This window comes from Pristiophorus japonicus, chromosome 7, assembly GCF_044704955.1.
Source record: "Pristiophorus japonicus isolate sPriJap1 chromosome 7, sPriJap1.hap1, whole genome shotgun sequence".
Taxonomy (NCBI): domain Eukaryota; kingdom Metazoa; phylum Chordata; class Chondrichthyes; family Pristiophoridae; genus Pristiophorus; species Pristiophorus japonicus.
The window spans coordinates 124,817,037-125,898,357 of NC_091983.1; the positions used below are offsets into that span (position 1 = coordinate 124,817,037).

The 1,081,321-nt window shown below is 45.5% G+C and overlaps 3 protein-coding genes and 1 pseudogene across 7 annotated transcripts; 2 read left to right on the forward strand and 2 right to left on the reverse strand.

The window, feature by feature from the left end:
* The first annotated feature begins 76,003 nt into the window (after positions 1-76,003).
* hsdl1 (hydroxysteroid dehydrogenase like 1) lies at positions 76,004-100,213 on the forward strand. Of its 2 annotated transcripts, none has more exons than XM_070885300.1 (5): positions 76,004-76,099; positions 76,794-77,282; positions 94,593-95,038; positions 96,995-97,222; positions 98,664-100,213. In XM_070885300.1, exons 2-5 carry the CDS (start codon positions 77,063-77,065, stop codon positions 98,757-98,759), a joined length of 990 nt encoding a protein of 329 aa, XP_070741401.1. In that variant the 5' UTR covers positions 76,004-76,099; positions 76,794-77,062; the 3' UTR covers positions 98,760-100,213. The 2 variants fall into 2 exon arrangements, with proteins under 2 accessions (XP_070741401.1, XP_070741402.1); XM_070885301.1 differs by lacking the exon at positions 76,004-76,099 and adding an exon at positions 76,547-76,620.
* A 9,868-nt stretch (positions 100,214-110,081) lies between these two features.
* LOC139267529 (U2 spliceosomal RNA) lies at positions 110,082-110,341 on the reverse strand (annotated as a pseudogene).
* Positions 110,342-110,507: 166 nt separating this feature from the next.
* On the forward strand, positions 110,508-565,310 carry tbc1d32 (TBC1 domain family, member 32). Of its 2 annotated transcripts, none has more exons than XM_070885302.1 (34): positions 110,508-110,786; positions 125,153-125,311; positions 127,716-127,877; positions 131,153-131,330; positions 174,614-174,685; positions 175,972-176,097; positions 177,491-177,569; positions 205,556-205,659; positions 205,766-205,827; positions 206,173-206,323; positions 223,026-223,085; positions 229,626-229,722; positions 229,961-230,098; positions 254,137-254,229; positions 254,578-254,720; positions 256,228-256,355; positions 263,314-263,515; positions 273,154-273,236; positions 277,551-277,689; positions 281,645-281,732; positions 289,831-289,949; positions 292,644-292,763; positions 320,396-320,484; positions 328,757-328,879; positions 328,979-329,087; positions 357,429-357,522; positions 360,907-361,023; positions 387,470-387,547; positions 465,108-465,177; positions 466,077-466,192; positions 483,028-483,182; positions 485,294-485,434; positions 508,568-508,756; positions 563,586-565,310. In XM_070885302.1, the coding sequence occupies exons 1-34, from the start codon at positions 110,776-110,778 to the stop codon at positions 563,694-563,696; spliced, it is 3,906 nt and encodes a 1,301-aa protein (XP_070741403.1). In that variant the 5' UTR covers positions 110,508-110,775; the 3' UTR covers positions 563,697-565,310. The 2 variants fall into 2 exon arrangements, with proteins under 2 accessions (XP_070741403.1, XP_070741404.1); XM_070885303.1 differs by having other exon boundaries at positions 110,508-110,693.
* A 43,118-nt stretch (positions 565,311-608,428) lies between these two features.
* LOC139267266 (synaptotagmin-like protein 1) lies at positions 608,429-947,401 on the reverse strand. Of its 3 annotated transcripts, XM_070885305.1 has the most exons (17): positions 947,162-947,401; positions 883,982-884,434; positions 813,703-813,851; positions 812,295-812,406; positions 801,575-801,638; positions 800,779-800,827; positions 746,218-747,285; positions 745,915-746,046; positions 660,260-660,354; positions 659,253-659,372; positions 654,893-655,068; positions 634,572-634,674; positions 627,154-627,315; positions 625,468-625,546; positions 622,341-622,440; positions 613,288-613,493; positions 608,429-608,877 (listed from the first exon to the last, which is right to left on the reverse strand). In XM_070885305.1, the coding sequence occupies exons 2-17, from the start codon at positions 884,107-884,109 to the stop codon at positions 608,738-608,740; spliced, it is 2,883 nt and encodes a 960-aa protein (XP_070741406.1). In that variant the 5' UTR covers positions 884,110-884,434; positions 947,162-947,401; the 3' UTR covers positions 608,429-608,737. The 3 variants fall into 3 exon arrangements, with proteins under 3 accessions (XP_070741406.1, XP_070741405.1, XP_070741407.1); XM_070885304.1 differs by having other exon boundaries at positions 745,915-747,285; XM_070885306.1 differs by lacking the exons at positions 745,915-746,046; positions 746,218-747,285.
* Between the last annotated feature and the right edge of the window lie 133,920 nt (positions 947,402-1,081,321).

The window sequence follows — 1,081,321 nt, forward strand, 5'->3', positions numbered from 1 at the left end:
CTCCGTCCTCTCCGTCCTCTCCTCCCTCTCCACCCTCTCCACCCTCTCCTCCCTTCCGTCCTCTCCTCCCTCTCCTCCCTCTCCGTCCCTCTCCTCCCTCTCCTCCCTCTCCACCCTCTCCTCCCTCTCCTCCCTCTCCTCCCTCTCCTCCCTCTCCACTCCTCTCCTCCCTCTCCTCCCTCTCCTCCCTCTCCGTCCTCTCCTCCCTCTCCGTCCTCTCCTCCCTCTCCGTCCTCTCCTCTCCCGCTCCTCCCTCTTCGTCCTCTCCTTCTCTCCGTTCTCTCCTCTCCTCTCCCTCCCTCTCCGTCTCTCCGTCCTCTCCATTCTCCCCTCCCTCTCCGTCCTCCCGTTCTCTCCTCCCTCTCCGTTCTCTCCATCCTCTCTCCCTCTCCTCCCTCTCCTCCCTCTCCGTCCTCTCCGTCCTCTCCTCCCTCTCCGTCCTCTCCGTCCTCTCCTCCCTCTCCACCCTCTCCTCCCTCTCCGTCCTCTCCTCCCTCTCCGTCCTCTCCTCCCTCTCCTCCCTCTCCTCCCTCTCCTCCCTCTCCTCCCTCTCCCTCTCCTCCCTCTCCGTCCTCTCCTCCCTCTCCACCCTCTCCTCCCTCTCCTCCCTCTCCGTCCTCTCTTCCCTCTCCGTCCTCTCCTTCCTCTCTTTCCTCTCCGTTCTCTCCTCCCTCTCCTTGCTTTCTGAAATCACAGCCTCGCTTTTAGAGAAACTGTTTTAGCAGCAACAATGCTTGTGCCATGCTACATTGGAGCCTCCTGTTGGGACCAACACCACCGGAAGGGCGTTCCACGGTGATTTAGGCGCTGAGCTAATGATGATTACCAGCAGTGCCACCAGCTTTGGGGGCCAGTAGCACCCGGCCACAGTGGCACCGGCAGCTTTTCTAGGTCAGAATGACTTTTTGCAAATTAATATTAATATGTGTTCTTTAATAAATCGTTTAGATGCTATTTTAATAGTCAGATGACACAGCTATTTAGATTTAGATTTTCTGCAACCATATGCAGCCAAATACTGTGATTTCAGGCTAACATGCATGAAACTGAGGTGCTGTACTCAGCCTATGAATTTGATCATGAATGCCCTAATATGCAAGGTATGCATAAGCCTGTCTGGAATTTGACTGTTGAATACAATGTTTTAATAAAATCAAAGGTATGGGGCCGAAATTCAGAGTCTCACAAAGACCCGTTACTGTCCGTTTGCGGCAGCCATGCGACGGAATCCCGAGGCTGCCACTTTGTGGCCAACTGGCCACCCCGACCCAAATTCAGGTCGGGGATTTTTTTGCCCAGACCCAATTCCGCCCCGTAGCTGATGACCGTCGCAAACACATCAACAAAATGCGCACCGCTGCTCTCCATCACCTGAAAAATACACCCACCAAAATTTAGGGAAAAAAGTCATTGTCCCACCGTGCGGTGCCCCCAACAGCTTTTTCTGTCGGTGCACTTTCTCCTCACTGTGTGCGGCCTGGCAATGCAGCGGCCCTTCAAGAGGAGGGTACACTGCCACGGCCGCCATATCTTTATTTTTGCCGGCCGACTTCACGATTGGCCGGCAAAATAGTGTCCACAGGTTCGGCTGGGCCACCAATGGGCAACCTGGCACCCCCTCTTGTAATGCCAGGCCGCTGGTCCGGCGGAAACCCTCCCTGGTGGCCCAGTGGCTGAAGATATAAAATGACGGAGTCTCTCCCCTTTAAGGTAGGGGGGAGAGCGTGGTGATGCACATACTCTGTGACATCACCCCCGCTCCACCGCTGAGTGACAGTGGCGGAGTCCCGATCCTGCCCCAACCTCCGCCCCTCCACCTGCCTTACTGCTGAACTTCTGCCCCCAGTATGACCGACTTCCGGTCCAATGTCAAAAAAAAACCTAAGTGCAAAAAATCAACAGAGAGGCCGTCTCAACGATCCCTGCGGAATAAACTTTTTATAAAAGGTAGGTGCGCCAGCTTTCTGGCGGCCCTGAATTTCGGCCCCATGGTCTCTCCGAGTTCAGAAAGAGTCCAACACAAATGAACATCTCCACTGTTTGAGGTACAATGAGATGGGTTACTCCATGCACATGATTGGATAACCAATCATTGATTTAAGGATCTATGTATAGTTCTTCGAGACTTAGTTGTGCACCTATGAATTACAGACACTTTGAAGATCCTGTGCCCAGGTTGTAACTGAAGGACAGTCCCTTATATTGGTAACATTTGCTCACCAATAAAAAGATACTTTCTGTGGCCTTCTTTTATGACTGTATGAATATAGGAGATTGATGCCAGCCTGCAGGATCCAACTATATGACACTGAGGAGGGTGCCTATGTTATGTATTTCCTCCCTAAGGAATTCTTACATGTTCGTTGTGTTAAGATCGTCGTGCTCTATAGAGTACTACAGAGTAATGGAAATAAAAGATGGGTTCAGGACATTTTGTCAATAAAATGAGAGAAAGTTTCCTTTTACACACACTCTATGGTAATCCTTGCAGCACAGCTAAGGATACATTGCCCTTTAATTTAGGGACTGCCAATTCAATAATGCAATTGATCTATTTATATTCTTGCAGCACTTTACTAACAGATACATTGGTATCAGACTTGGCTCAGAGATTCTATAAAGGTTGTGCAATCTGCCTGCTCTACCCGCCCCCACCCAGATTACCACCCAGGTGATGAAGCTGAAAATCTATCACCTCATCAGAAATTGGATTGTATCGACTCAAAACAAAAGGGCGCTCCTAATTTAAACTCTGAACTGTTTTCAGTAAACAAGAGAAAAAAGAAGTTAGTGTGAGCATCAAGCAGGGAAGTCAAAGACAAGAGAGCTACAGGTGAAATACTGTCAAGACATTTTAAAATGTTGGTTCGATGTCTAACAAAATTAAATATTTCAGAGGCTGATATCCCTGTAGCTCCTCCACTGAAATTGAATATTTTCAAGCTGGAGGAATGACCAAAGCTTTGGAATTGTGTCAAGTGCGGCAGATAGAGTGGAACATTAGATAAGTAAACACAATGATTTCCTGCACAGATGATAAAGCAGATGATATTCTCACAGGGTTTAACCAGACAGACTGTGACATTGAAAACATGACACGACGATGGGAAAATTTAACAGAAATTTAACAACAAAAGGCATTCGATCCTCCCCACCCAATTTCTCTCTATGCTTTGTACCCAAGCCATCCCATATGCCCAAATGCAGAAACAGGAAAATTTGCCAATAATCTACTGCTAGGAGGAATCAGGAAAACAGAATGAGAGCCGTCACAGTGCAGCAGTAGACTGTGAAATGAAGCTCTAGTAATAGTGATGCAGGTACTCAAAAGAATAAAAGTGTCAATCTAAGATCTAGAAAGATTAGATACTGCTAGAGATTCTAAATGAAAGCTAATGTTACTATCCAAATGATTGGATGATTATGTTGCTTTTATAAGGCTGCAACTAAAGCAAAGAATAATGAACTTCCATATATTGACAATTATGCATTCAGTCTGTTAACACAATGAGGGCTAAAAATTCACCATAGCCCGGTTTGAGGCAGTGACACTGCCTAGTCGCTAACTTTAGCGCTGGGCGACGTTTACTGCCTCCAATCAGGATATTCACTTTTAGTGCCTCAAGTGGAGAGTGGAGTGCTAAGTAAAGCGTTCCACACCCCTCTTAGCATGTTAAAACTAAATATCCTGCTTGTGAGGTCAGCTATGGCTCAGTGGGTAGCACACTTGCCTCTGAGTCAGAAAGTTTGTAGGTTCAAGTCCCACTCCAGGTAGTAAGTTTCTTAAACTCCCTCAACCCAAATTCATGCCCCCCCCAGCCCAAGTTCATGCCTCCTCCAGCTGAGATTCCTGACATCCTCAGCCCAAGGTCCTGACCCCATCCAAGCCCAAGTTTCTGACCTTACCTACCTGCCCAACCCCCGCTCCACCATAAATAGGGCATTGTGTGTGGGTCACGGATTGTTAACAGGTTTATTGGGTATAAAGTGTGCAGTGACTTCTGGATAACATCCACTCCAATTATGTCCCTTGTCAGACATGCACTGAGCTTTCTGATAAATTGGGTGTGGCATTAAAAGTGGGTTGGAGGAACATGATCTGTCTTCCCTGAGTTCTGACTTTCTCTTCCGATCCCCTGTCTCTCTCTCTCTCTTCCCCCCCCCCCCCGACAGTCTCTCTCTCTCGTGCCTCCTCCCCACTCTCTCTCTCTCTCTATCCCACCATCCACGTCTCCCACTACTTCCCATTTTTTCTCTCCCACAGAAGGCCGTGAAAATATACCACGCAGCTCGTGATTTGGCTCCCACTTCCAATTTCCTTGTACGTCGCACTGCACATGCACGACCGAATCGAGGGCCCATGCTCAAAAAGGGGGCGGAGTCCAATGCCTACATGCGCAAAAGGACACACAAAAAACTAGTACAAATAGTCACTCTGAATATTTATCCTTCAATCAACATGACGACAACAACAGATTATCTGGTCAATATCACGTTGCTGTTTGTGGGAGTTTGCTGTGCACAAAATTGGCTGCTGCGTTTCCCACATTACAACAGTGACTACATTCCAAAAGTACTTCATTGGCTGTAAAGTGCTTTGAGACGTCCAGTGGTCGTGAAAGACGCTGTATAAAAATGCAAGTCTTTCTTTCTTCACAGTGGTGGGCTCCTTCTTGGCAGCAGGAATCCTGTCAGTAACCCGTTGTACATGTCTGAACTCAAACTCTGAAAAATGGGTTAGGGTCTGGGTGCATTCTGAGGGGTTAGCTGAAGTCCTGGCCCATACTGCACCACCTCAATATGCTTTACCTTCAGTGGTTGATATTTGCTGCTGCTTTAAAAATAAATTGCATTCTAAGCATCTGGATAATATTTTCTAAGTGATATCATGGTGGCTTTAAATAGTGTTTACAAAGTGTGCTGTAACAGGCTCATTTGCTGCTAAATGATGTTTGTCCAATGCTTCTGGCAATTAGCAGGGAAATCTGGAACTGTGCTTTCATGGTATTTTTTATGCATTATTTTAGATCACTCATAGACAATATGGAGCAGGTGGGCCAAATCTGACCTAACAGACATAATACACCAATCTGTCCTAAGCAATTCAATTATTCCGAAAATCCCAGGCAGATGTGCACATGCTGATTCTCGGCAAAAGAGATTTAATCTTGCTACAACCTGTGACAGAGAGGAAGGTTGCTCCATTAATATCAGATGTGTGCTTATACCTGCAAATACTTCGATAGGTCCTCTCAACAGTGTGTAGTCCCAAAATGCACCTGTTTTAAAACTGGCACAGATGCTCAGAAAATAAACAGGATAGAAACTTAAAGAAAAACTAATGACCTTAACACAATACAGTTGTGCTTTTATATGTGCCTTTAGAATTGCAAAATGAGGGCTTATATCCACAATCACTATAGAGCGAATTTCCAATGTAGATCATGATATCAAGAGGTAGTAAAAAAACACAAGCAAAGTACTTTGTTAGAGTTACTACTGCAGGGAACAGGATACGGGGAGTGAAGCTGTACCATGTAACTTGAGATTTGAAGAATGGTTGTTACAGAAAATTAGTAACAGGGAGGAATTTAAAGTTCGAGAAGACCTGTTACTGCATAAGTCTCATGCTTGAGGTTAGAGGAAAATATTTGCAGTTTTGACTATTGAAAGTGACTTCATTTTTCTAATGTTCAAGGCAATTTGTATACTTCTATATACATTATTTCGATATTAATTTGTACAAGGGTACAGTTTTATTTATTTTTTAATTGAACTTATAACAATATTCGATTAAGTTAGTGATTCCCTATTACCCTGGTAGTCATCACTGTCATTTTGTCACCGGTGTCAAGTTGTAGATATCTGGAGTTGTGCAGTACAATGTCTCAAATCCGGCAACCTCGAAACCAAGACCATGCCGATTTTCAGATTTTTCTGGATTTCGGACAAGAAAATCAATAAAATCAGTGGCCTATCTTAGGCTTATTTGAATGGATAAGAGAAACAAGGAATAGAGAAAACGGCTTAGCACAACCCAAGCTTATGTATCTTTACATTTGAAAGCCAAATTCAATGGATGAGATAGATGAAATAAAGTATGAAAAGGAATGTATTTATAAAGTATGAAATCGAATAAATAAGGAGTTTTATTTGGTAAACAGAGTATGAAAAAGAATAATGTATAAAGAATAATATTCTTCCTGTGATCCACTTACTAAGTAAGCTGCACAGAAATGGGTACAGGTTACATGTGGCTGGAGGTTGTGCTTGAGAGAGAGCTTGGGGTTGAGGGTTCAGCTAGGGTTGAAGATGGACCAGCAATAGGATTTTCAAGTGTGGAAATTGTTGGTGTAGTTGTAAGCTGTAGATCTTGGGCACTCTGCTGCGATACCCTCTTAAACATATCGACTCATTTTAATTGTTTCAATAATTTGGGCTTTTCTTTGATTAATTTTTCCTGAATTTTATACACCTGCATTATTTCCTGTTCACTTATGAAGTTTCATTGCTCTAGGGCATTAATTAATTGATGATAAATATTGTTAGTTTGTCAATGGACACTTTTTCCACTTGATGACCAACATCATCATCATCATTGTTGTGTATCTGTAAAGCATGCACTCCCATATTCCGCCACCAGGGAGCGCATCCCCTGAAGTCCCAAGGAATCCCAGCATCCCTTGGGAGCACTGTATATAAGCCGGCCCCTAAGACCTGTTCCTCACTCTGGAGTGTCTTAATAAAGACTGAGGTCACTGTTACTTTAACCTCCCTGTGTGCAGTCTCATCTGTGTTATAAACACAATAACTGCCGACGAGTATACGAATCCAACGCAAAGATGCAGCAAACTGTGGGCATCCTGGAGAAGTTCTCGGAGGGTGAGGACTGGTAAGCCTATGTTGAACGGCTAGACAAGTACTTTGTAGCCAATGAGCTGGACGGAGAAGGAAGCGCTGCTAAAAGGAGAGTGGTCCTCCTCACAATCTGCAGAGCACCAATCTACAGCCTCATGAAGAATCTTCTGGCTCTGGTGAAACCCACAGATAAGTCGTATGAGGAGCTGTGTACACTGGTTCAGGAGCATCTTAGCCCAAGGGAGAGCATGCTGATGGTGAGGTATTGGTTCTACATGTGCCAGCGATCTGAAGGTCAGGAAGTGGTGAGCTACGTCACGAAGCTAAGACGACTTGCAGGACAATGTGAGTTTGATGACTACCTGGAGCAGATGCTCAGAGACTTTTTGTACTGGGCATTGGCCACAAGACCATCCTACGAAAACTTTTCATTGTAGAGACACCAACCCTCAGTAAGGCTATTGCGATAGCACTGGTGTTTATGTCCACCAGTGATAACACCAAACAAATCTCTCAGCACACAAGTGCTAGCAATGTTCATAAAATAACTGCAACTGTGTTAATGAGCAGAAATGTACAGGGCAGAAACCATGAGTCTGCAACTGTCAGCAGGACTCAGAGTCCGAAACAAAGGATGAATGCAAGGCAATTCACACCTTGTTGGTGTTGTGGAGGCTTCCATTCAGCCTATTCATGCCGCTGCAAAGGATATGTTTGCAAGAGCTGTGGAACAATGGGGCACCTCCAATGAGCTTGCAGATGAGCTGCACACATTTTCAATGCAATGTCCACCTATAATGCTAAATGTAAAATTAAATGGCTTACCTGTAGCCATGGAGCTGGACACTGGCGCTAGCCAATCCATCATGAGTAAAAAGATGTTTGAGAGACTGTGGTGCAACAAGGCACTCAGACCAGCCCTGAACCCCATCCACTCGAAACTGAGAACGTACACCAAAGAGCTCATCACTGTCCTGGGCAGCGCCATGGTCAAGGTCACCTATGAGGGCATGGTGCACGAACTGCCACTCTGGATTGTCCCGGGCGATGGCTTGGAAGGAGCTGGCTGGGCAAAATCCGCTGGAACTGGGATGACATCAGAGCGCTATCACATGTCGATGAGGCCTCATGTACCCAGGTTCTCAACAAATTTCCTTCTCTTTTTGAGCCAGGCACTGGAAACTTTTCCGGGGTGAAGGTGCGGATTCACTTCGTCCCAGAGGCACGACCCATTCACCACAAGGCGTGAGCGGTACGTCACATGATGAGGGAGAGAGTGGAAATTAAGCTGGACAGGCTGCAACGCGAGGGCATCATCTCCCCAGTGGAATTCAACGAGTGGGCCAGCCCGATTGTTCCAGTACTCAAAAGTGATGGCATGGTCAGGATTTGCGGTGATTATAAAGTAACTACTAATCATTTCTCGCCACAGGACCAATACCCGCTACCTAACGCAGATGACCAATTTGCAATGCTGGCAGGAGGCAAGACGTTCACCAAGTTCGACTTGACTTCAGCCAACGTGATGCAGGAGTTGGAGGAGTCTTCGAAGGGCCTCACCTGCATCAACACGCACAAGGGACTGTTCATCTACAACAGATGCCCGTTTGGAATTCGGTCGGCTGCAGTGATCTTCCAGAGAAACATGGAGAGCCTACTCAAGTCGGTAGTTTTTCAGGACGACATATTGGTCACGGGTCGGGACACTGTCGAGCACCTACAAAACCTGGAGGAGGTCCTCCAGCGATTGGATCGCGTAGGGCTGCGGCTAAAGAGGTCGAAATGCGTCTTCATGGCAACAGAAGTGGAGTTTTTGGGGAGAAAGATAGCGGCGGACGGCATTCGGCCCACAGACGCCAAGACAGAGGCTATCAGGAACGCGCTGAGGGCACAGAACATCACGGAGCTGCGGTCGTTCCTGTGACTCCCCAACTATTTTGGTAACTTCCTACCTCTTAGAGCCCCTACATGTGTTATTGCGTAAAGGTGAGAACTGGGTATGGGGAAAAAAAACAAGTAATTGCTTTTGAGAAAGCCAGAAACATTTTATGCTCTAACAAGCTGCTTGTATGGTATAACCCACGTAAAAGACTTGTGTTAGCATGTGATGCGTCGTCATACGGACTCAGCTGTGTATTACAACAAGCTAACATTGCGGGGAAGTTGCAAGCTGTCGCCTATGCCTCCAGGAGCTTGTCTAAGGCCGAGAGCGCCTACAGCATGATTGAGAAAGAGGCATTAGCGTGTGTGTTCGGGGTAAAGAAAATGCATCAGTACCTGTTTGGCCTCAAATTGGAGCTGGAAACCGATCACAAGCCCCTCATATCCCTGTTCACTGAAAACAAGGGGATAAATACTAATGCCTCAGCCCGCATACAAAGGTGGGCACTCGCGCTATCAGCGTATAACTATACCATCCGCCACAGGCCAGGCACCGAGAACTGTACGAATGCTCTCAGTCTGCTACCATTGCCCACCACAGGGGTGGAAATGGCGCAGCCTGCAAACTTGTTAATGGTGGCGTAGCCCGCAGACTTGCTGATGGTCATAGAAGCATTTGAAAATGATAAATCACCTGCCATGGCTCGCCAGATTAGGACTTGCACCAGCCAAGATCCTCTGCTGTCCCTAGTAAAAAAACTGTGTATTGCATGGGAGCTGGGCCAACATCCCCATTGAAATGCAAGAGCTAATTAAGCAATTCCAGCGGCGAAAGAACGAGCTGTCCATTCAGGCAGACTGCCTGTTGTGGGGTAACCTTGTTGTGCTACCCAAAAAGGGCAGGGAGACATTCATCTCGGATCTCCACAGCACACATCCGGGTATAGTAATGATGAAAGCGATAGCCAGATCCCACGTGTGGTGGCCCGGTATCGAATCTGATTTAGAGTCCTGTGTACAGCAATGCAGCGTGTGTGCTCAGTTGAGCAACGCGCCCAGAGAGGCACAACTAAATTTGTGGTCCTGGCCCTCCAGACCATGGTCGAGGATCCATGTCGACTATGCGGGGCCATTTCTCGGTAAAATGTTCCTGGTGGTGGTGGATGCTTTTTCAAAATGGATTGAATGTGAAATAATGTCGGGAAGCACCACCACTGCCACCATTGAAAGCCTGAGGGCCATGTTTGCCACCCACGGCCTGCCTTACATACTGTCAGTGACAACGGGCCATGTTTCACCAGTGCCGAATTTGAAGAATTCATGACCCGCAATGGGATCAAACATGTCACCTCGGCCCCGTTTAAACCAGCCTCCAATGAGCAGGCAGTGCGGGCAGTACAAACAATCAAACAGAGCCTTAAACGAGTCACAGAAGGCTCACTCCAAACCCACCTGTCCCGAGTACTGCTCAGCTACCGCACGAGACCCCACTCGCTCACAGGGGTGCCCCCGGCTGAGCTACTCATGAAAAGGACACTTAAAACCAGACTCTCACTGGTTCACCCCAACCTGCATGATCAGGTAGAGAGCAAGCGGTAGCAACAAAATGTAAGTGATGGTCACGTCACTGTGTCAGGGGAAATTGATCTGAATGACCATGTGTATGTGCTAAATTATGGACATGGTCCCAAGTGGATCGCGGGCACGGTGATAGCTAAAGAAGGGAGTAGGGTGTTTGTAGTCAAACTAGACAATGGACAAATTTGCAGAAAGCGCCTGGACCAAACGAGGCTGCAGTTCGCAGACTGCCCTGAACAACCCACAGTAGACACCACCTTTTTTGAGCCCACAACACACACCCAAAGGATCAACGACACCACCCCGGACCAGGAAATCGATCCCATCACGCCCAACAGCCCAGCAAGGCCAGGCTCACCTAGCAGCCCTGCAGGGCCAACAACACGCCAGCCCAGCGAGGGCACAGCCAACACACCAGAACAGACATTTGTAACGAGGCAGTCCACCAGGGAAAGAAAGGCTCCCGACCGCCTCACCTTGTAAATAGTTTTCACTTTGACTTTGCGGGGGAGTAATGTTGTGTATCTGTAAAGCATGCACTCCCATATTCCGCCACCAGGGAGCGCATTCCCTGAAGTCCCAAGCGATCCCAGCATCCCTTGGGAGCACTGTATATAAACCGGCCCCGAAGGCCTGTTCCTCACTCTGGAGTGTCTTATTAAAGACTGAGGTCACTGTTACTTTAACCTCCCTGTGTACAGTCTCATCTGTGTTAGGAACACAATAATCATCCTCACTGTTTTTTACCTTTTCCTCTGGACACAAAACCATGTCCACAATTTCATCATCTGCTACTGTATGTACAATGGGAGCATCATTGTCTATGTCCATAATTTCTGTGACATCGTCTTCATTCAATATTAGTGTAGCTTCACAAGTCATCCCTTTTTCATATTCTAAATGTTCAGAAATCATTTTCTTCTCTTTGGACACATGAAAACCTTCGAAGTCATCATCAGCATCATCGCATCTTCACTAAACATCATTGCTGGCCACAGATTATGCCAAGCATTAGTCAAGGTCTTTTTAGTTACCTCATCCCACACATCCACAGCTGCCCATATGGCATCCTTCACAGAAAAATCTTTGAGAACGCTGTTATTCCCATGTCTCTCTGTTCACCGCACTAAGCAAACACCTCATGAATTCGTCTTTGTAGAGATACTTCCTTGTCCATTGGCTGTACCAGTGATGTTACATTGGGAGGTAAATAGATTCCATAGACATTATCCTTTACTGGAAGTTCAGTATCAGGATGTGCTGAGCAATTCTCTAACAGCAACAATATTTTGCACTTTTCATCAAGGCCAGCGGCCTACAATGAGCACGAGCCTCAGGAACAAAATGCTTTTCAAACCAGTCCCAAAAAATTACCCTGGTTACCCATGCTATCTTATTAGCATAATAATGCACTGGGAATATTCTCACAACCTTGAAACATCTTGGATGCTGGCTTTTCCCCACGACCATAAGCTTACATTTATGTGTCCCAGCCACACAAGCAATCAAAAGTCAATCTATCTTTGGTGTCTTTTACACCTGTTGGTTGTAATTCTTTGACTGTTGCTCATGCCTTTCTCGGTATATAGCGCCAAAACAGTGCTGTCTCGTCACCATTATAGATTTGCTCGGTTGAAAGGTTTTCATCAGCAATTATTTAGCGAAGTCGTCAATCTTCAGTTCTGCGTGGAATATCTTGGCTAGTTCCAACATTGGGCCAGATAAAGGAACTTTTCACTTCTCCTCTGTCGTCACCACTCCATCACTCGATCACTTAATCATCACTTTAGGCTTATGCATAGTTTTTCTCTTATTCATTTCTTTCTAAAACGTCACTTTCTGCATAAAACTTCATGATCTTTCTGTATTTTTATACCATAAATGGTTGAGGTACCGACACCATACTCCTCACTCAGTCTGCGCACTAATGCACCTCTGTCTAATTTCTGCAGTAACTCCACTTTCTTGGCAATTGACAATGAATTATATTTCCTCTTTGGGGTATCTGTTGGTCTTTTTCACATGGTTGCAATGCAAACAACACAAATTCACAATAAATCACAATGAACACCTGAGCATCCAAAGAGTGTGCGTACGCTATAGTGGCGTGGGTCAGGTCGGGTTGGGCCGGGTCAAGGGTCATTTGGCAAGGCTCGGACCAATCACATGCCATTAAAAACATAGTGGCCCGCAGGTTTTTGGACAATAATTCAGGATTTTATTGTACTGAATACCAAATGGGATTTTCTCAAAAATGTCCAGTTTGTGGACAACTCCGATATTCGGGCAGCCAGATTTATACAGGTGCAGCGCCGAAAATCCGAAACCCTCAGGACCGAAGCCGTTTCAGATTCTGGGCTTTTCTGGACTTTCGATTTGCTTTCTGATGTCATGAATCTGGAAACACCCGAGCCCAGGTTCGGGTATATCTGGATTTCGGAACGTCAGAAAGGGGGGGGGGGATTCCCGTCAAGGAGTTGTTTGTGCCGTCCAGCGGGGTCCCGCTGAGGAGGATGTCGTTGAGCCGGCCCCGCCAAAGAGTTGTTAGCGTCAGGCGGGGTCCCACCGAGGAGGTGTTTGGGTGGGCCTCACAAAGGAGGTCGTTGGGCCGGCCAGCCCCGCCAAGGAGGTCGTCGGGTGGGCTGGCCCCGCCGAGGTGGTGTTCGGGTGGGCCCCACCAAGTAGGTCACGGGCAGGCTGGCGAGGAGGCCCCGAGGTAAGTGTCGCGGCGGCGAGGCAAGGCCCGAGGTCGGGCAGCGGCGGGGCCCCGAGGTCTGCAGGATCTGATTCCGGAACATTTTACGGACTCCCAACGACTGATCGTCCTGGAGTCCGGATTCCGGAACATTACGGATTCCAAAACTCCGGATTCTCGACACTGCACCTCTACCTGTATAACTAGAATCTCCTCAGCCTATTTGGAAGTAGATTTTCAGTATTAGCATTTCCAGCAGAAACAATACTAAATGAGGAATGACTAATCAGAGAGTCAAGCTACACAGTTCATGCTGAATTTATTGTTCCCTCTAAGCTCCATTTCATGTTCAATATTCTGCAATGTCAGCCTATACTTTTAACTGATTAAACGCTGAAAACATATTGGTACCTTACTAACAGTTGTTCATATATTCTGTTTGCCAAAGATTTTTCTTTTCCCAGGCAACATTTTCTTTTATCTAAGCAAACATTTTCTTGCCATCAATTTGTTCTCTGCTTCCCTATATGAACTCTGGTCCTCATTTGCACATGTGCCAGACAGTGCTATGCTGTGCATTTGAAAGATGATTATGTGGAAACAACTAGATGTGTCACTTGCTCATTCACGTGCGCAGTCCATGGTATCAGAGGTCAAGTTAGAAGTAGCGGTTTTGCAACTGAATCATTATTTACACTGTTTTGCAAAACATTGCCTCACAGAGTGGGTACTGCTGAAGGTGAGCAACATTTAATAGTCATTAGAATTTAATAATCAGCATTGCAATATTAACCCTAGAAGGAGTTCAGTAATTACTTGACCAAAGTAAAACTGCAACTTTTGTAAGGCGAGAGCCTTGCCCCCTGTAAAGTTGTTGCGAGAGCTTTTTTGCTTTCTTTAAAACATGAAGTACAATGATTACATTTATGCTTAAAAAATCATATCATAAGAACAATCCATATGATGTTACTGTGACATTAATGACACTGAGTTCATTTTGCCCCATTCTTCTCTTTCTTTACTGAAGGAGCAGCCTTTTGTTCGGCTGCAGTTCCATGGATGCTTGTAGTCCTCCAGTAACTCCCCAAACGATCCTTCTTTATGAGTGAGTCTTGATGGCACTCAATTGTGGAGGAAATCACAAACAAACGCAATTGGTTCTCACCCAATATCCTCACGTGCACATTGTCCAGTGTAGGTGACTATATCAATCAAGAGTGAAAATCCGAGCTGGTTTTGCTCCAACCAAAACCGGGTGATTAATTTATTTCCTATAGGCTTGTTCGCTCCTGAAAATAGTGCCACCCGTCAATCTCTCTTTGCAAATATTTCCTAACTTTTACCCCCTTCCATCCATATTTAATCAGAAGGATCCAGCCTTTGAACAACACTGTAAGATGGCCTCATCATTATTCACTGGTCAGCCTGTCTACTTTCCCCTCTCTCCCAGATAATTGGCAAACTCATCCCTTTAGGAAGGTTCAATTCAAATGAAACCACTACAATTTTAACCCAGGTCACTTAGCTGGATGCCTGGCATTATAATATTTAGCAAGCCCTGTTCACTATAATTCATGCTAAAACAATGTTATGTTCCACAGTGTTTATTATTTGAATATACAACAAAAGATTTAATTTCCAAGTACATAACGTATGACACGCTGAAAGCAATGCTATGTTATGAACTAACCTCAGTATATCATTGCTAAATTGACTTGTTCTGAATAAAAACAAAAGCCAAGCTTGTAGTTGCTTGTGTCAGGGATGAAAAATTACAATGCAATTGAAATGAATCACAATTGATTGTAACATCTACACAAAAATGATTGCTTTCACATTAGAATTTAATTTTAATATTTGATTATTGTATATTGAAAAATTAATAAGAATTCAATTCTTGAGTTGAAGAGAAGAAAGAGCAATAAATTTCAATATTCAAAGAGGTGGAACTGGCGTGTGATTCTAGTGGAGGGGTCTCAGTTTGGGGCAGGACTTGGATGCGGCCTTGTAATTTCCCAAACAATAAACTGTGTTTTAGTGGTGCTGGGCTCATCTACACACCTGTTTATATCTCAAATCATCACTGAAGTCAGGTCAAGGGGCTTTCCTGGGAATTCTGCCCAGCTTACTGCGAATAGGTCCAGCAAGACAGTCCCATTCTGCGCCTTTCAAAAGCACTCTGAATACAGAAGACAAAGGTATTCCAGCTCTCAGTTCTGCCAAACTGCAGTTACCCCATGCCCAACTGCAGGACTACTGCACTGATCCCAGGCACCAGAACACACTCGCCAGTACTATAAATTACAATACGTAGAAGTCAATGGAAGTCAATGGAAATAAAAATTGGGAGAAATATATAACAGGCGACTGAATTGATATCGTCCATTTTATACTATTACCCAAAGTCAAAACTATCCCCATGAAATCGGAGATGTGTAAGAGCATAGGAATAGAAGTAGGCCATTCAAGCCCTCAAGCCTGCGCCACCATTAAATTACATCAGTATCTTAACTCTATTGGTTCTTGGTTCCATATCCTTTAGTATCCTTGCCTGACAAAAAACTATCAGTCTCAGTATTTGCAATTTTCAGTTGATCTGATCGCAACAGTTTTTGAAGAAGAGGAACATATAAATAAATAATCTGTTTAGAAAGGTACAGTGAGTTTTTTGTTCACACCGCTATAGGGTTGTTATGGTTCACAGACTGTGCTAATGCATACCAGGTCAGCCGAACATCAACTTAGCAAAATGTGTAGTGTAACTCGCCACTAAGGTCACACCACATCGGCTTCATCTTTGCTGCAATGTAACTGCAGCTGGAGCAAAGCAAAGCTTAAATGTTACCACCTGAGAACCTTTTAAAGCTGTTTGATTTTTTTTTAAATGTTAGCACAGTGCTGATTTTCCTGTCAACCGTCTGATAATAAATCCACTGTCTTGTCAGCCAGCTGATAACATCCACTGTTCTGCCAACTCAGCCAACCTTAAAATTCATCTGGCATTTGGATTCTGGTGAGCAGAACTCTGTACGCAAACGTGAATACATAGCAAACCTCTTCCAGATCATAAAATGACACTGTATAACTTAGTGCTGATGGCCTCTCTCAGTAAGGAAGGGTCTCAGGCTGAGGCCTTTAGTATAATGGGGTGTACGATACAATTTATATTTGATTATACAGACTTGGTTTTATCCTCAGCCTATGCTGAGTTAGGTGATCTCATTTAGAGCAGCGATAGGAACACCACACTCCAATTGTCCCCAATGAGCCAGGGTTAGGGGAGGGGAAGCAGCTAAGATTGATCAGTATCCAGTGACCATTACTAAAAGGGTGTACAGCATTAGGGTCAGTTGTAGTACCTCCACCATTGGATAGCCTGCCACCATTCACAACCATCAATCATGGCTCACACGTGGAACAGTACGTCAGCAAGGAATCAAGATGTTTCGGAGAGAGAAGAAAATTAGCAAGAATAAAAAAAGAAAGTGAGTGGATTATGAATTTAGAAACATAATTAATATCTAAACTGCCCTTACATTTAGAAACATTTCAAATTCTCCTTAGATAGAATGTGGAAATTCAAAGAGAGCAAAATAATTTTTTCCACAAACCAAATAAAAATCATGTCAGTGAAAGAGCTTGGTTATTTCAATATCATCGAATGATAACTGAATCACTTACCTGCTTTAAATAACTTTGGGTAAAGAAAGACAATCTGCTTCTAACAGCATAGAATGATTCCGAGGAGATGCAAGCACTCAAATATAATGCGAGGAAAAACAGGGTATTGCATAAGAAATCCAAATGTTTACTGTTCCAAAATGTTGTAATCACAAAGTTTATTTTGTTTCTGCTCCAGAAATACCAAGGTTACATTCTTGCTAATCCATAATGATAGAGCATATTAACTAGACATCTGTTTCAATAGGTATGTAATAATAAACATATTTAAGAACTATAAAATGAAACATCTGGATGATTTTAGTTTTGTTTGTTAGGTGGAGAATATCAGCAGTGAGAACGAAAGGTTTTTTCCAAGTGGCCATATGAAGTACTCCCAGTTACAGAGAGAGGGCCCAAGTTTCCGCAGAAGTTGCTGTGTTTTTTTTGGAGCAACTAGATTTTTTTGGAGTAACTTAAAAATCGCAATTTTCCCCATTTAATTTGCTCCAGTGTAAGTGAGTTAGGTTTCTTTTTAGTTTTGTTTTTTTTTCAAAAGGGGGCGTTACCAGCCACTTACACTTGTTTTGGCCATTTAAGCAAGGTTAGCCAGCTAAAAGTTACGCCAAACTAACTCAGGCCAGCGTATGAGGCCACTTGTGTCCACCTTACAAAACCTTGCAGTGAATTAAGAAATCAGCACAGGTAGCCAGAGATGTGTGGGGGGTAAGGGAAGTGAGAGGATTTTGCAAAGCACTAAACACCTTCACAACTACATTAAGAAGCATAAAAACCATCATCAATAATAAATGAAAAATAAATAAAAAATAAAAAGGCCTACCTCGCCGACTGCAGCACGCACCAGCAAGCCCTTCGGCCAGGGCTAGGGGTGGGGGGGCTCACAACAAGCAGCAGGAAAGACCTCCGAGGCAGTGCAGGTTTCGGGAGGGTTCCGGCCCGGTGCAGATCAGGGACTCACCGTGACTGCTGCAGCACATCGAGGCTCTCCGACTCTCTGTTCTCGTTCTTGAGTTGTTTGTCAACCAACTAAAGGCTGCCCGGATGTGAGCCGAGTTGGTGGCTCTCCCGCCGATCCACGTCCCGAAGCTGTCGGTGACCAAGGAGAGGAAGGCGGAGGATGCGGCGATCGGGGCTCTGAGCAGGAAGACCAGCCAGTTACTGAAGAACCTCCAGCAGATCAGTGCTCGGGTCAGAGTGGTGGACATCTCGCACCAAGCCTACCTCGTTCTGCACCCACAGAGGGAAGAGGCAGTCCAGCGGCTCAACTCCTGGAACAGACAGCCAGGCTCCGGCAGTTCAGCGACAGCATCGAGCACATCAAGGATGAAGTGGACCGAGTGTCTGTACAACGAGTTGGGGCCCGGGTCCAGCTGCTGCTCCCCTGGGTTCCTCCAGCTCCTGCTCCTGCTCCCCGGGTTCCTCCAGCTCCTGCTCCTGCTCCCCGGGTTCCTCCAGCTCCTGCTCCTGCTCCCCGGGTTCCTCCAGCTCCTTCTACCCCGGGCTCCTCCAGCTCCTGTTCCTGCTCCCCCGGGCTCCTCCAGCTCCTTCTCCCCCGGGTTCCTCCAGCTCCTGCTCCTGCTCCCCGGGTTCCTCCAGCTCCTGCTCCTGCTCCCCGGGTTCCTCCAGCTCCTTCTCCCCCGGGCTCCTCCAGCTCCTGTTCCTGCTCCCCCGGGCTCCTCCAGCTCCTTCTCCCCCGGGTTCCTCCAGCTCCTGCTCCTGCTCCCCCGGGTTCCTCCAGCTCCTGCTCCTGCTCCCCGGGTTCCTCCAGCTCCTGCTCCTGCTCCCCGGGTTCCTCCAGCTCCTTCTCCCCCAGGCTCCTCCAGCTCCTGCTCCTGCTCCCCCGGGCTCCTCCAGCTCCTGCTTCCCCGGGCTCCTCCAGCTCCTGCTCCTGCTCCCCCGGGCTCCTCCAGCTCCTGCTCCCCGGGCTCCTCCAGCTCCTGCTTCCCCGGGCTCCTCCAGCTCCTGCTCCTGCTCCCCCGGGCTCCTCCAACTCCTGCTCCTGCTCCCCCGGGCTCCTCCAGCTCCTGCTTCCCCGGGCTCCTCCAGCTCCTGCTCCTGCTCCCCCGGGCTCCTCCAGCTCCTGCTCCCCCAGGCTCCTCCAGCTCCTGCTCCCCTGGGCTCCTCCAGCTCCTGCTCCTGCTCCCCCAGGCTCCTCCACTCCTGCTCCTGCTCCCCCGGGCTCCCCGGCAAGTTTCCCTCAGCACACACTGTGCACACACTGAACTGGAGTCTAAGTGAGTGCGGGAAGGCAGCGGTTAGGCTGTGCAGCAGGCCACATGGCCCGGGATAGGGACGGCGAACATCAGGTTGTCCCTTAGGCCAGGGATAGGGGCGGCGAGCATCGGGATGCGCTGGGAGGGCAAGGAGCTACTGCGCATGTGCGCAGACTCCACTGCGCATGCGCACAATTGCCGGCACTGTTTCCGGTGCAGCGTTGTAACTCCACCCCCCACTGTGATTTCCACGCCACGCCACGCCAAGCCCTAGGATAGTCCATGGAGTGGGGAGTATAAGGAGCTACATTTTTCGGCGCCGTTTTAGGAGCAGAAAGTCGGTGCACCTCGGGTAAGTGCGTCGGAAAAAGGGTTGGGGAAATTTGGGCCCAGAGTCACTAAAAACTTATTTTATATTTCATTTCAGAAAAGTATTCCCAATGACACCAATCTGCCATTTTAATTTTAAATGTCAGCTAACCTTGAGACCTTTCTGGCAACACAGACAAATAAGGAAGTGAAGAGTCATTTAAACTAGCAAGGAAGGAGGCAAGGGGAAAAAAGCAAGTAGAGAACATAGAAATAGATGAGGTTAATATACAAATAAACATAATTTAGCAAAAAGAATAGCATGCTGATGAAATAAAGGCAATAGAGGAGGATTACAATTATGATTACTGCATCTCTGAGATCTCCCGGCATGCTCTCCTCCTTCCAGATGAGAGAGATGATGTCATGCATTCATGCCAACAGTGCCTCTCCGCCATACTTTTGTGCCTCAGCGGGGATTCCATCCGCTCCTGTTGACTTGTTGTTCTTAAGTTGGCGGATGGCCTTCTCTACCTCGTGCAGGGCTGGGGTTTTGCTGAGATGGTGGCGGGTAGCATGCTGCAGGATGGAGTTGAGGACACTTGAGTCAAAGACAGAGTCTCGGTTAAGGAGATCTTCGAAGTGCTCCTTCCAGCAGGTTCTGACTGCCTCAGTGTCCCTGATGAGTGTCTCGCCGTTCTTGGCCAGCAGTGGGGCATCAAAGCACTGACCACACTCAACTAGCTCTGCTGGGCAGGCCACATTGTTCGCATGCCTGGCACAAGATTCCTAAAGCAAGTGCTCTACTCGGAACTCCTACATGGCAAACGTGCCCCAGGTGGGCAGAGGAAACGTTTCAAGGACACCCTCAAAGACTCCTTGATAAAATGCAACATCCCCACCGACACCTGGGAGTCCCTGACTAAAGACTTCCCTAAGTGGAGGAAGTGCATCCGTGAGGGCGCTGAGCACCTCGAGTCCCATCACTGAGAGCATGCAGAAAACAAGCACAGGCAGCGAAATGAGCATGCGGCAAACCTGTCCCACCCTCCCTTTCCTTCAACGACTGTCTGTCCCACCTGTGACAGAGACTGTAATTCCCATATTGGACTGTTCAGTCACCTAAGAACTCATTTTTAGACTGGAAGCAAGTCTTCCTCGATTTCGAGGGACTGCCTATGATGATGATGATGGAGTGGAGCATTTTCCACTGAGAGCATTGGAAAAATCACAGCTGCAGCAATACAAGATGCAACGCGGTGCAAGGACCAAGAATTTCTTACAGGAAGAAGTGGAGGCATGAGTTACTGTGATTGAGAACATATGACAGGAGCTGCACACCAGCAGAGGTCACATAAAGGTTCCACCCAAAGAAATGAAAAAATGCTGGAACCAAGTTGCAGAAGATTACTGTGCAATTGTGATCACCACGAGATCTGGAGACCAATGTAAAAAGAAGTTTGGTCAAGTAGTTAGTGTAAATAACATTTTCATTTATTCAATGTGTTATGTATGTAACTATGTAATACTTGCCACCAGAGGGCGCGACTGTTGGAGTCCTAATGGTCACATGCACACACATGCAGGACCAGTATAAAAGGTTGGCTGCCATGTTGTTTAGGCACTCTGAAGTTGTAATAAAAAAGACTAAGGTGACACTAAGTTTAGCTCACAGTACTCAGCCTCGTGGATTTCTTCTAGACATAACAATTGGCGACGAGTAACAGAATACGAACCTTCAAGCAACCATGACTGCCGTTGGAATATTAAAGAGATTCGTAGAGGGTGATGATTTGGGAAGCCTTCGTCGAGTGTCTCGACTAGTACTTCGTGGCCAATGAGCTGGAAGGAGACACTAAAACGGTCAAGCGCAGGGCGGTTCTCCTCACCGTCTGTGGGCCTAAAATATATGGCCTCATCAAGAATCTGCTCGCACCGACAAAGCCAATGGAGAAGGAATATACAGAATTGTGCACACTGGTTTGGGACCACCTCAAGCCGAAGGAGAGTATCCTCGTGACCAGGTATCATTTTTACACGCATCGTTGCTCTGGGGGCTAGGACGTGGCGGGTTATGTCGCCAATCTGAGATGTCTCACGGGACCTTGCGATTTTGGAGCTGCCTTGGGGGAAATGCTGTGGGATTTTTTTCATGCTTGGCATCAGCCACGAGGTCATTCTTCGAAAGCCACTGGCTGCCGAAACCCTAGACCTGAGCAGCACCATCGCGATCACCCAGGCATGCATGGCCACAGACGATAACACCAAACAGATATCTTCTCAACATCGAAGCTCACCAGCAAGTACTGTGCATAAAAGGACGTCACTCGTAGGCTGAACTGCATATGGCAGGGCCTATAAGTCTGCGGCTGCAAGACCTGTGATGACTCAGAGTCCGCCATCAGGGATGAATGTGTATCCATTAGCACCGTGTTGGCCCTGGGGGGGTAATCATCGGGCCCATCAATGTCGATTCAAGCAGTACGTGTGCAAAGGCTGTGCAACAATGGGGATCTCCAGCGAATGTGCAAACGTGCTGCGACACACCACGTGGCAGAGGATGATTGATACGGCACAGATCACGCAGCACAGGCAACTCAACCCGAGGAACAAGTGTATGGGGTACATACCTTTACCACCAGCAGCCCTCCTATATTGCTGAAAGTCAAATTAAATGGAGTTCCAGTATCCATGGAGTTGGACACGAGTGCGAGTCGGTCAATAATGAGCCAAAAAGCTTTCAAGAAACTGTGGGGCAATAAGGCACAAAGGCTCAAACTGAGCCCGATTAATGCAAAGCTGCATAACTATACCAAAGAGCTCATACCAGTCATTAGAAGTGTGGCATTGAAGGTATCGTATGATGGAGCTATGTATGACCTATCATTGTGGATTGTTCCAGGCAATGGCCCAATGCTGTTCGGCAGAAGCTGGCTAGAAAAGATTAGATGGAATTGGAATGACATCAAAGCACTATCTTCAGTGGATGACGCCTCATGTGCTTAAGTGCTGAGCAAGTTTCCCTCGCTATTCGAACCAGGCATCGGCAACTTCACAGGTGCCAAGGTACAGATCCATCTAGGCCCCGATGCATGGCCCATCCATCACAAGGCTCGGGCGGTTTGTACATGATGAGGGAGAAAGTCGAGATCGAACTTGACCGACTCCAACGCGAAGGAATCATATCGCCAGTCAAGTTCAAAGAGTGGACCAGTCCAATTGTACCGGTGTTGAAAAGCGATGGCACGGTCAGAATCTGCGGAGACTACAAGGTAACAATTAACCGAGTCTCACGACAGGACCAGTACCTGCTGCCCAAGCCAGATGACCTGTTCGCTTCGTTAGCAGAGGGGGGAAGTTGTTCACCGAGTTGGACCTAATCTCCACTTACATGACACAGGAGCTGGCTGAATCTTCAAAAAGACCGACGTGCATCAACACACATAAAGGACTGTTTATATATCACAGGTGTCCTTTCGGGATTCACTCGGTTGCAGCCATTTTCCAGAGAAACATGGAGAGTTTGCTGAAATCTGTTCCGCGCACCGTTGTGTTTCAAGACGACATTCTGATCACCGGTCGTGAGACCATCGAACACCTACACAACCTGGAAGAGGTTCAAAGTCACCTAGACAGAGTGGGACTCAGGCTGAAATGCTCCGTGTGTTTTCCTGGCACCAGAAGTCGAATTTTTGGAGAGAAAGATTGCAGCAGACTGCATCAGTACCATGGACTCAAAGTCAGAGGCCATCAAGAATGCACCCAGATCACAGAATGTGACGGAGCTGCGTTCGTTCCTGAGACTCCTCAACTATTTTGGTAACTTTCTACCCGGGTTGAGCACATTGTTAGAGCCTTTGTACATGTTGCTACGTAAGGGTGATGACTGGGTTTGGGGCAAATCTCAAGACACAGCCTTTGAGAAGGCCAGGAACCTGCTATGTTCAAATAAGTTACCTGTACACTATGACCCATATAAACGTACGGGGTTGGCTGTGTGTTACAGCAAGCCAATGTATCGGGCAACCTCCAACCGGTTGTATATGCATCTAGAAATCAATCTAAGGCCGAGAGAGCCTATAGTATGGTTGAGAAAGAGACGTTAGCATGTGTATATGGGGTTAAGAAAATGAACCAATACCTATTTGGACTTCGGTTTGAGCTTGAAACTGACCACAAGCCGCTCATTTCGCTGTTTTCAGAGAGCAAAGGTATAAACACCAATGCTTCGTCCCGCATTCAAAGATGGACACTAACATTATACGCTTATGACTATGTTATCCACCACAGACCAGGCACTGAAAACTGTGCCGATGCCCTCAGCCGGCTACCATTACCCACCACCGGGGTTGAAATGGTGCAGCCCGCAGACTTGCTACTGGTCAAGGATGCTTTTGAGAGCAAGGGGTCACCCGTCACAGCTCGCCAGATCAGGACCTGGACCAGTCAGGATCCTGTGCTACCATTAGTAAAGTGTTGCGTTATAAATGGGAACTGATTGGCCGTTCCCGGGGAAATGCAAGATGAAATTAAGCTGTTTCACCGACGCAAAGATGAAATGTCCATCCAGTCGGATTGTCTCTTATGGGATAATCGCGTGGTTTCGCCAAAAAAAGGCACTGAAACATTTATACGCGACCTACACACAGTACCCACCCAGGCATTGTCATGATGAAGGCAATTGCCAGGTCGCATGTTTGGTGGCCTGGCATTGACTAGGACTTGGAATCATGCGTGCATCAGTCAAACACTTGCTCGCAACTGAGCAATGCACCAAGTGAGGCTCCACTGAGTCTGTGGTCATGACCATCCAAACTGTGGTCCAGGATCCATGTAGATTTTGCTGGCCCCTTTCTAGGAAAGATGTTTTTAGTAGTTGTGGACGCTTACTCCAAATGGATTGAATGCGTAATCATGTCATCCAGCACGTCCACAGCCACCATTGAAAGCCTCCGGGCCATGATCGCCACCAATGGCTTGCCCGACGTCCTTGTCAGCAACAATCGCCCACCTCGGAATTCAACACGTTTATGACCCGCAATGGCATCAAGCATGTCAGGTCTGCTCCGTTTAAGCCCGCGTCTAATGGTCAAGTGGAGCGGGCAGTCCAAACAATCAAGCAGAGCATGAAACGTGTGACGCTTGTCTTGCATTCTGCTCAGTTACTGGACGCGACCCCATTCGCTCACCGGGGTTCCCCTGGCAGAATTGTTAATGAAGAGAGGCCTCAAAACCAGGTTCTCCCTAGTCCACCTGGATCTCAATGATTACGTGGAAACTCGGCGACACCAGCAGAACATGTACCACGATCGCACGGCTGTTTCATGTGATATTGATGTTAACGACCCTGTGTTTGTCCTGAATTACGGTCATTGTCCCAAGTGGGTTGCTGGCACTGTTTGGGCCAAGGAAGGGAATAGGGTGTTTATAATCAAACTGTCAAATGGCCAAACATGCAGAAAGCATTTAGATCAGACCAAATTGCGATTTACTGACAACCAGGAACGACTTGAAGAGGACATCACCATCGACGATCCACCAACACACATCCAACCAGCAATCGACCTTGCTGTCAATAACGAGGATGAATGCACCATTCCTGACAGTCCAGTCAGATCAGCTGTGGTGCAGTGCAGCAAAGTCCAACCAACTTACACATGCCAAGGTTTGAACATAGATGATCAATCAGGGAGCGAAGAGCTCCGGATCGCCTCAACTTGTAAATAACTTGTACCGAAGACTTTGCGGGGAGAGTGCTGTTATGTATGTAACTATGTAATACTTGCCACCAGAGGGCGTGACTGTTGGAGTCCTAATGGTCACCTGCACACATGTGCAGGGCCAGTATAAAAGGTTGGCTGCCATGTTATTTATGCACTCTGGAGTTGTAATAAAGAAGTCTAAGGTCACACTAAGTTTAGCTCACAGTACTCAGCCTCATGGAGTTCTTCTATACATAATACAATGGAATTGCATTGTAAAAGTGACCAGCTGTATATGTCCCACCCAACAGAAAGACACCATTTCTAAAAAATTGCATTTTCATCTTTGCAGAGGAAGGTGGAACATAATAAAAGGGAAATAACTCGAACAGGAGGAGGCCCGGCAAATCTGCACCTGACACCCTTGGACGAGAGGGTCGCTGCTTTGATGGGTCCTGCCTGGAGAAAAATATCAGTACTGCACAAGCTGGGCCCACACTCGAGGGAGAGGGTAAGTCCTGCAAATTCATCGTGGTCCTTCAAATCAACCTGCTGCCTGGCCTGTGATGTGTGATCCTACTCAATCCACCCACCCTGCCCCCTCCTCTGCTGCTAACAATTTGACTGTTCTGTTATATTTTGCAGAACTTGAGGCCAACCCTGATGATGCAGAAGAAGATTCAGATGAGGATGAACCAGAAGAGGAGAACATCTTCCAATGCAACCCTGCAGACCAAGAACATAGGGGGGAGAGGGAGGGGGAGGGGATGATGCTGGATGAAGCTCCCACTGTTGTACTGACTTTGGAGGAGGTGACACGTGATGTTCCTGATGCGATGAAGTCGAATCAATTGGCTCCTATGTATCATCATGATGCAGTCGGCTCACACAAGGTATGGCATTGTCAGTATTTAAATTTTAAATTTAACTTACTTAAATTTAACCTTTGAAAGAAGCTCAAAACGGCAGGAAAACAGGCAGGACAGGTTTGCAGTTATTTCCCTCCAGGTCTGTATGGATGGACCACACCCATAGGTCTTGTGACTTCTCCTCTCTCTCCCCCACTTCACTAATTGGAGTCTTGTGACTTCTCTCTTTCCAACCACTCCTCCACCCCGCCCCCTGACACTCACTGCAATCTTCAGTGCAGAAGGCACCTTGCTCCCTGGACTCCAAGCCTTCCGATCGACACTTCGTTCTCTCTCTCTCTCTCTCTCTTTCCCCCGCCCCCCGGTGGTGGCGTATGAGTGAGAAATCCAACAAATTTACGCTTCCACGTTGATATGTAAAAAAAGTTGAACTTTATTATTGATTTTTAGAGTGTTCTTGACTCCCTCCAAAATCTTCGATGTAAAAACAATGCCGTCTTTCAGCGCTGATTTCTCAATGTGCACTGGTTTTCTTAACTCACCATGAGGTTTTTCGCAAGTGGCCAGATTTGCCGCCCAAAGGGGAAAAAAATGTTGGCCAAACTGCGAACAATTGAAAAAAACGGCGCAGACATGACACCTACTATGGCGGGGAAAAAAACTGGTCTAGAAGAATCGTAAATATTGTGTTCCTAACACAGATGAGACTGCACACAGAGCGGTTAAAGTAAGTGACTTCAGTCTTTAATAAAACACTCCAGAGTGAGGAACAGGCCTTAGGGGCCAGCTTACAGTGCTCCCAAGGGATGCTGAGATCCCTTGGGACTTCAGGGGATGCGCTCCCTGGTGGTGGAATAAGGGAGTGCATGCTTTACAGATACACAACATCACTCCCCCCCAAAGTCAAAGTGAAAACTATTTACCAGGTGAGGCGGTCGGGAGCCTTTCTTTCCCTGGTGGACCGTCTCGGTACAAATGTCTGTTCTGGTGTGTTGGCTGTGCCCTCGCTGGGCTGGCGTCTTGTTGGCCCTGCAGTGCTGCTGGGTGAGCCTGGCTTTGCTGAGCTGTTGGGTGTGATGGGTTTGATTTCCTGGTCCGGCGTGGTGTCGTTGATCCTTTGGGTGTGTGTTGTGGGCTCGAAAAAGATGGTGTCTGCTGTGGGTTGTTCAGGGCAGTCTGTGAACCACAGCCTCGTTTGGTCCAGGTGCTTTCTTCAAATTTGTCCATTGTCTAGTTTGACTACAAACACCCTACGCCCTTCTTTATCTATCACCGTGCCCGCGATCCACTTGGGACCATGTCCATAGTTTAGCACATACACAGGGTCATTCAGATCAATTTTCCGTGACACAGTGGCGCGACCATCATTTTGTTGCTGCCGCCTGCTCTCTACCTGATCAAGCAGGTTGGGGTGAACCAGTGAGAGTCTGGTTTTAAGTGTCCTTTTCATGAGTAGCTCAGCCGTGGACACCCCTGTGAGCGAGTGGGATCTCATGCGGTAGCTGAGCAGTACTCGGGACAGGCGGGTTTGGAGTGAGCCTTCTGTGACTCGTTTAAGGCTCTGTTTGATTGTTTGTACTGCCCGCTCTGCCTGCCCATTGGAGGCTGGTTTAAACAGGACCGAGGTGACATGTTTGATCCCATTGAGGGTCATGAATTCTTTAAATTCGGCACTGGTGAAACATGGCCCGTTGTCACTGACCAGTATGTCAGGCAGGCCGTGGGTGACAAACATGGCCCTCTTGCTTTCAATGGTGGCGGTGGCAGTGCTTCACGACATTATTTCACATTCAGTCCATTTTGAAAAAGCATCCACCACCACCAGGAACATTTTACCGAGAAACGGCCCCGCATAGTCAACATGGATTCTCGACCATTGTCTGGAGGGCTAGGATCACAAACTTAGTAGTGCTCAACTGAGCACACACGCTGCATTGCCGTACACAGGACTCTAAGTCAGAGTCGATACCGGGTCACCACACGTGGGATCTGGCTATCGCTTTCATCATTACTATACCCGGGTATGTGCTGTGGAGATTTGAGATGAATGTCTCCCTGCCCTTTTTGGGTAGCACTACGTGGTTACCCCACAGTCTGCCTGAATGGATAGCTCGTCCTTTCGCCGCTGGAACAGCTTGATTAGCTCTTGCATTTCAACGGGGATGCTGGCCCAGCTCCCATGCAGTACACAGTTTTGTACTAGGGACAGCAGAGGATCTTGGCGGGCCATGACGGGTGATTTATCATTTTCAAATGCTTCCGTGACCATCAACAAGTCTGTAGGCTGTGCCACCATCAACACGTTTGCAGGCTGCGCCATTTCCATCCCCGTGGTGGGCAATGGTAGCCGACTGAGAGCATCTGCACAGTTCTCAGTGCCAAGCCTGTGGTGGATGATATAGTTATGCGCTAATAACGCGAGTGCCCACCTTTGTATGCGGGCTGAGGCATTAGTATTTATCCCCTTGCTTTCAGCGAACAGAGATATGAGAGGCTTGCAATCGGTTTCCAGCTCAAATTTGAGGCCAAACAGGTACTGATGCATTTTCTTTACCCCGAACACACACGCTAATGCCTCTTTCTCAATCATGCTGTAGGCCCTCTCGGCCTTAGACAAGCTCCTGGAGGCATAGGCGACAGGTTGCAACTTCCCCGCAATGTTACCTTGTTGTAATACACAGCCGACTCCGTATGAGTACGACGACGCGTCACATGCTGGCACAAGTCTTTTACACGGGTTATATAATACAAGCAGCTTGTTGGAGCATAACATTTTTCTGGTTTGCTCAAAAGCAATTACTTGTTTTTTTTTTCCCCATACCCAGTTTTCACCTTTACGCAATAACACATGTAGGGGCTTTAAGAGGGTGCTTAACCCCGGTAGGAAGTTACCAAAATAGTTGAGGAGTCCCAGGAACGACCACAGCTCTGTGACGTTCTGTGGCCTGAGCGCGTTCCTGATAGCCTCTGTCTTGGCGTCTGTGGGCCGAATGCCGTCCGCCATGATCTTTCTCCCCAAAAACTCTGCTTCTGTTGCCATGAAGATGCATTTCGAACTCTTCAGCCGCAGCCCTACTGGAGGACCTCCTCCAGGTTTTGTAGGTGCTCAACGGTGTCCCGACCCATGGCCAATATGTCGTCCTGAAAAAACCACCGTGCATGGTATCGACTTCAGTAGGCTTTCGATGTTTCCCTGGAAGATCGCTGCAGCCAATCGAATTCCAAATGGGTATCTGTTGTAGATGAACAGTCCCTTGTGCGTGTTGATGCAGGTGAGGGCCTTCGAAGACTCCTCCAGCTCCTGCGTCAGGTAGGCCGAAGTCACATCGAGCTTGGTGAATATCTTGCCTCCTGCCAGCATCGCAAATGGGTCGTGTACCTGAGGTAGCGGGTATTGGTCCTGTAGCGAGAAATGATTAATACTTACTTTATAATCGCCGCAAATCCTGACCGTGCCATCACATCGGGCTGGCCCACTCGCTGAATTCCACTGGGGAGATGATGCCCTTGCGTTGCAGCCTGTCCAGCTCGATTTCCACTCTCTCCCTCATCATGTGAGGTACCGCTCGCGCCTTGAGGTGAATGGGTCATGCCTCTGGGACCAAGTGGATCCACACCTTCACCCCGGAAAATTTTTCAATGTCTGGCTCAAAAAGGGAAGGAAATTTGTTCAGAACCTAGGTACATGAGACCTCATCGACATGTGATATCGCTCGGATGTCATCCCAGTTCCAGCGGATTTTGCCCAGCCAGCTCCTTCCAAGCAGTGTGGGGCCATCGCCCGGGACAATCCAGAGTGGCAGTTCGTGCACTGTGCCCTCATAGGTGACCTTGACCATGGCGCTGCCCAGGACAGTGATAAGCTCTTTGGTGTACGTTCTCAGGTTCGTGTGGATGGGGCGCAGGGCTGGTCTGAGTGCCTTGTTGCACCACAGTCTCTCAAACATCTTTTTACTCATGATGGATTGGCTAGCGCCAGTGTCCAGTTCCATGGCTATGGGTAAGCCATTCAATTTTACATTTAGCATTATAGGTGGGCATTTCGTCGAAAATGTGTGCACCCTGTGTACTTCAGCATCTGCCTGCTCTCTCTGAGGCTCGAAATTGCTTTGATCCACCATGGATCGATCTTCCTCTGCCACGTGGTGGTTAGCAGGTTTTGCAGAGCTTGCAGCTCATCTGCAAGTTCGTTGGAGGTGCCCCATTGTTCCACAGCTCTTGCAAATATACCCTTTGAAGCAGCATGAATAGGCTGAATGGAAGCCTCCACAACGCCAACAAGGTGTGAATTGCCTTGCATTCATCCTTTGTTGCAGACTCTGAGTCATCTGGGTCACCTGAGGCCTGCTGGCAGTTGTGGACTCGTGGTTTCTGCCCTGTACATTTCTGCTCGCAAACACAGTTCCAGTTAATTTATGAACATTGCTAGCACTTGTGTGCTGAGAGATTTGTTTGGTGTTATCACTGGTGGACATAAACGCCTGTGCTATCGAAACGACCTTACTGAGGGTCGGTGTCTCTACAGTCAAACGTTTTTGTAGGGTGGTCTCGTGGCCAATGCCCAGTACAAACAAGTCTCTGAGCATTTGCTCCAGGTATCCATCAAACTCACATTGTCCTGCAAGTCGCTTTAGCTCGGCGATGTAGCTCGCCACTTCCTGACCTTCAGATCACTGGCACGTGTAGAACCGATACATAGAAAACATAAACATAGAAAATAGGTGCAGGAGTAGGCCATTCGGCCCTTCTAGCCTGCACCGCCATTCAATGAGTTCATGGCTGAACATTCAACTTCAGTACCCCATTCCTGCTTTCTCGCCATGCCCCTTGATCCCCCTAGTAGTAAGGACCTCATCTAACTCCTTTTTGAATATATTTAGTGAATTGGCCTCAACAACTTTCTGTGGTAGAGAATTCCACAGGTTCACCACTCTCTGGGTGAAGAAGTTCCTCCGCATCTCGGTCCTAAATGGCTTACCCCTTATCCTTAGACTGTGACCTCTGGTTCTGGACTTCCCCAACATTGGGAACATTCTTCCTGCATCTAACCTGTCTAACCCCGTCAGAATTTTAAATGTTTCTATGAGGTCCCCTCTCATTCTTCTGAACTCCAGTGAATACAAGCCCAGTTGATCCAGTCTTTCTTGATAGGTCAGTCCCGCCATCCCGGGAATCAGTCTGGTGAACCTTCGCTGCACTCCCTCAATAGCAAGAATGTCCTTCCTCAGGTTAGGAGACCAAAACTGTCACCAAGGCCCTGTACAACTGTAGCAACACCTCCCTGCCCCTGTACTCAAATCCCCTTGCTATGAAGGCCAACATGCCATTTGCTTTCTTAACCGCCTGCTGCACCTGCATGCCAACCTTCAATGACTGATGTACCATGACACCCAGGTCTCTTTGCACCTCCCCTTTTCCTAACCTCGCCATCAGCACGCTCTCCCTTGGGTTAAGATGCTCCAGAACCCATGTACACAGCTCCTCATACGACTTATCTGTGGGTTTCACCGGGGCCAGAAGATTCTTCGTGAGGCTGTAGGTCAGTGCCCCGCAGACCGTGAGGAGGACCGCTCTCCTTTTTGCAGCGCTTCCTTCTCCGTCCAGCTCGTTAGCTACAAAGTATTGGTCTAGTCATTCGACATAGGCTTCCCAGTCCTCACCCTCCGAGAACTTCTCCAGAATGCCCACAGTTTGCTGCATCTTTGCGTTGAATTCGTATACTCGTCGCCGGAGACTGCACATAGGGAGGTTAAAGTAACAGTGACCTCAGTCTTTATTAAGGCACTTCAGAGTGAGTAACAGGCCTTAGGTGCCGACTTATATACAGTGCTCCTAAGTGATGCTGTGATCCCTTGGGACTTCAGGGGATGCACTCCCTGATGGCGGAACATGGGAGTGCATGATTTACAGATACACAACAGTAACTAAGTCAGTTACGCCGGCGTTGATCGCAGGGGAAACTTTGAAAAAAATAAAACGGCAAAAAAAACGGGGCACACCAAAAAAATGAATGGTGAAAATTGAACCCATAGTCACCATTACTGATTATAGCTTTTCATTCCAGATTTATTTAACTAACTGAGTTTAAATTCTCCAGCTGCCATGGTGGGATCTGAATTCACATTTCTGGATTAGTAATCTAGACCTCTGGATTCTTAGTCCAGTAACATAACTACTATGCTACCGTTCCCAATGTGAGGTGTGCCTCATGTTTAGTAGAAATTCTTGGTAGGTGAGTGGTGGGGTGGGGAGGGTTGTGCTTTGAGCAGTGTGTTGCAGTTGATGGGAGATGGCTTTTCAAGATGCATTCAATGACCTTGACGACTCACCTGAGATCATGAAACTTCTTTGGGCACTGGTGCCAGGTCCTGGATACTGCTGTCAGTGACCGTTTCAGTGATCTGGGCCCATATCCTTCTTTCTGTAAGGCTTCCTAATCCTCTGTGGGTAGAGGAACACTTTTCCAGTGTTCACCACCGGCAGAAAGCTCGAGTGCTGCATCCAAGACCCTGGATACCCTTTTCCTGGCCTGTTGAGCCATTTGTGTTAGTGCTGAAGCATTTTCACCAATGTTCATCAGCAGAAGGCAGCACGCCTTTAAGAGGTGCAGACTGCCTTTTTAGGCACAGGCTAGCTTTAAAGCCTGATGCTCGAACCTCAGGAATTTCGGCCCCCTGCTGAGTGCACAGCCTGTTAGCAGCAAGTACAGTGCTAGGCTGTACGCTGCAATTCTTATAATTAGCGGGCAGCACAAAGTTGACGTACTGCCTGCGCTCCTTGAATGGGCGCGGGCAGCCGCGTATCGCAGTGCTCACGCCCGTTTTTCAGTGGTGTCGAATTTCACCCCCACTGAGTTCCCAGCAAAAATAACAAAGACCTGGGGCAACATTCAGCAAAAATATTTTAGTGACCATGACACGAACTTGCCAGGTCCCATGATCTCTGAGACACCATGTTAAATGGGCAAGCTGCACAAAGTAGGTAGTCGCTCACCAACAGTTAGCAATTTAGGCTAGGGACCACATTTGTATAAATGATCCACTTATATGAACCCAAGTTTGCTGGTACTGCTACCTCATTTTTGCAAGAAAGCAATGGGTTGGGAAATTGGGCTCCCATTGACTTGACAATACTTGGCTGTGAGACTGAATTCCTGATCTGCACCCACTGTCTATGAGGCTCCGTGCTTCCAGGGACCTATTTATATAGGAACATGGAGTATTCGTATGGAAGATCTATATTACTTAGATATGTAGGATGCAGTCTTGATGTGCTGGAAAATAAATGCTTGTTCCTCTATCACCAGCACAGTTTCCATGCTTTAATATATCTGATTCTCTGCTTTGGTTGGCACACAACTTCTAACACATATGTACAGAGGTTGAGACTGAAACATATGAGAGCTGTACGGTATCAGATGTTAGTGAATGATTTGCTTTTACCCTTTATGTACTATACTTTAAGTATAAAAACACTGCACTTTACGGTATATTGATAAATATTTTATTTGTCCTTTTAAAATAAAGTATCAATCATCATCAAAGTGATGGAAGATGTGTTGACAGTGCTATCAAGCAGCACTTACTCACCAATAACCTGCTCACCGATGCTCAGTTTTGGGTTCCGCCACAATCACTCTGCCCCAGACCTCATTACAGCCTTGGTCCAAACATGGACAAAAGAGCTGAATTCTAGAGGTGAGGTGAGAGTGACTGCCCTTGACATCAAAGCAGCATTTGACCAAGTGTGGCATCAAGGAGCCCTAGTAAACTTGAAGTCAATGGGAATCAGGGGGATAACTCTCCATTGGCTGGAGTCATACCTAGCATGAAGAAACATGATTGAGATTGTAAGAGTTCAATCATCTCAGCCCAGGACATTGCTGCAGGAGTTCCACAGTTCAGTGTCCTAGGCCCAACCATCTTCAGATGCTTCAGCGATGACTTTCCCTCCATCATAAGGTCAGAAATGGGGATGTTCGCTGATGATTGCACAGTGTTCAGTTCCATTTACAACTCCTCAGATAATGAAGCAGTCCATGCCAGCATGCAACAAGACCCGGACAACATTCAGGCTTAGGCTGATAACTGGCAAGTAATGTTCGCGCCACACAAGTGCCAGGCAATGACCATCTCCAATAAGCAAGAGTCTAAGCATTGCCCCTTGACATTCAAGGGCATTACCATCACCAAATCTCCCACCATCAACATTCTGGGGGTCATCATTGATCAGAAATGTAACTGGACCAGCCACATAAATACTGTGGCAACAAGAGCAGGTCAGAGGCTGGGTATTCTGCGGCGAGTGTCTCTCCTCCTGACTCCTCAAAGCCTTTCCACCATCTACAAGGCACAATTGGGTCAAAATTGCTCCTCTGGGGGGCGTTAACTGGCACAATGGCAATTTTGCCTGGGGGAGCTGGACACTACTTCCTTGTGGGAAATTGCCCCAGAGGTTTGGGGCGGGGGGGCGCTGTCCCAACAGCACGCACCCCGGGCTGGCGCACAACCAGTGATGACATCATCACCATGCGCGCCGCTCCCTCACCTCCACATGCCGACCCCTTTCTGCCTTGTGGGGGACATTTCCCGCGGGCCACGAGGGTGACACGGGTGGACGTCAACGGCAGCTTCGCAGTTCGCAGTTCGCAGTTCGCGAAGCTGGCGGGCATCCACCGTCGGTGCATTATTCAGCGCCCCGAGCCCCCATCTTTATTTGTCAGACCAACTCTTGGATTAGCCCGACAATGGCAGCCCTAGCGTCGACCAGGCCGCCATCGTGCAGCCCGGCACTTTGTTTTTGATGTCAGGGTGCTGGCCCGGTCAAACACATCCCTGGTGGACCAGTGGCGGCCACCAAAGGGTCAAGTAGAGTGCTCAGTGACCCTCCACTTTAATGGAAGGGGAGGGGTGTTGTAGTGTGTGAGCACTACGCAGAGCATCCGCATAGCATTTGCGTAATCCACGTAGCGCTGGACTCAGCGCCATGTTACCGCCCCAGGAGCACCCCTCAAAGGAAGTGGAATGTCGGAGACAGTGCTCTGCTTCCTATGAGGAGCATACAGCTAAATTCCACGTTGGTGGCAAGTCTTCCAGTCCGGCTGATAAAAGTCCCAGCCTGGAAGGTTACCACCCCCAATCGGAGAGAGGGGCAATTTTGCTTCCAGTGGGTGGATACGTTGCAGATGAAATTTAACGCAGAAAAGTGTGAAGTGATAAATTTTGGTAGGAAGAATGAGGAGAAGCAATATAAACTAAAGATTACAATTCTAAAGGGGATGCAGGAACAGAGACACCTGGGGGTATGTGTACATAAATCGTTGAAGGTGGCAGGGCTAGTTGAAAGCGGTTAAAAAAGCTTACACGATCCTGAACTTCATAAATGGAGACTTAGGCCCCAAGTTTCCACATGATTTCCTCCTGATTTTTAGGTGCAACTGGTGTAGAACGGAGTGTCTTAGATATCGGAATTCTCGTCATTTAGTTTGCTCCAGTTCTAGTCAGTTAGAACAGTTTCACTTTGGAACAGAATTTTTTTTCAAAAGGGGGCGTGTCCGGCCACTTACGCCTGTTTTCAAAGTTTCGTCAGTGAAAACTTACTCCAAACTAACTTAGAATGGAGTAAGTGAAGATTTTTGTACGCTCGAAAAAACCTTGTCGACACTTTAGAAAATCAGGCGTAGGTTACAAATCAGGCGTAGGGAATCGGGGGGGGAGTTTAAAGGGAAGTTTACAAACATTAAACACTTCAGTTTTACAAATAAAGAGCTATCATCAATAATAAATGATAAATACATCAATAAATCAACCAATAAATCAATCAAAAAAAATGAATAAGAAATTTTTTTTTAAAAAATCAATAAATAAAACATTTTCTACTTACCGACTGCAGCACCAGGAGCCCTCCAACAGCGTGCTGGGATGCCCCCCCTCAGTGTGTCTCTGTCAGTGTATCTATCTCTCTGTCTGTCTGTGTCTCTCATTCTCTGTCTGTCAGTGTCTGTGTTTCTGACAGCGAGGGGAGGGGGAGGAGGGGGGTAGGAGAGAGGGGGGGAGCAGAGGGAGGGAAGGGGGAGAAGGGGAGAAGGGGGAGGGGGGGAGAAGGGGATAAAGGGGAGAAGGGGAGAAAGGAGATGGGGGGGAGGAGATGGGGAGGGAAGGAGATGGGGGAAAGGAGATGGGGGGAAAGGAAATGGGAGAAAGGAGATGGGGGGAAAGGAGATGGAGGGGGAAAGGAGATGGGGGGAAAGGAGATGGGGGGGAAAGGAGATGGGGGGGAAAGGAGATGGGGGGAAAGGAGATGGGGGGAAAGGAAATGGGGGGAGAAGGGGGAGGGGGGAGAAGGGGATAAAGGGGAGAAGGGGAGAAAGGAGATGGGGGGAGAAAGGAGATGGGGGGAGAAAGGAGATGGGGGGGAAAGGAGATGGGGGGAGAAGGGGGACGGGGGAGAAGGGGATAAAGGGGAGATGGGGGAGAAAGGAGATGGGGGAGAAAGGAGATGGGGGGAAAGGAGATGGGGGAAGGAGATGGGGGGAAAGGAGATGGGGGAAAGGAGATGGGGGGGGAAAGGAGATGGGGGGGGAAAGGAGAAGAGGGAGGGAGGCTGAACGGGCCAGGCCCGAGACTTCGGGCAGGGCTTTTACAGGTAGGTGGCGTTGGGTCGGGTCGGGGGGAGCGCGGGTCGGGGGGAGGGAGGGAGAGGGAGGTCAGGTCGGGGGGAGGGAGGTCAGGTCGGGGGGAGGGAGGTCAGGTCGGATCCAGTCCGGGCGGGGGGGGGAAGCGGGAGTCGGGTCGGGTCCGGGGGCGGGGGAAGCGGGAGTCGGGTTGGGTCCGGGGGCATGGGGGGAGGCGGGAGTCGGGTCGGGTCCGGAGGCGGGGGGGGGGGGGGGGGGAGCGGGAGTCGGGTCCGGTCCGGAGGCGGGGGGCGGGAAGCGGGAGTCGAGTCGGGTCGGGAGAAAGCAGGAGCTGGCCGTGGGAGGAGCCTTATTCACGCAGCGCCAGTGAGGCCATTCGGCCAGGGCTAGGGGCTGCGTGCTTTGGGCCCCTCCCACACAGTTTCGGGTGCCTGGAGCTACTGGATGTTTGCAAGGCTTTGGATCTTAAAGGAAGACCTCTGTGAACACCACATAATCATAGTCCTGGGGGTTCTAGTTGCAGTCCCTCTTGGGCTACGGCATGACATGGAGATGGAGCAGTGGCAGAGCGCGCCCACTGTAGCGCGCATGTGCAGAGGTCCCGGCACTGTTTTCAGTGCAGGGACCTGGCTCCGCCCCCTACAGCTCGTGCTGCGCTGCGCCGAGGGCCAGAGGACCTGCAGGGAGGTGGAGAATCTGGAGGGTTTTTTTAGGCGCACTTTGTGGCGCGAAAAACGGGCGTCCAGGTCGGGACTGCGCCGTTCTAGGTGCAGCTCGAAACTTGGGCCCATAGAGTTTAAGGATAATGGGCAAGTCATTTAGGACCGAGATGAGGAGAAACTTTTTCACTCAGAGAATTGTGAACCTGTGGAATTCTCTACCACAGAAAGTTGTTGAGGCCAGTTCGTTAGATATATTCAAAAGGGAGTTAGATGTAGCCCTTACAGCTAAAGGGATCAAAGGGTATGGAGAGAAAGCAGGAATAGGGTACTGAAGTTGCACAATCAGCCGTGATCATATTGAATGTTGGTGCTGGCTCGAAGGGCCGAATGGCCTATTCCTGCACCTATTTTCTATGTTTCTATGTTTCGAAAAGCAAGGAAATTATGATGAACCTTTATAAAACACTAGTTCCACCTCAACTGGAGTATTGTATCTAATTCTGGGCACCGTATTTTTGGAAGGATGTGAAGGCCTTAGAGAGGGTGTAGAAAAGATAAATAGAATGGTTCCAGGGATAAGGGACTTCAGTTATGTGGATAGCCTGGAGAAGCAGGGTTGTTCTCCTTAGAGCAGAGAAGGTTGAGAGGAGATCTGATAGAGGTATTCTGGACAGATTGGATAGAGAAAAACTGTTCCCATTGGCGGAAGGTCAAGAACCAGAGGACACAAATTTAAGGTGATTGTCAGAAGAACCAAAGGCGACATGAGGGAAAAATCTTTTTACACAGCGAGTGTTTAGGATCCGGAATGCTTTGCCTGAAAGGGTGGTGGAGGCAGATTCAATCATGGCTTTCAAAAGGGAATTGGACAAGTATCTGAAGGGAAAAAAATTGCAGGGTTACAGGGAAAGGGCAGGAGAGTGGGACTAGCTGAAATGCTCTTGCAGAGAACCGGCACAGGCTCGATAGGTTGAATAGCCTCCTTCTGTGCTGTAACCATTCTATGATTCTATGAAGTCAGGTGTATGAAGGAATACTCTCCACTTTCCTGGGCGATTGATTCGATCCCGAATATCCCGGCCTGAAAGGGGCTGTCTGGGTTGCCTCCTTCTCTCTGCTTCCTCCTCTTCCTCCTCTTCCTCCTCCTCCTCCTCCTCCCTCTGCGAGCAGCTTGCCCCATTTGCTGCCACTGCTCCATCTCCATGTCATGCTGTAGCCCAAGAGGGACTGCAACTAGAACCCCCAGGACTATGAGTATGTGGTGTTCACAGAGGTCTTCCTTTAAGATCCAAAGCCTTGCAAACATTCAGTAGCACTCCCTGCACTTCCTTTCAATTTTTCAAATGTATTACACCAAGCCACTATTCCAATAAAATGTAAAGAAACCAGTACAAAAGCAAAAATCCACCCTGACCTGAAAGTTGCATGTGTTCCTTTAAGAAGTGCCGGTGGGGGCCCCGTCGTACACCTGCACACATGTTCTTCTGTGTGACTTTGGAGAGGATGTTGAAAGGAGCGGCGACATCCAAAATATCAGATTGTACATTAATTCAGTGTTGCACGCTGATTGACGCCACAATCTGACTCATTTCCATATCTGAGTGAGTGCAGGCAACAGCGGCGCTGACCTGGCCAAAATGGCGGCAGCCGCATTTCGCGGAAGCAAGGTGGCCGCCATATTTTCATCCAAACCGGCCATAATGGCTGGCACAGACGGGTTGAATTTCACAGCCAGTAATTTTTGCATTTTCAATTGTTTACTTTTGCTGCAAGTGCTTTAATACATGTTTTCCTGGTGACTGCAGTCATTTAAATGATACAATACAAAGTGTTGAGCATGGTCATTCCTTACCGGATTCTGAACATACTGGATGCTTCAGATGAGGAAAAGGAATACACGACGGACCACTAAATGGAAACATAGAAACATAGAAAATAGGTGCAGGAGTAGGCCATTCAGCCCTTTGAGCCTGCACCACCATTCAATAAGATCATGGCTGATCATTCGCCTCAGTACCCCTTTCCTGCTTTGTTTCCATACCCCTTGATCCCTTTAGCCATAAGGGCCATATCCAACTCCCTCTTGAACATATCTAACAAACTGGCCTCAACAACTCTCTGTGCTAGAGAATTCCACAGGTTAACAACTCTCTGAGTGAAGAAGTTTCTCCTCATCTCGGTCCTAAATGGCTTACACTTTATCCTTAGACTGTGTCCCCAGGTTCTGGACTTCCCCAACATCGGGAACATTCTTCCTGCATCTAACCTGTACAGTCCCGTCAGAATTTTATATGTTTCTATGAGATCCCCTCTCATCCTTCTAAACTGCAGTGAATACAGGCCCAGTCAATCCAGTCTCTCCTCATATGTTAGTCCTGCCATCCCGGGAATCAGTCTGGTGAACCTTCGCTGCACTCCCTCAATAGCAAGAATGTCCTTCCTCAGATTAGGAGACCAAAACTGAACACAATATTCCAGGTGAGGCCTCACCATGGCCCTGTACAAATGCAGTAAGACCTCCCTGCTCCGATACACAAATCCCCTAGCTATGAAGGCCAACATACCATTTGCCTTCTTCACCACCTGCTGTACCTGCATGCCAACCTTCAATGACTGATGTACCATGACACCCAGGTCTCGTTGCACCTCCCCTTTTCCTAATCTGCCGCCATTCAGATAATATTCTGCCTTCGTGTTTTTGCCACCAAAGTGGATAACCTCACATTTATCCACATTATACTGCATCTGCCATGCATTTGACCACCCACCTAACCTGTCCAAGTCACCCTGCAGCCTCTTAGCATCCTCCTCACAACTCACATTGCCACCCAGCTTAGAGTCATCTGCAAACTTGGAGATATTACACTCAATTCCTTCATCTAAATCATTGATGTATATTGTAAATAGCTAGGGTCCCAGCACTGAGCCCTGCGGCACCCCATTAGTCACTAGCTGCCATTCTGCAAAGGACCCGTTTATCCCGACTCTCTGCTTCCTAACTGCCAACAGTTCTCTATACACTTCAGTACATTACCCCCAATCGCATGTGCTTTAATATTGCACACTAATCTCATGTGTGGTACCTTGTCAAAAGCCTTTTGAAAGCCCAAATACACCACATCCACAGGTTCTCCCTTGTCCACTCTACTAGTTACATCCTCAAAAAATTCTAGAAGATTTGTCAAGCATGATTTCCCTTTCATAAATCCATGCTGACTTGGACCGATCCTGTCACTGCTTTCCAAATGCGCTGCTATTTCATTTTTAATAATCGATTCCAACATTTTCCCCACTACTGATGTCAGGCTAACCGGTCTATAATTACCCATTTTCTCTCTCCCTCCTTTTTTAAAAAGTGGTGTTACGTTAGCTACCCTCCAGTCCATAGGAACTGATCCAGAGTCGATAGACTGTTGGAAAATGATCACCAATGCATCCACTATTTCCAGGGCCACTTCCTTAATACTCTTGGATGTAGATTATCAGGCCCTGGGGATTTATCGGCCTTCAATTCCATCAATTTCCCTAACACAATTTCCCATCTAATAAAGATTTCCTTCAGTTCCTACTTCTCACTAGACCCTCGGTCCCTTAGTATTTCCGGAAAGTGTTTTGTGTCTTCCTTCGTGAAGGCAGAACCTGTTATGTATGTGGATTTGTATTTACTCTGTACAGCCACCAGAGGGCTCATTCCCTGGAGTCCTAAGGGATCCCATAATCCCTTGGGAGCACAGGTATTTAAGAAGGCTTTACAGGTTGGAGAGGCAACCTGGAGACCTGTAATAAAAGACTACGGTCACACTTTACTTTGAGCTCACAGTGTTCAGTCTGGCTCTTTATCCATACACAACAACTGGTGACGAGATATAGATAGCGAACCAAAATATGCAGAGAACAGTGGGCATCCTGGAGAAATTTTCGGAGGGAGATGATTCGGAAACTTTTTTGGAGTAACTCGACCAATACGTGGTGGGCAACGAGCTAGATGTGGAAGATGCCAAACGAAGGGCGATCCTCTTCACTGTCTGTGGGGCACCAATGTATGGCCTCATGAAGAATCTGCTCACTCCACCGAAAGCTGCGGAGAAATCGTCCGACGATTTGTGCACACTGGTCCGAGAGCATTTGAACCCGAAGGAAAACGTTCTGATGGCGAGGTACCCGTTCTACACCTACAAAAGGTCTGAAGGCCAAGAAGTGGCGAGTTATGTCGCTGAGCTGAGAAGCCTTGCAGGACATTGTGAATTTGAAGGACATTTGGAGCACATGCTCAGAGATTTTTTCGTACTTGGCATTGGCCACGAAACCATACGTCACAACCTTTTGACTGTAGAGACCCCAACCTTGAGTAAGGCCATAGCGATAGCCCAGGCGTTCATTGCCACCAGTGACAATACTAAGCAAATCTCTCAGCACACAAGTGCTGCTACAAGTACTGTTGTTACAAAGTGATGTTGTTTTCGAATCATAACATACAGGACAGGTCACACATACCTGCAGCTACACATCCGCAGATATCTCAGAGGCCACCATCAAGGGTGATGAATGCAACGCCATTAACACTTTGTTGGCGCTGCAGGGGTGATCATCGTTTCCATTCATGCCGATTCAAAGGGTACGTTTGCAAGGGCTGTGGAACAATGGGACACCTGCAACGAGTGTGCAGGCGATCTGCTAAGCCTGTTAATCCTGCAAACCACCACGTTGTAGAGGAGGACAGATCCACGGAGGATCACTACGAACCAGAGCCTTAGATAGAGGAGGCAGAGGTACATGGGGTGCACACATTCACCACGAGTTATCCCCCGATAATGCTGAATATTGAACTAAATGGACTCCCGATGTCAATGGAGCTGGACATGGGCGCGAGCCAGTCCATCATGGGCAAAAAGACTTTCGAAAGGTTGTGGTGCAACAAGGTCTCAAAGCCAGGCTTAACTCCAGTTCGCACGAGACTAAGAACTTACACTAAAGAACTGATTCCTGTAATCGGCAATGCTACAGTAAAGATCTCCTACGATGGAACGGTGCACAAGCTACCACTCTGGGTGGTACCGGGCAATGGTCCCAAGCTGCTCGGCAGGAGCTGGCTGGGAAAGATACGCTGGAACTGGGACGACCTCCGAGCGCTATCGCCCGCTGACGACACTTCGTGTGCCCAGGTCTTAAACAAATTTCCTTCGCTGTTCGAACCAGGCATCGGGAAATTCCAAGGAGCAAAAGTGCAGATCCATCTAACTTCGGGGGCGTGACTCATCCATTACAAGGCGAGAGCAGTACCGTACATGATGAGAGAAAGGGTAGAGATCGAGCTAGACTGGCTGCAAGGAAAGAGCATCATTTCACCGATTGAGTTCAGCGAGTGGGCCAGTCCTATTGTCCCAATCCTCAAGGGAGATGGCACCGTCAGATTCTGTGGCGATTACAAAGTAACTATCAATTGTTTCTCCCTGCAGGACCAATACCCACCACCAAAAGCCGACGACCTCTTTGCAACGCTGGTGGGAGGAAAGAAGCTCATGAAGCTGGATCTGACTTCAGCCTACATGACGCAGGAACTGGAACAATCATTGAAGGTCCTCACCTGCATCAACACGCACAAAGGTCTTTATGTTTATAACAGATTCCCATTTGGAATCCGATCAGCGGCGGCGATATTCCAGAGAAACATGGAAAGTTTACTGAAGTTGATCCCGCACACCGTGGTCTTCCAGGATGACATCTTGGACACAGGTCGGAACACATTCGAGCACCTGCAAAACCTGGAAGAAGTTCTTAGTCGACTCAACTGCGTGGGGCTCAGGTTTAAATGCTCGAAATGTGTTTTCCTGGCACCTGAAGTGGAGTTCCTGGGAAGGAGGATTGTGGCGGACGGCATCAGGTCCACCAACGTGAAGATGGAGGCAATCAAGAACGCACCAAGGCCACAGAACGTGACGGGGCTGCGGTCGTTTCTGGGATTCCTGAACTACTTTGGTAACTTCTTACCAGGTCTCAGCACCCTGCTAGAACCACTACATGTCTTACTACGAAGAGGGGGTGAATGGTTTTGGGGCAAAAGCCAAGAAAATACCTTTGTAAAAGCGAGAAAATTGTTATGCTCAAACAAATTGCTTGTGTTGTATGATCCATGTAAGCGTTTGGTATTAGCATGTGATGCGTCGTCAAATAGCGTCGGGTTTGTATTGCACAAGCTAATGATTTTGGGAAACTGCAACCGGTTGCTTATGCATCCAGGGATCTGTCTAAGGTCGAGAGAGCCTACAGCATGATTGAAAAAAAAGTGCTAGCGTGTGTCTATAGGGTAAAAAAAATACATCAATACCTGTTTGGGCTAAAATTCGAATTGGAAACTGACCATTAGCCACTTATATCCCTGTTTTCTGAGAGTAAAGGGATAAATACCAACGCGTTGGCCCTCATCCAGAGATGGGCGCTCACATTGTCTGCATAGAACTACGTCATCCGCCACAGGCCAGGCACAGAAAACTATGCCGATGCTCTCTGTAGGCTGCCATTGCCCACCACGGGTGTGGAAATGGCGCAGCACGCAGATCTAGCCATGGTTATGGAAGCATTTGAGTGTGAGCAATCACCCGTCACTGCCCGGCAGATCAAAACCTGGACAAGCCAGGACCTCTTATTATCTCTAGTCAAAAGCTGTGTGCTTCACGGGAGCTGGTCCAGTGACCCAGTGGAAATGCAGGAAGAGATAAAGCCGTTCCAGCGGCGCAAAGATGAAATGTCTATACAGGCAGACTGCCTTCTGTGGGGCAATCGAGTAGTGGTCCCCAAGAAGGGCAGGGACACCTTCATCAATGACCTTCACAGTACCCACCAAGGCATCGTAATGATGAAAGCGATAGCCAGATCCCACGTGTGGTGGCCCGGTATCGATGCGAACTTAGTGTCCTGCGTTCATTGATGTAATACATGCTCGCAATTAAGCAATGTACCCAGGGAGGCGCTGCTAAGTTTATGGTCTTGGTCCTCCAAACCCTGGTCTTGGGTACACGTCGACTATGCAGGCCCGTTCTTGGGTAAAATGTTCCTTGTGGTTGTAGACGCGTACTCCAAGTGGATTGAATGTAAGATAATGTCAGCTCGCATGTCCGTTGCCACCATTGAAAGTCTGCGGGCTATGTTTGTCACACACGGCTTACCCGATGTCCTGGTGAACGACAACGGGCCATGTTTCACCAGTGCTGAGTTCAAAGAATTCATGACCCATAACGGGATCAAACATGTCACATCTGCCCTGTTTAAACCAGCGTCCAATGGTCAGGCAGAGAGAGCAGAGCAAACCATCAAGCAAGGCTTGAAGAGGGTAACTGAAGGCTCGCTGCAGACTCGCCTATCCCGAGTCCTGCTTAGCTACCGCACAAGACCACACTCACTCACTGGGATCGCACCTGCTGAACTGCTGATGAAAAGAGCATTTAAGACAAGGCTCTCATTAGTTCACCCTGATCTTCATGAACAGGCAGAGAGCAGGCGGCTTCAACAAAGTGCATTCCATGATAGCGCAAATGTGTCACACGAGATTGAAGTCATTGATCCTGTATTTGTATTAAATTATAACACGGTCCCAAGTGGCTTCCCGGCACTGTCATGGCCAAAGAGGGGAGTAGGGTGTTTCGGATCAAACTATCAAATGGACTCATTCACCAGAAACACTTGGACCAAATCAAACTCAGATTCACAGACTACCTGAGCAACCCACCTTGGACCCTACCTTTTTTGACCCCCCAATGCACATACCAGTGGCAACCGACACCACGGTTGACCACGAAGCAGAACCCATCATCCAAAGCAGACCTGCAGGGCCCAACACAATAGGCAGCCCAGCCACGCCAGCTGCACAGCAGCCCAGGGAAGACCCAACAAATGATTCAACAACACCAGCTTTCACACCGAGACAATCAACCAGGGCAAGAAGGGCCCCAGATCGACTCACATTGTAAATAGTTACACTATCGACTTTGAGGGGGGAATGTTGTTATATATGTGGACTTGTATTTACTCTGTATAGCCACCAGAGGGCTCATTCCCCAGAATCCCAAGGGATCCCATAAGTCCTTGCGAGCACAGGTATTTAAGAAGGCTTCACAGGTTGGAGAGGCACTCTGGAGGCATGCAATACAAGACTAAGGTCACACACTTTACTTTGAACTCAGTGTTCAGTCTGACTCTTTCTCCATACACAACAGAACCAAAATATTTGTTCAACTGGTCTTCCATTTCTTTGTTCCCCATTATAAATTCACCTGATTCTGACTGCAAGGGACCTACGTTTGTCTTCACTTTCTCTTCACATATCTATAGAAGCTTTTGCGGTCAGTTTTTATGTTCCCAGCAAGCTTCCTCTCATACTCTATTTTCCCTTTCCGAATTAAACCCTTTGTCCTCCTCTGCTGAATTCTAAATTTCTCCCAGTCCTCAGGTTTGCTGCTTTTTCTGGTCAATTTATATGCCTCTTCCTTGGAGTTAACACTATCCTTAGTTTCACTTGTTAGCTACGGTTGAGCCATCTTCCTCGTTTTATTTTTACTCCAGACAGGGATGTACAATTGTTGAAGTTCATCCATGTGATCTTTAAATGTTTGCCATTGCCTATCCACCGTCAACCCTTTAAGTATCATTCGCCAGTCTATTCGAGCCAATTCAAGTCTCATACCATCGAAGTTACCTTTCCTTAAGTTCAGGACCCTAGTCTCTGAATTAACTGTGTCACTCTCCATCTTAATAAAGAATTCTACCATATTGTGGTCACTCTTCACCAAGGGGCCTTGCACAACATGATTGCTAATTAGTCCTTTCTCATTACACATCACCCAGTCTAGGATGGCCAGCCCTCTAGTTGGTTCCTCGACATATTGGTCTAGAAAACCATCCCTAATACACTCCAGGAAATCCTCCTCCACCCTATTGCTACCAGTTTGGTTAGTCCAAGCTTTATGTAGATTAAAGCTGTCCATGATAACTGCTGTACCTTTATTGCACACATCCCTAATTTCTTGTTTGATGCTGTTCCCAACCTCACTACTACTGTTTGGTGGTCGGTACACAACTCCCATTAGCGTTTTCTGTCCTTTGGTATTCCGCAGCTCTACCCATACAGATTCCACATCATCCAAGCTAATGTCCTTCCTTACTATTGTGTTAATTTCCTCTTTAACCAGCAACGCTACCCCAACACCTTTTCCTTTCTGCCTATCCTTCCTGAATGTTGAATACCCCTGGATGTTGAGTTCCCAGCCTTGGTCACCCTGGAGCCATGTTTCCGTGATGCCAATTATATCATATTCATTAATTGCTGCCTGCACAGTTAATTCGTCCACCTTATTACGAATACTCATCGCATTGAGGCACAGAGCCTTCAGGCTTGTCTTTTTAACAAACTTTGCCCCTTTAGAATTTTGCTGTATTGTGGCCCTTTTTGATTTTTGCCTTGGGTTTCTCTGCCCTCCACTTTTACTTTTCTTCTTTCTGGCTTTTGCTTCTGCCCCCATTCTACTTCCCTCTGTCTCCCTGCATAGGTTCCATCCCTCTTCCATATTAGTTTAACCCCTCCCTAACAGCATAAGCAAACACTCCCCCTAGGACATTGGTTCCGGTCCTGCCCAGGTGCAGACCGTCCAGTTTGTACTGGTCCCACCTCCCCCAGAACCAGTTGCAATGTCCCAGGAATTTGAATCCCTCCCTCCTGCACCACTCCACAAGCTACCTATTCATCTTAGCTATCCTGCAATTCCTACTCTGACTAGCACGTGGCACTGGTAGCAATCCTGAGATTACTACCTTTGAGGTACTATTGACACCTATGGTGATTTGTCCACTCCACTGACTACCTTGGGACCCACGTTTGAAGAACCCTCCACATGTATCTGACCAAATTGGGGGTGAAATTGATCTTTGGCAGTAATGTAAAATGAGATACAATGAATTGGCAGCCTGTTTTACACCTCGTCCCGATTTTCTTTTCCATTGACTGCAATGTCAACAGGTGAAGATTAATTTCACCCCTATTAGATCACGGATGACTAGCAGTCAACATTTTGAACACTCTTTCCATAGAGTCAAGATTACCAGTTTTATTGTTCAACTGTTCCTCTTAATAAGCCATCCCAGGCAGTCTGCAATGCACACCTGTATTAAGAAAGTACAAATATTGTGCTTGCAAGATGCAGCACCTTTATTGATTTCCCAGTGAAAGGAAACATCATCTGGACTGGATGCACAACTTTCACTGGATATCAGGATAGTCATGAGTGTAAAATGTCACATGTGGGCATTAGGATTCATTCTAGCTCTCACATTAGAGGCCTGTACCAGCAGTAATGGCCAGTAGCTGAAGGCTTTTCAGGCTACTTTCTAGACCCAAGGAAGCAATGGGCACATGTGGAAAGAAAAAACATTTACCTGTTTAGGTCTCTGAAGAGACTAGGAACAAAGGCTGGCAACATCTTCTCCAGTAATCCCAGGGAACATAAAGGAGGCTGAGACCCGACATCACGAGTTGCTGCCACTTTTTCCTCTGCTTTGCACATGGGATCTGTGTTCCCTCGACATTGAAAAATATCAGGGCCTATTTGTTTAATAAAAGAAAAATGGTAGACTACAAAGAATCCACCTTATATTGATGCAGAAGATAAAAGAGAAAGATGGGAATTTTGCACAGTGATTCAGATGGAGCAGCAGTGAGTTGGGAGGCCTATAAAAGGCCTGCGAGTTCGAGAGGCAGCAGGAGTTGGAGCAGCGATGATTCAGGAGGCCAGCTGGTGCAGGTGAGAGGCAGAAGGTAAACAAAAAAGTAGAAAGATATCGAAGGGCAACGTCACAGCCAAGCGGGTAAGTGATTGACTGGTGGATTGGTGAGTATTAATCTTTTATTCTTATTTTTATTTCCTTATCAGTCGGTAACCTTTGACATTGTTGCCAAATTAAGTTAATCTAAGGGTTAAGTCATGGCAGGAGAGCCCAGACACGTGTCATGCTCCTCCTGTGCTATGTGGGAAATCAGGAATGCTTCCGGAGTCCTTGACAACTACATGTGCAGAAAATGTATCCTGCTGCAGCTTCTGACAGACCACATTGCAGCACTGGAGCTGCGCATGGATTCACTCTGGAGCATCTGCGATGCTGAGGATGTCATGAATAACACGTTTAATGAGTTGGTCACACCGCAGGCAAGGGTTACTCAGGTAGATAGGGAATGGGTGACCATCAGTAAGAGCAGTGGGGAAGGTAGTGCAGGGGTCCCCTGCGGTCATCCCCCTCCAAGAGGGATACACAGTTCTGGGTACTGTTGGGGGGGATGACTCATCAGGGGAAGGCATCAGCAGCCAAGTTCATGGCACCATGGATGGCTCTGCTGCACAGGAGGGCAGGAAGAAGAGTGGAAGAGCTATAGTGGTAGGCGATTCTACTGTAAGGGGAATAGATAGGCACTTCTGCGGCCACAATCGAGACTCCAGGATGGTATTTTGTCTCCCTGGTGCAAGGTCAAGGATGTCTCGGAGTGGCTGCAGGATATTTTGGAGCGAAAGGGTGAACAGCCAGTTGTCATGGTGCATATAGGTACCAACGATATAAATAAAAAATGGGATGAGGTCCTACAAGCTGAATTTAGGGAGCTAGGAGTTATATTAAAAAGTAGGACCTCAAAGGTAGTAATCTCAGGATTGCTACCAGTGCCACGTGCTAGTCAGAGTAGAAATTTCAAGATAGCTAAGATGAATAGATGGCTTGAGGAGTGGTGCAGGAGGGAGGGATTCAAATTCCTGGGACATTGGAACCGATTCTGGGGGATGTGGGGCCAGTGCAAACCGGACGGTCTGCACCTGGGCAGGACCGGAACTAATGTCCTCGGGGAAGTGTTTGCTAGTGCTGTTGGGGAGGAGTTAAACTAACATGGCAGGGGGATGGGAACCTATGCAGGGAGACAGAGGGAACTAAAATGGAGGCAGAAGCAAAAGATAGAAAGAAGAAAAGTAAAAGTGGAGGGCAGAGAAACCCGAGGCAAAAATCAAAAAGGGCCACATTGCAGCAAAATTCTAAAGGGACAAAGTCTGTTAAAAAGACAAGCCTGAAGGCTATGTGCCTCAATGCGAGGAGTATTCATAATAAGGTGGACGAATTAACTGCGCAGGCAGCTATTAACGAATATGATATAATTGGGATTTCGGAGACATGGCTCCAGGGTGACCAAGGCTGGGAACTCAACATCCACGGGTATTCAACATTCAGAAAGGATAGACAGAAAGGAAAAAGAGGTGGGGTAGGGTTGCTGATTAGAGAAGAAATTAATGCAATAGTAAGGAAAGACATTAGCTTGGATGATGTGGAATCTGTATGGGTAGATCTGCGGAATACCAAAGGGCAGAAAACGCTAGTGGGAGTTGTGTACAGACCACCAAACAGTAGTAGTGAGGTTGGGGACAGCATCAAACAAGAAATTAGGGATGTGTGCAATAAAGGTACAGAATTTATCATGGCCGACTTTAATCTACATATAGATTGGGCTAACCAAACTGGTGGCAGTACGGTGGAGGAGGATTTCCTGGAGTGTATTAGGGATGGTTTTCTAGACCAATATGTCGAGGAACCAACTAGAGGGCTGGCTATCCTAGACTGAGTGATGTGTAACCAGAAAGGACTAATTAGCAATCTTGTTGTGCGAGGCCCTTTGGGGAAGAGTGACCATAATATGGTAGAATTCTTCATTAAGATGGAGAGCGACACAGTTAATTCTGAGTCTAGAGTCCTGAACTTAAAAAAGGTAACTTCGATGGTTTGAGGCGTGAATTGGCGAGGATAGACTGGCGAATGATACTTAAAGGGTTGACGGTGGATAGGCAATGGCAAACATTTAAAGATCACATGGATGAACTTCTTCAATTGTACATCCCTGTCTGGAGTAAAAATAAAACAGGGAAGGTGGCTCAACTGTGGCTAACAAGGGAAAGTAGAGTTAAATCCAAGGAAGAGGCATATAAATTGATCAGAAAAAGCAGCAAACCTGAGGACTGGGAGAAATTTAGAATTCAGCAGAGGAGGATAAAGGGTTTAATTAGGAGGGGGGAAATAGAGGAGCTTGCTGGCAACATAAAAACTGACTGCCAAAGTTTCTATACATATGTGAAGAGAAAGTGAAGACAAACATAGGTCCCTTGCAGTCAGAATCAGGTGAATTTATAATGGGGAACAAGGAAATGGCAGACCAATTGAACAAAGACTTTGGTTCTGTCATCACGAAGGAAGACACAAATAACATTCCGGAAATACTAGGGGACTGAGGGTCTAGCGAGAAGGAGGAACTGAAGGAAATCCTTATGAGGCGGGAAATTGTGTTGGGGAAATTGATGGGATTGAAGGCCGATAAATCCCCAGGGCCTGATAGTATGCATCCCAGAGTACTTAAGGAAGTGGCCCTAGAAATAGTGGAGGCATTGGTGATCATTTTCCAACAGTCTATCAACTCTGGATCAGTTCCTATGGACAGGAGGGTAGCTAATGTAACACCACTTTTTAAGAAAGGAGGGAGAGAGAAAATGGATAATTATAGACCGGTTAGCCTGACATCAGTAGTGGGGAAAATGTTGGAATCAATTAATAAAGATGAAATAGCAGCGCATTTGGAAAGCAGTGACAGGATCGGTCCAAGTCAGCATGGATTTATGAAAGGGAAATCATGCTTGACAAATCTTCTAGAATTTTTTGAGGATGTAACTAGTAGAGTGGACAAGGGAGAACTAGTGGATGTGATGTATTTGGACTTTCAAAAGGCTTTTGACAAGGCCCCACACAAGAGATTGGTGTGCAAAATTAAAGCACATGGTATTGGGGGTAATGTATTGACATGGATAGAGAAGTAGTTGGCAGATAGAAAGCAGAGAGTCGAGATAAACAGATCCTTTTCAGAATGGCAGGCTGTGACTAGTGGGGTGCTGCAGGGCTCAGTGCTGGGACCCCAGCTATTTACAATATACATCAATGATTTAGATGAAGGAATTGAGAGTAATATCTCCAAGTTTGCAGATGACACTAAACTGGATGGCAGTGTGAGCTGTGAGGAGGACGTTAAAAGGCTGCAGGGTGACTTGGACAGGTTAGGTGAGTGGGCAAATGCATGGCAGATGCAGTATAATGTGGATAAATGTGAGGTTATCCACTTTGGTGGCAAAAACAGGAAGGCAGAATATTATCTGAATGGCGGCAGATTAGGAAAAGGGGGGGTGCAACGAAACCTGGGTGTCATGGTACATCAATCATTGAAGGTTGGCATGCAGGTGCAGCAGGCAGTTAAATGGCAAATGGCATGTTGGCCTTCATTGCTAGGGGATTTGAGTATAGGAGCAGGGAGGTCTTGCTGCAGCTGTACAGGGCCTTGGTGAGACCTCACCTGGAATATTGTGTTCAGTTTTGGTCTCCTAATCTGAGGAAGGACGTTCTTGCTATTGAGGGAGTGCAGCGAAGGTTCACCAGGCTGATGCCCGGGACAGCAGGACTGACACATGAGGAGAGATTGGATCAACTGGGCCTGTATTCACTGGAGTTTAGAAGAATGAGAGGGGATCTCATAGACGCATATAAAATTCTGACGGGACTGGACAGGTTAGATGCTGGAAGAATGTTCCCGATGTTGTGGGAGTCCAGACCCAGGGGTCGCAGTCTAAGGATAAGGAGTAAGCCATTTAGGACCGAGATGAGGAGAAACTTCTTCACTCAGAGAGTTGTTAACCTGTGGAATTCTCTTCCGCAGAGAGTTGTTGATGCCAGTTCGTTAGTTTTATTCAAGAGGAAGTTGGATATGGCCCTTATGGCTAAAGGGATCAAGGGGTATGGAGAGAAAGCAGGAAAGGGGTACTGAGGTGAATGATCAGCCATGATCTTATTGAATGGTGGTGTAAGCTCGAAGAGCCGAATGGCCTACTCCTGAACCTATTTTCTATGTTTCTATGTTTCTATATGCTGGGAGTTGAGATATGTTTCTAATGCTATGTGGGTGTTCGGGCACTGAAAATTGAAGGAAAGTAGAATTCTTTTATCTTATGATTTGCTGGAACTGTGCATTATGTAATTTTCTGGGTGTTTTATTTTCTTGGTAATGGCTAGTGATGCAGAATTATATAGCTCTTGCGTTAAATTTAGAGGTAATGGAAAAGAGTGTGAAGGTAAGTGTCATTTGAGTGTTTTAAAACTTTTTTTTTTTGGATTTCCAACAGTGTGTATTCAATTACCAGGTCTGCGGTCATTACGTTCTGTGTCCTACAATCAGCATAATAATGGGTGAGACATAAAATCAAGGCCGTGACTGCCCACTCAGGTAGATATAAAAGATCCCATGGCAATTTTTGAAGAATAGTACAGGATTTCTATGGTGTCCTGGCTAACCCTCACCTGACACCACCAAAATAGTTTATCTGGTCATTTTTCTCACTGCTGTTTCTGGGACCTTGCTGTCCACAAATTAGCTGCTGCTAATTTAGTCTACATTAAAATAGCGACAACTCTCCAAAAGGACTTCATTGCCAATGGAGCGCTTTGGGACATGCTGAGGTTCTGAAATGCACTAAATAAATGGATGTTCTTTCTTTCTTTAACCTGTGTCACTGGGCTAGACCTCATTACATAAGGACATAAGAAGTAGGAGCTGGAGTAGGCCATTCGGCCCTTCGAGCCTGCTCTGCCATTCAATAAGATCATGGCTAATCTACCTCAACTCCACCTTCCTGCCCTATCCCAATATCCCTTGATTCCCTTAGTATCCAAAATCAATCTCTGTCTTAAATATACTCAAAAATGAGCACATCCACAGCCCCCTGGGGTAGAGAATTCCAAAGAGTCACAACTTTCTGAGTGAAGAAATTTCTTCTTATTTCAGTCCTAAATGGCCGACCCCTTATTTTGAAACAGTGTCCCCTAGTTCTAGACTCCCCAGCCAGGGTAAACATTCTCCCTGCATCTACCCTGTCAAACCCTTTAAGAATGTTATATGTTTCAATGGGATTACTTCTCATTCTTCTAAATACAAGGGAATATAGGCCTAGTCTACTCAATCTCTCCTCATAGGACAATCCCCTTGACCCAGGAATCAATCTAGTGAACCTTTGTTGTACTCCCTCTGTGCTTCCTTAGGTAAAGAGACCAAAACTGTTCACAGTACTCCAGGTGTGATCTCACCAAGGCCCTATATAATTGCCCTATCCCTTGATTCCCTTAGTAACCAAAATAATTGCCCTATACAATTCTTACACTCCAATCCCTTTGTAACAAAAGCTAACATGCCATTTGCTTTACTAATTGCTTACTGTACCTGCATGTTAACTTTCTGTGATTCGTGTACCAGGACACCCAGATCCCTCTGAACACTAACATTACCCAATCTCTTACCTTTTCAAAAAAAGTCTATTTTTTTCCTCTCAAAGTGGATAACTTCACATTTCTCCACATTATATTATATCTGCCATATTCTTGCCCAATCATATAACCAGTCTATATCCCATTGCAGTCTGTTTGCATCCTCCTTGCAACTTACTTTTCCACTCTGCTGGTCTCTCGTTTACTCATAATTCCCGGTTCCTTGGCTCCCTCATGTCTCTGCTTTTACTTTTAATTATTTGACTACACTTGCTTCTTCTTTGGCCTTCTGAAGTAGGCTACACCTTTCTTCTACTCCTGGGCTGGAATTGTTTCTGGTTTTATTGGATGCCACTTCATTTCTCCACTGTATTCCTGGACCATTTTCTTCTCTGTCACTGGCCTCCTTGATCAACTTCTGTTTTTTCTTAATAAGCCTCTTCTCCTCCATAGGCCTGTGAATCAACCTCAGTTAACTCCTGACCCCTGTCTCTGCTCCTTACCCACTCTGGATTAGTCCTGTGATGTATGTAGCACTCAAATCACTGACTCCACACAGTCTGGTGTTGTAGTATCTGCTGTGACCTTGGTCCTTTATTGTGTAACTCCAGAGTGCCCTTCAGGTATGGTGGGCAGCCTTTTATACTCTGTCTTGCAGGTACTTTCGGGTCTCCCACCACAGTGCCTCTTGTGGCGCACCATTGTAACTATACATTTAATGTACATGGACAATAGATAACATCTCACTCCCGCCCCCAGTTCCAAGAGCAAATTGCCGGTAACCTCGGCCTTGTTCATCCTGGTTGATTTGTGAGTGTGAGTCCATGACCATCCGCTTCCCTCTTCCCCCCCATGTAGAGATTATGCTTGCGGGCCACTGCAAGCATGTGGTATTTGCAGTCCTTACATGGGTGATACAAGTACACAAACATAATCTCCAGTAGAAAGCAGGTACACATAGACAGCACATTTGTATGCGTTGAAGAGTTATATCAAAAGGTTGCAGGTACACTGAACAGTTATTAAATCCCAGCTCCACTGGGTGAGGTATGGTGGCGGCATACAGCCCCTTTTTGCCTGCGGTAATGGGCTGCTCTGAGACAGGGTATGGCAACTAGTGCGTTGCCTCTGCTCTCAGAAAATAGTTGCCTTTGTGGCTTGTCTGCAGCCGCTGAACAATTGCATAAATCACATAAAATCTGAAATCGCATTAATCCATTAGTCATGTTAGTCATAGATCCATTAACCCTTTTAACTGTGCATTGTGATATTAACTCTTTTCACCAATCATCTCAATCATTTTAATTACAGTAATCACTTTACTATCAAAATATTAACTCTTAGCATAAATCACGTCATCATACAAATCACAGTAATCATTTTGACTCACTCTTGCCCTTACAAAAGTCTCTTTGTGGGGACCGCCAACGGTGTAAGGCCCCTTTAAGACTCCCGGGTACATTTCCCTTTTAAGACACCATTTTGTTTTCCACACGAGATTTCTACTGGGTGCTGCCATTTTAGATGCTCTGCTCGTGCCTCTCTGCAGAACTCTGCTGCCACGAGGCTCGCCGCCATCTCTGAACACACCCGGGAGCCGCACCAGCCCCCGCACTGCCACATCCTCCGGAGCACTCCACGCAGCTGACCTTTTTGCCCGGGAGTCGCCACAAACACACATCCTCCGGAGCCGACCACCTCACTGCAAGCCCCGCGAACGGCCGTCACTGCCTGCGGGCCGACGGTGCCTGCTGGAGCAGCCCATCGAAGCCCTTCTCTCTTCTCCAGCTCGGTCGGCGCTGCTGCTGGTTCCAGCGCCTCTTTCTCACTCTCAGACTTTGCAGGAGAGAGTCGACGGCCGCCGCTGCTCTGCCCAACCCCACACACGCTTCCTTCGCTGCCATCCGATCCGAGGGTGGAGGCCTGCTCTGTCTGTGAACACGGGGGACAGCGGTCTGTGGAGGAATAACGTCTTCCCAGCTCCCATGGACCTTCCCCATCCATCTCCTGCCAAGTAGCATCGGTCCATCGTCTGCAATGATCCACAAAGGTAAACCGTGCATCTCGCCACCGTGAGATACCTGCACATCCGCTCTGCCAAGAACAGGTATCAGTTCCTTGGTGTCGGTGCGCAGCTTCACCGTGACCGGGACCAGCTTATGTCGTGCAGCTGGGTTGATCCAGAGTTTATCAAAAGTTTCCTGACTCATCAGCAATTGACCCGACCCCGTGTCCACTTCCATACTCACTGGGACTCCGTTAATCTTGACTTCCATAATCACTGTGGCCGAATCGTCAGTACACGTATACAGTCCAAACACATCATCTTCTTCTATCTGGGGCTGGGATGCCCATCGAGCCAAACTGCAATGCTCCTCGCTGGACAGCAGATCATCTACCATCTCCTCAGCCACAGAGTGAGTCGTGTTTCTTTTGCACATACGCTGAAGGTGGCCTTTTGTGTGGCAGGTATTGCACGTATACTCCGCAAACCTGCACCGGTGAGCTCCATGGCTTCCTCCGCAGCGCCAGCATGGTGCTACTCAATTAGCCCCCCTCGGTAGACTCTGAGTTCCAGGACCCTGTGGTCCGTGCTCTCTGCCCTGGGCAGAGCCACGTTCTGCAGTTTTGTCCGTGACGGGCGCTATCCTGTGAATAATATCTGCCGGGTTCGAGACCGTGTGGATCATCTGCTTGGTGCTACAAGTCGAGGTCATAAATGCCCAGCTGATGTTGATGGCCTGCTGCAGGCTGACTGTAGGTTCAGTAGATAGCAGCTTGTGACGGAGACCCTCATGGCCAATCCCCATAACAAAGACGTCTCGCAACGCCTCGTTAAGGTGTGTGCCAAAATCGCACGGTGCCGCAAGTCTCCTGATGTCCGCAGCATATTTTGTGACATCCTGGCCCTCAGGTCTGCAGTGGTGGTAGAATTTGTGCCTGGCCGTGAGGATGCTCTCCTTCGGTTTCAGTTGGTTACGAATGAGTTCAATCAGCTCCTCATATGACTTGTCCTTGGCGCTCGCGGATGCCAGCAAATCCCTGACATGACGGTAAACCTCATCGCCACAACTGGACAGCAATATTGCCGTACGCTTCTCTATCAGTGCGTTCGTGTCCCCTGTCAGGTCGTTTGCTATAAAATAGCACTCAAGCCTTTCCGTAAAGGCATCCCAGTCATTACCCTCTGTGAAATCCTTTAGTGTGCCCAAAGTAGCCATGGTTGCGTGAAGAGCTCATTTGTGTCCTTGTCGCCAATTTGTGATGTATGTAGCACTCAAATCACTGACTCCACACAGTCTGGTGTTGTAGTAACTGCTGTGACCTTGGTCCTTTATTGTGTAACTCCAAAGTGCTCCTCAGGTGTGGTGGGCAGCCTTTTGTCTTGCAGGTACTTTCGGGTCTCTCACCACAGTGCCCCTTGTGGCACACCATTGTAACTATACATTTAATGTACATGGACAATGCATAACAAGTCCCACTCCTCCTCCACTGGCTGCATCTGGTTGTCATCATTTCCTGAGCTGGGTCTTTGCTCCTCCATTGGCCTGACATCTGTTTTCATTTCAATGTTATTTTTCTTAGTGGGATGTTTCGCCACTAAGTTTTTGTATAAGATGATTCTGCACAGAGTAGCTTCTTGGTCTTTTTTATGTTGGGATGATTGCATTTTTATCATCTTTTTAAGTATTGATCAGAAATCATCTTTTTTTTGCAATCTGTATCACTGTTTTTCTTTCGGAATTCTATGTGTATGTTATATATGGCCACCAGATCACAGTCATGCTCCATTGTGCTGAATGTTCTTTTCGCATGCTTCTGGGATTTTCATTGGTTCATGTTGCAAATGTGTTTTAATTGTTGATGACAGATTGCGAGTGTAAGGGTCAAGTAGTTTGCGTTGATAAAGTTGATCAATAACACCTTGTGACAGTTCATCTGCAGCATAGATTTTGTGCCTTTTCCAATTTGATTCAGCTGTTTTGTTTTCTGTATAAATATTTTTGGCTAAATTTAATTGTTGTTGTTTATTGAGTGGTTGATTTTCTTTAGGAGTCCTCCCACACTCAAAATTTCCTCTGTGGGATCAAAGAGGAACAACAGAGATGAATGTCCCAAGGTGATTCACAGAGGTGTGAGGAAAGCAGACGCCGAGACAATAAAAGAGGGATTAGGAAAATGTTTGGTTAAAGAGGTTGTTATGTATGTAATAACTTGATAGACTGAATACTGTAAACTAATACAGGTACAAACCTGGCTCTGTATTATTAGGGCCCAAAGCGATTACATTACATGATGGCTTGCCTTTTATACCTGGGCCGCACACACGTGCGTACAGCCCCATGACCTCTGACAGTGGCGCCACCTGGCGGCTAGTAACCCCACAATACATACATGACAGAGGTAAGGTTTTAACAAGAGTCTTAAAGGAGGAGAGGGAGGTGGATAAGTGGAGGGGTTTAGGGAGGGAATTCCAGAGAGTAGGACCTAGGCAGCTGAAGTCACGGCCGCCAATAGTGGCACAAAGCGAGAGGTTGTGCACTTGAAGCTGGAAACATAGAAAAATAGGTGCAGGAGTAGGCCATTCGGCCCTTCTAGCCTGCACCGCCATTCAATGAGTTCATGGCTGAACATTCAACTTCAGTACCCCATTCCTGCTTTCTCGCCATACCCCTTGATCCCCCTAGTAGTAAGGACCTCATCTAATTCCTTTTTGAATATATTTAGTGAATTGGCCTCAACAACTTTCTGTGGTAGAGAATTCCACAGGTTCACCACTCTCTGGGTGAAGAAATTCCTCCGCATCTCGGTCCTAAATGGCTTACCCCTTATCCTTAGACTGTGACCTCTGGTTCTGGACTTCCCCAACATTGGGAACATTCTTCCTGCATCTAACCTGTCTAACCCCGTCAGAATTTTAAATGTTTCTATGAGGTCCCCTCTCATTCTTCTGAACTCCAGTGAATACAAGCCCAGTTGATCCAGTCTTTCTTGATAGGTCAGTCCCGCCATCCCGGGAATCAGTCTGGTGAACCTTCGCTGCACTCCCTCAATAGCAAGAATGTCCTTCCTCAGGTTAGGAGACCAAAACTGTACACAATACTCCAGGTGTGGCCTCACCAATGCCCTGTACAACTGTAGCAACATCTCCCTGCCCCTGTACTCAAATCCCCTTGCTATGAAGGCCAACATGCCATTTGCTTTCTTAACCGCCTGCTGCACCTGCATGCCAACCTTCAATGACTGATGTACCATGACACCCAGGTCTCTTTGCACCTCCCCTTTTCCTAATCTGTCACCATTCAGATAATAGTCTGTCTCTCTGTTTTTACCACCAAAGTGGATAACCTCACATTTATCCACATTATACTTCATCTGCCATGCATTTGCCCACTCACCTAACCTATCCAAGTCGCTCTGCAGCCTCACAGCATCCTCCTCGCAGCTCACACTGCCACCCAACTTAGTGTCATCCGCAAATTTGGAGATACTACATTTAATCCCCTCATCTAAGTCATTAATGTACAGTGTAAACATCTGGGGCCCCAGCACAGAACCTTGCGGTACCCCACTAGTCACTGCCTGCCATTCTGAAAAGTACCCATTTACTCCTACTCTTTGCTTCCTGCCTGACAACCAGTTCTCAATCCATGTCAGTACACTACCCCCAATCCCATGTGCTCTAACTTTGCACATCAATCTCTTGTGTGGGACCTTGTCGAACGCCTTCTGAATATACCACATCAACTGGTTCTCCCTTGTCCACTCTACTGGAAACATCCTCAAAAAATTCCAGAAGATTTGTCAAGCATGATTTCCCTTTCACAAATCCATGCTGACTTGGACCTATCATGTCACCTCTTTCCAAATGCACTGCTATGACATCCTTAATAATTGATTCCATCATTTTACCCACTACTGAGGTCAGGCTGACCGGTCTATAATTCCCTGTTTTCTCTCTCCCTCCTTTTTTAAAAAGTGGGGTTACATTGGCTACCCTCCACTCCATAGGAACTGATCCAGAGTCAATGGAATGTTGGAAAATGACTGTCAACGCATCCACTATTTCCAAGGCCACCTCCTTAAGTACTCTGGGATGCAGTCCATCAGGCCCTGGGGATTTATCGGCCTTCAATCCCATCAATTTCCCCAACACAATTTCCCGGCTAATAAGGATTTCCCTCAGTTCCTCCTCCTTACTAGACCCCCCGACCCCTTTTATAACCGGAAGGTTGTTCGTGTCCTCCTTCGTGAATACCGAATGTTCCCTGCAAGCTTCTTCTCATACTCCATTTTCCCTGCCCTAATCAAACCCTTTGTCCTCCTCTGCTGAGTTCTAAATTTCTCCCAGTCCCCAGGTTCGCTGCTATTTCTGGCCAATTTGTATGCCACTTCCTTGGTTTTAATACTATCCCTGATTTCCCTTGATAGCCACGGTTGAGCCACCTTCCCTTTTTTATTTTTATGCCAGACAGGAATGTACAATTGTTGTAGTTCATCCATGCGGTCTCTAAATGTCTGCTATTGCCCATCCACAGTCAACCCCTTAAGTATCATTTGCCAATCCATCCCAGCCAATTCACACCTCATACCTTCAAAGTTAGCCTTCTTTAAGTTCTGGACCATGGTCTCTGAATTAACTGTTTCATTCTCCATCCCAATGCAGAATTCCACCATATTATGATCACTCTTCCCCAAGGGGCCTCACACAACGAGATTGCTAATTAATCCTCTCTCATTACATAACACCCAGTCTAAGATGGCCTCCCCCCTAGTTGGTTCCTCGACATATTGGTCTAAAAAACCATCCCTTATGCACTCCAGGAAATCCTCCTCCACCGTATTGCTTCCAGTTTGGTTAGCCCAATCTATGTGCATATTAAAGTCACCCATTATAACTGCTGCACCTTTATTGCACGCACCCCTAATTTCATGTTTGATGCCCTCCCCAACATCACTACTACTGTTTGGAGGTCTGTACACAACTCCCACTAATGTTTTTTGCCCTTTGGTGTTCTGCAGCTCTACCCATATAGATTCCACATCATCCAAGCTAATGTCCTTCCTAACTATTGCCTTAATCTCCTCCTTAACCAGCAATGCTACCCCACCTCCTTTTCCTTTTATTCTATCCTTCCTGAATGTTGAATACCCCTGGATGTTGAGTTCCCAGCCCTGATCATCCTGGAGCCACGTCTCTGTAATCCCAATCACATCATATTTGTTAACATCTATTTGCACAGTTAATTCATCCACCTTATTGCGGATACTCCTTGCATTAAGACACAAAGATTTTAGGCTTGTTTTTTTAACACCCTCTGTCCTTTTAGAATTTTGCTGTACAATGGCCCTTTTTGTTCTTTGCCTTGGGTTTCTCTGCCCTCCACTTTTCCTCATCTCCTTTCTGTCTTTTGTTTTTGCCTCCTTTTTGTTTCCCTCTATCTCCCTACATTGGTTCCCATCCCCCTGCCATATTAATTTAACTCCTCCCCAACAGCACTAGCAAACACTCCCTCGAGGACATTGGTTCCGATTCTGCCCAGGTGCAGACCGTCCGGATTGTACTGGTCCCACCTCCCCCAGAACCGGTTCCAATGCCCCAGGAATTTGAATCCCTCCCTGCTGCACCATTGCTCAAGCCACGTATTCATCTGAGCTATCCTGCGATTCCTACTCTGACTAGCACGTGGCACTGGTAGCAATCCCGAGATTACTACTTTTGAGGTCCTACTTTTTAATTTAGCTCCTAGCTCCTTAAATTCATTTCGTAGGACCTCATCCCTTTTTTTACCTATGTCATTGGTACCAACGTGCACCACGACAACTGGCTGTTCTCCCTCCCTTTTTAGAATGTCCTGCACCCGCTCCGAGACATCCTTGACCCTTGCACCAGGGAGGCAACATACTATCCTGGAGTCTCGTTTGCGGCCGCAGAAACGCCTATCTATTCCCCTTACAATTGAATCCCCTATCACTATCGCTCGCCCACTCTTTTTCCTGCCCTCCTGTGCAACAGAGCCAGCTGGAGTTAGAGGAATAGAGAATTCAGGAAGGGGGGCTGCAGGGGAAGGAAGAGGTTAAAGAGGTAGGGTGGGCAAGGCTAAAAAAAAAAGAGAATGAGAAACATCCATTCTGCCCATACAGTCCATTCCTTCCATGTGCTACTTAAATTAATTCTGCCTTGAACTCAACACAGACTATTTAACCTTCTGAGGAAAGGTTCAGCAAAGTTTCTCCCTAGCCCCATAGGTAAATCAAAGAAAGCTGTATTCCCCAAAAGTAAAATTCCACAAGCTCTATCTACCCTTACACCTTACAAGCTTTATTCACCCTTGACTTGTTGATTTCCTTGCCATTATATTTGTAGTTCAGCAACAACAATTTGCTTTTCTACAGTACTCCTTGTGCAAGGAGACATTTCAGGAATGCTCCTCCCGACCCCACACTAAAGGAATGTGGGCCACCCCACCTCCCACCACACCGGCCACCGAACCTCTGACCCAGCCTCCGTTAACCACCAACCCCGGCTCAAGGCCTAATAGTCCCACCATCGGCCACCGATCACTCTCCCGCCAGGCTAGTGAACCTCCCCAACCCCCCCAGCAAGCAGTCACCCTGGCCAGCTGTCCACCCCCATCCCCCCACCATGGCAAATTTTGGAGATTATCTGTGACTAAATACAGCAACCCTTTATTAGCCCTTCAGCATCCTCTTTGCCCATCTGGGCACCATCTGAAAGTCAGCAGCCCTCCACCAGCCATGCTGCAGCCACTGGGTAGCATGTGTGACATCAGTAGGATAGGCAAAGGCACACACAAGACAGTCACTAAGAGAATGCTTAAGGCTGATGAGTTGATTTCTTGATGTCATATTGGATGGATAGATGTATAAAATTGGATTGGAAAAGTTTGCTTTGTGATGGCTTTTATTTTAGCATTGTGGCTAATAGGTCACTGTGATGGTCAGCAACAGAGGGAAGGTGAAATTGTCGTTGTGGTCACTTGGTACCACAGACAGGTCATTCCATCCTGAATATCCCGGCCACAAAGGAGTTGCATCCTTCCTTCTGCTTCCTCCTCTTCTACTTCCTCCTCTTCGGCTTCTTCTTCTGTGTCAAGCGGATGCTGGTAAATCTGAAATAAAAGCATAGAAATACTCAGCAAGCCAGGCAGCATCTCGACCTGTGATGTGAACACTGTTTCTCTCTCCACAGATGTTGCATGACCTGCTGAGTATTTGTAGCATTTTGCGGTTTTCTCAGAGGCCTTCCTTTACCATCCAAGGCCTTGCAAACGTCCAACAGCATTCTCTGATTACTTAAAAAAAACTTTTAACAGGTGTTGTAGCAAGCCACTACTTCAATAAAATCAAAAAAATCCAGTCAAAAAGCTTAAATGCAAACTTACCTTAAAGATGTGTGTGTCCCTTTAAGAGGTGCTGACAGTGCCTGTCAGTCTGCTGAATGCTGAGTTTTCAATGTGAGCTTAGGACCCAGCGCTGAACTCAACGCTCAGGTCCAAGTTTGTTGAGGTGACATTAAGTCAGCATTGCACCCCGACTGATGTCACCTCTCTCTAATTTAAATTTGCTGGGCCATCGTTCCTACTGGCATCACTGCCAGGACTTGGAAAATGACGGACACTGTGGGAGCCGCCACCAGCTGGCAAAAGAGCGGTGGCCGCCATCTTTTCACTACACTTTGACGGTAACAGGTGGTGTAAAGCACCCAAATTTTTTAGCCTTGGGCTTCTTGTTCCAGCCATCTTCCATAAAACCACATTAACAATGAACTCAGTCATGTAGTAGATAAATAGGCACATTTTAGATGTGGCCAGGTCAACCTTCAATGCCTCAACGGCTAATAAATACATTTGTAAGCAGATTTTCAGCCAATTAAATCCCCCAAAAGTTCATGTTTTTAGTTTATATTGTTGACAAATAATAGGATGGGCTAGATTAGGTAAAAACAAGGCAGAGAGAAAAAGGCAATGGGATTGACGGTGAGCTTCGATTGCACTCCTTATGCCAATATATTCTTATGTTCTTTCTTTTGTTCAATATGGTGGGTGGCGCACTCCAGGCTGGAAATGTGCAGGTGCTTTCTGCCTGCCATATTGGAGGCTTAGGATGCCATTTAGTGCCTGAAAAACGGACGCTCCACCACTGAATTTCTAGGACGATGTCTCTAAGGCATAGCATATAAATGATAAATAGTTCAGGAACTATGATGTTCCACACAGCATTCTATCACAGCAATGTGTACTTATTTTTATAACCTTCAATCATACTCATACCTAGATAAAATCTGATGGCTAAAATTTGTTTGCTCCCGAATACGGGCGCGGGGATCGCGATGCACAATCAACACGCGCTCGTTCAAAATACTGCAGCCAACAGGCTAACTTCGTGCTGCCTGCTGATTAACATGATTGTGACATTCAGACCAGCACTGAACACACTGCTGAAAGGCTGAACGCTCAGCAGGGGATCCATGTTCGTGCGAGACCAGCACCAATTAAAGCTAGCCTTCACTTCTTAAAGGCAATCTTCACATCTTAAAAGGGAGGTGCATTCTGCCTGCAGCCGGTCATTCAACTAGCAGAGTCAGAGCAGCAAAAAAAATGGTGTCACAACAGTGGAGAGAGTGTGCTCCAAGGTTCTCCAATGCAGCACAGGAGGCCTTGGTACAGGAGGTGAACATGAGACAAAGCTCCTTTTTCCACAGGAGCCAGGAGGCCTCCAGGCAAATGCAATGGGAGCAGATAGCCATTGTGGCGAATGCCAGTAGTATTGCCCCGAGGACCTGGACATTCATAGCTTCACCTCACCCTCACACACTTACCACTCCTGCAAGCTTCACACCCGCATCTCACACCTTGCATACACTGTCAGCTATTCAACCATGACAGGCATATCACCCAAACACATTGCACCACATTCATTGTCTCTTGCAGGACAAAGTGGCTCACAACCGGCATCAGCAGGAGCCAATCGGCGGAGGACAGGTGTGCCTGCATGACCTGACCCCGATGGAGGAGACGGCGCTGGCCATTATTAGGGGGGCTATTGCTGAGTTCGTGGCCAATGATGGGACTGAAGGAATACAAGATGCCAGTCTCCTCATATGTGGTCCTCCTTCTCATATGTCACTTCCCCCTCATTCCACAACCTCTTCTGATTTACAAGCTACACAAGGTGTAAGCATGCTCATCTTGCTTTTCTCCCTCCCCTTGCCACAATGTCAAGGAGTATGGAGAGTCTGGCATCAACCTTGCACAGGGCTTTGTGCAGAGCTGGGAGCCCATGATTTCCAGCATGGAAATGATGGGTAACTCGATTAGCGCACTTGTGGACCAAACCATGGTGCAGAGTCTGATGGCCAGTGTGTCAGCTTCCATTGCAGCACAAGATGAAGCCACCCAACATCTGAGTACTGCAGAGGAAGCTAAGCCTGCTCTCATACAAGCTCAGCTTGCTGTCACGCAAGTTAAGAATGCTGCTATTGTGGCTGCGTTTACCAGTGTGGAAAAGCAGCTGTCCTCCAACAGATTACTAGGAATATTGAGACAATGCCATGGCGGAGTGGTAATGGCTCCATGGAGCACAAACCTGATGTCCTCTCTCAGGATGACAGCATTCGTCCTCCCACCATTACCACTGCCACTGTTGGGCCTTTTAGGCCCAGAGCTGCTCGAGGTTGTCCTCCAAGGCCATCTGCAGTCTCCCCACTGAAAGTCAGCAGCCTTCCACCAGCCATGCTGCAACCACTGGGGTGCACTGCATAGGAGCACTAAGAGAGGTCAAGGCACACATAAGACAGGCACTAAGGGAATGCACAATGTGATTTGTTGACTTTGTAATATTGGATGGATTGATGTATAAAGTTGGATTGGAATGTTTCTTTCATGGTGGTTTTTATTTCAGCATTGTGGCCAAGTGACAGAGGGAAGGTAAGGTGTGAGATTATTGTTGAATGGGGAATTGGGGTGGTGATCACTAGTACCACAATCGGATGAGTTGATCACGGACAGCTGGGGCAGCAAAGAGGCTACCTGGGTTGCCTCCGCTTCCTCCTTCTCCTCTTCCTCCTCCTTCTCTTCATCCTCCTCCTCAACTGGTTGCTGTATGCCTGGTGGCAAGGCCTTTGCCCTCATGATGGCAAGGCTGTGGAGCATGCAGTAGATCATGTCAAATCTTGAGTCATGCTCTGCTGAGTACAACAGGGCTCCTCCAGGCAGCCCAAGCGTTGTTTAAGGATGCCAATGGTCTGCTCTATCTGATTTCATGTGGCAGCATAGCTCTCATTGTATGCATGCTGCCCATGAAAAATCAGGCGCTACGGAGCCGAATTTCTACGGTGTGAATCAATACATTAATTGTTTTTGTAGAGAGTCAATTCCAGATATCCAGTACAAAGTAACAAAAGCAAGTCCATCTAATCTCTAGTCCTGCTTGAGGTGTGCTAATTTTCTATTCATTTTCTCTATCTTTTGTGCTCATGGTAAAAAATAGGGTTTGGCCTTTCACATTAAAAAAATGTCACGTGTTCTTCCGAGACCAAAAGCTCTTGAAGTAATGAATCCCATGCATACATTAAGAATGTAAAGGTCAAGTTAAAAGGAATCTAGAATGATAATATATTCAGGACTTATCTCATCTAATCATCTGGAACAGCAACAAATCAAGTGAATAGATTGCTGAAGCTTATTGCTAAATCACTGGAGCATAAATCTGCAAATGTCATGTTTGAACGTGTAGTGCACATGACAAAAATCACCTTGAGCATTGTCTCCAATCTTGATGATCAGGATGTTAGAAACATTCAGACCATGCAACGTGGCAGAGAAGAGCCATAAAGCTGACCCGTAGGGGGGAATTATACTCCCCCTCGGGGGGGGGGGGGGGTGGCGGGAGGACAGTATCCAGATGAAATCGTTAAAAATAGGAAACCCGACACCAAACAGCTGCGAACACGCCTACTTCCGGTTTAACCACGGCGGGTCCTCTTTCAGAACGACAGCATGCCTGCTCCCCACCACCCACTCCACTTGTTAGTGCCACACAGCCAGCTTGGCCAAGCTGCTCTGCCCATGCCGAGATACTGCAGTCTGCAGACCACCCTCAAGGCTTGGAGCTGCTCGAGGTCATCCACCAAGGTTATCTGAAGTGCCCTCAATGGAGGCTCAGCAGCCTTCCACTTATCACTGTAGCCATTGGGGAAACATTTTGTAGGATCAGTAGATAGGTAAATGAGCATAAAAGACAGGAATGAGGTGATTCTTAATTATTTCTGTTAACTATTGGATAGAGATGGGAGAGTTTTTAATGAATGTGTTTTTTATTCTGGATTTGGTGTTGGTGTTTATATTTGTGGTGAAATGAGGCTGGACTGAAGGAAAGCAATCAGATGATGATAGTAAGGATGGTGGTATGCATTGTTAGACTGTTAGTGTATTGAGGAATGGGGAGAATGGTTTAGGTGAAGTGACCTGCGATGAGCTGCTCTCCGAGAGCTCTGGCAGCCAGAAGCACAAATGGTTGATATCTCTCTTGCTCTTCCTCCTCTTCATGCTCCACCTGATCGTCCTGCTCCTGCTCCAGTTCTTGCTGTCCAGTTGGCGGTCAGAGCTAGTCCCTCATTATCTCAAAGTTATGCAGATCACAAACCACAAATCTCAGTGATGTACTATAAATCTCCTCCCGAACTCTCCAGGCAGCAGAAGTGTTGCTTGGAGAGTTGGCAAATGTTTGTTTGATGATGTTTCTGGTGGCGGCATGGCTCTTGTTGTAGGCCGATCTGCACCCATTTCTGGTTTCCTCCTGCTTGTCACCTGCATCTTCCACATCATTATCATCAGCCACTCTCACCGCAGGTGGGTCTTCCACTACCAGGTGCTGCTGCCTCATGATGGCTAAGTTATGCAGCATGCAGCACACAACAATGAACTGACCGACAGTCTCAGGGGAGTATTGCAAGTTGCCACCGGAATGGTCCAGGCATCGGAAACACTGTTTCAAGATGCCAACGGTTCTCTATTATGCTGCGTGTTGCAATGTGCGACATGTTGTATTGACGGTCAGCTTCCGTCCGGGTTACGTGCAGGGGCGTCATGAGCCAGGTGGCGAGGCCATACCCTTTGTCTCCCAGTAACTAGTTCTGCCCTTCTGGCTGCTGCTCAAACATGGCAGATATAACGCTGTCGCGTAGGATGAACGCATAATGGGTGCTGCCAGGGTATCTTGCATCGACTGACATGATGCGACACATGTCATCACACACGACCTGCACATTAATGGAGTGGAAGCCTTTTCTATTCCTATACATCTTGGAATCCTGCAAAGATACTCTCAAGGCGATGTGGGTACAATCAATGTAACCCTGTACCTTTGGGAAGCCAGCACTCCTTGAGAAGCCCACAGCCCTGTCATGGATTGCTTGGGCGGTCATGGGGAACTTGATGAAGTCATTCCTCCGCGCATATAGTGCAGCCGTGTCCTGGTGAATGGAGACATGTGTTGCATGTTGAGAGATGACGCACACATCCCCAGTTGTAGCTTGAAATGACCCGGAGGCATAGAATGAAAGTGCAGCTGTAACCTTCAGTTCAACTGACAAAGCAGTCCTCCTGATGCTTCTCGGCTGCAGGTCTGCTTTCACCAACTCACAGATCTCACGGACAACTTCTTTGCGAAAACGCAGCCTTCTGACATAGTCTGCATCACTCAAGTGCAGGTATGAACGCCTGTCTCGATATAACCGAGGTGGGTAAAGCCTCCTGCCCAGCACCCTATGGGCTCTGATGTTCCTGATGCAATGAGCTCTAATCAATTGTCTCTTACGTAGCACCATGATGCAGAAAGTTCGCACAAGATATGGCATTGTCAGTATTGCCCCCATACTTAGTTAAACTTTCAAAGAAACTCAAAACGGCAAGAAAGCAGGCAGCACAGGTTTGCAGTTCTCTCTCTCCCCAAGGTCTGTATGGATGGATCACACCCAAAGGTCTTGTGACCTCTCCTCTTTCTCTCTCTCTCTCTCTCTCCCCCACCCCACCCCTTGAGTCTTGTGACCTCTCTCTCTCTCCCCCTCCCCGGGTTACAAGCCTCATAAGATTGGCTATCTCTCTCCCTCCCCGGGCTACAAGCCGTAAGATCGGCTCTCTCTCTCCCTCCTCCTCCCCAAGCTAGAAGCCGTATGATCAGCTATCTCTTCCTCCTCTCATAATTCCGCTCATTGGCACTGAGAGTGTGTGAAGCAAAAGCAATTGGTTTCTAATATGTCCTTACGATACAGTATAAATTCACACGAGTCCCATACTTGAGTAAAGATCACTCTGTGACCAGTTACCTTTATTACCAAACCCTCAAGAGGCAGACGGTGGGTGGAGCTTCCCCTTTTATACCAGAAAGTCCAGGTTAGGAGTGTCTCCCACAAGTTCGCCCCCTGTGGTCAGTGTTCTCAAGGCATAAAACTTAGGTCAGCTTATACATGGGTTACAATGACAGTTGAATACATGACATCACCTCCCCCACAAAGACTTATTGGGATCACAAGTTAAGTCTCTCTGGTGGTTTACGCTCCCTTGTAGAGCGCCTGAGTTGGGGCTCCGATTGTTGGGCGCTGGCCTGAGTGTCTGCTGTTTGCGGTGCCTCAGGCCTGTCTGAACTGCCCACAGTGACTGGGCTCTCCTCCACTTGGTTCCGGTGTTTGGTCACCTGTGGTGGAATGAACTCTATGTCGTGTTCTTCCTCTGCTTCTTCTATGGGGATGCTGAACCTCCTTTTAGTTTGATCCACGTGTTTGCAGCAGATTTATCCATTTGTAAGTTTAACGACCAAAACCCTATTCCCCTCTTTGGCAATCACAGTGCCTGCAAGTCATTTGGGCCCCGCAGCGTAATTAAGGACATAAACAGGGTCATTGACATCAATACATCGTGCCCTCGCATTCTTGTCATGGTATTCACATTGTGACTGACGTCTGCTCGCAACAATTTCTTTCATAGTAGGGTGTATAAGGGATAACCTGGTTTTGAGCGTCCTTTTCATTAGCAGCTCTGCGGGTGGAGCGTAGTCCACATGGATGCGTGACCATGGCTTGGCGGGCCAGGACCAGGGGCTAAGGAGGGCTTCCCTGGGTGCGTTGCCCAGCTGAGCACACGTGCTGCACCTGCGAACACAAAGTTCCAGGTCTGCATCTATCCCTTGCCACCAAACGTGTGACCTGGCAATTGCCTTCATCATGACAATGCCCGGGCACTCATTGTGAAGTTCTCTGATAAACACCTCTCTGCCCTTCTGGGGCATGACTACTCGGTTTCCCCACAGTAGGCAATCGGCCTGAATCGAGAGTTCATCCTTGCGCCTATGAAATGGTTTAAACTCCTCAGGACATGCCCCGTACATGGTTGCCCAGTCCCCATTCAGGACACATTTTTTAACTAAAGACAGTAGCGGGTCTTTATTCATCCAGACTTTAATCTGACAGGCTGTCACAGGTGAGCCTTCGCTTTCGAAAGCTTCAACAGCCATGACCATCTCATCATCATGCTCAGCTGCCCCCTCAGTGTTGGCTAGTGGTAGCCTGCTGAGTGCATCGGCACAGTTTTCAGTGCCCGGTCTGGGCCAAATTGTGTAGTCATCGGCGGCTAACGTAAGTGCCCACCTCTGTATGCGGGCCGTTGCGTTCGCATTTATGGCCTTGTTGTTGGCCAAAAGGGACGTTAGGGGTCTGTGATCTGTCTCCAGCTCAAATTTCCTGCCAAACAGATACTGGTGCATTTTTTTTACTGCATATACACATGCTAGCGCTTCCTTTTCTACCATCCTGTAGCCCCTTTCTGCCTGGGACAGACTTCTGGAGGCATAAGCTACCGGCTGTAACTGACCATTGGCAATCACATGCTGCAACACACACCCGACCCCATAGGACGACGCATCACACGTTAAAACTAGTTTTTTGCATGGGTCCTATAACGTTAACAGTTTGTTGGAGCATAACAAATTGCGTGCTCTATCAAAAGCCCTTTCCTGGCTGTCCCCCCAGACCCAATCGCGACCTTTGCATCGGAGCACGTGTAGCGGCTCTAACAGCGTGCTCAATTTGGGAAGAAAGTTGCCAAAATAATTCAGGAGCCCCAGGAACGAACGCAGCTCCGTCGTGTTACGGGGTCTGGGTGCTCTCTGGATCATTTCCGTTTTGGACGCAGTGGGTCTGATCCTGTCTGCTGCTACCCTCCTCCCCAGGAATTCTACCTCTGGAGCTAAGAAGACGCACTTCGCCTTTTTCAGTCGCAGCCCTACCCGGTCCAGTCTGCGTAGCACCTCCTCCAGGTTGTGGAGGTGTTCTTCAGTATCGCGACCCGTGATGAGGATGTCGTCTTGAAAAACCACCATCCTTGGAATCGACTTGAGGAGGCTTTCCATATTCCGCTGAAAGATCGCGGCGGCCGAAAGAATCCCGAACGGACATCTGTTTAACGCAAACAACCCCTTGTGGGTCATGATGGTGGTCAGCTTCTTTGACCCACTCGCCAGCTCCTGGGTCATGTAAGCTGAGGTCAGGTCCAATTTTGAAAAAAGTTTGCCACCGGATAGCGTCGCAAAGAGGTCCTCCACTCTTGATAGCAGGTACTGGTCTTGGAGTGACATCCGATTGATGGTGGCCTTGTAATCGCCACATATCCTGACCGACCCATCCGCCTTGAGCACCGGCACGATCGGGCTCGCCCAGTCACTGAATTCGACTGGCGAGATGATGCCTTCCCTCAGCAGATGGTCCAATTCGCATTCTATCTTTTCCCGCATCACGTATGGCACCGCTCTGGCCTTGTGGTGTACTGGCCTGGCGTCCAGATTTATGTGAATCACTACCTTGGTCCCCATGAAAGTGCTGATGCCGGGTTGAAATAATGAGTCAAATTTGTCCAGGACCTGTGAGCATGATACCCACTCCACAGAAGAAATTGCATTGACATTGCCCCATTTCCAGTTCATGACAGCAAGCCAACTCCTCCCCAGTAGTGCGGGACCATCCCCCGGGACAATCCAGAGTGGCAACCTGTTCTCCGAATCTTTGTGGGTCACAACTACCGTGGCGCTGCCTAGCACCGGAATGATCTTCTTTGTACATGTCCATAGCAGTGCGTCAATCGCCAATAATTTTGGCCTCCTGGCCTTGGACACCCACAACCTTTCAAACTGTTTGATACTCATCAGGGACTGGCTGGCCCCTGTGTCTAGCTCCATTAATACTGGGATGCCATTGAGGAGCACTTTCATCATTATCGGTGGCGTCCTGGTATATGAACTGTGTATGTGCTCCACATGAACTCGCTGAACTTCAGCTTCCAGCGATTTCCCCCAGTATTCATTTGGCCTCGTAGGGCTTACATCAGGCCCGTCCTCCTCATACATCAACCTGGCTGCAGGCTTCCTGCACATACGCGCCAAGTGCCCACTGACGTTGCAGTTTCTGCAGGTATATTGCTGATACCTGCAAGCTCTGGCTGGGTGTTTGCCTCCACACTGCCAGCATGAGCTGGAGGCCCCATTGTTGGAAACAAAAGGTCCATTACCAGTCGATCGTCTCTGACTGTCTCTGTAACAGTCCTTAAGCATACCATTAACAGGTGTTGATGGCCGCATTGTCCATTGCGATGGCATGAATCGCCGTTCAGCTAGCCATGTCCGATTGCCCTTGTCTGCCTTGAAAACTGTGTGCCGCGTTAACAATGTTGACTCCCTGGTCGTTTGCCGCATTTGAGCCAAGATTTTTGCCATAAATCATTCTGGTCTCTTCCTCCCCTGAGATAATTGTCTGGGCTATCATAGCTGCCACTTCCAAGGTCAAGTCTTTGGTCTCAATCAGTTTCCTGAAAACCCCAGTGTGCCCGATGCCCTCAATAAAAAAGTCTCGCAGCATCTCCACTCTGCATGCATCTGGGAACTTACGTAGGCTCGCCAGTCGCCTGAGATCTACCACGAAGTCTGGGACGCTTTGCCCTACTCGCCGCCGGTGCTTGTAAAACCGATGTCTCGCCATGTGCAAGCTGCTCGCCGGTTTAAGTTGTTCCCAGATCAACTTACTGAGCTCTTCGAATGTCTTGTCCGCCGGCTTCTCTGGCGTTAGAAGGTCCTTCATCAGGGAGTACGTTCTGGATTCACAAACCGTCAGATGAGCCCTGCGTTTGTCAGCCGAATCCTGCCCCAACCATTCCTTAGTGACAAAACTTTGCTGTAGTCTCTCAATAAAGTCGTCCCAATCATCACCAACACGGTATCTCTCTTCTGTGCTGCTGGTTGCCATGCTCGCGTGGTTTTAAATCCCAGTTTCTGGTCGCCAATAATATGTCCTTACTATATAGTATAAATGCACACGAGGCCCATACTTGAGAAAAGATCACTCTGTGACCAGTTACCTTTATTACCAAACCATCAAGAGACAGACGGTGGGTGGAGCTTTCCCTTTTATACCGGAAAGTCCAGATTAGGAGTGTCTCCCACAAGTTCGCCCCCTGTGGTCAGTGTTCTCAAGCCATACAACTTAGGTCAGCTTATACATGGGTTACAATGGCAGTTGGATACATCACAGTTTCTCCTCCCCACTATCTAGTACATGAGAGATCACTGCCCCAACTCCGTATGGAGAGGCGTCACATGCTAGCTTGTTCTCTTTAGATATGTCATAGTGAACTAGCATGGTACTCATGTAACTGGCTTTTACTCTCTTGTAATGCTATGTCACATTCTTTTGACCACTTCCAAGGGACCTGTTTTTTCAACAGCTCATTCAGTGGCTGTAACACTGTCGCCAAATTTGGGAGGAACTTTCTGTAAAAAAAAACAAAATGACTGAAGTTCAGAGATATTCTTGGGAGTAGGTGCATTTCTGATTGCATCCAGCTTTCCCTTGGTTGGAGGTAACCCATCTTTGTCTACTCTGTGCCCTAAGTTCCAGTGAATCTTTGGAATTCTCTGCTCCAGAGAGCTGTGGAGTATATTCAAGATAGAGATTGCTAGATTTTTGGATATTAAGGGAATTAAGGCATATGAGGATAGTGTAGGGAGTTGAGGTAGAACATCACCCATGATCTTATTGAATGGTGGAGCAGGCTCGAAGGGCCGAATGGCCTGCTCCTGCTCCTATTTCTTATGTTCTTATGTCCATGCCCTGGTGTAATGCTCGAGTTATGGCTACAGCAAGTGACCTAGCTCCATGACATCTTCCTTTGTGAAGCCAAGGCACCTTTATTCATTGCTGTTGAGTGAAGTTTAAGTAAGAGAAGTGGTTCCTGAATACCCACTATAGGTATGGCTTCCTGCGCAATGCTCTCCTTGCTCTTGTTGCAGCTTGTCCTGCTCTCTGCTGTCTTCCTTGCTGCTCCCTCTCCTCCACCAGCCCTGAAGGTAGCCCTATCAGACCACTCATGACTGCAGTCAAACTATTTATAAGCCAGCCAAAAACCGTGCAGCACTAACAAAATCTTTTTCTCAGCATCGAAGTTAACTTTTCTGAGTTAGAAAACAATTAACTAGCAGTCTGAAATGACAAACCAGCAACTAAGGTGTAAGTATTGCATGATACCTTTAATTAGTGGTGGTGAAGAGTTCTTCTTACCCATTAGCATTACGAGTTGGTGCTTAGCACTTGGCGAGTAAAGCGCTGGGGTGTATCAAAATCGGAAAAGGGTCCTCCAATAAATGTAGGACTCTTATTCGCGTAAGTTATTCATTGCTTTAAATAGCTCTGGCGTGCACTCTCATAACTTCTACAGAGAAGTCCAACCCAATATGATAGGCAACACACTTATGGCTCGAAATGAGAGCGTTTTTCATGTCTGACATGTTGAAGGCTTCCGCACCCTTTTAGAGCCTGAAAAATTGTCATAGCGCAATCAAATTTTGAGGCACGACTTTTAGGATTTTTGCCATCTGTAATTCAGTGTTGTGTTCCAAGTATCCTTTCCCATTTTCAAAGGAGAGAACAATAAACCTAGTACCGATAAACCAGTTAGTCTAACATCAGCTATGGGAAAACTCTTAATACCCGATTTTAATCTGGGGATGTAGTAAGGTGTGCCGTGGCCAGGGCAGGAGGGAAGTGTCCATGGTGGAGTCATCATTTTATCACCTGAGCCTAATTTACATTCGGCGACGCTGACTCTCACCTGAAGCTGGTGGGAATGATGCAATGGCCGGTGAGCGGAAGTGGGAAATCACACAACTGCAGCTGCCCCAGAGACCCAAGGAAATAGTGAAGGGGAGGGGAAAGTGGCAAGGTAATCATGGTCATGGGAAGGAGAAGGAAAGCCCAGGGCATGGAAGGTCCAAGGATTCCTTGTGTGTTGAAAAACCTTTTATTTAAATGAAAACCTTCTATTTAAAACTGAGGATTCATGGAAAGAGAAAGCAAGAGAAAATGTGCAAATCTCACAGCCAGATAGATTATAAAAAAGACAAGGCAATGAGAGAAAAAAAGGTATTAATACCACTTATCCATCCCCCGTACACCATGTGACCTACAGTTTGCCACTTTATGGGCTCAAAATTGCCCAGGAGTTGCTCCGTTTTTTTTGGAACAACTTGATTTTTCTGGAGTATCTTAAAAATCCCCATTTTGCACATTCAATTTGCACCAGTGTAAGTGAGTTAGTTAGGATTTTTTTAGTTTAGTTTAATTTTTTTCAAAAGGGGGCTTTACCAGCCACCTACGCCCGTTTTGGCCATTTAGGCCACTTTGGACAGCTAATAGTTACTCCAAACTAACTTAGGCCAGCGTATGTGGCCACAAGCAGAAAACCCTGCAGAGAGTTAAGAAATCAGCGCAGGTAGGTACTGAATGACTTGACTAAAGAATGTGAATAGGATCAAACAGCGATACAGGACATCATATGACAAACTTCGCAAAGTTAATTTACTATACAACAGAAGCATTCATGGAAGCTTAAACTACAAAAATAAAAGAAGTAAAGAGACAAAACATATTTACGTAATTTTTTCAAAATATCCAAATAAAAAGTAGAAATACCTCCTGCTTGTAATTCTTATGTTCATATGTAGGAAAGTATTTTCATCCTCAGGGTTAAGGAAAGTCTTGAGTAGGCTGATTAAAATTACTGGCTACACAGTTATCACACCCTGGGATCAAAACTCCACCCCCCAGCCCTGGATCAAAACTCCCCCCCCCCCACAGCCCTGGATCAAAATTACTCCCAACTGCCCCCCCCCCCCACCACCAATCAAACTTTTGAGATGGATTTCAAAATAGACAATTATTCCTGAACCTTTGTATGGCAAGGTTCTCAAGTTGTGTGTAAAGTGGCAATAATGCAGGCAGCCAACAAAAGAACCAAGTGCTTTAGAAGGCAGGCTTCTCTCGTTACTGTGCGGCAGACCACTCGGCCCGGGATAGGGGCGGGATGCATCGAGTCCCACGCTGCAGCACACATCATCATCGGCAGGAGCTACTGCGCATGCGCGAACGCTCTACTGCGCATACGGGCAGCTGCCGGCACTCTTTCACGCGCAGGGCCCTAGCTCCGCCCCCCAATCCATTGACCACGCTGCGCCGAGTCCTGGGAGAGTCAACAGTGGCCAGAATTCAAGGAAATCTTTTTGGCGCCGTTTTCAGCCTACAAAGTCGGCGCATCTGTGGTGAGTGCACCGAAAAAACGGGTGGGCTCAAGTATGATTGATAATCTCATCTAGGATTTGTTTGGGGTTTGGCAGTTCTGAAAGTGATACAGACTTCAAAAACATTTAAACAAATGGAGCTACTTTATTTCCAAAGTGCATCAAAATAAACTACATTTTTAAAGCAAAATTAATGAGTCCCTTTGAATGAATGAGACTTGGCAGGTCAGGACAATTGCAGCAGACTGGAGACTTTGGTTTTAATTTGATTCCTTAAGAGACAGCATGAATATTTCAAAGGAATTGCATCAAATTAATAGAAATATTAATTATCTTAATTTTTCCACTATTTGTCATATTCATTAACATTCATTGGTTGAAGGATTTTTTTTTGTAAGGCATAGTATTGAACACCTAAATTCTGTTCGGCTCCTCCTCAACATTCCAAAAGGGGACCTTTAGAGGTCAGTGACTGCAACTTCCTAGCAGCAAGCAGTATTTTGTCAGCTATTCGGTTCAGCAGACCTGTGAGCTGAAATCAGGTAGAAAGTATTTTAGTTGCTCTGTAAAGGTGTATAGTAGGAGCTGTTTAGCAGAATGAAGAAGCACTCAGCTGCATAAACAGTCTAGGCCAAGGACAAGCCATATCGAAGAATAAATCTTTGTAAGCAATTTCTATACTCTGTAATAACCAGTCTTGTTTGTTTGCTTACAGCATATAAAGAGACAGAAACTCTGCAAGAGGATTGAGACAGACGATCATCAAGGGCTGCATCACCTCAAAATACTATTGCAAACTAAGAGTTTTGTGTTGTGTGATTTTCCAACAAACTGTGTTTGGCAGCCCATTCTGAAAGTTGGACAGTTGTCCTAGAATGCTTGCCCAAGTTGCACTGAAGTGAAATCACAAATTCATGCTGTGACGGATTACTACGCTGTTACTTAGTCCTTCTCCTGGGATAGAGATTGTCCCTACTGCACACCATGGCAGCAGTGGATAGTTTCCAACTATTGTACAGACAGATTGCCAGGACATGTAATACCTATATAGATGCACTAGCCATTGTGGGAGCATGGTATGTGACGAGGAAAAGCATCTGCTTTGTCTGTGATTTCTACAGCATAGTCCGACTACATTTCATCCCGAGACTGGTAAGCAGGAGAGACCTGCTCAAACACTATGGCAAATGGGCATTGGTGACTGGTATGTCCTTTTTCTCAGTCTTTATGTGAATGGCACTGATCATTTAAAGATACATTAACACTATAACTGTAATGTTGGTGCAAAGCAATTTTGTTTACACCAATGCTGCAATTATACTGTAAATGCATTTGCAACAACACTCAAGAAGCTTGACATCATCCAGGACAAAGCAGTCCACTAGATCAGCACCCCATCCACCAGCTTAACAATCCAATCCCTCCACAATTGGCATACCATGGCTGCCAAACTTCTTCAACTGCGTCTCCCAAACCTGCGTCCTCCGCTACCTAGGACAAGGGCAGCAGGCGCATGGGTACGCCATTGGGGAATTAGTAATGGGGAACATGGAGATGGCAGAAACTCTGAACAAATATTTTGTATCAGTCTTTACAGTAGAGGACACTAACAGTATTCCAACAATGGATAGTCAAAGGGTTATGTGGGGGGGAGGAACCTAACACAATCAGAATCACTAAGGAGGTGGTACTCAGTAAGATAATGGGACTAAAGGCAGATAAATCCCCTGGACCTCATGGCTTGCATCCTAGGGTCTTCAGAGAAGTAGCGGCAGGGATAGTGGATGCATTGGTTGTAATTTATCAAAATTTCCTGGATTCTGGGGAGGTGCCAGCAGATTGGAAAACTGCAAAAGTAACTCCCCCATTTAAAAAAGGAGGCAGACAAAAAGCAGGAAACTATAGACCAGTTAGCCTAACATCTGTGGTTGGGAAAATGTTGGAGTCCATTATTAGAGAAGCAGTAGCAGGACATTTGGAGAAGCAAAATTCGGTCAGGCAGAGTCAGTATGGATTTATGAAGGGGAAGTCATGTTTGACAAATTTTCTGGAATTCTTTGAGGATGTAGCGAATAGGGTGGATAAAGGGGAACCAGTGGATGTGGTGTATTTGGACTTCCAGAAGGCATTTGACAAGGTAGAAACATAGAAACATAGAAAATAGGTGCAGGAGCAGGCCATTCAGCCCTTCTAGCCTGCACCGCCATTCAATGAGTTCATGGCTGAACATGAAACTTCAGTACCCCCTTCCTGCTTTCTCGCCATAACCCTTGATCCCCCGAGTAGTAAGGACTTCATCTAACTCCCTTTTGAATATATTTAGTGAATTGGCCTCAACTACTTTCTGTGGTAGAGAATTCCACAGGTTCACCACTCTCTGGGTGAAGAAGTTTCTCCTCATCTCGGTCCTAAATGGCTTACCCCTTATCCTCAGACTGTGACCCCTGGTTCTGGACTTCCCCAACATTGGGAACATTCTTCCTGCATCTAACCTGTCTAAACCCGTCAGAATTTTAAACGTTTCTATGAGGTCCCCTCTCATTCTTCTGAACTCCAGTGAATACAAGCCCAGTTGATCCAGTCTTTCTTGATAGGTCAGTCCCGCCATCCCGGGAATCAGTCTGGTGAATCTTCGCTGCACTCCCTCAATAGCAAGAATGTCCTTCCTCAAGTTAGGAGACCAAAACTGTACACAATACTCCAGGTGTGGCCTCACCAAGGCCCTGTACAACTGTAGCAACACCTCCCTGCTCCTGTATTCAAATCCCCTCGCTATGAAGGCCAACATGCCATTTGCTTTCTTAACCGCCTGCTGTACCTGCATGCTAACCTTCAATGACTGATGTACCATGACACCCAGGTCTCGTAGCACCTTCACTTTTCCTAATCTGTCACCATTCAGATAATAGTCTGTCTCTCTGTTTTTACCACCAAAGTGGATAACCTCACATTTATCCACATTATACTTCATCTGCCATGCATTTGCCCACTCACCTAACCTATCCAAGTCACTCTGCAGCCTAATAGCATCCTCCTCGCAGCTCACACTGCCACCCAACTTAGTGTCATCCGCAAATTTGGAGATACTGCATTTAATCCCCTCGTATAAATCATTAATGTACAATGTAAACAGCTGGGGCCCCAGCACAGAACCTTGCGGCACCCCACTAGTCACTGCCTGCCATTCTGAAAAGTACCCGTTTACTCCTACTCTTTGCTTCCTGTCTGACAACCAGTTCTCAATCCACGTCAGCACACTACCCCCAATCCCATGTGCTTTAACTTTGCACATTAATCTCTTGTGTGGGACCTTGTCGAAAGCCTTCTGAAAGTCCAAATATACCACATCAACTGGTTCTCCTTTGTCCACTTTACTGGAAACATCTTCAAAAAATTCCAGAAAATTTGTCAAGCATGATTTCCCTTTCACAAATCCATGCTGACTTGGACCTATCATGTCACCATTTTCCAGATGCACTGCTATGACATCCTTAATAATTGATTCCATCATTTTGCCCACTACTGAGGTCAGGCTGACCGGTCTATAATTCCCTGTTTTCTCTCTCCCTCCTTTTTTAAAAAGTGGGGTTACATTGGCTACCCTCCACTCCATAGGAACTGATCCAGAGTCAATGGAATGTTGGAAAATGACTGTCAATGCATCCGCTATTTCCAAGGCCACCTCCTTAAGTACTCTGGGATGCAGTCCATCAGGCCCTGGGGATTTATCGGCCTTCAATCCCATCAATTTCCCCAACACAATTTCCCGACTAATAAAGATTTCCCTCAGTTCCCCCTCCTTACTAGACCCTCTGACCCCTTTTATATCCGGAAGGTTGTTTGTATCCTCCTTAGTGAATACCGAACCAAAGTACTTGTTCAATTGGTCTGCCATTTCTTTGTTCCCCGTTATGATTTCCCCTGATTCTGACTGCAGGGGACCTTCGTGTGCCACATAAAAAGTTACTGCACAAGATAAAAGTTCATGGGGTTGGGGGTAATATATTAGAATGGATAGAGGATTGGCTAACTAACAGAAAACAGAGAGTCGAGTTAAATGGTTCATTCCCAGGTTTGCAATCAGTAACTAGTGGGGTGCTGCAGGGATCAGTGCTGGGACCCCAACTATTTACAATCTATATTAACAACTTGGAAGAAGGGATCGAGTGTAATGTAGCCAAGTTTGCTGACGATACAAAGATGGGAGGAAAAGCAATGTGTGAGGGGGACACAAAAAATCTGCAAAAGGACATAGACAGGCTAAGTGAGTGGGCAAAGATTTGGCAGATGGAGTATAATGTTGGAAAGTGTGAGGTTATGCACTTTGGCAGAAAAAAATAAAAGAGCACGTTATTATTTAAATGGAGAAAGATTGCAAAGTGCTGCAGTACAGCGTGACCTGGGGGTACTTATGCATGAAACACAAAAGTATAGTATGCAGGTACAGCAAGTGATCAGGAAGGCCAATGGAATCTTAGCCTTTATTGCAAAGGGGATGGAGTATAAAAGCAGGGAAGTCTTGCTACAGCTAAACAGGGTATTGCTGAGGCCACACCTGGAATTCTGCGTGCAGTTTTGGTTTCCATATTTACGAAAGGATATACTTGCTTTGGAGTTAGTTCAGAGAAGGTTCACTAGGTTGATTCCAGAGATGAGGGGGTTGACCTTATGAGGAAAGGTTGAGTAGGTTGGGCCTCTACTCATTGGAATTCAGAAGAATGAGAGGTGATCTTATCGAAACGTATAAGATTATGAGGGGGCTTGACAAGGTGGATGCAGAGAGGATATTTCCACTGATAGGGGAGACTAGACTAAAGGGCATAATCTTAGAATAAGGGGCCGTCCATTTAAAACTGAGATGAGAAGAAATTTCTTCTGAGGATTGTGAATCTGTGGAATTCCCTGCCTCAGAGAGCTGTGGAAGCTGGGATATTGAATAAATTTAAGCCAGAAATAGACAGTTTCTTAAACGATAAGGGAATAAGCGGTTATGGGAAGCGGGCAGGGAAGTGGACCTGAGTCCATGATCGGATCAGCCATGATCGTATTAAATGGCAGAGCAGGCTCAAGCGGCAGTATAGCCTACTCCTGCTCCTATTTTTTATGTTCTTATCACCTCCAAGTTCCCCTCCAAGTCACACACCATCCGAACCTGGACATATATCACCATTCTTTCAACATCGCTGGGTCAAAATCCTGCAACCTCCTACATAACAGTATTGTGGGAACACCTTCCACCAAATGGACTTCAGTGGTTCAAAATGGTGGCTCTCTACTACCTTTTTGAGGGCAATTAGGAATGGCCAATAAATGCCAGCCTAGCCAGTGACACCCATATCCCGAATGAATTATTTTATAATACAGTACCTAGAATCGAGACATGAGCTGACACCAGAATGAAGAAGAGTGAGATTTGTTGTAGGAGGTGGTCTCGTTTCAGAGTCAGTTTGGACCTCAACACTTGATTTACACAATGCAAGTTTAATGTTGGTGCAAAGCCAAAACAGGCACGCTGATGTTATACTTGTGTGATGCACCATAAAAGAAACAACTTGCACCATTTGTTTTTAATGATCTTTAATCAATATTATATTTCACATTTTCTGAGACAAAAATATAAAAGGAAGCCTTTGCCTTAGTGGCCTACTGCTCAAAATGCTTTTGCCAGACATAACCACAATATGGAAGGACACCATCTGTTATTTCACTACCGTGTGTCAAAAATGAACAAGTTTACAGACCCACCACGACTGAAATCCTCATCATACTGTATACAACTTTATTTTAAGTAGTATGCAACATAGCAAACAGAGTAATACCGAAGTGTCATTAAAAAATCAGAAGTATGATCAGTCGCAAAAGTTGATAGCAACAGTTCAAGGTATGTCGGGGGAAAAGGGAAGCAATCTGAGCGAATTGATCCCGAAGCAAATTTCTCCTGCAGGAATGATTCATCCTTTAGTTACCACTTTCCTAACAGTAGTCAGTTGCTCTGGGATCGACTATCTTTGGGAGATGGCATTGTGGGTTCCACCTGCGCTTCCTGTACAGCAAGTACATCTGCATCATGCAGGTTGGCCACAGCATAGGTGGAATTGGGATTTCTGGGATACCATCAATCCATTCTCTTCCAATGATCTTGGGTCGGCAAGTGGGACGCATATGGAATTCTGTACTGGAATCAGAGGAGCAGATACAAAGGAGGTATTCTTCCACCCACCCACATTGCATGATTTCTGTGCCAGAAAACCAGAGAAAGTTTGTGGCCATGGGCCGAAATGTGACCAGATTTAACTGTATAAGATTTTTTTTTATATATATATATATATATTACCTGTATAGCAAACATTTTTAATTTACAGACACTTAATTTAATGATGTAACTTAGATTAACATACATTATTGTCCCAATTTCAGGTGATATAGTCAGCATAGAAATATGAATATATGTTGTGATGCCCCATGCTGCCAATGATGTGAGACCTTGTTAAATTTAGCTGGTGCTTTTTTTGGCATTTTTCTTTTGCGTCATATCTTTGCCTGGAAACAATGCCTGTTTAAATGGTCCTACCTATGGTTGGCAATGTTGATTAGCATACTGAATGTATTGGTTGAAAAAACAAAAAAAAACTAGGTTGGTTTTTGACCTAATAGATATTCAGTTAATTTTTTTAGAAAGTCCTGCTTTTTTTTGTATTTGAGAATTTCATGTATTTGATAAAGTCAAATGCAGCCGGAAAACCCCACTATAACAGTGATGTACTGGCTACCGAGGGCTCAGTACATCAGCAGCATTGTGGTGTCTTACAATGTGGGTTTTGGGTTACTTTCTTCATTTTAATGTTTATTTTTCAAAAATGGCGATTTTCATGGCAGACACAATTATGTTATGTCATTTCTTATGTGTTCCTTTAATTTCTCAACCTTGTTCAGTCAAACCCCATTTCACTGATTAGTATCCAAACTTGGGAACTTTAATGGAAAGTTATGGAAGTTTAATTGTTTGGGAGTGGTTTGGGCCCATTCATGTTGGGTGAAGGAATATTTATCTCCTTGTTTGTGATCGCTTAGACTGAACAAATGCTGTTGTCTATTAAGGAGATTTATGAGCTACAGCATTTCACATAGTTTATTCATGCTCTAGTTCTGTTGCCAGATAAAGTGAGCTAAATTTAATATTGTAGCATTTCATTATCTATTTTTGTTATGTTTGCATATTACTCCAGTACATGTTGGCTATTGTAACCTGTGTGGTCATGAATGTATTCCCTTTCCCCCTCCCGACCCCTGGCTTAGTGACATTGAAACCAGTTGCACCCCCCTCATCGTTCCTCTGGCTGAGATCTATTAACGTTGAATGAACAAAGGATGAAATCTGGGACCTTGCCTGTTGATTTGGCTTATTTATACACTGAGTTATTGAGGGAGCCTGTGTGATGAAATATGTTAAAGTATTCCTGGAAAATTCCTTTCATCAAGTGTTATAAAACAGACCAAATGACTAGTAAACTTTAGTGCAATGGGGAGAGTACTTATTGCACTTGCGCGGCCAACTTGAGTGAGTTGTATAAAATGGGCTGGATTTTCGGGTTTGGGAGGTTTTCGGTGAAAACGGTAGCGATACGTGAAAATTATCGTTTTCGCTGCGCTACCGATTTTAGGCCGAACTTTCGGCCTTTGGGGTCTGCGCATCGGTAAGGGAGGCATTCCACGATTATTCGCGTTGCAAAATGCGAGTTTCGGCAACTTTAGTCTGGGGTCATTTGCACTGCGAGAGGCCTTGGGAGGGGGAAAAAAATTGCAAAAAACATTATCAAAACCCTTAACTAACTAATCGCTGCAAAAAAAAAAACTTTAACTTACCTTTTTTGCAGGTTTGGTACTTACCGCTTCTGGTCGAGCTGCACCGACAGGTTTTACCTGTTCTAGGCACGTCGTGCGGGTTGGGAGAGAGTCGAAACTTGGACGGTAACGCAATCCGCGTTGTTACACGTCGGGTGCAGCTCTCACCAATGGTACGCCCTATCGCCGCCGCAACCAATGAGCCTATGGAACAATTTCAGTGTTGCATACAGTTGTGATGAGAAAATTCCAGTCATTTTTAAAAATTAATGGTTAGTAGTTTCCAAAACTAACAACAATCCCAGCAATAAACCAGAATTTAAATAGCATTTTGCATGACCTCAGGACATCCCAAAGCAATTTACAGCCAGTGAAGTACTTTTGAAATACACTCACTGTTGTAATGTAGGAAATGTGCACAGCAAGCTCCCATAAACAGCAATGTGATGATGACCAGATAATTTGGTTTTTAGTGATGTTGATTTAGGGATACATTTTGGCAAGCACACCAGGAATAAGATCCCTGCTCTTCTCAGAAATAGTGCAATGAGATCGTTTACATCCACCTGAGAGAGCAGGCGGGGCCTTGGTTTAACGTGTCATTTAATAGATGGCACCTCCGACAGTGCAGCACTCCCTTAGTACTGCACTGGAGTATTAGTCTTAATTTTTTTCTGGAGTGGGACTTGAACCCACAACCTTCTAACTCAGAGACTAGGGTGCTACCCTCTGAGCCACGGTTGACACTAATGTACTCTGATATTCTCATTGTAACTACAACAAAAATGTTTGTGTTGCACAAGGTACAGTCAATGTGACTTTGAAAATATATTGTTTCTCATTCTTCTTGAAATCTAGTTCCTACTCAGTTATGCAGGGAACCAGCTCAGAAATGTAAGTGGCAGTCAGAACAGACATGTACTTTCATTTATGGACATAAGAACAGTCAAAAACGAAAGACCAGCTGCGTTAAACCTGTCCTGTCATGGTGTAACTTCTGCATATTCGCCCCCTCCCATCCCCCATTCCACCCCTCCCATCCCCCATTCCACCCCTCCCCCAACAACTATGCAATCTCCTAGGAGAGGCAAATAAACAGAGAAAAAAATCTTACACCAATTTAGCAAAAAAAACTTGAGAAAAAACTTTCCAATGCCTGGAAGTTCTAGGAGACCACAGTAACTGGGAGACAAATCCCTCAATTATGCACCAAACGTCTATATGCAGTAATGTTAGCCACACTGAGGAACTCATCCATTTATTTTCTTTTTAAATGCTGGAGTCGAAATAAACAGGTTCACATATATAGGTGGCACTGATTCTAGGCATCAGGATAAGTCCTTGATGCAAAGATATTTCTTTTTTTCTCTTGTTCTTTAATAATTTTCAACAAAATAAAGGGAAACTTATAAATGAAATTATATATTATTCCTGGTGTCCACAAAATACTCCAGTCTTACATGGTAAAACTCTCTCAAAATTCAGCACAGCATCAACATCAACACAGCTAAAGTAAATGTTGGTCCCTGAAACTGGGGAATTAATAATGGGGTACAGGGAAATGGCAGAGACTTTGAACATATATGTTGTATCGGTCTTCACGGTAGAAGACACTAAGAACATCCCAATAATAGATCATCAAGAGGCTATAGGGCGGGGGAAACTTAAAACAATCACTATCAATAAAGGAAAAAGTAGTTGGTAAAATAATGAGACTAAAGGTAGATAAGTCCCCTGGACCTGATGGCCTGCATCCTAGGGTCTTAAAAGAAGTGGCTGCAGAGATAGTGGATGCATTGGTTGTAATCTACCAAAATTCCCTGGAGTCTGGAGAGGACCCAGCGGATTGGAAAACTGCAAATGTAACACCCCTATTTTTTTTTTAAAAAAGGAGGGAGACAGAAAGCAAGAAACTATAGACCAGCTAGTCTAACATCTGTCATTGGGAAAATGCTGGAGTCCATTATTAAGGAAGCAGTAGCAGGACATTTGGAAAATCATAATGCAATCAAGCAGAGTCAACATGGTTTTATGAAAGGAAATCATGTTTGACAAATTTGCTGGAATTTTTTGAGGATGTATCGAGCAGAGTGGGTAAGGGGGCACCAGTGAATATGGTGTATTTGGATTTCCATAAGGCATTCGATAAGGTGCAACACCGAAGGTTACTGCACAAGATAAGAGCTCAAGGGGGTAATATATTAGCATGGATAGAGGATTGGCTAACTAACAGAAAAGAGAGAGTCAGGATAAATGGGTCATTTTCAGGTTGGCAAAGGGAAACAAGTGGGGTGCCACAGGGATCGGTGCTGGGGCCTTAACAATTTACAATCTATATTAATGACTTGGATGAAGGAACCGAGTGTAATGTAGTCAAGTTTGCTGATGATACAAAGATGGGTGGGAAAGCAAGTTGTAAGGAGGACAAAGAATCTGAAAAAAGATATAGACAGGATAATTGAGTTGGCAAACATTTGGCAGATGGACTATAATGTGGGAAAGTGTGAGATAATAATTTGGCAGGAAAAATAAAAAAGCAAATTAGTATTTAAATGGAGAGAAATTACAAAATGCTGCAATAAAGAGGGACTGGGGGGTCCTTGTGCATGAAACACAAAAAAGTTAGTATGCAGGTACAGCAAGTGATCAGGAAGGCAAATGGAATGTTGGCCTTTATTGCAAGGGGGATGGAGTATAAAAGCAGAGAAGTCCTGCTACAAATGTACAGGGTATTGGTGAGACCACACCTGGAATACTGCGTACAGTTTTCGTCTCCTTATTTAAGGAGGAATTTTTTCTTCGTGGGCAGTCCCTCTGAGTCGAGGTTGACTTGCTTCCACACTAATATGAGTTCTCAGGTGATTGATGAGTCCAATGTGGGACCTACAGTCTCTGTCACAGGTGGGGCAGACGGTGGTTGAAGGGATGGGTGGGTGGGGTGCTTTTGTTGTCATGCGCTTCTTCTGTTGTTTGCGCTTGGCTTCCGCGTGCTCCCGGCGAAGAGACGCGAGGCGTTTAGCATCTTCCTGGATGCTTTTCCTCCGCTTTGAGCGGTCTTGGGTTAGGGATTCCCAAGTGACGGTGGGGATGTTGCACTTTTTCAAGGAGGCTTTGTGGATGTCCTTGAAGCGTTTCTTCTACCACATGGGACTCACTTGCCATGTCCGAGCTCTGTGTAGAGTGCTTATTTTGGGAGTCTTGTATCGGGTATGTGGAGGATGTGGTCCCTCCATCAGAGCTGGTCGAACGTGGTCAATGCTTCGATGCTGGTGATGTTGGCCTGACATTGGTGCGCTTATCCTGCCAATGGATTTGCAGGATCTTGCGGAGGCAGCATTGTTGGTACTTCTCCAGTGCTTTGAGGTGTCTGCTGTACAAAGTCCATGGGTTAGATTTGACACTTTTTTTGCATGCATAATGCCCACTTAATGTCCATTTTACCACTGAAATGACATATAATGCCCAGATATCGCCCATTTAGCCACAAAATGAAAACTGACACCCATTTTTCGAACACTTATCGCCGAGCGTTACTTTCCCCATGTGCGTAACGCCGGGAGAAAATAATACTGCCCACCCACTTTTTTGGGACAGAATCATCAGAATGGGCGAAATCAATGCTCATAATATCGCCCAGCGTTACTTTCCGCACGTAATTAACGGCGGCATTCAATAATACCGACCGCCCACTTTATTTTGTCGCAAAGATCACATTTGTTGAATCTAACACCCAGGAGATCGCCCAGCGTCACCTTCACCACCTCGCATACATATCGCCCACAATATCGCTCGCCCAAAACACCACACCAGAAAAAGTGGAACTGTTCTGAACGAATCACAGCAGTGTGGGCGCCATTTTTTCAATCGCAGGTCACTTCATTCAAAAGGCTGCTTCAACTTCGGGGAGTTTGGATTGACTCTGGAGTTCTTCTCGGATGAAGTGGCCATCTCAACAGACATATTTTCAGATTCTGGACTATTGGGGGTTTACAGTAGGTGTATTTTAGTGAGGAAATTATTGCTTCTGATCAATCACTATTATACTTTCATTGCAATGGGGCCAGCCATTTCTCAGCCTGCATCAATTAATACGCAGATGCTGCAGATTGCAAATGGCTCAATGTCTGATGCATGTCATTATGTGCCCAATTTAAGATGTGCCAGAAGGAGGTGGTGGTCCAGGCCATACACACCCTGAAGAGGTCTTACCTCGACATGTCCGAGCACACCTGCCTTCGGAGACTGCACTTCCACATGGTGGTGATCAATGAAATATGTGAGCTCATCAGGCCACATATGCAGCCTGCCATCAAGACATCAGTGTCGGTCAAGGTCACCGCGGCACTGTCTTTCTACGTATCCGGTTCCTTTCGAGCCTCCGTGGTCGAGATTTCCAATCTGTCTCACCATGCCACCCATCGCTGCATTAGACAGGTCACAGAGGCCCTGTACGCGTGTAGGATGGACTTTATCAGCTTCCTCATGACCACGGAGGTTCAGACTGACAGGGCTGGAGCATTCTACCGCATTGCTAAGTTCCTCAGGGTGCAGGGAGCAATACAGTGCACTCACAGCACCATGCAGGCACCTTCTCAGGACCCAGAGCTTTTTTGTAGCAGAGAAGGATTTCACTCCTTGAAGGTCCAACTAGTTGTTGACCACAACCAGATCATACTGGCAGTGAATGCCAAATATCCGGGCAGCTTCGATGAGGCTCACATCCTGCATGAGAGCGCTGTCTCTGACATGTTTAAGAGTCAGCCACAAGGACAATGCTGGATGCTTGGTGATAACCGATATTGCCTAGACACCTGGCTGATGACCCCCCCCTGCTGCGTGACACCCACACTGAGGCCGAGAAGCGCTACAACCAGAGCCACAGAGACACATGCAGTGTGGTCCAGAAAACAACAACTGTGCTTAAACAGCGCTTTAGATGCCTGGACCACTCAGAAGGGGAGCTACAATACAACGCTGAGCAAGTAGCTAAATTTCGAGGTTGTGTGCTCCACGCTGCACAACCTGGCTATCAGGAGGGGAGAAGAATTGCCAGAACGGACTGAGGCACAGGAGAGAGAGTAAGAGGAGGACGAGGGGCTGGACGCTGACCTAGGGCCAGACAATCAGGCTGGCTATGCAACCATGCCCACGCCCCCTCTCCAGACCGCAGGAAAGGGCCCGTGGTGGCTACATAGCTGCAAGACTCTTGCATCAGGAGCTGATAACTGAACGATTTGCCTGAAAGAAAGTTGCTGTGAGTGACAAAGCTGACACACTACTGTGTGTGTGCAACTCAGATATCAATGGTGGGCATCACCTTGGTGCCAGTTAAAGTTTAAGTTGATTGAATTTAAGTTTTATTTAAGCCTTTCATGTTAAGGAATCACCAGTGTGTAACGGTCCAGCTATCTGAGACAAGGTTATGTTGAATAAAAAGAATTTTATACCAACATTGGTCTGAAACCATAAGTATTGGGCAGAAACACCCAACCCCCGCCCACACCCCACTTTTTCCACTATTGGCATCAATCAAATGGTCAACATGTCCAGCAACACAGAATACAAATGCAAAACAGCAGGGTGGCCCCCTCCCCCCATACATTACAACTAATTGCATACACCCAGATGGAGATATAACACAGCCATTACCTGGGAACATGCACCTCACTTTCCTTCCCCCCCCTCCCTTTCTTCACCCCACCTCTACCCCTTCCCTTCCTCGTTCCACAGCGCCTGGCCGAAGAGCTCCTTAGACGGTGCCTCATTGGGGGGGATGAAGGCAGCTGCGTTGGTTGGACGGGTACGGGAGCGGTGGGTGCTGAGGGGGCAACATTCTCTGATGCAGAAGCAGGATCTTGGTCCTGCCTCTCATCTGTCGTTCGCAGTGGTGGTGCGGAACCTAGGCATGGAATGCCATGCTCTGTGACCACTGGGAGGCCTGTGCCAGTAGTGTTCCTGGCTTATCACCTCAAGGGCCTCTGCCATCCGCAGAATGTACTCAGTCATGGTGGCCAGCTGTCGGGATATGCTCCCCAATGCATCGAAAAGCTGGTCACCAATGTCTACAGTCCTCCTGGACAACTGCACCATCGCTCCGCTCTCGGGTGGCGCTTGTGGACCAGACCTGCTGCGTCCATGAAACCTCCGCAGCATCGGTGCTGTCCTGGCGACAAATATGGTGCCCTGTGGTGAGGTGCTTGGGGCTGGTACCTCCAGTGTGGAGGCAGAAATGACCGGAGGAGCATAGATGGCCTTGGGGTGGAATGGCTTCTGGAGCGTGGCGATGCAAGTTCCTCGAAGTCCGCGCTCTCATCCGTAGAGAACAGACCCAGCGGATTGACGGGCGAGAATCAGAGCTTCTCAGCACCAGATGTTGGATCATCTGGCGAGTCCGGCTCCTTCTGGCCTCTGTGGTTTTGCCTGGGGCCACGCTGCTGGCTGAGCTGCAAAACACAAATGAGGTTATTAGAGGAGAAGGGGGTGCTAGGGTGACAAGGTGAGTCTAGCGCTACACACAGCATATATACGACAAAAGCACCACCGCTATCAAAATCATCACAGACATCACATTTCATGATCATCAACATATTCTGCATTGCAATGATTTTTATTAGGCCAGCATTATTTATAGGACAATTTTAGAAATCATCTATCATATATGATTATTCGGATATGAGTGGGTGTGGCATCTATTGATTTTACATCACGCATTGGTGTAAACTTTACTCGCGTCGCATCACTTCAGGGTCTGCAGATGCTTCCGTGGCTGTCTGGGTGTGCTTCCCCACGAGTGTGAACACCCGCTCCTCCATGTCAGTGATGTCGCTGATGACTGGTAGCCCCCCACCCGTTTGCCTCTGCACGGACCTCATCGTCGATAGCTTCTTCTGCAAAAGCTGACAGGACGACATGGCATGAGATCATTGCGTGATATCATTGCTAGGTACTGTCACAGAGACTGATACAACACATAACCAACAGATGTAATCAGGATTATTATGATAATTATCATTCTTCACCTAAAGATGTGTACTGTGATCGCAGGCTTTGACTACAACATTCCTGGTAAAAGTGAAAGACCTCACATCTGCTGATAGTCACTCATGACTGTTACAAATCAAATTATATAAATACATAAGTACATGTAAATAAATGTAATACTCTTGCGGATCCCACAAGGTCGTTCCATCATTTGCGGCATTGGTTGCCCTCACGCACCTCGTTGGTCGCCGATGAGACCACCTCTGCTATCTCGGCTCATATCTTCTGGTAGGCCTTTGGGGTGGGCTTCCCACGCCCTCCCTGTGTCAAATCACCCCAGCGTGACTCGACCTCCTGCAGGAGGGAGGCATTTGCCTCGTCCGAGAACCTCCTCCCTCTTTTGCGCCCTCCAATGTGCTCCTCTCCCAGCTCACTGCTCTCGCCAGCGTCAGTCTCCACAGCGTGCTGTGACACCTCCTCCCCCTCCATTATCGGCCAAATTCGGGCAAATAGCTGGCTACTAACAGCTAATTTTTGTTTCCTTATTTGCTTTGAAGCTCTAAACTCTCCCTCCTTCCTCCCAAAGCAGCCACACCACACCCACACACGCTTTCAGAATGGGCGACAAGCCGGCGATCTGAAAACCCATTTTTACCGCCCACGCCACAAATACGCCCATTTTACACAAAAGTGTAAAATCTAGCCCATAGTCTCTGAAGCATATAGGAGGGCGGGATTCACTACTGCTCTGTAGACCATGAGCTCCATGTCTATGAAGCATATAGGAGGGCGGGTATCACTACTGCTCTGCAGATCATGAGCTTGGTGCTGGTCTTCAAACACCCCCTTCCTCATACTTGCATTGGAGACAGTTCAGAGAAGGTTGACAAGGTTGATTCCTGAGATGAAGGGGTTGATTTATGAAGAAAGGTTGTGCCTATACTCATTGGAGTTTAGAAGAATTGAGAGGGGATCTTATTGAAACCAAGGTAGATGCAGAGAGGATGTTTCCACTCGTGAGGGAATCTAGAACTAGGGGGCATAGTTTAAGAATAAGGGGTTACCCATTTAGAACTGAGATGTGGAGGAATTTCTTCTCTGAGGGTCATACATCTGTGGAATTCTCTGCCCCAGAGGGCTATGGAGGCTGGGTCATTGAATATATTTAAGGTGGAGATAAACAGATTTTTGAGCAATAAGGTAGTGAAGGGTTATGGGGGAGCGGGCAGGAAAGTGGAACTGAGCCCCAGATCAGATCAGCCATGATCTTATTAAATGGCAAAGCAGGCTCGAAGGGCCAAATGGCCTCCTCCTGCTCCTATTTCTTATGTTCTTATGTAACATTCTTAAAGCACTTTGCTCCACATCCGGGGCCTCAGACTTTATAAAGCTCTGCATCAACAATTAAAACATTTGTATGGCATGCTCTGCATGATGTTTCCCATTTTTCATTTTGTTCGCTCACCTCTATTCCAAGGTAATACTGGAACGGGAAGTGGTAAATGTTCATCTTTAATGTGGACTGACAGCACATTCCTGTTCGTGCTTGCAAAGTGTGAAACTATGCATCCAGATGATAATTTACCCTGAAGATGGCAATTCAAACCGTGGAAATGTTATGTCCTACTGCAGGCTGACTCATTAAATAAAATAAAATTGAACAGCATTTCAGTATATCAGCAATATTAAACCTGAAACCCCACAAACCATTATCAGCAAGTAGTCATACTTTTGAAGGTAACATTATCTTGATCTTGATCCAAAGTGAATTCATCACCTTATTTGCACCTCTTCTCGCGACCTGTTCTCTCGGCTTTCTTGATGCTGCTGCCCACTCACCATGTTTCTTGCTGCTCTGTGCTCTGCAGAAAATACACTGGTCCCATTCCCACTTGGCTATGGTATTATTCCCAACTAAGCCTCAGTCCTCTTCTGGTTGTACTCCCCGTAAAATGCCGGTTGTATTCTCTTAAATTTCTGCTCCCACAGAAAATAGTTCTTCCTGCTTTCTGAGTGTAGTGCTCATAATTGCTGTCACCACACAACCAAAGAGATGCACTAGTGCCAAAGAGCCACACTTGAGCAATAGAAGAGATGCATGTGGCTTATGTACCATGTGTTTTCCACTATCACCATACAGGAATCACTATATAATCAGATAATAGGAGGTGGGTGGGGTGGATTGACCCATCCACCTCCACGGAGGTGTGTGGGGGGCCTGACCCATCCACCTCCATGGCACGAACCTGGTATTGCAGTACTTCCAGGAACGGTGCAGTGGCTCTCGGCCTTTTGGCTAAGAGCATTGGCGCAGAGTGATCCTTGATGTGTGCAAGGTGACCTCTGGCGTTTGTGATTTGACAAAGAATTGGAAAGATTGGCTACGAATAATTAAAAAAAAAAAATCAGATAGATTATCACTTGATCCCTTATTAACACTCGCACGGCATATGATCAGGGTTATTATGGTACTATTTTGCTATACAGTAGAATGATTGTCATGGGAACATACATCTGAATATATCTGACATAATTTTGGAGCACATTGTGAACTTAAATTGTATTTGCCAGAATTGCTAATTGAGTTTTAGTTTACACTATACACAAAGTTTATATCACCAAAGTTTTGAACAATTTAAGGCTCCGACAACCAGAATAATACCACTAATACAAAAGCAAAATGCTGTGGATGCTGGAATCTGAAATAAAAACAGAGAATGCTGGAAATCTCAGCGGGTCGGGCAGCATCTGTGGACAGAAAAACAGAGTTAATGTTTCAGGCGATGACCCTTCGTCAGAACTACCCAATGTTCGAAAAGAGCATATTCTTAAATACCGAAAGGGGGGAGGGGAAGAAAGAACAAAGGGAAGGTCTGTGATAGGGTAGAAGGCAGAAGAGATTAGAGAGACAAAAAGGATGATGGGCTGAATTGAAATGGTAATGATAAAGGTTAAGAAAAGATTAATCTGGATAGGGTGTGAATGGTGTAGTAATGACCAACTGCCAATGTAGACAAAGAGAAAAGAAGAAAAAACACATAAGATCGGGGGGTAAGATATTGGGGGGGGGGGGGGAAAGGGAGCCAAAAATGGCCAGAGTTTATGCTCTGAAATTGTTGAACTCAATGTTGAGTCCTGAAGGCTGTAAAGTGCCTAATCGAAAGATGAGGTGCTGTTCCTCGAGCTTGCGTTGAGATTCATTGGAACAGTTTTGGAGTCCGAGGACAGAGATATCAGAGTGGGAGTGGACTGGAGAATTAAAGTGACAGGTGACCGGAAGCTCAGGGTCATACTTATGGACTGAACAGAGGTGTTCAGCCTGTAATACCACTGTTGTGATGTGATAAATAACCTTATTTGCCTACCACAGAAACAGCACAGATTGAAACACATTTCTGGAATACTTTGACATGTACTCTGCTTTTGTGGAACCCAGTACCATACTAAACTTTAAAGAAATAATTGTACAATAAAAGTGCTGAGATGTTCATTGTATTAAGCGAAGCCACAAGCCATATGTTAGCTGTGGATAGTCTCTCGGCATTTTAAGTGAATTTTGTGGAAAGGTTTTAGAAGCATCCATACTTTTCTGTTTGTATGCTAATGGGTAACACTGATGATTTCAGTCAGTCTCCATGGTACGGTAACTAAATTAATTTTGATAGTAACAGATTTATCATTGTTTCCTTAGGTGGAGCAGATGGGATTGGTAAGGCCTATGCTGAGGAGTTGGCTAGCCAAGGCATTGATCTGATTCTCATTAGCCATGACCGAAGCAAGCTGGAAGCCACAGCTACAGCCATTACAGAGATGTTTAATGTTGAAACCATTATAATAGAAGCAGATTTTACGAGAGGACGGGAGATTTACCAGCCAATCCAAGAAGCTCTGAAGGATAAAGAAATAGGCATTCTGGTGAATAGTGTGGATGTGCCTTATGAGCACCCACAGTTTTTCTTAAACATATCTGAGGACAAACTCTGGGATCTCATAAATGTAAATATTGCTGCAACCAACATGTTGATCCACATTGTGTTACCAGGAATGGTACAGAGGAAGAAAGGAGCTATTGTTAATATTTCCTCAGGGTCTTGCTGTAAGCCCACACCACAGATGACCATATATTCAAGCACTAAGGTAATCTCTAATGACTTCTGAAATTATAATATGCCCTATAACAGTATTAGTGTGCCCACGGAAGAGTACATTACTTACAGGAAGCTCCAGAATGACTTAATATAAAAACCTGCCATGTTAATAGCCCTTCTAAAATTTTAACTCTGGATGTTATATCTAAAATTGTAAATATACTCTCCATATAAATCAATATGTGAGTTATGTCACAATTGTTTAATTATTTTAGGATTTTGCACAAATAATGCTTTAAATAGTCATTGTTGAGATATTTAGGTTGTTCGTGGGCCTGCATCAGCTACTAGGACATTGGGCTCAATTTTCCCCGGTGATTTGCGTTGTTTTTTTGGCACAGGCCACTTTTTTTGGTCTTAGTTTAAAAAATACAAGTATCCCCAATCAATTTGCACCCGTGTAACTCAGTTAGTTATGATCTTTTTAGGTTAGTTTTTTTCAGTCAAAGGGGGCATAACTTGCCACCAGCGCCAATTCTGGCCAGTTAGGCAAGTTTGGCCAGCGGAGAGTTACTCCAGTTCTTCTTAGGCCAGCGTATGTGGCCTCTGTAGAAAAACCTTCTGGTGAGTTAAGGAAATCGGCGCAGGTAAGGAAATTGGCGCAGGTAAGGGGAGCAGATGCCTGGACAGTAACAGCAGGAGATGTGAGAGAGGGGAGGGGAAGCCTTTCGGATATAGTTAGCTGTGGGGACCGGGAGGGAGGAGGCCATTCGGCCTGGGATAGGTTTGGGACCGGGAGGCCATTCAGCCAGGTATAAATGTGGGGACCGGGAAGGAGGAGGCCGTTCGGCCTGGGATAGGTAACGGGACCGGGAGGCCATTCAGCCAGGGATAGGTCCGAGACCGGGAGGCCATTCGGCCTGGGATAGGTGCAGGGACCGGGAGGCCATTCGGCCTGGGATAGGTGCAGGGACCGGAAGGCCATTCGGCCTGGGATAGGAGCAGGCACCGGCATCGGGAGGGGGTGGGGGGTGGGGGGACTTTAATAATTTAATGGAGGTAAGTTGCTGTAATATGCGTGTGCTTGGTAAGTTGCTGCAATGTTTAAAGTGCTTGTGCAGGTTGCTGTGAGCTGGCTGCATGTTTCACTTTCTAGCCTCAGCCCACATTGTGTCCCTGGTTATCCTGCCAACCCGATCTTTTTGACGCAGATCAATGCTCCTCCCCCAAAGCTAATCGATAGCCTAGGCGGCGCCAAAATGAAGAAATCAAATGGGGAAACTCGGAAGATTTTTTTTTTGGCATATTTGGGCCCAAAAAAAAACGAGCGTAACTCTTCAAAAAACAGCTTTGGGGAAAATTGAGCCCATTGTATGTATTTTTAATGAGGGTGAATGTTAATTGCAAATTGTCTTTCCTTCTTCCTTTTTAAAAATTATTTTCCTTTCGCGATTGTCTTACATTGCTGCCTAGCTAAGAGAGCAGACAAGAAACCTGGTGCAATCTTTGGAATTCTTTACCCCAGAGAGCTGTGGATGCTTAATCGTAGAGTGCATTCAAGACAGAGGTCGATAAATTTTTGGGAACAAAGGGAATTAAAGAATATGGGGATAGTGCGGGAAGGTGGAGTTGAGGTAGAAGATCAGCCATGATCTTGTGAATGGCGGATCATGCTCGAAGGGCCACATGGCCTACTCCAGCTCCTATTTCTCATGTTCTTATGCAAATCATTACAGCAACCTTATGACAGAGATGGGTGGGAGAAGACTCATCTGCTGAATTAACAGAGCTGCAAACTTAACTGTTTTTCATTAAAAGTTATGATGACAGCCCTAGAATTAGTAGAAGCAGAATGATTTCCAGCAGTTTATAGCTTGTCTTCCTTGGCAAAAATACTGCTGGCAGAAGGGCAAAGGTTGACAAGGCTCTTAAAAATTATTAGGGTGAGTTTGTTTCCAGGAACTATGTACTTTGCATTTTAAGATGTAACTTTGTTGTTTTTCAGACTTATTTGGACCATTTTAGCAGAGCTTTGCACTATGAATATGCATCCAAAGGAATCTTTGTTCAGAGCTTGTTGCCATTTTACATAACCACCAACACAGCCACGCACAGGGATGGTCTGCACGTCAACTCTTGGCTTGCGCCATCAGCTAACGTTTATGCACGCCATGCAATTTCAACCCTTGGAATATCCAACAGGACTCCAGGTTACTGGATGCATTCAATACAGGTGATCATAGTGTAGAGTGTTGGAATTGTTGAGCCTCGAAAATTATATTAAAGTACTATAGATAGGACTTGAATTTATATAGCGCCTTTCACAACCTCAGGAATTCACAGCCAATGCAATACTTCTGAAGCAGTGTCACTGTTACACTGCAGGGAAACGATGCAGCCAATTTGTTCATTGCAAGGTCCTAAACAGAAATAAGTTAAATGAACAGAATCTATTTTAGTGAAGTTAGTTGATGGATAAATGTTGGCTATGGAGAACTCTCTTTTGAAGAGTGCCATGGGATCTTTTACATCCACCTGAGAGGCCAGACAGAGCCACTGTTTAATGTCTCATCCGATAAATGGCACCTCTAACAGTGCAGCACTCCCTTAGTACTGTACTGTCAGCCTACATTATGTGCTCAAGCCTCTAGAATGAGGCTGATACCTTGACTCAGTGGTAGCACTCTTGCATCGCAAAAATGTTTACAGCCAGCATGATACTAGCCATCGCCTGCTTTTTTGAAGGCAATGACTCATTCAAGTACTACAGTTAGTGGTAGCCTGAATGCTGTAACAATGGATTATGGAATGACGATCAATGTGGGTAAGGTCAAAGTTCTGAACATTTCTAGAATGGAGGTGTGAGCATTTTAATAAACAAACAGTTGGATCAGGTGAGCCAATTTAAACATCTGGGAAGTATAATAACTGAAGATGGCAGATGTGCCAAGAAGGTATGAGCTAGGATTTCAATGGGAAAAGTTGCATTTAATGGAAAGAAGAGGATATTGACTGGGCAACTGAATAGAGAACTGTAGAAATGATTAGTGAAGGCTTTGATATGGAGTGTGGTTATGAAACATGGACGCTGAAGAAAGAGGAGGTCAGGCTTCTAGAGCTTGGAGAAGCATGGAGAAAGTAAAGTGGATAAATAAGAAAAGTAATGAGATGTTAGCAATTATACAAGAATGTTATTTGGCTGATGTCATGAATTGAATTGGGCATGTGCTGATGTGCTGATGGGACGTTGGATGAGGTGTTAGAAGGAAGGATGGATGGATGGAAAAAGACAAAGAAGGAGGAAAAGAAGGATACTCCTGGACCACCTAAAGAATGGGCAATAGTATGGAGAATTGAAGAGGGGAGCACAGGACAGAGTGATTTAGAGAAGGGAGAATTGAGCCAGAATTTGTCTTAGGCAGACCACTTATATAGATGATTATTCATTTTCATAGTCAATGTGCTACATTTTCTTTCAAAAATATAAAATTATTTTCCTTAATGATCTTAAGCTGGGAGTCATTTCATGAATACAGTTAACTTTATTATGCTGTTAAAGTGTTTTAATACAGAGGTACAGAACAACTTTTAAGTGAAAGGAATCCATTATATGAAATTTTAAAGGTTTATTGGTTGTGTGAAATTATTTTTATGTGACTTTCTTTCTTTTGCAGTTTTTATTTGCCCAGTACATGCCCGAATGGCTGTGGGTATGGGGAGCTACTCTGATGAACAACAGATTGTGCAGACAAGCAGCACACAAATCATGAACGAAAAACCTGTTGGCTGGTAGAAAACCATGTTGGTGTACAATCCTATCAACGCCCCATGAGCAGGATGAAATTATATACAATATTGTTTGTGGTTACTAAAAGATTTCTGTTGTATAATCACTCTACTCTGAAACTTACTTAACAGGAAGAGACACAAACAAGCATGTAACAACTTTATACCACGTGCATATCTTCAAAAGTCACAAAATCAAAATACTATATGTACCAATAACATCATGACAGGTATCCTCATTGCCACCCACTCTAAAGCTGGCAGATGTCACATAAATTATTAAAATTTTTTTTTAAATCCCAAGATAATAAATTGCCTCACCGAGTTAATCCAGTAAATGGATGAACCATACCGGTTAAGAAAGTCCCAGGTTCCACGTAGTATACCTAAGCAAAACATGAAGTACTTTTGTGTCAATAAAACCCCAAAATTCTAACTATGCCTAGCTATAAATGCTGTTCTGCATGGAATAACAGTAATAAAAAAACCCTGAAGAAAACTAAAAGCTATGTAAGACTATCGAGAGGATTGAAGCATATATCAGGCTTCCAAACATACCCAGCGATATTTAATTTAAAATATAAATTAGTGGTTTGAAAATATAAATATTAGGGTGTGTATTCTGCTTGTGAAGAAACATGAATTCATGAATTTCATAAGATATTTCATAATTACCTATTGAGTATCCTCGACTGTATATTTAAAAATGTATTTAACCTTATATTTATTTAACCTTATTATGTATCTACATTTAACCTTATTATGTATCTACATATAGAACAAACAGTGCCAATAAATTAGTTCTTGGCTATAAACAGTTAGAAAGCTTCACAATATTTATTTACTGGCTTTATTTATAGCCTTATATGTGAACTTAAGTTTATTTACAATCTACTAACTTTTCTGGTATCATTGGTGTGTATGGAATTTTATATTTGGTTAATATTTTTACTGTTTTTGAGCCAACTTTCTTACCATTTTGGGAAAGTTTCAGTGTTCAATTGCAGCTGAATGGTGTTCACAGAAAAAGGCATTGCACTATTTTTGTGGTGTTATGGCAGGTTTTGAATATAAGCAGTTAATACTGTAGTGAGGCATTCTTATGTGTTACACATTTTTACTTGTTATGGTTTATTACATTATCACAACCGATTTGAATAAAGAATGCCCTTCAGCCCATTTGATCATATCCTTCCAGAATACCTACCTTATTAGCTTCTCAAACAGCTTCTAGCATTGTTGCTAAGTAAATACTTGTTTGTGCCCCTTCAAATTTTGCTAAATAGGCTTTGAGTGTTGATTTAAAAGTAAAGTGATGGTAACTCTAATTATGGTTTAAAGTTTTATTGTATGTTGTGTGGTTTTTAATTGATCTATAACTCCTCTTTATTATCTCTTCATTTTGAAACAAGTCTTGTGTAGTATTTGTAGCAAATAACTGGAATATATTAAAATATGCATTCTGAATGCAAAATATGCAAATGTTGTAATGTCTCAGTTTGGTGATTGCTCCTATTTTATATAAGTCAATTGATAAGACTTTAAAAAGCTACAACATTATATTTTCAATAGTTTAGAAATAAATAAAGAAAAACACAACAAGGGGACAATTTTCTTCTTCTGCCTCTACAAGCCACTATCTGGGTGCTCGTCAGGCCAAATTTGTATTTTGTTTGTATTTCCTCATACTAGGCAGCATTCTAATGAATCTGCATTATACCCCATCTAGAGCATCAATATGCTTCCTTATAGTGTGGTACCCAATACTGCAGTATGCTAACGAAGGTATAATAAGGGAATCCAAAAGTCTTCTATAGGCATATAAATAATAAACAGGTCGTAACATGGATGGGCCGATTTGGGACCAAAAAGGAGACCCCTGCATGGAGGCAGAGGGTATAGCGGAGGTACTAAATGAGTACTTTGCATCTGTCTTCACCAAGGAAAAAGATGCTGCCAAAGTTATAGTGAAAGAGGAGGTAGTGGAGATACTGGATAGGATAAAAATTGATAAAGAGCAGGTACTAGAAAGGCTGGCTGTACTTAAAGTCAGTTTAATCACTGGGGGGGGGAGCTTTTAGAAACAATAATCAGGGACAAAATTAACAATCACTTGGACAAGTGTGGATCAATTAAGGAAAGCCAGCATGGATTTGTTAAAGACAAATTGTGTTTAACTTGAGTTTTTTTAATGTGGTAACAGAGAGGGTTGATGAGGGCAATGTGGTTCACGTAGTTTACATGGGCATCCAAAAGGCATTTGATAAAGTGCTACATAATACGCTTGCCAGCAAAGTTGAAGTCCATGGAATAAAAGGGACTGTATTGATATGAAATTGGCTAAGTGGCAGGAAACGCGGTAGTGGTGAACGGTTGTTTTTCGGACTGGAGGAAAGTATATAGTGGTGTTCCCAAGGGGTTGGTACTAGAATCATTGCTTTGTTTGATATTTAATTACTTTGACTTGGGTGTACAATGCACAATTTCAAAGTTTGCAGATGAGGCAAAACTTGGAAGTATAGTGAATAGTGAGGAGAATAGATTTCAAGAAGACATAGGCAGGCTGGTGGAATGGGTGGACACGTGGCAGATGAAATTTAATGCAGAAAAGTGCAAAATGATGATACATTTTGGTGGGAAGAATGAGGAGAGGCAAATATAAACTAAAGGGTACAATCCTAAAAGGGGTGCATGAACAGAGAGACCTGGGGGTATATGTCACAAATCGTTGAAGGTGGCAGGGCAGGTTGAGTAAGTGGCTAAAAAAGCAAATAGGATCCTGGGCTTTATAAATAGAGTACAAAGGCAAGGAAGTTATGATGAACCTCTTTAAAACACTGGTTCGGCCTCAGCTGGAGTATTGTGTCTAATTCTGGGCATCACATTTTAGGAAGGATGTGAAGGCCTTAGAGAGGGTGCAGAAAAGATTTACGAGAATGGTTCCAGGGGTGAGGGACTTCAGTTATGTAGATAGACTGGAGAAACTGGGTTTGTTCTCCTTGAAGCAGAGAAGATTGAAAGGAGATTTGACAGAGGTCTTCAAAATCATGATGGGTCTGGACAGAGTAGTTAGAGAGAAACTGTTCCTGTTGATGTAAGCGTCGAGAGCCAGAGGACACAGATTTAAGGTGATTGGTAGTAGAACCAAAGTGTTGTGTATGCAATAACTGTTAGACTGAGTACTGTTTAACTCCAAGAGGAAAGACCCTGGCTCTGCTTTATTAAGGCCCAAAATGACTCATATACAAATGGCTGGCCTTTTAAACTTGGGCTGCACACATGTGCGTGCAGCCCAATGGCCTCCAACAGTGACACCATCTAGTGGCTAGTGATCCCAAAAGTACATACATGACAATACTCCCCTCTGAGATATTAACACAGTCTTTTACAAATTGAGACAGTCCAGTGTTTTATGCTCCCGGGTTGACCATCTCAGTTCAACTCCAGCCTTGGGTGAGTGTTCAGAGTCTGTTGTGACTGGTGGCTGGGTGGCTGCCCTGGTGGGAGTGGCAATGGCCATGTCAGGGATTGAAAGTCCATTTTCATTGAACATGTCAATGATTGAAAATCCCGATTTACTGATGACCACTGAGTCCACTGATGACTGGGGGTACGTTGGTTGGTTGTCGATTGTCTCTTCCGCTGACTGTTCTGGTTCGTCTGTGTGCCGCAGCTTTGTCTGATCCATATGTTTCTTGCATGTTTGCCCATTTTTGAGCTGGACAATAAATACTCTGTTGCCCTCTTTGGCCATGACAGTACCAGCGATCCACTTGGGACCCTGACCATAATTCAGAACATATACAGGATCATTTACAGAAATATCACTTGACACAGCTGCGCGATCGTGATAGCCTTGCTGACTTTGTCTTCTATATTCCACATGATTATTCAAGTCAGCGTGTACAAGAGATAGCTTGGTCTTAAGACCTCTCTTCATCATTAGTTCAGCAGGCGAGACTCCGGTAAGCGTGTGTGGCCTTGTCCTGTAACTCAGCAGTATGCAGTGACCCTTGGGTTACTCGCTTCATACTCTGCTTTATGATTTGGACAGCACGTTAAGCTTGCCCATTGGTTGCAGGTTTGAACGGTGCTGACCTTACCATTGAGTTTCATGAACTCTTGAAACTCCTGACTAGTGAAGCACGATCCGTTGTCGCTAACAACGATGTCAGGCAGACCATGTGTCGCGAACATGACACTGAGATTCTCAATGGTAGCTGTGGTTGTGCTGGATGACATGATTATACACTCTATCCACTTCGAATATGCATCCACCACAACTAAAAACATCTTCCCCAGGAAGGGACCTGCAAAGTCTATGAGGATCCTAGACAATGATTTGGACGGCCACGACCACAGACTCAGCGGCGATTCTGCTGGTGCTTGCACTGGTGCACACATGATTCCAGCTCAGAGTCAATTCCCAGCAACGATACATGAGACCTGGTGATGGCTTTCATCATTACAATACCGGGATGTGTGCAATGTAGCTCGCGTACAAGTTTCGCTCTCCCTTTCTTGGGCACAACAACACGATTGTCCCACAGTATACAATCCGACTGAATAGACAGTTCGTCTTTGTGACAAATGTAAGGTTTGGTCTCCTCGCACATTTGCTTGGGTATGGCAGACCAATTACCTTTGAGAATGCAACTCTTCACCACCGATAAAATCGGGTCCTGGCTGATCCAGGTCTTGTTGAGCCGTGACAGGGGTTCCTTCACTCTCAAAAGCATCCGTAACTAACAATAGGTCCACCGGTTGTGGCGTTTCCACATCCGGTGTGGGCAACGGCAGACGGCTCAAAGCATCGGCACAATTCTCGATGCCAGGTCTATGGCGAATTACATAATTATAAGCGGATAATGTCAGCGCCCACCTCTGGATGCAGGATGAAGCATTGGTATTGATACCTTTGTTTTCAAAGAACAATGAAATGAGCGGCTTGTGATCTGTCTCCAGTTCAAACCAAAGACCAAACAGGTACTGATGCATCTTTTTAACCCCATACACACAGGCGTGTGCTTCTTTCTCTACCATGCTGTAGGCTCTTTCCGCTTTCGACAAACTTTTTGAAACATACACGACTGTTTGACGTTTACCAGACTCTTTAGCTTGTTGGTTTACGCAACCAATTCCATATGACGAAGCATCACAGGCCAATAGTAAACGTTTACATGGGTCATAATGTACCAGCAGCTTGTTAGAGCAAAGCAGATTAGTGGCTTTCTCAAAAGCTCTATCTTGAGACGTACCCCACACCCAGTTGTCGCCTTTTCTTAACAGCATGTGCAGTGGTTCTAATAAGGTGCTAAATTTAGGTAGGAAGTTACCGAAGTTGTTGAGTAAACCCAGGAACGATCACAGCTCCGTCACATTCTGCGGCTTGGGTGCATTCTTGATGGTCTTGGTATTCGCGTCCATGGGCCTGATGCCGTCAGCAACAATTTTCCTCCCCATGAATTCGACCTCTGGTGCCATGAAGACGCACTTTGAGCGTTTCAGTCTGAGTCCAACTTTGTCCAAATGATGCAGAACCTCTTCCAGGTTGTTCAGATGTTCCTTGGAGTCACGACCTGTGATCAGGATGTCATCTTGGAACATGACAGTTCTGGGAATGGACTTCAGTAGACTCTCCATGTTCCTCTGAAATATTGCTGCAGCCGAGCGAAATCCAAAAAGGCACCTGTGATAAATAAACAGTCCTTTATGCGTGTTAATGCACGTAAGTCTCTTCGCCGTCTCAACCAGCTCCTGTGTCATGTAGGCCGACGTCAAGTTCAGTTTGGGGAACGATTTCCCCCCAGTTAGTGTTGCAAACAAGTCATCAGCCTTCGTTAACGGGTACTGATCCTGTTTCGAAACCCTGTTGATCGTAACCTTGTAGTCTCCAAAGATTCTGACTGTGCCATCACTTTTCAGCAGAGAAACAATGGGGCTGGCCCATTCATTAAATTCAACCGGTGATATGATCCCTTCATGCTGGAGTCTGTCCAGTTCGATTTCGACCTTCTCCCTTATCATATACGGAACTGCCCGAGCTTTATGATGGAAGGGTCTTGCATCCGAGTCCACGTGGATCTGCACCTTGGCTCCCGTGAAGTTGCCGATGCCTGGTTCGAACAGTGAGGGGAACTTGCTCAGAACTTGGGCACATGTATCTTTCTCCGATGATAACACCTTGATGTCGTTCCAATCGCATCTGATTTTTTTCAAGCCAGTTCCTGCCAAACATCGTTGGGCCATTGCCGGGGACAATCCATAGCGGTAACTCGTGAACCGCACTGTCATACATCACTTTAATTGTGGCACTGCCAATCACCGTTCTGAGTTCTTTGGTGTACGTGCGCAACTTGGCATTGACTGGACTGAGCCTGGGCCTCACAGCCTTAGTATCCCACAGCTTGTCAAGTGCCCTCTGGCTCATTATCGATTGACTCGCCCCTGTGTCCAGTTCCATCGATACCGGCCACCCCATTAAATTTCACATTGATCATTATCGGTTTGCTCTTAGTTAGGAACGAATACAGTCCATACACTTTCTCCTCAGGTATTTCGAATTGAGTTTCCTGGATCCGCACTAGTCTGACCATCATCCTCCACGTGGTGTGTTACAGCACGCTTGCTCATCTGTGGGAACTTGCGCTGGAGATGCCCCCACTCTCAGACAGCCTTTGCAACTATATTGCTTAAATCGGCACTGCTGGTGCCGGTGATTGCCCCCACAACGCCAATACGGAGAAATCGGATGCATTCCCGCTGGCGGACTTTGGCAGCCTCAGGTTTCGTGTACGCAGTCAGGTAGGCCCTGCCATGTGCCACTCTGCTGAATGCCGAATGAATCATGTTTACAGTACTTGCCGAGTTTCGATTTTTCATTGATACCTGCTTTAGACTTCTATCCGTCGTCATGCATGCCTGAGCGATCGTGATGGCCCTGTTCAAGTCCAACATCTCCACTGCCAGTAGTTTAAGCAGGATCACCTCGTGGTTGATGCCAATTACAAAGAAGTCCAGCAGCATGTCTGCCAACACAGCCCCGAACTTACACGGTCCCGCTAGACATCTCAGGTCGGCAACGAATTCCGGCATTCTGGCCCTCTGAGCGAACGTGCGTGTAAATTCTGTATCTCGAGATGATGATGCCATCGTCTGGCTTAAGGTGGTCCTGTACCAGTGTACAAATTCTTCATATGTCTTCTCTGTTGGACTCACAGGCAGGAGTAAATTCTTTATCAGACCATAAATGTTTGGACCGCAAACCGTGAGGAACACCGCCTGGCGCCGATCTGTATCGCCGACCTCCTCCATTTTGTTGGCCACAAAGAACTGGCTCAAACGGCTCACAAAGTCTGCCCAATCTTCTCCTTCCACGAATCGCTCCAACAATCCAATTGTGCTCATTTTTACATGCAAAGGTTCTTGTTGCCTCGTCGCCAAATGTTTTGTATGCGATAACTGTTAGACTGAGTATTATTTAACTCCAAGAGGTATAAACTTGGCTCTGCTTTATTAAGGCCCAAAGTGACTAATATACAAAATGGCTGGCCTTTTATACTTGGGCTGCACAAATGTGCGTGCAGCCCAATGGCCTCCAACAGTGACGCCATCTAGTGGCTAGTGATCCCAAAACTACAGACATGACTCTAGTGCATACATCCTTAAAGGTACACGAGTAATGCCGTGCAGTGATAGCTAGAGCAAATAGGGTGTTGGAGAGTATCCATTGGACAATTGAGTATAAGACAAGGTGCACTGTTTTGTCCTTGTACAAGACCTTAGTCAGGTTGCACTTGGAATACTGTGCCCAGTTTTGGTCTCCTCACATGGTGAACATACGAACATAAGAATTAGGAACAGGAGTAGGCCATCTAGCCCCTCGAGCCTGCGCCGCCATTCAAAAAGATCATGACTGATCTGGCCGTGGACTCAGCTCCACTTACCCGCCTGCTCCCCATAACCCTTAATTCCCTTATTGGTTAAAATTCTATCTATCTGTGATTTGAATACATTCAATGAGCTAGCCTCAACTGCTTCCTTGGACAGAGAATTCCACAGATTCACAACCCTCTGGGAGAAGAAATTCCTTCTCAGCTCAGTTTTAAATTGGCTCCCCCGTATTTTGAGGCTGTGCCCTCTAGTTCTAGTCTCCCCGACCAGTGGAAACAACCTCTCTGCCTCTATCTTGTCTATCCCTTTCATGATTTTAAATGTTTCTATAAGATTACCCCTTTCTGAACTTCAACGAGTAAAGACCCAGTCTACTCAATCTATCATCATAAGGTAACCCCCTCATCTCCGGAATCAGCCTAGTGAATCGTCTCTGTACCCCCTCCAAGGCTAGTATATCCTTCCTCAAGTAAGGTGACCAAAACTGCATGCAGTACTCCAGGTGCGGCCTCACCAATACAGTTGCAGCAGGACCTCCCTGCTTTTGTACTCCATCCCTCTCGCAATGAAGGCCAACATTCCATTCGCCTTCCTGATTACCTGCTGCACCTGCAAACTAACATTTTGGGATTCATGCACAAGGACCCCCAGGTCCCTCTGCACCGCAGCATGTTGCAATTTCTCCCCATTCAAGTAATATTCCCTTTTACTGTTTTTTTTTCCCAAGGTGGATGACCTTACATTTTCCGACATTGTATTCCATCTGCCAAACCTTAGCCTATTCGCTTAACCTATCTAAATCTGTTTGCAGCCTCTCTGTGTCTTCTACACAACCTGCTTTCCCACTAATCTTTGTGTCATCTGCAAATTTTGTTACACTACACTCTGTCCCTTCTTCCAGGTCATCTATGTATATTGTAAACAGTTGTGGTCCCAGCACCGATCCCTGTGGCACACCACTAACCACCGATTTCCAACCCGAAAAGGACCCATTCATCCCGACTCTCTGCCAGCCAATTCTCGATCCATGCTAATGCATTTCCTCTGACTCCATGTACCTTTATCTTCTGCAGTAACCTTTTGTGTGGCACCTTATCGAATGCCTTTTGGAAATCTAAATATACCACATCCATCGGTACACCTCTATCCACCATGCTCGTTATATCCTCAAAGAATTCCAGTAAATTAGTTCAACATGATTTCCCCTTCATGAATCCATGTTGTGTCTGCTTGATTGCACTGTTCCTATCTAGATGTCCTGCTATTTCTTCCTTAATGATAGCTTCAAGCATTTTCCCCACTACAGATGTTAAACTAACCAGCCTATAGTTACCTGCCTTTTGTCTGCCCCCTTTTTTAAACAGAGGCGTTACATTAGCTGCTTTCCAATCCGCTGGCACCTCCCCAGAGTCCAGAGAATTTTGGTAGATTATAACGAATGCATCTGCTATAACTTCCGCCATCTCTTTGAATACCCTGGGATGCATTTCATCAGGACCAGGGGACTTGTCTACCTTGAGACCCATTAGCCTGTCCAGCAGTACCTCCCTAGTGATAGTGATTGTCTTAAGGTCCTCCCTTCTCACATTCCCATGACCAGCAATTTTTGGCATGGTTTTTATGTCTTCCACTGTGAAGACCGAAGCAAAATAATTGTTTAATGTCTCAGCCATTTCCACATTTCCCATTATTAAATCCCCCTTCTCATCTTCTAAGGGACCAACATTTACTTTAGTCACTCTCTTCCGTTTTATATATCGGTAAAAGCTTTTACTATCTGTTTTTATGTTTTGCGCAAGTTTACTTTCGTAATCTATCTTTCCTTTCTTTATTGCTTTCTTAGTCATTCTTTGCTGTCGTTTAAAATTTTCCCAATCTTCTCGTTTCCCACTAACCTTGGTGGGTGATATTGAGGCTCTGGAAGGGGTGCAGAAGAGGGCCAGTAGACTAATTCCAAGTCTAAAGCATCTTAGTTATCAAGATTGGCTAAAAGAGTTGGGACTCTTTACCTTAGAACAGCATAGACTTAGGGGGGATATGATTGAGGTTTATAAGATAATGAAGGGAATCGACAGTGTTCCAGTTGACCGTTTTTTTCAACTAAATAGGTTAGGCAGGACCAGGGGACACAAGTTTAAGTTGTATAAGGCTAGATCTAGGTTAGATGTCAGGAGGTGGTTCTTTTCACAGAGAATAGCAGACCTTTGGAACAAGCTGCCCTCTCATGTGGTGGATGCAGACTCACTGAACTCCTTCAAGCAAAAGCTGGATGTTTCTGGCTGCGGCGCAGATTAACTCTTACAGAAGGTAACTACGGCAGGGAATTTAATGGCCAGAGTGATCTCCTGGACTAGCTTCGATCGCCTAGATGGGTCGGAGAGGGATGTCCTAGATTTTTTCCCCAAATTAGCCTTTGGTTTTTTAATGCTTTTCCAGGAGATCACATGGTCACAGGGTTTCAGGTGCGGTGCAGTGTATATGTTGTGATACACAAGGTATTGCAATTGTGTGGGACAGGCTCAGTGGACCAGATGATCTTTACCTGTCCATCATTGTTCGTACAAGTTGAGGCATGGAATATAAAAGCAAGGAGATTATGCTTGAACTGTATAAAACACTGGTTAGGTCGCAGCTGGAGTACTGTGTTCCGTTCTGGTCACCACATTACAGGAAAGATGTGATTGCACTGGAAATGGTGCAGAGGAGATTTACAAGAATGTTGCCTGGACTGGAGAATCTTGGCTATGAGGAAAGATTGGAGATGGTAAGTCTGTTTTCTTTGGAACAGAGGAGGCTGAGGGGAGACCTGTTTGAAGTGTATAAAATTATGAGGGGCCTGGATAGAGTGGATAGGAAGGGTCTGTTTTTCCTTGGCAGTGGGATCAACAACTGGGGGCATAGATTTAAAGTAATTGGGGGGAGGTTCAGAGGAGATATGAGGGGAAATTTCTTCACACTGGTGGTGTGGAACTCACTGCCTGAAAGGGTGGTAGAGGCAAAAACTCTCACCACATTTAAAAGATACTTTGATGTGCACTTAAAGTGCCATAACCTACAGGGCTACGGACCAAGAGCTGGAAAGTAGGATTAGGCTGGGTATCTCCTGGTCTGCCGGCGCGGACACGATGGGCCGAAATGGCCTCCTTCCGTGCTATAAATTTCTATGATTCTATTCCGTGATAATTTCATCCTTCCGAGCTACAGATATTAAACTAACTGGCCTGTAATTAGCTCTCTCCTTGCCCCATATCTTAGAAAGGCGGCAAATAAATGCAAGTTGTTATTGTTTTTTTTTAATTCGTAGCCAATCTTTCCAATTCTTTGTCAAATCACAAACGCCAGAGGTCACCTTGCACACATCAAGGATCACTCTGCACCAATGCTCTTAGCCAAAAGGCCTAGAGCCACTGCACCGTTCCTGGAAGTACTGCAATACCAGGTTCGTGCCATGATCAGGCCCCCCCACACACCTCCGTGGAGGTGGATGGGTCAAGCCACCCCACCCACCTCCTATTTCCAAAAAGCATAGGAGAACTACCTTCCTGATCCAGGGAGAACCACTTTGGGGTCATGGTTACTCCCCTGTCAGGTCAGTTACGCATGATCTTAGCCAAAAGGCCGAGAAGCGAAACAGATACTACACTTGATCTTAGCCAAAAGGCCGAGAAGCGATGTTATTGTTGTAAACACAGCAGCAACCCTTTCAGTCCACCTCACACACACAATGCTATTGATATTCACTGGGCATGTGCGAGATGTCGAATTGGAGCGTGTGCGTGCGCGCCCCCGCGGCGGAGCCCCGCCCCGTGAACGCGCGCTGCCGGTCGCGGCCTGCTAGCTGCCGCCATCTTGGTGCGGTGCGGCCTAGCCTGAAGGTTCGCTGCCAGCCAGTCCGCTCTCATCTCGGGAAGCGAACAACAGCAACAGCAAAATACTAAGCTGCGTCCGATTTATCTTTGGTTCAACATCTGCCGCAATCAGTCGCTGTGTAGATTTTGTTTACAGGCTTTCTTCGCCGCGCCGCGGTAAGCGAGTGTTGGGACGCTGGTGGGGTTTCCATGGTTACCCTCATTCAGGCCTGGGGAAGAGCAACAGAGAGCGGGAGGTATGAGCGCCAGGTGAGGAGTTACTGGAACCCACACAGCCCGGGGGCGGGGACCAATAGCATTGTACCCTCGACTGGGAAAGTGGCTCAGCATCTGGTCAGGGCCCAGTGAGTCAATACTGCGCGGCACCAGGGGTGGTGACAGTAGAATAGTGAAGGAAAGCAACTTGTCTGGTACCTAAATGGTGTGTGTGTGTAATCAGGCAAGTTTATTTTAATGTTTGCTTGACTTACCTTTTGAGGTAAGGGGCAAGGATAAACTTTGTAGACTATTGCCTGGAATGTGTTAAGTACAGTCTATAGTGGTACTTGACCTGTAAGCAGAGTGGCCTTAATGTTCTACTTTCTTATATCTTTAGTTGATAATTGAAGGTTACCTCGTAACTGGAAACCAATTTATTTTGTACTAATTGAATGGCAGCCATTTCTCTGATTGGCATGCTCAGCACAAGTGCATGACCTTCCACTCTTTCTCCCCCCCCCCCCCCCATAGATGGGGTATTGTGTGTGGGTTACAGATTGTTAACAGGTTTATTGGGTATGAAGTGAATAGTGACAGTGTCTTGACTTCTAGATTCACTCTGTCGATGTCCCTTGTAACCGAGCTTTCCGAGAAATGTGATCCGTCTTCCCTGAGTTCCATCTCTCCCCTTCGATTTACCCCCTGCAACCCCCCCGCCCCCTGCCATGTCTCCCTCTCCTGCCCGCCCCCAAGGCTCTCTTTCCCCCCCCCCCCCCGCCCTCCCCAAGGCTTGTAACTGAGCTTTCCAAGAAACGTGATCCATCTTCCCTGAGTTCTGTCTCTCCCCTCCAAACCCCCCCCCTCCACTGTGTCTCTTCCTCCTCCCCCCCCCCCAGCAATGTGATAACGACCAGGTTATCTGTTTTAGTGATGTTGATTGAGGGACAAATATTGGGCAGGACACTGGGGGAAACCTCCCCTGTTCTTCTTCAAAATAGTACCATGGAATCTTTTACATTCACCTGAGAGAGCAGACAGGATCTCAGTTAAACGTCTCATCCGAAAGACGGCATCTTGGGAATAATCACGCCTTATGGGTCTACAGGAAAGCTGTCCAGATTGCTTTGTATTTCATCCAGTCTAACTTCAATTTGGTTTGACAGATATCTTCTGGGTGTTGTACCCATGTTTACTGTGGCAGAATTATGTTGTTGTTTACTTTGCTATATCACTACTTTGCTGACAGTTAAGGGCTCGTAATCAATGTCTGTGTTAATGGTGAAAGTATTTTCACAGATTATACAAACAAAATTTGTAACCACCTTTGAGTATTGCTAACATTTTTGAGTTGCTTCTGATATATGGTTCACTCAGTGATACAGCCTTGCACTTCAGTCACAGTAATATATGCTCTGTTAATTATGCAAAGAGGGAAAAAAGCAAATTGTTTTATTTGCCATGTACATACAGCTCTATTTCATTGAAACACCTGTGAACTCATCCCTTTTTGACATGGAAGCAAGTCATCCTCGATATGAGGGACTGCCTATGATGATGATCACAAGGATTGTCTTTGGGTCCTCCACATCTTTCTTGAACAGAGGCCCAACCAATTGCCATTCATTCCATGGCTTCACCCCTCCTTATCTCTGCAATCACCTTCAGCTCTATGACCCTCTGAGAACTCTGCAATTCCTCCAATTTTGGCCTTTGGTGCATCCTTGATTTTCTTCACCCTGCTGACCCAGCCTTCAGCTGCCTGGGCCTTAATCTCTGGAATTCCCTCCCTAAACAATTCCACCTCTCTACCTCTCTTTCATCCTTTTAAGATGCTCCTTAAAACCTATCTCTTCGACCAAGCTTTTGGTCACCTGTCCTGATTTCTCCTTGTGTGACTTGGTGTAAATTTTGTTCGATAATGCTCCTGTGAAGCACCTTGGGATGTTTTACCATGTTAAAAGTGCTACATAAATGCAAGTTGTTGTTGTTATCACTCTCTTCTGCTTAATTCGCCTTGAACAGCTTCTCTTTACATGCCAAGTGTCCACATGAAATGGTGACACTCAACGTTTTCCAAGTTCTGTCTGCTTGTCAATGTTTTGCTGACAAAAGGGGTGTGCCTCATGACAATACCATTGGCAATAATGTTTTCCTCTATTGACAATGTGTTGGCAATATGTACTGATTTCTACACCATACACTAGTCCTAATTATGCAGGTCTGCCACATTATCAATAGTCACTCTATTTGCTTCTCTTCCTGAATTTCTCTCCAGGGTTCTGACTGCAGAATTGAGAAGCGACGGCGAAGGCCAACTGTGAGAGTTAAGCTGAAGCCAACTCAACTGATCTGTCGTTGTTGCTAACACTTCCTGAATTGATGAATGATGTCCAGAGTCACTTCGACAGATTGCTCCCAGCACTGCTACTACTTTGTGCAGCTCTGCTCAGAGCCCACATTAAGTGAAGCAAGTAGAAGGCTGACCCACAGTCCCCACTGAAACCTGGAAAATCTGAGGGATTTTCTGCAATCCCTGTGAGCAAAGAATAACTTTAACCACCAACACAGGCAGCTGACCATTGCCAAATAGAGCTGGGTAACAACAAATTGAACGATTTAAGGGGAAAGAATCTCTTTTCATTTCATTATCCCATCATCATAGGCAGTCCCTCGAAATGAGGATGACTTGCTTCCACGCCAAAAAGGGATGAGTTCACAGGTGTTTCAACGATGGACCTAATATTCCAGGTCCCGAACTACATCTTGAAGGGCGGAAGATGCCTGTACGTGGAATTTTTTAACATGTGGTGGCCGTTGCACACAAGCCACCACACGGACTTGACAGAACGAGGTCTTGGTCCAGTGGCAAGGATTACCCAAGACGACTGGAGACCTGCTCTGCTGCACAGACCTAGTGCGCGCACATATCGCAGTGTGGGCAGGTCCGTGCTGCTCCTGGGCTCTCGATTCTTCTGGCCCCAAACTCGCCCCTCTCCCGGGTCCCAATCACATCCCTCTACATTCCCTCGCCGCTCCTTTGCCCCGACCTCGCTGCTCCTGCACCAGCTCCTCACGCTCCAATCACCGAACTGGACCTTGATGACATCGCTGATGTCTCTCGCATGTTGGGGCCGCCATGCTGTCCAGGTGCTGCCGCTCGCCACTCCTTTTATGGCCCCGACCTGCCGCTGATGGTCTCTCGCAGGTCGGGGCCACTACGCTGAAGCTAAACCACACTGTTCGCTACCTTGCTGTCATATTTAACCTTAAATGAGATTTCAACCACACATCCACAGCACAATTAAGACCGCCTATTTCCACCTCCAAAACATTGCCCATTTCCGTCCTTACCTCAACTCCTCCGCTGCTGAAATCCTCATCCATATATTTGTTACTGTTAGACTTGGCTCTTCCAATGCATTTGTGGCTGGCCTTCCACATTCTACCCTACGTAAATAGAGGTGATTCAAAACTCAGCTGCCGAACTCGCACCAAGTCCTGTTCACCCATCGCTCCTGTGCTTGTTGACCTACATTGTCTCCTGGTTAAGCATTGCCTTGATTTAAAAATTCTCTTCCGTTTTCAAATCCGTCCATGACCTTGCCCCTCCCTATCTCTGTAATCGCCTTCAGCCCCACAACCACCCGAGATGTCTGCGCTCCTTTAATTCCGCCCTCTTGAACTTCCCTGATTATAATCGCTTAACCATCAGTGGCCATGGCTTCAGTTGCCTGGGCCCCAAGCTCTGAAACTCCCTGCCTAAAACTCTCTACCTCTGTTTTCTGCTTTAAGACGCTCCTTAAAACCTACCTCTTTGACCAAGCTTTTGGTCTTGTGTGGCTCGGTGTCAAATTTTTTGTCTCATAACACTCCTGTGAAGCACCGTTGGCCGTTTTACTACGTTAAAGGCGCGACATAAATACAAGTTGTTGTTGTATGAGGGAGATGACGGGAACAAGGATGAGGACAGCAATCCAATGGGCCCTTGATGAAATACAGTCAGAGAGCATTGAACCTCGTAGTTTCATTTAATACTCAATTACTTACAAACCCTCGGACCATTCTCCCAGGAAGCAGAATCTGTAGGTGGGGAGGGGTGAATGAAATTAGAGCAGGCTCGAGGGGCTAGATGGCCTACTCCTGTTCCTAATTCTTATAACCATTTAAACACAACATTCTTTGCGTGAATTTTAATTGCATAACCATATACATTTTTAGGCATCATGTGTCTTGGTGAATATCTTATATTGATAGCCTCTTCCCCACACGGTCTCTGTATCCAATCTATCAAAACCTTTCATAATTTTAAAGACCTCTATTAGGTCACCCCTCAGCCTTTTGTTTTTTCCATGAGAAAAGAGACCCAGCCTGTTTATCCTTTCCTGATGGGTATACCCTCGCATTTCTGGTATCATCCTTGTAAATCTTCTCTGCATCCTCTCCAATGTCTCTATATCCTTTTTATAATTTAGTGACCAGAACTGTACGCAGTACTCTAAAGTGTGGTCTAACCAAGGTTCGATACAAGTTTAGCGTAACTTCCCTACTTTTCAATTCTATACCTCTAGAAATAAACCCTAGTGCCTGGTTTGCATTTTTAAGGCCTTGCTAACCTGTGTCGCAACTTTTAGTCATTTGTGTATTTGTACTCTGAGGTCCCTTTGTTCCTCTACCCCACCTAGACTCTCACTCTCCAAGTAATAAGTGACCTCTCTATTCTTCCTACCAAAATGTAATACCTCAAATTTCTCTGTGTTAAACTTCATTTGCCAATTATATGCCCATTTTGCAAATTTATTAATGTCCTGTAATTTTTTTATTAATGTCCTGTAATTTGTTATGGTCCTCCTCAGAGCTATCTTTACTTTTCTGCAGCAGTATACTCCAGACACAACCTATGATGGGCATTCTCACTTCACCATTTCAATTTCCCACACCAGCTCTCCATTTTGTGGCCTCCCATGAGTGAGGCTTTTTAAAATATTAATTTTCATATGTGGGCATTGCTGCAAGGCCGGCATTTATTGCCCATCCCCAGTTTATCCTTGAGAAGGTGGTGCTGGTGAGCCTTCTTGAACCGCTGCAGTCTATGTGGTGAAAGTACTCGCACAATGCTGTAAGGGAGAGAGCTCCAGGAGATTGACCCAATGACATTGAAAGAACAGTGATATATTTCAACATCAGGATGGTGTGTAACCTGGATGGTAACATGCACATGATGGTGTTCCTGTGTACCTGCAGCACTTGTCCTTTTAGGTGGTGGAGGTGGTGGTGGTGTGCTGAAGAAACCTTGTCTTTTTGCCGCAATGCATCCTGTAGATAATACACACTAGCTATGGTACACCAGTGATAAGAGAGATTCAATGATTAATTTAGTGGCTGAGGTGCCGTTCATGTGGACTACTTTGGCCTGGATGGTGTGGAACAACTTCAAGTATTATAGCAATTCCACCCATCCAGGCAGGTGGAGAGTATTCCATCACACTTCTGATTTGTGCTTTGTAGGAGAGGCTTTGGGGAGCCAGAAGATGAATCATCAACCAGCCACTGACCTGTTTCAGTTGCCACAGGATTTATGTGACTGATTCAGTTGATTTTCTGGTCAATGGTGATCCCCAGGATGTTGATGGTGGGGTCTGATCGATGGTAATGCAAATGACTGTCAAGGGGAGGTGGTTAAGCTCTCTCTTGTTGGAGATGTTCATTGCCTGGCACTTGTGTGGTGCAACTTGCCACTTATCAGCCCAAGCCTGGATGTTGTCCAGGTCTTGCTGCAGCGTGGGCATAGACTACCTTATAGAAACATAGAAATCTACAGCGCAGAAGGAGTCCATTTCGGCCAATCATGTCTGTGCCGGCCGAAAAAGAGCCACACGGCCCTCGGTCAGTAGCCCTGAAGATTACATATAAACCTATGAACAATGGCGGACAGGTAAAGAGCATCTGGCCCAACCAGTCTGCCCACACAACTGTAATACCGCATGCATCGCAACATTTTATACTCCACCCCAACCAGAGATATGCGATCGCCTGGGAGAGGCAAAAAAACAGCTAAAAACCCAGGCCAATTGGGGGAAAAAAATCTGGGAAAATTCCTCTCCGACCCATCCAGGCGATCAAAACTAATCCAGGAGATCACTCTGGCCCTATTCGATTCCCTGAAGTACTTACCATCGTATCTGCACCAGCCAACAAGAGGTTAACCAGTCTAATCCCACTTACCAGCTCTAGGTCCGTAACTTCAGATTACGGCACTTCAAGTGCCCATCCAAGCACCTTTTAAATGTGAGGGTTTCTGCCTCTACCACCCTTCCAGGCAATGAGTTCCAGAGCCCCACAACCTTCTGCGTAAAGAAGCTTCCTCTCAAATCACCTCTCAACTTTCCACCAACCACTTTAAAACTGTGCTCCCTCGTAATTGACCCCTCCACCAAGGGAAATAGGCCCTTGCTATCCACTATATCAAGGCCGCTCAAAATTTTATACACCTTCATGAGGTCTCCTCTCAGCCTCCTCTGTTCTAAGGAGAACAAACCTAGCCTATCCAATTTGTCCTCCTAGCTAAGATTCTCCATTCCAGGCAGCATCCTCGTAAATTTCCTCTGCACCCTCTCCTATAATATGGCGACCAGAACTTCAGGCAGTATTCCAGCTGTGGCCTAACCAGAGTATTATACAATTTAAGATTAACCGCCCTGCTCTTGTATTCTATGCCTCCGCCAATAAGACAAGCATTCCGTGTGCCTTCTTAACCACCTTATCCACTTGGCCTGCTACTTTCAGGAATCTGTGGACAAGCACTCCAAGGTCCCTTTGTTCATCTACACTTCTAAGTGGCCTACCGTTTAATGTGCATACCCTTTCCTTAGCTCTCCCCAAGTGCATTGCCTCACACTTCTCCAAATTAAATTCCATTTGCCAGTGCTCTGCCCACCTGACCAGTAGATTGGTATCCTCCTGCAGTCCATGACTTTCTTTCATTATCAACCACACAACCAATTTTAGTGTCATCTGCAAACTTCTTGATCATACCCCAAATCTAGATCATTGATGGTACACCACAAAAAGCAAGGAACCCAGTACTGAACCCTGTGGAACCTCATTGAAAACATCCTTCCAGTCACAAAAACATTCATCAACCATTACCCTTTGCTTCTGACCTCTAAGCCAATTTTGGATTCAACTTGTCACTTTGCCTTGGATCCCATGGGCTTTTTACCTTTGTGACCAGTCTGCCATGTAGGACCTTATCAAAAGCTTTGCTACACCACATTGTACGCACTACCCTCATTGACCCTGCTGATTACCTCCTCGAAAAACTCAATCAGGTTAGTCAAATATGATCTTCCCATAACAAATCCGTGCTGACTATCCCTAATTAATCCTTGCCTTTCTAAATGTAGATTTATCCTGTCCTTCAGGATTTGTTCCAATAATTTTCCCACCACTGAGGTTAGGCTGACAGGCCTGTAATTACTCGGCCTATCCCTTTCTCCCTTCTTAAACAAGGGTACCACATTAGCAGTCCTCCAGTCCTCCAGCACCATGCCTAAATCCAAAGAGGACTGCAAAATGATGGTCAAGGCCTCTGCTATTTCCTCTTTTGTTTCGCTCAACAGCCTAGAATGCATTTCATCCAAGCCTGGGGCCTTACTCACTTTCAAAGCTGCTAAACCCATTAATACCTCTTCTCTCACTATGTTTATTTCATCCAGAATTTCACACTCTTCCTCGATAGCAGTATCTAAATTGCCCCTTTCCTTTATGAAAACAGATGCAAAGTATTCATTAAGAACCTTACCAACATCTTCCACCTCCACACACAGATTATCCTCATGGTCTTTAATAGGCCCTACCCTTTCTTTAGTTATCCTCTTACTCTTAATATATTTATAGAACATCTTTGGGTTTTCCTTAATTTTACTTTTCGAGAATTTGTTATGCCCTCTCTTAGCATTCCTAATATCCTTTTTAATTTTACCTCTGAACTTTCTATATTTCTCCAGAGATTCTACAGTATTTAGCCATCGGTATATGACATACGCTTCCCTTTTTTTCTTTATCTTCCCCTGTAAGTCCCTAGACATCCAGGGGACTCTAGAATTGTTATTCCCACCCTTTTTCTGTAAGGGCACATGAATGCCTCCCACTGTTCCAACACTGATTTACCTATAAGTAGCTGTTTCCAGTCCACTGTGGCCAAATCACTTCTCAAATTAGCAAAATTAGCTTTTCCCCAATTTGGGACTTTTATTCTTGGTCTATCCTTGTCCTTATCCCTAACTATCTTGAATCTGACTGAATTATGGTCACTGGCACCCAAGTGCTCTCCCACTGATACCCCTTCCACATGCCCAACTTAATTCCCAAAACTAAATCCAGAACTGCCCCCTCCCGTGTTGGGCTTGTTACATACTGACTAAAAAAGTTCTCTTGAATGCATTTTAAGAATTCCGCACCCTCTATAGTTTTCACACTATATTTGTCCCAATCAATATTGTTGAAGGATAGTTGAAATCCCCTACTATTACTGCTCTATGGCTTTTGGACTTCACAGAAATTTGCCTACATATTTGCTCTTTGATCTCCCTCCCACTGTTTCGGGGTCTATAATACACGCCCAGCAGTGTGATCACCTCTTTTTTATTTTTTAGTTCGACCCATCTAGCCTCATTTGATGATCCCGTTAACATATCATCCCTCCTCTCAGCTGTAATAGTTTCTTTAATCAATACCACAATCCCCCCCTCCTCCGCCTCCCTTTTTATCCCCCTCTCTGTCTTGTCTAAAAATCCTGTAACCAGGAATATTTAGCTGCCAAACCTGCCCCTCTTATGCTTAAATTGTGTAATACTCTGGTTAGGCCACAGCTCGAGTACTGCGTGCAGTTCTGGTCGCTGTATTATAGGAAGGACGTGATTGCACTAGAGAGGGTGCAGAGGAGATTTACTAGGATGCTGCCTGGAATGGAGAATCTTAGCAATGAGGACAGATTGGATAGGCTGGGTTTCTCATTGGAACAGAGGAGGTTGACAGGCGATCTCATTGAGGTGTACAAAATTTTGAGGGGCCTAGATATAGTAGACAGCAAGGGCCTATTTTCATTGGTGGAGGGGTCAATTACGAGTAGCATAATTTTAAGATGGTTGGTGGAAGGTTCAGAGGGGATTTGAGGGTGGGCTTCTTCATGCAGAGGGTTGTGGGGGTCTGGAACTCACTGCCTGGAAGGGCGGTGGATGCAGAAACCCTCATCACATTTAAAATGTGCTTGGATGGGCACTTAAAGTGCCGTAACCTGCAGGGTTACGGACCTAGAACTGGTAATTGGGATTAGACTGGATAACCTTGTTGGCTGGTGCATATACAATGGTAAGTACTGCAGGGAATCAAATACGGCCAGGGTGATCTCCTGGACTAGTTTCGATCGTTTGGATTGGTCGGAGAGGAATTTTCCCAGATATTTTTTCCCCAATTGGCCTGGGTTTTTATCTGGTTTTTGCCTCTCCCAGGAGATCACATGGCTCCAGTTGGGGTGGAATATAGAATGCTTTAGTGTAAGGGGTGTCGCAGTTGTTTGGGGCGGACTGGTTGGGCTGGGTGCTCTTTACATTTCCGCCATTGTTCATTTTTCGTAGGTTTATATGTAACCTTCAGGGCTGCTGACAGAGGGCCGTGCAGCTCTTTGTAGGCCGGCGCGGACACGATGGGCCGAAATGGCCTCCCATTTGCGCTGTAAGTTTCTATTTTTCTCTTTCAGCCATGTCTCTGTAATGGCTATAATGTCATATTCCCAAGTATCTACTTGTGCTCTTAGCTCATCCACCTTATTCGCTATACTCCTTGCATTGAAGTATATACCATTTAGCACAGGAAAACCTCTTTGATTATTGCTTCCTAACCCTTGTTTCCTCTGTCTTACAGATTCACTTTCTACATTCTTGCTTTCCAATTTCAGCTTTACTTCCTTCCCTATTGAATTTGTTCTCAGGTTTCCATCCCACTGCCAAGCTAGTTTAAACTCTTCCCAACAGCATTAGCAAATCTCCCCACGAGGCTATTGGTCCCACTGCTGTTGAGGTGCAACCCATCTGGTTTGTATAGGTCCCATCTCCCCCAGAAGCGGTCCCAATGCCTCAGGAATTTAAAACTCTCCCTCCTACACCAACTCTCTCTTATTATGTGAGGAATTGGGAATGCCGCTGAACACTGCAATCATCAGCGAATAGTTCCACTTCTTACCTTATGATGGAGGGAAGGTCATTGATAAAGTAGCAGAAAATAATTGGGCTCAGGATATTGTCCTGATATCCTTGGGGCTAAAACGATTGGCCTCCAATAACCACAACCATCATCTTTTGTGCTAAATATGACTCCGGGCACTGGAGAATTTTGCCCCTGGTTCCTATTCAGTTTTACTCGGGCTCCAAGGTGCCACACTTAGTCAAATGCTGCCTCAATGTTAAGGGCAGTTACTTTCACCTCGCCTCACCTCTGGAGTTCAGCTTTTATGTCCATGTTTTGACCAAGGCTTTAATGAAGCCTGGAGACGAATGGTCCTGGTTGAACCCAAATTGAGCATTGGTGAGTAATAATTGGTGAGCTGTGTGATAGCATTGCTGATGACTCTTTCTATCACTTTGCTAATGATGGGGAGTAATCTGATGAGGCAGTAATTAACCATGTTGTATTTGTCCTTGTTGTGGACAGGACGTACCTGGGCAATTTTCCACATTGTCAGGTAGTTGTCAGTGTTGTAGCTGTACTGGAAGAGATTAGCTAGCGACATAGCTAGTTCTGGAGCATAGGTCTTCAGTACTACAGCTGGGATATCGTCATGGTCCATAGTCTTTGCGGTGACCTGTGCACTCAGATGTTTCATGATGTCACATGGCAGGAATCGAGTGGACTGAAGACTGGCTTCTGTGATGATGGGGACCTCAGGAGGAGATTGAAAAGGAACATTACTTAGCAGGCAAACGCTTCAGCCTCACTTTTTTCACTCGGGTGCTGGGCTCTACCATCACTGAGGATGGCGATGTTCATGGAGCCTCCTCCTTCTGTTAGTTGCTTAATTGTTGACTAGATGTGGCAGGGTTGCAGAGCTGTGACCTGATCCATTGGATGCGGGATTGCTTAACTCTATCTATGGCATACTGCTTTAACTGTTTAGCTTGCATGTAGTCCTGTATTGCAACTTTACCAGGTTAGCACCTCATTTTCAGGTATGTCTATTGCTGCTCCTGGCATGCTCTTCTACACTTGTAATTGATCCAGGGTTGGTAACTTAGCTTGGTGGTGGTGGAGGAGTGAGGAATATGTTGGGCTATGTGATTACATATTATGATGGTATGTAATTCTGCTGGTGCTGATGCCTTATAGCACCTCCTGGATGCCCAGCTTTGAGTTGCAGATCTGTTCTTAATCTGTACCACTTGGGACGGTGGTAATGCCACACAACATGATGGAGTGTGTCCTCATTGTGAAGACAGGACTTGGGTCTCCATGAGGACTACGTAGTGGTCACTTCTACCCATGTTGTCATGGACAGATACAACTGCGACCGGTAGATTGGTGAAGATGAGATCTAGTAGATTATTCATTTGTGTTGGTTCTTTTAATACTTGACGTAATCCCAATCTGGCAGCCAGTCGACCAGGACTGTACCAGCTTGGGTATTGGTGGTACTACAGAGCCAATCTTGGTGATAGATTTTTTAAGTCCGCTGCCCAGAGTACTTTCTGTGTCTTTGCTACCCTTAGCTCTTCCTCCAAGATGGAGAAGTACTGACCCATCAACTGAGGGAGAGTTGTAGATAGTAATCAGCAGGAATTTTCATTGCCCATGCTTGACCTGAAGTCATGAGACTTCATGGGGTCTGGAGTCAATGTTAAGGATTCCCAGGACCACTCCCCCAACTGTATAGCACTGTGCCCCTACTTTTGGTGGGTCTTTCATGCAGGTGGGACAGGTCATTCACAGGGATGGGGTTGGAGGAGCCTGAGATGTCTGCTGCTAGGTATGATTCTGTGAGTATGACTGTCAGGCTGTTGTTTGACTAGTCTGTGGGGGAACTCTCCCAACTTTGGCATCAGTCCCCAGATGTTAGTGAGGAGGATTTTGCAGAGTCGACTGGGCTGGTTGTGCTTTTAATGGGTCCTGATTCTTTTCATTTCTAGTGGTTTAGTATGACTATGGGCCTTGCCAAATGTGTTGCAGACAATACCGAAAAGGATGGTGAGTTGTCTACCTGGAGCTCGAGCATACATATTGGGGAAAGGATAGAAGAGATATTGAAGGAGACAGGAAGAGATCCAGTGGTCACTGACCTGAGGATTGCCTCAAAACTCAAAGATACGGGATATGCAGTGATGTTCGTTAGTATATTTCTAGGGTTTGGGAAATGAGTAGAATTCACCAGAAAAATTGAGGACATAATGGAGGATGGTATCATGGTGTGAAAACAGAAAAGGCAGTTGCACCTAAATTATGCAGGGATAAAGCGACATGTGAATAATGTTGTAGCAGCAATTGAGAATCATTTGAAGTAGATTAGTGGGGTAGGGCAGGGAGGAAACAAGATCCCAGATGAGACTGAACATAGGATAGCAAGTAGTCAGCAGCTGGGTAGGGAGTCAGTGAGTCAGACACATGTGCAGAACCAATGTTTAGGAAAAATCAGATACTAGGAGCCGTGAAAGGAGGCAAATCAACATTCAGATGTTATATATGCAAATGCTGGAAGCATTAGAAATAAGATGCTGAACCATGAGGCATCCTAACTATATTCAGGGGTATATAGTGTTCAGAAAAGATCACTTTTGATGGATAAACACTTGGTGTAGCCACACTGGGTAGACAACTCTAACTTAAAATAAAATCAAAGTTAATACTCTGGGTGTACTATTGACCTCCAGATAAGCACAAGAAAGCAGATAATTTGCTCTATGAAGAGTATATGAGAATAAAAATATTATTTTAAGGGTGACTTCAATCAACCTAATATAAATTTGGAAAATCCAACTTAACTGGAGCTGTTAAATATAATGCATCACTGCTTCATGACCCAGTGTTTGAGAAGCCACTGGAGGCAATGCTCCTCTTGATTTGGTATTCATAAGTGACCTAGAGAGGGGAGACATTTTCTTCCTGTCAATTTGGGCTTTACATCAAAGCAGGTTCAGGATGTGAAAGGACTGTGCTCTACTCCTCCCCCCATTTTTACTTTTCCATTTCTTGCCATTCAGATCTTGTTTTTTCAGTATTTATGATAGATGCAAAATTCACTCCAAAGCTATTTCCTCATATGTATTCACAGCATAACTTCAATTTTAGAAATAAAAGTCCAGAGTTAATGTTCTAATACAAACGCTTCTGCAATGCAGGAAAATGCCTTGTCTTTTGACCAAATAGCATTAATATCAAGTCATTGAAGGAAAATAAAGGGCAATTTTGTGATTCATGGAAAAACTAAAGTATAAACGTTGAAAATCAAATCAAAGTTATGGGAAAAAAATCTTGAAAGCACAAAAGCCAAGAAACATAAATATAAATGTTATTCCTTGTATCATTCTGTAGCTGAGAATGATGTCTTTGATTCTCTGGTCTCAGCTACAGATGCAATGGCAGGATTGCTTTTGAAAGTGTAGGTTCCAGACATGTCTTTGTGATTAAATAATGTCATCACACATTACTGAAGGTTGCTTCTGATTGGTCAGGAGTGGTATGAATATTTATATTATTAGTGACAGATATATCAATGGTGACTTAGTATCAGAAAAGCTTTTTAGAAAAGTTTGAGAAATTACATTGTCATTTTTTGTCAATTAAGAAAAAGCACATGCTGGATTTTGACCAAATATGGAAACATGACATTTTTCTTCCTTTGTTCAAATCAGTATTCATTTTTAAAATATCCACATTGAGAGTTGTCTATCTATCCCGTCTAAGCACTGTTGTCATCTCATTTAGTAGAAAACTGTGGGACTGAAATTCCTGTCTCAGTTAATCTTGGCTAAAGAGTAGATGTGAGTAAAAAAATAGTGAAATGCCACTATTTAGTCTTGTCTACTTGCACTAAAATTGGCAAAGGTGTGATTTTCAGGATCTATGTTTTATTTAAATTTTATCCCACTTTTTTTGCAACCAACTGTAGTGTATTTTCTAGTGTATATATGGTACTGTGTATTTTAGTGTTTAATGATTCTGGAGTTTACATCCAGTCTGTTCCTCAATTCAAAGCTGCTTAATTCAAATTATCTGATATTTCAAATTGTGTTTATCATTAAGTTTCCCATTTTGTGTTATTTATGTTTAATTCAAATTTAATTTTTTTTTAGCGCAAACACAACTTTGAATTATCAAGAGTAAACTATTATTGCCACATTCTGAAATTTAATTGTTTTCATTATTATTTACAGCAAAATGTCCCATCTTTCCAGCGAGGATGAGTCTGAGCTTCAGCCTTTGCTTAAGCAGCTGCTGAAGAGCATAAAGGAGAGAATCTTAGGAGCACCTTCCGTCGAATGTGCGGAGCAGATCTTGCTACGCTTGGAGGAAACGGATGAAAATTTTCACAAGTATGTTGAGAAAATGTCACCACTGGGTGATTTAGATACTAAATTGATGTACTCAATTAGGAGGCCGGTGGTTGAATTCTAGTTGCAACTGGCATTCACACTCTGGCTGTCTTGGAACAAAATCAATCTAGAAGCTCCTCTGGCAGGATATGAAATAACTGGTTTCCTTCCCATGTAAGTTAAGTATGCCTTCTGGTACAGAATTGTTGACTTAGTACTTACTTTTTTGGACTGGGCTCCCCACCTCACTCTCCCAACTATAAAGGATAGCATGGATCAGGGTGGGAAATGTAAAATTACAAAAATAAATTGAAAGGACATTATCACAGAATATGGGGAAAGTCAAAAAGTTTTATAATGGAGAATAGTGTTATCCTAGGGTTTGAATAATGAAATGATTGGAAACATTTTCATTTACTTTCTGCACTGTCGCATACAGCTGGAACGACAGCTTTCAGTGTTGCATGGCAGATATAACTATAAAGGGTGACATTCCTATCGCTCCCTTAAAATTAAATTGAATATAGTGATTACTTATCTTCTTACAAAATACCTTTTGTGGCCAACTGAGACTCCTTCGAAGGGAAATTGCATAGCGCCCCGTGAGGCAGGAGTTCATTCCCCAGGTGTGGATATCCCGCCGCACTCGCGATATTGGGGTTACTGCCCCCGAGAGGAAGTGGAGTGCAAAATAATGCGTTCCACTTCATCTGGGGTGCGAGCGAGGCGGAAGCATGGAGAAGGGTGCAACTCTGTGCGCTGGGACGCAGAGCACTGCCATATAGAAGCGGCCCTCACCTTCATTAAAGAGGAGGGCCAAGCTGCAGACTCTGAGCGGGGTGCTCAGAGTGTCGGGCTGGCAGATCGCGGCACAGACCATGCGTTTATAACGATGCAACGGCCGATTTTTTTTTTCCCGAGCACAACATCTGCCCTATAACTAGTGCTCCGCGAGCAGCCTGCAGTGTTCCCTGAAACTGTCGGTGTCATCCCCCGTCGCAGCTTCAGGTGGCGCTCCCGAATTTTTGCTCTGGGGCAAAAACGGGTCGCTGCACACGGTGTGTTGGAGCGGGGAGCTACCAGTTATCGCCGGTGCTAAACTCCTGAGGAATGTAGCTGGAGTTGTTAGTGGTGCCACGCCCGGGCTAAAAGTCGTTTGTATCTCCCATTGAGTGTTAACAGGAGGTGCAAATGACTCCAGTTTCTCCCCCCTTATGTTTGTTCTATTGTCTGTCTGATCATTTGGTTAAAAACATAAGGGGGGCTTTAATGCAGTTTGAATCAATTATATTTTGAGGCAGATATTAGCACTTCTGTGCAGAAACATACAGGATACTTAATACGTTGCATATTTCTCCACTTGATCAGTGAGAGTAGAAGATAGATTGAGAAAGGTCTCTGCAGCTTCAGTTCCCTGACACATCAATGATGTCAGTGTAGAGCTTCAGGAAAATACAAAGCTGCAAAGAAAGTTCTCTCTTCAGAGAAACAAATGATAAAATGCAAGAAAAACAAAGAAATAGAAGCCAAAACTTAATATAAATATGACATATTACAAATGAAGGTAGAAGAAATGAAGAATCCAGTGAATGAATAAATTATAGACAACAACAACTAAATTTGTCAGCATTAAACTGACATTAAAATATTCCACAGCATATTTACATTATTAATTTCAAAATTATTTTATCTCATCTGTTGTACGTTCTCCACTCTATGCACAATTTTCTATGTGAGAAATGGTTGTTGACATGGCTTATATCTCTCTAACAGCTCAGTGGGACACCACCTGGGCTTAGCTTTTCTTCTCAGGATCAGGAGCTCATCCTGTTTTAATTCAAGTGCTGCTTTGGTTCCGCCTACTGACTGGTTCATATTTTTATGCCCACTGAAGGATGGTGAAGATTTTTTCAGTTCGTCATTTGTAGTGAAATTGTAAATATATTTGTTGTAAATTGATTTATGATTCCATTGAAAATAAAGCACAGAGGAAATCTTTAACCCCAGATGGTTCCATTATCCCCAGATCCACTGCAATCCACTGTTTAGTCTTTAGTTGGGAATATAGTTCAGCAATTAAATTGACTGCCATACCTTATTCACTTGTATTGACTCGGGGAAAGGGGGGTGAAATAATGTTAAGAACTAAAGCTCACAGACTATACTAGTTGCACGAACAGCACAATTCCTTTGTTTTGATTTGAGTGTAGTGAAGAAAACTGATTGACAGGTGGGACTTTTTTTTAAACATGATCTATTTTGTTCAGCTTATAATTTTAATCAAGAAACTATTTGAGCAGACTCCTGTAAAATGACACAAACTAAATAATAGAAAGCATCACTCTTGCTTGTGGTTAGAATCTTAATTTGTACCTTTCACACTTCTGTCTTTCTGTCATTTTAGTTACGAGTTGGTAAAGTACCTACGGAACTATATAGACGCTGCACTGGGCTCAGTGATTGAGGAGGAGACTGAGAGATGTACTTTTGCAGAGGGCCGAACTCTAGGTTCTGGCCAAGACACACTTGTTCAACAAGTTACAAGAAACACTCGGGAATCCAAAGAGTAAGTTGTATACAATATGGCCCGGAGTTTCCTCTGCATTTGCGTTCAGAGAGACGCGCAATCTGGACAAAAACAAGTTATAGGCCTTAAAAGATCGCAGATACTTGGGCGTAAGTGAGTTATGCATGTAGGCCTGTTCCGAGACGATCTGAAGCCTCGCTTCTCAAATGGAAATGAAGGTTAGCACGGACCTCAACTTCTACAGATGTAGATCATTCCAGGCATCCATGGGGGACCTGACCCGGATCAGGTAAGTGGCAGAATTTGACAGGTGACTGATGTCCTGTTCCATAGGGCGGAGAGTTTATCAGATTTGGATTCTAGGCCGAGGAGCAAAGGCAGTAGGCACCGAACTTCTATAGAATGACTGGCTTCCCCAGAGTGATTGGCGTGATTGATGGGATGCATGTGGTATTGAAGGCTCCCATTTAAAAACTCGCAGTTATGTGAACAGAAAAGGGAGTTCATTCCCTTAATGTGCAGATAGTCTGTAATGCACGGCTGCAAATCCTGTATGTGAGTGTCGAATACAATTCCTTCGTCGTGCACAATTCAGTGATGGGAGAAGGGTGACAATGATGGATGGATAATTGGTGACAAGGGCTATCCTCTACTACCATGGCTGATGATACCCTTTCACGTGCCACAGAGCAAGGCAGAAAAGAGGTACAATGAGGAACGTTTCCACCAGGAAGATTATCCAGGTGCCTGGATAGGTCTGCGGGCATACTTCAGTATTCCCCACAGAGAATGGCTAGGATTGCCGTAGTTTTCTGAGCCTTCCATAACTGCGCCATGACTCGGGATCTAGACCTCAACATCCCGGGAGAACGGCTGATAAAGCCAGAAGATCTTGCTCTGGGAGCCGAAGCAGAGGGATGCAGTAAGTGCGCAGGAAGCATGACTGATGGCACAGTCTATCATTCATCAGTGAGCTCCCCCCACCTCATCCCCCATGGAGGTCACAGTAGAAAGACTTTGATTCTGAGACATCTTCAAATTCAAATGAGCTTTATTACAAAACTTTTAAAGGTCAAAAATTGTTAATGATAAACAAGCTACAACATTCCGAGGGCATACCACTGCAGGGAGCAGCGTGTGCTGCTGCAGGAGGGCCACAGGCTGCGAAGCCAGGTCGCTGATTGCAATGTGGGCAGCACAGCAGGAGGGGTGAAGAAGCGGCAAGAGTTTGCAGAAGGAAGTGACCAGAGCCCAGAAGAGGCGAGGGCCCAGGGGCAGTCACACACTGTGATATGTGTGCATGCTAGGTCCGTGCAGCAGAGCTAGTCTCCAGTCGTCTCTGATAATCCTTGCCACTGGACCAAGACCTGGCTCTGTCAAGCCCGTGGGTGGCTGGTGTGCAACGGCCACCACATGTTAAAAAAATCCACCCTTCAAGATGTAGTTCGGGATCTGGAATATTAGGTCCTTCATTGAAACACCTGTGAACTCATCCCTTTTTGGCGTGGAAGCAAATCATCCTCGTTTTGAGGGACTGCCTATAATGATGACAACAGTTATATAAAAAGTTAAAATTTGTTGCAACTTTCAAGAACTTTTCAAGCATCAAAGCATAACAAACATCTTTAATAAAATTGTTTAATTGTCATTATTTTTGTTTTAAAATTCAATCATTGAGAAATATAACTACAATTGCAAACATTTTAAGATTTGTAAAACTTAGTGCAAACAATGTAAACATTTTTCATCTTTGTGCAATTTTTTTATAATCAAAATCATTAATAAACATAAAATATTAACATGGTTGTTTTATAAAATTTAACAATAGTGACACACATGCCTTCCAGCCTAACACCTTTAACCCTTGACTATAAGGAGGTAGTAGAGCCGGGCTTAAAATTCCCCCTGCCTCCATCAAAGCACCTTGCTTGGCTGTGCTGAGACAAACTCTTCTACCAGCTGTCCCCCCTACACTGCCTACCAACAACTGTGGATGGTGCATTTACTGGGGTATGGTGGATGGATGCCGGTATGATGAGCTTTGTGCCTGTGTCGGCTCTTACTGCCATCTGCTTTTGGAGCAAATATGCTGCTGTCTGCATTCTGGATTTGAGATCCTAATCTGCCTCGTGCAGGTGGTGACATACCTGCTGCTGTAAGGCTTGGGTACAGACTACCTTAATCAGCTTGATTTTAAATTTAGGTTCCATGGGCTCAATTTTGGCCAGGAATTGTTCCGTTTTTTTTGGAGTAACTTGTTTTTTCTGGCATAACTTAAAAATCCCCAATTTCCCCAATCAATTTGCACCAGCGTAACTCACTTAGTTATGTTTTTTTTTTAGGTTAGTTTTTTTTCTCTCAAAAGGGGCCGTTACCAGCCACCTACGCCAGTTCTGCCCATTTAGGCAACTTTGGCCAGCTAATAGTTACTCCATTTCTACTTAGGCTAGCGTATGTGGCCACTTGAGAAAACACTTGCAAATCGGCGCAGATAGGTACACCGGAGGCCATTCAACCTGGGATAGAGGCGGGAAGCGGAGAGAACCTGCACCTAAACCAACCAAGCCTTACCTTTAACAATGCTTGCAAACAAAAACTACTAACAATTCTATAAAAAATAAAAAAATTGAAGTCCAACCTTCATCTACAAACTGCAATTCACCTTTCTGCACTCGGCTCGGGAAGGCAGCGGACCGGTGCGGGAGACCACTCGGCCTGGGCTAGGGGACGGGACAACGCACCGGGAGGCCACTCGGCCAGGGCTAGGGGCGGGCAGGAGAACTGATAGCACTATCAGTTCTCCTGCCTGCCCCAGCCCAACAAAGGAGGAGAATTTATGAGATAGAGAATTTTACCTAAAGGAGCCCAGCAAGACAGATTTGAAGAGAGGGAATGATGTAAATTCAGCGCCAGTGAGATGGCAAAATAGTGGCAGTGTGAGGAGAAACAGCACAAGGCTGACGAGAGGGAGGAACAACATCGCCACGCTCTCAAGCCATTGTTGCAGACTCACAACGCTACTGCACAAGCGCGGACATCACGAATCATCACTGCACATGTGCAGTAGCACTGCAAATTCCAACATTTTTTTTCGGCGCATCTGAGAATGTACATAAGCGGTGCAATGGCGGTAAGTGCGCCAAAAAACAGGCTTGGCCAAAATTGAGCCCCATAGGTGGTGCTCCAATATGCCAAGCCATCGGGATCAAACTTATGCTTTGTAAAATTACTAAAAGATGTTACAGAAGAGTATTATCAGTTTAAGTAGTACTTCATTACTTGGTGAACTGTTATTTTGTCATGCTTTGTTACAGATACAAGGAGATGATGCAATCATTAAAAAGTACTATGATGATTGTAGTTGAATCTTTGATTAATAAATTTGAAGAAGATCAACTAAAGAAAGAAGAATTAGACAGAAAGAAACAGCATGAGCAGCATGCTAGTTACTGCATGGACAATTTCTCTGATAGTGGATCCTCATTCAATCAGGTAGATAATTTTCTACTTGTTCTATCAGGCTATTCTTTCCCTTTTTGAGCATTCCATATTGTTGAATGTTAATCTAGTAATCACACCACTAATAGATCGTGGATTCGTTAGCAAGTACAGGAACTCTGGGGAGTTTAGTTTCTCCCTAAACTGGGGTGAAAAAACAAATTGTAGTGCCTCATTGGTTGCATTTGACCAAGCCAGTACAAACCAGAGGTTGAATTTTGGACCTGTCTGGTCTGTATGCATTGGCTACATACTATACTGTACAATGCACTGACCTGCTTAGTGATTAAGGAGATATTTTATTTAAAAAAAAATACTTTAATCCATTATTGCTACTCCATTTTTATCTTCAAAGATTTTAAATGATATTGTAAATCATCATGTCTCTCCCAATTAATTACACCCTTTCTTGACTGAATATACCAACAAGGATTTTATATAATTCAATCGATCAGCAGCTCTTCACTGCAAAAATGCACTCAGAAGCAGGGGACTATCAACAGTAAGTTATTAAAAATATAACTTTTTCTTGAAAATACCTCCATCTGGATTAAAAAAAAAAGAAGATTTCTCCCAGTCGCTTAACAGGTAATATAAGGTATATCACCGAGCCATACAGATTGTGGAGGTCCCAAATTCAAGTTCTGCTTTGTGCTGAGTCAGGCACGTTTAGCTAGATTGCAATAGACACTCCAGGTGAGTGAGGGGGAAATTTGCCTGGTGTTCCTAATCCTGATAATTATTCAGCAGCTGTTGATAGAAGTGCACCATAATTTATGCAGCCTGAGGTCATAATCTGCTACAACCTGATATCCCAACAGTTAAATAGCCTTCCACCAATTACTGAAGACTTGTGTGTAAACAATAGCCATTGGGAAAGGTATTGAGATTGTCCCTGATTGTAAAACTGCATTAGAATAGGGATTTTAGAGAAACAGTTAAGAAAATTAGAGAAAACGATCGGAGTGGTAGAAATTTCTGTATGTTACGTGTTTCATATAGCTCTATAAAATGGTTATAATTTTTCATAAACCTTGGATAGTCCTGTTATCTGATTCTATTTAAAGCGGTAGTTTTAACATTCTAATAAGGTAGGTGGTGCTGTGACATGTCTTTTCAATGTTAAGTGTCACACTGTATGGCACACAAATCCTGCTATTTTGTAGTTCAAAGTATATCACCTTGTAAATGCATAATCTGGCCACCCGGTTTCCAGAAATCGTTTAATAAGTTTTCTGATTTTTTTTCTTCTTTTGTCATTTTTCGCAGTAACTGAAATATTTATGGTCCTAAATAAGCGTTTAAACAGAATAAAATTTGGACTCTAGGGGAATCAAGGGATATGGAGATTGGGCAGGAAAATGGAATTGAGGACGATGATCAGCCATGATCGTATTGAATGGTGGACCAGACTCGAGGGGCTGTATGGCCTACTCCTGCTCCAATTTATGTTCTTATGTTCTTAAATTTGAAAAACAAAATGACATTTCACAATAATGATTACATTTATCCACTGAATTAACTTTTCTGTATTTTAATGTCTTTATTCAAATTTTTACTTGTAGGCCTTATTTTTGCCCTGAGCTGCACCTCTGTGAGCTCAATTTGTATTCTATAGTTCGAGCATGTACAATGTGCCTAATCTCCCAGGATGCACAAGTTCCTTTCAAGCAGCTGTTCTGATGGAATATCTTTCATTAGCTTCTTCCACTTTCTACTCAGTAGCTTTTCTTCAGATCATTTTGCAAAACAAGAGTACAATTTTTTAAGGTTGTTTTTTGTGGTAACATTTATATCGATGCTTTTAAAAATAAAATAGAGGCGATGGGGGAGAAATTGTCCCTTTAAGGCCCGTGACCGCCTCTTAAGTGACATGATCAGAGCAGCGGTGATAGACATCCCCTGCTCCCGACCCGAACCTGCCCCGATACCACTTAACAGTGCCCCAAAGCGCTGGAAGGCGGTGTCAGAGTTAAAAAGATGAATTTTCCGGCTCTTCCCTCCCGCCGGGCAATTATAATTCGAATTATCTGCCCCAAAAGGGGCGGAGGGCAATTTCCAGCCCTATGTCTATGTAAAAAATTTACGTCTCCTTAAACCCCTCTCCCCTGTTTCCACCACACTCCCCTCCAACAACAAGTGTGAGGAGCTCATGGACTTTTTTCTATCAAAGATTGAGACCATCCGATCAGCTGCCTCTGTGAGTTCCCTTCCTTCACAGGGCCAAACTTCATCTGAGGCTCCCACCTGCCCCAGCCCTAAACTTACATCTTTTTCTAGTTTTGATCTCCCCGCTTAATCACTTCAAACTCATCTTATCCATGAGACCCATTTCCTGCTCTCCTGACCCTATTCCCACTAAACTGCTGACCACCCAACTTCCTTTTCTGGCTCCCATGTTAGCTGACATTGTTAACGGTTCTCTGGACTCAGCTACTGTTCCCTCTCCTTCAAATCTGCTGTCATCACCCCTCTCCTCATTAAAAATAACCCTTGACCACACTTTGCCTGCTAGCTATTGTCCCATCTCCAATCTCCCTTTCCTGTCCAAAGTACTTGAATGTGTTGTTGCCTCCCAAGTCTGATCATCTTTCCATGAATTCAATGTTTGAATCCCTTCAATCTGACTTTTACCCCTGCCACAGTACTGAAACTGCTCTCATCAAAGTCACAAATAACATCCTTTGTGAATGTGACAAAGGTAAGCTATCCCTCCTCGTCCTTCTGGACCTGTCTGCAGCCTTTGACACAGTTGACCATTCCATCCTCCTTCAACGCCTCTCCACCAATGTCCAGCTAGGTGGGACTGCACTCGCCTGGTTCCATTCTTATTTATCTAATCGTAGCCAGAAAATCTCCAGCAATGGCTTCACTTCCCACTCCCGCATCATTACCCCTGGTGTCCCCCAAGGATCTGTCATTGGTCCCCTCTTATTTCTCATCTATATGTTGCCCCTTGGCGATAACATCCGAAAACACGAAGTTATTTTCCACATGTATGCAGATGACACCCAGCTTTACCTCTCCACCACTTCTCTCGACACCTGCTTGGTCTCTAAATTGTCAGACTGCTTGTCCGACATCCAATACTGGATGAGCAGAAATGTTCTCCAATTAAATATTGGGAAGACTAAAACCGTTATCTTTGGTCCCTGCCACAAACTGCGTTCCCTAACCACTGACTCCATCCCTCTCCCTGGCATCAATCTGAAGGTGAACTGTTCACAACCTAGGTGCCATATTTGACCCTGAAATGAGTTTCCAGCCACAGATCCGCGGCATAACTAAAACCGCCTTTTTCCACCTCCGTAACGTTGCCCGCCTCCGTCCCTGCCTCAGCTCTTCTGCTGCTGAAATCCTCATTCATGCCGTTGTTACCTCTAGACTTGACTATTCGAACTCCTGGCCGACCTTCCACATTCCACACTACATAATCTTGAAGTCATCCAAAACTCAGCAGCCCGTGTACTAACCCGCACCAAGTCAAGATCACCCATCACCCCGTGCTTTCTGACCTACATTGGTTCCCAGTTAAACAATGCCTCGATTTCAAAATTCTCATCCTTGTTTACAAATCACTCCCATGGATTTGCCCCTCCCTATCTCTGTAATCTTTTTCAGCCTCACTATCCTACAAGATGTCTGCGCTCCTCAAATTCTGGACTCTTGAACATCCCTCATTATAACTGCTCAACCATCAGTGGACATACTTTCAGCTGCCTGGGCCCTAAGCTCTGGAATTCTCTCCCTAAACCTCTCTGCCTCTTTATTTCTCTTTCCTCCTTTAAGACGCTCGTTAAAACCTACCTCTTTAAACAAGCTTTTGATTATCTGCCTTACTTTCTTCTGTGGCTCGGTGTCAAATTTATCTGTTTGTCTTTCTATCATCATCATCATCATCATTGGCAGTCGCGCCTTGGGACTACATTAAAGGCACTATATAAATAAAAGTTATTATTATTAATAATAAGAGTGAGGAAAATCATGTGTGATTACTCATCTGTGTATTAAGCAGAGAGTGAGAAATAGAGACACTAGGGTCAGGGTGTGTTGCGAGGAGAGTGACTTCATATTAACATTAGATCAATGTTCAGAAAAAGACACCAGTTAAATATTGAAACCGATTTCATCACCTGTATTTTGTTGACGATTAGGAAAGCTAATTGCTATTTCATTACACCTGTGAAACAGATCCTAGTTGCTCACACCGATGAGATAGTGATTGATAAACAGAGAGAGGGAGAGAGATCGATTGGATATACATGAACAGCGGACAGGAAGTGTTTTTATTAATTCTAATTTGATTTATTTTTTCAAAAATTGTTGAATTTTGAAAGCAACAAAGCCTCTTTTAGGAAAGCTGATAGGAACAGAGGTTAGGAAGAAGGCAAACAAATTGGGGGTGGTGGTGGTATCACCTGCCTTTGGGGGAAGCAATTGGTCATGGAAGGAGGGAGTGAATGTATGATAAGGGGTGGGGAGGATACAGGTGTTGAGCAAGTAGTTTAAAGGAAGGCAGTGAAGGTTGTGATGGGAGTAAAGGAAGAACACAGTGGAAAGGTTAGAGGACACATTGGGAACAAGGGGATGGGAAGAAGCACGAGTAATTGAGGGAGGTATTTGGACAGGCGTTGCCAAGTGCCATATTTTCTCTGCAAACTGCAGTCAATGCAGCCTGCAGCCAATGGTGGATCTTTTATTTGTCACACCATGAGAGAAGCAGAATAGGACAGAGAGACAAAAACAAAAAGAGAAAAGAAAGAGAAGCTAAGAAGGCAATACAGAGAAACTGCAACACAGGGACAGTACCATATGCATAGAATCATAGAATAGTACAGCACAGAAGGAGGCTATTCTGCCCATCGACTCTGTGCCAGCTCTTTCGAAGAGCAATCCAGTTAGTCCCACTCCACTCTTTCCCCATATCCCTGCATTTTTTTCTCCTTTAAGTATGTATCCAATTCCCTTTTGAAGGCTACTAGTGAATCTGTTTCCACCACCCTATCAGGCAGAGCATTCCAAATCCTAACCACTCGTTGCGTAAAACAGTTTTTCCTCATGTCACCTCTGGTTCTTTTGCCAATCACCTTAAATCTGTGCCCTCTTCTTATCGACCCAAAGCCATTGGAACCTTTACTTTATCTAAACCCTTCATGATTTTAAACACCTCCATCAAATCTCCTCTGAGCCTTTTCTGCTCTAAGGAGAACAAACCCAGCTTCTCCAGTCTATCTACATAACTGTGGTCCCTCATTCCTGGCACCATTCTGGTAAATCTCTTCTGTACACTCCCCAAAGCCTTCATGTCCTTCCTAAATTGTGGTGTCTAAAATTGGACACAATACTCTAGCTGATGTTGAACTAGTGTTTTATATAAGTTTAACATAACATCCTAGCTTTTATACTATATTTTTCTGTTTATAAAACCTTGGATCTAATATACTTTATTAACTGCTTTGTTAACCTGTCCTGCCACCTTCAAAGATTTGTGCCCAGAGGCCCCCAGGTCTGTCTCTTCTTGCACCCCCTTTAAAATGGTACCATTTAGCATGTATTGTCTCTCCTCATACTTCCTACCAAAATGTATCTCCGCATACTTTTCTTTGTTGAATTTCATCTGTCATGTAATGTAGTAAATAGTTTGTGTATGTGTATGCTTCAAGTAAGTGTTGTACTCCCTTTCTGTAACTCGTTCCTGCCATACATATCCTATCTGTCGTGCTTTTTTGTCGTGATTAAATGTACCTATTCTCTTCACTTAACCTCTGATATGAGTTCTTCAAACTTAGTCCCCATGGTGGGTGGCATTGGTGCTTGCCTACTACTGCAAAATTGCAGATTTGACTCCAAGCTAAGTGGTGCTGTTGTCCACAGCCCTACCCAACTTAGAGCTGCCAGAATTGGTACTATTGTGCAATGCTGGCTGCCCCCTCTCCCTTCCACTCCAAATACTTGATGCTTAGCCCCATGAAAAAAATTGTTTCTGGCCATTACTTTGATTGCATTTAAAGCTCCTTCAGCCCTTTGTGAGCTTTTAAAAAATGGGGCAGTGGAAGAGCTGGCTGCAGTTGGGGGTAGGTGGGGAGGGTAGGAGGGAGGGTATTCACAAACAGATATTTCCTTTGATAATATAACTGTTATAAGGAATATTCATCAGCAAGGATCTCTATTATAAAAGTGCAAGAGGAACATAAATAGTATTTGAGAGATGTAAACCTTTCCACATTGCTAAAGTGATATTTCTCGTCGGGAAACTTGGAAACTATGTTACACATAGTTTAAAAAATTGAGAAATGGGCATATGCCCTTGGTGCTCGACACGACTTGGTCTGAAAATAATAAGAGAAGAACAGCTAAATCAGGAAGTAGCAATTATATTATTTTAAAAGCCTGAAGGTTGTTGGAAGAAGCATGACTGAAAGTGGTAAGGAATTCTATAGTTTGAAAATATTGGGAAAGAATGAATTGCCATCAGGAGACTTCAATGAGTCTTGAATTCAACACACTGGAAATGATGGGGGTTGGGAGATGGGTGGTGGGTATGGCGGGGGGGGGGGGGTGCGGGGGTGGGAGGTGGGTGGACTGACCAGGATCATAAAAGAAACTATAATAATATTGATAAAAGCATGACATACTGTTGAAGGTGAAAGAGGGAACGCTGATCAGAGAACAAGCTAGTAAGGGCAGACACGTGGCATTTGGAATTTAAGCGAAGTGTGAAGAGATACATTTTGGGAGGAAGAATAAGAAGAGGCAGTATAAACTAAATGGTACAATTTTAAAGGGGGTCAAGGAACACAAAGACCTGGGGTTCACATATAAAAATCTATGAACGTGGAAGGACAAGGTGATCAAGCTGTCAAAAAAGCATATGGGATCCTTGGCTTTATAAATAGAGGCATAGAGTACAAAAGCAAAGAAGTTAATGCTTAACCTTTATAAATCATAATAGAGGCCATATTCATTCTGATAAGCTATTGAAGAATGTTAATTACATATGGAAATTAGATCAGGTTGCCTTTAAAGCAGACACTTACTTTTAAAATACCATGGAATTACTATGGGGAATTTGCACAATGCAGATAAACAAGTACATACATTTTTACAGTGTCACCAAAAAACGCCACATTTTTCCAGTTCCAAGATACAAGAAATTAGTTTTAAATTCCTTGTAATAATCTTATGATTCACTTTTAGTTTGTTTCAGTGAGTAAAAATAGCTAATCGTCCATTTATGCTGACACAGAAAGGATAGTGTATTCATCACAAGCTGTCAGGCTCTCCAGTCATGTAAATGAGACAGTCTGTATAAATGTAGTTGGCTGCTTTCTGTAGACTCATTTAATCAGTCTCAAGTGTGACTATTTTACCCTTTTCGGTAATAAATGTCCTTTGCACCTTACAAAATAGGCATATTTTGCATCATAGCACTGAATATTATGAAGTAGAATTATAAAAATGTACTGTAGAATATTTTTAAAAGTTGGACTTAAATCTGGTAAGACTGCTGGACAATTTAGAACTGAGTTACATTACTAAAAATGTCAATTTTTAAATACACTCATTTTTAGCTTATCTAATTTTCTTTGTCATGAAGAGCCCTAAAAAATGCATGCTTACTTTGGAAATTGCAATCACATTGATTTAGCAATTTCTGTGCAGATATTTTTGGCCCAGACAAATTCTCTATACTGTTTGGAACTGATACTCATTCGTGGGATGTGGGCATCACTGGAAAGGCCAGTGTTTACTACCCATCCCTAATTGCCCTGAAATGCTGGTGGTGAGCTTTCTTGAACCGCTGCAGTCCGGAAGTGAGTCACTCACTGCAGAATACATAGCCTCTGACCTGCTCTAGTAGCCACACCATTTATGTGGCTGGTTCAGTTCTGTTTCTGGTCAGTGGTGACCTCCCAGGATGTTGTTGGTGAGGGTCTCGGCGATGGTAATGCTATTGAATGTCAAGGGAGTTGGTTAGTCTCTCCATTACTGGAGATGGTCATTGCCTGGCCTTTGTTTGGTGCAGATGTTGCCTGCCACTTAGTCAATTCTGGATATTGTCCAGGTCTTGCTGCATTTAGGTATGGACTGTTTCATTATCTGAGGAATTGCAAATGATGTTGCTAACTGCAATTGTCAACAAACATCCCACTTCTTAAACCGCTGCAGTTCGTGTGGCGAAAGTACTCCCACAGTGTTGTGAGGGAGGGAGTTCCAGGATTTTGACCCAGTGACGATGAAGGAATGGTGATATAGAAACATAGGAACATAGAAAATAGGTGCAGGAGTAGGCCCTTTGGGCCTGCACCACCATTCAATAAGATCATGGCTGATCATTCACCTCAGTATCCCTTTCCTGCTTTCTCTCCATACCCCTTGATCTCTTTAGCCGTAAGGGCCATATCCAACTCCCTCTTGAATATATCTAACGAACTGGCATCAACAACTCTCTGCAGAAGAGAATTCCAAAGGTTAACAACTCTCTGAGTGAAGAAGTTTCTCCTCATCTCGGTCCTAAATGGCTTACCCCTTATCCTTAGACTGACCCCTGGTTCTGGACTTCCCCAACATCGGGAACATTCTTCCTGCATCTAACCTGTCCAGTCCCGTCAGAACTTTATGTTTCTATGAGATTCCCTCTCATTTTTCTAAACTCGAGTGAATACAGGCTCAGTCGATCCCGTCTCTCCTCATATGTCAGTTCTGCCATTCCGGGTATCAGCCTGGTGAACCTTCGCTGCACTCCCTCAATAGCAAGAACATCCTTCCTCAGATTAGGAGACCAAAACTGAACACAATATTCCAGGTGAGGCCTCACCAAGGCCCTGTACAGCTGCAGAAAGACCTCCCAGCTCCTATACTCAAATCCCCTAGCTATAAAGGCCAACATGCCATTTGCCGCCTTCACCGCCTGCTGCACCTGCATCCCAACCTTCAATGACTGAAGTACCATGACACCCAGGTCTCGTTGCACCTCCCCTTTTCCTAATCTGCCGCCATTCAGATAATAACCTACCTTCATGTTTTTACCATCAAAGTGGATAACCTCACATTTATCCACATTATACTTCATCTGCCATGCATTTGCCCACTCACCTAACCTGTCCAGTCGCCCTGTAGCCGCTTAGCATCCTCCTTACAGCTCACACCGGCTCCCAGCTTCATGTCATCTGTAAACTTGGAGATATTACTCTCAATTCCTTCATCTAAATCATTAATGTATATTGTAAATAGCTGGGGTCCCAGCACTGAGCCCTGCGGCACCCCACTAGTCACTGACGGCCATTCTGAAAAGCAACCGTTTATCCTGACTCTCTGCTTCCTGTCTGCCAACCAGTTCTCTATCCATGTCAATACATTACCCCCAATGCCATGTGCTTTAATTTTGCACACCAATCTCTTGTGTAGGACCTTGTCAAAAGCCTTTTGAAAGTCCAAATACACCACATCCACTGGTTCTCCCTTGTCCACTGTACTAGTTACATCCTCAAAAAATTCTAGAAGATTTGTCGAGCATGATTTCCCTTTTCGTAAATCCATGCTGACTTGGACCGATCCTGTCACTGCTTTCCAAATGCGCTGCTATTTCATCTTTAGTAATTGATTCCAACATTTTCCCCACTACTGATGTCAGGCTAACCGGTCTATAATTCCCTGTTTTTTCTCTCCCTCCTTTTTTTTAAAAGTGGTGTTACATCAGCTACCCTCCAGTCCACAGGAACTGATCCAGAGTCGATAGACTGTTGGAAAATGATCACCAATGCATCCACTATTTTAGGGCCACTTCATGGCTAGGGAATTTGAATATAGGAGTGGTCTTGCTGCAGTTGTGCAGGGCCTTGGTGGGGCCTCACCTGGAATATTGTGTTCAGTTCTGGTCTCCTAGTCTGAGGAAGGATGTTCTTGTTGTTGGGGGAGTGCAGCGAGGGTTCACCTGACTGATTCCAGGGATGGCTGGGCTGTCAGAGAAACATAGAAACATAGAAAATAGGTGCAGGAGCAGACCATTCAGCCCTTCGAGCCTGCACCGCCATTCAAAGAGTTCATGGCTGAACATGCAACTTCAGTACCCCATTCCTCCTTTCTCGCCATACCCCTTGATCCTCCTAGTAGTAAGAACTACATCGAACTCCTTTTTGAATATATTTAGTGAATTGGCCTCAACAACTTTCTGTGGCAGAGAATTCCACAGGTTCACCACTCTCTGGGTGAAGAAGTCTCTCCTCATCTCGGTCCTAAATGGCTTACCCCTTATCCTTAGACTCTGACCCCTGGTTCTGGACTTCCCCAACATTAATAAGAACATAAGAACATAAGAACATAAGAACATAAGAACATGAGTAGGCCATCTAGCCCCTCGAGCCTGCTCCGCCATTCAACAAGATCATGGCTGATCTGGCCATGGACTCGGCTCCACTTACCCGCCCGTTCCACATAAACCTTAATTCCCTGATTGGTTAAAAATCTATCTATCTGTGATTTGAATACATTCAATGAGCTAGCCTCAACTGCTTTCTTGGGCAGAGAATTCCACAGATTCACAACCCTCTGGGAGAAGAAATTCCTTCTCAGCTCAGTTTTAAATTGGCTCCCCTGTATTTTGAGGCTGTGCCCCCTAGTTCTAGTCTCCCCGACCAGTGGAAACAACCTCTCTGCCTCTATCCTGTCTATCCCTTTCATTATTTTAAATGTTTCTATAAGATCACCCCTCATCCTTCTGAACTCCAACGAGTAAAGACCCAGTCTACTCAATCTATCATCATAAGGTAACCCCCTCATCTCCGGAATCAGCCTAGTGAATCGTCTCTGTACCCCCTCCAAAGCTAGTATATCCTTCCTTAAGTAAGGTGACCAAAACTGCATGCAGTACTCCAGGTGCGGCCTCACCAATACCCTGTACAGTTGTAGCAGGACCTCGCTGCTTTTGTACTCCATCCCTCTCGCAATGAAGGCCAACATTCCATTTGCCTTCCTGATTACCTGCTGCACCTGCAAACTATCTTTTTGGGATTCATGCACAAGGACCCCCAGGTCCCTCTGCACCGCAGCATGTTGTAATTTCTCCCCATTCAAATAATATTTACTTTTACTTTTTTTTTTCCCAAGGTGGATAACTTCACATTTTACGACATTGTATTCCATCTGCCAAACCTTAGCCCATTCGCTTAACCTATCTAAATCTCTCTGCAGCCTCTCTGTGTCCTCTACACAACCCGCTTTCCCACTAATCTTTGTGTCATCTGCAAATTTTGTTACACTACACTCTGTCCCCTCTTCCAGGTCATCTATGTATATTGTAAACCGTTGTGGTCCCAGCACTGATCCCTGCGGCACACCACTAACCACCGATTTCCAACCCGAAAAGGACCTATTTATCCCGACTCTCTGCTTTCTGTCAGCCAGCCAATTCTCTATCCATGTTAATACATTTCCTCTGACTCCGTGTACCTTTATCTTCTGCAGTAACCTTTTGTGTGGCACCTTATCGAATGCCTTTTGGAAATCTAAATACACCACATCCATCGGTACACCTCTATCCACCATGCTCGCTATATCCTCAAAGAATTTCAGTAAATTAGTTACACATGATTTCCCGTTCATGAATCCATGTTGCGTCTGCTTGATCGCACTATTGCTATCTCGATGTCCCGCTATTTCTTCCTTAATGATAGCTTCAAGCATTTTCCCCACTACAGATGTTAAACTAACCGGCCTATAGTTACCTGCCTTTTGTCTGGCCCTTTTTTTAAACATAGGCGTTACATTAGCTGCTTTCCAATCCGCTGGTACCTCCCCAGAGTCCAGAGAATTTTGGTAGATTATAACGAATGCACCTGCTATAACTTCCGTCATGTGAGGGCGGGCTGGATCGGCTGGGCCTTTATTCACTGGCGTTTGGAGGGATGAGCGGGGATCTCATGGAAACATGCAGGATTCTGACGAGACTGGATGGGTTGGATGCGGGGGCAGTGTTCTCGTGTTGAGGAGGTCCAGGGGACATAGTCTTGGGATAGGGGGTGGGCCATTTGGGACTGAGATGAGGAGAAACTTCTTCGCTCGGGAGTTGTTGGCCTGTGGAGTTCCCTGCCGCAGAGAGTTGTTGATGCCAGTTCATTGGATATATTCAAGAGGGAGTTCAATATGGCCCTTACGGTTAAGGGGATCAAGGGGTATGGAGAGAAAGCAGGAAAGGGGTACTGAAGGAATGATCAGCCATGATCTTATTGAATGGCGGTGCAGGCTCGAAGGGCCGAACGGCCTACTCCTGCACCAAGTTCTATGTTTCCTTAAGTACTCTGGGATGCAGACTATCAATTTTCTTAATGCAATTTCCTGGCTAATAAGGATTTCCTTCAGTTCCTCCTTCTCGTGAGACTCTTGGTCCTCTATTATTTCCGGAACGTTATTTGTGTCTTCCTTCGTGAAGACAGAACCAAAGTATTTGTTGAATTGCTCTGCCATTTCTTTGTTCCCCATTATAAATTCACCTGATTCTGACTGCAAGGGACCTATGTTTGTCTTCACTAATTTTTTTCTCTTCACATATCTATATTTCCAAGTCAGGATGATGTTGCTCTTGAAGGTGGTGGTGTTCCCTGGTACCTGCTGCCCCTGTTCTTCAAGGTGGTAAAGGCCATGGGTTTGGGAGGTGTTGGCGAGTTGCTGCAGTGCACCTTGTTGATGGTACACGCTGCAGCCACGTTGCGTTGGTGGTGGAGGGAGTTAAAGTTTAAAATGGTGGCTGGGGTACCAATCAGTTGGGCTGGATTTTGCTCGATGGTTTTGAGCTGCTTGAGTGTTGTTGGAGCTGCACGCACTAAGGCAAGTGCAGAGTATTCAATCACACTCCTGATTTGTGCCTTCTAGATAGTGATAGTCAGGTGGTGACACACTCACCGCAGAATAGCCAGCCTCTAACCTGCTCTTGTAGCCTCAGTATTTATGTGGCTGAGCCAGTTACGTTTATGGTCAATGATGACCCCCAGGATGTTGATGGTGGGGATTGGGCGATGACAAAAACTTCCATCACTTTGCTAATGATTAAGAGTAGACTGATGGGCTGCTAATTGGCTGGATTGGATTTGTCCTGCTTTTTGAGGACAAGGCATACCTGGGCAGTTTTCAACATTGTCAGAAAGATGCCAGTGTTGCAGCTGTACTGGAACAGCTTGGCTAGTGACTCCCAGGATGTTGGTGGGGGATTCGAAGATAGTAATGCCGTTAAATATCAAGGGGCTGGGGTTAAGACTTTCTCTTGTTGGAGATGGTCATTGCCTGTCACACGTAAATGTTACTTCTCCTCAACTCCCCTCTAATCCTTCTACCAATTATTTTAAATCCATGCCCCCTGGTTATTGACCTATTTGCTAAGGGAAATAGGTCCTTCTTATCCACTCTTATCTAGGTCCCTCATATGTTTATACACCTCAATTAAGTCTCCCCTCAGCCTCTTCTGCATCTTCTCCGGCCTTCTCCCCTGACCAGAAAGAAGATAAAAATAAAAGAGGGAGGAAGCACAACAGCTCAGAGAAGTGGAGAGAAGAAAATAAAGAGCAGAAAGACAATTGCTATTCACAATATCTATAAATGATTTGGATGAGGGAACCAAATGTAATATTTCCAAGTTTGCTGACGACACAAAACTAGGTGGGATTGTGAGTTGTGCGGAAACATAGAAAATAGGTGCAGGAGTCGGCCATTCGGCCCTTCGAGCCTGCACCACCATTCAATAAGATCATGGCTGATCATTCCCTCAGTACCCCCTTCCTGCTTTCTCTCCATACCCCTTGATCCCCTTAGCCGTAAGGGCCATATCTAACTCGCTCTTGAATATATCCAATGAACTGGCATCAACAACTCTCTGCAGCAGGGAATTCCACAGGATAACAACTCTCTTGGTGAAGAAGTTTCTCCTTATCTCGGTCCTAAATGGCCTACCCCTTATCCTAAGACTGGGTCCCCTGGTTCTGGACTTCCCCAACATCGGGAACATTCTTCCCGCATCTAACTTGTCCAGTCCCGTCAGAATCTTATGTGTGTCTATGAGATCCCTCTCATCCTTCTAAACGCCAGTGTATAAAGGCCCAGTTGATCAAGTCTCTCGTCATATGTCAGTCCAGCCATCCCGGGAATCAGTCTGGTGAACCTTCGTTGCACTCCCTCAACAGCAAGAACGTCCTTCCTCAGATTGGGAGACCAAAACTGAACACAATTTTCCAGGTGAGGCCTCACCAAGGCCCTGTACAAATGCAGTAAGACCTCCCCTGCTCCTATACTCAAATCCCCTAGCTATGAAGGCCAACATACCAATTGCCGCCTTCACCGGCTGCTGTACCTACATGCCAACTTTCAATGACTGATGAACCATGACACCCAGGTCTCGTTGCCCCTCTCTTTTTCCAAATCTGCCGCCATTCAGATAATTTTCTGCCTTCGTGTTTTTGCCCCCAAAGTGGATAACGTCACATTTATCCAGATTATATTGCATCTGCCATGCATTTGCCCACTCATCTAACCTGTCCAAGTCACCCTGCAGCCTCTTAGCGTCCTCCTCACAGCTCACACCGCCACCCAGTCTAGTGTCATCTGCAAACTTGGAGATATTACACTCAATTCCTTCATCTAAATCATGAATGTATATTGTAAAGAGCTGGGGTCCCAGCACTGAGCCTTGCGGCACTCCACTAGTCACTGTCTACCATTCTGAAAAGGACCCGTTTATCCCGACTCTCTGCTTCCTGTCTGCCAACCAGTTCTCTATCCACGTAAGTACATTACCCCCAATACCATGTGCTTTGATTTTGCACACCAATCTCTTGTGTGGGACCTTGTCAAAAGCCTTTTTAAAGTTCAAATACACCACATCCCTTGTCCACTCTACTAGTTACATCCTCAAAAAATTCTAGAAAATTTGTCAAGCATGATTTCCCTTTCATAAATCCATGCTGACTTGGACCGATCCTGTCACTGCTTTCCAAATGCGCTGCTGTTTCATCCTTAATAATTGATTCCAACATTTACCCCACTACTGATGTCAGGCTAACCGGTCTATAATTACCCGTTTTCTCTTTCCCTCCCTTTTTAAAAAGTGGTGTTACATTAGCTACCCTCTAGTCCATGGGAACTGATCCAGAGTCGATAGACTGTTGGAAAATGATCACCAATGCATCCACTATTTCTAGGGCTACTTCCTTAAGTACTCTGGGATGCAAACTATCAGGCCCCGAGGATTTATCGGCCTTCAATCCCATCAATTTCCCAAACACAATTTCCCGCCCAATAAGGGTATCCTTCAGTTCCTCCTTCTCACTAGACCCTTGGTCCCGTAGTACTTCCGGAAGGTTATTTGTGTCTTCCTTCGTGAAGACAGAACCAAAGTATTTGTTCAATTGATCTGCCATTTCTTTGTTCCCTATTATAAATTCACCTGAATCCAACTGCAAGGGCCCTTTGTCTTCACTAATCTTTTTCTCTTCACATATTTATAGAAGCTTTTGCAGTCAGTTTTTATGTTCCTGGCAAGCTTCCTCTCGTACTCTATTTTCCCCCTCTTAATTAAACCCTTTGTCCTCCTCTGCTGAATTCTAAATTTCTCCCAGTCCTCAGAGTGGTTGCTTTTTCTAGCCAATTTATATGCCTCTTCCTTGGATTTAACACTATCCTTAATTTCCCTCGTTAGTCACGGTTGAGCCACCTTCCCCATTTTATTTTTACTCCAGACAGGGATGTACAATTGTTGAAGTTCATCCATGTGATCTTTAAATGTTTGCCATTGCCTATCCACTGTCAACCCTTTCAGTATCATTTGCCAGTCAATTCTAGCCAATTCACGCCTCATACCATCGAAGTTACCTTTCCTTAAGTTCAGGAACCTAGTTTCTGAATTAACTGTGTCAATCTCCATCTTAATAAGGAATTCTACCATATTATGGTCACTCTTCCCCAAGGGGCCTTGCACAACAAGATTGTTAATTAGTCCTTTCTCATTAGACATCACCCAGTCTAGGATGGCCAGCTCTCTAGTTGGTTCCTCAACATATTGATCTGGAAAACAATCCCTAATACACGCCAGGAAATCCTCCTCCACCGCATTGCTGCCAGTTTGGTTAGTGCAATCAATATGTAGATTAAAGTCACCCATGATAACTGCTGTATCTTTATTGCACACATCCCTTATTTCTTGTTTGATGCTGTCCCCAACCTCACTACTACTGTTTGGTGGTCTGTACACAACTCCCACTAGCGTTTTCTGCCCTTTGGTATTCCGCAGCTCCACCCATACCGATTCCACATCATCCAAGCTAATGTCCTTCCTTACTATTGCATTAATTTCCTCTTTAACCAGCAATGCCACTACGCCTCCTTTTCCTTTCTTTGTATTCTTCCTAAATGTTGAATACCCCTGGATGTTGAGTTCCCAGCCTTGCCCATCCTGGAGCCATGTCTCCATGATGCCAATTACATCATAACCATTAACTGCTATCTGCGCAGTTAATTCGTCCACCTTATTCCGAATACTCCTCGCATTGAGGCACAGAGCCTTCAGGCTTGTCTTTCTAACACATTTTGTCCTCTTAGAAATTTGCTGTAATGTGGCCCTTCTTGCTTTTTGCCTTGGGTTTCTCTGCCCTCCACTTTTACTTTTCTTCTTTCTATCTTTTGCTTCTAACCCCATTCTGCTTCCTCTGTCTCCCTGCATAGGTTCCCGTCCCCCTGCCATATTAGTTTAACTCCTCCCTAACAGCAATAGCAAACCCTCCCCCTAGGACATTGATTCCGGTCCTGCCCAGGTGTGGACCGTCCGGTTTGTACTGGTCCCACCTCGCCCAGAACCGGTTCCAATGTGCTAGGAATTTGAATCCCTCTCTTCTGCACCACTCCTCAAGCCACGTATTCATCTGAGAATCTGCGATTCCTACTCTGACTAGCACGTGGCACTGGTAGCAATCCTGAGATTACTACTTTTGAGGTCCTACTTTTTAATTTAGCTCCTAGCTCCCCAAATTCGTCTCGTAGGACCTCATCTCGTTTTTTAGCTATATCGTTGGTACCTATATGCACTACAACAACTGGCTGTTTACCCTCCCTTTTCAAAATGTTGTGCACCCGCTCCGAGACATCCTTGACCCTTGCATCAGGGAGGCAACGTACCATCCTGGAGTCTCGGTTGCGGCCGCAAAAACGTCTATCTATTCCCCTTACAATGGAATCCCCTAGCACTATAGCTCTCTCACTCTTTTTCCTGCCCTCCTGTGCAGCAGAGCCACCCACGGTGCCATGAACTTGGCTGCTGCTGCTCTTCCCCTGATGAGTCATCCCCCCCCCAACACCATATTCCTGCTTTTTCCCCATACCCCTTGATGCCTTTTGTTTCTAGAAATCTATCCATCTCCCTCTTAAATATATTCAGTGACTTGGCCTCCACAGCCTTCTGTAGTACAGATTTTCACAGGTTCACGACCCTCTGAGTGAAAAAATTTCTCCTCATCTCGGTCCTAAATTTCCTACCCCGTATCCTGAGACTGTGACCCCTTGTCTAGACTTCCCAGCCAGGGGAAACATCCTCCCCGCATCCAGTCTATCCAATCCAGTCAGAATTTTATACGTTTCAATGAGATCCTGTCTCATTCTTCTAAACTCTAATGAACACAGGCCTAGTCGACCCAATCTCTCCTCATATGACAGTCCTGCCATTCCATCTGTTTTGCAGGGGATGACCGCAGGGGACTCCTGCACTACCTTCCTTGCACTGTTCTTCTTGTTGGTCACCCATTCCCTATCTGGCTGTGTACCCTTTACCTGCGGTAAGACTAGGTAAAGGGGAGGATGGAAAGCCGCTGCAAGGCGATTTTGATAGGTTTGTGAGTGGGCAAACACATGGCAGATGCAGTATAACGTGGATAAATGTGAAGTTATCCACTTTGGTAGGAAAAACATAAGGACAAAGTATTATTTAAATGGTGATGGCTTGGGAAGTGTCGATGTACAGAGGGGCCTGGGTGTCCTTGTACACCAGTCATTGAAAGCAAACATGCAGGTGCAGCAAACAGTTAGAAAGGCAAATGGTATGTTGACCTTCATTGCAAGAGGATTTGAGTACAAGAGCAAGGATGTCTTACTACAGTTATACAGGGCCTTGGTGAGACCGCACCTGGAGTATTGTGTGCAGTTTTGGTCTCCTTACCTAATAAAGGATATACTTGCCATAGAGGGAGTGCAGCGAAGGTTCACCAGACTGATTCCTGGGATGGCAGGACTGTCATATGAGGAAAGATTGGGTCGACTAGGCCTGTGTTCATTAGAGTTTAGAAGAATGAGAGGGGATCTCATTGAAACGTATAAAATTCTGACTGGATTGGATAGACTGGATGCGGGGGGGATGTTTCTCTTGGCTGGGAAGTCTAGACAAGGGGTCATAGTCTCAGGATACGGGGTAGGAAATTTAGGACTGAGATGAGGAGAAATTTTTTCACTCAGAGGGTTGTGAACCTGTGAAAATCTGTACCACAGAAGGCTGTGGAGGCCAAGTCACTGAATATATTTAAGAGGGAGATGGATAGATTTCTGGAAACAAAAGGCATCAAGGGGTATGGGGAAAAAGCAGGAATATGGTGTTGAGATAGAGGATCAGCCATGATCATATTGAATGGCAGTGCAGACTCAAAGGGCCGAATAGCCTACTGCTGCTCCTGTTTTCTATGTTTCTATGTAAGAGGAGAGAGAGAGAGAAGAAACCAAAGAGGAGAAACTGAAAGATGTGAGAAATGGTGAAAGACAGATAGATCTGACCGCTCCTCGCAATAACTGGCTTGCGTTCCTGCCCATATCCATCCCGCTCCCCACTGTGCCTTCCTGCCTCCTTGATCAGAAGTGCACTGCTTTGTGCGACACGACACCTAAATAAGAGAAAACCGAGATAAGTAGAAGAAATCATAGAGAATTAGAAGTAATCCCTGCTGGAAAATGGTCTTAAGCATGAAAAGCCCTTTTAAATACTGTATTTTCTGATTCTACTATGCACTGGGCAAATAAACTGGGCAAAGGGGATTTTACACTTAAAATATTCAGGCCATCCTGATCTGATAGCCAAGAATGGGCAGATCAGGTCATAACTTCTGGGCCTGCCCTGTCCTCTGCACTACTACATCCCTGTGTCCACATCAACTTTTTCAGCAGCTGTGTCCTTTCCCCTCCCTCCCTCTATGTCCCCGCCCGCCACCCCCCCCCCCCCCCCCCCACCCAACAGCTCCCAAATCCCATATGCTCCACTTCTATTACGATGACAACCTAGAACTACCATCAGTACTATTGGCCATTGGAGGGTGCAGTGTGCGGCGGCCTGGCACGGTCCCGGCCTGCAAGACGATCAGCAGGCTGGGGCCATTGGAGGGAGCAACGTGTGGCGGCATGCCACTGCAGGGAGCAGCGTGTGCTGCTCTAGGAGGGTCACGGCTTTGAAGCCAGGTTGCTGATTGCAGTGCGGGCAGGCACAGCAGGAGGGACGAAGGAGCGGCAAGAGTTTGTAGAGGGAAGTGACCGGGGCCCAGGAGAGGCGTGCGTTTGGGGCCCAGAAGAGACTGATATGTGTGTGTGCTAGGTCCGTGCAGCAGAGCAGGTCTCCAGTCGTCTTGGGTAATCCTTGCCACTGGACCAAGACCTAGCTCTGTCAAGCCCATGTGGTGGCTGGTGTGCAACGACCACCACACGTTAAAAAAATCCACGCCCAAGCATCTTCCGCCCTTCAGGATGTAGTTTGGGATCTGGAATATTAGGTCCTTCATTGAAACACCTGTGAACCTTTTGGCGTGGAAGCAAGTCATCCACGCTTCGAGGGACTGCCTATGATGATGATGATGACTATCAGACCGTCAAACTATCAGACCGTCAAGCTCTCTTCCCAGTGCTATCAGATCCTGAGACCTCCCTTTTCCCTGTACTTCCAAACCTTAAGAGCTCCCCTCAATACCTACCCTAAATAGTTTCAGACACCAATACCTAGACTGCATACTCCCAGTCCCCACTATTTCCAGACCCTTGCATTTCTGCTCAGTGCAGCTAGATCCTGCTCCTCCTCCAGTTTGCAATTACACAGTGCTGTCACAAGCTAACTAGCACCATTACTACCCAAAGCTCACAGACCCTGACAAGTCATAATGCTCCCAGATGTTTGCCTCCATCTCCACATTGCTTACATGCCCGGGAACACTCTGTCCATTGCTGCCAAAGCCTAGGACCTCTTATTGCTGCCAGATCCCAACTAGGAAGCCTGAGGCTGGCCTTACATTGGTTCTCATTATCGTTATTTAGGAAAGCTTCCGACACCTGTTACGCCTCCACAGCACAGCTCGCCCCTTTCCCTTTTTCTAAAGATGAAGGTTGGGCCAATTGTTCGGGGGGGTGGGTGCGGGGGCAGGGGTGGTGCGATCGCAATTGCTGTGGAGTCTGGGAGTACCCCTGCTCCAAGGGGACAAGGGGACCTAACAAAGCGGTAGGCCCTTCATTTACATATGTAAGGGGCTTAAGCCCTGTTTAAGGTGGGTGCTAGGGACGCCTGAAAAATGAGCTTGACTAATACAGCAGTGATCCAAACGTACATGTAAATTGGGTGCGGGCTGCCACACTGCTAAATAGTACAGATTAAAAGTTGGAGAGAAAGGGGGATAGAGTGAGGGAGATTGTGGGACATAGCAAATGAGAAGGAGAAAGATCGGCATAGAGAGGGAGAGAGGGAGAGAGCGAGAGAGAGATCAAGGGATAGAAAAGTGCAAAGAGATGGATCAAGAGCCAGAGTGAGTGTGAGAGAGAAATCAAGAGCCAGAGTGAGTGTGAGAGAGAATTGGGGACCAAGAGTGATTTTAAGATTGTGCAGGAGAGAGTAAATTAGGTGACAGAGAAATTATGGGCTACAGAGAGATTGGGAATAGAGTGTGAGAGACAGATCGCAGATAAAGAGGAGTGCGGGACTGTGCTCGGGAGACCAAGGGCGCTGTGTGATCAGGGTACATAGTGAGAGAGAGAGAGAGATGTAGAGCGAGTGAGAGTGATCGGAGAACAGAGCAAGAACAAAGGCGAGAATGATCAGAGAACTGAGCGAGAGAGATTGGAGCTAGCAAAAGGAAAAGGTCAAAGGTGTGAGAGATAAATTGGGAGAAAGCCAGGGAGAAAGAGAGAGAGAGAGAGATTGGGGAATCTGTGTATGTGTGATGGAGAGAGAGAAATTAGGAATAGAAAGAGAGATTGGTTGATAGAAAGAGAACGAGATGGGATAGAGAGAGAGATTGGGGCAGAACCAGATTCACTCACATCCTTCCAAACAGGTGTTCATGGATGCTATTCAAATGAACTGCAGCAAGCAGACTAATTTCTCTGGAATTCTTATATACCTTCCTTTTGCCATTCATGTTTAATGGAATTATTTATGCTGTTTTATGGGGCCCAAGTTTCCACATGATTCGCACCTGATTTTTAGGAGCAACTGGTGGAGAACGGACTATTTTAGAAATCGCAATTCTCCACATTTTTTTTTCTGCAGTTCCAGTCAGGTGGAACAGTTCTAGTTTAGAACAGAATTTTTTCTTCAAAAGGGGGCGTGTCCGGTCACTGACGCCTGATTTGAAAGTTTCCACAGTGAAAATGTACTCCAAACTAAAGTAGAATGGAGCCAGTGAAGATTTTTGTAGAACTGAAAAAACCTGTTCTACACATTAAAAAATCAGGTGCAGGTTACAAATTAGGCGTCCAGAACGAGGTGGGGGGGGGGGGGGGGGGGAAGGGAACTCATTGAATTCGACAATAAATCCTTATTTATACTTCTACAAATATTATACAAATAAATCCAACCTGAATAAACATTTATAAGCCAAGAAAAGATTAAATAAACCATCTTCCTACCTGTGTGAAAGTGCTTCAGCCAGGGAGAATTCTGCAGCCGTTCGTGTCGCTGAGCGGGAGCGGGAGAGGGGGAGAGAGAGAGAGAGAGAGAGGGGGGGGAGAGGGAGGAGAGGGAGAGAGGGAGAGGGAGAGAGAGAGAGAGAGAGAGAGGGGGGAGGGAGAGCTGGGGAGGGGGGAGGAGGGAGAGCCGGGGGGGGGGGGGGGGGCGGGTCAGTGAACAGGAGCGCGGGGCGGGTCGGGTCAGTCGGGGGGGGGGGAGCGGGTGTCTGGTCGGTGGGGGGGGGGGGGAGCGGGGGTCTGGTCTGGTTGGCGGTGGGGGGGTGCGGGTGTCGGGTCGGGTCTGGTTGGCGCAGGGGGGGGGGGCGCGGGTGTCGGGTCGGGTGTGGTCGGCGGGGGGGGGAGCGGGTGTCGGATCGGGTCTGGGTGGCGGGGGGGGGGAGCAGGTGTCGGGTCGGGGCGGGAGGGGGGGTGAGCGGGTGTCGGGTCGGGGGTGGGGGGGCAGGGGGGGGAGCGAGTGTCGGGTCTGGTCGGGGGGGGGGAGCAGGAGCTGGCCGTGGGAGGAGCCTCATTGACGCAGCCCCAGTGAGGCCATTCAGCCAGGGCTAGGGGCTAGGGGCTGCGTGCTTCGGGCCCCTCCCACACAGTTCGGCGCCTGGAGCTACCGCACTTGCGTGCCGACTGTAGCGCGCATGTGCAGAGGTCCCGGCACTGTTTTCAGCGCAGGGACCTGGCTTCGCACCCCCCACAGCTCGTGCTGACTGCGCCGAGTGCCAGGGGACCTGTAAGTCGGTGGAGAATACCGAGGATTTTTTTAGGCGCCGTTTTAGGCGCGAAAAACGGGCGCCCAGCTCGGAGGGGCGCCCGTTTTTTTTCTTGTGGAAACTTGGGCCCATGAACTTGAATGACCTTTCAGCTCTTTAGATTGTCTGGCTGATTCTGAGCTTTTAACTTTAAGGCCCCCCATCCCTCTGTTTAAGAAATAAAAACCAGAAAACGCTGGAAATACTCAGCAGGTCTGGCAGCATCTGTAGAGAGCCTGTTGGCAGTAATTACATACATGTGTGAGGCTTTTACCCTCTCTGGGCCCAAATTTCCCCAACCCCTTTTTCCAGTGCACTAACCCGAGATGCGCCGATTTTGTGCGCTGGAAAAGGTGCCGAAAAAATGTGCACCCATCCTGGCCGCTCTGCCGAGTGTCCCGGGTCCTGGTGCGGCGTATAAAGTGGAGTGGGGGGGCGGAACTACAGTCCTGTGCCGAAAACAGTGCCGGCTGCTGTCCGCATGCGCAGTGGAGTCTGCGCGCATGCTCCTTGCTCTCCCAGCGCGTCCTGCAGGTTGTGAGCAGGACCCGATGCTCACCGCCTCTATCCCTGGCCGAAGGGTCTCCCACACCAGCTGGGGTGGGCCCGCTGTGGATCTCCTCCCTCCCCCCCCCCCCCTTCAACGATGTCGCTGTGGATCTCTCCCCCCACCCCCCTCTCTTCACCGATGTCTCTGTGGATCTCTCTTTCCCCCCCCCCCCCCCCCTCACCGATGTCGCTATGGCTCTCTCTTACCCCCCCCCCTCCACCGATGTCGCTGTGGATCTCTTTTTCCCTCCCCTTCACCGATGCTGCTGTGGATCTCTCTTACCCCCCCCCCCCCCCCCTTCACCGATGCTGCCATGGATCTCTTTTCCCCCCCTTTCACCGATGCTGCCATGGATCTCTTTTCCCCCCCTTTCACCGATGCTGCTGTGGATCTCTCTTACCACCCCCCCCCCCCCCCCCCTTCACTGATGCTGCTGTGGATCTCTCTTACCCCTCCCCCCCTTCACTGATGCTGCTGTGGATCTCATTCCCCCCCCCCCCCCCCCCATCACCGATGCTGCTGTGGATCTCCTTCCCCCCCCCCCCTCCCCTTCACCGACGTCACTGTGGATCTCTCTTACTCCCCCCTTACCGATGTCGCTGTGGATCTCTCTTACCCCCCCCTTCACCGATGCTGCTGTGGATCTCTTTCCGCCCCTCCCCCCCTTCACCGATGTTGCTGTGGATCTCTTTCCCCCCCCCCCCCCCCTTTCACCGATGCCACTGTGGATCTCTCTTTTCCCCCCCCGCCCCCACCCTCACCGATGCCGCGTTCAGCCTCTCCCTCCCTCTCCCGCTCACAGGTGCTGCGTTGAGCCTAGCCTCCCGGTTTGCGTCTTATTTTCCCTATCCCAGGCCGAATGGCCTCCCGCACAGGCCGGCCAGTGCCGAGTTTAGTTGAAAGTACTATCAGTTCTTTATTTGTTAATTGAATTATTTACTTCAGTTCTTTATTTTTTATTGAATGCTTATTATTTTTTGTGCTGTGTTTAGTGCTTTGTAAGTCTTGGTGCTTTAGGTGCAGGTCTTCTCCGCTTCCTTCGATTTTTTATTTGTTAATTAATTGCTTATTACTTTTTGGGCTTTGTTTAGTGCTTTGTAAGTCTTGGTGCTTTAAATGTACCAACCTGCGCTGATTTCTTAACTCTCCGCAAGGGTTTTCTGTGTGGCCACAAGTGGCCACATACGCTGGCGTAAGTTAGTTTGGAGCAATTATTAGCTGTCCAAACTGGCTTAAATGGCCAAAACAACTGGTAACACCCCCTTTTGAAAAAAAAAACACCAAAAAAAAATCCTAACTAACTTACTTACACTGGCACAAATTAAATGTGCAGAATGAGGATTTTTAAGATACTCCAGAAAAATCAAGTTGCTCCAAAAAAAACGGAGCAACTCCTGGGCAAATTTGGGCCCAATCTTTCTATTACTTCCTGTTTTACATCCAACAGCATCTTTTGTCTCTCCACTTCTCTTACTAATACCTCATATCTTGATGTGAATCATAGTTTAAAAGTATCAGATGATATTTAAAAAAAAAATAATTCTTGGGATGTGGGTTTACTGTTAAGGCCGGCAATTATTGTCCATCCCTCATTGCCCTGAGAAAGTGGTGATGGGCCTTCCTCTTGAGCCACTGTATTGTAGCAGTTTGATGCAACTGAGAGGCTTACTAGGTCAATTTTAAGGGCAGTTAAAAGTCAATCATGTTGTTGTGGAGCTGGAGTCACATATAGGCAGGTTATTTTCCCAAAAGGACTTTAGTGAACCAGTTGAGTTTTTATGTCAATCCAACAACTTCATGGTCACTTTTTATTTTCAGACTTTTTAAAACGTTATTGAAATTCTCTAACTGAAATTCCTGGTTCCAGATGCAGCTTTCTCCTCATATTTTTCTTTTCTGCTCTTGTCTTTTACTGGATCCATTAGTAATTTTTCCACTTATTTTCAATTAGCTCACTTAGGAATTGCAAAATTTCTTGCTGTCAGATTGTCTATTTGTCTCTTCCATTTTTACTGTCTTTCTCATCCATCATTGCTATAAGTGCCTTGTCAGTTGGCACAGTCGAGCTTTTACAGTGTATAGGTTTTGGAATCACCTGTATAATAGTTGTTCAAACCACTCAATAAATCAAAAACTAATTTGAGCTATTTTTCTTCTAGGGAGTGACAAATGCATCCATTATCTGAGTCAACTATAATTGTAATGCTGATGGATTTCTAATTTTCTTCCTTTCCTGCTTGATAATTCGTTTAATTTCTTTCTAATAATCTTTGTCAATTGTTTTCATTTTTTTTTAATAGAAAGTAACATTCTGAACAAAATACTTGTGTCTGAATGGCTGAAAGAAAGTAAATGACGCAAAGTAATGTTTCATTAAATACTAAAATCTGGCAATTGCTGTTTGTGCACTCTTAAGAGGTTAACTGGGTGTTTGTTTTAGTTTCTGAGGGGTACAAAGACTGTTTAATACATGATTTTATTGTTTTCAGCATGAGAATTAAAAAGTGGCTATAACTCCTACACAGTGGATCAGCCGATGAGAAGGAACTTGTAAAATCAAGCTGATGACATTCACCAACCACATTGGTTAAAATAAATTGACTTCACTTGATTTAGACACTGCTGGCTATTTGTCAATGTCTGTATTAAACATGGAAATGGCAGTACATGGAATTGGAAGAATCAAGCCTGAAAGAGTGGGAGAGGGTGGTTAAGATACTGTTACTTTGCAGATGAGGTTTGCAGCTTTAAGAACTGTGGCATACATTGGAAGTCATCATGATGTCTTAATGCCTGCTGCACTAGTTCCATTTGCTGCATAGCTGGCTCCACAGCGAACTCCTGGCCAACATTTTCAGTCTGTTGCTCTGCCATGCTGGTTGTTGACTTGCACACCGAGGCTTCTTTTCAGGTTGAATTAAAGAGCATGCACATGGAGAGTTCTGAAATAAGGTGTTCACTCCTCCCTTCCACTCCCCCCGGATTGGGCACAACATCTGAATTTGTGTTTTAAACTACCAGTGGTATATTTGATAATTATTCTGTTTGTAGCATGAACTTTGTTACACCCATGTTCTGCTTCTGTTCATGTTGGTACAAAGATGTCTTGTGCATTGGATACAGAGCATACCCTTGGGGCTAGATTTTCGACAGGTTTGCGACCAGTTTTTCGCCTGGACGAAGCGCAAAAACGACTTTTTTGGGCGCTAAACGAGTTGCACAACATTTTGTACCCGGGCGGAAATTTCAACAGTGGTATTGCGGCGGTGCTAGCACCGGCCCGATGTTTTCACCATTTGGATGACGTCAATCGGTGTGCAATGCTGTGCTATCGCTCTGAGCGGAAAACTCAGCGATATCGCCTGATTTAATGTCTGCCCGGGAACCTGCCAGAAAAAATCAGTCGGACCCAGGGCACACCCAACGCTAATGGTACCATCTTAAAAACTGAGCAGAAGTTCAGTGCATAAAAGGATTTGGTGAAGAAGGCTGCGTTTCACACAGTGAAGTTTTATGTGAGTTTATAGTTTGTTTTAAAGGATATTTAAGGACATTAAAAAAAATGGGGGCTTTGCTTTGTCAGCCATTATTCCTGGCTACTTTTTCTATGCAGTGTCGAGCTAGAAGAAGGTTTATTGATCATTTTGAGCTTAATCGAAGAGGTCGCAGACATATGGGGAGGAGGCCTTAACCCCCACAAGTTTACAGGCAACATCGCTCATACCTGCAGCTCTTTGAGGCACAGTGCATTAGAAGGCTGCGCTTCCGAAAAGAGGTGCTCACAGAGATATGCCAGCTCATAAAGGCAGACCTGCAGCCTACCAGCGGTAACAGGACAGCACTGCCGGTGAGATGAAGGTGACTGCGGCACTTGCCTTCTGTGCCTCCGGCTCCTTGCAGACATCAGCAGAGGACGTTTGTTCCATCTTGCAGTATGCTACACATTGCTGCATTTGCCAGATGACTACTGCACTGGACACATGCAGGATGGACTTCATAAACTTCCCAATGACCAAGGTGGCCCAGAATGAGAGGACTGTAGGTTTTGGACGAATTGCTGGCTTCCCCAAGGTTATGGGTGCCATTGACTGTATGCACATCGCCCTGCAAGCACCTTTTATTCAATCCAGAGATTTACCGAAACCGAAACCGAAAGGGATTCCACTCCATGAACGTACAGATCGTCTGCAATTGTACTCAGTGCATCATGGCAGTAAATGCCAATATCCAGGGAGCATCCATGATGCTTTCATCTTGCGTGAGAGAAATGTCTCATGCCTGTTTGAATGTCAACGACAAGGCCAGAATTGGATGTTGGGGGACAAAGGTTACGGCTTCTCCACCAGGCTCATGACCCCCCTCCGGAACCATCAGACAGAAGCCGAGCATCGCTATAATGAGAGCCATATAGCCACACGCAACATCGTCGAACAGACAATTGGTGTGCTTAAGCAGCCTGGACCACTCTGGAGGCAGCCTGCAATACTCCCCTCAGCAGGTCTCTGAGTTCATTGTGGTGTGCTGCATGCTACGCAGTTTAGCCATCATGAGGGGACAGGATTTGCTAATGGGGACTGCAGGACCACCTGAGGAGAGAGGGGAGGAGGACGAGGAGCCTGGCGAGGAACCCATGCCACCACCACCACAGGGGAGGCCTCGTGCAGCTTTCGCCACTGCAAAAGCCTTGCGTCGGCAGCTCATAATTCAATGCTTTGCTTTAAGGGTGAACGACACATTTGACTGTTGCCTGGCGACTCGATCGCACCATGTTGACTATTCCCACTCTTATTCTGCAAATGAGACACTACACAGAAATGGCTAAGGTGAACAAAAGAATTGGATAAACATTGTAAACTTGTTGAACATAATTTTGAAACTTAAATAAAATTTGAACTGGAACAGAATTTGTAAACTTTTATAAAATAACAACAAAACAACAACCCCTGCACCGAACATCTTTTACTCTGTCTCCTCTCCCCTCACCCTAACCCCCCTCCCACGCACCCCCCACCCTCTCATCATGACCTTACCCAAGTTGGCACCAAGAGTTCGTGCAGCATGGCAGCCAGAGTCCTGCTGTATTGGGGGGAGAGACAATGGAGACGCCATGTATGGGTCCACTGGAGAAGCTCGAGGTATGGAAGGCCTGGCTTCTGAGTGGCAAGCCTCTTGCTCGGCGTCGCCACTCACAGGTGATGTGGGTCTGGGTGTGACACTGCAGTGTCACAGATGGAGGCCATCAATTGCATGTGAGCATTGACAGCCTCGCAAGTTTCGCGGCTCGCACGGACAATCTGCAACCCGACCTCTGTCATATTCGTAGATAGTGTTGCGATGTTTGCAGGAATCGTACCCAATAACTCTAGGAGCTGTCGGATGAGCTGGACACTCTCCCTGAACAGTACCACCATGTCCGGTTATGCGTCTGCCTGTCTGTCAGCAGACCGGCTTTGCCTATTCGCCCTCCGGAGAGATGGCATATGGGATTCAACCCCGGGAGTGTGTTGCTGCACGCCACTAGTACTCGGGGCCTTGGATGGATGAAAGCCCGAGAATGTTTCATTCTCTGACTAGCTGCTGTCCGGAGGAAAAATAAGTGTCAAGTGCATCTGCCTCCCCACCCCCACCCCCCCCTCCCCCAGAGTAGGCTGCTCAGTCCGCTCCTCTCCTTCAAGTTCCTCGTCCTTACCCTCATCCTTCTCCTCCCCTGACGGCCTGAGGTGGAGGCTTTCATTGAAAGATTTAGCGCATGTGACTCCTCATCTGTAAATAGAAAACAACAGATGAGTGGTTAGCAGCAGGGGAGGGGGCAGGGTGGCATGAGTAAGGTTACATAGCACAGGCTCATTTGAATGACCGCCGCTACTCCATTATATGTAGTCCAGAGACACTGCATGATATTGCCCCAACCCCAGTCCACAGACACTGCTGACATTGCCCCAACCCTAGTCCCCAGACACTACATCACATTGCCCCAACCCTAGTCCACAGACACTACATCACATTGCCCCAACCCAGCCCGGGGAGTATGCAGGACTTACCCTCACTATCAAACTGGGGCGGTTAGCATCCCCACTGGCAGTTGCCTTACCTGAGGCACCGATCAGACCAGCCACTCTTTCCTCGATGTCTGTCAGAGGCACGCTTCGGGGTGGACCGCTACCTCTCCGCCGCTGCTCCCGGCGGTTGTGGGACATTTTTCCCTGCAAAGATGACGATGGGAATGGTTACCAGAGGGCCCATGTGCTCTTGTGGCACACACAGATAGCCACCAAAGCATTTATACCATACTGTGTGCATTTAATATAGTCCTCTCTTTAATGGCCCTGGAAGTTGCACGTGGTTCATGAAGAAGACATCACAGTGCAGAAACATCTTTTAAAATTTCAGAAAGCAATCTTAATAATGTGTAAAGATCATTCATGACAAATAAGGTGCAACACTAAGCTTACCTATACGAACAACATGAGAACAAATAGTGTGTCAGATTTCTAAGTTAAGTAACGAGATGGCGCAGTCGTGTACAAGTGCGCGCGCGGAGTGCCGGACGGATGTGACTGGGTTCCACCCCGATGAATCCAGACTCTAGTTTCTATTTTTATTTTTGTTGGCTTGCAAAGGTCATTAAACCTCTTGCAGCACTGTGTGTGGGTCTACGAAAAACTGTTGGGAGGAGTTTACTTGCACCCCTCCTGTTTAATTCTGTCCATCTCCTTTCAACGGCAATGACAAGGGCCTCGTTTGCCTCACTGCTCAACTTTCTGGCTCTCTGCCTGCTCCCATCTCCTTCCATTGTGAATTAAATCTAAAAATGGCTAATTCAGCTCTGGGTGTACTGCGCATGCGCAGGTGCTCCCAGACAGCTTACCAGAAGCACGGGAAGAAGAAAAAAAGATGCAAAAAAAAAAATTTGCGCATGCGCATAAGGTCTGGTTTTTATTTGCTTGCAAATTTTGGCTCCGGCACACACACTCAGTTGTGCAATGGCGGATTTATAGCTATCGCTAACGTTGTTCACCGTTAGCCGAATTTTGCGAGCTCTGGCTGTAACAGTAACCCAGTGGTTAAAAAAAACATTTTGACGCAATTATCGCCCGAAAACGGGCGAAATCGCTTAAACCCAAAATTCTAGCCCATGGTCTCTTAGGACCCTGTTTCTATTCTGGCTTCCCCTGCAAATAAGGGAGGTAGAGATGAAGACATTAATAAGAGCTCCCAGGAAATGGTGCATTCTACTGCATTATTTTATTGTGGTTGCATACTAGCTGGAGATTAAGAGTTCAAAATGCTGCTTTTAAATTTACTCTTTCCTGAATCCTCAATGGCGCCAAAAAACTTACTAACAATTCTGGCCGCTCTGCTGTGTGTCCCGGGTCCTGGCGCGGCATTTCTCGTGGAGTGGGGGCCGGAGCTACAGCCCTGTGCCGAAAACAGTGCTGGCAGCTGTCCTCATGCGCAGTAAAGTGTTCGCGCATGCGCAGTAGCTCCTCCCATTATGATGATGATGATGCCTGCAGCGTGGGACCTAACACGTCCCGCCCTATCCCAGGCCGAGTGGCCTGCCGCACAGGCCGGCGGCCGCTGCCTTCCCGCGCTGAGGGCTACAAAAAACAGGTTGGTGGGGGCAGGTGGGTGGAGAGAAAGAATCTTCAAAGATTTTCCAGTAGTCTATCTTTACTAAAAAATCCCTATCTGCAGTATCTTACAGCTCACCCACTACTGCATAGATTTCTAAAATACTACTAATTATCAGAGTCACACTACGCAATGCTGAACACCAAAATTTAAGTTTACATTTTGACATGCTTTATTTGTTAAGTCTAATGTTTTAAATTTCTAAACCTAATCAGGTCAATTCTTTGGTGCTGCAGAAGTCAAAATCCAATGTGGTGTGATGCCGCACACGAACCCATTCGGCGAGAGCTTTGGTGCTCTTGATCTATTATCTACAAAGAAAACCATCCCCTTGCTTAAGTGGCCCCACTACTTCAGCCTTCATTGTAAGATCATTTTTATTCTTGTAAAAACCCTATACTCAGTTTAATCAGGCTGATAGCACCTATACCCTGTCCAGTCTCGCTGCTTGGGATTTTTAAAAAAACCTAGCATTCCTATCATAACACTGTCATTTGGAGGCTACCTGCGCTGATTTCTGTGGCCACATACGCTGGCCTAAGTTAGTTTGGAGCAACAATTAGCTGTCCAAACTGGCTTAAATGGCCAAAACAGGCGTAGGTGGCTGGTAATGCCTCCTTTTTAAAAAAAAAACTTTAAACTTAAAAAAAATCCTAACTAACTCACTTACACTGGCACAAATTAAATGTGCAGAATGGGGATTTTTAAGATACTCCAGAAAAATCAAGTTGCTCCAAAAAAACCGGAGCAACTTGTGGCCAAATTTGGGCCCAATTGTGTGTAGAAGTGTTTCCTAATTTCTCTCCTGAAAGGTCTGGCTCTAATTTTTAGACTATGCTCCCTAGTCCTAGACTCCCTAACGAGCGGAAATAGTTCCTCTCTATCTACCCTATCTGTTCCCCTTAATATCTTGAAACCTTCGATCAGATATTGCTCCTGCGAAACACCGTGGAACATTTTACTACATTAAAGGCCGCTTTATAAGTGCAAGTTGTTGATGTATATGGCATGGTGTCGAGGGGAAAGGAGCCACCAATGGCTGCAAACTGTGTTTGGGCTGGTGGTTGTAGGGAAATTGTGGCCTCAGTATCTCTCTTCCCATCTCCTTCCCAATCATTCATGTTTCCTCCCATTCCCTCACTTCCATTATGTCTGCGACCTCTTCACCTTTCAACTACTAATTCCCCCATCCTACTGCCTGCTCCCTTCCACCTCTTCCTCTTTGATCCAGCCAACCGCTGTATCCTTCTCCTTTGCTCCACTGTCACTCAGCTCACCCTTAATCCTCCATCCACTTCTATTGACTATCTCCATGGGTGGAATCCAAAGGCTCGAGGCCCCCTCACTCCAAACTAATTTCTCTCCTAAAATGAGGAAACAAATCTGCCTTGTCCGTCTTTCACTATATTTGTGCCTCTCTCTCACACAAAGACATTTTTTTAAACAAAAACTCAGTGAGCCAGAAATTGCTGGAAAATGTCTCAAATTACTCATGCTATATCCCAAAATGTTATTTTCTGAAAGAAATCTATCTAGTTGCATTTCTGAGTGTTGAAACAGCTATGCATCCTGAAAATCCTGAGCCTCCAGGTGGAGTATCATGTCAGGTCCATAAATCATATTATTAACAGGGTCCTTACGACATGCCCGAAATGGATGAGATGAGATTAATTTGCTTTGTCATAAATCTAGCAATTTCATGACACACCATGAATTTTAATGTGAGGAACAGCTACACCATGAGTTTGATTCTCTACAAATTGCTGAACGATTTCTGCCGCTCCACTGTTAGCCTTGACAAAACTAAACAAATTACCATCTTGCTGTGAGGCTCCCCATTAAAGTTCTGGGCTTGTCATGGAATTGCTGGATTTATGTTAATGCAAATTAATCTCTCCTCAGCCATTTAAGGCTGGTAATTCATGTCATAAAGACCCTATTAATGACAAGATTCATGATCCTAACATGATACTCAACCTTGAGGCCCAGGATTTTCTGGATGTAGAGCTGTTTCGACACACAGAAATGCAAATTATATAGACTTTTTTCAGAAAATAACACTTTGGGATACATTTTCTGAGTAATTTGAGACATGATTTGCAAAGCATAGCATGATTGAGAGGAAAGAAAGGTGACTGTGGACCTATGGTTCCCAAAGCGCGCTCATGCGGCTTTTTCCTTGTGTCATTTCTGGGTCAGTTGCAGACTAATTGATAGAAATTGATTGCTATCATTAGTTAACAACTCCATTATCATTGCATCATGTATCTACCAGGCTGGTAGAACGAGAATTTGATGGAGCTTGGTCTTTTTTCGTTTCTCAACTCCAATGTTTCCATGAAAGCAGTTCCACTGTTCCTGATCATGATGGAGGGGGTAGTGGCGGGGGGAGGGGTGGGTGGGGGGGGGGGGGGGCGGTGGGTGGCGGGCTGCTGATTCTATACTTCATAAGTCAAGAATGTTTGTATATTTTGTATATCTACCCTGTCATTTGCTTGTTAACCTATCAAGGACCAATACAATAATTCCCAAACACAACTGGGTTACAATGTCCTCTTATTCTGCTTGTTCTTAATTTTTTTCTTTACCTTTCACTCTCTTTCTTCCCTCTCTTTGGGCACAATTTTGGCCTAGCCCGTTTTTCAGCGCACTTACCGGAGTTGCGGCGGAAAAAAATGTTGCAACTTTGGCCGCTGTCTGGTCTCTTCACTGCAGTCGTGCAGTGTGACCAGTTGACTAGGGGAGTGGAGCCTGCGTTCTGCGCTGGAAAATGTGTCGGGCGTCTGCACATGTGCAGTGGAGAATGATGATATCTGCGCATGCGCAGTAGCGCTGCGAGTCTGCGAGTTGGCAATCGGCCATTAAAGAGCTGTTTGCGTCTTCGCGACCGAATTTCTGAGGTAGAATATCTTGCTTTCTTGTTATTCATCAATTCACTTAGGGGTTACTTCTTATAAGTAATTCATCCAACAGAAGATACTAGACTTTCTGTTTTCACTCATTTCTCAGAGCACGAATAATTCAGAATTCTGGTCAATATGAACTTTTCAGAAACTACACCGTGCAAAACGAGAAGTGTCTGAAATACAGTGATTGTGAAAAAGGAGGTGGGGTAGCGCTGCTGGTTAAAGAGGAAATTAACGCAATAGTAAGAAAGGACATTAGCTTGGATGATAGAAACATAGAAACACAGAAAAATAGGTGCAGGAGTAGGCCATTCAGCCTTCGAGCCTGCACCGCCATTCAATAAGATCATGGATGATCATTTCCTCAGTACCCTTTTCCTGATTTCTCTCCATACCCCTGTGATGATGTGGAATCTGTATGGGTAGAGCTGCGGAATACCAAAGGGCAGAAAACGCGAGTGGGAGTTGTGTACAGACCAGCAAACAGTAGTAGTGAAGTTGGGGATGGCATCAAACAAAAAATTAGGGATGCGTGCAATAAAGGTGCAGCAGTTATCATGGGTGACTTTAATCTACATATAGATTGGGCTAACCAAGCTGGTAGCAATGCGGTGGAGGAGGATTTCCTGGAGTGTATTAGAGATGGTTTTCGAGACCAATATGCTGAAACATAGAAACATAGAAAATAGGTGCAGGAGTAGGCCATTCGGCCCTTCGAGCCTGCACCATCATTCAATAAGATCATGGCTGATCATTCACCTCAGTACCCCTTTCCTGCTTTCTCTCCAGACCCCTTGATCCTTTTAGCCGTAAGGGCCATATCTAACTCCCTCTTGAATATATCCAATGAACTGGCATCAACAACTCTCTGCGGTAGGGAATTCCACAGGTTAACAACTCTCTGAGTGAAGAAGTTTCTCCGCATCTTGGTCCTAAATTGCTTACCCCTTATCCTTAGACTATGTCCCCTGGTTCTGGACTTCCCCAACATCGGGAACATTCTTCTTCCTGCATCTAACCTGTCCAGTCCCGTCAAAGTTTTACATGTTTCTATGAGATCCCCTCTCATCCTTCTAAACTCCAGTGAATACAGGCCCAGTCGACCCAGTCTCTACTCATATGTCAGTCCTGCCATCCCGGGAATCAGTCTGGTGAACCTTCGCTGCACTCCCTCAATAGTAAGAACGTCCTTCCTCAGATTAGACCAAAACTGAACACAGTATTCCAGGTGAGGCCTCACTAAGGTCCTATACAACTGCAGTAAGATCTCCCTGAATGCCAACTTTCAATGACTGATGTACCATGACACCCAGGTCTCGTTGCACCTCCCCTTTTCCTAATCTACCACTATTCAGATAATATTCTGCCTTCATGTTTTTGCCACCAAAGTGGATAACCTCACATTTATCCATATTATACTGTATCTACCACGCGTTTGCCTATTCACCTAACCTGTCCAAGTCACTCTGCAGCCTTTTAGCATCCTCCTCACAGCTCACACCGCCACCCAGCTTAGTGTCATCTGCAAACTTGTAGATATTACACTCAATTCCCTCATCCAAATCATAAATGTATATTGTAAATAGCTGGGGTCCCAGCACTGAGCCCTTCGGCACCCCACTAGTCACTGCCTGCCATTCTGAAAAGGACCCGTTTATCCCGACTCTCTGCTTCCTGTCTGCCAATCAATTCTCTATCCACGTCAGTACATTACCCCCAATACCATGTGCTTTAATTTTGCACACCAATCTCTTGTGTGGGACCTTGTCAAAAGCCTTTTGAAAGTCCAAATACACCACATCCACTGGTTCTCCCTTGTCCACTCTACTAGTTACATCCTCAAAAAAATTCTAGAAGATTTGTCAAGCATGATTTCCCTTTCATAAACCCATGCTGACTTGGACCGATCCCAGCACTGCTTTCCAAATGTGCTGATATTTCATCTTTTATAATTGCTTCCAACATTTTCCCCACGACTGATGTCAGGCTAACCGGTCTATAATTACCCGTTTTCTCTCTTTTTCTCCCCCCGCCCCCCCCCCCCCCCCTTTCTTAAAAAGTGGTGTTACATTAGCTACCCTCCAGTCCATAGGAACCGATCCAGAGTTGATAGACTGTTGGAAAATGATCACCAATGCATCCACTATTTCTAGGGCTACTTCCTTAATTACTCTGAGATGCAGACTATCAGTCCCTGGGGATTTATCGGCCTTCAATCCCATCAATTTCCCTAACACAATTTCCCGCCTAATAAGGATATCCTTCAGTTCCTCCTTCTCACTAGACCCTCGGTCCCCTAGTATTTCCGAAAGGTTATTTCTGTCTTCCTTTGTGAAGACAGAACCGAAGTATTTGTTCAGCTGGTCCGCCATTTCTTTGTTCCCCATTATAAATTCACCTGAATCTGACTGCAAGGTACCTATGATTGTTTTCACGAATCTTTTTCTCCTCACATATCTATAAAAGTTTTTACAGTCAGTTTTTATGTTCCCAGCAAGCTTCCTCTCATACTCCATTTCCCCCCTTCTAATTAAACCCTTTGTCCTCTCTGCTGTATTACAAAATTCTTCCAGTCCTTAAGTTTGCTGCTTTTTCTGGCCAATTTATATGCCTCTTCCTTGGATTCAACACTATCCTTAATTTCCCTTGTTAGCCACGGTTGGAGCCACCTTCTACGTTTTATTTTTACTCCAGACAGGGATGTACAATTATTGAAGTTCATCCATGTGATCTTTAAATGTTTGCCATTGCCTATCCACTGTCAACCCTTTAAGTATCACTCGCCGTCTATTCTAGCCAATTCACATCTCATACCATCGAAGTTACCTTTCCTTAAGTTCAGGACCCTAGTCTCTGAATTAATTGTGTCACTCTCCATCTTAATAAAGAATTCTACCATGTTATGGTCACTCTTCCCCAAGGGGCCTCGCACAACAAGATTGTTAATTAGTCCTTTCTCATTACACATCACCCAGTCTAGGATGGCCAGCCCTCTAGTTGGTTCCTCGACATATTGGTCTAGAAAACCATCTCTTATACACTCCAGGAAATCTTCCTCCACCGCATTGCTACCAGTTTGATTAGCCCAATCAATATGTAGATTAAAGTCGCCCATGATAACTGCTGTTCCTTTATTGCACGCATCCTTAATTTCTTCTTTGATGCTGTCCCCAACCTCACTATTACTGTTTGGTGGTCTGTACACAACGCCCAATAGCGTTTTCTGCCCTTTGGTATTCCGTAGCTACACCAATACAGATTCCACATCATCCAAGCTAATGTCCTTCCTTACTATTGCATTAATTTCCTCTTTAACCAGCAACGCCACCCCACCTCCTTTTCCTTTCTGTCTATCCTTCCTAAATGTTGAATACCCCTGGATGTTGAGTTCCCAGCCTTGGTCACCCTGGAGTCATGTCTCCATGATGCCAATTACATCATAACCGTTAACTGCTATCTGCGCAGTTAATTCGTCCACCTTATTCCGAATACTCCTCGCATTGAGGCACAGAGCCTTCAGTCTTGTCTTTTTAACACCCTTTGCCACTTTAGAATTTTGCTGTAACGTGGCCCTTTTTGCTTTTTGCCTTGGGTTTCTCTGCCCTCCACTTTTACTTTTCTTCTTTCTATCTTTTGCTTCTGCCCCCATTCTACTTCCCTCTGTCTCCCTGCCATATTAGTTTAACCCCTCCTCAATAACACTAGCAAACACTCCCCCTAGGACATTGGTTCCGGTCCTGTCCAGGTGCAGACCATCCGGTTTGTCCTGATCCCACCTTCCCCAGAACTGGTTCCAACATTCCAGGAATTTGAATCCCTCCCTTCTGCACCACTCCTCAAGCCACGTATTCATCTGAGTTATCCTGTGATTCCTACTCTGACTAGCACGTGGCACTGGTAGCAATCCTGCGATTACTACTTTTGAGGTCCTACTTTTTAATTTAGCTCCTAGCTTCCTAAATACGTCTTGCAGGACCTCATCCCGTTTTTTACCTATATCGTTGGTACCATATGCACCAGGACAACTGGCTGTTCACCCTCCCTCTTCAAAATGTCCTGCACCCGCTCCGAGACATCCTTGACCCTTGCACCAGGGAGGCAACATACCATCCTGGAGTCTTGGTTGCGGCCGCAGAAATGTCTTATCTATTCCCCTTACAATAGAATCCCCTACCACTATAGCTCTCCCACTCTTTTTCCTGCCCTCCCTGTGCAGCAGAGCCACCCACGGTGCCATGAACTTGGCTGCTGCTGCTCTCCCCTGATGAGTCATCCCCCTCAACGGTACCCAAAGCGATGAATCTGTTTTGTAGGGGGATGACCGCAGGGGACCCCTGCACTACCTTCCTTTCACTGCTGTTCCTGTTGGTCACCCATCCCCTACCTGGCTGTGTACCCTTTACCTGCGGTGTGACTAACTCACTAAACGTGCTATTCACGACATCCTCAGCATCGCGGATGCTCCAGAGGAACCAACTAGAGAGCTGGCCATCCTAGACTGGGTGTTGTGTAATGAGTGAGGACTAATTAGCAATCTTGTTGTGCGAGGTCCCCTGGGGAAGAGTGACCATAATATGGTAGAATTCTTTATTAAGATGGAGAGTGACAGTGTTAATTCAGAGATTAGGGTTCTGAACTTAAGGAAAGATAACTTTGACGGTGTGAGATGTGAATTGGCTCGGATAGACTGACAAATGATACTTAAACGTTGACAGTGGATAGGCAATGGCAGACATTTATAGATTACATGGATGAACGTCAACAATTGTACATCCCTGTCTGGAGTAAAAATAAAAAGGGGAAGGTAGCTCAACCGTGGCTAACAAGGGAAATTAAGGATAATGTTAAATCCAAGGAAGAGGCATATAAATTGGCCAGAAAAAGCAGCAAACCTGAGGACTGGGAGAAATTTAGAATTCAGCAGAGGAGGACAAAGGGTTTAATTAGGAGGCGGAAAATAAAGTATGAGAGGAAGCTTGCAGGGAACATAAAAACTGACTGCAAAAGCTTCTATAGATATGTGAAGAGGAAAAGATTAGTGAAGACCAACGTAGATCCCTTGCAGAGTCAGAATCAGGTGAATTTATAATTGGGAACAAAGAAATAGCAGACCAATTGAACAAATACTTTGGATCTGTCTTTGCTAAGGAAGACACAAATAACCTTCCGGAAATACTAGGGGTTTGAGGGTCTAGCGAAAAGGAGTAACTGAAGGAAATCCTTATTAGTCAGAAAATTGTGTGAGAGAAATTGATGGGATTGAAGGCCGATAAATCCCCAGGGTACTGAAGGAAGTGGCCCTAGAAATAGTTGATGCATTGGTGATTATTTTCCAACATTCTATTGACTCTGGATCAGTTCCTATGGACTGGAGGGTAGCTAATGTAACACCACTTTTTTAAAAAGGAGGGAGAGAGAAAACAGGGAATTATAGACCGGTTAGCCTGACATTAGTAGTGGGGAAAATGTTGGAATCAATTATTTAAGATGAAATATCAGTGCATTTGGAAAGCAGTGAAAGGATCGGTCCAAGTCAGCATGGATTTATGAAAGGGAAATCATGCTTGACAAATCTTCTTACATTTTTTGAGGATGTAACTAGTAGAGTGGACAAGGGAGAACCAGTGGATGTGGTGTATTTGGACTTTCAAAAGGCTTTAGACAAGGTCCCACACAAAAGATTAGTGTGCAAAATTAAAGCACATGGTGTTGGGACTAATGTATTGACGTGATCGAGAACTGGTTGGCAGACAGGAAGCCGAGTCGTAATAAACGCTTCCTTTTCAGAATGGCATGCAGTGACTAGTGGGGTGCCGCAGGGCTCAGTGCTGGGACCCCAGCTATTTACAATATACATCAATGATTTAGATGAAGGAATTGAGAGTAATATCTCCAAGTTTGCAGATGACACTAAGCTGGGTGGCGGTGTGAGCTGTGAGGAGGATGCTAAGAGGCTGCAGAGTGACTTGGACAGGTTAGGTGAGTGGGCAAATGCATAGCAGATGCAGTATATTGTGGATAAATGTGAGGTTATCCACTTTGGTGGCAAAAACAGGAAGACAGAATATTATCTGAATGGCGACAGATTAGGAAAAGGGGAGGTGCAACGAGACCTGGGTGTCATGGTACATCTATTATTGAAGTTTGGCATGCAGGTACAGCAGGCGGAGAAGAAGGCAAATGGCATGTTGGCCTTCATAGCTAGAGGATTTGAGTAAAGGAGCAGGGAGGTCTTACTGCAGTTGTACAGAGCCTTGGTGAGGCCACACCTGGAATGTTCAGTTTTGGTCTCCTAATCTGAGGAAGGACGTTCTTGCTATTGAGGGAGTACAGCGAAGGTTCACTAGATTGATTCCCGGGATGGCAGAACTGACATATGAGGAGAGACTGGATCAACTGCGCTTGTATCCACTGGAGTTTAGAAGAATGAGACGGGATCTCATAGAAACATATAAAATTCTTACATGATTGGACAGGTTAGAGGCAGGAAGAATGTTCCCGTTGCTGGGGAGTTCCAGAACCAGGGGTCACAGTCTAAGGATAAGGGATAAGCCATTTAGGACTGAGATGAGGAGAAACTTCTTCACTTAGAGTGGTTAACCTGTGGAATTCTCTACTGCAAAAAGTTGTTGAGGCCAGTTTGTTAGATATATTGAAAAGGGAGTTAGATATGGCCCTTACGGCCAAAGGGATCAAGGGGTATGGAGAGAAAGTAGGAAAGGGGTACTGAGGTTGAATGATCAGCCATGATCTTATTGAATGGCGGTGCAGGCTCGAAAGACTGAATGGCCTGCTCCTGAACCTAATTCCTATGTTTCTATGCTTCTATGTTAAAGGCCCTGATATTGACGGGGAGGAGGGGAGGGAACTCATATGTTCGCATTCGGATATAGCTCTGTAATGGAAATTAAAAGCCACTTCTACTTTTACTGAATCAAAGTTCCCTGTTGATTTATTCAACTGTGTTTACTGCTGTTATCTCGAATTGCAGCGTCTCCCTCTCTGTGGCCGTCGATGCCTGCCAGCTCCTTCCCTCTCCCCCCGCCCCACCCCCAGTCTCTCCGTTGATTTGCTTGCAGCCTCTCCGTTGAATCCCAATGTGGGCCAGTTCACTCGCTCCCGCCCCTAGCCCAGGCAGAGTGGCCTCCGGTGCATTGTCCCGCCCCTAGCCCAGGCCGAGTGGCCTCCCGCACCGGCCCACTGTCTTCCTGGGCCGAGTGCAGAAAGGTGAATTGCAGTTTGAAGTTGAAGGTAGGACTTTAATTTTTTATTTCTTATAGAATTGTTAATAGTCTTTGCTTGCAAACTTTGCTAAGGGTAAGGCTTGGTTGGTTCAGGTCCAGGTCCTCTCCACTTCCCGCCCCTATCACAGGCCGAATGGCCTCCGATGTACTTACCTGCGCGATTTCTTTAACTCTCCACAAGGCTTTTCTGCAGTGGCCGCATATGCTGGCCTAAGTAGAAATGGAGTAACTATTAGCTGGCCAAAGTTGCTTAAATGAGCAGAACTGGCTTATGTGGCTGGTAACGCCCCCTTTTGAGAAAAAAGAACAAATCTAAAAAAAAACGTAAAAATCTAAAAAAGTTATATTGGTGCAAATTGATTGGGGAAACTGGGGATTTTTAAGTTCCGCCAAAAAAAGCAGCCTACTCCAAAATATAACGGAACAACTCCTGGCCAAAATTGAGCCCTTTATTTTTTCTTCTGTATTTAATTTGACTCTAATTCATCCTATTTCCTTCTCTGTTGTTCGCTCTGTTTCTTTGTCTATCCTTTTCTTTCTTTGGTTAAGGAGATAAACCATTGGGCATGATGTTCATGAGGTCTCAGAAGCGACATTGATATTACACCATTATCGTTTTGACTTTCCAGCAATTTGCAGCGCAAATATAGAGCGATGTGAACGGTGAGATAAAAAATTTCAATTGATGTCATTTGCTGTGAGAAGCTCCATTACAGTAATTTCTGGCCCATTATAAATGTTACCTTATAGCTTTTGAAACTTGCTCTCTTGTTTTTGAAAATTATTTGCCAAAAAGCTACTGGGCAGAAAGTGCAAGAAGCTAAAGAGAATTATCCCATCAGTTGTGGTGACTGAATAATACGGACAACATCTTGCGAAATTAGGTCCACATCTTGTGCTCAAACTGCACAATTCAAATTCAGCTGGGAATCACATCTCTGGCCAAAAGGATTAATTTGAAGCCCCAGCTTTTGAGAAAGGCTGGGACCTTTTACTTGTATGTAAAAATGATAATGAAGGCAATGAAAGACACACAAGTTTGTTCAAATTTAATCATCATCATAGGCAGTCCCTCGGAATCGAGGAAGACTTGCTTCCACTCTTAGCATGAGTTCTTAGGTGACTGAACAGTCCAATACGAGAACCACAGTCTCTGTCACAGGTGGGACAGACAGTCGTTGAGGGAAAGGGTGGGCGGGGAGCCTGGTTTGCCGCACGCTCCTTCCGCTGCCAGTGCTTAATTTCTGCATGCTCTTGGCGACGATACTCGAGGAGCTCAGTGCCTTCCTGAGGCCGTTCCAGATTTTGCGTTTTGCCGGATTTTGGAACGTCTTTCTGACGTCACGAATCCGGAAACACCCGAGCCCAGGTTTGGGTATTTCTCGATTTCGGAATGTTAGAAAGGGGACGGTGGGGTGGGGACAGGGGGGTTGCTCGTCGATGAGCTGTTTGGGTCGCCGGGCGGGGTCCCACCGCCGTGAAAGTGTTCGGGTGGGGCTCCGCCGCCGTGGAGATGTTCGGACGAGGGCTCCGCGGCCGAGGACCTGATCGGGCGGGGCCCGCCACTGAGGAAGTGTTCGGGCAGGGCTCTGCCGCCATGGAGGAGTTCCTTGTCTGGCCTGAGGTATGTGGGGTCGGAAAGGGGAGGAAGGGGGCCTGGGGCGAGGTCGGGCCCCGCGAATTTGGGGCGGGCGGAGTCTGGCCGGGGCGAAGTCGGTTCGCTGAGGCGGGGGGTGTCCGGATATTGGAACATTTTCCGGTTTCTGGACAACACCGCCACGGTTCGGCCCGGTGTCCGGATTCTGGAAGATTCTGGATTCCCGAACTCTGGATTTTGCAGGTCGAATCTGTACTGCATTGATGCTAAATAATGGACTGGCTAGATTCCTATTACACAAGTATTACAAGAATCTTAATGAACAAGAATCTGAAATGTCTTATAAATTGGATGTGCATATATGTATTACAGAAGCTTCATGAAAGTTACCATAAGCCCTGGTGCAAAAATATATACTGAGGGGTAATATACATTTACAAGCTTAAGGATTTTTATCACTATACATAGCAACCGGAAGGCCTTTACTGGTGAAGGAACCAATGGTTTCCATGCTGTATGAAAGATTGCTTTGATTCATCACATGTAGTCAATAAAACAACTTTATAACAATAAGCACTTGTAAACTAAGGTCTTTAAGATGTATTTGTAAGTAATAGAAAATGTTGTTCAGTATAATTTAATATTTTACTGCAGAGCTACACATTTATGAATCAGGAACAGTTGCAGATTATAGTAGGAAGAATGGATCCCAGCCAGCCAAAGGAGGTGAGAGTTCTTCTTTGCGATTTATTAGATGTCCACTGTTTTATTGCAGTTGTCACTATTTCTTGAGTACTTTTCTGTAGTTGTGGCAGGCGAAGAATAGACTATATAAATTAATGTTTTCACTGGCTTCACCAATTAGAAAAAAACTAGCAAAATAAACAGTTCAGTTTTATAGCACTGGAAAAGCTGCCTTTTCTTAGCAAGCTTCCTCTATTCAGTCTGAATTAGCAGGACATTATTTACACAACCATTCAGTTACCCATATAAATGCATGCAACTTACTCCTAAGAGATCTTAAGACTTTAGTGGTTAACATATACATGTTCAATATTGCTTTGCTTTATTATATAGGGATATAGACAGGCTAAGTGAGTGGGCAAAAATTTGGCAGATGGAGTATAATGTGAGAAAATGTGAGGTTATTCACTTTGGTAGAAAAAATAGAAAACAAATTATAATTTAAATGGAGAAAAATTGCAAAGTGCTGCAGTACAAAGGGACCTGGGGGTCCTTGTGCATGAAACACAAAAGTTAGTATGCAGGTACAGCAAGTAATCAGGAAGGCAAATGGAATGTTGGCGTTTATTGCAAGGAGAATAGACTATAAAAGCAGAGAAGTCCTGCTATAACTGTACAGGGTATTGGTCAGGTCACACCTAGAGTTCTGCATACTGTTTTGGTCTCCGTATTTAAGGAAGGATGTACTTGCATTGGAGACTGTTCAGAGAAGGTTCACTAGGTTGATTCCAGAGATGAGGGAGTTGACTTTTGAAGATAGGTTGAACCGATACACATTGGAGTTCAGAAGAATGAGAGATGATATTATTGAAACATATAAGATAATGAGGGGGCTTGACAAGGTGGATGCAGAGAGGATATTTCCACTGAAAGGGGAAACTAAAACTAGAAGACATAGTCTCAGAATAAGGGGCCGCTCATTTAAAACTGAGATGAGGAGGAATTTCTTCTCTTAGAGGGTTGTAAATCTATGTAATTCTCTGCCCCGGAGAGCTATGGAGGCTGGGTCATTGAATATATTTCAGGCGGAGATAGACAGATTTTTGAGCGATAAGGGAATAAAGGGTTATGGGGAGTGGGCAGGGAAGTGGAGTTGAGTCCATGATCAGATCAGCCATGATCTTATTGAATGGCGGAGCAGGCTCGAGGGGCCAAAAGGCCTACTCCTGCTCCTATTTCTTATGTTCTTATGTTCTTTATCTTCATGGTTAAAATTTCTAATACTTAATTATCTTATCAGAAATTGATTGAAATTCAATTTTTTTTAGGTTCGAAGAGAGGCTTTGCAGACCCTCTGCTGTGCTCCTCCATCTGATGTATTGAACTGTGAATGCTGGGTTACTCTCCGCAAATACCTTGCAACAGCTCTTTCAGATCCAGACGCTACGCTAAGTGTAATAAATTAAAAATAAACACTCTCATCACAATTTACTAAACATTATAAGTTTAGGAATGCAGTAAGATTTTTAAAAATAAACCTTGATGTTTATTGATCAATGATTGTCTTTCTAAGATAACTTGGAATCCAAATATTTAAAAACTTGGATTTTCAGAAAAAAATGTGTATCCCCGGTCGCTCGCTCTTCCGTTCCTAAAGCAAGCCTTCAGAAGAACGAGAAGAACTCTAGGATGAGAAAAGGCCATTTGGACTACTGAAGCTTGTGACGCTAGTATTCTAGCTCCAGCTTAGCATCTATCTGCTGACATGTCACTAAAGTCTGCCTGGTAGATTATTCCAGACATTTATCACCTTTCACGTGGAGAAATTACTTTTAATATCAAACAAAAACATAGGAGAAAATGTTTCAGCTGCACGCATATTTGAATATTTGCTTTAATGCAACACTTAATGATCTGTAGTAAGATGGACGTTTAGAAATCTGCAAGGATAAGTTGCCATTGCAGAGAATGTTAGAAAATTGAAGCACTTGGAAGAAGGCCAAAAAAAGATGCAATGGGATATGAGGAAAGCAGCAGCAATGTTAAAGTGTAAAATAATTAAGGATATCAGAAGAAATTTAGCTATTTTGTTATCCCGTTCACATGCTACATTAAAGAGAATTGGATATTATACACAGGGTCACAAACGTGCAATACCATAGATTGGAGAGATGCAAGTTACCCCCAAAACTTTCTTTTTGTTGAATTACTGATCTCTATCTTATGCTGGCAAGGTATTGAGTAGAGGCAATTAGGGTGATGGAGAAAGAAAATGAGAAGAGTTGTCTCCACAGGCTGCTGTCACATGTCTCCTGGGCTAAGAGCAAAATGGCTAAGGAATTGAGGTATTTGGGGTGAGAGTGGATCAGGCTTAAGTGGAAAACTATTTACATTTAGCAGGGTTTTTATAATGATACTTGAAAGTGAGGAGTTGTCACTGTACACAACCAAAAATGATGAATTTGTAAAATGTTTTGATATTAAAAAAAATCATCAAACTATCCAAATTATTCTACATTTGGTATAATTTAAGATTCTGCAAATGCTTGTGTTGCTGCTTATTGTTTAGAGCAAGTTTAATTTTTTAAAGAAAAAAATGCTTTTATGTAGAAGTGCTTTTAATAGGAATTCATTCCCCTTTACACAGTTGTTGATTGATTTGAAATTGCTTTTAAACCACATACCTTTTAAATTGAGAAACTCCGTATTGCCCAGCTTGAATTGTTCAGTGCTATAAAGTAAATTTAAACTATTCAAGTTTTACTGGATGGGTACATTCTACATGCAAAGAAAGGTGATAGAATGTTCAGTGATTTAAAAATGATGCATTGTACTCATTTTCTTTAGGACAAAAGCCTACGATTCTATGCAAAAACATTTTCATCGTCAACATTCAGCACTACAAGAGAAACCTACACGAGTCTGGGTATGGATTAAAAATTGCTTACACTTAAATCCTTACTAGAATTATTAAGTTTAATTCTGTACTTTGTGGCTTGATAAGAATATGGCTTGTTGGTGTTTTAAAAAAACTATATTAATTATATGTAAAGCTACAGCAGCAAACTATGGTGCCTAGAGTTATTTCCTGGATACACTTATTGGGCCCAAGTTTCCGCAGGAGTTGCTCCTTTTTTTTTTGGAGCAACTTGATTTTTCTGGACTATCTTTTTAGTTGCAATTCTGGCCATTTAATTTGCGCCAGTGTAAGTGAGTTAATTAGGTTTTTTTTTAGGTTTTTTTCAAAAGGGGGCGTTGTCAGCCACTTACCCCTGTTTTAGGCATTTGGCCAGAAAATAGTTGCTTCTAATTAACTTAGGCCAGCGTATGTTGCCACTTCTGTCTGCACAGAAAAACCTTACCTAGCGTTAAGGAATTGGCGCGAGTAGCTACATTTAAAGCACCACCAAGCACCAAACAAAGCACAACAAGTAATAAGCAATTAGTTAACAAATAAAATAGAAGGAATCCTGCACCTAAAGCACCAAGACCTAAGTAATAAGCAATTAATAAATAAAAAATAGAAGGAATTCTGCACTTAAAGCACCAAAATCAATCAGTAAATAACAAATAAAAAATAGAAGTCCTATCTTAGGGAACACAGCGGGCTGCTAATGAGGGAGTCCATTTGGCCAGGGCTAGGGACGGTGTGCTTTGGGCCCCTCCCACACAGCCTGCAGCACGTACTCAGATTCGGCCTGCCAGGAGCTATTGCACACGTGTGCAGACTCTAGCACGCATGTGCAGAGGTCCCAGCACTGTTTTCAGCCCCGGGACTTGGCTCCGCCCCAATCCATTGGGCCACGTTGCGCCATGACCGAAGAGAGGCTGGGGAGCGACCAGAATACCGATGTCTTTTTTTCGGCGCACTTGGAGGCGGACAAAAACGGCGCACCTTGGGTGAGAGCGCCAGAAAAACAGGTTAGGGAAACTCTAAACCTATTAGAAGTAAATTGAAATCCAATTAAATGTTCACAAGCTAATACAATATCATCCTCATCACAAAACTGGTATCATTTGGTGCACATTTGAATTTGAAATGAAGAGTTTACAGTATTTATATTTTTTGTTCTTGTTTTTTTGTTCCAATTTGATGGTCTGTGTAAGATGTTTGCAGTAAATAATTAATTTGTTTTATACGCAGCTAGTCTTTATATAAATGAATGGATAAATAAGTTGAAGCTATTGCACAGGGCGATTACAGCATGACTCTCTTCATAATCAGAAGAAATTTGTGTAACTAAAAATACAGATTGTATCGTAGACTTTAATTGATTGTGGGGATAATAACTTCCTTAGCTTTTTAAATGTATTTGGGTTGGTGTTTAATTTATAGCTGTCACCTGATTTGTTCTTTAGTTAGGGAAGGATATTTCAATAACCTTTTGGTTTTCAATTTTATTTGAAAGCAATACAAATTCATATTTTGACTTATAGTCACCTCTCTTGCAGCCACTTTTTGTTGTCCTGAATTTGTTTCAATTACAATCAATGTAAAATTTATTCTATAAAATAGTCATTTGCATACTCCATATTATAGCCAATTCATTTGGTCACTTTACTTATACTGCCTGTATGATGCAACTTTGTACAAAGGTCAACTACATAAAAGAAGCATGCAAAATGACAGCAGGCAGTGTTTACTGTATAGTAAATACATGGCATTTTTAAAACAACTATTTTGATTTTACAATGTTTTAACTTGCCCTTTTGAATCCATTCTACTTGCTGTGTATGACTGTACGCATTCCCAGTGACTTAACTATTTTTGAGTTGTTACATTTGATTAGTTCACAGATTTTGATTACCTACATTAGTTCCACTTGCTTTGTTGGCATAGTTTGCCACTTTATTTTTTCAGGTTTATAAACATGTTTATGGTTTGAAGCATTTAATATACATGTTTGCTGCTCTCAGTTTGGTGAAAGCACAAGTGGAGTGTGCTATTCGTAAGGTGATTTCTGAAAGTTAGGAGGACAAAATGGCAAAAATATTTAGTAGAGAGCAAGCAATTGCTGAAGGCCAATGCAATCTAGAACTGACTGGAAGTGGAATAAGCAGACATCTGGAAGGATGATGACATTTGTTCTAAACATGAAGGAAATGTGACAAATGGAAAATAAAATGTTGTCATATAGACAATATTTAGTGCCAGCTTACCTCAGTTGGCAGTGCACGGTCTCCTCAAGAGTCAAAATGCTGTGAGTTCAAATCTCAGTCCAGGATTTGAGACGTAATCCAGGCCAATCAGTGCTGTACTGAGGGAGTGTTGCATTGTCAGAGATGTCAACTTTTAGATGAAGCATTAAACTGAAGTCCTGCTTACCGGCTCAGGTAGAAGTAAAAGATCCTGTGACACTATTTAAAGAGCTGGCAATCCTCCTCATGTCTCAGTCAACATTCTTTCCTTAACCAGTACCATCAAAAAAAGATTAGCTGGCTATTTATCTAATTCACTGTTCGATTCAATGTGGAAAGGGTTTAGCTTGCTAAAATCATTCCATTGTCAAAGTCATATTCACGCTAATAAACCTCTGCATGCTCTCCAAGATCCTGACATCCCTGGGGATCACCATTGACCAGAAACTTAACTGGACCAGCCACATAAACACTGTGGCAAACAGAGAGGTTCAGAGGCTGATATTCTGCGGCAAGTGTCTCACATCCTAACTCCCCAAAGCCTTTCCACCATCTACAAGGCACAAGTCAGGCATGTGATGGAATGCTCTCCATTTGCCTGAATGAGTCAGCTCCAACAACATTCGAAGCTCGACACCATCTAGGACAAAGCAGCCTGCTTGGTTGGCACCCCATCCAACACCTTCAACCTTCACTCCCTCAACCAGTGGTGTACCGTGGCGGCAGTGTGTGCCATCAATAAGATGCACTGCAACAACTCACTACAGCTTCTTCAGCACACCTCCCAAACTCATGACCTCTACCACCTAAAAGGACAAGGGCAGCAGGTGCATGGGGACACCATCACCTGCAAATTTCCCTCCAAGCTACACACCATCCTGACTTGGAAATATATTGCTGTTCCTTCATTGTTGCTGGATCAAAATCCTGGAACTCCCTTCCTAACAGCACTGTCGGAGTACCTTCACACATGGCCTGCAGCGGTTCAAGAAGGCAATTCACCACCACCCTCTCGCGTGCAGTTAGGGATGGGCAATACATGTTGGCCTTGCAGTGACGCCCACATCCCAGAATGAACTTAAATAAAAAATATGGACAGCTGTTCAGGATAAGTGGACAGTGTAAGTGTTGATGACTGTAAAACCACATTAAAGGGGTATGGTAGACTGACAAAATATTTGTGAGACTGCAGGAGGACATAACTAGGTTAGAGCAAACATTTGGTAGATACAGTTAATTGTACATAAATGCGAAGTAGTACATTTTGAGAAAATGAACACAAAATGTAAATATATCCTAATCTGTAGAATTCTCAGTGGAGTGAAAGAACAAAGATGTCTGGGGTGCAGAGACCATAAAAAGGGCAAATACACTGCTGCATATTAAACACAGAGGCATTGAATACAAAAGCAAAGACATGATCATGAATCTGTATAAGACATTGGTTAGACCACAGCTGAAATATAAGGGGGCCGAAATTGCCCAGCGCCCGAAACAAGGCACCGACCGCTTTTTACCGTTCATTACCGCTGCAATGGATGCGGCGGCTATTAGAGGGAAATTCAGCATTTTTCTTGAAAGAAAAGAATGGTGCGGGAATAGGCTCTTTGCAGCGGTGTGGGTGTGGAGTGGTTAATTGGGCCGCAAAATTCAGCTGTTGCCGATTTGCTGATAACGAGACAGCTGCTCCCTGGCCTTCTCAAAGGGCAGGTTTTGCAGCTAGGCCCTGAGCATTGAGTCTGTCTCTGTTGCTTGAGAAGGAATGGCTACTGCAAGAGGTTCAAGGAGGGCCAGTCACTTCACGAATGTGGAATTGAGACTCTGGTCCAAACTGTGGAGGGAAGGAAGGAGGCGCATTCTCTATCCAGACACTGGCAGACCTATTCGCACCATCTTTGTGACTGCGTGGCGAGAGATCGCTCTGGAAGTTTTGGGGACCTCCATTCATGACCATACCAACATCCAATGCCGCAAAAGGCTGAACGACATCATTTGACTGATGAAAGTGAGTACATGTTCCCCCAACTCCTCACCTTCCATCTGCCAGCCTCTCCTTCACCTCTTATTTTCCACCTTCACCATATAGTCACTGAATGACCATTTGTTGGTGAGGCCTGTATATGTGTGTGCATACTCACAACGTAGGCTCCCTTTTATGTCAGAGTTACACCTGCATGTAATGGACCCACAGGTGCACTAATTGCCGAGGCCTCATGACACTGCTGCTCAGCAACCCTTCTTTGCTTTGCAGGCCAAGGTATCTCACAACCATTTGAAGCAACAGAAGACTGGTGGGGGTGAGGCCAATATCCAGCTGCTGAGTGATATTGAAGAAAGGGTGCAGCGAATAATGGGCCCACATGTTGCCTTCCCTGTGGCTGTCGGTTGTGTGGATCCCGCTGGGGACAGCATCGGTAAGTGAAGGCCTTCCTTTAATGTCATCTCTCCTGGAAAGTCTACGCGCCGACCAGGCAATTGGTTATGATCGTGTGCAAGTTGCCTGCTGCATGGTGCACCCTGACAGAAGCCCTTGTGCCATTTATGATTGCAGATGAGACCCCGAGTGTGAGCCAGAACGAGGCCGAGACACTTGAGGCGAGTGGGAGCCATAGTCAGGAGGACACCCTTGAGGCAAGTGGAAGCCATACTGAGGAGGACACCCATGAGCCCATTGCAGATATTGTCAGCATGTCCACTGAGGATGAGGAAGAGGGGGACAGAGCTGCCAACACTGCGTCACTGCTTCCTACACTCGCACGTGCCAGCTCAGATACTGGGTATATGCGGTTGGGACAGTTGGATTTAGCAGAGGGGTCTGCATTGGGTGATGCACTGGGGCTCAGCGGGCTTCAGCAAGGTTAAAGGCCAAGGGAACCTCATGTGTCATCTCTCCAAGGGGACGAGTTTGCATGTGAGTTCTGCTGCAGAGGACTCAGACGAGCCCATCAATGTTGGGGCTTATGAAAGAAGAATTGAGGCTATGCATTCTCAGATGTTGGGGCAATGGCAAGAGTGCCCGAGAGCCTGTCGCAAGTGGTCAGGAGCATGGAGGAGTCTGCCTCCCGCATTGTGGACAGCTCTGTGCGTACCATGGAGCCCATCATTGCCAGTGTGCAGGCGATGGTGGACTCCCAGATTGGCAGACTCCCGTGCGGATCCAGCTGTGAAGCTACGTGTTGTGGACGATATGGCAGCTGTCGTTACAACATAGGTGCAAGTGAACGAATGTCTGAGTGCTGCTTTGGAGAGGATGGCCACTGCCCTGGAAGCTCAGAATGCTCTCATGCACTCTGGGCAACATGCCACAGAGTGTCTTACTCCTGTCGTCTCTGGTGGCATCGCGACTGTGTCTGCTTTCATGCAGTCTCAGCTGGATGCCACGCGAGATCTGACTGCTGCCTTCCGGTGTCATGTCACCCCACCGAACTGTGCTCCAGCACATTGGTGGTGATGGTGAGGTGCTGCCCTGGGGGAGTGGCACAGGCTCCTCGGATCAGGATCCTGATGTGCTCTCTCAGGATCACAGCACTCCTGAGCCGAGACCTGCCACTCTGCCATTGCTGCCAAGTTTGGAATTGCTCCAGCCAATTCCGATTGAAGGCGCCGAGGATGATGTGGCCCAGTCTGCAGCCGGCCCTTCCAGGGCCAGAGCTGGTGAAGGACATCTGCAGGTTCTACACTAGAAACACAGCAGCCTTCTCAGAGCAATGATGCAGCCACAGGGGAGACACTGCAGCATAGTTCCAGAATAGGGATACGTAAGAGAGGTTATAAGGAAATGCACAAGCGTGAGAATGTGTATGTTTTGTGGATCCATTATTTGTAGTGTAATAAATCTTTATTTTGTGTTTCAATATCTGTGCAGATCTCTCATTTCACTGTGGGCAATGATGTGTGAAAGGGCTCATTGGTTTGCCGATGGAGATGCATAGTAGAAGAGTAAAGTGCGCATTATCTCAGCGGAAACGAGCAGCAATGAGAGGTTTAGCACTTCCCTTGCAGGATTCGGATGGCGACGCCACCTCCTGTGTAGCCGCCGACCCGCATCCTGGTCCTTCTTCTGTGCCACCTCCTCCTCCTGCGCGTTGTCGTCCTCCTCCTCCTCCTCCTCCTCCTCCTACTCAGGTGGTACTGCTGCCTCGTCCTTCAATGGTTGTGCCCTCATGATTGCCAGGTTGTGAAGCATGCAGCAGACGACTACGAATGTGGCGACCTGCTCAGGCGAGTACTGCAATACTCCACCAGAACGATCCAGGCAACAGAACCTCTGTTTAAGGATTCCGATGGTCTGCTCAATGATGCACCTGGTGGCTGAATAAGAGTTATTATCGGATGCTGCACAGCAGTCCTGGGGTTGCGAAGCAGAGTCAGCAGCCAAGTGCAGAATGGGTAGCCCTTGTCTCCAAGGAGCCAACCGCAATGTTGGTTTGGCGCAGCAAAAACGCCTGGCACATCGGTCTGGCGCAGGATGAAAGCACCGTGGCTGCTGCTAGGATACCGGGCATGTTTTTGCAGTTGTGGTTGCACACCAGCTGGACATTGAGGGAGTGGAATCTCTTGCGGTTTCTGAAGGTCTCGGGATTGTTCTGTGGCGCGCTCAATGTGACATGGGTGCAGTCTATGGCGCCCTGAACTCTGGGGAAGCCCACAATCCTAACGAGTCCGGTCTGCCACTCCAACTGCTTCTCCCTGCTCATTGGGAAGGATATGTGGTCCCTCCTCCTTTTATAGAGAATTCTGTCACCTGACTGATGGAGCTATGCATGGCGACCTGGGAGATGTTTGAGATGTCTGCTGTTGCAGCTTGAAAAGATCCAGTCGCATAGAAATTGAGTGCGATGGTGACCTTGGATGTGACGGTCAGAGCTGTCCTCAACCTTGTTTGAGGCTGGAGGTGACTGCACAGCTCCATCATGATGTCGCAGTCCGGAGACACTGGTCATTCGTCAGGTCCATGTATGAGAATTGCTGTCTGTAGATCCTTTGACGGTGGGGTCTTCTGCCCCCAGGTCTATGTTGGCATCTTCTGCTGACATTGCCTTCTCCCTCCTGCTCTTGTTGGTCCCCAGCCTCTGCAGCCTACTGCTGGCAAGCATCTGACACCTGTGCATGCTGACTCCTATCCATCTCGCCCACGATGTGGTGCGGGGAGGTCTGCGTACCTTACTGTCCTCCTGATGGCAGGCCCTTCCTGAGGTCCTTCCTGGTGCATCTCTCTGGGTTCAGCTCTATGGCCTTCTGCATGTTCCTCAGCCATGTGTGCTGTGTTCATTGCCCGCTGCCTCTCCAGCCGTTGGAGCTGGCGCCGCCTTCTGCGTGCCTCCCTGCCGCGCACAATGTGCAGAAGGCTTTCAGCTGCCAGCATTGACCCCATTTAGTTCTCCTCCGCAAGCAGGGCCTCCAGAATCACAGCTCTGTGTTGTTGAAATTGAAGATCCTGGCACATTGTCACTCCCGTTGTCAACAAGGCAACTCGCAATGTTTGAAAAAGTCTGAAAAAATCCTCTCTGTTGGAGAGATTGAAGAGCCTGGCCCACTATAAATCAATCCGCTGTCAACAAGGCAACTCGCAATGTTCGGAGAAGTCCGAAAAAAATCTCGCCAACAAGAATGCTGCTACACGCCACACGCCTTTAAAGGCCGCTAGCGTTCTTGAGCAAGCACTGTGTACCGACCCAAAAACCTGTCGTTGGCACCAACAGGCGGCCGGAAGAGGTGAATTTACTTTCCGGGGTGGGTCCGTGCTCTAATGACGTCGTTAACGACGCATTTGCAGGAGCGGGGCGGGAGTGGGGCGGATATCCATACTGCTGCAAAATCCCATGAGGGCAATGGTGCGAACGTTGGCCAGTCTGCCGCGACTCGGCAACCATTCCGCAACCCCGCCTCCCCCGCCCCCCCCCCCCCATGGCCATCGAAGGGAGAAAGGAGCAATTTTGGCCCCATGCAGTTTTGGGTACACGCTTGTAGAAAGGATATTGACATTGGAAAGGGTGCAACATAGATTCACTAGGATTTTTTTTGGACAGCCAGGTTTAAGATTCTTCAAACCAAGCTGCTGAAAAATCTACACATCTAATTTCCATTTATTTGATACCCAATAAGGACACTCTTCTTACGCAAGTCCAGAAAGCTAGTCATAGCCAAGACTAGCCATTCCCAAGTGTTTGCAGGGATACTTCTGGAGTTTAAGCAGTTAAAACTACAAAGCTTACCAATACAGATCTTTCTGCTACTTCGCGAGCTAGGATCACTTTACCCATTAGTGCATTGGCTTTCAAGGTTATCAAACTTGCACACTGCCAATTACTTAATCTAGGTCCTTTGCTTTGGCAAGAAGGCATGCCCAGCATGAGGTTGACTTTCCCCTCCAGGCTGCTCAGTGACACAACATGGGTCATTGGCCTCTCTCCCTTCTTGTAGCTGCTTCCCCCTTTTACCATAAATCCATGGTTTTGGATCTTGCACAGGGACCAGAGGAACCTCTTCGAGTGCATGATTAGAAGCTTTAAATTGTGATGAACGTCTGGTTGGATATATGTCTAATATGCCAGAAACTTAACCTGCATTGGTACTTTTCTGTTAGAAAGATGAGAAAGTCTAAAGTGCCCTTTGACCCTTCCCACGCAATCCTGCAGTACTGTGTGCTGGCTAACGCTGCCATCAAATAAGGCTCTCGAGTACCAATACGAATCAACAATTGGAAAAGAAGCTTTTTGTGTTTTCCAGTCAATACCTTTTCAGATCTCCTTTTGACCTCTGCAAAGCCAGCAGTGGGCAAACCATATCCAATTTGTTAGCCCACTGTTCAAGATAATGGGTAGGATGCTCTACAGGGGTGAGTCTGCAATCCATGCAATTCTAGCGAGGAGCCACACTCACAAGGACCATGATTTTGAGAATTGAGGTTACAATGCTGTTGCCTTATCTTCACACCTTAGATCCCTGAGAGTCCTGCCACTAGCACAATGTCATCTGTGAAAAGGAGTGCAGTAATACTTTCAAAATGCCTTGCACAAATGCTCCGTCTCTTACAATGTCACATCATTAAACAGAGAGACAGACTATTATCTGAATGGTGACAGATTAGGAAAAGGGGAGGTGCAACGAGACCTGGGTGTCATGGTACATCAGTCATTGAAGGTTGGCATGCAGGTACAGCAGGTGGTTAAGAAAGCAAATGGCATGTTGGTCTTCATAGCGAGGGGATTTGAGTACAGGGGCAGGGAGGTGTTACTACAGTTGTACAGGGCCTTGGTGAGGCCACACCTGGAGTATTGTGTACAGTTTTGGTCTCCTAACTTGAGGAAGGACATTTTTGCTATTGAGGGAGTGCAGCGAAGGTTCACCAGACTAATTCCCGGGATGACGGGACTGACATATCAAGAAAGACTGGATCAACTGGGCTTTTATTCACTGGAGTTCAGAAGAATGAGAGGGGATCTCATAGAAACGTTTAAAATTCTGACGGGTTTAGACAGGTTAGATGCAGGAAGAATGTTCCCAATGTTGGGGAAGTCCAGAACCAGGGGTCACAGTCTAAGGATAAGGGGTAAGCCATTTAGGACCGAGATGAGGAGAAACTTCTTCACCCAGAGAGTGGTAAACCTGTGGAACTCTCTACCACAGGAAGTTGTTGAGGCCAATTCACTAAATATATTCAAAAAGGAGTTAGATGTAGCCCTTACTACTCGGGGGATCAAGGGGTATGGCGAGAAAGCAGGAATGGGGTACTGGAGTTGCATGTTAAGCCATGAATTCATTGAATGGCGGTGCAGGCTCGAAGGGCTGAATGGCCTACTTCTGCATCTATTTTCTATGTTTCTATGTTTCATGAACACATGGAATAGGACTGGTGAGAGTGGACAATGTTGCCTCACTCCTCTTTTGAGAGAGATTGCTGTGGATTTTCGAGGTTAATTACACATCTTTGATAAAATCCAAGGTTTGGCCATGTACTGCCATACCTTTGAGCATCATGAGGGCTACGTGGGACACGAGATAAAAAGACTTGAATGACGACTAAAGTAATATAAGTAGGTTTCCTTTGACCCTAATGATGCTCTGTAATCATCTATAAAACCACAACATGTCCTACACATACTTGTAAGTGAAATTTGTGCATTTCTTTTCTGATTAGTCCATTAATCTTCAGAGTATCTGATATACATGCTGCAACAAGCCAAAGAACCACCTTAAGAAACATACATAGAAACATAGAAAATAGGTGTAGGAGTAGCCATTCGGCCCTTCGAGCCTGCACCGCCATTCAATAAGATCATGGCTGATCATTCCCTCAGTACCCCTTTCCTGCTTTCTCTCCATACCCCTTGATCCCCTTAGCTGTAAGGGCCATATCTAACTCCCTCTTGAATATATCCAATGAACTGGCATCAACAACTCTCTACAGGGAATTCCACAGGTTAACAACTCTGAGTGAACAAGTTTCTCCTCATCTCAGTCCTAAATGGCCTACCTCTTATCCTAAGACTATGTCCCCTGGTTCTGGACTTCCCCAACATCGGGAACATTCTTCCCGCATCTAACCTGCCCAGTCCCATCAGAATTTTATACGTTTCTATGAGATCCCCTCTCATCCTTCTAAACTCCAGTGAATAAAGGCCCAGTTGATCCAATCTCTCCTCATATGACAGTCCAGCCATCCCTGGAATCAGTTTGGTGAACCTTCGCTGCACTCCCTCAATAGCAAGAACGTCCTTCCTCAGATTAGGAGACCAAAACTGTACACAATATTCCAGGTGAGGCCTCACTAAGGCCCTGTACAACTGCAGTAAGACCTCCCTGCTCCTATACTCAAATCCCGTAGCTATGCAGGCCAACATACCATTTGCCTTCTTCACTGCCTGCTGTACCTGCATGCCCACTTTCAGTGACTGATGAACCATGACACCCAGGTCTCGTTGCACCTCCCCTTTTCCTAATCTGCTGCCATCCAGATAATATTTTGCCTTCGTGTTTTTGCCCCCAAAATGGATAACCTCACATTTATCCACATTATACTGCATCTGCCATGCATTTGCCCATTCACCTAACCTGTCCAAGTCACCCTGCAGCCTCTTAGCATCCTCCTCACAGCTCACACCGCCACCCAGTTTAGTGTCATCTACAAACTTGGAGATATTACACTCAATTCCTTCATCTAAATCGTTAATGCATATTGTAAATAGCTGGGGTCCCAGCACTGACTCCTGCGACACCCCACTAGTCACTGCCTGCCAGTCTGAAAAGAACCCATTTATCCCAACTCTCTGCTTCCTGTCTGCCAACCAGTTCTTTATCCACGTCAGTACATTACCCCCAATACCATGCGCTTTGATTTTGCACACGAATCTCTTGTGCGGGACCTTGTCAAAAACCTTTTGCAAGTCCAAATACACCACATCCACTGGTTCTCCCTTGTCCACTCTGCTAGTTACATCCTCAAAAAATTCCAGAAGATTTGTCAAGCATGATTTCCCTTTCATAAATCCATGCTGACTTGGTCTGATCCTGTCACTGCTTTCCAAATGCGCTGCTATTTCATCCTTAATGATTGATTCCAACATTTTCCCCACGACTGATGTCAGGCTAACTGGTCTATAATTACCCATTTTCTCTCTCCCACCTTTTTAAAAAAGTGGTATTACATTAGCTACCCTCCAGTCCATAGGAACTGATCCAGAGTCAATAGACTGTTGGAAAATGATCACCAATGCATCCACTATTTCTAGGGCTACTTCCTTAAGTACTCTGGGATGCAGACTATCAGGTCCCGGGGATTTATCGGCCTTCAATCCCATCAATTTCCCTAACACAATTTTCTACCGAATAAGGATATCCTTCAGTACCTCCTTCTCACTGGACCTACTGTCCCCTAGTATTTCTGAAAGGTTATTTGTGTCTTCCTTTGTGAAGACAGAACCAAAGTATTTGTTCAATTGGTCTGCCATTTCTTTATTTCCCATTATAAATTCACCTGAATCCGACTGCAAGGGACCTACATTTGTCTTCACTAATCTTTTTCTCTTCACATATTTATAGAAGCTTTTGCAGTCAGTTTTTATGTTCCCGGCAAGCTTCCTCTCATACTCTATTTTCCCTCTCTTAATTAAACCCTTAGTCTTCCTGTGTTGAATTCTAAATTTTTCCCCGTCCTCGGGTTTGTTGCTTTTTCTACCCAAATTATATGCCTCTTCCTTGGCTTTAACACTATCCTTAATTCCCCTTGATATCCATGGTTGAACCACCTTCCCCATTTTATTTTTACTCCAGACAGGGATGTACAATTGTTCAAGTTCATCCATGTGATCTTTAAATGTTTGCCATTGCTTATCCACCGTCGAAGTTACCTTTCCTTAAGTTCAGGACCCTAGTTTCCGAATTAACTGTGTCACTCTCCATCTTAATAAGGAATTCTACCATATTATGGTCACTCTTCCCCAAGGGGCCTCACACAACAAGATTGTTAATTAGTCCCTTCTCATTACACATCACCCAGTCTAGGATGGCCAGCTCTCTAGTTGGTTCCTCGACATATTGGTCTAGAAAACCATCCCTAATACACTCCAGGAAATCCTCCTCCACCGCATTGTTACCAGTTTGGTTCGTCCAATCAATATATATAGATTAAAGTCGCCCATGATAACTGCTATACCTTTATTGCACACATCCCTTATTTCTTGTTTGATGCTGTCCCCAACCACACTACTACTGTTTGGTGGTCTGTACACAACTCCCACTCGCGTTTTCTGCCCTTTGGAATTCCGCAGCTCCACCCATACCGATTCCACATCATCCAGGCTAATGTCCCTCCTTACTGTTGCATTAATTTCCTCTTTAACCAGCAATGCCACCCCGCCTCCTTTTCCTTTCTGTCTATCCTTCCTAAATGCTGAATACCCTTAGGTGTTGAGTTCCCAGCCTTGGTCACCCTGGAGCCATGTCTCCGTGATGCCAATGACATCATACCCGTTAACTGCTATCTGCGCAGTTAATTCGTCCACCTTATTCCAAATACTCCTCGTATTGAGGCACAGAGCCTTCAGGCTTGTCTTTCTAACACACTTTGCCCCTTTAGAATTTTGGTGCAATGTGGCCCTTTTTGTTTTTTGCCTTGGGTTTCTCTGCGCTCCACCTTTACTATTCTCCTTTCTATCTTTTGCTTCTGACTCCATTTTATTTCCCTCTGTCTCCCTGCATAGGTTCCCATCCCCCTGCCATATTAATTTAACTCCTCCCCAACAGCACTAGCAAACACTCCCCCTAGGACATTGGTTCCGGTCCTGCCCAGGTGCAGACCTTCCGGTTTGTACTGGTCCCACCTCCCCCAGAACCGGTTCCAATGCCTCAGGCATTTGAATCCCTCCCTTCTGCACCACTGCTCAAGCCACGTATTCATCTGAGCTATCCTGCGATTCCTACTCTGACTAGCACGTGGCACCTGTAGCAATCCTGAGATTACTACCTTTGAGGTCCTGCTTTTTAATTTAACTCCGAGCTCCTTAAATTCATCTCGTAGGACCTCAGCCCGTTTTTTACCTCTATCGTTGGTCCCTATATGTACCACGACAACTGGCTGTTCACGCTCCCTTTTCAGAATGTCCTACACCCGCTCCGAGACATCCTTGACCCTTGCACCAGGGAGGCAACATACCATCCTGGAGTCTCGGTTGCGGCCACAGAAACGCCTATCTATTCAAATCCCTTACAATAAAATCCCCTACCACTATAGTTCTCTCACTCTTTTTCCTGCCCTCCTGTGCAGCAGAGCCAACCATGGTGCCATGAACTTGGCTGCTGCTGCTCTCCCCTGATGAGTCATCCCCCTCAACAGTACCGAAAACGGTGAATCTGTTTTGCGGGGGGATGACCGCAGTGGACCCCTGCAGTACCTTCCTTGCATTGCTCTTCCTGTTGGTCTTCCATGCCCTATCTGGCTGTGTACCCTTTACCTGCGGTAAGACCAACTCACTAAATGTGCTATTCTCGTCATTCTCAGCATCGTGCATGCTCCAGAGTGAATCCACCCGCAGGTCCAGTTCCGCAATGCGGTCCATCAGGAGCTGGAGACGGATACACTTCCCGCATATGTCGTCGTCAGGGACACCGGGAGCGTCCCTGACTTCCCACAAAGTATAGGAGGAGCATAACACGTGTCCGAGCTCTCCTGCCATGACTTAACCCTTAGATTAACTTAAATTGGCAACAACAATGCTAAATGTTACTGATATCGAAAAGAAAATGAAAAACTACTCACCAATCACTTACCCCCTTGGCTGTGACGTCACCTTTCGATTTCTTTCTGCTTCTATTTTGCCTTCTCTCCCTGCTGCAGCTGCACAAGGACGCCTCCACGAACTCCCGAGCCTTAGCAACGCGTTGGGCCATTTATAGGCCGCTCCTCCACGCACCTCCCGAGTTTCCACGAACTCCCGAGTTATTGATATCCGTGACATTTCTCAGTAAATTTTTGGTTCACTGGGGTCTTCCTTTTTTGTGGACAGAAACCATAACTGGATTCTGGAATGCTGACTGTATCAAGAGTATGTGTGTCTCAAACAGAACCCTATTCAGTAGTCACAGAAGGGCAACTCAGAGGCAAGTCGTTGGTTCCTGGCACTCTGCCCTAAGAACATTGTTGTTTCGCTCTTTCCCCCTCCCCCATTTAGAACTTTTAGGAACGCGGCATGTAAACTGTCTACATTTGCTGCTCTACCATTGGCTACGTGATACAGCACAGAATCTGCATCCATAAAACTGGTTTATTAAGGCTTTCAATCTGTGATGTACACTCCACTGGCTTTTCCAGCCTCTATGCTGATGGCTCTTAATGGTCTGTTAAGTCAGACATCAATTTCATATCGTATTCTGTTCCAATCTCGAGGATAACTTCACTGGTATATCGGAGAGCATTGCACTTGATAGTCGTTGGTCAAGATGAACTATAACCAAAGAAAAAACAATTTGTTAAATCATTTTTGTGTCATTGTGCACCATTACGGATGAACAAAGCTTTGATCTTGCTTCATCTCCCTAAAGGCATATCTCACTGTGCTGTGTCATAATTTACCTTTGCAGTAGCTCTTGATTGCTATGAGGAGGCTTCAAGTACTGCTTCAAAGGCTCTTACTTTGCTCAACACTTTTCCTTCCTTTTGCACTTACCTTAAGAGTGCCAATTAGTTATGAAAAAGCAAGCAGACTCTAGCTTCAGTTTATTTATGACTATGCGGCCTTGGACAACGTGGACCACTTTCCATAACTCGGGAGCCTACTATCAGCAAGGGCAGACAGCGACATCCAACACTGCCTCCAGTGCGCCAGCGCAGCCTTTGGTCGCCTAAGGAAGAGAGTGTTTGAAGACCAGGCCCTCAAATCTGGCACCAAGCTTATGGTCTACAGGGCTTAGTGATTCTTGCCCTCCTGTATGGCTCAGAGACGTGGACCATATACAGTAGACACCTCAAATCGCTGAAGAAATACCACCAACGATGTCTCCGCAAGATCCTGTAAATCCCCTGGGAGGATAGACGCACCAACGTCATTGTTCTCGATCAGGCCAACATCGAAGCACTGACCACACTCGACCAGCTCCGTTGGACGGGCCTCATTGTCCGCATGCCCGACACAAGACTCTCCAAGCAAGCGCTCTACTCGGAACTCCTAGACGGCAAGCGATCCCCAGGTTGGCAGAGGAAACGTTTCAAGGACACCCTTAAAGCCTCCTTGATAAAGTGCAACATCCCCACCAACACCTGGGAATCCCTGGTCAAAGACCACCCAAAGTGGAGGAAGAGCATCCAGGAGGGCGCTGAGCAACTGCTGTCTCGTTGCCGAGAGCATGCAGAAAACAAGTGCAGGCAGCAGAAGGGGCGTGCGGCAAACCAGGCTCCCCAGCCACCCTTTCCCTCAGCAACTGTCTGTCCCACCTGTGACAGAGACTGTAATTCCTGTATTGGACTGTACAGTCAGCTGAGAACTCACTTTTAGAGTGGAGGCAAGTCTTCCTCAATTTTGAGGGACTACCTATGATGACTTATGACTTCAGCTGCAGAGACAAGGAAATCATTGACCACATCATTTGCCATTAATTCCGTCCTAATCACTAAGAAGGTAACAAAGGCAGGAGAATATAGTTAAATGAGAGATTTGAATATTTTGACAGCACAGAAATATTCTGACAGCAAAAATAGAGCACAGAAAATTAAAGAGAACCTGATAGAAGTGTTCAAAATTTAAAAAAGATTTGAAAAGATAATAGTAAAAGATTATTTCCACCAGTCAGTGAATCAGTAGCATGGGGACACATTTAAAGATTAACACTAGAAGCACAAAGCAGGAGGTTAGAAGATTTATTTTTTATGCAAGGAGTTATTTGAGTATGGAAAAAATATTCAAGTGCAGAGAAATGGAATAAGTGTAGTAGTTCACATTTCAAGATAGCAATGGGAAGAATAGCCTCCAAGTGAAATTTTAATGATTCTGCGACTTACTAGATAAATAAGCATGGTTTGGTTTAAGCAGGAGAAAGAAATTAAAATGAATGAAAATTTGGCAACAAAAATAACTTGCGACTAATAGTGGGATGGGGAAAAAACTTAACGAAAAGTATATTTAGTGACCCAGATTTTGCTTGGATGATAGCGGTGATGCTATCAGTGCTCACTTATTATGGAAGAAATCGGAAAGTAACTTCCAGAATCTGCACATGCGCATTTTAAAGGTGGAAATGCGTAAGTTGATATCAGAGATACCCGGCTACTCCACAGGGTGCACTGTAACAGTCCCCGCCGATAGACCCGGCATTGAAAGACGTGCAATGGTGTGAACTTAGGGTACTTGCCCACTAGTTTCTCACTAACGATGCCATAAAAAGTTAGGACTGGTGCATTCAGGAGTAAGTGAGTTTTTAACATGATAATTACGGCCAAACAACCTCTCTAGCCCATAAAATTTAATTTTACAAGTGTGGAGTTTCATTCCTTCAGAGGTTAGTGTTTTATCTCTCTCTTAATCCCATCTGCGTTTCCCAATGATTATTCCTCCATCTGTACATGATTTAAATCTAATCTATTCTTCCTGCATCATACTTCTGGTTTAGACACTGTGGGGACAAAATTCAGGCTCTTAAAGAAACCCATTAATGTCCGTTTGCGGCGGCCATTCCTAAAAATCGAATGGCTGCCGCTTTGCAGTCAACAGGCTGACCCGATCAAAATTGAGTTTGGGGATTTTTTGGCCTGGACCCCATCCTGCCTAAGTAGATGCACCACCAAATTAAAATAAAATAAATACTTGCCTATCCATTTTCATCTCGATCCGTCGATTCCCCACCTCACGGTGCCCCCGGCAGATTTTTCTGATGGTGCATCTTCTGAAGACTGTGTGGCCGGCAATGCCAGCCGACTTGTCGATTGGCCGGTAAAATACTGCCCCCGGGTTCGGCCGGGCAGCCTGGCAACCCCCTCTTGGGTGCCAGGCCACTGACCTGACTGCAACGCTCCCTGGTGGCCCAGTGGCCAAAGTTTTTAAAAAAATGATCAAATCCCTCTTCTTTAACGGAGAGGCGAGAGCGTGGTGACGCACACGTGCTCTAACGTCACCGCGTTGATTGACCGTGGCGGACAGCCCAACCGACCCATTTTCAGCCAGTCAGCCTGGCTTTGAGTCTAAGGCCCACTCCCATTATGATCCATTTCCTGTAGGACTTGGAAAAAAATTCTAAGTCCTGAAAGTGGATCTACTCACAGCACCAAGAGTTCTGGCGGTGAGTCTCAGCTAAAAACTCATAGGTGCGCCAGCTTTCTGGTGCACCTGAATTTCGGCCCATGTGTAGCTCAGTGGTGATTCTTCAATCTGATTGGTTGAAGAACAACGCTGTTTCTTGCTCTGCTCACAGATATCACAGATCCCCTGGGTGCCTCACTGAATCAGATGCTGGATTTGAGCAAACCTGCACTTAGAAGCCCACAAAAACATCATGGGCAACTGTCAGCAAGGTGAACGGCGAGTGCTGTTCCTTTGAAGCTGACTGCAAAATCTGAGCCATCATTTTTATATTATACTACATGGAGCAAATATTCTTGTATTTCTTTGCAATTATAACGCAAACATCCTGTGCCTGGGCATTTGGATTGCCTAGGTGCAGCACACAGAAGTAAATTGGGCAGTGAGGATTGTACGCCTGAAAGGGAGCCTGCCTGATTTTCTATCCAAGCACAGAGGCAGGAAAATCTGCCCTGCAGGGGGGGAGGAGAAGAAAAGTTCACCAGCACATGGTCATATTTTAAATAATTCTGAAGAGTTTAAATACTTAATTAATATATGATAGAAATGGATATATAATTTATGTGTCAACTGAGTGACTAACTGTAGCTTGCTTGTGAGAAACTAAACCTGTCCACACATAGCAGCTTCATCATGTTTATTGTTTGCATGTTTTGCTTGATAGGATATGAAGTGAGAAAACAAATGATTTGTAGTGATGTTGAAAATTATGGACAGTTCCTTAGGTATTCATTTATAATAGGCCTGAATTTCCGGTCGGAGACTTCTTGCGGGCACATGCCTCCGAACCGCAATAAATCTACCACCTGATGCTCCTGGATCCAGGGAGACTCGCACTTCTGGGCCTCTACTCGTAGATCTGCGTAAAGGCCCACGTATCCCAGGAGCGCATGCTGAGGGGATAAGGGGTAAGCCATTGAGGACTGAGATGAGGAGAAACTTCTTCACTCAGAGAGTTGTTAAACTGTGGAATTCCCTACTGCAAAGAGTTGTTGATGTCAGTTCATTGGATATTTTGAAATGGGTGTTAGATATGGCCCTTATGGCTAAAGGGATCAAGGAGAGAAAGCAGGAAAGGGGTACTGAGGTGAACGATCAGCCATGATCTTATTGAATGGCGGTGCAGGCTCGAAGGGCCAAATGGCCAACTCCTGCACCTATTTTCTATGTCTATGGTTGCGGGGGCCCACATAGAAACAATCAAAGGGGATTCCTATTATTCCATTTACATACAGAATCCCCATAAGCATAATAGGAATCACCCAAAAAAACACGTGCATAGCCTTAAACTTAAAAAAAAATCATTACATGTTTAAAATTAATTAAAATACAATTTCATTAAACATTTAAAACAAAAATTTAATTTTTTGAAAAATAAATAATTTTTTTTTTAAAAGTGCCAAAAATAACACAAACTTATTTTACATGTCTTTGAATGTTAAAATGATTTGAAATATGTTTTTTTAATATTTATTTTCATCCTTACACTGGTAAAAGAAGGCCTTGTGCCTACTTTTACCAGGCTTAAGTGTTTCATGGGCCTTCGCTGGGCAAGAGTTGGGCAAACAGCCCAATTTCCGCTCGCGAATGTCTATATCCTGCGCATGCGAAGGATCTTCTTGACACATCTCATGTTCCCGGTTTTCGCGCATGCGCAGCCCATGCGTAAACACGGAACATGCGAGGCACTTGTGGGGTGCGTACACGGTCATAGGCCATGGAAAATTTGGGCCATTATCTGCTGTTGTGGGTCATTCTTGTCGTATAATTGTAACAGAAAATAACTTAACTTCATATAGGATTAGCTTCCTTTATAAATTAATTATGAGTCTCTAATAAGTTGCTGGTAGGAACCTCTTGTACTTTGCTTAAAAATAAGGTTAAAAAGCACCTCCTGTTAATGGCCCCAAGTTTCCACATGATTTGCTCCTGATTTTTAGGAGCAACTGGTGTAGAACGGAGTATCTTAGAAATCGGAATTCTCCACATTTAGTTTCCTCCAGTTCTAGTCAGGTAGAACAGTTTCACTTTGGAACAGAATTTTTTTTTCAAAAGGGGGCGTGTCCGGCCACTGACGCCTGATTTCAAAGTTTCCACAGTGAAAACGTACTCCAAACTAACTTAGAATGGAGTAAGTGAAGATTTTTGTACGCTTGAAAAAACCTTGTCTGCACTTTAAAAAATCAGGCGCAGGTTACAAATTAGGCGTAGGGAACGAGGTGGGGGGGGGGGAGGCGGGGGAAGGGAAATCATTAAATTCTACAATCAATCCTTAGTTATACTTATACAAATATTCTACAAATAAATCCAACCTGAATAAAAATTTATAAGCAAAGAAAAGATTAAATAAACCATGTTCCTACCTGTGTGAAAGTGCTTCAGGCAGGCCTTTCAGGCAGCGGTGTGGCGTCAGTGTCTCGACGGCAGCGGCAGCAAGCAGCCTTCGAGCTGAGCTGCAGTGCTTGAGGCAGGCCTTTCATGTTGGAGACAGGCAGCGGTGTGGCGTCAGTGTCTCGTCTCGACGGCAGCGGCAGGCAGCAAGCAGCCTTCGAGCTGAGCTGCGGTGCTTGAGGCAGGCCTTCATTCCACGCGAAGATGCAGCACCCGGACGGACTTGAGGCCATTCGGCCATGGGATTGCAGCGGTGTCAGTGGCTGGCCGGGAGCCGAAGAATGAACACAGGACACACGCAGCTGCAGATTTAAAATTCTTTAGACCGTTTGGCCACACTTATGGGGCGGCGCCAGTGGCTCAAAGGCAGCCGAAGAATCAGGAGCTGATGTGAGGCCATTCAGCCATGGGATTGCAGCGGCGTCAGTGGCTGGCCGGGAACTGAAGAAAGAACAGCAGCAGCCCTCGAGCTGTGAGGGGGACTAACTAAGGCCATTCGGCCATGGGATTGCAGCGGCGTCAGTGGCTGGTCGGGAGCCGAAGAAAGAACAGCAGCAGCCTTCAAATTGGGAGGGGGACTGACTGAGGCCATTTGGACAGGGAGAGGCAGCCACATCGACATCTTTATATTTAAATTTGCAGAATGGGTGCTGCATTGTCAACACCACATATTATGCAATGGTTTGCTTCCTCATGCAAGAAATTCTTTGTTCTTGGTGGACGTTGATCCATTGCAAAGTTGAATTGGCACTTTTATTTCTCCAAACACACACTCCTTAATTTGCAGGCACCGGTTCTGCAAGTTTAGCAGTGAAAAGCTGAACTCACTGATTTCAGCAGGTGATTTATTCAGCAGTGCTGCTAAAAGCACTCCCTCACACACAGAAATATCAAGAAAATTAAAATACAAGCCTTTTCAGGGGTCCAAGAAACAAATCTTCACTTTTTCTGCAGTACTTTTAAAAATGGCCGAGTGCCAATGTTTACTTCAGACTGCGCATGCGCGAACGCTCCAACGCGCACGCGCAGGGTTGCCGGCACCAAGAAGCCTCATTTCAATTGTACCTGCCCCCTCCTACTTACAAAATCGGGGTGAGTGGTAGGCTCCGCCCCCTGTGCGCCGCGCCAAGCAGACATCGAGCTCCAAGGAGCTCGAGAATACCGCACTTTTTTTCCGGCGCCGTTTTCGGCGCGAAAAACAGGCGCCCAGCTCTGAGGTGCGCCTTTTTCACCGCGTGTGGAAACTTGGGGCCAATCTAACTACAGGGTACTAGCGCAGTTTCCTTTCCCTACCATTTTTGCGCAGCCTCAGCTTTTTAACCATTTATAATCATATAAATTACAGCAAAGAAGGATGTCATTCAGACCATTGTGTCTGTGCTGTTTGCGTTTTACTGGAGCTATCTACTTTATATAGGATATACGGCACAGAAACAGTCCATTCGGCCCAACCAATCCATGCTGGCATTTATGCTCCACTCGAGCCTCCTCCGTGTCTTTCCTCATCTAAATCTTTCAGCGTAACCCTCTTTGTTTCTCCCTCATATGCTTGTCCAGCCTCCCCTTAAATGCATCTATACTATTCGCTTCAACCAGTTCCTGTGGTAGCGAGTTCCACATTCTCAGCACTCTTTGGATAAAGAAGTTTCTTCTGAATTCCCTATTGGATATCTTGGTGACTATCTTACATTGATGGCCTCTAATTACGCTCTTCCCAAGTTGAAACATTCTCTATCCACTCTATCAAAACCTTTCATAATTTTAAAGACCTCTATTAGGTCACCCCTCAGCCTTTTTTTCAAGAGAAAAGAGACCCAGCCTGTTCATCCTTTCCTGATATGTATACCCTCTCATTTCTAGTATCATCCTTGTAAATCTTCTCTGCATCCTCTCCAGTATTTCTATATACTTTTTATAATATGACGACCAAAACTGCATGCAGTACTCTAAATGTAGTCTAATCAAGGTTCGATACAGGTTTAGCATAACTTCCCTACTTTTCAATTTTATTCCTCTTGAAATAAACCCTAGTGCTTGGTTTGCTTTTTTTATGGCCTTGCTAACCTGTGGCACAACTTTTAGTGATTGTTGTATTTGTACTCCGAGATCCCTTTGTTCCTCTATCCAACCTGGACTTGCAAGTTCCAAGTAATGCGTGACCTCCCTGTTCTTCCTACCAAAATGTACAACCTCACATTTATCTGTGTTGAACTTCATTTGCCAATTATCTGCCCATTCTGCAAGTTTATTAATGTCCTCTTGTAATTTGTTGCAGTCCTCCTCAGTATTGATTATCACCCCAATTTGGTATCATCCGCAAATTGTGTTTTTGATTCCCAAGTGTAAATCATTAATGTAAATTGTAAACAGCAGTGGTCCCAGCACTGATCCTTGTGGAACACCACTACCCACCTTCTGCCACTGTGAATAGCTACCCTTTACCCCCACTCTCTGCTTTTTGTCTTGAAGCCAGCTAACAATCCATTTTGCTACTTGTCCCCAGACTCTGCATTCTCTGACCTCATTCATTAGTCTATTATGGGGTACCTTAATGAAGGCCTTTTGAAAATCTAGATAAATTTCATCTACTGCATTACCATTGTCTACTCTCTCTTACCTCTTCAAAAAATTCAATAAGGTGGGTCAAGCAAGATTTTCCCTTTTTGTGGGGCCGCCCATTTAAAACTGAGATGAGGAGAAATTTCTTCTGAGGGTTGTAAATCTGCGGAATTCCTCAGAGCTGTAGAAGCTGGGACATTGAATAAATTTAAGACCGAAATAGACAAGTTTCTTAAATGATAAGGAAATAAGGGGTTATGGGGAGCGGGCAGGGAAGTGATCAGATGAGCCATTATCGTATTAAATGCCGGAGCAGGCTCGAGGGGCTCTATGGCCTACTCCTGCTACTATTTCTAATGTTCTTATGAAATCTACGTTGACTATTCATTGTTATACTTTTCATTGCTAGATGTTCTTTTGTTCTCTCCTTTAGTAGGGATTCCATTATTTTTCTTACCACCGATGTTAAGTTGACTGGTTTATAATTCCCTGGACATGTTCTATCCCCCTTCTTAAATAAGGTTATTACGTTAGCTATCCGCCAATCCTCTGGCACTAAACATTTTTTCCAACGAATTATTAAATATGTGTGGAATCCCTAGATTCTTTTAAAATGCGTGGATGCAATCTATCCGGACCAGGAGTTTTATCCTCTTGGAGTTTGATTAGTTTATTTAATATATTCCCTTTTTTATTTTAAATGCACTTATCTCATTACTCATCTCATCATCCATTGTCATGCCCACCTGTTCTATCTCCCTGGTAAATACCGAAGTGAAATAATGATTTAATATTTCTGCCATCTCTCTATTGTTTCCTGCGGTATTGTTCCCAGCCCAATTTTTTTTATTGATATGCCTGTAAAATATTTTACTATTTTATTTATGTTCCTTGATAATTTAATTTCATAGTTCCTCTTTGCTTTCCTAATTGTTTTTTTGACCTCTCTAATCCCTTCGTATTCTCTTATCATGCACTCCTCTGCTGTCTCTGTACTTAACAGGCCTGAAATTCCGACCTCACCGGGTCCGTACGGAGTGTGTACGGACCCGGGGAGGCATCGCAAAAGCTGATTTTCGACGTGCAATGCGCATGGGACAAAAAACGGCTTTTCCAATCTGTCAAGTTCTGGCTTGACAGATCCAACGCATCTTGGGGCGAAAGACATTTGCATGGGCAAGATTGCGCTATTTGCCCATCTCTTGCCCAGCGAATGTCCTTAAAACATGTGCCTGGTTGTGCCTGGTAAAAGCAGGCACATAGCCTACTTTTACCAGCATATGAGTTTTAAAACATATAAAAAAACATATAAAAAACATATAAAAAATAAAATTTAAAAACACATTTTTATGTTAAAAACCTGTCCACTAAAGTAAGTTTATTTTAAACCCTAATTACAAAACTTAGAAAAAAAAAATATTTTTCCGATTTTTTTTTTTTAACACATTTCTTAACTTTAATTTAAATTAATGTTAAATATGAGGGCTTTTTTCTATTTTTTATTTGTGTTTTGGTGTTGCGGGGTGTTTCTCATTCATAATAATGAGAACTCCCATTATTATGAATGAGAATACTTTACCTTGGTTGGATGTCAAGTCCCACGTGACCAGATCCAGCTTTACGTACGTTCAGACATGCACGCGCTCCGATGCACATGCAGAAGAGGCCTTAAAACCGCAATCGCTGGGGGGCGCCTGAGCAAAAGGTAAGTGCGTATCTTTTCTCTTTTCAGGTGACCACCCACAGGAAGCCCAGAACCCGGATTTCAGGGCCAATATATGCCTCGTTTCTTACCGTCAATTGTTCCCTTATGTCTTTAGTCATGCATGCAGTCTCATTAGTGTTTAGTTTCAGCTAAAAAGAACAAACTAATTTTCCTGCAATCTGTTGAACACCATTTTAAATGTTTCCCAATGTTGTTCTACATCGTTTTTTGCCAATATTGTTGCCCTTTTTATCTTCTGAAGTTCTGTTCTCAGCCCCTCAAAATCAGCCTTTCTCCAATCTATTAATCTGGTTTTCGTCATACTTATGTCCTTCTCTATTATCATCTTAAAGCATATTATATTATGGTCACTATTGCCTAGATGTTCCCCTGCTTTTACTTTTCTTATCTGCTCTGGTTCAATCTCCATTACTAGATCCAATAGCGAATCCTCCCTTGTTGGGCTTTTTATATGTTGGCTTAGAAAGGAGTCCTGTATACATTGTAGGAACTCCATGATTATTATTCTATGTTTTTTACTCATTTCCCCAATTTGTCTGCATATTTATTCCTCCATCTCCCTTCCACTATTAGGTGGTCTGTAGACTACCCCTATTGGTATGATTGATCCTTTATTATCTTTTATCACTCTCCATATGGATTCTATTTTTGTCTTGCTGATTGCTGCATCCCTTTTTTTCTATAACCATTATGTTATCCCTAATAAGTACAACTACTCCACCTCCCCTTTTCCCCCTTCTACCTTTTCTAAATATGTTACACCCTGCAATGTTTAATTCCCAGTCGTGATTTTTCTGTAGCCATGTCTCAATAATCTCTACTATGTCTGGTTCCTCCCAATGCATGATTGCCTCCAGCTCCCCTGTTTTATTACAAACACTGTTTGCATTGTTATACCGACAATTTAATAATTTTTAATAGGATTTCTTCTCACTTTATGTTTAATCATCTTTTTAGACTCCTGTTCTGTAATTCTTGCCATCAATGTCCTCCCTTTATTTCCTATGCTCTCTTTTCCGGTTTTGTTTATATTTAGGTTACTTACGTTTCTTGTAGATCCCTCCCTCCTTCTTACTAGTTTAAAGCCTTTGCCACCTCCCTATTTACCCTTTCCGCTAGGACACGGGTCCCATCCCGGTTCAGGTGGAACCCATCCCATTGGTACAGCCCCTTCTTGTCCCAGAACTGGTGCCAGTGTCCCATGAAAAGTAACCCCCCTTTCCTACACCAACCCTTTAGCCACATGTTAATTCTCCTGATCTGTCTGCTTCTCTGCCAATGTTCACGTGGCTCAGGCAATAATCCAGAGATTATTACCCTCGAGGTCCTTTTTAATTTAGAGCCTAATTCCTGATACTCTTTCAGCAGGACCTCCTCCTTGTTCCTACCTATATTGTTTGTTCCAATTTGGACCACGACAACTGGATTTACCCCCTACCTTTCCAAGTTCCTCTCCAGCCGCCGTGAGATATCCCTTACAGGGTAGGATTTCGGGATTCTTGTTCTTGGCTGCAGAGGACGCTATCTATCCCCCTAATTATAGAGTCCTCTATTACTACCATATTTCTATTCTCTCTCTCCCTCCCCACTCCTCCCCTTAGACAACCGTCTGAGCCACGGTGTCTTGGTCTGCATTGTGGCTGTCCTCCCTGCAGTCTGTCTCCTTGTCCTCACTGGTAGCGAGTTCATCATACTTGTTGGACAGGACCAGTGTCTGCAGGATCTCCTTCTCAACATCTCCGAAACCCCCACTCTCAATCCTGAACCTGTGCTTTCCTCTGGGGTGTGACTGTATTCTGGATAAAATTGTCCAGAAATTCCTCCCCCTCCCTTATGTGTCGGACTGTCTCCAACTCGCACTTCAGTTCGATAACTCTGAGCCGGAGAGATTCGAGATGGAGACATCTCCTGCAGATGTGTTTGCTTAGGACAGTCACGCCGTTCACAAACTCCCACGTACTGCAGTGCAGACACACAACCTGCCCTGCCATATCTTGGACTAGCCTTTATTTATTCAATTAGTTAAAGTCTTTATTCAATGATTATTTATGGTTATATTAATTAGTTTAACTAGTTAAGCTATACACTTAGTAAAGTACGTTATAGTTTCCTGGTCTTCGTTTAAATCACTGTCCTAGTTTAGAGAAAAAAAACCTTAATACTCACCAACCAATCACCTAACTGCTGTCCTGTGATGTCGCTCCTTGCTTTTTTGGGGGAAACACACTGTGGAAGGTTCCGTCGTTGCTGATGTCTCCAATCAGGTCGGCGCTGTTCCCCCTTTGTTTTATGCTCTGCCGCTGCTGGTGTCTCCCTTAAAAGGGGAGTCCTTCTAGTGAAAATCCTGACTATGCTCCCTTGTTACTAATTTGCCAAACCATGTTTAATTATTTATCCTCTCAAAATCTTACATAATCTTGAAAACCTTTACCTTCGGTCTCCCGGTAAAGCCCCAATATTGTAAGCCTTTCTTTATACCTATAACCCCTTATTCCCAGTATCATTCTAGACAGTTGTATTTTGGACTTGCACCAAGTATCTAAGAATATAAAAGCTTCAAAATGCCACTGAGACACGATGCCGGTATTTATGCCAGGATTGTGCCTGCCGATACCCTCCATAACCCTATCAAGGTATGCTGGGTGAGGGGAAGGGCACCTAATTAGCATTAGGCCACATTAAGCAAGCAAAAACATTCAGCCTTCAGGAGTCCAGGCCTGGATTCCCATGGGATCTCCTAACTTGCACCATTGAAGAAGCTAGCGCATTTCTTCTCACCTGGTATAATGGCTTCCAAAGCTACCTTTGGATCCCTTTCATGGTGAAGACGTAGAAACTCCCAGCGTAGTAAGTGCCTTTCTCCTCCAGCACAGGTACACATGAATACTGGCATTGTATGCCTGGACCTAGTATATCCAGATACCGGGCCTGTTTTTTTGGCTTGTGTGATGCATTCTAGCTCAAATTACAACATTTTAGCAACAGGAAAAGATCATTAGGCCCAACTAGACTTTTTCTTTTTGATGGATGAGTTTCATCTTCCCTCCTTTTCATATAATGTAATCCCTTCTATCTCCAGAAACTTATCTAATTGCCTTTTGAACCCAATTTACACTGTCTACTTCAGTGGTCTTTCTTGGTTCTACATGACTTTGCTTCTCATTCATAACTTTATAATTTAACTAAAACTTGGAATTTATTACTATTTATTTATGTATGTATTATACATTTAATTTTGATAATTTATCTCATATCATAATGGACTGCTGTTTTTATAATATGTATGTTAATGTTATATCTGTTTTCTTATAGCTAAGCATTTGGAGTCCTGCTTTACTTCGCAGAAAAGTCCAGTTCCCACTCTTTTGGCTGGCATGGATATAGCAAGTCCTGATATTGTACGGTTACTGAAAAAGGTAGCCTTAATGTTTGTTGATGCAAATTATAATCTTTGTATTTTGTAATAGTAATCAATTTATTGTGGGCTTTTTTTACATTTAAAATCCTTAATATTGTTTACAGTTTCGCCTCCTTAATGAGTTTCAAAAAGAAGTTCCATCCTTTTGGATACGTCATCCAGAGAAGTATATTTTTAAATATGTTGAGATTTAATGGATTAGAAGTAATGGGTAGCATTTTACGTATCACTAATGTAATCATTTAATTTTTGCGACTTATCATGCTGGGTAGCAGAATACTTAATCACATATATCTGAAAAAATTAAAATTGCAAAAACTTTGACAGATGAAATCCTTGAAATACTCTTCTTATGGAGCTATTCTTGCAAAAGTAAAATATAGTACTTAGCTTGTCACCTTAAAAAAAGTAGCACGAATAATACTGTACTGCATGTCTATGTGATTCACAGCTAAGAATTTGCCACAGTATTAACAGTAGTAGTAAATCTTTGATTTTCAATTTTCTAAAGGTATATGGAGGAGATAGTGGAGAGCACTCTGTCATTGCTGTCATCAACTCATGAACGGGCTCTCGGAGCCGATACCTCTCTCCACATTCTGGAGCCTGTCTATTTCCTGGCACTGTTGGATATAAAAGCCTCCTGGTTCAAGAAGTGGATGGTAAAAATAATGAGTGTAAAATAACCATAAAAATAGCAGACAGTGAACGTTAAAACAAGTAGTATTGAAATAAATTCTACTATAGGGTGGGATGTTGACAAATCAGTAGAATCATGGAATTTACACACAGAATCTTTGACTGCTAATTAGGTTTTGGTCACTATTACCCAAATGCTGTCTGAAGTTCAGGTCACTGTCTTTCCTGCTTTATTACCCAGAACCAGATCTAGCACTATGGCTTTCTTCTTGGATGCATTTTAAGACCCCCTTCCCATTTTAATAACAGACATTTTTAATTTCCGTCTACTTTTAAGATAGTTGCAACTCTGTTACCGTGGCAAGCTTCTATAGATTGCGTACAAGTCTCATTCTCGATTTTTCTTTCACACTATTCTGTAATCTATAATGACATCATCATCATAGGCAGTCACTCAAAATGAGGATGACATGCTTCCACGCCAAAAAGGGATGAGTTCACAAGCATTTCAATGAAGGACCTAATATTTCAGATCCCGAACTATATCTTGAAGGGTGGAAGATGCCTGTGCGTGGATTTTTTTAACGTGTGGTGGCCGTTGCACGCCAGCCGCCGCACGGGCTTGACAGAGCTAGGTCTTGGTCCAGTGGTACGGATTAACTAAGACGACTGGAGACTAGCTCTGCTGCATGGACCTAGTGCACGACATATCGCAGTGTGGGCTGGCCCGTGCTGCCCCTGGGTCCTCGCCTCTTCCGGGCCCCGAACTCGCGCCTCTCCTGGGCCCTGATCACATCCCTCTACGAACTCTTTCCGCTCCTCCGTCGCGACCTCGCCACTCCTTCAACCCGACATCGCCGCTCCTTCACCCTGACCTCGCTGCTCCAGCTGTACCTGCCCACACTCCAATCAGCGACTTGGATTTGGGTGACGTAAAATCCAGTCGCCCTCTTCACAGCTGTCGCCCTCCTGCAGCAGTGGCACGCTGCCGCACGTTACTCCCTCTAATGGCTCTGACCTGCTGATGGTCTTGGAGGCCAGGACCCCAAACAGAGTCTGAGCAGTACAATTAAATGAAAACTTACCTTTCTATGTCTGTAATTGTATTAAGATTATTGTGTTCCAAACACAGATAAGGCTGCACACAGGGAGGTTAAAGTAACAGTGACCTCAGTCTTTATTAAGACACTTCAGAGTGAGTAACAGGCCTTAGGTGCCGGCTTATATACAGTGCTCCTAAGTGATGCTGGGATCCCTTGGGACTTCAGGGGATGTACTCCCTGGTGGCGGAACATGGGAGTGCATGCTTTACAGATACACAACAGTAACTAAGTCAGTTATGCCGGCGTTGATCGCAGGGGGAAACTTTGAAAAAGTCCTAATCTGGCGGGCCATGACAGGTGATTTATCATTTTCAAACGCTTCCATGACCATCAATAAGCCTGCGGGCTGCGCCACCATCAACAAGTTTGCAGGCTGACCATTTCCACCCCCGTGGTGTGCAATGGTAGCCGACTGAGAGCATCCGCACGGTTCTCGGTGCCTGGCCTGTGGCGGCTGGTATAGTTATACGCTGATAGCACGAGTGCCCACCTTTGTATGCGGGCTGAGGCATTAGTATTTATCCCCTTGTTTTCAGCGAACAGGGATGTGAGGGGCTTGTGATGGGTTTCCAGCTCAGATTTGAGGCCAAACAGGTACTGATGCATTTTCTTTACCCCGAACACACACGCTAATGCCTCTTTCTCAATCATGCTGTCGGCCCTCTCGGTCTTAGACAACTCCTGGAAACATAGGCGACAGGTTGCAACTTCCCCACAACGTTAGCTTGTTGTAATACACACCGACTCCATATGACGACACATCACATGCTAGCAAAAATCTTTTACACGGGTTATACAATACAAGCAGCTTGTTGGAGCATAAAATGTTTCTGGGTTTCACAAAAGGAATTGTTTTTTTCCCCATACCCAGTTCTCAGCTTTACGCAATAACGCATGTAGGGCCTGTAAGAGGGTGCTTAACCCCGGTAGGAAGTTACCAAAATAGTTGAGGAGTCCCAGGAACGACCACAGCTCCGTGACGTTCTGTGGCTTGGGCGCGTTCCTGATAGCCTCTGTCTTGGTGTCTGTGAGCTGAATGCCGTCCGCCGACTGACTTGAGTAGGCTCTCCATGTTTCTCTGGAAGATCGCTGCAGCCGACCGAATTCCAAATGGGCATCTGTTGTAGATGAACAGTCCCTTGTGCGTGTTGATGCAGGTGAGGCACTTCGAAGACTCCTCCAGCTCCTACGTCATGTAGGTCGAAGTCAGGTCGAGCTTGGTGAATATCCTGCCTCCTGCCAGTGTCGCAAGTAGGTTGTCTGCCTTAGGTAGCGGGTATTGGTCCTGTAGCGAGAAATGATTAATAGTTACTTTATAATCGCCGCAAATCCTGACCGTGCCATCACTTTTGAGTACTGGAACAATCGGGCTGGCCCACTCGTTGAATTCCACTGGGGAGATGATGCCCTCACGTTGCAGCCTGTCCAGCTCGATTTCCACTCTCTTCCTCATCATATGAGGTACCGCTTGCGCCTTGTGGTGAATGGGTCGTGCCTCTGGCAGCAAGTGGATCCACACATTCGCCCCGGAAAAGTTTCCAATGCCTGGCTCAAAAAGGGAAGGAAATTTGTTAAGAACCTGGGTACGTGAGGCCTCATCGACATGTGATAGCGCTTGGATGTCATCCCAGTTCCAGCGGATTTTGGCCAGCCAGCTCCTTCCAAGCAGTGTGGGGCCATCGCCCGGGACAATCTAGAGTGGCAATTCGTGTACCGTGCCCTCGTAGCTGACCTTGACCATGGCGCTGCCCAGGACAGTGATATACGCTCTTTGGTGTACGTTCTCAGTTTCGTGTGGATGGGGCTCAGGGCTGGTCTGAATGCCTTGTTGCACCACAGTGTCTCAAACATCTTTTTACTCATGATGGATTGGCTAGCGCCAGTGTCCAGTTCCATGGCTACGGGTAAGTCATTCAATATTACTTTTAGCATTATAGGTGGACATTTCGTTGAAAATGTGTGCACCCCGTGTACTTCAGCATCTGCCTCCTCTCTCTGAGACTCGAAATTGCTTTGATCCACCATGGACCGATCTTCCTCTGCCACGTGGTGGTTAGCAGGTTTTGCAGAGCTTGCAGCTCGTTTTCAAGTTCGTTGGATGTGCCCCTTTGTTCCACAGCTCTTGCAAGCATACCCTTTGAAGCGGCATGAATAGGCTGAATGGAAGCCTCCACAACACCAACAAGGTGTGAATTGCCCTGCATTCATCCTTTGTTGGGGACTCTGAGTCATCTGGGTCACCTGAGGTCTGCTGGCAATTGTAGACTCGTGGCTTCTGCCCTGTACATTTCTGCTCGCAAACACAGTTCCAGTTAATTTATGAACATTGCAAGCACTTGTGTGCTGAGAGATTTGTTTGGTGTTATCACTGGTGGACATAAACGCCTGTGCTATCGCAATAGCCTTATTGAGGGTCGGTGTTTCTACAGTCAAAAGTTTTCGTAGGATTGTCTCGTGGCCAATGCCCAGTACAAAAAAGTCTCTGAGCATTTGCTCCAGGTAGTCATCAAACTCACATTGTCCTGCAAGTTGCCTTAGCTCGGCGACATAGCTCGCCACTTCCTGACCTTCAGATCGCTGGCACGTGTAGAACCGATACTTCGCCATCAGTACGCTCTCCCTCGGGTTAAGATGCTCCCGAACCAGTGTACACAGCTCTTCACACGACTTATCTGTGCGTTTCACCGGAGCCAGAAGATTCTTCATGAAGTTGTAGGTCGGTGCCCCGCAGACTGTGAGGAGGATCGCTCTCCTTTTTGCAGCGCTTCCTTCTCCGTCCAGCTCGTTGGCTACAAAGTACTGGTCTAGCCGTTCGACATAGGCTTCCCAGTCCTCACCCTCCGATAACTTCTCCAGGATGCCCACAGTTTGCTGCATCTTTGCGTTGGATTCTTATTCTCATCGCCAGTTATTGTGTTCCTAACACAGATGAGGCTGCACACAGGGAGGTTAAAGTAACAGTGACCTCAGTCTTTAATAAGACACTCCAGAGTGAGGAACAGGCCTTAGGGGGCCGGCTTACATATAGTGCTTTCAAGGGATGCTGGGATCCCTTGGGACTTCAGGGGATGAGATCCCTGGTGGCGGAACATGGGAGTGCACGCTTTACAGATACACAACCAAGCCCATGCCTTTTTCTTTTCTACTTTTCCTAAAAATGTATAGCTGGGAATATTTAGTCTGTTAACATTGTTTGTCTAATCTAATTAGTGCCTCTAAATGCTTAACTTTATTTCCAATACTCTGCACATTCTTAACTACTGCAACACTGACACCTTCTGATACATGCAGACCTTTTTCCTTCACTAATTCTCTCCTTAACCTCTGTCCTACCTGCCCAAACATGTCTCTCCATACTCCCTTTTGAATTTGCTATACTTAATCCCTTCCCTATATATTTTAAGATTAGCTCCTCTCCACTGCCTTAGTGGCTTAAATCCCTTCCACTGCTCTCTTGAGGCTCTGTGCAGAAGCATTAGTAAATGTTTAGTTTAGTTGAGCTGAAGCAAATTCCATCTGGAGATCTTTCCCCTAGCTCAGTCCTCTGTCCTGTTTTTCTTTATATTGTAGTTCCAGTGTGAACCATGACTTCAGGCTGCTCACTCCCTTTCCAGAATCTTTCCCACTGGTTATTACCCTTTCTTCCTCAGGTAATAGTTTACTTCATGCTACCATAGCACTGCTTGTGATTTCCTTCGTGAGTGACCATCCTCTCCTGTGTCACAGATATCCAGTACTGTACACCTATCAGAAAACTTCACACTCCCAGGACTTCTGTATGCTGCCGCTACCCGAGTTCTTCTTTTCTCACAACAAATAGTCACCCAGCTCTCTGCATCTGCATTGTTTTTTTTCCTCTATTCTAATTACTGCTTCCAGATGCCTGGCTTTATTTCTAATGCTGGTCACATTCAGATATAAATACTGCAACATTGACACCTGCTGACTCCTCTATAGCTTTTTCTTGTAAGATGGCTACCTCCTGCAATGTGCATTTCAGTAACTTTTGAGTTCATCATCACAGCGACAACAAATTGCATTTACATAACGATTTTAAAGTAAGAAAATGTCCCAGTGTACAGATACAGAAGCATAATAAAACAAAATGGACACAAGCCAAAGAGAAAGATATTAAGAGTGACAAAAGGTTGAGCTGGGTTTTAAGAAGGGTGTTAAAGGAAGTGAGGGAGGTGGAGAGGCTTAGGGGAGAATTTCTCTTCAGATACTGTCGAGAAAGGCACAGAGGTTAGCTTTAGGCTTATTCAAGCAGAATTTAAGCCTGAAACAGTGGCAAGAGAATAGGAAGACAGATGGGGTAGAAATGGTTTGGATGAGGGATTATGGGCAAGGGTGTAAAATACCTTTATGGAGAAAAATGAAAGTTGGTGCGGCTACATGAATAGGAGGAGAGAGGAGACAAGGGCCTGAGAGGGGCCAAGAGGGAAAAAGAGGGGGATAGAAGTCATGGGCTCAGGTGTGGAGAAACAGCCAAAATGCACATACAAATGGAACAAAGGAGAAAGTCCAATTGCAGAAACATCTTAACATCTGTCGTTCTCCTGAACACCCTTGGTATCCAGAAACTTCCGCAAGTTCTGAACAACACTGCTACATAAGAACGTAAGAATTAGGAGCAGGAGTAGACCATATGACCGCTTGAGCTTGCTCCACCATTCAGTAAGATCATGGCTGATCTTCAATCTCCACTTTTCTGCCCTATCCCCATGTCCCTTGATTCCTCTGGAATCCAAAAATCTATTTGTCTCAGCCTTGAATATACTCAACGACTGAGCATCCATAGCACTTTCGGGCAGAGAATTCCAAAGATTCACAACCCTCTGAGTGAAGAAGTTCCTCCTCATTTCAGTCTTAAAGGCCAGCCCCTTATCCTGAGACTGTGCCCCTTAGTTCTAGGCTCTCCAACCAGGGGAACAATCTCTCAGCATCTATCCTGCCAACCCCCCAGATAGAATCCTATATGTTTCAATTAGATCACCTCTCATTCTTCTAAACTCCAGAGAGTATAGGCCCAATCTACTCAATCTCTCCTTATAGGACAACCTTGTCATCCCAGGAATAAATCCAGTGAACCTTCATTGCACTGCCTTTAAGGCAAGTATATTCTTCCTTAAATAAGGAGACCAAAGCTGTGCACAGTACTCCAGGTGTGCTCTCACTAGAGCCCTGCACAACTTTAGCAAGATTTCCTTGCTCTTGTACTCCAATTCTCTAGCAATGAAGGCTAACATGCCATTTGTCTTCCTAATTGCTTGCTGTATGTGCATGCTAACTCTTTGTGTTTCTTGTACTGGGACATGCAAATCTCTGAATATCAACATTTGATAGTTTCTCACCATTTAAAAATATTCAGTTTTTCTATTCTTCCCACAAAAGTGAACAGCCTCACATTTCCCCACATTATACTCCATCTGTCACCTTATTGGCCACTCACTTAACCTGTCTGTATTCCTTTGCAGGCTCTTTGTATCCTCCTCACATCTTTCTTTCCCATCGAGCTTTGTATCGTCAGCAAACTTGGAAACATTGCACTCAGTCTCTTCATCAAACTCATTAATATAGATTGTAAATAGCTGAGGCCCAAGCACTGATTCTTGCGGCACCCCACTAGTTACAGCCTGTCAATCTAAAAATGACCCGTTTATTTCTACTCTGTTTCCTGTCTGTTAACCAATCTTTATTCATGCTAATACATTACCCCAACCCCATGTCACCTTATCTTGCTTAACATCCTTTTATGTAGCACCTTATCGAATGCCTTTTGGAAATCCAAATATACTACATCCAGTGGTTTCTCATTATCTACCCTGCTAGTTATATCCTTAAAAAAATTCTTAATAAATTTGTCAAACACAATCTACATTTCATAAAACCATGTTGACTCTTCCCATTCAGATTATAATTTCCAAAGTATCCTGTTACCACTTCCTTAATAATGGATTCCTGCATTTCCCTGATGACTGATGTCAGGCTAACTGGCCTGTAGTTCCGTTTTCTCTCTCATTCCTTTCTTGAATAGTGGGGTTAACATTTGCTACCTTCCAATCTGTTAGGACTGTTCCTGAATCTGGGAATGTTGGAAGATCACAACCAATGCATTCACTATCTCTGTATCCACTATCTCTGCATCCACTATCTCTGCAGCCTTCTCGTTTAGAACCCTAGGATGTAGGCCATCAGGTCCAGGGGATTTGTTGGCTTTTAGTCTCATTAGTTTCTCAAGTACTTTTACTTTACTGATGTTAATTACTTAAGTTCCTCGCTCTCATTAGCCCATTGATTCTGCATCCACCCTGGAAAAAACTCTCTTACAACTGCACTTATCAACTCGAAACTGTCCAACCGTTGGCCCTCCTTTCACCACAACATTTCTGCAGCCTTCGATCTGCTCCAGCACACCCTCACCACCAAGTTTGATGCCCTAGTCCCTTTTAAAAACCATTACTCTCTCTCACCCTGGCCGTTCCCTCTGGGACAGCCCTCATCTTCGTTCCCTCAAGTCCAAGGGGCTCAGACTTGAACGGACATGGCGGACAACTAGTTTAGCCATTCACCGCCAGATCTGCCTGGACCACATAAAACATTATCGGGTCCTACTCTTGTCTACAAAATCTGCTCACTATTCCAGGATCATTCTGGCTACTAGTCTCTACTACTAACCGTCCTCTTAAATCCCTCTCCCCTGTCTTCATCACATTCGCCTCCAAACTTCCTCTGAGGCTCCCCCTCCCCACCCCCCCCCCCCCCCCCACCCCTGCTTTAGCTCTAAAGTCGCACCTTTCTCTAGTTTCTTGTCCATGAGACCCACTTCTTGCTCCCTTGATCCTATTTCCACTAAACTGCTGACCACCCAACTTCCTTTTTGGCTCCCATGTTAACGTCAACATTGTTAACGATTCTCTCTCCTCAGGTACTGTCCGCCTCTCCTTCAAATCTGCGGTCATCACCCCTCTCCACAAAAAAAACCCTTGACCCCACTGTGCTTGCTAGCTACTGCCTCATCTCCAATCTCCCTTTCCTCTCCAAGGTCCTTGAACTTGTCGCCTCCCAAATCCATGACCATCTTTCCCGGAACTCCATGTTTGAATCCCTTCAATCCGGTTTCTGCCCCTGCCACAGTACTGAAACGGCTCTCATCAAAGTCACAAATGGCATCCATTGTGACTGTGACAAAGGTAAACTATCTCTCCTCATCCTCCTGGACCTGTCTGCAGCCTTTGACACTGTTGACCAATCCATCCTCCTCCAAGTGCTCTCCACCATCATTCAGCTGGGTGGGACTGCACTCGCCTGGTTCCATTCTTATCTAACTAATTGTAATCAGAAAATCTCCTGCAATGGCTTCTCTTCCCACTCCCGCATCGTTACCTCTGGTATCCCCCAAGGATCTATCCTTGGCCCCCTCCTATTTCTCATCTATATGCTGCCACTTGGCGATATCATCCGAAAACATGGAATCAGTTTCCACATGTACGCTGGCGACACCCAGCTCTACCTCACCATCACTTCTCTCGACCCCTCCATTGTCTAAATTGCCAGATTATTTGTCCGACATCCAGTACTGGTGAGCAGAAATTTTCTCCAATTAAATATTGGGAAGATCGAAGCCATTGTCTTTGTACCCACCACAAACTGCGTTCCCTAGCCACTGATTCCATCCCTCTCCCTATCGTCTATCTGAGGCTAAACCAGACTGTTCGCAACCTAGGTGTCATAATTGACCCTGAAATGAGCTTCCGCAGCATAACTGAAACTGCCTATTTCCACCTCCGTAACATTGCCCGCCCCGCCTCAGCTCTTCTGCTGCTGAAACCCTCATCCATGTCTTTGTTACCACTAGACTTTGTTTCCACTACTCCAATACACTCCTGGCTGGCCTCCCATATTCTACCCTACGTAAACCTGAGGTCATCCAAAATTCAGCAGCCCGTGTCCTAACTCGCACCAAGTCCCGATCATCCATCACCCCTGTGCTCGCTGACCTACATTGGCTCCCGGTTAATCAGTGCCTCGATTTCAAATTCTCATCTTTGTTTTCAAATCCCTCCATGGCCTCGCCTCTCCCAATCTCAATAATCTCTTTTAGCCTCACAACCCCACGAGATGTCAAATTCTGCCCTCTTGAGCATCCCTGATTATAACTGCTCAACCATCAGTGGCCGTGCCTTCAGCTGTTTGGGTCCTGAGTTCTGGAACTCCCTCCCTAAACCTCTCCGCCTCTCTACCTTTCTTTCCTCCTTTTAAGATGCTCCTTAAAACCTACCTCTTTAACCAAGCTTTTGGTCATCTGCCGTCATTTCTTCTTATGTAACTCGGTGTCAAATTTATTTGTTTTGTCTTATAACACTGCTGTGAAGCGCCTTGGGATGTTTTACTATATTAAAAGTGCTATATAAATAAAAGTTGTTGTTGTTGTCTTCATAGTAGAAGACACAAAAAACATTCCAGAAGTAATGGGGAACCAAGGGTCTAAAGAAAATGAGGAACTTAAAGAAATCAGTATATGTGAAGACATCGTATTAATGGAACTAAGTTGTTCTTGTTGATTCCCCACTATTTTTGATGTACTTTTTGTGTTTTCTACTGTGACGACAGATACAAAATATTTGTTTAATGTCTCTGCCATTTCCTTGTTCCCCAATATAATTTCTCCTGTCTCAGCCTCGAAGGGACCAACGCTTATTTTTGCCACTCTCCTTGTTTACATACTTGTAGAAGCTCTGACAATCTATTTTTATATTTCTTGCTAATTTACTCTCACCCCATTGCCACCCTTTTTTAAATCAATTTTATGGTCATTCTTTGCTAGTTTCTAAAGCTCTCAATTCTCAGGCTTACTTCTTTACAACATTATAAGCCTCTTCATTTAATCTAATAGTTTCTTAACTTCTTTAACTAGCCACGGATGAATCACTTTTCCCGTAGAGTTTTTATTTTTCAATGGAATCTGTATTCGTTGAAAATTTAGGAATTTTCTTTAAATGATTGCCACTATTTATCTACTTTCATACCTTTTAATCTAATTTCCCAATCTATTACCAACATAATCGGCTTTGTTTATGTTTAAAGCTCTAGTATCGGACTTAAGAATGTCACTTTCAAACTCAATGTGAAATTCTATCACATGATCACTCTTCCCTAGAGGATTCTTTAGTATAAGATTACTAATTAACCCTGTCTCATTGCACAAGACAAGATCTAAAATAGCCTGTTCCCTGGTTGGTTCTATGACGTATTCCAGGAAACTGTCTCGAATACATTCCATGAACTCATCCTCCAGACTACCCTAGCCAATTTGATTTGCCCAATCTACATGCAGATTAAAGTCACTCACGATTATTGTATTACTTTTGTTACAAGCTCTTATTATTCCTGATTACTACTCTGTCCAATGGTTTAGTTACTGTTAGTGGGCCTGTAAACTACGCCCACCACTGTTTTATGCCCCTTGTTATTTCTTATCTCTACCCATACTGATTCTACTTCCTTATCTTCTGAGCCATGATCCTTTCTCACTAGTCCTTATGTCACCCTTTATTATCGGGGCTACTTTCTCCCCCCTCTTGTTCCAGCCTGCCGGTCTTTTCGATACATCAAGTACCCTGGAATATTTAGTTCCTAATCCTGGTAACCTTGCAACCATGTCTCTGTAATGGCTATTAGATCATATCCATTTATCACTATTTGTGCCATTAACTCGTCTATCTTGTTACGAATGCTTCCTGCATTCAGGTAAAGAGCCTTTAGTTTTAACCTTTTACCATTATTCCTTGCTTTCACCTTATCCACTGATGCAAGATTATCTATAAACTCTGTGTCCCTTTGTGTCACACACTGCTTAGAGCTAAAATTTCCCCTTTCTATAAGGCCTCTGGCCATCTGAAAGCGGCGGCCACTGGTCGGTGTGGAATGGCCTCCAGCGCGATGATGTCATCAGCGCGGCACTGATGCTGTGCAGCGTCGGTCACTTCGCCCTGCCCTCACTTCCGCTCTGCTAATGACCACCACTACGCCCCTTCCCCACTTGTGCACCCATCATGAGGCCACTTCCGCCCTGCACGAAAAAAACCCGAACTGCTGAATTTCAGCGGTTTGACGGGGCGGCCAGAATACATCAAAAACGGTAGGTGTGCCTCGTTTTGGGCAGTGGCCAATTTCGGCCCCCTTATCTTTACCCAAATCACTATCCTGCTCCATTGCCTTAATTTTTCTCTTTAGATTTATAAATTTCCCTTCATCTGACCCTCCCTCCCGCCTCCACCTTTTTTAGTTTAAAGCCCTATCTACAGTCATATTATTTGATTCGCCAGTACATTGTTCCCAGCTTGGTTTAAGTGGAGACCATCCCAACGGAACAAGCTCCCTCTTTCCCCAGTACTGGTGCCAGTGCCCCATGAATTGAAACCCCTTCCTCATGCACCACTCTTTGAGCCACGCATTTAACTCTCTGATCTGCTTGTCCCTATACTAATTTGCACGTGGCTCAGGTAACAATCCAGAGATTATCCCCTTTGAGATTCTGCTTTTTAATTTGGACCCTAGCTCCTCAAACTCAACAGAACCTCATTCATAATTCTACCTATGTTGTTAGTACATGGACCACGACAACTGGATCCTTCCACTCCAAATTCTTCTCCAGCCGCGAGGTGATATCGTTAACCCTGGCACCAGGTAGATAACACTGCCTTCAGAACTCCCGATCACGGTTGCAGTGAACATTATCTATTCCCCTTGACTATATTGTCCTCAACCACTACAACATTCCTTTTCACTCCCCCCACTTGAATGGCCTCCTGTACCACGGTGCCGTGATCAGTTTGGTCATCCATCCTGTAGACCTTGCCCTCATCAAAACAGGCAGGAAGAACCTCAAACCTGTTGGCTAAGGGCAAAGGCTGAGACTCCTCCACCACTGCCCCTGGGGTCCCCTTACCTGCCTGAGTTGCAGTCACACCCTCCTGTTCCTGACCAGTAACCAGACGTGTACTACTAACAAACCTAAGGAGTGTGACTGCCTCCTGGATCAAAGTGTCCAGATAACTCTCCCCCTCCCTGATGCCCCGCAATGTCTGTACCTTGGACTCCAGCTCAACAACCTGAGCTGAAGTTCCTTGAGTTGCAGACACTTACTGCAGACGTGCTCGTCCAGGATCGCAATGTTTCCACAAGCTCCCATATGCTGCATTAGTGGCATACCAACTGCAAGGTTTTAATTATTTAGTTAAAGATTATGGGCTAGAAATTCAGTTTTTGGCGATACTGTTTTTTTCCCGTTACTTTATGGCAAAAATATCCCAAAAAACGTTGCCATATTTTAAGGGGGTAAAATTGGCAAAAAAATGCAGCCAACAGTAAAAAATCGGCGTTGCACGAGGATTCGCGGTGGAAACTGCGGTCCTTGTCAACTTTAGCCCGAGGCCTATCACCGCCAAAAATACAGGCCCTGGGCGGGGAGAAAACATACACAAAAAAAATTGCAAAAATCAAAACATAAACAATCTGAAAACGTTCAATATACACTTAGCTAATGAATCGCTGAAAAAGAATTAAAAAATAAAAACTTCAATTTATCTTTTTTGTTGGTCTTCATACTGTTTCTGGGGCTTCAACGCAGGCTTTTTCAGGCGTTTTTTTTTCACCCTGAGTACTGGTTCGCCGAATGGCCAATTTTAAGTGGTGCGTTTTATTTTTGGTGTTGCACGTGGTCGATCCACTTTTCGGTGCTATTTCAAAAGCGCCATTTGTTAACTTTGGTCAATTTAGGTGAGTACCTTTTACCGACAAAAAAAGCGAAATATCGCCGAAAAAACGTGCGCAAGGCTGGCCAATTTCTCCCCCTATGTATTTAATTAACTTAGCTTACAGTTTAGTTTTTAAACTAATTACTAGTTTAATTTCTAGGTAGATGAGATTAAGGGGCCGAAATTCTCCTTTAACACCTCCCGAGGAGTGCTACCGGCTCCCGTGAAATTGCGCGGGAGTTAGCGGATGACGTTACCGACGTGCTCAGCAACTGCTTCACCTCATAGCGGCCTCTATCTGCCCCGTGGCAGAAATTGGCTAGCGCCCTGTGAGGCGAACTGGGCCACACGCCGCCATCTTTGTGTTTCTCCTGACTCACTGGTCAGCCCTTTTGCCACTCCTTTCTTGGGGTCTAGGCCGCCATTGTGCAACCCGGCATTCAGTCTGGGTGCCAAGCTGTGGCCACGGCATCCCTTAGCCCTGGTGGCCCAGTGGAGGCCTTCGGATGGCCTGCAGAGTTCGCAGTGTCCCTCCCCTTTAACGGAGGGGGTGGGGCGTGCATAGCACTGCCAAACCAGCCCGAGTAGCGTCCCCGAATCCGCCCAAAGGGAAGTGGAGCAAGCGACGAAGTCCCGCCTCCCCTCAGTTACCACCCCTAAACAGGCGTAACCGAATTTCACCGCCTAAATATTTACTTGTAACACAAAGCACTCCCAAGTATTGGAGGCAAAAAGCAGCACCTCACTCCCCCTCTGCTCCAAATTCCTACTCTCTCCAAATTCTCAAATTCAACACTGTTTAAGTGCACTCCGTTTTAGATGCTATACGTCAGCATTTACTGCTTTGCACTGTCCTGACATAATAAGTGACTCAAAGGACTCAGAATATCAAACGACTAAAAGTAGTTTCAAGTTAACTTCAGCGTCTAAATGCAGTTCTCAGACCGTACATCATTTCCTCACTGCCTTCTCTACTGACCTCTTGCAACCTGACTGCTTTGGCTTGTAGAATTTACTTAAATCCACTCAAGGCAACAGAATCAGCACAAGCATTTTGTCAATTAAAATAAAGGCACTACTTTCAAAAAGTCAAATTTTTTATGAAAAATTAATATTGTAAGTAGTTTATCAAGAAAGCTTATCTTTAGGATTTATTAACGTTACTGGATGTTGCAGTGATTGGATTATTATTCATTCAACTCTGGGATCAGATTGGAATCTATCCTGCTGGGATGAAACTTGGGATGTAAGAATCCTACCTAAATTGAGTTTCAGACGTCTCCGTCTTGTTAATGGACACAAGTCCATAATGAAAAAGCTACCTTAATTTGTCTTAATTTCAAATCACATATCAAGATGTCATAAGAATAGCTGTTGCAGAAAATAGAATTGTTGCAATGGTAACTTATGGAGCATTGTACTCGGGTTGGAAATGTAGCTCATTGTTCAAGCAATGTCATGGAAGATTTTTTAAATCAGGCAATGTCATGGAAGATTTTTTAAATCAGTTTTAATGATAACCCTGGTACAGAAATAAGAAATGTTTAATTCCTCAGCACTGACACACTCCCTTGGTGAAGCCAACATTCATTAAAATTACTAAACCCAGTTTTTTTAAAGAGAGAATTATTCTCCTCACCTCTGCTGTTGAAATCCTTATATATGCTTTTGTCATTTCCAGTCTCCATTATTCTAGTACTCTCCTTGCTAAACAACAGCTTGTATTTATATAGTGCCTTTAACGTAGTAAAATGTCCCAAGGCGCTTCACAGGAGTATTATGACAAAAACTCCCATCCTTATCCCTCTATGAATTCCAGCTTGACCAATTCTCATTCACCTCTCGCCTTCCATTGGCTTTTTGTGCTCCAGCATGTTAAATTTAAAATTTGCATTTTTGTCTACATATTCCTTTTCATATCTTTACCCCATCCTATCTCTGCAAAATCCTCCAGTCCTATAACAGTTCCCAACTGCTTTGCTCCTTTGATCAACCTCCATCCCACCATTGGTGGTGGACCCTTCAGCCGTATAGGTTCTGATCTTTGGATCTCTCTCCATAGATTCCACCTGTTCTGTTTTTTCTGCACCTTTAAAATACTTGTCAAAACCCATCTCTTGAGTCATATCTCCTAATGCCTCCTTCTCCCTGGCTTGGCATCCATTTTCAGTGCCCATCTATGAAGTACCTCGGGACAATTTTATGTTAATGGTGCTACACAAATTAAAGTTATATTTTTTATTGTTGCAGTTGCACTGCGTATAGAAAATCACCTCATTTATAGTGTTTGTGCCTCAGTCCATATAAAGTTACTTCGGTATCAAAAACTTAAGAGTTGAAACTTGTATTTGAGGTAAACATTGTCTGTGTTAGTAATCAGAAAACTTTTGACAGCCAGGGCCAAATTTTAACACCCAAAAATAGGTGGGTTGGGATCGGGTTAGACGTTAACATTTAAAAAATCTGAATCCTGATTCCAACCTGTCCACTTCTGGGTTTAACGGAGACGGGACAAGGGCCGGGCAGCCAACCGACTCCCAGGAGGCAGGTTGGCAATATGGCAATTTAAATATTTTAATGAGGCTGGCAGCCTCTGATTTAACCTGAGTTTGCAGGTTTAACAGAGCTGGCTGGGTTTCTCGGGCCTCAGGAAATCTGGCAACTGAAGGGAGACAAAGAAAACTTCAGGGAGAATGTAACTGCTTTTACAGCACTGCTTATGGGCCAGGAGGAACAGGGAGTAGGAGTGCTACCCTCGGGCCCCCAAGCTCCACCTGCCCACCATACAAAAACCTCTGAGGTCAGAGATCTGACCCAAACCCCTGCCGGGTATGTGGATTGGGCCTACTTGCTTCTACGGCCTGCTCGGAAGTCCTCCCTGTCCGACTGGAAGCCAAGCCTGTCAATCAGGCTGACTTCCGGGCGGAGAACCTGCCAAGGACAAAGTTAAAATTCCACTGCAGGTGGGGAGATCCAGACTTCTGCCACCCTTACACACCTATGTAACCCTCCCCTGTTAATGTCCAGGCCCCAGTGTCTGCTTCAGTTATTTCCAGACCTCTGACTGCACACATTGGATGTACGGCATTGCTTCCTCTATACTGATACTCCAGTATGGCATTTCAGTTTCCTGAGTCAGTCATCCTTATGGACCATCTGACATTTAGTTTTGTGCTGTGAATTGACACCTAATAAAGTCTGGTTTGAAGCTTCTCAAATTAATTTCATAATGAAGCTTTCTAGTTGACAGAGCATAGACTTTTTGATCCGTATTCGTATTCGCTGGATTTAAACTCAAATCTCAGATGATTTATTTTAACCCCTGCACTATAAGCCTTAAGCTAAGTCTCCTGACATTAGAAGCCTTTAACTAACACGTCCAACATCTATGTGCAAATCTGTACATGTGCTCAGCAGCTTTTTGCAACTGTTTTGCCGCAACCAAAAATATTTAATTGTTAGGGAACAAAATGATCTTTTACAGCAAAGTATTAATGTGTAAAATCAGAGATATATAGATGAAGCTAGAATATATATTTTATATATATATATATCATACCTAGCATTATTAAATGTGAATATTAGCAGAAATCATAATTAAAATGTGTCCAGTTGTGAATTAATATGTAATAGAAAGTCATTTTATGAATCAGAATTGTGCTAGGAGTAATGGAAGTTAAATGTATCTATCATTGTTGATAACTCAAAGTTGTCTTTCACGAATGATTTCTCATACCCAAAACATTATTTACATAAAATATGTAATAACAAAGCACATAATATTGTCTTAAAGTAAGTTGGTTTCTATAGGATCAGATATAATATCTTTCAGGAGATTAATACAATTTGTTCCCATTTCCCAGCATGGTTACTACAGCAGAACAGTGGTTCTAAGACTCCTTGAAAATAAATACAAGTCCTTGGTAAGTGTTCCACAATTAAGAATTGGATTTCTTCTCCCATCTGATATAAGTTACAACTATTCCAGTAAATTACAACTATTACTTTTATAAATCCAGCTGGTCCTTGTTCTTCTGTTCACCAAGATTGCTGATTTTTTTCTGTATTTATTGGATTTATGCAATGAACAGAGAATTAAATTGATTAATTTATAAACAAGAAAATGCAACAAGTAAAAGGGGACCCAATGGATTATGTTAGATGATGCATGCTCTCACAACATATAGGAATGCTCGAAGGGAGATTCACAATAAGAATATTCATGAGCCTTCTCATAAGAACTTAGTTATTGATATAAACTAAATTCAGAGCTTGCCTCTATTAACTTTGGAGTAGAAATTGCCCCCTGCCCGAAACGGGGTGCTCCCACCACATTTAGATGGTTTTTACTGCAGCTACAGTTCAGATCGCCTCTTGAGCGACATTCGGCTCTTTGTTGTTTTTTTTTCCTTGGCTCCGGAAGTCGCTCTTAATAGGGGCAGTGACAACTGTTATGTATGCAAACCTCACCAATGTGTAAGACATGCCACCAGGGGCACACCAGTGGGAGACCTAAGGATTACCTGTTCACCCTGGGCAAGCAGGTATAAAAGGCAATCCACCATACTGCTTCCTCACTTTGGAGTTGCATTAAAGAGACCAAGGTCACAATGGTTTGAGCTTACAACACAGTCTTGTGGAGTTATTCTGAACATAATAATTGGCGACGAGTTAAAGATCACGAACTTTCACGCGGTAATGGCTGCCATTTGTATTCTTGAGAGATTTGTTGAGGATGGTGATTGGGAAGCCTTTGTTGAGCGCCTCGATCAGTACTTCGTGGCCAACGAGCTGGACAGGGCTGAAACGGTGATCAAGCGCAGGGCGATTCTCTTCACCCTATGTGGGTCTTCGATATATGGCCTCATCAAAAATCTGCTGGCACCGGTCAAACCAACGGACAAGACTTACACAGAGCTGTGCAAGCTGGTTTGGGAACACCTCAAGCCGAAGGAGAGCATCCTAATGGCCAGGTATCACTTTTACACGCACCATCGCTCCGAGGACCAGAACGTGGCGAGCTTTGTCGCCGACCTAAAATGCCTTGCGGGACAGTGAGAATTTGCCAGATCTTTGGGGGAAATGTTGCGGAAATTTTCGTGCTTGGATTCGGCCATGAGGTCATTCTTTGCAAACTGCTGTCTGCCGAATCCCTAGATCTGAGCAAGACTATCACGATAGCCCAGGCTTTCATATCCACGAGCGACAACACGAAACAGATATATTCACAGCATCGAAGCTCACTGGCAAGTACTGTGCATAAAATAATACCTTGAGCAGGCAGAACTGTACATGGCAGGGCCTACACGACCGTAGAGGCCAGGCCTAGGGTGACTCAGAGACCGCTGTGGGATGTGAATAGTATTAACACCATGTTGGCGCTGCGGGGGCAGTCATCGAGCCCATCAATGTTGATTCAAGCACTATGTGTGCAAGGGCTGTGGAATAATGGGGCACCTCCAGCGAATGTGCAAACGACCTCTGACTCAGCACGTGGCAGAGTCAGCAGAGGACGACCAATCCAGCGCGGATCACGCTGAACGAGCAGGAGAGGCAACTCAACCTGAGGATGAAGAGGAAGTGTATGGGGTACATACCTTCACCAACAAAAGCCCTCCGATAATGTTAAAAGTTAAACTTTATGACATTCCAGTCTCCATGGAATTGGACACGGGGCGAGTCAATCAATCGTGCGCCAGAAGTCTTTTGAGAAACTGTGGGGCAACAAGGCACAGAGGCTAAAATTGAGCCCGATTCACACAACGCTGCGCACTTACATCAAAGAACTCATACCTGTTATCGGCAATGCGGCAGTGAAAGTATCATACGACGGAATGGTGCATGATTTACAACAATGGATTGTACCAGGCGATGGCCCAATGCTGTTCGGCAGAAGCTGGCTAGGAAAGATCCGATGGAACTTGGACAACATCAAAGCACTGTCTTCTGTGGATGACGCCTCATGTGCCCAGGTGCTAAACCAATTCCCGCCGTTATTTGAGCCAGGCATCGGCAACTTCACAGGTGCCAAGGTGCAGATCCATCTTGTTCCTGGGGCATGGCCCATTCATTACAAGGCCCGAGCAGTCCCATATATGATGCGAGAGAAAGTCGAGATCGAGCTGGACAGACTTCAACGAGAGGGAATCATACCGCCAGTCGAGTTCAACGAGTGGGCCAGTCCAATCATGCCACTGCTAAAGAGCGATGGGAGGGTCAGAATCTGCGGGGTACGATCAACCGAGTCTCATTACAGAACCAGTACCCACTCCCTAAAGCGGAGGACCTATTTGCAACGCTAGCAGGGGGTAAGTCGTTCAGCAAGCTAGATCTAACCTCTGCTTATATGACACAGGAGCTGGCTGAACCGTCAAAGAAATTGACGTGCATCAACACGCACAAAGGACTGTTCGTGTACCACAGATGCCCCTTTGGGATTCACTCGGTTGCGGCCATCTTCCAGAGGAACATGGAGACTCTGCTGCAATCGGTTCCGTGCACCATGGTGTTTCAAGATGATATCTTGATCACTGGCCGCAACACCACCGAACACTTGCACAACCTGGAAGAGGTTCTCAAGCGATTGGACAGAGTGGGATTCAGGCTGAAACGCTCCAAATGTGTTTTCCTGGCGCCAGAGATCGAATTTCTGTGGAGAAAGATTGCGGTGGACGGCATCAGACCTATGGACTCCAAGACGGAGGCCATCAAGAATGCACCCAGACCACAGAATGTGACGGAGCTGCGTTCGTTCCTGGGACGACTCAACTATTTTGGTAACTTTCTTCCGGGGCTGAGCACTTTGCTGGAACCCTTGCATTTATTGCTACTCATGGGTGACGACTGGATCTGGGGTAAATCTCAAGAGACAGCCTTTAATAAGGCCAGAAAACTGCTATGCTCTAACAAGTTACTTGTATTGTATGACCCATGTTAACGTTTAGTACTAGCTTGTGATACATCGTCGTACGGGGTGAATTGTGTGTTACAGCAAGCAAATGTATCAGGCAAACGGCAACCGGTTGCATATGCGCCCAGAAGTTTATCCAAGGCTGGAAGAGCCTACAGTATGGTTGAGAAAGAAGCGTTAGCATGTGTAGACGGGGTTAAGAAAATGCACCAATACCTATTTGGTCTCCGGTTTGAGCTTGAAACCGACCACAAACCACTTACCTTTGCTTTCTGAGAGCAGTGAAGTATAAACACCAATGCTTCGTCCCGCATCCAACGATGGGCACTTACATTGTCTGCGTATGACTATGTTATCCGCCACAGACCAGGCACTGAGACCTGCGCTGACGTCCTCAGTCGGCTACCATTGCCCACTACTGGGGTGGAAATGGCGCAACCCACAGACTCCTGGTAATGGATGCTTTTGAGAGCGAGGGGTCACTCGTCACGATTCGCCAGATCAGGACCTGGACCAGCTTAAGACCCTGTGCTATCACTAGAAAAAAGCTGCATCCTTAATGAGAGCTGGTGGGCGGTTCCCGGGGAAATGCAGGATGAAATTAAGCCGTTCCACCGACGTAAGGATGAATTGTCCATCCAATTGGATTGTCTCCTATGGGGGAATCACGTGGTTTTGCCAAAAAAAGGCAGGGAAACATTTATACGCGACCTACACAGTACCCACCCAGGCATAGTCATGATGAAGGCTATCACCAGGTCACACGTTTGATGGCCCGCCATTGACTTCGAATTGGAGTCATGCGTACACCAATGCAACACTTGCTCACAGTTGAGCAATGCACCCAGGGAGGCCCCACTGAGACTGTGGTCATGGCACTCCAAACCGTGGTCCAGGGTCCACGTAGATTTTGCTGGCCCTTTTCTAGGGAAGATGTTTTTAGTAGCAGTGGACACTTACTCTAAATGGATTGAATGTATAATAATGTCATCATGTACGTCCACTGCCACCATTGAAAGCTTCAGGGCCATGTTCGCCACCCATGGTTTGCCCGACGTCCTTGTTAGTGACAATGGACCATGTTTCACCAGCTCGGAATTCAACGAGTTCATGACCCGCAATGTAATTAAGCATGTCAGGTCTGCCCCATTTAAGCCCGCATCCAACGGTCAAGTGGAACGGGCAGTCCAAACCATCAAGCAGAGCTTGAAATGCGTAACGGACGGCTCCTTGCAGACCCGGTTATCTCGGGTTCTGCTCAGCTACCGGACGTGCCCCCACTCGCTCACTGGGGTTCTCCCTACAGAATTGTTAATGAACAGAGAACTCAAAACCAGGCCCTCCTTAGTCCACCCGGATCTCAATGCTCATGTAGAAACCCGGTGGCACGTGTACCACGATCACGCGGCTGTATCATGTGACACTGAGGTTAATGATCCTGTGTTTGTTCTCAATTATGGTTATGACCCGAAATGGATTGATGGCACTGTTTTAGCTAAGGAGTGGAATAGAGTGTTGTTAAACTGTTGAATGGGCAAACGTGCAGAAAGCACTTAGATCAGACCAAACTGCGATTCACTGACAACCAAGAACAGTTTGAAGAAGACTTTACCATCTATGATCCACCAACACACACCCAACCAGCAATCGACCTCGCTGTCAACCACGAGGATGAACCCACCATGCCTGACAGTCCGATTAGACCAGCCGCGCTGCCGTGCAGCAATGATCCAACCAACTCACCCATGCCAGGACTTCAACTCAGGAGAACGATCCGGGAACTTAGAGCGCCAGATCGCCTCAACCTGTAAATAACTTTTAATCAAGACTTTGGGGTGGGGTGGGGGGCAGGGGAAGTGATGTTATATATGCAAACCTCACTTGCCACCAGGGGGCACACCTGTGGGAGACCTAAGGGTCACGTGCACCCTGGGCAAGCAGTATAAAAGGCAATCCACCATGCTACGTCCTCACTTTGGAATTGCATTAAAGAGACCAAGGTCACAATGGTTTGTGCTTACAACACAGTCTTGTGGAGTTATTCTGAACATAACAATTGAAGGGCAGAAGTTGGGGGCGGTGCGGAGTGACTGCCACAATGATGTAATCACGGCGCCGCATCACCATGGCTCTCCCCTTCACTCAAAAGGGAGCGCATCCATGATTTTAGAACTTCGGGCCACAAGGGAGGGTTTCAGCTGGGCCAGCGGCCTAGCACCCAAGGAGGCGTCTCCCACATTCCACTGGCTGGTCTCCCACATTCTACACTACGTTAACTTGAGGTCATCCAGAACTCAGCAGCACCAAGTCACGATCACTCATCACCCCTGTGCTCTCTGACCAACATTGGCTCCCAGTTAATCAATGCCTTATTTCAAAATTTTCATCCTTGTTTACAAATCATTCCATGGCCTTGCCCCTCCCTATCTCTGTAATCTTTTTTCAGCCTCACAATCCCACAAGATGTCTGCGTACCTCAAATTCTGTCCTCTTGAACATCCCTCATTATAACTGCTCAACCATCGGTGGCCGTGCCTTCAGCTGTTTGGGTCCTGGAACTCCCTCCCTAAACCTCGCTGCCTCTCTACCTCGTTCCTCCTTACGGACCCTGAATTTTGGCCCCCATGGCTTTCGCAAGTTGTAGTATGTTTACTTAGTTCAGTCACATTAGTGTCACAGTACAACTCTGCTTTTTACGCCTGCTTTGTAATAGTGACTGAACCACATGGCTCAGTGGAGTTGTAGAGCTTTGGCTTAAAAGTCAGGGCTAAGCTGGGCAGGGCATGGTTTAAATTTTGAGAGGAGGATCTATTCATTAGGCTACAAAGATGCATTGGTCATTTGTGAGGGGAATGTTATTGGAGCGTTTGGTAGAAGGGTGCGTATGTTTTTGGGCAGGTCTGCTTTTCTTTTAAAATTTTTACAAATTTTATTTCTTGAGCTATTTAGGGGGGAATTGTCATCGGAACTGTACCTTGGAGAATTTATTTTGTTAGTATGTGATGTATGTAATGTAATTGGGGAGAAATGTTGGCATATATGATTGCTAAATAACATAGTGACCAGTTGGAAAGTAGAAACATGAAACGTTGTAAAAAGAGCCTATGTTCATTGGAGTGTTAAAATATCTATGTGAAAATACTGTTTCACAAAGAAAGCCGGAGGCAGAGTATTGACTCATTTCGCAGCACTTTCTTTTCCAATTAGAGATCCAATTTGTCTCCCACACAAGCTACTGCTTGGAAAACCTGAAATGTAGTGACATCCCGTTAAGTGATGCTGGAGCCTTGATTTTGAAAATGTTTTGTGTGGCACTACCACTTTTAAGTATTCTATGAAGATTTAATTGAAGATAAAAAAGAGGATGTTTTTCCTATCTCAAAGGGTGTTAAGAATTAGGAAATGTAATTGTGTTTTATAATTGGCATTAGAAAAGCAAATATTCTCATCATTGTTTAATGTATGTGTATGTGTTATGATTCAAATCTGAAGTGTTAAGATGAAATGAAATGTCATAGGAAAATTTTAAACTTTCATATATATTTTTGTGTAGATAACTGCATCTGTTCACCAGTGTTTGGATTACTTTGATTCGAGAAATTTAGAGGATGATGGTACTGACAATTTATGTACCATGCTGTATCACCTAAGTAAGTAGCTTTGTTAGCTGTAATCATGTATTGAGAGCAATGCACTGAAAAAGACTCGATCTAATTTTTATGTATAATTTTTAATTTATTAAAAGTCATGAGATAAAGCATAAGGTGGTAAAACGATTGTTTTAAAATAGGACTTTTTTCCCCAAACTGAATAACATTGAGTAAACTCATTCTCCTTCTTTGTGCAGATTGCTTTACAGTAGTTATAATTTTTCTTTTGTGTCTAAAGACAGTGGTCGGAGGACATACTACACAGGACATGAATTGCAATACATTTACTTCATACATTCACTTTGTCTTCTGGGAAGACTGTTGATGTACACGCATGGTAGAAAACTATTTCCTGTAAAGGTGAAAAACAGAAAAGGTAACAAATATTCAAATGTTTTACTGAAACTTGAATTTTATAAATATGACCGGATGGTCTCTTCTGAGCTGCTTCAGCTCACCTGTAGCTTTTTGTTTTTTAATGTGTGTATTTATCGATCGATATCTGAAATTTGAGATACAGAAATATGCATATTGTTGTATGGTGGACACTGAAGTAGCATATATACAATACTTAGTAAATGGTGGTGGGAGCCCCCTGTTTTTTTTTGACACATGGACCTGTGCAATTACTCAAAGTGTGGCCTTGTACAGGCCAAAGAGAGGAAGCAGAATTTAAAAAAAACAAGGCTGTCAACAAGCCTTAGAGCCGGCAACAGCTAAATTTCATACCCATTTCAGTGGGACTTCCTGGTGGAAGCAGATATCATGGGGAAGAAACTAACAACAACAACAACTTGTATTTATGTAGCACCTTTAACGCAGTGAAACGTCCCAAGGCGCTTTACAGGATTATTATGAGGCAAAGAAAATTGACATCAAGCCACATAAGGAGAAATTAGGGCAGGTGACCAAAGGCTTGGTCAAAGAGATAGATTTGTTTTAAGGAGCGTATTGAAGGAGGATAGTGAGATGGAGAGAGCACGATAAGTGCTTTAAGCTATTGTAGAATGGGCTGGCGGCTTGTGGCTGAGAATTCAATGGATACATGCTTCTTGGGTTCGAGGTGAGTCAGGGAGGAGCGTGATTGGTGATGTCACAGCAAGAGGGCAGCTGAAGATCCAAACGTGGTCAGGGAGGTTGAACCACATTTTTTCCATGGGACTTTCTTTACTTCCATGCAACTTGGTCCAACCCACCCTCCCCTATTGCTGCCAGATGGTGTCCCTCTCCCCAATGCTATCAGCTCCAAGACCTCTTTCTCCTGTCCTGCCGAACCCTGTGACAACTTTTCCCTGCTCCCAGACCCAGGACCTCATTCTCAATGTTCCTGTCATTGTAGCCTGGGCTTTTATTTTTTTTTTAAAGTAAAATTAAAGATCTATTATATATTAAAAATGGTAGGTGATGGCCATTTAATTTCAATATATATACGAAACTCTTGGGTCAACTATGTCCTCTGGAAAATAAAAGTGCTGAAATACCTGTTACACCTGTAGATGGCACTATGTTAGGGATTTTCATTGTTAAATTTTGCGAGCATTAGAAGAAAGAACGTCAATTTATATAGTCCCTTTCACGTCCTCAAGGCATTCCAAAGTGTTTCACAGCCCATTTCAGATCCCGAGGATATGGGATCGCAAGCTCAGCTTGGGCTCAAATATGACGCAAAATTGTGAATAGCCAGGTTCAGCCTGAGATAGTAACCCGGGAGGGTAATGGAATTAATGACGATGGTGCGGGGTTAAGTGTTTAAAGCGAAGTATTTTTAAACAAATTTTTTTTTTTAAAAAGCAGAGGCAAAAGATGATTGAAATGCTAATTGGCTAAGCATAGATGTTGTTTCTCCAAAAACTATAAATAATAAGCAATTTGTTAACCTGTTTTAGTAATTGATAAACACTTCACGTCAACAGTGTTGGGAGATCCCTGGTATGGGGTGCTCGGCTTTAAAACAGAAAACTGTGAGGGCAAGTTTCTGCCAGGCTTAGAAGATTTTCTATGCTTATCATCTCGCTATTCTCTTGTATTTGTTTAATGCTGCTTTCACTTATTTCACTGAAATGATTTATTACATCATCCAGCAATCATTCAACTTGTTTGTTTCCTTCTGCTTCCTCCTTTAATCATTCTATTAATATGCCTGCCTGTCTCTTATTTTTCTGGAGACAATGAGGCCGAAATTGCCCCTCTCCGTAAGGTCTATCGGCGGCCACGCTGCAGAGTGGAGTCGTCGCCGACTTTTCGTGAAATGGCCGCTGCTAGCCCAATTGCCCTCCCGAGTTTTCCCGGCGGTGCCCCGATCCCCCCTTACCGCTCCACTGCTGCTGATCCGTGATATGCGCATCATCATAGTGCGCACCGCCGATTTACCCCCTCACTAACGGCGACATTCCCCTCTAAAAATCCTCCACTGCCATGTAGGCCCGACAATTATGCCTCTGGGTTTGGCCGGCCTGCCAACAGGCAGCCTGGCACCCACTCTTGGGTGCCAGGCCGCTGGTCCAGCCAAAACTCTCCCTGGTGGGCCAAAGTTTTAAAATCGCGGAGGCTCTCCCCTTTAAGTGAAGGGGAGAGTCGTGGCGCCGTGATGATGTCATTGCGGCGGTCACTTCGCACCGCCCCCAACCTCCGCCCCTCAGGTGTTGCCACTGCCCTGTACCTGCCCCTCAAGTGTTATCACCACCCCCATTAATAGTGACTTCTGGAGCCGAGGAAAAAAAAACAACAAAGATCCAAATGGCACTCAAGAGGTGACCTGAACCACAGCTGCAGTAAAAACCATCGAAATGGGGTAGGAGCGCCAGTGCTGTCTTGGCTCCAAAATGGCGTCTGCAGCTCCTGCACACTTCTGGTTTAAGCTGGGCCAGACACCATCTTGGTGAGGACATTAGCACGCACAGAGAGCGCCTTCCGGAAGTATGCAGAGTAGGCAGATCATGACATGCTGATTTGATATCAACGCTGCCATTTTGGAGCTCATCGTTCCAGCTAATGCCCTCTTTTAGACATGCATTGTTGAACACTCGTTCAGCAGCAGGATAAATTCCCCCCCCCTCCCCCCCCAGCGCTATTTAAAGAGATCAACTACTTACTGATTGATTTCTACTGGCTCTTGCTGCAATTGTACAAGTGTTTGGTGGTTTCTAGAGTTTCTTAAAGTTGCTAAAGTCTAGAGGGAGTGGTGTGGTGCATGCTGAATGGGTTTGTACTGACTTTAAGGATTCTGCAGAAACTACTTGCTTCCAGACATGAGTCAGTAATAGGAATTCCCCTTGGATTATAGCATTACAGGGAGAATGAGCAGAGGCAACACAGAGCAGGACAAGTTGCTGGCAGAGGAGGGACATCGTCACTGGAATCTGCCACCTACTGCAGTCACAAGTGCAACCTCAGAGCCGGGCGAGGACCGCATTGCGGTGAAGGTGACCATGGCCATGAACTTTTAAGCTTCGGGCTCCTTCCAGGTTGGAACTGGAGATATTTGCAACATCTCCCAGTTCGCCATCCACTGTTGCTTAAGGGAGCTCACTGAGAATCTGTCGTCAAAGAGAACTGAATACAGAGAGCAGCAGGCAGAGCAGCACACGGCTTCGCGATGGATTGGCAACAAATGTTGTGTCTGCCCACAAAGTCCACATCCCATGAATGAATAAAAAAGTCAGCTCGCCAACTTTGTGCTGCCTGCTAAATTTGCATGATTAGTTGCATGATTGCACATGCTGTTGAGTAGTTGCTTGCCTCAGTAGAGGGCACAAGTTTGTGTGAAGCTAGCCACTTAAAGCCAGCCTGCACCTCTTAAAGGGGAGGGACATTCCGGCAGGAGTAGGTGCTGGAACTGTTTGTGGAAGAGAGTTTGAGCAGGAAGATGAGTGACTTATGTAACAGGCGAGAGAGCATACGCCAAGTTTCTCTAAAGCTGCACTGGAAGCCTGGGTGGAGGAGCTGGAGGTCCTGCATCCACGGGGGGGCTTCCAGACAATATTTGGGAAGGCAGTAGGAGCAGATAGCCATGGCGGTCAATGCCAGGAGTCAAGCCCCGAGGACCTGGATGCAGTGTCGCAAAAAGTTCAATAGCCTCACACAAAGTGGTCAAGGTCAGTAAATTCATCTTCAAAATGCCATATCCCATCAACTGCACCACTAGCCTCATACATTGCTGAATGCACCACATCCACATCACTCACCTACCAACAATCTCTATCAATTACAACTCATACCTCACATTAATAGCTTCACCTCACCCTCACACACTTAGCACTGCTGCAAGCTTCTCACCAAAATCTCTCAGCTTGCACACACTGATAGCTAGTCAATCATGACTGGCACATTTTTAAAAATTTGTTTCTGGGGATGTAGGTGTCGCTGGCAAGGCCAGCAATTATTGCCCATCCCTAATTGCCCTTAAGAAGGTGGTGGTGAGCTGCTTTCTTGAACTGTTGCAGTCTGTGAGTGAGGGAACTCCCACAGAGCTCTTAGGGAGGGAGTTCCAGGATTTCGAAGAAACGCTGATATATTTCCAAATCAGAATGGTGTGTGACTTGGAGGGGAACTTGGAGGTGGTGGTGTTCCCACGCATCGTCTGCCCTTGTCCTTCTAGGTGGTACAGGTCACGGGTTTTGGAATTGCAGTTGAAGAAGCCTTGGTTAGTTTCCGCAGTGCATCTTGTAAATAACTGCATCAGAAGCAATGGGTGCGGGTCAATTGTGCATCATGATCACCACCCCTCTTCGGGGAATCAAATTTTGCCTCCACTCTCTGCTCTTTCCACAGATGCTGATTGGCCTGCTGTGCGTATCCATCTATTTTTGATTTTGTTTCTGGAACATATGGGGTGTTTTTTGCTGTGCAGTTGCTCAAGAAGAAAAATATTTTATTTATAAAAATAATATAGTATGAGAAAACCTTTTCAAATCCAAAATGTTGCAGATTTTATGGGCTTAAAGGGTGCATTTGATGTTTTTAGTCAGATTTGCCGAAAATCATTCATGATTGGCATGTCTTCATAGTCATGTCCCTAAAGGAGTTTGAGTTGAGGAACCAAAGCACTGCATCTCAGTACACCAGCTCATATACTTTCCACACCAGAGCTCCATTACCAAGGGAAGCTTTGCTGTCTCGGCATGAATCAAAAATCACGTCAGTATCAGTAAGCACCTGTTCTGTGAACCTGATCAAAAGTGCTACAAGGCATAGAAACCTGCTAAGAAGTAAAAGACAGCAGCTTCAAAACAGTTACTCCCTAACAAAGCACTTTGCTCAAACTGAGCATTATTGTTACTGACATCTCAGAAGTTTCAGCAATGACATGCTGCTATTCTGTCAAAAGACGTTTGTCCAAGTTTAAGCACAAAGCGAATGTTTTGAGCACTGCAGCTATCTTTTTGACTTGCATTCCTAAATGGCCAGGTTGGAAAAATGCTAGAGATAAAGAAAAAATCTAGAAGACTAATGAAATACATATCATGAAGAAAATATATTCCATTTTATTTTAAATTAAAATCAACAATTTTGCCAATTGATTACCAGAAAATAGTAACGATGTATAATGCATATTAACTGTGTAGAATACTTGATTTATCTGCCCATTTCTCTTTCCTTTTCTCTCACCCCCTCTCCTGCAGATGCTACTGTGACTGCTAACAAATAACTGAATGATTTGATTCCCATATTATGTTAAAACACCAGTTCTTCTGCCTAGCTTTAAAAAAAATTAAGTACATCTGACATATTTATTAATTATATACGTAAGTAACTAGTTTATCAAATGTTTTTATTTTGTACATTGGCTGTAAAGCACATTGGGATACCCTGAAGTCATGAAAGGCACTATAGAAATGCAAGTTCTTTCTTTATTAGGTTCCCAAAATTTCTGATGTTAGAAATAGGATGCGCTTATTTGTACTGCAAAAATGGCCAACATGCTCCACCCTTTGTTTCTGATTGGTCCCCTTGGAGGATAAGCCACACCCTGAAGTTTCACAGGAATGTGTAACTGGAACCACCCATCCCAAAGTCTCACTGACTTTGCAAATTGTAACTCGATCCACTTTGACTTCTTGAAGCGACAGAGGACAGAGCTTTCCAGAAGACAGCAAGGGCCAGCCAAAGTGCCTTACCCCAGTCCAAGTACATCCCTTCCCCAGCCGAGGTGCCTTACCCCAGTCCAAGTGCATGCCTCCCCCAGCCAGTGTCTTACCCCAGTCCAAGTACATCCCTCCCCCAGCCGAAGTGCCTTATCTCAGCGCAAGTGCATCTCCCGCCCCCCCTCTCCCCCCCCAGTGTATGGAATGTTAACAGATTTATTGGGTATGAAGTGAATAGTGACAGTGTCGTGACTTCTGGATATCATCCACACCAACAGGGGTTGGAAGAACATGATCCGTCTTCCTCCCCCTCCCCCCCCATGTCTCTCTTTACCCCCCCCCCATGTCTCTCTTCTCCACCCCCATGTCTCTCTTTCCCCCAGCCTCTCTTCCCCCCCCTCCCACTCCCCTGCCTCCCCCCCCCCCAGCCTCTCTCCCTCTCCCCCCAGCCTCTCTCCCTCTCCCCCCTCCAGCTTCTCTCTCTTACTCCTCAGCCTCTCTCTCTCTTCTCTCCCCGCAGTGCCTCCCTCTGTTCCCACTCCCTTCCCATCTCTCTCTCTCTCTGCGCACCGGCCTCTCTCCCTTCACCCCCCCCCCCTCCCCCCCGCCCCCCCCCAGCCTCTCTCTTGCCTACCGGACCCACACCGGTCGCTCTCGCCCTCACCGCCGTTCTCGGAGCCTAGGACCGCCGCCATCGGGCCCACACCAGCCAGGGGAGGGGAGGGGAGGGCGGGGCGGGGCGGGGGGGGAAGGAGAGTCGGAACCTCAGGCCCTGCTTCTCGGCACCACGTTCATGGAATGATTCAGTCAGGACAGGTGGAGCTTAACAAGGTGCGGGGCGTGTTGCCTGTTGGTCAAAAAGTGCAGTACGGGCAGCGGGGTGGTCGGGGCTGGACAGACGCCTGTCTGTCAAAAAAAAGTGCAGTACAAATAGTTACATCGTTAGAAACAATGGTCTAATTTTTCTTCTTGTAACACTGACGGAAGCCATTAAAAATGAAGTTTAAAAAAAAAATGTCTTTATTCTTTACCCGAGAAGCAGTTTTTTCCTTAACTGATTCGTAGACATTTAGGTTCAAAATCTAAGCAGTGCTAAGTAAGTGTGTTCTGGAAAATTTACAAAAGGTGGCACCTTGCATTATGAACAGCGTTGGGACAATTTGTAATTGAAACGAGGCAGTTTATGTCAGAAAAGCCTAGGGCTGAAAATAAATGATAAGTGGTGTGTTCCTAATTTAATAGTGCTCCATCGGAAAATTTTGTAATAGATTAATGATTTTGATTTAGTAAATGTAGCCTATTTAAAATTAACATTATAGGCAGGAGCAGCTTTTAACAGTATCACTAACTTGCACTAGTATAAGAATATCCCAAAGTGCTTTACAGCAGTGGTGGAAGATGAAATTAGAAACCAAACAAGTGTTCGGACGATGATCAAAGGCATGATGAAAGAAATAGGTTTTGAATAGAATTGTGAATGTGCATGGTTAACAGCAACAACAACAACAACTTGCAGTAAAACATCCCAAAGCGCTTCACAGTAGTGTGATCAAGCAAAATTTGACACTGAGCCACATAAGGAGATATTAGGGCAGATGATCAAAAGCTTGGTCAAAGAGGTAGGTTTTCATAAGAACATGAGAACATGAGAATTAGGAACAGGAGTAGGCCATCTAGCCCCTCGAGCCTGCTCCGCCATTCAACAACATCATGGCTGATCTGGCCGTGGACTCAGCTCCACTCACCCGCCCGCTCCCCGTAACCCTTAACTCCCTTATTGGTTAAAAATCTATCTGTGACTTGAATATATTCGATGAGCTAGCCTCAACTGCTTCCTTGGGCAGAGAATTCCATAGATTCACAACCCTCTGGGAGAAGAAATTCCTTCTCAACTCGGTTTTAAATTGGATCCCCTGTATTTTGAGGCTGTGCCCCCTAGTTCTAGCCTCCCATACCAGTGGAAACGACCTCTCTGCCTCTATCTTGTCTATCCCTTTCATGATTTTAAATGTTTCTAAGATCACCCCTCATCCTTCTGAACTCCAACGAGTAAAGACCCAGTCTACTCAATCTATCATCATAAGGTAACCCCCTCATCTCCGGAATCAGCCTAGTGAATCATCTCTAGTATATCCTTCCTCAAGTAAGGTGACCAAAACTGCACGCAGTACTCCAGGTGCGGCCTCACCAATACCCTATACAGTTGCAGCAGGACCTCCCTGCTTTTGTACTCCATCCCTCTCGCAATGAAGGCTAACATTCCATTCGCCTTCCTGATTAGCTGCTGCACCTGCAAACTAACTTTTTGGGATTCATGCACAAGGATCCCCAGGTCCCTCTGCACCGCAGCATGTTGTAATTTCTCCCCATTCAAATAATAATCCCTTTTACTGTTTTTTTTCCCCCAAGGTGGATGACCTCACACTTTCCGACATTGTATTCCATCTGCCAAACCTTAGCCCATTCGCTTAACCTATCTAAATCTCTTTGCAGCCTCTCTGTGTCCTCTACACAACCCGCTTTCCCACTAATCTTTGTGTCATCTGCAAATTTTGTTACACTACAGTCTGTCCCCTCTTCTAGGTCACCTATGTATATTGTAAACAGTTGTGGTCCCAGCACCGATCTCTGTGGCACACCACTAATTACCGATTTCCAACACGAAAAGGACCCATTTATCCCGACTCTCTGCTTTCTGTTCGCCAGCCAATTCTCTATCCTTGCTAATACATTTCCTCTGACTCCGCATCCCTCTATCTTCTGCAATAACCTTTTGTGTGGCACCTTATCGAATGCCTTTTTGCAATCTAAATACACCACATCCATCGGTACACCTCTATCCACCATGCTAGTTATATCCTCAAAGAATTCCAGTAAATTAGTTAAACATGATTTCCCCTTCATGAATCCATGCTGCGTCTGCTTGATTGCACTATTCCTATCTAGATGTCTTGCTATTTCTTCCTTAATGATAGCTTCAAGCATTTTCCCCACTACAGATGTTAAACTAACCTGTCTATTGTTACATGCCTTTTGTCTGCCCCCTTTTTTAAACAGAGGCGTTACATTAGCTGCTTTCCAATCCGCTGGTACCTCCCCAGAGTCCAGAGAATTTTGGTAGATTATAACGAATGCATCTGCTATAACTTCTGCCATCTCTTTTAATACCCTGGGATGCATTTCATCAGGACCAGGGGACTTGTCTACCTTGAGTCCCATTAGCCTGTCCAGCACTACCCCCCTAGTGATAGTGATTGTCTCAAGGTCCTCCCTTCCCACATTCCTGTGATCAACAATTTTTGGCATGGTTTTTGTGTCTTCCACTGTGAAGACCGAAGCAAAATAATTGTTTAAGGTCTCAGCCATTTCCACATTTCCCATTATTAAATCCCCCTTCTTATCTTCTAAGGGACCAACATTTACTTTAGTCACTCTTTTCCGTTTTATATATCTGTAAAAGCTTTTACAATCTGTTTTTATGTTTTGCGCAAGTTTACCTTCGTAATCTATCTTTTCTTTCTTTATTGCTTTTTTAGTCATTCTTTGCTGTTATTTAAAATTTTCCCAATCTTCTAGTTTCCCACTAACCTTGGCCACCTTATACGCATTGGTCTTTAATTTGATACTCTCCTTTATTTCCTTGGTTATCCACGGCTGGTTATCCCTTCTCTTACTGCCTTTTTTCACTGGAATATATTTTTGTTGCGCACTATGAAAGAGCTCCTTAAAAGTTCCTCAATTGTGCCACCGTTTAGTCTGTGTTTCCAGTCTACTTTAGCCAACTCTGCCCTCATCCCACTGTAGTCCCCTTTGTTTAAGCATAGTACGCTCGTTTCTGACACAACTTCCTCACCCTCAATCTGTATTACAAATTCAACCATACTGTGATCACTCATTCCGAGAGGATCTTTTACTAAGAGATCGTTTATTTTTCCTGTCTCATTACACAGGACCAGATCTAAAATAGCTTACTCCCTTGTAGGTTCTGTAACATACTGTTCTAAGAAACAATCCCGTATGCATTCTATGAATTCCTCCTCCAGGCTACCCCGTGCGATTTGATTTGACCAATCGATATGTAGGCTAAAATCCACCATGACTACTGCCGTTCCTTTTTCACATGCCTCCATTATTCCCTTGGAATCGAGGAAGACTTGCTTCCAATCCCAAAGTGAGTTCTTTGATGGCTGAACAGTCCGATACGAGAGCCACAGATATTCATCGGGGGACGGGGTCGGTGGGGCTGGTTTGTCGCGCGCTCCTTCCGCTGCCAGCGCTTGGCCTCTTCATGCTCTTTGCGTTGAGACTCGAAGAGCTCAACGCCCTCCCAGATGTACTTTCTCCACCTCGGGCGGTCTTCGGCCAGGGTCTCCCAGGTGTCAGTGGTGATGTCGCACTTTACCAGGGAGGCTTTGAGGGTGTCCTTATAATGTTTCTGCTGTCCTCCTTTGGCTCGTTTACCATGAAGGAGCTCCACATAAAGCATTTGCTTCGGGAGCCTTGTATCTGGCATGCAAAATATGTGGCCTGCCCAGCGAAGCTGATCGAGTGTGGTCAGTGCTTTAATACTGGGGATGTTGGCCTGTCCTCCCAGGGGATTTGCAGGATCTTGCGGGAGACATCGTTGGCGATATATCTCCAGCGACTTGAGGTGCCTTCTATACATCGTCCATGCCGCAGATTCATACAGGAGGGCGGGTATTACTACAGCCCTGTAGACCATGAGCTTGGTGTAGATTTGAGGGCCTGGTCTTCAAACACTTTTCCTCAGTGCAGCCTTCGGCCATCTGGCGCACTGGAGGCGATGTTGAGTCTCCGCATCAATGTCTGCCTTTGTTGATAAGAGGCTCCTGAGATATGGGAAATGGTCCACGTTGTCCAGGGCCGGGGCGTGGATCTTGATGATTGGAGGGCAGTGCTGAGCGGCGGTGACAGGCTGGTGGAGGACCTTTGTCTTATGGATGTTAAGCGTAAGGCCCATGTTCTCATATGCCTCAGTGAATACATTGACTATATCCTGGAGTTCAGCCTCTGAATATGCGCAGACGCAGGCGTCATCCGCATACTGCAGCTCAACGACAGAGGTTGGGGTGATCTTGGACCTGGCCTGGAGGCGGCGTAGGTTAAACAGCTTCCCACTGGTTCTGTAATTTAGTTCCACTCCAGCGGGGAACTTGTTGATTGTGAGGTGGAGCATGGCGGCGAGGAAGATTGAGAAGAGGGTTGGAGCGATGACGCAGCCATGTTTGACCCCGGTCCGGACGTGGATTGGGTCTGTAATGGATCTGTTGGTAAGGATCACGGCCTGCATGTCATCGTGAAGCAGGCGAAGGCTGTTGACAAACTTTTGGGGATATCCGAAATGGAGGAGAACGCTCCATAGACCCTCATGGTTGACAGTGTCAAAGGTCTTTGTAAGATTGAAAAAGGCCATGTATAAGGGTTGGCGCTGCTCCCTGCATTTTTCCTGCAATTGTTGCGCTGCAAAGATCATGTCTGTTGTGCCCCGTAGGGGACAAAATCCACATTGTGATTCCAGGAGGAGCTCCTCGGCGACAGAGAGAAGACGATTGAGGAGAACTCTAGCGACAACTGTCCCAGTGGCTGATAGCAGGGAGATTCCCCTGTAGTTGCCGCCGTTGGACTTGTCCCCTTTTTAAAAATGGTCACAATCACTGCATCTCCTTCCATTGGGCCCTGACAGTCTCGGTGTCCTTGATGAGTGTTTCCCCGTTCTTGGCCAGGAGTTGGGTGGGGCCTTGGGAGTTTGGACCGTAGGTAGCCTTGTCTGCATATCGTGGCTGTCGGCCAGTTGTTGTAGCTCCTGTGCTTTCTCCATCCACCACCTGTTCTTTAGGTCCCGAGTTTTTTGTTGGACCTGAGCCTTGAGCCGTCTGTAATGTTGTTTTGCAGCTCCCAAGTTGGGTTGTTGCTTGAGGCTCAGAAATGCTTTGCGCTTGCGATCTATTAGTTCTTTGATCTCCCGATCATTTTCATCAAACCAGTCTTGATGTTTTCTGGTTGAGTGACCAAGTGTCTCTTCACAAACACTGGTTATAGAGGCCTGGAGGGCAGACCAAGCGCTATGGCCATTCTGCATCTCAGGGTCATCAAGGCACGCCAGATTGGTTGTGAGGCGCTGACTGTATAGGGCTCTCTTTGCTGGGTTTCTCAGTGCCCGGCATTAACTTTTTTGCAGAACTGCTTCTGCTGTTCCCTCTGCTTTGGGGCAATGTTAATGTTGATGATGGATCGGATTAGGCGGTGGTCCATCCAGCAGTCGTCCGCTCCTGTCATAGTGCGGGTGATGCTCACATCCTTGCGATCCCTGGCTTGGACAATGACATAGTCAAGCAGGTGTTAGTGTTTGGAGCGAGGGTTTTGCCACAATGCCTTGTATTTGTCCCTCTAGCGGAACAAGGTGTTGGTGATGAGGAGTTCATGTTCTAGACATTTTGTCAGGAGTAGGGTACCGCTGGAGTTGGCTTTCCCTACCCCCTCTCTGCCAATCACGCCTCCCCAGAGGGCTGTGTCTTTGCCAACCCTGGCATTAAAATCACCCAGGAGGATCAATTTGTTACCCGTGAGGACACGGGACAAGGATGTCTCGAGGTTGGAATAAAAACCCTCCTTAGCCTCATCCATTGCATCGAGTGTAGGGGCGTACGCACTGATGACTGTGGCACATTGGTTCCGGTATAGGGTAATACGAAGAGTCATGAGGCGTTTGTTAACCCCACAGGGGAAGTCTTTGAGGCGGTTGACCAGTTCATTCTTGACGGCAAAGCCGACTCCATGAAGGCAGCGTTCTGCTTTGGTTTCCCTTTTCAGAAGAAGGTGTAACCTCCACCATGTTCCTTCAACTGGCCTTCCCCTGCCCGCCGGGTCTCACTTAGGCTGGCGATGTCAATGCCAAAGCGTCTGAGTTCCCGGGCAACTATGGCGGTGCGGCGTTACGGCCTGAGACTGTTGGGATTGTCCATGAGGGTCCTGACGTTCCAGGTCCCAAACTTCATACTGATGAAGTGGAAGATGCCTGTGTGTGAGTTCTTGTCATGTGGGGTGACCGCTGCACAACGGCAACCACACGGGCTTAGCTGAACAAGGTCTTGGTATAGTGGCAAGGGGGTCCAAGACAACTGGAGACCAGACATAGCTCTATAAGCCTAATTGCCTACGGCAAAGTGTTGGCCGCAAGCTCGGCACCGAGCGCCATTGATGGTCGATGGCCCGAGTCTTGGTTGGGGGGCAGTTATTAGGAAGGTGACTTCCAAAGTTATTTTAAGAGTTAAAAGTTGATAAAGATTCCCAATTTATTAAAAAAGTTTCTAGGAGTTGTTAAAAAGTCTAAGGTGTAAATCAATAATAGGTTATAAAAGTTTCCCCAGTTTAAAAAGTTTCTAAAGGTTGTTAAAAAGTCAAAGATGTAAATCAATAATAGATGTTTAAAAGTATTTCGATTAAAAGTCTAAAATGTAAGTTTTAAAAGTTCTCCCAAATTGTTTAAAAAGTTTAAAAGTTGATTAAAAGTTTAGAAATTAATTAAAAGTTGGTTAGGAGTTTAAGACGTTGGGTTGAACGCCGCCGCCGCCGCGGTCCCTTCGGCTGGCTCAGCGCTGGCCCCGGCGTCCCTTCGGCTGGTTCGACGTCCCCGGAGTCCCTTCGGCCGGTTCCACGACCCTCCAAATCTGTCAGTATGATGAACACCTGGTGTGCGACCACAGGGACAGGCATGGGCAAGTGTGGAGTTCTTTCGGCCTGGGATGGCCTGGGACTGGTGTGGAGTCCTTTTGGCTGGCGCGGGGTCACTTTGGCCCAGGACAGAAGCGGCCGGCGTGGGGTCCCTTTGACAACTGCAAAGTAATGTTTATTTGTTATTCCGCTGGGGCTGCTCAGGGCCCGCTGTGTGTTGTCCCGCTGGGGCTGCTCAGGGCCCGCTGTGTGTTGCCCGCTGGGGCTGCTCAGGGCCCGCTGTGTGTTGTCCCGCTGGGGCTGCTCAGGTCCTGCTGGGCTGCTCAGGGCCCGCTGTATGCTGTCCCGCTGGGGCCAGGGACCGGTGTGGAGTCCTTTCGGCCCGGGATAGAATTAGGCCGGCGCGGGGTCCCTTCGGCCCGGGACAGAAGCAACCGGCACGTCCCTTCGGCCTGGGGCAGAAGCGGGCTGGTGCGTCCCTTCAGATCACCGCAATAGAATAGCACCCATTCGGTTGCTCTCCTACTATCAGCTTCTAGTATATCCATAGACGACTGAATCTTGTGGTACAATTGTCCATGTGGTCAATATTGTCTACATTGCCTTGCACCTGACTCCTGTCTGTCCTTTAGGTTTTAAGGAGCGTCTTAAAGGAGGAAAGAGAAGTAGCGAGATGGAGAGGTTTAGGGAGGGAATTCCAGAGCTTAGAGCCTTTGCAGCTAACAACACGGTTGCCAAATGTCAGAGCGATTAAAATTGGGGATGCTCATGAGGCCAGAATTGGAGGAGGGCAGACATCTCGAAGGGATGCTTGTAGGGCAGGAGGAGATTACAGAGATAGCGAGGGGCGAAGCCATGGAGGGATTTGAAAACAAGGGTGAGAATTTTAAAATTGAGGCATTGCTTAACCGGCAGCCAATGTGGGCCAACGCGCACAAGGGTGATGGGTGAGCGGAACTTGGTCCAAGTTAGGACATTATTTTAAAAAGTAGGCAGACAAAAAGCAGGAAACTATAGACCAGTTAGCCTAATATCTGTCGTTGGGAAAATGCTGGAGTCCATTTTTAAGGAAGCAGTAGCGGGACATTTGGAAAAGCATAATTCAATCAAGCAGAGTCAGCATGGTTTTATGAAAAGGAAATCATATTTGACAAATTTGCTGGAGTTCTTTGAGGATGTAATGAGCACGGTGGATAAGGGGGAACCAGTGGATGTGGTGTATTTGGATTTCCAGAAGGCATTTGATAAGGTGCCACATAAAAGGTTACTGCTGAAGATAAAAATTCACGGGGTTGGAGGTAATATATTAGCATGAATAGAGGATTGGCTAACTAACAGAAAACAGATAGTCGGAATAAATGGGTCATTTTCCAGTTGGCAAACAGTAATGAGTGGGGTGCCGCAGTGATCGGTGCTGGGTCCTCAACTCTTTACAATCTATATTAATGACTTGGATGAAGGGACCCAGTGTAATGTAGTCAAGTTTCCTGATGATACAAAGATGGGTGGGAAAGCAAATTGTGAGGAGAGCACAAAAAAATCTGCAAAGGGATATAGACAGGCTAAGTGAGTGGGCAAAAATTTGGCAGATAGAATATATTGTGGGAAAATATGAGGTTATCCACTTTGGCAGAAAAAATAGAAAAGCAAATTATAATTTAAATGGAGAAAAATTGCAAAGTGCTGCAGAAGTGAGGAACCTGGGGGTCCTTGTGCATGAAACACAAAAAGTTAGTATGCAGGTACAGCAAGTAATCAGGAAGGTAAATGGAATGTTGGCGTTTATTGCAAAGGGGTTGGAGTATAAATGCAAAGAAGTCCTGCTACAACTGTACAGGGTATTGGTGAGGCCACACCTGGAGTACTGCGTATAGTTTTGGTCTCTGTATTTAAGGAAGGATATACTTGCATTGGAGGCTGTTCAGAGAAGGTACACTAGGTTGATTCCAGAGATGAGGGGTTGACTTATGAAGATAGTTTGAGTAGGTTGGGCCTACATTCATTGGAGTTCAGAAGAATGAAAGGTGATCTTGTCAAAACATATAAGACAATGAGGGGGCTTGACAAGGTGGATGCAGAGAGGATATTTCCCCTCATAGGAGAAACTAAAACTAGGGGACATAGTCTCAGAATAAGGGGCCACCCATTTAAAACTGAGATGAGGAGGAATTTCTTCAGAGGGTTGTAAATCTATGGAATTCTTTACCCCAGAGAGCTGTGGAGGCTGGGTCATTGAATATATTTAAGGCGGAGATGGACAGATTTTTGAGCGATAAGGGAATAAAGGGTTATGGGAGCGGGCAGGGAAGTGGAGCTGAGTCCATGACCTTATTAAATAGCGGAGCAGGCGCGAGGGGCCAGGTGGCCTACTCCTGCTCCTATTTCTTATGTTCTTATGACACGGGCAGCAGAGTTTTGGATGACTTCAGGTTTTTGGAGGGTACAACATGCGAGACACGATGGGTATGGTAGAGTAGTGGTTATGTTACTGGACTAGCCAGGACTAATAATCCAGAGTTCAAATCCAACAATAGCAATTTGAGAATTGAAGTCAGTTTAAAAATAAATCTGAAAATAAAAAGCTGGTATCAGTAAAAGTGACCATGAAGCTGTCAGTTTCATGTCACAAAAACTCAAGTGGTTCACTGACACCTTGTAGTGAAGGAAACCTGTTGTCCTTTTCTGGTCTAGCCCCCACGCCGACGTGGTTGACTCTTAACTGCCCTCTGAAGTGCCCTATCAAGCCAGTTAATTGTATAAGCGCTGGCCTTGCCAGCAACACCCACATCCTGAGAATGAATCTTTAAAAGGTTGACGCACTAGGGCTGAGAATATTCAAACTCGTCCCACTGCCATATAAGTGTGGCTGTGAGCATCCAGGATCAAGACAGGGTGAGGCATTTTAAATACTACCGGCGGGCACCGGTAAGCATGCAAACTTTGTCACCCGCTAGGGACAGTCTAGGAAGATGCAGAGAGCTGGATGGCCACATAGGAATCAATTGGCCGGCTCATATAAAAAGCTGGTGCTCTGCAGCTAATCGGCCCACTTTGCAAGCGGGTAAAACAAATTTTGGAACTCAATTCTGAGATCTTCTAGGCCAGAACTGTGGCACAGAGACCTCAATGGGCCCAGTAGCATCTGTTCCAAAGACCTGAGCGCTGGTATCTTGCGTCCAGCTTGCATGGTGTTCAGCAATCAGGAACTTTATGAATTCCGGGGAGGTGGGATGGCATCCTGCCAGGCCGGCCGCCTTCTGCTATCCTGGGCCTTCTATGGAATGGATGGAACCTTTGCCTACCCACGCCCCAGTAGGAATTTAAATTGGTGATTCTTTGGAGGAATGGGCGAGAGACATGGGTTTTCTGAGACCTGCCCAATTCTCCATCCTCAAAAGCCTCTTCTGCTCCTTTCACCCCTGCATTGTGCCCCAGGTCCTGGGGAAATTTGGGGCCACTATCTTCTTTTGCATCCCTGTCTCTGCAGTAGCTAGGGAGGAACAAAAATAAAGGCAGCTTTTGGTTACTTTCTTCTTAGAGTGTTGTTTTCCCCCTGAAATGAATAGGAAGTAAGCCTGATAAGCTGAATTGTACCAATACCACGATAATATCACAACATAAAATATTGCATTAAAGACTTTTGCCATTCAAGGCAGTAGCAGCCTGTTAGCGTTAGTGTTTTCTCAGAAGAATCACTCAACACTCAGAGTCGGTTCCAATGCTGATGCGGCTTTTATTACGCTCAGCGGGGAGGAAAAACTCAGGACCGTATCCAGGTTTTTCTCCCTAGTTCTTTCATCTGGGAGAAATAATTGGTTTATAACCTTGTTTACAGGAGATGGTTTCCCTCTTATCTTTCTTCCTGGGGAATTAATTGGTTTATGACCTTGTTCACAGGAGATGGTTTCCTTCTTATCTCTGTCTTCCCACATCCCAGGCATTCCTACAGTGGGCCTCACAAGGTTATTGCTTGGTCATTGAACGTTCAACAGTTCACAGCTTGACTACCTGATTTCCCATCATGCCTGGGCAGCCATTTTATGTGTGTGTCCACTTTAAACTTATATACGTTTAGATATATCTAGCAGGTGCCTAATGCCTAGTATTCTGGTATATTCTAAAGGTGCCTACCTCCTACAACAACTCCCCCTTTCGGTAAAGGGACTAGTCCTAGTCCCCTTTTAACCGACCATTCGACCTTTATTAGATTTTGTGCACGGCCCGGTACTCCCTGCCTCAACGTGCTGGCCAGTCACGCGGTTTCAGGAGTCCCGGTTGCTTTAATCGAATTGACAAAGGCTAAATCCTCCTGCCCCCTTATAAAACAGGCTTGTTTAGTATCCGGGGAACGGTGATTTGTCCGTCTTCGTTGTGCGTGGTGTCTGCATGCCTGGCAGGCCATTAAGCCCCATGTTATTGCTAAGATCAATTGTATCCCGACCAGTATATGTGAAATTATTCGAATCCATGGGTGGATGTTCACATTTATTCCCCACTCCCAGACCTTTCTCCACCAACTCTGACTTTGTAAGTCTACCTCAGTATCTTCTTCCAGTACTTTGATTTTAGTTTGTAGTTGGTGGTAGAGCTTTACGGATTGACCCACTCTGAGCCTCAACTCTCGTAATACTTCGGTTAGATGTGGGATAAGGACCTGATCTGGTTCATCATAAGCCTGTAAATGATCATGGAGCTGATCGGTTACCTCAATAACTTCGGACTTCCAGCGCCTAACCTGGGTGATATGCGCTTGCCCGATCGCGACAGGTCGTGGTGTAAAGCAAAAGTTTGGCTGTGGTATAGGGCACTGCAGGTCATTATACTGGAATGAACGCTCAGTAGTAGAGACGCAGTATCTTCCCTTCCCTCCGTAGCCTGCCCTCGCGAAGTGCATGTGTGCGGGCACTATTTCTAGTACACACCCGTCGGTTCGGTTAAACCCGCACTCGTCTCGCTCCCCTCTGCCCACCGGGTGAGGGCATACTGTGATTTCCCCCTTTTGCTTGCAATCTGCTAGGGAAATCCCGGTAAGTATGTTGTTTCGACGAACGGCAGAGGTGGTGGTCAGGTAGTAGCGCATGGAGACATTTTCCCGTATTATTCCAATATTCTCTCGTTGGTATAGGGGGAACGGCCCTGAGTCCGGCGTGGCTCTAGGGATCATCAGGACTATCCCTATCCCTGTAGTCCTACCCATCTGGCAATCTGGAATTGCTGGGTATACTCTGGTCAGTCCCTTCAGAGTACAATTATCCAGTGTCCCCCTTTGGTTAGCCAACTGAGCTAAATGTGAACTGTCTATCCAATCGCGTACTTCCCCGCGTTGGATCTGGTCGAGATTGTGGCGGATCTGTCCCACCATCCACAGACCATAAGCGTGACAGAGTTGCCCCTGTCTTTGCTTTCCCTGTATCTTCCTGTTCTCTATCAGTGAGGTGATTGATGGTTCTAGCTTGAGCTTCCAGGACTGAGATGCCATCCAGCTGGATTTTGGCACCCTCCTTTCCTAGGTTGGCTTGGTCTTCCTGGTTTTGCTCCACCCTCTCCAATAACCCCTTCATCACCCCTCTAAGCTGTTCCACCCTCTCATTTAATCCTTGTATGTCTATCGAGTTCACTACGGAGGTCCCTGTATTGAAAACGGTAGCAACATCATTAACTATTTCCCTCTTCATCCTGGGGGCTAACCCCTGTCCCCGGAACCTACTGGCACCCATTGCATCGGCAGCCTGCTGCATTACAACTTTACTTAATACATTGTACATCTTCCTTGACTGTTCTGTACAGTATTCCGGCATCTGGATGCCTGAAATATTGATCAGAACAGGCACAATTTCATGTTTAACATTATCATACAACAGTTCCCCCTCGTTGTACATTACAATCCCATTCTCTGGTCCCTTCGTAGTTATGGGGCAAGGCAGTTCCTCGGGCAATGTAGTGATTCTTATGGGGCGCGGTGTCGGAGGGGGTGAGAAACATACATACAATGATATTGCAGCCGCCCCCGCCTCCTCGTAATACCCACACAGCCCCATTCCCTTCTTGCGGATGACTGATTGCTGGGATTGTCCCGGAGGCGCGCAAATTATGCCGAAAGTACATTCATCAGGCCCTTTGACATCCCTCCGTTTAATGCATCTGCTCCTTATACCCGTGGAGCACTGTACACATACTCTTATTTTTATTAGGATTCTTATTAGGATTCACTTGTAACCATGCATTAAAATAAGTCCTGTCCTTGCTCCAGTCCTTGGCTGCTGGGATGCACATTCCGTCCGTTAAATTAAACAAGACTCCATAGTTCATGTAGTTGTTTATTTCCAGCGTGCTCTGCTGTCCGTCGGTGTTGCCCAGGGTACGTGCATGTCGCAGGGCTATCCATATTACGAGTAGCGCCTTTCGTATTCCCATTCCGGTAAGTATTATCTGTAATTTTAAACAGACGGCCTGGTCGTCACCAGGAGTTAAGTTTTTTGCTCTACGAGTGTCCCTGTCACCCTGCAAAATCAGAAGCACAAGGTTATAATCGAACCATTTCGAGCTGAATCTGTAGGGCGTGCGCCCGTGTCTTTACCCACTTAAATATTACCCAAACTCCTATGACCAAGGCCAAAGCTATTCCTCCAAACATCGCTGTCTGCTTTACCGTTAGGTTGGGTTTGTGGACTACACCTACCCACCGTGGGGTACATTGGCTCTATTGCCAGAGGTGATGGTGCTATGGCTGCGCACTGCACTATCCGTCTAGTCCTGTTATCTCTTCCAGCCTGTTTATCTTAGCTTTTAACTCTTCAATTTGTTTTATTGAATATCTATTTCTTTATTGTATCAGGCAAGTATTATTACATAAGCTAGTTCTGTTTTTATTTTTGTTTCCTCTGTTAGGTGAGTCTTTTTTTCCTATTAAGAAATCCAAATTAACAATGTTCAGTATAAAACGGCTGTCAATGGAAAGGGTTAACACCTTTCCAGGTTTGTAAGAAGACCTGATGTCATTACGTGACTTCACGTAATCATCTGAAAAAAAAAAGTCTTTGTGCCTTCAAAACTGGCTTCGAAATTAGGAATCCGTTAAAAACAGCATAAATCATTAGAGTAAACTCCAATGTTTTCTTAACTTCTAATTCAAGTACTTGCCAAATAATTTTTTTTTAATTGTTTTAAAACAAGACCACACATACAATAGCAATTTTGTTTACTGAAATTCAATTCTGTTTTTTTTTTATTTCTCTCTTTCTCCTCGTTATCTTCAAAACCCTCCTGCTTGTTTAGACTGTTCGGGACATTTTTGATAAACACTGTCCATTTTGGAAATCTTTTCAAACTGCATTGAAACTTTTTCATAATTGAAAATTCGAATCCATGTAGAGTGTTTTTTACTTATTCCAATTTTTTTTTTCCTTATAATTAAACCAATATCTTTTTCACAGCAAACATCAACTAGTATTTAGTAAGTTATGTCTTTTTCCATTTAGTCCGTTACATCTTTTTTTTCTTTCTTCAAATTAGGTTTTGTATTTTACACGGAGGGTTCGTAACTCCATAAAGTTGTTAATTTAAAATCATTTGTTTACTTTCAAAGTGGCGTCTTTATCTTTTTCTTTTTTTTTCATAACTGGAATGGAGTCCAGCTTTGAGAGTTTGAGGGCTGCCTTTCGTTATCTCAAAATGCTCCAGTTTCAAAGTCGTTACTAAAGCTTGCTGTTTTTTAACATTTTCCAAAAGTTCCTTTTACACCTTCGCAGATAGCTCGCCACTTGCCCAGGAGTTTGACCTGATCAGATTTAATTTAATCTTTTTCTTTTTTTTTAAATCCACCTCAGTATTTCCTGTGCCTTCTCTGAATATCTCAAAATCCCAATTCAAACTTTGTAATTTCAATCTTTATTTAAAACTTTTTTTTTTAAAGCATTCTTTATCTCATTCCGAGACTAAATTTATGTCTTTCAACCCAATCAATCATTGCATGTTTTCTTTCGGCAAGTAAGTGAGCGTGTCAAATAAATATTTTGCTCAACAAACCTATCCTTTATTTGTTTATTTTCCTAGCTCCGTAACTTATCATCCGAATAAATCCACACCTGCGTTTCTAACTTAAATGTCTTAAAACTTCCCACATACAGGACAACATTACAAAGGGTTAAAAAAAAGACTTTCACTCTGTTTCTAAAATAAACAGACACTTGCATTCCTCTTCCAACCAGGCTTTCGGAACATGAAAACATAAAAAAATTCATTCTGCAGTCAAAAATCACACAGACACTTCTCACTCAATGATCAGACATTTACAACAGTCTCTCTTCTTGTTTTGGCCGGCTCTATTTTTGGATCCATGACCTTTCAGGGAATTCGTAGTTTTATCTAAATAATTCCTCACATAACTAGTTCCTGAGGATTCCACCCTGCTTTAATCATTTTTTCAATTAGCTTCTTTTGTTTTTCCGCCAGGTGGCGGGTAAGCGACCCTTCTGGTCCCCACTCGAGTTTACTTGTTTTCATGGCCATTCCTGGGTAGGACTAGTACCGTTAGGAATCTACTCTCAGAGGTCCGCTTTCTTTCTAGCGCGACTTGTAGTAAACTGTCTCTTGGCTACTGTCAGGTCACAAGTTCTGCTGTTACACAAACTTATACAATTCTTAAAAACGCGTTTAAGCAATTCCCGCAGTGCTCTACGTATCCTTAACGACTACCTACCACCGCTCAGCCCGTTGGTCCGACCCTGTTCACAGGTTTGGATTCCGTTAGCCCCGGGGTATTTCAAATTACACTACTGGGTCCGGAAGATGTCTCTCGGTATCACGATCCCACGGTCTAAATGTGTTCCCTACGCCTACTTGGTTCCTGGCCGTCACGTGGGACAAAAGTCCTCTTAATTCAGGCTCAGGCTAGGCGTTTGAGATATTAGACCGTCTCCTCGTGTCGATCAACCAGCTTCCACCTTCCGCACCCTTTATACTTAAAAATTGTTTTTTATACTCACCCGGGTTTTTTCCAAGGGCGTCCAGCGACTCCGGGAAATCCCGTCGACTACGCCATTGTTAGCGTTAGTGTTTTCTCAGAAGAATCACTCAACACTCAGAGTCGGTTCCAATGCTGATGCGGCTTTTATTACGCTCAGCGGGGAGGAAAAACTCAGGACCGTATCCAGGTTTCTCTCCCTAGTTCTTTCATCTGGGAGAAATAATTGGTTTATAACCTTGTTTACAGGAGATGGTTTCCCTCTTATCTTTCTTCCTGGGAAATTAATTGGTTTATGACCTTGTTCACAGGAGATGGTTTCCTTCTTATCTCTGTCTTCCCGCATCCCAGGCATTCCTACAGTGGGCCTCACAGGGTTATTGCTTGGTCATTGAACGTTCAACAGTTCACAGCTTGACTACCTGATTTCCCATCATGCCTGGGCAGCCATTTTATGTGTGTGTCCACTTTAAACTTATATATGTTTAGATATATCTAGCAGGTGCCTAATGCCTAGTATTCTGGTATATTCTAAAGGTGCCTACCTCCTACAACACAGCCATATATGTTAATCAAAGGGAGTTTAATAGAACAATTTAGTATCTGTATTCAGGAAATGAAAGGCTTTACATTCCTCTTTAATTTTCATTCTGCTTAGTGCAGTCTGTTTTACTTTATAGCCTATGAATATGTTACTTCATCCCACTTACCAATGACACTTTGGTTTGTAAAATCTGATTTGACCTCTGAAATTGCACATTTCATCAGAGTTTAAGATTGTATTGACTTAAATACCATTCTGATACACAAATTAAACAGAGAGGCCGAAATTTCCCCTTTCTATAAGTCGGTGCGGAATGGCCGTCGAGTCTCCGCGGAGGGGTGGCATTTTTTAAATTGCCCTTCCTCCGGTTTGGAGCGGTGTAGGGGACCGCTCCGCCTGTTTTCCCGCCGCGACGTGCACGCGCCGACCCCTTACCAACCGGTGGCAACCCCTTCCTGAAATTTTCCCGCTGGAAATTGCCCCACGGGAGCGCCGCCATCGCCAGTCGGTGCCACTGACAGCTTTTGCTGTTGATATTCTTTGTGTGGCTTCCGCCATGTTATTTTTTGTTGTCGGCCGACTGCCAGGTCTGGCCGACAATTATGGCCGCAGGTTCAGCCCGCCCGCCAATAGGTTGCCTGGCACCCCGGCTGAAACCCTCCCTGATGGCCCAGTCTTTGCCACTAAAGTGGCTGCAGAGTTCGCAGGGGGACTCCCCTTTAACTGATGGGAAGGGACATTGTGACGCGCCAGCGCGATGACGTCATCAGCGCAACGTTGATGACGTCGAGCGTCAGCTACTCCGCCCCGCCCCCACTTCTGCCCCGATGATCAGGCCACTTCCGCCCCGTTCCAAAAAAAAAGCACAAAGTGCTGAATTTCTCCAGTTTGGCCACCCCATGCATTGGGGCGGCCAGGACACTTCAAGAACTGTAGGTGTGACCTGTTTCAGGTGGTGGGCAATTTCGGCCCCAGAGTCTTGTGTTCCAGGCAAGGCTCCAATTAACAACTTTCTATGCACTTCTTATGATAGATATCTCAGTTATAATAGAATAAGGAGCAAAGCTAAGAGCAATGCATTCGACAAAACTAATATTATAAACTGACAGATAACTTGTTCTTTTTTAAACCAGAACCAGTATCTCTGAAGGATTTATTAGTACTGTTAATCCGTATGATGTACCAGCAACCAAACTCAGCACAGTATGGAAATGGTTCGCAAACAGGTAATAACCAGCCACTGTGATATCTTCTTTACAAAACGTCCGTACAGACAAAAAGAAAATGACTGCAACTGAAAATTAGAAATAAAAATAGAAAATGCTAGAAATCCACTTGGGGTCTCTCAGTATCTGAAAAGTATAATGCTTTCAGTAACAAAGACAAAGGGTCTCAACATCAAAGTCAGGTTCATGTGGATAGCAATCCATTTGTCAGAAATTTGCAAGAAAATTAAAACCTATTTCTTCCCTTTTCAAATGCAGCTGGGCCTGCTGTGGTTTTCCATCAAGTTTTGAAAAGTCTGCAGTTGAGCTTTGTTAAATTCAATACATAATAAAATATTTTTCTTTTAGATTCCTATGCCCCTGCAAATCTTGTGATGGAAGTATTGCGCATGTTATGTGGTCGAAAGGAATGTGCTATCGAGTGCCTCTACAGAAGCACCGTTATTGATTCCCTTCTCTTTCCAATATCCACATTGCTGAAAGGAAAACAGGTGGAGTAATTTCAACAAATTTTATCAGTGCTTTTGCTTAGGAGCCTAGTTATAATTATAACTTCCTCACTTGCTGTTTTAACTTGTATGTAGCCTGAACATTTTTAAATGAAAAGAAAGGCACTAAAATATTTTACATTTTTCAGTGCTAAATGGCCTACTTTGTTCCCTATATGGCGAGCAGGCATGCACCTCCTGTCATATTGGATAAGATAGATGTGCTGCTGGCTGGAGCGCCCGTTGGAGACATGCCAAGTACAGAATAATTTATTTAAATTAGGGTTCTGTGCATCTTGCTGGACTTTTTTTTTCAATTTTTGAATGCCCTTGCGTTTAACTCGCCATGCGCTGAACTCGCACAGCACAATGTGGCACTAACCAGCAGGAAGGCCACTGTCCTCTACCTGAATATGGTCTTGAGAGGAGAGGAACATTTTTTTCCTCACACCCCCACCGCCAGCCATACCGACTGCCATCGCAGCCATTGCAACTTCCCCTGCCAGCACTTCTCTGGCTTCCTTTTGCCCCCTTGCAACCCCCATCCCCCCCGGATTACCGACCCGTCCCCGGCCACCAATTTCCCTGGCCCACCCTACCTTACTTGCCTGATGCCAGCAGTGGCCCAATCTTTAACGACGATTCGCCGGCAACTCTGCGCAGCTCACCGCCTCTATGGATATTTGGTCCAAGGCCCAATATCGGGGGTGCCTCGAGCTCACCAATCAGCTGCAGAGATTTCATCCTGGCGCACCTGAATTTCTAGGCATAAAGCAGTGAGGTCTGTATCTTTCAGTATCAGTAAGGTATGTAATATTTTTACTTCCAGTCGGTCATGATATAATGCTGCAGTAAATTTGCTGCATTACAGAGGAGCATCCAATATAGAGTATAATGTCCAAATGTCGTTTCCTTTATTTATGTTTAATTTTGAAATAGTGGAACACTGCTTGGTGCTGTGGTTTTCACTTTGGAGATGTGAAACCAATGGGGTGAATGTTTCCTGTCTTTATCAGCTGTCAGAATCCTTTGTGAAATGAGTTTGGGAAATTGCAACATAATTCCATGTAGGTATGTGTGTGGGCAGTACAACATTGCCTATAATTTGGAAGAAGTTGGTAGTCACACTCAGACACGATAAAAATAACTCGTGAAGGAAATGGAAAATTGCACTTGAGATACTTTGCTGAGGTACCTTACTGTAGTAGAGGAGAGAGTGACTTACTGTGCATCTGTTCATAGTATGGCAAATGTGGCATTCCCAGCACTTGCATCCCTCATCCTGACAAGCAAAGCAATTTCGTTATAAAAAGTCATAAAATGTTGGAGCAATATTTTCTTGGAAACAACACTTAAAGAAAATCTGTAAAACATTTTTTTGTGTGTGAAAATGCTACAACAGTTTGTGTAAGATTAATTTAAATTTTGAATTGTCTGTTAGTTATTTTGTTCTGAAGTAAAAGTGCAACAGCAGTAATAATTTTAATGTTGATTTATTTGCATTGAATAGATGATAGTTACCTGTAATGAAACAGTGCTGATAAACACAGCAGATATTTTGGCAAGGATAGCCTCTACAGACCGAGGTCTTTCACTGCTCCTTTTTGGTGAAAATAACAAAGATGCTGCAAAGAACTGGTAAGAACATTAAGCTTAAGAGAAAATATAAGTAAGATAATTAGCCTGTGATTAAAGTATGTGCCTTTTTAGCTCTTGGACACGAGTTCAAATTCTCTTCTGATAGCAAAAATGAAATAAGTCATGGCGCTTTCAGTTTAGTTGCCAAAAAACTTTGGCCGCAAAATTCGGCTCCTTAGCATCCATTGTTTTGGCGCTACAAGTGACGTTCTGGTGGGAGTCACGCCAGATGACATCTTAGTGAGGGTTTAAGTGCACGTGCAATGAGCTTCCGCCAGAAGTATGTAGAGAAGGCAGATCATGACTTCAGTCAACGTGCAATATTGATTTGATGCCAGCACTATCATCTTGTAGCTCAATGCTTCAACTAACATCCTTTCTTAAGCTCGCACAGCTGATAACGCATTCAGCAGCGGAAGAGTCGCCGCCCCCCCCGCCCACAACAGCGCTATTTAAAGGGATCATCCACTACTTTTGGGTTAGTTGCTGATTGATTTCTACTGGCTGCGATTGTACACATGTTTGGTGCTTTCTAGAGTTTTTTAAAGTTGCTAGAGTTCTATAGGGCTAGATTTTCCCCAAGCAGTTTTGTCGGCGCACTGACCTCAAGCGTGCTGACTTTGTGCGCTGGAAACAGCACCGGCAAAAACTCGTCCCATCCTGGCCGCTTTGTGTAGTCCCCGGAGTCCTTGGCGTGGCGTCGATGGTGAAGTGGGGAGCAGAGCCAAATGCCCGCGCCGAAAACACTGCCGGCACCTTCGCAAATGCGCAGTGGTGCGGCCCCGACGTGCACGCTGGTGCAGTAGAGAGAAAAAAAACTTGACACTCTGCCATTTTTAAAGAGCATCGCAGCTGTAATTGCTGCCTGCCAGGGGAGCTCTCTTTCCCCCCCCCCACCTTCCCCCCGCGCGATTAAACGCGCATCTCCGGTGGCTCAGCGGGCTCTCACTGCCCTCCTCCCCGCGCGATTAAACGCTCAGCTCCAGCAGCTGCACTTCTGTGCGTCTTCCCTTCCCTATCCCAGGCCGAATGGCCTCACACACAGGCCGGCCTGCTGCCTTTCCCAGGCAGACTTTAAAGATAAGGTAGGATTTACTTTTTTTATTGTATTTTATTGGTTTGAGCTTTTCCTTAATGTTTGGTGCTTGGTTGTTGAAGTCCTCTCCAGTTCCCTTCCCTCCCCTATCCCTGCCCTAATATGTGCTGAATGTGTGCTGCTTTTTCTTAACTGCCCACAAGGTTTTTCAGAGCTGGCCACATACGCTGACCTAAGTGGATTTGGAGTACGTTTTTGCTGGTCAAAGTGGCATAAATGGCCAAAATTGGCGTAAGTGCCTGGCAACGCCCCGTTTTGGGAAAAAAAAACTAACCTAAAAAAAATCGTACCTTACTGACTTACTCTGGAGCAAAATTTTTGGGGAAAATGGCATTTTCTAACTTACGCCAGAAAAAACAACTTACTCCAAAAAAATTGATGCAAGTCATGGCGAATGTTGGGCCCTTAGAGTTGCTAAAGAGTGATGTGACATGTGCTGAAGGACTTTGTCCTGGTGCCAAGGCTTCAGTTGCTCCCAGACATGGGTGCAATAGTAGGCAGTCCCCTTGGAATACAGCATGACTGGACAAAGTAGCAGTGGCGACAAAGAACATGGCAAGCTGCTGGAAGAGGGAGGAGGAGGGGGAGAAGGGCTCTCAGCAGGAGGCCATATCTGCCACGGTGTTCAGGGAACAATTCTTCTAACTAGTCGCAACTGCAATCTCAGAGCAGGGCGAGAGCCACATTGCCAGTGGCTGTGAAGGTTACCGGGGCCGTGCACTTCTTTGCGTCAGGCTCCTATCTCCTCCTAGGCTGGAGATATTTGCAATATCTCGCAGTTTGCTGTCCACTGCCACGTAAGGGAGGTCACTGAGGCTCTCTCTTCCGAAATACATTTCATTCTCTCTTGCCAAAGAGCAGCAGGTGGAGCGAGCACGCAGCTTCGTGAGGATTGCAGGCTCCCTCATGGTGCAGGGTGCCATGGACTGCATGCACATCGCATTGCGGGTGCTGCATGTCAAATGAGATGTACTACAACCGAAAGGGATTCCACTCCTTCAACGTCCAGCTGGTGTGCGACGATATGCAGCGAATCATGCAGGCCAGTGCCCGGTATCCTGGCAACAGTCATGATGCCTTCAATCTGTGGCAGTCCGCTGTATCATCTGCATTTGAGCCATCATGACCATCAGAAGCTGCATCATGGTTGGGTCCACAGGTGGGGCTAATGGAGTTTGCCACCACTTCCATACTGGATAGAATGGGCTTCAAGCTCTGCCAAGTTGGTGCCAGACTCCTCCATGCTCCTTGACATTGCATGCAAGTATTCTGGCAGGTCTGCCAGTGCACCAAGCATTTTATTGTGCCTACCCATCAGCCTTCTTCAGTAGCCTGCCCCGTCAAAGTGCTCATTTGAGTCCTCTGCAGCACAAATAGTGTGCGACCTCACCCTCCGGTGAGCTGGCACCTGCACTATCCTTCTCCCTGCCCTGACTGCTGGCCACTCTTGCCTTGTGTCTCATCACGTGCAGAATCCGCCTCGAAGCTATCCTCTAATTTATGAGCAGTGTCAGTATCTGAGCTGGTGGCACTGAGTGTAAACTCGAGTGACGATGTTTCTTCTTCATCACCGTCTTCTTGCTCTTCGACCTGTTGTTCTTCCACCACTGCTTGGCCAGGTTGCAGTTCTTTGGTATCCGAAAGGAGAAAGGCACAAGGGTAGGGGGCTGTGGTGAGGGGAGCAGGGAAAAATAAGAGTTGCCTGCTTACACCATCTGCAGCTAAATCAGAAGAAATTGTGGGATGAGGGAGAAGGAGGAACTGAAGGAAATCCTTATTAGTCAGGAAATTGATGGGATTGAAGGCCAATAAATCCCCAGGGCATGATAGTCTGTGTCCCAGAGTACTTAAGGAAGTGGCCCTAGAAATAGTGGACACATTGGTGGTCATTTTCCAACATTCTATAGACTCTGGATCAGTTTCTATGGATTGGAGCTAATGTAACACCACTTTTTAAAAAAGGAGGGAGAGAGAAAACAGGGAATTATAGACCGGTTAGCCTGACATCGGTAGTGGGGAAAATGTTGGAATCAATTATTAAAGACATAATAGCAGAGCATTTGGAAAGCACATGATATTGGGGGTAATGTCTTGACGTGGATAGAGAACTGGTTGGCAGACAGGAAGCAAAGAGTAGGAATAAATGGGTGCTTTTCAGAATGGCAGGCAGTGACTAGTGGAGTACCGCAAGGTTCAGTGCTGGGCCCACAGCTATTTACAATACACACATTAATGATTTGGACGAAGGAATTGAATGTAATATCTCTAAGTTTGCAAATGACACTAAGCTGGGTGGCGGTGTGAGCTGTGAGGAGGATGCTAAGAGGCTGCAGAGTGACTTGGACAGGTTAGGTGAGTGGGCAAATGCATGGCAGATGCAATATAATGTAGATAAATGTGAGGTTATCCACTTTGGTGGCAAAAGCAGGGAGGCAGAATATTATCTGAATGGTGACAGATTAGGAAAAGGGGAGGTGCAATGAGACCTGGGTGTCATGGTCCTTCAGTCATTAAAAATTGGCATGCAGGTACAGCAGGCGGTGAAGAAGGCAAATGGCATGATGGCCTTCATAGCGAGAGGATTGGAGTATAGGAGCAGGGAAGTCCTACTGCAGTTGTACAGGGCCTTGGTGAGGCCACACCTTGAATATTGTGTACAGTTTTGGTCTCCTAATCTGAGGAAAGACATTCTTGCTATTGAGGGAGTGCAGCGAAGGTTCACCAGACTAATCCTGGATGATTGGACTGACATATGAAGAAAGACTGGATCGACTAGACTTATATTCACTGGAATTTAGAAGGATGAGAGGGGATCTCATAGAAACATAAAATTCTGACGGGATTGGACAGGTTAGATGCAGGAAGAACGTTCCTGATGTTGGGGAAGTCCAGAACCAGGGATCACAGTCTAAGGATAAGGGGTAAGCCATTTAGGACTGAGATGAGGAGAAACTTCTTCACGCAGAGAATTGTGAACCTGTGGAATTCTCTACCACAGAAAGTTGTTGAGGCCAGTTCGTTAGATATATTCAAAAGGGAGTTAGATGTGGCCCTTACGGCTAAAGGGATCAATGGGTATGGAGAGAAAGCAGGAATGGGGTACTGAAGTTGCATGATCAGCCATGATCATATTGAATGGTGGTGCAGGCTCGAAGGGCCAAATGGCCTACTCCTGCAATTATTTTCTATGTTTCTATGTAAGCTATGAATGTGAGGTATGAGTCTTGTTTGATAGAGATTGTAGGTAGGTGCCTAGTGGGGGATGTGGTGCATTGAGCAGTTGCTCAGGCTAGTGATGCAGTTGGTAAGATATGGCATTTGAAGATTAATTCACTGACCTTGACCACTCGTTTGATGTCATTGAATTTTTGCAGCACTGCATCCAGGTCGTCGGAGCTTGACTCCGAGCATTGACCACCATGGCTCTCTGTCCCTCTGGCCTCTTGTGGACAAGCACATCTCTCCTCCTCACCACCTCCTCCACCAAGGTCTTCAGTGCAGTGTCGGAGAACCTTAGAGCATGTTCTCACTCCTATTGTGGCAATATTCAGTCTTCTCCAGGTCAGAATGTTGTCCACAATGACTTCCAGCACCTGCTCCAGTCAGAGTGTCCCTCCCCTTTCGGAGGTGCAGGCTAGTTTTAAGTAGTGCAGGCTAGCTTTAAGTGGTACAAGCCTTTCATAATTTTGGGCCCCCTGCTGTGGCATGCTTCCACTCAACAGGCGGCATGCTGCAATCATGTTAATTAGCAGGCAGCACAAAGTTGACGTGCTCCCTGCATCAGAAGCAACGAGCACAGGTTAATCACGTATTGCGATCACTGTGCCCGTTTTCGGGCTCTGTCCAATTTACCCATCTAATCCTTCTTCAAATTTCATTTATTCTTACCATTCATTTTCAACAAATAGAACAGCTTGCATGCAGTTTAGCTGTATAACTTGGTGTCATCAGTAATTTTAATATATAAGCTGTTCCCTCCTTCATGCCACTTATGAATAGTGTAAACTGAAGGACAAACAGAAAAATTCCCTCCAGAATTCTGCTGTTAACTTTCCCAAAGCTGAGTTTACCCTCGTTCATCATTACATTATGTTTATTTATTGCTAAGTTAGTTTCAGTTGAGGTAGTTAATTTGCCAAATTAATTTGATGAATTTAAATCTTCCTGATAAGCTTCACAAGTAAAACATCAGGGAATGCCTTCTCAAAATTGGATGGACCTATCAACAATGGCCTAAGCATCATATCAGGATGACTAAGGTAATCTCAGTTCAGTCAACCCTCAAGTCCTCCTCACGAACATCTGGTGGCTGGTGACCAAATTGGGAGAGCTCTCAAGCAAATTATTCAAGCAACAGCCTGACGTACATACAGAATCGTATCAATCAGTTAACATTTCAGACTCCTCGATCACTATCCATGGGAGCGTATGTCCACAGATCCCTGAAGGTAGCAGGGCAGGTAGATAAATTGGTTAAGAAGGCATACAGAATACTTGCCTTTATTAGCCGAGGCATAGAATACAAGAGCAGGAAGGTTATGCTTGAAGTATATAAAACACTAGTTAGGCCAGTTAGAGCACTGCGTGCAGTTTTGGTCACCACATTACAGGAAAGATGGGATTGCACTCGAGAGGGTACAGAGGAGATTTACGAGGACTGGAGAATTTTAGCTATGAGGAAAGATTGGATAGGCTAGGTTTGTTTTTTTTGGAACAGAGGAGGCTGAGGGGAGACCTGATTGAGGTGTAAAAAATTATGAGGGGCCTAGATAGAGTGGATAAGAAGGACCTATTTCCCTGAGCAGAGGGGTCAACAACCAGGGGGCATAGATTTAATGTAATTGGTAGGAGGTTTAAAGCGGATTTGAAGGGAAATTTCTTCACCTAGAGGATGGTAGAGGCAGAAACCCTCACCACATTTAAAAAGTACTTGGATGTGCACTTGAAGTGCCGTAACTTACTGGGCTACGGACCAAGAGCTGGAAAGTGGGATTAGGCTGGATAGCTCTTTGTCGGCTGGTGCGGACACGATGGGCCGAAATAGACCCACTAGATATGGGGGGACAGTAATATACCGTCATGTAGGAATGGCTGTGCGAGTCCTCAACATTGACTCTGGACCCAAGGTCAAGAAAACCTGCTTATGACCACTCATCTTTCCTCCTCCCTCAATTGAAGAATCAATACTCTCAATGTTGAACATTATTTGGAGAAAGTTATGAAGGAAGCAAGGGCACAGAATATACTCTGAGTGGCGGACTTCAATGTCCATCACCAACAATGGATTGGTGTTATCACCGAGTTGGCCAAGTCCTGAAGGACATAGCTGGTATCACACACAGTCCTTCTGAAGACAAAGTCTCTAAGTACATCCTCTATCATGTGTTGTGTCACTGCCACCGTGCTATGTGGGACAGAGTAAAGACAGCTCATTCCAAAAGTGGGCATCCATGAGGCACTGTGGGTCATTAACTGCAGCAGAATTGTATACCTCCATAACCTGTAACTCATGGCCCAACATTTCTGCCACTTTTTGACGATCAAGCCAGGAGTCTCTCCCTAATTCAATGCAGAATGTAGAAGTGTGTGCCAGGACTGGCCCCAGGCATACCTTGGGATGAGGCATGAACCTAATGAAGCTACTACAAAGGCTAAGCATCAAAAGTAGCAGGCTATATGCAGAGCTAAACAATCCGAATGGATTAGAGCAAAACTTTATAGTCCGACCACATCCTTTCGAGAATAGTGGTGGCCAACCAGGTAACAAATAGAAATTTAAGTTAATAATGCTTAATAAATTAAAAGATTAATCTTGAATAAGCCATGTATCATAAGAGTTATATATTATTTTTATCTTGCCAGTCTTTCTGCTGCACAAGTAATTGCTGAGTTTACCAAAAGGTTACTTGATGGAGAGCTTCCTACTTTCGCTTCAACTGAACCATCCTCCGCTTTAAAGGGGGCTTTCATCTTTGTCTGTCGTCAGATGTACAATACCTGTGAGGGTCTAGAGGCACTGATGCCTTATGGCTTACATGAATCCATCTCCAAAGCATGGAAGAAGGTAATAATTACAGATGCAGCATCAATTGTTGCAGCATACTTGGTTATTTCTTATTTCTATCCCTTTCAGGAAAACCGTAACGACAAATTATGATTAAACATTTTTTTTTAAATATGAAGTGAAAAAAGGTAAACAGTGTTTAGGCATTGTGGGAAAACTGGCAGGGATAAGCTAATGATCAGATTGAAGGAACTGAATGAACTGCAGTAGACAGTCATTAAGCCAGGATACTTTGCATGTCATTTCCAACTTTGCACTAATTTTATTCCTCTGAGTGCTAGCTAATGCATTTGGAAAAATACTTCCTACAGGAGCTATAATAAAGTTGTGAACCAGCTAAGCAAAACCGGTAAATGACTTGTTTAAATAGCACGCAGGAAAATTTGATGCCAGTGTATTATTCAGTGTGCCAAAATTGTGCAGAGGAATTTCAACCCCATGGCCTTTTTTTACTGAGGTATCGGTTCAGCAAAATTGTGTGCAGAGTTTGGACGATTGCACCTTCAGTCTCCATCTAAGGACTGCACCAGTACGAAAGCCAAATCTGCAATTTTTACTTGGAAAATATTTTATCATTCATATAATTTCTATGATCAGTGCACTCCGAAGTTTGCAGAATGTAAGCTATCTATCGCTTATTTAAAATCTTATGTCTGCTCATAATTTCTGTCTACAAAGTCTTACTTCCTATTGTCACTCTTGGCACAGTTTTATGTCAACATTTATACCATTATATATATTCCTATATCCATTTTTGTATTGTAAATCGCCCATGTAAACACATCATGCTGCAATTGCATAATGTGTATTTTCCCCACAATACATTCAAAAAACATAATTCTTTCTCAGCAATTGAGATCTCTATTATCCAATATAAGATTTAAACAAAATAAATAATGTTTGAAGTCACGTATTTCACAATAACTCGATTATATTTATCCATTGAATTATTATTTGTATCTTTTCATTTTAATGCTTGTATTCTTTTTTTTATTTGAAGACCATAGTCTCTACTAAAAGTCTGGGCTGGGACCTGATATTTTTATCCAGAGCTATGGCTCTGAATTAGGATTGTGCAGTGTGCCTAATTTCCCAGGATGCTTCATTACTGTTAAGTCAGCTATACCAATGGAATATTTTTTTTTAGCTTCTACTACCTTCTGCTTGTTTGTTTTACAAACTATTTGAAAAGCTGGAGAACAAGTTTCAAAAGCTTTATAGAGGTAAAATTTAAATTATTATTTTTAAACTCATTGATCTGCTGGAGTGCTTTTTGGTGTATGAATTTAAGACACTGATGATACTCACTGATGTTGTAATTTACTTAATTTGCTGGTATCCATTACTATTATGAATTTGCTGATTGAATGCTTCATACTGCTCCATTAATTTATTTTACTGGTGTCTATTGAACTATGTTATAATATCAGTATCATTTTGATGTCAATGAGTTGTGAAGCATGCAAATTGTGTTGGTATCTGTGAGTTTAGTATTTATTTTGCAATTGTATGGTGTCAAAAAAATTTAGTTATAATTTACGTTGCATAAGAATATAAGAAATAGGAGCAGAAGTAGGCCATTCAGCCCTTCCAGCCTGTCCTGCCATTCGGTAAAATCATGGCTGATCTTCTCCTCAACCCCATCTTTCCTGCACTAGCCCCATAACTCTTGATTCCCTGAATATTCAAAAATCTATTGATCACTGTCTTGAATATACTCAGTGAGCATCAACAGCCCTCTGGGGTAGAGCATTCCAAAGATTCACAGCCCGTGGAGTGAAGAAATTTCTCCTCATCCCAATCCTAAATGGTCGACCCCTTATTCTGAGACTGTGACCCTTAGTTCTAGGCTCTCCAGCCAGGGGAAACATTCTCCCAGCATCTACCCTGTCCAGCCCTGCAATAATTTTATATGTTTCAATGAGATTTCTTCTCCTCCTTCAAAATTCTAGGGAATTTAGGCCTAGCTTCCTCAATCTCTCCTCTAGGACAATACCCCCATTCCAGGAATCAGTCTTTGTTGCACTCGCTCAAAGGCCAGGGCCTGAGAGCGAAGGAGCAGTGTGCGGTGGCCCGGACCGGAAATCGGCACGGTCCCGGCCTGCAAGACCATCAGCAGGCCGGGGCCATTGGAGGGAGCAGTGTGCAGTGGCATACCACTGCCAGGGAGCAGCGTGTGCTGCTGCAGGAGGGCAATGGCTGCGAAGCCGGGTTGCTGATTGTAGTGTGGGCAGGCACAGCAGGAGGGGCGAAGGAGCAGCAAGAGTTCGTAGAGGGAAGTGACCGGGGCCGAATCTGGGTCCCAGAAGAGGCGAGGGCCCAGGGGCAGCATGGGCCAGCCCACACTGATATGTGTGTGTGCTCGGTCTGTGCAGCAGAGCTGGTCTTCAGTTTGTCTTGGGTAATCCTTGCCACTGGACCAAGACCTAGCTCTGTCAAGCCCATGTGGTGGCTGGTGTGCAATAGCCACCACACGTTAAAAATATCCAAGCACAGGCATCTTCCATTCTTCATGATGTAATTCGGGATCTGGAATATTAGTTCCTTCATTGAAACACCTGTGAACTCATCACTTTTTGGCGTGGAAGCAAGTCATCCTTGCTTCGAAGGACTGCCTATGATGGATGAAGGCAAGTATATTCTTCCTTGGGTAATGAGATCAAAACTGTAGACACAATACTCCAGGTGTGGTCTCCCCAAGACCCTATATAATTGCAGTAAGACCTTTACTCTTATATTCCAATCCTTTTGTAATAAAGGCTAGCATACACTTTGCTTTCCTAATTGCTTGCTGTAGCTACATGTTAACTTTCAGTGATTTGTGTACAAATACACCCAAGTCCCTCTGAATACCAACATTTCCCAATCTCTCTCCATTTAAAAAATATTCTGCTGTTCTAGTTTTCCTGCCAAAGTGGATAACTTCACATTTCTCCACATTATGGGCTCAATTTTCCCTGGTCATTTGCGCCGGTTTTTTGGCGTATTTATTTTTTTCTCAGTTTCCCCATGCGATCTGCGCCGGTGTAACTGACTTAGTTAATCAAGTTCAACTCTCTTTTTTTTACCGGTCAACATAGAAGTATAAATTTGTTGGATTTCAGAAGTTTTCTAATTTTTCTACTTGCTCACACGGCATCACCGAACATCTTGAAGCAAGGCTGGAGGGTAGTAGGTTTGGCCGGCAGAATCTGCTCTACATCCGGTCACAGCGGCTCGAGGTTCGGCTACAAAACAAGCCGTTGGGGTGGGGGGGGGGGTCGGAGGAGGAGGAGAAGAGAGAGAGAGAGAGAGAGAGAGAGAGAGAGAGAGGTGCCCAGGGAGCGAGGTGCCTTCTGCACTGAAGATTGCAATGAATGGGGGGGGTGGCGGAGGGGGTGGAAGAGAGAGAGAGAGAGAGAAGGGGAGAAATCACAAGACTCCAATTAGTTAAGGGGGGGTGGGGAGAGAGGAGAAGTCACAAGACCTTTGCGTATGGTCCATCCATACCGACCTGCCTGCTTTCCTGCTGTCTTGAGCTGCTTCCAAAGGTTAAAGTATGGGGGCAATACTGACAATGTTATACCTTGTGCGAGCCTTCTGCATCATGGTACTGCATAGGAGACAATTGATTCAACTTCATCGCATCAGGAACATCAGAGCCCATAGGGTGCTGGGCAGCAGGCCTTACTCACCTCGGGTAAATCGAGGCAGGCGTTCGTACCTCCACCTGAGTGATGCAGACTGTGTCAGAAGGCTGCGTTTCCGCAAAGAAGTTGTAAGTGAGATCTGTGAGTTGGTCAAAGCAGACCTGCAACCTAGAAGCATCAGGAGGACTGCTTTGTCAGTTGAAGTGAAGGTCACAGCTGCACTTTAATTCTCTGCCTCCGGATCGTTTCAAGCTACAACTGGGGATGTGTGCGCCATCTCTCAACATGCAACACATGTCTCCATTCGCCAGGTCACATAGGAATGACTTCATAAAGTTCCCCATGACCGCCCAAGCAATCTGTGTCAGCGCTGTGTGTTCTTCCAGGATTGCTGGCTTCCAAAATGTGCATGGCTGCATTGATTGTACCCACATCGCCTTGCGAGCACCTTTGGAGGATTCAAAGATATACAGAAACATTAATGTGCAGCTCGTGTGTGACGACATGCATCATATCATGTCAGTCGATGCAAGATACCCTGGCAGCAGAAATGATGCGTTCATCCTATGCGATAGCATTATATCTGCCATGTTTCAGCAGCAGCAGCAGCCAGAAGGGCAGAGCTGGCTACTGGGAGACCTGGCTCATGATGCCCCTACACATAACCCGGACGGAAGCTGACGGTGAATACAACATGCCGCACATTACGATGCACAGCATCATAGAGATCACCATTAGCACATTGAAACAGAGTTTCCGACGCCTGGACTATTCCGGAGGCTACTTGCTGTACTCCCCTGAGATTGTCGGTCAATTCATTGTTGTGTGCTGCATGCTGCATAACTTAACCATCATGAGGCAGCAGCAACTGGTAGTGGAAGACCCATCTGCGGTGAGAGTGGCTGATGATGATGATGTGGAAGATGAGGATGACGATGCAAGTGCCTGAGGCCAGAACACGAGGGTCGGCCATCGTGCCCCTTTAATGATTGTTCGAGCCTTGCGCCAGCAGCTCATCCGTGAACACTTTATTGATGCCTGAGGGCTTAGCGACAACTATTCCACATGGACATGTTTACTGTTTGGAGCTGTTCCGTATTGTTGTGTTGTGTTAATGGAACATGATTCAGTTTTAATGTAAAATATATTTTATTCAAAAGTTTACAATGTACTTAACTTAACTTTAATAAAATTATTCTTGTATCAAACTTTACTTTAAGATCACTCTTTAAGATCACTTAAAAACTTTACGATCACTTATAAATTTGTAAATTTACATAACTTACAAAATATCTTTTAATTTGAGAACAGTTACAACAGTAACAATAATAACAGCAGCAGCAAAGAAAGTCTGCAGCCATCTTTTCTCCCCGCGTGATCTTGGACACTCCACCACCCCTACCCGCAGGCGGTGTCGCAGTGTTTCTGAGCTTGGTACCAAGCTTATTCTTTCTTACATCTCGGGTACTGCGCACGTCTTGAGTGTGTGTGTGTGGGGCCCGGCAAGTTAGAGGGCCCAAGCGGTAGGTTGGAGGGCCCGGCTTGGGGCTCTTCAGAGGCTGGTGTGAGGATTGGAGTGGGAGTGGTAGTTGTATGTCAATGGGCGCAGGGTCTGGGCATGTTCCCTTATTGCAGCAGCTAACTCCAACATGCCGTCCCTCATGTGCCCTGATAGTGTCTCAACGACCTGCAACATTCCCTCCCTCATGTTGAGCAAAACTGTCTGAACTATGTGAAACATTTCCTCCCTCATGGTCAGTGACGTGGCTGGAACTACCTCTGACATTCCCTCCCTCATAGCCTCTATTCCCTGATGGCCCCAGATATCATTCCCATTTCTTGTGTCATTGCTGTTACTTCTCCCAACAGTCCCACTATCTCATCACTCACTCTGCTGATGGCATCCAGGTGTGATTGGGTAAGGTTAGTGCTCCACACAATGAAATCATCTGAACCACATCTGTTCGATCCTGCACCTCAGGAGAGCGCGGTCGAGCTCTCCTTCCCCTTCTCCCCATGTGTGTGGCTTGCACCCCACCACTGGGACCCGCATCCTGGGACGGTGGGGCCCTGGGTGTGCCTCGCTGCACCACACCACTGGGAACAGCAACCTCGGAAGGTGCGGCTCTGGGTGTGCCTCGCTGCACCACACCACGGGGACCCGCATCCTGGGACGGTGTGGCCCTGGGTGTGCCTCGCTGCACCCCACCACTGTATCCCGCAACCTCGGAAGGTGTGAAACCATGGAATGTCCCACCAACACTCAAACCACTAGTCACAGAAGGGGCTGTCACCTCCATGAGCATCACCTCCTCCAAAGTCAGTACAACAATGGGAGCTTCATCCAGCTCCATCCCCCCCCCCCCCCTCCATGTTGGTCTGGAGGGTTGGATTGGAAGATGTTCTCCTCTTCAGGCTTGTCCACGTCTGAATATTCTGCATCGTCAGGGTTTGCCTCAAGTTTTACAAAAGATAACAGAACAGTCAAATGGTTAACAGTAGAGGAGGGGGCAGGGTGAGTAGGCTTACACATTGCAGGCCAGGCAGCAGGCTGATTTGAAGGACCATGATGAATTTGCAGGACTTACCCTCTCCCTCGATTGTAGGCCCAGCTTGTGCAGTACTGATTGCTTTTTTCCAGGCAAGACCCATCAAAACAGTGACCCTCTCTTACAAGGTTGTCAGTGCATGCGGATTTGCTCGGCCTCCTCCTGCTTGAGTTATTTCCCTTTTATTATGTGCCACCTTCCTCTGCAAAGATGAAAATGCTACATTTTAGAGAGGGTGTCTTCCTGCTGGATGGACATATTGGGCTCAAGTTTCGGCCTGAGTTGCTCCTATTTTTTTGGAGCAACTAGTTTAGAATGGAGCATCTTAGAAATTGCAATTCTCGACATTTAGTTTGCTCCAGTTTTAGTGAGTTAGAAGAGTTTCATTTTAGAACAGATTTTGTTTGTCAAAAGGGGGCGTGTCTAACCACTTACGCCTGTTTTGCAAGTTTAGGCAGCGAAAACTTATTCCAAACTAACTTAGCATGGAGTAAGTGTAGATTTTTGTATGCTCAGAAAAACCTTGCCTACATTTGAGAAATTAGGCGCAGGGAATGAGAGATGGTGGGTGGGGAAGGGAAGTTTACAAACATTAAACACTTCACTTTTACAAATAAAGAGCCATCATCAATAATAAATGATAAATCAATAAATCAACCAATAAATCAATCACTATAATGTTTTGAAAATGATTACATCATTCCACACCATAACTATTTTTTGACATAGTAAATTTGCTAATTAACTGTTGACATACCTAATCACAACCGACTATCACAGCCAGTTCCTCCGAACGTACATCTTGGATTACAAGCTTCATGCATTGCTAAATCAGACGTGCTTCAGAACTGCTCCTCCTTTACCATATTGATTGCTTTTACAGAATCCTCGGTAAACTAACACAAATCTACACGCAACAGGTAGGTGGAGATAAAAGCTGCATAAAGTACTTTAAAACATCCAGTAACACAGGATCTTTACACCCTCAAGTGATTTTTGTATAGTTTATCAAATTATTTGAAGCTGTCTGCACAATACATTTTTAGCTTTGTCATTGTAAACCCCAAATGGCTGAGCCACTGTGAGAAAGCTCATTGTAATTGCTTCTTCAGAAATTAATGCAAAAACACACAACTCCATGGGGTGGGGCAGAACAGACACATGTTTAGGAACAAGACCATCCCCTTTTAAATAATCTCAACCCCAGAACCCAGCTTTTCCCCATACCCTTCAATCATTTTCTCTCCAGAAACTTACCTTAAACTCATTTATTCCAGACTTTATGTTTTTTATAGTACTCCCGGCTGAACGCGGCAGGCACTGTTCCCGCAGGTCGCGGCGGGGAACCCATTCGGCCAGGGCTAGGGACAATGTTCTTCGGTCCTCCCCCATACAGCCTGCACAGATTTGGGCTGCGAGGAGCTACTGCACATGCGCACACACTCTAGCTCGCATGTGCAGAGGTCCCGGCACTGTTTTCAGCGCCGGGTATTGGCTCCGTGCCCCGCCCCTTATACTGCGCTACGCCGAGGACCTTCATCATTCCAGCTGCGGGGAGAATAGCAAGGTAACTTTTAGGCGTGGTTTTTGTTCTAAAAAGTCGGCGCAGCACACGGAGGTGCGTCGTTCTAAGCATGGGGACAAACTTGGGCTCATACAGCTGGTCACATTTATAATTGCAATTGCATTGAATAAATGAAAATATTACTTACACTTCCTAATTGACCAAATTCCTGCCACTTCTTTTTACACTGGCCTCCAGATCTCGTGGTCACCATTGCACAGTAATCTTCTGCAACTTGGTTCCAGTGTTTCTTAATTTCTTTGGGTGGAACTTTTATGTGACCTCTGCTGGTGTCCAGCTCCTGCCATCTGGTCTCAATCACAGTAACTAGTGCCTCCACTTAATCCTGTAAGAATTTCTTGGTGCTTGCACCACGTTGCATCTTGTATTGCTGCAACTGCGATTTTTCCAATGCTCTCACACTGCACTCCTTCTCACACACACAACTGGCTCTTTAAAAATAGTCGATTGCCAAATCCGAGCTATACTGAGCATGCGAATCCATTGGAACGACGTCAAAAACGTAACTTTGTTTTCCGCCTATGCGCAGAAGGTGCGGCTTCATTTTTCGGCGCAGACAGCAGGCTCCAACCCCCCCCCCCCCCAAAAGGGGACTGGACATGCTACGCGCCGCCAAATTCGAATTATACATTGGGGAAATTTTGGCAAATTATTTCTGCCCTAGAAAAACGGGCGTAACTCTGGCAATACGCCAGAAAACTGGCTTGGGTAAAATTGAGCCCTATATTCCATCTGTCATATTATTGCTCACTCACTTAACCTGTCCATATCCCATTGCAGCCTCTTTGCATCCTCTTCACAACTTACTTTCCCACCTAGCTCTCACTTGATTCCATTTTGTTTTCAATCTTCATTTTATTGTTGTAGCTTTTTCTGTTATCCACTGTTTTAGGTTGCTTTGTCATTATATTGTGATTGAACATTGAACTAAAACGGTTCTAGACTGTGGTCTTGTTTCCCCTTGTGCATTGCTACATCCAATCAACTAGTGCATTATTAAAGATTTTGCATATGTGTTCACTTCTGTCCACAAAGCTTACTTTTTGCTGTCTTGATTTTTGGAGATGCTTTTATGTCAATATTTAATCATGAATTGATTGTGTACCAACATATTACAATGATGCTTCCCCATGTAAACAGTTGTCATGATTCATTTATCAACAAATCAAATTCCCAGCAGTCCCACCTCAGTATGTAACCTCATTCACCTTACCCAACACTGCTAAATACCAAATATCTAACTCACTCCGGTACATCTTACATACCATCTTGCTGAGTATTGTCAGCTTTAAGACTGGTAAAGGATAAAATTAAATACATAAGTAATGAATACTAATAAATATGAAGGTCACTCATTTACTGTTTTCACAGAATAATGAGCTGAATAGTGGAATTCAGTTCCCAAAACACTCGTAAAAATTCGCAATGCCATTTTAATAAAACTAATTTGATTTATCCGTTCGTTGTAAAGCAGTGGCCCTGATCTTATCCCCTATTGTTATAAAACAGTGTATTATTTGACTCACTGGGAGTGTTATCATGGGTGATCTGCTAGTAAAAAAAATATGCTCGTTGCCTACCAAATTTAAACCAATATTAAGATCTCTTATTGGTGATTTTATTTTAAGTTTTAAAAAAAACAGCTCATGCAGTTCTTAAAACAACTAGAATATGAATATAGTTTTTGTTTTCTGGGTGGATGAGTCTTCATCCATAGCCAACATTTGGTGTTGAATATGACTTCATATTAAAATCTGTTTTATGCAATCTATGCTTTTTTTAAAAATGTGGATTAAACTCAATATTAATGTAATTATGTAATTGAAGAGCAGATTCTATTTCCATAGCTCAGTTTTAACTTTTTTTGTGAACCAGGCCAGTTTACTTTCAGAGCGAATACCAACTCCTGTAGCAGGAAGTGAATCAGGCTCTTCAACAGCTCATGAATTACAAACCACGTAGGTGTAATTGCATTGTTGTTTCGCAATCTTGTGTGATCATGCTAGTTAATGACAATGACTTCTAAGCCCCCATTTTTAACTCCAAGGCACATCCGGGATAGTCGGGTGGGAAACCATTGCGTTGAGTTGAATGTGAGGCTCGGGCCTTTTTAATTCCTAGGCCTCATTTGAATTCAACAGAACTGTCGTACCCAAAAACGACGGAAGTCGTGCCCAAAAAAGGCCGGCAGTCAGAAGCGGAAATACATCAAGCATAAGGATTACTGCTGGATGGGATTGTCTGAAAGGAGCAGCTGGTGGTCTAAAGGGGAAGGAAGACCAAAGCTGTGCTGGCCCAAAGCCTCCTTGAGGCCCAGTGGAGTACTCCTGCTTCTTCTGGCCTTAGGAATCCTGACCAAAATGTAAAATAAATTACTTCGCATCTTCTGGCCACTCTGCTACCTCTCATCAGATTTCAGGTTTGATGCAGTGCATACCTCCTCTTTCCCCGAGTTAAAATGGAGTAACGGTGCTGATTGCATCACTGGGCCATAACATTTGTGTTAAGTAGGCTCATGCCTGCCTGGGGCAGGTGGCCCTTCAGTGCCGGAAATGTCCCTGGTTAAAATGGTGGGTATGGGGAATGCAAATGTGTCATACTGGCACAAACTATTGTCTGTGCACAGCATAGATGTGTATCATGACGCTCAGAGGCAAAGTACTTAAAAGTTTGAATCCATGCTCCAATTAATGTGCTCAATTTTCCCCAGTGATTTGCGGCGTTTTTTTGGCATGTGCCGCTTTTTTTGGCCTAAATTTTAAAAATCCAAGTTTCCCCAATCTTTGTGCGCCAGTTAGTTACGATTTTATTAGGTAATTTTTTTTCATCATGGGAGCATAACCTGATGTCTGCGCCAGTTTTTCACAATTATGAAAGTTTGGCCACTCCCAAAAATCCTTCTAGGCACTTGAGGAAAACCAGCGCACATTAAAAAAAATTGGTGCAGAAAGACACCATTGTTTTTATGAGAAATTTTGGAGGGAGTCAAGAACACACAAATATGCATAATCAAGCTTAAATTTTTAAAACTTAAAACGCAAGAAATGGAAGTTTAATGGAATTCTTTAAGTTTTGATTTTTTTAAAAACTGACACACCACCACTGAACGTCTCCAAATCGGGCTCGTGAGTCAGAGCATCGGCCGGCAGAATCGGTCCCTCGTCCAGACACAGGAGCTCGGGGCTCGGCTTGAAAAGAAGCTCCGGGGAGGTGGGGGGGGGCTGTGGAAGGTGAACTGAAGGCATGAGAAGTCTTACACTATGCATCAAATGAAGCCCGTTGGAGGGGATGGTGGGGCGATTCCTGATCATTGCGCCTACTCAGACCTGGGTGTGGTCCATACTAGGGCATCTACCTTGGGGAGAGAGAGAGAGAGAGAATAAAGAAACTTGTCCTGCCTGCCATTTTGAGCTTCTTGCAAAGGTACAATTTAATCATGGGGGCAATACTGACAATGCCATACCTTGTACAAGCCTTCTGCATGATGGTGCTGCGGAGAAGACAATTGATTCAACGTCATCACATGAGGAACCTCAGAGCACGCATGGTGATGGGCAGGAGGCCTTACTCACATCGGATATATCGAGAGAGGCGTTCGTACCTGCACCTGAGTGATGCAGACTGTGTCAGAAGACTGCGTTTCTACAAAGAAGTTGTAACAGATCTGTGAGTTAGTAAAAGCAGACCTGCAACTTAGAAGCGTCAGGAGGACTGCTTTGTCAGTTGAAGGGAAGGTTACAGCTGCACTTTCATTCTATGCATCTGGATCGTTCCAGGCCACAACAGGGGATGTGTGCGTGCCATTTCTCAACATGCAACACATATCTGCATTCGGCAGGTGACTGCAGCACTATATGCCTAGAGTAATGTCGAGATAAAGTTCCCCATGTCCGTCCAGGCAATGCGTGAAAGGGCTGTGGGCTTCTCCAGGATTGCTGGTTTCCCAAAAGTACAGGGCTGCATTGATTGTACCCGCATCGCCTTGCGAGCACCTTTGGAGAATTCTGAGATGTACAGGAACAGAAAAGACTTCCACTCCGTTAATGTGCAGCTCATGTATCGCATCATGTCAGTTAATACAAGATACCCTGGGAGCACCCATGATACGTTCATCCTACACGAGAGTATCTGCCATGTTTCAGCTTTATATCCCATTGCCGCCTCTTTGCATCCTCTTCACAAGTTACTTTCCCACCTAGCTCTCACTTGATTCCGTTTTGTTTTCAATCTTCATGTTATTGTTGTAGCTTTTTCTGTTATCCACTGTTTTAGGTTGCTTTGTCATTATATTGTGAATGAACTTTGAACTAAAATGGTTCTAGACTGTGGTCTTGTTTGTCCTTGTGCATTGCTACATCCAATCAACTAGTGCATTATTAAAGATTTTGCGTATGTGTTCACTTCTGTCCACAAAGCTTACTTTTTGCTGTCTTGATTTTTGGTGATGCTTTTATGTCAATATTTAATCATGAATTGATTGGAAGATGTTCTCCACTTAAGGCTCGTCAGCATCTGAATCATCTTCTGCATCGGCTTCAGTCTCGTCAGGGTTGACCTCAACTTCTGCAAAATATAACAGAACAGACAAATGGTTAGCAGCAAAGGAGGGGGCAGGGTGGCATGAGTAGGCTCACACAGCACAGGCAGCAGGCTGATTTGAAGGACCACGATGAATAATAGCACATTGCATCAACCAAAGCATAGCTGACGGAGACATCCCCATGAACCGAAGCATGGCTAGCCCGCACGGTACTTAAAATTTAGCAAAACTAGACTCTGGAATTTGCAGGACTTACTCTCTCCCTCGAGTTGTGGGCCCAGCTTGTGCAATGGTGGTTGCTTTTCTTCAGGCAGGACCCATCAAAGCAGCGACCCTCTCTTCCAAGAGTGTTTGGCTGCTGATTTGCCGGGCTTCCTCCTGTTCGAGTTCTTTCTCGTTTGTTGTGTGCCACTTTCCTCTCTGCAAAGATGAAAATATAACTTTTTAGAGAGAGTGTCTTTCTGCTGGGTGGGATATATACAGTTGGTCACATTTACAATTGCAATTCCATTGAATAAATGAAAATATTACTTACACTAACTACTTGATCAAGGTCTTGCCACTTCTTTTTGTACTGGCTTCCAGACCTCGAGGTGGTCACCATTGCACAGTAATCTTCTGCAAGTTTGTTCCAGTGCTTCTTAATTTCTTTTGGTGAAACTTTTATGTGACCTCTGCTGGTATTCAGCTCGTGCCATCTGCCCTTAATCACAGTAACTAGTGCCTCCACTTCATTCTGTAAGAAATTCTTGGTCTTTGTGCATCTTGTATTGCAGCTCCGATTTTTCCAATGAGAATTAAAATTCTCACACACAACTGGCTCTTCAAAAATGGCTGAGTGCAGACTGGGAGCTGTATTGGGCCTGCGCGCCTATAGGAATCACGTCAAAAACGTCACTTTTTTCCTGCATGCGCAAAAGGGGGGACATTGTTTTTTTCGACGCAGTCATTAGGCTCCACCCCCCCGAAGATACAGAACTGGCTGCATGGCGCCAATTTCACAAAATAAAACGAGGGAAAACTTGCTACTTTTTTTTTTGAGTAGTAGGTGCCAAGAAAAACGGGCATAACTCTGGCAATATGTCAAAAAACGGCATTGCGGAAAATTGAGCCCAGTGTGCGTACCTGTCAGATTGCTGATCCTAACAGTTCTTGGTGTTCTGATGTAGAATTTAGCCATCAATAAGGCAAAAGCACTAAAAGTGAGCACAAATTACTCAGTGTAGATTTTCATCTTCACTGCCTGAGCATATTATCACCCGCTGGATTTTCATTTTCAATTAAATGAAAATCGCGCATGTTCTATATGGACGGTTACCACACAGATGGTGAAGACAAAAATCTACTAACAAGTAAATCAAAACTATTTAAAATATTTTTTTCCTAACCTTGGAAAATTATGTGTTGCTATGGAATCCTAAAGAATAATGCAGCACAAAAAGTTTTAAGAAAAACTCAAAATTAGCTATATTTGTGAAAAAGGGCCAGTAGTAAAGAAAATCGGACTTATTTATACTTAAACATGCTATAGAGTAGTAACTCGGAAAATAAGTTGAGAAATTCTTATGTTTCATTCTTGTGTTCATCCTTTTTGGTCATTTTGTTTTTTGTCTTCAGTACTATAGTTAGGAGGCATCCCATTCCTGGTATATTGTTTTTGTAACTACTATTGCATCACTTGCCATGATTTCTCAGCTACCATAAAAATGAAATCCTATAACTCTCTTGTCAGAATGATCTTGGAAGAAATGCTGCTGGACAATCTGCTGAACTTTGCTGCCACTCCAAAAGGGTTGTTACTTCTTCAGCAAACAGGAGCAATAAATGAGTGTGTGATTTACATGTTTAGCAGATTCACTAAAAAGCTGCAGGTATGTATAGACGTGTGATTATGTTTTGTTTTTCATAGGTATTGATTATTTGGGAATGAAGGGATCTGTATTTTGTCCGATTTTATAATAAACTATTGGCCCAGAAATTCCTCTGACAATTGCCTCCTCGCTGGATATTTTTTACGAATTTACCTGGTGGTCTAGGAGTCGCCCTGATTTCCGATGGGGTGACCTTCTCCTCCCGCGCTGCAAATCGCACTCCCGTGCAGAAGGTCCCGACGCAGAAGATGCAGTCATGTATGACTGCTCAGCCAATCAGGTGAGTATTTCACAGATTCCCATTAATAGCACTGAGACTCGCATAACTACGAGTTCTCAGTGCTATTAATGGGAATAAAAGCAATCACACAAAATAATAACAAATAAAAAGCAGACCACACATTTAAAATTAATGGAAATTAAAGTTATTATGTCTTATAAAAATAAAATATTTTCCCGATTTTTAAAAAAGTTTTTAAAACTATGGTTAAAAATAAACTTACCGTAGTGGGGAGGGTTTTTAACAATAAACTATGTGTTTATAATTTTATTTTACAATTTCTTTTGTGTGTTTTAAAACACTTGCGCCTGTAAAAGCAGGCTTTGTGCCTGTTTTTTTCAAGCGCAAGATTTTTGAGGACATTTGCTGGGCAACATATGGGTAAATAGCCCAATCTTGCCCGTACAAATGTCCTCGCTCCCAATCTGGCATCCTCGCTCCCAGTCTGGCATCCTCGCTCCCGATTTGGCTCTGATCTGTCACGCTCCAGCTTGACAGATCGGAAAAGCTGGAAATTCTGCCTCATTATTTTATCAGCTCCTCTAATTTGTGACTGTTGTCCTTTGATCATTCTTCCCTGTATCACCCTGAAGCCATTGTTAGCCCTGACCATGGCATTTTATTTCCTCTTGCCCTTCTCAACCTCTCCGATATTTGACATGATTGATGATTTCATTCTTTTACGTGGCTCTTCTCCATTGTCCATCTCTGTGGAACCACCCTTATGTCTTTATATTCCTATCTGTACCAATGTAGCTTGCATATCTCTAGCAAAGATCTCTTCTTCTTCCCTGCATGGTCACCTTGGGAGAGCCCCAAGGTTCTATCCTTGCCCTCAGTCTTCCTCATTTACATGTTGCCTCTTGGTCGTGTTATCCATAGGTATGGTGTCAGCTTCCATATATACGCTGATGAGACACAATTCTTTTTCTCTATCACTCCTCGACCCTATGACCAACACCGTGTTGTCAGACTGTTTGTTCACTATCAATTCATGAATGAGCCTGAACTTTCTTCAAATGTACACTAGCAAGACCAAACCATTCTGTTCAGTTCTTGTCATTATCTCAGCACCCTTGCCTTGACTCCAGCTCTTTCTGCATCTAGTCACTTAAGATGAATCAGAAATACATAACTTTGGTGTCCTATTTGACCCCGAGTTGAGCTTCAAACTCCATATTCTATCCATCATTGTGAGCTCTTACAGTGTCATCCCCTTTATCTCTGACTTAGAAGGTTGTGAGTTTAAGTCTCACTCCAAGTCTTGAACACACTAGAGTGTAATTTGTGGCCTCTATGGGCGTATATGAGGCGCGCACACACCCATGCAAAGCGCATGTGCGAAAACCCGGAAGTTGCGATCTGTCAAGAATTTTCTTGACAGATCCAATGCATCCCCAGGAAAAGGGCATTCGTGGGTGGAGATTTGGGCTATTTGCCCAACTTCTGCCTAGCGAATGACTATGAAATTCTTTCGCCTGCTTTTACCAACGTAATTGATAAAAATGTATTTAATTTTTTTTTTAATCAGCTAAGTTTATTTTTAGTCCCTTTAAAACATTAAAATGTATTTTTTGAAAAATTACATTTTTGTTTTAAATATTTAATTAAATGGCACTTCAATTTTAAATATGTAATTTTTAAAAATGTATTTGATATGTAGATGTATTTTTTGGTGTATTCCTATTCATGCTTATGGGCATTCCGTTCAATCTCCGTACATCCCGGTCCATCAGGTACGTGGGCATTTTATTTGCGGATCGGAGGCATTTCGACCGCAAATTTAGGGCCATAATCTAGGCTAAAACTTCAGTGCATGGGGAGCTGCATTGTCAGAGATGTTACCTTTCAGATGAGACATTAAACTAAAACCCCATCTGACTGTTCCAGTGGTTTGGGTAATTATTAATGTCACCATAATTTTCTCAATGCCCAGTCCAACATTTATCTCTCAGCCAACACCACCAAAAACAACACTTTAATGTTTATGGGTTATGCATGTGTGAAAAATGGCTGCCTCTTTTATTCATGTAACAACATTAATTGAACAATGTAATTCATTTTGAACAGTTCTGAAATGAGATCAGGCACTGTATAAATTCACGGTCTTTTCTTTTTTTTATTGAGGCTCATGTACCAGAGGCTAAGGACAATTGAGAGATGCTTTTGTAATGTTATTTTTACTTCAATTATTTTTCTGCCTGCCAAATGTCATCTCCACTCCCAGAAAGTGTTGACTCATTGCTGGGATATGGTCTTATGGGTACTGTGCACCATATCTCACCAAAGTGGCCATACTTCATGTGTCAGCTTAGACAACAGCTTAGTATCAGCAGGCTAGTCAAATAAAGAGGGCCCCAGAGCTGAGGCCAGTGCTATCCTCAACCATCATCCACAAATAGGGATTCCATCAGGAGAACACTGGATAACCTTGGCTGATTTCCGAACCCAGAGACTCTGTGGCTAACTAGAATTGTATTGGTTACTGGTCTTCAAGGACTAGTTATTCGCTCACTTAAGCAGCTAAACAATTGGAAGAATATGGCAACCTCTTACTTTAAAGTCATTATCATTTTTTTTTAATCCATTTACACCTATGAGTAAATTTGTCTTTTTTTACTTGTGTGCATGTCCACAAATGAAGAATAATTTGTCATCTCAAATATTCCTCTAATGCCAGTTATTGAAGCTTTCTATGTCCCCATGGCTATTGTAGTGATTTGAAATTCCAGAATAATGACATGTAATACTGATTTGCAGTGCACACCCTAAATTCTGGTACTAACATTCTTAAGCAGAAGAGCACTGGAATTCCAATTATAAATCAGCAGACCTGTTTTCTTCAAACGGTCACAGATTAACATTCATCATCATCCTAGGCGGTCTCTCGAACGGGGATGACTTGCTTCCACGTGAGTTCACAGATGTTTCAATGAAGGACCCAATGTTCCAGCCCTGAACTCCAATTGAAGGGGTGGAATATGCCTGTGCGTGGATTTTTTTAACATGTGGTGACTGTTGCACACCAGCCACCACATGGGCTTGACAAAGCTAGGCTTTTATCCAGTGGCAAGGGTAAACCAGGACGACTGGAGACCTGCTCTGCTGCACTGACATAGTGCACACACATATCGTAGTGTGGGCAGGCCCGTGCTGCCCCTGGGCCCTCGGTTCTTCTGAGCCACGTACCCTCATTCACCGCACCTCCACCGCGATCTCTCACCGCTCCTCCGCCACAAGCATTCGCCAAACCTCCGCTACGATCCCTCACTGCTCCTCCGCCATATAAATACTCGCCGCACCTCCGCCACGATCTCCCTCTGCACCAAATATTCCCCGAACCTCCGTCATGATCACCCGCCAAGTCTCAGCCACAATCCCTCATCACTCCTCCGCCTCGATCACTCGTCGGAAGTCCGCCACGACCTTCCCGCTCCTCTGCTGTACCAGAGCCCTGCCGATATTCCTGCCCACGCTCCAAACGGCGACCTGGGTCCTGATGATGTCACCCAGTTGCCCACCTCGAAGCCATCGCATATTTGTGACGGCTCGTGCTGAAGCTGCAGTGGCATACTCCAGCTCTTTTTATAGCCTCGATATTCGAAGTGATATAATGCAAAACAGGAATAATATGCAGAGAATTTACTTACTTTGCTTTTTCTGTTAATTTGGCAGGTCAGCAAATGTGAAAAGTTTGGATATGGAGTAATGGTTACGCAAGTAGCTGCAACAGCTCCTGGAATTGTGGCACTGCAAAGTTCAGGTAAATATTGATTAAAGGCATGTCTACCAAATTGAAAATATTTTGCCATTTAGAACCACTGGATGTTTTAGTATATGACATTTGCAACGCAAACTAAAATACACATTCACTGTAAATAATATATTAATCTTAATTGTAGTGGAACACTCTTTAGATTATAAATGTTTACACTTTCATTTAAAAAAAAACTTTCTCCTTTAGGTTATTTCTGCATCATTCCCATGTCAAATAAGTGAGCAGAAGGTCTGTTTATAAACTTCAGCCAATATTTGTCTAACTTGCTGCTCGGAGTTTTGTGTGACAGTAGAATATTAGAAATTGCGCCTTGTGACCCATCACATCTTTGCTGCTGCTAACTCTTCAACTGGAGCCATCTACTCTGAGATCATTTTTTTGTCATTTTCCTTTTCCATTTTATATTCTTTCATTCCAAATAATTATCCATTTCCCTTTCAAATTATGTTAAAATGTCTCTGGCTCAATAGCCACTTCTGGTAAAGTATTTCATATTCTAATAATTCTCTGTGTGGATAAAAAATTATTATAACTTTCTCCTTTTATTTTTTCATGATATTCCTGGGTCTATGCTATCTTGTTATCCTCATGTTAATCAGTGGCAACAAACTTTCACCACTTACCTTCTCAAAACTTTTAATAATTTTGAAAACCTCTGTTAGATTCCCCCATAACCTTCCAAGTTCAATGAAAAAAATCCAACTTTTTGAGCCTTTCTTCATAATTATAACTTCTAATTTCTGGAAACATGTTAGTGATTCTTTAATGTACCCTTTTCATGACTCTAATATTCTTTGGTGTGCCCAAAAAGCAAACAATATTTCAAATATGAATTTAACTTGCTTTTACATTCAATGTCCCTCTTTATAAAAGCTAGAATCTCATTTGTCTTTTTATGGCTTGTTCTACCGGCGCTCCCACCTTTATAGATCGTGGAGCATAAACACTGGCGTAGACCTGTTGGGCTGAATGGCCTATTTCTGTGCTGTAAATTCTATGTAGCTCTATGTAATCTGTGTTCTGCCACCCTGCTAAGAATCTTAGGGCTGGATTTTCGGCTTTTGAGATTTTGGGGCAGTAATGGTGGCGGGGCAGTCCTGATACTGCCTGGAACAAATTTGCACCCTCGTTTGCAAAATTTGGCAAAAAATGAGGTTCCATGATTGGCGGGAGGGGGCAAAATCAGCTGTTACACAGAGAAGTTTTTGCACCTCAGTTGAAAATTGCAGTGTTTTAAAAAAAAATTTGTTGATTTAAGGAACTTCATTGTTGTTCAGTGCCCTGCATCATAACATTGTATATTGTATAGTCTTCTTTTGGTGAGCGGAGTTTTTGTTACTTTGTTGCAGTAAAATTTATGATTCATCCTTTGCCATTGGTGTCTTGTGTATCATTCCAACGTTCACCAGAGATGTGCCTTTATGGGGGCACATAGCGTGTCCAGTGTTAGCTCCATCCCTCAGTTTCCTCCATTTTGGAGAGCCGGTCCATTATGAGCTGGCGACGTGCGACTCTTGGTCCAGCAGCATTTCCACATTGCCTGCCCCGTGGATGGTGTGGATATCCAATGGGGGTTCCCCAGGCTCCTCTTCGTCGTCCTCCTCCTCCTGAGGTGGGCCTGCAATCCCCAATCGCAATGCCTGGCCCCTCATGATGGCCAAGTTGTGCAACATGTAGCACACCACAATGAATTCGGATACCTGTTGAGGGGAGTATTGAAGGCTTCCTCCAGGGCGTTCCAGGCATCGGTCTGCTTGTAGGAGATGGCATATTGCTCTCAGCACTTCCTTTCGGAAGTGCAGCCTTCTCACACACTGCTCCTCAGAAAGCTGGAGGTATGAGCATTGGTGCCTGTAAATCCGTGGGGGGTAAGCCCTCCTCCCCAGACATCTTCGGCCTCTCCTCATCCGTGGGCCGACATGGCCAAGAGCCCTTCTTCTAGCTTGACGCCACCTAGCAATAGCATGCAGCGTGTGATACACTGGCGAACTAGTAATGCCCCCATTAAAAAATCATTTATATAAATAAAAAACGAGGAGTCTCAGCACAGATACCTGAGGAACTTACTCTTTGATTTTTAATTTCCTTCTTTTCTCAAAAGAGCAGATTAATATCGGGTCATGTCAGTGATTTTGCCCCTGGTTTTTTCGAATCACCCCTCTTACAATAGTTCTAGATACCGGAATTATAGTCGTGAACAATAATATACAGTAATAGACAGATCTTTTCAGTCTCCACCATCACAATGCTTTTATTCAAGTTAAAACACACCTGCACCCAGTAAAAACACACTCTGGTAGTGTAATACAAACAACCACAGTATAACACACAGTCTGGCCTGTCTAAACAGGCCCCTAACGCGAAGTACCCATGTCTAAAATACCCCTGCTCGGATTCAAAATTGCACCACTGGATCTGGCCAGCAGAATGCATACGCATATGATTCTTGCAAAAACGTCCCCACTAAAACCCCTAAGGCTTGGATGGGACACATGACACCCTTTCACACTATGCGGTGGTCTTAAGGATGCGGGGGTTGGGATACATGCTCACCAATTACCCCTCTGGCTTACTCGCTGCTTCTCCCGATGAGGCGTATCTTCTGGGTCTTCAAGTCCAGCCTCAAGGTCAGCTTCCCAGTCGAAGTAGCAAGGCTCTCTGGTGTTTCTTCTTTCCGTCCCAGATGGAGTGCTCAGTCCTTGTGCGTTGCAAGCAGGCATAGAAGAGGGGAGAGAGAGCAAGATGGCAGCCAAAATTGCCTCTTTTATACTTACAAAAATGTGTACTTTTCGCGCCAAAAATCCAACTGTCCTTCCCCTGAGGCTGTGCAACTGAAAAGCAAAATCAAGTCCCTGGCTTGTTCCTTTGTCAACTGGGCTGTACCTCGATGTGTGGCTCCGAAGAGTCTGTGGTCAAATAGCTTTCCTTTGTCTTTCGATGGCCTGAAACCCAGGCCACTTTACTTAATGTCTCACTGATGGGTTCCCATTCCATGGCAAAAGGCACCCATCAACCATGATGTTCCTGCTTTCAGCCATTCTCATTCCCGCCTAGCTGATGTGTATTCAAGTTAAACATGTTTGGACCTGCCCCAGCTCAGTGCTGTATGCTCTCTGCAGTAACAGAATCTTAGTCATGGCAGGAAGGTAGCGGGATCAGAGGAGGTAAATTACTGCTCTCATTTTAATTGCCCACCTTTACCCGGTTTCCGCTAGACGGGGCGAGTTAAAATCGGGGCCTCTGTGATTACAGAGAGACTACATTTTCTTTTCCTCACTGAATTGAGTAAACACAAGTTGCAGTGGTAGATCAATATAGATTGGGCCCTTTCTAAACATTCTGACAATGTAACAACAGCCAGTGTAAACTACTACTTAAGCTGATTCTTAGAATCTGTTCTCTGTTGTCAATATATTAGCTCCATATGCCACTTCGTGATTCCTATTGCTTTTTTGGAGAAGGGTTGTAAGTGGTAGGAAGACCCAAGAGTCAGTGCTGGGTCTTTTTTAATATAGATGATTTGAACTTTTGCAAAGGGAACATAATATTCAGATCTGCAGATCACATAAAAGTATATTGTTTGTCAAAAAGCGAGGAGGACTGTAAAAACCTTCAGAGGATATACACAGGTTAGTAGAATGGACAGATGGGTGAAAAATTTAACTTAATGTACAGAAATATGCGGTAATATATTGTCAGTGGAAAAGCAATTGAGTATACATTCAATGGAAAGTTGCTGGAGCATGTGGATGAATAGTCAGGTTCAACTGCATTAATTCCATGAAATTGCAATGCACGCAGATAAAGCCAGAAAAAAAGGCTTCTAGCATAGGGCCTTGTACAAGAACAAAGGAGCTAATACATTTTTTACAAGGCAATAGTTAGGCCATAGTTAGAGTACTCTGTACAGTTTTGAGCACCATATTACAGAAAGGTAATTAAAAACATCAAAAAATGTACAGTGTAGGTTCACTAGGATGAATGTGGTTATCAGGAGAGACGAAATATTGGGACTATTTCTACTTAACGGAGAAGGCGAAGAGGAAATTTAATAGAGATTTTTATGTGATTTCAACAGGATAAATAGGATAAAACTATCTCCTCTGGTTGCTGAGTCAGTGACAAGTGTTCATCAATTTAAAATAGTAATTGAATGAGTGAGGAGCCCATTTCTCTAACCCCCATAGCGTTTTCTCCCACCTCTGGGTCTCTCCGCTTTCGGCTTGTTATTGGACTGCTTTAAGCCCTTCTCTCACCTACTCTTCTACCTCCCACCTCATTGTCTGCACATTACTGAGCTGCTTTAGGCCTGCTGCCCTTCTACTCACCAAATGTCAGCCTTCAGCTTAGTTTTGACACCACTTTTCAGCTTTCAGTGCCATTATATATATATATCCTTGACATCAAGGCAGTATTTGACTAAATGTTGCATCAAGGAGCCCTAGTAAAATTGAAGTCAGTGGGAATTGGGGGGAAAACGCTCCACTGGCTGGAGTCATACGTAGCACAAAGGAAGATGGTTGTGGTTCTTGGAGGCCAATCATCTCAGCCCCAAGACATTGCTGCAGGAGTTCCATCGGCCAACCATTTTCAGGTGCTTCATCGATGACCTTCCCTCAATCATAAGGTCAGAGGTGGGGATATTTGCTGATGATTACACAGTGTTCAGTTCCATTCGCAACTCCTCATATAAAGAAGCAGTCCATGCCAGCATGTAGCAAGACCCGGACAACATTCAGGCTTGGGCTGATGTGTGGCGTGAGGCAATGACTCTCTCCAACAAGAGAGAGTCTAACCATCTCCCCTTGACATGGAAGGTCATTACCATCGTCGGCTCCCCACAAGTAACATCCTGGGGGTCACCATAGACGAAGAACTTAACTGGACCAGCCACACAAATACCGTGGCTACAAGAGCAGGTCAAAAGCTGGGTCATCATCATAGGCAATCCCTCAGAATCGAGGAAGACTTGCTTCTACTCTAAAAATGAATTCTTAGGTGACTGAACAGTCCAATATGAGAACCACAGTTCCTGTCACAGGTGGGATAGACAGTCGTTGAGGGAAAAGGTGGATGGGACTGGTTTGCCGCACGCTCCCTCCGCTGCCTGCACCTGGCCGCCGCATGTTCTCGGCGATGACAATCGAGGTGCTCCGCTCCCCCTGCCCCCGGATGCACCTCCTCCACTTAGGGCGGTCTCTGGCCAGGGACTCCTAGGTGTCAGTGGGGTTGCTTTGAGGGTGTCCCTGAAACGTTTCCTGTGCCCACCTTTGGCTTGTTTGCCGTGAAAGAGTTCTGAATAGAGCGCTTGCCCTAGGAGTCTTGTGTCAGGCATGCGAACAGTGTGGCCTGCCCAGTAGAGCTGATTGAGTGTGGTCAGTGCTTCAATGCTGGGGATGTTGGTCGAGGACGCTAACATTGGTGCGTCTGTCCTCCTAGGGAATTTACAGGATCTTGCGGAGACATCGTTGGAACCAGTGGGAACCTGTTCAACCTTCGTCGTCTCCAGGCCAGATCCAAGACCGTCCCGACCTCTATCGTCGAGCTATAGTACATGGACGACGCCTGCGTCTGCGCACATTCAGAGGCTGAACTCCAAGTCATAGCCAACTTCTTCACTGAGGCGTACGAAAGCATAGGCCTTACACTAAACATCCATAAGACAAACATCCTCCACCAGCCTGTCCCCGCCACACAGCACTGCCCCCCAGTCATCAAGATCTACGGCGCGGCCCTGGAAAACGTGGACCCTTTCCCATACCTCGGGAGCCTCTTATCAACAAGGTCCGACATTGACGACGAGATTCAACACTGCCTCCAGTGCACCAGTGCAGCCTTCAGCTGCCTGAGGAAAAGAATGTTCGAACATCAGGCCCTCAAATCTGCCACCAAGCTGTAGTAATATCCGCCTTCCTGAATGGCTCAGAGACATGGACCATATACAGTAGACACCTCAAATCGCTGGAGAAATACCACCAGCAAAAGTTGGGTATTCTGTGGTGAGTGTCACCTCCTGACTTCCTAAAGCCTTTCCACCATCTATAAGACATAAGTCAGGAGTGTGATGGAATACTCTTCACTTGTCTGGATGAGTGCAGTTCCAACGACACTCAAGAAGCTTGACACCATCCAGGAATAAGCAGCCCGCTTGTTTGGCACCCCATCTCATCATCATCATCAGTCCCTCGGAGTCGAGGAAGACTTGCTTCCGCTCTTAACATGAGTTCTTAGGTGGCTGTACAGTCCAATACGAGAATCACAGTCTCGATCACAGGTGGGGCAAATAGTCGTTGAGGGAAGGGGTGGGTGGGTCTGGTTTGTCGCACGCTCTTTCCGCTGCCTGCGCTTGATTTCTGCATGCTCTCGGCGATGAGACTTGAGGTGCTCAGCGCCCTCCTGGATGCACTTCCTCCACTTAGGGCTGTCTTGGGCCAGTGTCTCTCAGGTGTCAATGGGGATATTGCACTTTATCAGGGAGGCTTTGAGGGTGTCCTTGTAACGTTTCCTTTGCCCACCTTTGGCTCGTTTGCCGTGAAGGAGTTCCGAGTAGAGCACTTGCTTTGGGAGTCTCGTGTCTGGCATGCGAACTATGTGGCCTGCCCAGCAGAGCTGATCAAGTATGGTCAGTGCTTCAGTGTTGAGGATCTTAGCCTGGTCGAGGACGCTAATGTTGGTGCGTCTGTTCTCCCAGGGGATTAGTAGGATCTTGCGGAGACATCGTTGGTGGTATTTCTCCAGCGACTTGACCATCTACCACCTTAAACATTCACTGTTCACTCCACCACCGGCGCACCATGCCTGCAGTGTGTACCATCTACAAGATACACTACAGCAACTCATTAAGGCTTCTTTGACAGCACCTCCAAAACCCACGATCTCTACCACCGAGAAGGACAGTGGCAGCTGGCGCATGGGCACACCATCACCTGCAAGTTCCCCTCAAAATTACACACCATCCTGACTTGGAAATATATCGCCGTTTCTTCGTCGCTGGGTCAAAATCCTGGAACTTCCTCCCCAACAGCATTATGGGAGTACCTTCACCACACAGACTGCTGCGGTTCAAGAAGGCACCTCACCACCACCTTCTCAAGGGCAATTAGGATGGGCAATGAATGCTGACCTTGCCAGCGATGCCCACATCCCATGACTGAATAATAAAAAAATATCCAGCAGCAATTCTTTTGCCTCTCAATTCCTTTGGGCTCTGGTTCTGCAGTGATCCTTCTCTTCAGCTGGGTAGGTGAAAAGGAGCAAAGGGAATGGGGGAATGCAGTGGTTGAGGGGTGGTGTAAAGAGATAGAGGAGGCAATGGAAATGAAAGGGTAGTGGGTAGTGAAGGCAATTGGGAAGATGGAGTTCTGACTGTATCACGCTCACATCCCGCTGTTTCCCAGCCCCTTCAGTGGTTGCAGTTCCCATTTAAATGCTCTAACAACATAGCCCTCCAGTGCTCCCACAACCTAGCCTACACCTCTTCTCCCATGCTCAGCTGTTCCCATACCCGAGTTTTACCAGTCTCTCAGGCCCCTCGTTGACTGCCTACAGATGCCAGCAACCCCTCCTATTCTTCCTAATCTTTCAGTACTCCCAGTCTCCAGAACCCCTCCCACCACCTTCCAAATACAGATGCCAGACTCCTCAACCCCCATGGTTCCAACTCATATTCCTGCATCTCATAATTTATGGTTGCAGCTGAATATTTATAATACATCTTTGCCAATTAAAAATAATCTAAACATTCCCATTGTTATTCCTGTGAGCACTTTTATATGCCTTCTTAAATTAACATTGCCAAATATTCAGCTCCTATTTCTTTCCTACTGTAAATGATACTGGATTTTCACCCTTTTGAAAAATGTAAGCTAGAGGGACTGAGATTACCAATCCTAGCCACAAAATGAATAAATATACAAGATAGTAAGTCATATGTGAGTAACTTCATCTGTGCTGACAATTCATTTGATGCGGAATATCTGATTAATCAATATGGTATATGCTAGCTGTCAGATTTTTGATGTACAGTATTTTTTAGCGTGTCATCATTTAATGTCTGAATAATAGAATCTATTTTTGCTGTTAGGGTTCATTAAAGCCCTAGTAATGGAGCTGTGGTGTGTTCTGGAGTGTGGAAGAGATGATGCAAGAATGATCAACCCAAAACCAACACCGGTGGAACCCATAGACAGAAGTTGTCAGAAGGTATGGGAAAGTTTGAAACCGAACTCTGGATTTTAAGCCATCTGGTGCTGTCAGTAATAAGGAATGGACTGCTTTCCATTTCAGGTGATCCATGTGAGGAGAGATTCAGGAGAGCCAATCTCTCCCAGGTTAGATACAGTATGGTAATACCTTCCCTCTGGTCAGAAGAGCACTCCCTACTATCCCAGTTTGTTGTCTCTGTCATCAACCATTCTGTGGCCTTTCAGATAGCCAATTTTGGATCAAGGAAGTTTTCTGCTGGATGTACAAGATTTAGACTGCCCAGGGTTATTTCACAAAAGACCCATGTGACCAGATAAGACTTTTAATTCACCAGTCAGAGGGGAATTTGAAGTTGGGTTCTAGCAGTGAAAGTCCAACACTGAACTACCCTGACAAAGAATCAGAATTATTAAAGGTTTTGATAGAGTAGACTCAGAGGGAATGTTTTCACTTGTGGAAAAGGGAAAAACTAGAGGCCATTGATATACGATAGTCACCAAGAAATCAAATAGGGAATTTAAAAGAAACTTCTTCAGCCAGAGAGTGATGAGAATGTGGAACTCGCTACCGTAGAGAGTGAGGGAGGCGAATAGTATGCATTTAAAGGGAGGCTCGATGGGAGAAGAGAATAGAGGTTTATGCTGATACAGTTAGATGAGGAAGGATAGGAGGAGGCTCGAGTATAGCATAAACACCGGCATAGATTGGTTGGGCCAAATCGCCTGTTTCTGTGCTCTATATTCTATGTAATTCTATGCAAGACAAACATTTCCATTTAATCCAAAGAAATTATCTATTTGCAGTTTCCTATTTCCTGTTAAATCTAATTTTCTTCGAGTAGAATTATATTTTTCTTCATTAGTTTATTCCAATAATCGTAGTAACTTGCAGCTAGAAATCTGACACTGGTTCACTTTCCTTTTTTATTCATTATTTGTCGACAATCATAACCTCTGCTGCAAAATTGCAGGTTTTGCAGGTTGTGGTTAGTGCTAAAAAAACAAGCAGCAAATAAGTAAAATAACAGTTATTCTTAAAGTAAGTAGAAATCTATATCCTCTTCATCTTAAACAAAACAATGTTAAATAAAAAAAATAAAGCAGTTTGATTTATATTTTAAAGAAGTTCTTATGGTTCGACTTTAAGATCAACATTTTTAGGACCTAATTTTAGTTATCACTTAAGAATACATTTTTTGATTGCATTTTTCCGACTTACAAATCAAGGGTTTATGATCATGCTGCCTATGAATTTCCATCCGTTCATATCCCAGCGGGCAAAATTCTGCAATAGGAGAATGCAATCAGAAAATTTACCCTTTAATATTGGCCTGTTCCCCTAGCTAATGGCACCACAATTTGTTCAGATCGCTGTGTGGAAAAAAAAACTTCGTAATTTTAAAAATTAAATCTTGCTCCAGTGCTGAGTTAACGGATCTCAGTTGGGACAGAGATATGGGTGCCACATTTGTCATCAACCACCCCTGATTAGTGACCAGCAACACATGCTGGAAGTGCAAATCTGTGGACGTAGGGTGAAGACAAGATTAGGCTTGGCATTGGAATACCTTGTTGAAGCTTATGCATGAATAATTCCACTTGAGTGAGCTACCAACACCGTAACTGGAGCCTACAGAATGTCACAAGGTGCCAATGCTTTTAGGAAGGGATGGGAATATTGGTGAGGGAAAAAACATCCTATTAAAGATATTTTTGTATATAATAACTGCTAAAGGCTGCACAGTAATCAGTTCAGAATGTTGTTGAAATTCTTGTTGAACAGTCTTGTGTATACAGGTTGTACCTCTCCAGTTCGGGATTCCGAGAAACATCCCTGGTCCGGCATCAGTCCCGACATGGACTGCCCCTTTAAGCGGTGTTGCAGCGCGCGGGCTGGGCCGGGCCGGGGTGCTGCTGCGGTGTGTATGCGCAGTGATTGGCTGGAGCGGCAGTCAGTCAGTGTGTGCGACGATTGGCTGGAGCTGCTATCACTCAGTGCGGGTTCTGCTGGTGCTGGGGACCACGCCCACAGGCTGCAAGCGGGAGCCACAGACACAGCGCGCGCATGTTGCACAATGGCGGTGCCTGCAGCTCTGTGTTTCTCTCTCTCTCTCTCTCTCTCTCTCGGGAGTGAGGTGGTGTATGTGTCTGTGCATTGTGCAAAGCACTCTGACCTGCCCGGTGGTGGGCTGGGGGAGCGGTGAAGGAGGCAGGCTCTGATTCTCTGTCTCAGGATCCATCGCACACTCCATGCTATTACAAACTTCTGCATGAGTGTAGACCAGCAGCTGTTTAAAATACCTAACAGTCCATGTAAAGCGATCAGTACAGGTCTCTTCATTATTGCATTCATCTATATGGAAAGAGATAGATGTTTGTAATCATCATGAAGCCAGTTTGTATTGATTGGAGTAGTTATAGAGAAAAACTTTCCTCTTTGTTTTGCTCCAAATAAAGATATGACCTTTGACATACTTTGGCTGGAAACAATTAACTGTTCATGCTTGTGTTGAATATACTGTCAACAGTTTGTATTTCCAAAAAATACACCGTGCAATACCCCTTCTAATCAATGTACAATATGTATGGTTTCTTGTTCTGTGTTTTATTTTGGAGAATATTTCTTCATGCTTACTATGAAATGCTTTTTAATTTTTATAAATATTAATATAAATTTTTATGTGTTTCTAAGTCATTCCTAGCTCTGGTAAACCTGCTATCGTCTTACCACGCTGTGTATGAACTGATTGGCAATCTGCCACTGCCAAACAAGGCAGCATATTCCTTACGTGAAGTACCTAGCTCAATTGTTGTAAGTGTGCCTGCATTTTCTAACAATTACTTTACAATTTTTGAGTTATTATTGCTATTAAAAAAATTCTGCATAATGTTTTAAGATAAATATGTTTACCTTAAACTTTAGCAGCGAGAGTTTTCTTTTGACAAACGGAAAGTGTTGTTTAATTTCTATTTTTTATTCATTCTCGGGATGTGGACGTCGCTGGCAAGGCTGGCAATTAGTGCCCATCCCTAGTTGCCCTTGAGAAGGTGGTGCTAGGACGCCTTTTTATGCTGCAGTCTGTGGGGTGAAGGTACTCGCACAATGCTGTTAGATGGGGAGTCCGAGTGACTGCCTAAGAGATGGGGAGTTTCAGGATTTTGACTCGGCGACAATGAAGGAATGGTGATGTATGTCCAAGTCAGGATGGTGTCCAAGTCCAAGTCTGGAGGACAACTTGAATGTGATGGTGTTCCCATGCACCTGCTGCCCTTGTTCTACTAGATGGCAGAGGTCGCGGATTTGGGAAGTGCTGCTGAAGAAACATTGGCGAGTTACTGCAGTGCGTCCTGTAGATAGTACACACTGCAGCCATGGTACACGAATTGTGGAGCAAGTGGGCATTTAAGTCAGTGCTGATCAAGCGACTGCTTTGTCCTGGATAGTGTCAAGCTTCCTGAGTGTTGTTGGAGCTACACCCATTTGAGCAAATGGAAAATATTCCATTGCACTCCTGACGTGCCTTGTAGGTGGTAGAGAGGCTTTGGGCAGTCATGAGGTGAGCCACTCGATGCAGAATACCCAGACTCTGACCTGCTCTTGTAGCCATAGTATTTATGTGGCTAGTACAGTTACATTTCTGATCAATGGTGACCCTCAGGATGTTAATGGTGAGGGACTCGGTCTGGTAGTGTCATTCATGTCAAGGGGAGGTGGTTATGCTTTCTCTTGTTGGAGATGGTCATTGCCTGACACTTGTCTGGCACGAATGTTACATGCTTTTTAGCAGCCCAAGCCTGGATGTTGTCCATGTCTTGCTGCATGCGGGTATGGACTGCTTTATTATCTGGGGAATTGCGAATGGAGCGAATTGCAATCATCAGCAAACAACTCCACTTCTAACCTTATGATGAAGGACAGGTCATTGATGCAACAGTTGAAGATGTTTGGACCTAGGGTCTTTGGGCTCAGAATATTGGCCTCCAATGACTACAACCATCTTCCTTTGTGCTAAGTATGACTCCAGTCAGTGGGGATTTTCCCCCTGATCCCCATTGACTTCCATTTTGGCAGGGCTCCTTGGTATTACACTAAGTTGAATGCTGCCTTGATGTCAAGGATAGTCACTCTCATTTTACCTCTGGAATTGAGCTCTTGTGTCCATATTTGGACCAAGGCTGTATTGTGGTCTGGAACCAAGTGGTTCTGGCAGAACCCAAAATGAACATTGGTGAACAGGTTATTGGTGAGTAAATGCCACTTGGTAGCACTGTTGATGACTCCTTCCATCACTTTGTTGATGATTGGAAATAGGCTGATGGGGTGGTAATTGACCGGGTTGGATTTGTCCTTTTGTGGATAGGACATACCTGGGCAATTTTCTACATTGTTGGGTAGCTAACAGTGCTTTAGCTGTATTAGAACAGGTCTTCAGCACTATAGATGGAATATTGGCAGGGCTCGTAGCTTTTGGTGTATCCAGTGCATTCAGCGAATTCTTGATGTTATGTGGAGTGAATCGAATTGGCTGAAGACTGACATCTGTGGTGGTGGGGACCTCAGGAGGAAGCCGAGCAAAATCATCCACCGGCATTACTAGCTGAAGATTGTTGCAAACATTTCATCTTTTTCACTTTAATTTATAACCTACTAATAAAATTGCAAGAATGCAGTTTTGAAATGTTCCTTCTTAAGCATGCAGTTTTGTAGGCAAAACTAGGGCTGGATTTTCGGCTCGCTTGCTCTTCTGTTAGCGCCCCAGAGGGGCAGTAAATGGTATTTCTAGGCGTTACGGCGGGTGTCCAGCTTTTACCATTCAGCCGGCACATTCAGTTCATGGTTTGCGGCGGCGCAAAAACTTACCGCCCCACCCTCTAGTTTTACTGAGATCATGATGTCAATCAACATGCGATGATCCGCTACTGCCCCGGGTGCAAAATTTGGACCTATCGCCTCATTTAACGCCTACACCAGGAAACGTCTCAAAAACCAGGGGCTAGATTTTCCAAATTTTTGCATGCTTAATGCCCATTTAACGTCCATTTTACAGCTGAAATGACGTATATGGCCCATTTAGCCACAAAATGGAAACTGGACGGGCATTTTTCGGAAACTTACCGCTGAGCATTACTTCCCCATGTGCGAAACGACGGGAAAAAATAATACCGCCCGCCCATTTTTTGGGGGCGGAATCATCAGAATGGGCGAAATAAACGGCCATAATATCGGCCAGCATTACTTTCTGCACGGAATTACCGCCGGGATTCAATAATACCGCCCACCCATTTGTTTTTGTCGTAAGGAGCACATTTGGCGAAACTAATGCCCAGGAGATTGCCCACCGTCACTTTTATCACCTCGCACACATCACCCACAATATCGCTCACCCAAAAAAAACACCCAGGAAAAATGGAACTGTTCTGAACTAAAGCCAGCGGTGTGGGTGCCATTTTTAAAACCGCAGTTCGCTTCATTCAAAAGGCTGCTTCAACTTTGGGGGAGTTTGCATTGACTCGGGAGTTCTTGTCTGGTGAAGTGACCATCTCGACAGGCATATTTTCAGACTTTGGAATGTTGGGGGTTTACTCTAGGTGTATTTTAGTGAGGAAATTATTGTTTCTGATCAATCGCTATTATACTTTCTTTGCAATGGGGCCAGCCATTTCTCAGCCTGCATCGACTGCAGATGGCTCAATGTGTAAAGCACATCATTATGTGCCCAATTTAAGATGTGCAAGAATGAGGAGGAGGGCCAGACCATACATACCCCGCATGTACAGAGAAAAGAGGTCTTACCTCGATGTGTCCAACCACACCTGCCTTCGGAGACTGCACTTCCACAAGGTGGTGATCAATGAAATATGTGAGCTCATCAGGCCACATATGCAGCCTGCCATCAGGACATCAGTTTCAGTCAAGGTCAAGGTCACCGCGGCACTGTCTTTCTACGCGTCCGGTTCCTTTCGGGCCTCCGTGGCCGAGATTTGCTCTCTGTCTCACCGTGCAACCCATCGCTGCGTTAGACAGGTCACGGAGGCCCTGTATGCGAGAAGGATGGACTTTATCAGCTTCCCTATGCCACGGAGGCTCAGACTGACAGGGCTGGAGCATTCTACCGCATTGCTAAGTTCTCCAGGGTGCAGGGAGCTATTCAGTACACTCACATCGGCATGCGGCCACCTTCTCAGGACCCGGAGCGTTTTCGTAACAGAAAAGGATTTCACTCCCTGAAGGGTCCAACTAGTTGTCGACCACAACCAGATCATTATGGCAGTGAACGCCAAATGTCCGGGCACCTTCGATGAGGCTCACATCCTGCGTGAGAGCGTTGTCTCTGACATGTTTAAGAGTCAGCCACAAGGACAATGCTGGATGCTTGGTGATAACCGATATGGCCTAGCCACCTGGCTGATGGACCTCTCTGCATGATATTCACACCGAGGCTGAGAAGCGATACAACCAGAGCCACAGAGACACACACAATGTGGTCCAGAAAATAATAACTGTGCTGAAGCAGCGCTTCAGATGTCTGGACCACTCGGGAGGGGAGCTACAGCACGACCCTGAGCAAGTAGGTAGATTCATGGTCAAGTGCTCCATGCTGCACAATCTGGCTATCAGGAGGGGCCAAGAATTGACAGATGGGAATGATGCTCCACCTCAGGAGAGAGAGGAAGAGGATGGCGAGGGGATGAACGCTGAGCTAGGACCAGACAATCAGGCTGTCTATGCAACCATGCCCACGACCCTGTCCAGACCGCAGGAAAGGGCCCGTGGTGACTACATAGCTGCAAGACTCTTAGGTGAGGAGTGATATCTGAATGATTTGCCTGAAAGAACGTTGCTGTGAGTGGCAATACTGATACATTGCTGTGTGTGCTACTTAGACATCAATGGTGCCCATCACTTGGTGTCAGATAAAGTTTACATTGATAGGGTTAAACAAAACTTAACTTCATTCATGTTAAGGAATCACCAGTGTGTAACGGTCCAGCTATCTGAGACAATGCTTAACAAGGTTATGTTCAATAAAACCATTTTTATACCAACATTGGTCTGAAATCAGAAGTATCACAGGCAAAAACACCCCATCTCCGCCCACACCCACTTTTTCCTACATTGACATCAATCAAGTGGTCAACATGTCCAGCAACACAGAATACAAATGCAAAGCAGGAGGGTGGTCCCCTCCCTCCATACATTACAACAAATTGCATACACCCAGATGGAGATATAACACAGCCATCACCTGTGGACGTGCACCTCATTTTCCTTCCCCCCTCCTCCCCACCTCTACCCCCTTCCCCTCCCCACCTCTACCCCTTCCCCCCCTTGCTCCACGGCGCCTGGTCAAGGGTCGCCAATGTCTACAGTCCTCCTGGACAATAGTACCATCTCTGCTCTCATGTGGCGCTCGTGGATCAGACCTGCCATGTCCATGGGGCCTCCGCGGGTACAGCGACGTCCTGGGTGCCTCATTGGTGGGGACGAAGACGGAGGCAGTGGTTGCACGGGTACGGGTGCAGAGGGGGCACCATTCTCATGTAGAAGCAGGATCTTGATCCTTGCTCTCTGTCGTTCGCAGTGGTGGTGCGGAACCTAAGGGTGGGAGGCCTGTGCCAGCAGTGTTCCTGACTATCGCATCCAGGGCCTTCGCCATCCACGGAATGTACTTGGTCATGGTGCCCAGCTGTCGGGATATGCCCCCCCAATGCTTCGATGAGCTGGTCACCAATGTCTACAGTTCTCCTGGACAACTGTACCATCTCTCCGCTCTCATGTGGTGCTCGTGGATCAGACCTGCCATGTCCGCGGGGCCGGCGACGTCCTGGGGACAAATGGGGTGCCCTGTGGCGAGGTGCTTGCGGCCAGTACCTCCAGAATGGAGGCGGGAATGACCGGTGGCCTTGGGGTGAAATGGCTTCTGGAGTGTGGCGATGCAGATACCTCAAAGTCGGCGCTCTCATCTGTGGAGAACAGATCCAGCGGACTGACTGGCGAGAATCGGAGCTCCTCAGCACTAGATGTAGGATCGTCCGGAGAGTCCGGCCCCGCACCCCCACCTTCTGGCCTCTGTGGTAACATAGAAAATAGGTGCAGGAGTAGGCCATTCGGCCCTTCGATCCTGCACCACCATTCAATAAGATCATGGCTAATCATTCCCTCAGTACCCCTTTCCTGCTTTCTCTCCATACCCCTTGATCCCTTTAGCCGTAAGGGCCATATCTAACTCCCTCTTGAATATATCCAATGAATTGGCATCAACAACTCTCTGTGGTAGGGAATTCCACAGGTTAACAACTCTCTGAGTGAAGAAGTTTCTCCTCATCTCAGTCCTACATGGCTTACCCCTTATCCTTAGACTATGCCCCCTAGTTCTGGACTTCCCCAACATCGGGAATCTTCTTCCTGCATCTAACTTGTCCAGTCCCGTCAGAATTTTATATGTTTCTACGAGGTCCCCTCTCATCCTTCTAAACTCCAGTGAATACAGGCCCATTCGACCCAGTCGCTCCTCATTTGTCAGTTCTGCCATCCCGGTCTTGCCTGGGGCTGCGCTGCTGGTTGAGCTGCAAAACACAAATGAGGTTATTAGAGGAGAAGGGGGTGCTTGGGTCACAAGATGAGTCCAGCGCTACACACAGCATATGCACGACAAAAGCACCACCGCTATCAAAATCATCACAGACATCACATTTCATGACTATCAACACATTTGCATTGCAATGATTTTCATTAGGCCAGCATTATTTCGAGGACAATTTTCTAAATCATCTATCATATATGATTGTTCAGATATGAGTGGGTGTGGCATCTATTGACTTTACATCACGCAATGGTGTAAGCTTTACTCACGTGGCATCACTTCAGGGTCTGCAGATACTTCCGTGGCTGTTCGGGTGTGCTTCCCCACGAGTGCGAGCACCCGCTCCTCCATGTCAGTCATTGAAACGTAGAAAATAGGTGCAGGAGTAGGCCATTCGGCCCTTCGAGCCTGTACCGTCATTCAATGAGTTCACGGCTGAACATGCAACTTCAGTACCCCATTCCTGCTTTCTCGCCATGCCCCTTGATCCCCCTAGTAGTAAGGACTACATCTAATTCCTTTTTGAATATATTTGGTGAATTGGCCTCAACAACTTTCTGTGGTAAAGAATTCCACAGGTTCACCACTCTCTGGGTGAAGAAGTTTCTCCTCATCTCGGTCCTAAATGGCTTGCCCCTTATCCTTAGACTGTGACCCCTGATTCTGTACTTCCCCAACATTGGGAACATTCTTTCTGCATATAACCTGTCTAAACCTGTCAGAATTTTTAAACATTTCTATGAGATCCCCTCTCATTCTTCTGAACTCCAGTGAATACAAGCCCAGTTGATCCAGTCTTTCTTGATATGTCGGTCCCGCCATCCCGGGAATCAGTCTGGTGAGCCTTCGCTGCACTCCCTCAATAGCAAGAATGTCCTTCCTCAAGTTAGAAGACCACAACTGTACACAATACTCCAGGTGTGGCCTCACCAAGGCCCTGTACAACTGTAGTAACACCTCCCTGCCCCTGTACTCAAATCGCCTCGCTATGAAGGCCAACATGCCATTTGCTTTCTTAACCACTTGCTGTACCTGCATGCCAACCTTCAATGATTGATGTACCATGACATCCAGGTCTCGTTGCACCTTCCCTTTTCCTAATCTGTCACCATTCAGATAATATCTGTCTCTCTGTTTTTACCACGAAAGTGGATAACCTCACATTTATCCACATTATCTGCCATGCATTTGCCCACTCACCTAACCTATCCAAGTCACTCTGCAGCCTCATAGCATCCTCCACGCAGCTCACACTGCTACCCAACTTAGTGTCATCTGCAAATTTGGAGATACTACATTTAATCCCCTCGTCTAAATCATTAATGTACAATGTAAACAGCTGGGGCCCCAGCACAGAACCCCCACTAGTCACTGCCTGCCATTCTGAAAAGTGCCCATTTACTCCTACTCTTTGCTTCCTGTCTGCCAACCAGTTCTCAATCCACGTCAGCACACTACCCTCAATCCCATGTGCTTTAACTTTGCACATTAATCTCTTGTGTGGGACCTTGTCGAAAGCCTTCTGAAAGTCCAAATACACCACATCAACTGGTTTCCCCTTGCCCACTCTACTGGAAACATCCTCAAAAAATTCCAGAAGATTTGTCAAGCATGATTTCCCTTTCACAAATCCATGCTGACTTGGACCTATCATGTCACCATTTTCCAGATGCACTGCTATGACATCCTTAATAATTGATTCCATCATTTTACCCACTACTGAGGTCAGGCTGACCGGTCTATAGTTCCCTGTTTTCTCTCTCCCTCCTTTTTTAAAAAGTGGGGTTACATTGGCTACCCGCCACTCCATAGGAACTGATCCAAAGACTATGGAATGTTGGAAAATGACTGTCGATGTATCCGCTATTTCCAAGGCCACCTCCTTAAGTACTCTGGAATGCAGTCCATCAGGCCCTGGGGATTTATCGGCCTTCAGTCCCATCAATTTCCCCAACACAATTTCCCGACTAATAAGGATTTCCCTCAGTTCCTCCTTCTTACTAGACCCTCTGACCCCTTTTATATCCGGAAGGTTGTTTGTGTCCCCCTCAGTGAATACCGAACCAAAGTACTTGTTCAATTGGTCTGCCATTTCTTTGTTCACAGTTATGACTTCCTCTGATTCTGACTGCAGGGGACCTACGTTTGTCTTTACTAACCTTTTTCTCTTTACATATCTAAAGAAGCTTTTGCAGTCCATTTTAATGTTCCCTGCAAGCTTCCTCTCATACTCTATTTTTCCTGCCCTAATCAAACCCTTTGTCCTCCTCTGCTGAGTTCTAAATTTCTCCCAGTCCCTGGGTTCGCTGCTATTTCTGGCCAATTTGTATGTCACTTCCTTGGCTTTAATACTATCCCTGATTTCCCTTGATAGCCACGGTTGAGCCACCTTCCCTTTTTTATTTTTACGCTTGACAGGGATGTACAATTGTTGTAGTTCATCCATGCGGTCTCTAAATGTCTGCCATTGCCCATCCACTGTCAACCCCTTAAGTACCATTCACCAATCTATCCTAGCCAATGCCGCTGGGGACTGGTGGCCCCCCCACTCGTTCGCCTCTGCATGGACCTCATCGTCGATAGCTTTTTCTATAAAAGATGACAGGACGACATAGGTAAAAAAAGGGATGAGGTCCTACGAAACGAATTTAAGGAGCTAGGAGCTAAATTAAAAAGTAGGACCTCAAAAGTAGTAATCTCGGGATTGCTACCAGTGCAACGTGCTAGTCAGAGTAGGAATCGCAGGATAGCGCAGATGAATACGTGGCTTGAGCAGTGGTGCAGCAGGGAGGGATTCAAATTCCTGGGGCATTGGAACCGGTTCTGGGGGAGGTGGGACCAGTACAAACCGGACGGTCTGCACCTGGGCAGGACCGGAACCAATTTCCTAGGGGGAGTGTTTGCTAGTGCTGTTGGGGAGGAGTTAAACTAATATGGCAGGAGGATGGGAACCAATGCAGGGAGACAGAGGGAAACAAAAAGGAGACAAAAGCAAAAGACAGAAAGGAGATGAGGAAAAGTGGAGGGCAGAGAAACCCAAGGCAAAGAACAAAAAGAGCCACTGTACAGCAAAATTCTAAAAGGACAAAGGGTGTTAAAAAAACAAGCCTGAAGGCTTCGTGTCTTAATGCAAGGAGTATCCGTAATAAGGTGGATGAATTAACTGTGCAAATAAATGTTAACAAATATGATGTGATTGGGATTACAAAGACGTGGCTCCAGGATGATCAGGGCTGGGAACTCAACATCCAGGGGTATTCTACATTCAGGAAGGATAGAATAAAAGGAAAAGGAGGTGGGGTAGCATTGCTGGTTAAGGAGGAGATTAATGCAATAGTTAGGAAAGACATTAGCTTGGATGATGTGGAATCTATGGGCCCAAGTTTCCACATGATTTGCGCCTGATTTTTAGGAGCAACTGGTGGAGAACGGACTATCTTAGAAATCGCAATTCTCCACATTTTTTTTTCTGCAGTTCTAGTCAGGTAGAACAGTTCTACTTTAGAACAGAATTTTTTCTTCAAAAGGGGGCGTGTCCGGCCACTGACGCCTGATTTGAAAGTTTCCACAGTGAAAACGTACTCCAAACTAACTTAGAATGGAGCAAGTAAAGATTTTTGTAGAGCTGAAAAAATCTGTTCTACACATTAAAAAATCAGGCGCAGATTACAAATTAGGCGTCCAGAACGAGGTGGGGAGGTGGGGGGGAAGGGAAGTCATTAAATTCTACAATAAATCCTAAATTATACTTATACAAATATTATACAAATAAATCCAACCTGAATAAACATTTATAAGCAAAGAAAAGATTAAATAAACCATCTTCCTACCTGTGTGAAAGTGCTTCAGCCAGGGAGAATGCTGCAGCAAGCCTCATAAAACGAGGCAGCCGTTCCCGAACGCCGGGGGGACGGGGGAGGAAGCCATTCCAGACGGCGGGAGGGTAGGAGACAGAAGGCTGCAGGAAGCCTCAGAAATTGAGGAACCATTTCCCGACGGCAAAAGGGGGAGATTGTCGGGAAACGGCTGCCTCAACTTTCTAAGGCTTCCTGCAGCCTTCTCAGCGCTGATGTGCTGATGGCAATGTGCTTTTATTAAAAAAATGTTCAAAAACTAAACAGCTACAAAGAACTACAAAAATGGCCGCGTGCCAATGTTTCCATCACACTGCGCGTGCGCAAACGCTCCAACGCGCACGCACAGCGTTGCCGGCAGGAAGAAAACAAATTTAAATAGTACCCGCCCCCTCCCACTTACAAAATCGGCGCGAGTGTAGGCTCCGCCCCCCTGTGCGCCACGCCAAACAGACAAGGAGCTGCAGGGCGCTCCAGAATCGCGCGTTTTTTTTCTGGCGCCATTGTAGGCGCGAAAAACGGGTGCCCGTTTTTTATCGTGTGGAAACTTAGACCCTATATGGGTGGAGCTGCAGAACACCAAAGGGCAAAAAACGTTAGTGGAAGTAGTGTACAGGCCTCCAAACAGTAGTAGGGATGTTGGGGAGGGCATCAAACAGGAAATTAGGGGTGCATGCAATAAAGATGCAGCAGTTATAATGGGTGACTTTAATATGCACATAGATTGGGCTAACCAAACTGGAAGCAATACGGTGGAGGAGGATTTCCTGGAGTGCATAAGGGATGGTTTTCTAGACCAAATGTCGAGGAACCAACTAGAGGGGAGGCCATCTTAGACTGGGTGTTGTGTAATGAGAGAGGATTAATTAGCAATCTCGTTGTGCGAGGCCCCTTGGGGAAGAGTGATCATAATATGGTGGAATTCTGCATTAGGATGGAGAATGAAACAGTTAATTCAGAGACCATGGTCCAGAACTTAAAGAAGGCTAACTTTGAAGGTATGAGGCATGAATTGGCTAGGATAGATTGGCGAATGATACTTAAGGGGTTAACTGTGGATGGGCAATGGCAGACATTTAGAGACCGCATGGATGAACTACAACAATTGTACATTCCTGTCTGGCGTAAAAATAAAAAAGGGAAGGTGGCTCAACTGTGGCTATCAAGGGAAATCAGGGATAGTATTAAAGCCAAGGAAGTGGTATACAAATTGGCCAGAAATAGCAGCGAACCCGGGGACTGGGAGAAATTTAGAACTCAGCAGAGGAGGACAAAGGGTTTGATTAGGGCAGGGAAAATGGAGTACGAGAAGAAGCTTGCAGGGAACATTAAGACGGATTGCAAAAGTTTCTATAGCTATGTAAAGAGAAAAAGGTTAGTAAAGACAAATGTAGGTCCCCTGCAGTCAGAATCAGGGGAAGTCATAACGGGGAACAAAGAAATGGCGGACCAATTGAACAAGTACTTTTGTTCAGTATTCACTAAGGAGGACACTAACAACCTTCCGCATATAAGAGGGGTCAGAGGGTCTCGTAAGGAGGAGGAACTGAGGGAAATCCTTATTCGTCGGGAAATTGTGTTTGGGGAAATCGATGGGATTGAAGGCCGATAAATCCCCAGGGTCTGATGGACTGCATTCCAGAGTACTTAAGGAGGTGGCCTTGGAAATAGCGGATGCATTGACAGTTATTTTCCAACATTCCATTGACTCTGGATCAGTTCCTATCGAGTGGAGGGTAGCCCCACTTTTTAAAAAAGGAGGGAGAGAGAAAACAGGGAATTATAGACCGGTCAGCCTGACATCGGTAGTGGGTAAAATGATGGAATCAATTATTAAGGATGTCATAGCAGCGCATTTGGAAAGAGGTGACATGATAGGTCCAAGTCAGCATGGATTTGTGAAAGGGAAATCATGCTTGACAAATCTTCTGGAATTTTTTGAGGATGTTTCCAGTAGAGTGGATAAGGGGAAACCAGTTGATGTGGTATATTTGGACTTTCAGAAGGCTTTCGACAAGGTCCCACACAAGAGATTAATGTGCAAAGTTAAAGCACGTGGGATTGGGGGTAGTGTGCTGACATGGATTGAGAACTGGTTGTCAGACAGGCAGCAAAGAGTAGGAGTAAATGGGTACTTTTCAGAATGGCAGGCAGTGACTAGTGGGGTACCGCAAGGTTCTGTGCTAGGGCCCCAGCTGTTTACATTGTACATTAATGATTTAGACGAGGGGATTAAATGTAGTATCTCCAAATTTGCAGATGACACTAAGTTGGGTGGCAGTGTGAGCTGCAAGGAAGGTGCTATGAGGCTGCAGAGCGACTTGGATAGGTTAGGTGAGTGGGCAAATGCATGGCAGATGAAGTATAATGTGGATAGATGTGAGGTTATCCACTTTGGTGGTAAAAACAGAGAGACAGACTATTATCTGAATGGTGACAGATTAGGAAAAGGGGAGGTGCAACGAGACCTGGGTGTCATGGTACATCAATCATTGAAGGTTGGCATGCAGGTACAGCAGGCGGTTAAGAAAGCAAATGGCATGTTGGCCTTCATAGCAAGGGGATTTGAGTACAGGGGCAGGGAGGTGTTGCTACAGTTGTACAGGGCATTGGTGAGGCCACACCTGGAGTATTGTGTACAGTTTTGGTCTCCTAACCTGAGGAAGGACATTCTTGCTATTGAGGGAGTGCAGCGAAGGTTCACCAGACTGATTCCCGGGATGGCGGGACTGACCTATCAAGAAAGACTGGATCAACTGGGCTTGTATTCACTGGAGTTCAGAAGAATAAGAAGGGACCTCATAGAAACGTTTAAAATTCTGATATGTTCAGACAAGTTAGATGCAGGAAGAATGTTCCCAATGTTGGGGAAGTCCAGAACCAGGGGTCACAGTCTAAGGATAAGGGGTAAGCCATTTAGGACCGAGATAAGGAGGAATTTCTTCACCCAGAGAGTGGTGAACCTGTGGAATTCTCTACCACAGAAAGTTGTTGAGGCCAATTCACTAAATATATTCAAAAAGGAGTTAGATGAAGTCCTTACTACTAGGGGGATCAAGGGGCATGGCGAGAAAGCAGGAATGGGGTACTGAAGTTGCATGTTCAGCCATGAACTCATTGAATGGCGGTGCAGGCTAGAAGGGCCGAATGGCCTACTCCTGCACCTATTTTCTATGTCTATGTTTCTATGACATGGCATGAGATCATTGCGTGATATCCTTGCTAGGTACTGTCACAGAGATTGATACAACACATAACCCACAGATGTAATCATGCTTATTATGATAATTATCATTCTTTACCTAAAGACGTGCAGCGCGACCGCAGGCTTTGAGTAAAACATTCCCGGTAAAAGTGCAAGACCTCACTTCTGCTGATAGTCACTCGTGACCGTTACTAATCAAATTATATAAATACTTAAGTACATGTAAATAAATGTAATATTCTTGCGGATCCGACAAGGTCGTTCCATCGTTTGCAGCATTGGTTTCCCTCGCACACCTCATTGGACACCGATGAGACCACCTCTGCTATCTCTGTCCATATCTTCTGGTAGGCCTTAGGGTGGGCTTCCCACGCCATCCCTGCGTCAAATCACCCCAGCGTAACTTGACCTCCTGCAGGTGGGAGGCATTTGCCTCGTCCAAGAACCTCCTTGCTCTCTTGTGCCCACCAATGTGCTCCTCTCCCAGCTCACTGCTGTCTCCTGTGTCAGTTTCCACAGCGTGCTGTGATGCCTCCTCCTCTCCCTCCATTGTAGGCCAAATATGTGGCTGGTAACTGCTAATTTTTGTTTCCCTTTTTGCTGTAAAGCTCTAAAGTCTCCCTCCTGCCTCCCAAAGCAGCCATATCACACCCACACACGCCTTCAGTCCCTCTCAGTTCCCTCTCTCTCTGTCTCCTCTTCTGCACATGACCCTTGACCTCCTGAATCTCGCGAAACGAGCTTTGCCATACCGTTGCTAAGGACGGCGACACTTTACGGCAGAAGGTCAGCGAGATTTAACACTACCGCCCATTTCATATCGCTCGTGGTAACGCCCAATTTCAAAAATGGAGACTAGGGGCTGGATTTTTCACTTTTGTGCTTATCGCCCAAAAATGGATGTTATTTCCGGCGTGGGCAGTAAAAAAGGGTTTTCAGACGCCGGCTTCTCACCCATTCTCAAAGCATCTAGTCTCCATTTTTGAAAATGGGCGTTGCCACCAGCGATATGAAATGGGTGGTAGCGTTAAAATTTTTGACCTTCTGCTGTAAAATGTCGCCGTCCTTAGCAATGGCATGGCAACGCTTGATTCCCGGGATTCAGGAGGTCAAGGGTCATCATGACATGCGCAGAAGAGAAGACAGAGAGAGGGAGCTCAGAGGGAGTAAATGCATGTGTGGCTGTGGTGTGTGCTTGTTTGACTGTTGCAGGAGGCACGAGGGAGATTCACCAGCAGCAAAAAGCCTACTAAGCACTAAGAATATAGTTGGCACGGAGTTTTTATCCAACAAATAAGATGTAACATGGACGTGATGGTGGAGGCCCTGGAGCTGGTAGCCAGGAACACTGGTGGCAGAGGGCCCCTCGTGGTCCCGGAGCGCCGCACCCCCATTGCCAACCACACATGCGAGCCAGCAGCAACATCTTGCTTCTGGCTCGGAGCACGTTCCCACCTCAGGATCATCCTTTCCCGTATCCGTCCAAGCAGCAGTTTGGCTGTCATCTCCTCCCCCCCCCCCCCCCCCCCCAATGAAGCATCGTCTGAGGAGCTCCTCAGCCAGGCGGCTTGGAGTCAGGAGGGGAAGGGGTATAGGTGGGGAGGAGAAGCGGGGGTGGGGAGGGGTAAGGTTTGGATTTTACAGAAATACTGATGATTTCAGACAAATGTTCAGTTTAAATGTTTTTTATTTAACAAAACCTTGTTGCACATTGGCTCAGATAGCTGCACCGTTACATGCTGGTGATTACTTAACATCAAAGGGTATAATGAAACTTAACTTGAATCAACTTTAACTGTTACCTAGGTGATGCCCACTGTTGCTGTATCACCTGCACACCCAGCAGTGTGTCAGCCTTTTAAATAAAACCAACGTTCTTTCAGGCAAAGTGATCATTGATGAGCTCCTGACGTAAGGTTCTTGCAGCTATCATGCCACCATGAGCCCTTTCATGTGGTCTACAGGGGGGCGGGGGCATGGCTTCTGCGTCTGCCTGATTATAGGGCCGATGTAAGCGTCCGCTTCCTCGTCCTCCTCTTCCTCTCTCTGATGAGGTGGACTGTCAGACTCATCAGGCAATTCTTGTCCCCTCCTGATAGCCAATTTGTGCAGCATGGTGCACACCACCACGAATTGAACTACCTGCTCATGGTGGCATTGGAGCTCGTTTCCTGAGTGGTCCAGGCATCTAAAGCACTGCTTCAGCACTCCAATGGCTTTCTCCACGATATTGCGAGTTGCTCTGTGGCTCTCGTTGTATCGCCTCTCGGCTTCGGTGTGGGTGTCATGCAGGGGGGGTCATCAGCCAGATGGCGAGGCCATATCCTTTGTCACCAAGCATCCAGCATTGACCTTGTAGTTGATTGTTAAACAAGTCAAATACAGTGCTCTCACTCAGGATGTGAGCATCATGGATTCTGCCCGGAAATTTAGCATTCACTGGCATATAATTTTCTGGTGGTCAACAACCAGTTGGACATTCAGGGAGTGGAATCCCTTGTGGTTCCTGAAAACCTCTACATCCTGAAAAGGTGCCCGCATCGCGATGTCCGTACAGTCTATTGCTCCCTGCACCTTGGGGAAGTTTACAATTCTGGACAATCCCTAGAGCCCTCTCACTCTGTACCTCCCTGGTCATAAGGAAGCTGATCAAGTCCATTCTGCGTGCGTACAGGGCTTCAGTGACCTGTCTAATGCAGCAATGTGTGGCGTGCTGAGAAAGTCCGCAAATGTCACCAGCTGTGGCCTGAAAAGAACCCGAGGCATAGAATGACAGTGCCATGGTGACTTTGACCTCGACTGACAGTGCAGTGCTGATGGTGCTGGCAGGCTGCAGCTCTTCCCTTATCAGCTGGCATACCTCAGTGATAACCTCTTTGTGGAAGTGCAGTCTCCGAAGGCAGGTGGTGTTGGGCAAATCGAGGTAAGAATGCTTCTCCCTGTACTTGCGGGGGATGTAACGTCTGGTCCTCCTCATCAGTCTGGCATGTCTTACATTGGGCACATAATGCTGTGGAGCGTACCTTCGCCGATCTCGAGTCTGCTGCATGTAATTGGTCATCAAGAGAGGGTAAGAAAGGATAGGCCCCATTGCAGTAGCTCTCTGTTTTCCACCGATTGTTCAGAAACAAGGAATGTCCCGATGAAGACACCTATTCAATTCTAATCGGTCACAGTATGGTCAAGATGTTTGTAGAGATGTTCACATCAACACCAACGACTTGTAGAGTACATCTGAACTCCCCCGAGGTTGAAGCACAGCAGTCTTTTAAAGGATGCGACATGTTATGTCGAACATGGCATCCATAACGCTGTGATTAGTTCCAGTTCGTTCCACTTTTTCTGGGCGGTTTTTTGGGTGAGTGATATTGTGGGCGATATGTGTGCGAAGTGATGAAAGTGACACTGGGCGATCTCATGGCCGGTAGTTTTGGTAAGTACGACAAAAAAAAGTGGGTGGGCAGTTTTATTGAATCTTGGCATTAAATCAGTGCGGAAATTAATGATGGGCGATATTATGGGCGTTGATTTCACCCATTCTGATGATTCCGCCCAAATAAAGTGGGCGGGCGGTATTTTTCCCAGCATTAAGCATATGGGGAAAGTGACACTCGGCGATAAGTTTCCGAGAAATGCCCGTCAGTTTCCATTTTGTGGCTAAATGGGCGATATCTGGGCATTATACGTCATTTCAGCGGTAAAATAGGCGTTAAGCATGCAAAAAAAGTGGAGGTTCTAGCCCGAGGTGCTTTGAGAATAGGGGAGAAGCCGGCGATCTGAAAATCCATTTTTACCGCCCATGCCGGAAATAACGCCCATTTTTGGATGATGAGCACAAAAATGTAAAAATCTAGCTCCAGGTGTTCCCAAGGTGCAACAAGCGATATTGGCAGCGTATTTAAATGGAGTGATGAGGCTCCTAAATCGCAGGTCACATTGACTGCATCGGTTGCGCACATCACGCTGCATGAAGTTCCAACTTGCAAACGGCACCTTTATCTGCCATTACAGTGCTACAAGGTGAGTGAGAAAATTTAATGGAGGCATTACTAGTTCGCCAGTGCATCATGCTCCATGCTATTGCCAGGCGGTGTCAAGCTAGAAGAAGGGCTCTTGGCCATGTCGGCCCTCGGATGATGAGAAGCCAAAGACGTCTGGGGAGGAGGGCTTACCCCCATGGGTTGACAGGCACCAATGCTCATACCTCCAGCTCTCTGATGAGCAGTGTGTGAGAAGGATGCACTTCCGAAAGGAAGTGTTTCAGAGATATGCCATTTTCTACTTGCAGACCAATGCCTGGACTGCTCAGGAGACAGTCTTCAATACTCCCCTCAAAAAATATCTGAATTCATTGTGGTGTGCTGCATGTTGCACAACTTGGCCATCATGAGGGGTGAGGCATTGCCAGTGGAATTGCATGCCCACATCAGGAGGAGGAGGAGGAGGAGGAGGAGAAGGACGACGAAAAGGAGCCTGGCGAGGCCCCCATTGGATAGCCGCACCATCCACGCAGCGTGTAGATACTCGCGGACCAAGAGTCGCACGTCACCAGCTCATAATGGAGGAAACTGAGGGATGGAGCTAATATTGGATATGCTATGTGCCCCCATAAAGGCACATCTCAGGTGAACGTTGGAATGATGCACAAGACACCAATTGCAAAGGATGAATCATACTTTGTTGCAGTAACATTTAACAAGACCTCCTCTCACCAATACAATACATAACGTTACGTTGCAGGGCACTGAACAACAATTTTTTTAACGCCGTGATTTTCGGCTGAGGCCCAAAAACTTGCTTCTGTAATGCCTGATTTTGCATCCCCAATCATGGAACTTCATTTTTTGCCGAATTTTGCAGGCAAGGGTGCAAACGTTTTCCAGGAGGCATCAGAACCGCCCCGCCGTCATTACTGCCCCTAAATGTCAAAAGCCGAAAATCCAGCCCAGATTGTTCTGTTGACCTGCCAATCTTTCACAAACTAAAAAATACTTTGAGCAATGCAATATTTATACATTTTAAATCAGTAGTTCCAAAAGTAAATATCATCATCATCATATGCAGTCCCTCGGAATCGAGGAAGATTTGCTTCCACTGTTAGCATGAGTTCTTAGGTGGCTGTACAGTCCAATATGACAACCACAGTCTCTGTCACAGGTGGGACAGATAGTCGTTGAGGGAAAGGGTGGGCAGGGCGCCTGGTTTGCCGCACGCTCTTTCCGCTGCCTGCGCTTGATTTCTGCATGCTCTCGGAGACGATACTTGAGCTCAACGCCATCCCGAATGCACTTCCTCCACTTAGGGCAGTCTTTGGCCAGGGACTCCCAGGTGTCAGTGGGGATGTCGCACTTTATCAGGGAGGCTTTGAGGGTGCCTTATAACGTTTCCTCTGCCCGCCTTTGGCTCGTTTACCGTGGACTAGTTCCGAGTAGAGCGCTTGCTTTGGGAGTCTCGTGTCAGGCATGCGAACTATGTGGCCTGCTCAGCAGAGCTGATCAAGTGTGGTCAGTGCTTCAATGCTGGGGATGTTGGCCTGGAAGAGGCCGCTAACATTTGTGCGTCTGCCCTCCCAGGGGATTTGCAGGATCTTGCAGAGACATCGCTGGTAGTATTTCTCCAGCGACTTGAGGTGTCTACTGTACATGGTCCTCGTCTCTGAGCCATACAGGAGGGCGGGTAGACCATGAGCTTGGTGACAGTTTTGAGGGCCTAGTCTTCAAACACTCTCTTCCTCAGGCAGCCAAAGGCTGCACTGGCGCACTGGAGGCGGTGTTGGATATCGTCATCAATGCCTGCTCTTGTTGATAGGAGGCTCCCGAGATAGGGGAAGTGGTCCACGTTGTCCAAGGCCCGCCGTGGATCTTGATGTCTGGGAGGCAGTGCTGTGTGGCGAGGACAGGCTGGTGGAGGACCTTTGTCTTACTAATGTTTAGCGTAAGGCCCATGCTTTCATATGCCTCGGTAAATACGTTGACTATGTCCTGGAATTCAGCCTCTGTGCATGCACAGACGCAGGCATCGTCTGCATACTGTAGCTCGACGACAGAGGTTGGAGAGGTCTTGGACCTGGCCTGGAGATGGTGAAGATTGAACAGCTTCCCACTGGTTCTGTAGTTTAGTTCCACTCCAGCTTATCAACTGTGAGGTGGAGCAAGGAAGATTGAGAAGAAGGTTGGGGCGATGATGCAGCCCTGCTTGACCCCGGTCCGGATGTGAATTGGGTCTGTGATGGATCCGTTGTTAATGATCACGGCCTGCATGTTGTCATGGAGCAGGCGGAGGATGGCGACGTACTTTTGGGGGCATCCAAAATGGAGGAGGACGTCCATAGACCCTTGCGGTTGACAGTGTCAAAGACCTTTGTAATGTCGAAGAAGGCCATGTATAAGGGCTGGCGCTATTCCCTGCATTTTTCCTGCAGCTGCCGCGCTGCAAAAATCATGTCTGCTGTGCCCCGGAGGGGACGAAATCTGCACTGCGACTCCGGGAGGAGCTCCTCGGCCACGGGGAGAAGACGTTGAGGAGGACTCTAGCGACAACTTTCCCAGTGGCTGATAGCAGGGAGATTCCTCTGCAGTTGCCGCAGTCAGACTTGTCCACTTTTTAAAAGATTTTTAAATATTTATACATTTTAAATTGGTAGTTCCAAAAGTAAATATATTGTGTGTGTTGCAAACTAATGAATTGATATTCCGATGACTTCATAAACTACAGGAGCAAAGTTCAAGCAGATTACAGTTAAATGTTGCAACATCAACAGCTTTTTTTTTTAAAAGAGTGAACATAATTTTACGTCTTTATATGTGTTTATAATTTGCCTTTCAAAAAATGGTGCATCAATCTGTAATGATTTGTTCTACCGGTTTACATCTTCTGCTATCACTTTATAGTTTTGCTGCACAATTTAGAAAGAAAGGGCTCAATTTTCCCCAATTATCTGCATCGTTTTTTTGGCGTGCACCGTTTTTTTTTGGAGTAACTAAAATTTTCCCAAGTTTCCCCAAAGTTTCTGCGCCAGCATAATTCAGTTAGTTACGATTTATTTAGGTTATGATTTTTTTGCGTCATGGGGGAGTAACCTGATGTCTGCCAATTTTTCACATTAAAGCAAGTTTGGCCAACTTGCAATTTACCTAGCACGGCATATGTGACCACTCCCAAGAAATCTTCTGCGCACATTACAAAATCGGCGCAGATAAACGCCATTGTTTTTAGGCGAAGTTTTGGAGGGAGTCAAGAAGGCAGAAAATATGCATCATAAATGTTGATGTTTTTCAAAGTCAAAAGGGAGAAATTGGAAGTTTAATGCAATTCTTGAATTTTTGAATTTTTTCAAAGTACCACCTCACCATCGAACGTCTCCTCACCGGGCTCGAGAGTTGGAGTGTCGGCCGGCAGAATTGCTCCCTCGCCCGGACACAGGCCCGGGACTCAGCTTCAAAAGAAGACCGTGGGTGGTGGAAGCCGAGCCCCTGTGTCCGGGCGAGGGAGCGATTCTGCCGGCCGATGCTCTGACACTCGAGCCCGGTGAGGAGACATTTGGTGGTGGGGTGGTACTTAGAAAAAAAATCAAAAATTCAAGAATTGCATTACACTTTGTTGCCCCAAATGTATTCATTGAATGCCTAGCTTCCCGTTCTAAGCAAGCCTATTGCGCATGCGCAGACCAGGGTGTGGTCCATACTAGGGCATGCACCTTGGATAGAGAGAGGGAAGAAGAGGTGTGTGAGTGCTTGTCCTGCTGTTTTGAGGCTGTTGCAAAGCTACAATTTAATTATGGGGGCAATATTGACAATGCCATACCTCGTGCAAGCCTTCTGCACGATGGTGCTGCGGAGGAGAAGATTGATGAGGCAGCATCACCTGAGGAACCTCAGAGCACATAGGATGATGGGCAGGAGGCCTTACCCACATCGGGTCTATCGAGACAGGTGTTCACACCTGCACCTGAATGAGGCAGACTGTGTGAGAAGGCTGCGTTTCCGCAAAGAAGTTGTAACTGAGATCTGTGAGTTAGTAAAAGCAGACCTGCAACCTAGAAGTGTCAGGAGGACTGCTTTGTCAGTTGAAGTAAAGGTTACAGCTGCACATTCATTTTCTGCATCTGGATCATTCCAGGCCACAACTGGGGATGTGTGCGTCATTTCTTAACATGCAACACATATCTGCATTCGGCAGGTGACTACTGAAGTATATGCCCAGAGGAATGACTAAATAAAGTTCCCCATGACCGACCAGGCAATGCGTGACAGGGCTGTGGGCTTCTCCAGGATTCCCAAAGGTACAGGGCTACATTGATTGTACCCACATCATCTTGCGAGCACATTTTGGAGTATTCTGAGATGTGCAGGAACAGAAAAGGCTTCCACTCCATGAACGTGCAGCTCGTCTGTGATGACATGTATCGCATCATGGCAGTTGATGTGAGATACCCTGGGAGCACCCATGATGCATTCATCCTATGTGAGAGTGCTACATCTGCCATGTTTCAGCAGCAGCCAGAAGGGCAGAACTGGCTGCTGGGAACAGAGGGTACGGCTTTGCCAACTGGCTCATGACCCCCTACGCGTAACCCAGACGGAAGCTGACCAGGAATACAGCATGTTGCACATTGCAACGTGCAGCATAATAGAGAGGACCATTGTCAACTTGCAGCAGCGTTTCCAATGCCTGGATCATTCTGGAGGCTACTTGCAATACTTCCCTGAGATTGTCGGTCAGTTCACTGTTGTGTGCTGCATGCTGCACAACTTAGCCATCATGAGGCAGCAGCAGCTGACAGTAGAAGACCTACCTGAGGTGAGAGTGGCTGATGATGAGGAGGAAACTGCAGATGACGAAGAGGAGAAGAAGGAGGAGGAAGCCATACAACTACCTGAACCCGGAGCATGACGGCAGAGGAGGGTGAGCCGTGGTGCCCCTTTAACGATTGTTCAAGCCTTGCGCCAGCAGATCATCCGTGAATGCTTTGCTGCCTGAAGGCTCATCGAAACGTAGAAAATATGTGCAGGAGTAGGCCATTCGGCCCTTCGAGCCTGCACCACCATTCAATAAGATCATGCTGATCATTCCCTCAGTACCCCTTTCCTGCTTTCTCTCCATTCCCCTTGATCCCCTTAGCCGTAAGGGCCATATCTAACTCCCTCTTGAATACATCCAATGAACTGGCATCAACAATTCTCTGCGGCAGGGAATTCCACAGGTTAATAACTCTGAGTGAAGAAGTTTCTCTTCATCTCGGTCCTAAATGGCCTACCCCTTATGCTAAGACTGTGTCCCCTGGTTCTGGACGTCCCCAACATCGGGAACATTCTACCCGCATCTAACCTGTCCCATCCCGTCAAAATCTTATATGTTTCTATGAGATTCCCTCTCATCCTATTCAAAATGGACCATGTTTACTGTTTGGACCTGTTCCGTAATGTTGTGTTGTGTTAATAATGGAACAAATAATGTAAATGATTCAGTTATAATTTAGAATATATTTTATTAAAAATGTTAACACTTGTTTGTACTTAACTTTAATAAAAAATATTCTTGTATCAAACTTTAAACTGTTCAGTTAAGATCACTTACAAACTTTTAAACTTGTAAATTTACATCACTTACAAAAAACTTTAAACTTGAGAACAGTTACAACAGTAACAATAATAATAACGACAGCAGTAAAGAAAGGCTGGTTGAGGCTCACTGCACCCCACTGGACCCGCAGCCTCGGACAGTGTGAAACCATGAAATGTCCCAACACTCGCATCACACAGGAAAGGGGCTGGCACCTCACCAGCACCTCCTCCAGAATGAGTACAAGAGTGGGGGCTTCATCTACCCCCTCACCCCCATGCTCTTGGTCTGGAAGGTGGGATTGGAAGATGTTCTTCTCTTCAGGCTCGTCTGCGACTGAATCTTTTTCTGCATCGGCTTCAGCCTAGTCAGGGTTGGCCTCAATTTCTGCAAAATATAACAGAACAGACAAATGATTAGCAGCAGAGGGGGCAGGGTGGCATAAGTAGGCTCACACATCGCAGGCAGTATGCTCATTTGAAGGATCACGATGAATGATAGCGCATTGCATCAACCGAAGTGTAGTTGACCGAGACATCCACAGGAACCGAAGCATGGCTAGTCTGCGCGGTACTTAATATTTAGCAAAGCCAGACTGTGGAATTTGTAGGACTTACTCCTCTCCCTTGAATGTGGGCTCAGTTGTGCAGTGGTGGTTACTTTTTTCCAGGCAGGACCCGTCAAATCAGCGACCCTCTCTTCCACGGGTGTCAGTGGGTGTAGTTTTGTCGAGCCTCCTCCTGTTTGAGTTCTCTCTCTGTTGTGTGCCACCTTCCTCTGCAAAGATGAAAATATAACGTTTCAGAGAGGGTGTCTTTCTGCTGGGTGGGACCTACAGGTGGTCACATTTACAATTGTAATTCCAGTGAATAAATGAAAATATTACTTATACTAACTGCTTGTCCAAGGTCCTGCCACTTTTTGCACTTGCCTCTGAACCTTGGGGTGGTCACCATTACACAGTAATCTTGTGAAAGTTGGTTCCAGTGGTTCTTCATTTCTTTTGGTGAAACTTTTATTTGACCTTTGCTGGTGTCCAGCCCATGCCATCTGGCCTCAATTACAGTAACCACTTCTTCCTCAATTACACTTCTTCCTGTGAGAAATTCTTGATCCTTGAGCCGCGTTGCATATTGCAGCTCCGATTTTTTTTTTCCCACTCCGAATTAAAGTTCTCACATACCACTCAAAGTTCACACACACGACTGGTTCTTTAAAAATGGCTGAATGCAGATCGGGAGGGGTATTGGGCATGCGCGCCCATACCAATCACGTAAAAAACTTCCTTTTTTTTTTGCGCATGCGCAGAAGTGGGGGGCATCCTTTTTCCGGCGCAGACATTGGGCTCCACCCCCCAAAGCTAAAGGACAGGCTGCGTGGCGCCAATTTCAAAAATTAGAACGGGGAAACTTGCAAGTTTTTTTTTGGCGTAGTCGGGCCCAAATAAAACGGGCATAACTCTTCAAATATGCAAAAAAACGGCATTGGGGAAAATTGAGCCCATAGAAAGTACTTGCATTTAAATGACTGTAGGACACTCAAAGAGCACCACAGTCAACAAAGTGTAGTTACTGTTGTGTTGTAGGTAAATGTGGCAGCCAGTTAGTGGGACCACAGCATGGTCCCACGAACAGCAATGAGATAAATGAGCGGATAATGTGCCTTTAGTAATATTGGTTGAGGGATAAATGTTAGCCAAGATACTGGGACAACTCCGATGCTCTAATTTGATTAGTTCCATGGGACCTTTTACATCCACCTTCGAGGTTTAAGGTCTCATCAAAAGTCGGCACCTCTATCAATGCAGTACTCAGAGTACTGCGCTGGTGTCAGCCTGGATGATGTGCTCAAGTCTCTGGAGTAGTGCTTGAACCCACAACTTTCTGATTTAGAGGCAAAAGTGCTACCAACAAGCCAAGGCTGATACCATCAGCATCTTCTGTCACTGTCTCTGAGTTCTGCCATTTGAAGATGCTAAAGGCTGATGCATTCAGTTTTTCTGTTAAATGTATTTTCTTACTATCACTGAGTTCTGCCATTTGTTTTCCTATTTCACCACTGAGTTTTGGCAGCAGAATGAACAACATCAGGTAACAATTGTGATGTAGACAAATAAAGTACAGTTGCACCATGTGAGAGGTACTAAAGTGCCAGGCAATGACTATCTCCAACAAGAGAGAGTCTAACCACCGCCCCTTGACATTCAATGGCATCACCATCAGCCAATCCCCCACTATCAACATCCTGGGGTTACCATTGACCAGAAACTTAATTAGACCAGCCACACAAATACTGTGACTACAAGAGCAGGTCAGAGGCTGGGTATTCTGTGGTGAGTGTCTCACCTGACTCCGTAAATTCTTTCCACCATCTACAAGGCACAAGTCAGGAGTGTGATGGAATACTCTCCACTTGCCTGGATGGATGCAGCCCCATCAACAATCAAGAAGCTCCACAAAATCCAGGACAAAGCAGCCCACTTGATCGGCACCCCATCCACCACCTTAAACATTCACTCACTCCACCACCGGCATACTGTGGCTGCAGTGTGTACCATCTACATGATGTACTGCAGCAACTCGCCAAGATTTCTTCAACAGCACCTCCCAAACCCACGACCTCTACCACCTAGAAGGATAAGGGCAGTAGGTGCATGGGAACACCATCACCTGCAAGTTCTCCTCCAAGTTACACACCATCCTGAATTAGAAATATATCGCCGTTCCTTCATCGTCGCTCGGTCAAAATCCTGGAACTCCCTTCTCAACAGCACTGTGGGAGTACTTTCACCGTAGCTCTCAACCACCTTCTCGAGGGCAATTGGAAATGGGCAATAAATGCTGGCCTTGCCAGCGACGCCCTCAACCTGTGAACACTTTTAAGTATCGCAGGCTTATTTTGCAATGTGTTGGTTTTGTTTTGTTATATTACCTATATATATTTACTGTTAGTTTTGTAACCTAGATTTGACATAAATGCAGTCTGTGTTCCATTTAAATATTTTGAGTTCAGCATCACCATTCATTCAGTATGTGGCATATTTATTGCATTGTGAATGCCATACAGATAAATGTTCTCATTTTAGTTCACCCTATATTGATTACCCTGACACTGTGTTTATTTACTAGAATACTAGCCGACTAGGGACTAAAAGCCAACAAGTGCCCTGGGCCTGATGGTCTACATCCTAGGGTTCTAGACAAGGTGGCTGCAGAGATAGTGGATGCACTGGTTGTGATCTTCCAAGATAGCATGGATAGAGGATTGGTTAAAGGACTAAAAACAGCGAAGAGGAATAAACGGGTCATTTTCAGATTGGCAGGCTTTTAACGAGTGGGGTAGGGCCTCAGCTATTTACAATCTATATTAATGACTTAGATGAAGGGACCGAGTATAATGTATCCAAGTTTGTTGACAATACAAAGCTATATGGGAAAGTAAGTTGTGAGGAGGACACAAAGGGGGACAGATTTGCATCGTGTGCGCCTCCCGTTAACGCCAACGAGGGGGTTGCGTTACCGCCTCCCTTGAAATTGTGCGGGAGTTAGCGGAGGCGCAAGCCGGCAACGCCCTGCTCCTGCCGATAGCGCCCCGAGCAGCTGCACTGGTGGTGATGATGTCATCGTCATGCGCAGTGAACCGTTTTTGTCCTGCAGAGGAAATTGGCTAGCAGATCGTGAGGCCACCGCAGGTGATGTCAGTGCCAACCTCATAGGTCGCGAACAGGGCTGCACTCCGTTCATGGGGCGAAAAGTAAAGGGGAGGGGCACAGCGGCATTTTTTTTTTCACGGCCGACTTACAGGTCCGGCCTTTCGTTGTCCATTTCTCGGGGTTCGGCTGCGATGGTGCAGCCCGGCACTCTGATTCTGTGCCGTGCTGTGTAGTGGTGACTCCTCGTCCATTGCAGAGCTCGCAGTGTGCCCTCCCCTTTAACAGAAGGGGAGCGCCCTATGCTCGTGTCAGTTCTACGCGGAGAGGCTGTGTAGTGCAGGAAAATTCATGCGTATACCGCCCCGGTCCCACCTTCAAGAGAAGTGAAGCACCCGATATTGCGATCCACTTCTTCTCGCGGGCAGTAACCCCAATTTTGCAGTTGGGCGGGACTTTAGCGCCGGGCGCAAGAAGTATTGCCTCACCTCGGTTACCACCCCGAAATGGGGCGATACCGAATTTCGCCCCCAAAGAATCTGCAAAGGGATATAGACAGGTTAAGTGAGTGAGCAGATGGGGTATAATGTAAGGAAATGTGAGGTTATTCACTTTGGTAGGAAGAATAGAAAAAAAGAGAATATTTTTAAGAAAATATTATAAATTTTGGGTGTTCGGAGGGATTTGGGTATCCTTGTACATGGAACACAGAAAGACAACATGCAGGCACAGTAAGCAATTAGGAAGGCAAACTGTAAATTGGCCTTTATTGCAAGGTGTTGGAGTACAAGAGTAAGGAAGTCTTGCTACAATTGTACAGGGCTTTGGTGAGACCACACAGTTTGGGCCTCCGTACCCAAGGAAGGATATATTTGCCTTAGAAGGGGAGCAATGATTTATTCCTGGGATGCAAGGATTGTCCCATGAGGAGCGATTGAGTAGAATGGGCCTGTATTCTCTGGAGTTTAGAAGAATGAGTGGTGATCTCATTGAAATATACAAGATGTTGAGAGAGCTTGAGAGGGTAGATGCTGAGAGGTTGTTTTCCCTGGCTGGAGAGTATAGAACTAGGGGGCATAGTCTCAAGATAAGGGATCGGCCCTTTAGGACTGAGATGAGAAGAAATTTCTTCACTCAAGAGGGCTGTGATTCTTTGGAATTCTCTACCCCAAACAGCTGTGGATGATCAGTCATTGAGTATATTCAAGGCTGCGATCGATAGAATTTTGGATGCGAAGGGAATCAAGGGAAATAGGGATCGGGAAGGAAAGCGGAAATGAGGTCAAAGATCAGCCATGATCTTATTGAATGGTGGAGCAGGCTCGAGAGTCTGTATGGCCCTCCTGCTCCTATTTCTTATGTTCTTACGTAATACTATATTTAAAAGAAATTACATTACACAAAACAGCTTGTATATTCCGTGATTGTACATAGACTCATTGAAAGATTAAATGGTATAAGTATGTATGTCTACAAAATATATAAAATAAATTTATACACCGAGTCACTATTTTCTGTCATCTATAATTTTAACCAATGTCTATTTCTATATAGTATTTACAACTGACGTAACTTTTTTTTCTTTCAAAGGATGTAATTGATCGACTGATAATTATGAATTCAAATGCAAAAATACACTCACTGTTCAACTATGAACATTCCCATATGTTTGGTGTTAGGTAAGCTGGAATCCTGCTCCTTAAAGCTGGAAAATTTGTTTTCAAATACATTTTCTTATTAATTTCAAATATTAGGAAATACTGTATCTTGAATTTCTGAATGACCATTTAAGCATGGCCTGAGTCCCTAGTTGTTATCCCTATCTCCCTAACTTCAGATGGGTGCTGAACTAATTGTAGTGTCCCGACTACCCCAGGAGAGTTCAGTGACCGAGCCTAGCACACTTGCATATAATTCAGCTACAAGCTGGATAAAGTGACTGAACCATGGGGAAAACTGACTTGTAATTTTAATTTCAATCGATTATAGACAGATTCATCTCTTGTAAGAAATATTAGCCCTGAAATTCCGGTCGGAGGTTTCCCGCGAGCAATTCCCTCCGACTGGAGAATTTTTCTGAAAGTACCTGATGGTCCCGGAGGCACCTTCGATTCCGGTGGGGAGGCCTTCACTTCCTGCGCTGCGAAGCACGTTCCCGTCCTCGAGGTTCCCAAGCAGAAGGTGCAGTCACGTGTGACTGCTCAACCAATCAGGTACAGCATTCTCGATTAATAGTAATGGCAACTCCGTGTCTACGAGTTCTCATTGCTATTAATTGAGAAAAAAACAAACACAATAACACCAATTAAAAAATAAAAATACACATCTCACATAATTAAAACTGATTGAAATTAAAGTTAATAAATATCTTGGAGAAAAAAAAATTCTTGAGTTTTTACAAAGTTTTTAAAATCAATTTAATATAGTGGGCAGGGTTTTAAAAAATAAAATGTGTATTTTTAATTTTATTATGTTTTAAGTGTGTTTTAAAATCTTATGCCTGCAAAAGTAGGCTATGCGCCTGCTTTTATCAGGCGCAAGAGTTTTGAGGACATTTGCTGGGCAAGATATGGGTAAATACCGCAATCTTGCCCTTGCAAATGTCCTCGCTCCCGAGATGCCGAGGATCTGTCAAGCTGGAGCTTGATAGATCGGAAAAGCTGGTTTTCAGCACATGTGCATTATGCGCTGAAAACCAGCTTTTCCGATGTCTTCCCGGGTCCATGGACACCCCGTATGGACCCGGGGAGGACAGAATTTCTGGGGGAATGTTCACTTTTGTGCAGCAGGAATTTTATTTCAAATGTCATAACTGTCACTATTTTTATTCAATTTTGCTCAATAAAAGTTAAAGTTTTGCTTTATTATAAATTATACATCAATTGCTAGAATCTCTCAATGCAGAAGTAAATTTACATGCCCCTATATCCTGAAGACATGCCATAAAGAGTTCTGCAATTGGTCCTTTAGCAGCTTATTGTAAATTTGATACCCAAAGAAAGAATAGGGCCTATTAGAGACCATAAAGGTAACCTGTGTGTAGAGGTGGAAGATGTGGGTGTGGCCCTTAATGAATTCTTTGCATCTGTTTTCACAAAAGGGATGATGCAGACGTTGCAATCAGCGAGGAGGAGTGTGAAATATCAGATGAAATAAACACAGAGAGGAAGTATTAAGGGGTTTAGCATCTTTGAAAGTGGCGAAATTCCCTAGGCCCGGATGAAATGTATCCCAGGCTGTTAAGAGAAGCGAGAGGAAATAGCAGCGGCTCTGACCGTCATTCTCCATTCCTCGCTATGGGTGTCAGGCCAGAGGACTGGAGGACTGCTATTGTTGTACTGTTGTTTAAAAAGGAAGAAAGGGATAGACCAAGTAATTACAGGTCAGTCAGCCTAACCTCAGTAGTGCGAAAATTATTGGAAAAAGTTCTGAGGAACAGGATAAGTCTTCATTTGGAAAGACACGGATTAATCAAGGAAAGTCAGCATGGATTTGTTAAGATTTGAGGAAGTAACAAGGACGGTCAATGAGGGTAGTGTGTTTGATGTAATCTATATGGATTTTAGCAAGGCTTTTGATAAGGTCCCACATGGCAGACTGGTCACGAAAGTAAAAGCCCATGGGACCCAAGGCAAAGTGGCAAGTTGGATCCAAAATTGGCTCAGAGGCGGGAAGCAAAGGGTAATGGTTGATGGTGTTTTTGTGACTGGAAGGCTGTTTCCATTGGGGTTCTGCAGGGCTTGGTACTAGGTCCTTTGCTTTTTGTGGTATATATCAATGATATAAATTTGAATGTAGGAGGTATGATTAAGTTTGCAGATGATACAAAAATTGTCTGTGTGGGTGATAAGGAAGAAAGATATAGACTGCAGGAAGATATCAATGTACGGGTCAGATGGGCAGAACAGTGGCAAATGGAATTCAATCCGGAGAAGTATGAAATAATGCATTTGGGGAAGGCTAACAAGGCAAGAGAATACACAATAAATGAGAATTGTAGAGGAACAGAGGGACCTTTGAGTGCAGGTTCACAGATCCCTGAAGGTAGCAGGACAGGTAGATAAGGTAGTTAAAAAGGCATACGTGATATTTGCCTTTATTAGTTTGGGAGGCCTGAGAGTTCGGGAGGCCCGGAGGCCTGAGAGTTCGGGAGGTAAGGAGTCTGAGGAGTAGGAAGCCCGAACGTCGTTGAGGAGTTCACTTCTGGCGAGAAGCTCACAGCCCTCGTCTGGGCAGGCAAACATAGAAACATAGAAACATAGAAAATAGGTGCAGGAGTAGGCCATTCGGCCCTTCTAGCCTGCACCGCCATTCAATGAGTTCATGGCTGAACATTCAACTTCAGTACCCCATTCCTGCTTTCTCGCCATACCCCTTGATCCCCCTAGCAGTAAGGACCTCATCTAACTCCTTTTTGAATATATTTAGTGAATTGGCCTCAACAACTTTCTGTGGTAGAGAATTCCACAGGTTCACCACTCTCTGGGTGAAGAAGTTCCTCCGCATCTCGGTCCTAAATGGCTTACCCCTTATCCTTAGACTGTGACCCCTGGTTCTGGACTTCCCCAACATTGGGAACATTCTTCCTGCGTCTAACCTGTCTAACCCCGTCAGAATTTTATATGTTTCTATGAGGTCCCCTCTCATTCTTCTGAACTCCAGTGAATACAAGCCCAGTTGATCCAGTCTTTCTTGATAGGTCAGTCCCGCCATCCCGGGAATCAGTCTGGTGAACCTTCGCTGCACTCCCTCAATAGCAAGAATGTCCTTCCTCAGGTTAGGAGACCAAAACTGTACACAATACTCCAGGTGTGGCCTCACCAATGCCCTGTACAACTGTAGCAACACCTCCCTGCCCCTGTACTCAAATCCCCTTGCTATGAAGGCCAACATGCCATTTGCTTTCTTAACCGCCTGCTGCACCTGCATGCCAACCTTCAATGACTGATGTACCATGACACCCAGGTCTCTTTGCACCTCCCCTTTTCCTAATCTGTCACCATTCAGATAATAGTCTGTCTCTCTGTTTTTACCACCAAAGTGGATAACCTCACATTTATCCACATTATACTTCATCTGCCATGCATTTGCCCACTCACCTAACCTATCCAAGTCGCTCTGCAGCCTCACAGCATCCTCCTCGCAGCTCACACTGCCACCCAACTTAGTGTCATCCGCAAATTTGGAGATACTACATTTAATCCCCTCATCTAAATCATTAAGTGATTGGCTGTTTGATTGGTAAGTATCTCTCTCTTTTAATAATCAGATAAGTCTAATTAGAGGGATGGTAGGGCAGCTCAGTCCTGCGGAGTGCATGTCCTGCGACATGTGGGAAGTCCTGGACGCTTCATGCGGCCTAGACAACCATGTGTGCAGGAGGTGTCTCCAGCTTCAACTACTTGAGCTCTGCGTTTCGGAGCATGAGTGGCGGCTGGAGTCAATACGGTGCATGCGCGAGGCTGGGAGCTATGTGGATAGCACATTTCTGGCGGTGGTCACCCTGCAGCTTAAAAGCATGCAGGTAGATGTGAAGTGGGTGAATACCAGATGGAGGAAGAATGCTAGGCAAGTTAGTGGAGGAGTGCCCCCATGAGTCCATCTCGCTTTTCAATCGATATTCTCTTCTGAGCACCGGTGAGGGTGATAGTGCCTCTGGGGAGCGCAACCAGAGCCAAGTCCAAGGCACCATGGGTGGTTCAGCTGCAAAGGGGGGAGGGACAAAAAATAAAAGAGCTAGTGGTAGTGGTAGAGAATTCAATAGTTAGGGAAATAGAGAGGCGTTTCTGCAGCCATAGACATGACTCCAGGATGGTATGGTGCCTCCCTAGTGCCAGCGTCAAGGATGTTACAGAGTGAACGCAGGGCATTCTGGGGGAAGAGGGTAAACAGCTAGAGGTCGTGGTCCATATCTGGACCAATGACATAGGTAGGAATAGGGATGAGATCCTGCAGGCACAATTTAGGAACTTAGGAGAAAAATTAAAAGGTCGGACCTCAAAGGTAATAATCTCCAGGTTACTACTGGTGCCATGTGCTAATGAGTACAAGAATTGAGGGATAGAGAGGATGAACGTGTGGTTGGAGAGTTGGTGTAGGGGGGAGGGCTTTAAATTTGTGAGGCATTGGACCGCTTCTGGGGGAGATGGACCTGTACAAAGCGGACGTGTTGCACCTCAACAGCACTGGAACCAATATCCTCGCAGGGAGATTTGGTAGTGCTGTTGGGGAGAGTTTAAACTAGCTTGGCAGGGGGATAGGAACCTGAGAACAAATTCAATAGGGAAGAAAAAGCTGAAATTGCAAAGCAAGCATTTAGAAAGTGAATCTGTAAGACAGAGGAAACAAGGGCTAGTAAGTAGTAATCGAGGAGGTCTTCCTGTGCTAAATGGTATATACTTCAATGCAAGGAGTATAGCAAATAAGGCGGTTGAGCTGAGAGCACAGGTAGACACTTGAAAGCATGACATTATAGCCATTACAGAGACATGGCTGAAAGAGGGGCAGGTTTGGCAGCTAAATATTCTGATTACAGGATTTTTAGACAAGACAGAGAGGGGTGTAAAAAGGGAGGAGGGGGGGTCGCAGTATTGATTAAAGAAACTATTACAGCTGTGAGGAAGGATGATATGTTCGAGGGATCATCAAATGAGACTATATGGGTCGAACTGAAAAATAAAAAAGGGGCGATCACACTGCTGAGCGTGTATTATAGACCCTGAAACAGTGGCAGTGAAATCCAAAAACCATAGGGCAATAATAGTAGGGGATTTCAACTATCCTAATATTGATTAGGACAAATATAGTGTGAAGAGTATAGAGGGTGTGGAATTCTTAAAATGCATTCAAGAGAACCTTTTTAGTCAGTATGTAACAAGCCCAGCACGGGAGGGGGGCGGTTCTGGATTTAGTTTTGGGAAATGAAGCTGGGCAGGTGGAAGGGGTATCAGTGGGCGAGCACTTGGTTGCTAGTGACCATAATTCAGTCAGATTCAAGGTAGTTATGGATAAGGACAAGGTTAGACCAGGAGTAAAAGTCCCAAATTGGAGAAAAGCTAACTTTGCTAATTTGAGAATTGATTTGGCCACAGTGGACTGGAAACAGCTACTTATAGGTAAATCAGTGTCGGAACAGTGGGAGGCATTCAAGGAGGAGATCCGGAGGGCTCAGGCCAAACATGTGCCCTTAAAGAAAAAGGGTGGGAATAACAATTCTAGAGCCCCCTGGATGTCTAGGGACTTATAGGGGAGGATAAAGAAAAAAAGGGAAGCGTATGTCATTTACCGATGGCTATATACTGTAGAATCTCTGGAGGAATATAGAAAGTTCAGAGGTAAAATTAAAAATGATATTAGAATGCTAAGAGAGTGCATGAAAAATTCTTGGCAAGTAAAATTAAGGAAAACCCAAAGACGTTCTATAAATATATTAAGAGTATGAGGATAACTCAAGAAAGGGTAGGGCCTATTGGAGACCATGAGGGTAATCTCTGTGTGGAGGCGGGATATGTTGGTATGGTTCTTAATGAATACTTTGCATCTGTTTTCACAAAGGAAAGGGGCAATTTAGATACTGCTATCGAGGAGGAGTGTGAAATTCTGCATGAAATTAACATAGTGAGAGAGAAGGTATTAAGGGGTTTTGCAGCTTTTGCAGGATTAGTCCCCAGGCTCGGATGAAATGCATCTCAGGCTGTTGAGCGAAGCAAAAGAGGAAATAGCAGATTCCTCTTTGGATTTAAACATGGTGCCAAAGGACTGGAGACTGCTAGGTTTAAGAAGGGAGAAATGGATAGGCCGAGTAATTAAGGCCTGTCAGCCGAACCTCAGTGATGGAAAAATTATTGGAAAAAATCCTGAAGGACAGGATAAATCTACATTTAGAAAGGCAAGGATTAATCAGGGACAATGATCACAGATTTCTTAAGGGAAGATCGTGTTTGACTAACCTGATTGAATTTTTCGAGGAGGTAACCAAGAGGGCCGATGAAGGTATTGCGTATGATGTAGTGTATATGGACTTTAGCAAAGCTTTTGATAAGGTCCCACATGGCAGACTGGTCAAAAGTAAAAGCCCATGGCAAAGTGGCAAGTTGGATCCAAAATTAGCTTAATGGTGAGGAAGCAAAGGGTAATGGTTGATAGATGTTTTTGTAACTGGAAGAATGTTTCCAGTGGGATTTCGCAGGGCTCAGTACTGGATCCCTTGCTTTTTGTGGTATACATCAATGATCTAGATTTGAATATATAGGGTATGATTAAGAAGTTTGCAGATGTCACTAAAATTGGCTGTGAGGTTGATAATGAAGAGGAAAGTCATGGACTGCAGGAGGATATCAATCTACTGGTTAGGTGGGCAGAACAGTGGCAGATGGAATTTAATTCGGAGAAGTGTGAGGTAATGCACTTGGGGAGGGCTAATAATGAGAGAGTACACACATTAAACGGCAGGCCACAGAAGTGTAGGTGAACAAAGAGGGATTGTCCACAGATTCGTGAAGGTAGCAGGCCAGGTGGATAAGGTGGTTAAGAAGGCATACGGAATGCTTGCCTTTATTGGCCAAGGCATAGAATACAAGAGCAGGGAGGTTATGCTTAAATTGTATAATACTCTGGTTAGGCCACAGCTGGAATACTGCATGCAGTTCTGGTCACCGTATTATAGGAAGGAGGTGATTGCACTAGAGAGGGTGCAGAGGAGATTTACAAGGATGCTGCCTGGAATGGAGAATCTTAGCTATAAGAACAAATTAAATAGGCTGGGTTTGTTCTCCTTGGAACAGAGGAGGCTGAGAGGAGACCTCATTGAGTTGTATAACATTTTGAGGGACCTGGATATAGTGGATAGAAAGGGCCTATTTCTCTTGGTAGAAGGGTCAATTACGAGGGAGCATAGTTTTAAAGTGGTTGGTGGAAGGCTTAGAGGTGATTTGAGGGGAAGCTTCTTCATGCAGAGGGTTGAGGGGGTCTGGAACTCAACTTCCTGGAAGGGTGGGAAAGGCAGAAACCCTAACCACATTTAAAAGGTGCATGGATGGATAGGTTGGACAGATAGTCGTTGAAGGAAAGGGTGGGTGGGACTGGTTTGCAGCACGCTCTTTCCGCTGTCTACGCTTGATTTCTGCATGCTCTCGGTGATGAGACTCGGGGTGCTCAGCGCCCTCCCGGATGCACTTCCTCCACTTGGAGCGGTCTTTGGTCAGAGACTCCCAGGTGTTGGTGGAGATGTTGCACTTTATCAGGGCAGCTTTGAGGGTAACCGTTCCTCTGCCCACCTTTGGTTCACTTGCAGTGAGGGAATTCCGAGTAGAGCGCTTTCTTTGGGAGCCTTGTGTCTGGCATGCGAACAATGTGGCCTGCCCAGCGGAGCTGATCAAGTGTGGTCAGTGCTTCAATGCTGGGGCTGTTGGCCTGGGCGAAGCTCAATTATCTTTATCTTGGTATCTTGTGTAGCCTTACCAAGAGTCTCAATAGAACTCTCGCCACAGTAATGGATGTAATTCCTGGGTAGCCTTTAAAACTGTAGAGAAAATCATCAATTTTGCTGCATTGATCAACTTGATCACAAAATTAGACATCTGTTTGAAACCTAGTTGCATAATAATGCCAATGGAAGTTTCTCATCTGATTTACTGTGGGGTAAATTATGCAGTTTGGCATTCCTGGCATCGGACTTTGCAGAATGGGAGCATATTTTGAGAATTTAGGCACAGACATTAGTTTTAATGGACAGAAAATCATGGAGGTGACAAATTGGTCATGTTGCCCTCCATTCATGATATGTGTTCCCACTTGGCAAAGCTTTTTTTTTTGCACCATTTATTAACCTGATTTTCCCTCATCTGTACAAAGTTTTCATAAATTGATTGGAAAGTCATCTGTTGCATTTATACCAAACGAATAAACATTTGCTTTGTTATTACTGATCACTCTTTATCTTTGTTTCCGTAGGCTACTGAGTGTTATGTGCTGCAATCTGGATATTCTTTTACTTTTAGAATCCCAATACAATGTATCAGAAATTCTCTTGAATGCACAAAAAGAAAATGTTAGAGAAAGCTTAGAAAATCCAGGGTGAGGAAGTGGTAATATCCTTGGCATGCTACATGTTTTGTATTTAAAAAAATAAGTAACTTTTTTTTCCTAAAGTAATCATAATACTATGTATTTCAGGGATTTCATAATTGATGGTCTCTCTGTGGAGAGGAATCATATACTTGTCCGCATGAATCTGCTTGGGGGACCATCAGAACGGGTTTTGCCTCCAAGAGTTTTGCAGAAGGTTGGAAAAATCTCTTTTCTCCTATTTATTGTGTAGCTTCTTTTTTTATTTCACATGGAATAATGTGTGTGTTTTTATTGACCACACTGACGAGCTCATTGATTTCTTTGTCTCCTGCATCGATAGTATCTGTCACCTCCTCTTCTACTGTCTCTTGTGGTCTACCCAACACTGCAGCCTCTCCCACATCTAGTCCCCATAAGATTCATCTGCATGACACACATATCCTCCTCCCTCAAATTCTGCACTGACATGATAAATGGCTACCTTACCATTACTCCCACCTACCTCACGAAGCTGCTGTGACCACGCCTTCTTAAAAACCCTACTCTTGACTCCCCTCCATCCTCTCCCTTTCCTTGAATTTGTCATTGCCACCCAGCTCTTACACCAATTTTGGTTTGAATCCATTCAGTTTGGTTTCCATCTTGCCCATGCACTGAAAATGGTCAAGGTCATCAGAAACATCCTTGTGACTTTACACACTGTCTTCTTTGACCTCTTTGGCCTTCGATATGTTCAATAACCTTAGCCTCCTCCATTGCCTTTCCAACAGTCATCCACTTCTGTAGTACTGCTTTTTCTTGTCTCCATTCCGACTTGTCCCATTGTAATCAGCACAGTTGCTGCATTGAATTATTTTTCTGTACCTGCCAAGGTTCCATCCTTGCCCAGTCCTATTTGTTATCTTTGTGATGCCCCATAGCAAAGGTATTTTTAAGCACCAGGTCAAATTATACATGAATGCTTGTGAAATGACCTTGCCACAACCTTCTGCAAGCTCCTCCAGTTCTACATCCTAGCCCTTGCCCTTTGATCATCAGACTCTATCTTCCTGTGAGACCACTGTCTTCATGCCACCCCCCCCCCACATGCCGCCATCAGTGGCAGAACTTTTCGGCATTTCTGTCCTACACTCTAACACTTTTTCTAATGTCTCTGGACGTTTTACTCCATTAAAGATGCTATTCAATTTAGTGTTGCAGCATTAAATATTCTGTTTGGTATGACATAAGGTTTACCAGACTGGTTCCTGGGATGAGGAGATTGCCCTATGAGGAGTAGACTAGGCCTATATTCCTTAGCGTTTAGAAAATTGAGAGATGATGTAATTGAAACATATAAAATTCATAATTGGGCATAACGGGGTTATTGCTGGGAAAATGTTTCCCCTGGCTGGGGAATCCAGACCACGGGGTCACAGTCACAGAATAAGGGGTAGGCTATTTAGTACTGAGATGAGGAGAAATTTCTTCACTCAAAGGGTTGTGAATCTTTAGAATTCTCTACCCCAGAGCAGTGAATGCTCAGTTGGTGAGTATATTCAAGACGGAGGTCGATAAATTTTTGGAAACGAAGGGAATTAAGGGATTTGGGGATAGTGAAGGAAGGTGGAGTTGAGATAGAAGATCAGCTTCGATCTTGTTGAATAGCAGAGCAAGCTTGAAGGGCCAAATGGTCTACTCCCGCTCCTATTTCTTATGTTCTTATAATTTAGGAGTGTTGTGCTGATAATATGTCCAACCTCTATTAGTCCAGTTTGATAAGAACATAAGAACATAAAGAATAGGAGCAGGAGTAGGCCATTTGGCCCTTAGAGCCTGCTCCACCAGTCAATAAGATCATGGCTGATCTGATCATGAACTCAGCTCCACTTTCCTGTCCGCTCCCCCATTACCCTTTATTCACTTATCGCTCAAAAATCTGTCTATCTCCACCTTAAATATATTCAATGATCCAGTCTCCACGGCTCTCTGGGGCAGAGAATTCCATAGATTTACAACCCTCTAAGAGAAGAAATTCCTCCTCATCTCAGTTTTAAATGTGCGGCCCCTTATTGTGAGACTGTCCTCTAGTTTTAGTTTCCCCTATGAGTGGAAATATCCTCTCTGCATCCACCTTGTCAAGCCCCCTCATTATCTGATGTGTTTCAATAAGATCACCTCTCATTCTTCTGAATTCCAATGTGTATGGGCCCAACCTACTCAACCTATCTTCATAAGTCAACCCCCTTATCTCCGAAATCAACCTAGTGAACCTTCTCTGAACAGCCTCCAAAGCATGTATATCCTTCCTTAAATACGGAGACCAAAACTGTATGCAGTACTCTAGGTGCGGCCTCACCAATACCCTGTACAGTCGTAGCAGGACTTCTCTGCTTTTATACTCTTATCTCCCTTGCAATAAAGGCCAACATTCCATTTGCCTTCCTGATTACTTGCTGTACCTGCATACTAGCTTTCTGTATTTCATGCACGAGGACCGCCATGCACAAAGCACTGCAGCACTTTGCAATTTTTCTCCATTTAAATTACAATTTGCTTTTCTGTTTTTTCTGCCGAACTGGATAACCTCACATTTTCCCACATTATACTTCATCTGCCAAATCTTTGCCCACTCACTTAGCCTGTCTATATCTCTTTGCAGATTTTTTGTATCCTCCTCACAATTTGCTTTCCCACCCATCTTTATCTCATCAGCAAACTTGGCTGCATTACACTCGGTCCCTTCATCGAAGTCATTAATATACATTGTAAATACACCGCATCCACTGGTTCCCCTTTATCCACCCTGCTCGTTACATCCTCAAAGAACTCCAGCAAATTTGTCAAACATGGTTTCCCTTTCATAAAACCATGTTGACTCTGCTTGATTGAATTATGCTTTTCCAAATGTTTTGTTTGTGTGAAAATGTCCTTGTTCGGGTCTGTCATAAATACTTACTTGGGTTCGGTGACATCAGTTATTTCTGTAAGCGACTTGGTGCCTTACTTTTATGAGAGTTTAATGTCATGGTTTTATATCTACTTGTATGGTGCTTCCTGTCTCCTGACTCCCCATATGCTCTGACCTTACTTATGAGTCTGCAATGCAGAACAATATCGAACAATTTTGAAAATCCAAATCTATTGCATATTTAAGACCTTTAGAAAATAAAGAAGATTAGAAACCCAAAAAAAATAACATGCAATGACACTTTAAAAAAAAAAAATGGAGTGTGATAAAGAAAAGACTGCTGTAGTGGATTTCAAAAGAGACCAAGGAAAATTAAAAGACACAGTGCAACAAGGCTGTTAAATATGGAATAAAATGCAAAAGAAGTGCAGGGATAGGGAGTGCGGGTGGAAGTACAACTGGGATTGATAAAAAGCAAGATAAAAAATAGTGGATTTGACTAAAAAGCGATTTCTATTGGGAACATTGAAAAAACAAAGCACAGCCAGCATACTCTTTATTTAAAGGGATAGAAAAAGGAGGGCCAAAGGCAGAAGAACCAAGAGTATTCCAAAAAGGCAGTAGAATAGTGGCAATTTGAAAGAAAGCAGTTCAACCAGAGTTATTTTTTTTAAAAGTCAGGATAATAGGGGTACTTTTTAAAACAAAAAGCATCAAAACAAGACTACTTAAAAAAGCATGATTTTAAAAGAAAAAAAGTTGGGGAGATTTGTAGTGGACCTCTGAATCAGGGAGCAAAACAAAGGAAAGAATATAGGGCTCCAGGGTTTTAGCAGTAACAGGGAAGAGAGCTGGAGAGAGTCGGGATAAATGGTTCATTCTCTGGTTGGCAATCATTAACAAGTAGGATGCCGCAGGGATCAGTGCTGGAACCCCAACTATTTACAATCTATATAAACAACTTGGAAGAAGGGAATGAGTGTAACGCAGCCAAGTTTGCTGACGATACAAAGATGGGAGGAAAAGCAATGTGTGAGGAGGACACAAAAAATCTGCAAAAGGACATAGACAGGCTAAGTGAGTGGGAAAAATTTGGCAGATGGAGTATAATGTTGGAAAGTGTGAGGTCATGCACTTTGGCAGAAAAATCAAAGAGCAAGTTATTATTTAAATGGAGAAAGATTGCAAAGTGCTGCAGTACAGCGGGACCTGAGGGTACTTGTGCATGAAACACAAAAGGATAGTATGCAGGTACAGCAAGTGATCAGGAAGGCCAATGGAATCTTGGCCTTTATTGCAAAGGGGATGGTGTATAAAAGCAGGGAAGTCTTGCTACAGCTATACAGGGTATTGGTGAGGCCACACCTGGAATACTGCGTGCAGTTTTGGTTTCCATATTTACGAAAGGATATACTTGCTTTGGAGGCAGTTCAGCGAACGTTCACTAGGTTGATTCCGGTGATGAGGGGGCTGACTTATGAGGATAGGTTGGGCCTCTACGCATTGGAGTTCAGAAGAATGAGAGCTGATCTTATCGAAATGTATAAGATTATGAGGGGGCTTGACAAGGTGGATGCAGAGAGGATGTTTCCACTGATGGGGGAGACTAGAACTAGAGGGCACGATCTTAGAATAAGGGGCTGCCCATTTAAAACTGAGATGAGGAGAAATTTCTTCTCTGACGGTTATAAATCTGTGGAATTCGCTGCCTCAGAGAGCTGTGGAAGCTGGGACATTGAATAAATTTAATACAGAAATAGACAGTTTCTTAAACGATTAAGGGTTATGGGGAGTGGCAGGGAGGTGGAGCCGAGTCCATGATCAGATCAGCCATGATCTTATTGAATGGCGAAGCAGGTTCAAGGAGCCGTATGGCCCACTCCTGCTCCTATTTCTTATGTTCTTATGTAAAATTTCAGGAATGGATCTCTGCGTGGTTGAGTTGAGGAAAGTGAGGTTCGGGTCAAGGTCTGGAAGAGCGAATTTTTTTTTTGATTGTGTTTAAAATCAAATCTGTTTATAAAATGATAAGGATAATGGGCCAAATCTTACAGAGCGAGGAATCATGTGCATACGCCATTAGTTAAACTTTTTCCTGAACCTTTCAGCTCAAGCTTTGCATTGTCACTTGCTAGAAGTGCGAGCTGATAACTGGGCATCTGGGACCATAGTGAACAGTGGGACCAACAGTCTATCTCCTTAACCAAAGACATCTAAGGATAGAGAAAGAAACAATGGAGTAACGGAAAAGGAAATAGGGTGATTTGAGACAAATTAGATACAAAAAGGAACACTAACATGAATATCTGCATAGAAATATCTACATGGCATTGTTCAACGGAATGCGTGACCCATATACTGCCCTTAACATATCTACTAGTTGATCTCCCGTGGCGTGGCACACAGGCAGTTGTGTATAAGCAGGGTAAGGGAATAGTTGGACCAAGATGGGTAAGAGCAACATGAGAGAGGAGGGAAGGGTAGCGAGGGAGGAAGAAAGATGAGGATAGAGAGGACAAAAGAGGAAGAGAAGGCATGGAGAAGGCAGCAGGAGGCGAGGGGAAGGATGGTGGTGCGCTTGGGATTGAGGCAGATGACGAAGGGAGGGGTGAAGGGAAGGGAGCAGTGGGTGAAAGGCAAAAGGGCGATGAGGGGTATGTAAGAGGAGCAGAGGGGAAAAGAGGGAGTGAAGAAGCTAATAGATCGCTTAGTGGGGGAGAAGGCCAAATTGCAGCTAGAATAAGCAAGAATTTAAGGGATGGTGGGTGAGGAAATCTGCAGCACAGCAGGGCAGACAACCAGTGTGGACAAAAAGACCAGGGGATCGAGAGTAACACTGAATCCTCCAAACAGCTAGCAATGGGCAAGAAATGTGGCCTTGCCATTAACGCTTACATCCTGAGAACAATTTGTTTGAAAAATACAATAGGACATTTGAAGGTGGAGCCAGCAGGGTGAAGCAGCCCCAAAATATCAGTGGCACAACATGCAGACTCGACCAGAATTCTTTACCATAACTTCTCCATATACTATAGCAGGTATTTTTTGTTTGTGACATTTCAAGTTGAAAATCCCTATCACAGGACCATATACAGGCATAATTACTGCAAGTAATTGTTGACAAATTTAAAATATGTTTTCATATTCACAGTCTGACATTTTGAGATAGAATGTCGCAACCCACTCAGTATTTTTAATATTATATATCTTATGCCTGCATGCATTTCCTGTCAACTTTATCCATTATAAAATCTTGCAACGCCACCACTGTCACAGCATGACGCGTTTACATGACAGTTTCCATTATAAATATGGGCATATGGATTTATAATGGCGATATAAATGTAATGATAGAATGTAAGATTTTATAAAGGGTACTGAATATCGTCTGTGTGCCCTGGTCCAATTTATCCCTAGCCCTGTAACCCTACTTCACCTCGAGGTCTTTCTTTACTCTCCATGTAGAATTAATAGATATGTGAAGAGAAGGTATGACATACTGTAGAATTTTAGTAGTTATAGATAGTGCCTGTGATCTGCCTGTCCCCGGAATTTGCTGCCCCTGCTGGCTCCCATTTCAGCAGATTTTGACATCTCACCCTGCGCCACCCCATTTTCTGCCTTTTCGGCAGCAGCCATTGTCGATGTACTTGGATGATCAGCTCTTTTTGAGTTTGAAATAAATATTTAAATTTCTTTTGTCCTGGGTCACATTTTGAAAAGTTGGCCTGTCTTTGTTAAAATTATATATTCCTTCAAATGACATTGGAGAGGTAAACAGGCCAGGGAAATTCTGTAGATTATAACTTTTATGTGGAAGTTTGTTGTTTAATACTCAGGGATCTTGCGTCTGGTCAGATTAGGGTAGCTGCTGCAACTGTTTGTTATTTTCTATCTTCTGGGGATGTATAATTAGGCTGAACTGTGTAAAATCTACAAATGTCATTGTTTCTGTTCACATATCAGTCTACTGTTTAAGAATTCAATTTGGCAGTTTATTGGCTAAGCATGGTCGAGAAGTGTTTGTTCTACTAATTTCCAAGGGTGTGTGATATAATCGGTAGCCAAAGTACAGTAACAAGGGTTCAGTGCTCGATCCTTGGGCTTTAGAATCATAGGGCTCAAGTTTCGGCTCGAGTTGCTCCTATTTTTTTGGAGCAACTAGTTTAGAATGGAGTATCTTAGAAATTGCAATTCTCGGCATTTCGTTTGCTCCAATTCTAGTGAATTAGAATAGTTTTGTTTTAGAACAGTTTTTTTTTTCAAAAGGGGGCGTTACCAGCCACTTACGCCTGTTTTGCAAGTTTAGGCAGCGAAAACTTATTCCAAACTAACTTAGAATGGAGTAAGTGTAAATTTTTGTACGCTCAGAAAAATCTTGCCTACACTTTATAAATTAGGCGCAGGGAACGAGAGATAGGGGCTGGGGCAAGGAAGTTTACTAGCATTAAACACTTCATTTTTACAAATAAAGAGCCATCATCAATAATAAATGATAAATAAATCAATAAACCAACCAATAAATCAATCAAAAAAAAATCAAAAAAATATAAAACAAAAAAATGTTTTTTAAAAATGATAAAAAATCAATCAATAAATAAAAAATTAAGTTTCTACTCACCTACTGCAGCACCGGGAGCCCTCCAACAGCGTGCTTGGACGGGCCCCCCTCGGAGATGCCGATCGGGCGGGCCCTGCCGCCGACCAGGACTTCGGGCGGGCCCCGCCGCCGACCATCACGTCGGGCGGGCCTCGCCGCCGACCATCACTTTGGGTGGGACCCACCGGCGACGCCGTGGACTTCGAGCGGGGCCGGCCCCCAGCGAGATGCCGGGCGGGCGGGCCCTGCCGCCGACCAGGACTTCGGGCGGGCCCCGCCGCCGACCATCAGTTCGACCGGGCCCCGCCGCCGACCATCAGTTCGACCGGGCCTTGCCGCCGACCATCACTTTGGGTGGGACCCGCTGGCGACGCCGTGGACTTCGAGCGGGGCCAGCCCCCAGCGAGATGCTGGGCGAGCGGGCCCCGCCGCCAACAAGGAGTTCGGGTGGGGCCTGCTCCCAGGAGATGCCTGGCGTACCGCCGCACAAGAGGCAAGTACTGTCAGGCCACTCGACCCGGGATAGGGGCGACGTCCCGTCGGCCAGGTATAAGGTCGTTGCCCGGAGACAGGACGTGCTGGGAGGGCCAGGAGCTACTGCGCACGCACGCAGCCTCCACTGCACACGTGCACAGTTGCCGGCACTGTTTTTGGCTCAGAGCTATAGCTCCGCCCCCAGCAGCTCCTGCTGCACCGTGCTGAGCTGGAAACGGGCCTACAGATATCGGAGAATCGTGAGGTAAGTATTTTGCGTTTTTTCAGTTCTACAAATTAGGCGGGCCTCTCCGATGTGCGCCGTTCTAGTCGGGGTCCGAAACTTGAGCCCATAGAATAGTTCCGTTCTACCACCCTTTCAGGCAATTCATTCTAGATCCTAACCACTCGCTGTGTAAAAAAGTTATTTCTTATGTCACCTTTGGTTCTTTTGCCAATCACCTTAAATCTGTTCTCTGGTTGTCGACCATTCTGCCAATGGGAACAGTTTCTCTCTATCTACTTGTCCAGATCTCATGATTTTGAACACCTATATCAGATCTCCCTTCAATCTTCTCTGCTCCAAGGAGAACAACCCCAGTTTCTCCAGTCTATCCACGTAACTGAAGTCTTTCATCCCTGGAATAATTCTAGTAAATCTTTTCTGCACCTTCTCTAAGGCCTTCACATCCTTCCTAAAGTGCGGTGCACAGAATTGGACACACTACTCCAGCTGAGGCCGTACCAGTGTTTTATCCAAGTTCATCATACGATCCATGCTTTTGTACTCTACGGGCACGAAATTGGTGAAGGACCACGCCCGCCCAACTGCTGCCCAAAGGGTCGCTGAGGTACCGAACGGTAGGTTGGGCGGGATATTCATCGTGAAGGTCCTTCAAAGGGCAGTGGGCGGCAAATGAGAGACTTATGCCGCCTATCTGGGCGACAGCCAACAGGAGTTCTCATTCTCGGAGGCAAAGGCGCTTGCCGTCTAAGTGCTGCCGAGGATGGAGAAGGGCCCACGGAGGATCGAAGACCTACAAAGAAAAATCATCAGGAAAAAAAAATCATCGGAAGACCTTCATGTAAGTCGCTGTGGGGAAAAAAAAATGTTTACTGACCTTTTTTCAAGATCTTCATACCTACCTTCAGGGACAGACCAGCCTCCAGCCAGCGGTCCACCCCTGTTCTGCCGCCGACTCCTGCCTGCATGAAAATCGCAGCTTGGCTGACAGGAGGTCAGTTGCGCGACTCGGCCGTCCGCTGACGTCGACCGGCGCTTCTTGGCGGCTCTCTCCTCCCACCTGCTCCAGGTCAAGTTGAAAGTGGCACTAGGCAGATGTTGCAGAGGAATGTCGGTGACAGTGGGCAGTAAGTTCTTCAATTTCAGGCCTATACCTCTATTCATGAAACTCAGGATCCTGTTAGCTTTTTTAACTGCTTTCTCAACCTGCCCTGCCACCTTCAACAATTTATGTACATATACCCTTAGGTCTCTCTGTTCATGCACCCCCTTTAGGATTGTACCCTTTAGTTTATATTTCCTCTCCACATTCTTTTTACCAAAATGTATCACTTTGCACTTTTCTGCATTAAATTTCATCTGCCACGTGTCCGCCCATTCCACCAGCCTGTCTATGTCTTCTTGAAATCTATCACTATCCTCCTCACTGTTCACTATACTTCCAAGCTTTGTGTCATCTGCAAATTTTGAAAGAGCGCCCTATGCACCCACATCCAAGTCATTAATATATATTAGGAAAAGCAGTGATCCTAGAACTGACCCCTGGGGAACACCACTGTATACCTTCCTCCAGTCCGAAAAATAACCATTCACCACTACTCTCTTCCCATCAAGTAGCCAATTTCATATCCATGCTGCCACTGTCCCTTTTATTCCATGGGCTTCAACTTTGCTGGCAAACCTATTATGTGGCACTTTGTCGAATGCCTTTTGGAAATCCATGTACACCACATCAACTGCATTGCCCTCATCAACTCTCTCTGTTATCTCAGAGAAATCAAAGGCAAAAATCAAAAAGGGCCACATTACATCATAATTCTAAAAGGATAAAGAGTGTTACAAAAACAAGCCTGAAGGCTCTGTGTCTCAATGCGAGGAGCATTCGTAATAAGGTGGATGAATTAACTGCGCAGATAGCTATTAATGGTAATGATGTAATTGGGATTACGGAGACAGGGTGACCAAGGCTGGGAACTCAACGTCCAGGGGTATTCAATATTCAGGAAGGTTAGACAGAAAGGAAAAGGAGGTGGGGTAGCGTTGCTGGTTAAAGAGAAGATTAACACAATAGTAAGGAAGGACATTAGCTTGGATGATGTACAATCTGTATGGGTAGAGCTGCGAAACACCAAAGGGCAGAAAACGCTAGTGGGAGTTGTGTACAGACCACCAAACAGTAGTAGTGAGGTTGGGGATGGCATCAAACAGGAAATTAGGGATGCGTGCAATAAAGGTACAGCAGTTATCATGGGTGACTTTAATCTACATATTGATTGGGTTGGTTTTCTAGACCAATATGTCGAGGAACCAACTAGAGAGCAGGCCATCCTAGACTGGGTCTTGTGTAATGAGAGGCCCCTTGGGTAAGAGTGACCAGAATATGGTAGAATTCTTCATTAAGATGGAGAGTGACACAGATAATTTAGAGACTAGGGCCCTGAACTTAAAGAAAGGTAACTTCGATGGTATGAGAAATTAATTGGCTAGGATAGACTGGCAAATGATACTAAAAGGGTTGACGGTGGATAGGCAATGGCAGACATTTAAAGATCACATGGATGAACTTCAACAATTGTACGTCCCTGTCTGACGTAAAAATAAAACTGGGAAGGTGGCTCAACCGTGGCTAACGAGGGAAATTAGGGATAGTGTTAAATCCAAGGATGAGGCATATAAATTGGCCAGAAAAAGCAACAAACCTGAAGACTGGGAGAAATTTAGAACTCAGCAGAGGAGGACAAAGGATTTCATTAGGTGGGGGAAAAGAGTACGAGAGTAAGCTTGCAGGGAACATAAAAACTGACTGCAAAAGCTTCTATAGGTACATGAAGAGAAAACGATTATTGAAGACAAATGTAGGTCCCTTGCAGTCAGAATCAGGTGAATTTATAATGTGGAACAAAGAAATGGCAGACCAATTGAACAGATACTTTGGTTCTGTCTTCACTGAGGAAGGCACAAATAACCTTCCGGAAATACTTGGGGACCGAGGGTCTAGCGAGAAGGAGGAACTGAAGGAAATCCTTATTAGTCAGGAAATTGTGTTAGGGAAATTGATGGGATTGAAGGCCGATAAATCCCCAGGGCCTGATAGTCTGCATCCCAGAGTACTTAAGGAAGTGGCCCTAGAAATAGTGGATGCATTGGTGGTCATTTTCCATCATTCTATAGACTCTGGATCAGTTCTTGTGGATTAGAGCGTAGCTAATGTAACCCCACTTTTTAAAAAAGGAGGGAGAGAGAAAATGGGGAATTATAGACCGGTTAGCCTGATATCGGTAGTGGGGAAAATGTTGGAATCAATTATTAAAGACATAATAGCAGCGCATTTGGAAAGCAGTGACAGGATCGGTCCAAGTCAGCATGATTTATGAAAGGGAAATCATGCTTGACAAATCTTCTAGAATTTTTTGAGGATGTAACGAGTAGCGTGGACAAGGGAGAACCAGTGGATGTGGTGTATTTGAACTTTCGAAAGGCTTTTGACAAGGTCCCACACAAGAGATCGGTGTGCAAAATTAAACACATGGTATCGGGGGTAATGTATTGACGTGGATAGAAAACTGGTTGGCAGACAGGAAGCAAAGAGTCGGGATAAACAGGTCCTTTTCAGAATGGCAGGCAGTGACTAGTGGCTTACCGCAAGGTTCAGTGCAGGGCCCCCAGCTATTTACTATATACATTAATGATTTGGACGAAGGAATTGAATGTAATATTTCTAAGTTTGCAGATGACACTAAGCTGGGTGGCAGTATGAGCTGTGAGAAGGATGCTAAGAGGCTGCAAGAGTGACTTGGACAGGTTAGGTGAGTGGGCAAATGCATGGCAGATGCAGTATAATGTAGATAAATGTGAGGTTATCCACATTGGTGGCAAAAACAGGGAGGCAGAATATTATCTGAATGGTGATAGATTAGGAAAAGGGGAGGTGCAACGAGACCTGGGTGTCATGGTACATCAGTCATTGAAAGTTGGCATGCCGGTACAGCAGGCGGTGAAGAAGGCAAACGGCATGTTGGGCTTCATAGCGAGAGGATTTGAGTATAGGAACAGGGAGATCTTACTACTGTTGTACAGGGCCTTGGTGAGGCCACACCTTGAATATTGTGTACAGTTTTGGTCTCCTAATCTGAGGAAGCACATTCTTGCTTTTGAGGGAGTGCAGCGAAGGTTCACCAGACTGATTCCTGGGATGACAGGATTGACATATGAAGAAAGGCTGGATCGACTGGGATTATAGTCACTGGAATTTAGAAGAATGAGAGGGGATCTCATAGAAACATATAAAATTCTGACGGGATTGGACAGGTTAGATGCAGGAAGAATGTTCCCGATTTTGGGGAAGTCCAGAACCAAGGGTCACAGTCTAAGCATAAGGGGTAAGCCATTTAGTACCGAGTTGAGGAGAAACTTCTTCACTCAGAATTGTGAACCTGTGGAATTCTCTACCACAGAAAGTTGTTGAGGTCAGTTCGTTAGATATATTCAGAAGGGAGTTAGATGTGGCCCTTACGGCTAAAGGGATCAAGGGGTATGAAGAGAAAGCAGGAATGGGGTACTGAAGTTGCATGATCAGCTATGATCATATTGAATGGTGGTGCAGGCTCGAGGGGCCGAATGGCCTACTCCTGCACCTATTTTCTATGTTTCTAAAAAAACTCGATCTAGTTGGTTAAAAATGATTTGCCTTGAACAAAACCATGCTGATTTTATCCTTAATTAATCCACACTTGTCCAAGTGATAATTCTATTCCTGATTATTGTTTCTAAAAGCTTTCCAACTACAGATGTTAAACTGACTGGCCTGTAGTTGCTGAGTTTATTTTTACACCCTTTTTTGAACAAGAGTGTAACATTTGCAATACTCTAATCCTCTGGCGCCATCCCCGTTTCTAAGAAGGATTGGAAGATTATGGCCATTACGTCTGTGATCTCTTCCTTCACTTCCCTGAGTGTCCTAGGATGCATCCCATCTGGTCCTGATGACTTATCTACTTTAAGTGCAGCCAGCTTTCCATTACTTTGTCTTTTATCAATTTTTATCCCATCCAGTATCTCCTCTACCTCCTCATTCACTATGTCTGTGGCAACATTTTCCTTGGTGAAGACGGATGCAAGGTACTCATTTAGTACCTTAGCCATACCCTCTGCCACCATGCACAGGTCTCCTTTTTGGTCCCTAATCGGCCCCACCCCTCCTCTTATTACCTGTTTACTATTTATATGCCTATAGAGACTTTTGGATTGCCATTTATATTCGCTGCCATTCTATTCTCATACCCTCTCTTTGCCCCTCGTATTTTCTTTTTCACTTCTCCTCTGAACTTTCTATATTTTGCTTAATTTTCTGCTTCATACTCTCTATCTCTTTCATTATCCAGGGAGTTCTGACTTTAGTTGCCATACCTTTCTACAAATTACCTATGTTTTGGGGAAGTAACGACTTGCTCTGTGTCAGGGTGTCAGGGTTCACTTACAGGAGTGGTCTGAGATTGCAGGAAGTGGGCTGGCCAATCGCCAGGAGGGATGTAGATCACGGCAGGTCTCGCCTGGCCTGCATTTGTGCCTGGAAGGCTGTTTCCAATGGGGTTGCACAGGGCTCAGAACTCGGTTCCGTTTTGTAGTGTATAGTAATGATTTAGACTTAAATGTAGGGGGCATAATAAAGAAATTTACAGATGTAACAAAAATTGGCCGTGTGGTTGAAAGTGAGGAGGAAAGCTCTAGACTACAGAAAGATAGCAATGAACTGGTCAGTTGGGCAGAAAAGTGGCAAATGGAATTCAATCTGGAAAAGTGGAGTTAGAAACATTAGGGACATTCAAAATGCAGCTCAAGGCTTTGGTTAGAGAGTGACGGGATGAAATTGCGTATCGCCCTGTTTAGGAGCGGTAACCTTCACGAGGCGGGACATAAGAACATAAGAAATAGGAGCAGGAGTAGGCCATATGGCCCCTCGGTCCTGCTCCGCCATTCAATAAGATCTGATCTTAGCCTCAACTCCACTTTCCTGCCTGTTCCCCATAATCTTTGACTCCCCTATAGTTCAAGAATCTGTCTATCTTAGCCTTGAATATATTCAATGACTCAGCTTCCACAGCTCTCCAGGATAGAGAATTCCAAAGATTTATGACCCTCTGAGAGAAGAAATTCCTCCTCATCTCCATCTTAAATGGGCAACCCCTTACTCTGAAACTATGCCCCCAAGTTCTAGATTTCCCCATGAGGGGAAACACCCTCTCTGCATCTACTCTGTCAAGCCCTCTCAGAATCTTGTATGTTTCAATAAGATCACCTCTCATTCTTTTAAACTCCAATGAGTACAGGCCCAACCTGCTCAACCTTTCTTCATAAGAAAAGCCCCTCATCCTTGGAATCAACCTAGTGAACCTTCTCTGAACTGCCTCCAGTGCAAGTATATCCCTCCTTAAATATCCCTGCCTGGCGCAGAAGTCCTACCCCGCGACCTAAATTGGGGTTACCACCCCCGAGAGGAAGTGGAACATGTAATGTATGCACCTGTGAGTATGCCCATAACTTTGTAGAGCTGTTAACACCATCTTGCCGTCCGGAGGAGGCGGGGGTCGCCAATGGAGTGCTCTCTACGCGGGAGTCCTCCCTCTATTTATTGGGGACTTGGCCTGGAGGGCTTTGCATGGAGCAGTCCAGTGCAACAAATTTTTAAGTTGGTTCATGGGCTCCCAGGCCACCTGTAATATCTGCGGTCTAGATGAGTCCGTGTTCCATGTATATGTGGAATGTGAAAGGTTGCAGCTCCTCTTCGAATATTTGAAGGAGCTGCTCCTCAAATTCTGGTTGCACTTCAGTCCCACACTCCTGATCTTTGGGCACCCTGTGTGGAGGAGAGCGGGCAGATCGGAAGGCCTCCTCGTAGGACTGTTCCTGGGCACGGCCAAGGGGGCCATCAGCCGGTCCAGGCAGCGGGCGGTCGAGGGGGTCGTTCAGCCTGACTGCCTCTCTTCCGTGCGTACATCCAAGCCAGGGTGTCCTTGGAGATGGAGCACGCGGTGTCCACCGGTACGCTCGCGGCCTTCCGCGAAAGGTGGGCGCCGGAGAGACTGGAGTGCATCATTACCCCTGATTTTATATGTTTTAAAGTTTAATTTGTTTTATTGATGATTTTAGTGTCCCCCTCCCCTTTTATAGGGGGCACTTGTATAATGTATGGTCTTGGTGCCCAAAAAAAAACACAAAAAAGAATTTTTAAAAAACCCCAAAAAAACAAAAAAAGGGCCTTGAAAAATGTTTGGAGTGTCCCCCAGATCAGGGGGCACTTGATTTAACTATTTAATTTTGTTCTTCAATCAAAAGAGTTGTAGAGCTATTGACACCAACTTGCCGTCCGGAGGAGGCGGGGGTCCCCAATGGAGTGCTCTCTACGCGGGAGTCCTCCCTCTATTTATTGGGGACTTGGCCTGGAGGGCTTTGCACGGAGCAGTCCAGTGCAATAAATTTTTAAGTTGGTTCACGGGCTCCCAGGCCACCTGTAATATCTGCGGTCTAGATGAGTCCGTGTTCCATGTATATGTAGAATGTGAAAGGTTGCAGCCCCTCTTCCAATATTTGAAGGAGTTGCTCCTCAAATTCTGGTTGCACTTCAGTCCCACACTCCTGATCTTTGTGCACCCTGTGTGCAGGGGAAGCGGGCAGGTTGGAAGGCCTCCTCGTTAGGACTGTTCTTGGGCATGGCCAAGAGGGCCATCAGCCAGTCCAGGCAGCGGGCGGTCGAGGGGGTCGTTCAGCCTGATTGCCTGCCTCTCTTCCGCGGTTACATCCGAGCCAGGGTGTCCCTAGAGATGGAGCACGCAGTGTCCACCGGTACGCTCGCGGCCTCCGTGAGCGGTGGGCGCCGGAGGAACTGGAGTGCATCATCACCCCTGGCAACCAAATGTTAATTTGAACCACATGTCTAAAGTTTATTTTGTTTTAAGTTTGTCGGTTTTAGTGCCCCCCTCCCTCCTTTTAGCCAGGGGCACTTGTATAATTTGTGTTTTTGGTTCCCCAAAATAAAAACAAGGGGGCACTTGAATGAAAGTTTTTGGAGTGTGACCCCCCTTTAATCAGGGGGCACTTATTGTTTGCATAAAAATAGTTGTTTTGAAGAGCTGTTGAAGAGTCCATGTTCCATATGTATGTACAATGTGTGACTGCTCCTAGGTCTGGCCAAGGTAGCTATTAACCGGTCCAGGCACCGGCGGTCGAGTAGGTCATTCAGCCTGACTGCCTGCCTCTTCTGAGCCAGGCTGGGGCCACGGCATCCTGCATTCCCTCTCTATGTTCGCGCCAGGGTTTCCCTGGAGATGGAGCACACTGTGTCTATTGGTACGCTCACAGCCTTCCACGTAGTATGATTGTTCATTCTTTTGTTAATAAACCCAACTAGTTTTTAATAGCAATATGTTGCACCAGAGGGTCTGGAGTGCATCATCACCCCCGGCAACCGAATTTTAAATTGACCATTTAAGGTTCACAAAGTTTTATTTATTAATTTGTTGGTTCTAGTGCCCCTTTAATAAGGGGGCACTCGGCTTCATAGTTTAATGAAAATAGTTTAGAGCTGTTGAGTTGGGAGTGCCTTAGCCAGTCATGTGATGTTCACATGACTCATTAAAACCCCAGCCAGTTGCGTTCGGGGGATCCACGATGAAGCAGGTGGTTGTGAGCCTGGTGGATGAACTGGTAATGTATAGTGTGATTGTTAAACCTTTTGCTAATAAACCAACGAGTTCTTAATAGCAATGTGTTGCTATGAATTCTTGAACAAAGAACCCATGAAGCAAATACATTACAGAGCGCCATGTCATACGCTCCACATCCTGTCAGGGGTGCTAAGCGCGCGCAAGTCGTAAGGCTACGTGGTCTCTTCGCATAGCGCTAACGCGAGCACAAGGCCTTTCCCTTCCGTTAAAGGGGAGGCCACGTTATGAGCTTTGCATGGGTTTCAGGACGTACACTAGGCCACCGGGGATGCAGGATGCCGTGGCCCCAGCCGAGCACAGAAGCGGAGTGCTGGGCTGCACCATCGCGGCATGGACCCCGTGGAAAAACCACATGGAGGCCGGACTGGCGAGTCGGAGGACAACACAAAATGGCGTCGCACACCTTTAACTTTCACCCCACGAGTGGAGTGCGGTCCAGTTCACAACCCGCAAGGCTGGCACTGACATCACCCGCGAAAAGAGGTTCCCGTGCACGGTGATGACCTCATCGGCAGAAGCGCAGTGGCCCGGGGCTACTGGTTTGACGCCTTCGTTAACTTCCACGCAATTTCGCGGGAGCAGGTATGGCCCTCCAACTCCAGGCGAGAAATGGTTTGCGCCCTGTTAGCGTCTCCCCGGAGCCACTAATGGCAGTCGCAAACCATGCACATTTCTCCCCCTTAATGTATTAGTGAGTGATCTTAAAAGGTCAAGGGGCTAAAATTTCCCTCCGCCTGAAACGGGGCACACCTACTGATTTTTAATCCATGGGGCGGACAATCCAGAGAAATTCAGCTCTTTGAATTTTTTTTTGTAGCAGGGCGGAAGTGGTGTCCTTAGTGGGGCAGAAGTGCGGGGGTGTCGGAGCGGCTGTAGCTCCGAGCCATCAGCGGTCACAACGTCCTCCGATTCAGTCAAAGGGGCGGGCCACTGTGAACTCTGCAGCCACTTTAGTGGCAAACACTGGGCCACCAGGGAGGGTTTCTGCCTGGCCAGCGAGGCCACACCCGCGAGGCAATTACAGATGGGACAATTTCTAAGGAGGCAATTTCCCGTGGAATTCGGAAAGGGGGTCGCCGCCGTTCAGTAAGGGGTCGATGCGTACCTGACGGGGCGGGAAAACGGGCAGACCAGTGACGTTCTCCGCCGGGAAAATCGACGAGGGCAATTTTGAAAATATCGGCCCTTCCGCGCCGACCAAGCGGTGAGTCCTTTTGCGGCTCTTAGGAGTGGAACTAAACTAAAGAACCAGTGGGAACCTGTTCAACATGCGCCGTCTCCAGGCCAGATCCAAGACCACCCCAACCTCTGTCGTCAAGCTACAGTACGCGGACGACGCCTGCGGCTGCGCACATACAGAGGCTGCACTCCAGGACATAGTCGACGTATTTACTGAGATGTACGAAAGCATGGGACTTACGCTAAACATCCGTAAGACAAAGATCCTCCACCAGCCTGTCCTCACCGCACAGCACTGCCCCCCAGTCATCAAGATTCACGGCGCTGCCCTGGACACCGTGGAACATTTCCCATATCTCGGGAGCCTCCTATCAACAAGATCATCGACGACGAGATCCAACACCGCCTCCAATGTGCCAGTGCAGCCTTTGGCCACCTGAGGAAACATATAAGCATAGAAAATAGGTGCAGGAGTAGGCCATTCGGCCCTTCGAGCCTGCACCACCATTCAATAAGATCATGGCTGATTATTCACCTCAGTACCCCTTTCCTGCTTTCTCTCCATATCCCTTGATCCCTTAAGCCGTAAGGGCCATATCCAACTCCCTCTTGAATATATCTAACGAACTGGCATCAACAACTCTCTGCGGAAGAGAATTCCACATGTTAACGACTCTGAGTGAAGAAGTTTCTCCTCATCTCGGTCCTAAATGGCTTACCCCATATCCTTAGACTGTGACCCCTGGTTCTGGACTCCCCCAACATCGGGAACATTCTTCCTGCATCTAACCTGTCCAGTCCCGTCAGAATTTTCTATGAGATCCCGTCTCATTCTTCTAAACTCCAGTGAATACAGGCCCAGTCTCTCCTCATATGTCAGTCCTGCCATCCCGGGCATCAGTCTGGTGAACCTTTGCTGCACTCCCTCAATAGCAAGAACATCCTTCCTCAGATTAGGAGACCAAAACTGAACACAATATTCCAGGTGAGGCCTCACCGAGGCCCTGTGCAGCTGCAGCAAGACCTCCCTGCTCCTGTACTCAAATCCCCGAGTTAAGAAGGCCAACATGCCATTTGCCTTTTTCACCTCCTACTGCACCTGCATGCCAACCTTCAATGACTGATGTACCATGACACCCAGGTCTCGTTGCACCTCCCCTTTTCCTAATCTGCCACCATTCAGATAATATTCTGCCTTCATGTTTTTGCCACCAAAGTAGTTAACCTCACATTTATCCATATTATACTGCATCTGCCATGCATTTGCCCACTCACCTAACCTGTTCAAGTCATCCTGCAGCCTCTTAAAATCCACCTCACAGCTCACACCGCCACCCACCTTAATGTCATCTGCAAACTTGGAGATATTACTCTCAATTCCTTCATCTAAATCATTGATGTATATTGTAAATAGCTGGGGTCCCAACACTGAGCCCTGCGGCACCCCACTAGTCACTGCCTGCCATTCTGAAAAGGACCCGTTTACCCCGACTCTCTGCTTCCTGTCCGCCAACCAGTTCTCTATCCACGTCAATACATTACCCCCAATACCATGTACTTTAATTTTGCACACCAATCTTTTGTGTGGGACCTTGTCAAAATCCTTTTGAAAGTCCAAATACACCACATCCACTGGTTCTCCCTTGTCCATTCTACTCGTCACATCCTCAAAAAATTCTAGAAGATTTGTCAAGCATGATTTCCCTTTCATAAATGCACTTGGACCGATCCTGTTACTGCTTTCCAAATGCGCTGCTATTTCATCTTTAATAATTGATTCCAACATTTTCCCTACTACTGATGTCAGGCTAACCGGTCTATAATTCCCTGTTTTCTCTCTCCCTCCTTTTTTAAAAAGTGGTGTTACATTAGCTACCCTCCAGTCCATAGGAACTGATCCAGAGTCGATAGACTGTTGGAAAATGATCACCAATACATCCACTATTTCATGGCAGGAGAGCTCGGACACATGCTATGCTCCTCCTGTACTATGTGGAAACTCAGGGACGCTTCCGGTGTCCCTGACGACTACGTGTGTGGGAAGTGCATCTGCCTGCAGATCCTGACGGACCGCATTGCGGCACTGGAGCTGCGGGTGGATTCACTCTGGAGCATGCACGATGTTGAGAATGACGTGAACAGCACGTTTAGCGAGTTGGTCTCACCGCAGGTAAACGGTACACAGCCAGATAGTAAATGGGTGACCAACAGGAAGAGCAGTGCAAGGAAGGCAGTGCAAGGGTCCCCTGTGGTCATCCCCCAGCAAAACAGATACACTGCTTTGGGTACTGTTGGGGGAGATGACTCTTCAGGGGAAGACAGCAGCAGCCACGTTCATGGCACCGTGGGTAGCTCTGCTGCACAGGAAGGCAGGAAAAAGAGTGGGAGAACGATAGTGATAGGAGATTCAATTGTAAGGGGAATAGAGAGGTGTTTCTGCGGCTGCAACTGAGACTCCAGGATGGTATGTTGCCTCCCTGGTGCAAGGGTCAAGGATGTCTCGGAGTGGATGCAGGAAATTCTGAAAAGGGAGGGTGAACAGCCAGTTGTCGTGGTGCATATAAGTGCCAACGATATAGGTAAAAAAACGGGATGAGGTCCTACAAGAAGAATTTAGGGAGTTTGGAGCCAAATTAAAAAGTAGGACCTCAAAAGTAGTAATCTCAGGATTGCTACCAGTGCCATGTGCTAGTCAGAGTAGGAATGGCAGGATAGCGCAGATGAATACGTGGCTTGAGGAGTGGTGCAGAAGGGAAGGATTCAAATTCCTGGGACATTGGAACCGGTTCTGGGGGAGGTCGGACCAGTACAAACCGGACGGTCTGCACCTGGGCAGGACCGGAACCAATGTCCTAGGGGGGAGTGTTTGCGAGTGCTGTTGGGGAGGAGTTAAACTAATACGGCAGGGGTATGGAAACGTATGCAGGGAGACAGAGGGAAATAAAAGGGAGACAGAGGCAAAAGATAGAAAGGAGAATAGTAAAAGTGGAGGGCAGAGAAACCCAAGGCAAAAAATAAAAAGGGCCACATGACAGCAAAATGCTAAAGGGGCAAAGTGTGTTAAAAAGACATGCCTGAAGGCTCTGTGCTTTAATGCGAGGAGCATTGGCAATAAGGTGGACGAATGAACTACACAGATAGCAGTTAATGGATATGATGTAATTGGCATCAGAGACATGGCTCCATGATGACCAAGGCTGGGAATTCAACATCCAGAGGTATTCAACATTCAGGAAGGATAGACAGAAAGGAAAAGGAGGCGGGGTAGCGTTACTGATTAAAGAGGAAATTAATGCAATAGTGAGGAAGGACATTGGCTTGGATGATGTGGAATCGGTATGGGTGGAGCAACGGAATACCAAAGGGCAGAAATCGCTGTTGGTAGTTGTGTACAGACCACCAAACAGTAGTAGTGAGGTTGGGGACAGCATCAAACAAGAAATAAGGGATGTGTGCAATAAAGGTACAGCAGTTATCATGGGCGACTTTAATTTACATATAGATTGGGCTAACCAAACTGGTAGCAATGCAGTGGAGGAGGATTTTCTGCAGTGTATTATGAATGGTTTTCTTGACCAATATGTCGAGGAACCAACTCGAGAGCTGGCCATCCTCGACTGGATGATGTGTAATGAGAAGGGACTAATATTAGCAATCTTGTGCAAGGCCCCTTGGGGAAGAGTGACCATAATATGGTAGAATTCTTTATTAAGATGGAGAGTGACAGAGTTAATTCAGAAACTAGGGTCCTGAACTTAAGGAAAGGTAACTTCGACGGCATGAGGCATGAATTGGCTAGAATAGACTGGCAAATAATACTTAAAGGGTTGATGGTGGATAGGCAATGGCAAACATTTATAGATCAGATGGATGAACTTCAACAATTGTACATCCCTGTCTGGAGTAAAAATATAACAGGGCAGGTGGCTCAACCGTGGCTAACAAGGGAAATTAAGGATAGTGTTAGATCCAAGGAAGAGGCATATAAATTGGCCAAAAAAAGCAGCAAACCTGAGGACTGGGAGAAATTTAGAATTCAGCAGAGGAGGACAAACGGTTTGATTAGGAGGGGGAAAATAGAGTACGAGAGGAAGCTTGCCGGGAACATAAAAACTGACTGCAAAAGCTTCGATAGATATGTGAAGAGAAAAAGATTAGTGAAGACAAATGTAGGTTCCTTGCAGTCGGACTCAGGTGAATTTATAATGGGGAACAAAGAAATGGCAGACCAATTGAACAAATACTTTGGTTCTGTCTTCACGAAGGAAGACACAAATAACCTTCCGGATGTACTAGGGGACCGAGGGCCTAGGGAGAAGGAGGAACTGAAGGATATCCTTATTAGGCGGAAAATTGTGTAGAGGAAATTGATGGGATTGAAGGCCGATAAATCCCCGGGGCCTGATTGCCTGCATCCCAGAGTACTTAAGGAAATGGCCCTAGAAATAGTGGATGCATTGGTGGTCATTTCCAACAGTCTATCAACTCTGGATCAGTTCCTATGGACTGGAGGGTAGCTAATGTAACACCACTTTTTAAAAGAGTACGGAGAGAGAAAACGGGTAATTATTGACCGGTTAGCCTGACATCAGTAGTGGGGAAAATGTTGGAATCAATTATTAAGGATGAAATAGCAGCGCATTTGGAAAGCAGTGACAGGATCGGTCCAAGACAGCATGGATTTATGAAGGCGAAATCATGCTTGACAAATCTTCTAGAATTTTTTGAGGAGTGGACAAGGGCGAACCAGTGGATGTGGTGTATTTGGACTTTCAAAAGGCCTTTGACAAGGTCCCACATAAGGGATTGGTGTGCAAAATCAAAGCACATTGTATTGGGGGTAATGTGGATAGAGAATTGGTTGGCAGACAGGAAGTAGAGAGTCGGGATAAACGGGCCCTTTTCGGAATGGGAGGCAGTGACTAGTGGAGTGCCGCAGGGTTCATTGCTGGGACACCAGCTCTTTACAATATACATTAATGATTTGGATGAAGGAATTGAATGTAATATTTCCAAGTTTGCAGATGACACTAAACTGGGTGGCGGTGTGAGCTGTGAGGAGGGTGCTAAGAGGCTGCAGGGTGATTTGGACAGGTTAGGTGAGTGGGCAAATGCATGGTAGATGCAGTATAATGTGGATAAATGTGAGGTTATCCACTTTGGTGGCAAAAACACGAAGGCAGAATATTATCTGAATGGCGGCAGATTAGGAAAAGGGGAGGTGCAACGAGACCTGGGTGTCATGGTACATCAGTCATTGAAAGTTGACATGCAGGTACAGCAGGCGGTGAAGAAGGCAAATGGCATGTTGGCCTTCATAGCTAGGGGATTTAAGTATAGGAGCAGGAAGGTCTTACTGCAATTGTACAGGGCGTAGGTGGGGTCTCACCTGGAATATTGTGTTCAGTTTTGGTCTCCTAATCTAAGGAAGGACATTCTTGCTATTGAGGGAGTGCAGCGAAGGTTCACCAGACTGATTCCAGGCATGGCTGGACTGAAGTATGAGGAGAGACTGGATCAACTGGGCCTTTATACACTGGAGTTTAGAAGGCTGAGAGGGGATCTCATAGAAACGTATAAGATTCTGACGGGACGGGACAGGTTAGATGCGGGAAGAATGTTGGGGAAGTCCAGAACCAGGGGACACAATCTTAGAATAAGGGGTAGGCCATTTAGGACTGAGATGAGGAGAAACTTTTTCACTCAGAGAGTTGTTAACCTGTGGAATTCCCTGCCGCAGAGAGTTGTTGATGCCAGTTCATTGGATATATTCAAGAGGGTGCTAGATATGGCCCTCACGGCTAAAGGGATCGAGGAGTATGGAGAGAAAGCAGGAAAGGGGTTCTGAAGTGAATGATCAGCCATGATCTTCTTGAAGGGTGGTGCAGGTTCGAAGGGCCGAATGGCCTACTCTTGCACCTATTTTCTATGTTTTCTATTTCTAGGGCCACTTCCTTAAGTACTCTGGGATGCAGACTATCAAGCCCTGGGGATTTATCAGCCTTCAACCCCATCAATTTCCCTGACACAATTTCCTGGCTAATAAGCATTTCCTTCAGTTCCTCCTTCTCGCTAGACCCTCGGTCCCCGAGTATTTCCGGAAGGTTATTTGTGTCTTCCTTAATAAAGACAGAACCAAATTATTTGTTCAATTGGTCTGCCATTTCTTTGTTCCCCATTATAAATTCACATGATTTTGACTGCAAGGGACCTTCATTTGTCTTCACTAATCTTTTCCTCTTCACATATCTACAGAAGCTTTTGCAGTCAGTTTTTATGTTCCCAGCAAGCTTCCTCTCATACTCTATTTTCCCTTTCCTAATTAAACCCTTTGTCCTCCTCTGCTGAATTGTAAATTTCTGAATGTTTGAAGACCTGGCCCTTAAAACTGCCACCAAGCTCATGGTCTACAGGGCTGTAGTAATACCTGCCGTCCTGTATGGCTCAGAGACATGGACCATGTACAGTAGACACCTCAAGTTGCTGGAGAAATATTACCAACAATGTCTCCACAAGACCCTACAAATCCCCTGGGAAGACAGGCGACCAACATCAGCGTCCTCATTCAGGCTAACATCCCCACCATTGAAGCACTGACCGCACTCGATCAGCTCCGCTGGGCAGGCCACATAGTCCGCATGCCAGACACGAGACTCCCAAAGCAAGTGCTCTACTTGAAGCTCCTTCATGGCATGCGAGCCAAAGGTGGGCAGCGGAAATGCTACCCTCAAAGCCTCTCTGATAAAGTGCAACATCCCCACTGACAGCTGGGAATCCCTGGCCCAAGACCGCCCTAAGTGGGGGAAGTGCATCCGAGAGGGCGCTGAGCACCTCGAGTCTCAACGCCGAGAGCATGCAGAAATCAAGCGCAGACATCGGAACGAGCGTGCGGCAAACCAGTCCAATCCACCTCTTCCCTCAACGACTATCTGCCCCATCTGTGACAGAGTCTGTGGCTCTCGTATTAGGCTGTTCAGCCCCCAAAGAACTCACTTCGGGAGTGGAAGCAAGTCATCCTCGATTCCGAGGGACTGCCTATGATGATTATAGAAAGGGAAAATTTCGGCCCCAAAAAGTCTTATCTCATTTTTAATTTTTCTTATGTTCAAAATTCAGTGTTATTTCAGAGCACATTAGCCATCTTTCTTCATGCAGTGCATCACTACACTTTGATCTACTTTGAAACAACATAAGTATTTCTTATGTTCTTATTTTGAGTGATTAAGGAGTAAAGGGTTATGGGCAGCAGGCAGGAAAGTGGATTTGAGTCCATGATCAGTTCTTATTGAATGGCGGAGCAGGCTCGAGGGACCAAATGGCCTACTCCTGCTCCTATTTCTTATGTTCTTTTTGTTCAGTGGACAGTGAAAATTGTGTTTTTTTTTCACTATTTCAAAGACACAGCAGAGCTGATTTCCATTACTCTAATGTCCCAGGAATGCCAGTATGAAAGACACAGCAACTAGAAACTTGGATGGAGAAACTTCTGATTGCATTTTTTGCCTGGTGCATTGCTGAGAGACGCTGCTATGTAAATATCACAGTTATGATATTGTTATGACCAGACTTCCTGGTTTTGCTACACACATCTAAAACACAGTGCCACAAATCTACAATCGCACTGTGTGATACGTGGGTGGATTTAGAGAATTTATACAAGCACGCTGAATTTTAAGTTACAATTCTTACACATTGGATTTTCTGGATATCCAGCATCTAAAAATACTTTGTGATCTTGTCACCTCCAACCTTTGAACGGCATAAAGTCATCAGAGGGTTAGTAAGACCCTATTACTGGAGTGATGAGGCATCTGTTGGGAACTATGCAGGAAATGACTCCCACTCCAAGTCTTTGAATTCTGTACACCAAAACCCCACCATGCAGGATATGCACTCCTCCAAACATTGTCATGTTGCAGAAACTGCTGGGCACATCGCCCCATGATTACAACAATCAATCATGGCAGAGAATATAGGCACAGGAGTAAGTAATTCAGCCCCTCAAGCCTGTGCCATCATTCAATCAGATCATGACTGGTCAACTCCATTTGATCCTCCTTTGATCCATATCCCATGATACTCTTACCTAACAAAAATCTGTCAATCCCAGTTTTGAAAACTTCAATTGTCCCAGCATCTTGAGGAGGCAAATTCCAGATTTTTACTATCCTGCGTGTGGAAAAAATGTTTCCTGATATCACACTAAATGGCCTACCTCTGATTTTTAGATTGTGCCGCCTTGTTCTGGATTCCGCTCCCAGAAGAAATCATTTCTCTGTACCTACCCTATCGAATCTCTTAATCGTTGTAAACCGCTCAATTAGGTCACTCTTCAACCATCTAAACTGAAGGGAATACAAGCCGAGATTATGCATCCTGTCCTCATAATTCATTATTTTAAGCATCATTATCATTCTGATGAATCTGCACTGTACCCTTTCCATGGCCAATAGATGTTATTGGAAAAGAAAATTGGGCGGGGACTGCCAATTTATTGTTGCTCATTTTGCACTACTGCCGAAGACCAATTTCATCCCAATTGTTTCTTATCTTTCAACTAGTTTCTTATACATTCCCAGGGTTTACCCTACATCCTCACAACTATGAGCTTAATGAATTACTTTTCATGAACTTTGAGAAAGGCCTTTTGGAAATCAAGGTATACCATGTCATAGGGCTAATCGCTATCCACTTGGGTTGTCACTCTCAATGAACTTTTATAGTTTTCTCATTCTATGGTTCATATAGCAAGCCTGTAATGATGGAGGGAATCATTATTCTTCTCCCTCTTCTTGAGGTGTTATTTGTTCAGCCTCCAGCATTGTGTTGAAAAAAGAATAGCTACTTTATAACATCATCATAATTATTCCAAAGAACATCCTGAACACACAAGGTGTTCACTCAGCCATCTCCCAAGCCTGGTAGGGTGTGAAAATTACTAATACATTTTCATTTTGAGGAAATAGCTTTTTTTTGGGTGGGAGGTGGGGAGCAAACTGAAGCTGCAGGGTAAAGCAAGCCTTTGTATGTTGTGTGGGAACACGGTTGGTCACATACAAATGCCTCTGCTGTTATGATGTCACAAGGCATAAGTTATATGATTTTCTCAGTGAGGAGTGGCTCCTGCCTGACCACTCAATTGGAATGTGATAATGTAGTGGTTATGGTACTGGGGTCTTCAACCCAGAGGTCAAGAGTTCAAATTGCACCATGGCAGTTGTGAAATTAAAATCATTTGTGGACGAGCACCAGAAAAGCATCACCATGAAAGCCGCTGAACCTTTTTTGGAAAAACCCAACCTGTTCAATAATGTCTTTCAGGAAGGGGAACCTGTCACCACTATGGGTGTTTCCATTTCCACACTCTGACCCTTAGTACCCTCCAAAATGGCTTAGTTGTTTAAAAAATATATTTCAAGAAGGTAGCCCAACATGAGCAATAAATTTGATTTTGGCACCGTTGTCACATCCCAAGAGAATGTTTAAAAAAAATTAATGTTTCTTTGTTGTCATTTTAGTGTTAAGAGTAGAATGTGCATTAGGGAACTATTGAATAAAGAAATATTCAGCTCACGAGCAGGCTGACACAGCCCACGCACAACTTCATTACTCATGGATTACACAGTTAGGTCATGAATTTATTAACATCTTGCCTTATCAAGCAGTATTGTTGAATTAATGCTAGTAAGTGCCACATTGGGGAGATTATGAGCTACGAATTTCTATTCACTGGGAATTTGATTAAAACTGTCCACTCTCATTTTATTAGAATCCGTAACAGCATCAGAGAGAGATGTTAAGAATTTGTTCAAACTGAGAAGGACAGCGTTCTAACAGATCGTGTCACTAAAATGCCCCTTCTCCTTGGCTTGTTAATAAATTTGCTCAAATATTTGCCCGGTAGCTTTTATTTTCTCCTCAACATTACTATTTTTCTCAGCCAAACATAGCCTGATGATCTGCTAAGTCCCATTTTGTGGTAACACTCATCAGTATGCTCAAGATATATTTGCTAGAGTGTTTCCTTTGTATGCTACATGCTTCTATTAGTTGTCAACTTTATACAAAGAATGTGTAAATTACTGTCATAGAGAAATATTAGTAATCCTGTTGAAATTATAATAGTTTTTCCCTTAGGGCTTCGACATTTTATACATAGACATCAGTACAATATAAGAATGGTGCCAGCTTGGATAGCTATGTAAGCTTTTGCAATGATGGAGATATTAAAAGGATATCTATTATTCTGCATTTTTTTTCTAATTCAGTGGCTTTGCATTACAATATACTGTCTTCAATGGGAAAGCAGTGAACCCTGAAAACATCATAGACCCAAGATGCTGTTTAAAAAAAAAAATCAATAAATGTATAAACTGCAACTTATACTGTGGGGAAACATTGCTTTAAATCTATTTTTCCAATTTTGTTGTACTCTTTTTTTTTTTCAGGGAAATGACCCTTATCCTTGGCCACTATTTTCCTCCTACCCTTTGCCAAAATGTTACCTTCGAGAACTATCGAAAAAACTTGCTCTAAAACAAGGTAAGATACCTATAAATGACTGCATTAGTAGCCAGTGACATTCTCTTAAAATATGCAATAGTTTCTGCCTCAATTACTCCTTGTGCAAAGTATCCCTGGCTCTCTCAACTCTGAGTAAAGACATTTCTTCTAACCTCGCTCCTCACTCTTTTATTGATGTTCCTCTGTCACTGAATCTCCAACCACAGGAAATAGTCTTTCACTATTCACCCTATTCAAAACATTTCATAATTTTAAAACCTCTATCTTCTTCTTTCGTATGGTAGAGCAAAGCAAATCAAATGTCAATATCTAAGTTGAATATCCAGGCTAAAGCTTCCGGTGTAAAAGAATGGGTCTCTTGTAGGCTGCCTGCAAATTTCCTCTGAGGGCAGTACTCAATGATGTACTCCAGGGTCTGATTAGGAGCTCCACAGTCGCATGATGGGGATGCTTTAATCTTCCACCTATGGAGAAGGTGGCAACATCTATCATGACCAGTTCTGAGGCGATTGATAGTTGTCCACTGTTTGCGAGGAAGGTTTGATCCTTCAGCTTGTACTGTGGGGTCCTGTATAAGGAATCCATCCCGTATGTCGCAGTTCTTCCAAGCATTTCGCCATCGGTCATCAAGGCTGAGGGGTGATCGTTAAAGGGCTTCGGCAATGGTCCAAAAAGGCCTTCTAGATTTGAGACTGGTTGGAGGTAGGTTGTTCAAGTCGGCCTGGATCGGCATGTCTTCGCTGGTGTAGCGGTTGTATTCTCTGAAGACTGCGTATTCGCGGCATAGGTATGGTGGTGCGATGTTTGCAAGCACAGGGAGCCAAGGTGTTGGTGTCGCTAAAAGCGAATCGGCGATAATTCTCATCATGGAATTCAGTTGAACATTAACAGATTTGACATGCCGACTTGATAGCCATGCCTGAGAGCAGTACTCTGCTGTAGAGTACACCTGGGCGAGTGCTGCCATACAGAGGTTTGAGCGTCTGCTCCCCATGTGGATCCGACGAGTTTCTGGATCACGTTGATCCTACTCTTTAGTTTCTTCCCAAGGTTCTGGAGATGTTCTCTATATGACCTCTATCAATCATCTCTTAGCCTTTTCTGCTCCAATGGAAATAGCCCCAATATCTCACCCCACTCCTCAGAACTTTTGGGCCATAATTTGTTGCAGGAGTGAACCTAAAAGCGTCAGCCATTAGTTATATTTTCCCTTAACCATTTAATCTCAACAATATTTTGCGCTGCAAGTTGCTAAAAAGCTCTCAGCAAGGAAAACTGGATACCTGGGACCTGAGTGGACAGGGCAAGTAACTCCATAACCAATTAAATTGAGAAATAAACAGCGCGAGGACTGAGAAGTAACTATAAATTAGAGTGGGTGGGTTCAATGTCAAATCAGATACAGAAAGAACGATTTAATTAAGAGAGAAAGGAAAAGTTGGCCAGGAATTTGTGGTCTGCAGCAAGGTGAAGGTGTTTGCTGCTGGCCCTGAAGTATGCTTTGTACAAGGATCTCGTGATCCCTGTGTCAAGAACTTTGGGTTTTGTGACATTCAATTCAAATCAACAAAGTATAGTGGTAATTCCCTTGTGCGAACTACTATGATGTCAACAAGCTGTCTGAACAGCCAATGAAACGCAGAATTCTCACAGACCGCAGGCTTAAACCTGGCGTGCTTAGGACCCAGCACTAGGGTTGAATTTCCCATTGGTGATGTTAAGTCAGCGTTACACGTTGATTGATGCCACATGCCGCAATTTCTTTCTGCATGACACTGCCAGGGCGAAAACGGCGGCTGCCACAGGACCCGCCACCAGCTGGTGACAGAGCGACCGCTGACATTTTAGCACCATTTCATGGCGCTACAGAGTGGCGTTGAGGGGACGAATTTTCAGCCCTAAGTATTTTTCCATCGAGGATCTATCTCATGGCTGGGGAGGTATTTCCTTAAAGGGGTAGGGTGAAATTCGAGAGGGTAATGAACTCTGAGCTGCTATCATCCTCTTCTAGTGGCTGATCACAGAACAGCAAATAGTGCATGTTTATGATGCCCAGCTACTTTAATCAGCAAGGATGTATTCTTTCATTGCCTCTTTTGATCCTGACAATATAACTTAGTATGTTTTTTTTTAAACTCTCGACTTGAGAGAAGTCCTGGCCTTCTGGAGACCTTGCAATGAAAACACAAACTAGACTATGAACGGGTCATGTGGGGAATCATGAGGATAAACTTGATATTTTTTTGGACTAGCTTTAATATTTACAACTTTTTATAACAATGTGGTATGTAAATTCTCCTCCTTAAAAACAACCATGGCAATAATTGCTACTTAATAGTGTTCTCCTTTAGTGCACAGCAGTATGTCCAGTGTGAATATTGCATATAAATTAGACTCTGAAAGGAAATTATTGTTTGAGCCTTCAAACCAAGCATAAAATAAGGGAGAATGGCAGACATTTATGTCATCTATGTGATGAGTCATTCTTCCTTGTTTTTATGTAAATTTTAATCTGGAAGCCTATAAGTTATTGGCTCCAAACCAGTATGGCCGGTTTAATCATGTTTAAGAAGCTCGTTGCCCTTTTGCTGAAAGTGAGAAAATTGTATTTCCATAATCATGGGCCAATATTTTGTATGCAAAGTTCGCTTATAACTGACAGAAATAATGAAGTGGCATGTTTGATGATGGTGCTCAAAAATGTCTTAATGAAATGCACTGTTTTAAAAGGCTCAAAAATTAAAATCATCATCAAAAGCTTCATTAACCAATACCTGCATAAAATGTAATGATGCCAAATTAACAAGGTATTTAATTTAATCAATTAACCTTTTGGAATGATTACATCTGTATCCATCTTGGGTGTCAGCTTTGACTCAGCGGTAACACTCTCACACCTGAGTCAGAAGGTTCTAGGTTCAAGTCCCACTAGTCTGGGCTGACACTCCAGTGCAGTAATGAGGGAGTGCTGCACTGTTGGAGGTGAAACACCCTGAAACATATGAGAGGGTCTGACCTCTCATGGTCATAAAATATCCCAAGGTACTATTTGAAGAAGAGCAGGGGAGTTCTCCTTTGTGTCTTGGCCAATATTTATCCCTTAACCAATGTCACAAAAAACAGTTTATGTGGTCATTATCTCATTACTGTTTGTGGGAGCCCACTGCACAAATTAGCTGCTGTGTTTCCTACATTAGAACAGTAACTACACTTCAAAAGTACTTAATTGGATGAAATGCTCTTTGGGATATCCTGAGGTTGTGAAAGATGTTATATAAATGCAAGTTATTTCTTTATCTAGCTGTCCTCTGCAAATATTACTTGAAATCAAATCAATAGAGCAATTTTTTTTAAGTTATGTAATATTATGCAATGTAAATAATAGCTAATCTTATTATTTAGATGATGAATTTAACAAGTTACTGAAAAATTCAGAGAAGCAGACAGGCTGGCTGGAGAACTGTAAAAAGCAGTTCTGTAAAACCATGACAACCAAACCTGATGTCATCAAGGGAAGCAGTAAGTATTCAGTTCTGGACAACACTAAATGTATTGTGAGGCACCTAGCCTTGTATGCAAACAAAAAATATACAGCAATTATCAGCAATTTTAATGGATATTTTACAATATAATCTAAAAATTTAATTTTTAATTTTTATTCTCCTTTTCTTGGGACAGTAATAGCATTGTTTTTTTAATAAATTGTTGGTCTGGCAATATTCTGCCTCTTTTAAATGAAAATTGTGCTGAGATTACTCAATTTGGTTTAAAAAATGCCATTCAAAAAAGGATGAACATAAAACAATGAATTAATGAATACTTTCTCCCAAGTATTCACTAGAAAAAACACCAGTAATGTGCCCCCAACCCCCATAATCCAAGCTGAATTAAAGACTTTGATATCAATAAAAGTCATAGACAACAAACAAATCCTCAAGAATGGATAGTATTTATCAGGGTTCTAAAAGTGACACTGTATTGGATTTATGAAGCACCAACAGTTATCAAAAGGAAGTCGATGAATGCTGGGGCGGTTCCACTAGATTGGAAACCGTCTAATGCATCCATTTTCAAAAAGGGTGATAAAACAAACCCAGGAAATTACTGTAACACAAAGACCTTTGCCATAATTTCAATTAGTCTCAACAAGACCATTGAGTTTTACCATGAGTCAGCAATCAATAGTCAATTTTCTGACTGCAGGGAGCTCTACGTACAATTCAGCAACTTGGGAACATCTCCAAATATTACACTGTCCGATAACCTTTTCCAGCTATTGCAGTCCCAAGTACCTTGACTCTGACCCGAAATCCTTAGCATTGACTGATGCCAAATATGGACTGATCTCACTATCATGCCACCTTTCGTGCTGCCCAGTATAAAATAATGCTGTGCTGTAGAGGTCAGTGCTGGATGATGACTTGCCTTTGGCAACTCAGCCTAAAGCAAAAGCAGGAACATTTTTAGAGATGGCGTCCTCTTGGGCTGACATTAAGGGCTTATTTATATTGTGACCAAGAACTGCAGCTCAATCCCTCCCTCCTGCCATCCCCACCTGACCACCACCACCTGACGAGCATGTCCCATCCGTATGCAAATGGTGTGGACATCTGTTAGGAGTATTGTTAAGTATGGAAGAACACCACAAGACTGAGTATTGTGAGCTAAAACTGATGTGACCTTAGTCTCTTTAATACAACTCCAGAGTGCCCAAGCAGCATGGCAGACAATCTTTTATACTCCCTTGCACGAGGTGTGCAGGTTACCTGTGGGCCTCCAACAGTTGCGCCCTCTGGTGGCAAGTCTTACACAGTTACAATGTTTACATACATAACATCACTCCCCCCCCCCCCCCCGCAAAGTATTTGATACAAATTATTTACAAGTTGAGATGATCCGGGGCCCTATGCTCCCTGGTTGATCGTCTGAGTTCAAACTCTGGCATGGGTGAATTGGTCGGACCACTGCTGCACTGCGGTGCGGCTGGTCTGACAGGACTGTTGGGAATGGTGGGTTCATCCTCTTGATCGACAGCGAGGTCGATTGCTGGTTGGGTGTGTGTTAGTGGATCGATGATGGTGATGTCCTCTTCAGGTTGTTCCTGGTTCTCGGTGAACCGCAGTTTGGTCTGATCCAAATGCTTTCTGCACGTTTGTCCATTCAATAGTTTGACGATAAACACTCTATTCCCCTCCTTGGCCAAGACAGTGCCAGCAACCCATTTAGGACCATGACCGTAATTCAGGACAAACACAGGATCGTTAACATCAATGTCACGCGATACAGCCGCGCGATCGTGGTACATGTTTTGAAGGTGACGCCAGGTTTCCACATGATCATTTAGATCCGGATGGTTTAGGGAGAACCTGGTTTTGAGTGCTCTCTTCATTAACAATTCTGCAGGGGGAACCCCAGAGAGCGAGTGGGGTTGCGTCCGGTAGCTGAGCAGAACCCGAGATAAGCGGGTCTGCAAGGAGCCTTCCGTCACGCGTTTCAAGCTCTGCTTGATAGTTTGGACTGCCCGTTCCACTTGACCGTTGGATGCGGGCTTAAACGGGGCAGACCTGATATGCTTGATGCCATTGCGGGTCATAAATTCGTTGAATTCCGAGCTGGTGAAACACGGTCCATTGTCAGAGACAAGGACGTCGGGCAAGCCATGGGTGGCGAACATAGCCTGGAGGCTTTCAGTGGTGGCAGTGGATGTGCTGGATGACATGATTATGCATTCAATCCATTTAGAATAAGCGTCCACTACAACTAAAAACATCTTTCCAAGAAAGGGACCAGCAAAATCTACGTGGATCCTGGACCACGGTTTGGAGGGTCATGACCACAGACTCAATGGAGCCTCCTTTGGTGCATTGCTCAGTTGTGAGCATGTATTGCACTGGTGCACATATGACTCTAAGTCCGAGTCAATGCCGGGCCACCAAACATGCGACCTTGCAATAGTCTTCATCATGATTATGCCTGGATGGGTATTGTGTAGGTCGCGTATAAACATTTTCCTGCCTTTTGTTGGCAAAACCACGTGATTACCCCATAAGAGACAATCTGACTAGATGGACATTTCATTTTTGCTTCGATAAAATGGCTTAATTTCATCTTGCATTTCCCCGGGAACGGCCGACCAGCTCCCATTGAGGATGCAACTTTTTACAAGTGATAGCACAGGATTCTGGCTGGTCTAGGTGCTGATCTGGTGAGCAGTGACGGGTGACCCCTCGCTCTCAAAAGCATCCATAACCAGAAGCAAATCTGTGGGCTGCGCCATTTCCACCCCAGTAGTGGGCAATGGTAGCCGACTGAGGGCATCAGCACAGTTCTTTGTGCCTGGTCTGTGGTGGATAACATAGTCATAGTCGGACAATGTTAGTGCCCATCTTTGGATGCGGGAAGAAGCATTGATGTTTATAGCTTTGCTTTCTGAAAACAGCGAAATGAGCGGTTTGTGGTCGGTTTCGAGCTCAAACCGAAGTCCAAATAGGTATTGGTGCATTTTCTTAACCCCATATACACATGCTAACGCCTCTTTCTTGACCATACTGTCAGCTCTTTCAGCCTTAGTCAGACTTCTAGACGTGTATGCAACCAGTTGAAGTTTGCCCGATACATTGGTTTGCTGTAACACACAGCTGACCCCATACGAAGATGCATCACAAGCTAGCACTAATCGTTTACACGGGACATACAGTACAAGTAACTTATTAGAACAAAGTAGGTTTCTGGCCTTCTCAATGGCTGTCTCTTGAGATTTACCCCAAACCCAGTTGTCACCCTTACGTAGCAACATGTGCAACGGTTCCATCAAAGTGCTTAACCCGGGTAGAAAGTTACCAAAATAATTGAGGAGTCCCAGGAACAAACGCAGCTCCATCACATTCTGTGGTCTGGGTGCATTCTTCATGGCCTCTGTCTTTGAGTCCGTGGCTCTGATGCTGTCTGCCGCAATCTTTCTCCCCAAAAATTCGACCCCTGGCGCCAGAAAAACACACTTGGAGCGTTTCAGCCTGAGTCCCACTCTTTTAGTCAACTTAGAACCTCTTCCAGATTCTGCAGTTGTTTGGTGGTGTCACGACCTGTGATCAGGATGTCATCTTGAAACACAACGGTGCTCGGAACCGATTTCAGCAGACTCTCCATGTTCCTCTGGAAGATGGCAGCAGCCGAGCGAATCCCAAAAGGGCACCTGTGGTATATAAACAGTCCTTTGTACGTGTTGATGCACGTCAATCTTTTCAAAGATTCAGCCAGCTCCTGTGTCATGTAGGCGAAGGTTAGGTACAACTTGGTGAACGACTTCCCCCCTGCTAATGTTGCAAACAGGTCATCCACCTTGGGTAGCGGGTACTGGTCCTGGAACGGTCTCTGTTGATCGTTACCTTGTAGTCTCTGCAGATTCTGACCGAGCCATCGCTTTTCAACACGAAACAATCGGACTGGCCCACTCGTTGAACTCGACTGGCGATATGATTCCCTCTCATTGAAGTCTGTCCAGTTCGATCTCGACTTTCTCCCTCATCATATATGGAACCGCTCAAGCCTTGTGATGAATGGGCCTTGCATCGGGGACAAGATGGATCTGCACCTTGGCACCTGTGAAGTTGCCGATGCCTGGTTCAAATAGCAACGGAAACTTGCTCAACACTTGGGCGCATGAGGCATCATCCACTGAAGATAGTGCTTTGATGTCGTCCCAGTTCCATTGAATCTTTCCCAGCCAGCTTCTGCCGAATAGCATTGGGCCATTGCCTGGTACAATCCACAATGATAAATCATGCACAGCTCCATCGTACGATATCTTGACTGCCGCACTGCCAATGACTGGTATGAGCTCTTTCATGTAGGTGCACAGCTCTGTCTGAATCGGGCTCAGTTTGGGCCTTTGTGCCTTGTTGCCCTACAGTTTCTCAAAAGCCTTCTGGCTTATAATTGACTGACTCGCCCCCGTGCCCAACTCCATTGATACAAGAATACCGTTCAATTTGACTTTCAGCATAATAGGAGGGCTCTTGGTGGTGAAGGTGTGTACCCCATACACTTCTTCCTCGGGTTGAATTGCCTCTCTTGTTTGTTCTGCATGATCCACGCTGGATCAATCATCCTCTGCCGACTCTGCTACGTGGTGAGTCGCAGCACTCTTGCACATTCGCTGGAGGTGCCCCATTGTTTCGCAGCCTTTGCACACGTAGTGCTTGAATCGACATTGATGGGCTTGATGATTACCCCCGCAGCGCCAACATGGTGCTAATGGATTTGCATTCACACCTGATTGTTGTGTATGAATAAAGAGTCTGACTGAATACTGTGAGCTCAAAGTAAAGTGTGACCACAGTCTTTTATTGCAGGTCTCCAGAGTGCCTCTCCAGCCTGTGAGGCCTCCTTAAGCACCTGTGCTCCCAAGGGATTGTGGGATCCCTTGGGTTCTGCAGATGCTCGACTATGTCCCAACCTGTAACCAAGATGTCGTCCTGGAAGACCACGGTGCGCAGGACCGACTTCAGTAAGCTTTCCATGTTTCTCTGGAATATCGCCGCTGTTGATCGAATTCCAAATGGGCATCTGTTATAAATGAAGAGACCTTTGTGCGTGGTGATGCAGGTGAGGCCCTTCGATGATTCCTCCAGCTCCTGCGTCATGTGGGCTGAGGTCAAGTCCAGCTTCGTGAACGTCTTTCCTCCCGCCAGCGCATCAAAAAGGTCGTCTGCTTTTGGTAGTGGGTATTGATCCCGCAGGGAGAAACGATTGATAGCTACTTTGTAATCACCACAGATTCTGATGGTGCCGTCTCCCTTGAGGACTAGGACAATCGGACTGGCCCAGTCGTTGAATTTGATTGGCGAAATGCCCTCTCGTTGCAGCCTGTCCAACTCGATCTCCACCCTCTCTCATCATGTACAGTACTGCTCTCACCTTGTGATGGATGGGTCGCGCCCCCCTGGAATCAGGTGGATCTGCACTTTTGCTCCTTGGAACTTCCTGATGCCTGGTTCGAACAGCGAAGGGAACTTGTTTAAGATCTGGGCACACGAAGTGTCGTCAGCGGGTGAGAGCGCTCGGACGTCGTCCCAGTTCCAGCGTATCTTTCCCAGCCAGCTCCTGCCGAGCAGCGTGGGACCATTGCCCGGTACCACCCAGAGTGGTAGCTTGTGCCCCGCTCCATCGTAGGGGACCTTTACAGTAGCACTGCTGATTACAGGAATCAGTTCCTTTGTGTAAGTTCTCAGTTTCGTGCGAATTGGAGTCAAGACTGGCCTTGAGGCCATGCTGCACCACAATTTTTCGAAAGTCTTTTTGCTCTTAATGGACTGGTTCGCGCCCGTGTCCAGCTCCATTGACACTGGGAGTCCATTTAATTTAACATTCAGCATTATCGGGGGACACTTTGTGGAAAATGTGTGCACCCTATATATCTCTGCCTCTTCGGTCTGAGGGTCTGGCTCATCGTGATCCGCCGTGGATCTGTCCTCCTCTGCAACATGGTGGTTTGCAGGATTAACAGAGTTTGCAGCTCGCCTGCACATACGTTAGAGGTGTCCCATTGTTCCACAGCCCTTGCAATCGTACCCTTTGAAGCGACATGAATGGAAACGATGATCACCCCCGCAGCGCCAACAAGGTGTTAATGGCCTTGCATTCATCACCCTTGATGGTGGACTCTGAGACATCTGCGTATATGCATCTGCAGGCAAGTGGGGTCTGCCTTGTACGTTGCGATTTGAAAACAACATCACAGTACTTGTAGGAACACTTGTGTGCTGAGAGATTTGCTTAGTATTGTCACTGGTGGCAATGAACGCCTAGGCTATTGCTATGGCCTTACTCAAGGTTGGGGTCTACAGTCAAAAGTTTGCGAAGTATCACTTCATGGCCAATGCCAAGTACGAAAAAGTCTCTGAGCATGTGCTCCAAATGTCCTTCAAATTCGCAATGTCCTGCAAGGTGTCTTAGCTTGGCGACATAACTCGCCACTTCCTGGCCTTCCGACCTTTTGTAGGTGTAGAACCGGTACCTCGCCATCAGAACGGTTTCCTTCAGGTTCAGATGCTCCCGGACCAGTGTGCACAAATCGTCGTACGATTTCTCTTTGGGTTTCGCTGGAGCAAGCAAATTTTTCATGAGGCCATACGTTGGTGCCCCGCTGACGGTGAGGAGAATCGCCTTTCGTTTGGCAGCGTTCGCTTCTCCTTCCAGCTCATTGGCCACAAAGTATTGGTTGAGTCGCTCCATGAAGGTTTCCCAATCATATCCCTCTGAAAATTTCTCCAGGATGCCCACTGTTCTCTGCATCATTGGGTTTGTCATCTGTATCTCATCACCAGTTGTTGTATATGAATAAAGAGTCTGACTGGATACTGTGAGCTCAAAGTAAAGTGTGACCTTAGTCTTTTATTGCAGGTCTCCAGAGTGCCTCTCCAGCCTGTGAGGCCTCCTTAAGTACCTGTGCTCCCAAGGGATTGTGGGATCCCTTGGGACTCCAGGGGATGAGCTCTCTGGTGGCTGTACAAGGTAAATACAAGTTTACGTACATAACACCGATGGCGGACTCTGAGTCATCCTAGGTCTTGCAGTTGCAGACGTGTAGGCCCTGCCATATGCAGTTCTGCATGCTAGCGACGTTATTTTATGCACAGTACTTGCTGGTGAGCTTCGATGCTGTGAAGATATCTGTCTGGTATTATCGTTCATGGATATGAATGCCTGGGCTATCGTGATGGCCTTGCTCAGGTCTACGGATTCGGCGGACAGCAGCTTGCGAAGAATGAGCTTGTGGTGTGGCCGATGCCAAGCATAAAAAAGTCCCGCAACATTTCCCCCAAAAATCCGGCAAATTCGCAAGTTCCCGCAAGGCGTCTCAGGTCGGTGATATAGCTCGCCACATCCTGGCCCTTGGAGCGGTTGTGCGTATAGAAGCAATATCTGCCCATTAAGTCGCCCTCCTTCGGCTTGAGGTGGTTCCGAACCAGCGTACACAACTCTGTATATGTCTTCTCTGCTGTCTTCGCTGGTGCTAGCAGATTCTTGATGAAGCCGTATATTGTGGACCCACACACTGAGGAGAATCGTCTTGCGCTTGATCGCTTTATTGTCCCCATCCAGCTCATTAGCCACCAAGTACTGGTCCAGACGCTCAACGAAGGCTTCCCAATCATCACCCTCTACAAATCTCTCTAAAATACCAATGGCAGCCAAGACCGCCCGAAAGTTCGTAATCTGTTACTCGTCGCCAATTGTTAAGTATGCAAGAACTCCACAAGACTGAGTACTGTGAGCTAAAACTGATGTGACCTTAGTCTCTTTAATACAACTCCAGCATGCCTAAGCAACATGGCAGACAACCTTTTATACTCCCTTCCATGAGGTGTGCAGGTGACCCTTGGGCCTCCAACAGTTGCGCACTCTGGTGGCAATCTTACACAGTTATAATGTTTACATACATAACAAGTATGTATGCACATACATTTGACCTTGGAACTTGGGACCGGATTAGGGACCTATCTATGGGCGGCCACCCCAGATCCATCTCCAGAAGTTTCTGGGTCTAGATTTTCTGTTGCCGTTTTCGTCTTCAAATAATCAATTCTTTACAGCTTTTGATGCACGAAAGGAATCAAATGTATAATCTTGTTCATACTTATCTGCATTTTCAGTACATCCAAAACATTTTTGCAAAATTGTGGTAGTTGGGCAGCTAATTGCTGTACAAACAGTAAGTAAAACAGATTGTGTTATTTATGCTAATACACGAACACTTATCGTAATTGGTTCTAAATTAGCAATCTTACTCAGACTACAAGGATGGCTGATGAAAAATTCATATTGGTGCAATAGGAGACGTTTTTCTGAGGTTTGAGCCATGGCACCACTGGAACAGAATCAGGCCCATGCTAAACATAACCTGGGAATGCTCAGTGATGAAAGTGGGTGACAGAATAGAAAAAGCACATTCCATTTCCCAGCACTTAATTAAGAAGTAGGATTAGAATTTCAATTAGAACTGAGTGATTTTATAAAAGGAATTGGCACCTCTGTTTGAATTAAGAACAAAAAATAATTTTAATTGAGACAATGGATTTCAATTTGAATTTGGAAAATAGAATGAATTGGAATTCAAATTAGAATTGAGAAAAATTATTTAAATTAACAACTTTGATCTGACAATCCATTTGATTGGAAAGGGAGTACACTATCTTACCAAATTGAAAAAGTAAGGATGTTATCTTTATCAGACACCTGTAGCTTTGTAAAAAAAAAGATCAGCACACAGAAAATATTGTGCTCAATGTTCCCCAGTGCCATTTTTTGGTGTATTACGCCCGAATACGCCAAAAAAAAATTGAAAGTTTCCGTGTTGTAATTTTTGAAATTGGTGCCGTGCAGCCTGTCCTTTATCTTTGGGGGGGGGGGGGGTGGTGGAGCCTGATGTCTGCGCATGCGCGGGGGAGAAAATGACGTTTTTTACGTGACTGGTATGGGTGCGCATGCCCAGTACACCTCCCGGTCTGCATTCAGCCATTTTTAAAGAGCCAGTTGTGTGTGAGAACTTTGAGTGGTGTGTGAGAACTTTAATTCTCAGTGGAAAAAATCAGAGCTGCAATATGTAACGCGGCTCAAGGACAAAGAATTTCTCACAGGACGAAGTGGAGGCCTTGGTGACAGTAATTTAAGCCAGATGGCACGAGCTGGACACCAGCAGAGGTCAAATAAAAGTTTCACCAAAAGAAATGAAGAAACTCTGGAACTTTCACAAGATTACGGTGCAATGGTGACCACCCCGAGGTCCGGAGGCCAGTGCAAAAAGAAGTGATAGGACCTTGGTCAAGCAGAGTTAGTGTAAGTAATATTTTCATTTATTCACTGGAATTACAATTGTAAATGTGACCATTGGTATGTCCCGCCCAGCAAAAGGACACCCTCTCTAAAAAGTTATGTTTTCATCTTTGCAGAGGAAGGTGGCACACAACAAAAGAGAGAGAACTTGAACAGGAGGAGGCCCGGCAAATCTGCACCCACTGACACCCATGGAAGAGAGGGTTGCTACTTTGATGGGTCCTGCCTGGAGAAAAGCAACCACCACTGCAAAAGTTGGGCCCACACTCGAGGGAGAGGATAAGTCCTGCAAATTCCACAGTCTGGCTTTGCTAAATGTTAAGTACTGCACGGGCTAGCCATGCTTCAGTTCATGGGGATGTCTCCGTTAGCTACGCTTTGGCTGATGCAACGTGCTATCATTCATCGTGGTCCTTCAAATGAGCTTGCTGTCTGCGCTGTGTGAGTCTATTCATGTCACCCTGCCCCCTTTTCTGCTGCTAACCATTTGTCTGTTCTGTTATATTTTGTATAAATTGAGACCAACCCTGATGAGGCTGAAGCTAATGCAGAGGAAGATTCAGAGGCCGACGAGCCTGAAGAAAAGAACATCTTCCAATCCCACCTTCCAGACCAAGAGCATGAGGCTGAGGGGGAGGATGAAGCCCCCACTCTTGTACTCACTCTGGAGGAGAACATAAGAACAGAACAAATAGGAGCAGGGGAAGGCCATAAGGCCCCTCGAGCCTGTTCCGCCATTTCATTCGATCATGGCTGATCCGATCATGGACTCAGGTCCACTTCCCTGCCCGCTCTCCACTGGGTGCTGGTGCCGCCCATTGAGGTGCCAGTTCCTTTCCTGAGTGGTGCAATTGTTGGGGCATTTCATGGTTTCACACTGTCCGAGGCTGCGGGTCCCAGTGGGGTGCAGCGAGTCTCACCCAGCCTTTCTTTGCTGCTGCTGTTATTATTATTGTTACTGTTATAACTGTTATATATGTAAACTTGTATTTACGCTCTACAGCCACCAGAGGGTTCATCCCCGGGAGTCCCAAGGGATCCCATAATCCCTTGGGACGACAGGTATTTAAGGAGGCTTCACAGGTTGGAGAGGCGCTCTGGAGACCTGCAATAAAAGACAAGGTCACACTTTACTTTGAGCTCACAGTGTTCAGTCTGACTCTTTCTCCATACACAACAACTGGCGACGAGATACAGATAGTGAACCCAAAGATGCAGAGAACAATGGGCTTCCTGGAGAAATTCTCAGAGGGAAATGATTGGGAAACCTTCATGGAGCGACTCGACCAATACTTTGTGGCCAACGAGCTAGATGGGGAAGAGAGCGCTGCCAAACGAAGGGCGATCCTCCTCACCGTCTGTGGAGCACCAACGTAATGGCCTCATAAAGAATCTGCTCTCTCCAGCGAAACTCACGGAGAAATCGTGCGACGATTTGTGCACACTGGTCCGAAAGCATTTGAACCCGAAGGAACCGTTCTGATGGCGAGGTACCGGTTCTACCACTACAAAAGGTCTGAAGGCCAGGAAGTGGCGAGTTATGTCGCCAAGCTAAGATGCCATGCAGGACATTGCGAATTTGAAGGACATTTGGAGCACATGCTCAGAGACTTTTTCGTACTTGGCATTGGCCTCAAAACCATACTTCGCAAACTTTTGACTGTAGAGACCCCAACCTTCAGCAAGGCCATTGCGATAGCCCACCAGTGACAATACTTAGCAAATCTCTCAGCACACAAGTGCTGCTGCAAGTACTGTGAAGAAAGTGATGTTATTTTCGAATCATAACGTACAGGGCATGTCACACATACCTGCAGCTACACATCCGCAAATGTCTCAGCATCCACCATCAAGGGTGATGAATGCAAGGCCATTAACAGCTTGTTGGCGCTGCAGGGGGGGGGGGGATCATCGTTTCCATTCATGCCGATTCAAAGAGTACGTTTGCAAGGGCTGTGGAACAATGGGACACCTCCAACGAGTGTGCAAGTGAGCTGGAAAGGCTGTTAAACCTGCAAACCAACATGTTGCAGAGGAGGACAGATCCACGGAAGATCATGACGAACCAGAGCCTCAGATCGAGGAGGCAGAGATACATGGAGTGCACACGTTCACCACGAATTGTCCCCCGATAATGCTGAATGTTGAACTAAATGGACTCCCGGTATCAATGGAGCTGGACACGGGCGCGAGTCAGTCCATCATGGGCAAAAAGACTTTCAAAAGGTTGTGGTGCAACAAAGCCTCAAGGCCAGTCTTAACTCCAGTTATCACGAAACAAAGAACTTACACGAAAGAACTGATGCGTGTAATCGGCAGTGCTACTGTAAAGGTCGACTACGATGGAGCGGTGCACAAGCTACCAATCTGGGTACTACCGGGCGATGGTTCCACGCTGCTCGACAGGACCTGGCTGGGAAAGATACGCTGGAACTGGGATGATGTCCGAGCGCTTTTGCCCGCTAACAACACTTCGTGTGCCCAGGTCTTAAACAAATTTCCTTCACTATTCGATCCAGGCATCGGGAAATTTCAAGGAGCAAAAGTGCAGATCCACCTAATTCGGGGGGCGGACCCATCCATCACAAGGCGTGAGCAGTACCGTACATGATGAGAGAAAGGGTAGAGATCGAGCTAGACAGGCTGCATAGAGAGGGCATCATTTCACCGATCGAGTTCAACGAGTGGGCCAGTCCTATCGTCCCAGTCCTCAAGGGAGACGGCACCATCAGAATCTGTGGCGATTTCAAAGTAACTATCAATCGTTTCTCCCTGCAGGACCAATACCCACTAGCAAATGTCGACGACCTCGTTGCAACACTGGCGGGAGGAAAGATGTTCACGAAGCTGGATCTGACTTCAGCCTGCATGACGCAGGAACTGGAGGAATCATCGAAGGTCCTCACCTGCATCAGCACGCACAAAAGTCTTTTTATTTATAACAGATGTCCGTTTGGAATCTGATCAGCGGCGGCGATATTCCAGAGAAACATGGAAAGTTTACTGAAGTCGGTCCCGCACACCATGGTCTTCCAGGACGACATCTTGGTCACAGGTCGGAACACAGTCAAGCATCTGCAGAACCTGGAGGAGATTCTTCATCGACTCAACCGCGTGGGGCTCAGGTTAAAAGGCTCGAAGTGCGATTTCCTGGCACCTGAAGTGGAGTTCTTGGGAACGAGGATTGCGGCGGACGGCATCAGGCCCACCAACGCGAAGATGGAGGCAATCGAGAACGGACCGAGGCCACAGAACGTGATGGAACTGCGGTCGTTTCTGGGACTCTTGAACTACTTTGGTAACTTCTTACCGGGTCTCAGCACACTGTTAGAACCACTGCATGTCTTACTACGAAAAGGGGGCGCATGGGTTTGGGGCAAAAGCCAAGAAAATGCCTTTGTAAAAGCGAGAAAATTGTTATGTTCAAACAAATTGCTTGTGTTGTATGATCCATGTAAGCGTTTGGTAGTAGCATGTGATACGTCATCATATTGCGTCGGTGTGTATTGCAATAAGCTAATGATTTTGGGAAACTGCAACCGGTTGCTTATGCGTCCAGGAGTTTGTCTAAGGCTGAGAGAGCCTACAGCATGATTGAGAAAGAAGCATTAGCGTGTGTCTATGGGGTAAAGAAAATGCATCAATACCTGTTTGGGCTAAAATTTGAATTGGAAACTGACCATAAGCCACTTATATCCCTCTTTTCCGAGAGTAAGAGGGATAAATACCAACGCATCGGCCCGCTTCCAGAGATGGGCGCTCACGTTGTCCGCATACAACTACGCCATCCGCCACAGGCCAGGCACAGAAAACTGTGCCGATGCTCTCAGTAGGCTGCCATTGCCCACCACGTGAGTGGAAATGGCGCAGCCTGCAGATCTAGCCGTGGTTATGGAAGCATTTGAGAGTGAGCAATCACCCGTCACTGCCCGGCAGATCAAAACCTGGACAAGCCAGGACCCTTTATTATCTCTAGTCAAAAGCTGTGTGCTTTACGGGAGCTGGTCCAGTGTCCCAGTGGAAATGCAGGAAGAGATAAAGCTGTTCCAGCGGCGCAAAGATGAAATGTCTATACAGGCAGACTGCCTTCTGTGGGACAATCGAGTAGTGGTCCCCAAGAAGGGCAGAGACACCTTTATCAGTGACATCCACTGTACCCACCAAGGCATCGTAATGATGATAGCGATAGCCAGATCCCACGTGTGGTGGCCCGGTTTCGATGCGGACTTAGAGTCCTGCGTTCACAAATGTAATACATGCTCGCAGTTAAGCAATGTACCCAGGGAGGCGCCGCTAAGTTTATGGTCTTGGCCCTCCAAATCGTGGTCTAGGGTACACGTCGACTATGCAGGCCTATTCTTGGGTAAATTGTTCCTTGTGGTTCTGGCCGCGTACTCCAAGTGGATTGAATGTAAGATAATGTCGGCTAGCACGTCCGCTGCCACTACTGAAAGCCTGCAGGCCATGTTTGCCATTCACGGCTTACCCGATGTCCTGGTGAGCGACAACGGACCTGTTTTACCAGTGCTGAGTTCAAAGAATTCATGACCCGTAACGGGATCAAACGTGTCATACCTGCCCCGTTTAAACCAGCGTCCAATGGTCAGGCAGAGAGAGCCGTGCAAACCATCAAGCAAGGCTTGAAGAGGGTAACTGAAGGCTCACTGCAGACTCGCCTATCCCGATTCCTGCTTAGCTACCGCACAAAACCCCACTCACTCACTGGGATCTCACCTGCTGAACTACTCATGAAAAGATCACTTAAGACAAGTCTCTTGTTCATTCACCCTGATCTACATGAACAGGTAGACAGCAGGCGGCTTCAACAAAGTGCATACCATGATAGTGCAAATGTGTCATGCGAGATTGAAACCAATGATCCTGTATTTGTATTAAATTATGGACAAGGTCCCAAGTGGCTTCCCGGCACTGTTGTGGCTAAAGAGGGGAGCAGGGTGTTTCGGGTCAAACTTTCAAATGGACTCGTTCACCGGAAACATTTGGACCAAATCAAACTCAGATTCACGGACTATCCTGAGCAACCCACCTTGGACCCTATCTTTTTTGATCCCCCAACATACACACCAGTGGCAACTGGCACCACAGTTGACCACGAAGCAGAACCCATAATCCACAGCAGTCCAGCAAGACCCAACACACCAGGCAGCCCAGCAAGGCCAGCTGCACAGCAGCCCAGCCAGGGCCCAAGAACGGATTCAACAATACCAGCTTTCACACCGAGACGATCAACCAGGGCAAGAAGAGCCCCAGATTGACTCACATTGTAAATAGTTACACTATTGACTTTGGGGGGTAGTGTTATATATGTAAACTTGTATTTACTCTGTACAGCCACCGGAGGGCTCATCCCAGGAGTCCCAAGGGATCCCAAAATCCTTTGGGAGCGCAGATATTTAAGGAGGCTTCACAGGTTGGAGAGGCACTCTGGAGACCTGCAATAAAAGACAAGGTCACACTTTACTTTGAGTTCACAATGTTCAGTCTGACTTTTTCTCCATATACAAACAGTAACTGTTCTCAAATTAAACGTTTTTTGTAAGTGATGTAAATTTACAAGTTTAAAAGTTTGTAAGTGATCTTAACTGAATAGTTTAAAGTTTGATACAAGAATATTTTTATTAAAGTTAAGTTAAGTGCAAACAAGTGTTAACATTTTGAGTAAGATATATTTTCAATTATAACTGAATCATTTACATAATTTGTTCCATTATTAACACAACATAACATTATGGAACAGCTCCAAACAGTAAACATGGTCCATTTGGAATGGTAGCCGCTGAGCCTTCAGGCAGCAAAGTGTTCACAGATGAACTGCTAGCGCAAGACTCGAAATTGTTACAGGGGCATGATGGCCCATCGTCCTCCGCCGTCGTGCTCCAGGTTGAGGTAGTTGCATGGCTTCCTCCTCCTCCTCCTCTGCATCTTCCTACTCATCATCAGCCATTTCACCTCATTGGGTTTACTACCAGCTGCTGCTGCCTCATGATGACTAAGTTGTGCAGCATGCCGCAGACAACAATGAACTGACCGACAATCTCGGGAGTATTGCAAGGAGCCTTTGGAATGGTCCAGGCTTCGGAAACGCTGCTCCAAGATGACAATGGTCCACTCTATTATGCTGCGTGTCGCAATGTGCGACATGTTGTATTCCCGGTCAGCTTCCGTCCAGGTTACGCGTAGGGGCGTCATGAGCCATGTGGTGAGGCCGTACCCTTTGATCCCAGCAGCCAGCTCTGCCCTTCTGGCTGCTGTTGAAACATGGCAGATACAGCGCTCTCGCGTAGGATGAACGCATCATGGGGTAGCTCCCAGGGTATCTCGCATCAACTGTCATGATGTGATGCACATCATAAGAACATAAGAAATAGGAACAGGAGTAGGCTATACGGCCCCTCGAACCTGCTCCGCCATTCAATAAGATCATGGCTGATCTGATCATGGACTCAGCTCCACTTCCCCGTCGCTCCCCATAACCCCTTATCTCCTTATCGTTTAAGAAACTGTCGTTTTCTGCCTTAAATTTATTCAATGTCCCAGTTTCCACAGCTCTCTGAGGCAGCGAATTCCACAGATTTACAACCCTCAGAAGAAATTTCTCCTCATCTCTGTTTTAAATTGGCGGGCCCTTATTCTAAGATCATGCCCTCTAGTTCTAGTCTCCCCCATCAGTGGAAACATCCTCTTTGCATCCACCTTGTCAAGCCCCCTCATAATTTTATACGTTTCGATAAGATCACCTCTCATTTTCTGAATTCCAATAAGTAGAGGCCCAACCTACTCAACCTTTCCTCATAAGTCAACCCCCTCATCCCCGGAATCAACCGAGTGAACCTTCTCTGAATTGCCTCCAAAGCAAGTATATCCTTTCGTAAATATGGAAATCAAAACTGCACGCAGTTGCATGATCAGCCATCATCATCATAGGCAGTCTCTCGGGATTGAGGAAAACTTGCTTCCACTCCTGGTGTGAGTTCTTTGGTGGCTGAACAGTCCAATATGAGAGCCACAGACTCTGTCACAGGTGCGACAAATAGTCGTTGAGTGGAGGGGTGGGTGGGACTGGTTTGCCACACACTCTTTCCGCTGCCTGCACTTGATTTCTGCATGCTCTCGGTGTTGAGACTCGAGGTGCTCAGCGCCCTCTCAGATGCACTTCCTCCATTTAGGGCGGTCTTGGGCCAGGGACTCCCAGGTGTCAGTGGGAATGTCACACTTTATCAAGGAGGCTTTGAGGGTGTCCTTGTAGCGTTTCCTTTGGCTCGTTTGCCGTGAAGGAGCTCTGAGTAGAGCACTTGCTTTGGGAGTCTCGTGTCTGGCATGCGGACTATGTGGCCTGCCTAGCGGAGCTGATCGAGTGTGGTCAGTGCTTCAATGCTGGGGATGTTAGCCTGAATGAGGACGCTGATGTTGGTGCACCTGTCCTCCCAGGGGATTTGTTGGATCTTGCGGAGACATCGTTGGTGGTATTTCTCCAGTGACTTGAGGTGTCTACTGTACATGGTCCATGTCTCTGAGCCATACAGGAGGGCAGGTATTACTACAGCCCTGTAGACCATGAGCTTGGTGGCAGTTTTGAGGGCCTGGTCTTCAAACACTCTTTTCTTCAGGCGGCCGAAGGCTGCACTGGCGCACTGGATGTGGTGTTGGATCTCGTCGTCGATGCCTGCTCTTGTTGATAGGAGGCTCCCAAGATATGGGAAGTGGTCCACCATGTCCAGGGCTGCACCGTGGATCTTGATGACTGGGGGGCAGTGCTGTGCAATGAGGACAGGCTGGTGAAAGATCTTTGTCTCATGGATGTTTAGCGTAAGGCCCATGCTTTCATACGCCTCAGTAAATATGTCGACTATGTCCTGGAGTTCAGCCTCCGTATGTGCGCAGACGCAAGCATCGTCCGCGTACTGTAGCTCGACGACAGAGGTTGGGGTGGTCTTGGATCTGGCCTGGAGACGGCGCAGGTTGAACAGGTTCCCACTGGTTCTGCAGTTTAGTTCCACTCCAGCGGGGAGCTTGTTGACTGTGAGGTGGAGCATGGCGACGAGAAAGATTGAGAAGAGGGTTGGGGCGATGACATGGCCCTGTTTGACCCCGGTCCAGACGTGGATTGGGTCTGTGGTGGATCCGTTGGCAAGGATCATGGCCTGCACGTCATTGTGGAGCAGGCGGAGAATGGTGCCAAACTTTTGGGGGCATTCGATACAGAGGAGGACGCTCCATAGACGCTCGCGGTTGACAGTGTCAAAGGCCTTCGTAAAGTCGAAGAAAGCTATGTATTAGGGCTAGCGCTGTTGCCTGCATTTTTCCTGTAGCTGTCGCGCTGCAAAGATCATGTCCGTTGTGCCCCGTAGGGGACGAAATCCGCACTGTGACTCCGGGAGGAACTCCTCGGCCATGGGAAGAAGACGGTTGAGGAGGACTCTAGCGACGACTTTCCCAGTGGCTGATAACAGGTGGATTCCTCTCTAGTTGCCGCAGTCGGACTTTCCCCCTTTTTTAAAGATGGTCATGATCACTGCATCTCTGAGATCCCCCAGCATGCTCTCCTCCCTCCAGATGAGAAAGATGAGCTCGTATATTTGCGCCACTGGTGCCTCGCCGCCATACTTCAATACCTCAGCCCGCACCCATAGCCTTGTTGTTTTTAAGCTGTCTTATGGCTTTTTCTACCTCGTGCAGCGTTGGGGTCTCACTGAGGTGGCGGCGGGTTGCATGCTGCGGGATGGAGTCGAGAACATTCAAGTCAAAGGCAGAGTCTCGATTGAGGAGATCTTCTAAATGCTCCTTCCAGCGGTCCCTGACTTCCTCGGTGTCCTTGATGAGTGTTTCCCTGTTCTTGGCCAGCAGTGGGGTGGGGCCTTGAGTGTTTGGACCGTAGGTGGCCTTGACTGCGATGAAGAATTCTCGTACATCATGGTTGTCAGCCAGCTGCTGTATCTCCTGTGCTTTCTACATCCACCACCTGTTCTTTAGGTCCAAGGATTTTTGATGGACCTCAGCCTTGAGCCGTCTGTGATGCTGCTTTGCTGCTCCCGAGTTGGGTTACTGTTTAATCCGATCCATCATCGACATCAACATAGCCCCAAAGCGGAGGGGGCAGCAGAAGCAGTGCCGCAAAAAAGTCAATGCCGGAGCACTTAAGGACCCAGCTAAGAGAGCCCTGTAAGTCAGCGACTCACAGCTAACCTGACGTGCCTTGATGACCCCGAGACGCAGAATGCCCACAGCGCTTGGTCTCCCCTCCAGGCCTCCATATCCAGTGCCTGCAAAGAGACGCTCGGTTACCCAACCAGGAAAAACCAGGACTGGTTTGATGAGAATAATCAGGAGATCCAAGAGCTAAAGATGGTGCAGGCTCGAAGGGCCAAATAGACTACTGCACTTATTTTCTATGTTTCTATGTTTCTATTCCAGGTGTGGCCTCATCAATACCTTATATAGCTGTAGCAAGACTTCCCTGCTTTTATACTCCATCCCCTTTGCAATAAAGGCCAAGAAACCATTGGTCTTCCTGATCACTTGCTGTACCTGCATACTATCCTTTTGTGTTTCATACACAAGTACCCTCAGGTCCCGCTGTACTGCGGCACTTTGCAATTTTTCTCCATTTAAATAATAACTTGCTCTTTTTGCCAAATTTTTGCCCACTCACTTAGCCTGTCGATGTCCTTTTGCAGATGTTTTGTATCCTCCTCACACATTGCTTTTCCTCCCATCTTTTTATAGTCAGCAAACTTGGCTATATTACACTCAGTCCCTTCTTCCAAGTCGTCACAGACGAGCTGCACGTTCATGGAAGGGAAGCCTTTTCTGTTTCTGTACATCTCGGAATCCTCCAAAAGTGCTCGCAAGGCGATGTGGGTACAATCAATGCAGCCCTGTACCTTTGGGAAGCCAGCAATCCTGGAGAACCCCATAGCCTTGTCACACATTGCCTGGGCGGACATGGGGAACTTTATGTAGTCATTCTTCCAGGCTATAGTGCAGCAGTCACCTGCCAAATTCGGATAGGTGTTGCATGTTGAGAAATGGCGCACACAACCCCAGTTGTGGCCTTGTATTATCCAGATCTATAAAATGAAAGTGCAGCTGGACCCTTGACTTCAACTGACAAAGCAGTCCTCCTGACACTTCTAGGGTGTAGGTCTGCTTTTATTAACTCTCAGATCTCGGTTACAACTTATTTGCGGAAACGCAGCCTTCTCACACAGTCTGCCTCACTCAGCCGCAGGTATGAACACCTGTCTCAATATATCCAATGTGGGTAAGGCTTTCTGCCATCATCCTATGTGCTCTGAGGTTCCTCAGGTGATGCTGCCGAATCAATTTTCTCCATGGCACCATCATGCAGAAGGCTTGCATGAGGTATGGCATTGTTAATGTTGTGTATGGAGAAAGAATCAGACTGAACACTTGTGAGCTCAAAGTAAAGTGTGACCATAGTCTTTTATTGCAGGTCTCCAGAGTGCCCCTCCAACCTGTGAAGCTGCCTTAAATACCTGTGATCCCAAGGGATTCTGGGATCTGTTGAATCATTTATTGGGCCCTGCAGGGCTGCTGTGGATGATGGGTTCTGCTTTGTGGTCAACCGTGGTGTCGGTTGCCACTGGTGTGTGTGTTGGGGGATCAAAAAAGGTAGGGTCCAAGGTGGGTTGCTCAGGGTAGTCCGTGAATCTGAGTTTGATTTGGTCCAAGTGTTTCCGGTGAACGAGTCCATTTGAAAGTTTGACCCGAAACACCCTGCTCCCCTCTTTAGCCACGACAGTGCTGGGAAGCCACTTGGGACCTTGTCCATAATTTAATACAAATACAGGATCATTGACTTCAATCTCGCGTGACACATTTGCGCTATCATGGTATGCACTTTGTTGAAGCCACCTCTCTCTACCTTTTCATGTAGATCAGGGTGAACTAACGAGAGCCTTGTCTTAAGTGCCCTTTTCATGAGCAGTTCAGCAGGTGGGATCCCAGTGAGTGAGTGTGGTCTCGTGCGGTAGCTAAGCAGGATTTGGGATAGGCGAGTCTGCAGTGAGCCTTCAGGTACCCTCTTCAAGCCTTGCTTGAAGGTTTGCACAGCTCTCTGCCTGACCATTGGACGCTGGTTTAAATGGGGCAGATGTAACATGTTTGATCCCGTTACGGGTCATGAATTCTTTGAGCTCAGCACTGGTAAAACATGGCCCGTTGTCGCTCACCAGGACATCGGGTAAGCCGTGAATGGCAAACATGGCCTGCAGGCTTTCAGTAGTGGCAGCAGACGTGCTAGTCGACATTATCTCACATTCAATCCACTTGGTGTACGAGTCTACAACCACAAGGAACATTTTACCCAAGAACGGGCCTGCATAGTCGACGTGTACCCTAGACCACGGTTTGGAGGACCATGACCATAAACTTAGCGGTGCCTCCCTGGGTACATTGCTTAACTGCGAGCATGTATTACATCTGTGAACGCAGGCCTCTAAGTCCGCATCGATACCGGGCCATCACACGAGGGATCTGGCTATCGCTTTCCTCATTACGATGCCTGGGTGGGTACTGTGGAGTTCATTGATGAAGGTGTCTCTGCCCTTCTTGGAGACCACTACTCGATTGTCCCACAGAAGGCAGTCTGCCTATGTAGACATTTCATCTTTGCGCCACTGGAACGGCTTTATCTCTTCCTGCATTTCCACTCGGACACTGGACCAGCTCCCATGAAGCACACAGTTTTTGACTAGAGATAATAAGGGGTCCTGGCTTGTCCAGGTTTTGATCTGCCGGGCAATGATGGGTGATTGCTCACTCTCAAATGCTTCCATAACCATGGCTAGATCTGCGGGCTGCGCCATTTCCACCCCCGTGGTGGGCAATGGCAGCCTACTGATAGCATCGGCGGAGTTTTCTGTGCCTGACCTGTGGCAGATGGCGTAGTTGTATGCGGACAGTGTGAGCGCCCATCTCTGGATGCGGGCCGATGCGTTGGTATTTATCCCTTTACTCTCGGAAAACAGGGATATAAGTGGCTTATGGTCAGTTTCCAATTCAAATTTTAGCCCAAACAGGTATTGATGCGTTTTCTTTCCCCCATAGACACACGTTAACGCTTTTTCAATCATGCTATTGGCTCTCTCGGCCTTAGACAGACTCCTGGATGCATAAGCAACCGGTTGCAGTTTCCCGAAATCATTAGCTTGTTGCAATACACACCCATCGCCATGTGACGACGCATCACATGCTAGTACCAAACGCTTACATGGATCATACAACACAAGCAATTTGTTTGAGTATTACAATTTTCTCGCTTTTACAAAGGCATTTTCTTGGCTTTTGCCCCAAACCCATGCACCCCCTTTTCATAGTAATACATGTAGTGGTTCTAGCAGGGTGCTGAGACCTAGTAAGAAGTTACCAAAGTAGTTCAAGAGTCCCAGAAACGACTGCAGCTCCGTCATGTTCTGTGGCCTCGGTGCGTTCTCGATTGCCTCCGTCTTCGCGTTGGTGGGCCTGATGCCATCCGCCGCAATCCTCCTTCCCAAGAACTCCACTTCAGGTGCCAGGAAAACGCACTTCGAGCGTTTTAATCTGAGCCCCATACGGTTGAGTCGACTAAGAACCTCCTCCAGGTTCTGCAGTTGCTCGACTGTGTTCCGACCTGTGACCAAGATGTCGTCCTGGAAGACCAGGGTGTGCGGGACCGACTTCAGTAAACTTTCCATTGAATGTCTCTCTGGAATATCACCGCTGCTGTTCGGATTCCAAACGGGCATCTTTTATAAACAAAAAGACCTTTGTGCGTGTTGATGCAGGTGAGGCCCTTCGATGATTCCTCCAGTTCCTGCGTCATGTAGGCTGAAGCCAGATCCAGCTTCGTGAATGTCTTTCCTCCCGCCAGTGTTGCAAAGAGGTCGTTGGCTTTTGGTAGTGGGTATTGGTCCTGCAACGAGAAACGATTGATAGTTACTTTGTAATTGCCACAGATTCTGAAGGTGCCCTCTCCCTTGAGGATTGGGACAATGGGACTGGCCCACTCGCTGAACTCGATCGGTGAGATGATACCCTCTCTTTGTAGCCGGTCTCTACCCTTTCTCTCATCATGTACGGTACTGCTCTCCCCTTGTGATAGATGGGTTGCGCCCTCGGAATTAGGTGGATCTGCACTTTTGCTCCTTGGAATTTCCCGATGCCTGGTTCGAACAGCGAAGAAATTTTTTTTAAGACCAGGGCACACGAAGTGTCGTCAGCAGGCGATAGCGCTCGGATGTCATCCCAGTTCCAGCGTATCTTTCCCAGCCAGCTCCTGCCGAGCATCGTGGGACCATAGCCCGGTACCACCCAGAGTGGTAGCTTGTGCAACGCTCCATCGTAGGAGACCTTTACGGTAACACTGCCGATTACAGGAATCAGTTCTTTTGTGTAAGTTCTTAATTTTGTGCGAATTGGAGTTAAGATTGGCCTTGTTGCACCACAATCTCTCTCAAGTCTTTTTGCACATGATGGACTGGCTTGCGCCTGTGTCCAGCTCCATTGACACCGGGAGTCCATTTAGTTCAACATTCAGCATTATCGGGGGACAATTCATGGTGAATGTGTGTACCCCATGTACCTCTGGCTCCTCTATCTGAGGCTCGTGATCCTCTTCTGCAACATGGTGGTTTGCAGGTTTAACAGGCTTAGCAGCTCGCCTGCACACTCGTTGGAGGTGTCCCATTGTTCCACAGCCCTTGCCAATTCAAAGGATACGTTTGCATGAATGGAAACGATGATCACCCCCCCCCCCCCCCAGTGCCAACAAGGTGTTAATGTCCTTGCATTCATCACCCTTGATGGTGGACTCAGACATCTGCGGACGTGTAGCTGCAGGTATGTGTGACCTGCCCTGTACGTTACAATTCGAAAAGAACATCACTTTGTTCACAGTACTTGTAGCAGTACTTGTGTGCTGAGAGATTTGCTTCGTATTGTCACTGGTGGCTATGAACGCCTGGGCTATCGCTATGGCCTTACTCAAAGTTGGGGTCTCTACCGTCAAAAGTTTGCGAAGTATGGTTTTGTGGCCAATGCCAAGTTCAAAATACTCTCTGAGCATGTGCTCCAAATGTCCTTCATATTCACAATGTCCTGCAAGGCGTCTTAGCTCGGCGACATAACTCGCCACTTCCTGGCCTTCAGATCTTTTGTAGGTGTAGAAACCGGTACCTCGCTATCAGAACGCTTTCCTTTGAGTTCAAATGCTCTCGGACCAGTGTGCACAAATCGTCGTACGATTTCTCCGTGGGTTTCGCTGGAGAGAGCAGATTTTTCATGAGGCCATACGTTGGTGCCCCACAGACGGTGAGGAGGATCGCCCTTCGTGTGGCAGCTCTCTCTTCCCCATCTAGCTCATTGGCCACGAAGTATTGGTTGAGTCGCTCCACAAAGGTTTCCCAATCATCTCCCTCAGAAAATTTCTCCAGGATGCCCACTGTACTCTGCATCTTTGGGTTTGCTATCTGTATCTCATCGCCAGTTGTTGTGTATGGAGAAAGAGTCAGACTGAACACTGTGAGCTCAAAGTAACGTGTGGCCGTAGTCTTTTATTGCAGGTCTCCAGAGTGCCTCTCCAACCTGTGAAGCCTTCTTCAATACCTGTGCTCCCAAGGGATTATGGGATCCCTTGGGACTCCAGGAAATGAGCCCTCTGGTGGCTATACAAAGTAAATACAAGTACAGATATATAACAGTTAATATTGCCCCATAATTAAATTGTATCTTTGCAACAACCTCAAAACAGCAGGACAAAGCACTCACACCTCTTCTTTCCTCGCTCTCTCCAAGGTGCATGCCCTAGTATAGACCACATTGTGGTCTGCGCATGTGCAATAGGCTTGCTTGGAGTGGGAAGCTAGGCATTCAGTGAAGACATTTGGGGCAACAAAGTGTAATTTTTTATTTTTTTTCAAAGCACCACCCCACCACCGAATGTCTATTCACCAGGCTGGAGGCTCGGAATGTCGGACGGCAAAATCGCTCCCTCGCCCGGACACGGGCTCAGGGCTCGGCTTCCCCCCACCCTCGGGCTTCTTTTGCGGCCGAGCCCCTGTGTTCGGGCGAGGGAGCAATTCTACAGGCCAACGCTCCGATCCTCGAGCCCGGTGAGGAGACATTCGATGGTGGGGTGGTACTTTAAAAAATTTCAAGAATTGCGTTAGACTTCCAATTTTACCCTTTTGACTTTGAAAAAATTAAGGTTTATGATACATATTCTCTGCCTGCTTGACTCCCTCCAAACTTTGGCTAAAAGCAATGGTGTCTTTCTGCGCCAATTTTGTCGTGCGCTGATTTTTCTTAAGTGTTTCGAAGGTTTTTTGGGAACGGTCACACACGCCATCCTTGGAAAAATGTAAGTTGGCCAAAATTGCTTAAATCTGAAAAACTGGCGCAGACATCCGGTTACGACCCTATGTTGCAAAAAAATTGTAACCTAAACAAATGGTACCTAAGTGATTTACACTGGCGCAAAAACTTTGGGGAAACTTGGAGATTTTAATTTTCTCCCAAAAAAAACGGTGAATGCCAAAAAACGGCGCAGATGATTGGGGAAAATTGAGTCCATTCTTCCTAAAAAAAAAGTGTAGCCTCTTGTCCTCAAATGAGATGCTTTTATTTCTTGCAGAATAAGCCAAGTGTTCTGATATGGCAAGCACTTGAAATTCAAAGCACTGGGTGATCCTTTGGCTTTAGTTTGATTAATTCAGAATCCCTAATTCACTCTGAAATAAGGAAAGGATGAGATTAAGTAAAGGTGTGATTCTGACAAAACCAGAACCATCACAACACCAGTCCAACCCAGCTCCTCAATATATGCTAGGATAGCTCCTGAATGTCGTTCCCCCCCGCCCCCCTCAACTCCATTCCCTCCATGGCAAAACACCTGGATTTTTAAGTCTGCAATACTGCTGTTGAACAACTGATCCTACAGATTTTTTGGATCAACTTCTGGAAATAATTCTCTATATTTAATTTGTTTTTGGTCATTCTTTAATCCATTTTCTTTCCACACTGTTTTCATGTTTGTTTTATCTACTGGCTATTTATTCAGTTTTTCAACTGAGTAACTTTCATGTCTCTATCTCCAATAAACTGAATGCAATTGTCTAAATGACACAAAAATAACAAAAGCCATATTCATCTGTTTCTTTTCCAACATTAAGCAGATACAATTGAATTTTGCATTCTCCCTCTCTGATGCATCTGAACTTAGTCCAGCTGCCATCTCACCACAAAGTGATGTGGACTTTACCATTTTAACCTTTGAGAGTATCTTATACTGTTTTGGCATAATACTGTGGATGCTGGAAATCTGAAATATAAACAGAAAATGCTTATCCACATTTTTTTGCTACTGTCATTAAAAAATGTTTTTTTGGTGGATATTCTCAGTCTAAGTGGGGTAAATAGGAATTTTTGATGGTAAATTAAATTGTCACAATAATGGAGGAACTAAATAGCTCACTGCCTTTTGCACTGAAACAACTCCCCAAGCCCCATGACTGGAATTGGCTTATTCAAGTTCCCTCTTAGAACTTTGCACTTTCTAGTGTGTTCCAAAATATTTGATCTCCCATTCATTTAGTCCTTGCCTGCAATGGCCTACAATGAATTTGAAATCTTAAAGGTACAATGCCCTATGATTTCTACCTCTCCTCATGAAAATGGATCACATCCTATTCTTCTGCATGTGAAACATAAATAATTAAAAAGATTAGGAAAGTTAGGCAAAGATGGGCAACTAAACAATCTTAAAAAATGTTTTTAAATGTTACTGACAATTGGATTACCTCTTTAAGGGATCTTGTCAAGAATTGGAGTTCTAGATTGTATCAGTGCATACTAGTAAGTGTATTAATGTATTTTTCAAAAATCTCCATAGTTGCTGTTCATGGAAATCTTAAGGATTATTCTACTGCTTTTTAAAATCTGTTTTTTCTTTGAAAGGGTTTGTAGACATAATTTAACTGATTTTATATCCTACAAGTGACCTCCAAAATTTTTTTAAAAATGAGTTGTTGTAGTTGAGTCAGTGGTCTTTTTGGAATAATGATGACTTTATGTTGTTGTCCATTAATGTCTTATTTGTTTCTTCAAACTTCAGTACTTGTAGAATTGCTGGAAAAAGTTGTTGGTCACCTCTCTGACAATCCATCAGAGTGTTTCTTCAGACCACATGAAGGTGAGTTGTTTTTATCTGTTGTCAAGGAAATTAAATGCAATATGACCTGAAATTGACACCTGTCTTGGTTTACAATAATACATTGAAATTAAAATGCTAATTGTGCTGATATTTTTTCAAAATCGAATTTGTTGCAAAAAATTGAAAATGGGGTTTTCCATAATTCTTTTTAGGAATGGTAATTAGGGACTTAGTTTAATGAGGCAGGATTTACAACATGGATTTGGAAAATGCTGTGCAAGTAATGTAATCAAAATCAGAATTCAGAGGTTGATGGGTTTAAATAATGGGTCAATAGATAATTAAAATATGCTTCACTCTGAGAAGAGTCTGATTGTTCAGAAGCCTTTCCAAAATCAATCTTGTTATCCCAGCTGCTCTTACTATAAATCTGTGGATTAATACATTGAAGCAGTTGCACATTTGGCAAAGAGAACACTGAGTGTCTCTGTGGAGTAATTGCTGAGAGAAAATTATTTCCAAATGCTTTGAGTAATTTTCTGTAAGAGAGATTAATTTATAGGATATTACAAAATGAGCCTATGTGTTTCGAAAGCAGTTGTTGTGAACATGGCACTTGTAAACGTGGTTGGTTAGAACATAAAATGTTATGAAAAGGTTAACAATTTAAAGCAATTGATCGAATCAAAAATGTAGTACATTTTAAGTTAAATATTTGTTTTTGCTTTACTTGTACAATTTTCCTGACCTGCTGAAATAAGCTAATGAGACCAGTGAAATATCCCTCATGAACTCCTCATGATGTTTGCAGGATGTGTTTCTTTTGTTAAGAGAGTGGCTAAATTTTATCAACGTGTTCGTAGAATTGACAGTTCAGATTGACAAACTAATAGTATTCGTAGGTGATAGATAGAGAGGGAACAAGGGCTGGACTCTCTTCTACAATCACACCTAAAATGGAATGGGATTGTGGTGGTGAATGAGGAAAAATCTGGCGGTGAAGCCTACTGCAACCTCATGTACGACCTCAATTCCCTTCCCTCCTCCCCGCCAGATCTGAGAGAGCATCAAGCTCATCATTCCATATAAACCTATGATCCAGTCACTGAAATCACCAACCGCTGGTAAACATTTCATTTCAAATTTACCCAACCACGTGGGCCTCATCTCCAGAAGGCCTCGCATCTAGCACGAATTTGGGCACACAACACTGGGATGAGGAGAGAAAAATCGGCCACATACTCTCTCGCCCACACATATAGCCACATCCTTTGTCTCTTTATCACTTGAGCCTTCACCAACTCTGAGGTAATTCCAGTCACTTCCTCCTCCTCTTGAGCATTTACATCCCTTCTACCTTCACTCTCTGTCCCTGAAGTAAAACTCCTAGATCCTTCAACAGTACCCTCACACTCTCAGTTCCCTCTCCTCTGTTTCACTACCTGTCATCACAACCCTCTTGCCTTCACTTTTGATGCATTCATCCCCATCAGATCTCAAATAATCTCCCATCTTGGCACTTACAGCAGATATCTTCATAAACTCAAATCTAAGGGCTGCAAGCTTGAGGAGACACGGCTGACAAGGCCTGATCACTCATTGCTTGATCTGCCTTCACTATCTCAAGGAATATTGATTGTCTCACTTTGCAGCCAAAATCTCCCACTAACTAAGTCGTCTTGGAGGACAAGGATAATTACAAACTCCTTCATCATAAATTACCTTCTGTGACAGCTGATGGGAAGAGATCATGGACTTTTCTATCTCCAAAATTGAGGCTATCTGCTCAGCCTTTATCTTCTCCAACCCCACAGCTCCTACCCCCAGTTATGTAACATTATGTAGCTTCTCCCTTTAGTACTCCCTGGATTAATTTTCATTTAGTATACAACTGCTCCCTCAATCTCTTCCTGATACAGCTCTTTGCTTAACTACTGTTGAGCCTAATTCTTGTTAATATTAATAGAGCTTATAACACAACATTGAAAGAAGTATGCAGCTGTGTTCTAACTCGGTTAGTCCTATTTTGTGTGGCATTCACCATATTCCCGAGTATTTTCAGAATGTGTTCTACATTGGTATAAAGCCTAGTTCTATTCTGGTATATATAATGGCTACTTCAGTCTTTTATATCCCATTGGTATTTGTATTTTACGTGTAAGTGGTTTTGCCCTTAGTGGTTTCGAATCACCCCCCTTACAACAGTTCTAGACACCGGAATTATAGTAGTGAACAGAAATACACAGTTATAGCCAGATCTTTCGGTCTCAACCGTCACAATGCTTTTATTCAAGTTAAAGCACACACCTGCACCCAGTAAAATACACCCTGCTGGTGTAAAACAAACAAACAGTACAACACACAACTCTGGCCCGTCTGAACAGGTCCCTAACGCGAAGTACCCACAACTAAAACACCCCTGCTTGGTTCGATAGGGCACCACCGAACCTGTCCAACAGAATTGTGCGTATGCCTATGATCCGTGCAGAAAACCTCCCCACTAAACCCCTAAGGCTTGGTTGGCACACACAACACCCCTTCACACTATGCGGTGGTCTTAAAGATGTGTGGGCTGACATAAATGCTCACCAATTACCTCTCTGGCTTACTTGCTGCTTCTCCCGATGAGCGTATCTTCTGGTTCTGTACCAATCTGTGGTCTTCAAGTCCAGTCTCAAGGTCAGCTTCCCAGTCGAAGTAGCAAGGCTCTCTTTGCTCATAGATGGTGGTTTCTTCTCTCCGTCCCAGACAAAGTGCTCGGTCTTTGAGTGCGTTAAACGAAGCAAGCAAGCATAGAAGAGGAGAGAGAGGGAGATAGGTGCCAAAACTGCCTCTTAAACCTGCAAAAATGCTGTTTCTCGCGCCAAATGTTAGTCCTTCGCCTGAGGCAGTCCAACTGAAAGAGCAAAAAAAAACACCTCTTCGGACGGTGTCTTTGTCAACTGTCCTGTTCCTAGGAACAAGGCTCCAACCAGTCTGGGTGGCTGAAAAGCTTCCTTTATGTCTTTGAGCACCGACCAATGTTCTTGATCTCTCACTGATGGGTTCCCATTACATGACAAAGGGCCCCCCATCTTCCTGCCATTTCAGCCATTAATCCATTCCTGCCCATCTGGAGTGTATTCCTGTGGGATATGTTTGGACCTGTCCCACGTCATGCTGTCTGCCCTTCTGCAGTAACAGCCAAGTTAAAAGCAGTTTCCAAAAGTTAAAGTCCAAGGGCTAGATTCTCCATTGTTTTTGCATGAATAATGCCAACTTAACGTCCATTTTACCACTGAAATGAGGTATATCGTCTATTTAGCCACAAAATGGAAACTGACGCCCATTTTTCAGACACTTATCGCCGAGCGTTACTTTCGCCTTGTACGCAACACTGGGAAAAAATAATACCGCCCGCCCACTTTTTTGGGGCGCAATCATCGGAATGGGAGAAACCAACACCCATAATATCGGCCAGCGTTACTATTCGCACATCATTAACAAATAATACCGACAGCCCACTTTTTTTTGTACTAAAGATCATATTTGCCGAAACTGACGCCCAGGAGATCGCCCAGCGTCACTTTCACCACCTCGCACACATCTCGCCCACAATATCGCTCGACCAAAACACCGCTTTGGAAAAGTGGAACTGTTCTGAACGAATCACAGCGATGAGGGCGCCATTTTTCAAATCGCAGGTCGCTTCATTGAAAAAGCTGCTTTTCAATGAAGGGGGAATTTGGATTGACTCTGGAGTTCTTCTCAGGTGAAGTGACCATCTCAACAGGCATCTTTTCAGATTCTGGACGATTGGGTTTTACTGCAGGTGTCTATTAGTGTGGAAATTATTACTTCTGATCCATCGCTATTATACTTTGATTGGAATGGGGCCAGCCATTTCTCAGCCTGCATCGATTAATACGCAGATGCTGCAGAGTGCAAATGGCACAACGTCTAATGCACATCATTATGTGCCCAATCTAAGATATGCCAGAATGAGGAGGAGGTCCAGACCATACACACCCCACACTTAGAGGGAGAATAGGTCTTACCTCAACATGTCCGAGCACACCTGCCTTCGGAGACTGCGCTTCCACAAGGTGGTGATCAATGAAATATGTGAGCTCATCGGGCCAGATATGCAGCCTGCCATCAGGACATAAGTGTTGGTCGAGGTTAAGGTCACCGCAGCACTGTCTTTCTACGTGTCCGGTTCCTTTCGGGCCTCCGCAGTCAAGATTTCCCCTCTGTCTCACTATGCCACCCATCGCTGCATTAGACAGGTCACGGAGGCTCTGTACCGGCGAAGGATGGACTTTATCAGCTTCCCCATGACCACGGAGGCTCAGACTGACAGGGCTGGAGCATTCTACCACGTTGCTAAGTTCCCCAGGGTGCAGGGAGCAATACAATGCACTCATATCGCCATACGGGCATCTTCTCAGAACCCAGAGCTTTTTCGTAATAGAAAAGGATTTCACTCCCTGAAGGTCCAACTAGTTGTCGACCACAATCAGATAATAATGGCAGTGAATGCTAAATGTCCGGGTAGCTTCGATGAGACTCACATCCTGTGTGAAAGCGTTGTCTCTGACATGTTTAAGAGTCAGCCACAAGGACAATGCTGGATGCTTGGTGACAACCAATATGGCCTAGCCACCTGGCTGATGACCCCACTGCGTGACACCCACACCGAGGCCGAGAAGCGATATAACCAGAGTCACAAAGACACATGCAATGTGGTCCAGAAAACAACAACTGTGCTTAAAGCAGCGCTTTAGATGCCTGGAGCACTCATGAGGGGAGCTACAATACAACCCTGAGCAAGTAGCTAAATTTGTGTTCGTGTGCTCCACGCAGCACAACCTGGCTATCAGGAGGAGACAAGAATTGCCAGAAGGGACTGATAGTCCACCTCAGGAGAGAGAGGAAGAGGAGGATGAGGGACTGGACGCTGAGTTCGGGCCAGACAATCAGGCTGACTATGCAACCATGCCCACGCTCCCCTCCAGACCACAGGAAAGGGCCTGTGGTGGCTATGTAGCTGCCTGAAAGAACGTTGTTGTGATTGACAACGCTGACACACTGCTGTGTGGGCATCACCTTGGTGCGAGTTAAAGTTTAAGTTGATTCAAGTTAAGTTTTATTTGACCCTTACACACTGGTGATTCCTTAACATGAAAGGGTCCAGCTATCTGAGACAATGCGCAACAAAGTTAAGTGGAATAAAAAACATTTTATACGACCATTGGTCTGAAATCATAAGTACAATCATTGACATCAATCAAATGGCCAACATGTCCAGCAACACAGAATATAAATGCAAAACAGGAGAGTGGCCCCCTTCCCCCATACATTACAACAAATTGCATACACCGAGATGGAGATATAACACAGCCACCATCTGCGGACATGCACCTCACTTTTCTTCCCCCCCCTCTCCTTCTTCTCCCTACCTCTACCCCTTCCCCTCCTCGCTCCACGCCGCCTGGCCGAAGAGCTCCTCAGGCGGTACCTCATTGTGGGAAATGAAGGCAGAGGCGGTGGTTGCACGGGTACGGGAGCGGGGGGTTGCCAAGGTGGGAACATTCTCGGATCCAGAAGCAAGATCTTGGTTCTGCCTCTCATGTCATTGGCACTGGTAGTGTGGAACCTAGTGCGCTCCAGGACCACTGGGAGGCCTGTGCCAGCAGTGCTCCTGACTATCACATCCAGGGCCTCCGCCATCTGCGGAATGTACTCAGTCATGGTGGCCAGCTGTCGGGATATGCCCCCCAATGCATTGAGGATCTGGTCACCAATGTCTACAGTCCTCCTGGACAACTGTACCATCTCTCTGCTCTCATGGACCAGACCTGCCGCGTCCACAAAACCTCCGCGGGGTCGGCGCCGTCCTGGGGACAAATGGGGTGCCCTGTGGCGAGGTGCTTGGGCCTGGTACCTCCAGAGTGGAGGCGGGAATAGCCGGAGGAGCACTAGATGGCCTTGGGGTGGAATGCCTTCTGGAGCCTGGCGATGCAGGTTCCTCGAAGTCTGCGCTCTCATCCATAGAGAACAGACCCAGCAGATTGACGGGCGAGGATCGGACCTCCTCAGCACCAGATGTAGGATCGTTATGCCCCGCGGCACACCTTCTGGCCTCTGTGGTGTTGTCTGGGGCTGCGCTGCTGGCTGAGCTGCAAAACACATGAAGTTATTAGAGAGAAGTGGGTGCTTGGGTCACAAGGTGAGTCCAGCGGTACACACAGCATATGCACGACAAAAGCACCACCACTATCAAAATCATCACAGACATCACATTTCATGACCATGAACACACTCTACATTGCAATGATTTTCATTAGGCAAGCATTATTTATAGGACAATTTTAGAAATCGTCTATTATATATTATTGTTCGGATATGAGTGGGTGTGGCATCTATTGACTTTACATCACGCAATAGTGTAAATTTTACTCACGTGGCATCACTTCAGGGTCTGCAGCTGTCTGCGTGGCCATCCAGATGTGCTTCCCCACGAGTGCGAGCACCTGCTCCTTCATCTCAGTGATGTCGCTGGTGACTGGTGGCCACCCACCCGTTCGTCTCTGCACGGACCTCATCGTCAATAGCTTCTTCTGTAAAAGGTGACAGGACGTCATGGCATGAGATCATTGTGTGATATCATTGCTAGGTACTGTCACAAAGACTGATACAACACATAACCGACAGATGTAATCATGTTTATTATGATAATTATCATTCTTTACCTAAAGACGTGCACCGTGAACCCAGGCTTTGAGTACAACATTCCTGGTAAAAGTGAAAGACCTCACATCTGATGATAGTCACTCATGACTGTTACAAATCAAATTATATAAATACATAAGTACATGTAAATAAATGTAATACTCTTGCGGATCCGACAAGGTCGTTCCATCGTTTGCGGCATTGGTTGCCCTCACGCTCCTCGTTGGTCGCCGAAGAGACCACCTCTGCTATCTTGGCCCATATCTTCTAGTAGGCCTTTGGGGTGGGCTTCCCACAACCTCCCTGGGTCAAATCACCCCAGTGTAACTCGACCTCCTGCAGGAGGGAGGCATTTGCCTTGTCCGAGAACCTCCTGGCTCTTTTGCACTCTCCAATGTTCTCCTCTCCCAGCTCACTGCTCTCGTCAGCGTCAGTCTCCACAACGTGCTGTGTCGTCTCCTCCTCTCCTACCATTATAGGTGTTGTGTATGCATGCCTGTTTACTGTGAGATGTCTGTAACACTGTTATGCAACACTGAATGTACCCTTACACTGTACACACCCTGCCTGTACACCAGAGGGTGCTGTTGCTGGAGACCTAAGGTTGCCTGCACATGGCAGGTAACCCAGTATAAAAGGGAACTCGCAGCTTGTTGTCGTCACTCAGGAGCTGCAAATAAAGGACTACAGGTCTACACAGTTTAAGTATCATACCCTGCCACGTGGAGTCCTTATTCACTGGAGTTCAGAAGAATGAGAGGGGATCTCATAGAAACGTTTAAAATTCTGACGTGTTTAGACAGGTTAGATGCAGGAAGAATGTTCCCAATGTTGGGGAAGTCCAGAACCAGGGGTCACAGTCTAAGGATAAAGGGTAAGCCATTTAGGACCGAGATGAGGAAAAACATCTTCACCCAGAGAGTGGTGAACCTGTGGAATTCTCTACCACAGAAAGTTGTTGAGGCCAATTCACTAAATATATTCAAAAAGGAGTTAGATATAGTCCTTACTACTAGGGGGATCAAGGGGTATGGCGAGAAAGCAGGAATGGGGTACTGAGGTTGCATGTTCAGCCATGAACTCATTGAATGGCGGTGCAGGCTCGAAGGGCCGAATGGCCTACTCCTGCACCTATTTTCTATGTTTCGAAAGGTGCCTACATACGCCACAATAGGCACCAAATTCGGGCAAATATCTGGCTGGTAACAGCTAATTTTGTTTTTTCCAATTTGCTCTCAAGCTCTAAACTCTCACTTCTTCCTCCCAAAGCAGCCAAACCACACCCACACACGCCTTCGCTCCTTCTTGGCTCCCTCTCTTTGTCTCCTCTTATGCGCATGTCTTGAGTTTATCCTTTTGCTGTCGATGTTTTCGCCGACTTCTTACAGTCCCCCCCCTATAATATTTCAAGAATCCTTCTGGAATATGAAATGTCCGCTGGTGAAAGAACATTGTGGCCTCCAACCAACCCTATATGCTTTACTTTTAAACACCCCGAATACATCCCTTAAAATACAACACGAACGCATTCGTACAACATATTTACAGAGAAAAACATTCAGGTTCAGCCTTTAACCAAGGCGTCCCACTGACTTTGGAGTGTTTTGCTTCACCTTTTGCAAGACAGCCTCAACAAATACATTACGCTGAGAAACAAGAGTGTGCGAGCAAATCCGGATCCACGGAGGAACTTCTACATTCAAACCAATGTCCCACCAGGGCGGGGAATTTATCCCTTTAATTTCCTCGTCTATGTTCCGGTTTGTCTGTTTCAATGTAAAATAATGTTTCTGCGGGAGCTCAACTGCTTTTATTAAAGTTGTGAGGTGTTCGGGCAGAAAAGTAATCTGATATCCGAATTGTGTGATGTACTGCTACAGATTCTTCTTAGGCGGTCCCTCGTATCGAAGATGACTTGCTTCCATACCAAAAAGGGATGAGTGCACAGGTGTTTCGATGAAGGACCTAATATTCCCGGTCCCGAACGACATGTTAAAGGGTGAAAGATGCCTGTGTTTGGATTTTTTTAATGTGTGGTGGCTGTTGCACACTAGCCACCACACAGGCTTGACAGAGCTAGGTCTTGGTCCAGTGGCAAGGATTAACCAAGATGACTGGAGACCAGCTCTGCTGCATGGACCTAGTGCGCACACACATCGCAGTGTGGGCTGGCCCGTGCTGCCCCAGGGCCCTCGCCTCTGTTGGGCCCCGAACTCACGCTTCTCCTGGGCCCCGATCACGTCGCCGCTCCCTCGCCCCAACCTCGCCGCTCCTGCTGTACTTGCCCACGCTCCAATCAGCGACCTGGATTTTGTTGACGTTCAATCCAGTCTCCCTCTTCACTGCCTTCGCCCTCTTGCACCAGCTTGCGCTGCTCCCTGAAGTGGTATGCTGCCAGGAGCCGTGTTGCTCCAGGGGCCGCTCACCGCTCATGTCCCCGACTTGCCGCTGGTGTTTCCTCGCAGGTCGGGGCCGACACCTTTATCATCATCATCATGCTGCAAATTATGGATTGTGTCGTACACCGTGATGTGTACCGTGGATGGCTCTGGGATTGGAAGGATGCACTCTTGGGCCACTTGATCTTCGGTGTGGGGTTTGAAGCAGAAAGTCGTGTCGGTGACTGGACACCAAGTGTCGCGGTGCACCCGGTACTGGTCTATGCTCGTCGTGACGCAGAACGTCCTGTTGCCCGCATATGCTTCCTGAGGTGCAACATGGCTCTGGGTCATCACCTCCATGATGCAATTAATAGACTCTGCACTCTTTGATTCAAACATGTGCTCTGGCCTATCGAACGCGTTCAAGTGCTGGGGACACAATATGACATGTGCGCCTCTGCTCTGGCACCCCTTGAGGTCAGTGCCGGTCATGGCGTGCTCCCACTTTATTACAAACGGTGGGGTCCCATGGTACCACACGTGCACCCCCTTCCGTAAGACGCCTATGTTTTCCACTCGGTATACAGGCGCTGGCTGTGGTGTCCCGCCCATCACCGGCATACTCAACACAATCCCCATAACCGAGTGGTTGGACCGACCACATTCCACTGGGACTGGGTAGGCTTCGGAAGCTAAACGGAGCTGACATGGACTCATCGAATTATGATACAGGCTGAGCGCTGCGAGGTGCCGGTTGCTGACCCACGATGGGACATGACCTTGCTGGTGGTCCTCCAAATTACTGCGTCCCTCGCCTAGCAACCAGGCACCGTACAACACGCACACTTCATTCATGGCTGCCTATGCCGAGGCATTCCTAATCTCCCGTATTAATTCATTGACCGTTTTAGCATGTGTCTCCAACTCCGCGATGACCTCTTTTAAGTGAATAGTCATCGTCTGGTCCTCCTTTAGCTCCGACCCTACCATTTCGTTCCCTTCCCCCACCATTTCGTTCCCTTCCCCCAGGATCTTCCGCAGCTGGTCCTTTAAACCGCTAACCTGCATCTGCAGTTGCACGTCGTCCATACTATTGACGAGAGATGTACCCACGCTAAACGCCATAGCGACATCATTGAGCAACCCTCACCTCTGCCTCCCCAGACTAACGTTATCGTACACTCCTGTCGTACAACTTTTCCCGACTCACATCCCCGTAACCGAGTTCAAAGAACTGGCAGAACATTTCTTTAATGAGGGCCTCATACAGCTGCTGCGTTTCTTTTGGACACCACTTGGGTAGATGTACCCCGGTTAAGTTTAAAATGATCGCCGCAACTGCGTAATGCACACCCTGGAATAAAACCTTTCTAGTCGGGACTAAAACTAAACCATTCCCTCGGCCTGGTGTGGTGGCAGGACACCGAACTTCTGTCGTCTGTACCAGTGGGGCTGTGGGCAGGGGCTTCTTCTTGTGTGCGACAAGCTCCATGGAATTTATTGTGTTGGGGGAGTCTGGGATCACGCAGGAGTCCATACTCTGATCCCGTCTGATCCCAGCCCCGGCGTCCTGCCATTGCCTCGAAAAGGCTATCGACACACCTGCTGGGCAGATCCGTTCCAACCCCCACATACACACACAACTTCCCTGTTCCTACTTCCACCACTTGTCCCAGCACACTTCCACTCCCTCCTGTGTCCCCGTAATCAATCGGTACGTATCGTTCCCTAGTCTTTCCCAGTCCTCTATCTGGTTCCCCGTGTCTTGACTCAATTTCCTGAGCCACCACCACCGCTCCAGGGGAATGTGTCCCTTGCACTTCAAGCATGCGCGCTTGCCTTCGGTCACCCTAACCCGTGTGGCTGTGACCTTCAGTCTGGGACATGGTATGGAAGCCTCCCCGTATGTGAACCCAGCATGGCTGGAGTATTTCGACAAATTCGAATCCAGCCATCCTGGCCACCTTCCCTCATGGAAGTAGGCTGCCATCCTGTCCATGTCCCCTGTTCTACCGTGCTGTGTCAAGGTGGGTCTGTTCCCCCCCAATCCAGCTGTAGAGGAAGGACAACTCGGTGTCTCCTCTCCTGCTTGTGCCCTGTTCCGGCCAACATCCAAATTATGCTCAGTCTCAGGGCTGTGTCTCCATTCCGTCCTCGGCTTCCTGCAAAACAAAACTAACAAGCACCTTGCTGTGAGAGGGTCTACCTCCACAGGTCTGGCTTCATTACAACTAACCAAAACACTTTAAAAGGAAACTGTACAATACCACCCGTGCTGCCGGCTGGCCCTGCTTAAGGCGCCTCTTGCCTGGGTCTTTTACAGCTCCTGGTCGGCGTGTAAGGAGGTGTCCACGGTGCCCTTGGCCGTGGGATCCTGCTGCTCTTTCTTACAGCCCATCCTCGCTGTCCCAAACTATGGGAGGAAGACCCGCGTCCACCATGCTGTTTACAGCGCCTTGGTGTTTCTTTCCTTTCCTTACCCTTTACCCCGGGTTAAACAATTTACATTAGTTCACATGGAACCACTTTGTGTGCCTTGGAAGTTTAACCGCGTAAACCATGGGGCTTGCCTTATCCACTATCCTGTAAGGTCCCATACACAGTGACTCAAACGTCCCTATGTGAGCGTAGTTTTGGACCATCACCTGGTCCCCTACCTTCCACTCATGCGTTCTCTGGGGCTCGAGCAGCAACCGTTTACTCCGGTGCTGTTTCCCCATGTTACTGGCTGCTTGCCAATGAATCTGCTTCAACCTCTCGTACAGATTCTTGACAAACTTATCCCGGTTTACTTCTCTCATTGACCTTCGGTGAGAACCGGTGCCAGAACATGAGTGGGCGTGTGCATGACCCTCCCGGTCATGAGCTCATGCAGGGAGTACCCTGTGCTCCTGGAGATGCTGGCTCGGACCCCCATCAAAATTAATGGCAGGACCTCATCCCACCTTTTCAGGGACGGCACTGTTTCCTTCCGCAGCCTTTCTTTGGTCCGATTTAAGTTGCTCCACAACCCCCCAGTGACTGTGGGTTGTGAGCCACATGCCATTTGCCCTCTATCCCCAGAACCTTCAAGGTGGTCTGCTTGACATGCCGTGTGAATTGGCATCCTTGGTCGGACTCCACGATCTGTGGCAGTCCCCACCTGGAGAACACTTCCCTTACCAAAATCCTTGCAATCGCCAACGCCATAGCTGATCAGCAAGGGAAGGCTTCCACCCACTTGGAGAACACGTCGACTAGGACCGAACAGTACTTGTAACTCCCCTTTGTGGTGAGAAATGGCCCGATGTAATCGACCTGCACCGACTGCCATGGACCCGCTACCTTTCTCGTGTGCCACATGGGAACCTTCCGACATTGTGGATCGGGGTTGTTTGCCGCGCTCACCAGATAGTCCGTGCAAAAATCACGGACATTCTCCCTCAGTTGCAACCACCACCCTGCTTGTTCTACCCTTTGCCAGGTAGTCTCCGGCCCTGGGTGTCCCACTCCTGGGCCCCCATGGGCCAACTGGAGGAATTCCTTCTGGTGCACCTTGGGAACTATCCACCAATCCCCCTTAAAGAGCATCCCCTCCTTTACTGTGATGTCCGCTACCCCAAATGGACCTTCTACCTTCTCGCCCTTAGCCAGCTGCTTCAAGACAACCTTGAGGACGGGATCCTGTGCCTGGACTTGCCTCAAGTCTGGGGCCAATGCTACCCCTGCACTCCCTGGTGTCCCCCCTTTGTCCCGGATCGCTGCGACTGAGCTGAACATAGAAACACAGAAAATAGGTGCAGGAGTAGGCCATTTGGCCCTTCGAGCCTGCACCACCATTCAATATGATCATGGCTGATCATGCAACCTCAGTCCCCCAATACTGCTTTCTCTCCATACCCCTTGATCCTTTTAGCCATAAGGGCCACATCTAACTCCCATTGAATATATCTAACGAACTGGCCTCAACAACTTTCTGTGGTAGAGAATTCCATAGGTTCACAATTCTCTGCGTGAAGAAGTTTCTCCTCATCTCGGTCCTAAATGGCTTACCCCTTGTCCCTAGTTTGTGACCCCTCGTTCTGGATTTCCCCAACATCGGGAACATTCTTCCTGCATCTAACTTGTCCAATCCCGTCAGAATTTTATATGTTTCTATGTAACCGTATGGATCCCACAAAGCTCCTTCCCTGGTTCCCTCTGCTAACTCGTCTTCCCTTTGGTTGCCTTCCCCTCTGGGTTCTTGTCTTAGACTGAGCCTTTACTTTGTGGATATAGTGACATCCCAGGGTCCCCATGGCCTCTAAGACCTTTCTCAGCAACGGTGCTGTTGCTAAAGGCTTCCCGTCTGTGGATGTGAAACCACGACGAGCCCAGATTGCCAAGTATTTGTTACACGAATTGCACGTAAACATGGAATCCGAGCAGATGGTGTATGGGGCCGAGAACTCGTCGGCGTGGGTAACGACATACACCACTGCCGACAGTTCGGTGTGTTGATGCTCAGGAGTTTAATGGCCCTTGCTATCCCAGCCGTAGGGTCATAAATCCCGCACCCAGTGAAACACTGCCCGTTCATTACCGAACTAGACCTGTCGACGTAGATCTCGCAGCCCGCTGGGTGTAATCCGGCCCGGAATCCTACGTCCACGTCCTATACCCCTTCCGCCCTCCTTGGGTAGGTAGATCATGTTGGCGGCCAACTTGGGCTCACTCAGGCCTTGCACACTCAAATGCATTTGTGAGAGCAATAAAGTCCAGCGGGCAATTCGAGCACTGCTCACCGTGCCGTCCTTTATCCTCCCATCTAATAAATCTGAGTGTGGGTATGGTGGGTTAGTAGAACGATCAGGGACGATCCCGTAAAGTGCTGAGAGTGCTTTATGGCTCAATGCGTGGTTAGGAGATGCCTCTCGCAATTGTAATATCCCTGTTCTACATCCATGAGGACTCTTGACGAGTACACCAAGGGCATCAATTTGCCGTGCCGCTCCTGGAGCAACACCGCGCTCAAACTGTCCCCACTGGCTGCTACTTCCAAAAATAAGTCTTCCCCACCATTAATCGTCCCTAATGCGGGTGCTGTCTGCAAGTCTGCAAAAGTTTCTATAGATATGTAAAGAGAAAAAGGTTAGTAAAGACAAACTTAGGTCCCCTGCAGTCAGAATCAGGGAAGTCACAACGGGGAACAAAGAAATGGCAGACCAATTGAACAAGTACTTTGGTTCGGTATTCACTAAGGAGAACACAAACAACCTTCCGGATATAAAAGGGGTCAGAGGGTCTAATAAGAAGGAGGAACTGAGGGAAATTCTTATTAGTCAGGAAATTGATGGGATTGAAGGCCGATAAATCCCCAGGGCCTGATGGACTGCATCCCAGAGTACTTGAGGAGGTGGCCTTGGAAATAGCAGATGCATTGACAGTCATTTTCCAACATTCCATAGACTCTGGATCAGTTCCTATCGAGTGGAGGGTAGCCAATGTAACCCCACTTTTTAAAAAAGGAGGGAGAGAGAAAACAGGGAATTATAGACCGGTCAGCCTGACATCATTAGTGGGTAAAATGATGGAATCAATTATTAAGGATGTCATTTGGAAAGAGGTGACATGATAGGTCCAAGTCAGCATGGATTTGTGAAAGGGAAATCATGCTTGACAAATCTTCTGGAATTTTTTGAGGATGCTTCCAGTAGAGTGGACAAGGGAGAACCAGTTGATGTGGTGTATTTGGACTTTCCGAAGGCTTTCGACAAGGTCCCACACAAGAGATTAATGTGTAAAGTTAAAGCACATGGGATTGGGGGTAGTGTGCTGACATGGATTGAGAACTGGTTGTCAGACAGGAAGCAAAGAGTTAGGAGTAAATGGGTACTTTTCAGAATGACAGGCAGTGACTAGTGGGGTACCGCAAGGTTCTGTGCTGGGGCCGCAACTGTTTACATTGTACATTAATGATTTAGACAAGGGGATTAAATGTAGTATCTCCAAATTTGCGGATGACACTAAGTTGGGTGGCAGTGTGAGCTGCGAGGAGGATGCTATGAGGTTGCAGAGTGACTTGGATAGGTTAGGTGAGTGGGCAAATGCATGGCAGATGAAGTATAATGTGGATAAATGTGAGGTTATCCACTTTGGTGGTAAAAACAGAGAGACAGACTATTATCTGAATGGTGACAGATTAGGAAAAGGGGAGGTGCAAAGAGACCTGGGGGTCATGGTACATCAGTCATTGAAGGTTGGCAGCAGGTTCAGCAGGCGGTTAAGAAAGCCTTCATAGCGAGGGGCAGGGAGGTGTTGCTACAGTTGTACAGGGCCTTGGTGAGGCCACACCTGGAGTATTGTGTACAGTTTTGGACTCCTAACTTGAGGAAGGACATTCTTGCTATTGAGGGAGTGCAGCGAAGATTCACCAGACTGATTCCCAGGATGGCGGGACTGACATATCAAGAAAGACTGGATCAATTGGGCTTGTATTCACTGGAGTTCAGAAGAATGAGAGGGGACCTCATAGAAACGTTTAAAATTCTGATGGGTTTAGACAGGTTAGATGCAGGAAGAATATTCCCAATGTTGGGGAAGTCCAGAACCAGGGGTCACAGTCTAAGGATAAGGGGTAAGCCATTTAGGACCGAGATGAGGAGAAACTTCTTCACCCAGAGAGTGGTGAACCTGTGGAATTCTCTACCACAGAAAGTTGTTGAGGCCAATTCACTAAATATATTCAAAAAGGAGTTAGATGAAGTCCTTACTACTAGGGGATCAAGGGGTATGGCGAGAAAGCAGGAATGGGGTACTGAAGTTGCATGTTCAGCCATGAACTCATTGAATGGCAGTGCAGGCTTGAAGGGCCGAATGGCCTACTCCTGCACCTATTTTCTATGTTTCCATGTCTCCCTTGAGGCGATTAAACGCTGCCATGCAGTCTTCATCTCACTCCCATCTGAGTCCCTTGCGGAGGAGCCGAAGCAATGGGACTGCCGTGGCTCATAATCCTCAATGAAATCCTTGCAGTACCCTGTGAGCCCCAGGAAAGATCTCACCCCCATCACGGTCGTGGGGGCTGACAACTCCTGTACCGCCTTCTGTTTGACCTCGTCTATAGCCCTTTCCCCAGCCCTCACGGTCAGCCTGAGGAATTTTACTTCCCTCTGACCGATCTGAGCTTTCTTAGGATTGACCTTGAACCCTGTCTCTCTCAGCAGCTCCAGCAGTTCGGCCAGCAGCGGACCATGCTCCTTCCCCTTATCGGAGAACAAAAGCAAATCATCCACATACTGCACCAACTGCTGGGGTCTGTTTCAAACCCTTTAAGACGTCTGCCATGCATTGGTGGAATATGGAGGGACTGTTATGAAATCCCTGGGGAAGGCATGTTCATGTATACTGCTGTCCCTTAAAAGTAAAGGCAAACTTGTACTGGTCTTCCCATTTCAGGGAAATCGACCAAAACCCGTTGGAAATGTCCAGCACCGTAAATGTGGTTGCGGTTGCTGGAATACTCCCTATCAGATCAGCTACGGCCACGACTGTGGGCGCGCAGGCTGGGATGTTTTTGTTGAGCACACGATATTCCACGGTGGCTCTCCACGACTGGTCCAGTTTCCTAACCGGCCAAAGTTGCGAGTTCATGTGTGTGGCTTTAGATCTCAAAACTTCCTGTGCTACCAGGGATCCCAATGCCATCTCCAAGTTGGTCTCTGCCTCTCTGGGGAAACTGCTTCTTGGCTGAGACATGGGGTCCCCCTGTACTCGGCCATCCACCCCCGTCACCCTACCACAGTCGTGCTTATGTGTGGCGAACAATGCGAGGTTGTCCTGCACTTACACCTGGTACTTGGCCGGGGTATTATTGACCAATTGCTCTAGGTCGTAACTCTCCTTCGGCTTCATGGTACACATGTTGCCTTTTCCTTCCCCTTTCCTTGGGATCACTACAACTTCTTTCTCCTCATCGGAATCCACTGCTCCCCAAAGGCAGTGATTCCTCAAATCCACTATAATCCTGTGGACTAACATAAAGTCGGCCCCTCGGACTCCTGAACCTGGCTGTTCCCACTTTATTAGGTCGCATTCCCACCTGGTGTGGAGGGATCCTAAATCTATGGCTGACGGCCTGGACATCGCCCCCGCCTGCTTGTGCCCGGCGAATCCCACGAGACTGAATGGAACCTTGCTGGACCAGGGTGAATCGGTCGGGTTCCTCACATGAATCACCGTGCTCGAAGCACCGATGTCCACCAAGTACTTCCTCTCTACCTTCTCCACCCCCATCCTCACGCATGGTCTACTCCACTCATCGTACATGAGCGAACACAGGTACTCAGGCTGGGTGCGCACTAATCAGGGTGATGGGATTACCGGAGCGGTCGGGATTTCCCTGCTTACTGCAGTGTCTACGCTTCCCTGCTCTTGACACAAAAACTGTCTGAAGGGCAGTCACCAGAACATCAAATTGTTCTGCGGTCGGCCCCTTCGCCTCGACAAGTTTCGTCTTGGGCACTGGAGGATCCCCTTTGCCTTGCCCGCTCCTCGGGGCCGTGCAGTCTCTCTTCCAGTGTCCCGTCTTCCCACACCCGAAACACGTCCTTGCCTTCCCTGTGCTAACCTCTTCCTGACGCCATTCCTTTTCACTGGCCTTCATTTTATGTACTTGGTTTGACCTCCTCCTCTGAGCCGGTTTTAAAAGCCAGGCTCAGGTGACAGAGCACTCCGGTTCTCCGTATTCGCGAAGTCCTCGGAGTCAAACCAGGCCTCCGCTTTTATCCTTATTCGTGGCAAACCGTTTGCCACAAGGGTCCTGAGGCAATGGTTTCTCGGCCCCCCCTGCAACTGTGCTCTGTCGAGCACCCCACCTGTGGGCATTTCATAGACGGGCCAGAGCCTGTCCGCAAATGCCTGAGGTGCTTCCCCTGCCAGTTGCACTGTCCTCTCTACCTTAGAGAACCGACTACCCTGGGTGTGACCCATGGCTCTCAGGATTTCCTCCTTTAAGCCGGCTCTGGTCCCCTGTCCCCATCCAGTTTCCCATCCAGGGAAAACAGTAACAGCATGTGAACCTCGGTCTCACTACACCCGTTAATCCCCCCAACCTGATCCACCTTGGTGAAGTGAACTGAGGAGCCCCTTCTTTCTTTAACTTGGGCACCCCTGAGATCATATTCTGCAGCTGTGGGGCAGTGAATGGAACCACAAAATCGCTTTGCAGTGCGCTCTGACCCACTCCGTATCATGGACGGGCCGAACTTCTGCTGCCGTATGGGATACATCGGTCCCTTTGGCGCTTCAAGCAGTGGTCAGACGTCCCTATCCTGCCCCCAATCCTCGCTCTGTGTCGCAATGCGAGGAGCATTCGTAATAAGGTAGATGAATTAACTGCGTAGATAGCTGTTAACGGATATGATGTAATTGGGATTACGGAGACATGGCTCCAGGGTAACCAAGTCTGGGAACTCAACATCCAGGGGTATTTAATATTCAGTAAGGATAGACAGAAAGGAAAAGGAGGTGGGGTAGAGTTGCTGGTTAAAGAGGAAATTAATGCAATAGTAAGGAAGGACATTAGCTTGGACAATGTGGAATCTGTATGGGTAGGGCTGCAGAACACCAAAGGGCAGAAACCTTTAGTGGGAGTTGTGTACAGACCACCAAACAGTGGTAGTGAAGTTGGGGATGGCATCAAACAGGAAATTCGGGATGCGTGCAATAAAGGTACAGCAGTTATCATGGGTGATTTTAATCTACATATAGATTGGGCTAACCAAACTGGTAGCAATACTGTGGAGGAGGATTTCCTGGAGTGTATAAGGGATGGTTTTCTCGACCAATATGTCGAGGAACCAACTAGATTGCTGGCCATCCTAGACTGGGTGTTGTGTAATGAGAGAGGATTAATTAGCAATTTTGTTGTGCGAGGCCCCTTGGGGAAGAGTGACCATAATATGGTAGAATTCTTCATTAAGGTGGAGAGTGACACAGTTAATTCAGAAACTAGGGTCCTGAACTTAAAGAAAGGTAACTTCGATGGTCTGAGATGTGAATTGGCTAGGATAGACTGACGAATGATACTTAAAGGGTTGACAGTGGATAGGCAATGGCAGACATTTAAAGATCACATGGATGAACTTCAACAATTGTACATCCCTGTCTGGCGTAAAAATAAAATGGGAAAGGTGGCTCAACCGTGGCTGACAAGGGAAATTAGGGATAGTGTTAAATCCAAGGAGGAGGCATATAAATTGGCCAGAAAAAGCAGCAAACCTGAGGACTGGGAGAAATTTATAATTCAGCAGAGGAGGACAAAGGGTGTAATTAAGTGGGAGAAAATAGAGTATGAGTGTAAGTTTGCAGGGAACATAAAAACTGACTGCAAAAGCTTCTATAGATATGTGAAGAGAAAAAGATTGGTGAAGACAAATGTAGGTCCCTTGCAGTCAGAATCAGGTGAATTTATAATGGGGAACAAAGAAATGGCAGACCAATTGAACAAATACTTTGGTTCTGTCTTCATTAAGGAAGACACAAATAACCACCTGGAAATACTAGGGGACTGAGGGTCTAGCGAGAAGAAGGAACTGAACGAAATCCTTATTAGTCAGGAAATTGTGTTAGGGAAATTGATGGGATTGAAGGCCAATAAATCCCCAGGGCATGATAGTCTGCATCCCAGAGTACTTAAGGAAGTGGCCCTAGAAATAGTGGATGCATTGGTGGTCATTTTCCAACATTCTATAGACTCTAGATCAGTTCCTATGGATTGGAAGGTAGCTAATGTAACCCCACTTTTATAAAAAAGGAGGGAGAGAGAAAACACGGAATTATAGACCGGTTAGCCTGACATCGGTCATGGGGAAAATGTTGGAATCAATTATAAAAGATGTAATAGCAGCGCATTTGGAAAGCAGTGACAGGATCGGTCCAAGTCAGCATAGATTTATGAAAGGGAAATCATGCTTGACAAATCTTCTAGAATTTTTTGAGGATGTAACTAGTAGAGTGGACAAGGGAGAACCAGTGGATGTGATGTATTTGGACTTTCAAAAGGTTTTGGACAAGGTCCCACACAAGAGATTAGTGCGCAAAATTAAAGCACATGGTATTGGGGGTAATGTATTGATGTGGATAGAGAACTGGTTGGCAGACAGGAAGCAAAGAGTAGGAATAAACGGGTCCTTTTCAGAATGGCAGGCAATGACTAGTGGGGTACCGCAAGGTTCAGTGCTGGAACCCCAGCTCTTTACAATATACATTAATGATTTGGACGAAGGAATTGAATGTAATATCTCCCAAGTTTGCAGATGACACTAAGCTGGGTGGCAGTGTGAGCTGTGAGGAGGATGCTAAGAGGCTGCAGGGTGACTTGGACAGGTTCGGTGAGTGGACAAATGCATGGCAGATGCAGTATAATGTAGATAAATGTGAGGTTATCCACTTTGGTGGCAAAAACAGGAAGGCAGAATATTATCTGAGTGGTGACAGATTAGGAAAAGGGGAGGTGCAACGAGACCTGGGTGTCATGGTTCATCAGTCACTGAAAGTTGGCATGCAGGTACAGCAGGCGGTGAAGAAGGCAAATGGCATGTTGGCCTTCATAGCGAGAGGATTTGAGTATCGGAGCAGGAATCTTACTGCAGTTGTACAGGGCCTTAGTGAGGCCACACCTTGAATATTGTGTACAGTTTTGGTCTCCTAATCTGAGGAAGGACATTCTTGCTATTGAGGGAGTGCAGCGAAGGTTCTCCAGACTGATTCCAGGGATGGCAGGACTGACATATGAAGAAAGACTGGATCGACTAGGATTATATTCACTGGAACTTAGAAGAATGAGAGGGGATCTCATAGAAATATATAAAATTCTGACGGGATTGGACAATTTAGATGCAGGAAGAATGTTCCCGATGTTGGGGAAGTCCAGAACCGGGGTCACAGTCTAAGGATAAGGGGTAAGCCACTTAGGACCGAGATGAAGAGAAACTTCTTCACTCAGAATTGTGAACCTGTGAAATTCTCTACCACAGAAAGTTGTTGAGGCCAGTTCGTTAAATATATTCAAAAGGGAGTTAAATGTGGCCCTTATGGCTAAAGGGATCAAGGGGTATGGAGAGAAAGCAGGAATGGGGGATACTGAAGTTGCATGATCAGCCATGATCATATTGAATAGTGGTGCAGGCTTGAAGGGCCAAATAGCCTACTCCTGCACCTATTTTCTATGTTTCTACTTCCCGTTCCCAGTCCACCCGAGCTTCCCCTGGGGCCATCAAGCACACCATGCCTTTGGATTTGGCTCGAGCTTGAGTCAAGCTTTGGATTTTTTCTTGACAGTGCCCGTGATTCCCACTCTCAAACCCCCTACTGCTAATTACCCTGTAAGCTGTCTTAATATCTCCCAGTTGCCCCTACAACCAGTCAACTTTACCCATTAAGCGGGTGTTCTCCTCACATACAGCCTGCTCGTTAAGCTTGGCCTCTTTGACCTGGCATTGCAGGTACTCTCTGGTGTTACGGGAGATTTCCTGCTGAGTGCGCCTTTCCTGCCTCTCCTCACGTAACTCATCCACTAATCTGTTCCCCACTATGGCCCTTGCAGCTGACTGCTCCTTTGACTCTTGGAGCTCTGCCTCAATCTTACCAACTTGCTCCCTGAGCAGCTGGACTTGCTTCTGCAAACACAGGAGCCAATTGGCCTTTTCTTTTGCTTTTTGTGCTCCTTACTCCCCGTCCACTCAGCAGCTTTGTCCTCAGGACTCTCAGCCCGCAACAGGTCTAACACCCACTGCTGTGTTACATTAACTTTTCCGAAAACATATGAGGAAATCCTATCCCCCATTGCCGATCTCTTGACCTTGAGATCTTCCATAACTGTCTGTTCACTCAAACCGGTGTCCTTTCATAGTCGCCAAGTTCTGTAAATTTTTGCCCTTGGTGGTTTCGAATCACCCCGCTTACAACAGTTCTAGAAACTGGAATTATAGTAGTGAACAGAAATACACAGTTATAGCCAGATCTTGCGGTCTCGATCGTCACAATGCTTTTATTCAAGTTAAAGCACACACCTGCACCCAGTAAAACATACCCTGGTGTTGTAAAACAAACAAACACAGTACAACACATAACCCTGGCCCTTCTGAACAAGTCCCTAATACGAAGTACCCACAACTAAAACACCCCTGCTTGGTCCGATAGGGCACCACAGAATCTATCCAATAGAATGTGTGTACGCCTATGATCCATGCAGAAAATCTCCCCACTAAACCCCTAAGGCTTGGTTGGGGCACAACACCCCTTCACACTATGCGGTGGTCTTAAAGATGTGTGGGCTGGGATAAATGCTCACCAATTACCCCTCTGGCTTACTCGCTGCTTCTCCCGATGAGCGTATCTTCTGGTTCTGTGCCAATCTGTGGTATTCAAGTCCAGTCTCAAGGTCAGCTTCCCAGTCGAAGTAGCAAGGCTCTCTTTGCTCATAGATGGTGGTTTCTTCTCTACGTCCCAGGCGGAGTGCTCGGTCTTTGAGTGCATTGAACGAAGCAAGCAAGCAGAGAAGAGGAGAGAGAGAGATGGCAGCCAAAACCGCCTCTCTTATACCTGCAAAAATGCTGCTTCTCGCGCCAAAAGTTAGTCCTTCGCCTGAGGCAGTCCAACTGAAAGAGCAAAAAAAAACATCTCTTCGGACGGTGTCTTTGTCAACTGTCCTGTTCTTCGGGACAAGGCTCCAACCAGTCTGGGTGGCCGAAAAGCTTCCTTTATGTCTTTGAGCATCGACCAATGTTCTTGATCTCTCACTGATGGGTTCCAATTACATGACAAAGGGCCTCCCATCAACCATCTTCCTGCCATTTCAGCCATTGATCCATTCCTGCCCACCTGATGTGTATTCCTGTGGGACATTTTTGGACCTGTCCCACATCATGTTGTCTGCCCTTCTGCAGTATCAGCCACGTTAAAAGCAGTGTCCAAAAGTTTATGCTTTTGCTGTTGATGTTTCCGGGAACTTGCATCAGGTACTGACAATTAGTATCTTGTTTTCTTTAAATCTTTTGGAAATTGTTTCCAGTTAGGCTATCGCTGATTCCCAAATGGGACCTTGCATTAACTTGTGAACAACTAAATTATCATCAATTGAAACTCATGTAACGTTTGAATTTCAGTTGGTTATGTGGAAAACTGCACCATTCGTTTTGGCTCGCATAGTTGTGAAGAGCAAGTCCTTATGTCGATCAGCCATATTCTGTTTGATGTTCTGATGGGACGGTTTTGAGACTCAGTTGCAGTTCTTATCCCAGTTTCAAGTATCATATCAAGAAATTGTTGTCCGATTATTCTTTGTGCAGCCACACAAGTTACAATTGTAATATTAGCTCCAAATTGGCAAAAATTGGCAGATCCATCAGGCCTCCTGGAGCATTATGCCTGCAAGATTTTAACTCCTGGGTCTCATTTGAATGCCCCATTATTGACTCCCTCACAAAGCTGACGGGGATGATGTCAACAATGGCGGGCAGGAATGGAAATTCACTGGGGTCGGGTCACTGCCGGGGACCCAGCAAGATAAGATTGGAATTAGCGGCGGCGGGGGGCGGGGGGGGGGAAGCCTGAGGCAGTGGAGGCCCAAGGTAACCATGTGGAGCCAGGAGAATTTCTCCTGTTCCAACTGGCCTGCAAGGAATCATTAAACACTGTAAAAATAACATTTACCTGGGCCCGGGTGCTGCCTGTTGCAAGCTTTCACTGGCGGGTCCGATACTGTGCAGCCCTTAGTCGGCCAGTAGTTAAAATGGCATTCGTGTTCCAGTGATGTCATTGGGACATGGCTTTGCCATTTAACTTAGGCCCATGCTCCCCTTGGGTGGGCGGCCTTCTCGTGCCTTATTTCAAGTAAGTTAAGATGGTAAGGTGGGAGATTGGAATGTGCCGCAATCTCTCCCCCATCAGCTTAACCCTCACGCCTGGCGGGGTTGGAGGTTAAAATACCCCCTATTGTTTCTATCACCGAGAAGTAGGCACCAACTATCTACAATGCATGCCAACATTTTCTTGTGCATGCTCAGCATGTGGTTTCCCCAGAAGCTATCAAACTAAGCTGTACTTCCATGGTGCGTGAAGATTATAATAACTTGAAGAATGGAGAAGAGCCGACCAGGCTGGTAATCTGTCTTCTTACACATCAGAAGTATTTTAGAATGATATATAATGGATACATTTTGTTCCTTTTCTCAAATGCAAGCATTGATTTCAGCTATGAAAGTGAATTACTCACTAATTAATTTGAGCTGCTCTCTGATTTGGAAATTACTGCAATTTTTAAATATCTGCTATTTTTCTCCACCATTTGCCTTAGAAGGCATACTTTGTATTAAAAGAATATCTCTATACATTTAATTTAAGTTTGTTGAATAGGTCACTGAGGCCTGTTGAACCATCTTTATGTCACCCCTTTTCTCCCTTTATGAAGACATTGGGCCAACAATTCCGGCCTCCCCAGAATTCCTACCGACCCGGGAAGGCATCGGAAGTGCCAGTTTCCAGCGCGCAATGTGCATGTGCTGGAAACTGGCATTTCCGATCTGTCAAGTTTCTGGCTTGACAGATCCTCCGCAGATCGGGAGCGAGGACATTTGTAGGTGGAAATTTCCGATATTTACACTTACAAATGTCTTCAAAAATCTTGCACCTGAAAAAGCAGGCACATAGTGTTTTAAAAAACACAAAAACATATAAAAATAAAGTTATTAAAACATATTTTATCATTAAAAATCCTCCCCACAACGGTAAGTTTATTTTAAAAAACTTAAAAAAATTTCCTGTAAAGACATTAATAACTTTAATTTAAATGAATGTAGTTTAATTATTTTCTAATTTTTATTAGTGTTTTGGGTGTTTGGGGCTGTGTTTTGGGTGTTTCGGGCTCTATCACAATCATAGTAACAGGAGTTTAGGACCCTGCGGAACTCCTATCACTATGATCCTTTACCTGATTGGCTGCCCAGAGCCATGTGACTCCAGCTGTAGGCCTGCGCACGCGTCGACGTGCACGCGCTGCGACTGGCAGTCAGCATTGGAAAGTTGAACGTGGGCAGCAGCTTAAGGTAGGTGCATATTTTTTCTCTAAAATGCCTGCGGGAAGGAATTTCAGGGCCATTAATTTTGCTGGGGTACAGTTCTACAGCAGCACATCAGTGCTTTACCAAGGAACCCTTCTTCATATGTAAACCTAGACAGTGAATTAAGCACAAACTAGAAATCAAACCTTCAAGGACAGGCTGAATACTAATGATATGAATAGAGTTTCTGTCCACATCAACATAATATACGGTTCTAAGCAGACCACCAGAGTCAGTGAAAGTTAACCCACAACTCTTTGGGAAACATTTCCTCCAGTCACTATTTGTAGCAAAATCATATATGTGTTCTTTATCAATATTTTCAGGATCTCATTACAAATAGCAGATAGAGAAAAACTTCTTGCTTTTCTGAAAGATAGATGTAAAAAAATCAACTTGTTTGCAAGAAAGAATGAACACAAAGAAACAAAAAATTGTTACCATTTTTTCCTTATTGAAAAGGTTTGAAACTGAGATATTTTGATTCTTGCATGACATCCAATATTGTGAGCAAACTATTTTGAATTTGATTATTTCAAACTTTTTCAAGGCCCATCTCAATGACTTAGTGAGCTTAGCTGTAATGAGCTGAGCTATGCAGATCAGCAGGAACCGAGGTTCTGTTCTTAATCTGTGCTGAGTTAGCTAATACTGTTGATGATATGTCCTTATCAGAATGGCAGGCAGTGACTAGTGGAGTGCCGCAGGGCTCAGTGCTGGGACCCCAGCTCTCTACAATATATATTAATGATTTAGATGATGGAATTGAGTGTAATATCTCCCAAGTTTGCTGATGACACTAAACTGGGTGGCGGTGTGAGCTGTGAGGAGGACGCTAAGAGGCTGCAGGGTGACTTGGACAGGTTAGGCGAGTGGGCAAATACATGGCAGATGCAGTATAATGTGGATAAATGTGAGGTTATCCACTTTGGGGGCAAAAACAAGGCGGCAGAATATTATCTGAATGGCGGCAGATTAGGAAAAGGGGAGGTGCAACGAGACCTGGGTGTCATGGTTCATCAGTCACTGAAAGTTGGCATGCAGGTACAGCAGGCGGTGAAGAAAGCAAATGGTATGTTGGCCTTCATAGCTAGGGGATTTGAATACAGGAACAGGGAGGTCTTACTGCAGTTGTACAGGGCCTTAGTGAGGCTTCACCTGGAATATTGTGTTCAGTTTTGGTCTCCTAATCTGAGGAAGGACATTCTTGCTATTGAGGGAGTGCAGCGAAGGTTCATCAGACTGATTCCAGGGATGGCTGGACTGTCATATGAGGAGAGACTGGATCAACTGGGCCTTTATTCACTGGAGTTTAGAAGAATGAGAGGGGATCTCATAGAAACGTATAAGATTCTGATGGGACTGGACAGTTTAGATGCGGGAAGAATGTTCCCGATGTTGGGGAAGTCCAGAACCAGGGGACATAGTCTTCGGATAAGAGGTAGGCCATTCAGGACAGAGATGAAGAGAAACTTCTTCACTCAGAGAGTTGTTAACCTATGGAATTCCCTGCCGCAGAGAGTTGTTTATGCCAGTTCATTGGATATATTCAAGAGGGAGTTAGATATAGCCCTTACGGTTAAGGGGATCAAGGGGTATGGAGAGAAAACAGGAAAGGGGTACTGAGGTGAATGATCAGCCATGATCTTATTGAATGGTGGTGCAGGCTCGAAGGGCCGACTGGCCTATTCCTGCACCTATTTTCTATGTTTCTTACGATACAGTATAAATGCACACGAGGCCCATACTTGAGAGAAGGTCACTCTGTGACCAGTTACCTTTATTACCAAGACCTCAAGAGATGAAGGTGGGTGGAGCTTCCCCTTTTATACCTGAAAGTCCAGGTTAGGAGTATCTCCCATAAGTTCACCCCCTTGTGGTCAATGTTCTCAAGGTGTACAACTTCGGCCAGCTTTATACTTGGGTTACAATGACAGTTGAATACATGACATCACCTCCCCCCCAAAGTCTTATTGGGATTACAGGTTAAGTCTCTCTGGTGGTTTACGCTCCCTTGTAGAGCGCCTGAGTTGGGGCTCCGGTTGTTGGGCGCTGGCCTGAGTGTCTGTTGTTTGCTGTGCCTCAGGCCTGTCTGGACTGCCCACATTGACTGGGCTCTCCTCCACTTGGTTCCGGTGTTCGGTCACCTGTGCTGGAGTAAACTCTACGTTATGTTCTTCCTCTGCTTCTTCTATGGGGTTGCTGAACCTCCTTTTAGTTTGATCCACGTGTTTGCGGTAGATTTGTCCATTGGTAAGTTTAACTACCAAAACCCTATTCCTCTCTTTGGCAATCACAGTGCCTGCAAGCCATTTGGACCCTGCAGCGTAATTAAGGACAAAAACAGGGTAATTGACATCAATGCATCGCGCCCTCGCATTCCTGTCATGGTAGTCACATTGCGACTGACGCCTGCTCTCAACAATTTCTTTCATAGTAGGGTGTATAAGGGATAACCTGGTTTTGAGCGTCCTTTTCATTAGCAGCTCTGCGGGTGGAACCCCTGTGAGTGAGTGCGATCGGGGTCTATTGGCCAACAGGAGGCGTGATAAGCGGCTTTGTAGGGAACCCCCTTGGATTCTGAGCATCCCCTGTTTGATTATCTGCACTGCTCGTTCTGCCTGGCCGTTCGAGGCCGGCTTGAACGGTGCCATTCTGACATGGCTGATTCCATTGCCTGCCATGAAGTCCTGGAATTCAGTGCTTGTGAAGCACGGGCCATTGTCGCTGACCAAGACATCCGGTGGACCATGGGCGGCGAACATTGCCCGTAAACTTTCTACCATGGCAGAGGATGTGCTTGAATTTAAAATGGCACACTCAATCCATTTGGAGTAGGCGTCTACTACAACCAAAAACATTTTTCCCATGAAAGGACCTGCGTAGTCCACATGGATGCGTGACCATGGCTTGGCGGGCCAGGAGCAGGGGCAAAGGGGGGTTTCCCTGGGTGCGTTGCCCAGCTGAGCACACGTGTTGCACCTGCGAACACAAAGTTCCAGGTCTGCATCTATCCCTGGCCACCAAACATGTGACCTGGCAATTGCCTTCTTCATGACAATGCCCGGGTGCTCATTGTGAAGTTCTCTGATAAACACCTCTCTGCCCATCTGGGGCATGACTACTCGGTTTCTCCACAGTAGGCAATCGGCCTGAATCAAGAGTTCATCCTTGCGCCTATGAAACGGTTGAAATTCCTGAGGGCATGCCCCGTACGTGGCTGCCCAGTCCCCATTCAGGACACATTTCTTAACTAAAGACAATAGCGGGTCTTTATTTGTCCAGACATTAATCTGACGGCTGTCACAGGTGAGCCTTCGCTTTCGAAAGCTTCAACAGCCATGACCATCTCAGCATCATGCTCAGTTGCCCCCTCAGTGGTGGCTAGTGGGAGCCTGCTGAGTGCATCGGTGCAGTTTTCAGTGCCCGGTCTGTGCCGAATTGTGTAGTCATAGGCGGCTAAGTGCCCACCTCTGTATGTGGGCCGATGCATTCGCATTTATGGCCTTGTTGTCGGCCAAAAGGGACATTGGGGGTTTGTGATCTGTCTCCAGCTCAAATTTCCTGCCAAACAGGTACTGGTGCATTTTTGTTACTGCATATACACATGCTAGCGCTTCCTTGTCTACCATCCCGTAGCCCCTTTCTGCCTGGGACAGACTTCTGGAGGCATAAGCTACCGGATGTAACTGACCATTGGCATTCATATGCTGCAACACATACCCGACCCCATAGGACGACGCATCGCACGTTAACACAAGTTTCTTACACGGATCATATAACGTTAACAGTTTGTTGGAGCGTAACAAATTGCATGCTCTATCAAAAGCCCTTTCCTGGCTGCCCCCCCAGACCCAATCGCGACCTTTGCGTAGGAGCACATGTAGCGGCTCTAACAGCGTGCTCAATTTGGGAAGAAAGTTACCAAAATAGTTCAGGAGCCCCAGGAACGAACGCAGCTCCATCATGTTACGGGGTCTGGTTGCTTTCTGGATCACTTCCGTTTTGGACGCAGTGGGTCTGATTCCTCCCCAGGAATTCTACCTCTGGAGCTAAGAAGACGCACTTTGCCTTTTTCAGTCGCAGCCCTACCCGGTCCAGTCTGCGTAGGACCTCCTCCAGGTTGTGGAGGTGTTCTTCAGTTTCGCGACCCGTGATGAGGATGTCGTCTTGAAAAACCACCGTCCTTGGAATCGACTTGAGGAGGCTTTCCATATTGCACTGAAAGATCGCGGCGGCCAAACGAGTCCCGAACGGACATCTGTTCTACTCAAACAACCCCTTATGTGTCGCGATGGTGGTCAGCTTCTTCGACTCATTCGCCAGCTCCTGGGTCATGTAAGCTGAGGTCAGGTCCAATTTTGAAAAAAGTTTGCCACAGGATAGCATTGCAAAGAGGTCCTCCGCTCTCGGTAGTGGGTACTGGTCTTGGAGTGACACCCGATTGATGGTGGCCTTGTAATCGCCACATATCCTGACCGACCCATCCGCCTTGAGCACCGGCACGATCGGGTTCGCCCAGTCACTGAATTCAACTGGAGAGATGATGCCTTCCCTCAGCAGGCGGTCCAATTCGCATTCTATCTTTTCCCATATCATGTACGGCACCGCTCTGGCCTTGTGGTGTACTGGCCTGGCGTCCGGGTTTATCACTACCTTGGTCCCCATGAAAGTGCCGATGCCGGGTTGAAATAATGAGTCAAATTTGTCCAGGACCTGTGAGCATGATACTCGCTCCACAGAAGAAATTGCATTGACATCGTCCCATTTCCAGTTCATGACAGCAAGCCAACTCCTCCCCAGTAGTGCGGGACCGTCCCCCGGGACAATCCAGAGTGGCAACCTGTTCTCCGAATCTTTGTGGGTCACGACTACCGTGGCGCTGCCTAGCACCGGAATGATCTCCTTTGTATATGTCCGTAGCTGTGCGTCAATCGGCAATAATTTTGGCCTCCTAGCCTTGGATACCCACAACCTTTCGAACTGTTTGATACTGGATGGTCCCCGTGTCTAGCTCCATTAATACTGGGATGCCATTGAGGAGCACTTTCATCATTATCGGTGGCGTCCTGATATATGAACTGTATATGTGCTCCACATGAACTTGCTGAACTTCCCCCAGTATTCATTCGGCCTTGTAGGGCTTACATCGGGCCCGTCCTCCTCGTACATCAACTTGGCTGCAGGCTTCCTGCACATACGCGCCAAGTGACCACTGACGTTGCAGTTTCTGCAGGTATATTGCTGATACCTGCAAGCTCTGGCTGGGTGTTTGCCTCTACACCTCCAGCATGAGCTGGAGCCCCCGTTGTTGGAAACAAAAGGTCCATTACCTGTCGATCGTCTCTGACTGTCTCTGTAACTGTCCTTAAGCGCACCATTAACAGGTGTTGATGGCCCCATTACTGGCCGCATTGTCCATTGCGATGGCATGAATCGCCGTTCAGCTAGCCATTATCTGTGTTGAATTGCCCCCTTTGAGTTTGACTGCATGCTGGGGCATGTCCGATTGCCCTTGCCTGCCTCGGGAACTGTGTGCCGTGTTAACAATGTTGACTCCCTGGTCGTTTGCTGCATTTGAGCCAAGATTTTTGTCATATATCATTCTGGTCTCTTCCTCCCCTGAGATAAATGTCAGAGCCGCCGCTTCCAAGGTCAAATCTTTGGTCTCAATCATTTTCCTGAAAACCCCAGCATGCCCGATGCTCTCAATAAAAATGTCTCGCAGCATCTCCGCTCTGCATGCATCTGGGAACTTACATAGGCTCGCCAGTCGCCGGAGATCTGCCACGAAGTCTGGAACGCTTTGACCTTCTCGCCGCCGGTGCTTGTAAAACCGGTGTCTCGCCATGTGCATGCTGCTCGCTGGTTTAAGGTGTTTCCCGATCAACTTACTGAGCTCTTTGAACGTCTTGTCCGCCGGCTTCTCTGGCGCTAGGAGGTCCTTCATCAGGGAGTACGTCCTGGATCCACAAACCGTCAGGAGATGAGCCCTGCGTTTGTCGGCTGAATCCTGTCCCAACCATTCCTTAGTGACAAAACTTTGCTTTAGTCTCTCAATAAAGTCGTCCCAATCATCACCAACACAGTACCTCTCTTCTGCGCTGCTAGTGGCCATGCTCGCGTGGTTTAAATCCCAGTTTCTCGTCGCCAATGATATGTCCTCACTATACAGTATAAATGCACACGAGGCCTATACTTGAGAGAAGGTCACTCTCTGACCAGTTACCTTTATTACCAAGACCTCAAGAGATGAAGGTGGGTGGGGCTTCCCCTTTTATCGCTGAAAGTCCAGGCTAGGAGTGTCTCCCACAATTTCACTCCCTTGTGGTCAATGTTCTCAAGGTGTACAACTTAGGTCAGCTTATACATGGGTTACAATGATAGTTGAATACATGACAGTTGAGTTGCTAGCAAGGGTACTGCAATTGGCCTAAGCTACCCGAGGGAGGGGAAAATTGGCAAAAAAACACTGTTGATTGCTGTCAATCAACCCCTGCAGAAAGTGGGGGCATTGTAAGGCCTCATGCTGCCAAGCAGCTTACTGATACTCATTGTCAAAGCTCACAGATGAAAAGTAGCCACTTGCGCAAGGAATTGGAAGCAACTGGTACACGGTAAAAGTGTAATCCGGCAAGGAGTTATGAGAGGTGTGGTTGGAAGAAAATTGGCGAGAAAGTAAATAAATTAATATTTTCAAAGCCAGTGTTGCACTATTTTTCTTTTAGTCAAGCACATTAACATATTCCATTTCCAACAAAATGTAACCCTGATGATGAATGCTTCAAATTTGTTAAATTGTTCATAAAATAACATGATCTTCAATTGGGCAAAATATTCGACCATGAAAAGGGCTCGGAACAATACAAGTTTTGTCATATAAATCCTGATGCTACTGAATAAACATTTACATTTACCCTTAAAGAGGAAACACATTTTCACATTGTATGCTGAAGTTATGATAAAATATAATTGTGAGAATTAATGATTACGGTCTTTATGGAATCACTGGAAGTATCTCAAGCTGAAAAAAAATAATCTTACTATGTTTGTTGTTGCACAATGTATACTTCATTAAAGTTTTCATCATGGAGAAATATGATGGTGCAACAAATTATCAAGTGTTTTATATCGTGCACATGATTACAAAATCAAAAAGGTCAAATTCACCTTTATATGAAATAAATGTCCAACAACCAATCATGCGGGCTGTCATTTCTGTAAGAATTAATTAATTTTGCAACAGAATCTTAGACAATTTGTGAACAGATTAGTGATTACATTGTGTGGATCACAGCCTAGCTGCAAATTCACAGAAGGCAAACATTTTCAAATATTATTTAGACATGAATTCTGGAATGTGGATAACCCAGTTACTAAAAATATTGGGCTCAATTTTCCCCAAGCTGGGTTTCTGGCGTATTTCCAGAGTAATGCCTATTTTTCGAGGCCAGAAATGCGCCAGAAATAATTTGCCAAACTTTCCCCGATGTATAATTCGAATTTGGCGCCGCACAGCGTGTCCAGTCGCCTCGGGGGGTGAAGCCTGCTTTCTGCACCAAAAAACAAAGCCGCACCTTCTGCACATGCGTTAACGTCGTTCCAACGGACGTGTATGCTCAGTACGGCTCAGATTTGGCAGTCGGCCGTTTTTAAAGAGCCAGTTGTGTGTGAGAAGGAGTGCTGTATGAGAGCATTGAAAAAATCGCAACTGGAGCAATACAAGATGCAAGAACCAAGAATTTCTTACAGGAAGAAGTAGAGGAATTAGATGGCAGGAGTTAGACACCAGCAGAGGTCACATAAAAGTTCTACCCAAAGAAATGCAGAAACGCTGGAACCAAGTTGCAGAAGATTACTGCATAATGGTGACCACCATGAGTTCTGGAGTCCAGTGTAAAAAGAAGTGGCAGGACCTTGATCAAGTAGTTAATGTAAGTAATATTTTCATTTATTCAATGGAATTGCATTTGTAAATGTGACCAGCTGTATATGCCCCACCCAGCAGAAAGACACCCTCTCTAAAAAGTTGCATTTTCATCTTTGCAGAGGAAGGTGGCACAAAATAAAAGGGAAATAACTCGAACAGGAGGAGGCCCGGAAAATCTGCACCCACTGACACCCTTGGAAGAGAGGGTCGCTGCTTTGATGGGTCCTGCCTGGAGAAAAACAATCAATACTGCACAAGCTGGGCCCACACTCGAGGGAGATGGTAAGTCCTGCAAATTCATCATGGTCCTTCAAATCAGCCTGCTGCCTGGCCTGCGATGTGTGAGCCTAATCCTGCTACCCACCCTGCCACCTGCTCTGCTGCTAACCATTTGACTGTTCTGTTATCTTTTGCAGAACTTGAGGCCAACCCTGACGATGCAGAAGATTCAGATGCGGACAAGCCTGAAGAGGAGAACATCTTCCAATGCAACCCTCCAGACCAAGAACATGGCAGGGAGGAGCGGGGGGGGAGGGGATGGAGCTGGATGAAGCTCCCACTGTTGTACTGACTTTGGAGGAGATGCCGCTGATGGAGGTAACAACCCCTTCCATGACTAGTGGTTTGAGTGTTGGGACATTCCATGGTTTCAGACCTTCCGAGGTTGCGGGTCCCAGTGGTGGAGTGTAACGAGGCACACCCAGGGCCTCACCACCTGTGGTTGCGGGTCCCAGTGTTGTGGTGCAGCAAGGCACACCCAGGGTGAGGAAGGGAAGGAGAACTCGACCGCGCTCTCTTGAGGTGCAGGATCTAACAGATGTAGTTCAGATGATGTAATTGAATGCGGAGAGCATTGACCTTACCCGATCACTCCTGGACGCCATCAGTGGGGTGAATAATGAGGTAGCGGGACTGTCGTCGGAAGTAACAGCAATGACCTGAGAAATGGGAACGATATCCGGGACCATCAGTGAGGGAATGGTGGTCATGAGGGAGGGAATGTCAGAGGCAGTGCAAACCACGTCACTGACCATGAGAGATGAAATGTTGTAGATAGTTCAGACAGTTTTGTTTAACATGAGGGATGGGATGTTGCAGGTCGTTAAGACACTGTCAGGGCGCATGAGGTACGGCATGTTGGAGTTAGCTGCTGCAATAAGGGAACACGTTCAGACCCTGCGCCCATTGACAGAATCAACTGCCACTCCTACTCCAATCCCCACACCAGCCTCTGAAGAGCCCCAAGCCGGGCCCTCCAACTTGCCGCCTGATGCCATCCCCCCCAGAAATGCGCAGTACCCAAGATGTTAGAAAGAATAAGCTTGGTACCAAGCCCAGGAACACTGCGCCACCGTCTGCGGGCAGGGGTGGTGGTGGTGGCGGTCTTAGAATAAGGGGGAGGAGAGATGAGTGCAGCCTTTCTTTGCTGCTGTTGTTGTTGTTATGATAATGTTCTCAAATTTAAAGTTTTTTGTAAATTTTGTAAATTATAAGTGATAAAGTTTTTAAGTGATCTTAAAGAGTGATATTAAAGTAAAGTTTAATACAAAAATAATGTTATTAAAGTTAAGTTACGTACATTGTAAACTTTTGAATAAAATATATTTTACATTAAAACTGAATCATGTTCCATTCACACAACACAACATTACGAAAAGCTCCAAACAGTAAACATGTCCATGTGGAACAGTTGTTGCTGAGACCTCGGGCATCAGTAAAGCGTTCACGGATGAGCTGCTGGCGCAAGGCTCGAGCAATCGTTAAAGGGGCACGATGGCCCGCCCTCCTCCGCCGTCGTGCTCCGGCCTGAGGCACTTGCATGGTTTCCTCATCCTCGTCATCCTCCTCCTGCTCGTGACCTGTATCTTCCACATCATTATCATCAGCCACTCTCACCGCAGGTGGGTCTTCCACTACCAGGTGCTGCTGCCTCATGATGGCTAAGTTATGCAGCATGTAGCACACAATAGTGAACTGACCGACAATCTCACGGGAGTACAGCAAGTAGCCTCCGGAATGGTCCAGGCATCGGAAACACTTTCAATATGCCAATGGTCCTCTCAATGTTGCTATGCGTCGCAATGTGCAACATATTGTAGTGACGGTCAGCTTCTGTCCTGGTTACGCGTAGGAGCGTCATGAGCCAAGTGGCGAGGCCATTCCCTTTGTCCCCCAGCAGCCAGCTCTGCTCTTCTGGCTGCTGCTGAAACATGGCAGATATAGCGCTCTCGCGTAGGATGAACGCATCATGGGTGCTCCCAAGGTATCTCGCATCAACTGCCATGATGCAATGCATATTATCATTGACGAGCTTCACGTTCATGGAGTGGAAGCGTTTTCTGTTCCTGTACATCTCAGAATCCGCCAAAGGTGCTCGCAAGGCGATGTGGGTACAATCAATGCAGCCTTGCACCTTGGGGAAGCCAGCAATCCTGGAGAAGCGCACAGCCCTGTCACGCATCGCCTGGGCGGACATTGGGGAACTTTATGTAGTCATTCCTCCGGGCATATAGTACAACAGTCACCTGTCAAATGCAGATATGTGTTGCATGTTAAAAAATGTCGCGCACATCCCCAATTGTGGCCTGGAATGATCCAGATGCATAAAATTAAAGTGCAGCTGTAACCTTTACATCAACTGACAAAGCAGTCCTTCTGACGTTTCTAAGGTGCAGGTCTGCTTTTATTAACTCACAGATCTCGGTCACAACTTCTTTGCGGAAACGCAGCCTTCTCACACAGTCTCCCTCACTCAGGTGCAGGTATGAATGCCTGTCTCGATATACCCGATGTGGGTAAGGCCACCTGCCCATCATCCTATGTGATCTGAGGTTTCTCAGGTGATGCTGCCTAATCAATCTTCCATACCCTTTGTCACATAGAAACATAGAAATTAGGTGCAGGAGTAGGCCATTCGGACCTTCGAGCCTGCACCGCCATTCAATGAGTTCATGGTTGAACATGCAACTTCAGTAGCCCATTTCTGCTTTCTCACCATACCCCTTGATCCCCCTAGTAGTCAGGACTACATCTAACTCTTTTTTGAATATATTTAGTGAATTGGCCTCAACAACTTTCTGTGGTAGAGAATTCCACAGGTTCACCACTCTCTGGGTGAAGAAGTTTCTCCTCATCTCGGTCCTAAATGGCTTACCCCTTATCCTTAGACTGTGACCCCTGGTTCTGAACTTCCCCAACATTGGGAACATTCTTCCTGCATCTAACCTATCTAAACCCGTCAGAATTTTAAACGTTTCTATGAGATCCCCTCTCATTCTTCTGAACTCCAGTGAATACAAGCCCAGTAGATCCAGTCTTTCTTGATATGTCAGTCCCGCCATCCCGGGAATCAGTCTGGTGAACCTTCGCTGCACTCCCTCAATAGCAAAAATGTCCTTCCTCAAGTTAGGAGACCAAAACTGTACACAATACTCCAGGTGTGGCCTCACTAAGGCCCTGTAAAACTGTAGTAACACCTCCCTGCCCCTGTACTCAAATCCCCTTGCTATGAAGGCCAACATGCCATTTGCTTTCTTAACCGCCTGCTGTACCTGCATGCCAACCTTCAATGACTGATATACCATGACACCCAGGTCTCGTTGCACCTCCCCTTTTCCCAATCTGTCACCATTCAGATAATAGTCTGTCTCTCTGTTTTTACCACCAAAGTGATAACCTCACATTTATCCACATTATACTTCATCTGCCATGCATTTGCCCACTCACCTAACCTATCCAAGTCACTCTGCAGCCTCATAGCATCCTCCTCGCAGCTCACACTGCCACCCAACTGAGTGTCATCCGCAAATTTGGAGATACTACATTTAATCCCCTCGTCTAAATCATTAACGTACAATGTAAACAGCTGGGGCCCCAGCACAGAACCTTGCGGTACCCCACTAGTCACTGCCTGCCATTCTGAAAAGTACCCATTTACTCCTACTCTTTGCTTCCTGTCTGCCAACCAGTTCTCAATCCACGTTAGCACACTACCCCCAATCCCATGTGCTTTAACTTTGCACATTAATCTCTTGTGTGGCACCTTGTCGAAAGCCTTCTGAAAGTCCAAATACACCACATCAACTGGTTCTCCCTTGTCCACTCTACTGGAAACATCCTCAAAAAAATTCCAGAAGATTTGTCAAGCATAATTTCCCTTTCACAAATCCATGCTGACTTGGACCTATCATGTCACCTCTTTCCAAATGCGCTGCTATGACATCCTTAATAATTGATTCCATCATTTTACCCACTACCGATGTCAGGCTGACCGGTCTATAGTTCCCTGTTTTCTCTCCCTCCTTTTTTAAAAAGTGGGGTTACATTGGCTACCCTCCACTCGATAGGAACTGATCCAGAGTCTATGGAATGTTGGAAAATGACTGTCAATGCATCCGCTATTTCCAAGGCCACCTCCTTAAGTACTCTGGGATACAGTCCATCAGGCCCTGGGGATTTATCGGTCTTCAATCCCATCAATTTCCCAACACAATTTCCCGACTAATAAGGATTTCCCTCAGTTCCTCCTTCTTACTAGACCCTCTGACCCCTTTTATATCCGTAGGTTGTTTGTGTCCTCCTTAGTGAATACCGAACCAAAGTACTTGTTCAATTGGTCTGCCATTTTTTTGTTCCCCGTTGTGACTTCCCTGATTCTGACTGCAGGGGACCTACGTTTGTCTTTACTAACCTTTTTCTCCCAGTAGCCAGCTCTGCCCTTCTGGCTGCTGCTGCTGAAACATTCCAGATATAACGCTGTCCCGTAGGATGAGCACGTCATGGGTGGTGCCAGGGCATCTTACATCGAGTAACATGGTATGATGCATATCATCACACACGAGCTGCACATTAATGGAGCAGAAGCCTTTTCTGTTCCAGTACATCTCGGAATGCTCCAAAGGTGCTCGCAAGGCAATATGGGTACAATCAATGCAGCCCTGTACCTTTGGGAAGCCAACAATCCTGGAGAAGCCCACAGCCCTTTCATGGATTGCTTGGGCGGTCATGGGGAACTTTATGAAGTAATTCCTCCACGCACACAGTGCAGCCATGACCTGCCGAATGCAGACATGTGTTGCATGCTGAGGGATGGCGCACACATCCCCAGTTGTAGCTTGAAACGATCCGGAGGCATAGAATGAAAGTGCAGCTGTAACCTTCAGTTCAACTGACAAAGTAGTCCTCCTGTTGCTTCTAGGTTGCAGGTCTACTTTGACCAACTCACAGATCTCACTTACAATTTCTTTGCGGAAACGCAGCCTTCTGACACAGTCTGCATCACTCAGGTGGAGGTACGAACGCTTGCTCGATATACTCGAGGTGGGTAAGGCCTCCTGTCCAGCACCCTACGGGCTCTGGTGTTCCTGATGTGATGAGCTCGAATCAATTGTCTCCTACGTAGCACTAAGATGCAGAAGGCTCGCACATGGTATGGCATTGTCAGTATTGCCCCCATACTTAAATTGAACCAGTGAAAGAAGCTCAAAACGGCAGGAAAGCAGGCAGGTAGGACAGGTTCGCAGTTCTCTCCCCAAGGTCTATATGGATGGACTAATCCCCCCCCCCCTTACTAATTGGAGTCTTGTGACTTCTCTCTTCCCCCCCGCCCCCCTTTACTAATTGGAGTCTTATGACTTCTCCTCTCTCCTCCCCCCACTTTACTAATTGGAGTCTTGTGACTTCTCTCCCTTCCCCCCCCCCCAATTCATTGTAGTCTTCAGTGCAGAAGGCACCTCTCTCCCCAGGCTCCAAGCCTTCTGATCGGCACCTCGCTCGCTCTCTCTCTCTCCTCTCTTTTCTCCCCCCCCCAGCTTGTTTTGTAGCCGAGCCCCGAGCCACTGTGTCCGGGCGTGGGGCCAATTCTGCCGGCCACAGCTACGACCCTCCAGCCCTGCTTCAAGACGTTCAGTGGTGGCATGTGAGTGAGTAAAAAAAAATGAGAGAACTTCTGAAATCCAGCAAATTTATGCTTCTATGTTGATAGGTTTAAAAAATGTTGAACTTTATTATTGATTTTTAGAGTGTTCCTGACTCCCTCCAAAATCTTCGATTTAAAAACAATGGCATCTTTCAGCGCAGATTGTGAATGTGCGCTGGTTTTCTTAACTCACCAGAAGGTTTTTCGGGAGTGGTCAGTGTCATGTATTCTACTGTCATTGTAATCCATGTATAAACTGACCTAAGTTGTACACCGTGAGAACACTGACCACTAGGTGGTGAACTTGTGGGAGACACTCCTAACCTGGACTTTCAGGTATAAAAGGGGTAGCTCCATCCACCTTCATCACTTCAGTGCTGGCAAATAAAGGTTACTGGTCACAGAGTGACCATCTCTCAAGTATGGGCCTCGTGTGCATTTATACTGTATAGTAAGGACATATTAGTCAAATACTGCGGCGCAGACATGACATTAAGAAAACTGTCTAGAAAAATCGTAACTAAGTCAGTTACACCGGCGCAGATCGCAGGGGAAAAAAAACACCCAAAAAAACGGTGCACTCCAAAAAAAACAACACAAATGAATGGGGAAAATTGAGCCCATTGTCCTTTTACTGTTGGGACTTGTGCTTGAATCCAGTTCAGACTGATGGGATCAAGTGTTTGCTCTCTGCCACATGTAATGATCCTGAATAAAATGAGTGTGCTGCAGTCCCTAGTAGCTGCAGCTACATCATAAGTAAGTGCTAAATTAGTGGTCTTAGCTAGACTACAACTTGGATTGGTGTAGACCTGGAAATAATTGAGTAGCCGCCTTCTGACGTTAGAATTAAGGCATGTTGTTAGGACCCTGGTTATTGAAATTATAAAGTGCTCTATACTTCACTATCGCTATCTCCCCTTATTGATCTCAAAAATTCACCTCCAAAATAAATTCTGTGGGGTGAATGTATTTCAACATGAGATTCATTTATTACTGTTAAGAACTTGTGTCACTAAAAGCAAAGTGAGTTTTCATTTACTATTGGACTTTTGTTCATGAAGGCAAAATTATCTTTTAAAAGCAGTAGCCTGCATGTGGCTTTGATATGGAAGCTTGATTGTATGGTCTTTGATCTATGAGGCAAGAAATAAGAATATAATGAAAATAAAAGACTGGCTTCCTTCCAAGAATGACAATTCAATCTCTACAAATTCAGTTTCTGTAGGCCCAAATCAGTTTTCTTCAACCCTGACCAGGGTGGATAAACGGTAAAGTCCCAATGGCCAACACTTCATTAATTCCTGTTTTCGATTCATTCATTTTAATCTCAGTACAAAGTATTTGAAGTCTACACACAGCAAAATAACCCTTTTGGTCCTGAGAAAAATATTGAGGCTCTAATTTTTGTGTTGATAATTTTTACAACCAATTTAATGCTCGGCAGGGAATAACACTCATTGGGGGTGGAATTGCTTAGGGACGGTACCAGCTGCGAGGCGGGTCTTCTTGCGCCAGGCACAGAAGTCCCGCCCTGGCAGCTAAATTGGGCTTACCGCTCCGAGAGGAAGTGGAGTGCAAAGTCTCGTATTCCATTTCCTCTTGGGAGCAGGGCGGGGCACTAAACCTCGGGAATTTTTCTGCGCGTAGCGTTGGCGGGAACACAGGGCCCTCCCCTTCCATTAAAAGAATAATGAATAATACGGACTCTACATTAGGGAAAAATGGCCACCACTACACCACTAGGAAATGCGGTGCTGTGGAGGCAACCTGGCACAGAAGCGGGGCCTTGGAGAGGGTGCAGAGAAAATTTACTAGAATGTTACCAGGGATGAGGGACTTCAATTATTTGGAGAGACTGGAGAAGCTGGGATTGTTCTCCTGAGAGCAGAGAAGGTTAAGAAGAAATTTGGTCACTGTCAAAATCATGAATGGTTTTGTTAGAGTAAATAAAGGGAAATCTGTTTCTAGTGGCAGAAGGGTAGGAAACCTGAGGACACAGATTTAAGATGATTAGCAAAAGAACCAAAGACGACATGAGAAAACAAATTTTTTACACAGCAAGTTGTTGTGATCTAGAATGCACTGCTTGAAAGGGTGGTGACATCAGATTAAATCGAAACATTCTCGGGGCGGTAAGCTTGAAGGTAAAACATTTACAGGACTATGGGGAAAGAGTAAGGGAGTGGGATTAATTGGATAGCTCTACCAAAGAGCCTGCACAAGTCCGATGGGCTGAATGGCCTCCTTCTGTGCTGAATCATTCTATGATTCTCTGTCAATAGGTTGCCTCTAATTCCATGCGCTTTCATTCTTGCTAACAGTCGCTTGTGTGGAACCTTATCGAATGCCTTTTGGAAATCCACATAAATAACATCCATAGATGCTCCCTTATCTACCACATTAGTAACCTCCTCAAAAAATTCATCTTGGTTCGTTATATATGACTTACCCTTGAGACTATAATAGGTTCCTTTAAACCAGCTCTCTCACTGATCAGTGGGGCCACAGATCTAGGACCCAGTGCAATGGCTAGAATCCATCTTCCGAATACTGCTTTCTCAGGTCAGCAGAAAATATGTCAGGCCTCCGGCCTTCCCCCTCAGAGCATACCAGTGGAATGTGGGCGGCGAGAGCAGGCTGCATTAGGAGCAAGTTCCAGAGATGCAGCCAACATCAGCTCCCTGCCAGAAGCAAGGTGCCATGATATAAGGGCCACCTCAGTCCCATGACTCTTGTGTGGAGCATAAGCAGACAGTCACGTCCTAAAATCTTGACCCTCGGGTAGCGCCTAGTAGGAGCATTAAAATAGGTGAAAGAAAGGCACATGTAGGTACCCCTGCAAAGCACGATGTTAGAAAAGAGTAGGCTGGATTTTGTTCACTCTGAACTTCATTGTATTAAAATAGAATATCCACTAACATGATGCTTTGGAATTCATGGAGGTTAATGTCATACAGAAAAGTGCTCACTCAGTGGGTGCGACCATATTCAGTCAAGTTATTGACACGTTCATGTATAGGGGCAAAGAAGGCTGATGTGTTATTGTGTTGTAGGATGTGTAGTGAATTGAAAGAATGTCCCTTTATTAGAAAATGGAGGAGAAGGAGATAAGGCACTGGTGTCAAAGGCAGACTGTGTTACACAGAAGAGAATACTTGAGTGGTGAGATGTGCTATAAAGCCCCTTGCAGCAGTCTCTGAGGTGTACTCAGACTGTTGGCTTTCATGATACTCTCTGCCATGTAGTTCTAGCTCCAATTCGTCCTGACCACCAATATCAAAGTCCAGTTCTTCTTAAATGGTGAAGTTGTGAAGGACACAGCAGGCTATAAATTATTAGTGGCACACGATCTGGAGCGTACTGTACACCCCTGCCCAACCTGTCTAGGAAGTAACAATGTGCTGTGGTAGATCCTTTGCAATTTGTTACACACAATCTGCACACTCAGGATGTTGGAAGGGCTGAGCACAAATGCCAGTCAAAATTGAAGAGCAAGGAAATTGAAAATGAAGCTGTGATATATTCACAGAGCACAGCACACACAGCTTTCTATAACGGCAGACAGCATCTCAGAACTCTTGTCAAGGCTGGGATTAGTTGCAGTGCAAGTGTTGGCTGCACCCATATTAAAGATTGCAGTTAACAGAGGATGGTTTCGATCCATTGTCCTCTGGGTTATGAGCCCAGCACGCTTCTGATGCGCCACTCTGCTGCTGGTACAGCATCTCAGAAGTCCTGGAAGCTTCTGGTCAGCTGACTCATTTATTCACCTGTAGTTGCAGTAACACAATACGTCCACATCCACAGTGTGGAGCTACAACATTACAAGCTTACAGACATTACACTTCTCCCTCCTTTAATGAAGAAGTTATTATAACAACCATCATACATAACTTGCATGTTTATAAATAACAAAGGATATGGACTTATTTACAAATTGAACTTAAACACTTGTTTTCTGTTTCGAAGAGGATACCATCGCTCTCGAACAGAACCTTCCAAACATGGTGTTGAATTTAAAATCATTCAAGGCTCATCCTGAGGAATGCTTTCCTCCAAGGGATTTTCTTGATTTTCATTTGAACTCACTATAACTTCAGACTGTTTGTTTTCCAGACTCGGACTTAAATTCTGATTTTCTCTTGGATTTGTTTCCAGTACATTAGATGTAGGATTTGCTACTGGTATAGCAAAACTCTCTGATGAGTCAGAAATAATTGAATCATTCCCACCTTCAACTCCTTCCATGTCTGTAGGTAAAATATGATCAGTGTGAACAAACCTAACCTGTCCATTATCAAACATCTTGACCAAATATGTGCGAGGACCACATATCTTCACCACTCTTCCTAGTAACCACTTTACCCATTTATGGTGATGGTTCTTCAATCTTACCTTCTGATTTAATTTCACACTTCTCTCTTTTACTCTACCTCTATCATGATTCTCTTTCTGTCTTAATTGTATCTCTTCTACGGACTGTGCCAAATTTGGTTTTAACAACGAGAATCTGGTTCGTGGCTGTCGTTTGAAAAACAACTCTGCTGGTGTTCTACCAGTAGTTGTATGAGGAGTATTACGATACGTAATTAGAAAATTAGCCAATTTGTGATCCAATGACAACTGTCGTTTCTTTGGATTTGGATTCAGCATTTGTTTTATGAGGGCACGTTTTACAATTTGTACAGTGCGCTCTGCTGCACCATTCGAAACAGGATGGTACAGTGAAGCCTTAGTATGTTTCACACCATTTTTGCTCGTGAACTGTGCAAATTCTTCTGAACGGAATTGTGGTCCATTATCCAGAACGATTTCTTCTGGGCGGCCAAATGAAGAAAATAAACTTCGCAAAATGTATAATGTTTTACTACTTGTTATTTTCCACATTGAAAAAACGACCCACTTCGAATGGCTATCAATCACAATGAACAATTGTTGTCCTTCTAGCTCAGCAAAATCAATATGTAGCCTTTGCCACACCCTGAGAGGCCATTTTCATGGCTGTAATGGCACTGGTGGTGGTTGCTTGCTTACCGATTGACATGTCGTACACTGACTCACGATGTACTCTATATCTTTATCAAGACCTGACCACCATAAGTAACTGCGTGCCACACTCTTGGTCAAGCACATTTCCAGGTGCTGTTCATGGAGATCTCCTAATAATTTGGACCTGAATTTATTTGGTATAACCACTCTTGCACCCCACATGATACAATCTTTATCGACTGATAATTCATTCCTACGAATGAAGAATGGATGAATATGTTTGTCTGTTACCTGGTTTGACATCACTGGGTCACGGTTGGTTGCTGTAGCAATCTCCTCAGCTGTGACTGGCAGTTCATCAATGTATAAAAAATAAAACACTTCTTCCCCATCGGGTGTAACTTGTGATGGGGAAGGCAATCTAGACATTGCATCAGCATTACTGTGATCTGCTGATTGTCTGTATTCAATATCATGTATATGCTGACAAAATCAAAGCCCATCTCTGCATTCGGGCTGCAGCTAATGTTGGAACTGGGGACTTTGGATGGAGGATTGCTGTCAGGGGCTTATGTTCCGTAACGATGGTAAACTTACGACCATACAAGTATTTGTGAAACTTCTTGACCCCAAAAATTAATGTCAAAGCTTCCCTTTCGATTTGCGCATAATTACTCTCACTGGCACTGAGTGCGTGAAGCAAAAGCAATTGGTCTCTCCTCCCCACGAGAGATTACTGCCCCAACTCCATACAGAGAGGCATCACATGCTAGCTTAATCTCCTTAGATATGTCATAGTGAACTAACATGGTGCTCTCTACCAATTTGCTTTCACACTCCTTGAATACTGTATCGCATTCTTTTGACCACTTCCAATGGACCTGTTTTTTCTATAGTTCATTCAGTGGATGTAATATGGTAGCCAAATTTGGTAGGAACTTCCCATAATAGTTCAAAAGACCCAAAAATGATCGAAGTTCAGTGACATTCCTGGGATGGGTGCATTTCTAATTGCATCAAGTTTTCCCATGGTTGGATGTCAATCATCTTTGTCTACTCTGTACCCAAAGTACTCCACTGAGTTTTGAAACAACTCACACTTACGAGCAGACACTCGTACTCTGTGCTTCTCTAGCTGTTTGAGGACTTAATTCAATATGTTATTATGAATTTGCCTATTTGGTGCTGAAATTAGTATGTTATCTAAATAACATACTTACCCCTTCAATACCTTGCAAAATCTGGTTCATCACTCCTTGGAATATGGCAGAGGCGGAAGACACTCCAAACGGTAGCCTATTAAATTGATACAGGCCTAGATGAATATTTATAGTCAAACATGACTTGGATTCCTCATCTAGTTCAAGCTGTAAGTAGGCATTCGTAAGATCCAATTTTGAGAAGATCTGACCATCTGTCAGTGTTGTGAACAAATCTTCTATCTTTGGCAATGTATTGGGGGCATTACCCTCTAGAACCTGGTTTACGGTTACTTTATAATCACCACACAATCTTACCTTACCATCGGACTTAGGTACAACAACAATGGGTGTAGCCCAATTACATCGATCTATCTTAGAAATAATGTTCTCAGTCTCTAGTCCTTTGAGTTCTTGCTCAACATTTTTCCTTGAGTGCATATGGTATGGTATAGCGACTCCGGCTTGCAGCAAACCGATCTAGCGTCCTTCTGTACCCTGACCCTCGCCTTGAAGCCTTGGATCGGATTGCCCGTTTCGCAGAACGCCTTCGGGTAACTCTTGATAACATCATCCATTGATTCAAATCTTGTTTCAACACGAAAAATCTCACTCCAGTCCAGCTTCAGTGATCTCAACCAATTTCTTCCTAGTAAGGCAGGCTTGTCTCCTTTCACTGCTATTAGAGGCAAGTTCTGAAATTGATCCGTGTATTTCACCGGTACGGTGATACGACCTACCACAGGAATGTTCTCTCCTGAGCAGCCTCACAGCTCCATCTTGGATTTCTCCAATGGGAAATCACGCAATTTGTCGAGGTATAGCGACTCCGGTACTACACTCACAGATGCACCCGTGTCGATTTCCATCGGTATCTTGCATCCCGCAACATCTATGTGGATTTTGATACTTTCCGAATTGCTGTCCGTTAACCTCATGCTCCTGATGATGTGTAACTCTGACATCTCCTCGTCCTGTTCTTCTTCTTCCATGCTATGTAGTCTCTGGGGATTTCTACTCATAGCTTTGAAAACTGGACTCATAGCTTTGAAAGTCGGTTTACCCTTCAGCCGGCATGCCTTCGCAATATGCCCAGTCTTTCTGCCTTCACATACGGACAACTTTGAGTAATGTGTTGTCCCAGGCACCTATAGCATGACTTTGGTGCTCTGTTACAATTTCCAGTTTGGCCCCCCTCCGCCTTTTACTTTGAACCTGCAGGTGATTCACCTCAGTTGTCTGACGACTGTAATTATTATGAAATTCTCGGGAATATTGGTCGACCATGCCCATCGACCTCGCTGTCTGACAAGCAGTCTCAAAAGTCAAGTAATCCGTCATCAATAACTTTCTTCTGATCGCATCATTTTTCATCCCACAAACAAAACGGTCCCGCAGTGCTCGGTTTTGAAAGTTTCCGAAATTACAGTGAATAGATAGCTTTTTTAATGCTACAATGTACTCACTGATATTTTCATCAGTCTTTTGATTCCGTATCCCAAAACGATAGCTTTCAACAATTTCTAATGGTACCGGGTTATAGTGCTGCTCCAGCTTCATTAAAATCTCTTTAAGCGTTGTGTCCTTTGGCTCGTCAGGCACAAGCAGATTTATCAGCATTTCATACAATTCCGGACCCGCTTTAGATAAGAAAATCGCTCTCTTACGTTCCAACAAAGCCCGGTTATGATCAGCATTCTCTGGAAATTCGATTATATTATTTGCAGTGAAATACATTTCTAGCCGGTCCACTTGCGCCTTAAACCTTTCCTGGTCGCGTTTATAGAAACATAGAAACATAGAAAATAGGTGCAGGAGTAGGCCATTCGGCCCTTCCTGGTTTCTCGCCATACCCCTTGATCCCCCTAGTAGTAAGGACCTCATCTAACTCCCTTTTGAATATATTTAGTGAATTGGCCTCAACTACTTTCTGTGGTAGAGAATTCCACAGGTTCACCACTCTCTGGGTGAAGAAGTTTCTCCTCATCTCGGTCCTAAATGGCTTACCCCTTATCCTTAGACTGTGACCCCTTGTTCTGGACTTCCCCAACATGGGGAACATTCTTCCTGCATCTAACCTGTCTAAACCCGTCAGAATTTTAAACGTTTCTATAAGGTCCCCTCTCATTCTTCTGAACTCCAGTGAATATAAGCCCAGTTGATCCAGTCTTTCTTGATAGGTCAGTCCCGCCATCCCGGGAATCAGTCTGGTGAACCTTCGCTGCACTCCCTCAATAGCAAGAATGTCCTTCCTCAAGTTAGGAGACCAAAACTGTACACAATACTCCAGCTGTGGCCTCACCAAGGCCCTGTACAACTGTAGCAACACCTTCCTGCCCCTGTACTCAAATCCCCTCGCTATGAAGGCCAACATGCCATTTGCTTTCTTAACCGCCTGCTGTACCTGCATGCCAACCTTCAATGACTGATGTACCATGACACCCAGGTCTCGTTGCACCTCTCCTTTTCCTAATCTGTCATCATTCAGATAATAGTCTGTCTCTCTTTTTACCACCAAAGTGGATAACCTCACATTTATCCACATTATACTTCATCTGCCATGCATTTGCCCACTCACCTAACCTATCCAAGTCGCTCTGCAGCCTCATAGCATCCTCCTCGCAGCTCACACTGCCACCCAACTTAGTGTCATCCGCAAATTTGGAGATACTACATTTAATCCCCTCGTCTAAATCATTAATGTACAGTGTAAACAGCTGAGGCCCCAGCACAGAACTTTGCGGTACCCCACTAATCACTGCCTGCCATTCTGAAAAGTACCCACCTATGACCCATTACTGCTATAGGTGCCGCCATTTTGTCTCTGCAGTGCAGACAGTGTGCTCGTTTTTTTTTTAACCTCAGATTTTGTAGCTATTTCTAAAGACTGAGAAGCTTCCAAAATCTCTTTGTCAGCTGGCTAGATCCTTCACCAACAAAATTTCAGCTTTATATCATCCGAAAAATCCCAACACGTCTCCAAATGTGATGTATTCAGAGCACAGCACATACAGCTTTCTATAATGGCAGACAGCATCTCAGAAGTCCCAGAAGCTTCTGATCAGCTGACTCATTTATTCACCTTTAGTTGCAGTAACACAATACGTCCACATCCACAGTGTGGAGCTACAACATTACAAGCTTACAGACATTACAGAAGCCATGAAATTGAGTCAATAGGCAAACATTTTTCAACTTTACAGTCCTATCAATACTTAAAATTCCATTTCATTAAAATGTGGTCTCTGTGCCTGATCTGTGTTACCATTTCCCACCAAATAGAGCATACTTAAATGTATGCACAGAACTCTGTTTACCAGCCTCTGAGAACTGGTTTAAAAAAAATGAAACGAAAAAGGAGCTGACTTATCCAGTCAAACCTTTCATTTAAAAACTTTGGGGCAGTTTTCCCTGCAACTCTGGTGGGAGACCAGTGGAAACCCAGTTATGCCGGGTTTCCCTTTGCCTTTCAAGGGGCCCAAGTTTGCCATGACACTTAGAACGGTGCGCCGACTTTCTGGAACAAAAAGTGCACCTAAAGCTTACCGCCTCGGAGGTCATCGGACTTGGTGTAGCACACCACATCCAATGAGGGGCGGAGCCAGGTCCTGGCGCTGAAAACAGTGCCGGGACCTCTGCACATACGCGCTAGTGTGTGCGCGCATGTGCAGTAGCTCCTCGCCCCCAAATCTCTGCAGGCTGTGTGGGAGGGACCCGAAGCACACCGTCCCTAGCCCCGGCTGAATGGGCTCCTGGAGTGGGTGACCGACTATGCGGAGGGGAAGGAGATCCTGAGCTCCGACCTGGAGATGGCAATGTCCGTCATCGGAGACAGGAGATCCCGGGGACAGAAAGCCAAACAAGAAAGGGAGAAGGAGCTGGCAAAAGTAACCATCAAGAAAGAAGATGTCGAATTCATTATGAACAAGATGGAGATTTCTCGATGTGCAGCAGAGCGTGGTCTCCGGGAGCATCTGGGAAATGTCATTGAAGCCTTGATTGCTCTCACTGACTGAGGCTATCGAGTGTTCCTTGCGACTGTCTCGGAGATGTTCGGGAGGGGAGCGGGTGTAGCAAGAAAGCAAAGAGGTTGGGGACAAGACGTGAGTAGGATGAGACCTGGGCAGGCTCATCTGTTTAATGTTGCCCGCTGTTTGGGGGCAGGATTTGGGCAGTCTCCATGAAATGAATGCTTTGCTTGTGCAAGAGTTTCTCGTTGTGCCCCGGTGATGAATCCTGAAGTTGGGCGCAGCCTTCCAAACGGAAAAGATTGAAAGGACTCAGAACTTGAAACAATAAAATTCAAGCTCACTGAATCAAAAAAAAAGGGATTCCCATGGTGTTGCCCAGGTGTGTTTTGTTACTCGAAACAAGATCCTCAGGATACTGAAGTCCAAGGGGCTGGCTCCAGACCTTCCAGAGGATTTGTACCATTTGATCAAGAGGGTGCTTCCACCTCTTTTCCCCCCACTCCTCTCTTTTCCTCCCCGCTCTCCCCCTGCTCCTCCTCTCTCCCCCCCCAACCCCCGGCTTCCCTTCGCATAAAGGTAGGGCTTCTATTTTTTATTTGTTATTGATTGATTGCTTATTACTTTGGTCTTGGTGCTTTAGCTGCAGGGTTCCTTCTATTTTTTATTAATTAATTCCTTATTACTTTTTGTGCTTTGTTTAAAACATAGAAACATAGAAACATAGAAAATAGGTGCAGGAGCAGACCATTCAGCCCTTCTCGCCTGCACCGCCATTCAATGAGTTCATGGCTGAACATGAAACTTCAGTACCCCCTTCCTGCTTTCTCGCCATACCCCTTGATCCCCCGAGTAGTAAGAACTACATCTAACTCCCTTTTGAATATATTTAGTGAATTGGCCTCAACTACTTTCTGTGGTAGAGAATTCCACAGGTTCACCACTCTCTGGGTGAAGAAGTTTCTCCTCATCTCGGTCCTAAATGGCTTACCCCTTATCCTTAGACTGTGACCCCTGGTTCTGGACTTCCCCAACATTGGGAACATTCTTCCTGCATCTAACCTGTCTAAACCCGTCAGAATTTTAAACGTTTCTATGAGGTCCCCTCTCATTCTTCTGAACTCCAGTGAATACAAGCGCAGTTGATCCAGTCTTTCTTGATAGGTCAGTCCCACCATCCCGGGAATCAGTCTGGTGAATCTTCGCTGCACTCCCTCAATAGCAAGAATGTCCTTCCCCAGGTTAGGAGACCAAAACTGTACACAATACTCCAGGTGTGGCCTCACCAAGGCCCTGTACAACTGTAGCAACACCTCCCTGCCCCTGTACTCAAATCCCCTCGCTATGAAGGCCAACATGCCATTTGCTTTCTTAACCGCCTGCCGTACCTGCATGCCAACCTTCAATGACTCAGTGCTTTGTAAGTCTTGGTGCAGGTCCTCTCAGCTTCCTTGTATTTTTTTATTACTGAATGCTTATTTTTGTGCTTTGTTTAGTGCTTGGTGCTTTAAATGTACGGCTTTTTTTAGTGCTTTAAATGTACTTATGCTTCTTTAATGTTGTGAAGATGTTTAGTGCTTTGGAAAATCCTCTCACTTCCCTTCCCCCCGCCCCCCCGCTCCCCCCAATCTCTGGCTATCTGCGCTGATTTCTTAAGTTTCCGCATGCAGGCCTAAGTTAGCTTGGAGTAACTTTTCGCTGGCTTAACTTGCTTAAATAGCCAAAACAGGCGTAAGTGGCTTGGAATGCCCCCTTTGGAAAAAAAAACTGAACTAAAAAGAAACTACTAACTCACTTAAATTGGAGCAAACTAAATGGGGAGAATTGCGATTTTTAAGATACTCCAAAAAAAAAAACTAGTTGCTCCAAAAAAATAGGAGCAACTCCTGGGGAAACTTGGGCCCATAGAGTGGAACTTCTGTGCATCCCGTGCAAGAGAGGTAGGGAGTTACCACTCCTTAACCGAGAAGCGGACCATGTGTAGTAGAAGCAATAACTATGGCAAGTAAGTGGAAGCTTAACGATCTCAACAGTGTGGGGTGTTGGGACCCGGGTTGGGGAACTTCTGACCCTGAGAACTCTGGCAGGATCAGCGCTGAGGACAGACACCATTGGGTACGATCTCTGCATAAACACTGGGATTGTAACCCAAGGAATTTCAGAGCCTAGACGTTTACTATTAAAGGTGTTCAGTAGACTGAAGTTTCAAAATTTGGCTTTACAACAGTTACAGTTTTTTATATATAATATATATATATATAGCACAGATCTATAGACATTTAATTACGGACTACTGTTTTCTCTTTGAACTTGGATATATTCTACCCCTCTAGTTACCTCTATCTCTTCTACAGCGAAAGCTCTTCTTAAAAATAATTTAAATGCTCTGTTGTACTGGCCTTTCTTGCTATTTCTCACATCTCATCCTTCGTGGCCTATTTGCTCTTTAATACTATCTGCCACAAATGTACCTAAATAATCTCTTCATTTCCCCTTATGGCCATTGCAATTTACTTTGTCAATTTTCTTTCTTTACCCATGGTTATCATTTTAGCATTTCTTACTTTGTTTCCTTGTAGTTTCCAATCTTCATCCTTTCTAGTTTCCTGAAATGATTAAAAGCATTTTTGTTTTTCCTTTATGCCTTCTTTAACCTCTCTAACCATTTATGTCTAGGTTTTGCTATCATCCTTCATTCTCTATTATTTATATTTCATTTGTACTTCTTTAACATGGAAACGTAACAAATAAGAGCAGACTTTACTTTTAGTACTGCTAGATTTACATTTATCTGCTTCATCTGCTTTGTCCATAAACAAGATTGAAGTGCATTTTGCGTCATAAATAGATTTCACATTTGTTGATTCTTCAAATTAGAAGTTAATCTCCATGCTGCTCATTCACTGGAGGATCCTTCCCATTAGTTCTCGGCTCACCATGTCTCATTATATACAATTATAGAAATAAATCTATGTCATGTTTTGTCTGTACTTGACTGCTGGAGCATATACATTTGTGCTTTGTACAAGTTAACCCTTACTGTACTGTGGGTGAGTTATCTTGTCTGGGCATAATCGAGCTGCCAGCATCACTGATCTAATCTCTCGTCCAGTGGCATTATTTCCTAGTTTGTCATGTAAAAACTCATTAAAGGTTGCCCTAGCTGAATCAATTATCGAACCATGTCAAACTTTAGACTTGTTACACTTAATTAAAAGAATTATATTTGGATTTGTCTATCAGCCAATCAGAGTTTTTCTTAAAATGGCGTGTGATACTTCTACAAAGTTTCACCTGAGGGTGAAAAAAAACTTGGATGTTAATAGCACAGAAGGAAGCCATTTATAGGCAATTTCCTTGGGGTTCTCTGGCTCTGCCGCCGTAACTTTCCATGTAAGCGGTGTTTCCACCAAACTTCCACTGAAGTTACGGCAGTATACAAGAGAAGCCCCGAGGAAATTGCTGCCGATTGTGTCTGTGAACTCTTTGCAAGAGCAATTTAAAACTAATTCCAGTGCCCTGCTCTCTCCTGATAGCCCTGTGTCTTCCTCGGTTTCAAATAGTTATAACATTTTTCCTTAAAAAGATGCAATGATCTCTGCCACAATTATTCCATGTGGCAAATGATTCTCTGCAATAATCCACTGCATAAAGCACTTTCTTAGTGACGATATTAAATTGATGACCTCTTGTCACATTTTTTATATTCATTCTCAGGATATGGGCATTGCTGACAACGTCAGAATTTATTGCAAATCCCTAGTTGGCCTTGAGATGGTGGTGGTAAGTCATATTGAACCACTGCAGTTCATGTGGTGAAGAAGTTACTTTCACAGCTGTTAGGTAGGGAGTTCCAGCATTTTGATCCAGCGGCGGTGAAAGAGCAGTGATATATGTCCAAATCAGGAAGTTTTTGTGACTTGGAGATGATGGTGTTCACATGCACTTGCTGCTCTTGTCTGTTACTTCTGGAGTTCTCCAAGGGTCTATCCTTGGCTCCCTCCTATTTCTCGTCTACATGCTGCCCATCAGCAACATCATCCACCAACACGACAGCAGGTTCCACATATATGTTGATGACATTCAGCTCCACCTCACCACCACCTCTCTCAACCTCTCCACTGTCTGATTTATCACACTGCTTGTCCAACATTCAGTACTTTCCTCCAACTAACGGGCTAATGGGCCTTTCTCTGAAGTGCAATTTATCCCCCCATTGTCTTTGGTCCCTGCCACAAATTCCGTTCCTAGCCACTGACTCCATCCCGCTCCCTTACAGCCGTTGTATTTGACCCCAAGATGAGCTTTCAACCACATATCCACTCCATCACCAAGACCACCAAATTAAACCTCTGCAACATTGCCTGACTCCGCCCCTACATCAGCTGATCTGCTGCCCTTGAGAAGGTAGTGGTGAGCCGTCTCCTTGAACTGCTGCAGTCTGCGTGGTGAACGCACTCCCATAGGAGGGAATTCCAGGATTTTGACCCAATGACTATGAAGGAACAGAGATATATTTCAAAGTCAGGATGGTGAGCAACTTGGAGGTGATGATATTCCCATGCGCCTGCTGCCCTTGTCCTAGGTCGCAGAGGTCGTGGGTTTGGGAGGTGCTGTGGAAGAAGCCTTGGCAAGTTGCTGCAGTGCATCTTATAGATGGTACACACTGTAGACACGGTGCACTGGTGTTGGAGGGGGTGAATGTTTTAAGGTGGTGGATAGGGAGCCAATCAAGCGGGCTGCTTTGTCCTGGATGGTGTCGAGCTTCTTGAGTGTTTTTGGAGCTGCACTCAACCAGGCAAGTGGAGAGTATTCCACCACACTCCTAACTCGGCCTTGTAGATGGTGAAAAGGCTTTGGGGAGTTAGGAGGTGAGACACTTGCTGCAGAACACCCAGCTTCTGAACTGCTCTTGTAGCCACCATATTTATTTGGCTGGTCCAGTTAAGTTTCTGGTCAATGGTGACCCCCAGGATGTTGATGTTGGGAGATTCAACGATAGTAATGCCATTGAATGTCAAGGGGTGGTGGTTAGACGCTCTCTTGTTGGAGAGAATCATTGCCTCGCACCACACTTCAGCCCAAGCCTGAATGTTATCCAGGTTTTGCTGCATGCGGGCATGGACTGCTTCATTATCTGAGGAGTTGCGAATCGAAGTGAACACTGCAGTCATCAGCAAACATCCCCACTTCTGACATTATGATGGAGGGAAGGTCATTGATGAAGCAGCTGAAGATGATTGGCTTAGGACACTGCTCTGAGGAACTCCTGCAGTGATGTCCTGGGGCTGAGATGATTGAACATAAGAACATAACATAAGAATTAGGAGCAGGAGGAGGCCATTCGGACCTTCGAGCCTGCTCCTCCATTCAGTGAAATTATGGCTGATCTTCTACCTCAACTCCACTTTCCTGCACTATTCTCATATCCCTTGATTCTCTTAATATCCAAAAATCTATTGATCTCTGTCTTGAATATACTCAAAGACTGACCCTCCACAGCCCTCTGGGGTAAAGAATTTCAAAGATTCACCACCCTCTAAGTGAAGAAGTTTCTCCTCATCTCAGTCCTAAATGGCCGACCCCTTATTCTGAGACTGTGACCCCTGGTTCTAGACTCCCCAGCAAGGGGAAACATCCTCCCAGCATCTGCTCCATCAAGCGCTGTAAGAATTTTGTATGTTTCAATGAGATCACCTCTCATTCTTCTAAACTCTAGAGAATATAGGCCTACTCTACTCAATCTCTCCTCATAGGATAATGCCCACATCCTAGGAATCAGTCTGGTGAACCTTCATTGCACTCCCTCAATGGCAAATATATCCTTTCTTAGGAAAGGAGACCAAAACTGTACACAATACTCCAGGTGCAGTCTCTCCAGGGCCTTATATAATTGCAGTAAGACGTTTTTCCTCTTGTACTCAAATCCTCTTATAATAAAGGACAACATACCATTTGTTTTCTTAATTGCTTGCTGTACCTGCATGTTAACTTTCATGATTTGTGTACAAGGACACCCAGGTTCCTCTTAACACCAACATTTCCCAATCTCTCACCATTTAAAAAATACTTTGCTTTTCTATTTTTCCTACCAAAGTGGATGACTTCACATTTCTCCACATTATGGCCCCAAGTTTCCACACGATAAAAAACGGGCGCCCCTCCAAGCTGGGCGCCCGTTTTTCGCGCCGTAAATGGCACCGGAAAAAAACCGCGCGATTCTGGAGCGCCCTGCAGCTCCATGTCTGCTTGGCACGGCGCCCAGGGGGGCGGAGCCTACCACTCACGCCGATTTTGTAAGTGGGAGGGGACGGGTACCATTTAAATTAGTTTTTTTCCTGCCGGCAACCCTGCGCGTGCGCGTTGGAGCGTTCGCGCACGCGCAGTGTGAAGGAAACATTGGCACTCGGCCATTTTTGTAGTTCTTTGTAGCTGTTTAATTTTTGAACATTTTTTAATAAAAGCACATTGCCATCAGCACATCAGCACTGAGGCTTCTTGCAGCAGTGAGAAGGCTGCAGGAAGCCTCAAAGTTGAGGCAGCCATTTCCCGACGGCCTCCCCCCCTGCCGTCGGGGAATGGCTGCTGAACTTGTGAGGCTTCCTGCAGCCTTCTCACTGTCTCCTTCCCCCCCCCCGCCCGCCGTCGGGAACGGCTTCCTCCCCCCCCGCTGCGTTCGGTCGGTCGGTCGGGCCCGCACTCCCTCCCTCCCTCCCACCGCCCGCCGTCTGGAACGGCTTCCTCCTCCCGCCCCCCGCGGGAACGAACGGCTGCCTCCTCCCCCCCCGCCTCTCCCTGCGGGAACGAACGGCTGCCTCAACTTGTGAGGCTTCCTGCAGCATTCTCCCTGGCTGAAGCACTTTCACACAGGTAGGAAGATGGTTTATTTAATCTTTTCTTTGCTTATAAATTTTTATTCAGGTTGGATTTATTTGTATAAGTATAAATAAGGATTTATTATAGAATTTAATGACTTCCCTTCCCCCCCCCCCCCACCTCATTCTGGACGCCTAATTTGTAACCTGCGCCTGATTTTTTAATGTGTAGACAAGGTTAACAAAAATCTTTACTTGCTCCATTCTAAGTTAGTTTGGAGTACGTTTTCACTGTGGAAACTTTGAAATCAGGCGTCAGTGGCCGGACACACCCCTTTTTGAAGAAAAAATTCTGTTCCAAAGTGAAACTGTTCTAACTGACTAGAACTGCAGAAAAAAAAATGTGGAGAATTGCGATTTCTAAGATAGTCCGTTCTCCACCAGTTGCTCCTAAAAAATCAGGCGCAAATCATGTGGAAACTTGGGCCCTATATTCCATTTGTCAGGTGCTTGCCCACTCACTTAGCCTGTCTATATCCCCTTGAAGTCTTTTTGCATCCTTCTCACAACTTACATTCCCACCTAGCTTTGTATCATCAGCAAACTTGGATATATTACATTTGGTCCCCTCATCTAAATCATTGATATAGATTGTAAATAGCTGGGGCCCAAGCACCGATCCTTGAGGCACCCACCCGTTACAGCCTGCCAACCTGAAAATAAACCGTTTATTCCTACTCTCGGTTTTCTGTCCATTAACCAATCCTCAATCCATGCTAGTATATTATCCCCAATTCCATGAGCCCTAATTTTGTTCAATAACCTCTGTGTGGCATCTTATCGAATGGCTTCTGAAAATCCAAATACACCACATCTACTGGTCCCTCCCTTATCTATTCTGCTAGTTACAACTTCAAAAAACATAACCGATTTGTCAAATATGATTTCACTTTCACAGCGGAGTTACATTAGCTACCTTTCATAAATCCATGTTGACTGCCCAATCCTATTATTATTTTCTAAGTGCCCTGTTACCACGTCCTTAATAATAGTTTCTATCATTTTCCCGACTACTGATGTCAGGCTAACTTGTCTGTAGTTCCCCGTTTTCTCTCTCCATCCTTTCTTAAATAGCGGGGTTACATTAGCTATCTTCCAATCTGCGGGAACCGTTCTAGAATCTATGGAATTTTGCATCCACTATCTCTATAGCCACCTCTTTCAAAACCCTAGGATGTCGGCCATCAGGACCAGGGAATTTATCATCTTTCATTCCCATTAATTTCTCCAGTACTATTTTTTTACGAGTACTAATTTCTTTCAGTTTCTCATTCTCGCTAGACCCTTGGTACTCCACTATTTCTGGGAGGTTTTAATGTTTACTTCCGTGAAGACAGACACAAAGGGCTCACCGCCCACTGCCGCTGGCTGCCGCCGAGTTTTTTAGCCGCTCTCCTCTCGGTGACAGATTCCTCCAGCACTGCATCTGGCGAGAGGGAAGTACCGCCAGGAACCGCCCGCTGACGGCCTCTGGCGGCCAAGTCGCGTAAGTGACCTCCCTCCCGCCGAGCTGGCATATTGGTGCGGTTGGGAATCAGCGGCAGCAGGGGGAAGGACTGTTGCGTGGAGGCAGGTCTAATCCCAACAGCAAGTAAGAAGACCTGCAAAAAAAGGTTAGTGAACATTTTATAATGTTATTTCTTTCAGGGTTTTACCTGTATGGGGTCCCCTGAAGGTGTTATGGTGTTTTTTTTATTGTGAATTAAAAAAAATTTTTTTTAGTGTTTCCCCCCCCCCCGCCCCCATCGCTGGGCCTGACTCGATCCTCGGTGGCACTTTGGCGAGGATCGCATTTGCCACCAAGATTGGGAGCTCCTGCCCGTTGTCGCCCAGATTGACGACGTAAGCCATTATTTGGCTGCCGGGCAGTACTGCCATCTCTTTTAGAGGGATCTTCCTTTCAAAGTACTGCCCGGTCTCTCAGCGGTCCTTTGGGTGGGCCTTGGCTTCCACTAAGTTCGGGCCCAAAGTATTGTTTAATTTCTATATATTCAAGAGGGAGTTAGATATGGCCCTTGCGGCTAAAGAGATCAAAGGGTATGGAGAGAAAGCAGGAACGGGGTAATAAAGGAATGATCAGCCATGATCTTATTGAATGGTTGTGCAGGTTCGAAGGGCTGGATGGCCTACTCCTGCACCTATTTTCTATGTTTCTCTACCATTTCCTTATTCTCTATTATAATTTCTCCTGTCTCAGCCTGTAGGGGACCCACATTTACTTTTGCTAATCTTTTCCTTTTTACATAGCTATACAAGCTTTTACAGTCTGTTTTTATGTCTCTCGCTAGTTTACTCTCATTCTATTTTCCCTTTTTTTATTAATTTCTTGGTCCTACTTTGCTGAATTCTAAAATCCTCCCAATACTCAGGCTTATTGCTTTTTTTGGCAACATTGTAAGCCTCTTCCTTTGATATAATACTATAACTTCTCTTGTTAGCCACGGTTGGACCACTTTTCCTGTAGGGTTTATGTGCCTTAAAGGAATGTATGTTTGTTATAAATTATGTATTAATTCTTTAAATGATTGGCCTCCAACAACTACAACCAACTTCCTTTGTGCTAGGTATGACTCCAGCAGTGGAGAGTTTTCCCCGATTCCTATTTACTTCAATTTTGCTAGGGCTCCTTGACGCCATACTCAGTCCATTTGTTGGAGTCCATTATTAAAGAAGCAGTTGCAGGACATTTGGAAAAGCAAAGTTCGGTCAGGCAGAATCAGCATGGATTTTTGAAGGGGAAGTCATGTTTGACAAATTTGCTAGAATTCTTTGAGGATATAACAAACAGGGTGACTAAAGGGGAACCAGTGGATGTGGTGTATTTTACTTCCAGAAGGCATTTGACAAGGGGCCACATAAAGGGCCCAAGTTTCGGGCCGCGCCTAGAACGGCGCAGCCCCAACCTGGACGCCCGTTTTTCACGCCACAAAGTGCGCCTAAAAAAAACTTCCAGATTCTCCGGCTCCCTACAGGTCGTTTGCAGCTCGGCGCGGCGCAGCATGAGCTGTAGGGGGTGGAGCTAGGTCCCTGCGCTGAAAACAGTGCCGGGACCTCTGCACCTGCGCGCTACAGTGGGCGTGCATGTGCAGTAGCTCCAGGCGCCCAAAACTGTGTGGGAGGGGCCCGAAGCACGCAGCCCCTAGCCCTGGCCGAATGGCCTCACTGGGGCTGCGTGAATAAGACTCCTCCCACGCCCAGCTCCTGCTTCCTCCGGACCGGACCCGACTTGATTCCCGCTCCCACCCTCCCCCCCCCCCCCCCCCCCCGACCCGACCTCTGCTTCCTCCACTCCCAACCTTCCCCCCCGCCGCCCGACACACACACAGGCAGACAGAGAGATAGAGACACTAACAGAGACACACGGGGGGCGGCCGTCCCAGCACGCTGTTGGAGGACTCCCGGTGCTGCAGTCAGTAAGTAGAAAATGTTTGTTTTATTGATTTTTTTTCAAATTCATTTTTTATTTTTTTGATTGATTTATTGGTTGATTTATTGATGTATTTATCATTTATTATTGATGATGACTCTTTTTGTAAAATTGAAGTGTTTAATGTTTGTAAACTTCCCCTTTAAACCCCCCCCACCCCCCCCCCCTCCATTCCCTACGCCTGATTTGTAACCTACGCCTGATTTTCTAAAGTGTAGACAAGGTTTTTTCGAGCGTACAAAAATCTTCACATACTCCATTCTAAGTTAGTTTGGAGTAAGTTTTCATTGCCGAAACTTTGAAAACAGGCCTAAGTGGCCGGACATGCCCCCTTTTGGAGAAAAAAAATTCTGTTCCAAAGTGAAACTGTTCTAACTGACTAGAACTGGAGCAAACTAAATGCCGAGAATTTGAATTTCTAAGATACTCCGTTCTACACCAGTTGCCCCAAAAAATCAGGAGCAACTGAGGCCGAAACTTGGGCCCATAAGGTTACTGCACAAGATAAAAGTTCACTGGGTTGGGGGTAATATATTAGCATGGATGGAGGATTGGCTAACTAACAGAAAACAGAGAGGCGGAATAAATGGTTCATTCTCTGTCTGGATGGCAACCAGTAACTAGTGGGGTGCCGCAGGGATCAGTGCTGGGACCCCAACTATTTACAGTCTATATTAACAACTTGGAAGAAGGGACTGAGTGTAACGTAGCCAAGTTTGCTGATGATACAAAGACGGGAGGAAAAGCAATGTGTGAGGAGATACAAAAAATTTGCAAAAGGACAGAGGCAGGCTAAGTGATTGGGCAAAGATTTGGCAGATGGAGAATAATGTTGGAAAGTGTGAGGTCATGCACTTTGGCAGAAAAAATCAAAGCGCAAGTTATTATTTAAATGGAGAAAGATTGCAAAGTGCTGCAGTACAGCGGGATCTGGGGGTATTTGACCATGAAACACAAAAGGATAGTATGCAGGTACAGCAAGTGATCAGGAAGGCCAATGGAATCTTGGCCTTTATTGCAAAGGGGATGGAGTATAAAAGCAGGGAAGTCTTGCTACAGCTATAGAGGTATTGGTGAGGACACAGCTGGAATACTGCGTGCAGTTTTGATTTCCATATTTACGAAAGGATATACTTGCTTTGGAGGCAGTTCAGAGAAGGTTCACTAGGTTGATGCCGGAGATGAGCAGGTTGACTTATGAGGAAAGGTTGAACAGGTTGGGCCTCTACTCATTGGAATTCAGAAGAATGAGAGGTAATCTTATCGAAACGTATAAGATTATGAGGGGGCTTGACAAGGTGGATACAGAGAGGGTGTTTCCACTGATGGGGGAGACTAGAACTAGAGGGCATGATCTTAGAATAAGGGGTCGTCCATTTAAAACAGATGTGGAGAAATTTCTTCTCTCAGAGGGTTGTAAATCTATGGAATTCGCTGCCTCAGAGAGCTGTGGAGCTGGGACATTGAATAAATTTAAGACAGAAATAGACAGTTTCTTAAACGATAAGGGGTTATGGGGAGCGGGCAGGGAGATGGAGCTGAGTCCATGGCCTACTCCTGTTCCTATTTCTTATGTTCTTATGTTCAGTCAAATGTTGCCTTGATGTTAAGGACAGTCACTCTCACCTCATCTCTGGAATTCAGCTCTTTTGTCCACATATGGACCAAGGCTGTAATGAGGTCTGGAGCCGAGTGGCGCTGGCGGAACCCAAACTGAGCCTCGGTGAGCAGGTTATTGGTGAGTAAGTCCCACTTGATAGCACCGTCAACAACACCTTCCATCATTTTGCAGATGATTGAGAGTAGATTGATGGCGCAGTAGTTGGCCGGATTGGATTTGTCCTGCTTTTTGTGGATAAAGTTGAATTGAAAAGTTTACTTTGTGGTGGCTTTTATTTCAGCATTATGGCCAAGAGGACACTGTAACAGAAGGAAGGTAAAGTGTGGGACAAATGTTGAAAGGAGAGTTGTGGCCATGGTCACTGGTACTGCAGGCTGATGATTTCATCCCAGATATTCTGGCCAGAAAGGGGCTGTCTGAATTGTATCCTTCCGCTCCCTCCTCTTCAGCGCCTTCCTCCTCTGCGTCTTTCTCTTCCTTCTGTGAGCGGATGCTGGAAATCTGAAATAAAAGCAGAATATGCTGGAAATACTCAGCAGGTCAAGCAGCATCTCGACCTGAGACTTGAACGCTGTTTTTCTCTCCATGGATACTGCCTGACCTGCTGAGTATTTCCAGCATTTTCTGTCTTCTCAGAGGCCTTCCTTTACCATTCGAGCTCTTGCAAGCATCCAGCAGTACTCCCTGCACACTTTGAAAACTTTTCACATCTATTGCACCAAGCCATTCTTCAATAGAATATAAAAAATCCAGTCGAAAAGCTTAAATAGAAAGTTACCTGAAAGTTACCTGTGTGTGTCCCTTTAAGTAGTGCTGACTGTGTCTCTGTAGGTCTGCATGCTCACATTTCTGAGTGAATTTAGGAACCCGCATTAAGCAGAGGGTCAAGTTTGCAGAGCATGGCGTGAAATCGGCATTGCATGACGACTGACGTCACGCTCTGTTGTTTTGCACTACTAGGGCCACCGCGCTATGGCCCTCACCAAAATGGCGGCTGCTGAGTCCTGAACCAGAGGCGGGTGGAAGTGAGGCGACATTTTTTTTTCAAGAAACGGGCCTTACCGGAGAGTGATAAGCACTGTTCACTCTAAGGTGCACGGTCACGCAGCGATCTGTAAGGTCCTGCGCACTCTCATTCAAAGGCTGCGCATAGTGAGCTGGAACGGGGAAGGGGTGCAATACAAAATGGCCCTGGAATCGGCACAGAGAGTGGTTTGTGACCTCACAGAGCCAATCTGAATTGGAATGGCATTTGCTAAGATACGGAGTCCTGGAGCCCAGCGAGAATTGTCTCGGGATTCTGTCAGGACCTTTTCTGTGGAGACCCGTGTAGTCCATTCACGGGGAACCAGTGGCGGCCGCTCTTTGAAACAACACAAACTGTTGCAAGAGGCGTTCTTTGTGGTGGCAACACAAAACCTGGGGAATCCTCTCCTTGGGAAATTACTGACTCGGTGGGGGGGTTGAGTGGCTTTTGTTTTGCTGGCTGTCTGAGGAGATTCATTCGATGGGACAGATTGCCCCATCCTGATGCCTGCGAGGGACTTTACCATCTGTCATCTGAAGTGCAGATGCTTATCCCCCCACTCAAACTATTCGCCAGCGTGGCCTTGCCTTCCTCGGGCTTTACAGACCCCAGGCATGGAATCAGCCTGATGCAATAGCCTGACCTGCGATTTAATTCTGCAAGAAACTCGCATCTTCAAGAAATCGCTCTGTAAAGCGGTTAGTCCAAGCGTTGTTTGTTCCTGTTGTATTTTTTTAACGAGTGCGAAATGATGGAAGAGCGGAGTCACTCGAGTTCTTTTGCCGATTCCGTTACCCCTCCTGCTCAGGCTTGTGGCCGCACAATCCGGTAATCCATCTGCGATCGTGTTTCAAAAGGATTTTGAATATTTTCCAGGGAGTTTCACTTAATTTCATTGATGCGATTTCATTTGTACCCAGCAGCTTAAAAGGAAAACCAGCCGGACCCACAGGATTTATTTCTGATAGATCGATTTGAACAGAGCTCGACCCTTCCTTTCTCTTCATTCCTTAATTTTCCCCCTCTTGTTCCCTTTCTCCCTCTTTGTTCCTTCATTTTCTCCCTCTCATCATTCCTTCCTTTCTATCTCCTTGTTGCTTCCTTTCTTCCTCTTTCTCTCTCTGTTCCTTGTTTTCTCCGTTTCACCTCAATCCTTTCTCTCTCCCTCTTCGTTTCTTCCTTCCCTTGCTCCTAGCCATTGGGAGATGTCTCACCGTGGGCCATGTTCTGGGTTTGGTTCAAGACTTTTGTTTTAATAAGTGTTTGTGTTGAATAGTATTTTCCAGTAAAAGGGGAATTCAGATTTGCGCCTGGCGAGCGAGGCACTAGTTAAAAGTGCCTTTCATTGACTGCCCGTTGTCTGCTGTGCACCTCAGCACACTGCGCTGTCAGGCTCAGAGCCACTTGTACCCCATGCCGCTTGATGTGTTATACCAACCACAGGTGCTTTCTTTAGCAATCCCTTCATCTGGGGATTATCTGGCCTCAGCTTAGCTCAGATGGGAGTTGGCAGCAGATGTTGTGAGCGAGGCTTGCTTTTATTGTGCCTGCCAAGAGTCGAAGAGCATTATGGTCTTTCTAGGTAGTGCGATGTCGGAATTTGCTTTTTCTGTATGAGAAACGACTGCCCTCAGAGAGACTGGCCCAAACTGAAGATGGAGTCGAAGTTTAAAGGGGGTACTTGTGAATGGAAGTTACTCTCTAGCACGCTCCTCTGCCGAGTTCTGCCTTCTTCTCTACTGGATCTTATAAAAGTGGCAATATGTTCACAAGAGCTCAACAGGGTGAGGAGTGAACAGTGTGTGTGTGTGTGTGTATGTATATGCACGTTAAAAAAATCCACGCACAGGCATCTTCCACCCCCTCAATTGGAGTTCAGGACTGGAACATCGGGTGCTTCATTGAAACATCTGTGAACTCTTGTGGAAGCAAGTTATCCTTGTTTGAGGGACTGCCTATGATGATGATGTAGATATAGAGTATCTGTTGTGTGGTGTGTATGTGTGTGAGTGAGTGTATATCTATGTGTGTGTGTTTGTGTGTGAGTGAGCATGTATCTGAGTGAGTGAGTGTGAGTGAGGGATGGGGCTTGCAGATACGATTAATTCAGCAGGGTAAGGGCAATTTATCATATATGTTCAGATGTGCTGTTTAGTCAGAATAACATCATTAATGTGGAAAAACACTCCAAGGCACTTCAGAGGCATGATCAGGTGCAAATGTACATAGTGTCAAAGAAGGGGATATTAGGATTGGGTGATCAGAGGCTTGGTCAAAGAGGTGGCTTTTCAGGACATTCTTAAAGGAGAAGAGAGGTATATCCGAAGTGATCAACTTTGGCTTCCATAGGTGCTGGACTTTAAGGTGAGTCATATCGCATAATGCCCAGAATGCATATTAAAGCTAGGTTCCTGTTGTGTATCTGTAAAGCATGCACTCCCATGTTCCGCCACCAGGGAGCGCATCCCCTGAAGTCCCAAGGGATCCCAGCATCCCTTGGGAACACTGTATTTAAGCCAGCCCCTAAGGCCTGTTCCTCACTGGAGTGTCTCAATAAAGACTGAGATCACTGTTACTTTAACCTCCCTGTGTGCAGTCTCATCTGTGTTAGCAACACAATAACTGGCAACAAATATAGGCTTCCAACGCAAACTGCGGGCATCCTGGAGAAGTTCTCGGAGGATGAGGACTGGGAAGGCTAGAGCAGTACTTGGTAGCCAACGAGCTGGACGGAGAAGGAAGCGCTGCAAAAAGGAGAGCGGTCCTCCTCACGGTCTGCGGGGCACTGACCTACAGCCTCATGAAGAATCTTCTGGCTCCGGTGAAACCCACAGATAAGTCTTATGAGGAGCTGTGTACACTGGTTCTGGAGCATCTTAACCCGAGGGAGAGCGTGCTGATGGCGAGGTATCGGTTCTACACGTGCCAGCGATCTGAAGGTCAGGAAGTGGCGAGTTACATTGCCGAGCTAAGGCGACTTGCAGGACAATGTGAGTTTGATAGCTACCTGGAGCAAATGCTCAGAGACTTTTTTTGTACTGGGCATTGGCCACGAGACCATCCTACGAAAACTTTTGACTGTAGAGACACCGACCCTCGGTAAGGCCATTGCAATAGCACAGGCGTTTATGTCCACCAGTGATAACACCAAACAAACCTCTCAGCACACAAGTGCTAGCAATGTTCATAAGTTAACTGGAACTGTGTATGCGAGCAGAAACCATGAGTCTGCAACTGCCAGCAGGCCTCAGGTGACCCAGATGACTGAGTCCGCAACAAAGGATGAATGCAAGGCAATTCACACTTTGTTGGCGTTGTGGAGGCTTCCATTCAGCCTATTCATGCCGCTTCAAAGGGTATGTTTGCAAGACTTGTGGAACAATGGGGCACCTCCAACAAGCTTGCAGACGAGCTGCAAGCTCTGCAAAACCTGTTAACCACCATGTGGCAGAGGAAGATCGGTCCATGGTGGGTCAAAGCAATTTCGAGCCTCAGAGAGGAGGCAAATGCTGAAGTACACAGGGTGCATACATTTTCGACGAAATGTCCACCTATAATGCTAAATGTAAAATTGAATGGCTCACCCGTAGCCATGGAACTGGACACTGGCGCTAGCCAATCCATCATGAGTAAAAAGATGTTTGAGAGACTGTGGTGCAACAAGGCACTCAGACCAGCCCTGAGCCCCACCCACACGAAACTGAGAACGTACACCAAAGAGCTTATCACTGTCCTGGGCAGCGCCATGGTCAAGGTCGCCTACGAGGGCACGGTGCATGAACTGCCACTCTGGATTGTCCCGGGCGATGGCCCCACACTGCTTGGAAGGAGCTGGCTGGGCAAAATCCATTGGAACTGCGATGACATCCGAGCACTATCACATGTCGATGAGGCCTCATGTACCCAGGTTCTTAACAAATTTCCTTCCCTTTTTGAGCCAGGCATTGGAAACTTTTCCGGGGCGTAGGTGCGGATGCACCTGGTCCCAGAGGCACGACCCATCCACCACAAGGCGCGAGCGGTACCTCACATGATGAGGGAGAGAGTGCAAATCGAGCTGGACAGGCTGCAATGCGAGGGCATCATCTCCCCAGTGGAATTCAGCGAGTGGGCCAGTCCGATTGTCCCAGTACTCAAAAGTGATGGCACGGCCAGGATTTGCGGCGATTATAAAGTAACTATTAATCGTTTCTCGCTACAGGACCAATACCAGCTACCGAAGGCAGATGACCTATTTGCGACGCTGGCAGGAGGCAAGACGTTCACCAAGCTCGACCTGACTTCGACCTACTTGACGCAGGAGCTGGATGAGTCTTCGAAGGGCCTCACCTGCATCAACACGCACAAGGGACAGTCCATCTACAACAGATGCCCGTTGGGAATTTGGTCGGCTGCAGCGATCTTCCAGAGAAACATGGAGTGCCTACTCAAGTCGGTATCACGCACGGTGGTTTTTCAGGACGACATATTGGTCATGGGTCGGGACACGGTCGAGTACCTACAAAACCTGGAAGAGGTCCTCCAGTGACTAGATCGCATAGAGCTGCGGCTGAAGAGGTTGAAATGCGTCTTCATGTCAACAGAAGTGGAGTTTTTGGGAGAAAGATCGCAGCGGACGGCATTTGGCCCACAGACGCCAAGACAGAGGCTAGCAGGAACGTGCCCAGGCCACAGAACGTCATGGAGCTGCGGTTGTTCCTGGGACTCCTCAACTATTTTGGTAACTTCCTACCGGGGTTAAGCAGCCTCTTAGAGCCCCTACATGTGTTATTGTGTAAAAGTGAGAACTGGGTATGGGGGAAAAAAACAAGTAATTGCTTTTGAGAAAGCCAGAAACATTTTATGCTCCAACAAGCTGCTTGTATTGTATAACCCGTGTGAAAGACTTGACTAGCATGTGATGCGTCGTCTTATGGAGTCGGGTGTGTATTACAACAAGCTAACATTGCGGGGAAGTTGCAAGCTGTCGCCTATGCCTCCTGGAGCTTGTCTAAGGCCAAGAGGGCCGACAGCATGATTGAGAAAGAGGCATTAGCGTGTGTGTTCGGGGTAAAGAAAATGCATCAGTACCTGTTTGGCCTCAAATTTGAGCTGGAAACCGATCACAAGCCCCTCACATCCCTGTTCGCTGAAAACAAGGCGATAAATACTAATGCCTCAGCCCGCAACAAAGATAGGCACTCGCGCTATCAGCATATAACTAAACTATACCATCCACCACAGGCCAAGCACCGATAACTGTGTGGATGCTCTCAGTCGGCTACCATTGCCCACCACGAGGGTGGAAATGGTGCAGCCTGCAAACTTGTTAATGGTGGCGCAGCCCGCATACTTGTTGATGGGCATGGAAGTGTTTGAAAATGATAAATCACCTGTCACGGCCCGCCAGATTAGGACTTGAACCAACCAAGATCCTAGTAAAAAAAACTGTGTGCTGCATGGGAGCTGGGCCAGCATCCCCATTGAAATGCAAGAGCTAATCAAGCCATTCCAGCGGCAAAAGGACGAGCTTTCCATTCAGGCAGACTGCCTCTTGTGAGGTAACCACGTAGTGCTACCCAAAAAGGGCAGGAAGACGTTCATCTCGGATCTCCACAGCACACACCCGGGTATATTAATGATGAAAGCGATAGCCAGATCCCACGTGTGGTGGCCCGATATCGACTCTGACTTAGAGTCCTGTGTACGGCAATGCAGCGTGTGTGCTCAGTTGAGCAACGCGCCCAGAGAGACACCACTAAGTTTGTGGTCCTGGCCTTCCAGACCATGATCAAGGATCCATGTCAACTATGCGGGCCCATTTCTCGGTAAAGTGTTCCTGGTGGCGGTGGATGCTTTTTCAAAATGGATTGAAATAATGTCGTGAAGCACCGCCACCGCCACCATTGAAAGTCTGAGGGCCATGTTTGCCACCCACGGCCTGCCTAACATACTGGTCAGTGACAACGGGACATGTTTCAACCGTGCCGAATTTAAAGAATTCATGACCCGCAATGGGATCAAACATGTCACCTCGGCCCCGTTTAAACCAGCCTCCAATGGGCAGGCAGAGCGGGCAGTACAAACAATCAAACAGAGCCTCAAACGAGTCACAGAAGGCTCACTCCAAACCCACCTGTCCCGAGTACTGCTCAGCTACCGCACGAGACCACACTCTCTCACAGGGGTGCCCGCGGCTGAGCTACTCATGAAAAGGACACTTAAAACCAGACTCTCGCTGGTTCACCCCAACCTGCATGATCAGGTAGAGAACAGGCGGCAGCAATAAAATGTAAATGATGGTCGCACCACTGTGTCCCGGGAAATTGATCTGAATGACCCTGTGTATGTGCTAAACTATGGACATGGTCCCAAGTGGATCGCGGGCACGGTGATAGCTAAAGAAGGGAGTAGGGTGTTTGTAGTCAAATTAGACAATGGACAAATTTGCAGAAAGCACCTGGACCAAACGAGGCTGCGGTTCACAGACTGCCCTGAACAACCTACAGCAGACATCACCTTTTTCGAGCCCACAACACACACCCAAAGGATCAACGACACCACCCCGGACCAGGAAATCAAACCCATCACGCCCAACAGCACAGCCAGGCCAGGCTCAACTAGCAGCCCTGCAGGGCTAACAACACGCCAGCCCAGCGAGGGCACAGCCAACACACCAGAACAGACATTTGTACCGAGGCGGTCCACCAGGGAAAGAAAGGCTCCCAATCGCCTCACCTTGTAAATAGTTTTCACTTTGAATTTGGGAGGGGTGTGATGTTGTGTATCTGTAAAGCATGCACTCCCATGTTCCACTGAGGTCACCGTTACTTTAACCTCCCTGTGTGCAATCTCATCTGTGTTAGGAACACAATAGTTTCTTCTCATCAAGCCTCCAGACCTTAACATAAACCATTAAGATGCCCATTATTGGGAGAACCAGTTGATGTGATATATTTGGACTTTCAGAAGGCTTTCGACAAAGTCCCACACAAGAGATTAATGTGCAAAGTTAAAGCACATGGGATTGGGGGTAGTGTGCTGACATGGATTGAGAACTGGTTGTCAGACAGGAAGCAAAGAGTAGGAGTAAATGGGGACTTTTCAGAATGGAAGGCAGTGACTTAGTGGGGTACCGCAAGGTTCTGTGCTGGGGCCCCAGCTGTTTACACTGTACATTAATGATTTAGACGAGGGGATTAAATGTAGTATCTCCAAATTTGTGGATGACACTAAGTTGGGTGGCAGTGTGAGCTGCGAGGAGGATGCTATGAGGCTGCAGAGCGACTTGGATAGGTTAGATGAGTGGGCAAATGCATGGCAGATGAAGTATAATGTGGATAAATGTGAGGTTATCCACTTTGGTGGTAAAAACAGAGAGAAAGACTATTATCTGAATGGTGACAGATTAGGAAAAGGGGAGGTGCAAAGAGACCTGGGTGTCATGGTACATCAGTCATTGAAGGTTGGCATGCAGGTACAGCAGGCGGTTAAGAAAGCAAATGGCATGTTGGCCTTCATAGCGAGGGGATTTGAGTACAGGGGCAGGGAGGTGTTGCTACAGTTGTACAGGGCCTTGGTGAGGCCACACCTGGAGTATTGTGCACAGTTTTGGTCTCCTAACCTGAGGAAGGACATTCTTGCTATTGAGGGAGTGCAGCGAAGGTTCACCTGACTGATTCCCGGGATGGCGGGACTGACCTATCAAGAAAGACTGGATTAACTGGGCTTGTATTCACCGGAGTTCAGAAGAATGAGAGGGGACCTCATAGAAACGTTTAAAATTCTGACGGGGTTAGACAGGTTAGATGCAGGAAGAATGTTCCCAATGTTGGGGAAGTCCAGAACCAGGGGACACAGTCTAAGGATAAGGGGTAAGCCATTTAGGACCGAGATGAGGAGAAACTTCTTCACCCAGAGAGTGGTGAACCTGTGGAATTCTCTACCACAGAAAGTTGTTGAGGCCAATTCACTAAATATATTCAAAAAGGAGTTAGATGAAGTCCTTACTACTCGGGGGATCAAGGGGTATGGCGAGAAAGCAGGAATGGGGTACTGAAATTGCATGTTCAGCCATGAACACATTGAATGGCGGTGCAGGCTAGAAGGGCCGAATGGCCTACTCCTGCACCTATTTTCTATGTTTCTATGTTTTCTATATCAAGTTCAGAATAACTCCAAGACTGTGTTGTAAGCTCAAACCATTGTGAACTTGGTCTCTAATATCACTCCAAAATGAGGCAGCAGCATGGTGGACTGCCTTTTATAGCTGCTTGTTCCAGGGTGCACAGGTGACCCATAGGTCTCCCACAAATGTGCCCCCTAGTGACAAATCTTACACATAGTTGAGGTTCACATACATAACATCACTTCCCCCCCCAAAGTCTTAAGTACAGGTTGTTTACAGGTTGAGGCAATCTGGAGCTCTGCTTTCCCGGGTCGATCACCTGAGTTGAAGTCCTGGCATGGGTGAGTTGGTCAGATCATTGCTGCACGGCAGCGCGGCTGGTCTGATCGGAATGTCGAGCATGGTGGATTGATCCTCGTGGTTGACAGCGAGGTCAATTGCTGGTTGGGTGTGTGTTGGTGGATCATGGATGGTGAGGTCTTCTTCAAACTGTTCTTGGTTGTCCGTGAATCGCAGTTTGGTCTGATCCAAGTGCTTTCTGCACGATTGCCCATTCAACAGTTTAACAACAAACACTCTATTCCCCTCCTTGGCTAAAACAGTGCCATCAATCCATTTCAGATCATGACCGTAATTGAGAACAAACACAGGATCATTAACCTCAGTGTCACGTGATACAGCCGCGCGATCGTAGTACACGTTATGCCGGTGCCGCCAGGTTTCTACGTGATCATTGAGATATGGGTGGACTAAGGAGAGCCTGGTTTTGAGTGCTCTGTTCATTAACATTTCTGTAGGGAGAACCCCGGTGAGCGAGTGGGGGCGCGTCCGGTAGCTGAGCAGGACCCTGGATAACCGGGTCTGCAGGGAGCCGTCCGTTACGCGTTTCAAGCTGTGCTTGATGGTTTGGACTGCCCGTTCCGCTTGGCCGTTGGATGCGGGCTTAAATGGGGCAGACCTGACGTGCTTAATGCCATTGTGGGTCATGAACTCATTGAATTCCGAATTGGTGAAGCATGGTCCATTGTCACTAACAAGAATGTTGGGCAAACCATGGGCAGCGAACATGGCCCTGAGGATTTCAATGGTGGCAGTGGATGTACATGATGACATTATTGTACATTCAATCCATTTAGAGTAAGCGTCCACTGCTACTAAAAACATCTTCCCTAGAAAGGGGCCTTCAAAATCTACGTGCACCCTGGACCACCGTTTGGAGGGCCATGACCACAGGCTCAGAGGGGTCTCCCTGGATGCATTGCTCAACTGTGAGCAAGTGTTGCATTGGTGTATGCGTGACTCCAATTCGGAGTCAATGTCAGGCCATCAAACATGCGACCCGGCGATAGCCTTCATCATGACTATGCCTGGGTGGGTACTGTGTAGGTCGCTATAAACGTTTCTCTGCCTTTTTTGGGCAAAATCACACGATTCCCCCTCAGGAGACAATCCGATTGGATGGACAATTCTTCCTTGTGTCGGTGAAACGGCTTAATTTCATCTTACATTTCCCCGGGAACCGCCGACCAGCTCCCATTGAGGATGCAGTTTTTTACTAGTGATAGCACAGGGTCTTGACTAGTCCAGGTCCTGATCTGGCGAGCCGTGATGGGTGACCCCTCGCTCTCAAAATCATCCATACCAGAAGCAAGTCTGCGGGTTGCACCATTTCCACCCAGTGGTGGGCAATGGCAGCCGACTGAGGGCATCAGCGCAGTTCTCAGTGCCTGGTCTGTGGCGGATTCATCACAGGCGGTCCCTCGAAGTGAGGATGACTTGCTTCCACGTCAAAAAGGGATGAGTTCACAGGTGTTTCAATGAAGGACCTAATTTACCAGATCCCGAACTACATCGTGAAGGGTGGAAGATGCCTGTGCTTGGATTTTTTTAACGTGTGGTGGCCGTTGCACACCAGCAACCACACGGGCTTGACAGAGCTAGATCTTGGTCCAGTGGCAAGGATTACCCAAGACGAACTGGAGACCAGCTCTGCTGCACAGACTGAGCATGCACACATATTGCAATGTGGGCTGGCCCATGCTGCCCTGGCCCTCGCCTCTTCTGGGCCCCAGATTCATGCCTCCCCTGGGCCCCGATCACATCCCTCTATGGACTTTTGCTGCTCCTTTGCCCTTCCTGCTGTGCCTACAATCAGCGACCTGGCTTTACTGCTGCAGTGGTTTGCCCCCGTATGCTGCTCCCTCCAATGGCCCCGGCCCGCTGATGGTCTTGCAGGCCGGGACCGCGCCGATTTCCGGGCTGGGCCGCCGCACAAACACACACACACACACTCACACAGAAACACACACACACACTTAGACACACACTCTGTGGCGGATTACATAGTCATACGCAGACAGTGTTAGTGCCCATCTTTGGATGTGGGACGTAGCATTGATATTGATACCTTTGCTTTCTGAGAGCAGTGAAGTAAGCGGTTTATGGTCGGTTTTGAGTTCGAACCGGAGACCAAATAGATATTGGTGCATTTTCTTAACCCTGTAGAAACATACCAACACTTCTTTCTCAACCATACTGTCGGCTCTTTCAGCCTTGGATAAATTTCTGGACGCATATGCAACCAGTTGCAGTTTGCCTGACACATTTGCTTGCTGCAATACACAACCGACCCCGTACGACGACGCATCACATGCTAGTTCTAAACATTTACATGGGTCATACAATACAAGTAGCTTGTTAGAGCATAGCAGGTTTCTGGCCTTGTTAAAGGCTGTCTCTTGAGATTTACCCCAAACCCAGTCGTCAACTTGCCTAGTAATAAATGCAAGGGTTCCAGCAAAGTGCTCAACCCCGGTAGAAAGTTACCAAAATAGTTGAGGAGTCCCAGGAATGAACGCAGCTCTGTCACATTCTGTGGTCTGGGTGCATTCTTGATGGCCTCCATCTTGGAGTCCGTGGGTCTGATGCCGACGGCGGCAATCTTTCTCCACAGAAATTCGACCTCTGGTGCCAGGAAAACAGACTTGGAGCATTTCAACCTGAGTCTCACTCTGTCCAGATGCTTAAGAAGCTCTTCCAGGTTGTGCACGTGTTCGGTGGTGTTGCGACAAGTGATCAAGATGGAACACCACGGTGCATGGAACCGATTTCAGCAGACTTTCAATGTTCCTCTGGAAGATGGCAGCAGTGGTACACGAACAGTCCTTTGTGCATGTTGATGCACGTCAACTTCTTTGACAGTTCTTTGACAGTTCAGCCAGCTCCTGTGTCATGTAAGCAGAGGTTAGGTCTAGCTTGGTGAACGACTTTCCCCCTGATAGCATTGCGAATAAATCCTCTGCTTTCGGTAGTGGGTACTGGTCCTGTAATGAGACTCGGTTGATTGTCACCTTGTAGTCCCCGCAGATTCTGACCGTTCCATCGCTCTTTAGCACCGGCACGATTGGTCTGGCCCACTTGTTGAACTCGACTGGCGATATGATTCCCTCTCATTGAAGTCTGTCCAGCTCTATCTCGACTTTCTCTTGCATCATATATGGGACTGCTCGGGCCTTGTGATGAATGGGCCGTGCCCCAGGAACAAGATGGATCTGCACCTTGGCGCCTGTGAAGTTGCCGATGCCTGGCTCAAATAACGGCGGGAATTTGTTTAACACCTGGGCGCATGTGGGGTCATCCACCGAAGACAGTGCTTTGATGTCGGCCCTGTTCCACCGGACCTTGCTTAGCCAGGTCCTGCCGAACAGCGTTGGGCCATCGCCTAGTACAATCCATAGTGGTAAATCATGCACCATTCCATCGTACAATACTTTCACTGCCGCACTGCCGATAACAGGTATGAGTTCTTTGATGTAAGTGTGCAGCGTTGTGTGAATCAGGCTCAGTTTGGCCTCTGTGTTGTTGCCCCACAGTTTTTCAAAAGCCGTCTGGCTCATAATCGATTGACTCGCCCCAGTGTCCAATTCCATGGAGAATGGAATGCCATTAAGTTTAAGTTTTAACATTATCGGAGGGCTTTTGATGGTGAAGGTTTGTACCCTCCGGTTGAGTTGCCTCTCCTGCTCGTTCAGTGCAATCCGCGCTGGATCGGTTGTCCTCTGCTGACTCTGCCACGTGGTGAGTCCGAGGTCGCTTGCACATTCGTTAGAGGTGCCCCATTGTTCCACAGGCCTTGCACACATAGTGTGTGAATCGACATTGATGAGCTCTATGACTGCCCCCGCAGCTTCAGCATGGTGTTTACGGGTTCGCATTCGCACTCCACAGCAGCCTCTGGGTCACCCTAGGTCTGGCCTCTGCAGTCGTGTGGGCCCTACAATGTACAGTTCTGCCTGCTGAAGGCATTATTTTATGCACAGTGCCGGTGAGCTTCGATTCTGTGAAGATATCTGTTTTGTGTTGTCGCTCGTGGATGTGAAGGCCTGGACTATCGTGATGGCCTTGTTCAGATCTAAGGATTCGGCAGACAATGGTTTGTGGACGATTCCGAGCATGAAAAAGTTCTGCAACAATTTCCGAAAAGATCCTGCAAATTTGCACTGTCCCGCAAGGCATATTAGGTCGGCGACAAAACTCACCACGTTCTGGCCCTTGGAATGTTGGGGCATGTAAAAGCGATACCTGGCCATTAAGATGCTCTCCTTCAGCTGGAGCCAGCGCACACAGCTCTGTGTAAGTCTTGTCCATTGGTTTGTTGGGGACCAGTAGATTTTTGAGGAGGCCATATACCGACGGCCCACATACGGTGAGGAGAATCGCCCTGCGCTTGGTCACCGTCTCAGTGGTGTCCAACTCGTTTGCCACAAAGTACTGGTCGAGACACTCCACGAAAGCTTCCCAATCATCACCCTCAACAAATCTTTCAAGAATACCAGCGGCAGGCATTTCTACGTGAAAGTTCGTGATCTGCAACTCGTCGCCAGTAGTTAAGTTCAGAATAACTCCATGAGACTGTGTTGTAAGCTCAAACCATTATGACCTTGGTCTCTTTAATATAACTCCAAAGTGAGGCAGCAAGATGGTGGACTGCCTTTTATACCTGCTTGCTCCAGGGTGCACAGGTGACCCATCGGTCTCCCACAGGTATGCCCCCTAGTGGCAACTCTTACACATAGGTGAGGTTCACATACATAACAGTTTAACTGCTAATCAATTTAACCTGCTGGTTCCTGACTGAATTTTCAAAGGAAGAGGAGATGGCCTGTGCAATCCCAGAAAATTAGACTGCAATTTTGCAAACCGAGGCGGGATCAGTGTGGTCGAGGTAGGTGGCGGACTGCGACGCCGCTCCTGGCTCCATGCCGGCTTCCCCCATGACTTTCCCCAGATGGGGCTTATTAAGCCCGCCATGCGAGGTTCCAGCCAATTAAAAGGAAGCAGGTCTGATGATGTCATTTGATGACGTGTCATCAGCCAGTTTCCTTAAAGGGACCATGTCCAAATTGATTTTGACAGTTGTGCTACAGCATTGAGCTGCTGCAAACCCCAACAAGCACAGCACAAAGGTGCACGGTTGCATCCAGGCTCTCTCTTGACTCCCTCCATATGCTTAGGGAGGTTCTCTTTCCTTTAAATGGGCGGAAGAGAGCTCTCCAGGACACCAAAGCAGCCTGGATGCATATTGCACATGAGGGCACAAGCAGTGATGTCGTCAGGAGGACCTGTGAGCAGTAGTGCAAATCTTTCAATGATCTCAGCCGATCATGAAAGGTGACTGTAAAGCCACACTCACCCTCATTTTGCTGTGCCACTCATCATATCCCCATTACTCCTGCATATCCTTGCATCAAAATACCTTGCATCTCCTCTCTATCTACATTATCACATCCCCATCTCACAAGCATCCTCAGCCTTGTCCAATCATACCACCTAACAACTCATGGGTAGGGACTTGGGTCTTCTAGCCAATGTTCCTGTAGAGTTTATGCTAATATGTTGTCAAACATTGAAATCTTTATTTTCAACACTTGGACAGACTTGTGTGAACCTTTGGAAGTGGCTTAGTGAGACATAAGGGTACCCACCGCAATGATGATGAGTGTGAAAAGAATGGCTTGGCCATTGTAGGATTGCTTTATGGTGCTGGTGTGGGGTGGTAGCAACCTGGCGCATCATGTGACAGCCAGAATGTACAGCGTCAAGTGAATTGGCATAGTGAGGCCATCCCGGGCAGCAATGTGGTCAGGTGCTGATGCTCCGTGTCCTGTGCAGCATCAGGTGATTATGGAGAAGGTTGGTGTTGTTGGTGCTGCTGGTATGCCTGGTGATGCTGGTGTGCCTGGTGATGTTGGTGTTGGGGCTGATCGTGGTGGGATTCTGAGGACCAAGGTGAGATTTTTTCAAGGGCACCAATGCTGATGGAATAGATGGCAGCTGAAGTTGAGATAATAGAAGCGATTTGTCAGTGGTGAGAGGTTGTTCCAAGAAGGTGACAGTGGATAGAGAGTTTATTCCAAACACTTCCAAACTGCATAAATCTCAAAAATGTCTTCCAAATCCTGAAGGCTCCAGCTTCTAAGATTGAAAAGTGAATAGCTGTGAAATGGTAGCTTTTAGAACACTTTTGCAGCTGTCACCTTTTCAGAAGAATGGAGAGTCATTGAAAACCCAACCTACTTGCCTGATGTGATCCCCAAGCGTCGGGAACCTGGTGAAAAAGCTAGAAAAATGGGAAGTAGATGGTTAAAAAGCTGTTTATGTATTTTTTAACAAGCTCTTAACAGTTTCAATTGGCTCACCTGCCGCATAATGTTGGGTCTGTAAAGCGCAGGCAGACCCGGCACTTGGGAAATTGGCACGAAGGCAGGTTCAGATCGGGCTGTCAATTCACTGTCAATCTTTTAGATTTTGACAGAGGACCTGCTGCTGAAGTTGTCCACTGAGTGGCGGCAAAATCCAGGCCCTAATGTGACTTTGCTCATCGTTGCTAATGTGTTAGCTTTGGTGCCTCTATTGTTCTGGCCAATCTGCTATTAACACCTCACATGGGATATTGCCGATTCATCTGCTTCTTTCTACTCGCCCATTGTCCCGACTAATCTCCAATATTAGCATAACCTAATCGGGCAGTTACCCCGAGATGTTATGATTAACTTTGGTGGGATATCTGACAGGCTGACATAGAGAGAATTCTAACACAAGACATCTGTAATACAGTATTTGTAAGAGCTGTGACCTGTTGGAGATTAAATAAAGCCACGAATGAGGTTTCTTATCCAAAAAAGAGCAACTGATTTCATGATTCTTAAGAGTTTGTCTGATTGTCTCTGTATTACTGTATATATTTGCTTTCTTAATCCATTGCTGTTTGGATTTTGAAATTATACTGCAGCTTATCTGAATAAAGATGACGGGCTTCCATCTGAATATTATACTGACTATTTCCTTTTTTTGTTTTCATAGTGACTGATACTAGTGTCAAGCATCTCAGCCTTTCTCCTATTCAGCAGCTTGGAATAAAAATAGTTGTCAGGTATTTTGCACTTTCTTTTAAACTGTGTTTTTAAAAAAAAAATTCTATGCAACAAGTCTTTAGATCAAACAGAAAAGTATTTAGAATTCTTAATTGTGAGATTGGGTGAATGTAAGTTACACTTAGTAAACTAGATTGTTGAATTCCTTTAGGGTCTGTTGATGTAATTTCCTTTTTTACATTAGGTGGCATTAATGCCATTATAAAATTGTAAATATTTGTTTCAAAAGTAACAATGTTTAAAACTATTTCTTTTGGCTAAAAGCTTTTGACATTGTGCTACTTGTACATCTGTTTCATAATATGAAAAAAAGACTTGCATTTATATAGCGCCTTTCATGACCACTGGATGTTCCAAAGCGCTTTACAGCCAATGAAGTACTTTATGAAGTATAGGTCACTGTTGTAATGTCGGAAATGTGACAGCCAATAATAACCAGATAATTTGGTTTTTAATTATGTTGATTGAGGAATAAATATTGGCTAGGACACCGGGGCTAACTCCTCTGCTCTTCTTTGAAATGGTGCCATGAGATCGTTTACATCCACCTGAAAGAGCAGATGTGAATCGGTTTAATGTGTCATCCGAAAGAAAACACCTCCAACAGTGCAGCACTCCCTCATTACTGCACTGGACTGTCAGCCTAGATTTCTGTGCTCTAGAGTGGGACTTGAACCCATAACCTTTTGACTCGGCAGCAAGGGCATTATGACTGAGCCACGGTTAACGCTTTAAACATTAGCACTGTAGCTCAACCTATAGATAGTTATTCATATAACGAAACAAACATTTTAGTACATTTTGGTTGGTGTTAAGCATACACAAGACTGCGGTCTCACTTCTTTAGGATGCCTACATAATACTGTAATAACTGAGTATGTTTCAAAATCTCTTTCAGATATGGCAGATTCCTTGGTTTACTAAAGGATGATTCCGACCAGGAGCTTGCAATTTTGCTGATGCACTGTGATATATTTATGAAACAGCAACAAATTACCATAAGCTCGTCACTTTGTATCCTTGTGTGTGGTTTTATACTTAAATGTTTTGAATACTTAAAGCTTACGGCAGAGCCATATATTTGTTTTCATTACTGTGAATTACACATACAGTAGATTTGATTACTGTGGATTCTCAAAACTCTGCCTTCATGTGTTCAATCCCACTTTAATTCCCAGCAGTACCTTTTTTCATTATTATTCATTTCTATTTTGATGTTGCTTCATCAGAATAGTTCCAAAGAATATAACTCAACATGTGATTCTTTTTGGGTCCCTAGTACATTTGCTTAGAGGAATAATGATTAGGCATTAATTTAATTTTTTTTACTCGGGTGATATGTAGCAAATGAAATTCTATCGTCAGACACTGAATTCCAGCTCTCAACATCTCGCTGTGTCTAAAAATCATTTTTCTCCATATTGCACCTTGCTCTTTATAAAGTGGTGGGCTCAAAACTCATCATCACATACCGTTTCATTGCAATTCAAATACCCTGGTGCACAAAAAGTGCTCAATGGAAAACATTTTAAAATTAAACTTTAACATCAAGGCTTCTGGCTGGTCTCTGAACAGTGGTTTAGTGGTCAGATGCTGTTCACAAAACTGTTTTCTTATAGTTTGTGGCATTTTAAATATATAGTGGTAAATAATAAAACTGCATAGAAATCTGAAATAAGAACTGGAAATGCCTAGCAGTATCTGAAAACAGAAATGATGCATTAGCATTTCAGGTGGAGTTCTTTCATCCGAACTCCGTTCTGACAAAAATCCCCCATCAAAAATATCACTTTACAATTTCTCTTTGCAGATGCTGATGGACCTGCCATTTACTTCTAGCATTTTCTGTTTTTATTTTTTTCTAAATTTTCACAGTAGTCGGAATGGCATGGTGATGATCTGCTTACTTCATTAATCCTCTATTTGTCTTAATTTCAGATGACCACATGCACACTTAATTTGTATTTATAATGCCTTTTCATCTATCACAAAGGCAGGCGAAAAGACAATGCAATGCACTCTCAACTTCATGAGGCACAGCACTAGTTTCCTAAAAAAATCAGCCATGTAACTTTTGTAAAATGAGAGCTTTGATACAACTCTCAAAAGGACTGAAAGCAATGTTTACACGAACCATTTGATTGACACCTCCCCCAGTCGAAAAAGGATGATGTAGTTTAATTCCAGCCCATCTGTATTCCCTGCTGAATATTTCAGTTACATGTAAATAATGTGTAAAGCAGAACATGCCAAAAGTAGCTTCATGCATTGAAATTAAATCCTACAGCTAAATAAAATATACTTTTGAATAGATTTGGAACCATTAGGTGAGGTAAAGACCTCTAATAGATAAAAAAAAAGCAAAGACTGGGGGAAAATACGCCAGTACCATTCATTAACCTCACAAGTTATTTATTTTCTCAGTTCATCAAAGTGGGGAAAGAAACTTGATGGAGACCAGATAGAAAGTTCAGTTTCCTAACATGAGTGTTCAGAATTATGGCACATAAGTGCATTCTAATGAGGGTTTTATGACTAGCCAGCAATGGAATTCAGTTTATATCTTCACATAGTTGATCTTTTGTTAGCATACAGCTTTTAACCTGGATTTTACAATAATTTGAGGCATATTTAGTGAGAAAAAGATAGTAATCCACAAACTTTGTATGTGGTCTGCCAGGAATTAGAAACACTGCAAGTAAAACAAAATATTGGGATGAAAATGCTGAAAATTGTTAGGTGTTTATCTGGACCCTAATAATCCTCTATTCTATTACATAGTATTTACAGCACAGAAAGAGGCCGTTCGACCCAACAGGTCCATGCTGGTGTTTATGCTTCACGTGAGCTTCCTCCTACCCTTCTTCATCTACCCCCATCAACATCTCCTTTTTTTCTGGGGAAGTCCAGAACCAGGGGTCACAGGTCTAAGGATAAAGGGTAAACCATTTAGGACCGAGATGAGGAGAAACTTCTTCACTCAGAGAATTGTGAACCTGTGGAATTCTCCACCACAGAAATTTGTTGAGGCCAGTTCATTAGATATATTCAAAAGGGAGTTAGATGTGGTCCTTATGGCTAAAGGGATCAAGGGGTATGGAGAGAAAGCAGGGATGGGGTACTGAAGTTGCATGATCAGCCATGATCATATTGAATGATGGTGCAGGCTTGAAGGACCGAATGGCCTACTCCTGTACCTATTTTCTATGTTTCTGTCAGCTGTGGCTCAGTGGGTAACACACTCGCCTGAGTCAGAAGGTTGTGGGTTCAAGTCCCATTCCAGAGACTTGAGCTTAATAATCCAGGCTGACACTCCAATGCTATGCTGAGGGAATGCTGCACTGTCGGAGGTGCCGTCTTTCAAATGAAACGTTCAACCCCGCCTGCTCTCTCAGGTGGATGTAAAAGATCCCAGGGCACTATTTCGAAGAAGAGCAAGGGAGTTCTTACCATTGTCCTGACTAATATTTATCCCTCAATCAACATAACAAAAACAGATTATCTGGTCATTATCACATCGTTGTTTGTGGGAGCTTGCTGTGCGCAAATTGGCCACCTCATTTCCCACATTACAACAGTGACCACACTTTTTAAAAAAAAAAGCACTTTATTGGTTGTAAAGCGCTTTGAGACATCCGGTGGTCTTGAAAGGCACTATATGAATTCAAGTCTTTTTTTTTTCTTTCTTTTCCTTTCTCCTTCTCCTTTAAATGCATCTATGCTAGTCACCTCAACTAGTTGTGGTAGCATGTTCCACATTCTAACCACTCATTGGGTAAAGAAGCTTCTCCTGAATTCTCTGTTAGATTTATTAGTGACTATTTTATATTTATGGCTAGGTGTATATATAGACCCCAACAACCCTCTGTTCTATTACATTAATTCTGACGAAAGATCATGGACCTGAAACGTTAACTCTATTTTTCCTTCCACAGATGCTGCCTGACCTGACTATTTCCACTATTTTCTGTTTATATTTTATATTTATGGCCCCTAGTTCTGGTCTCGCCCGCAAGTGGAAACATCTTCTCTATGTCTACCTTATTAAAATCTTTCATAATCTTAAAGACATCTATTAGGTCACTCTTCAGTCTTCTCCTCTACAGAAAACCACAAAAAAGTCTGATTAACCTCTCAGTTCTGGTATCATCCTAGTAAATCTTTTTTTGTACATTTACCAGCCTCTATATCCTTTTTATAATCTGGAGACCAGAACTGGTCACAATACCAATGTTCTGTACAAGTTTAACATAACTTCTCTGCTTTTCAATTCTATTCCTCTGCTATTTTTATGGCCTTATTAACATGCGTCACTACATTTAATGATTTGTGTAACTACCCCCAAATCCCTCTGCTCCTCTACCCATTTAGACATTTAGGCCACAATCTCACCAACTGTGGCAAGTCCGGGGCGGCTGGGGTTGGTGTCAGGTGGCAACCCCGATCCTGGCTCGAGCCAACACTGTGTGAAGAATCGTCCGTTGATGGGGCTTGTTAAGCCTGCCTTATGAAGTTCCCGGTCAATTGAAAGAAGCGGTGCTTGATGACATCATTTGATGACGCGTCATCAGCCGGTTTTCTTAAAGAGACCATGGCCACATTGATTTTGACAGTTGTTCTGTCAGTGTTCTGCAGCATAGAGGTGTGCGGCTACACCCAGGCTCTCTCATGACTCCCTCGAGATGCCTATGGAGGGAGTCACAGCACGCAGGGAGGTTCCCTTCCATGCCAATGGGCGGTAGAGATCTTCCCAGGACATCAACGCAGCCTGGTTGCACATCGCACACGAGGGCACGAGCAGGAATGTTGTCAGGAGGAGCTGGCTGCAGTGGCGCAAAACTTTCAATGATCACAGTCGATCAGGAAACATTACTGCAAAGCCACAGTCGACCTCATCCTGCTGTTCCACTCGTCACATCCCCATCACTCTTCCATATCCTACTCCTGCACATCCGTACTCACACCAACTTACCTTGCACCTCCACCCATCCCTCTCTCTCTACAATATCACATCCCCACCTCACACTCGCTCTCATCCTTATCCAATCATTGGGCTCAATTTTCCCCAAAGCATTTTTTTAGTGTACGGTTACGCCCGATTTTTGGGGGCCTAAGTACGGCAAAAAAAAATATTCTAAGTTTTCCCGTTGGATTTCTTCATTTTGGAGTGGCGTAACACGACCTTTCGTTTTGGGGGTTGGACCTTGAACTGTGCCAAAAAGATCGGGCTGCCATGGTAACCAGGGACACAATGCGAGCTGAGGCTGCAAACTGAAGCATAGAGCCAGCTCCCAACACGTTAAAAGAATTGAAAAACACATAGCAGCAACTTATCTCCAACCCCGTCCGAAGGGCTTGCCAGTCCAGTCCCATTCTCGATCCCCATTCTCCCGGTTCGGTTCCCATTCTCGGTTCTCTCTCTCTCTCTCTCTCTCTATGGACCGGACAGTCTTCGGGTGGGGTTGGAGGTAGAGTTGCTGCTATGTGTTTCTCAATTCTTTTAATGTGTCCGGGCATCTGCTGCACTGATTTCCTTAACTCTCCGGAAGGTTTTTCTGCAGAGGCCACATATGCTGGCGTAAGCACAACTGGAGTAACTCTCAGCTGGCCAAGCTTCCCTAAATGGCCAGAATTGGCGTGGGTGGCAGGTTACGCCCCCTTTGGCTGAAAAAAAACTGCCGCAAATCACTGGGGAAAATTGAGCCCATAATAACTAACAATATACAAGGGTAGGGACTTGGGTCTTTTAGCCAGTGTTCATGTAGAATTTATGGTAATATTTGTCAAACAATGAAATCTTTAGTTTGAGCACTTTGTGTTCTTGGACAGATTTGCATGAACCTTTGGAAGTGGCTTAGTGAGTTGTAGTGAATGGTGAGACATAAGGGTGCCCCCCACAATGGTGATGAGTGTGAAAGGAATGGCTTGGGCATTGCAGGGTTGCTTTATGGTGCTGATGTAGGGTGGTAGCAACCTGGTGCATCATGTGGCAACCATGATATTCAGTGTCAAATTAAGTAAATGTGGCCATGCTAAGGCCATTCCTGGCGAACCTAGCGGCAGTGTGGTCAGGTGCTGATGCCCTGTGTCCTGTGCAGCATCAGGTGATTGCAGAGAAGTTTGGTGTTGGTGGTGATGTTGGTGTTGGGGCTGATCATGGTGGGATTCTGAGGACTACAGTGAGATTTTTTTCAATGGCACTAATGCTGAAAGTTTATTGCGGGTTGTCTTGGGCTTACAGCAAACTTTCAATCTGCAAGCTGCAAACTGGATTGAGAGACGTCTTGTTGTTTTAGTATTTTTGATGTGAGTTGATTGAGTTAATCTGTGTAGGCAGGACTTCTGGTTATGTAATTTCAGCTCTGGTTGTTTGCAGTACCCAGCCATTTTCAGATCTCCATAGATTGACATAGATCTTCCACAGTCACCAACACTCACTACTTGTGTCGTCTGTTAACGCTGCATAAATTCCAGAAGCGTGAATGTTATGTATCTGGACTTGTATATACTCTGTACAGCCACCAGAGGGCTCATTCCTCGGAGTCCCACGGGATCCCGTAATCCCTTGGGAGCACAGGTATTTAAGAGTGCTTCACAGGTTGGAGAGGCACTCTGGAGACCTGCAATAAAAGACTACGGTCACACTTTACTTGGAGCTCACAGTGTTCAGTCTGACTCTTTCTCCATACACCACAACTGGCGACAAGATACAGATAGCGAACTCAAAGGTGCAGAGAATAGTGGGCATCCTGGAAAAATTCTCGGAGGGAACTGATTGGGAAACTATTGTGGAGCGATACTTCGTGGCCAACGAGCTGGATGGGGAAGAGAGCGCTGCCAAACAAAGAGCACCAGCGTATGGCCTCATGAAGAATCTGCTCACTCCAGCGAAACCCACGGAGAAATCATACGATGATTTGTGTACACTGGTCCGAGAGCATTTGAAACCGAAGGAAAGCGTTCTGATGGCGAGGTACAGGTTCTACATCTACAAAAATCTGAAGGCCAGGAAATATAGAAAATAGGTGCAGCAGTAGGCCATTCAGCCCTTCGAGCCTGCACCACCAATCAATAAGATCATGGCTGATCATTCCCTCAGTACCCCTTTCCTGCTTTCTCTCCATACCCCTTGATCCCTTTAGCGGTAAGGGCCATATCTAACTCCTTCTTGAATATATCCAATAAATTGGCATCAATAACTCTCTGCGGTAGGGAATTCCACAGGTTAACAACTCTCTGAGTGAAGCAGTTTCTCCTCATCTCAGTCCTAAATGGCCTACCTCTTATCCTAAGACTGTGTCCCCTGGTTCTGGACTTCCCCATCATCGGGAACATTCTTCCCGCATCGAACCTGTCCAGCCCCTTCAGAATCTTGTAAGTTTCTATGAGATCCCCTCTCATCCTTTTAAGCTCCAGTTGATCCAGTCTCTCCTCATATGTCAGTCCCTCCATCCCGGGAATCGGTCTGTTGAACCTTCGCTGCACTCCCTCAATAGCAAGAACGTCCTTCCTCAGATTAGGAAACCAAAACTGAACACAATATTCCAGGCGAGGCCTCACTAAGGCCCTGTACAACTGCAATAAGACCTCCCTGCTCCTATACTCAAATCCCCTAGCTATGAAGGCCAACATATCATTTGCCTTCTTCACCGCCTGCTGTACCTGCATGCCAACTTTCAATGACTGATGTACCATGACAACCAGGTCTCGTTGCACCTCCCCTTTTCCTAATCTGCCGCCATTCAGATAAACTGCCTTCGTGTTTTTGCCACCAAAGTGGATAACTTCACATTTATCCACATTATACTGCATCTACCATGCATTTGCTCACTCACCTAACCTGTCCAAGTCACCCTGCAGCCTTTTAGCGTCTGCCACCCAGCTTAATGTCATCTGCAAACTTGGAGATATTACACTCAATTCCCTCATCCAAATCATTAATGTATATTGTAAATAGCTGGGGTCCCAGCACTGAGCCCTGCGGTACTCCACTAGTCACTGCCTGCCATTCTGAAAAGGACCCGTTTATCCCGACTCTCTGCTTCCTGTCTGCCAACCAGTTCTCTATCCACGTCAGTACATTACCCCCAATACCATGCGCTTTGATTTTGCACACCAATCTCTTGTGTGGGACCTTGTCAAAAGCCTTTTGAAAGTCCAAATACACCACATCCAATGGTTTTCACTTGCCCACTCTACTAGTTACATCCTCAAAAAATTCTCGAAGATTTGTCAAGCAGGATTTCCCTTTCATAAATCCATGCTGACTTCGACTGATCTCGTCACTGCTTTCCAAATGTGCTGCTATTTCATCTTTAATAATTGATTCCAACTTTTTCCCCACTACTGATGTCAGGCTAACTGGTCTATAATTACCCCTTTTCTCTCTCCCTCCTTTCTTAAAAAGTGGTGTTACATTTAGCTACTCTCCAGTCCATAGGAACCGATGCAGAGTCGATACACTGTTGGAAAATGATCACCAATGCATCCACTATTTCTAGGGCTACTTCCTTAAGTACTCTGGGATGCAAACTATCAGGCCCCGGGGATTTATCGGCCTTCAATCCCATCAATTTCCCTAACACAATTTCCCGCCTAACACGGATATCCTTCAGTTCCTCCTTCTCACTAGACCCTCGGTCCCCTAGTACATCCGGAAGGTTATTTGTGTCTTCCTTCGTGAAGACAGAACCAAAATATTTGTTTAACTGGTCCGCCATTTCTTTGTTCCCCATTATAAATTTAGCTGAATCTGACTGCAAGGGACCTACGTTTGTTTTCACTAATCTTTTTCTCTTCACATATCTATAGAAGCTTTTGCAGTCAGTTTTTATATTCCCAGCAAGCTTCCTCTCATACTCTATTTTCCCCCTCCTAATTTAACCCTTTGTCCTCCTCTGCTAAATTACAAAATTCTCCCAGTCCTCAGGTTTGCTGCTTTTTCTGACCAATTTATATGCCTCTTTCTTGGAATTAACACCATCCTTAATTTCCCTTGTTAGCCACGGTCGAGCCACTTTGCCCGTTTTATTTTTACTCCAGACAGGGATGTACAATTGTTGCAGTTCATCCATGTGATCTTTAAATGTTTGCCATTGCCTATCCACCGTCAACCCTTTAAGTATCACTCGCCAGTCTATTCTAGCCAAGTGATGTCTCATACCATCGAAGTTACCTTTCCCCAAGTTCAGGACCCTTGTCTCTGAATTAACTGTGTCACACTCCATCTTAATAAAGAATTCTACCATATTATGGTCACTCTTCCCCAAGGGGCCTCGCATAACAAAATTGTTAATTAGTCCTTTCTCATTACACATCACCCAGTCCTCTAGTTGGTTCCTCGACATATTGGTCTAGAAAACCATCCCTAATACACTCCGGGAAATCCTCCTCCACCGCATTGCTACCAGTTTGGTTAGCCCAGTCAATATGTAGATTAAAGTTGCCCATGATAACTGCTGTACCTTTATTGCCGCATCCCTAATTTCTTGTTTGATGCTGTCCCCATCCTCATTACTACTGTTTGGTGGTCTGTACACAACTCCCGCTAGCGTTTTCTGCCCTTTGGTATTCCGTAGCTCCATCCATACAGATTCCACATCATCGTACGCACTACTCTTATCGACCTCCTTGGTTATCTCCTCAAAAAATTTAATCAGGTTAGTCAGACACGATCTTCCCTTAACAAATCCGTGTTGACTGTCCCTAATTAATCCTTACCTTTCCAAATGCAGATTTATCCTGTCTTTCAGGATTTTTTCCAATAATTTTCCCACCGCTGAGGTTAGGCTGACAGGCCTGTAATTACTCAGCCTATCCCTTTCTCCCTTCTTAAACAAAGATTTTACATTAGCAGTCCTCCAATCCTCAGGCACCATGCCCAGATCCAAAGAGGACTGGAAAATGATGGTCAAGGCCTCTGCTGTTTCCTCTTTTACTTTGCACAACAGCCTGGGATGCATTTCATCCGGGCCTGGGGACTTATCTACTTTCAAAACTGCTAAACCCCTTAATACTTCCTCTCTCATATTTATTTCATCCAGAATATCACACTCCTCCTCGATAGCAGTATCTGCATTGTCCCTTTCCTTTGTGAAAACAGATGCAAAGAATTTGTTAAGAACCCTCCCAACATCTTCCACCTCCACACAAAGATTACCCTCATGGTCTCTAATAGGCCCTACCCTTTCTTTAGTTAACCTCTTACTCTTAATATATTTATCGAACATCTTAGGGTTTTCCTTAATTTTACTGGCGAAGAATTTCTCATGCTCTTAGCATTCCTAATATCCTTTTTAATTTTGCCTCTTAACTTCCTATATTCTTTTAAAGATTCTATAGTATTTAGCTGTTGATATATGACATAAGCATCCCTTTTTTCCTTTATCCCCCCCTGTAAGTCCCTCGACATCCAGGGGGCTCGAGAATTATTTTTTGCAACCTTTTTCTTTAAGGGCACATGTTTAGCCTGGGCCTTCCAGATCTCCTCCTTAAATGCCTCCCACTGTTCCGACACTGATTTACGCACAAGTAGTTGTTTCCAGTCCACCATGGCCAAATCACTCCTTAACTTAGCAAAATTAGCTTTTCCCCAATTCGAAAATTCTATTCCAGGCCTATTCTTGTCCTTATCCATAACCAAATTGAATCTGACTGATTTATGGTCACTGGCACCCAAGTGCTCTCCCACTAATACCCCTTCAATCTGTCCAGCTTCATACCCCAAAAGTATATCCAAGACCGCCCCCTCTCGTGTTGGGCTTGCTACAGATAGGGCCATTTTGCAAACAATCCAGAAAGATAAGACTGGGTGAGCTACATTGAAAAAAATTATCTGGTATTGGGATCCTTTAGGACTCACTATTTCCTCATAGTTCTACCTTCTCACTGATACCACTTGAGAGTCGAGCAAAGAAAATGATGAAAGCATCAATCTTTGATCAAATCACAGTCAATATAACTGCGCATCTTCAAAAATAATTTTCTCAAAAAACCTGATTCACACACATTGTGGCTGTTATAACCAAAAGTAATATCCTTTGCACAGGTCATTCATCCAAAATCCTCTTTGTTCTGCTGTGCAAAATGATCACATTAAATTCAATATAAAGGAAATACTTGATATAATGGATGTGATACTATGTTTATCACACTTTTGACACCCACTGAGCTCACTCACAAGTCATTCAACCAGCTTCAAGAGTGTAATAAATATGCCATCATACTCATCAGTACTCCATTATGTTGCATACACACATCATTCAATATTAATTTGCCTTTTTCATATGCAACCTATGATGCTATTTTAATGGCCACTTCTGTCGCCACATACAAAATTGTTCCGAGCTCCGAAGGGAATTCAGCTGTTTTACTTTTAACTTTGAGAAATCCATACTATATCAGAAGCTAATAGGCCAAATTCAAAATTACTTTTATTGAGAATCTAAGATTGTCCTAACCTCACTGACACCAATAACCTCACTTGCATTTTCTTTTTTTAATGGAAAACAAAGCTCTTCTTCGCATTATGTTCTCTTAAAACTATGTAAGAATTATAGTCAAGAGATCTGCTGCCACGGCTCTGCTTGTGTCATTCTCAGTTGACAGAGAGGTGCACACGAGCAGCCAGGAATGTTTGCCTCTCATTTTACCTTCCCAATGTAGTGAAACACTTCGGGTGCAAAATTCAATGCATTTGTGCCTCCCGTTAGTGCCCCCGGTGGGGTGTTAACGGACCACAAATGCATTACCGATTGGATGCTGACAACTCCCGCTATATTGGCCAGGAGTTTAGCAGCAGCGCTATGGCTTTGTGCCCCAATCTCCTGCACCCGGAGATCGTGACGTCATCGCCACACACATCCCCTGTTAGCGCCCCAGCCCTAAAATCAATTTTCGTCCGCTGCAGCAGTACCAGGCGAAAACACTGGTAGCTGCAGGAGGCGTTGATCGGGCAGCCGGCCGCTAAAACAAAAACATACCTTGGTTTTCGCAGTGCTGCTCTGTTTTCTTCGTAAGATCCTCAAGCAGTAATCCAGCTCCCTAGTGTGGTGTCTCTGCACCTTGTTACAAACTCACACGAGGCATGGATATATCAGACACGGTCACTCTGTGACCTTCACTTTATTTCAAGGACTGAAGAGCGCTGATCCTGGGTGGGACCTCCCCTTTTATACCTGGAAGCCCAGGTGAGGAACTCACCCCGTGGTCCGGGTGTGCATTACAAGGGTACAGGTACAGTATGCATGAGTTACAGTTACATACTTATAGTCATTGCAAGATGGTGAAATACATGACATCACCTCACCCCTTAGATCTTTTAGTTTCAGAGGTTAAGTCTATCAGGTGGTCGGCGCTCTCTCGTGGAGCACTGCATCTGTGGCTCTGGTGGCTGAGCCTCAGCACGCATTTCTGTCACTTGAGGTGATTCCGGCCTGTCCGGGACTGTGCATGCTGAGGGCTGTCTTTGTTGCTCGTACGCTGGCAGTGGTGTGGGTGCTATCTCACCATGCTCTTCTTCCGGTTCCTCCATGTCTGCACTGAAACTTGTCTTTACTTGGTCCAAGTGTTTGCGGCATATCTGCCCATTATTTAGTCTGACCACCACGATACTGTTTCGTTCTTTGCCAATTACGGTGCCCTCAAGCCATTTGGGTCCCAAAGCATGGTTAAGAACAAATACCGGGTCATCTATTTCTATACACCTCCCCCTTGAGCCTCGATCATGGAGCTCGGTTTGGAACTGGCGCTTGCCCTCAACAATGTCTGCCAGGGCTGGGTGAATGAGGGACAGCCGCGTCTTGAGCGTGCATTTCATGAGGAGTTCCGCTGGCGGGACTCCCATGAGCGAGTGCGGCCGGGACCTGTAGGCCAGCAGGAGGCGCGATAGGCGGTACTGAAGGGAGGGTCCTTGGATGCGTAGCATGCCCTGCTTTATGACTTGGACCGTCCCTTCCGCCTGGCCATTGGAGGCCGGCTTGAATGACGCTGTCCGGACGTGCTTGATCCCATTGCCCGACATAAATTCCTGGAATTCATGGCTGGTAAAACACGGGCCATTATAGCTGACCAGGATGTCCGGCAAGCCGTGGGTCGCGAAAACCGTACGCAGACTCTCCACAGTGATGGATGTCGTGCACGAGTTCAATATGATGCACTCGATCCACTTCGAGTATGCATCGACAACGATCAGTAACGTTTTTCCCATGAACGGGCCCGTATAGTCCATGTGAATACGTGACCATGGCCTGGTTGGCCAGGGCCACGGGCTGAGTGGGGCCTCTCTGGGGGCATTGCCCAGCTGGGCACACATCGTGCTCTGTGAACCCAGTGTTCCAGGTCTGAGTCAATCCCCGGCCACCACACGTGTGACCGGGCAATGGCCTTCCTTAACACGATGCCAGGGTGCTCGCTGTGGAGTTCGCTGATGAATGCTTCCCTTGCTTTCTGGGGCATAACAGGCAGTCGGCTTGGACGGAGAGTTCATCCATCCGTCTCTGAAACGGCCTGACCTCCTCGGGGCATGCCCTGTGTGCGGGCGCCCAGTCCCCAGTCAGGACACATTTCTTTATCATGGTTAGGAGGGGGTCCCTGTTGGTCCAGAGTTTGATATGGTGGGCTGTGATGGGGGAGCCCACAATGTCAAAAGCCTCAACGGCCATGACCACCTCGGCGCTCTGCTCCAACGCCCCCTTGATGGTGGCCAATGGGAGCCTGCTGAGCGCGTCAGCGCAATTCTCGGTGCCTGGCCGGTGCCGTATGGTGTAGTCATATGCAGCCAGCGTGAGGGCCCATCGCTGTATGCGAGCTGACGCATTAGCGTTGACAGCCTTGCTGTCGGACAACAGGGATGTTAACGGCTTGTGGTCTGTCTCTAGCTCGAACCGTCTACCGAAAAGGTACTGGTGCATCTTTTTTACACCGTACACACGCGCGAGTGCCTCCTTCTCGACCATGCCGTATCCAGGTCGCTCTGCCTGGGAGAACGATCTGGAGGCGTAAGCCACCGGTTGGAGTCGGCCGTCATCATTACCCAACTCCCCCAACCCCGTAGGATGACGCATCACAGGTTAAAAACAGTTTTTTACAGGGGTCATATAAAGTCAACAGTTTGTTGGAACACAGCAGGTTCCTTGCCTTATTGAAAGCCCGTTCTTGACAATCCCCCCAAGACCATTCACAACCTTTACGGAGGAGCATGTGAAACGGCTCCAACAATGTGCTTAAGTTCGGCAGGATGTTCTCAAAATAATTCAAGAGTCCCAGGAATGATCGCAACTCCGACGTGTTGCCGGGCCTGGGCGCCCGGCGAATTGCCTCAGTTTTTGATTCAGTGGGCTGGATCCCATCTGCGGCAACCCTCCTGCCCAGGAACTCAACCTCTGGGGCCGAAAACACGCACTTGGCCATTTTCAGCAGCAGGCCTACCCGTTCCAATCGGCGGAGCATCTCCTCCAGGTTGCGGAGGTGTTCCTCAGTGTCTCGACCCGTTATAAGGATGTCGTCTTGGAACACGATCGTTCCAGGGATGGATTGAGCAAACTTTCCATGTTTCGCTGAAAGATAGCCGCTGCCGAACGAATGCCAAACGGAAACCTATTGTAAACAAATAATCCTTTGTGTGTTGTGATGGTGGTTAGAAACTTGGATTCTTCAGCCAGTTCCTGAGTCATGTAGGCTGAAGTGAGGTCCAGCTTCGTGAACAGCTTACCACCTGCCAGCGTGGCAAAAAGTTCCTCCGCTCTCGGGAGCGGGTATTGGTCTTGCAACGACACTCGGTTGATGGTGGCTTTGTAGTCGCTATAAATCCTAACCGAGCCAACTGCTTTGAGGACGGGAACAATGGGACTTGCCCAGTCGCTGAATTCAATGGGCGAAATTATGCTCTCTGAGCAGCCTGTCCAGTTCACTTTAAATTTTTTCACGCATCACGTACCGCACTGCTCTGGCTTTGTGGTGCACTGGTCTGGTGTCCGGAGTGATGTGTATCACTACTTTGGTGCCCTTGAACGTTCCAACACCGGGTTGAAAGAGTGACTCGAATTTTTGCAATACCTGCGAGCATGAACTTTGCTCCACGGATGAAATGGTGTGCACATCCCCCCCCCCCCCATTTCCAATTCATCTCAGCTAACCAACTCCTCCCCAAGAGCGCAGGGCCATTTCCCGGAACAATCCAGAGTGGCAGCCGGTTCTGTGATCCATTATGCGTTACCACCAAGTTTGCACTATCCAGCACTGGGATGATCTCTTTGGTGTACGCACGTAGCTGTGTCTCAATGCGTTCCAATTTGGGCCTGCTAATTCTGTGTGGCCATAGTCTCTCAAATTGTTGGGCGCTCATGAGGGACTGGCTAGCTCCGGTATCCAGTTCCATGTGCACCGGGATGCCATTCAGTAAGACTTTCATCATCATGGGTAGCGTTTTGGTGTATGAGCTGTGGACGTCGGCCACATGAACTCTCTGAACTTCAGCATCCATGGTTGTTCCCCAGGCCTCAACCTGCATTTCAGACCCCTCGTCTGGTTCGTCTGTCTCGCAGACTAGCCTCGCTACTGCCTTTTTGCACATCCTGGCCTGGTGTCCCTTGACATTACAAATCCTACAGGTGTAAAGTTGGAACCTGCAGATTTTTGCAGTGTGTCTGCCCCCACAACTCCAACATGAGCTGAGATTGCTGTTAACAAAAGGGCTATTCCCAGGCATTCCTCTCTGATGGCTCGTTTGGCTGTTTCTAAGCACTCTGATGGAGGGTGTTAATTGTCCCATCACAGGATGCATTGTTCCTCAAGATGGCGTGAATTGCCTAACCCCTTTCCATTGTCCCTGTTGCAGACCCACCCTGGAGCTAGTTGCTGCCTGGACGGTGTCAAATTGCCCTTGCCTGCCTGCCTGGACGATGTCGAATTGCCCTTGCCTGCCTGTGGCGTTGTGTTTCCTTTTTACAACATTAACTTCCTGGTTTATCGCAACATTGAAACCAGGGCTGTGTGTAAATTAGCTTGGTCTCCTCTTCCCCTGCCATGAAGGTCTGAGCTATCAACGCTGCCCCTTCTAAAGTCAAATCCTTAGTCTTTATGAGCTTCCTGAAAATGCCGGCATGATTAATGCCCTCGATGAAAAAGTCCCTTAACATCTCCCCCCTGCAGGCATCGGAGAACTTAGAGACTGGCCAAACGCCGCAGTTCTGCCACAAAGTCCAAGATATTTTGTCCCTCCCGATGCCGGTGAGAGTAGAACTGGTGCAGGGCCATGTGTACGCTACTTGCCGGCTTGAGATGCTCACTGATCAGCTGGCTGAGCTCTTCGAAGGACTTGTCCACTGGCTTTTGGGGTGCGAGCAGGTCTTTCATCAGGGCATACGTCTGTGGACCACAGCTGGTCAGTAGATGCACCCTCCGCTTGTCAGCCGCTGCCTATTCCAGCCAGTCCTTTGTGACAAAGCACTGCTGGAGTCTTTCCACAAAGTCGTCCCAGTCCTCACCCACACAGTAGCGTTCCTCTGTGCCACCGGTGGCCATCCTCGTGGTTCGGTGATTCCCGATTCTCGTCGACAGATGTAGTGTCTCTGCACCTTGTTACAAACTCACACGAGGCATAGATATATCAGACACGGTCACTCTGTGACCTTCACTTTACTTCCAGGACTGAAGAGCGCTGATCCTGGGTGGGACCTCCCCTTTTATACCTGGAAGCCCAGATGAGGAGCTCACTCCCTGTGGTCAGGGTGTGCATTACAAGGGTACAGGTACGGTATGCATGAGTTACAGTTACATACTTATAGTCATTGCAAGATGGTGAAATACATGACACCTAGGTGGACCAGGTAGGTCCTTTTTTCATTCCAGAGTCTTCAGCATGGGCACTTCCGTTTAAGGGAGGAAAGGGCCCTTTGGACGTGTAGTGCTGCACAGCCCAGTGTACAGCGCTGCTGTGGCATCTGCCCCATTAGCGCTCCAAGAAGGAAGTGATTTGATTTAGCACTCCACTTCCTTCCTGGAGCGCTAAACTGAATTTTTGAGAGGGGGAAACTTTAGCGCCTGGCGCTATGTTTCCCACCTCAAATGTTACCACTCCCAAACGGAGCGATAATGAATTTTTCCCCATATTCTCCACTTCTAATTTTGCAGCAATCAGAAATTGACCAATGAGGCGATCACAGGTTAGAACATATGCCTTATCACTTAATAACATTGTGTGCTGGTTCTCCAGCGCGCTGAGGCACTGTACTCCTCGTGCCTCAAACCTTCGCATCTCAGCATTTCTCTGTCTGCTCCACCTGCACACTTCTGTGTGTTTTTCTGAAGGAAAATCTGGCATTAACTACAACAGGTTTTTTATTACAATCTAGATGGCATGTTTTTGAAGGGACTGAGTTAGATTTCCCTGCCCCCCCCCTGCCCCGAGCAGACTTCAGATAGCAGGCCCGTTCCATTTTGTGGGCTGGGCTTATTGGCATCGTGGTGGTGGGCTGCAGGACAGAGGGGTAGGGTAATATAGTGGTTCTGTTAATAGACTAATATCAGTACATTGTAGGTGCAAACCGTAAAATGGGTACATTCTGCTTCTGGACAAGAAAATATGCAGGTTATAATCAGTGCATTATTTAATCAAACATTTATCTTTTATGTACCATTATTTCAGCTGCTAAATATTTACCAGATTTTTCACCTCCATTATATAAAGATGATATAAAAATATACATTCTGTAGAGCTATGTAACATCGTTGCTCTGCACTTAAGGAGATGTGAGACCTGAATTCAAATTCAGTGATGGAAACATAACAGGAAAAATGTGTTTTTAAAAAATTGATTTATGCTGTCAGATTTCCTTGACTGAAGCTTACAGGCTGTCTACAGGGAGGTTATGTTGGGCATGACTGGTTTGCATCCACTGCATTTTTGATAATGTCAGGGGATGGAGAGAGAGCTCTAACATTTCTGCAACAATTTTCAAACCTTCTCGTCTCAGCATTTCTCTGGCTGCCCCGCCTGCACGCTTCTGTATGTTTTTCTGATGGAAAATCTGGCATTAACTACTAAAGATATTGTATTACATTCCAGATGGCAAGTTTTTGAAGAGACTGGGGTTGATTCCCCCCCCCCTCCCCAAGCAGACTTTTGGCAAGAGGCCTGGTCCATTTTGAAGGCTGGGCTCATTGACATCATGCCGCTGAGCTGCAGGACAGGGCTTGGGTAGTACAGTATGTTAATGGACTAGTAATCCAGAGGTTCATAATGGTCTTTCTCATCATTGCATTTCAGAATTTGAATTCAGTATAAAAAATAATGCTGATTTACCTCCGAGGCAAAGATGAGCTCCTAATGGAGTAAGTAGCACTTAGGACCCCACCTTTACTTTTAAGGTTAATCTGACCAAAGAAACTGCATTGGAGTCAAAATTTAATCTGGACACATATCTCCAATGAACCTGCTGTGGAGGAAAATCCAACCTCTGCTATCAAGACATGAATAATGGCTGCTTGGATGTGATACTGGAAGTTGACGAGTGCCCATATCCCAGTAACAAGTCACTTTTGCTGTGTTTCAGGCCGGTAATGGGCAGGATTATCGGGCTGCCCACGGGAAGTCACCGGTGAGGGGCCCAACTGTTTTCAGGGTCAATCCTCATTTGTTTAATGGTAGCGTACTGCCAGCGCTGAATCAAATGGTATTTCAAAATTGCATCAGAATCTTAGCATTGGATCTGATTTGCATATTATAAATAGGCTGCAGTGTGAAACAGGCAGGTACCTGGGCTGCCCATGGGAAGGTCCCAATGAAAATATTGGTGGCCGGGTGAGAACGAGGTGCAATTTTCGGGATGCTACACCCTGTTCCCAATTGGGATCAAGTATCTATGGGAGATAGGGAGAAAATTAGTGAGATAAAAAAGAAGAGCTACTGTGCGTAATAACATGACATATATTAATGTTAAATTGTACAGATGAAAAGAAAATTATATCTACAAATGGTATGTCTTCATTTATAGTGCACTAGAAGCAGTTTTCACAGTTTATCCATTACTGTGTCACCTAGTGGTAACAAAGGAGGGGACTGTAGGATTCCAGTGATCTTCCATCATTTTTATTTACTGGCTAAAAAAGACTTCTGGCTGTCCATCAGTGTTTTTCTCTTCCTTTATAAATAATGTTACTTTGTAGTTTCTAATACAACTGGTTGATCCTATGGAACCTCTGGATTATTGTCTGCCAAAATAACAGAATTCTTCCTGACATATTTGTTTACTTACATGAGCACTACCACAAAGTTTTCTTTATTATCTTCAGACACAAAGCATAGTTTTGCCTGGTAAATGCCCAGGTTGAGTCATATCAGAATTTAGAAGAAGAACATCTGTAACAGATGTTTAGATATAACACATTGGATAGGAGCAAAATAAAGTCTTTAATTCTAGTGGTTTGGTCAGTAGATATTGTGGTTGTGATCAGTGTTTTAGGATGGGGTGGGGCGGGGGGGGGGGGTGTTAGGGTGCGGGATTGCCTTGCTGAAGTAAGTTTAAAATGTATTTTACTCCCTTTTCATCTACAAGGAAGGCCACGCCGCCTACGCCTAGCAAACTGACACAGAAATCTCCCACAATGACCTTCCCTCCAGTTTTTTCCCCCTCTCCTGCTCAGCCTGCACAGAGAACAACAGGAACTGGATGCATGGGAAGATTTTGTCTAAATATCTGTTGGTTTTGAATGATGGGGTAGTGAGCATAGTTGTTTCTTTGAAAGGGATTGTGATAGCATGAATCCATTCAGGACCATGGGTTATGCTTTTTTTTTAATTAATGAAAGTGGGATACCAGTCCCCATCATTTTTATAGCCTCACATATCCCAATGTTACTCCAAAATGATTACACTTGGATGTTATTTGATTTCCAAACATGTTTTGAATTTTAAGCTCGCTGAAAGGTAATTGTTTCTATCTGAGATCTCAATATAAAATGGCTTGATTATATTATAGCAGAACAAAGAATGTGAAAATTAATCAAAATATACTGTGGATAATGTATATGATAGATTGTCCAGAAGAAGGACACCACTTGAATTTTTCTTCTAAGTTCATTCATGTTCTAATTTTGTTTTTGCTGTCACCTTGGCAGATCCATCTTTCTGTGGAAAATGCAGAATCCGGTATCCATCCTGTGTATTCTTGCACAACTTATTACATTGAGATGTTACTGAAGAGAGAATTACCACTTGTCTTCTCAGCGTTCCGCATGTCAGGGTTCACTCCTTCACAGGTGAAATGTCAATTTAAAGAAAATGCATGTGAAGAGTTTCATAGTTTCGACTGGAAGGTTAAGCGATGTAACTGTTTATGATTTTAATAACCTGTGGGCTGTACGCGCACTTTCAGAAATAGACTCAAATTTATTTTTTCATGTTAATTAGATTTCTAAAGATCGATGTTTGGAGCAGTATATATGTGTGGGTATTTGGTATAAAATTAGTACATCTGTTACCATTTTTCTAGTGACTCATAAGTCGTAGAATATTTGATTGTTCTGATCTTAGAATTTTTTACCTCAGTTGAACATATTTGAGATAATGATTATATTAGTCCCGGTGGTGTGGGATCTCACAAAATTGCGGCTAATGTTTATCACTTTCTGTGATAGCACAGGTACTAAAATCAGGCATGTAAGGTCGCCCACTTTGCTGACTCACAAAATCGGGGCAACTATTTTAAGTCAAAGTTTGTGATCAATCTTGATCTTTCTGTTAACATAAAATGTATATTCCAAATCACAAAGTTTATCTCAGAGCAATTACATTTTAGATCAGTCAGATCAGAAAAAGATTTGAATGGTGACAAATATATACACAGTTAACAGTCTCAAATGCTAGGAATGCATATTGGAAATTTGGGCGCAGCACTCACCATGGATTCTTGTCCCTTAAAAGATGGAAATTTACCCCATTGTGTTTTTAAAAGTAGTGGCTACAATTCAAACTTTTTAAAGTAGATCATCATCATAGGCAGTCCCTCGGAGTCGAGGATGACTTGCTTCCACATTAAAAATTAGTTCTCAATTGACTGTTAAGTCCAATACGGGAGCTACAGTCTCTGTCGCAGGTTGGACAGACGGTGGTTGAAATTACATTGGTTGAAGTGCCGGTTTTTTAAAGTGCTTGGGTTGTCATACGCTCCTTCCGCCGTTTGCGCTTGGTCTCTGCTTAATCCTGGCGAAAAGACTCGAAGTGTTCGACGCCCTCACGGATTATTCTATTCCATTTTGAGCGATCTTGCACGAGTGACTCCCAGGTGTCGGTGGGGATGCTGAACTTCTTCAAGGAGGCCTTGAGGATGTCCTTGAAGCGTTTCCGCTGCCCACCTGGGGCTCTGAGTAGAGCGCTTGCTTTGGGAGTCTCGAATCGGGCATATGGACGATGTGGCCCATCCATCGGAGCTGATTGAGTGTTGTCAATGCTTCGATGCTCAGGATGTTGGCCTGCGCAAGAATACTGACATTGGTGTGGCTATCCTTCCAATGGATTTGCAGGATCTTCCAGAGGCATCGTTGATGGTACTTCTCCAGTGCTTTGATGTGCCTGCTGTATATAGTCCATGTCTCAGAAGCCTATATGAGGGCAGGTGTCACTACTGCTCTGTAGACCATGAGCTTTGTGCCGGTTTTAAGGTTCTGGGCTTCAAACACTCTATTGCTTAGGCGACCAAAGGCTGCGCTGTGGCACACTGAAGGCGGTGTTGGACCTCATCATCGATGTCTGCCCTTGTTGACAGTAGGCTCCCGAGGTATGGAAAATGGTCCACATTGTCCAAGGCCACATCATGGATTTTGATAATCGGGGGCAGTGCTGTGTGGCGGGTGCAGGTTGATGGAGCACCTTTGTTTTATGGATGTTTAGTGTAAATTGGGCTCGAGATTAGGATCTGTCAGCTGCTTTAAAAAATAACTAGCCACCGCAGCAACAGAGTCAACAGAGGTCTCGAGGGGGCGACAAACTCAAAATGGGCCACAAAATTAGACGTCATCAGAATCCAAGTAGCTGATTGGTTGCATATCTTGGAGTGTAATCGAGGGGTCAGGACCCAGAAGCAGGAGCGAGAGGAGCGGAGGTGGGGACGGGCGAGGAGCGGAGGTGGGGACGGGCGAGGAGCAGAGGTGGGGACGGTCGAGAAGCGGAGGTGGGGACGGGCGAGGAATAGAGGCCGGAAACAGTGAGGTGCGGAGAAAGGGACCAACGAGGAACATCCTATGAATTCCAGGGAGAGAGGTCCTGTGGGAAACATAGAAACATAAAAAATAGGTGCAGGAGAAGCCATTCAGCCCTTCGAGCCTGCACCACCATTCAATATGATCATGGCTGATCATGCAACTTCAGTATCCCATTCCTGCTTTCTCTCCATACCCCCGATCCCTTTAGCTGTAAGGGCCACATCTAACTCCCTTTTGAATATATCTAACAAACTGGCCCCAACAACTTTCTGTGGTAGAGAATTCTACAGGTTCACAATTCTCTGAGTGAAGAAGTTTCTCCTCATCTCGGTCCGAAATGGCTTACTCCTTATCCTTAGACTGTGACCCCTGGTTCTGGACTTTCCCAACATCGGGAAAACTCTTCCTGCATCTAACCTGTCCAATCCCGTCAGAATTTTATACCCCACTAGTCACTGCCTGCCATTCTGAAAACGACCCATTTATTCCTACTCTTTGCTTCCTGTCTGTCAACCAGTTCTCTATCCACATCAATACATTACCCCCAATACCACGTGCTTTCATTTTGCACACTAATCTCTTGTGTGGGACCTTGTCAAAAGGCTTTTGAAAGTCCAAATACACCACATCCACTGGTTCTCCCTTGTCCACTGTACATCCTAAAAAATTCTAGAAAATTTGTCAAGCATGATCTCCCTTTCATAAATCCATGCTGACTTGGACTGTATAGGGTATTGGTAAGGCCGCACCTGGAGTACTGCGTGCAGTTTTGGTCACCTTGCTTAAGGAAGGATATACTGGCTTTGGAGGGGGTACAGAGACGATTCACTCGGCTGATTCCGGAGATGAGGGGGTTACCTTATGATGATAGATTGAGTAGACTGGGTCTTTACTCGTTGGAATTCAGAAGGATGAGGGGTGATCTTATAGAAACATTTAAAATCATGAAAGGGATAGACAAGATAGAGGCAGAGAGGTTGTTTCCTCTGATCGGGGAGAATGGAACTAGGGGGCACAGCCTCAAAATACAGGGGATCCAATTTAAAGCCGAGTTGAGAAGGAATTTCTTCTCCCAGAGGGTTGTGAATCTGTGGAATTCTCTGCCCAAGGAAGCAGTTGAGGCTAGCTCATTGAATGTATTCAAGTCACAGATAGATAGATTTTTAACCAATAAGGGAATTAAGGGTTACGGGGAGCAGGCAGGTAAGTGGAGCTGAGTCCATGGCCAGATCAGCCATGATCTTATTGAATGGCGGAGCAGGCTCGAGGGGCTAGATGGCCTACTCCTGTTCCTAATTCTTATGTATATGTTGATCCTGTCACTGCTTTCCAAATGCGCTGCTATTACATCTTTAATAATTGATTCCAACATTTTCCCCACTACCGATGTCAGGCTAACCGGTCTATAATTCCCTGTTTTCTCTCTCCCTCCTTTTTTATAAAAGTGGGGTTACATTAGCTACCTTCCAATCCATAGGAACTGATCCAAAGTCTATAGAATGTTGGAAAATGGCCACCAATGCATCCACTATTTCTAGGGCTACTTCCTTAAGTACTCTGGGATGCAGACTATCATGCCCTGGGGATTTATCGGCCTTCAATCCCATCAATTTCCCTAACACAATTTCCTGACTAATAAGGATTTCCTTCAGTTCCTCCTTCTCGCGAGACCCTCAGTCCCCTCGTATTTCCGAAGGTTATTTGTGTCTTCCTTAGTGAAGACAACCAAAGTATTTGTTCAATTGGTCTGCCATTTCTTTGTTCCCCATTATAAATTCACCTGATTCTGACTGCAAGGGACCTACGTTTGTCTTCACTAATCTTTTTCTCTTCACATATCTATAGAAGCTTTTGCAGTCAGTTTTTATGTTCCTTGCAAGCTTACTCTCATACTCTATCTTCCCCCTCCTAATTTAAACCCTTTGTCGTCTTCTGATGAATTCTAAATTTCTCCCAGTCCTCAGGTTTGCTGCTTTTTCTGGCCAATTTATATGCCTCTACCTTGGATTTAACACTATCCCTAAATTCCCTTGTTAGCCACAGTTGAGCCACCTTCCCCGTTTTATTTTTACGCCAGACAGAGATGTATAATTGTTGAAGTTCATCCATGTGATCTTTAAATGTCTGCAATTGCCTATCCACCGTCAACCCTTTAAGTATCATTCGGCAGCCTATCCTAGCCAATTCACATCTCCTATCATCGAAGTTAACTTTCTTAAAGTTCAGGACCCTAGTCTCTGAATTAACTGTATCACTCTTCATAATGAAAAATTCTACCATATTATGGTCACTCTTCCGCAAGAGGCTTCGCACAACAAGATTGTTAATTAATCCTGTCTCATTACACAACACCCAGTCTAGGATGGCCAGCTCTCTTGTTGGTTCCTCGACATATTGGTCTCGGAAACCATCCCTTATACACTCCAGGAAATCCTTCTCCACCGTATTGCTACCAGTTTGGTTAGTTCAATCTATATGTAGATTAAAGTCACCCATGATAACTGCTGTACCTTTATTGCACGCATCCCTAATTTCCTGTTTGATGCCATCCCCAACCTCACTACTACTGTTTGGTGGTCTGTACACAACTCCCACTAGCGTTTTCTGCCCTTTGGTGTTCCGCAGCTCTACCCATACAGATTCCACATCATCCAAGCTAATGTCCTTCCTTACTATTGCGTTAATCTCCTCTTTAACCAGCAATGCTACCCCACCTCTTTTTCCTTCTATCTATTCTTCCTGAATGTTGAATACCCCTGGATGTTGAGTTCCCAGCCTTGGTCACCCTGGGGCCATGTCTCCGTAATCCCAATTACATCATATCCGTTAACAGCTATCTGCGCAGTTAATTCATCCAGCTTATTACGAATGCTCCTCACATTGAGACACAGCCTTCAGGCTTGTTGTTTTAACACTCTTTGTCCTTTTAGAATTATGTTGTAATGTGGCCCTTTTGATTTTTGCCTTTGATTTCTCTGCCCTCCACCTTTCCTTATCTCCTTTCTACCTTTTGCTTCTGGCCCCATTTTACTTCCCTGTGTCTCCCTGCATAGATTCCCATCCCCTGCCATATTAGTTTAAACCATCCCCAACAGCACTAGCAAATACTCCCTCCAGGACATCGGTTCCGGTCCTGCCCAGGTGCAGACCGTCCGGTTTGTACTGGTCCCACCTTCCCCAGAACCGTTTCCATTGTCCCAGGAATTTGAATCCCCCCCCTCTTGCACCATTTCTCAAGCCACATATTCATCTTAACTATCCTGCTATTTCTACACTGACTAGCACATGGCACTGGTAGCAATCCTGAGATTACTACCTTTGAGGTCCTACTTTTTAATTTATCCTGTTTTTTTACCGATATCGTTGGTACCTATATGTAACACGACAACTGGCTGTTCATCCTCCTCTTCCAGAATGCCCTGCAGCCGCTCCAAGACATCCTGGACCCTTGCAACAGGGAGGCAACATACCATTCTGGAGTCTCGATTGCGGCCGCAGAAATGCCTATCTCTTCCCCTTACAGTAGAGTTCCACTAAAGTTCTCCCACTCTTTTTCCTGCCCTCCTGTGCAGCAGAGCCACCCATGGTGCCATGAACTTGGCTGCTGCTGCCTTCCCCTGATGTGCCATCTCCCCCAACAGTATCCAAAGTTGTAAATCTGTTTTGGAGGGAGATAACCACAGGGGATCCCTGCACTACCTTCCTACTCCTGCTCTGCCTGATGGTCACCCATTCCCTATCTGCCTTTGTAACCTTTACCTGCGGTGTGACCAACTCACTAAACGTGCTATTCACAACATCCTCAGCATCGCGGATGCTCCAGAGTGAATCCATGCATAGCTCCAGTGCCGCAATGCGGTCTGACAGGAGCTGTACCTGGATACCCTTCCCGCACACATAGGAGTCAGGGACACTGGGAGTGTCCCTGATTTCCCACATAGCACAGGAGGAGCATGACACGAGTCTGGGCTCTCCTGCCATGACTTAACCCTTAAATTAACTTAATTTGGTAACAATGCCAAAGGTTTCCTACCGAAAAGAAAAAGAAAAATACTCACCAATCCACCAGCCAAAACTTACCCGCTTGGCTGTGATATCACACTCCGATTTTGATTTTTTATGAACTTTATCATGTCCCGGCACCAGCTGGCTCCTCTGGCTCTTGGGCTCCTTTTATGGGCCTCTCGATCCTCCCGCTCCTGCTCCTGTGGCTCCTCCGACTCTCGGGGCCCCTTTTATGGGCCTCTCAATCCTCCTGCTCCTGCTCCTGGAGGACGGTTGACAGTAGGAGTATGTTTGTATTTGTATATATTTAAGTAGATAGATGATTGATTCATTGATTAAATTTAAATATCGTCTTTCATGATCTCAGGACATCCCAAAGCACTTCACATCCACTGAAGTACTTTTGAAGGGTGGTCACTGTAGGAAATGCAGCAGCCAATTTGCGCACAAGGTATCACAAACAGCAATGAGATAATGACCAGATAATTTGTGCCCAACAACATCTCTCAAACAGCAATAAGACAAATGACCAGTTAATTTATTTTTCTTTTGGAAGTATTGGTTAAGAAAGGAATATTGGCCAGGCTACCTTTCTTCGTATCAAGTTAACATTCACCTGAACCACTAGAATAGGCAGATAAGATTTCTGTTTAGTACCTCATCTGCAATCCAGCACTCTGCCAATACAGTACTCCTTCATTACTGCACTGGAGTGTCCGCCGAGATTGTGAGTTCAAACTTTGGCAGAGAGTTTGAACTCTCAACATTTTGACCCAGACATGAGGGCTCTACCAACTGAGCCCAGCTAACATTGATTAATTAAAATAGAAGAAAATTAAACTCTACAGAACAGAACAATATTGCTCATACAAGTTTACATAGTAGGGGGCCAAATAAACAGTTGTGATAAATGCTAGAGTACTGAATTTCGGCAGCACCTTACATCATACCGTTATTTTTAACACGGTTCTTAAAATTTGCTAATGGTGCTAAAAATTGATAAATAGTCAGGATGAACTTATTCAGAATACTAAAGGATGTTTATGAGGAATTAGCAGAGGAGTTTACCATGAATTTCTCAAATGCATTAAAGTTGGGCGCTGTGGCAAATATTCCATCTCTATTCAAAAAGGGGGAAACGGATACACCAGACAATTAGCTACCAATCAGCCTTATGTCAGTAGAAGGAAAATAATTAGAGTAATTACAGCTAAACATTGGGAAAACCACTGTCTTTAGCCCCCAAAACTGTTTCCTCGCCATCAATTCCATCCCCCTCCCCAACCACACTCTCAGGTTGTAGCTGACTGTTCGCAATCTCAACATCTTTCTGGATCTCAAGCTGACTTCAGACCCCATATGCACTTCATCATAAAGACCACCTATTTTTACCCTCTGTAACTTCACTTGTCTTCGCCTCTGCTGCAGCCCATTGGGGCTCTCATCAAGATGGCGTGATTGGAGGTAGCTGAGGAGGTGAGCAGCAGGAGCATTGTGCCCAGGTCATGGATGCAATGTAGAAGTGGTTTAATGACCATTGCAGGTCAAGAAAAGTGAGTACATTTGCTGATTCAACTACATCCTGTGCTTTAATCTCCTTTCTCCCCCCGCCCCCCCTCCCCCCCCGGCAACATCTTCACTCTATCTTACTAAGTGTTCTCCATCACATCACTCCTTACATGCACTCAACTTTCAGCAGCATCCAACCTTCACTTTATATGCACTTTATCGCCTCCCCATTTATCCACCGTTGACACTCATCTCAATCCTCATGCCAACTGATGCATGTGTCTTGTAGTCACCCTCATCGAATGTACTACATCCATCGGGTGAATAGTTCAAATTCACTTACTCACAGGTCTGGTTTTTTGCTCCTATTCGAAGAAGAGTGCGCAATATGCACAAGTGAGGAGCAGGACTGAGGTGGGCCACCACAAATAGTCTAGCTCACAGATACAGAGGAGGATGCCCTGGAGATAAATGGCACATCTGCGTCCCTCTAAGTCAGAGATGGAGAGACAGGAAGCACGCAGATAGCATGGGGCCAGAATTACAAATATCTCTGACGCACATCCATGAGAACAGTGCTTCAGGACCGCATTCCTTCTGAGGGTGCACCTTCACAGTACCTACACCCGTGCACCAGTGCAGATATTCACAATCTGTTGGGTCCACTTAGACAGCTAGGTGGGTTTTCACCTGGTGATTCACACCTCACAAGTGAGCAGGAGCAGATACTGGTGGCAGGGACACCTGTAGAGAGTCTGCGTCAGGGGACGTAATCCACTCCAAGCTCTGCTCTGCTAGACACAAATGCTGAACCCCGGGGACTATTGTTGAAAAGGAGAATGCTAGAGGTGCATCCACAACTTAGCCAGACACTGCCAGATGTGGCATGTGCATTCTCCACAATAGCAGAGAGGATGGAGGAACAGAGAGGATGGAGGAATCCAACTTGATCATTAGTGAATTGGTGACGCAGGGAATTGCGAGAATATCTGCTATGGAGAGAGTGGCTGCCTCCGTGGAGCTTTAAGCACTACTCAAATGAGTCGAAGCAGGCCAGGTCCACGGCCATGCAGGAGATGTCTGCCGCCTTAAACAGGATGATAGATGCCTTATCCGTGGCCTTAAACTGTGTCGGTACCCTTCACCAAGCTGATCTGCAGCAGGGTGGTAAGAGGCCTGTGGCATTGGCCAAGGAGAGGGATGATGGCAAAAGAAGACATGGAATTGGGAACTCTATTCAAAGCGCTCTCACTTATCATCCATTGCACTCCGCCTCTTCCACCTCCCCCAACCCTGTACCCAACATGCTGACCTCCCCCGCCTCACCCCTCCCCAGCCCTGTACCCAACATGCTGACCTCCCCCGCCTCACCCCTCCCCAGCCCTGTACCCAACATGCTGACCTCCCCCGCTTCACCCCTCCCCAGCCCTGTACCCAACATGCTGACCTCCCCCGCCTCACCCCTCCCCAGCCCTGTACCCAACATGCTGACCTCCCCAGCCCTGTACCCAACATGCTGACTTCCCCCTCTCCCAGCCCTTTATCCAACATGCTGACTTCCCTTTCTCCCAGCTTTGTACCCAACATGCTGACCTCCCCCAGCCTTGTACCCAACATGCTGACCTCCCCCTATCTCCCCCCCCGCCCCCCCCCCCCCCCAGCCCTGTACCCAACATGCTGACCTCCCCCGAAGCCCCCAGCCCAGTACCCAACATGCTGACTCTTTTCCCGACAGCCTTGTCTGCCCCTGCACAGGTACAAATGGAGCTGTCTTTGACAGGGCACTCGGGCTCCAAAACCCAAAGGGCATAAGCCAAAAGCAGCTCAGCAGTCAGGGCAGGGATCTGCTGAAGCCACACAGGATGTACTACGTAGAAGCGGTTGGAAGCATAAGTTGAAGAAGTTGTAATTCACCAAGGATATGCACACGGGTGTTCAACAAAATGTTATGTTGTTCAGTTTCTCTTTTTTATAATACCACATAAAATGTAATGATTAGTACCACTTCCACACCTTCTCTGTCCCGCGGGCCAACTTGCCCATGCACTGGCTTCATGATGAATGTCAATATAAGAAGGATCCATTGGGCGGATGAACAATGGGTGGATGAGCGGTTGAAGGACAATTTAGTGAAAAGAGGTAGGGGTGGGAAGGTGGTTGGTGTTCGGGGGGGACTGCAGGATTTCACCCCACCCCCCATCATTTGTTATGTATCACACTAGGTGGTGAGCCTTTGGGATATTAGGGCATCCCGTGCAGCAATGTAAGCAGCTGGTCTGGCAATAGATGCATCTTCTTCCTCCTCCTCCTCCTCCTTTATGTTCTCCTTATCCAAACATGAGTGATGAGCCCCTTCCTCCTCCTCCACCTCCACTCCTCTCTCCTCTGCACAGCACATCGTCACGCCATGCATAGTGATGGTCATCCTCTTCTGATGTGCTGTCAAACACATCCAACATGCTTCTCATCCTGATCTTGTCAATTTGAAATCCTCAAAGGTTGAAAAAAGCTGTATCCTCTCTGCTAAACATGTGCCAGAGGGAACTGAGATAGCAGCTGCAATAAATGAGGTTTTATGCAGATAGTACAATGACGAGCTTAAATACCCACCTGAACTGCTGCCCAAACCCGTCTCCATTTCCCTGTTCAATTTCCAGAGCCCCTGGAAACCCGTGCTGCTCAAGTTAAATTTGAAGCCAAATCAAAAACAATTTAAAAATACCTCATTAATGTCTCCTGACATTAATTGCACCAATAAGTACCCACCCACATCATATTAGGAAATCCCCGACTTCGGCAAGTAGATTTCTCACCAGCATGTAAGCATGCCTCCATTAAACTCGAAAGCGGGTGTGTTGGAGCCAGGTTGCACGCTCGCTCCAAAAATCAAAAAGTTTAACCCCTCCCAACACACCCATTCCTGGGGGTTAAAATTTCTCCCAAGGTATTGTGGAAAATGTTTCTCAGACTGGCATATATGTAAATGATCTATACTTTAAAGTTTGCTAATGGTACCAACTCGATAGAGGAACAAACTGTCAGGAAGAATGCAAGAGACTACAGTTGAATATTAAAATCTGATAATGGGGGGAATTTTAACCCCCAAAAAAGAGTGGGTTTGTGTCGGATGGGAGGTGAAAGTGTTGAAAACCTGAATGCTGACCCCAACCCGCCCACTTCCAGTTTTAACAGGTGGGATGGGGTACGGGAAACTAACCTGCTCCCAGGAGGCGAGTTGGGCTTTAAATATGATAATGAGGTTGGAAGCCTCAGATTTAACTGTGGCTGGCCAGAATTCCAGCAGCTGCAGCAAGACGAGGACCGCCTCGGGGAGCACTTAGCAGGACTGCTTTCTCCTGACTCCCCGAAGCTATCCTACCGTCAGCGTCCCCCTCCATACAAATGCCCTTCCCCCGCGCCTCCCCCAGCCAGGCCAGGAATTGGACCTCCCCTTCCCCTCCCACGGGTTTGGCGATCGGACACCCTTCCCCAGAATCAGGGATCAGATACCCTCCTACACTTTTTTCCTTCCGCCCTCCCGTCCCCCTGCCTGGTTTGGACACCTCCCCACAGGTCGGGACCTGCTCGAGGCTGCAGCCTCTTTTCCGGCATTCCTCGCCCGACTGTAAGTCAAGCCTGTCCAGCAGGCTTACTTCTGGGCATGGAACCTGTCAGTGATCTCACAAGCACGCGGGGAGACCTGGACTTCTGGCTTTCCCATGTGCTGCTGCCCGCTACCCCCGCCCAGCTCCCGGCGGGTCCAAAAGTTCCCACTATAGCTCAGCTTCGCTCTGATAACACACGCACCTCTGAGTCAAAAGGTTGTGGTTTCAAGCCCCACATCAAAACTTAAGCACATAATCTAGGCTGCCACTTCAATTTAGTACTGAGTGTGTTGCATTTTTCATGTGCTGTGTTTAGGGTTAGGTCCAGCAAAAGATCAACTTGTGGCTGAGTCCAGAACAAGGGGACATAAATATAAGATAGCCACTAACAGATCAAATGAAAAAATTAGGAGGAATTTTTTACACAGAGAGGGGTGAGAGAAGATGCATTAGTGCATTTAAGGAGAGCCTTGATACATGAGGAAGAAGGGAATAGAGAGATATGAGAGCAGAGTGGGAAGAGGTTTGTTTGGTGTATAAACACCAGCATAGACTAGTTGGGCTGAGTGCAATATTTCTGTGCTGTTTCTATATAATGGTAATAGTCAGATAAGTGACAAATGCAGTTTAAAACAGAAAAAAATTGCCAATGCATTTTGGGAACAGGAATAAAAAGTAGAAATACTCCCTTAAATAGTCAATTTCTCAATGCAGTGGAGTAGCAAAGGGACACAGTTGTGCAGATGCATAAAATTCTTAAGTGTGTGAAAAAGTTTAAAAAGCTATAATGAAGGCAAATGAGATTCTGTGGTTTATTATTGAGATGTATAAAATATGAAAACAAGGAGGTACAAAACAATGATATCTTGAATACTGTGTGCAGTTTTGGGCTCCTCATTACAGTAGGCTTGGCAAAAATGATTTACCAAACTGATACCAGGGATTGTTGGGGGGACATGGGGGTTGCGGGTAGGTCTGAATTTGGGAGATAGCAGGACAATGAGTCTGTGTGGAAGAAACTGCCAAGATGGGCCTAAATTCAGTGCAGCTACAGAGAGCCAGACAACCTTCTCTTTGCTTCTATAACCTAGTTTTTCCAATTTACATTTTAACGTTTGCATTAATTCAAACAATTTTACATAGGATAAAATCAGCATTAAATAAAAGGATCAAAATCTAGGCTTGTGTCTTGAAATACCAGAGAGATTCTGTGCTTCCAGTGGAAAGTGGCGCTCACAGGAAGTGCATTGTGGGAAATAACTTTTTTCATGGCTCAAAAATCACGTTCTGTGCGCCTGCAATTTTCCATATTGACTACCTACTGGGAGAGTGGAATTAGCCCTATTGTCTTTATACATTAAATTGTAATTTCAAAGGTAATTGAAAATCAAGAAGTCCAGCATACTTATATCTTTTATTACAATTAGTATCTCTAGATATAGTAAAATGCTGATTTTAACGATGTTTCATATTTTTGGACAGGGTGCAAAATGATGGTTGTATTTACTTGTAGGATTAAATGCTTTCTCTGCATCATAGAAACATAGAAAATAGGTGCAGGAGTAGGCCATTCAGCCCTTCGAGCCTGCACCACCATTCAATATGATCATGGGTGATCATGCAACTTCAGTACCCCATTCCTGCTTTCTCTCCATACCCGTTGATTTAGCCGTAATGGCCACATCTAACTCCATTTTGAATATATCTAACGAACTGGCCTCAATAACTTTCTGTAGTAGAGAATTCCACAGGTTCACAATTCTCTGAGTGAAGAAGTTTCTCTTCATCTCGGTCCTAAATGGCTTACCCCTTATCCTTAAACTGTGACCCCTGGTTCTGGACTTCCCCAACATCGGGGACATTCTTCCTGCATCTAACCTGTCCAATCCCATCAGAATTTTATATGTTTCGATGAGATCCCCTCTCACTCTTCTAAATTCTATTGAATAGAAGCCTAGTCGATCCAGTCTTTCTTCATATGTCAGTCCTGCCATCCCAGGAATCAGACTGGTGAACCTTCACTGCACTCCCTCAATAGCAAGAATGTCCTTCCTCAGATTAGGAGACCAAAACTGTACACAATATTCAAGATGTGGTCTCACCAACTGCAGTAAGACCTCCCTGCTCCTATACTCAAATCCTCTCGCTATGAAGGCCAACATGCCATTTGCCTTCTTCACCGCTTGCTGTACCTGCATGCCAACTTTCAATGACTGATGTACCATGACACCCAGGTCTCGTTGCATCTCCCCTTTTCCTAATCTGTCACCATTCAGATAATATTCTGCCTTCCTGATTTTGCCACCAAAGTGGATAACTTCATATTTATCTACATTATACTGCATCTGCCATGCGTTTGCCCACTAACCTAACCTGTCCAGGTCACCCTGTAGCCTGTTAGCATCCTCCTCACAGCTTAGTGTCATCTGCAAACTTGGAGATATTACTTTCAATTCCTTCGTCTAAATCATTAATGTATATTGTAAATAGCTGGGGTCCCAGCACTGAACCCTGCGGTAGCCCACTAGTCACTGCCTGCCATTCTGAAAAGGACCCGTTTATTCTTACTCTCTGCTTCCTGTCTGCCAACCAGTTCTCTATCCACATCAGTACATCACCCCCAAAACCATGTGCTTTAATTTTGCTCACTAATCTCTTGTGTGGGACCTTGTCAAAAGCCTTTTGAAAGTCTAAATACACCACATCTCCTGGCTCCCCCTTGTCCACTCTACTAGTTACATCCTCAAAAAATTCTAGAAGATTTGTCAAGCATGATTTCCCTTTCATAAATCCATGCTGACTTGGACCGATCCTGCCACTGCTTTCCAAATGCGCTGCTATTACATCTTTAATAATTGATTCCAACATTTTCCCCACTACCAATGTCAGGCTGACTGGTCTATTTTCTCTCTCCCTCCTTTTTTAAAAAGTGGGGTTACATTAGCTACCCTCCAATCCATAGGAACTGATTCAGAGTCTATAGAATGTTGGAAAATGACCACCAATGCATCCACTATTTCTAGAGCCACTTCCTTAAGTGCTCTGGGATGCAGATTATCAGGCCCTGGGGATTTATCGGCCTTCAATCCCATCAATTTCCCGAACACAATTTTCTGACTAATAAGGATTTCCTTCAGTTCCTCCTTCTCGTAGACCCTCAGTCCACAAGTATTTCCGGAAAGTTATTTGTGTCTTACTTAGTGAAGGCAGAACCAAAGTATTTGTTTAATTGGTCTGCCATTTCTTTGTTCCCCATTATAAATTCACCCAATTCTGACTGCAAGGGACCTACATTTACCTTCACTAATCTTTTTCTCTTCACATATCTATCGAAGCTTTTGCAGTCAATTTTTATGTTCCCTGCAAGCTTATTCTCATACTCTATTTTCTCCCTCCTAATTAAACCCTTTGTCCTCCTCTGCTGAACACTAAATTTCTCCCAGTCCTTAGGTTTGCTGCTTTTTCTGGCCAATTTATATGCCTTTTCCTTGGATTTAACATTATCCCTAATTTCCCTTGTTAGCCACGGTTGAGCCACCTTCCCCGTTTTATTTTTACTCCAGACAGAGATGTACAATTGTTGAAGTTCATCCATGTGATCTTTAAATGTCTGCCATTGCCTATCCACCGTCAACCCTTTAAGTATCATTCGCCAGTTGATCCTAGCCAATTCACAAGATAGACAAGAAGGGAAAGGAGGTGGGGTACCTCTGTTAATAAAGGATGATATCAGGGCAGTTGTGAGAGATGATATTGGCTCTAATGAACAAAATGTTGAATCATTGTGGGTGGAGATTAGAGATAGTAAGAGGAAAAAGTCACTGGTGGGCATAGTTTATAGGCCCCCAAATAATAACTTCACGGTGGGGCGGACAATAATCAAGGGAATAATGGAGGCATGTGAAAAAGGAACGGCAGTACTCATGGGGGCTTTTAACCTACATATCGATTGGTCAAATCAAATCGCACGGGGTAGCCTTGAGGAGGAATTCATAGAATGCATATGGGATTGTTTCTGAGAACAGTATGTTACAGAACCTACAAGGGAGCAAGCTATCTTAGATCTGGTTTTGTGTAATGAGACAGGAATAATAAACGATCTCCTAATAAAAGATCCTCTCGGAATGATTGAATTTGTAATACAGATTGAGGGTGAGGAAGTAGTGTCTCAAACGAGCGTACTATGCTTAAACAAAGGGGACTACAGTGGGATGAGGGCAGAGTTGGCTAAAGTAGACTGGGAACACAGACTAAACGGTGGCACAATTGAGGAATAGTGGAGGACTTTTAAGGAGCTCTTTCATAGTGTTCATCAAAAATATATTCCAGTGAAAAAGGAAGGGCGGTAAGAGAAGGGATAACCAGCCGTGGATAACCAAGGAAATAAAGGAGAGTATCAAATTAAAAACCAATGCGTATAAGGTGGCCAAGGTTAGTGAGAAACTAGAAGATTGGGAAAACTTTAAACGACAGCAAAGAATGACTAAGAAAGCAATAAAGAAAAGAAAGATAGATTACGAAAGTAAACTTGCGCAAAACATAAAAACAGATATTAAAGCTTTTACCGATATATAAAACGGAAAAGAGTGACTAAAGTAAATGTTGATCCCTTAGAAGATGAGAAGGGGAATTTAATAATGGGAAACGTGGAAATGGCTGAGACTTTAAACAATTATTTTGCTTCGGTCTTCACAATGGAAGACACAAAAACCATGCCAAAAATTGTTGGTCACGGGAATGTGGGAAGGGAGGACCTTGAGATAATCACTATCACTAGGGGTGTAGTGCTGGACAGGCTAATGGGACTCAAGATGGACAAGTCCCCTGGTCCTGATGAAATGCATCCCAGGGTATTAAAAGAGATGGCGGAAGTTATAGCAGATGCATTCGTTATAATCTACCAAAATTCTCTGGACTCTGGGGATGTACCAGCAGATTGGAAAGCAGCTAATGTAACGCCTCTGTTTAAAAAAGGGGGCAGACAAAAGGCAGGAAACTATAGGCCGGTTAGTTTCACATCTGTAGTGTGGGAAATGCTTGAGCTATCATTAAGGAAGAAATAGCGGGACATCTAGATAGGAATAGTGCAATCAAGCAGACGCAGCATGGATTCATGAAGGGGAAATCATGTTTAACTAATTTACTGGAATTCTTTGAGAATATAACGAGCATGGTGGATGGAGGTGTACCGATGGATGTGGTGTATTTAGATTTCCAAAAGGCATTCGATAAGGTGCCACACAAAAGGTTACTGCAGAAGATAAAGGTATGCGGAGTCCGAGGAAATGTATTAGCATGGATAGAGAATTGGCTGGCAAACAGAAAGCAGAGAGTCGGGATAAATGGGTCCTTTTCGGGTTGGAAATCGGTGGTTAGTGGTGTGCCACAGGGATCGGTGCTGGGACCTCAACTGTTTACAATATACATAGATGACCTGGAAGAGGGGACAGAGTGTAGTGTAACAAAATTTGCAGATGACACAAAGATTAGTGGGAAAGCGGGTTGTGTAGAGTTCACAGAGAGGCTGCAAAGAGATTTAGATAGGTTAAGCGAATGGGCTAAGATTTGGCAGATGGAATACAATGTCGGAAAATGTGAGGTCATCCACCTTGGGGGAGAAAAAAACAGTAAAAGGGAATATTATTTGAATGGGGAGAAATTACAACATGCTGCGGTGCAGAGGGACCTGGGGGTCCTTGTGCATGAATCCCTAAAAGTTAGTTTGCAGGTGCAGCAGGTAATCAGGAAGGCGAATGGAATGTTGGCCTTCATTGCGAGAGGGATGGAGTACAAAAGCAGGGAGGTCCTGCTGCAACTGTACAGGGTATTGGTGAGGCCGCACCTGGAGTACTGCGTGCAGTTTTGGTCACCTTACTTAAGGAAGGATATACTAGCTTTGGAGGGGGTACAGAGACGATTCACTAGGCTGATTCCGGAGATGAGGGGTTTACCTTATGATGATAGATTGAGTAGACTGGGTCTTTACTCGTTGGAGTTCAGAAGGATGAGTGGTGATCTTATAGAAACATTTAAAATATTGAAAGGGATAGACAAGATAGAGGCAGAGAGGTCGTTTCCAGTGGTCGGGGAGACTAGAACTAGGGGGCACAGCCTCAAAATACGGGGGAGCCAATTTAAAACCGAGTTGAGAAGAAATTTCTTCTTTCAGAGGGTTGTGAATCTGTGGAATTCTCTGCCCAAGGAAGCAGTTGAGGCTAGCTCATTGAATGTATTCAAATCACAGATAGATAAATTTTTAACCAATAAGGGAATTAAGGGTTATGGGGAGCGGGCAGGTAAGTGGAGCTGAGTCCATGGCCAGATCAGCCATGATCTTGTTGAATGGCGGAGCAGGCTCGAGGGGCTAGATGGCGTACTCCTGTTCCTAATTCTTCTGTATACCATCGAAGTTACCTTTCTTTAATTTCAGGACCCTAGTCTGTGAATTAACTGTGTCACTCTCCATCTTAATGAAGAATTCGATCATCTCTGCCAACCCTTGGTTAGATCAATATCAAATTAAGAAGCAGTGTAGAAGAGATAGCACAAACCCTGATCTGAGCGCTAGTAGTTCTATCAATAAATGCCCTGAAAATCTAGCACAGTGCAAATAGTCCTTGGAGACTCTTCAATTAAATCTCCGAACATTTTTCTTCATGTCCATTTATATTTAATCATATTTTGGATTGTGTTGAAATATTTATTGAGTGGAAATCAATCCGAGAAGAAATTAATTATGCCTTGAATTTTTTAATTGCGAGTTTTATATATTGGATTCTTTTTGTTGTTTGTACTTATTTTTTTTCAACTATTATGAATTTCATTCCTCCCTTGCCTTCTGCTGAACACTTTGTGTTATAATTGATTCATATTTACTTGTGGTTCTATACCTATATAAGAAGTTGCAGATCTACAGAAAGAAAGAAATGTGAATTGGCAGGTAAAATCTCAGGACTGTAATTCCCCAAGACAAGTAAAACTTTGATACAGATTTTTAACAAAAATAAGGGTTCTGAACAAACTATGTTGGGTCAACCACCAAATTTTACAGTTTTGAACATAAGGGCTAGAAAATGAATTTTCAGTGTAAGAAATCTGGGTTTATATAAATCATACATTCAAATGCTTCTGAAATCCGTTTTCTCAGAACCAGATTCTGATCGCAATTAGAAATTGCAAGACGAAAGAAAAGGCTTACTTCCCAAGTGACTTTCATAATTCTAGGAACCATTGGATGTTCTGAAACTGCCATTCCTGCAGGATATTAAAAGTAAATAATAAAAAGCTCAACGAGATAGGAAATAGTCACTAGTCTAGCAATATTTGGCAATAAATTAAAATTGCTGGGACTACTCTTGGATCAGTAGGATTGCTCGAGCTGTTATGCACAATATCATTGTACTTTGTGTTAATATAGTTTCCGAATGCATTTCCACACAAGATAAAGATAGACGACTCAAGTTCTCTTACAGATTTCATCAGGGATCTAATTTTTCACAATGCGTTACTTGCCTTGTCAGAGAAATTTAGGCCCCAAGTTTCCACCCGATAAAAAACGGGTGCCCCTCCGAGCTGGGCGCCCGTTTTTCGCGCCGAAAATGGCGCCGGAAAAAAAACGCGCGATTCTGGAGCGCCCTGCAGCTCCATGTCTGCTTGGTGCGGCACCCAGGGTGGGGAAGCCTACCACTCGCGCCGATTTTGTAAGTGGGAGGGGGCGGGTACCATTTAAATTAGTTTTTTTCCTGCCTGCAACCCTGCGCGTGCGCGTTGGAGCGTTCGCGCACGCGCAGTGTGAAGGAAACATTGGCACTCGGCCATTTTAGTAGTTCTTTGTAGCTGTTTAATTTTTGAACATTTTTTAATAAAAGCACATTGCCATCAGCACTGAGGTTTCTTGCAGCAGTGAGAAGGCTGCAGGAAACCTCAGAAAGTTGAGGCAGTCGTTTCTCGACGGCCTGCCCCCCCCCCCGCCGTCGGGGAATGGCTGCTGAACTAGTGAGGCTTCCTGCAACCTTCTCACTGTCTCCTTCCCCCCCCCCCCCCTCCACCGTCGGGAACCGCTTCTTTCTCCCCCCCCCCCCCCTGCCGTCGGGAACGAACGGCTTCCTCCTCCTTCCCCCCCCCCCCCCCGCGGGGACGAACGGCTTCCTCAACTTGTGAGACTTCCTGCAGCATTCTCCCTGGCTGAAGCACTTTCACACAGGTAGGAAGATGGTTTATTTAATCTTTTCTTTGCTTATAAATTTTTATTCAGGTTGGATTTATTTGTATAAGTATAAATAAGGATTTATTATAGAATTTAATGACTTCCCTTCCCCCCCCTCCCCCCCCCCCCACCTCGTTCTGGACGCCTAATTTGTAACCTGCGCCTGATTTTTTAATGTGTAGAACAGGTTTTTTCAGTTCTACAAAAATCTTCACTGGCTCCATTCTACTTTAGTTTGGAGTACATTTTCACTGTGGAAACTTTCAAATCAGGCGTCAGTGGCCAGACACGCCCCCTTTTGAAGAAAAAATTCTGTTCTAAAGTAGAACTGTTCTACCTGACTAGAACTGCAGAAAAAAAAATGTGGAGAATTGCGATTTCTAAGATAGTCCGTTCTCCACCAGTTGCTCCTAAAAATCAGGCGCAAATCATGTGGAAACTTGGGCCCATAGGGCTGTGTTTACAAAATTGTGAATCCAGCAGGGAACCTCACATAATCAGGAATTCAGGCACAAGCATACACAAACCCATAATTAATTGTACATGAAATGGATGGAAATCGTAAAAAAAGAGGCAGACAGAAAGCAAGAAACTATAGACCAGTCAGCCTAACATCTGTCATTGGAAAAATGCTGGAGTCCATTATTAAGGAAGCAATAGCAGGACATTTGGAAAAGCATAATTTGGTCAAGCAGAGTCAGCATGGTTTTATGAAAGGGAAATCATGTTTGACAAATTTGCTGGAGTTTTTTGAGGATGTAATGAGCATGGTGGATAAGGGGGAATCGATGGATGTGGTATATTTGGATTTCCAGAAGGCATTCGATAAGGTGCCACATAAAAAGTTACTGCGCAAGATTAAAATTTACAGGGTTTGGGGGTAATATGGCATGGATAGAGGATTGGCTAACTAACAGAAAACAGAGAGTCGGGATAAATGGGTCATTTTCAGTTTGGCAAACAGTAACTAGTAGGGTGCCACAGGGATCGGTGCTGGGGCTTCAACTATTTACAATCTATATTAATGACTTGGATGAAGGGACCGAGTGAAATATAGCCAAATTTGCTGATGATGCAAAAATAGGTGGGAAAGCAAGTTGTGAGGAGGGGACACAAAATCTGCAGAGAGCTATATATAGGCTAAGTGAGTGGACAAAAATTTGGCAGATGGAGTATAATGTGAGGTTATCCACTTTGGCAGAAAAAATAAAAAAGCAAATGATTATTTAAATGTAGAAAAATTACAAATTGCTGCATTAGAGAGTGATCGGGGTGGGGGGGAGGGGTCCTTGTGCATGAAACACAGTTAGTATGCAGGTACAGCAAGAAATCAGGAAGGCAAATGAATGGAGTGTTGGCATTTATTGCAAGGAGGATAGAGTATAAAAGCAGAGAAGTCCTGCTACAACTGTACAGGGTATGAGTGAGGCCACACCTAGAGTACTGCGTACAGATTTGGTCTCCTTATTTAAGGAGAGATATACTTGCATTGGAGGCAGTTCAGAGAAGGTTCACTCAGTTGATTCCTGAGATGAAAGGTTGAGGAGATTGGGCCTGTACTCATTGGAGTTCAGAAGAATGAGAGGTGATCTTATTGAGACATACAAGATGGACTCAACAAGGTGGATAGAGAGAGGATGTTTCCACTGATGGGGGCATCTAGAACTAGGGGGCATAGTTTTAGAATAACGGGTCGCCCATTTAAAGCTGAGATGAGGAATTTCTTCTCTCAGGATTGTAAATCTGTGGAATTCTCTGCCGCAAAGAGCTGTGGAGGCTGGGTCATTGAATATATTTAAGATGGAGATCGACAGATTTTTGAGTGATTAAAGGAGTAAAGGGTTATGGGGAGCAGGCAGGGAAGTGGAGCTGAGCCTGTGATCTTTCACCAAGCTCAAATCTTACACCTCGCTCATGGCCTACAGGGCTACAGTAATACCCACCCTCCTGTATGGCTGAGACATGGACCATATACAGTAGACACCTCAAATCGCTGGAGAAATACCACCAACGATGTCTCTGCAAATTCCCTGGGAGGACAGATGCACCAACGTTACCGTCCTCGACCAGGCCAACATCCCCAGCATCGAAGCACTGACCACATTCGATCACTCCGCTGGGCAGGCCACATTGTTTGCATGCCTGACACATGATTCCCAAAGCAGGTGCTCTACTCGGAACTCCTTCACGGCAAACGAGCCAAAGATGGGCAGAGGAAACGTTTCAAGGACACCCTCAAAGCCTCCTTGATAAAGTGCAACATCCCCACCAACATCTGGGAGTCTCTGGTCAAAGACTGCCCTATGTGAAGGAAGTGCACCTGGAGGGTGCTGAGCACCCCGAGTCTCATCGGCGAGAGAATGCAGAAATCAAGCGCAGGCAACGGAAAAAGCGTGCGGCAAACCTGTCCCATCCACCCTATCCCATCCACCCTATTCCTCAACGACTGTCTGTCCCACCTGTGACGGGGACCGTGGTTCTCGTATTGGACTGTTCACTCACCTAAGAACTCATTTTTAGAGTGAAAGCAAGTCTTCCTCGATTCCGAGGGACTGCCTATGATGATGATGATTGAATGGCGGAGCAGGCTCGAGGGGCCAAATGGCCTACTCCTGCTCCTATTTCTTATGTTCTTAATGAATGGAAAGTCATGAGGAGCACATGGAAGAATTCCAAATACATGCTCTTGGTGGATAAAGCTCCATGCTCGTAACATGATTTTGCAAAATCGGTTTTTGTATGTTAATTTTTTTTTAAACAACTGCATCAAAGTTGAGAAATTATTTTTCTTGAATTATAATCTGGGCATTAAAAAGTATTCTTGAGTCTATTCTGATTGCTTAGCGAGTAAAAGGAATACCTTGTGCAGCATTGAGCCATAGAGATGAGAAGGCCCGAGATTCAATTTCTGGTTTGTACTGAATTAGCTGATCTTAGCTAGAGCAGCAGTTGAGCTGGGAGTGGAAACATCAGCTTCTGATTGCTATCCAGGAAAGACTGATACTAAGTCTGATCTCTTGCAGTATTTAAACTGAAAGAAAGACTTTTTAAGAAATTCAACTAAAACAATTAGGGCTAGACTTTCGGCTTCATTGTCGGCGATTTTCTCAGCGTTACAGCTGGTTTTCCGCCCGGCGAGAGTTTCTTCCTTGGTATCGCTCACGTATGAAGTTGCCCGCCGGGACCAAACCGCTCATGTGCAATGCCGAGAACAACCACCAAAAGCGTAAGTTTGGCCTCAACCGCCGACGTCTGGATCGCCAAGAGAACCACCCTGTAAAAGCTCCTTAAACAGGGCGGTAAGGGTGGACCCTGCAAAGAAAGGTAAGTTAAAAGTCTTTATTTATTTATTTTTTTTTAATTTTAAACCGGCGATTAGGTTTAAAACTGTCTTGGAAATTCTTTGTACATTTTTATATTTTTTTAATGAAAATTTTTTTTAAAAGTTTTCCCCCCACCCTAGGCCCAACCGCAGCCTCGGACTAAATTTTAGTAGTTACCGTCCATTCCGGTAACGACCGCCCATGTTGCTAACTTTCTACTTGCCCGCCGAGACAACCGCCGACAATGAGTGTACAATGCCCATCTTCTCGCCGGGTGATTAGTTTTACTTATTTTAAACTTAAAAATGGAAATTCTTGCCAACTTTTGTCGCCGAACGTTAGCGGTTCTTCTCAGCGGGCATTGAGGGCCTTTAGGGAAAGTCTAGCTCTAAGTGTTCAGAAACTGAGTGCATTATAAATACAGGTACTGGTTTCAATTAACCTATGAAATTTATTACACTGCTTATTGACTGAATTAGGGATTTGTGTTTCAGTATAAGCAGTAGAAATATGTAAACACTTTGTTTTTCTTTATACCACACAGATTTGTCAACACTGGCTGGCTCAATGCTTCTGGAACTATTTAAACTGGACGGAGATTGGTCATTACATTGCAATCTGTATTATCTTGGGCCCTGATTATCAGGTTTACATGTGTATAGCTTTGCTGAAACACTTGCAGCAAGAGATTCTTCACCACATGCAAACTCAGGATCTCCAGGTTTTTCTGAAGGTAAATGTAGAAATGATTTATTTGAAAAATAAAGCCACCTTGGGCCTGCAAGTAATAAGCAACGCTGCTAGGTAAGTGCTTCATGTGTGCATATTAAGCAACGTTTATGTATTCAGATTATTTAAGGTTTTCTGACAGGGTGATTGAATGCAATTGCTAAAATAAAAATAATAAAAAAACAAAAAATTGATGGTTGCAGTCAATTTAGATTGATGGAGTTCTTTGTTGAAGATCAGTGAAGCATAAATGCTATTGTCAGTAGAATTGGTTTCAGCTGTTCTCTTATATCTTAATTTTTTTTAAAACAACTGCATCAAAGTTGAGAAATTGTTTCTCTTGAATCATCATCTGGGCATTAAAAAGTGTTCTTGAGTTTATCCTGATTGCTTAGCGAGTAAAAGGACCATCTTGTGCAGCATTGAGCCATAGAGATGAAGGCCCTAGATTCAATTTCTGGTTTGTACTGAATTAGCTGATCTTAGCTAGAGCAGCAGTTTAATTGGGAGTGGAAACATCTGCCAAGGTTTCAGCTTCTGATTGCTATGTTGATATAAATACAGTAGGCCTTCTGTATGACGTCATTTTATAAGCCAGCTAAAACGTTATTGTTCTGGAAGTGAAGCTATTTGAAATTGAATCAAGGCTGATGCAGTTGATGGACTTGATAGGCTGAATAGCCCATTCTCTGTTCTTAGTCCTGTATTTATGTAAAGATTTTCTACTTGAATTGCATTTGAAGTGGCCATGGAGGAGTCTGCGATCTAAACTATCTTGCCCTTCCAGCTAAATTAGCAGGTTTGGCAGTCAGGACATTGGCATGTGCTGCAAATGTTTATAATGGGGCAGATTTTGCAGTGCGTATGCCTTTGAAATATACTGCAATTTTGGGATTTCTGCATACACATGCGCTACATCCCGAACTTGCAATCTGTCAATGGAGGCCTTGACAGATAATCTGCACCGACAGGGACATAAAAATTACGGTTAGTGAAAATATGCCCAGAAGTCTGTTTCACATCTTAAAAGATGATCTATGTATGTATATTGTGTACGTTTTGGTGGAGGAAACTTTTTTTGTCAATTGAGTTTCATTTTAATTACGTGGTAAGTTGAATAATAAGAACATAAGAAATAGGAGCAGGAATAGGCTATTTGGCCCCTCAAGCCTGCTCTGCATTTAATAAGATCATGGCTGATTTGATCTTGGGCTCAGCTTCACTTCCCAGCTCTCTAAAACCTTTCACTCCCTTATCATTCAAAAATCTGTCTGTCTACAACTTAACTTTATTCAATGACCCATCCTCCACAGTTCTCTGGGGCAGAGAATTTCATAGACTTAAAACCCTCTGAGAGAAGAAATTCCTCCTCATCTCAGTTCTAAATGGGAGACCTCTTATTCTTAAACTATGCTCCCTAGTTCTAGATTCCCCCACGAGTGGACACATCTTCTCGGCATCTACCTTGACGAGCCCCCTCAGTATCGTATATGTTTCAATGGCCCAACCTGCTCAACCTTCATAAGTTTATCTCTTCATCTCAAGAATCAACCTTCTCTGAACTCCCTCCAATGCAAGTATATCTTTCCTTAATAAGGGGACAAAAACTATATGCAGTACTCTAGGTGTGGTCTCACTAATACCCTATACAGTTGTAGCAGGACTTCCCTGCTTTTATACTCCATCCCCCTTGCAATAAAGGCCAACATTCCATTTGCCTTCCTGATTACTTGCTGTAACCCCATGCGCTCTTATACAGTAACTTTCTATGTGGCACCTTTTCTTGTGGCCAAATATACCACATCCACTGGTTCCCCTTCTCCACCCTACTCGTTACATCCTCAAAGAACTCCAGCAAATTTGTCAAACATGACTATCCTTTCATAAAACCATGCTAACTCGGCTTTGACTGTATTATGATTTTCCAAATGTCCTGCTACTACTTCCTTAATAATGGACTCGAGCATTTTCCCAACGACAGATGTTAAGCTAATTTCCTGCTTTCTATCTCCCTCCTTTTTTTAAATAGGGGCTTTGCATTTGCAGTTTTCCAATCTGCTGGGACCTCTCCAGACTCCAGAGAATTTTAGTAGATTATAACCAATGCATCCATTATCTCTGCAGCCACTTCTTTTAAGACTCTAGGATGCAGGCCATCAGGTCCAGGAGACTTGTCCACCTTTAGTTCCATTATTTTACTGAGTACTTTTTCTTTAGTGATAGTGATTGTTGTAAGTTCCTGCGCCCCCTCACCCCCCACTTGATTATCTATTTATAAGGATGTTTTTAGTGTCTTCTACCGTGAAGAAAGTTAAGTAAAGTGAACATCTATCAGTTTTCAGTGACCAACTCTGTACTTTCAACTCAAAAATGAACAACATAACAAACATTATAATGCATCTATAACAAGGGAAATTGATTTATCTATTACCAGCCTAAATAAGGTCTGAATAATATATTTTAATCTTGAAAGATAACATTGACTATATGGTTGGGAATCTCTTTCTGAAGTTCAACAACATTACTTGTAGGAGATATAAAACAGTGTTCGACCTTTACTGAGTATCATAACAGGAAGTTGTATGCATAGGGACTAATAAATTGTGAGTTTGGATTTAAAAAAAAGAAAAATTATATATGCAGGTTATTTCTAAAATCTAATTGAAGTTGTACAGTGAGGATGATTGTGAAAATGACCTGCTGACAAATCACTACACTTTTGATGTAGCCAGAAACTTTTAACTCGCATTGAACTTTGGTGTGACATGTAAATCTCTAAGATTATTCATTGTTCTCTTAAAACCTACTTGTTAAACATAATAAGAGCAGGAGTAAGCCATACCGCCTTTAGAGCCTGCTCCGCCATTCAATAAGATCATGACTAATTTTTGACCTCAACTCCACTTTCCCGCCCGATCTCCATATCTTTTGATTCCCCTATAGTCCACAAATCTATCTATTTCAGCCTTGAATATGCTCAACAACTCAATATCCACAGTCCTTTGGGGTAGAGAATGGCTAAATATGTTAGTCGCCCTTGCAGGAAAACATTGGAACCCATTTGAATGTGTCTGACAGGATTGTTAACTATTCTGGTATCACTTCACAATAAAATACATGTTTTAAAAAGTTTTTAGGTTAATTTCAACAGAAGAGACTGAAAGAAGTTTCTGTGGGCGTGGCTTAGTTTTGAAAGCTTTTGTGGGCGTGTTTTCCCTTGCGCATAGGCTGTACGCTGCGCTTCGGGCCTTCGTGATGTCATACACTGCGCAAAATTCTTCAGCGACAAAGAGCAAGGGACCGAAATTCAGCTCCCCAATAAGGCTCCTTACCACCGTTTGCGGCAGCCATGCGCCGGAGTCGAGTGGCCGCCGATTTCTGGTCAAACGGCCGCCGCAAGCTAAATTCAGCTTGGGGGTTTTCCTGGCGGTCCCTACTTCCGCCCCATTGCTGCCTACCTGCCGTGCGTGTGTCATCAGTGCGCGCACCACCAGGACCCGCCCACCTCCTGCGAAATTTAGAGAGCAAAATCTTATTGCCGCCGAGCGGTGCCCCCGACAGTTTTTTCTGTCGGTGCACCTTGTATGCTCTCTCTCTGCCCTGGCTGTGCGGCGGCCATTAAAGGCGAGGGCCCAATGCCATGGCCGCCATTTTTTTTTTTTTTTTGCCGGCCGACTTCCATGTTGGCCGGACTATTGTGCCCCCGGGTTCGGCCAGGCCGCCAACAGGCAGTTTGGCACCCCCTCTTGGGTGCCAGGTAGCTGGCCCGGCCAAAACCCTGATGATCCAGTGTCCGATTGCGACTGATGGCCGATTCTCTCCCCTTTAACAGAGGCAAGATACGTGGTGACGCTGATGCACAATGACATCACCACCGCTCCGCTGCTGAGTAACAGCGGCGGAGAATCTGCCCCACCTTCACTTCCACCCCTCACTAGCACTTAATACCACACTTCTGCCCCCTTTATGACCGATTTCCTGGCCGATTCAAAAAAAGACACAGAGATGAATTTCGCAAAAGAGGGGACCTCATCCGAAACGGCGGTAAAAATTATTAAAGAAAGATAGGAGTACCAGCTTTCTGGCAGGACTAAATTTTGCCCCCACAAGTCTCCGTTCTGGGCCTTACAGAAGATAAGTTTGGATTCTTTTCATAGGCTGGCAGCGTACTCCATAGCTGCGTCGCCGACCACAATCTTTGGGCCAATATAGATTTATTTTTTCCTGTTAACTGGGGAGGAGGTAGTGGAGGGTAAATGTTATTTTTGGATGAAAACTTATGAATGAGGATTAAACTTAATAGAGACTATTTGCTTAATGGTCCCTCCTGCTGATGGATATGCATATTGGGAAATTAACTTTGGTTGTCATTAACATAGCACCACATAGAAATAAACATTTTAAATAACTGGTCCCCATTATTATATAAATGTTTGATCCACATTCACAGAGGCTCTATTATTACATACAATCCTTAAACATCCTTCATATATATTTTCATAATATTTCTCCCTTTCATAAACTTTCATAATAGGTATCATTAATGCAGGCTTATAAGAAATCTCATCCTGCTATTAAGTGGCTAAATGACCCCATAAACTGATCTATACCCATCAAACTTGGTATTTGTTTAATAGTTTAAGTATATATTATCCTCAAGCATGCCAACACCACCAGCACCTCTGCCCATCCACCCGCAAATAAAAAAAAAAGTTCTAATTTAAAAAAAAATAAATGTATAGCATTGCTCAATGAGTTCATTGATCCACTTTTAATTTTGATAACACTCCAATTTGAAAGAATTACGCAGTAATGAAAAGGCAGAAGAATTATGCTATATTGAAGGATAAAGATAAAGGACAATAAAACAGCTCTGCTCATCTCTAACAGGCCAAGTCAGTTTAACAGCGGTAGTGGGGAAGCTTTTAGAAACGATAATCGGAGACAAAATTAACAATCACTTGGACAAGTGTGGATTAATTAAGGAAAGCCAGCATGGATTTGTTAAAGGCAAATCTTGTTTATCTAACTTGATTGAGTTTTTTGAGGAGGTAACAGAGAGGGTTGATGAGGACAAAGCTGTTGATGTGGTGTACATGGATTTCCAAAAGGCATTTAATAAATTGCCACATAATAAGCTTGCAAGCAAAGTTGAAGCTCATGGAATAAAAGAGACAATGGCATCCTGGATACGAAATTGGCTAAGTGACAGGAAACAGAGTAGTGATGAACAGTTGTTTTTCGGACTGGAGGAAGGTGGTGTTCCCCAGGGTACTAGGACCACTGCTTGTCTTGATATATATTAATGACTTGGACTTGGATGGACAGGGCACAATTTCAAAATTGATGACACAAAACTTGGAAGTATAGTGAACAGTGTGGAGGAGAGTGATGGACTTAAAGAAGACATAAACAGGCTGGTGAAAAGGGCGGATACGCGGCAGATGAAATTTAACGCAGAAAAGTATGATCTGAAACCATTTGGGAGGAAGAACGAGGAGAGGCAATATAAATTAAAGTGTACAATCTTAAAATGGGTACATGAGCAGAGAGACCTGGGGGTATATGTGCACAGATCGTTGAAGGTGGCAGGGCAGGTTGAGAAAACGATTAGAAAAGCATACAGGATCCTGGGCTTCATAAATAAAGGCATGGAGTACAAAAGCAAGGAAGTTATCATAGAATCATAGAAATTTACAGCACGGAAGGAGGCCATTTCGGCCCATCGTGTCCGCGCCAGCCAACCAAGAACTATCCAACCTAATTGCAGTTTCCAGCTCTTGGTCCATAGCCCTGTAGGTTACGTCACTTTAAGTGCACATCCAAGTGAACAGCAAGAGGTCGTGGTCCACATCAGTACCAATGACATAGTTAGGAAGCGGGATGAGGTCCTGCAGACAGAGTTTAGGGAGCTAGGAGAGAGATTAAAAAGCAGGACCTCAAAGGTAGTAATCTCCGGATTACTCCCAGTGCCATGAGCTAGTGAGTACAGAAATAGGAGGATAGAGCAGATGAATACGTGGCTGGAGAGATGGTGCAGGCGGGAGGGTTTTAAATTCCTGAGGCATTGGGACTGCTTCTGGGGGAGGTGGGACCTGAACAAGCCGGACGGGTTGCACCTCAACAGAGCCGGGACCAGTATCCTTGCAGGGGTTTTGCTAGTGCTGTTGGGGAGGGTTAAACTAGCTTGGCAGGGAGATGGGAACCTGAAAATAGATTCAGTAAGGAGGGGAGCAAAGCTGGAATTAGAAAGCAAAAATAAAGAAAGTGGGTTTGAAGGAGAGATGAAACAAGCAAAAAAAAGGGTAAAAAAACAAATTTAAAGGCACTTTGTCGAAATGCATGTATCATTTGTAACAAAATAGATGAGTTGATGGCACAGATTGAGACAAATGGATATGATCTGATAGCCGTTACAGAGACGTGGTTGCAAGGTGACCAAGACTGGGAATTAAATATTATGGGGTATTTGACAATCCAGAAGGACAAACAGAAAGGAAAAGGAGGAGGGATAGCTCTATTGATAATAGTAAGAAACAATATTGGCTCAAATAATAACGGTGTTGAAACAGTTTGGGTGGAGATAAGGAACAATAAGGGGAAAAAGTCACTGGTGAGTGTCGTCTATAGGCCCCCTAACAGTAGCAACTCTGTTGGTCGGAGCATAAACCAGGAAATAGTGGGGGCTTGTAAAAAGGGAACAGCAATAATCATGGGTGATTTAAACCTCCATATTGATTGGACAAATCAAATTGGTCAGGATAGCCTTGAGGAGGAGTTCATAGAGTGCGTAAGGGACGAGTTCCTTGAGCAGTATGTAATGGAACCAACCAAGGGGCAGGCTATCTTAGATCTGGTCCTGTGTAAAGAGACAGGATTAATAAACAATCTCCTAGTAAAGGATCCCCTTGGAATGAGTGATCATAGCATGATTGAATTTCAAATTCAGATGGAGAGTGAGAAAGTTGGATCTCTAACCAGCGTACTAAGCTTAAATAAAGGAGACTATGAAGGTATGATGGCAGAGTGGACTGGGAAAATAGATTAAAGGGTAGGACGGTTGATGAACAGTGGTGTACATTTAAGGAGATATTTCACAACTCTCAGGAAAAATATATTCCAGTGAGGAGGAAAGGGTGTAAGAGAAAAGATAGCCATCCATGGCTAACTAAAGAAATAAAGGATGGCATCCAATTAAAAACAAGGGCATACAATGTGGCCAAAACTAGTGAGAGGACAGAAGACTGGGAAGCTTTTAAAAGCCAGCAAAGAACGACTCAAAAAATGATTAAGAAAGGGAAGATAGACTATGAAAGTAAATTAACACAAAATATAAAAATAGATAGCAAGAGTTTCGATAGGTATATAAAAAGGAAAAGAGTGGCTAAAGTAAATGTTGGTCCCTTAGAGGACGAGACCGGGGAATTAGTATTGGGGAACATGGAGATGGCAGAAACTCTGAACAAATATTTTGTATAAGTCTTTATGGTAGAGGACACTAACAATATTCCGACAGTGAATAGTCTAGGGACTATAGTGAGGGAGGAACTTAACACAATCACAATCACAAAGGAGGTGGTACTCAGTAAGATAATAGAACTAAAGACAAATAAATCCCCTGGATCTGATGGCTTGCATTCTAGGGTCTTAAGAGCTGGCAGGAATTGTGGATGCATTGGTTGTAATTTACCAAAATTCCCTGGATTCTGGGGAGGTGCCAGCAGATTGGAAAACTGCAAATGTAACGCCCCTATTTTAAAAAAGGAGGCAGACAAAAAGCAGGAAACTATAGACCAGTTAGCCTAACATCTGTGGTTGGGAAAATGTTGGAGTCCATTATTAAAGAAGCAGTAGCAGGACATTTGGAAAAGCAAAATTCGGTCAGGCAGCATCAGCATGGATTTATGAAGGGGAAGTCATGTTTGACAAATTTGCTGGAGTTCTTTGAAGATGTAACGAACAGGGTGGATAAAGGGAACCAGTGGATGTGGTGTATTTGGACTTCCAGAAGGCATTTGACAAGGTGCCACATAAAAGGTTACTGCACAAGATAAAGGTTCACGGGGTTGGGGGTAATATATTAGCATGGATAGAGGATTGGCTAACTAACAGAGAGTCGGGATAAATGGTTTATTCTCTGGTTGGCAACCAGTAACTAGTGGGGTGCCGCAGGGATCAGTGCTGGGACCCCAACTATTTACAATCTATATTAACGACTTAGAAGAAGGGACTGAGTATAACGTAGCCAAGTTTGCTGACGATACAAAGATGGGAGGGAAAGCAATGAGTGAGGAGGACACAAAACATCTGTAAAAGGACATAGACAGGCTAAGTGGGCAAAAATTTGGCAGATGGAGTATAATATTGGAAAGTGAGGTCATGCACTTTGGCAGAAAAAATCAAAGAGCAAGTTAATATTTAAATGGAGAAAGATTGCAAAGTGCCGCAGTACAACGGAATCTGGGGGTTTTTGCGCATGAAATACAAAAGGAGAACATAAGAAGATAAGAATTAGGAACAGGAGTAGGCCAACTCGCCCCTCGAGCCTGCTCCGCCATTCAACAAGATAATGGCTGATCTGGCCGTGGACTCAGCTCCACTTACCCGCCCGCTCCCCATAACCCTTAATTCCCTTATTGGTTAAAAATCTATCTATCTGTGACTTGAATCCATTCAATGAGCTAGCCTCAACTGCTTCCTTGGGCAGAGAATTCCACAGATTCACAACCCTCTGGGAGAAGAAATTCCTTCTCAACTCGGTTTTAAATTGGCTCCCCCGTATTTTGAGGCTGTGCCCCCTAGTTCTAGTCTCCCCAACCAGTGGAAACAACCTCTCTGCCTCTATCTTGTCTATCCCTTTCATTATTTTAAATGTTTCTATAAGATCACCCCTCATCCTTCTGAACTCCAACGAGTAAAGACCCAGTCTACTCAATCTATCATCATAAGGTAACCCCCTCATCTCCGGAATCAGCCTAGTGAATCGTCTCTGTACCCCCTCCAAAGCTAGTATATCCTTCCTTAAGTAAGGTGACCAAAACTGCATGCAGTACTCCAGGTGAGACCTCACCAATACCCTGTACAGTTGCAGCAGGACCTCCCTGCTTTTGTACTCCATCCCTCTCGCAATGAAGGCCAACATTCCATTCGCCTTCCTGATTGCCTGCTTCACCTGCAAACTATCCTTCTGTCATTCATGCACAAGGAAGCGGCCGCGTGGCCTAATGGATAAGGTGTCTGACTTCGATTGTAACTGTCATCTTATCAGAAGATTGCAAGTTCGAGTCCTGCAGCGGTCAGCTAATGCGCTGCGTGAAATATTATATCAGTCTCTGTGGCGCAATGGGTTAGCTCGTTCGGCTGTTAACTGAAAGGTTGGTGTTTCGGGACCACCCACGGATGAAGCCTCTAACTTTTATCAGCCGGTCCAGGCAGCGGGCGGTCGAGGGGGTCGTTCAACCTGACTGCCTGCCTCTCTTCCGCTCTTACATCCGGTCCAGGGTGTCCTTGGAGATGGAGCACGCGGTGTCCACCGGTACGCTCGCGGCCTTCCGCGAGAGGTGGGCACCGGAGGGACTGGAGTGCATCATCACGCCCGGCAACCAAATTTTAATTTGATTTTACGTTTTTAAGTTTAATTTGTTTTAATTGCCGGTGCTTTTAGTGTCCCCCTTCCCTTTTATAGGGGGCACTGGGGAAAATTGTGATTTTAGTGCCCAAAAAAAAAAAAACCAAAGAAAAGAAAAACACAAAAAAAAAAAGGGGGGAAAAAAAAAAGGGCCTTGTAAATGTCTGGAGTGTCACCCAGGTCGGGTGGCACCGTTTAATGTTTTATGTTATCGCAGGTAAACTCAAAAGAGTTTCATGCACAAGGAACCAATGGTAGAGCAGTGGAGGCGTGTCCTGCTCAGTTGGTGCTGAGCTGCAGTGAGGAGAGCAGCTATCAACCTGTGCTCCTGCCTGGAGAGCCCTGAGACCAGCCCAGGAAGAGAAGGAAGGAAGGGGCTTCACCACCAACTTTCACCCAGAGGGAGAGGAGGAAAAAAGAAAACTTTTAACATCTTACCATTTCTACAAAGAGTTGGAGAGAGGGGGAAAGACCAACAAACATCCAGTGTGGAAGGAGGGAGACTCTACATTTCTACAGGTGGGTGTGGGTGCAGTCCCAAAAAGACTTTGTTGAATCGGTGGGGGGAGGAAAGAAGACCACTGAGGGCCGGAACATCGCGGGGGGTATGTGTGTGTGAAAAGTGTGTGTGGGGGCCTTGCTTACAACTAGGCCCCACACACAACTGAACCCCCCCCCCCTCCCCCAATTGCCTAGCCTGGGATAGCTGGAGCTACCAGGCTGAAGATTTTCCTTAATCACCCTATTTAAACATCATTAGGAGTGTGTGCCTGGTGGCTCGAGCTGCCCCAGGTGAAGACATCTTCTCCCCTCACCTGAAGACCACCCCAAAGACTTTGTGTTTTGCCATCTGGGGATTGCACCCACCCACAGCTGCGAGGGGAGACCTGCCCTCGCAGTTCCCCCCCCTTCCCAACCCCCTCTCTCTTTCTCTGTTACTCTGTTTCTCCCCTCTCTCTCTGAGGCCCCTTTCTCCGAATTTAAAAAAAAACAATTGAGACAACTGAGCAGAGGGAGCAAGGCCCCTCCCCAATTGCCAACTAGGGGAGAGGTGCCTCTGCTCAGTTAATATACGAGGCCAATAAAGACCATTAAGGCCTGTGACTTTGGGGTGGGTGTAGCCCTTAAAGGGACCCCGTGATGGCGACCCCATCCACGCCGGTGGCAGGGCCAGCAAGGACATATGCGCAAGTGGCAACCGCTTCCACGGCACCTCCTGCGCCACCCGCTGCCCTGCCACCATTCAGATTAATCACCAAAAAATACGGGGTCAAGAGCTACAGTCACCCCACAATGACCATCGAGGAGTGCGTGCGGGCGATGGCTGGGGTAGTCGGCCCCTCGGCCATTGTCGCAGCCTCCAAGATGTCTGGGAAGGCCGTGTTCTTCCTGGGGTCGGAGCGGGCGGTGTCCCTGGCCCTTGAAAAGGGGCTCACGGTGGGTGGGACGTTCCTGCCGGTGGACCCTCTCGAGGCCACCGCGCAGAGGGTCATCGTGTCAAACGTCCCGCCCTTTGTTTCCGCTGAGCTCCTCCTCCCTCATCTACACCAACTGGGGGAGGTAAGGTCGGGGATCAACCCCATACCGCTCGGCCTCAGGGAGAACAGCATGCGCCACATGTTCCCCTTCCGCCGCCAGCTCTTTGTCCGGCTGGCGCGGGAGGACATGACGGAAGGGCACTTTAATGTGGTGCACGAGGGGGCTGCCTACCGCGTCTTCTGGACGTCGGACGGCGTGCGGTGCCATGCCTGCAGAGAGGTGGGGCACATTCGCAAGAACTGCCCCGCCTCCAAGGCCGCCAAACCACCGAAGGCGGCCAAGGCTGGCGCCGCCGCCACCCCTCCCCCTAGTTGCGTCCGCGTGCCGGGAGCCATAGGTGCGCGGGCATCGCCGGGGGCCCTTGCTATTACGGCCTCCGGCGGGGGGGAGGAAGAGCATCCGATCGGAAGGAAGGCGCGGGAGAAGGCAAAACATCCAGAGGCGGGTCCCCTCGGTGCGCCAGACAATTTGTTTACCGCGCTCGGCCCAACCCAGTCACCGGCGAGCGCGGGGTGCCCCGAGCCCGTGCCCGAGCCCTTGAACAACACCACAGAGGGGCCCGGGCGCGGGCAAGAAAAGGAAAAGGGGGGGCGGAGCGGGAGGCCTCGGCAGACATGGAGGTCTCCCTGCCTCCGCGCACCCCCAGGAACAAAAGGAGGCGCGGCTCCGATGAGGCGGAGGGGGAACAACATCCCTCCGCGGAGGAGACGGTGCCCGCCGCGTGTCCCGCGTCCCCAACCAGCGCCCCCAAGCTGCGCTGTAGGCGAGAGGAGTCTGTCCCCGGGGAGGGTGAGGCAGTCGAGGCTGCCCAGCCTCTGCCTCCCGGGGATGGCGTGGAAGATCTGCCTGTCGTGGGGGGCGTGGGGATCGCGGAGGAATGCATTGCCGCCGGGCCGGGCGTCCCGGGGACTGAGGCGGGCGGGGCCGAAAAGGCCGAACCTGAGCCCGCCCAGCCAATACCCAACTTCCCCCGGGAGTCGCTCGACCCAGCAGAAAATGAAACAAATGTTTATAATGACACTGTAGATGCTGGGCCGGGGGGTGGCAGCGGGGAGGGGGAGGAACACCCACCCTCGCCTCTTGCTGTGGAGCTGGAGCACTTGGAGAGCCTGGGGATTTCCTATGGCCGGGTCTCTCCTTGTTCCCCGGTTCCTGGGGCGGAGGGGGAACCCCTTCCGCTGTCATTTCCCGACCCAGCACCATTTTTAAAAGAGCCCAGTGGGGACTCCTCTGCCGACGATCCTGGGGGGTGGGATCGGGGCGGGGGCGGAGCCAGGGCCGGTTGGAGCGGCCGGTTCATTTGCCGTACCTTGTGCGGTCGATGGGCCGGCTGCTGGCGGCCAACTCCCGGAGGAGGACGGGGACTCGGTGGGGGACGCGGGTGAAGACCTAGAGACCACCGCCAGCGAGGCGGTGGATCTGCTTGCGGCCGCCGCCGAGACCATCCTCATTCCTGCAAAGGAACTCCGGGACTTTTTGGCCCAGAGCCGGGGTCACTGCAACCAAGCCCGACTGTCCCTAGAAAAATGGTCTGAGCCAGAGCTGATCAAGGGGTCCGTCCGCGCCGCCGTTAAAACCTTGGCCGCGGGCGGGCCCTTGACAAAGGCGCAACACCTTGAGCTGCGCGAGCTCGAGGGACTCCTCGCTGGGCTGCGGAGGGAGCGGAGTTCAACAAAAGACTCCGCTCCCTCCCCCACAATAGGTTAAGGTAGAGGTTGCACTATGCTTTTGCCATGAAGATAACCATAGCCAGCCTCAACATCAACGGCGGCAGAGGGGCACGCCGTAGATTTGACAATTATTCGCTCCTGCGGGAGGGGAAATATGCGGTGTGCTTCCTGCAAGAAACCCACACCGTTCCGGGAGACGAAGCCACGTGGCTCCTGGAATGGCAAGGAGAGGTCCGCATGAGCCACCTCACCGCCATTTCTAGTGGGGTGGCCATCTTGCTGGACCCGCATTTTCAGCCGGAGATCTTGGGGGTCGAGGAGCCCGTGCCAGGCCGCTTGCTGCACGTAACGGTTCGCCTGGGGGACGTGCCGCTCCATCTCGTGAACGTGTACGCCCCTCAGCCCGGCCCGCAGCAAACGCGCTTCTTTGAAGAGCTGTCTGCTGTTCTTGGCTCCGTCGACGTCGGCGACTGCATTGTCCTCGGGGGGGATTTTAACTGCACCCTCGAGGCGAGGGACCGCTCCGGTGCCCCGCAGTGCATGACGGCGATGGAGAAGTTGAGGGACCTGGTCGGGTCCTTCGACTTGGTGGACGTCTGGCGAAATCTCCACCCCGACTCCAGCGCCTTTACTTGGGTGAGGCCTGGAGTTGGATGGTCCAGAGTCAACCGCCTTTACGTGTCTCGGGCGTACGTTTCCTGCGTCCCGGCGGCCTCCATGCGGCCGGTGCCGTGTTCGGACCACCACCTGGTGTGGGCGGAGCTCGCTTCGCTCCGCGCGAGGACGGGGTCCGCGTACTGGCACTTTAACAACCGGCTGCTGGAGGACGTCCGGTTCCAGGACTCGTTCCGTCGATTCTGGTCCGACTGGAGAAGGAAGCAGGGGGGCTTCCCCTCCTTGAGGCTATGGTGGGACGTGGGCAAGGCTCACGTCCGCGTCTTCTGTCAAGAGTACGCAAGGGGGTCGACCAAGAGGCGGGCGGCCAGAGTCGGGCGCTTGGAAAAAGAGGTGCTCGACCTGGAAGCCCGTCTCGGTCAAGTCGTCCAGGACCCGGCCCTGCGGACGGTGTACGAAGCGAAGAAGGCCGCACTGAAGGACCTGCAGCTCGTCGGGTCCCGAGGCGCGTTCGTGAGGTCGCGGATCCGGTTCCTGCGGGATCTGGACCGCGCTCCCCCTTCTTCTACTCGCTGGAAAAAAAGGCAGAGTGTCCGTAAGCAGCTCTTGACGCTGCTGGCCGACGACGGCTCTCTCGTCTCGGATCCGGAGGGCGTCAACAACAGCGCCCGTGAATATTACGGGGCTCTGTTCTCTCTGGATCCGTCCAGCGAGGAAGCGCGTAGAGTTTTGTGGGAGGACCTGCCGAAGGTCAGCCCGGAGGGCGCCGAAAATCTGGAAGCTCCGCTAAGCCTGGCGGAGCTGACCGGTGCCCTCGCCTGGCTCTCGAGGAGAAAATCCCCGGGGCTGGACGGGCTGACCGTGGAGTTCCACAGGGCGTTCTGGGACGTCCTGGGGAGCGACTACGCGCGGGTCCTGGGGGAAAGTCTGGCGACCGGAGAGATGCCCCTCTCTTGGCGCAGGGCAGTCATCGTCCTGCTGCCTAAGAAGGGCGATCTCCGCCTCCTTAAGAACTGGCGCCCGGTCTCCCTCCTCAGCACGGACTACAAAATCTTCGCCAGGGTGATGTCTGCTCGCCTTGGTGCCGTGCTGGACCACATGATCCACCCCGACCAGTCCTATACAGTCCCGGGCTGGACAATCCACGATAACATCCATCTGGTCCGGGACCTCATCCATTGTTCCCAGGAGGCTGGTCTGTCGGTCGCCTTCCTATCCCTCGACCAAGAGAAGGCGTTCGACAGGGTGGATCACGACTATCTGCTCGGAACTCTGCGCGTTTTCGGGTTCGGGACGCATTTCGTCGCCCGGATCCGACTTTTGTACGCCGCCGCGGAGTGTCTGATTAAGGTTAACGGGTCCTTGACGGCGCCCCTTCGCTTTAGGAGAGGGGTGCGCCAGGGATGCCCCATGTCCGGCCAGTTATACGCCGTTTGCGTGGAGCCTTTCCTGCGCCTCTTGCGGACGAGGTTGACGGGACTGGCTCTGCAAGGGCCGGGCGTGGAGGTCGTCCTCTCGGCTTACGCCGATGACGTGCTCCTCGCGGTAGAGGATCCCGCTGACCTGCGGAGGATGTGTGAGTGCCAGGAGATTTACTCGGCCGCGTCCTCCGCCAGGATCAACTGGGAGAAATGTTCCGGACTCCTGGTGGGTCAGTGGCGGGTGGACTCCCTGCCGGAGGAGCTCAGGCCTTTTGCCTGGAGCACGACCCATCTCCTCTATCTGGGAGTCTACCTTAGCCCCGACGAGGGAGCTTGGCCGGCGAACTGGCAGGAGCTGGAGGCCAAGGTCGCTGCTCGCCTAGGGCGCTGGACAGGACTGCTCCGAGTGCTGTCCTACAGGGGTCGAGCGCTAGTCATAAACCAGCTGGTGGCCGCAATGCTGTGGTACCGGCTGGTCACTTTGACCCCTCCCCCTGCGTTTGTTGCCAAGATACAGAAGAAGCTGGTGGACTTCTTCTGGAACAACAGGAAGCACTGGGTCTCTGCCGCGGTCTTGAGTCTCCCGCTTGAGGAGGGCGGTCAGTCGTTGGTGTGCGTCAGCGCCCAGCTCGCGACTTTCCGTCTTCAGACCCTGCAGAGATACCTTTACGTCGAGCCCCCTCCTAGGTGGTGTGCTCTGGCGAGGTATTTCTTCCGCCAGCAGCGCGACCTCAATTATGACACGCAGCTCCTGTTTGTGAACTTGGGGGGTGCCAGGACCGCCCTCCGGGAGCTGCTTGTCTTTTACAGGGAACTCATCAGGGTCTGGAACAAAGTCTCCACCAAGCGCAGCTCTCCGCCGGCTGGAGTGGCGGCCGTCCTGCAGGAACCGCTGCTCGGGAATCCGTACCTCCACGGCCGAGGTTTTATGTGGCGGTCGGAAGAGAGGGCTGTGGCTGGTGAGGTGACCAGGGTCAGGGACCTGCTCGATGGCGGAGGAGCGGGCTGGATGGCGCCAGACACGCTGGCGCGGTGCCTAAATTCTGCCAACGTCCGCCACGCGGCCGATGCCATCGAGTCGCTAAAAACAGCTCTGGGCCCTGACTCCGTTAGGTGCATCGAGGAGGCTCAAGCACGTGGGGAGATCCCGTCCGAACTGACCCCCGTCCGGACGGAATTCCTCATCGGCGCCAAACCCCGAAACCTCCCTCGGGGGCCGGCGCCTCACAACTTGAGCCGCCTCGGGGAAATCCCCTCCGTGCCTTTCAGTTCCGCGCGGAGGGGTTTCCTGTACGGGCTGCTCCTGCACACCCTCAACTTTGCCATCCTCGCCGGCCGTCCGGACACGCCATGGCGTACCATCTTGCCGTCCGGAGGAGGCGGGGGTCCTGGAGGGTGGTGCACGGAGCAGTGCCGTGCAACAAATTTTTAAGCCGGTTCACGGACTCCCAGGCCGCCTGCAATTTCTGCGGTCTGGAAGAGTCCGTGTTCCATGTTTTTATGGAATGCACAAGGTTGCAGCCCCTGTTTTATTATTTGAAGGGGCTGCTCCTGAAATTCTGGCTGCACTTCAGTCCCACTCTCCTGATCTTTGGGCACCCTGTGCGGAGGGGAGCGGGTAGGTCCGAAGGCCTCCTCGTAGGACTGCTCCTGGGCACGGCCAAGGGTGCCATCAGCCGGTCCAGGCAGCGGGCGGTCGAGGGGGTCGTTCAACCTGACTGCCTGCCTCTCTTCCGCTCTTACATCCGGTCCAGGGTGTCCTTGGAGATGGAGCACGCGGTGTCCACCGGTACGCTCGCGGCCTTCCGCGAGAGGTGAGCACCGGAGGGACTGGAGTGCATCATCACGCCCGGCAACCAAATTTTAATTTGATTTTACGTTTTAAAGTTTAATTTGTTTTAATTGCCGGTGGTTTTAGTGTCCCCTTCCCTTTTATAGGGGGCACTGCAAAAATGTGATTTTAGTGCCCAAAAAAAACCCCCAAAAAAATGAAAAACACAAAAAAAAAACAAAAAAAGGAAAAAAGGGCCTTGTAAATGTCTGGTGTGTCACCCAGGTCGGGTGGCACAGTTTAATGTTTTATGTTTTTGCAGGTGAACTCCAAAAAGAGTTTCATGCACAAGGACCCCCAGGTCCCTCTGCAGCATGTTGTAATTTCTCCCCATTCAAATAATATTCCCTTTTACTGTTTTTTTTTTCCCAAGGTGGATGACCTCACACTTTCCGACATTGTATTCCACCTACCAAACCTTAGCCCATTCGCTTAACCTATCTAAATCTCTTTGCAGCCTCTCTGTGTCCTCTACACAACCCGCTTTCCCACTAATCTTTGTGTCATCTGCAAATTTTGTTACACTACAATCTGTCCCCTCTTCCAGGTCATCTATGTATATTGTAAACAGTTGTGGTCACAGCACCGATCCCTGTTGCACACCACGAACCACCTATTTCCAACCCGAAAAGGACCCATTTATCCCGACTCCCTGCTTTCTGTTCGCCAGCCAATTCTCGATCCATGCTAATACATTTCCTCTGACTCCGCGTACCTTTATCTTCTGCAGTAACCTTTTGTGTGGCACCTTATCAAATGCCTTTTGAAAATCTAAATACACCACATCCATCGGTACACCTCTATCCACCATGCTCGTTATATCCTCAAAGAATTTCAGTAAATTAGTTAAACATGATTTCCCCTTCATGAATCCATGCTGCGTCTGCTTGATTGCACTATTCCTATCTAGATGTCCCGCTATTTCTTCCTTAATGATAGTTTCAAGCATTTTCCCCACTACAGATGTTAAACTAACCAGCCTATAGTTACTTGCCTTTTGTCTGCCCCCTTTTTTAAACAGAGGCGTTACATTAGCTGCTTTCCAATCCTGAGTCCAGAGAATTTTGGTAAATTATAACGAATGCATCTGCTATAACTTCCGCCATCTCTTTTAATACCCTGGGATGCATTTCATCAGGACCAGGGGACTTGTCTACCTTGAGTCCCATTAGCCTGTCCAGCACTACCCCCATAGTGATAGTGATTGTCTCAAGGTCCTCCCTTCCCACATTCCTGTGACCAGCAATTTCTGGTCAAGTGATCAAGAAGGCCAATGGTATCTTGGCCTTTATTGCAAAGGGAATGGAGTATAAAAGCAGAGAAGTCTTACTACAGCTATATAAGGTATTGGTGAGGCCACACCTGGAATACTGCGTGCAGTTTTGGTTTCCATATTTACGAAAGGATATACTTGCTGTGGAGGCAGTTCAGAGAAGGTTCACTAGGTTGATTCCGGGGATGAAGGGATTGACTTATGAGGAAAGGTTGAGTAAGTTGGGCCTCTACTCATTGGAACTCAGTAGAATGAGAGGTGATCTTATCGAGAAGTATAAGGCTTGAAAGGGTGGATGCAGAGAGGATGTTTCCACTGATGGGTGAGACTCGAACTAGAAGGCACGATCTTAGAATAAGAGGCTGCCCATTTAAAACATAGATGAGGAGAAATTTCTTCTCTGAGGGTTGTGAATCTGTGGAATTCGCTGCCTCAGAGAGCTGTGGAAGCTGCGACATTGAATAAATTTAAGACAGAAATAGACGGTTTCTTAATCAATGAGGGGATAAGGGGTTATGGGGAGTGGGCAGGATAGTAGAGCTGAGTTCATGATCAGATCAGCCATGATCTTATTGAATAGCGGAGCAGGCTCGAGTGGCTGTATGGGCGACTCCTGTTCCTATTTCTCATGTTCTTGTAAAGTCCTGTCCCCTCAGTACAGATTCACACGAGGCATGTAATGAAGTCAAGGTCACTCTGGATCTGCACCTTTATTTCACAGCTCTGGAATGCTGCACTTGCCTGGGACCTGTCCTTATATAACTGTCTCCTGCAAGTGCACCCCTGGTGGTAAGGTATGCTGGTGGTTACAGGTCATATCTTATTACAGTCATGTATAGCATGTTAGGATACAGTTATATATAATAATGTAAGATACATGATATCACCCTCCCCCAAGGTCTTGTCTTTATAGGTTCAGTCTCTCAGGTGATCTATGCTCTCGTGTGGAGCGTCTTAGTTGTGGTTCAGTTGTTTGCCTTGGTGTCTGTTTTTCTTTGGGTGTGGTTGCTGGTATCTCGCCTGAGCTGTCTGTTTCGATTGGTGTGATTGTTGTTGACTCGCCTGGGCTATCTGTTTGGGATTGCCCTTTCCTCAGGTTGTTCCCTCTGTCTGTCCACCTACCAGGTGTGGTGCGAGTTCCACATTGTAGTCTGCCTCTGTTTCCGCAGTGTTGTTGGTAAATCTGCTTTTGACTTGGTCTACATGCCTCCGGCAGGTTTTGCCATTGTCCATTTGTACTACCAGTAGCCTGTTTCCTTCCTTGCCCATTACTATCCCTGCAAGCCATTTGGGACCTCTGCCATAGTTTAGTAGAAACACTTTGTCCCCTATCTCATTCCATCTCCCCCTCGAATTTCTGTCATGGTACTCAGTCAGCTTACGGCGCTTTGCCTCAACGATTTCATGCATGTCTGGGAGGATTAATGAGAGCCTTGTTTTTAAAGTCCTTTTCATCAACAGTTGCGCGGGGGGGGATCCCAGTCAATGAGTGCGGACGAGATCTGTATGCCAGCAGCAGTCGCAACAGGCGACCCTGCAGCGTGGGACCTTGGATTTTAAGCATGCCTTGTTTAATGATTTTCACTGCTCTCTCCGCCTGGCCGTTGGAGGCCGGCTTGAACGGTGCCGTCTTGACGTGATTTATGCCATGGTCAATTATAAAATCTTGGAATTCTGCGCTGGTGAAGCAGGGACCATTGTCACTGACCAATATGTCAGGGATTCCGTGCGTTGCAAACATGTTTGCGAGGCGCTCCACAGTGGTGGAGGTTGTGCTCGAGTTTAAAATGGTGCATTCGATCCACTTTGAAAATGCATCTACAACTACGAGGAACATTTTGCCCATGAATGGGCCCGCATAGTCTACGTGCACCCGCGACCACGGTTTGGTAGGCCAGGGGCTTAGGGGAGCCTCCCTGGGGGCATTGCTGAATTGGGCACAAATGGTGCACCTTCGGACGCAGAGCTCCAAGTCCGTGTCAATACCAGGCCACCAGACGTGGGATCTGGCTGTGGCCTTCATGAGAACGATCCCCGGGTGCTCGCGGTGGAGCTCCCGGACAAATGCCTCTCTGCTTTGCAGAGGCATGACTACTCGGCTGCCCCACATCAGGCAGCCTGCTTGTAGTGATAGCTCATGCATGCGCCTGTGAAAGGGTTTTAATTCCTCGGGGCAGGCATCACGAGCCTCTGCCCAGTCACCGGTTAGGACACATCTTTTTACTAAGGATAACGTGGGGTCGCTGGCAGTCCAGGCTCTGATTTGGCAAGCCGTCATGGGCGAACCTGTGGACTCAAAGGCATTGATTGCCATGACTATCTCACAGTCCTGTTCGTCAGACCCTTCCTTGGTCGCCAGGGGTAGACTGCTGACCACGTCTGCACAGTTGTCTGTGCCTGGTCCGTGCCTTATGGTATAGTCGTAGGACGCCAGAATGAATGCCCACCGTTGAATTCGCGCCGAGGCGTTGGCGTTTATTGCCTTGCTCTCGGATAGGAGGGACGTGAGGGGCTTGTGGTCAGTTTATAACGCAAACTTGGCCCCGAAAAGGTATTGGTGCATCTTTTTGACACCGTACACGCACTCGAGCGCCTCCTTCTCTACCATTCCGTACCCGCGCTCCGCCCGCGAAAGTGACCTGGAGGCATAAGCTATGGGTTGTAATTTGGCCGCACTATTGACATGTTGTAAAATGCACCCGACCCCATACGCTGATGCATCGCATGTGAGAACTAGCTTTTTACCTGGGTCAAAGAAAGTCAAAACACTGTTGGAGCACAGAAGGTTGCGTGCCTTATTGAAGGCGCATTCCTGGGCGTCCCCCCAAAACCAATCGCACCCCTTCCTGAGTAGCACGTGGAGAGGCTCCAGCAGCGTGCTTAAGTTCTGCATGAAGTTCCCAAAGTAATTGAGTAGCCCGAGAAAGCGCGCAGTTCTGAGACATTCCGGGGGCCTGGGTGCCAGGCGAATTGCTTCTGTTTTGGACTCTGTTGGGCGGATTCCATCAGCGGCAATCGTTCTGCCCAAAAATTCAACCTCGGGTGCGAGAAACAGGCAATTGGATTTCTTGACTCGTAGGCCTACCCGATCCAACGGCTTTAGTACTTCCTCCAAATTACGGAGATGGGAGTCGGTGTCCCTGCCCGTTATAAGTATGTTGTCTTGAAATACAAACGTCCCCGGGATGGACTTGAGCAGACTCTCCATGTTGCACTGGAATATGGCAGCTGCCGACCTGATGCCGAATGGGCATCGATTGTACATGAAAAGGCCTCGTTGTGTGTTGATGATGGTGAGTCGCTTGGATTCTTCGGTCAATTCTTGCCTCATATACACAGATGTGAGGTCTAGTTTTGAGAAAAGTTTACCTCCACCAATGTGGCAAATAAGTCCTCTGCTCTGGGCAGCGGGTACTGGTCCTGTAGGGAGACTCTGTTTATGGTAGATTTGTAGTCCCCACAGATTCGTACGGATCCATAAGGCTTCATGACTGGGACGATGGGCCTTGCCCAGTCGCTAAATTCCACAGGTGATATAATGCCTTCCCGCAGAAGCCTGTCTAGTTCGTGTTCAATCTTTTCCCTCATCACATAGGGTACAGCTCTGGCCTTGTGATGGACCGGTCTAGCATCCTGTGTGATGTAGATTTTGACTTTGGTCCCTTTGAAAGTGCCCACACCTGGCTGAAAGAGATGTTCAAATCACTTTATAACTGTTGAGCAGGAGGTCCGTTCCTCTAATGACATGGCATGGACATCATCCCATTTCCAGTTTAGTTTTGCCAGCCAGCTTCTCCCCAGCAGTGCTGGGGGGTCTCCGGGGACAATCCACAAGGGAAGTCGGTTCACTGTAACTTTGTGTGTGACAGAGAGCATGGCGCTGCCGAGGACTGGTACGACTTCTTTGGTATAGGTCCTTAGTTTGGTGTCTACCCTTGTGAGTTTTGGTCTGTCTCTTTTATGCGGCCACAGTTGTTCGAATTGTTGAGCGCCCATGAGAGATTGACTCGCTCCCGTATCCAGTTCCATGTTGACAGGTATCCCGTTGAGTAAGACCCTCATCATTATAGGAGTCGTCCTGTTGTAGGAGCAGCGGCCATTGATCGTGTTGACCCGCTGTACTTCGGTGTCCCGGGTACTGTCCCCACCGTCTTCTGGTCCGCTTTCTGACCCATCCGATTCGTATACCAACCGAGCTGCCGTTTATTTGCACATGCGGGCCAAATGCCCTGTATATTCACAGTTCCTGCAAACAGCCTGCTGAAATCGACATCCCCTTGACGAGTGCCCACCCCCACACCTCCAGCACAGACCGCTTTCATTGTTCCCAAAGAATGAGCTGCGCCTAGCTGATCTCTCTTGAGCTTCTCTCAGTTTGTAGTTGATTGCTCGCAATGTGGGTTGATGAGGTGTGAACGGCCGTTCCTGTGGCCCTTGATGGCTTCTGGCGCCACTGCCTGCTGTCGAGAGCCTGTTCTCCTGGTTTTGTTTGTGTGTCGGGGTAGCAGCTTGTTTAATGCTGTGAACTCCTTGTTCCATTATTTCGTTAGTTGTCGTACCTGCATTGTAAATCAACCTCGTTTCTTCTTCCCCTACCAAGATTGTCTGTGCAACCAGTGCTGCTGCCTCTAAGGTCAGATTCTTGGTCTCTATGAGCTTTCGGAATATGCCTGCGTGGCCTATTCCTTCAATGAAAAAGTCTCTCAGCATTTCTCCTCTCAGTTCATCGGAGAACTCACATAAACTAGCCAACCTACGAAGTTCCGCCACGAAGTCGGGTATGCTCTGGCCCACACAGCGTCTGTGGTTGTAGAACCTATGTCTGGCCATGTGTCGGCTGCTCGCTGGCTTCAGGTGGTCTCTTACCAGTGTGCTCAATTCTTCAAACGACTTGCTTGCTGGTTTCTCGGGTGCCAGCAAATCCTTCATTAAAGCGTATGTTTTCGAGCCACAGCTGGTCAAGAGATGGGCTCTTCTCTTGTCTGTTTTGTTGTCTCCTAACCAGTCTTTGGTGACAAAGCTTTGCTGGAGCCTTTCTATAAAGTCCTCCCAATTGTCTCCAGCATTGTACTTTTCATCTGATCCGTTGATCGCCATTCTATGGATTCTGTAATCCCGTAACTCGTCGCCACTGTAAAGTCCTGTCCCCTCAGTACAGATTCACACGGGGCATGTAGTGAAGTCAAGGTCACTCTGGACCTGCACCTTTATTTCACAGCTCTGGAATGCTGCACTTGCCTGAGACCTGTCCTTATCTACCTGTCTCTTGCATACCTCTCTCTTGTAAGTGCACCCCTGGTGGTAAGGTATGCTGGTGGTTACAGGTCATATCTTATTACAGTCATGTATAGCATGTTAGGATTCAGTTATATATAATAATGTAAGATACATGACAGTTCTTATGTTCTTAAGTATCTTTTAAATGTGGTGAAGGTGAGTTCCAGACTCCCACCACCCTCTGGGTGAAGAAATTTGTCCTCATCTCCTCTAAACCTCCCCCCAATTACTTTAAATCTATGCCCCCTGATTGTTGACCCCTCTGCCAAGGGAAACAGATCCTTCCTATCCACTCTATCCAGGCCCCTCATAATTTTATGCACCTCAATCAGGTTTCCTCTTAGCCTCCCCTGTTCCAAAGAAAACAGACCCAGCATCTCCAATCTTTCCTCATAGCCAAAATTCTCCAATCCAGGCAACATTCTTGTAGATCTCCTTTGCACCCTTTCCAGTTCAGTCACATCTTTCCTGTAATGTGGTGACCAGAACTGCACACAATACTCCAGCTACGGCCTAACCAGCGTTTTATACAGTTCAAGCATAACCTCCTTGCTCTTGTATTCCATGCTTTCTTAACCACCTTATCTACCTGGCCTGCTATCTTCAGGGATCTGTGGACCTGCACTCCAAGGTCCTTTTGTTCCACTACACTTTTCAGTGTCATACCTTTTAATGTGTATTCCCTTGCCTTGTTCGACCTCCCCAAATGCATTTCCTCACACTTATCTGGATTGAATTGCATTTGCCACTGTTCTGCCCACCTGACCAGTACATTGATATTTTCCTGCAGTCCGCAACTTTCTTCTTCATTATCAACCACATAGCCTATTTTAGTGTCATCTGCAAACTTCTTAATCCTACCTCCAACATTTAAGTCCAAGTCATTAATATATATACCACAAACAGCAAGGGACCCAGCACTGAACCCTGCGAAACCCCACTGGATACAGCCTTCCAGTCACAAAAACTCCCATCAACCATTACCCTTTGCTTCCTGCCTCCGAGCCAATTTTGGATCCAACTTGCCACTGGATCCCATGGGCTATTAATTTTGTGACCAGTCTGCAATGTGGGACCTTATCAAAAGCTTTGCTAAAATCCATATACACTACATCAAACGCACTGCCTTCATCAACCCTCCAGGTTACCTCCTCGAAAAATTCAGTCAGACACAACCTTCTCTTGACAAATCCATGCTGACTGTCCTTGATTATTCCATGCGTTTCCAAATGAACATTTATCCTGTCCTTCAGGATTTTTTCCAATAATTTTCCCACCATCGAAGTTAGGCTGTCTGGCCTGTAATTACTCGGTCTATTCCTTTCTTCCTTTTCAAACAAAGGTACAACATTAGCAGTCCTCCAGTCCTCTGGCACCGCACCTGTAGCCAGAGCGGTTTGGATGTTCAGAGCCTCTGTTATTTCCTCTTTTGCTTCTCTTAACAGCCTAGGATACATTTCATCCTAGCCTGGGGATTTATCCACTTTCAAAGCTGCTAAGCCCTGTAATACTTCCTGTCTCACTATGTTTATCTCGTCTAGTATTTCACACTCCTCCCTCATTGCAAAGTCTGCATCGCCCCTCTCTTTTGTGAAAACAGATGCAAAGTATTCATTAAGAATCCTACTCACATCTTCCGCCTCCACACACAGATTTCCTTTATGTACAGAGGGACCTGGGTATCCTTGTACACCAGTCATTGAAAACAAACATGCAGGTGCAGCAAGCAGTTAGGAAGGCACATGGTATGTTGGCCTTCATTGCAAGAGGATTTGAGTACAGGAGCAAGGATGTCTTACTACAGTTATACTGGGCCTTGGTGAGATCGCACTTGGAATATTGTGTGCAGTTTGGTCTCCTTACCTAAGAAAGTATATACTTGCCATAGAGGGAGTGCAGTGAAGGTTCACCAGACTGATTCCTGGAATGGCAGGCCTGTCGTATGAGGAGAGATTGGTTCAACTGGGCCTGTATTCACTAGAGTTTAGAAGAATGAGGGGGATCTCATTGAAACGTATAAAATTCTGACTGGGTTGGATAGATTGGATGCGGGGAGAATGTTTCCCCTGGCTGGGACATCTAGAACAAGGGGTCACAGTCTCAGGATACGAGATAGGAAATTTAGGACCGAGACGAGGAGAAATTTTTTCACTGAGAGAGTGGTGAACTTGTGGAACTCTCTACCACAAAAGGCTGTGGAGGCCAAGTCACTGAATATATTTAAGAGGGAGGGAGATAGATTTCTAGAAACAAAAGGCATCAAGGGGTATGGGGAAAAAGCGGGAATATAATGTTGAGATAGAGGATCAGTCATGATCATATTGAATGGTGGTGCAGACTCAAAGGGTCGAATGGCCTACTACTATTTTCTATGTTTCTATGGTCTCTAATAGGCCCCACTCTTTCTCTAGTTATCCTTTTGCTCTTAATGTATTTATAAAACATCTTTGGGTTTTCCCTGATTTTACTTGATGAACCTGATTTGGTCTCAACTGGACCATTGTGTCCAATTCCGGGCACCGCACTTTTGGAAGGATGTGAAGGCCTTAGAAAGGGTGCTGAAAAGATTTACGAGAATGGTTCCAGGGATATGGAACTTCAGTTACATGGATAGACTAGAGAAGATGGGGTTGTTCTCCTTGGAGTTGAGAGGAGATCTGATAGAGGTGTTCACAATCATCATGGGTCTAATCAGAGTAGATAGAGAGAAACTGTTCCCATTGGTGGAAGGTTCAAGAACCAGAGGACACAGATTTAAGTTGATTGGCAAAAGAACCAAAGGTGGCATGAGAAAAAACTTCCTTACGCAGCGAGTGGTTATGATCTGGAATGCACTGCCTGAAATCACTGCTTTCAGAGGATTGGATAAGTACCTGAAATAAAAAGAATTTGCAGGGCTACGGGGAAAGGACAGTGGACTGGGACTAGCTGAAGTACTCTTGCAGAGAGCCGACATGAGCTCGATGGGACTAAATGGCTGCCTTCTGTGCTGCAAATATTCTATGATTCTGTGAAGTCTTATGTACTGAACTAGATATTGTGTTGTGATTTTAATACAAGACTAATAACCAAGTCAGTTCAAATCCCACCATGGCAAGTTGTGAAATTGCATTCAATAAAATCTAGTAATTATACAGTTGTTCAACTTGGCTCAGTGGTAACATGCATGCCGCTGAGTCAAAAGGTTGTGGGTTCAAGCACCCTCCAGTACTTATTAAGCTGCCACTTAAATTCAGTACTTAGTGAGTACTGCATTGTTGGAGGTGGTGTTTTTAGGATGATGTGTTATACTGAATTTCTGTAAAAGATCTACTTGTGGGTGAGTCCATAAGAAGGAGGCATAAATATAAATAACGAATTTGGGAAGAATTTCTTTACACAGAGAATGATGAGAATATGGAACTCGCTGCAACGTGTAGTGGTTAAAGCAGATAGCATTGATACGTATAACAGGAGGCTTGTTGCATACATGAGGAAGAAGAGAATACAAGGGGGCATAGTGGGAAGACAGAGGTAATTAGAGTGGAAGGGGGCTTGTGTGGAGTATGAATACTAGTTGGCCTGAATGGCCTGTTTCTGTGCTGTAGATAAGGCCAGATTTTCAAGAAGTTTGCGACCGGGTCCGCGGCGAAAACCCGGTTGCAAAGCCCAGGCAGGATCCTCGGGTACCTGTTTGCGCGGCATTTTCAAGTACCACCGGGGAGAGGTGCGAAGACGTGGATTGCGTTTGCGACCGAGTTTTGGCATTCTCCCAACCCGTACGCCATGCCCAGAATAGCGACAGGTCAAACGTATCGATGCAGCCCTGCCAGCAGCGGTAAGTATGAAAAGCTGCAAAAAAGGCAAGTTAAAGTTTTTATTTTTTTTTGCAGCAATTCGATAGATAAGGGTCTCGTAAATGTTTTTGGAATGTTTTTTAGAATTGTTTTTTCTTTTTCCCCCCTCCCACGGCCTCTCTTGCAGCGCTCCCAGCCTCTGACTAAAGTTGCCAAAACGCGCGGTTTGCGCTGCGAAAGCTTGTGCAACGCCTCCTTTACCGATGCATAAAGGCCAAAAGTTTAGGCTAAAAATGGTAGCACAGCGCAAATGGTAAGTTTCACGTATCGCTTTCGTTTTCGCCGAAAGCTGAAAATCCGGCCCTATGTATTCTATATAATCCCATGGCATGATTTGAAGAAGACCAGGGAGATGTCCTGCCCGACATTCTTCCCTCAACCAACACTACCAACAAGTTTGTGGGGACTTGCTGTGCGCAATTTGGCTGTCGCATAACAACAATTACTGTAACAAAGTAATTCCTTTGTTTCCGGTGACGTTACACTTCGATTTTGTCCCCTTCTCAGGTCGACTCACGCTGCTCCCAGTGACAGCTGCTGCCTTTATGTCCCGCTGCGGCTGGTGTCTCCAACCAGATCAGCACCGTGCTGGGCCTCGGGCACTGCTGCCTTTATGTCCCGCTGCTGCTGGTGTCTCTAAGCAGGTCGGCGCCACCTTAGCCTTGTTCTGTCAGAGACAAGTACAAGGCCTCATGGCAACACCATCGCTCCAAGCACTGGCATCTGCTAGACTACATCATCTTCCGAGCGATGGACTGTAAGGACGTCCGCATCACCCGCACCATGACAGGAGCTGATGACTGCTGGACTGACCACCGCCTAATCCGCTCTGTCTTTTACATCAATGAATCCCCCAAAACAGCGATGGCAACAGAAACGCTGCCACAGGAAAATCAAAGCAGGAGCACTCAAAGACCCTGCTAAGAAAGCCCTATTCAGCCAGTGCCTCACAACCAACCTGACCCAGTGATCCAGAGATGCAGAGTGTCCACAGTGCCTGGTCTGCCCTCAAGGCCTCCATAATTAGCACCTGTGAAGAGACACCAGGTCATTCCACCAGGAAACATCAAGATTGGTTCGACAAGAACGACCAGGAGATCCAGGAGCTAATAAGCCACAAGCGCAAAGCATTCTTGAACAGGAAACAGCAACACAGCCCGAGAGCAAGAAAGCAGCTCTATAGACCTCTGACAACCAAGGTCTAACATAAAACTTGCGACTTAAAGAACAGAAGGTAGATGGAAAAAGCACAGGACATCCAGCAACTAGTCGACAACCACGACGTGCGTGGATTCTTTAGCGCAGTCAAGTCCACCTACGGGCCAAGCACCCAATGTCCTACCCCACTGAGGACCAAGAACGGAAAGGTATTCATCAAGGACAGAGAGGCTGTCGGTGCCTGCTGGAACGAGCATTTCGAAGATCTCCTTAACCGAGACTCTGTCTTCGACGTGATTGTCCTCAATTCCATCCTGCAGCATGCTACCCGCCACCACCTCAGCACAACCCCAGCCCGGTATGGGGTTGACAACTGAAGAACAACAAGGCCTCAGGAGCAGATGGAATCCCGGCTGAAGCACTAAAACATGGCAGAGAAGCACTATTGGCGCAAATCCATGAACTCATTTTTCTTATTTGGAAGGAGGAGAGCAACCCAAGAGATCTCAGTGACACTGTAATCGTGACCATCTTCAAGAAAGGTGACTAGTCCGATTGCGGTAATTACAGAGGCGTTTCCCTGCTGTTTGCCACAGAGAAAGTCATCGCAGGAATCCTCAATCGCCTTCTCCCTGTGGCTAAAGTGCACCTCCTAGAGTCGCAATGTGGATTGCGCTCACTAAGGGGCACATTGGACATGATCTTCAACGCACGTCAAATTCAAGAAAAATGCAGGGAGCAGCACCAACCCTTGTACATGGCTTTCTTTGACCTCACAAAGGCCTTTGACACTTTCAACTCTGAGGGGTTATGGAGTGTCCTCAAATTCGGCTGCCCTCAAATGTTTGTCACCATCCTCCACCTGCTTCACAATAACATGCAAGCCGTGCTCCTGACCAATGGATCTACCACAGACCCAATACACATGCGGACCAGGGTCAAGCAAGGCTGTGTCTTCGCGCCAATGCTCTTCTTGATCTTCCTTACTGCAATGCTCCATCTCGCCCTCAATAAGCTCCCCGCTGGAGTGGAGCTAATCTACAGAACAAAAAACGGGAAATTGTTCAATCTCCGTCACCTCCAGTCCAGATCCAAGGTCGTTCCATCCTCTGTCATTGAATTACAGTATGCAGACGACGCTTTCGTTTGCAGGTACTCGGAGGTCGAACTCCAAACCATCATCAACACCTTCACTGAAACGCACGAGAGTATAGCTTTACACTAAATATCCGTAAGACAAAGGTTCTCTACCAACCTGCCTTCGCCACACAATACTGCCCCCCGATTATCAAGATCCATGACGAGGCCTTGGACAACGTGGACCATTTTTCATACCTCGGGACCCTACCGTCAACAAGGGCAGACATCGATGACGAAGTCCAACACCACCTTCAGTGTGCCAGTGCAGCCTTCAGTCACCTGAGGAAGAGAGTGTTTGTAGACCAGGACCTCAAACCCGGCTCCAAGGTCATGGTCTACAGAGCAGTAGTGATATCTGCCCTCACATATGCTTCTGAGACATGGACTATGTACAGCAGGCACCTCAAAGCACTGGAGAAGTACCACCAACGCTGCCTCTGCAAGATCCTGCAAATCCATTGGCAGGATAGGCGTACCAACATTGGCGTTCTCTCTCAGGCCAACATCCCCAGCTTCGAGGCATTGACCACGTTCGATCAGCTCCAATGGACGGGCCACATCGTCTGCATGCCCGATACAAGACTCCCAAAACAAGCACTCTACTCGAGCTCTGACACGGCAAACGAGTCTCGGGTGGGTAGAGGAAATGCTTCAAGGACACCCTCCTTGAAAAAGTGCAACATCCCCACCAACACCTGGGAATCCCTGGCCCAAGACCATTCAAAGAAGCAGTCGGCAAGGCGCCGAACACCTCGAGTCTCTTCGCTGGGAGCACACTGAAGCCAAGCGAAAGGAGCACACGACAACCCAAACACCCCACCCATCTGTCCCTTCAACCACCGTCTCGGGTGACTGTAGGTCCCGCATTGGACTCATCAGTCACCCGAGAACTTATATTAGTGTGGAAGCAAGTCATCCTCGACTCTAAGGTACTGCCTAAGAATAGAAGAGAATTTCTTGGTTATGAAATACTTTGGGATATTCTGTGGATGTGAAAGGCGCTGTATAAATACATTGCTTTTTTTTATTTGTGGGGAGGTACAATGACCATAAAGCTGTTTTGTTTAAAAAAAACTTGTACACTAATGTCCTTAATGTTGAATCTTAATACCCTTTGAAGTGAGCAAACAAATCACTTGGTTGCATAAACAATTACAAAAGAAGGCCTTATCAGGACAGCTAGCGATGGGCAATGAATGCACCTACATCTGAGAACAAATTTTAAAAATGAATGGACATGTGGGATCCAAGGATAAGTCGGTTACTGCTTGTAAAGCCCAGCATAGAAAATCACACAAGGTCAAGGTAGAACAGGCAGCGATCTCCTGTCCCAGATTGTAAGGCTCTGTGACAATTTCTGTAACAAGAAGCAATTTTTTTACTGTACTACTATATTATCAATGATTCACGAGACCAAAGTCTAGAAATTAATTAGTGGCTCATTGCTTAATGTCTTCGCATAACAGTGTTTGAAACTTTGATGGCGGTGTTAACTCATTTAAAATAACTGACAGAAGGATATCATACTAATACCGGCAATATTAACATAGCTTCAAAAAAGTACGATGGTATGTCAAGAAATAAGTACTATTTTGCTAATAAAGGATTGCTGCAATGTACATGATTCGCCATTATAGCTTTGGGCCCACTTTAGTGGGGCATATTATCTGAGATGAAGTAGTATACAGATTAGAAAATATTTATGTATATGTGAAAGGGTAAATTTTTCAAGACCCCATGCTTGCAAGCAAGGCGTCACACAGTCAGCACATAGAAAATCCCACGTACACTGCCTATGCTTTCCCATCCATTCTATTTTTATAGGACTGCTTCAGTTGCTGCCTTTTGCTGGAGAGATTTTCTGATGCGCACTGGCCACGTACGAGGCCCTGCCAGTGTCGCTGGGTTTTGCCATATTTGCTCCAAAAAGTCTATGCCAAATGCACCAAATAAAGTGTCAAAAACAATATTTTCTGTGGGACTTGTCCCCAAATCCTTCTAGAAAATTCATCCCTTAGATATACAGGCTACCGACTTCTACATTTGCCACTGTGCTACTGCTGTCAACTTTCCGGGCTGCCGCACGTTGCTCCCTCTAATGGCCCCAGCCTGCTGATGGTCTTGTAGGCTAGGACCGCGCCGATTTCCGGCCAGGCTGCCGCACATTTCTCCTGCGACCATCAGCAGGCTGGGGCCATTAGAGGGATCAACGTGCGGTGGCATGCCACTGCAGGGAGCAGCACGTGCTGCTATAAGAGGGCAACTGAATTTGACGTCACCCAAATCCAGGTCGCTGATTGGAGTGCGGGCAGGTACAGCTTGGAGCGACGAGGTAGGGGCGGAGGAGCAGCAAGAGTTCATCGAGGGATGTGATTGGGCCCAGGAGAGGCGTGAGTTTGGGGCCCAGAAGAGGCGTGGGCCCAGCAGCAGCACGTGCCAGCCCACACTGCGCTAGCTCCGTGTAGCAGAGCTGCCACTGGACCAAGACCTAGCTCTGTCAAGCTCGTGTGGTGGTTGGTGTGCAATGGCGACCACACATTAAAAAAAATCCACGCACCGGCATCTTCCCTTCAAGATGTAATTCAGGACCTGGAATATTCGGTCCTTCATTGAAACACCTGTGAACTCATCCCTTTTTGGCATGGAAGCATGTCATACTTGTCTCGAGGGACTGCCTATGATGATGATGTTGCTGTCAACTACTGTTAAACCGGCATACAAAGGCTATTATCTAGTTTTTAATAGTTTTGCTTCCCCAGATATCTGGGATGCTTCTATTATTCACTAATATAATTTTCTGGACTGGAAATTTACCAACCTTGAGCCCATTCTTTTGGCGATATTTTGCCGTTTTTGGCAAAAAACGGTGATCCGATAATTTCACCGAAGTCTTGCGCCAGTGGTTTTGAAATACCGCTCAAAAGCGGACCGTCGGCATGCAAGACTGGAAATACCGCTATCGCTGTAGTTTGGACTTTTGACGCACCCGTATTCTGGGCAAACACAAACACCCGAGAAAAACCTGCATTGCAACCCCAAGAACAGTATGAAGACCTGCAAAAAAGGTAAGTTAAATTTTTTGTTTTTTAATTCTTTTTTTCAATAGTTAAGTGTCTTGTGAATGTTTTGTGATTTTTTTTTAATTTTTTGTTTTTTGCTATTTTTTTTTTCCCCCTCCCAAGCCCTCTCACAGCGGTAATTGGCCCCGGACTAAAGTTGGTGAGGACCACGGTTTCTGCCGCGAATCCTCGTGCAACGCCAATTTTTACCGCTGGGCACATTTTGTGACGAAACTTAGGCCTTTAAAAAATGGCAGTATGATTAGTGGTATTTTTGGCAAAAAATGCTGAAAAAATACTATGATCAAAAAATGAATTTCTAGCCCTCTATCTTTAATCTGTGATTGTTTGTAATCTAGTTCATTTTAATGTACAACAAAAAATCAACATATATTTGAAGATTGCATTAAATAAACTTGAAAAGATAAAACAAAAGGCACAGAGAGCTGAGATGGGCTCCTAGCTTTGTGTGTCATTGATTGCTTTGAAAGCTTACTAGATCAAAGTAAAATAAAAATAGTATTCATACAGAGATTTCAATCATTGTCTTATATCAGTACATGAGCAGAGAAAGAACGGGAGGATGTTAGAAAGCAGAACACTACTGAACCTAAACAATTAAAGGAGAACACCAGACATTCTCTTCAGAGTGTTTTCCCATTGGAGGAATTATTTAGGGTAAGGTTATGTAATGGTCCATGGTTTTATCCTAGACATTCCTTAAAAATCAACCATTTCCATTTTGAATAGAGACTTTAAAAAAATTATACACAGCTGGCCTCTCACTTGAAATTGCATGAGACTTGAGCATAGGTTTTCCAATTGGGCAGAAGTTGGGTGGTGCATAATTAGTACGCACCTGCCATTCATCATCATAGGCAGTCCCTCGGAATCGAGGAAGACTTGCTTCCACTCTTAAAAATGAGTTCTTAGGTGACTGAACAGTCCAATACGAGAACCACAGTCCCTGTCACCGGTGAAACAGACAGTCATTGAGTGAAAGGGTGGGTGGGACTGGTTTGCCACACACTCTTTCTGCTGCCTGTGTTTGGTTTCTGCATGCTCTCGGCGATGAGGTGCTCAGCGCCCTCACGAATGCAGTGCCTCCACTTAGGGCGGTCTTTGGCCAGTGAATGCCAGGTGTCGGTTGGGATGTTGCACTTTATTAAGGAGGCTTTGAGAGGGACCTTGAAACGTTTCCTCTCCCCACCTTGGGCTTGTTTACCGTGAAAGAGCTCCGAATAGAGCGCTTGCTTTGGGAGTCTCGTGTCAGGCATGCAAACAACGTGGCCTGCCCAATGAAGCTGATCAAGTGTGGTCAGTGCTTCAATGCTGGGGATGTTGGTCTGGTCGAGGACGCTAACGTTGGTGCGTCTGTCCTCCCAGGGAATTTACAGGATCTTGCAGAGACATCGTTGGTGGTATTTCTCCAGCAACTTGAGGTGTCTACGGTACATGTCTCTCAGCCATACAGGAGGGCGGGTATTACTACAGCCCTGTAGACCATGAGCTTGGTGGAAGATTTGATTGCCTGGTCTTCTAACACTCTTTTCCTCAGGCGACCGAAGGCTGCACTGGCGCACTGGAGGTGGTGTTTAATCTCGTTGTCAGTGTCTGCCCTTTTTGATAAGAGGCTCTCGAGGTATGGGAAATGGTCCATGTTGTCCAGGACCATGCTGTGGATTTTGATAACTGGGGGGCAGTGCTGTGCGGTGGGGACAGGTTGGTGGAGGACCTTTGTCTTACGGATGTTTAGTGCAAGGCCCATGCTTTCGTATGCCTCAGTGAATATGTTGACTATGACTTTGAGTTCAGTTCTGTATGTGCGCAGACACAGGCGTCATCCGCGTACTGTAGTTCGATGACAGAAGTTGGAGTGGTCTTGGATTTGGCCTAGAGAATACGAAGGTTGAACAGGTTTCCGACTGGTTCTGTGGTTTAGCTTCATTCCAGCGGGGAGCTTGTTGAGTGTGAAGTGGAGCACGGCAATGAGGAAGATTGAGAAGAGGGTTGGCGCGATGACGCAGCCCTGTTTGACCCCAGTCCAGACGTGGATTGGGTCTGTAATGGATCCGTTGGTGAGGATCATGGCTTTCATGTCATTGTGGAGCAGGCGGAGGATGGTGGCGAACTTTTGGGGGCAGCCGAAACGGAGGAGGACGCTGCTAGACCCTCGCGGTTGACAGTGTCAAAGGCCTTTGTAAGGTCAAAGAAGGACATGTACAAGGGTTGGAGCTGTTCCCTGCATTTTTCTTGCAGCTGTCGCGCTGTAAAACTCATGTTCTTTATACCCCGTAGGGTATGAAATCAGCACTGTGACTCCGTGAGGAGCTCCTCAGCCACAGAGAGAAGACGGTTGAGGAGGATTCTAGCGATGACTTTCCCAGTGGCTGATAACAGGAAGATTCCCCTGTAGTTGCCACAGTCGGACTTGATCCCTTTTTTAAAGATGGTCACAATCACTGCATCTCTGAGATCTCCCGGCATGCTCTCCTCCCTCCAGATGAGAGAGATGAGGTCATGTATTCGCGCCAACAGTGTCTCTCCGCCATACTTCAGTGCCTCAACGGGGATTCCATCCGCTCCCGTAGCCTTGTTGTTCTTAAACTGTCTTATGGCTTTTTCTACCTCATGCAGGGCTGAGGTTTTACTGAGGTGATGGCAGGTAGCATGTTACGGGATGGAGTCGAGAACACTCGAGTCAAAGGCAGAGTCTCAATTGAGGAGATCTTTGAAATGCTCCTTCCAGCGGACCCTGACTGCCTCGGTGTCCTTGATGAGTGTTTTCCCATTCTTGGCCAGCAGTGGGGTGGGGCCTTGGGTGATAGAAACATAGAAAATAGGTGCAGGAGTAGGCCATTCGGCCCTTCTAGCCTGCACCGCCATTCAATGAGTTCATGGCTGAACATGCAACTTCAGTACCCCATTCCTGCTTTCTCACCATACCCCTTGATTCCCCTAGTAGTAAGGACTTCATCTAACTCCTTTTTGAATATATTTAGTGAATTGGCCTCAACAACTTTCTGTGATAGAGAATTCCACAGGTTCACCACTCTCTGGGTGAAGAAATTCCTCCTCATCTCAGTCCTAAATGGCTTCCCCCTTATCCTTAGACTGTGTCCCCTGGTTCTGGACTTCCCCAACATTGGGAACATTCTTCCTGCATCTAACCTGTCTAACCCCGTCAGAATTTTAAACGTTTCTATGAGGTCCCCTCTCATTCTTCTGAACTCCAGTGAATACAAGCCCAGTTGATCCAGTCTTTCTTGATAGGTCAGTCCCGCCATCCCGGGAATCAGTCTGGTGAACCTTCGCTGCACTCCCTCAATAGCAAGAATGTCCTTCCTCAGGTTAGGAGACCAAAACTGTACACAATACTCCAGGTGTGGCCTCACCAAGGCCCTGTACAACTGTAGCAACACCTCCCTGCCCTTGTACTCAAATCCCCTCGCTATGAAGGCCAACATGCCATTTGCTTTCTTAACCGCCTGCTGTACCTGCATGCCAACCTTCAATGACTGATGTACCATGACACCCAGGTCTCGTTGCACCTCTCCTTTTCCTAATCTGTCACCATTCAGATAATAGTCTGTCTCTCTGTTTTTACCACCAAAGTGGATAACCTCACATTTATCCACATTATACTTCATCTGCCATGCATTTGCCCACTCACCTAACCTATCCAAGTCGCTCTGCAGCCTCATAGAATCCTCCTTGCAGCTCACACTGCCACCCAACTTAGTGTCATCCGCAAATTTGGAGATACTACATTTAATCCCCTCGTCTAAATCATTAATGTACAGTGTAAACAGCTGGGGCCCCAGCACAGAACCTTGCGGTACCCCACTAGTCACTGCCTGCCATTCTGAAAAGTCCCCATTTACTCCTACTCTTTGCTTCCTGTCTGACAACCAGTTCTCAATCCATGTCAGCACACTACCCCCAATCCCATGTGCTTTAACTTTGCACATTAATCTCTTGTGTGGGACCTTGTCGAAAGCCTTCTGAAAGTCCAAATATACCACATCGACTGGTTCTCCCTTGTCCACTCTACTGGAAACATCCTCAAAAAATTCCAGAAGATTTGTCAAGCATGATTTCCCTTTCACAAATCCATGCTGACTTGGACCTATCATATTACCTCTTTCCAAATGCACTGCTATGACATCCTTAATAATTGATTCCATCATTTTACCCACTACCGATGTCAGGCTGACCGGTCTGTAATTCCCTGTTTTCTCTCTCCCTCCTTTTTTAAAAAGTGGGGTTACATTGGCTACCCTCCACTCCATAGGAACTGATCCAGAGTCAATGGAATGTTGGAAAATGACTGTCAATGCGTCCGCTATTTCCAAGGCCACCTCCTTAAGTACTCTGGGATGCAGTCCATCAGGCCCTGGGGATTTATCGGCCTTCAATCCCATCAATTTCCCCAACACAATTTCCCGACTAATAAGGATTTCCCTCAGTTCCTCCTCCTTACTAGACCCTCCGACCCCTTTTATATTCGGAAGGTTGTTTGTGTCCTCCTCAGTGAATACCGAACCAAAGTACTTGTTCAATTGGTCCGCCATTTCTTTGTTCCCCGTTATGACTTCCCCTGATTCTGACTGCAGGGGACCTACGTTTGTCTTTACTAACCTTTTTCTCTTTACATATCTATAGAAACTTTTGCAATCCGTCTTAATGTTCCCTGCAAGCTTCTTCTCGTACTCCATTTTCCCTACCCTAATCAAACCCTTTGTCCTCCTCTGCTGAGTTCTAAATTTCTCCCAGTCCCCGGGTTCTCTGCTATTTCTGGCCAATTTGTATGCCACTTCCTTGGCTTTAATGCTATCCCTGATTTCCCTTGATAGCCACGGTTGAGCCACCTTCCCTTTTTTATTTTTGCGACAGACAGGAATGTACAATTGTTGTACTTCATCCATGCGGTCTCTAAATGTCTGCCATTGCCCATCCACAGTCAACCCCTTCAGTATCATTCGCCAATCTATCCTAGCCAATTCACGCCTCATACCTTCAAAGTTACCCTTCTTTAAGTTCTGGACCATGGTCTCTGAATTAACTGTTTCATTCTCCATCCTAATGCAGAATTCCACCATATTATGGTCACTCTTCCCCAAGGGGCCTCGCACAACGAGATTGCTAATTAATCCTCTCTCATTACACAACACCCAGTCTAAGATGGCCTCCCCCCTAGTTGGTTCCTCGACATATTGGTCTAAAAAACCATCCCTTATGCACTCCAGGAAATCCTCCTCTACCGTATTGCTTCCAGTTTGGTTAACCCAATCTATGTGCATATTAAAGTCACCCATTATAACTGCTGCACCTTTATTGCACGCACCCCTAATTTCATGTTTGATGCCCTCCCCAACATCACTACTACTGTTTGGAGGTCTGTACACAACTCCCACTAACGTTTTTTGTCCTTTGGTATTCTGCAGCTCTACCCATATAGATTCCACATCATCCAAGCTAATGTCCTTCCGAACTATTGCCTTAATTTGCTCCTTAACCAGCAATGCTACCCCACCTCCTTTTCCTTTTATTCTATCTTTCCTGAATGTTGAATACCCCTGGATGTTGAGTTCCCAGCCCTGATCATCCTGGAGCCACGTCTCCGTAATCCCAATCACATCATATTTGTTAACATCTATTTGCACAGTTAATTCATCCACTTTATTGCGGATACTCCTTGCATTAAGACACAAAGCCTTCAGGCTTGTTCTTTTAACACCCTTTGTCCTTTTAGAATTTTGCTGTACAGTGGCCCTTTTTGTTCTTTGCCTTGGGTTTCTCTGCCCTCCACTTTTCCTCATCTCCTTTCTGTCTTTTGCTTTTGCCTCCTTTTTGTTTCCCTCTGTCTCCCTGCATTGGTTCCCATCCCCCTGCCATATCAGTTTAAATCCTCCCCAACAGCACTAGCAAACACTCCCCCTAGGACATTGGTTCCGGTCCTGCCCAGGTGCAGACCGTCCGGTTTGTACTGGTCCCACCTCCCCCAGAACCGGTTCCAATGCCCCAGGAATTTGAATCCCTCCCTGTTGCACCACTGCTCAAGCCACGTATTCATCTGCGCTATTCTGCGATTCCGACTCTGACTATCACGTGGCACTGGTAGCAATCCCGAGATTACTACTTTTGAGGTCCTACTTTTTAATTTAGCTCCTAGCTCCTTAAATTCGTTTCGTAGGACCTCATCCCTCTTTTTACCTATGTCGTTGGTACCAATGTGCACCACGACAACTGGCTGTTCTCCCTCCCTTTTTAGAATGTCCTGCACCCGCTCCGAGACATCCTTGACCCTTGCACCAGGGAGGCAACATACCATCCTGGAGTCTCGGTTGCGGCCGCAGAAACGCCTATCTATTCCCCTCACCATTGAATCCCCAATCACTATTGCTCTCCCACTCTTTTTCCTGCCCTCCTGTGCAGCAGAGCCAGCCACGGTGCCATGAACTTGGCTGCTGCTGCCCTCCCCTGATGAGTCATCCCCCTCAACAGTACACAAAGCAGTGTATCTGTTTTGCAGGGGGATGACCACAGGGGACTCCTGCACTACCTTCCTTGCACTGCTCTTCCTGTTGGTCTTCCATTCCCTATCTGGCTGTGGACCCTTTCCCTGTGGTACGACCAACTCGCTACACGTGATACTCACGTCATTCTCAGCATCGTGGATGCTCCAGAGTGAATCCACCCTCAGCTCCAACTCCGCAACGCGGTCTGTCAGGAGCTGGAGGCGGATACACTTCCCGCACACGTAATCGTCAGGGACACCGGAAGTGTCCCTGAGTTCCCACATGGTACAGGAGGAGCATAGCACCCGACCGAGCTCTCCTGCCATGACTTAACCCTTATATACACTTAAATTGGCAACAACAGTGTTAAAAGTTACTCACTGATATGGAAAAGAAAAAAGAAAAACTACTCGCCAATCACCAGCCAATCACTTACCCTCTTGGCTGTGACGTCACCTTTTGATTTCTTTCTACTTCTTTTTTGCCTTCTCCCTGTAGCTGCACAAGTACGCCTTTTATAGGCCTCTCCACGCACCTCCTCGACGCTGCTCCCGACTGCCGCCGACGCTGGGCCCCGGACTCCCTGCTGTGCCTTTTATAGGCCTCTCCACGCACCTCCTCGACGCTGCTCCCGACTGCCGCCGACGCTGGGCCCCGGACTCCCTGCTGTGCCTTTTATAGGCCTCTCCACGCACCTCCTCGACGCTGCTCCCGACTGCCGCCGACGCTGGGCCCCGGACTCCCTGCTGTGCCTTTTATAGGCCTCTCCACGCACCTCCTCGACGCTGCTCCCGACTGCCGCCGACGCTGGGCCCCGGACTCCCTGCTGTGCCTTTTATAGGCCTCTCCACGCACCTCCTCGACGCTGCTCCCGACTGCCGCCGACGCTGGGCCCCGGACTCCCTGCTGGGCCTTTTATAGGCCTCTCCACGCACCTCCTCGACGCTGCTCCCGACTGCCGCTGACTCTGGGCCCCGGACTCCCTGCTGTGCCTTTTATAGGCCTCTCCACGCACCTCCTCGACGCTGCTCCCGACTGCCGCCGACTCTGGGCCCCGGACTCCCTGCTGTGCCTTTTATAGGCCTCTCCACGCACCTCCTCGACGCTGCTCCCGACTGCCGCCGACCATAGATGGCCTTGACTACGATGAAGAATCCTCACACATTATGACTGTCGGCCAGTTGCTCTATCTCCTGTGCTTTCTCCATCCACCATCTGTTCTTTAGGTCCCGAGTTTTTTGTTGGACCTCGGCCTTAAGCCGTCTGTAATGCTGCTTTGCTGCTCCCGAGTTGGGTTGTTGTATAAGGCTCAGAAATGCCCTGCGCTTGCAATCTATTAGTTCTTGGATCTCCTGATCATTCTCATCAAACCAGTCCTGGTGATTCCTGGTTAAGTGATTGAGCGTCTCTTTGCAGGCACTGGTTATGGAGGCCTGGAGGGCACACCAAACGCTGTGGGCATTCTGCGTCTAGGGGTCATCAAGGCACGCCAGGTTAGCAGTGAGGCGCTGACTGTATAGGTCTCTCTTAGCTGGGTCTTTGAGTGCCCCGGTATTGACATTTTTGCGGCACTGCTTCTGCTGTCGTTGCTGCTTTGGGGCTATGTCGATGTCAGTCGTGGAATGGATTAGGCTGCCATTTATGTGCTGGCGACCTCCCAGTCTGAATAAAACTTTAAGGGCCTGCAGCAATTTAATTGGAATTGTACATGCAGGAAGCTAAAAGGTGCTTACCAAATGTCTTATGAATGGAGTGCCCCAGTGATACGTCCTTACTATACAGTATAAATGCACACGAGGCCCATGCTTGATAGAAGGTCAGTCTGTGACCTGTCCTTTATTCCTTAGCACTCAAGTGCAGGAAGTGGATGGAGCTTCCCCTTTTATATCTGAAGGTCCAGGTTAGGAGTGTCTCCCACAAGTTCACCACCTAGTGGTCACTGTTCTCACAGTGTACAACTTAGGTCAGATTATACATGGGTTACAATGCTGGTTGAATACATGACATCCAGGACTCCCGGTTTTTGAGATAAAGCCATCAGAATATAATTGGAGAAAATCCACCAGAGGAGGAGGGGCCTCTTCAGGACTTTCAGGACTTTGAGAAGGAATTTCTTCTCCCAGAATCTGTGGAATTCTCTGCCCAAGGAAGCAGTTGAGGCTAGCTCATTGAATGTATTCAAGTCACAGATAGATAGACTTTTAACCAATAAGGGAATTAAGGGTTACGGGGAGCGGGCGGATAAGTGGAGCTGAGTCCACGGCCAGATCAGTCATGATCTTGTTGAATGGCGGAGCAGGCTCGAGGGGCTAGATGGCCTACTCCTGTTCCTAATTCTTATGTTCTTATGTTCTGACTGCTGCTGAGTACCCAAACAAGTTACTCAGAATGAATGGGAGACTGATACTAATGTTAATGCATTCTGCACTATTCAGCAGATATGGCTGCAAAGCTACAAAATGTCTAATCACCTCAGCAGTTTAGTCAAAGTAGGATAACCTACCATTACCTTTAATTAATGCATGTAAAGTTACCTGCTCTGCACACTGTGGCCAGATTTCACCAACAGAGGCGAGTTCGATGCAGGCGGCACTGGTGCAGCATGGGAAACCCACTCCCGGAGTGCAGCCCACCCTCTCCCTTCAATCTTCCGTGGCTGCGGATTGTTAAGCCCGCCCTGTGGGATTCCCAGCCAATTAACTGGAAATGGGTCTCATGATGTCATCTGAATACGTGTCATCAGCCGGTTTCCTTAAAGGGACCAATCCCAACTTTTTTTTGCCCATTCTTGTCCGTCTTTTGCAGCATTGAGCTACTCCAAACACTGACAAATGCTGCACAAAGGTGCACGGCTGCACCCAGGCTCTCCCATGACTCCCTCCAGATGCTCATGGAGAGAGTCACAGCATGCAGGTCCAGCTAGATTTGGTGATGGATGGCTAAACCAATTAGCACCAGGCACGCTCAGTTGTGCACTCCTGGCTGTCGATACAATATTGTACTTGCCCCAATATTATATTAAGATGATGCCCTGCGGGGCCAAATTGAGCCCCGCTCCAAATGGGGCGTACCTTCTATTTTAAAAAGTTTTTCTCTGCTCTAATCCATGGGGCGGAGATACCGGAGAAATTTAACTCATTGTTTTTTTCCAGTCAGGGTGGTGTTCCGGGCAGCTGCAGGGTGGAAGCGCCCTAGCAGCGGGTCGGCTGCCCCGACCAGTCATCGGCGCCGTGCTGATGATGTCAGCACATCGCTGACGGGTCACAGCATCCCTCCCCTTCAGCTAAAGGAGAGGGCCACTGTGAACTCTGCAGAATTTTCAGTTAGGTCCACTATATTAAGTATGGAAGAATTCCACAAGACTGAGTACTGTGAGCTAAAGCTGATGTGACCTTAGTCTCTTCAGATTGTTCCTGGTTGTCGGTGAACCGCAGTTTGGTCTGATCCAAATGCTTTCTGCACGTTTGTCCATTCAGTAGCCTAAGCAGCATGGCAGACAACCTTTTACACTCCCTTGCACGAGGTGTGCCGGTGACCCTTGGGCCTCCAACAGTTGCGCCCTCTGGTGGCAAGTCTTACACAGTTACAATGTTTACATACATAACATCACTCTTCTCCCACCCACCGCCCCAAACTCTTTGATACAAATTATTTACAAGTTGAAACGATCTGGGGCCGTACGCTCCCTGGTTGATCGTCTGAGTTCAAACTCTGGCATGGGTGAATTGGTCGGACCATTGCTTCACTGCGGCACGGCTGGTCTAACAGGACTGTTGGGAATCGTGGGTTCATACTCTTGATTGACAGCGAGGTCGATTGCTGGTTGGGTGTGTGTTGGTGGATCTATGACGGTGATGTCCTCTTCAGGTTGTTCCTGGTTGTCGGGGAACCACAGTTTGGTCTGATCCAAATGCTTTCTGCACGTTTGTTCATTCGGTAGTTTGACTATAAAGATTCTATTCCCCTCCTTGGCCAAGACAGTGCCAGCGACCCATTTAGGACCATGACCGTAATTAAGAACAAAAACACAGGGTCGTCAACATCAATGTCACGCGATACAGCCGCACGATCGTGATACCTGTTTTGCCAGTGACGCCGGGTTTCCACATGATCATTTAGATCCAGGTAGACTAGGGAGAGCCTGGTTTTGAGTGCTCTCTTCATTAACAATTCTGCAGGGGGAACCCCAGAGAGCGAGTGGGGTTGCATCCGGTAGCTGAGCAGAACCCGAGATAAGCGGGTCTGTAAGGAGCCTGACTGTCTTGATAGTTTGACTGTCCGTTCCACTTGATCGTTGGATGCGGGCTTAAACGGGGCAGACCTGATATGCTTGATGCCATTGCGGGTCATAAACTCGTTGAATTCCGAGCTGGTGAAACATGGTCCATTGTCACTGACAAGGACGTCGGGCAAGCCATGGATGGCGAACATAGCCCGGAAGCTTTCAATGGTGGCAGTGGATGTGCTGGATGACATGATTACGCATTCAATCAATTTAGAGTAAGCATCCACTACAACTAAAAACATCTTTCCGAGAAAGGGGCCAGCAAAATTTACGTGGATCCTGGACCACGGTTTGGAGGGCCATGACCACAGACTCAGTGAAGCCTCCCTTGGTGCATTGCTCAATTGTGAGCACGTGTTGCACTGGTGTAGCATGACAGTCAATGTCGGGCCACCAAACATGCGATCTAGCTATAGCCTTCATCATGACGATGCCTGGGTGGGTATTGTGTAGGTCGCGTATAAATATTTCCCTGCCTTTTGTTGGCAAAACCACGCAATTACCCCATAAGAGACAATCTGACTGGATGGACATTTCATCTTGCATCGGTGAAATGGCTTAATTTCATTTTGCATTTCTCTGGGAACGGCTAACCAGCTCCCATTGAGGACTCAACTTTTTACAAGTGATAGCACAGGATCCTGGCTGGTCCAGGTCCTGATCTGGCGAGCAGTGGTGGGTGACTCCTTGCTCTCAAAAGCATCCATGACCAGAAGCAAGTCTGTGGGCTGTGCCGTTTCCACCCCAGTAGTGGGCAATGGTAGTCGACTGAGGGCATCAGCACAGTTCTCCGTGCCTGGTCTGTGGCGATAACATAATCATAGGCGGACAATGTTAGTGCCCATCTTTGGATGCGGGACGGAGCATTGGTGTTTATACCTTTGCTTTCTGAAAACAGCGAAATGAGCGGTTTGTGGTCGGTTTCAAGCTCAAACCGAAGTCCAAATAAGTATTGGTGCATTTTCTTAACCCCATATACACATGCTAACTCCTCTTTCTCGACCATACTGTAGGCTCTTTCAGTCTTAGACAGACTTCTAGACGCGTATGCAACCTGTTGAAGTTTGCCCGATACATTGGTTTGCAGTAACACACAGCCGACCCCGTTCGAAGATGCATCACAAGCTAACACTAATCGTTTACATGGGTCATACAGTACAAGTAACTTATTAGAACAAAGTAGGTTTCTGGCCTTCTCAAAGGCTGTCTCTTGAGATTTACCCCAAACCCAGTCGTCACCCTTACGTAGCAACATGTGCAACGGTTCCAGCAAAGTGCTTAACCCGGGTAGAAAGTTACCAAAATAGTTGAGGAGTCCCAGGAACGAACGCAGCTCCGCCACATTCTGTGATCTGGGTGCATTCTTGATGCCCTCTGTCTTTGAGTCCGTGGGTCTGATGCCGCAATCTTTCTCCCCAACAATTCGACCTCTGGCACCAGGAAAACATACTTTGGAGCATTTCAGCCTGAGTCCCACTCTGTCTAGTCAACTTAGAACCTCTTCCAGGTTGTGCAGGTGTTCGGTGGTGTCACAACCAGTGATCAGGATGTCGTCTTGAAACACAACGATGCGCGGAACCGATTTCAGCAGACTCTCCATGTTCCTCTGGAAGATGGCAGCAGTCGAGCGAATCCCAAAAGGGCACCCGTGGTATATAAACAGTCCTTTGTACGTGTTGATGCACGTCAATCTTTTTGAAGATTCAGCCAGCGCCTGTGTCATGGCGGCATAGGTTAGGTCCAACTTGCTGAACAACTTCCTCACACCCCCCCTCCCCCCCAGCTAACGTTGCGAACAGGTCATCCGCCTTGTAGCGGGTACTGGTCTTTTAACGAGACTCGGTTGATCGTTACTTTTTAGTCTCCACAGATTCTGACCCTGCCATCACTTTTCAACATTGGAACAATCGGACTGGCCCACGCATTGAACTCAACTGACGATATGATTCCCTCTCGTTGAAGTCTGTCCAGTTCAATCTCGACTTTCTCCCTCATTATATATGGAACCACTCGGGCCTTGTGATGAATGGGCCTTGCATCGGGAACTAGATCGATCTGCACCTTGGCGCCTGTGAAGTTGCCGCTGCCTGGTTGAAATAGCGACGGAAACTTGCTCGGCATTTGGGCGCACGAGGCATCATCCATTGAAGATAGTGCTTTGCTGTCGTCCCAGTTCCATCGAATCTTTCCCAGCCAGCTTCTGCCGAATAGCGTTGGGCCATCGCCTGGTACAATCCACAATGATAAATCATGCACAGCTCCATCGTACGATACCTTAACTGCCGCACTGCCAATGACTGGTATGAGTTCTTTGGTACAGGTTCGCAGCTTTGTTTGAATCGGGCTCAGTTCGGGTCTTTGTGCCTTGTTGCCCCACAGTTCCTCAAAAGCCTTTTGGCTCATAATTGACTCGCCCCCGTGTCCAATTTGACTTTCAGCATAATAGGAGGGCACTTGGTGGTGAAGGTGTGTACCCCATACACTTCTTCAGGTTGAGTTGCCTCTCTTGTTTGTTCTGCGTGATCCGCGCCGGATCGATCATCCTCTGCTGACTCTGCCACGTGGTGAGTCGCAGCACTCTTGCACATTCGCTGGAGGTGCCCCATTGTTTTTCAGCCTTTGCACATGTGCTTGAATCGACATTGATGGGCTCGATGATTACCCCCGCAGCGCCAACATGGTGCTAATGGATTGGCATTCACACCCGATGTCGGACTCTGAGTCATCCTCGGTCTTGCAACTGCAGACGTGTGGGCCCTGCCATATGCAGTTTTGCCTGCTAGTGGCGTTATTTTATGCACAGTATCTGCCAGTGAGCTTTGATGCTGGGAAGATATCTGTCTGGTGTTATCGCTCGTGGATATGAATACCTGGGCTATCGTGATGGCCTTGCTCAGGTCTAGGGATTTGACGGACAACAGCTTGCGAAGAATGACCTCGTGGCCGATGCCAAGCACAAAAAAAGGCCCGCAGCATTTCCCCTAAAAATCCAGCAAATTCGCAAGTTTCCGCAAGGCGTCTCAGGTCGGCGACATAGCTCGCCACGTCCTGGCCCTCGGAGCGGTGATGAGTGTAGAAGCAATACCTGGCCATTAAGACGCTCTCCTTCGGCTTGAGATGGTTCCGAACCAGCGTACACAACTCTGTATATGTCTTCTCCGCTGGTTTCTCCGGTGCTAGCAGATTCTTGATGAGGCCGTATATTGTGGACCCACACACTGTGAGGAGAATCGCCCTGCACTTGATCGCTTTATTGTCCCCATCCAGCTCGTTGGCTATGAAGTACTGGTCGAGACACTCAACGTAGACTTCCCAATCATCACCCTCTACAAATCTCTATAAAATACCAACGGCAGCCATGACCACGTGAAAGTTCGTAATCTGTTATTCGTTGCCAATTGTTAAGTATGGAAGAACTCCACAAGACTGAGTACTGTGAGCTAAAACTGATGTGACCTTAGTCTATTTAATACAATTCCAGAGTGCCTAAACAGCATGGCAGACAACCTTTTACACTCCCTTGCGCGAGGTGTGCATGTGATCCTTGGGCCTCCACAGTTACACAGTTACAAGGTTTACATATCACACTAGGCCACCAGGGAGGATTTTGGCCGGGCCAGCAGCCTGGCGCCCAAGTGGGGGTGCCAGGCTACTTGTTGGCGGCACAACCAAACCCGTGGGCATAATTGTCGTCCCAACCTGGCAGTCGGCCGACAATAAAAAAATAACATGGAGTCGCTGGCCAGCGCGACCTCCTCTTTAAGTGCGGACGCGCCGCCCAACCACAGACAGCTCCCCACTGGGGCAATTCCGTGTGCGGGTCGGAAAAGATTCGCCAAAAACGGGTGGTGTGGTAACCCATTCCTGCCACTTCAGGCCTGGGGGGCAATTTCGGTCGGGTCAGCCCATCCATCTGCCCCCGGTTGGTAAGGCCTGTCCACTCCATTCCCACCTCTTAGAGGCAGTTATGGAGCGGGGCATTTTTGGCCCCATTCTGCCCCCATCAAAACCCCAACTGAAAATGCTTGTTTTTCCTAACTAGTGTGTTACACAGTTCAAGTATAACCCCCCTGCTCTTGTATTCTCTGCCTCTGCTAATAAAGGCAAGCATTCTGTATGCCGCCTTAACCACCTTATCTAACTTCCCTGCTACCTTCAGGAATCTGTGGACATGCACTCCAAGATCCCTTTGTTCCTCTACACTTCTCAGTGTCCTACCATTCAATGTGTATACCCTTTCCTTGTTAGCCCTCCCCAAATGCATTACCTCACACTTATCCAGATTGAATTCCATTTGCCACTGTTCTGCCCGCCTGACCAGTTGATTGATATTTTCCTGCTTTCTTCTTCTTTATCAACCACACAGCCAATTTTAGTATCATCTGCAAACTTCTCAATCATACCCCCTATATTCAAGTCTAGATCATTGATGTATACCACAAAAAGCAAGGGATGTGGTACTGACCCCTGCGGAACCCCAGTCACAAAAACACCCATCAACCATTACCCTTTGCTTCCTGCCTCTCGGCCAATTTTGGATCCAACTTGCCACTTTGCCCTGGATCCCATGGGCTATTACTTTTGTGACCAGTCTGCCATGTGGGACCTTATCAAAAGCTTTGTTAAAATCCATATACACTACATCATACGCACTGCCCTCATCGACCATCCTGGTTACCTCCTCAAAAAATTAAATCAAGTTAGTCAGACACGACCTTCCCTTGACAAATCCATGCTGACTGTCCTTGATTAATCCATGAAGATTTATCCTGTCCCTCAGGATTTTTTCCAATAATTTTCCCACCACTGAAGTAAAGCTGATGTTTACTCGGTCTATCCTTTTCTCCCTTTTCAAACAAAGGTACAACATTAGCAGTCCTCCAGACCCCTGGCACTGCACCTGTAGTCAGAGAGGATTGTAAAATTATGGTCCCTTTCTCCCTTCTTAAACAAAGGTGTTGACGATGGCTTGGAATTTGCCTACATATTTGCTCTTCTATCTCCCTCTCAATGTTTGAGGGTCTATAGTACACTCCCAGCAGTGTGATCGCCCCGTTTTTCAGTTCGACCCATATGGCTTCATTTGATGATCCCTCCTCACAGCCTCCCTCCTTGGGTCACAACCCCAACCAAATTTTCCTGGCGTGATAATCCCAGGAAAGCTGCAACATGTTAGTGAAAACCACAGTTCTGTTTTAATAGAGTTTTTGCGCTGGCTGTGTGCTATTACATGCCGTCTTTTGCTGCAAAGCAAGAAACAGAGACATAACGCTCCATGTCAGTTTGGCCAATAACCCTCAGCGAATCAGTGAACACCAGCGGCTTTTAGAGTAAAACGTCTGCCAAATGCCAGAGACGAGGAATATGTGGGCTGCAAATAGCCCAAAACACTACAGTACTGTGGGTACCACAACAATAAGTGGAAATGTGGAAATGCAGAACGAATCTGGAACTTAGCACTCCATAGCACAACATTTAGACTACACTGAACCATCTGTCTCGTATGTCTTTAATGAATTATTTAAAACAATTGAAGTGTTAGTCTATTTCAATACCGCAAAATCATTTAATATTGGAGCACAAGAAGCTATTCAGCCCATTGCACTTTTACTGGTTCTCTGAAAGAGCTATTCACTTACTCCAATTCCAAAAGCTGCCAACATTTCTATACTACCCTCACTTAGAAGACCATTTTAGAAAATTTATGGAGGTGAAGGAAAACACAAAGAAGGAAATGGGGAAATTTGACCAGCCCACAAGAACTGGCAAAGTAAAAGGTTTTTAAGAAGCTATACTTAGTATCTTGGAGCCCAAGTTTCGGCCTCTGTAAAAACGGTGCACCTCCATAAGGTGCACGACTTTCTGGAATAAAAAGGGCGCCGAAAACTTACCTTGTGATTCTCCGGTCTCCTCAGGACGTCTCCTTGCTCGGCGTGTCGCAGCAGAAGAGTTCGGGGGCGGAGCCAGGTCCCGGCGCTGAAAACAGTGCCGGGACCTCTGCAAATGCACGCTAGAGTGCGCGCATGTGCAGTAGCTCCTCGTCCCTGAGGCTACATGGGAGGAGCCCGAAGCATACCTGCCCTAGCTCTGGCCGAATGGGCTCCCCATGCGAAGATCGGGACTCGGGCCTCCCTCCCATTCAGCTGCCCCCCTCCCTCTCCGCTCCCCGCCCATTCAGCCTCCCCCCCCTCCCCCATGTCATTGGCGGGGCCTGCCCGCCCGGCATCTTGCTGGGGACGGGCCATGCCCGAAGTATCAGCGGCCCGGCCTTTCAGCCTCTTCCCTCCCCCCGCCCCCCGCTCCCTCCCTCCTGTTCAGCCTCTTTCCCCCCCACCACCCCCCCCCCCGTGGTCGCCGGGGCCTGCCCGCCCGGCATCTTGCTGGGAGCGGGCCTCACCTGAAGTGGCGGCGGCAGTAACCCGGCTTCGGCGGCGGCGGGGCCCATTCAGCCTCCCCCCCATCCTCTCCCCCTCCCCTCCTCTCTTTCCCCCCCCTCCTCTCTACCCCCCCCTTATCCCTCCTCTCCTCCCTCCTCTCTCGCACCCTCCCTCCCCCCTCCCCTCACATCCTCCCTCTTCCCCCTCCTCTCCCTTCCCCCTCCCCCCTCTCTCCCTCCTCCCCTCGCTATCAGAAACACAGAGAGACACTGACAGACTGAGAGAGACACACTGGGGGGGCCCCGTCCCAGCACACTGTTGGCGGGCTCCCGGTGCTGCAGTTGATGAGTAGAAACTTAATTTTTTATTTATTGATTTTTTTTTAAATTTTTGATTGATTTATTGGTTGATTTATTGATTTATTTATCATTTATTATTGATGATGGCTCTTTATTTGTAAAAGTGAAGTGTTTCATTTTTGTAAACTTCCCTCCCCCGCCGCCCATCTCTCGTTCCCTATGCCTGATTTATAAGTGTAGGCAAGGTTTTTCTGAGCGCACAAAAATCTACACTTACTCCATTCTAAGTTAGTTTGGAGTAAGTTTTCGCTGCCTAAACTTGCAAAACGGGCGTAAGTGGCTGGACACACCCCCTTTTGAAAAAAATCTGTTCTAAAATGAAACTCTTCTAACTCACTAGAACTGGAGCAAACTAAATGCCGAGAATTGCAATTTCTAAGATGCTCCATTCCAAACTAGTTGCTCCATTCTAAACTAGTTGCTCCAAAAAAATAGGAGCAACTCAGGCCGAAACTTGAGCCCAATGTATGAAAGATAAGGAAAGAGCTGTTCCTAAAATGCTGTTAATCTTTTTGTATACTTTGGTTTTATGTCCGATTTGTTAGTACAGAGTGCTGTAAAAATGTGGACATATTTATTATGACGGTTGTGAACTTTTGAGTTACTGTACTGTGACTTTTAGTGGGTTTAGGAAAAATGGTTGTGATACAGTATTTGGATCTATTAATAATAAAATAGTGAGGTACAGAGCATTATAACTAGGCTGATACTAACTATTTTGTGCATATTAATGATATTTTAGGATTGTCTTGCCCATAATAGAATTAGGGGTATACATATCTATATATTAGACACAAAGCAAAAATTATTAAAATCTTTCTTAGTTTTACAGCAGAATCTCAAATTGTAGAAATTTTCATTCTATGTGCATTTACATCCAAGCAATGCAGGAAATGCTAAACTCATGGGACATGCATCATAGGTTGCCCAAATACCCCCTGCACCACCACCCATAAAAGTAAGCTAATTATAATTGAAACAGAATGTCTCTTACTTGTAGCTCCTTTTTATATGCTGTTGATGCATTTCCCAAAGGCATTGCCACTTTGCTCAGTAATTGCACCGCTATCTATCAAATCGCAATGGTTATCAGCAGTAAGCTTAGTTGAATGAAGTTGAGTTCATGATCTTAAGACCTCTGCAAACCTAACAATGATACATGCACAGAGTTTTTGTATCCCTTGACTTGAAAATCTTTTATGAGAAATGCACTCCCCCTGATAAATTCTAACCTTCATTTTTTACATGTTGATCAAGTAATGCTGAGGTATGTATCAAAAGATAATTTGGATGTTGCAAAGCAAAGAAGACTTTCTGAAATTTTATTCTGCTTATCTATCATCTGTGTTGCCAGCACCCTTAACGAAGGACAATCACTTTTTTAATCGACGCCCCTAGATTGCTGTAATTTTGTACTGTAGAAAGAACTAAAACTTTTATTGTGGCTTTGCCTTATGCTGTCATTGTTGCGGGTCATTCTATTTTAGTTAAATACCTGTATAACATTTGATGCTGTAAATTTTACCAACCCAGGCAAAGATGCTGTATGGAAACAAGTAGTGTTCAAGTGACTATAAATGGTCTGCTCTCCACAATGACAGAACTTTGAAAAAAAAATCATTGGCCCATAATTTGCTGAAGCAAGTATCTGCAGTTAGTTAGACTTGCCCTTGCATGCTTAGGTTTTTCAATATTTTGCTTGGCAAGTTGCTGAAAATGCGAGCTGATAAAGTTGCAGCAAGGGAACCAGTATTTAGAACCTGAGTGCACAGGGCAACTGTGTATCTCCTTAACCAATCAGATTGAAGGAATGTGAAATTTACAGCACAAGGACTGAGAAGGAAGTGTAAGTGGGTGAATTCAATGTCAAATCATGTACAGAGAGGGGGAAAGAAAAATTGGACTAAGGGAGAGGGAAAAAGAGAAAGGAAAAGTAAAAAAAAAATTATTTAAAATTGTAGTTTTAAAATCTCCAACAAAAATTAAAACCTGAAGGAGTAAGACTCCACACTTGTCATAGCTCATTTTCAGTGCCAATAAGGTTGTTTGAGAGTAATTAGCACTTATCACATCGTTGAAAGATTGCTTAGACCAAAATGGACAATACCTGACTTTCTGTGGCACGTTTAATTCATATCTACCGCGCAAATACAGGAACTTCACTCCGCTTAATGAATTTCAGTGGCAAGGTACACAGCGAAATGCCATTTTCGCAAAGCTAACAGCAGAGCGGCGCAACTCGGGCAGTAACTTTTGGATTTACGCTTTTAATCTTGCAATTGCCCCTTGCCTGAAGTTACTGTGCCATTGGCACATAAATAACGGCAATACCATTAGCCTCACTGTAATTTGACAGAAAAATCTGGCCCGTTCTATCATTTTAGGCAGAGCAAGCTATGTATAGGACATGCTTTTTCTGAACATCTTGACAAGAAAAGAAACTACCTTTTGGGGGGGCCTAACCAAAAGATGATAAAATGTTATATTACATACAAAGCCTGTGTAGATGAAACATGAAATCTTATTATGCTTTTTTAAATAAAATTGTTCCTGTTGTGTGTTTCCAAGCAAATGACTAGCCTTTGCAAATCTGAAGATAAACTGAATGAAAAATGCATAAGCATCCATTCATACACTATGTAAGTGTATTATTATTCAGCAGCGCAATAATTTTTTAATCCGAAAATAGAGTTGCAGTGACAAAAGATGAGGAATATGTCAAATGGCGAAGCTTTGATGTGGAACTAACGATAATGGAACAGCTGCAAACCAAGCATGTGAGCAGGAATGTAAATATACTTCAGTATTTGCCATAGATTCAGCAGTCATTCAGCAGACTTTGTGTTTAGAGAACTTGCTGTTTCCGTACTCTGTTGAAACAAACTACCATTCAAGTAATTTAATCCTGAATTTTATTGATTTTGGCAGATGATAAACAGTGTAATATGGTTGAAGTCAGATAATTTGTATTATATTTTTATATCCAGTGACATATGTATTGGTATTCGTGCTATTCTCAAATAAGAATACAAATGTAAGGATGTACTTGATATAGACATGTGTAAAAGTTATATCAAAATATTTCTAATTTTATAATCTAACATTATGTTGAACCTTTTAATCCATAAAATCATTCTATTCCTTGTAGATTACTATACATTCTATTGTATATAGATTACTCCTATTTGGTTATTATTCCTTCGTCATTTAATTTACATTTTGGTTTACTTTTCTAAATTAAACCTTAATGCAACAAATTAAATATGAATGGAAGTAATTTGTAAACATCTTGAAAGTCCTCTCTCCAGCTGTATTGAATGGTTGTGTGTAATGTGCTTAAGCATCACTGTATATGATTTGTTGAATTTTAACTGTAGTCTGGAAACTATGACTATATTTCTTATATCTCCATATTAGTGATGTTGTAATTATTCAGTGGCATAGACTGGGATTATTTTCCTACTTGACCTTCAGGTAGTGTAGCTGAAGTTCACCTCCTGCCTCTGAAAGCTACTGCTGTCTCTGCCTCTTCTGTAGCTTCATTTACAGTGAATTATGGAGCTAGTATAAAATATTTTGCTCTGTATTTACAAAAATGTCAATATTGTTTGGAGTTTTCAACAGTCGCTATGGAAGTAAAGTGCTAAAACCATCTAAAGCAATGATATGACACTTGCAGTCTTTTGTATGGAGTTAAAGCATTACATGGGTTGTGTAATTTCTGCATGGTGACAGATGTTTAATTAAAAAAGATAGTGATGAAGCAAAATCTTCACATTAGCTCAATGACTCCATATTTGGGGCACAGATAATACAGTTTAATAATCTATCTGTTTTTGGGGAATATTTGAGATGTAAGAGAAGATGAAAGGAAGTCATTTGACATCGTGCTGGAGAAAGTACCCTTTCCACTTTATTTTTTTTTAATGTCTCTGGGATAAATAGAATTTTCTTTGGCCAGCAGTAAGACGTGACAAAGACTGACCATTACTCACCTGTGGCTTCTGTAGTCATCAATTATCACTTGTGGATTTATTTACTGTATCTTGCAGGTGGCTGTAGCATATTCGTTTATGTTACAGGTATATAGTGATATTTAAAATAGCAGTATAATATAATGTATTAAAGAGCAGCGGTGATGGAAAAAATGTATTTGAAACTGTTTTTCCAATTTTCATAAACCTTCACAATAGAGAAAATGCTGCTTTTATACTTTCAGAGAAAGCACCATGGGCCCAAAATTTGCAGTCGGATGTCTCTGACCTGCAGTAGTCCAGGGGGTTCGTAGATTCATGCTCCTGGGCCTCTCCAGGTACCCGCGTAACCCAGAGGCGCATACGGTTCGCAAGTGCCCTTGGGATCACGTAGGCTTGCCCAACCAATAAAAGAAGGGAATCCCCATTAATACCTATGTGGTTTCCGTTTGTACTTAAATTATTTTTCCATGTGTTTGTGTATTTTTTAAGATTTAAAATGATTAAAATGCTACTTAATTAAATATTTTTTTAAACTCTTCCAATGGTAAAAACAAGCCTTATGCCTTCTTTTACCAAGCATAAGAATTTCAAGGGCATTCCCTGAGCAGAAGTTGGACAAATAGCCCAACTCTCTGCCTGCGGAGGTCCATTTCTTTTGCATTCATATGATCTGTCGAGAGGATTATTGACAGATCGTAAGTTTTGGGTTTCAGCGCATGCGCAGTGCATGCCTAAACCCGGAACTTATCGGACCCTACGGGCGCGAGTAGGGACCGCAAATTCAGCCACATGGTGCTTTAATCCTGAATATCTGGTTCAGCATTCTGTAGAAATAATTTTCAATTGCTTTCATTTTTGATTATATAGGAGGAAGCAATCCATGGATTTCGTGTTAGCAGCTACCTGGATTATATGGAAAATCTGGAACAATCCTACAGAACTACTATACTGACAGAAATGGAGAACATTAAATCATAAGTAGTGAAAACAATTTAAAAATTAAAGATTTATTTACCATCTAGTAGCTCTTACTGGAACAATATTAAGAAATTGTGTGTACAAGTTTAGGTGGTACACTGAATGAAAAACATGTTAAACAGTAGCAATTCTGCAAAAGTTTAATAAAATTGCCCTAATTTCACAACAATCATCTGCAGTGCGTTAAATAAACAATATTTTTGGGAGGGTTATGTGAATACTTTTTTTTTTGCATTGGGTTGACCAAGTTCACTTTACCACCAGTATGTTATTGTGAGAGCAAATATGTTGGATACAGTGGGGCTGAATTTCCACAGGGCTCATGATCGTCCACCATAACTGGGGTTTCCGCAGATCCTTTGCTGAAATTTATGCTGAAAATACAACCCCAGAATCTATAAATGGAGGCATTTGTTAATTTGTTTATGCTCAATAGACTGTGGCTGACATAACTTCAGTGAATCTATTTATTTGTAAATGAGCTGGAAATTGAACTTGTGTAAAATAATTGAGATTGCGTTTTTGGTTGGTTGAATTAAAAGTGTATGTGTTTTATGATTGTGTTTTTCTGAAATTCTGGGACTACAGTTTTTTTTAATCCATTATAGTGAACAAAGCTAAACTTCAAAAACAAGTCTGTAAGTCTACATTGTCTAGAACTTTATACCATAGTAAAATATTTCAGAAAATAGTACTATAGCACACCTATTTATAAATACAATGGGGATTTTTTTCTGGATTTACAATAGCTCCATGGCCTAATTCCACGGGTTATGGACGGAAATTCTTTAGGTGTTCCCACTTGCCCCCACCACTTGCAGAATTCAGACTCGAAGCCACAGGGGATGTAGAATATACCCGTCTATATGGGTGGCGTATTTAAAGAACATGCAAATGACAGAAATATATCAGCCAACAGATTTTCTATCATTTGTACCTTAGCAATGATGGACACTAGGAACATCAGTGCAAATGGCTGTCCTTATATGTGATTAGTGCTTGCTTAAATCAATTGGTGTATTGTTATTAAATTTATGAATTGAGAAAAACAATCTTGCTTTTTAATTTCACAGTGTTGTATTTCTTATCTTGTTAATGCAGAACTACTTTCTGTACATTTTCATTTACTGGTACCCATGCAGTCACTTGGAGCATTTTTAGAGCTGGACTTGAACACATTACCGGCTTGTGATTGTCAGATTTCTATTTGCATTGTAATGTGAAGTCTTCATTTTGTACTATAATTTTGTACTATAATTGCAATAGTTAGCTTGTATAAAGCATTTTTATCAAAGTGCATTCCATACTGGACTTTGCTGATGTAACATTCAAACTCTGAAGGCAGATTTTCAAAGAATTTAATTTATTTCAGAGCTCAGGGGATCACAGAGTCTCTCCCACATGATCTGCCTCCAATTTAATGGAATTTAGATTGCTAAAGAATATTCCCCAGTAATTACTATTCCAACCACATTAAAGGGAGTGAGTTTATTATGTGGTGTTAGTCTTGCGCCATTTTGTGAATATGTTTGACTGTTTAAATATACTAATAATATTAACACTGTGATCAAATGTCAAAAGTATTTTGTTACAATAGGTTTCTTATTTCATCAAGCTGTGGAATTTTCAGATAATTGAGTAATAAATTATGTCGGTACTGATGACCAACTTTTTGCATATTCTGAACTCGAGTCCATTTAGTTGTACTAACATTACACTATTACATTCTGCAGAAAAAAAACCTGCAAGGCTTACAACTACAAATAACAAAAACAAATCTAATTGTTTATTCCATACAAGCATAAACCAAACAATTTGAAATAATCTTATTTCCATACTAATTTGGACAAATACTTTTAAAATAAACATGAGACAAAAATAACAGCACTGTCAAGCAGACATATTTATGAAAGACTGCCAATGGGAATTGGACATGCAAGCATTGCAAAATGTGGTGGCAATCACTGCCGACAAATCCCTTTAAGACAAGATGCCCGTTTTTTACGCCTCTCACACCCCCCACCCATCATTTCCCATGTGTGCCATTGAGAGTTTTTAGAAGACCTACCAAATCTCCCAAAATTTAGATGGAAGTTTTCTAGGCAGTATTTTCATTCCTTCAAATCAAGCATGAAAGGCAAGTTCCATGAGTAAGTCAAACCTAAAAGGCTGCATGCTTTTTAGATAACTTATTTTGGATACTTTTTCAGACCAGCCCATGCAAGAAATATTTCTGCTTGCAAACGAATAGCCTAATCATTGTTTTCAATATCAAAAGAGAAACCAACTGCAGTTAAGCATTTTCCAGTGGTTCAGTTGAACAGAAAGATCCATAAAGAAGAGGGATCTGTGAAGAGTCTCTTACAGTACCAACGTTATTCCACCTCAAGGTGTGTCCATGGCATCTATGTAATTGCCAAATCACTAGGTAAGAATGAATGTGAAAAGAATGCCCCAAGCTTGGGGAGAGGCCTCCAAACTCATTCTCCCCTACTTTCTTAATGTGCCCGAAATCAGTGATTTTCAGGTTGTCCTCTTCAAAGGATCTCGAAAGCTCTAAATTACAGGGCCCTCATCCCATCAGTGTCTGCTTTCTTCTGATATGTCTTATCTTGTCCTGCAGACACAATAGCAGCATTGAGAGGCTTAAGTGCCAGGTATACATTCAGTGACATCCAAGTGCACAATCTGCAGCCCATTGTGAGTGCGCGTACACGTGCATGCAAGATGCAGCTAGTGAAAAGCAAAATACTGCAGATGCTGGAAATTTGGAAGAAAAACAAAAAAAGTTGGAAACTCACAGGTCAGTCAATATCTTTGGAGAGAAGTGACAGTCGATGTGATGCGTACCATTTGGTAAGATTGAAAATTAAGAGTTGGACATTTACAGTAAAACAATTAGAAAAATGGGTGGAAATATATGTAAGATAGTCAAATAAACACAGGGAAGAAGCATCAGTGAATGATGTAACAGATCATTTTAATCAAGTGACAAACAGAAGCATTAAGCGGGTGAAATTCATTATCGCCCCATTTGGGGACGGTAACGTTTGAAAGCTGGGACTATTAGCACCAGGTGCTACTGCCTCCCAACTTTCAAAAGATTGGCTTTAGTGCTCCAGGAAGAAAGTGGAAAGCTAAATCAAGCACTCCACTTCCTTCTTGGAGAGCTAAAGGATGCAGGCGGGATGGAGACCTCACCAGCGTTGCACACTCGGCACAAAGAGCCCTTCCCTCTCTTAAAGGGAAGGGCCATCGCTGTGCTGTAGGTTAAGGAATTATCGACAGATGATAGGAAAATGAATTTTAGATTTTGAAGGAATACATGGAACAGTTTATGTGTTTAACTCTTAAAGAATGTGGAGCAGGCTGAGAAAGAGTCCACAAAGTCAAACCTGTAGAAACAAACACATTCCGAGAGGCAGAGATAACATGTTGAAAGAAGCCAAGGGGGACCCAAATGCTCAGGAAGATGAAGGGATCAGCTCACACAACAGGCAGTCTGATAAGGCTTAAACCAATGCTTAACTGAACTAAAATTCCCACCTTTCATGTTAACAAATGTGTTAACAAATAATGCTGTGCTGAGATCGAACTAAATTCCCATCTTTCATGTTAACAAATATTTCTGTGCTTTGTGAATTGAATGTTTTCTTTGACTGAACTAAATGCGGTAACAAATTCCGTTATTTGTCTTTGCCTTACATCTGTGTTACTTGTGGCAGTTAAATTGTCATTTCAAAGATTGTAGAGGCATCTGTGTTATTGTCATGGGTAGCGTTCTCGATCACTCACTTCAAAAGATTCGTTGTAGACCGGCCCACTAAAATCTATATAAAGGCCGGTGAGACTTTTTGGATTTTTGAAGCGTCTGTCTTGGGCAACTAAGAACAGACCTTCCCCTGCATTTGCCGGAATAAATCGTTTTGAACCTATCTCTTTGAGTCTGTCGTACATTGAGAGTGTCAATTCATTATCTCGGTGGATCCGCTGGGGGGAAAGGGAGATTTCTCCTCCTCAGCTGCAAGCTCTGCGATTTAAAATTCACCTACCTGGATCACCAAGGTCGTGGCGATCCCACACGATCAGCCCGTCATTCTACGATCGCAGGCAGGAACCCACGAAGAAAATGTCAATTGCCCAGCACTGCTGCAGGGGGCAAAATTGAATTTCAAGTGCGGGGCGATGCGCATGGCAATGATGTCACAATCTCTGGGCGCATGAGATTGGGGTGCAACACCGTAGCGCCGCTGCTAAACCCCCCGCCCAATATGGCGGGAGTCGATGTCAGCGCCGCGCCCAGTCGCAAAGGCATGTGCGCCCCTTTTGGGGGCACTAACTGTAGGTGCAAATGCACCCAATTTATTCTCCAAGACTTTAAAGAAACAAAGGACATATGAATAACAAGGGAAGTGAACAGCCAGAGATAAATAAAAGAAAAAGATGGAAAACCTAGGGATCAGGTATGAAATTAAGCCTGATTTGAAAATGAGGGCATAGCTAAAGTTACTGAGTTATTGTTGAAACTAGAGGATTGCAGGAGAAAGATGAGATTGTGATGTTTACATTGAACTTTGTTAGAACATTATAGAAGGCCAGTGACAGGGAGGTCAGGGATGGGTGGCGTGCTTGCGCTGGTGGACAGAAAGGAAGTGTTAGGTAAAGCCGTCACTTGATCTGCATTTGGTCTCCTTAATGTAGTGGAGATCACAGTGAGCAACAAATAAAATTTTCTAGATTAGAGGAAGTACATGAACGTTGCAGTTTTAAAAAGTGTCTTGTATGTATGCTTCGGTTTACTAGCCACCAGGTGGCGCCACTGTCAGAGACCATTGGGCTGTGCACACGTGTGCGGCCCAGGTATAAAAGGCCAGCCATCTTGTAACGTGATCACTTTGGGCCCTAATAAAGTAGAGCCAGGTTGTACCTGTTCAGAGTTTACAGTATTCAGTCTATTGAGTTATTGCATACACAACATTTGGCGACGAGGTAACAAGAACCTTCGCATGCAAAAATGAGCACAATTGGAATTCTGGAGCAATTCATGGAGGGAGAAGATTAGCAGACTTGTAGCCGGCTTGAACCAGTACTTTGTGGCCAACAAAATGAAGAGGTAGACGCAGTTCGGTGCGGGGCAGTCCTCACGGTTTGTAGTCCGAAATCATTTTTTTTTTAAATCTCCTCTCGCCCTTAAGTCCAATGGACAAGGACTATGAAACATTGTGTGCTCTGGTATGTAACCATCTCAAACCAGATGAAGGCATCAGCATCTCAAGATATCGATTCTATACGCACGTTTGTTCTGAGAGCCAGAATGTATCGGAATGCATTGCTGACCTAAGACATCTAGCTGGACCGTGTAAGTTCGAAACTGCGTTGGCAGACATGCTGCGGAACTTCTTTATAATCGGCATCAACCATGAGGTGATCCTGCGTGAGCTACTGGCGGCGGAGACGCTGGATTTGAACAAGGCCATCATGATTGCCCAATCATGCCTGACTATGGACAAAAGCTTAAAGCAGTTATCATTGAAAAATTGGAACTCGGCAAGTACTGTAAACAAGATAGTATCGTCGTTTGGCAGAACTGCATATGACAGGGCCTACCCGACTGCGTAGGCGAAACCTGTGGCTGCTCAAAGTCTGCCAATGGGAATGAATCCGATATCACCATGTTGCCGTTGTGGGGGAAATCATCGGCATCATCAGTGTTGGTTTAAACAGTATATTTGTAAAGGCTGTTCGAGAATGGGGCATCTCCAGTGCAAGCGTGCTGCGACACACCACGTGAGGATGATGATCAGTCTAGCGCGGATCCGGATATGCAATCCGAGATACCAGAGGAGGAAGTGTATGGACTGTATTCGTTCCTAACAAAGAGCGAACCGATAATGATTAATGTAAAACTTAACGGTGTGCCGGTATCGATGGACTTGGACACGGGTGCAAGTCAATCAATAATGAGCCAGAGGACATTCGACAGGCTGTGGGATACTAAGGCTGAGAGGCCAATGCTGAGTCCAGTCAATGCCAAGTTGCGTACGTACACTAAAGAACTCATAACAGTGATTGGCAGTGCAGTAATCAGGTGTCGTATGATAGTGCGGTTCATGATTTACCATTATGGATTGTTCCAGGCAATGGCCCAATGCTGTTCAGCAGGAACTGGTTAGAAAAAATCAAATGAAACTGGAACGAGATCAAAGCGTTGTCGTCGGAGGAGGATACTCCATGTGCTCAAGTGCTGAGCAAGTTCCCCTCGCTGTTTGAACCAGGCATTGGCAATTTCACGAGAGCCAAGGTGCAGATCCACGTGGACTCGGGTGCAAGACACGTCCATTATAAAGCTCGAGCAGTTCTGTACATGATGAGAGAGAAGGTCGAAATCGAACTGGACAGACTCCAGCGTGAAGGGATCATATCACCAGTCGAATTTAACGAATGGGCCAGCCCCATTGTTCCCGTGTTGAAAAGTGATGGCACTGTCAGGATTTGTGGAGACGACAAGGTTACGATCAACCGAATTTCGAAACAGGATCAATACCAGTTACCGAAGGCCGATGACCTTTTTGCAATGCTAGCCGGGGGGGAAGTCGTTCACAAAACTGGATCTGATGTCGGCCTACATGACACAGGAGCTGGTCGACACGTCGAAGAAACTTATGTGCATCAACACTCATAAAAGACTGTTTATCTACAATAGGTGCCCTTTTGGAATTCGCTCGGCTGTAGCCATATTTCAAAGGAACATATAGAGAGTCTACTGAAGTCCATCCCCAGAACCGTCGTGTTCCAAGATGACATACTGGTCACAGGTCCACCGAACATCTGAATGACCTGGAAGAGATTCTACCTTGTCTGGACAAAGTAGGAGTCAGACTGAAATGCTCGAAGTGCGCCTTCATAGCACCGAAAGTCGAATTCCTAGGGAGGAAAGTTGCTGTTGATGGTATCAGGCCTACGGACTCAAAAACCAAGACCATCAAAAATGAACCCAAGCCTCAGAATGTGGCGGAGCTGCGTTCGTTCCTTGGTCTACTCAACTACTTTGGTAATTTCTTACCTAGATTGAGCACCTTATTAGAGCCACTGCACATGCTGCTAAGAAAAGGCGACAACTGGGTTTGGGGTGCGTCTCAAGATAGAGCTTTTGAGAAAGCTACTCTAACAAGCTGCTGGTAAATTAGGATCTGTGTAAGCATCTAGTATTGGCCTGTGATGCTTCGTCATATGGAGTTGGTTGCGTGCTCCAACAAACTAATGAGTCGGGCAAATTACAACCTGTCGCATATGCTTCAAAAAGTTATTCAAAGGCAGAAAGAGCCTACAGCATGGTAGAGAAAGAAGCACTAGCCTGTGTGTATGGGGTTAAAAAGATGCATCAGTACCTGTTTGGTCTTTGGTTTGAACCGGAAACCGATCACAAGCCACTCATTTCATTGTTTTCGGAAAACAAAGGTATCAATACCAATGCATTGTCCCGCATCCAGAGGTGGGCGCTGACATTACCTGCCTATGATTCGCCATGGACCTGGCACTGAGAATTGTGCCGATGCATTGAGCCGTCTGCCATTGCCCACACGAGGTGGAAACACGCACAACCAGCAGACCTACTGTTAGTCATGGATGCTTTTGAAAGTGAAGGAACGCCTGTCAAGGCCCAACAAGTTAAGACCTGGATCAGCTAGGACCCGATATTATCGATTGTGAAACGTTGTATCCTTAGTGGTGATTGGTCTGCCATGCCCAAGCAAATGTGTGAGGAGACCAAACCTTATCTCTGTCGCAAAGATGAACTATCCATTCTATCAGATTGTTTACTGTGGGGTAATCGTGTTGTTCGGCCCGAGACAGGCAGAGAGAAATTTGTGCATGATCTACATAACACGCATCCCGGTATTGTCATGATGAACGTCATTGCCAGTCTCATGTATGGTGGCCTGGAATTGACTCTGATCTGGAATCATGTGTGCATCAGTGCAACACTTGCATGCAGCTTAGTAAAGCACCAGCGGAATCACCACTGAGTCTGTGGTCGTGGCCATCTAAACCATGGTCGAGGATCCACATTGACTTTGCAGGTCCCTCCCTGGGAAAGATGTTCTTAGTTGTGGTAGATGCTTAGTCCAAGTGGATAGAGTGTACAATCATGTCACCCAACACATCCACAGCTACCATTGAGAGCCTTCGTGTCATGTTTGCTACGCATGGTCTGCCTGACATCGTTGTAAGCAACAACGGATCTTGCTTCACCAGTATGGAGTTTCAAGAGTTCACGAAACTCAATGGGATCAAACATGTGAGGTCAGCACCATTCAAACCCGCATCCAATGGACAAGTAGAGCGTGCTGTCCAAACCATCAAGCAGAGTATGAAACGTGTAACTCAAGGTTCACTGTAAACTCGCTTGTCACGTATATTGCTTAGTTACAGGACAAGACCCCATATACTTATTGGGGTCTCCCCTGCTGAACTATTGATGGAGAGGTCTCTCTTGTCCCTGCTGACTTGAATAATCATGTTGAATACAGACGTCAAAGTCAGCAGTGGTATCATGATCGCGCTGCTGTGTCACTTTGACTTGGACCCTGTACACCTCCCATGCATAAGGTTTGGCTCAGCTGTGTGAATGGTGCTCTGCAGCATTAAAGTAATTTTCCTCTGCCACATTTCTTCCAGTAGCAGCTTTATATGATGTATTAGCAAATCAGGAGTCTTGCAGATACTACTAATCCATTCAGGCAGTGTTTTGTAACACAATTATACTTTTATTCAAGGAACAATTTTCTCTTTAACTGTACTGCAGGCCTTTGAATTCCTGCAACAGGACCAAATATCCTGCCCCATTCCCCAAACAGCAAGCTTCTGATGGCAGGCTTATTTCAGGAAATACATAATTAGGCCTGACACTAGAAAATTTAATGGGGTCAGATGCAACTGTAATAAGAGCAAAGGTCCATGCACGCACTTCCTGCTCAACCTGCAAATAGAAACATAGAAATTTACAGCGCAGAAGGAGGCCATTCTGGCCCATCGTGTCCGCGCCGGCCGACAAAGAGCCACACGGCCCTTGGCCAGCAGCCCTAAAGGTTACATATAAATCTATGAACAATGACAGAAAGGCAAAGAGCACCCAGCCCAACCAATCTGCCTCACCACAACTACAACACCACTTATATTAAAACATTCTATGCTCCACCCCAACCAGAGTCATGTGATCTCCAGGGAGAGGCAAAAACCAGAGAAAAACCCAGGCCAATTTAGGGAGAAAAAATCTGGAAAAATTAGTCTCCGACCCATCCAGGCGATCAAAATTAGTCCAGGAGATCACCCTGCAGTACTTACCATTATATCTGCTCCGTCCAACAAAAGGTCATTTGCTCCGTCCAACAAAAGGTCATCCAGTCTAAACCCAATTACCAGCTCTAGGTCCGTAACCCTGCAGGCTGCTGTAGTTTAAGTGCCCATCCAACCATCTCTTAAAAGTGGTGAGGGTTTCTGCATTGACCACTCTTCCAGGCAGCGAGTTCCAGATCCCCAGAACCCTCTGCGTAAAGAAGGTCTCCCTCAAATCCCCTCTTAAACCTTCCACCAACCACCTTAAAACTAGGCCCCCTTGTAATAGACCCCTCCACCAATGGAAATCGACCTTTACTATCCACTATGTCCAGGCCCCTCAATATTTTGTACACCTCAATGAGGTCTCCTCTCAACCTCCTCTGTCCCAATGAGAACAAACCCAGCCTATCTAATATGTCCTCATAATTAATATTCTCCATTCCAGGCAGCATCCTAGTAAATCTCTGCATCCTCTCTAATGCAATCACGTCCTTCCTATAATACGGTGACCAGAACTGCACGCAATACTCCAGCTGTGATGTAACCAAAGTATTATACAATTTAGGCATAATCTCCCTGCTTTTATATTCTATGCCTCAGCCAATAAAGGCAAGCATTCCGTATGCCTTCTTAACCACCTTATCCACCTGGCCTGCTACTTTCAGGAATCTGTGGACAAACACTCCAAGGTCCCTTTGTTCATCTACACTATTAAGTGGCCTACTGCTTAATGTGTATACCCTTTCCTTATTAGCCCTCCTAAAGTGCATCACCTCACACTACTCTGAATTAAATTCCATTTGCCACTGTTCTGCCCACCTGACCAGTAGATTGATATCCTCCTGCAGCCCATGACTTTCCTCTTCATTATTAACCACACAGCCAAACCAATTTTAGTGTCGTCTGCAAACTTCTTAATCATTCTCCCTATATTCAAATCTAAATTGTTGATATATACCACAAAAAGCAAGGGTCCCAGTACTGACCCCTGCGGAACCCCACTGGAAACATCTTTCCAGTCACAAAAACATCCATCAATCATTACCCTTTGCTTCCTATCTCCAAGCCAATTTTGGATCTAACTTGACACTTCGCCCTGTATTCCATGGGCTTTAACTTTCATGACCAGTCTACCATGTGGGATCTTATCAAAAGCTTTGCTAAAGTCCATATATACTCCATTATACGCACTACCCTCATCGACCCTCTTGGTTACCTCCTCAAAAAATTCAATCAGGTTAGTCAGACACGATCTTCCCTCAACAAATCCGTGCTGACTGTCCCTAATTAATCCTTGCCTTTCCAAATGCAGATTTATCCTGTCTTTCAGGATTTTTTCCAATAATTTTCTCACCGCTGAGGTTAGGCTGACAGGCCTGTAATTACTCGGCCTATCCCTTTCTCCCTTCTTAAACAAAGGTACCGCATTACCGGTCCTCCAATCCTCCAGCACGATGCCCAGATCCAAAGAGGACTGGAAAATGATGTTCAAGGCCTCTGCTATTTCCTCTTTTACTTCGCTCAACAGCCTGGGATGCATTTCATCGGGGCCTGGGGGCATCTACTTTCAAAGCTGCTAAATCCCTTAATACTTCCTCTCTCGCTATATTTATTTCATCCAGAATATCACACTCTTCCTCGATAGCAGGATCTGCATTGCCCCTTTGTGAAAACAGATGCAAAGTATTCGTTAAGAACCCTCCCAACATCTTCCGCCTCCACACAAAGATTACCCTCATGGTCTCTAATAGGCCCTACCCTTTCTTTAGTTACCCTCTTACTCTTAATATATTTAAAGAACATCTTAGTGCTTTCCTTAATCTTACTGACCAAGAATTTCTCATGCTCTCTCTTAGCATTCCTAATACCCTTTTTAATTTTGCCTCTTAACTTTCTATATTCTTCCAAAGATTCTATAGTATTTAGCCGTTGATATATGACATAACCTTTTTTTCTTAATCCTCCCCTGTAACTCCCTAGCCATCCAAGGAGCTCTAGAATTATTTTTCCCAGCCTTTTTGTTTGGCCTGAGCCTTCTGGATCTCCTCCTTAAATGCCTCCCACTGTTCCGACACTGATTTACGCACAAGTAGTTGTTTCCAGTCCACCATGGCCAAATCACTCCTTAACTTAGCAAAATTAGCTTTTCCCCAATTTGGAACTTTTATTCCAGGCCTATTCTTGTCCTTATCCATAACCAACTTGAATCTGACTGAATTATGGTCACTGGCACCCAAGTGCTCTCCCACTAATACCCCTTCAACCTGCCCAGCTTCATTCCCCAAAACTAAATCCAAGACCACCCCCTCTCGTGTTGAGCTTGCTACATACTGACTAAAAAAGTTCTTTTGAATGCATTTCAAGAATTCCGCACTCTCTATACATGACATCACTCTCCCCCAAGTCCTTAATGCAAATCGCCTTTGCATTGACTGTGCTCTGGGCTTAGCTCTATCTGGTTGACCCTTGGAGGGTCGTTTCCATCTTGGGTGAGTAGGTTGTGTTTCGTTGGCAGTAGAGTTGCTGGTGGTTTCTGTTTGTGTGTCCATGACCACTCCACTCTCTTTCCCCCCCCCACATACAGATTGTGCCGTTGGCTCATTACATAAACATATACATTCAAGCCCAAAAATATTTTGCATTGACAGTACTGCATTCATGGTACCGTGGTGAGGTAAGTACATTTGAATGGTGAGGTATATACTTGGAGTCAGTGCTTCAGGACAAACTAGTGCCAGAACTGCTGGATGGTGTCCAGGTAGTCTGGTGGTGGCGCAGTGCCCAGTGCTGGCAGTAGGAACCCAGTTGGCTCAAGTTGCCTGCTCTCAGGGCTTTTTACAGATGCCCGTGACCTCCCTGTCCTCTCCTTGCTCCCCGGGTCGCTGCTGCTCCCTGAGGGAACTGCTGACTCGCTTGCCTGGGCGTTATTTGGTTTGGGATCCTGGCTGGTCCTAGTCCCATTTGGGAGAACCATTGTGGGTGACCCTTCATTGCTGTGTGTAGCCTTTGGTGGCGATAGGGTCTGGGGGCTGCACCTTCGCGCAGTTTGCTCTTTCAGGCTCGTGGCGCTTGGTGCCATCGGGTGCCTGAGAGGTGGAGCCGATCAGGGATAGGGTATCGATGCTGTTGCCCTCCTTAGATCGCTTGCCCTGCATCTTGTATATATTAGCTGCTTGTGGCCACACTCAGTGGTGTATCACTCTGGTCCCAGGGATGCAGACTACAGCATTGGGTCGCTCGCTGGACGTGTGTGCTCCCGATGGGTGTTTGCCCGCTGCATTGACTGTATGCAGTTGAAATACTACATCGCACAATGTTTCATTACTTATGATAAGTAACCTGTAACTCCGATCGCAATCGCGTGACTTTTCCTTGCTTATTGCACGTACGCAACTCTGATCATCAATTACACATTTTACATTTAACTCACAGTTGCTGTTACATTGATTGAGAGTGTGGAAGTGTCCCTTTAAGTGTGGTGAGTTGTGGGCCTCCTTTAAGAGAGTCTTGCTTTCTTTACCCCAATCCTCTTCTTCGCTTGGTACCACGTGTTGCTCCATCAGCGCTGCACCTCGTGGTCCGGCTACCGCCATCTTTTTCTTCCGCGCCTCACCTCATGGTTTGGGCGCCATCTTTCTTCCATCCACAATGTTGAATGCTGTGATCCTCTTTTCCCCGGGTTCTGCCACCGAAGCTGGAAAGTCGCCTTTGGGTCCGATTTTCTTCCTCCAGAGTCCTGCCACTGGAGCCTGGAAGGTGCGTTCAGGTCGTCTCAGCTGGATCATCTCCACGCAGTCGTGCTGAGCGGTCTGTGCCTCGGGTGCTGTGCTGGCCTGCTCTCTGGTGCCGGATCCAACCTCAGGTGGGGGTTTGCTTTGCCTCTGAGCGTGAGGGAAGTTGATCGCTGAAGGGATGAAATCTTCCCAGCTCCAATGGATCTTCTCCATCCACCTTCTTTCGAGTAGTGTTGGTCCATCACCTGCAACAATCCACAGGGGTAACTTGTGCACTGCACCATCATGGAGTACCTTTGCATCCGCACTACCAACAACTGGGATAATTTCATTGTGCAGGTGCACAGCTTTGCCTAAACCCGGATCAACTTGGGTCGTTCAGCCTGATTGTCCTATAGCCTGTCAAAGGCTTCTTGATTCATTACAGACTGGCTTGCCCCCGTGTCCACTTCCATGAGGACTGGAACGCCATGTATCTCGATTCTCAACGGAGAACATTCTGTGATGCAGGTAAACATGCTATATACCTCATCGTGGGGCTGAGCTGCCTCTCTAACTATCGATTCATGATCCGCGCTGGATTCATGGCCATCTGCAGACCCTTCATCAACACAGTGAGTCGTATTTCTTTTACACATTCACTGGAGGTGGCCCTTTGTGCTGCAGCCTTTACATACATAGTCTTTAAAATGACACTGGTGAGTCCTGTGATTCCCTCCGCCACGCCAGCATGGTGCTACACGATTAGCCTTCATGGGCGGACTCTGAGTTAAGGGATTCGGGGGCCTGTTCTCTCTCCCCTGAGAAGATTCACGTTCTACAGTCCAGCCTCTAAAAGGCGCCATTCTGTGCACAGTACTTGCCGGATTTGAATCATCCACCTAGAGCCGCAGGTCGAGGTCATGAATGCTTGGCTCACGGAGATGGCCTTCTGCAATGTGACTGTGGTATCCGAAGAAGGCCCTCATGGCCGATTCCGATGACAAAGATATCCCGCAGCGCTTCGGTGAGGTGATCACCAAAATCACATGGTGCCGCCAGCCTCCTGAGATCTGCAGCATATTTTGCAATCTCCCGGCCTTTGAGCCATCGGTGTATATAAAACCGGTGTCTGGCTGTGAGGATGCTCTCTTTGGGCTTGAGTTGTTCTTGGATCAGCATTACAAGCTCCTCGTATGTCTTGGTCGTTGTCTTCGCTGGTGCCAGCAAGTCCCTGACGAGGCCATAGACGGTGGGCACACAACTGGTTAGCAGGATAGCTCTGCGCTTATCAGCCAGTGTGGCCAGATTGTCGCCTGCCAGGTCGTTTGCTGTAAAGAAATGGTCGAGCCTCTCCAGAAAGGCGTCTCAATTATCACCATCGGCGAACTGCTGCAACGTACCAAAGTTAGCCATTTTCGCATGTAGGTCCGTAATCTCGTCGCCAATTGTTATGTCTTCAGATGCTCTAATAATGACTCCACGAGACAATGTGTTGTGCTTGAACTGTAGTGACCTTAGCCCATTTAATGTAACTTCAGAGTGAGGATCATACATGGTGGCCTGTCTTTTATACTAGGCCTGGCACACCTGTACAGGTAACTACAAGTCTCCTACTGCAGTGCCCTCTGGTGGCACACCTTGTAATAGTACAAGCAGTAACCATGTAGGATACATGACAGGAAGTGGATAGGTTGGGGTCGGAATTCAATTTTTTAACTCTTTAACCTCCCACCCGACCCCATTTCCATCCATTTTTGGGAGTTAAAATGCCCCCCAATGAGTTTATCAAATGAGTAGTTGAGCCATACAAACCTTGAAAATACTAGGGGGCCAAAATTGCCCTCTGCTGGAAACAGAGCGCACCTTACCACCGATATGGATGGGACAGTGTTAAGAGCGAAATTCCGCTTTTTTGGTGGCTAAACAGAGCGGAGTGGTAATGACTGGGGTAATGAGCTGGTTTCAGCAGAGTGGAATTTGGACCGTGAAATTCTGCTCCTAACCAATTGATCCTAACGATGCAGCTGCTTCCTGGCCTTCTTAACGGGCAGGTTTTGCAGTTGTGTCGTGACTTCGGTCTGAGTTGCTTCAGAAGAGATGGCTGCAGGGGGACTTTTGAGGAGGGCCAGCCACTTCAGTGACGCTGAACTGGAAAGCCTGACGCAAGCTGTGGAGGGAAGGAGGCGGCTACTCTTCCCTGATACTGGTGGGAGACCAATTTGGAGCATCTTCCTAAATGCCTAGAGGGAGATTGTGGAGGAGATTTCGGTGACCTCCATTCACCGGTGCACCGCAACCCAATGCAGGAAAAGGCTCACCGACCTTATTCGACTGATGAAAGTGAGTACATGTTCCCCCAACTCCTCACATTTCATCTGCAAGACTCTCACCTTAACTTCTTTCTCGCCAACACAACATCATAGCTGAAGTTGCTTTTGATTGATAAGGCATGCATGTGTGCACACTCACAATGGAGGCTCCCTTGCATGTGAGATTCACAGCTGCAAGTAATGGACCCACACTTACACTAATTGCCGAGGCCTCAGGAAACTCCAACTTACCAATCCTTCATTGCTTTGCAGGCCAAGGTGGCGCGCAACCCTGCCCAGCAACAAGCCACTGGCGGGGCCGAGTCGGAAAATGTGGAGCTCACTGATCTGGAGGAGAAGGTGCAACGGCTAGTGGGCACGCATGTTGAAATCCCTGTGTCTGCTGGTTGCTTCAATAGGGCTGGGGGGAGCATGGGTAAGTGAAGGCCTTTGTGCAATGTCATCTCTCCCTGACAATGCAATGGTCTACTTGGCTATTGCTTATGCTTGTCTACAAGCTGCTTTCTGCATGGTACAATACAGCAACTCACCCTCACGGCACCCCTTGTCCCATTTATGATTGCAGATAAGACCCCGAGTGTCAGCATGAGCGAGAGGGACACCCTTGACGCGACTGGCAGCCACAGTCAGAAGGACGCACTTGATGCCCTGGATAATCTTGGCGGCACGTCCACTGAGGGAGAGGGAGAGGGGGAGAGCTTTGCCAGCAACACTGCGTCACTGCTTCCTACACTCACAGGCGCCAGCTAAGATACTGGGAATACGCGATCGGGTATCTTAGATTTAGGAGAGGGGTCTGCACTGGGTGAAGGGCTAGCAGGCTGCAGCATGGTGAAGGGCAAAGGGAACCTCGGGTGCCATCTCTCCAGAGGGCGGGTGCTGCTGAGGAGAACTCAGATGAGCCCATCGATGTTGGGGCTTATGAACAAAGATTGCAGGCCATGAGTTCTGAGCTCTTGGCAGCATTATATGAGATGCTTGAGAGGCTGTCACAAGTGGTGAGGAGCATGGAGGAGTGCACCCCCCACATTGTGAACAGCTCTGTGCACACCATGGAGCCCAACATTGCCAGTGTGCAGATGATGGTAGACTCCCAGAGTGACCGTGCGGATCCAGCTGCGATGATGCGTCTTTTGGCCGAGGTGACAGCTGCCATTGCAGCACAGACGGAAGGGAATGAGCATCGCTGTGCTTCTTTAGACAGGATGGCCGCTGCCCTGGAAACTCAGAATACCCTCATGCACTCTGGGCAACAGGCCATGGAGCGTCTTACTGCTGTCGTCTCTGATAGCTTCCAAAGTGTGACTGCTCTCATGCAGTCTCAGCTGGATGCTACGCAAGATCGGACTGCTGCCATCACGGCTGGGTCCACCACGGTCCATCGGGGACCTAACGGTGTCACCCCACCCCGCCGACCTGTGCTCCAGCCCTGAGCCGAGACCTGCCACTCTGCAATTGCTGCCAACTATGGAATTGCCCCAGCCATTTCCAACTGAAAGCGCAGAGGAGGATGCAGCCCAATCTGCAGCTGGCCCTTCCAGGGCCACAGCTGGTCAAGGGCGTCCGAGAAGGACATCTGTAACTTCCTCTACAGACACACAGCAGCCTTCCCAAAGCCATGTGACAACCACAGAGGAGACCCTGTGATGTAGTGTAAGTATAGGTCTACGTAAGAGGGGTAGTAAGGAGTTGCACAAGGGTGATAATTGATTATGTTGAAGCTTTGGCCACTCATTGTTTGGGTGTAATAAATCTTTATTTTGTTTTGGAAATATCTGACTACGTCTCTCATTTAACTGCGCGGAAATGATGTGAGAGGGCTCACCGGTTGGCCCATGGACAATGCCAGATGCAGGCTCAGCTAGGCTTTGAGTTGTGTGAACCTTGCAGCTATGAGACGGTTTTGTGCTTCTCTTGCAGGGTCACGATGGCAATGACGCCTCCTGTATAACTGTCGCAAGGCTTCCCTGCTTTTATACTCCATCCCTTTTGCAATAAAGGTCAAAATTCCATTGGCCTTCCTGATCACTTGCTGTACCTGCATACTATCGTTTTGTGTTTCATGAACAAGTACCCCAGGTCCCGCTGTACTGCAGCACTTTGCAATCTTTCTCCATTTAAATAATAACTTGCTCTTTGATTTTTTTTCTGCCAAAGTGCATGACTTCAGACTTCCCAACATTATATTCCATCTACCAAATTTTTGTCCATTCACCTAGCCTGTCTATGTCCTTTTGCAGATTTTTCGTGACCTCCTCACACATTGCTTTTCCTCCCATCTTTGTATCATCAGCAAACTTGGCTACATTACGCTCGGTCCCTTCATCCAAGTCATTAATATAGATTGTAAATAGTTGAGGACCCAGCACCGATCCCTGCGGCACCCCACTAGTCACTGTTTGCCTTGGCAGATGGGTCAACAACCAGGGGACATCGATTTAAAGTAATTGGGTGGAGGTTTAGAGGACATATGAGGGGAGATGTCTTCACCCAGAGGGTGGTGGGGGTCTGGAACTAACTGCCTGAAAGGGTGGTAGAGGCAGAAACCATCACCACATTTAAAAAATACTTGGCTATGAAGAGTTGGATAATGGGATTAGCTCTTGGTCGGCCGGCGTGGGCACAATGGCCTCCTTCCGTGCTGTAAATTTTTGAGTTCTATAATTAGATTTCAGTGACCAACTGTCCTTTCAACTCAAAAATGAACAACATAACAAACAATATAATGTATCTATAACCAGGGAAATAGATTTATCTATTACCGGTCTAAATGAAGTCTGAATAATATATTTTAATCCTGAAAATTAACATTAAATATATGGCTGGGAATTTCATCCCAAAGTTCAACAACGTAACTTGTGTTAGACCTTTACTGAGTATCAAAACAGGAAGTTGTATACATAGGGATGAATAAATTGAGAGTTTGGATGAAAATAATAAAACAATATGCTGATATATGAAATAAGTCCAAATACCAGTTTAATTAAAAGTTTATAGAAACTTTTAAAATGTAATTTCAATGGAAAAGACCGAGAGAAGTTTCTGTGGGCGTGGCTTAGTTTTGGCAGCTTTTATGGGCGAGTCTTCCCTTACGCATAGGCTGTATGCTGCACTCCTGGCCTCCCTGATGTCATAGGCTGCACACATCTCTGCAGCGCTGAAGAGGAAGTCTCCATTCTGAGCCTCACATCGGATAAATTTGTATTCTTTTCGTAACTCAGCAGCATACTGCGTAGCTACGCCATCAACCTCAATTTTTGAGCCAATATCTGGTTATTATCACATTACAATTTGTTGATCCTGACCAACCAATCCACCACAGACCCAGTCCACATCTGGACCGGAGTCAAGCAAGGCTGCGTCATCACACCAACGCTCTTCTCAACCTTCCTTGCTGCAATGCTTCATTTCACCCTTTGCAAGCTCCCCGCTAGAGTGGAACTAAACTATAGAACTAATGGGAATCTGTTCAACCTTCACTGTCTCCAGGCTAGATCCTAGGTCGTCCCATCCTCTGTTATTGAACTACAGTAGTTAGATGATGCCTGCGTCTTCACACACTTGGAGATCGAACTCCAAGCCATCGTCAACAACTTCACTGAGGCGTACGAAAGCATAGGCCTTACACTAAACATCTGTAAGACAAAAGTCCTCCACCAACCTGACCCTACCACACAGCACTGCCCCCCCGGTCATCAAAATCACGGCGGGGCCTTGGACAATGTGGACCATTTTCCATACCTCGGGAGCCTACTGTCAGCAAGGACAGACATCGATGGCTCAGAGATGTGGACTATATACAGCAGACATCTCAAAATGCTGGAGAAGTACCAAGATCCTGCAAACCAATTGGGAGGACAGACGCACCAATGTCAGTGTTCTCGCTCAGGCCAACATCCCCAGCATTGAAGCACTGACCACGCTCGATCATCTCCATTGGGCGGGCCACATCGTCCGCATGTCCGACATGAGACTCCCTAAGCAAGCGCTCTACTCGGAACTCCTACACCACAAACGAGCCCCAGGTGGGCAGAGGAAACATTTCAAGGACACCCTCAAAATCTTCTTGAAAAAGTGCAACATTCCCACCGGCACCTAGGAATCCCTAGCCCAAGACCACCCAAAGTGGAGGAAGAGCATCCGGGAGGGCGCTGAGCACCTTGAGTCTTGTCACCGAGAGCATGCAGAAAACAAGCGCAGACAGCGGAAGGAGCGTGCGGCAAATCAGGCTCCCCACCCACCCTTTTCTTCAACATTTGTCTGCCCCACCTGTGACAGAGACTGTAATTCCCGCATTGGACTGTACAATCACCTGAGAACTCACTTTCGAGGGACTGCCTATGATGATGACATCCCAATAAGGAGTCAATGCCTTCAGGAGGAAAAAGGAGAAACGTGCAAGTGGGTGGCAGAGTAGGTTTTGCTTTAAAGGCGAGGAAGCAAGTTTGGGATGAACATGAATTGGTGATGGTGTCCGTGTTGAATTGTGCTGATTTTTTTTCAACTAAATACATCAACTACAAAGTTAATTACATTCACTGCATTGTGCTGTTTGAATTGAGAGAATGACTCCGAGAACTAAGTACATTTCTGAGTGAGTCATAGATTAATTTCAGATATTGGCTGAGATTTTATCTAATGGGAGATAGACTGAGTTAAGATGCTGACAGAGTAAGTTTTTGCTGAGAGATGGCTTTGGCCTGTTGGTGATGGCGTTTGTGTTGTAAATGTGCGAATGCAATTGAGGGTGTGTGAGGATTAGTCTTTTTTTTTAATTAAGGAGATGAACTGCAAATTAAGTTAACTGGATTATAAAATCACAAGGTAAGGAAGGCCATCTAAATTCATCCATCCAGAAAAACACTACTGTCACCCTAAACAACATTCAATTGTTTTTTTTTATGCTCTATATATTTTCAGTGTGTTTGCCCCCATTACTCTTTCCAAAACTTCATTACATATATTAACTACTCCTTGGGCAAAGAACCTCCATGTATTAGTCATAAATTTGCTGTTTATTAGTTTGAAGCTGAATTTCTTGAGCAACAAAACAACAACTTATATTTAGTAGTAAAATGTCCCTTCACAGGAGTATTATGAGACAAATAATTTGACACCAAGCCAGGAAGGGGGGGGACGGTTGTGGGGCTGGAGGAGGTTACAGAGATAGGGAGGGTCGAGACCATGGAGGGATTTGAAAATAAGGATGAGAATTTTGAAATCGAGACGTTGCTTAACCGGGAGCCAATGTAGGTCAGTGAGCACAGGGGACTTGGTGCGAGTTAGGACATGGGCAGCTGGTTTTTGGATCACCTCAAGTTTACGTAGGGTAGTGTTGTGGAAAAATATTTCCGAGACTGTATAATATATAAAGAGAGGTTTATTAAATCGGAGACAAAGCTTTGGGAGAAGTGTTAAAGACCCCTGTCTTTGAAACATCTTCTCAAATTGGTATCTGCAGTGAAGTCCTTTTATCTTACAAATTATGTCACTTTACAACACATGCTTTAGCACTACAAATTTTGACTTATCGAAGGCTAAGCTTTAGATATAACCCATCCTGCATTGTGACAGGGCAGTATAAACAAGTGCAGGCTTTTGACACCGGTATAAACAAACATACTTAGCACTTAACTCTCCAGTGTTCATTATCTCACTTTCCAATCTCCAGCACAATGCATCAGTATTGTCCCTTACAAAATTCATTTAAAGGGGAAAATAAAACAAATGTTTGGTCCCGTATACAATCAAATATATGTCCAAAAATCCGCTCCAACAATATTCCCCCTTTTGGTCCTGGAGGATGTTTACGAAATCCAGATGACCACAATGATAGTAGCATATATTCATCCTTTGGGGCATGTTACTTCCCTGATGTTCTGTATATCCACCTTGCCTGTAGCTCTAGGCTACCCTTCAAAGATAGTGGTTGGTGCCATTGTCGTCTGTTTCTTCATCCTTGGTGTCTTCAGGTATTTCCATTAGGTGTGCTTCTTCTTCGGCGATTACAATGGCTACTGGCATCAGTCGAGCCATCATAACTTTACAGCAGATATTAAAACACCCGATAATCAGACAGCAAGTAATTATTATTACAACCAGAATAATTACTCCATGCATAAGATAGGATCCCCCTAACAGCCAGTCAAATCAGCCAGATCCTCCTACTGTCGTGGATAACTTCTTTACCTCCCTTCTTATGTGATCAGCGAGGTTGGTTATGTTTTCTGAATTATCGGGAATGTAAGTGCAACATTCAGCTCCAATTAAGGCACATTGTGCGTATGGCTACCATTTCAGCCATTATGCCCTCCATTGCTTCAGCAGTGTCGTTAGCTACCAATTCCAGTACCCTCTCTAGGTTATGTAATTCATCCATGGTGCGTCCTATCCCGAATGGGAGCATCATGACTCCAAATAGCCTCTCTACCGGGGTAAGATCTCGTCTTAGTCAACCTGGTGTCTGTACTTCTGCTAAAGTACATACCCGTCTGACAAAAGGGACCACATATCCCAAATAACAGGACCCCCTCCAGCTCTGAGGCAACCAGGGGTAGGCCTTATGCCCACACACAAAATAAGTGCCATTGTATGCTGTTAGATTCAATCCCAATCTCTCTCTCAGCCCCCGTCGCCACCTAGTCTTAGGGTCCCAGTCCTGGCTACGTGTCTGATTCTTCAAACCCTCTATTTCAAAGAACCCCTGGTTTGTTGTTTCGCTGGCTATTATGTTCCACCTGGCGAGGTTAAAGTATCCTGCTACAAAACCTGTTTCCTCACTGGTCAGGTTTCTAGTGAAACAAATGTCAGCGGTGGGCCTTCCAACTCCTGAGGTGTTGGTCAAAACCAGGAACGGGGGTCGTACCGACCTATTGTATTCCGGCTGGTACCATCCGTCAAATGCATCCAAAAGGTAACCCCCCGATCTCCACGTTTCTTTATTACCCACTCTGGTTCCAAGTATCATTTACTTCCCCTGTATCATTTTGTTGCCTTATCCACTCCGCTACTTCCGAAATGTTAAGGGAGATTGACCTCAAAGGGATGCCTCCTTTGCTATGTATAGGGATGTGCGAACATACCCAGCAACTGGAAAAGTTCTCATTTTGCGCATAAACACAAGACATGTACGAAAAGGTATTTACATGTAACTCTCGTTTCGATCTAGCTAGCAGGCCGGACCTAACACGAACTATGATAATCGCACCGATCGCAATATATAGTTTAATCTTATTACTCTATAATTAACAAATAGTCAAAGGCAAAATGGCCGTATGGCTTGCTTGAAGAATCTCTCGCTGTCAATCTGTAAATAGACAAACAACAACAACTAGTACGTGTGCTAAACGGCTGGTTCAAAAACCTTAAGCTGGGTCCAATGCTTCCATTGTCCGTTCCCTTTAACATCGATGCAGGCACAAGTGTCCCTGCTGATTATAACCTCATACAGTCCTATCCATTTTTGAGGCAAACCCTGGTTTTCCTGGGAGGACCCTTACCATAACGCGACTTCCCGCCAACGGGACTTCAGGGAGCTTTGTAAGCTCTGCTTCCGCATCTCTTTCTTCCTGATTGTCCCTAACTAATTTACGCATCCCTTTTAATTGAGTACTTAGTTCCAAAACATACCGTTTTATTTTGTCTTTTAATGGGCCTACATCGGCCCCCCCTGTTATGATGTTCTCTGGTAATTAGTTCATAAGGAGTTAATCCGGTTGTCCGGTTTATCGTGGCTCTTAACTTCATCAATATAATGGGTAATACTTCTGTCCACGTTTTTCCTGACATTTGCATGGCCTTTGCCAGGGCGTTCTTAAGGGTACGGTTCATGCGCTCTACCATTCCAGAACGTGGAATTTTTCCGGTGAAGTGGGTGCCTTGGTCGGAATCTATTTGAAGAGGCACTCCCCATCGGGGAATCACCTGCTCAGTCAATATCCTTGCCACTGTTGAGGCAGTGCAATCACGTGTGGGGAAAGCTTCCACCCACCGGGTAAGTTGATCTATAATCACTAGGCAATATCTTTTTCCATGGGATGGGGGCAAAGGACCTGTGAAATCAATTTGTACGTGTTCCCATGGCCCCCGTGGATGGGGCTGGTGTCCCATTTTAATTTTAATGGGCCTGCCTGGATTATATCTCTCCCCATCCCTTTCCACCACCAATCTCTCCCAAGACTCCCGGTCATGGCCTCTCGTCCTGAATGATTCAGGCCATGATGCAACTCCAATAAGGTATTCTGTATGCATTCAGGCGCCATTACCTTGTCGTTTCGTCTCCAAACATTATCCTTCCCTTGCGTTGCGCCCTGCTTTGTCCACATACCTATTTCCTCCTCAGAAGTGTCCTGGTGTAGTTTCTCAATACTTATCTGTTCATCTCGGGCCCCAGCGGCACTGACTTAATTTTAATAATTTAAAATCATTATCAATGGAGAGTGTTTTTTACCTCTTCAAATTCTTTTTTTTTCCAATTAAACCAATATCTTTTTCACAGCTGATATCAACTGGTTTTTAGTAAGTTATGTCTTTATCGCAAACACCCCTTCTCCCCCATGCTGTCATATAATCGTGTACTACCCCAAATGCATATCTACTGTCCGTATAGATATTAACAATCATATTTTCCGATAATTCCAGTGTCCGGGTGAGGGCTACCAGTTCTGCCACTTGAGCTGATGCCCCCCCATTAATTCGCCCTGATTCAACTGTCTCTAGATCCTGGTTAACTACGGCCCATCCAGTACGAGGTAATCCCTCTACGTATTTTCGTGAGCCGTCCACAAACAAGGTTTGTTCTGCCGTTTGAAGGGGGGCGTCTTTTATTCTATCCTCTTCCATATCCTCACATACCTCTTCGCAAAAGTGGGGTTCCCCTTCACCCATAATACCTTCTGTGGGGTTGTTTTCTACATTCCTAATTATGGTTAGAAGCTTTCGTGTCAAGGTTTTACACAAAGGAAAATTTTTATCTTTTACTCAACAAGCCTATCCTTTGTGCATTTCCTAGCTCCGTAACTTATATCCACACCTTCGTTTCTAACTCAAAATGTAATACCATAAGGTTCACAGTTTCTTAAACTTCCCACATACAGGACAACACTGCGAAGGGTTTAAAAAAAAACATTTCACTCTGTTTGGAAAGAGTGGGTGGAGCTAAAACAGGCAGGCAACTCCACACCTTCTTAAAACAGGCTTTCATTCATTCCACAGTCAAAATTACTCAAGTACTCTCTTCATTCAAAATAGACACTCACAAAAGTCTCTCTTCATTCAACAAAGCTTATGTCTGGATCCATATGTCACTTAAGATAGTCACTATCAGCTTTTTTATGGCATTACGTAATTACGCAAGTTACAATTAATGATAGGAATTAATTAATGACCCGGGCAGCCCGCGTTTTACATTCCCTTCCTTACCTTCCATGTTCGCCAGTCTCGGACGTTTCCCTTTGTTTCTGTAATACTCACGGCCACGACTACTCTGTGGAGACCCTTTGTCTTCGCAACAAAGCTAGCGTGTTTCCTTACCACCGGCGTTTTCGGCTCTTGGTTGGAGTGATCAGTTCCCTTCCGCACCGACCTTATTTACTAAAGGGACAACTCAAACTGGTTAGTCAGCCTCTTCCCGCTATCTCTTTACTCGTATCTTATACACTATCCCGTCATGCCCGTACACCTCTCTTTTCAGTCTCTAACACCAGATTCCAGATACTGTCTTAAGTGATCACGTCTGATCAGACAGTATTCTGTTCGTGACGCCATTTTGTTGTGGAAAAATATTTCCGAGACTGTATAATATATAAAGAGAGGTTTATTAAATCGGAGACAAAGCTTTGGGAGAAGTGTTAAAGACCCCTGTCTTTGAACCATCTTCTCAAATTGGTATCTGCAGTGAAGTCCTTTTATCTTACAAATTACGTCACTTTACAACACATGCTTTAGCACTACAAAGCTTTGACTTATCGAAGGCTAAGCTTTTGATATAACCCATCCTGCATTGTGACAGGGCAGTATAAACAAGTGCAGGCTTTTGACACCGGTATAAACAAACATACCTAGCACTTAAATCTCCAGTGTTCATTATCTCACTTTCCAATCTCCAGCATAATGCATCAGTATTGTCCCTTACAAAATTCATTTAAAGGGAAAAATAAAACAAATGTTTGGTCCCATATACAATCAAATATATGTCCAAAAATCCGCTCCAACAGTAGAATGTGGGTGGCCAGCCAGGAGTGCATTGGAATAGACAAGTCTAGAGGTAACAGGCATGGATGAGGGTTTCAGCAGCGGATGAGCTGAGGCAAGGGCGGAGACGGGCGATGTTACGGAGGTTGAAATAGGCGGTCTTAGTTATGTTGTGGATATGTGGTAGAAAGCTCATTTCAGGGTCAAGTATGACACCAAGATTGTGACAGTGTGGTTCAGCCTCAGACAGTAGTTAGGGAGAGGGATAGAGTCAGTGGCTAGGGTACAGAGTTTGTGGCAGGGACCAAAAACAATATTTAATTGGAGAAAATTTCTGCTCATCCAGAACTTGATGTCGGACAAGGTCTGACAATTTAGAGACGGTGGAGGGCTCGAGAGAAGTGGTAGGGCACGGGATCCTTAGAAGACGTTTGACCCGGTGGGCTAGGGGAAAGAAGGGATGTAGCAGAGGCAGCTGAACAGATAGTCTCAATGTTAGAGACAAAGAATTCTATGAGCTCCTCACTCTTATTGTCGGAGGTGAGGGTGAAGACTGGGGAGAGGGGTTTAAGAAGATGACTAGCAGTGGAGAATAGAAGCTGGGTTTATCTTTGCATTCCAGAATGATTCTGGAATAGTGAGCAATTTTGGCAGACGAGAGCAGGACCCGATAATGCTTTATGTGGTTCAGCCAGATCTGGCAGTTAATGGCTATACCAGTTGTCTGCCATATCCATTCAAGTCTGCGACCCTTGGACTTAAGAGAGCGAAGATGAGGCCCATACGAGGGGGAATGGCCAGGGTGAGAGAGAGTCATTGTTTTAAAGGGGACTAGGGCATCAAAGGTGTTGGTGAGGGTGTGGTTGAGCAGATCGGTAGCTGCACAAATGTCATAGTGAATGGCGAGCCAAAGGCTGGCCAGTTGGGAGTTCATAAGTGCAGTTGTAAGAGAGTTGGGAGAGTTTTTTTCCAGGGCCGGACACAGAATGAGCTAGGGTTTGGGGGTGGGGGTGGGGATGGCGGTGGAAGGGGGATGTGGGTGGAGAGCGATATGAGGAAGTTGTCAGAGATAGCCTTATCTTCAATTGACGCGATGGGAGTAGTGAGGCCACAAGAGATGGCAAGGTCGAAGGGTGGCCATGAATATGGGTTGGGGAGTTTACATGGAGGGAGAGATTAAGGGAGGATAGGAGGCAGGTGAAGTCAGAGGAGAGAGAGCATGATGAATTGAGATGGAGGTTGAAATCACCGAGAATGAGAAGTCATTCGATGCAGAGGCTGAGGGAGAGAAAGCAGTGAAGATATATCGGTATCAAAATTTTTATGGTACTTGAGTGGGTGGCGGAGATCGAGAACTTTGAATGAGAGGTTAGAGGGGTGGAATAAGGTGAGATGCTCAAAGGAGGAGAAAGTGCCAGAGAAGTAGGGGTACAGACCAAGGTATGATTTGCTGATGAGAGCCACGCCGCCACCACGGCGGTCTGAGCGGGGAAAGTGATGGAAGGTATAGCCTGGCTTCATTTAAGAGTAAGGTGTCATCGCCCCTCAACCAAGTTTCCGTCAGGGCCATGATGTCAATGCAATCATCAACAATAAGCTCAGGGATGGCAAGGGCCTTGTTCGCAAGCGAACGGATATTCTGGAGGGAGATGCTGAGAGGGTCGGTGATGGCTGCCCCACTGCCAGCGTCCACAGGGTCAGGGCTGGGGGGAATGAGTTGGATGGGAAGGAGATTAGCAAGATTAGTCCCCTGTGGACACGCTGGGCGGGATGGTCATCGAGAGAGTAGGATGGACAGTTGGAGTTGCTGCTCATAAGGAGGCAGCAACGAGTGCCTTGATGGGGCCCTTCATAGGATACAAGGAGAGGCACAGAGGAAAGCTGTAGATTTATTCAAGAGGGAATCAAGCATGGAATGGCGGCAGGAGAGCAGGAAGGTCGAAGAGTAATGAAGGATTGGGGTAGGGTTTAGGGAGGGCAAAGTATCCGAGAGAGGAGAGATGTAAGGAGGCACGATGACAGGAGAGAATTGTCAGGGAGGGAGAAAGAGGAAAGGAAAGAAAAGAGGAGGGAAAAGTGGAAAAGTATTGAATGGCTCTGGTCCGGAGTGGCAGCAAAAAAGCGCTGCAAAAAGACACAGGGGAAAGGATCAGGTTTAAATGTAGTAATTAATGGAATACAGTAGTAGGGAGACCAGGGTCAATGTCAGAGGTCCCACGGAAGGACAAAGCTGACATAAGCAGTGTCATGTATCCTACATGGCTACTGTTGGTACTATCACAAGGTGTGCCGCCAGAGGGCACAGCAGTGGGAGACTTGTAGGTTACCTGTACAGGTGTGCCTGGCCTAGTATAAAAGGCAGGCCACCAGGTGATCCTCACTCTGGAGTTAACGAATAAAGGACTAAGGTCACTACAGCTCGAGTACAACACATTGCCTCATGGAGTCAATACTAGAGTATCGAAGGACACAACAATTGGCGACGAGATTACGAACTTTCACGCGAAAATGGCCACCCTTGATACGTTGCAGCAGTTCGCCGATGGTGATGATTGGGACGCCTTTGTGCAGAGGCTCAAACATTTCTTCACAGGAAATGACTTGGCAGGAGACGACCCGGCCACACTGGCTGATAAGCACAGAGCTATCTTGCTAACCAGTTGTGGGCCCACCGTCCATGGCCTCGTCAAGGACTTGCTGGCACCAGCAAAGACAATGACCAAGACATACAAGGAGCTTGTAACCCTGATCCATGAGCAACTCAAGCCCAAGGAGAGCATCCTCACAGCCAGACACCGGTTCTATACCCACCGACGGCCCGGAGGCCAGGAAATCGCAAAATACGCCACAGACCTCAGGAGGTTGCGGCACCATGTGAGTTCGGCAACCACCTCAACGAAGCACTGTGGGACATTTTTTCATTGGAATTGGCCATGAGGGCCTTCTTCATAAGCTACCGTCAGCGGATACCACAGTCACGCTGCAGAAGGCCATCTCCGTGAGCCAGGCATTCATGACCTCGACCTGTGGCTCTAGGCAGATGTCTCACCCTCGGGACTCAAACCCGCAGGTACTGTGCACAGAGTGGCACCGTTTAGAGGCTGGACAATCAAGCTGAACGACCCAATTTGGTCCCGGTTCAGGCAAAGCTGCGCACCTACACCAATGAAATCATCCCAATCGTTGGTAGCGCGAATGTAAAGATACTCCATGATGGCGCGGTGCACAAGTTACCTCTGTGGATTGTTGCAGGTGATGGACCAACGCTGCTCGGCAGAAGGTGGATGGAGAAGATCAATTGGATGTGGGAAGACTTCACCCCTCCAGCGATCGACGTCCTCTGTGCTCAGAAACAAAGCAAGCCCTCACCTGAGGGTGGAACCAGCACCGGTGAGCTGACCAGCACAGCACCCGAGGCACAGACCGCCCAGCACGATTGCGTGGAGATGATCCAGCTGAGACGACCCAAACGCACCTTCCAGGCTCCAGTGGCAGGACTCCGGAGGAAGAAAATCGGATCCAGAGGCGACTTCCCAGCTTCGGTGGCAGAACCCAGGGAGACGAGGATCACCACAGTCGACATCGTGGACGGAGGAAAGATGGTGCCCAAACCACGAGGTGAAGAGTTGAAGAAAAAGATGGCTACGCAGACCAGGAGATGCAGCGCTGATGGAGCAACACGTGGTACCAAACGGAGAAAAGGATTGGGGTAAAGATAGCAAGGCTCTCTTAAAGGAGGCCTGCAACCCACTACAATTAAAGGGACAGTTCCACACACTCAAGCAATGTAATAGCAACTGTAAGTCAGAGACAAAATGTGTAATTGATCATGTAAAATGTGTAATTGATAATCTGAATGTGTACACGCAACCAGCGGGGAAAAGTCACGCAATCATGTAAAATGTGTAATTGATGATCTGAATTGTGCACATGTAACTAACGAGGAAAGGTCACGTGATTGGACCCACAGAGTGTCCATCATAAGTAATGAAAAGTTGTGTGATGTAGGATTTCAACTGCACGCAGCCAATGCAACGGGCAGACATCCATCGGGAGCACACAAGTCCAGCGAGCTACCCAATCCTGTAGCCTGCGTCCCGGGGACCAGAATCATACACCATGGAATGTGGCCACAAGCAGCCAACACACATGAGCTGCAGAGCAAGCGACCTTAGCAGGGCAAAGGCACTGGTATCGATACCCTGCCCCTGATTGGCCCCACCTCTCAGGTACCCGATGGCACCAACCACCACGAACCTGAAAGGGCAAACTGTGCTAAGGCGCAGACCCCAGACCCTATCACCACCAAGGCCATACCCATAAACGAAGGGTCAACCGCCATAGTTCCTCCAAAGGGATCCGGGACCAACCAGGATCCCAAACCAAACAACACCCAGGCAAGTGAGTCAGTAGTCCCCTGTGCACTGTTTGACGACAGACAGCTCCTCAGGGAGCAGCAGCGACCCGGGGCGCAAAGAAAAGACAGGGAGGTCACAGGCATCTGTGAACCGGCCCGATGCTGGGGACCACGGTAACAGCACCAAGAGCAGGCAATTCGAGCCAACCGCGTTCCCAATGCCAGCACTGGGCACTGCACCGCCACCAGACTGCAGGGACACCATCCAGCAGCTCGAGAACTAGTTTGTCCTTACGATCACTGCATCGATAAGGTATCTCACCAATCTAACGTACTTGTCTCACAACGGAACCACAAATGTAATGCAAACCTGTTTTCCTAAACTTGAGTATACATGAATGCAATGAGCCTCCAGCATAATCTATAGGTGGTGGTGGGGAGAGAATGAAGTGGTCAGGGACACACACAAATAGCAACCACCAGCACTCTACTACACCAACCACTCACCCTAGTTTGAAACGACCTGCCAAGGGTCAACCAGATAGAGCCCATATAGAGCTAAGCCCAGAGCACAGTCAATGAAGAGGCGATCTGCACTAAAGACTCAGGGAAGAGTGATGTCATGTATCCTACATGGCTACTGTTGGTACTATCACAAGGTGTGCCACCAGAGGGCACAGCAGTGGGAGACTTGTAGGTTACCTGTATAGGTGTGCCTGGCCTAGTATAAAAGGCAGGCCACTAGGTGGATCCTCACTCTGGAGTTAACGAATAAAGAACTAAGGTCACTACAGTTCAAGTACAACACATTCCCTTGTGAAGTCATTGTTAGAGCATCTAAGGACACAACAAGCAGGATGGGGCCAACGCGGAGCATTGACAAACCGTCATCCGAAGCATGCGAGTGAAGTCCTGAAGCTATTTGAAGTGTCGAGAGTTTGCGGTTGTTGCCGTAGGAAAGAGTCGGTAGCGGTGCAGAAAGATGATGGCGAAATTGACACAAGTTGGAGGTCACCATAGATCAAAGCAGCGGAGAAAAAGTAAAACCACAAGCCAGTGACCAGCAAACTTGAAAACCGGTAGAATGAGTCACCAGGCAGCAAGTGAAGTAACGGCTGCTAACTAGAAGCCAGCAGAGCTGAAACACCAGTCGAACCAGTTCAACAGAGGCACAGCCGCAGTTAAAAGGAAAAATAATCTTGAACAACAGAGATGGAGAAACAGCAGGTAAATCTTGCAATATAATCCAGTGTAGTCCAGTGCAGAAACATAGTGATGTAATCCAGTGTAGTTCAAAGCAGAAACATAATCTAGATGTGCAGGAGATGGGAAACCAATTTGACCAAAGAATTCAGCAGGAAAGACTTGAAGCGATTGAAAGTAGAGCAAAGCGACAGTCGATGAGTCAAACAGTGTAGTCCGTAGAGCAACGAAGTCGTGTTTGCGGGTGATCCAGTGATGGAAATCAAGTTTCTTCAGAGATCCAGCAGTTGAAAGAGCTCAGTGAGAACAAAGACATACCGGGCGATGGACAGTAGTGGGCTCTGCAGGAATAGCTTTACACTTGTAGGTTGAACTTGTAGTTTGGGCTGAAATGCCTTCACTACCAGAGGCAGGGTATCTTAAACAATGGAAGAAAGGAGATTTGGGGAAAAAAGGGCAAAGGATGACCACGGAAGAGAAGAGCAGGTCAGAAAGGAGCTGCCAGCCCAGGAGCCATCTTGCAAATTAGTTGGCAGTAATTTTTAGATTTACCTTTTCCAAACTATTTACTGTTTAATAAACCTGAATAAGGTCATAAGAACATAAGAATTAGGAACAGGAGTAGGCCATCTAGCCCCTCGAGCCTGCTCCGCCATTCAACAAGATCATGGCTGATCTGGCTGTGGACCCAGCTCCTCTTACCCGCCCGCTCCCCATAACCCTTAATTCCCTTATTGGTTAAAAATCTATCTATCTGTGACTTGAATACATTCAATGAGCTAGCCTCAACTGCTTCCTTGGGCAGAGAATTCCACAGATTCACAACCCTCTGGGAGAAGAAATTCCTTCTAAACTTGGTTTTAAATTGGCTCCCCCCGTATTTTGAGACTGTGCCCCCTAGTTCTAGTCTCCCCGACCAGTGGAAACAACCTCTCTGCCTCTATCTTGTCTATCCCTTTCATTATTTTAAATGTTCCCATAAGATCACCCCTCATCCTTCTAAACTCCGAGTAAAGACCCAGTCTACTCAATCTATCATCATAAAGTAACCCCCTCATCTCCGGAATCAGCCTCGTGAATCGTCACTGTACCCCCTCCAAAGCTAGTATATCCTTCCTTAAGTAAGGTGACCAAAACTGCACGCAGTAATCCAGGTGCGGCCTCACCAATACCCTATACAGTTGCAGCAGGACCTCCATGCTTTTGTACTCCATCCCTCTCGCAATGAAGGCCAACATTCCATTCGCCTTTCTGATTACCTGCTGCACCTGAAAACTATTCATGCACAAGGACCCCCAGGTCCCTCTGCACCGCAGCATGTTGTAATTTCTCCCCATTCAAATAATATTCCCTTTTACTGTTTTTTTTTCCAAGGTGGATGACCTCACACTTTCCGACATTGTATTCCATCTGCCAAACCTTAGCCCATTCGCTTAACCTATCTAAATCTCTTTGCAGCCTCTCTGTGTCCTCTACACAACCCGCTTTCCCACTAATCTTTGTGTCATCTGCAAATTTTGTTACACTACACTCTGTCCCCTCTTCCAGGTCATCTATGTATATTGTAAACAGTTGTGGTCCCAGCACCGATCCCTGTGGCACACCACTAACCACTGATTTCCAACCCGAAAAGGACCCATTTATCCCGACTCTCTGCTTTCTGTTCGCCAGCCAATTCTCTATCCATGCTAATACATTTCCTCTGACTCCGCGTACCTTTATCTTCTGCAGTAACCTTTTGTGTGGCACCTTATCGAATGCCTTTTGGAAATCTAATTACACCACATCCATCGGTACACCTCTATCCACCATGCTCGTTATATCCTCAAAGAATTTAAGTAAATTAGTTAAACATGATTTCCCCTTCATGAATCCATGTTGCGTCTGCTTGATTGCACTATTCCTATCTAGATGTCCTGCTATTTCTTCCTCAATGATAATTTCAAGCATTTTCCCCACTACAGATGTTAAACTAACCGGCCTATAGTTTCCTGCCTTTTGTCTGCCCCCTTTTTTAAACAGAGGAGTTACATTAGCTGCTTTTCAATCCGCTGGTACCTCCCCAGAGTCCAGAGAATTTTGGTAGATTATAACGAATGCATCTGCTATAACTTCCGCCATCTCTTTTAATACCCTGGGATGCATTTCATCAGGACCAGGGGACTTGTCTACCTTGAGTCCCATTAGCCTGTCCAGCACTACCCCCCTAGTGATAGTGATTATCTCAAGGTCCTCCCTTCCCACATTCCTATGACCAGCAATTTTTGGCATGGTATTTGTGTCTTCCACTGTGAAGACCGATGCAAAATAATTGTTTAAGGTCTCAGCCATTTCCACATTTCCCATTATTAAATCCCCCTTCTCATCTTCTAAGGGACCAACATTTACTTTAGTCACTCTTTTCCGTTTTATATATCTGTAAAAGCTTTTACTATCTGTTTTTATGTTTTGCGCAAGTTTACTTTCGTAATCTATCTTTTCTTTCTTTATTGCTTTCTTAGTCATTCTTTGCTGTCGTTTAAAATTTTCCCAATCTTCTCGTTTCCCACTAACCTTGGCCACCTTATATGCATTGGTTTTTAATTTGATACTCTCCTTTATTTCCTTGGTTATCCACGGCTGGTTATCGCTTCTCTTACCGCCCTTCTTTTTCACTGGAATATATTTTTGTTGAGCACTATGAAAGAGCTCCTTAAAAGTCCTCCACTGTTCCTCAATCTCTCCGATACCTTGGGAGTAAAATTGACCTCTGCCAGTAGTGCAAAAATGGCTCATAGCGAATCTTTTCCATTGATTGCAAAACTTAGATTAGAGGTCTTAACTCTGTAGTGAATACAAAACCATTTTTATTACACCTGCTTGAAGCATTTCTTTATGTTAATGGTGCTATAAAAATGTAAGTTGTTGGTGAATTTTTCCCCTTGTTTCAGTGAACAGAACCAGATGCTGTACATCAAGTAGTCTGATAAGAGCACTATACAGTTTGAGGATGACTTCCTCTGACTTATTTCTTCTGTTTTGTCTGTGTCGAGGAAATTTTAGCTTAAATTAACTCAGGCGGAGACTTTCAGAGTTGCACTTCGAGAGAATTTTATTTTCTAAGAAGATATCTCGGAGAGTCCGCTCAGTCCGCACTGAGGCAAAACTCTGAGCTCTACAAGCAAACCCGCTCTATATTTATACAGTCAAAACAGGAGTTTTTCTAAACCTTCCATGCATGAATATTAATCATTCACTCTGTGAATACAAAGGTCATCCTGGAAGGCACACTTTATCTGTCCTTGCATAGTTTCTCCCTGTCCGTATCCTGATAAGCAGGGTATCTTGAGACTTACACAGACACCAGATGGTCACTAAAAAACAACATCCTTTGTTTCAAGGCTGAGAAGTTTGAGTGTTTTTCTAGCCCCAGTAATTCTACGGAATAAGCAAAAAGTGAATTTAACCCTTTCCTTTACTATAGGACATAGATCGTTTTCTTCCACAATTTGTATAATTAGATATATGTTTGAATTTGTTGGTTGCTACGCTGCATTGGTTAGACATGTTAATCAAGTCCACTAATTCTCTGAGCTTCCTTTCAACGGCACCCTCGACCATTTCAGCAGCATTCACGGAGTACATGTTGCCCATTTTCCTTCCTAAGTGAGTTACTTTGCAGTTTTCCATATTCAATTTCATCTGCCCAGTTACATATTTTGTCCAACACATCCTGTAATTTCTGAGCTGCCCTCTGTGATTCCACTGCCCCATCTAGTTTGGTATCATTTGCAAATTTAACCAATTGCTATCAAGTTTAAAGCTGGATATTCCTCTTCTAAATCCATGTTGATTGCTGTTTACTAGGTTACTATTGTGCAGATAAGGGTTAAAAATGTGCAATATCATTACAACCATCATAACTAAAGTGGAGCAGGAATCATGTCTCATTGGTGACTTGCGAGCCTTTCCAAGGGTTCCCAGGGTAGAGCATTTTACATACGACAAGCAGGCATCTGCAACAGTGTAAGTGTATCTTGGGTGCCTGCTGGTTGGGTTTGGGGGGATGTGAAAGATGAAACTACCCAGCCGATTGTGGAAAAATAGAGTATGAGAGTAAACTTGCAAGGAACATAAAAAACGACTGCAAAAGTTTCTACAAGTACGTAAAAAGAAAATGATTAACAAAGACAAATGTAGGTCCTTTACAGACAGAAATGGGAGAATTTGTAATGGGGAACAAGGAAATGGCAGAACAATTAAATAAATACTTTGGTTCTGTCTTCACGGAAGAGGACACAAGTAACGTCCCAGAAATACTAGGGAACTAAGGGTCTAGTGAGCAAGAGGAATTAGAGAAAATGATTATTAGTAAGAAAATAGTGTTGGAGAAACTAATAGGATTGAAGGCCGATAAATCCCCAGGGCCTGATGATCTGCATCCCAGAGTATTAAACGAGGTAGCCATGGAAATAGTAGATGCATTGGTTGTCTTCTTCCAACGTTCAATAGATTATGGAACAGTTCCTGCAGATTGGAGGGTGGCAAATGTAACCCCACTATTTAAAAAAGGAGGGAGAGAGAAAACAAGAACTACAGACCAGTTAGCCTAACATCAGTAGTAGGGAAAATGCTAGTCTATTATAAAGGATGTGATAACAGCACACTTAGATAATATCAACGGGATTGAACAAAGCCAACATGGATTTAAGAACATACGAGATAGGAACAGGAGTAGGGCATATGGCCCCTCGAGTCTGCTCCGCCACTCAATAAGATCATGGCTGACCTGATCGTGGACTTAGCTCCACTTTCCCGCCCACTCCCCATAACCCCTTTTCGCCTTATCGCTCAAAAAACTGTCCATTTCTTTCTTAAATGTATTCAATGTCCCAGCTTCCACAGCTCCCCGAGGCAGCAAATTCCACAGATTTCCAACCCTCAGAGAAGAAATTCCTCCTCATCTCTGTTTTAAATGGGCGACCCCTTATTCTCAGATCATGCCCTATAGTTCTAGTCTCCCCACATCAGTGGAAACATCCTCTCTGCATCCACCTTGTCAAGCCCCCTCATAATCTTATATGTTTCGATAAGATCACCTCTCATTCTTCTGAACTCCAATGAGTGAGGCCCAACCAACTCAACCTTTCCTCATAAGTCAATCTCCTCATCCCTGAAATCAACCTAGTGAACCTTCTCTGAACTGCCTCCAAAGCAAGTATATCCTTTCGTAAATATGGAAACCAAAACTGCATGCAGTATTCCAGGTGTGGCCTCACCAATAGCTGTAGGAAGACTTCCCTGCTTTTATACTCTATCCCCTTTGCAATAAAGGCCAAGATACCATTGGCCTTCCCGATCACTTGCTGTACCTACATACTATCTTTTTCTGTTTCATGCACAAGTACCCCCAGGTTCCGCTGTATTGCAGCACTTTGCAATCTTTCTCCATTTAAATAATAACTTGCTCTTTGATTTTTTTTTTCTGCCAAAGTGTATGACCTCACACTTTCCAACATTATACTCCATCTGCCAAATTTTTGCCCACTCACTTAGCCTGTCTGTCCTTTTGCAGATTTTTTGTGTCCTCCTCACACATTGCTTTTCCTCCCATCTTTGTATCATCAGCAAACTTGGCTGCGTTACACTCAGTCCCTTCTTCCAAGTCGTTAATATAGATTGCAAATAGTTGGGGTCCCAGCACTGATCCCTGCAGCACCCCACTAGTTACTGGTTGCCAACCAAAGAATGAACCATTTATCCCAACTTTCTGTTTTCTGTTAATTAGCCAATCCTCTATCCATGCTAATATATTACCCCCAACCCCATGAACTTTTATCTTATGCAGTAACCTTTTATGTGATACCTTGTCAAATGCCTTCTGGAAGTCCAAATACACCACATCCACTGGTTCCCCTTTATCCATCCTGTTCATTACATCCTCAAAGAACTCGAGCAAATTTGTCAAACATGACTTCCCCTTCATAAATCCATGCTGACTCTGCCTGACCGAATTTTGCTTATCCAAATGTCCTGCTACTGCTTCTTTAATAATGGACTCCAACATTTTCCCAACCACAGATGTTAGGCTAACTGGTCTATAATTTCCTGCTTTATGAAAGGAAAATCACGTTTGACAAACCTACTGGAGTTTTTTGAGAATGTAACTGATAGAATAGATAAGGAAGAACCAGTGGATGTAGTGTATTTGGATTTTCAGAAGCCCTTTGATAAAGTCCCACATAAGAGATTATTGTGCAAAATTAAAGCACATGGGATTGGAGGTAATATATTGGCATGGATTGAAAATTGGTTAACTGACAGGAAACAGAGTAAGAATAAACGGGTCTTTTTAGGGGTCGGGCAGTGATTAGTGGGGTACCACAGGGATCAGTGCTTGGGCCCCAGCTAATCACAATGTATATAAATGATTTGGATGAGAGAACCAAATGTAATATTTCCAAGTTTGCTAATGACACAAAACTAGGTGGGATTGTGAGTTGTGAGGAGGATGCAAAGATGCTGCAAGGCAATTTAGATAAGTTGAGTGAGTGGGCAAACACATGGCAGATGCAGTATAACGTGGATAAACGTGAAGTTATCCACTTTGGTAGGAAAAACATAAGGACAAAGTATTATTTAAATGATGATGGCTTGGGAAGTGTCGATATACAGAGGGACCTGGGTGTCCTTGTACACCAGTCATTTGAAAGCAAACATGCAGATGCAGCAAGCAGTGAGGAAGGCAAATGGTATGTTGGCCTTCATTGCAAGAGGATGAGAGTACAGGAGCAAGGATGTCTTAGTACAGTTATACAGGGCCTTGGTGAGACCGCACCTGGAGTATTGTGTGCAGTTTTGGTCTCCTTGCCTAAGAAAGGATATACTTGCCATAGAGGGAGTGCAGCGAAGGTTCACCAGACTAATTCCTGGGATGGCAGGACTGTCGTATGAGGAGAGATTGGGTCGACTAGGCCTGTATTCGCTCGAGTTTAGAAGAATGAGAGGGGACCTCATTGAAACGTATAAATTTCTGACTGGGTTGGATAGACTGGATGCGGGGGGGATGTTTCCCCTGGTTGGGAAGTCTAGAACAAGGGGTCACAGTCTCAGGATACAGGGTAGGAAATTTAGGACCGAGATGAGGAGAAATTTTTTCACTCAGAGGATTGTGAACCTGTGGAATTCTCTACCACAGAAGGCTGTGGAGGCCAAGTCACTGAATATATTTAAGAGGGAGGTAGATTTCTAGAAACAAATGGCATCAAGGGGTGTGGGGAAAAAGCGAGTACATGGGGCCCAAGTTTCGGCTGTCCCGCAGAAGGGCGCACCTCCGAGAGGCCCGCCTATTTTGTAGAATTAAAAGCTTGCCTAAAACTTACCTCACAATTCTCCATGTTCAGCAGGCCTGTTTAGCAGTCGGCGCGGCGCAGCCCTGCACCAAAAAGAGTGCCAGCAACTGCGCGCGTGTGCAGTAGCTCCTGGCCCTCCCAGCGTGTCCTGTCTCCGGGCGACCCTATTCCTGGCCAAAGGGACGTCGCAATGTTCGCTGACCCTATCCCGGCCCGAGTGGCCTGCCTGCCTCACCATCCCTCGCCTCGCCACTGCCCGACCTTGGGCCTCTTCTCGTCACCACTGCCCTTGCCCCGAGGCCTCCTCACCGGCCTGCCTAAACACCTCCTCCGTGATGGGGCAGCCCGACAAGCTCTTCGGCGGGCCCCACCCGACCACCTCCTCGGCGGGCAGGGCTGCATGTGCTGTTGGAGGGCTCCCGATGCTCCCGGACAGATATGTGCTGCAGTAATAATTTTTTATTTACTGATTTTTTGATTTATTGATATATTTATTGATTGATTTATTTATCATTTATTATTGATGGCTCGTTATTGGTAAAAGTGAAGTGTTTAATACTTTGGACATTCCCTAACTTCCCTTCCCCCCCCCCCCCCGCCCAGCCATTTCTGGCTCCCTGTGCCTTATATCTAAAGTGTACGCAAAGTTTTTCTGAGCGTACAAAAGTCGACACTTACTCCGTTCTAAGTTAGTTTGGAGTAACTTTTCGCTGCCTAAACTTGCAAAACAGGCGTAAGTGGTTGGTAACGCCCCCTTTTGAAAAAAAACGGAACTAAAACTAAACTAAACTAACTCACTTAAACTGGAGCAAACTAAATGACGAGAATTGCGATTTCTAAGATACTCCAAACTAAATTAGTTGCTCCAAAAAAAATAGGAGCAACTCCAGCCGAAACTTGGGCCCATGGTGTTGAGATAGAGGATCAGCCATGATCATATTGAATGGCGGTGCAGACTCGAAGGGCCAAATGGCCTACTACTGCTGCTATTTTCTATGTTTACATCCAGCTGTAGTTTTACTAAAAAGTTCAAATCTAGCCCTTTTATAAGAGGTTTCACTGGAGCTAAAATATATTTTTTCTGAAATACACCTGTGGGCATCACTCCACTATATCTTGCCAGCATCCAATATATTTGGGACACAGGAGGCAGGCAGGAGCAGTGGGAATCCTGATGGCTGATGCCATCTTACCAGTTCTGCCTTTTGTTGATATGACAGGTTGCAAGCAACTATTGCTTACTCCTGCCCCCCGGAGGATATCACAGTGGATGCTACCAAACCCTGCCCCATTTTCAAATCTTACCTGTCATTGCTCACCTCAATTGCACTGCATGGCTGTCCCAAGCCTTCAGGAAATTTGGGGCCACAATCCTCATGGTATCATTACTTTCATTGTATTAGTTGTGCCATTTGAATTGAGGAAGTGAGTATTCACGTAGATTCCAAAGCAGCAGAAGACGGCCGTACCTTACCAAACGGAAGCGGCACAAACTAGTTGTATGTTTTTGCTCCCCAGTGTTGCTATCCCTTCAAACCCTGCAGTAATAAGTTTCCTTCCCACTGGCATATCTTCCTCGTATAAAGTTGCATTTGTAGCTCTCCCACCAATATGCAAATAATCTGACCATGGGGAAATCCAACAGGTAAACAGCGCACCTCATTGGGGGGCAGAGGTCCTGCCAACATTACTACAGCCTTGAAGGCACCGAGGAAATTTAGGCCATGAGCTCTTGGGGGGCAGTTGTTTTATTTAATATTTTCCACCATTTAAGGACAAAAAGGCTATCCAATTAATTAAAAGACAGTTAATTTCACAGGCTGTGGAGATTTCCCTTTTTTTAAATTCACACTTCTTCAGCCAGCAAAGAGGCCACAGGCCATGAAAATGCAAATGATCTCTGGGCCGAAAGTCAGATGTGCATCCTTGAGTGGAAGTCCCGTTCGCCAAAGAAACTCTAGATTCCACAAAATTGAAAAATCTAGACCATTAGATAGGTGGACAGAGCAACAGCAGATGAAATTTAATCCAGACAAGTCTAATTACAGCACAAAGAGAAAAAGTTGGAGACATAAGTACTCAATAAATGGTGTTGAAATACCTATGGATGAGAGATATAGGGATTTGAGTCAATTTGATATTAAAGGGCAGGAGTTTTTCACTTCTGTACTCGCTAGCCAAAGATTTTCTACCCATTCACTTTAATGGATGGACAATTGTAGACCGACGAGCACAGAAACAGAAAACCCCGGTCAAAATGTTACATAAAATGCAGGCCAATAATAATAGTGCATCATATACAGTCATGTTCAAACTGTATAGTTCTCTTCTCAGCCACACTTTGAGTACTGTCTTCAATTCTCTTCACCAAGACACACAGGAGACTAATTATTTTTAGAGAAGAGCCACACTTATCCCTTGTGCCGTTATACTGAGTTATAACAAACGAATAGGGAGATTTAGTCTATTCAGTCTTAAAAAATGATTGAGAAGTGACCTTGTAATGATAGTAAATTGGATTATGGAGTCCTGGTTCAGGTGAAACTGATTTCTGCTAATTGCATAGTTCATTAAATCTCATCTACGGCATCAAACTCAGCCTCTCAAGTGTTTGAAACGGAGCTATTAATTCATGACAGAATAGGTCTAACACAGATAGCATTCGCAAACACCACAGGTAACCAGCAACATGCTTTTTTATATTTATTACGGAGGCTTCTATCCATTTAATTCAAGTGAAGTGCTTTTGTTTTACAGATTGGCTTCTCAAAGGCAAGACTATATTTCAAAGAGTTATATGGATGTAAAGAAACATGTTTGGTGTACCAATTAGTTACAGTTTGACCTAACCGCCACAAATATAGAACCTTCCAGTCTAAGTATTGGTGCACCTGGTGCATCCTCTAGGTGGTGGGGGCCAGAAAATGTTCTTGTGCTGCAGCCAGTGAAGCCAATGCTAACGGGTCCAGCAGAAGATTTATAAAGTTGGGAAAAATGGACCCTGTTGCAGGAAGGTCTGTTTTCTTGTAGCAGCTGGTCACTTTTAGATGGCTGTTATGAGAAGGTCAACTCCTTTCCACTGGTGGGCCCCACCTCTTCCAGCTTAGAGAATTATACACCTGCTTTATGTAGTACATTGGCCACACCTGAGGTTTGACTGGCAGGAATTCTGGTAGATGATATCATCTCATTAGTCCCATTTATTTTTACATCACCTGGAAAGGAGGCAAACAAAAGAAATGTCCACCCCCTTTTCATATGCTTGTGCTGGAAGTTTCCATAACAATGCTCTAGACCTCCTTACAGTTTGGTCCAAACATGGACAAAAGAGCTGAATTCCAAAGGTGAGGTAAGAGTAACTGCTCTTGACATCAAGGCTGCATTTGATCAAATCAATGGGAATCAGAGGGAAAACTCTCCAATGGCTGGAGTCATACCTACCATAAAGGAAGGTGGTTGTTGGAGGCTGCAGGAATTCCTCAGGGCAGTGTCCTAGGCCCAACCATCTTCAGCTGCTTCATCAATAAAATTACCTCCATCATAAGGTCAGAAGTGGGGGTGTTCATTTATAATTTCAGAATGCACAGCTTCATTTGCAACTCCTCAGATAATGAAGCACACCATACCGCGACACCTGGACAACATTCAGGCTTGGACTGATAAGTGGCAAGTAACTTCATGCCACATATGTGCCAGGCAATGACCATCATCCCCTGGGGGGGGGGGTCACCATTGGCCAGAAACTTAACTGGACCAGCTACATAAATACTGTAGCTACAAGAGTAGGTCAGAGGCTGGGTATTCTGCAGCGAGTGACTCACCTCCTGACTCCCCAAAGCCTTTCCAACATCTACAAGGCACAAGTCAGGAGTGTGATGGAATACTCTCCACTTGCCTGGATGAGTGCAGCTCCAACAATACTCGAGAAGCTCGACATCATCCAGGACAAAGCAGTCTGCTTGATTGGACCCCATCCACCACCTTAATCATTCACTCCCTCCACCTGCAATGTGTACCATCTACAAGATGTACTGCAGCAAATCACCAAGGCTTCTTTGATATCACCGCCCAAACCCGTGACTTCTACCACCTAGAAGCTCAACGGGAACAGACGCATGGGAACACAACCTGCAAGTTCCCCTCCAGTCTCACACCATCCTGACTTGGAAATATATCACTGTTCCTTCATCGTCACTGGGTCAAAATCTGAGAACTGCCTCCCTAACCACGCTATGGGAGTAGCTTAATCTCAAGTTCTGCGGCGGCTCACCAACACCTTCTCAAGGGAATTTAGGAATGGGCAATAAATACTGGCCTTGCCAGCGATGCCCACATCCCATGAATTATTTTTTTTAAAATGATGTCACCAAAGGCAGCATGTAGATGAGAAAGAGAAGGAGCTAACGATAGGACCTTGGAAGACTGCAACGGTAATGATGCAGGATGGGAAGAGAAGCCATTGTTGGAGATGCGTTACCCATAATCAGATAAGTAAGAGTGGAACTAACCAAGGGCAATCCCACAAATCTGCACAATGGAAGAAAATCATTAGAGGAGGATGGTGAGGTGGACCATGTCAAAGGCTGCAGCGAGAATAAGCAGGGATAGTGCACCATGGTCACAGTCATAAAGGATTTAGTTTGTGAATGGCTAGGGCTGTTTCACTCCTGTGTTAGGAACAGAAACCTGATTGAAGAGATTCAAATATAACATTGCAATAAAGATGAGCGCGCATTTGGGAGGCGAAAATGCATTCAAGAACTTTGGAACGGTAAATGAGATTGAAGATGGAGCAGTAGTTTGCAAGGACACAGGGGTCGACAGGATTTTGGAGGAGATGGTTGATGGCAGTTTTGAAAAGTAGTGGGACAATACCTGAGGACAGGGACCATTTACAATCGGCTATCATGGGATCAGGAAGGGACGTTAGATGGTTAGCAGTTTAATGAGAATGGATTTCAAGCGAGCTGGAGGTGTGTCTTATAAATAATATGAGCTTGGAAAGGGAATGGAAGGAGGAGAAACAATCTTTTGGGCACTGATTGTCAGAAAAGTATAAGATTTGTTTGCTCGGTAGTCTGTAGTGAGTGGCTTGAGAATAACAGGAAGAGAAACTTGAAATATGTAACTTTATGAGCCTCCAATCTCACCTCTTCCATATCCTCAAGAATGAGGGGATCTCATAGAAACATATAAAATTCTGACGGGATTGGACAGGTTAGATGCAGGAGGAATGTTCCCGATGTTGGGGAAGTTCAGAACCAGGGGTCAAAGGATAAGGGGTAAGCCATTTAGGACCGAGATGAGGAGAAACTTCTTCATTCAGAGAGTTGTGACCTGTGGAATTCTCTACCACAGAAAGTTGTTGAGGCCAGTCCGTTAGATATATTCAGAAGGGAGTTAGATGTGGCCCTTATGGTTAAAGGGATCAAGAGATATGGAGAGAAAGCAGGAATGGGGTACTAAAGTTGCAAAAATGATCACCCATGATCATATTGAATGGTGGTGCAGGCTCGAAGGGCCGAATGGCCTACTCCTGCACCTATTTTCTATGTTTCTCCTCTTTATAACATAAAAAAAGATATTCCCATTAGGAAATTCATGTCCTCTGTACAAAGCAGGACTTTGAGCAGAGCTGAGTAAAATTAGCACAAAATTCCTGACTGAAGCTCTGAAGTACTAAGGAGATCTGCATGCAGACACAGTAATTCCAACCTTCAGTAGCAGCACAGGGACACCTTCCTACATCTCCTACTGCAAATTTAAAATGGCAGCAACTATTTGGGGCGGAATCTGAGGTAGATGGATCAGAAGAGGTAACCACACCACTTGAGCCAATTCTTGAGCAGATTGGGCTCCCACTAGGCCTTAAAATCTTTGACAGAGTTCAGGAAGATTTAACAATCCTATCTGTTGCTAACATGATCTCCACTCATCAATGTTATAGGAAGCAAGGTTTTTAGAGTAATACACTTTGAGATTCACGTTATTTTGAATCTTGTGCTCTATCAGGTTTTTAAGAGTAATACACTTTGAGATTCAAATTATTTTGAATCTTGTGCTCTATCAGGTTTGTGTTAAATGTTGGGCCTTTCTTGATGGAAGGAACTCAGGAGTATCCACCCTGTATTTATTTTGAATTGTTTATGCTTTCAAATGTCTACCATGACTAAAAACAAGAGATGAATACAACGTTTAATTTGAAATACTATATTTATGATATAACATTTTGATATATGAAAAAGCACAACAAAATGTGTGTAGAGATTATAATTAGCCTAAATATAAATGATACATGCTTATTCAACCTTTTCAAAATTGTATTTGGCATTTCCTTAACAGACAGGCTTAAGTAATGAAGCACTTATAATTTCAAAATTTTAGACATTTTCTTGTCAACCTAGGCCTGAGCACAACACTGACATGTCTCTACAACCCATCACCCCTCAAAAAAAGAAAAGAGATTAAATGAAAAAAGTACAGAAGGCATCATATTTTTCCTGAACACTAGCAAATCATTAAAATTACACCTAAACACCTAAAGTCAAGGGAAGTGTAACTGAAGAAGAGTTCATCACTTCCTTTTTGTCATATTAGGCCTGAGAGGCAGTACTGCTTCGACCCAATGATCAGGTTTGGATATCATTTCCTTCCAGAGAGCAGCCTCCTCTTCACTTGAGTCCATCCAATCCACACTTTGGTCATAGCTATTCCCTGTAGGAGAAGAAACAATCGAAAAACAATCTTAAAATGAAATGAATACCTGTTGGAAGTTTAAGATATTCAACATAGAATCTTCATCATCCTCAGTTTAATAAAATTAAACATACCGATATGTTCTTTGAGGTGAATTATTACAGAATGGTTAGAATGTGGAACTTGCTGCCACATGGAGTGATTGAAGCAGATAATATTAATGTGTGTAAGAGGAGGTTTGATGCAAACAGGAGGGAAAAGGGAATACAGAATAGGGGACTGGGAGAGAAAAGGTAATTAGAGTGGAGGAGGCGCGTGTGGAACATAAACACTAACATAGATCAGTTGGGCCGAAATGTGCTGTAGATTGGATGTAATTCTGGAACTAAAACTTGACCAATATCATCATCATTCCTTAATGCAGGAACCTCATGCTTGACATTGAAATCAATACCAACAAAGAAGAGAAAGCAGCCTCAGTCATTAAACTTATCCACTAAAATCTCTCTTCCTATATTGCTTTCTTGAGATTGAATGGCTCCTATCAGGGTGGTCATACGTTATAGTTCTGATTTATTTCAAAGGTTCTAATTGTGACACCTGCCCATCGGTGACACCACTGCAGCGGCTGCAATACTTCAGATAAAATGTTTCCTTCCCCTTCAAGTAACTAGCCCTAGATTTTTTTAATGCAGTAAACTAGTAATATTATTAATTTTACTTGTTAGAGTTATTATTGAGGGGAACTATCCTATATGATTTTCAAATAAACTTCATAACTGATTTTAACTTTAGAAAGACTGAAGTAGCAAGAGGATCTTTATTAGGGCTCAAAATTGCCCAGGAGTTGCTCCGTTTTTTTGGAGCAACTTGATTTTTCTGGAGTATCTTAAAAATCCCCATTTTGCACATTCAATTTGCACCATTGTAAGTGAGTTATTTAGGATTTTTTTTAGTTTAGTTTAGTTTTTTTCAAGAGGGGACGTTACCAGCCACCTAAACCTGTTTTGGCCATTTAGGCCACTTTGGACAACTAATAGTTGCTCCAAACTAACAGGCCAGTGTATGTGGCCACTTGTGGCCGCACAGAAAACCCTTGCGGAGAGTTAAGAAATCACATAGGTAGGTACTTAATGACTTGACTAAAGAATGCGAATAGGATCAAACAGCTATACAGGACTGACAAACTTCACAAAGTTAATTTACTGTACAACAGAAGCATTCATGGAAGCTTAAACTACAAAAATAAAAGAAGTAAAGAGACGAAACATATTTACATAATTTTTTCAAAATATCCAAATAAAAAATAGACGTACCTCCTGCTTGTAATTCTTTATGTTCTTACGTTCTCCCAGCCGCCTAAGCTCACCCACCATCATAGAAATATTTTATACCATATAGCCAAGAAATTTACTGTTTGTTTTATGATTTTAAATATTTTGAAAATTCAAGCAAAATTATTCCAGCAAATCTAATGTTCAACAATTGATTATGATGTATTTGAAAGTATTTTCTATTAACTTGGTTAGGAAAGTATTTTCATCAACAGTGCTAAGGAAAGTCTTGAGTAAGCTCATTAAAATGACTGACTACACAGTTATCACACACCCCACCCAACACCGGTATCAAAACTCCCCTCGCCTGGATCAAAACCTCCCTCGCGACACCCCCCCCCACCGCCTCCCCCGGATCAAACCCCGCCCCTCCCAGATCAAAACTCCCTCTCCCCTGCCCCCTCCCTGAGATCAAAACCCTCCCCCCTCCACCCCACCGCCGGATCAAAACACCGCATGCCCCCCCCCAGATCAAAACTCCCCCACGCCCGAATCAAAACTCCCCCCCCACCCCGCCCCCCGTCCACAATCCTGCGATCAAAACTTCCCCCAACCCCCCGGATCAAAACTCCTCCTGCTCCCCGCTCCGGATCAAAACTTTCGCCCACCCCACCCTCCCCAGGATTAAACCACCCCCCCCCGGATCAAAACTTCCCCGCCGCCGGATCAAAACTCCCTCCCCCGATCAAAACATCCCCCCCCCCCGGGATCAAACCCCCAGCCCCAGATCAAAACTCCCCCCAACCCCCCGGATCAAAACTTCTCCTGCTCCCCGCCCCGGATCAAAACTCTTCCCCCCGCCCCCCCCCAAGATCAACCCCCTGCCCCCCGGATCAAACATCCCCCCCCCGATCAAAACTCCCCCTGGATCAACCCCCCCCCAGATCAAAACTCTTCCCCCCCACCCCCCCGGATCAAAACTCCTCCCACCCCCCCGGATCAAAACTCTCCCCCGACCCGCCCCGCCCCTTCCGGATCAAAACTTCGCCCCCGCCCCCGATCAAAACTCCCCCCCTCCCCCCGATCAATACTCTCCCCTGCCCCCCAGATCAAAACTACCCCTCCCCCACCCCGGATAAAAACTCACCCTCTCCCCCATGGGATCAAACCTCCTCCCCCCCACGGGATCAAAACTCCCCCAACCCCAATCAAGCCACCCCCGCCGGATCAAAACTCCCTCCCCAATCAAAACTCCCCCGCCCCCCAGATCAAAACTCTCTCTCTCGCCCCTCCCCTCAGATCAAAACAACCTCGCCCCGCCCGGATCAAAACTCTTCGCCCCCCCACCCCCGGATCAAAACTTCCCCCCCACCCCCCCGCCCCGATCAAAACTCTTCCCCCCCCACCCCCGATCAAAACTTTCCCCCGGGATCAAAACTCTGCATCCCCGGGATCAAAACTCTGCACCTCCTGGGATCAACTCCCCTGCCTCGGATCAACCCCCCCCCCCACCACCCTCGTCGGATCAAAACTACCCCTCCTTCCCCACCCAGGATCAAACCTCCCCCTCCCCCCCCCCGGATCAAAACTCTGCACCCCCCTGGGATCAAAACTCCCCCTCCACCCCCCAACCCACCGCGATCAAACCTCCCCCTCCCCCTCCCACCCCCCCCCCCGGATCAAAAATCTGCACACACCCCCCCCCCCAGGATCAAAACTCCCTCCCACCCACTCCCAGATCAAAATCCTCCCACCCACCCCCCACCCCGATCAAAGCCCTCCCAGGATCAAAACTTCCTCCCCACTACCTGGCTTGGGCCCCGCACCAACCTGCTTCTGTGGCCTTCTAGCCCGGGAAAGCAGCGGGCCGTCCTGTGCAGCACGCCACTCTGCCCGGGATAAGGGCGGGATGCATCGGGTCCCACGCTGCAGCACGCACACAGAGGCTGGGGCAGGAGCTACTGCGCATGCGCGCACACTCCAACACGCACGTGCAGAGCTGCCGGCACTGTTTCTGGCACAGGGCTGTAGCTCCACCCCCCCAATCGACTGGCCATGCTGCGCCAAGGCCCAGGAGAGGCAACATAGCAGCCAGAATCAAGGGAGATTTTTTAGGTGCTGTTTTCAGCCCACAATGTTGGCACATCTCTGGTGAGTGCGCCAAATAAAGGAGTGGACCAAATTTGAGCCCATAGAAAGCATATGTGGCCGACAACTAAATGTAATATGTCACTGTAGTAGCATATTGATAGGATAAAAGGAGATTATGTGGCTAGTGGGTTAGAACACTGTTCTTTCACCATTGGGATCTAGGTTTAAAGCCAACACAGGGCAATAGGATGAAAATTTCCTCTTTGCTTGTTGTAAGGGTCCCAAATGAATTTGGACAGGCTTAACTTTGTTCTTTGCTGGTGGGTTATTCAGAGATCAAACTGGCCATCATTTATCACTAATTGGCAACCTTACCACACAGAGTGCTGTAAGAAGTGGAAAATGTCTCCTTGGTGCAGAAGGGCTGATTTGAAATTGTTGTAAGATATTGATTGATGTGGCAGAAAAGAGGGAGATTTATTTTGCATCTGGCCTAAGCTATACCTGACCTGGGAGTACATTCCCCAGGACTGATATCCCTCATACTGATGAGCACAGAATCACACAAAAGAATTTAGTTAGCTAGACAACTGAATTTAACTTGGACCTTTTAAAAGTTACATGGCACACACAAAGCAAACATTAGGATACACGCATAATTTTGTAACCAGTTGCTTAGTGATGAATGTAACAGTTTTAAAAATTAATACCAAGCAAGAATAGGAAATTGGGAAATGCAATAATTTACTGCAAACAGCAGTGTAATGTATTGCAATGTAACCATGAAATAGGAAATGATTTCCAAAAGAAAAAGTGCCTTTCAAAAGCCCCAAATCTCACTGGTCTCAACAAGAGGACAGGTAGAGCAGCCTTTTTCAGCTTTGCAGTACCCTAGTACATTTTAAAGCTTATTTAGGGTAAAGCAGGGATCGAACTGTTAAATATATTACAGAATATTTCTGCAGATTGCCTCTTTATGGCATCCAAGCTCCTATCTTCTACAGCATTACAATCTGTTTCAAGTGAATTACAGACAGAAGATTATAATTCAAACGTTTCATACCTGTGCCTAGATTAAGGCGAACTCCCCCAAGAAACTGATTGGTGAAGGTTTCATGGTCCCAGATGGATATTTCTGCAGAGGCCTCCATTATTTCATCCAGCCTGAATCCGTCATATACCATGGTGTGGTTATAGATCGGATTAAGATTTTTCTTTACTACTCGGGTCTTCTGCCTGCTCTTCTTACTGGTATCTGGTAAAATATAACTGGAAGAAAAGAAGCAATAAGAAAATGACTGAACAGCTTCAGTCCCTTTCTAAACAAATTCTACAATTATACATTTCTTTTCACGCTGTGCTTCAACGCATCCAATGAATTTTGTTGAGATCCAAATTCTGCTACACATATTCTATGATATCTTTGGAACTATTCAGCTGATGTAAAAAAAAGGCAAAAATGTTCTAATTTTATGTATATGTGTGTACTCCCTTATACTATGCAGATTCATGACAGAACCAACCTATTTTGAAAGCACAAAATAAAGCAAACGAGATTCAGTATTTTACATATTCTAGCTTTCCCATAGCTTCACACAATGTGAAACAAATCACATTAGTGTATTAAAAAAGGAACAGTCACAGAAAATATGCTGCAATATGTAAGCTGCAGCAAAAGAATTGCTAATTTACAAGAGCCATATTATTATTTTTCTACTTCAGTTCATCCATAGATCCATGTTTGTATTGACATAACTTTTAATTTCTAGAATGGAGAGAAGAGATAACATTGAAACACCCAACTATTTACAATCTATATAAACGACTTGGAAGAAGGGACTGAGTGTAATGTAGCCAAGTTTGTTGACGATACAAAGATGGGAGGAAAAGCAATGTGTGAAGAGAACACAGAAAATCTGCAAAAGGACATAGACAGGCTGAGTGAGTGGGCAAAAATTTGGCAGATGGAGTATAATGTTGGAAAGTGTGAGGTCATGAACTTTGGCAGAAAAAAATCAAAGAACAAGTTATCATTTAAATGGAGAAAGATTGCAAAGTGCCGCAGTACAGCGGGACCTGGGGGTACTTGTGCATGAAACACAAAAGGATAGTATGCAGGTACAGCAAGTGATCAGGAAGGCCAATGGTATCTTGATCTTCATTGCAAAGGGGATGGAGTATAAAAGCAGGGAAGTCTTGCTACAGCTACACAAGGTATTGGTGAGGCCACACCTGGAATACTGCGTGCAGTTTTGGTTTCCATATTTACGAAAGGATATACTTGTTTTGGAGGCAGTCCAGGAAAGGTTCACTAGGTTGATTCCAGAGATGAGGGGGTTGACTTATGAGGAAAGGTTGAGTAGTTTGGGCTTCTACTCACTGGAATTCAGAAGAATGAGAGGTGATCTTATCGAAACATATAAGATTATGAGGGGGCTTGATAAGGTGGATGCAGAGAGGATGTTTCCACTGATAGGGGAGACTAGAACTAGAGGGCATGATCTTAGAATAAGGAGCCACCCATTTAAACAGAGATAAGGAGGAATTTCTTCTCTCAGAGGGTTGTAAATCTGTGGAATTTGCTGCCTCGGAGAACTGTGGAAGCTGGGACATTGAATAAATTTAAGACAGGAATAGACAGTTTCTTGAGCGTTAAGGGGTTATGGGGAATGGGCAGGGAAGTGGAGCTGAGTCCATGATCAGATCAGCCATGATCTTATTGAATGGTGGAGCAGACTCGAGGGCCTACTCCTGTTCCTATTTCTTATGTTCTTATCTCTAAGATAGAACTACCATTTTTAGAAGTACTCTGAAAACAGGAAGTATTCTGACCCAATTTATCATATGTAATAATAGAATTGTTTCAGTATCAGAACTGGTTGCCTTTCAATCATCTCTTTCTGAACTTGACCTTTGATGTTCTCAAGACTGAAAATGCAGGAAGAGATGCAAACTGATTACAGTGGAGCTCCCTGAAGATCAACTCTCATTTAACATCAAAAATGTTCCACATACAAAACCTAATACTGCTGTCTGTTAAAATCGTTAAAAGCAAATATTTTAGTCTGTAAATGTCAGTATAGGGTCACATAAGATCAAACTTCCTGCTTTCCTTGCCAGAACCAAATAACTTATCGATCACTATGTGAATAGGATCATAACATTTACAGCATAGAAGGAGACCATTCAGCCCATCACATCTGTGCCAGTGCTAGTTCTTCAGCTGGAGCTATCTACTCAAATATCATTTTCCCTGTGTCCTTTTATATTTCTACTTTTCAAATAATTATCCAGTTCTCTATGAAATGATGTTATAATCACTACCTCAATAGCTATTTCTGGAAAAGCATTCCATGTTCTAGTAATCTCTGTGTGAAACAATTTCATCTAACATCCCCTTTCACCTTTTTAGGGTTATTCCTTAGTATATGCCTCGTGTTACTGATTCACCATCCAATGGAAACAATTCCTCAGTATTTACCCTCTCAAAATCTTAATTTGGGAAAATTTAAATTAGATCCTTCTTAATCTCCTCTGTTCTAATGAAAAGGGTCCAGATTTTCTAGCCTGTCTTTGTAAATATTAATTTGTGAATTTTCATTGTACCCGTTCCATGGCTCTGATATAATTCCTGTAATAGAGTGCCCGAAACTGCACAAGTATTTCAACTGTGGCTTAACTAATGTCATATATATATTTAGTTGCTTTATTTGCTTATATATTCAATGCCATGATGAATTCCATTTGCTTTTATAGCCTTTATCTGGATTTCTGCATTTAAAGCTCGATTAGGTCGAAATTCGGTCCCACCGTTTTTGAGGCAGTGGCACCGGCTGATTGCTGATTTTAACGCCAGCAGTAGGTGCCGCCTCAAACTTCAAAATTCAGTTTTGCCGCTCAAAGATGGGGTTCCAATGGAGCGGTATCTCAGGAGGCCTACTGAATTTCCCGACAGTAGGCTGCCGACATGCGAGAGGAAAAAAATGAAAAATAAGTTTCCGACAATCCCCCTCACCCACACCCACACTTCCCCACTGGTCCCATTAATACATAAATCCTAAAAAAATAAACATAACCATTATATATGTATACTTGTACTTACTCTGTACAGCCACCAGAGGGCTCATTCCCTGGAGTCCCAAGGGATCCCATAATCCCTTGGGAGCACAGGTATTTAAGCAGGCTTCACAGGTTGGAGAGGCACTCTGGAGACCTGCATTAAAAGACTAAGGTCACACTTTATTTTGAGCTCACAGTGTTCAGTCTGACTCTTTCTCCATATACAACAACTGGCGATGAGATACAGATAGCAAATCCAAAGATGCAGAGAACAGTGGGCATCCTGGAGAAATTTTCGGAGGGAGACTTTTGTGGAGCGACTCAGCCAATACTTTGTGGCCAATGAGCTAGATGGGGAAGAGAGTGCTGCCAAACGAAGGGCGATCCTCCTCACCGTCTGTGGAGCACCAACGTATGGCCTCATGAAGAATCTGCTCATGCCAGAAAAACCCACAGCGAAATCGTACGACGATTTGTGCACACTGGTCCGAGAGCATTTGAACCCGAAGGAAAGCGTTCTGATGGTGAGGTACCGGTTCTACACCTACAAAGGTCTGAAGGCCAGGAAGTGGCGAATTATGTCGCCGAGCTAAGACACCTTGCAGGACATTGTGAATTTGAATGACATTTGGAGCACATGCTCAGAGACTTTTTCGTACTTGGCACTGGCCACGAAATCATACTTCGCAAACTTTTGACTGTAGAGACCCCAATCTTGAGTAAGGCCATAGCGATAGCCCAGGCGTTCATTGCCACCAGTGACAATACGAAGCAAATCTCTCAGCACACAAGTGCTGCTACAAGTACTGTGAACAAAGTGATGTTGTTTTCGAATTGTAATGTACAGGGCAGGTCACATATACCTGCAGCTACACGTCTGCAGATGTCTCAGAGTCCACCATCAAGGGTGATAAATGCAAGGCCATTAACACCTTGTTGGTGCTGCAGGGGTGATCATTGTTTCCATTCATGCTGATTCAAAGAGTAAGTTTGCAAGGGCTATGGAACAATGGGACACCTCCAACAAGTGTGCAGGCGAGCTACAAAGCCTGTTAAACCTGCAAACCACCATGTTGCAGAGGAGGACAGATCCATGGAGGATCACGACGAACCAGAGCATCAGATTGAGGAGGCAGAGATACATGGAGTGCACACATTCATCACGAATTGTCCCCTGATAATGCTGAATGTTGAACTAAATGGACTCCCCGTGTCAATGGAGCTGGACACGGGCGTGAGCCAGTCCATCATGGGTAAAAAGACTTTCGCAAGGTTGTGGTGTAACAAGGCCTCAAGGCCAGTCTTACCTCCAGTTCGCATGAAACTAAGAACTTACACAAAGAACTGATTCCTGTAATCGGCAGTGCTACCGTAAAGGTCTCCTACGATGGAGCGGTGTACAAGCTACCACACTGAATGATACCGGGCGATGGTCCCATGCTGCTCGGCAACAGCTGGCTGGGAAAGATACGCTGGAACTGGGACAACATCCGAGTGCTATCGCCCGCTGACGACACTTCGTGTGCCCGAGTCTTAAACAAGTTCCCTTCACTGTTCGAACCAGGCATCGGGAAATTCCAAGGAGCAAAAGTGCAGATCCACCTAACTCTGGGGGCACGACAAGGCGAGAGCAGTACCATACATGATGAGAGAAAGGATAGAGATCGAGCTAGACCGGTTGCAAAGAGAGGGCATCATCTCACCGATCGAGTTTAACAAGTGGGCCAGTCCTATTGTCCAAGTCCTCAAGGGAGATGGCACCATCTGAATCTGTGACAAAGTAACTATCAATCATTTCTTCCTGCAGACCAATACCCACTACCAAAGGCCGATGACCTCTTTGCAACGCTGGCGAGAGGACAGACATTCACAAAGCTGGATCTGACTTCAGCCTACATGACGCAGGAACTGGAGGAATCATCAAAGGCCCTCACCTGCATCAACATGCACAAAGGTTTTTTTGTTTATAACAGATGCCCATTTGGAATCCGATCAGCGGCGGCAATATTCCAGAGAAACATGGCTTACTGAAGTCGGTCCCAACACACCGTGGTCTTCCAGGATGACATCTTGGTCACAGGTTGGAACACAGTCACATATCTGCAGAACCTGGAGGAGGTGCTTAGTCGACTCAACCACATGGGGCTCAGGTTAAAACGCTCAAAGTGCATTTTCCTGGTGCCTGAAGTGGAGTTCCTGGGAAGGAGGATTGTGGCGGACGGCATCAGGCCCACCAACGTGAAGACGGAGGCAATCGAGAACGCACCAAGGCCACAGAATGTGATGGAGCTGCGGTCATTTCTGTGACTCCTGAACTACTTTGGTAACTTCTTACCGGGTCTCATCACACTGTTAAAACCATTGCATGTCTTACTACGAACAGGGGACGAATGGGTTTGGGGCAAAAGCCAAGAAAATGCCTTTGTAAAAGCGAGAAAATTGTTATACTCAAACAAATTGCTTGTGGTGTATGATCCATGTAAGCGTTTGGTACTAGCATGTGATGTGTCGTCATATAGCGACAGGTGTGTATTGCAAAAAGCTAATGATTTCGGGAAACTGCAACCGGTTGCTTATGCATCTAGGAGTCTATCTAAGGCTGAGAGAGCCTACAGCATGATTGATAAAGAAGAGTTAGTGTGTGTCTATGGGATAAAGAAAATGCATCAATACCTGTTTAGGCCAAAATTCGAATTGGAAACAGACCATAAGCCACTTATATCCCTGTTCTCCGAGAATAAAGGGATAAATACCAACGCATCGGCCCGCATCCAGAGATGGGCACTCACATTGTCCACATACAACTACGCCATCCGCCACAGGCCAGGCACAGAAAACTGCGCAATGCTCAGTAGGCTGCCATTGCCCACCACGGGGATGGAAATGGTGCAGCCCGCAGATCTAGCCATGGTTATGGAAGCATTTGAGAGTGAGCAATCACCCGTCACTGCCCAGCAGATCAAAACCTGGACAAGCCAGGACCCCTTATTATCTCTAGTCAAAAGCTGTGTGCTTCACGGGAGCTGGTCCAGTGTCTCAGTAGAAATGCAGGAAGAGAGAAAGCCGTTCCAGCGGCACAAAGATGAAATGTCTATTCAGGCAGACTGCCTTCGAGTAGTGATCCCCAAGAAGGGCAGAGACACCTTCATCAATGACCTCCACAGTACCCACCCAGGCATCGTAATGATGAAAGCGATAGCCAGATCCCACGTGTGCTGGTCCGGTATCGATGCGGACTTAGAGTCCTGCGTTCACAGATGTAATACATGCTCGCAGTTAAGCAATGTACTCAGGGAGGTGCCGCTAAGTTTATGATCTTGGCCCTCCAAACTGTGGTCTCGGGTACACGTAGACTCTGCAGGCCTGTTCTTGGGTAAAATGTTCCTTGTGGTTGTAGACGCATACTTCAAGTGGATTGAATGTGAGATAATGTTGGCTAGCACGTTTGCTGCCACTACTGAAAGCCTGTTGGCCATGTATGGCCTACCTGATGTCCTGGTGAGTGACAATGGGCCATGTTTTACCAGTGCTGAGTTCAAAGAATTCATGCCCCGTAACGGGATCAAATATGTCACATCTGCCCCATTTAAACCAGCGTCCAATGGTCAGGCAGAAAGAGCAGTGTAAACCATCAAGCAAGGCTTGAAGAGGGTAACTGAAGGCTCACTGCAGACTCGCCTATCCCAAATTCTGCTTAGCTACTGCACAAGACCCCACTCACTCACCTGCTGAACTGCTCATGAAAAGAGCAAGGCTCTCATTAGTTCACCCTGATCTACATGAACAGGTAGAGAGCAGGTGGCTTCAACAAAGTGCATACCATGATAGCGCAAATGTGTAACACGAGATTGAAATCAATGATCCTGTATTTGTACTTAATTATGGACAAGGTCCCAAGTGGCTTCCCAGCACTGTCGTGGCCAAAGAGGGGAGCAGGGTGTTTCGGGTCAAACTTTCAAATGGACTCATTCACCGGAAACACTTGGACCAAATCAAACTCAGATTCACGGACTATCCTGAGCAACCCACCTTGGACTCTACCTTTTTTGATCCCCTAACATACACAACAGTGGCAACCGGCACCACGGTTGTCCACGAAGCAGAACCCATCATCCACTGCAGCCCAGCAGGGCCCAACACACCGGGCAGCCCAGCAAGGCCAGTTGCACAGCAGCCCAGCGAGGGCCCAACAAATGATTCAACAACACCAGCTTTCGCACCAAGACGATCAACCAGGGCAAGAAGGGCCCCAGATCGACTCACATTGTAAATAGTTACACTATTGACTTTGCGGGGTAGTGTTATATATGTATACTTGTATTTACTCTGTACAGCCACCAGAGGGCTCATCCCTTGGGAGCACAGGTATTTAAGGAGGCTTCACAGGTTGGAGGGGCCCTCTGGAGACCTGCAATAAAAGACTAGAGTCTGACTCTTTCTCCATACACAACAATAACCACTTACCATGATCCCTGGACGTTACCGCCCCAGGATCCCCGATGTCCTATCAGCTTTCCCAGGCTGTACGGACGCCTGCCAGTAAGGCTACCACCATACTTACCGAATTTTGTACGCTCGATGACGTCAGAACGTGGATGGCGGCAGAGCATGCAACGGTATGTCTTGGCGCAGCCCCCACCGCCCAACTAAATTTACAGTGAGCCGAGGAACCCGGTCACTACCGACGTTATGTACTTAGCCGCCCCTCTCTGGCAGTAATGAGTGGCATTAGAAACCGAATTTCGACCCCTATGTATCTGTACATCTAGATTTTCTGTTCCCCCACTCTGTTAAAATTCTTACCATTGAGGATAGACTTGTTTTACTGTTCATCCCCACATATATTCGTCATCAAATTACATCAGCTATCTATCTGCCAATTCACTAATCAATCTAATTCTTCATGAAATCTGCATTCTTCCTCATAGTTTGTCATATCCTCAAATTTGGTATGATCTGAAAATTGACATAATTCCTCTTGTGTCGATGTTCAATCATTTATATACAGTACATGGAAAGCAAAAGAGATCGCAGCACAAATCTCTGGGACATACCGCTCCCACCAATCCAAAATATATCCACTTACCCTTACTCTTTGCTTTCTGTCCCCTAACAATACCTCTATCATGCAGCTATATTCCCTTTAATACCAAAGATAGCAATTTTGATGTCCTGACTATTCCATTTGCACTCAAAAAGGTGACAGTAACAGACAGAAAATGAAGTTGTAGTTCCTCCCACTCAATTTTTGCTGATTTTGCAACTGGTCTGATTTTCTGGGTGAAATGGGCAGGAGCCTCAAATAAATTCAAATTGGTGTCAATTGACATCATAATGTCATTTTTTGACCTTACCATCTGACTCATGACACTTCCTTCTTGCACCAACCAACTAAGAGTGGTACAAATCCTAAGGCAGCCATTTAAAATTCTGTTTAAAGAGAACCACAGCTGTTATCAAATAAAGCTGTTTTGGAGACATTTCTCTTTCAATAGCTTGTGGGGTTTTGATCTTAAAGGATTTAAAAGCGCATTTAGTCACTATTATAGCTTCTGAACTGTTAAGAGGCTCCTAGCCAGTTGTTTCTTAATGGGCGGCGGCCTATAAATCCTACTCTGGGAGAAGAATGAGGAAGAAGAGAAACAGGAAGAAGGAACAAACAGCTACAGCTGGAGGGAGAGCAAATAGAAAGGTGCATGCTCAGAGAAATCCTTGTAATCCCAAGAAAAATATAGTAAAGTTCTCTGAGGAATAATGCATAAGGAGGCATCAACAATTCAATCAAACATGATTTTTTTTTGTTAAAATTTTAAATCAATTTGTTTAAATATTGAAGTCTTTGCAAACCCGCCAAAACAAGTATAAATTCTGCTTTTAAAGTATGCTTTTAAAAGGAAAAGGAGCTTCGGAAATTAATGTCCTCTTAACTAAATTCAGTGCTGTTATGCAGAGCATCACCAGAGACAGTTTTACATTTATTCCTTGCATGTTCTTTTAATGTTTCTAAATAGCAATACTTTAGAAAAATAATACTGTACTGATTCTAACAGAACTTACCATCTCACAAATGAGTCTACACCACCGGCCTTTAGTGGCTGTAAATGTGTTGCTTCTTTCAGCCATATATGAACTTCCCCATTGTGTAGTTTATTCCCATCTAAAGCAATTTGCAAATTACACATTATCAGTTCAACATTGATTGCTTCAAGAAATCTTGAACAACACAATACCTTCAATGAATCAGTTTGTGTACTTTCTCATCAAAATGTAGATAGAATCAGAGAATGTTTACAGCACAGAAAGCAACCATTCAGCCCAGTGCCAGCTCACTGCAAGAGCATTTCAGTTAGTCCCGCTTGCCTGCCCTTTCCCCGTAGCCCTGCAATTTTTTTTCCTTCAGGCACTTATACAATTCCCTTTTGAAAGCCATGATTGAAGCTGCCTCCACCACTTTTTCAGGCAGTGCATTCCAGATCATAACCACTTCCTGCATAAAAACGTTATTCCTCATGTCGCCGTTGTTTTTTCTGCCAATCACCTTAAATCTGTGTACTCTGGTTCTCGGCCCTTCCGACAGTTTCTCTCTATCTACTCTGTCTAGACCCCTCATGATTTTGAACACCTCTATCAAATCTCCTGTCAACCTTCTCTCCTCTTGGGTGCCAGGCCACTGGCCTGGCCAAAACCCTCCCTGGTGGCCCAGTGGACTGAACTTTAACAATCACGCAAGCTCACCCCTTTAAGTGAAGGGGAGAGCCATGGTGACATCATCAGTGCTACGCTGATGACTGACAGCGGTGGCCACTCCACCCGCCCCCAACTTCTGCCCCTCTAGTGTGCTTACTGCCGCATATCTGGCTCCATTATGACTGACTTCCGGTCCGCCGAAAAAAAATGCCAAAGAGCAGAATTTCGCTCAAAAGACCACCATGAAAACACTAGAAACAGGGTGCGAGCGTCCCGTTTCCAGCAGTGGGCAATTTCGGCCCCTATGTCTCTACTTATGAAGCCCAGGGTCCCGTATGCTTTTTTAACCGCTTTCTCAACCTGTCTTGCCACATTCAATGAGTTGCGCACATATACCCTTAGGTCTCTCTGTTCATACACCCCCTTTAGAATTGTACCCTTTAATTTATATTGCCTCTCCTCATTCCTCCTACCAAAATGTATCACTTCGCACTTTTCTATGTTAAATTTGACCTGCTACCGTTCCACCAGCCTGTCGATGTCCTCTTGAAGTCCATCACTCTCCTCCTCACTGTTCACTATACTTCCAAGTTTTGTGTCATCTTCAAATTTTGAAATTGTGTCCTGTACACCCAAGTCTAAGTCATTAATATATATCAAGAAAAGCAATGGTCCTAGTATTGACCTTTGTATAACTTCCTCCTGTCCGAAATACAACCATTCACCATTACTCTCAGTTTCCAGTCACTTAGCCAATTTCGCATTCATGCTGCAACTATCCCTTTTATTCCATGGGCTTTAACTTTGCTCGCAAGCCTATTATGAGGTACTTCATCAAACTCCTTTCGGAAGTTCATGTACACCACATCAACAGCATTGACCTCATCAAACCTCTCTGTTACCTTATCAAAAAACTCAATCAAGTAAGTTGAACACGATTTGCCTTTGACAAATCCATACTGGTTTTCCTTAATTAATCCACACTTGTCCAAGAGACTGTTAATTTTGTCCTGGATTATCTTTTTTAAAAGCTTCCGCTCTACCAAGGTTAAACTGAGTTGTTGGGTTTATCCTTGCACTCTTTTTTGAACAAGGGTGTAACATTTGCAATTCTCTAGTTCTCTGGCACCACCCCCGTATTTAAGAAGGATTGGAAGATTAGGCCAATACCTCCGTAATTTTCACCTTTACCTCCCTCAACATTCTAGGATGCATCCCATCGGTCCTGGTGAATTATCTACTTTAAGTACAGCCAGCCTTTCTAGTACCTCCACTTTATGAATTTTTGTCCCATCCAGTATCTCAACTACTTCCTCCTTCACTAACTTTGGCAGCATCTTCTTCCTTGGTAAAGACAAATGTAAAGTATCATTTAGTACCTTAGCCATGCCCTCTGTCTCCATGTGTAGATCTCCTTTTTGGTCCCTTATTGGCCCTACCCCTCCTCTTACTACCCGTTTATTATTTATTTGCCTACAGAAGACTTTTGGATTCCCTTTTATGTTAGCTGCCATACTCTGTCTTTGCCCCTCTTGTTTCCTTTTTCACTTCCCCTCTGAACTTTCTATATTCAGCCTTTTTCTGACTTGTATTCTCAACCTGACATCTGTCATACGCACCCTTTTTCTGCCTCATCGTATTCTCTTTCTCTTCGTCATCCAGGGAGCTCTGGCTTTGGTTGCCCTATCTTTCCCCCTCGTGGGAATGTACCTCGACTGTACCCAAATTATCTCCTCTTTAAAGGCAGCCCATTGTTCGATTACAGTTTTGCCTGCCAATCTTTGATTCCAATTTATCCAGGCCAGATCCGTTCTCAACCCATTGAAATTGGTCCTCTTGAAATTAAATATTGGCTGAAGGATTAAAGGATAATTAAAACCAACCTCTTCATCATATCAGGTTTTACCAAAATTCATAACTGTATTGTTGTCTGTTTTTCACCTAACAGCCAATTTTCCCAGACGTGGGGGAACAAATTACTCTTTTCAGATTCTCAACAAAATTAATTGCAGTAACAAGACAGAATTTCGTAACATTTTTTTCTTGGTTGTATTTAATGCAGTTTTCTCGAGAGAGTAGATTTATTCAATTGTATCATCTTGCTCCTCTAATAAAGTTTCCTGTTAACCTTAAATGTCCACATTATATTGGTACAGGGAGCATTTCAGAAGGGTCACAAGTGTCATCTAGTAACCTAAAGAAATTATAATCCTGACTAAGATATTTAAACTGCATTGCTAGATACTAGTGTTTTATTTTTGAGGGGGAAAGAAACTGTTACAGTCAAGTTTATTGTGGAATAAACTTTGTAGTAAGGTAAAGTCTTGCATATCTTTCTGCAGTCCCAGGTGGCCTGAAACAAAATAGTTTGGTCAGCTCTCTATTCCATGCATAGTATCTTCGAAGAGTGAAATCATAAGGGTTTTTCCACATGAATTAATTAGTGCTTTGATTGGAGACACCAATCTGAATTTGTTACAAATGAAAGGAAGATTACCTGGTGAATCTGTTGGAATATACTTGAGCGCCACACGGATTTCCCCTTGATTGATGTCTCCTTCAGGTAGGCTGGATAGCTGAAAGTGTATATAGGTTATATCACATAACATTAAGTATAGGTGGCAGTCCCCAGTATAAATAATTTAGATGTTTTTGGTACATATTACAACTATGAACACCCCCAACAGAGAATGCTACAATTATACTTCAATATTTAATAGTGCAATGTTCAGTGGGTAGACCTGAGTTACAGCTTGCACTGAATTGGGCAACAAACATTACTGCACATGCATGCTTAAATAATTGTACAGAGCTCCATGTGCTAGGAGGTTAATGTGTAACCTTTTGAGAGGGTGGGCAACAGCATTCACTTTCTACTACCATTAAAAACACTAGCAATAGGTTTATAATGTTTCAGGTTGATGACCTTTTGTCAGAAGTACATTCCACTTTTTCCAGTTCTGACAAAAGATCTTCGACCTGAAGCGTTGACTCTGTTTCTCTCTCCACAGATGCTACCAGACCTGCTCAGTATTTCCAGCATTTTCTGTTCTTATTTCAGATTTCCAGTATCCGCAGTATTTTGCTTTTGGAATTATACTGCAACCTGCAAGTGGTATGAAACTACCTACTACAGGTGGTCTCACAGCATTTGTTTTAGCATACTCCAATGTCAAAGCACTGATTTGACTTCTGAGTTATGCTATCATTCTCACCTTAATGTGCATTTGAAATCATTGTACATTGATACAAAACTGAGTGCATAACGGCACCCTCAGACAATTTTTAAATCTTTATGATTTTAGAAATCAATAAACAGTAACTCATGTAATAGCACAGTACGAACAATTCCCATGGTATTGTGTTGTTATTTGGAGGATTTCAAATTAACTGTGGTTAAAATTCATAGAAGTCTAAAAGGACCATTTTAACTTCACCTGTCCAGCAGAAACTGGGCACTTAACATCATCCAGAGGTCTCACCCACCAATGTCCCGCTCTCTTCCTGCAGGCTTTGATTTGCCTGTTCTGAGCAGGCAAGAAGGACACTCACTAGGAACTTATGGAGCCTGATAACATCATTGGGGCCTGACGACTATTTTAACCATGGGCCTGAGCAGGGAGGCAGTTGTGGCTTTCCCACTAGGTGAAGCTAGTAGGAAGAGAAGCCAGGGTCAGAAGAAGCCCAAAGAAATTAATGTTTATAGGTAAAGCAGGAATGCTCCCCCAGGACCCACAAGTTAAATCCGCCTACTGCTGCCCCATCCCCCAAGCACGAAACCCTCCCGAAATGCCCTCCCATGACATACATAATTGCTGGGGATGTCTCTGGTCACGGCGTCTTGTTTGTCTACAAATTCCTGGCCAGCTGCTGCTTTTCACTAGTTGTGGGAGATTTTAACTAGAATCTGCAGAGATCGGGACAGATTGTCATCTCCCTCAGCCCTCACCCACCCAAATCCTGTTCGAGCAGAAGTCAGGCTTTAAGAGGCATAATACAGTGTAATAAGTTCCCAATACAATGCTCTTTGTCTACAAATTATACGCTTTTGAGGTTCACTGGACTTTTGAATTTAAATTATTTTCCAAGAATATATGATTAAAAACCACCTGGCACGAGAGGACTGATTATTGTTGACTTGTATGCTTAAAAATATACATCTTATTCAAAAAGCAGTTGTTACCTTGGGTTGCAAGTTGTACCAGTTTGGTATGTTATCGCGCCAGTCCCAGTTACTCATCTCCACCTCTGTTTCTCCAAGGAATACATTTCGACCAAGAGTATCATTGTGCCACACAGAGAGATTCAGTGTTCGACTCTGAAGTTCTTGCTTCTGTATTTTGTACTGAAAAGAATAGCTCAGTAAATATTAACTCAACCAATCTAGGATCTATTATTAGGGTTTCTTCAAAACTATATGTAACAGAGTTATATTTATTGCTTTATCTGTGATCGTGCAATGCAATTATTTCTTTTTTTAATCTTCCTTAGCGCTCCGCTCCAAACTCAGGGCCCAGCTGGTGAATTTTGCACCTGGAGACGCAAACCATTTCTTGGGGCAAAATTTACCTCTCTGCATGGATTAACCCCGCAACAGAGGCGCAAACGAATTTCCACCCTTTAGATTCTTAATTGTGTCTCCTAAACTTGTAAGAATATTAAAATGCAGAATAGTATAAAAGAATAATGTAATGATACTAAAAAGAAATGACCTCAACATGTCCCAAAGCAGTTTGCAAACAATGAAGTACCTTTGAAATGTAGTCACAGGGAAACTAGTAAAGATTCAGTGATTTTTTTTTCATTTTGGTCATATGGATATTTAACTCTATGTTTCAATCAAATTATTATTGAGAAATCAACATAAGTGGCATTTCTATTTGTCTGGTATGGTGTGTGCACACTTTCCATTTACCTACGTCCAGAGAATTTAGGCATAAGGTAGTAAAATACAAGGTGAAGGTACCCTCAGCTGTGTGCAAGGCTACTGCTGGAGTTTAATCAGCTAAACCCACAGTATAGAGATTTGGTAAGCTTTTCAATTTTCGTACACTAGGGCCAGGCCACTCCTGGACATTTCCTGGGAGGGTTATCTGGAAACAATCCACCCGTCCAGCATCCATTATTAAGCCATGATAGCAGATCAATCATCAATAGCCCCCTGGCTCAAGTATAGAATAACTCAGTCTGCCCAGCATACCAATGTGGTTCCAATCTCCCATTGTTAGTTGTGTCATCTTGGAATCAACTTAGCCCCAAATAGACCCTACTTATCTCCCCATTCACTCAAAGTCACTTGTCATATTCAGTGTTTGAGTAACTCCTTTGTAACAGCCCCTTCTCTTTACCATTGCTTTATCCTAAACACTCGTTTTAGGAGCAAATCACAATTTTACTGGTGTATTTTACATAGAACTCTTGTTTTTTCTTTTTAATATACCTCTTATTCATTTTATTGTTATGTTGTCTTTGCATTTTCCTCAATCTCTTATTTTATAGAACTAATTTCAGAGATAGAAAATGATGTCCTCATGAAAGCATTTTTATTTGTACAGTTGTTGGAACTGAGTAGCTTCCTGTAGAAAAATGCTGCACACATTCACACTGTTAATACACCCACAAGCATGAGAAGGTTGAAAAAATTACATAGAGTATGTATCTTTTGAATTAATTGATATGCGAGCTATCCAAAGTCTGAAACGCTTGCAATGTGTTTTAAAGCTATGTAAATGGCTTCTGATACTTTTAGTAGTTAAAAATACAATAGTATTGAGTGAAAGAGTTGGCAATGCCAGTATTTATTGCCCATCCCTAATTGTCCTTGAGAAGGTGGTAGTGAGCCACTTTCTTGAACCGCTGCAGTCCGTGTGATGAAGGAACTCCCACAGTGCTGTTAGGGAGGGAGTTCCTGGATTTTGACCCGGTGACGATGAAGGAACCGCGATATATTTCCAAGTCAGGATGGTGTGTAACTTGGAGGGGAACTTGCAGGTGATGGTGCTCCCATGCGCCTGCTGCCTTTGTCCTTCTAAGTTGTAGAGGTCACAGGTTTGGGAAGTGCTGCTGAAGAAGCCTTGGCAAGTTGCTGCAGTGCATCTTATAGATAGTACACACTGCAGCCACGGTGCACTAGTGGTGGAGGGAGTGAATGTATAAGGTGGTGGATGGGATGCCAATCAAGTGGGCTGCTATATCCTGGATGGTGTCGAGCTTCTTGTGGAGCTGTACTCATCCAGGCAAGTGGAGAGTATTCCATCACACTCCTGACTTGTGCCTTGCAGATGGTGGAAAGGCTTTGAGGAGTCAGGAGGTGAGACACTCTCTGCAGAATACCCAGCCTCTGACCTGGTTTTATTGCCACAGTATTTATGTGGCAGGTCCAGTTAAGTTTCTGGTCAATGGTGTATCCCAGGATGTTAATAGTGGGCGATTTGGTGATAGAAATGCCGTTGAATATCAAGGCGAAGTGGTTAGACTCTTGCTTGTTGTAAATGGATTTCATAGGGGAAAGTCTATGGATTTCAAAAGTGAAAATCTTGCTTGACCAACCTCATTGAATTTTTTGAAGAGGTAACAGAGAGAGAGTAGGCAATGGTAATGCAGTAGATGTAATTTAATTGGATTTTCAAAAGGCCTTCGATAAGGTACCCCATAATAGACTGACGAACAAGGTCAAAGAATGCGGAGTCAGGGTACAAATAACAGAATGGATAGCTAGCTGGCTTCAAGACAGAAAGCAGAGAGTCGGGGGAAAAGGTAGCTATTGACTTTGGCAGCAGGTGCGTCATGGTGTTCCATAACGATCAGTGCCGGGAACATTGTTGTTCACATTTTCTATTAACGATTTAGACTTTGGAATCAAAAACACTAGTCAATACTGAGGACTGCAACAAGTTACAGGAGGACATTAATAAACCTGTAGAATGGGCATATAATTGGCAAATTAAGTTCAACACAGATAAATGTGAGGTATTACATTTTGGTAGTAAGAATAGGGAGGGCACTTATTACTTAGAGGGTGAGATTCTCGGTGGGGTAGAGGAACAAAGGGATCTCGGAGTACAAACACACAAATCACTAAAAGTTGTGCCACAGGTTAACAAGGCCATACAAAATGCAAACCAAGCACTGGGGTTTATTTCTAGAGGTATAAAATTGAAAAGTAGGGAAGTTATGCTAAACCTGTACCGAACCTTTGTTAAACCACACTTACGGCGACTAGAACTGTGCACAGTACTCTATTATGAAAAGGATATAGAGGCACTGGAGAGGGTACAGAGAAGATTTACAAGGATGATACCAGAAATGTGAGAGTATACATATCAGGAAAGGATTAACAGGCTGGGTCTTTTCTCTTGAAAAAAGAAGGCTGAGGGGTGACCTGATGGAGGTCTTCAGAATTATGAAAGGTTTTGATAGAATGGATACAGAGAGAATGTTTCCACTTGTGGAGAAGAGCATAACTAGAGGCCATCAGTATAAGATAGTCACCAAGAAATCCAATAGGGAATTCCAAAGAAAATTCTTTACCCAAAGAGTGGTGAAAATGTGAAACTTGCTACCACAGGGAGTGGTTGAAGTGAATAGTATAAATGCACTTAAGGGGAGGCTAGACAAGCATATGAGGGAGAAGGGAATAGAGGATTATGCGGATCGATTTAGATGAGGAAAGATGGGAGGAGGCTCGAGTGGAGCATAAATGCCAGCATGGACTGGTTGGGCCGAATGGCCATCTCTGTGCCATATATCTTATGTGGGAACTCAACATCCAGGGGTATTCAACATTTAGGAAGGATAGATAGAAAGGAAAAGGAGGCAGGGTGGCATTGCTGGGTAAAGAGGAAATTAATGCAATAGTAAGAAAGAAGATTAGCTTGGATGATGTGGAATCAGTATGGGTGGAGCTACGGAATACCAGGGGGCAGAAAACGCTAGTGAGAGTTGTGTACAGACCACCAAACAGTAGTAGTAAGGTTGCGGACAGCATCAAACAAGAAATTAGGGATGCATGCAATAAAGGTACAGCAGTTATCATGGGTGACTTTAATCTACATATTGATTGAGCTATCCAAACTGGTAGCAATGCGGTGGAGGAGGATTTCCTGGAGGGTATTAGGGATGGTTTTCTAGACCAATATGTCGAGGAACCAACCAGGGAGCTAGCCATCCTAGACTAGGTGATGTGTAATGAGAAAGGACTCATTAGCAATCTTGTTGTGTGAGACCCCTTGGGGAAGAGTGACCATAACATGGTAGAATTCTTTATTAGGATGGAGAGTGACACAGTTAATTCAGAAACGAGGGTCCTGAACTTAAGGAAAGGTAACTTCGATGGTTTGAGGTGTGAATTGGCTAGAATAGACTGGCAAATAGCACTTAAAGGGTTGACGGTGGATCGGCAATAGCAAACATTTAAAGATCACATGGATGAAATTCAGCAATTGTACATCCCTGTCTGGAGTAAAAATAAAACGGGGAAGGTGGCTCAACTGTGGCTAACAAGGAAAATTAAGGATAGTGTTAAATCCAAGGAAGAGGCATATAAATTGGTCAGAAAAAGCAGCAAACCTGAGGACTGGGAGAAATTTAGAATTCAGCAGAGGAGGACAAAGGTTTTAATTAAGAGGGAGAAAATAGCGTACGAGAAGAAGCTTGCCGGGAACATAAAAACTGACTGCAAAAGCTTCTATAGATATGTGAAGAGAAAAAGATTAGTGAAGACAAACGTAGGTCCCTTGCAGTCAGATTCAGGTTGAATTTATAATGGGGAACAAAGAAATGGCAGACCAATTGAACAAATACTTTGGTTCTGTCTTCACGAAGGAAGACACAAATAACCTTCCGGAAGTACTAGGGGACTGGGGATCTAGTGAGAAGGAGGAACTGAAGGATATCCTTATTAGGTGGGAAATTATGTTCGGGAAATTGATGGGATTGAAGGCCGATAAATCGCCAGGGCCTGATAGTCTGCATCCCAGAGTACTTAAGGAAGTGGCCCTTGAAATAGTGGATGCATTGGTGATCATTTTCTAACAGTCTATCGATTCTGGATCAGTTCCTATGGACTGGAGGGTAGCTAATATAACACCACTTTTTAAAAAGGGAGGGAGAGAGAAAGCGGGTAATTACAAACCAGTTAGCCTGACATCAGTGGTGGGGAAAATGTTGGAATCAATTATCAAGGATGAAATAGCAGCACATTTGGAAAGCAGTGACAGGATCGGTTCAAGTCAGCATGGATTTATGAAGGGGAAATCATGCTTGACAAATCTGGAATTTTTTGAGGATGTAACTAGTAGAGTGGACAAGGGAGAACCAATGGATGTGGTGTATTTGGACTTTCAAAAGGCTTTTGACAAGGTCCCACACAAGAGATTGGTGTGCAAAATCAAAGCACATGTATTGGGGGTAATATACTGACGTGGATAGAAAACTGATTGGCAGACAGGACGCAGAGAGTCAGGATAAACGGGTCCTTTTCAGAATGGTAGGCAGTGACTAGTGGAGTGCCACAGGGCACAGTGCTGGGACCCCAGCTCTTTACAATATACATCAATGATTTGGATGAAGGAATTGAGTGTAAAGTTTGCAGATGACACTAAACTGGGTGGCAGTGTGAGCTGTGAGGAGGATGCTAAGAGGCTGCAGGGGGACTTGGACAGGTTAAGTGAGTGGGCAAATGCATGGCAGATGCAGTATAATGTGAATAAATGTGAGGCTATACATTTTGGGGGTAAAAACGCAAAGACAGAATATTATCTGAATGGCGGCAGATGAGGAGAAGGGGAAGTGCAACGAGACCTGGGTGTCATCGTTCATCAGTCATTGAAAGTTGGCATACAGGTACAGCAGGCGGTAAAGAAGGCAAATGGTATGTTGGCCTTCATGGCAAGGGGATTTGAGTATAGGAGCAGGGAGGTCTTACTGCAGTTGTACAGGGCCTTGGTGAGGCGTCACCTGGAATACTGTGTTCAGTTTTGGTCTCCTAATCTGAGGAAGGACGTTCTTGCTATTGAGGGAGTGCAGCGAAGGTTCACTAGACTGATTCCCGGGATGGCTGGACTGACATATGAGGAGAGACTGGATCAACTGGGCCTTTATACATTGGAGTTTAGAAGGATGAGAGGGGATCTCATAGAAACATACAAGATTCTGACAGGACGGGACAGGTTAGATGCGGGTAGATTGTTCCCGATGTTGGGGAAGTCCAGAACCAGGGGACACAGTCTTAGCATAAGGGGTAGGCCATTTAGGACTGAGATGGAGAAACTGCTTCACTCAGAGAGTTGTTAACCTGTGGAATTCCCTGCCGCAGAGAGTTGTTGATGCCAGTTCATTGGATATATTCAAGAGAGAGTTAGATATGGCCCTTACAGCTAAGGGGATCAAGGGGTATGGAGAGAAAGCAGAAAAGGGGTACTGAGGGAATGATCAGCCATGATCTTATTGAATGGTGGTGCAGGCTTGAAGGGCCAAATTGCCTACTCCTGCACCTATTTTCTATGTTTCTATGTTTCTATGTAATCCTATGTAATGGTCATAAGATAGTGCACTAATTGGCTGCATTGGATTTGTCCTGCTTTTTGTGGACAGGGCATGCCTGGGCAGTTTTGCTCATTGTCGGGTAGCTGCCAGTATTTTAATTGTACTGGAACAGCTTGGCTAGAGGCGCGGCTAGTTCTGGAGCACACGTCTTCAGCACAACAGCCGGGATGATGTCAGAGCCCAAAGCCTTTGCTGTATCCAGTGCGCTTAGCCGTTTCTTGATATCACGTGGAGTGAATCAAATTAGCTGAAGACTGCCTTCTGTGATGGTGGGGACCTCAGGAGGAGGCCGATATGGATCATCCATTCGACACTTCTGGCTGAAGGTCTTTGCAAACGCTTCAGCCTTGTCTTTTGCACTTGCGTGTTGGGCTCCGTCATTACTGAGGATGGGGCTATTCATGGAGCCTCCTCCTTCTGTTAATTGGTTAATTGTCCAGCACCATTCATGACTGGATGTGGCAGGACTGCAAGAGCTTTGATCTGATCCTTTTGAAAATCCAGGAAAATTACATCTACTGCATTACCATTGTCTATTCTTTCTGTTACCTCTTCAAAAAATTCAATGAGTTGGTCAATGAGATTTGAAATCCATACGTTTCCTTAAATACAAGAGTTACTGAGCTATCTAATCAGGAATAATAGTATTGAGTGGCTCAATATCCCACTCCCAACCAAATGGGATTGAAAGTCACACAAAAAATGTGTTTCCCTCAGTTTGTTAAGTTTTTTCAGTAATCTGTAGGGTTTGGTGCTTTGCAGGAGAGAAACCTTTCATCTTTGGAAATGTGGGGTGGGGGGGGAGGGGAGGGGGAAGCACAAGGTAATGTGGCCAATTTACAAGAAATTTCCAACTCGCTAATCATATAATTATATAGATAGTAACTGTGGCAAGCCCATGGCTCAAGCCATCCTATTGTCCTGGATGTAGGGGTTGAATGAAAACAAACAATATCCATTTGGGGTGGTGGGGGAGGTCAGAATACAGCTTTTCTATATTTTAGAATTATTTATGATCGAAAATAATCTACAAATCCTAATTTCAGACAAACTTACCTTCAGGATTTCATTATATTGAGGATTCAGTGTAGATTTTTTTACAGCTGACTTGCGTTTGCTTGGTCGTGAGCGATCAGGAAGAAGGTAAGTTTTTACGTATCTGTTTAAAGGGAAAGACAAACTTCATAAGTACAGGTTTCTCAGAGTTCTGTGCATGTCCTGTATATCAGTCCATAACCTCAATCCAAGTTTTCTGACAATACAAATCTAGGTGGGACAGTTAGCTGTGAGGAAAACACTTGTGTCTACAAAGGGATATAGATAGACTAAGTGAGTGGGCAATAAGATGGCAGATGGAGTATAATGTAGGGAAATGTGAAGTTATTCACTTTGGTAGGAAGAATAGAAAAACAAAATATTTTTTAAATTGTTAGAAACTTTTAAATGAAACACAGAAAGCTAGCATGCAGGTACACTCATAGGCAGTCTCTCGGAATCGAGGAAAACTTGCTTCCACTCCTGAAGTGAGTTCTTTGGTGGCTGAATAATCCAATATGAGAGCCACAGATGGGACAGACAGTCATTGAGGGAAGAGGTGGGTGGAACTGGTTTGCCGCACGCTCCTTCCACAGCCTGCGCTTGATCTCTGCACGCTCTCGGCGTTGATACTCGAAGTGCTCAACGCCCTCCCGGATGCACTTTCTCCACTTAGGGCGGTTTTGGGCCAGGGACTCCCAGGTGTCAGTGGGGATGTCGCACTTTATCAGGGAGGCTTTGAGGGTGTCCTTGTAATGTTTCCGCTGCCCACCTTTGGCTCGTTTGATATGAAGGAGCTTTACATAGAACACTTGCTTTGGGAGTCTCGTGTCTGGCATGCAAACTATGTGGCCTGCCCAGCGGAGTTGCTCGAGTGTGGTCAGCGCTTCAATGCTGGGGATGTTAGTCTGGACGAGGTCACTGATGTTGGTGCGCCTGTCCTCCCAGGTGATTTGCAGGATCTTGCGGAGACATCATTGGTGATATATCTCCAGCGACATGAGGTGTCTTCTGTACATCGTCCATGCCTTTGATCAATATAGGAGGGCGGGTATTGCTACAGCCCTGTAGACCATGAGCTTTGTTAAGTATCGAATAACTCCACGAGGCTAAGTACGGTGAGCTAGTTCAGGCATGGCCTTACTCCAGTTTATTTATTCTCAAAGTGAGGATTCAACATGGCTGCCAACATTATATACACGGCTTGCACGTGTCTGCCAGTGACCATTAGGACTCTGACAGTTGCACCCTCTGGTGGCAGGTAAAACCCAGTTAACATACATAACATCATTCCCCCCAAAGTCCTTGGTACAGATTGTATTTACAAGTTGAGACGGTCCGGGGCCTTCCGCTCCCTGGTTGATCTTCTCAGTTCGAACCCAAGCTTGGGTGAGTTAGTAGGACCATTGCTGCATTGCGGAGCAGTCGGTCTGACAGGACTGTTGGGGATGGTAGGTTTGTCTTCATGAATGACACAACCGATGGTTGGATGTGTGTTGGTTGGTCGATGATGATGTAATCTTCAATTTGTTCTGGGTTGTCTGTGAATCGCAGTTTGGTTTGGTCGATGTGCCTCTTGCACGTTTGGCCATTTAACAGTTTGACTACAAACACCCTGTTCCCCTCCTTGGCTAAAACCTTGCCAGCAACCCACTTTGGACCATGACCATAATTCAGGATAAACACAGGGTCAGGAACAGCAATGTCACATGATACGGCCTTGCGATCATGGTACCATTGCTGCCGTTGCCGTCTGGTTTCGACATGATCATTGAGATCCGTGTGTACAAGGGAGAGCCTGGTTTTGAGATCTCTCTTCATTAACAGTTTGGCAGGAGGGATCCCGGTGAGTGAGTGGGGTCTCGTCCGGTAACTGAGCAGAATGCGGGACAAGCAGGTCTGTAGGGAGCCATGAGTCACGTGTTTTAGGCTCTGCTTAATGGTTTGGACAGCCCGCTCCACTTGACCGTTAGATGCGGGTTTGAAAGGGGCAGACCTGACATGCTTGATGCCATTACAGTTCATAAACTCGTGGAACTCCGAACTGGTGAAACACGGTCCGTTGTCGCTGACAAGGACGTCGGGCAGGCCATGGGTGGCAAACATGGCCCGAAGGCTTTCAATAGTGGCTGTGAACATGCTGGATGACATGATTATGCATTCAATCCATTTGGAGTAAACGTCCACTACTACTAAAAACATTTTGCCGAGAAAGGGGCCGGCAAAGTCTCTCTGGATCCTTGACCACGGTTTGGATGGCCATGACCACAGCCTCAGCGGAGCCTCCACAGGTGCGTTACTCAGTTACATGCAAGTGTTGCACTGATGCACACATGACTCCAAGTCCAAGTCAATGCCGGGCCACCAAACGTGAGACCTGGCAATGGCCTTCATCATGGCAATGCCTGGGTCGGTACTGTGTAAATCTCGCACAAAATTTTCCCTGCCTTTTTTTGGCGTAACAACACGATTACCCCATAACAGACAATCAGACTGAATAGACAAATCATCTTTGCGGTGGCTTTAAGGCTTAATTTCATCCTGCATTTCCCTGGGAATGGCAGACCAATTTCCATTTAGGACACACCTTTTTACGCTTGACAGTACAGGATCCTGGCTGGCCCAGGTCCTAATTTGGCAAGCTGTGACAGGTGACCCCTCGCTCTCAAAGGCATCCATGACCAGCAGCAAGTCTGCGGGCTGCGGCATTTCCACCCTGGTTGTGGGCAATGGTAGCCGGTTAAATGCATCAGCACAGTTTTCAGTGCCTGGGCTGTGGCGGATGACATAATCATAAGTGGATAATGTCAGTGCCCATCTTTGGATGCGGTATGGGGCATTGGTGTTTATACCTTTGCTTTCAGAAAATAATGAAATGAGCGGCTTGTGGTCTGTTTCAAGCTCAAACCAAAGCCCAAACCGGTATTGGTGCATTTTCCTAACCCCATATACGCATGCCAAAGCCTTTTTCTCTACCATACTATAGGCTCTTTCAGCCTAAGACAGACTTCTGGACACGTATGCAACTGGTTGGAGTTTGCCTGATACATTGGCTTGCTGGAGACACAACCGACCCCATATGATGAGGCGTCACAGGCCAGCACTAACCGCTTACATGGGTCATAGTGTACCAGTAATTTATCGGAACATAGCAGGTTCCTGGCCTTCTCAAAGGCTCTGTCTTGAGATTTGCCCCAAACCCAGTCATTACCCTTTCTCAGCAACATGTGCAAGGGCTCTCGCATAGTGCTCAAACTAGATAGAAAGTTATCGAAATAGTTGAGAAGACCCAGGAACGAATGCAGCTCCGTCACACTCTGGGATCTGGGTGCATTCTTGATGGCCTCTGTCTTTGAGTCTGTCTGCTGCAATTTTTCTCCCCAGGAATTCGACTTCTGGTTCCATGAAAACGCACTTGGAGCGTTTTAGCCTGAGTCCCACTCTGTCCAGATGACGTAGAACCTTTTCCAGGTTGTGCAGGTATTCGGTGGCGTCGCGACCGGTGATCAGGATGTCATCTTGGAACACGACGATTCTTGGATGGACTTCAGCAAACTCTCCATGTTTCTCTGAAATATGGCTGCTGCCAAGTGAATTCCGAAAGGGTATCTGTGGTATATAAACAGTCCTTTGTGCGTGTTGATGCACGTCAGTTGTTTCGAAGATTCGACTAGCTCCTGTGTCATGTAAGCGGAGGTCAGGTCCCATTTGGTGAACAACTTCCCCGCCCCCCCGCTAGTGTTGCAAACAGGTCGGCAGCCTTGGGTAATGGGTACTGATCCTGTATCGAGACTCGGTTGATCATTACCTTGTAGTCACCGCAGATCCTAACCATGCCATCACTTTTCAACACTGGGACAATGGGACTGGCCCATTCGCTGCACTCGACTGGTGATATGATTCCTTCCCATTGAAGTCTGTCCAGTTCGATCGCGACCTTCTCCCTCATTATGTACGGAACTGCCCGAGCCTTGTGATGGACAGGTCTTGCATCCGGGCCCAGGTGGATCTGCATCTTGGCTCCTGTGATGTTGCCAATGCCTGGTTCGAACAACAAGGGAAACTTGCTCAGCACTTGAGCTCACAAAGTGTCATCCACTGATGATAATGCTTTAATATCGTTCCAGTTCCATTTAATTTTCTCAAGCCAACTCCTGCCGAACAGTATTGGGCCATTGCCTGGAACAATCCACAATGAAAAATCATGCACAGCTCCATGTACGACACTTTTACTGCTGCGCTGCCAATGACTGGTATGAGCTCTTTGGTGTAGGTACGCAGCTTCGCATTGATTGGGCTCAGTTTGTGTCTTTTTGCCTTAGAGTTCCACAGCTTTTCAAAAGCCCTCTGGTTCATTATTGACTGACTCGCATCCATGTCCAATTCCAATGATACTGCAACCCCATTTAATTTAACTTTCAGTATTATCGGAGGACTTTTGGTGAAAGAATGTACCTTATACACTTCTTCGTCCTGTACCTCGGGTTGAGTTGCCTGTGCCGCTTGATCCACGCTGGATCGATCACCCTCAGCCACATGATGTGTCGCAGCACGCTTGCTTGGTTGCGGACACATTCACTGAAGGTGCCCCATTGTTGCACAGTCTTTGTACACGTGTTGCTTGAATCAGCCTTGTCGGACCCGATGATAGCTCCCGCAATGCCAACAAGGCGAGATTTGATTCACTCCCGATGGCGGACTTTGAGCAGTTATAGGTCGTACAAATGCGGACGAGTAGGCCCTGCCATGTGCAGCTCTGCCTGTAGAACGATATTATTTTATGCACAGTACTTGCCGGTGAGTTCCGATGCTGGGAAGATATCTGTTTTGAGTTTTCGTCTGTGGGCATGCATGCCTGGGCGATCCTGAAGGCCCTGCTCAGGTCTAGAGATTCAGCAGCCAGCAGCTTTCGAAGGATGACCTTGTGGTCAATGCCAAGCATGGAAAAGTCCCGCAGCATTTCCTCCAATGCAGCTCCGAAGTTGCACGGCCCAGTGAGATGTCTCAGGTCGGCGACAAATTCCACCATGTCCTGGCCCTCGGAGCGATTGTGTGTATAAAAGCGATACCTCGCCATGATGATGCTTTCCTTCGATTTAAAGTGGTTCCGAACCAGCGGTACACAATTCAGCGTAAGTCTTATCCATTGGTCGAGTCGGTGAGAGTAAATTCTTGATAAGGCAGTACATTTTTGACCCACAAACAGTGAGGAGAACCGCTCTGTGCTTAATTGCGTTATCGGTTCCTTAAAATCCATTGGCTACAAAGTACTGGTCGAGGTGATCAGTGAAATCCTCCCAGTCTTCCCCTTCCACGAATCTCTCCAAAATTCCAACAGACATGGTTGCGTGAAAGTTCGTATTTTTAACTCGTCGCCAATTGTTAAGTATCGAATAACTCCACGAGGCTAAATACGGTGAGTTAGTTCAGGCATGACCTTACTGCAGTTTATTTATTCTCAAAGTGAGGATTCAACATGGCTGCCAACATTATATACACGGCTTGCACGTGTCTGCCAGTGACCATGAGGACTCCGACAGTCACGCCCTCTGGTGGCAGGTAAAACCCAGTTAATATACAGAACAAGCTTGGTGGTAGATTTGAGGGCCTGGTCTTCGAACATTCTTTTCCTCAGGCGGCTGAAAGATGCACTGGCGCACTGGAGGCGGTGTTGAATCTCCACATCAATGTCTGCTTTTGTTGACAAGAGGCTCCCGAGGTATGGGAAATGAGCAGGGGACGAAATCCGCACTGTGACTCAGGGAGGAGCTCCTCGGCCACAGGGAGAAGACGGTTGAGGAGAACTCTAGCAACAACTTTCTCAGTGACTGATAGCAGGGAGATTCCTCTGTAGTTGCCGCAGTTGGATTTGTCTCCTTTTTTAAAGATGGTCACGATTGTGGTGGGCCGCGCCGCGGATCTTGATGACTGGGGGGCAGTGCTGTGCGGATAGGATAGGCTGGTGGAGGATCTTTGTCTTACGGATGTTTAGTGTAAGGCCCATGCCTTCATATGCCTCAGTAAATACATCAACTATATCCTGGAGTTCAGCCTCAGAATGTGCGCAGACGCAGGCGTCGTCTGCGTACTGTAGCTCAACGACAGAGGTTGGGGTGATCTTGGACCTGGCCTGGAGGCGGCGCAGGGGAAACAGCTTCCCACTGGTTCTGCAGTTTAGTTCCACTCCAGCGGGGAGCTTGTTGACTGTGAGGTGGAGCATGGCAGCGAAGAAGATTGAGAAGAGGGTTGGAGCGATGACGCAGCTCTGTTTGACCTCAGTCCGGACGAGGATTGGGTCTCTAATGGATCTGTTGGTAAGGATCACAGCCTGCATGTTGTCGTGGAGATGGCGAAGGATGTTGCCAAACTTTTGGGAGCATCCGAAATGGAGGAGGACGCTCCATAGATCCTCGCGGTTGACTGTGTCAAGGGCTTTATAAGGTCGAAGAAGGCCATGTATAACATAAGAACATAAGAACATAAGAATTAGGAACAGGAGTAGGCCATCTAGTCCCTCGAGCCTGCTCTGCCATTCAATAAGATCATGGCTGATCTGGCCGTGGACTCAGCTCCACTTACCCGCCCTCTCCCCGTAACCCTTAATTCCCTTATTGGTTAAAAATCTATCTATCTGTGACTTGAATAGATTCAATGAGCTAGCCTCAACTGCTTCCTTGGGCAGAGAATTCCACAGATTCACAACCCTCTGGGAGAAGAAATTCCTTCTCAACTCGGTTTTAAATCGGCTCCCCCGTATTTTGAGGCTGTGCTCCCGAGTTCTAGTCTCCCCGACCAGTGGAAACAACCTCTCTGCCTCTACGTCTATCCCTTTCATTATTTTAAATGTTTCTATAAGATCACCCCTCATCCTTCTGAACTCCAACGAGTAAAGACCCAGTCTACTCAATCTATCATCATAAGGTAACCCCCTCATCTCCAGAATCGTCTCTGTACTCCCTCCAAAGCCAGTATATCCTTCCTTAAGTAAGGTGACCAAAACTGCACGCAGTACTCCAGGTGCGGCCTTACCAATACCCTATACAGTTGCAGCAGGACCTCCCTGCTTTTGTACTCCATCCCTCTCGCAATGAAGGCCAACATTCCATTCGCCTTTCTGATTACCTGCTGCAACTGCAAACTAATTTTTTGGGATTCATGCACAAGGACACCCAGGTCCCTCTGCACCTCAGCATGTTGTAATTTCTCCCCATTCAAATAATATTCCCTTTTACTGTTTTTTTTCCAAGGTGGATGACCTCACACTTTCTGACATTGTATTCCATCTGCCAAACCTTAGCCCATTCGCTTAACCTATCCAAATCTCTTTGCAGCCTCTCTGTGTCCTCTACACAACCCGCTTTCCCACTAATCTTTGTGTCATCTGCAAATTTTGTTACACTACACTCTGTCCTCTCTTCTAGGTCATCTATGTATATTGTAAACAGTTGTGGTCCCAGCACCGATCCCTGTGGCACACCACTAACCACCGATTTCCAACCCGAAAAGGACCCATTTATCCCGACTCTCTGCTTTCTGTTCGCCAGCCAATTCTCTATCCATGCTAATACATTTCCTCTGACTCCGCGTACCTCTATCTTCTGCAGCGACCTTTTGTGTGGCACCTTATCGAATGCCTTTTGGAAATCTAAATACACCACATCCATCGGTACACCTCTATCCACCATGCTCGTTATATCCTCAAAGAATTCCAGTAAATTAGTTAAACATGATTTCCCCTTCATGAATCCATGCTGCGTATGCTTGATTGCACTATTCCTATCTAGATGTCCCGCTATTTCTTCCTTAATGATAGTTTCAAGCATTTTCCCCACTACAGATGTTAAACTAACCGGCCTATAGTTACCTGCCTTTTGTCTGCCCCCTTTTTTAAACAGAGGCGTTGCATTAGCATGAGGTAGGAAAAGCCATAAAACAGTTCAAGAATAACAAGGCTACAAGAGCGGATGGAATCCCTGCTGAGGCACATAAGGGCTGCGTTACATAAGGGCTGGCATTTTTCCTGCAGCTGTCGCGCTGCAAAGATCTTGTCCGTTGTGCCCCACTGGGGACGAAATCTGCACTGTGACTCAGGGAGGAGCTCCTCGGCCACAGGGAGAAGACGGTTGAGGAGTACTCTAGTGACAACTTTCCCAATGGCTGATAACAGGGAGATTCTTCTGTAGTTGCCGCAGTTGGATTTGTCTCCTTTTTTAAAGATGGTCACGATCACTGCATCTCTGAGATCTCCCGGCATGCTCTCCTCCCTCTAGATGAGAGAGATGAGGTCATGTATCCGTGCCAACAACGTCTCTCCGCCATACTTTAGCGCCTCAGCAGGGATTCCATCAGCTCTTGTAGCCTTGTTATTCTTGAACTTTTTTATGGCTTTTTCTACCTCGTGCAGCGTTGGAGTTTCACTGAGGTGGTGGCGGGTAGCATGCTGTGGGATGGAGTCGAGAACACTTGAGTCAAAGGCAGGGTCTCAATTGAGGAGATCTTCGATGTGCTCCTTCCAGCGGGCCCTGACTGCCTCGGAGTCCTTGATGAGTGTTTCCCCGTTCTTAGTCAGCAGTTGGGTGGGGCCTTGGGAGTTTGGACCAGAGATGGCCTTGATTGCGATGAAGAATCCCCGCATAGAAACATAGAAACATAGAAAATAGGTGCAGGAGCAGGCTATTCAGCCCTTCTAGCCTGCACCGCCATTCAATGAGTTCATGGCTGAACATGAAACTTCAGTACCCCCTTCCTGCTTTCTCGCCATAACCCTTGATCCCCCAAGTAGTAAGGACTTCATCTAACTCCCTTTTGAATATATTTAGTGAATTGGCCTCAACTACTTTCTGTGGTAGAGAATTTCACAGGTTCACCACTCTCTGGGTGAAGAAGTTTCTCCTCATCTCGGTCCTAAATGGCTTACCCCTTATCCTCAGACTGTGACCCCTGGTTCTGGACTTCCCCAACATTGGGAACATTCTTCCTGCATCTAACCTGTCTAAACCCGTCAGAATTTTAAACGTTTCTATGAGGTCCCCTCTCATTCTTCTGAACTCCAGTGAATACAAGCCCAGTTGATCCAGTCTTTCTTGATAGGTCAGTCCCGCCATCCCGGGAATCAGTCTGGTGAATCTTCACTGCACTCCCTCAATAGCAAGAATGTCCTTCCTCAAGTTAGGAGACCAAAACTGTACACAATACTCCAGGTGTGTCCTCACCAAGGCCCTGTACAACTGTAGCAACACCTCCCTGCCCCTGTACTCAAATCCCCTCGCTATGAAGGCCAACATGCCATTTGCTTTCTTAACCGCCTGCTGTACCTGCATGCTAACCTTCAATGACTGATGTACCATGACACCCAGGTCTCGTTGCACCTTCACTTTTCCTAATCTGTCACCATTCAGATAATAGTCTGTCTCTCTGTTTTTACCACCAAAGTGGATAACCTCACATTTATCCACATTATACTTCATCTGCCATGCATTTGCCCACTCACCTAACCTATCCAAGTCACTCTGCAGCCTAATAGCATCCTCCTCGCAGCTCACATTGCCACCCAACTTAGTGTCATCCGCAAATTTGGAGATACTGCATTTAATCCCCTCGTCTAAATCATTAATGTACAATGTAAACAGCTGGGGCCCCAGCACAGAACCTTGCGGCACCCCACTAGTCACTGCCTGCCATTCTGAAAAGTATCCGTTTACTCCTACTCTTTGCTTCCTGTCTGACAACCAGTTCTCAATCCACGTCAGCACACTACCCCCAATCCCATGTGCTTTAACTTTGCACATTAATCTCTTGTGTGGGACCTTGTCGAAAGCCTTCTGAAAGTCCAAATATACCACATCAACTGGTTCTCCTTTGTCCACTTTACTGGAAACATCCTCAAAAAATTCCAGAAGATTTGTCAAGCATGATTTCCCTTTCACAAATCCATGCTGACTTGGACCTATCATGTCACCATTTTCCAGATGCACTGCTATGACATCCTTAATAATTGATTCCATCATTTTACTCACTACTGAGGTCAGGCTGACCGGTCTATAATTCCCTGTTTTCTCTCTCCCTCCTTTTTTAAAAAGTGGGGTTACATTGGCTACCCTCCACTCCATAGGAACTGATCCAGAGTCAATGGAATGTTGGAAAATGACTGTCAATGCATCCGCTATTTCCAAGGCCACCTCCTTAAGTACTCTGGGATGCAGTCCATCAGGCCCTGGGGATTTATCGGCCTTCAATCCCATCAATTTCCCCAACACAATTTCCCGACTAATAAAGATTTCCCTCAGTTCCCCCTCCTTACTAGACCCTCTGACCCCTTTTATATCTGGAAGGTTGTTTGTATCCTCCTTAGTGAATACCGAACCAAAGTACTTGTTCAATTGGTCTGCCATTTCTTTGTTCCCCGTTATGACTTCCCCTGATTCTGACTGCAGGGGACCTACGTTTGTCTTTACTAACCTTTTTCTCTTTACATACCTATAGAAACTTTTGCAATCTACCTTAATGCTCCCTGCAAGCTTCTTCTCGTACTCCATTTTCCCTGCCCTAATCAAACCCTTTGTCCTCCTCTGCTGAGTTCTAAATTTCTCCCAGTCCCCAGGTTCGCTGCTATTTCTGGCCAATTTGTATGCCACTTCCTTGGCTTTAATACTATCCCTGATTTCCCTAGATAGCCACGGTTGAGCCACCTTCCCTTTTTTATTTTTACGCCAGACAGGAATGTACAATTGTTGTAATTCATCCATGCGGTCTCTAAATGTCTTCCATTGCCCATCCACAGTCAACCCCCTAAGTATCATTCGCCAATCTATCCTAGCCAAATCACGCCTCATACATTCAAAGTTACCCTTCTTTAAGTTCTGGACCATGGTCTCCGAATGTACTGTTTCATTCTCCATCCTAATGCAGAATTCCACCATATTATGGTCACTCTTCCCCAAGGGGCCTCGCACAATGAGATTGCTAATTAATCCTCTCTCATTACACAACACTCAGTCTAAGATGGCCTCCCCCCTAGTTGGTTCCTCAACATATTGGTCTAGAAAACCATCCCTTATGCACTCCAGGAAATCCTCCTCCACCGTATTGCTTCCAGTTTGGCTAGCCCAATCTATGTGCATATTAAAGTCACCCATTATAACTGCTACACCTTTATTGCATGCACCCCTAATTTCCTGTTTGATGCCCTCCCCAACATCCCTATTACTGTTTGGAGGTCTGTACACAACTCCTACTAACGTTTTTTGCCCTTTGGTGTTCTGCAGCTCTACCCATATAGATTCCACATCATCCAAGCTAATGTCTTTCCTAACTATTGCATTAATCTCCTCTTTAACCAACAATGCTACCCCACCTCCTTTTCCTTTTATTCTATCCTTCCTGAATGTTGAATACCCCTGAATGTTGAGTTCCCAGCCCTGATCATCCTGGAGCCACGTCTCCGTAATCCCAATCACATCATATTTATTAACATCTATTTGCACAATTAATTCATCCACTTTATTGCGGATACTCCTTGCATTAAGACACAAAGCCTTCAGGCTTGTTTTTTTAACACCCTTTGTCCTTTTAGAATTTTGCTGTACAGTGGCCCTTTTTGTTCTTTGCCTTGGGTTTCTCCGCCCTCCATTTTTCCTCATCTCCTTTCTGTCTTTTGCTTTTGCCTTCTTTTTGTTTCCCTCTGTCTCCCTGCATTGGTTCCCATCCCCCTGCCATATTAGTTTAAATCCTCCCCAACAGCACTAGCAAACACTCCCCCTAGGACATTGGTTCCGGTCCTGCCCAGGTGCAGACCGTCCGGTTTGTACTGGTCCCACCTCCCCCAGAACCGGTCCCAATGCCCCAGGAATTTGAATCCCTCCCTGCTGCACCACTGCTCAAGCCACGTATTAATCTGCGCTATCCTGCAATTCCTACTCTGACTATCACGTGTCACTGGTAGCAATCCCGAGATTACTAATTTTGAGGTCCTACTTTTTAATTTAGCTCCTAGCTCCTTAAATTCATTTCGTAGGACCTCATCCGTTTTTTTACCTATGTCGTTGGTACCAATGTGCACCACGACAACTGGCTGTTCTCCCTCCCATTTCAGAATGTCCTGCACCCGCATCGTGGCTGTTGGCCAATTGTTGTATCTCCTGTGCTTTCTCCATCCACCACCTGTTCTTTAGGTCCCGGGTTTTTTGTTGGACTTCAGTCTTGAGTCGTCTGCAATGTTGCTTTGCTGCTCCTGAATTGGGTTGTTGCTTGAGGCTCAGAAATGCTCTGCACTTGCGATCTATTAGTTCTTGGATCCCCTGATCATTTTCATCAAACCAGTCCTGGTGTTTTCTGGTTGAGTGACCAAGTGTCTCTTCACAAGCACTGGTTATGGAGACCTGGAGGACAGACCAAGTGCTGCGGGCATTCAGCATCTCAGGGTCATCAAGGCACGCCAGGTTAGCTGTGAGGCGCTGGCTGTTTCAGGTTCTCTTAGCTGGGTCTTTAAGTGCCCTGGCATTGATATTTTTGTGGCACAACTTCTGCTGTCCCCTCTGCTTTGGAGCTATGTTAATGTCGATGATGGATTGGATTAGGCGGTGGTCCGTCCAGCAGTCGTCAGCTCCTGTCATGGTGCAGGTGATGTGCACATCCTTGCGATCCCTGGCTCAGATGATGACATAGTCGAACAGGTGCCAGTGTTTTGAGCGAGGGTGTTGCCACGATGCCTTGTATTTGTCCCTCTGGCGGAACAGGGTGTTGGTGATGAGGAATTCATGTTCTAGACATTTTGTCAGGAGTAGGGTACCGCTGGAGTTGCCTTTCCCTACCCCCTTTCTGCCAATCACGCCGCCCCAGAGGACTGTGTCTTTGTCGACCCTGGCATTGAAGTCACCTAGGAGGATCAGTTTGTCGCCTGTGGGGACGCGGGACAGGGATGTTTTGAGGTTGGAATAAAAACCCTCTTTAGCCTCATCCGTTGCATCGAGTGTAGGGACGTATGCACTGATGACTGTGGCGCATTGGTTCCGGGATAGGGTGAGTCGGAGAGTCATGAGGCATTCGTTAACCCCGCAGGGGGAGTCTTTGAGGCGGTTGACCAGCTCATTTTTGATGGCAAAGCCAACTCCATGAAGGCGGTGTTCTTCCTCTGGTTTTCCTTTCCAGAGAAAGGTGTAACCTCCAACTTGTTCCTTGAGCTGGCCTTCTCCTGCCCGCCGGGTCTCGCTTAGGGCGGCGATGTCGATGTCAAAGCATCTAAGTTCCTGGGCGAATATGGTGGTGTGGCATTCCGGCCTGTTGCGGTTGGAGTTGTCCATGTGGGTCCTGACGTTCCAGGTCCCGAACTTCATGTTAATGAAGTGGAAGATGCCTGTGCGTGAGTTCTTTTAACGTGGGGTGGCCGCTGCACACCAGCAACCACATGGGCTTGACAGAGCTAGGACTTGGTCCAGTGGCAAAGGGGTCCAAGATGACTGGAGACCAGGCACTGCTGTATGAGCCTAATTGCCTATGGCGAGATGTTGGCCGCAAGCTTGGCGCCGAGTAGCGCCCTTAATGGTAGGTGGCCTGAGGCTTGGTTAGGGGGCAGGCATTAGAAAGGTCAGTTGTCCGTTGGAATTCCGAGGGATGTTTTAAAAGTTTCTTCCAAAGTTTTCCAGTTATTTCTCCGGAGGTTTCAAAAGAAAAATTCTCCAAGTTGTTTAAAAGTTTAAGAATTTTCCCAAATTGTTTAAAAAGTTTCTCAAGTTGATTAAAAGTTTAAAAGTAGATTAAAAGTTAATTAAAATTGATTAAAAGTCTAAAATGTAAGTCAGCAGTCTACAGCCCAGTCAGTGTTCACCGCTAACGACCCAGGGCAGGTACAGCCCGTCGTTGGGCCGGGCTGGCTGGCCGGCTGGTTGAAGAGACCCAGAGTGCGTCGTTGGGCTGGGCCGGCTGGCCGACGAGCTTTTCTACCAGCTATTGGTGTAGCACTGGGTCAGGTACAGCAATAAGGAAGACAAATGGCGTGTTGGACTTTATTGCAAGAAGGTTGGAGTATAAAGGTAAAGAATCTTGTTACAGTTGTACAGGGCCTTTGTGAGACCACACCTGGAGTACTGTGCACAGCTTTGGACTCCTTATCTAAGGAAGGATATACTTGCCTTGGAGGGGGTGCAAGGAAAGTTCACTAGATTGATTTCTGGGATGAGAGGGCTGTCCTATGCTGAAAGATTGTGTAGAATGGGCCAATACTCTCTGGAGTTCAGAAGAATGAGAGGTGATCTCATTGAAACATACAAGGGACCCAAAATTCCACATTGCCTTTTTGTGGCACTATTTAAGATTAACGGCCGATTTTTTAAGCCGAAGTAGCGTCAAAAAAAAATCCAAAGTTTCGCCATTTTTCTCTTTGAATTTGGCACCGTGCAGAAAGACTTTAGCTTCTGTGGGTGGAGCTATTTGATAGCGCTGAAAAACTGAGGCCCCATTCTGCGCATGCCCAAACATTTAGGTCTCCAGGGTAACGTGTAATTATACAGCTTTACTCTGTAACTAACCTGTGCTGATTTTTCCCGTGCCAACCTGCTGAAATTTCCAGCATTTTCTGCCCCATCCCCGGCCGAAAGGAACCTGCATAAAGTGTCTATCAAGAAAGATGGTTTAATGGTAAAAGCCAGCTTATACTTTTTTCTCATCAGGAGGTTGTTTTACAGGTCCCCACTGCTGTCGCCCTTCATCCCGGCCGAAAGGTCCCCATTGCTGCCGCCCCTCTCCCCGGCCGAAAGATCCCCGTTGCTACCGCCCCTATATATTAACCATGTCGTATGAATACAATTTGTGAGTGTTTCTTTTCAAAAAGTGCTTCAGCAAGCTCCTGCGTCCGGCCGAGGGAGATAAAAAAGATGGTGTCTGTAATGGCGATTTCTATCTGACTCCAATTTGGCAAAGTAAGGTTTTTCAAGGTAGGTAGTCCCCAGCGCCGTTTCTGAAAAAGTCCTTATTGGCGAAACTCGCAAAAATGGCATTATGGGTGGGTTTGACCCCGAGTGACATCATAAGAACCTTATCGAAAAAAATCATCAAAAATTTGGAGCTAAATGGTGACGAATTTTGGGCCCAAGATTCTGAAGGGGATTGACAGGGTCGATGCTGAGAGGTTGTTTCCCCTAGCTAGAGTGTCTAGTACTCGGGGGCACAGTCTCAGGATAAGGAGCAGGCCATTTAAGACCGAGATGAGGAGGAATTTCTTCACTCAGGGTTGTGAATTTTTGGAATTCTCTTCCCCAGAGGGCTGAGGATGCTAAGTATTTGAGTATATTCAAGGCTAAGATAGATAAATTTTGGGACTCTAGGGGAATCAAGGGATATGGAGATCGGGCGGGAAAGTTGAGTTGAGGTCGATGATCAGCCGTGATCTTATTGAATGGCTCGAGGGGCCATATGGCCTACTCCCATTTATTTGTTCTCATGTTCTAACACTTCAATACGTTTTTAAATACTTTGAAATTTCGATTATATTTTTCAAACAGAAATTTCTTATTGAAAATATGCTAGCTGAAACAGACTATTAAGTAGAAATTGATATCAAAAGGCACCATTACTTGGCATCTGAGCAATATATATCTGTTTGGATATTTTAGTTACAAAGCATATAAACCAATCAAGCATTATATAACAATGACAGTGTTCTGACAGAATTCTTCTCAGGCATGTAAAATTAATTGAGATTGTTTTATATATGGTGGAGTACTTGTTATATTTCTATAAATTTAGGTTGAACTATCTATGTTAATTTAGATTTCAAGTGACCATTGTCGGCTCCATTTTCAAGTAAACTAAAAACTTTTAGGAACATCACCTTTCAAGTTACAACTTTTCCGTATCAACGGCCCTGAAATTCCATTCGAGCTCTTCCCACGGGCAAACGACGAAAAGAGAGAAAAACGATGCGCACTTACCTGTTGCTGCTTCGCCCGTTGGAACTTCTGAGCCTGAGGCCTCCCGTGACTGCGCGTCACAGCACGTGCCCATCGGGACGTGCGCAGGCCGTGATCTGGAGACAGCAGCCAATGAGGTGTAGTATAGATTCTCATTCATAGTAATAGGAGTTCTATTATTATGAATGAGAAACACCCCCCCAAACACCCAAAACACAATAAAAAATAGAAAATAAACGACATTTTTAACATTCATTTAAATTAAAATTCTTATTAAAAAAATATTTTCCTGACTTTTTAAAACTTTTTTTAATTAAGCCTTAAAATAAACTTACCGTAGTGGGGAGGGTTTTTAAAAATAAAATGTGTTTTGAAAACTTTATTTTTAAATGTTTTTGTGTATTTTTAAACACTTGCGCCTGTAAAAGTAGGCTATATGCCTGCTTTTTCAGGCGCAAGATTGTAAAGGACATTTGCTGGGCAATATATTCGTAAATATCGGAAATCTTGCCCTGCAAGTGTCCTCGCTCCCGATCCGTGGATGATCTGTCAAGCCAGAAACTTGACAGATCGGAAAAGCCGGTTTTCAGCGCATGCGCATTGCGCGTTGAAACCCGGCTTTTCCAATGCTTCCTGGGTCCATAGAAACTTCGTACGGACCCGGGACATCAGAATTTCAGGGCCTGTATATTTTCTGTCTCATTACATTTGAATGTTTTCCCCAACTTCTTTTCACTACACATTGTAGGGATGTTAAGTGCCCATTGTTTACTGATTTACTGAAACAGTTTGCAGCTTGCTGTTTCATGTGTAGCAAGGACTTGTTTCAAATCAAATAAGTTGGTTTATATCCAGTCATAGTTGACTAAGCTCATTATAAGCATGTCAGTGCCTCTGATAACCTTTATGTATGTTTTTGCCTGGTCTCTCAATTGCATACACAACACTTGAGCCAAGAGAATGATCAGGCATCTGCCAATGCCAGTTTGTAATCATATACTAAAAGTTGTACGAAATAAACCTAGGATATTCTGGGCCCAAGTGTCCCTCACTCCCTACACTGGATGCACATAGCTTCTGTTCTCTTACTTTCTGTGATAGCAAATCTGACATGTGGAACTCACCAAGTAGTAAAATTGTATGCTCAAACCTAGACTCTCCCAGCAGTCCCCAGTGTTTGAAATTGGCTGCAGTAACAAAGTTTATCAGTACAGAAAAGTTGCTTTTTAAGTAAAAGTTAATTACAGCAATTTTAAGGATTTCACAAATTTACGTTTTGTTAGAAATCAGGGGTTCAAAATGTATAAAACTGACATGAAGGGTACTGTGTTTAAATCATTGTTTTGAACTGGAGACGAAATGGGGCTGAAATTGCCCACCGCTAGAAACAGGGCGCACCTATCCTGTTTCTGGTGATTTTACCAGCGCGGCAGATGCGATGGCCTCTTGAGCAAAATTTGCAGACCGGAAATCGATCATAATGGGGGCGGATGTGCAGCAGTGAGCGGAAGTTCGCACACTAGAGGGACGGAAGTTATGGGTGGGTGCAGTGGCCGCTGCTGTCAGTCATCAGCGAAGCGCTGATGATATCATCATGGCGCTGTGTCATCCAAGAGGGGTGCCAGGCTGCCTGTTGGTGACCCAGCCGAATCCAGGTGCGTAATTGCCAGCCTGACATGACAGTTGGCTGACAAAAAATAAACATGGCGGTAGAGGTAGTAGATCCTCCTCTTTAATGGGAACTGCACCACCATTTTATAAGGACTACAGCCTCACTGCATCGGCAGAGAAAAGTGGCTTTTGGCACTGTCAGGCGGGAGCAAGATTTTTCGACGGGATACTGCAGGAGTGGAATTTTAAAAATTACACAAGAAATTGGCGGCCATTGCTCTCCGCAGTGTGGCCGCTGATTTCCGGCAGTAACAGGCCTTAAGGGAAGGGGCAATTTCGGCCCCAATATCTCCTCAGACTAGCTGCTTAGAAATGCTAATGTTTTGGTACCCTGCTGAGATGTTATAGCATTTTGCACTATGACAACCATTATCTGTTGTTTTCAACTTTGTTTACGTATCTTTAGACAATTTGCTATAGAAAGACTTAGAATGGATGGAAGTTGTGAGAGTTAATGTAAGCAAGTTGCAACAACATCCCCACTGACTCCTGGGTGTCCCTGGCCAAAGACCGCCCTAAGTGGAGGAAGTGCATCCGGGAGGGCACTCTGAGCACCTCGAGTCTCATCGCCGAGAGCATGCAGAAATCAAGCGCAGGCTGCGGAAAGAGCGTGCGGCAAACCAGTCCCACCCACTCCTTCCCTCAACGACTATCTGCCCCACCTGTGACAAGAGTCTGTGATTCTCATATTGAACTGTTCAGCCACCTAAGAACTCATTTTAAGAGTGGAAACAAGTCCTCCTCGATTCCGAGGGACTGCCTGTGATGATGATGATAGTTACATAGTAAAGGAGATAACGACTCTGAAGCGAGCAGTTTTCTAGTTTGGGCTTCAGAATTGTACCCGAGAGAATAGGGACAAGAGAGATGAAACGATTTCCAAAGGAAGAAATCCTGGGAAGTATAAACAACAAGATATGTAGCCAAACTCTTCAGGGCGGTCTTTGACATATGAATCGAGATAAAGAATGCGATACGTCGTTGGGTATTATGTTTTATGGGAAACCTCTATAGGTCAAAAGGTCTTGTCAATATCCTATGTCAGGTTCACCCCTAAAAAGAGAATAAAAGTAAGCTTCCTCAATGATGATCTCACAAACAGTGTGAGGGGAGAGTGAAACAGAAGTTGGACTAGTCGAACACTCTTTGGGTGATCCCATGCTTTACCGAAGGAAGCTCTAGACAAATAGATAGAGACAGCAAGCCAGAGAACTGCTCACGTGCAGCAGCCGTTTGTCCAATCGGATCAGTATCAACTACTTGTTACAGTCGTATGTTTTTGGTGTATAACTAATGTGTTATATTCCGTCTTAAACTCTGATTAAATACAATATACCCACCAGATTGGTTTATAGTCAATCCTGATTATTAAAGTGACCAGAGATAGCCTTAAATTTGGCTATTTCTAACAGTTCTCAATGGAATCTGAGCAGATTTTACAGATATTTTTGAAGCCTGTTCCTACAATATGCATCTTCACTAAGAGATGGAATTAAAGGATGTAATAGTACCCCTATATCTGAGGCTTCAAATATAGTCTTTCTGGGGTAATGTTCTGAAATGTGTGATATCTACAGCGAAGAACAATACCATGCATTTTTTAAATTTCCCAACATTTTCATTAGTTCAAATACAGTACATGTATTTGAATCGAGATGGGGGTTTTGCTAAATAAAATATGGTTAAAGAGGCTTTTTCATGTTGTGTGTTAGAAATACTGTATAGTTTAAATAAATGCTAATTGGATACTAATTAGGACTGCTTGAAAAAAGACTTCAAGAAACATCAGTAATTAAATCTATTCAGGGATTTTTACAGATTAGTCAGTTATCAACAAAATAACTTGTCATTCATCCTGTCCAACTGGCTCAATTGGGGTTTTTAATAAGGTTCAAAAAGGATGCGCCTGAGGAAAGATCCCCATTGCTTGCTGTGAATACATCGCATTAGTGTACCACAAGAAAACCTATGTAAATTGAAAGGAGGCCAATTTATCTCCTTATTTTAATATCTGGGAAATGCACACCTACTGACCATTTTAAGTAAAGAACCTGAGATAAGAATGAATCTGAATTGCAAATAATTGCTAAATGGAACAAATTTCGTCACTGTGTCATGAGCATTTAACAAGTAACACCAAGCACTCAATCAGCCCACACAGATGTGGCTTATCCACTCTGCCTAGACAGATGTCACACATCAATTTAAGAATTCTTCTAAATATCAAAAAAGGTCGATTTAATCCAATTTTCCCCCAGTATATTTTGAATCAAATTATAAAGTAGTGTCATATTGTTTGATGCATATGTACTGTGAACTCTAAGATCCCTTTCGGCCCACAGCATACATACTGAATTTTGATTTTTTTTTTCTTGTATTCTGTAAAGCTGGTCAAGCAAGCACTAAACTGAAAATCACAACCAGATGACCACTAACCTGCTGAATGAACAGAAATAACACACAGCTCAGCAGACGGTGCAAAAAAATATCAAACCTTTGCTTTTACCGCCTGCCTTCCAAATATCTCCAGTTGCAATAAAATATACCAACTACACATATATTAATTGTTTCAAAGTAGGAAAGAATTTGAGATTTGTTATCTACCAATGAAAGCTAAATATAAAAATTTAAGTCGTGGGCTAGCTGTCTTTTCAGAAGACCTTACTTTATTTGTAATGATGGAAAATCGATTGCAGCCGAGTACAATTTTTAATTCATAAATCAAAATAGCCAGTTCCTAAATTAAATGAAAGGCAAGACTTTGCTTACGGATCAGAGGTGTATTTTTTCATGTTAGCTACAGCCAACCCTCGGCACTGTATCACTTGGATCTGGAATTCTTTCTTTGTTTCTTCATATTGCAATTTGAATTGTACAGTTCCCTGAATTGGAACCTCTCCAAAATCCCCAGCATTACTGTATAAGCTCAGTAAACTGCCACTCAGCTAGAACCACATAAAAAAAATGGATTTTAAAATGTTATTCTAAATATGAAATCCCAGAATTACACAACATTAATGCAATTATTCTAAGGTACAAAGAGGATATTACAAAGGATCTTGAAATTCTGAAATTATTAAATAGCCCAAGTGTTTATTTGTATAACCGTGCGGCAATAAACTCAGAATGGTCAACAATTCAAATTATTTGTTTATAAATGTTTGCCTTCTGACTGCAAAAATGATGAAGAAAAGACAAAACAGCTTTTGCAAGTGGAGTTGAATTTCTATTTTTTAATTGTTCTCAGGATGTAGGCGACACTGGCAAGAACATATTTATTATCCATCCATATCTGCCCTGAAAACGTGGTAGTTGTCCTTCTCTTTGAACTGCTGCTGTCCTTGTACATGATGGTTCTCCCATTTTGATCTTGGAAAGCTGCCCTAGGACTTTAGCCCAGCGATGTTGAAGGAATGGTGAAATATGTCCAAGTAGAAAGGTGTGTGACTTGGTGGGTAATTTGGAGATGAGGGTGTTCCCATTACTTTTCTGCTCTTGTTTGTCCTGGTGGTAGAGGTTAAATTTCTTAGAGGTGCTGTTAAAGTGAGCTTGGTGAGTTGATGCAGTGATTCCTGTAGATAGTACACACTGCAGCTACCTGCGTGGGTGGTGGAGGGGTACCTGGAGTACAGTGAACAGTTCTGGGTGTCACAGCTTAGGAAGGATATATTGGTCTTGGAGGGAGTGCAGCGTAGGTTTACCAGAATTATATTTGGACTGTGAGGGTTAAATTACAAGAAGAGATTACACAAACTAGGGTTGTATTCCCTGGAATTTAAAAGGTAGGGGTGACTTGATTGAAGTTTTCAAGATATTAAGGGGAACTGATAGGGTAGATAGAAATAAACTATTTCCACTGGTTGGGGAGTCTAGGACTAGAGAGCATAGTGTAAACATTAGAGCCAGGCCTTTCAGGAGTGAAGTTAGGTAATACTTCTACACGCAAAGGATGGTAGAAGTTTCATAGAATCATAGAAATTTAGAGCACGGAAGGAAGCCATTTTAGCCCATCGTGTCCGTGCTGGCTGACAAAAAGCTATCCGGCCTAATCCCACTTTCCAGCTCTTGTAGGCTACGGCACTTCAAATGCACATCCAAGCACTAAAAGTTTGGGACTCTCTTCTGCAAACGGCAAGTGATGCTATGTCAATTGTTACCTTTAACTCTGAGATTGATAGATTTTTGTTAACCAAAAATATTAAGGGATATGGGGAAGAGGCGAGTACAGTATATGGAGTTAGGTCACAGATCAGCCATGGTCTCATTGAAAGGGGAAAAGATTTGAGGGGCTAAATAGCCTACTCTGGTTCCTATGTTCCTGTAATCTAGGCTGACATTTCAATGCAACATTGAGGGCATGTTGCACTGTTGTTGGTGCTGTCTTTCAGTTAAGGTGTTAAACCGAGGCCCCATCAGTCAGCTCAGATGAACATAAAATATCCGATGATACTATTTAGAGAAGAAGTGTCTGCCAACATTGCATCCTCAGCCAATACCATTAAAACAGATTATATAGTCATTTATCCCATTGCTCTTTGTGGAACTTTACAATACGCTGTTGACAATTACAACATTGACTATGCTTCTAAAATACTTTATTGGCTTAGTTACCAATCATTCACATTTCTTCCTTACAATTTGCTTGTTCAGTCCCCATTCACGCTATGTGCTTCAAGGCTGTCAAAACTGCTGCTTTCAGTCTCCCCTCCATACAGTGAGGGTGAGTGGGGTGGGGTTAAAGCATTGCTTGTTCTGTTGGTGTTTGTGTGTGGGATGTGTGTTGTGTGTGTTTTTGTTTTTTCCCCTCCCAATTATCCTTCCCCTTGTTCTGTTCCTGTTAAACATTGCTTATCTGTGTTATTTTCCAGTCTTGACAAAGTGCGCACATCCGAAATGTTGACTTGTTTGTCCTCTCTGCAGTTGTTGCCTGACCTGCGGAGTGTTTCCAGCATTTTCTGGTTTTCTTTCTTGTTCTGTTGGTTCTGTGCAGCTGGTTGTAATCCGTGGGTGGCAACAACAACATCCAGTCTATCAGTCCCTAAACTTTAAGATCTTCCTGTCAACCAATGGAAGGGTATGTCTCGTACTGGCAGTTAATTGGTCATTCATTTTTTTTTAATCATTTGTACAGTACCTTATTTTATTAAAATGCCTCAAAATACTTCATGCAATGAAATACTTTCAGAATGTTGTTATATAGGCAACCTAATTAAAAACAATTAAAAAAATGAAATTAAGCATTAGTGTTGACGAGGTGGTGGTGGGGGTATGACTTCCTCTATCGCTATCTCATTTGCTATTTCCGGCATTTATGATTTTGACTCCATGGTAGCATTCTCGCCGTTTGTGTCAGAAGGTAGTGGGTTCAAGTCCCACTCCAGGACTTGAGCACATAATCTAAGCTGAGGCTTCAGTGTAGTAAAAACATAGAAACATAGAAAATAGGAGCAGTAGTAGGCCATCTGGCCCTATGAATCTGCACCGCCATTCAATATGATCATGGCTGATCATCTATCTCAACACCAGATCCTCTATCTCAACACCATATTCCTGCTTTTTCCCCATATCCCTTGATGCCTTTTGTTTCTAGAAATCTATCTCCCTCTTAAATATATTCAGTGACTTGGCCTCCACAGCCTTCTGTGGTAGAGAATTCCACAGGTTCACAACCCTCTGAGTGAAAAAATTTCTCCTCATCTCGGTCCTAAATTTCCGACCCCGTATCCTGAAACTGTGACCCCTTGTTCTAGACTTCCCAGCCAGGGGAAACATCCTCCCCGCATCCAGTCTATCCAACCCAGTCAGAATTTTATACGTTTCAATGAGATCCCCTCTCATTCTTCTAAACTCTAGTGAATACAGGCCTAGTTGACCCAATCTCTCCTCATATGACAGTCCTGCCATCCCAGGAATCAGTCTGGTGAACCTTCACTGCACTCCCTCTATGGCAAGTATATCCTTTCTTAGGTAAGGAGACCAAAACTGCACACAATACTCCAGGTGCGGTGTCACCAAGGCCCTGTATAACTGTAGTACTGAGAGAGTGCTGCATTGCCTTCTCAAGTGGATGTGAAAGATCCCATGAGAGTATTTGTGCTTTGGTTAACATTTCTACCCCAGTCATCACCACCACAAACAGAAACTGGTCATTCATCTAATTTGTACATTGGTCTGTGTACTGCTTCCATTTTGCATTCAATGACTAAAGATATATCCTGCAGAGAGAATGGGGAAGGGGTTCATTGCGATGAAAATAAGAACATGCAGAAACATGTTAAAAGGGTGATCAGAGGACTCAAAAAGTGTGTGGAGGGGAGGGCGAGTGGAATAAAAATTGCACGGGAACCATAGCCCTAAAACCTCCATGGAAAACCATTTGGGACTATTAAAACCCTTTTTGCTTCAAAAAGTTCAAAACTCACCATTGCAAAAATTTATTTTTTTGTACATCTTTTTTTCCCCTATAATATAACTTTGGAATGTTGGGTATAGTTGCAGCTGGTGTCAAGGCAAATTCATGTTCAACTGCATTTCTATTGTAACTAATTATTTTTGCGTGTCAAAATGTTTTTCCTTCAAATGCTGACTGACCTGACTTTGAGGCATTTCAATGAAATAAGGTGCTGTACGAATTAATTTTTTTAAATTAATGACCAATTAACTGCTGTGCAATTCCAACAATTTCTATATATTTTTAAGTTTCAGATTTTTTGCATTCACAGTTTTTATGTTTATCACAGATGTTAGTAATCTTGTTATATCAAATTACATTTACACTACAACGGTAGCATTGAAGCAAAGTAGTTTTGCGTTGCGCCAACACTAAAAGGTTGGAGTGTAAACCTAGCATTAGGGCCAACCCTGAGTGCAGCAGAGTGAGACACCTTCTTCCATTGAAGGCTCATGCTAACTTGATTTAGGTTGACTCCCAATTTACATTTCAACTTTACTATCCATGTGAAGCAAAATCACTGCGTACTGTAATTGTGATAATTGTGGCATATCCGTATTCAATCAGACATGTAGCCCTTGTTCAAAATCTGCCTATTTGCCTTAACAAAAATAAACATTTACCCTGTAAATTTAACGTGGTGTGAAAGCACCTGGATGTATTTACAACCTGACTTACCTTGGAAGAATGCAGATTTGAATTGACATGTACATCTGTCTGCTTCAGGATATCTGATCCAAAGCTGGATTCGGATGTTAAATCATCAAAATTATCATACTCTTCACTTTGTGGATCATTCTACCAAGAACAAGAATCATAACAAATCAGTAAGGCTATTGAAATTTTCATGATACAAGAAAGCCTAATGTTTATGTTTCACACAAGATGGATTTTATACACGTTGATAATAAATGTTGTATACACATTAATAATAAAATAAATGTTCAGCTCCAAACCAATATGGGGCTTTCTATTTAATGTGCAAGTATGGGATAATAACAGCACATAGAACTTTTAAGACAGAGTACAGTAGTATGGTGGTTATGTTACTGGACCAGTAATCCCGAGGCCTGGACTAATGATCTAGAGATATGAGTTCAAATCCCACCACAGCAGCTGGGGAATTTCACCAGCTAATTAAATAAATCTGGAATAAAAAGCTAGTATCAGTAATGGTGACCATGAATCTTCGCATTTTGTTGTAAAAACCCATCTAGTCACTAATGTCTTTTAGGGAAGGAAATCTGCTGTCCTTACCCAGTCTGGCCTGTATGTGACTCCAGACCCACAATAATGTGGTTGACTCTTAACTGCCCTCTGAAATGGCCTAGCAAACCACCCAGTTATATTCAAGAAGGCAATTCAACACCACCTTCTTGAGGCAATTAGGGATGAGTATTAAATGCTGGCATGGCCGGCGATCCCACATTCCGTGAATGAATAAAAAAAATAAACATGATATTTTTGACATAAACCACGTGAGATGATGCATTACCTTGATGTTGATCAGGATGGCTGCCCAGCCCAGAGCTATGATCTAATCTTTATGCAATGCAATATTTACAGAAGCAAATTAATATTTTCATATTTATAAAATGGCTAATGGACTATCATTGACTTTGCAATGATGCATGGCAAGGTGAAATGGTTTGTACGCTTAGAAAAGTGCCACCCCAAAAACTTACCGATAATAATATAGGAACTGTGGCCCCACTGGTGGTTGGTAATGAGGAGGGTTTATTTATTTTGACACTGAAGTCTGAAGAATCTTTACTAGGCACTGAAATTAGGAAGAGAATACTTAACAGTTAATCATATACAGTATGTTTTTCTTTGATAAATTTTGTGATCATTAATATGGAAGATGTTAGGGTTGATAATAGAACACTTTCATCTCAGTATCCAGTTTAGCTTCAAGCACTTATAAGTCAAAAATAGTACAGCTCGATGCAGAATAAAGTTTCCTCTATTTTGTCCTATTAAATCCAACCTCAGCAGATTATTCCCTGTTGCATCATGTCTTCCTTCTTTGAATATGGCTGTGCAGATAAACCATTAATGTCTGCAGTCCCAGTCAAACCCATCAGCATCAGCATATATTCCAAAATAAAAGGAAATCAGTGTATTAGCATAACAATCTCCTCCCTCTCAACTAAAGATACCGATGACCGACACGCTCTAATAAAGTTGAAGGATATGTAATCAGACAATTCTAGCCATGTCCTCTTGTGTATCCCCTGGCCTACACAGAATTCAGCGTTATTCAACATGCTGTTGGTATGCAAAAACTCCTCTGGCTACTACAGCATTTCTCTGAGGCCTCGGCAAGAGGGCAGCTGTAGGGCTCTGTAAACTACATAAAATGTTCTGTTACTGCATAATATCACAATATTACTGGGAAGAAGGCATTTATTAACCTACTACCACTTTGTTCCTCAATGCCAAGAAAGCATTCAACTGAGTTTCAAAACTCATGTGATTTTTAGCCCTGTCTTTATCCAAATGAGCACTGTTCTGTAGTATGCAATGCATGTAATGATTATTATTAATTATGCCATTGTCAGGCCCTTTCATAACACCCGAGGGACAAGTCTATTCTTTACTTTATTGTTTTTATATTTAAGTTACTTGGAAAGGCAAAACAAGCAAAGAGGTAGAGAAGGTCCACTTTGGTAATCCACATAAGTTAATGCTGTTTGTAGATGAATTACTGTTTACGTATCTATTCCAGAAATCCTTAACCTGGTTGACTCCTTTGCTTTTTTATTAAAAACACAAAATAAACAGTAGAAAGGCTAACATGATTATTGTCACTGAGATATTTTATTGCAAACCAAACATCAATGTATGAGCATTAATAATAGACATAATCAAAGTAAATGATCAGAACTTGTTAATTCGACATTTAATTCCATAACAGAAACATTGACTTCAAAGAAAAGGAAAATCAGGCAGGTGTATAATGGGCGACCAATCGGCTACTGCCTGTTTTATGGCACCCCTGATGAAGTTGCAATTCACCCCCAGAGTACATTATCTGCTGATTTTGTCAATGGGCTAAAAATTGCAGTCGGAGGCTTCCCATGGGCGGGTGGCTCTGACCGAAAATTTTTTAACGAAAGTACCTGGTAGTCCCTGAGGAATGAACACTGTCTGAAGCTCAGATGCGCAGCCCAGCACAGAGGCTCACGCATCCCAGGAACGTAAGTGCATCCTGGGATCACGTGAACCTGGACCACCAATCACAATGTAATATTCTCATTGATGATAATGGTGAATTCCGTTTGTACGAGCTCCCATTACTATCAATGAGAATAGCCCCCAAAACACAGAAACACAACACAATAAATGAACAAATCACCTCACATATTTTAAATTAATTGAAATTAAATTAAATATTTTAGGAAAACAATTATTTTTTTGAAAATGTTTTAATAGGGTTAAAAATTAAATTTTTCTAACTTTTAAAACTCTTACACTAGGGTAAGCATTTTAAGGACATTCGTTGGGCAACAGTTGAGCAAATAGCCCAAATCTCCACCTGGGAAGGCCCTTCTCCCTGGGATGCGTGAGATCTGTCAAAAGACATTTCTGAAGTGCTGGGACTAGGCACATGCGCTTTGCACGCCTAAAGCCGGAACTTGTGGGGCCATTTCGGATGCATGCGCACATCATATGCACCCGGAGAGGACCCAATTTATGGCCCAATGTTATTTAAAAATCAAGGAAGGGTCATTTGAGACACCGTAGAATTTCCTAGCGCCTAATTTGTTTTATTTTTTCTCGGGAATGTGAGTGATGCTGACAAGGTTGCATTTACTATCCTTCCCTAATTGTCCTGAGAAGGCGGTAGTGTGCCTTCTTCCTGAACTGCTGCTGTCCCTGTGGTAATGGCATTCCTATTATGGTGTTAGGTGGGGAATTCCAGAAACCTAACCAAATGAAATGTCCAAGTCGACATGGTGAAATTGGAGGTGAGAGTATTCCTTTCCCTGCTCTAGCCCTTCTCACTGGTTAAGGCTGCAGGGCTGGGAGGTTATATTAAAGTAAGTTTGGTGAGTTGCTGCTGTGTTCCTATATGTTGCATATGCAATAACTCAATAGGCTTAGTACCGCGAACTCAATCAGGTGCGACCTGACTCTACTTTATTTGCCCTCAAAGTGAGGATTAAACATGGATGCTTTCTTTATATACAAAGGCTGCACATGAGTGTCTGTGGCCCAGTGACCTCTGACGGTCACTCCCCCTGGTGGCAAATAAACCCAGGCATAATACATTACATCATTCTCAAGATCTTGGTACCAGTCCTATTTACAAATTGAGACGGTCCAGGACTTTCTGCTCCCTAGTTGATCGTCTCAGTTCAATTCCAGATCTGGGTGAACTCTCCGAATCATTCATGACTTGAGGCTGGGTAGCCGATCTAATGGGAGTGGCAGTATCCATGTCGGGGATTGAAGGTCCAGATTCATTCACAACAGCAGGGTCTTCTGATGGCTGAATATGAATTGGTTGGTCATTGAAGGTGTCTTCTTCAAGCTGTTCCAGTTCGTCTGTGTGCCGCAATTTCATCTGATCAATGTGCCTCCTGCATGAGTGCAATTAGTGAGCCTAACAATAAGCACCCTGTTACCCTCTTTGGCCATAACAGTGCCAGTGACCCACTTGGGGCCTTGACCATAATTTAGCACTACACAGTATTAGGAATAGAGATGTCGCGTGACACGGCAGTGTGATCATGATACCACTGCTTATGTTGACGTCTGTTTTCGGCATGATCGTTACGATCAGGGTGGACAAGCAAGAGCCTGGTCTTGAGACCTCTCTTCATCAACAGTTCAGCAGGACCCCGGTAAGCATGTGGGGTCTCGTCCTGTAACTAAGCAGTATGTGTGACAAGCGAGTCTGCAAAGAACCGTGAGTTACGCGTTTCAGGCTCTGCTTGATGGTTTGGACGGCCCACTCCGCTTGACCATTGGACGCGGGTTTGAATGGTGCTGGCCTTACGTGCTTGATACTATTGAGTCTCATAAACTCTTGAAACTCTAAACTCGTGAAGCACAATCCGTTGTCACTCACAACGATGTCGGGTAGACCATGAGTGGTGAACATGGCACGAAGGCTCTCAATGGTGGCTGTGGATGTGCTGGATGACAGTCTATCCATTTGGAATACGCATCCAGCACCACCAAAAACATTTTTCCCAGGAAAGGACCCGCATAGTCGATGTAGATCCTTGACCATGGTTTGGATGGCCACGACCACAGACTTAGCGGAGATTCCACTGGTGCATTGCTTAACTGCATGCAAGTGTTGCACTGATGCACATATGACTCCAAATCAGAGTCAATGCCAGGCCACCAAACGTGAGACCTGGCAATGGCCTTCATCATAACAATATCGGGATGGGTACTGTGTAAATCCTGTACAAATCTCTCCCTGCCTTTCTTGGGCATAACAACACGATTACCCCATAGCAAACAATCAGATTGAATGGATAGTTCGTCTTTGCGACGGTTGGAAGGTTTGGTCTCATCACACACTTCCCTGGGAATGGCCGACCAATCACCACTAAGGACACAACGTTTTACAACTGGTAAGATCGAATCCTGGCTGGTCCAGGTCCTAACTTGTTGAGCAGTGGCAGGGCCACCCTTCACTCTCAAAGGCATCCATGACCAACAGTAGGTCTGTGGGCTGTGGCGTTTCCACCTCTGGCGTGGGCAACGGTAAACGGCTCAATGCATCGGCACAATTCTTGGTGCCAGGTCTATGACGAATGGTATAATCATAGGCAGATAATGTCAGCGCCCACCTCTGGATGCGGGACGACGCATTGGTATTGATACCTCTATGCTCTGAAAACAAAGATATGAGCGGCTTGTGATCGGTTTCAAGCCGAAATGAAACCCAAACAGATACTGGTGCATCTTTTTAACCCCATATACACAGGCTAAAGCTTCTTTCTCTACCATGCCATAGGCTCTTTCCACTTTAGACATGCTTCTCGATGCGGAAGCAACGGGTTGTAGTTTGCCCGACTCATTGGATTGTCGGAGCACGCAACCAACCCCATGTGATGAAGCGTCACAGGCCAATACTAAACGCTTGTACGGGTCATAATGTACCAGCAATTTGTTGGAACAAAAGCAGATTTCTAGCCTTCTCGAAGGCCCTGTCTTGAGATACATCCCAAACCCAGTTGTCGCCTTTTCTGAGCAGCATGTGCAGTGGCTCTAATAATGTGCTCAATTTAGGTAAGAATTTACTGAAGTAGTTGAGAAGACCAAGGAACGAACACAGCTCCATCACATTCTGGGGTCTGGGTGCTTTTTTAATGGCCTCTGTTTGTGAGCCCCTGGGCCTGATGCCGTCTGCAGCAATCTTCCTTCCCAGAAATTCGACTTCCAGTGCCATATAGATGCACTTTGAACGTTTCAGCCTGAGCCCCACTTTGTTCAGATGACGCAGAACCTCTTCCAGGTTGTGCAGGTGTTCGGCAGTGTCACGACCTGTGACCAGAATGTCGTCTTGGAACACCATGGTTCAAGGGACGGACTTCAGTAAACTTTCCATGTTTCTCTGAAATATGGCTGCAGCCGAGCGAATTCCGAAAGGACACCTGTTGTAAATGAACAGCCATTTATGCGTATTGATGCACGTAAGTTTCTTCGACGATTCGACAAGCTCCTGTGTCATATAGGCCAACGTCAGATCCAATTTGGTGAACGACTTTCCCCCAGCTAGTGTTGCAAACTGGTCATCAGACTTTGGTAACGGTTACTGATCCTGTTTCGAAACTCGGTTGATTGTAACCTTGTAGTCTCCACAAATCCTGACAGTGCCATCACTCTTCAGCACAGGAACAATGGGACTAGTCCATTCGTTAAATTTAACCGGTGAAATGACCCCTTCATGATGGAGTCTGTCCAGTTCGATTTCGACCTTCTCCCTCATCATGTATGGGACCGCCCGAGGTTTGTGATGGATGGGTCTTGCATCCGAGTCCAGGTGGATCTGCACCTTGGCTCCCATGAAGTTGCTGATAGCCGGTTCAAACAGCGAGGGAAATTTGCTCAGCACTTGAGCACACGGAGCGTCATCCACCGATGACAAAACTTTAATATCGTTCCAGTTCCACTTTATTTATTCGGGCCAACTCCTGCCGAACAGCGTTGGACCATTGCCTGGAATGATCCACAGTGATAGATCATGAACCGTCCCATCGTACGAGAACCTTGACTGCTGCACTGCCAATCACTGGTATGAGCTCTTTGGTGTAGGTATGCAATTTTGCATTGACTGGACTCAGTTTAGGTTTCACGGCCTTGGTGTCCCATAGCTTTTCGAAAGTCCTCTGGCTCATAATTGACTGACTCGCACCTGTGTCTAATTCCATAGATACCGGCACACCATTCAATTTTACTTCAATCATTATTGGTTGGCTCTTTGTCAGGAACGAATGTACACTATAGACTTCCTCCTCGGGTATCTCGGGTTGCATTGTCGGATCCGCTCCGGATCGGTCATCATCATCCACGTGGTGTGTCGCAGCATGTTTGCTGAGCTGCGGACACATCCACTGAAGGTGCCCCATTTTCGCACAGCCTCCACAAATATACTGTATGAAATGGCACTGATGAGGCCGATGATTGCCCCCACAACGCCAACAGGGTGAAATCGGATTCGTGCCCAATGGCAGACTTCGAGCAGCTACAGGTTTCGCAAACACAGTCGGGTAGGCCCTGCCAAGTGCAGCTCTGCCAACCGACGACACAATCTGTTGCACAGTACTTGCTGCGGAGTTCCAACTCTGCGTGGATATCTGCTTTGTACTATCGACTGTGGTCAGGCAAGCCTGAGCGATCGTGATGGCCCTGCTCAGATCCAGTGTCTCCCCAGCCAGCAGCTTCCGCAGGATCACCTCGTAGTTTATGCCTATTACAAAGACGTCGCGCAGCATGTCTTCCAACGTGGTTCCAAACTTACGGCCCAGCGAGACGTCTCAGGTCGGCAACAAATTCCATCATGTGCTGGCGCTCAGAACGAACAAGCTTGTAAAAGCAATATCTCGAGATAATGATGCCTTCTTTAGGTTTGAGATGGTCCTGAATCAGAGCACACAATTCCTCATAGGTCTTTTCCGTTGGACGTGCAGGTGAGAGCAGATTCTTTGAGGCCATAGATTTTTGGACCACAAACCGTGAGGAAAAGTGCCCTGCGCCTAATGGCGTCAGCGTCTTTATCCATCTTGTTGGCCACAAAGTACTGTTCGAGGCGATCTGTAAAATCCTCCCAGTCTTCTCCCTCCACAAATCACTCCAGGATTCCAATGGTGCTCATTCCTTTTATGTGTGTGAAAGTTCATATTGTGCCTCGTCACCAAATGTTGCGTATGCAATAACTCAATGGGCTTAGTACCGTGAACTCAATCAGGTGCGACATGACTCTACTTTATTAGCTCTCAAAGTGAGGATTAAACTTGGAGGCTTTCTTTATATACCAGGGCTGCACGTGTGTGTCTGTGGCCCAATGACCTCCGATGGTCGCTCCCCCTGGTGGCAGGTAAACCAGGCATACATACATTACACTATAGATATTGCTTACTACAACCACAGTGTACCAATGGTGTAGGTGTAGATGTTGAGTCTAGTGGCAGGAGTGTCGATCAATCAGACGGTTCCATCCTGGATGGTATTGAGCTTCTTGAGTATTGTTGCAGCTGCATCCATCAGGCAAGTGGTGAGTGTTGTGTTCCTAACACAGATGAGACTGCACACAGGGAGGTTAAAGTAACAGTGACCTCAGTCTTTATTAAGACTCTTTATTAAGTGAGGAACAGGCCTTAGGGGCTGGCTTATATACAGTGCTCCCAAGGGATGCTGGGATCCCTTGGAACTTCAGGGGATGCGCTCCCTGGTGGTGGAATATGGGAGTGCATGCTTTATAGATACACAACATCACTCCCCGCACAAAGTCAAAGTGAAAACTATTTACAAGGTGAGGCGGTCGGGAGCCTTTCTTTCCCTGGTGGACCGCCTCGGTACAAATGTCTGTTCTGGTGTGTTGGCTGTGCCCTCGCTGGGCTGGCGTGTTGTTGGCCCTGCAGGGCTGCTGAGTGAGCCTGGCCTTGCTGGGCTGTTGGGCGTGATGGGTTTGATTTCCTGGTCTGGCGTGGTGTTGTTGATCCTTTGGGTGTGTGTTGTGGGCTCGAAAAAGCTGGTGTTTGCTGTGGGTTGTTGAGGGCAGTCTGTGAACCGCAGCCTCGTTTGGTCCAGGGGCTTTCTGCAAATTTGTCCATTGTCTAGTTTGACTACAAACACCCTACTCCCTTCTTTAGCTATCACCGTGCCCGCGATCCACTTGGGACCATGTCCATAGTTTAGCACATACACAGGGTCATTCAGATCAATTTCCCGTGACACAGTGGCGTGACCATCGTTTACATTTTGTTGCTGCCACCTGCTCTCTACCTCATCATGCAGGTTGGGGTGAACCAGCGAGAGTCTGGTTTTAAGTGTTCTTTTCATGAGTAGCTCAGCTAGGGGCACCCCTGTGAGCGAGTGGGGTCTCGTGCGGTAGCTGAGCAGTACTCGGGACAGGCGGGTTTGGAGTGAGCCTTCTGTGACTTATTTGAGGCTCTGTTTGATTGTTTGTACTGCCCGCTCTGCCTGCCCATTGGAGGCTGGTTTAAACGGGGCCGAGATGACATGTTTGATCCCATTGCCGGTCATGAATTCTTTAAATTCGGCACTGGTGAAACATGGCCCGTTGTCACTGATCAGTATGTCAGGCAGGCCGTGGGTGGCAAACATGGCCCTCAGGCTTTCAATGGTGGCAGTGGCGGTGCTTCCCGACATTATTTCACATTCAATCCATTTTGAAAAAGCATCCACCACCACCAGGAACATTTTACCGAGAAACGGGCCCGCATAGTTGACATGGATCCTCGACCATGGTCTGGAGGGCCAGGACCACAAACTTAGTGGTGCCTCTCTGGGCGCGTTGCTTAACTGAGCACACACGCTGCATTGCCGTACACAGGACTCTAAGTCAGAGTCGATACCGGGCCACCACACGTGGGATCTGGCTAACGCTTTCGTCATTATTATACCCGGGTGTGTGCTGTGGAGATCCGAGATGAACGTCTCCCTGCCCTTTTTGGGAAGCACTACGCGGTTACCCCATAACAGGCAGTCTGCCTGAATGGACAGCTCGTCCTTTCACCACTGGAATCGCTTGTTTAGCTCTTGCATTTCAACGTGGATGCTGGCCCGGCTCCCATGCAGTACACAGTTTTTTTTACTCGGGACAGCAGAGGATTTTGGCTGGTCCAAGTCCTAATCTGGTGGGCTGTGACAGGTGAATTATCATTTTTAAACGCTTCCATGACCATCAACAAGTCTGCGGGCTGCGCCACCATCAATAAGTTTGCAGGCTGCGCCATTTCCACCCCCATGGTGGGCAATGGTAGCCGACTGAGAGCATCTGCACAGTTCTCGGTGCCTGCCCTGTGGCAGATGGTATAGTTATACGCTGATAGCGCGAGTGCCCACCTTTGTATGCGGGCTGAGGCATTAGTATTTATCCCCTTGTTTTCAGCGAACAGGGATGTGAGGGGCTTGTGATCGGTTTCCAGCTCAAATTTGAGGCCAAACTGATGCATTTTCTTTATCCCAAACACACACGCTAATGCCTCTTTCTCAATCATGCTGTCGACCCTCTCGGCCTTAGACAAGCTCCTGGAAGCATAGGCGACGTCAGCTTGATGTAATGCACATCCGACTCCGTACGACGACGCATCACATGCTAGCACAAGTCTTTTACACGGGTTATACAATACAAGCAGCTTGTTGGAGCATAAAATATTTCTGGCTTTCTCAAAAGCAATTGCTTGTTTTTTTTCCCCCATACCCAGTTCTCACCTTTACGCAATAACACATGTAGCAGCTCTAAGAGGGTGCTTAACCCCGGTAGGAAGTTACCAAAATAGTTGAGGAGTCCCAGGAACGACCGTAGTTCCGTGACGTTTTGTGGCCTGGGCGCGTTCCTGATAGCCTCTGTCTTGGTGTCTGTGGGCCGAATGCCGTCCGCCGTGATCTTTCTCCCCAAAAACTCCACTTCTGTTGCCATGAAGACACATTTCAACCTCTTCAGTCGCAGCCCTACGCGATCCAGTCGCTGGAGGACCTCCTCCAGGTTTTGTAGGTGCTCGACGGTGTCCCGACCCATGACCGATATGTCATCCTGGAAAACCACCATGCGTGGTACCGACTTGAGTAGGCCCTCCATGTTTCTCTGGAAGATCGCTGCAGCCGACCGAATTCCAAACGGGCATCTGTTATAGATGAACAGTCCCTTGTGCGTGTTGATGCAGGTGAGGCCCTTCGAAGACTCTTCCAGCTCCTGCGTCATGTCGGCCGAAGTCAGGTCGAGCTTGATGAACGTCTTGCCTCCTGCCAGTGTCGCAAATAGGTTGTCTGCCTTAGGTTGTGGGTATTGGTCCTGTAGCGAGAAACGATTAATAGTTACTTTATAATCGCCACAAATCCTGACCGTGCCATCACTTTTGAGTACTGGAACAATCGGGCTGGCCTACTCGCTGAATTCCACTGGGGAGATGATGCCCTCGCATTGCAGCCTGTCCATCTCGATTTGCACTCTCTCCCTCATCATGTGAGGTACCGCTCACGCCTTGTGGTGAATGGGTCGTGCCTCTGGGACCAAGTGGATCCGCACCTTCACCCCGGAAAAGTTTCCAATGCCTGGCTCAAAAAGGGAAAGAAATTTGTTAAGAACCTGGGTACATGAGGCCTCGTCGACATGTGATAGCACTCAGATGTCATCCCAGTTCCAGCGGATTTTGCCCAGCCAGTTCCTTCCCAGCAGTGTGGGGGCATCGCCCAGGACAATCCAGAATGGCAGTCCGTGCACCGTGCCCTCGTTGGTGACCTTGACCATGGCGCTGCCCAGGACAGTGATAAGTTCTTTGGTGTACGTTCTCAGTTTCGTGTGAATGGGGCTCAGGGCTGGTCTGAGTGCCTTGTTGCACCACAGTCTCTCAAACATCTTTTTACTCATGATGGATTGGCTAGCGCCAGTGTCCAGTTCCATGATTATGGGTAAGCCATTCAATTTTACATTTAGCATTATAGGTGGACATTTCATCGAAAATGTGTCCACCCAGTGTACTTCAGCATCTGCCTCCTCTCTCTGAGGCTCGAAATTGCTTTGGTCCACCATGGATCGATCTTCCTCTGCCACATTGTGGTTAGCAGGTTTTGCAGAACTTGCAGCTCATCTGCAAGCTCGTTGGAGGTGCCCCATTGTTCCATAGCTCTTGCAAACATACCCTTTGAAGCAGCATGAATAGGCTGAATGGAAGCCTCCACAATGCCAACAAAAGTCATCTGGGTCACCTGAGGCCTGCTGGCAGTTGCAGACTCGTGGTTTCTGCCCTGTACATTTTTGCTCGCAAACACAGTTCCAGTTAATTTATGAACATTGCTAGCACTTGTGTGCTGAGAGATTTGTTTGGTGTTATCACTGGTGGACATAAAAGCCTGTGCTATCGCAATGGCCTTACTGAGGGTCGGTATCTCCACAGTCAAAAGTTTTCGTAGGATGGTCTCGTGGCCAATGCCCAGTACAAAAAAGTCTCTGAACATTTGCTCCAGGTAGCCATCAAACTCACATTGTCCTGCAAGTCGCCTTAGCTCGGCGACGTAGCTCGCCACTTCCTGACCTTCAGATCGCTGGTACGTATAGAACCGATACCTCGCCATCAGCACGCTCTCCTTCAGGTTAAGATGCTCCCGAATCAGTGTACACAGCTCCTGATACGACTTATCTGTGGGTTTCACCGGAGCCAGAAGATTCTTCATGAGGCTGTAGGTCGCTGCCCCGCAGACAGTGAGGAGGACCACTCTCCCTTTTGCAGCGTTTCCTTCTCTGTCCTGCTCGCTGGCTACAAAATACTGGTCTAACTGTGCAACATAGGCTTCCCAGTCCTCACCCTCCAAGAACTTCTCCAGGATGCCCGCAGTTTGCTGCATCTTTGCATTGGATTCGTGTACTCATCGGCAGTTGTTGTGTTCCTAACACAGGCGAGACTGCACATCGGGAGTTTAAAGTAACAGTGACCTCAGTCTTTATTAAGACACTCCAGAGTGAGTAACAGGCCTTAGGGGCCGGCTTATATAAAGTGCTCCCAAGGGATGCTGGGATCCCTTGGGACTTCAGGGGATGTGCTACCTGGTGGCGGAATATGGGAGTGCATGCTTTACAGATACACAACAGTGAGTATTCCATCACATGCCTGAGTTGGGCTTTGTCGGTGATAGAGAGGCTTTGACGGATCAGAAGGTAAGCCAGTTGTCACAGGGTATGCAGCCTCTGCCCTGTTCTTGCAGCCATTCTTGTGCTGATAGTGCTGTCCCAGTTAAGCTTTTGCATTAATATTTCCCAAATATATATTTCTTAATTCGCAGTTGTGAGCATGTCAACGTCCAACAGGCAAAAAATAAACATACATAAGGTGTGGAAAACCAGCCAACAAGGAGCAGCAGCATAGCAAAAGAAAACAACAGTGATGAATCATGCCAGAAGAACAACTGAATTGATGACAGAATCCAACAATGTGAATCAGAACATTTATAAATTCTTGCCATGGGTTATTTAACTCTAGCTGTAAATTTTGTATATTATTTTCTCAAAAATATTTAGGCTTCATATCTCTTTTAACCTGAAAGAAAATGAGGAAATATGGCCATTTCATTCCACTCCATTCTCCTGATTTTTCCAACTGCTTGTACGCTTTCTATAGCATCGGTATCCCTTTGGAGTTTAATGCTCAAAACTGAATGCAATATTCACAACTGTTGAATGATATGGAGCTGATACAGTAGCGTTCTCTCTGAGGTTTCGGCTATTCTTCCCAACATTCTGACTGCTTTATTAATCATCATTACATGTTGCAAAGTCACTTTTTGAGACTGATCTACAGTTACTGCAAAGCCTTTCTTCTGCAGCCATTCATCTTATAATCACAGTAAATGCTTTTTTTACAATAAAACCCTTTTGCAATCACAAATTTTGAACCACTCCAGATCTTTCTGAATAACCCCTGCAAATGCAGCACATTTTGTTATCTCGTACACTTTTACTTCATCAAGGCATGCTTTTAATCTCTTCATCTAAGTTATTTACATAGATTTACATAGATTTTAAATAGTACTAGTCTGAGGGCTGAGCTCTCAGAAACTCCAGTAATAACTTCCGGCCAATTTGAAGAACGTTCGTTGACTATACAGAAGCTGCAGTGGAATGGTATAATAAAAAGTCGAAGAAAAAATAGTGACGGTGTTTGGACTATAAGGGTTGATTAATCTACGCTCAGCATTTTATCCACTCTAAGTTGCTCAAAATTTAAAAAAAAATCAAGCTACATAATTTGCTGTCATATTCTTATCACAACACCTAAAGGAATTGTCAAGGTGTTTCATGGTTTCTTCATTGCATTAGTATTATCCATTAAAAAAAAAACTTTTCTGATGTCAGTCGCCAAGTAAGTTACTATTTAGAAAGTATATAATCTACAACATGTGCCAGAATGAACAGCTGTCAGTTCAAAAATTCTCAATCTTTCAAACGGGTTTTAATGCACAAATGCAATTATCTGACAACACTGTTGCACTGGAAGGCTTGTAACTCATTTCAAATTTCATTAAGGTGCCAATAGAATCAGCAGAACATAAGAATTAAATAATCCCCAAGGATTATTATTTGCGATGATAACCTTAGAATTATTAAAGCAGTCCCAGCCGTATTCTTGATTGGTGAAACGTGGAATTGAAATATTTGTAGAAAGTTTGGGAAATAAGAAAATGTTGCAAATGTTCGAAAAGAAAATATTTCCATAGCTACACTTTATGATTAAAGGTATATTCCAAACAGATTGGCTGAGTAGACTAATCAGAAAAATTTAATTACATTACTTAAGCTAAAATTGGCTGCCTGGGCTTCCTCGGCTTCCTCATCCATATTTACCTTCTGGCTTTGTGATGAAGTAACTATCCTAACAGAACTGCTGTGTACTTCCAGCATTTGCATATTTTTTTTCTTCCCACTTCAAGAATAAGTTCCTCATTTCTGAGGCCTGCTACTTTAAACTCCAGCCTATTAACAACAGTACCAGAGCACTGCCTCCAACCAGAAACCAAACCTTCTAATTCCAACATCATTAATAGTTCCACTCTGTCTTCCTTTGCATTTCAGAGTTCTATGGGAGTCCATCTCATTCCACAGTATATCTCCCAGTGAGTCAATCAGGGTGCATATGAACATACAAAAACAAAGGACTGGATAAGACTAGCTGGTCCATTGAGCCTGTCCTATACCGTGGTGTAACTTCTATACACCCTCATTCCCATTCAACTTAACTGCCACCCATCTGTCAAATAAACTCCTGGTAGAGGCAAAAAACTAGAATTTGTTTGAGGTCAAATTTAGAAAAGAATCTGCAGTGAAATGGAGATAGATTTTTGAACGATAAGGGAATAAAGGGTTATGGGGAGCGGGCAGGGAAGTGGAGCTGAGTCCATGATCAGATCAGCCATGATCTTATTGAGTGGTTGAACAGGCTCAAGGGGCCAAATGGCTTACTCCTGCTCCTATTTCTTATGTTCTTATGAATCCACACATCCACAGTACTGGAGCATAAACACCAGAATAGACAAGTTGGGCCAAATAGCTTTTTCTGTGCTGCTAATTCTATGTAGTTTTATGGGCTCAATTTTCCTCAGTTATCTGTGCCGCTTTTTTGCCATGTGCCGCTTTTTTGGATCTAAATTAAAATATCCAAGTTTCCTCAAAGTTTCTGCGCCAGCGTAACTGAGTTAATTATGATTTTTTTAGGTTAGTTTTTTTGCGTCATTGGGGGCGTTACATGCCACACATGCCAATTCTGGCCATTTAAGCAAGTTTGGCCAGCTCCGATTTACTCCAATTTTTCTTAAGGCGGCTTATGTGATAGCCATGGAAAAACCTTCTGGGCAATTCACAAAATCGGTGCAGGTAAGAAAATCAGCACAGCAGATGCAGTTCCACAGCCCGGATAGCAGCAGCAGAGGTGGGGAGGTGGGGGGGAGGGGTGGGTGGAGAGGAGAGAGGAAAGAGAGGAGAGGTGGGGGGGGGCGGAGGCCTTTTGGCCAGGGTTAGGAGCGGCAAACGGCACTGGCAGGGGAGGGAAGCCTTTTGGCCAGAGTTGGGAGCGGTAACCGGCACCGGGAGTGAAGTCTTTCGGCCAGGGTTAGGAGTGGCACCAGGGGGCGGGGGGAATAGACTTTTGGCATAAACACTTTAATAATTTAATGCTGGAATGCTGCTGCAATGTGCAAGGTACTTGTGCAGGTTGCTGTGAGCTGGCCAGAATGTGTTGCATAGTTCACTTTCCAGCCTCAGCCTGCAGTGTATCCCTCGTTACCCTGACAACCCGATCTTTTTGGCGCAGATCTTAGACGCCACCCCCAAAGCTAAAGGACAGGCTAGGCAGCACCAAAATGAACAATTCAAATGGGAAAAGTCGGATGAGTTATTTTGGCGTAGTTGAGCCCCAAAAAAACGGCGTAACTCTTCAAGTACACCAAAAAACGGCTTTGGGGAAAATTGAGCCCTATGTAACTTGTTCCAGAGGTTGATGACTCTGCAAAAATGAGTACCTCCAAACAACTAACCGAGCCTTTGACTTATGTAACTTCAACTTATGTCCCCTTGTCTCCATAACCTGTTTAGCTTGAATAGACTCTGCACATGGACAGATTCTAAATTATTTTAAAGACATCAATCAAATCTCCTCAAAGTCTACATTTTCTAATTAAAAAAAACCCTGCACTCTATTTTATGATTCATTCTTGAGAGTGGGCATTGCTGGCAAGGTTGGAATTTATTACCCATCCCTAGTTGCACTGAGAAGGTGGTGGTGGGCCTTTCTTGACCTGCTGTGGCAGTTTCATACAATTAAGTGGCTTGCGAGGCCACTTCAGAGGGCAGTTAAAAGTCAAACAGATTGCTGTGGGGTTAGAATCGCATATAGGCCAGACTGGATAAGGAGGGCAGCTTTCCTTCCCTAAAGAACATTTGTGAATTAGTTGGGTTTTTACAGCACTTTGAAAGCTTCAAGGTCACTGTTAACTGATACCAGCTTTTATTTAAACTGAATTCAAATTCTCAAACAGCCATTGAGGAATCTGAACTCACATTCTCTGGATTAGTAGTCCAGTAACATAACCACCACACTACCAGACCCCTATTGTAAGCCTAGCGTGGTAAGCTGTGCTGGTGGAATCTTTGGCCTGTGGAAGACGAAGGTAGAGCTGGAAAGGAGGAGTAATTATATAAATCTATAAAACTGAAAAGTGATGTACAATGGAAATTATTAAGCAAAGTTTGTCTTTGGGGTTCTCTGCCATTTGAGACTGTATTCTCAGGGGTCCTGCTAAAACAATTACATCAATTATAAAGGCTGGCTATTTTTGACATTTTGAGATTCTCCACATTTCAACTTCATTTTATTTCTATAGAAAAATGAAAGTTGCCACTTGCTCCTTGCTTCAGAATGGTCATCCTCCAGCGGGCTGTCACAGAAGTAGTCATTAAGCTACCAGTGGTGGAAGCTTCAAGGTACAAATGCAACTTATTTTCCCCAGGTGTCCATTTCAGGAAATTTTAACTTAAATTACTGTCTTAGGCAAGTGGGGCCAGTCACTGGAATTCAGCGATGAATGATTGCTCTTGATTCATCAGGGCGAAATTCTGCCTTCCTTTTGGTGCATTCCCAATGTAACCTCAGTGGCAGTACGCCAGATGGAATGGACATTAGTCCGGCCTCAGATTTGCCAGTCCTGGCTTTGCGTCAGAGTTTCCGAGATGGGCCGACCTTTGCCCACTGCAAATGAGGCCATTGACATAAAAATGGGCAGGTCAGTGGTGGGAATTCTCTACGTCAGGAGGGACATAGCGTAAGGTCAGTAAAGTTAGGCCTGGTGAGATCAGGTCTACCAATCCACCAAAGGGTGAAAGTGGGCTCCACCTGGGGTTAAGGCCATGTTCATATATTTTTTATATTCAAATGACATGCCTTTCTAAGTGGGGGGTGGGGCAGGGGAGGGTGTTGCTGGTGTTGTTTCTGGGGGTCTAAGCTATCCTCAAATAGCAGCAAATATTTTGAAGCACAGATGCTGAGATCATGTGTGTGGGTTGCTAGGCAATATAATCAATTAAACTGAGGTTATGAGTCCCATTTGTTGTAGGTTCAAATTAGGTAATCATCTGATTGGATTAAAACTGTACTGCTCTTCCCGGCCAAAGTTACAGTTCATATTGGGTGTGTGAAAGGAATGATTGAAAGAAAATAAATATATTTGCAGCCAAACCAGATATTGAGGTTGGACAGACAGAAATATATTGAGATTTGACCTATTTTAAAGCTGTTTTATGCCTCTGGCAATATCACAAAAGCATGTTTAAAAGATGGACATTTTCATTTAAAATTCTTTCTTCTATGTATCTGAAATGTTATTTTAAATGCTTGTCTAAGTTTACCTCCAAGGTATAAAAACACAACACAACAATTGTCAGATTTTATTTTCACAGCACAGCCGTTCATATCCTAATCTCCTAGAAACACAGGCACATTGATTGCAGAGTCTTCTGCAGCTACTAGCACCATGACCTCTAGTGCCTCCTTTAGTAGTAGGAAATCTTACTACAGGGTAGGCAAGGCAGATTACGTGTCGGCTCAAAAATGGCAAAATTCATCATTTGCAGTAGATGACTAGTGGATTTGCATGTCTGTTAACATTTGGATTCTCTATTCACCACAATTGTTTTCAATGAGCATTTCTGTACTCGGAGTATTAGGCATCTTTCCAGAACATAACAAGTGTAGAGGGGATACCTTTTATCAGTTGGAGATAAGTAAGTTAACTTCAATGTATTGCTTGCAGAGGCGCTGTACATGTCAGGTGGTGGCATTCCCTGGCTGCAAAGAAAAGGGCAAATGACTATGGCTAGGGATACTTACCACCAGGGCCATCTTTTGTTTGTTTCTAAGTTCTCACCTGCCAATTCAGGGAAGTAATGGGCCGCGTAGGGGGTCAGTACTGCGATGTATTGATCGGCCCGCTCCTCAGAGCGACTTTAGTGTAATGGCCCCTATTAAGGCAGACTCGCACATTTCCTTGCCCTATTAAATGGTGCGGTTCTGATGACATCATATCATCTGATGATATCCACATTATGAGAACAAGCTCTCAGTGTTACACATTGTAATCAGAAACCCACAGTATTTGTGTATTCAAACACTACTATATTGTGCCTTAAAGTGATAGAATCCAGGTTTGTACCCACAATCCCCTCACAGTTTCTAATCTTGGCCTTGTTACTTGGATCTTGCAGTGAGCTGAAACAGATAATAGACCATACTCCAAGTACTGGATTGAGACTGGTACCTGCTTAAAACAATGCACAGCAGGCAATATACAGTTGACTCCAAGTTACTTTCTTGTCTTAAAAAGTGGAGTTGGACATATATCCAAGCAGACAAGTCTTCAAATGTTGGTTACATTTTAAAGTTAGCTGCGAGCCAAAGGAATAGCCCTCTATCTCTCCCTCGGATAATATTAAGGTTAGAAGTGAAAATCTCAGACTGAACTTTTTAAACTGCAGCCAGAGTGAAGCCAAAGCACTGGGACTTATTGCAGTTTGTCAGTTCAGCAACTTCACACTTGAGTTTTACCATACATTTTTCTGTTGATGCAAAGCCAAATCCACTGCTCACTAATGCAAAATACGTACTCATCATCATCATAAGTCCCTCGAAACAAGGATGACTTGCTTCCACGCCAAAAAGGGATGCGTTCACAGGTGTTTCAATGAAGGGCTTATTAACTCACTAAATTAGGCACCATTTAGTATTTTCTTTTCTATTATTCTCATGTTGAAATAAATATTTTGATTATCATGTTAAGGGTAACGCGGTTCGCAAATATGAAAAGATCTGAATGTCGACATAAACCATCCAGTAGCCCTTGTCAAATGCTAATTATTTTGTGCCCACAGAGAACAATGTTTTGAATTATTCCATCACAAAATCTTTTACATAGAGTTTATTTTAAAAATGAGTTTGGATAATATAAGTGACACATACATGCTTCAATCAAATATGCACACTAGAGATTCCGCTATATTCATTTCAATGAGCAGGGATGACCCTGCTAGTCTGGAGTATATTCCTCCAGGAAATCCTTTCAATGCCCTGTGTCCCCAGGGCCACAACAATTGTACGATGTGGCAGCTCAATAAATCAATTTGATATCAGTCTTAGTCTACTTGAATGGAACTAATTTTACATTACACTTTATAGATATTTTACTAGATCCAATTCTCATTTCTGTTTCCATTTAATCTATCTGTACTACTAGCAGTACACAGCCTGTTAATGTGTACCCATGTTAATGGGAATATTAATCTAGATGGAATATTTGCTTGAGCATCAATTAATTCCATTTACTTTCTAATCAAAACCTATAGGCTTACAGGGTCAGTTTAGACTGTTTTTGCATTTGCAGGTATATATACATATATATGTGTATACCCAAGATGCTAGGGGTTCCGGCTGCACTTCCGGTGAAATTACAGTGGAGGAGTGAGAACAGCTCTAAGGAAATTCCTGGTCATTGTCATAGGAACTTCCTGTCACCATTCATAATCAATCCAGATTATTAATTTATTTTCTAAAAATGAAGTATGACTAATACTATTACTTAAAAGGCCAGCTTTGCCCACCAAGAATGTGTTTTCAGAAATTCCAGTGCACACTGGGGGTAATTTTGACTTTGTGCGATAATGTAAAACAGGTGATAGCGAATTGGCAGTCTGTTTTACATCTCTCCCAATTTTTATTTCTGTTGACTTCATAAGAGATGTAAAACGGGCTGCCGATTCACAATCACTTGTTTTACACTATTGCACAAAGTCAAAATTACCCCCAGTGTGTGCACTTTCACAGGCAGCACAACATTGGAAATTTACCCCTAAAGAGGCAGTTACAATAACCAAACTCAAGTTTAAAGTAAATGCTATTCAGAATTTTTCACAATGGTGGCATTCAAAGTATTAGAGATCAAAGGAAATGGAAATATCGGAATTACAAAATAAAAACAGAAAATGTTGGAGTTACACAGTGGGTCATTCAGCATCTGGAAAGAGAAAAGACAGGTTAGTATTTCAGGTGAGTAGTCCTTCATTAGACTGGAGACTGTTTTGACAAAAGATCTACACTCAAACTGTTAACCCATTTTTTTCTCACTTTAGATAGTGACATTGTTGTATATTGCCAGCATTTTCTATTTTCTTTTCATTCAAAACATTATTCCTTTTGAGTGAGAAATGATCAGCATTTGCCTGAGAATGGAGGACAGCTCAATGTCACTTTCACTATGAAGACAGTCACATAGAAGTAGTGCAGTGATGTGACTTGATGCAAATTGTATGTTTGACCAACAGATCTACTAATCATTTTTTTTTCATATAGCCTATGATCCCTTCCCTTTTATTCAATTTTGTTTTATCCAAATTATATGAAACAGGTTGGGTCTAAGGAGTTTGGGGTGGAAATTAAAACCAAAAATGCCCAATAATTGTAATTCCTTCTGTGCCAGTGTGATATTTGTAATATTTTCCAGTCCCTGCACTAGCCACACTTTTAGCCTCCCTGAGGGCAAACTATACCAGATTTGGACAGTTTTGTGCTGTGAATTTAAGACTATTAGGAACTGGGCCAAGAATTGTCTAAATTCAATTCACTTAGGACCTGTAAAGGAAACTTCCATCTAATCAGTCTCATCTGGATTCAGACCTACATACCAAAGCAAAATGATCAAAGCCAGCAGGCAACCCAAATACCAAAAGCAATTTAAATGTTAATTAGAATATTTGTAGCTGAATCAGGTATTTATTCCAATGATACAGCTTGGAGCTCCAAAAATATGATGGCACAGAATGGTGGATGTAAATTCAATCCCCCCACCCGAGTTCCAGATTGCAACTAAATTGATGTAAGATGGGGCCTGGCCTCCATTACAACTAAATTCAAAGGAAGGTTGTCTCCAGTCAATTCTCAAATTTCTCCCAGCAGCAGGCCCAAGTGGTATTGGCAGAGCCTGGGAGATGAAAGAGATGCAAAAAATGGAGAAGCCAGAAAGGGGAAAATGAGGACAAACCAGCCTACAAAGCATATTTTCCAGTTTTCTCCCAAAGCTGTGAATCTTGCTAGGGTACAATTGCTACTGGTCCTCTAATACGCAGTGCAAATGGTCACCTTTTTATTATGAAGCTAGACAATGGGTGTTGCAGACTAACTTGAGTGTGGAGTGTATAACACCTGAGGATAATCCTGTTCTCACCCAACATCTACATATGCCTACCTTTCATCCTCCATCCTTCAAAAACCTAATCTCATTCAAAACTGCCGTCCGTATGGGACCTTGCACAAAGTCGCACTCTTTCCTTGCTGTCCAACATTGGCTCTCATTCCCCCAGCACCTCATGTTTAAATCCTTCCATGGTTTCGCCCTTGTTATTTGTGTAAACCCCTCAGGCCTCAATCTTCCAAACTTTTTATTCATCTTATGCATCTCTGCTCCCTTTGTCTCACCATTGGCAACCATGCCTTCAGCCACTTAGGCCCCACACTTTGGAATTTCTTCCCTAAACTCCTCCACCTCCTTTAAGGCCTGTCTTAAAACCCATCTCTTTGATCAAGCTTTTGAACACTGCTTCTAATATCTCCTTAGGTTTGGCATGCAGTTTTTTCCTTATGCCTGTGTGAAGTGCCTTCGGACATTTTTCTATGTTAAAAACAAGTTATAAATGCAAGTGTTGTTGTTTGAATTTTAGTGGATGATGTGTTCATGTTCGCGCAGCATCACGTCAAGGTCTTGGAATCTGAACTTGGAAAGAATCCCTTTATACAGGCCTTACCATCAATGTCAATGACTTGTATTAAAAGGTATGAATTCCCCTAACTGTCGATACATAACTAGGAGTTATGCATGTTACCCCAAGTTGCTGCTTTGTTGATGCTTCAAAACTTTGCTGGCAAAATTATGCTTGCTAAAATCTTGAAAATTCAACAAAGCCTTAACTGAGGTTGATTGTACTAGTTACTTCCTTTGTCTGGCAGTTTCTCCCATTCAAGGGCTCAAGTTTCGGACCCCCGCTAGAACGGCGCACATCGGGGAGGCCCACTTAATTTGTAGAACTGCAAAAGTGGCAAATACTTACCTCGCGATTCTCCGATATCTGTAGGCCCGTTTCCAGCTCGGCACAGCGCGGTGCAACAGGAGCTGCTGGGGGCGGAGCTATAGCCCTGCGCCAAAAACAGTGCCAGCAGCTTCGCGCGTGCGCAGTAGCTTCTGGCCCTCCCAGCCGAAGGGACGTCGCCCCTATCCCGGGCCGAGCGGCCTGACAGTACTTCTTCCGCGGCAGCCCGCTCGGCATCTCCTGGGGGCAGGCCCCGCTCGGACTCCTCGTCAACAGCAGGGCCCGTCTGCCCGGCATCTCGCTGGAGGCGGGTCTCGCCCAAAGTCCTCGGCGTTGGCGGTGGGGTCCGCCCGAAGTCCTGGGCGGCGGTCCGTTGTCTGCTGGGGGCGGGCCCCGCCCGAAGTCCTGGTCGGCGGCAGGGCCCGCCCGACAGGCATCTCCTGGGGGGACCCATCCCAGCATGCTGTTGGAGGGCTTACGGTGCTGCAGTAGGTGAGTAGAAACTTAATTTTTTATTTATTGATTGATTTTTTATTATTTTTTATTTTTATATTTTTTTTGTTTGATTTTTTTATTATATTTTTTATTTATTAATCTTTTTTGATTGATTTATTGATTTATTTGTCATTTATTATTGATGATGGCTCTTTATTTGTAAAAGTGAAGTGTTTAATGCTTTGTAAACTTCCCTCCCCCGCTCCTCCCCCACCCTCCCACCCCCATCTCTCGTTCCCTAAGCCTGATTTATAAGTGTAGGCAAGGTTTTTCTGAGCATACAAAAATCTACACTTACTCCATTCTAAGTTAGTTTGGAGTAAGTTTTCGCTGCCTAAACTTGCAAAACAGGCGTAAGTGGCTGAACACGCCCCTTTTGAAAACAAAACTGTTCTAAAATGAAACTATTCTAACTCACTAGAATTGGAACAAACTAAATGCCGAGAATTGCAATTTCTAAGGAACTCCATTCTAAACTAGTTGCTCCAAGAAAATAGGAGCAACTCGAGCCGAAACTTGAGCCCAATTATATCTTGTTATAATGTCAATTCAATATTGTACAGCTTGTGTGATTAAATAAAGGATGTGCAACTGACATAATTTCAGAAGTTTGCACAAAAATAGTTTGCGGTGGTGAACTGTTGAATATACATGTTGCTGTTTGTATGCAGTGAGGTTTGCACAGCAGCAGCACAGCTGGTCAATTGTGAAGCTGCAGTAACAGTGAGCTCGTCACAGAAATAAAAACAAAAAATCTTGGAAATTCCGATGTAGACCCTTCATTAAAACTGTTTACAACCAAAGCACTCTGACAAAGGGTCTACAACTGTAGCATTAACCGATCTTTACAGATGTTAATGGATCTATTCTGTATTTCAAGCATTATTTTTATTTCAATTTTTTCAACAAATTTATTTCTATAGTAAATCCATGATTCAACATTAATGAACAATAGCATTTTTAATGATTTTGTTTGAGAACAAATTATCATTATTTACAATTGCATTTATAATTCAGATAGTATTTGTTATTTTTTTTTAGCCAAACTCACATTTTCTCGAACTTCAGTAGCAAAGGTGTGGAGGTTTAAAGTCTCCAATCTGTTCATATCCACCTCTCTTGCTGAACTTGTGACGGGTCAGGTAATACTGGGAATACGGGGGAACTCCTCTCATCATTTTATCATTGATTTCTGATTCTTTCTTTAAAATGTAATTTTGTTCCTCATTCACTTGTTTCCCCTGCATCCACTCTCTTCAGAACCCAGCCATGGGAATTGTCATGTTTGTAACTACAATGTAACACCACTGTATTACTGTATACACTCAACTTAGATGCACACCTTGACCACAGAGGGTGAACTTGTGGGAGACACTCCTTACCTGATCACACAGGTATATAAAGGGAGGTCCCACGCAGGGTCATCACTTCTGGAGTCCTGTAATAAAGAGTTAAGGTCACAGAGTGGCCTTGTCCCTGGAATGTGCCTCGTGTGGTTTCATGCTGTAGAGTAAGGACTTTACAGGAATCATGTTTATACAATGCTGACTTTTCCAACATGTTTCTATCCTACTTGTGCCATTTAGTTCACGTATTCATAAATAATGGATGCAATATCTTCCCATGTCAACATGACAGACCTAGAAACGTCCACAATCTCTGCTGCCGACAATTTATTTGAACCCAAATGGGAAAAAGTTCAGTTTGTGTACAGTGAGTAATGAAGCGCAGGGGTCTAGTCTGGGTCCACTAATGTTCATACTATTCATAAATCATATGAAGGAGAATACTTGGGTGATGTCAGAAAGATTCGCTTATGACCATAAAATAAAGGAGAGTGATAGCACTCAAAGGAATCTGGATTAATTAAACAGATGAGCTAAGGTCATGCATATAGATATAAAGATAAGATTATGTACATTGGTACTTGCTGAACACTAGGGAATGCGGAATTGGTGAATGCTTTGTCAATGATTGTTCTCCCATCCCTGAAAGCATCCTGTGGATGTGAAGCTATTATCAACAAGACTAACTCAGCAACAGCATTGTGGCTCTTAGATAATCAATTGCTTCATTGGTGAGGTCAGATTGGGATCATGTATAATTTTAGGCATTTCACCTTCAAAGAGGCATGGACACATTGGGTAGGGCTCGGAGAAGTGTGACAGAGATCATTCTGGGAATTAGAGCTACAAATTATGAAGAAACCCGCAGAATTTAACTTGCTTCCATTGGAGAGAAAAAACTGTGAGGGATGTTATTCAGCTCTTTAACATAAATTCAAGAGGCTATTGTTGCAGATTAAGGAATTATCGACATATTGTATGTAAAATATATGATTGGAAAATTAACTTTAGATTTTGAAGGAATACATAGACCAGTTTATGTGTTTAACTTGTTTAACTCTTAAAGAATGTGGAGCACGCTGAGAAGAGCCGATAAAATGAAACCTGTGGAAACATTCCGAGAGGCAGAGATAACACGTTCAAAGAAGTCAAGAGGGGAACCAAATGCTCAGGAATCAGCTCACACAGCAGGCAGTATGATAAGGGTTAAACCAATGTTTAACTGAACTAAAATTCCCACCTTTCATGTTAATAAATGTTTTAACAAATAATTCTGTGCTGCGACAAAATGAAGTTCCTGTCTTTCATGTTAACAAATATTTCTGTGCTTTGTGAATTGAATGTTTTCTTTGGCCGAACCAAATGCGATAACAAATTCCGTTATTGGTCTTTGCCTTAGAAACATAGAAACATAGAAAATAGGTTCAGGAGTAGGCCATTCGGCCCTTCGAGCCTGCACCGCCATTCAATAAGATCATGGCTGATCATTCGCTCTGTACCCCTTTCCTGCTTTCTCTCCATACCCCTTAGCCATAAGGGCCACATCTAACTCCCTCTTGAATATATCCAATGAACTGGCATCAACAACTCTCTGCGGCAGGGAATTCCACAGGTTAACAACTCTCTGAGTAAAGATGTTTCTCCTCATCTCAATCTTAAATGGCCTCTCCCTTATCCTAAGACTGTGTTTCCTGGTTCTGGACTTCCCCAACATCAGGAACATTCTTCCCGCATCTAACCTGTCCAGTCCCGTCAGAATCTTTTATGTTTCTATGAGATTCCCTCTCATCCTTCTAAACTCCAATGAATAAAGGCCCAGTTGATCCACGCTCTCCTCATATGACAGTCCAGCAATCCCTGGAATTAGCCTGGTGAACCTTCGCTGCACTCCCTCAATAGCAAGAACGTCCTTCCTCCGATTAGGAGACCAAAACTGAACACAATATTTCAGGTGAGGCCTCACTAAGGCCCTGTACAACTGCAGTAAGACCTCCCTGCTCCTATACTCAAATCCCCTAGCTATGAAGGCCAACATACCATTTGCCTTCACCGCCTGCTGTACCTGCATGCCAACCTTCAATGACTGATGAACCATGACACCCAGGTCTCATTGCACCTCCCCTTTTCCTAATCTGCCGCCATTCAGATAATATTCTGCCTTCGTGTTTTTGCCCCCAAAATGAATAGCCTCATGTTTATCCACATTATACTGCATCTGCCATGTATTTGCCCACTCACCGAACCTGTCCAAGTCATCTTGCAGCCTCTTAGCGTCCCCCTCACAGCGCACACCACCACCCAGTTTAGTGTCATCTGCAAACTTGGAGATATTACACTCAATTCCTTCATCCAAATCATTGATGTATATTGTAAAGAGCTTGGGTCCCAGCTCTGAGCCCTGCGGCACCCCACTAGTCACTGCCCGCCATTCTGAAAAGGACCCATTTATCACGACTCTCTGCTTCCTGTCTGCCAACCAGTTCTCTATCCACATCAGTACATCACCCCCAATACCATGTGCTTTGATTTTGCACACTAATCTCTTGTGTGGGACCTTGTCAAAAGCCTTTTGAAAGTCCAAATACACCACATCCACTGGTTCTCTTTCATAAATACATGCTGACTTGGACAAATCCTGTCACTACTTTCCAAATGCGCTGCTATTTCATCCTTAATGATTGATTTCAACATTTTCCCCACTACTGATGTCAGGCTAACTGGTCTATAATTATCTGCTTTCTCTCTCCCTTATCTTTTAAAAAGTGGTGTTACATTAGCTACCCTCCAGTCCATAGGAACTGATCCAGAGTCGATAGACTGTTGGAAAATGATCACCAATGCATCCACTATTTCTGGGACCACTTCCTTAAGTACTGTGGGATGCAGACAATCAGGCCCCAGGGATTTATCGGTCTTCAATCCCATCAATTTTCCAAACACAATTTCCCGCCGAATAAGGATATCCTTCAGTTCCTCCTTCTCACGAGACCCACTGTCCCCATGTACGTTCGGAAGGTTATTTGTGTCTTCCTTCGTGAAGACAGAACCGAAGTATTTGTTCAATTGTTCTGCCATTTCTTTGTTCCCCATTATAATTCACCTGAATCTGACTGCAAGGGACCTACATTTGTCTTCACTAATCTTTTTCTCTTTACATATTTATAGAAGCTTTTACAGTCAGTTTTTATGTTCCCTGCAAGCTTCCTTTCGTACTCTATTTTCCCCCTCCTAATTAAACCCTTAATCCTCCTCTGTTGAATTCTAAATTTCTCCCAGTCCTCAGGTTTGTTACTTTTTCTAGCCAATTTATATGTCTCTTCCTTGGTTTTAACACTATCCTTAATTTCCCTTGTTAGCCACGGTTGAGCCACCTTCCCCATTTTATTTTTACTCCAGACAGGGATGTACAATTGCTGAAGTTCATCCATGTGATCTTTAAATGTTTGCCATTGCTTATCCACCGTCAACCCTTTAGGTATCTTTTGCCAGTCTATTCTAGCCAATTCACGCCTCATACCGTCGAAGTTACCTTTCCTTAAGTTCAGGACCCGAGTTTCCGAATTAACTGTGTCACTCTCCATCTTAAGAAAGAATTCTACCATATTATGGTCACTCTTCCCCAAGGGGCCTCGCACAACAAGATTGCTAATTAGTCCTTTCTCATTACACATTACCCAGTCTAGAATGGCCAGCTCTCTAGTTGGTTCCTCAACATATTGGTCTGGAAAACCATCCCTAATACACGTCAGAAAATCCTCCTCCACCGCATTGCTACCAGTTTGGTTAGTCCAATCTATATGTAGATTAAAGTCGCCCATGATAACTGCTGTACCTTTATTGCACACGTCCCTTATTTCTTGTTTGATGCTGTCCCCAACCTCACTACTACTGTTTGGTGGTCTGTACACAATGCCCACTAACGTTTTCTGCCCTTTGGTATTCCGCAGATCTACCCATACAGATTCCACATCATCCAAGCTAATGTCTTTCCTTACTATTGCGTTAATTTCTTCTCTAATCAGCAACCCTACCCCACCTCCTTTTCCTTTCTGTCTATCCTTCCTGAATGTTGAATACCCCTGGATGTTGAGTTCCCAGCCTTGGTCACCCTGGAGCCATGTCTCCGAAATCCCAATTATATCATATTCGTTAACAGCTGCCTGCACAGTTAATTCGTCCACCTTATTCCGAATACTCCTCGCATTGAGGCACAGAGCCTTCAGGCTTGTCTTTTTCACACCCTTTGCCCGTTTGGAATTTTGCTGTAATGTGGCCCTTTTTGTTTTTTGCCTTAGGTTTCTCTGCCCTCCACTTTTTACTATTCTCCTTTCTATCTTTTGCTTCTGCCTCCATTTTATTCCCCTCTGTCTCCTTGCATAGGTTCCCATCCCCCTGCCACGTTAGTTTAACTCCTCCCCAACAGCACTAGCAAACACTCCCCCTCGGACATTGGTTCCGGTCCTGCCCAGGTGCAGACCGTCCAGTTTGTACCGGTCCCACCTCCCCCAAAACCGGTTCCAATGTTCCAGGAATTTGAATCCCTCCCTTTTGCACCACTCTTCAAGCCACGTATTCATCTAGGCTATCCTGTGATTCTTACTCTGACTAGCACGTGGCACTGGTAGCAATCCTGAAATTACTACTTTTGAGGTCCTACTTTTTAATTTAGCCCCTAGCTCCCTAAATTCGTCTCGTAGGATCTCATCCCGTTTTTTACCAATATCGTTGGTACCTATGTGCACCACAACAACTGGCTGTTCACCCTCCCTTTTTAGAATGTCCTGCACCCGCTCCGAAACATCCTTGACCCTTGCACCAGGAAGGCAACATACCATCCTGGAATCTCGGTTGCGGCTGCAGAAACGCCTATCTATTCCCCTTACAATCGAATCCCCTATCACTATAGCTCTCCCACTCGTTTTCCTGCCCTCCTGTGCAGCAGAGCCAATCACGGTGCCTTGAACTTGGCTGCTGCTGCCCTCCCCGATGAGTCATCCCCGTACCCAAAGCGGTGTATCTGTTTTGCAGGGGGATGACCGCAGGGAATCCCTGCACTACCTTCCTTGCACTGTTCTTCCTGTTGGTCACCCATTTACTATCTGGCTGTGTATCCTTTACCTCCAGTGAGACCAACTCGCTAAATGTGCTATTCACATCATTCTCAGCATCGTGCATGCTCCAGAGTGAATCCACCCGCAGCTCAAGTGCCGCAATGCGGTCCGTCAGGAGCTGGAGGCAGACATCTTACATCTGTGTTATTTGTGGCAGTTAAATTGTCATTTCAAAGAATGTAGAGACATCTGTGTTATTGTCACGTGTAGCATTCTCAATCACTGTCACGTCAAAAGATTCGTTATGGGCCAGCCCACTAAAATCTGCATAAAGACCAGCCCGACTTTTAGGCTTTTGAAGAGTCTGTCTTGGGCAACTAGGAACAGGCCTTCCCCTGCATTTTTGGAATAAATTCTTTCGAACCTATCTCTTTGACTCTATCATACAGGGCGTCAATCCATTATCTCAGTGGATCCGCGAGGGAGAAAGGGAGATTTCTCCTAAACATTTGGCGTATTCGTTGCTGGATCTACGGCACCCGAGTGTGGCCAGCAAAGACAAACAAAAAGGGGTGAGTATTTTAAGTTACCACCCAATAGTTAGGGTTCTACCCAATGCTAGTCACCCGGTAAGACCAAGGTATCCAAACAAATTTGAGACCGACCCAGGAGAAGGTGCAATCGGGGTCGGAAAGTACTTGTAAAGCTGCGTATCTATAGAGTGAGCTAGAGAGTCAGATCTATTAAAGAGCAGAAATGCAAGTTGCGCAGAGCCACCCGAAAGCAGTGATAGGGAGGAACCCGCTAGGCTTACAATTTAACAGGGATGGTTGAAACAACCATGGATTGGGGACCCGGGGGGAGGGGGTCAACTTCTAAGTTTTTAGCTGATGGACGAAATAACCATTAAGGATCTGGGGGGGTTGATTACTAAGTTCTTAGCTGAGAGAGGATAAAAAAGAGAAAGATGTGAAAGTGTGTGTGTGTATGTTTGGAAGTTTTCCTGACTGGAATGTTTGGGGTGGGAGTTAATGATTTTGCTTTTATTTGTCTGAAAGCCTGTCTTTTAAAAAGAAAGTAGAATCTTTTGTTTGTTTTAGCCTCCCCCCCCGCCACCTACCTTTCGGATATGGAGCCAAAGGCCTTTTTAACCCTTTGTAATGTTGTCCTGGAAATGGGAAAGTGTGAATAAATGTTCATTGTATACTTAGAATTGAACTAGATTTTAAGTTAAAAACGCAGGTATGGATTTATCAATTTGAATATTTAACAGCACCATTTGCTTCAGTGTCCCTTTGTAAAAAGCCTACATAAATTTCTCGGAGTTACAAACTAAGGGAAGCTCCACCTTCTTTTTCCCTTTGTGTAAAATGTGTAAAGTTTGTTAAAAACAAAATCTAATTCAGTATTTTTATAGTTCATTGTTGCTAGGAAAAATAAAAGTTGCCGTTTGATTGTTTGGGAAATTTTATTCTAAATGACGGGAACATTTCTAGTTCAGTAAAAGAAATTTAAATTTCGGGTTAGGAAATAAAATGCTAGAAAGTTTAGAAGCAATCTAAAATGCCATATTCTCTGATGAGAGACAGTCATTGTGAGCACATCTCTCATATCAGGGAAGGTTTAAAAAAAAGAATTACGCAAAGTCACGTAATGACGTTATGCCTTTTTACAAAGTTGCAAAAAAGTTAATCCTTCCACTGACAGCTGTTTTATTTAGTTCACCAAACAACTTTAGCATCGCTGCATGAAATTTTACAAAAGTACATCATTAATTTAAGTTCTTAATTGGAAACCAGACGACCCACCCGCTGAACAAAGAAACTGGTGAGAGTCGGAAAAGAAAGCTGGAAGAGGAGAATAAAAGGTTAAAAGACGAGGTAGCCTGTTTCCAGAAAGAAAGGCAGGACACATGAAAGGAACAAACTGTCAGCAGCCCCCATTAATTATAAATGGGGGGAGGGTAGGACAACTGAAGTCTGTTATAACTGCAACAGACTCTGACAAACATGGTGTGAAAGTAGAGAGAAAGGGCCTCTTTGAAATGCAAAAGATAAGGGTCGAAGTTAGTTGCTATGATAACCGTTTTAAAAAAAGCAGGGAGGCATTTAAAAAAAAAAGATGTCCAGTGGGAATCCAAACCATGAATTGTAGGCATATAGCAGAGGAAAGTGCTAAAAGCTACAGGGAGCAACAGATTATAAAACAAATATTAAATGGTACGACACTGAAAAGTGTAGAGGAACAAGGGACCTTGGAGTATAGGTCCACAGGCCACTGAAAGTAGCAGGCCAGGTAGATAAGATGATTAAGAAGGCACATGGAATACTTGCATTTATTAGTCGAGGCATGGAATACAGGAGCAGGGACGTTATGCTTGAACTGTGGAGAACTCTAGTTAGATCACAACTGGCACGCGATTCTGTTCATCACAAGGCAGGAAAGATGTGATTGGACTGGAAAGGGTGGGGGTATGGCCTGGACTGGAGAATTTTGGCTGTGGCTCCTCCCCTTTTTCCAAGTGGCATTGGGTAGTTTAAGATGGGAGTTATTGAGGCTAATTAACCTATTACAAACCAAACTTTTAAAATTCTCTGTATTATGTGCAAAGTTGCTTTTCAGAATGTTTGTTTTGAGAATAAAAACAAAGAGACTATACAAAAGTAAGATTTTTAACTGGAAGGTTTAAACTGAAAAAGCTGCTGGCGGAAGCTGACATTGATTGATGGTGTCTGTGTTTGTCAGCTTTTGAAACTAAGGAAGTTAACTCTTTCAGAGGCAGCTGTGAACTCTGTTTTAATTCATGGGTGATACCTTTTGAATATCGGAAATCTTCTTAATTTGAAGAGAATTACCAGAGATTCTCTGTTTCTTTTGTTTTAATAGGTGACTATCGGGAAGCCCACCATAGGCAGTCCCTCGGAATTGAAGAAGACTTGCTTCCACTCCTGAAGTGAGTTCTTTGGTGGCTGAACAGTCCAATACGAGAGCCACAGGTGGGACAGGTAGTTGCTGAGGGAAGGGGTGAGTGGGACTGGTTTGCCACATGCTCTTTCCGCCGCCTGCGCTTGATTTCTGCATGCTCTCGGAGTTAAGACCCGAAGTTCCCAATGCCATCCCGGATGCACTTTCTCTACTTAGGGCGGTCTTTGGCCAGGGACTCCCAAGTGTCAGTGGGGATGTCGCACTTTATCAGGGAGGCTTTGAGGGTGTCCTTGTAATGTTTCCACTGCCCAACCTTGGCTCATTTGCACTGAAGGAGCTCCGCATAGAGCACTTGCTTTGGGAGTCTCGTGTCTGGCATGCGAACTATGTGGCCTGCCCAGCGGAGCTGATCGAGTGTGGTCAGTGCTTCAATGCTGGGGATGTTAACCTGGACGAGGACGCTGATGTTGGTGCACCTGTCCTCCCAGGGGATTTGTAGGATCTTGCAGAGATATCGTTGGTGATATATCTCCAGCGACTTTGAGGTGTCTACTGTACATGGTCCATGCCTCTGAGCCATACAGGAGGGTGGGTATTACTACAGCCCTGTAGATCATGAGCTTGGTGGTAGATTTGAGGGCCTGTTCTTCGAACACTCTTTTCCTCAGACGGCCGAAGGTTGCACTGGCGCACTGGAGGCGGTGTTGAATCTCCTCATTAATGTCTGCTTTTGTTGATAAGATGCTCCAGAGGTATGGGAAATGGTCCACGTTGTCGAGGGCCACGCCCATGGATCTTGATGACTGGGAGGCAGTGCTGTGCGATGAGGACAGGCTGGTGGAGGACCTTTGCCTTATGGATGTTTAGCCTAAGGCTCATGCTTTCGTACGCCTCAGTAAATACGTCGCCTATATCCTGGAGTTCAGCCTCAGAATGTGCGCAGACACAGGCATCGTCCGCATACTGTAGCTCAAGGCCAGAGGTTTGGGTGGTCTTGGACCTGGCCTGGAGGCGGCGAAGACTAAACAGCTTCCCACTGGTTCTGCAGTTTAGTTCTACTCCAGCGGGGAGCTTGTTGACTGTGCAGTGGAGCATGGCAGCGAGGAAAGGTACGAATGGGACACCAGTTAAGCCCCACAGGATCATGGAAAAACCTACAGATAGATTTTACTGGACCTCTCCTGAATTCTAGGGGAAAAACATATTGTCTACTGGTAATTGATCAATTTACACGATGGGTGGAAGCGTTTGCCACAAGGGATTGCACCGCTACCACCGCAGCAAGAATATTTGCAGAAGAAATAATCCCTCGCTGGGGTGTTCCCCTCCAGTTAGACTCAGATCAGGGGACACACTTCACCGGGAAGGTAATCCAACATACATGCGCCTTGCTAGAGATTAAGCAACAATTCCACATCCCATACCATCCACAAAGCTCAGAGATGGTGGAAAGAATGAACCAAACTCTTAAATTGTCCTTAGCTAAAGAGGAGACTGGGAAGGGATGGGCAGATTTGCTCCCCGGTATTCTAAGGAGACTTCGGTCCATCCCGAATAGAACGACAGGATTGACTCCCTTCGAACTGATGACAGGTTATCAGAGCTATGAGACTACCGGAGGGAATAATGACAGGAGGGGAGGATGTAGGACCGGCAAGGGATAGAGTCAAGAGGTTTATTAAACAATTATGCGAAGAATTGCATACCTTAAAGCAAGAAGCGCAATCAACAAATAATTAAGGATATTAAACAGGGTGCAGATAAGCAACAGGGAAACACCTCTTGGGTGGGTGAGAAGGTGATGGTTAAGCTAACCTCTGAGAAAACAGGATTTGCACCAAAGTGGCAGGACCCATATGAGGTGCTTATGACCAGTGTGTAGAATTTACCAATATCTCGCAAAGATTCCAGGTACCTTTCCCCTACGGAGGAGAAAAATCCCTTTCTGGGCTTTTAAAATGAGTCATCGGGCATTGTGGAGCGTTTAAACCGCACCATTAAAGAAAGGCTGCGGAAGGAAACGGGAGACTCACCCCAAAAGTGGGTGGAGGTCTTACCGTTGGTCCTAATGGGGATCCGAGCCAGCCAGTCAAAGAGCACCGGGTATTCCCCATACGAGCTCATGATTGGCTGGATCATGCGAACACCCACCCATGTCCTAGCCCCGGTGCTCACAGAGCTCAGAGAGGTGAACCGGGACCGGTTTGTCAGGAACCTGTTTGAACACCTCAAACAGATTCACTGGCAGGCTGCTAGTAACATGGGCAGACAGCATCAAGGGAACCGATTGCTGCTAGAACCCAGCAAACACCACGAATGGGAGATAGGGGACCAGGTCATGGTGAGGAACTATGCTCGGGTCGGGGTTTTTGAAGTATTATATGTGGGGCCATACAGCATTGTGGACAAGGCAAGCCCGATGGTCTATGCCATAAAGCTGCCCCGCCGTACTAAGTGGTTCCACATCAACCAGTGCAAGCTGTACAACCCAGGGTCAGCCAAGCACAGAGGGCAGCCGGGAGGGGTGAACCGTCCTCAGGACAGGGACCCTCCTTTGGCCGCCCCCGATGGTGGAGGGCCCACAGGGAATGTGGCAGGCTCAGAAACCGTACCTATAGGGGCGGTGAATCGCACTACTGGAGGGGCTATACCACCCATCATTTGGGATTCAGACACACCCCCAGTAACCGAAGCCCTGAGAAGGACCCTCCATACACCACGGCCAAAGATACCGTGGTCACCGGCATCTGAGCCTCAGCGATTCTACCCTAGGAGAAGGGCAGCCCGACAGGAAAGGCCGAAGGTCAGAAGAACAGAGGCCGCTCAGAGTAGGGATCACCAGCCAGCCGCCTCCAGCGGTGAGGGACTCACAGGAGCAGTAGCAACGAGCTGTCCCAGAGACAAGGGTCTCCAGCTCACCGGTTGCAGGGAAACCCTAGCATCTAGGTGGCTATCAGGCCGCACAAGGCATGGGCCTGACAGGGACTAACCAGGCCACCCGGAGACGGGTGGCGGTTGTACATAGCTCTAATTTTAGTTTAAGGCAGCACTGCACCATTTTATATTTTAAGGTTTAGTTTAGAATTGAGGGTAATGTTGCAGTAATGTTTAGGTGATTAGTTTGTCTTGTGTGTCTGCCAGCCTGAGAGCAGTTCTCAAAGGCAGGATCCAGACATTACCGGGTGATGGACAAACCTCAGGAGACCAACTGATGTTGTTTAATTTTAATTTTAATCTAGTTTTTTTTCCCTTCTGTAATGTGGTTGTACGTTGCCTATATACTGGTGAATATAATGTAACTGAAATGAAATGTAACTGTGCTGAAATGCAATTGTAGTGATTGAACCCCCTCCAAGCTGGGAGGGTATAAATGTAAAAAGTTTGTACCTGTAAAGGGAAAAGTGTGCATCTATGGTGATGTTGCATAAGTGTAATGCATTTTGGGTATTAGTTTAGCTAATTTACGGGGAAGGTTATCTCTTGGGAGTCAGGAACTTTGCTCACCTCGAAGAATGATACCAGAAGTGATATGGTATCACAGGGGGGAATGTAGAATTTACCAATATCTCGCAAAGATTCCAGGTACCTTTCCCCTACGGAGGAGAAAAATCCCTTTCTGGGCTTTTAAAATGAGTTTAAAGGGGCAGACGAAGCCTGCAGGGGATAACAGGGGATGCATTCATGGAGACCCCCCCCCCAGTGTTTGGACTCATAGGAAAGGGAATTCAAAATGGACCTAAATTACAGAAGCTTGAGATCCCCTAAACATCTATGGGAAGGAACATATCAATTTTAAGATTTTACAACATTTTGGCTGCGAAAAGGAGTTACCAAATACAGGAGGTGGGGCCAAATTCATGTATTAAGGATCCCAGACTGTCTGGGGGAACTATTCACCCCCTAAGAGATAATCGAATTACCCAATCAAGCACAATGGAAATCATGGTCAGAAAAACTGGACAATCCTAAAACAATGCAAAACCAGTGATAGCACATTCTCACACCCTAATCGAGTTACTGCTGACAAAGGAGACATTTGAAAATCAATGGGCAGAGCAGTTTAAACCGAGCCCAAGAGATTTGATGTGAGATAACGGAGCTTTTTTTTTGGATATATCTATCTCGCAGTTTTACAAGAAAAGACCAGCAAGGAGCAGCACGCAGACTAGCAGAACTCAAAACTAGCAGAACACAGAGACTGGAACACAGACACAGACAAGCAGCCTGCTTGCTCTACAGTGAAGAAATGGAATAGTGAAAGAAACTACCAGAACTGATCAGGACCAACCGAGCATGAGGCGCACGAAATGGAAGGTTGTCAGCAACCAAATTGACAAACCCGGGTTATCACAACCAATGAAACGACCAACCGAAACCAACTCAGCAAAAACTGAAGAATCGACCTTTATTTCCACTCTACAATCTACTTCTGAACGACCAACGGGTGAGAAATTACCAAAAGGGACTAACTAAAACTATTCCTAAACAAAGAAAGTGGGTATTTATCCCATACATCCAAAACGCAACTTACCGCATCAACGGATGCACCCCAACCGAAGACTACGCAGTCCGAAGTCCTCTCCTCCGTCCGGGGTACGGCTCGCCTAGAAAGCCAAGTGCAGCGAACCCCGAAACCGTGATTCACCAGCAACTGTCTAAAGGGATTGGTGAGCATCGACCCTGAACCCTCAGAGCTATAACTTCGTTAGTTAGGGGAATTGGGAGGGGGGAGGCTGGGATAACTTGTGTAAATGTATCTGCATTCTCCTCTTTACCCCATTTAGAGTTTAAGCTGTATTCTTTTCCCCACAGGCTGTAATTTGACATTTTATTCAATGTGTTGTACACTTCAGTGTGTATTGGTCTGTGTGTGTTATTAAAGGTGTGCCTTTTACTTCTTTTTTAAACACAATAAAGCCATACCTGCTTCCTACCTTGAAACCGATTATCTGTCCAAGTCTGTCACAGTCCCTTCATAATTCCAGTGTCGAGAACCAAGGGTGTGGGAGCGATTCGGAACCGCTCATATAAGGTCAGAAGGGAAAGCTGACCCCCTGCAAACCACCCCTTACAAGTGACACCTGCACATGCGTAGGCATGAGAGGAAAGGGAAGATGGAAGCATTGGACACAGCTAAAACTGTACAAATAATTAACCGGTGATGACCTAATTATCTTTTCTCACAGATGAGTGGCGATCCTGCTGTCATTCCATATGACGAAACTGAGGAATACTATATAAGACACCGGGACTGGGAAAATGAATTCATTGACGGAACTATATGGTCAATAGTGGAGACCATAATGATAGCTGTAATAATTGTGCTGTTTTGGAAGGTCTGGATAGAAAGACGACAGTGGAGAGGCATCAATCACCGATAGGAGTTCGAGCTGGTGCGAGTATAAAATGCAGTTAATGATAACATTGGTGATCGGGATCCTCCGGGGGAGCATGGGTACCAGTTTGGAGGTATACTATACCCCTGATGTTGGGAGCTGGATCAATGATACTACCATATCCGTGCCAGCTGATACGGGACTTCAGCTGGAATGTGAAGGCCCAATAACCCTATATTTAAGGAAAGATCGGTCCCACGCCCTCTTCCTCCACACCAATGGGGAATCCATTGAGGTGAGGTGAAACAACGATGGCAGCCAAGTGACCTACAGCACGATGGGTAGTAGTCACTTGCAGACAGCACAGACTCGCAAGGTCCGGGTGAAATGCGAACCTAAGACCACAATGGGACGGCGTAAAAAGAATTCAGCTTTGGGCTCCTCATCCTGTATTAACCCACAAGGGAAGTACACAGTGATGCTGGCACAAGGGGCGAATGAGCCATGGTAAACTATATATTATGATAATACACCTGTTAACACACATAATAGCCAATCTCAACGGCAAGAGACGACCGTAAGAAACTGTACCAAGAGACATAGAGGTGTTGGGATAGAATGGCAGAGAAATAGCAAGAAAACGGAATGTGTGACATGTTCAAGGACATCTCTTCCAGTTATAATGGCATATGATACCAAACAGCAGCAAGGAACAAGCCAGGGGAGTGTGACCCGGGAACGCCAAAGCAAGAGACATCTGATTGCCCTGACAATGCAGAACCCCCGACTAAGACAGCGACTAAGTTTAAAATAATCAGAATGACACTATCAAAAATGTCACAAGGGTGCATACAAAAGGGGAAAGAGGGAATTGCCCCGTGCATAAAGCAGGAACAATGCCCACAACCACCAGGTATAATGGTGGTAACAAGGGACGAGCTTACCATCCCATCCCCAACAACCACGTCACAGGCAGCTGAACTAGATACACCGACAGTACCTGATAGGTGGGTTCAGTGCCCAGGACACATACTGGGCCACAAAATGGATTAGTGTTAGTAAAATGTGAAGAGATATTATATGATAGTGTACACCATGAGTTGGTACCCATTGTGTTAAATTTGACTAATCTGGAACTCCCTGAATGGAATTCTAAAAGAACGCAGCAGTTATACCGAAGATTGGTACAACAAATCCTCAGACAAAGTAACTATGCCAATGGGGGACCAATTAAGTCCTGTTCACATAGATGACATAAACGAGGCCTGGTAAATGATGCAGCTACGGTCTTTAACACCTGAACCTCGGTGGCTAACACCATTGATTTGGCAACTTTGGATAATAAAGTACGAGATTTATCTTCTCGTATTAAGGAAATTTTACATGAACAAAATCAGAATCAAGATTCACAGTTAGCAGAAGACCAAGTGCTGACAATTAGATTACAGGACATAGCAATGGTCCTCGAGGCCCACGCACGGACCATTAATAAGTTAATCAAAGAACAGCATGTAGCCTCTGACCAGGCAGCTAAGAATGATGTCGGCAGTACAATCGGGACCTGGGTAGTAGAACAGACAAAGGAAAATTTGGCACAGATCCACAGAGGGGAGGTTCTCCTGTGGATCAGCAATGACCAATTGGTCAATTTGACCATACATTCGAAGGAAATACAAGGATGCCAACTCAGGGGAATGATGCACGTATATCCCACACAAATAGAATGTAATAATGATACAGGGGGACTAATAGGATTGGTACTGGCCATTCCAGTAGTTATGGAAAGAGATAGCCCAAAGGAAATGTATGATATACAAAATATAGGGATTATTAGAGAAGGTGTGTATGTAGCTTATTATGAGATGTTACCATATGCTGTAATGTACAGAGACAGTTTGATCGGAACAAAATTGGAAGGATGTGTTACTCATCAGGGCACCACGATATGCCCTCATAAAATTAGTTATGATCCTGAGGTGGATTTAATATTACTAGTACGCAGGTAAATTGCACCATGGAAACCGTGGGCGCACAATGGAGAAAGACACACGTGGCATATGTAAGCAACAGAGAATACTGTGCAATGACTAATCAGAAATCCTTTAAGTACAATCAGCAGGAATGCCAGATCCCCAATGCTACATTTTGCTTTGTTCTGGAAATACCTGTGAGAATCAGAAAGGAGGAATTTGTAGACATACTTCGATGAGGGTCAACATCGATACAGGTGTCAGGAGACATAAAGGAGGAGCTCACCAAGTACGTGAACATGTTTGGGTATGAGATACCCCCGTTACCAGAACAACTCGTCAAACTGCAAGAAACAGTTGCCAAGAATCAGAGAGTCTACTGTACTCTCAGGCAGAACAATCAGGACATTCGGAAGGATATTGAGAACATTAAGGTCACCACATGATGGAATGACCTATGGAACTGGGGACTGAACATTCAAATTCATCCTTGGATAAGGATAATATCCCATGTACTTATCATGATTAAATTACTGATTGTGTTATATTTGTTGTGTTTGCGACGTGCTGCAGCAAGAAAACGGAAGGCCCGACGATTAGTAAGGGCATTTAAGGCTAGATCAACCTCGGGGCAGGAAAATCTTTATGAACAGAGGATGGACAAGGGGCGCACTGTTTGAGGTTTGGAGAGACACGTGATGGTACTCCAGGCTAGATGACCACTAGTCAAGGAAAACCAGAAGGTGTTCTTCAACAAATCTCAAAGGTATGGGCTACTTGTGTATAGCCAAGGGCCATAAGGGGGGATTGTTGTAGGTTAAGGAATTATCGATATATTGTATGTAAAATATATGATTGGAAAATGAACTTTAGATTTTGAAGGATACATAGAACAGTTTATGTGTTTAACTCTTAAAGAATGTGGAGCCCGCTGAGAAGAGCCCATAAAATGAAACCTGTAGAGATAAACACATTCCGAGAGGCTGAGATAACACATTGAAAGAAGTCAAGAGGGGAACCAAATGCTCATAAATCAGCTCACACAGCAGGCAGTATGTTAAGGGTTAAACCAATGTTTAACTGAACTAAAATTCCTGCCTTTCATGTTAACAGATGTGTTAACAAATAATTCTGTGCTGTGACAGAACGAAGTTCCCGTCTTTCATGTTATCAAATGTTTCTGTGCTTTGTGAATTGAATGTTTTCTTTGACCGAACCAAATGCGGTAACAAATTCCGTTATTTGTCTTTGCCTTACATTTGTGTTATTTGTGACAGTTAAATTGTCATTTCAAAGAATGTAGAGACATCTGTGTTATTGTCACGTGTAACGTTCTCGATCACTGTCACTTCAAAAGATTCGTTATGGGCTGGCCCACTAAAATCTCTATAATGACTGGCCCGACTTTTAGGTTTTTGAAGAGTCTGTCTTGGGCAACTGGGAACAGACCTTCCCCTGCATTTGCTGGAATAAATCATTTCGAACCTATCTCTTTGAGTCTGTCATACAGCGCGTCGATCCATTATCTCAGTGGATCTGCTAGGGAGAAAGGGAGATTTCTCCTCAACACAATTTAGAAAGAAGAAATGATTTACATTTAAAAATGGTCGTAATCACATTTCTCAGAAATGTTTGAAAGCGCTTCACTTTAATAAATTACATGTGAAGTGTAATGATTGTGACTATGTAGGCAACTGCAGCACCCATTTTGTACTTACTAAGATCCCATAAGAGCAATGAGATAAAAGTTTATTGGTTTTTAGGTGATATTGTTTGAAGAAGGGATGTCGTTGTATACTAAGAAAGCTTCCTGTTGTTGAAACAGTGCCATTGGATCTTTAAGGCCCACTGGAATCTTCTGACTCAGAAGTGAGTGTACTGAGTATAGACCAAATACAAAATGAACAAGCCTGCCAAGATTAGAAGAAATTCTTCTTTCCCCGGAGCAGTGGATAGGTGAAACAGATTACCATAAAAATCAGTTACTGGTGTGAAGAATAACTTCTTCAAAAAGAGCTGTATAATCATCTAGCCAGAGAAGGGTCTGAAGGTTGTAGGGTCAAGCATAGACAGAGGTGATGTCGAAGTAATGGGTCAAATTAAAGAATGGAGGTATAAGCCAGATAGGTATTTTGAGATTTTGTTTCATAACATTTTGGGGCATGGGGGTCAAGGAGAAGATTTGCAGAATGTGCTCTCAGGAGATTAAATAAGTCCAACAGAGATGTGGTTGCAAGGTGACCAGGACTGTAAACTAAATATTCCGGGATTTTTGACAATTCAGAAGGACAGACAGAAAGGAAAAGGAGGTGGGGTAGCTCTGTTTATAAAGGATGAGATCAGTGCGTTAGTGAGAACCGATATTGGCTCAGAGGATCAAGATGTTGAATCAGTTTTGGTGGAGATAAGGAATAATAAGGGGAAAATGTCGCTGGTGGGCATAGTCTATAGGCCCCCTAACAGTAGCTACACTATTGGACGGAGTATAAATCAAGAAATAATGGAGGCTTGTAATAAAGGAATGGCAATAATCATGGGTGATTTTAACCTTCATACTGATTGGACAAAGCAAATTGGCTGGGTAGCCTTGAGGAACAGTTCATAGAGTGTATCCGGGATAGTTTCCTTGAACAGTACATGGTGGAACCAACCAGGGGGCAGGCTATCTTAGATCTGGTTCTGTGTAATGAGACAGGATTAATAAATGATCTCGTAATAAAGGATCATTTAGGAATGAGTGACCATAACATTGTTGAATTTCAAATTCAGTTGGAGGGTGAGAACATTGGTTCTCAAACCAGTATCCTAAGCTTAAATAAAGGAGACTACAAAGGTATGAGGGCAGAGTTAGCTAAAGTGGACTGGGAAAATAGATTAAAGTATGAGCAGTGGCAGACATTTAAGGAGATATTTCATAACTCGCAACAAAAATATATCCCAATGAGAAGGAAAGACTGTAAGAGAAGGGATAACCATCTGTGGCTAACTAAGGAAATAAGAGATGGTATCAAATTGAAAACAAGGGCATACAATGTGGCCAAGACTAGTGGGAGGCCAGAGGATCGAGAAACTTTCAAAAGCCAGCAAAGAACAACTAAAAAATGATAAAGAGAGGGAAGATAGATTATGAAAGTAAACAAGCACAAAATGTAAAAATAGATTGTAAAAGTTTCTACAGGTACATAAAAAGGAAAGATTGGCTAAAGTAAATGCTGGTCCCCCAGACGATGAGACTGGGGAATTAATAATGGAGAACAGGGAAAATTTCAGAGACGTTGAACAAATATTTTATATCAGTCTTCATGGTCAGAGATAAGGCAACAATATTGTAGCCCTGATACTTTGGCCTCCAGTCCCTTCAAGTGCAGCTCTTGCTAGGAGCATGGGGTCGGTTAATTTACACTAAAGTGTCAGTTTGGTTGAGTTTGGTGGGCATTGGTGAGGCCACACCTGGAATACTGCGTACAGTTTTGGTCTCCGTATTTAAGGAGGGATATACTTGCATTGGAGGCTGCTCAGAGAAGGTTCACTTGGTTGATTCCAGAGATGAGGGGGTTGACTTATGAAGATAAGTTGAGTAGGTTGGGCCTATGCTCATTAGAGTTCAGAAGAATAAGAGGTGATCTTATCGAAACGTCTAAGATAATGAGGGGGCTCGACAAAGTGAATGCAGAGAGGATATTTCCACTCATAGGGGAAACTAAAACTAGGGGCCATAGTCTCAGAATAAGGGGCCACCCACTTAAAACTGAGATGAGGAGGAATTTCTTCTCTCAAAGGGTTGTAAATCTATAGATTTCTCTGCCTCAGAGAGCTGTGGATGCTGGGTCATTGAATATATTTAAGGCGGAGATAGACAGATTTTTGAGCGATAAGGGAATAAAGGGTTAGATTTGAAATGGTGGATAAACATGAGGCACACCATCCTCATTATAATGGCCCTGAATTTACGGTTGGAGGCTTCCTACGGGGAAATGCCACCGATCCGCAAATAAAATACCCGAGTACCTAGTGGTCTGGGAGGTACGGAGGTTCGCGATCCTGGGTCTCTCCGAATACATGTATCTTGGGCGCATGTGGTTCGCAAGCGCCCCTCTGATCACGTGGGCCAGCCAAACGAATAAAAGTAGGGGATCCTCATTCATGCTTATGGGAATTCTGTATGTACCATAAATATGAATGGGCATACCCTATAAAAATAAATCTACACATTAAATTTTTAAAAATTACATAATTAAAATTAAGTAAAATGGCATTTAATTAAATATTTAAAACAAAAATGTAATGTTTTGAAAAATAAATGTATATGTTTTTAACGGGGCTAAAAATAAACTTATCTTATTGCGCAGGGTTTTAATATATAAAAGATTGAAACAGTTTATTTTTATATTTTTTTAAACTCTTGCGCTGGTAAAAGCAAACCTTACACCTACTTTTACCAGGCGTAAGAATAGCACAACTCTCTGCCCACGAATGCTCATTTCCCGGGATGCGTTGGATTCTTGACAGATCACAGGTTCTGGGTTTTCGCGCATGTGCTTCCACGCAACAACCTGGAACTTGCGCGGTCCTTATGGGCGCATGCGCACCTTGTATGCATTCTTAAGGGCCGCAAATTAGGGCCCAATATTTAAATGGGCGATCGGCCGCCTGGCAGCAGGTTACCGGCCGTCCCCGTTTCACCTCTGTGAAAACCAGAAGTGGCCGAGTTGTGGTCGGGATTCAGTTTTTTACTCTTTAACCCGATCACATCCCTCCCGTTTTTTGGGGTTAAAATTCCCCCCTAAAGAGCTCGTTGGGCAAATCATAGGTGTGAGAATTTTCCACACACAGCATTATTTTTGACCAAAAGTTTGGAGTAGATTTTCAATTTGCCGCCCAGGTGTCAAACTGGTGTTGTGGATCAGCAAATCATTTTAGAAATTGCGCAATTTTCATTTTCAAATGGAAGCATACTATACAGAGTCTGCTAACAGTACAGAACTACAGCCTGGGCAAACTAAGATTAGCTGTCTTCCCTAATTTAAATATCCAAGTACTTGGGGTCACAGCATTGTTTTTTATTTAAAAAAAAGACTGTTGAAGCAAAGAGGAGACCTCTGAGGTTTTAAAAGTTCACAAGTATCATTCTAAAAATCAATCAATTATAAGCAGGCCCTCGGAATCGAGGAAGACTTGATTCCACTCTTAGCATGAGTTGTTAGGTGGCTGTACAGTCCAATACGAGAACCACAGTCTCTGTCACAGGTGGGACAAATAGTCGTTGAGGGAAAGGATGGGCAGGGCGCCTGGTTTGGCGCACGCTCCTTCCGCTGCTTGTGCTTGGTTTCTGCATGCTCTCGGCGATGATACTCGAGGAGCTCAGCGCCCTCCCGAATGCACTTCCTCCACTTAGGGCGATCTATGGTCAGGGACTCGCAGGTGTCAGTGGGAATGTCGCACTTTATCAGGGAGGATTTGAGGGTGTCCTTGTAATGTTTCTTTATTAAGATGGAGAGTGACAAAGTTAATTCAGAAACTAGGGTCCTGAACTTAAGGAAAGGTAACTTTGATGGTATGAGGTGCGAATTGACTAGATTAGACTGGCAAATAATACTTAAAGGGTTGACGGTGGATAGGCAATGGCAGACCTTTAAAGATCATATGGACGAACTTCAACAATTGTACATCCCTGTCTGGAGTAAAAATAAAACGGGGAAGGTGGCTCAACCGTGGCTAACAAGGGAAATTAAGGATAGTGTTAAATCTAAGGAAGAGGCATGCAAATTTGCCAGAAAAAGTCGCAAACCAGAGGACTGGGAGAAATTTAGAATACAGCAGAAGAGGACAAAGGGTTTAATTAGGAGGGGGAAAATAGAGTACGAGAGGAAGCTTGCCGGAAACATAAAAAATGACTGCAAAAACTTCGATAGGTATGTGAAGAGAAAAAGATTAGTGAAGACCAGCGTTGGGCCCTTGCAGTCGGATTCGGGTGAATTTATAATGGGGAACAAAGAAATGGCAGACCAATTGAACAAGTACTTTGGTTCTGTCTTCACAAAGGAAGACACAAATAACCTTCCCGATGTACTAGGGGTCCGAAGGACTAGGAGAAGGAGGAACTGAAGGATATCCTTATTAGGTGGGAAATTGTGTTAGGGAAATTGATGGGATTGAAAGCCGATAAATCCCCAGGACCTGATAGTCTACATCCCAGAGTACTTAGGGAAGTGGCCTGAGAAATAGTGGATGCATTGGTAATAATTTTCCAACAGTCTATCGACTCTGGATCAGTTCCTATGGACTGGAGGGTAGCTAATCTCACACCACTTTTTAAAAAAGGAAGGAGAGAGAAAACAGGTAATTACAGACCAGTTAACTTGACATCGGTGGTGGGGAAATTGTTGGAATCGATTATTAAGGATGCAATAGCAGCGCATTTGGAAAGCAATGATAGGATTGATCCAAGTCAGCATGGATTTATGAAAGGGAAATCATGCTTGACAAATCTTCTGGAATTTTTTGAGGATGTAACTAGTCGGGTGGACAAGGGAGAACCAGTGGATGTGGTGTATTTGGACTTTGACAAGGTCCCACACAAGAGATTGGTGTGCAAAATCAAAGCACATGGTATTGGGGGTAATGTACTGACGTGGGTAGAGAACTGGTTGGCAGACAGGAAGAAGAGAGTTGGGATTAACGGGTCCTTTTCAGAATGGCAGGCAGTGACAAGTGGAGTGCCGCAGGGCTCAGTGCTGGGATCCCAGCTCTTTACAATGTATATTAATGATTTAGATGAAGGAATTGAGTGTAATATCTCCAAGTTTGCAGATGACACTAAACTTGGTGGCAATGTGAGCTGTGAGGAGGACACTAGGAGGCTGCAGGGTGACTTGGACTGGTTAGGCGGTTGGGCAAATACATGGCAGATGCAGTATAATGTGGATAAATGTGAGGTTATCCACTTTGGGGGCAAAAACACGAAGGCAGAATATTATCTGAATGGCGGAAGATTAGGAAAAGGGGAGGTGCAGCGAGACCTGGGTGTCATGGTCATCAGTCTTTGAAAGTTGACATGCAGGTACAGCAGGCGGTGAAGAAGGCAAATGGTATGTTGGCCTTCATAGCTAGGGGATTTGAGTATAGGAGCAGGGAAGTCCTGCTGCAGTTGTACAGGGCCTTGGTGAGGCCCCACCTGGAATATTGTGTTCAGTTTTGGTCTCCTAATCTGAGGAAGGACATTCTGGCTATTGAGGGAGTGCAGCGAAGGTTCACCAGACTGATTCCAGGGATGGCTGGACTGTCATATGAGCAGAGACTGGATCAACTGGGCCTTTATTCACTGGAGTTTAGAAGGATGAGAGGGGATCTCATTGAAACATATAAGATTCTGATTGGACTAGACAGACTAGATGCAGGAAGAATGTTCCCGATGTTGGGAAAGTCCAGAACCAGGGGACACAGTCTTAGGATAAGGGACAGGCCGTTTTGGACTGAGATGAGGAGAAACTTCTTCACTCAGAGAGTTGTTAACCTGTGGAATTCCCTGCCGCAGAGAGTTGTTGATGCCAGTTCATTGGATATATTCAAGAGGGAGTTAGATATGGCCCTTACGGTTAAGGGGATCAAGGGGTATGGAGAGAAAGCAGGAAAGGGGTACTGAAGGAATGATCAGCCATGATCTTATTGAATGGCGGTGCAGGCTCGAAGGGCCGAATGGCCTACTCCTACACCTATTTTCTATGTTTCTATGTTTCTATGTTTCTATGTTTCTATGTTTCCTCTGCCCACCTTTGGCTCGTTTGCCGTGGACGAGTTCCGAGTAGAGCGTTTGCTTTGGGAGTCTCGTGTCTGGCATTCAAACAATGTGGCCTGCCCAGCGGAGCTGATCAAGTGTGGTCAGTGCTTCAATGCTGGAGATGTTGGCCTGGATGAGGACGCTAATATTTGTGTGTCTCTCCTCCCAGGGGATTTGTAGGATCTTGCGGATACATCGCTGGTGGTATTTCTCCAGCGACTTGAGGTGGCTACTGTACATGGTCCACGGCTCTGAGCCATACAGGAGGGTGGGTATTACTACGACCCTGTAAACCATGAGCTTGGTGACAGTTTTGAGGCACTGGTCTTCAAACATTCTTTTCCTCAGGCGGCCGAAGGCTGCACTGGCGCACTGGAGTTGGATCTCATCGTCAATGCCTGCTCATGTTGATAGGAGGCTCGCAAGATAGGGGAAGTAGTCCACGTTGTTCAGAGCCACGCTGAGGATCTTGATGTCTATGGGGCAGTGCTGTGCGGTGAGGACAGGCTGGTGGATGACCTTTGTCTTACTAATGTTTAGCGTAAGGCCCATGTTTTCATACGCCTCGGTAAATAGTTTAACTATGTCCTGGAGTTCAGCTTCTGTGTGTGCACAGACACAGGCATCGTCCACGTACTGTAGCTCGACGACAGAGGTTGGAGAGATCTTGGACCTGGCTTGGAGACGGCGAAGGTTGAACAGCTTCCCATTGGTTCTGTAGTTTAGCTCCACTCCAGCGAGGAGCTTATCAACTATGAGGTGGAGCATGGCAGCGAGGAAGATTGAGAAGAGGGTTGGGGCGATGATGCAGCCTTGCTTGACCCCGGTTCGGAAGTGAATTGGGTCTGTGATGGATCCGTTGGTAAGAATCACGGCTTGCATGTTGTTATGGAGCAGGCGGGGGATGGTGATGTACTTTTGGGGGCATCTGAAACGGAGGAGGACGCTCCATAGACCCTCGCGGTTGACAGTGTCAAAGGCCTTTGTAATGTCGAAGAAGGCCATGTATAAGGGCTGGCGCTGTTCCCTGCATTTTTCCTGCAGCTGTCGCGCTGCAAAGATCATGTCCGTTGTGCCCCGGAGGGGACAAAATCCGCACTGCGACTCTGGGAGGAGCTCCTCAGCCACGGGGAGAAGACGGTTGAGGAGGATTCTCACGAAAACTTTCCCAGTGGCTGATAACAGGGAGATTCTTCTGTAGTTGTCGCAGTGGGACTTAGAAACATAGAAACATAGAAAATAGGTGCAGGAGTAGGCCATTCAGCCCTTCTAGCCTGCACCGCCATTCAATGAGTTCATGGCTGAACATGAAACTTCAGTATCCCCTTCCTGCTTTCTCGCCATACCCCTTGATCCCCCAAGTAGTAAGGACTTCATCTAACTCCCTTTTGAATATATTTAGTGAATTGGCCTCAACTACTTTCTGTGGTAGAGAATTCCACATGTTCACCACTCTCTGGGTGAAGAAGTTTCTCCTCATCTCGGTCCTAAATGGCTTACCCCTTATCCTTAGACTGTGACCCCTGGTTCTGGACTTCCCCAACATTGGGAACATTCTTCCTGCATCCAACCTGTCCAAACCTGTCAGAATTTTAAACGTTTCTATGAGGTCCCCTCTCACTCTTCTGAACTCCAGTGAATACAAGCCCAGTTGATCCAGTCTTTCTTGATAGGTCAGTCCCACCATTCCGGGAATCAGTCTGGTGAATCTTCGCTGCACTCCCTCAATAGCAAGAATGTCCTTCCTCAAGTTAGGAGACCAAAACTGTACACAATACTCCAGGTGTGGCCTCACCAAGGCCCTATACAACTGTAGCAACTTGCCCCCTTTTTTAAAGATGGTCATGATCACTGCATCTCTAAGATCTCCCGGCATGCTCTCCCCCCTCCAGATGAGAAAGATGAGGTCATGTATTTGCGCCAGCAGTGCCTCTCCGCCATACTTCAGTGCCTCAGCAGGGATTCCATCCGCTCCTGTAGCCTTGTTGTTTTTTTAGCTGTCTTATGGATTTTTCTACCTCGTGCAGTGTTGGGGTCTCACTGAGGTGGTGGTGGGTAGCATGCTGCAGAGTGGAGTCGAGAACACTCGAGTCAAAGGCAGAGTCTCGATTGAGGAGATCTTCAAAGTATTCCTTCCAGCCGGACCTGACTGCCTCGGTGTCATTGATGCGTGTTTCCCCGTTCTTGGCCAGCAGCGGGGTGGGGCCTTGGGAGTTTGGTCCGTATGTGGCCTTGACTGCAATGAAGAATCCCCGCACATCATGGCTGTCGGTCAGCTGCTATATCTCCTGTGCTTTCTCCATCCACCACCTGTTCTTTAGGACCCGAGTTTTTTGTTGGACCTTAGCCTTTAGCCGTCTGTAATGTTGCTTTGCTGCTCGCGAGTTGGGTTGCTGTTTAAGGCTCAGAAATGCCCTGCACTTGCAATCCATTAGTTCTTGAATCTCCTGATTATTCTCATCAAACCAGTCCTGGTGTTTCCTGGTTAAGTGACCGAGCGTCTCTTCGCAGGCACTGGTTATGGAGGCCTGGAGGGCAGACCAAGCGCTGTGGGCATTCTGCATCTCGGGGTCATCAAGGCACGTCAGGTTAGCTGTGAGGCGCTGACTGTAAAGGGCTCTCTTTGCTGGGTCCTTAAGTGCCCCGGCATTGAGTTTTTTGCGACATTGCTTCTGCTGCCCCCATTCGCTTTGGGGCGATGTTGATGTCAATGATGGATCAGCTTAGGCGGTGGTCCATCCAGCAGTCATCAGCTCCTGTCATGGCACGGGTGATGAGCATATCCTTGCGATCCCTGGCACGGACAATGACATAGTCGAGCAGGTGCCAGTGTTTGGAGCGAGGGTGTTGCCACGATGCCTTGTATTTGTCCCTCTGGCGGAACAAGGTGTTGGTGAGCATCATCCATACACACTAATTTTGATATTGTTGTTACAAGAAGTAAATAAATAACTTAGCTGATTATCAATCTACAATAACCTAATCTTCAGGGAATTCAAAAAGTTGAGAAGAGATAACACGGAGATAATGTCACAGTCACAGAGAATGTCATTCGTGACTTTGGTTAGGGTCATTTTGATGTTCTGGAAGGGAGCTTCAGGAGAGATGGACACAGATCAGTTTCCCCCCTTCAAACCAGTTTTTAATCTGATTTGCTACCTTGCCTCTAATCCCATACTTCACATATACCACCAACGATGTCTCCCCAAGATCCTGCAAATCCCCTGGGAGGACAGATACACCAACATTAGCGTCCTTGACCAGGCTAACATCCCCAGCATTGAAGCGCTGACCACACTTGAGCAGCTCCGTTGGGCAGGCCACATAGTTCGCATGCCAGACACGAGACTCCCAAAGCAAGCGCTCTACTCGGAACTCCTGCACTGCAAACGAGCCAAAGGTGGGCAGAGGAAACATTACAAGGACACCCTCAAAGCCTCCCTGATAAAGTGCAACATCCTCACTGACACCCGAGAGTCCCTGGCCAAAGACCGCCTTAAGTGGAGGATGTGCATCCGGGAGGGCGCTGAGCACCTCGAGTCTCATCGCCGAGAGCATGCAGAAATCAAGCGCAGGCAGCAGAAAGAGCATGTGGCAAACCAGTCCCACCCACCCCTTCCCTCAATGGCTATCTGTCCCACCTGTGACAGGGACTGTGGTTCTCGTATTGGACTATTCAGCCACCTAAGGACTCATGTTTAGAATGGAAGCAAGTCTTCCTCGATTCAGAATGGACTGCCTACGATGATGATGCTGACTTCATATGTGATTTAGACTGTGACTGTGCATTCGGCAATGGATGGGAAGAGGGGGAAGGGTTGCGAAAGGAAGAAACAGAGAAAACGGTGATTTTAATTTTTATTTTGAGGTTGAGAGAATAAGCTGGAGGTTAAATGAGTCTCCAACAAGAGCAAAATTTGTAAAATTAAACAGTTGGAAAAAGAATACAGAAAAGGCTAAAAATTTCCTGCAGTGAAATCCAACATGGAGGCTGTGGGATTTTTCAGAAAGGAACTTTAAAGATTGTGACAAACTGAGCACAAAGCTCAGATTGTAGCCAGATTGTGTAATAACAGTGTAGCAAGTTTACATGCGCAAAACCAATTATAAATATGGTCTAGGAATGTATAATGAAAAGATTTGCACAACAAGTGTAACAAAAATGTGACAAGAAGTCAAGTGAAGTTGATACAACTGCGGGTTTTTAATAAAATATTGATAGATATAGTAGTCTAATCATATTTCCAGTGCCATTATGCTCATCCATGACTGTCGTCACTATTATAATAAGTACCCCCCCTAAAAAAAGGAAACATATCCCAAAATAATACATAAAATTTAGGGATATCTTGGAATAAGTTTCAAACGATATTCAAATCATGGTTCAAACTGGTTAGAAACCAATTAATCTCTTTCTTGGCTTATCACTGCTTAATGACTGGATTTGAACCAATTGATTAGATTACAGCCTTGTAACTTGCTCTTGGAAATCCATTATTTTTTAAGTAACGGTTGGATAAGGTTGAATACTATTTAACATACTGGGCATGTGATTCATAGAAGAGTTCATGACACTAATAATGAGATGGGTAATGTGTTCGCAAAACATATATGTAAAAAAAAATAAGTGTAGATATAAAATTCTAATTTAAAAACCTTTAAATACAGTAGTCAATTCCTTTTCTAAATGGGCACATTTTTCTGGTACCTAACATCATTAAACAAAAAGCAGTGTTGAGCATTTCTAATGGTTATGGGACGATAGGGTAATAGAAATGTAATTTAAAAAAACTTAAACTAAGGCATGAATCATTTTGTAATATTATTCCGAAGCAGAAATATTACTGCAGTCCCTGAAAGATTAATGAAAATACAATTTTATTAAGCAGACGGATTATTTCATTAAAAAACCAAATCAGAAGAAATCTAAGTTTCGGATCTGCAAAACCAAAGATCCTTTTCTCAAATTACAAAGTAGCCCAAATTCAGATATAGCATGCATTTCTCAATTAAGCATGTGCCTCTCCAGGAAACAGCTGTCTTCAGTCTGCCCGCCTGCATGTTTTAACTTCCCTGTAGTGCCCTCATTACCTTGCACTAACCCATGCAGCACAGAATCAGATAAGTATAAAGTAGCTTATCTTGCAAAAAAAAATCCCACTAAATTCTTTATTGTATTTCCAAGAAATGTTTGCTTTTCCATTATCATTAAAGGTCTTAAATTTGCTGGACGTCATTGAGGCTAGTTAAATCATCAATTACACACACATTTAACAAGCCAATGTGTTCCAATGGTAGATCACTAGGTACTAGGTCACTGGGGAGTAGATCACTGGCTATGTACCAGGCATGATATTGTACTCAGCTTTTGTCCATAGTTGATCCAGAAACCATCTGATAGGACTTGTTTGCTTCAAGATGGCCTAATCTCTAATCTTATGGGCTGAATTTTTCCTACCAGGTTGGGAGAGAGGCGGATGACATCGGGTACAGATGCGAACACAGCTCCTGCTCCATATCAACTTCCCACACGACTTTCCCCTAATTGGGCTTATTAAGCCCACCTAGTGAGGTGCCCGGCCAATTAAAAGGAAGCGGGTCTGATGATGTTATTTGTTGACGTGTCATCAGCTGGTTTCCTAAAAGGGATCATGCAAATATTTATTTTGACAGTTGTGCTGTCAGTGTTCTGCAGCATTGAGTTGCTGCAAACACTGACAAGCACTTCACAAAGTTGCACGGCCGCACCCAGGCTCTCTCATGACTCCCTCCAGATGCTTATGGAGGGAGTCACAGCATCCAGGGAGGTTATCTTCCCTTCCCATGGGCGGAGGATACCACCCCAGGAGACCAATGCAGTCTGGTTGCACATTGCACAGGAGGGCACAAGCAGGGATGTCGTCAGGAGGACCTGGCTGCAGTGGTGCAAACCTTTCAATTATCTCAGCAGATCTCAGCAATTGCTGTAAAGCCACACTCAACCTCATTCTGCTGTGCCACTCGTCACATCCCCATCACTCTGCCTTCCCAACCCTACTCCTGCACATCCTTACTCACACCAACTTACATTGTACCTCCACCCATCCCTCTCTCTCTATCTACATTATCACTTACTTCCCCATCTCACTAGTCACCTCTCACACTCACCCTCATCCTTGTTCAATCATATCAACTAACAACACACAAGGGTAGGCAGTTGGGTCTTTTAGCCATTGTTAATGTGTATGGTGATGTGTTGTCAAACATTGAAATCTTTATTTTCAATATTTTACCTTCTTGGACTGATCTGTGCGCACCTTTGGAAGTGGCTTAGTAAGTTGCAGTGAATGGTGACATAACAGTACCCCTCCCCTCCCTCCCCCCCTCAATAGTGATGAGTGTGAAAGGAATGGCTTGGGCATTGCAGGGATGCTTTATGGTTTTGGTGTGGGGTGGTGCCAACCTGCCGCATCACGTGGCAGTCAGGGTGTACAGCATCAAGTGAAGTAAATGTGGCCATGATGAGGCCATCCCTGGCGTCCCGGGCAGCAATGTGGTCGGGTGCTGATGCCCTGTGTCCTGTGCAGCATCAAGTGATTGCAGAGAAGGTTGGTGTTGTTGTTGGTGCTGCTGATGTGCCTGGTGATGCTGGTGTTGCGGCTGATCGTGGTGGGATTCTGAGGACCGAGGTGAGATTTTTTCACTGATGGAATAGATGGCAGCTGAAGTTGAGATGATAGAAGCAATCTGTCATAGGTGAGCGAGGTTTCTCCAAAGAGGTAACATTGGATAGAGAGTTCACTCCAAACACTTCAAACCTCCATAAAGCTGAAACGTGTATTCCAAATCCTGAAGGTTCCAGCTTCTAAGGTTGGAAATTGAACTGCTGTGAAATGGTAGCTTTTATACCACTTTTGCACCTGTCGGGTTCTCAATGACTCTCACAGCAATGGAGAGTCATTGAGAACTTGATGTGATCTCCGAGCACTGGGAACCTTGTAAAAAAGCTGGAAAAGTGATAAGTACCTAGTAAAATGCTTTTCAAATACCTTTTAATAAGCTGTTAATGATTTCAATTGGCTCCCCCGCCACTTGGTGTTGGGAAACTGACATGGAGGCGGGCTGAAAGCCAACCTCCATCATGCTGTCAATCACTGCCACAGCTGACCTGCCTCCAAACTTGCACTTGCGGCGCCGGTAAAATTCCGGCTTATGTATGTGTAGGTTCTGTGCACATAAGACACCAGTGAAATCATAGGGACATTGAAATTACAAGAACTGCAAATGATGTGGCGAAACTTCATATGTCAATGAGAAAATACTTTAAATGTTGGAATTTTTAAAAGTGATTTAAAAAAAATTAACATTGGAATTAGGAGACATGATGGTACATTCTCTAGTACCATAGGAATTTAGACTCAATTTATGATTTTTAATAATGCATTCAAAAGCAAGCCATGTCCTACTTTAAAGCTCTTAGTACCAAAGACCAATTACTTGCAGATGGTTTGCTTTAAGATGCAATTAAGGAATTCTTACATGTATCTAGCAACCGAAGCATTATCAGTCTGCCTCAGGAACACGTTTTAGTATTAATGTTGCTAATTTTAATCTATACCTGCATGAGTTTCAAACTTTGTTTCTCAAAATTGTCATTTAGCTTTACACTTTTACACATGTAATTTTCAGATATTTATTTGCATAATTTAGTGTGAAATGATTAGATTTATGAATATTAAACACTATCTAATGGCTTTCAAATCCAGGCCAGGATCTTCCTCAATCACTAATGGATTTCCTCATTGTATAAAACAGAAGACATGAAGAATGCAGTTATCTACCAAGTCTCTGAGTAATTATTGCCTTATATGCTTAACATATTCGTAAGAAATGTGACATCTTTTAAATACTTTAAAATATTGCAATGGAGAAAATGTCAGCAGACTCCAATTCTGCCACTATCTTGGACAGCCCTCTCCAAATTAATGCTCGTTTATGTGTAAAAACGAAAAATCTTACAAATAAAACATCTTGGTAATTGTGAAGACTACAACAGGAGAGCTTTAACACTAAACTGGAATGAACCTTATAATTTAGTTGTTCTGTTACCACCAAAAACATATATTCTGTGGTAATATATGTTACCAGATCTATTTTATGATCTGACTTCCACCCAAAACGGATGTGTTACTCGCTCACTGGTGCTAACCTGAGGCTGAAGCCATTTTGTGGGGTGGGCCTCATTAATATACCTCTCCTGCTCTTCCTTGCCCCACCACCAAAAAAATGAAACGTTTCCTGGGCCATTTCTTAAGTGGACACCAGTGGTTCCTTTAACCACCATTGGTTAGCCTGCTCAATGCTTGGTACAAATGGGTGTAGAATGCGCGGCGCATAATCCACCCATTTGTACCTGAAAATTGTAATCGGAGTCCACAGAATGCACATTATTCCTTATTGTATACAGCAAGCTACAATGAGATCTGTGAGTTTGGAAATGATCATTTCCAGGCATAATTTGGGTGTTCCACCTTTACCTAATTTTAAGAACATTATTAATGGAAATAAAGAATGACGAAAGAATTTGCATCTTTTAGCACTTTTAAGGAAGGAAATCTGCCCCCCTACCAGCATACACATGACTCAAGTTCCACTTTATGTGGTTGACTCTTATTGCTCTCTGAAGTGGCTTAGCAAATCAGTCAGTTGTTAGGAATGGACAATAAATGTAGCCATGCCAGTGTTCCCCACATCCCAAGAATGTAATTTTTTGAAGCATCGGCTAATTTGTACATATCACGGTCTTATAGACAGCAAATCAGATAAATGATCACTTAATCTGGTTTTTGGTTGGATCGGTTCAGAGATAAATGTTGGCCAGGGCAATGGGAAAATTTCCCTCCTCTTCTTCAAATAGTTTCATGGGATTAAACAAACCCTGCTTTTATTGCTTGGCTTCTGCCTGGCTAGAATGTTAACTGTCCTGTTTAAGAGAGAGCTTTTGTGCCTGAACACATGCATATAAGGACCTGACTCCCAAGAGTTAGAAATTTAAGTGGGTAAACTGAGGCCAATGGAAAGGAAAATTGGACGGCATGTATAGAGGTGGCCAACCTTCTACTGCCCATTTTCCACCCCTGCCAATAGTTTAAATTAGCTCGTAAATGTTTCCAGCGTGGAGAGTGGAAATTCTCTGCTCTCTAAACATTTAAATTAAGATCAGATAGGCTTAAAAAATGTCCAGAGAGTGCAACTGAGCACTTTATAAACCAGAAAGATGAAAGAACCTGCCTATATGTACATCCGCAAGTATCCCAAAATGATCTCATGGCAATTAATTAATTTTGAAGTGTAGTGATTTTTGTTTTATAGACAAGTGCGTCAAACCACTTTGCACATAACAGTTTTGCTCTGGAGTCAAGTTGAGCCCTGACTCTGGATTTACACTACCAGTTTAACATTACAATTAAAATCATTTCATACCAATGCTAAACTTGCAGCATATGTGCACTTATAGATACAAATTGTGGAGTTTTGCTTGGAGTCAGGAAGAAATTTTTCAGAACTTCCTCGCAAATAATTAAATGGGTGGAGTAGAACCCATGAAGTAAATTATTGACAACCCCTAACTTGACTTTTGACATAGCTTGTCAAACAGCTATGTCGGTGGACATGGCCAACCGATACTCCCAAGAATTTCGTGCCATTTCCAGTCGTCAGACAACCAAGGTGAATCGGGCAGTTGGGCCCCAAGGCCTCAGCAACTGGCCAAGGTAACAATACATTGAAGTTGTGCTATCGGTGCCTGGGACAACACATAACTCAAAGATGTTCATATGTGAAGGCAGAGTGTTTCTACTGCAAGAAAACTGGACATCTTGCAAGGGTGTGCCGACAGAAGAGTAAACCGCCTGGCAATGCTGGAAGTGGAAATCGCCAGACACTACATATGATATGTTTTGCATTTTATGAAAAAAAATTCCATCAGGTGCCATCAATTTACATGTCATCATGCTCTCTGTTTATAGTGAATTGTTTAACAAGACTCCTTACCATAATGACCCTATCCCTTTAGAAGGTTAAAGTAACACTCACTGAGAATTTGATCAAACCTGATTCTCAACCTGAACCCAACCTGTGACAAATTGGAGCTAAACTCTAGTTTCCCCCACCTTATTCCCAGGTCAAAGCAATTACCTCCAGTGTATTTCATCTTGGTTACAGAACAACAGCCACAACTGAACGGTACATATTACGCAGACAATGAGAGCGACTATGGCATCAATGATTAAAAATGAAGAAAAATGTGTAAAGATTGGATTTAATTTTCTCAAGAAAAAATGTCAAGTCTGATCATTTTAGTGTTTTAATAGAGACCATCTGACATGACAATTAGCAATGTTCCCTTTTCAAATGCACATTGAAAACATCTATTATAATCAGAGTATCACAGAATGCTTTATCAACAGAAAAGGAGTAATTGGCATCTCCATTTCATCAGCAAGAGAAATCATAGAGCTGGGAGAATGGAATCTTTTCTAATGGAGTTTGGGTGGTGCTGTCAGATAACAATTCTCTTCTGTGCTGCACATTTTTACCTGCATCCCCAGTAGATTGTATTACAAGTACAGACTAGTGAGCTTACAATAAGTAAATAGTGCAGAAACACTAACATGTTTAAAATAGTTAGAGCCAAGGTTAGACTACTATTCAAACTTTATTTGCTTCTTAATTTCTCTCCTTGCTTTTGCTTATATGCTTCATGTGGTTCTTTGCATCTCACATCCCATGTCTCAATTCCTTGCCCTCAAGGCTGAATTAACTGCCTCATTGATAAGTATCTTTGCCTCAGTTCAAAAATGATCACAAGAGGAACTTGGCAAACATTATGAAAGAAATCAGAAAATATGGGACTGTAAACCCTATAGATCAACGGTCCTTAATCTCTACTTGTCCTGGGAAACAGCTGGTCCCATTAAATAGAACAATTAATTTACATCTGAGAACACTTAGTTTAAGTAAGATGTCCCCATCCACTACTGTGACATGGTACATAAACATCAGTGTCAAAAAAACACTTTCCACTGCAGCAGTGTGACTTTCACAGGCTCTCTCCTGTGACTTACCTGTATCAGGTTGAATTTATTGCCAAGCATGCTGAATCTGTAGCCGGTGATAATTTAAATCAGCTTTTCATTATTTCCTGAGATTTTTTTCACAGTGAATCAGTAAAAAATGATTTCCTCTCAAATTTGAGTGAAAAAATACTAAATTACTCATTGTTTTCTCAGCTCTGGAAATGCGCCTATATCACATTTTTGACATCAATTTGCATGTGCAGGTTGTATGTGCCATGCTAACATCACAAACACAATGCTTGCATATCTCTGGACATAGCGGGTAAAGAAACAAAGGTTGTGCAGTTTGGAATTTTTTTAAGGGGACCTGGAGCACTTTGGGAGGACTATGGGGGAGAAGTTTGGGGTGTTTACACCCCGTTAGCACTCCCATGGGTGCTAATGGGATGCAAATAACTTTTTGCCTGGCCGCATCGCTGTGCCGCTACCGACTCCAGCAAAATTCTGTGGGAGTTCAGCAGCGGCGGAAACGGGTAGCGCCCCGCTCCACTGTGCCAACGATGACATTGTCATCACCATGCGCAGCGATTCATTTTCGCCCCGGAGAAAAATTCGGGAGTGCTCCCTGAAGTGATGCCAGCGACAGCTTTAGGGCGTGCGTAGCGGGCTGTAGGCCGCTCACGGGGCTAAATTTAAAGGGGAGGTGGCACTTTAAAAAAACAAATCAGCCGACCTACTGGTTGCGGTCTGATGCATGGTGGATCGCGGGGTCCGTGCTGTGATCTTGCAGCCCAGCGCTCCGCTTGAGTGCCGGGCTGATGCCACAGCTCCCCGGTGGTCCGGGTAGGCACCCGCAGATTCGGCAGCTTGGCCCTCCCCTTTAATGAAGGGGAGGGTCCTTTCTAGGCACAGTGTAGCGCTGTGCCCTGCTTAGATTTCTTCCGCCCCACTCACGCCACAGAGCAAATGGAACGCGTTATTTTGTGCTCCACTTGCTCTCGGGGGCGGTAACTGGAATTTAGTTTGTGGGGCGGTACTTCTGCACCTGGCACAGGATATCCCGCTTAGCGACTGTCAGGGCCCTCAAAAGAGACGCTACGCAATTTCACCCCTATATACTTTAAACTGCAGCAAATGTCAGATTTTCACTCCTCGTTAAGTATGGAGCAAGGACAGCAGAGTTGCAACTCTGATAGTCTCCTGAAAACTGAGATCATCAATCAAAGTCAGATTTATGTCACACAGCTAAACTGTTTACCAAAAACAAGATCGCAACTGTTCCCTTGTGTGTATCCTTCACCAATTAACCTGCCATTGTAATATCAGATAAGTAGCTGCAGCCAATAAAATAAAGCTAGGGGACCAAATTTACTTTGTTGTACTGCTGGATTCTCACTGTAACTCAGCCAGGTGTCTGGCAGAGGGATCGGAAACAGATTGGAACCTGGATGCACTGGTCTCCACCAAAGCTGGATCTCTCACTCAGCATTGTAAGGGTCAGAGCCTCCACTTGCCCCTTACAAGGACACTTGGAGGAAGAGGGCAGGGTCTAAGCCAGGGAAGCAGCTGGGATCTCTAAAGAATCATTCTCCTTTACAGAGGGGCTGAAAGAAGCTGGAAAATGGTTTCTATGGGGGAGAGGTTGGGCACCCCGCTAGATGGCAGGTAGGTGCTAGAGTTTCTGACAGTGTGGAAGGAATGGATATCCAAGATGAGCCAAATTGGTGTGGGCACCCACTGGCACCATGTGGAGTCAGCACTGGTGGGTATCAGCAGATAGGACTGGGGCCCATGGTTTTTTTGCCCAGGTTCTTCTAATTTTACCCATTTCCCATTTAGCGCTTTAAAAATGGTCTAAAGGAAATTCTAGCTCTATAGGTCTTTACTTCTTGGGACGTGTTTATACAAGATTGCTCTCTGAGCACAATTTTCTTAGAGTCACTTAAAGCTGTCCAAAGTACTCTGCATAGTGTGGCAATAACTATGGACGAGTTCACCAGCTGCATCAGTGGAGTTGCAGAGGTAAGTTTATAGGTACTGCAGTCCACCACACAGCATGTGACAGCTTCACAGTCATCTATAGTGGAACCCCCTGCACCAGAGATCCCACCATAGTGGAAGCATCTGTTGTTAATGGAGAAAGGAGAGAGCCGTTGTACAGGTCTGCTATGCTACAAATCATGGACATGTTCAGGGCATCGCCCTGAGAGACAATAGGCTCATGTCTGCTCCAGCAACTGTTAAAACAACAAGCCATTAGTCACAAGAGCGGTGCACAGAATCGGGACTACAATGTTGTCCTGTCTCTGGCCCATGTGAGAGTGTAGTAAGGCTTGCGCCAACAGCGAAAGCTCACAATTTCTGCCCAGAGCAATTCAATGCTGGAGGAAGAAAATAATTAAAACAATACATGCGCATGTTTATAACGCTGGAACTATGTCAGAAAGCCTCTTTGTGCACCTAAACCAGGTTTCTGTAACACTTCCTGCAAAGTTACAGTGAGGAAGTGGGAGCAGCTTTGAGGGAATTCTCGCTCAAAATCACAGCAAAAAGGGAGACAAAATGAAAAATTCTGAAACATCACCAGTATCTGCTAATGTTTTATAAATTACATGATGTGTTAAACATCTGTTATTGAAGTGGCATAACCGATATTTTCATCTTGTGAAGTAAGATTTGGCCATCACTGTGAGGTTTTCGTTTATATTTATATGATGTGTGTCAAAACTAGACAGCAATATCAGGAGGATCAGACATTACTTGCATTCTTTGTAGGACAATGAATTCAATTAATTATGTATTTGAAAAGCTATTTGCTTTTGTGCCCTATACCTTCTATAATAATAAAATGTCTACTAATTCTGTTTCGACTCACTGACACAGCTATAGAGATCTTCAAGCTCTGTCCTCTTAATCTTTTGCTCTTACAACCTTGAATGACTGAATGGTTGCTTTAAAAAACAATCAGGTTTTTATGGCAAAAAGAAATAGTCTGGTGCCAGCTAAATTTTAATGACTGACATACAGAGACATACTCAATTTTTGAAGGACAATTTTTTCCTCCTCTGTGTGTTTTGTTAAATATTGCCATTTTGACAGATATAGTGCTTCTGTCCTGGAGGCACAGCAAGCATATGCAAGTCTAAAAAGATAAATGTAATGCTCAAATTTCACAATGTTATACCGAGTATAGATGTTAATAAAGCCTCTCACCCCTATCCTTGAGTATTCAACTTTTATTAAATAAATCTTAAATCCTTAGCAGTTTTGACAGGTAAACTATTTTGTTCTGTGTTCGCCACTAGCTCAATTGTGTCAGTTGTACAAATATCACTGACACAAGACAAACTGCCTGAAGATGCAATCTAAATAGGTCATAGTTGTTCAAGGTCATATTTTACTGAGGTCTGTTTATTCTAGTGTTTTCAATAAAGACGACCAATATTTGTCATGTTTTTGTTTCCATTTTATAATTGGAATAACTTCACTGAATGTAGCAAAATAAAGCTTTTATTTTACTCTATCAGTATAAATGACCAAAAATATAAAAGACAGAATGATCTAACATTCCATAATTTATTTTAGGCTATGCTAACTGTAAAATCCCAGGCAAAACCACATAAACAGCAAGCTATATGTTTTTCTTCAAACATATTTTTGGACAAGGTGGAGCTTATAGAGGGACTTGTCCCCTTTTTTAAAGATGATCACGATCACTGCATCTCTAAGATCTCCCGGCACGCTCTCCTCCCTCCAGATGAGAGAGATGAGGTCATGTATTCGCGTCAGCAGTGCCTCTCCGCCATACTTCAGTGCCCCAGCAGGGATTCCATCCGCTCCCGTAGCCTTGTTGTTTTTTAGCTGTCTTATGGATTTTTCTACCTTGTGCAGTGTTGGGGTTTTACTGAGGTGGTGGCAGGTAACATGCTGCGGAATGGAGTCGAGAACACTCGAGTCAAAGGCAGAGTCTCGATTGAGGAGATCTTCGAAGTGCTCCTTCCAGCAGGCCCGGACAGCCTCGGTGTCCTTGATGAGTGTTTCCCCGTTCTTGGCCAGCAGCGGGGTGGGGCCTTGGGTGTTTGGACCGAAGGTGGCCTTGACTGCGATGAAGAATCCTCGCACATCATGGCTGTCGGCCAGCTGCTGTATCTCCTGTGCTTTCTCCATCCACCACCTGTTCTTTAGGTCCCGGGTTTTTTGTTGGTCCTCAGCCTTGAGCTATCTGCAATGTTGCTTTGCTGCTCCCGAGTTGGGTTGTTGTTTCAGGCTCAGAATGCCCTGCGCTTGCGATCTATTAGCTCTTGAATCTCCTGATCATTCTCATCAAACCAGTCCAGGTGTTTCCTGGTTGAGTGACCAAGCGTCTCTTTGCAGGCACTGGTTATGGAGGCCTGGAGGGCAGACCAAGCGCTGTGCGACTCGGGGTCATCAACGTACACCAGGTTAGCTGTGAGGCGCTGACTGTACAGGCAAGACCACCCCAACCTCTGTCGTCGAGCTAAAGTACGTGGACGACACCTGCGTCTGTGCGCACACCGAGGCTGAACTCCAGGATATAATTGACGTATTTACTGAGGCGTACGAAAACATGGGCCTTACGCTAAACATCAGTAAAACAAAGGTCCTCCACCAACCTGTCCTCGTTGCACAGCACTGCCCCCCAGTCATCAAGATGCATGGCGCAGCCCTGGACAACGTGAACCACTTCCCTTAGCTTGGGAGCCTCCTATCAACAAGAGTCGGCATTGACGACGAGATCCAACACTGCCTCCAGTGCGCCAGTGCAGCCTTCGGCAGCCTGAGGAAAAGAGTGTTTGAAGACCAGGTCCTCAAAACTGCCACCAAGCTCATGGGTCTATCGGGCTGTAGTAATACCCGCCCCCCTGTATGGCTCAGAGACATGGACCATGTACAGTAGACACATCAAGTCGCTGGAGAAATACCACCAACGATGTCTCCGCAAGTTCCTACAAATCCCCTGGGAGGACAGACGCAACAACGTTAGCGTCCTTGACCAGGCCAACATCCCCAGCATTGAAGCACTGACCACACTTGATCAGCTCCACTGGGCAGGCCACATAGTTCGCATGCCAGACACAAGACTCCCAAAGCAAGCGCTCTATTCGGAACTCCTTCACGGCAAACGAGCTAAAGGTGTGCAGCGGAAACATTACAAGGACACTTTCAAAGCCTCCCTGATAAAGTGCAACATCCCCACTGACACCTGGGAGTCCCCGGCCAAAGACTGCCCTAAGTGGAGGAAGTGCATCTGGGAGGGCGATGAGCTCCTCGAGTCTCATCGCCGAGAGCATGCAGAAATCAAGTGCAGGCTGCAGAAAGAGCGTGCGGCAAACCACCCCTTCCCTCAATGACTATCTGTCCCACCTGTGACAGAGACTGTGGTTCTCGTATTGGACTGTTCAGCCACCTAAGAACTCATGCTAAGAGTGGAAGCAAGTTGTACTGTCTCTGCACTGTACTATAAAGTCACACGAGGCATGTACTGCAGACAAGGTCACGACATGACCTGCACCTTTATTCCCAGGACCAAGAAGTGCTGAGCCTGCGTGGAACCTCCGTTTAAGTGTCTCCCACAAGTTCACCCCCTGTGGTCATGGTGTGTAGTTCACAGTTGTATACAGTGTACAGTGTTGTTACATATTGGTTACAGTTATGTGAAGGTTACAAACATGACACAAGTCTTCCTCGATTCCAAGGGACTGCCTATGATGATGATGATATAAAGGGAGGAGGATGAGAGGTCAGCAGGAAAAGTGTTAAGTGTAGTTGAGTCTGGAGATGACCAATGTATGCAATAAGGGTTGCAACAGTGCAAGGGGAAAGGTAGGGGTAGAAGCAGGCAATGTTGCAGAGGAAAGCGATCATGGTAATGGATAGGGTGTGGGATTTAAAGTTCAGCTCAGAGTTGAATGGATACCAATATTGCAAACTGTCTGGTTCGACCTCAGACACTGACCTATAGGGTGAATTGAATCAGTAACAAGGCAGCAAAAACGAGGCAAATTGGGGTCAAAAACAATGGGGCAAAATTGATCAAAGGCAAATTCCGCCCATTTACCATTGAAATGACCGCTAAGATCCTGATGGTACTTTGGACGGAACTTTGGTCAAAAAAAGAGCATAAAAGCACCCGGCGACAAAAATGGGCATTGCACGTCGATTCTGGGCGGTAGAGGGTGGTAGGTGGGATTTTGGACGGCAAATGGAAGCCTGGAGAAAGTTATGCCGATGCTGGAGTCGGACCCAGGGAGGGGGGAACGCACAAAAAAAAGTTAAAAAAATAAAAAACAGAAACCTTCAGAGAGCCCTTTAACACAAAATCACTGCAAAAGAAGTAAAAAAATATCTCACTTACCTTTTCTTGCATGTCTTCCTATCTACTGTCCAGATAAGACCTGCTTCTACACGGCGGTCTTTTCTCCTGCAAAAGCGGAGGACCGCTCGGATAAAACGGTCCTTCCGGCATGAGGGCCTCACCAATCTCCCATGGAGGGGAGAGCACTGATAAAACGGGGAAACTGCCGAGAAAACTCGGTGGCAGCCGGCGGTAGGACCATCAATTTCAACCCCAATGGCTTTTGTCTTCCCAATTTTAAGTTGGAGGAAGTTGTCACTCATCTAAAACTTGATGTCAGACAATGACAGTTAGGGGAATTATATCACAATGGGGGGATGTACTGAGTGTAGTGCCCCAGAGATTAGTGCAGGGCCCATACTCTCTCTGACCTATTTCTCAATTCAGAGCACAACGTTAGGTGGTCCTGTTAAGGACTGATGTCAATAGTACTACGTCACGCAAAAAGCAATGGCCAAATTCACAGATTTTAAAAATATTTGTTCTCGGGATGTAGGCAATGCTGGCAAGGACGCATTTATGGCCCATCACTCGTTTCTCTGAGGACATTAAGATTCAACCATGAAGTGTAGGACTGGAGTCACATGTAAGCCAGACTAGATACGGTGGCAGGTTCCCTTCCATAAAGGACGTTTCTACAACAATCCAACAGCTTTCATTGTAACAGGCCACAAATTACCAGATTTTATTAATTCTGTTTCCCAATTTGCCATAGTGGGATTTTAGCTCACAATCTCTGGCTTACCAATCCAGTAGGATAACCATAAGGCTACTGTATCCTCAATGTTATAAAACTGTAAGGGAAGAGGGAATAGAATCTGAAGAAGCATCCAAGGAATTGCAGAAGGTCCGAGACAATATTTGTAAGTGGATGAAACTATAGCAGAAGCAATTTAATTGAGTAACTTTTAAATGCCTCCACATTGATGTGAATGGGATAGTATTGACCTGAAAATGTAGACCACTTATGCTTTGTGTGACCTTGGGTATTAATTCATTAAATGCTACTTTTAGCAGTACAAAAACAAGTAAAACATAAAATCAACACTTTGCCATATATCCCTGTTTAAAAGGAGTATAATTTCTTTACGTAAATTTACAGTGCAAGAGTTTGCTGGTTTGGGTTTATTGCACATTTATTTTACTTATTCATGCAAATACTCTATTTGAAAATTAATCAATGCCCTTTATGTTTTAATTAACGTGTGCCATAGCAATTGCATTTCCCAGATTCATACAAAGTTGTCAATGTCTTCTAACCTTTCAGAAAATTACAACCTAGCCTATACCTAGGTTGTTTTCCCCTCACTACTCATACATTAATTACATTTAATTACATTCTTTTTTTCCATATTGTGATGGACAAATCTGTCAAAAGCACAGGTAATTTCACCAACACTTCTCACATAACACACTTAAAAATCAATGTATCTCTCATTCCACCGCATAAGATATTGCTGTTTCTGATTATAATTCAATTCTACTTTAATCATTTTGATATCAGAGCTGGAATATCTGCAAGATATAGTTTAACATAATAAATCAAGAATCATTAGTGTTGTGGCAGCACAATCTTTGTGGCTTTCTACCTTGAGACTGCCATGAAGACTGAAGTCTTAGCTTATGTTCAACAGTTGACATATATAGAACTAAAAGTGTGCTGGCTAAGTTGATATGTATGTTCAGACACCTGCTCACTGCCATGCTCCACCTCATAGTCGACAAGCTCCCCGGTGGAGTGGAACTAAACTACAGAACCAGTGGGAACCTGATCAACCTGCGCTGTCTCCAGGCCAGGTCCAAGACCACCTCAACCTCCGTCGTCGAGCTACAGTACATGGACGACACCTGCGTCTGTGCACATACTGAGGCTGAACTCCAGGACATAGTTGATGTATTTACTGAGGCGTACGAAAGCATGGGCCTTACGCTAAACATCAGTAAGACAAAGGTCCTCCATTAGCCTATCCTCGCCGCACAGCATTTCCCCCCAGTCATCAAGATCCACGGCGAGGCCCTGGACAAAGTGGACCACTTCCCTTATTTCGGGAGCCTCCTATCAACAAGAGCAGGCATTGACGACGAGATCCAACACCACCTCCAGTGCGCCAGTGCAGCCTTCGGCTGCTTGAGGAAAAGAGTGTTTGAAGAGCAGACCCTCAAAATTGCCACCAAGCTCAAGGTCTACAGGGCTGTAGTACTACCCGCCCTCCTACATGGCTCAGAAACATGGACCATGTACAGTGGACACCTCAAGTCGCTGGAGAAATACTACCAATGATATCGCCACAAGGTCCTACAAATTGCTTGGGAGGACAGACGCACCAACGTTAGCGTCCTCATCCAGGTCAATATCCCCAGCATTGAAGCACTGACCACACTTGATCAGCTCCACTGGGCAGGCCACATAGTTGGCATGCCAGATATGAGACACCCAAAGCAAGCGCTCTACTCGGAACTCTTTTACGGCAAACGAGCCAAAGGAGGGCAGCGTAAACGTTACAAGGACACCCTCAAAGCCTCCCTGATAAAGTGCAACATCCCCATTGACACCTGGGAGTCCCTGGCCAAAGACCACCCTAAGTGGAGGAAGTGCATCCGGGAAGGCGCCGAGCATCTCGAGTCTCGTCGTCGAGAGCATGCAGAAATCAAGCGCAGGCAGCGGAAAGAGTGTGTGGCAAACCAGTCCCACCCACCCCTTCCCTCGACGACTGTTTGTCCCACCTGTGACAGAGACTGTGGTTCTCATATTGGACTGTACAGCCACCTAAGGACTCATGCTAAGAGTTCATGGAAGCAAGTCTTCCTCGATTCCGAGGGACTGCCTGTGATGATGATGAAGAACTGCTGAGAAACTTAAGAAATTAAGCCAAATTTGCCTTTGAAAGCATAAAGGGTATGGTAGCATCGTGGTTAGGTTACTGGACTAGTAATTGTGGACTACTAATCTGGAGACAAGAGTTCAAATCCCACCACAGCAACTGGAAATTTAAATTAAATTAAATAAAACTGGAATAAAACTTGGCATCAATACAGTAATGGTAATCATAAAACTACCAGATTGTTGTAAAAACCCATCTAGTTCACTAATGTCCTTTAGGGAAGAAAATCTGCCATCTGGCCGATATGTGACTCCAGACTCTCACAACGATGTGGATCACTCTGAACTGCCCTCTAAAATGGCTTAGCTAACCATTCAGTTATGCCAAACCACAACAAAGAAGTGTATCTGGACTGTGGGAGAAACTTCACCACATGGACTGTAATGGTTCAAGAAAGCTTCTCAAAGGGCAATTAGAATGAATTTTAAAAACAGCTCCTGTTGGAAAGGTAATAATGGACCTATCCCCTAATGTCATGTAGTCAGTAAAGTATGTTGGTGTTCTGGCACACTTGGTTATTGATTAGTAGATTATGGATTTACATCTAATATTCCCCACACAGCTTCTTATCTCAAGCTGTTTCAGCAAAGATGCCAAAGACAATCCACTTACTCAGAGATACACGTGTATGTGGGATGGTGGGGGGTTTGACTGGTGAATCCACCACTTTCATGCATTTAGCTGCACACTAGAGTCATGCATAAAAACCTGGGAATAGGCTTTGTAAGTTGGTACATAATGGCCCAGATTTTGCAGTGGTAATGATGGCAAAACTATCAGCAGTTCACCATCATTACCCCTCTGAAACTGACCGTAATTTCAGGATTTAGCACATGTGCAGATCAACGTGGAGATCAGTCATTCACTGTTCTACCATTGGCTGCATGTGGAACTCCCCATAGCCAGCGATCGCTGAAATTACTTGAACTGATAAATACAAGCTTTTCTGTTATAAAATTGCTGTTAAAAACACCATAAAAAGTTATGCAGTGGTTAATTAGGTGCAACTGGGTTTTTAATAGCATTCTGAGTAATAGCTACCGCCGAACAACCGTTGTGGCCCTGAAAAATTTAATTTATTTTTGGAGAATGGCAAATTCCTCCATGATGATGAAATTAGTGGATTTTTTATATATATTATTTAAATGGTATTTTAGATTCTACCTTAATCCCATGTGTATGTCCCAATCTTTATTTTACTCTCTGTAAAACTTTTAAAAAGTGGAAGCTGATTTTTATTTCCTGGTTTGCTGTGTGTGAATTCTTTAATGTGATTGGCTGCTTAGCCAGTTTGAAGACATCACTACTGCTGGACGCTGGAAATTCCCTGTCAACAGCACTACAATCATATTAACATCAAGAAAGCTAAAATTTTAATCACGAAGATCGTGAGATCTTTGTGGGCAGCTTTCTTCGAAGACAGCGGCGAGCGCCGTTGCTCTGCTGCTGACCGCAAATTCTGTGCCAATGTATGCTTCAGGGAGAACCAAAAAAATAACCATTTGAATAATGATGGAGTACAAACCACAAAACTGCAATAAAAAATACAACTCGGGAGACCACAAATTGAGTGCACTGATTGTCAATCTGAGCTCCTTTAGAGTGAGACTCTATGCAGGCTTACAGTTATCAGTTGAACTTTAACTCCATCCAGCTAAATTCTTCAAGCTTTGCAGCAAGGCGGGTAGCTAGCTTAGATATAGATTTCGAGAACAGCAAAATTTCACTGTACCTGGTTACAGTATGAATGAGTGTGAGACTTTTAAGGAACTTCTAAATTGGAAGAGGGCTAACTTCAATGGGATGAGAGGGAATCTAGCCAGAGTAAAATGGAACCAAGGAATGACAGGAAAAACTGAAATGGAACAATGGGCGATCTTTAAGGAGGAGATGTTTCGGGTACTGGCTAGGTACATTCCAACAAGAGGGAAAGATAGGGGAACCAAAGCCAGGGTTCCTTGGAATATGAGGGAGATAGAGAATCTGATGAAATGAATAAAGAGGGTGTTTCATGCATGTCAGATGAAATCTTCAAGTGAGAACCAGGCCAAATACAATAAGCTGAGAGGGGAAGTGAAGAGGAATATAAGACTGTCAGAGAAAATGTGAGAATAGAATGGCAGTTAACATAAAAGGGAACCCAAAAATCTTCTAACATCAAGTAAATAGTATGTGGGTATGAAGAGGCAGGGTGGGGCCTATTCGGGACAAAGAAGGTGATTTATGCTTAGAGGCGCAGGGTAAATCTAGAATACTTAATGAGTACTTTGTATCGGTGTTTACTAAGGAAGAAGAGTCTGACAAAATATCGGTAGATGTGGAGATGGTAGAGGTAATGGTTGGGGTGAAAATTGAAAGGCAAGATGTACTGGAAAGACTGGATATGCTTAGAGTGGATGTCACCTGGTCCAGATGGCTTGCGTCCCAGGTGGCTAATGGAAGTGGGAGTGGAGATAGCGGAAGGGTTTGCCATAATCTTCCAATCTTCCCGAGCTGGTTAACAAATTTGAGGCTCATGGGATAGGGGGTCAGTGTCAACTTGGATAAGAAATTGGCTTAAGGACAGAAACATAGAAACATAGAAACATAGAAAATAGGTGCAGGAGTAGGCCATTCGGCCCTTCGAGCCTGCACCATTCAATAAGATCATGGCTGATCATTCCCTCAGTACCCCTTTCCTGCTTTCTCTCCATACCCCTTGCTCTCTTTAGCCGTAAGGGCCATATCTAACTCCCTCCTGAATATATCCAATGAACTGGCATCAACAACTCTCTGCGGTAGAGAATTCCACAGGCTAACAACTCTCTGAGTGAAGAAGTTTCTCCTCCTCTCAGTCCTAGATTGCTTACCCCTTATCCTTAGACTGTGTTCCCTGGTTCTGGACTTCCCCAACATCAGGAACATTCTTCCTGCATCTAACTTGTCCAGTCCCGTCAGAATTTTATATGTTTCTATGAGATCCTCTCTCATCCTTCTAAACTCCAGTGAATACAAGCCCAATCAACCCAGTCTCTCCTCATATGTTAGTCCTGCCAACCCGGGAATCAGTCTGGTGAACCTTCGCTGCACTTCCTCAATAGCAAGAACGTCCTTCCTCAAGATTAGGAGACGCAAACTGAACACAATATTCCAGATGAGGCCTCACCAAGGCCCTGTACAACTGCAGTAAGACCGCCCTGCTCCTATTCTCAAATCCCCTAGCTATGAAGGCTAATATACCTTTTGCTTTCTTCACTGCCTGCTGTACCTGCATGCCAACTTTCAACGACTGATGTACCATGACACCCAGGTCTCGTTGTACCTCCCCTTTTCCAAATCTGCCGCCATTCAGATAATATTCTGTCTTCGTGTTTTTGCCACCAAAGTGGATAACCTCACATTTATCCACATTATACTGCATCTGCCTTGCATTTGCCCACTCACCTAACCTGTCCAAGTCCCCCTGCAGCCTCTTCGCGTCCTCCTCACAGCTCACACAGCAACCCAGCTTAGTGTCATCTGCAAACTTGGAGATATTACACTCAATTCCTTCATCTAAATCATTAATGTATATTGTAAATAGCTGGGGTCCCAGCACTGAGCCCTGCGGCATCTCACTAGTCACTGCCTGCCATTCTGAAAAGGACCCGTTTATTCCGACTCTCTGCTTCCTGTCTGCCAACCAGTTCACTATCCACGTCAGTACATTACCCCCAATACCATGTGCTTTAATTTTGCACACCAATCTCTTATGTGGGACCTTGGCAAAAGCCTTTTGAAAGTCCAAATACACCACATTCACTGGTTCTCCCTTGTCCACTCTACTAGTTACATCCTCAAAATATTCCAGAAGATTCGTCAAGAATGATTTCCCTTTCATAAATCCATGCTGACTTGGACCAATCCTGTCACTGCTTTCCAAATGCGCTGCTATTTTATCTTTAATAATTGATTCCAACATTTTCCCCACTACTGATGTCAGGCTAAACAGTCTATAATTACCCGCTTTCTCTCTCCCTCCTTTTTTAAAAAGTGGTGTTACATTAGCTACCCTCCAGTCCATAGGAACTGATCCAGAGTCAATAGACTGTTTGAAAATGATCACCAATGCATCCACTATTTCTGGGACCACTTCCTTAAGTACTCTGGGATGCAGACTATCAGGCCCCTGGCCTTCAATCCCATCAATTTCCCTAACACAATTTCCTGACTAATAAGAATTTCCTTCAGTTTCTCCTTCTCACCAGACCCTCGGTCCCCTAGTATTTCCAGAAGGTTATTTGTGTCTTCCTTTGTAAAGACAGAACCAAAGTATTTGTTCAACTGGTCTGCCATTTCTTTGTTCCCCATTATAAATTCACCTGAATCTGACTGCAAAGGATCTAAGTTTGTCTTCACTAATCTTTTTCTCTTCACATATCTATAGAAGCTATTGCAGTCAGTTTTGATGTTCCCAGCAAGCTTCCTCTCATACTCTATTCTCCCCCTCCTAATTAAACCCTTTGTCCTCCTCTGCTGAATTCTAAATTCTCCCAGTCCTCAGGTTTGCTGCTTTTTCTGGCCAATTTATATGCCTCCTCCTTGGATTTAACACTATCCTTAATTTCCCGTGTTAGCCATGATTGAGCCACCTTCCCCGTTTTATTTTTACTCCAGACAGAGATGTACAATTGTTGAAGTTCATCCATGTGATCTTTAAATGTTTGCCATTGCCTATCCACCGTCAACCTATTAGGTATCATTTGCCAGTCTATTCTAGCCAATTCATGTCTTATACCATCGAAGTTACCTTTCCTTAAGTTCAAGACCCTAGTCTCTGAATTAACTGTGTCACCCTCCATCTTAATAAAGAATTCTACCATGTTATGGTCACTCTTTCCCAAGGGGCCTCGCATAACATGATTGCTAATTAGTTCTTTCTCATTACACATCACCCAGTCTAGGATGGCCAGCCCTCGAGTTGGTTCCTCGACATATTGGTCTAGAAAACCATCCCTAATCAACTCCAGGAAATCCTCCACCACCGTATTGCTACCAGTTTGGTTAGCCCAATCTATATGTAGATTAAAGTCGCCCATGATAACTTCTGTACCTTTATTGCACGCATCCCTAATCCACTACTGCTGTTTGGTGGTCTGTACACAACTCCCGCTAGCGTTTTCTGCCCTTTGGTATTCCGCAGCTCCACCCATACAGATTCTACATCATCCAAGCTAATGTCCTTCCTCACTATTGCGTTAATTTCCTCTTTAACCAGCAACGCTACCCCACCTCCTTTTCCTTTCTGTCTATCCTTCCTGAATGTTGAATACCCCTGGATATTGAGTTCCCAGCCTTGGTCACCCTGGAGCCATGTATCCGTAATCACCATGATATCATATTCATTAATTGCTTCCTGTGCAGTTAATTTGTCCACCTTATTATGAATACTCCTTCAGGCTTGTCTTTTTAACACACTTTGCCACTTTCGAATTTTGCTGTAATATGGCCCTTTTTGTTTTTTGCCTTGGGTTTCTCTGCCCTCCACTTTTACTTTTCTGCTTTCTATCTTTTGTTTCTGCCCCCATTCTACTTCCCTCTGTCTCTCTGCATAGGTTCCCATCCCCCTGCCATGTTAGTTTAACTCCTCCCCAACAGCACTCGCAAACACTCCCCCTAGGACATTGGTTCCGGTCCTGCCCAGGTTCAGACTGTCCGGTTTGTACTGGTCCCACCTCCCCCAGAACCGGTTCCAATGTCCCAGGAATTTGAATCCCTCCCTTCTGCACCACTCCTCAAGCCACGTATTCATCTGAGCTATCCTGCGATTCCTACTCTGACTAGCACTGTTAGCAAAACAGCGAGTCGTGGTAAGTGGTTGTTTTTCAGACTGGAGGATGGTAGACAGTGGTGTTCCCCAAGGGTCAGAGCTAGGACCACTGCTTTGTTAATGTGTACAAATGACTTGGATATGGAATACAGAGTAAAATTTAAAAATTTGCCGATCATACCAAACTTGGACATGTGGCAAACAGTGAGGATGATACCAATCGACTGTAACAGGACATAGAGAGGCTAGCAGAATGGGCAGACAAATGGCAGATGGAATTTAATACAGAGAAGTGTGAGGTGATGCATTTTGGCAGAAGGGATAGGGAAAGGCAATATAGACTTAATGGCACAGTTCTAACGAGTGTGCATGGACAGAGGGACCTGGGAGTTCATGTGCATTGATCTTTATAAAGCTCTGGTTAGGCCTGTTGGAAATTAGAGATACTTAAAATTAATACTGTGTTTAAATGATTGTTTGTTTCTGCTTGAGACAAGTAAAAGGTTAATAAGTTATGTTTTACCTGAGAATGCTTAAGTTTCGCTTTCCTAGGATGACTTGCATTGAGACAGTGATTTTAATGAGTTAGTTAAAAAAAAATCATAACTTTCCACATTGGGGGCCCACAGCATGATATGGCTTTGTCTGTCATCTGTAAGTTTAGGATTTTGACTTGGTCTTTAATTTGGCCAATAAAGGCCAACCTATGTTTCTTCCATTATTGCTAATAACCAATTATAATGGTAAGGTAGAATTTGGAATTTGTTTAACAGAACTGCTTTTGAAACTAATTAAAAGTTAATTGGACTAAAAGACAGAGGGCTAGAACATCCACTTTTGTGCTTATCGCCAAAAATGGGCGTTATTTCCGGCGTGGGCAGTAAAAAAGGATTTTCAGATCGCCGGCTTCACGCCCATTCTCAAAGCACCATTCTCCATTTTTGAAAATGGGCATTACCGCGAGTGATATGAAATGGGCGGTAGCGTTAAATTTTTTTGATCTTCTGCCTTAAAGTCTGGCCGTCCTTAGCAACGGCATTGCAATGCTCGATTCCCGTGATTCAGGAGGTCAAGGGTCATCATTACATGCGCAGAAGAGGAGGCAGAGAGAGAGGGAGCTCAGAGGGACTGAACGCGTATCTGGGTGTGGTGTGGCTGCTTTGGGAGGAAGGAGGGAGACTTTAGAGCTTCACAGCAAGAAGGCAAACAAAAATTAGCTGTTACCAGCCACATATTTGCCCAAATTTGGCCTATAATGGAGAGAGAGGAGGAGGCATCACAGCACACTGTGGAGACTGAAGCTGGAGAGAGCAGTGAGATGGGAGAGGAGCACATTGGAGGTTGCAAAAGAGCCAGGAGGTTCTCGGACGAGGCAAATGCCTCCCTCCTGCTGGAGGTTGAGTCACGCTGGGGTGATCTGACACAGGGAGGGCATGGGAAGCCCATACCAAAGGCCTAGCAGAGGATATGGACCGAGATAGCAGAGGTGGTCTCGTCAGTGACCAACGAGGTGCGTGAGGGCAACCAATGCCGCAAACGATAGAACGACCTTGTGGGATCAGCAAGAGTAAGTATTACATTGATTTACATGTACTTATGTATTTATATAATTTGATTTGTCACAGTCATGAGTGACTATCAGCAGATATGAGGTCTTTCACTTTTACCAGGAATGTTTTACTCAAAGCCTGCTGTCACGGTGCACGTCTTTAGGTAAAGAATGATAATAATCATAATAATCATGATCACATCTGTCGGTTATGTGTTGTATCAGTCTCTGTGATAATATCTAGTAATGATATCATGCAATGATCTCATGCCATGTTATCCTGTCACCTTTTACAGAAGAAGCAATCGACGATGAGGTCCATGCAAGCGGGTGGGGGGGCCACCAGTCCCCAGCGACATCACTGAAATGGAGGAACGGGTACTCACACTCATGGGGAAGCACACCCGGACAGCCACGGACGCATCTGCAGACCCTGAAGTGATGCCACATGAGTAAAGCTTATACCATTGTGTGATTTGAAGTCAATAGATGCCACACCCACTTATATCCGAACATTCATACATGATAGATGATTTCTAAAATTGTCATAGAAATAATGCTGGCCTAATGGAAATCATTGGAATGCACAATGTGTTGATGGTCATGAAATGTGATGTCTGCAATGATTTTGAGAGTGGCGATGCTTTTGTCGTGCATATGCTGTGTGTAACGCTGGACTCACCTTGTGACCCTAGCACCCCCTTCTCCTCTAATAACCTCAGTTGTGTTTTGCAGCTCAGCCAACAGCGCGTCCCAAGGCAAGACCTCAGAGGCCAGAAGGTGGTGGCGCGGGGCCCGACTCTCTGGATGATCCAAGATCGGGTGCTGAGGAATTCCGATTCTCACACATTAATCCGCTGGGTCTGTTCTCTACGGATGAGAGTGCAGACTTCAAGGAACCTGCATCGCAACACTCGAGAAGCCATTCCACCCCAAGGCCTTCTATTGGTCCTCCGGTCATTCCCGCCTCCACTCTAGAGGTATGGCCCCAAGCACCTCGCCACAGGGCACCCCATTTGTCCCCAGGATGGCGCCGATGCCGCAGAGGTCTTGTGGATGAGGCTGATCTGTTTTATGGGCACCACATGATAGCGGAGAGATGGTACAGTTGTGCAGGAGGACTGTAGACTTTGGTGACCAGCTTATCGAAGCATTGGGGGGCATATCCCGACAGCTGGCCACCATGACCGAGTACATTCTGCGGATGGCAGAGGCCCTGGATGCAATAGCCAGGAACACTGCTGGCACAGGTCTCCCAGTGGTCCCAGAGCGCGGCACTCCACCCTAGGTTCTGCACGACCACTGCGAACGACAGATGAGAGCAAGGACCAAGATCCTGCTTCGGCATCAGAGAATGTTGCCCCTCGGCACCTCCCACTCCCGTGGAGCGAGGAGGGGAAGTGGTAGAGGTGGGGAGAGGAAGGGGAGGGGGAAAGGAAAGTGAGGTGCATGTCCACAGGTAATGGTTGTGTTATAAATCCATCTGGGTGTATGCAATTAGTTGTAATGTATGGGTATTTGGATTTGTATTCTGTGTTGTTGGACATGTTGAACATTTGATTGATGTCAATGGTGGAAAAAGTGGGGTGTGGCCGGGGTTGGGTGTTATTGCCTGTGATACTTATGATTTCAGACCAATGTTGGTATAAAATTTTTGTTATTGAACATAACCTTGTTGCGCATTGTCTCAGATAGATGCACCGTTACACACTGGTGATTCCTTAACATGAAAGGGTTAAATACAACTTAACATCAATCAACGTAAACTTTAACTGGCACCAAGGTGATGGGCACCATTGATGTCTGAGCTGCACACACACACAGCAATGTGTCAGCGTTGTCACTCACATCAATGCTCTTTCAGGCAAATCGTTCAGATATTAGCTCCTCACGTAAGAGTCTTGCAGCTATGTAGCCACCACGAGCCCTTTCCTGCGGTCTGGAGGGGGTCGTGGGCATGGTTGCATAGCCAGCCTGATTGTCTGGCCCTAGGTCAGCATCCAGCCCCTCGTCATCTTCTTCCTCCCTCTCCTGAGGTGGAGCATCACTGCCTTCTGGCAGTTCTTGGCCCCTCCTGATAGCCAGGTTGTGCAGCATTGAGCACACGACCACGAATTTAGCTACTTGTTCAGGGTTGTATTGTAGCTCCCCTCCTGAGTGGTCAAGACATCTGAAGCGCTGCTTAAGCACAGTTATTGTTTGGTGGCCCCATTGGATTGAAAGTATAATAGCGATTGATCAGAAGCAATGATTTCCTCACTAAAATATACCTGGAGTAAACCCCCAATAGTCCAGAGTCTGAAAATATGTCTGTTGAGATGGTCACTTCACCTGAGAAGAACTCCAGAGTCAATGCAAACTCCCCCGAAGTTGAGACAGCCTTTTGAATGAAGTTTTAAAAATACCAGCCACCCCGCTGGCGTTCGTTCAGTACAGTTCCACTTTTTATGGGCGTTTTTTTGGGCGAGCGATATTGTGCGCGGTATGTGTGTGAGGCGGTGAAAGTGACAGTGGGCGATCTCCTGGGCGTTAGTTTCACCAAATGTGCTCTTCACGACAAAAAAAAATGGGCGGGCGGTATTATCGAATCTCGGCGTTAATTCAGTGCGGAAAGTAACGCTGGGCGATATTATGGGCGTTGATTTTGCCCATTCTGCTGATTCTGCCCAAAAAATGTGGGCGGACGGTAATATTTTTTCCCGGCGTTAAGCACATGGGGAAAGTAACGCTCGGCGATAAGTTTCCTAAAAATGCCCGTCAGTTTCCATTTTGTGCCAAAATGGGCGATATATGGGCATTGTACGTCATTTCAGCGGTAAAATGGGCGTTAAATGGGTGTTAAGCATGCAAAAAAAGTGGAGGTTCTAGCCCATACAATAGAAGGCTTTCCATGGTGATCAGCTGGAGTGACACAGGGCCCCTGATTTAATGGTCCAATGTTGTGCCTGAGACATACACCAAATACTTCCAGACATTTTAACTAGGATTCATACTCTTTTTTAATACAGACATACAGGAGTTATCTTTAACCCTTCCAATATCATTGCAGTTTTTTTTTAATGTCGATTTCAGTTTACTAAATTAAGATAATACTAAAGGAAGGGCTTGAAGGGGTAGTTGGCCTCAATAACAGTTGGCTGCTCTGATGGACTGCCTCTGGAAGTGCGGCAGGAGCCCACTAGACTGGTCACAAGCTCAGTCGGGACCTGCACCTTAAGTCCAAGTTTCCAGGGTGGTCTTGTGAGGGCAGAGCTTCTGCCTGCCCTTCAAGGAGATTGATCTAAGCGTGGGGGGATGGGAGGAGTGTGGGGGAGTCGGGGGGTGTGGGAGGAGTGGGGGGTGCACAGAGGCAGGGCCTTCCTAAGTGTCTTGACCCTCAGTTGGGGCCCAGTGTACATTTGGGACAGATAGGCCTGGCCCTACCAGGGATACCTTCCCAATCACGGTGGAAGTGGGGCCCACATGGGGGTCTAGATTGGGTCAGGGCCTGGACTCTTGAAGATGAGGAGGCCAATAAGGGATGTTGGGCCAGTGTAAATGTCCTGCTTTATAAGGGGGCTGCTTGTGCATCTAGATTGTTTTGCCAGCGGATGGGGAACTTGGACCCCCCCCACCCCGCCGCCTTCCTCCACCCCCAGCCTGGATGGCCAACCAGTGGAGACATTTCCAGGGTGGTAGCTGCTGGGGTGTAACAGATGTGCCTGCACACCACAGAAGGCCCGCTCTTGCCGGCCCCACTCCTGCACTCTTAGGGGAAAGTGGATGAGTTCTGCAGTTGGGCACGATCCTGATGTAACTGCCACAATGGCGCCCCTGTAAAAGTTAACAGGCCATAGTATTTCTAGCAGTACCTTTTGAAGCATTCAGCACCTTTGTTGATTTTTCACATACATGTAGAAGATCCATGAAAAAATTTTAGATTCTACACGTTTTATACATTCTACAAACTGCTGGGAAAATGAATGAGAACAGCGAAACGACTATGAAATACAACTTGAGAAAATATGGTTCCAGAGGCAGAGAAAATATTCCACTGGCTACAGTAAAGTACATAGTAAAACAAGCAGGAATGTTTTCAAGGATTCAGTCTTTTGATTCTGATACAGTCGTACTTCACCTCAACATTGATAAAATCTCATTTGAATTGGGCTGTTTGCTGGACACAAAATTGCTACAGGTTCAGTTTGATAGGTTTTCACTTGACCTGTGGCTTATGGCTGTCAGGTTGTATACTGCATATAATAATCTGAGCTTTAGCTGAACTTTGGCTAGCACCAACTGTTGAAATGACTGATCACATGTCTGATTGTTATGAGCTGCTGGGTGATTGCTCCTCCCCTTCTGGCACATTCCAGTTCTGGATGTCAATGGTCTGACAGAAATTCAAAGTGGGCAGCACAGGTTGCAAAAAAAACATACTTTATCAGAGAACACTTCAGACACTCTCAATAAAAGGCATCTACAACCTATTTATACACAAAAAAAAAATTCTATTTCATTATTGGATTGACACCAAACGAATTCTGGGCAAGAATCAAACAGCATCAAAAACTCCCAAGCTAGCTTTAGAGAATGAATCAGATCCAATGGAACCTGATTCTATTGACACAAAGGTTAGGAACAACCATTCCCGTTCTATTTCACGGTGGACCATTTGGATTTGCAAACAGCGGTCATATTACTGTTCAATAATTGCCTAATCAGGTTTTTGGACGTTCAGCAGCAGTCTTAGTTCACAGGTCAACCAACCGTTTAAAAACTTAGCTATTCACGCTGTATTATGTAAGTTCATGTTAAAGCAATTCCCAAATTATATTTCAAGATATTGCTTGAAAACTCACCTAGATAAAATTTTATATTAGCAGTTGATAATGCTAATTTGAACAATTATCAGCATCATTCCAATAGTTTCACAATCAGTAGTTGAGACTGGGTCAGGAAAAAAATGTCTGATTACCTGCCTTTAGTACAGTCATTCACTGAATCTCAAAAATTCCGTACAATAGACCCATCATCCAGTCAGAGGAAAAGTCATTGGGATAGTGCTCTACTTAAAGGAAGGAGATTTTGAGGAAATGAAGTGGTAGCACCTTGAACATCGTGGGCTACAACTTACCACCCTGTTCCTGCTGTCGTGTGGCTGTCGCCATTTGTTGGGGTCCTCGGTTTAGGTGGCCGCAGAAGCAAGCACACATCTAATGTAGGGATTTAGATTGAGGTCCTACGATGTAAATAGGAACCCATTGCCATTTTGGGATTAAAATAGGTGGCGCATGGACGGTGCAAGCTCCGCCCAGTATTAGTTGGCAATCCAGCCTGTTGTGTATGGAGAAAGAGTCAGACTGAACACTGTGAGCTCAAAGTAAAGTGTGATCTGAGTCTTTTATTGCAGGTCTCCAGAGTGCCTCTCCATCCTGTGAAGCCTCCTTAAATACCTGTGCTCCCAAGGGATTATGGGATCCCTTGGGACTCCAGGGAATGAGCCCTCTGGTGGCTGCACAGAGTAAATACAAGTCCAAGTCCACATATATAACAACATTCCCCCCCAAAGTCAATAGTGTAACTATTTACAATGTGAGTCGATCTGGGGCCCTTCTTGCCCTGGTTGATCATCTCGGTGTGAAAGCTGGTGTTGTTGAATCATTTGTTGGGCCTTCGCTGGGCTGCTGTGCAGCTGGCCTTGCTGGACTGCCTGGTGTGTTGGGCTCTGCAGGGCTGCTGTGGGTGATGGGTTCTGCTTCATGGTCAACCATGGTGTCGGTTGCCACTGGTGTGTGTGTTGGGGATCAAAAAAGGTAGGGTCCAAGGTGGGTTGCTCAGGGTAGTCTGTGAATCTGAGTTTGATTTGGTCCAAGTGTTTCCGGTGAATGAGTCCATTTGAAAGTTTGACCCGAAACACCCTGCTCCCCTCTTTGGCCATGACAGTGCCAGGAAGCCACTTGGGACCGTGTTATAATTTAATACAAATACAGGATCATTGACTTCAATCTCGCGTGACACATTTGCGCTATCATGGTATGCACTTTGTTGAAGCCGCCTGCTCTCTGCCTGTTCATGTAGATCAGGGTGAACTAACGAGAGCCTTGTCTTAAGTGCCCTTTTCATGAGCAGTTCTTGGTGGGATCCCAGTGAGTGAGCGGGGTCTCGTGCAGTAGCAGTAGCTAAGCAGGACTCGGGATAGGCGAGTCTGCAGTGAGCCTTCAGTTCCCTCTTCAAGCCTTGCTTGATGGTTTGCACTGCTCTCTCTGCCTGACCATTGGACGCTGGTTTAAACGGGGCACATGTGACATGTTTGATCCCGTTACAGGTCATGAATTCTTTGAACTCAGTACTGGTAAAACATGGCCCGCTGTTGCTCACCAGGACATCGGGTAAGCCATGTGTGGCAAACATGGCCCATAGGCTTTCAGTGGTGGTAGCGGACATGCTAGCCAATATTATCTCACATTCAATCCACTCGGAGTATGCATCTACAACCACAAGGAACATTTTACCCAAGAATGGGCCTGCATAGTTGACGTGTAGCCTAGACCACGGTTTGGAGGGCCAAGACCATAAACTTAGTGGTGCCTCCCTGGGTACATTGCTTAACTGCGAGCATGTATTACATCTGTGAACGCAGGACTCTGAGTCCGCATTGATACCGGGCCACCACACGTAGGATCTGGCTATCGCTTTCATCATTACAATGCCTGGGTGGGTACTGTGGAGGTCACTGATGTAGGTGTCTCTGCCCCACAGAAAGCAGTCTGCCTGTAAAGACATTTCATCTTTGCGCTGCTGGAACGGCTTTATCTATTCCTGCATTTCCACTGGGACACTGGACCAGCTCCCATGAAGCACACAGCTTTTGACTAGAGATAATAAGGAGTCCTGGCTTATCCAGGTTTTGATCTGCCGGGCAGTGATGGGTGATTGCACACTCTCAAATGCTTCCATAACCATGGCTAGATCTGCGGGCTGCGCCATTTCCACCCACGTGGTGGGCAATGGCGGCCTACTACGAGCATCGGCGCAGTTTTCTGTGCCTGGCCTGTGGCGGATGGTGTAGTTCTATGCGGACAACGTGAGCGCCCATCTCTGGATGCGGGCCGATGCGTTGGTATTTATCCCTTTACTCTCGGAAAACAGGGATATAAATGGCTTATGGTCAGTTTCCAATTAGAATTTTAGCCCAAACAGGTATTGATGCATTTTCTTTACCCCATAGACATACGCTAACGCTTCTTTTTCAATCATGCTGTAGGCTCTCTCGGCCTTAGACAGACTCCTGGGTGCATAAGCAACTGGTTGCAATTTTCCGAAATCATTAGCTTGTTGCAATACACACCTGACGCCATATGACGACGCATCACATGCTAGTACCAAACGCTTACATGGATCATAGAACACCAGCAATTTGTTTGAGCATAAAAGTTTTCTCGCTTATACAAAGGCATTTTCTTGGCTTTTGCCCCAAACCCATTTGATCCTTTTCGTAGTAAGACATGTAGTAGTTCTAGCAGGGTGCGGAGACCCGGTAAGAAGTTACCAAAGTAATTCAAGAGTCCCAGAAACGACCACAGCTTCGTCACGTTCTGTGGCCTCGGTGCGTTCTCGATTGCTTCCGACTTCGCGTTGGTGGGCCTGATACCATCCGCCGCAATCCTCCTTCCCAGAAACTCCACTTCAGGCGCCAGGAAAATGCACTTCGAGCATTTTAACCTGAGCCCCACGCAGTTGAGTCGACTAAGAACCTCCTCCAGGCTCTGCAGGTGCTCGACTGTGTTCCGACCTGTGACCAAGATGTTGTCCTGGAAGACCACGGTGTGTGGGATCGACTTCAGTAAACTTTCCAGTAAACTTGGAATATTGCCGCCGCTGATCGGATTCCAAACGGGCACCTGTTATAAACAAAAAGACCTTTGTGCGTGTTGATGCAGATGAGGGCCTTCGATGAATCCTCCAGTTCCTGCGTCATGTAGGCTGAGATCAGATCCAGCTTCGTGAACGTCTTACCTCTCGCCAGCGTTGCAAAGAGGTCGTCGGCTTTTGGTATTGGGTATTGGTCATGCAGGGAGAAATGATTGATAGTTACTTTGTGATCGCCACAGATTCTGATGGTGCCATCTCCCTTGAGGACTGGGACAATAGGGCTGGCCCACTCGCTGAACTCGATCGGTGAAATGATGCCCTCTCGTTTCAGCCGGTCTAGCTCGATCTCTACCCTTTCTCTCATCATGTACGGTACTGCTCTCGTCTTGTGATGGATGGGTCGCGTCCCTGAAATTAGGTTGATCTGCACTTTTGCTCCTTGGAATTTCGCGATGCCTGGTTCGAACAGCGAAGGAAATTTGTTTAAGACCTGGGCACACGAAGTGTCGTCAGCGGGCGATAGCGCTCGGACGTCGTCCCAGTTCCAACATATCTTTCCCAGCCAGCTCCTGCCAAGGGACCATCGCCTGGTACCACCCAGAGTGGTAGCTTGTGCACTGGTCCATCGTAGGAGATCTTTACGGTAGCACTAGCGATTACAGGAATCAGTTCTTTAGTGTGAGTTCTTAGTCTCGTGCGAACTGGATTTAAGACTGGCCTTGAGGCCTTGTTGCACCACAAACTTTTGAAAGTCTTTTTGCCCATGATGGACTGGCTCGCGCCTGTGTCCAGCTCCATTGACACCGGGAGTCCATTTAGTTCTACATTCAACTTTATCGAAGGACAATTCATGGTGAATGTGTGCACCCATGTACCTCTGCCTCCTCTATCTGAGGCTCTGGTTCGTATGATCCTCCGTGGATCTGTCCTCCTCTGCAACGTGGTGGTTTGCAGGTTTAACAGGCTTAGCAGCACACCTGAGCATTTGCTCCAAATGTCCTTCAAATTCGCAATGTCCTGCAAGACGTCTCAGCTCGCCGACATAACTCGCCACTTGCTGACCTTCAGACCTTTTGTAGGTGTAGAATCGGTACCTCAGCATCAGAAGGCTTTCCTTCGGGTTCAAATGCTCTCGGACCAGTGTGTACAAATCGTTGTACGATTTCTCCGTAAATTTCGCTGGAGTAGCAGATTCTTCATGAGGCCATACGTTGATGCCCCACAGATGGTGAGGAGGATCGCTCTATGTTTGGCAGCGCTCTCTTCCCCATCTAGCTCGTTGGCCACGAAGTATTGGTCAAGTCCCTCCACAAAAGTTTCCCAATCATTTCCCTCCGAGAATTTCTCCAGGATGCTCACTGTTCTCTGCATCTTTGGGTTCGCTATCTGTATCTCATCACCAGTTGTCGTGTATGGAGAAAGAGTCAGACTGAACACTGTGAGCTCAAAGTAAATTGTGACCTTAGTCTTTTATTGCAGGTCTCCAGAGTGCCTCTCCAATCTGTGAAGCTTTCTTAAATACCTGTGCTCCCAGGGGATTACGGGATCCCTTGGGACTCCGGGGAATGAGCCCTCTGGTGGCTGTACAGAGTAAATACAATCCATATATATAACACAGCCAAAGAACTGCACAAAGGTAAGCTCTTTATTTATTTGTGTGGGGTCAGGAGGAGCAGGAATTCTCCTCCAGGCTTCATAAAAATAAATTGGACTGCTGCTGCATGGGGCGCACTTCCCCGAGAATGGCCTCCCCGAGAATGGCTTACCTTCCTGTGAGCCCAGAGGATGGCCAGGCTTTTTCCTATATTACTTCGGTCTGGAGCCATGGGCTGCCCTGGGGTACTTGTTTTCCATGTGCAGCCTGCTGGCTCTAGGTTATTGAGGCCTCGGTCATCTCAATGCTTTGTTTATCAGGCCTCCCGTGATGCTGGGGCATGCCTACTCCCAATTTGTGAGTATCTCCCCGCCACCTTTGCCGTTCAGCTTCTCCAGTGTTGGGCCTCTCCAGACTCAGTCCCTGCCACTCCTGCTGCCTGATAATGACCCTACTCCCCCCCATCACTCATGAAGATAGAGGGGAATAGAGGGTTAAGGGAAGACTTTGGAGAAGGAAGGAGAAAGGAGGGAAGGCGATGGATAAGATAGAAGGAGGGAAGGATAAAGGTATTGGATAGGACAGGAATGGGAGGAGGTGGGTGAGTGCAGCTAACTATCAGCCTGATGGCATCACCCAGGCAAGAACCAATAATGCTCCTCTGCTGGCTGAATATAGACAGTCACCACCCCAATGTACCGCTTTTTCCCTCTATCATTTTTTAATTCTGGGTTTGTTCACAGGCAGCGCTCTACACCCTATATTTTAATAATCTTATCTAAATGCTGTCTATCAGAACTCTGATACAGTTCTTAAGGTTGCTAGCAAAAATATTTGCTCTCTCCCTGCCACTACCTCCCCTCTCTACCGTCTCCGCTCTCCCCCATCTATCATCTGTACGGTCTCCTTCTTCTCCTACCCACCTTCTCCCTTTCCTGTCCTCTCCGCTTCTATCCAACACCTTGGTCCTTCTCTCCCTCTATCTATACTGCCTGCACTACTGAGTATTTACAGCATTTTCAGTTTTTATTTTAGATTTCCAGCATCTGCAGTATTTTTCTATTGTATCTGGGAAGGAAATGTTCATCAGAGTAAGGTACACTGGAGAGACAAGTAACTTGATCGGGTTTATCTCCTTTAAGATTCCAGTTTTGGTCTCCTTACCTAAGAAAGAAATGATTGCCTTAGAGAGAATGTTCACTAGACTAAGCCCTGGGATAGGGGGATTGTTCTATGAGGAGATATTGAGTAGACTAGGCCTAGATTCCCTTGAGTTTAGAAGAATGAAAGATGATCTCATTGAAACGTATAAAATTCTTAAAGGATTTGACAGAGTAGATGCTAGGAAGATGTTTCCCCTGGCTGGGGAGTCTAAAAGTAGGGGCCACAGTTTCAGAATAAGGGGTCAGCCATTTAGGACCGAGGAGAAATTTCTTCATTCAAAGAGTTGTGAATCTTTGGAATTCTCTACCCCAAAGAGCTGTGGATGCTCAGCCATTGAGTATATTCAAGACAGAGAGCAATAGATTTTTGGATACAAAGGGAACCAAGGGATATAGAGATAGTGTGGGAAAGTGGAGTTAAGGTAAAAGTTCCGCAATTATGTTTTTGAATGTCGGAGCAGGCGCGAAAGGCTGAATGGTATACTCCTGCTCCTGTTTCTTATGTTTTTATGTGGAACTGAAGTCTCCATGTTGCCAAGGAAGACAGAGCCATGACTATCAGGTATTTGAAGTTTCTATAGTTTATTCCTAGTCAAATAAAAAGGCACAGAACCCACTTCGCTGGTGCTTTTGAAACAGATTGGTCCCAACTTGAATACAAGATACTTCTCTGACAGAAACATGTGATCTATTTCTGAAAAATGACCCCTAGTGAGTTAAGATGTGTTGAACTGCCATCCAGTTTTAACAGGGAAAACAAAATATAAATTGTCAAAGTGAGTAAGGAAAAGGACATTTATAATTTCAACAGAAATAACAAATGCTCTTACGAAGCAGCCAAATTACGAGCATACCTTGGATTTTTTTCCATGGTGCCCCTGGGTTTTCTCTCCAGTTCGGCGATGGGAAATGGTCACGTTCAATTGTTCCTTTGTTGGTCAAATACTGATTTACATCTTGTTCGGTTTCATATCTTTGAGCTGGAGCTGGAGACAATGAGGAGAATATATTGACATTATTATCTTCTTGCTGTGGCAAGGTGTGTTCTTCACTCATTATCAGTGAAGAGTTACGAGCTTCGTCAGTTTTCCGCCCTTCAACTATATTTGACAGAGGCTTGTTTTTCATTTTAGTAGAGAACCTCACTTGCTTGCTACCTGTCTCCATCTTTGTGATGCCATCAGAATCCTCAGTTTGTAGAGGCATAGCTCCTATGTCTTCTGTGGACCGAATTGAGGTCCATTTGGATAGGTTTTCTGATTCAGTGGAGCTCGTACTTGGACTGCGCTTTAAAATGCCTTTTCTTCGCAAATGCTCAGTCTCTCCTTTCCCTAATGTTAGATTTGGTATGTCATTGTAATATTCTCCTGGCTTCTTGGTTTGGCTTGATATGTTGTTCTTTAAACCTATAGATCCATCTGGTTCAGAACTTTGGTCCCAGATATTGTCTCTGTGTTGATCTTTCTCCTTCGATTCATTGGACTTTGTATTGGTTGCAACTGATTTTAAATCTGAAGGTCTTGAACAAAATAGACTATCTATGTCAGGAGATTCGCTCACAGAACTTTCTGTTACTGGATATTGCACTGCCGATAGATTTGATTTTATGGCAGTATCGGTGTTGTCTTTTTGTGGCTTTTTACCACCCTGCAGAATTTCTGACAGCAATGTTGATGAATTTCTTGAAAATGGGTTCTTCTGCCTCATATCAGCATCATGCATGGGGTAGTTTTTCTTTGAATTGGATAGTATTTCTCCACTTGACACAGAAGGTCTCTTCATAAAGTCACTATTATCTTTGGGTACTTGTACAATTTCTGCATTGCTGTAAGGTAGCCCTGAATCATGACTGTCAAATGCAATTGTAGGAATGTGCTTGAAGTAACCGATTTGTTCAGAAAGATTTGACCTTCCAGTTGCTGGAGAAAGCCCGGGTTGGGCATTTCTACCTAAAGACCTGTCTGTTCCTATGTCTTGATCAGTGGGACTTTTTCTAGGACTTTGCAGAATTAGATCCTCTTTTGGAGTCCAGAACTCTTCTTGTTTGGCTGAGTATGTTGGTCGACAACTCCTAACATCAGAATAAGGATTTATTTCAGGTATCGGTTCATCTACTGCTGTAACGATTGAGTCAATGTTGGACAGAAGCACCTCCTTGCCTGGGGATGTAGACTCATTTCCATGATCCTGATTATGTCTTTTCATGTCTGGTTTAATGTTGTTTTCTGTGAAAATGTAATTAAGACTGTATGAGAAAATGTCATGGTTCATAATATTCTATAGTTAATATGCATCAGTTAAAAATTAAAATATTAAGAAATGCCCTCTGTACATTTCAAGTGACAACTGAAAGAATCACAGACACAAAATCATGACGTAAATAACAGTGTCAGTCGAATCCATCATATTGGCCCAGAAATTGCGGTCGGAGGCTTCCCGTGGGCAGTTTCCACCAACCACAAAAAAGTAGGAATGTACCTGGTGGTCCTGGAGGAACGACCACTTCCGCTCCGAGGCCTAGATGCGCAGCTCAATGCAGAGGCCCGCGCATCCCAGGAGCATACGCGCATCCTGGGATCACATGAGCCTGGGCCACCAACAAAAATTTAATATTTCCATTGATAGTAATGTTGATTTCCGTTTGTACAGAGCTCCCATTATTATAAATGGGGATACCCCCCAAAACAAAGAAAACACAATGCATCAATTTAAAAAAAACACCTCACTTATTTAAAATGAATAGAAATTGATTTAGAAATGTTTTAGAAAAACAAATTAAAAAAAAATGTTTTAATATGTTTTAAAAATGCTAAAAATAAACTTACCTTAATGGTCAGGGTTTTTAATATAACAATTAGTCATAAAATTAAATTTTTCTATCTTTTAAAACTCTTATGCTGGTAAAAACAGGCCTTAAACCTGCTTTTACTAGGTGTAAGAGTTTTAAGGACATTCACTGGGCAGGAATTAGGCAAATAGCTCAACTCTCCACCCGCGAAGACCCTTCTCCCGGGGGTGTGTGCGATTTTGACAGAGCCCGTGCCGGGTTCAGGCTCATGCGTAGTGAACGCCTAAACCCGGAACTTGCGCCACCTCTTCCGGCGCGTGTGCACGTCAGGTTGTGACTCAGTCAGGAATAAACAGTGAACTGCTAAGGCATTTACAAGAAAATATAGGGAAATGTGAATGATGTTAATATGACTAGGTGTCAGACTTGGCTCAGTAGTACCACTCGTGCCTCTGAGTCAGAAGGTCATGGGTTCAAACCCCACTCCAGAGACTTGAGTACTAATCTAGGGTGACAATCCAGTGCAGTACTGAGGGAATATTACACTGTCTGAGGTCGTCTCTTTCAGATGAGATGTTAAACCGAGATCTAATGTGCCCTCAGGAGATGTAAAAAAAAATCTTGCAGCATTATTAAAAAGCAGGATCTCAAAGGTAGTAATCTCCGGATTACTGCCGGTGCCACGTGCTAATGAGTGCAGAAATAGGAGGATTGAGAAGATGATTATGTGGCTGGACAGATGGTGCAGGTGGGAAGGCTTCAGATTCCTGATCGATTGGGATCGTTTTTGGGGGAGGCGGGACCTGTACAAGCCGGACGGGTTGCACCTCAACAGAGCCGGGACTAGTATCCTTATGGGAGGTTTTGCTAGTGCTGTTGGAGAGGGTTTAAACTAGCTTGGCAGGTGGATGGGAACCGGAGAATAGATTCAGTGGAGAGAGAAGCAAAGCTGGAATTGGGCAGCAGAGAAATAGAAGTAGAAAGTGAATTTGAAAGACAGAGGAAACAAGGACTGGAAAATATGTGGCAGGAGAGTTTGGCAATACTAAATGGTATATACTTCGACGCAACGTGTATAGGAAATGAGGCAGATGAGCTAAGAGCACAGATTGACACTTGGGAGTACGCTATTATAGCCATTACTGAGACATGGCTGAAAGAAGGGCAGGTGTGGGTTTCGTGGTTACAGGGTTTTCAGACGGGATAAAGGGGGAGGTTAAAAAAGGAGTGGGGGGGGGTCGCAGTATTGATGAAAGAAACAATTACAGCTGTGAGAAGGGATGATATGTTAGAGGGGTCATCAAACGAGGCCATATGGGTTGAATTAAAGAACAAAAAAGGGGCGATCCCACTATTGGGAGTATACTAGAGACCTCCAAGAAGTCAGAGGGAAATATAAGAACAAATAAGTGGGCAAATTGCTGTGAAGTGCAAAAACTATAGAGTTGTAATAGTGGGGGATTTCAACCACCCTAACATTAACTGGGAAAAAGGTAGTGTGAATGGTACAGAGGGTGCGGAATTCCTAAAATGCATTCAGGAGAACTTCTTTAGCCAGGATGTAACAAACCCAATAAGGGAGGGGGCGGTTCTGGACTTGGTTTTGGGGAATGAAGAGGGGCAGGTGGAAGGGGTATGATTGTGAGAGCATTTTGGTGCGAGTGATCATAATTCAATAAGATTTAGGATAATTATAGAAAAGGAAAAGGGGGACCAGGAATAAAAGGTCTCAATTGGGGTAAAGCAATTTTGCTGGGCTGAGATGGGATTTGGCCAAAGTGGACTTTGAAACGGCTACTTGAAAGTAAATCAGTGTCAGAGCAATGGGTGGCATTCAAGGAGGAGATCCTGAGGATACAGAGCAAGTATGTTCCCTTGAATTAAAAGGGCGGGGCTAACAAATCTAGAGCCCCCTGGATGTCAAGGGACAAACAGGGTAAGATAAAGAAAAAAAGGGAAGCTTATGACACATACCGGGAACTCAATACTGTAGAAACTCTAGAGGAGTATAAGAAGTGCATGAGGGCAATTAAAAAAGATAACAGGAAAGCAAAGAAAGAGCATGAAAGAATGTTGACAACTAAGATCAGGGGAAACCCAAAGATGTTTCATTAAGAGCAAGAGGATAACTAAAGAAAGAGTGGGGCCTATTAGAGACCATAAAGGAAATCTATGTGTGGAGACGGAAGACGTGGATAGGATTCCTAATGAATACTTCACATCCGTTTTCACAAAATTGAGGGGCAATGCAGACTTTGAAATGCAGGAAAAGGAGTGTGAAATATTAGATAAAATAAAAATAGTGAGAGAGGAAGTATCAAGGGGCTTAGCAGCTTTGAAAGTGGATAAATCCCTCGGCCCAGATGAATTGTATCCAAGACTGTTAAGAGAAGCAAAAGAGGAAATAGCAGAGGATCTGACCATCATTTTCCAATCCTCTCTGGCTACATGTGCGGTGCCAGAGAAATGGAGGACTGCTGTTGTTGTACCTTTGTTTAAAAAGGGAGAAACGGATAGGCCGAGTAATTACAGGCCAGTCAGCCTAATTTCGGTGGTGGGAAAATTATTGGAAAAATTCCTGAGGGAGAGGATAAATCTTCATTTGGAAGGACATGGATTAATTGTTGTGTATCTATAAAGCATGCACTCCCATGTTCCGCCACCAGGGAGCGCATCCCCTGAGGTCCCAAGGGATACCAGCATCCCTTGGGAGCACTGTATATAAGCCGGCCACTAAGGCCTGTTCCTCACTCTGGAGTGTCTTAATAAAGACTGAGGTCATTGTTACTTTAACCTCCCTGTGTGTAGTCTCATCTGTGTTAGGAACACAATAACTGGCGACGAGTATACAAATATAATGCAAAGATGCAGCAAACTGTGGGCATCCTGGAGAAGTTCTCGGAGGGTGAGGACTGGGAAGCCTATGTCGAATGGCTAGACCAGTATTTTGTAGCCAACGAGCTGGACGCAGAAGGAAGCGTTGCAAAATGGAGAGTGGTCCTCCTCACAGTCTGCGGGGCACCGACCTACAACCTCATGAAGAATCTTCTGGCTCCAGTGAAACCCATAAATAAGTCGTATCAGGAGCTGTGTACACTGATTCGGGAGCATCTTAACCTGAGGGAGAGCGTGCTGATGGCGAGGTAACAGTTCTGCACGTGCCAGCGATCTGAAGGTCAGGAAGTGGCGAGCTACATCGCCGAGCTAAGGCGACTTGCAGGACAATGTGAGTTTGATGGCTACCTGGATCACATGCTCAGAGACTTTTTTGGACTGGGCATTGGCCACGGGACCATCCTATGAAAACTTTTGACTGCAAAGACACCGACCCTCAGTAAGGCCATTGCGATAACACAGGCATTTATGTCCACCAGTGATAACACCAAACAAATCTCTCAGCACACAAGTGCTAGCAATGTTCATAAATTAACTGGAACTGTGTTTGCGAGCAGAAATGAACAGGGCAGAAACCACGAGTCTGCAACTGCCAGCAGGCCTCAGGTGACCCAGATGACTCAGAGTCCGCAACAAAGGATGAATGCAAGGCAATTCACACATTGTTGGCATTGTGGAGGCTTCCATTCATGCCACTTCAAAGGGTATGTTTGCAAGACCTGTGGAACAATGGGGCACCTCCAACGAGCTTGCAGACGAGCTGCAAGTTCTGCAAAACCTGCTAACCACAATGTGGCAGAGGAAGATCGGTCCATGGTGGATCAAAGCAATTTCAAGCCTCAGAGAGAGGAGGCAGATGCTGAAGTACATGGAGTGCACACATTTTCGATGCAATGTCCACCTATAATGCTAAATGTAAAGTTGAATGGCATACCCGTAGCCATGGAACTGGACACTGGCACTAGCCAATCCATCACGAGTAAAAAGATGTTTGAGAGACTGTGGTGCAACAAGGCACTCAGACCAGCCCTGAGCCCCATCCACACGAAACTGAGAATGTACACCAAAGAGATTATCACTGTCCTGGGCAGTGTCATGGTCAAGGTCGCCTACGAGGGCACGGTGCACGAACTCTGGATTGTCCCAGGCGATGGTCCCACACTGCTTGGAAGGAGCTGGCTGGGCAAAATCTGTTGGAACTGCGATGACATCCGAGCACTATCACATGTCGATGAGGCCTCATGTACCCAGATTCTCAACAAATTTCCTTCCTTTTTTGAGCCAGGCATTGGAAACTTTTCCAGGGTGAAGGTGCGGATCCACTTGGTCCCAGAGGCACGACCCATTTAAGGCGCGAGTGGTACCTCACATGATGAGGGAGAGAGTGGAAATCAAGCTCGACAGGCTGCAACGTGAGGGCATCATCTCCCTAGTGGAATTCAGCGAGTGGGCCAGCCTGATTGTTCCAGTACTCAAAAGTGATGGCACGGTCAGGATTTGTGGCGATTATAAAATAACTATTAATCATTTCTCGCTGCAGGACCAATACCCACTACCTAAGGCAAACGACCTATTTGTGACACTGGCAGGAGGCAAGACGTTCACCAAGCTCGACCTGACTTCGGCCTACATGACGCAGGAGCTGGAGGAGTCTTCGATGGGCTTAACCTGCATCAACACGCACAAGGGACTGTTCATCTACAACAGATGCCCGTTTGGAATTTGGTCGGCTGCAGCGATCTTCCAGAGAAACATGGAGAGCCTAGTCAAGTCGGTACCACGCACGGTGGCTTTTCAGGATGACATATTGGTCACGGGTTGGGACACCGTCGAGCACCTACAAAACCTGGAGGAGGTCCTCCAGCATTGGATCGCGTAGGGCTGCGACTGAAGAGGTCGAAATGCGTCTTCATGGCAACGGAAGTGGAGTTTTTTGGGAAAAAGATCGTGGCGGATGGCATTCGGCCCACAGACGCCAAGACAGGGACTATGAGGAACGCGCCCAGGCCACAGAACGTCACGGAACTGCGGTCGTTCCTGGGACTCCTCAACTATTTTGGTAACTTCCTACTGGGGTTAAGCACCCTCTTAGAGTCCCTACATGTGTTATTGCATAAAGGTGAGAACTGGATATGGGGAGAAAAAACAAGTAATTGCTTTTGAGAAAGCCAGAAATATTTTATGCTCCAACAAGCTGCTTGTATTGTATAACCCGTGTAAAAGACTTGTGTTAGCATGTGATGCATCGTCGTACGGAGTCGGGTGTATATTACAACAAGCTAACGTTGCGGGGAAGTTGCAACCTGTTGCCTGTGCCTCCAGGAACTTGTCTAAGGCTGAGAGGGCCGACAGCATGATTGAGAAAGAGGCATTAGCATGTGTGTTCAGGGTAAAGAAAATGCATCAGTACCTGTTTGGCCTCAAATTTGAGCTGGAAACTGATCACAAGCCCCTCATATCCCTGTTCGCTGAAAATAAGGGGATAAGTACTAATGCCGCAGCCTGCATACAAAGGTGATCACTCGCGCTATCAGCGTATAACCATACCATCCGCCACAGGACAGGCACCGAGAACTGTGCGGATGCTCTCAGTCAGCTACCATTGCCCACCACGGGGGTGGAAATGGCGCAGCCACAAACTTGTTGATGGTGGTGCAGCCCGCAGACTTGTTGATGGTCATGGAAATGTTTGAAAATGATAAATCACCTGTCACGGCCCGCCAGATTAGAACTTGGACCAGCCAAGATCTTCTGCTGTTCCTAGTAAAAAACTGTGTACCACATGGGAGCTGGGCCAGTATCCCTGTTGAAATGCAAGAGCTAATCAAGCTGTTCCAATTGCGAAAGGACAAGCTGTCCATTCAGGCAGACTGCCTGTAAGAACATAAGAACATAGGAACATAAGAATTAGGAACAGGAGTAGGCCATCTAGCCCCTCGAGCCTGCTCCGCCATTCAACGAGATCATGGCTGATCTGGCCGTGGACTCAGCTCCACTTACCCGCCCGCTCCCCATAACCCTTAATTCCCTTATTGGTTAAAAATCTATCTATCTGTGACTTGAATACAATCAAAGAGCTAGCCTCAACTGCTTCCTTGGGCAGAGAATTCCACAGATTCACAACCCTCTGGGAGAAGAAATGTGGTTGATACTGATAACAAAGAAGTCCCGCAGCATGTCTGCCAACACCGTCCCGAACTTGCACGGTCTCAGGTCGGCAACAAGTTCCGCCGCGCTCTGGCCCTCTGATCGAACGTGTGTATAAAACCTGTATCTCAAGATGATGATGCCGTCATTTGGCTTGAGGTGCTCCCGCACCAATGTACACAACTCCTCGTATGTTTTCTCTGTTGGATCACTGAGCATGAGTAGATTCTTTATCAGACCGTAGATCTTTGAACCGCACACAGTGAGGAACACGGCCCGGCGCTGATCTGCATCGTCGCCCCCCTTCATTTTGTTGGCCACGAAGTACTGGTTCAAATTGCTCACTAAGTCTACCCAATCTTCTCCCTCCATGAATCGCTCTAAAAATCCAATCATACTCATTTTGCAAACAAAGGTTCTTGTTTTCTCGTCGCCAAATGTTACGTATGCAATAAAGGTTTAAACTGAATACTGTTTAACTCAGCAAGGTACAACCTTGGCTCTGCTTTATTTCGGCCCAAAGTGCCTGACTCTCACAATGGCTGGCCTTTTATACCTGAGCACCACCATGTGCGTGCTGCTCAATGGCCTCCAACTATGACGCCATCAGGTGGCTACAAACAGAATGTACTCACATGACAATTACATTCAAAGATTTAGGAAAACTATTGGTAATTTTGTGAGATGAGGCTTTGGTTTGGAGCCTTGCTAGTGAGGTATGCAGGCTATAGAAATGATGCTCTGATGTTATAGCCTTGTTTCCAACACACACTCCCATCCATTCAGGTTCCATTCCAAGGGTGATGCCTTTCAAAATGCTCTCTAATATGTTATGGAGATCAGCTAATAAATCCTTTTCAGTTAACACGGAAAATAATTATAAACAGAATCCTTAATATAGCTTACTTAGCTTGGATTGTGACTTTGAGTGACAAAGAATGGTGAGCATAAATTATGATGGACACAATAGAGGTGGTTTATTTTGCTTAAAAAGAGAGTATATTTTTTTGTTTTAATCAGCAAGTGAAACACTTACCCCTCTCCATTGTTTTGCTGCAAATTTTACCAGCCACAAACCTATTGTGGGCCGTGACAACCTGCTTCCACACCTCTGCCACTGCTGCATTTTTGCAGTGCCTTGCATGACATTGGGGTGTCCCAAAGCGCTTCACATCCAAGGAAGTGCTTTTTAAGTGCAGACACTGTCATAATGTAGACAAATGCGGCAGACAATTTGCATACAGAAAGGTTTCACAAACAGCAGTGAGATTAATGACCAGATAATGTGTTTTTTAATTATGTGATTGAAGGATAAATATGGGTCAGGATAGCAGGGTAGCCCCACTGGCTCTTCTTTAAATAATGTCATGGGATCTTTTCCGTCCACCCGAGAGGGATGAGCGTTACTCTTTAACCCAACACTAGAACACTTGCAACATCAGCCCAACAGCAGCACTCTGAGGAGGTGTTGGCATTAACTTGGTTTGGAAACTCTGAAGAGTAGGTGGATTGAACCGCAACTGGTGGTTGTGAAACTTTGAGTTAGGTTGGAGTGCCAGAAGGGGAAGAAATGCTGATCCCCACTTAAATAACTAGAAGTCAGCTGGTGATATGTAATCTGAGTATGTTTTATTTGGGTGAGAAACCTCATGTAGGGAGTCTCCAGACTTGCAGTACTTTATATACCTGTTCTGAATTGTACAAAATGTATGTAGTGGGGTAACCGCGTAGTGCTACCCAAAACGGGCAAGGAGACGTTCATCTTGGATCTCCACAGCACACACCCGGGTACAAAAATAATGAAAGCGATAGACAGATCCCATGTGTGGTGGCTCGGTATCGACTCCGACTTAGAGTCCTGTGTACGGCAATGCAGCGTGTGTGCTCAAATGAGCAATGCGCCCAGATAGACACCACTAAGTTTGTGGTCCTGGCCCTCCAGACCATGGTCGAGGATCCATGTTCACTATGTGGGCCCGTTTCTCGATAAAATGTTCCTGGTGGTGATGGATGCTTTTTCTAAATGGATTGAGTGTGAAATAATGTCGGGAAGCACTACCACCGCCACCATTGAAAGCCTGAGGGCTATGTTTGCCACCCACGGCCTGCCTGACATACTGGTCAGTGACAACGGGCCATGTTTCACCAGTGCCGAAGTTAAAAAATTCATGGCCCGCAATGGGATCAAACATGTCACCTCGGCCCCGTTTAAACCAGCCTCCAATGGGCAGGCAGAGCGGGCAGTACAAACAATCAAACAGAGCCTTAAATGAGTCACAGAAGGCTCACTCCAAACCCGCCTGTCCCGAGTACTGCTCAGCTACCGCACGAGACCCCACTCGCTCACAGAGGTGCCCCCGGCTGAGCTACTCATGAAAAGGGCACTTAAAACCAGACTCTCACTGGTTCATCCCAACCTGCATGATCAGGTAGAGAGCAGGCGGCAGCAACAAAATGTAAACGATGGTCACGTCACTGTGTCACGGGAAATTGATCTGAATGACCCTGTGTGTGTGCTAAACTATGGACATGGTCCCAAGTGGATCGCGGGCATGGTGATAGCTAAAGAAGGGAGTAGGGTGTTTGTAGTCAAACTAGACAATGGACAAATTTGCAGAAAGCACCTGGACCAAACGAGGCTGCGGTTTACAGACTGCCCTGAACAACCCACAGCAGACACCAGCTTTTTCGAGCCCACAACACACACCCAAAGGATCAACGACACCACCAGGAAATCAAACCCATCACGCCCAACAGCCCAGCAAGGCCAGGCTCACCTAGCAGCCCTGCAGGGCCAACAACACGCCAGCCCAGCGAGGGCACAGCCAACAACCAGAACAGGCATTTGTACCGAGGCGGTCCACCAGGGAAAGAAAGGCTCCCGACCGCCTCAGCTTGTAAATAGTTTTCACTTTGACTTTGGCGGGGCGTGATGTTGTGTATCTGTAAAGCATGCACTCCCATGTTCCGCCACCAGGGAGCGCATCCCCTGAAGTCCCAAGGGATCCCAGCATCCCTTGGGAGCACGGTATATAAGCCGTCCCCTAAGGCCTGTTCCTCACTCTTGAGTGTCTTAATAAAGACTGAGGTCACTGTTACTTTAACCTCCCTGTGTGCAGTCTCATCTGTGTTAGGAACACAATATTAATCAAGGACAGTCAGCATGGATTTGTCAAGGGGAGGTTGTATCTAACTTGATTGAACTTTTTGAGGAGGTATCCAATGAGGGTCAATGAGGGCAATGCATATGAGGTAGTTTATATGGATTTTAGCAAAGCTTTTGATAAGGTCCCACATGGCAGACTGGTCATGACAGTAAAGGAGGTGGGGTAGCATTGCTGGTTAAAGAGGAGATTAATGCAATAGTTAGGAAAGACATTAGCTTGGATGATGTGGAATCTATATGGGTAGAGCTGCAGAACACCAAAGGGCAAAAAACGTTAGTAGGAGTTGTGTACAGACCTCCAAACAGTAATAGGGATGTTGGGGAGGGCATCAAACAGGAAATTAGGGGTGCATGCAATAAAGGTGTAGCAGTTATAATGGGTGACTTTAATATGCACATAGATTGGGCTAGCCAAACTGGAAGCAATACGGTGGAGGAGGATTTCCTGGAGTGCATAAGGGATGGTTTTCTAGACCAATATGTTGAGGAACCAACTAGGGGGGAGGCCATCTTAGACTGGGTGTTGTGTAATGAGAGAGGATTAATTAGCAATCTCATTGTGCGAGGCCCCTTGGGGAAGAGTGACCATAATATGGTGGAATTCTGCATTAGGATGGAGAATGAAACAGTAATTTCAGAGACCATGGTCCAGAACTTAAAGAAGGGTAACTTTGAAGGTATGAGGCGTGAATTGGCTAGGATAGATTGGCGAATGATACTTAGGGGGTTGACTGTGGATGGGCAATGGCAGACATTTAGAGACCGCATGGATGAAGTACAACAATTGTACATTCCTGTCTGGCGTAAAAATAAAAAGGGGAAGGTGGCTCAACCGTGGCTATCTAGGGAAATCAGGGATAGTATTAAAGCCAAGGAAGTGGCATACAAATTGGCCAGAAATAGCAGCGAACCTGGGGACTGGGAGAAATTTAGAACTCAGCAGAGGAGGACAAAGGGTTTGATTAGGACAGGGAAAATGGAGTACGAGAAGAAGCTTGCAGGGAACATTAAGGCGGATTGCAAAAGTTTCTATAGGTATGTAAAGAGAAAAAGGTTGGTGAAGACAAACGTAGGTCCACTGCAGTCAGAATCAGGGGAAGTCATAACGGGGAACAAAGAAATGGCGGACCAATTGAACAAGTACTTTGGTTCGGTATTCACTAAGGAGGATACAAACAACCTTCCGGATATAAAAGGGGTCAGAGGGTCTAGTAAGGAGGGGGAACTGAGGGAAATCTTTATTAGTCGGGAAATTGTTTTGGGGAAATTGATGGGATTGAAGGCCGATAAATCCCCAGGGCCTGATGGATTGCATCCTAGAGTACTTAAGGAGGTGGCCTTGGAAATAGCGGATGCATTGACAGTCATTTTCCAACATTCCATTGACTCTGGATCAGTTCCTATGGAGTGGAGGGTAGCCAATGTAACCCCACTTTTTAAAAAAGGAGGGAGAGAGAAAACAGGGAATTATAGACCGGTCAGCCTGACCTCAGTAGTGGGTAAAATGATGGAATCAATTATTAAGGATGTCATAGCAGTGCATCTGGAAAATGGTGACATGATAGGTCCAAGTCAGCATGGATTTGTGAAAGGGAAATCATGCTTGACAAATCTTCTGGAATTTTTTGAGGATGTTTCCAGTAAAGTGGACAAAGGAGAACCAGTTGATGTGGTATATTTGGACTTTCAGAAGGCTTTCGACAAGGTCCCACACAAGAGATTAATGTGCAAAGTTAAAGCACATGGGATTGGGGGTAGTGTGCTGATGTGGATTGAGAACTGGTTGTCAGACAGGAAGCAAAGAGTAGGAGTAAACGGGTACTTTTCAGAATGGCAGGCAGTGACTAGTGGAGTGCCGCAAGGTTCTGTGCTGGGGCCCCAGCTGTTTACATTGTACATTAATGATTTAGACGAGGGGATTAAATGCAGTATCTCCAAATTTGCAGATGATACTAAGTTGGGTGGCAGTGTGAGCTGCGAGGAGGATGCTATTAGGCTGCAGAGTGACTTGGATAGGTTAGGTGAGTGGGCAAATGCATGGCAGATGAAGTATAATGTGGATAAATGTGAGGTTATCCACTTTGGTGGTAAAAACAGAGAGACAGACTATTATCTGAATGGTGACAGATTAGGAAAAGGGAAGGTGCAACGAGACCTGGGTGTCATGGTACATCAGTCATTGAAGGTTGGCATGCAGGTACAGCAGGCGGTTAAGAAAGCAAATGGCATGTTGGCCTTCATAGCGAGGGGATTTGAATACAGGGGCAGGGAGGTGTTGCTACAGTTGTACAGGGCCTTGGTGAGGCCACACCTGGAGTATTGTGTACAGTTTTGGTCTCCTAACTTGAGGAAGGACATTCTTGCTATTAAGGGAGTGCAGCGAAGGTTCACCAGACTGATTCCCGGGATGGCGGGACTGACCTATCAAGAAAGATTGGATCAACTGGGCTTGTATTCACTGGAGTTCAGAAGAATGAGAGGGGATCTCATAGAAACGTTTAAAATTCTGACGGGTTTAGACAGGTTAGATGCAGAAAGAATGTTCCCAATGTTGGGGAAGTCCAGAACCAGGGGTCACAGTCTGAGGATAAGGGGTAAGCCATTTAGGACCGAGATGAGGAGAAACTTCTTCACCCAGAGAGTGGTGAACCTGTGGAATTCTCTACCACAGAAAGTAGTTGAGGCCAATTCACTAAATATATTCAAAAGGGAGTTAGATGAAGTCCTTACTACTCGGGGGATCAAGGGTTATGGCGAGAAAGCAGGAAGGGGGTACTGAAGTTTCATGTTCAGCCATGAACTCATTGAATGGCGGTGCAGGCTAGAAGGGCTGAATGGCCTACTCCTGCACCTATTTTCTATGTTTCTATGTTTCTATGTAATAGCCCATAGGATCGAGGGCAAAGTGGCAAGTTGGATCCAAAATTGGCTAGGAGAAAGGAAGCAAAGGATAATGATTGATGGATGATTTTGTGACTGGAAGGCTGTATTCAATGGGGTTCCACAGGGCTCAGTGCTGGGTCCCTTGCTTTTTGTGGTATATATCAATGACTTGGACTTAAATGTTGGGGGTATGATTAGGAAGTTTGCAGATGACACTAAAATTGGCTGAGTAGTTGATAATGAAGAAGAAAGCTGCGGACTGCAGGAAGATATCAATGTACTGGTCAGGTGGGCAGAACAGTGGCAAATGAAATTCAATCCGGAGAAATGTGAGGTAATGCATTTGGAGATGTCTAACAAGGCAAGGGAATACACATTAAATGGTACGATACTGAAAAGTGTAGAGGAACAGAGGGACCTTGGAGTGCAACTCCACCGATCCCTGAAGGTAGCTGGCCAGGTAAATAAGGTGGTTAAGAAGGCATATGGAATACTTGCCTTTATAAGTCGAGGCATGGAATACAAGAGCAAGGAAGTTATGCTTGAACTGTAAAAACACTGGTTAGGCCACAGCTGGAGTACAGTGTCATCATCATAGACAGTCCCTCGGAATCGAGGAAGACTTGCTTCCACTCTTAACATGAGTTCTTAGGTGGCTGTACAGTCCAATACGAGAACCACAGTCTCTGTCACAGGTGGGACAGATAGTTGTTGAGGGAAGGGGTGGGTGGGACTGGTTTGCTGCACGCTCTTTCCGCTGCCTGCGCTTGATTTCTGCATGCTCTCGGTGACAAGACTCGAGGTGCTCAGCATTCTCCCGGATGCACTTCCTCCACTTAGGGCGGTCTTTGGCCAGGGACTCCCAGGTGTCAATGGGGATGTTGCATTTTATCAGGGAGTCTTTGAGGGTGTCCTTGTAACGTTTCCGCTGCCCACCTTTGGCTCGTTTGCCGTGAAGGAGTTCTGAATAGAGCGCTTGCTTTGGGAGTCTCGTGTCTGGCATGTGAACTATGTGGCCTGCCCAGCGGAGCTGATCAAGTGTGGCCTGGTTGAGGACACTAATGTTGGTGCATCTGTCCTCCAGGCGATTTGTAGGATATTGCGGAGACATCGTTGGTGGAATTTCTCCAGCAACTTGAGGTATCTACTGTACATGGTCCATGTTTCTGAGCCATACAGGAGGGTGGGTATTATTACAGCCCTGTAGACCATGCTTGGTGGCAGTTTTGAGGGCCTGGTCTTCAAACACTCTTTTCCTCAGATGACCGAAGGCTGCACTGGCACACAGGAGGCTGTGTTGAACCTTGTCGTCAATGACTGCCTTGTTGACAGGAGGCTCCCGAGATATGGGAAGTGGTCCGCGTTGTCCAGGGCCGCGCCGTGGATCTTGATGACTGGGGGGCAATGCTGTGCGGCGAGGACAGGCTGGTGGAGGATCTTTGTCTTACTGATGTTTAGTGTATGCCTATGCTTTCGTACACCTCAGTGAATACGTCTGCCCGCATCCAAAGATGGGCGCTCACGCTGGCTGCATACAACTTTGCAATCCGCCACAGACCAGGCACAGAGAACTGCGCAAATGCTCTCAGTTGGCTACCATTGCCCACCACCAGGGTGGAAATGGCATAGCCTGCAGACCTGCTCTTGGTGATGGATGCATTTGAAAACGAAAAGTCACCCGTTACGGCCCGCCAGATCAGGACCTGGACCAGCCAGGATCCTTTACAGTCCCTCGTAAGAAACTGTGTCCTCCATGAGAGCTGGTCCAGCGTCCCAACGGAGATGCATGAAGAGATCAAGCCGTTCCAGCAGCACAAAGAGGAAATGTCCATACAGGCAGACTGTCTTGTGTGGGGTTATCGCATGGTTTTGCCTAACAAAGGCAGGGAAAAGTATATACGTGACCTACACAGTATCCACCCAGGCATAGTAATGTTGAAAGCTATAGCCAGATCCCATGTGTGGTGGCCCGGCATCGACTCAGACTTAGAGTCATGCATGCTCCAATGCAACACTTGCTCTCAACTGAGCAATGCACCCAGAGAGGCACTGCTAAGTTTTTGTGGACATGGCCCTCCAAACCATTGACTTTGCGGGCCCATTGCTCGGCATAATTTTTATGGTTGTTGTGAATGCTTATCCAAAATGGATTGAATGTGTAATAATGTCTGCAAGCACGTCCCCTGCCACCATTGAAAGCCTACAAGCCATGTTTGCCACGCACGGCCTGCCTGATGTCCTTGTGAGCGACAATGGGCCGTGCTTCACCAGCGCTGAATTCAAGGAATTCATGACCCGCAATAGGATCAAGCACGTCACATCTGCCCCGTTCAAGCCCGCATCCAATGGTCAGGCAGAATGGGCAGTCCAAACTATTGTGTTCCTAACACATATGAGGCTGCACACAGGGAGGTTAAAGTAACAGTGACCTCAGTCTTTAATAAGACACTCCAGAGTGAGGAACAGACCTTAGGGGCCGGCTTATATACAGTGCTCCCAAGGGATGCTGGGATCCCTTGGGACTTCAGGGGATGAGCTCCCTGGTGGCAGAACATGGGAGTGCATGCTTTACAGATACACAACACAAACCATAAGGCAAAGCTTGAAATGCACGTCGGAAGGCTCCCTGCAGACCCGCCTGTCCCAAGTCCTGCTCAGCTACTGCACCAGATCCCACTGCTCAACGGAGTTCCCCCAGCCGAGCTGCTCATGAAAAGGGCGCTCAAAACAAAGCTTTCTCTTGTCCACCGTAATCTCCATGATCACATTGAAGCGGGAATTAAAGCGTTAAACACGTTTTGGATTAGGAAGGCAAAAACACAATTTGCTGATGTGGTGAAATTAGCAGGTGCAACTGTAGGACAATGGTGCAATTCCTGTTATTCAGAGCTAATGTCGTAGGCCTACGAAGTGGCTTCCTGTTGTTATTCAGAACTAAGAAATAGATTCCTGTTATTGGCAGGAGGCAGGATGCAGGATACATCTGTTCATACCCAAGGAGGATGTGAAACAATTAGCAAAGTTAAAATTGAACAATCTGTAACAAAACGAAAAAAATTGTCACGGCGTAGAAAGACTGACCAATGATAATGTAAATGATGACTTTGCAAAGAATTCTGTATAAAAGAAGCAGCTCCTGAAGTTTTAGCCGAGAACGGTGGGAAGGCATCCAGTTAAGGAACTAGTGTAGACCGTGTCTCCCTTGATCAAGCAATTAAACAATTATTTTCTCCACAACAGGCCTGTGTTGTGTGCCTTTGCAATACTCCCCATCAAATGGCGTAGTCTGGCAGGACGCACCCGGGCGAAAGACAGACGGACGTTTACAGATCATCACGAGTGAGTATATATTTTAAATACCACTCATAAATCTGATGTAATCTGTCGCGAAACGTGTCGTTTGCCTGGGGTGTCTGAATTTGTGAGAAAGGTCTGTAATGGTGTAAAAGACTTGAGGGTAGTTAAGAGGTCACAATAGTAATGATCAAAGTAGGATCAGCTTCGTAGGTTTGTAATTGCAGACCCCAGGGTCGAGGAAACCAGTTTAAGGGGACAACGAACCGATAGAGGGGTAGACGTACCAAACATCGAAGGCGTGAAAAGATATGTTAGATTAGGTGCCGGAAGGTTCGCTGAGTATGTATTTTGCCGACGACCATAGGAAATTGATATTTACTATGTTAAGTGACGGATGGGATCCCAAAGAAAACCCCGCAAAACAAAAATTATGGTGGGAGAAAGGCAAATAAACAGACGGCCAAAACAGATTTGATGGTGGTCAGTCAATGTTTGCAATATAAGGCCATGGCCTAGTCTCAATTAGAGGAATTGCGCAAATTAAGAGTAGGAGATAGAGTGAGTAGATCTAAGAAGAATTTAACACCAACACAGAAGCTTCAGCTTTTGTGCCGAGGAGGAGAAAGATAAACTTTGTTGAATGAAAGTGGTTGTGTGGAAGTCTTCTTGACTGTAGAATATTTGAGGTGGGAGTTAATGAATTTTTAATTTGTCTGAAAGCCAGTCTTTTAAAAGAGAAATGGTGTATCTGTATGTTTGTTTTAGTTCCACCCACCATTTTCGGGCAGAGAGCTGAAAGTTTTTAACCTTTGTAGTGTTGTCCGAGGGTATTGGTGAGGCCGCACCTGGAGTACTGCGTGCAGTTTTGGTCACCTTACTTAAGGAAGGATGTATTAGCTTTGGAGGGGGTACAGAGACGATTCACTAGGCTGATTCAGGAGATGAGGGGGTTACCTTCTGATGATAGATTGAGTAGACTGGGTCTTTACTCGTTGGGAGTTCAGAAGGATGAGGGGTGATCTTATAGAAACATTTAAAATAATGAAAGGGATAGACAAGATAGAGGCAGAGAGGTTGTTTCCACTGGTCGGGGAGACTAGAACTAGAACTAGGACTAGGGGGCACAGCCTCAAAATATGGGGGAGCCAATTTAAAACCGAGTTGAAAAGGAATTTCTTCTCCCAGAGGGTTGTGAATCTGTGAAATTCTCTGCCCAGGGAAGCAGTTGAGGCTAGCTCATTGAATGTATTCAAATCACAGATAGATAGATTTTTAACCAATAAGAGAATTAAGGGTTATGGGGAGCGGGCGGGTAAGTGGAGCTGAGTCCACGGCCAGATCAGCCATGATCTTATTGAATGGCGGAGCAGGCTCGAGGGGCTAGATGGCCTACTCCTGTTCCTAATTCTTATGTTCTTATGTGGGAAGTTTAAAAAAATGTGAAGAAGTTGAATTGTGTACCTAGATTTGAATGACATTTTGAGTTAGAAACACATATGTGAATTTATTTTGATGATAAGTTACGGAGCTAGGAAATGCACGAAAGATGGGTTTGTTTAACAAAAGATAAAACTTCAATTAAAAATGTGTGGCTCATTTTAAATCAATTAGGTTATTGCAGGCCAAGATGCCCAATATACTTGTGTAAAAAAAAACATGTAATCATTGATTACATTGGGTTGAAAGATAATAAATTTAGTCTATGACTGAGATAAAGAAAGGAGAAGGGAAGAGTGTAATGCCTTTTTTAAAAAAGCCTGCGTGGGTTTCTTGAGGTTACAGGCTGGGGAAGCTCCGCCCACATTTCCTTTGTGTAGGATCTTATTTTAAATGACGTGAAAGCTTCTAGTTTAGTAAAAGAGATTTAAATTAAAAGATTTGCAGTACAGTATTTTGAATTGGGATTTGGGGATATTCTTCTTGATAAACATTTTGGTTGTATTGGAAAATCTTGGGTTTGGAAACCTTTGTAAAAGAAATAATACTAAACAGTTTTTAAAAAATACTAAAAGTTTGGAAACAATCTAAAAATGCCATTTTCTCTGATGAGGCACAGAAATGCACGGGGACAGAAAGGGACCCATAGCTTACTATTCAACCCAACAATCACCAGTAACTGCGGGATTGTCAGCTGCGTGGCTGCACTAGACTGCGCCACATGGGCAGACAAGGTCAGCGAACCTGTCGTGATGACAGGCGAAATTGTCCTACACATCAAACACACTCTGGTAGAAATGTTGAATACTGGAAAGCTCCGGGCCATCTCCAATGTCCGCCAAGCGAAGTAGGAAGCCGTTTTACTGTCCCATGATAAATCAGTAAAGATAGTCAGAGACACCGGGGAAAACCCAGCAGAAGGAATCCTCACTGGGGGGGGGGGGAGGGGGGGGGGAGCGGGGGGGGCCCACGAGTGTAACGCATTAGAATGGGAAAATTCCTCAGGGAATATAAGTGAGGTAGCTCTCGAAAATCCAGACCTCACATTGTATGTGGACGGATCCTGACGGTACGTCGATGCCACCCAGGTACAGGATGGGCGGTATTAAACCAGCATTTCGAGGTAGTGATGCAGGGAGCGCTGGACGGAGGCCTTTTGGCCCAAGTAGCAGAATTAACCGCACTGATGGAAGCCTTATTACTGGCAGAGGGAAAGACAGTGAATATATATACAGATAGCTGGTAACATAGAGAAGGAGAGGGTTTGTTACCTCTGGCAGCGAGGCTATCAAACACTATGAATGTATAAAATTACAATTAGAAGCAACCAGCAAACCAGCTAAAGCAGCAGTGATAAAGGTAAAGGCCCATCAACAAGTAGTGGACAAAATACAGTGTGGAAATGAGCTTGCGGATAATGCCGCCCAAGAAGCGGCCACATCCACAGACATAAAGATAGAGTCAGTCTGTAGCATTACTACAGAGGAAGACATAAACATAGTTAACTGCACGCAGATACGAACGAGGAAGCAAGAGCAGAATGGGAGAGGAGGGGAGGATCACCTGGGATAGACTCCATGTGGAGAAAGGACAGAAAAGTGTTGGTTCCTTCCTTAATGCAAGGAGTATCCGCAATAAGGTGGATGAATTAACTGTGCAAATAGATGTTAACAAATATGATGTGATTGGGATTACGGAGACGTGGCTCCAGGATGAGCAGGGCTGGGAACTCAACATCCAGGGGTATTCAACATTCAGGAAGGATAGAATAAAAGGAAAAGGAGGTGGGGTAGCATTGCTGGTTAAGGAGGAGATTAAGGCAATAGTTAGGAAGGACATTAGCTTGGATGATGTGGAATCTATATGGGTAGAGCTGCAGAACACCAAAGGGCAAAAAACGTTAGTGGGAGTTGTGTACAGACCTCCAAACAGTAGTAGTGATGTTGGGGAGGGCATCAAACAGGAAATTAGGGGTGCGTGCAATAAAGGTGCAGCAGTTATAATGGGTGACTTTAATATGCACATAGATTGGGCTAGCCAAACTGGAAGCAATATGGTGGAGGAGGATTTTCTGGAGTGCATAAGGGATGGTTTTTTAGACCAATATGTCGAGGAACCAACTAGGGGGGAGGCCATCTTAGACTGGGTGTTATGTAATGAGAAAGGATTAATTAGCAATCTCGTTGTGCGAGGCCCCTTGGGGAAGAGTGACCATAATATGGTGGAATTCTGCATTAGGATGGAGAATGAAACAGTTAATTCAGAGACCATGGTCCAGAACTTAAAGAAGGCTAACTTTGAAGGTATGAGGCGTGAATTGGCTGAGATGGATTGGCGAATGATACTTAAGGGGTTGACTGTGGATGGGCAATGGCAGACATTTAGAGACCGCATGGATGAACTACAACAATTGTACATTCCTGTCTGGCATAGAAATAAAAAAGGGAAGGTGGCTCAACCGTGGCTATCAAGGGAAATCAGGGATAGTATTAAAGCCAAGGAAGTGGCATACAAATTGGCCCGAAATAGCAGCGAACCTGGGGACTGGGAGAAATTTAGAACTCAGCAGAGGAGGACAAAGGGTTTGATTAGGGCAGGGAAAATGGAGTATGAGAAGAAGCTTGCAGGGAACATTAAGACGGATTGCAAAAGTTTCTATAGATATGTAAAGAGAAAAAGGTTAGTAAAGACAAATGTAGGTCCCCTGCAGTCAGAATCAGGGGAAGTCATAACGGGGAACAAAGAAATGGCGGACCAATTGAACAAGTACTTTGGTTCGGTATTCACGAAGGAGGACACGAACAACCTTCCGGTTATAAAAGGGGTCGGGGGGTCTAGTAAGGAGGAGGAACTGAGGGAAATCCTTATTAGCCGGGAAATTGTGTTGGGGAAATTGATGGGATTGAAGGCCGATAAATCCCCAGGGCCTGATGGACTGCATCCCAGAGTACTTAAGGAGGTGGCCTTGGAAATAGTGGATGCGTTGACAGTCATTTTCCAACATTCCATTGACTCTGGATCAGTTCCTATGGAGTGGAGGGTAGCCAATGTAACCCCACTTTTTAAAAAAGGAGGGAGAGAGAAAACAGGGAATTATAGACCGGTCAGCCTGACATCGGTAGTGGGTAAAATGATGGAATCAATTATTAAGGATGTCATAGCAGTGCATTTGGAAAGAGGTGACATGATAGGTCCAAGTCAGCATGGATTTGTGAAAGGGAAATCATGCTTGACAAATCTTCTGGAATTTTTTGAGGATGTTTCCAGTAGAGTGGATAAGGGAGAACCAGTTGATGTGGTATATTTGGACTTTCAGAAGGCGTTCGACAAGGTCCCACACAAGAGATTGATGTGCAAAGTTAGAGCACATGGGATTGGGGGTAGTGTACTGACATGGATTGAGAACTGGTTGTCAGACAGGAAGCAAAGAGTAGGAGTAAATGGGTACTTTTCAGAATGGCAGGCAGTGACTAGTGGGGTACCGCAAGGTTCTGTGCTGGGGCCCCAGCTGTTTACACTGTACATTAATGATTTAGATGAGGGGATTAAATGTAGTATCTCCAAATTTGCGGATGACGCTAAGTTGGGTGGCAGTGTGAGCTGCGAGGAGGATGCTGTGAGGCTGCAGAGCGACTTGGATAGGTTAGGTGAGTGGGCAAATGCATGGCAGATGAAGTATAATGTGGATAAATGTGAGGTTATCCACTTTGGTGGTAAAAACAGAGAGACAGACTATTATCTGAATGGTGACAGATTAGGAAAAGGGGAGGTGCAAAGAGACCTGGGTGTCATGGTACATCAGTCATTGAAGGTTGGCATGCAGGTGCAGCAGGCGGTTAAGAAAGCAAATGGCATGTTGGCCTTCATAGCAAGGGGATTTGAGTACAGGGGCAGGGAGGTGTTGCTACAGTTGTACAGGGCATTGGTGAGGCCACACCTGGAGTATTGTGTACAGTTTTGGTCTCCTAACCTGAGGAAGGACATTCTTGCTATTGAGGGAGTGCAGCGAAGGTTCACCAGACTGATTCCCGGGATGGCGGGACTGACCTATCAAGAAAGACTGGATCAACTGGGCTTGTATTCACTGGAGTTCAGAAGAATGAGAGGGGACCTCATAGAAACATATAAAATTCTGACGGGGTTAGACAGGTTAGATGCAGGAAGAATGTTCCCAATGTTGGGGAAGTCCAGAACCAGGGGTCACAGTCTAAGGATAAGGGGTAAGCCATTTAGGACCGAGATGCGGAGGAACTTCTTCACCCAGAGAGTGGTGAACCTGTGGAATTCTCTACCACAGAAAGTTGTTGAGGCCAATTCACTAAATATATTCAAAAAGGAGTTAGATGAGGTCCTTACTGCTAGGGGGATCAAGGGGTATGGCGAGAAAGCAGGAATGGGGTACTGAAGTTGAATGTTCAGCCATGAACTCATTGAATGGCGGTGCAGGCTAGAAGGGCCGAATGGCCTACTCCTGCACCTATTTTCTATGTTTCTATGTCTATGTTTCCTGCATTCGGCAAATGATCATGGAGTTATACCACGGCATTAACCATGCCGGGCGTAATGCCATGATATCCAATATCGCACGGGATTGGTGGTAGCCGGAAATTGGCCGCGATGTTGCTAAACATTGTCAGCACTGTGTTACGTGCGGCCAACATAATCCGGGAAAAGCGATAAAAATAAGGATGGCGCACCAACCCCGCCCACGGGGATCATGGAAAACATACAGATTGATTTTACTGGGCTCCTAATAAACTCCAGGGGAAGGAAGTACTGCTTGGTGATTATTGACCAGTTCACAAGGTGGGTGGAAGCATTCGCCACCCGCAATTGCACCGCAACCATGGTAGCCCATATACAAGCGGAAGAGGTAATTCCGAGATGGGGGATTGCCATTGATAGATTCGGACCAAGGAACTCATTTCACAGGAAAGGTCATGAAGGAAACTTGTAAAATACTGAACATTAAGCAGAAATTCCACATCCCCTACCATCCCCAGAGTTCGGGAATGGTAGAAAGAATGAATAGGACCCTCAAAACCTCCCTGAGTAAAGCAATCCAGGGAACCGCACAGGCATGGCCGGAACTCCTGCCCACCATATTGAAGACTGCGTGCTACACCGAACCGCACAACAGGACTCATCCCTTACGAACTAATGACTGGACGAGCAATGAAATTCCCTGAGGGAATAGTTACAGGAGGAGTAGAGTTAGGACCTTTACGTGATAGAATTAGGAAGTATGTGATGGAACTGAGTAGGCAGTTGAAAGGTATGCGACAGGAAGTGCGAGATAAGCAGGAAGAGGAAGACGAGGATAAAGGAACAAAATCCCGGCGGTAGTACCCGAGGTAGGGGCAAGGGTAATGGTTAGGGTATTACCAGAAAAATCTGGATTCGTCCCTCGACAGAGCGGACCCTATGAGGTACTGATTAGTAGAGACACGTGTGCATGCGTAAATATGAAAGGTGGGGGCTGATGGAAACATTGGTCCCAGCTGAAAGAATAAGGAGTGGAGGGATGCATTGATAGATGGACTTTTCGGGGGATCAGGATTAATATTTGCAATACTAGGGGTACTTGCCATAATAAAATGGATCTGGGAAAGGTCACATGCCCAGAGAAACGGTGCAAACAATCCGATAGAAGTAGAAATGGTAAGAATCTAACTAAAAGCCTGGAATATCCAGGATGTGTTTTATCAACAGAATGCATACAAACGTGATCACCATCGCCCTTATAATTCTACAAAGACAAGGAAAAAACTAGTCGCCCATCACCCGCCCCAGAGGGAAGTACAAGTTTTGACAATCATAAAGGAGGGGAAAAGATGTTCCTGTGTATGAGGAGAACTCCAAAGTGCCCTCATATAACAAAGGGGGCCAAAGTGGGGTTAGTAATGAAATACACGAAGGAAAAAATACACTTTGGAATACACCAGAAGATAATCACTATATTTCTAATCTGACCGATCTAATGATCCCCAGTTCCTGCGGGTCAAAAACAATAAGCATGTATAAAAATATGACACTGCGGGCCTTAGATGGACCCGAGTCTAAGACCCTAAGGTTTATCACATTAAAAGGGAAGGTTAGACGAAAAAAGGAGATATTAGAAATGATGGGCGCGGGATATGCGACGGGCGTAGCCCCGATAAATGCTTTAGATCTCCAGATGGTAGAAGAGCAGGTTGACACACTCACCCAAATCCTAAGAGGGTTGCTGGAAAGGAGAAATGATAATGAGAAAATGCAGGCCCAATTGGGAGATGGGGCCGAACGAGAATTGTTACAAGTGGCCCATACACTAAGGGATCATGCCAAGACAATTAACTTAATAAACGCGAACCAAAAGTACAATAGCGAAAGCGGACAAAACGCCACGGTATGCGCTGGGTATGGAGAATGGATGATAAGTACAGTAGAACATAACTTAGAACAGCTACAAAAAGTGGGGGGGGGGTGGGGTCCCAGATTGGATAACCAATGATGTATTCAGAGAATGGACCTTGACAAAAAGAGAAACAGACACCTGTGAAATCAGGCGAAACAACCATGCATGGGTTTCTAAAACTAAATGTGTAACTGGTCATCAGAATATAATTGGATTTGTACTGTCAATATCACAATATAATGTGACCAAGGGAAACCTCCTGTATAAAGTTGACAATATAGGAGAAATAAGAAACCAAACATGGGTCAGCTATCACAAACTGCACCAATACGTTATTAAGAAGGGAGATGATACCAAGAGTGTGTGCATTAAAGATTGTTATAAGAATAACCAGTTGTTTTGTGCCGAGAACATCCCAAATTTGATCAAGATGACGTGGATACAGCTGCACAGAAGGATGTGTCCTGAGCATAACCCCGCTAATAATAGATTTCGAGACAACAGCAGCATCACAAAGTAACGGGCAATGGTGTGTCAGCATCACAGCCACTAACATGACTGTGGGAGGAGTAATGCACTGCCCCATCACTACCACCAACTTTTGCTTTACGACCAGAGAAGAGGTTAATATTCAGGGACATATTATATACCCAGAATTAAAAGAAGAAACTGTCAGTGGAATGGTGGTAGACACTATAAAGGCAGGGTACAAGGAATCGCAGGATAGCTCAGATGAATACGTGGCTTGAGCAGTGGTGCAGCAGGGAGGGATTCAAATTCCTGGGGCATTGGAACCGGTTCTGGGGGAGGTGGGACCATTACAAACCGGACGGTCTGTACCTGGGCAGGACCGGAACCAATGTCCTAGGGGAAGTGTTTGCTAGTGCTGTTGGGGAGGAGTTAAACTAATATGGCAGGGGGATGGAACCAATGCAGGGAGACAGAGGGAAACAAAAAGGAGACAAAAGCAAAAGACAGAAAGGAGATGAGTAAAAGTGGAGGGCAGAGAAAACCAAGGCAAAAAACAAAAAGGGCCACTGAATATATAGGGGCTGCAGGAGGGGTCAAAATGAAAACTCATGGTTTAAAAACTAGTATTAAAACACTCTACCTAAACACACGCAGCATTCGAAATAAAGTAAATGAGTTGACGGCACAAATCATTACAAATGGGTATGATTTGGTGGCCATTACAGAAACGTGGTTGCAGGGTGGCCAAGACTGGGAATTAAACATACAGGGGTATCTGACAATTCGGAAAGAGAGACAAGAAGGGAAAGGAGGTGGGGTAGCTGTGTTAATAAAGGATGATATCAGGGCAGTTGTGAGAGACGATATTGGCTCTAATGAACAAAATGTTGAATCATTATGGGTGGAGATTAGAGATAGTAAGAGGAAAAAGTCACTGGTGGACGTAGTTTATAGGCCCCCAAATAATAACTTCATGGTGGGGCGGGCAATAATCAAGGGAATAATGGAGGCATGTGAAAAAGGAACGGCAGTAATCATGGGGGATTTTTACTTACATATCGATTGGTCAAATCAAATGGCACGGGGTAGCCTTGAGGAGGAATTCATAGAATGCATACGGGATTGTTTCTTAGAACAGTATGTTACAGAACCTACAAGGGAGCAAGCTATTTTAGATCTGGTCCTGTGTAATGAGACAGGAATAATAAACGATCTCCTAGTAAAAGATCCTCTCGGAATGAGTGATCATAGTATGGTTGAATTTGTAATACAGATTGAGGGTGAGGAAGTAGTGTCTCAAACAAAGGGGACTACAGTGGGATGAGGGCAGAGTTGGCTAAAGTAGACTGGAAACACAGACTAAACGGTGGCACAATTGAGGAACAGTGGAGGACTTTTAAGGAGCTCTTTCATAGTGCTCAACAAAAATATATTCCAATGAAAAAGAAGGGCGGGAAGAGAAGGGATAACCAGCCGTGGATAACCAACGAAATAAAGGAGAGTATCAAATTAAAAACCAATGTGTATAAGGTGGGAAACTAGAAGATTGGGAAAATTTTAAACAACAGCAAAGAATGACTAAGAAAGCAATAAAGAAAGGAAAGATAGATTACGAGGGTAAACTTGCACAAAACATAAAAACGGATAGTAAAAGCTTTTACAGATATATAAAACGGACAAGAGTGACTAAAGTAAATGTTGGTCCCTTAGAAGATGAGAAGGGGGATTTAATAATGGAAAATATGGAAATGGCTGAGACCTTAAATAATTATTTTGCTTTGGTCTTCACAGTGGAAGACACAAAAACCATGCCAAAAATTGCTGGTCACAGGAATGTGGGAAGGGAGGACCTTGAGACAATCATTATCACTAGGGGGGTAGTACTGGACAGGCTAATGGGACTCAAGGTAGACAAGTCCCCTGGTCCTGATGAAATGCATCCCAGGATATTAAAAGAGATGGCGGAAGTTATAGCAGATGCATTCGTTATAATCTACCAAAATTCTCTGGACTCTCGGGAGGAACCAACGGATTGGAAAGCAGCTAAAGTAACTCCTCTGTTTAAAAAGGGGGGGCAGACAAAAGGCTGGTAACTATAGGCCGGTTAGTTTAACATCTGTAATGGGGAAAATGCTTGAAACTACCATTAAGGAAGAAATAGCAGGACATCTAGATAGGAATAGTGCAATCAAGCAGATGCAACATGGATTCATGAAGGGGAAATCATGTTTAACTAATTTACTTGAATTCTTTGAGGATATAACGAGCATGGTGGATAGAGGTGTACCAATGGATATGGTGTATTTAGATTTCCAAAAGGCATTCAATAAGGTGCTGCACAAAAGGCTACTGCAGAAGATAAAGGTTCACAGAGTCAGAGGAAATGTATTAGCATGGATAGAGAATTGGCTGGTGAACAGAAAGCAGAGAGTCGGGATAAATGGGTCCTTTTCGGGTTGGAAATCGGTAGTTAGTGGTGTGCCACAGGGATCGGTGCTGGGACTACAACTGTTTACAATATACATAGATGACCTGGAAGAGGGGATGGAGTGTAGTGTAACAAAATTTGCAGATGACACAAAGATTAGTGGGAAAGCGGGTTGTATAGAGGACACACAGAGGCTGCAAAGAGATTTAGATAGGTTAAGCGAATGGGCTAAGGTTTGGCAGATGGAATACAATGTCGGAAAGTGTGAGGTCATCCACCTTGGAAAAAAAAACAGTAAAAGGGAATATTATTTGAATGGGGAGAAATTACAACATGCTGCGGTTCAGAGGGACCTGGGGGTCCTTGTGCATGAATCCCAAAAAGTTAGTTTGCAGGTGCAGCAGGTAATCAGGAAGGCGAATGGAATGTTGGCCTTCATTGCGAGAGGGATGGAGTACAAAAGCAGGGAGGTTCTGCTGCAACTGTATAGGGTATTGGTGAGGCCGCACCTGGAGTACTGCGTGCAGTTTTGGTCACCTTACTTAAGGAAGGATATACTAGCTTTGGAGGGGGTACAGAGACGATTCACTAGGCTGATTCTGGAGATGAGGGGGTTACCTTATGATGATAGATTGAGTAGACTGGGTCGTTACTTGTTGGAGTTCAGAAGGATGAGGTGTGATCTTATAGAAACATTTAAAATAATGAAAGGGATAGACAAGATAGAGGCAGAGAGGTTGTTTCCATTGGTCGGGGAGACTAGAACTAAGGGGCACAGCCTCAAAATACGGGGGAGCCAATTTAAAACCGAGTTGAGAAGGAATTTCTTCTCCCAGAGGGTTGTGAATCTGTGGAATTCTCTGCCCAAGGAAGCAGTTGAGGCTAGCTCATTGAATGTATTCAAGTCACAGATAGATAGATTTTTAACCAATAAGGGAATTAAGGGTTATGGGGAGCAGGCGGGTAAGTGGAGCTGAGTCCACGGCCAGATCAGCCATGATCTTGTTGAATGGCGGAGCAGGCTCGAGGGGCTAGATGGCCTCCTCCTGTTCCTAATTCTTATGTTCTTATGTTCTTATGTTCTTATTATGTTCGAAGAGCCTCAGGGAAAACCCATTCCCAAACTAAGTGAGGTACAGACAACGTTGGAGAAAAGTGTCCGTGAGCAACAACAAAAATACATCATCCTGATTAAAAGATTGTTAAGTTGCAAAAGGACACAAAGAAAGTGTTGGCCAATGGAATTTTTGACTTAATGTTCATGTACACCCTTGGATAAGAATTATATCACATGTATTAGTGATAGTGCAGATGTTGGTTATACTTATGTTACTGTTTGAATGGTGCTTTAGATGTAGGAGGAGAAGGATGAAAGCACTGGTAAAAGCTGCTCAGAAATACGAAATGAAGCCTTTGCTGAAAGTAACAGGGGAGACAAACGAAACCAACACGAATACCTGATATGAGTCGTGAGTGTCCCAATCCTATTGCCTGATCAACGAAATCGGGGCAGGAGACACACAAGTCTAGTATGGTAAAATAATTGGTCACGGTGGGTTAATAGAATAACCACATGACCAAAGTGGGGATTGAAGTGCGAATTAAAGAGTTAACCATGTTTCAGATTCGGAAGGCAAAAACACAATTTGCTGATGTGGTGAAATTAGCAGGTGCAACTGCAGGACAATGATGCAATTTCTGTTATTCAGAGCTAATGTCATAGGCCTACGAAGTAGCTTTCTATTATTATTCAGAACTAAGAAATAGATTCCTGTTAAAGTGGCAGAAGGCAGGATACAGGATACATATGTTCATACCCAAAGAGGATGTGAAACAATTAGCAAAGTTAAAATTGAACAATCTGTAACAAAGCAAAAAGAAAGACTGACCAATGATAATGTGAATGATGACTTTGCAAAGAATTCTGTATAAAAGACGCAGCTCCTTAAGTGTTAGACGAGAACGGTGGAAAGGCATCCAGTTAAGGAACTGGCATAGACCATGTCTCCCTTGATCAAGCAACTAAACAATTCTTTTCTCCACAACAGGCCTGTGTTGAGAGTCTTTATCATACTCCACATCAACGTCGAGGGCAGGCAGCACCAACAAAGCATCCGTGATTGTGCAAATTTGTTATGCAACATTGAAGTCAATGACCCTGTATTTGTACTCAACTATGGACATGGTCCCAAATGGCTTGCTGGCACCCTCATAGCCAAAGAAGGGAGTAGGGTGTTTCAGGTCAAACTTGCCAATGGACTAACTTGCAGAAACATTTGGACCAAACCAAACTGCGATGCACAAACAGCCACGAGCAACCCGAAGAGGATACCACCAACTTTGACCCTCCAACACACACACAAGTGGCAACTGACATCACAGTTGACCATGAAACTGAACTCACCATCCCCAGCAGCCCAGCAAGGCTAGCTGCCCAGCAGCCCATCGAAGAACCAACCAACTCACCCATACCTGCAATTGTACCGAGACAATCGACAAGGGAGCGAAAAGTCCCAGTTCATCTCACCCTGTAAATAAGAGTACGATTGACTTTGGGAGGGAGTGATGTTATGTATGCAACCCAAGGCAACCTGTATAATACCACCACCAGAGGCTTACTTGTTGGAGTCCCAAGGGATTCCAGCATCCCTTGGGAGCTAGGTATATAAGCAGGCCTCCCACTCTGAACCAGCACTCTTGAGTCTGAATAAAGGAGCTAATGTCACACTTACTCATTGTCTACAGTACTCAGTTGCATTACTTTATTATGAGCATAACAACTTTAATTCCTTTTTAAATATGTAACTTTCATTTATCATTTGCTGCTAAAAATCTGATCTGCTAAAAATGTTCAACAGAACACACAAACCGTGTCATTAATTTTGATACCCTGGGATAAATTGAATCTGGCCCTAATGCCTTTTCTACTTGAGCTCTTTCAATTCATTTTACATAGAAACATAGAAATTTACAGCGCAGAAGGAGGCCATTTTGGCCCATCATATCCGTGCAAGCAGACAAAGAGCGGCACGGATGCTCGGAGGCTACAGGGTGACTTGGACAGATTAGGTGAGTGGGCAAATGCATGGCAGATGCAATATAATGTGGATAAATGTGAGGTTATCCACTTTGGGGGCAGAAACACAAGGGCAGAATATTATCTGAATGGCGACAGACTAGGAAAAGGGGAGGTGCAAGGAGACCTGGGTGTCATGGTTCATCAGTCATTGAAAGTTGGCATGCAGGTACAGCAGGTGGTGAAGAAGGCAAATGGTATGTTGGCCTTCATAGCTAGGGGATTTGAGTATAGGAGCAGGGAGGTCTTACTGCAGTTGTACAGGGCCTTGGTGAGACCTCACCTGGAGTATTGTGTTCAGTTTTGTTCTCCTAATCTGATGAAGGACATTCTTGCTATTGAGGGAGTGCAGCGAAGGTTCACCAGACTGATTCCGGGATGGCAGGGCTGACATATGAGGAGAGACTGGATCAACTGGGCATTTATACACTAGAGTTTAGAAGGATGAGAGGGGATCTCACAGAACCATATAAGATTCCGACAGGACTGGACAGGTTAGATGCGGGAAGATTGTTCCCGATGTTGGGGAAGTCCAGAACCAGGGGACACAGACTTAGGATAAGGGGTAGGCCATTTAGGACTGAGATGAGGAGAAACTTCTTCACTCAGAGAGTTGTTAATCTGTGGAATTCCCTGCCGCAGAGAGTTGTTGATGCCAGTTCATTGGATATATTCAATAGGGAGTTAGATATGGCCCTTACGGCTAAAGGGATCAAGGGGTATGGAGAGAAAGTGGGAAAGGGGTACTGAGGGAATGATCAGCTATGATCTTATCGAATGGTGGTGCAGGCTCGAAGGGCCGAATGGCCTATTCCTGCACCTATTTTCTATGTTTCTATGTTTCTACGGCCCTTGGTCAGCAGCCCTAAAGGTTATATATAAACCTATGAATAATGACGGAAAGGCAAAGAGCACCCAACCCAACCAGTCCGCCTCATACAACTGCGACAGCCCTTACACTGAAAACCTCTACACTCCACCCCAACCGGAGCCATGTGAGATGTGCAAGATTTCTGAGTTTTAGTTTTATCTGCTATACAAAGGCAGATCCAAACTTTGTTTTATTTGTTCCTGGGATGTGGGCGTCACTGGCAACACCAGCATTTATTGCCCATCACTAATTGCCCTTTAGAAGGTGGTTGTGAGCTGTCTTCTTGAACTGCTGCTGTCTGTGCGGTGAAGGTACTTCCATAGCGCTGTTGGGGAAGGAGTTCCAGGATTTTCATCCAGCGACGATGAAGGAACGGCGCTGGGTGAAATGATCTGGATGGTGTGACAAGGGCTTTAAACTAGTAAATGGGGGGAGGGCTCAGGTGAAAACTGTAGTATAAATAATAGTTCAAAAACAAACAAAGGAGAAGAGAGTAGAGTAACAGTCAGAAATTGTGTTTTAGGCACGACAGGTAAAGGGAAATCTTAACGATGTAAAGCGATTAAACCAAGAGAGAGAAATAAGAAACATGTGAGTAAAATATTGGAGCTGAAGGACAGGTTAGGGTATGTGGCGTTACACATTTTTTATACATACACGCGGCATATAAGGAATAAATTGAATGAACTGCAGGTGCAAATTCAACTTGGAAGGTTTGACAAGTTAGCCATTACTGAGACATGACTGCAAGACGGTCAGGACTGGGAAATAAATATAGAAACATATAAACATAGAAAATAGGTGCAGGAGTAGACCATTCGGCCCTTCTAGCCTGCACCACCATTCAATAAGATCATGGCTGATCATTCACCTCAGTACCCCTTTCCTGCTTTCTCTCCATACCCCTTGATCCCATTAACCGTAAGGGCCATATGTAACTCCCTCTTGAATATATCCAACAAACTGGCATCAACAACTTTCTGTGGTAGATAATTCCACAGGTTAACAACTCTGAGTGAAGTAGTTTCTCCTCATCTCAGTCCTAAATGGCTTACCCCTTATCCTTAGACTGTGACCCCTGGTTCTAGACTTCCCCAACATCGGGAACATTCTTCTTGCATCTAACCTGTCCAGTCCTGTCAGAATTTTATATGTTTCTATGAGATCCCCTCTCATCCTTCTAAACTCCAGTGAATACAGGCCCAGTTGATCCAGTCTCTACTCATATGTCAGCCTGCCATCCCGGGAATCAGTCTGGTGAACCTTCGCAGCACTCCCTCAATAGCAAGAACGTTCATCCTCAGATTAGGAGACCAAAACTGAACACAATATTCCAGGTGAGGCCTCACCAAGGCCCTGTACAACTGCAGTTAGATCTCCCTGCTCCTATACTCAAATCCCCTAGTTATGAAGGCCAACATACCATTTGCCATCCTCTTCCTTGGATTTAACACTATCCTTAATTTCCCTTGTTAGCCACGGTTGAGCCACCTTCCTCGTTTTATTTTTACTCCACACAGGGAAGTACAATCGTTAAAGTTCATCCAGGTGATCTTTAAATGTTTGCCATTGCCTATCCACCGTCAACTCTTCAAGTATCATTCGCCAGTCTATTCTAGCCAATTCACGTCTCATACTATCGAAGTTACCTTTCTTTAAGTTCAGGACCCTAGTCTTTGAATTAACTGTGTCACTCTCCATCTTAATAAAGAATTCTACCATGTTATGGTCGCTTTTCCCCAAGGGGCCTTGCACAACAAGATTGCTAATTAGTTCTTTCTCATTACACATCACCCTGTCTAGGATGGCCAGCCCTCTAGTTGGTTCCTCAACATATTGGCCTAGAAAACCATCTCTAATACACTCCACGAACTCCTCCTCCACCAGTTTGGTTAGCCCAATCTATATGTAGATTAAAGTCACCCATGATAACTGCTGTACCTTTATTGCACGTATCCCTAATTTCTTGTTTGATGCTGTCCCCAACCTCACTACTACTGTTTGGTGGTCTGTACACAACTCCCCCTAGCGTTCTCTGCCCTTTGGTATTCCGCAGCTCCACCCATACAGATTCCACATCATCCAAGCTAATGTCCTTCCTTACTATTGCGTTAATTTCCTCTTTAACCAGCAACGCTACCCCACCTCCTTTTCCTTTCTGTCTATCCTTCCTGAATGTTGAATATCCCTGGATGTTGAGTTCCCAGCCTTGGTCACCTTGGAGCCATGTCTCCGTGATACCAATTATATCATATTCGTTAATTGCTGCCTGCACAGTTAATTCATCCATCTTATTCCGAATACTCCTCGCATTGAGGCACAGAGCCTCAGGCTTGTCTTTTTAATACACTTTGCCCCTTTAGAATTTTGCTGTAATGTGGCACTTTTTGACTTTTGCCTTGGGTTTCTCTGCCCTCCACTTTTACTTTTCTTTTTTCTATCTTTTGCTTCTGCCCCCATTCTACTTTCCTTTTTCTCCCTGCATAGGTTCCCATCCTCCTGCCATATTAGTTTAACACCTCCCCAACAGCACAAGCAAACACTCCCCCCAGGACATTGGTTCCAGTCCTGCCCAGGTACAGATCATCCGGTTTGTACTGGTCCCATCTCCCCAAGAACCGGTTCCAATGTCCCAGGAATTTGAATCCCTCCCTTCTGCATCACTCCTCAAGCCACATATTCATCTGAGCTATCCCGCGATTCCTACTCTGACAAGCACGTGGCACTGGTAGCAATCTTGAGATTACTACCTTTGAGGTCCTACTTTTTAATTTAACTCCTCTCTCTCTAAATTCGTCTCGGAGGACCTCATCCCATTTTTTACCTATATCGTTGGTACCAATATGCACCATGACAACTGGCTGTTCACCCTCCCCCCTCCAAAATGTCCTGCAGCCGCTCCGAGACATCCTTGACCCTTGATTCAATTTTGTTAACACAGCTGAAAATGGGTTTATCACAAAATATAAGAATTTTTAATCAGAGTGTCTAGTCCATCGCCTGGGATTAACCCAATTTTAAATAACTGAAAATGACTTTAAATAAACTATACAAAACCAGTTCCGAGTTATATTGGGGTACAGTAGTCAGTTTCTCAGTAAATTAAAAAAATAATATTCAGAAGCTTTAAAATGTGCCTAATAGTGACTTTGCACTTAAAAAAAAAAAGCTTCGAAGCCCTACAAATGGGCACCATTAGCGGAAACCTGCAATGGTGATTAATTCGATCTGGGGGCATGGCCAATTTTGTGGCGAGGCATGTGGAATTTGGCATTCATGACTGGTCAAGTCTCCGTGATAGTTACTGCCATGCCCATTATATTTTCTGAACCTATTATTTGTTAGAAATAATTGTAGAAAAGGAATTAGTTCTGTAAAAAATAGAACTCAAAGTAGATAATTCACTGGACCCTCATGTCATGCACCCTAGGATCTTGAAAGAACTTGAAGAGAAGACAGCAGAGATCTTGGCCACAATCTTTCAGTCCTCCTTAAATTTGCAAATTGAGCCATGAGACTAGAGAATGGCCATTCATTTGCTTAAGAAGGGAACAAAGGATAAATTGGGTAACTATAGACCAGTATATCTAACATCAGGTGAACTCTTGGAATCCATAATTTGAGATATTATACTAGACCATTTAGAAATGCATGGGTTAATGAAGGACAGCCAGCATGGTTTTGTTAAAGGCAAGTCATGTTTGACAACTTTTTTGAAGGCATGATCGATTGGATAACTAAAGGGAGAGCAGGAGATGTGGTGTATATGGATTTTCAGAAGGTATTTGATAGTATGTCTCACACGAGGCTTGCTCGAAACATTCAGGAAGATTGTAGAAGAGGAAATACAGCAGTGTGGGAATAAATTTGATTGATAAATAGGAAACAAGGAATCAGGGTAAATAGGAGAAGGTTTGGATGGGATGCACTCCAAGAATCAGTGCTGTGCCCACTTTTGTTCTTGACAATTGTGATTTGGGCATAGGGAGCACAATCTCAATTATTGTTGGCAAACAATGAATAGGATGGTAAAAGATAGGAGAGTGGGAAATGCAATCTCATGCACATGACTGCTGCTGAATATAGGATATTAATAGACCTGAATTGAATTGAAAATTAAGCTGACATAGAACACTTTTATCGAGCAAAGCAATTTACACAAATAGCTCAAATATGAATGTTTGCTAAAAGAAAGAAGTTTTATGACAAGATCACAAATCCTCCTGATCAAAGAGAATTAAAGCTATTTTGTTTATGTGGAGTTGAATCAATCGCTGAGCCAGAAAACCAAGCCTACATAAAGAATCTGATAAGAATTTGCATACTGCCTTTTGGAAAACATGTGAATAATCCTTGTCAGACTACATATTTAATCAATTTATCTTTTAAGGAATTAATTTTGTTCTCATCAAGATAATAATTAGTACTGGGGAATAGAACTCTTTCCACTTATGGCATCTAAGTCTCCCAAGTTGGGTACAATGCAAGATAAAGCGCCTCACCACACGTTAATCTTAACCTTAGAAAAACACCAAGCAGTAACATAGTGACATTTCAATTTCTGTACCACAGATTCTTGTGGCATCTGGAGTGAAACTAGATATTTGGCGCTAATTAATGCTGAACTATATAGTTTTATGCTGGGGACCTCAGAAAATGACAAGCAATGACTTTACATTCCAGAGATAAATCCATTACCTATAATTCCCTGCAATTTGCAACAACCGGAATGCATTATGATAAAAATCAACATAAAAGCAGAGTGGAAGAGGACACCAACAATGTAAACCATATGCAAGTGAATGCTAAACAACATGGAAGTCTTGAACCTTAGTATTAATTTCCCAAGCCTCCTTTCAAAAATAAAGGAACATTGTGCAAATGAAGTATTCGGAACACCAGAGCCTAATGCTTCAAAAATATAAACAGAAATGATCATATAAACTGAAACTATGAAGCAGAACACTCTGGACACCCAACTTCAAGAGGAACTACACAAATGCTAGCCTGCAGGGCCCTCATGTGAACAACTCAATATAATATTTTCAATTTTTTCCTACAAAAAAATTCTATAAACTATGAATCCTAACAGGCTCTGAATAGACAGTCACCCCAAGAAAAACAATGCATAAAGCTTCACAAATGGTGAGGAATTTAAAAGCAAAATAAAAATGCTTACAAGAAAAACAGAAACCGCTAAAACAAATTGTAAAAGGCGCAAAATCAAATGCTCCAGATTGACTGTTACAAAATATTATTGACTAACTTCATCAGCACAAACTACCTGACACTTACTCTCACCAATCTATCATGAGCAATCTCTGGTCAACCTCTAGAGTACACTTTCGAATGAAAGGTATCACTAAACAGTACCAAATTTAGTGGGAAGGCATTCCACACTCTGAGACTTAAGGGTTGATTTTCTCACTACACATTGAAGAGCCGCTCTTTCTGCTGCATATATCAAAATATCAAGGGCATGCGCCCCTTGATTTTCAGTCCATTAGAACTAATGGATAGAAAATTGTGAGTAGCATGGTAATTATTTCCTGATACGCTCGGCCAGTGGGTGAGGTTCTCTGACAGCAGCAAGAACTCAGGAAATCAGTTCTTGAAGATAAATAATATTTATAATATTACAGTGAATGAGAGAAAAATACACAAACCAATAACAATCCTAGGGGCGTCAGAAAAATCAAACCAACAGCATACAGCAGAATGGACTATGAATGCTCAGTGCACATTAGGGCTCCTGGGGTAATGAAATTGTTTGTTGCTGTTGGGCACTGCAGTTATTCGTCTGAACCTATAACTAGTTCAAACCAAGTGCTAGTCACAGAGTGAGCCTAATATTGTTGTGAAGCTGCAGAATCTATTATAAATAAGGACGATAGCAGTTGCACGATATAATCTTAAAAAATAAAATGTATCATATACCAAACGGATTGAAATCACCCAAAGAAAACACAAACTTGTCTATAAATCTCAAGCATATTTTTCCCGACTAAGCTTTCACCCCAACCCAACTCTCTCCTTTCCCCCTTTGACTCAGTGTGTACACTTTGTCCGTTTTAAAGGAGAATCATTTAACAGTAATAGGATAGTAACAGACTTCAAGACATAGACTGGTGAAATGGGCAGACACATGGCAGATATAATCGTGGGCCGCCCCGACCTGTGTGAGAACACCACCGCAGGTCGGAGCTCTAAATGCAGCTGGAGCACCAGGCCCTGAAACATCGTGGTGGAGGTGTGGCGAATGAGGGTACTGGACTCAGAAGAGCCAAGGGCCCAGGGGCAGCACGGACCTGCCCACACTGCGATATGTGTGCGCACAAGGTCCGTGCAGCAGAGCAGGTCTCCAGTTGTCCTGGTTAATCCTTGCCACTGGATAAAGACCTAGCTCTGTTAAGTCCGTGTGCTGGCTGATGTGCAATGGCCACCACACGTTAAAACAATCCACGCACAGGCATCTTCCACCCCCTCAACTGGAGTTCAGGACTGGAATATCGGGTCCTTCATTGAAACATCTGTGAACTCTCATGGAAGCAAGTCATCCTCGCTTGAAGGACCACCTATGATGATGACACTTTGTCCACTGCCCCATAAAGTGCTTCAAGACATTATTCTGGAAATGGGAAGGCAATCAAAGTGCAATTTATTGTTTATTTTATTACTGTATCTCTCATACCCTACAATCACTTTCTAAGCCAAATATCTATCGAGTTCCTTCCTGACATTTCCAGCACCATCCACTTCAATTGAGTCCTAGATAGTCTACTCCACGTGTTCAACACTTCTATTTAAAAGTTAACTGTCCACTCACTTTTTATCTTCTGAGTTTGAGTCTATTCATCACAACTTTTATCAAACCATAACAATGCTATCATAAGAACTATCATAATGGTTTCATTTAATTACAACTCAATCAGCAGAATGTGATTATTTAGCAATAAACAGAACCAAATGAGAATTAGAATAAAGGAGTTATTAACTAGAATCTAAAGATGATTTGAAGTTCACATATCTCACAAATGAACAACAATGTGTAGGTCACCTTGTGGGCCCAAATTTGGCCAGGAGTTGCTCCGTTTTTTTTGGAGCAACTTGATTTTTCTGGAGTATCTTAAAAATCCCCATTCTGCACATTTAATTTGCGCCAGTGTAAGTGAGTTAGTTAAGATTTTTTTTACTTTAGTTTTTTTTTCCAAAAGAGGTCGTTACCAGCCACCTACGCCTATTTTGGCCATTTAAGCCAGTTTGGACAGTTAATAGGTGCTCCAAACTAACTTACGCCAGCGTATGTGGTCACTTGTGGCCACACAAAAAACCCTTCCGGAGAGTTATGAAATCAGCGCAGGTAGCCAGAGATAGGGGGGAAGGGAAGCACAGAGGTTCTTGCAAAGCACTAAACACCTTCACAGAAACATTAAAGAAGCATAAAAATCATCAATAATAAATAAATAAATAAATAAAAACTTAAGTCCTACCTTCCTAACTCAGCCCCCCGAGGGACTTGATTTCTCTCTGAGGGACTGGACTTCTCTCTGAGGGACTTGACCTCTCCGAGGGCTGGACTTCTCTCCAAGGGACTAGACTTCTCTCTGAGGGACTGGACTTCTCTCCGAGGGACTGGACCTCTCTCCGAGGGACTGGACTTCTCTCCGAGGGAAAACTTAATCAGTGTTGGGTCATAACGATTTGACATGTGCCCACACAAAATGCAACGTTCTCTCCACACTGCTGCTTGCTGGCCCATGTTTTATTGGGAGGTGCTGTTGAAGATTATCGGGTCGTCTGTTCGGCCAGGGATAGGGGCGGTGAACACTGGGTCATCCCTTCGGCCAGGGATAGGGGCGGTGTGCATCGGGTCCGGCTCACAGCCTGCAGGACGCGCTGGGAGGGCGAGGAGCTACTGCACATGTGCGCAGATTCCACTGCGCATGCGCGCAGCTGCCGGCACTGTTTTCGGTGCAGGGCTGTAGCTCCGCTCCCCCACTCCACGAGAAATGCCGTGCCTAGACCCGGGACGCAGAGTGGCCAGAATCATCAGTAAGATTTTTGGCGCCGTTTTGAGCGCACAAAGTCGGCACATTTCAGGAGAGTGCGCCGGAAAAAGGGGTTGGGTAAATTTAGGCCCATAGTAACTGACCTGAACAACACTTCTCTGCTAAATAACCTTAAGCTAACAAAGTGTTATGAATAGCTAATGGAATGTTTTTTTTTGGTTTGATGACTGAAGTTGCGAAACTGATTGAAGTCATGATGACTTACCAGACTGACAGTATTTAGTACCAGTACACATGTTAAATCAATACAGATATAGCTTTCGGTCAAATCTGTCTCTGCATCGATCTACTCAAGATTTGTAATTCACACAGCAATGTTTAAAATGCCAGTTTAAATTATAGCCAATGTACTAGATTGCAACTCAATAGAATACTTGCTACGATAAGAGCCATATTTTCCTGTATGTGCAAGGATTTACAATAAAGTAAACATGTGTGGAGTAAATGCAGAAAAAAAGGAAAAGTTTTTTTTTGTTTTTCCGCTGCACTGTCTTTTCCCATACCAAAATCTATTTATGAAAATGAGCCAACGAATTGTTTTTTGAGGACCATTAAGGCCTTGTTAATGTCCAGACTTGAGAATTGCGCAGGAGCAATAAAAACTAAACTTTAGTTATCAGCATCTTGTTGCAGAGGGATCAGTCTCTGAATAAGATAATGGCATCTTCCCAGCACCATCTGTACAAGACGTTCATTGTATTGGCGGTTATATTTATCCTTCAACATGGGCTGATCACTGACCTATGCAACTAGGTGCTTCATGGTTGACGTAGAGCATATCGTACAGTTCAAAAACTCTCCTACTCGTGATTAACATTATTGGGAATGATTCCGCAATCCGGGGGGGCTAATCTACTGAAATCGCATTTTAATGGCTGGAAAATCATGGACTGCGTCTCCATGATTTCCCAAGATGTTACTCCTGGCTGAAAGCTGAATTGTGGAGTCAGCCTTGAGTTCTAATACTACATAATAATTATCTGATCATGGTTTGGAAATTAGGGGTTCAGGAGAGGAGATGACCAGGCGGGATTGGAAGAGGTGGTGATTGGGGGAGGTGTAGAGGGGGGGGGTCAGGAGATGTAGTGATTGGGGGGGAGGTTGGGAGAGGCGATGATCTGGCAGGGGAGTCAGGAGAGGCGGTGATTAGGGGAGTCAGGAGATGCGATGATCGGGGGAGTCAGGAGAGGCGATGATCTGGCAGGGGAGTCAGGAGAGGTGGTGATCGGGGGAGTCAGGAGAGGCGGTGATCGGGGGAGTCAGGAGAGGCGATGATCGGGGGAGTCAGGAGAGGCGGTGATCGGGGGAGTCAGGAGAGGCGATGATCGGGGGAGTCAGGAGAGGCGGTGATCGGGGGAGTCAGGAGAGGCGGTGATCGGGGGAGTCAGGAGAGGCGATGATCGGGGGAGTCAGGAGAGGCGGTGATCGGGGGAGTCAGGAGAGGCGATGATCGGGGGAGTCAGGAGAGGCGGTGATCGGGGGAGTCAGGAGAGGTGGTGATCGGGGGAGTCAGGAGAGGCGGTGATCGGGGGAGTCAGGAGAGGCGATGATCTGGCAGGGGAGTCAGGAGAGGCGGTGATCGGGGGAGTCAGGAGAGGCGATGATCGGGGGAGTCAGGAGAGGTGGTGATCGGGGGAGTCAGGAGAGGCGGTGATCGGGGGAGTCAGGAGAGGCGATGATCGGGGGAGTCAGGAGAGGCGATGATCGGGGGAGTCAGGAGAGGCGGTGATCGGGGGAGTCAGGAGAGGTGGTGATCGGGGGAGTCAGGAGAGGCGGTGATCGGGGGAGTCAGGAGAGGCGATGATCGGGGGAGTCAGGAGAGGCGGTGATCGGGGGAGTCAGGAGAGGCGGTGATCGGGGGAGTCAGGAGAGGCGGTGATCGGGGGAGTCAGGAGAGGCGGTGATCGGGGGAGTCAGGAGAGGCGGTGATCGGGGGAGTCAGGAGAGGCGATGATCGGGGGAGTAAGGAGAGGCGGTGATCGGGGGAGTCAGGAGAGGCGGTGATCGGGGGAGTCAGGAGAGGCGATGATCGGGGGAGTCAGGAGAGGCGGTGATCGGGGGAGTCAGGAGAGGCGGTGATCGGGGGAGTCAGGAGAGGCGATGATCGGGGGAGTCAGGAGAGGCGGTGATCGGGGGAGTCAGGAGAGGCGGTGATCGGGGGAGTCAGGAGAGGCGATGATCGGGGGAGTCAGGAGAGGCGGTGATCTGGCAGGGGAGTCAGGAGAGGCGGTGATCGGGGGAGTCAGGAGAGGCGATGATCGGGGGAGTCAGGAGAGGCGATGATCTGGCAGGGGAGTCAGGAGAGGCGGTGATCGGGGGAGTCAGGAGAGGCGGTGATCGGGGGAGTCAGGAGAGGCGGTGATCGGGGGAGTCAGGAGAGGCGGTGATCGGGGGAGTCAGGAGAGGCGGTGATCGGGGGAGTCAGGAGAGGCGGTGATCTGGCAGGGGTGTCAGGAGAGGCGGTGATCGGGGGAGTAAGGAGAGGCGATGATTTGGCAGGGGTGTCAGGAGAGGCGGTGATCGGGGGAGTCAGGAGAGGCGATGATCGGGGGAGTCAGGAGAGGCGGTGATCGGGGGGAGTCAGGAGAGGCGGTGATCTGGCAGGGGTGTCAGGAGAGGCGGTGATCGGGGGAGTCAGGAGAGGCGGTGATCGGGGGAGTCAGGAGAGGCGGTGATCGGGGGAGTCAGGAGAGGCGATGATCGGGGGAGTCAGGAGAGGCGGTGATCGGGGGAGTCAGGAGAGGCGATGATCTGGCAGGGGAGTCAGGAGAGGCGGTGATCGGGGGAGTCAGGAGAGGCAGTGATCGGGGGAGTAAGGAGAGGCGATGATTTGGCAGGGGTGTCAGGAGAGGCGGTGATCGGAGGAGTCAGGAGAGGCGATGATCGGGGGAGTCAGGAGAGGCGGTGATCGGGGGAGTCAGGAGAGGCGGTGATCGGGGGAGTCAGGAGAGGCGGTGATCGGGGGGAGTCAGGAGAGGCGGTGATCTGGCAGGGGTGTCAGGAGAGGCGGTGATCGGGGGAGTCAGGAGAGGCGGTGATCGGGGGAGTCAGGAGAGGCGGTGATCGGGGGAGTCAGGAGAGGCGATGATTGGGGGAGTAAGGAGAGGTGGTGATCGGGGGAGTAAGGAGAGGCGATAATCGGGGGAGTCAGGAGAGGCGATGATCGGGGGAGTAAGGAGAGGCGGTGATCGGGGGAGTAAGGAGAGGCGGTGATCGGGGGAGTCAGGAGAGGCGGTGATCGGGGGAGTCAGGAGAGGCGGTGATCGGGGGAGTCAGGAGAGGCGGTGATCGGGGGAGTAAGGAGAGGCGGTGATCGGGGGAGTCAGGAGAGGCGGTGATCGGGGGAGTCAGGAGAGGCGGTGATCGGGGGAGTAAGGAGAGGCGATAATCGGGGGAGTCAGGAGAGGCGATGATCGGGGGGGGGGTTGGGAGAGGCGGTGATCAGGGGAGTCGGGAAAGGTGGTGATCAGGGGAGTCGGGAAAGGCGGTGATCAGGGGAGTCAGGAGAGGCGGTGATCGGGGGAGTTGGGAGAGGCGGTGATCGGGGGAGTCAGGAGAGGCGGTGATCGGGGGAGTAAGGAGAGGCGGTGATCGGGGGAGTAAGGAGAGGCGGTGATCGGGGGAGTAAGGAGAGGCGGTGATCGGGGGAGTCAGGAGAGGCGGTGATCGGGGGAGTCAGGAGAGGCGGTGATCGGGGGAGTCAGGAGAGGCGGTGATCGGGGGAGTCAGGAGAGGCGGTGATCGGGGGAGTAAGGAGACGCGGTGATCGGGGGAGTAAGGAGAGGCGGTGATCGGGGGAGTAAGGAGAGGCGGTGATCGGGGGAGTCAGGAGAGGCGGTGATCGGGGGAGTCAGGAGAGGCGGTGATCGGGGGAGTCAGGAGAGGCGGTGATCGGGGGAGTAAGGAGACGCGGTGATCGGGGGAGTAAGGAGAGGCGGTGATCGGGGGAGTTGGGAGAGGCGGTGATCGGGGGAGTCAGGAGAGGCGGTGATCGGGGGAGTAAGGAGAGGCGGTGATCGGGGGAGTAAGGAGAGGCGGTGATCGGGGGAGTAAGGAGAGGCGGTGATCGGGGGGGTCGAGAGAGGCGGTGATCGGGGGGGTCGGGAGAGGCGATGATCGGGGGGGGGTTGGGAGAGGCGGTGATCAGGGGAGTCGGGAAAGGCGGTGATCAGGGGAGTCGGGAAAGGCGGTGATCAGGGGAGTCAGGCGAGGCGGTGATCAGGGGAGTCAGGAGAGGCGGTGATCGGGGGAGTCAGGAGAGGCGGTGATCGGGGTGGGGTCGGGAGAGGCGGTGATCGGGGGAGTCAGGAGAGGCGGTGATCGGGGTGGGGTCGGGAGAGGCGGTGATCGGGGTGGGGTCGGGAGAGGCGGTGATCGGGGGGGGGTCGGGAGAGGCGGTGATCGGGGGTGTCGGGAGAGACGAGGATCGGGGGGGTCGGGAGAAGCGGTTTCCGGGGGGGTTTGGGAGAGGCAGTGATCGGGGGGGTGAGGAGAGGCGATGATCGGGGGGGTTCGGGAGAGGCGGTGATCGGGGGGGGTCGGGAGAGCCGGTGATCGGGGGGTTTCGGGAGATGCGGTGATCGGGGGGGTCGGGAGAGGCGGTGATCGGGGGGGTTCGGGAGAGGCGGTGATCGGGGGGGGTTCGGGAGAGGCGGTGATCAGGGGGGTCGGGAGAGGCAGTGATCGGGGGGGTTCGGGAGAGGCGGTGATCGGGGTGGTTGGGAGAGATGAGGATCGGGGGGGGGGTCGGGAGAGGCGGTGATCGGGGGGGTCGGGAGAGACGAGGATCGTAGGGGGGGGTTCGGGAGAGGCGGTGATCGGGGGGGTCGAGAGAGGCGGTGATCGGGGGGGTCGGGAGAGGCGATGATCGGGGGGGGGTTGGGAGAGGCGGTGATCAGGGGAGTCGGGAAAGGCGGTGATCAGGGGAGTCGGGAAAGGCGGTGATCAGGGGAGTCGGGAAAGGCGGTGATCAGGGGAGTCGGGAAAGGCGGTGATCAGGGGAGTCGGGAAAGGCGGTGATCAGGGGAGTCAGGCGAGGCGGTGATCGGGGGAGTCAGGAGAGGCGGTGATCGGGGGAGTCAGGAGAGGCGGTGATCGTGGGAGTCAGGAGAGGCGGTGATCGGGGGAGTCAGGAGAGGCGGTGATCGGGGGAGTTGGGAGAGGCGGTGATCGGGGTGGGGTCGGGAGAGGCGGTGATCGGGGGTGTCGGGAGAGACGAGGATCGGGGGGGTCGGGAGAAGCGGTTTTCGGGGGGGTTTGGGAGAGGCAGTGATCGGGGGGGTGAGGAGAGGCGATGATCGGGGGGGTTCGGGAGAGGCGGTGATCGGGGGGGGTCGGGAGAGCCGGTGATCGGGGGGTTTCGGGAGATGCGGTGATCGGGGGGGTCGGGAGAGGCGGTGATCGGGGGGGTTCGGGAGAGGCGGTGATCGGGGTGGTTGGGAGAGATGAGGATCGGGGGGGGGTCGGGAGAGGCGGTGATCGGGGGGGTCGGGAGAGACGAGGATCGTAGGGGGGGGTTCGGGAGAGGCGGTGATCGGGGGGGTTCGGGAGAGGCGGTGATCGGGGGGGGGGTCGGGAGAGCCGGTGATCGGGGGGGGTTCGGGAGAGGCGGTGATCAGGGGGGTCGGGAGAGGCGGTGATCAGGGGAGTCGGGAGAGACGAGGATCGTAGGGGGTCGGGAGAGGCGATGATCGGGGGGGTCAGGAGAGCTGGTGATCGGGGGGGTCTGGAGAGATGAGGATCGGCGGGGGGTCGGGAGAGGCGGTGATCGGGGAGGTCGGGAGAGGTGGTGATCGGGGGGGGTCGGGAGAGACGAGGATCGGGGGGGTCGGGAGAGGTGCTGATCAGGAGGATCGGGAGAGGCGGTTATCGGGGGGGGGTCGGGAGAGACGAGGATCGGGGGGATTGGGAGATGCAGTGATCGAGGGGGGTCAGGAGAGCCGGTGATCAGGGGGGTGGGTCGGGATAGGCGGTATCGGGGTGGGGTTCGGGATAGGCGATGATCGGGGGGGTCGGGAGAGACAAGGATCGGGGGGGGGTCAGGAGAGGCGATTATCGGGGGGGTCGGGAGAGGCGGTGATCGGGTGGGTGGGGTCGGGAGAGGCGACGATCGGGGGGGGTCGGGACTGGTGATGATTGGGGGGTGTCAGGAGAGCCGGTGATCGGGGGTGGGTCGGGAGAGGCGGTAATCGGGGGGGTCTGGAGAGGCGATGATCGGGGGGGTCGGGAGAGACGAGGATCGGGGGGGTCGGGACTGGCGATGATTGGGGGGTGTCGGGAGAGCCGGTGATCGTGGGTGGGTTTGGGAGAGGTGGTGATCGGGTGGGGGTGTTGGTAGAGGCAGTGATCGGCGGGGGTGTTGGTAGAGGCGATGATCGGTGTGGGTTTGGGAGAGGCGGTGATTGCGGGGGTGGGGGATCCGGGAGAGGCAATGATCGGGATGGTTTTGGGAGAGGCAGTGATCGGCGGGGTCAGGAGTGGCGGTGATTGTGGTGGGGGAGGCGGGAGAGACGATGATCAGGGGGGAGGCAGGAGAGACAGTGAGCTTTTGTTAAATATGTGTTTAGGTATGTAAATGTGAAAAACATACTTTGTATATCGCAGGCGATCTAAAGGTCTGGTTTTACTGAGTGCCTCAGGGAAAACCAGTCTTGAAGTAGGGGCCTAAAACAGGCTTTCGGCTTCTTATTTTCATATGCAAAGGGACTAACAACTGTTTCAGAACCAGACTCTGGATGCCTATATTTTTCCTTTCCCAATATGGCAGGGTGTGCATTTCCATATGGAAAGGTGCATGTGCTTCCTGCCCGCCAGATTGTGGACTTAGTAGGACAGTTAACCTGGATGTACAAATTCTTATGACCGAGTGTCGAAATTGAATATTATATTTTCTTAGTGAGCAGTCTTTTCAACATAGTGCCTGCATAATGGAAAGTTACTGTAACTCTATATTGAAGCCAGCACAATAGAAACTTCCATTTTATCTATATTAAATGTAAATAAGAAAGCATAGAACAAGAAAAGATCATTTAGACTCTGAGACCCAACGCTTCCTCAGACGATTTGTAATCGACCTTAAGACTCAATCTATTGAATCTCCTGAGCAAAAGTTTTGCCTAAAAATTTATGGATTTCAAAATATAATCAAGCTAAACTCTTGACTTTTGATCTATTTACCCCAGCGTCTCCACTATTCAATCCTGGCCACCTCCCCTCCACAAGTGACAGTAAACCAGAATTATTATGGGCTGCAGGAACACGCATTATCTTTAATAAACAGCAAACAAAGACAGAGCTTAGTTAGAACCCCTCAGTACCTTGACACAAAAAATAGATAAAAATGATAACTGAAATCCATTCACAATCCCCTTGGGGAACTGAGTTGTCTCTTTCAGCTATTTGAAGGGAGCCAATTCAATTGAACAACATCAAAAAAAAACAATTTCCTGTACAGGTACCATCTTGCAATGCTTTGAGACTCCTCTCCTGCATCGATCATTATATTACAACATGCCAACTTTATAGGCATGCAACTTTATAGTCTTGGTTTTCTACAGCTTAAATCACAATAGATGCATTAATGAAAAGCAAAAATGAAATGCCAGATGTTAGAATTACCGGGATTGAAAAGAAATTCTCAAGCATAATTCATCAGCATTAGCCCTAATACACCATCCATCATGTTTGTTATGAAATAGAATGTATTTTTAATGAGAGGTTCTCACATTAACATTTTTGAGTAGAGCAGTAGAAAGAATGTTTTTTTATGTGGCATGATACTCGCCACACTGGCAGCATTCATGATTCATGAACAAGAACATAGCATTCTGTTATAATAATGTGCTTGTCTTGAGGATTATGTGCAAATTATTTCATTAAATTCACTCACTTCCCTAAGTCTTCCTCAACTTCTAACTGAATTTCAATCCTGCTCTGTTCTAGCAGGAGTCGACTACATATTTGTGTTCCTGTGCCGCGAGGTGCTCATTTCTAATGAATAACTGCATTATCTTTATTAGGTTGTGCTACAGGTTACTGCTGCTAAATGAGGTCCCAATAGTTCTTTTATACAAAGGAGCCAAAATTCCTCGGCGTTTCTTCCAGCCCCTGCTGTAATTCTGGCAGGAAACCAGCAGAACCTCCCAGAAACAGTGGAGGCTCGGTTCAGCCCAAGCCCGATCATTTCTGGGAATTTCCTATTTGCCTGGTAAGGGGCAGAGTCGCCATCCATTCCTTACAGAGCAAATGATGGTGAAGCGGGTAGAGGCAGTGGGATTGGAATGATCATGCTTTTTTGCTCAGACAGGACCCAGCGTATCAATGGTCAATATGGCGAGTCAGTTGAGGTGTACCAGCCTCCAGAAGGATGGCTTTGCCCCCACCAGAGAAGCAGCCTGAACCCCAGAAGAAATTGATATTTTGGGGGGGGGGGGGCGGGGGGGGGGTAGGAATTCAACGTTGTGCCCGTTACACAAGAGGCTGCAGAAACTATCGCTGGATGAGTGGGTGCTGGATTTTCCAGCTTCCATTGGTCGGTAGGCTTCAGAAAGCCCATTCAGTCCGATTCTTCCGCTGACCCTACAAACCCCTCCAGGGTTAGTGTTGAAGAGCACAGTGTAACTGCTGGGATTGCAACCCAGGGAGATTCAGCCCCAAGCTCTGTATATAATTAACAGTGAATAATGGTCCTTTAAGCAATTATTTTGTGTAGTAACAAGTTTAACATTTGAGGTCTGGAGTTATATTCTGCATTTACTGCACATACACTGATGGTGTGACTACCTCATGAATATATCAAATAAATATATGTTACATCTGCACACAGACACACAGTAGATTGGTACTACAAGGGTAAATTCAGAGCTCTCGCATTCCCAGTGGGAAGTTGCGCCTGGCGAAAGTGCATTTCGGTTATACAGCTACAACACTTCCTTCAAGTGAAGTTTGGCTGAAGATCAGAAGAAAGTTATTGACGACGGATGACTTGACTTTTGAGATGGCTTGTCAGCCAGCGAGGTCGATGGGCTTGGCCGATCAATATTCCCGAGAATTTCATCATAATTACAGTCATCAGGCAACCGAGGTGAATTGCATGCAGATTTCAAAGTAAAAGGCGGTGGGGGCCCAAAGTCTCAGAAACTGGAAATTCTAACAGAGCACCAAAGTCGTGCTATAGGTGCCTGGGACAACACATTGTTCAAAGTTGTCCTTATGTGAAGGCAGAGTGTTTCTTCTGCAGAAAAACTGGGCATCTTGCGAAGGCTGAAGGGTAAACCAGCTTTTAAAGCTATGAGTCTACCGTTCAAAGCTATGAGTAGAAATCCCCAGAGACGACATAGCATGGAAGAACAACAACAGGATGAGGAGATATTAGAGTTACACGTCATCAGGAGCACGGGGTTAACGGACAGCGATTCGAAAAGTATCAAAATCCACATCGAGGTTGCGGGATTCAATATACTAATGGAATCCGTGAATGTAGTACCGGAGTCACTATAACTCGACAAATTGCGTGATTTCCCATTGGAGAAATCCAAGATGGAGCTGCGAAGCAACTCGAGAGAGAACATGCCTGTGGTAGGTCGTATCAACGTACCGGTGAAATATAAAGATCAATTTCAGAACTTGCCTCTAATAGTAATGAAAGGAGACAAGTCTGTCTTACTAGGAAGAAATTGGTTGAGATCACTGAAGCTGGATTGGAATGAGATTTTCCGTGTTGAACCGAGATTTGCATCAACGGATGAGGTTATGAAGAAGTATCCGAAGGTGTTCTGTGAATCGGACAGTCCGATCCAAGGCTTCAAGGCAAGTATCAGGGTACAGAAGGACACTAGATCGGTTTACTACAAGCCACGTTCCATACCATATGCACTCAAGGAGAAAGTTGAGCAAGAACTAAAAAGACTAGAGACTGAGAACATTACTTGTAAGATCGATCGATGTAATTGAACTACACCCATTGATGTTGTACCTAAGTCCGATGGTAAGGTGAGATTGTATGGTGATTATAAAGTAACCGTAAACCAGGTTCGAGAGGGTAATGTCCCCAATACACTGCCGAATATAGAAGATTTGTTCACAACACTGACAGGTGGTCAGATCTTCTGAAAACTGGATCTTACGAATGCCTACTTACAGCTTGAACTAGATGAGGAGTCCAAGACATGCTTGACTATAAATACTCATCTAGGCCGATATCAATTTAATAGGCTACCGTTTGGAGTGTCTTCTGCCCCTGCCATGTTCCAAGGGGTGATGAACCAGATTTTGCAAGATATTGAAGGGGTAGTATGTTATTTAGATGACAAACTAATTTCAGCACCAAATAAGGAAATTCATAACATATTGAATGAAGTCCTCAAACGGCTAGAGAAGCACAGAGTACGAATGTCTGCTCGTAAGTGTGAGTTATTTAAAAACTCAGTGGAGTACTTAGGGTACAGAGTAGACAAAGATGGTTTACATCCAACCATGGGAAAACTGGATGCAATTAGAAATGCACCCACTCCCAGGAATGTCACTGAATTTCGTTCATTTTTGGGTCTTTTGAACTATTATGGGAAGTTCCTACCAAATTTGGCTACAGTATTACATCCACTGAATGAAATATTGAAAAAACAGGTCCATTGGAAGTGGTCAAAAGATACAGCATTCAAGGAGTGTAAAAGCAAATTGGTAGAGAACACCATGTTAGTTCACTATGACATATCTAAGGAGATTAAGCTAGCATGTGATGCCTCTCCGTATGGAGTTGGGGCAGTAATCTCTCATGTATTACGTAGTCGGGAGGAGAGACCAATTGCTTTTGCTTCATGCACTCTCAGTGCCAATGAGAGTAATTATGCGCAAATCGAAAGGGAAGCTTTGGCATTAATTTTTGGGGTCAAGAAGTTTCACAAATACTTGTATGGTCGTAAGTTTACCATCGTTACGAACCATAAGCCCCTAACAACAATCCTCCATCCAAAGTCCCCAGTTCCAACATTAGCTGCCGCCCGAATGCAGAGATGGGCTTTGATTTTGTCAGCATATACATATGATATTGAATACAGACAATTAGCTGATCACAGTAATGCTGATGCAATGTCTAGATTGCCTTCCCCATCACAAATTACACCAGATAAGGAAGAAGTGTTCTATTTTTCATACATTGATGAACTGCCAGTCACAGCTGAAGAGATTGGTAGAGCAACTAAATGTGACCCAGTGATGTCAACGGTGTACGATTATATTGCAAATGGATGGCCAAACCATATTCATCCATTCTTCATTCGTAGGAATGAATTATCAGTCGATAAAGATTGTATCCTGTAGGGTGCAAGAGTGGTTATACCAAATAAATTCAGATCCAAATTATTAGGATACCTCCATGACCAACCCCTGGGAATGTGTTTGACCAAGAGTTTTGCACGCAGTTATTTATGGTGGCCAGGTCTTGATAAACATAGAAACATAGAAAATAGGTGCAGGAGTAGGCCATTCGGCCCTTCTAGCCTGCACCGCCATTCAATGAGTTCATGGCTGAACATTCAACTTCAGTACCCCATTCCTGCTTTCTCGCCATACCCCTTGATCCCCCTAGCAGTAAGGACCTCATCTAACTCCTTTTTGAATATATTTAGTGAATTGGCCTCAACAACTTTCTGTGGTAGAGAATTCCACAGGTTCACCACTCTCTGGGTGAAGAAGTTCCTCCGCATCTCGGTCCTAAATGGCTTACCCCTTATCCTTAGACTGTGACCCCTGGTTCTGGACTTCCCCAACATTGGGAACATTCTTCCTGCATCTAACCTGTCTAACCCCGTCAGAATTTTATATGTTTCTATGAGGTCCCCTCTCATTCTTCTGAACTCCAGTGAATACAAGCCCAGTTGATCCAGTCTTTCTTGATAGGTCAGTCCCGCCATCCCGGGAATCAGTCTGGTGAACCTTCGCTGCACTCCCTCAATAGCAAGAATGTCCTTCCTCAGGTTAGGAGACCAAAACTGTACACAATACTCCAGGTGTGGCCTCACCAATGCCCTGTACAACTGTAGCAACACCTCCCTGCCCCTGTACTCAAATCCTCTTGCTATGAAGGCCAACATGCCATTTGCTTTCTTAACCGCCTGCTGCACCTGCATGCCAACAATATAGAGTACATCGTAAGTCAGTGTATGGCATGTCAATCGGTAAGCAAGCAACCACCATCAGTACCATTACAGCCATGGAAATGGTCTCTCAGGGTGTGGCAAAGGCTACATATTGATTTTGCTGACCGAGAAGGACAACAATTGTTCATTGTGATTGATAGTCATTCGAAGTGGGTTGAGGTGTTTCCAAAGTGGAAAATAACAACAAGTAAAACATTAGACATTTTACGAAGTTTATTTTCTTCATTTGGCCTCCCTGAAGAAATTGTTTTGGATAATGGACCACAATTTCGTTCAAAAGAATTTGCACAATTCACGAGCAAAAATGGTGTGAAACATACCAAGGTTCCACCATACCATCCTGCTTCGAATGATGCAGCAGAGCGCACTGTACAAATTGTAAAATGTGCCCTCATAAAACAAATGTTAGATCCAAATCCAAAGAAACGGCAGTTGTCATTGGATCACAAATTGGCTAATTTTTTGATTACGTATCGTAATACTTCTCATACAACTATTGGTAGAACACCAGCAGAGTTGTTTCTCAAACGACAGCCACGAACCAGATTCTCGTTGTTAAAACCAAATTTGGCACAGTCCGCGGAAGAGACACAATTAAGACAGAGAGAGAATCATGATAGAGGTAGAGTAAAAGAGAGAAGTGTGAAATTAAATCAGAAAGTGAGAGTGAAGAACCATCACCATAAATGGCTAAAGTGGTTACTAGGAAGAGTCGTGAAGATATGTGGTCCTCGCACATATTTGGTCAAGCTGTTTGATAATGGACAGGTTAGGTTTGTTCAAATTGATCATATTTTACCTACAGACATGGAAGGAGTTGAAGGTGGGAACGATTCAATTATTTCTGACTCATCAGAGAGTTTTGATACACCAGTAGCAAATCCTAAATCCAATGTACTGGAAACAAATCCAGGAGAGAATCAGAATGAAAGTCTGAGTCCGAGTCAGGAAAACAAACAGTCTGAAGTTAGAGTGAGTTTAATTGAAAATCAAAGAAATCCCGTGGAGGAAAACATTCCTCAGGATCAACCTCGAATGAGTTTAAATTCGACACCATGTTTTGTAGGTCCTGTTCGAGAGCGAAGGTATCCCCTTCGAAACAGAAAACAAGTGTTTAAGTTAAATTTGTAAATATGGCAAAATAAGTCCATATCCTTTGTTACGTATAAACATGCAAGTTATGTTTGATGTTTGTTCTAATAACTTCTTCATTAAGGAGGGAGAACTGTAATGTCTGTAAGCTTGTAATGTTGTAGCTCCACACTGTGGATGTGGATGTATTGTGTTACTGCAACTACAGGTGAATAAATGAGTCAGCTGACCAGCAGCTTCTGGAACTTCTGAGATGCTGTCTGTCATTATAGAAAGCTGTATGTGCTGTGCTCTGTGAATATATCACACCTATAATGTTATCTTTGAGAGTCAAACAAAACGTATTAGAAAAGTGGATTAAAAACAGAAAATGTTGGAAATCTAGCAAGTCAAGCAGTATCTGTGAAAAGAAACAAAGTTAACATTTCAGGTCTGTGAATCTTTGTCACAGACCTGAAACATTAACTCTGTTTCTCTCCACAGATGCTGCTTGACCTGCTGAGATTTCCAGCATTTTCCGTTTTTATTTCAGATTCCAGTATCCGCAATATTTTGCTTTTGTAGAAAACTCTTTCAGAGAGCCAGTATAGGTGCGATGACCGAACTTCCTCTGCCCCCTGTGCATTCCAGCAAAGTAACACGGGTGGAACAGGAGCAGTTCCAAGGAATCACCCAGCCGATGATTCCAAAAGGTGGCTGTTTTACGGGTCTCCCTGAAGAACCATTGAAATGTGTGCTAAATTTACTGCTGTATCAGATAGCCATTATATACAGGCTTTCTATTAAGTGCAGACCTTCAGTCAGGATTTTTTATGCAGAGCCTGGTTAAAGAAATTGCTTTTCTTTGAATAGTGAAATTAAAGCTTTTAAGTGCATCTGAACAGACAAGGCCTCAGTTTAATGTCTCATTTGAAAGAACAAAAGGTGTAAAAGTTTCATAGCTTAATAAATAAGGAAGCATTCATTAACTAGCTAAGATCAGGTCTGAAGATCACTGTTTAACTCAATGTTCAGTGTCCATACTTTTTGCCACTTTTATACAAGTGCTGTTTAATGCTCTAGATTCTGGGAGACCAGCATCAGTATGCCAACTCCTGCCATTTATATTACAAACTTGGCTTCTTTGTCTTGATGCTAGAATAGTAGACCCACATAAACCTGGGATAAGGGACCAGATTGACCAATATATATAACATGGAGCTACACATGCAGAATTCAAACTAAAAACAATGCCAGTATAAAAATGGCTCATGGTTAAAACACCTAGAAATATAATTTTTCAGCTTCAGCAATTATGACGAGCTCCACAGCTAGAAAATATTTGATGCTGGGCCTCATTAGGTAAATAGATAGCATTCAAAGAATGAATATATGGAATGTGCTTTTGGAAGTACGATATTGAGCTCAGATATTTCTTTTATGTTGTTTGTAAATAGATTTTTTTTAAACTTGTACATGATTATTGGCTTACACAGAAACATTCAAGTGGTAGAATTCAATGCTTCTTAAATTTGCCTCTCAAAATAGCAGTATAAATGTTGAGTACCTTCCCATGTCCTTGCTTCATCTTTCACTGCACATCTGTCTGCAGTTGCCTACATTTGGGGAAAAAATTGAGAAAAAAAATGTAATCGGAATGTGATCTGGACAAAACAATTTTACAAGGTGCATCTGTAATAACCTTTTTAGCTTCTTAAATTTTCAGCTATTTTATTGGTTTTGCAGTCCACTGTCAGATCTAGTAAGTCATATTTATAAATTGAAAATCAGCCAACCAATAATCTCTGTATAGCTGGACTGACCGAGACGCAGCCATTGCAGTAACATTTCGACTATGTTTCGAAGAGAATGAATGGATGAGAGCACCCAAATTTAAACAAGGGGCATATATCTATTAAAATACTCCAGGATAAGGTCCTTGCTCTTGGTTATTAATCTACAGAATTCCACTCTATACATAAAAAAAAATTAATCCACAGGGGTTCGGCCAAGTCTCTGTCCTTCCCTGGAGTTTCTGACATACCTTTAATTTTTGTTTCCAAATTACAGATAAGGCTATCAATTACGAGGTGAGATAAGGACATTTTCAAACCTTGTTGTAGATAAGTCAGCACAAACACAAAGGTACCAGTTTTAACTCACAATTTTCATAGATTCATTGTATACCCAATTTCAACTGTGCTGTCATAGGGAGGCAGCAAGATTCTCGAGAGGGAAGGATTCACCCCAGGCTGCTGTCATGCACATTTGACATTGGCATCCTCCCAGCCAGGGTACTGTAAATGGACCAGGCAGCATTTATTTTTAACGACAGCTAAATAGGTCAGGAACCTTATTCTAACCTGAAGCTGTGATTGAGACATTGTTGCCTTTGCCTCTGGTACGGATTCTGTTTCTTTTAACAGCCTGTTAAAAAAAAGACAAAGTGGTACTAATGTTAGATGAAATTTAAATCTAAAAATGATCGAACAGTCGTAAAAATATAGAATCATAGCTAAACTTTCGCCTTCATTTTTGACGATTTTCTCGGCAGTACAGCTGTTTTTTGATGAAAAACCGCCCGGCAAAAGTTTCCTCTTAATTTTTTAAAGAGTTCCGCCCACATTTTGAAACGACCACTGGGTAGCAAACCGCCCATCAGTGGAGGACCCATACACACCGCCGAGTAAACAGCTTACGAAAAGCTGCCTGGAACACAGCGGTAGGTGAGTACCCTGAAAAGAAAGGTAAGTTAGTTTTTTATAACTTTTTAAAATTCTAAAGTGCCGATTACATTCAAAAGTGTCTTGAGAATGTTTTATAACTTTTTATTTTTTGTTAAAGTAAAAAAATATTTTTTGAGTTTTCTCCCCTCCTCGGCCCAACCGCAACCTTGGTGTAAATTTCTTTTTAATTTTAAGAACTGCCCATTCGCGCTACTTTCAGCTGTAACCGCCCAGAAACCGCTGAGAATCTTGGTGTAAGAACCATTTTCTCACCGGGCGGTTTTAATTACCTAATTAGTGGAAACTTTCACCGGCAGTTAACTGATGAAGCTTAGCGGTATTTTTTGGGCGGAAATCAGGCGGTGAGGGCCTTGGGGAAAGTCTACCCCATAGAGTCATTACAAAGCAGAAGGAGGCCATTCAACCCATCGAGTTCATGCCGGCTCTCTGTAGAGTCAGGCCCATTCCCCTGCTCTATCCCCTTAGCCCTGCAAGTTTATTTTCCTCCAGTGCCTATCCAATTTCCTCTTGAAATTATTGATTGCTTCCACCACCATCACCCTCATAGAAACATAGAAACATAGAAAATAGGTGCAGGAGTAGGCCATTCGGCCCTTCGAGCCTGCACCACCATTCAATAAGATCATGGCTGATCATTCACCTCAATACCCCTTTCCTGCTTTCTCTCCATACCCCTTGATCCCTTTAGCTGTAAGGGCCATATCTAACTCCCACTTGAATATATCCATCGAATTGGCATCAACAACTCTCTGCGATAGAGAATTCCACGGGTTAACAACTCTCTGAGTGAAGTAGTTTCTCCTCATCTCAGTCCTAAATGGCTTACCCCTTATCCTTAGACTGTGCTCCCTGGTTCTGGACTTCCCCAACATCGGGAACATTCTTCCTGCGTCTAACCTGTCCAGTCCCGTCAGAATTTTATATGTTTCTATGAGATCCCCCCTCATCCTTCTAAACTCCAGTGAATACAGGCCCAGTTGATCCAGTCTCTCCTCATATGTCAGTCCTGCCATCCCGGGAATCAGTCTGGTGAACCTTCGCTGCACTCCCTCAATAGCAAGAACTTCCTTCCTCAGATTAGGAGACCAAAACTGAACACAATATTCCAGGTGTGGCCTCACCAAGGCCCTGTACAACTGCAGTTAGACCTCCCTGCTCCTATACTCAAATCCCCTAGCTATGAAGGCCAATATACCATTTGCCTTCGTCACCGCCTGCTGTACCTGCATACCAACTTTCAATGACTGATATACCATGATACCCAGGTCTCGTTGCACCTCCCCTTTTCTTAATCTGTCACCATTCAGATAATATTCTGCCTTTGTGTTTTTGCCCCCGAAGTGGATAACCTCACATTTATCCACATTATACTGCATCTGCCATGCATTTGCCCACTCACCTAACCTGTCCAAGTCACCCTGCAGTCTCTTAGCATCCTCCTCACAGCTCACACCGCCACCCAGCTTAGTGTCATCTGAAAACTTGGAGATATTACATTCAATTCCTTCATCTAAATCATTAATGTATATTGTAAATAGCTGGGGTCCCAGCACTGAGCCCTGCGACACCCCAATAGTCACTACCTACAATTCTGAAAAGGACCCGTTTATCCCAACTCTCTGCTTCCTGTCTGCCAACCAGTTCTCTATCTATGTCAGTACCATGTGCTTTAATTTTGCACACCAATTTCTTGTGTGGGACCTTGTCAAAAGCCTTTTGAATGTCCAAATACACCCCATCCACTGATTCTCCCTTGTCATTCTATTAGTTACATCCTCAAAAAATTCTAGAAGATTTGTCAAGCATGATTTCCCTTTCATAAATCCATGCTGACTTGGACCGATCCTTTCACTGCTTTCCAAATGCGCTGCTATTTTATCTTTAATAATTGATTCCAACATTTTCCCCACTGTTGACGTCAGGCTAACCGGTTTATAATTACCTGTTTTCTCTCTCTCTCCTTTTTTAAAAAGTGGTGTTACATTAGCTACCCTCCAGTCCAAAGGAATTGATCCAGAGTCGATAGACTGTTGGAAAATGATCACCAATGCATCCACTATTTCTGGGGCCACTTTCTTAAGTACTCTGGGATGCAGACTATCAGGCCTCGGGGATTTATCGGCCTTCAATCCCATCAATTTCCCGAACACAATTTCCCGCCTAATTATGTAATTGGTCCCAATGTCCCAAGAATCTGAAGCCCTCCCTCCTGCACCATGCCTTAAGCCACGCATTGATCCTCCCTATCTTCCTATTTCTACTTTCGTTGGCGCATGGCACTGGAAGTAATCCAGAGATTACTACCTTCAAGGTCCTCCTTTTTAACTTCCTCCCTAGCTCCTGAAGGTCTGACTGTAGGACCTCAATACTTGCCCTCTCTATGTCGTTGGTACCAATGTGTACCACAACTTCTGGTTCACTCCCTTCCCCTTGCAGAATATTCTGCACCCTCTCCATGATGTCCTTTACCCTGGCAGCAGAGAGGCAACACACCATGCGGGACTCACGATGACGGTTATAGAAACGCATGTCTGTCCCCTTAACTATGGAATCTCCAATAATGACTGCATTTCGACGCTTTGCTGTTCCCCCTTGTGCAGTCCCTTGCCCTTTGGTGCCATGTTCTGGACTGCACACTGTCATGTATCTCACATTACTGTATATAACTGTATCTTACCATGCTATTCATGACTGTAACTGGATATGACCTGTAACGATAAGCATACCTTACCACCAGGGATGCACTTGCAGGAGACACTCCATACCTGTCCCACTGTGGTATATAAAGGGAGGTCTCAGGCAAGTGCAGCACTGGAGAGCTGGAATTAAAGGTGCAGGTCCTGAGTGAGCTTGACTTCAGCATGTGTCTCATGTAAGTCAGTACATTAGAGTCAGGACTTAACAGTGGCGATGAGTTACGGGATCACAGAATCCACAGAATGGCTACCAACAGCTCAGATGAGAAATACAATGCTGGAGACAATTGGGATGACTTTATAGAAAGGCTCCAGCAAAGCTTTGTGACCAAAGACTGGCTGGGCAACGATAAGGCAGACAAGAGAAGAGCCCATCTCTTGACCAGCTGTGGCTCGAAAACATACGCTTTAATGAAAGACCTGCTGGCACCCGAGAAACCAGCAAGCAAGTCGTTTGAGGAGTTGAGCACACTGGTGAGAGACCACCTGAAGCCAGCAAGCAGCCTACACATGGTCAGACACAGGTTCTACAACTACAGACGCTGTGTGGGCCAGAGCATACCCGACTTCATGGCGGAACTTCGGAGGCTGGCTAGTTCATGTAAGTTCCCCGAACTAAGGAGAGAAGTACTGAGAGACTTTTTTATTGAAGGAATAGGCCACGCAGGCATATTCCGAAAGCTTATAGGGACTAAGAACTTGATTCTAGATCAGCAGCACTGGTCGCACAGATGTTCTTGGCAGGCGAAGAAGAAACGAGGCTGATCTATACTTCGGGTACGACAACCAACAAGGCATCGGAACAAGGGGTTCACATTGTGAAACAAACCGCTACCCCCACACACAGGCAAAGGCAGAAGAGCAGGCCTTCAACAGCAGACAGTGGCGCCAGAAGCCATCAAAATCAAGGGCCACATGAACGGCCGATCACACCTCATCAACCCACAATGCGAGCAATCAACAACAGATTGAGAGAAGCTCAAGGGAGATCAGCCAAATGCAGCTCATCCTTCGGAAACAATGGAAACGGTCTGTGTTGGAGATGTGGAGGAAGGCACTCAACCAGGATGTGTCGATTTCAGCATGCTGTTTGCAGAAACTGCAACTACACAGGGTATCTGGCTCGCATGTGCAGAAAAACAGCAGCTCGGCTGGTATACGAATCGGAAGGGTTGGAAAGTGGACCAGAAGACGGTTGGAACAGTACACGGGACGCCGAGGTACAGCGGGTTAACACAATCAATGTCCACTGTTCTTACACCAAGACGCCTCCAATTATGATGAGGGTTCTACTCAACGGGATACTCGTCAACATGGAACTGGACACGGGGCCAGTCAATCCCTCATGAGCATTCAACAATTTGAACAGCTGTGGCCGCACAAAAGCAACAGACCAAAACTCACAAAGATCGACACCAAACTAAGGACTTATACTAAAGAAATTGTCCCAGTCCTTAGCAGCGCCATGCTCTCGGTCACACACAAAGGGATGGTGAACCGACTTTCCCTGTGGATTGTCCCGGGGATCACCCAGCCCTGTTGGGGAGAAGCTGGCTAGCAGAACTTAATTGGAAGTGGGATGATGTTCACGCCATGTCATCAGAGGAACGGACCTCCTGCTCAACAGTTCTAAGCCGTTTTGAACATCTCTTTCAGCCAGGTGTGGGCACCTTCAAAGGGGCTAAAGTTAGAATCTACATCACACAGAATGCCAGACCGGTCCATCACAAGGCTAGAGCTGTGCCTTATGTGATGAGAGAAAAGATTGAAAACGAACTGGACCGGCTTCTGCGGGAAGGCATAATTTCTCCCATGGAATTCAGCGACTGGGCAGGCCCCATCGTCCCCGTCATGAAGCCTGATGGATCCGTGCGAATCTGTGGGGATTGCAAGTCTACCACAAACAGAGTCTCCCTACAGGACCAATACCTGCTGCCCAGAGTGGAGGACCTATTTGCCACGTTGGCTGGAGGAAAACTTTTCTCAAAACTTGACCTCACATCTGCGTATATGACGCAAGAACTGACCGAAGAGTAAAGCTACTCACCACCATCAACACACATCGAGGCCTTTTTGTGTACAATTAATGCTCATTCGGCATCAGGTTGGCAGCTGCTATATTCCAGCGCAACATGGAAATTCTGCTCAAGTCCATCCCGGGGACGGTTGTGTTTCAAGATGACATACTCATCACGGGCAGGGACACCGACTCTCATCTCCGCAATCTTGAGGAAGTACTAAGTCGATTGGATCGGGTAGGCCTAAGAGTTAAGAAATCCAAGTGTCTATTTCTCGCGCCTGAGGTTGAATTTTTGGGCAGAAGGATTGCCACTGATGGAATCCGCCCAACAGAATCCAAAACCGAAGCGATTCGCCTGGCACCCAGGCCCCGGAATGTCTCGGAACTGCGCGCCTTTCTCGGGCTACTCAATTACTTTGGTAACTTTATGCAGAACTTGAGCACGCTGCTGGAGCATCTCCACGTGCTACTCAGAAAGGGGTGCGATTGGTTTTGGGGGGACGCCCAAGAACGCGTCTTCAATAAGGCACGCAACCTTCTATGTTCCAAGAGTGTTTTAGCCTTTTTTGATCCAGGTAAAAAGTTAGTCCTTACGTGTGATACGTCAGCGTACGGGATCGGGTGCGTTTTACAGCACGTCAATGATGCGGGTAAATTGCAGCCCGTTGCTTATGTCTCCAGGTCACTTTCGCGGGCGGAGCGTGGGTACGGTATGGTTGAGAAGGAGGCGCTCGCGTACGTGTACGGTGTCAAAAAGATGCACCAATACCTTTTTGGGACCAAGTTTGCGTTAGAAACCGACCACAAACCCCTCATGTCCCTACTACCTGAGTGCAAGGCAATCAACGCCAAAACCTCGGCGCGCATTCAGCGATGGGCACTCATGCTGGTGGCTTACGACTACACGATAAGGCACAGACCAGGCACAGACAACTGTGCCGACGCGCTTAGCAGGCTACCCCTGACGACCACAGAAAGGTCTGCCGAACAGGACTGTGAGATGGTCATGGCAATCAATGCCTTTAAATCCACAGGTTCGCACATGACGGCTCGCCAAATCAGAGCCTGGACAACCAGCGAACCCAAGTTATCTCTAGTTGAAAGATGCGTTTTAACTGGTGACTGGGCAGAGGCTCGTGATGCCTACCCCGAGGAGGTCAAACCCTTCCATAGGCACATGCATGAACTCTCACTACAGCAGACTGCCTGATGTGGGCAGCCGAGTAGTTATGCCCTTATGAGGCAGGGAGGCGTTTGTCCGAGAGCTCCATCGCAAGCACCCAGGGATCATCCTTATGAAGGCCATAGCCAGATCCCATGTTTGGTGGCCTGGCATTGACGCGGACTTGGAGCTCTGCGTCCGTCGGTGCACCATTTGTGCCCAACTCAGTAATGCCCCCAGTGAGGCCCCCCCTAAGCCCCTGGCCCTGGCCCACCAAACCGTGGTCGCGGGTGCAAGTCGACTATGCGGGCCCATTCATGGGCAAAATGTTCCTCGTAGTCGTTGATGCATTTTCAATATGGATCGAGTGCACCATTTTAAACTCGAGCACCACCTCCACCACTGTGGAGAGCCTTAGAACCATGTTTGCAACGCACGGCATTCCTGACATATTGGTCAGTGATAATGGTCCGTGCTTCACCAGCGCAGAATTTCATGATTTTATAGTTGACCACGGTATAAATCACGTTAAGACGGCACCTTTCAAGCCGGCCTCCAATGGCCAGGCGGTGCGAGCAGTGCAGATCATTAAACAAGGCATGCTCAGAATCCAAGGTCCCATGCTGCAGAGACGCCTGTTGCGACTGCTGCTGGCATACAGATCTCGTCTGCATTCGTTGACTGGGGTTCCCCTCGTGCAACTATTGATGAAACAAACCTTAAAGACCAGGCTCTCGTTAATCCTCCCAGACATGCATGAAATTGTTGAGGCAAAGCGCCGGAAGCTAACTGAGTACCATGACCGACATTCGAGGGAGAGGTAGAATGAGATAGGGGACAAAGTGTTTGTGCTAAACTATGGCCGGGGTCCCAAATGGCTTGCAGGGACAGTAACAGACAAAGAGAGAAACAGGCTACTGGTTGTACAAATGGACAATGGCCAAACCTGCCGGAGGCATGTAGACTAAGTAAAAAGTAGATTCACTGATAACACTGAAAAACCAGAGGCAGACTACAATGTGGAACTCACACCACACCTGGTGGACAGACAGAGGGAACAAGCTGAGGAAAGGGCAGCCTCACAGACAGCCCAGGCAAGATACCAGCAATCACACCGAACGAAAAACAGGCACCAAGGCAAACAACTGAACCACAACTAAGACGCTCCACGCGAGAGCGCAGACCACCTGAGAGACTGTATCTATAAAGGCAATAAGACCTTGGAGGAGAGTGATGTCATGTATCTCACATTACTATATATAACTGTATCTTACCATGCTATACATGACTGTAACTGGATATGACCTGTAACAATAAGCATACCTTACCACCAGGGGTGCACTTGCAGGAGACACTCCATACCTGTCCCACCGTGGTATATAAAGGTAAGTCTCAGGCAAGTGCAGCACTGGAGAGCTGGAATTAAAGGTGCAGGTCCTGAGTGACCTTGACTTCAGCATGTGTCTCGTGCAAGTCAGTACATTAGAGTCAGGACTTAACACACTCCTTCAAGGTACCATCACTCCCAGCCGTCTCCAATGCTGAGTACCGGTTTGAGAGTCACATACACCCCGAAGACTCTTGCACTCCCTGCCTCTGCCTTCTCTTCTGGATGGCCACCCATTTACTATTCTGAACTCTATCTGCCTGTGGGGTTTCCAACTCGAGGAAACTCTCAGCCTCCCTAATGCTCCACAGTGACTCCAGCTGCCCCTCAAGCTCAGAAACCCTGAGTTTGAGCTCTAGCAGCTGGAAACACTTCCTACACATGTGGTCCCCCAAGACACATGAAGTGTCCTGAAGTTTCCACATGGCACAGGAATTGTAAGCAACAGGTCTTAGCTTCCCCTTCATGATCTAAACAAATCTCTGTTCCCTCATTTAGAATCTAGTTTGTATCTTGTTTAAACTATTAATTTTAATTAATGGCTCTAGACTTCATTCTCAGATCTCAATGTCTCATGCTCGCTCTTTCGCACCGCTCCTTATTTTTTAAAGTACCAGAACAGCACCACTTCCCTCAATGCACCAAACTCCTTCACTCACCAAATTCCGAGTTTAGTACTCTGGAGAGCAGTACTCCGTCGAACTGGCAAAAGCCTCCTGTAATTATACTAGCAGAAATTCCAGAGAATTTGTCCGTCATTTGCAATGTCACGTCCTTTTTTGTAAATCTGGCACAACAATAGCCAGAATATTCATACTGAATTGACTAAACAGTATCCCTTCACTTCTGGGACCAGGGTTTGAATCCAATCCAGACTGATGGGATGAAGTCGCTTCCTCTGTTGCCCGTCCAACACAGAGCAAATTTGAAAAATTTCAACCCGGTTTCCTAGCGAGCGCAGACTCACAGAATAAAAGTGCCCATAATTTGTCAATAAATGGCACTAGATTGGTATTCTAAGGCAGTGCTGTCGCACCTTTTGAGATTATGGCCCTGAATCGCCCTATTTACCAACAGATTTGGAACACATCTGGTATGGGAATAGACATTCAGCACTGGAATTTGGGGCAGCGCCCAGTAACATTGGATATCCAGCCACTTGTGTCTTCTGCTGAGATTTCTTGTGGGGACAGGAGTGGACAGGAATGTGCCTGCCCCCTAGCAATCTGACATCATTAATGGAGGTGGAACCAATGGGTTGGCATCTCTCACCAGAATTCCCGTCTCTGCTGCCCTCAATGTACTTACTGTATGACAGCCAGAGGCAGGAGTGCAATACCTTCTATGGCAGACATAGGGCTCAAATTCATGGCCTGGATCACTCATGGTAGGTTTGGCCTAGCTGAAATGGGACCTTCCTATAAAGGAGCCAATTTTGTAATTTCTACTTGTCGACAACCAGACCTGCAATCTTTACCCATAAGTAACTGGCCAGCACCACATTTTACTGGCACCCCCTCCCATCTAGTGGGTCCTGAACTGCACCAATACTGGCACGGGTGTTTGTCATGACTGTTCAAATTACCTAATCCCGGGAAATCTACCAGGGTCAGGAACTTTGATCCTCGGCATGATGGGTGTGCTGCTCCACCGCTGTGACAGTGACAGAGCAGCACTTCTATTGTGTTTCAGAATGGATTTTTGGGGCCTATGTATGTATTTATTTTCCACATCCCTTCCTTATGATCTTGAATCAATACTATGCTTGTACATGCAGAAGAGAATGTCATTTCATCTGTGTGTACACCGCAACATATATGTGAGAAAAGCATGCAAGATGCAAGAGAAATGCATTAAAAATGTTTGAGAAATAAACATTACAAATATTTAATTTCTCCCATATATTTTGCAGTTTACACACAATTATTTTTATGCTGCTGAAGTGCAGCTGGCCTGTCCCTTTAAGATCATATTGTTTAATTGCTGTACATAGGGACATCCTGATATCCAACAGAAGTGCTGGTGAGGAGAGTTTGCAGGTTGGTAAATTTAGACCTCCAGGTCAGAAGAAACCAGAATGAAATAACTGACTTTCTTTTTTTTCACAAAAAATACTTTTGATTCTTTCAAGTGTGGTCCCTATCATTCCTCCATCTGCTCTTGCTCTGTCCAAATTTGACAAATCTTGTCATATGAATTGGTCGCACTTCTGACGCAGTCCCACCTCCCGCAGGGCATTGTGCCACGAACACAGGCAGAGCTCAGGGCCTTCTTGCTGGGAAGACTGCAAAAGAAGATATGACTTACTTTCTTAGACCTCCCTTGCCTTGCTGTCTGACCCCCCTCAGATCTTATGATTAGAGGTGGTCCCAGATGCAAGTCCTAATGCCGGCTTCTTCAGACCCCCCTCAAAATGGGTGCCCTTCCATCAATCAGAGATAAAACTGAGGTGGGAGGGCTGGGAATGCCCTTCCCCACTTCATTTCCCAATTTGCCCTGTGTTTCGGTGCAGGCCCAGGATCACCTCTATGAGACAGCCTCAGAAACCCCATCATTATAAAGGGGTCGCAGACCAGACATACTGGAACTTCACCCCATTTCCTCCCCATAGCATCTGGGAACTCGGCAATTCCCAAGCACTGTGGAGAGCAGTATCAGGGACCCAAGGGTTTAAATGTGATAGAAGACAAAGGAATAACATTAGATCCTGAGTGGAACAAGCTACTTTATCAGTAAAAAAAACAGGTTAGTAATTAACCAGAAAAAACTGAAAAGCATGACAAAATGTTATTTCACAGAAGTATTTTGTCTGAATAGACAGCTTTTCTTCTAATATTAGAAATTCTTAAAAACAGTCTGGCTTGAAATTTGAATATTTGTATATTAGCGTATGGGTTTAATATGTTTGTGTGAAATTCCTTTCTCTGCTCAGACACACATGAAGGAAACACATATAATTCTTCATCCTAAGGGAACAATTGCCATCATTCCTTTAACTCCTTAAATACCAGCTCAGTACCCACGAGCAATATAAGCATTACACATTGTGCATTTCTATAAACATTTCCTACCTTTTCTCTGACTTGAAGGTTTCAGGCTCTGGAGAAATGTTTTGATATCGAGGGGCTGGACTGAGAAACACACTTGCATCCTTTGAAGCCTTCGCTGCAATTTCCTGAACAACTGCACATCAGAAATAAACAGCAATTCATGAACAACAACTTTCTCATACTCTCCACTGTGTCCAATTTTATAAGATCTGGTCTACCATGCAAAACAGATTTATTAAATGTCAGTGGCAGCAAAAAAAAAAGTAAATGAAAAATAATAATAGTGTGAAATCAACATCCAGTGATTAACCAATGGAAAGGGTGTTAACCTACTGTTTGGGCTCATTTCCTATTTAGATTCATTTTCTTCCCCAATATGAAATTTGTCTACGCACGTGCATCTTAAAAAGTGTAAGTGATTACAATCAGAATTTTATTTGATCAGAATTTCATTAAGCTCAATATCAAATAATCTAAAAATGTCCCTTGGATAAGACTATAGTAAGATTTCTTGGGGGGGTTTGGCCTTTAGAATGAGATTAAAATTCCAAAGTGAATAGAGAAAATTGTCTGCCCAGATGTCGGAACAGGTACACCACTGGCCCAATGGTTCAGTTGATAAGTGCTCTGAGGAACTGAGCCATACAGACAAGGAAGATTACAGAATAGTCCCTGGTCTGAGTTGATGCCAGGCAGGGCAATGGTAAGGCACCACAATTAGCTTTAGTATCCCTGAGCTAGGGAAGGGAATTATTGAGCAAGTTTGCTCCTCCTGACCACTATTCATTCACTCCTGCTGCAAAGATGTAAATGTGAGGACATCACATGAGGACAGGATGAGCTTTGGCTGTAATGTCACTATGGTAGAATAGGCCATCAGCACTGGAATCAGGTTGCATTTCTGAATGCATGCTCCTGGTATGGAGCCGTAACCAAAGAGAGCACGCATTGGCACCATCATGGGTATGCTCGTCATGATTTTCCATCAATTAGCTTTAATGCTCGTGACTCTACACTTGGATCATGCATTTGAAAAATCATTCCTTGACTGTCCACAGCAATAACAACAATTTTCATTTATATAGTGCCTTCAACATAGAAAAACTTCACAGCCACGTCACAGAGGCAGAATCAGACAAAACTGGACACTGAGACAAAGAAGGCGATATTAAGAGGGACAACCAAAAGGGGTGGGTATTTAAGGAGGGCCTTAATGGAGGAAAGGGAAGTGGAGAGAGCTGTGCATCCTAGATGACTGAAGGCAAGGCCGCTAATGGGGGGGCGAAGGGAAGGCTCACACATGAAGAATAGTAATTTGGTCAAGGTACTGGACGGAAACCAGCATTGTCAGAATTGTAACATAGCATGAGTCAATACCTCCAGGGAGGAAAGAAAATTGGAAAAGGAAAACTTTTCAAGGAAAAATTACCTGGAATCTTCTTTTTTCTGTTAAATGCATTCTTCAGGATGTCTATACCACTGGAAATATCTCCATAGCGCTTGGTTTTAACTTCAGTAAACCATTCACCCGTCATCACCTTCAACTTGCTTGCATCAAAATTGTTTTTCTTCAGCTTCCTACAGAATAATTTTTATTTAAAGAATTAAATTGTTTGTATTGTTCTACTTCAGAGTGTTACGGTAACAGGCAAGATTCCAAGATGTATGCACATGAAGTTTTGTGATTATAACCAATAGATTAATTTATTAAATTGTTACTCCTTACACTAGCCAATTACAGATTTATATTGTGCAAATTCTAGCCGACTGACCAACTAGATATTATATATTTTTGTGACACATACCTATCCCATTCTTCTTACTCGTTTTTTTCTCTGGTGCCTTCTAATGCACAACACTTTTTTCTAAAAATTGGTATCTCTCATTTTGTAACCTCATCTTTGCACTTAAACATTGGAGGTGAAATTGGTCTACAGCAGTAGTGCGAATCAGCAGCCTGTTTAATACCACACTCGATTTTCTTTTCCATTGTCTTCAATGATAAAGAAAATTGAGCACGATGTAAAACTGAGAGCTCTCCTCCTTCTTTCTCTGTGATCTTCCTGCAGCTGCAATTCCACCTGTTGCTGCTGCTCTTCTTCCTCTAGCTTGAATGGAATAGACAATAGGATGTCCATTTGGCTTATAGCTTAGAAACATTGAAACATAGAAACATAGAAAATAGATACAGGAGTAGGCCATTCAGCCCTTCGAGCCTGCACCACCCTTCAATGAGTTCATGGCTGAACATGAAACTTCAGTACCCCATTCCTGCTTTCTCGCCATACCCCTTGATCCCCCCTCGTAGTAAGGACTACATCTAACTCCTTTTTGAATATATTTAATGAATTGGCCTCAACAACTTTCTGTGGTAGAGAATTCCACAGGTTCACCACTCTCTGGGTGAAGAAGTTTCTCCTCATCTCGGTCCTAAATGGCTAACCCCATCCTTAGACTGTGACCCCTGGTTCTGGACTTCCCCAACATTGGAAACGTTCTTCCTGCATCTAACCTGTCTAAATCCGTCAGAATTTTAAACGTTTCTATGAGATCCCTTCTCATTCTTCTGAACTCCAGTGAATACAAGCCCAGTTGATCCAGTCTTTCTTGATATGTCAGTCCCGGGAATCAGTCTGGCAAACCTTCGCTACACTCCCTCAATAGCAAGAATGTCCTTCCTCAAGTTAGGAGACCAAAACTGTACACAATACTCCAGGTGTGGCCTCACCAAGGCCCTGTACAACTGTAGCAACACCTCCCTGCCCCTGTACTCAAATCCCCTCGCTATGAAGGCCAACATGCCATTTGCTTTCTTAACTGCCTGCTGTACCTGCATGCCAACTTTCAATGACTGATATACCATGACACCCAGGTCTCTTTGCACCTCCTCTTTTCCTAATCTGTCACCATTCAGATAATAGTCTGTCTCTATATTTTTACCACCAAAGTGGATAACCTCACATTTATCCACATTATACTTCATCTGCCATGCATTTGCACACTCACCTAACCTATCCAAGTCACTCTGCAGCCTCATAGCATCCTCCACGCAGCTCACACTGCCACCCAACTTAGTGTCCTCCGCAAATTTGGAGATACTACATTTAATCCCCTCGTCTAAATCATTAATGTACAATGTAAACAGCTGGGGCCCCAGCACAGAACCTTGCGGTACCCCATTAGTCACTGCCTGCCATTCTGAAAAGTACCCATTTACTCCTACTCTTTGCTTCCTGTCTGACAACCAGTTCTCAATCCACGTCAGCACACTACCCCCAATCCCATGTGCTTTAACTTTGCACATTAATCTCTTGTGTGGGACCTTGTCGAAAGCCTTCTGAAAGTCCAAATACACCACATCAACTGGTTCTCCCTTGTCCACTCTATTGGAAACATCCTCAAAAAATTCCAGAATTTTGTTGTCCAGTCACTACAAGCCAAAAACAACTGTGACTAACAGCAAGATGTCCACCAAACACCTGCAGCAATTTAAATGAGAACAGCTGAGGACTCCTTTAAGTAGCGCTGGAAATGACTGCCTCCTATCCACACTGCCTATGATTTGTGGGCAGGTTGAGGAAGTAGAAATGGCTGCACTGATTTACACAAATATGATATTTGAGTTCTAATGACATCATAGTACCCTCATTTGAATATTTACTCGGCCCCTGCCATTTCTGGCAGGAATGCTGGCCTCCTAAATCAAAGCCCTCCAGCGGAAATACTGTAATGTTTTTAAATTTTCATTCAGCTGAAAAACAGGGTGATTGGAGATCTGCCCACTGTAACTGAAAACAATTCTTAAATTTTAGATAGAAATAAAGAGAAGGGTTTAAAATATTTTCCTCTGGTTCAGGTGGTGAGAATTTGAAATTACACTGGTGTGGAAGAAACGATTCAGACACCCACTGGGATATCAAAGTTGCAACAACTGTTTCAGTAGATCCTAGGTGTTATGTTTATAACAGAGTGTGAGAGTGTTTTGTGAAATATCTTGGAGGTCGTACAAAACAGGGATTAACTTTAGGAAAAGGATCACAATTAACGCCCTCCACCAGGAACCAAGGTTGTTCTAATTAAAATTCTATTCATTTTCCTAGTGTTTGACCCTTCAGGTTGACGATTTTGCTTTTTTTGTTGAGTTGGTGAATTTGTGATAAAAAAAATGTGGGATTTTTTTTGCTTATCTTTTCCTCAAGGTTGGTTAAAAGCATGACATCGCCTGGAGGATTAAGATGAAATGATCTAAGCACACAGAACAGCTTTGTCGCACTCCTGCAATGTAAGCATTGAAGTTTTTGCTATCTGTGTGTGTAGAAAAGGCATGAAATGTGGCTATCCCAATAGAGAGATGTTAAATTGCTATTTACAGGCTTGAGAGGGTAGCCAGCTAGCATGGTAGTGTTAAGGGAATATAATCTGAAAAGAACAGCAGACCAAGAAAATAATTTCTTGCATGGGGTTATATTTGCTTAGATTTTCTTGATTTTTTTTTTGATGGTAATAATATACTATCATGTAATTTATCTTTCAGTGGCTCACACCTGAACCATAGGTGAGGTACTGGGGTCTGTTGGCACCGTTGCAACAATAACCCAACACATTACCTTCTGAAGAGGAGAGTTCAGAGGGGGGCACACTCGGGTGACCAAGCTATATCACTTCAAGTGCCTTTAATTACGTACTTGATTCAATATTTTCTGAGGAATTTTTACCAGTTGATAAGGTCCCTTTAAATACATTTTAATAAACATTAGCACGAGCAATACAAATTAGCATGAATCTCCCCTCTGTTTTAAAAGCCTGTGGCAAGGCAGAATATTAATGACTAACAATCTAAAATTCTCATAAAGATCAGAGTTAAATGTTTCCAAATACTATTGGAAAAACACATCTTTCATATTTGATTGGTATTTAACGAGCAGTCGATTTAATAACCATTCCCATGTACATTACAGAACCCTGCCCCAGGTTTTAAAATGGAATTCTTCAAATTGCGAGTAGACATTGCTTTACTCTGTTCGCTCCAGCAGATCATTTGTATACCACATTGTATATTGTTTTTAACAGACAAGAAAAATTAATAAAACCACTCTCATCCTATTAACGGACAGATTTTCAAAAAAATTAAAGGAATCAGAAAGAGGAAGTGTAAAATATTACTCTTTATTTTGCAATTGATTATTGAATTAGAAGGTGAATAAGGTTTACCCACCATTTTCATTCCAGTGCAGTTTCTAACAACCAATCAAATTCACCTAAATTAAAAGAAAACCATCCTCCAAATCTTCAACTCATAAGGTATAAATTCTTTAAGATAGAAACTCAAATATTTGCAAGGATCCAAAAGTGTTGAATATAAGGAAGGCCATTCTTACAAAGATATTTTGTTGAACATATATTTGAGAAAACTAATTAGTAGTGACCCTGTTGTGTTGTAATTTATAATGATCACCAATCTGCCCCTGTTTGTCATACACCTTACAGTAACCTTAGAGTAACAGCATGCCATTATAGAAAGTGCTGCAGAATAGAACTACTTACTTTAAAAGCTTTTCAAACAAAAAATAAATTTAGAACATGATTACCAGACATTTTGGGGTAGGAATTTATCTTGGCACGTCTTTAGGCCTAATATTGGCTTTACGCAACCAGCACGGCCCAATCACGTGGGTGCAAGTGAGAAGCAAAAGAAAGAACTTACATTTATATAACGGGCCAAAAATTGCGGTCAGAGACTTCCGACTGAAATTTTTTTAAAGGAAGAACCTGGTGATCCTGGAAGAATGAACACTTGCGCTCCAAGGCCTAGATGTGCAGCCCAGCACAGAGGCCCATGTATTCCATGAGCTTATGCACATCCTGGGATCGCATGGGCCTGGACCACCACTCATAATGTAGTATTCTCATTCATAGTAATAGGAGCTCTGAGCTCCGATTGCCATCAATGAGAAAACCCCGAAAATAAAATAAAATACAAACATAAAAAAAACGCTTCACTTTTTAAAATGAATAGAAATTGCATTAAATTAAATGTTTTAGGGGAAAAAAATATTTTTGAATTAAAAAAAAATGTTTTAATAGCATTTAAATAAACTTACCTTCATAGACAGGGTTTTTAATAAGTAATATTATTTATTTTTTCTATCTCTTATCTTATACCGGGCTTAAGAGCTTGAAGGACATCGCCGGGCAAGAGTTGGGCAAATAGTCCAAATCTCCGCCCGCTAAGATCCTTCTCCCAGGGAGGTGCGTCATCTGTCAAAAGACATTTTGCCAGATCACAAGTGCCGGATTCAGGCGTCTTGTACGCACCGGGAGATGCCGCAATTTCAAGGCCAATATCTTTCACAACCTCAGGACATTCCAAAGCGCTTTACAGCAATTAAGTACTTTAGAAGTGGAATTACTGTTGTAATGTAAGGGCCCTCGTAATGTTTAAATATGTAGGCTTCTGGCACTACTAGCACTGTTGATTGGCAGCCCTTCTAATGGTGGGCGTTGGGAAAATTGTGCCTCCAAAATGTCATCTGAAGATAGCCTGCACCTCATAAAGGGAAGATACAATTTGGCTGTAGGCAACTTGCATTCAATTCAACTTGCAGAAATGGCAGACTGAGGAGAAGCTGGAAGGGACCCGGGGTTTTCAGATGCTGCATTTGAGATATGGGTGGAGGAGGTTCATCCTCTTCCCACCAGACTCCATGGCTTAATAAATATATTTCAGTCAAACTGGGGCAGACAGGCAGGTAAGCGAGTTTGAAGAACTTGTAGAAGAGAAGCCAAAAAAAGCTTAAAAAAGCTCATGAGTAAATATACTCACTACTATTGGGGGCTTTCTACAAAGCTGACAATGTGAGGTCTGATCAGACTTAGTTGTAGTGGTACAAAATAAGCTGCCATGCCCACTCAAAGAATAGCAGTTTGGACAAGGCAGCAGAGTGCTACCAGTAATCATGGAACCAGATATTATCATGAGGTACTGCCTTCAGGAGATGAAGGGAAAAGAGATGAGAAAACTGGTCAAATGAAATAATGAAATAAACATATAGATGCAACTAATTGCGACATATAGAAGCAACAGACTGCAAGACTTTAAGTAGTTTGTATTATTTAAAATGGATTTGAATATTTGATCATCAAGTTCAGCATCTGTTGCAGCTTTTAATCTTATATTCCTTTTTTCACGACTCATTAAAGCACAGCCTAAGCCCCACAGGCTAGATTCAACCTATTTAATCATTTCATCCGTCTCATAATGAATTTTAATCAACTTTCAGAATCATTCATTTCTTTAGCAATTTGAATTATTTCTTGTGATGATGCAGCATTGAAAGTTCAATCCCAGTGTGATAGAAGTTTAATATATTGGGGATAGATCTGGGGTAGATTTTTCTTGCAGCTCAAAGTCTGGGTTTTTGGGTCATGTGTGTCCAAACTAAGAGGCTCAAGGATTGCCAGGAATTGAGCCTTGGGCCTGATCTACATATTCGGCATGAGCTGTAGGCACTTGTTGCGTCTCCACAGGCAGCTCACCCCACAAGAAAAATCCATTTCAGGTGCCTGCCTCATAGTTGAGGGAGGGGTTTTAGAGTAAGCATGGGAGGGGTGGGGGGGGGGGGGTGGCACAATTGCCAGAGCTGTGGAGTTGGAAGACCACGTTCCTGGCTTCACAAAAATGTAAAAAAAAATGTTTTTAAATAAAGCTTACCTTTCGTTGACAACTGCAGGGGATGCTGAAGAATCCAGTGCCTGCCCTGTTCATCACTACTTTCCGACATTACAATAGTGATTACACTCCAAAAGTACTTTGAGGTGTCCGGTGGTCGTGAAAGACACGATATAAATGCATCTACCGATCTATTTATTAGTAACTAAATTTATATAGGAGTCCTTCAACAGGCATTAAGTCCCTAATTAACATATTCAAGGGGTCCAATGCCTGTTTTAGGCTGCTGCCCGGACGACGAATTTAGCAGTGGGACCAATGCCAGTGCAGATTGGGCACAGGTAATCCCACTGCCAAATTGCCTTGCATTGAGCCCATTATATGCCCAAAGGACAGCACAACTCATACCAATTTCAATGTCATTGAGTTCTGAGCAAAATTAAAATCTTAAAATTGCAGTGCATTTTTCTGTAAATTGTTTGACTGCCACAATATTGCATTTTATTTAACAATTAAGATTAATTTAAGAAGTGAAAGGACAATAGTGCCTAGAATTACAAAATATAGGGAAGGCATCTGAGTGTGAGAGATAAAAGAGTCTTCCCTTCTTAAATATTCAGTGAATCTCATGCCTGCTCAGGCCTAACACTTCAGAGCAGATGACAGAAAAGCACAAAAATGTATCCAATTTGTAGAAGTAACCCTGAGTGCAAGGCAAGTTGAAGAGGTGAGAGCCATTCCTTTCTTCATATATTCCCAACCATCAATTAATGAATTACTTTTCCTATCAACCTCCTCCATAATACTGATTACTAAAAGAAGGAATGCTACAAATTAAGGAGAGGAACAGATTTTCAGAAATGTTTCAGGATTGCTTCCTTTACTTAGTTTAGCACACAGCAACATGACACAAATAATTCTGCATTTATATTTAGTAATGATCCAGGCTTGATAAACAAAGTCAAAATAGAGGAACATGTGAGAATCCAGACATCATCATACACAAATATTTGAGAAAACAAAATGTCAGAAAAATTCAAAAAGAGCATTTTTTGCGAGAATGTAAAATGTGTTTAAACAGTTAGGGCCTGAAATTGGTCGTTTCCTAAAGTCTGCCAATTTCTCGGCAGTATGCCGTCGGTGCATCCTTTCAAACCGCCAGCATACCACCGAGACTGAAGAGGACTAAACTGATTGTTTTATTTTCGCCGTTATGTCGGCTGTATGCCAGCGGTCTGCAGCGGCCGGTCGGTAACATAGTAGTCGATCCAGATCGACTTTCTTTTCAATGGATGGTATGGCACTGAACTGCGCATGCGCGATTTTTTTCTCCCTGTTTTTTTCACAGAAGCGTTTTACCCGCAATTTCGGGGGTCAGGGGTCACCCACGCATGCGCAGTGTGTTGAAGAGGAGGGAGAGAGAGTGAGAAGGAGCAGCAAGTTAGTCGACAGTCAGTTACTTTAAAAACACATTGCAGAGTTAAAAAAATATTTATAACAATTAATAATTCTACAGTTTGAAAATTAAGGCATATTTTACAAAACAAAAATCATAACAACATAAATATAATGGAAATGTAAAAAAAAAGTCGAAGTGCAGGAACATCGAATGTGAGCCAGCTGGAACATCCTCCACCACCGAGTCTGTATTCAGAAGATTCCGTCATGTCTCCTCTGATTTTGCAGGACCAAGCAGTGCGCAGCAAGGCACCCCCAGTGTTGCAGTGCCTTTGCCACAGCGACGAAGGTTGGTGCAGAAAAGGTCGGTTGCTGTGGGCGTGTACCAGGACATGGTTCGTCTGTCACAGGCCAGTGTCGACATAGGTCAAGAGCTGCTCAAGGTCATGGCTACGATAGCCGCAAACATCGCGGTTCTATCATAAGAACATAACAAGAACATAAGAATTAGGAACAGGAGTAGGCCATCTAGCCCCTCGAGCCTGCTCCGCCATTCAACAAGATCATGGCTGATCTGGCCGTGGACTCAGCTCCACTTACCCGCCCGCTCCCCATAACCCTTAATTCCCTTATTGGTTAAAAATCTAGCTATCTGTGATTTGAATACATTCAATGAGCTAGCCTCAACTGCTTCCTTGGGCAGAGAATTCCACAGATTCACAACCTTCTGGGAGAAGAAATTCCTTCTCAACTCGGTTTTAAATTGGCTCCCCCGTATTTTGAGGCTGTGCCCCCTAGTTCTAGTCTCCCCGACCAGTGGAAACAACCTCTCTGCCTCTATCTTGTCTATCCCTTTCATTATTTTAAATGTTTCTATAAGATCACCCCATATCCTTCTGAACTCCAACGAGTAAAGACCCAGTCTACTCAACCTATCATCATAAGACAACCCCTTCATCTCCGGAATCAGCCTAGTGAATCGTCTCTGTACCCCCTCCAAAGCTAATATATCCTTCCTTAAGTGAGGTGACCAAAACTGCACGCAATACTCCAGGTGTGGCCTCACCAATACCCTGTAGAGTTGCAGCAGGACCTCCCCGCTTTTGTACTCTATCCCTCTCGCAATGAAGGCCAACATTCCATTCGCCTTCTTGATTACCTGCTGCACCTGCATACTAACTTTTTGGGATTCATGCACAAGGCCCCAGGTCCCGCTGCACCGCAGCATGTTGTAATTTCTCCCCATTCAAATAATATTCCCTTTTACTGTTTTTTTTTCCAAGGTGGATGACCTCACATTTTCCGACATTGTATTCCATCTGCCAAACCTTAGCCCATTCGCTTAACCTATCTAAATCTCTTTGCAGCCTCTCTGTGTCCTCTACACAACCCGCTTTCCCACTAATCTTTGTGTCATCTGCAAATTTTGTTACACTACACTCCATCCCCTCTTCCAGGTCATCTATGTATATTGTAAACAGTTGTGGTCCCAGCACTGATCCCTGTGGCACACCACTAACCACCAATTTCCAACCCGAAAAGGACCCATTTATCCTGACTCTCTGCTTTCTGTTAGCCAGCCAATTCTCGATTCATGCTAATACATTTCCTCTGACTCCGCGTACCTTTATCTTCTGCAGTAACCTTTTGTGTGGCACCTTATCGAATGCCTTTTGGAAATCTAAATACACCACATCCATCGGTACACCTCTATCCACCATGCTCGTTATATCCTCAAAGAATTCCAGTAAATTAGTTAAACATGATTTCCCCTTCATGAATCCATGTTGCATCTGCTTGATTGCACTATTCCTATCTAGATGTTCTGCTATTTCTTCCTACATGATAGCTTCAAGCATTTTCCCCACTACAGATGTTAAACTAACCAGCCTATAGTTACCTGCCTTTTGTCTGCCCCCTTTTTTAAACAGAGGCATTACATTAGCTGCTTTCCAATCCGCTGGTATCTCCCCAGAGTCCAGAGAATTTTGGTAGATTATAACGAATGCATCTGCTATAACTTCCGCCATCTCTTTTAATACCCTGGGATGCATTTCATCAGGATCAGGGGACTTGTCTACCTTGAGTCCCATTAGCCTGTCCAGCATTACCCCCCTAGTGATAGTGATCATCTCAAGGTCCTCCCTTCCCACATTCCTGTGACCAGCAATTTTTGGCATGGTTTTTGTATCTTCCACTGTGAAGACCGAAGCAAAATAATTGTTTAAGGTCTCAGCCATTATTAAATCCCCCTTCTCATCTTCTAAGGGACCAACACTTACTTTAGTCACTTTCTTCCGTTTTATATATTGGTAAAAGCTGTTACTATCTGTTTTTATGTTTTGCGCAATTTTACTTTCGTAATCTATCTTTCCTTTCTTTATCGCTTTCTTAGTCATTCTTTGCTGTCGTTAAAAATTTTCCCAATCTTCTAGTTTCCCACTAACCTTGGCCACCTTATATGCATTGGTTTTTAATTTGATACTCTCCTTTATTTCCTTGGTTATCCAAGGCTGGTTATCCCTTCTCTTACCGCCCTTCTTTTTCACTGGAATATATTTTTGTTGAGCACTATGAAAGAGCTCCTTAAAAGTCTTCAATTGTGCCACCATTTAGTCTGTGTTCCCAGTCTACTTTAGCCAACTCTGCCCTCATCCCACTGTAGTCCCCTTTGTTTAAGCATAGTACGCTCGATTGAGACACTACTTCCTCACCCTCAATCTGTATTACAAATTCAACCATACTGTGATCACTCATTCCAAGAGGATCTTTTACTAGGAGATCGTTTATTATTCCTGTCTCATTACACAGGACCAGATCTGAGATAGCTTGCTCCCTTGTAGGTTCTGTAACATACTGTTATAAGAAACAATCCCGTATGCATTCTGTGATTTGACCAATCGATATGTAGGTAAAAATCCCCCATGATTACTGCCGTTCCTTTTTCACATGCCTTCATTATTCCCTTGATTATTGCCCGCCCCACCATGAAGTTATTATTTGGGGGCCTATAAACTCCGCCCACCGGTGACTTTTTCCCCTTACTATCTCTAATCTCCACCCACAATGATTAAGCATTTTGTTCTTTAGAGCCAATATCATCTCTCACAACTGCCCTGATATAATCTTTTATTAACAGAGCTACCCCACCTCCTTTCCCTTCTTGTCTATCTTTCCGAATTGTCAGATACCCCTGTATGTTTAATTCCCACTCTTGGCCATCCTGCAACCACGTTTCTGTAATGGCCACCAAATCATACCCATTTGTAATGATTTGTGCCGTCAACTCATTTACTTTATTTCGAATGCTGCGTGCGTTTAGGTAGAGTGTTTTAATACTAGTTTTTAAACCATGATTTGACCCCTCCTGCAGCCCCTTTATATTCATACATATTGTCGCTTCCTATCTCCTTCTGGTTTACACTTACCCCAGTGCTACTCTGCTCTGTTGCCTCCTGCCTTTTGCATTCTTTCTTGGGGTCCTGTTCATCTGAGCTCTCACCCACTCTAACTAGCTCAGAGCCCTCTCCTGGGTTTCGAATACTCCTCGCATTGAGGCACCGAGCTTTTAGGCTTTCCTTTTTATTACACTTTGACCCTTTAGAATTTTGCTGTACAGTGGCCCTGTATCAGAATGGCAGTCGGAGGCTATGTTGTGTGTGATCATCCCGATAGAGCAAACCGCCATGCAGCAATCGACGGGATCAAGACATGGCGCAGAACACCCCCGTGCCATAGTAGTCAGGTCGACAGCACCTGAGGGTAGGGAGGTGCCTGCATCTTCCAGCCCTGAAGCCGTACCTTCCACATCACAAGCTTCTTCTGAGGCCCCATTTATTGCACCTGCAATGTCTGACCCCCAACGATAGCGACAGCACTCAGGGTGCAGTGCTACACGCCGGCTTGGTACCACCACGGGGAGGTCTGGGCTCAGTGGGAAAGGGAAGGATGGGAGAAAGAAAGGGAGGAATAGTCCCATGGGTGGTGTAGCACGCAGTCGAGGTCATGGTAGAGGACAATAAAGGGTTTTTGTTGTACTTTTTCATTGAATAATTGAACTTTGATTTTTAAAAGTTTATTAAAGTTGTTAAAGTTTTGTCAAAGTTGTTATTAAAGTTGTTAAAGTAGCTTTATAGTTATAAGTTTTACAAAGTTTTAAAATTGTTGTATATTTTACATAAATGTTTGAATTGAATTTAAGCACTCTTGTACAGTGTCAAACGTTTGGGGCAACAGTCATCAGGATCATCAGGGTCTCAAAACGCAGCTGTCCACATTCAAGCAAAGCATTCATTTATGAGCTGCTGATGTAACAATTTTTCAGTGGCATATGGTCCGCGTGTCCTCCACTGTGGTGTTGGGTCGGGTGATGCCATGGGTTCATCTGGAAGCGCCTTCTCATCCTCCTCCTCCTCATTTCCCTCTTCTTCCTCCTTCATTTCCTGCACTCTCTCCTCAGGTGGTCCCGCAATCCCCTGTGACAATTCCTGTCCCCACATGATTGCTAAATTATGTAACATGCAGCACACCACTGTGAACTGAGCAACCTGCTCAGAGTGGTATTGCAGCCTGCCTCCCGAATGTTCCAAGCATCGAAAGCGCTGCTTCTGCACTCCAATTGTCTTTTCAATAATATTACATGTGGCTATATGGCTCTTATTAAATCGCTGCTTGGCTTCTGTCTGAGGGTTCCGCAGGGGGGTCAAGAGTCAGGTGGTGAGGCCGTACCTTTTGTCCCCCAGTATCCAGCATTTACCTTGTGGCTCAGACTTCAATAGGTCAGACACAGTGCTCTCATGCAAGATGTGCGCATCATGGATGCTCCATGGAAAGTTGGCATTCACTGCCATTATGCGCTGTGTCTGGTCGCATATGAGCTGCACGTTGAGGGAGTGAAATCCCTTATGGTTTTGGTACACCTCCTGTAATGCTGCAATCTGGGTAGAGTCCACAGCACCCTGCACCTTGGGGAAGCCGGCAATGCGTGCAAATCCCAAAGCCCTGTCACACTGTGCCTCCCTGATCATTGGGAAGTTTATAAATTCCATCCAGCGTGCATACAGTGCTTCGGTTACCTGTCAAATGCACCGATGAGTGGCATACTGAGAAATATAGCATATGTCCTCAGCTGATGCCTGAAAAGAGCCACATGCATAAAAGGAAATTGCTGCAGTCATCTTCATCGTGACAGAGAGTGCAGTAATGTTGGTGGTACTGGGCTGCAGGTCTGCCTTAATGAGCTGGAAAATCTCATGGATCACCTCTTTTCGGAAGCGCAGCCTTCAAACGTACTGTCGATCAGTCAGGTCCATGTATGAATGCTTCTCCCCGAAAATCCTTTGGAGGTAAAGCCTCCTCCTCCTCCTCCTCATCAGTCTGCGACCTCCTCAATTACCCTGATAACTTTGCTCAATAAACCTTCTCACATCTGGATCCTCCATTAGACAGCTGGTCAGCAATACAGGCTGAGATAGTACAGGCCCCATTCTTTTTAAATCTCTAGAATATTTTTCAATGAAAAATATATAACTAAAATGCCTTTGATCTTAATAAGTTACTCAGTACCAATAAAAATACCTTTTCCACTATAAATCGCACTGTAAAGTTACTGTTCATCTCAGAAATAGAGGTGCTGTTTTAGCTGATTATTCCCGATTTAAAAATGGCAGCTCCGAGCACTCCGCCCATTCCCGCCCACTTAACACCGCGTAAAACCACCTTTTCCAGGACGGTATGCAGCTCCAGTGGTATGTCAGCGGTATGCAATGAAAATCGGACTTTTTGGGCGTTATGTGGGCGGTCCTGCATGGCGGACGGTGTGTATATCGCTCGGCAGTATGTCAATGATGAATATTCCGCCGAGCGGTATGTCAGCCGTATATAGGTATTTTTTCACCAAAAACGCATTTTTCAGCGGTAAGCGGGTGGTATGTGGGCAGTATGTTCATGATTTTGGGCACTTAATTGGAACACAATAGTAGCCAGAACTGTTGCTAAATCATCCATTGAAATACATTTTGGCTAGGTTAAATAAGATTAAATGGCATTCAGGTTACGTGGGGCTATAAAAAGAAATATTCATGACAAGCAATAGGCTCTTAAAACTGACATAAAGTTTGGTAAGCATCAACATTGATTACATTTATAATTTACCCAAAGCAGATTAAAAATAATACAAATGCTAAAAGAAATATGGAGCATAAAATTTTTGAGAACAGGTCAAAACCATTAAGTGTTTTTCAAGAATATATGCAATAAATAAAGGATAAAGAAAGTACTGAGTCACTTAAAATGATATTGGGAGCTGGAATTCATGGACAAGATAGGAGTTATTAAATAATTACTTCAAATCTGCCTTTACTCATGAAAAGGAGAAGTTGCCTAAATTAGATACTAGGGCCAAAAAATTGGATTGTGTCATAAGATTTAATTAATAACATCTAACTTTCATTATCATCTGTTGATATTTATATTCTATTTAGCTCCTCCTCTGCTGGAAACCTTGGCCTTGAAACTCAATAGTGTCACACCTGTTTATTGGCCAAAAAACAGATGCTATTGTGCCCAATGTGGCATGCAATAGACCAATTTGCCTGGCAGGACCACGGCAAATTGGTCCGCGACCTCATTTGTATGTTACCAGCGAATTGCGAGCACCAGTAACGGTCCCAGAGGCAGCTTGCCGGTCATGGAGGGAAGTGGGAAATTGTACAGCAGGGCTGACGGCCTAAGGTGAGCGCGAGCTGGGGAGGCAATCGGGAGTGGGGTGAGTGTGGGCTGGCGGTAGACTGCAGTTTTAATGTGGAGCCTCCTGCTCCTCCTGGCACACATACAAATAAATCATTTTTCTTTCAACTTACCTCTTGGATGGCCCTTTTAAATACTGCTAGCTTGGCTGTTGTGCACCTGAGACAACTGATCAGAGCATGCACGGTGCCTGTTGCTCTCAGTCGGGACCTAATTTCACAACGGGGCTTGAACCAGGCATTAAGCCCATTACCTACGCAAATCTGCCACTGTTTCAGTTGGGCACCCTGGATGACTACAGGGCACCCTAACCAATATAGCATGCTACTGGGCGCTACAGCAGCTGCCTTTTGGCCAATAAACAGGTGCTGTGCTATCGAGTTTCTAGGCCTAGGTTTCCAGAACAGCAGAGAAGGAGCTAAACAGAATACAAATATCAACAGATGATAATGAAGGTTAAAATGAAAGTTAGATGCTATTAAAGGAGACAAAGTTCACCATCAAAACAAGATATACTCACGATACATAAAGAAAATCTACTGACATTTTAAGAATTTGCTCAACTCAAGAGATATTCCTAAGAATTGGAAAGCAGCTACAAATTTAATTGTTTAAAAACTATAGATAGTTAACTCTAACATGCTGTAGAGGCAAAACCTCTGAAATAATTATAGCGAGCTAGCGGGTGAACATTTATAAAAGTATAACTTGTTTTGTGAAAATAATACTGTCATGATCAACAAGGTTAATGCAATTAGTATTACATACAGAAAACCATTGCTTATTCACACTCGGAGAGATCAGCCACAATATGAAACAATGTGGTGACATCATCAGATAATCTTCCAAAATACAGTGTACACAAATGCAATTTGTCCCAAAATACAGTAACACATTCTGTGCCATGTTAAAAAGGAGAATACATACAGTATGGCACAGTGAATGTAGAGTAAATATGTGTAAAACAAACAAGAAGGAATTAATTTCAATGGAGAAAGAGGAAGAAATCTATTCAGTCAAGCATACTTCCAGGAAGGCATACTGTTTGTTAATTAAACATGCTGTAAATTTATATGGGATAAGTGGTACTTTATTGTACTTGGAATGTGATAAACCTTTTGACAAGATTCCACATCAACAATTAACAAATATAGTAGAGTCACTAATTAGCTGATAATGATCCGAGACAAATAATTACCATAAGTTAACGAACAATAACAACTGGCATTTATTTTGCACATTTAACATAGAAAAATGTCCCAAGACACTTTGCAGAAGCTAATCAGACAAAAATTGGCTCTAAGCCAAAGAAGAAGATATTAGGAGCGATGAATAAAATTTTGGTCGAACAGGTAGGTTTCAAGGAGCAGGGATTCTGCACACCATTGGCTTGATGGAAAGAAGATGGGGACCATACCGGGGTAATGACCAGGATGGGCAAAAATAAGGTTTTATTGGGGACAAGTGCATCAAAGGCAGAGGCGAGAAAGAGATTGAGCAGATCAACAGCAGCAGAAGTATCGTGGTGAATGTAGGGCCAACAGAAACAGAGAAAACTATCAATTGAAATTCTCATGCTGAAAAAAGATTATGAGCAGACCCTTGCAATTTCAAATGATCGGCGGGCAAATCATATAACCAACACCTATCTTGCAAATGATACCAAATTAGAAGGAATTCCAAATAATGACAAACAATGCGACCAGATTCAGAAACATTTGAATCTTTTAGGCAACTGGAATAGGCATGAAAATCCTTCTAACGATAATTCTAGCGAAAAGTCAGCGCGAATGCAAAACGTGAAATTGTTTATTTGCTAAAATTAACAGAAGGAATTACACTCTTATGGCCAGTAGATGGCAGATACAGTTCAATGTGAATAAGTGCAAAATAATTAGTATGGGCGCATGAAACCAGACAAGGCTGTATGTGTTAAATAGAACAGTCACAGAATTCATTTGGAATTATGAGGATAGAAGTGTCATCATATTGCTTAGAAAATGTTATTTGATAACTATGGCAACATTACAATTCATTTTACATGCACAGTGTTTGTAAACAATGTATGTTCACAATATAAATTCTACTTTTGTATCACTTGCAACTAAAGATGGAAAGCCTGGGATTATAGATCACTTTATACAGTCTGGTGTAGAACTGTCAATTACATTGAATCATGTTGGCAATTGATTATACCATAAAATACATGTAACAGATTGCTAATTACTGGCATTATCACAAAATTACTGCACAAGACTGTAATGATGAAGTTATTTCTGAAGCATACAGTAATTCTGGTAAACATATCAGCACTCCCTACCTTCTATCTTCTCAGTATTGTGGGCACTCTCTACGCGCCCCTAATGACACACGCGACACCCGTCAATGGCACACAAACCTGAGAACTTCCCCCTGACACGGAAACTCTGCTGGCTCATTGCAGTGGGCATATCTTGACTAATTATCAATTTTTGGGGCTGTAATTTTTAAACTTCAATCCATGTACAGGGAACTTTCAGAGTTTTGGAGAAAAATCTCCTGCAGGAAAAGGAAACCCACTTTGCATAATAGTGTGTGGTTATTTGAATGTCTGTGTGTTTACAAACATAAAAACTCAAGGACAAACTAGTAATAATAGATGCTCTCCTACTCATGATCAGACCCCACATCTGTGGCATTCATGAATTATTTACTCTCCTCCATTCCCCTGCTCTTGTAACATAAATTTAGTATTCGAGAAATTGCCACCAATGGGCAATTCTATGTTCAGCTATACCAGCTAACTTCAGGTTTATTCACCCTATATTCTTGCTAAGAAGATCATTAATTACAGGCTAATGCTGAGTCTTGATCTCAATACTAAAGGATTTGGTACACAACCAGTTTTTAAATGTAAAATAAATAATATATTACGATATTTCCTCATTAATGCAATGAATCCCTTTCTTGGTTACACATCATGTACAGAGGACTAATAATTATTAAGACTGTTGGCTAATCTAATGAATACCTGCACAGAATACTGTTTAATGTATAGAACATAACTCTGCTGTAATCATTGACGACGAGATTCACCACCGCCTCCAGTGTGCCAATGCAGCGTTCGGCCACCTGAAGCCACCAAGCTCATGGTCTCAGAGACATGGACCATGTACAGTAGACACCTCAAGTCGCTGGAGAAATACCACCAACGATATCTCCGCAAGATCCTGCAAATCCCCTGGGCGGACAGACATATCAAAGTTAGCGTCCTCGACCAGGCCAACATCCCCAGCATTGAAGCACTGACCACACTTGATCAGCTCCACTGGGCAGGCCACATTGTTCGTATGCCAGACACGAGACTCCCAAAGCAAGCGCTCTACTCGGAACTCCTTCACGGCAAACGAGCCAAAGGTGGGCAGAGGAAATGTTGTAAGGACACCCTCAAAGCCTCCCTGATAAAGTGCAACATCCCCACTGACACCTGGGAGTCCCTGGCCAAAGACTGCTCTAAGTGGAGGAAGTGTACCCAGGAGGGCGCTGAGCACCTTGAGTCTCATCGCCGAGAGCATGCAGGAATCAAGCACAGGCTGCGGAAAGAGCATGAGGCAAATCTGTCCCACCCACCCCTTCCCTCACCGTATCTGTCCCACCTGTGACAGAGTCTGTGGATCTCATATTGGACTGTTCAGCCATCTAAGGACTCATTTTTAGAGTGGAAGCAAGTCTTCCTCGATTCCGAGGGACTGCCTATGATGATGATGATGAGATCTAATGTCTGTTAGTGAAACATAATTTAACAAATCCTCCACTGCAGCTTTCCCATCAAACTCTAAAATAAAAAGAGATTGAACACATAATGGTGCAGCAGGGAATCATTTTTGTGAATGTGAAGCACCCAATCCATAAACAGTAAAAGCTGCAAAATGCTCAGGATAGTTTGGTGCATAATGTAGGACTCAGGATAGTTTGGTGCATGTGTAGGACTCAGGATAGTTTGGTGCATGTGTAGGACTCACATAATGCACTTTCAATGTTCCAGTTACTCTCCAATTTAAGTATTATCTCTAATGTATCACAGATTAATGGATAAAGATCATTGTTGCTTTATGATTTTTGGCACAATATGCTAGATTTAAACAAAGATTAATACATTTCAAAACCGTACTTGTCCCACTACTGATTTAAATGATGCTGCTACCACAGTACAATCTTATCTCTCTTTCTCTGTCAGCTGTTATTTGTTTTTTCTTTCGCAATCACTCTTTCTTGTCAGCCCAGTTCAATACATTTTCTTTTTTTATAAACTATATAATCACCAGTAATATGAACACTGAATCCCAGCACTGCTATCAATTGGTCCAAACACATGACATTTTTGAAGCTATAAATTTGTATGCAAACATTGTACTTGAAACTGCAGAATTGCTGCCAATGTGCTTCTGTTTTCTTCTTGATAAAGTGATTGTTTACTTTGCTTTGAAATCTTTTTATAGCCAAACTCATCTACATTTTTGATTCAAACTTTTCTGTAAAATATTTCATACTCATTTGTGATACATTAACAATGCATCTGTTGTGTTTAACAATGCATTCTTTCATTGAAAAATTGTGTTTTTAGAATCCAAAATATTAAAATCAATTAATTTAATTTTGCTCATATATATAAAATAATTAATAATAATGGTGTTTATGAGATTTGAGGACAAGTATACATAACTTTTCTGCATAAATAAAACTTCTGCAAGGAAATTTATTAAGAAACAATGATAACATAAGTTTAATATAAGGCTTCTTTCAATCTATATATTACAAAACCTTTAAATAGGAATTTCCATCATGTAAAATTCCATGTAACTTGCTATTTATTATTGTTAGATTGAGCTTTAAGCATGTTGGCACAAAGGAGAAGGCTAAAATGCCAGGGCAGGGTTATGTAAAGCTATTCACAGCCCTACAATGACAAGTCAAAAGGTTAGGTGGGAGGTCAGTAATGCTTGTTGTAAGTGAAACATTTGTCGGCATGTAATACGGGTGTTTAGGTTTTATGAGAAATGACTGTCAACAAAGGAGTACCTGAATAAATGCACAGCCAGAAATAGAGATTTCACAACTATGAAGGCTTGCAGCATTGTCTCTGTGAACAGCAGAGCTAGTTAGTATCTGCATCCACAAGTACTGGCCTTGGTTTAAGCAGGGAACATATAGCAATCAAGCTTTAAAAATGCAATAGAACATTGCAGCATTAAGAAAAATGAACGGGCTTAGTACAGCTATAACTGATCGAGGAGCATTGTCACTCCTATTATTTTTCATTATCAGCTAAGAAGTAAATTCCCTTAATAAAGAGGTGTGCTGCTTTGACATTGTACCGCAGGTTACTGTTTTCACATCAACCTACAACGGCCGGAAAAGCTGACAAACAGCCCCCCAAAAATGCACAACACGAAAAAACAATGTACAACTAAAAGTCTGCCCTGAATGAAGGTCGATGTCCAAAGCCGCTGCTTCAAGGTGACTTGACAATTTAAATTTATTTTTATTACATTGGATTTCAGGAAAGTGAATTTCCATGGGGATTCTCCCACTCGCCCGCTGTAACTTTAGTAGAAGAGTCACAGAAATCCCAGAAAAACCATATAGATGGTGAACTTGACAAGAAAAAGTAAACAAGGCTAAGGGGAAGAGCGGAGGGGGGGGGGTGGGGTGGGACTCATTGGAAAGCTCTTTCAAAGAGCCAGCACAGACACAATGGGCTGAATGGGCTCCTGTTTTCCCCAGGTTCCCACAACCTCTCTGCCAAAGTTACAGCAGAGAAAGGGGACAAGCACCATCACCATTCCCCTCCCCCCTGCCACATCCACCACAGATTTTTAGTAGTGTTTGGAATCATTTCTGCAATTTAGTTTGTTTTTCCATGAAAACTGAATCCCAATGGCCTCACAAATAATATAGGAGAAGAAATAGGGGAAATATTTCTGCAGGGCTTTCTTGATGTCCCTCTGTAACTTCAGAAACCCTGGGGAAATGGTGTAAATAGCTATTTTTAGCTATTGTCATTTAATTTGTCATTTAAATCACTCCTGCCTTCTACCCTGTCACATACCTTCACTTTTGTTCTCTCTTTGGCTCTCCACTTTCCTTGCCACTGTACTTGCTTAAAACGTGTTACATCTGATGAAAGGTCACAGACCTGAAACGTTTACTCTGTTCACAGATGCTGCCTGACCTCCTGAGTATTTCCAGTATTTTCTGTTTATATATGATGAATATTAAATGTGAGGGATTTGAGTGCCGGGAGCCAAGGTAGGTCCACAAGAAAGGGATAACAAGTAAGAGGGACTTGAGACAGGGTACAGGCAGCAGAGCTTTGCTGATGTTTTTGCAGGGTGAGAATGGGAGGCTGGTCAGGAGAGATTTGGATTAATTAAGTCTGGAGGTGACAAAGGGTTTCAGTGGTTAATGAGCTGAGGTCGTGTGTGTGTGGGGTGGGGGCGGGTGGGGGGGCGGGGGGAGGGGGGATGGAAGCTGGTGATATTACGGAGGTGGAATTGGGTGATTTTGTGATGGAGAGGAGTTGCTCGGCTTAGTGTCAAATAGGCTGACTAGGTTGTGAACAGTCTGGTTCAGCCTGAGGCAATGGCCAGCGAAGGGAATGGAGTCAGTGGTAAGGGTACACAAGAGCATAAGAGCAAAAGAAATAGGAGCAGGAGTAGGCCACCTGGCCCCTCGAGCCTGCGCCGCCATTTAATATCATGACTGATCTGATCATGGACTCAGCTCCACTTCCCTGCCTGCTCCCCCTAACCCTTTACTCCTTTATCGTTCAAAAATCTGTCTATCTCTACCTTAAATATATTCATAGACCCAGCCTCCACAGCTCTCTGGGGCAGAGAATTCCAAAGATTTACAACCCTCTGAGAGAAGAAATTTCTCCTCATCTCACTTTTAAATGGGCAGCCCCTTAGTCTGAGATTATGGGGCCGATTTTCAGCAAGGCCTCCGCCTGCCCAAGTGTCGCCCAAAGTGCCGCTGATGGCCGCTGAGGTACCGGATGGTACTTTGGGTGGGATATTCATGAAGAAGGTCCCTCTAGGGTCGGCGGGCGGCAAATGGAAGATATACGCCGCCAATCTGGACGGTAGCGGGTGGGAGGTCGCATTCTCGGCGGCAGAGGTGCTTGCCGCCCAAGTGCCGCCGAGAATGGAGTCGGGCCCACAGGAGGTCGAAGACCTAAAAAAAATCTCAAATAAAAAATACAAAAATTATCTGAAGTCGCTGTTGACATTTTGTTTTTAAATGTTCACTTACCTTTATTTCAGGTTCTCAGACTCACCGTCGGGGACAGACCAGCCTGCAGCCAGCGATCCACCCCCGTTCTGCCGCCGAGTCCCGCCGACTCCCGCCCACAGGAATCTGGGAGCTCGGCGGGCGGGAGCTCAGTTGCGCCACTTGGCCATCCGCTGACGTCAGCGGGTGGTTCCCGGCGGCTCTCCCCTCCCACCCGCTCCAGGCCATCTCCAAAGTGGCACTGGGCGGATCCGCAGGAGGAATGTCGGCGCTAGTAGGTGGCAGTTAGCGGCAGAGGGCGGTGGGCTGCTGAATTTCGACCTCCATGCCCCCTAGTTTTAGTTTCCCCTATGAGTGGAAATATACTCTCTGCATCCACCTTGTCAAGCCCCCTCATTATCTTATATGTTTCAATAAGATCAACCCTCATTCTTCTGAACTCCAATGTGTATAGGCCCAACCTATTCAACCTATCCTCATAAGTCAACCCCCTCATCTCCAGAATCAACCTAATGAACCTTCTCTGAACAGCCTCTAATGCAAGTATATCCTTCCTTAAATACGGAGACCAAAACTGTACGCAGTACTCCAGGTGTGGCCTTACCAATACAACCTGTACAGTTGTAGCAGGACATCTCTGCTTTTATACTCTATTCCTCTTGCAATAAAGGCCAACATACTATTTGCCTTCCTGATTACTTGCTGTACCTGTATACTAACTTTTTGTGTTTCATATACAAGGACCCCCAGGTCCCTCTGTACTGTAGCCCTTTGCAATTTTTCTCCATTTAAATTATAATTTGCTTTTCTATTATTTCTGCCAAAGTGAATAACCTCACATTTTCCCACATTATACTCCATCTGCCAAATTTTTGCCCACTCACTTAACTTGTCGATATCCCTTTGCATATTTTTTATGCCCTCCTCACAATTTGCTTTTGCACCCATCTTTGTATCATCAGCAAACTTGGCTACATTACACTTCATCGCTTCATCCAAGTCATTAATATCGATTGTAAATAGTTGAGTACCAGCACCAATCCCCGTGTCATCCCACTAGTTACTGTTTGCCAACCAGAAAATGACCCATTTATCCCGACTCTCTGTTTTCTGTTAGTTAGCCAATCCTCTATCCATGCTAATATATTATCCCCAACCCCGTGAGCTTTTATCTTGTGCAGTAACCTCTTATGTGGCACCTTATCGAATGCCTTCTGGAAATCCAAATACACCACATCCACTGGTTCCCCCTTATCCACCCTGCTCGTTACATACTAAAAGAACTCCAGCAAATTTGTCAAACATGATACATAGTCTGTGACAGTGGCCAAAGTTAATGGCTTCTGACTTCCCATGTTTAGCTACAGGAAACATGGCTTATCAAAGACTGGATGTCGGACAAACAGTCTGACAGTATAAAGGCATTGCAGTGATTGAGAGACATAGTGGAGAGGTAGAGTTGGATGTCATCAGTATGCATATGGAAGCTGACTCCATTTCTATGGATGATGTTGCCGAGGGGCAGTATATAGATGAGGAAGAGGAGGTTTTGGTTTGGGGTGGAAAGAGATGCCATTGTTGGAGATGCTCTGGCCACAAATGGATAGGTAAGAATGGAAGTGGGAGGACCGTTCTACCAAGTTGGACAACATGGAAAGGCATTGGAGGAGGATGGTGGGCTTGACTGTGTCGATGCTGCAAAGAAGTCAAGAAGGACACGGAAGGATAATGCACTATAGTCACAGTCATTTTATTAAATTAATCTGTGCCTGCATGAATTTACATTATTAGAAGTAGCATTTCTGTCAAGGTTTGAACTGCGCCTAAAACATAAATCAACAAACATACAGATAGAAGTCATCCATAACGGCAACCAATAGGTGTTATTCCTTTCAGCAGGCAATTTCAGAATAAGGTCAATATATAATCTCAAAGGTGGCTGCTTATCATTCTGTGCTTAGCAAGTGTAATGAATCAATCTATCTTCAGTTAGTTGTAAACATAAGACTTGGCAGTCTTAATCTGTGCCTCTAACTGTTAACTGTTTGCACATGAGCAACCAATCAACCGACTGACAAAGATTGCAGATTTTCAAGCACCAGTTTATGAATGCCAAACATTTCATCCATGGACAAATATTTCAGTTTCCACAAACTACAATAGTTGTTATCAACTCCATACCTTTCAAAATCTTAAAGCTTCAGTTTAGGGCATCATCATCATAGGCAATCCCTCAAAATCGAGGAAGACTTGCTGCCACTCTAAAAGTGAGTTCTGAGGTGACTGTACAGTCCAATACGGGAATTACAGTCTCTGTCACAGTTTAGGGCATAACACACCATGTACCACATGACCAAAAGTTTCATGTCGCATGACTTTCAAACTGATAGTGAAGCTATGGGGGTATTTTAACCCCAAGGATGGATGGGTTGCGGGTAGGTGGAAAGGTAAAAATGTTAAAATCATTAATTTGACTTCAACCTGCCCACTTCCTGGTTTAACGGAAGCAGGTGAGGGGGCAGGCGACAAACCCGTTCTCAGGAGGTGGGTCGGTCACTAAAATTATTGAAGGAGGCAGTCTGCCTCCATTGTAACTAGATTTTTATTTTTAACACATGAAGGCCGGGATCCTGGGCCGCGGGAAGCCCAGCAGATAAAAGGAGGTGAGAAGGGCCGGATCCATGTGGTAAATCTGTTTATTGCACTGTTTGTGGGTCAGGAGGAGTATGTGTGTCTCCCCCATGTACCAGTGGCAGTGGTGGGATCAGGAATGCTGAGAGAGGACAGCAGGTTCTTGCTCCACTGACCCACTGCCACTCCCTCGGGGCAGCACCTCAACATCCCCACCAATCTGCTGGAGCACAGATTGTTGGACTGCTGCGACACCATGTGATCCCCAGTCGACTGAGGTGGACCCAGCAGCGATGGCAGCAGTCAGAGCTTACGTGGCATGAAGCTGAGATTGCATGACATCACCAAGACGTTGCATGGCGTCAAGCTGAGACTGCATAAGAGCAGCCTGAGCATCCATGCGAGCAACCATTGACGATAGCAGCACCAAGACGTTGCGTTGTTTCCGCCTGTGCTGCAATGGAAGCTGCCACATCACCCAAGACACGCATCATGAGGTCTGGACCCACACGGTCACTCTGGGAGTCCACCATCGTCGGCACACTGGCAATGATGGGCTCCATGGTGTGCGCAGAGCTGTGTACAATGCGGAGATGGACACCTTCACACTCCTTACCACTTCCGACAGGTTCTCGAGCACTCTTGCCATTGCACCTATCATGTCGGAGTGTATAGCCATCACCCTTTGTATGACCGCCTCTCCCTCGAGGTCCTCATCTGAGTCTTCTGCAGCAGAATTTGCATGCGAACTCTCCCTCTGGGGAGATGGCTCCCGAGCTTGCCTTACCCCTTGACCTTGCAGCCCACATCACCCAGTATCTGAGCTGGTGACTGCGCGTAAGAGAAGCAGTGACGCAGTGCTTGGCTCCTCCTCCTCCCCCTCCTCATCCTCGTCCCCCTCTTCTTCTCCATCATCTCCCTCTTCTTCTCCCTCATGACTGGGTTGGGGGGCTCAGGCACAGGCTGCTCTTCCGATGGCTGATTATCTGAAAGCATAAATGGCACAAAAGTCACGTTAAGGTGAGGACAGGGGGTCAGGAATGAATCAAGGAAGGTAGACAAAATAAGGAGCTGGAAAGTGATAAGACCTTCTGGTTTAACGAGGAAGTGAGATGAGAAGAAGAGATAAAGATACCATTGTTGCCCCCAGCGGGCTTGACGTCGCCATCGGCCACGGCACCCACCACCTGCAGACCAATGAGTCGCAGCACTCGCTCCTCCAGGTCAGAAATCTGGTGCAGTTCAGCTTCCTCCCCTCCAGTCTGCTGCTACTGCATCCTGTTGTGTGACATCTTGGCCTGCAAAACAAAGGAGTAAGAGTCCAGTTGGGTATGTGGAAGATATGCCTGCCATGGTTAAATAGCTGTGAATGTAGGCAAGGCGTGAAATGAGACTGTGAGTGTGAGTAGGTACAGCTTGTTGGTGGTTGCCAGTTGGATTGAGTGCTGGTTTGCAGAGTGTGCACAGACATAGAAACATTGATACATAGCAAATAGATACAGGAGTAGGCCATTCGGCCCTTCGAGCCTGCACTATCATTCAATAAGATCATGGCTGATCATTCACCTCTGTACTCCTTACCTGCTTTCTCTCCATACCACTTAAACCCTTTAGCCGTAAGGGCCATATCTAACTCCCTCTTGAATATATCTAACGAACTGGCAGCAACAACTCTCTGTGGCAGAGAATTCCACAGGTTCAGAATTCTCTGAGTGAAGAAGTTTCTCTTCATCTCGGTCCTAAATGACTAATCCCTTATCCTTAGACTCTGACCCCTGGTTCTGGACTTCCCCAACATCGGGAACATTCTTCCTGCATCTAACCTATCCAGTCCCGTAAGAATTTTATATGTTTCTATGAGATCCCCTCTCATTCTTCTAAACGCCAGTGAATACAGGCCCAGTTGATCCAGTCTGTCTCATATGCCAGTCCTGCCATCCCGGGAATCAGTCTGGTGAACCTTCGCTGCACTCCCTCAATAGCAAGAACGTCCTTCCTCAGATTAGGAGACCAAAACTGAACACAATATTCCAGGTGAGGCCTCACCAAGGCCCTGTAAAACTGCAGTAAGATCTCCCTGCTCCTATACTCAAATCCCTTAGCTATGAAGGCCAACATGCCATTTGCCTTCTTCACCGCCTGCTGTATCTGCATGCCAACTTTCAATGACTCATGTACCATGACACCCAGGTCTCGTTGCACCTTCCCTTTTCCTAATCTGCCGCCATTCAGATAATATTCTCCCTTCATGTTTTTGCCCCCAAAGTGGATAACCTCACATTATCCACATTATACTGCATCTACCATGCATTTGCCCACTCACCTAACCTGTCTAAGTCACCCTGCAGCCTCTTAGCATCCTCCTCACAGCTCACACTACCACCCAGCTTAGTGTCATCTGCAAACTTGGAGATATTACACTCAATTCCTTCATCTAAATAGCTGGGGTCACAGCACTGAGCCCTGCGGCACCCCACTAGTCACTGCCTGTTATCCAGACTCTCTACTTCCTGTCTGACAACCAGTTCTCTATCCACATCAATGCATTACCCCCAATACCACGTACTTTAATTTTGCCCACCAATTTCTTGTGTGGCACCTTGTCAAAAGCCTTTTGAAAGTCCAAATACACCACACCCACTGGTTCTCCCTTGTCCACTCTACTAGTTGCATCCTCAAAAAATTCTAGAAGATTTGTCAAGCATGATTTTCCTTTCATAAATCCATGCTGACTTGGACCGATCCTGTCACTGCTTTCCAAATGCGCTGCTATTTCATCTTTAATAATTGATTCCAACATTTTCTGCACTACCGAGGTCAGGCTAACCGATCTATAATACCCCCCGTTTTCTCTCTCCCTCCTTTTTTAAAAAGTAGTGTTACATTAATTACCCTCCAGTCCATAGGAACTGATCCAGAGTCGATAGACTATTGGAAAATGATCACCACTGCATCCACTATTTCTAGGGCCACTTCCTTAAGTACTGTGGGATGCAGACTATCAGGCCCTGGGGATTTATCGGCCTTCAATCCCATTTTTTACCTACGTCGTTAGTACCTATATGCACCACGACAACTGGCTGTTCACCCTCCCCTTCCAGAATGTTCTGTAGCCGCTCCGAGACATCCTTGACCCTTGCACCAGGGAGGCAACATACCATCCTGGAATCTCGATTGCGGCCACAGAAACGTCTATCTATTCCCCTTACAATAGAATCCCCTACCACTGTAGCTCTCCCACTCTTTTTCCTGCCCTCCTGTGCAACAGAGCCGCCCATGGTGCCATGAACTTGGCTGCTGCTGCCCTCCCCTGATGAGTCATCCCCCCAACAGCATCCAAGGTGGCATAGCTGTTTCGGAGGGGGCTGACTGTAGGGGAACCCTGCACTACCTTCCTTCCACTGCTCTGCCTGATGGTCACCCATTCCCTATCTGCCTGAGTAACCTTTACCTGTGGTGCGACCAACTCATTAAATGAGCTATTCACGACATCCTCAGCATCGCAGATACTCCAGAGTGAATCCATTCACAACTCCAGTGCCGCAATGCGGTCTGTCAGGAGCTGCAGCTGGACACACTTCCTGCACATGTAGTTGTCAGGGACACTGGTAGTGTTCCTTATTTCCCACATAGCACAGGTTGAGCATGGCACGGCGCTGTGCTCACCTGGCTTGACTTAACCCTTCAATTACTTAATTGACAAAGGTTTCCTACTGGGAAGAAAAAGAAAAAAGATAAAGAAAAAAAAACTACTCACCAATCAGCCAGCCAATCACTTACCCTCTTGGCTGTGACATCATATTTCGATTACTTTTTAATTCTTTGTTTATTTCCCACCTCTGCTGTAGCTGCAGCTCGCTGCTCCCTCTCTGCCGCTGCTCGCTCTCAGCCGCCGGCCTTTGTCGTCCTGCTCTGCCGCCGACCTACTCTCGCGATGTTGCTCGCTCTCAGCCGCTGCCCTTTGTAGTCCCGCTCACCCGCTGACCTCCTCTCACGATGCTGCTTCCTCTCTGCCACTGCTTGCTCTCAGCCGCTGCCCTTTGTAGTCCCGCTCACCCGCTGACCTCCTCTCACGATGCTGCTTCCTCTCTGCCACTGCTTGCTCTCAGCCGCTGCCCTTTGTAGTCCCGCTCACCCACCGACCTACTCTCATGATGCTGCTCCCTCTCTGCCGCTGTTCGCTTTCAGCCACCGCCCTTGTAGTCCCACTCACCCATTGACCTCCTCTTGCGATGCTGCTTCCTCTCTGCCACTGCTCGCTCTCAGCTGCCGCCCTTGTAATCCCGCTCACCCGCCGACCTCCTCTTGCGATGCTGCTCCCTCTCTGCCCAGAGGCTCAGAGGCTGGTATGTAAGAGTTGTGGAAACATGTACTTACCTTGACCACTTGACTGATGTAGTTGAACTTCTTGCGGCACTGTGTATGACTTCTATCCACCACCAGGCTGGCCGACACCTCCACAGCCACCTCTGCCCACATGGCCCTAAAAACCTGTGAAGTAGGCCTTCTCCCAGATGGAGGTAACAGTGCCTCCCTCCTTCTCTCCATTGCCCCCACCAATGTCTGCAATGCCAGGTCATTGAAACTTGGAGGTCTTGGAGCAATCATTGCAGATCTTCCTTGCAGCTCTCAGTCAACTCCAGAAATGATGATAATGTCCAGGTGCTGCCTGATACGACATCCTCTTTAAGAACTGGAATGAACAGCAGGCTGATTATCAGTGATGTCAGCTGAAATTGGGTGCAGCCCAAGTAATAGCGCCCCTGCAGCGCCCCGCTGACGCCATTAGCACCTCCATACTGCCTCGCTGCATTTCTGAGGGAAAAATGCGCAATTTCCGACAATTTTGTAGTCCATCTTGCAGGCGTTAAATGTTCAAACATATAAAACTTAGTGCCCCAAATGCGGCGCTACTGAATTAGGCCCCCAAAATATATACCCACCCTCAAATCGTTGCTGTTCAATTATCGTTCCAATAATTCTCATCTCCTTCCTCACCTCAGCAGCACAGAAGCTCGTACTGGCCTAGAAATTGGTTTGTGCCTGACTTTGAGCTCAAACCCAACGGTGACCACGAACCGCCGTGCCCAAAACTGATGCGCAAAATTGGTCCTCTTCATCAGGATGCGACTGGCATGCTGTGGACAGCAGCCACACCACAAGAGGCAATGCACCAGGCCTGAAGAGGACAAAAGCCAGCCAGTGGGGATGCCAGTCCCGGATTTGCAGTGAATTCGGGTGGAGGATATCAGGAGGTGGGCGAGTGGTGGCCTACAGCGGCCCACAATTTTAATATGGTGGACTCCTGCTCCTCTTGCCTCCATATTCAGGTAAATAAAATAATACTTCACTTACCCTTTTCCTGGTAGCCTCGAGTGATCCTTTTAAAGACCATTGCTTTAGCTGCTTTTCGCCTAGGAAATTGACCGCGGCATGGTCTCAATTTTGCAAAGGGGCCTGAAATAGGCATTAGGCTCCCGATCTGCATATTCAAGGAGCCTAATGCCAATATCTGACTGCCATCCTGGATGACTACAGGTTGTCCTTACCAATAAGGAATGAGTACGCATGTATATGCTGCACGTCGTATCACATCCTTCAGCGGCCATTGTTTGCTGAAAAACAGATGCTGCACAATCTAACTTCTGTGCCATTATGTCCTGGGGAGTACTTGAACATATCAGTCTGTACTGATTTCTATAACCACCTGAAAGAGTATACTTTCGAGACGAAAGGCCAGGACTCTTATCCTATTATGATCATTATAAACCATTTGTAAAATAATGCTGCATAGTAATTATAAAAAGTGTAAAAAAAACATTAAGAAGTATTCACGCTTGTTCTTTAAATATATCTGCATGGTACTTGCTATATTATTTAAGAAGAAAATTATTGCCGATGTTAGAAATCTTAAACAGAAGCAGACAATGCTGAAAATACTCAGCTGGTCAGGTAGTATCTGCTGAGAGAACAGACGCGGTAACCATTTGGGCTACAGATTAGGGCTGGATTTTTGATATGTTGCCGCCTCTGTTTCTTGCCCCAGAGGAGCGGAAATTGCAGCGGGAATGATTTCCGGGCGGGCAGCCAGCTTCTAGCGCCCCGTCGGTTTTGCGGGGGGCACTGAGCAGCACCGTCCGGGAGCATCAAGCCGGCATGCAACGCTGGTTTCAACAGCGCTTTGATTTTAGTTTCACGCTGATCCTGCAGCGCCCTGTAGTGAGCCATAGTGGGATCGCCGCAGAAACCAGGCGGTCTGAATTATCTTGCCGGCGGTGAGCAAAAGAATTACTGAATGAGGTAAGTTTGATTGTTTTGTTTTCATTATTGCGATTTATCTTAATATGCGGGTCTTAAGAGATGTAGCGGCAGGGATTGTGGATGCATTGCTTGTAATTTACCAAAATTCCTTGGATTCTGGGGAGGTTCAATCAGATTGGAAAACTGCAAATGTAACATCTCTATTTAAAAAAGAAGGCAGACAAAAAGCAGGAAACTATAGACCAGTTAGCTCAATATCTGTGGTTGGGAAAATGTTGGAGTCCATTATTGAAGAAGCAGTAGCAGCACATTTGGAAAAGCAAAATTTGGTCAGGCAGAGTCAGCAGGGATTTATGAAGGGGAAGTCATGTTTGACAAATTTGCTGGAATTCTTTGAGGATGTAACGAACAGCGTGGATAAAGGGGAACCAGTGGATGTGGTGTATTTCAACAAAGTGCCACATAAAAGATTACTGCACCAAGATAAAAGTTCACGGGGTTGGGGGTAATATATTAGCATGGATAGAGGATTGGCTAACTAACAGAAAACAGAGAGTCAGGATAAATGGTTCATTCTCTGGTTGGCAACCAGTAACTAGTGGGGTGCCGCAGGGATCAGTGCTGAAACCCCAATTATTTACAATCTATATTAACGATTTGGAAGAAGGGATCGAGTGTAACGTAGCCAAGTTTGCTGACGATGCAAAGATGGGAGGAAAAGCAATATGTGAGGAGGACACAAAAATTTGCAAAAGGACATAGACAGGCCAAGTGAGTGGGCAAAAATTGGCAGATATAATGTTGGAAAGTGTGAGGTCATGCACTTTGGCAGAAAAAAAATCAAAGAGCAAGTTATTATTTAAATGGAGAAAGATTGCAAAGTGCTGCAGTACAGCGGGACCTGGGGGTACTTGTGCATGAAACACAAAAGGATAGTATGCAGGTACAACAAGTGATCAGGAAGACCAACGGTATCTTGGCCTTTATTGCAAATGGGATGGAGTATAAAAACAGCGAAGTCTTGCTACAGTTATTGGTGAGGCCACACCTGGAATACTGCGTGCAGTTTTGGTTTCCATATTTAAGAAAGGATATACTTGCTTTGGAGGCAATTCAGAGAAGGTTCACTAGGTTGATTCTGGAGATGAGGGGGTTAACTTATGAGGAAAGGTTGAGTAGGTTGGGCCTCTACTCATTGCAGTTCAGAAGAATGAGAGGTGATCTTATCAAAACGTATAAGATTATGAGGGACCTTGACAAGGTGGATGCAGAGAGGATGTTTCCACTGATAGGGGAGACTAGAACTAGAGGGCATGATCTTAGAATAAGGGGCCGCCCATTTAAAACTGAGATGAGGAGAAATTTCTTCTCTCAGAAGGTTGTAAATCTGTGGAATTCACTGCCTCAGAGAGCTGTGGAAGCTGGGACATTGAATAAATTTAAGACAGGAATAGACAGTTTCTTGAGCATTAAGGGGTTATGGGGAGTGGGCGGGGAAGTGGAGCTGAGTCCATGATCAGATCAGCCATGATCTTATTGAATGCTGGAGCAGGCTCGAGGGGCCGTATGACCCGCTCCTGTTCCTATTTCTTATGTTCTTATTAATGTATTGGGAATGGTTTTTTGTGTCTCGGGACGATTTTTTGTTTTCCCAGGGAAGCCTCTCTTATGGTGTTCCAAAGCCGGCTCTTTAGCAATGGATTTTCAATTGCTCAGCAGCCTTGCACCCTGAAGGAGGTGTTGAACGCCTTCCTTAGCGCTGCGCTCTACACTCAGGACCCAGCTAATACATTTTGTGGCTGCAGATGCAAACCATTTCCCGGATAAACTTTACCACTCCGCCGCCATTACCACCACGAAAAATCCTCCATCTGAAAATTCAGCCCTTAAACTCGTCTGTTATCTTCACAGATGTTGACTGATCAGCTGTGTTTTTCCAGCATTTTCTTGCTGTACCTTTATCATCATTAGTTTTGCTTCAAGGGCAGATAGTATTCGTTATTTATGAAAGGGTTGAAAAGAAAGCGTTAAGTGTCTGGGTTCCATACTTTTCTCAAGGCCATGACAACATTGCTGCGACATTAATCCTCACTCCTGATTGGCATAATTATTTAAAACCTTATAATAGCACTCTACCAAAGAGTGCACTGAACATGCATAGATAAAAACCCCTTCACAAAGACTATTCAGTTTCTAATTAATACTACATTAAATTTAGACTATTGCCATTGAAAACTTACATAAATTCCATTAGTTTCAGGGATTAAGCTGTGCTGGAAAGCAGTGGCAATTTTAAGTGGTATTGGTCTACTTTTGGGAATTTTAATCCACCCTGTGCAGCAGTATGCACATGACCAGCTCCAAACCTAATTACAGAGACCCAGTAAGCTGAGTTACTGTCTTGCAGCCTTGCTTTCATCAACTTACGTGAAAAGATGCTATTGCACATTTTATTCATACTTCTAAAAGGAAAATGAATATCAATTGCAATAAATCATGGGGGAAAGAAAAGGCTGGTGATTGCTGATTTTATTTGGATGGAGCAGTCGTTAGAGATCTGTCTGAATTGAAAATTTTGACAGAGTATCTAAGCGCAATGACTATTTTTGATTTTGAGTGTTTTTGCATTAGGGAGAAAAAAAATGGGTTTCAAGAAGAGTTAATATTCATAATATGTTGTCCACATTCCTGTCTTGAACTTATATGTAAGAAATTTATATGCAGGCTAGTCAAATGAACGTATTACATTATTAAATTTTTCATTTAAAAAATTCATACTTTTTCTCCCCCTTTCCCAAAAATGTCTTGGGTCCACTCTTACTTCTGAGGGGTGGTTCAGAAGATAAAAGACAACTGAAAGTGACATGGAGTGAAATAAGTGACATTATAATTAAAGGTTTTGCTAAAGAATTTATATCATCATGTTACAGGTAGAAGGGAAGATATTTAATGGGGAATGTACATCATAAATGCAAAAGTAAAGTAGCCCAGAATTTAAAGTTGAATAAGTAAAGTAAACAGACTCAGCTCCTCAAACCTGACACTCGAAGGCCAGACCTACAGCACAGCAAACTGGCATTCAGGGAGCCAAGCGCTCCAGATTGACTTCACTGGATGTCAATTGTAGCATCTGCATAGGTGAGTCGGCCTTCTGAGCCTCAAATGCACAGCAGCCAAAAGTGGCTAAGATTTCCAGGAGCTATGCAACAATTCAACAAAGAGCATTATAATTGCCAAAAGTCTCTTTTGACCACAGGAAATCAGAGAGAACAGATAGATAACTGAATGATAGAGGGAGAGAGAGAGGGTGGAGAAGGGGCAATTCTCTGAAAAATCAGATCAGGAAGATGGATCCCTAGGAAGCCATAAAAGGAGAGGAAAGCCATAGCTGGCAAGAGGATCCCAGAGTGACTAAAATTACTGATTAAATCCAAAATAAGCATTTTAAGGCATTGAAATAAGGTTGACTGCAGGATTAAGAGATCTGCACCATTTGGCTGGATGGACAGCTCAGAATAGAATGGAACTTAGACAGTCAGACTTGAAGATGCATGACAGGGGACTCTTAAGAAGACAGATGGGGATTTGGAAACAAGAGATTGAAGACTCTAAGAACTACATTTTCCTCTATTTGCCATCTGGTGCACAGCCTGAAGGGAGATAAAGAATTGTGAAATCATAAGACTGACAGTTTGGACAAAATAATAAAACTTTGCTCTCATTAATTAGGTTGTTATCTGAACCATTCGAATGTATTACAGCCTTGTAACTTTTCAGTTATCTGTTATACTACATCTACCAAGAGAAACTAGTGACATATTTTAGTCCCATTCAATTTCCTTTCCCCAATTTCTTATGTCCGCAAAACATGCATGGGATCTGGGCAAAACTGGTAATATTAAAGTATTAAGTTATTGGTCCCATTTTAATTTAAGTTTAGTTGTATTTGTTTATATTGAATAGAAGAAAATTATGAGTAAGAAAATCCATATATATCTCCTGCTTAGACTCCCTGAGAATAATAAATAATTGGAAGATAATTATATAATTTATCTTGTTACTGTTGATGTGACAATTTCTGCGAAGGTGACAGATCATGCGTTCATGTAGCCAACTAACATTCATAGAACTAGTGCATCTAAACTACTCACTGTTCCAAAGACCTCTATTTTACAATAATAATTACAGGTCTGAAAAAAATGCAAGAAACAAATAAAAGATCATTTTAAAAAATTAACAAACAAATCTAACCGAAATTGTAAATCAGACCAAAAATGTCCCAAACTACTTTTCCCTAAAAGGTTTATATTGTCCTAATTATTCACAATTACACTATCATCTTAACAAGAACTGATATATCCAAATTCATTTGATACAAATGAAGCTATTTGAGGAATGGAGAAAAAATATTTGAGTATTGAAGAATAATTTTCTGGCAGTGTTTATATTATACTACCTTTAGAATGATCAGAATTGTCTTCCAATCCCAACTCCGCCCCCTCCTCTCTTTGACAGGAGATAATCTCAGAGGCTGCAGCAGCTCTCTGCAGTCTTACACAATTGACCATTCTCCACTTTTCAGGTTTGACACTGAGTGTCAAAAGACTATTCTCTCATTGGTGACCACACAGTCAGGCATGGCCTTGTCTTCACAGCATCCACAGAGACACACTTTCCAGCAGAAATCATTGCACAGCAATCAGTGGTGAGAATCCTGGCTGATTTATTTCCCCTGCTGAGCCCCGGGGTGGTGTGACCAATTGTAGCATAGTAACAATTGATCTGGTTGAGATCAGCTAACGTAGCACAGACCTCGGGCTTCCATGGATCACATAGCTCAGTAAAACATCACATGGTGTCTTTACATTCTAAACCATTAAGGAGCAATGGCATATTCGTCAATATTAATATATACTGGGGTGATTTACTATGTTAAAGGCACTTTAAATGCAAATTTATGTAATATTAAATGTAAATTGTTGGTATGGTTGAACACAATGGAGGACAAGAATATTTTAGTTAATATCCTTTGGGGGAGAAATTCAGTACCGCCCCGTTTGGGGCACTAACTTTTGAATTCCAAGAAAATTAGCGCCAGGTGCTAATGACGCCCAGTTTTTTCTAACTTCAGTGTTTGCGCTCTAGGACGGAAGTGGAACACAAAATCAAATGCACTGCTTCCTTCCTGGAATACTACAGGACACAGGTGGGGCAGTAGTGGTTCAGTGCTGCACAATGTCCTGTGCAGCGTGGCCGAGATCGGAGGCTCCTTCCCTCCCTTAAAGAAAAAGGCCATTGCTGCAGGCTCTGCATTGGGACCAATTAGCTGGTCCCTGACAGCAGCCGTGAACCAGCCCGATCAGCCCCAAGCACTTTAGCAGAGTGCCAGGCTGATCAATCGTGGCCCAGGAACAATCAAAAAAAATCACTATGCTTTGTTAATATTTTTCTCCTACCCGGACCAATATCCCCTTTTACTTGTGCCTCCAAAGCTCCCAGCCTCCTGAACAACGCCTCCTGCAGCTATCGGTGTTGTTGCCAGGCGATACGACAGGGGGAAGAACTGTAGTTCAAGTCTGGGACGCTACTGGGACAATGCGCAGGACAATGAAGTCACGGTCTCCGGGTGCAGGAGATCGTGGCGCAACGCCTTACCATCGGCACTAACCTCTCGGCCAAGTTAGCGGGAGTTGTTCATCTTGCCGCTAAGTAAGTCGTTAGCTCCTCGCTATCGCCCCCCGGAGACGATAATGAGAGGCGCTGAGGAGGCCAATTTCTCGGCCTCTGATTTTTTAATATGTTGGCAATTTATTTTGCACAAATTCATGAAGTCAAAGACAAGTTGTTAATCACCATATGCATTTATGTAACATTAATATGCAGAGATTGGGATGCAGAAACCACAATGACATTCCTGTAAATCTTTAATGTTCTGCCATTGTATCATGATAAATGCCAGTTGTGCAGTCACTTTTCTTCCGAGCGATTCTAACTGAAACATGATTCATAACTCTAGAATTTTACAATCAGTCTAATCAGTTCACTCTTACAGTAAATAGGTTTGAACGACAGCAGCTGGCACAGTTCATTGGACTGATATTTGCTCCTCATCCCTCAAGAATCTGACAGGCTCCAGTTAAGAAGTGTTTTCATACCAATAACAGATGCCTCAAATTCCTTCTCACCATCCCCTTTGCACACTATTGTCTGCTGTATTTACTTGATTTCCATAATGTCCAGTCAGCTTACCTGGATAAGCTATTTTATCAACAGCTTATTGCCAACAATGCTGGTTAATAATCATTCATATCCCACTGATGGATTCTCTTTCACTGAGAATCTTTCTTCTCTTTTACATGAGATCAAGGCATTATGGTCAAATCTTTTTTCTCTCTCGCTTTGTTCTCTTTCCCTCCTTCACCACCAACCCGCCCCACAATTTCTCCTCCTCCTTTTCTGTGGCAAGAAATGACAGATGAAGATGACTGGTTGAGGGTCACCTGCATTTTTTGCAGTTCTCACTAAGTTTTCCTCTTAAAAAAGGATGAGATAGATTGGTGATTCACCTTTTCCAGCTTGAAATTTTATTCACAAGGATTACTATGTACACAATAGCAGCCATACCGTGGCTAACAATATTATAACGGATTCTTAATGCCAAAGCTCTCCTCGCCAGACTCCCATCTAGCACCTTCCATAAACTTGAGCTCATCCAAAACTCTGCTGCCCATATCCTAACTTGCACCAAGTCCCGTTCACCCATCACCCATGTGCTCGTGGAGCTCATCATCATAGGCAGTCCCTCGGAATCGAGGAAGACTTGCTTCCACTCTTAAAATGAGTTCTTAGGTGGCTGAACAGTCCAATACGAGAACCACAGTCCCTGTCACAGGTGGGACAGATAGTGCTTGAGGGAAAGGGAGGGTGGGATTGGTTTGCCGCGTGCTCTTTCCGCTGCCTGCGCTTGATTTCTGCATGCTCTCGGCGATGAGACTCGAGGTGCTCAGCACCCCCCCGGATGCACTTCCTCCACTTAGGGCAGTCTTTGGCCAGGGACTCCCAGGTGTCAGTGGGGATGTTGCACTTTATCAGGGAGGCTTTAAGGGTGTCCTTGTAACGTTTCCTCTGCCCACTTTGGCTCGTTTGCCATGAAGGAGTTCGAGTAGAGCACTTGCTTTGGGGAGTCTCGTGTCTGGCATGCAAACAATGTGGCCTGCCCAGCAGAGCTGATCAAGTGTGGTCAGTGCTTCAATGTGGGGATGTTGGCCTGGTCGAGGACGCTAACGTTGGTGCGTCTGTCCTCTCAGAGGATTTGCAGGATCTTGCGGCGACATCGTTGCTGGTATTTCTCCAGCGACTTGAGGTGTCTATTGTACATGCTGGTACCCGATCCAGCAATGCTTTGAATTTAACATTCTCATATTTGTATTTAAATTGCTTTATGGCCTTGTCCCTTTCTATCTCCGCCACCTCCTCCAGCCCTACACCCGCCGAGGACCATGTTCCTCCAATTCTGGCCTTTTGTGCCTTCCCAATTTCCTTTCCCCCACCATTGGCGGCCGTAACTTCAGCTGTCTAGTCCCTAAATTCTTGGAATTTCCTTCCTAAACCTCTCCACCTCTCTGTCCTCCTTTAAAATGCTCCTTAAAACCTACCTGTCACGTGCCGAATAGTGTTTAAAAATATATCAACAAAAATTATGTTCTCCAAAAGGAAATCAGTCATCTCTTTGCTGATATAATAGTGTTGTATTTTATTACCATCTCGCCTCTACCATGTCACCACTTGTGGCACTTTTAGACACTTGGTAGAAATCTGGGATCAGGCTGCCTGTTCACACTCTGAGTCAGGAAATGATTTGTGAAAAGTGGGAGTCAGAAAGAGATGAGGAAAACAAATGTAAAAAGGGGAGTAGTAAAGAGACAGAGTTTGAGATTGGAGGCTTCTTGCGGAGAAATGCGGAATCCCCATAAGCATGAATGGTATCACATAAAAAACACATTTAAATGAACAAAAAAGATATTACCATGCGAAATTGCCCTGTTCTGCGGCTTCCGTTTGTGCCTCCAGGGGGCGCAAACAGGGCGCGAGCCTGTTTGTTTGCCGTGTGAGGCACTACCGGCTCCTAGGAGTTAGCGGAGGGGCGAACACGGTAGCACCATGCCCCGCTAATAGCACCCCGGGCCACCACACCTCCAGCAATGACATCATCACAGTGTGCAGTGACCCCTTTGCGCCCCGCAGTGACTCCTTTCCGCCCCACGACGGAAATTGGCCAGTGCCCTGCAAGGCTGCCATGGGCAATGCCCATGCGCCAGACACACGGGTCGCCAACTGGGCCAACCTCAGCTCCCAGGGTGGAAGTTTATAGGGGAGGTGCGCTGTGCTGCGCACCGCCATTTTTTAATCTTTGGCCAACTCACTGGTCGGCCTGTGCTCCATCGATGTCACGTAGTCCAGGCCATGATCATGCAGCCCAGAATTCCATTTGGGTGCTGGGCTGTGGCCACAGCACCACACAGCCCTGGTGGCTCATTGGAGGCCATTAAAGGGCGTGCAGAGTTTGCAGCGTTCCTCCCCTTTAACTTTTCTCAGGTGTAAGAATTTCATGGGCATTTGCTGGGCAGCAGTTGGAAGATAAGAACTGTTCATGCCACCAGCCGCCTGTCCGACCGGGATTAATAACAGCTACTGGTCACGGTCGTATGTCTACTATGTCTATCCTGATTGTGTGTTGGGTTTAACTGAATTTGAACTACCGCTCCTTAATAAAATGCCTTATGACTCCGAAGACCCTTTGGGTAACTGTGTGTGACCTGTAATCCTAAACTGACACAACTCTCCGTCCGCAAATGTCCATTTCCCGGGGATGCGGATGATCTGTTAAGAAGATTCCTGACAGATCGTAAGTTCTGCGTTTTCATGCATGCACTTCATGCGTGAAAACCCGGAACTTGAGGGGCCTTTTCGGGCGTATACGTACCCATAGGCCCTGGAAAGTCTGGGTCAACTTTTTGAGGCCAATCATGATTGTGCTGGCTCTTTGCTGGAACAATTCAAAATGAATCCCATTGCCCTGCTCTCTCCCTAGCTCTGTATATTCCACTGCTTCACATATTTATCCAAAGAATAAAGGGTTAAGAATTTGTTTTGACCTATCCCTGATTTTAATTGATTTGAATGTAATGCTTCTACTGGTTGATCAGGGACATATATGTATCCTACATAGACAATCAATTACATGAACTGTGTAAGGAAACAATTTCTCCTTCACTTTGTAACAGAATTCTTTTTGAAACATGCCTGATTGACCTCTCAACTCCCCCATGAATATGTTAATTAACATCTAATTTTAGAATATAGTTTTGAAGATTAGTTCCCTGTCAACTGTGAAAGTTAATAACAGTTGGAGGGCTGTGTGATCCAATTGACTTGATGGCAGGCTGTGCTTGTAACATGACTGAAAAATTATGTGTCTTTTTCTCTCTCAAGAATGGCAATGTGTATATACACTGTACAGATAGCACCAACAACGTGCATATATATAGCATCTTTAATATAGAAAAACATCCCAAAGCTCTTGATAGAAATGTAATTAAAAAAATGGATGTTGAGCCAAAGAAGTTGGGTTTTAAGGAAGACCTTAAAGAAGGAGAACGAGATGGCGAGGTAGAATAGTTTATGGTGGGAATTTCAGAGCATGAGGCTTAGTTAGGCACAGCCACCAAAGGTGCCACAAATGGAGAAGGGATGCACAAAAGACTACATTTAGTCTATGTTTTGTATGGAAATGACAAACTGCACCAATCTTTACTTTTCACATCAGTGTCTGTGGTAGAATTTTCAATCAGTCCGAATATTTTTCCTAAAGACATTTTCAAGGTTCGTCAATTCAAACCAAACCAATACAATGCTACAAGAGAAAGGACTGAAAGAGTCATCTGTAGTTTCAAATAATTTGCTTTCATTTCTTCCAGCTTATATAAGGTTCAAATTTAATTTAAAGTTCACTTTTGTACACACTATTGCCGACAATTACAGTTTAATTAAATTGAATTGAATTTTTTTGTTATGTTATGTACACAAACCTGGCCAACAACTCAAGAAGTGAAAAACACTTCAAAAGACATTCATAATTTTGTCAGCAAAATATTTATTTTTACACAATTTTTAATGCGATTTAAAGTACTTAAGCAGAATAGTCTTGAAGCAATGTTATAGCTTAGCCTATATTAAGGAAATAATTCGACCTACTGCATTCATGTGTTCTGCATGTCTCATGGGGGTAGTCAAGCAGGATTTTATTTAGTCAAGCAGGTTTCAGCCAGTCAGAAGATAGATATAGATGGCCATCCAACCCATTTTAACTCATCCATCTAGAAAGTCTCTATTACTCCATCTAATTATTTCATAAATTATTCCAGAGGGTCTTTCTCCACCACTCTACCAGGAAGTCTATTCCAGGCATTGATCAGACTTACTTCCTCGGACTTGTACTCTATTTCATTAGTTAAATAAGTCAATATTTTATTTGCTTTGTTTATTGTTAGTCCATAGTGATTGGATATGTTGAACATTGAGGCCTAGAAATTCGACTCCATAACAGCTGATTTTTCAGCACTGTGGGCGCTTTGGGCATTTTGTCCAAAATGGCATCATAACCCCGCGCACACAATTCTGGTGCGGGCCATGCCAGGAGGCATATTGGTAAAGGCTAAACAAGAGGCATCCTTTACCCACATCTGAAGCAGGCATTAGGCCATTAACATATGCAAATAAGGGGCCGAACGCCTGCTTCTGCTCCATCTTGCAACTTTGGTTTGCGTCTGAGGCAGCCAGTGTCAGTGCTGTTTTCACCCAGGAAAACCAATGCTAAACAGCACAGAATTAAAGAGGTAAGTACTTATCATAATCACTGACGTCCCGGTCCCGAGATCTCAACCTCATTCCCGACTCCGATCTCTTTCAGGCCCCGGCTCCAGCCCCAGCCCAGATAGCACTCCTGACCCCCCAACAATACTCAGGCACCCGCAATCTTCTTCCCCGACCCCCAACAGCCCTCTGATCGCACTCCGAGGCCCAATCATTCCTTCTCCAGACCTCCACGATCTTCTTCCCCATTCACTTACCCGAAAATTGCCGCACAAACCTGTACAGGCTCCGACCGCTGCGCCATCTGAATGATAATGTGGTCCAAAGCCCAAAATCTCGGGACCTTCACATTTGAGTGCAGCTGTTAGTAATCTACGGGCAAGACCCCCAAAAATGGTAACTACCGAATTTCTAGTCCTGAATCTGTTACACTTCCTAGAACTTAAGAGATTGTGGATGCATTGGTTATAATTTACCAAAGTTTCCTGGACTCTGCGGAGGTCCCAGTAGATTGGAAAACTACAAATGTAACACCACTATTTAAAAAAGGAGGCAGACAAAAAGCAGGAAACTATAGACCAGTTAGCCTAATATCTGTGGTTGGGAAAATGTTGGAGTCCATTATTAAAGAAGCAGTGACAGGACATTTGGAAAAGCAAAATTCGGTCAGGCAGAGTCAGCATGGATTTATGAAGGGGAAGTCATAATTGACATATTTGCTGGAGTTCTTCGAGGATGTAATGAACAGGATGGATAAAGAGGAACCAGTGGATGTGATGTATTTGGACTTCCAGAAGGCATTTGACAAGGTGCCACATTAAAGGTTACTGCACAAGATAAAAGTTCACGGGGTTGGGGGTAATATATTAGCATGGATAGAGGATTGGCTAAGTAATAGAAAACAGAGAGTCGGGATAAATGGTTCATTCTCTGGTTGGCAACCAGTAACTAGTGGGGTGCCGCAGGGATCAGTGCTGGGACCCCAAATATTTAAAATCTCTATTAACGACTTGGAAGAAGGGACTGAGTGTAACGTAGCCAAGTTTGCTGATGATACAAAGAGGGGAGGAAAAGCAATGTGTGAGGAGGACACAAAAAAATCTGTAAAAGAACATAGACAGGCTAAGTGAGTGGGCAAAAATTTGGCAGATGGAAAGTGTGAGGTCATGCACTTTGGCAGAAAAAAAATCAAAGAGCAAGTTATTATTTAAATGGAGAAAGATTGCAAAGTGCTGCAGTACAGCGGGACCTGGGGGTACTTGTGCATGAAACGCAAAAGGATAGTATGCAGGTACAGCAAGTGACCAGGAAGGCCAATGGACTCTTGGCCTTTATTGCAAAGGGGATGGAGTATAAAAGCAGGAAGTCTTGCTACAGCTATACAAGGTATTGGTGAGGCCACACCTTGAATATTGCGCGCAGTTTTGTTTTTCATATTTAAAAAAGCATATACTTGCTTTGGAGGCAGTTCAGAGAAGGTTCATTAGGTTGATTCCAGAGATGAGGGGGTTGACTTATGAGGAAAGTTTGAGCAGGTTGGGCCTCTACTCATTGCAGTTCAGAAGAATGAAAGGTGATCTTATCGACATGCATAAGATGATGAGGGGGTTTGACAAGGTGGATGCAGAGAGGATGTTTCCACTGATGGGGGAGACTAGAACTAGAGGGCATGATTTTAGAATAAGGGGCCGCCCATTTAAAACAGAGATGAGGAGAAATTTCTTCTCTCAGAGGGTTGTAAATCTGTGGAATTCACTGCCTCAGAGAGCTGTGGAAGCTGAGACATTGAACAAATTTAAGACAGAAATAGACAGTTTTTTTAAACGATAAGGGGATAAGGGGTTATGGGGAGCGGGCAGGGAGGTGGAGTTGAGTCCATGATCAGATTAGCCATGATCTTATTGAACGGCGGAGCAGGCTTGAGGGGATGTATGGCCTACTCCTGTTCCTATTTCTTATGTTCTTATGTTCTTATGTAATTCTTGTCGCTTCACTTTTAGTTATTCCTAGACCTTGATTCTTATAAAATTTAGACTTTGTTTACAGGTTGACTACTGTTGCTTGTGGCACTTTGCTGGTGTAGAATGGCTGTTGCATTCGATACAGAATAACAGTCAACATACTTGAGAAAGTATTTCATTGCTTAAATTGCACTGAGATGTTTTGATGTGAAAGGTGCTATATAAATGCAAGCTTTATTTATACAAAAATTCTATTTGTAATAATATTTTAAAATGTTGTTACTACTTGGAGGGTTTTACAGCTGCTCTCTTGTGCAGTTTAGAGCAGAATGGGCTGTTTAGCGGCTGTCCATGCGAGTCCTTGATTATTTTGTTTTGGGGGGGGCGGGGTGTGGGTGATTCATCTTGTCAATACTTCTTTCCCCTTTAATAATTTTCTAAAAACAAATTTCAACAAACCTTATCTAAGGAGAGCAAGTGAATGTGTGTCCCACTCCAGAATAGAAAGAGAGTGCATGTTTCCATCTGTAAATCCCTAGTCCTGGGTGGGAATTTGACACTATGCTGTCACACATGCTCAGCCCTCTTAAGATTCAGCACTTAAAATCTTCATCTGGGACAGATCAACTAATGTTAACTGTGCATTCAAACGATTTCCAAATGAGATTCCTGGTATTCAGTAGGCTAAATATAGAAACATAAAAACATAGAAATTTACAGCGCAGAAGGAGGCCATTTCGTGCCATCATGTCCGCGACGGCCGACAAAGAGCTGCACGGCCCTCGGTCAGCAGCTCTGAAGGTTACATATAAACCTATGAACAATGAACAATAGCGGAAAGGTAAAGAGCATCCGGCCCAACCAGTCCGCCCCAAACAACGACGATACTGCATACAACGAAACATTCTACACTCCACCCCAACTGGAGCCATGTGATCTCCTGAGAGAGGCAAAAACCAGATGAAAACCCTGCCCAATTGGGGAAAAGAAAATCTGGGAAAATTCCTCTCTGACCCATTCAAGTGATCGAAACTAGTCCAGGAGATCACACTGGCCGTATTCTATTCCCTGCAGTACTTACTATCGTGTCTGCACCATCCAACAAAAGGTCATCCAGTCTAATCCCAATTACCAGCTCTAGGTCCGTAATCCTGCAGATTACTGCACTTTAAGTGCCCATCCAAGCACCTTTTAAATGTGGTGAGGGTTTCTGCATCCACCATCCTTCCAGGCAGTGAGTTCCAGACCCCCACAACCCTCTGCATTAAGAAGCCCCCTTCAAATCCACTCTGAAACTTCCACCAACCACCTTAAAACTCTGCCTCTCATAATTGACCCCTCCACCAATGGAAATAGGCCCTTGCTATCCACAAAGGTTGATATTATTTACACAGATAATCAGGCCAGTAACAATGATCCTAACAAATACAGGTGAAGAATAGAATTGTACCTCAGTGTCCTCACTCATTCAATGATGGATTACCCAATTACATGATAACCTGCTTGTTTACAGAAAAGTTCAATGGGAAATACTGGAACATTAACAAAATCATTTCACATCAGCTGGAATTGTAACCGACATTGTAAACACAGATCACGATGTAATCATGGCAGAACTGCTGACCAGCAGCTTGGTGGAAATGCTGATGCCAGCAATATCCAACTAGCAGGACAGGATGATACAATTCAAAATAGATGAAATATATAATGAAAATATAAAGCAAATTGTGTTCTAAAGTGCTTTGTCATGAAGTAATAGCATTTGAGTTCACAACTGCAGTTTCCACACATTTATTCCCAGTCAAATTTGGAGGGGTGTGTGGAGGGGGACGGGTGCAGTTGGTAAGAAGGTAGGAAGGCAAGAAGAGGCCAAGTGCTTCTAATAGCAATGGGGGTGAAAGTATATATTTTTATAGAATAAAATAAATGGAGTGCCAATTATCCCAGCCACATTTGTGTGCTTCTCAGATTCTTTGAGAATAGGTTGTCTACCTACATTCTCAATCAGAAAAAGGGGGAAAATGGGGGAACTAGGTGGCACATAGCATACAGATATCACTGTTCACCACTGGCACCTGGACTTGTATCAACCTGTCCAGAGACTCTATATGAAATGAGTAGCCTGAACCAAGTTCCCCGTGGCCATGGCATAACATTATCGATCTCACTCAGAGAGGACACAGTGTGGTCAGTGTTCATCTTCACCCCATGGGTGAAAATCTGATAGAGCAGATCACTCACCTGTTATAGAAACAGCTTGATTTTCATTTCAAAGATTCCAATGAAATACAAATTAGACAGATTCTATGATGGCTGGGCAATCTGTTCTGCCAGATTACCACCCAAGCAGTGAAGACAAAAATTTACCCAAGCATGGCTTGTAGAAAAATTCACATTAGTGCAGTATGGGTGCTCTTCTGAAGTTGGGCAATGAAATATTGCTGGATCAAAGTAGAAAGAGCTATACCCTGGCTCAAACTATGCTAATATGTACAAAATACATATTGTTGTTGTTGGCACTTATCTGAGTGATTATTTTTCATGTTTTTGTCCAGACAGTGAATGTTAGCTGTTTATTCAGCTGAAGAGGCATCACAGCCGAGGCTGATCCTATCCATATATGCATATACTCAGGCAGACTTTCTTACCAGGACGTGTCATTGAATAGCGATATGGAGTGGGAACTTTGGCTGATTTTCTTCCTGTCTAGCCAGAGGATCCTAAAACTAAGTTTAGTCCTCCCACTGAGCCATTTGATGGCGACTTATTCATTTTATATCAGCAATCTGTGTTTGATCAATGAAGTATGTATGTAGTATTTTGACCATTTAAGGATACTCAAAGATCGATATGCTTAGTGTTTGATCTCATCCTATTCAGCCAGCTTATTTGCACCTTAGTATGTATGCATCGAATGATTGCCTAATGGAATCGTTACTTAAAACAGTTCAGGGGAGGAAAGCACCATCTGTCATGCCTTGCAGGAAGTAGAAACCTTTTGTGAATCCAATTATATGGTAAACCTGTATTACTGCATAACTTTAATTTGAAACAAACTAAACAATTCCACCCAGTATCCAAGCTACCTGAGTGGCCTATATTGCTCATGATATTCCTCATAATCTGCAGGTCATTTGCAGCTTTCTGTTTGTCTCAACTCTACAGGATGGAAGTGATTTCAAAACAGAAATTGCCCGCAAGGAAACATACATTTTAAAATGTGTTTTGTTAGCAGTCTGAGATCCGTAGACCTGGGAAAGCAAACATCACATGTGGCAGTAAGGAAAGAATCATAGAACTTGCAACACAAGAGAAGGTCGTTTGGCCCATTGAGCATGTGCCAGCATTTCAACTGAAGGTCTCTGCTTTAATCCCATTATCATGCAATTTCCCCATATCCTGTTAAATTCTTCCTTTTGAAATCCTTATCCAATTCTGTTATAAATTATGTTGTAGTTTCTACCTCAATAGTCACTTGTGTGAAAATAACCTCCGTGAAAGCATTCCCCCAGCCATTCCTTTTTATATCCCCTTTAAGTGCCTTAATTGTTACAACTTTCTTATCCGGCACCTGATCAAAGAGTAACAGATTGTTACACAGACAATGTTACATCCTTGTTATTTGGACCATCTTCCATTCTTCCCACTTCAAAGTGTACATATGGAAGAACATATTCATGTTCTATGGACAGCATAGTGCAGAACATGAAATAACTCTCTGTAACAGTTTGTGTGAAACTAAAAACATTGTAAATCTTTCAGCCAATACGTCTACTTCACAGAGTTATTCTAACCACCTCTTTATAAGAATTATATTCAGAAGAATATTTGTTCGCTTGAGGGGTGACTATCATTGTTTATCTTTAAGTTGAGTTGTCAAGATTGAGTTACGCCGAGGGAGTTAAATGACAAATCTAAAAGATTTCAAACAAATAAAAGCAGATTTTACAGATATGCACAACCGGCAGAAAATGATGGACATCGAACCTGCAACTTCCCGATATACACAGCCAGTGGCCAAGGTCCCCTGTGGGTAGCGCACATTTGTAAATTCAACCCTAAAATGTATAGTAATTAAGAAACCAGATGCCACAAGATAATTCAAAGTTTATATAATTAACAAGATTGGCTATTTCAGGGAACACATTAGATCTGTGAACTAGTACAGCTCTAAATTTTAGATTTCTGGTAGATTGGATTAATTAGAACACAATATATGGGGACTCAATTGGATAGTCCCTGAAATACGGCATGAGGCTCGCGATGCGTGATTAACCGGTGCCCATTGATTGAAATGCAAGCAGCACATCATCTTCATACTGCTTGCTCATTAGAAGGGTTGCTGCGTGCAGCCAATGCTAATCGTGCTGTTCATTGGCTGCATGAACAGGCTGGGGGCACAAAATCATTACTTCCCAGTACCACTTAAAGCTAGTCTGCACCTCATAAAGGGGAGGTGCATTGTGGCTGGAGCAGTCGTGCAGGACATGAATCTGACTGGGAAACAGTGAAGAATTGCAAAACATGGGAGAGAGCGGACTCCAAGGTTTTTGGACAGTGCACTGGAGGTCTTGGTGGAGAAGGAGGAAAATTAGAGAGATGTGATGTATCTGCAGGTGGCCAGGTGGCCCTCCAGACACACGCTCAAAAGGCATAAAGGCATTGGGAGCAAATGGTTAATGCCAGGGGTCTAGCTACGAGGACCTGGATACAGTGCTGCAAAAAATTCAATGTTCTCACACGAGTGGTTTATGTCAGTGAATGTATCTTCAAATGTCATATTCTACCAACTGAATCACTAACCTCAGCCACTGCTCAATGCACCACACACCACAGCCATGAACTAATTGAATGGCGGTGCAGGCTAGAAGGGCCGAATGGCCTACTCCTGCACCTATTTTCTATGTTTCTATGTTTCTATGTATCACTCACCTACCAACAATCTCTATCAAACAGGACTCATACCTAACATTCATATGCTCCACTGCATTCTCACACCCACATCTCACAGCTTACATGCATTCCAGCTATTCAACCATGACAGCCACATCACCCACACTGATTGCACGACACTCACTGACACACTTCCCTCTCTCTTGCAGGACAAGGTGGCGCAGAACCGGATGCAGCAGTAACTAACCGGAGCAGGAAAGGTGGGCCTGCATGTTCTAGCCCCCATGGAGGAGAAGGTGCTGGCCATTATGGGAAAGGCCATTGCTGAGGCCCTGTTCATCGGTGGGACTGAAGCCATTGAAGATAAGGTTATCCATATACATAATCCTTCTTCTCTCATCCCACTTCTCCCTCATCCCATGGTCTCTTCTGACCTACAAGCTGCAGATGGTGTAAGCACGCACTTCTGACTTTCTTCTCTTCCCTCACCACAATCCTACCCTTGTCCCTTTCAGACATCCAAGAACTGCAACTTGCTCAGGCGTGGTGGAAGAGAAGGAAGACAATGAAGATGAAGGCACACCGTCACTCGATTTCACATTCGCAGTCACCAGCTCAGATATTGACACTGCACATAATTTAGATGGTAGCATAGAGGCATGATCTGCACTTGGTGAGACACTGAGCACAAGTGCACAACAGCAGGACAGCGGGCAAGGTGCCGGCTCGTCGGAGGGTTAGGTCACACACTAGTTCTGCTGCAGATTACGTAGATGAGGACTTCAATGGGGCAGGCTACTGAAAAGGGCTGATGGGTGTACACACCCAAATGCTTGGTGCATTGGTAGGCCTGCCAGAAAGCCTGCATTCAATATCAAGGAGCTTGGAGGAGTCCGGCACCAACTTGACACATGGCTTTGCACAGAGCTTGGAGCCTATCCTTTCCAGCATGGAAGTGGTGGCCAGCTCCATTAGCACACTTGTGGACCCAAGCATGATGCAGCATCTGATGGCCGATGTCTCGGCTTCCATTGCAGCACAAGTAGCTTCCACCAGAAGTCTGGGTGCTGCAGTCGAAGCTCAGAGTGAAGTCATGTAGGGTCAGCTTGCTGCCATGCAAGCCCAGACTGCTGCCATCATGGCTGTGGTTGCCAGTGTTGAAAGGGATTTGCAGGATGTCACAGCAGTCCAGCAATCTGTCCTCCAGTAGATTACTAGGATTGCTAAGGAGCTGCCCCGGTGGTGTGGAAGTGGCTCCGTGGAGCATGAGTCTGCTATCCTCTCTCAGGATGACAGCATTCATGCTCATACCTTTGCCACTTCCGCAGTGCCCTTGCTGTTGCCTGTCAGCCAGCCAGCCCAGACTGCTGCCACCCATGCTGAGATAGTGTAGTCTGAAGTCAGACCTTCTCGGCCTAGAGCTGCTTGAGGTCATCCTGCAAGTCCATCTGCAGTTTCCTCTACTGAAATTCAGCAGCCTTCCATCAGCAATGCTGCAGCCACTGGGGTAGCACTGCATAGGAGCACTAGGACAGACAAAGGCACACAGAAGACAGGCACTAAGGGAATGCATAAGAGTGATTAGTTTAAGCTTGTATGCAATATGGCATGATTTCATTTATAAATGTGGTTTGGAACGTTTATTTTCTGATGGCTTTTATTTTTGCTTTGTGACCAAAAGGGCGTCACAGAAGGAAGGTAAGGAATGTGGGACTGTTGGTGAATGGGGAATTGAGGTTGCTGTTACTAGTATCTCACTCGAGTTCGTTCTTCACGTACAACCCAGGCGGAAAGAGGCTTCCTCTTGCTCCTCTTCCTCTTGCTCCTCCTCCTCCCCCTCCTCGTCCTCTTCCCTCATCTAGCAGTTTGTCCTGCTCTGTGGCCTCTGCTCATTCTCCCAGTCATGCTCTATTCGAAAAGGAAGGCCTATGAGTGCATCCATGTCTGGCAGCAGTTGATTTGTGCAGAAGTCTTGAAGTCAGCAAAAAGTCCTTCAGCAAATGCCACATCACTCCTGGTAGACTTTTGCAATTTAAAACAACTTTGGAAAACACTAAGCACTCATAGAATCTGTACCAACAGCCAGAAGAAATCAACCAGCAACTAACCTGTAAGTAGTTGATGATCCCTTTAAACAGTACTGGTTGGTGGTGGGGGGGGGGGGGGGGTCCTTCCTGCTGATTAATGCATGTTCAGTCATGCGAGGCTAGGAGAGGGGGTCAGCTGGAGAGTTGAACTCTGAATTGGCAGTGTGGCATCAAATCAGTGGTGTGTGCTGATTGATGTCATGATCTGCCTGCTCTGCATACTTTCGGCAGATCTTAGCTGTGCGCGCGCACTAATGCCTTCACCAAGGTGGCGTCCTGTACGATTCACGGCAGATGTGTACGCATGCACAGTAGGCGCCATTTTGGTCCCCGAATGGCACCCATAACGCCCAAACAACAGGTGCTACCAAGACCAACTTCGCACTCAACTAGTCTAATTGAGCAAAAGAGTTTCAGAGGATTTTCGATGTTAAATTTATTAAAAATCTACCTTACAATGTATATAAACATAAGATACTATAGCATTATGGGTAACACTTCTCCAGCACCACAATATATGTTGCAGTATTCCATTTGGTACTGGTTCAGGTCATAGTTTTTCATATTATGCATGGCTTAACCCCAGTGCCATCCTGCACAAGCAAGTAAGATTGAACCTTACAGAATTAAAAAATTGAATTTTATTCTGTTTAGCAAATTTGATTCTCTTTACTCCAATTAATTTGCTTAATAAAGGTAGTCCACATTATTGCTCCTTTCTCTAGTTTTCCTAACATCCCAGGATCTGACATTTTTCCTCACGACCCATTATAAACGTTCTGTGAACCATGTCCACTTCTTCTGTACTCTCTTCCCACTGGGGATGTCACTAGTGCTGATGAGAACTAGATGGGTGGAGATCGGAGACATTGTTGTGATCATCTTTACTATGCAAATGGACGATGACCTTGTTCCTTACCTTCTTACAATGCAAATATATTTCCATTGGCAAAGCGACATATATTCATTGTGAAAAGAATATATGTGGTGGCAGATGGATTAGTGGGACTGTATTAAGCCCACCTCTGTTATTGACATGCAGGCAGCTCGACAAACAGCTGCACAGCACCTCGTGGCCAAATTCCCTGGGAGTCATATTTTACTGTGAATTATCCAGGATAGTGATGTTGGATGAGAAGCACGATGACAGTTCAAGGTCACAGGGACAGTGGCAGTGTTCCCATATTTTTGAGTTATTTTGGGATGGCAGTACACAAGAACACCCACAATAAATATTTCAATCCTGCATGAAATCATAAAAATACTTTTTTGTAAAGCTGATTAATATTCAGCAGCTTTGCCTGAGGTCTACGATAACATGAAGTATTTATTTTCTTCTTCCTTATACTATTCTATTTTCTCATCAGTTCTGACAAAGGATTACAATGGAAATGTTAACCTATCTTTCTCGTTCAGCGGCTGATCAACCCATTTGGCATTTCCAGCAGTTTCTTTTTTTAATTTCACGATTCCAGAATTTGCAGTTGTTCTTTTTATTCATGCAGTTTAGTTATTTTGTTTAACAGGATGAATTGTGCATATCACAGATACAAAAATTGATCACTTCAAATTAAATTTAGTCAACTTCATGTTTTAATGTCTTAACAATGAATTGATTTTAAGAAAGTGAATTTTACAGGAGCTACAATTTTTTGCCAAACACCGCTGATTTAACAAGATAGTGAGGCATTAAAGATTAAATTAGCCTTTTAGTGGTTGAAGACAACAAAAACCACCTTCCTGCATGTTCAACTTATTTTGGTGAACTTTGGGGACAAAATTGCATGCCTTTGCACTTCCCAGTAACACCCTTCTGAGGGGGAGGGGGGAACGCTAACGGGGCAAAATTGGTTTTGCGACTGGATGCGGCGATGACATTGACTCCCGCTAATTCGGTGGGAGTTTTGCGGCGGTGCTACGGCATTGCACCCCGATATCCTTCGCCCGAAGATCATGATGTTATCGCTGTGCGCACCACCCTGGTAGCGCCCCAGGCCCAAATTGCCTTCTGCCCCTTGCAGCAGCGCCAGGCGAACGGCGAACACACTGATAGCTGCAGGAGAAGTGCATCGGGTGGCCAGCTGCTTCGGTGGGGGGGGGGGTGGTGTTGGGGGGTGGAGGCGATGCTTAAAGGCAAGGTGGTGGAGGTACATCAATAAAAAATTTACCTTTTTTCTTCCAGCTTTTTTTGCGGGTTCCTGCCCGCAATCGATCAGCCTAGCACTCTGCTTGATCGCGCAGGATCGCGGCTGCTGTCGTGATCCAGGTAAGTTGTTTTTATTTTGCAGAGCCTGCAGTGATGGTCCTTATCTTTAAGGGAGAGAATGAGCCTTCCAACGCAGCAGTGCTGCTGAACTCACCGCCTCGTCTCCTGTCGATTGCACTCCAAAAAGGAAGTGGACGCTTAATTTAGCGTTCCACTTCCTTCTTGGAGCGCAAACAGATCATTTACATAGAAACATAGAAAATAGGTGCAGGAGCAGGCCATTCAGCCCTTCTAGCCTGCACCGCCATTCAATGAGTTCATGGCTGAACATGAAACTTCAGTACCCCCTTCCTGCTTTCTCGCCATAACCCTTGATTCCCCTAGTAGTAAGGACTTCATCTAACTCCCTTTTGAATATATTTAGTGAATTGGCCTCAACTACTTTCTGTGGTAGAGAATTCCACAGGTTCACCACTCTCTGGGTGAAGAAGTTTCTCCTCATCTCGGTCCTAAATGGCTTACCCCTTATCCTCAGACTGTGACCCCTGGTTCTGGACTTCCCCAACATTGGGAACATTCTTCCTGCATCTAACCTGTCTAAACCCATCAGAATTTTAAACGTTTCTATGAGGTCCCCTCTCATTCTTCTGAACTCCAGTGAATACAAGCCCAGTTGATCCAGTCTTTCTTGATAGGTCAGTCCCGCCATCCCGGGAATCAGTCTGGTGAATCTTCGCTGCACTCCCTCAATAGCAAGAATGTCCTTCCTCAAGTTAGGAGACCAAAACTGTACACAATACTCCAGGTGTGGCCTCACCAAGGCCCTGTACAACTGTAGCAACACCTCCCTGCCCCTGTACTCAAATCCCCTCGCTATGAAGGCCAACATGCCATTTGCTTTCTTAACCGCCTGCTGTACCTGCATGCTAACCTTCAATGACTGATGTACCATGACACCCAGGTCTCGTTGCACCTTCCCTTTTCCTAATCTGTCACCATTCAGATAATAGTCTGTCTCTCTGTTTTTACCACCAAAGTGGATAACCTCACATTTATCCACATTATACTTCATCTGCCATGCATTTGCCCATTCACCTAACCTATCCAAGTCACTCTGCAGCCTCATAGCATCCTCCTCGCAGCTCACACTGCCACCCAACTTAGTGTCATCCGCAAATTTGGAGATACTGCATTTAATTCCCTCGTCTAAATCATGAATGTACAATGTAAACAGCTGGGGCCCCAGCACAGAACCTTGCGGCACCCCACTAGTCGCTGCCTGCCATTCTGAAAAGTACCCGTTTACTCCTACTCTTTGCTTCCTGTCTGACAACCAGTTCTCAATCCATGTCAGCACACTACCCCCAATCCCATGTGCTTTAACTTTGCACATTAATCTCTTGTGTGGGACCTTGTCGAAAGCCTTCTGAAAGTCCAAATATACCACATCAACTGGTTCTCCTTTGTCCACTTTACTGGAAACATCCTCAAAAAATTCCAGAAGATTTGTCAAGCACGATTTCCCTTTCACAAATCCATGCTGACTTGGACCTATCATGTCACCATTTTCCAAATGCACTGCTATGACATCCTTAATAATTGATTCCATCATTTTACCCACTACTGAGTTCAGGCTGACCGGTCTATAATTCCCTGTTTTCTCTCTCCCTCCTTTTTTAAAAAGTGGGGTTACATTGGCTACCCTTCACTTCAGAGGAACTGATCCAGAGTCAATAGAATGTTGGAAAATGACTGTCAATGCATCCGCTATTTCCAAGGCCACCTCCTTAAGTACTCTGGGATGCAGTCCATCAGGCCCTGGGGATTTATCGGCCTTCAATCCCATCAATTTCCCCAACACAATTTCCCGACTAATAAAGATTTCCTTCAGTTCCCCCTCCTTACTAGACCCTCTGACCCCTTTTATATCCGGAAGGTTGTTTGTATCCTCCTTAGTGAATACCGAACCAAAGTACTTGTTCAATTGGTCTGCCATTTCTTTGTTCCCCGTTATGACTTCCCCTGATTCTGACTGCAGGGGACCTACGTTTGTCTTTACTAATCTTTTTCTCTTTACATACCTATAGAAACTTTTGCAATCCACCTTAATGTTCCCTGCAAGCTTCTTCTCGTACTCCATTTTCCCTGCCCTAATCAAACCCTTGGTCCTCCTTTGCTGAGTTCTAAATTTCTCCCAGTCCCCAGGTTTGCTGCTATTTCTGGCCAATTTGTATGCCACTTCCTTGGCTTTAATACTATCCCTGATTTCCCTAGATAGCCACGGTTGAGCCACCTTTCCTTTTTTATTTTTACGCCAGACAGGAATGTACAATTGTTGTCATTCATCCATGCGGTCTCTAAATGTCTGCCATTGCCCATCCACAGTCAACCCCCTAAGTATCATTCGCCAATCTATCCTAGCCAATTCACGCCTCATACCTTCAAAGTTACCCTTCTTTAAGTTCTGGACCATGGTCTCTGAATTTACTGTTTCATTCTCCATCCTAATGCAGAATTCCACCATATTATGGTCACTCTTCCCCAAGGGGCCTCGCACAATGAGATTGCTAATTAATCCTCTCTCATTACACAACACCCAATCTAAGATGGCCTCCCCCCTAGTTGGTTCCTCAACATATTGGTCTAGAAAACCATCCCTTATGCACTCTAGGAAATCCTCCTCCACCGTATTGCTTCCAGTTTGGCTAGCCCAATCTATGTGCATATTAAAGTCACCCATTATAACTGCTACACCTTTATTGCATTCACCCCTAATTTCCTGTTTGATGCCCTCCCCAACATCCCTATTACTGTTTGGAGGTCTGTACACAACTCCTACTAACGTTTTTTGCCCTTTGGTGTTCTGCAGCTCTACCCATATAGATTCCACATCATCCAAGCTAATGTCTTTCCTAACTATTGCATTAATCTCCTCTTTAACCAACAATGCTACCCCACCTCCTTTTCCTTTTATTCTATCCTTCCTGAATGTTGAATACCCCTGAATATTGAGTTCCCAACCCTGATCATCCTGGAGCCACGTCTCCGTAATCCCAATCACATCATATTTATTAACATCTATTTGCACAATTAATTCATCCACCTTATTGCGGATACTCCTTGCATTAAGACACAAAGCCTTCAGGCTTGTTTTTTTAACACCCTTTGTCCTTTTAGAATTTTGCTGCACAGTGGCCCTTTTTGTTCCTTGCCTTGGGTTTCTCCGCCCTCCACTTTTCCTCATCTCCTTTCTGTCTTTTGCTTTTGCCTCCTTTTTGTTTCCCTCTGTCTCCCTGCATTGGTTCCCATCCCCCTGCCATATTAGTTTTAAGTTTGAAATTGTTAGTGCCTGGCGCTAACTTTTCAAACTTTTAAAAGTTAATGCCCCAAACGGGGTGATGGGGAATTTCTCCCCCCATTGAGAAGCAATTACAGGAGGCCATATTCAGGAGCAAAGTTAAGAGGAAAGTTCTGCACATGGTTTAATGCACTGTTTTGAGAATCCAATTTCCAATAATTATCACTGGATAGAATTTCAAATGATTCATGTAACCCTTCAGGTATTGTACATTCTTGAATAATAATTAGATTCTATCATATTCACAATATGGCACAATCATGAAAATATAATACAAACTGAAGTGATGTATTATTTCTTAGTTACTTTTCATGCATTAAAGGCTAACAGTTGCTAATATTAGTACTGTATCACAGAAATACATCCACAGGAATAATTTGGAACATTATTAGCCTGAATAAGAGAAGTTGGTAGCTCGTGCTGAGGGTACAAAGCACAGCAACAATCGGAACTATAAGCCAGATGTATGTCAGTAATAACAAGGTAACTCATTTATCTTCTCAGTCTTGAGTACCCACGATTGAAGAGAGAATCAAACGAGGGCTCTGCACCAACGAAGGGCTCAGTGACAATCTACATTGTGGTGAGGCACAATTTCATATGCCTCTAATCTGAAGATATTTTAATTTAAGTAGGCATCAAAAATAACATCCCAAGCTTCTTCAGGCCTTTCTTGTATTGTGCTTTTTATCAAACATACTTCCATTTTACTGGATGAGATACCTTTGCTAGAGTACCATTTGGAAACCTGTAAGAACACAGAGGCCTTACTATTTTTTCCTGAGTGGATTTCAACTGTAGTATAAGAAAGCATGTGCCTCTCTCAAATCTTATTTATTTAAGTCTTCGATAATTTTGTACTCATTTGTAAATATGTAAAATTAAGATTAATCTGTAAATCAGTATGTATGTGATGGCATGTTATTATCCCAGACTGTAAATTGATCTCTTTCTATACCAATACAATCATGAACATCCTCCTTGTCACTGTATTATAAATAATAGTTAGTGGAAATGAACACTGAACTAAAGTTCAAGCTCAAAGTGACCTTAATTGAACCATTTTGCAAATACAGTATACAACTTTGCTCCAATGTAGTGTCTTTCCTCAATTCTTACAAAGAAAGGTTACTGCACAAGCTGTTTCTCTGAACATGTTATTTTCCATTAGTGTACTGTCACTACAATGAGTAGCTATTGACATCTGTGAATGGAATGTGGCTCTACAACAAAAAATGAGATAATAAAATGAATTTGCATTTTTAATGGTTGTTTATTGGGGGCAAGGTGTTGGGCAATCCCTGATGGCCCAGTGTTTCAGTATGTGTCAAGTCTAAGGAGGTTTGGTGCCACAAGGGCCATTCAACCTAATCCCATCTGGTGAGTAAAATCTGTTTGCTATCACACTCTAAATATGGTCTGTATCTGATCATATACAGACCATATATGTTACCAAGGAATGGTACCTGGTGTGTGTTCAATCGCAGATAGTGTGAGTGATGGTACATGGTCTTTAATTGCTGGCAGTATATGTAATAGTAGATGGTCTGTGTCTAATCTGTTGCTATCTAAGCATGTGTGTGTGTCTATACATGGCCTATATCCTATCCCTTGTAGTCTTTGAAGGTGGCAGGACAAGATGAGAAAGCTGTTAAAAATGCATTTGAGATCCTTGGCTTTATAAATAGAGGAATAGAGTACAAAAGTAATGAAGTTATGCTAAACCTTTATAATACACTGGTTAGGCCCCAGCTGAAGTATTGTGGCCAATTCTAGGCACCGCACTTTAGGAAGGATGTTAAGCCCTTGGAGAGGGTGCAGAGGAGGTTTACCGGGGGTGAGGGACGTCAGTTATGTGGAGAGTTTAGAGAAACTGGGGCTGTTTTCCTTAGAGCAGAGAAGGTTATGGGGAGATTTGATAAAGTGCTGCAAAATCTTGAAAGGTTTTGATAGAGTAAATAAGAAGAAACTGTTTTCAGTAGCAGACGGGTCGATAACCACAGGACACAGATGTAGGGTAATTTGAAAAAAGAATCAGAAGCAACATGAGGAAAAAACATTTTACGTGTAAATTGTTATGATGCGGAATGCAGGTGCCTGAAAGGGTGATGAAAGGAGATTCAATAGTAATTTTCAAAAGGGAATTGGATAAATACTTGAAGGGGAAAAATTTACAGGATTATGGAAAAGGAGTAGGGGAGTGGGTATAATTGGATAGCTCTTTCAAAAAGCCAGCACAGGCACGATGGGCCAAATGGCCTCCTTCTGTGCTGTATGGTTCTTTCAATACAGAATTGGCTTTAGCCTTTGTAAAAGGCCACACATTTTAGACATTTCTTAGTGAAAGATGTAATATACATTAATACTCATTCCAAATTGGTGATGCTATGTATGGGTTCTAAATAGGATTTCATGTAAGCAAATTCATCTCCAGTATTAACTTCCTACTAATCAATCAACTCTCCAGCTGATCCTGCTTCCAATTCAGTCACTGGGGCAGATTGTAATTGTAACGATTGGGTGGCAGACCAGCGGAGTGAGTCTGCTGGCTGGCTGTTCCAACAGCAAAGAGGCTGGAGCCATTTTCAGGACTCGTTTAAACAGAACTGATGAGCTGCTATCCCGAATGGGCCGGCCCAATATCGGACGGTCTGAAGGCTGCCACGCCGGCAACAAGGTAAGGCCTTATAGACAGGAGGACATTTGCAGGGGCGCGGGACCGGTCACAATTGGAAAGGGAGGCAGCCCAGTGTGGCAGAAGCCCAGATTTTGGCCAGTTAAAATCGACCCCAATTACTCTATTACAGTCATCAATTTGAAAAAGGGCCAGTGTTTGCCAATTGTTTCTCTTTTTGGGAGAATGAAAAGAGGAAAGGTAGCATTTCTGTCACAGCAGGAGTTGTAATGGGACAAGTGGTGTCTCGCATCCATATCTATTTTGCAATGTTTGAAAGAAGGCGTGAAGACTTGAGGAGAATAAATGTTAATACTGGTGTCTAGTTTAGTTGCAGTCCTGATTGAAGGATTCTCCCAATTTAAACAACAGTTGGCTTGAATATTTATTCTTTCGTGCACCAGTCAATAATATTAAATGTAATGTCCACTGCAACAAGAGCAGTTTTTTTTAAAGAATGTAATATATAGTTTAAGTGCCTGTGAATCTGTTTGTGAGTCTGTGAGACAATATCTACGCAACTATTAATCAGGTTTGAACACCTGAACTGGTTTTCACCTGAAATACTTGAGTTTATTGACTCACTGACAAACAGTTATACAACACTGAAATATGCGCACATCCTCTACCAGTAAAATAGTGACAAGTAACATAGCCGGTTTTAACCTGCTAACACAGTAATAATAACTCTAGCCGCAGACACCTCAGTATTAACAGTGTCCAGAACAAGATCATCAAACTCTCTTGGTACTAGACCAAACCAAATGTATGCACACTGTTTATCTACCTAATTAAAATAATTTGTCAGAATGGTACAGGAGACATAAATTATTCATGTACATAGCCCATTACATCACTAACAGCTCCATTTATCAAGTGTTAAATCTGTAATACCCCATTATGATTTTATATAATATAATTTTAAAACGGAAACAGTCACGCAGCAAATAAAAGCGAATGTCACAGGAGAAGCACAGGTTCAATCCCTCAGCTATTGAGTTGACAATCCCAATCTGTATTGCTATTGGGAACCACAAAACAGAGACCCACCTAGCGGAAATGGGACAGTCGCGCCCTGAAATTGGTGGGCAATTACCGACCTCCCCATTGCTGCTGTCTCTGTGGCTACAGCAATGTGCCCCTGGGCCTACTGTTGGGCTGCCCCGGGCTGCAGCCGCTGTCCTGACACTAATATGATGACTACATACACCCAGCACAGACCAGCCTGCGCTATATACATCCAGCACAAAACAGCCTGCACTAGATACACCCAGCACAGACCAATCTGCACTAGATACACCCAGCACAAAACAGCCTGCACTAGATACACCCAGCACAAAACAGCCTGCACTAGATACACCCAGCACAGATCAGCCTGCACTATATACACCCAGCACAAAACGGCTTGCACTAGATACACCCAGCACAGACCAATCTGCACTAGATACACCCAGCACAGACCAGCCTGCACTATATACACCCAGCACAAACCAGCCTGCACTATATACATCCAGTATAGACCAGCCTGCACGAGATACACCCAGCACAGACCAACCTGCACTATATACACTCAGCACAAACCAGCCTGCACTATATACACTCAGCAGACCAGCCTGCACTATATACACCCAGCCAGACCAATCTGCACTAGATACACACAGCACAGACTAGCCTGCATTAGATACACCCAGCACAGACCAGCCTGCACGAGAAACACTCAGCACAGACCAGCCTACACTAGATACACCCAGCACAGACCAGCCTGCGCTATATACACCCAGCACAAACCAGCCTGCACTATATACACCCAGCACAGACCAGTGTGCACTAGATACACCCAGCACAGACCAGCCTGCACTATATACACCCAGCACAAACCAGCCTGCACTATATACACTCAGCACAGACCAGCCTGCACTATATACACCCAGCACAGACCAGCCTGCACTATATACACCCAGCACAAACCAGCCTGCACTATATACACTCAGCCAGACCAGCCTGCACTATATACACCCAGCACAAACCAGCCTGCACTATATACACCCAGCCAGACCAATCTGCACTAGATACACACAGCACAGACTAGCCTGCATTAGATACACCCAGCACAGACCAGCCTGCACTAGAAACACTCAGCACAGACCAGCCTACACTAGATACACCCAGCACAGACCAGCCTGCGCTAGATACACCCAGCACAGACCAGCCTGCACTAGATACACCCAGCCAGACCAGCCTGCACTATATACACCCAGCACAGACCAGCCCGCACTAGATACACATAGCACAGACCAATCTGCACTCGATACACACAGCACAGACTAGCCTGCATTAGATACACCCAGCACAGACCAGCCTGCACTAGATACACCCAGCACAGACCAGCCTATACTAGATACACCCAGCACAGACCAACCTGCACTATATATGTCATGTATTCAACCAGCATTGTAACCCATGTATAAACTGACCTAAGTTGTACACCGTGAGAACACTGACCACTAAGTGGGAGACACTCCTAACCTGGACCTTCAGGTATAAAAGGGGAAGCTCCACCCACCTTCATCACTTGAGTGCTAAGGAATAAAGTACAGGTCACAGACTGACCTTCTCTCAAGCATGGGCCTCGTGTGCATTTATACTGTATAGTAAGGACGTATCAATATACACCCAGCACAGACCAACCTGCACTATATACACCCAGCACAGACCAGCCTGCACTATATATGTCATGTATTTAACCATCTTGCAATGACATAGTCATGTAACTGTAACTCATGTACATTGTACCTGTACCCTAGAAATGCACACCCTGACCACAGGGGGTGAACTTGCGGGAGACACTCCTCATCTGGGTTTCCAGGTGTAAAAGGGGAAGTCCCACCCAGGGTCAGCACTCCTTGGTCCTGGCAATAAAAGGTGAAGGTCACAGAGTGACCGTGTCTGATATATCTATGCCTCGTTTGATTTGGCAACGAGAAACGGGAATCACCGAACCACGAGGATGCCACTGATGGCACAGAGGAATGTTATTGTGTGGGTGAGGACTGGGAGGACTTCATGGAAAGACTCCAGCAGAGCTTTGTCACGAAGGACTGGCTGGAAGAGACAGCGGCTGACAAGCGGAGGGCACATCTACTGACCAGCTGTGGACCGCAGATGTATGCGCTGATGAAAGACCTGCTCGCACCCCAAAAGCCAGTGGACAAGTCCTTTGAAGAGCTCAGCCAGCTGATCAGTGAGCATCTCAAGCCGGTGAGTAGCGTACACATGGCCCAGCACCAGTTCTACTCTCACTGGTGTCGGGAGGGACAAAACGTCTCGGATTTCGTGGCGGAACTGCAGTGCTTGGCCAGTCTTTGTAAGTTCTCTGATGCCTGCAAGGGGGAGATGTTAAGGGACTTTGTCATCGAGGGCATTAATCATGCCGGCATTTTCAGGAAGCCATAAAGACTAAGGACTTGACTTTAGAAGGAGCGGCGTTGATAGCTCATACCTTTATGGCAGGGGAAGAGGAGACCAAGCTAATTTACGTGCGCAGCCCTGGTCCAAACGTGGCGATGGACCAGGGAGTTAACACGGTGAACACGGCTCGGGACCCCGCAGGCAGGCAAGGGCATTTTGAAACTGCCCAGGCAGCAACAGACTCTAGGGTGGGCCCGCAACAAGGACAATGGAAAGGGGTTCGGCAATTCACGCCACCTCGAGGAACAATGCGTCCCGCGATGGGATCATTATCATCCACCATCAGAGTGCTTAGAAACAGCCAAATGGGCAATCAGAGAGGAATGCCTGGTAATAGTCCATTTGTTAACAGCAATCTCAATCTCAGCTCATGCTGCAGGTGCGGGTGTAGACACACTGCGAGAAGCTGCAGGTTCCAGCAATATACCTGTAGGATTTGTAATCTCAGTGGACACTTGGCCAGGATGTGCAAAAAGGCAGTAGCGAGGCTAATATGCGAGACAGAGGAACCAGACGAGGGGTCTGCAATGCAGGATGAGGCCTGGGGTAAAGCCATAGATGCTAAAGTTCAGTGGGTTCATGTGGCTGACGTCCACAGCTCATACACTAAAACGCCACCCATGATGATGAAAGTCTTACTGAATGGCATCCCGGTGCACATGGAGCTGGATACGGGAGCTAGCCAGTCACTCATGAGCGCCCAACAATTTGAGAGATTATGGCCACACAGAGCTAGCAGGCCCAAACTGGAACGCATTGAGACGCAGCGACGGACGTACACCAAAGAGATCATCCCAGTGCTGGGCAGTGCAAACTTGGTGGTAACACATAATGGATTATAGAACCGGCTGCCATTCTGGATCGTTCCTGGAAATGGCCCCACGCTTTTGGGGAGGAGTTGGCTAGCCGAGATGAATTGGAAACGGAGGGATGTGTACGTCATTTCATCTGTGGAACGAAGTTCATGCTCACAGGTCCTGCAAAAATTCGGGTCACTGTTTCAACCTGGTGTCGGAACATTCAAGGGCACTACAGTAGTGATACGCATCACTCCAGACGCCAGACCAGTGCACCACAAAGCCAGAGCGGTGCCGTATGTGATGCGTGAAAAAATTGAATGTGAACTGGACAGGCTGCTCAGAGAGGGCATAATTTTGGCCACTGAATTCAGTGACTGGGCAAGTCCCATCGTTTCTGTCCTCAAAGCAGGTTAGGATTTGTGGCGACTACAAAGCCACCATTAACTGAATATCGCTGCAAGACCAATACCCCCTTCCGAGAGCGGAAGACCTTTTTGCCACGCTGGCAGGTGGCAAGCTGTTCACTAAGTTGGACCTCACTTCGGCCTACATGACTCAGGAACTGGCTGCAGAATCCAAGCTTCTGACCACCATCACGACGCATAGGGGATTATTTGTCTACAACAGGTGTCCGTTTGGCATTCGTTCGGCAGCAGCCATCTTTCAGAGAAACATGGAAAGCTTGCTCAAATCCATTCCTGGAATGATCATCTTCAAAGACGACATTCTCATAATGGGCCGAGACACCGAAGAACACCTCCACAACCTGGAGAAGGTGCTATGCCGATTGGATCGGGTAAGCTTGCGGCTGAACAAAGCCAAGAGTGTGTTTTTGGCCCCAGAGGTCGAGGTTTTGGGCAGGAGGGTTGCCGCAGACGGGATCCAGCCCACTGAATCAAAAACGGAGGCGATCCGTCGGGTGCCCAGGCCCAGCAACACGTCGGAGTTGCGATCATTCCTGGGACTTTTGAACTATTTTGGGAACTTTCTGCCGAACTTAAGCACATTGTTGGAGCCATTACACATGCTCCTGCGTAAAGGTTGTGAATGGTTTTGGGGGGACTGGTTTTGGGGGGACTGTCAAGAATGGACTTTCAATAGGGCGAGGAACCTGCTGTGTTCCAACAAACTGTTGACTTTGTATGACCCCTGTAAAAAAACTGGTTTTAACATGCGATGCGTCATCCTACGGGGTTGGGTGTGTGTTGCAGCAGGGTAACGATGACAGCCGACTCCAACCGGTGGCTTACGCCTCCAGGTCGCTCTTCCAGGCAGAGCGTGGATACGGCATGGTCGAGAAGGAGGCACTCGCATGTGTTTATGGTGTAAAAAAGATGCACCAGTACCGTTTTGGTAGACAGTTCAAGCTAGAGGCGGACCACAAGCCATTAACATCCTTGTTGTCCGACAGCAAGGCTGTCAACGTCAATGTGTCAGCTCGCATACAGCGCTGGGCCCTCACGCTGGCTGCGTATGACTACACCATACGGCACCGGCCAGGCACCGAAAATTGCACTGACGCGCTCAGCAGGCTCCCACTGGCCACCACCGAGGGGGCGTCGGAGAAGAGCGCCGAGATGGTCATGGCCGTTGAGGTTTTTGACACTGCAGGCTCCCCCATCACACCCACCAGATCAAACTCTGGACCAACAGGGACCCCCTCCTATCCATGACAAAGAAGTGTTTCCTGACTGGGGATTGGGCGCCCGCACTCAGGGCGTGCCCCAAGGAAGTCAGACCATTTCAGAGACGGATGGATGGGCTCTCCATCCAAGCCGACTGCCTGCTATGGGGCAGCTGGGTAGTCATGCCCCAGAAAGGAAGGGAAGCTTTCATCAGGGAACTCCACAGTGAGCACCCTGGCATCGTGTTAATGAAGGCTATTGCTCGGTCACATGTATGGACACCGGGGATTGACTCAGACCTGGAACACTGGGTTCGCAGGTGCACGACGTGTGCCCAACTGGGCAATGCCCCCAGGGAGGCCCCACTCAGCGCGTGGCCCTGGCCCACCAAACCATGGTCACGCATTCATGTAGACTATGCGGTCCCGTTCATGGGGAAAATGTTCCTGATCATTGTCGATGCATACTCGAAGTGGATCGAGTGCATCATATTGAACTCGTGCACAACATCCATTACTGTGGAGAGTCTGCGTATGGTTTCCGCAACCTATGGCTTGCTAGACATCCTGGTCAGGGACAATGGCCCGTGTTTCACCAGCCATGAATTCCAGGAGTTTATGTCGGGCAATGGTATCAAGCATGTCTGGACAGCGCCGTTCAAACTGGCTTCCAATAGCCAGGCGGAACGTGCGGTCCAAGTCATAAAACAGGGCATGCTACGCATCCAAGGACCCTCCCTTCCGTACCGCCTATCGCGCCTCCTGCTGGCCTACAGGTCCCGCCTGCACTCGCTCACGGGAGTCCCGCTAGCGGAACTCCTCATGAAACGCACGCTCAAGATGCGGCTGTCCCTCATTCACCCAGATCTGGCAGACAATGTTGAGGGCAAGCGCCAGTCCCAAACCGAGCTCCATGATCGAAACTCAAGGGGGAGGTGTATAGAAATAGATGACCCGGTATTTGTTCTGAACGATGCTTTGGAACCCAAGTGGCTTAAGGGCACCGTAAATGACAAAGAAGTAAATAGAGTCATGGTGGTCCAACTAAATAATGGGCCGATATGCCGCAAACACTTGGACCAAGTATCTCCAAATTTGCAGATGACACTAAATTGGGTGGCAGTGTGAGCTGCGAGGAGGATGCTGTGAGGCTGCAGAGTGACTTAGATAGGTTAGGTGAGTGGGCAAATGCATGGCAGATGAAGTATAATGTGGATAAATGTGAGGTTATCCACTTTGGTGGTAAAAATAGAGAGACAGACTATTATCTGAATGGTGACAGATTAGGAAAATGGGAGGTGCAACGAGACCTGGGTGTCATGGTACATCAATCATTGAAGGTTGGCATGCAGGTACAGCAGGCGGTTAAGAAAGCAAATGGCACGTTGGCCTTCATAGCGAGGGGATTTGAATACAGGGGCAGGGAGGTGTTACTACAGTTTGTACAGGGCCTTGGTGAGGCCACACCTAGAGTATTGTGTACAGTTTTGGTCTTCTAACTTGAGGAAGGACATTCTTGCTACTGAGGGAGTGCAGCGAAGGTTCACCAGACTGATTCCCGGGATGGCGGGTCTGACATATCAAGAAAGACTGGATCAACTGGACTTGTATTCACTGGAGTTCAGAAGAATGAGAGGGGATCTCATAGAAACGTTTAACATTCTGACGGGTTTTGACAGGTTAGATGCAGGAAGAATGTTCCCAATGTTGGGGAAGTCCAGAACCAGGGGTCACAGTCTGAGGATAAGGGGTAAGCCATTTAGGACCGAGATGAGGAGAAACTTCTTCACCCAGAGAGTGGTGAACCTGTGGAATTCTCTACCCCAGAAAGTTGTTGAGGCCAATTCACTAAATATATTCAAAAAGGAGTTAGATGTAGTCCTTACTACTAGAGGGATCAAGGGATATGGTGAGAAAGCAGGAATGGGGTACTGAAGTTGCATGTTCAGCCATGAACTCATTGAATGGCGGTGCAGGCTCGAAGGGCCGAATGGCCTGCTCCTGCACCTATTTTCTATGTTTCTATGTTTCTAAGTAAAGAAAAGGTTCAGCATAGACACGAAGGAACCTGAAGAAGAGCATGATGAGATGGCACCCACACCACTGCCAGCGGACGAGCAATAACGACAGCCCTCAGCATGCACAGTCCCTGCAGCCAGCCCGGACAGGCCGGAATCACCTCAAGTGACAGAGACGTGTGCCGAGGCTCAGCCACCAGAGCCACAACTGCGGCGCTCCACGAGAGAGCGTTGACCACCCGATAGACTTAACCTCTGAAACTAAAAGACTTAAGGGTGGTGGTGAAGTCATGTATTTAACCATCTTGCAATGACATAGTCATGTAACTGTAACTCATGTACACTGTACCTGTACCCTAGAAATGCACACCCTGACCACAAGGGGTCAACTTGCAGGAGACACTCCTCACCTGGGTTTCCAGATATAAAAGGGGAGGTCCCACCCAGGGTCAGCACTCCTTGGTCCTGGCAATAAAGGTGAAGGTCACAGAATGACCGTGTCTGATATATCTATGCCTCGTGTGAGTTTGTAGTAAGGTGCAGGGACACCACAATATACACACAGCACAGACCAGCATGCACTAGATACACCCAGCACAGACCAGCCTGCACGAGATACACCCAGCACAGACCAGCCTGCACTAGATACATCCAGCACAGACCAGCCTGCATTATATACACACAGCACAGACCAGCCTGCACTTTCTACACCCAGCACAGACCAGCCTGCACGAGATACACTCAGCACAGACCAATCTGCACGACCCCCATCCCACCACCCTGATAAATGTTTCACTCCAAAATCTCAAAACTTTCTGAAAGCAACATTTTTAAAAATTCATTCTCAGCATGCGGGCACCACTGGCAAGGCCACCATTTATTGCCCATCCCTAGTTACCTGAACAACTCAATGGCTGCTGGGCCATTTTAGATATCAGTTAAGAGTCAATCAATCACATTGGTTTGTGTCTGCAGTCACACATAGGCCTGACCAGGTAAGACCGGCATTTTGTGCCGAATGTCCCAGTTGGCAATTTCACAGCTTCATGGTCACTGATACAAGCTTTTCATTTAATTTGAATTCAAATTCTCAAACTGCCATGGTGGGATTTGAACTCATGTTCTACTGGATTATTAGTAACGTAACATCTAGTACTGTAACATAACCATTACAGAAACCATACCAACCAAGTTAAATTCCCAATCTACTCAGAGCTAGCAGATCTCAGTCTGGGTGTGTGAGTGGGACACTATAATTTGCCTCATTGTTCTCAGGTTGGAAAGGAAAATAATTCAGCCAAGGTTCTTGGTTCTGATTGCAGTGACACTTGTGGATGTCAGATAACAACAGGATCATAAGTGGATTTCTCTCTGGGGTAGTTACGCTGCTGCAGAAGCTTTCTACCCACTGCCCCAAGCCTGCCCTTGATGCAAAACATTTTCCTGGGTCGAAGCTGATTTCTGCAGGATGAGCTCCTGTCAGTCTCCCCCACAAAGGGATAGCTGGCTAGGAAACAAAATTTGGTACTGCTACACTAGAAGAGGAAGAACCCATTATTAGAGGGAAGAAGGTAAGTGGCCTGAAGGGAGGGACAATGCCTAGAAATAGGTCTTCTCCCTCCAAAATGGGTTTCAGTCAGCCTTCTGCCACTGCTCCAGTTTATAGCTCCTGGTATTACCTTGCAACAAAATTGAGCTCAAAATTACTGCCCCACCTCCTTGCCATCATTTACAGATGGTAAACTGATCTGGGCCTGGCAGCTTACTGCCCTGTGGCAGGGGAGGGAGGGGAATCTATATGTTGGTGATGGTAAGGGCAGGGATATGGCGGGGAGCCTCCCCTGCTAATTTCCCTTGAACTGTACCAATAATTATTTGGCAATTTACTAGAGGAAAATCCAGCCCAAGTTTGGCCGTGATGCCTCATGGGGGAATAGTATGATGACATTCATGGTCCATGCTCTTATTTGGAGAGTGACCTTGTAATGGCAGCGCTGGTGCCAGTGGAACTGTATGCCAGCATGAGTTAGTCTTTTCTGGAATTGAAAAGACAAACAGCAGAAACATATTTTGAGGCATTTTAAATATTTTCCATTTTGTGTCAACAACAAGGGAAAAGAGTGAACATTTTGGTAGAAGTTTTGTAAATAAAGGTCATCATCAAAAAATGTTTGTTATTTTGTATGTGAACAACCCCATTACACAGAAATAAGCATCAGTGGAAAATTAAATGGATCAATTTCTGGTTAATGCTCAAATACACATTTGGGGTTATTTTAACTTTGGAAGATGGTGTAAAATGGTGATATTGAATTAGCTGCCTATTATACACCTTGAATGGAAAGAAAAATCGGGAGGGATGTATATTGGGCGGCTAATAAGATATCACCCGTTTTACACCATCTCCCAAAGTTAAAATTACCCCCACATTGTTTTGCCGACTTATAAATTTTGAATTCTGAATCTCTGCTGTGCTATAGTGGGGAAGTCGAGAGCAGAAATTACAGGGAGGGTAGGCAAATGAGAGTAGAACTGGGCTGATCTGGCACACCTCCTACCAGTCAGCTGTAAAACAGGACTGACAAGTTAGAAACAAGATTCCAGTCCTGGTATTCACTCGGTGAAGTGAATGCAGGAGATGCGAGTTTCTACAGGAAAAGGGGGGCCAAAAAAAATCACTTAAAAATTCAAAGATGTATTTACTGGACTAAGGAATTAGGTTTTGATTTTAACTAACTTGATACATGAATTTATGAATTTCAAAACTGAAGACATCCACCTCGCAAAGTATAATCTCTACGTAGAAATTCTGTCTACACTAAATGGTAAAAGTAGATAATTCTACAGATCTTTATGGGATTAATAATATATTCACTCGGCTTATGCATACTTAAGTTTTGTTTTACAATTTAGACTAAACATCAAAGTGTACCAGATTAAAAAGGCGATTCCATTAAATTTTAATTAAGCAAGGAACTGTACCAGAGCATGTAGTTCACAGAAAACTTTCACAATCACTTTTCCGATCAATGCTGCCCAAAATATAAGCATATAATGATATAACTGGGACATGTTTTATCCATTATTTTATCTATTAAACATGATGCATTATTTTGCAACTCTACTGCACTACAGCAAAATGTAATATCTATCAGCCTAGCATTGCTGCATTAGGCAGTAACATCCAGATATAGAAATAAATGTTGGAGCAGAGCAAAGCTGAGATATTTATCAAATAGCACCCACACACTAAAAACTTATGCCAGAGTGACTTTACTACATTATAACAGGTCACTGGCAAAAATAAGAGTCACTTTTTTTAATTAAGAAGAACAATTTACAGTAAACAGGTGAGAAAGAATGAAAGGCGGAACAAGCTCGAGGGACTTATTGGACTATGTTCCTATGAAAGAGTTGCATTTATAAAATGGCTTTCATGACTTCAGGATGTCCCAAAGTGCTTTATAGCCAATAAAGTACTTTTGAATTGTAGTCACTGTTATAATATAGGAAATGCGGCAGCCAATTTGTGCACGGCAATCTTCCACAAACACCAATGAGATAATGACCAGATAATCTGTTTAGTAATATTGGCCAGGGCACCAGGAGAACTCTCCTGCTTGTCTCAGAATAGTACCGTGGGATCTTTTCCGTCCACCTGAAAGGGCAGATGGGGCCTCGGTTTTACGTCTCATTCGAGAGTTGGAGGGATGGAGAGAAAAGCAAATTATGAAGTAAATAGTGCTGAAGTAAGAGACAAGGATCTTACCTGATGCGATTCTCCTCGAGCTTTTTCAGATCAGCATCTCTTTTAAGGACTTTCTGAAGAGCTAACTGTTCGTCTTCTGACAGAAAGCTCAAGTCCATGATTTTAGTCGGATCCATCTCTGTTTTCATTTTCCAGCAACTTTACTACCCTGATGGAAACGTGGATGAACTGAAAGTAGGCCAACCAGAGAAAGTTTACCACTCAAAAGTACCAGCACTTCTCGGCTTCTTCCTCCAGCTATTACACTGTGTGTATTTGTTCAAAACTTCCAACTTTATGTTTTCCTCTTAAAATTGTTTGGGGATAATAAGAGGTTAATCCAGCTGCTCGTCTTCTTTCAGGATTGTTAAAGATATTCTGTCACATTCACAAAGTTAGATTTGTGTCAGACGTTTAGGATCCTTCCGGAAGATTTTATACTCCCATGTCAGGGTAAAACAGGCGTTGCAGACTCTGTGAAGAATAAAATGCAGCAAACTATTAGACTCCTGTGACATGTACTTTCTGTATGCAAATTAGGTTATCACAGGAATGTGAACCTGTATATATGTAAGTTGTCATACAGGTTTAGACTTCACAGAGTTTGTGATTGTTTTTTGTTGTTTGAAATGAATCTTTTTATATATGATCAAGGTAATAGACTATACATTGAGCTGGTGAAATTTAGTATACTGCAAGGAAATGGAAATAGGTCAGCCCTTAAAAAAGAAATGAGCACAGGTTTGGAAAGCTCGAGTAAACTGAAAATGAATATATTGATTTCTCAACCTATGATCAGTTAACGAGGGTTAGGAGCAAATAAAAAGGGTTACACGTGTTAAAAAACGTAACGGAGATTGACTTTATTTAATTGTATACGCTGTTACATTTTTACCAGAACTTGTGGGACCCACCAAGCGTCAAGAATAGATATAAAGGGTTCAATTTTCCACCAACCCGTTTTTTGGCATATTGTCAGAGTTACTCCTGTTTTTCTTGGCCCCACCTACTTCCCCAAAAAAGTAACAAGTTTCCCTGTTCTATTTTTTGAAATCGGCACTGTCTTGTAGCCTCAGGGGGTGGAGCCAAATGTCTGTGGCGAAAAAACGATGCTGCTCCTTCTGCACAAAACAAAACAAAAAAAGGACGTTTTTGACGTGATTCTTTGGGTGCACATGCCCAGTACACCTCCCGGTCTGCAATAGGCCATTTTTAAAAGAGCTAGTTATGTGTGAGAACTTTAGTTCTCATTGGAAAAACCGGAGCTGCAATACAAGATGCAACGCGGCACAAGGACCAAGAATTTCTTACAGGATGAAGTGGAGGCGCTGATTACTGTGATTGAGGCCAGATGGCACGAACTGGACACCAGCAGAGGAACATAAAAGTTCCACCAAAACAAATGAAGAAACGCTGGAACCAAATTGCAGAAGATTACTGTGCAATGATGACCACCCCAAGATCTGGAGGCCAGTGCAAAAAGAAATGGCAGGACCTTGGTCAAGTAGTTAGTGTAAGAAATATTTTCATTTATTCAATGCAATTGCAATTGTAATTGTGACCAGCTGTATATGTCCCACCCAGCAGAAAGACACCTTCTCTAAAAAGTTATGTTTTCATCTTTGCAGAGGCAAGTGGCACACAACAAACGAGAAAGAACTCAAACAGGAGGAGGCCTGGCAAATCTGCAGCCACTGACATCCTTAGAAGACAGGGTCGCTGCTTTGATGGGTCCTGCCTGGAGAAAAGCAACCACCACTGCACAAGCTGGGCCCACACTCGAGGGAGAGGGTAAGTCCTGCAAATTTCACAGTCTGGCTTTGCTAAATGTGAAGTACTGCACGAGCGAGCCATGCTTTGGTTCATGGGGGTGTTTCCCTCAGATACGCTTCAGCTGATGCAATGTGCTATCATTCATCGTGGTCCTTCAAATCAGCCTGCTGCCTGTGCTGTGTGAGCCTACTCATACCACCATGTCCCCTCCTCTGCTGCTAACCATTTGTCTGTTCTGTTATATTTTGCAGAACTTGAGGCCAACCCTGACAATGCAGAAGAAGATTCAGATGCGGACGAGCCTGACGAGAACATCTTTCAATCTAACCTTCCAGACCAAGAGCGTGGGGGTGAGGGGGAGGTGGAGGGAGAGGGGATGGATGAATCACCCACAGTTGTACTCACTCTGGAGGAGGTGCAGGTGCCGCCCATTGAGGCTCCAGCCCCTTCCCTGGGTGATTTGCGTTTTGGTGGGACATTCCTGGTTTCCCACCATCCATGGTTGGGGATTCCAGTGGGATGCAGCGAGGCACACCCAGGGCCCCACTGTCCGAAGCTGCAGGTCCCAGTGGGATACAGCGAGGCATACCCAGGGCCCCACTGTCCGAAGCTGCAGGTCCCAGTGGGATGCAGCGAGGCACACCCAGGGCCCCACTGTCCGAAGCTGCAGGTCCCAGTGGGATGCAGCGAGGCATACCCAGGGCCCCACTGTCCAAAGCTGCAGGTCCCAGTGGGATACAGCGAAGCACACCCAGGGTGAGGAGGGAAAGGAGAGCTCGATAGCGCTCTCCTGAGGTGCAGGATCTAACAGATGTGGTTCAGATGATGGCAATGAGTGTGGAGAGCATTGACCTTACCCGATCACTCCTGGACACCATCAGTAGGGTTGGTGATGAGGTATCAGGACTGTTGGGAGAAGTAACAATATTCTCACGAGAAATGGGAACACTGTCCAGGAACATGAGGGAGGGAATGTTTCAGGTAGTTCAAACACTGTCAGTGAATATGAGGGAGGGAATGTTGCAGGTAGTTGACACTGTTGCTCAACATGAGGGAGGGCATGTCACAGGTAGCTCAGACACTGTCGGCGAACATGAGGGAGGGAATGTTGTCGTTAGTTAACGCACTGTCAGCGCATGAGGGAGGGAATGTCGGAGTTAGCTGCTATAATAAGGGAACACGTCCAGACCCTGTGCCCATTGACTGAATCAACTGCCACTCCCACTCCAATCCCCAAACCAGCCTCTAAAGAGGCCCAAGCAGGGCCCTCCACATTACCGCCTGCCCCCCACCGCCGCCCTCAAGAAGTGCGCATTACCTGAGACGTTCGAAAGAATAAGCTTGTACCAACCCGAGAAACACTGCGCCACCGCCTGCGGGCAGGGGTGGAATCACCAAGACCAAGTGCAGTGGGCGGACTTAGAATAAGGTGGAGGAGAGATGGGTGCAGCCTTTTTTTGTGGCTGTTGTTGTTGTTGTTGTTGTTACTGTTGTAACTGTTTTTAAATTAAAATTTTTCTGTAAGTTATGTAAATTTACAAGTTTGTAAGTGATCTTAAAGTTTTTAAGTGATCTTAACTGAAAACTTTAAAATTTGTTACAAGAATATTTTTATTAAAGTTAAGTTAAGTACACACAAATGTTTTTTAAACTTTTGAATAAAATATATTTTACATTACATTATAATTGAAACATTTACATTATTTGTTCGATTAGTAACACAACTTGTTGAAGTAAACAAGAATCATTTCCATCATTTCTTCCATTATTACAACACAACATTACGGAACAGGTCCAAACAGTAAACATGGTCCATGTGGAATAGTTGCTGCTGAGCTTTCAGGCAGTAAAGCGTTTACGGATGAACTACTGGCGTAAGGCTCGAGCAATTGTTAAAGGGGCACGACGGCCCGCCCTCCTCTACCGTCGTGCTCCGGGTTCAAGTAGTTGCATGGCTTCCTCGTCCTCGTCATCTGCATCTTCCTCATCATCATCAGCCACTCTCACCACAGGTGGGTCTTCTACTACCAGTTGCTGCTGCCTCATGATGGCTAAGTTATGCAGCATACAGCACGCAACAGTGAACTGACCAACAATCTCAGGGGAGTATAGCAAGTAGCCTCCGGAATGGTCCAGGCATTGGAAATGCTATTTCAAGATGCCAATGGTCCTCTCTGTGATGTTGCATGTCGCATTGCGCAACATGTTGTATGAAGGAATGAACAGCCATGATCTTATTGAATGGCGGTGCAGGTTCGAAGGGCCAAATGGCCTACTCCTGCACCTATTTTCTATGTTTCTATGTTTCTATGTTTCCCGGTCAGCTTCCGTCCGGGTTAAGGGTAGGGGCATCATGAGCCAGGTGGCGAGGCCGTACCCTTTGTCCCCTAGTAGCCAGCTCTGCCCTTCTGGCTGCTGCTGAAACATGGCAGTTATAGTGCTCCCAGGGTATCTTGCATCAACTGCCATGATGCGATGCATATCGTCACACACGAGCTGCACATTAATGGAGTGGAAGCCTTTTCTGTTCCTGTACATCTCGGAATCCTCCAAAGGTGCTCGGAAGGCGATGTGGGTACAATCAATGCAGGCCAGTACCTTTGGGAAGCCAGTAATCCTGGAGAAGCCCACAGCCCTTTCATGCATTGGCTGGGCGGTCATGCAGTCATTCCTCCAGGCATATAGTGCAGCAGTCACCTGCCAAATGCAGATATGTGTTGCATGTTGAGAAATGGTGCATACATCTCCAGTTGTAGCTTGGAACGATCCAGATGCATAGAATGAAAGTGCAGCTGTAACCTTCACTTCAACTGATAAAGCAGTTCTCCTGACGCTTCTAGGTTACAGGTCTGCTTTTACTAACTCACAGATCTCAGTTATGACTTCTTTGCAGAAACGCAGCCTTCTGACACAGTCTGCATCACTCAGGTGCAGGTATAAATCCCTGTCTCGATATACCCGATGTGGGTAAGGCCTCCTGCCCATCATCCTACGTGCTCTGAGGTTCCTCACGCAATGACAGTGAATCAATTGTCTCCTCCACAGCACCATCATGCAGAAGGCTTGCACAAGGTATGGCATTGTCAATATTGCCCCCATGATTAAATTCTACCTTTGCAAGCTGCTCAAAACGGCAGGTAGGACAGTGTTCTCTCTCCCCAAGGCCGGCGCCCTAGTATGGACCACACCCAGGTCTGAGCAGGTGCAATGATCGGGAACCCTCCCGCCGCCCCCCCTCCCCCCCCCCCCCCCCACCCCAGCCTCCCTGGGCTTCATTTGATGCATGTTGTAGGTTTCTCATGCCTTCCGTTTGCCTTCCACAGCCCCCCACTCCCTGGGCTTCTTTTCAAGCTGAGCCCCGAGCCACTGTGTCCGTGCGAGGGACCGATTCTGCCAGCCAACACTCCGACCCTCGAGCCCGGTTTGGAGATGTTCGCTGGTGGCGTGTCAATTTAAAAAAAATGAAAACTTAAAAATTCCATTAAACTTCCAATTCCTGCGTTTTAATTTTTAAAAATGTACGGTTGGTTATGGATATTTATGTGTTCTTGACTCCCTCCAAAACTTTGCATAAAAACAATGGTGTCTTTCTGCACTGATTTTTTGATGTGCGCTGGTTTCTCTTAAGTGGCCAGAACGTTTTCAGGAGTTGTCACATACGCCGTCCGAAGAGAAATTTAAATTGGCCAAACTTGCATAATTGTGAAAAACTGGTGCAGACATCAGGTTACGCCCTCTATGACGCGCAAAAAAAACCCTAAAAAAATCATAACTAACTGAGTTACACCGGCGCACAAAGATTGGGGAAACTTGGATTTTTAAATTTAGGCCAAAAAAAGCGATGCGTGCCAAAAAAATGGCGCAAATCACTGGGGAAAATTGAGCCCAAAGACTGGGGCCTAAATTTATTAGTGTCCAAAAGCGGGCGTGATTCCAGAGGCAAGCTAGAACAGAGAGGCCCGAGCACCAAACTAAATTTGCCCTGAAGCATCATCACAATAATTCAGGTGAGCTATGGGCACTAATGAGGCGCCCCAATACAGCTCGCCTGTCGGAGCCTTATCAATTTCTCCCCACACCGAGGCTCACAGGTAAGTCTGGGGTGGGCCAGCAGTGGCCTGCAGTTGACTTGCGAAGTCAGATGGGACTCTTTCCAAGACCACAAATAGCGCATTTCTGTAAGTTTTGGGGCCCTTATTTTGAGCTGCCTCCAGTGGTCCTTACTTGCTAAGCTGTTCAAAACCTGGAAATCCATAAAATGGGCCTAAAACAACAATGTTAAATTTAGACCCCTGTCTGCCTAGTCCACTGAAAACATAAATCTGTACCTCAAGTTTGTAAATGCTAATTACTTAAAACTAAAGGACATGCTATGAAGCTTTGAATACCATAAAACCTGTTTAGTTTCTGTTAATAAATCTGCTGTATCTTTCCAGGTATGAATTGCTCAAAATGACTATTTGAAGAATGTATGTTTGTCCCACCCAACTTCCCCTCAGTTTATTTCTGCCTCCCTAGTTGAACAAAGACGCATTTAAATTTGTCAGTGACACCATAAAATTGTATGCACATGCCAGCCGTCTCTTGCAGGCAAGAATTGGAACAATGGTAGCAATTGAATCATAAATGCTGCAGAACTGGTTTGCTTTTATTCAAATTGACCTTTATGTGAAGAGCAGTGAATAATATTAATCAGAATGTGAGCTTTTCTCTCACCATTGGGCAGGTCATTTCTGGCATTTTTGAGTTTGTCAAAATACTGGACATTACTTTATGATTCATAGACGAGCCTTTAATTGTACTCATTATAGGACTCAACATCAAACTTATCACCTTGGGCTTCATGTCAGTATTAACAAATATCGAGTTAATATGAAGGAATAGGGTGGTCTAAAGTGTACTATTGACTGTAGCCAGTCAGTTCACAGCAATGAAGGGCAAATGCCAGATATTCTGACTTCAACTTGATATGTTTGCAGAATTCATAGCACCCTGGTGATGAAGCAGTATGGCGCCACCTCATTAAACTTTGTGTGTGATGTAGGTTCCCATTAAACAGCCTGTAATGTTGGACAGTTTTTTCTAATCATCTGCAGCTTGTAAATGCTTTAATTAGAAACCCTGATTTATACAGATTGTTTACAGACATTGACAATGACATTCTGTTACTAGGCAAAACAATCTGATGTTTTAATGCAGTACAGAATCTACTAGTGATAGCTATTGATGACAAAAACACTTCAGTGTATGACCAGTAGTCAATAGGAGTTAGCGATAATATTTGCTATATGGCAGGTAACTTTTTAAGTTTGTATTATGCACTTTTTGATTTTTATTTCAGTTGTCCCAACAGTTATATTTCTATACAATGGGACAGCAGTAGGCCATTCAAGGGTAGCACCCTTGCCTCTGAGTCAGAAGGTTGTGGATTCAAGTCCCACTCCAGCACTGGAATCTAACCAGCTCTGCGAGTGCGGGTTTGGAGGTGGGCCCACTGTCAAAATGGCCGTGACACTTCTGTGTGAGTTTCCAAAGTGCTGGGTCTGGCTGTGATTCACAGACCCGACACCAAGTGGCAGGCCAGCCAAGTAATATCATTAAAAGGAAATAAAGGTATTTTAAAAGAATTTTACCCGTTACTTAGCTTTTTTACGAGATTCACGTCCCTCGGGGAACATGTCAGGTAAGTGTGTCCATTGCTTTGGCTAGTTGACAGCTGCAAAAGTGGTATAAAAGCTCTCATTTCACAGCTGTTCACTTTCCAATGTCAGAAGTTGATGCCTTCAGGATTTGCAAGACACTTTTGAAAGTGTTTGTAGTGAACGCTCTATCCACTGTCACCTCCTTGAAGCAACCTTTCTCACTATTGACAGATCGCTCTGTCATCTCAACCTCACCTGCCATCTATTCCATTAGCATCGGTGCCCTTGAAAAAATCTCACCTTGGTTCTCAGAATCCCACCACGATCAGCCCTAATACCAGCATCACCAGGCACACCAGCAGCACCAACAACAACAACAACTTTCTCCGCAATCACCTGATGCTGCACAGGACACATGGCATCAACACCCGACCGCATTGCTGCCCAGGATGCCAGGGATGGCCTCACCATGGTCAGATTTACTTCACTTGATGCTGTACACCCTGGCTGCCACATGATGCACCAGGTTGGCATCATCCCATACCAACACCATAAAGCATTCCTGCAATGCCTAAGCCATTCCTTCCACACTCACCCCCAATGTGGAGGATACCATTATGTCTCACCATTCACTACAACTCACTAAGCCACTTCCAAAGTGATATTGATAGAGAGATAAATATTGGCCATGGCACCGAAGATAACTCCCCTGCTCTTCTTTGAAATAATGTCATGGGATTGTTTACATCCAGCTGAGAGACCAGACAGGGCCTTGGCTTAACTTTTCTTCTGAAAGATGGCATCTCTGAAAGTGTTCAAAATAAAGATTTCAATGTTTGACAACATATTAGCAGAAACTCTACATAAACCTTGGCTAAAAGACCCAAGTGCCTACCCTTGTGTGTTGTTAATTGGCATGATTGGACAAGGATGAGGGTGAGTGTGAGGGGTGGCTAGTGAGATGGGGAACTGATAATGTCGATAGAGAGGGATGGGTAGAGGCGCAAAGTAAGTTGGTGGGAGTAAGGATGTGCAGGAGTAGGGTAGGGAAGTCAGAGTGATGGGATGTGATGAGTGGCACAGCAGGATGAGGTTGAGTGTGACGTTTTATGATCCACTGAGATAATTGAAAGGTTTGCACCACTGCAGCCAGCTCCACCTGACAACATTCCTGCTTGTGCCCTCCTGTATAATGTGCAACCAAACTACTTTAGTGTCCTAAAAAATTCTCTTCCACCCATTAGAAGGGAAGAGAACCTCTCTATGTACTATGACTCTCTCCACAAACATCTAGAGAAAATCATGGCAGAGCCTGGGTGCAGCCATGCACCTTTGTGCTGTGCTCATCAGTGTTTGCAGAACCTCAATGATGTAGAACACAGAGAGAACAACTGTCAAAATAAATGTGGCCATGGTCCCTTCAAGAAAACTGGCTGATGACACGTCATCAAATGACATCATCATACCCGCTTCCTTTTAATTGGAACTTTGTAGGGCGGGCTTGACAAGCCCAATCGAGGGAAGATTCTTTTCCCAGTGCGGGCTGAAGCCAGGAGCAAGGTCACAACCCACCACGGACCCCAGCTGCCCCGGACCCAGCACAGTTGGCAAAATCGCAGCCCAGCAAATTAAGCACAAAAGTCTAGGCTGACACTCCAGTGCAGTAACAAGGCAGTGCTGCACTTTCGGAGGTGCCATCTTTCAGATGAGACGTTAAGCCAAGGCCCTGTCTGCTCTCTCAGCTGGTCGTAAAAGATCCCATGGCACTATTTCAAAGAAGAGCAGGGGAGTTATCTCTGGTGTCCTGGCCAATATTTATCTCTCTATCAAAATCACAAAAACAGATTATTTGGTCATTATCACATTGCTGTTTGTGGGAGCTTGCTGTGCACAAATTGGCTGTCACATTTCCTATATTACAACAATGACTACACTTCAGAAAGTACTTAATTGGCTGTAAAGTGCTTTGGGACATCCATGTTGAGATAACACTTTATCAGATTTCATCCACAATGGTGTTTTAAATCTGCTATCCAACATAATTTTCCAAGGTATAAAGATAGTGTGAGGCAGTATATTGATCACACTTTTATCTTATTGAAAAGTATTATTGCTTCTATTTCAGATCCTAAAGGAGCAAATCCCAGGCAGACAAATGGTAATCTAATTTTTTTTGAGTGCCAAAGTATGTTGTAAGTACAACGCACTGTGTCACAGAATGTTTATTTATGCCTGTATCCACAATACCTAGGGGTCAAAATTGATCAAAGGCAAGTTCCACCCATTTACTGTCAAAAAGACCGCTAAGATCCTGATGATACTTTGGGCGGAAGTTCGGTCAAAACAGGAGGAAAAAAGTGCCCGGTGGTAAAAATGGGCGTTACATGCCGATTCTGGGCATAGAGCGCAGAAGGGGGAATTCTGGGCGGCAAATGGAATCCTGGAGAAAGTTACGCCGAGGCTGGTGTCGGGCCCAGGGATGGGGGAAACACACAAAAAAAAATGTTCAAAAAATAAACAATAAAAATCACAAAACCTTCAGCGGACCCTTTAACACAAAATCGCTGCAAAAGAAATAGAAAAAATCTCACTTACCTTTTCTTGCAGGTCTTCGAACCTACTGTCCAGGTAAGACGTGCTCCCACGCGGCGGTCTTTTCTCCTGCAGGGGCGGAGGACCGCTCGGACGAATCTCGGGTGGGAGCAGGCGGGAGGACTTTTTTCGGCATTGCACGTCGGCGCATGCCAGCGGACGCTCCCCAGCAGTCCTTCCAAACTGCCAGCGTGAGGGCCTCACCAATCTCCCACGGATGGGAGAGCGCCAAAAAAACAGGGAAACCGCCGAGAAAATTCGGAGGCAGCCGGCAGTAGGACCATCAATTTCAGCCCTCAATATGGCGAGTTCAATAACCAGAGTAATTGGGAGAGGGAGTGAGTGGTATTTCCACGAGTGAAATATGGAAAATTTGAAAATGAGATAATGATGAGCTTTTCTTACATTCCTTCTAGTGGCCAGCTAGAGCACGGGATGCACTTAACTGGGTACATGTTGCCTGCCCTCAGTCTCTCAGACAGGGCATTGCATGCAGTGCAGAAAGAGACCTAAACAGGGAAATGGGAGAACATATATAACAGCTTATGAATAAAAAATAATATTTGCAAATGTATTTTAATAAGATTTGTTTTATTTATGCCACAAGAGCCACAGGAGCCACAGAACAAATTCTCTTCTTTTTGATATTCTGCCCTCTCTTCAGCTCTCTTCGACAGTACAATATACAACTCTTTTAAAGAAAACTGTTCTAAGGTTTTGCTACAATGTATAAGCATTTCATTTTGTGTCGAGATCAGGAGAGAGATAGAGCCACATCAAGCAGTGAACAAGAAACTCATGCAGATCATCATGATTTCTCATCTGTTTTGAGCACATTTATGTCAACTTGGAATTTAATGTAAAATAAAATGAAAAGGTGCACATATTTTTAAATGACAAGTTCACGCTAACACATCACAAACTCAATGTGCAGTCATCATGGGAGGTTAAAGAGTTCCCTTTTGAAAGCAATAGTAAAAATTCAGAGAGGACCGCTCTATCACTTTCATTTCCGTAACATTGCTATTAATGACTATACCACCTATTTGCATTCACTTTCGACCCTACTAATTACAGCTTGGACCAAAACATCAGTCGGCCTAAAAGATCAAGTTCAGTTAAACTGCAACTGAATCATGCTTCTTCTTTAAAAGCCCAGTCTCATTTCTTCAAAATTATATGTTGTGTCACAATGTTGTACTAAGACATTATTTTGACAGTAAATATGTGCAGATAATATTTTTACCACTGATCTGAGAGCACGATATGTTCACATGCCTTCAAAGCCGAGGAAAATATTATGAGACTGAAGTCATAGCCAAGTCCTTAAATGATGAGATGTAGCCAGGTTGGCCAGGGATTTAAGCACTACTTTGGACTTCCAGGAGCTTTGTATTGTCGCAAATCCTTCATTTATTCTGGTACAACTCAATAAACTAAGTAATGAGATAGATGTCTACACTTAAAAAAATGCAATTTGTTGTTAAGAAATGAGGATATCATTGTCAAAATGAGGATGAGATGGGAAGTATGCTCCATATTCCCATACAGTAATTTATGCTGATGACAAGTCAAGGCAACAAATCAGCAATGTTTAACTAATGTAACAAGTTGGAAATTAAATCCTTGATCGCTTTAAGTTATCTCACAGTGATACCATCAGCCTAAAATGGAAGGATAATGGTTAATTTATAGAAGATACTGAGGAAATCCCAATTTATTAAATACGAGGTAGATCTCACAATGGATGAGCCTCTCAAGAGGAGGCCAGACAGTTGGGAAACCAAAAGGAGGTACAAAGATCCATCACGCAGGGCTCACTAACCTCAACCAGCTCCCCATCCTGCAGTGCATTGATTTCAAAATTCTCATATTCAAATACAATTTCCTCCATGGCTTTGCTTCGCTCCACCTCTGCGACTTTTCGGAGTCCGCTGACCCAGCTCACATCTTCAAGATTCCTGAGTCTGGGTGACTGTGGAATCCTTCTCCCTTAGTTCTATCATCAGTTCCACAGACTTCAGCCATTATGGCACTACATTCTGCAATTCTCCTCCAAAACCATTCCACACAGCCACATCCCTCACCATTTTCAAAATCCAACTAAAAAATTGCCTCTTTCAGGCTACATTCACACACTGACCTGGTTTTTGCAGCGTACGTTGCTGGAAACCTTCAGCAAGTTCCAGGCCAATAAGTCTACTGTCAGTGTGAAGTGAAATTGCTTCACACTGACATTACAGTGTAGATATCAGCTTTACTCCAGTCAGGGCTTGATTTGATACCAGAGCATAGACTTGCTCCAGAGTGAAGTTGGACCTTAGCACCGATTTGCACTACTCAGGTTGAGCATTAGTGTGAAGTAAAAACTGCTTCACATTAACGATAAACTTGTGCTGTAAATGCATCCTTAGTGTTAGATGTTGTTGAGGGCCACTAATGCTTAAAGACCTGCAGGGAAAAAGGTGCCTAGTTTTCTTGTTGTGGAGTAACTGGAGGCAGTTATAGGCTCAGTACATGGACAGAACTACTGCTGGTTATCAAAACTGTTTTCAAATATCTATTTCAAATAAACAACTTCTGAAGCATGCAGATTGATAAATAGTTAACATAATTTGACATATTCATTTATCATTGTCAAGTGCATCCACACAGGTATTGAATATTATTATGAGTTTATTCTTGTGGAAAGTTCATGTATTCTCTTTACAGATCAAGCTGAGCCTTCAGGGATTCCACAGATGCCATCTGCATTATAATCATCCCCTGAAAGAAAACAGCATTGGGAAATATGCAGTAAATGCAAGAATAATCCACAGCACAATTTGAAATTTTGGCAAAGACACCAAGATTGTGGGACTGCCAGTGGAGGAAGATTTCCCATTTTGAATTCAAAAGAGATGGGGCCGATTTTCATCAAAGCCACCGTCAGCCCAAGTGCCATCCAAAGTGCCGCTGATGGCCGCCGAGGTACCGGATGGTATTTTGGGCGGGATATTCATGGCCGAGGTCCCTCGAAGGTCAGTGAGCGGCAAATGGACGATGTACGCTGCCAATCTGGACGGCAGCAGGCGGGAGGTCTCATTCTCGGCGGCAGAGGCACTTGCCGCCCAAGTGCCACCAAGGATGGAGTCAGGTCCACGGGGGGTTGAAGACCTGAAAAAAAAGATCAGCAATAAAAAAACTATCCGAAGACCTTCAGGAGGCCTCGTGCAGGTACGTCGCTGTTGAAGAAACATTTTTAAATCTTCTCTTACCTTTTTTTCAGGTTCTTCAGACTTACCGTCGGGGACAGACCAGCCTGCAGCCAATGGTCCACCCCCATACTGCCGCCAAGTCCCGCCGACTCCCGCCCACAGGAATCTGGGAGCTCAGCGGGCGGGAGCTCAGTTGCACCACTTGGCAGTCCACTGACGACAGCGGGCGGTTCTTGCCAGCTCTCTGCTCTCGCCCGCTCCAGCCCACTCCAGGCCACCTCCAAAGTGGCACTGGATGGATCTTCAGGAGGAATGTCGGCGGGAGTGGGCGGCAGTCGGTAGCAGCGGACGGTGGGCTGCTGAATTTCAGCCCCATGGAGACTAGAAATACTGGATAAAGAAGTGTGAACAAATCTCTAGTTATCCCTAATTCAGGGAAAGATTCTGGCACCTTAAAAGTGACACATTTAACATACAGGGGTTGTTCAAGATGACATGCAAGACTTATAAAGTTCCATTAATGGCTTGCAAGAGTACTGGATTGCTGCCAAGCAGATTATGCACAGTGCAGGCTAGTTTAACCAAAGTGGCACTACTATATAATCTGCTCTTACTGTTGGATTAGATGTTGAGATACAATGTGCATTGTGTGCTCTCTTGGAGCATAAATACACAAGGTTTTGCTGATATTAAGGATGGTTTATGATCAACACTGCAAGAAGTTTGAACAGATAGTGGTTATCATTCACATTGATATCAGCCAGGTAGCTGATCAACTGGATGTTCTGCAAAGTCCTGTAGAATTTGATGTGAAACCCCTTCAAGTAGACAAGCCTTGGGCTGGATTTTCGGCTTTGCTCACTTCAGGGCGGGAATGGGGTCGGGGCGGTAAAGTTTACACCCAGGAAATGTTTGCGCCTCAGTCAGCAAAATTGTGCAGCTGGGCCCTGAGTGTTGGGCAGTGCGCTAAGGGAGGTGACCTTTCTTAGGCCACGAGGCTGGCTGAGCATGTGAAAATCCTGAGCTAAACTACCAGCTTCAGAGCGCTGTAAGAGAGGCCTAGGGAGAAAAAAAAACCTGAAAATAACCCACCAAAAACAATCCCAATAAATAACTCCTGCCACCACAACATGAATTGCAAAAAAACCCCACTTATCCGCGGTCAACAATACTTACTTCACTGCGGCCGCTACAAGTCGGAGTGCTAAGGGTCGGGTGGGAGCCAAAAATCAAGCCGGTGTTGCAACCAGGGGCGTTGCACACCGGCCTCTTCCGAGCGGTAATGCTCCGCGCCCCCACCAAAACCGGCCCCGAAAACCTCAGCGGGGCGTTGGAAGCTGGCCTCCTGCCCGGAAGAGCCTTTGCCGTCCCTCTGGGACGAAAACAGAGGTGGACACGAGCCGAAAATCCAGCGCATGTCTTTTTGGTCATTATCATGTTTCTGGAAATGACAGATCCAAACTAAAGATTAATTGAAGTGATAACTGAAGTCATTTTTCTCTCCAGTGAGATAAAAACCTCAGTATCCCCGAGACAGAACTGAAATTCAGTGGTATACTTATCCACTGCCTCAGCACCGAAGGCCAATGCATCTTTGGCCAAATTGAAGACTCAGAGTCCTATGACAAAGCGGTAAGTGCCCGAGAGAAATATTTTGGGCCAAAGAAAAGTATCGTGATGAAGAGATACAAATTTTATCAAAGGAGGCAACGAACGGTGAACCAATCAAATAGTATTTAATTTCATTAACTGAACTAGCCATCCAAATCGAATCAGCGCTCTCCGATTCAAAAACAATAAGATCCCCTGCTCGCCCTGTGCAGCAGACTGCAACTACAGCCCATATGCAAGGCGTTCGTTCAAAGCGGAAATCACAGCAGAGACCCAGGGCTAGTAATAAGCCACCCACTACGGATCGCGGGCCTAACTTCCACTGCTTTAACTATAGGGACAAATCACACTCAGCAAAGAGTCCTAATTGCCCTGCACGTGGGAAGAAATACTCTGCATGTGGTAAAATGAACCATTTTGCTCGTGTCTATCGCTCATCGCAGCATATTCAACATGTGGACAACCCCAATAGTGATGAACCCAGTATGGTTTACACCATTAGTGACATTTCACACATCGGTTCAGGCAAATTCAAGGACTGTGATGTAAACATTGATGGCACGCCCATCTGCCTCCTCATTGACCTTGGAGCCAAAAGTCTCCATATTGAGCAAGACTGTTTACAAAACCCACTTCACGCATTGTCAACTGCAGTCCGCAACTTCCACTCTACATGCGTACTCCGACTCCAAAATTGAGGTACTTGAGGTCATATCTGTCCCGATATACTACAAGGACATAACATTAGAGAACTTTTCCTTTCATGTCGTGAAGGGTCGAAGCCTCATGGGTGTTGACCTTTTTGACAAGCTTGGGTTCAAAGTTTACGACCCAGCCGGCACACCTGTGTACACGGTGAACTTTGACAAGTAGTTTCCCTCAATCTTCACAGGGTTTGGAGTGACAACAAAATTCTGCCTTCGTCCCCGTGTTGACCCTTCCGTCAAACCAGTCACTTAACGACTTTGTCGTCTCCCATTTGTGGTTTGCGACCAAGTATCTGCAGAATTATTGCAACTCGAATCTCAGGGAATCATTGAGAGCATCAACTCCTCACCCTGGATCTCAAACTTAGTCATTGCTTGGTGTAAAAATTGGGAAATCCGCCTATGCATCAACCTGAGAGAGGTCAACAAGGCCATCATCCCTGACAAGTACCCTCTTCCTATCATCAACGAATTGTCTTCAGAATTCCATGGCTCAATAGTTTTTACGAAATTCAACATGCGCCGCAGTTACCTGCAAATACCCCTAGCAGAGGACAGCAAACCGCTCACGGCATTCATGACACATGATGGTCTGTATCAGTATCGACGCATGCCCTACGGACTATCTTCTGCACCAAGTGCATTTCAGAAGATTGTCACAATAATGCTAGCAGGCATAGAGGGAGCAATCAATCTGCTTAACCACATTGTTGTCCATGGACGGACAATGGAAGAACTTGACCAGCGACTTCACGCAGTTATGGCTAGACTTGCTACACATAACATTACACTTAATGCCGATAAATGTACATTCGCTGTTGGAGAAATAAACTTTCTGGGCTAGAGAGTCACAGCACAAGAACATGATCCAGCGAATGCAGGAGGCTACCAATGTCAAAGAATTTTCATTATTCCTCGGCACTTGCAACATCGATCTGAAGTTCGTCCCGCACTACACGTACATTGCCGAACCACTTCGCAAGTTGCTGCGCAAGGACATCCCTTGGGAATGGACAGATTCCCAATCTCAGGCATTCAACACACTTAAGGAGAAAATCACATCCCCTCTTATCCTCGCGCACTTTGATCCGAATGCCACTACATACGTCACCACAGATGCATCAGGCACCACCATGAGTGCTGTGCTCTCACAATGGATGGACGGCCTGGAACGCCCAGTAGCTTTCGCCTCTCGCACGTTCTCGTCTGCAGAATGTAAATACTCTACAGGGGAATGCGAAGAACTCACTTGCATCTATGCATGTGAACGCTGGCACATCTACCTCTCTGGCAGGAAATTTACCCTCCGTACGGATCACCAAGCGCTAACTACGCTATTCGCTACAACTGGATCTGGGCGAGACCACTACAAATCAACCGATGGTCAGATCGCCTTCATCAGTATAACTTTGATGTACAGTACATGGCTGGTAGTCACAACCATGTAGCTGACAATGCTCAGCCACTCACTACCTGCTTCGGACTCTGGTGCTGACTTGTTCACAGATGACGACACATATGTCACATCGATCATCACTCAGTCCATCAGAAAACTTGTCTCCTGCAACAAACTCAAAACCAAATCACAGCGTGATGCTACACTCCAGAACGTGTGCCACTTCCTCCAGACTGAGTGGCCTAAGCAAATTTCGGAAGAGCTGAAAACCTTCCACAGACTTCGCAATGAATTTTTCATTTGGAATGATGGCTGTTTAGCTCATGGTGATAGAGCAGTAATTCCCAAGTCACTTCAACAGCGCATTCTCTCATTGGCACATGATGGACACCCTGAAATTGTCCGCATGAAGCAGAGATGTTGCGATTCAGTATGGTGGCCTGGGATTGACACTCACATCGAGGAGTTCCTCTCACACTGCGAAGCATGCAGTCTGAGTGAAAAGGCCACAAACATCCGACCAGCGCCAATGAAGCCCATTCCATGGCCACAAAGACCATGGCAACAATTTCAGTTGGATATGTTCGGTCCAGTTGAGGCAGCTCCACAGCAGCAGCATTTCCTTGTTGTAGTACATGAGCTGCATTCCAAATGGCCAGAAATCGCTACAACAAGTTCAGTGACCTCAAGATAAGCGGTTATGGTATTTTTTAGCATTTATGTATTAATGGGACCAGTGGGGAAGTGTGGGTGTGGGTAAAGGAAATTGTCGGAAACTCTTTTTCATATTTTTTCAGCTTGCATTCCGGCAGCCGATTGTCGTGAAATTCAGTAGGCCTTCTGTGCTGCCATTCCATTGGTGCCACTTTTAGCGCCGCTCTCTCATCTTTGGACGGCAAAACTGAATTTTGAAGTTTGAGGCAGCACCTACCACCTGCTGTTAAAATCAGCAATCAGCTAGTATCACTGCCTCAAAAACGGTGGGACCGAATTGTGACGCCTCTGTATCTTAGCACCTAAACTACGCAATACCTGTACTGTCTTCATCACCAAAATACTTTTACTGGCAACAAATAGGACAAGACAACAACCAATGTTCATTTCCATGAACCAGCTAAAACAGATGAAATATCCCAGCTTCTTTGGTTATCTAAAGGTGGCCAGGCTTTGAGGTATAAATGTGCCGTTATGGAACTGCCATGCACTGCATGCAAGTGACAGTGGTTGCTACCCACTGTGGGGGAGGGGAGCCCTATTCTGGGAATCAATACGAGCAAACAAAGGAAAGATTGTAAGAACACATGATTGTAGAAGTATTTTTGTATCCTATTTTACTATGGGATTCAAACAAAAATAATTCTATGACAGTATGAGCATGAGTGTTAATTTCAAAGTACTGTATAAGTGCTGGCACTATCAAATGATCTTCAGTTCAAGGTGAAACCACAACCACAATTACCCAGATAAGTTAATGATCCTGGTGATGTCGTGAGAAGACACAAGCTTTCCCCGGATGAGGGAGGGGGGAAAGGAAAAAATCAGAAACCTAATCATCCTTCCCTCCTCCCTTGCCCTGCTGGTACCTGACTGAAGACATTAGCAGGTGTCTGGGAATAGCTTGTCTAACTATACAGCTGACGGAGGTTTGCTGCATGGCCTAGGATAATTAAATAAATAACATCAACTAATGTTTATTTCATAACTTATTCTCATTTCCTGAGGTACAAATCTTGGATTTTCATTGCTCAACTTTGACATTGCCCATGAGGACCAACTTCTCACTGTGGAATTTCAAAATATTTGAATCCACTACATGTATAAACAATACTTGTTATGATGCCACTAATGTTTGGCTGTCAACAGAAAAAAATATTTGACTTCCTGAACTGTTTCCATGGAATTACTAATATTAAATGGTCTGGATGTTTAGCTTTGCTGATTTCGGGGCGGTAATGGCGGTGAGGCAGTAAAGTTTGTGCCCGGGAACAGTTTGTGCCTCAGTCAGCAAAATTGGGCAGCTGGGCCCTGTGTGTGGGAGGCATTGTACACCTCTCTTAGGGTACTAGGCTAGTTGAGTTGGTGAAAATCCCGAGCTAAACAGCCAGCCCTGGAGCGCTTTGAGAGAGATTTGGGGGAGAAGAAAAAAAACTTGAAAAAAAACCCAGTAAAAACATGCTCAATACATAGCGCATGCCACCACAACATAAATCGTGAAAAAAAATAAACGGAAAAATAATCACACTTACCTGAGGTGGTCATTACTTACCTCTGTGCAGTCGGTAAAGTTGGACTGTCCGTATTTACAGGCGGTCGCTGCGGGGTGCGCTGTGAGGCGTACAGGTCAGGCAGGAGTCAAAAAGCGAGTGAGTGTCACAACCAGGAACTCCAACTTACGGTGTTCCCATTATTATGAATGAGAGTATACTTTACCTTGATTGGCTGCCCAGAGCCATGTGACTGTAGCTCCAGCCCTGCACACGTCCTGACGTGCATGCGCTGCGACGCGCAGTCAGTGGAGGCCTCAGGACCGGGAAATCGCGTGGGCGCAGTAGCTTCAGGTAAGTGCACTTCTTTTTTCTACAATCCAGTCAAACGCCCGCAGGAAGGAGAAACCAAGATTTCTGGGCCAATATGATTTTCATTGTACAAATGAGATCTTTCTTACAAGAGGGAAATTATATCAGACACGTCAATAAGTAGAGCTGAATAACAAGGGCAAAAAAAATATGAATTTGTTTAATTGTTCATTTCCAGCAAGAGCTTACATCTTCACATTGAAAACTTCAGAAGAACAGTCAGAAGGATATAACCTTAGGTGCTGCAATGCAAATCCCAATGGTATTTACTCTACAACATCTAAATGGAAAAAGTATGTTTAAAAAACACAAGTGGAGTATTTGAGAAAGAAAGGAAAAGTGCAAATGCTCCAGATATGTTAAACAGAAAATGGATAACCACAGCTGGTCAGTTACCATGAAACGAAAGAGATATTGAAGAGCTGCTGGCAGTGCAGTGAAGAGCCTTGAGACTGATCCGTCGTGTCACGGTTTGGGTTCTGAGGAACGATCGGGAGATACTTGGGCTTTCCAACTTGGAAAGGAAGCATCTGGGAGGTATGCATCATCATCATCATAGGCAGTCCCTCGAAATCGAGGAAGACTTGCTTCATATCTAAAAGTGAGTTCTCAGGTGGCTGTACAGTCCAATGTGGGAATTACAGTCTCTGTCACAGGTGGGGCAGACATTGTTTGAAGGAGAGTCTGGTTTGCCGCACGCTCCTTCCGCTGTCTGCACTTGATTTCTACATGCTCTCCGTGACGAGACTTGAGGTGCTCAGCGCCCTCCCGGATGCTCTTCCTCCACTTACGGTCTTGGGCCAGGGATTCCCAGGTTCCGGTGGGGATGTTACACTTTATCAAGGAGGCTTTGAGGGTATCCTTGAAAGGTTTCCTCTGCCAACTTGGGGCTCGTTTGCCGTGTAGGAGTTCCGAGTAGAGCACTTGCTTAGATAGTCTCGTGTCGGGCATGTGGACGATGTGGAGCTGGTCGAGTGTGGTCAGTGCTTCGATGCTGGGGATGTTGGTCTGAGCAAGAACACTGACATTGGTGCATCTATCCTCCCAGTGGATTTGCAAGATTGTTATGGGCATTGAAAAATTATCTAGAATATTTTATATTAAATTATGGGAGTAGAACGAGGGGACACAGGTTCAAACTACTAAATGTGAATTTTTGGATTGATAACTGGAAACGACTTCACGCAATGAGGGTAATTTTGACTGTGCATGCTATTGTGAACCGGGTGATAGCGAATCAACTGCCTAGTTTACATCTCTCCTGATTTTTATTTCCATCGCTCTCCAACTGGCGAGCTGCCTATGAGTGCTGAAACAGAGCTCACAGCTTGCCGGGAATATGGAAATAAGGTACGACCCTCAAAAACGGCCCAAGCCTCATGCCAAGGACGTCTGACAGTCAGCATAATCGCAACGCCTGCCCCATCTCTCCCTGGAGGTTAAAATTGACCCTCCCTTGAATTACCCAACAAAGCTTCACACAAGAACACTAGCACCCATCAACTGCTTAAAATGTCTTACTTAAAATGTCACCACGACCACTGCCAACAACAAACAAGGAACAAAAACTATATTAACGATGCACCCAGCTTGTCATTATTTTATGTGAAAGGATAGATGGGAAAGTATTTCCAGACAGTAATCTCATTTTATGGTTCAAATGGTCTTCCTGCAATTGATGATGTCATGGGAACCCCTCCATGAAATTACACCTGCTTATCATTCCTAGGCAGTCATTGTTCACTGTAAAATGTAGAGCGTAATCTTCCCGTTAATTTTGACTGACTTTCCTGACTTTACTTCAGATGTGTTCAGATTTTTATAAATGTGAACATGTCACCATTTTCCAAAAATTTCTGAAATCGTGAATGCTGCCTAAATCTTGCTTCCCGATGGAACATCGCATTTTTTTTGGCAGCAGAAAATTGTACTTTGAATCACGTATCTTCTGAATGTGCTAATGTTTCCCAGCCAACCCTTCATGCAACGGTTACTGCTGGTATTACACTACTACACAGAAAAGCTGATAGGAGACAATAGTCCACAAATATCTCTCTTAGCTAAGACTGAAGCAAATGAGTGGATTTCTGACCAATGAAGTTTGGTTAAATCAATCCCAGGGATATGCACTGAGCTTCTTAAAAGAGTGAAGGATTATTTTGCTCCTGACATACATTTGTAAAATCAATTGAGCCAGGTTCATTCCGGATAGTAGTTTCCTCCTAATGGAAATAATGCAACTTATAGGAACAGGAAAAAATCATTATGTCCAACAAGTCTATGCTTTTTACATAATTTAACCCCACCTACCCATGTTCTCACCATGGGGCTGATTTTCATCCCATTTTCAGGTGAGAACGGGGGCGGTAGTGGGCCAAAACCTTCAATGCAGCACTAATTGCCGCATTTCCGCCCGTGTCCGACTTGTCCTGATCTTGAAATGGGCCGAGGAACAGTCGAGGAGCGCGCCTGCCTGGGACAAGCCTCCAGCCAGTGGAACTGAGCGCTGAGTGGCTGAAACAGCAGTCCTAACAGGGATTGCTGTGGGCCGCTCTGAAAATAGGGCAAAAAAAGCTGTGCCACTGATCCTGATGGGGCCTGGAAAACCATGACTGCCTGTCCCTCCCTGTGAATTTAAATTTTCCGATTTAAATTGAAAGTCTGAATTTTTACAAACAATTAACAATAATAATCATCAAAAAATGTTTTATTCCAGCTTCCTTATTAACCTTGTTAGCCTGTCAATTAATAGGAAAGAATAGTTCAGCACACAGCACAGTAAGTAATACTCCAGAAGGGCTTTGACCATTACCTTACCGTGGCCCTGGACAACGTGGACCATGTCCCATATCTCAGGAGCCTCTTATCAACAAGAGCAGGCATTGACAACGAGATCCAACACCGCCTCCAGTGCACCAGTGCAGCCTTCGGCCGCCTGAGGAAAAGAGTGTTTGAAGACCAGGCCCTCAAAACTGCTACCAAGCTCGTAGTCTACAGGGCTGTAGTAATACCCGCCCTCCTATGTGACTCAGAGACATGAACCATGTACAGTAGACACCTCAAGTCGCTGAAGAAATACCACCAATGATATCTTTGCAAGATCCTACAAATCCCCTGGGAGGACAGACACACCAATGTTAGCGTCCTCGACCAGGCCAACATCCCTAGCATTGAAGCTCTGACCACACTTGATCAGCTCTGTTGTGTATCTGTAAAGCATGCACTCCCATGTTCCTCCACCAGGGAGCTCATCCCCTGAAATCCCAAGGGATCCCAGCATCCATTGGGAGCACTGTATATAAGCCGGCCCCTCAGGCCTATCTGATTAAAGACTGCGGTCACTGTTACTTTAACCTCCCTGTGTGCAGCCTCATCGGTGTTAGGAACACAATAACTGGCGACGAGAATGCGAATCCAACGCAAAGATGCAGCAAACCGTGGGCATCCTGGAGAAGTTCTCGGAGGGTGAGGACTGGGAAGCCTATGTCGAACGGCTAGACCAGTATTTTGTAGCCAACAAGCTGGACGGAGAAGGAAGTGCTGCAAAAAGGAGAGCGGTCCTTCTCACGGTCTGCGGGGCACCGACCTCCAGCCTCATGAAGAATCTTCTGACTCTGGTGAAACCCACAGATAAGTCATATGAGGAGCTGTGTACACTGGTTCGGGAGGATCTTAACCCAAGGGAGAGCATGCTGATGGCGAGGTATCGGTTCTACACGTGCCAGCGATCTGAAGGTCAGGAAGTGGCGAGCTATGTCGCCGAGCTAAGGTGACTTGCAGCACAATGTGAGTTTGATGGCTACCTGGAGCAAATGCACAGAGACTTTTTTGTACTGGGCATTGGCCACGAGACCATCCTACGAAAACTTTTGACTGTAGAGACACCGACCCTCAGTAAGGCCATTGCAATAGCACAGGCGTTTATGTCCACCAGTGATAACACCAAACAAATCTCTCAGCACACAAGTGCTAGCAATGTTCATAAATTAACTGGAACTGTGTTTGCGAGCAGAAATGTACAGGGCAGAACCCACGAGTCTGTAACTGCCAGCAGGCCTCAGGTGACCCAGATGACTGAGAGTCCCCAACAAAGGATGAATGCAAGGCAATTCACACCTTATTGGCGTTGTGGAGGCTTCCATTCAGCCTATTCATGCTACTTCAAAGGGTATGTTTGTAAGAGCTGTGGAACAATGGGGCACCTCCAACGAGCTTGCAAACAAGCTGCAAGCTCTGCAAAACCTGCTAACCACCATGTGGCAGAGGAAGATCGGTCCATGGTGGATCAAAGTAATTTCAAGCCTGAGAGAGAGCAGGCAGATGCTGAAGTACACGGGGTGCACACATTTTCGACGAAATGTCCACCTATAATGCTAAACATAAAATTGAATGATTTACCCGTAGCCATGGAACTGGACACTGGCAGTAGACAATCCATGAGTAAAAAGATGTTTGAGAGACTGTGGTGCAACAAGGCATTCAGACCATCCCTGAGCCCCATCCACACGAAACTGAGAATGTACACCAAAGAGCTTATCACTGTCCTGGGCAGTGCCATGGTCAAGGTCAGCTACGAGGGCATGGTGCACGAACTGCCACTCTGGATTGTCCCGGGCGATGGCCCCACACTGCTTGGAAGGAGCTGGCTGGGCAAAATCCGCTGGAACTGGGATGACATCCAAGTTCTATCACATGTCGATGAGGCCTCATGTACCCAGGTTCTTAACAAATTTCCTTCCCTTTTTGAGCCAGGCATTGGAAACGTTTCCGGGGCAAAGGTGCAGATCCACTTGGTCCCAGAGACACGACCCATTCACCACAAGGCGCGAGCGCTACCTCACATAATGAGGGAGAGAGTGGAAATCGAGCTGGACAGGCTGCAACGCAAGGGCATCATCTCCCCAGTGGAATTCAGCAAGTCGGCCAGCCCGATTGTCCCAGTACTCAAAAGTGATGGCACGGTCAGGATTTGCGGCGATTATAAAGTAACTATTAATCGTTTCTCGTTACAGGACCAATACCCGCTACCTAAGGCAGATGACCTATTTGCGATGCTGGGAGGAGGCAAGACGTTCACCAAGCTCGACCTGACTTCAGCCTACATGATGCAGGAGCTGGAGGAGTCTTCGAAGGGCCTCAACTGCATCAACACGCACAAGCGAATGTTCATCTACAACAGATGCCTGTTTGGAATTTGGTCGGCTGCAGCGATCTTCCAGAGAAACAAGGAGTGCCTACTCAAGTCGGCACCACACACGGTGGTCTTTCATGACGACATATTGGCCACGGGTCGGGACACCGCCGAGCACCTACAAAACCTGGAGGAGGTCCTCCAGCGACTGGATCGCGTAGGGCTGTGGCTGAAGAGGTTGAAATGTGTCTTCATGGCAACAGAAGTGGAGTTTTTGGGGAGAAAGATCACGGCGGATGGCATTCGGCCCACAGACGCCAAGACAGAGGCTATCAGGAATGCGCCCAGGCCACAGAACATCACGGAGCTGCAGTCGTTCCTGGGACTCCTCAACTATTTTGGTAACTTCCTACCAGGGTTAAGCACCCTTTTAGAGCCCCTATATGTGTTACTGCACAAAGGTGAGAACTGGGTATGGGGAAAAAAAACAAGTAATTGCTTTTGAGAAAGCCAGAAACATTTTATGCTCCAACAAGCTGCTTGTATTGTATAACACGTGTAAAAGACGTGCTAGCATGTGACGCATCGTCGTACGGAGTCGGATGTGTATTACAACAAGCTAATGTTGCAGGGAAGTTGCAACCTGTCGCCTATGCTTCCAGGAGCGTGTCTAAGGCCGAGAGGGCCTACAGGATGATTGAGAAAGAGGCATTAGTGTGTGTGTGTGTTCAGGGAAAAGAAAATGCATCAGTACCTGTTTGGCCTCAAATTTGAGCTGGAAACCGATCACAAGCCCCTCACATCCCTGTTTGCTGAAAACAAGGGGATAAATACTAATGCCTCAGCCCGCATACAAAGGTGAGCACTCGCGCAATCAGCTTATAACTATACCTTCTGCCACAGGCCAAGCACCGAGAACTGTGCGGATGCTTTCAGTCAGCTACCATTGCCCACCACGGGGGTGGAAATGGCGCAGCCTACAAACTTGTTGATGGTGGCACAGCCTACAGACTTGTTGATGGTCATGGAAGTGTTTGAAAATGATAAATCACCTGTCATGGCCCGCCAGATTAGGACTTGGACCAGCCAAGATCCTCTGCTGTCCCTAGTAAAAAACTGTGTACTGCATGGGAGCTGGGCCACCATCCCCGTTGAAATGCAAGAGCTAATCAAGCCGTTCCAGCGGCGAAAGGACGTGCTGTCCATTCAGGCAGACTGCCTGTTGTGGGGTAACCGCGTAGTGCTACCCAAAAAGGGCAGGGAGACGTTAATCTCAGATCTCCACAGCACACACCCGGGTATAGTAATGATGAAAGCGATAACCAGATCCCACGTGTGGTGGCCCGGTATTGACTCTGACTTAGAGTCCTGTGTACAGCAATTGTTCAGTTGAGCAACGCGCCCAGAAAGGCACCACTAAGTTTGTGGTCCTGGCCCTCCAGACCATGGTCGAGGATCCATGTCCACTAGTCGGGCCCATTTCTCGGTAAAATGTTCCTGGTGGTGGTGGATGCTTTTTCAAAATGGATTGAATGTGAAATAATGTCGGGAAGCACCGCCACTGCCACCATTGAAAGCCTGAGGGCCATGTTTGCCACCCACAGCCTGCTTGACATACTGGTCAGTGACAACGGGCCATGTTTCACCAGTGCCGAAGTTAAAGAATTCATGACCCGCAATGGGATCAAAAATGTCATCTCGGCCCCATTTAAACCAGCCTCCAATGGGCAGGCAGAGCGGGCAGTACAAATAATCAAACAGAGCCTTAAACGAGTCAAAGAAGGCTCACTCCAAACCTGCCTGTCCCGAGTACGGCTCAGCTACCGCACGAGACCCCACTCGCTCACAGGGGTGCCCCCGGCTGAGCTACTCATGAAAAGGACACTTAAAACCAGACTCTCGCTGGTTCACCCCAACCTGCATGATCAGGTAGAGAGCAGGCGGCAGCAACAAAATGTAAACGATGGTCGCGCCACTGTGTCACGGGAAATTGATCTGAATGACCCTGTGTATGTGCTAAACTATGGACATGGTCCCAAGTGGATCGCGGCACAGTGATAGTAAAGAAGGGAATAGGGTATTTGTAGTCAAACTAGACAGTGGACAAATTTGCAGAAAGCACCTGGACCAAACGAGGCTGCGGTTCACAGACTGCCCTGAACAACCTACAGCAGACATCACCTTTTTCAAGCCCACAACACACACCCAAAGGATCAACGACACCACGCAGGACCAGGAAATCGAACCCATCACGCCCAACAGCCCAGCAAGGCCAGGCTCACCTAGCAGCCCTGCAGGGCCAACAACACGCCAGCCCAGCGAGGGCACAGCCAACACACCAGAACAGACATTTGTACCGAGGCGGTCCACCAGGGAAAGAAAGGCTCCCAACCGCCTCAGCTTGTAAATAGTTTTCACTTTGACTTTGGCGGGGGGAGTGATGTTGTGTATTTGTAAAGCATGCCCTCCCATGTTCCGCCACCAGGGAGCGCATCCCCTGAAGTCCCAAGGGAACCCAGCATCCCTTAGGAGCACTGTATGTAAGCTGGCCCCTAAGGCCTGTTCCTCACTCTGGAGTGACTTATTAAAGACTGAGGTCACTGTTACTTTAACCTCCCTGTGTGCAGCCTCATCTGTGTTAGGAACACAATAAGCTCCGCTGGGCAGGCCATATAGTTCGCATGTCAGACACGCGATTCCCAAAGCAAGCGCTCTACTCGGAACTCCTTCATGGCAAACGAGCCAAAGGTGGATAGCGGAAACGTTACAAGGACACCCTCAAAGCCTCCCTGATAAAGTGCAACATCCCCATTAACACCTGGGAGTCCCCGGCCAAAGACCGCCCTAAGTGGAGGAAGTGCATCCAGGAGGGCACTGAGCACCTCGAGTCTCGTTGCCGAGAGCATGCAGAAATCAAGCGCAGGCAGCGGAAAGAGCATACGGCAAACCTGTCCCACCCACCCCTTCCCTCAACGACTATCTGTCCCACCTGTGACAGAGACTGTGGTTCTCGTATTGGACTGTACAACCACCTAAGAACTCATGTTAAGAGTGGAAGCAAGTCTTCCTCGATTCCGAGGGACTGCCTATGATGATGACACCACTTTGGCTATTTCTGCACTGTAAGAATTAGGCTTTGAGTGTAATCAAACGAGTCTGTACGGCCATTCATTTTAATAGATGGAAAACAGTGAGTAGTGCATCCAAAATTCCTGATTTGTGCCACCGATGGGTGAGGCTCCCGGCCAGCAACATCCTGCAAAAATGACCCCTTTCATAATTCCATTTTTGCTTACTATCGGCAACCTTCGTAACCTTTTGCTCGGCTGTTTATTTTATCTTTTTGGAATGAGCTATAGATCTGATATGGAGTCTAAACAGATTGAATTTGGATTGTGAATTAATTCAGAAAAATAAAGATTTGGCTAATTCATATCAATTCACTTCGCTCAAATTTGGAGGCTTCTGTCTCTTTAAACAAGATGGTAGCCAAAACCTGTTTGTCAAACTGCAATGCAGTGTTCTTTGTGTAGCTGCCCAATCATGCAGAAAATGTTCCTTTGAGCAATTTTTTCTACTTATCAAGATGCGGATGATAATGCCAGTGTCAGCAACAAGCACTTGTACAGGTGCAAAACAAAGACCTTTTCTTTTGTTCTTTCCTCCCCTCCTTCCTTTCCCTGCCCCTGCACTTACTTAAAACCTCTTATATCTCTTTTTTTCAGTTCTGATGAAAGGTTATCGACCTGAAACATTAACTGTTTCTCTCTTGCCTGACTTGCTGAGTATTTCCAGCATATTCTGTTTTTTCTCCCTCTACCCTACCTGAAGGTGCTGCTTCTTGCTGCGGTACAGTACCACCAGCACCCGCAACCATCTGATATCTTGCCCAAGTGGCTGTTCTTTATGTTGAGTCTAGTGTATCTGGCTATTCTACAACAGAGGGTATCACAACAACACCAAAAGCAACAACAACATCAGAATCTAGCCGAATCTTGTTCTTACCTAACATCCACATGTGTGCACTTTCCAGCTGGAGATAGCATTCAGAAACAGGATTTATTTTTTCTTAATTATAGTCCTGGGCCACTGAGAAACTGCAGTGCTTCCCTAGCTGAGATCAACTAGTTCAGCACAGAATGTAAATTAAACCTGGAGACTCTGGTCTGTATGGATTACTGCCGAATTATGCAGTGTCTTTACTCAATGGGCCTTTGGGGGGACCTGACTAAGTTATTCCTAGAGGAGTGTCCCTATAGCATTAGTGTAAGTTTTTCCATTTCCCATACATACTCATTCTCTGAGTATGTTTGCCAACCTGTGGCCAAATTGTGCATTGGGCTTGCACCCACTGTGAACTAGATGAGACTGCTCAAACTCATTTTATGTGGGACTTTACAGTCATCAATCAAGTGGTTTGGACTGAATTTTAACCTCGATTGTAAAGGCTAAACAACAGTCAGCTAATGTGTTACCCCTCCCAATCCTTCTCTTATGAATTCACACACATGGCACAAATCAGGAATACCATGACCAATGACTGGAAATGTGGTTAGACCAATAACAATGAATCAGAATGCTGTTCATTCCTTTTTAAAAACATGAATTGCATATAGGTTAGTTCAAGTTCTTATCTTTTGATCCACGGTGGAGAATCAAGAAATGTCCAATCGCTGTTATTGTCTAGTGGTGGGTCTGCGCCTGAGCTTTGGTGGTCTGGTGGTAAAGAAAACTGTCTCCTACAGGTTTCACTTACATTTGGTAATGGTTTGAATAACTCCTCCTCCCTTTCCCACAACATATCTGACTGGAGTATCTACGCCTGATTCTGGAGGGCAAGGGAGAAGCCATGTGCCTAAAGGTTAGTGGCCCCAATAGTCCAAGGTCCCTGGCAGTCCAATGGAGGATGACTTTGCTTGCATGTCTAAATATTCAGATTTAAATTGAAAGACTGAATTTTTCCAAATATTTATCCACAACAACCATCATAAAGTATAATTTTTTTCACAGTTTCGACTCACACATCATTATCCTGCCAAACAATATCCTCATTATTCTGCTCAATCAATAGGCCAGAATGGTTCAGCCCACACATATCTCTGGTGTGAAGTGTGAGAAAGACTTAAGTTTTCCCTCACCAGAAGACAGTTAACATTTGCAAGAGACTCTCTCAGGGGAAGCTGGATATCCATAGTATTTAATCAAAATGGATTAATATGAGACAGCCTCCCCGCTCCCCACACACATTATCTGAACTGCCTTATTTTATTTTTATTTTAGAGTTTAATTGGGTTCAAGGTATTCTTTACAGCAGCATAGCAGAGGTGGTTTCTGTGATTATACAGGTGCATTCTAACGGATACAGTTTATGTAGCACTTAATTCTTCAAGTATTTTTCAAACAAAATAGATTTATTTATAGCTATAATCTGCACAAGAAACCTTAAAGCAAGTACTCCACCCATTGAGTCCATTTTTCTTCCTAAAGTTATATTCCTTCAAATAAACCTTTTAGATAGGGTTTCCAGTGTCTAGTTTGCTCTCTAGCCCTGCCACTCCTTTCCAAACCCCAATGGTTTTGTAGATTATAAACTGAAATGTGCAACACCCTCACTGAGTCAACCTTTGATAGCAGTCGGGTTTCATTCTTTCTGATCCAAAGCATCGTTTTCTCAACTACTAATTAATCCAGCAATGCCACTCCCAGGTTTTAATATCTGAATCATTTGACCCTTTCGCAACCTGCAAAAGTAGCAAGCAACGAATCTGTATTTTTAAATCAGGCTTAAAGATTCTGTTAAAGTCCTTCCAAAAGCATCTAGCCTTAGGATGTACTGACAGTAAGCGTGGCAGAGCGCTTGCCTACTTTCAACGCTTCTAACAGTGTGCCAGTATTAGCAGCTCCATCTGTTGCAGTTGACTCGGGGTACAGTCAAACCTGTGTTGAATCTTTTATCCGGATTAAATGGAGATCCCTTGCAGCTATATCACCATCTGTTGCCTTCTGGGTCCAAATCTAGATCCCAAGCTTACTTTAAAAAAAAAATCACATTAAAAGTCCTGATCCCCCTCCTTCGACATCACCATTTCATTAAGTTCCCTTCTGTCAGGAAAAGGAATGCTCACCCCACCACCACGGCCTCCCCAGTCTACCATTTGTACACTTATGAAAACGCTGAAGACCGTAGATCGCTCCAGGCACTCAAAGCAATCTATTGAGATATACCAAAAACCATGTTTATTTCATTCTTGCTGCTGGGAAAACTAGACTATTGATTTATACAAACTGATTTTTAAGGCTGCACTGGCCCACAGAGCATTAACCTTTCAAAAGTATTTAGTATGATATCTTTCAGCTGGAAAATCTTTAGCTTTTTTTCTAAAGGTTCTTTTTTTACATAGAGGCAAATCCAAATATATGCGAACTAACATTATGAAATTTCAGTCTAAATTCTGATCTTTGCCAAGCCTCAGTTTATTCCAGAGTAAAATCAGATTTTGCTTTTATAGCTATCTTTCTGTAAATTGGGTTTGACTTTCAAAAAGTTTATAATGTATCAACAAAATAATATTTACACACCTTTTCCAGGAAATCGGCAGATGTGCAAAGGAACAGTGTTGGCACATTAAACAACAGGCTAAATATATAGAATGCAGCTTTTACATCCTTTTAGTGGACTTGTTTTACTCTGTAATAGCTGTTGTGGTTAAGGGAATGTTTTTTTAATCATATGTCAAATTTCAGCAGGGAGAGCTCAATGTCCTCATCAACGAGGCTGCATGTTAGTCACCAATAGGATGTAATTCTTCTACTATGTTTGCTCACCCTCAAATACACCCTCAAAGTCTCCCTGATAAAGTGCAACATCCCCACTGACACCTGGGAGTCCCTGACCAAAAACTGCCCTAAGTGGAGGAAGTACATCCGGGAGGGCGCTGAGCATCTCAAGTCTCGTTGCCGAGAGCATGCAGAAATCAAGCGCAGGTAGCGGAAAGAGCGTGCGGCAAACCTGTCCCACCCACCCTTTCCCTCAGTGCCGATCTGTCCCACCTGTGACAGGGACTGTGGTTCTCATATTGGACTGTATAGCCACCTAAGAACTCATGTTAAGAGTGGAAACAAGTCTTCCTCAATTCCGAGGGACTGCCTATGATGATTTCCCACTTATGTCATGGCCAGAACTGCAGTGAAAAACTGTGCAATTACTTGGGTTACAAGACCTATGAGGGTTCACCATGTGACTGATTTTTGACAGACAATCATTAGATCTGCTGACTGAAAAGCAGCAACTGTCTCTGTTCAGGGAGGTTGGGAACAACACCCAGGCATTAATGAGGAAGCTGATTCAGATAAATAGTGAAATGACTCATTACACACCAGTAACCAGCATGTTAACCAGTGACATAGACTGCAATATTTTTCCAGCAGGGGTTAGTGAGGAGTGTCTAAGAAAATAAGAAATAGGAGCATGAGTCGGCCATATGGCCCCTCGAGCTTGCTCCATCATTCATTAAGATCATGGCTGATCTTCTACCTCAACTCACTTTCCCGCCCAAAATCCATATCTCTTGATTCCGCAGAGTCCAAAAATCTATCTACCTCAGCCTTGAATATACTCAAGGACTCAGCATCCACAGCCCTCTTGGGCAGGGAATTCCAAAGGTTCACAACCCTCTGATTGAAGAAATTCCTCCTCATCTCGGTCTTAAATGGTCTAGCCCTTATCCTGAGACTATGCCAACTAGTTCTAGACACTCCAGCCAGGGGAAGCAACTTCTCGGCATCTACACTGTCAATCCCCTTCAGAATCTTGTATGTTTCAATGAGATCACCTCTCATTCTTCTAAACTCCAGACAGTAAAGGCCCATTCTACACAATCGCTCATCATAGGACAGCCTCTCATCCTAGGAATCAATCTAATATTGCAATCTTTATTGCATCGCCTCCAAGGCAAGTATATCCTTCCTGAACTACATCTTGAAGGGTGGAAGATGCCTGTGCGTGCATTTTTTTAACGTGTGGTGACCGTTGCAAACCAGCCACCACACGGGCTTGACAGAGCTAGGTCTTGGTCTAGTGGCAAGGATTACCCAAGACGACTGGAGACCTGCTCTGCAGCATGGACCTCGTGTGCACACACATCGCAGTGTGGGCTGGCCTATGCTGCCCCTGAACCCCTGGCCCCGAACTCATGCCTCTCCTGGGCCCCGATCACGACCCCCCACAGTCTCTCGCCGTTCCTTCGCCCCGACTTCGCCGCTCCTGCTGTGTCTGCCCACGCTCCAATCACCGACCTGGACCTTGATAACGGTACTCTTCGCTGCCGTTGCAGCTCATGCTGCTCCCTGTAGTATGCCTCCACGCTGCTCCCGGGCCGCTGAACCTCCACTCCTTTTATGGCCCCATCCTGCTGCTGGTGTTCTCACATGGTCAGCAAGCACAGGGGTGATGGGTAACATGGATAACGCCAGCCCTTATACATGGCCTTTTTCGATCTTACAAAGGCCTTTGACACTGTCAACCGTGAGGGTCTATGGAGCGTCCTCCTCCATTTCGGATGTCCCCAAAGGCTTGTCAACATCCTTCACCTGCTTTACGATGACATGCAGGCCATGATCCTTACCAACGGCTACATTACAGACACAATTCACATCCGGACTGGGGTCAAACAGGGCTGCGTCATCACTCCAACCCTCTTCTCAATCTTCCTCGCCGCCATGCTCCACCTCACAATCAACAAGCTCCCTGCTGGAGTGGAACTAAACTACAGAACCAGTGGGAAGCTGTTTTACCTACGCCGCCTCCAGGCCAGGTCCAAGATCACCCCAACCTCTGTCGTTGAGCTGCAGTAAGCGGATGACGCCTGCATCTGCGCACATTCAGAGGCTGAACTCCAGGATATCGTCAATGTATTCACTGAGGTGTATGAAAGCATGGGCCTTACGCTTAACATCCGTAAGACAAAGGACCTCCACCAGCCTGTCACCGCCGCCCAGCACTGCCCTCCAGTCATCAAGATTCATGGCCCGGCCCTCGACAACGTGGACCATTTCCCATATCTCGGGAGCCTCTTATAAACAAAGGCAGACATTTATGAAGAGATTCAACATCACCTCCAGTGCGCCAGTGCAGCCTTTGGCCGTCTGAGGAAAAGAGTGTTTGAAGACCAAGCCCTCAAATCTACTACCAAGCTCATGGTCTACAGGGCTGTAGTAATACCTGCCCTCCTGTATGGATCTGAGGCATGGACGATGTATAGAAGGCACCTCAAGTCGCTGGAGATATATCACCAACGATGTCTCCGCAAGATCCTGCAAATCCCCTGGGAGGACAGGTGGACCAACGTCAGTGTCCTCGACCAAGCTAACATCCCCAGTATTGAAGCATTAACCACACCCGATCAGCTTCGCTGGACAGGCCACATAGTTCGCATGCCAGATACGAGACTCCCAAAGCAAATGTTTTATGTGAAGCTCCTTCATGGTAAACGAGCCAAAGGAGGACAGCGGAAACGTTATAAGGACACCCTCAAAGCCTCCCTGGTAAAGTGCGACATCACCACTGATACCTGGGAGACCCTGGACGAAGACCGCCCGAGGTGGAGAAAGTGTATTCGGGAGGGCATTGAGCTCTTTGAGTCTCAACGCAAAGAGCATGAAGAGGCCAAGCGCAGGCAGCGGAAGGAGTGCGCGGCAAACCAGCCCCACCGATCCCTTCCTTCGACGAAAGTCTGTCTCATCTGTAACAGGGTCTGTGGCTCTCATATTGGACTGTTCAGCCATCAAAGAACTCACTTTGGGATTGGAAGCAAGTCCTCCTCGATTCTGAGGGACTGCCGACGATGGACAACATCCTACATTTCAGATAATTTCATATGCATCACAAACTAAAATAAATCTCTAATGCTATGTAAACTACTATTAAGAGCAGTTTATGGTCTCCCCCACCAACCCATCCCCACTGGTAACCCTCGTTTGCAAAGAGGTCTGAAAACCTGCAAAACCAGATTCCATTAGCCAGTAGCAATTGGGTTCGGGAAACTCTCCATAACAGTGGGAGTGGCTGAAAGTAATCATCACTCCTCAAGTGTAATTAAATGCCTTCAGTATCTTTCACATTCCTGAGCCTGTTTTGCTAGTTGCACCCTTTGCTATTCAGCTTCTGGTAGGCCCTACATGCCTCTGGCTCCAACTTGACGAGCCTCCCCCACTTCCAACTCGGGCTGATTGGAGAGATGCACAATCTCAGCATTCTGTTCAACCCAGAGTTTTTATTACCCCACAACTGCTTTGTTGTGAAGGTGCTATTCTTTCACCTACAGAGCATTGCCTGCTTACATCCCTACCTCTCCCGCACAACTAATGAGTCCTATTCCACACATTCATCACTTCAGGGATTTCCTTACTGGCTTTCCTACCTCCACCTTTCACAAACTTCAGCTAATCCCAGAGCTCTGCAGTCCAACACACCCATCATTTTCCAACCTCCACTCTATGCCCGTGCCCCAATGAATCAATTATAAATTCTTCCGTGGCATTATTCCACCCTGTCTAAATGTTCTTTTTCAACTATGTATCACAGCCCTCCTTTCGTTCCTTAACCTTCAGATCACTGCTTGCTCCCTGGTCTCTCCTCTCCATCATCAGAGGTCGATCATCCAACCATTAATCATCTAGTTTCTGGAATTCGCTCCCAAAACCATTTTTTTCCCACTCACTCCCTTCAAAAGCCTCTGAAACACCCATCTGTTCAATAGTACCTTTGGTCTTCTAACCTCCTCCCCACCAGCTAAATTCATCCATTTCCCTGACTGGTGTCCACCCCTCTGCCTTGTAAGGTGCTCTAAGATTTTTTACATGTTAAAAAAAAGTTTTTTATGATTCTCTGGCATTAGTCAAAAATATTGGATATAATTGACACTCTCTTTTTTATTTGTTCCTTTGTTCCTCTCCACTCCTCAAAACAGTGACTCATACAGGGGCGTAGTTCATGTACACCAAATAACTGCTGCTACTATTTTCAGCTGATATCTAGGCAGAGACATTTTCCAGCATTAGTTACTGAATAATAACAATGAGTAAGCAACCTTCCTGATTATTACCTTTCTGGCACGAGCACCTGGCTGATGTGTCTTCTGGGTTCTGAATAAAATTTGAAGAGTAGCCACGACTACAAGGTCACTGTGTCCTGAAACCTTTAGTTTCAACAGCACATTTTCTAACTTGGTGACAACCTAAATCAAAGCCATGATTGCTCTCTCATCATTGAGCAATCAGCTGTATTTTTTATATCTATGTTAACTTTACAACTTCATGCTCCAGGCGAAGACTATCGGCCACCAGCAGCGCATATCAGAAATTCAGACAGTCAGGACCTGATAATAACAGGGAAGGTAGCAGGGGCTGGGGGGCGGAATTAGTGAGAGGAAAAGCTGTAAGTACGGGTTTCTCGGAGGTTCTGCCGAATTTAATGACAGGACCTGATTTTTTTTTTTAATTCTCTGTTACCCGGCCGCAGTCAGAAGCCTGGCTAGCTGTCAGTTGGGTAGGCCTACTGCTCCAGGCTGCAGACAGCGATTTGTCATCAGTAGGGGAGCAGTCATCAGGATGGGGTCGATCATCGGGAGGGTGTCGGTCATCGAGAGAGGGTCGGTCATCGGGAGAGGGGTCAGTTATCGGGAGCGGGTCGGTAATCGGGAGGGGGTCGGTCATCGGGACAGGGGTCGGTCATCGGGACAGGGGTCGGTCATCGGGAGGGGGTCGGTCATCGGGAGAGGGGTCGGTCATTAGGAGGGGGTCGGTCATCGGGAGAGGAGTCGGTCATCGGGAGAGGGGTCAGTCATCGGGAGGGGGTCGGTCATCGGGAGGGGGTCGGTCATTGGGAGGATGTTGGTCATCGGGACAGGGGTCGGTCATCGGGAGGGGGTCGGTCATCGGGAGAGGGGTCAGTCATCGGGAGGGTGTCGGTCATCGAGAGCGGGTCGGTAATCGGGAGGGTGTTGGTCATCGGGAGGGGGTCACTCATCGGGAGGGGGTCACTCATCGGGAGGGGGTCACTCATCGGGAGGGGGTCGGTCATCAGGAGGGGGTCAGTCATCGGGAACGGGTCGGTCATCAGGAACGGGTCGGTCATCGGGACAGGGGTCAGTCATCGGGAGGGTGTCGGTCATCGAGAGCGGGTCGGTAATCGGGAGGGTGTTGGTCATCGGGAGGGGGTCACTCATCGGGAGGGGGTCACTCATCGGGAGGGGGTCACTCATCGGGAGGGGGTCGGTCATCAGGAGGGGGTCAGTCATCGGGAACGGGTCGGTCATCAGGAACGGGTCGGTCATCGGGTGGGTGTCGGTCATCGGGAGGGGGTCACTCATTAGGGAGGGGGTCACTCATCGGGAGGGAGTCACTCATCGGGAGGGGGTCACTCATCGGGAGAGGGTCGGTCATCGGGAGGGAGTCGGTCATCGGGAGGGGGTAGGTCATCGGGAGGGGGTCGGTCATCGGGAGGGGTCGGTCATCGGGAGGGTGTCGGTCATCAGGAGGGGTGCAAGCAGATCACGAGAGGTCAGATCGTGGGGGTGGGGTTGTTCACAGGTTAGCTTCAAGGGCCACGAGAAGCACTCCTGCTCCCCCTGGCCCAAAATCAATGCAGCAAAGGCACTTACTTGATGGATCCAGTCCTTCACGACTCTCTTCAGTGACCAGGTTTCCTGATGCCCAGGAAACTTAGCCTTCAGGTGCTAAAACTAAAAGTTAAGTTAAAATCATGGCACACAACCTCCTTAAAAGATTTTAGTGATCGACCCACCTCCGATAAAAATGAAAGTGGATAGGTTTGAGGCGGGTTGTGGTCAGGTTGCCCATTTTGTACTTTTAACATGCCATCTGCCTCCCCTAGCAGGGGGTTTAAAATTAGTCCCACAAAGTCATAACATTTCCTATTGTATGCACACTTACATAAGAACATAAGAAATAGGAGCAAGAATAGGCCATTTGACCCCTCGAGCTTGCTCCGCCATTTAATAAGATCATGGCCGATCTGATCATGGACTCAGCTCCACTTCCCTGCCCGCTCCCCATTTATTCCCTTATCGCTCAAAAATCTGTCTATCTCCACCTTGAATATATTCAATGACCCAGCCTCCACAGCTCTCTGGGAGAAGAAATTCCTCCTCATCTCAGTTTTAAATGGGCGGCCCCTTATTCTGAGACAATGCCCCCTAGTGTTAGTTTCCCCAAGGAGTGGAAATATTCTCTCTGCATCCACCCCGCTTATTATCTTATATGTTTCAAAAAGATCACCTCTCATTCTTCTGAACTCCAATGAGTATAGGCCCAACCTACTCAACCTATCTTCATAAAGTCAACCTCCTCATCTCCAGAATCAACCTACTGAACCTTCTCTGAACTGTCTCCAATGTAAGTATATTCTTCCTTAAATACGGAGACCAAAACTGTACGCAGTACTCCAGGTGTGACCTCACTAATATCCTGTACAGTTGTAGCAGGACTTCTCTGCTTTTACACTCTATCCCCCTTGCAATAAAGGCCAACATTCCATTTACCTTCCTGATTACTTGCGGTACCTGCATATAACATTTTGTGTTTCATGCACAATGGTCCCTCTGTGCTGCAACACTTTGCAATTTTTCTCCATTTAAATTATAATTTTTTTTTCTATTTTTTCTGCCAAAGTGGATAACCTCACATTTTCCCACATTGTACTCCATCTGCCAAAAGTTTGCCCACTCACTTAACCTGCAGATTTTTTGTATCCTCCTCACAATTTGCTTTCCCACCCATTTTTGTATCATCAGCAAAACTGGCTACATTAAACTCGATCCCTTCATCCAAATCATTCATATAGATTGTAAATAGTTGAGGCCCCAGCATTGATCCCTACGGCACCCCACTAGTTACTGTTTGACAACCAAAATATGACCCATTTATCCCGACTCTCTGTTTTCTGTTAGTTAGCCAATCTTCTATCCATGCTAATATATTATCCCCAACCCCGTGAACTTTAATCTTGTGCAGTAACCTTTTATGTGGCACCTTACTGAATGCCTTCTGGAAATCCAAATACACAACATCCACTGTTTCCCCCTTATCCACCCTGCTCATCCTCAAAGAACCCCAGCAAATTTGTCAAACATGATTTCCCTTTCATAAAACCTTGCTTGATTGAATTATGTTTTTCCAAATGTCCTGCTCCTGCTTCCTTAATAATGGACTCCAGCCATTTCCCAACAACAGATGTTAGGCTAACCAGTCTATAGTTTCCTGCTTTCTGTCTGCCTCCTTTTTTTAAATAGGGGTGTTACTGTTAAGCTCATAATAAAGAAATGTAACTGAGTACTGTAGACAATGAGTAAGTGTGACCTTAGCTCCTTTATTCAAACTCCAGAGTGTTGGAGCATGGGAGGCCTGCTTATATACAGCGCTCCCAAGGGATGCTGGGATCCCTTGGGACTACAAGAGGTAAACCCTCAGGTGGTGGTATGATACAGGTTGCCTAGGGTTGCGTACATAACATCACTTCCTTACAGGGTGAGACGATCTGGGGCTTTTCGCTCCCTTGTCGATCGTCTCGGTATGAATGCAGATGTGGGTGAGTTGGTTATTGGTTGATTCTTCACTGGGCTGCTGGGCAGCTGGCCTTGCCGGGCTGCTGGGGATGGTGAGTTCAGCTCTGTGGTCGACCATGATGTCAGTTGCCACTTGTGTGTGTGTTAGAGGGTCGAAGTTGGTGGTGTCCTCTTCAGGTTGCTCGTGACTGTTTGTGACTCGCAGTTTGGTTTGGTCCAAATGCTTTCTGCAAGTTAGTCCATTGGCAAGTTTGACCTGAAACACCCTACTCCCTTCTTTGGCTATGATGGTGCCAGCAAGCCATTTGGGACCATGTCCATAGTTGAGTACAAATACAGGCTCATTGACTTCAATGTCGCGTGACAAGTTTGCGCGATCATGGTACGTGCTTTGTTGATGTCACCTGCCCTCGACGTGATCATGGAGATCAGGGTGGACAAGAGAGAGCCTTGTTTTGAGCGCCCTTTTCATGAGCAGCTCAGCTGGGGGAACCCCGGTGAGCGAGTGGGGTCTGGTGCGGTAGCTGAGCAGGACGCGGGACAGGCGGGTCTGCAGGGAGCCTTCCAACACACGTTTCAAGCTTTGCTTGATGGTTTGGACTGCCCGTTCTGCCTGGCCGTTGGATACGGACTTGAATGGGGCAGATGTGACGTCGTTGATTCCATTGTGGGTCATGAATTCCTTGAATTCAGCGCTGGTGAAGCACAGCCCATTGTCGCTGACAAGGACATCAGGCAGGCCGTGCGTGGCGAATATGGCTCGTAGGCTTTCGATGGTGGCAGTGGACGTGCTTACAGACATTATTACACATTCAATCCATTTTGATAAGCATCCACAACAACCAAAAATATTTTGCTTAGAAACGGGCCCGCAAAGTCGACGTGGATCCTAGACCATGGTTTGGAGGACCATGACCACAAACTTAGCGGTGCCTCTCTGGGTGCATTGCTCAGTTGAGAGCAAGTGTTGCACTGGCGCACGCATGACTCCAAATCTGAGTCGATGCCGGGCCACCACACATGGGATCTGGCTATAGCTTTCATCATTACTATGCCTGGGTGGGTACTGTGTAGGTCACATATGAACATTTCCCTGCCTTTCTTAGGCAAAACCAGGCAATTACCCCACAAAAGACAGTCCGCCTGAATTGACATTTCGTCTTTGCACCACTGGAACAGTTTGATCTCTTCATGCATCTCCGCTGGGAAGCAGGACCAGCTCCCATGGAGGACACAGTTTTTTTACAAGGGACAGTAAAGGATCCTGGCTGGTCCAGGTCCTGATCTGGCGGACTGTAACGGGGTCTTTTCGTTCTTGAATGCATCCATTACCATGAGCAAGTCCGCTGGCTGTGCCATTTCCACCCCGGTGGTGGGCAATGGCAGCCGTTTGAGAGCATCTGCACAGTTCTCTTTGCCCGGTCTGTGGCGGTTTACATAGTTGTATGCCGACAGCATGAGCGCCCATCTTTAGATGCGGGCAGAGGCATTGGTATTAATCCCTTTGCTCTCTGAGAATAGTGATATGTGCGGTGTATGGTCCGTTTCTAACTCAAACTTGAGACCAAACAGATACTGGTGCATTTTTTTCACCCCATAAACGCATGCCAAAACTTATTTTTCAATCATGCCTTTCGGCCTTGGACAAACTCCTGGATGCATAGGCGACCGGTTGCAATGTTCCCAATTCGTTTGCTTGTTGTAACACACACCCGACTCCGTATGAAGACGCAAGCTAGCACTAATCGTTTACATGAGTTATACAGAACAAGCAGTTTGTTGGAACATAACAGATTTCTGGCTTTCTCAAAAACAGCCTCTTGTGATTTCTCCCATACCCAGTCAGCTCCCTTGCGTAGCAGCACATGTAAAGGTTGTAGCAAGGTGCTTAACCCAGGTAAGAAATTACCAAAATAGTTGAGAAGTCCCAGGAACGACCGCAGCTCTGTCACGTTCTGTGGTCTCAGTGTATTCTTGATAGCCTCCGTCTTGGCGACAGTGGATCTGATGCCATCTGCCGCGATTCTTCTCCCTAAGAACTCAACCTCTGGTGCCAGGAAAACACACTTCGAGCGTTTCAACCTGAGTCCCACGCGATCTAGCCGACTTAGAACCTGGAAAAGGTTCTTCAAGTGTTCGATGGTGTCCCGACCTGTGACCAGTATGTCGTCCTGGAAAACCACGGTGCACGGAATCGACTTTATCAGGCTCTCCATGTTCCTTTGGAAAATTGCCGTGATCGATCGAATCCCAAACGGGCATTTATTGTAGATGAACAGACCTTTGCGTGTTGATGCAGGTGAGGCCTTTAGAAGATTCCGCCAGCTCCTGCGTCATGTAGGCCGAGGTCAGGTCCAACTTGGTGAACATCTTTCCTCATGCCAGCATCGCAAATAGGTCGTCTGCCTTGGGTAGCGGGTACTGGTCCTGTAGCGAAAAATGGTTAATTGTTACTTTATAGTCGCCACAAATTCTGACTGTGCCGTCGCCTTTGAGAACCGGAACAATCTGACTGGCCCACTCGTTGAACTCCACCGGCGCGATGATGCCTTTTCGCTGCAGCCTGTCCAGCTCAATTTCCACTTTCTCTTGCATCATATATGGTACCACCCATGCCTTGTGGTGGATGGGTCGTGTACCGGGAACCAAGTGGATCTTAGCCCCCGAGAAACATCTGATGCCTGACTCAAACAACGACGGAACTTGCTCAGAACCTGGGCACATGAAGCTTCGTCGATGGACAAGAGCTCTTGGATGTCATCCCAGTTCCAGTGGATCTTTTCCAGCCAGCTTCTGCCAAACAGTGTGGGGTCATCTCCTGATACAATCCATAGTGGGAGTTCGTGCACTGCTCCATCATAGGAGACTTTTACTGCTGCACTGCCAATAACAGGGATCAGCTCTTTAGTGTAAACTCTTAGCTTGGTATGAATAGGGTTAAGCTCGGGCCTGTGTGCCTTGTTGCACCACAGCCTGTCGAAGGCCTGTTTGCTCATGATAGACTGACTTGCACCCGTGTCCAGTTCCATGGATACTGGAATTCCATCCAGTTCGACCTTTAGCATGATCGGTGGACATTTTGTGGTGAAGGTGTATACCCCACACACTTCTGCCTCCTCGGTTCGAGTCTCTAGTTCAGCCTGATCCACCATGGATCGATCCTCCTCTGCAACGTGGTGGTTTGTAGGGTTTGCAACTCGTCTGCACATTCACTGGAGGTATCCCATTGTTCCACAGCCTTTGCACACATAGTTTTTGAAACGGCATTGATGGCTCGATGATTACCTCCGTAGCGCCAACAAGGTGTTAACTGTCTCGCATTCACGCTTGATGACGGACTCTGGGTCATCTGAGGTCATGCAGCTGCTAGCGTGTACATTCTGCCATATGCATTCCTGTCTGAAAACGATGTTACTTTGTGTACAGTACTTGCCGAAATCTCTTTATGCTGCAAAATTTGTTTGGTGTTATCGCTGGCGGACAAAAATGCCTGGGCTATCATTGTGGCTTTGCTCAGATTCGCTGTTTCAACAGTCAATAATGTGTGAAGGATTACCTCATGGCCAATGCCAAGCAAAAAAAGTCTCTTAGCATTTGCTCCACGAATCCATTAAATTTGCAATGTCCTGCAAGGCGCCTTAGGTTGGCGACATAGCTAGTCACTTCCTGGCCTTCAGACCGTTGACACGTGTAGAATCGATACCTTGCCATCAGAACACTTTTCTTCAGATTTAGGTGCTCCCGTACCAGCGTACACAGTTCTTCATACGATTTGGTTGTTGGTTTCACCGGAGCTAGAAGATTCTTCATGAGGCCATAGGTTGTTGCCCCACAGACGGTGAGGAGGATCGCCCAGCGTTCTCGTCCCCTTCCAACTCATTGGCCATGAAGTATTGGTCAAGTCACTCCATGAAGGCCTCCCAATCATCCCCTTCTGAGAATTTCTCCGGGATACCAACAGTTCTTTGCATTTTCGCGTGGTTGTTCGTTATCTCGTCACCACTTGTTAAGGTCATAATAAATAATGCAACTGAGTACTGTAGACAATGAGTAAGTGTGACCTTAACTCCTTTATTCAAACTCCAGAGTGCTGGAGCATGGGAGGCCTGCTTATATACAGTGCTCCCAAGGGATGCTGGGATCCCTTGGGACTCCAACAGGTAAGCCCTCTTGTAGCGGTATGATACAGATTGCATACATAACAATTACATTTACAGTTTTCCAATCTGCTGGGACCGCCACAGAATCCAAGGAATTTTGGAACCATGGACACCGATACAAAGTCTCTGCCATTTCCCCATTCTCCATTATTAATTCCCCAGTCTCATCCTCTCGGGGACCAACATTTACTTTAGCCACTCTTATCCTTTTTATGTACATGTAGAAACTCTTACTATCTGTTTTTATATTTCGTGCTAGTTTACATTCATAATCCATCCTCCCTCTCTATTATTTTTTTAGTCATTCATTGCTGGCTTTTGAAAGTTTCCCAACCCTTTGGCCTCCCATTGGTCTTGGCCACATTATATGCCCTTGTTTTCAATTTACCATCCCTTATTTCCTTAATTAGCCATATATTGTTGTTGAGAGTTATGAAATATCTCCTTAAATATCTGCCACTGCCCATCAACCGTCCCACACTTTAATCTATTTTCCCAGTCCATTTTAGCCAACACTGCCTTCATGCCTTTGTAGTCTCCTTTATTTATGCTTAGGACACTGGTTTGAGATCCAACTCTCTCAACCTCCAACTGAATTTGAAATTCAACCATGTTATGATCACTCATTCCTAAAGGATCCTTTACTAGGAGATCGTTTATTAATCCTGTCTCATTACACAGTACCAGATTTAAAGTAGCCTGCTCCCTGATTGGTTCCACAATGTACTGTTCAAGGAAACTATCCCGGATACACTGTATGAACTCTTCTTCAAGGCTACCCTGGCTAATTTGCTTTGTCCAATTAATATGAAGGTTAAAATCACCCATGATTATTGCCATTCCTTTTTTACAAGCCTCCATTATTTCTTGATTTTATTCCATCCAACAGTGTAGCTGTAGACTACGCCCACCAGTGACTTTTTCCCCTTATTATTCCATATCTCCACCCAAACTGATTCAACAGCTTGATCTTCTGAGCCAATATCGTTTATCACTAAAGCACTGATCTCGTCCTTTATTAACAGTGCTACTGATATGTCCTTACTATACAGTATAAATGCACACGAGGCTCATACTTGAGAGAAGGTCACTCTGTGACCAGTTACCTTTATTACCAAGACCTCAAGTGATGAAGGTGGTTGGAGCTTCCCCTTTTATACCTGAAAGTCCAGGTTAGGAGTGTCTCCCACAAGTTCACCCCCTTGTGGTCAATGTTCTCAAGGCGTACAACTTAGGTCAGCTTATACATGGGTTACAATGATTGTTGAATACATGACAGCTACCACACATCCTTTTCCTTTCTGTCTGTCCTTCCGAATTGTCAAATACCCTTGAATATTTAATTCTCATCCTTGGTCACCTTGCAACCACATCTCTGTAATGGCTATTAGATCATACCTATTTGTATCTATCATTACTTAGTTAATTGGTATCTCCTATATTAATAGATGAAAGGTTAATGACATTCCACAGCTTCTGAGACCCCAAAACAGCTTCTGAATCCTCAGCAAATTTGGTCACACCTCATGACTTCAACACTTGGCTGAATGTTCACCCCTAGGGATATTTTCCACTGGTTAGAAGATATCGGTGTGACAGTTTGGCATCAAGTGGTTGGAAACATAATGTTGTGTATGCATGCCTGATTACTGTGTGATGTCTGTAACACTGTATGCAACATTGAATGTACCCTTGTACTGTACACACCTTACCGGTACACTAGAGGGTGCTGTTGCTGGAGACCCAGGGGTTGCCTGCACACGGCAGGTAACCCAGTATAAAAAGGAACACACAGCTTGTTGTGCACACTCAGGAGCTGCTAATTAAAGACTGCAGGTCTGCAGAGCTTAAGCACCATACCCTGCCTCGTGGAGTCATTACTAAAGGTGCCTACATACACTAAAGGACGTTGTCTAGCAGGTTCTCATCCTTAACGGATCACAAATCACTCCAATAAACAGATTCCAATTTTGAAGCTTATCTTGACTGAGATCTATGTAGCAATAAGTCCAAAAGGAATGACTGTTGGATTGTTTCAGAAACTGGTTTGCAAACGAATAAAGGTGCAAAACCTGCTGAATACGATCATGTATAATAAATCATCTTTTAGATCAGCATCTCATGAAAGAACAGGAGCAATTTCTTGTTGGTTGTGTCTGCAGTCACTTCTGCTAAATGCTGTGCACGACAAGGGACAGGTGCCACGAAATATTATGAACAATTTCTTGAACAAGAAACCAGCACATAAAAAGACAGGCATATGACATTTGGTTGATGTTAATGGTCCACCTTCCAGGTTTTACAATGGCAAAAAGCAAGAATTATATGGAGGACAAAAGCAAAGGCGACTTAGCATGGTGTTGGATTGCAAGTGTGGTAATACGAGGAGTGTTACAAATAAAGTTGACGAGTTACAGGCAAAAGTTGCCACGTGGGGTTATGTTTATAGTGGGGGCAAAATTGCCCCTTTTTTACAGCCCCGTTAGAGCCTCCGGGGGCCGCAGGGGAAATTGTCCCGCGGGTCGCGAGACTGGTGCAAGCAGATGTCATCCGCTCTTGTGCCGCTGTTTAAAGGGGAACTAAACATTCCCAGCTGCCATGTATTAAGGAGAGATAGGAACGGAAAAAGACAGGGGTTGGGGGTGGATGGCGTATTGATCAAGGATAATATTACCTTTCCACAAAGGGACAATAAACTAGAGGATTCAAAGACTGAATCTATTTGGTTAAAGTAAAGGAACAGAAAAGGAGATGTTACATTGCTGGGTGTTTACTGTACACCCCCTGATTCTGATTCTAAAATGTTTTTCCTGTCAATATTAGCTGATATCAAGTAACCAACTTCAAAAAATTACTACTATAAGCTTTAAAAAAAAGGTATAAACATCAGTCACTAATAACTTTGGACATTCATTGCAGCAGATTTATATCTACATCCTACCACTTCCTGACACAGCCAATTTCAGTTTTCTGAATTGTTTAAGCACTTTAACTTCAAAGTTTGATTATTCTGCACTATATTTTTTCTCTAACAAATCTCTGATTCTACGGATGTGTTGGTATTTGAGCTTTAGAGCCAATCAGGCAGATAAGAATATATATTTGCCGAGTATTGGCAAATGTCAAGTTTGCAACAAAGCTACTATCAAAAAATTCTATGGACAACTATTGATGAGATTGTAAGTAACATAGCATTTCAAAATAACTAAAAAATATTTCAATCTTTATCTATAAATGGGCATTAATTATGGAGCTATGCCAGAGAATACGGTACAAAATAGGCCATTAATCAGTTAGAGATCCATTATTCGTAAGGTGCAACTCCAAAATATATCTCTATCTCCGCTTCTCACAGTGGCAGGTAATAAAATGTATATTATTACCAAGTGCAATGGTATGTAACTGTAGTAATTTATGGCAGGGTGTCCAATCATTTGGAGCCATGTGTAGAATACAAGTGCCTTGCTTATGATTAAACTGCTTCCGAGTTGGAAAGTGTCATAATTAAACTTCACATCAAATTTATTTAGCATCTCGTGGTATTGTTAGACCATACCCTTTCCACCCTGCTTACTTCTCTCACTCTCCATCTTCCCACATTTCTGTATCTCCCCACCCTTTCTGTCTGTCCATTTCTCTCACTCCCTCTTCCACTTCTGACTCTCTTTATCCTTCTTCATATTTTTCTCTCCTCACTTTTCATCCATTTCTCTCTTTCCCTCCTCCTTTATTTCCATCTGTTCTTCCACCTAACCCAACCCACCTTTGCTTTTCTCTCTTTCTTCTTTTCACTTTCTCTCATCTCCTTTTAGCATTGAGACCTCAGGTGAGCAAGCCAGAGGCTGCAGCATCTGTGGCTTCATGGGAAGGGTCTAAAGACTGCTGTGAGCTCGAGCTGAGAAGATTTGGGAGTCTCCTGGCCTGCCGTGGAGGGAGGTTTTTGTCAATTGCGGGGCCATGGTTTCTGACATGCCTAGGATCAACAGCACTGTGTGAGTCTTTTGCCTCATTTATGCTGAAAAGCCATAACCAACAACAAACATTAGTTGCTTACTGTCAGAAGAAATTACAGATATAAACCTGACAACTCACATTGTTCTGTCAGCTGCAGACACCCAATGTTCCATGGGGTTGGCAAGCTGCTACTGGATTTACCTTCAGTACAGCAACTGAAGTGTAAATGGAGGAGGACGGTGCTGGAATACCAGAGTTCTCCTGAAACGGCACTGAAATAAAGAAGTGCATTTAAGGGCTATATAGGGTTGTTCTGAGGAATCCTAGATAAACCCTGATGATAACCCTCCCTGTTATGCCAGGCATATTTGAGTGAAGAACACCATTAACAAAAAGTGCTCATCTCTGGTAAGAAACAGATGATCTATCATGGGGGCAGGGGAAGCTTCAGACAAATAAGCCATTTGTTATTCTGGTTCCATGTTCAACCCTGATATAGCATTAAACGTCACATCCTAACCATTACCAAGACTGCTTACTTCCACCTCTGCAACTCTGATCCCACCTCAGCCTCTCTACTGCTGAGACATTTATTCATGTTTTTCCATGCCTTCACCCTCCATAACTCCAACTTGTCCAAAACCCTGCTGCACATATCCAGTCCTGCACTACATCCTGCTCACCCATCCTCTCTGATCTGCATTAGTCTACTGGCTCCAGCATTAACTTTAAAATTCTTGATCTGGTCTATAAATCGCTCAATGCCTTGGCCCACTCTTTCTCCACCAGCTTTATATCCCTGCTTAAATGCTCCATTCCTCAGCCTTCAGCCTTCAGTGCATCCTTTCTTCCTAGACCCACCATTAACAGTAGAGCTTTCAGCTGCCTTGGTCCTACTCGTTGGAACTTCTTCCCTATATCACTGCACCCGTCCACCTTTATAAACCTCCTAAAGACCCACCAGTCTTAGTAAGCTTTTGGTTACTCGTCCTAATTTCTCCCTTCTTGGTTCAACATTCTTTTCCTTATGTTTATTTGTCAAGGACCTTGGGGCAGTCTCTTTGAATTAAAGGCACTAAATAAATGCAATTTGTTGTTGTTTATTGTTGATAGCAATGATGCTCTCTCAGCAGCAACAAGCCCAACTGGCACCTGCCTCCCACTCCCAGCAATGCTTCTCTGCCCCTTCAGTTGGGCCTGCCTCTAAAATTCATGAAACTGTACTGTAGATCTCAACTGGAGATGGGCAATCACGCTGCTGCAAGCAGAAGCTTTGTGTCAACCCAGTGAGAAAGCTACAAGCACTGTCCATCTAGTTGTGCCATCTTCACCAGCAAATTAATTGCTTCGCCTGTAAGGTTTATCCAAGCAACTTTCCTTCAATCAAGAGTTATTCGGCAAACGGTTTCAAATTTGAAAACAGAATCGTTCGCCTCCCTCCCCTGGCCAGGGTATCTCAGGTTTACGATATTGTTGTTAACACAGTGAATTTATTTTTCATTTTAGATCCTACATTCAGTGAAGCTTGATAAATCGGGCCTAGTCATGTCGTTTGTTGAGCTGATTCAGCACACGACCTGCTGTACTGATCGATAACCTGTTCGTGTGTCCCATTAAATTACTTTTTGTCTTACCCAACTATGTTAGGCAAATCATCCAGGATTGGTGTCAGGAAGGTTGTCAGCAATGGATCTCTGCTTGACTAAAGGCTTATTATACATCAATTTCTCAAAAACAATGGGGGGAAAATTTGTATCGTTTGCACCTCCCATTAGCACCCCTGGCGGGGCGTAAATGATTTCTCGCACCTGGGGGACCACTGGTTCCCGCGAAATTGCGCGGAAGTTAGCAGAGGTGCTAAACCCCAGCAGCACCCCGCTACTGGCGGTAGTGCCCCAGGCCGCTCCGCCAACGATGGTGATGTCATCGCCATGCGCAATGACCCATTTTTGTCCTGCAGCGGAAATTTCAGCGCCAGTCTCGCGGGTGGTGAACTGGGCTGCACTCCACTCACCAGGCGAAAAGTAAAGGGGAGGTGCACAGCAGCATTTTTTTTGCACAACTGACTTGCCAGTCCGGCCTTCCGTTATATGTTTCGCGGGGCCTGTGCTACGATGGTGCAGCCCGGCATTCCGCTTCTGTGTCGGGCTGCGGCCATAGCACCCCACATCCTTGGTGGTCTAGTGTAGGTCACTCACCTGACTGCAGAGATCGCTGCGTGCCCTCCCCTTTAACAGAAGGGGAGGGCCCTGTGCTCGTGCCAATGGTACGTGGAGAGGCTGCGTAGCGCTGGAAAATTTGCGCGCTTACCGTCCTGGTCCTGCCCCCGAGAGGAAGTGGAGCGCCCAACATTGCGCTTCACCTCGTCTCAAGAGCGGTGCTCCCAGTTTCGCAGACAGGGCGGGACTTTCGTGCCGGGTGCAGGATGTCCCACCTCGCCTCAGTAACCGAATTTCGACCCCAATGTGTTAAATGTGGGTGTGTGCATTTTGACATTTTTATTTGTACTAAACTTGGTGATTTAGAGAAATTCATCAATTATGATAAGCAAGGGGAGGGAAAAGGGACAGAGTGACACCCAGATTTAAATCCCACCTTGGCTGCTGGAAAAAAAGGTTTCTAATTTTTCCAGTTGGAAATATCCTTAGCTAAATGAATTTTGACATTCTCAAACCAGGACTTTGTTCAGCCATGAACTCATTGAATGGCAGTGCAGGCTCGAAGAGCCGAATGGCCTACTCCTGCACCTATTTTCTATGTTTCTATGCACAAATTGCCTGTAATTGAGCACTGATTGTCACTAAATGAATGAACCTACTTAGAACGGCCAGGAGAATGGCTATTGTGGGAATAGAAATGCCACACAGGTGCAGTAGGATAAATTCTTTTGAGGCTGAAGTTGGGACACATTTCTGAAATAGGAGGAGCTTTTAAAATCTGATCATGCTCAATGCTATCACCAGATGCCATAAAGGTGAACATGTTCCATTTCTGTGCAGTACCCCTGAGTACAAAGATTGAAAAAACATAAAATATAATAGATTCTAAAATCCACCTAAAGTACACATTTCCCAACATACAATGGGTTCAATTTTCCCCAGTTATCTGCACAGCTTTTTTTGGCGTGAATTAAAATACCCAAGTTTCCCCAAAGTTTATGCACCAGCGTAACTCAGTTAGTTACGATTCTTTTAGGTTAGGATTTATTTGCATCATGCTGATGTCTGCGCCAGTTTTTCAGATTTAAGCAAGTTTGACAAATTTACATTTTTCCTAGGACGGTGTATGTGACCACTCCCAAGAAACCTGGGCACAAGAAAAACCAGCTCACATTAAAAAATCAGTACAGAATGACGCCATTGTTTTTATGCAAAGTTTTGGAGGGATTCAAGAAGACAAAGAAAATGCATTATGAAGCTGAATTTTTTTCAAACTCAAGATGGAGAAAATGGAAGTCTAATACAATTCTTTAATTTCGGATTTTTTTCAAAGTGCCAAGCCACCACTGAACATCTCCTCACCGGGATCGAGGGTCGGAACGTCGGCCGGTAGAATCGCGCCCTCGCCCGGACACAGGGGCTCAGGGCTTGGCTTCAAAAGAAGCCGGGGAGTGGGGGGGTAGGAAGCCAAATTGAAGGGATGAGAAGCCTTTCACTATACAGCAGCTACAAAAAGAAGCCTGGAGGGGTGGGGCGTGGAAGTGGGTGTTTGCCGAGCCTTTCTGTCTGGGCGAGGGAGTGATTATGCCAACCGAATCTCGAGCCCGGTGAGGAGACGTTCGGTTGGTGGTGGGGTGGTGCTTGAAAAAAATCTAAAATTAAAGAAATGCATTCGACTTTGTTGCCCCAAATGTCCTCATTGAATGCCTAGCTTCCAATTCGAAGCAAGCCGAATGCGCATGCGCAGACCAGGATGTGGTCCATACTAGGGCGTCGACCTTGGGGGGGGGAAGAGAGAGAGGAGAGAAATTTTAACTTCTTGTCCTGCTGTTTTGAGCTTCTTGCAAAGGTACAATTTAATTATGGGGGCAATATTGACAATGCCATATCTCGTGCAAGTCTTCTGCATGATGGTGATGCGGAGGAGACGATTGATTCAACGTCATCACATGAGAAACATCAGAGCAAGTACGATGATGGGAAGGAGGCCTTCCCCACATAGGGTATATCGTGACAGGTGTTCATACCTGCACCTGAGTGATGCAGACTGTGTCAGAAGGCTGCGTTTCTGCAAAGAAGTTGTAACCGATATCCATGAGTTAGTAAAAGCAGACCTGCAACCTAGAAGTGTCAGGAGGACTGCTTTGTCATTTGAAGTGAAGGTTACAGCTGCACTTCCATTCTACGCATCTAGATCATTCCAGGCCACAACTGGGGATGTGTGTGCCATTTCTCAACAAGCAACACGTATCTGCATTCGGCAGGTGACTGCTGCACTATATGCCCAGAGGAATGACTACATAAAGTTCCCCATGACTGCCCAGGCAATGCGTGACAGGGATGTGTGCTTCTCCAGGATTGGTAGCTTCCCAAAGGTACAGAGCTGCATTGATTGTACCCACATCGCCTTTGGAGGATTCCGAGATGTACAGGAAAAGAAAAGACATCCATTCCGTGAATATGCAGCTCATGTGTGACAACATGCATCGCATCATGTCAGTTGATGCAAGATACCCTGGGAGCAACCATGATGCGTTCATCCTACACGAGAGCAATATATCTGCCATGTTTCAACAGCAGCCAGAAGGGCAGAGCTGACTGCTAGGAGACAAAGGGTATGGCCTCGCCGCCTGGCTCATGATGCCCCTATGTGTAACCCGGATGGAAGCTGACCGGGAATACAACATGTCACACATTGCGACGCGCAGCATAAGAGAAAGAACCATAGCATCTTGAAGCAGCGCTTCCGATGCCTGGACCATTCCGGAGGCGACTTGCAATACTCCCCTGAGATTGTCGGTCAGTTCGATGTTGGGTGCTGTATGCTGCATAACTTAGCCATCATGAGGGATAGAAACATAGAAACAGAAAATAGGTGCAGGAGCAGGCCATTCGGCCCTTTGAGCCTGCACCACCATTCAATATGATCATGGCTGATCATGCAACCTCAGTACCCAACCCCTGTCTTCGTTCCATATCCCTTGATCCCTTTAGCCATAAGGGCCACATCTAACTCCCTTTTGAATATGTCCAACGAACTGGACTCAACAAATTTCTGAGGCAGAGAATTCCACAGGTTCACAACTCTCTGGGTAAAAATTTTCTCCTCATCTCGGTCCTATATGGCTTACCCCTTATCCTTAGACTGTGACCCCTGGTTCTGGACTTCCCCAACATCGGGAACATTCTCCCTGTATCTAACCTGTCCAGTCCAGTCAGAATTTTATAAGTTTCCATGAGATCCCCTCTCATTCTTCTAAAGTCCAGTGAGTATAAGCCAAGCCGATCCAGTCTTTTCTCATATGTCAGTCCTGCCATCCCGGGAATCAGTCTGGTGAACCTTCGCTGCCTCAATAGCAAGCACGTCCTTTCTCAGATTAGGAGACCAAAACTGCACACAATACTCAAGGTGTGGTCTCACCAAGGACAACTGCAGTAAGACCTCCCTGCTCCTATATTCAAATCCCCTCGCTATGAAGGCCAGCATGCCATTTGCTTTCTTTTCTGCCTGCTGTACCTGCATGCCTACCTTCAATGACTGATGGACCATGACACGCAGGTCTCTTTGCACCTCCCCTTTTACTAATCTGTCACCATTCAGATAATAATCTGCCTTCCTGTTTTTGCTACGAAAGTGGATAACCTCACATTTATCCACATTATACTGCATCTGCCATGCATTTGCCCATTCATATAACCTGTCGAAGTCCCCCTGCAGCCTCTTAGCATCCTCCTCACAGCTCGCACTGCCAACCAGCTTAGTGTCATCTGCAAACTTGGAGATATTACCTTCAATTCTTTTGTCTAAATCATTAATGTACATTCTAAATAGCTTGTGTCTCAGCACTGAACCCCGCGGCACCCCACTAGTCACTTCCTGCCATTCTGAAACAGACCCATTTATTCCCACTCTTTGCTTCCTGTCTGCCAACCACGTCAATATATTACCCCCAATACCATGTGCTTTAATTTTGCACACCAATTTCTTGTGTGGGACCTTGTCAAAAGCCTTTTGAAAGTCCAAATACACCACATCCACTGGTTCTCCCTTGTCCACTTTACTAGTTACATCCTCAAAAAATTCTAGAAGATTTGTCAAGCTTGATTTCCCTTTCATAAATCCATGCTGACTTGGATCGATCCTGTCATTGCTTTCCAGATGCGTTGCTATTACATCTTTAATAATTGATTCCAGCATTAGCCTTATTAGCCGGGAAATTGTGTTGGGGAAATTGATGGGATTGAAGGCCGATAAATCCCCAGGGCCTGATGGACTGTATCCCAGAGTACTTAAGGAGGTGGCCTTGGAAATAGTTGATGCATTGACAGTCATTTTCCAACATTCCATTGACTCTGGATCAGTTCCTATAGAGTGGAGGGTAGCCAATGTAACCCCACTTTTTAAAAAAGGAGGGAGAGAGAAAACAGGGAATTATAGACCGGTCAGCCTGACCTCAGTAGTGGGTAAAATGATGGAATCAATTATTAAGGATGTCATAGCAGTGCATTTGGAAAGAGGTGACATGATAGGTCCAAGTCAGCATGGATTTGTGAAAGGGAAATCATGCTTGACAAATCTTCTGGAATTTTTTGAGGATGTTTCCAGTAGAGTGGACAAGGGAGAACCAGTTGATGTGGTATATTTGGACTTTCAGAAGGCGTTCGACAAGGTCCCACACAAGAGATTGATGTGCAAAGTTAGAGCACATGGGATTGGGGGTAGTGTGCTGACATGGATTGAGAACTGGTTGTCAGACAAGAAGCAAAGAGTAGGAGTAAATGGGTACTTTTCAGAATGGCAGGCAGTGACTAGTGGGGTACCGCAAGGTTCTGTGCTGGGGCCCCAGCTGTTTACACTGTACATTAATGATTTAGATGAGGGGATTAAATGTAGTATCTCCAAATTTGCGGATGACACTAAGTTGGGTGGCAGTGTGAGCTGCGAGGAGGATGCTGTGAGGCTGCAGAGCGACTTGGATAGGTTAGGTGAGTGGGCAAATGCATGGCAGATGAAGTATAATGTGGATAAATGTGAGGTTATCCACTTTGGTGGTAAAAACAGAGAGACAGACTATTATCTGAATGGTGACAGATTAGGAAAAAGGGAGGTGCAAAGAGACCTGGGTGTCGTGGTACATCAGTCATTGAAGGTTGGCATGCAGGTGCAGCAGGCGGTTAAGAAAGCAAATGGCATGTTGGCCTTCATAGCAAGGGGATTTGAGTACAGGGGCAGGGAGGTGTTGCTACAGTTGTACAGGGCATTGGTGAGGCCACACCTGGAGTACTGTGTACAGTTTTGGTCTCCTAACCTGAGGAAGGACATTCTTGCTATTGAGGGAGTGCAGCGAAAGTTCACCAGACTGATTCCCGGGATGGCGGGACTGACCTATCAAGAAAGACTGGATCAACTGGGCTTGTATTCACAGGAGTTCAGAAGAATGAGAGGGGACCTCATAGAAACATTTAAAATTCTGACGGGGTTAGACAGGTTAGATGCAGGAAGAATGTTCCCAATGTTGGGGAAGTCCAGAACCAGAGGTCACAGTCTAAGGATAAGGGGTAAGCCATTTAGGACCGAGATGCGGAGGAACTTCTTCACCCAGAGAGTGGTGAACCTGTGGAATTCTCTACCACAGAAAGTTGTTGAGGCCAATTCACTAAATATATTCAAAAAGGAGTTAGATGAGGTTCTTACTACTAGGGGGATCAATGGGTATGGCGAGAAAGCAGGAATGGGGTACTGAAGTTGAATGTTCAGCCATGAACTCATTGAATGGCGGTGCAGGCTAGAAGGGCCAAATAGCCTACTCCTGCACCTATTTTCTATGTTTCTATGTTTCTATTTTCCCCACTAAAGATGTCAGGCTAACCAGTCTATAATTCCCAGTTTTCTCTCTCCCTCCTTTTTTGAAAAGTGGGGTTACATTAGCTTCCCTCCAATCCATAGGAACTGATCCAGAGTCCATGGAATGTTGGAAAATGACCACCAATGCATCAACGATTTCTAGGGACACTTCCTTAATACACTGGGATGCAGACTATCAGGCCCTGGGGATTTATCGGCCTTCAGTCCCTTCAATTTCCCTAAAACCATTTCCTGACTGATAAGGATTTCCCTCAGTTCCCCTTTCTCGCTAGACACTCGGTCCCCTAGTATTTTCGGGAGATTATTCATGTCTTCCTTAGTGAAGACAGAATCAAAGCATTGTTCAATTTGTCTGCCATTTCCTTGTTCCCCATTATGAATTCACCTGAATCTGACTGCAAGGGACCTACATTAGTCTTCACTAATCTTTTTCTCTTCACATATCTATAGAAGCTTTTGCAGTCAGTTTTTATGTTCCCTGCAAGCTTCCTCTCATACTCTATTACCCCCCTCCTAATTAAACCCTTAGTCCTCCTCTGCTGAATTCTAAATTTCTCCCAGTCCTCAGGTTTGCTGCTTTTTCTGGCCAATTTGCCTCTTCCTTGGCTTTAACGCTTTCCCGAATTTCCCTTGTTAGCCATGGTTGAGCCACCTTCCCTTTTTTACTCTTACGCCACACAGCGATGTACAATTGTTGTAGTTCATGTTTTATATGTAAACTTGTATTTACTCTGTACAGCCACCAGAGGGCTCATCCCTTGGAGTCGCAAGGGATCCCATAATCGCTTGGGAGCACAGGTATTTAAGCAGGCCTCACAGGTTGGAGAGGCACTCTGGAGACCTGCAATAAAAAACGCATATAATGTTAGGTATAAGTAATAGAGATTGTTGGTTGGTGAGTGATGGGGATGTGGTGAATTGAGCAGTGTGTGAGTCTAGTGGTGCAGTTGGTAGGCTATGGCATTTGAAGATGCATTCATTGACCTTGAGCATTCGTGTGAGATCATTAAATTTTTTTTAGCACTGCATCCAGGTGCTTGGGGCTATACTCCTGGTATTGACTTCCTCGGCTATCTATCCCCACTGCCTTCTCATCACTTGTCTGGAAGGTTTCCTGCCCCTATGAGGATATAGGACATCGCTCCTCCTTTCCTCCTTTTCCACCAAGACCTCCAGTGCAACGTCCAAAAACCTGGGTGTCTGCTCTCTCCCATGGTCAGACAACCTTCTCTCTTCCCCAGGTCAGATTCAGTTGCAGAACGACTCCCAGCAAATGCAACAGCCACAATACACCTCCCCTTTAAGAGGTGCAGGCTATCTTTAAGAAGTGCAAGTTACTAACGCTATTGGTTGATGTGTACAGCCAATGAACCGTATTTGAAGTACTGGCTGTATGCAGAAATCATTATAATTAACAGGCAGCACTAAGTTGGCTGCCTGAATTCCAATCAACGGAGGCATGCTAATTACACACCGCGATCCAAGTGTTCATTTTCGTGGGCTAACCAGTTTGTAGCCCAATGTTTCTGCACTGCGCCTGCTCATTCTTCTGGCCAAAAAGCCTGTGATGGGTGAGGGCCTATGTACAGTCAGATAGGATTTAAAAGGAACAGTCACTAACCACTTTTCAACTGTTCCCACTGAAATACACTTAAAACGAAGATACATGCTGACAAATTAAAATTGAAACAGAAGATACATGTCAAGCAGCAGAGAGTTCTGAACAATAAACTAATGCATTCTGTGGGCAGAGAAGAATGTGGGTGCGTTATAAAGCCAAGACATTAATTTTTTGGGGAGAATCACATTTTCTCATTAAATATTTCAATGAAATGTTCTCAATAAAGCAAATGGTTCATGTTTTTGTACAAGAATACACATTCCTAAATCATTTTATATGGTTATCAGCTTAAATCTGGAAGGTGCAGAGTGAAATTATATTGGGACTTTGCTACACAATTCATTTTTGGTTCCATAATTAGCATTCATGTGAGTGGTAATCTGGTTAAGATGTTAGAAAACAGTAGCTCACTGAAAGCATAAAGAGTCAGATGCGGATCATTTGAATAAAATTAACTCTGCCAGTGGAAGTGCAATGGATTGGGACTCTCACACTAACAACGAAGGGTGTAAACCGCCTTGCAAATCTCCGAGAGAGTTACCAGAGCACCGAAATGAGGGAGTATTCATTTGTGAATTTATAATTTATATAAAAATATGTTTTCAGTTCAAAATATATTAGCCTGAAATTTGCAATCAGGATGACGGCAAAGAAAGAAAGACTTGAAATTTATATAGCGCCTTTCACAACCACCAAAGTCTCAAAGTGCTTTATGTAATATATATAGCGCCACCCAGTGGACTACTGTGGTAATGCAGCCATTGCTGTTTACAACAATAATGAGGGAACAGGTCACCTGACAGGTTCCTGAAGTTATCAGTCATCTTAGAGCCTGTGTGTTTGTGAGGTTGTACAGAAGATAACACACTTTACACCCAATGAAGTACTTTTGGAGTGTAGTCAATGTGGGAAACATAGAAGCCAATTTGCGCACAGCAAGCTCCCAATAACAGCAATGTGATAACAAGATCATCTGTTTTGGTTATGTTATTTGAGGGATAAATATTGACCAGGACACCGGGGCTAACTCCCCTGCTCTTCTTCGAAATAGTACCGTGGGATCTTTTCCATCCACCAGAGAAAGCAGTCGGGACCTTGATTTAACGTCTCATCCGAAAGACGGTACCTCCGACAGGGCAGCACTTCCTCAGCACTGCACTGGAGTTTTAGCCTAAATTTATGTGCTGGTGTTGGACTTAAACCCACAACTTCTGACTCAGAGGCGAGTGTGGAACCCACTGAGTCACAGCTGAACTGGCAACGTTCGCCATCATTCCGCCTTTGAAACTGACCACAACTTCGGGATTTGATGTATATGCGGAAATCCTGAAGTTGCATCTGTCTGGCACTGTGCCCCCCCACCCCCCCGCCCCACCACCCAACAGAGCCGTGTAATCTGTGTAATCAACCAATCAGGGCAACTGACGAAAACGTTGGCTCTTTCTCAGTAAGTATGCTGTAAAATTCCTCACTAAAAGTTAGATCCAAAGGGATTCGGTGGAACTGGGGTTTTGATAGTGTAATTACTGCTAAACAAATGTTAAGGACCTGGAAAACTAATTTTAATCTTTGCACTGTGAAATGTGTTCATTTTAATAAAAATTCAAATTTTAAGGAACTTTTCAACAATTTTTTTAAAAAAGTTTGTTCATCTTTATTTCAGGTTTGCCTTTTCCCCATGTGAGAGCCCCAATCTTTATTTTGCTCTTTCTAATATTTTTAAACTGTTATAAGCTTCCTTGTTCACTGTCAGTGAGAATACTGCATTTTGATTGGTTGCTAAGACAGCCTCCCTGGACAGCATGGCAGCCCCTACCTGTGTGGGAATATCAGCGACAGGTCGGGGCCATAAAAGGCGAACGGCGAGCGGCTCCTGGACAGCATGGCGGCATACGACCACAGGGAGCAGAGCGAGCTGGTGCAGGAGGGCGACGGCAGTGAAGAGGGTGACTGGATTGGACATCACCATAACCCAGATCGTTGATTGGAGCGTGGTCAGGCACAGCAGAAGCGGCGAGGTCGGGGTGAAGGTGCGACGATAGATCGTGGAGCGACATGATCGGGGCCCAGGAAAGGCGTGAGTTCGGGATCCAGTAGAGGCGAGAGCCCAGGGGCAGCATGGGCCAGCCCATACTGCGATATGTGTGCGCACTAGTTCTGTGCAGCAGAGCTGGTCTCCAGTCGTTTTGGTTAATCCTTGCCATTGGACCAAGACCTAGCTCTGTCAAGCCCATGTGGTGGCTGGTATGCAACAGCCAACGCACATTAAAAAAATCCACGCACAGGCATCTTCCACCCTTCAACATGTAGTTCGGGACCTGGAATATCAGGTCTTTCTTTGAAACACCTGTGAACTCATCCCTTTTTGGTGTGGAATGAAGTCATCCTCTATATGAGGGACTCCCTAAGAAGAGAAGACAGCCTGTTGATGTCACAACACTTCACACAAGGCAATCCCCAATAAACTCCATTGATTTAATTTGAAAGTCCGAAAACGCATTGCTCTCGACACAAGGACCGCAAATTGCTGACCATTATTAAAAATAAGAAATCCAAAATAAAAAAGCCTTGAAGAAAGCTTAATAGTTACCTCTCCGAGCTAAAGAAAAACACAATCTTCCCAGCCCTGCGAGTGCGGATTTGGAGGCAGGCCCGCTGTCAAAATGGCCCTGTTTGACAACAGGTCGGGATCCCACTCTAAACCTGTCTCTGTGTAAGTTTCTAATGTAAGAACGTAAGAACATAAAACATAGGAGCAGGAGTAGGCCTTTTGGCCCCTTGAGCCTGCTCTGCCATTTAATGAGATCATGGCTGATCGGATCATGGACTCAGCTCCACTTCCCTGCCCGCTCCCCATAACCCTTTATTCCCGTATCCCACCACGATCAGCCCCAACACCAACATCACTAAACATAGCAGCATCAGCACAACAACACCAATCTACATAATGCGGCACAGGGCATCAGAACCCGACCACATTGTTGCCCGAGAGGCCAGTGATGGCCTCACCATGGTCACATTTACTTTGCTTCACGCTGTACACCCTGACTGCCACATGATGCGCCAGGTTGACACCACCCCACACCAGCTCCATAAAGCATCCCTGTAATGTCCAAGCCATTCCTTTCACATTCATCATCATTGTGCAGAGTACCCTTATGTCTCACCATTCACTACAATTCACTAAGCCACTTCCAAAGGTGCACACAAATCTGTCGAAGAACGCAAAGTGCTGAAAATAAAGATTTCAATGTTTGACAACACATCAACATAAACTTTACATGAACATTGGTTAAAGGACTCAAGTGCCTACCCCTGTGTGTTGTTAGTTGGTATGATTGGACAAGGATGAGGGCGAGTGTGAGGGGTGGCTAGTGAGATGGGCAATTGATAATGTCGATAGAGAGGGCCTGGTTTTCGAACACTCTTTTTCTCAGGTCTACAGGGCCATAGTAATACCTGCCCTCCTGTTTAGCTCAGAGACATGGACCATGTACAGTAGACACATCAAGTCGTTGGAGAAATACCACCAACGATGTCTCCGCAAGTTCCTACAAATCCCCTGGGAGGACAGATGCACCAACGTTAGTGTCCTTGACCAGGCCAACATCCCCAGCATTGAAGCACTGACCACACTTGATCAGCTCTGCTGGGCAGGCCACGTTGTTCGCATGCCAGACACGAGACTCCCAAAGCAAGCGCTCTACTCGGAACTCCTTCACGGGAAACGAACCAAAGGTGGGTAGAGGAAACGTTACAAGGACACCCTCAAAGCTTCCCTGATAAAGTGCAACATCCCCACTGACACCTGGGAGTCCCTGGCCAAAGACTGCCCTAAGTGGAGAAAGTGCATCCGGGAGGGCGCTGAGCACCTTGAGTCTCATCGCCGAGAGCATGCAGAAATCAAGCACAGGCAGCGGAATAAGCATGTGCCAAACCTGTCCCACCCTCCCTTACCCTCAACGACTATCTGTCCCACCCGTGACAGGGACTGTGGTTCCCGTATTGGACTGTTCAGTCACCTAAGGACTCATTTTAAGAGTGGAAGCAAGTCTTCCTCGATTCCGAGGGACTACCTATGATGATGAGAGAGAGAGAGAGAGGGATGGGTGGAGGTGCAAGGTAAGTTGGTGTGAGTAAGGATGTGCAGGGGTAGAATTGAGAAGGAAGAGTGATGGGGATGTGATAAGTAGCAGCAGGATGAGTGTGGTTTTGCAGTAACATTTTGTGATGAACTGAGATCATTGAAAGGTTTGCGTCACTGCAGCCAGGTCTTCCTAACGACATCCTTGCTGGTGCCCACCTGTACAATGTGCAACCAGGCTGTGTTTGTGTCCTGGGGAGGTCTTTTCCGCCCATTGAACGGGAAGAGGACCTCCCTGCGTGCTGTGACTTCCTCCATAAGCATCTGAAGGGAGTAATGGTAGAGATTGGGTACAGCTGTGTACCTCTGTGCAGTCATTGCCATTGTTTGCAGAACACTGACAGCACAACTGTCTAAAGCAGTGTGGGCATGGTCCCTTTAAGGAAACCGGCTGATGACGCATCATCAAATGACTTCATCAGACCAGCTTCCTGTTAAGTAGCTGGGAACTCCACAGGGCAGGCTTAACAAGCCCAATCATCGGAAGATTGCTGCGAGCGGGCGGGATGGAGTCAGGAGTGGATTTCCCACATGCCACCGACCCCAGCGGTCTCACCATCGGTGGTGAAATCATGGCCAAGATAGCAGTTGAGCTAGCATTGACAGCTCAGAAAGCTGCTGTACAATCACCTACGATTGTGCAATCAGCATGACAAGTTTAAATAGGCAAATCCCTTTACAAATGTGGACATAGGAATTTATAAGACAATAAAAAATGACAAAAAGGCCCTGAAATTCTACTGGGGTTCTGCTGAACTCCTGAGGTAATTCTGACGGTGGTGTCATGCATTGACCCCACCAGAGTTCACATCTGCCCTTTGTTTCCCAAAACTCCAGTGCCTGCTGGCTTGTGTGTAGGGTGGGTGGTGGGTTGCATGGGCCTCCAGCTGCCCATAGATATGGTCCCATCAGTCTCCTGAACAAATGGGCTGATCTACCCAGTGGGACCCACAGATGGTCTTTTGGAGTACACTTCCATTCATGCTGCAGACCAGCTGTCACAGAAATGCTCCAGGTCCAGGAGTGGGAACTTCTAGTTTATAAGTTGCAACCCATGGCTCCACCCAAGGAACAAGTGGAGGTTTCTGGAACCTGTGGGGACCCGACTGAACACCCCCAAAAATCTCAAGGCAAAGACTTTATTAAATAATAGTTAAACTCCTATTGTAAACTGATATTACTGAAGATAACTGAATCCTGAGCCTTAACAGTATGTTTTATAATCACTAGGATGCTGCTGTTTATCAAGATAGCCTCTGTGGCTTCCACAACTGTTGATAGATATCCCACTTGTCGTAAAATTACAAAATCTAGCTCATTTAAAGCCAGCTTGCCAGCTCGATACTAAATTCAATCTTACTAATAATTAATTCATTACACACAGAGACATGTCAGAGTCTTTTACAGAACAGCGGACAGAGCGAGAATGCCACAAAGGAAGGTGAATACGGTTGATTCAAGTACAAAGTAGCTAGAGACTTTAACTTAAAGCTAATGAACTGGTGGGACGATTTTAACCCTACCCACCCAGAGGAAACTGAACAGGCAGCAGGATCCTTTTATTTAGCAAACTAGAAGTTTGCTGTAAGGTCAATTTCCATGGGCATTCTCCCACTCTTCAGCTGTAACTTCAGCAGAGGAGCTGCGGAAATCTCGGGAAAACATGTTGATGTCCTGTATGTAGGGGTTTTCACGGCTCTTCCGCTGAAGTTGATGCAGATGATTGGGAGGACTCCCTGTGGCAATTCACCTCCTTGGTATTTTGCTGATTATGAAACTTGGAAGGTGAACTTCCATGGAACTTAGATGGAAGAGCTTCAGAAAGCCTGGAAACATCGCCCCTTGAGGATTCAGTTATCTTTACTAATATAAATTTACAATTATAGCTAACCGCTCAATTTATGCGGGGTTGTTACTGTGGGGGTTCTTACAGCTGCGGAAAGCCCGGAAGTTACAGCAGACAACCAGGAGAACCCACCACGGAAATCCACCCCTTACATTCTTTACAATAAGTTTACTCCATTCGACTTCAGATTCACATTTTAAAACAACAGAGTCTCTTTGTTTTTCTATAGTTTTGTCACACATACCTGAGGAGGCAAAAAAAACCTGAGGTTACAGCAATTCTTTCAGTGACTTCCTGCTGATACTTCAAAGTAGACCACGCATCAAGTATGCACTATGATTAGTCAGTAGAGGTTTTGCTGCAATTTTTGAATTCCTGTTTATCTCCTTCTTCCTGATGGTTTAGGTGGCACAGTCCACACCTCAGTATGTGGTAGTACCACTATTTGTCACAGCGCTGCTGTGTGAAACTCAGGTTGTTAGATGGAAGAATGATGTGCAAGCTGAATGCAGCTCAAGCACTTTGTTTTGTTGTCAACTTTAGACACACCCATTGTGAACACTAAAATGTGGGCTGGAGTACTGTCAAGAATGGAACAAGATAATCATTATTTTATTTTATTCACAATTTTTCCTATTTTTGCATTCATCTGTTTTGATTTTTATCTTCTTTAGACAAAAAAACTGTCACCAAGGTTTTAATTTATTTTTTCATCTTTATGTCCCCATAGCATGCACCAATCCCTGGTCAAGTAGACAGAGCGAGGAACTCTCCTCAGGTTGTTGTCAGTATGTTCAGTGATCAACCACTGGAAGGTATGTAAGAATGGCCCAGTCTGACTGACACCTTGATTCTTCCTTTTAGCCTATGAAGAGCAGATGAACACTGAATCCTGCATACAAAAGAAACAGTACTGGTCCCAATCGGGGCTAAGGTGTAAATGGAGTCGATCTCCAGTCAGGAGACAGGAAAATCGGGTTGAAGCCAGTTCTACTGGGATACTATCCCATTCACAGCCTTAGGAAAAATACCAGTAGGAGATGATACGAGTGAACTTTCTGCCCAACCTCCTTACATCAAGGGTGAATTCAGCCCCTTATGGCCTTTAAGGGCCTCAGTGCAACTAACGCCAGCCAATAGTTGCCATTATTCCTGCGAAGACCCCATGAAAGGTCCCAAACTGTTGCTAAAACAGGCAATTAACCTTGGAGGGGTTTGATTACCTGCAAACAGAAGCCACTCCATCATTCCAGCCAGCTCATCAGAGTCGGATCCACTGAAGTGTCCTTACTAGCACATATACCTACCTTACATATGCAAGTGACCCCATTCTTGTAGATTGGGAAGGGACCTGGGCCTCTCTATTTGGGCAGGCTTAATGTTCACTCTGCCACTCTTCCACTGGTTGAGTGGTTCTACAAGAATTTCAGTGCAACTGTATCCAAGAGTCTAATATATAAACAGGGCTCGGATGAACAGAGGGATCTAATATATTTATAATTCTGAAGAGTTTTGATAGGGTAAATAGGAAAATAATATTTATTTGGTTAGGGAATCAGTGACAAAGTTCCATCTATTAAAATTATCACTAAGACACTGAGGAGAGACGTTAAGTATGATTTCTTTATGTAGTGGGTTATTTGAGCATGGAAGGCTTTGGCACAGAAAGTGGTTGAGGTAGAGATAATTGCACGTCTTAAGATAAAATTGGACAAATATTTGAAGCAGAGAAAGATACATAGCTATGGGGAGGCTGCGAGGTAGTCAGAATAATTTTGGAATGCTTGAGTAAAGAGCTAGCATAGACATTCTGTCCTGTTAATTTCTATGCTTTTATTGGATGCCCAAAATGTAAAAACAGACCACGTCACATAAATAAAGACTTTCATTTCTATAGAGTGTTTCATGATCTAAGAATGTCCCAAAGTGCTTTACAGCCAATGATGTATTTTTGAATAGTCACTGTTGTAATGTAGAAAATGCAGCAGCCAAATTGCACACAGCAAGAACCCACAAACAGCAATGTGATACATGATCAAATAATCTGTTCAGTGATGTCGGTTGAGGGATAAATATTGGCCAGAACATCAGGGAGAGCTCCCTGCTCTTCTTCGAAAAATCTCTTACATTCACTTCAGAGGGCAGATAGGGTATCGGTTTAATGCCTCAGCTGAAAGTATGGCATCTCCAACAGTGCAGTACTCCCTCAGTACTGCACTGAAGTGTCAGCCTAGATTACATGCTCAAGTCTTGAACTCACAAATTCTTGACTCAGAGGTGAGCAAGCTACCAACTGAGCCATGTGGGGAACTTTAATTGCAACCCTGAAAACGACAATACATTTTATGTCAACAAACATCAGCATCTCATGCTCTCACCATATTGGTATTACAGCTACTCAGCTACTATCAACCATATCATTTGCTCAATCTATAAAGTGCAACAGCCATCTTGGAATATTACAGTACATAAAAGTTCCAGGGCATAGAAATGACTGGTGGAATCAGCCTGCTATTTGGAACTCACCTACCGATCATCAGTACATGACAGGTATTCCATACTAGAATCCTAGTCAACATATAAGTGGGAAAATGCAGCAACCTACTAATCCATCCTCCGTCCACTTTTGTGTGATTGAAACTTTGTTTTCAGAGCATTATATGAATGATTCTAACATAACAAATGGATTTAACCAGAGAAGGAATGGTGCATTTCCGTTCTTAAAAAAAAGTAACAAATCTAAGGCTAGCATTTTAAACTGCTGAGTGCAGCTGAAAATCAGGGATGTATGTCTTCAGAAGTTTTTTTACCAGCCAGAGAGAGAAGAGGAAAACATCTAATTTCCATTCAGTAGTCATTTTATCAGGAGGTGCAAATCAGGCAGAATTATCAAGGTTTTAAAAATGGAGCGGTAACGTGAAAATCATCTTGTATTCAGAATAGGTAATAATGTTCAGTTCTACCTTTTGTAATTCTATTTCCACCGAATCAGCAAACTTTAACAACTGCATTAAAAACATCCATATATATTCTCCGTTATTCTGATCCAATTGTTTCGCGCACATATGTTTTTAGAAGTGTCATCAGTACTTCTGATTCCAGCTGACTTGTTGTTTCACCCTTAGTTAATCTGTGAGTCAAATTGTAAACTGTTGTCACATGTCCTTTTCTCCCTAAGACTGCATACCTCTTTTCAGATAAAGGAAATAGTGGTTTGCAACATTTGCAAATTAACATCTATAAAGTTAATGATGCTGCTTGTGGTTGGGTATGTGGTCAGGGTGATTAAGCTAACATGACTCTTCTTGATAATTTGAGGACTCCACTAAGTAAGAAAGAATAATGAGTTGCCCCATACTGAGTAATGAGGAAAATGCAGTTACACTGTCGCAAAAGAATGAATTACATATTACATAGAATGTACAACATAAAAACAGGCCGTTCGGCACAAGTGGTCTCTGCCGATATTTGTGCTCCACACAAGCCTCCTACCATCTGTCTTCATCTAACCCTATCACTATAACCTTCTATTCCGTTCTCCCTCATGTGCTTATTTAGCTTCCCCTTAAATGCATCTATGCTATTCACCTCAACTACTCCTTGTGGTAGTGAGTTCCTCATTCTTACCACTCTCTAGGTAAAGAAGTTTCTCCTGAATAATAATAATGAGCACATTATGAATCCAGAGCTTACCTTGGCCCCTATTTACCCCAAGAAAGATTTCTGGCATCCACTCACATTTATGAACGTTTTTCTCACCAACCTCAGCGCCAAAAAACCCACCAATTTAGAAGAACTTAAACCTATTCTTAGTGCCGCACTACCAGAGTCCATTTTGGGGGGCTGGGCTGAATATGCGTTGAAAATAGACTGCGTATCCGCTTTTAAAAAAAACTCACTGCACATGCGCTGTTAAAAAAAAAATTAAAATAATTTCAGCACGCATGGAGAACTATCGGCCAAGGATAGCAATGGGTCGGGTCGGCTGCGTTGAAAAGTTTTCTGAGGGAACGCTCTTCTTGATGTAGTGCTTTGCCTGCAGTTTGGGAGAAGAGGCTACTCTGCATTTTTTTTTATTGTGCCTGGATGGATCTTTGGCTATTTACCTGTTGTTTTCTCATCCATTGCTTAACGGTAAGTTTTATTTCGGCTGGCTTACGAATAACCTGCAGTTATTTGCTCCGAAAAGCATGGAGGACCTTCGGCCAGGGATAGGAGCGGGCCAGCGCTGATTTCTTAAAGTAAGGGTCGGGTTTTTTCAAATGGTCTTCAATGTCTCTGTGCGCGGTTTTTAAAAAAACGGTGATGGAGAAAGTGGCCTTAATGGCAAGAAACGGTGCGTTATCACCTTTTCAATGTAGACCAGTGCCAGAATATAAGGCGCCAAAAATTCTGCCGCTGATAGTTGGCGCCGGTGCCCAAACATTGGGGAAACTTAGATCTTCCCATCCACACCAGAAAAATTGCTGGGCGCCAAAAAATCGGCACCCAATGCTGGGGAAAATAGGGGTCCGAGTACCTTATCACAGCTTTCAGAAATGTCACAAACAACTTCACATATAGGGGCCAATAATGTGCTGTGAGATGCTGAGGACTACAGAGTATCCAATGTGCACAGCACACAATAATATGACTCTGACATACCTCAGGCATTTGGAGCTGTGCACCAAGATCATTAAAACCCCAACTTTCATGCAACTGAGTAGAGAGCTCCATAATACAATTGGAATAATTAGACAGTGCTCCAGAGGCTGAATGCCTATAGAAGTTATCACTGCAAGGGAAGCCTCTTCAGCTGGGCCTTTGCTTTTAAAGGTACTTTGTTGCTTTTGGTGCATCTGTTTGCAAGTCACTGGACTAGAAATCTGTTCATGCCCCGCCTGTTTTACAGACATGAAAGATGCGACTAGGGATCCAATATAGTGGACGGCTTTGACTGCCACTAGCACTGCAGTCACTGCATTTGAGGTTGTCTGCAGATCATATTGTAGTAGATGGCACAATTCCATCATGGCCTACTTAGTAAAACATAACCTGCAAAAGGCAGGTCTTTTGTAGACATTGGCAGTAATGGACACAGTAAGATTTTATATTATTATGTGCAGACAACCCTTCCTGGCATCTCACATTCATCCTTTTTTTGACTCCCAAAAAATTCAGGGATAGAGGAGCACTATTCCCTGAATAGGCAGAACATGACTGGTCTTTAAAACTGGGGTACTATGGATGGAATAGTGCACTGCTTGAATCAGGCATTAACATCATGAAATTAGATGACTTGCATTAGATTGCATTTGTAAATTATAAATAGACAGCCTTAAGGCTGGGGCCTACAGAATAAGAAGCAATAAATTGAGGATGGCAGAAATGGCAACAAGTAATTGAGCAGCACTGAACTCTGCATCAGAAGCAAGCTCACCTCAGTTAGCGGTTCCTCTGGATGAGGTAATCAAGAATGAGAAAAGTTTGAAAGTCTTGACTGAGATTGCTGGAACAGAAATAAAGGAGCTATGGACATTCTGGAACTATATTGAAGGAATGAAGTCGACCAAAATGTGTCACAATCTCTTCAGCCAATTTACCTCCATGGAGGAGTGCTCATTACTACAGGGTGCGGTAGACTCCCAAGAAAGTGCATACTTTGTGAATGTCATCATGATATGCAGTAAAATACATTTTTCCATGGAAGTAAAATCCATTAAGAGAAAAAAACAATACACCACAGTAGGATTTTAATATTATTGGGCTCAAATTTCCCCAGGAGTTGCCCCACTTTTTTTGGAGCAAGTAGCTTTTTTTGGAGTCATTTAAAAATCGCAAATTTCCCCATTTAACTTGCTCCAGTGTAAGTCAGTTAGTAAGGTTTTTTTTTAGTTTCGTTTTTTTTCTCCAAAAGGGAGCGTGACCAGCCACTTATGCCTTTTTTGGCCATAAAAGCAAATTTGGCCAGCTAAAAGTTACTCCAAACTAACTTAGGCCAGTGTATGTGGCCTCTTTTGTAGGTCGGCTGGGGGCCCGGCTTGGGTCTCAACAGAAGCTGGTGTGGGAATTGCAGTGGGAGTGGCATTTGATTGTCAGGCCTGTGTGCCCTTATTGCAGCAGCTAGCTCCCTCATGGCCTCTGCCATCGTTTGCACTCCTTTTGACATGCCTGCCCGCAGTTCCCGTCTCAGTGCTGATATTTCTCCCGACAGTGTCGCAACCTCATCACGCACCCCACTGACGGTGGCCACGAGTGATCGGGTAAGGGCATTGGTCTCCTCACCCAATGACATAACCTGATATACATCTGATGAAGGCTGCATCTCAGGAGAGACTGGTCGACTTCTCCTTCCCCTCGCCATGGGTCTGCCTAGTGGCACCCCTCCAGTGCGAGGCGCAGGCTGGGACAGTGGGGCCCAGGGTGTTCCAACCTGCATTCCACCACCGCAACTGGGACCCGCAACCTCGGAAGGTGTGAAACCATTGAATGCCATGGCAGAGCTCATGGAGGTGTCTGTCAAAGTGATGCCCTGTACCATGGACTGATCCATATCATGATCAGCATTCTCCCGTGAACACAGATCCATGGACCCCTCCTCCCCCCACCCGCCTTGGTCTGGAGCGGATGCATCTGGATCTTCTTGTTGATCTTCAGGATGTTCAGGATTGTCGTCATCTTCTGCAAAATGCAACAGATTAGTCAAATGGTTAGCAGGAAAGGAGGGGGCAGCATGGGTGGAATGAGTAGTCTCACACGTAGCAGGCCAGTCAGCAGGTTGATTTGAAGGGCGACGATGCATTTTCATGATTGACCCTCACCCTCGCGTGTGGGCCCAGCTTGTGCAGAGCTGATTCTTTTTCTGCAAGTGCGACTCAGCAAGGCAGTGACCCTCTGTTCCAGTGGTGATAGTTGGTGCAGATTTGGCGGTCCTCCTCCTGTTCTCGTTCTCTCCCTTTTGTTGTGAGCCAATTTCTTCTGCAAAGATGAAAATGTAATTTTTGCCACATGGTGAGCTTCTGATGGATGGGACATATACAGATGATCACAGTAACAATTGCAATTCCATTTAAAACTCGATAATACTTACACTCACTACTTGACCAATGTCCAGCCATTTCTATTTACACTGGCTTCCAGTTCTTACGGTCTTCACCCCTGTGGAGAATTCTTCTGCAACTCGGTTCCAGCGTCTCCTAATTTCTTTGGGTGGAACTTTTGTGGGACCACTCTTACTGATATCCAGCTCCTGCCACATGTCCTCAATGACAGTGACTAGTTTCTCCACCTCCTCATGCAAGAAGTTCTTCATCCTTGTTGCATGCTCTTGCGTCATTGGTGTATTGGATTTACACTCAAGTGATCTTGAAAACACACAGTTCTCACCTTTCAGGCATCTATGCAGCACTCCTTTCCACTCCCTCAGCCACCCAAAAATCACAATTCACACCTTACCTTCTAATATGGCCCACTGCCAATGCTGCTGAGGCATTGAGGATGCTCCCCCTTTAAAAGGCCGATTGCCAAGGATCCTGGCCCATTGCGCATGCGCGCACGCTTTAATGCGCACATGCACAAACGGTCATGCGTCCCCCTGCCGGCACTTGAGGACATGCCGGGCCCAAGCATCGCCCCCCTGCCGGCTGTGCTGAACAAGCGCGGCCTAAGCTCCACCTCCCGCAGGTTTCTCAGCGCACGCCACGGGACCACAGGGATCCAGGAACGGCCAAATTATCCCGGTAAGTTTTCAGTGCGTTTTCTCCACCACGAAGTCGGCGCACCATATCTAACTATACCGCTCTAAGCAGCTGGGAAATTTGGGGCCAAAATGTTGCATAATGTAAACTGTCTTGAAATAAAGGACACACACAAAATGCGTTGAGGCAAATTCATCTAGAATTTTTAAATACCTTCTTTTTCTTATCTGTCTGATTCTGCTCCAGCAGCTAACACAGTACAGATAGCTGCAGAGTAGCAAACCCACGCAATACTGCTCATTGCAGCCAGCTCAGCCTATTTACAGGAGATAAGTGCTTGTGTCACTTGTTTATTTATAAATTTCCTGAAGCAGTTGTATCAAAAACAGACCGAGCTTAAAGCTGAGACTCACAACTGTAAAAATAAGCTGGTGTATTCAATAGGATACAGCTCTTGATTTTTTTTCTCTGAGAATGAATGTTGTTAGTGCTCTATCTGGGAGCTAAGCCTTGAGAGCTTTGAAGTGGTCAACAACATTTTTAATTGCTATGTTGTGAATCTATTGCTTTTGTGGTCATAAATTTAACTGCCACAGCAGTCGAAACAGTTTATTGTGATCGTTCTTGGGAACCTCGAGCTTTATCTTATGTTAAGACCATCAGCAGGCTGGGGCCATTAGAGGGAGCAGCGTGCGACACCCCGGCCCGGAAATCAGCGCGGTCCCGACCTGCAAGACCATCAGCAGGCCGGGGCCATTGGAGGGAGCAGTGTGCGGCGGCATACCACTGCAGGGAGCAGCGCGTCCTGCTGCAGGAGGGCAATGGCTGCGAAGCTGGGTCGCTGATTGCAGTACGGGCAGGCACAGCAGATGGGGCGAAGGAGCAGCAAGAGTTCATAGAAGGCAGTGACCGGGGCCCAGGAGAGGCATGAGTCTGGGGCCCAGAAGAGGCACCTGTACAAGTATTGGTGCAGCCAGGGCACACGCTAGAGGGGGGTGGCAGAGGAAACTGCGCTGTTAGCCAGGCGCTGAAGCCCAGTGCCAGTGGGTCGGCCCAACGAATAATGACCTGGTATAAGTCGCAATACCCTAATTTCTGACTGTGCTAGAATCCGCCATCTCTGATAATGATCCCACCTGGCTTAAGGCCTGAGAGCATTTGGGACCCTTGCGCTAAACTTTCCGTTTCACATCGCTGCGCTAGTGCCCATATATCGCCCCAAAATGGCTGATATCGCCCAAAGCTGGAAAGTTGGACACATCGCCGAGCTTATCGCTGAGTTGATCGCCCGGCCCAACTTTCAGCTCACATCACCGAGGTGATTGCTAAGGTGATCGCACACACGTCGCCCAGCGTAACTTTCGGCACATCGCTGGGCTGATCGCTCGCCGAGAACATCGCTGGAGAATAGTTGCTACTGCCTGGCATTCCTCGGCACTACAGACCCATTTTGAACGTTGGAGGAAGAGAGGAAGCCTCTTAAACAGGGGCTTAGCTAGTTTGTGAATTATTTAAGGACCTTTTACATAAGAACATAACAACATAAGAAATAGGAACAGGGGTAGGCCATACGGCCCCTCGAGCCTGCTCCACCATTCTATAAGATCATGGCTGATCTGGTCATGGACTCAGCTCCACTTCCCCGCCCATTCCCCATAACCCCTTATCCCCTTATCATTTAACAAACTGTCTATTTCTGTCTTAAATTTATTCAATGTCCCAGCTTTCACAGCTCTCTGAGGCAGCTAATTCCACAGATTTACAATCCTCTGAGAGAAGAAATGTCTCCTCATCTCTGTTTTAAATGGGCGGCCCCTTATTCTAAGATCGTGCCCTCTAGCTCTAGTCTCCCCCATCAGTGGAAACATCCTCTCTGCATCCACCTTGTCAAGCCCCCTCATAATCTTATACGTTTCGATAAGCTCACCTCTCATTCTTCTGAATTCCAATGAGTAGAGGCCCAACCTACTCTACCTTTCCTCATAAGTCAACCCCCTCATCCCCGGAATCAACCTAGTGAACCTTCTCTGAACTGCCTCTAAAGCAAGTATATCCTTTCTTAAATATGGAAACCAAAACTGCACGTAGTATTCCAGGTGTGGCCTCACCAATACCTTATATAGCGGTAGTAAGATAGATACACTCAAAATTAGAGGTTTTATTATATTTACACAAAAAAAGTCACGTTTCATATTTATTTGGTCTGGCCTGGACATTGTTTAACAACAGTTGCACAAATGTTCTATTTTAACTTACGTTATTAGAAGACACTGCACAACAATTGTAAAGTGAAATAAAATGGTTTTAATAAAATGACAACTTTTGAACATTATTTTTCAATTACAAACACCAAACACCCTCCCATCACCCCCCCACCCCCGCCCCAACCCCCCCACCCACACCCCAACAGTGGAACGACAACACCAACAATAAATGTGAACAATAGGAACAATATTAAAAAGAGTGCACCCCCCTCCCTACCTGCAGCCACGTTTCGCTCCAGATCCTGGACCCCCTGTGTCATTACCTTACCCATCCATTTTGGTCCCCGGATACTGCTGCAAAGCCGGCATGCAGTGGATAATGGCAAGACTTCCTGCCATGGTGGGGGACATGCTGGGACGGTCGCCTGTTGGGGGGCTGTTAGAGGGGAAGTCAAAACAGGGGGATCGCCTTCCAAGTCAGGAGGTGGTGCATCCTTCAGGATCATCTGCTGCGTCGCCTCCACTTGGCGAGCAGATACCCGGGAGAATTTCTGCATGAACCCCACAAACACCTGGAGCTGCTCGCACTGGATCGCGACAGACTCCTCGCACAGTCATGCCAGCCTCTCCATGCGGTCATCCAGGGTAGGCCTTTGCTCAAGCCATTGGCCCGGCCTCCATGGGGTCTGCAACAGCACCAATGTGTGCCTTGTCGTCGCCAACTCCATGCCGCTTGGTGCCGGTACCTCCTCAGTTGGAATCCCCATCATGGCCGCAGGTTCCCCAGACAGAGGGATGCAAGGGGCATCCTCCTCTGTCTTCAGATATTCCTCCTCCTCCTCTTCACCATCCGTGGTGAATGACACATGCAGCGGGTCAGGTCCATGTGAGCATCTGACCTCCTGTTGCGCCTCTGGAGCTGGTAAAGCTGCAAAACACAATTGAGATTATCAGAGCAGAAAGCATTGTTGCGCCACGCTGGCATATGTAGGAGGAGCAGCTCTAATCCTGTTATGTATTTAACCCCTTGTACCCCGCATCACACCTCTCCACCAGAAGGCCTACCTTTTGGAATCCCAAGGGATCCCAGCATCCCTTGGGAGCACAGTATATAAGCAGGGAACCCACGAGGTACCTGCACTCTGGAACGATAATAAAGGAGCTAAGGTCACACTTGCTCATTACATACAGTACTCGGTCTGACCATTTATTATGAGTATAACAAATCCCATAAATGTAACCGAGAAACGTTACATATTAATGCATCATATAATGGTATCTGTGGCAGTACATCTATGTGGAATTCACTGCGCCAGAGAGCTGCGGAGGCTGGATCAGTCACAGATTACCGAATAATAAGGGAGCGAGGGTTTATGGGGTGTGGACAGAGAAGGGGACAGATGGCCAGATGGCCTGCTCTTATGTTCTTATGTTCTTATGTTGTCAACTTGAGCATGGCAGAGAGTCGCACAGAGGCTGCATGTATAACATGACATCATTCATCTATATGATAATGAAATGATGTCACATAGCTTTTACACTGCTTGACACGTTACTCACGTGGCGCATGGGATGGTCCAGTAACACCATGGGTGGTGACCGCTCGACTGTGGGCCCCCACTAGTGCCGCAGCACGTTCCTCCAGGTCGCTCAGTGGCTATATTACAGCAGGGCCTCCCCCAGTGCACCTCAGCTGTGCCTAATTATGAGATATTTTCCCCTGCAAACGTGAATAGAGCATGGCATAAGCCACTTGGCTAGCTTATGTTATTTATACACAACAGCTTCCAACATTATATGCTAATAGGGGTTGTGTCCACAATTGATGCACGGTATAACAAAGATCGGTATATTTAGAGGCTAACGCTTGCCACATACATCTCTCTTGAATACAATCTACATTGAAGTTGGCAATGACAGTATCTAATGTCCAAAAGTGTCCCATGCCAAACAGTGAGCAAAGGCAGCTCTCCCTCAGTCCATGCTGGGTCCCTGTGTAAGTGGCAACAGCCAGACAGACTTCAAAAGGGCACAGGTTCATGGCCCTGTCCAGTTCTTAGCAGAGATGATAGATTTAATCTAAGTTAGAATAACAAGCTTACATTCAATCAAGGAGAATTACCATTATAATGATTATTATACTTAGAATGTGCATCATTAAAATATAAAGTCGTACTTACTCTTGCTGAAGCAATGAGGCTGTTTCAGAGTTTGCAGCACTGGTCAGAGCTCCTGGGCTCGTGGGACGCAGAGGAGACAACATCGGCTATCTCGCCCCATAACCTGCGGTATGCCCGTGGTGCTGGTTTCTCACCACGCTCCCCCCCCCCCCCGGTCAATTGGGCCCACTGGGAGTGCACCTCCGCCACGAGGGCCTCGTTGGCCTCCTATGAGAAGGGTTTGACCCTCTTCCTTCCCCTCTCCACATCTCTCCCACTTTTATAGCTATCAGACATATTTCTCTGACTTTCTCTCTCTCTCTTTTGTCTCACCTCTCTGCCTCTGCCTTCCTCTTCTCTCTCTATCTCTCTCTCTCTCTCTCTCCTCTCTCGATCTCGCCCCCTTCTGCGCATGTGTGGATGATCCCTGACCTCCCGAAATGCGGGAAAACATGGCCACCAAAAAAACATTTTTAAAATTTGCTCATGCAGTTCCTAGGGAAGCTTTTGCCTTCACCATCGCTGGGCGATCGCTGGGTGATGTCACATCGCTGGGCTCTCGCTTTTCCCATTTCACATCGCTGGCCTATCGCCGAGCCGAAAGTCGCTATCCAAAGAATGGCCGATGGTCCAGCGATCATGAAGGCTGCAACATCGTTAAGGCTGGAACATCGCCCATTTTTTGGGCCCTAACGAACAAAGTGGAAAGTCCAGCCCCAAGTGTTTAATAAAATTTTTATCTAAAAAAAAATTAATGCTGATTTTAATAATAGCTTTATTTTTGTTTGGATTCAAGGTGTGAGCAGCCAGCAAAGATTGGAGTTTCCCGGAGCCTGCTGGTAGCATAAAGCAACTGCTTTATGTCAGTGGATTAAAATACGAACTAAGCAAAATAATTGTGAACAATTCCAATGATCTTAAATCATGCTACAATTCAGACTCATTACATGATATGCTATATAGTATTAGTATTACAAGGCACACTTTGAGCAGGCCCCAAACTGTATCACTAGGCTGAAATGAATAGATCAACAAGAAAACTTTAAAAAAAATCATAATAGGACGTTAACATGGAGACCTACATTTGAATTTTAGGTCAACTGATATTGTCACATAGATTTCATCTAGAGATTGAGTTTTCCAAAGCTCAACCAGGTTATTCATATCTGTCAAAATATATCTCCAACTAGTTCCATAAGGAATGCCACTGAAAATATCCATAAAGATGACTACATTGTACCATATCATCTTCTGAAACAAAAGGAAAACAAGAATAATAAGACAATGGAGAATTGACAGGGAACAAAAGGAGCAAGCCAGGGCAAGCAGCTTGAGATGTTACTCAGATTAGTGTTTGACCTTTGGCGATCTGATTGAGAATGCAGAGGCAAGATTTTATTTCATCCAATCAGGGAGGGTGGTGGTGGCGATCGGGGAGGGTCAAGTTTGCGAGCAGGGGTGGGGAGCAGTGGCTGGCAGCCTCCTGCTCCTTCGGCTCCACATTCAGATAAGTATATTTAAAAAACTTAACTTTTTGGCGGCGGCATGCAGCGGTCCTTTAAGGATGCATGGAGACCTGGTTTCCTTGAACGCAGCCGACATCTGCTGCCTCAGTGCAACCTATTATTGCAAAGGGGGTCTTAAACAGGCGTTTGGCTTATTTGCATGTGCAAAGGGCTGTTTCATGCGCAGGCCCTGGATGCCTATTTTTCTGTCTATACCAATATGGTAGGTGGTCCACCTTTGGCTCACAATGAGTGTGTGCTTCCTGCACGTCATATTGGAAGCTTAAGCAGCCACGTAGCACCATCAAATTTCTATGCCAGTCTCTCCTCTAAGTGTGTTCCAAACAGTGTAGCAGTGTTATATCTGGTTATTGCTGTTAGTACTGTAACACCAATTGTAAATATTAAATTAGCAAGCCAAAACAACTTCTTGCTTTTTATGTTGATTTCAGCATTTTTCTGATGTGTGCTGAAAAACAAACCCCCTATTTTATTGACCAATTAAAAAGCATTAAAATTCCCTATCCTCTACTATATTTAACTACACAATTCATGCCTTGTTAAAACAGTAGCAGCACAGTTTATAAAGTCTAATTACTAATAAAAAAAGCTTTTTAAAACTGTAGAGATGGGTGTGCTTATGGATCAGTTCATTAGGTAATGGGCATTGCATTTCGACACTAATGGTTAAATTCAATGGGCTGTAAATTCATCAGCCTTCTGCTGCGTTTTTCAGCGGTATTTCATTGTTTTGGGCAGATAACGGTGCGGCGGGAAATTCAATGAAGTCTTTCGCCGGCAACTTTAAAAAACTGCTGGAGAGCAGACCGCCGGTGTGCAAGACTGGAAAAAGTGCTTCCCCCCGAGTTTGGTCACAGCGGTGACCGATAGATGGGAAAACAAAAACCGCTGTGAGAAACCTGTCAGTGCAGCCCTTGGAAATGGCGGTAGGTATGAAAACCTGCAAAAAAGGTAAGTTAAAGTTTATTTTAAAATTCTTTTGCAGCGATTCACTAGAAGAGGGTTTCCACCGCCTATTTTGCCCACCAGGTGGATTTTTTCCATTTTTTCATGAATTTTCCGTGGAGATTTCATAGTGGAGTCATCGCATTTTTTTTGGCAGCTAACCGGTGGCAGCAGTTTTTCATGAATTTCCAGCCGAATAACTGTTAACAGCTCACGGAAATCAAAAATAAACCAGGAAATAAATTTGATTCCTTCTCAAGAAAATCTGACAGGAGTTGCTTTATTCATACTGTGAAAGTAATAGAACAGAAATAAAACAAAACCGTTCCAAATATTCCTAGAAATGCATGTTTGAAAAAATATAAATTATGTGCAATATGCAAATGCAAAAGGAGAAATGTTAAATTAGATACAGTTTACAATCACAGTGGCATGGGCATTGCAATTTTTATCCATTTTTGGTTTCCTATATGGGTCCAGTGATATGGCATCATTGGTATTCGTCAGCACTTAATGTGTTGTGGCTTTGGGTTAATCCCATTGTTCATGCTGTCCTATATTTTATCACTGCACTGTGTAACACTACTAACAGTGTACAGCATGTCACGCTTTTATCATCATCATAGGCAGTCCCTCGGAATCAAGGAAGACTTGCTTCCACTCTTAACATGAGTTCTTAGGTGGCTGAACAGTCCAATATGAGAACCACAGTCTCTGTCACAGGTGGGACAGACAGTGGTTGAAGGAAAGGATGGCGGGGAGTCTGGTTTGCCGCACACTCCTTCCGCTGCCTTCGCTTGATTTCTGCATGCTCTCGCCGATGAGATACAAGAAGCTCAGCGGATGCACTTCCTCTATTCAGGGCGGTCTTTGGCCAGGGACTCCCGGGTGTCAGTGAGGATGTCGCACTTTATTGGGGAGGCTTTGAGGGTGACCTTGTAACGTTTCCGCTGCCCAACTTTGGCTCATTTGCAGTGGACGAGTTTCGAGTAGAGCGCTTGCTTTGGGAGTCTCGTGTCTGGCATGTGAACTATGTGGCCTGCCCAGTGGAGCTAATCAAGTGTGGTCAGTGCTTCAATGCTGGGGATGTTGGCCTGGACGAGGACACTAACATTGCTGCGTCTGTCCTCTCAGGGAATTTGTAGGATCTTGTGGAGACATCGTTGGTGGTATTTCTCCAGCGACTTGAGGTGTCTACTGTACATGGTCCACGTCTCTGAGCCATACAGAAGGGCGGGTATGACTACGGCCCTGTAGACTATGAGCTTGGTGACAGTTTTGAGGGTCTGGTCTTCAAACACTATCTTCCTCAGGCGGCCGAAGGCTGGACTGGCGCACTGGAGGTGGTGTTGGATCTCGTCGTCAAAGCCTGCTCTTGTTGATAGGAGGCTCTCGGGATAAGGGATGTGATCCACGTTGTCCAGGGCCGCACCTTGGATCTTGATGTCTGGGAGGCAGTGCTGTGCGGCGAGGACAGATGGGTGGAGGATCTTTGTCTTACTGATGTTTAGCTTAAGACCCATGCTTTCCGTATGCCTCAGTAAATACGTCGACTATATCGTGGAGTTCAGCCTCTGTGTGTGCACAGACGCAGGTGTTGTCCGCCTACTGTAGCTCGACGACAGAGCTTAGGGTGGTCTTGGACCTGGCCTGGAGGCAGCGAAGGTTTAACAGGTTCCCACTGGTTCTGTAGTTTAGTTCCACTCCAGCGGGGAACTTGTCAACTGTAAGGTGGAGCATGGCAGCGAGGAAAATTGAGAAGAGGTTTGAGGCGATGGCGTAGCCCTGTTTGACCCCGGTCCGGATGTGGATTGGGTCTGTGATGGATCCGTTGGTAAGGATCACAGCCTGCATGTTGTCGTGCAGCAGGCGGATGATGATGACATCCGAAACGGAGGAGGATGCTCCATGACCCTTGTGGTTGACAGTGTCAAAGGCCTTTGTAAGGTCGAAGAAGGCCATGTATAAGGGCTGGCACGGTTCCCTACATTTTTCCTGCAGCTGTCGCACTGCAAAGATCATGTCCATTGTGCCCCAGAGGGGATGAAATCCGCACTGCGACTCCGGGAGGAGCTCCTCGGCCACGGGGAGAAGACGGTTGAGGAGGACTCTAGCGATGACATTCCCAGTGGCTGATATTGTACGGCTGTCTCGCTCTTTTTGCTTCGTTGCTTTAAACGTCGAATTACACACACTCAGTTGTAGTAAACATAGAAACATAGAAACATAGAAAGTAGGTGCAGGAGTAGGCCATTCGGCCCCTTGAGCCTGCACCACCATTCAATAAGATCATGGCTGATCATTCACCTCAGTACCCCTTTCCTGCTTTCTCTCCATACCCCTTGATCCCTTTAGCCGTAAGGGCCATATCTAACTCCCTCTTGAATATATCCAATGAACTGGCATCAACAACTCTCTGCGGTAGGGAATTCCACAGGTTAACAACTCTCTGAGTGAAGAAGTTTCTCCTCATCTCACCCCTAATCCTTAGACTATGTCTCCTATTCTGAACTTCCCCAACATCGGGAACATTCTTCCTGCATCTAACCTGTCCAGTCCCGTAAGAATTTTATATATTCCTATGAGATCCCCTCTCATCCTTCTAAACTCCAGTGTATACAGGTCCAGTCGATCCAGTCTCTCCACTATGTCAGTCGTGCCATCCCAGGAATCAGTCTGCTGAACCTCCGCTGCACTCCCTCAATAACAAGAACGTCCTTCCTTAGATTAGGAGACCAAAACTGAACACAATATTCCAGGTGAGGCCTCACTAAGACCCTGTACAATTGCAGTAAGACCTCCCTGTTGCTATACTTAAATCCCCTAGCTATGAAGGCCAAAATACCATTTGCCTTTTTCACCGCCTGCTGTACCTGCATGCCAACTTTCAATGACTGATATACCATGACACCCAGATTTCGTTGCATCTCCCCTTTTCCTAATGTGCCGCCATTCAGATAATATTCTGCCTTTGTGTTTTTGCCACCAAAGTGGATAACCTCACATTTATCCACATTATACTGCATCTGCCATGCGTTTGCCCACTCACCTAACCTGTCCAAATCACCCTGCAGCCTCTTAGCATCCTCCTCACAGCTCACACCGCCACCCAACCTAGTGTCATCTGCAAACTTGGAGATATTACGCTCAATTCCTTCATCTAAATCATTCATGTATATTGTAAATACCTGGTGTCCCAGCACTGAACCCTGCGGCACCCCACTAGTCACTGCCTGCCATTCTGAAAAGGACCCGTTTATCCCGACTCTCTGCTTCCTGTCTGCCAACCAGTTCTCTATCCACGTCAGCACATTACCCCCAATACCATGTGCTTTAATTTTGCACACCAATCACTTGGGTGGGACCTAGTCAAAAGCCTTTTGAAAGTCCAAATACACCACATCCACTGGTTCTCTTTGTCCACTCTACCAGTTACATCCTCAAAAAATTCTAGAAGATTTGTTAAGCTTGATTTCCCTTTCATAAATCCATGCTGACTTGGACTGATCCTGTCATTGCTTTCCAAATTCGCTGCTATTTCATCTTTAATAATTGATTTCAACATTTTCCCCACTACTGATGTCAGGCTATAATGACCCATTTTCTCTCTCCCTCCTTTCTTAAAAAGTGGTGTAACATTAGCTACCCTCCAGTCCATAGGAACTGATCCAGAATCGATAGACTGTTGGAAAATGATCACCAATGCATCCACTATTTCGAGGGCCACTTCCTTAAGTACTCTGGGATGCAGACTATCAGGCCCCAGGGATTTATCGGCCTTCAATCCCATCAATTTCCCTAACACAATTTCCCGCCTAATAATGATTTCCTTCAGTTCCTCCTTCCCACTAGTTCATCGGTCCCCTAGTATTTCCGGAAGGTTATTTGTGTCTTCCTTCGTGAAGACAGAACCAAAGTATTTGTTCAACTGGTTTGCCATTTCTTTGTTCCCCATTATAAATCACCTGAATCTGACTGCAAGGGACCTACTTTTGTCTTCACTAATCTTTTTCTCTTCACATATCTAGAGAAGCTTTTGCAGTCAGTTTTTATGTTCCCAGCAAGCTTCTTCTCATACTCTATTTCCCCCTCCTAATTAAACTCTTTGTCCTCTTTTGCTGAATTATAATATTCTCCCAGTCCTCAGGTTTGCTGCTTTTTCTGGCCAATTTATATGCTTCTTTCTTGGATTTAACACTATCCTTAATTTCCCTTGTTAGCCACGGTTGAGCCACCTTCCCCTTTTTATTTTTACTCCAGACGGGATGTACAATTGTTGAAGTTCATCCATGTGATCTTTAAATGTCTGCCATTGCCTATCCACCGTCAACCCTTTAAGTATCATTTGCCAGTCTATTCTAGCCAATTCACATCTCATACCATCGAAGTTACCTTTCCTTAAGTTCAGGATTCTAGTCTCTGAATTAACTGTGTCATTCTCCATCTTAATAAAGAATTCTACCATATTATGGTCACTCTTCCCCAAGGGGTCTCGCACAACAAGATTGCTAATTTGTCCTTTCTCATCACACATCACCCAGTCCAGGATGGCCAGCCCTCTAGTTGGTTCCTCGACATGTTGGTCTAGAAAACCATCCCTAATACACTCCAGGAAATCCTCCTGCACCGTATCGTTACCAGTTTGGCCGGATCAGGTCTTTTATTTAGACATTCAGGCATTCAGACATTCACAAGACAATTCTCTGCTTGCAAAGGCAGGTCTCCAAGAAGTTACACACCTGTCGAAATTCCAGTGTCTCGATAGTCCATAAGTGTGTGTGACAAAAGCCAGTTCCATCATTTATATCCAAAAAGCCTTTGAACTCTTATTTCTTTGCATTTAGACAATCACGGCTAACTGCTTTCTGAATCATTTAACATACAGATGTCATCAAATCTTAACATCGTTTAGTAACAAGGTACTTGTCATGTATTCAACTGTCATTGTAACCCATGTATAAGCTGACCTAAGTTGTACACCTTGAGAACACTGACCAAAGGGGACGAACTTGTGGGAGACACTCCTAACCTGGACTTTCAGGTATAAAAGGGGAAGCTCCACCCACCTTCATCACTTGAGGTCTTGGTAATAAAGGTAACTGATCACAGAGTGATCTTTTCTCAAGTATGGGCCTCGTGTGCATTTATACTGTATAGTAAGGACATATTATTGGTGACGAGAAACTAGGATTTAAACCACGCGAGCATGGCCACTAGCAGCACAGAAGAGAGGTACTGTATTGGTGATGATTGGGACGACTTTATTGCGAGACTATAGCGAAGTTTTGTCACTAAGGAATGGTTGGGACAGGATTCGGCCGACAAACACAGGGCTCATCTCCTAACGGTTTGTGGATCCAGAACGTACTCCCTGATGAAGTTGGCTTTCCCTACCCCCTCTCTGCCAATCACGCCTCCCCAGAGGGCTGTGTCCTTGCCGATCCTGATGTTGAAGTCGCTGAGGAGGATGAGTTTGTCACCTGCGGGGACACAGGTCAGGGATTTTTTGAGGTTGGAGTAAAAACTCTCTTTGGCCTCATCTGTTGCATCGAGTGTTGGGGCGTACGCACTGATGACTGTGGCACTCTGGTTCCGGGATAGGGTGAGTCAAACGCCATGAGGCATTCGTTAACCCCGCAGGGGGAGTCTTTGAGGCCATCGACCAGCTCGTTTGTGATGGTGAAGCCGACTCTTTGGAGGCGGCGTTCTGCCTCTGGTTTCCCTTTCCAGAAGAAGATGTAACCTCCACCTTGTTCCTTGAGCTGGCCTTCCCCTGCCCACCGGATCCCATTTAGGGTGGTGATGTCACACTATTAATATTAAGACTGAACATACAATAAAGTGCTGTGGGGTACTGGGCACTATGATTATGATTTATTGTCCTTTAGTGAACAGCTTGCTAACCAGTTTCTGCATCACAACTGCATCATGGCCTTTCAGTGGCATTGATCACAAATAGAAAACCCAAAGGTGTCGAAAGTCACTGCAACAGTCACAATACCTGACAGCTTTTGTCCTAAAAAGCAACTGTTCCAGGCATTGGCTCAAAGTATCTGCAGAGGATTTTTTAATTGATTGATCTGGTGTCTACTGTTTTCTGCATGCTGCATTTAATAAACATATGAGGGGTGAAATTGCCCCATGTCCCGATTGGGGGCGGTAACATTCTGGGGCGGGGACATTTCGTGCTCTGTGCGGAAGTCCCGTCTCCGCCGTTAAATTGGGCTTATCACTCCTCAAAGAAACCGGAGCACAATCTCCGGCGCTCCACTTCCATTGGGGGCAGGTCTCGGGCACTACTGGGTGAAAAGTTCAGCATAGCGCTGACATGTCTCAACGCCCCCCACCAGCGCCCCCCCCCAGTTCAGTTAAAGGGGAGGGCCGCTGCGCAGTCTGCACAGCCTCTGATGGCCACCACGGCAGCGTGCGACCGGACCAGCAGCCCGGCACGCAAGACGGAGTGCTGGGCTGCACAGTAGCGGCCTGGATCACACTAGTGCCGCCCTCGTTGAGCTGACCCGAGAGTCAGCTGACAAAAGGAGGTAACGGCCCGGGATGCTGGCGCCCTCCCCATTAATCACCACCCCAAGAGCGAATGTCAGCCAGCTTCACCAACCGCCCCAACCTCGTGGCTCGCGGGGCAATTTTCCCCACAAGTCGTTAAGAGATCGGCACGGGGCGGTGAGGGGTTGGCGCACACGCCGATTACATCATCGCCGGTTGCACAACGGTCCGTGGCGCTAACCGCAGGGCGTGGCGCTGCCATGGCAGTGCCTCCGCAACCTCGTGGCCAATTTCCCGGGAGACAGTAGCACCACCCTCCCCCGGGTGAAAACTGTCTTGTGCCTCCGGAGGTGCTAACGGGGCTATAAAAAGGAGCAATTTTGCCCCCATGATTTATAAACCGAGGGAGAGTTCAGTGTAATTTTAGATTGTTGGGGATCAATAAACTATATTATGGTGAAGCTGAAGCCAGTAAAGAGGTTTTTAACACTCAAACCAGCCCTAGCCCGTGGCACTGTTGCCACTATGTTGGGTAGTCATGGCAAATTATAAGAATAATTATTTATTAACTTTGTTTTTAGGCAACGATGACCTCGCTAGAGAAGGATTGCCACAATATCTGTCACCCATTAAGACTGTAGGAGTAGGTATGAACCAAACAGATGTAATTTTCCATTAACTGTTTCCTAAAATGCTACGGGGAGTACAGATGGGCATTTTTATATATCTCTTTTGCACAGACAGGTTTACCACAATGGATAGGATTTCCTCTCTAAGTCTACAGCTAGAATCAAGGTGCTAAGACATGTGAGAGATGCTATATTCCCTTTTAAAATGTAATGTAGATATATTTTTATCAAATATAAGTGAAAATATGTGGCCTAGAAATGTGATATTGTGCGCCATTTTTTCAGGCACAAAATGGTCTCCTGTAACTCGCCAACTAAATCACTAAGCTATGCCATTAAATGCAGCTATTAACACTTGCTGTAGCTATTCCTCTCTCTATTCAGGAACAGAACAGCTTTAAAGGTGACCAGCATCTGTTTAAGAGTTGCTCTTGCAAGATAAGCCGTGCTTGTCCTGGGTTGCTCCTAGTGCATCATGGGCTGTCCCCAGGAGCACCACAATTTCATGCGAATGAGCTCATTTCGCATTATAGCACAAGGTCAACTTTCTGCTCTCCAGGCACACACCGTGCCTGCAGTGCTGAGGTTCCAGCACTACTGCGCTGAGACTGCATTATCAGCCCCTGTGTGTGCCCAAATTTTGCATCATTGTTTCTTGTTGCTAGAGGCAATAATATTGAAAGGTTTAACTTATGAAGATGTTCTATTCACAGTCAAATCTCCATATCTGTTTGTACATTTCATTTTATTTTATTTGAACAGATTTATTAATAATTTTCAGTCGGTTCCCCTACAGCGTTCTGTTCACGAAGGGATATTGCTCACTTTTGAGTGATTTTGCAAGGAGCTAAATGTATTAATTTTTAAAAAATATTTTTAAAGAGCAAATGAATGTTTACTCATAAGGTTACCGTTGTTCAGCTGTTTTATGATTTTAAATTGGTCAGTCATCAAATTCATTTCCATATCCAGCAAATGATAGCTCCCCCGCCCCAATTCCCGCCCCGCCCAATTCTGTCCCGAGATCAACTGGTGATGTGGGTGGATGGATGTCCCTGTCTGCTTGAGAAACCGGATCAGATTTGGCAGAAGTGCTTAGCTGCAGTTGGTTCAGCTTCACACATACAAAAACACATTACTGGCACCAGGGGCACCAGTCTATTTATAATTATTGTGGGGTTTTATTTGTTTTTCATGAAGACGCAATTCTAATATCTCCACCACCAACAATGATACATTAAAGGTGAGGAAAAGTGCAGGGAGAGTACTTTGGACATAACGTGTTGTTTCCTTCTCTCTTTACTGTGAAAAAATAGTATTAAAATGTTCTATCTTTTTTTATATATGTAGACTATAAATATACTCTCTGTGTAGTGACTGTATAGTTGCATAAGATGGAGACTTGTTTACCTGATGTACTATCAATAAGGTTTACATTGTGTATATACATGCTGGCACCACTAGAGGGTGCAACTGGTGGAGACCAAGTTTTCCTGCCCTGGTGGCAGGGGCTGTATAAAAGGGGAGCCACCATGCGGCTGCCTCACTCTGGAGTTACGACTAAAGGACCAAGGTCACTACAGTTTGAGTACAACACATTGCCTCGTGGAGTCATTCATAGATACATTACAGACATAATAACTTTCATGAAATATGTCTGATTTATTGATGTTCTTTATTGCAATGCAGATCTACCATGTTTGATCTTCCACTTGACAAGGTAGCCACTTCATCAATTTCAGGTATAGAAGTATCAGTGAACAGCTCTTGGACGATGATCAGAAGGCGGCGAAGTCAGAAACGTCAGTGTTACGTAGGTTCTGTTAATTATAAACTTTTCACACTTCCCAATTAGCATTTCTACCAGTCCTGATTTTCCATTTTCGGTTTTATCGAATTAACAGCTTTGAGGGCAACCACTTCAGAAGTGTGCCAATAAAACGGTGAGTATATTATTGTGAATCTAATGACGAGAAACCACAATAGGACAAAAATTAGAATAACAGAAACAACAATTAGTGCAGCCAACCTGTGATAGGGACAATGTTGTGCAGGAAATTCATGGCCTGTAGAATGTGATAATCGCTTGGCATTCCTTCTCAGTGAAACCTGACAGCTGCACTTCACTTCTGTTTATCATTCAGACAGATTAATTTTCTCTTTTCTTGTCACATGGTATATTTGTTTATTTCCTGAAAGAGCACATAAAGGAGTCAGATAAAGATATAGTTGTGACCAACAAAGAAATGAGAACAGATCTGACATACACCAGAAGGACAACAGACCTACACGATACTCTGACCAAACAGAAAACTGACACACAATAGTTACAGTTAACGATGGAATGGTACATTTCCAGAGATTTCTTCAGAAAACTTATTTTCCTAATCATAAAATTGAGATCATTCTTTTTTTGAAATGGTCAATAGCGAAGTACCCCTCACACTATGACCCTTGGAACATGGGATGGGGAGGCTATTGAGCGAGCGGAGGTGGTCTCATTGAAGAAATGAGCCTGGTAAGGGCTGAGGGAGAGCTGGCAGGGAAGCTGAAAAGGGATATGAAAGGATATTATATGGCCAGTATAGAGTTGAGGGGGGACAAGACTGGGGGAGGAGGGGTGACAAGACTGGGGGAGGAGGGGGAAACAGCAGCTTAAAGCAACTGCATATGTCTAGATCTTTGAGACAAAATATCCATTATTTTCTCGCCCTTGGCAGTGGAGGTGAGGTTGGAGAGGCGGGGGTATGGGGACAGAAAAAGCAGTTGGTTGTTGAGAAAAGGAGTCTGAGATTGTTCTTATCAGGCGGCTTGTCTAATGAGAGGGAGGTGTGGCACCTGCCGAAGGGACTTGCAATGATTGTTCTCTTGTTTTCTCCAAATGGAAAAAGAAAGTGACAGCCAGCTTTGAAGCTAAAGCTATCCTACCATTTATAGCAATAATAAAACCTCACTGCTAAAATCATAGGCCTTATAGATTCAATAGAGCGCTTTCATTTGTTTCTGTGAGTGTTGAGTTAACTCTGCCTCCATAGTGACCTCTTGTTTTCGGTCATCTGTCTGACGAAGTTAGACACCCAAAACACTATAGTCTTTTTGCTTTAAATATGCTGTTGGATCTGCTGTGCATTTTGTTTTTTATTTTTTGTTTTCACTCACTGTTCAGCCACAAACAAATTAAAGAAATATTGGAACCCACTGGCACAGCTCCTGTACCATCCTGAGGTGAGATGGTAGGAGCGTGCCATTTCCCATATGAGTGAGAACCCCACCAAGAGCAGCGAGGTTTGGATTCGATTTTTAGTGGCTGAATTTTTCTAGAGTTTCTCGAGTTCATCCGCTATAACTTTATGACGTTTGTTCTAGGCTTTTCATGGCTCTTCCGCTGAAGTTACACCTGTCCCCCAGAACCCCCGTCGAAATTCACCACCATAGTCCATAGCATTGTCAGGAGAGACGCCCTGTTGCCTAACAACAAAAAGCACCGCTGAGAAACAAACTGTGCTCCCAGTGCATTAATAGCTGTCCTTTAGGGAAGGGAATCTGCTGTCCTTACCTGGTCTGGCCGATATGTGACTCTTAGTTGCCCTCTGATATAGCCTAGCAAACCACTCAGTTGTACCAAACCACTATCAAAAACAATAAGAAGAATAAAACCGGACAGACCACCCAGCATCAGAAATAACAAAGGCACACCAGCCCAGTCGATTCTGCAAAGTCCTCCTCATTAACATAAAAACATAAGAAATAGGAGCAGGAGTAGGGCATATGGCCCCTCGAGCTTGTTCCGCCATTCAATAATGATCTGATCATGGACTCAGCTCCACTTCCCTGTCCGCTCCCCATAACCCTTAACAAAAGCAAAATACTGTGGATGCTGGAATCTGGAATAAAAACAGAAAATGCTGGAAATCTCAGCAGGTCAGGCAGCATCTGTGAAGAAGAAGCAGAGTTAATGTTTCGGGTCGATGACCCTTCGTCGGAACTGGAGAGTGTTCGGAAAGAACAGATTCTTAACAAGCACTGAAAGGGGGAGGGGAAGAAAGAACAAAAGGGAAGGTCTGTGATAGGTTGGAAGACAAGAGAAATTCGAGAGACAAAAGGGATAATGGGCCAAATTTAAATGGCAATGCCAGGAGTTAGAAAAACATTAGCTGAGATAGGGTGTGAATGGTGGGATTATGACCAACTGCAATTAGAGACAAGGAGAAAAAAAGAAAGAAGCAGGCTCTGAGGGGGGAGGGGGGCGCAGGGGAACATCTGGGAACTTGTGTCTAAATTGGGAGAACTATTCCACAGATTAGTCAAGCAACAGCATGATATAGTCATACTCACAGAATCATACCTTACCGCCAATGTCCCAGACTTCTCCATCACCATCCCTGGGTATATCCTGTTCCAGCAGCTGGACAGACCCACCAGAGGTGATGGCACAGTGGTATACAGTTGGGAGGGAGTGACCCTGGAAGTCCTCAATAATTGACTTCAGATCCCATGATATCTCATGGTTTAGGTCAAGTATGGACAAGAAAACCTCCTGCTGATTACCACCTACCGCCCTCCCTCAGCTGATGATTCAGTACTCCTCCATGTTGAACACCACTTGAAAGAAGCACTGCAAGTAGCAAGGGCACAGAATATACTCTGGGTGGGGGATTTCAATGTCCATCACCATTACTGACCGAGTTGGCTGAGTCTTGAAGGATATAGCTGCCAGACTGCGCTTTTGACAAATGGTGAGAGAACCAACACAAGGGAAAAACCCACTTGACCTCATCCTCACCAATGTATAAATATAGAAACATAGAAAATAGGTACAGGAGTGGGCCATTCGGCCCTTTGAGTCAATATGATCACCATTCAATATGATCATAGCTGATCATGCAACTTCAGTACCCCTTATCCCTTGATCCCTAAGGGCCACATCTAACTCCCTTTTGAATATATCTAATGAACTGGCCTCAACAACTTTCTGTGGTATAGAATTCCACAGGTTCACAATTCTCTGAGTGAAGAAGTTTCTCCTCATCTCGTTCCTGTTGCAGATGCATCTGTCTATGATAATATTGGTAGCAGTGACAACCGCACAATCCTTGTGGAGTTGAGGTCCCATCTTCACACTGAGGACACCCTCCATCGTGTTGTGTGGCACTGATCTGCCACACCCAATCGTGAATGGTGGTAGACAATTAACAACTAACAGGAGGAGGAAGCTCCATGAACATCTTCACCCTCAATGATGGCGGAGTACTCAATGATGGCTGAAGCGTTTGCAACGATATTCAGCCAGAAATACCGAATGCCATCTTGGCCTCCTCCTGAGGTTCCCATATCACAGAAGCCATTCATCAGCCAATTCAATTCACTCCACATGATATCAAGAAACAAAGAAACATAGAAATTTACAGCACAGAAGGAGGCCATTTCAGCCCATCATGTCCGCACCGGCCGACAAAGAGCCGCATGGGCCTTGGTCAGCAGCCCTAAAGGTTACATATAAACCTATGAACAATGACAGAAAGGCAAAGAGCACCCAGCCCAACCAGTCTGCCTCACAAAACTGCGACATCCCTTATACTGAAACATTCTACACTCCACCCCAACCGGAGCCTTGTGATCTCCTGGGAGAGGCAAAAATCAGATAAAAACCCAGGCCAATTTAGGGAGAAAAAATCTGGGAAAATTCCTCTTCGACCCATCCAGGTGATCGAAACTAGTCCAGGGGATCACCCTGGCCGTATTCTATTCCCTGCAGTACTTACCATTATATCTGCGCTGTCCAACAAAAGGTCATCCAGTCCAATCCCAAATACCAGCTCTAGGTCCGTAACCCTGTGCCCATCCAACCATCTCTTAAAAGTGGTGAGGGTTTCTGCATCCACCACTCTTCCAGGCAGCGAGTTCCAGATCCCCACAACCCTCTGCGTAAAGAAGCCCCCAGTCAAATCCCCTCTAAACCTTCCACCAACCACCTTAAAACTATGCCTCCTCATAATAGACCCCTCCACCAATGGAAATAGACCCTTACTATCCACTGTGTCCAGGCCCCTTAATATTTTGTACACCTCAATGAGGTCTCCTCTCAACCTCCTCTGTTCCAATGAGAACAAACCCTGTCTATCCAATGTGTCCTCATACCTAAGATTCTCCATTCCAGGCAGCATCCTAGTAAATCTCCTCTGCACCCTCTCTAGTGCAATCACGTCCTTCCAATAATACAGTGACCAAAACTGCACGCAGTACTCCAGCTGTGGTCTAACCAAAGTATTATACAATTTAAGCATAACCTCCCTGCTCTTATATTCTATGCCTCAGGCATTAAAGGCAAGCATTCTGTATGCCTTCTTAACCACCTTGTCCACCTGGCCTGCTACTTTCAGGGATCTGTGGACAGGCACTCCAAAGTTCCATTGTTCATCTACACTATTAAGTGGCCTACTGCTTAATGTGTATGTCCTTTCCTTATTTGCCCTTGCAAAGTGCATCACCTCACACTTCTTTGAATTAAAATCCATTTGCCACTGCTCTGCCCACCTGACCAGCAGGTTGATATGCTCCTGCAGCCCATGACTTTCCTTTTCATTATCAACCACACAGCCAAATTTAGTGTTGTCTGCAAACTTCTTAATCATACTCCCTATATTCAAATCTAAATCATTGATATTTATCACAAAAAGCAAGGGACCTAGTACTGAGCTCTGCAGAACTCCACTGGAAACATCTTTCCAGTCACAAAAACATCCATCAATCATTATGCTTTGCTTCCTACCTCCAAGCCAATTTTGGATCCAACTTGACACTTTGCCCTGTATCCCATGGGCTTTAACCTTCATGACCAGTCTACCATGTGGGACCTTATCAAAAGCCTTGCTAAAGTCCATATATGCTACATCGTACGCACTACCCTCATCGACCCTCTTGTTTAACTCCTCAAAAAATTCAATCAGGTTAGTCAAACACCATCTTCCCTTAACAAATCTGTGCTGACTGTCCCTAATTAATCTTTGCCTTTCCAAATGTAGATTTATCCTGTCTTTCAGGATTTTTTCCAATAATTTTCCCACCACTGAGGTTAGGCTGACAGGCCTATAATTATTCAGCCTATCCTTTTCTCTCTTCTTAAACAAAGGTACTACATTAGCAGTACTCCAATCCTCCAGCACCATGCCCAGATCCAAAGAGGATTGGAAAATAATGGTCAAGGCCTCTGCTATTTCCTCTTTTACTTCGCTCAACAGCCTGGCATTTCATCCGGACCTGGGGACTTATCTACTTTCAAAGCTGCTAAACCCTTTAATACTTCTTCTCTCACTATATTTATTTTATCCAGAATATCACACTCCTCCTCAATAGCAGTATCTGCATTGCCCCTTTCCTTTGTGAAAACAGATGCAAAGTATTCGTTAAGAGCCCTACCAACATCTTCTGCCTCCACAAAAAGATTACCCTCATGATCTCCAATAGACCTTACTCTTTCTTTAGTTACGCTCTTAGTATATGTATAGAACATCTTCGGGTTTTCCTTAATTTTACTGGCCAAGAATTTCTTGTGCTCTCGCTTAACATTCCTAGTATCCTTTTTAATTTTGCCTCTTAACTTTCTATATTCCTCTAAAGATTCTATAGTATTTAGCCATTGGTACATGACATAAGAGTCCCTTTTTTTCTTAATCCTCCCCTTTAAGTCCCTAGACATCCAGGGGGCTCTAGAATTATTTTTCCCAGCCTTTTTCTTTAAGGGCACATATTTGGCCTGAGCCTTCCGGATCACCTCCTTGAATGCCTCCCACTGTTCCGACACTGATTTACCCACAAGTCGCTGTTTCCAGTCCACTATGGCCAAATCACTCCTTAACTTAGCAAAATTAGCTTTTCTCCAATTCGGAACTTTTATTTCAGGCCTATTCTTGTCCTTATCCATAACCAACTGAGGGCACTGGATACAACAAAGGCTAATGGGCCCTGAAAACATCCCGACTGTCATGCTGAAGACATGTTCCCGAACTAGCTGTGCCTCTAGCCAGGCTATTTCCAGTACAGTTACAGCACTGGCATCCAACCGACAAAGTGGAAAACTGCCCAGGTATGTCTTGTCTGCAAAAAGCAGGACAAATCCAATCCGACCAATTACTGCCCCATCAGCCTAGTATCAATCAACATCAAAGTGATGGAAGGTGTTGTCAACAGTGCTATCAAGCAGCACTTACCCACCAATAACCGACTCACCGATGCTCAGTTTGGCTCCAGACCTCATTACAGCCTTGGTCCAAACATGGACAAAAGAGTTAAATTCCAGAGGTTAGGTGAGAGTGACTACCCTTGACATCAAGGCAACATTGGATCGAATGTGGCATCAAGGAGCCCTAGTAAAATTGAAGTCAATGGGAATCAGGGGGAAAACTCTCCACTGGCTGGAGTCCTATCCAGCACAAAGGACAATGGGGCCAAAATTGGTGGACCGCCCAATTCTCGGCAGTCTCGCAGTGATTGGTCAATCGCTGGGGCTGGGGCGGAGTGCTGGCAACATTGGTCCGGGCGGACCTGAGTGGTGTGTCAGCGGAGTGCGATGGATGGTCTGCTCCGGCGGTGCAGGGTAAGTTGTCTGGGACTCAGGACTCTTTGAGTCCCGAGTTCTGTGCACGCGTGCTCTTCCATCTGTTCCCCCCACCCTCCACCCCGAGAAGAGCAGTCCGGAGGCCAGAGACTACCGACGTCGGATCACAGGTAAGTGTTTCCAGTGAAATCTAGATTTGTAATTGTTTTGTGCAGTGTTTTTGATTTGTTTATAATATTTGTAATGTTATTTATTTATTCTTGCATTTTTCGGAGGTGGGGGGGGCGGCAGAATAGATTTCTGAGGGTGGATTAGGTCTCTGGAGGGGGGTTAGATCTCTGGGGGGGAAGGATTGATCGCTAGGGGGAGCAAGAAATACATCGCTGGGGGCGGGGGCGCGGGGGGAGAGGAAAATTGTAGTATACATACCGCCATTAGCATAAAACCACCTTTTTTTAGACAGTGTGCAGATCCAGCGGTATGTCGGCAGTATGCTACCAATGTTGGACTTTTGGGCCGTCTGTAGGGTGCTCCGTGTAGGCGGACGGTATACATACCGCCGGGCGGTATGTCGGTATTTTTTGATCAATTTTGTTATTTTGGGCGGTATGTCAGCAGTCCGCAGGCGGTATGTGGCGGTATGTCCACCAATTTTGGCCCCAATGACTGGTTGTTGGAGGCTAATCATCTCAGCCACAGGACATCGCTGCAGGAATTCCTCAAGGCAGTGTCCTAGGTCCAACCATCTGCAACTGCTTCATCAATGACCTTCGCTCCATCATAAGGTCAGAAGTGAGAATGTTCGCTGATGATTGGACAGTGTTCAGTTCCATTCACAACTCCTCAGATAATGAAGCCGTTCATGCCTGCATGCAGCAAGACCTGGACAAGTAACATTTATGGCATACAAGTGCCAGGCAATGACTATCTCCAAGAAGAGAGCCTAACCACCACCCGTTGACATTTAATGGCATTACCATCGCCAAATGACCCACCATCAACATCCTGATGGTCACCATTGACCAGAAACTTAACTGGACCAGCCACAGAAATACTGTGGTTACAAGAGCAGATCAGAGGCTGAGAATTCTGTGGTGAATTTCTCACTCTTGACTCCCCATAGCCTTTCCACCATCTACAAGGCACAAGTCAGTTTCTGGAGTGTGATGGAATATTTTCCACTTGCCTGGATGAGTGCAGCTCCACAACACTCAAGAAGCTCAACACCATCCAGGACAAAGCAGCCCACTTGATTGGCACCCCATCCACCACCTTAAACATTTACTCCCTCCACCACTGGCACACCGTGGCTGCAGTGTGTAACATCTACATGATGCACTGCAGCAACTCGCCAAGGCTTCTTCGACAGCATCTCCCAAATCCACAACCTCTACCATCTAGAAGGACAAGGGCGGAAGGCGCATGGGAATCGCTTGCAAATACCCCTCCAAGTCACACACCTTCCTGCCTTGGAAATATGTAGCTGTTCTTTCATTATTGCTGGGTTCAAAATCATGAACTCTATCCCTAACAGCACTGTGGGAGTTCCTTCACCACACAAACTGCAGAAGGCAGCTAACCATCACTTTCTCAAGGGCAATTAGGGATGGGCAAGAAATGTTGACCTTGCCAGTGATGCCCACATTCCATGAAATGAATAATAATAAAAAAATGTAAGTTCAGAATCATTATGAAGAGATAGCTGCAGTATTCAAATCAGCTCCTAAAAGTATTCCATGAGGGAATCATAAAAATTATTCTAGTGTCATTGATCCACTATTCTTAGTGAATTGATAGCAATTAGATTATAATGTACTATTTCAAGAAGATCATGAAATATTAGGAAAAGCGAATCCCAAAAATAGAGAGAAAAGCAACATAGAAAATTGGGGGGAAAACTACTGAAATATTCATCTAACTTTTTCACCACTAAATGTCAAAACTTACTTCAGCAAGATACAATTTCGAACAGGTTTCTTTTTGCTTCAACTTTTCTTTCATGCATTTATATAAATTTTTGAAAATAGCTTAGAGGTGGTGCATCTAAGTTAAAGCAAAAAGTGTAGCGCATGTCAAGCATGATGAAGGAATGATTGTATAAAATTGTGCTGCCTGATATATTCTCTTCATGGCAATCATTGCTATTTTTTCACAGCAGTGAAATCTCAATAAAGCAAGGTTCCTCCTGAACAGAATATATTACTTGCTGCTGATGTCAAAAACTATAAGAGCTAAGAGGCTTGAAACAGCATGGAACTCGAATTTCATAACCTTTTAACATCATATCAGAGAGACATTGCCATTAGTCCTCCACAAATAATGACTGGAATAGTCCCATAAGACTGACTGGTACTTACGGCCGACTCCACATTTATGCTCAAAGTGCAAAGAGCTGCTCCAGCTACTGTACATCAACATTCAATCCATAGAATACAAGTGGCAAAATCTGACACATTGCTTCTCTAGTTTGAAGAACTTGACCAGACAATGCTCAGAAAGCTATTCCTGCTCTAAGGCCTTTGCACTGCTGCTCTGTAGCCGACAGCTGGTGGTGTATCAGTATGTGCCAGAGTATCACAGCCACTGATTTATGAGGAAATCAATCAAAACCCACTCTGAGCCTTCTGTGGATGAGATTGTGATTTCACCATATGAGTAATCATAGCTGCAATTCAACAGCTTACCTCTTTACAATCCGGTTCTACAGATGTGCTTATGGAGGTGACCGCCCATTCCATGTTGGAAAGGATTGGCGTCAAGTTCTGCGCAAAGCTCTGTACCCAGTTGGAGCATGGAGCATGGTGCAGTTAGACTCCTCCATGTTCTTTGACTTTGTCTGGAGGCTTTCTGGCACGCGATCCACTGCACCAAGCATTTGGTTGTGTACACCCATCAGCCTTCTTCTGTAGCCTGGCCCATCAGAGTCCTCATTTTGACACCTCTGCAGCAGAACTAGTGTGAGACATTGCCCTCCGGCGAGGTATCTTTTAATTCTGCCCTGGCTCCTACACACTTGTGCCCAATGCCTCACCATGTAGAGATCCCTCCTCTATTCTAGCCTCTAAAATACAAGCAGTGTCAGTCTCTGAGCTGGTGGGTGCGATGTAAGTTCAAGTGATGGCGTCTCTTCATTATTTTCTCCCTTTTCCTCCTCTGACTGGGAAGGTTCCAGTTTTTGGGTATCTGAAATGTAACAGGGACAAGGGTTGGGTTGTGGTGAATAAGAGTAAGAAGTGCTGCTTACACCATCTGCTGTGTGTGAGTCAGAAGATATTGTGGGATGAGAGAGAATTAGGAAGAGAGAAGGAGGATTAGGTATGCAGTTATCCTTATCATCGATCTCTCCAACACTGCCAGTAGTGACATTTTCAGCAATGCCATGGTAGCCAGCATAATATCCTCTGTGGAGGTTAAAACGTGCAGTCAATCTTTGTTACTACCTCCTGTATGCATCAACTTCTCCTGCAAGAAGGAATTGTATCAGTGAGTGTCCTGCAATATGTTTGTGTGATGTGACTGTCTATGTTGTGTGTGAGCTGTGAGTTGTGGGTGTGAGGCTTGCAAAACTGCTAATTGTGTGAGGGTGGGGTAAATCCTATGAATTGAAGGGTTGAATCCTGATTGATAGCGATTGTTGGTAGAAGGGTGATGGGGGTATCGTGAATTGAGCAATGGCTGAGGCTATTGGTGCAGTTGGTAGGATAAGCCTTTTGAAGACAAACTCACTCACTCATCTTGATCATTTATTTCAGATGGTTAAAATTCTTCCTGCACTGCATCAATGGTCATGGAACTATACTCCTGGCATTGGTCTCTGCCGCTACTTCTTCCCACTGTCTCCTGAGCATACATCTGTAAGGGCCTCCTGCCCCTTTGCAGATACAAGATGTCTCTCCTTCTCGCCATGTCTTGCATCAGACCTCCAGTACATTGTCAGAAAACCTTGGTGCACACTCTCTCACATGTCAGCCATTCTTCAATCTTTTATGGCACACATTCAGTTCACAAAGGTGAAGGAGTGTATGTATAACCTGTGCATTGTAAGGCCAATGGCTTTGCTGTGGAGTGCATGTGTTCAATACTACTGCAATGTACTAAACACCAAGGCAAATATTGTACAACATTTATATATGCTTTTCCTTTTCCATGCCAGTTAATCTGTCTGTCACATAACATATTCAAAGTGTTCATATGTAAAGGCTTAACACATGTTGGGGAAGAGTTAAACTAATATGGCAGGGGGATGGGAACCTATGCAGGGAGCCTTCATTGTGAGAGGGATGGAGTACAAAATCAGGGAGGTCCTGCTGCAACCGTACAGGGTATTGGTGAGGCCGCACCTGGAGTACTGCGTGCATTTTTGGTCACCTTACTTCAGGAAGGATATATTAGCTTTGGAGAGGGTACAGAGACGATTCACTAGGCTGATTCTGGAGATGAGGGGGTTACCTTATGATGATAGATTGAGTAGACTGGGTCTTTACTCATTGGAGTTCAGAAGGATGAGGGGTGATCTTATAGAAACATTTAAAATAATGAAAGGGATAGACAAGATAGAGGCAGAGAGGTTGTTTCCACTGGTCAGGGAGACTAGGGGGCACAGCCTCAAAATACGGGGGAGCCAATTTAAAACCGAGTTGAGAAGGAATTTCTTCTCCCAGAGGGTTGTGAATCTGTGAAATTCTCTGCCCAGGGAAGCAGTTGAGGCTAGCTCATTGAATGTATTCAAATCACAGATAGATAGATTTTTAACCAATAAGAGAATTAAGGGTTATGGGGAGCAGGTGGGTAAGTGGAGCTGAGCCCACGGCCAGATCAGCCATGATCTTGTTGAGTGGCGGAGCAGGCTCGAGGGGCTAGATGGCCTACTCCTGTTCCAAATTCTTATGTTCTTATATGTTTTTGAGACAGAGAGAAGTAGAATGGGGGCAGAAGCAAATGCTAGAAAGAAGAAAAGTAAAAGTGGGGGGCAGAGAAACCTAAGGCAAAAAGCAAAAAGGGCCAAATTACAGCAAAATTCTAAAGGGGCAAAGTGTGTTAAAAAGACAAGCCTGAAGGCTCTGTGCCTCAATGCGAGGATTATTTGGAATAAGGTAGACGAATTAACTGCGCAGATAGCAGTTAACGGGTATGATGTAATTGGCATCATGGAGACATGGCTGCGGGGAGACCAAGGCTGGGAACTCAACATCCAGGGGTATTCAACATTTAGGAAGGATAGACAGAAAGTAAAAGGAGGCGGGGTGGCATTGCTGATTAAAGAGGAAATTAATGCAATAGTAAGAAAGGACATTAGCTTGGATGATGTGGAATCGGTATGGGTGGAGCTGAGGAATACCAAGGGGCAGAAAACGCCAGTGGGAGTTGTGTACAGATCACCAAACACTAGTAGTAAGGTTGGGGACAGCATCAAACAAAAAATTATGGATGCATGCAATAAAGGTACAGCAGTTATCACGGGTGACTTTAATCTACATATTGATTGGTCTAACCAAGCTGGTAGCAATGTGGTGGAGGAGAATTTCGTGGAGTGTATTAGGGATGGTTTTCTTGACCAATATGTCGAGGAACCAAACAGGGAGCTGGCCATCCAAGACTGGGTGATGTGTAATGAGAAAGGACTAATTATCAATCTTGTTGTGCGAGACCCCTTGGGGAAGAGTGACCATAACATGGTAGAATTCTTTATTAGGATGGAGAATGACAGAGTTAATTCAGAAACTAGGGTCCTGAACTTAAGGAAAGATAACTTCGATGGTTTGAGGCATGAATTGACTAGAATAGACTGGCAAATGATACTTAAAGGGTTGACGGTGGATAGGCAATGGCAAACATTTTAAGATCACATGGATGAACTTCAGCAATTGTACACCCCTGTCTGGAGTAAAAATAAAACGGGGAAGGTGGCTCAACCGTGGCTAACAAGGGAAATTAAGGATCGTGTTAAATCCAAGGAAGAGGCATATAAATTGGCCAGAAAAAGCTAAAAATCTGAGGACTGGGACAAATTTAGAATTCAGCAGAGGAGGACAAAGGGTTTAATTAAGAGGGGGAAAATAGAGTACGAGAAGAAGCTTGCCGGGAACATAAAAACTGACTGCAAAAGCTTCTATAGATATGTGAAGAGAAAAAGATTAGTGAAGACAAACGTAGGTCCCTTGCAGTCGGATTCAGGTGAATTTATAATGGGGAACAAAGAAATGGCAGACCAATTGAACAAATATTTTGGTTCTGTCTTCACGAAGTACTAGGGGACTGATAGTCTAATGAGAAGGAGGAACTCAAGGATATCCTTATTAGGCGGGAAATTGTGTTAGGGAAATTGATGGGATTGAAGGCCGATAAATCCCCGGGGCCTGATAGTCTGCATTCCAGAGTACTTAAGGAAGTGGCCCTAGAAATAGTGGATGCATTGGTGATTATTTTCCAACAGTCTATCGACTCGGGATCAGTTCCTATGGACTGGAGGGTAGCTAATGTAACACCACTTTTTAAAAAGGGAGGGAGAGAGAAAGCGGGTAATTAGTGGTGGGGTAAATGTTGGAATCAATTATTGAGGATGAAATAGCACCGCATTTGGAAAGCAGTGACAGGATCGGTCTAAGTCAGCATGGATTTATGAAGGAGAAATCATGCTTGACAAATCTTCTGGAATTTTTTGATCTATTTTGTGAAGTCGTTTTACACTTGAGTAACAATGGACTGCCACAACCCCATTCATGCCAATAGTGCTTCTCCACCATACTTTAGTGCCTCAGCAGGGATTCCATCTGCTCCTGATGCTTTGTTGTAACTAGTAGAGTGGACAAGGGAGAACCAGTGGATGTGATGTATTTGGACTTTCAAAAGGCTTTTGACAAGGTCCCACACAAAAGATTGGTGTGCAAAATCAAAGCACATGGTATGGGGGTTAATATACTGACGTGGATAGAGAACTGGTTGGCAGACAGGAAGCAGAGAGTCGGAATAAACAGGTCCTTTTCAGAATGGCAGGCAGTGACTAGTGGAGTGCCGCAGGGCTCAGTGCTGAGATCCCAGCTCTTTACAATATACATCAATGATTTGGATGAAGGAATTGAGTGTAATATCTCCAAGGTTGCAGATGACACTAAGTTGGGTGGCACTGTGAGTTGTGAGGGGGACGTTAAGAGGCTGCAGGGTGACTTGGACAGGTTAGGTGAGTGGGCAAATGCATTGCAGATACAGTATAATATGGATAAATATGAGGTTATCTACTTTGAGGGCAAAAATGCGAAGACAGAATATTATCTGAATGGTGGCAGATTAGGAAAAGGGGAGGTGCAATGAGACCTGGGTGCCATGGTTCATCAGTCATTGAAAGTTGGCATACAGGTACAGCAGGCGGTAAAGAAGGCAAATGGTATGTTGGCCTTCATAGCTAGGGGGTTTGAGTATATGAGCAGGGAGGTCTTACTGCAGTTGTACAGGGCCTTAGTGAGGCCTCACCTGGAATATTGTGTTCAGTTTTGGTCTCCTAATCTGAGGAAGGACATTCTTGCTATTGAGGGAGTGCAGCGAAGGTTCACCAGACTGATTCCAGGGATGGCTGGACTCACATATGAGGAGAGACTAGATCAACTGGGCCTTTATACATTGGAGTTTAGAAGGATGAGAGGGGATCTCATAGAAACATACAAGATTCTGACGGGACGGGACAGGTTAGATGCGGGTATTTTGTTCCCGATGTTGGGGAAGTCCAGAACCAGGGGACACAGTCTTAGGATAAGGGGTAGGCCATTTAGGACTGAGATGAGGAGAAACTTCTTCACTCAGAAAGTTGTTAATCTGTGGAATTCCCTGCCACAGAGAGTTGTTGATGCCAGTTCATTGGATATATTCAAGAGGGAGTTAGATTTCGCCCTTAAGGCTAAGGGGATCAAGGGGTATGGAGAGAAAGCAGGAAAGGGGTACTGAGGGAATGATCAGCCATGATCTTATTGAATGATGGTGCAGGCTCGAAGGGCCGAATGGCCTACTCCTGCACCTATTTTCTATGGTTCTATGTTTCTATCCGCTTAAGGGTGAACTGATGGTGTGTATGTAAGAGTAAAGCTTGTCCTTGGATGCTTTAGCTGTTGATTAGATGTCATGTTCCTCTTTGTGATAAATACCTAGGAACCATAAAGGCCTATTCAATTCATGGACTCAAGTTATCGAACTCCAGAGTGTCCTTGATTATGCCTCTTACATTTAATCACTGCTATTTATTGAATTTGCTAACATTGAATCCTGAGTGTCCTTGATTATAAGAACATAAGAATGAAGAGCAGGAGTAGGCCATTTGGCCCCTCGAGCCTGCTCTGCCATTCAATGAGATCATGGTTGATCTTTTACCCCAACTCCACTTTCCTGCACTATCTCCGTATCCCTTGATTCTCTTAATATTCAAAAAATTATCTCTTAAATTTAATCACTGCTATTGATTGAGTTTCCTGACACTAAATATGATTGTATTTGAAACCTTGAGACAAGCGCGGAACATCATGTTGAGACTTGGTCAACACCCTCATTGCAAGGATCATATAACTGAACGAGGGGATATAAAGGACAATGAGACTAAGCAGCCTGACTGCAGATGGGTGGGTTGATTCCCCACACAGAGATCTGCAAGAATGCAACCGAACTACTCAATCGTTTGCACTTGTACCAAGGAAGTGTATGTATTGTTTGCTTACTGTTGACTAATCAAGTAAAATAGTTGAACTAAGACTACCTGTTGTTGTGTCTTTCCTACGGGTCAACCCTTAAGCTTCTCAGTTGAAGAAGCTGAATCCTACAAAGGACTCCAACCACTTCTTCCAGCCAAAATGCATCTCCCCTTTAAGAGTTGTACACTGCCTTTAAGTAGCACGAGTCAGCCCCTGCTGATACTTGCAGTCAATGAACAGTGTGGGTAGGGCAGTCTGACAACAGCAATCATTTAAAACAGCAGACAGCACCAATTTAACATGCTGCCTGCAATGCAAGGAATGGGCATGGTTTAATTCCATACCACAATCCCCACACCCGTATTTGTAGGTCATCCATAAGAACATAAGAACATAAGAACATACTTGTCGCTGTTCTGGACGTGGCATACGGGTCAGGAGAGTGCCGAAACTCAGACGCGTCATTACACATTAGGCCTCATTACACATTAGGTGGTACTTCCCATCGCCGCCGCAGACAAGGAGCCGAGGATCGCGCCCAAGCTTTGAGACTAGGTTTTCGCAGCAGAGGGTCAAAACGCAGCGAAAACCCGTTTGCAAACCCCTCGAAAATCCAGCCCAAGGACTTTGGAGAGGATAGGGAGATTGGAGCTAGGGCAGCAGTTTGCGAGAACAGAGAGATCAAGGAAGGGTTTTTTGAGGAGCGGGGTGATGATGGTAGAATTGAATGAGAGGGGGACAGTACCTAAAAAATGGAACTGGTAACAATATCAGCTAACATGGGGTCCAGGAAAGCAAGTTGGGTGGACAGCAGTTTCAATCATAGAATCATAGAATGGTTACAGCATGGAAGAAAACCATTTGGCCCATCGAGACAATGCCGACTCCCAACTAGTCCCACTCCCCCGCCCTGTAACTTTTTTCCCCTTCAGATACTTATCCAACTCCCTTTTGACACCATATCGAATGCCTTCTGGAAATCCAAATACACCACATCCACTGGTTCCCCCTTCTGCAATAAAGGCCAAGATTCCATTGGCCTTCCTGATCACTTGCTATACCTGCATATTAACTTTTGTGTTTCATGCACCGGGACCCCCAGGTCCCGCTGTACTGCAGCACTTTGCAATTTTTCTCCATTTAAATAATAACTTGCTCTTCAATTTTTTCTGCCAAAGTGCATAACCTCACATCTTCCAACATTATACTCCATCTGCCAATTTTTTGCCCCTCACTTAGCCTGTCTATGTTCTTTTGCAGGTTTTTTGTGTGCTTCTCAAACATTGCTTTTCCTCCCATCTTTGTATTGTCAGCAAACTTGGCTACATTACACTCAGTCCCTTCTTCCAAGTCGTTAATATAGATTGTAAATAGTTGGGGTCCCAGCACTGATCCTTGCGGCACCCCACTAGTTACTGATTGCAAATCTGAGAATGTACCATTTATCCTGACTCTCTGTTTTCTGTTAGTTAGCCAATCCTCTATCCATGCTAATATATTACCCCCAACCCTGTGAACTTTTATTTTGTGCAGTAACCTTTTATGTGGCTCCTTGTCGAATGCCTTCTGAAAGTCCAAATACACCACATCCTCTGGTTCCCTTTGTCCACCCTATTCGTTACATCCTCAAAGAATTCCAGCAAATTTGTCAAACATACTTCCAAGTTTTATGTCATCTACAAATTGTGAAATTGTGCCCTGTACACCCAAGTCCAAATCATTAATATATTTCAGGAAAAGCAGTGGTCCTCGAACCGACACCTGAGGAACACCACTGTATACCTTCCTCCAGTCCAAAAAACAACCGTTCACCACTACACTCTGTTTCCTGTCACTTAGCGAATTTCGGATCCATGCTGCATCTGTCCCTTTTATTCCATGGGCTTCAACTTTGCTGGCAAGCCTATTATGTGGCACTTTTTTCAAAATCCAGGTACATTGTATCAACCACATTACCCTCATCAACCCTCTCTGTTACCTCATCAAAAACCTCAAAAAAGTTGGTTAAACACGATTTGCCTTTAACAAATCCATGCTGGCTTTCCTTAATTAATCCACACCTATACAAGTGACTGTTAATTTTATCCCTGATTACTGCTTCTAAAAGTTTCTCCAGGTTAAACTGTGGTTGCTGGGTTTATCTTTACACCCTTTTTTGAACAATAGTGCAATATTTGCAATTTTCCAGTCCTCTGGCACCATCCCCGAACCTATGGAGATTTGGAATATTATGGCCAGTACCTCCGCGATTTCCGCCCTCAATTCCCTCAGCATACTAGGATGCTCCCATCCGCTCCTGGTGATTTATCTACTTTAGGTACCTATTATTTATCAATTTTTATCCGATCAAGCGTCTCCACTACCTCCTCCTTCACCATGTCTATGGCAGCATCCTCTTCCTTAATGAAGACAGATGCAAAGTACTTGTTTAGTACCTCAGCCATGCCCTCTGGGAATACGGTCGAAGGATCAGAAGGTGGGCCTCATGAACAAAATCAGCTCAGAGAGTCTAAAAGGTGACATTGATATACGCCTTGAAGCAGATCCCCTGTAAATCCTCTTAGTTACAGGAAGTGTGTAACCCAATAAAAAGAGGAGATAAATTTCATGCTCTCAGAAATTACTCCTCAGGATTGTGTTTGTTTTTATTACACTGATTGTAAGTTCAATCCATTGCCTAAATACAAGTCAATTCCAAGCTTAGCAACTAGCGTGTGTACTCTGGCACCCAGAAGAGCAGATATAGGACATTGAACAATGGACTCCCACAGGGTTCTGTCCTGGCATCCATGTTATTTAATGTTTACACCAGTGATCTGCCCGAAACAGAGTCCCACAAGTTCGTGTACACTGATGACATTGCCTTGGCCACGCAAAACATGAATCTGTCCATGACCGAAGAGACGCTGACCAGTGATTTACAGAGGATGGAGGCCTACTGCTGCCAATGGCGACTCCGGCCAAACACGCAAAAGACCATCACCTCGACATTTCACCTCAACACCCATCAAGCAAACCAAGCTTTGAAAGTCTCCTTTTGCGGTGCAGAGGTAAACTATGCCAAAAACTCCTCCTATTTACGAGTCACGCTTGGTTACACCATCTGATATAGACAACATCTCCAGAACCTTGGGAAGAAACTAAAGAGTAGGGTCAACTTGATCCAGAAACTTGTCGGAACCACATGAAGAACCCTCTGTATGGTAGCACACCCTGATGTACTCGACAGTAGAGTACTACTCTCCGGCATGGCTATCTAGTCCGCACGTCAAATCCGTTGAAGTCCAGCTGAATTCTCCTATGAGAATTATCACCGGTACGCTTTTATCGACACCAACTTCTTGGCTCCCTGTGCTTGCAAACATTGCACCACCACACCTACGCCGCGAATATGCAGTCTCCAAAGAATACAACCGCTACACCAGCAAAGACATGCCGATCCAGTCCGACTTGAACAACCTACCACCAACCCGTCTCAAATCTAGAAGGCCATTTTGGAACGTCGTCGAAGCCCTTCAGTGATCACCCCTCAGCCTTGATGACCAATGGCGAAATGCTTGGAAGAAATGCAACATACGGAATGGATTCCTTATAGAGGACCCCACAGTACAAGCTGAAGGATCAAACCTTCCTCGCAAACAGTGGAGAATCACCATCCACCTCAGAACTGGTTATGGTCGATGCGACCACCTTCTTCATAGCTGGAAGATTGAAGCATCCCCATCATGCGACTGTGGAGCTCCTAATCAGACCCTGGAGCACATCATTGAACACTGCCCTCAGAGGAAATTTGCAGGCAGCCTACAAGATATACAAGCTGTTACACCGGAAGCTTTGGCCCGGATATCCAACTTAGATGTTGACAATTGATTTGCTTTGCTATTACCATACGAAAGAAGAAGAATACAAGTTAATTCTATCAAACACTGTTCAGCGGGGATTTTTACACACCATTCTTCAGTCAAATTTGAAAACCATTTAAGCAACACTATAAGATAATCAATACATTAATGATTTGGATGAAGGAATTGAGTGTAATATCTCCAAGTTTGCAGATGACACTAAACTGGGTGGCGGTGTGAGCCATGAGGAGGACGCTAAGAGGCTGCAGGGTGACTTGGACAGGTTAGGTGAGTGGGCAAATGCATGGCAGATGCAGTATAATGTGGATAAATGTGAGGTTATCCACTTTGGGGGCAAAAACACAAAGGCAGAATATTATCTGAATGGTGGCAGATTAGGAAAAGGGGAGATGCAACGAGACCTGGGTTCATCAGTCATTGAAAGTTGGCATACAGGTACAGCAGGCGGTGAAGAAGGCAAATGGTGTGTTGGCCTTCATAGATAGGGGATTTGAGTATAGGAGCAGGGAGGTCTTACTGCAGTTTTACAGGGCCTTGGTGAGGCCTCACCTAGAATATTGTGTTCAGTTTTGGTCTCCCAATCTGAGGAAGGACGTTCTTGCTATTGTGGGACTGCAGCGAAGGTTCACCAGACTGATTCCAGGGATGGCTGGACTGACATATGAGAAGAGACTGGATCGACTGGGCCTTAAAACACTGGAGTTTAGAAGGATGAGAGGGGATCTCATAGAAACGTATAAGATTCTGACGGGACTGGACAGGTTAGATGCGGGAAGAATGTTCCAGATTTTGGGAAAGTCCAGAACCAGGGGACACAGTCTTAGGATAAGGGGTAGGCCATTTAGGACTAAGATGAGAAGAAACTTCTTCACTCAGAGAGTTGTTAACCTGTGGAATTCCCTGCCGCAGAGAGTCGTTGATGCCAGTTCATTGGATATATTCAAGAGGGAGTTAAATGTGGCCCTTACGGCTAAAGGGATCAAGGGATATGGAGAGAAAGCAGGAAAGGGGTACTGAGGTGAATGATCAGCCATGTTAACAAATATGATGTGATTGGGATTACGGAGACGTGGCTCCAGGATAATCAGGGCTGGGAACTCAACATCCAGGGGTATTCAACATTCAGGAAAGATAGAATAAAAGGAAAAGGAGGTGGGGTAGCATTGCTGGTTAAGGAGCAAATTAAGGCAATAGTTCGGAAGGACATTAGCTTGGATGATGTGGAATCTATATGGGTAGAGCTGCAGAATACCAAAGGACAAAAAACGTTAGTGGGAGTTGTGTACAGACCTCCAAACAGTAGTAGTGATGTTGGGGAGGGCATCAAACATGAAATTAGGGGTGCGTGCAATAAAGGTGCAGCAGTTATAATGGGTGACTTTAATATGCACATAGATTGGGTTAACCAAATTGGAAGCAATACGGTAGAGGAGGATTTCCTGGAGTGCATAAGGGATGGTTTTTTAGACCAATATGTCGAGGAACCAACTAGGGGGGAGGCCATCTTAGACTGGGTGTTGTGTAATGAGAGAGGATTAATTAGCAATCTCGTTATGCGAGGCCCCTTGGGGAAGAGTGACCATAATATGGTGGAATTCTGCATTAGGATGGAGAATGAAACAGTTAACTCAGAGACCATGGTCCAGAACTTAAAGAAGGGTAACTTTGAAGGTATGAGGCGTGAATTGGCTAGGATAGATTGGCGAATGATACTGAAGGGGTTGACTGTGGATGGGCAATGGCAGACATTTAGAGACCGCATGGATGAACTACAACAATTGTACATTCCTGTCTGGCATAAAAATAAAAAAGGGAAGGTGGCTCAACCGTGGCTATCAAGGGAAATCAGGGATAGCATTAAAGCCAAGGAAGTGGCATACAAATTGGCCAGAAATAGCAGCGAACCCGGGGACTGGGAGAAATTTAGAACTCAGCAGAGGAGGACAAAGGGTTTGATTAGGGCAGGGAAAATGGAGTACGAGAAGAAGCTTGCAGGGAACATTAAGACGGATTGCAAAAGTTTCTATAGATATGTAAAGAGAAAAAGGTTAGTAAAGACAAACGTAGGTCCCCTGCAGTCAGAATCAGGGGAAGTCATAATGGGGAACAAAGAAATGGCGGACCAATTGAACAAGTACTTTGGTTCGGTATTCACTGAGGAGGACACAAACAACCTTCCGGATATAAAAGGGGTCGGAGGGTCTAGTAAGGAGGAGGAACTGAGGGAAATCCTTATTAGTCGGGAAATTGTGTTGGGGAAATTGATGGGATTGAAGGCCGATAAATCCTCAGGGCCTGATGGACTGCATCCCAGAGTACTTAAGGAGGTGGCCTTGGAAATAGTGGATGCATTGACAGTCATTTTCCAACATTCCATTGACTCTGGATCAGTTCCTATGGAGTGGAGGGTAGCCAATGTAACCCCACTTTTTAAAAAAGGAGGGAGAGAGAAAACAGGGAATTACAGACCGGTCAGCCTGACATCGGTAGTGGGTAAAATGATGGAATCAATTATTAAGGATGTCATAGCAGTGCATTTGGAAAGAGGTAATATGATAAGTCCAAGTCAGCATGGATTTGTGAAAGGGAAATCATGCTTGACAAATCTTCTGGAATTTTTTGAGGATGTTTCCAGTAGAGTGGACAAGGGAGAACCAGTTGATGTGGTATATTTGGACTTTCAGAAGACTTTCGACAAGGTCCCACACAAGAGATTAATGTGCAAAGTTAAAGCACATGGGATTGGGGGTAGTGTGCTGACATGGATTGAGAACTGGTTGTCAGACAGGAAGCAAAGAGTAGGAGTAAATGGGGACTTTTCAGAATGGCAGGCAGTGACTAGTGGAGTACCGCAAGGTTCTGTGCTGGGGCCCCAGCTGTTTACACTGTACATTAATGATTTAGACGAGGGGATTAAATGTAGTATCTCCAAATTTGCGGATGACACTAAGTTGGGTGGCAGTGTGAGCTGCAAGGAGGATTCTATGAGGCTGCAGAGCGACTTGGATAGGTTAGGTGTGTGGGCAAATGCATGACAGATGAAGTATAATGTGGATAAATGTGAGGTTATCCACTTTGGTGGTAAAAACAGAGAGACAGACTATTACCTGAATGGTGACAGATTAGGAAAAGGGGAGGTGCAAAGAGACCTGGGTGTCATGGTACATCAGTCATTGAAGGTTGGCATGCAGGTACAGCAGGCGGTTAAGAAAGCAAATGGCATGTTGGCCTTCATAGCGAGGGGATTTGAGTACAAGGGCAGGGAGGTGTTGCTACAATTGTACAGGGCCTTGGTGAGGCCACACCTGGAGTATTGTGTACAGTTTTGGTCTCCTAACCTGAGGAAGGACATTCTTGCTATTGAGGGAGTGCAGCGAAGGTTCACCAGACTGATTCCCGGGATGGTGGGACTGACCTATCAAGAAAGACTGGATCAACTGGGCTTGTATTCACTGGAGTTCAGAAGAATGAGAGGGGACCTCATAGAAACGTTTAAAATTCTGACGGGGTTAGACAGGTTAGATGCAGGAAGAATGTTCCCAATGTTGGGGAAGTCCAGAACCAGGGGACACAGTCTAAGGATAAGGGGGAAGCCATTTAGGACGGAGATGAGGAGGAATTTCTTCACCCAGAGAGTGGTGAACCTGTGGAATTCTCTACCACAGAAAGTTGTTGAGGCCAATTCACTAAATATATTCAAAAAGGAGTTAGATGAAGTCCTTACTACTAGGGGAATCAAGGGGTATGGTGAGAAAGCAGGAATGGGGTACTGAAGTTGCATGTTCAGCCATGAACTCATTGAATGGCGGTGCAGGCTAGAAGGGTCGAATGGCCTACTCCTGCACCTATTTTCTATGTTTCTATGTTTCTATGAATGGTGGTGCAAGCTCGAAGGGCCGAATGGCCTACTCCTGCACCTATTTTCTATGTTTCTATAAAAATGGCTGTCAATGAATGTAACTCCGCAAGGGGCTAGAAATTCACTGGGATGTCGCTCCACGTAATTCTCAGAACTGGGGCGCTAAAGGATTGCCAGCCACGAGCGCCGACATTCGCGCCACTCGGCAATTTCAGTGTGCCGGTACCCGCGGTGCAGAGGAGTACCACCTGGGAGCGTCGTACTGGTGTACAACGTCCTCGGTATCGACCTCTTCCAAAATTTGTTTTGCGCTGAACACATAGCGCCCCGTAGTGACACCGCCAGAGCAAGCTGGCATGCAGAGCTGACCTGGCAGCAGTGAGTGAAGGAATTACTGCAGGAACACTGAAAGTGTAATCGTTTTTTTAAATTTTTGCGATTTAACTTCATTTGGGGTGATTAAGACATGGGGTTAGAAATTCCACTTTTAAGAATAGCATCGTTTTTTGTAGCTATTTGAGAATAATGGCCGATTTTCTATGTCGAAATAGCGGCAAAAAAATAAGGCCTAAGTTTCACCAAAAGTTTTTTAAATTTTGGCGTAGGCTTAAAATACCACAGTTTTTCAGGATGGAGCTAAATTTTTTCATTTATAAGTAACGCCCGTTCTGCGCGTGCGCAAAGAAAGAAAAATAAAATGCCCGTTTTTCATGTGATGGGTGTGTCCACGCATGCGCAGTACACTTCCTGGTCTGGATCAGCCATTTTAAAGACCATGGTAACTTACAGGAGATTTGTGAGTACTTCCACACAGGAGCTGCAAAAGGAACAATGGAGTCTGATTTGGAAAGGAAAAGGGCCAGGAAGTTTAACCAAGACGCCAATGAAGCCCTGCTAGGCACTGTGGAGAGACGATGGTGCCAAATTGGCAAGAAGGGTCATGGTAAACTTATACCAGTAGCAATAGCTCAAGCTTGGCAATGCGTTGCTGAACAGATCTCCTCAGTTTGGTCCATCAGGAGGACTGGCCAGCCCTGGCGGAAGAAGTGGCAGGACCTTTGCCAAGCAGATAGAGTAAGTAATGTTTTTATTTATGCACTACAATTACTTGAATTATAAATGTGACTATCTGTGTGTGCCACAACAGCAGAAGGCCCTTCTCTTAAAAATTTCTATTGCCATCTTTGCAAAAGAAGGTGCCTGACAACAACCGAGAGCGGACGAAAACTGGTGGAGATCCGCCAAGAATGCACCCACTAACAGCCTTGTAAAGTAGAATCGCAGGTGTTATTGGTGGATCCCGAAGATCGACCACCCATGTGGATGCTGGGCCCAGGTTGCAGAGAGAGGGTAAACCCTGCAAAATCCAGTCTAGGTTGGCACAAGTGGGCTACGCTTCGGTTTATGCAAAGTACTATCATTCGTCGTGGCCCTTCAAATGAGCCTGTGTTATGTGAGCCTACGCATGTCACCCTGCCCCCTCCCCTGCTGCTAACCATTCGTCTGTTCTGTTATATTTTGCAGATGTTTCACAGACATCCAATAATGAAGGAGAAGACCCCACTACCTTGACACAAGCAGAAGTGGATGAGCCCAACGATCTCGACCATACTGAACAAGTTCCACAGGGCGATCAGGAGGAGGATGAGGAAGAGAATGAGGAGGAGCAGAAGGCCGACAATATTTTTCCGGGGGGTTGGGAGGAGGAAGATCAGACGGTGATATTGCAATTGGAGGAGTTGCAGGCCATGGATGTACCAAGCGTTTTCAACAGCTCGATGTGCGAGGGGACATTTCTGGGTTGTCCACCCTCTGAGGTCACAGGGCCCAGTGGGTTGCAGGAAAGCACACCCAGGGCAGCAGCAGGCTTATCTATATGGAGGAGGAGGAGACCTGAACAACACTCCCCTTAAATACAGGCTCCATGGGAGGTGGTAGAGCTCATGGGAATGAGTGGGGAGAGCATTCAGTTTACAAAATCGCTCCTTGAGGCTGTGGGTGGGATCAAGGGAGAAATAGCAGCACTATCTGCTGACATTAGGGAGGGCATGTCAGGAGGAATAGCAGCAATATGTGCAGGCATGTCGGAGATAGTCGCTGCAATGCGGGAACACACTCAGGCTGTCATTGCCCAGCAGCAATTGATGGTAGCAAGTGATGCCACTCCCATTCCAATCCCACAGGTTGATCCACAGGTCGAAGAGGCCGAACCCGGGCCTTCCTGATTGACGTCTCCTGGGTCTGTCCCCTAACAAGTGGAGCGCCGTACCTGAGACACTAATAAGAAGTTTGGGCTCACTGGGAGTAGGGCTAAGCGGTAACAGGTACGGCTAATGGCCAGGGCAAGGGCAAGGGCAGGCAGGCGGCGCGGCAGTGTTTAAATAAGGGGGTGGGAGAGGTGGCTGCAGCTGAAGTTGTTGCTGTTGTTGTTTTGTTGTTCTTTTGTTGTTCTTTTATTTTTATTTAAATGGTGTTAATTTAAACGTTTAAAGTTTAATGTAAAAAAATTTATTAAACTACATTAAAGTACAAAGTACAAGTGTACAAATGTTCAATAAACTTCAAATTATTTTTTCAACTAAACCAAACTTACGCAATGTCTCATTCGCAGAATAACAGGTGGAAATAGTCAACATGGTGGATACAATGATCAAAAGTGCCGTTCAGTCTTCATGCAAAGCGGTGAAGTATCAACTGCTGATGCAAGGCTCTTCCAATGGCGTAACGTCCACAAGGCCTCCCCCCCCCCCCACCCCCGTTGTCCTGCGGGTTGTAGTGATTCCTGGTCCTCGTCCTCCTCCTCCTCATCATCATCAGTCTCCTCCTCCAACCCCCCTCTCACCTGAGTTGGTTCTGAAATGTCCTCCAGTGGGAAATCCTGTTCCCTTGTGATGGTTATGTTGTGTAGCATGCAGCGCACCACAGTGAATTCATCAACCTGCTGAGGGGAGTATAGCAGATAGCCTCCAGAATGGTCCAGGCATCGGAAACGCTGCTTTAGTACTCCAATTGTCTTCTTGACAATGTTGCGTGTGGCTATATGACTGTTATTGTAGCGATGCTCGGCTTCTGTATGAGGGTTCCGGAGGGGGGGTCATGAGCCAGGTGGCGAGGCTGTAACTTTTATTCCCCAGCATCTAGCTCTGGCCTTCTGGCTACTGCTCAAACATCTGTGACACACTGCTCTCACACAAGATGAAAGCATCATGGATGTTCCCTGGATATTTTGCATCTACTGCCATGATACGGTGCATATGATTGCACATGATCTGTACATTCAGCGAGTGGAATCCTTTTTGGTTTCGGTAAACCTCTGGATTGTCTAAAGGTGCTCGCAGGGTGATGTGTGTACAGTCAATGGCAGCCTGTATCTTGGGGAAGCCAGCAATTCGTGCAAAGCCTAAAGCCCTCTCATTCTGTGCCTCCCTGGTCATTGGGAAGTGGATGAAGTCATCCCTGTGTGTGTACAGTGCCCTTGACACCTGATGAATGCAGCTATGTGTAGCATGCTGCGAGATGCAGCATACATCCCCAGTTGATGGCTGAAAGGAGCCAGAGGCATAGCAGGAAAGTGCGACAGTTACCTTGAACTCGACGGGCAGTGCAGTCCTCCTCCCGCTTCTAGGCTGTATGTCTGCCTTTATGAGCTGGCATATCTCTGCAACCACCTCTTTTCGAAAGCACAGCCTTCCAACGCTCTGCGCCTCAGACCGGTGCAGGTATGAGCGCTGTTCCCTGTGTACTTGTTCGGGGTAAGGCCTCCTCCCCATAAGTCTGTGACCTCTTTGATTACGCATACTTCGATGCAAATCCAGGAGAGCATAAACACGCACCACATATGGCTAAGTTAGAATAGCCCCCATTCTTTAACTGTCCGTAAAAATGAATTATAAACTCATAAAACGCTCGATCTGTAAACGCAGTCTTCCCTCAAAGCTTTAACTCAGCTCCGTTTTCCAAAATGGCGACATTGATGCCTATTTCGATCGGACTCAACTAAATAAGCCAAGCTTTTTAAAAAAAGCATTTAGCATTGTTCTTAAAAATGTCCTTATTGGGGAAACTCGCAAAAACGGTGTTAACGTTGGGTTTAACCTTGAGTGACATCACAAAAACGGTTCTGAAAAAAAAATCAGCCCTTATTTTTTAAGGACGACGTTACGCCACTGGCAAAACTAGCAAAATGGCCCTAAATTTATTTAGCTCCAAAAAAAAATGTTAAACTGGAGCTAAATCGATCATTACAGTGGCGAAATTCTGGCCCCATGGGGAATGCTTTTTGTTCTGATTTTTTTTTTGCAGGGGGAGGCCTCTCTGAGGGCACTACAAAGCCAGCTCTTTAGTTCGAGATATTCAGCCAGACTAGTACTCTAAGATAAATGTGGAACACTTCCCTTAGTGCTCCACTCCACTGTCAGGGCGCAGCTGCTGAAATTATTGGCTGCCAATGCAAACCATTTCTCGGAGCTAAATTTATCCTCCGCCCGACATTTACGCCACAAAAAACTGTCAACCTAATTTCCAGCCCATTATATGTTAATCAGTAATAAAATTATCACTTGACATCAAATCTGCTGTATTTCATGGCAATGGAAGAGATAATAGATGCTATTTTTATTCATAATGTCTCTTGGGAAATCCTAAATTCTATCACTGTGACATTTAAGTATTTAAAACATATAATTGCAGTAAAAATGGCATATTTATAATGTGCGCGTATTTTCTAAAGACTGTTAATCTGTATAAAAACTCCTGGCAGCAACTGGGCACAGTGACTTCAAGCTATAATGCATAGCGTAACAGGTGGCTTGGAGTGTGTTAAAAGCCTGCAGCAACAGTTGAAGGTTAAGATGATATCAAAATTAACTCTACAAATGAATCTCTAATCATATAAACATGAAGAGCTTTGTTACGATCACCAAGCGACCTTCACCCCCATTACCACATACCCAGTGTATGTAGAAGAAAAGCATGGGCCCAGTAGCTAAGGGCATTCAGACTATCTCTGAAAATATGCAGTCTGGATTTACCTAGATGCACGATGACATGACAATATTGCATCACGTAATAGAAATTGGCGGGACACAGTCGGCAGAACAGCTTGGCTGTCTACTTAATCTGCTCCACACACTCATCAGAAAGCAGCATTCCAGTCTTCACTTCAGAGCATAGCCATTTAGAACTCTATCAAGTCCTCTGAAGCGATTGCTGATACAGCACCAAATTCGACTTTATCACTAGAGTGTGAACCTGTGGAAAATCATTCAAGTGACAGATCCTCTCAAAGGTTTGCAGACAGTCCATTGTAAATTTGGTAAATATTCAATATGTGTACAGCTTTAGACAAAATATTGCTGTTAAATATAATCAATTCCTCAAAATTATTCCTTTGCTTCATATCGTTTACATTTTGTATATAAATACATAGTGAGCGTATCCATTGTCTAATTTTACAGAATATATTATTGTTTCTAATACTTTACGATTCAATGGCTCAGAAAGTTGAATGGCTGAACCATACAAAGCAGGAGGCCCTAGGCTCAATCCTCAATCTGTGTTGGGGTGGCAATAGGAATGCTAAAATCGATTGCAGGATCCCTGGATTAGGGAGGGGAATATCAACCAATGTTCCCACTCCCAATCCCTACCCAGGGTCTCTTGTTGGAAGTGTGCATGTATGGACACCACTTAAGGACAGAATCCAACCTGGTTGTGATGTGCCCTGTGGTCAAATAGTCAGCTGATACTAACGGCCAAGATTAATGTTCAAATAGTGGTCCCCTGGGTGAGGGATCAGCAACTGACGGATACCACTTGGAACAGAACCTTCATGTGGAATCCTTTCGGAGAGGAATGCAGCGAGAGAATAATATATCTACCTATTTTAATCGAGAAAGTAATATAGAGAAATGAACTAGATTTTATGATTAAAACATTCCCAATACAAACATGAAAGGGCAGATTTTCCTGAGTTTGTGCTCTGGATCACTTGAGCATAGCAAATATTGGAAAATCGGCCAGGTTCCTTTACAGGCATTCTCCAAACTGTCCAATTTTCTGTTTGTCACTGTACACAGAGGCACAGAGCAATTGCTTAGGGAGCCTTGTGTCTGGCATGCGAACTATGTGGCCTGCCCAGCAGAGCTGATCGAGTGTGGTCAGTGCTTAAATGCTGCGGATGTTAGCCTGGGTGAGGACACTGATGTTGGTGTGTCTGTCCTCCCAGGGGATTTGCAGGATCTTGCAGAGACATCGTTGGTAATATATCTCCAGCGACTTGAGGTGTCTTTCGTACATCGTCCATGCCTCTGATCCATACAGGAGGGCAGGTATTACTACAGCCCTGTAGACCATGAGCTTGGTGGTAGATTTGAGGGCCTGGTCTTCAAACACTCTTTTCCTCAGGCAGCCAAAGGCTGCATTGGCGCACTGGAGGCGATGAACCTCCGCATCAATGTCTGCCTTTGTTGATAAAAAGGCTCCCGAGGTATGGGAAGTGGTCCACGTTGTCGAGGGTCGCGCTTTGAATCATGATGACCGGGGGGCAGTGCTGTGCGGCGAGGACAGGCTGGTGGAGGACCTTTGTCTTACGGATGTTAAGGTTGGGGTGATTTTGGACTTGGCCTGGAGGCGACATAGGCTAAACAGCTTCCCACTGGTTCTGTAGTTTAGTTCCACTCCAGCGGGGAGCTTGTTGACTGTGAAGTCAAGTATGGCAGCGATGAAGATTGAGAAAAGGGTTGGAGCGATGACGCAGCCCTGTTTGACCCCGGTCCGGACCTGGATTGGGTCTGTAATGGAACCGCTGGTAAGGATCACGGCCTGCATGTCATCCTGGAGCAGGCGAAGGACATTGACAAACTTTTGGGGGCATCCGAAACGGAGGAGGACACTCCATAAGCCCTCACGGTTGTAAGATCGAAGAAGGCCATATATAAGGGCTGGCGCTGCTCCCTGCATTTTTCCTGCAGCTGTCGCGCTGCAAAGGCCATGTCCGTTGTGCCCCGCAGGGGACTAAATCCGCACTGTGATTCCGGGAGGAGCTCCTCGGCCACAGGGAGAAGACGGTTGAGGAGAACTCTAGCGACAACCTTCCCACTGGCTGATAGCAGGGAGATTCCCCTGTAGCTGCCGCAGTCGGACTTGTCCCCGTTTTTAAAGATGGTCACGATCACTGCATCTCTGAGATCTAACGGCATGTTCTTCTCCCTCTAGATGAGAGAGATAAGGTCATGTGTCCACGCCAACAGCGCCTCTCAGCCATATGTTAGCGCCTTAGCAGGAATTCCATCCGCACCCTTGGTTTTGTTATTCTTGAGCTGTTTATGGCTTTGCCTACCTCGTGCAGTGTTGGGGTTTTACTGAGGTGGTGGCGGGTCGCATGCTGCGGGATGGAGTCGAGAACACTCGAGTCAAAGGCAGAGTCTCGATTGAGGAGATCTTCAAAGTGCTCCTTCCAGCGGGCCCTGACAGCCTCGGTGTCCTTGATGAGTGTTTCCCCGTTCTTGGCCAGGAGTGGGGTGGGACCTTGGGAGTTTGGACCGTAAGTGGCCTTGACTGCAATGAAGAATCCTCGCATATCATGGCTGTCGGCCAGTTGTTGTAGCTCCTGTGCTTTCTCCATCCACCACCTGTTCTTTAAGTCCCGGGTTTTTTGTTGGACCTCAGCCTTGAGCCGTCTGTAATGTTGTTTTGCAGCTCCCGAGTTGGGTTGTTGCTTGAGGCTCAGAAATGCTCAGTGCTTGCGATCTGTTAGTTCTTGGATTTCCTGATCATTTTCATCAAACCAGTCCTGGTGTTTTCTGGTTGAGTAACCAAGGGTCTCTTCACAGGCACTGGTTATAGAGGCCTGGAGGGCAGACCAAGCGCTGTGGGCATTCAGCATCTCAGGGTCATCAAGGCACGCCAGATTAGCTGTGAGGCGCTGGCTGTATAGGGCTCGATTAGCTGGGTCTTTAAATGCCCTGGCATTAACATTTTTGCGGCACTGCTTCTGCTGAAACCTCTGCTTTGGGGCTATGTTTATATTGATGATGGATCAGATTAGGCGATGGTCCATCCAGCTGTCATCAGCTCCTGTCATGGCGCGGGTGATGCGCACATCCTTGCGATCTCTGGCTTGGACGATGATGTAGTCGAGCAGGTGCCAGTGTTTGGAGTGAGGGTTGTTGCCACGATACCCTGGCGGAACAGGATGTTGGTGATGAGGAGTTTCTGTTCTAGACATTTTGTCAGGAGTAGGGTACCCCTGGAGTTGGCTTTCCCTACCCTCTCTGCCAATCACACCTCCTCAGAGGGCTGTGTCTTTGCTGACCCTGGCATTAAAGTCACCTAGGAGGGTCAACTTGACGCCCGTGGGGACGTGGGACAGGGATGTCTCAAGGTTGGAATAAAAACCCTCTTTAGCCTTATCCGTTGCATCGAGTGTTGGGGCATACGCACTGATGACTGTGGCGCATTGGTTCCGGGATAGGGTAAGGCGAAGAGTCATGAGGTGTTCATTAATCCAGAAGGGGAAGTCTTTGAGGCGGTCGATATTTTATTTTTGACGGCGAAGCTGACTCCATGAAGGTGGCATTCTTCCTCTGGTTTTCCTTTCCAGAAGAAGGTGTAACCTTTACCATGTTCCTTGAGCTGGGCTTCCCCTGCCCACCGGGTCTCGCTTAGGGCGGCGATGTCAATGTCAAAACGTCTAAGTTCCCGGGCAACTATGTCGGTGCGGAGTTCTGGCCTGTTGCTGTTGGAATTGTCCATGAGGGTCCTGACGTTCCAGGTCCCGAACTTCATATTAGCGAAGTGGAAGATGCCTGTGCGTCAGTTCTTTTAACATGGGGTGGCCGCTGCACACCGGCAACCACACGGGCTTAGCTGAGCAAGGTCTTGGTCCAGTGGCAAGGGGGTCCAAGATGACTGGAGACCAAGTACTGCTGTATGAGCCTAACTGCCTACGGCGAGGTGTTGGCCGCAAGCTCGGTGCCAAGTAGCGCCATTGATGGTAGATGGCCCGAGGCTTGGTTGGGGGGCAGGCATTCGGAAGGACAGCTGCCAGCTGGGGTTCTGAGCAATGTTTTGGAAAGTTTCTTCCAAGGTTAAAAATTTCCCCAGAGGTTTCCAAGTTGTTTTAAAAGTTTAAGAGTTTAAAAGTATTTCCAGATTATTATTTAAAAAGTTACACAGGTTGATTGAAGATTTAATAACTAGATTAAGAGTTGATTAAATAGAAAAAAGTTCTCCAAGTTGATTAAAAGTTTTTCCGAATTGTTTAAGAAGTTTAAAAGTTGATTAAAAGTTTAAAAATTGAATCCCTTCGGTCGGTTCAGCGCCGGTCCCAGGCAAAATGTTTCACAGTACTGCCGGAACACTCCACCGCAGCATCTTCCTTGTGGTTGGTGGGCCAGCGGGCCCAGAAGAGCCGGCGGGCCCTGGAAAAGTCACCGGGCCCCTGCGGCCTCAGAAGAGTCGGCAGGTCCTGGCGGGCCCTGAAGAGCTGGCGGCCCTCAAAGAGTCAGCGGGCCCCGAAGTGTTGGCAGGCCCTGGCGGGCCTCGGAAGAACTGGTGGACCCAGAATAGCCAGCAGGCCCCGGGGTCCTTTCGGCCCGGGATAGAAGTGGGCCGGTGGGGGGTCCTTCCGGCGGGGTCCTCGGAGGTTATCCCTCCACACTCACACACACACACACACACCGAAAAACAGCACCTCCGACAGTGCAGCACTCCCTCAGTACTCCATCTGTCTGGATGTACTTTTTGTAATGCATCAATAAACACCCATTTTATATTAAATCTTTACTGAAATTTTTTTTAAATTCAAATGTAAAGCATTTCAAACGTCATAAAATGGTAAACCAACTATTGTTAATGCAATGGGCCCCAAATAATTGACTATATGAAGCTTTTAGTACTAAAGCAGTAATCCTTTACCCTTGCATTAAATTTTCACTGCCTAAGTGTATCATTACCATTCTACATGCTATTTTCCATTGGGCAGTAAGTGGGTGGTAAATTAACCAGCACTTAGAAAATTACATTCAGAACCATAACATTGAGCAGATGGAATTTAATATTGAGAAATGAAAGATACCAAAATGTCAAGTATGACCAGAAAATGAAGAATTTGTCATTGAATTAAAGACGCCAGGAAAAAAGATGTGGGCAGATCACCACTGATGGAAAAGAGATTTTTGAATGTGAAGCAGAGAATAACTGCATTTTTTGCGGTCAAAGAGATGCAGCTCCCAAAAAAGAGCACCACTGCAACAGTGGCAGAAGGTGGCCACAACAATCGATAGTAACAGCAACACTACCACACCACACAATGCAACTCAGTGCTATAAAATGTTTAATGACCTTACCAGGAAAGGAAAGGTGAGAGGAGTCAGCAACCACTTGCAAGGATGTAGTATACAAAGCATGTTAGACACTTACCATTGCTTTCCCCCACTCATTGTTAAAGTTAGTGAATTGATTACCGTCAAGAAGAAGTTACAGTGACCTCTACACACAGAAGTCTTCCTTGCCTCACTAATTACCCCACTTAAAATAACAACAGAAACTTGTATTTATATAGCACCTTTAAAGCAGTAAAATGTCCCAAGGGGCTTCACGGGACGTTATCAAACAAAACTTGACACCGAGCCACATAAGGAGATATTAGGACAAATGATCAAAAGCTTGGTCAAAGAGGTAGGTTTTAAGGAGTGTCTTAAAGGAGGAGCAAGAGGTAGAGAGGTAGAGAGGTTTAAGAAGAGAATTTCAGAGCTTTGGGCCAAGGCAACAGAAGGCACGGCCACCAATGATGGAGTGATTAAAATCAGGGATATGCAAGAGGCCAGAATTAGAGGGGCTCAGAAATCTCGGAGGGTTGTAGGACTGGAGTAGGTTACAGAAAGAGGGAGAGGTGGGGCCATGGAGGGATTTGAAAACAAGGATGAGAATTTTAAAATTGAGGTATTGATGGACCAGGAGCCAATGTAGGTCAGCGAGCACAGAGGCAATAGGTGAACATGACTTGGTGTGAGTTAGTGACAGCATAGTTTTGGATGAGCTCAAGTTTCGGAGGGTGGAAGAATGGAGGTAGGCTAGGAGAGCATTGGAATAGTCAAGTCTTGAAGTAACAAAAGCATTGATGAGGGTTTCAGCAGCAGATGAGCTGAAGCAGGGGCAGAGTCAGGAGATAAGGACATAAGAACGTAAGAATTAGGAGCAGGAGTAGGCCATTCGGCCCCTCGAGCCTGCTCCGCCATTCAATAACATAATGGCTGATCTTCAACCTCAACTCCACTTTCCTGCACTATCCCCATATCCCTTGATTCCCTTAATATCCAAAAATCTATCAATCTCTATCTTGAATGTACTCAAAGACTGAGCCTGCACAGCCCTCTGGGCTAGAGAATTCCAAAGATTCACCAACCTATGAGTGAAGAAGTTTCTCCTCATCTCAGTCCTAAATGGTTGACCCCTTATTCTGAGACTGTGACCCCTGGTTCTAGACTCCCCAGCCAGAGGAAACATCCTCCCTGCATCTACGCTGTCAAGCCCTGTAAGAATTTTGTATGTTTCAATGAGATCGATCACCTCTCATTCTTCTAAACTCCAGAGAATATGGGCCTAGTCCACTCAATCTCTCCTCATAGTACAATCCCCCCATCCCAGGAATCAGTCTGGTGAACCTTCGTTGCGCTTCCTCAATGCAAGAAGACACTTCCTTAGGTAAGGAGACATGGGGCTGGATTCTAGGCTTTTCTGTTTTCGGGGCGAAAATGGTGGCGTGGCGGGAAAGTTACCGGAATAGTTTGCACTATAGTATGTAAGTTTGGGCATCTGGGCCCTGTGTCAGGAGTCAGAGCGTGGTATACCTCTCTTGGCACAAGGATGGGAAACTGGCAAACTAAAGTGTGCTCCAAGAGAGGCCTGGGGGTAAACTTAAAAGAAACACAAAAAACATTCCCAAAACATTGACCACGCCACCACAACACAAATCGCAAAAAAAATTAAAAGAACAAACAGTCACATTTACCTTTGGGGCACTTTACCTTCCTCACCACCACCGGCATGGCTGGACCACTCTCATTTCCCAGGCAGTCATTGCGGGCAAACTTCCGGGCGGACGGGGCAGCAGGAGCTCAAACTCGCGCCGGTGTTGCAGCCAGGGGTGTTGCACACCCGGTGCAGCTCTTCCCAGCAGTCCTGCTCAGTGCCAACACAAAATCTGACGAGAGGATCATGGCGGGCCTTTCACGCCTCTCTGGGGCAAAGAGGACCAGAAAATCCAGCCCTAAAACTGTACACAATACTCCAGGTACGGTCTCACCAGCGCCCTTTATAATTGCAGTTCGATGTTTTTACCATTATACTCAAATCCTCTTGTAATAAACGCTGACATACCATTTGCTTTCTGTACTTACGTTAAATTTAAGTGATTTGGACACCCAGATCCCTCTGAATACCAACATTTCCTAATCTCTCACCATTCAAAAATACTCTGCTTTTCTATTTTTTTCGAACAAAGTTGATAGCTTCACATTTCTTCACATTATATTCCGTTTGCCACATCTTTGCCCACTCACGTAGCCTGTCTATATCCCCTTCAAGGCTCTTTGCATCCTCCTCACAACTTACATTCCCACTGAGAATTGTATCATCAACAAACCTGAATATATTACATCTAATCCCCTCATCCAAATTAATGATATAGATTGTGAATGGCTGGGGCCTAAGCACCAATCCTTGCGGAACCCCACTAGTTACAGCCCGCCAACCTAAAAATAACCTGTTATTCCTACTTTCTGTTTTCTGTTCGTTAACCAATCCTCAATCCATGCTAGTCTATTGATATGTCCTTACTATGCAGAACAAATGCACACGAGGTCCATATTAGAGAGAAGGTCACTCTGTGACCAGTAACCTTTATTTGCCAGCACTGAAGTAATGAAGGTGGGTGGAGCTTCCCCTTTTATACCTGAAAGTCCAGGTTAGGAGTGTCTCCCACAAATTCACCACCTAGTGGTCAGTGTTCGCACGGTGTACAACTTAGGTCAGTTTAAATATGGATTACAATGACAGTTGAATACATGACATCACCTCCCCCCAAAGTCTTATTGGGATCACAGGTTGAGTCTCTCGTGGTTTACGCTCCCTTGTAGAGCGCCTGAGTTGGGGCTCCGGTTGTTGGGCGCTGGCCTGAGTGTCTGCTGTTTGCGGTGCCTCAGGCCTGTCCAGACTGCCCACAGTGACTGGGCTCTCCTCCACTTGGTTCCGGTGTTCGGTCACCTGTGGTGGAGTGAACTCGACATCGTGTTCTTCCTCTGCTTCTTCTATGGGGTTGCTGAATCTCCTTTTTGTTTGATCCACGTGTTTGCGGCAGATTTGTCCATAGGTAAGTTTAACTACGAGAATCCTATTCCCCTCTTTGGCAATCACAGTGCCTGCGAGCCATTTGGGCCCTGCAGCGTAGTTGAGGACAAAAACAGGGTCATTGACATCAATACATCGCGCCCTCTCATTCCCGTCATGGTAGTCATATTGTGACTGGCGCCTGCTCTCAACAATTTCTTTCATGGTGGGGTGTATGAGGGATAACCTGGTTTTGAGCGTCCTTTTCATTAGCAGCTCTGCGAGTGGAACCCCTGTGAGTGAGTGTGGTCGGGATCTATTGGCCAACAGGAGGCGTGATAAGTGGCTTTGTAGGAAACCCCCTTGGATTCTGAGCATCCCCTGTTTGATTATCTGCACTGCTCGTTCTGCCTGGCCGTTTGAGGCCGGCTTGAACGGTGCCGTTCTGACATGGTTAATACTATTTCCTGCCATGAAGTCCTGGTACTCAATGCTTGTAAAGCACGGGCCATTGTCGCTGACCAAGACGTCCGGTACACCATGAGCGGCTAACATTGCCTGTAGACGTTTTACCGTGGCAGAGGATGTGCTTGAATTGAGAATGTCACACTCGATCCATTTGGAGTAGGCGTCTACTACAACCAAAAACATTTTTCCCATGAAAGGACTGTGTAGTCCACATGGATGCGTGACCATGGCTTGGCGGGTCAGGACCAGGGGCTAAGGGGGGCTTCCCTGGGTGCATTGCCCAGCTGGGCACACGTGTTGCACCTGTGAACACAAAGTTCCAGGTCTGCATCTATCCCTGGCCACCAAACGTGTGACCTGGCAATTGCCTTCATCATGACAATGCCCGGGTGCTCATTGTGAAGTTCTCGGATGAACGCCTCTCTGCCCATCTGGGGCATGACTACTCGGTTTCCCTATAGTAGGCAATCAGCCTGAATCGAGAGTTCATGCTTGCGCCTGTGAAATGGTTTGAATTCCTCAGGGCATGCCACGTACATGGCTGCCCAGTCCCCATTCAGGACATATTTCTTGACTAAAGACAGTAGCGAGTCTCTATTTGTCCATACTTTGATCTGACGAGCTGTCACGGGTGAGCCTTCGCTTTCGAAAGCTTCAACAGCCATGGCGATCTCAGCATCATGCTCGGTTGCCCCCTCGGTGGTGGCTAGTGGGAGCCTGCTGAGTGCATCGGCGCAGTTTTCAGTGCCCGGTCTGTGCCGAATTGTATAGTCATAGGCGGCTAACGTGAGTGCCCACCTCTGTATGCGGGCCGACGCATTTGCATTTGTGGCCTTGTTGTCGGCCAAAAGGGACGTTAGGGGTTTGTGATCTGTCTCAAGCTCAAATTTCCTGCCATACAGGTACTGGTGCATTTTTTTTACTGCATATACACATGCAAGCACTTCCTTTTCTACCATTCCGTAGCCCCTTTCTGCCTGGGACAGACGTCTGGAGGCATAAGCTATCGGCTGTAACTGACCCTTGGCATCCAACCCCATAGGATGATGCATCGCACGTTAAAACAAGTTTCTTACATGGGTCATATAGCGTTAACAGATTGTTGGAGCATAACAAATTGCGTGCTCTATCAAAAGCCCTTTCCTGGCTGTCCCCTCAGACCCATTCACGACCTTTGCGGAGGAGCAAGTGTAGCGGCTCTAATAGCGTGCTCAATTTGGGAAGAAAGTTACCAAAATAATTCAGGAGCCCCAGGAACGAACGCAGCTCCGTCGTGTTACGGGGTCTGGGTTTCTCTGGATCGCTTCCGTTTTGGACGCAGTAGGTCTGATCCCATCTGCTGCTACCCTCATCCCCAGGAATTCTACCTTTGGAGCTAGGAAGACGCACTTCGCCTTTTTCAGTCGCAGCCCTACCCGGTCCAGTCTGCGTAGCACCTCCTCCAGATTGTGGAGGTGTTCTTCAGTATTGCGACTCATGATGAGGATGTCGTCTTGAAAAACCACCGTCATTGGAATCGACTTGAGGAGACTTTCCATGTTTCGATGAAAGATCACGGCAGCTGAGCAAATCCCGAACGGACATCTGTTGTACTCAAACAACCCTTTGTGTGTCGTGATGGTGGTCAGCTTCTTCGACTCACTCGCCAGCTCCTGGGTCATGTAAGCTGAGGTCAGGTCCAATTTTGAAAAAAGTTTGCCACCGGATAGCGTCGCAAAGAGGTCCTCCGCTCTCGGTAGCGGGTACTGGTCTTGGAGTGACACCCGATTGATGGTGGCCTTGTAATCACCACATATCCTGACCGACTCATCCGCCTTGAGCACTGGCACAATCGGGCTCGCCCAGTCACTGAATTCAACTGGCGAGATGATGCCTTCCCTCAGCAGGCGGTCCAATTCACCTTCTATCTTTTCCTGCATCACGTACAGCACCGCTCTAGCCTTGTGGTGTACTGGCCTGGAATCTGGGTTTATGTGAATCACTACCTTGATCCCCATGGAAAGTTCCAATGCTGGGTTGAAATAATTAGTCAAATTTGTCCAGGACCTGTGAGCATGATATTCGCTCCACAGAAGAAATTGCATTGACATCGCCCCATTTCCAGTTCATGACAGCAAGCCAACTCCTCCCCAGTAGTGTGGGACTGTCCCCCGGGACAATCCAGAATGGCAACTTGTTCTCCGAATCTTTGTGGGTCACGACTACCGTGGCGCTGCCCAGCACTGGAATGATCTCCTTTGTATATGTCCATAGCTGTGCGTCAATCGGCAATAATTTTGGCCTCCTGGCCTTGGACATCCACAACTTGTCGAACTGTTTGATACTCATCAGGGACTGGCTGGCCCCCGTGTCTAGCTCCATTGATACTGGGATGCCAATGAGGAGCACTTTCATCATTATCGGTGGCGTCCTTGTGTATGAACTGTATATGTGCTCCACATGAACTCGCTGAACTTCAGCTTCCAGCAATTTTCCCAGTGTCCATTTGGCCTCGTAGGGCTTACATCGGCCCCGTCCTCCTCATACATCAACCTGCCTGCAGGCTTCCTGCACATACGCGCCAAGTGACCGCTGACGTTGCAATTTCTGCAGGTATATTGCTGATACCTGCAAGCTCTGGCTGTGTGTTTGCCTCCACACCTCCAATATGAGCCATTGTTGGAAACAAAAGGTCCATTACCAGTCGATCATCTTTGACTGTCTCTGTAACTGTCCTTAAGCGCATCATTAACAGATGTTGATGGCCCCATTACTGGCCGCATTGTCCCTTGCGATGGCATGAATCGCCGTTCAGCTAGCCATTGTCTCTGTTGAATTCCCCCTTTGGGTTCGACTACATGCTCGGGCATGTCCGATTGCCCCTGTCTGCCTAGAGAACTGTGTGCCGCGTTAACAATGTTGACTCCCTGTCCATTTGCTGCATTTAAACCAAGATTTTTGTCAAACATCATTCTGGTGTCTTCCTCCCTTGAGATAAATGTCTGGGCCATCAAATCCGCTGTTTCCAGGGTCAAGTCTTTGGTCTCAATCAGTTTCCTGAAAACCCCAGCGTGCCTGATGCCTTCAATAAAAAAGTCTCACAGCATCTCCGCTCTGCATACATCTGGGAACTTACATAGGCTCGCCAGTCGCCGGAGGTCTGCTACGAAGTCTGGAACGCTTTGCCCTTCTCGCCGCCGGAGCGTGTAAAACCGGTGTCTCGCCATGTGCATGCTGCTCGCCAGTTTAAAGTGTTCCCCGAGCTTTTCAAAAGTCTTGTCCGCCGGCTTCTCTGGAGTTAGAAGGTCCTTCATCAGGGAGTACGTCCTGGATCCACAAACTGTCAGGAGATGAGCCCTGCGTTTGTCGGCCGAATCCTGTCCCAGCCATTCCTTAGTGACGAAACTTTGCTGTAGTCTCTCAATAAAGTCGTCCCAATCATCACCAACACAGTACCTCTCATCTGTGCTGCTAGTGGCCATGCTCGTGTAGTTTAAATCCAAGTTTCTCGTCGCCAATGATATTTCCTTACTATACAGTACAAATGCACACGAGGCCCATACTAGAGAGAAGGTCACTCTGTGACCAGTGACCTCTATTTTCCAGCACTGAAGTGACGAAGGTTGGTGGAACTTCCCCTTTTATAAGTCCAGGTTAAGAGTGTCTCCCACAAGTTCACCACCGAGTGGTCAGTGTTCTCACAATGTGCAACTTAGGTCAGTTTAAACATGGATTACAATGACAGTTGAATACATGACATCTATTATCCCCAATCCCATGAGCCCTCATTTTGTTCAATAATCTCTTGTGTGCCACCTAACCAATGCCTTCTGAAAATCCAAATAACCACATCCGCTGGTTCCCTCTTATCTATTCTACTAGTTACAATCTCAAAAAACTCTAACAGATTTATTAAACATGATTTCCCTTTCATTAATCCATGTTGACGCTGCCCAATCCTATTATTATTTTCTAAGTGCCCTGTTATCACATTTTTAATAATAGATTCTAACATTTGCCCTACTACTGATGTCAGGCTACCTGGTCTGTAGTTCCCAGTTTTCTCTCTCCCACCTTTCTAAAATAGCGCCGTTACATTGGCTACCTTCCAATCTGTGGGAACCGTTCTAGAATCTATGGAATTTTGGAAGATGGCAACCAATGCATCCACTATTTCTATAACCACCTGTTCCAAAACCCCTAGGATGTAGGCCATCAGATCCAGGGGATTTATTGGCTTTCAGTCCCATTAATTCCTCCAGGACAATTTTTTTTTATCAGTACTAATATCTTTCAGTTCCTCATTCTCATTAGGCCCTTGGATCTCGCCTATTCCCAGGAGGATTTTTGTGTTTTCTTCCATGAAGGCAGACACAAAAGGGGAGAAATTCGGTCGCGCCTCACTTGGGCGGTAACCCAGGCGGAGCGGTAATATTAGTGCCTAGAAAAAGTTTGCGCCCTCCACCCAGAAATTCATCAGAATTGGGCGATGAGTTGACAGGATCGCTAAATCAGCCATTGCTCACCGGAGCTGGGGGGTCATTAACAAAAGTTTGGTCGGTAAATTTGGCAGACCCATTGCGAATGTGCGGGACTCCGAATCAGACCTCAGTAACAGCCGAGTCTTAAAGGCACGGCAACTCATGTTCGTGCATAAGCAGTTCCATCGCCACAGGGTCTTCAGAACGCAAAAATGGAGGAGCAAGGAGGAAGCCAGCTTTCTACCCTCTTTTCACCCACCGCCCTTGATGTCTTGCTGGAGGCAATGGAGAGTCGCTGGAGTGTCCTCCAGCCTGGAGGGGGACGAATACCAATGCCTCAGGATTTCAGAAGGATCTGGAGAGAGGTGGCTGAGCACATTACAGCCCAGAGCATGGTGCCAACAACAGCGACCCAATGACACAATACATTCAACGGCTTTACTACGGTCATCAGGGTGAGTACCCTTTGCATTCACCTCCAATGATTTCATGTGAATCTTACTCTCTCACACAATGTTGAGTCTTTGCAGTGCCTACCCTTTCTCTTTGTGCACCAGGCCATGCTCTTCATTGCTGAAACCAGCCTGAGACCTCTCCATCGCCTCACCAGACATGCCCTATCCATCCAAGCATCTCTCACCTTCTAGCTCCTTACTCAGCCTAAGTGCACCTCGCAGCACCTTTCAACACTTCATATGCGGTTCCAGTCCTGAGCCGCATACGAACTGGTAGTTGCTGGTGCCCCAGATACATCCACTGTGCGCTGCCACGCAGGACGAAATGCTGATATGCACACTCGCGAGCATTCGACTGCAGACACATGTGGCACACCAGCACCTACACAGCCACTAACAACCTATTTGCTTTTGTCATTGCAGGTCAAACTCGCGCACAATCTGCACGAGCTGGATCATCGGGGAGAGGGCCATCCCTAACTGCGGGACCTGACCAACCATAAGGAGCGAGTATCCGCCCTCATGGGCGCTGCAGTCGTGGCGGAGGAGGGCGGGGAGGCAGAGCCCCCGCTTGACAGTGACGGTATGTGAATGAGACTGGCATTTTGTGTAAGTCGCCTTAGCCTTGAGGCCACAATCCTTACAGCATGTTACAACCAAAATAATAATGCCCACCCTCCTTCTTGCCTTCCTGCCCTCTCCCCAGCTGATAACCACACTTTTGTTGCTTTGTGCTAACAGATGATGAGCCAGAAGAGCACCAGCCTGCTCATCAACCTACGTCTTCAGATGACTGGGAATGAGGCGGAGGAGGTGGAGATCAATGTGCCTGGACAGAGCGAGATGTCCACAGTTGGATTGAGTGGGGAGAGCACCTCGGTGGAAGAGGTCATCTTCCTGGGGTTGACTGAACCTGAAGCTCCTGGCCTCAGTGACCTGCAGCAAAGCCCAAGCGAGGAGAAGCTCGTGGGTCAGCTCTCCGGATGGTATGTTGGCCCATGAGTCCTGCTCACAGACAGGCAGATGAGGACCTGGACTTGGAGGCTATGTCCATGGCGTCAATGCAGATGCACCGTGAGCTCATCGGTGCATTGGCGAGTATCCCGCCAAGTGTGGATGCACTGCCGTTGAAAGTGGCGGAGGCCCTCTCAATCTTGGCATTTGCAGATCAGGGGCCCATCGAACCCATCCTTGGTCAATTATGTAATGTATTTAACCCTATGTAACCTGCATGATACCTGACCACCAGAGGGCCCGCCTGTTGGAGTCCCAAGGGATCCCAGCATCCCTTGGGAGCACAATATATAAGCAGACCACCCATGAGTTACCTGCACTCTGGAATCTTAATAAAGGAGCTAAGGTCACACTTGCTCATTGTACACAGTACTCAGTTTCATCCTTTATTATGAGTGTACCAATTTGCGACGAGGTAACGAACAATCGCGCAAAAATGCAAAGAACAGTGGGAATCCTGGAAAAGTTCTCAAAAGGGGACGATTGGGAAGCCTTCATGGAGAGACTTGACCAAAACTTTGTGGCCAACAAGCTGGAAGGGGCCAAGAACACTACCAAACGAAGGGCGATCCTCCTAACTGTCTGTGGGGCAACAACCTATGGCCTCATGAAGAATCTCCTGGTCCCGGCAAAACCAACAGAGAAATCCTATGAAGAATTGTGTACGCTGGTCCGGGAGCACCTAAATCCTAAGGGAAACGTTTTGATGGTGTGGTATTGGTTCTACACGTGTCAACGATCGGAGGGTCAGGAAGTAGCAAGCTATATCGCTGAACTAAGGCGCCTCGCAGGACATTGTGAGTTTGAGGGTTTCCTCGAACAAATGCTCAGAGACTTTTTTGTACTGGGCATTGGACATGAGACAATCCTTCGCAAACTGTTGACTGTAGAAACTCCGAATCTAAGCAAAGCCATAACGATAGCCCAGGCATTTATGTCCACCAGCGACAACACCAAACAGATTACGCAGTACTGTGCATAAAATAACGTCAGTCTCGAGCAGAAATGTACATGGCAGAACGTACACGCCGGCAGCTGCTGCCCGACCTCAGTTGACCCAGAGTCCGCCATCAATCGTTAATGTGAGGCAGTTAACACCTTGTTGGCGCTGTGGATGTGATCATCGGCCCCATCAATGCCGCTTTAAGCACTATGCTTGCAATGGTTGCAGAACAATGGGACACCTCCAGCGAATGTGCAGGTGAGCTGCAAACCCTGCAAACCACCACATTGCAGAGGAAGATTGGTCCATTGTGGATCAGGCAGAATTGGAGACTCTGTAGGGAGGAGGCAAAAGTGTACGGGGTACACACATTCACTACGAAATGTCCACCAATAATGTTGAAAGTTGAACTGAATGGTATTCCAGTATCTATGGAACTGGACATGGGGGGCAAGTCAGTCCATAATGAGTAAAAAGGCCTTCGACAGGCTGTGGGGCAAAAAGGCACACAGGCCCAAGCTCAGCCCCATTCACACCAAACTAAGGACTTACACCAAGGAACTCATCCCTGTAATTAGCAGTGCTGAAATCAAAGTCTCCTATGACGGAGCAGTACACGAACTCCCACTGTGGATTGTGCCAGGGGATGGCCGCACGTTGTTTGGCAGAAGCTGGCTGGGAAAAATCCGCTGGAACTGGGATGACATCCGAGCGCTTTCATCTGTCGACGACGCCTCATGTACCCAGGTTCTGAACAAGTTCCCATCGTTGTTCGAGCCAGGCATTGGAAGCTTCCAGGGGCCGAAAGTGCAGATCCATTTGGTTCCCGGTACGCAACCCATTTCACCACAAGGCATGGGCGGTACCATGCATGTTGCGTGAAAAAGTGGAAATTGAGCTGGACAGGCTGCAACGTGAAGGCATCATCGCGCCGATGGAATTCAACGAGTGGGCCAGTCCGATTATCCTGATACTTTAAGAGGATGTCACGGTCAAAACTTGTGGGGACTATAAAGTAATGATGAACCGTTTTTCGCGACAGGACCAGTACCCGCTACCCAAGGCAGACGACCTATTTGCGACCCTGGCTGGAGGGAAGACGTTCATCAAGTTGGACCTGAACTCGGCCTACATGACGCAGGAGCTGGAGGAGTCGTCGAATGGCCTCACCTGCATCAACACGCACAAAGGTCTGTTTATCTACAACCGGTGCCCGTTCGGGATTCGGTCGGCCACGGCGATCTTCCAACGAAACATGGAGAGCCTGCTAAAGTCGGTTCCTTATACAGTGGTTTTCCAAGACGACATATTGGTTACAGGTCGGAACACCATAGGGCATTTGAAGAATCTGGAAGAGGATCTTAGTCGTTTGGATCGCGTGGGACTCAGGTTGAAACGCTCGAAGTGTGTTTTCCTGACACAGGACATTGAGTTCTTGGGAAGAAGAATCGCAGCAGACAGCATCAGACCCACCAACGCCAAGACGGAGGCCATCAAGAACACACCGCGACCACAGAACGTGATGGAACTGCGGTCATTCCTGGGACTCCTTACCTATTTCGGTAATTTCCTACCAGGGTTAAGCACCCTGCTTGAACCCTTACTTGCGCTACTGCGCAAGGGAGATGACTGGGTATGGGGGAATTCACAAGAGGCTGCCTTTAAGAAAGCCAGAAATCTGTTGTGTTCAAACAAACTGCTTGTCCTGTATAACCCTTGTAAACGATTAGTGCTGGTTTGTGATGCGTCGTCATACGGGGTCGGGCGCGTGTTACAACAGGCTAATGAATCGGGGATTTTGCAACCGGTCGCTTATGCGTCCAGGAGTTTGTCCAAGGCCGAAAGGGCCGACAGCGTGATTGAAAAAGAGGCTCTGGTGTGCGTGTACAGGGTGAAAAAAATGCACCAGTACTTATTTGGCCTCAAGTTTGAGCTTGAAACTGACCACAAGCCGCTCATATCGCTGTTCTCTGAGAACAAAGGGATAAGTACCAATGCCTCTGCCCACATCAAAAGATGGGCGCTCACGCTATCGGCATACAACTATGTAATCCATCACAGACCAGGCACAGAGAACTACGCAGATGCTCTCAGTCGGCTGCCATTGCCCACCACCGGGGTGGAAATGGCACAGCCAGTGGACTTGCTCATAGTCATGGAGGCATTTGAGAACGAGAAGTCCCCCATTACTGCCCACCAGATCAGGACCTGGAACAGCCAGGATCCTTTACTATCTTTGGTAAAACAACTGTGTCCTCCATGGGAGCTGGTCTGGTGTCCCAGTGGAGATGCAGGAGGTGATTAAGCCATTCCACAGACGCAAAGACGAGTTATCCCTGCAGGTGGACTGTCTATTGTGGGGCAATCGCGTAGTCTTGCCCAAGAAAGGCAGAGACACATTCATATCTGAACTGCACAACACCCACCCAGGCATCGTAATGATGAAAGCCATAGCCAGATCCCATGTGTGGTGGCCCGGCATCGACTCAGATTTAGAGTCATGCGTGCGCCAGTGCAACACTTGCTCTCAACTGAGCAATGCACCCAGAGAGGCACCGCTAAGTTTATGGTCATGGCCCTCCAAACCGTGGTCGAGGATCCACGTAGACTATGCGAGCCCATTCCTCGGCAAAATGTTTTTGGTTGTCGTGGACGCTTACTCAAAATAGATTGAATGTGCAATAATGTCAGTAAGCACGTCCACGGCCACTATTGAAAGCCTACAAACCATGTTTGCCACGCACGGCTTGCCTGATGTCCAAATCAGCGACAATGGGCCGTACTTCACCATTGCTGAATTCAAGGAATTCATGACCTGCAACGGGATCAAACATGTCACATATGCTCCGTTCAAGCCCGCATCCAACGGCCAGGCAGAACAGGCAGTTCAGACCATCAAGCAAATCTTGAAACGCGTGTCGGAAGGCTCCCTGCAGACCCGGCTGTCCCGAGTGTTGCTCAGCTGCCGCACCAGACCCCACTCACACATCAGGGTTGCCCCAGCAGAACTGCTCTTGAAAAGGGCACTCAAAACAAGGCTCTCTTTTCCACCCTGATCTCCATGATCATGTGGAGGGCAGGCGGCATCAGCAAAGTGTGTACCATGATCGCACAAATTTGTCACACAATATTGAGATCAATGTTCCTGTGTTTGTGCTCAATTATGGACATGGTCCCAAATGGCTCGTTAGCACGGTCACAGCCAAAGAGGGGAGTAGGGTGTTTCAGGTCAAATTGGCCAATGGACAAAAGCACAGAAAACATTTGGACCAAATCAAATTGCGGTTCACCAACAGCTATGAACAACCAAAAGAGGACACCACCAACTTTGACCCTCCAACACACACACAAGAGGCAACTGACATCATGGTTGACCACGATGCCGAACTCATCATCACCAGCAGCCCGGCAAGGCCGGCTGCCCAACAGCTCAGTGAAGAACTAACCAACTCACCCACACCTGCATTTGTACTGAGACAATTGACAAGGGAGCGTAAAGCCTCAGATCATCTCACCTTGTAAATAAGTACTGTTCACTTCACGGGGGAGTGATGTAATGTATTTAACCCTGTGTAACCTGCATGACACCTGCCCACCAGAGGGCCCACCTGTTGGAGTCCCAAGGGATCCCAGCATCCCTTGGGAGCACAGTATATAAACAGGCCACCCACGAGGTACCTGCACTTTGGAGTCTTAATAATGGAGCTAAGGTCACACTTGCTCATTGCACACAGTACTCAGTTTCATCCTTTATTATGAGTGTACCAGATTACAATGGATGTTCGATGTTACAAGTGACCTTGGGATCCCAGACATGATAGAGTGGGCTCTGGGTGAGGAGAACTCTGCTGTGTGACATCACAGGTAAGACAGGTAAGTGATTGGCAATGATTGTGGGCTAAGTTTTTCTTATGTGGGAGCTTCTGGATGTTTTGGTCCAGGGTGACTACTTCTGCGATAAGTGTCTGCGGCTCGACGAACTTCAGCTCCGAGTTGAGGAGCTGGAGTCCGAGCTGCAGACATTGCGAGACATTAGGGAGGGAGAAAGTTACCTGGACCTTCTGCTCCAGGAGGCAGCCACACCCTCTAGATTAAATACTTCAGAATTGACACATGGTCAGGGACAGGAGGGTGTGACTGCGAGTGAAGCAGGTACAGGGATCCAGGAGGTAGTATTGCAGGAGCCTCAGTCCTGCACTTGTCCAATAGATTTGAGGTTCTTGCAACCCTTGTGGACAAATGTACACACAGCGGGGTGGATGAGCAGACTGACCAAGGCACCGTGGTGCAGAAAGCCATTCAAGTGGGGGGAGTAAAGAGGCAGGTGATGTAGTCGGTGAAAGTCTCGTTAGGAGGATAGATAGGGTTCTCTGCAGGCGAGAGCGTGCGACCCGAAGGTTGTGTTGCCTACCCGGTGCGGGTAAAGGACATCTCCACCGGGCTGGAGAAGAATTTGGAGTGGGAGGGGGAGGATCCAGTTGTCATGGTACATGTAGGTACCAATGACATAGTTAGGACTAAGAAAGAGATTCTGCTGAGAGAGTTTGAACTGCTGGGGACCAAATTGAAAAGCAGAACCACAAAGGTAATAGTCTCTGCATTATTACCTGAGCCACGAGCAAATTGACATAGGGTCAATAGAATCGGTGAGATGAATGCGTGGCTCAGAGGTTGGTGTGAGAGAAGTGGGTTTCGATTCGTGGGGCACTGGCACCAATACTCGGGAAAGAGAGAGCTGTTCCATGGGGACGGACTACACCTGAACTATGCCAGGACCAGAGTTCTCGTGAACTGACTAACTAGGGAGGTAGACAGGACTTTAAACTAAATAGTGGGGGGAGCGGGAGGACGGTCGCAGTGGAGAGAAATCTCGAATGTTAAAGAGAAAAGCAAAGGAAGCAATGCAGGAAAGTGATTATGGTAAGGATAACCAGATTATGTCAGGAAGGGACAGAGCATACAAACAAAAGAGTGCACTAACAAATAGGGTCCAGGTAAGAAAAAATAGTGATAAGACAAATAGGGCTACAGTACAAAATAATGTTAAGATGTTTAATAATTTTAAAAAGACAAATTTAAAAGCATTGTATCTGAATGCACAAAGCATCTGTAATAAGGTAGATGAATTAACAGCGCAAATAGATGTAAACGGATACGATATAGTTGCAATTACGGAGACATGATTGCAGGGTGACCAGGGTTGGGAACTGAATATCCAAGGATATTCAATATTTAGGAAGGACAGGCAAAAAGGAAGAGGGGATGGTGTAACATTGTTAGTAAAGGATGAAATCAGAGCAATAGTGAGAAAGGATATTGGCGCAGAAAATCAAGATGTAGAATCAGTCTGGGTGGAGCTAAGGCGCACCAAGGGGCAGAAAACATTGGTGGGAGTTGTCTATAGGCCTCCAAACAGTAGTGGTAGTGTAGGGGCTGGCATCAAACAGGAAATTAAAGATGCATGTAACAAGGGTACTACAGTAATCGTAGGTGACTTTAATCTACATATAGACTGGCCAAACCAAATTAGTAATAATACTGTGGCAGATGAATTCCTGGAGTATGTACGAGATGGTTTTTTAGAAGCCTGCTAGTGAACAGACTATCCTAGATTGGGTATTGTGTAATGAGAAGGGGTTAATTAACAGTCTTGTTGTGCGGGGTCCATTAGGGAAGAGTGACCATAACATGATTAAATTCTTTATTAAAGTGGAATGTGAGGTAGTCCAATCCGAAACTAGTGTCCTAAATCTAAACAAAGTGGTCTGAGGAATGAATTGGCTATGATAGACTGGGAAGATTCATTAAAAGGCATGACAGAGGATAGGCAATGGCTAACATTTAAGGAACGAATGCATGAATTGCAACAGTTATACAGTCTTTTCTGGCATAAAAACACAAAAGGAAAAGTGGTCCAACCATGGCTAACAAAAGAAATTAAGGATAGTATTAGATCGAAAGAGGAGTTATACAAAGTTGCCAGAAAAAATAGCAAGCCTGAGGATTGGGAACAGTTTACAATTCAGCAAGAAAGGACCAAGGGCTAGATTTTACACTTTTGTACATATCGGCCAAAAATGGGCGTTATTTCCGGTATGCACGGTAAAAATGGGGTTTCAGATAGCCGGCTTCTTGCCCATTTACAAAGCACCTAGTCTCCATTTTTTTAATTGGGCGTTACCACGAGCAATATGAAATGGGCGGTAGCATTAAATCTCACTGACCTTCTGCCATAAAGTGTCGCCATTCTTAGCAACGGCATGGCAATGCTCGATTTCCGCGATCCAGGAAGTCAAGGGTCATCATGACATGCGCAGAAGAGGAGACAAGAGAAAGGGAGCTGAGAGGGACTGAAGGCATGTGTAGGTGTGGTGTGGCTGCTTTGGGAGGAAGGAGGGAGACTTTAGAGCTTTACAGCAAATAGGGAAACAAAAATTAGCTGTTACCAGCCACATATTTGCCCGAATTTGGCCTATAATGGAGGGAGAGGAGGAGGCGACACAGCACAATATGGAGACTGATGCTGGCGAGAGCAGTGAGGTGGGAGAGGAGCACATTGGAGGGCGCAAAAGAGCAAGGAGGTTCTCGGATGAGGCAAATGCCTCCCTCCTGCAGGATGTCAAGTTACCCTGGGGTGATTTGACACAGGGGGGCTTGGGAAGCCCACCACAAAGGCTACCAGAAGATATGGACCGAGATAGCAGAGGTGGTCTCGTCGGCGACCAACGAGGTGAGTGAGGGCAACCAATGCCGCAAACGATGGAACGATCTTGTGGGATCAGCAAGAGGAAGTATTACATTTATTTACATGTACTTATGTATTTATATAATTTGATTTGTAACAGTCATGAGTGACTCAGCAGATGTGAGGTCTTTCACTTTTACCGGGATTGTTTTACTCAAAGCCTGCAGTCACGGTGCACGTCTCTAGGTAAAGAATGATAATTTTCATAATAATCATGATTACATCTGTCGGTTATGTGTTGTATTAGTTTCTGTGACAGTACCTAGCAATGATATCACGCAATGATCTCATGCAATGTCGTCCTGTCACCTTTTACAGAAGAAGCTATCGACGATGAGGTCCACCAGTCCCCAGCGACATCACTGAGATGGAAAAGCAGGTGCTCGCACTCGTGGGGAAACACTCCCGGACAACCACGGAAGCATCTGTGGACCCTGAAGTGATGCCATGTGAGTAAAGTTTACACCACTGCGTGATGTAAAGTCAATAGTTGCCACACCCGAACAATCATATACGATAGATGATTTCTAAAATTGTCCGAGAAATAATGCTGGCCTAATGAAAATCAGTGCAATGCAAATGTGTTGATGGTCATGAAATATGATGCCTGTGATGATTTTGATAGCGGTGGTGCTTTTGTCATGCATATGCTGTGTGCAGCGCTGGACTCACCTTGTGACCCGAGCACCCGCTTCTCCTCTAATAACCTCATTTGTGTTTTGCAGCTCAGCCAGCAGCATGGCCCCAGGCAAGACCACAGAGGCCAGAAGGTGGGGGCGCGGGGCCCAACCCTCCGGACGATCCTACATCTGGTGCTGAGGAGCTCCGATTCTCACCCGTCAATCCGCTGGGTCTGTTCTCCACGGATGAGAGCGGGGACTTTGAGGATCCTGCATCGCCATGCTGCAGAAGCCATTCCACCCCAAGGTCATCTAAATGGTCCTCTGGTCATTCCCACCTCCACTCTGGCGGTACAGGCCCCAAGCACCTCGCCACAGGGCACCCCATTTGTCCCTAGGATGGCGCCGATTCCATGGAGGCCTTGTGGACGTGACAGGTCTGGTCCACGAGCACCACATGAGAGCAAAGAGATGGTACAGTTTACAGTTGTCCAGGAGGACTGTAGACATTGGTGACCAGCTAATCGAAGCATTGGGGGGCATATCCCGACAGCTGGCCACCATGACTGAGTACGTTCCGCAGATGGCGGAAGCCCTGGATGCAATAGCCAGGAATACTGCTGGCACAGGCCTCACAGTGGTCCCAGAGCGTGGCACTCCACCCCTAGGTTCCGCACCACCACTGCGAACGACAGATGAGAGGAAGGACCAAGATCCTGCTTCTACATCAGAGAATGTTGCCCCCTCGGCACCCCCAGCTCCCGTACCCATGCAACCACCGTCTCTGCCTTCAACGCCCCCTAATGAGACACTGCCTGAGGAGTTCCTCGGCCAGGCACCGTGGAGCAAGGGGGGGGAAGGGGTAGAGGTGGGGAGAAGAAGGGGAGGGGGGAAGGAAAGTGAGGTGCATGTCCGCAGGTGATGGCTGTGTTATATCTCCATCTGGGTGTATGCAATTTGTTGTAATGTATGGGGGGAGGGGACCACCCTCCTGCTTTGCCTTTGTATTCTGTGTTGCTGGACATGTTGAACATTTGATTGATGTCAATGGTGGAAAAAGTGGGGTGTGGGCAGGGGTTGGGTGTGATTGCCCGTGATACTTCTGATTTCAGACCAATGTTGGTATAAAAGTTTTTTTATTGAACATAAACTTGCTGTGCATTGTCTCAGATAGCTGGACCGTTACACACTAATAACTCCTTAGCATGAAAGGGTAAATAAAACTTAACTTCAATCAACGTAAACTTCAACTGGCACCAAGGTGATGCCCACCAGTGATGTCTGAGCTGCACACACACAGCAGTGTGTCAGCGTTGTCACTCACAGCAATGTTCTTTCAGGCAAATCGTTCAGCTATCAGCTCCTCACATAAGAGTCTTGCAGCTATGTAGCCACCACGGGCCCTTTCCTGCGGTCTGGAGGGGGTTGTGGGCATGGTTGCATAGCCAGCCTGATTGTCTGGCCCTCGGTCAGCGTCCAGCCCCTCGTCGTCTTCTTCCTCACTCTCCTGAGATGGAGCATCAGTCCCTTCTGGCAATTCTTGGCCCCTCCTGATAGCCAGGTTGTGCAGCATGGAACACACGACCACGAATTTATCTACTTGCTCAGGGTTGTATTGTTGTATTGCTCCCCTCCCGAGTGGTCCAGACATCTGAAGCGTTGCTTAAGCACAATTATTGTTTTCTGGACCGCATTACGTATGTCTCTGTGGCTCTGATTGTATCGCTTCTCGGCCTCGGTGTGGGTGTAACACAGGAGGGTCATCAGCCAGGTAGCTAGGCCATATTGGTATCACCAAGTGTCCTTATAGCTGACTCTTAAAGATGTCAGAGACAGCACTCTCAAGCAGGATGTGAGCCTCATCGAAGCTGCCCAGAAATTTGGCATTCACTACCAGTATGATCTGGTTGTGGTCGATAACTAGTTGGACTTTCAGGGAATTAAATCCTTTTCTGTTACGAAAATGCTTCGGGTCCTGAGAAGGTGGCCGCATGGCGATGTGAGTGCACTGTATTGTTCCCTGCACCCTGGGGAACTTAGCCCTGTCAGTCTGAGCCTCCATGGTCATGAGGAAGCTGATAAAGTCCATCCTTCTCGCGAACAGGGCCTCTGTGACCTGCCTAATGCAGCAATGGGAGGCATGGTGAGACAGAGGGCAAATCTCGACCACGGAGGCCCGAAAGGAACAGACGCGTAGAAAGACAGTGCCGTGGTGACCTTGACCTCGACCGACACTGATGTCCTGATGGCAGGCTGCATATGTGGCCCGATGATGAGCTCACATATTTCATTGATCATCACCTTGTGAAAGTGCAGTCTCCGAAGGCAGGTGTGGTCAGACATGTCGAGGTACGACCTCTTTTCTCTGTACGTGCGGGGTGTGTATGGTCTGACCCTCCTCCTCATTCTTGCACGTCTTAAATTGGGGACATAATGATGTGCATCACACATTGAGCCATCTGCACTCTGCAGCATCTGCGTATTAATCGATGCAGGCTGAGAAATGGCTGGCCCCATTGCAATGAAAGTATAATAGCGATTGATCAGAAGCAATAATTTCCTCACTAAAATACACCTAGAGTAAACCCCCAATAGTCCAGAGTCTGAAAATATGTCTGTTGAGATGGTCACTTCACCGGAGAAGAACTCCAGAGTCAATGCAAACTCCCCCGAAGTTGAAGCAGCCTTTTGAATGAAGCGACTTGCGATTATAAAAATGGCAGCCACACCGCTGGCTTTCGTTCAGAACAGTTCCACTTTTTCCGAGTGATTTTTTGGGAGAGCGATATTGTGGGTGATATGTGTGTGAGGTGATGAAAGTGACAGTGGCCGATCTCCCGGGCGTTAGTTTCACCAAATGTGCTCTTTACGACAAAAAAAATGGGCCAGCGGTATTATTGAATCCCGGCGTTAATTCCGTATGGATAGTAACGCTGGGTGATATTATGGGCATTGGTGTTGCCCATTCTGATGATTCTGCCCAAAAAAAGTGGGCGGACGGCATTATTTTTTCCCAGCGTTATGCACATGGGAAAGGTAACGCTCGGCAATAATTTTCCGAAAAATGCCCGTCAGTTTCCATTTTGTGGCTAAATGGGCGATATATGGGAGTAATACGTTATTTTAGCGGTAAAATGGACGTTAAGTGGGCGTTAAACATGCAAAAAACATGGAAAATCTAGCCCCAAGAGATTGATTAAGAGGGAAAAAATAGAGTATGAGAGTAAACTTGCAAGGAACAACAAACTGACTGCAAAAGTTTCTACAAATACGTAAAAAGAAAAAGATGCAGGTCCTTTACAGACAGAAACGGGAGAATTTGTAATGGGGAACAAGGAAATGGCAGATCAATTAAATAAATACTTCAGTTCTGTCTTCACAGAAGAGAACACAAATAACGTCCCAGAAATGCTAGGGAACCAAGGGTCTAGTGAGCAAGAGCAATTAAAGGAAATCATTATTAGTAAAAAAAATAGCACTGGAGAAACTAATGGGACTGAAGGCTGATAAATCCCCAGGGCCTGATGATCTGCATCCCAGAGTACTAAAAGAGGTAGCCATGCATTGGTTGTCATCTTCCAAAATTCTATAGATTATGGAACAGTTGCTGCAGATTGGAGGGTGGCAAATGTAACCCCACTATTTAAAAAAGGAGGGAGAGAGAAAACAGGGAACGACAGACCGGTTAGCCTAACATCAGGAGTAGGGGAAATGCTAGAGTCTATTATAAAGGATGTGATAACGGCACACTTAGATAATATCAACAGGACTAAACAAAGTCAACATGGATTTATGAAGGGAAAATCATGTTTGACAAACCTACTGGAGTCTTTTGGGAATGTAACTGATAGAATAGATAACGGAGAACCAGTGGATGTAATGTATTTGGATTTTCAGAAGGCCTTTAATAAAGTCCCACATAAGAAGTTAGTGGGCAAAATTAAAGCACATAGGATTGAGGGTAATATATTAGCATGGATTGAAAATTGGTTACCTGACAGGAAACAGAGAGTAGGAATAAACGGGTCTTTTTCAGGGTGGCGGGCAGTGATTAGTGGAGATCAATGCTTGGACCCCAGCTATTCACAATGTATATAAATGATTTGAATGAGGGAACCAAATGTAATATTTCTGACGATACAAAACTAGGTGGGATTGTGAGTTGTGAGGAGGATGCAAAGATGCTGCAAGGCGATTTAGATAGGTTGAGTGAGTGGGTAAACACATGGCAGATGCAGTATAACATGGATAAATGTGAAGTTATCCACTTTGGTAGGAAAAACATAAGTACAAAGTATTATTTAAATGTTAATGGCTTGGGAAGTGTTGATGTACAGAGGGACCTGGGTGTCCTTGTACACCAGTCATTGAAAGCAAACATGCAGGTGCATCAAGTAGTTAGAAAGGCAAATGGTATATTGGCCTTCATTGCAAGAAGATTTGAGTACAGGAGCAAGGATATCTTAGTACAGTTATACAGGGCCTTGGTGAGACCGCACCTGGAGTATTGTGTGCAGTTTTGGTCTCCTTACCTAAGAAAGGATATACTTGCCAGAGAGGAAATGCAGCGAATGTTCACCAGACTGATTCCTGGGATGGCAGGACTGTCGTATGAGGAGAGGTTGGGTTGACTAGGCCTGTATTCATTCGAGTTTAGAAGAATGAGAAGGGATCTCATTAAAACATATAAAATTCTGATTGGGTTGGACAGACTGGATGCGGGGAAGTTGTTTCCCCTGGCTGGGAAGTCTAGAACAAAGGGTCACAGTCTCAGGATATGAGGTAGTAAATTTAGGACCGAAATGAGAACATTTTTCACTCAGAGGGTGGTGAACCTGTGGAATTCTCTACCACAGAAGACTGTGGAGGCCAAGTCACCAAATATATTTAAGAGGGAGATAGATAGATTTCTAGAAAAAAAAGACATCAAGGAGTATGGGGAAAAAGCGGGAATATGGTGTTGAGATAGAGGATCAGCCATCATCATATTGAATGGCGGTGCAGACTCGAAGGGCTGAATGGCCTACTATTGCTCCTATTTTCTATATTTCTATGTTTCTACAGCTGACGTGTCAATAGCCATTGAGCGGCAGGCCGAGACCATGCAACACCTGCATTCTGCCATGTCATCAATGTGTGCTGACATCAATGCGCTGTGTGCTCAAATTGATGTCACACAAGTACTGACTGCTGCTATTGTGTTTGGTGCCCTATCAGTCCAACGGGGAGCTAACGGTGCAGAAGTAGGCCAACAATCTGCACTCCATCAGATTGCTCCAGATCTGCCCCGGGGGAGTCGGTCAAGATGGAACAAGATGTCCTCTCTCAGGACATCATTCAGTCCCCTGACACTGCCATTCTGCCTTTGCACCTGCATCCTAGCCATCCCACACTGCTGCCGCCTATTCTCAGGTGGGGCTGTCAGCAGCCGGGTCTTCCAAGCCAATAGCTGGTCCAGGCCATTGTACTAGGCCATCAGTCATGTCTCCCTCACACACACAACAGGCCTCAAGCGACCTTGCTGCAGGCACTGAGGACCCATTGATGAGGAGCAGTAGACAAGGGAGGGGGTGGTGAGGCAGAGGGATGGGAAATGTCTATGCAAGACCCACTGATGAAAGGTGTGGCCATGGGCCCTATGTTGAAAAGTTCTAAATGTTATTCATCTGTTGTATTATTTGAAGGAGTGTGTGCCCCATTTTGTTTTCTTTGAGGGGGTGAGATTTTTATAGTTGTTTGAGGGATGTATTTGCAATAAAATGTAACGTTGAATGTTTTCTTGAGCCTCTTGTGTATGACTATTGACTTCTAATGGAGAGGTGGCATTATCGTGTCTCAATAAGTGCTCATTATTAGCTTCATCCCTCAGAACACTCCATTTAAGTGAAGCGTCCCTTTATGAGCCGCCGCCGAATAGCCCTGCCGCCACCAACATTGGCACGCTGTCTCCTCCGTGGATGTTGTTCGTCCTCGTCATGTTGGCACGCGCCAGTTCCTCCTCCTTATCCTCCCCCTGCCTTTAGCACTCCTGAGGTGGGCCTGCGATCCCCAATGACAAGGCTTGGGCCTTGATGAAGGACAAGTTGTGCAGTACGCAGCACACAATAAATAGTGAGACTTGTTGAGGGGGAGAATTGAAGGCTGCCTCCAGTGCGGTCCAGGCATCGGAATCGATGCTTCAGGACCCCTACAGTCTAATCTATGATGTTGTGGGTAGCGACATGGCTTTCGTTGTAGCGTTCCTCCGGCTCTGTGATGGGGTTGCGGAGTGGGGTCGTTAGCCAGGTGGCCATGCTGTATCCCTTGTACCCGAGCAGCCAGCCTCGGCCTTGCCTTGAAACAGTCGAGAAACAGTGCTCTCCCGCAGGATAAAGGCGTTATGTGCGCTTCCAGGATAGTGAGCATTGACTGCGAGGATGCGCCGCGGTGGTTACACACCAGTTGCACATTTAGGGAGTGTATCCCTTTCTGTTTCTGAAGATGTCTGAGGTCACATGCATGCAGTCAATTGCTCCTCACACTCTTGGGAAGCCAGCTATCCTGCAAAACCCACATGCGCACTCATCCTGTTTCTCCCCAGTCATCGAGAGGGTAATGAAGTCCATTCTGCGTGTGTAGAGTGCCTGTGTGATGTCGTGGATGCAGCAATCTGCTGCGAATTGAGAGACGCTGTATATGTCCCCTGCAGCAGCCTGGAAGGAGCCGGAGGCATAGAGGGGAGTGCCACCGTGACATTCACTGTGACGGGCAGCCCAGTCCTGGTGCCGATGTGAGGCTGTAGGTCTTCCTGCAGGAGATGGTATGTCTCTGTAATGACCTCCTTTCGGAAGCACAGCCTTCTGTCACACTGCTCCTCGGAGAGGTCCAGGTATGAGTGCTGCCACCAGTAAACCCATGGGAGGTAAGGCCTCCTGCCCCGACTTCTAGGGGCTCTCCTCCTTCGGCCACCGACATGGCCAAGAGCCTTTCTCTCAGAATGCGACGCTGGCGAACAAGTAAGGCCGCCATTAAATTTTTAGAATTAAGTTTCTATAAGGCTGAACTGGTATGTCTCTGTTGCGCTGCAAGCTCGGAAGCTCACCACTGTGACCTCCGAGGGAAGCGTGTAAGATTCGGCAAAAACATCGGCGGAAACTTTTGGACTTAAAAGTTTTGAACTTTGCTGGGACACATTCACTGTACAGCAGAAGAGCGAACCTGGGCAAGCCCAAACATGTTTTAACTTGAATACACATCAGCTGGGGGGGCGGGGGGGACATCATGGTTAAGGTGGGCGCCTTTTGTCATGGAATGGGAACCCATCAGTGAGACATTAAGTAAGGTGGCCGGGGTTTCAGGCCATCGAAAGACAAAGGAAAGCTATTTTGGCCACAGACTCATTGGAACCACCCATCAAGGGACAGCCCCATTAACAAAGAGACAGGCTGGAGATGTGACTTGCTTTTCAGTTGGACAGCCTCAGGCAAGAAGGACAGTTGGACTTTAAGCAGTCTTGCAGGTATAAGAGAATGGCAGTTGGAAGCCATCTCTCTCTCTCCCTTCTTCAACACCTGCTTGCAATGCAGAAGGACCGAGCACTCCATCTAGGACGAAGAGAAGAAACCACCATCTAAGAGCCAAAAGAGCCTCGCTACTTCGACTGGGAAGCTGATCTTGAGACTGGACGTGAATACCACAGTTTGTTACAGACACAGATGATACGCCTTATCGGGAAATGCTGCGAGTAAGCCAGAGGGGTAATTGGTGAGCATTTATCCCAGCCCACAGATCTTGAAGACAAACAGCATAGTGTGAAAGGCTGTCGTGTGTCCCAACCAAGCTTTAGAGGTTTTAGTGGGGAGGTTTTACCAAGGATCATAAGCGTGTGCACATTTCTGTTGGACAGATTCAGTGGTGCAATTTTGGATCCAAGCAGGGGTGTTTTAGACGTGGGTACTTCGCGTTAGGGGCCTGTTTAGATGGGCCAGACTGTATATTGTACTACATTTGTTTGTTTTACACACCAGGATGTGTGTGGTTTTACTGGGTGCAAGAAAAACATTGCCGGTACTCGGACCAAGGTACTCGTGCCTGACTCATTCATCTGTTCAGTACAGTAATCACTCCCAGCGTTAGAATTATTGTAAAGTGGGGGTGCTTTGAAAACACCTAAGGCAAACTACTTACAAGCGCTTCCTTATCCCTTTAAGTAGTCATCAGTTAAAGACTGTAATCATTTACCAATTGTTTTTCCAGACATTGTTCTTGGTGGACGTTAAATGAGGCAACCATACATAATTTTCTGACCGGGGCACAAGCGTGGTGCTGCACTCGGAAAAAGTCATGATCAGAGTGATTGTCAGCAGCCAGGCGCTACTGGTTTGCGCCCCGGTGAGCCTCTAATGAATTTTCGGTCATGGCGATGAATGCTGTCCTCCCAGTTGGTAACCTCTTATGCTTCCATTAACACCCCCTCTGGCCGCTCACTGAGGCATTATACAACCGAAAATCCAGCCCAAAGTATTTGTTTAATTTCTCCGCCATACTTTATTCTCTATTATAATTTCGCCTGTCTCAGCCTGTAAGGGACCCACATTTACTTTTGCTAATCTTTTCCTTTTAACATACCTAAAGAAGCTTTTACAATCTGTTTTTAAGTCTCTCGCTAGTTTACTCTCATATTCTATTTTCTTTTTCTTTATCAATTTCTTGGTCCTTCTTTGCTGAATTCTAAAATCCTCCCAATCCTGTTTTACTGCTCTTTTTGGCAACATTATAAGCCTCTTCCTTTGATCTAATACTACCTTTAACTTCTCTTGTTAGCCACGGTTGGACCACTTTTCCTGATATGTCCTTACTATACCGTATAAATGCACACGAGGCCCATGCTTGAGAGAAGGTCACTCTGTGACTAGTTATCTTTATTACCAAGACCTCAAGTGATGAAGGTGGGTGGAGCTTCCCCTTTTATACCTAAAAATCCAGGTTAGGAGTGTCTCCCACAAGTTCACCCCCTTGTGGTCAATGTTCTCAAGGTGTACAACTTAGATTAGCTTATACATGGGTTACAATGATAGTTGAATACATGGCATCACCTCCCCCCGCAAAGTCTTATTGGGATCACAGGTTAAGTCTCTCTGGTGGTTTACACTCCCTTGTAGAGCGCCTGAGTTGGGGCTCCAGTTGTTGGGTGCTGGCCTGAGTGTCTGCTGTTTGCGGTGCCTCAGGCCTGTCCAGACTGCCCACAGTGACTGGGCTCTCCTCCACTTAGTTCCGGTGTTCGGTCACCTGTGGTGGATTGTTCTTCCTCTGCTTCTTCTATGGGGTTGCTGAACCTCCTTTTAGTTTGATCCACGTGTCTGTGGCAGATTTGTCCATTGGTAAGTTTAACTACCAAAACCCTATTCCCCTCTTTGGCAATCACAGTGCCTGCAAGCCATTTGGGCCCTGCAGCGTAATTAAGGACAAAAACAGGGTCATTGACATCAATACATCGCGCCCTCGCATTCCTGTCATGGTAGTCACATTGTGACTGATGCCTGCTCTCAACAATTTCTTTCAGTCGGGTGTATAAGGGATAACCTGGTTTTGAGCGTCCTTTTCATTAGCAGCTCTGCAGGTGGAACCCCTGTGAACGAGTGTGGTTGGGATCTATTGGCCAACAGGAGGCGTGATAAGTGGCTTTGTAGGGAACCCCCTTGGATTCTGAGCATCCCCTGTTTGATTATCTGCACTGCTCGTTCCGCCTGGCCGTTTGAGGCCGGCTTGAACAGTGCCATTCTGACATGGATGATTCCATTGCCTGCCATGAAGTTCTGAAATTCAGTGCTTGTGAAGCACGGGCCATTGTCGCTGACCAAGACCATGGGCGGCGAACATTGCCCGTAGACTTTCTACCATGGCAGAGGATGTGCTTGAATTTAAAATGGCACACTCAATCCATTTGGAGTAGGCATCTACTACAACCAGAAACATTTTTCCCATGAAAGGACCTGTGTAGTCCACATGGATGCGTGACCATGGCTTGGCAGGCCAGGACCAGGGGCTAAGGGGGGCTTCCCTGGGCACTTTGCCCAGCTGAGCACACATGTTGCACCTCTGAACACAAAGTTCCAGGTCTGCATCTATACCTGGCCACCAAACGTGTGACCTGGCAATTGCCTTCATCATGACAATGCCCGGGTGCTCATTGTGAAGTTCTCGGATAAACACCTCTCTGCCCATCTGGGGCATGACTACTCGGTTTCCCCGCAGTAGGCAATCGGCCTGAATCGAAAGTTCATCCATGCGCCTATGAAATGGTTTAAATTCCTCAGGACATGCTTCATATGTGGCTGCCCAATCCCCATTCAGGACACATTTCTTAACTAAAGACAGTAGCAGGTCTTTATTTGTCCAGACTTTAATCTGACGGGTTGTCACAAGTGAGCCTTCGCTTTCGAAAGCTTCAACAGCCATGACCATCTCAGCATCATGCTCCGTTGTCCCCTCAGTGGTGGCTAGTAAGAGCCTGCTGAGTGCATCGGCGCAGTTTTCATTGCCCGGTCTGTGCCGAATTGTGTAGTCATAGGCGGCTAACGTGAGTGCCCACCTCTGTATGCGGGCTGCTGCATTCCCATTTATAGCCTTGTTGTCGGCCAAAAGGGACGTTAGGGGGTTGTGACCTGTCTCCAGCTCAAATTACCTGCCAAACAGGTACCGGTGCATTTTTTATACTGCATATACACATGCTAGCGCTTCCTTTTCTACCATCTCGTAGCCCCTTTCTGCCTGGGACAGAATTCTGGAGGCAAAAGCTACTGGCTGTAACTGACCATTGGCATTCACATGCTGCACCACACACCCGACCCCATAGGACGACGCATTGCACGTTAAAACAAGTTTCTTACATGGGTCATATAACGTTAACAGTTTGTTGGAGCATAACAAATTGTGTGCTCTATCAAAAGCCCTTTCCTGGCTGTCCCCCCAGAACCAATCGCGACCTTTGCATAGGAGCACGTGTAGCGGCTCAAACAGCGTGCTCAATTTGGGAAGAAAATTAACAAAATAGTTCAGGAGCCCCAAGAACGAACGCAGCTCCGTCGTGTTGTGGGGTCTGGTTGCTCTCTGGATCGCTTCCGTTTTGGACGCAGTAGGTCTGATCCCGTCTGCTGCTACCCTCATCCCCAGGAATTCTACCTCTGGAGCTAAGAAGATGCACTTCGCCTTTTTCAGTCGCAGCCCTACCCGGTCCAGTCTGTGTAGCACCTCCTCCAGGTTGTGGAGGTGTTCTTCAGTATCGCAACCCGTGATTAGGATGTCGTCTTGAAAAACCACCGTCCTTGGAATCGACTTGAGGAGGCTTTCCATATTTCACTGAAAGATCGCGGCGGCCGAACAAATCCCGAACAGACATCTGTTATAGTCAAACAACCCCTTGTGTGTCGTGATGGTGGTCAGCTTCTTTGACTCACTCACCAGCTCCTGGGTCATGTAAGCTGAGGTCAGGTCCAATTTTTTTTTAAGTTTGCCACCGGATAGCGTCGCAAAGAGGTCCTCCGCTCTCGGTAGCGGGTACTGGTCTTGGAGTGACACCCGATTCATGGTGGCCTTGTAATCGCCACATATTCTGACCGACCCATCCGCCTTGAGCACTGGCATGATCGGGCTCGCCCAGTCACTGAATTCGACTGGCGAGATGATGCCTTCCCTCATCAGGCGGTCCAATTCGCATTCTATCTTTTCCCACATCATGTACAGCACCGCTCTGGCCTTGTAGTGTACTGGCCTGGCGTCCAAGTTTATGTGAATCACTACCTTGGCACCCATGAAAGTGCCGATGCCGGGTTGAAATATGTCCAGGACCTGTGAGCATGATACTCGCTCCATAGAAGAAATTGCATTGACATTGCCCCATTTCCAGTTCATGACAGCAAGCCAACTCCTCCCCAGTAGTGCGGGACCGTTCCCCGGGACAATCCAGAGTGGCAGCCTGTTCTCCAAATCTTTGTGGGTCACGACTACTGTGGCGCTGCCGAGCACCAGAATGATCTCCTTTGTATATGTCCGTAGCTGTGCGTCAATCGGCAATAATTTTGGCCTCCTGGCCTTGGACACCCACAACCTTTTGAACTGTTTGTTACTCATTAGGGACTGGCTGGCCCCCGTGTCTAGCACCATTAATACTGGGATGCCATTGAGGAGCACTTTCATCATTATCGGTGGCGTCCTGATATATGAACTGTATATGTGCTCCACATGAACTCGCTGAACTTCAGCTTCCAGCGATTTCCCCCAGTATTCATTTGGCCTCATAGGGCTTACATCAGGCCCGTCCTCCTCGTACATCAACCTGGCTGCAGGCTTCCTGCACATACGCGCCAAGTGACCGCTGACGTTGCAGTTTCTACAGGTATATTGCTGATACCTGCAAGCTCTGGCTGGGTGTTTGCCTCCACACCTCCAGCATGAGCTGGAGGCCCCGTTGTTGGAAACAAAAGGTCCATTACCAGTCGATCATCTCTGATTGTCTCTGTAACTGTCCTTAAGCGCACCATTAACAGGTGTTAATGGCCCCATTACTGGCCACATTGTCCATTGCGATGGCATGAATCGCTGTTCAGCTAGCCATTGTCTCTGTTGAATTCCCCCTTTGGATTCGACTACATGCTGAGGCATGTCTGATTGCCCTTGTCTGCCTGGAGAACTGTGTGCCGCGTTAACAATGTTGACTCCCTGGTCGTTTGCTGCATTTGAGCCAAGATTTTTGTCATACATCATTCTGGTCTCTTCCTCCCCTGAGATAAATGTCTGCGCTATCAGAACCGCCGCTTCCAAGGTCAAGTTTTTGGTCCTGAAAACCTCAGCGTGCCCGATGCCCTCAATAAAAAAGTCTTGCAGCATCTCCGCTCTGCATGCACCTGGGAACTTACATAGGCTCGCCAGTCATCGGAGATCTGCCACAAAGTCTGGAACGCTTTGCCCTTCTCGCCGCCGGTCCGTGTAAAACTGGTGTCTCGCCATGTGCATGCTGCTCGCCGGTTTAAGGTGTTCCCCGATCAACTTACTGAGCTCATCGAACATCTTGTCCGCTGGCTTCTCTGGCGCTAGAAAGTCCTTCATCAGGGAGTACGTTCTGGATCCACAAACCGTCAGGAGATGAGCCCTGCGTTTGTCGGACGAATCCTGTTCCAACCATTCCTTAGTGACAAAACTTTGTTGTAGTCTCTCAATAAAGTCGTCCCAATCATCACCAACACAGTACCTCTCTTCTGTGCTGCTTGTAGCCATGCTCACGTGGTTTAAACTCCAGTTTCTCGTCGCCAATGATATGTCCTTACTATACAGTATAAATGCAGACGAGGCCCATACTTGAGAGAGGGTCACTCTGTGACCAGTTACCTTTATTACCAAGACCTCAAGTGATGAAGGTGGGTGGAGTTTCCCCTTTTATACCTGAAAGTCCAGGTTAGGAGTGTCTCCCACAAGTTCGCCCCCTTGTGGTCAATGTTCTCAAATTGTACAACTTAGGTCAGCTTATAGATGAGTTACAATGATAGTTGAATACATGACATTTCCTGTGGGGTTTTTGTGCCTTAAAGGAATGTATGTTTGTTGTAAAATATGTATTAATTATTTAAATGCTAGCCATTCCTTGTCTACCATCATATCTTTTAATGTAGTTTCCCAATCTACCTTAGCCAATTTGCCTTCACACCTAGGCAGTTTACGTTGTTTAGATTTAAGATCCTAGTTTCAGATTTAACTCAAACACTTTCAAAAGCAATATAAAATTCTATCATATTATGGTCACGCTTCCCCAAAGGCCCCTTTACTATAAGGTTATTAATTAACTCTTTCTCATTGCACAATACTAGATCTAAAATAGCCCGTTCCCTAGCTAGATCTTCAACATACTGATCTAGAAAACCATCTTGTATACATTCCATGAATTCATCCTCCACATTATTACTGCAAATTTGGTTTGCTCAGTCTATATGTAGATGAAAGTCCCCCATGATTACTGTATTACCCTTGTTACATGCGTCTGTAATTTCCTGATTTATACTGTGCCCTACATTACCACTACTCTTTGGGGGCCTATAAGCAACTCCCACCAATGGTTTCTGCCACTTGCTGTTTCTTAGTTCCACCCAAACTAATTCTACTTCTTGATTTTCGGAGCTAAGATCCTTTCTCTCTACTGTCTTTATCCCATCCTTTATTATCAGGGCTACCCCTCCTCCTTTCCATTTTGCCAATCTCTTCTAAAAGTTAAGTATCCTGGAATGTTTAGTTGCCAACCTTGGTCACTTTGCAACTACGCCTCTGTAATGGCTGTTAGATCAAATCTATTACTTTTGATCTGCTCTATTAATTCATCTATTTTGTTGTGAGTGCTTCGCGCATTCAGATATAGAGCCTTTAGCTTAGACTTTTTTCTATTTTTCCCTGATGTCACCTTAGTCACCGATGCCCTATTACCTTTGTTACTCAGAGAGTCCCTTCCTGACCCACTCTGCTTTTTTTTTACCCCAAACACTGCTGTGCTCTAGAGCCTTGACATTTCTCTTGCTGCTGTTAAATTTACTCTTTCCTGAATCCTGAGATGTTACGGAGGTGGAAATAGGAGGTCTTGGTAATGGAGCGGAAGTGTGGTTGGAAGACCGTCTTGGGGTCAAATACGTTACCAAGGTTGTGAACAATCTGTTCAGCCTCAGACAATTACCAGGAAGAGGGATGGATTGGATAGCTCGGGAACAGAGTTTGTGGCGGGGACTGAAGACAATGGCTTTGGTCTTCCCAATAAATAATTGGAGGAATTTTCTGCTCAGTTAGTGCTATGTTGGACAAGCATTGTGGCAATTTGGAGACAGTGGAGGGGTCAAGAGAGGTGGTAGTGAGGTAGAGCTATATGTTGTCAGTGTACATGTGGAACTAGACGTGTTTTTGGATGATGTCACCTGATATGGAGTCTAATCCTATGCTGCATGCACCTAACAACATAGCCTGCTGACACCTGTTTTTTTAGACTCTCATGATACCCAAAGGTGATTCAAGAGCAAGACAGTCTATCGTAAGGAATGCCATAGCTGCCGCTTGCCCCCATCCATCACAGAGAAACTCAAAAGTTTTACAGGACTGAAAAATCCTTAAAGACATGGGGGGAGAAATTCATTATTGCCCCATTTGAGGGCGGTAACTTTTGAAAGCTGGGAAACTTAGCAACAGGTGCTAATTTTTCCCCGCTTACAAAAAAATGGCTTTAGTGCTCCAGGAAGGAAGTAGAGTGCAACATCAAGTGCTCCACTTCCTTCTTGGAGCGCTAAAGGATGTGGGCAGGGCGGAAACCTCAGCAGCGCTGCACACTGGGCCGTGCAGCACTGCCGCGTACAAAGGGCACTTCCCTTCGTTAAAGGGAATGCTCTGTATGCTCTGCAATTTAAAACAGACCTACCTGGACCACTAAGGGAGTGGCGAATCCGCACGATCAGCCCGGCACTCAAGCAAAGTGCTGAACGATCACGGGCAGGAACCCGCAAAGAAAACGGCATCAACAAAGGTAAGTTTTTTTTCTTACCTCGGCCGTCTAGCCTTTAATTATTGCCCTGGTAGCAGCTGGCCGCCCGATCCACGCCTCCTGCAACTACCGATGTTTTCGCTGCGAGGGGCTAAAGTGAATTTCAGGTCCGGGGCAGTAATGGGGCGGTGTGCATAGCGATGATGTCATGATCTCTGGGTGCAGGAGATTGGGGTGTAACGTCATAGTGCCACCACTAAACCCCCGTCCAATATGGCGGGAGTTGATGTCAGTGCTGTGCCCGGTCGCAAAACCATTTGCGCCCGGTTAGCGTCCCCGGAGGCACAAATGCACCCAATTTCTAGCCCATGACCTGTAAAGCCTCTCACAATATTACTATTCATAACACTTGTGAATGTTCACCACGTGAAGTACCTTATGGCAAATCACTGTTACCTTAACGCTGAGATGTTTGGAAAATATTGCATACTTTAAATGGTGCAAGAAGAAATAACAACAATTTGTATTCATATAGCACCTTTAACATTGTGAAACATCCCAAGGCACTTCACTGGAGCATTGTGAAATAGAAAATTTAGCATCGAGTCGCGTAAGTAAAAATTAGCGCAGGTGACTAAAAGCTTGGTCAAAGAGGTATGTTTCACGGCAAGTGCAGTCCCTTCCTGCTGGATGACAGTGGAGAGGTGTTGGAGAAGGATAGAGTGATCATCGTGTCAAAGGCTGTAGATAAGTCAAGAAAGACAAGGAGGGATAGTTTACCTTTGTCACATTCACAAAGGATGTCATTTGTGACTTTCGGTACTGTGGCAGGTGCGGAGGGATTCAAACATGGAATTGCGGGAAAGACAGCATGGCATGGAAATGATAAATCACCACAGATGAATTAGCCACTCTTGCCATACTGATAGCAACGATTTCTGTTGGACCTGGCACACGTACCTCACATTGATTGTCTGGGGTTTCCTGAACAGGCTTCAGATCAGCAGGAAGCTAATTGGTGAGTTATGCCATCTGCTGGAAGGACCTGCAGCCAACCTGTATCATAGAGCTAGCACTGACAGTGGCAGCAAAGGTTACCTGTGCACTCAACTCTGCCTCCTCCCAGTCTCAGAGAGGTATTCTCTGCATTATCAGCCAATGTTTTGGCCACAGATGTCTGAAATAATTGATTGATACATCAGTTAGCACAGCCAACTATTTCAATTCTTTTCCTATTAACTCACTCAATGTCATTTCACCGCAACCATTTTCAAAGTACAGGAGTTCAACAGCTTACCAGACCATCTTTGTCACCGCCACTTGCTTCTGCTCATTTGATACTAACTCCTTCAGCTCACTGACTGTATTTCCTTGGTGTTTGCAGCTGTGCTGGTGCACACAAGCTTGATGAGATAGAGCTGCAATCCTGGTCTACCAACAGGGCTGAGAGAATGCTGTGCCTGGCATACAATAACAGAAAAGGAACTCGTGTTACAATGCTTTCTCCAAGGGACACTTTCCAGCAGAGCTCACAAGATGGTAACTGTGTATGCTGTTATAAGTATGCTTGTGAGGGAATGGAAAGGGAGTGGAAAGGGAGAGCAAGATATAATAACTGGATAGTATCAGCCCATATCCTAGGAGAGAAGCGCAGTTCCACCTTTTCTTATGCCTTCATTGCTCTTATTGAAAAAGTCCCAAAGTTGGGACCCAAAGTGAAAAGATGGTTGACCTCCTTCTTTTCTGAGGTACTGGCAACTGGTAAAATTCCACCTATTTGGAGAGAGAGTAAAATAATTGCCTTCCTGAAGCAGGGGAAGAATACTGGTGAAGCCTCCAGCTACCGCCCAATTTCCTTACTTTGTACTTGCTGTCGGGTTCTGGAGAGGCTACTACACAGACAAGCCTCCATCATCGAGCTAACCATCCCTAAGGGGCAAGCGGGCTTCCGGAGTAGCCGTAACTGTTGTGACCAAGTTGTAGCTTTAACAACGCACATCGAAGCAGGCTTCCACTACCAGCTCGAGATTGCTGTAGCATTCGTGGACCTGTCAGCGGTGTATAACACAGTAAAGAAGCATGGATTGCTTTTCAAGCTCTGCACCATTTTACCCTACAGAACAACGATCCATCTTCTCAACTCCATGCTTCGCAACCAATGCTTTCGTGTGTACTCTGGCACCCAGAAGAGCAGATTTAGGACATTGAACAACGGACTCCCACGGGGTTCTATCCTGGCACCCATTCCACCTATTTGGTTCTATCCTAGCAGTTATCATGGGCGACTTTAATCTACATATTGATTGGGCTAACCAAACTGGTAGCATTGCGGTGGAGGAGGATTTCCTGGAGTGTATTAGGGATGGTTTTCTAGATTAATATGTCGAGGAACCAACTAGAGGGCTGGCCATCCTAGACTGGGTGATGTGTAATGAGAAAGGACTAATTAGCAATCTTGTTGTGCGAGGCCCCTTGGGGAAGAGTGACCATAATATGGTAGAATTCTTTATTAAGATGGAGAGTGACACAGTTAATTCAGAGACTAGGGTCCTGAACTTAAGGAAAGGTAACTTCGATGGTATGAGACGTGAATTGGCTAGAATAGACTGGCAAGTGATACTTAAAGGGTTGACAGTGGATAGGCAATGGAAAACATTTATAGATCACATGGATGAACTTCAACAATTGTTCATTCCTGTCTGGAGTAAAAATAAAACAGGGAAGCTGGCTCAACCATGGCTAACAAGGGAAATTAAGGATAGTGTTAAATCCAAGGAAACGCATATAAATTGGCCAGAAAATGCAGCAAACCTGAGGACTGGGAGAATGTTATAATTCAGCAGAGGAGGACAAAGCGTTTAATTAAGAGGGGGAAAATAGAGTATGAGAGGAAGCTTGCTGGGAACATAAAAACTGACTGCAGAAGCTTCTATAGATATGTGACGAGAAAAAGATTAGTGAAGACAATCTTGCAGTCAGATTCAGGTGAATTTATAATTGGGAACAAAGAAATGGCGGACCAGTTAAAGAAATACTTTGGTTCTGTCTTCAGGAAGGAAGACACAAATAACCTATCGGAAATACTAGGGGGCCGAGAGTCCAGTGAGAAGGAGGAACTGAAGGAAATCCTTATTAGGTGGGAAATTGTGTTAGGGAAATTGATGGGATTGAAGGCCGATAAATCCCCAGGCCTGATAGTCTGCATCCCTGAGTACTTAAGGAAGTGGCCCTAGAAATAGTGGATGCATTGGTGATCATTTTCAAACAATCTATCGATTCTGGATCAGTTCCTATGGACTGGAGAGTAGCTAATGTAACACGACTTTTTAAGAAAGGAGGGAGAGAGAAAATGGGTAATTATAGATTGGTTAGCCTGACATCAGTAGTGGGGAAAATATTGGAATCAATTATTGAAGATGAAATAGCAGCGCATTTGGAAAGCAGTGACAGGATTGGTCCAAGTCCGCATGGATTTATGAAAGGGAAATCATGCTTGACAAATCTTCCAGAATTTTTTGAGGATGTAACTAGTAGAGTGGACAAGGGAGAACCAGTGGATGTGGTGTATTTGGACTTTCAAAAGGCCTTTGACAAGGTCCCACACAAAAGATTGGTGTGTAAAATTAAAGCACATGATATTGGGGGTAATGTACTGACGTGGATAGAGAACTGGTTGGCAGACAGGAAGCAGACAGTCAGGATAAACGGGTCCTTTTCAGAATGGCAGGCAGTGACTAGTGGGGTGCCGCAGGGCTCAGTGCTGGGACCCCAGCTAGTTACAATATACATTAATGATTCAGATGAAGGAACTGAGTGTAATATCTCTAAGTTTGCAGATGACACTAAGCTGGGTGGCGGTGTGAGCTGTGAGAAGGATGCTAAGAGGCTGCAGGTTGACTTAGACAAGTTAGTTGAGTGGGCAAATGCATGGCAGATACAGTATAATGTGGATAAATGTGAGGTTATCCACTTTGGGGGCAAAAACACAAAGACAGAATATTATCTGAATGGCGGCAGATTAGGAAAAGGGGAGGTGCAACGAGACCTGGGTGTCATGGTACATCAGTCATTGAAAGTTGGCATGCAGGTACAGCAGGCGGTGAAGAAGGCAAATGGTATGTTGGCCTTCATAGCTAGGGGATTTGAGTTTAGGAACAGGAGGTCTTACTGCAGTTGTACAGGGCCTTGGCGAGGCCTCACCTGGAATATTGTGTGCAGTTTTGGTCTCCTAATCTGAGGAAGGTCATTCTTGCTATTGAAGGAGAGCAGCGAAGGTTGACCAGACTGATTCCCCGGGATGGCAGGACTGACATATGAGGAGAGGCTGGATCGACTGGGCCTGTATTCATGGAGTTTAGAAGGATGAGAGGGGATCTCATAGAAACATAAAATTCTGACGGGACTGGACAGGTTAGATGCAGGAAGAATGTTCCCGATGTTGGGCAAGTCCAGAACCAGGGGACATAGTCTAAAGATTAGGGGTAAGCCATTTAGGACTGAGATGAGGAGAAACTTCTTCACTCAGAGAGTTGTTAGCCTGTGGAATTCCCTACCGCAGAGAGTTGTTGATGCCAGTTCATTGGATATATTCAAGAGGGAGTTAGATATGGCCCTTACGGCTAAAGGGATCAAGGAGTATGGAGAGAAAGAAGGAAAGGGGTACTGAGGTGAATGATCAGCCATGATCTTATTGAATGGTGGTGCAGGCTCAAAGGGCCGAATGGCCTACTCCTGCACCTATTTTCTGTGTTTCTATGTTTATTCTATGTTTATTCAATGTTTACACCAGTGATCTGCCTGAAACAGATTCCCGCAAGTTCATGTATGCTGATGACATTGCCTTGGCCACACAAAACACGAACCTTTCCATCACCGAAGAGACACTGACCAGTGATTTACAGAGGATGGAGTTCTACTTCCGTCGATGGCGACTCCGGCCAAACCTGCAAAAGACTATCACCTCAACATTCCACCTCAACATCCATCAAGCAAACCAAGCTTTGAAAGTCTCCTTTTGCGGCGCAGAGGTAAACCATGCCAAAAAAACCCTCTTATTTAGGAGTCACGTTTGATCGCACCCTGTCATATAGAAAACATCTCCAGAACCTTGGGAAGAAACTAAAGAGTAGGGTCAACTTGATCCAGAAACTCGCCGGATCCACATGGCGAGGAGATGCTCAAACGTTCCATATGGCAACATTGGCCCTGGTGTACTCTACAGCAGATTACTGCTCTCCGGCATGGCTATCAAGTCTGCATATCAAAGCTGTTGATGTCAGCTGAATTCTATTATGAAAATTATCACCGGTACACTTTTATCGACATCAACTCCCCGTGCTCGCAAACATTGCACCACCACACCTACGCCGCGAATTTGCAGTCTCCAGAGATAACAACCACTGCACCAGCAAAGACATGCTGATCCAGGCTGACTTGTACAACCTATCACCAACCCATTCCAAATATAGAAGGCCTTTTTGGACTGTCGACGAAGCCCTTCGGCGATCTCCCCTCAACCTTGTCCAGTGTTGCTTCCTGTAGCAGATGGATCATGGGCTTGTAATTCCTGAGCCCTTCTCCAGTTTATCATGGGTTTCATTACGTGACCATGCCACATGCCACTATGTTGTGTTACAGTACTGTTATGTGTGGAGCTTTTTGAAGCTGTTATTGTTCCAAGGTTTTCAATTGTAACTTACACCTGTATTTTGTGCCCTATGGGACCCTATGGATGTGCATGGTCAGAAATGAAACAGCTGCATGGTTGTCTGAGGGCTTCAGATAGCCAGCAGTAAAAGTGCAATAGCACATTCCGACATGCACACGTGGGCCATGCACCTGGTATATGGAACCATTGAGTAGTCTCACGGACTGTAGGAGCTCATGGACTTCTTTGTCTCAAAGATTGAGACCATCTGATCAGCTGCCTCTGCGAGTTCCCTTCCTTCACCAAGCCCACAGGGCCCAACTTCATCTGAGGCTCCCACCTGCCCCAGCCCTAAACTCACATCTTTCTCTAGTTTCTCTTTCATCTCCCCTCTTGATCTCTCCAAGCTCATCTTCTCCTTGAGAACCACATCCTGCTGCCTTGATCCTATTCCCACTAAACTGCTGACCACCCAACTCCCTTTCTTGGCTCCCATGTTAACCAACATTGTTAATGGTTCTCTCTCATCAGGTACTGTTCTCCTCTTCTTCAGATCTGCAGTCATCACCCCTCTCCTCAAAAAACCAATCCTTGACCCCACTGTGCTTGCTAATTATCGCCCCATCTCCAACCTCCCTTTCCTGTCGAAAGTACTTGAATGTGTTGTCGCCTCCCAAATCCGTGACCATTGTTCCCGGAACTCCATGTTTGAATCCCTTCAATCTGGTTTTCGCTCCTGCCACAGTACTGAAACGGCTCTCATCAAAGTCACAAATGACATCCTGTGTGACTGTGACAAAGGTAACCTATCCCTCCTCATCCTCCTGGACCTGTCTGCAGCCTTTGACAAAGTTGACCACTCCATCCTCCTCCAACGCCTCGTCACCAATGTCCAGCTAGGTGGGACTGCACTCGCCTGGTTCCATTCTTATCTAATTGAAGCCAGAAAACCTCCGGCAATGGCTTCTCTTCCCGCTGCCGCATCATTACCTTTGGTGTCCCCCAAGGATCTATACTTGGCCCCCTCCTATTTCTCATCTATATGCTGCCCCTTGGCAATATCATCCAAAAACACAAAGTCAGTTTCCACATGTACACTGACGACACCCAGCTCTACCTCTCCACCACTTCACTTGAGCCCTGCTTGGTATCTAAATTGTCAGATTGCTTGTCCAACATCCAGTACTGGATGAGCAGAAATTTTCTCCAATTAAATATTGGGCAGAAGCCATTATCTTTGGTTCCCACCACAAACTGCATTCCCTAACCACTGACTCCATCCCTCTCCCTCGCATCAATCTGAGGGTGAACAAATCTGTTCGCAATCTAGATGTCAAATTTGACCCTGAAATGAGTTTTCAGCCACATATCTGCGGCATAAGTAAAACCGCCTTTTTCCACTTCCGTAACATTGCCCATCTCCACCTCTGCCTCAGCTCTTTGGCTGCTGAAACCCTCATTCATGCCTTTGTTACCTCTAGACTTGACTACTCCAACTCACTCCTAGCTGGCCTCCCACATTCTACACTACGCATACTTGAGGTCATCCAAAAGTCAGCAGACCGTGTCCTAACTCACACTAAGTCATGATCACCCATCACCCCTGTGCTCGCTGACCTATATTGGCTCCCGGTTAAACAACACCTTGATTTCAAAATTCTCATCCTTGTTTACAAATCACTCCATGGCCTTGCCCCTCCTTATCTCTGTCATCTTTTTCAGTCTCACAACCCCACAAGATGTCTGCGCTCTTCAAATTCTGCCCTCTTGAACATCCCTCATTACAACTGCTCAACCATCAGTGGCCATGCCTTCAGCTGTTTGGACCCTAAGCTCTGGATCTCCCTCCCTAAACCTCTCTGCCTCTCTATCTCTCTTTCCTTCTTTTAAGACACTCCTTAAAACCCACCTCTTGCAAAGGCTATTACGTCATATTTTTCCATATTGAGCTTTATCTCCAGTTATCTGCCCATCCTACCAGCCTGGCTATGTCCTGCAGTTTTACACATTTTTCACCAAAATGTTTCAGACCCCCCACCCAACTTGTTGTTATCAGCAAATTTCAATACTGTTACATTCCTAAATCCAAATCATTTACCAATATAATGAATAAGAGCTGCCCCAACACAGACCCAGTGGAACACCATCCCTGGGTCAGCTAATTTAAATAATGTTGGTGAGACAAGGCAAGAGTTCTGCCAACAGGGGGGCAGGTATGCCAAGGGAGCCCACAAAGTTTGGGAAGGGGTGGAGCAAAAGGGAAACCACCATATTTAAAGAACAGCATGCAGTTACTGGGACTAAAATGAAGGGAAAAGGCAGCATTTAATTTCTCTGAGGCTTATGTGGAAGTGCTGTCGGCAAAAATTATAGAGAGGAGGGATGCAATAATTGACATACCAGGGAAAAAACCATCACATGCAGCAGCACAGGCCATGTGGATGGAGGTGGCTATGGCTGTGAGTGAGAGACCTCCATAACCTTAAGGAACTCCATGGCGACTCAATGGAGGATGTGCCAATATCGAGCCTTGAATAGAACATGAAGAAGAAGCAATGGCTATAATTGGCTTTAATTCTGGCCTGGTGGTTGGTGATGGAGACGTGAGAGCCAGTACCTTCAGTGGTTTTGTGAGAATTTTCTTCATAAGACGTTCATGAACAGCAATAACGTGTATTTAAATCGCGCCTTTAACATAGGCAATCGTCCCTAGAAGCTTCACAGGAGCGCAATAAGAAAAAAATTGACATTGAGCCAAAGAAGGAGATATTAGGACAGGTGACTAAAAGCTAGGTCAAAGTGGTAAGTTTTAAGGATGGTATTAAAGGAGGAGAGAGATAGATAGAGAGACATACAGGTTTAGGGAAGGAATATCAGAGCTTATAGCCTAGACACATCGTTGAAGACACAGCTGCCAATGGTGAGATGAAATGAGTGAGTGATGCACAAGGGTTGTTGAGCTTGAGGAGGTGACAAAGATAGGGATGGGGCGAGAGATTTGAACATGAGGATTAGAATTTTAAAATTGAGGCATCAGTGAACCCAGAGCCAATGCATGTCAACATGGGGTAATGGGTGTACAGGACTTGGTTTGAGTCAGGATATGAGCAGCAGAGTTTTGGATAAGCTCAAGTTTATGGAGGGTGGATGATGGGAGGCCAGCCAAGAGAGCTTTGGAATAGTCAAAGGTGGAGGTAACTAAAGCATGAATGAAGATTTTACAGCGGATAAGCTGAAGCAGGAGTGGAAATGGACACTGTAAAATACTGTAGCTGATTAAGTTAAAGTGCTGGTCAAGCGAATTGTTCGGCTTTTCTCCAGAGACTGCAGGTCAGAAGACAATGGAGAAGATTGCTAAAGAGCAAGATCTTGCCATTCACTTTATCTCGAGCAACACTGTCACCCTCTCCCTTGCGTTCAGAAGCCCAGAGCCACCCATTAGAAGTGCTCTAGATAATAGATGAGGAACTGACACATAGTGAGAAACAAAGCACGGGGAGGTCAGAGGATGCAGATATAGAAGTGGAGTCTGTTGTTGCTGAGTGGAGGAATAAGACATATTAACAACTGACTGCAGAACAAGTGTCCTGTCATGAAGAGATGAACACAAGCTGAGCATTAGACACACAGAAAATCTATATAAAACTAATGTGTCTCTACTTATCTGTAGAATAACTCCACAAGGCTTAGTGCTGTGCTTGAACTGCTGTGACCTTAATCTCTTTATTGTCTGCAGAGTGCCTTCACTGCATGGTGCCCAGTCTTTTATACAGCTCCTGCCTGGGCCTCCCACAGTTGCACCCTCTAGTGGTACCAGCATAGTATATACACAGAGTATACATATATGACAACATTCCCTCCCAAAGTATTTGATGCGAGTTAGTTGCAGGTTGAGGCGATCTGGAACTCTGCGCTCCCTGGTTGATCGTCTAAGTGTCACTTCTGGCATGGGTGAGTTGGTCGGGCCACTGCTGTCTTGCAGCGCTGTTGATCTGACTGGACTGTTGAAGATGGTGGGATCATCCTTGTGGTTGGCAGCTAGGTCTGTTGCTGATTGGGTGTGCGTAGGTGGCTCGTTGAAGGTAAGGTCCTCTCCTGGTAGTACCTGGTTACCTGTAAATCGCAATTTGGTCTGGTCCAAATGCTTTCTGTACGTTTGTCCGTTAAGCAGTTTGACAACAAACACTCTATTCCCCTCCTTGGCTGAAACAGTGCCAGCGACCCATTTGAGGTCATGACTGTGATTCAGCACAAACACCGGGTCATTTACAATGATGTCGCGTGATATAGCTGCGCGATTATGGTACATGTTTTGCCGATAACGCCTGGTTTCCACCTGATCGTTGAGGTCAGGGTGGACTAAGGAGAGCCTGGTTTTGAGTGCACATTTCATTAGTAACTCCGCAGGGGGGACCCCAGTAAGTGAGTGGGGTCGTGTCCTGTACTTGATCAGCACCCGGGATAGGCGGGTTTGTAAGGAGCCTTCCGTGATGCGTTTCAAGCTCTGCTTTATGGTTTGGACTGCCCGCTCCACTTGGCCGTTGGATGCGGGCTTGAACGGGGCACACCTGACATGCTTGATGTCATTGCGGGTCATGAATTCATTGAATTCCGAGCTGCTGAAACACGGATCATTGTCGCTGACCAAAATGTCGAGCAAGCCATGGGTGGCGAACATGGCCCTGAGGCTTTCAATGGTGGCGGTGGACGTGCTGGATGCCATTATTACATATTCGATCCACTTAGAGTAGGCGTCCACTACAACGAAGAACATTTTTCCTAGAAAGGGGCCCGCATAATCTACATGGATCCTGGACCATAGTTTTGAGGGCCAGGACCACAGACTAAGTGGAGCCTCCCTGGGGCATTGCTCAATTGTGAGCAAGTGTTACACTGGCGCACGCACGACTCCAAGTCCGAGTCAATGCCGGGCCACGAGATGTGTGACCTGGCGATAGCCTTCATCATGACTATGCCTGGCTGGACAGTGTATAGGTTGCATATGAAGGTTGCCCTGCCTTTTTTTGGCAGGACGACGTGGTTGCAGGCAATCCGATTGGATGGACCTTTCGTCTTTACGACAGTGAAACGGCTTTATCTCGTCTTGCATTTCGCCTGGTACTGCTGACCAGCCCCCATTGAGGACGCAACTTTTTACAAGAGATAACACAGGGTCCTGTCCAGGTCCTGATCTGGCGGGCCATTACGGGTGACCCTTCGCTTCTGAAGACATCCATGACCAGGCACATGTCTGTGGGCTGCGCCATTTCCACCCCGGTGGTGGGCAACGGTAGCCGGCTGAGGGCATCAGCGCAGTTCTCAGTGCCTGGCCTGTGGCAAACCGTATAATCGTAGGCCGACAGTGTTAGTGCCCATCTTTGGATTTGCGACGAAGCATTGGTGTTTATGCCTTTGCTTTCCGAAAACAGTGAGATTAGGGGCATGTGGTTGGTTTCTAACTCGAACCTGAGTCCGAACAAATACTGGTGCATTTTTTTTACCCCATAGACACGGCCAAAGCCTCCATACTGTAGGCTCGTTCGGCCTTGGGTAGAATTCTAGATGCATATGCAACCAGCTGGAGTTTGCCTGCTACATTTGCTTGCTGTAAAACACAAAACACACCCGACACCGTACGCCGACGCGTCAGATGCTAAAACTAAACGTTTACCTGGGTCATACAATTCAAGCAACTTGTTCGAACACAGCAAGTTTCTGGTCTTTTTGAAGGCGGCCTCTTGATTTTGACCCCAAACCCAAACTTATGCAACAGTTCGAGCAAGGTGCTCAACCCTGGAAGAAAATTGCCGAAATAGTTGAGTCCCAGGAACGAGCGCAGCTCCGTTACATTTCGTGGTCTGGGTGCATTCTTGCTGACCTCTGTCTTCGAGTCCGTGGGCCTGAAGCCGTGTGCTGCAATCTTCCTCCCCAGGAATTCTATCTCTGGCACCAGGAAGACACACTTGGATCGTTTCAACCCTCTGCTGCCACCTGACTTGCCGCCTCACCTGCGGCCATCATCGTCGCTTCTCCGGCGGCCACTGTAGCCGCCTCCCTTGCGGCCGTCGTGGCCTCTCCAGCGGCCGCACTTGCCGCCTCCCCCCGCGGCCTCCATAGTGGCCTCCCCTGTGGCCGTCGTGGCCGCTGACCGCCAGCTGCTGCCCCCGCCTGACTCTCCCTCTGCGTGGGCCCCTCCGATCCGCTGGCCATCCTGGATCCCTTGCACCCCACTCGCAGCGCCCCACCGGCTCACCCCCCGCCCCCCCACACGAGGCCTGCCTCTGCAGGGCTGCTTGCCTGTGGGGGCTGAGGCTGCAGGATCTGTGTGTGAGGTCCGGGCCTGGGGCTTGCCTGTGGGTGGATTGAGGCTGCAGCTCCAGCTCGGTCGGTGCTGCTCTCTGGGAACCCGGGGCACGGCAGCACCCCGGAGAGCAGCAGCCTGTGGAGTGGTGAAGTCTTCTCAGCTCCCACGGACCGTCCCCATCCACCTCCGGCTGAGGAGTGTCGGCCCATCGCCTGCAATGACCCACAAAGGTAAACCGTGCATCTCGTCCCCGTGGGATACCTGCACCATCGCTCTGCCAAGAACAGGTATTAGTTCCTTGGTGTAGGTACGCAGCTTCGCCGTGACCGGGACCAGCTTGGGTCGTGCAGCTGGGTTAATCCATAGTTTATCAAAAGTTCTCCGACTCATCAATGACGGACCCAAGCCCGTGTCCACTTCCATACTCACAGGGACTCCGTTGATTTTTACTTCCATTATCACTGGGGGCGAATCGTCGGTACATGTGTACAGTTCCAACACCTCATCATCTTCTGCCTGCTCCTCGCTGAACAGTGGATCATCCCCCATCTCCTCAGTCACGTGGTGAGTCCGATTTCTTTTACACGTACGCTGAAGGTGGCCTTTAACGTGGCAGGTATTGCACGTGTACTCCGCAAACCTGCACCGGTGAGCCTCATGGCTTCCTCCGCAGCGCCAGCATGGTGTTGCTTGATTGGCCCCCCTCAGCGGACTCTGAGTTCCAGGACCCCGAGGTCCGTGCTCTCTGCCCCGGGCAGAGCCACGTTCTGCAGTTTTGTCCGTGGTGGGCGCTATCCTGTGGACAGTGCCTGCCGGGTTCGAGACTGTGTGGATCATTCGTTTGGTGCTGCAAGTCGAGGTCATATATGCCCGGCTGATGGTGATGGCCTTTGTCAGAGTGACTGTGGGTTCCGTGGCTAACAGCTTGTGAAGGAGGCCCTCATGGCCAATCCCCATGATGAAAACGTCCCGCAACGCCTCGTCAAGGTGTGCGCAAAAATCACACGGCGCGTGAGTCTCCTGAGGTCCGCAGCATCTTTGGTGACATCCTGGCCCTCAGGTCTGCAGTGATGGTAAAATTTGTAGCTGGCCGTGAGGATGCTCTCCTTCGGTTTCAACTGGTCACGAATGAGTTCAGTCAGCTCCTCATATGACTTGTCCCTGGCGCTCCCGGGTGCCAGCAAATCCCTGACGAGACAGTAAACCTCATCTCCACAACTGGAGAGCAATATCGCCTTACGCTTCTCTCTCAGTGCGTTCGTGTCCTCCGTCAGATCATTTGCTGTGAAGTAGTACTCGAGCCTTTCCGTAAAGGCCTCCCAATCATTGCCCACGGTAAAATCCTTTAGCGAGCCCAGAGTAGCCATGGTTGTGTGGAGTTCGTCCGCTTCCTCGTTGCCAATGTGGTGTATGTAGCACACAAATCACTGACTCCACACGGTCTGGTGTAAGTCTAACTGCTGTGACCTTCGTCCTTTATTGAACAGCTCCAGAGTGACTCTCAGGTGTGGTGGTCAGCCTTTTATACTGCCTCTTGCAGGTACTTTCAGGTCTCCCACCACAGCGCCCTCTGTGGTGTACCATTGTGCTTATTATACATTTAAGGTACCAGGACGATACACACATCAATACATAACATCTCATTTCCCCCCCAGGACGCAGGACGACACACACATCGATACATAACATTCCCCATCCAGCTTCTGCCAAGCAGCGTTGGCCCATCACCTGGTATAACCCACGTAGTAATTCGTGTACCTCTCCATCGTAGGATACATTTACGTTCGCACTGCCGATATCTGGAATCAGTTCCTTGGTGTGAGTGCGCAGCTTTTTCTGAGTCGGGCTCAGCTTGGGTCTTTGCTCTTTGTTGCCCCACAGCCTCTCAAATGCCTTCTGGCTCATAAGTGACTGACTCACCCCCGTGTCCAACTCCATGGAAACAGGAATGCCATTTATCTTGACTTTCATCATCATGGAGGGACTTTTGGTAGTGAAGGTGTGCACCCCATGCACTGCTTCCTCGGGCTGAGTCGCTTCTCTAGCTTGTACTTTATGATCCTTGCAGGATTGGAAACCTCCTGCCGACTCCTCTGCCACGTTTTGTGTGGTGCATGTAGGCACCTTTAGTAATGACTCCACGAGGCAGGGTATGGTACTTAAACTGTGCAGACCTGCAGTCCTTTATTAGCAGCTCCTGAGTGCAGAGTACAGAGTGTGTTCCTTTTTATACTGGGTTACCTGCCGTGTGCAGGCAACCCCTAGGTCTCCAGCAACAGCACCCTCTACTGGACCGGTAAGGTGTGTACAGTACAAGGGTACATTCAATGTTGCATGACAGTGTTACAGACATCACACAGTGAACAGGCATGCCTATACAACACTTTGAGTCGCAGTTCTTCTGCACATTCGCTGTGGGTGGCCCTTTTGGCCACAGCCTTTGCACATATAGTTTCTGAATTGACACAGACGGGCCCGATGGTTACCCCCACAACATCAGCACATTAAACAATTCACATTTACACCCCTTGGCGGCCTCTGATTCGGACTAATTCTTTGATCAACAGTTATTTTCTGCACAGTACTTGCCAGTACGCCTGACTTAAGGTGATGGTCCGCTTCACGTCCCGTCCCATTGCAAAAACGTCCCGCAACACATTGTTGAGGAGCTCACCAAATTCGTACGGTTCCGCGAGCCTTCGTAGGTCTGCAACATATTCTGCTAAATCCTGGCCTTCGATGCAGCGATGTGTGTAGAAGCGATACCTGGCCAGCGAAACCCAAGTAAAGGCTGCACCCTCTGTAAACTTTTCTAAACTACCAACGGCAGCCATCTCTGCTTGTAAGTCCGCGATCTGTACTCGTCGCCAGTTAATGTGTCTCTACTTATCTGTAGAATAACTCCACGAGGCCTAGTGCTGTGCTTGAACTGCTGTAACCTTAGTCTCTTTATTGTCTGCAGAGTGTCTTCACCGCGTGGTGCCCAGCCTTTTATACAGCTCCTGCCTGGGCCTCCCACAGTTGCACCCTCTAGTGGTACCAGCACAGTATATAACAGAGTATACATATATGACAAAAACCTTAGTGAGACCACAATTGGAGTGCTGTGTGTGGTTTGGTGGTTCACGCTATCGGAAGGCTGTTAAGGCAATACAGATTCACTAGGATGCTGCCGGTATGAAGGAATGCAACTATAAAGATAGTCTTGTAAAATTGGGGTTGCTGTTCTCAGGAAATTATGGGGTGATTTGATAGAAGTGTTTAGAACTATGAAGGGATGGAACAGAACAGATTGTTTCCAATGGTTTAGGGGCACGAGGGGACATAACTATAAGTTTAATGTAAGAGATTTAGAACAGGGTCAATGGAAAAGAAAATCGGGTGGAGTGTAAAACGAGCAGTCTTTTACCAGTTCTGTGCTACCGCTGAAGACCAACTTCACCCGCCTCACCCCTTATCTCCATCAATGCTGCTGCCTAACATTAGTTGGTGCACATGCTTGGCTTGGGCAGATTGATTTACGCCTCAATTTTGCAACAACTCTTCATGTGGAGAATCACATGGTCACAAGAATGATGAGGAATGATTTGGTCCATTTTAGTTCATCTATCCAGAAAAACCCAGCATCCCTCCCATCACTGCATCCAACTGTTTCATAAATTAATCCAGGTTTTTTGTCGCCATTATTTTATCAGGTATGAAAGGGAAATCATGTTTGACAAATTTGCTGGAGTTCTTTGAGGATGTACCGAACAGGGTGGATAAGGGGGAACCAGTGGACGTGGTGAATTTGGATTTCTAAAAGGCATTCGATAAGGTGCCACATCAAAGGTTACTGCACAAGATAAAAGCTCACGGGGTTGGGGGTAATATATTAGTATGGATAGAGGATTGGCTAACTAACAGAAAACAGAGTGTCGGGGTAAATGGTTCATTCCCGGATTGGCAATCAGTAACTAGTGGGGTGCCGCAGGGATCAGTGCTGGGACTCCAACTATTTACAATCTATATTAATGACGAATGAAGGGACCGTAGCCAAGATAGTGAGGGGGCTTGACAAGGTGGATGCAGTGAGGATATTTCCACTCATAGGGGAAACTAGAACGAGGGGACATGGGGCTAGATTTTACACTTTTGTGCAGATTGCCCAAAAATGGGCGTTATTTCCGGCGTGGTGGTAAATCTGGGTTTTCAGATCGCCGGCTTGTCGCCCACTTTCAACGTTCGTTTCCTGTGATTCAGGAGGTCAAGGGTCATCATTACATTTGCATAAGAGACAGAGAGAGAGAGAGCTGAGAGGAAGTGAAGGCGCATGTGGGTGTGGTGTGTGCTTGTTTGCCTGCTTTGGGAGGTAGGAGGGAGACTTACAAGCTTTATAGCAAATTGTGTGACAAAAGTTAGCTTTTCCCAGCCAGATATTTTCAAGAATTTGGTGCTATATTGGAGGGAGTGGAGGAGGCGACACAACACGCTGTGGAGACTGATGCTGGTGAAACCAGTGAGCTAGGAGAGGAACAAATGGGAGGATGCAAGAGAGCGAGGAGGTTCTCGGACAAGGCAAATGCCTCCCTCATGCAGGAGGTCGAGTCACGCTGGGGTGATTTGACCCAGGGAGGGTGTAGGAAGCCCACCCCAAAGGCCTACCAGATGATTATGGGCCGGGATAGCAGAGGTGGTCACGTCGGCGACCAAAAAGTTGCGTGAGAGCAACCAATGCTAAAAGCGATGGAACAACCTTGTCGGATCCACAAGAGTAAGTATTGCATTTATTTACATGTACTTATGTATTTATATAACTTGATTTGTAAGAGTCATGAGTGACTATAATCAAATGTGAGATCTTCACTTTTACCGGGAATGTTGTACTCAAAGCCTGCGGTCACGGTGTACGTCTTTAGTTAAAGAATGATAATTATCATTATAATCATGATTACACCTGTCGGTTATGTGTTGTATCAGTCTCTGTGACATTACCTACCAATGATATCACACAATTATCTCATGCCATGTCGTCCTGTTACCTTTTACAGAAGAAGCTCTCGGCGAATAGGACCGAGCAGAGGCGAACGGGTGGGGGGCCACCAGTCATCAGCGACCTCACTGACACGGAGGAGCGGGTGCTCGCACTCGTGGTAAGGCACCCCCGGATGGTCATGCAGGCAGCTGCAGACCCTGAAGTGATGCCATGTGAGTAAAGTATACACCATTGCGTGATGTAAAGTCAATAGGTGCCACACCCACTCATATCCAAACAATAATGTATGATAGATGATTTCTAAAAGTGTCCTATAAATAATGCTGGCTCAATGAGAATCATTGCAATGCAGAAAGTGTTGGTAGGCATGAAATGTGATATCTGTGATGATTTTGATAGCGGTGGTGCTTTTGTCGTGCATATGCTGTGTGTAACGCTGGACTTACCTTGTGACCCCTTCTCCTCTAATAACCTCATTTGTGTTTTGCAGCTCAGCCAGCAGCACATCCCAAGGCAAGACCACCGAGCCCAGAAGGTGGGGCCGTGGGGCCCGACTCTCCGGACGATCCTACATCTGGTGCTGAGGAGGTCTGATTCTCGCCCGTCAATCCGTTGGGTCTGTTCTCAACGGATGAGAGCGCCGACTTTGAGGCACCTGCATCGCCTCGAGAAGGCATTCCACCCCATGGCCATCTAGTGCTCCTCCGGCCATTCCCACCTCCACTCTGGAGGTACCGGGCCCAAGCACGTCACTACAGGGCACCCCAGGTGTCCCCAGGACAGCGCTGACCCCGCGGAGGTTTTGTAAACGCGGCAGGTCTGCTCCACGAGCGCCAGATGAGAGGGGTGACATGGTAGAGTTGTCCAGAAGGACTATTGACATCGGTCACCAGATCCTACAGGCATTGGGGGGCATATCCCGACAGCTGGCCAGCATCTCCGGCACCATGACAGAGTACGTTCCGCAGATGGCGGTGGTCTTGAAGTCGATAGCCAGGAACACTCGAGGCACAGGCCTCCCAGTGGTCCCGGAGCATGGCGCTCCATCCCTAGGCTCTGCACCCCCAGTGCCAATGATGCATGAAAGACAGGAGCAAGATCCTGCTTCTGGATCTGAGAATGTTACCACCTCAGTACCCCCCCGCTCCCCCCGTATCCGTGCAATCACCAGTTCTGCCTTCATCCCCCCCCAATGAGGCACCACCTGAGGAGCGCCTCAGCCAGGCGGCGTGGAGCGAGGAGGGGAAGGGGTAGAGGTAGGGAGAAGAAGGGGAGGGGGGAAGGAAAGTTAGGTGCATGTCCGCAGGTGATGGCTTTGTTACATTTCCATCTCAGTGTATACAATTTGTTGTAAGGTATGGGGGGATGGGGCCACCCTGTTGGTTTGCATTTGTGTTCTGTGTTGCTGGACATGTTGACCATTTGATTGATGTCAATGTTCTAAAAAGTGGGGTGGGGTGGGGTGTTTTTGCCCGTGATACTTTTGATTTCAGACCAATGGTCGTATTAAATGTTTTTTATTTAACATAACTGTTGTAGAGAGTAGAAATATATATAGACTTAGGCATTAGGCACCTGCTGGATATTTAAAACTCACATAAGCTTAAATGGACACACACATAAAATGGCTGCCCAGGCATTATGGGAAATCAGGTAGTCAAACTGTGAACTGTTGAACGTTCACTGACCGAGCAATAACCCTGTGAGGCCCACTGTAGGAATGCCTGGGAAGACAGAGATAAGAAGGAAACCATCTCCTGTGAACAAGGCCATGAAACCAATTATTTCAGGAAGAAAGATAAGAGGGAAACCATTTGCTGTAAACAAGGCTATATACCAATTATTTCTCCAAGAAGAAAGAACTAGTGAGAGAACCTATATCAATCAGCCCAAGCTGACAAAAGACGAACACATGGTTCCTGAGACATAAGGGGAATTCTATTGGGTTAAAATAACCTATATGTAATCTATAATCATTGTGATTGGCTTGTGTCCAGCCGTGATGGGCTGTGTAGCTGCAGTAAACTGTTTTGTAACTGTTGTGAAACATATAAAGGTACATGTAACTCTTTGTTCTGTGAAGATAAACCTGGATACGGTCCTGAGTTTTTCCTTCCCGCTGAGCGTAATAAAAGCTGCTTCAGCATTGGAACTGACCCTGAGTGTTGAGTGATTCTTCTAAGAAAACACTAACGCTAACAATGGCGTAGTCGACGGGATTTCCCGGAGTCGCTGGACGCCCTTGGGAAAAAAAAACCCGGGTGAGTATAAAAAACAATTTTTAAGTATAAAGGGTGCGGAAGGTGGAAGCTGGTTGATCGACATGAGGAGACGGTCTAATATCTCAAACGCCTAGCCTGAGCCTGAATTAAGAGGACTTTTGTCCCACGTGACGGCCAGGAACCAAGTAGGCGTAGGGAACACACTTAGACCGTGGGATCGTGATACCGAGAGACATCTTCCGGACCCAGTAGTGTAATTTGAAATACCCCGGGGTAGAACCAAGCAGTGTACAGCGGCTAACGGAATCCAAACCTGTGAACAGGGTCGGACCAACAGGCTGAGCGGTGGTAGGTAGTCGTTAAGGATATGTAGAGCACTGCGGGAATTGCTTAAACGCGTTTTTAAGAATTGTATAAGTTTGTGTAACAGCAGAACTTGTGACCTGACAGTAGCCAAGAGACAGTTTACTACAAGTCGCGCTAGAAAGAAAGCGGACCTCTGAGAGTAGATTCCTAACGATACCAGTCCTACCCAGGAATGGCCATGAAAACAAGTAAACTCGAGTGGGGACCAGAAGGGTCGCTTACCCGCCACCTGGCGGAAAAACAAAAGAAGCTAATTGAAAAAATGATTAAAGCAGGGTGGAATCCTCAGGAATTAGTTATGTGAGGAATTATTTAGATAAAACTACGAATTCCCTGAAAGGTCATGGATCCAAAAATAGAGCCGGCCAAAACAAGAAGAGAGACTGTTGTAAATGTCTGATCGTTGAGTGAGAAGTGTCTGTGTGATTTTTGACTGCAGAATTAATTTTTTATGTTTTCATGTTCCGAAAGCCTGGTTGGAAGAGGAATGCAAGTGTCTGTTTATTTTAGAAACAGAGTGAAAGTCTTTTTTTTAAACCCTTTGTAATGTTGTCCTGTATGTGGGAAGTTTTAAGACATTTAAGTTAGAAACGCAGGTGTGGATTTATTCGGATGATAAGTTACGGAGCTAGGAAAATAAACAAATAAAGAATAGGTTTGTTGAGCAAAATATTTATTTGACATGCTCACTTACTTGCCGAAAGAAAACATGCAATGATTGATTGGGTTGAAAGACATAAATTTAGTCTCGGAATGAGATAAAGAATGCTTTAAAAAAAAAAAGAGCTTCTAAAAAAAAAGTTTTAAATAAAGATTGAAATTACAACGTTTGAATTGGGATTTTGAGATATTCAGAGAAGGCACAGGAAATACTGAGGTGGATTTAAAAAAAAAAGAGAAAGATTAAATTAAATCTGATCAGGTCAAACTCCTGGGCAAGTGGCGAGCTATCTGCGAAGGTGTAAAAGGAACTTTTGGAAAATGTTAAAAAAAAAACAGCAAGCTTTAGTAACGACTTTGAAACTGGAGCATTTTGAGATAACGAAAAAGCACTCAAACTCTCAAAGATGGACTTCATTCCAGTTATGGAGAAAAAGAAAAAGATAAAGACGCCACTTTGAAAGTAAACAAATGATTTTAAATTAACAACTTTATGGAGTTACGAACCCTCCGTGTAAAATACAAAACCTAATTTGAAGAAAGGAAAAAAAAAAAAGATGTAACGGACTAAATGGAAAAAGACATAACTTACTAAATACTAGTTGATGTTTGCTGTGAAAAAGATATTGGTTTAATTAGAAGAGAAAAAAAATTGGAATAAGTAAAAAAACACTCTACATGGATTCGAATTTTAAATTATGAAAAAGTTTCAATGCAGTTTGAAAAGATTTCCAAAATGGACAGTGTTTATCAAAAATGTCCCGAACAGTCTAAACAAGCAGGAGGGTTTTGAAGATAACGAGGAGAAAGAGAGAAATAAAAAAAAAACAGAATTGAATTTCAGTAAACAAAATTGCTATTGTATGTGTGGTCTTGTTTTAAAACAATTTAAAAAAAAAAAAATTCTTTGGCAAGTACTTGAATTAGAAGTTAAGAAAACATTGGAGTTTACTCTAATGATTTATGCTGTTTAACGGATTCCTAATTTCGAAGCCAGTTTTGAAGGCACAAAGACTTTTTTTTTCAGATGATTACGTGAAGTCACGTAATGACATCAGGTCTTCTTACAAACCTGGAAAGGAGTTAACCCTTTCCATTGACAGCCGTTTTATACTGAACATTATTAATTTGGATTTCTTAATAGGGAAAAAAAAAGACTCACCTAACAGAGGAAACAAAAATAAAAACAGAACTAGCTTATGTAATAATACTTGCCTGATACAATAAAGAAATAGATATTCAATAAAACAAATTGAAGAGTTAAAAGCTAAGATAAACAGGCTGGAAGAGATAACGGGACTAGACGGATAGTGCAGTGCGCAGCCATAGCACCATCACCTCTGGCAATAGAGCCAATGTACCCCACGGTGGGTAGGTGTAGTCCACAAACCCAACCTAACGGTAAAGCAGACAGCGATGTTTGGAGGAATAGCTTTGGCCTTGGTCATAATAGGAGTTTGGGTAATATTTAAGTGGGTAAAGACACAGGCGCACGCCCTACAGATTCAGCTCGAAATGGTTCGATTATAACCTTGTGCTTCTGATTTTGCAGGGTGACAGGGACACTCGTAGAGCAAAAAAACTTAACCCCTGGTGACGACCAGGCCGTCTGTTTAAAATTACAGATAATACTTACCGGAATGGGAATACGAACGGCGCTACTCGTAATATGGATAGCCCTGCGACAGGCACGTACCCTGGGCAACACCGACGGACAGCAGAGCACGCTGGAAATAAACAACTATATGAACTATGGAGTCTTGTTTAATTTAACGGACGGAATGTGCATCCCAGCAGCCAAGGACTGGAGCAAGGACAGGACTTATTTTAATAAGAATCCTAATAAGAATAAGAGTATGTGTACAGTGCTCCACGGGTATAAGGAGCAGATGCATTAAACGGAGGGATGTCAAAGGGCCTGATGAATGTACTTTCGGCATAATTTGCGCGCCTCCGGGACAATCCCAGCAATCAGTCATCCGCAAGAAGGGAATGGGGCTGTGTGGGTATTACGAGGAGGCGGGGGCGGCTGCAATATAATTGTATGTATGTTTCTCACCCCCTCCGACACCGCGCCCCATAAGAATCACTACATTGCCCGAAGAACTGCCTTGTCCCATAACTACTAAGGGACCAGAAAATGGGATTGCAATGTACAACGAAGGGGAATTATTGTATGATAATGTTAAACATGAAATTGTGCCTGTTCTGATCAATATTTCAGGCATCCAGATGCCGGAATATTGTACCGAACAGTCAAGGAAGATGTACAATGTATTAAGTAAAGTCGTAATGCAGCAGGCTGCCGATGCCATGGGTGCCAGTAAGTTCCGGGGACAGGGGTTAGCACCCAGGGTGAAGAGGGAAATAGTAAATGATGTTGCTACCGTTTTCAATACAGGAACCTCCGTAGTGAACTCGATAGACATACAAGGGCTAAATGAGAGGGTAGAACAGCTTAAAGGGGTGATGAAGGGGTTATTGGAGAGGGTGGAGCAAAACCAGGAAGACCAGGCCAACCTAGGAAAGGAGGGTGCCGAAATCCAGTTGGATGGCATCTCAGTCCTGGAAGCTCACGCTAAAACCATCAATCACCTCATTGATAGAGAACAAGAAGATACAATAAAGCAAAGACAGGGGCAACTCTGTCATGCTTATGGTCTGTGGATGGTGGGACAGATCCGCCACAACCTCGACCAGATCCAACGCGGGGAAGTACCCGATTGGATAGACAGTTCACATTTGGCTCAGTTGGCGAACCAAAGGGGGACTCTGGATAATTGTACTCTGAAGGGACTGACCCGAGTATACCCCGCAATTCCAGATTGCCAGATGGGTAGGACTACCGGGATAGGGATAGTCCTGTTGATCCCCATAGCAACGCCGGACTCAGGGCCGTTCCCCTTATACCAACTAGAGAATATCGGAGTAATACGGGAAAATGTCTCCATACGCTACTACCTAACCACCACCTCTGCCGTTCGTCGAAACAACATACTTACTGGGATTTCCCTAGCAGATTGCAAGCAAAGGGGGGAAATCACAGTATGCCCTCACCCGGTGGGCCGAGGGGAACTAGACGAGTACGGGTTTAACCGAACCAACGGGTGTGTACTAGAAATAGTGCCCGCACACATGCACTTCGCGAGGGCAGGCTACGGAGGGAGGGGAAGATACTGCGTCTCTACTACTGAGCGTTCATACCAGTATAATGACCTGCAGTGCCCTATACCGCAGCCAAACTTTTGCTTTACACCACTACGACCTGTCACGATCGGGCAATCGCATATCACCCAGGTTAGGCGCCGGAAGTCCGAAGTTATTGAAGTAACTGATCAGCTCCATGATCATTTGCAGGATTATGACGAGCCAGAGCAGGTCCCTATCCCACATCTAACCGAAGTATTACGGGAGTTGAGGCTCAGAGTGGGTCAATCTGTAAAACTCTATCACCAGCTACAAACTAAAATCAAAGAAGATACCGAGGTAGACTTACAAAGTCAGAGTTGGTGGAGAAAGGTCTGGGACTGGGGAATAAATGTGAACATCCACCCATGGATTCGAATTATTTCACACACACTGGTCGGAATACAATTAATCTTAGCAATAACATGGGGCGTGATGGCCTGCCAGGTATGCAGGCGCCACAAACGGCGGAAACGGACCAATCACCGTTCCCTGGATATTAAACAAGCCTGTTTGATAAGGGGACGGGAGGAGCTAGCCTTTGTTAATTTGATCTAAGCAACCGGGACTCCTGAAACCGCGTGACTGGCCAGCACGTTGAGGCAAGGAGTACCGGGCAGTGCACAAATATCAGATAAAGGCAGTACGGTCGGTTAAAAGGGGACTAGGACTAGTCCCTTTACCGAAAGGGGGGAATTGTTGTAGAGAGTAGAAATATATATAGACTTAGGCATTAGGCACCTGCTGGATATTTAAAACTCACATAAGCTTAAATGGACACACACATAAAATGGCTGCCCAGGCATTATGGGAAATCAGGTAGTCAAACTGTGAACTGTTGAACGTTCACTGACCGAGCAATAACCCTGTGAGGCCCACTGTAGGAATGCCTGGGAAGACAGAGATAAGAAGGAAACCATCTCCTGTGAACAAGGCCATGAAACCAATTATTTCAGGAAGAAAGATAAGAGGGAAACCATTTGCTGTAAACAAGGCTATATACCAATTATTTCTCCAAGAAGAAAGAACTAGTGAGAGAACCTATATCAATCAGCCCAAGCTGACAAAAGACGAACACATGGTTCCTGAGACATAAGGGGAATTCTATTGGGTTAAAATAACCTATATGTAATCTATAATCATTGTGATTGGCTTGTGTCCAGCCGTGATGGGCTGTGTAGCTGCAGTAAACTGTTTTGTAACTGTTGTGAAACATATAAAGGTACATGTAACTCTTTGTTCTGTGAAGAGAAACCTGGATACGGTCCTGAGTTTTTCCTTCCCGCTGAGCGTAATAAAAGCTGCTTCAGCATTGGAACTGACCCTGAGTGTTGAGTGATTCTTCTAAGAAAACACTAACGCTAACAATAACCTTGTTGCGCATTGTCTCAGATAGCTGCACTGTTACACACTAGTGATTCCTTAACATGAAAGAGTATAATTAAACATAACTTCAATCAACTTAAACTTTAACTTGCACCAAGGTGATGTCTGAGCTGCACATACAGCAGTGTGTCAGCTTTGTCAATAACAGCAATGTTCTTTCAGGTAAATCGCTCATTTATGAGCTGCTGACGTAAGAGTCTTGCAGCTATGTAGCCACCACGGGCCTTTTCTGCGATCTGGAGGGAGGCGTGGTCATGGTTGCATAGTCAGCCTGATTGTCTGTCCCGAGGTTAGTGTCCAGACCCTCGTCCTCCTCTTCCTCTCTCTTCTGAGGTGGACCATCAGTCCCTTCTGGCAATTTTTGGTTTCTCCTGATAGCCAGGTTGTGCAGCATGGAGCACACGACCACGAATCAAGCTACCTGATCAGGGTTGTATTGTAGCTCCACTCCTGAGTGCTCCAGGCATCTCCATCATCATCATCATAGGCAGTCCCTTGGAATCGAAGAAGACTTGCTTCCACTCTTAAAATGAGTTCTTAGGTGGCTGAACAGTCCAATATGAGAACCACAGTCTCTGTCATAGGTGGGACAGATAGTCGTTGAGGGAAAGGGTGGGTGGGACAGGTTTGCCGTACGTTCTTTTCGCTGTCTGCGCTTGGTTTCTGCATGCTCTTGGTGTTGAGACCCGAGGTGCTCAGCGCCCTCCCGGATGCACTTTAATGGATCCGTTGGTAAGGATCACGGCCTGCATGTCGTCATGGAGTAGGTGGAGGATGGTGATGAACTTTTGGGGGCATCCGAAACGGAGGAGCACGCTCCATAGACCTTCGCAGTTGACAGTGTCAAAGGCCTTTGTAAGGTCGAAGAAGGCCATGTATAAGGGCTGGCATTGTTCCCAGCATTTTTCCTGCAGCTGTCACACTGCAAAAATCATGTCCGTTGTGCCCCGTAGGGGACGAAATCTGCACTGCGACTCCGGGAGGAGCTCCTCGGCCACAGGGAGAAGACGGTTGAGGAGGACTCTAGCGACGACTTTCCCAGTGGCTGATAGCAGGGAGATTTCCCTGTAGTTGCCGCAGTCAAACTTGTCCCCTTTTTTAAAGATGGTCATGATCATTGCGTCTCTGAGCTCTCCCGGCATGTTCTCCTCCCTCCAGATGAGAGAGATGAGGTCATGCATTCGCGCCAACAGTGCCTCTCCGCCATACTTCAGTGCCTCAGCAGGGATTCCATCTGCTCCCGTAGCCTTGTTGCTTTAAGCTGTCTTATGGCTTTTTCTACCTCGTACAGTGTTGGGATTTTGCCAAGGTGGTGGCAGGTAGCACGCTATGGAATGGAGTCAAGAACACTCGGGTCAAAGTCAGAGTCTCAATTGAGGAGATCTTCGAAGTGCTCCTTCCAGCAGGCCCTGGCTGCCTCGCTGTCCTTGATGAGTGTTTCCCCATTCTTGATTGCTTAAGCACACTAATGGTTTCCTGGACCACATTGCATGTGGCTCTGTGGCTCTCGTATCGCTTCTCGGCCTCGGTGTGGGTGTCACGCAGGGGGATCATCAGCCAGGTGGCTAGGCCATATCGTTTGTCACCAAGCATCCAGCATTGACCTTGTGGCTGACTGGTAAACATGTCAGAGACAGCGCAGGAAGTGAGCCTCATTGAAGCTGCCCAGAAATTTGGCATTCACTGCCATAATTATCTGGTTATGGTCGACAACTAGTTAGACCTTCAGGGAGTGAAATCCTTTTCGGTTGCGAAAAACCTCTGCGACCTGAGAAGGTGCCCACATGGCGATGTGCATACAGTGTATTGCTCCCTGCACCTTAGGGAAATTAACAATTTGGTAGAATCCTCTAGCTCTATCAGTCTGAGCCTCCGTGGTCATAGGGAAGCTGATAAAGTCCATCCTACGCACGAAAAGGACTTCAGTGACCTGTCTAATGCAGCAATGTGTGGCATGCTGAGACATAGGGCAAATGTCAACCGCGGAGGCCCGAAAGGAACTCGACGCTTAGAACGATAGTGGCTCGGTGACCTTGACCTCGACAGACAGTGATGTCCTGAAGGTGCTGGCAGGCTGCAGATCTGCCCTGATGAGCTGGCATATTTCACTGATAACCACTTTGTGGATCCGCAGTCTCCGAAGGCAGGTGTTCTCGGATAAGTCGAAGACCGCTTCTCCCTGTAAGTGCGGGGAATGCATGCTCCAGACCTCCTCATCAGTCTGGCATGTCTTAGACTGGGCACATAATGCTGTGGATTAGATGTTGTGCCATTTGCACTCTGCAGCATCTGCGCTGTAATCGATTCAGGCTGAGAAATGGCTGGCCCCATTCCAATAAAAGTATAATGCCGATTGTTCACAAGCAATAAATTTTCCCACTAAGGCACCTACAGTAAAACCCAATCGTCCACAGTATGATAAGATGTCTGTTCAGATGGTCACCTGAGAAGAACTCCAGAGTAAATCCAAACTCGCCTGAAGTTGAAGCAGACTTCTCAATGAAGCGACCTGCGATTTACAAAATGTCGTCCACACCGCTGTGATTAGTTCAAATCAGTTCAACTTTTTCACAGCGTTTTTTTCGGCGAGCGAGATTGTGGGCGAGATATGTGTGAGGTGCTGAAAGTGACGCTGGGTGATATACTGGCCGTTAGTTTTGGCAAATGAGATCTTTATGACAAAAAAAAGTGAGCGGTCGGTATTATTGAATCTTGGTGTTAATTACATGCCGAAAGTAACGCTGGCCGATATTATGGCCGTTAGCTTCGCCCATTCTGATGATTCTGGCCAAAAAAAGTGGGCAGGCGGTATTATTTTGCCTCTGCATTACATACATGGCGAAAGTAATGCTCGGCAATAAGTCTCCGAGAAATGGGCGTCAGTTTCCATTTTGTTGCTATATGGGCATTACACCTCATTTCAGCATTAAAATGGACGTTAAGTAGGTGGTATGCATGCAAAAGTAATGGAAAATCTAGCCCATAGTCTTAGAATAAGGGGCCGCCCATTTAAAACTGAGATGAGGAGAAATTTCTTCTCTCAGAAGGTTGTAAATCTATGGAATTCTCTGCCCCAGAGAGCTGTGGAGGCTGGGTCATTGAGTATATTTAAGGTGGAGATAGACAGATTTTTGAACAATAAGGGAGTAAAGGGTTTATAAAGGAAGTGGGCAGGGAAGTGGAGCTGAGCCCATGATCAGATCAGCCATGATCTTATTGAATGGCGGAGAAGGCTCAAGGGGCCATATGGCCTACACTTGCTCCTATTTCTTATGTTCTTGTGTAAGTCCATTCCATGTGCTGATCATTCTAGTTGTGAAGAGCTTCCTAAAAAGCACTCTTAAATGTTCCTTTTAGTAGTTTTTAACCCATGTCCCCCTGTCCTACTCTTATGATTACTTTGAAGTTGTGTACGAGATTTACCTTTTCCATACCATTTACTATCTTTTTTAGTTCCATAAGGTCACCTCTTTCAAACTGAAAAACTCAAACATCTGTAGTTTTACTTTATAATTCAATACTACTGATGCTAGCGATCAATATTGTTTATCTTTGAATTGCCTGATTTGCCCTCCTCCTTAGCTTAAAACCTAAATAAAGTTATCAAATTGAAATAATAATAAACAGAAATACCTCAATGGTTGTAAGGTAACGTGCATTTTTAACTATAGGTATTCTAATTCTTGATTTTAATCTTTGTTGAATTTTTGACCAGGGCTGGGCCATCAGAAGGCTTCATTTAGGAAAGAAAATAAAATTGGAGGACAAGTTATCTCCGAGCAACCAGTAACAGCACAGCATAACTGTTAGCTTTGCTCAGTGCTACAGTCTTGCTTCTGTCAGATAGTCATGGGTTCTAGTCCCATTGCATAACTTAAGTGCCCACTCTAGACTGGCAATTCTGTGCAGTGCTCAGAGAGTGCTGCATTGTTATTGATATTAGGTGTGATTTTCCTGCATATAGCACCTGAAAAATGGGTGTAATGTACATGAGAAGTGGGCACCTACCCTTTGTCCACTATTCTCTACTGCTAACCTTCTTCTTAAACTCTTCTCCCCTGTCTCCACCACACTCACCTCCAAAAAGTGTAAGGAGCTCATGGACTTTTTTGTCTCAAAGATTGAGACCATCCGATCAGCTGCCTCTGTGAGTTCCCTTCCTTCCCCTAGCCCACCGGGCCAACTTACTCTGAGGTTTCCCTCTGCCTTAGCCCTAAACTCGCATCTTTCTCTAATTTCTCTTTGATCTCCCCACGCTCATCTTGTCCATGAGACCCACTTCCTGCTCCCTCGACCCTAATCCCACTAAACTGCTGACCACCCAACTTCCTTTTTTGGCTCCCATGTTAGCCGACATTGTTAACGATTCTCTCTTCTCAAGTACTGTCCCCGTCTCCTTCAAATCTGCAGTCATCACCCCTCTTCTCAAAAAAACAACCTGTGACCCCACTGTGCTTGCAAGCTACTGCCCCATCTCCAACCTCCCTTTCCTCTCCAAAGTCCTTGAACATGTTGTCGCCTCCCAAATCCGTGACCATCTTTCCCATGTTTGAATCCCTTCAATCTGGTTTCCGACCTTGCCACACTACCAAAGCGGCTCTTGTAAAAGTCACAAATGACATCCTTTGTGACTGTGGCAAAGGTAAACTATCCCTCCTCGTCCTCCTGGACCTGTCTGCAGCCTTTGACACAGTTGACCACTCCATCCTCCTCCAACACCTCTCCACCAATGTCCAGCTGGGTAGGATTGCACTCGCCTGGTTCCATTCTTATTTATCTAATTATAGCCAGAAAATCTCCTGCAATGGCTTCTCTTCCCACTCCTGCATCATTACTTCTGGTGTCCCCCAAGGATCTATCCTTGGCCCCCTCCTAGCTCTCATCTATATGCTGTCCCTTGGCGATATCATCCAAGTCCGTTTCCACATGTACGCTGAAGTCACCCAGCTCTACCTCTCCACCACTTCTCTCGACCCCTCCATGGACTCTAAATTGTCAGACTGCTTGTCCGACATCCAGTACTGGATGAACAGTAATTTTCTCCAATTAAATATTGGGGTGCCAGAAGCCATTGTCTATGGTCACAAACTGCGTTCCCTAACCACTGACCATCCCTCTCCCGAGCATCTATCTGAGGCTAAACCAGACTGTTCGCAACCTAGGCGTCATATTTGACCCTGAAATGCACTTCTGGCCACATATCCGCAGCATAACTAAAACCACGTATTTCCATCTCCGTAACATTGTCAACCTCCACCCCTGCCTCAGCTCTTCAGTTGCTGAAACCCTCATCCGTGCCTTTGTTACCTTTAGACTTGACGACTTTGATGCACACCTGGCTGGCCTTCCACATTCTGCACTACGTAAACTTGAGGTCATCCAAAACTCGGCAGCCCGTGTCCTAACTCGCACCAAGTCCTGATCTCCCATCACCCCTGTGCTCACTGGCCTACATTGGCTCCCAGTTAAGCAATGCCTCAATTTCAAAATTCTCACCCTTGTTTACAATTCCCTCCATGTCCTTACCCCTCCCTATCTCTGTAATCACTTTCAGCCTCACAACCCCACAAGATGTCTGCACTCTTCAAATTCTGCCCTCTTGAGCATCCCTGATTATGACTGCTCAACAATCGGTGGGCATGCCTTCAGCTGGGCCCTAAGCTCTGGAATTCCCTCCCTATAACTTTTCCGCCTCTCTACCTCTCTTTCCTCCTTTAAGACGCTCCTTAAAACCTACCTCTTTAAACAAGCTTTTGGTCATCTGCCGTAGTTTCTTCTTACGTGGCTCGGTGTCAAATTTATCTGTTTTGTCATAATACTGCTGTGAAGCGCCTTGGTTTTACTATGTTAAAGGCGCCATATAAATAAAAATTGTTGTTGTTGTTGTCCCCATTCTGCACCTAAATAGCTCCACCCCAGAATTTCTTGCATGGTGTTTCAGAGGGTTGCACCTGAAGAGGGTGCAATAATGTAAATTAATTAGAACTGAATGACAGAGCCCTCTACACAAACATTTCCTGTTCTGGCGTCAGGTGCATTCCGGACAAATCCTGGCACTACTTCCAGCGTGGCTATTTAAAATGCTATCTGTCTGAAGGGATGGGCTAGTACTGCCAAGAAAGGTTTATATTTTGTCCTTTTGAATAAAAAGTGTTTTTTCAGCTTCAGGAATTGTTGCAGGCTGCAATAACTCTTTCCCATTCATTGATTTTTTAAAAGCCTTTGACAAGATACGTGCCAGAGCCTACTAAATGAGGTTGAGTCCTGTGGGATTAGCATACAGATTTTGGGTTCGATAAAGAATTAGTTGCATTCTGAGAGATAGAAGGCTGTTATTAATGATAGTGGCTCTGTGTGGGGTCCTGCAGGGATTAGTGATGGACCGTTGCTCTTCACCATGTTTATCAACAACCTGGATGAAAGTGTTGGGGAAATGTCCAGAAATTCATGTATGATACAAAGATATATCCCTGCTATGGTGTGTGGCGACCAGCTCCGTTGGGCGGGCCACATTGTCCGCATGCCCGACACGAGACTCCCAAAGCAAGTGCTCTACTCGGAACTCCTACATGGCAAGCGAGCCCCAGGTGGGCAAAAGAAACGTTTCAAGGACACCCTCAAAGCCTCATTGATAAAGTGCAACATCCCCACATGTACCTGGGAGTCCCTGGCCCAAGACCGCCCTAAGTGGAGGAAGAGCATCCGGGAGGGCGCTGAGCACCTCGAGTCTCATCGACGAGAGCATGCAGAAACCAGGCGCAGGCAGCAGAAGGAGCGTGCAGCAAACCAGACTCCCACCCTTTTCCTGTGACAGAGACTGGAATTCCCGCATTGGACTGTACAGTCACCTGAGAACTCACTTTGAGAGTGGAAGCAAGTCTTCCTCGATTTCGAGTGACTGCCTATGATGATGATGATGATGTGCCCTGCTATAAGGATCGTAGATGAAAAAAATATATTCCGGGCAGATCTAGATGTGATGGGACAATAGCCTCATATCCAACAGATCCAATACTTTGCTTGTAACATCGGTAAGTGTTACCTTGTGCATTGCCACTTCAAAGTGCTGCTCTGTTAACTTCTTCCCAATCTTTTCAGCTCTTCCCTGTAAGGTGCTACTGCAGGCCTACATCAGTCCATCCCCATATTCGCTGCCCTTCCAAGTAGCGAGGTGCCTATTAGCAGTGTGATTAATGCTGGCAGCTTACGTATACTTTTTAAATGCCAACCACGAAAATTAATCAGGCCTCCCACCGACATCATCAGGTGGATGAAACATTTGCCCCAGCCACTTTCCCATATCCCCGCAATGTGCACCAGATACAGAAATCAGCCCCCTATGTCTTCAGGAGAGATGGGGAGAAAATTAAGGGAAAAAAATTAAACAAACTGAATTGTTCATCTGGATGATACCATGAGCCAAATAAATAATGTGAGTGATAAGGTTGAAATTCAGCCAATAACATCTACACTGTAACACTGCTGAGAATAGTAGTTGCCGCAGTCGGACTTGTCCCCTTTTTTAAAGATGGTCACGATTACTGCATCTCTGAGATCTCCTGGCATGCTCTCCTTCCTCCAGATGAGAGAGCGAGACAGAGACTGTAATTTCCGCATTGAACTGTACAGTCACCTAAGAACTCACTTTCAGAGTGGAAGCAAGTCTTCCTCAATTTCAAGGGACTGCCTATGATGATGATGCTGAGAATAGGAGAAACAATGTATATTTGATGAATATTATTAGAGTTTTAATAAGGGATTCATTACTTGGCAGAACTGAACAAATGAATAAATTTAAGATTGTGATTTACTTTAAATTGAGAAAAAAAATCAATGACAGCGACTTAAAGGTTGTCACAAAATAAAACACCAGTGAATAGAGAAGTTAGAAGTACTATAAGTTTTCATTTGTCTTCACATATATTCTAATTTATGGTAACGGGGAGGTTTTTTTAAATCTTGCAGAAACAACAGTATGAGTTGTTGACCTGGAATTTGCAGTTGTAATGGTGGCACACTGTAAGCGCTCGCCATTATTACTATGTAAAACTGACAGCAACTTCTGCTGTCTGCACATGCGTAGTTAAACACAAACATCTGGAAGTTGCTGTCAGTGATATCCTGCTTCTCCATGGGGTGTGCTGTTGCAGTCTTTGCATTTACAATCAACGCAGAATCACTGATTTATCAACTTGTTACGTATTATTCTCACTGTAAAAAGGCTAGACTTTCCACTTGGTGGCCATCACCCCCAAAAATTGGCTTTGTTCCAATGATGTAGGACGTCTCAGCCTGAGTGATCGCTGGAACATGGCCCATTTTTGGGGGGGAGATTTTCCACTCGGCCTTAGGCTGGCGATGTGGAATGGGTGATCTTGAAGTTCGGCGATGTCACGTTCACCCACCAAAAGAGGAAGTCAAAAGCTTCCCTAGCAGCGGGATTCTGCGCATGTGTGAGGGTTTTTTTCCGGCCGACTGGCTTTCCCACATTTCGGGAGGTCAGGGGTCACCACACATGCTCAGAAACATAGAAACGTAGAAAATAGGTACAGGAACAGGCTATTCAGCCCTTCAAGCCTGTACCGCCATTCAATATGATCATGGCTGATCATGCAACTTCAGTACCCCACTCCTGCCTTCTCTCCACACCCCTTGATCCTTTTGGCCGTAAGGGCCACATTTAACTCCCTTTTGAATATATCCAACGAACTGGACTCAACAACTTTCTGTGGTAGAGAATTCCATAGGTTCACAATTCTCTGGATGAAAAAATTTCTCCTCATCTCAGTCCTAGATGGCTTACCTCTTATCCTTAGACTGTGACCCCCGGTTCTGGACTTCCCCAACATTGGGAACATTCTTCCTGCATCTAACCTGTCCAATCCCGTCAGAATGTTATATGTTTCTATGAGATCCCCTCTCATTCTTCTAAATTCCAGTGAATATAAGCCTAGTTGATCCAGTCTTTCTTCATATGTCAGTCCTGCCATCCCTGGAATCAGTTTGCTGAACCTTCACTGCACTCCCTCAATAACAAGAATGTCCTTCCTCAGATTAGGAGACCAAAACTGCACGCAATACTCAAGGTGTGGTCTTACCAAGGCCTTGTACAACTGCAGTAAGACCTCCCTGCTCCTATAGTCAAATCCTCTCGCTATGAAGGCCAACATGTCATTTGCTTTCTTTACTGCCAGCTGTACCTGCATGCCTACTTTCAATGACTGATGCACCATGACACCCAGGTCTTGTTGAGCTTCCCTTTTTACTAATCTGTCACCATTCAGATAATAATCTGCCTTCCTGTTTTTGCCACTAAAGTGGATAACCTCACATTTATCCACATTATACTGCATCTGCCATGCATTTACCCACTCCCCTAAACTGTCCAAGTCACCCTACAGCCTCTTAGCATCCTCCTCACAGCTCACACCACCACCCAGCTTAGTATCATCTGCAAACTTGGAGATATTACATTCAATTCCTTCGTCCAAATCATTAATATATATTGTAAATAGCTGGGGTCCCAGCACTGAACCTTGCGGTACTCCACTAGTCACTGCCTGCCATTCTGAAAAGGACGTGTTTATTCCTACTCTTTGCTTCCTGTCTGCCAACCAGTTCTCTATCCATGTCAATACATTACCCCCAATACCATGTGCCTTAATTTTGCACACTAATCTCTTGTGTGGGACCTTGTCAAAAGCCTTTTGAAAGTCTAAATATACCACATCCACTGGTTCTCCCTTATCCACTCTACTAGTTACATCCTCAAAAAATTCTAGATTTGTCAAGCATGATTTCCCTTTCATAAATCCATGCTGACTTGGACCGATCCTGTCACTGCTTTCCAAATGTGCTGCTATTATATCTTTTAATAATTGATTCCAGCATTTTCCCCACTACCGATGTTAGGCTAACCAGTCTATAATTCCCTGTTTTCTCTCTCCCTCCTTTTTTAAAAAGTGGGGTTACATTAGCTACCCTCCAATTCATAGGAACTGATCCAGAGTCCATGTAATGTTGGAAAATGACCACCAATGCATCTACTATTTCTAGGGTCACTTCCTTAAGTACTTTGGGATGCAGACGATCAGGCCATGGGGATTTATCAGCCTTCAATCCCATCAATTTCCCTAACACCATTTCCTGACTAATAAGGATTTCCTTCAGTTCCCTCAGTTCCTCCTTCTTGCTAGACCCTTAAAAAGCACAGGGAGGGGCAGAGAGAGAGAGAGAGAGAGGACGTAGAGATAGAGGAGGAAGCCAGAGAGTAAAAGGAGAGGGAATTTGATCATTTGCAATATAAATACAAATATAAATATCAATATAAAATCAAATATAAATATAAATACAAATATAAGTACGATAAAAAGTACTATAAAAATGTCTGCTGACTTTGATTCAGAGAGGAAAAGGGCTAAACCCTTCAGCGACAAAGCGAACGAGGCCCTGGTGAACGACGTGCATGCCAGGTGGGCCGAATTGACACGGGGTGTGAATGGGAAACCTCCACCCCGTATCTACAGAAAAATTTGGGGGGAGATTGCAGCCGTGCTATTGTCTGCATCCCATGAGGCGAGGAGTGGGTGACCAGTGCAGAAAACGTTGGAATAACTTGGTCGCGGCAGCAAGAGTAAGTTGCATTTTATATTTTAATTAATAGTTTAGTGATGCATGCACATTTTTATTAGAGCAATGAATGTCCTGCATTGAATTTAAGTCTGTCATTCTTGTTATGTCTTGAATAAAGAATCTGACCAGATATTGTAAGCTCAAAATAATGTGTGACCGCAGTCCTTTATTACAGGTCTCCAGAGTGCCTCTCCAGCCTGTGAGGCCTCCTTGTGTACAGGTGCTCCCAAGGGATTGTGGGAGCCTTTGGGACTCTAGGGGATGAGCCCTCTGGTGTTTAAACAAGGTATTTACAGGTTTACATATATAACAACACTCCCCCCCCCCCCTCCCCACAAAGTCAATAGTGTAACTATTTACAATGTGAGTCGATCTGGGGCCTTCTTTTCCCTGGTTGATTGTCTCGGTGCAAATGCTGGTTTTGGTGAATCATTTGTTGGGCCCTCGCTGGGCTGCTGCGCAGCTGGCCTTGCTGGGCTACTGGGTGTGGTGAGTCCGGCTGGGCTGCTGCAGGTCATGGGTTCTGCTTCGTGGTTAAGCGCTGGGTTGGTTGCCACTTGTGTGTGTGTTGGGGGGGTCGAAAAAGGTAGAATCTATTGTGGGTAGTTCTGGATAATCTGTGAATCTGAGTTTGATTTGGTCCAAGTGTTTTCTGTAGGTGAGTCCATTTGAAAGTTTGACCCGAAACACCCTACTCCCCTCTTTGGCCACAACAGTGCCGGGAAGCCACTTGGAACCTTGTCCATAGTTCAACACAAACAGGATCATTGATTTCAATTTTGCGTGACATATTTGCGCTATCATGATATGTACTTTGTTGAAGACGCCTGCTCTCTGTAGATCAGGTGGACTAACAAGAGCCTTGTCTTAAGTGCCCTTTTCATGAGCAGTTCAGTGGGTGGAATCCCAGTGAGCGAGTGGGGTCTCATGCGGTAACTAAGCAGGACTCGGAATAGGCGAGTCTGCAGTGAGCCTTCAGTTACCTCTTCAAGCTCTGCTTGATTGTTTGCACTGCTCGCTCTGCCTGACCATTGGACGCTGGTTTAAACTGGGCAGATGTGACATGTTTGATCCCATTGCGGGTCATGAACTCTTTGAACTCGGCACTGGTAAAACATGGCCCGTTGTCACTCACAAGGACATCAGGCAGGCCATGCGTGGCAAACATGGCCCGCAGGCTTTCAATGGTGGCAGCGGACATGCCTGCCGACATTATCTCACATTCAGTCCATTTGGAGTACGCATCTACAACCACTAGGAACATTTTTCCCAAGTATAGGCCTGCATAGTCGACATGGACCCTGTACCACGGTTTGGAGGGCCAGGACCATAGACTTAGTGGTGCCTCCCTTGCTTAACTGTGAACATATCTTACATTTATGCACGCAGGACTCTAAGTCTGCATCGATACCGGGCCACCACACGTGGGATCTGTCTATCGCTTTCATCATTACAATGCCTGGGTGGGTACTGTGGAGGTCACTAATAAAAGTGTCCCTGCCCTTTTTTGGCACCACTACCCGATTACCCCATCGGAGGCAGTCTGCCTGTCTGGACATTTCATCTCTGTGCCACTGGTATGGCTTTATTTCTTCCTGCATCTCTAACGGGACACTACACCAACTCCCATGGAGCACACAGTTTTTTACTAAGGACAATAAGGGGCCCTGGCTCATCCAAGTTCTAATCTGTCGGGTGGTAACAGGTGATTGCTCACTCACGAAGGCTTCCATTACCATAACTAAATCTGCGGACTGTGCCATCTCCAACCTTGTGGTGGGCAATGCCAGCCTACTGAGAGCATTGGCACAGTTTTCTGTGCCTGGCCTGTGGCGGATGGCGTAGTTGTATGCGGATAACGTGAGCGCCCATCTCGGGATGCGGGCCGATGCATTCGTATTTATCCCCTTACTTTCAGAAAAGAGGGATATAAGTGGCTTATGGTCGGTTTCTAATTCAAATTTGAGCCCAAACAGATATTAATGCTTTTTTTTCCCCCCCATAAACACACGCTAACGCTTCTTTTTCAATCATGCTGTAGGCCCTCTCAGCCTTAGACAGACTTCTGGATGCATAAGCAACCGGTTGCAATTTCCCAGATTCATTGGCTTGTTGCAATACACACCCGATACAATATGACGACGCATCACATGCTAGTATCAAACGCTTACATGGATCATACAAGACAAGTAATTTGTTTGAGCATAACAGTTTCCTAGCTTTCCCAAAGACATTTTCTTGGCTTTTACCCCATACCCATTCATCTCCTTTACGCAGTAAAGAGTGCAGGGGTTCTAAGACCTGGTAAGAAGTTACCAAAGTAGTTCAGGAGTCCTAGGAACGACCACAGCTCCGTCACGTTCTGTGGCCTCGGTGCGTTCTCGATTTCCTCCGTCTTCGAATCGGTGGGCCTGATGCCGTCGCCGCGATTTTTCGCCTCAGGAACTCCACTTCAGGCACCAGGAAAATGCACTTTGAGCGTTTTAACCTGAGCCCCACAAGATTAAGCCAACTAAGAACCTCCTCCAGGTTCTGCAGGTGCTCGACGGTGTCCCGACCTGTAACCAAGATGTCGTCCTGGAAAACCACGGTGCACAGGACCGACTTCAGTAAGCTTTCCATGTTCCTCTGGAATATCGCCGCGGCTGATCGAATCCCAAACGGGCATCTGTTGTAAATGAACAGACCTTTGTGTGCGTTGATGCAGGTGAGGGTCTTCGATGATTCTTCCAGCTCCTGCGTCATGTCGGCCGAGGTCAAGTCCAACTTCGTGAACGTTTTTCCTCCTGCCAGTGTCGCAAATAGGTCGTCTGCCTTTGGTAGCGGGCATTGATCCTTCAGGGCGAAATGATTGATAGTTACTTTGTAATCACCACAGATTCTGATGGTGCCGTCTTCCTTGAGGACTGGAATAATCGGACTGGCCCACTCGTTGAATTCGATCGGTGAAATGATGCCCTCTCATTGTAACCGGTCCAGCTCGATCTCCAGCCTCTCTCTCATCATGCACGATACCGCTCTCGCCTTGTGATGGATGGGTCGCGCCCCCGGAATCAAGTGGATCTGCACTTTTGCTCCTTGGAACTTCCCAATGCCTGTTTGGAACAGCGAGGGGAACTTTTTTAAGACCTGGGCAAATGAAGTGTCGTCGACAGACGAGAGCGCTCGGACGTCGTCCCAGTTCCAGCATTTCTTTCCCAGCCAGCTCCTGCCGAACAGCGTGGGACCATTGCCCGATACCACCCAGAGTGGTAAATTGTGCACCGCTCCATCGTAGGAGACCTTTACGGTAGCAGTGTCGATTACGGGAATCAGTTCCTTTGTGTACGTTCTCAGTTTAGTACGAATGGAAGTCAGGACGGCCTTGAGGCCTTGCTGCATCACAATTTATCGAAAGTCTTTCTGCTCATTATGGACTGGCTCGCACCCGTGTCCAGCTCCATTAACACTGGGAGTCCATTTAATTCAACCTTCAGCATTATCGGGGAACACTTTGTGGTAAATGTGTACACCACATGTACCTCTGCCTCCTCGGTCTGAGGCTCTGGTTTGTCATGATCTGCCCTGTCCTCCACTGGATCTGCCCTCCTCTGCAACATGGTGGTTTGCAGGATTAGCAGAGTTTGCAGCTCGCCTGCACAAACGTTGGAGGTGTCCCATTGTTCCACAGCCCTTGCAAATGTATCCTTTGAAATGGCATGAATGGAAGCGATGATCACCTCCGCAGCGCCAAGAAGGTGTTAATGGCCTTGCATTCACCACCCTTGAGGATGGACTCTGAGACATCTGCGGACATGCAGCTGCAGGCATGTGAGGCTTGCCCTGTATGTTACGATTTGAAAACAACATTACTTTGTTCACAGTACTTGCAGCAGCACTCGTGTGCTGAGAGATTTGTTTGGTATTGTCACTGGTGGCGATGAACGCCTGGGCTATCGCTATGGCTGTACTCAAGGTTGGGGTCTCTACAGTCAAAAGTTTGCGAAGTATTACTTCATGGCCAATGCCAAGTAAAAGAAGTCCCTGACCATGTGCTCCAAGTGCCCTTCAAATTCACAATGTCCTGCAAGGCGCCTTAGCTCGGCGACATAGCTCACCACTTCCTGGCCTTCAAACCTCTTGTATGTGTAGAACCGATACCTCGCCATCAGAATGCTTTCCTTCGGGTTTAGATGCTCCCGGACCAGTGTGCACAAATCATCATACGACTTCTCTGTGGGTTTCGCTGCGGTGAGCAGATTTTTCATGAGGCCATACGTTGGTGCCCTGCAAACGGTGAGGAGGATCGCCCTTCGTTTGGCAGCGTTCACTTCTTCTTCCAGCTCATTGGCCGTGAAGTATTGGTCGAGTCGCTCCACGAAGGTTTCCCAATCATCTCCTTCTGAAAATTTCTCCAGGATGCCCACAGTTTTCTGCATTGTTGCGGTGGGGTTTGTCATCTGTATCTCGTCGCCAGTTGTTATGTCTTGAATAAAGAATCTGACCAGATACTGTAAGCTCAAAGTAATGTGTGACTGCAGTCCTTTATTACAGGTCTCCAGAGTGCCTCTCCAGCCTGTGAGGTCTCTTTATGTACAGGTGCTCCCAAGGGATTGTGGGATTCCTTGGGACTCCGGGGGATAACCCCTCTGGTGGTTACCCAAGTTATTTACATGTTTACATAATAACAATTATTTATTATATGAATTAAATCATGTTAACAGTAAGTTGCATTTTCTATTTCAAACTTTATGTTTAATATTTTACTGATGCATGCAAATTTTTATAATAACAATGAATCTCCTGCATTGAATTTAAGTTAGTCATTCTTAAATGTATTACGTAAACCATGTTAAAATCTGGACAGTGATCTGAACCAGCAGCATGTAACATTTTAAACTGTTGTGTCCTCAAGATACTACCTAGTCCATTAGCTTTTGTCATGCCATGCTCTTTTCTCGTTTGCAGAAGAAGATATCTATCAACCGTTCCGAGCAAAGGCGGACGGGGGGCGGCTCTGCTCAACTGCCTTGTTTCGCCTTATTTAATCAGGAATGACTGAGCTTTCAATGGTGTACCAAGTCCTAATTACCGTTGAACAACCTCTCTGGCCATGAAAAACTAATTTTACAAGTGTGAAATTTCATTCCCTGAGAAGAACATTTTAAGAATTGCACGATTTTTTAAATAATAAAAAAATATTTTATTAATTATATTCCAGTTTCTCCCTTAATCCCATGTGTATGTCCCAATCATTATTTTGCTTTCTGCACAATGATTAAAATGTGAATTTTAAAATAAAGTTATTCACGGTATGTGGATATTGCCACCAAAGCCATCATTTATTGCCCATACCTAGTTGCCCTTGAGAAAGTGGTCATGAGCTACCTTCTTGACAACTGAGTGGCTTACTCGGCCATTTCAGAGGGCAGTTAAGAGTCAACCACATTGCTGTGAGCCTGGAGTCACGTATCGGCCAGACCGGGTAAGGACAGCAGATTTCCTTCCCTAAAGGACATTAGTGAACCAGATGGGTTTTTTACGACAATCCGGTAGTTTCATGGTCACCATTTCTGATCTTTGTTCCAGATTTATTTAATTTACTGAATTTAAATTCCTCAGCTGCCGTGGCAGGATTTGATCTCATATTCCATGCTTTTTACTTCCTACTTTGCTGTCTGTGAGAATTCTTCAACCTGATTGGCTGATTAGCCTGCCTGCCCTGTCGCTGGATGCCACAAATACCCTATAAGTGGTGACAAATCCAAAGTGCAGTCAGAATAGAGGAAATCCATGCTCTAGAGCCCGCTAAATCTTTGTGGGCAGTTTTTTTCAAAGTTAGCGAGAGAGCGCCATCCCTTCGCCACTGATCGCAAAGTCTGGGTCATTATGTATAAACTAAGGATAGCTTTTTGGAATCAAGCAGATAGAATAAATCAAATACCCTTAGAAAAAAAGTGTACTTTCATTAGTACTTTGGCAATACACCCATGATAACTATGCTGGCAGTGACAAGCAGCTTTTCTGGATGGTTTTCTGGTACCCAGCACATCCACATATGTACCTTTCAATGCTTGATCAAATTGTCCTTGAGAGCCAACATCAACTAACATAAAACATCTGCTGTTGAGGTTTGTAACACTAATCAAAATCATTAATTTTAGGGAAAATGTTACAACACATTCTTCAGCTGTATAAAAAAGATTTCACAAAAATAATTACTATCCCTTCTGTATTAAAGTCAGTTCAATAGATTTGTTTTGCTTTATGAAGGGATATCTGCATCAATTATCTGTACAGTAACATGAAATGCACAAAAGTTAATTATATTTTTCCTAATTGACTTGCATATCTTGGGATTCTGTATTGGCAATATATGATCCTGGTAAAATTACTGAAATAATTGGCTCGGAATTTGCGGCCAATGGTGAAGTAATGGCGCTCGTTGCTAACCTCGATGAAAGCTGCCCACAAAGATCTTGCGATCTATGTGGTGCCAATTTCAGCTGTCCCGACCTTTGTTTGAATCTGGTACCAAATCAAGCGAACCTCCAGCATCCAGCAACAATGATGTGATAAAGTAAGCTAAACAGCCGATCACATTGAAGAATTCTCACAGAGAGCAAACCAGGAAGAAAATGCACCGATTATAATTTACTTTTTATGAATTTTATAGCGAGCAAAATAAAGATTGGGACATAAACGTAGGATTGAGGTCGAAGTTAAAATAACACGTTTTTTTAAATATATATACAAAAACAAAATACTGTGAATGCTGGAAATATGCAATAAAAACAGAAAATACTGGAAATACTCAGCAGCTCAGGCAGCACCTGTGGAGAGCGAAACAGAAGTCAATGACCTTTCATCAGAACTAGGAACATTTGGAGATGTAACAGATTTAAAGCAAGTGCAGGGACAAGGAAAGGGGGGGAAGGGAGGAAAGAACAAAAGGGAAGGTCTGTGATCGGGTGGAAGGCAGGAGAGATTATAGAGACAAAAGGTATAATTGTATAAAGCAAAAAGAGATGTTAATAGGACAAGTAAAGAAACAAAAGATGGGCCTAGAGATGTAAATGGGAATGGCAGAATCATCAACAATCAGGCATGATCATGTTGAATGGCGGTGCAGGCTCGAAGGGCCGAATGGCCTACTCCTGCACCTATTTTCTCAGTTTCTATATTTCAACAGCTGCCATCTGAAAGGGGCAGAGGTTATGCTCTGAAATTGTTGAACTCAATGTTGCGTCCAGAAGGCTGTAAAGTGCCTAATCAAATGGTGAGCTGTTCATCGGGCTTACGTTGAGCTGAAGCTGTTGATGATTCTGTCATTCCCATTTACTTTGAGACTTATCTTTTGTTTCAATACACTGTTAAAAGCCCAGTTATACCTCTTTCAACAAAACTTAACTTCTTCAGGGGGAGGGGGCAGGTTTTAACAGCAATATGCCAGCGTAATCGGGTAAGTTTTCACCAGGAACTGTGATTTCACTGATTGCCGACTCTGGGGAGTTCTACAGTGCAACCTGTGGAGGAACAGGGATTGACTGACAGCAAATTCTGGATTTCCGCGTTTCTCTGCACGTGCACTAATTCCAGCAGTTGCTGTCACTTTCAGGGGAGTAATGACGGCAGACGCTGACAGTTTCATGGTCATTCCCGTCGCAAAATCTGGGACAATATTTCTTCGGAACTTTTGTTTATGCAACATGCGAATGTGAACCTGGCAATAAAACTATAACATAGTATTATGCAGAAATGAAGAACGTGCTCTGTGAACATTGATTGCATAAACTACCATACAGACAGTAGCAGCATTGTGCAACTTGATCCTAGCCTTTACTAGCACTGCTCTGCAAACAATTGCTTGGAGATGTAAGAGAACAGCCAGCACTGATTCTGATTTTCCATCGCACCCTATAAGAATGTATATCTATTCTGTACAATACCTCCCCGAATGCTGTAGGTAAGATCATAAGCTCATCATATGTGGAATTTCCTGTGAATAGGGCCCAAGTTTCCACAAGAAAGAACGGGCGCCCCTCCGAGCTGGGCGCCCATTTTTCGCGCCTAAAACGGCGCCTAAAAAAACCCTTGGTATTCTCCACCTACTTACAGGTCCTCTGGCCGTAGGCGCAGCCAGCACGAGCTGTGGGGGGGTGGAGCCAGGTCCCTGCGCTGAAAACAGTGCCGGGACCTCTGCACATGCGCGCTACAGTGGGCACGCAAATGCAGTAGCTCCAGGCGCCGAACTGTGTGGGAGGGGCCCGAAGAACGTAGCCCCTAGCCCTGGCTGAATGGCCTCACTGGGGCTGCGTGAATGAGGCTCCTCCCACGGCCAGCTCCTGCTCCCTCCCCGACCAGACCCAACACTCACTCCCCACCCCCCCGCCGACCAGACCCGCCCCGACACCCGCTCCCCGCCCCCCGCCCCGCCGACCAGACCCGACACTCGCACCCCCCCCCCCCCCCCCGCCGACCAGACCCAACCCGACACCCGCTCCCTCCCCCCGCCGACCAGACCCGACCCGACACCCGCTCCCCCCCCCCACCCCGCCGACCAGACACCCGCTCCCCCCCCTCCCGCTGACCAGACCCCGACCCGACACCCGCTCCCCCCCCACCCCGCCGACCAGACACCCGCTCCCCCCTCCCCGCTGACCAGACCCGACCCGACACCCGCTTCCCCCCCCACCCCGCCGACCAGACACCCGCTCCCCCCTCCCCGCTGACCAGACCCGACCCGACACCCGCTCCCCTCCCCCCGACCCGACACGACACCCGCTCCCGACCCGACCCGACACATCACCCGCTCCCCCCCCCCGGACTGACCCGACCCGTGCTCCTGTTCCCCGACCCGCCCCCCCACCCCTCTCTCTCCTCCCTCCCTCCCTCCCCCTCTCCCCCTCCCTCCCTCCTCCCTTTCTCCCTCCCTCCTCTCCCT

Excerpts from the sequence above, each read along its gene's own strand:
- LOC139267266 (XM_070885304.1), bottom strand. The coding sequence starts at position 884,109 with ATGAAAACAGAGATGGATCCGACTAAAATCATGGACTTGAGCTTTCTG. Across the intron at positions 813,852-883,981 it reads CTCGAGGAGAATCGCATCAG|GAAGCTGAAGAAAAACAATT; the intron begins GTAAGATCCTTG and ends ATTATTCTGTAG. Across the intron at positions 655,069-659,252 it reads CAAATCTGCATTCTTCCAAG|CTGAGTGGCAGTTTACTGAG; the intron begins GTAAGTCAGGTT and ends ATGTGGTTCTAG.
- tbc1d32 (XM_070885302.1), top strand. Across the intron at positions 125,312-127,715 it reads ACGGATGAAAATTTTCACAA|TTACGAGTTGGTAAAGTACC; the intron begins GTATGTTGAGAA and ends CTGTCATTTTAG. Across the intron at positions 357,523-360,906 it reads AAAACTTGCTCTAAAACAAG|ATGATGAATTTAACAAGTTA; the intron begins GTAAGATACCTA and ends CTTATTATTTAG.
- hsdl1 (XM_070885300.1), top strand. The coding sequence starts at position 77,063 with ATGGCAGCAGTGGATAGTTTCCAACTATTGTACAGACAGATTGCCAGG. Across the intron at positions 77,283-94,592 it reads CAAATGGGCATTGGTGACTG|GTGGAGCAGATGGGATTGGT; the intron begins GTATGTCCTTTT and ends TTGTTTCCTTAG. Across the intron at positions 95,039-96,994 it reads CCATATATTCAAGCACTAAG|ACTTATTTGGACCATTTTAG; the intron begins GTAATCTCTAAT and ends GTTGTTTTTCAG.